The 1,149,182-nt window shown below is 45.1% G+C and overlaps 6 protein-coding genes and 4 pseudogenes across 42 annotated transcripts in view; 6 read left to right on the top strand and 4 right to left on the bottom strand.

Annotated features, from left to right (window-relative positions):
* The window catches only part of Rhobtb1 (Rho related BTB domain containing 1), a 109,120-nt gene extending 26,587 nt beyond the window's left edge, over nt 1-82,533 (top strand). For 2 of the 7 annotated variants that reach the window (XM_021648543.2, XM_021648545.2), the window contains exons 3-12: nt 21,700-21,747; nt 42,820-43,021; nt 43,625-43,728; nt 60,195-60,380; nt 63,913-64,895; nt 66,789-66,907; nt 72,477-72,627; nt 76,916-77,004; nt 79,802-79,907; nt 80,351-82,533. In XM_021648543.2, coding sequence (XP_021504218.1) covers nt 42,830-43,021; nt 43,625-43,728; nt 60,195-60,380; nt 63,913-64,895; nt 66,789-66,907; nt 72,477-72,627; nt 76,916-77,004; nt 79,802-79,907; nt 80,351-80,520 — 2,100 coding nt within the window. In that variant the 5' untranslated portion in view covers nt 21,700-21,747; nt 42,820-42,829 and the 3' untranslated portion in view covers nt 80,521-82,533. Of the gene's footprint in view, nt 1-18,805; nt 19,022-19,559; nt 19,697-21,699; nt 21,748-25,515; nt 25,809-42,819; nt 43,022-43,624; nt 43,729-55,412; nt 55,472-60,194; nt 60,381-63,912; nt 64,896-66,788; nt 66,908-72,476; nt 72,628-76,915; nt 77,005-79,801; nt 79,908-80,350 lie in introns of those variants that run through there. The other 5 variants (XM_021648547.2, XM_021648546.2, XM_060369410.1 and 2 more) reach the window with 5 other exon arrangements.
* LOC110555376 (serine/arginine repetitive matrix protein 2-like) lies at nt 13,006-19,426 on the bottom strand (annotated as a pseudogene).
* Nucleotides 82,534-131,545: 49,012 nt separating the features above from the next.
* Nucleotides 131,546-146,943, bottom strand: Cdk1 (cyclin dependent kinase 1). The gene is made up of 8 exons (XM_021648542.2): nt 146,832-146,943; nt 144,293-144,355; nt 140,472-140,628; nt 139,333-139,456; nt 136,753-136,923; nt 134,236-134,399; nt 134,007-134,148; nt 131,546-131,840 (listed from the first exon to the last, which is right to left on the bottom strand). The coding sequence occupies exons 2-8, from the start codon at nt 144,327-144,329 to the stop codon at nt 131,742-131,744; spliced, it is 894 nt and encodes a 297-aa protein (XP_021504217.1). The 5' UTR covers nt 144,330-144,355; nt 146,832-146,943; the 3' UTR covers nt 131,546-131,741.
* Nucleotides 146,944-178,439: 31,496 nt separating this feature from the next.
* LOC132648419 (small nucleolar RNA SNORA17) lies at nt 178,440-178,563 on the bottom strand (annotated as a pseudogene).
* Nucleotides 178,564-190,031: 11,468 nt separating this feature from the next.
* LOC110555374 (enhancer of rudimentary homolog) lies at nt 190,032-190,422 on the top strand (annotated as a pseudogene).
* Nucleotides 190,423-197,516: 7,094 nt separating this feature from the next.
* Nucleotides 197,517-769,195, top strand: Ank3 (ankyrin 3). Of its 27 annotated transcripts, XM_060369399.1 has the most exons (49): nt 197,517-197,657; nt 269,795-269,833; nt 571,471-571,572; nt 571,943-572,041; nt 572,211-572,309; nt 579,082-579,180; nt 583,492-583,677; nt 584,358-584,381; nt 585,777-585,875; nt 611,147-611,245; nt 626,716-626,814; nt 630,345-630,542; nt 633,305-633,403; nt 635,172-635,270; nt 636,991-637,089; nt 640,182-640,379; nt 642,069-642,167; nt 642,431-642,529; nt 649,656-649,853; nt 650,582-650,680; nt 654,866-654,964; nt 655,055-655,153; nt 655,945-656,040; nt 661,729-661,801; nt 661,974-662,036; nt 677,006-677,059; nt 684,283-684,406; nt 689,332-689,434; nt 706,739-706,845; nt 708,850-708,882; nt 711,339-711,563; nt 712,096-712,194; nt 714,347-714,501; nt 721,057-721,268; nt 722,967-723,174; nt 724,073-724,169; nt 724,685-724,913; nt 725,528-725,653; nt 726,458-726,580; nt 727,012-727,038; nt 728,259-728,340; nt 732,158-738,562; nt 740,476-740,550; nt 743,006-743,137; nt 744,212-744,355; nt 746,702-747,392; nt 749,360-749,738; nt 761,227-761,312; nt 767,648-769,195. In XM_060369399.1, the coding sequence occupies exons 1-48, from the start codon at nt 197,601-197,603 to the stop codon at nt 761,290-761,292; spliced, it is 12,516 nt and encodes a 4,171-aa protein (XP_060225382.1). In that variant the 5' UTR covers nt 197,517-197,600; the 3' UTR covers nt 761,293-761,312; nt 767,648-769,195. The 27 variants fall into 27 exon arrangements, with proteins under 27 accessions (XP_060225382.1, XP_060225374.1, XP_060225368.1 ...); XM_060369391.1 differs by lacking the exons at nt 197,517-197,657; nt 269,795-269,833 and adding an exon at nt 319,402-320,231; XM_060369387.1 differs by lacking the exons at nt 197,517-197,657; nt 269,795-269,833 and adding an exon at nt 469,027-470,800 and having other exon boundaries at nt 689,347-689,434.
* Nucleotides 769,196-839,249: 70,054 nt separating this feature from the next.
* On the top strand, nt 839,250-933,266 carry Ccdc6 (coiled-coil domain containing 6). Its single transcript, XM_021659169.2, has 9 exons — nt 839,250-839,906; nt 886,107-886,256; nt 900,710-900,838; nt 912,037-912,140; nt 913,346-913,506; nt 919,306-919,462; nt 922,339-922,439; nt 928,140-928,264; nt 929,190-933,266. The coding sequence occupies exons 1-9, from the start codon at nt 839,625-839,627 to the stop codon at nt 929,397-929,399; spliced, it is 1,419 nt and encodes a 472-aa protein (XP_021514844.1). The 5' UTR covers nt 839,250-839,624; the 3' UTR covers nt 929,400-933,266.
* Nucleotides 870,347-870,851, bottom strand: LOC132648356 (large ribosomal subunit protein uL14-like; annotated as a pseudogene).
* A 1,357-nt stretch (nt 933,267-934,623) lies between the features above and the next one.
* On the top strand, nt 934,624-956,186 carry Mrln (myoregulin). 3 transcript variants are annotated; one of them, XM_060369382.1, is made up of 3 exons: nt 934,624-934,655; nt 954,525-954,644; nt 955,952-956,186. In XM_060369382.1, exon 3 carries the CDS (start codon nt 955,971-955,973, stop codon nt 956,109-956,111), a length of 141 nt encoding a protein of 46 aa, XP_060225365.1. In that variant the 5' UTR covers nt 934,624-934,655; nt 954,525-954,644; nt 955,952-955,970; the 3' UTR covers nt 956,112-956,186. The 3 variants fall into 3 exon arrangements, with proteins under 3 accessions (XP_060225365.1, XP_060225364.1, XP_060225363.1); XM_060369381.1 differs by lacking the exon at nt 934,624-934,655 and adding an exon at nt 934,696-934,894; XM_060369380.1 differs by lacking the exon at nt 934,624-934,655 and adding an exon at nt 951,021-951,096.
* A 21,021-nt stretch (nt 956,187-977,207) lies between these two features.
* Nucleotides 977,208-1,021,350, top strand: Slc16a9 (solute carrier family 16 member 9). 3 transcript variants are annotated; one of them, XM_060369378.1, is made up of 6 exons: nt 977,212-977,811; nt 993,393-993,625; nt 1,005,714-1,005,857; nt 1,011,737-1,011,832; nt 1,017,842-1,018,756; nt 1,019,253-1,021,350. In XM_060369378.1, exons 2-6 carry the CDS (start codon nt 993,430-993,432, stop codon nt 1,019,429-1,019,431), a joined length of 1,530 nt encoding a protein of 509 aa, XP_060225361.1. In that variant the 5' UTR covers nt 977,212-977,811; nt 993,393-993,429; the 3' UTR covers nt 1,019,432-1,021,350. The 3 variants fall into 3 exon arrangements, with proteins under 3 accessions (XP_021509073.1, XP_060225361.1, XP_060225362.1); XM_060369379.1 differs by lacking the exon at nt 977,212-977,811 and adding an exon at nt 987,505-987,572; XM_021653398.2 differs by lacking the exon at nt 1,011,737-1,011,832 and having other exon boundaries at nt 977,208-977,811.
* The last annotated feature ends 127,832 nt before the right edge of the window (nt 1,021,351-1,149,182 follow it).

Below are 1,149,182 nucleotides of genomic sequence, written 5' to 3'. Positions count from 1 at the left end.
TTGCTGTGACAATACCTGAACACAGCGTTTTGGGAATGAATGTGGAAGGACTTTGGAACTTTGGGCTAGAAAAGCCATTGGGTGTTGAGAGCTCGGTTAGCTGTTTTGTAGGCACTTGCAAAAATAAGAATGTTTAGAGAAGTACAAACAGTGGACACCCCTGGCTTTCTGATGCTTCAGAGGGAAAGCAAAGACTCTCCTGGGCCTTTTGTGTGAAGAACCTGTGCTTCTGCTTAGCTGGGGCTGAAGAATCCGCTGTAATTAACAGGACACCAGAAATGTTAAAGTAACATGTTTGTTTTGCTGGAACAATGGATGCTGGTCAGATGGGGCAGAAGAATCAGTTATGATTAAGAAGAGACCAGCATCATTGAGTTGAAGTCTGGAAAGTGTTTCCTGAGAGTTACCATACAGAAGCTGTGAGTGGTCAAGGTTGTACCTCAAGCTGGAAGCTGAACTTGGTAATGTAAAAGTCACCCAGGAGCTACTGGTTTTGAAGGCATAAAGGGGTCATGGAGAGCAGCTGAGGCCTTGCGCTGTGAGAAGCCAGAAGAGGCCATTGGTGAAGGCACAGCCAGAGAAAAAGTGGAAGCCCCAGGAATAAAGGGCTCGTGCCGAGAAGCTGAGGTTTGGCAGCGTGAGGAGAGCCTAGGTTAGGCTATTGGTGAAGGCGCAGCCCCATTCCAGCAGAGAAGCCAGCGTTTTAGAGATATCGCTAACGTGAGATGACCACCAAGAACAGCAGCAGTCGTGGAGGGGAGCCAGCCAGAGCCTAGAAGACCAGCTGTGTGTGTCACAGACTGTGGAACTAGAGAAGTGGCCCAAGCCCCTTGGAGGACCCCAGAGGATCATGAGTGAATTCCTGACATTTGGATATTATTTACACTTTTGGAGTCTGGTTTTGCTTTGTTCAGTTTGTTACTGTGCCCTGGTTCTTCCCTCTTGAAGTAGGAAGATACTTAATTTAATTGTGATTTTTTTTTTCAGCAGGCCACAGCTGAAAGACTTGAAATTTTAAAAGAAATTTTGGATTTTTAGAGAGACAGGATATTTTAAAGAGACTAAAGTTTTAAAGTCTGTGACACTTTTAAAATTATTTATGTTTTGTATTGATGTCAATATTTATGTGCCATCCTGGGGATAAGTGAAAAAGGAAAGGTTCTAATTGAAAAATGATGTGCTTATGCGTCTAATTGACAAGAGGACAGTTGTACTGGCTAATTTTATTTCAGCTTGACACAAACTAGAGTGGAGAGAGACTCAACTGAGAAAATGCCGCCATAAGATTAGGTTGTTAGGCAGACCTCTAAGTTAGTTTCTTAATTAAGAATAGATGGGTGAGGGCCCAGCCCATTGTGGGTGGAGCCATCCCTGGGCTGGTAAGCCCTGGTTCTATAAGAAAGCAGGTTGAGCAAGCCATGGGGAGCAAGCCAGTAAGCAGCACCTTTCCATGGCCTCTTCATCAGCTCCTGACTACAAGTTCCTGCCCTGTTTGAGTTCCTGTCCTGACTTCCTCTGACGATGATGTAGAGGTGTAAGCTGAGTAAGCCCGTTCCTCCCCAAGAGTTTTATCACAGCAATAGTGACCTTCGCTAAGACAGTCATGCTGCTTATCTATAAACCTGAGATAATACAAATCACCTAAAGGACTATTAATATGTAGAGAAAAATAAGTCATCCTAGGTCCTAGCAATACAAAAAAGAACAATTATATGTCCTAGTCTCAAGATACTTAAAGTCTAGTAGATAATATACATAAAACAAATGGTTTCAGCAACACTTGCTAGATTCCTTTAAATGCTGTGATGCCATTGGCTGAAGTTAAAAATATCATAGGTCAAAGTGCATTTAAGGTTGAGGAGATGGCTCAGTCAGTAAAATTGTTGCTGCACTTGTGTGGGGACCAAGGTTTGATCCCCAGCACCTCCCTAAAAATCCAGCTGTGACAGCCGTGCCTGTAACCCCAGAACTGGAGAGATGGGGGCAAGCAGAACCCTAGGGCTTCATAGCCAGACAGCCTCGTTCGGCGAACTCCATGTTCAGTGAGAGACACTGTCTCAAAAAAATAAGGTGGGGAGCGACGGTGGAAGGCTTCCCATGTTGACCCCTGACCCCCACCAGTACACATTCTCGTGCACACATGAGCCTCACAGCTTCCCAGCTCAGTACTGTACAGCTTGATTGGGCTCCTCACTGCCGATGCCCGCCACTACGAAAGAGTGTCACGCTGAACGTGGCTAGCCCAGAAAAAAAACATGAAGGTTCAAAAAACCGCAATTTCTGTTGAATAGGTTTATCACTTTCATATCAGCTTAAAGACCAAAGAGCCAAACTTCCTAACTGGCATTTTCTTTCTCCTGTACGCTCGTATGTTCCTACACAACTGGAACCCTTAGCGATCTCAACAAATGCTGCATGGACTGTTCGCTGTCCTGTGGGACTCTGGCTTTCCCTGAAAGCGTGACGTTATCTCCCAAACATGGAAGCTTTTGTTCTGTCAATCATTTAAACTCTCTGTTCAGACTGGGAGGAGGGCTGGAGAAGAAGGAAGCTTAGCCATGGAAAGCACCTGTTGGCTTCTCCAGAAGCCCAGTTTCTGTTTTCAGCGACCATATGGTCGATCACAAATATCTGGGACTCCAGTTCCAGGAGACCCGATGCCCCCTTCCAACCAGGCATAGAAGTGGTGCAAAGACCTACATATAGACGAAACACTCATACACATAAAATAAATATATATTATTATTATAAAGAAACAGATTTAGGAGGAAAAGAGCAGGGAGTATCCCCAGTTTTCCAAGTGTCTTACAGAAAAAGGTTGAAATAGCATACGCTGTGTAAAAAGAAAAAAAAAATCGCGAGTTGGTGTTTTTCCTATGCGTGAAATTAATGAAGCTCCTTGCCCAGAAATAAATATCAATTTGGAAACCGGGGAAATGTTTACATATTTTCCTCTGAACGAACTGACTTCATAAAGAGGGAAGGAGCCGGAGTTTCTGGTTTCTGGGGCCCTGGGAGCTAAGAGCTGAAAGTATAAACAGTGACTAACGCATTAGTCATAGCTCGCAGCTGTTCCTTAGCAGGACAAGAAACAACAGGCTGGAAATGCTGCAGGAGAGTCAGGCTTGGCGAAATAAAGAACATTTCATCTGAGAGGGTGCGTCTCAGTTAGACAGCCCTGGAAAAATATGTGGCCCGCGGGATTTTTCTGTGTTGTTCGGATAGATAATCACGAGCCTACTCTGACCAGTTTTTAGCTGTCTTCCTTCACAAAAGCGGAACAGATAAAATGATTTTCCAGTCTCGATTTTCTAGAAACTTGACTCGTTTCTCACGTGTCCCCTAGAGGGCAGCAGTGGCCCAAAACACAGTCCAGGACTTAAATCTTCAGTGCCAATCTCTCCGTGTAAGCCTTTGCTTCCTTCGCAAATTTGCTTCCTCTGATCAAGCTGTCAGTGATGTGTTTGTTTCTATTAGTGCCTATCCGTGAAAGCCATTAAATATTAGAACACAACACACTGAGTTTATTTTACCAAGTTTGGGAGGGGAGTATATGAAGTCTACATTTTTATTTCTGTTACATGACCTGCATATAGCCTAGGTCTGTGTTTCTCAACTTGTGAGTCTTGACCCCGTTGGGGGTCCGATGACCTTATTACAGGGGTTGCCCGAGACCATCATAAAGCGCATATATTTATATCACAATTCACTGCGGTAGGAAAGTGACGGTTATAAAGAAGCTGCGTCGCTACCACGTGAGGAACCGCGTTAAAGGGTCTCAGCACTAGGAAGGTTGAAAACCACTGGCCTCGGTCACCCTGAGCCCGTGGTTCTTGCGCATGTAGGGAAGAGAGATGGTGTGAGATGGTTTAGAAAGGTGACAGGGTGCGTGAAGGCAAGAAATCAAAGCTTCTGTCCTTTGTGGAGAAATCAGAGCTGTGCCCAGGTATTGCCAAGTATCCATTCATGTCCTCGCTCTGGAATTACCGAGTGTGTAAGGACTGGTCAGATAGTGCATAGGGCAAGGAGTACCAACGAAGAAGGATTTCAGGTGGCTTACAGTCTAGAAAGGGGAGCAGAATGATCTGCTATAGGAAGGGGGGCTAGTCGATTTGAAGACCGCAGTGGCAATGTTAACTTTTAAGATGTTCCTTTTATGTGAAGCTTGGACTTCTTCTGGAGAAACAGAGCTCAGAAATGTTCTTCTTGCTCTGGTAGGACACGGGGCTTTGTGTTGAGGAGGTGGTGGCGAGCCAGCCCCAGTGCATCCCAGAGAGACAAGAGAGCCCTAGTGTGCGCTGTTTGAATGCTGAGGCCTTTCTTAAAGCTGCTCTTGAAATATGTCACTCTGCGCACGGACGTTTTTACGTTTTTACGTTTTTACGAAAGGCTACCTCCAGAGCTTCCCACAATCCCTCTGAATTTATCCCCCGGGATCTCTCTTGCTGTGTTCGGGCGGTTTGCTTAGTAGACTCCTTTATTCTCTTTCATCTCGTGGAATCGATGGCAAGATGGAAATCACAAGTATGCAACGGAGGGGACATGCAGTGTCTGATCCGTGTCCTGGGTGATACCAGCTGAGCCGGGTGGGCTTCTGTATGGAATGCGGGGTGATGGAAAGCATCTCTCCGCACAGCGCTGGGTGGCTCTGAAGACATCCCTGCCCTAGCTTTCCCTCGAATCCATCCGTGTATCCCGTCCCCACAAGATGGACTGTCTGCCGCTCGGGGCTGGAGATTACAGGAGGGGGCCCTGTCCGGGATCGTCCAGCCACAGTGTTCCTAGCTGCCATCTGTGCAACAGTCGAGGCTGTGTGTGAGTGCTGGAAAGGGAGCGCAGCTGTAACAGTCTGGGCTGGCGAGGGTTTACGGTGGCCGGGTGCTAGGTTGGGAATGGCGTGTCCCAGTCCCTTGGAGCTGGTGGCACTCCTAGTGGCACTGGCTCTGAGGAGTTAAAGAAACAGAATGACTGTGTGGACAGGGTGATGTTTATGACGAGTCTGACTTGGGAAGGGGCTAACCCTGACACGTGGAACCATGGCTAATCGTTGTTTTACTTGGTTATCATTCTTGTTGTTTTCTCTTAGTTTGTTTTGACATAAGGTCTTAGTCGATAGCCTGGAGTGGTCTCAAAATCCCCATGGAGCCCAGACTGCGCTTGAGCTCAGGGCAATCCCCTTACCACAGACACCCAAGAGCTGGAGTCATAGATGCGAATCATTACCCCCAGCAGCCATAGCATTTAAAAAAAGAAATTATACATGCCCCAAATTGCCCTGGTGAGCAGTCATATTCAGGATAGAGGTGCGTTGTATAAAGATTTTACCAAAGAACAGAAGCCTCTAAATACTTGTAGGATGAAAACTTCTTTAAATAAAGACGGAAAATCATAACCGAAAAAGACTTGTGTATGGGTGAGCAAGCGCACGCGCACAACTCTTGAAGGGGGGCATTCACTCTAGTTGCCGTAGACAAGCTGATGTGGATCTGGGTCCATAAAATGGCTGTGCTTTGTATTTGTGACTCCAAGTGTCTGCCCTGAAACATCGCTTCTCTCTCCTCAGCCATAATGTCATCGCTGTGCCTATGCCAGGGCTTCGTCTGTTTGGGGGCACTGGCTCTTTTTCAGCAGGACAGAGGCAGATCAGACACCACCAGATAAGCGGGTCTCATTCATCTGGGTCCCACCAAAGAGCTCCAGGTCGCTGCCCTCATGGCAGATTTGTTGTTTTCTTGTTTACGGTTCATTTTAATCATTTCTACAAGAGTCCAACTGAAAAATGAGTGGAGGCAGTTCCTTTAGGGGCGTTGTATATGTTCGTTGCATTTAATAACATGGCAAGATGATAGTACATAAAATAGTGGCCCACCTCGCTTAGAACCCATAGTGTATGAAAATAGTCCCAGCTACAAGTCAGTGTGTTTGGACATGAGGATGTGATGTGATGTGATGTGATGTGATGTGATGTGATGTGATGTGATGTGATGTGATGTGATGTGATGTGATGTGATGTGATGTGATGTGATGTGATGTGATGTCTGCCTTTCAGAGCTCAAGAGCTTGGGCACACTGGCAAGCACCACAGAATCTGCAACTGTGTTCCCAGGAGAACTTTCTCACTCATGCCCCAGGTCTAAACGAGTCTCATGGGCCCATGTTGACTACACCATTGTGTTTTACTTTACTACACAAAGCAGCCTGTTCTGCAGTTTACATGGTAGTATAAAATATTCACAATAGTGCCATTGTTGCCTGCCAGTCAATGTACCTAATGCATGGTTAGGAGAGGCTGGGTTTTGCAGATGAAAGGGTGGAGCCTCAGCAAGACCGAGGCATCCCACCATTATGCCACTTCTAAGGATGGAACCACCTTCCACACAGATGAGCAGAGAGCCACAGAAAATCCTTTCACAGTTATTCTCTGGACTTTCCTCCTCTGACGGTCCTCTGCTTAAGCCCCAATGGACATTTCGTGACTGCTTCTGTCTTGGTATGCCATTTCACTAAATACAAAGTTCATTGGATGCAGTTTCTCACCTATTTCCAGTGAGGTTGAGGCCTCCCTATTCTGAGAGTCATCTGCATCTACGTCATGATTCTACTGAACCAACTGCCATTATCCCGGAAGGCCCAGGCACCATGGAAAATGACAGCCTTGAACATGCTGTCTTTAGTGGGTTGAAGAGTGGAAGACAAAGAGAATTTGGCTAAAGTACAGGTTCCAGAGATCTAACAGTTAATGGTGGCCCTATCCACCTTGCAAGCTCAAGTTATAAGGAAGCACCATATAGAGAAAGAGTTTGCCAGTGATCACCACCCTTCCTAGCCAGAACGGTGATGAGGAATCTTCCTGGTGTGATAGTAGAGGTAAAAACCAATGCAGTGGCAGCTAAGGGACGGTGCTCATCAGCATCAAAGGGGGTGACAGGTTAAAGCATGTACCAGTCAAGTGTAACACAAATTATGACCTGAAATTTAGTGTCATAGAAATAAATTTTTGAGTGCACAGTTAGACCATAGTCAAAGCGGAACATAATTCACACCTTTCTCTAAGCATTTTGTTTCTTTGTTTGTTTGTTTTTGAGACAGTATCTCTCCGTAGCCCCGGCTGTCCTGGAACTCACAGTGTGGAGCAGGCAGGCTGGCCTGGATTTCACAGAGATCCATCCGTCTCTGACTCCTAACTGCTGGGGCTAAAGGCACGTGTCGCTATGCCTGGCTCCTCTGGGCATTTCTATTGTCAATACTCAGTTCAACCAGATAGTCCAAACTCTCGAGGGGAGGCTGCGAACACAACTTTTGAGGAGAAACGCAGTCATTCATTTTTGTCCCTGTGGCAAAACCACACCTGACTGCAGGCATCAGAAATCTTGTGGCGAGACTCATGTAAACAAACCATTTGATTCTAATGCCGGCATAATCGATAGGCGTTTCCAGTTGCCACATCAGTCACTTTCTACAGAAAGTCTGTGGGAGCATCATCTAAATGAGACATCTTACTTGGCGCCTCTCAATGAGAAATGCCATTGTATCCTTTTCCATGTGGCAATGAAATCATGGGTATATTGCCAAGATTAAATCTCGCAAGAATGTCTGCTGTTCTGATTTACTTCCTGCTAAAATTAGCAGGCTTCTTACGGAGCCACCTGCAAGGTGAGGTGAGATGAGGAATTTCGAAATCTTCCGCACCTATCAATCCCCCTAGTCAGAACAAATTGGTTTCCCTAGTCTCTGTTTATCATTGCGGCATTTTGGAGCCTAATGGCTAATTTTTGAGAACATTAACACGTCTACCTAGACTGAGTGTTCAATATGTGCAGTGAATATGTTAGATGTTTTATGCATAGAAACTTGTTTAATCTTCCCAGAAACACTCCGAAGTTTCTTTCCGTGACACAACTGTGAAAACTGAGGACAGAGCCAGGACTGGATTCTAGCCCTGACTTGTTCCTAATCCCTGGAGGTAGGAATATCAGAGTTCAAGGCCATCCCCGGTTACGTAGAGCCCTTGAGGCCAGCGTAGGATACAAAGCTGAAGGAAGAAGGCCACTTTAGCATGGTAAAGTCGTTACCATCTTATAAAACCTGTGGCTGAATGACAGATGGATGGATGGATGCATTCGTGCATGGATCTATATTTACTGATTTAAAAGACTGAGTCTTAATCTTGCATTATTGACACCAGTTTATCATTCATTTGTGTGTGTGTGTGTGTGTGTGTGTATGTGTGTGTGTGTGTACTCATTGTCTTTAAGATGTGTAGGTGATAGTTCTAAATTTAACTATAATTTTCAAAACAAACCTTGCAGAAGCAGGCTAGGGAGAGGTCCCCTTAGGTGATGTTCTCGCCACACAAGCATGAGGACATGAGTTGAAGTCCTCCACATCATGGAAAAGTTGGTGCTGCAGCAGGCCAGTGCTGAAGGAGGGTGAAGACGGGAGGACCTCTGGTCCTTGCTGCTCAGCCAGTATAACCTCATCAGTGACTTCTGGGCTCAGTGGGAGACCTGCCTCCAAAACTAAGGTAAGATTGAGAGTAACTGAGGAAGGCACCGGATGTCAGCCCCTGGCCGCTGGAAGCACGTAGCCACGTGAAGGAGCTTTTGTGCTTTGTGAGGAGACTGGCACTTACCTGTGATATGGAGTAACTTAGGACAGCTACTCCTTGAATAACTGACACAGTGACCCATATGTCTTCCCAGTCAGAAGGAGCCACCCTTACTACGCGCGTCACCTAATTGGCCCATGCTGGGCAGTGCTCTTAAGTCTGATGTCCTGATGCTCAGCTGAACATTGTAGATCAGCGGTAGATATCCTAACCGCTGAGATTCCCCCTGTGGAATGTGTATGGGCAGCTCAACACAGACCCTTGCCCTGGGATAGATACATGGTTTGTACTTTCACATGTAAATGCTACCCCCAGGAAGTCCTGCAATGAGAAATATAACTTTAAGGAAAAGATCAAATAAAAAGTATGTTTATTTCCTGGGCTGGCTGGGTGCTTAGAGGCCAAACAGTTATTCCTCATGGCTAGCTGACTGTCAGTCATTCAACAGGTCCTGAAAACTTGGGAATGGCTGTTTGACCAAGCTCTCTTCCCTGCTGTTTACTGATAAATTATTTGGATAATTTAAGACACAATTTTATCTGCTTTCTGTCCTTCCACCCAATTGTTCTTATTACTCTCTACCCAAACTTTCCAGATTCACATGTAAAGATAAAGAACATCACTGACATTTGGCTCTTGCATAAAGAATGAATAATTTTTAACTGCATGCGCTGAATACTACACAGATTATTTGAATATAATTGAGTGTCTTCTGTTCTGTTTGGAGACCCCAAACTCAAGTCAAATAAGCCACTTGAAGTCATTAATGAAACTATCCGGAAGACTGCATACATTTCCTTGCTGGACGTGAATTTTATGTTTTCCATGAGGAGAGCATGAAGTGCTTTGGAAGCCACTGTGTCTCTTCCATCTTTCTAGAATTATTTTAGAAGGAAAGTGGCGCTTTCTGGAATGCTTCTCAGCATTACTCTTTTCTGCAGCCTGAGCATTTTTATTTGACTGCTGACTTAACTGTGCCCTGGCAAGTGGCACAGTGAACCCAACAGAGTTCTCCCATGGGGACTCCAAACAGGCTGGCTCAGCATTATCAGCTGTGCACATGCCAAAGGTCGGACCTCCCCACACCCTGTCTCTGTTCTTCACTAAATTTGATAGGAAAAAACTAGCATTTCAAAACAATAAAAGGGACTGGAACAGAGCACACTAAGTAAAAGGAAACATGATGTTTTCCTTCATCCTCCAGACTCTCCGGCCCTCGTTAACGGTGAGAATGGAAGAGTACATGTTTAAAGAGAATTCCAGACACTTCATCAGCACGTGTCTGTCTCTTCGTAAGGTTTTTCAGGATAACGGCCACTTCCACTGTTTCCTGAGAATACACAGCCCAGGGGTAACCACACAATCGCACAGCACAAACAACGGTGCTTATGAGAACAACAGGGGTATAGGTCCCTTTCCACCAAAGGAAGAGTCTTGAAAATCACTGTGCGTGCCTGTGCATGTGTGTGCGTGTGCCACATGTGTGTGAGAGAGAGTATGAAATTATTTCACCATTACTACAGAAGAACTCATTTAGATTCAAAAATTGAGAACTGCTCCCCAAACAAGAGTTGAACACTACCTCACCCACAATGCCCATACAGATACGTAAATTGCAGGCCATGGCCACTCCATCTGGCAAAGCAGGCTGTTCTGGCTGTGTGGCTTTCTCTTTGTATCAAACCGGTGTCGCTGGCAAGAGGCAAAACACTGCCGTCCCCTGTGGACTCACTAGGAAGTGGAGTGATGATTTAATATCTTTGGGAAACAGAAAGGAATGAGCTCAGTACAAATGATGTCCTTCGTCTCAGTGGCAGAGTTAGTACCATTCAGAAATACCTGATCGGTAAGTGTTGGCCACTCGAGAAGCCTTGAGTTCCCGCTGCAGAAATACCAGAGCCCTTCAAGGCTTTTTGGCATCAAATGTAAAGTATGATGCCCTTTGCTTTCTGAACCTAGGCTTGCTCGACTATATAATAGGGACATTAATGCTACGCTCCCATAAGGGCGCTGTAAGGCTTTCATGACTGTCACGTAGGTGGGCCCACACCTAACAGAGGTAGGTACTTACTGAACGTTAGCTGGTATTACAGATTACAAAACCACATATGTTTATCTTCATGAAATTTTTGTCTAGATCTCCAAGTGCCTTTTCATGGGTAATGTATGTTGGCAGCGATTACAACAGGACAAGTGGACCCTCTTCCTTTAAAAAATGCAACTTTGTTAAACAAACGGCCTGTGTATATGATCAGAGAAAATTATAACTAAGAAACCCCATTAAAAAAATGTCGCTTATCATGATATTGATTGACAATCAAAAGGCTTGGGCTCAGAAAACTTTCAGATTTTGGATTTATTTGGCATTTGGAATATATTATACGGACATAATGAGCTATCCTGGATATAAAACAAGTCTAAACAGGAAAAGAAATTGTATCTCATATGTCTTATACACATAACTGGAAATTATATATTTCTATTGATTTTGTGCACAAAACAAAGTCTCCTAATATGAATTTTTCCACTGTGACGTCCTGTCAGCACTCAAAACTTACTGAAATTTGGAGTAGTTTGTATTTTTCGATTAAGAGTGCCAAATCTGTGTTTAAACCTATGGGTTCTTAGGAGAGAGCTCAGTTGGTAGAGAGCATGTAAGCATCAGGATCCAAATTCAACGCGCACCACAGAGTACCGTGGCCAGTGTTTGCGATCCTGGCACTGGGTAGCGAAAACAGGTAGATTCCCTAAGGCCCACTGACCAGCCAGCCTACCCTCATTCTAACCACTGAGCCCTAAGTCTTACTGAGACACCTTGACTCAAGTGAGCAGAGGACATGGCTTCTGAAGAACATGCTTGAGGGTGTTCCACATACATACTCATGCATGCATGTACACACAAGGACACAGAGACACCAAGATACAGAGACAGTCAGACAGACAGACAGAAATATAGATGGCTGGCTAGACAGATAGATAGATAGATGGTTAACTCTTGGCTTTCCTGCCTATGATGCTGTTTGAATTCCTCTGGACCGAGAGGAAAACTGAACGGGAACTTCTACTTCTCCCGTGGGTCCCCTCAAGGCCCACAGGCTCCTTAAGACTGATCCAATGACGGAAGTGCCCTGGCCCCTGGCCTCCTTGGCTTATGTGTACAAGAGAGGAAACACAAAGTTGATCTCGACCTGCTAAACTGATTATGTCACTCACAGAGATGCAGTTAACGGCTTGCCCACGAAGGGAAACTTACCAAGTGATAAATGGCCTGTGAAGTATTCAACATAAACCTTTTCAGAGCTAAGGAGAGACTCCAGTGCTGTCCGTACAAACATGCTCACAAGTCCCAGGGAAGAAGCCAGGCGTCCATGCACTTATATCAAAAGCACTTTTGGAAGGCACTGCGTCAGCTGCAGACAAGCCTCTCCACTTAGCCTTTCCCAGGCCATGTTAGGTGTCCTTCAAAGGCAGGGGTGTTTCTATGCTTACTCCTTTTAAGGGAAATCTTTATGGAACTCAGTGTGCTATGCACCAAAGTACTTCAGAATATTTGCTTGCATGTGGTCTAAGAGCCGGCATGGAATTTGGGGTTGGTTGGTGTGGTTCTCCTCTCAGGCAAACAAGTCACTCAACCTCTGGGAAAAAAAACCTCACTTCTCAAGTCTCTTGTGTTGGAGACAGTGTATTTCAAGGTCGTCCTGAAGATTAAATGTCATGTACGTTAAAGATGCTGAGTGAGCAAGCAAATGTGCTATGAATACAGGCTGTGCGTGGAACTGTTTTTCTCAAGTGAGCATGTGTGTGCTCATCTCTCTGGTTTCGGCATGGAGAACATTCACTTGTATGGATGGGGAGGCACATAGTTGCCAGAAGCCAGTAACAGAGCTACACGCCTGGAGCTGGGGTTACAGTCAGCTGTGAGCCAACGGCTGTGTGTGTGCTGAGAGAGCAACTCAGGTTGTCTGCGTGAGCAGTTGTGTGCGTGAAACACAGAGCCCCACACCCTGGACTTTTACGTGGCCTCAGGAGCCCATCTCCATATCCACTGACCTGGGCCCAACTTTTCCTTTTATATCAACGTTCTTTCACTTACCATGAACAACTGTTCAGTAAGTCACTGTGCCTGCCTCCCTGTGGCTTTTGGAACGGTACACACAGTAAATAAAATCACCTGGCTACTTAAAGGGTGGCCCAAATACGGTTGTTTTCTTTCCTTCCTTTTTTCTCTCCTATTCCCTGTTCCTGTTTATATTTTTTGTTTTTTGTTTGTTTGTGTGTTTTTTAGATTTTTTTTTTTTGGTTGGTTTTGGTGGTGGAGGTGGTGGTAATGGGTTTGGGAATGTTGCTTGCTCAGTGAAGATAAACAAGCATTATATAAAACAGTCAGGCAAGATAGCTTTTGGAATGCCACAGAACATAAATGTTATTTATTTTTTAATAGGTAAAAGTAAAGAATAGCATTAGCACATTTTCGTAATATTGACAGTGAATGTACATGTCACTTCATCACTGAAATAAACGTCCTTTTCAGATGCAGAACATTTCTTCCATGACATAAAGCTACAGTCAGGGTGTACTGTACGAGAGAAGAATAAATTATTATTTTTTTTAAAGCTGAAAACACACCCTGGACTTTTCCAGTTTCTACTTCTATAATGGAGCAAAGGGCAGCTGGCTCCTGCCTCTTGGCTAACTCAGTAAGAGCCATCTTGGCAGAAGACACTTCTGACTGGAAGAAAAAATCTAGTTAGGACTTTCAGGCTTGCAAAATCACATTTTAAAACTTACCCAACACCAAAGACAACCTTAAAAAAAAATGATGCATGGTGAAAATATAGCATGCCGCACTCCAACCACACTGTATAGTGGTGTGCGGACTCCATCCTGTCTAGTTTCATTCACTGATACCTAGAAAAAGAGAAACTGTGCTGTGAATTTTGGAGAGAGAGAGAACAGAATCTCTAAAACGTTGAACTCTGAGTGGGTAATCACCCAGCTCCTATGGTCAGACCCACTAGCTTAGCCTGAGTCTTCATCTGTACCTTTTTCTAAAATTATCCTTTAAAATAAGAGTTTGTCCACCCAACCACCTCAGGATGGGATGAAATACACATAGCTTTACAAGAGCTGGCGATGCTGACCTCCTGCAGCCTTTAGGAAAACAGGGTAGATGACCCTGATTCCGCACACGCCAGCATAGCTCTGGAGTCCTCCGGTGCACATGGCAGAAAGTAGGAAGAGTTGAGGACCTCTGCAATGCAGAGCTGACCTGAAAAAAAAAGTGCAGTAAATTAATTTTTGCAATAGCTCACCCACCCCCCTCAACCCCCCCCCCCATAGAGCTGGGCTGTCCAGAACCAAGAGTTTTTATTCTTATTCAAGTGAATGCAGCTTCATGCAAAACCTTCCCGTGGTCCTGGAGAGGCAGAAAGGGTTGTTGAGGTGGACATCTCAACCACCCAATAGTTGGGAAAGTGGCCCCAAGACCGGAAGCTGGGAAATCCCTGTCCTAGCTCTTCTAGCTAGAGCAACTCATAGACAGATTGCCCTAATACTGGGTTATGGGGTAAAAAGATACCTGCAGACACAGGGTCCCAAGAGATCGTTTTCTCTTTTGGCCATCAACACATGGCATTATAGACGTGCACAGACACACATCTCTGCCCCCTGTCACTAACTGGAGAACAGGCCTGTGGTGGATAAAGCAGTTCAGATCCACCCTACGGCTTGCGGAAGGCTGGCGTCCAGGGTGGCTTAGACAAAGCTGCTTGTAAAGGCTGATTAAATCCAGCGCCCTGCCTTGTCCCGACTCCGGAGCCCCGAGCAGTTCTTTAGAGCCTGCCAGTCAGTGGAAGCAGCCTGTCCACGCGCCACCGGCCACTTCATCTCTTAGATGCCACGAAGTCCTAGGCCATCGCAACAGCTTCTGTGTCACCCCAGCCATCTCCCCCGACAGCTGTTTCTCAATAAACCTTCCGACCAAGTGCAGTTGTTCTTCAAAGCAGGCCCATCGGCCAGCTCCTTTGCTCCCCCTGTAAGCGCTTGTCTAAAACGACTCCTTAAGCACCTGCCATCCACTATTCATACTGCCAACCCGGCATCAGATCTGGCATTCCAGACGTAGGGGCAGGAGGTGGATACCCTCTCACTGCACACCCCAGGGGTCCAAACCATGGCCCACAGCTGTCGCATTCATCACTGGAGGATACCTTTGCGCCTGCGCAGAAGGGAGGGGCGTTGGCGCCTCCGGCTGTCGGTTACAGACCGCTGGAATGAGGACTTAATACCACCTGACTGAGAAAACTCTCTCCGTGGGAATTTCATGTAAGTAATTTCCCATACACACTGATTAAACTGGAAAAAGTTTAGGGCAACAGAAGCAGCGAGCACTCATAATTGAGTTGATGATCAGAGTTTTCCTGGGGGTGGTGCATATTTACTTTGCAATTTGATAATTGTGACCCCAGAATTTTTTTTTTTTAAAGAGCTGGAGAGTTGACTCAGCAGCTCTGAGCCTTGCAGCTCTTGCAGAAGACCAGAGTTCAGACCCCAGAACCCAAGTTGGGCAGCCCACAACCACCTCCAAACTCCAACTCCAGGGATCTGACGCCCTCTTCTGGCATCTGCAAGCACCTGCACTCATGCGCACATACACCAGTAGGCAGCCGCACATTAAGTACACACACTTAAACATAAAAATACATATTTTGTTTTAAAATCCCACATATAAAATAGCCAAAGACATGAATATCTCTTTGAGCAATAAAAAGATAAGGGTGATCGGTTGGCTAAGAAAGAGATGTGTCGAAACCACAACGAGTTCTCCTCACTGAGTTCTCCTCACTACTGTTGAACAATAATTTTGTAAATAACAAACCAAAAAGAAAAAAACAAAACAACAACAACAAAACGATGATACCAAATCGTACTGCTAGGAATGTAAAACATACAGTCACTATGAAAATAAACATTCTGACAGCTTATTTAGCATTTGAATCAGGACTTGGCATTCTTAAGCATTTGTCTCAAAAAAAAAAAAAAAAGGTGTACAAATGTTTATGAAAGTGTTTTTTTCATTGTAGCAAAACATTGAAGTACTCAAACGCCATTCCAAGGGTATTCACACACCCTGGCATGTCCATACAATAGACACCTAGCAATGAAAAGAAGTGAACTGCTGATACAGGCGATACCGTGGACGGACCTCACAGAGAGCACGTGCAGCGAAAGCTCAGTCTGAGAATGTACCTAGTAGCATTCCCAATAATAGGTCTCACCATGGTAAAAGTCTAGAAATGGAGGAAAGATGAATGGTGGCAGGGGAATGACTAATGCCAAAGGGTCAGTAGCAAGTGATTGTATTGGTAATTAAATAACACTTCTATATATAAGCCTCGGTATTTAAACTTTTAATTTACTATTGTTGTGGGTGTGCACGTGCCTGCGCATGCACGTGTGAGATGGCTGATCCAGAATTTTTGTTGTTGGTGGTGGTGGTGGTGGTATTGGTGGTGTTTTGATTTAAGGGGTGTAGGGGTACTTTTATTTTATTTTATTTTGGCTTTGGTTTTTGCTCATTTTGGCTTGGTGGGTTTTTGTTTTGTTTCGTTTTACTTTTTCTTTTTGTGGGGAGGGCAACATCTCTGGTAAAAATACCTCCCCTAAAAGGTCTGACATCACTCCTGTGCAATAAAACATGTGTTTAGAGAGAAAAATGTTGGCTAGTTCCCACTTAGGCTCCAGTTCTTGTTTATCTGAAGTGAGTCGTATGGGCTGTGCTGTCAAGCAGCAGTTTATGACCAGGAAATCTGGTTCTTTTGTGGGCTGGAGCACAGATGAGCTCTTGCATGGTGCTGCTCATTGCCCTCTTTCCTCTTCTTCTCTCTTTCCTGTTGGTCGAAACAGCTCATCAAGTCCTCCACCTTCACAAGTCAGAAGTCATAATGTGTGAAGTTTGGGGCTGTGCCCTGAATGTGGATGGCAGTGTCTTCTTGACATACCTGTCCTTGCTTGGAAGAATTTGCCAGCCAGCTTTTCTTCTGCTGTGTCTGAAATCACCGTTAACAATTTATTGTCCTGGTAGTTCTTTCAATCATTTCCCCCTCAGGTTTAGGTTCTTACTCCACGAGGTCCATTATGAAATGGCTGGTAGCTGGCCCTTGGGGAGCTCCCAAGAGGGGAAGGCAGAGGAATCCCAAAGTATGCACAGTGCTGGGTGTCTCTCTACTCTTGTCACCCGCCTGATGCTTCAGAAAAGCATTGTCACTTAGTGTGTGTGTGTGTGTGTGTGTGTGTGTGTGTGTGCATGTGCAGTTACGTGCACATGCTCACGAGCATTGGGGTAAGGGGTGGGACACATCTGTGCCCTTTATTGTGGAGTCTAGAAGTCAACCTTAGAGTTCTCCCATAAGAGCTGTTCTCCTTATAGTTTTTGAGGCAAGGTCTCTCATTGGGACTAGGGGCTGCTGAATTGGCCTGACTTCTGAGCTGGTGAGCCCCAGGCATCCTGCTGCCTCCACCTTAGCAGTTGGGGAATCACAAAGACATACAGCATTATGCCTGGCTTTTTGCACGGGTGCCACAGACCAAACCCAAGCTCTCATGCTTGCGTGGTAAGTATTTTACCAAGCTGTCTCACCAGGCTCGTCTTCTTAATGTATGACTGAGGAAGGAAAGGGTACTGGAGAAGGCCAGATGTTACAGCAAAGATTAATGATGAAAATGAAGCCAGCTCTGGATGACCCGGGCACAAATGTCAGCCACTAACAACAATGAAAATTTAAGTTTTCTTTGCCTTAGTTCCCCCGTGTGTAAAATGGTTCTGATCGTAACTGCACATGCCCCCCTCAGTTGTGGAGGTCTAATGGGGAGAGGTGTTTTAAGTCATCCCCCCATTGTTTTCCATTTCTTAGTTACTGTTCTATTTCTCAGTGCCCAGGGTGGCTTGGGGAGGGAAAAAGTGACTTACCATGAATTAGAATTGCTTACTAGCAGGAATGGAGTTAATTAACTTCCTCTAAGAAATACATTCCTGAAGAGAATGTCTATTGACTGAGTCTTTCAACATGGCGTCCTTTTAAAATGGACTGAAGGAAGACCCCTCCTTACCAAGCAAATACTTTCGTGGATCCATCTTAAACTTCTCGGAGCCGGAATTTGATCTCTCAGTTCCTTCTCTTCCTAATATCAAAAAAATTGTGGCCTTGACTCCATTTTGGACAAGAGTGCATTAAGGATTGTTTAAATCACCCAAGTTGCTCCCCACCTCATTTGCTAGTAAAAACATTTAATTTATCCAGCATGTTGGTGGTACAAATCACAGTGGAATGTAGAGGTAGAGGAGTCAGGAGTTCAAAGCCAGCCTTGGCAACATAGCAAGTTTGAGATCAGTCTTGGCTACAGGAGACCCTGGGTCTAAGTTACCAAAGGGACTGAAGTTCATTCAGGAATTCTAGGGAGGAAGAGAAATCCACCTAAGAAAACCGAATGTGGTTCCTGTAAGGATGAGGGAGGTGTTACTGTGAGAGAGTTGTTTTGCTGTTGTTTCTTTTTGGTTGGGTTGAAGGAGAACACAATTAAATCATCCTTACAGCTAACCATGACTACCTTTCCCGCCCTTTCAAGATCCTAACAGTGCTTTACCTAAGAACTGATGGAGGGCCAGGATGTGACGTGGCCATCTTTGTGTCCGCCTTGTTGTTCAGCCTTTTCAAGGGTTTTAAATGTAACATATTCCTATATGAAGGCATTCACACCCTAATCCCGCAGCTGTCTCCTTGCAGAGCTGGAGAGAGCAGATTACACAGTTGAGTCTAACAGGCAGTTTAGAAGGCAGACTGAAAGTTTCCTGTGGGCAGGAGCCAAGTTTGTTGTACCCCCTTGTCACCTCTTAAGAGCTTGTCGTGATGCCTGGCATCACTAGGCACCTAAGCATTTCTTAAGTGTATTCATGATTAGTTGCCATGATTCTGCCCTCGGAACTCACAACTGGCTAGAAAGTCCAGACCGTCCCTGAGAAGAGTTGGCTGTCTTTCCTTTCCAAGATTTCCCGCAGACCCAGGAGAGGCCAAAGTCAGTTTTAGCTCTTCCCCGCCCCCCGCACCGCCCCCCCCCCCCGCCGTCCCCTCCCCGCCTCTCTAAAAGGAGCTGTAAAGCGGCTAATTTCTGGGGGTCAGGGGAAGCAGGGAGTCCCTCCCACCCCCTGTGGAGACCCCCTCAAGCCGGGTGCAGGGGAAGGTGACCAGGAGGGGGAGAGCCAGCCCCGCACGTGCAGAGCCCAGGGGAGGAGGCCGGGCTAGCGCAGCGCTTAGTCAGCAGCTGGGCTCGGGTTTTGAAACAAAAGCCAATGTCCTCCCTCGGAGGAGTCCGCGGCCGGTCAGTTCCTAGGGGGAAGAAAGCTATGCTGCCCAGCCGGTTAGTGGCCCAACTTACTTTTCCTGAGCCCAGGACTGTGGGCCGGCGGATGTTCGGGAGTGGGTGGGATGCCGCGGGGAGGGGGCGCGGGGACAGCTCGCACACACCCTGCCCTGCTCTGGCGTCCGCTCGGCCTTGGGGCCGGGTCCCCGGGGTGCCGGACGCACGCTGGTCCCGACCGAACGCCCTGGAGCCCAGGCCCCTCCGGGCGTGCGTGCAGCCGCGGCACCTTCGCCGCCTCGCGTCCCGCAGCTCAGACACACCAGGCCCCGGTTTCATGAATGAAATCCAATCGTGTGGTTATAAATAGCCGCCAAGGCTGCTCACGTCACGGTGTAGAGACAGAGAGAGAGGGAGAGAGAAAGAGAGAGCGATCGGAGGCCGCCACCGCCGTCTCTTGCTCCGTGCCGGGGCGCAGGGTTCCGCCCGGTGCCCCGCCTGGCTGAGGACGGGGGGCGGGAGGAGGGCAGGGCTGGCGGGCGACAGCGACCTGGGGGACGAGCCCCGTGGCCTGGGCCGGGACGAGGACGCGGCCGGGCGCGGCTGTGCCATGCTGCCTTTGTGCCACGCCGGGCGGGAGGCGCGCTGTGCGCAGGGTCCCGGCGTCCCCGCGAGCGCGCGCGGCGGGGGCCGCTGCTGAGCGGCGGAGGGAGCCGGGTCTCGCTCGGCTGCAGGGTAGGTGGCTGTGTCGCGCAGAGAGCCCCAGTGCGAGGCGGAGCGCCCGACCCCTACCCCCACCAGCTCCCGATCGCCCCGCGGGTGGCAGGTGGGGACCCCTGGCCCGCGTGTCCCGGCGACATTTGCGGGAGCGAGCTGATGGGGAGGCGGGGGTGGGGGGACAGTCCCCTCCCAGGCGAGCGAGCTGAAAAGAGGTGGAGGAGCGCCAGCCCCAGCCGCACCCCTAACTTGTAGCTGCTGAGGACACGTACAACAGGCACCTTAGCAGGCCGGCTGCTCCAGGGAGGGTGCTGCCGCACCCCCGGGGGGGGTGGGGAGGCGCCTTTTCCTCGAAGGACCGTGGTGGGGAACCCGGGACCGAGAAGCGGGGTGCTCTGATTCCTTGGGTGCTCGCCCTGCCCCGAGCAGTGCCTGCGGGGGCACGGGGCGTCGCCTCTCGTCCTCCCCTTCTCCTCAAGCCCTGTGTCTAGGGAGTCTGTTGTGAGTTGCTGTGCCAACCAGTACACGCTGCCTGCGAGGGGCTTTGCACACACCTGAACTTACGTGTTAACAGCCAGGTGTAGGGGGGGAGACGTACAAAACATACCCACACTCACCCACCCACCCCTAAAAAAATGGAAAAAAAAGAAAAAAAAAAAGCAGAAGGAAAGCAAGGCTGTGTAAAAATATATTATTCGATCCCACTGTTTGGCGGTGCGGTTTCCATCCCGTATCAAACTACTCAACGGAGGAGCAAAGTCAATATTTATGCTTGGACACGCCAGAAAGTTAGGAGGGAGCGCCAAGCGCAGGGTTTTGAGTTGGCTTTGCACGTCAGCACACAAGCTGCGCCTTTGGGGGCTGTCTGTACTCACTCGTGTGCTGGGGCTGTGGGGAAGTGCTTTAAGGTTGATGGCAGGCTCGGAAAGCTGGGGAGCTCTAGACAAGTCATCCAGACTTTGAGCCTCCCTGGCCTGTGCTTTTGGGGAACTGCCTGGATACTCAGCCTGGGGTTTCATTGGCTTTAGAGGTTCTCGGCCCTGGGGAGGGGGGGCGGGGGGGTGCTATAAGAAACGTAACAGGAGACTCAAAACCATACCAACTTTCCAGAGCCTTTCAGCTCTGCCAAGGGCAGATAGGAAGCCATCAACAGGCTCATAAGTTCACTTACAAACGCTGCTTTGGGACCGGGTGTTGCATTTCATCTTCAGTGATCTTTTAGACTCCTGTGAGGCCTGGAGGTTCCCACAAGATAAACTCAAGTTTTTGGACTATCAGTGACACCTGCGTGTCGCCCAACGGGTGAAGGGAGCACTCAATTATTATATTAAACAAAGTTCTACCCCGAGGTTCCTGGGTGCTATTTGAATGTTAATGGGGGTGTGGTTTCCGGCCATTCCATCCCAGCGTGGAAGGCTTTGGACCACCGTTAGGGAAAAAAATAATGTATTGTCAGCAGTCGTTTAAGCTTGCCTACTCACTACCTTCCCAAATTGTGAAGGTAGTGGCCATTTCAAAGTGCAGGTTGGGGGGATGGGGGTGGGGCTAACCTGTGATCACAAAGAGGCACAGGAAACAGGTTGGTGTTATTGGCTTAACACTTCTACAAAAAATAATAGAGGAAACCAGACTTGCTCGCGTTAGGGTTAAGATGATATATATATATTTTTTTTTAAATGACATTCTGAAGGAAAAAATCTCACTCCTCCCCTTCCGTGACTTTCGAATCCAAAAATGCTTGTGAGTTCAGTGCTTTTTCTGTACTATACCAAAATGCTCAGAAATATACTCTTGTGAATGCTATGAAATGTTAACATCGCTATTTCAGGATACTCTTGACCCAAAGAAATGCCAGCAGATGAGTGGCACCAAGCAAAATCGGGTGGACTGTGCCCTTCTTTGGGTGTGGAAAGAGATAGAAAGCATGCTAAAAACAAACCAAAACCAAAACCAAAAAAACACCAGTTCCCCTGGGCTCCCGGCAGGCAGTTGGATTTTAACAGTGTTTCTCTGTTCTCTAGGTAAGTCCAGATGTGAGCAGGGACTTCTCTTCACTTCCGGCGAGCCAGGTCAGTATCAGCATGAGAACCCACAAACACAGATGGATGGCACATTCTCCGAGGCCGAGCATGGGATTCAGAGCAAGTTCCTTAGTTGTGTGTTTGGAAAGAATTGGGTTTTTGCTGTTTTATATGGTTTGAGTTTGTTGTTTGTTGTCTCTTCCCTGTGGTCCTTGAAAGACAAAATGGTGCTAGACAGTGGAGGAACCTGGGAATCTGGGTGTCAGTAATAGAGAGAGATTCCATGCACCTTCATCTTGGCCTGCAGGAGCTACAAGAAAATTCCATAGAATAGGAGTGGACATTTGTTGAGCATGAGTCAAGATGTGGGTAGTGCTTGGTTCTGCACACCTCTGTTTTTATTCCACATAATAATTTTATTTATTATATGTATGTGTATATAAATAGACAAGCATGTTATATGTATATTCTGACATACACATATACATATATAACCCTTGGTATATATATGTATATGTGGTATGTATATGTACAACTTCTGATTCCTTTTTTTAAATAATTTTTGCCTTACTCTAAAATATAAACTCCTAACTGAAAAACTCTTCTTCAGCAGAGAGACTGCAGCTGAGAAAGTTTAAATGACTTGTTTAACTCACTAACTACAGATCACCCAGTAACCCAACATGGTAAAGTTATTCCTATAGAGTAGATTCCACTCTTTTAGGTAAAAGTAGGTATTTCTAGCATGGATCTGTTAAAGATAAATATTTTTATGGGTCGAGAAGGTCTCTGACTCTTAGGAAGTTGCCAAGCACGTTTAAGAGACAGACTTTAAGCATTCCCATATGAAAACGTAGAGAACAAATCATGCTCGTGTATGTCCTAAGGCTGATTTGGGGTCCACATCACTTTTCTAAGAAATTCAGTGTTTTCTGTTCTGTGAGATTATTTTGAATTCCATGTGCCAAGCACAAGTTTTCATCTGCGGAGATGATGGGTGAGCGTTTGGAAGCAGGCAGGATATAGACTTTCAAACAAACAGAGGTTGTAACAGTTGCTTCGAGCCATGGTGTCCCCGGACCAGGCGGTGGAAATGCTATTGCTTACAGGTATCACAGCTTCAAAGCTGTCACTCTACAGGGCATCCTTGATAAAACGCTACAATGTGACTGGGAGCCTGTTTCTTCAAAGCCTCAGTGTGCCTGAGGGATTCTGCTTACAGCAGATAGGTTTGGATACATCAGAGATAAAATCCCAACCAAAGTTCTGAAAAGGGTCAATATGTAAAGTTATGGACAGTATCTAAAGTTATGGAACATCTTTTGCCTCTATTTCCTCCTTTGCTTATTTTTTTAAGGATAATTTGTAACAGTTGTTCATCCTTCTCAGGGAATTCTGAACACAGAGTCATTGACCATAAAGTAGGGAACAAATTACAAAGGAGAACTTCTAGATAAAATCCTTTTTGTGCACTGACAGTCCCAGCTCACTAATAGCATTACAAAAGCACAGTTAGTGAAGGGGTATTTTTCAATTAAAAAGTAGTTATATGCTATTCTATAAGAGCTTTATCTATAAAGGTTCCTATATCCTAGACCGTTCCAAGACAGATCATATTCCATGGTTTGTATTGGGGAGATCCCATTACAGGCCAGAACCTCACCATTAACTGACATATGGCTGGCTGTGATAAATTATATGCCATAAAAAATAATCAATATGACAATCATAAATCTATAATTTATTTAAAGTAGTCAAATTACACTCTAAATTATGTAATGTTGGAGCCAAAAAGAAACTTAGAATCAGCAAGCTGTCTCTAAAGATAATTACTCAATTAACAGCCAGCCTTCCCTTTGCTCTTTTGGACACCCCAGGCTTTGGTTACTATGTGTTGTTTCTCCCTTGTAAAATGGCTAGAAACATTTGGAACATGCTGGCTTCGCTTGGTAAGCTCGCTCATAGGAAACAGCAAACCTGGGCCCCGGCGATGGCACAGTCTGTAAAGTGCTTGCTGCACAAGTACAGACTGAATTCAACTCCCAGAACCTACCTTAAAAAAGCTGAGCATGCTTGTGATTCCATCACTGGGGAATCAGGGACAGATGGACCATAGGGCTCTTTAGTCAGTAAGCCTAGATCAGCAAGGCTCAGGCTAGCTGGAAAAAACACAAAATGGACAGTGCCTAAGGAAGGGGAGGCAGAGGCTGTCCTGTGACCTCTGTGCACACCTACACACACACACACACACACACACACACAGAGAGAGAGAGAGAGAGAGAGAGAGAGAGAGAGACCTTCACCTTTCTGTTGGTACTGTAAAAACAGAAATTCAGCCTCACTATTATGAAGGCCTCCCTCCCTTTGGTCTCCCATGGCTGCTGATTTGAATCTGTTCTTTTTACTCACCTCTTCTCCATCAGCCTCACAACATTAAAACAAAACTTGGGGAAGGGATTTGAACTAAATTACAGATAGCTAAGGAACAACAACAGAAAAAAACCAGGTAGGGGCAGGAGGTAGGATGGGAGAGGTGGGAAAAGGAAGAGGGAAAAGAAGGCTTGAAGAGCAGCAGCAGACAGTGCTCAAACAGATAAGACGGGTTGGTTTTCTGCAGATGGTTTTGTTTTTGTTTTGTTTTTTGTTTTTTACTTTGTAAATCACATAAAGCCAGTGACTACCATAAAACCAGCCACTTCTCCCAGCTCCCTTGTGCCCCAGGCACCTTAGAGCAAAAGTTGGGAAACAGGCCAGTCAAGCCATGAGAAATGAAGGGTGAGCATGGCTTCGGTTGTCCCAGATGCCTGTGGCATTTCAGGTCTTCAGACATCCCTTCCAGGTGTGACTCAGACACATCAGCACGGAAGGGTAAAATACCAGGAGGTCTAGACAGAGCAATTACCCTTCTCCATCCCGCTCTTGAGTTTTATTTCTTGTGCAATGGCAAGTTACCAGTGCTGATGGGTTTTGATCTCTCTCTCTCTCTCTCTCTCTCTCTCTCTCTCTCGAAATTTCTTTTAGATTTTTAGCCAAGCAAGTGACCCCACCCCCAGCTACAACAACAAATGAGGGCTTCCTACAGTCTTCCAAGGCACCAAGCATTTGACTGCGTTTCTGCTGATATTCATTATCAATTCCAATTTCGCAGAAGCAGAAAAGGAGAAGAGTAAAGGACAGGGATCCAGGGACATTTGCTCAAAAAGCTGATAGGGAACAGAGCTTGGATTGGTGCACTTTATCCTGACCGGGAATTTGAGTACATTCTAGATGAACTCCAGGCTGTGGGTACTTTAAGCCATTTTATTCGAGGTTATGTTTGCAAGGGAACAAACACAGGAGTGAAATGACTCACATCTACGTTTGACATATTTAACAAACACATCATTTGAGCTACCTAGCCATCTTGCCTACACAAGTCTGCTCACGTGGGGTCATTTCTAATGTATGTTGAAGTCACAGACATAAACACTCAAGTCCCTATGAGGGTTGAATCACGAAGTCAAGGAAAGTCCCTATAAGGTCACTTGTTTCAGCCTCCCTCTGGTGACAAAGCCCCAGCTGGCACCAGGAAAGTGATGTAACTTGACCACGCTCATAGTTAATAAGTGACTTCTCCTGAACTCAGCCCAGGTCTCCCGATCCAACCCGGCCTCCGTCCCGTTACATAACACCACCTAGAAAGTGCCAAGACTTCTGAACTCTCCAGCTTTGCCACAGTTCCAATGAGCGAGTCCAAAATACACACACAACCTAAGTCATGCCCAGCGAAGAATGATAAGAGGGTGCCAGCGGGACACAGATACGGCGGGTACTTGGAGCAACCCTCCTTATCTGAAAAGATGTCAACACAGAACGTTCCTTTTTTTCCCCACCAGAACATAACTCTCAAAGCTCTGAGCCTGCCCAAGCCGTCTCAGCTGAGCAACCCATCGGGAGCTTTGTAATTTTGTCTCGGCTCTGGCTCCTTATGAGCTGGGTGCTTTGGGTAAAATATGTTTTGGATTTCACTCTCCTTGCCTGCAAATGGCAACGGTATATAGCCTCATCCTTCGGATTATGAGGATGTCCTGAAATCGCAGGCACAGACCACGTAGGAAGTGCTCGCCAAGGTTAGTTGTTTTTCTTGGACTTTCTGGACTGTCTCAGTAGGAAGCACTGTAACATAATGAATGTTGGTAGTCATATTATTTTGTCGCTAAGTTTACTGGTGCCGTTGGATACTGATGCTACAAGAATAGTTTCCCTGCCATTTCCTCAAGTTATCTCTGTGTTCTTTCCCTCTCCCTCTCTTCCCTCCCTTTCTCCCTCTCCCACCCCACCTCTTTTCCTCTCCCTCTCCCTTTCTCTCCCCTTCTCTCCCTCCCTCTCTTTCTCCCTCCCCTTCTTTCTCTCCCTCTCACTCTCTCCCTCTCCTCCTCTTTCTGTCTTCCTCTCCCCTCTCTCTCTTTCCCTCTCCCTCTTCCCCTCTCTCCCTCTCCCTCCTTCTCCCTTTTCCCCTCTCTCCCTCTCCCTGTCACCTTCTTTCTCTCTGTCTCTCTCCCTGTCTCTCTCTCTCCTCTATTCTCTATCCTTCTCTCTCTCCCTCGCCTCCTTCTGCCTCCACATCTGTAGTTGCATTTCTTTCTCCTGTGGTCTAGAATCACTGGAGTCTCCATGAATTGTTTTGTTGTTTTAACCTCTGCTCTGATATAATACCCAGATCATCTTGGCAATCTGGGCCTCTTGTTCCCTTCCAGACACTGCTTGCCTCTAACGTAATTTTCCCATAAACTTTGCATCTCAAAGCAACTGCAATGTCTCCAACCAAGTCGCCAGGCTATCTACCCAGAGACAGTCGGGAAACTTTTGCTTTCTATTCCAAAGCACATCAGAGTTTCCTGCCTCCTTTTCAGTTAGCAACGTGTGGAGTATTATGTTCTGCTGGCTTTCCTCTGTGCTGTGTGTTACTGTAGGTGAGTAGATAGGAAAGCATAACAGCTGCCATTTTGCCCTTGCCCCTCCACACTGGATAACCGGCCTGGCCTAAATGACACCTCTGGGAAGCCTTTCAGTGCACACCTCTCCCTCTGCTGCCACCTTGTCATGTGGCTCTGGCTGCTCTGCCCTGGACTTCTGGAATGGAGGCTTCTCAGCAACACATCCTGCCTAGCACACGGCAGAGGGAAGCTGCTGGGACTGTTTTTGCCTTCACTCATACCTGCTGTTTGTTTGGGTTTTTTTTTTTTTTTCTGTATTAATAATTCAGTGGCCTTGAATGGACTTCTTTTTCCTGATGGCACAGTTACCCCTTAGTCGTTAGCATGTGTGTGTGGTGCAAGATGGGTGTGGCCATTGTGTGTTTCCCCAGGGCTACGAAGCAGCTGAGCGAGGGCCTGGAGTTTTCAGTCACCAGCTACTGCATTGTCCCTAGCTCTATTATTAAACTCAGATGGGTTGAGCTCTGATATGCATTCCTAACGAGGAGTTAATTGTGCTTAAAGCCAGGCTCCAATTTTATGAATGTGCATGAGTGGGAATGGGAGTTTCAGCAGAAAGACAGCTGATCCAGGAGCTGTAAGCTCGGGCCTGGTGTCAGGGGTTTCTGACAAGCCAGTGAGAGTCGCAGGTGTCTCATGATCTTGTACTGGACAGGCTGTGGCTGCACCATCACCTGAGTCTGTTTGCTTGAGTCTTAAACATGGAAGAAGTGGAGACAGTGGTGTGCCGGGACATCTCATGGGGAAACAGTTCTATCGGCTCTTCTCCTTGTCACAACTAAACTCCAGACAGAAGCAACTCAAGGGAGGAAGGGTTTATTTCGGCTCACAGTCTGAGGGGAAGGCATAACACAGAGTGCGAGACAGCCAATCCCATTGCATCTGGAACCAGAGCAAAATGAATGCCGGCATTCAGCTTGCTTCCTCCCTTTTTTACTCAGCCCGGGAGCCCAGAGCGTGGGCTGGGGCCACCTGCGTTCACGATGTGTGTCTCCTCCTCAGTTAAAGCTCTCCATAAACGTCCTCACAGACATACCAGGTGTCTGTTCCCATGGTGAATCTAAACCCACTTAACAGGATAGCTACTGCTCATACATGTGCATAAATAGACATGTAAGTGCTTTCGGGGACTGGAGCTAGATAGTGCTAGAGGGTGTGCTCGACACGTGCACAGCCCTGGGTCCAGTCTCCAGCATGCACATGCGTGTATACCCACACAAGTGCTAGCGACACCGCAACTGTAGAACAAACTATTAACACACAAAAATAACGTTCACAATACCTCTTACTGTAACTCTTACATTGATGATTGTTTCTTACTGGATGGTTCTGTCAGACACACACACACACACACACACACACACACACACACACCCCTCTCTTCCATCCACAGCCAACATATGGTTAATCTGGCAGCAGCAGAGTTCAGTTTCCACAGAAGCGTTTTGTCATCTTTCACAGTGACAGACAGAAGTGAAACCACAGAAGCAAAGGTCTCCATGGCACCTAGCTATCAGTAATGAGCGTGAGTGTCCTAGTTAGGGTTTCTACTGCTGCAATGAAATACCATGACCAAAAGGCAAGCTGGGGAGGAAAGGGTTTATTTGGCTTACGCTACCAGATCATAGTCCATCGTTGGAGGAAGTCAGGACAGGAACTCAAGCTTGGCTGGAACCTGGAAGCAGGAGCTGATGGAGAGGCCATGGAGGGGTGCTGCTTGCTGGCTTGCTCAGCCTGCTTTCTTACAGAACCCAGGACCACCAGCCCAGGGATAGCACTATCCACCATGGGCTGGGCCCTGCCCCATTGATCACATGGAGGCCTTTCCTCAACTGAGGCTCCTTCCTCTCTGATGACTACAGGTTGTGTCAAGTTGACACACAAAACCAGCCTATGCCCAAATGGGTAGAAGTGTTTAAACTCTGCAAAGACACTTCCCCAGAAGAGCTCTTCACAATGTAACAATGAAACACTTTTTTAAAAAAAAAGACTTTATTATTTCTTACCATGTATTTATTTCTGTATATGTGTGCTTTATTTGCATGTATGCCTGCATGACAGACGAGGGCATCAGGTACCATTACAGATGGCTGTGAGCTACTGTGTGGTTACTGGGAATTGAACTCAGGACCTCTGGGAGAGCAGCCAGTACTCTCCACCGCTAGGCCATCTCTCAGGCCCCACACACAGCACACTTCTTACGTCATTCTACAAAACAACAGATTGAGCCCCAATTTGTTGTGGTGTCGAGTGTCTGCGGTATGAATACTTCTGAGGTGACCAACACTTTAGGTATGGCACACAGCATACACTCCTGCCACACTTCCACCCCACACATCAGGTTGTGGTAACGGTTCTGTGCGTGTATTTATAATTACTGTGTTCTATTTTTTTATTATGTGGACGTATTTCCTGCATGCATGTCTGCGCACCATGTGGGTGTCCAGGGCCCACAAATGCCAGAAGAAGGCATCAGATACCTTGGAGCTGGAGCTACAGGTGGTTGTGAGCTGCCGTGTGGGTGCTAGGAATCCAAGGTGGGTCCATGGCAGGAGCAGCCAGCATTCCTCACTACTGAGCCAGCCCTCCAGCCCAGCCTGGATTCTGATAAAAAAATAATTAGCGAATGGTGGCTTTTGAGGACCTGGTATGGTTTATTTAATTGTAAGTTTCTATAACTTGTTGCTGTCGTTTTAACACTGACACGGTTTTAACGGAGTTGTCAAATTTTGCAGCTGGCTCTTGTGAACTAGCGGAGGCCGGCCCCAGAACAGAGAGAGCTCCGTGCTTTGTTCTTCTCAATGGTGGCCCTACCTTGATTAGGATACCCTGAGGGACTCTGTCCCCACGGTTTTAGGTTTTAGTCTTGGGTCTACATTGGGTCTCGGGAATCGGAGCTGAAAATGTTTGTATTGAGTTTGCCCTTATGGAAAGAAAATGGCGTTGATACCAAATGTTCAGAAGCTGAGCGCACACCCACAGCCAGCACAGAAGTACAGCCTAACCACAGCCCATCTGGTCACGCCACGTTTACAATACATGGCTTCTTTTTTGTATAGGTCTGTACTGGTTTTGCACAGTGATGGGCTTGTGGTGCCATTTCAGATGCTGGCATAGGGCACTTTGATAGGATTTATCCTTATATTACATGCATTGATGGGCTCTGTCTGCATGATTGGACTTTTCATAAATGAAATCCTATCACATGCAATGTACATGTGTGCATGTGTGTGTGTGTGTGTGTGTGTGTGTTGTATGTTTGCGTTTAAACAGCTGTGCTCACAAATGAATACAAATGTGCCTTCCCGTGTGTGCAGGTGTATGCAGAGGCCTGCAGTAAAAACTGGGCGTCTTTTTTTAATTGCACTCCACCTTATTTTTTTTAAGAGGGTCTCTCACTGTGCCTGGAGCTCATTGATTCAGGTAGGCTGGCCACCAAAGAGCCAAAGGGGCTGGCCAAGGAGGACAGGGATCTGCCTGCCTCTGTCTCCTGCCTAGCGCTGGGGTTACAGATATGTGTCCCCATACGCAACTGTTATGTGGGTGCTAGGGTTCTGAACTCGGGTCCTTGCTCTGCTAGCTGAAGCGTCTTTCCTGCCTACCCCATAGGCTTTATAGTGTCTGGCTGCTTTCTCTCAGTGTCGTGTGTATGAGATCCATCCATAGCAAACGTAGCAAGACTTCATCCACTCGTAGCGGTGTAAGTATTCCACTGTACAGAAAGGTCTCAATTTATTATTGACTTATTCATTCTGCATGTGATGGGTTGCTTCCAAAGGCTGGTTCTTAAGAACTGAGATGCCAGGAACATCCTGGTACAGAATAACACATTATTCTGTGTGTGTGTGTTTGGTTTGGTTTGGTTTCTCTGCCTGTTTCTCTGCCTTGGCTGTTCTGGAACTCTCTTTGTAGACCAGGCTGGCCTTGAACCCACAGTGATTTACCTGCCTCTGCCTGGGCTTAAAGGCGTGCAGCACCCCTGGCTAGAGAAATAGTCTAATCAAAACAAATCTCCCCTCCCCCCGCACTGACTCTACCGGGCATCAGATTTCTTTCCTGACTTCTGTCCAGCCACCCTCCTCTCCTTCTCATATGGCACAACCAAGGCCATTAGTTTCCTCATGTGAATGCGCGTTTACTTCCCTAAGTCCTGAGGCCATGGCTTCTGTTGATCATAGATTGTCCTCCTGACTCTTTCCCATGCCGGGTTCCCAGCTGCCCCTTTCATCTGGACATCTGTATCTATTCTAAAGGGTCACGGTATCTGTCTTCCCATTAGTAAGTAGGGAGAGCACGGCAGACTTTGTGGCAATGGAACCAAAGGCTAAGTTTGGCAGCTGATCAGTAAGGCTCCCAGAGAGAGGTTCGGCTCAGGGAAATGGTTTCCCAGTGTGTATCAAACAAAAATCAACAGTGAACTCCCTTGACTGGAAGTCCACCGAGCGCACTGCCCTAACGTGACTTGGTCTGCAGAAAATGTTGCCTGTCAGTTGGTCAGCAGGTGACCCTGCCTTTAGGGTATCACTTGGGGAAAACTTTGGAGAGAAGAGGGGAGCTCTAAGGAAGAAAGCAGGGGAAAGGAAGGCAATTTTTTTTTTCATCTGTTTGGATCTGAGCACATCCTAACTCTAACTGGCATAGCACAGTCTCCTCAGGGTTTGACTGTAGTTGTTGGTCTGTACGGAATCTTCAGCGAATGTTTGTGCTGCAGAGCTCACCCTCTGACAGCACTGGAAAATGTCTTCAGCGAACGGACTGCGAAGCATTGTCAACCCCTTGTCCTTACCTTCGTACTGCTGTTACTCATCGCTTCATGTTTGAATTCTCCCTTTCTCGGAGGAGCATTAGCAGCCCTGATGGCTCTTTAAAGAACTGATCAACATCGCCATTATCAACTCTCAACAAAGTGTTCCCAGCCCGCTCTTTGCCAAAGCTCAGCCACACCATAGCTCATTCCCTCCAAACACTGGCAAGCACTTAGTGGCCTCTATGGATTTACCAATTATCAGCATTTTGTGTCTGTTTTGTTTTGTTTTGAGACAGGGTCTCAGCTCGGCCATGCCATAGGTCTGGAAGGTATCTGTATAAAAGAAGATACAAGTATGAGTCATAGGACACATCCTATATCTTTTTAGACAGCACAGCCACAGAACTTGCAGCTAGATAAATCAAGAGCCAGAATGACAGGCAGGAGTGGAAGTGAAGGCAGGAGATTCAAAAGCTTAAGGTCATCCTCAGCTGCATTATCAGTAACAGACTAACATAGGTTATATGATACCTTTCCAAGAAAGGAAGGAAGGAAGGAAGGAAGGAAGGAAGGAAGGAAGGAAGGAAGGAAGGAAGGAAGGAAGAGGATGGGCATAGTGGTACAGGCCTTAAATCCCAACACTCAGGGAGGCAGAGGCAGGTGGATCTCTGTGAGTTTGAGGCCATCCTGGTCTACAGAATGAGTCCAGGACAGCCAAGGCTACACAGAGAAACCCTGTCTCAAAAATAAATAAGCAAACAAACAAATAAAAAAAAAAGGCAAGTTTTGGAGGAGCTATAAATTTGTTCTAAAATACTTGGCATGCAAGCATGAAGACCTGAGTTCATATCTCCAGGATACACACACACATACACACACACACACACACACACACCACAAAGGTGCAGTGATACAACTTCACTATTGGGATAGAGATCCTGCAATCTCAGTATTGGGATGGGGGTGGAGTGGACAGACAGATTCCTAAAACTCACTGATCTTTAAACAACAAGTTCAGTGAGAGACCCTGCCTCAAAATAGAAAGTGGGAAGTAGCTGAGGAAAACACTGCCCTCCGGCCTCTGCATGTGTGCGCACACACACAAATACCACTCACATAAGAATGTTTGTAAAAAAAAAAAAAAAAACAAGAACACCATCAATATCTGCTCGTGCCTGCCATTCTGACACACCTTCGTTGGGGTCAAAGTGCCAAATCCCATGCCCGAGTGGAGCCCTTCCTCGACAGAGCCTGACTCTTCACCAGCCTGTCCCCTCATCTAAGCTGACTAATGATGACTTCAGTTATGACACTGTCACCCATGGATCTGGAAATTCACGGAAGCCACCTCCTCCCCGTAGCAGTAATAGTGTTGTGAAATCCGTGTGTCAGTATCTATATACCTGTGACTTCAGAAACACAGACATGTGCCCAGCACGTCAACCAGGAAATTCAGTTACTTTCCTCTTCAGGGAGGTCAAGTTCAGGTCAGTCGCACGGCGCCGCTGACCCATGCTTAAAACAGTGTAACTGTGATTGATCTCTGCAGAATATGTTTGCTGTCTAATTTCTTCAATTTGCTCATTTCTGTTAGCATAAATATTTTCTTTGCATGCTCAAATGTTCAAAGCCAAGAATTATTTTTTTCCTCCTCTGCCAGAAATAGAAGTGTATGTGTTTGCTCTGAGTGGCCCCGGCTGCCTTTTTATTTAGTTCACTTTCTGTGTCTGGTATTCAGCATGATATCATTTTGATTTCTGGTGTTTTGTTTGTTTGTTTGTTTCATCTGAAAGCCCGTGTCAGAGGAAAAAAGTCTAGCTGCAGTTTACAAACATGGTTTTCCAAAGCAACTTAAGCATCTTCAAAAATAATTTTTTAGGGGTCTAGAGAGATGGCTCAGAGGTTAGGAGCACTTGCCACTCATGCTCTTGCAGAGGACCTGGGTTCGATTCCTAGCACTCACATGGCAGCTCAAAACTATCTGTAACTCTAGTTCCATGGGATCTGACAACCTGTTCTAGCCCCCCAAAGACCAGACACACACAGGCAAGACACCCATAAAATAAAAATAAAATAATAATAATAACAACAACAACTTTTACATGCTGGAGCAATGGCTCAGTGGGAAAGAGTGTTGGCTATCCATACACCTGAGTTCACACCCAGGACCATTGTGAAGCTAAACATGGTCCCTTGTGCCTGTAACTCCAGTGATACCTTTACAGAAACAGGAGGAGTCTCTGGGCTTGCTGGGCAGCTTATCTCCAGTTTCAGTGAGAGCCTGTCAAAAGGAAATAAGGGAGAGAGTCACAGAGCAATACAAACAAATTCTTCTCTGGCCTATGCCACACACATATACATATACACACACAAAACACACCACACACATATAAAACAAACACACACACACATACACACAAACATACACACACTTCTAATAACAGTAATAACAATAATTGTATGGCTGGTTTATGTAGGCACACTCAGTATAATTAGCAGTACATGGTTACACTCGAATAGTCCTTGTATTTTTAAAACCTGAAATACTCTCCTTTATAACAGTAACACATTCTGAACACGTGGGCCCTCCGCTTTAATCCCAGCACGGTGGAGGCAGAGGCAGGCAGGTATCTGGAAGTTCAAGGCCATCTTGGTCTACACAGTGAGTTCCAGGACAGCCAAGGCTACACAACAAGACCCTATTTCAAAAACAACCAAATGAAAACGTACTCTCCTGTCGTAGAGGAATGAAGTATGAAGTCCTACTGCCAGCTATAACATGAATTAACTTGAAACATTTGCTGAGGAGAAGAGGAAAGATAGAGAGTCCAGACTGCAAGACTCCATTAAGGAGAAATGTCAGGAACAGGCAAATTTACCAACAGGAAGATTAGTGGTGGCCAAGGGCCAAGGCCGGGGGAGATGCCAGTTGAGACAAACTGACATGATGCTAAGATTTTTGGGGGGGATGATGAGTGTCACTGTCTAGATTTGGAGACATTAAAAAAAACTAATAAATTATGCATTTTAAATGAATAAGATTTACAGCATGTGAATTTGGTCCCAGTTTTTTTTTTTCAAGGTTATATAAATACATTGTAGAAAATGTGAAAAAAAAAAAAAAGTAGAAAAATGGCCAGAATGGGGCCTGGGAGACGGCTTGGCACATAAAGGTGCTGGCCACACAAATGTGAGGACAGAAGTTAGTGTACTCAGCACATGCATTAAAAGCCAGGCAGGCCTGATGGCCCACCTTTGACCCCAGCAGTTGACAGGGATCCCCAGGAGCAAGCTGGCCTAGCCAAACTGGTGAACTCCAAGTTCATCAGAAGAACCTGCCTCCATAAAAGAGAACAATCACAAAAGACAGCAGACGTCAACCTTTGACCTACAAACACACATGTGCACACGGAAAGAAATGATAGGGAATGATAGATGCTTCATTCAGCAGTGTCTGCTCCTGCCTGCTCATCGTTTCCTTCCAGACTATCTTCTGTGCTATTGTTGCAGTGGAAGAAGTTGATATTGTTTTCCAAGATAACGGGGACATAATTTCTACACTACCACATTTTAAGTAGTGACATATGAATGGTGCCACTCACAACACTGGAACTCAAGGAAGGTCCAGTCTTGGCATTGGATCTTATACAACAGATGGGGAAGGTCAGGAATCAAGCAGGAAGGAAGGAAGGATGTCCCAAGGAAGGACTGAGGACCTGGTGGGCAGAGAGAGGTTCCGGTGGCTGCCAGTAAGAAGGGGGACCATAGGCATGAGCACCCTGAGGAGAATATTTTCGTTTTTCCTGTGAGACTCGCACATTACCTAGAGCACTTCTCTCTAGAATCCCTTGCCTGTTGTGGCGGGCCGTGACACTGATATGGGGTTCCATGCAAGGGAAAAAGGAGGCCCCTCCTTGTGTGCTTGATAAAGCGCTCAGCTGTGCTTCCCATCACGGCCCTACTATGTGCCATTACCCTGCTACGTTCGCTTGAGTGTTTGCTTTCCTCTATAATGGCAGAAACACACCTATACCAGCCACTGAGATCAGGCTCCCCAAGTGTTCTCTTGATGCCAGGCCTGAGTGATTCAAGGGTAACCTACATTAAAACAACCTCTTGAAGGGGCTGTCCCCAGTTTATAAAGGAAATAAAGGCTTGGCTTTAGAAAAATGCTCCTGCCAGCTATGGTGGTGAATGCCTTAAATTCCAGTGGCCGGAGGTAGGTGCAGAGGCAGGGGGATTGCCGTGAGTTCCAGGCCAGACACAGCTACACAGTGAAGCATGCCTTCAAAGAAAGGAGGAGGGCAGGGAGCGAGGAAGGAGGGAAGGAAGGAAGAAAAATGCCCAAGACAATTCAGCAAGCACCTTTGTTAACTCTCTCCTCACTTGTTATAGATTTAGATCAGTGTGTGTGTGTGTGTGTGTGTGTGTGTGTGTGTGTGTGATGTAGTGTAAGTACATGTGTGTGTATATACATGTGTGGAGCCCAAAAGTTGACATCAGTTGTCTTCCTCAATCACATTACTTTCTCAGCTTTGAGATCAGCCTAGGCTACACACAGACCCTCCCCCAGCTTGAAGCATGAAATTCCAGACTACATCTAACCACCCCAGGAAGGCTATGTGCTTTGTTCTAGACGCTCTGGCCTACTTTCTCTTACAAGCAGGCCAATTAACACTCCCTTGGATGGCTCTGCTTACACCGTGGCTCATCCTCACCCATCTACTGAAACTGTTTTCTGTTTCTGGGCCTTAGAGAAACTAACCACAGAGATCTATGCAGGCTGCTGGGTGTACAAGAGTGACTGGGTCAAGGGTCAAGATTGCTATCCTGGACTTCAGAGTCAAATGCATACTGATATGCTGAGTTCTTGGAAGACTGTGAAAGGCTACGAGAGAGAGAGCAAGAGAGAGACTTGAGTATAGGCCTGCAGAACAGGCCTCTATGAAGAGCCTCCATTTTCTTGCAGCCTGGAGTTGAAAGGCTCCGAGGCACAAGGCAGAAAGTCAGGAGCTCTCCAGTAGGCAGAGCCAGGAGAAGACAATGGGATGGGTGAGCATTGGTCAGGTCACCCCTTTATCCCACAGTCTGGAGTTTGGAGTTACTCCAAATGCTGTGAGAGGCTGAGATTCTCCTGCCTCAGCTTCCTAAAAGGTAGAATTTACAGGGGCACGCTGCCAAGATTAAGCATTTTTATATATCTTGTAAGGTTTTTTTTTTTTTAATAACATTTAATGTGTGTGTGTTATGACTTACACATATACATGGCATGGATGAAGTGTTAAAGTCAAAGGACAACTTTTAAGAGTCTGTTCTCCCCTTAAAACTAAGCTCGGGCCATCAGGCTCGGTGGCTCCGCCATCTCACTGTCCCAGCACCTCTTCAGTCTTTGAAAGCCTTTTCCTTTTCCTTCAGTGATGGCAGCTTAAGTGTAGCTGAGATAGAAGAGAAAGTTTATCTCCATTCCTGGCTCTTCTCCCATACTGGCCTTGAGTTTTAAAAAAGAGAAGAATCCATGGCCTTGCTCTTATCACGGGACTCACGGAAGGGCCATGAGCAGATGTGGGAAAAAGCACCACCTCACTTCCAAGCAACGACCCTGGATTCCCGGGCACCCCGGGCCTCTATGCAACGTCTCGTTATTTAGTTTTCTTCTCATCCAAACACGCAATCGAACTTAAAAATGTTGTAGATGGAAATTTCAGTTCTGCCGACTTGGATGGCTTTTATCCCTGGAGATGGAGCCTGAGCAGCCTTGACTAGGCCTTCCAGTCCGGACTGGAACCACACACGCTCTCCAGCACAGCCCCTGCTGGCCTAGATTGGCAATTAGGAGCTCAGCCTGCCACCCTCTTCGGAATGGAAGCCAGGGAGTCTGCAGCCACGATTGCGCAATTTCCGGCCTTGCCCTTTTGTGCCTGTCAATAATAGAAAATTCTCGATTTTTCTTTAGAACAGGCTCCTCAAATACCAGAATCTTTGTTTGGCTGGTATTTTCACCAATCGCCAACCTAAACAATTTCTTCTGTTATGGATGCTTTGTGTCTCTCGGGAAGCCACCTGTACCTGGGGCCCGCAGCTCGCCCTGCTACTTCTAAGCGACCTGCTCCCAGAGCCTTGACCAGAATAACAAATTCAAGAGAGACAGAGGAAGTGACCATGGGAGAGGCAGCACCCCCCAACGGTGGCTGCTCCAAATTAATTAAGGAACCCACAGGGAAACGTCTTTGACAAATGATAACCCCACCCCCACCCCGCACCCCCTGAAATCTGAATTTCTTAATGGTTGAGGAGTCTTTTGGCCTCATCTGACTTCCCTGTGTAACCACACGCTGAGGTACCCGTGCTGGGAGCAAACGCCCGCGCCCTGGGGTTTCCCCTCCACATGGAATTATGGGTCCTAGACTCTAAAGCCATGGAGCTGTGCTTTCTTGGGAGTCTATTTCATAGGGAGAGACCAGGCATTCTAAAAACCACTATCTCAAGGACCTAGAGTTGGCAGGAAGCGGAAGACGCCAGAGGAGCTAAGGTCACATTCCGACGTGGTTGTTGTTTTGCCAGTAGCTGACCTTTAGAGTGTGTATGTGAGTGTGCGTGTGCGTGTGTTTGTATAACAGTCAATTCGGAGAATTTGGACCAGAGGACACCGTTAAGGACGGCTTATTGAAGAAGTGTATTGCACATTAGCACACAGCGAAACTCCAGAGATGCATAATGTTACTGAGTAAATGAGGTGGGCGTTTGGGAGGTATAAGCTCTAGCTAAGTAGAAACAAAACCTTAGAAGCTTCTGCTCTAAGCATCTGTTAGTCAGGGAACGGAACAAACTGGCCCACGGAAAGCAGAGAAGTTGGGAAGCCTTCTAGCGGTAACCTCTGAAAGCAGTGTTGAGGAATACAATTTTACGTAAAATTAATTTTTACAAAATTATAAATAAAATAAAACAGAATTTTACAGTCAAGCAAGAAGTGGTGGAAAGGTAGAAGAAGGGATGAGACCTGTAAAGGTGCCTCGTCGGGTCCCAAACAGTGCTTAGAACTCAAGGAAGCCGCTGGGAGACTAAATCACTCAGTGTCTGAACAAGGCTAGCCCAAGTTCAAGAGGAAGCGAAAGGGGTGGCCGCCGCTGCTGCTGCTGCTGCTGGGAGCTGACCGCCTCGTTCTGTGAAGACAGTAGGGTCACACTGAGCCGGGGGGGCGGAGACAGGACGGGGGACGGGGACCCCGGCATCTGAGATTGGATTCCTGGTGACAGCAATACCCAAAACTCAGCCAAAGGAATGAGCGGTGGGAATGGGAATGGGATGAGGACCATCGATTCTGAAGTGGGGAAGCTGCAGAGCTGGCGCGTGGAAGCCGCAGTCCTGTGGCTAGAAAGCAGAGACGGTAGCTCACGGAGAGGAATGAATGGCCTGTGGTCCAGATCTTGACAGTCTCAGTAAGGGAAGTCTGGGATGGCCACACCAAGGACGTGGCTCTGGAGACCATGAGGACCTCATGGAGGTCCATCTCGTGACCCAGAGCCTCTTCCTCTGTTTCTTCAGTCACCAGCCACCACATCAGCCTGCTTACCTGCCAGCTGTAAAATAAATTCACCACTTCTAATCCATGGAGGGCGGGTAGATGCTTCCAGGCATGTTTTTGTTTTGTTTTGTTTTGTTTTTATTTTTTTATTAATTACAGTTTATTCACTTTGTATCCCAACTGTAGCCCCCTCCCTCGTCCCCTCCTAATCCTGTCCTCCCTCCCTCTTCTCCTCCCATGCCCCTCCCCCAGTCCACTGACAGGGGAGGTCCTCCTCCCCTTCCATCTGACCCTAGCCTATCAGGTGTCCTCAGGAGTGGCTGCGTTGTCTTCCTCTGTGGTCTGGTAAGGCTGCACCCCCCTCAGGGGGAGGTGATCAAAGAGCAGGCCACCGAGTTCATGTCAGAGACAATCCCTGTTCCCATTACTAGTGAACCCACTTGGAGACTGAGCTGCCATGGGCTACATCTGTGCAGGGGTTCTAGGTTATCTCCATGAATGATCCTTGGTTGGAGTATCAGTCTCAGAAAAGATCCCTGTGTCCCCAATTTTTTTTCTCTCCTTGTGAAGCTCCTGTCCCCTCCAGGTCTTTCTATCTCCCCCTTCTTTCATAAGATTCCCCAGCACTCTGCCCAAAGTTTGGCTCTGTGTCTCAGCCTCTGCTTTGATACCGTGCCCTCCAAGTTTGTTCAAGTAGGAAAAGCAATAATGGGTCACCAGGGTTTACAGCTACCGTTTCCGCCTCTCTTGTCTCCTCAGATGTTTATCTGAAAAGTCATAAGAGTGCTCACACAAATGAGCAGGATTTACGCTGGGGAAATGTACTAACTCTGATAAGTGGATACTATTTATCACTCCCCCTGTAAGTAAATAAAAATCAGAGAGCAGACAGTGATAGCCCAGATGGCCTTACTGAAGCCGGTTACAAGAAGGGTAAAACTGCTTGTTTTTGCAATTACTTCCGGGTTTGAGTGCCTGTGCGTGGCTTTCGAGCAGCTGATTTGGTGGGACACCGCGGCAGCATGACTTTGCCTCTCTGGATGTAGTTTTGAGTCCTTACAATACTTTCTGGCTTGTCGTACACATAGAGAAAAAAAAAAATGTTTGCTCTGAGTGGACTACTCAGGGAGTTCAGTAGCGCAAACCCCGCCCCTGCTGCCAGACTGGGGCTGGGAGCACTGAATCCCAGCTGCCAATTACTCTTCCTCATCCATTATCGCCTCCTGTTCTTGTGAATCAGTAGGCTTTGATCCTAAATATATCGCTGGGATTAGAGCTCCAAAGAATGGGTGTTATTTTTACCTTTGACATCAGGGTTGTTTTTTTTTTGTTTGTTTGTTTGTTTTTTTCTTTTAGAATTATATAAATATGTCAACCTAAAATTGACAAGGTTTTTTTTTTTTTTTTCAGTAAGAGCCTGAATATGAAACATAATGGGTTTCTGACCACCTCAAAGACATATTTAAAAGCAGCACGGCTATTTATTTCACCAGCATATTAACAGTCCACAAGACTTGGGGCTCCCCTTCAGAGTCAGCTATCGGGGCTAGTTTGCTAGCTGACGAGAACTTTCAGTTTCTTATCTCACTTGTCCTTAAGTTCAAGATTCTTCCAAGTTGTCTGTCTCTCAAAACAAATCCCCCAGCGAAGACTGAGATTTTTCTACACTTAGGACATTCAAGGCAGTGAACCTCGGTTTCAAAGTTAGGGGGCCCCATACGAAGCCAGTCTACTGGCTTGGGCCCGTCCCCTTGGCAACGTCACCAGGATGTGGCCAAGTAAGCTCTATCGTCTTGATTCCTTTCAATTCCTTGGGTCAGGTCAGCTACTCCTCGTCTTGTGTGTGAGTTCTTCAACCTGCAGTGAGTTACCCTTGAGTTAGAGCTTACAAAAACCCATCCTGTGTGTGAGTTGCCCTGTGATGCCAGCTCTCTACCTTTGATGTCCTCCAAATGAACCCATCTTCCCTATCATGGAGTCACGGAGACTCCACCCAGAACTTAAATATCAGTCTACTCAACTCTGTGTGTGTGTGACTGTAGGAGACAGATTTTGCTAGATGGCCTTCCAACAGATTGAAAAAAAAAAAAAAATGACCCCCTTGAAGTAAGTCCGGCGTAGTGCTAAGAGATGGAAGATGAGTAGCTTAGGATTCAAACTCACTCCATCTCAGGCTTTTAGGTGACTGAGTCACATAATTCTTGATCGTGCATTTATCCCAGCCAGTGGGTACATTTAGCTATTTATCTTGGTCTCTAGACACAGGTGAGGGCACCTACGTGGCAGCGAAGAATCACCTCCTCGTCCATGCTTCTGCCACATTGTTTTCCGTTAAACAGAGGAATACAAATACCATAGACTTGTAAGACAGAAATGTTAAAGACATCAGTTGAAGGAGCCGCCGCACCTGGCTGATCATCAGGGCTGGACTTTTGTCTTTGTACTCAAGACGTTCAAAATAAATAAATAAATAAATAAATAAATAAATAAATAAATAAATAAGTATAGCATCAGCCAGGTGAGGAACTGCTGTCTGTTTTCAGCCTCCAGGTCAAAGCCTGACCCAAACCACACGTCTGCCCCCCTCAAATCCTCCCTGAAAAGCCGTTCTCCGGCCTCGGGTTTCACAGCTGCCTGGGGCAACATTGCTGCGGATGGATGACACACAGCACTTCAGTTGTACTTCACTCTCGGGCATGACCCAGCTGTGGCAAGACAGTCTCTGCGTCGGTGGACACTCTCCACCTCCGTCTTTGTCATCCAAAGGACGACTGTCCCCAAGCCACTTGAGTTCAGTTCTGCACGAGGCTAGGTGTAGGGCATAAGGCTCTTTCCTTTAAATGTTTCACCAAGGGTCAGTTATGACACATGGCAATCTAACAGCCTCCTGCCCACAGTAAGATGACTGCTCTGCCATGGGGAGGGCCTGGTTCCAGAAAATATGTGTGTTAACAGTGGCTTCTCTTCTTTCCCTTGAGAGCCTGCTCTTTTGATTTGCGCGTGTGTTTTGTTAAGATGTGGTGATGGTACATGGCCCAGGCTAGCTTTGACCTTACACTCTGCCTGCCTTAGCCCTCCAAAAGCTGGGGTTTGGAGGGTAAGCCATTGCACTGGGTCTGCAGCTGCCTCTTAACCTCCCCCAGTATTTCAGGAAGGTGCTCTGTCTTCCTGTTGATGTCTGCCTACACCCTGTGCTCCAAATTCCCTGATGAAAGCGCTGAAGGGAAGGAAATGCTTTTCTGTAACTAGCTTTGGTGAGCTCCCTTGAGATAACTTGCCGTGTCAGTACGGTCACTATAAATAGGGAATGGGTGTGAGTTAATTTCATTAGCACGTCATAATTCAATCCAGAGCCCTCCTGTTCCCCCACGTCCTTGGGCAGTTTTTCAGCCTATGTTTTGGTTTTCATCTAAGTCACCATTATGAACTTGCATGTGACTTCTCAATGCCAGACACTGGGTAGCTGAAAGATTGTAGCAAGGTGAAATATAGTATTTCTTGGGCAGCCCAGTGCCATGTGTCCACTCTCAACTTTATAGGTGACCAGGCTCATTAGCTAGTCAACAGGGGTGGTTCGGGAGCCAGGACTGTGTGCCTGGATGGGTCCGCAGTAGGCAGGGTATGTTTAGAGAAAACCAAGGAGAAAATAACACGTTCACCAGAATAAACTGTTCGGGGTCAAAATAACAGTGTGGTGTTTTTGTTCTAGCGTGAGATATAAAAAGAAAGCTTGAGTTTCACTTCCAAACTTCTTGCCTGTGCTCAGGCACCTCCAAGGATGTGGCTGGACAAAGGCAGACCTCTGTAAATTGCCAGTGTAAGTTGCCGTGGAAATACTTGGCTTCTCTAATGTGGCACCCACCATCTTCTTCCAGAGCTTTATAAATGGACACTGACATGGACTACGAAAGACCCAACGTTGAAACCATCAAGTGCGTGGTTGTAGGTGACAACGCTGTGGGGAAGACGCGCCTGATCTGTGCCCGGGCATGCAACACCACACTGACCCAGTACCAGCTGCTGGCCACCCATGTGCCCACCGTGTGGGCCATTGACCAGTACCGTGTCTGCCAGGAGGTAAGTTGCCTCCGGTTTATCCTCATCTACAGAGAGAGTCCCAGGCCAGCCTGAGCTACCTGATACCCTGCCTCAATGACAACCCGAAAGCTGAACCAAATAGTAATTTGCCTGGCACAGTGACCCAGGCCTCTAATCCATGAACTCAAGAAGCCAAGGCAGGAGGATGGAGAAATTTAAAGCCAGCATGAGCTAGAATGAAGAAAATGCTAAGAAGAAAGGGAGAAAGAAAAGAAGGAGAGAAAAAAAGGAAGGAAGAAAATTTTAAAATAATGCTTAACCCATCTCTGTTCCCATCTCTGTTTATCAGTCTGATTAAAAATAAATGAGGCAGGTAGCTATATCACACATCTAAAACAGATGTGACCTGTTTGGTAACAGAAAAAAAGAGGAGAGGGGGACAAACTTGAAGGTGTGGCCATGATAAACAAAGGAAGTCTGTGTCACGTGATGGAGTAGGTGATTTAGGAGTTGTCTTGTGTCTTTTTGTCCTGCTACATGGTGAAAGGGCCTGAGGGCTGCCCCTTGGGAGTATGGGGGTATATCCCATCCTCCCTCCTTTCCAGGCCTCCTCTCTCACATTCTTCTTTTCTGCCCCTGCAGGTCCTGGAACGGTCCAGGGATGTGGTTGATGAAGTGAGCATTTCCCTCAGGCTTTGGGACACTTTTGGAGACCACCACAAAGACAGGCGTTTCGCATACGGCAGGTAAAACAAGGCCAGGAGCATTGGCGGTTGCATCCGGTCTCCTTTCCCTGTCCAGAGTGGGTTAGAAAATCCACCACAGCCCAATCATGCAGCCTTGCAGTGTGCTGAGCTCTGGGCTGTGCCTAGGAAAGGAATAAAAGGGTCCTCCTCATGACTCGCAAAGTCCAGTTTTGAAACTCCAAGCTAGCCAACCTGAGAAGTTCTCTAGAGAAGTATCCATCTGGCCCTCTAGTTCAGAGTCCCTTTAACTTCTGCCTTCCTCCATGATACTGGATTTCTTTTAGAATGTGCTACCTGAAGAATATGTCTTATTTTGATCTGAAGGTCCCTCATAAAAGAAAGAAAGCCATCTGAGAAGGTCTTCTTGAGGCATGATTCTAAAATGAATGGAAACGTTCACATCTGTTTTTTGTTTCTGTTTTTCCTTCCATTCAAAGAGAAAAGGAAACGCCCCGTAAAGGGAGTTGGCTTGTGTCTTGTGTCCTGCTATGTGGTGGAAGGCCTAAGGGGTGCCCGTTGGGAATACTTATATCCATCCTCTAGAAGGACACTTACATGGATAGGATCAAAGTCAAAATGCCTTCCAATGGCCCCAGCAACGTCTTCTCGTCACCATCCCTCTGTATCTTCTCCCTGAGAACTCTTACGACTACCTGGACCACGGAGGGTGATCTCCATCCCTCCTTTACTGTAAAGTAACCTGCATCATGGGATGTTGACAGGAGCAGGCACTGTTTAGTAGTCCTTTCCTGACACCTCAGAGGACCAGACCATAGATGCCCTCCCAGGGCTAAAGATAAACCTTCTGGAAGGTTCCCCATTCTCCAGCCCTGGACGGCCTCTAACAAGCCACACCCATGAGTGTGCCCCTCTCTTTCCGTCTGGGGGCAGGAGCCAAGTCAGTTCTGTGTGGAATGTATAAGGTGGCCTGCCTCCTTCGATTTGAATCAGAACAGGAGACAGCAGTGATAGCCTAAATGTTCTTTAAATTTCTCTTGTTTCCTTTCTAAATGACACTGTGTTAATTAATTAATTGATTTTGGTGTGTGTGTGTGTGTGTGTGTGCACACAACAGTGTGTGGAGTTCGGGGGACAATTTGCTAGTCTTGGTTTTCCCTTCCCGATACGTGGGTCGCAGGCATGAAACTCTGGTCATGGGACTTGGCCACATTCCCCCTCAACTGAGGCATTTACACCACACCCCTCCCCTTCCCCCGACTATCCCCTCCACCCCACCTGTCATTTCTTTCTTGGGACAGAATCACACTCCGTAGTTCATGCTGGCCTTGAATGTTCCTGAATACTGGAACTGCAGGCCTGCTAGTCTGAGTGGTGTGCGTGAAATAAAGGGGTAACTTGATCATTTGCCTTCCTCCTGGGAAGTTCACATAATGAAGGGGAGGAGCAGGGAGTCTGCAATTCAGACCAGTTTGTTCAGGGAGACAAAGAAAGAAGGGTGCGGGAGCAAACATAAATTCTCCTTAAGGTTCTTCTTTGGCAATTGTACCTATGTAGCACAGGAGGCATTGGGATTATCCACAACCCCCGCGCACACCTCTTGCTGTCCTCAGCCTCCCTGCTTCTTACCACTCTCTTTCCCAGGTTCCTGTCTTGTTGGTTTGTTTTGTGACCCACTAGATTTAGCCAGGACCATCTAGCTTACCACGTGGGTCAGCAGTGAGGGGCGAAGCTCCCGGAGCACCACCCCCTCCACATCCTCCTGCAGTGCAAACCCAGCTCTGTGTACGCAGGCAGCTGAGAGTCACCACATGCTTGTGGAGGTTCAGGGAGTGTCGGGTCTCTTTTCTCACACTATATGGGTCCTGGAGATTGAACTCAGGTCTTCAGGCTTAGAGGCAGGGAGAGTTTTTCACTAGATGAATCAAATCACCTAGAGCCCGGGGCCTCTATTACATTCTTTCTGCCCCCCCCCCTTCTGAAATGACCCATGAACCTCAGAGTGGGTGGTGTAAAGGTCTTTTTTTTTTTTTTTTAATTTTTGGCTGAGCCGTCTCATGACTCTTCCTCAGCACTTCGAGCAGTCTTGCGTCTCTGCGTTCACCACCAAAATTCATGATTTTTAATGATCCCTCTTTAGCAAAACGTTTCAACCTAGTAGCCGGCAAGACTCGCTTTCCTGAGTGTCCTAGGGGTTTTGATGTTGTTGTTTGGGTTTGGGTTGCTTTGAGTTTGGGGTTCTTGGTTTTATTTTGTTTTTCTTCTCCCAGTAATGTTTTTGATGGCTAGCTTGAGGGTTGTTTTGTTTTGTTTTTTTCTTTTGCCTCACATTGTTCTACACATAAAATAATAATAATAATAATAAAGAAACCTGCTCGCGCTTACCAAACATGCAGGTTTATGACTACAATTTTAAAGAAACGTTGGTTGGGAATGTTTGAAGAGTCTTTGAAGGACAGAGGACAGGTGCAGTTGGTATGCAGGACTCTCACTCCTGAGAAGGTGCCTTGCAAGAACAGGCACAGGGTGAGCTCAGTGAGGTATCCCGGGCAGACTACTAGCCAGGCTGCTTCTGCGGCCCGCAGACACACGTTTTTGTTTGAGACTACTACCCACAAGCTGTGTGGTAGGAGAAGTTGACAGCCCCATGACCTCACGAATGTACAGTGGGCCTTGTCCTGTCCCCTCCCCCTAGACAGCACTAGGTTGCGTGTCCCCTCAGTCCCAACAAAGCAAGCTGCTCTTTCCTGGGACTCCATGGGCTCTGGGTACCTTCCTCTGCGCCCTTGTCCTGAGGTTCTGTCATCAGCACCCCACTCCCACTGAGATGGAAACAGGAAGTGTACACTGGCTTCTGGGAACCTTAGTTCCTCTGAGGGGCCTCCCTGCTGCCTGTCTGGTTTTACCTTGTACTTCCTCTGTCCATTCCCATGTCCACAGCCTCCAGGCCCACTGCCACAGATCTAGTCCCTCACCACAGGAGAGACTAGAACCAAGGGAACTACCCCATCTCATCTCAGCTACAGGCATCATTCCGGAAAGGCTTGATATGTGATGGGATATTGATCCAGTGCCCAGAAAGCTACACTTTGTGGGAAATCTTGGAAAGAGGAGTTTCTTTTATTTTGTGGAGAGTGTCAGCCTGATCTTTTCATTGCTATGAGAGTCGTTTAACTTCATAGTAACTTCCCTTTTTAGCTGTATACCATTTGTGGAAGGAGAAGCACAATTGCAGTTTCAGCTAATCACTTTGGTGTAGAAACCTGGTTTTGGTGCATCTGTGTGTGTGTGTGTGTCTGTGTGTGTGTGTGTGTGTGTGTGTGTGTGTGTGTGTGTGTGTGTAAGCCTGAATGTATGTATGTGCACCACATCTGTGTAGCAGCCTCCGGAGGTCAGAAGCGGATGTTGGATCCCGGGGAATTGGAGTTAGAGACTGTGAGAGCCAAGAACCAAACCCAGAATGGGAACTGTTCTTAAGCTCTGAGCCATGCCCCAGCCCCCAAACCTGTTTGCTGTGGGTATTGTTGTCATTGGTGTTTGTTGTTTTTGTTTCACTTATCTCTTTACTTTACTTGGTGGAAGCCACAGTTCAGTGGGATAAGCAACCGACACAAACTTCAAGGCACTCAGGATATATGCCAAGGCATTTGCAACCTTGTTAAAATAATTAATTGGATTCCTGGATCTCTCTTGATGGCTAAGGACGTTGAGCATTTCTTTAAGTGTTTCTCTGCCATTTTATATTTCTCTACAGAGAATTCTCTGTTTAGCTCCGTACCCCATTTTTTAATTGGATTACTTGATTTACTGCTTTTTAACTTCTTTAATTCTTTATATATTCTGGATATCAGGCCTCTGTCAGATATAGGGTTGGTGAAGATCCTTTCCCTGTCAGTAGGCTGTCATTTTGTTATGACAACAGTGTCTTTTGATTTACAGAAGCTTTTCAGCTTCATGAGGTCCCATTTATTGATTATTGCTCTTAGAGCCTGTGCTGTTGGTGTTCTGTTCAGGAAGTTGTCTCCCGTGCCAATGAGTTCTAGGGGTGACAGTGAAAGAGACACCTCAGACCTCAGTGCTGGCTTTCTCCCCGTTCTCTCTCGGCACAAAGGAAGCTCACACACTAACCCTCCAGTACTCCCCGCAAGGCAGGGTCTGGTTTCTAGAGCAATCCAGCAGGTCCGGTAGGAAATCAGTGGCAGGCAGTTGGCCAACTTGAATCCGAAAACTTTCTATCATGGTTTGACTGTATGCAGAATGCCGTTGCTCTCTCCGTGGCTTACTATTTAACCCTATTCCCACCCACCCCCACTTTGCCAACTAGAAAACTAGCTCCAGTGTATCAAAGGTCTTCGTAGATTAGATCCCAGACAACATGGCAGGAGCCCTACCAACATCGCGTCTCCCATCCCCTCAGGAAACCCAGGAAAAGGTCGTCTCTGCGCCACGGGCGAGAAACCGCCCTAATTCCCGGTCCTGAGTGGGGGTGGAGGGTGGGGTGGAGATCAGTCTCAGTCTTGCTTACAGGATGCAGGGGTGGAGGCGGGGAAGAAGACCCCATGTTGGAGAGCAAAGTTTCTGTTTGTTCTCCAGTATTTGTGTGAAGGCTTAAGACTGGAATTGTTGTCCATAGTTTAGCTTCTGGATCCTTTGCCCTCAGGAAGACAAGTCACCCATCCCAGAACAAGAGCTGACAGGGGTCTTCCTCCTGCCTCCCAAGCACCATCCACTTTAGGATGAACTTTTAAAGCTCTTCTCTGGATCTTTTCAAATGTCAAGAACAAAACTGTACATAGTAATGGTGATTGTCATCAGCTGTTCTTTTCTTGGAACGTGAGAGCCTCTTAAAGGGATACCATCACTCATCTTTAAGAATGACAGGTCACACTTTGATACCGGGCACCTGAAAGGACTGGCAAGTGGGATGTCCTTTAGGGGAGGACACGCTGAACCCCTCAATCCCTCTCCTCCGAGCCCAGCTCACATAAATAACTTAGACATTACTGTTTCCTTGACCAATCTGCCCTGGGCTCAGGTCAGACACCCCAAAATTTGGTGGTGCCAAAAGTGTTGGCAAGAACTACACCATGGTCTGCTCTCCTGCCCGTTGCCTTCCATACCCTCATCCTGCCTTGTTTTCGTGGTGACCCTGTGAAGTAAGCAGTTGAGGAAGCATCTACAGGAAGGGCCGAGGTCAGGCAGCTGAGACAGAGCTTCGCTTCACTTTGTTTCCTGGTCTGGCGAACTGCAAAGCCCACATCCTACCACACCGCCCCACTCGTAGCTAACAGTGAGGCTAAGAGGCAGACTTACTTGACACTTGCTCCTGGTCTCAGATGTCTCACCATGTGGACAGTGAAAACACAGCATGCTCCCATCTCCCCAGCTGTGATGTTCCAGGGCTTCTAGCAATTTCCTTAACCCTCAGCACATAACCCAGCTCTTTGCATGCATCCCTCAGCAGGCGATCATGAACCTTTTCACTTTAAAAACATGTGTGTGTGTTGTGCATAAACATGTGTGCATGCGCATGTGTTTGCAAACCATCCGGATGTTGCATTTACATCCGGAGACCTGAGGGTAGTGTTGGCAATAGTTCTTCAATCGTCTTCACCTTGTTCTTCGAGGCAAGGTCTCTCACTCAAATCCAGAACTCACCAATACAGCGAATGTGGCTGGCCAGTTTACTCTAGAGATCCTGGGTCTCGGCTTTCTGGGTGCTGGGATTACAGTCAAGCCACTACACCCATGTGGCATTCACACCAGATCCAGGCATCCATCCTCCCGACCTTGATGGCAAGCACTTCAGCCACTGAGCCCTCAAGGGATGGGAATTCTGGGTAACTGGGGAGGAGGGGGATTGTTTTTTTTCCTCCAGAACAGTTAACTGAACAATTCAGACCACTGTCATTTCCCTCAGTGCCAGGATTTCTGTGCACATTTACAGTTTAGTTGGGACTCATTTATGGCACGCCACATCCCTCTACAGAATTCTCTCAGGCCCTGTTCGCTCCTGTGAGGAGTACAGTGCGTGTTTTAAATGATAACATTAATCAGAGCTGTGGTTTCTGTGTGTCTGTTTAGATAAGATGGTTTGGGTTTCGTGTTAAAAGTCCATGAAATCAGATACTGCGTGGACACACTGAGTTTCCAGTGCCTCGTGGAGGCCCTTTAAAATATTCAAGACTCTGGTGGCCCAGTGTCTGTGTCTTTGCCCTAGCTTATGGCCAGTAACAGCAGAAAAGTTAAAAAGAAAAAAGAAAAAAAAAAGAGAGAGAGAGTAAGTACATATGTTAAAGAGTTTCTTGAGTTCGCTCCAGGAACATTCTGGACAACTTCAGAGTGGCAAACAGCCTCTTGTACTGCAGATACATCAGGAGAAGGTTGGCTGAGGTCAGGATAAGACAAATGAATGAGTATCTTGGGCTAAAAATAAAAATGTAAATAATTTTAAAGACAGAGGCATCATTAGCTTCCTTTATGTTTTTTTTTTTCCTCTCCCGCCTCAGGCTCACTATGGCCCTGCTACTAATTTTGCCTTCGTTTAAAATGTGGATGCCTTTTTCAATTTTTTCTTTAATATTACTTATCTGGATCGCTGAGTATTTTCGCTCCTTCCCTGGGTTTTGTATCCAAGATGGGTGATTTGTACTCTCCTCCAGCCCCCAGCCCTGACAGCAGATTTTACAAATAGACACCAGGTAGCAAAGGGGAGAAGGCTCTGCAGAACATCCCTCCAAGCAAGGCTTTCCATGCATTGGCACCAAGGGCTCTAGGAAAGTTATTACAGCGTGTGCCCTGAAGGCGCCAGGCCCTACAGCTTCTGTAATACAAGGAACTAACTGAACGTTGCTGTGGCCTGAGAGTAAGACCCAGTTCTGTGAAGGGAGATGCCGGCGCTCCCTGCAAAACTGCATAAAAGCGTTAGCACTTGTGCTTGGCTGTAAATCAGCCTGGTGTTGGTTCTAGAGTTAGCTCTGGAGATACACCAGCCAGTGCTGGCCAGTGCTCGGATGGTCATGAAGCAGGCAGCCCTTGGCCACACGCACGGGACCACTCCTCAGGCACTGCCACGTTGATTCTTTGCCAGACCTCGACAGGAGGGGAACATGAGATCAAGAACTTCTGATGAACGGGTGGAAAAGTGCATACGCCGCGTGACTGCGCGTGTGGAGAATTCTAGAAAATACAGGCTGGTTGCCTACAGGAGATGGCTCCGTTCTGGCGCTCCCTCTGGAGACAAACAGTCTTGACGCGAGCAACTCGAGGAAGGGAGAGTTCATTCCGGCTCACGGTTCAAGAAGGGATGCTGCAGCCCACCTCAGCGGGGAAGCGTGGGGGCACCAGACGGCTGCCCACATCGCACCTACGGTCAAGAAGCGGAGGGCAAACGGGAAGTGGAGCGTGGCTACAGGACCTCAAATCCCACCCACGTCGACCCACTTCCGTCACCCTCTGAGGTTCCCTCTCTTTGCAAAACAGCATCCCTCAGCTGGAGACCACGTGATCAAACACACATGCGCGCACCAGTGAGACTCAGTCCACGTTCAAACCCCAGCAGCGGGTTACGAAACCGTCCAAGGAAACTCGGGAGTGATGGAAATGTTATCTTTAAGTGTGATCATGGTTTCCGGGGAGGATAGAAGTGTCAGAACTGACCGAATTAAATATACCACTGATCAGTGTTGAAAGTTTAAAAGATTGCAACTTTGACTCAATAAAGCTTAAGATGAGAAAGATGCAGACCTAGGTAAGGCCTAGGAGCTGATACAGAAAATGGAATTTCCGGACTCTCGAAGCTGACGATGGGACGCCATCCTCCTGTCATACAGGATTATGTGGATCCTCTTCCCCCAGAGTGAGAGAGCACCCAGCCCAGAGGCTTGCTACCAGAGCACAGGGACCGTGCCTACTCTATGTCTGTGTTCATCTCTTCTCTAAGGGTTGTTTCCCTGGGTACCTTGTTACAGTAAGCTAGAAAACACTTGGTTCCACAAGAGGCTTGCAATTCTGTCTTCCACGGCTGTCTGTTCACCATGTGAAGTAATAGAATCCACTGGTGTGTGAGTGTGTGAGTGATTGGTATGGTCTAACCAGCTGCCTTGTCTGGGAACTGGGGTACAGAGCCGAGAAATGGGGTGCACCGTTGCTCGTCTTTCTGTCCTGTGCCTCCTCCTCCCTTTCCGGCTTCATCTTGCTCCGGACAAACCACACCAGCAGGACACGCCTTTCCTGGCTGTTTTCATTCAATGTCGCTGTTTTCATGAATATTCTTAAGTAACGGATTATTTATATCGATACGGATGATTTTCCAGTTTAAGGTCACTTCTTCTCTGGGTATCACCTTCCTGATTTTTGTTAGAATAATTTTTGTAACAGGAGTCAAGGTCCAGATGCGCACAGATAGTGGTCACATGGCCAGAAACGCTGGTAGCTTGGCCAGTAAAGCACAGCTAGACCCACGAGAAGCCCCAAGATTGTATAGAGAGGATACTAAGATGGGCAAAGAGAATGATGATCGCTTTTTTTTTTTCAATGTGGAGTAAGAGGAAATTAAAAAAAAAAAAGAAGAAGAAAACAAAAAACCAAAACCCACCAGTTTGGGTTGTTTCTGTATTGGGATTTTCTGATGAGGAAATAGGTTCCAGGCCACAGTGCTTTTCCTTTCAAAGGCAGGAGACTGTTGAGTTACTCTGTGTTCCATCTCTCTAGAACCTTCTTTCAGAAACCTCAGACCATAAGGCACAGCTGTGAGCCAAGAGGAAATTCCATCTCACCCTTACTAACTGTAGTAAGGTATTTTTCTGGGCAGATTTTAAACGAGTTTTTATATTTGTGCAGATGGTCCTGTCTGCTACACGAAACATTCTCAGATATTCTTCTTGGTACGTTTAATAACCTACCAGCAGCTCTTAATATCGGTCAACCATGACACACAGTCTAAAGTGAGCCTAAGCTAAGCCACACTCTTCCCCTCAGGACTTCTGCCCCAGCCCAGGAAACTTCACAAAAGATGCATTTCTAGGCAGCAGGAAGGGGAACAAAGAGAGGGAGAGAGAGAGAGAGAGAGAGAGAGAGAGAGAGAGAGAATAGTTGTGTCTCTTAAATCTATCCCCCCACTAGGGCTTCAGATTCATTTAGTTGTATGTGTGTGTCTGTGTCTCTGTGTAAGTGGTGTGTGTGTGTGTGTGTGTGTGTGTGTGTGTGTGTTTAAAAGCAAAAGGGTCTTTGTAATTGAGGCCATCCCTGAGCCTTAATCTAGCTGTAATCTCCTAGAATTAATCCAAAAAGCAACCTGCTCCCTTTCTTTACATTTCCTTGGCTTCTGGAGACAATCTCATTCCTGGAAGAAAATCATGCAGCCATTGTTCCTCTGGAGTTAGGAAAGCAGCCAACGGATTTTTAAAGCAAATTCAAGTAATTTTTAAGAAAGCATAGTAACTGGTTAACCTCTACTCATGTCCCCAAGACATCACATGGCCGGCTTCCAGGAACAATAGTCTGAAGAACTGTAATGGCTCACATTCTGTTTTCATTCCTTGCAAAAACTCCAGCTGATCCCCTGCCCCACTTCATTTACCCTAGTTTCATTTCTTTCAGACTCAAAGTCTGCAGACATCTGTGTACCCTTAGCATTGCATTCTTGGCTACCCCACCTGCCTTTTAATGAGATAAAAACCAATCAAGGGAACATGGAGAGGGGGAGTCCTAAAAAATGGACTAGCTCCTGGTACTGTGGGCAGTTAGCTGCACACATTGGAACAGTTCCATGGGAAGCACACTGAGTAAAAAGCAGGACATCTTCTTGTGCCACTTGGTCCCATCCTGGACCTGGTCATTCAAGCCCTGTCGGTCTGACCTTCCTGCAGAAGGTCCCCTGCTACCTGCACTGTGCTCTCCTCTCAAGGGAAAGCAAGGAGGCCACCACCGATCTTGGGTACAGCCCCTTCTCTGGTCCCCTGCTTCTGCCTGCTCTTTTCCTCCCTGACCTCTGATCCTTGACCGCTCCATCAACCTGTTCAATCAGATATCGTCATAGGAGTGACATCGGCTTACTGAACTAGAAATTGTGTCATGTCATCATACCCAGAAAGTCCACTCAGAGGACTCAGCAAAAGCCAAAGCCACGCATCCCTGAGAGTCATCCCTCAGCCTCTCCGTGGTTCTGCTCCTCCTGTCTTCCTCCTCCCCGCTGTGCTCCAGCAATGCGCCTCTTCCCTCAGGGAAGCATCCTTGGCATGCTTGCCTTGGGGCCTCACCTTCACACTAGTTACAGCTTTGAACTCTTCTTTCCCACGACCAGCATGTCTGTCCCCTCCTCTCCTTACTTCTTTACTGAAATGTCAACCTCAGAGAGGCCCTCCCCAGAGGTTTCATTTTTCACCAGCAGCTCTGCCTCCTGCTGACCCCTTTCTATGCTCTGTCTGGCTCTTTACCTAGCACACCGCCAATTCTGTGTTTTTACCCCTGTCCGTCCTCCACTGTGCAGACATGATAAAAGACAGACACAACGAGGACAGTTGTCCCCAGGGTCTACAGGACAGCCAGGTATGCAGTGGGCTGTCACTACTACGTATGAAAGGAATGGCTAGATGACTGTCTCCTGAGACAGGATGAGGGACAAGGCAAGCCCTGGGTACCTTACAGACTCAGGAGGATGGCTGAGAAGTCTGGGCAAAAATCTCAGTTTCCCATCATGCTCAGAAAAAAGTTGACAATTTGGCCTCCTAAGCGTCCTGGGCATTAATCCCAGAGACTTCCCACCCGGCACTGCCAGAGACTCGGAGGGTTTCCTGGATCTGCCGCTGACCTTAGCACTGGGCACAGGAAGCACGTTCCTCTGGCATTTAGCTTTGAGGAAAACTAAAGAGGACCAGGGAGCAAAAGTTGGGATCTGGGAGAGGTCATTGCTTCCACTTCCCTCCTGCTGCCAATCAAGGAGTTTTTAATCTATCAGCCAGGCCTTCACCGAGGCTGTTGAAGCCATTTGTTTTAATGGGTCTTCACTCAGCTTCACTCTCACGCTGCTTCTCCCGGCGACACCCACATGAAGGCCGTACTGCAGAGAGCGTGAAACAAATGACATGGGGCCACTAGATGATCGCTGTGTTAGCTGCTTTCTCACTGCTGCAACCAAACACCTCACAGAAGCAACTTAACAGAGGAAGGGTCCCTCCGGGCTCACATTCTGGAAACACAGACCACCACAGACGTAGGAAACAGCCCTGTGGCTCACAGTGTGGTAACTAGAATGCAGAGAGAGACGAATGTTGGTGCTCAGCTCAGTTTCCCGGGTTTATTCGGTTTGAGGCCCCAGCCCTCACCCATATCCAGGGAGGGTCTTCCCTCCTCAGTTAAATTCAGGAACCTGCCCTCGCAGACAAATCCAGCAGTGTGTGTCCTAGGCCATGGGAAATCCTCATTACTGGTCAAGACTGCCCGTGATGATAACCCGCCGCTCTGGTTGGCATGGCCACTAACTGCTGTGCCATTTGTACTAGGGTGGAGGAGGCAGCCATTTTTAAAACTCTGCTGTTGTCTGCAGGTCCCTGGTGACAGTGGTGGGCTGCCGATGCCCACTCGTAAGAGCGTGCCTCGCTCTAGCCGGATTTCTGTTGGGTGGAGGGAGCGGGATTTAACATGTCACCTCCTGGGAAAACTGCATTTACAATCCTGGAAGAAGTAGTCGCGGATGCTAATCGCTCCCAAATCTGGATATATTTCAGGATGTTTTGACAGTCCCCCCCACATAACATCTGTACTTAAAGAAGCCTCCCTGCTCTTGGTAAAGTATTGGCTTGATTTCCCCACTCACATCCGGGGACCCTGCATGGTTCTGCCCTGCTCTCCCCCAGAACCCCCAAGCAGGCGCTCCCGCCACAGGCCTGCCCATCCTCCATGAGTTCGAGCTTCCCCAGCCATCCATCTCCAGCCCAGTCGTGTGCACCATCTCTGACAACCCCCTCCACATCTCATACACCCAGGCCGCTCCCCTACTAAAACCCAGAGCCACGCGCTCCAGCCCTCCGCCATGCTCCTTGTGCTGTTCCAACGTGTCTGTCTGTATAACACTGTCAGAGTACAATGCATGAGGGGTGTGTGGTGGACGTGGCTAGCTATGAAATGTTTCCGGGAAGAGCCTGCCTCAGTGATCAGCAGGGAAAGGGCACTCAGAGGCCCACAGTGGGTGTCCTTGCTTGAATCTTGGCTAGAGGAGGACTCCTATACCCTGGCAAAGAAAGCCTTCTTGGATGTGACTGTGACCCCCTACGTGTGTAAAGGTCATGGGCAGCCCTCCCAGGAAAGTTTAGCAGGTTTAGGCAACAGTGGTTCATAAGGGTGTGAACACGGACTAAAAGTCTCAAGAGGACAGACATGCAGGCAGTCAGAACAAGATGGCCCCACACAGAACCAGAGCCCCGTCAGTTTGACAGCCATGGCAAGGTCAATGGTCTCAGGGGTGGTCCATCCTTTTTCTATCTTCTGTGATAGAAAAGAACTTTAGAAATTATATTTGTAACAAACGACATATTTAAGCTTCTCCAGTCTGTTCCGGCCGCATCGCTGTACTTATAAGCAAAAAAAAGAAAAAGAGAAAAAAAACTTTTGAGGCCCCTGCAATTTACACTGAGTCCGGCTCCAGACAAGGTGTGTGGAAAGGATGGCTTCTCACAGATTTCTGTAATTCTTCAACAAAGGTTAGCCCCGGCCTTGCCGGCACACCTCACTTTACCCAAGAACCTCTGACAATCCTCCACATTCTACTTTTGGCCAGTGTTTCCCCCAAAAAGTAACTGAAAATATGCTCTGGGGTTTATTTAACATACCAAAAATAAATAAATAAACAAAAAAACAGATGCCACCAAGGTTGACCTCAGCCCCTGAAGTCTTGGGTGACTAGGCTCCTCTCCCACTCCTGCCTGCTTCTCTCTTCTGGTGCTGGACGTGCCCAGTTACTCTAACATTGATTTCGGACCACTTTGCTGTTAAACAATCAAAATGTTACTTTATGGACATTAGTTGTCATGCTAGTACCCAAAAGAAATACACTGATACTTCCCTTTTAGGAATAAGAAATTATTTTCCCTTAAACACACACACACACACACACACACACACACACACACACACATTAAATGTGGTAACGAAAAACAGGAGTCACTCTTAGCTCCTGTGTGTTTCCAGCTTTAATAAGCCCATTTATCCCAGTCATAATTTTTTAAATGAAAATTAGTACTGTACGCATTGCAAATTTCTTCCTCCTGCTTCTTCTCACTATTCAAATCATGGGCCTTAAAGCTCAATTTACCCAGAGTTTTGTCTCTGAATTCTCAGGTCTTCTACCCCAGGTAACTGTGGGATATCATTTAAAGCCTACCATTCTTTTTACGACTGAAATAGATCCCCAGGTCATTTCTAGACAACCCATTGTGCCAAGTCTGTGAAAATGTCCTCTTCACACCCTCCACAATTATTTTTAAAACCCACTCTACAAAATGAAACAAAACAAAAACAAAACAGAGCCATGGAGACGGAACTTCCAGAAGCTTTTTATCTTCCCTGGGAGTGGCATTTTTAAATACGGGTTTACGTCAGACACTGAACAGCCCACACACAAGAATGCATACCTCTTAAACTCCCTGGAATCCTGCCCCAAACTGGAGATATTCTTAGCTGCCCATCTCCTGCCTTCTTGAACTAGGTAAGAAAGAAAGAAAGAAAGAAAGAAAGAAAGAAAGAAAGAAAGAAAGAAAGAAAGAAAGAAGAAAAAAGAAAGAAAAAGGTAGGGCTGAGAATCCACAAGGATAGAAGGAATAATTGGCATTCTCTAAATAGTGACTTGATTTTAATGGATGTTCGGACCACAGAGGATGCTGACAAGTTGCCAGTTAGGAAAGGGTGTTTGGAAAGATGTGTCAGAGGCATCTTTGTTGATAGCCCTATCTCTTTGACCATTGACTCTCAACCTCTGTTGGAATTTGTCCGTTGGATCGCAAGACCTGAGGCTAGAACTCCACTTAGAGCACACACCAGACCTCTCCCATGTTTGTATTTAAGTCGACTTGGGTTAAACAAAAGCAAATGAATAGTTAAAATATAATCTTAATTTTAACTGACTTCAATGTAAGATAATGGGGAATAGCTGTCTCTTAGCAAGGTAGGCAAGGAAACAAAAGAAGAGCTTTTCCTATGATACACACAAAACTTTGATTCAGTGGGTTATTTTAACATCTGCGATGGTGTTGTTCACTATTCAACTTGCTCTTAAGTTTTGAGGCAGCATATTTTCAGAATGTTGGATCTTTTCCCAGTTCCCCCACAGATTTTTCATATGCCAAAATGACGTGGTAAGACACTGGTGTCTCTGGACCTGCTTTGGGTCATGGCCTTGTGCTGCTATCAGGAGATTCAATTCGTCCACTGCCACCACCCCTTCCAGATCCTGTCTGGGCTCGCTTGCGGGTCATCCGGACAGCAGCTCCTATGTATTTCGTGGCATGAGTGATATCATGGTTACCTTGGCAACGAAGCCAGCTCCGATTTCAAAACCTCACTTTGCCACCTCATAAAATTGGATAGTGAAATTGGCATTTAGTTACATATCTGTCATAGAAATGAAGTTCTTAGAACGATTCTCCTCACAGCGGTATGCCCTAACATGGAAATCAGAGACACCAATTAGAACAAATATAGGATATATATTTCACACACACACAGAGTAGTCCTCAATTTGAACCACAGTTGTTTTTGTCTAATTCTTTGTCTGAGAAGCTGAGCCACACGTATCTCTCTCAACGTGCCGAAATTCTGTGGTGGCTTTATTTTATAATCAGAGCAAAGCTTATAGCAAGATATCATCAGAAACACAATATAAACAGAATGATTAATAATAGCACACTAAGCCTGTAAAAAAAACCAAAAAACAAAAAGTAATACTCAAAGCATTCTTGTCATGACTGGATACTGTTATTTATGCTGATTGGAAGTAAGATTGAACACAGAAAAGCCTAGTGACTAAATCAGAATCTCAAAGACATGTCTCCTTTTCATTTGTACATTTACACATATTTTTACACATATTGGCATCCAGAAACCTTTGATAGTACCTTCTCATTGAGATTATTCTAACCATGAAGACCAGTACATTCATCTGCTCTGAGTCCTGGGTTTTCTTTTGTAATGTGAGAACATCTTTAAATTTGGGACTTTTCCCCTCCCCTTGCTGTGGTCTGGTACAATTATTTTTTTTTTCCTGAAAATACACGGAAAGACTCAACCTGAAAATTACGTTTAATGTAAGCGCCCTGCCTCACTCTGCATCGAAAAAGATTATTTTTAGAGATTTTATGGCCTCCTGCATATATTCGTTTGTCTCCACTGATATGTAGGAAGAAAAGCTCATTAATGATTTAAGAAGGTTTTTTTTTTTTGATTCACAGACTTGATTCTTCCCCGTTATACAAACAATAAAGGCAATAAATTAACATCTCATAGAGCCATGAGTTTATTTGCAAGAAAGACTCGGCTCCCTGAGTGTATAACCTTTCCTGTTCTCACTCCCCCTGCCTGGCTGTTCTAAAATCCTCACCCAGCATATTTGAACCTAGAAAGGGGGGTTATTGTCTCTGCTTGCCAGCTGCCAACAAGCACCATGTTCGAACAACCTGTCCCATACAACAATCCTTTGACTTCTAGCCTGGTAAGTTATACTGTAAAAACAGAAGCTCCTGTCGTCAAATTTAAGGAGAGGCCTTTCATTTTTTATTTTCCTTCTTCTTCTCCCCATCCATGTACCCTTGTGTATCACCAGTAACATGGCAGGGGGAGGGGGGCTTCTGCTTCCAGTGTTTTCTAACCTCACCAGCCCTGTATCTATATTATCGTCTTACTTTACACCTCACATAAAAAAGGAAGGAATCTCAATTCCCGCCAAGTCACGATTCCCTGTGTGGAAGCAGATAAGGGGTTGTGCTTTGTCTCCGTGTGCGCGAGCAAGAAGGGCCGACATCCTTCTTTGTATTTGCTGACGCCCTGCGGCAAATACTGCTGACCTCCTCACCAGCTGTTTGCTTCCTCTCATCGGGTCAGATCATCTTCGCCTTTTGTGTTTTATTAAGTGGGTAAAAGGTGGCCTTTTATCGTTTCCTCTCATCTTGCAACTATTTCTCTCGTGAGCAGAAATAGTTCAGCATGTGGGAATTCTGGGATTGGGCTACTTCGGGGGAACCATCTCTTGGGAAAGTCACTTCACTCTCGGGAAACCCGAGCGCACCCACATTTCAGAGTGAGCAGTGAAAATGAGCCACGAGGCTACACTGGGGCTGGAATGTGGGGGCCTAGCAAGCTGTTTGCATGACTCATGGATGTGTTTACTATCCGGCCCTGTTTTCACGGATTATTTTGACTGTGACATGACGGCGTGAAACGAATGGGACGAGAGAGAGACGGTGATGGCTAGAGAGACACGTGGAAAGGTGATGCGAGCCTCTTCTGTGGTCGCCTTTCAGGTCTGATGTTGTGGTCCTGTGTTTTTCAATCGCGAATCCCAACTCCCTAAATCATGTGAAAACCATGTGGTATCAAGAAATCAAGCACTTTTGCCCTCGAACTCCTGTCGTTCTGGTTGGCTGCCAGCTGGATCTCCGCTACGCAGACCTGGAGGCTGTTAACCGGGCCAGACGGCCCTTAGCCAGGTAAGCCGAGGCACTGGGCCTGCAGCTAGCCCCTCGGTGAGGGGACAGCCTTTGCAGGCATCTCAGATTTCCAGGGGCCACCGAGACTACACAATCAGCCGTAGGCTTTTGCAAAATCAGTCGGCCATTCATCGCAAACAAGCTAGCGTCCTGACGCCCCCCCCCCCCCCCCCCCCCCCCGCCTCCAACACCTCCCAGCTCATCGCCCAGACTCACCGGGGTTTCTCAGGTCACAATCCAGTCTCCTCTAATGGTGGGCCAGTGCTTAGAGGGCATTCCATGATATGAAATGAGAGAGGGTCATATGGAAGTACTTTGGATAAAGTACTTTGGATGAAGTATTTGAGTAAAGTCCCACACAAAACATTAGCCAACCAAAATAGTGTCATTCTTGAAATTAGGCCCAAGTTAGGAGAGAGTAAGCCAAAACTCAGAATGATCAGCCGCAGTTTTGGCTAGTATCATCTCCTGACGAGGACGAGCTTTCATTCCCACAACTGTGTCTAGATTGGTTTTAATATTGTTGGCGTTTTTCTGATCTCTAATGTTTTGTGCAGTACTAGACAGCAAAACTAAGGCCTTCCACATTCTAGGGAGACATTCTACCGCAGAGCCACACCACAGCCCACTTTTCACTTTTGATTTCGAGCCAGGAGGGTTCTCATTAAGTTTCTGAGGCTGGCCTGGAGCTCACTCTGTAGCATAGATTGGGTCTGAACTTCTGATCCTCCTGCCTCAGCCTCCTGAGCAGCTGCGATTATAAGACCCATACCACGATTCCTGGGCCAGTGTCCAGCTGTTAAAACTCATGGAAAGCTGAGCAGGATGAGAGTCACCTGCGATCCCAGCACTGAAAAGCAGGGGCTGGTGGACCTCCATGACTTTGAGGGCAACCTGGTCTACTTAACAAGTTCAAGGTCAGCCAGGGCTCCACAGTAAGACCCTGCCTCAAAAACAAAACCCCTAAAAGCCACGTGGAGTTGAATTGGCAAAAAACGACAAACATGACTTTTTAAACGTGTCTAGTCCTTATATTACCAAAGTGTCAAAATTAAAAAAAAAAAAAAAATTGGAGGATTTCTTTTACTATTTGCATAGTATAGATACCAAATGGATACTAATCTTGGAAAAAAATAATAAGAATAATAATTTTTTTAAAACCTTTGCTCATGACGGAGAGATGGTTCAGTGGTTAAGAACACTGGCTGCTCTTCCAGAGGTCCTGAGTTCAATTCCCAGCACCCACATGGTGGCTCACAACCATCTGTAACTGAAGTCCCACGAAATCTGATGTCCTCTTCTGGAGTATAGATGTACATATAGACGAAATACCCATATACATGAGGTACAAAACTAAATAAATATTAAAATCTATGCTCTTAGAAGCTATTCCTGTATTAAATAATTATTTCTGTTTCACTCCCATATCCTCTGCTGGAGAACAAAATTATCACCAAATCCTAATAGCAATGCCCTGCGTCAATATTTGCTTGGTTGGCTCATGACAAAAACCTTCTCTGGGTCCCACTTTTTATGCTAGTGTGGCAATGGCACATGAGACAGTCTCAGACCATTTTGGGGCTTCCGATATAGCCTGGATAAAAATCATGAAAACCTTTCACTTTCAGTCCCCGAAACCCCTCTGTTCTGCTCACGGACTCAGCATGGAATGTTGAGAATGGCCCAGGTGTTTGGGTGACTGGAGAAGGTAGTAGAGCTGGCCAAACAGTGGACAGGACAGTCCCTTCTGTAGAGCGACTTACAGATTCCATGAAGCAGAGTGTTAAAGCTGAGCTTTGGGTTAATCAATTAGCCAACTCCAAGGCAGCCGCAAGGACAAAGATCACCCAAGGCCCACATCAAGAGCCTTAAAGTTGACCCTTCTTCCCTGGATCCTTCCACCCTTGTCAGCACCTTGAGGTGAGCTCTCCCTCCCTCTCCCCCTCCCCTCCTTCGATCCAGGTCTTCAAATCCAAACTCCATCAAGTTTTATCATTGTTCCCCTGGGCCAAGGCCTTGGAAGCACATGGCTTTTGGTGTCAGAGGCGAAATCTTTAAGATCAGTTTCTAAGAGCCTTTGTCAGAATCAAGCGTTGTGTTTCTTGAAGAATTGTAGCAAACCACATCTTGTCGGTTCTGGAATCTTTCCCCGGTTATGTCACAGCGCAGCATTGCACTGCTTATATTGGCCTTCCCGGGTCTGATTAAATTGCAAATGAGTTTTGTGTGCCAGACCAAAAAGGGTGTGGGCTTTGTTCCACTGGCTTTGTGGAAGCAGGAGAAATTGACACAGAATTGCAGGCTGAGCGGTACCCCCGTTATTTTAATACTTTTCTCCAAGCGATGGGACCCTAGGCTCTAAGCGCAGATCCTAAAGAGAGACCAGCTAAGAGAGAGCCATGTACCAGCCCAAGGAAAAGACCGATGAGGGCTGGATGGGAAGAGAGGGGGGACATGTGAAAGAAGATTCATGAATCCAACAAAGAGATGGGATGTGGATCACTGAACCAAGAGCTGGGAAGTCCGGACACCAACACTTTGGAGAAGTTTCTCACAGCTTGCAGATAACGTTCTAAGCGACTGAACGTCCTGCCTCTGTTTCTTCTCACTACAGAGTGGAAGGAGTACTTCCCAGAACTCCCAGATGGTAAAGAGCCACATCCCCAGCCCTCTTTTTTATATATTTTTGAAGCGGGAACATTTTGAAGTTACAAAAATAAAAAGTGAGAGCCTGGCAAGGGTGGCACACGCCTTTAAGTCTCAGCACTCAGTGAGGCAGATGCCAGGCGTATCTCTGTGAGTTCGAGGCTAGCCTTGTCTATAGAACAAGTTCCAGGACAACCAGGGCTTGAGAAACCTTGTCTCAAACAACAATAATAAACAATAACAATAAAACATGTGATGATGAAGATACACATGGTAATGATAACTTTTTTTTTTCTTTTGTGTTTTTGCGACAGGGTTTCTCTGTGTAGCCCTGGCTGTCCTGAAACTTGCCCTGTACACCAGGCTGGCCTCTAACTCAGAGATCTCAGAGATCCCAAAGATCTGCCTGCCTCTGCTTCACACTGCTTGCTTTGGCCACCACTACCAGCTGGGTAGCAATAACCTTCATCAAGCATTTCCTGGGCACCAAGAACAATGCTGAGTGTATTTATTACCTCATTTAATCCTCTTCCTTAAGGGACCCGTGCTCACCAGTGTTACCATACCTGTTGGAAAGATGGGAAACCAAGGTTTCAAGGGCTTAGACAGCCTGCTCAGTATCACATAGGTAACAGAAGCCAATCCCTCGTCACCACGGTTACTATTGAACAGCGTATCTCTCTCTGCAGTCACAAATCCCTTATCTTGGAGTGACCGTTGATTATGAATTTTCAAGACCCTTATGAGATTTTCAACGTAAAAATGCAAGACGCGAATGGGGTTTTAATCGTATAATTTAATTAGAAATTTAGATGCTTCCCCTCATCTCCTCCCCCCTTAAAAGAAAGTCGGTTGTGTGTGTATTTATTTAATTTTCCTATTTCAGGCCCATAAAGAGAGGTGACATTTTGCCCCCAGAAAAAGGCCGGGAGGTGGCGAAGGAACTTGGCATCCCGTACTACGAGACCAGCGTGTTTGACCAGTTTGGCATCAAGGATGTGTTCGACAATGCCATCCGTGCAGCCCTCATCTCGCGCCGGCACCTGCAGTTCTGGAAATCGCACTTGAAAAAAGTCCAGAAGCCTCTGCTTCAGGCGCCCTTCCTACCTCCGAAAGCCCCTCCCCCGGTCATCAAGGTCCCCGAGTGTCCGTCCTCGGCGACGAGCGCCGCCGCCTGTTTACTGGACAACCCTCTGTGCGCCGATGTCCTCTTCGTCCTCCATGGCGTGGAGCACATCTTCGCACACCGCATTTACCTCGCTACCTCTTCTTCCAAATTCTACGACCTTTTTTTAACGGAGTGTGAAGACTCCCCCGGCTGGGGTGGAGGAGCTGGTGAGGAGGTGCCAGGCAGGGATTTTCAGGGGCGGACGCAGAGTCTGGGACCAGCCGAGGAAGGGAGGGAGGGCCCCCAGAGGACCCCTCAGGTGACCCCTCAGCCTGGTCCTGGAGGATCTTCAGGCCAGGACCTGCTGGAGAGTCTGGCTCTGCAGACCGACGGCTCGGATTCCGAGGCACAGGGCCTGTCCGGCTGGAGCAAGGGGTTCCTCAGCATGCACAGGGAGATGCGGGTCAACCCCATTTCCAAGCGGGTAGGCCCAGTGACCGTGGTCAGGATGGACCCGTCGATGCAGTCAGGCCCTTTCCGGACCCTGCTGAGGTTCCTCTACACTGGGCAGCTGGACGAAAAGGAGAAGGATTTGCTGGGGCTGGCTCAGATGGCCGAGGTCCTGGAGATGTTCGATCTGAGGATGATGGTGGAGAACATCATGAACAAGGAAGCCTTTATGAACCAGGAGATCACAAAAGCCTTCCATGTCAGGAAAGCCAATCGGATCAAAGAGTGTCTCAGCAAGGGCACGTTCTCAGGTGAGCAGGGGCCCAGGGAGCCATGGGGTGGGGATGGGGGGTGAGAGAGGGGGCGGGGTGCAGGGAGCTCGCAACCGCTAAAGGTAAAGTTGATGGGATTAGCTTCACCTTTGTTTGACCTTGTCAGACCTGAGAGAAACAGAGGGCTGAGGGGACAGGTCACTATGTCAATTAAATGGTAACAGTGAGGACAGGAACTCAAGCCTTGCCACTACAGAAACCTAGTCCCCCCAACCTCCAGCTGTCAAAGGGTAGATCAGGTGACCCTGAGCTTCCCTCCACGCGATTGATGCTTGAACTACTATCCCTTCCCCGTCCCCATGCACCCCTACCCATCCTCCACCTTCAGGATCTGTTCCGTGACCAGTGTCCATTGTTCCATTCTTGTCTGTTGTCCCTCCATCACTGACCTCTGGTCCCGAGGTCACTTAAGTTCCAGAAGCAAGTTGTCCCAGGACAACCACCCCTGGTCCGTTTTCTGCCCTTGCACTCCCGGGCCCTGATCTTTCTTCTTCCATCTTGGCTAACTATGCCACATCCTTCCACAAGCAAGCTGTCTGGAGCTGCATCCAGTCCGATTCACCCATCTTTACGTTGTTCCGTCTGCCACATTTATACTGTTTTCATTCTAAAGTTTTCACCTCAGTGCACGGGGCATTGGGGGAGGGTCGGAAGCAGACTTCGTAGCAAAAAAAAAAAAGACTCCTGGGGATGCCTCTATTTTCATCTTTGTCTTTCATAATCCCAGCCATGGTACTGCACATGAACTGATACTGAGTCATTCTGTTCATTCTAAAGCAAGGAGTATGGGTAACGATTACTACAAACACTGGTTGCCATGGTGTGGAAGCAGCCCTGAACATTTCTGAAGAGAGCGTGTTGCAAACATGTGCTAGATGAACTGGTAGACGTCCATTAAAGCTGACTAAGTGCTTCTCTCACAGCAGAGACGGAGCCAAGCAAGAGTGTGTGGGCATAGGGGTGGACCCCTTGATGAAAGAAAGGCCCCAACATGTCACTCGGGGTTACTGCGACATCTGAGCTCCTTAGTGGATGATATCAGGATATTGTTCGCTTTTCTTAGCTACAATAAATCATGGCACACTTCCTTGAGGTGTTGCTATTCTTAGATATTTCATGATAGAGAACTTGGGAATGAAATGTTACCTACACTTAGCACAAACACACACAGAGAGAGAGACAGACAGACAGAAAGGCCTGGTACACACATGGCCAAACAGTAACAAGAAATAGATGAACAAGCCTTGTATATGCTGAGCATCCCTCGGTAGCCTGAAAACTCTAGACCCGAAATGCTCCAAATTCCGACTCTTTGAGTGCCAGCACGTGGTAAACTTCATGCCTGTCCTGACAGGACAAAAATTAAAGTAAAAACATTTATTTCAAACACTGGACACAGTGATACAGAAGCAATCATGGATGTTAACTTCAAAGCGATCTTATAACTGGACAGTAAGTTAAACAATGGACCATGTCCAGGGTTGCTTGAAGTTACAGGATGTTTATACAAGGTATCTATGAAGTGTACGTGAATTTCATGTTTAAACTCATATTCCAGCACCAGGATTGTCCTTATGTGTCTGTGCATGCGTCAGAAGCTGTAAAAACCCAAAACGGAAAACACGAAAAATAATCCTCTCCTTTCTGCTCCTTTCTGGAATCTGAGACTCTGTGTTGTGATCCTGTGTGCAGTTGTTCAGTGTACACTCCTGGATGGGGGGCTGGATGTGCAAAAAAAAGGACTGAAGTAGGATCAGTAGGCCTGGAAGAGAGAGTAGGAGATACCTGCTGACTGATGCACACAGAGCAGAAGGCTGGGGTGGAGCCCCTGGCAAAGCTGGCTCACGGATCTGTTTCCTCCATCCTCGGCAGACGTGACATTTACCTTGGATGATGGTGCCATCAGTGCCCACAAGCCGCTGCTGATCTGTAGTTGCGAGTGGATGGCCGCCATGTTTGGGGGGTCCTTTGTGGAAAGCGCCAACAGTGAGGTACGTACCTCGGAAGCCAGGAATGCTTAAACCCAGGTGACTCCCTTTCAACAGCCTCCATGAAATAGTTCCTCGGGCTGTCATTTAGTGTGAAGCCACATTTGCCGTGTCTATAGTCATGAGGAATAGCAGGTTGTCGGTCACTAGTGTGACAAGGGTGCATTCTCACACCTTTCTTCCACTAAAGAGTCGTTTCTGGCCATACTTTCTAACAAACGTCACAGGAAGGGTATTATCAAAATCAAGTACAATAAATAAATAAATAAATAAATCCTTAGTCAATGGAGGGCCAGCACTGTCCTTAACTAGATAGGAGACCTTCCCCAACCAAACCTGATGAATGTATTTAGTGATCCCTGAGATCCAGCTGTGAGCCTGGGCATTGAAGACTCAGCCCTGAGCTTTCCAGCTTGCTGGGGGAGCTAGGAGTGTGTGTGTGTGTGTGTGTGTGTGTGTGTGTGTGTGTGTGTGTAAGCAAGAGTTGAGTGAGTATTCACTGCTCTGGACACACTTTTGAAAGTGCACGGGTCCAGCAGAAGCAGATAGGTCCTACCCTCCAAAAGAAAGATCTTTTTAGAGTATCTCAGGCAGTTTCTCAAAAACCACTGTCATTATCCTTCTACAAACACTGCTGGGGAAAAAAAAATCCATTCAAGCGTTTCTAACAAAGTATAGGGGAGCAAGCAGTTCTGTTGAGTTTTGCAATATTCCTTAACATCTTTTTTATTTTTTTATTTTTCTAAAAAAATAACACGGGGACACCCCATCAAGTTTGTTGTCCTTAAGGGCTAGGATGCTTATCTCAGCATCTCTCCCAACTTTCAAAAGAAATACTGAAAACAAAGGCTAACTTTTCAAAAGGGCTGCCCCCCAGGGGCACACAGAGGACTCCCCTGGTGCCCCGGGAGCCTGCAGTCTCCAAGCAGGGAAACAGAATCCTAGACTCACAAGCCAGGAATGGCTGAGGCCGAGAAGGTCACTGGGCCATCCTCCTGCTTCCAGAACTAACCACAGCTGCTGCTTAATCAGAACCCAGAAGAGAGCCCTGCCCTTTGGGGTGAAGACTTCAGAAATAGCCCAACTGCCTCTTCTGGCATCCTTAGGAAACCAGGAAGGCCCTCGATTTACCGTGTGCTCAAAGGTATGAGAGCCTTAAACTAAGGCTTCTCGGTGTGTGTGGAAGCTGCGCAGGAAAGGGCCCCGTGACTCAAAACTCTTCACCCCCAAGCTGGATGCCCTGGTCCTGGAACAAGTGACTTCTGCATTCTGAGTCCGCCCCCCCACAGCCCCACACACACACACACTAAAGCACTCAGTATCCAGATGTGGCCACGAGGCATGAGCATCTGCGTTTTCTATGTAATTCCTGACCATTTGGTCCATGTTAGTAGTGATAGTCTTGGTTGGCACCGATGCTGACTGGAGCCTTGCCCTCTTACAGGGCAATGCCCAGACTGGGGTAGCTCCCCCTCTGTCTGACCTCAGGTGACTGGCACTGTCTGGTGCAGGCCCCTTCTCTTTCTAGCCCCACCAGCTGAGACTGCTGTTATGGGAGTTGGAGCCTGATAATCAAGGTCAAGACCCCAGGCAAGAGCAAGTCTCAGCGCTGACCCAAGGGGAGGGGTGCTAATCCCCTTTATCCCTTCACAGAAGAGACTCTAATCTCTCCAGATTAACATGTGCAATGGAGGTGACCAAAACAAACCTTAACAGCACCCGTGTGAGCAGACGCATGCCTGGCATGGTGACCAACCCACTCCCTGGAAGGGTTTGGGGAGGGTTAGTCCTAGCCACACACACCCCCTCTGAGGATGGAATAAAACTAATACAGGCAAAGATTGTAGCCAACAGGGGGAGGGAGGGGAAGACCACAAACCAAGTCACCCAAATCCCACGATCCCTGACAATGCCATCCGCTGCTGACATTTCCATTCTCTGTCCCTTTCCTCTATTTCTAAGAGAGACCATAAGAGGTGATCGTGAGAGCTTTGCTCTCAGTGTGACTATGCCCCGGGGCCGGTGGCCAGCCTTCTCTGAACCTTCTTCCTCATCTATTGAATGAGAACTACAGGGAAGGCAAAGCATGGAAGTATGTGTGTGTGTGTGTGTGTGTGTGTGTGTGTGTGTGTGTGTGTGTGTGATATGCCTGGAGTATATTCAATGCCCATGTGCAAACGTCACTACCATTAAGTTCTCTCACCAGGGATAAGGAAGCTTGTCCTGTAACAGCTCTAGATTGGGAAGCTGCCAACCCATCTTGTAATCTAAGACAGGGAGGTGGTGGTGGTGGTGGCCACAGATGGAGAGAACTGAGCCTTGTGAGATGCTCAGTAACTTGTCCAGGAAGGACTTAGCTCCATCCTTATTCTGGGGAATTAGGTCACCTTTATAAAGCTGGTTTGTTTTTTTGTTTTGTTTTGTTTTTTCCTTTACGATTTATTTTACTTCTTTTTTATACGGGTGTTTTACCTATGTATGATGTCTATGCACCATATGCGTGCAGTGGCCAGGAAGGTCAGAAGAGGATGTCAGATCCCCTAGAACTGGAGTTACAGATGGGTGTCGGCCATTGTGTGGGTGCTGGCAATCGAACGCCAGTCCTCTGTGAGAGCAGCTAGTGCCCTTGATTGCTGAGCCATCTTCCAGCCCTTCTAGGTCATCTTTTAAGCCCGTTTTGTCTTGGGAAACTCTGACTTACCTCCAGAAATTCAGCCCATTTTTTTTTCAGGGCACAAAGACCTTGATACACATGTCTAGAAAAGAGGACAGTGAGAAATGAATGTTGCTTTAACATTTATCATTTAATATGGAAGAAGCCATCTCTATTTTACTTTTTCCCTTCATTACTTTTAATGTAGCAGAAAGCCTCATTCTTTCCCACTGAGATACCCAGCAAGCAATTGGCTTCAGAGGCATGCTGGGTTACAGTAGTGGTGGGCTAGCTCTGGAATACTTGTTCACGCTATGTGAGAATGGCTCTAATTATAACCCTAACAGTCTGCACTAATCTTCACAATGACATCGTTAAACCAACAATACAGGGCATGGAGGAAGGTGGCAGTCTCTTGGTTCTGGTCACTCCAGTGTTTGGAGTCGCCTTGAGTAGGCAGGATGTGACCTTGGCATTCCGTCTCTTGTGGCTCTGCACTTGAGTTATTTTTAAGGGACATAAGTAGACCTCCCTATTGTTGCATGGTTGATCAGAAGTGCGGAGATCACAGAAACAGGACTTGTTTTGTTTAAGCGATTACCAGTGAGGGGGGAAATGCATGTTATGAAAGTATTGTGTGTTTCCCATTTGTTGATTAGCCCTAGGTTCCCTAAGATGACCTGCCAAAATGAGTCATCACTTCAAAGGTGTTGACGTCATATTAGCGAAAGGGAAGCAGCTGGCGTCTGGTGATTACACACATCAGAGCACTCTAAAGACTGCTGGGGACCAGACCAGAGCAGGCCTCTTGTCTCCTGTCCCCAGAAATGTCTCCTTACCACTTAGGATGTCCCTTGTCACATCTGTACTTCCAATAGCCTCTTAGCCTTTGTGGAAAGCAGTGCTAGCAAACACGGCATAGGCAATCAGAGAGCTTTCAAAACCCCGCCTCTGTGAAGAAGGAACTTTGGCATGCGTTCTACGTTCTTCCTGAGTCATGGATGGCAAGCCTGAGGGTCAGAGAGAGTGGGTGACTTACTGAGGGTCACACACTGCTTATCAGTGCGCCCATGGACCATGTCTTGTCATGCCTCTGGGCCAGCTCACACACTGTTACTCTGTCTCCTCAAAACACACTGCATACCTCCATTTAGCAACCCCTTTTTATATGTGTTTGTATAAGAAGTGGCTAGTCCTATGGCACAGATATGATCATATAGAGAGAGAGCTGGAACCATACATAATATATATATATACATAAAGATATATGTATATATATATATGTAAAGATTTTTATATATGAAGATATATTTATCTTCGAGGATGTATTTCACATGCTGTATTCTGACTTGTTAACTGTTACAGTTAAGAAGTCTATAATGGTTCATTCTTTGAAATTAGAACTCTAGTTAGCAGAACTATTTATCAGAGGCCTTATGACTGCAACCCAAAGTGTTGCCATAAGGAGACTGCTGGTCTACACAGCATTTCAGCCCTTGAACTTCAGAATTGCACTCCTCAGGCTTAAATCCTAGTCACTGCTGGCTAACCTTCCAACCTTGGACGTGAAACTCAGCCTCCTTGACTGCTATGACCTTGTTTGTAAAATAAGAAAATTAATAGTCTCTTCTTCCTGGGACATACGGAAGGAAAATATAAGATGGGGTGTGTGTCAAGCTGTGCACAGAGGCTTCTATTAAAGTCTCATCCCCGTCAGAAAAGCAAGGGCACCATTCTATAGCTTGTCTGTCCCCACCTTGCAGAGCGGCTTAGTTAGGGTTCTATTACTGTGATGAGACACTATGACCTTGGCAACTCTTATAAAGGAAAACATTTACTTGGGGCTGGCTTACAGTTCAAAGATTTAGTCAGTTATCGTCATGGTAGGGAAGCTTGACTGCACGCAGGCAGACATGGCGCTGGTGAGGTAACCCAGAGTTCTACTTCTGGATCCTTAGGCAGCAGGAACAGAGAGTCATGTTGGGCCCAGCTTGAGCTTCTGAATCTCCAAGCCCCACCCCCTGTGACCCACTTCCTCCAACAAGGCCACACCCCTGATAGTGCCACTGCTTATGGGCCTATGTGGACTATTTTCATTCAAACCAGTACACGGAATCAGTGAAGATCTGAAATCGACTGTGTATCCCCAGTGATCTGTGTCTGCCCTCCCCCTTCTAGGACTACGGCCTCCAGTCATTCCTAGCTCCTTAGTATAACATGTTGTACAACATCTCTAGACACTCAGGACAGAGGCAGTGGGCATCCTGCAGGGGATCATGGCCCAGACCCAACTGAAACAGTGTCTCCAGACACACAGCCAGGAGCCCTTTGGCTACTCTGAGCCTGCTGAGACCCGATGATATATCTATAGTTCCGGGTCCATGTGGTCATAGGAGAAAATACTAATGTATAGATACGGTCCTTGGAGATGCTGATGGGTCGTCGGAACGCAGCGTATCACCGTGGCAGCTGGCGTGGCCATTCTGCCTGTGTTTGGCCACCTGACATGTCTGCAGCAGTGTGGCCAGCCAGCCCCCATATCTGTCACATTGCCAGAAGCCTTCTCTCTCCACAACAAAGCGCCTTCAGGTTCTTGGCAGGGAGGGCCCACAAGGTCATACCGCATTTACGACCCATTTGTCTGATTTATGTGCCCAACTAGCCATTTCTTAAAAGAACGCCATACGGGGCTCTTGTCAGGCAGCAATACTCTTTTGTCGCCTACAAATCAAACCGTTAACATTTACAGCCATAAATACCGAAGGCCCCCTCTGCACAGCCTCGGGGCAATACCTGTAATTGTCGAACGCCGGGTCACGTGGTTGGGATGTTCAGGAGCCCATGCAGTCGCCCCATTTGCCATACCAGTGTCCGCTTCCCGCAGCAGCACTGAGCCCTCTACCTCTGTATCTACCGCAGGTGCACCTCCCAAACATAAACAAGCTGTCGATGCAGGCGGTGCTGGAATACCTCTACACCAAGCAGCTGTCGCCCAACTTGGACCTGGACCCCCTGGAGCTAATTGCCTTGGCAAACAGATTTTGCCTGCCACACTTGGTTGCCCTCGTAGGTAAGGCTGGTGACTCTGTGTGTCCGAGAGCCCCCGCTGATCGTCACGACACTTAGGCAGAAATAAGATTTCCAAGCATCGGAGCCTGATCCGCATGTCTCCAAACAGAACAGTGTGGGGGCTGGGGGAGGGGGATGAGGGCTCGGCGAAGCCATCCCCATCTGTCAATCAGCCTAACTGGATGCAACAGTTAGCTCCTAAGTCCCTCTGTGGTAGGCCTTGCCAGGCAATGAAAACAGTGTACGGTGATGGGCACCTGGCTTTGGAGGTAAAATGGAGTCTTCTTCGGACCACAAACTTTGAAATCAAGCTAGTGGGTCAACAGTACTCCCTGGCAAGGCTTCTGCACAGGCGTAGCCTTTGAGGGAGGAACATCTACAGGACAGCAGAGAATAGAGGATCCAGACACGGTTCCCCGCCCCACCCCACCCCCGGCCCCCTTTGCTTCCCAGCCAGGTGATTTGTCCTTTGTAGGACCTGAGCTCGGGATCTCGGCCTTCTCCCTCTTTAAAATGGGGTACATTAGCTGCCACCAAGAGGTGAAGGTTGACCAGGAAGAAATATGTGAAGCCCGTAGAATACCGGCTGGCACACAGCATGCACCCTGTACTTGGTTTTCAGAAGTTTTTCATTTTCTTGGAGCTATTTTTGAAAATGTTCTGACATTGTCAGGCTCGTTCCGGGGGAGTGGGGGAGGTCTGGCTTAACTTCAGAAGCCTTTTCCGTAACTTCTAGATTTGTTCAGTGGGTAAACTGGAGGAAGTCTGGGTGGAATATATGCATTTAAATCCCTGACTTTAAAATGCTAAATCTTCTGCTCCCTTCCCCAGAGACATCAGTTAGGCATCTGGGCATTTATTCCTATACTTGCTTGATCCCTGGTTCCTAGAGGCACACTGTTAGACTGGCCTTCCCCCTGCACTGGGAGAACCATCTGTGCCCATTAGACATTCAGTAAAAACCAGCTGACTAACCGAGCCAATAGAAAGAGGACAAGCCAACCCATTCGATATATACTGTACCTCCTAGCAGTGACGTTAGAGAAAACATTTATTTCTCTGCCCTCCTGCACACAAGTTACCTAGAAATCAAGTTCTCTTCATGTTTCTTCCCAAATTTAAAAGAAATAAATCGAAACATCACAATTAGAAAAAAAAAAAAGAAAAAAAAACTTTTCCCCAGTATACTGAAGTCATGGATCCAAATGAGTGTACTGCTTTCCAACCATTAATCCCAGCTAGCTGCGGTGGGAGTTCCCTTTTCAGAAATGTGAGTTCCTATCCAAACAGCTACCCATAGGTTATGAAAGGAGTTGTCCTTTAAGGATAAATTTGTTTGTTTTCAGGGTTTTGTTTTTTGTTTGTTTGGGTTTTTTTTTTTGTTTTGTTTTGTTTTGTTTTGTTTTGTTTTTGGTTTGGTTTGGTTTTATTTTTTTATTTTTTGAGACAGGGTTTCCTATAGATCGGGCTGGCCTTGAAATCACAGAGATTCACCTGCCTCTGTCCCTCCAAGTTCTGGGATTACAGGTGTGCACCACCATGCCCTGCTCATGGGCTTTTTGTTTTGTTTTGTTTTGTTTTTGCTTTTGTTTTAATAGACAAAAGAAACTGGAACCAAGTATGTTGAACCCGGTCTGGTCTGTGTTCTGTGTCAGCATAGTAGTGTTTTTATAATAAAGATTAAATCTGACACTGATAACATGGAGTTGATTTCTACATGAAAGATTTTTTTAAGTGACCCTAAGAAAGCTCCTGTGTGAAGTTTCTCCAGCTGTCTTGTGCGATCTTATAGAATCCTGCTGGGACTAATCCACATACCTTTCCAACATACCTTTCCAACCTGTGGGTCCGGGCTCCTTTGGCCAACCTATGTCTCCAAAAATATTTATATTACAATACCTGACATTTGCAAAATGACAGTCATAAGTAGCAACAAAAACAACGTTATGGTTGGGGGTGGTCACCACATGAGGAGCTGTATTAAAGGGTCACAGTGTTAGGAAGGGTGAGAACCAAACTGGTTCAGACCATCTTTGCGGCATATTTCAAGCTCTGCTCAGAGACTGGAGACTTCAATAAATTTTGAAAAATGTTGCTGCTTTAGTCACCTTTCTCATCACTGTGACAAATACCTGACACAACCCAAAGCAGGAAGGGGTCCTTATGTCCGGGACTCAAGGGCACAGTCCATCATGGCAGGGCAGGCACGGCAGCAGGGGTAGGAGGCAGCTGGTCACGTGACATCTACATCCGGGAAGCAGAGAGCTGGGGATCTGCTACTTGTTTTCCTCCTTTTCACACAGGCTGAGGCACAGAGACCGCCCTGGGGGTGGGTCTTCATACAGTGGCCAAGCCTCCCAAAACCATCCTCACAGACACACCCAGAGGTGTGTTTCCATGGCAATTCTAGATCCTGTCAAGTTGACTGTTGCGGTCAACCATTAGCATACTTAGGGAACTTCTCTGGGAAGTTCAGTTCTAAGTAGTCCTGGCTGAGGAAGGCTGTATCAAAGAAAGCATCAGCTTGTGCAGACAAGTGTGTGGGCTCAAGAACACAGAGCCAGGTAAGGGGCGGGCATGCCTGGACAGTGGAAGCAGTCCTCAGACACAGCGCAGCGTCAGCCCCAGGCCACTTCAGCATGAAATGTTTGGAATCTCAGTGGATACTGAAATCATGTTTACACCAAGCTATAGTCGGCTCAGTATGGAACAGCATTACCTCTAGAAAATGGAGAAACTTTAGCCATAAAAACAAAGCTTAAAATAAAAATAAAAATAAATAAAACCAAGCCGCCCTCTTGGCCTCTAACCACAGCACGAGCTCGTGCCTGGGTCCTGGCATATGGAGCTGATCAAGGTGGTGGACTAGACGTCACAGTAGCTGAGGCAGCTTTTGCTTGACCAGGTGACAGTGGCATTTGGCTTGATCACTGACCCTTCTTTCCACAGAAGGTCACTGGGTAGCATGAGGATTCTGTGTGATGCTGATTTTCCCACAGTAGAATTGCTCTCAAGATTGAAGTCAGTCCTGCCCCCAAAACCTGACCAGTTCTTCTATGCTTTTTGCATGTATGCCATGTATGTATGCACAGCACGCCTGCATGTGTGCACATGTGTGACCACACCTGTATGTGGGTGCTCATACACAGGTGTTCTCACGTATGTGGAGGCCCAAAGTTGATGTCAGATACCTTCCTCCCATTTTCATTCTCCCACTTTACTTATTAAGGTAGGGTCTCTCGCTGAACCTGGAGCTCACCAGTTCTGGTCTGGCCAGTCTAGCTAGCCAGCTTGCCCCCAGGGATCCCTGTCTCTGGCTCCCATGGCTCAGATTATAGGTCGCCGCTGCACAGCCTAGCTCCTGCAAGGGTCCTGGAGATCCAAGTTCTGATCCTCATGCTTTCATGGCCACAGTTTTGACTGAGTTACCTCCCGGCCCCCCACCACCCATTTACCAGAGAGCTTACAGATAATATTCAAAGTCCATTCTCTTCGCAACAGCACGCGATACGATGGGCTGCTCGCACTCTGGTATGGCCTCTCTGAAATGACGGAGCGTAATTTGGGGTTGTAAGCCAAATAAACCCTTTCTTCCTTAAGATGCTCTTGGTCAGGGTGCTTTATCACAGCAACCACAATGACAGTAGGACCTTGGGCTCCCCAGTGCCCAGCCAGGCTCGCTTCCCTCCGGCCTGGCTGCTCCATTTATGGACTCTGAGGTGAACAGGGAAGTTCTCCTAAAGAATAGGAAGACTCGGGTAGAAAATGAGATCCACTTCAGCCTAAAGCCATCAGCTGCCTCAGCCCCCAGAAAGACCAGTTTTCTGTCCTTTGGGACTTTGAAACCAGCCAGGAGGACATATGTCTCTCTAACGATGCATACCCCTGATGGCGCCCCTTTCGGTATAAGGCTGTTCTGTCCGTACTGTGGGTCTCAATGGTTCTCAATTTTCCTCAATGCTGTGACCCTTTAACACAGTTCATGTCATGGAGAAACACCCCCTCCAAGCATAAAATTATTTTGTCGATACTTTGTAACTGTAATTCTTGATACCGTTATGAATCATAATGTAACTATCTGACATGTGACCACATGCAGAGAACCACTTTCCTTGGTTGGAGACTAATGGAACACCCATTGCAATCAACATAGGGTTCATTGCCAGTGTCTGCCCAGAACAGTGTCCACCATCCCCTCTCTTTTTCATGAGGTCACGGATCAGCTCCTCCAGGCTGGGTGTGTGGCTTGGGGCGGGCAGTCTAACCCTGTCCTGCCCTCTCTCTCCCAGAGCAGCATGCTGTCCAGGAGCTCACCAAGGCTGCTGTGAGTGGAGTGGGCATCGATGGTGAAGTTCTCTCTTACCTGGAATTGGCACAGGTAGGTCTTACCTTCCATGCTGGGTGTGTGTCCCGTGAGCTCACTTTAACACTGGGGGAAAAAAATCATCCCACTATCACACCTGTCCAATTACAGATGCCACAGTGGTGTGCCTGTATGCAGAGAAGACCAGAGAGTTTTATATGTCAGTCAGCATTCAACCTGCCAGACTGCATCTGAAAGAACAAGGACCCCTCCCCCCCCATACCAGTCTCACCCTCCTGAGGCAGTGGTTGTTATGTGAGGGAACCACCAGCTTAGAGGGAAATTTTGCCTCTCTTCTTGAGTTCTCAGACAAGTATTCGGCCAAGAACCTACTGTTTCTAGAACATTCCATAAAGCTTTTTAGTCCCCTCCCCCCAAAATGAACAGTTTACTGAAGCTCCTCTGGAGTTTCCTCAGATCGGTTTTGTTAGTATCGGAGTCCATGACTCCACTACACAAGCAGCTGTGCATGTGTGAAAACATGTACACACATACCCACACGCACCTCTGCCAGAGAAAGGTAATACCCAACTAAGGCTTTAGGCACAAAGATAAACTCCTCAGTTTCCTCACCCATTCACCAATTCCCTCTGAAAATGGCGAGGCATGACCTCCCAACCTTATAGACTAAGAATCAAGGGAGAAAGAAGGTTCGAGAAAGAGCCATGAAGTAAGGATGGGAGTTCTCTAACATTGCAGAGTATGTACATAGGACGATCTAGTCCCAGTGTAGACTTATCAACAGTAGTTTACACTCTGGGGGCATGGGATGAGAAATGAGTTCTGAACTCATGGTATTTTGTTTTGTGTGTGTGTGTTTGTGTGTGTGTGTGTGTTTTCCTTTCTGCCCGTGGAGTTTGGCTTCCTTTGTTCTCTCTCAGTAAGGACAGTGATAACTAAGTCTTAGGTCAGGCAATTTAAATGGTGGCCTCAGGAGGAGGACAGTAAACTAGGGCAGGTGTTGCTCAGCCCAGCCAAGTGTGGCCATAGGTGATGGCTCGGTTTATGGGGAGATGGTAGACTGGGAGTTGAAACAGCCAATTCCTTCTGACGTGACACTTGGCACATATTTGTTGTGTGATCCCAAGACCCTCAACCACATGTAAACTGCAGATTCTCTGTTGTCAAAGACAAGTGAGAGAAACAGAGGAGAGCACAGATTCCCAAAACCCGACCTGAAAACCCATACAATGGAGGATGAAAGTTGAGGGCCAGCAATGCATTGCAGGAGAAACTCCAACGCCTCATCAGGGCTGGTTGTCCAAACTTTGAAGCTGGTAGTCCTTGGAGACATCCCCCCCCTTTCCAATTTATGACTGCATTCTATCTATAAGTATCCTGCATAAAGGAAATTGAAATGACTGAGAATGCCCCACTGGACGATTCACTGCAAAGTAAAGACGTGACCTTTTGCTGGCCTCCCTCCTGGCTCCTTCCCACCTGCCTGCACACCCACGGCAGGCTGTGTGGTACGATTACTAAGCCCTGACAATCCCTAGCAGGAAGTTAGCATGATGTCCATGAGTCCATCCATTAGCCTTCGACCCAGAGGTTGTTTCACAGTTAGTAGAACCCTGACCTGTAGCCCTTGCTAATTCACATAGTGTAAATTCTCCCACTGTGGCTAGCTTGAACACCAAAAGCCGAGTGAGTCACTGAACCCAAAGCAGGGGTCCGAGTCGTGCAGCCAGTTCTCTGGGCTTGTGCAGGCCCCCGCCACACAGGACCACACTGCTCCAATTGTACATTCAGAGCCAAACTGGACATGCAGGAAAGCCAGAAGGACCCGCCTCCAATCATCTCCATGACTGGGGTTGTGGGTTCTGTCTCTCTGGAGTGGCTTTTAAGGGATGAAGAGAGGAGCCTCAGAAGAATCATGCTGTCATTCCCAGGTTCCTCCTTTAGCCAAAGAAGCTCCCAGGATGAGTGAAGAAGGACAAGGGTGTCCTGCCAGCTCAGAGGAGATATGGGGGAGGAGTGGACTATCTGGTTTGGGGACCTCAGCTACCACCTCCACAGGCTCAGAAAAGCTGGCTGGGGCATCCAGATTCCCCCACCTCACCCATGCCCCTGCTCTTAAACAACCAGAGGGCAGGGCCAGGACAGCTGCGGCACACTGCCTTCTCCTCTTTCCATCTTCGGCCCCAGCAAGCTGAGCGCTGACATGTGACACGGAGTATTCCATTGCTAAGGCTCCTTAAACAGAGATGACATCGGTCCATCTGCTGCTGCCTGCTACCTTCCAGAGGGCACGCATGGTCACATCCCACAGGAGGGCCAGGCGGAGGGCAGGGCAGGAGAGCCAGGCATACTTTAAACCCTCGCTGTGATACGGTGTTTATTCTGGGGACCATCTATCTCAGGAGGCAGCAAGGGAGGACACATGAACACTGTACTTGGCAGACAGCAGAGCCGCGGTCAAAGTCAAAACGCTGAGGTCAGACAAGAGCTTTCGCATGTTAGTCCCACAGGCCTTTTATGTCTCTTCACTCCCTTTCCCACCCCTACAATGCTTCTTATTTCTTCGTAGACTTTTCTTTTTTTTTTTAATTTTGTAACATTCATTGCCTGCGCAAGTTCAGTTCTCCTACGTACGTGCGTGCGTGCGTGCGTGCGTGCGCGGGTCACGTCATGCCTTTGAAGGTCAGATGAATTGCAGGGGTCGGGCCCCTCCTTCCTCAGCAGGGTCGTGGAGATCAAACCCAGTTACCAGGCTTGGCGGCAAGCACCTGGGCCTGCTGAGCCATGCCACCGACCCCTTGCCTGGCTCGAGCAAACGGAGCCTGACCCCGCTCTGGCCCCTTCCCCACAGTTTCACAATGCCAACCAGCTGGCCGCCTGGTGTCTACACCACATCTGCACCAACTACAACAGCGTCTGCTCCAAGTTCCGCAAGGAAATCAAATCTAAGTCGGCAGGTAAGGGTGTGCGTGCGAGCTCCCTGCCATCCACCCCTTGCCCTCTCTCAGCCTTTGGGAGGGGCCGGACCCAGTGGGCAAGGTATGGCCGGTTCCTTTCGAGGATATGGCGGTCACACACTCATGGGACGTGACCTAAAGAATTTGGGGTTGAGGGAATCTCTCTGCAGAATGTCTTCCTTAGAGAACGGGGTAGGGAAGGGGGGCTGGAGTTGAGGGCGCCCTGCTGCAGAGCATGGCCCCACCCGTCGTTTAGGGCTACACAACCATGGGTCAGACTTCAACCCTGGAGAACATCAAGTGGTTTGGCCGGGCACAGAGAACCCCGCTCATAGCTCCTGCCACATCGCCGTGCGGGGAGGTTTATGGGGAGCATCCAGGACAGTCAGCGGGCAGCAGGGATCAGAGACGGCATCTTCCTCCCTCCCCCCCCCACCCCCCAGACAACCAGGAGTACTTCGAGCGGCACCGCTGGCCCCCGGTGTGGTACCTGAAGGAGGAGGATCACTACCAACGCGTGAAGAGGGAGCGAGAGAAGGAGGACCTGGCCCTGAACAAGCACCATTCCAGGAGAAAGTGGTGCTTCTGGCAGTCGTCCCCAGCTGTCGCCTGAAGAGCAGAGAGAGGAAAAGTCATCCTCTAGGAAAGACCTCCACCGCTGACAGCTCTACTGTAAAACCCAGTCTCCTCGGCCATCGACTGGGTTAGGGTTTTGGGGCACCGGCTTTTCCACTTGTGTGCATTTATCTCCATCAGGATCAAAGCACAAGCTTGCCACCAACGAGCCTGGACAGAAAAGGAAAGCTGACTGACTCTCCGCATTCCTTCAACCCACACCTGTCTTCACCACCCCCCCACACACACACACACCCGTTAGGAAGCTTTAATACACTTTAGTCCGTTATTTCATTCTTTTTTATACAAAGAAAAACAAACCCGGCTTTCATGTTTCAGATTCCAGATTGGAAAAATATTTTTATACCGTCTCTTGCATTTTGTTGAAATGACAGTGCGGTGAATGACTTTTATTTCCCAGGCCACACACTGACCGTGAAGTTGCCCGGTGAGTCCCTCGGCCCACGTGACCACGGAGCACTGCTCCTAATTACAGAGTTCTCCTTCTGTTGTGGGGTAAAGGGTTGGGCTGAAATCCCCCCCCCAAAGTACAAGCTGGAAGTGCTTAATCTTTGTTCTGATGAACATTGGTATAATTACCTATTTACACCATCTTCTATTTAAGTGCTAGTAATTATATGGTTACCTGTGCCATATAAACTCCGTGTTTAAAATGTCAAGGGGATAATCCTTATACTCATTAGAAGGGCTCATTAAATCCCAGGACTCTCAAGGGCAAGACTGACGGGCACACCTGGGTACCTACAGCAGTGTTCCAGGGTCGAGTCCTACTGTTGGATAACTGTGTCAGGGCTGGTGGCTTTCAGTGTTCCGCCATCTTGCTGTGCTTTCCACCAGCAAACCCCTCCAGGAACCTGGGCAGAGGTGAGCGAAGGGGAAAAGGCTCTAGGTCAGTCACCTCAGCCCTCGCACCTGCGGCCAACTTCACTTTGTGAGATACTTTTTTTTTTTTCTTTTAACTTTCCCCAGGGAAAATTTAGGTCACCACCGAAGTAGGCCAAGGCAGACCACCTGCTTCTACGGCAGTCCCACAGAGCCTATGAAAGCCCAGAGCTGGAGGCTGGGTCCTGCCTTCTCTCAGCAGTGAAAGGAGCTGAATGCCGAGAGCCTAGGGAATGGTGCTATTGAGCGGTAGTTCTGACCCCATGTCCCGCGGGAAGTTCAGTGTTAGAAGAGAACTCAGAAAGCAGGTGAACTCTCAAGAAGCATCAACATCATTGCCCCCTGCAGGTTAAAATGTTACAGTACACGCGTTCAGTCAGGCACGTGTGTACGCGCACACACACACACACACACACACACACACACACACACACATACATCAGAGAGTCATAGCTCCACGCCTGCCTCGGGACATTGTGTGCTGGACATCGGGGGCTCATCCTGTTGGGCGATCACCTATTTTACCGATGCTAAGGGCTATTGATTTTTCTTTTTGTTTTCATTTTCCAGTTTGTTTGTTTGTTTGTTTGTTTCTGAAGATGGGAAAGAGACCGTTGAGTCCAAACTCCAAATGCCTTTTGCATTTGGAAATCTATGTAGACCACAAGCAGGCATTTGTTTCTGGCATGGCCACACACCAGATACAAGAGCTTAGGAAGACCCAGCCTGAGAAAGCCTCCCCCTTAACTTTGCTAATGGGGCGAATTACTAAGGAGAGGAGAAGGTGTCCGGGATGAGAGGATACACGTCAATGGCAGATAGCCACCTGAAAATCCTAGAGGTTGTGTTTTCAATGAGTAGCCCTAGTTGAATTTAACAACCAAAGCTCCATCTGATTGTACTCTTGCCAAAACATGACAGACACATACATGAACATGGGCATAAGCAATAATACCCTCTCATGTTCTTCACAGCTGCTGAAACCAAGTGGCTGGTTCATTTGGTTGACACTGATTAGCCTTTAACCGTGGTGGTTTGTTTCATGTTTTTTATTTCACAAAAAAAAAAAAAAAAAAAAGCCAATAAAATTCTTTAGCTATAAAAAAAATGCCTCTGGTTTTGTGTGTTGAGTAAAATTTTTGTGTGTATTTTAACAGCTTTTGAAAAGCTATCTGTTGGCGCTGTTTTAAAACTCTGTTTTATTTGGGGTTCCTAAAGCCTCTACCTCCCTTCCAAGCCCCCAACCCTGGGTAGAAAAGAAGGTTGGAAGAGAAAGGGGAACCTCTTTTCTTCTTCCAGCTGTCTACGGTCATCAGGTTCTTTTGGGGGGCAATGCCCATCTCAGTCATCAGGATATTCAGCAGTCCAGGTAACCAGCAAATGCAGCAAGCGGTGGTCTTTCTCCAGAGCAAAACTAAAGCATTCTCTTGAGTGTTCTCTGCATTCATCTCCTCCAAGCTGCTGCATGTGCTCTCTGTCTCTGTCTCTGTCTCTGTCTCCCTCTCCCTCTCTCAGCTCTCATGTTTATACTAACTGCAGCTGGCAAAGACCGTGCCTCTCTCTGTGCCATATGAGGCAATTATCAGCTGTGGACAAACTAAGGCAGTCCCATATCCCACTCTTGGGATTAAAACAAAAACCTGATTACATAATATAACTGAGGTTTTTTTTATCATTTATTACAACTTTTCAATTTGTAACCCAACTGTGGCCCCCTCCCTCATCTCCTTCCAATCCTAACCTCCCACCCGCTTCTCCCCCTATGTCCCTTCCCTAATCCACTGATAGGAAGAAACCAAAACTTCCACTACAGCTATTAATACCCAAAGGTGTTGCATCACTGGAGCTTGCTGGATTAACAGAGCTGGAAGGGTCATTTGTGTTTAATTCTTTTCAGCACAGATTCCCATTTTAACATGTAGATGAGGTGACAGTTTACTCTTCCTCAGACAATACTGTGGGTCACTTGGCATCCTGTGGTCTTGGAAAGGGGAGACCATGTCACCTCCATTCTATCTGAATAGGTGAAATCAGAGTTTGGAAAATTTTGGCAGCAATTAAGTAAAAGGGCTGGATTGATAGACCCATGAGTAAGTCCTTTAGAAGCAAGTCTGAGAATGATGTTGGAGGAATCTATAGCATCCAGATCTAAGGTTATGGAAGTCTTGATGGAATCAAGGGCGTGAATGAGACCTCACAGAAGGACTGAGTTCTTTGTAACTTCAGGAGAGAGAGTCAACCCTTGTAAGAAACAGCCATAGGAGGCTGGCCATGAGATGTGCCCATGTCTTCTATACCATTGTGAGGTCCCAGCCATGGCGCATTGCATATAGGCACACAAGTGCCATCAAAATATGCTCAGAGTTCTACTCTTAAGTTTTTCACGGGAGCCTGCAGGGATCTCAATACCCCAAGAGAAGCATTCACATCCTACTGGCTTAGAAGGAGCTTAAACATTCTGTGAACCTCAACGATCCTAAAAGTTCAAGTTGTCCAAACTCAGTTTTCCTGTCCCTGCACCAGCCAAACAGAACAAATTGTACCAGAGGGGAAACCAACTAAATTCCCAAGTTTGGAAATGTTGGTGTCATGTTTCTGAAATTAATGCTTCTCTGTAACTCAAGATTCACAAGACTTTCTCTTGAATTACTTCTAGAATATATATAGAATATTCTTCTAGAATATATATATAATTGATATATGTTTTATATGTGAATATATTATATGTTATATGAATATACATTATATGTTCTTATTCTGGTAAGCAAGCAGCAATAACATCTTCTTTCTGAAAGAATTACACTCATGCCCAAAAGTTGTCATTGAGGTAAAGGTTAGCCATAAAGAACATATGTATGGAGCGCATGGATTTGTTTGTAACTGTAAATAATCACAAAACAACACCAAGCAAGAACAAAAGTCTAGAGGGTTAGGAGCCATTGGAAGGAAGCATAGAAGTTGAGCTAAGCACCGTGGGCCATGGATATACTTTCCAAGGTGCTAATTTACATATCTCAACACTTCTGCTGGTTCTTGTTGCTCTCGTTTCCATGCAAAGCCAAAGTGGCCAGATCTTGAGACTGCTTAGCACAACACGCTTTCCTATTCTCTTTCAAGTTCATTGAAATGTTACTTTGCCATACCCAACTGGGTGGGCTGATGCTGTGCTCATCCCCATTTTCTTTCCCATTCCACGGGTGATGGGAATACTGGTCAATCTGCAGACACACACACACACACACACACACACACACACTTCCCCTACCCAGATTCATCCCTACAGTGAACCATTTTACCCATGCCTTAGGATCAAAAATCCAAACAAGGGTAAGGATTCCAGGTCGCCCTCTAGATATAACTAATCACAAGCTGCTGAGCAGATGGATCTGCGTGGAAACACTTGGCTTTGACGATGAAAGTCCTGGCCTACCCCTGCTCCAAGACAAAATGATTCAGCAGATGCTGACAGGCTCTGACCCAGCCAGGTGGCAGGCTGTCCTCTGACCAGCAAGAAGAGAAACCAGGTTTAGCTTCTTGCCACATGAGAAGCTTAAATAGGTTTTCCTGACAGTGCATGTTATGAGCCATAAAGATGAGTTATTTGGTCTTGTCTGGCCTTGCTTTTTTTAGGTCATCTAACCCTCATGAAAAAAAGAAAAAGAAAAAAAGACAACTTTCTGATAGTCCCTTGGATACTAAGACTCCTGGTTTCCTGGCTTTGAAGGTTTTCCCTAGTTTTTAATCTGCTCATTTTTATACAGGTATAAAAACATCATTTTGCACACCATATATCTGTACAATTGCAATTTTTATTCACCAATTATACCTTGGGGCTCAGGGGGAAAATAATTCCCTGGCGAGCTTGTCCACATACACTGAAAACTGCCTTCTGATTTTGTCATTACACATAGCTCAAGAAGATATGACCTGCCACTACTGCAGATTGTTCACACTGCTTTGCAAATCCTCCATACTCTGTCTTGAAAAATAACTTCTCTTTCTCCTAGTGCCCCGTCCGAGGTGGTGAATGCCATCACTGACACAGATAAAGGGGCTTGGGACCACTGACTGTTCTGTCAGACTTGACCCCACTGAATGTTTTGACCCCATCTCCACCACCACCAAGATAGCCCTTCACTTTAGATATCTGAGTGATAGCTAAGTGGAAAAAAACAGCTGAAATATTCAATTCTTACAATAAAGGGCTTGCCAAGCATAGTGGAGAAAAGAAAGAGAGGAGAGGGATGGGAGGTGGGGGAGGAGGGAAGGGGAGGGGAAAGGAGGGGGTTCACTGTGTCCGGTTTCCCAGCAATGCCAAGCTGCTGCTTCCATTGTCCCCATTTTTTTCTTACATTTGCATACAGAACCAGGGTGGTTAGACTTCTGGTATGATATTTACAATACGCTTTCTTGATGCTCTTTATATTTCACTCAAATGCGTCTTTCCTCTACCCAATTGGGTGTGGATCAGTGCTCCTCAGCTGGTCACCACTGCACCAGAGTCCAAAGGGATGAAGGACAGAACCATCTTAGCCAGATATTTGGAGTGCGTTATAGCAACTCACCAAGATAAGTGCCTTGCATTTCTCTCGTTCTGTTCTCAGAGCATTTTCTGACACAGACCCTGAGATGAAGGCTCACACACAAAGGATTCACTTAGGAAATGCCCTTGGAAGGTGAATAGAAGGGGAAGAGGCAGGGAAAGATAAGAAGCCAAGCTCCGGTTGGGGGTGATTTGGGGAAGACCCACTCAACTGGCTTCAAAGATGCTGGGGAGCAGACTACTCAGTCACCTGAGTAGTCTGGTGGAGCCGGGGGGGTGGGGGGGGGATTGGATGAGTTTGTCTAGGCGGCTCAGGCTTTCTCAGGTGTGGGAGAATTAGGACGGTGGCTCCAAGAAGAGTTGCTGTGTAGCAATTCCTGCAATGATCCTTGAGTGTGAGTTCTTAAAGAAGCAATTCTCAACCTTTGGGGGACATAACAACAGCAATTTTACACTTATGAAGCAGCAACAATTTAATGGGTGGAGGTCACTGCAACATGAGGAACTGTTTTAAAGGGTCACAGCATTAGGAAGGTTGAAACTGCTGTCTTAAAGGCAAACACAGGAGCATGGGGATAGAGGTGCGAGGAACAGGAGCAAAATTCAAGGCCATATGAAAAGCCTCAATCACCCTCATCTCATCATCTTTATTCTGAGATCTCCCAAGCTCCCCAGACTGTTTGATACACTCTGTCCTCTTCGAAACTGGTGTTAGAATTTGAATGTCATGGTGGTGGCATTTGGAAATGAAGCTTTCTATAGATCACACGCAAGAAATGAGTTCTCTTTCAGAACAGGGTTGGATACAAAAAGCAAGCCTGAACCCTCAAATTTTGCCCCTCCCATACATGGCCCCTGACCCCTCCACTTTTCCCTCAGGTCACTGCAAATCATGAGGCCCACCATAGCTACAACACCCAACCTTGGACTTCCCGTACCCCCAAATCATAGACCAAGTATTAGTTTTGGCTTCTTTTGAATGTTACTTGGCTCCAGGTGCTTTATCAAGGCAACAGAAGAGAGACCAAGGCAGAAAAGGCCTTGATAGAAGTGCCAAGTACTGGGGTATAACTGTGGGTGAAGGGAACTTATCACTTTGTTACTCAGAAAAACCTCTCCAGTCAATTTGAGGAACTTCAACATATAAGTTCAATTTTTTTCCAAGTCCCAGAACCTTTCAACAGTCATTCTCCCAGCCCCAAACATAAGACTATAACTGAAAAAGCACCACTGGCTTTGCCCTAACCCATGAAAAAAAAAAACAAAAAACAAAAAAAACATCACAATGATTCTCATTAACATAGACAAATCTCTGTCACATGCATCTTGCAAGCCGGTGACAATTTCTGAAAATGTCCAGAATAGCAGTTCTGAGTCTCCCTTACCACTGCCATCCTCTCCCACACGTGTATAAAACAAGTCCAGGAGACTGCTAGCGGAAACGAAAGCTCTGAGGTAAACCTCAATATTCGTGTTTTAGCAGGTCAAGGTGGCACATGCGCTCAGGAGACGGAAGCTGTGTGACCGTCAAGACTCTGAAGCCAAACTAGGCTATGTGGTGAGACCTGGTTTCAACAAAGGAGAAAAAAAAATTAATTGTATTTCTTTCTTCAGATATTTTTATTCATTCTTTGGGAACTATACATGGGTGTATCTTTATCATTTGCCACCTCCCGTTCCTCCCTCTAACTCCTCCCAGATTAAAAATGTGTGCTTCAGTATCGATCCGTTGCGTGGGTTCATTGCCTAATTCTTATTTTTCCGTCTTACCTATAAAGAGAAATAAAATACCCATTGCTCAGAGCCTATGACTAGCAGAGAACTCTTCCCATGGCTTTGAGGCATCTCTCTTAGGATGGGTTTTTTTTTCTGGTTTCATTTAAACGTTTGCATCACGATAGAATAGTTATATTGACAAAATCTTTCTGCATTTGGCTGGTGGCGGAGAAGAAAAACATCTAGGCTCATACTAGTGAGGAGCTATTTACTTTTTCTAAGTCTTAGTTGTTTCTGAGTGACAGGTACATTGATACTCGCTGTGGGTAATGGTCATCTGTGTGAAGGCAGGACTAGAATCCTGTCTAAAAGGGAATTGCCCTCTCAGTCCTGTGGGTATCGTCTTTCAACTATATAGTTTCTCAGTCAGCAATGATTGCCTTTGTCACCAATTGAAAAAGAGAGAGCCTGCCTTTAAAACATCAGGAATAAGCAAGTATCTGAGAAGATTGACATGAAACATGTTTCCACTGGGAATACCGTGATCCAGATCCCACACAGGGGATCAGGCCCTTCTAGATCTCAAACAGCTCCAGATACCATTTCTCTTAAATTAGATTCTGTAGTTTTTCTAGTTTGATTTCTGTGACTGTGATAAAACATTCTGACCAGAAGGAACTTGGGAAGAAAAGAGTTTATTTGGCTTACAGATTACAAGTCCGTATTTGGGGAAGCCAAGGCAGAAACTTTGGGTGGAAACCAGGAAGCACAAACTAGAGTGGAGACCGTGTTGGAACACTGCCCTCTGGGTTGCCCAGCCTACTTCCTTAGACAGCCTACTTCCTTAGAGGGACCACCATTCTAGGGATGACACCACCCACAATGGCCTGGGCTCTCTCAAGTCAGTCAGCACTCAGGACAATCCCCACAAATAAATTCACATGCCAATCTGATGGAGAAAATTTCTCACCTGAGGTTCCCTCTTCTCAAGTGACTCCGGTTTGTGTCAAGTTGACAATAAAAACTAGCCAGTATACCTGGATAAAGTCCTCCTTTACCTTAGGCCTGGAGAAAATGTGGCTACTGCCTGACCCTGTGAAAGTCCATTGGCTCAGCCTGCAATGCACATAGGTACCATTGCACAGGTCTAGATGTTGAGTTGAGGGGATCCAATCATATCCAGTGCTCAAATGCCACAGCCACTCAGATACCTCAAGAGCTCTGGGGCTGATGCTGACTTCCCCAGCCACTGTATTTTGCCAAGAGATAACCTCCTGGAAACCCCTTTTACCAGCATGGTGCTGGTTAGGTGCCTGTCATCTCTCATTGCATCGGAGGCTTGGCTGATCAGCTCTCTTTGACAAAGGCTTGACCCAAATAGTATTCTAAATCATTTCAATTCATCCAGGACTTTTTGAACTTCTATGCGACCAAAATAGAAAGAGGCTCATTCCCTGGCATCGGAGAGCTGCACAGATCTGGTTGTAACAATAAGAACACAGGATAATTAAAGGTATAGGTCAGATCTGGTAAACAGGTCCTGTTTCTTCTGCTAATTCCAGTCAGTAATGAATGGCTGTCTTGTGCAATTCTGAGGTACAATCCAGGGTCAAGGACAGAGAGCCTGAGATTGCTTTCACAGTGCGTGACATGGCTCTGAGGAAAAGACTGATAGCATGACTGGCAAATGTTTATTATCTGCCCTGACGCCAACCTAATACACATAAGCACTTCTCTGAACACCAAATCGAGGAATTTGCAACTCATGGTAGGAGGACACACAGTGAAAACAGCTCACGTCCATCTCCATGGTACAACAGCTATAAAGAACTAAAACAGAAAAGGATGGGAAAGGATGCATTTGCCACTGGGGAGAGGCAGGGAGGACTCGAGTAGAGATCCAAACTGTGTGAGTTAGACTTGGGGAAGGATGTATAAGAGACTGATTATCTCAAAGCTAAGATTTGAAGGCTGGACATGACTCAACAAGTCTCAAACAAAACGTTAACAGAGCTTTCAACTACATTGGTCTCTCCAAATAAGCTAAGTGAGCTGAGTTAAATAAACATACAGGGACAAAGCCTCCCAATGTATGCGTCAGAGCCGCAGGCAAGAAAACATATGAGAGAGCAGAAAGAGAGGGCCGGAGGCATTGGTGGGATGTGGATAAGGAACGATCTACAGAGTGTCTCAGTAGTCAACAAACATGCTTTCGAAACCCAAACTTTTCCCAGCCCTTGAGGCCAGCCTGGTCTACACAGGGAGTTCCAGGTCATCCAGGGCTACACAGAGAGATCCTGTCTCAAAAAAAACAAAAACAAAAACACCAAACAAACAGACTTCCAGGCATGAAGTCAGTGAAAGGGATGTCAAGCACACATGAGGGACAGGAGGCAGTGTGGCCATCATCTTCCAGGACAACTTGGAATGGAAGAGTCTGGTTTTCCAGAGCTGGGTCAGAATCTTTCTGCAGGCACTTACAGGGGCTGATGATAATCTCTTGAACCTCAGGTTCTTCATCCACAAAGGGACAGTGGAGTCAGAAGTGGGGTACAAATAAGGAGAGGAATTGGTGAAATAAGACCCAGTCAGGCCAAAGCTTTGTGACAAGGATCCCCACCCAAGCCTGTAGGCGTCTGCCCACTTTTCCTTTCCTCCACAGGGTCCAAAGAATTCAGGCAATGACTGGAAATGGCCATCTTATATAACAGGTAGAGGAAGTCCTGCACATCTCTAATCATCCAATCCTCTGCTTGTTTGTCTATTTTATCATCAGACCAAAAAGAAGCTTCCCACATGTCTTTCTCAGAAAGATCTCTTCTAGGTAAACTCGGTGTTCTACCATAACCCAGCCCTCAAGCCTGGCTAAGACCCCAGCCATAGGCTCTGCTCTTTCTCCCTGACCCGCATAGGGCTATTTCATAAAGTAGAGTTTGTGGATAAAGGCACAGTGGAGAGAGAGCCAGTAAAAAAAAAAAAAAAAAAAAAAAAAAAAAAGACGGTGAATAGGAAGGATCTTTATATGCCCTGGGTGACCTTGTGGGTCATAGACCTCATATTTCATCTTACCACACCCCCTTGACGTGAGGACCTCCCAACAGCCCCAACTCCAAACATCATTCACAGAGAAGATAGACCTGAAGGTAGCAGACATTAGGGTCTAGCGAAGCAAGTGGACCTTTGTAATCTTAGCGATCCAATGCATTGTCTCCCTGTTGGCTTCCATTTATCCCTTCTCAGAGTCCACACAGGCTGTTTAACAACCATGCCCCTTGCATGAGACAGCTTCCAGCAAAACATCATGTGCCCTCTCACCTGTCTGTTTTCAGCTGACCAAGATCCTGTGCCCTCTGGCATGTTGCTTTTCAATTGAGGATGAACTAAAAACATTTCAATACACCACACCTCTGTCCATGATGCAGTCCTGGAGCAGACCGTTGCAGGGCCCTCTCTAACCTTGTTCCTTCCCACTTCCTGGAGGATCAGTTGACCCCGGAGTGCTCAGCTCCTCCCCCGCATAGAGGAAACACAGAAAGAGCCAGATGTACTCTCTAGGTCAGAACTATAAGAAGCAACCTTCAGGCAACTAACCCGTTGGTGGATCTTCTTCTCTGAGCTGGCAAGCAAGGGATGAGCCATCCTTTCCCCAGCCCATGCTGGGTGTCTGTCTGCTCCACTGTGATATCAAGAATTCCTACAATGAGCACTCAAACTCAGGTCTGAGACCAACAGTGGAATTGGTTTGGTTTGGTTTTTGGTCCACCACTTAGGACACAGATGCCAAGATGGCTGGTGGTGGGCTAGGTTGGGGGAGGGGGGCTAGCCAGCTGACTCTTAGTCATGCCCTAGCACAAAGCATCTTTCTCACTTATTAAGAGCCCAGCTCTGTCCTCACAGCCCTCCTACCTGGAAAGCCTTCACACTAGCACTGTAGGTATTTTGATTGTCAGCCTGATTGGCTCAAGCAACAGAACCACCCAGGGGGTTAGCGAAGCACACTTCTGGGTGTGTCTGAGAGGGCCTCTCCAGAGGCAAGAGGATCCTGAGGGCCCTGGCCTGAAGAAGGGATTCATCCCCGAGTTGACACATGACTGACGGTAGTATCGGGATGTGCGGAAGAGAAAAGCTGAGGCTTAGTTGGAGGTAGTAAGGACCTGTGGGAATGGCCTTGGGAAGCACACTGGCCTGTCCCTGCACACATTCTCTCTGCTTGCCGTCCACCACCACAGGCTCCTCCCAACAAGATGCTCTGCACGAGGCCCATGAGGTCGAGCTACCATGGGCTGAGGCCCCTGAAACCACGAACAAAGCAAATCCTTTGTCCCTTGTACAGCAACACACAAGGCCGGTGCATTAGTAAGTGGTTGAATTGGGACTAGAAAGCCAAGTCTGTCTGAAAACTAAAATTCACTCCCAAGCACTTGCTTGAGAAAGCAGACCCAGAGGGGCTTTCTAGCTCGTATGATTCGTCTCAAAGTGGGGACCTGAACTCACTTAGGGCCTCGTTCGCCACTCCGTGTGCCCCCTATATTGACTTGCAAGGGTCCTGAGAGCCGCATAAAATGTTGGCTTCCTCCAGGCGGCACAGAGCTAGTTCAGGGCTTCTGAGTTCAAGGCTGGTTTCTCGGGCTTGCATCACTTAATTTCAGGCCTTTCTGCACGCAATCTATCCTGGTGCCCTTCTGCCTACTGATAAGAGCTCCTGTTGTCAACTAGAGCCCGCGCCTGCACCGCATCCCTTTCACCTCCAAAGCCTCTTATCGCTCTGCACAGAGGCTCTGCGTTAGGTCCCAGGGTCCTTTTAACAAAGTGTGCATCGAATTACCACCGCGGCGGCTGGCTTAAGTTTAACATGGGATGGGATTCTGGAGTCATCCAAAGTTCAGCGGTATTGGTGTCTGCAGTTACCAGTAGGCGAGCCTTAAGTCTGGCCCACGTGGGCTCGCTGGCCGCTTGCTTTCTCTCTGGAGAGGCCCAGGTCAGCTGGGTGCAGGCATTTCTTTACTTAACCTCTGTTCTGGAGGCTGTTTGAACGAGCTTAAACTATAGAAAGCCTCTTGCTCGCCCTCTAGCGTCTGGGCTGTAACTGCAGAACTTAGAATGACGGGAGGGACCTTCATCCTGGAACCCACCACTCATGTAGGTTACCATTTTGAGCCTGTGGGGCATAGAACAGGCTCGGGGGCTCAGAGGCAGAGAGATCAAGGCCGTCCGTCACTGTGACAGAGGGTGGGAGAAGGTCACTCAGGCTCCACTCTCTGTTTATATCACCTACGCCTAACACTGCACCTTCCTCCCGGATACAATTTTGATCCTATAAACCTGCAGCAGGCCTTAGCATGTTTTACCTGGGGTACCCAGGCATGGGGGAAAATAGACAGAAGCTTGCTTGCTCATGATTTCTGGATGAACGGCTAAAGCTGCAGAGCCAATCTTGCTGTTAAATCCTTCAGCCACGAGGCAGAAACCCAGAGCCCACAGGCAGTAATAAGGAAGAAATGAATGGGGTCTAGATGCAGTGTGGTCCTCATGCTCAGAAAGGGGTCTCTCAGCATTCAGCATGGAACACAACTCAGAGATCCACCCTCAGGTGTCCACTCTGCCTTCGGCCACCCCAGATAAAACACAGCAGAACTAGTTTGATACCACCTCTTACAGAGCACCTCTCCTGGGCCGAGTCATCCTACTCAAGGACATTCGGGTTTTGCTCTGTGTAACGGTCCCAGGCTCCCTCCACAATCACCAAGAGGATAGCTGGTCTCATTTCCACACAAAAGCACTCTATGTGAATTATGAGCAGAAGCCAAACAAGACGAAGCAAGGCAGGCACGTCTGCTCTCATCAGGAGCTGACCGTCCTATGAGCAAGGCTTCGCGACCCCTCCTCCTGTCTTCCCTTCCCACCCTAGGTCACGTTCAGAAAATTTCTAAAGTCCTTTTGGAAATCCTGTGTCTGAGGCCAGCCTCAGAGCATCAAGATTCTAGCAGCAGGGGAGGGGAGGGAGCCTAAGATGTAGAGGAAGGGCTTGGAGGAAGAGGTGGAGTTAGCCAAGCCTGGAGTAGTCGGCTCCACACAGCTGGTGCTATGAGGTCATCAACAAACACAGCACAGAGTGAGCTGATCCAGGCAGCTGTTGCTCTCAGGATTAGCAGCTCACCTAGATCTGTGCCATGTTAATCAGAGGCTTTGGATCCCCACCCTACTATGGGGAGAAAGACAGTCCAGTCACGGCCCAGGAGTCACCACTCCTGTCCCTGAGGACTACTGGGAAGTAGGATATGAACGCCAGGATGTGATGATTTTGACTCTTCTGGAAAGGTCACTGAAGGTGACCTCTGACCTCCTTTCCAGAGAAGAGAGAGGTCACTCCCCCTTAAGCCTTTCAAAATTATGGAGTCACCCAAGGAATGCAGAAAATCACAGATTTCCCAAGTCAGAATCACTGGCAAGAGAGGCAGCCCAGGAGTCTGTGGTATTTTTTTTTAAAGCTGTTTACACAAGTGATCTACCTTCAGGGAAGTCCCTGCTTAAGTAATCCTGAAGATTCTTCTCCCTGAAAGCCTCTTTGCCGGCTGGGATCACTGTCCACTGAGTGGCCAGACTCAAATATGCTGTCTGTGGACTCATCATTGCCTTCTGCCACATACGCCTTGGGAGGCCTGCCTTCTTGGGAGTCCCAAAAAGGAAAGCTTTTCCCAGGGTTGTTTGCATTCTATTATTATTATTATTAATTCAATTTACATCTCCATCATAGGCTCCCTCCTTCCTCTCTTCCCGGTCCCACACTCCCTCGGCATCTCCTCCCCCTACCCAGACACCCCAGCTAATCTAGTCACATGAGGACTGAGTTTGTCCCTCCCATGTGGCCTTCTAGGGAAGTCCCATCAGGGAGAAGTGATCAAAAAAAAAAGCAGGCAACATAATCCATGTCAGAGACATCCCCCACTCCCCTAACTAATGGGCCCGCATGGAGCCTAAGATGTCCATCAGGCTTATCTTCTTGGGGTCTGTGCATGGTAGTATGTGTATCCTGTCCTGTATGACTAAAATCCTCTTATAAGTATCTACCATGTGTGTCTTTCCGGGTCTGGGTTACCTCACTTGGGATGATCTTTTCCAGAGCCACCCATTTGCCTGTGCATTTCATGGTTTCCTTGTTTGTAACGACCGAGTAGTATTCCACTGTGTGAATGTGCCAATTTCTATATGCATTCTTCAGCTAAGGGACATCCAGGTCATTTCCAGTTTCTGGCTGTTCTTGAGTGTTCTACCTCTGAGGGCTGTGATGAAGAAACAGCACCTTCTCCATCCCACAGTCCTCCCTTTGCTGCCACAGACTGAAACACCCTTCACTCCTGGCCTCTTCCAATGTTCCCAGAGCCTCCAAAGCTTCGCTGGCACTGGTTTGCAGGCCTTGAGACCTCTGCTTATTTATCAAGGAGTCGGACATCACACCTGGCAGGGGAATTCAGGGCCCTGGGTGCTGGGGCCGAGTTTCCTTGGAGAGCCAGGTGTTCTGAGACAAGGTCCAGGAGGACTGCATGGCCAATGAAGCCACTCTTTCACATCATTAGCCGTCCCCAATGCTGAGTTAGTAACACTCCACAGGCTGCTGCCCAAGTCTGCTCTGGTAAGCTCCCAGCTGCGGAAGTATGCCATGTTGGTAAAAATGGATTCCATTAAGCCTCCACAATGAGCATGTCTCCCGGGGACTTTATTTGCTCAATATAATGTGGGTGGTCCTGGGAGGAAATGGGTTTTTGCAATAAGGTATACAAGTTTGACCCCCAGTCCAGTGCAACATTATAAAATTTCTTATAAATGGGTTTGGTTTTTGGTAACTCAATTGCAAATTTGGTAACTCGGCTGCATGGTTCTTGAGTATGACCTTATAGCCAATGGTTTCTGGTTGTGGTATCGAAAGGTTGAACATGCCTGTGTCTACGCTGAGCCCAAGAAAGAGCATCCAGTCACATCCAGCTGGCCAAATGGGGTGAACATTCTGACATGACGAGCCACCTGTCACCCTCTTGGATGCAGGTTTCTGACACAGACAGGGCAAGGAAAGCGTGTGGTGCCCTCTTTGATGATGGATAGGGAGAGTTAGTATTTATGGTGCATGCTGAACATTGCATACCGGCGTTTGTTTCATCGATCAACTCATTTCCCAGGTCTGTGTGGTATCCATGAAGGACAGTGCTTTTCAAATGCACAAGTTTCACTGTGGGATCTGCTAAAATCCAGATAACATTCGGAAGGCCGGAGATGGTGTAAAAGACTACCTCCCTGATCAACTGGCCAAGGTATGCAGCTGGATCATCTCGACTTTGAATATCAAGGGTGTGGGAGTAGAAAGCCAACCTCCTTCTGAGCAAGGGTCAGGGAATAAGTCCTCAGAGGAACCAGCCTCATGCCTGATTCCATCTAGAGACCTGGTCCTGCTAGCCTTTCCACTTCTGTGCAAGGCATCCCACAGCCCGGCATGAAGGTTGGCAAGGAGGCATTCTTGCATCGATACTCTGTCCACATCTGAAGCACAAATGAGACGCATCACCCCCAGGCTGAAGAGAGAGCTGAAGAGGAGGGGCTGAACCCTTCCAAGCCTGCTATCTTGCACAAGATCAAAACAACTCTCTGAGAGTCACCCCATGCAGACAGGCCCCACATGCCACAAGCTTTCCAAATGCTGCTGGGTGCAAACAGATGGGCCGGGCTTGGATCAAAAGATTGTCCATCACTAGGAATTTCCACTGTGTCCCCCTCGTCTCCTGATCCTTCACGTCTCAAAGAGTGCTCTGGAGACCAGCAGGCTTGCCTCAAATGCAGGCTCTCAGGCCTGGAGCAGACCTGCTGAGTCAGTACACATCAGGCAAGGTCTGTGATTGATAAGCTTTTGAGGGTCAGAGAAACTTGGGCCTAAGCTATTTAGTTTATGTATCTGTCTCATGCTTTCCACCGAGTTTCCATTTCAGGTCACCATGACCTGAGAGGTGAGTACAAATAAATTTAGGCTCCTCTTCCGCTCTCTCACTCTCTCTCTTTCAACTTCTGCTGTGAGAGATTACAGGATAGTCCTCACCTCCTGCCAGCGACAATTCTGTAACCCTATCGTCAGGTCACCTCACAAGTATCGCCAGGGAGCTGACTCAGTGGATAAAGTGCTTGCTTGCTTGCTATGTGTAGTAGTTTAAATGAGAATTGCTCCCCCCCACCCCAACAGGAAAATTAGGCCCAAGTTGGTAGCACTGTTCAGGGGAGGTTTACGTGGCCCAGGCTTGCAGAAGGAATTATGTTCCTGGAGATAGAAACATAATTTGATCATTTAAAGACCTTCGCCACTCCTAATTTGCTCTTCTGTTTTGTGTTTCTTCTTTAAGATGTGAGTCCTCTGCTTCCTGTCCTTGCTGCCATGCCCACTGTCATGCCACACCGGCCATTATGGAGTCTAACCCCTTGGAACCATAAACCCAAATAAATGCCTCCATAAGATAATGTTTTATCACAACAGAAAGTAACACACCACATAAATGGGAGGACCAGATTCAGACCCCCGGGATACACACAAAAGCTGGTCAGCTGTGGCAGCCACCGGTATCCTGATAATCGGGAGGCCCAGAGCAGAGATTCCTGTCTAAGATAGCTGAATTCCAGAACTCTGGGTTTGACTGAGACTCTTCCTTAATAGGTGAAGTGGAGATGGAAAAAGATACCCAACATCCACCTCAAGCCTTCATGCGCTCCCCCACATACATTTGAACACACAGACATGCACACGCATGCAAAAAAAAAAAAAAAAAAACCTAGAATGAAAAATCTTGCTGATAATTATGTTCTTTCTCAATGAGCAATCAGTTGCTTGGCTGGTTTTTCAACAGAAACTGGACAGGCGACTCCTCCAGGTACAACTCTTGGGCTGGATAGTCCAGATTGCCCTTACCCCGAGAGGAGGAGCCTCCCTGAGTGAGACAAAGGGGAACCGTCCCTTGAGGACACCTCTGTAGAGTGTTTGCAGAACATTCGACCAACAAGAAAAATCTAGATAAACAGCAAGCAGCCGCTGCTCATAAGGCAAAAGACTGCCTAGCCCAGGTCATGCAGGGGCAGGCGGGGTTATTTTTCTCCCCCAAGGAGTTCCTTTTAGTGTTGAGCCACAAGAAGATTCCATTCTGCTCCCCCCCCCCCCCCGCTCCTGAGGACAACGTTCTCCCTTAATTTTGGAGTAAAAAAATTACTCTCTCACTGGTTGCCTCGTTACACCCTGTGAGAACAGGTTTTGAAATACCTTACCATGTGTGAGCTTGTGTTTTCATGTCCAGTTCCACCTAGTGGTTTCATTGAGCACGTAAACGCACTATCAGAAAATGGGTAGAATATAGACACTTCGATCAAAGAAAGTAAAAAAGCAGCTCCCCAGGAAGACACCATCACTCATATTGTCCAGGACTGGTTCGGTCTAACTTCTGTACTATGCCTCGAATACATACATGCACACAATTTTGTGTTTTTACACACTGACATGTGGTGCACCAAAATACACAGCTTCCCCAAGTGGAATTATGTCAAAGGGTCACATGTTTTATGAATATCTGAGTATAACCGTCTTTCAAAACCTTTGTTCAGAGCTAGAGAGATGGCTCAGCTGTTGGGGATACTGACTGCTCTTCCAGAGGACCAGGGTTCAAATACCAGCACCCACATGGCAGCTCACAACTATCTGGAACTCTAAGATCTGACCTGTCACATAGACATTCATACAAGCAAAGTGCCAATGCACATAAAAGAAAGGAAAATACATTTAAAGATAAACATTAAAAAAGAACACCTTATTGTTCATGTCATGAAACTTACACATCATTCTATTGCATTTTATTTAGCTACCCTTCAATAGCAACAATTACTTTTATCCCAATAATTCTGCTTCCCCCCCCCCCCTTTTTAAGTTCTATTATGTAATTAACAAAGAAAAATCTTCATCTATTTACCAACCATTTATCCCTGAGTACCAACTAAGTACTAGGCTCTGTACCAGAACAGAACAGAACAATGAGGCAGTCTTGAGGGCCTTTTGGTCTGCACACGGTGAGGTCTATAGCAAAGGGCAGCAGAAAAGAACTAAGGGCCACAGATCTGGGATCCTGGAGTCCTTTGCTGGGTTCACTGCCGCCCCTCTGACACCAAGATGGCCGCCAAAGAATACATAACTATCTTCCCCCGTGTCTGTTTATGATGGCTGTGCACGTACATCCATGACGTTTTTCTGTATATGTCAACCATCCACATTACTTTGTTGTTGTTTTCAGTCTTGGATTGGAAGTTTGTTTGAAATAAAGTCTCACATTGTAGCTTGTGCATGGCTGGAACTCATGGCAATCCTCTTGCCTTGGCCTTCTTAGTACTGAGGTTACAAGAATGAGCCACTGGGAAACCAGCTTATTTTTGCTCTTGTTTTCTTTGAGAGAGAGAGAGAGTGCATGTGTGTCTCACCATGTAGCCCAGGCTAGCCTGAACTCACTATGTGACGCAAGCTAACCTCAGGCTCAGGGCAATCTTCCTGTCTCCGCCTTCCAAATTCTAGGAGTGCCATCACCCTTCCCGGTTATCTCTCAGTATGGATGGACAGTGACATTCCCAGTCACACTCCAGGAAGGTCATCACATACTCAGGCCCTGGTCAGCCCTCAACAGACTTCAGGTGCCACCAAACAGGTATGTCCCTAGACTATGGTACAGTCACAACTGCAATAGACACCCATCTTCATCTACCAAGACTGGAAAGAAAGAAAAGGAAAATAGAAGACAGAGAGAGGAGGGAGGGGGAGGGGGATGAAGGAGGAGCACAACAAATGAGTGTGCTGGTCTGATACACTGCAGCATTTTAACGTCATTAAAATGGCACTTTTGGGCCTACTTCCTGAAAAGGAATACCAGCTTCAAGCTAGGGAGATAGCTTGCTTAGTGGTTAAGAGGGCCAGAATCCAGTGCCTAGTGCCCACATCCCGTGGCTTACAATCCCTGTAACTCCACATACAGGGACTCCAACGCCCTCTTCTGGCCCCTACAGATACATGCACATCTGTGGCATATACACAGACACATAAAAAAATTAATCCTGGGGTTGGAGAGGGGCTCAGTGGTTAAGAGCACTGTCTGCTCATCCAGTGGTCCTGAGTTCAATTTCCAGCAACCACATGGTGGCTCAAAACCATCTATAATGTGATAGGATGCCCTCTTCTGACATGCAGGTGTATATGCAAATATGTACAAATAAATCTTTTAAAAAAATTAATCGTTTTTTTAGAAATCCCGTACAGCTATTGCTATTTTAAAATAAAATATGAGGATGACAGCGTAAAGAAATACATTCTTCACAACAAGAAAAAAAAAGATCAGAGATTAGAGAGCTGGACAGATGGCTCAGTAGTTAAGATGGTTGCTTTCCTAAAGGACTCAGGTCCTATTCTCAGCACCCATGTGGCGATGCAGAAACCTTCTGTAACTCCAGTTCCATGGGATCCGACACCCTTTTCTGGCCTCTCTGAGTATCATGCATGCATGTGGTGCATAGGAATACATATGCAGGCAAAACATCCATACACATAAAAAAAAAAAAGCTGGGTATGGTGGCCATGCCCTTTAATCCCAGCACTCAGGAGGTAGAGACAGGCTGATCTCTGTGTGTTCAAAGCCAGCCTAATCTACAGAGCGAGTTCCCAGACAGCCAGAGCTGTTGCACAGAGAAACCCTGTCTCGAAACACCAAAAATAAATACATGAATAAATGCAATCAATAAAACAAGCAAATAAAAAGAACAGAATACAAATTGCATAACAGTATGAAAACTATGTGTCCATGAAGGATTCCAAGAGAAGAATTCCTATGGCTGGCTGTTAAAACTGGGCATGATTTTTCCCCTACTCTCTAAGGCTTTGTGATGTTTTATTACTTTCAGCTTTTAAAAGCATTTATAAGAGCATGGTAGCAGTTTGCTGCTAGGCCACCAACAGGCTACTAAAGAAATAGCCGCACACACTGTCAAACCAAAATCCCTGATAATGAACACATTATTTTTTTAAACATTACACCCATACGCCTTCAAATGTATTAAGATTACACTAACTTTTCAATAATACAAATTTTATCTTTCAACGTGAGGGGCATGTAAGGCCTTTAGATAAATCTCACTGCTTCTGGTGCCCAACACGGTTATTTTAAGAAATATTTTACAAAATCCATTCTGCTCTTGCCACACCTAGTAATTGAGTTCAGCTACCCAGGAGAGGGCTCTCTCCTCTCCCCAAGGCCCATAAGAAATTTTGGTAGCCATTTAAAGCTTCCAATTAGTTCACAACCTAAAGTTACAATCTGCTTTTGAAATTCTCTTCTCTTCTAACCCGTACTGTAATTACGCCTGCGCAGTCTTACATAAGCCGTTCTCTTTTTCATGCAGCTCCTACTGTGACAAACCTGGCTGCTTAAATCTCTGTCCTGTGTATTAGCACCTGTGTGAGGAGGCAACTGTCCTTCTGCGCCTCTGCAAAGGCTCTGGGAACCCAACGGGCTCATAAATAAATAAATAGAACTGTCTCATTCTCAGATGGGATTTGCAGTCTGTGTGTGTGTGTGCACGTGTGTGTTGGTACTTCTGTATGTGTGTATATGTGTCCCGTGTGTGTGTGAGTACCTGTGTGTGTGTGAGTACCCGTGTGTGTGTGTGTGTACCCGTGTGTGTGTGTGTGTGTGTGTGTGTGTGTGTGTATGCATGTGTCTGTGTGTGTAGGCCAGAAGGCGATCCCTCAGTTGTTACTCCTCGGACGGCTTGCCTTGTTGATCTGCATGCTTGTTTCGAGATGAAGTCTCTCTAAATAGGTAAGCTAGACTGTCTGGCCAGGAAGCTCCATGGGTAGGCCTATCTCTGCCTCCCAAGCACTGAGCCTAGACTCTCACCCCAACATGGCTCGCTTATGCCCAAGTTTCTAAGTACGCTCCGGGGACTGAACTCAGGTCCTCATGCTTGCAAGGTAAACATTTTACAGGCTGGTCCACCTCCCCAGAGCTGTGCTGTGTTCTTAACCTGACTCATCCATCTCCACTTTTCTTACCTGGTTTCCACAGTGGGCCCTGTGACTCAGAACTCCAAAGATAACTATTACAGTTTCTCTCCCTTCACTGCTTGGAAAGGCAGATGCCAAACCAGTGTGACAGGATAAGGTATGGAGACAGCAATCTGGTTTTCCTGAGTTCTTTTCTCTTTCTATCTTAAATAGCCTATTCCTTCATTCAAAGAATCCTGCCTTCTGCAGGGGCCAGAAATCTGTAGCAAGAAGAAGCCAGACATAAATCCTTAGCCTTGGAAATTGATTAGGCATCTAGTGAAAGAAAGAGGAAACAGCTTTGCAGTGAGAGTGAGGGCAAAGACCACCCCTTCTTCCTCCCATCCTGCACCCAGTCCCTTCAGCATACCACCCATCTGACCAGGTCCAGGAATTCTGGATAGTATGGAATGGGGGTCCCAGTGTGTGTGTGTGTGTGTGTGTGTGTGTGTGTGTGTGTGTGTGAGTGCTGGTAGTGATAGTCCAGATGAGAATGTCCCCCATACACTCATGTACTTGAACAGTTGGTCCCCAGTTGGCCCATTTGGGGAGGCATAGAAGGTTTGGACTTGTGAGAGGAAGTATGTCACTGGAGGCAGACTCAGAGAGTTTAAAGATTCACACCATTCCCAACTGCCCTCCCTGCTTCATGCTTACAGCCAAGGATGTACACTCTCAGCATCTGTTCCAGCTGCCATGTCTTCTGCTTTCTGCCATGTCTCTCTACCATGAGGGACACTAACCCTCTGGAAACCCAACCCAAACAAACTCTTCTATAAATGCTTTGGTCACAGTGGGTGTTTTATTGAAGCAATAGAAAAGTAACTAAAACACACAAAATACATACATGATCTGTCATAATAATTTATAAAACGTGTTTCCTTATATAATACAATGTATTGTAAAAGCTGGTTTGTTAAGCTATCTCCATGCAGGGAGATCTGCTTTCTTTGTCTCTTCCTTGAGCCATGCCTTTCACTTGGAAGCTTCTCTTATTCAGATCGGATCTTTATCAATTTTGATGCAACCCACAGTCTTTCATCACCTATGGAAATATAGGCAAAACCTCTTTCCCAACATAGCATATTTCCTGAGTTCCATTCTGAAGTTAAAAACCTCTTTAAAATGGAAAGGTTGATCTAATTCAGCAGTTTTCATTCTACCATCCGGTGTCTTCCAGCTAATCCTATTCCCCCTTTCTGTTTACCAAGGTATCATTAGATCTTTCTAGAGCCACACATAAACTAGACATTTAGGCCAGTTCCATGCCTAGCTGCATGCCAGTGAGCCAGGCTTCTTACCCATTATCAATGGGCTGTCCGTCTTGATCTTCAATTTCATTAGTACACAATTAAGGCTCACAATTAAACATTTTCTGTTTTCTTTGTTCCTCTGTCTCTTGTCTCTCAAGCCTTTGTGTTATCCTAGCTAATTTTTCATGTTGTACAGTTATTTTTTTCAAAGGTACAGTTACCTTTTTTTGAGAGGAAAAATATAAAGATTGAAATTGACATAGAAAGGGGTTTACTCCTGTGGTTATAATTGCAGTGAGTACTGCAATGACTTTTGCAAATAATATCTCTAGCCCCTCAACTCCTACCCTTGTTCTCAAGGAATCTGAAATGGAGTTTCCCATTCTTAATTCGTGAAAAGTCTGTACATATTTTTAAATTGTCTTTTGGGGTGGCTTATTGTGATTCACTGTCTCAGAGGCACCTGCTTTGGGCTCAAGGCTCCTGCTGCTCTGAGGTTTTCTGGGTCCCTCTGGGCATCTAACAGAACTCAAAGAACTGAATCTTCCTCTGGAGATGATCCCAGGCAAATTTCCTCTCTGGTTTTTTGTCATATGTCTCACGGTCTCTGTGACATTACTTTCAGATGTCCTCTGTAGACTTTGATATTTTAAACGCCTCTACCTCCCTTCACCATCACCTCCACCCCTAGGTAGGAGAGAAAGAAGGTTAGTAGGGACAGGGGATATAGACCTTTTAAGACTTAGTTGCTTGTGGAGATTGTACTCTTTGTCGTCAGGATTCCAACAGTCCAGCAAACAGCAGCAGCAGCATGAATCAGCAGCAGCCTCCTTGAAGCATTCTTCGAAGCCTTCTCCAAAGTGTTTCCTGTCTGGGCTCCTATTTACCCCTTCTCCGAGTCTGCACAAAAATGTTTTTCAGCTGGCAAAAACCATGCCACCTTACCCCACCCCCGCATGAGGTCGTTTCCAGCTGACATAGAGCATGCGCCCTTTCGAGAGGCTGTTATCAGCTGTGGATAAACTAAAAGCATTCCTGCATCCCACACTTGGGATTACAACCGAAACATATTTCCATAACATAACCAAAACTTCCACTACCATCCTCTGCTTTTGCCATGTTTGTGGGATTGGGCTTTCTTACCAACCACATTGAAAGCCATATGTAAAAGGAACTTTGATTTACCTGTTTCAGTGTTGTCTGCTAACCTAGGCCTAGAATGTTTTTAGCCTCTGAGACTTACTGCATAATAAACTCACCTTATTTTGTTCTTGCTGAGCTTTGGGCTGACTCATATTCAATTCAGCTGTTCTGGCTCAAACCCCTCGCCCAGATTACTTATACTTATTCTATCCAGATTTTCTCTCAGTCTCTGAATTGTTCTCCTTTGCCTCAAACTAACTCCAGCAATCGTTCCTAAGGTGGCCCCTTCTCATTCTCTGGCTTGTTCTGTCTTCACCTGTGTCTAGCTTGTTCTCTCATTCCCCCTCTTTCTGTAAAACTCACCCCATAAAACTGCCTCTTCCTCTCTCCATTCTCTGTGTTGCTCCCTTAAGTAGCTACCCTTTCCTCCCTGTTCTTGAGAGAGTTGGGCGTATCCTATTCCGTTAAATCTTTCTCTGATTCATCACCTTTTCTGCCACTCAATTAAACATCACTTTCAAACATGGGTGCTTCCTTCTACAAACTAACTTCACCTTCATCGCTTGAGATTAGAGACATATACCACCATGCTTTTCTTTACCTGAAACTTGCTCTATACCAGGCTGGCCTTGAACTCAGATCTGCTTGCCTCTGTCTCTTGGATTAAAGATATGCTTGCATTCCAACCAAATCACACAGACTAGAAGGTCTTTGGATGTGATCTCTTGCCAGAGCAGCCATGTTCTGAATGAGAATTCCTCTACGATGTATAATAATTTTTTTTTCAGTAAAGAGCATTCTAACCTCTTGTGAATAGTTAAATGCAGGCTTCATGGAAGCACTCTTCCATCCCTCCTCCTCCATCTACACATGAACCACATCTGAACCCCAGGAGATTTTGTAGGTTTGTATGTTCCTGCCATTGCTCCTAGCATGTGAGTATCAGATTAACATATGTTTGGACCACACCGTGTGGACATTAGTGTGCAAGTTTGGGCTGTTTTCCCATAAACTGAAAGAGTCTATCAGGAAGGTTCCCAACCTTCCTAATGCTCCAACCCTTTCACACAGTGAGTGTTGTGATGACCCCCAACCAGAAAATTATTTTTGTTGCTACTTCATAACTGTAATTTTACTACTGGTATGAACCGTAATGTGTTTTCCATAAATATCTGTTTTCCGATGGTCTTAGGCCCCTGTGAAAGGGTTGCTCCATCCTCATGGGGGTCATGACCCACAAACTGAGAACCCCTGATCTGTATCAAAGAACTGCTTCAAATGAATTTATTTATAATTCATCCTCTCTGAATGTTTGATTTGCATATATAGCTTATATACCTATATTACCCATGGTTGTGTAAAAATTTCCTGAGCAAAAGGGAGCCACGAATGGACCATGCTTAGGAAGCCCTGCTCTCCCTACACGGGACAATGCCAAATGCTTTGCATAGCTAAGCATTCAGTGATCTCCAGTATCCATGGACTAGAGCAACGTTTCCAAAGAGGAAACTCGATGACAGGAGTTTCCTTACGCATGAGGCTCAGCATGCGTAAGGAGAATGTGCAAGATCTGAACCCAGACACCTTCGGCTTGTTCTATGCCATCCACTTTTCTTTGTTTAAATCTGGGTCCATTAGTGTTCAATCACAGACATGTTTTCTGCATGCCCCCCTCCATGAAGTCATCCATGAAAAGTCCCAAAGGGCCAGTCAAGGTTCTACCTCTGTGCATGGTGGTCCTGCCTTCCCAAGCCTGTCCCACTCTCTTTGTCCACAGTTCCCGATCTCAACTCCCCCAGGAGGCTACAAGCTCCATGGAGGGACTGTTATCTCCGATGTTTGTTCTCTGAGTCTCCCACAGGATCTGATACAGTTATGATCAGGGCAAAATTGTGGGCTAAATATCTATTGACACCACTTAAAACTCCCAACTGGCATGCTTCTTCAGAAGAAAGAACTCAAATCTAAGAAATTAAATGCTAGGAGAGAGAAAGCAGCGGCCTTTGTGGACCTTGTCCATATTGTACCAGTGTACTGCTCGCTGTTCACCAAGCAAGAAAACCTGCGGGCAGCTACAATCTGATTTAATAATCAGACGACTTCAATTTACAGTCATCACAAAAAAATAGTCCCAGAGGTCTGGGACTGAAAGGGACTGAAAGATAGAGTTAAGAACACCCAGAAGAGAGGGCTGGAGAGATGGCTCAGTGGTCAAGAGCACTGGCTGCTCTCTCAGAGGACCCAGGTTCAATTCCAGCACCCCCACGGCAGCTCACAACTGTCTGTAACTCCAGTGCCAGGGGATCTGACACCCTCACACAGATGTCATGTAGGCAAATGCAATGCACATAAAATAAAAATAAACTATATAAAAACTTTAAATAAACAAAATAAAATAAGAACACTCAAAAGAGAATCAGAATCTGCAGTTTAAGGTGGGGAAATACCAACAGTGTTCTTTAACACCGCCCAGGAATTTCCGGTACATGGAGACACAGACACAGAAGCTGCTCACTCAGGAGTCGAGTTTTGTGAAGAGTGATAAGTATGGATCTATTTGTGTTTTTCTGTGTGTAGACATCCGGTTAGACCAGTACCATTTGTTGAACATGTTTTTTTCCATTGTAAGGTTTGGCTTCTTTATGAAAAAATCATGTGTCTGTAGGTGTGTGGGTTTATTTCTGGGTCTTCAGTTTGGTTCCATTGATCAACCGGTCTATTTCTATGGCAGTACCATGCCGTTTATTACTGTTATTATTATTATTATTATTATTATTATTATTATTATTATTATTATTTACAATTTATTCATTTTGTATCCCAGTTATAAACCCCTCCCTCATCTCCTCCCAGCCTCCCCCCCCCATTCCTTCCTCTTCCTCCCCTATCCCTCTTCCCTAGTCTACTGATAGGGGAAGTCTTCCTTCCCTACTGTCTCACTTTAGCCTGTCAGGCCCCATCAGGACTGCCTGGATCCTCTTTCTCTGTGGGCGGATGTCAAAGGAGGAGAACTCCCCCTTTCAGTGGACTGAGGGAGGAGGAGGGGAGAAGAGGAATCAATGGTGGGACTGGGAGAAATTGAAGGAGGGGACTTCAATCAGGATATATAATGAATAAATTGTGAAGAATAAAAATAAAAATAAAAAAATTTAAACCTGTTTATCGTCTAAAATGATGCTTAGCCTGGCAGTTCTACACCTAAGTGAATACCCTAGAGAAAACAGAACAACATGTGTCCACAAAACGCTTGTGCTGAGTATGCATCATCACGCTGTTCACAGCAGCCCAAAGAGGAGGCAAGGCAAAAGGCCATCAACAGGGAAGTAAATAAAACGTGGTTCATCAACACAATGAAAAGCGATTTTTCAAGGAAAAAGGAAATTGTCTTAGTGATACAAATATCCCAACAGAAAGCAACCTTGGAAAGAAAGGGTTTATTCTGGCTCACAGTTGCAGGGGGTCACATCAGCAGGAACTGGGAGCAGTTGGTCACATGACATCCACAGGCAGGAGCAGAGAGAAATAAATGGGGGCATGGTCAGTGCTCAGCTAGTTTTTGGTACTTTTTTAACAGTCCAGGAACCCCAACCAGGAAGTGACGCCTTTCACATTCAGGCCTACCCCATTGAGAAAATCTCTCACAGTCGGCTAACAGGCCGGCCCCATCCAAACAGTTCCTAGGAGAGACTCTTTCCCCCAGTGATTCCAGGTTGTGTGAGGCTGAAAGTTCAAGCTGAGTGTCACAGAAGTGTCACCATCACATTTCACTGCAGCTGAATGTTGGAAATATTCAGTCAGAATGTTAAAGAGGGAAAGCCACTGAGCACACACTGAAAAGGAGGAGGGGCCTTAGTCACAAAAGCCACCACTTGATTCCACCGTCGTGGTACTGTCAGTACTGTCACAGAGAAACATCACGAACACAGGAACTGTCTGAATTGCTGGGGTCTGTGAGAAATGAGTGAAGGCACAGGCCTCGCCACTGGTCCCTCACCTGCTACAACCATCCCTGTTGGATTTTTCTTCTCTTGAGGACTTCTGACCACATAGCTAACTCTGGTCAAGTTTCTCGCCCTTTCGTACATAACATGGTTTTTCCTTGGCTTCCCTTCTAACTTGTCTTTGAGGGACAGAATGATGACGCATGCGTGTGGTGGAGCCTTGGGCTAGCACACTGAGAGTATGGCCATGATGAAGTCAACATTTCGGTCTCCAATGGCAGGATGGCAAAGAGCACCACTGCTTTGGTAGGTAGCTTGGCACAATCTATTAAAATAATAAATGCAGAAGGTCTTTTACTGAATGTAAAAGGAACTTTTTATTCACCTGGTTCAATTGTTGTCTGGGAGGCTTACCTCCTCTGCCTGCTAGCCTACGCCTAGTCAATGAAGCTTCTAGCCTCCATACAATCTAATCCAGACCTAGAACATTTTCAGCCTCTGAGATTTACTTCTTAATAAGCTCACCCTTTCTAGCTCTTTCTGAGCTCATAGCTGGCTGGTTCAACTCAACTATTCTGGCTCAAACTCCTCTCCCAACTAATTTATTCAATCTGGATTTTCTCTCGGTCTCTGAATTGCTCTGTTTGACTTCAGACTGACTCCAGCAATCTACTCTAATCTCTTGGTTTCTTCTCATTCTTTGGCTCATTTGGCCTTCGGCTGAGTTCTCCCTCTACAATCTGTCTCTCTATTACTGTCCCAGTAAAGCTGCCTTTTCTCTCTTCACTGTCCCTTAAGTAGCTTCCCTTTTCTCTTTCTTCTGTGTACTGGGGTTATCCTCTTCTGTCAAATCTTTCTCTGATTCATCACCTTTTCTGCCACTCAATTAAACATCACTTTCAAACATGGGTGCTTTTTTCTACAAACTACTTTCATTGTCTGGGATTGAAGGCATGTACCACCACCCCTGGACCTAAGCTTTTTTTTTTTTACCTGAAACTTACTCTACACCAGGCTGGCCTTGAACTCAGATCTGCTTGCCTCTGTCTCCTGGATTAAAGGCATGTTTGTATTCCAGCCAGTTCACACAGACCTAGAAGGATGTGATCTCTTGCCAGAGCAGCCATGTTCTAAATGAACCTACCTCTATAACTGAACACTCCACTTCAGGAACTGTACCCTATAGATAAGCTACACACATAGGAAGTAAACATGTTCCTGATATTAATTATAGCCTTTGTGTTATCGTAATTATGTTATATAATTATGTACTAATTATATTTCTATTCATCCTAATATCATAGGCAAAGGTTTGGAAACAACTAAACTGCTCAATAGGCTAGTTAAACAAATAACACATTAGCAAAGGGGAAGACTGAACAGGTGTGCTGTGGTTGATATTCAAACGTTAATTGGTTGCCCTCCTCCCCCCATCTTTACTGTTCTATAAGCAAATTCTCACGTACCCAAAATGACATTGTGTAGACCTTGCCCCCAAAATTATCCCCGATTGTCTAATAAAGTTGCCTACAGCCTAGGCTGGGCAGAAGAGAGGTAGGTATAGCTATGATTCAGGGGCTTGGGGGTCAGAAAAGGACCAGGAGAAGAGCACGGCATAGGAAGAAGGACAGCAGGTTGTCACAAGTTAGCATGAACCAGGAGCACATGGCTAAGAACAGCTTGTACTGAGGGTGGAGCAAGAGCAGCCCAAATGGAAAACACGCACAAGTATTTATGGGGGGAGGCAGGTTGGCTGGGAAGCAGACAAGATAGCTTACAGGGTTAATACTTGCCCAGCTCCAGTGCATTAAGGCTTATCAAAAAATCTAACAGGTTTCTGTGTCTTTTGATTATATAATAACGGGTTCAGGAATAACTGCCACCTTAATAATTAGATGAATCAATATTAAATATCAATAACCACATTCTACATAGGTATTAAAAAGGAAGAACAACCCCTATGTTTCAGTGTAGTAGATCTCTAACATTACCTACAGGAGACATGAAACTCTTTATTATTCTGAAAATGGACATTTTATGTGTGACTGGTAGTATATATTCATGACATAATTCCTTCTACAAAACCTGCGAGGAGGAGCTGGGGCCGGAGCTCAGTTTGGTAGGGTGCTTGCCTAGCATGCCCAAAGGCCTGAGTTTAATTCCCAGAACCATACAAAACAGACCTACTGGAGTAGACCTGTAATCCCAACCCTGGGGAAGGGAGAAGCAGGAAGACCAAAAGTTCAAGGTCATCCTTAACTACATAGCCACTGTCAAGGCCTGCCTGAGATAGTTCATATATGTGAGAGACAGAGGGAGGGAAGGAGGGAGAGGGGGAGAGAAAGTATACATATATAAACATTATACATACATACACATACATGAGCCATTCCCTCTACACCACTGGTTCTCAACCTTCCTAATGCTGCAGCCCTTTAATACAGTTCTGCATGCTGTGGTGATCCTCAACCACAACATTTTTCTACTGTTACGACTCTGTAAACATCTGTGTTTTCCAACGGTCTTAGGCTACCCCTAAGAAAGGGTTGTTCGACCCCAAAGGTTCACAACCCACTGATTGAGAACAGCCTGCGTGCTCTATTCTAACCAAAACCTGCTTCTCTCTTCGCTTGCCCCTCAGTGGCCTGGAGAATCGCTCACTTTCTTAATCTCTCTCTCTCTCTCTCTCTCTCTCTCTCTCTCTCTGTGTGTGTGTGTGTGTGTGTGTGTGTGTGTGTGTCCGCTCACACACAAGCAGGGCAACACTCATAAGTGTACCAGCGCATTATTATTATATATGTGTAGAGGCCAGAGGTCAACCTCAGTTACCCTTCCTCTGGACAGTTCACATTTCTTTTTAGAGATAAGGTCTTTCATTGACCTAGAACTGACCAAATAAGCCAGGCTTGCTGGCCAGCAAGAGGCAGGGATCCTCCTGCCTCCATTTCCCCAGCATTAAGATGCCACCACATCTTATAAGGTGGAGCCATTATTTTGTTTTTATGATGGGGAGCCATTATCACAATGTGTCATCCACACAGAGCAGGACATGGTGGATCCAGAAGCAGCCCAGATGCTTCCCATTAAGCCAATGCTTAAAAGGAGTTTGAGGGGCTGAGAGGGTTCCATAGTTAGGAACTGTTCTTTCAGAGGACCTGAGTTCAGTTCCCAGCATGGTTCACAGCTGCCTGTAACTCCAGCTGCAGTGACTCTGACATCCTCTTCTGGTCCATATAGGCACCTGCACTCACATTTACACACCCAAACAGACACACATACAAACACACATAATTAAATTTTTTTAATATTTATTTTTAAGCTACATTTGGAAAAATATATTATTTATAAAAATAATTACTTATGATCTTATAGAATTTTTTTTCTGTTATTTTTTTTGAGACAGGGTTTCTTTGTATAGTTGGTTATCGTGGAACTCACTCTGTAGACAAGGCTGGCCTCGAACTCCCAAGTGCTAGGATTAAAGGCATGTACTGCCACCACCTGGCAATGTTAGAGAATTCTTATTTCAAAACAAATCAATACATAAATATTTAATTTCTAATATAATAAATATTGAGTTATAAATAACACAAACAAAAACACTCTAAAAATCCCAATAATTTTGTGATAATGTAAAGTTGTCCTAAAACCATATCCTCCCTCTTCTACTCCTCAGAGAAGGGGAGCCCCACCCTACCAGCCCACCCTAGCACATCGAGTCAAATCAGGACTGAGTACATCCTCTTCTCCTGTGGTCCTCTGGCCCACCAGAGGAAAGTGACCAAAAAGCAGGCAACAGAGCCCATATCAGAGACAGTCCCTGCCTGTCCCCCTTACTAGGGAACCCATATGAAGCCCAAGTTGTCCATCAGCTACATCTGTGTAGGGGGCCTACGTCCAGTCCATGCATAGTCCTTAGTTGGTGCTTCAGTCTCCGAAATCCTCTCTGGGCCCTGGTTAGTTGGCTCTGTTGCTCTTCTTGTAGAGCCCCAGTACTCTGTGGGTCTTAAACCTGTGCTTCGCCTAATGTTTGGCTGTGAGTCTCAGCATCTGTTTCGATCTGCTGCTGTCCCCATGGAGGACAGCTATGCTAGGTTCCCATCCTGCAAGCATAGTAGAATATCATTAATAGTGTCAGGGGTTGCCTCTCTCCCATGGGATGGTCTCAGGATGGGTCAGGCATTGGTTGGACATTCCATCAACCCCTGCTCTCTCTTTATCCCTGCATATCTTGTAGGCAGGGTAAATTTTGGGTTGAAGTTTTAGTGGTTGAGTAGGTGTTTCCCTCCCTTCCCTGGGAGTTCTGTCTAGTTAGAGGGTGTCCTCTTCCATCTCCATGACTCCTGTTACTAGGAGTCTCAGCTAGGATCACCCCCATATCTTCCCAGAAGTCTACCCTGCAAGGTTTCCAGCTTGCCACAGAGATGCCCCTGCCCCTGGTTTCCCTTCTCTCTGCAGGCCCTCTGTCCTCCTGGCCCTGCTCTCCCCAGGTCTGATCTCCACCCTCATTCCTCTCCTCACTCCCTCTCTTCATTTGCTTCTCATGTCTATTCTATTTCCCTATTTCCCCCTCAGAGTGATATTTAAGCATCCATTCTTGGATCCTCCTCGTTACTTATCTTTTTTGGATCTGTGAAGTATATTGTTTCTCCTGTACTACATGGCTAAAATCCACTTATAAGTGATTATATACCATGTGTGTCTTTCTGGGTCTGGGTTACCTCACTCAGGATGATCTTTTCTAGTTCCATCCAAATTTCATGATGTCCTTGTTTTTAATAGCTGAGTAGTAGTCCATTGTATAAATGTACCAGTTTCTTTATCCATTCTTTGGTTGTGGGACATCTAGGTTGTTTCCAGATTCTGACTATTACAAATAAAGCTGCTATGAACATAGTTGAGCAACTGTCCTTGTGTGGTAGAGTATCTTTTGGGTATATGCCCAGGAATGGTATAACTAGGTATTGAGGTAGAGCTATTCCCAATTTTCTGAGATAGCACCAGACTGATTTCCAAAATGGCTATACAAGTTTGCACTCCCACCTGCAATAGATGAGTGTTCCCCTTTTCCATATTCTCAGCAGCATATGCTGTCACTTGAGTTATCCATCTTAGCCATTTTGATGGGTGTAACATGGAATCTCAGAGGCATTTTGATGTGCATTTCCCTCATGACTAAGGACATTGAACATTTCTTTAAGTGCTTCTCAGCCATTCTGTTAAGAATTCTCTGTTTAGCTCTGTACCCCATCTTTTAAATGAATTATCCGGTATATTGGTGTTTAATGTCTTGAGTTCTTTATATATTTTGGATATTAGCCCTTTGTCGGCTGTAGGGTTGGTGAAAATATTTTCTCAATCTGTAGGCTGCTGTTCTGTTTCATTGACAGTGCCCTTTGCCTTACAGTTTCATGAGGTCCCATTTATTAACTGTTGATCTTAGAGCCTGAGCTGTTGGTGTTCTGTTCAGGAAGTTGTCTCCTGTGCCAATGAGTTGAAAGCTGATCTTAATCCCAGCACTCTAGAGGCAGAGGCAGGAGTTTAAAAGTATGATTAAAAGTCATTGGTTGAAAGCCAAGACATCTCATTAGCATAGGGTGGGTATTTCCTGGAATCCCCAGGTGCTTGCTGAACCAGTTTCTTATCAGGAAAGGTTTGGGCTTGTAATCTCCCTGAGGGCTCTGTGACACTCCTTAGAAGATCTGGGGTTCCCCAGATCAAGCAAAGAGCGAACCCAGATAAGAAAGGGAGTCTGTCATCATATACTGAGCTCAGCTGCTACCCAGAAATGCCAAACTTGGGCCTTAATAGAAGGTCCCACAACAGGCCTAGTAGCACGCATGTGCTATCACAGCACTGTGAAAACAGGTAGATCTCTGGGGTTTACTAACCACCCAATCAGGCTAAACTAGTGAGCTCCATGCCTCAGAAACCAAGGTGGGAACTGAAGAGATGACTCAGGTTAAAAATGCTTGCTGCTCTTCCAGGGAACCTCAGTTCAGTCCCCAGTGATCACATCTGGCAGCTCACAACTACCTGTAACTCAAGCTCTAAGGGCTCCTGTGTCCTCATCTGTCCTCTGCTCACACTACACTTAGGTGCACAAATCCACACACTCTCTCTGTGTCCTTCTCTCTCTCCTCTCCTCTCTCTCTCTTTCACACACACACACACACACACACAAAAAATTTTTTTTAAATGTAGATGACTCCTGAGAAATAACACCCAAGAATGCCCTTTGGCTCTGACACACATGAACACACACACACACCTAAGTCTGGGACAACCATTGTCCTTCTGTGTCTAGTGCACAGAAAGGATAACTCCCCACAAAGGTTTCATGACCGAATGAATCCCTAGACCTCCGATGCTACTTTCAGGCAGCTTACATTCTATCTAGTGTGAAAGATGAATTTTCCCCCTAACAATGTTCTTAGGGAATAATTTTTAAAAATAGCTTGTATAGCCTTGGTTGGCCAAAGAGCACAGACATTGGAAGTCATCTTCCAGGGCATTCCTTGAGGATCTTCTAGAAAACTCCCATGATTGTCCTAATTGTCCCTCAATAAGGAGGGCAATCGTCTCAAAAGACCAAAGAAAATATCCTGCAACATACATGTCTGGATAAGTGACAGGAGGTGGAAGAAGAGGAGAGGAGGCTGGTGTGCAGCCTGGGCTCCAGATCGCTTTGAAAACTTTCCTCATATATCCCTGCAGCTATAGGCATGTTTATTTGCAAAGCGGACAAAGGCTTTCTTCCTGAACCCAAAGTGGATGACCCTGGGCACTGTGACAAGTGAGTCCTGACACCTGGCTGTCATCCAGATGGGAGTCATCACCCTTCCTATCTTTATCTCTCCCTGTAAACCAGTGTTTCCCCTGGTCTTGCTTCCGCAAGCTAGAAAACATGGTGGCCAACAGTACTCCCAGCACCACCAACCAAGGCATCTGGAGACAAACTGCCAAGGACAGGATTTGTGCCAGCCATTGCTGAGGTCGGTGGGTAGACGTTATGGAGTGCCAGTATCATCAAGAAGCTGTGGATACATGCGGGTGTCAGCCAGGTGGACCATCCGACAGCCGGATTGTCCTCACTTGATTTTACGTGCTGTGACAACCACCATGGCCCAAAGAAACCTCGGGAGGAAAGACCTTATCACATCCTTTAGGCTGGAGTCCATCTTGGAGGACTACTGAGGCAGGCTGGTGCTCAACGCAGGAACCTACACAGAGAAACTGAAGCAGGGGCCACAGAGGACGCCACTACCTTCATCCCCAGGCTCCTGTGCAGTTAGGCTCCCCTCTTCTACCTCGAAGAACCATCTGCCCAGGGATGGCGCTACCCACCGTGGACTGGGCCCTTCCATATCAGTTAGCAAGTGAGAAAATGCCCCCCACACATGGCCACAGGCAATCTGATGGAGGCCGTTCTTCGGCTGAGCTTCCATCTGCCCAGGTGTGTCAAACTGACACTGGCACTAGCCATCTCGCTGCAGATTGGCTCTCTAACGCATCTCCTTGCCTTCAATGCCTTCAATATAAATAGAAACATAGATTTTTTTTTTTTCTTGACATTGTAGGGACTTTTGGGTTTCCAGAATGGTGACAGAGACAACATCAGTGTCCATTCCGGATCTCCCACGGCCAGGGCATAGCTGCCTGTGTGTGCCACGCTTGTCTGGAAGCCATGTTCACAAAACCAACAAGAGAAACGGACAGTTAAAACTGACTTGTTTCTCTGCCTTTCAATTTGAGCCTGTGACGGGAAATTCGGTTGACCAGGTTTGTTTAAGGAGGCTGAACTTTGAAGCCTACACTGCTAAACTTCGGGTGTCCTCTGCTCTTGTTTCCTCCATACTTAATGCCGTCATTTGGAAAGCGAGTTGACTTCACGGGTACTTTTCTCTTGCCCTGGAGATTACACACGTTGGCCCAAATGGGCTTTTATTTTTCCATTTTAATTTATACGGTATAAATACGTGGTTGGACTCCTTTAGAGTTAGGTTTCTCAGTACAGATGTTTCTTAAAAGCCTTTTTCATTTCATACTGTTGGTTTAAAATATATATATATTAGCCTGGCTGACTGCCAGAATGGAAAAAAAAAAAAATACTGTTGCATTTCGCACAGAACTGAGGCTTCCTGTCTGGTTGTTCCCCAACCCCCAGCCAGCTACGAGACTTGTCAGAACTAAAGGGGACACAGCGACATCTTGTGGACAAGAACAGGACGCAGGGAGGAGGACTTTCAGCTGGACTTGAGTGAACCAGTTCCTTCTCCCACAGGATTTCTTGATTTACTTATTTGCCTTTTATTTACCATTTGGCTCGATTCACTCTAGATCTCAGCTTGTTTGGTTTTATGGAACATGTTCAACTTTGCCCCAGTAGGAGAAGATAAACCCGCTGCATTCTGGCAAGGAGGGACCGCCGTAACTCATTCGTTGGGCTTTTATTGAATTCCTCATAAAAACAGTGTTGTGTAAGTAACTCAGTAATAAGTCTGGGAAATTTCTCAAATCTCTCCCCTTAAAAAAGGAGAGGGAAAACAGGAAGACCAAACGGGCTTTCTTCCACCAGCCTAGGCTTGAGGAGTTAACCCCTGGCTGGCTAACTTGACTTGCTTAGAATTTGAGGGAAAATGTGTAAAGAAGAACCGACTATCTCTCCTGAGCTGGAATCAGTCGGGATCAAACCTCCTTGTGTTTTCTTGACTTTAAGAAGAAAATTCTACAGACTGGGAGGCAGCAGTTTTCGTGATGTAGCAGAGAAGTGGACTCGATATTAACCGGACAGGACGGCAGATGGTACCCTCGGTGTGGTCCTGACGGAGAGCGTAACTGCAAAAGCGCGTCTGGGTGCAGCTGGGTACGCCAGTGCAATTGTACCGGCAGCGGGGCTCATCCGGAGGAGGGTGCACAGGCCCAGAGAGGAGCCCAGAAAACGATGTGCATAAAAATAGGTACCGATTGACACATCGTTATAATGGATAACTGTTTTCTCAGCTTTTCCCCTTTACTGAGCGAAAATTAAAAGCTTAGGTGGGTGAGGGGTTGGAGGTGGCTCAACGGTGAAGGGTACTGACTGCTCCTGAAGAGGACCTGAGTTTCCTGCCGAGCACCCACGTGGTGGTTCACAACCATCTGTAACTCCAGTTCCAGGGGATCTGATGCTCGCTTCTGGCCTCTAGAACGGAGCTTTCACGTGGTGCACGTACATACGGCCACACGCAGTCAAAACCCTCACATATAGGTAAACATAATTTTCAACTTAAAACCTTAGGAAAACTCTCTGCAGTTTTTAAAGGATCACATGTGTGCTTGTTTGTTTGTTTGTTTGTTTGTTTTGTTTTTGTTTTTTGAGACAGGGTTTCTTTGTGTAGCCTTGGCTTGTTCTGGGCTTTGTAGACCAGGCTGGTTTCAAACTCACAGAGATCCACCTGCCTCTGCCTCCCTGAATGCTGGTTCTAAGGACTTGTTTTGGTTTTTTGAGGCAGGGTCTCTCTGTGTAGCCCTGGCTGTCCTGGAACTCACTCTGTAGACCAGGCTGGCCTCAAGCTCAGAAATTCACCTGTCTTTATTTCTCAAGTGCTGGAGTTAAAGGCATGAGCCACCTTTAAAGATCACTGTAAAGGGGCTGGAGAGATGGCTCAGAGGTTAAGAGCACTGGCTGATCTTCCTTAGAGGTGCTGAGTTCAATTCCCGGCATCCACATGGTGGTTTACAAGCATCTATAATGAGATCTGGTGCCCTCTTCTGGCGTGCAGGCGTTCATTCAGGCAGAACACTATACACATAATAAACAGATAAATCTTTAAAAAAAAAATACTGCAAGGCAGAATAAGTAAATAAATAAAAAGATTTGTGGGTTTATGTGAATAAGTGACGAAACACATTGTCAAGAACCAGGGCTTTGCATTTTGAGCTATAGTTAAAAATGGCAATACACTTAATATATACATCCGCTCGTGTGCAGAGGGAGTGAATGGTGGATACTTAAGTACGTGAGGACAAAGATCCCTGAACACTTCAGCCACACCATCCTCAGCCTTAGCTCCCTCAGAATGGCGATTCCCATCCCGATGCTCCAAGCTGTGCTCCAGGAGACTATACTGAGGGGAGGAGAGGGACCCTCGCCCCAGCCAGGCCTGAGCTCTCTATTTATTTCTGTCACTGCTCTAGAGGCAGTGGATCCTGGGAGAACAGAGTCAACTAACAAAGAGGACCAACGGCTCAAGCGTCACCAACTTTATTCGGAGCGTCAGACAATTTGTATTCTCACAGTTAAGACGGTCACATGAATAAAGTTCAAGCTGTGTGCAATCACAAGGACAAGCCCCACATGGCAAAAACATGTTTTTCCACAGAGGCGTAGAGGGGATAGTTAACAGAAAGCACTAGAGTAGTCTGAAGTAAACGCACTCCTATCTGCTACACCATGGGGGGAGAACACAAACACGGCCCAAGAACAATTCGGTGTTTTGAAGAAACTGAGCTCGCAAGACTCTCGTCTCATTTTCTTGGAATGTTCTCCCAAGCACTCAGAAGTCCCCTCACACAACTCCGTTCCCAGACCGCCATGTCCTTCAAAACATGTGCCTTCTTAAACACTTTGAGTCTTAATGGATAAAAATTACCTTCTGTTTAACAACATATTTGCATTTGTTTTAAGATTAAGAAACCGATAAAGGTCTTGGCCCCAGTACTGAAAATGGGGAGAATCCCCTGGGCCCCACACCTGTGGATGCTTGCTTTCACCTCCCAAGGGCCCCAAAGTAGCCTGAACCATTGGGGTTCTTGGTGCATCAGTGGCTGCGTGTGACAATTCCTATCTTCATTTTAAAACAAGGAAAACCTGAAAGAGCCTGAGTGGCTCAGTCAGAAGCATCCAAAACGAAAAAGTAGGAGGCTGAAATTCCACAGCAGGGGGATCCGAACGCTCGCTTTATGAAGTTTTGCCCTAGTCCTACTATGGTGGTTAGAATGAAAATGGGCCCCATTCGTTCAGAGGGAGTGGCACTTTCAGGTGTGTCCTTGTTGGGGGAAGTGTGTCACTGTGGGGTCTGCTTTGAGGTTTCATATGCTCAAGCTATGCCTAGGTGGTAGGCAGTCTTTCCCTGCTGCCTGCAAATCCAGATGTAGAACTCTCAGCTCCTTCTCCAGCGCCATGTCTGCCTGCATGCTGCCATGTTGACCATCATGACAATGGACTAAACCTCTGAACTCTATACCAGCCCCAGTGAAATGTTTTCCTTTCTAAGACTTGCAGGGTCATGATGTCTCTTCACAGTAGCAGAAAGCCTAACTTAGACACCTGCTTTCTGGAATGTCGGGTGTTATGTATTCCTCTGGCTTTAGGATCTAGAAATTCAAGTGCCTTCTATCTTGGCTTTTGAGTGACACTTTCTTGGGGTCTGGGGAGGTAAACACAGTGTGCCTAGAACTTACCCTATACTTCTAACTGATATAGGCTAAGGTCTAAGAATAGATATTTTCATTCTCACCTCTATTCCAAATGTGTTTTATTTAACTTTGTATCTCTAGTACCTGATAGGCATTACTCACCAATTATTAGTTGGATGGATGGATGGATGGATGGATGGATGGATGGATGGATGGGTGGATGGATGGATGGATAAGATAGATGGATGGATGGATAGATGAGTAGATGGACAGAGGGAGAAATGAAAGGTGTGTGGGGAAGAAACGTTTTAGTTACTTCACATTGCTGTGATAAAACACTGACAAAAATCAGTTTGAGAAGGAAAGATTTCTTTGACTTATTCTTCACAGTCCACCTCTGAGGGAAGTGAAGAGAAGGAACGAAAGCAGAAACCTGGAGGCAGGAACTAAGGCGAGCTCATGGAAGAACAGTGCTTGCTACCTTGTTCCCATGGCTTTCACAGCCTGCCTTCTGATATAATCCAGGACCACCTGTCCAGAGGTGGCACCACCAAAGCGAGCTGGGCTCTCCCATGTCAATCATCAACTAAGACAATTCCACACACACAAGTCCTAGAGGCCAATAGGGAGGCAATTCCTCAACTGATGTTATTTGGAGGTGGCTCTAGTTCATGCCCAACTGACAAAAACTAACCAGCACAGGAAGATTGGTAGATGGATGAGTGGGTGGGCAGGTGAGTGGGTGGATGGTGGGATATATTGGTGGATAGAGATGAATGAATGGGTTGTGAGTAGATGTATATAACAAATGAAATTTAGGTTAAGGTAGATGGCCAAATTTATTACAGATAATAAAACAAGAAGTTTTGAAAGACTTTGAGGGGGCCACTTAGTATAAATACGAAGTCATTTTGATCTGCTCCTGAGAAGGACATTGCATCCCTGTCACAGACCAGAGCTTGACACAATGGAAAGCTATAAACAGCAGCCAGTCACATGAGGGTTATGCAATTGAAGGTTCACAGGACACAGCTGTCTTCATCACTCAGGCTTAAGCTGCTCGGAAATGGAAACTCAGTCATGCCCTATGTATTACTTTATCCAGCAGATGCCAGGCTCCCTGCATGGGCACAGACCATCTATTGGCCTCGGTTTGGGGCGGCTTGCCAGGACCCTTTCTGCCAAGGAATTTCTGCAGTCGCTCCAGATATTGAGTGTGCCAGTTCAGAATTATTCGTTTGCAAAATCCACAACATTTCTCCTGATCAAGCGGGAAAGCCTATGCACACCGGCTCTGAGGACAGTTGGGAGCACTTGATCACCGGCCAAGCGAGGAGCTAGGCTGCATTTGGGTCTGGTTCCAAAAAAGGCACCTTCTGCGGTCCCTCCAGTTGCCTGGGAGCCTCTAGGACAGTGGTTCTCAACCTTCCTAACGCTGCGACCCTTTAATACAGCTCTTCGAGTTGTGGTGGCCTTCAATGATAAAATCTTTTCATCGCTACTCTTGGCTGTAATGTTGCTAATGTTGTGAAACAAAATTAAATATCTAATAGGGGGACCCCCCCCAAGGGGTTGCAACCCACTAGTTGAGAAACTGCTGCTCTAGGGAAACAGTGAACCCCCTTGCTCTAGGTGCCATGGAACTGTTCCGTTTGCTGTCATCATAGGCAAAGTGACAGCCTAGCTCCTGAGAAACGGGGCAAACCAATTCACCATAGTGGGGTAAACTAGAGCTTGGAAAGTCATTTCCCCGAGAACTGAAAAGCACCCAAACTCCTCTCCACCTCCAGTGTGCAGCCAGCCCTCGTCTCTCAGTCTTCTTGCTGACAAGCACGGCTACCTGTTGTGTTCTGATAACAGAACTTAAGCAGAACTGAAAGGGAGACATCCAGGTAGACCCGGCCATCATTTTAGCTGTCTTCTACTTCTGAGTTTCTGTTGTTACTGTTTGGGGACTGTTGGTTTAAACGCAGAGCTCACTGTGTAGCTCAGGCTGGCTCAGAATTCATGATCTTCCTGCCTTGCTCGTGATACAGGCCTGAACTCAGCGTTCAGGGGCCTTCTGGAGGAAGCCACAGGCATCTCCAGTCTCGGTCTCTAAAGGGCCGTCTGCATACAGTCATCTTTTCATGGCCCAGTGATAGGACTACAGAAAAACAAAAATAAAAATGGGGGGGGGGAACCCGCTCCTATTTTGTGAGGCGCTACCCATCACTTCTTCCGGCAGTTGGCCAACCCTCAACAGGCCATGTCAAGCAGACTTGACAGTGACTGCTAAGCTGCCTTAAGCATGTACAACTCTCTTCCCAGCCATCAGGCCCAAACTGACCTCAGTTGCTTTGAAAAGATGGCCCAGAAAGCTTGTCACAGGGGTTTATGTACTGCTTGGCAAAGATGCAGGGCAGGGACTGTAAATTCTGAACTCTCCCTGACACCGGGCACTCAGTATGTGTGTTCATTCACCAGAAAGATGCAAGTTTACACTGTGGTGCCAATATTCTTCACATGATTTAAACATATCCCCAACAAGAGAAGGATTAGGTCTATATGTAAAAGAAAGCAGTAATTGAGCGTATGGTAGTTGTCGTCACGTCATTTGGATTGTCTTTCACAACGCTTGCTGGATGGTACGAGTTCAAGCCCCAGTTCCCCAGTTTTCTGGGGTGGGAACCTTGTTTGTGGAAAAGTAACTGATTTCAAGGAACAGTGCAAACCTCTTGGGTAGTTTACTCCCAGGTAACACCTTTGCTGAGCCATCTCCAGGTCCTGTCTAGGTTGCAAGTGTGCCCTGTTTGTTCTCTAACAATGCCACTCTTGAAGTCTGTTGCCAGAGTAACCAGGAGAACAAAGCTGTGGGACGGAATAAAATGTTTTATTTATTTATCTTGTTTCCTGTTAAAGCTACGGGGGTGGCCCCAAGAGATGCGCTGGGTCATCAGTGGTGACTATTTAAGGATGAATGAATGACTGGATATATAAACACATTTTTAACCCAAAGGGAAACCACAATTAAGATGTTATTCTTCGCCAGGTGTGGCGACTCCCATCAATAATTCCAGCATTCAGAGCTGAAGCAGAAGGATCACAAATTCAAACCTAGCCTGGGTTACGGAATGAAAGATTCAAAACAACAAAAATCCACTACGTAATTCCCTTCCCCAAACTCTCCATCACAGATGAGACTATTACAGCTTCCTTCAAAGGGACCCTTAGGAGAGCAAATGGGACTTTTATAAGCTATGGCACTATGTGCAAGGGCAAGAAATGGCTATTATTAAGTAGTGCACAGTTATTCAAGCACACTGACCAGAAGAGAAGTGACGTCATTCTTCACACAGCATCTAAATATAAAGGAGAAAGCCAGGTTGGAGACTGACACCTATAAGCTCAGCATCTGGATTATATTTCAAGTTCTGGCCACCCTCGACTCCGGCATGACATCCTATCTCAACAACGCCAAATACAAGGGCTTGAGAGATGGCTCAGCAGTCAAGAGCACAGACTTCTCTTGCTGAGGACCAGAGTTCAAGTCCCAGCATTCACATCAGGTGGCTCACAACTCGCTGTAACTCCAGCTCCCGGGAACCCACTTCCTCTTCCTGCCTTCAGAACATTGTGTTCACATCCATACACCCACATAGAGATACCCACACATTAATTAAAAACAAACCTTTCTTCTTTTAAAATCCAAATACATAATGTTTCATACATGATTAAAAATATTTACATACTTACATAAAAATTGAGGGGTTGGAGAGATGGCTCAGTGGTTAAGAGCCCTGGCTAGTCTTTCAGGGACCGGGGTTCAATTCCCGGCACCGCATGGCAGTGTTCACCACATCACAAGTGTTCATCTTCTGCTCCAGGGGATCGGACACCCTCAGACAAACATATGTGCAGCCAAAACACCAATGTACATCAAGTACAAGTAAATAATGAAAAGAAGAAAATTGAAAACTGGAGAGGTTACATGCGTCATTACTGCTGCTGCTAATAAACTCACAACTACAGGCACCTGTGGCCATCTTGCAAATGGTTCCTTTTCTAATACACAGTTTGAAGGGTGTCGTTTTGTGTTTTATTGGAACGCTTACACTTATTATATAAACAGGCAGTGAATCTGCTATAAAATATCCATGAATGCACTTGGTGGTAGGAATACTCTGAATTTAATACTTTCCCCCAAATTTCCTTTAATAAACACAGCTAAGATTCCTTCTGGTTTCGAAACAGTAAACCAGGGAAAGTTCTGTTTATGTCCAAGTATAACTTAACTTTGGGCTGAAAAGTGACTACACATTTTTTTATAAGAAATTTTTAAAAATTGCTGGAAGGAGCAAGAGTCAACACAGCTATGTGATACATATCTCATACTCAACTCATAAGAAAGAGTTGAGGAAAAGCTAATACTTCGCCTTAAAATTCTTGATCAGACATCTCTTAAATTACAGTTTAAAAAAAAAATTGTCTGGGGGCTGGAGAGTTGGCTGGACAGTTAAAAGCGCCTGCTGCTCTTACATAGGACCAGAACTCTGTTCACTGCACCTTTCGCAGTGCTCACAGGTGCAGGTAACGGCAGGGGAGCTGATGCCCTCTTCTGACCTCCACGGTCCACACTAGTGACTTCCAGGCCGGCTCTGGCTACAGTGTGTGGCATGCACACACTCGCACGCACACACACAACCTTACTTGTGTCATACGTGATTTCAGTATAAGACAGGGATTTGTAGCAACACGCACTCACCAGCGTGGGTCCGTAGAAAAAGTGGAAGGCTGAGCACGAGAGGCACGAGAGCGTGGGTGATGATGCTTAAGAATCAACACCGAGCATTCTACCATCCTACCTCAAGCTTTAAGTCACGTGAGGATGCGGTAGCCATCCCAAAGCCAAGTGTCGCTCCGGTGCTTGCTCTGTGGAGAAGCTGCTCACCATCGGTCACTATGGAGGCTCCATCCGCAGGGGGAGAGATGCTCAGGCCTGTGTCTCCAGGAAAGCGCCAGGCTGACGCCCAGCTGGTTTTCTGCAGCCTTGCTGGGTAGCTGTGCTTGGCTCCGCGTTCTCCCTGGCTCTCTGTTCAAGTTGAGCACAGCTCGTGGTGGCCACACCGCCGTGGCTGGTTGTGTCTCAGCAGCTTTCCTGTCCGATGTGAACTGCAACATGGTCCCACAGCAGGGCCCGGGTCATCTAAGTACAGTACGTTCAAGTACGGTACAGGAAGGACAACCTCACAGTCACTCCCGTCACACCCTGGGGGTCCTGGGCGCATTTGCAGGAGACAAGAGTTTCATGCCACCTCCACCGTTGAGGATGGTGACATGTGGCCCCTCGGCTATTTTGCTGTGAGCCACTTCTCTGCTTATGCAACACAATATTTAAACGGGCGGTAAAACAAAACAAAACAAAAACTATCAATACAGCTAGTCTAGCCATGCTATAGAGCTCATGACTGACAGCCCCTGCCTCATCAGCAATGTTGTAGGAACTCTGGTTAGAAAACAAAGCATCTCGAAATCAAGGTGGGTGGCTTACATCTGAGATTCCAGCACATGGCAGGATTGCCAGGAGTTGGAAGTCAGCCTGAGCTACATACTGAAGCCTGTCAACAGCAAATAAATAAATAAATAAATAAATAAATAAATAAATAAATAAGCTTTCTCTCTGAAGTCACATTGTTAGTTTACATTATTACGGTAGTGATCAATTTTAGGTGTTATCAGAATCCAGAACACTGAAAATACAGGCAACGTGCCACCACATCCAACTCGGAATGCAACTTAAACTTGAAGTGGATCACCTACAGACTCTTAGGGTTCAATCAGGAAAACCAAAACCATTTCCAGTATTGAAACAGAAGGACTTTAGTCTAAAGCATTGGTTATGTGATGGTAGAAATAAATAACTATGACAGATGGTAGAAAGCCAGGCAGCCAGGGGCTAGTGACTTCAGGAGATCAGAGACAGAAGGCTGGGGACTACAGAGAGCCAGTTAGCGGGAGTGTCTGGCAGGGAGCCAGGTAGGCTTGCCCCCTTGGTGCTAGAGGTACAGAAGTGGTACCACCTGAGACTGAAGAGGAAGGTGGGTCATCTCCCTTACTGCCCACTCCCTGTATCTCCCCCGCACCAATGCAGAAGCTAGCCAGGGGAATCAAGAACCTGGGAAGTGCATCTGATGGGCTGAGGCCTCTGAAATGCAAAATTGAACCAGGGAAAGGGAGAGATGGTATAAGAATTGATCTGCAAGTGAGCAAAAGGCCTCACACAGAGATCAAACAGAAACGGAGCTTGAGAAATGAGCCTGCATCCCTAGAGGCCAGCAATGACTGTATCACTGAGGAATGCCCGGGACGAAAGCACGATGAACGGCAGCCACGCTTCTCAATGTAGGAGATTCAAAAAGTGGCAAAACAAAAGTTACCACGCACAGTATCATCCTCTTTAGATACTGAGAGACCTCAATGAGTGTGTGGCAAGGTGGCTTAGTGAGAAAGGGTGCCCAGCCACCAAGCCAAAAAACCTGCATTTGATCCCTGGACCCACACGGCCAGGTTCTCGAAGGTGATCCTCTTACCTAGAGCATGTGCTCCATAGTGCTCATATCTAGATTTAACAATACACATTTTAGCTTTAGGGAGGAGCTTAAATGGGCAACAGGGCCCTGGCTATTTTAAAGTCGGGGGCACTCCACACAATCACCCCTTGTGCCCAGCATCTCTAAACAAACAGAAGGCACCCAAGCCTCAGTCTGCTTTTCTCTGGCCTCAAGCAGGCACTGGCCTGTCTCACAATAGTGAGAAAGGCATGTTCGGAACATGACAGCACCCAAGCACCCATGTCCCTTTTAAACTCTAGTCTTTTTCATATTTAAACATTTACTTATTTGTCATGGGGGAGGAGGGCAATGCACATACAGAAGCATGTATGTGTGCAGGCCCCAGGGCCTCAGTTCTCCTCTCCCATCACATGGGTCCCCATGATCCAATTGGGGTTATAAGGCTTGGCAGCAAGGGACTTTCTAATCACTGAGCCCTAACCTTTTCCATTTGTTTTGGCAAAAGGACCTCAGCAGGGTAGCTTCATGGGTGTCAGAGAGGTTCCGCTGAGTGTTTCACATTTACAAGTCCTAGGCTTGGTTTGGTCTGCTCTTCCCATCTTGAATGTCTTAATTTTGCAGGGAGCTCCACAAGTCACGAAATTTGAGTCAAGGGACAGATTCTTGGAGTTATTTCATTATAAACAGGCATGTCAGATATGGCGTTCTTGCAATATTTTTGAACATTCTTTGGAGGAAAATAAGCCTCAGATCTTGAATTCTGCCTTACTCATAACTGACAGGGTCTAATTCTAAAACCCTGCTAGGTTTCTCTCGCCTTTTCATCTGTTTTCCCTGTGAGGTAATGGAAATTTCAGTAAAGAACCATTTGTTTAACTTAAAACTATATCTCTGGCTCCTAACAGGTGCTCAGTACATGAAACATCTACCAAAACACTAAAACCTGTGCTTGTCTCCAGCTGCTTTCTAGGAACCATGACCATGAAAATCAGACCAAATCCCTCCTGAAAACCTACATCTCACTAGTCCTAGTGGAAATCTTCAGTAGGCCGACATGAGAGACCGGCGTTCGAGGTCTGCGTGGGCCTCATGAATTTAAGCAAGGCCAGCCTGGGTTACTTAGGAGATCCTGCCTTAAAACAAGAGGGCTGGGGATGGAGATCAGCAAAGGTTGTCTAGAATGCACAATCTTTGGGTTGGCTCCACAGTACTCAAAAGGAATCCAACCAACCGTCTACCTGTGTAGACTCCTCCACAGAAATAAAGGGGATGTGAAAGAGGCTTCTTGGCACTGCTTCCACACCACCTTTTAGTTTCTCAAGACTGCCAGCAGCATCCTAGGAGGACCGTGGGAGCCACCCGGCCTCGGTGACATTAACAGCATCTTGGGTACGTTTAAATGTCCCTAATTTTCAGAAAGGCTCCCCTTTTGGCAATAACACTGCCAACCCCACCCGAGTCCTCAGATAAGATTGCTTCAGACCATAGAAACATCTCACTTTCCCATGGCAAGCTACTTTCAAACAAGTGGAGTCATCAGATGGAGGGGCTGATGCAGGGAATAAAGCTCTCCATGAGCTGGACACATTCTGGATGAGGGGAAAGCTGCAGGAGTCTTTTCACTGGCCAAAAGGCCACAGGGCAAGAGATATTTCTAGTTCACACCCTTTCCATCTACCCTAAAAATGAATTTCCCAAACCCTTTTCAAAGCCTGTGCATAGAAAAGACACTGCCAAGAAACACATTTGCATAATCAAATGCATGCAAATACAACTACTTTGTGTCACTGGGTCATCTACAGTTTAGTGTCCTTAAACACATTGCTTTGCACTAAACAAAATAGCAGTTGGTAACTAAGCAGAGACAGAAAACACAAAGAATGAGTTATTGGCAGCAGAATTACACCAAATCTTTTAAATTCATTTGATCCGAATGGAAAGTGGAGAAAGTGAAATATCTAACAGTATTAAAACCCCAGACAAAACATTGCCAAAAAACGGGAGGGCCTTATTTACCCCCATCCAAGCCGAAGGTAGCTGGGTAATTAGTTTTCTTTAAACAACAGCTTGCTTTGCTGACATCTCATTTTTCAGAAGCAGCTGTTAGCCAAATATAGTCCTGTTTATTCACTCCCTAGAAGGCTGTTTTTAAAAGAGCTTCTTCTGGTAAAAATGTTGCATCGTGTAACTGGGAACAACATGAAAAGTAGGACTTGATGTCGCTGTCCAAATAAACATCTGCTTAAGTCCAGTTTTCTGCTTGTGAATAACCCTTTCATTTCGTGCCATTAGACACACTAAATCATTGAGTCGTGTTTTGGACCATTCCAAATATAAGAGAAATTTCTTGAGGCCTAGTTCTTTGTTCCGGCAGCAGGGGACCATGTGTACTATCACCTTAGTGTAGCTAGCTTCCGGCACATCGTTGTAAGAAAGTTGGTTTCTTTGGTTATTATGAAGATAGAAAAATACTTAGAGCACCATATGGTAACTTACAATCACAGTACTCAGGAGGCTGAGGCAGGATTATGTTAAGGTCAGCCTGGCTGGCGTTGAGAGCCTTTCTAGCAAAAGCCCCCAGCACCTGAGATCTCCTTAGATCATCCATCAATCACCCTGTGAAGGAGAGCAAAGAATAAGCTTCCAAGGAGTGCCACAACCATACTTGGCCTCTGGCTTACACTGTGGCCTTTCCAGTCTGTCTGGGGACAAAAGGCCCATTTTATACATCCTCTCTTCAGAAGCTGGGGTCCTTAAGAGTTGGGATGGGTTTTAAACTGTAGTCTAGGCCGGTTAAAAACTCACTGCCTCAGACTCTCAAACGTTTATTCCCATACCCTTTGCTTCCATTGTCAACTACATACACCTCCCCTATAAATGAAATTTTGTCAGTTTTGTATTGTTGTAAATCAGGAGCCAGGAAGCCCAAGTTCCATTTTCCAATGATGTTTGAGTCTGTAGCCCTGTCCAGGTCTTTCAATCCTAAGATGTTATGACTTCAGTAACAAAGGAGACGTACTGCTCAAAGTAGGAAAGGTACACCAAAGATGGAGTAGAGGGTGTGTGCCTGCCAGCATGGGTAAGAGCTCTAAACAGTGTGTTTGTCTCAGTCCACAGGGTTGTAGACTGATGTTGGCTAAGAATGTATCATTCTGTGTTCTGTGAAATTTTGATTTTTTTTTTTTATGTTGAGTCATTTTCCATTAGTGGTTCTCGAACCTTCCTAATGCTGGGACCCTTTAATACAGTTCATGTTGTGTTATTTTGTGTAATAAGCGAAAACTATTTTCATTGCTACTTCGTAACTAATTTTGCTGTTATGAATCATAGTATAAATATCTGATATGCAGGATATCTGATCTATGACCAACGTGAGTCATTCAACATCTCCAAGGGGTCGTAACCCACATGCTATAAACTATATATCTGTGCTTGCTCTTGAGAAGTTTGTCCAAAATACATCTCAAACTACTCAGACTCAGCAAAATTTGAATCCTTGAAACAGCTATCTCTTTAGGCAGAAAAAGTGTCCTTCTTGATCATGGAAACATTTGCCAACCTCATGGAGCATGCTATGCTACTGGGCATGAAACCTATTATACAGTTCAAGATACATAGTCATTCTCATGGTTTTACATCCACAGCATTTTTTTTTTTGTCTGTTTTTCAATTTTTTGAGACAGGGTTTCTTCGTGTAGCCCTGGCTGTCCTGGACTATCTCTGTAGACCAGGCTGGCCTTACACTCAGATCCATCTGCCTCTGCCTGCCAAGTGCTGAGATTAAAGGCATGCACCACCACCACCCAGCCACCTACAGCATTTTTATAGTGTATAAACTGTAAAAATTGAACACCGCCCCATCACTACATTGCTTCCAAATACAAAGTTGTGAGAGTTATTAACAATCGTGTAGAACTGCTTTTGTTACCCAGGTTATGTCCTAACAGAGGACACAGCTGAGATCATTTCAAAAGATCGGCCTCCAGAAGACTGTACTTCACTTACGTCTCTACATTAATCAGTCAGTGCTACATACAAACACTTCAAAGTCTATAGATCCTCTGAAACGTAAATTAAGGACAACACTTAAAGCTACTATAGAAGCAATGCTCTATAAGCAATCTTTAAAGAAATTAAAGTATAATCATGAGAGAATTTATAACTTCAAGTGTGCTTCAAATTGGGAGTTTAAGTCATGTTGTACTGATCACTGTATTAGTTGGGACTCTTGAAATTAAATGTCAGCAACCTCACTTACGTATTAAAAAACCCATTGGGGAGAGGGACCAAATTTCCAACTCATGCCCCAAGAAGATATTAGGAGGCTCAAGTTTTAAGGTTTAAGATTCCTACTGGAACCAGGGCATATGACCAAACCCATTTCTAGCCATTGGCTCAGTTTGCATCATCACAGGCTTCTCCAGCAATCAGCATTCGCTGGCCACTCTGCTGATCTGCGTAGGCTAGTCCTGTGAGTCAAGAGCGTGGGCAGCAGAGTTACAAACCTCCAGGATGGAGGGTCTCCAGTACTGGAGTTCCCTAAACTCGCAAGGACGTTGCTGGAAACAGAAAAGACTTCCAACTGTGAACTTGTCCCCTCCAACTGAGACAGCAGTCCCTACAACCGGAGCATCAGGACGTGAATGCTGGAGGGACTTCCCGGGCTCCGGTCAAGCACAGCAGGCTGAGGCTGAGCTATTGTTAGAGTAGGCCGGATAAAGGAGCCAAACAAGTTTATTCCATCTATCGGAGCTCAGTCTTTTCAAGATCCTCCAAATATTAAACTAAAACATTTCAGCCTTTTCCTCTAAAAAGAGCAGTCGTTTCAGACAATCTTTTGACTACTAGGAGATAAATCAGGCTGCTTCTAACAATTACACTAAGCAGCACGGCTACACAATTGAATTCCCAAAGTAATTTCAGCTAAATATTTGGACAAGGACATTTTTAGACACTCCTAATAGATGACACTGTCAAGAGATTTTTAAGCAGTTTTCAAATGAAAGGCTTGGAAGCCAAGGCAAATCCTCTAACCTACCTCTGACCACTCAAGGCACATGAATCCAACTGGACAAAGAGCTTTCACAACAAACCTAAAAATAGGGAGTCTTCATTAATTTTCAAAAACTGCCCTTCCGCTTAGGACAGCCCTTGATCTCTAGCTATAAAACATGGCCAACTTTGGTGCACTTAAATGTTGGGTTTAGAAGTTACTAAAACCCCTAGAGATCTCGCAGGTCTTCAGCCTTCTCATCCCAAATGCTTAACCACCAGTAGAGAAACACTCCTGTAAGCAGACTGTAATCTCCGCATAGCAAGAAGCAGGTACTCCAAAGCATCATGAAGGCTGAACTCCGCTCCTCTGAGACTGCATGGTCCCAGCTGCAGGAATAGCTGCTGTGAACCCTGGGGTGATTCAAATCTCCCCACTTCCTTACCACTTCCACTTGCATTACAGTAACAAACGGCCACCACAGTGACATCTACACATATACAGAATTATATTTAAATTCATATGGAATAATATTTACATGTTAATTAAGTTATATGTATGAAATTAGGAAAAGTCCAGGTGATGGTTTACAAACGAAGAGAAGAAAAATATACAAGACAGGAAGAGAGCCAACAATAAATGCCACTATCTTGCCCTGCCACAGCAGGCAGGGACTTCCACAGAGAGCTACATCTTCTTAATCTGATTGTCCAAGTCATCAAAGTATGGGTGCTTCAGGGCCATTTTACCAGAAATTCGTTTGGCAGGATCATAGACTAGCATTTTCTAGAGAGAAAGAGAAGAAATAAACGAGTTATTTTAAAATCCCCAAAGCCCTAGCTTTCTAACAGTGAGCCTTTTATTAACTTCAGTGAATATCTGAAGGGAACTTAACCAGCCCCTACAAAGTCCGCCCTCTATTTACCACTCCAAGACACTTAAATCCCAGACTTCTTGAAAACCTCCTATAAATTATAAGATAAGCACGCAGGCAGTTTTAAAACCAAAACATAAACTTACAGATTATCTAGCTAATTATATTCACCTTGAAAATTAAATGTCTATTTTTTTATTCACAACACTCCTGGAAAGGTAACATAACTAGAGTTTCATGATACAGTGTTCAGACAACCCCTTCCCCAAGCTAAGAAAAAACAAACAAACAAACCAACAACAAAAAAAACCAACAACAAAAAAAAGCATAGCTACAATGGATGAATTAATTGCTATAAACTAATTTATATACTCCAGATAAAGTGAAGTATTTGATTTTAAATCTGATCACACAGCTCAAGAGATGGCTCAATGGATAAGAGCACTGTCCTTCTAGAGGTCCTGAGTTGAATTCCCAGCAACCACATGGTGACTCACTATCATCTATACTGGTATCTGTTGCCCTCTTCTAGTATGCAGGGGTATATGCAGACAGAGCACTCCAACATAAAATCTGATCACACACAATACCTTCAGAGAAAACTGAATCAATCAACAAACTAAAAGCCCACCCTGACGATCAGGGCCTTGAGTGACAATGGCTCCAAAATGCTGGACTGACAGGCAGGGGCCACCACACTAGATTTGTGGTGCTAGAGATCAAAGCCAAGGCTTCATGCATGCTGCACAGATGGCAAAGCTACACCCTACACTCTGCGGAGGTTCTGCTGACTAGCTGCCACTGACTCACATTCCTCACACAAAAGGAAGGATGTGCTGCACTGTTCAAAGTAAGACACCAACTGTCTCATGGACATTGAGACTCAAACCCAAATCCCTAACTCGGGAACAAACTGAAACCTGAAGCCAAGTCTAATCAATAACCCACAGTGGTCTCCACCTGTGGGAAAATTGGCTTCTGCCGGGGCTGTGAAGGATACAGACATTGCTAACTGTAGCACAGTGCTCGAGTGCAGAGGGCAGTGACACTGCCAGTTTTCAGCAGGGGACAGGGATACAAGATTGGCCACTTTAAACTGTCAGTTTGTGTACCAAATTGATTTTTTAAGTGAGGTGAAATTCTTTCTGTTCAAAGACTTGAGAGCTGAGGATACACTTCAGTAGTCCATGGCCAACTGCCACCCTGAAAGCCCTACCTCTCATCCATAGACCCCAGCAACACACACACACACACACACACAGCTAATAACTTTAGACACTACCAGCAGACTGAGCCCAGGATAGGGAAAGGATAACCAACAATATCAAAACGCAAAATATTGAAGACTATTGGAGTCTAGACAAATCTAAGCTCTATTTGCTGGCGCCGCTTGTAGATTGTAAGGAAGCTGAAAGAGCAACAGGAACATATAAATGTAATTGATTCCTTCTACAAATTCAAATTTTAAACACTGCTCTATCTACCTACAACAAATTTCCTAAAGTAGGCCTTTATTTATTATTCCTTAACAGTAATTTTGTTCTCTGTCTTGTTTTTAAGAAAGTAATTGCTAATTGGATGTATCAGTCTAACCGAAGTATTTCCTAGCCTTTCTAACAGAGAAATAAATAGAAATTAGAAATATTCTAACAGAGAATAGGCCAGACCTGAGAAATGGGAGTTTACACTGAGCCTGAATAACTCAAATCATCAAGCAGTCAACAAAGTACAGACTGATAAACTAAAAGGGGCTCAGTAGTAAAGACACAAAACAGAAGTCATTATAACTCAGCCGCATACTCTCAAGGAAAAAGGTCTGTGAGCCCTGGCCTCTCCTGCCTGTCCACTGCAATCCACCAGAACAAGAAGTGAATGAGAAAGTCAGACACGGAAGGTTCCTCAAGACCGCTATCACTTCATATCTCAAGGCAGCTGTCGCAACAGGCACACCAGGCATCTGGCTCAACGGCTGACCCTTCCCGCTACAAGTCCAGGGCTGAGTGTGCTCAGGCACTCCTGTCTGTCACTACGAACTTGCAAGTGCACCACGCTCAAGCCATGAAGCGCAGCTCGCTTACTGAGAGCAAGTCCAAGCCGTTTTCATCCAGGTTCTTGACGTGGGATGCAAGGCTCCCTGGCTTCCACTTGGGAAATGTGTTCTTGTAGTCCTGCAGGGATTCTACTTCCGGCCACACTTCGTTGTTAGGAGTGCCCAGAGCTCTGAGAGAGAACAAAAATCCTATCACATACATGGGCCTTTATTTAATCTCACAGGCTTTTAACAGCTTAGGCATAAAACACAATTACCTGAAAATCCTGAAGAGCTGGTCAATCTCTGAATCGCCATGGAAAAGAGGCTTCTTAGTTGCCAGTTCTGCAAATATGGTCCCTATACTCCAGATGTCAACCGGGGTAGAGTAACGAGCTGAGCCCAGCAACACTTCTGGAGATCGGTACCACAGCGTCACTACCTGGTGCAAGACAGACCACACAGAGTAATGTGCTGCACACAGCTGTGTCACTGGCTTGTCTTTTAGGACGCTGTGCGGGTGTCACCAAGAATTAAGTCAGTTCACTATATACAAAATACTAACTCAAAGCTGATTGTTTTACTTCTGAGTTCTGCTCATTAGTCTTTTAATCTTGCCTTCCTTTTTTTTTTTTTTTTTCTTGTCTTTTCAAGACAGGGTTTCTCTTGTGTATGTATACCCCAGCTGTCCTGCAGCTCACTCTGTAAGCCAGGCTGGCCTTGAACTCAAAGAGATCCAGTCAGCTTCTGCCTCCTGACATGGATTAAAGGTGGCTTGGATTAGTCTTGCTTTTCAAATCACTGAAGTAGAAGGATCACAGTAGCTTTAGCATGGCTGGGTTCCCTGGCATGTATATCTTTAATCCCAGCACAGGTGGATCTCTGAGTTCAAGCCCAGCCTGGTCTAGAAGGTGAGTTCTAGATCAGCCAGAGCTACAATGAGACCTAGATTCAAACAAAATAAAAAACTTTTTTTTTTCCTTAAACTCAAAAAAAAAAAAAAAAAAAGGAAAAGCAGCTGGGTGCGGTGGAGCACACCTGTAATCCCAGCACTCAATAAGGTAGAGCTAGCCAGGTCTACAAAGCCAGTCCAGGACAGCTACACAGAAAAACCCTGTCTCAAAAAGATAAAATAAAGAAGAAAAAGCACTAAATAGCAATAGGTGGTTTAGGAATGGAACTGTACTGGACAAAGTGCCTGTTTTATTTACATGTTAAGAAGGTAGCTAAAATTAACATAAATAGAAACCAAAGACCCCTAAACCCCAATTGGATTAGTGATTACTAATCAACCATAGTAATATATTTATCAAAATAGTGAATCTATGAGCTGGAGAGATGGCTCAGCGGTTAAGAGCACTATTCCCTCTTCCAGAGGTCCTGAGTTCAATTCCCAGCAAAGACGTGGTGGCTCAATACCATCTAGGCTAGGATCTGATGCCCTCTTCTACCATAACAGTATATATGTAGTCAGAGCACTCATATACATAAATAAATCTTTTAAAAAAGTAGTGAATCTATGACTTCTACAAATAAAGCTAGCAAGGTCAACAGCAGTTACAGCCACCAAAGAAAATTCTTATCATAAGCTATGAAAAATAAAAAGGAATAAACAAGGCTGAGAAGGCAGCTCAGTGGGGTGGAGTTTGCTTATCAAGCAGCATGTGCGGGAGGAGAGCCCAGCACTGCCTGCAGCAGGCACAGCAGGGGAAGGGAACAGGCAGTCATCGACAGCTCCCCAGAGAATGAGGCCAGCCAGGGCTGAGGAGACCCTGCCACAAAAACATGGGAAGCAAGGAGGGAAAGGGACAAAAAGGTTCATTGACCTGACACTATGGACTCCAGGCTCACAAGTCCCCAGACATTCAATGTTCCTGTATATACAAGTCAATGCCCCTTCAGAAAATCCAGAGGAACCCAGTCTGGTGTAGAGCTATAATCCCCGATACTGGGAAGGCGATGGTAGGATTCACAAGCCCAAACAAAGGCTGTCTGCTCCAGTGACACCAAGGCCAGCCAGGGCAATTCAGTGCGACCTTCTCAAATCAAGACCTAAGAACACAGCTCAGGGGCATATTATGTGTGAGGCCCTAGGCACAAGCCCTACAGCAGAGAAAAATAAATGCCAAGCAACTAAATGAAATGCCAAGCATCAACTTAACACTGACAAAGCTTGATGATAGAACCAAGGGTACAACTCAGTCAACGATGGATCACCTGACTAACATGGGGAAAAACTGGGGTTCAATCCCTTGCACAACCACCCTCAGCTATAGTTACTGGTTCCTAATCTATCAGAGTAATATAGATCTCAAACAGCAAAACCTGCCTCTTAATTGATCTGAATGACCACAGCAGGGTCCAATCAGGAGGAACCAGAGCTGTGGGAAAGATTGATATAGAGAAATAAAAACTCCAAAACTTGCAGTAAACCCCTTCCTTCTTCAAGGCCGCTCCAGTAATCTCCCCTGACAAAACATGCCAAAAGTTCCAGCTCCATTTTCACTGTAGTCAGATGTAAGACTCAATAACCGTCACTACCAGAACAGAATTTTGTGTGTGGTTTTTTTTTTGAGACAGAGCTTCTCTGTGTAGCCCAGCCTGCTCTGGAACTCACTCTGTAGACCCGGCTGGCCTCAAACAAGAGATCTGCCTGCCTCTGCCTCCCAAATGTTGGAATCAAAGGTGTGAGCAACCACTTCGCAGCTGCAGAAACTTTTTTCAACCAAGTATTTTTTTCACGGCTTCAAGACTACAGGAAGCAATCCAGCAATCACACTCAGGACACGGCTTACCTCATGTGTGTACACTCTTATTGGTATTCCAAACGCCCTGGCAAGGCCAAAATCAGCCAGTTTGATTGTTCCTTTGTCGTCGATCAATAGATTCTGAGGTTTCAAGTCTCTGTGAAGAACTCTTCGGGAATGACAAAACACAATCCCCTGGAGGATTTGATACAGGTAACTCTAGAACAAACAAGTAAGTCAGAAACTTAAATCATTCGCAAGACTCCTAAACGATCACTGTTCCTGAAGTAAGAAATTACGATGCAAAGAAATAATTGAGCTACCACAAGACCTTTCAGGCCTCTTTAGAGTAACATCAACTTGTGGGCAGAAAACTTGTTTCCACATAGTATATGGACGGATGGATCTATACCCACTTAACATTTTGTTCCCTATTTTTAAATCACAAGTTAGCTTTCTACACAGAAGTTTCCTCAAAATCACTTTACATACTTTCCTCTTCGGAGACATCAATCTGACAGACTTAAAAGTTTGAAACTGGAAAATACGTCCAACAGTTTAAACTGGGGTTTTGTAAAAGTTCAATCATAACCTAATTCTCTAGTGTGTGTGCCTGTAGGCATCAGGACTAGAGGTGGAAATCAATGTCTTCCTCTACTGCTTCCACCTTTGTTTTTGCGAAAATATTTCTCACTAAACCAGAAGCTCATCATTTTGGCCAAACTAGCTGGCCAGTAAGGCCTAGGGACACATAAGAGCCACACAGCCCACCCCCTGCTCCTGCCCTTCAGGCTCTGCATTACAGATGTACACACTACTACACCTGACTTTCATATGGATGCTGGGAACCAGAACTCAGCTCCCCATGCTTACACTATAAGCACTTTCCCTAGATATGTCTCCCAAGCCATACAATCTAGTTCTTAAAACAAAATGAATCTCTTGTGTTCCCCAGAATTTAAGATAACAGTTAGAGAAGGAAGGAGGTAGGAGAGGGCAGAAAAATATTGATATTATTCTAATACATATAATCTAATATATTATAGCTCCAACAAGACATAAGTCAAAGTACTAAAATCATTAAAAACATTGTTCTGGATAGTCTTATGTCAACTTGACACAAACAGGAGTTCTTGGAGAGGAGGAATCTTAAATTGAGAAAATACCTCCATTAATATCAGACTGTAAGCGAGCCTGAAGGGCATTTTCTTAATTAGTGATTGACTTAACTGGGCCCACCTCATCATGGGTGGGGCTGCCCCTGGGCTGGTAATCCTGCATTCTATAAGAAAGCATGCTGAGCATGCCATGAGGAGCAAGCCAGTATACGAGCAGCACCCCTCAATGGTCTCTGCATCAGCTCCTGCCTCCAGTTTCCTGGCCTGTTTGAGTTCCTGCCCTGACTTCCTTTGATGATGATGGGCTATGGTTCTATGGAACTGTGAGGGAAACAAACCCTTTCCTCCCACATTGCTTTAGTCATGTTTCATCACAGCAACAGTAATCCTAACTAAGGCATACATAATGTAAGCATTGGCTATAGTGGGCAACACTAACCAATCCAAGTGGGGGAAAAGGCAATAAAAGAATTATCATCCATGTGTTACTAAAACGACCTTTAGAATCACTGAACACCCTAATATAAAAAGATGAATGAATATGCACAGGCTACGCATAAATGAGTAAACACAATATATATGTTAAACATCAACTAAAATAACTGTTGATATTTAAGACCCTTCACATAAAATACTGACACTAAAATAAACAGTCTTGGTAATGATGTAATAATTTAACAACGATTTTTAGAGACCACACGGCCCTATCTACCAAGATCTTAAATATAAACACGTAAAGACGTGGGCAGGTTGGCATATGCCTATCATCTGGGGAGAGAGACTGGAGGATGAGGTGTCCAAGGGCAGCCTGGGCCACAGAATGAGCCCCACCACACGGAAGGATGCACTGCAGCATGGTCTATGACAGCCATCACTAAATTAGAAAGTAGTGTAAATAGAAAAATATGGAAATAGTTTTGTGACAATTACTAAACCTATGAAACAGACATGAAAAGGCCAACTAATGTGCATGCAACACATATATAAAAATATGTCCCATTGTATTTATATACACACAACATGAAAGTGTCACAAGAAGGCATGGGTAGCTCAGGAAAGATGGTTTAAGGTTAAAACGCCTTTACCTTAGACATTTAAAACCAACAATTAGGCACAATGCCCTAGATTCAATATCCAGTACCACAAAGAACAATATGCACATTTATAATTTAACTGAAATACAATGTTTACATATTTTCTATGGAATAAGGCCACCTAGCATCAGCTCGGGCTTCTGTCACTGATCTGCACATAACTGCTATAGCATATTGTCTCCAGCAATAAATACATAGTCCACAGGGCAGCACCTACATCCTCAGACACGACTTTTCACTTCCTAGAATTGTCTAGAAAGAAGACGGACAAATGATGACCTCATCTATGTGGAAGGAAAAATAAAGCCCTCTTTCTACTTCTTACAGGTTTCCCAGGATTCAGCCATAAAACACAAGGATAAAGAAAGTCTACATTCAGAGGGCATAAGTGTTAATAAAAGTATGTAAATCTATACCTTAACAAGTGAAGAGTCCATGAACTGACCAGGAGGGATAGAATCCAAGTACTTCTTGAGATCCATAGACAGGAATTCAAAAATTAGATATAACCTGGAGTCCTGCATGAGCACATCCTGAAGACTGAGGAGAGAAACAGTGCATAAGTCCAGCAAATGCCTCTGCCCTCCAGCTTTCACAAGGTACAACTGACTACCTCTGAGGGCTTCACAGTTATCAGAGAAGCTTTCAATAACTGCCTGCACTCTCAAGTGGAACCTGAAGGAGCTAACTCAGAGACAAACTGTATTCCCAAAGCTGCCTGCTGGTCCCTCAGCTTGTCTTTCAATGAAGTAAATTAATTATGGCCGTTAAAGTTGAACCTAACTTTAACCATTGCTTGCCAAGTCCCAGCCCCAGCATAATAGTTAGAGCCCAGGCCAGAGGCTGAGGCCTGTCACCCCAACTAACACAGAGGCAGAAGAGAGGGAGGTTAAGGCAGAGGTTCTCTGAATTCAAAGGCTGCCTGAGCTAGAAAGCCTCTCTAAATAAGAATGTTGGAAGCTGGGTGTGGTGGTTTAAGCCCATAATCTCAGCACTTGGGAGGCTAAATTAGAGGGCAGAAGTAAATTCCAGGCCAGCCTGGGTGAGCTAGAGTAAAACCTTGTCTCAAAAATTCAAGACCCCCATATTAAAAGGCCAGGGGACACAGCTCAGTGGTGGAGCACTTCCTTAGCATGCCCAAAAGCCCTGGGTGAGTCCCTCATACCAAAAGCAATTATATTGAACCAGTAAACAAATCCTCAAAGACCCAGCCCAAATGAGCCAATAAACATAAAATATCTCAGCCCCCAACATAGCTACTTGTCTCAAGACCAAAGTCCTTTGGGGACCAGGGCTCTGAATGTAAGAGCTGACAAAGCTCCCCATGAGGGGCTTCCATGGGCACGCCTGGCCTGCTCCTCCAGCCAACGCTAATTCTCAGCACCAGGTCTCAAATTCTTCTAAAAAGCTATTCTCCTTATCTCCTCCTAGCATCACAATCAACAAAGTAAACAGAACTTTATCCCACTTGAACAAGACACTACGTAAAAATTTCCACATTAAAATTGATTTGAGGCAGCATGGGAAGAATTGTTTCCATTCAGACGTAGCACACCTGACTATATTTGGATGGCGAAGTTCTTTTAATAGAGAGATCTCCCGGATTGCAGTACTGGGCACCCCTTCTTCCTCACTCTCTAGTCTGATTTTCTTCATGGCCACTATCTGGCCAGTCGTTCTGTGTCTGCCTTTATACACCACACCATAAGTACCTGAAATGAAGCAAAAGATTTTTTTTAATGGAACTCTTAACATGTCACATGGTAAGATATGCCTGCTGTGGTCGGGTAGGTCATCTCACACATACTTCCAAAAAGATATTGAAGTTACTACAATCTGACATACAGATGGTTTAGAAATAAAATTCACTGGATCACCCTGAGTCTCCCACAGTTGTGTTTTCCTTCGCGCCCCAGCATGTGAACATTGGGCATAGGTCTCCTCCAAGCTGGCACTCACCTGTCAGACATCCTGCACGCACTTAAGACACATAAAGCACTACATAAACTTAAGCTCAGAAAATAGTACCAAGAGGAGGCACTGTGAAACTTTCAGAAAACTGTATTGACTTGGTCTTTCCTTAATTCTTTCACACGTAAAATGCAGTCAACCGTCCTCATCCAGTAGAGACAGAAACCCCAAACATGAGTGTCACATGAACAGCATCGGCAGTAAGAAAAGACACAGTGGATCGTGGCAGACACAGCAAGTGAGCTAATTCCTAGCTCACACCTGTGATGCATGCACTTCTCCAGATACTACAGGTGTCTTTTGAATTGGCTCCAGTTTAAAGAGGTACCAAACTCCCAAGCTATATATAAGCTGTGTTCAACAGCTTTCCACGGCATCAGTGTGACTTCAGTAAAGACTAGAAACACCAGGCCTGGTGACACACAGCTATAATCACAGCTACTGGTAAGACTAAGATAGGAAAATTCCAAGTTGGAGGCAAACCTGGGCAACTTAGTGAGACCCTGTCTCAAAAGACACTGGCTCTAAGACTCCATCCCAATGGTCAACTGCTTAGAATAAAATAGTAAGCACTCTATTGTCCGCATAAGCTTTCTTCCAGCATTGTTTACATTCCAGGACTGTTTGTTTTTCTAAACATTTTAATAACACTATTTCAAAATAAAATCCTCAATATTATGACCAAATGCTTGAATAACCAAGTTATTCCATATTAAAAAAAAAAAAACCAGACTGACTACATTCTGTCTGTAAAGTCATAGGAATTCTATATGCTCACGTTCCTTAATGGCGGATATCATGCTTGTATGAAGCACACAACTTAGCTAAGCCATTAGCAAGATGTCTGTCCCAGCAGTCAAATCATTAAGTTGTATAACACAATCAAATAAAAAATGATTAATTTAGAATTCCTACTAGCATTTTGTTTCCTCCCAGTATACTACCACATTTCCTGAATAAAGCAGAATTCATGGCTTTGAAATTAAATAATGTTTTAGATTCAGAGCTATTTTACTCATTAAATAAATGAGGGGAAGTCTCAAACAAGGCTGGAGAGATGGCTCAGGGTTTAGAATTCACACTGCCCTTGCAAGGACCAGGACCCACTCCAGGCTCACAACCACCCTTAACTCCAGTTCTAGAGGAGATGACACCTCTGGCCTCCTCCAGCTCAGCACAACTGTACAAACACGCACGCACATACAAACACTCTTAATTTTGAAAAGTGTCATACAAATTAAAGCCAGCAGAAGATCCCAGTTATCCCAGGGGTACAGGCTTGACAGCACTGTGTGGTGACAGCCATAAAACCTCGTCAAAACAAATGTTTCTGGAGTGCTTACTTACAATGCCAAAGAAGGCTCTCCAACCACGTGTAGACAGTTATGTGATCTGAAGACTGCCTTGCTGGCACGGTGACCGACAATACACAGGTGACTAAGGAGGAAAACCTATGGTGAGGTTTTCTCACAACTTATCCACAGGCTTGACCAGGTGCTTGGTATTGATTGGCACAAGAAAATGTGAGCAACATCACCTAGTTTTCAAATTATTTCAACAAGTCAATTTTTCAGGATACCATCCACACAGAATCCCAAACAGCCAGGCACAATGTGACAAAAGACAAGACTGTAAGCCAGAGAAGAAGAGTCCAGAAAAGCAGGTCAGGGTGCTGAGGGACCTGAGCAGCTCCTGAGACGCTGGGGCCCAGCCTTCAGAGAGCTTAAACTGGGAGCAACTAAAGGCACTACTGAGGCGGATTTGAAGGCAATGAACAGTTCTTTAAACTAGAACAGCAGCTCTCAGCCTGCAGGTCGAAACCTCTTCTGGGGATGGAGGGATGCACATATTCTGCATATCAGATATGTATATCATGGTTCATAACAGTGGCAAAATTACAGTTACGAGTACCAATGAAAATAATTTTATGAGGGGTTGTCACCACAACAGGAAGAACTGCATTAAAGGTCACAGCATTAAGGAGACAGTTGTGGAGATGATGGTCACATAAAAAAAAACAAAAAACAAAAAATCAACCAAAAAACAAAAAAACAGGTGGTGGGGCAGTGGTGGTCCAAGCCTTTAATTCCAGCACTTGAGAAGCAGGTGCAGGAAGACCTGAGTTCAAGGACAGCCTGGTTCACAGATCAGTTTCAGGGCAATACAGAGAAACCCTGCCTTGGAAAAAAATAAAAAAATAAAAACAACAAAGAAAACCCCAGACCCCAACTGGACACTACCTGGGCCATTCCTGGCTTACAAAACTCGTTGCCTTGGCTTTAATGGGCAGGTGGGGCCTCTGAACAGTGAGGAAAATGAAAATGGTTCTCAGCAGAACCCTCACAGAAACAAGTTCCACTGTTTGCTCAAGAGCTAAGAATAAAATCTTGACTATTAGGTAGAAATATGGAAATTCTGTCGCAGTGAGCGAAAAGACAGAAACAGGAAAGGGTTATCTTCATTCCCCATTTATGGCACATGGGCCTAAGCATTGTTCAAAATACTACAGAAAGGAATAGAGCACAGCAACTAGGTTTAAGTCATTCTTGCCAGTGGTGACTACATAGAAAAATCACCCAGCTTAGATTGCCAATTACTACACCCAGTTTACATTAAAATTTAGAATCTAGCATTTAGAATTAATTGAAAGAGTAAAAATGTACTATGAAATTAGTGTAATTCTACCTCCATAATCTACTACCCCAACACATGTATGAGCTATCAGCAGTGCTTCTGAAACAGAAGAATCTGGGGTGCTCAGTACCAGAAGTGAGATCAGCGTGGGGGTACAGGTCGGTGGTACAGTCCATGAGGCTCTAGGGTCATTAGCAAAGAACCAGAAGAAGTTAAATTCTCTTGAATGTTTAGGTTATAAATAAAACGTGCCTTACTTTTGCTGTTGCTGTGATTAACACCTGAACCGAAAGAAAGAAAGAAAGAAAGAAAGAAAGAAAGAAAGAAAGAAAGAAAGAAAGAAAGAAAGAAAGAAAGAAAGAAAGAGAAATTAAGAAAGAAAGAAAGAAGGGTTTATTTGGACTCAGAATCTGGAATACAGTCCATCAGCAGCAGGAGGGTAAGGCAGCTGAGGGAGGTTTACTGTGGCTTGGCTCTCTCTTTCCATTTACCCGGTCCAGTCCAGGATCTCTGGCAGGGAATGATGCTCACCTAGGGGAGGGTCCTGCCCATTTCAATTAACATGATGAAAATCATCCCCTGCAGGAGCGTTCAGAGGAATCCCAGATTCTGTCAAGGTGACCACCAACACCAACTGTAACGGTATACTCCTGCTCACCAGTGCAAAGGCATCAATGACTGCACTTATTAAGAAATGTCCCCGTGCTCCACCGTAGCACCCCGTAGCACAGTTAAATTCTTTTCAAAAACTTCATACTAAAATCAACTCACCTTCTCCAATTTTCTCTATTTTGATATAGTCTTCCATAGTTACTCAACAGGTTATGACAGACCCTAAAATGAGGGGAAACATTGGTGTGATTATGTGCTACTAATTCAAAGCAGTTCTAAGCTTCCACAAGACATCACATATGAAGCATTTTTCATACCCCCCTGTGCAGACCATAAATAGCAGTGATTACATCAAGACGGTATTACCAGGGTTGCGCTGCTCTTACAATGAGCCTTCTCAGCTCCTAAGACATGCATTTGCATGTAATATACAGTATCATACTTGGCCTCTTCACATTCACAAATCTAGCACCCTACTGAGGAAAGCCTGTCATCCCAGCCACTAGGAGGCTGATACACAGCTAGCTAAAGCAACTTAGTGACACTATGTCTCAAAATAAAAAAGGCAAAAGGCCCTGGGTTTGAATCCCAGAACTGAAAGTTTCAAAAACAAAAAGTATAATGATTTTAATGCCAGCACATGCTAAGTCTACCGAACTATTTCAACACAGACTGCTACTGTACTAAAGCTGTAGCATTTTATTTCTTCTGAAAATAATACGAATCTGAGAAGGAAGTCCAGCATGATGTAATCCTAGCACAAGGAAAGCTGAGGGAGAAGAGTAAGTTCACGGCCAACCTGTAGCCTAGTTTGCTGCAACACTGTCTCAAAAGGAAACTAAGTGGAACCTGAAAGCCCAACCACCAGAAATAACATTTGTTTGTCATAAAAGCATTTGTTTGTTTTTAAAGTATTCAATTCACTTCAACAGCAAGCAGGAGCATTTGGCAGAGCGCTTGTAAAGCAGCCAGCTGCATCCCACCGGACACACCCGAAGGGAAATGTCAATAAGCACGTTAGAAGAGTCTAAGGTGCTGTGCTGCCTAGCTTTACGCCACATTGTCACAAGCTAAATTCATCTGAAGCAGGAACCTCAATTAAGAAAACGCCTCCATATGATGGGACTGTAGGCAAGTCTGTAGGGCATTTTCTTAATTAGTGGTTGATGGGGGAGGGCCCAGCCCATGGTGGGTGGCGCCATCCCTGGCTAGGTGGTCCTGGGTTCTGTAAGAAAACAGGCTGAGCGAGCCAGAAGAAAACCAGTAAGCAGAGCTCCTGCCTTCAGGTTCCAGCTCTGCTTGAGCTCCTGTCCTGACTTCTTTTGTTCAACAGTGTTGTGGAAGCATGGGCCAAATAAACCCTTTCCTCCCCAAGTTGCTTTGGTCACGGTGTTTCACTACAGTAATAATAATGATAACCCTAAGACAGTGCATTTGTACAGAAATTCTAATCACACTTGCAAAGCGTGTCATGGAACAACGAAGGAAAAAAAGAAATTCCTTGGCTCAACAAAGCATGGTGGAGAAAGCTAAGCATCTTTTCCTTGAAAGCCCTCTGCCTGCCACGGAGAGGATCCTTATGAAGGTCCCTGAATAGCAGACTGTTCCTGAGCTGTTCCTCGGATTCCTTTCCAAAGTAAAATCAACTCTGGAGGGTGTAGTAGCACAGCCTGGAATCCCAGATCTCAGGCCTACACAAGGAGACAGTGGCTCAACAAATAAAATTAACAGACAAAAAAAATGAATAAATAAATAAACCTTTCCAAACGAGTCCTGCCAGGCATCCCGCCTAGACCCTTAGAGATTCCGCCTCAGGGACTGCTCCTAAGTTTGACGCTCGGCTATGTATATTTGTTTATGAAATTACAACGCCCATTTAGAAAAAAAAATCCTTTTTCCGTCAACACAGAGACGTACCAGAACTATTAGTACATTAAACTCCCCACCCCGCGTCTGCACAGGCAGCGAAGAGTTAAAGCTGGGCTCATTTCCCTCCAACATTTCCCAGTCTCCTGGGGCGCCTCTTACAAGCTGCCCAGCGCATCTCTCCAACCCAGACATCCAAGCTTGGGGGCGGGGAGGGGGGGGATGGTGATGTGCACGCCAGAACCTTCAGCCCCAGGTATGTTTTAAGACGATCAAGAATGTTAAAGCATCTCTCCCTCTCGGCATCTCTTAGCCTGCGGCCGTCTACAACGACGGACCACTGAAAGAAGAAGAAAAAAGATAGCGATCCTACATCGTTTCTTGGCTCGGCACCTTTGGCAGTAATGCTTTTAAACGACCTCGGGTCAGTTTCTCCCGCAGCAGAAACTGGGGTCCTCCGAAGGCCGCCGGCGCGGTGCAGCGACAGGACGCAGCTTGGCAACCCGCCCACGCCCGGGGGCTCCAGGGAGGCCCTGCGGGTCTGCAGGAACCTGGGGCTCGCGTGGGGCCCTGCACGTCCGCAGGGGTCTCTACGGCGCTGCCCCCTCCGTAGGGGACACCGGGCTCAGGGAGCCGATGCCCGTCCGTACGGGGATCGCGGGCTCAGGGGAGGCCCAACCCGCCCACGGAAGACCACGGTCTCACGTGGAGGCCCACCCGTCCACAGGGGCACCCCGGGCTCCCGTGGGGACCCTGCCCGTCCACCGGGAGCCCCGGGCTCACGTGGAGACGCCGCAGGCCCTGCCCGCACCCGGCCCGCCTCACGCCATACCTCTCTGTTCCCGCGGCGGCCACACCGCAGTTCCGGACTGCGCGGACGCAGCGACTCCCGGAGCTCAGAGGCCGAGTGCCAGCAGTTTCAAACTCACCGCGGTAAAGCGCCCGGGACCCACCAATCAGGTCACGCGTAGACGTTCAAAGGAGCCAATCAGAGCCGAGATTCGCTGGGGCGGGGCTGCCTGGGAGCCCAGAGCGCGAAAGGGAGCGGAAACCGCGGCTGGGGAAAATGCGGGAGGGCGGGCGCCTACTGACTCTGAGCGAGGCTTTCCTTACAGTGTCGTCCTATTGTTTCTAGACACTCTAATCTATTTTTTCCTCTCTCTGTGTCTGTCTCTCGTCTCCCCCATTTTTGTTTTGTAATTTCCCTCCAGAACTAACAGAAATCAAATGTATTTAATTTAAATAGTTAGCCACAAAAGTGATATTGCCATTATATGAAGAGTGTCTTACTTTTACTCCTTTTATTTTATTATTTTATTTTACTTTATTTTATTTTGTTTTTTTTTTTTTTTTTTTTTTTTTTGGAACAGGGTTTCTCTGTGCAGCCCTGTCTGTCCTGGAACCTACTCTGAAGACCAGACTGGCCTCGAACTCCCAAAGATCTGCCTGCCTCTGCCTCCTCCCGAATGCAGGAGTTATGCACACCATCTGGCTACTACTGCTGACATTTAAAATTACTCATGGTCATGCTTTTCAAATATATATATATTTCAAATATATATATATATATATATATATATATCAGCACACACAGCAGCAGGTCCGTGTGTGCGCGCGTGCGTGCTTGTGTATGTGCCTGTGTATACACGTGTGTATGTATATATGTTTATATATACACAATATCGGTTCACTCTGAAGTTTCCAAACAAGATTGGTGTTTGTTAGTTCTTCTCATCCCTTCTCCCAGTGTCCCTAGTCCTCCCATACACCTTCTGCCCTCCCAGAGCCCCCCCATTGCCATCACCACGGTGGTGCCACCCTCTGGTGGCCTTCCCATTCTAGCTCAAAGCTTATATGCACACTTACATTACACGCTAGGGTCCGCATATGAGAAAGAACATGCAGTCTTTGTCTCTCTGTACCTGCTTTACTTCCCTTGATGTATTTTCCAGATCTACGCATGTTCCTGCAGACTTCATTGACTATGGTTTTTCAAATTAGTGATTAGAGGTCAGCAGAAGGATCATATTTAAGGTACCTTGACAAGATAATGGCAAAGGAGATAATGGAACACTGAAAGACACCCTCAAAAATGAAAAAAAATTCCCCTCCCTCATCTCTGTGATTTTATACTTATGTACTCATGCTTTGCTTTTCTATTGTATATAAAATGTTAAAATATTAAGTGCTTTAAAATATCTCCACATAAGAATTTTACATATTCCTTAAAAAGTAAAACTTCACAATTCTATGAACAAACAAAATTACATCTATTTTATGTGCTCTGACTCAATATCAAAAGCTCTAGCTTATCACCACCCTCCGAACACATGCCTTAAGGTGGCTGTACTACACTGTGAAAAGATTCAAGAGGACTGCAGAGATGGCTCAGTGATTAAGAGCACTGTCTGCTCTACCAGAGGTCCTGAGTCTGATTCCCAGTCAACCACATGTGGCTCACGACCATCTGTACTGAGATCTGATGCCCTTTTCTGCCATGTAGGTGTACATGCAGAGGAGCAGCATTCACATGCATAAAACAAATAAATCTTAGAAAGAAAATATTCAAGATAATAAAGATGTGGGGCTGGAGAGATAGCTCATCAGTTAAGAGCATTTGCTATGCAATCATGAGGATGGGAATTCAGAATCCATCACCCACAAAACTAATCCAGCATCTTATAAATTCACATAACTCCTACTCCAAGGGATGCCATACTGTTTTCTCATCTCCATTATGCATAGGCATGCAGATATACACACACACATGCACACACACAAATAAAGTAAATCTTTAAAAAATATGAGAGAGCTCATTAATGAGAGACAATCTAGGATAGAAGTTGTTTTTGCCTAGACTTGAGAGGAAGAGGAAGGCAGATCACAATGCCTTCTGTTAGGATGAAGACTAAACTAGTTTAAAACAAGAAGTTTTTTTATTGAAAAAAATCCACATGTAACATTTTGATCATGTTTTTTTCTTCTTTTCCGGAACTCCTTCCAGATCATCCCCGCTGCCCTACTCACCTAATCTGTGTGTGTGTGTGTGTGTGTGTGTGTGAGAGAGAGAGAGAGAGAGAGAGAGAGAGAGAGAGAGAGTCTGTTTGTCTTTCTCTATGTCTCTCACTCTCCCAAAACAAGAAACAAACAAAACATACAGGAACAAAATCAAAATAAACAAGCAAAAGACTAATAAGAAAAAAAAAGTGACCAAACAAAGCAAAAGAAAACAAAAGTCCACAAAAACAAGCAAACAAACAAAAAAATCACAGAGTTCTTTTTGTGTTGGCCACAACTACTCCTGGGCGTAGGGCGGGCCCTGAAGAACAGTTTATAAACCCAGTGACACTCTGCTGGAGAAGACTGATTAAGACTGATTTTCTCTTTGCTGCTGGTATCAGTTGCAGGTGGCCTCTGGGTTGGCAGTGGGAGCCCATGCCTGCTCCCCCGCTCGACTCGACCCTAGGCAGGCCCTGTGTGGGCTGCCACAGTCTCTGTGAGTTCATATGTGTGTCAGTCCTGTTGTGTCTCAAAAGACACAGTTTCGTTAGAGATGTCCATCACCTCTGGTTCTTACAATGGTTCTGCCTCCTCTTCCACACTGAGCCTAGGGGTTTGGTGAAAGCATCTCATTTAAGACTGGGTGCTCCAGAGTCTCTCTCTCTATGTGCACATTGTCCAACTGTGAGTCGCTGGGTTGATTCTCATCCTCCCATCTAGTTCAAGAAGCTTCTCTAATGTGGGTTGAACTAGGCACTACCCTATGGGCATAGGAGTACTGGCGTATTAGCAGTCATTTTATTGCCATGTTCCTTTAACAGAGCGTTGTAATGAAAAAAATAATGTTGGGCTATATAATGTTGATTATTAGCCCTATGATTATCATGGCAATATTATTCAAGCTGCTATCACAAATAACAAGACACAGACACCTGTTAGATTTATAATTGCCTTATTTACCTTCGGCCGGGCAGATGTTTCACTTACACTGTCTCAGAGTCTCACCATCCATCTCCCAGCCCCCATCCAATGCCATCTGCCTTAACCCTCCTTGTCTGGTCTACCTTTCATCCATAATCCCATGCTACTTACTTGTATTTTTTTTTTTAATCTGGGCCTTTTCACGCCATTATTGGAGTCCTTCCTCCAGGCCCCACATGTCTTCTTCTCCATGCTAACCCATCATGATGTCCTCTTTCTTTCTCTCTTCCATCCGTCTGTTTCCTGTGATTCTCTCTTGAACCCAAAAGCCTGGGAGCCTTAGCCATGCCTACCCTATTCTGCCCTGTCCAGGTAAAGGCTGTTTAATCAACCAATCAGATATAATGACTTAAGCGATAAGTTTACATAACAAGGATAGGTTTAACCAGATCTTGAGGGTTAGCATCAGAACAACCCCCGACAGCAGAATAACAGTATTTGGTTTTCCCCTAGGTCCATGGCCTTTCTAGTCTCAGTTTTTTTTGGCCATTTTAACAGTGTCAGGTTTGAGTTTCATCCCATGGAGTGGGCCTTTAATCACAATGTGGTTACACCCATAACATTTGTGCCACTACTGCACCAGTGTATCTTACAGACAGGTCACTGTTGTAGGTCACGGGGTTTGTAGCTGGGAAACATCACATGCTTTTAAAAGCTTAATACTTGGGGGCTGGAGAGATGGCTCAGTAGTTAAGAGCATTTATTGTTTTTGCAGGTGACCCACGTTTGATTCCCAGCACCAATATGGAGATCTACAACTCCAGTTTCTGGAGATCCAGTGTCCTTTCCTGACCCTCCAGAGAACCAGGAATCACATGGAGCCCTCAGGTACTTACAGGCAAAGCACTGATACGTCTAAAATAAAAATAAACAAGAGAAATTCTCTTTCTGGGGAGGGTGGTATTCTTAAAGTAAAAAGTTTTTTTTGTTTTTTTTTTTTTTTACTTTCAAAAATTAAACACTGCGAAAGAATCACCATGACCAAAAGCAAGTTGGAGATGAAAAGGTTTATTTGGCTTACATTTCCACATGATAGTCCGTCACGGGAGGAAGCAGGGCAGATATCTGGAGGAAGGAGCTGAAGCAGAGGCCATAGAGAGATGCCCCTTATTGGATTTCTCTCCATTGCTCGCTCAGCCTCAGTTTCTTCAGAGCTGAGGACCACCAGCCCAGTAATAGCACCACCCCCAAGGGGCTGGTCTCTCTCCCATCAATCACTAATTAAGAAAATGCCCTACAGCTGGATATTCCAGAGGCTCGTTCTTCCCTGAGGTTCCTTCCCCTCCGATGACGTTAGCTTGTGTCAAGTTGACATAAAACTAGTCAGCACAAGAAGGGAAGCTGGAGCACTTGCACAGCACTGCATTCACAAGGTCCTAGTTGATTCCCAGCCCTACAAGAAGAAAACAAGGCTTGGCAACACCTTTTACACAGGGAGCTGCCACCACCATCCGCCCCCTATGAATGTCCTGCCTTGACAGTGTCTTCCTCTTGGCTGACAGAGTATTTGGGATTCATGAGGGTGAAAGCTGGAGACTCTGTGCCAAACAGCGCTGATTCCTGTTTGTTTTTGCTGTTTGTTCATTGCTGAAGATCACGGCCTTGGGCAAGCTCGTGCTAGGAAGCATTCTACCTCTCAAGTACACCCTAATCTTTACAAATGTATATTTGTATATATGTATATATAATGTACTATATATTAATATATTTACATAAATATATTATATAAAATATATTTTCCTAAATAAATTATATATAATTTATTTATTTATGGTTTTTCTTGAGACAGACAGGCTGTCCTGAAACTCTGCCTGCCTCCATACTAATTTTTATAATTCGAAATGTACTTGTTAGCCAGATGGTGGTGGCTCATGCCTTTGGTCCCAGCCCTCAGGAGACAGAGGCAGGCAGATCGCTGTCAGTTTGAGACCACCCTGGTCTACAGAGTGAGTTCCAGGACAGCCAGGGCTACAACAGAGAAATCCTGTCTCAAAAAACCAAACCAAACCAAACCAAACCAAACCAAACCAAACCAAACCAAAACATACTTGTTGTGGTGGTTCGAATGAAGATTTCTTCCCCTCCCACCCACCCTCGGTCTATAGGGAGTGGCACTATTAGGAGATTCGGCCTTGTTGGAGGAAGCGTGTCACTGTGGGGGCGGGCTTTGAGGTTTTATAAGCTCAAGCTACACCCAGAGTGGCTCACAGTCTCTTGCTGCTTCCTGTGGATCAAGATGTAGAACTCTCAGCTCCTGCTCCAGCGCCATGCCTGCCTGTACCCCGCCATGCTTCCTGCCCTGATGATAATGAACTAAAACCTCTGAAACTATAAGCCAGCCCCAGGTCAACATTTTTCTTTAGAAAAGTTGCCATGGTTATGGGGTCTTTTCACAGCACTAGAACCCCTAACTAAGACACTTGTGAAATGAAAACTGACTGCTCCAGACAAGCGATGCAGGCACTGTGTGTGTGTGTGTGTGTGTGTGTGTGTGTGTGTGTGTGTGTGTTGATGGTGGACATGGGTGTGTGGAGGCTAGAGGTCAAGATCACATATCATTTCCCCAATGCTCTCTACTTACTCTGACTTTTGCCTGCCACTAAACCAGGCTCACAGATTGTGCTAGATTGGCCAGACCCTTAGCTCAGGAATCTGTCTGCCTCTGTCCCCTGTTGCTGAGATTACAGGTGTGTGGACGTGGGGCTCATATGGATCCAAGACCATTGATTTGCTAGACTGGCCAGGAAGTGAGCTCAGGGATCTCCAGCCTCCACCTGCCGGGCTGAGATCATGCGTTCATGGACGTGGCTTGTCTTGGCCTTAATGTGGGTGCTGGCAGTCTGAACTCAGGCCCTCACACATGAGTGTGCTTTACTTAATGAGCCATCTCTCCAGCCCCTAGAATATTGAGTTCAATGAATGCATATGGCTTTCTCTGTGATAGGCTCGAGGGAAAAGCTTGATTCAACTGACGTTATCTAAAACTGGCAAGTCATTCATTATATTCATTTCACATCCATCAAAGAGAAGTCTACAAGCTTTCTGCAGCCATGGTGCTACATTTATCATATAACTGTGCAGTGGTTTGAATGAGAACGATTCTCATGGGCTCATTTTGTCCCCAGCTGGTGGAGGCCATGGTCACTTGGAATTCTCAGTCAGTGTTTAAGATGTAACTTCCAGTGTCAGGTAAGAACACACCAGAACACAGTGAGGGATGACTCATCCTCACAGAGAAAGAGATGTTTGAACAGATACTGGAGGAAGAGTTGTAAGCCGAGCCTCTGCGAGGAGGAGATTTCACCAGAAAAGGAACAGTCTGGGTCTGGAGGGTGAGCTAGGAAGGGAAGCCAGAGTGTCTCTACAGCAGGATACAGGGCCCTGGGTGTTAGCAAAGGAGGGAAGTCTGAAATCTGAAGCTGCAGTCTCTCACCTGGTTGGCCCGAGACTTTACAGCAACGCTCCTGCCTCAGACAGGACCCCCCCGGTAGAGTTAACATCTAACCATTCTGGAGACGTTCAGACAGTCTGAGAATGGTCTTTGTGGAGAGTAACTTTTGAGGTGCCCTGAAAAGGGAACCAGACAACAGAATCTGGGGAACTCTGTGCTTCTGAACATCTCATCTTAGTATTTTAGTTAGTTCTGGTTGGGGAGGAAAAAAAAAAGAACATAAGTTGATACTGCACAGGGAGGTTTTTGTTTTTGTTTTTAAACTTACTTCATGTTTGTTTCAATCTTATTTATTTTGACAGGGACCTGCAACAAAGCCCAAGCTGGGCCTTGAACTCTCAACCTTTCTTGCCTACATACTTTCTGATGCTTTGATCACAGTTCAGGCTACCATGCCTGACTGCATTTTCTTGCTGTGGGTAGAACAACAGGATAACAAAGGATGTGAAGATAATGAAACTGAGATGAGGCTATGAGCAGAGTAGCTTAAAGGAGAAATGTAGGGATGTAGGAAAGTTTAGCATCTTTTTCTTTCTGCCATGTGAGGCTGGAGTAAGGGACAGTATGCTGGTCTGTAAGAAAGTAATTCCTAGCCCCACCTACAGGATTTTCTCTCTCTCTCTCTCTCTCTCTCTCTCTCTCTCTCTTTCTCTCTCTCTCTCTCTCTCTGTGTGTGTCTCTCTCTCCCTCCCTCTCTTCCTCTCTTCCTTCCTCCTTCCCCTTCCCCTCCCTGCTCCCCCTCTGGATGGAAATACAAATCTGCTATTTGAATGTGCTTTCTTATGGAAACTCAGAAGTCAAATATTTGGGTTTTTGTGCTTTGTTTTTAAAGCAAAACAGTTTGAGAAACATTTGCCTGAAAATGTATAAAAGAAGTAGACCCTATATAAAATAGGGACTTGGCCAGGTGTGGTAGCAGTGCTTACCTGAGTTCAAGGCCAGCCTGGTCCACAGAACAAGTTCCAAGACAGCCAGGACTATACAGAGAAACCCTGTCTCAAAACAAAAACTAAAGCAAAAACAAAGTAAATAAATAGACAGGTAGACAGACAGACAGGTCGGTAGGTAGGTAGGTATATAGATAAATAGATAATAACACCTCTCATCAATTTTAATCATCTCCAGTTTGCTTGTGAAATGTAACACACTGTTAATACCATGAAAACAGTTGTTGTGCTCTATTGCTTACGAAAAGATGATGCGAAAAACGTCTTCCGATATTTGGATCCATGGTTGGTTGTTTCCAGAATGCTTTGGGGAGGGTATTTTGTTTTATTTTTGTGCTTGTTGTTTGTTTGCTTGTTTAAGACACAATCCTTTTATGTAGCACTGACTGGCCCAGCAAGTACCATGTAGGCCCAGAGTGGCTTGGAACTCACAGTAAATCCTTTTGGCTCAATCTCCCAACTGATAGGATTATGGGCAAGTGCCATCAAGCTCATTTTGATTCTAGATTTGGACCCTAATAATAAGAGGAACCTGACCACACGCTGATGCTCAGGTTTGGTTTGATAGTTTTGTCTGTTAGTTTGTCAAACTGCCAGAAGTTAAGGTCCTCTGGGAAGGAAAAGCTTCAACTGAGAAAATGCCTCCATCTGATTGGCCTGCAGGCTAGTCTTGGGGCATTTTCTTGGTTGGTTATTGATGTGGGAGGGCTCAGCCCACTGTTGGCAGTGCCTTCCCTGAGCAGCTTGTCCTCAACTATATAAGAAAGCAGGCTAAGCAAGCCATGGAGGGCAAGCCAGTAAGCAGCCCTCCTCCACAGCCTCTGCTTCAGCTCCTTCCTCCACGTTCCTGCCCTGACCTCCCTTCATTATGAACTTCAAGCTGTGAGTCGAAAGTAAATCCTTTTCTCCCCAAGTTGCTTTTGTTCATGATGTTTTACTTACAGCAACAGAAAACTAAGACAGATTTAAAACAAAACAACTCTTCACCTCAATGTGCTCTGTGGGAATAAAGAGTGCTGGGCATGGAGCTCGGAGAAAGCGCTCCCTCTGAAGTTTTGAGTTCTCTGAGTACAATCGATTAGCAAATTATTCTTGCCAAGATGAGCTCTTTTGTTGCTTAAAAAAAAAAATCATTAAAGTTGCTGGAAAAATGTCTGCAACAGAAAAAAGCCAGTTTTTATGCAAATCTAACATATGAAATGTCGGGAAATTTAAGTTTCAATATGTTGTCGATACAAATGAGGACACTGGACTATTCTGGCTGTCTTGAGGCTGAGACTTTTTTTCTCTTATTGCAAAATTATGAAGTAGATTTCCCTAAAAATTTCAACTCATTCAAAACTGTGAAATGAAAAACCATAGCAATTTGCCATGTGTAATCTCTGTGTTTCTGTTCTCCTCTCATCCCTCTAAAAGAATGATCCATCATTTTTAACATTTTAACAGACAGCTCACAATTTAAACTCATGTGTGTCCACTCACCTGAGTGTCTCAGGACTAGGACTCATGTGAGAAGGACAAATTCAGTCACCTTAAGACTAATGGCTACCAAGGACACCAGGTGAAGATACAGATCTTCCATTTAGGAGCAGTAGAAATGCTGACAGCGCGGTACTGGGAGAATGCCTTTGAAAAGAGTGAGGAGTATTCACATCTGAAGCGGCATCTGAACTTAGTCTTGAGGCATTAAGAGGGCCAAAGACAGAGCCTAGGGGCAAACTCCCCGGTTCAAGAAGAAAAAAATAATAATATCTGCTAAAGAAACAGAAAAAAACATCCAATTAGGTAGAGGCAATATTTGTAACTTAAAGGTCCTTCAGAGTCCTGCTAATGGATCCCTGTTGTGGATATAAACATGGTTTTGTTTTTGGTCCTAGGAATGGGCTGTGGGGCTGATTTAGACAGTCCACAGCAGCAGACTATTTGCTTGTGCAGGCTCTCAGAGCAACTCTTTGCCAGATGAAGACAGTTTAAATCTGAGGACTCTGGAGAGAGAATAAATGTCAAAGCCCAGAGAGTGTGGAGGCTCCAAGAAAGAACAAGGCTGCTCCGGCTTCCTCCTTGCTCCTCCTGGTTGCTGTTGTGCGACAAGAGGTTGGAGATCTCCTGAAATGAGGATTGGACTGTCTCCAAGGAACCCAGCAACCCTAACCAGCAGGAAGCATCTGAGAGAACTGCACTCCCTCTCCCACTAACACTTTCTCTCTCCTACCTGGTGTTGGGGTGTTAGGAGGGATTGGGGTGGAGTAGGGAGAAAAAGGTAAAAAAAAAAAAAAAAAGGAAATAAAAGGGTTTTTAAAAAGTACCCAACAGATCCTGACTGGAGGGTTGAGCTTGAAATATGTGAGCTCAAAAAGTTACCATCACATATGGCAGCTAAGAGGGAGATGCCCTAAGGAGGGGTTCTGAGGTAGCACCTGACTGAGAGATCAGAGAAGACTCTGAAGATGACTGAAGGGGTGAAGGAAGGCCATGAGGAGATTTGAGATGGGTAGGAACATGACATCCGGGATTAACTGAGTGTGTACCTGCTTGGCAGAGGGTCTGCGGGGCAGACCACTGTGGAATGTCATTCTGGCCATGCCGATAAAGATTCCTGGGAACAGGCCTGTGGCTGGAGATGGCCAGTGTGGATGCAGATGGCACAGAACAGGAAGAACCTAGACGGTCCTCCAGCTTACCAAGGCATCACCTACCACCTCTTCCTACTTGATGGTAATGCAGGAGTGATATCCATTTGGCAGAAATGCTTGGAGTCTTGTATTTTGATCCTTTTCTGGGGTAACCATGTACAGTCAATACTCTATGGTGAGAAGACTGATATCAAAGCCAGGTGTGGTGGCACACACCTTTAATCCCTGCACTCGGAGGCAGAAGCAGGTGGACTGATGTGAGTTCAAGGCCAGCCTGGTCTACAAAGTGAGTCCAGACAGCCAGGGCTACACAGAGAAACCCTACCTCAAAAAAAATCAAGAAAAAAAATGGTATCAAGCTACACTCCCAACAGGACTGGATCTCAGGGACAAACCAGTATCATCTACTGGTCCTAAACTGTGATGCTGGGAGGCAAAGTATATTAGATGCATTTTTTTTTAACTTAAACTGTTTTAAGTTTGTGATGGGTGTCAGTTAGGGTTACTATTGCCGTGATGAAACACCATGACCAAAGCAACTTGAGGAGGAAAGGTATTCAGTTACATTCTACATCACTGACCATCACTGTAGGGAGTCAGTACAGAAACTCAAACAGGGCAGGACCCTGGAAGCAGGAGCTGATGCAGAAGCCAGGGAGAGATATTGCTTACTGGCTTGCTTTCTTATAAGACCCAGGACCACCAGCCCAGGGATGGCCCCACCCACAATAGGCTGAGTCCTCTCCCGTTGTTAGGTGCAGGGACCACTGAAAGACCTCAGACTCAGTATGCAAAAGCAAAGAGCGTTTATTCTGTAGAAATCACCAGCATGCTGGGGCCACCATTCCATAGAATGGCGACCCTGAAGTGATCAACCAGGCTCAATTTAAAGACAGGGGATTTCCTTAGTGTGATTAGGTAATCTTCTCATTGATTGGTTGGTGCTGGTCTAGGGGTAGCAAAGAGTGCTAACAAAAAGTGCCCAGATAACAATATTTTGACTAGCTAAACAAAGTTTCTAGCTAAACTCTAATTTGATTGGTCAAATGCTTGGGGACTTTTCAAGGTGGTTACTAGATTATTGTTTTTGATTTTTAGGGTGGTCATTGAGTTATGGTTTCTGTTAGTATTTAGGCAGCCTGCTTCTGGGTTGCCTAGCAACCTATGATATCATCATGTGTCACCCACCAGGAAGCCACACCTGGCATACATGGTTACCTTTCTCCTTAAAACATTCAACCTGCCACTTTGTCACTCTCTTGCCTTCTGCGCTCTTGCCCTCTTCTTTTACCCTCTTGCCCCCTCCCTTCCCCCATCATATCTCACTTTCTCCTTCTCTCTCTCTATTTTTCTTCATCTCCATTCAATAAAGCTCTTTCATATAAAATCTGCTGTGCACATCATCATTTTATTTGGTCCTAACAGTTTCCATAAGACTATCATTTCATGTTCTGAGAAATCCAAACAGGATCTAAGCAACTGTGGGAACATTACCAGGAAACAGAAACTCAGGCCTACAGTATCTTATGAAGCCTGACATGGCAGCACAGCTGTTGCAGTGCAGCTGCTTGGGCCCATCAATCCCTAATTAAGAAACTTACAGCTGGAAATTTTGGAGGCATTTCCTCAATTGAGGTTTCCTCATTTCAAATGACTCTAGCTTGTGTCAAGATGACATAAAACTAGCCAGGACAGGTGTGCTGGAATAGAATTCCACTGCAAGCTGAGATATATCTGTATGTTATAAAACAATTTGATGGTGGATTATGTGGCCCTCTATTACCAGGACCTCACCCTGGACTCCTCTCAGCTCTGGTCCTTGTGTATCTGTTGAACGATTTCAGATGAGATGCTTAGTGATTAGAATATAGGGTTTGCTGAAGATGAAGAGCACCATCAAAGGACCAAAGTCAGCAATGGCCAAAAGGACCCCTGTGGAGGGAAACAACCTCACAGGGTGAGAGTGGACAGTGGACAGAAAGTCTATTGCACTCGCATACATTTTCCAACCGGACTTGTGTTTTGTCAAGTCCCTAGAACAGATGGCCCTCCCAAGAGCTATTCTCTCTGATTGACAGGCCCATTTGGGCTAACTATCAAGGAAGGGAGCAATGACATTTCTTTATTCTTTATGAGAATGCCTCCAGCTAGATAGAAGTCTTCTGATCTTCTGGGCAATTTGTAATCTCTTGTCTCTACTCAGGGCCAGAGGGACACCCAGAGCCTATTCTTTTGATTGTTAATCAGGGTCCTGTAGTTTCAGTTCCTGGTTTCATAAGCTACTGGGTGTGAGGAGAGGAGGTCCGCCCACGGTGACCTTCAAGCCTGCTCCTATGTGGCTACCTACAACGCCCAGAATTCCTATGCTGGAGCTTAACCCATGAAGTGACAGCGTTAAGAGCTTGGGCTTTTTAGAAGGTGGTTAAGATACAAATGGGGTTGATGCTATCATAAAAAAATAAAATAAAGATTTCAGAGAAGTCCCAGTTCTCTTTCTTTTCCTCCTGCTGTGAAACTCACTATTTAGTTCAGATTGGCTTAGGACTCACAGACATCCGCCTGTCTCTGCCTCCTGAGTGCCAAGACTAAAGACATACAACATCATACCCAGCACTTGGTTGTATTTTAAAATCTTTTTTTTTAATTTTATCTTCATCATGTTTTAAATTCTTATCCACCTGACAAGCTTTTTAATCTGTGTTTCTTCATGTGACACAGTTTTGTAATGCTTTCTGTGTAGAGATAGAAGATAATTCAGTTGTTTTTGCATAATTGATCTATTTTTGTGACTGGTTATTTCAGGAAAACTTATTTTTTACTTCCCATATCATTGTTTATGTCATGTAAACTTCTAGAATTTCTAATTTAAGAAAAACTAAGTTTCTTTTGTTTATAGATGTTTCTGCTATTGTTCTCTCTGCCTGAAAAACTCAGGAATAAAGGTATGGGGGTTAAACCCAACTGTCAACTTGGCCTAAAGTCACCAGAAGACTCACTTTTAAATGCACCCTTGGGAGATTTTCTTGAATAGGTTCATTGAGGTGAGAAGACTGGCTGGCACCATTCCCTAGGCTGGGATCCTAAACAGTATTAAGGTGGCTTGAATAAGAATGGTTCCAAAGGCTCGTAGATTTGAATGCTTAGTCAGGGAAGTGAAAGGAACTCTTTAATAGGATTAGAAGGATTAGGAGGTGGGGCCTTGTTGGAGAAAGTTCTCTTTCTTTTCCTTTTGTTGTGTAGATCTGGTTGGACTTGAACTAAGAGATCTGCCTGCCTCTGCCTCCTGAGTGCTAGGATTAAAAGCATGGGCCACCACTACCTAACCTGGCGGGTTGTTGGTCCTTGTTTCTTGACTGAAGATGTCATGTGACCAGTTGCCTCAAGCTCAGGCTGTTGTTTCCTTGCCATATGGACTGTACTTTGAAACTATGAGCCAAAATAAGCCCTTTCTCCCTTAAATTGCTCTAGGCAAGGTATATTATCACAGTAATAGGAAAAATAACTAAGATAGAAGATAAATTCTAATCTGAACCATTCTAAGTATTCCTGATTGCCCGAAATTATCATGCTTTTATAAAATGATATCTTAATAGTTGTTTTTCTGGATACATGAGAAGTTCAGTTTAGACAAGATGATACGGTTCAGATTTGTTGAATCTCAAAGGTCTGGGTTAAAGGCTTGTTACCCTTTAACCCAGGGTGGTGCTATCGAGAGACAGAGGGTTCTTTCTTTCTTTCTTTCTTTCTTTCTTTTTTTTTTAAGATTTTTAAAATTTGTTATTTATACAGTGTTCTGCCCGAATGAACGCCTACAAGCTGGAAGAAAGCACCAGATCCTATTATAGATGCTTGTGAGCCACCAGGTGGTTGCTGGGAATTAAACTCAGGACCTCTGGAAGAACAGCCAGTGCTCTTAACCTCTGAGCCATCTTTCCAGCCTGATAGAGGGCTCTTTAAGAGCCTGAGTTTTTGTAAGAAGACTCACATTGAGGGAAAGCTCTGGAAGGGAACAGAGAGACCCAGTCTCTTCCTCACCCTCTTTCCCACATGCTGGCTAGGAGTAAGCAACTTCAGTCAACGTAGCCCAGTATGGCCCACTGCCTTGCCACGCCCCCAGACAATGGGACTAACCAAGTGCAGACTGAAAACTCTAAAACTGTGGTCCAAATTAAAGCTTTCCTCCCCATAAAGTGATTTTTTTCCTCAAGTATTTTGTCAGTGACAGAACAGCAGCATTAATATAGTTAATAAATGTAATTATTAGACAATCCATTTATAATCAAATGACTAATAATTAAATAGTAATTAAAACAATGGTGCAGTCCAAAACCCCTTCTGTATGTAATATTATGTATCTGATAAGGGGACAAAACATTATTCTCTCAGGTGCTCACTTCTGGTTCAAATACTGCCTTTGACCATAGACATTTATAACTAGATATGGGGAACCATCAGCTCAGGAACAAGGAATACTGTTTCATGGATGCCATGCCTAGAAGAAGATGATGGGTGCTCTGGCTTGGATCTGAACTGTCCCCCAACAGCTCATGATTGAACGCTTGGCCATTAGTTGGTGGTCTTTAACAGACGGAGTGTAGCTGGAAGAAGCATGTGTTACCAGGAGTGGGTTGTTGAAGGGACTGTCATCCCTGGCTCCTTCCTGTTACGTTCTCCTTGCTTCCTGGTTCCCCAAGATGTGAGCAACTGAAGTATCCTGCTTCCTCCACTATGGATGGAGCAGCTCCCAATACCATGGGTTGTTTGACATGACAGGCTGTGCCCACTGAAGCTGAGAGCCCACTGGTAAGAACTTGGAAAAACAAGTGTATATTACTAACTCAGACTGAGTGAGTTCTTAATCCTGTCTGGCTACTAACACTCAGCCCGAGTGGCTTGTGAGGAATCTAGATTTGTTTCTCACCATTCTGAAGGCCTGAACATCCAAAATCAAGGCAGTAGTAACTGAATCACTGTGTGGTCAGAGCCACTAACATCCCCTTGGGAGGTGGCACATTCAAGGCTTGACATAATCTGAAGTAGATCCCCAATGCCCAATCTTTAAATATAAGTAATCGAAGCATTTTGCGATAAGTTTGTGTGGTGTTCAGTATGAGGAATGTCCTCCGAAGTCTGATGTATTTGAAGTGTTGGTCCCCTCTTATGGGGTTATGGAACCTTTAAGAGGTAGAGCCTTGCTGGAGAATGCATATTACCTGGGGGTGGTTTGGAGGGCTTATAGCCTCACTTCACTTGAGGTCCACTCTCTCTTCCCTGTATGCAATTGAGATGTGATCTGTCAGTGAGCATGGTAGCACACAAACTTAATCTCAGCACTCGAGAGGAAGAGGCAAGCAGATCTCTGTGAACTCAAGGTCAGCCTAGTCTACAAAGTGAGCTCTGGGACAGCCAGGTTTATACAGAGAACACTTGTCTTGAAAAAAACAACAACAAAAACAGAAAGAAAAGAAAAAAGAAAAGGAAGGAAGGAAGGAAGAAAGAAAAAGATATGATCTGTAAGCTCCTGCTGCTGTGCCATGCTTTCCCCATCATGGTGGGCTCTCAGTCCCTCTGGAACTATAAGCCAAAATAAATGTTTCTCCCTAAGTTGCTTTTGATTATGGTATTTTATCACAGCAACAGAAAAGTAACTAATACAGATTGAATATGGGGACATTTTCAAACCATAGAAGGTTCCACTCAGAGTCATAGAAGCAGGATGTGCAAATAAAGGACCAATAATTAGGATTCATGAATCTGGGGTATAGATATGGAGCTGTGGATAAAAGCATGTACCAAACAAGACTGGGGACCCCAGTTCAACCTCCAGAACCCATATAAAGGTGAAAGGAGAGAACCAACTCTACAAAGCTGCCCTCTGACCTCTGCATACATACAGCAAGTATATACACACACAAAGACACATACACCACACAAATACAACACACACACACACACACACACACACACGCCACTATAGAGAAATTTTATTTCAGTACATAGCTGTCTGGCAAGAGATCACATCCAAAGGCCTTCTAGGTCTGTGTGATCTGGCTGGAATACAAACATTCCTTTAATCCAGGAGACAGAGGCAAACAGATATGAGTTCAAGGCCAGCCTGGTATAGAACAAGTTTCAGGTAAAGAAAAGTTTAGGTCTAGGCATGGTGGTACATCCCAAACAATGAAGGTAAAGTTAGTTTGTAGAAGGAAGCACCCATGTTTGAAAGCAATGTTTAATTGAGTGGCAGAAAAGGTGACGAATCAGAGAAAGATTTGACAGGATATGCCCAATTCTTATGAGAACAGAGAATAAAGGAAAGCTACTTAAGGGAGGAGCACAGAGAATGAGAGAGAGGAGGCAGTTTTATTGGGACAGTCATAGAGAGACAAGTTGCAAAGGGAGAAGAAGCTAGACTCAGGTGAAGACTAAATAAACCAGAGAATTAGAAGGAGCCAGTAGATTAGAGCTGGTTGCTGGAATTAGTCTGAGATCAAGCAGAGCAATTCAGGGGCCGAGAGAAATGTCAGATTGAATAAATCAGCTTGAGGTGGGGAGGGAGATTGAGTCTGAACAGCTTAATTGAACCAGCCAGCCCAGAGCTCAGAAAGAACAAGAAAGGGTGAGTTTATTCATCAGTAAGTCTCAGAGTCTGGAAACATTCTAGGCCTAGGTTGGATCGTACGGAGGCTAGAAGCTTCAGTGACAAGATCTAGGTTAGCGGACAGAGACAGTAATCCTAGGAGACAACAGCTGAACCAGATGAAGAAAAGTTACTTTTACACCACACACACACACACACACACACACACACACACACACACATTACACATACACCTCACACATACACACACATTACACACACACCACTTAAGTATTTCACGAATAAATGAATTTTAAAAAGAACATCTGTGAGACTTGTGACACAGCCAGCTTTTTAAACCCAGACCATCTTATGTATATTTGGAGTGAGGAGACGCGGTCTGGGCCATTGACGCTATCAGGGTAGTTGTAACAGCAGTAACAGCTGTTAGTATCAGAGATTTGAGAACTAGTTCTGTAGATTCTCAATGTCCTTCTAAAGCTGTCATCAGAATGATTTGCCTAACTGAAGGTATGTGGGAGGGAGGACCTAACAGCTTTTCATTTTGTGAAGCTCGGTGAAAAACCCAGTGCGAGAGCAGATCTTCCCTCTGCTAAGGAATTCATACAAAAGCTCTTTTTTTTTTCTAGTGGCATCCAACAAATGAAGCTCTTGTTTAGCGAAGAAACTATCATCTGGTGTGATACAGGCCCGGGGTTTCAGTTTGTGAGACGTTTGGGTTCATTTGCAATGTTCGCTATAATTGACAAGGGTCAAAGAATGACACCCTCTTACCGCTCCAGTGACAGGGAACACAATTCCTCCTTTCCTCAGAAGGGGACAGGAGCCAGGTATGGGGCCGCACGCCTTTGATCCCAGCACTTGGGAGGCAGAGGCAGGGGAATCTCTTAGGTCAAGCAAGGCCAGCCTGGTCTACAGAGTGAGTTCCAAGAAGCCAGGCTAGGCAGACAAACCTTGTCTTGGGGTAAAGGTGGGGTTTGAGGAGGGTGGGTCAGGCGCTTCAGATCCTTGCAGCATGAGGGCCTCCTCGTGGATACACTCTAGTTTACACGAGGGACACACTACCAAAGCACATACGGGCAGCATCCCGCAAGATCTTAAAAAGACAGAGAATGAATTCCTGTCAGCTCCGCTCCTCAAATACTGAGGGTCTTCTCTTTGTCTGGCATTATGGGAGCACTGAAGACACAGCCCTGCAAGGCTGTGCTTCTGTGTTCATTTGCTCCGGTCAGCTGGGGCTTTTAACCTAGTGTCGTGAGGATACGAGGGAAGAGATTCCGCATCCAGGTGGGGCGGAGAGAAAGTTGTCATCTGCCATTCCGTCATCACCTAGAGGCTTCTTAAAGCGTCCTGCAGTCACTGAGCATAAGTAGTTGTGACTAACTACAACTGCAAGGAGAATATGCAAAGTAGCGCCCCAGACCTCACTCAGCCTCTAGTCAGAAAGATACAGGCCAGGAAACAGTGACTGGAACAGCAGGATTCCGGTAAGACAGAACAGGCGCAGGAATTATGCTTGTTTAGTTCTACAGGCTGTCTCTGCCCCAGATTCAAAATACCAACACCCAGTTGCCCTGGGTCATCACAAAATGAAACAGTCCAGCTAACATTTTCTGAAGTCTGCGCTTGACTCAAGGGCGTGCGCTTCACGTGTTTCTCATACTTCATCCCGCTGGTTAGCACCAATCTCAAAAAACATCTCAGCAGAGGACTGCGGCTGTCATGAGCTGATTGTTTGCAGAGCAGCTTGGGGATCCATCCCCTCAGCTCTACAGAAACCCAGTCATGTCTCTAAAAAAAGCACCTGGGGGCATGGAGGCCGAAGGATTGGAGAATCGGAGTTCAAGGCCTTCCTCAGCTACATGATGAACGTGAAGCCAGCCTGGGCTCCATGAGAGCCTTTCCCCAGAACGAATTCAACCAAGCAAATAAACAATGGGAGCAAATTTTGTAAAAATTACTCTGAGGCCAAAGGAGCAAGGGAAAGAACCTTGGGGGTGGGGGTGAGTGGGTGGATAGAGCCTCTTTAGAGACGCCATGTTTGTCATGATTTGGGGAGCAGGTGATGTCAGTCTCTGGAACAGTTGAAAGGACTGGGCGTGGGCACTGGTTAGACTGTCTGTCCAAGGGAGCAGCACACACAGGGACCCAGCGCACTAAGTACTTTGTCCCGTAAAGCCAGAAGAAGACACTATGATGCGGGGAAGGCCAGATCAGTGCTCAAGGTCAAAGGAAGGATTCGGGATGCCTCCAGGGACAGCCACCCGGCAGAGGGATTTGTCCGAGAGGTCAGGTGGCTCTAGGGAGGACAGGGAGAACAGGAAAGGGAGTTGGAGTCTCTTTGGAACAGTTTAGAAAGCCACTCCCTGGAGGAAAGCTGGGGCAGACGCACTGTCTACCCACACGCCCCTAAACACGCAGACACCCACACACCCACACATCCACCCCAGAAGCTTCTTTTTGCAGAACAAGGGGAGTGGGAGGGTTGAGTTTTCTCTTTAAAGGTTAGTCAGGCCGGGATCTCAGGAAGCATTCACACAGAAAGAGAAAGGACTGACAGAACCATTTAAAAGGCAATCTCCACAGCCTGATGTGGTGGCTTACACCTGTAACCTTAGTACTTACACGGCCAATGCTGGACGCTCGTCCTGAGGCTAAGGTCAGCCCTGGTTACAAAGCGTGTTTGTTCCTTGTCGGCCCGGGCTATAGAGAGAGAGACCTGGCCCCAAACAAAACACAACAAAACCCAACCAAAGATACAGAACCTCACATACGAGCAACAAAAAGAAGCAATCCAATAAACTGAAATTGGTGTATGTGTGTGTGTGTGTCTGTGTGTTTAACCTGATGGCAACACTGTAAGCTGTTATATCGATATGACCGCTAGAGGGCAGTAGAGACAAACTTTGTAAACCCTGAGCTCCTTCACTCTACAAACCATGCAAGTATTTTCCTCCTGCGGGACTTACAATGGTTGCAGGCTTAGTTCAGTTATTTAACAGTTGAGATCACTACATTTAGCAGGTTTATTTTGAGATGACTGAATACATTCTTTTTTTTTTTTCCAGATATTTTCAAGCTGTGGATTGACAAGGCTAGAAAAGAAGAAAGCGCTCAGGTTTGCTATGTCTGTTTGTTTGTGTTGACAATAGCCATCATTTCACTCTGGCCTTAAGTCAAACTCCTGTTTAAAAGACAAATGTAGATTTAATCCATCTGTCTCTTACTGATTTGTAATCAGGGCTAAGGGGAATGTAGGTAAAGGTTAATTCTGTCATGTAGTGTTTCTTTAGGTCTCTAAGTTGGAACAGCATCCGTTGAAGTGCTCATTTGCAGGTAATATCGTAGAGTTTATACTACCATAGCACATGTCTGTATATTTCTGCACATATGTTCATATACACATCTTCCGATACAACGATCTATCACCTTAGATATTATGTCCATATTTGGTTTTACTCTTTTAATCTAGTTTCCCCTCTACGTAACTCCATCGAGAGGAAACAGTTCTATGTGGATGAAAGTCATGGATGTGAAAAGTTCATTGGAGCGGTTTCCAGTATGACCGTCACCAGAGTATCCGGCAGCTTCCCAATGGCTGCTGTATGAGCATCTGCCTTAACTGCCCATGGCCTCGGGGAGAGGCTAACGTATAAAAACCAGGAACGGGGGGGACCTTATCTGTGCCATTATGGGGAAACCCTCCTCCATTCTGAAAGACTTTCCAGTGTGGCCTTTGGAAAGGGAACACACACTCTCTTGTAAGTAACCCCTCACCTCTGCTCCGTAAAGAATCCTGCTATACTCATTGGTTCCTCAGGGTGAACTTTGGTAGAATCCTACCTGGATTTGTCTTTGGGAGCTTTGGGGGAAGGGTTAGACCTTTTCAATGTCTCCTGTGGGAAGGGAGAAGAGCAACACTGTAATGACAATAATAAATTATCACAGACCAGAAGCTTCACAAGGAAATGGCTTGTTTATTTATTTAATGTATATGAGTGCTTTATCTGCATGCACACCTACAGGCCAGAAGAAGGCAGCAGATCACATTATAGATGGTTGTGAGCCACCGTGTGGTTGCTGGGAGGTGAACTCAGGACTATCTTTAAGAGCAGCTGGAGCCATCTCTCCAGCCCAAGGAAATGGCTTGTAATGTTGGTCTTAACTATCAACTGGATTGGGCTGACAGGGCCCTTGGGGGAGGGGGGGAGAATCAGTGAGGCACCTTGCTATGTGTGACTATGAAGACCTTTCCAGAAAGACTAAGCCAAGCGGAGAAGGCCAGTCCTGAATGGGGGTTGGGGACCAGATAGAAAAAAAGAAACTAAAGAAAACCAGTAAATGTGATTTTCTCTCTCCCTCCCTTTCTCTCTCCCTCCCACCATGTGAAATGCTCCCTATCACAAGGATGAAAACGTCTAAGTGAAACCAAAATAACTTTTCCCCTCTCTGTCACTTAGAGTACATATTTGCCACAAAAATTTTCTAATACATTTTCTAACAAGTTAACCATGGCCTGTCCTTTCCTTAATTACAATGGCAACTTTATAATGAGCATTTATTTGTACTAGCAATTGAAGGCTCGGGAGTGCAAGACAGATGCGGGCATAGGTCTGCAAAAAAGGAAGGGCAGGACTTCACCACTCTTTCTTTCTTTCTTTCTTTCTTTCTTTCTTTCTTTCTTTCTTTCTTTCTTCCTTCCTTCCTTCCTTCCTTCCTTCCTTCCTTCCTTTCTTTCTTTCTTTCTTTCTTTTTTTTTGAAACGGGCCTTCTCTGTGTAGCCTTGGCCATCCTAGACTCACACTGAAGACCAGGCTGGCCTTAAACTCACAACGTTCTGCTTGACTCTGCCTCCCTAAATGCTGGGATCACAGGCATGCACCATTGTGCAGGACCTCTGTGAGTTCCAAGCCAGCCTGGTCTACAAAGGGAGTCCAGGACAGAGAAAGACTACACAGAGAAACCCTGTCTCGAAAAACCAAAGAAAGTACAAAGAAAGAAAGAAAAAGCAAAGAGTGTTGAAACAGTTGTTTGCAATTTCCTGTCTTCAAAGACCCATGGACATACCTTGTTGGATACATAAGCGATTGATAACGGGCAGTTGACCTGATGAGTAGCTGGAAACATATACAACATATACCTGCATGCGTGGCTAGGTGGACTGGGGAAGTAAATCACTTTAAATGTCTCAAGGTGATAATGGTTGCCTACCATAAGCTTCCTGAGCGGGCCACATGTTTTCAGTCCTTTAAATAGCTTATCTTTCTGAAGTAGCAATTCCGTGGACATGTGGCAGTGAAGCCAGCATCTACAGAGATGGTATCACGTGGCTAGTGTTAGTCAGCTGAGCAGGTGCAGAATGGACATTTGGGCTGCATGGTGGTGGCCTATGACTTTAATCCTAGTACTCAGGAGGCAGAGGAAGGTGGATCTCTGAGTTCCAGGCCAGCCAGGACTGTTACACAGCGAAACTCTGTCTTGAAACACCTCCCCCCAAACAAACAAACAACCCAAGAATGGACATTTGAATGCAGAAGTTTCTGAGTTCAAAGCCCGCCCTCTCCACCAGCATTCCGTATTCCACTTAGGTCTGTCAAACAAACACGAAACATTACTTGAAATATTAACAACACTAACTTCTAAACAGGAGGTACATATTTAGTCTTCTTGCGCTTTGCTTCTGAGTAATGGCTTCGTCCTCTGCAGCGTCTCCCTGAAAACCAGCGGAAGCGGAAGCGTACAGTTTTCTTTAGGCTGGCACAGGACAGAAGGAGGTGGAATCGCTGGTTAGCGGCGGAGTGTTTTGAACTGTTGGTCCTTGTTCTTGGAGCAGCACAGCTCTCTTAGCGTCAGATGAGACAGACGGAGAAGCATGCCGTGCTCATTCTCAGCCGCGCGCTGTCCAGCTTTTGTACCGTTGCTAGAATCTACTCGGGACGGATGCTTATTCCAGTGTTTTCCATGCAGCAAGGCAGCGTGTGCGTGGATGACACAGAAGAGGAAGTCGCAATCCTGGCTTCCGGACACGTCTCATCCTTGCTGTGTTTATAAGCACCTTTACTTATTGTTATTATCGTTATTAACTTATGGCGATAGCAAAACTACCACCCAGGGAAACCGTAGCCAGCCCCAAATCCATGACCTGAACAGCCACTGACACCCGTGCCCTCCTCTGTCCCATCCTGCCATTGTCCCCGCCCCAGCTGACTGCTGACGTCTGGAATCACCTTCCCTTAGGTTGCATTCTGATTTAATTTATTTAGATAGCCTTTTAAACAATGGGTTGGGTTTTTTGTTTGTTTGTTTTTATTTGTGTATATGTGTGTGTGTATGCGTGTGTCTGTGTGTGATGATGCCCACACGTGTGCAGGTGCCCGCAGAGGCCACAAGAGGCTATCAGATACCCAGGAGCTGGAGTTATACAGGGCAGAGAACCTCCAAATGTGGGGGCTGGGAACAGAACTCTGGTCCTCTGAAAGCGCAGTTCTTAACTGCCGAGGCATCTCTCCGGCCCGCTCCTTCCCAGTTTTCAAAAGCACAGTCTTACTATGCTGCCCGAGTTAGCTTCAAGCTCCTAAACTCTTTGTCTTGACTAGGTGGGGTTGTGCGGTGGGTTAGACTTTCCAGTCTTTCACGGCTCGGTGAGAGAGGCCGCTAACGCCAACACTAGGGGGCAGCAGGGAACGGGTTCTGATGCCAGGTAAAGTTGGCAGATGCTCCACTAGCAGCATTTGATTATTAAACTACTTTGTTTGTTTGTTTTGTTTTGTTTTTCTAGAAAGTCCCGGCTGTCCTGGTACTTGCTCTGTAGAGCAGGCTGACCCCAAACTCAGAGATCAGCCTGCCTCTGCCTCTGCCTCTGGAGTGCTGGGATTAAAGGCGTGAGCCACCAGCGTCTGGCCTAAACGACATTTTTATTTCTTCAAGAAATCTGTCGTTTCAGTCCAATCTTCAGAACTGCCAGCGTTTACACGTGGTATGTGTATCCTCTTGTGATGCGCTCCCCCACTGGCGATTTTAGATTGCTTTATTCCTTCCGCTATTGGTGATTCCCCCCCCCCATAATTGTGCCTGTGTTTTACCTGTTTTGCTCGCTTCTGCAGCTCCAGTTAGCATTCTCACTCACTCGCACCTTCATTCTAAATTAATTCCGTTGACTTCTGTTCTTTGTCCGGTCCCCTCTCCCCCTACTCACTCGGTTTTAGTATCTTGTCAGGTGGGAAGGAAGTACTGATATATGACATCTCCCCCCGTGAGGGCTGGGGAGGTGGTTCAGGGAGCAAAGAAAGGGCTGGGTCTGCACGCACAAGGATGGAGCTTGAAGCCCTGCATGAAGATGGCCCTGGACAGCTAAGCACACATGGGCCATCCCAGTTCCCTGAAGGTGAGAAACGAGCCGGACAGAAGCCGTTCACTGCTGCCCCCTAGTGGTGCTGTTAGCGGTCCCTATCACAGCTCCTCAAGACCAAGAGTTTAGGAGCTTAAAGCCAACATTAAAGAAAGCGTGTGGGCCATATCACCTGCCATATACAACACAGCGGCAAACATCAAACAGAGCCGTAAACAGAGCTTTGGTGTGATCATTTCGTGTGTGTGTGGTCTTAAGTCATTAAGCCTGTGCTAATTTGTTCCAGCCATCTCCTCCTGGTGTCGAGCTGTTTAACTAAGGATGATACAAATATAAACTGTTTCCAGGGGCAGGGGCTGCTTCTCTACATAGCAAAAAGAACCAGGCGAGGGTTCTGCACCTGGAAAGGAAGCTGAAAGATGGGCCCAAACTGGACAAGGTAGGACAGGAAGGCTATTTACATATTTACATTTAGACATCCTTGCAGGGCAGTTTAACAAAAAAGGGGGGAGTGTGAAACTAGAAAGAAAGCTTGTAGAACAAATTTAGTCCCTAGGATCTTCCACGGAGGAAACATTGCTTTGTTCATCAGTCATGTGACTGGGAAGGTGGAAGAGAAGTGCTGATGTCACGGTTACAACCCTAGCGCTCCAGGAACCAGAACGGAGAGGACCGCAAGTTCAAAGCCAGCCTCAGCTATACACAGGCTGAATGCCAGCCTGGGTGGCATGAGACACCCGTTTCCTACACACAATCGTATGTGACCTTCGTGAGACAACCAGTGTCAATGTCAAATCTTCCCTCTGGAAACTTGGTCTTAAAAGACTTGGGATTATAGCTGAGTGGTACAATGCTTGCCAGGAATATGGTTGGCCCTGGATTAAGTCCACAGCACAGAAAAAGAAGAAAGAAGGAAGGGAGGGAGGGAAGAAGAGAGACAGGGACCCATTCTGTTTCAAGTCTGTCATCTTTTCCTGACCGTTGACTCTCGAGTCTCGGAATCTTTCACGGTCTGATTTCTTTCCCCGACGCTTGCACTCCACTGAGGATACTTGGTGGCCACTCTTGGCACTCTGTCGGCCTCCTCTGTGTCTCCTCTGTCATCTCCAAGGCTGCAGCTTGATAGCGTAGCCCACACCTCCCTCCCGGACCTCGGCTTACTGCTGTGGACTGTGCTCACGCAGTCCTCCGTGACCAGCCGCCAAGGACAGCTTCTTCCTTGTAACGGATACTGATTGCGCCCAGTCATTCCTGCCGGAGCACACTTCCTCTTCAGCCGTACCTAACGCCTCATGTGTTCATTCTCTCTTCCTTGCCAACTTCACCTTGGCCACCTTAGTTTGGACTCATTTTGTCTTTCTCATCTGAGGAATATCCAATCCTTCCTACTCCTTCCTTCCCTCTTGAAATTTTGGCATTACCGTGTGTGTGTGTGTGTTTAAGATTTATTTTGTTATAGGTGTGTGTGTTCTGCCTACATGTATAACACCAGTTGAGTCTGTTGCTTGCAGAAGTCATAGGTCATAGGAGGGTGACAAATCCCCTGGAACTGGAGTTACAGATAGTTTTGAGACGCTGTGTGGGTGCTGGGAATCGAGCCCAGGTCCTCTGCTAGAACAGCAAACCTCCTAACCACTGAGCCATCTCTCCAGCTCCTGCTTATTTTTAAGGCAGAATCTCTTGTAGCCCAGGTTGGCCTCAGACTTGCTATGTAGCTGACGATGACCTTGAACTCATGATCCTTCTACCTCCCAAATGTTGGTATTGTAGGAATCTCCCCCACGGTTGCCTTATCGAATCAATTCTTTTTATTTATTCATTTGTTTTAATCATATTTAACAATGCGTGTGTATTTGTATGTGTGTGAAATATTTATGTGTGTGTGTGAGTGTGTGTGTGTGAGGGGGGTTACACCCATGCAACTATGCCCCTTTTGGTGTTAGAGGCTAACTTCTGGGAGTCAGGATGAGTTCTCTCATTCCTCCATGCATGTGTCAGAGATTGAACTCAGGTTGGCCAGCAAGTGCTTTTACCCACGGAGGATCTATCTGGCCCTCATCTAATCCGTTCTTGAGTCTATTACTTCATTTACTGTTAAACCGAGTGCCTTCTCTCTCCTCTGTCCTCAGCCGGGCCTGTCTGTCCCTTGTTTGCTTAACTGTGCCCAGTGGCTTTGCAGCTGCCGTGACTATGCTGTTAGCACACCCTTCTGCCTTTCTCACTGTAGCTCCGATCTCTCTCTCATACACCCTCTGTTCCCTTTACTCTGTGCTCCAGGAAGCTCAAACAACTTATGACATGTCAAACACATCCCACTGCCTTCCCTCTGTGGCGAATGTGTATCACCTGACCTCACTCTTGGGCGTATGAGAAGGGCTACCAACCATGAAAGGCCTCATTTAAGCTGGTAAAACAAAAACATAGAAAGCCAGTAATTACCAGAGAAGCCGAAGATCAGGCAGAACGCGCTACGGCGGTGTGGTGGGTTGATCAGTAAAATAAGGAACAACTGGACTAAGGGGACTCTTCTGTGTATCCAGCACCCTGTACCTATCCACAGGCGGTATGGCTGGCATCAGGTGGCACAAGGAGGAAACAGTCTAGAGATTTGCTCTGGCGAGAATTTCCCTCGGAGAGACCCTGGACGATGTTAGGAAGGGTCTGTGCGGGAACAAAGACTGCAGTCACAGAGGAAAGAAGATAGTTTATATAAAACACAGGATTAACTGGATCCTATGCTTGGCATAGCTTTCAGGGCCACACACCTGTGTTTGCCTACTGGGTTTGGTCAGGATCACTGTAAACTAACAAAGCAGGTAGTTTTGTGTCTCTCGTGAGTTATTTCAGTGGTGTTATTTAAAAAAATAAGATCAAAACGAAACCCAATGGAAATGAAGAATTCAGACATGAGGAAAACCCTCTACTAAGGGTTTAACAATCTAAGCTGTTGGCTCTTTCTGCCCTTGGACTTGTAAGGTAATGAGGGAGGAGGTGGGCAGTGGGTTTAAGAGTTGACTGTGTGCAACCTTATTCTGAGGGTTAGATCATGGAGCCAACATTTGTGTGGTGGTTTGAATAGGTTTGTCCCCCATAGATTCAAGTGGTTGAGTGCCTGGCCCTAGGGAGTGGCACTATTAGGAGGTGTGGCCTTATTGGAGGAGGTGTGGCCTTGTTAGAGGAAGTACATCACTGTGGAGGTGGGGCTTTGAGGTCTAAAATTGTCAAGCTATGCCCAGTGTGGAATCTAGTCTCCTCCTGGCTGCCTGCACAGGACAGTCATCTTGCTGCCTTCTGATCAAGACTTGGAGCTCTTGGCTCCTCCAGCACCATGTCTGCCTATATGCTTCTTGCCGTGATGATAATGGATCGAATCTCTGAAATGGTAAGCCAGCCCCAATTAAATGTTGTCCTTTGTGAGAGTTGCGTTGATCATGATATCCCTTCACAGGAATGAAACCCTAATGGAGATAGTCTGTAAGGCAATTTTAAAACAAGTCATGTGTCCTCAAAGTGTGATCAAATGCTAGTATCAAAAGTCTCAAGGAGGAGTAGGAGAGACAGCTCAGTGGATAAGAGTGCCTACTGCTCTTCCAGAGGACATGAATTCATCTCCCAGGGCCCATGTTGGGCAACACACAACAGCCTGTAACTCCAGCTCCGTGGGATCTGAGACTTTCTTGTGGTCCCTGCCCAGCACTGCCCTCTTGTGCTCACACACACAGATACACAGAATTTAAAATAAAAACGTGTTTTAAGGTTTCAAGGGCTGGAAAGATGGCTCCGTAGTTAAGAGCACTGGCTGCTCTTCCAGAGGACCTAGATTCCATTCCTAGTACCCACATGGTGGCTCACAGCCGTTTCTAACTCCAGTTCCAAAGGCTCTGATGCCCTCTTTTGGCCTCTGAAGGTACCAGGCACACACATGATGCAAAACATACATCCAGGCAAACACTCACTCACATAAAATATAAATAAATACATCCTCAAAAATAAAGTTGAAAATATTTCAAGGGGAGAAATAGGGAAGGAAGCTGTTTTAATGTACCAAAGTGTTTATTCCCCTCAGCATATTGTTACATGGAAAGCTAAGGTTCTGAATGAAGAGTTTTATTTTGTGATACTGTTCATCTAAGATATGGGAAAATAATGCACAGAGCGCTTGCTGATAGTTCACTAATAACACTTGATTTACATTAGAATATGATGAAGTTTCCTGTAACTGGACAGAATGGGAAATGAGGTAAACGCAAATGTGTGTTACTAGGATTTTTTTTTTAATTGTGATTTTTTTAATATTGTTTTTGTTTGGGTGCAAAATGGCTCCTGCAGGCCTGTGCGTTTAAATACTTTGCCCCTAGCTAGTGGGGCTGTTTTGCTAGGTCATAGAATCTTTAAGAAGTGGGACCTAGCGGGAGGAAGTGGATTGTGGAAAGCAGTTTTTGGTTGTCTCCCCCTCCTTCCTGGTTTTTGTTATTGTTGTTGTTTTTGTTTTCTGTTTATTGTTTTTGCCCTAGTCCTGGGAGAAATCAGTCAGTCACATGGTGCCAGCACACAGCTGCAAAGTCCTCTTGTGGGCCCACCTTCCCCACAGCTGTGGACTGTGCCCTGGATCAGGAAGCCCTAGACTGTTCCTTCTTCACTTACCTTCTTGGCAGGTGTTTGGTTGAGGTGACAAGAAAAGGAGCTAACTGAGCTGGCCGGGTGTGTTGGTCTATTTGTTTTGTTTTGCTTTTATCTTTTCGATTTGATACAATCTGGGGAGAGGAAACATGAACCAAGAAAATGCCTCCATCAGATTGGCCTGGACACAAGTCTGTGGACCCATTCTCTTGATGAATTATTGGCATGTAGGTGGTCTCAGGCCACTGTGGGAAGCTTTCTGGGGCAGGTGTTCTGGGCTGTATAAAGAAAAGCTAATTGAGTAAACCGTGGGGGACAAACCAGTAAGTGACATTCCTCCATGGTTTTCTTCAGTTCCTGACTCCAGGTTTATGCCCTGAAGTTCCTGCTTTGACTCTGAGGGAATCAATGATGGACCATAAACTGTCAGTGAAATGAAGCCCCCTTTCTCCCTGAGTTTCTTTTGATCACACTGTCACATCAATAGACAGTCACTAGGGCACTAGAAGGTGGGTGGATTTTAGGCCGTTCAGACTGGTTTGTGGGAAACATGGGAGAGTTTGGAGCTGTGTCCTACTGAAACTGCACTGCGCTGTTAGCAGAACTTAAGGCCACTGTGAAAAGAACTTAGAAGACAAGAATGTGGCTAGATGTAAACACTCGGAGTCAGACAGTGGAGGTACCAGTCATTGCAGGGGGAAAGAGTGAGGGACCAGCCCAACGAGGTTTTGGAAAGGAACAGGAATATTTTGGGCATTGAACTACAGGCCTACCATGTTATATTCTGATAAGGAATATGGCTGCCTTCTGTCCATGTCCTGAAAAAAAAAAATGAGTTAGACTTACTCAAAGCAGTGGGCTAATTTGTTTGATGGGGAAAATTTCTTGTTTGTTCCTTTGGAGTGTGTGTGTGTGTGTGTGTGTTGGGACCAGGTAATCATAGAGCATTATCTCCAGGAAAGACTAGTTTTTCCTCTCAGCAGTTCTTAATTTCCAGTAGCTCTTTATCTAGGAGTGGAGCCCTGTGCAATTTCCCCCCCAGTCAATGCTGGCATGTCATCGACTGCTGCTGTCGTTTCGGGGGTCCTGTGGCTGTGGCTTCCCTGTCATTTTTAGAAGACAGAGTCTCACGGCAGACTTCCTAGTCCTTCTCATTCTTGTACCCTTTCGGCCTCTTCTAAACTCTTCCCTGAACCTTAGGTGTAGGGGTTGTGCTATGGATGTAACAATTGAAGCAGGGAACCTGCATAGTGACCAGTTGTAGCCTTCTGTGATGGTCTCTGTCTAGGAAAAAGAGAAGCCTCCTTTGATAAAGGGCGAGAGCTGCACTTACCTTGGGTGTGAGGATGAGTGTGCAGAACGCAGCTAAGAATGATACTGCTTTGGGAAAGTGGTGGTCGTAGGTTTTCCTTTGAGACCTATGCCCCAGTGGCCCCTGGAAATTGGCTGGGTTTACAGTACCAGACACAATTTCCCTCCTGTTGAATGAGACTTCAGCCCGGTTTGAGAGCTGTTGATACAACAGATACATAAGTGCCACAGTTGCCCTTTTAGTGACATCTTGCCTTGCTGATCATTGTCGTGGTTCAGAGGCAGCACAGCTGGGCGGGACTATTGGTTGCTTCCTTCCTTTGGCCGTTTGCAAGCACCTTTGGGGGGAGGTATTATAGAAGCTAGTCTTCAGGGAGGCGGAGTTTGAGTCAGGTTCAGTTTAATTCCTCCAGGTCCTGCATCTGAGCTGTGCGGTGTCCTCAGCAATAGCGACTCTTCTCTTCAGCCTCTGGAAAGTAACCAAGAAGAACAGCAATAGCCTATTTTTTTCTTGGAGAGGCTCTTGGATTCCCAGCTTGAAAGGAGGCTTCTCATGTTTGATACCGGAAGCTTTGTTAGATAGTCATGGCTCTTGTAGGGGAGTATTATTACCCCCAAGTGACATAATTTCATCGACACTATAGATATATATGGTTGGGAGTTGGTGCTATTTATTCTAATGTTAATTACTGGTCCACAAGATCTGGCTGCCACCCAGGCAAGTACAATCTCACATATACCTTGTCTTTGTTGTGTAAACCTTGTTCTACCTAATTCAAAATTAATTGGTTAATAAAAATGCTGAAGCCTGTGACTGGGCAGAAAAGAGGTGGGCAAGGCTTAGGTTCCCAGGCTTAGGGTCTGAGAGGGACCATGAGGTTGGGAGAAGAAAGAGAGAGAGGAAGCAGAAGATGTAGCAGGAGGGTAAAAGGATGGAGAGGAGGAAGTTGCTATGGGGCAGCAAGGACCATGAGCATGCAGCCATGAGGGCTGGCCGATGGAACCCAGGTGGGATCAGTTATGGCAAGTAACTCGGGGTATGTAGCTGGGAAATAGCAAAATAGCTTAGAGGGTTGATACCTGCTCAGTTACTGTGCTTTGAAGCTTTTTTAAATTCAAGAGGTCTCCGTCGCGATTATTTGTGAACCAACCCGAGATAGAGAAGCCCTCTAGAGTCAAATATCTTCCACAACATCTGTTCCCTACCCCCAAGCCTGCCTGACATCAAACTGGTAGTCATCCTCAGGCTAGCTCTCTGTCTGGGCCTCGTAGCGATGGCTTGGTGGTCTTCTTGTGTTTGCTTTTTTTCAGGGATTGTTGGGCTAGTAATCGTTCAGATGTTCACAGGTCAGAACCCTGTGTGGCCCCACTCAAGGGTCAGACTCCCAGGTAGGTCTACAGTCCCAGGCCGAGTGCCAGCTCACTCCCCACCTTGGGACCCTGTCTGGGCCTGCACGGACCCCAGACAGTTGGTCCTCTTAGGTTAACTCCCTCCCTGAGCCTCCTGGTGCTTGATAGGTGATCATCTTAGGTTTGCTTTTTTCAGGGAGTATTAGGCTGCTAATCCTTTAGGTGTTCACAGGTCAGAGCACTGAGCCCTTCTCCTCTCTGCCCCCTACTGACACACATGTGACTCAGCAGCCACACCTCTTGTTTTCTGTTTTGAGACAGGGTCTCACTATGTGGCTCCGGCTGTGCTGGAGCTCACTATGTGGATCACAGATCTGTCTGCTAGGATTAAAGATGTGCATCTCCACATCAGGCTAAGTTATTTATTATTCCTGTTTTCTTTTTGGTCTTGTTTGGGCCCCATCTTTCCTTGCTCTGTTGGCATCCCCCCTTTTGAGAATGGGAAAAGTAGGGGGATATTTATGCTTTAACTTAGATGTTGGAAGCATGGAATTGCTTTGCTTTTTTATATGGGCTCATAGTTGAGACATTGCACTGAGTTTCAGAAGAGACACTGGATTTTTTTGGAACAGCGTTTTTAACTGGTAGATAATAGGAACTTTTAAAGTTCGACTGAATGCATTTTGTGGCATAAGGCCACCACGAGCCAATGGGGACAAGGGGTAGGATATCACGGCTTGAGGGTGAACTGTCTGTCAGGAACATGTGCTTTGAATACTGCTCCCCAGTGGTATTGTTTTGAAAATTTTTGGAACCTTTAAGAGGTAGAGCCTCACTGAAGGCATCAGGTTGCAGGATGGTCCTTCCATGGCTTGAGGTCTGTAATCCAGCCCCACTTCATGTCCTCTCTCTACACTGTGGTATGATAACGCCTACAAATTCAGCTCACACTCCTGCTGCCAAGCCTTTACCATCATGGTAGACTGTTCTGTCAAGATGTGGGCTAATGTGAATGCATGAGAATGTCCTCTATAGACTCCTGAATTTGGATACTTAGACCCCTACTAGTGGAACTGTTTGGGAAGGGTTAGGAGGTACAGCCTTGTTGAAGGAGTTGTGTCTCTTGGAGGTAGGCTTTGGGTTTCAAAAGCCCATGGCAGGCCTAATGTAATCACACGTTTGCATTCTTTTTCCTACCACCCTTCATCCTTCCAATCCCACAGCACCAGGTAGGAGAGAAAGAAGGTTGGAGGAGAAAGGGGGCATCCATCTTGTTATCGAGTCCCTTGAGGGCAAGTCCAATTTCTTCTACCTAACAAACAGTAACCAGCGGCAGGAGGAGGAGCAGCAGCAGGAGGAACAGCCGCCGCCGCCTTTCTTGGAGCCCTGAAGAGTCCCCAGAATTCCAAATGTAAACTATATGCAGCTGGCAATATCACACCCCTGCCAGAGCATGAGACAAATCATAGCTAGCTGCTGTGGACAGTCTGAAGCAGCTCCACATTCCACACCTGGGATTAAAACAAAAACATATTCACAGAACCTTTCCGTGTTTCTAAAGAAAGCAAAGTTCTCACTCCACCTAGCCTTTCTCCACCTGCTGCCTGGGCATCAGGATGTGAAGCTCTCAGCAATTGCTCCAGGACATGCTGTCTGCTTTCTACCGTGTTGACGCTGATCCTCTGAAACTGTAAGCAAGACCCTAAATAAGTTGTCTTAGTCATGGTGTCTCTTCACAGCAATAGTACAGTTACTGAGACAGCTGGGTGTATTTCTGCTAATATTTCTTGTCAGGAATGTGGTCGTAGCAATGAGGAAACTAATACATTTGAAGTGTGTGTGTGTGAGAGAGAGAGAGTGTGTGTGTGTGTGTGTGTGTGTGTGTGTGTGTGCTGTAGTGAAAGAAAATTAAGACTAAGTTTCTTCACTACTGTGCATTTATCCTTTCGCATTGTAACTTGGATAAAGTATAGAAGACAATTAATTAGAGAGAGAGAGAAAGAGGATTTGTTACCTTGTTTCTAATAGAACAAAGAAAAATACTCTGGTAAGCAATTGAACTAATAATGCATAATTATACAAAACACAGTGTGATAACTATTCTTGATATCATTGGATGTCAATTTGACTTCCCCTGAAATTAACTAAGCCCCAAGCGTCTGGATACACCTGTGAGGGGTTTTTCAAGTGAGAAGACCCACATGAACCTGGCTCTTTTGAGGGGGGAAGATCCACCTTTAATCTGAACCAACCTTCTCCTGGCAGCCTACATAAAGGACCCGGCAGAAGGAAGCTTTTTTGCCTGCTTGCCCTCACTCTTGCTGACTAGTTCACTCCTTCCCTCCTTTAGAGCCTACTTTTTTGGGATGCTGGTGTGTACTGAAGACCTGTAGCCAAACTTTATGGGTTCCTTTTTCTACCATCCTTCTCCACCCTATTCCATCCTTCCAACCCCCCAACACTAGGTAGGAGAGAAAGAGCGCTAGAGGGGAAAGGGGGCATTGATATCGTTATACTATTTCCTGCTGATTAGGGGCATCGAGTTCCTTGGGGCAAGTTTGATCTCCACTGTCAGGATATCCAATTTCTTATTCTTGTTTCTGTCTGAATGACTACTTGACAAACTGCAATAACCACTACCAGCAGCAGGAAAAGCAGGAGGAGGAACAAGAGGAACAGGAGGAGGAGCAGGAGAAACAGGAGGAGGAGCAGCCACAGCCACTCCTGGGGCTCTAGCATTTATATACCCTTTCAAGAGTCCCCAGAATTCAAAATGTTATATACCTGCAGAAACTATCTACAGCTGGCAAAATCAACCCGTGCTAGAGTACGAAGCAAATCATAGTCAGCTGCTGTGGACCATATAAAGCAGCCCTATATTCCACACCCGAGATTAAAATAAAAACATATTCCTGTAACATTTTCGTGTTTTAAAAGAAACCAACATCCTCACTACAAGAACAGCTGAGAGGCATCTAGCCTCATGGACTGAAAAACTACTGGATTCCTGAACTTTCCACTGATAGATAGCCATTGTTTGATTAGCTGGACCACAGCCTATAAACCACTCTAATAAATCTCCTTTAAGTATATACATATATAGTATATATACATAATATTTGTAATACACACATATGTATTATATGTACGTATACTTTAGGGAATTTATTTATTTATCTATTAGTTCTGTTCCTCTAGAGAACCCTCACCAATATACACAGGAAGCTTCAGAGTAATGCATATTAGCACCTTCAGGAAAATATGATGCCAAGTAGTATGCAAGCCAGGATCTTCACATGTGCAAGAAAAAAAAAATGTGTGAAGCCATGCACCAAAATACTAACTTAAGAACAGGGGAGTAGTCTTACTTTGTGTTCTAAAGTGGCTAACTCCTGTGCAAATATGTTATGCATCAATTTCATAAATTCCCCCTCTCTATTCACTGAGTAGCATGCCCTCCCATGTTTACTATGGCCGCTGTCCTGCCGTAGCAGAGGCCCTGATGTTTATTAAACATTTGGCTTGTGCTGGCTGCTGTTGAAAAGGCTCTGCAGGAATTCCATACTTCAATCCCCAGAACTACGTAAGGAGGTCAGAGTTAACTTGCCTCTCCTCTGCCAGGGAGGGTCAGGAGGCTGCTTAAGGTAAGAGCGTATCCAGGCCCACACTGATCTAATCGGGTGTATCTTGATCCGGACAGCAGGCCTCTGCGGCTCATGACCTCCATCCCCTCGAGATCACGTTTCATATGCATCAGTCTCTTCTCTTGCTTTGTAACCATTCTGGCTTCCCTGGAGCTCTTTAGTCTATGAGTTCCTGCAAGCTCTCACAGTGCCCGGGTCCTCAACACACACATTTTTGTTAGATGAATTAATTTATCTTAAACTGGACTTGTTCAGCTTTAGCAGCCCCTTGATATATGGCCTAGTGTAAAAGCTCCTGACCAGACCAGCCAGTCCCCTTCCATTTGGCTTAGCAGGAATAACTAGACAGAGATACTATCTATTCCTCCCCCCCTCCCCTCCCCTCCCTTCCCTTTTCTTTTCATTCCTTTTCTCTTCTTTAATTTTTTTTTTTGAGACAAGATCTTGTGTAGCTCAGCCTAGCCCCAAACTCACTTTATAGCCTAAGACAACCTTGCCTTTCTGATTCTCCCGTCTCTCCCTCACATGCTAGAAATACAAGCACATCCATCAAGGCTAGCTCATGCAGTTCTGGGGAATCAAACTCAGAGATTCATGCATGCCAGACAAGTATTCTGCCAACGGAGCTAATTCCCCAGCCCCCCCCCCCACACATACACACTCCCGGGACATTTCCCTCAATTCCCTATCATTTGCATCACTCATTCCTGGTAGAGGAGTATATTTTCTTTCACTCAGTCTGCTGAGAAGAACTTACAACAGATACATTAAATGCCCTGTGTACAGCAGGCTGTGTCCTAGGTACTAGTGGAAGAGATACAAACTGAGTTCCCAAGGGTAACAAACCCATAGGTTAGAGCAGGATGCAGGATGGATGTACCCCAGCATTAGAGTATTGCTCAGGGCCCCAGAGAATTCACAGAGAGAATGGGTCCCTCTACCCAGGATTCTGAAAGCCTTTCCAGAGTGTGTGGCAATGATTGGCTGAATGTAAAAGATAAATGAGGGCAGGGAGCTGGCCCACGTGAATTTGACTCCTGGGGCCCGTGTAAAAAGTCAGGTAGTGTGGTCCCCAACAGTTGTCGAAGGACTCCTTCCACAAGCAGGAGAGTCGGTTGGAAGCCTGCTCACGCAGCAGTGCGGTGGCTGAAACAAGAGAGATCCTGGCTCAGAACAATGGGAGGAGGAGAACCGACTCCTGAGAAGTTGTTCTGTCTTCCCTGTTGTCTTCTTGTCTTCCGTATTCACCATGTCACGTGTGCTTACTCACTCTCTCACCTCATCTCTGTCTCTCTTATACACACGCACATACACAGAGAGAAAGAGAGAATAAATAAACCTTTTAAAGCATAAGTCAAGAGTGGGGAAGATTAAAGCTAACGGTCACAAGGGGGAGGGCGTGGGGCCACACCTTCTACATCTCTGGCAAGAGTCATAACCACTTCTGTGTGGACGGAACAATTAAAAACAACCCAGAAAACGAGAGTGTAGAAATTACTTGCAAAGAGAAGCCTGTATATGTGCCCAAGGGCCAGCCCATGTGAGTGTGCAAGACGGAAGATAATAGAAACAGTTATATGTCACGGAGAATTAAATCTGGCTGCAGGGCAGATTTGCTTTCTGACGGGCCGACCAGTAATTGCAGTAATTGTTGACGGGGCCCTCTCCTCCGGTTGGCCTCATGAACAGATCCCCATCACAAGTTGAGTAACCAGCTGTGTGCAGAGTTGGAGCTGTGCCCTCAAGAATCGTTGTCCAGGGACTGGCTGAAAGACTCAACAGGCTTCAAATGATGTTTTCTTTAAGTGGAAGAAGGAAAACTAGAACCTGCCTAATTATTTTGGACCACGTGAATATATTTTATGCTCATGTATAATTATATACCGATGACATTTTTATTTTCTCCTGATCCTAAAACCTTGTCGGCACACTAGAGAGGAGTTTGCAAGCCCGAGCACGCTGTTCAGGGTCCCTCGAGGGCCAGAACCACAGTAGCATCGTAGGACATGCTGACAGTGCTGAGGGTGTAGGGTGTCCTGGGAGGCAGATTCTAGTCAAATAATCACGGTTAAGAATAAAAACAAGACCTGCTTTAACTTGCATATTGAGAACTGTAACCAAAGATGGTTTTGCGTATGGGATGTGTGTGTGTAACAGGTGTGTGTGTGTGTGTGTGTGTGTGTGTTTGTGTGTTTGTGTGTGTGTGCGCGTGCATGTGAGAGCGCTTGCACACACGTGCGTGTAGGCCAGAGATTGACATCAGGTGTCTTTCTACTGCTCTCCACCTTATTATTTGAGACAGAGCCTCTCTCCTGCTAAACTTGGAGCTGCTATTTCAGCCAGGCCAAAGTGGCTGGCCATGAGACTCCTTGGATCGACCTGTCTCTGCCTCCTGTTGATGGAATTCCAGGCATCCGCCTAAACTTTCTTACAGGGGCTGGGGATGTGAACTCAGATCCTAATAATAGATGGCATCTCGAGCCCTTTACTCAGGGAGCCTTCCCTCCCTCCACTTTTTTTTGAAACAGCCATCTCCTGTAGCCCAGGCTGGCCTGAGACTTTCTTTATATAAATATAAATAGATGAATAAAATGACCTCATGCTCTGGCTCCTCTTCTGTCTCCCACGTGGTGGGATGACAGGCATGCACCACCACATCTGGTTTATGCCTGCACCCAGGGCCTCGTGCACACACCCCAAGCAGCCTCCCACTGGGCTGCATCTTCAGCCCCCCCCCCCCCCGCCCTGTTTCATTACCTTAACCAGTCTTCTCCTGAGAGGAGAGGGAAGAGTTGGAAAGTAATTAAATTCTGGGAAATTCTCAAAGAAAGGGTTAAACAATGAGGAAGAGGAACCAAGAAATGTTACTCAAGTCTTAATTAGAAGAACAGTGGAAACCAAAGAAATATGCCTCACCCCCCAAAAAAAAGTTACATTGTACATTCAAAGGACATTTTACACTACCACCATCTACTTAAGCGAGCCAGCTCTCCACTGGCCTGTCCCTGCCTGTCTCAGTCATGTTTTACATATGAATGATTTGGGGAAAAGCATATCAGAGCTTGTATTTCCTCTGTACCTGAAGTTCTCAACCTCACCAACGCTGCGACCCTTTAATACTTCCTGTTGTGGTGACCCCACCCCCACCATAAGGTTATTTCATTGCTGCTTCACAACTGTAATTTTGCTACTGTTACGAATTGTACTCTAAACAATCTGACATGCGGGATATCTGATATTTGACACCCAGCGGGTCCCAGCCCACAAGTTGAGAATCTCTGCTCTACACCTTTAGTGACTGGGTTTTGGTCCCTGTTCATAGAACAGCTGCTAGCCTTGGATCTAGCAGGAAGCTGGTGGAGCTTCGTGCTTACTACACGGTACATTCTTGGCACAGATTAAGTGCAAAGCACTGAGCCTCTGGATCTCTCACGGCTCAAGGTCACGGTGAAGTTCATTGCAGGTTCCTTTCATAATGAGTAGATTTACCTCCACCGGTTAACGGACAGAACATGCTTGCGATTCAGGGCGGGCGTAATTTGCATCTGATGATCAGCCTGCCTGAAAGACAACACATTTCCCATTCCTGAACTGCGTGTGTTTTCGGGCCTCACCCCTCAGCGGGGGCCAGAGGTGCGGGCTTGGAAAGGACCGTCGCCTGTGTTCTGTTGAGAAGGCGGGGTTAGTGGTGGGATACTCGGGAGTTAGGGTACCATGTGGTTAGTGGAACTTGTGCATCTGATCTATTTAGTTGACTTTACTCGGTCACCATTTTTACCCTCAAAACACACACACACACACACACACACACACACACACACACACACACACCTTAAGTTCCTCTTCAGCACTTTCTGTCTGGACAGTCAAAGGTGCTGGCTGGGCTGCCTGTACAAAACACTGTCACTAGGAAGAACATCTCACACAGGACCAACACAGAGCTGTCAGGACAGGCCGCTCACCTGGGCTTCCTGGCCTCAGGACTACCGCTGTTTGGAGCTGGATAATTTTCAGGAAGTTATTTCAAGTTTTCATGAATGTGTGTGTTGTATCACGGGACTATAGTCTCTCGTATTCCTCATATCCACACTTTCTGTTTCTGTGCCCCACTCCGCCCTTGCTTTGTCCCCCTAGTCAGCTTCAGTTTCATGTCCTGGATTGTGACGGGTAGTGTTAACCGCTGACTTGAAAGAATCTTCTAGATTCTCGCACCTGAGAAATAGGCCTGCAGGCACTCCTGTGGCCTGTGAGGAGTTATTTCAGTTCCATTGATGGATGGGGGAAAATCCACCTTAATCATGTGCAGGGCCATTCTGTGAGCCAGAACCCTGGACCGTGTAAGTGGAGAAAGTGCATTTCATGGCAGGCTGTATTCCTCCCTCTCTGTTTCCTGGCTGTGGGTGTGATGTGAGCAGCTGCTTCAAGCGCCTGCTGCCTCGACTTCCCACCGTGATGGAAGATGGTGCCTTGAATTGTGAGCTAAAGTAAACCCTTTCTCCTTTAAGTTGCCTTTATTCCCCCCCCAGAGTAGTTTAGCAGAGCAACAAGAAAAAGAAACTAAGGCGTTATAAGTTGGGTCTGTAGGACTTTATGCAGATCTGTAGAACCTAGGAAAAACAGGTGAGTTCTTTCATACCGTGCGGTTGCTATCCTTCTGAGACTTGGCTAAGCCTCTCAATAGGATTCTATCTGAATCTCTCCAGGTGTGTGATTCTAGACAGTTTTCATGGAGCTGTTGCCCAGTGCCGTCACTACTAACCAGATTCCAGTAGCAACCCTACAGCTTATGAGAAAATCCGGAATGTCTCCAGAAGCTGGGCTTGGTGGGCGGTGCATGCCTGTCATCCAGCACTTGGGAGCTGGAAGCAGGAGGGTCATGACTTTCAGGCTAGCCTGGGCTACAAAGTGAGAATCTGCCTTAAAAATAAAGAAGGAAGGAAGGAAGGAAAGAAAGAGAAAAGAAAGAAAAAGAAAGGAAAAAAAAGAGAGCCAGGGGCTATGGCATGTTGCCAGAAACTCTAGCATGTGAGAGAAAGGAGGAATTCAAGACCGGCTCTGGCTGCGAAATGGGTCTGAGCTAAATGGTGAGTCCTTGTTATTGCCAAATGTGTCCTGAGAGACACAGTCTCCGTTTGGAGCCATATTTCTTTATCTGAGTCCCACGAGAATCTGAGAAGCGTCTGGAATGCCACGTTCTCCCTTCATGTTGTGGACCTTGATTTCAGAGAGGCCAGGATTCCTGCAGCTGGACTGCACTCTCCGCCTTAGTGAAGCTTCTTACGGCATCCTCCAACCGAAGACACTTCATTTCCTGAAAATCGCCTTCACACATTCCTGTGGCTATCTGGCCAGTTTCTCCTGGAATGGCTTATCTGCATGGCTGCTCACGTCATCGCAGGCTCTGAGTCTGTGGGAGGCAAGCGTTCTGGTCCCTGCTCTCTCTCTGTGCTAGGTGACACCACTGCAGTCTTCTGGAGGTTGCTCTCTGGTGTCATCCAGTCATTTGTTGCTTTGCTGCCGGCCTCTTCCTTCTGTCCTGTCACACTCAGGAGTCTTTGCCCAAACCAACCCAAGAAGAAAGCTGGTCTTTAGCCATGGTCATCTCCACAGCCATCGTCCATTTGAGAAGTAGGCCTCATTTCTCCTTTCATTGGAAAGGACAATGAGAAAAATCACAAGCAAAGCCACAGAGGACTGTCCACTAGGGTGGTCCATGCCTGGTAGCTGAGCTACATGATAGATGAAAAAAAAAAACCCCACAAAAACTCAAGGGCATGATTAATAAAAGGAAGCATTGGAGTCAAGTGTGATGGCTCAGGCCTATAACCCCTGCTCTCGGGAGGTAGGCGGATGAAGAGTTCAAGGCTAGTCTAAGCCAGCTGAATGTATAGAAAGTTCAAGGTCAGCCTAGGTTGTATGTCTAGATAAACAAATAAATGAATAAATGAGGAGAAGGAGGAAGAGAAAAAGAAGGAGTATTTAAAATAAACTTCAAACGACAGTTAAATAAACCAACAATAAAATGTTCATCAGTAATTTCTTAAGCAATCTTCTCTATTTGTATAGGTTCAGGATGATAACATTAACAATGGAAAAGGAAGTGAAGGAGTCAATAGACTATACAAGCCTTAAAGAAATTCAGGCTGTCCACACCAGGGACCAAACAGCAGTTCAGCATTTAATGTCCGGCAGACGCAGAACTTGATGGAACAGCCGCTGCCCTGTCCTTCATAAGGGAATTCCTTGGATGTCTGACCCACACTGTTTTGAGTGAGTTTCTCAGTATGAATAAAGAAAGAAGGGCTTGTCCTCTCAGATGGAACTGTACCCCCACCTGTAGGAAACCTTGTAATAAATACTGACTTCTGTTAGAACTTCAGCTGCTGTCTGCCAGAGAGTATATCTAGGTCAACTATCTCATGCATAGATGTTTCTATTTAATCTATATGTCAGCTCGCCCATGTATATCTGAAGTGTCTCCAGAAGCTGGGCCTGGTGGGTAGTGCATCCCTGTCATCCCAGTCCGCCCCACTCCCGTCCTCTCTCTGCTTCCACACAGTGACCAGCTGGGCCCATGCTCCCTCTGCTCTGCCCTCCACACTGTAATGCACTATATTTTCCCTTTGAACTATGAAGGAAGAACAAACCCTTTCTCCCTTAAGTTGCTTTCGTCAAGGTACTTTGTTGCAACAACTAATTGTAAAGTAACTAGGACAGTTACCCGACGGGAGCTGGTCTGGTGCTAAGTATTCTAACATTAATTACTTCACTCCCCGAGTTCTGCTTGCTGCGATTTACCAGCAGACACCAGGTACCCAAAATGACACTGTAACTCTTGCCTCCAAATTATTCCTGATTGGATAATAAAATTTCTGTCACTGCGCTGAGCAGGGAGAGGGAGGCAGAGTGAAAGTGCATTTTTTTTTTTTTGTGGGGAGAGGCCATGAGTTGAGAGATGGAGGAGGGAGGAGAAAGGACAGATTCGGGAGAAGATATTGGAGACTTTGGAAGGGTGGAAGATAAATTCATAGTACAGTAGTAGAGTAGATATTGTACTCAGCTCTGTGTATAGATTTTGAATAAATCATAGTCTCCATGTGTAGTTTTTTGGGGAAAATTGCTGGTATAGGAGTAACTAAGCTTTATTAATAATATGAATGAATATTAATTATTAATATCTCGCCAACAGTTACCGACATATTTTCCCATCTCTAGTTTTCCTTTGTGTCATTTTTCTGTGTGTTTCTGAGCATTAGTGTCACTAGCGCTGTTGCTGCTACTACCCCTTTCTGTGTGCTTTTGAGATTTCAGTACATGTCCCATAAGAAGCAAAGAAAGAGTCACATTAAAACCTGGAGACAAAGTAGACTTAATCCCACTTCTCCTTTTCCCGTTTCTACAACTGTTTCACAGTTACTACTCTGGGCTAACAACATGGCTCAGCATGTATAGGTACTTGCAGCCAAGACTGATGACCTGAGTTCAATTCCCACGATGGAAAGCTGTCTTTTGAGCTCCGTATTTTCCTTGGCCTGTTGGCATGCCCACGAGCACACATGCCCATGAGCCCACAGCTCCCACATACGTGCATACTTGTATATGCATACACAAATAAACAATTGTGGTAAATGCTTTTAAGGTTTATTACTATGTTTCACAAACTACATTGTGGTTAGGCTTATTTTGTTTTTCTACTCAACAATTAGTTATCACGAAAATGTTGAGACAGGCAGTGTTTGTCATTCCATCGACGATGCCAGACTAACCACTGCTTCCTTTCCCTCCGAGGAACATAAGGAATGAAGAAATGGAAACAGACATCCACAGTTATCATATTTACACGATTTAATCATGATGTGCATGGAATTGCTAAGCTAACTCGATAAATAAAATGCCGTGCCCTCTTTCTGCCTGATCTTGATTAAAAATAAATAAATAAAACAAAACATAGTCTTTACTGGGTACTAATGGTTGAGACCATGGTTGAGGAAAGGGCTGAAAACCACAAGAGAAAAAGAAAACTTTGTGGCTGAACTTTGTGCTTTGAGAGCCCCACACAAAGATACACATCAAGAGACGTATTTCTACATATGACCAAGGTCCCATCGCTCAGTGTTTAGAGAACTATCTGTCTTCCACTTAAGGAATGCTTTCCTGGCTCGTGTGGGGTGGTGGCGGTGTCAGCAGCAGCTGCAGCAAAGCGTTTGGCGCCGTGCCTCACACCATTTTGCTGGCACAGCCGACCAAGAGGCCAGAAGGCAGGGCTTACACCAACTTCAAGTCTGTGAATGAGTGCATGGAAGGTGTTTGTAAAACCTGTGAAGCACATCTGAAGAGAATGGATCCCAACAACGCCTCCATCACATATGCTATCAGTCGCTTGTTTGATTCTATTGATGATATGGCAGGTCTCAGCTGTCTCATTAACGAAGCTGATACACAGACCACAGACGTATCAGGCTTATAACAAAGACTAGATCAAAGAGAAGATCTCTGTGCTCCTCCATCGACAGCCCAGCAGGCTGGGAAGCAATTGAGTGGGAAGCATTGGGGCCCGGGCTGGCCTGGGAACAGGTGCATACAGTGTGCTGTAGGATACATTTTGTGTGGCGGTAATCCTGTGTCCACTTTGTTACAGTAGAGCCAAGAGTGCATGTATGAGACATAAAATGTGACCGACCTTTTCATTCTGAAACCACCATTGTCCCTTTGCTCCTTTTCTTTCTTTTTTTCTTTTAACTAAATATTTTTATGATAACTCAAATAGAAAGTGTTTTGCAATATAAGGTTGGTTCTGGTCCATGAAACTGTTCGTACCTGCTTTATAGCAGGGAGTGCACTAACTTCATGGAGGGTGGAGGGTGGTGAGAAGGTTAGTTATGTCCTCTGGGAAAATCTTAGTGAAAAATAAAGAAATGTTCTGTAGTTGTATTAAGGAAGAAAGAAAGAAAGAAGGAAGGAAGGAAGGAAAGAAAGAAAGAAAGAAAGAAAGAAAGAAAGAAAGAAAGAAAGAAAGAGGAAGGAAGGAAGAAAGGAAGGAAGGAAGAACAGAAGGAAGAAAGGAAGGAAGGAAGGAAGGAAGGAAGGAAGGAAGGAAGGAAGGAAGGAAAGGAAGGAAGGAAGGAAAGAAAGGAAGGAAGGAAAGGAAGGAAGGAAAGAAGGGAAGGAAGGCAGGCTTTCCTAGTTCTTGCTTACAGACAGCCAAGTGCTCACCAGCCAGCTTCTTGCACTTACAAAAGAGTCACTGCAGCGACTCTTGTTCTTATGTCTATTAGAAAGTCATAAACTCTGCCTGAGAGGTCAGCATTCCCTCTTGCTGATGGCCAGGCGGGAGATTCCTCTGTGTCACTAGTGTCTAATCATAGTGGAAGCTTCCGCAAGCTGAAAACACAAGAGGCTGAGGAAGGGACAGAGAGGAGAATTCACTGAGCCCCTTTCTGAACTCCTCCTTCCCCAACAATAACACTGAATGGTTTAGAGAGAAGGGATTAAACAAAATTGAGTTATATCTAATCATTTTCATTTCTTTTCACTCTTTTACTATCACTCAGACAGCTGGTGTCTTGGGAAGATTTCTATCCACCTATGTCACTGGCTGAGTTTCCTTTATATTGAGGAATGAAGGCCTTGGGCAAAATGATGGAGAAAAAAAATTGTAATAATATTTTGTCTCTAACCTGTGTTTAGTTAAGCAAGAATGGTTTTCCATTATTGTAGAAGCCTGATATGATGCCTGCTATAATCCCAGTTTGTGGAAGCGGTATTGACAGCTTGAGGTTATCCTCAGTTGCATAGTAAGTTAGAGGCCAGCCTGGACTACTTAAGAGTCTGTTTCAAACAAGAAAACACACATGGGCTGCAGAGATGACTCAGTGTTCTTCCAAAGATCATGAGTTCAATTCCCAGCAACCACATGGTAGCTCACAACCATCTATAATGTGAACTGATTCCCCCTTCTGGCAGGTGTAAATGCAGATAGAACACTCATATACATAAAATAAATAAATCTTTAAAAAAAAAAGATCATTAAAAAAAAAGAAAACACACACACACACACACACACACACGAGGGAGCAAGTTCAAGGTTAGCCTGGGATATATAATGCAAGCCTATCTCTAAACAAACAAACAAACAAACAAACAAAACCTATAAAAGTGTTGAAATATGTTAAGAGCATTTGCTGCTCTTGAAGAGGACCAGAGTTCAGATCCCAGCACCCACACTGGGGACCTCATAACCACCAGCTCTAGGAGATCTAACAGTCTCTTCTTGCCTCTGACGGAACCTTCAGGCATGTGTGTATACCACCCCCAAACATACAATTACATAAATAAAAGTATAAATAAATACCTTTAAAGGCACGGGGTTGGGGCGTTGGGCATGTAAAATGGCTCAGTGGCTAAAGGTGCTTGTGTGAGAGACAAACAACCTTAAGTTTGATCCACAGAGCCCACGTTAGGATGGAGGGAGAGAACAGACTCCACAAAGTTGTCTGCTGACTTCTTCACGTTGTGCCATGAGACACATGTGCCCACATAGGTATGGCCCAAATAATAATAATAATAATAATAAAGCAAAATTTTAAAATAATTAAAAAAAAATGAGACAGGGTTTCTCTGTCTACTTACTCTGTAGACCAGTCTGGCTTCGAACTCACAGAGATCTGCCTGCCTCTGCCTCCCGAGTGCTGGGATTAAAGCTGTGCACCACCACTGTCCGGCAATTGAAAATAATTTTGAAAGGTAGACTATGTTAAAAGATACAGTGCTTTTGATACACGGATATGACAGAGACCATGAAATGACAGCTTGCAGGATATGACTGGAGCGCCGTAAGATTCACCCCGTCTCTGATGCCATCTTTGCACAGTCTCTTCTCACTGTCTCTCTACTTTCAGTCATTCGTTAAAATCTATTCTCAGTATGTAATTACGGCAGCTGCTGTGAACTCTGATACACGAAGGTCATCACACCGTTATCGCCTCCCCTCATATTCAGCCTTGCTAGAGAGACAGATATGAAACCCATTAATGTGAGAGAAATCTGATGTGTGTGCAAGGTGCAGTGTCACTCAGAGAGGACACAGCTGGGAGCGAGGTGAGGGTGTCAGGTTTCGACCTTGGTAGTCTGTTCCAGGGAGGCAGGCCAAGCCCATAACTGTACCTTTCATTTGTTCAGCAAGCCTATGTCAAGTGAGACAACGTATTATGAACTGGGAATCTGGACAAGCGAAAGTAGCGCTTGAAGTGTTAAGATTATTTGAAGGTGACCCAGAGTGGGAAGGCACTGGAAGTCAAAAGAAAACAAAATGAAACAAAACCAAAAAGGCCCCCAAATTGTGCAGTCTGAAGAGGAACCCAAGCATTATTATTGAAGGCAACTGTGCTTACAATGCAGAAGTGTATGCAAACCCGTGGAAGGACAAAAAGAATGTAGGGCCATATCCCATCATTAAAACATGAGTATCACACTAAGCCTTCAAATGGCCTCTAATCAATTAGAATACACATATACACAGACATATACATCACACACATGGGGTTTCTATTGCTGTGATGAAACACCATGGCCAAAAGCAACTTGGGAAAGAAAGATACTAGTTGCCATATTCCTCTTCATCACTGAAGGAAGACAGGACAGGAACTCAAACAGGGCAGGAACCTGGAGGTCAGGAGCTGATGCAGAGGCCGTGGTGGAGTGCTGCTTACTGGCTTGCTTCCCTTGGCTTGTTCAGCCTGCTTTCTTATAGGACCCAGGACCACCAGCCCAGAGATGGCACCACCCACAATGGACTGGGCCCTTTCTTACCCATCACTAATTAAGAAAATGTCTTAGAGCCAGATCTTATGGAGGCATTTTCTTAATTGAGGTTCCTTCCTCTCAGATGACTTTAGCTTGTGTCAAATTGACATAAAATATCCAGCACAATGTACTAGATTTCTGAATTCCATAAGAATGTTTCAGAACATACTCTACAAGGGCCACGGTAACATTGTCTTTGAATAACTGAGTAATGTCAAAGAGTCCCACCAACAGAAAAGGGGCCTAAAAGGCTTCTTTGGGGTGGGAATACAGTATACCAATAATTGGTATTAGCCAGAGAAAGAAGCTGGGGGAGAAGAGAGCTGGAGGCCGAGAGAGGGACTTTCCAGGTAGAGAATGGCCTGTGGAAAGACACTAGTTTTTATACGTGGGTAGACTTTGGGGGACAGCAAGTCATTCAGGATGGCTGTGTGTGGAAAGCCTGCGACAAGGAGGAGGGATGAAGAAGGGAGACAGGCACAGAACAATTGAGATTCCATCTCGAAAGCAGAGAGTGTTTAGGGATGAGCTCTTTCTCCTGAAGCATGGAGAGGGTGGATCCGAAAGCTCAGACATGCTTAATTGTTCTTGTGAGCTGATTTGACACTTTGGGAAGAGTCACAATAGTAGAGCACAGAACAGATTCAGCACCCAAAGGCTTGGAAGCCACTGCAGTTGTCAAGGTGACAGGTGATGGGTACATGCCAACTGATATGACCTGGCACAAAGTCCCTGCTTGTAAAGCATGATAACCAGTGAGTGAAGGTGGGGACACAGTGGGGAAGGACAAAGGGAACAAGGGGGAGAGGGATGTAAGGAGGGAGGAATGGATGGAGGAAGGAGAGAAAGAGAGAAGCTGCAGTTAGAACTCAGAGTCTTATAAATGTAAAGCAAACCATGTGTGTAATCCCATCACGTGGGAAGCTGTGGCTGGAGGATTGCCTTAAATTGAAAGCCAGCCTGAGTTGCATAGTGAGTTCAAGGCCAGCCTGATGAGACAGTCTCAAAATAAGTATTAAAAAGAGGGCTGGGGATATAGTAGATCAGGGACAGAACATGATGTAAGCAAGAAGAGAGAGGGAAGCTCAGATCCCAGGACTTGAGAAGAAGAAGGAGAAGGTATATTCAGTGTCTTGTGTCATCGAGGGAGTAGGCTGTGAAAGTCCCTCATGGGATGTTCTGAATCATTAGCTGAGGAAGGGCCGAGGCATGGTCCATGGGCAAGCAGGGGTTTGGGCAAGCAGAATTGGCCCGCCAGTGTCCACTACTGATCTTTTATGATATTTGGCTGTGATGGCAGGAGCAGAGCTGGTCAACAATAGAGGGTGTCCCCGGCTGGATGGAAAGCTTTGTGGTTTAGCATCATGCTTTTCTTTCTTTCTTTCTTTCTTTCTTTCTTTCTTTCTTTCTTTCTTTCTTTCTTTCTTTCTTTCTTCATTCATTTATTGAGGGGTGTGTGTGTGAGGCCTCTCACACTTCAGTCAGGCTGAAGCTATGTGCCTCAGGCTGCCCTTGAACTTTTTGGGTTAGCTCCTGCTTCAGCCTCTGAAGTTCTGAGACAACCAGCTTGAGCCACGGTACTCAAGTTGTAATTTTCAAACCTTAGTCAGATCCCTGGCTACTTGCTTTTACAGGTGCAAATGCAGCCTGCCTCTAGAGGAGGGAAAGATCCTTGTGTGTTCCCAAACACAGGATTTCTCAGAAACAGATACCAGATAAACAGACTAGAAAGGCTCCCCAGGGGCTGTCCCTTGGATTATCTTCCTGTCTCCTCTCTGCCCCACTCCATTTCTCTGTTGTCCTTCCAATTGCTGCTGGCCTCTTATGGTGGCCTAGTCACTGTCAGGGTGCTGGAGAGTAAAACACCTGTGTTCCTGTGGGCTTGTTCAAGGCATCGCTCTTCTCCAGCCTGTATGGTCAGCTTCCCACGTCTAGTTTGCACATTCAAGCTCATTAGAAGAGACAAGACAGTGTCCTTGGCCTCATGGACTTTAACACGCAAGACATGATGTGGCCCTGTAATGATAGCACTGGTCATTAAGCTTACATAGACCCAGGTTCTTGTGAAAAATTGAGAGCAAGTTCCTTCCCTGCATGTAGCACACAGAACCTAACGTTAAACCCACGGCATTGTGGACTCACTAATTCTGAAAACAGTATTTCTGAGACTAGGTTTCCAGACCGTGCTGTCACCCTGTGGGTCTAGACCCCTTGGGGATGTGTGTGGAAGGATCCTTTTATAGGGGTCGAATATCAGATACTGACATTACGATCCATAACAGTAGCAAAATTACAGTTATTTTATGGTTGGGGCTCGCCACAACACGAGGAACTGAGTTAAAGGGTTGCAGCATTAGGAAGGCTGAGGCCCACTGGGCTAGGGGCCCAGCAGAGTGGATGGACACGCAGACAGGTGAGGAAGGGCCCACAAAGACTGCTTGTGTTCTGGAGGAGAGCAGATTCACAGCAAAGTCCCTGCAGGGTTCTCCGATAGGGGTGTACCGCCGGCGGCAGTTTTCGATAGTTGGCAAAAGTACTGTTTCCCCCACTTCTGCATATGCTACAAACTTGAGAATTCTTGTTTTGGTTTAGTCTCACCTGAATTGTTACTCTCCTTTAAAACAAACAAACAAACAAGCAAGCAAACAAGAAAGAAAGAAAAAATAAAGCCAACTTGTTTTGTCCCTATGTAACTGCTTAACAGGGAGGCTTCTCGGATCCCTTTCACTTTTACTTTCCATTAAAAAGAAAGCAACCACGACAATAAACAATGGAAGTGAACAATGAGAGCAATGTTTCCATTCTGCGTAGACTCCAGGTGCTTGGGTCCCTGCCTCCGAGTGATAAAAAGGACTCTGGCTACTGGTTGAGAGAAAACTTTTTATCTTTCCAGCCAGGACTGAATCAGAAAGTGGGGGGATACATTTCTGGCTAGGTCCCTCAAGCTGATTGGTGCGAACGCCCAGAGACACCTGGCTAGGGTAGATGCTTTCCCACTGGACCCCTACCCACCAGGACAAGTTCTACTGGAGTTCCCTGTGGCCAGGACAGCCAGCTGTCCCTTGTCATCTGACCTCTTAGAAAGGAGGACAGTCCGAGATCTGGCTCTCGGCTTCCTAGTCAAGCAAGGCTCAGTGCCTGACTCCCACCCAGGATGGCTACCGAGGGGAGCGTGGGGTGGGGTGGGGATGGGGGATAGGTGAGGGGGCTCCTCCTGAGCCCTCGTCGGAGTCTTCGGAGCGCCTAGCTGTCCGCAGATGGCGTGGACCCGAGACTAGGTGGACCCGAGACTAGAACTCTGTTTCTTGGGGGTGGAGGGGGTGCCTGTAGTTATCGCTGTCCTGTGGATTTTACGTCCTAAAATGAACACTATAAACCAAAGCCACATCGCTGCCCGGGTGTCCTATAAAGTTCAGACAAGCACCAGTCCATCGCTAGGGAGGACGTCGCCGGCATCGCGGAAATGCTGTTGGGATGCAGGGTCGGGCGGGGTGTGCACTCGCCCTTGCTCTGCGCCCCCTCCCCCCCGAAAAAAAAAACCTTCCTCCAACTCCCCGGGGCCTCTGAAGGCCACTGTGCTCTCCGTGTCCCGGGGACCCCACGGCGGACGCGGCACTGGGCATGCTCGGGCGGCAGCGGGCCGGCCAGGTGGCCGCGCCTCCACCTGGCTGGCCCGCCCCCCTTCCCCCCCCCCCCCCCGGGAGCCGAGCGCGCGGCACCTGGCGGCGCCCGGCAGGGGGAGGAGACGGCGCGGGGCGGCGACTCGCGTCCGGGAGCCGCGGCCCAACTTTCCCCCCACCCCACCCCGCCCCCTGCCTCCCGGGGCTGAAGTTCCTGCTCCGGGGGCCGAGGAGACGCGGACCCGGGCGCAGAGCCGAGCTCCTGGAAGGAGGAGCGCGCGGGTCCCCACGGCATGGCCTGCTCGGGCACCTCGTCCCCGTTGGGCGCGGGGAGCCCCGATCCGGAGCAGGTGAGCTCCCCCCCCCCCCCACACCTGTGGCTGCCTCCTCCTCCCCTCCCCCGGAACCTCCGCGGCAGTGATGGGCTGAGGTTGGGATCCCGGGGGAGCAGGAGACGCGAGGACGATAGGGAGCCCCGAGTTCCTGCAGGGGGTGGTGGGCAAGGGGGCGCCCAAGGCGGGGGAACCCTGTCTCGGCTCCTCGCCGGGCTCGTGGCTCCCAGATGGTGGACCCGGGTTTGGCGCGAGCCCCAGCGGCCCCAGGGAGGGAGGGAGGCAAGGACCCGAGGGCTTGGGCTCCGAGCATTTGCAGCGATGAAGCCACCAGCGGGGCGCGGGGCTCCGGGCGGGTCCGGCTGCGGACTGGCGTCTCGGGGTCTCGTGTTCTCCGCCAGGCCGAACTTGGCGGCCCGAGGTCACGACCCGCGCGCGCTGCACCTTTAACGGGGAAGTCTCCTGGCTGGGAAAGTTAACCTCTTGTAGCTTTTCTTTCTTTATTTTTCCTTTTTGAAGGTGAGTGGGGAGCCTGGGGAGGGAGCGGAGGGGCCAGGCAGGTGTGCTTTCGAAATTGGGGGTTGGGGGGTAGCAGCTCCAGGGGGGCGGCTCGGGGTGGGTTCTCCCCGCCCCCCAGCTCTGGCATCCGAGAGCAACTTGCGCCGAGAAAACAAAACCAAACAAGACAGAAAACCAGACCAGGTGTTTTAGGAACACGACGTGTCTTTGCCGCGGCCCCGCAGCACGCCCCCTCGGAGGCCCGAGGCTGTCAGCCTTGCAGGCACCCAGTGGGCCAGGGCGTGTTGGTGGGACGCATCCTGGAGGGGACCCCAGGAAGCCTTAACTCTCCTGGGAGGGGAGGAAAGTGGGGGCTGGGCGCGGGGTGGGAGGCGGGGTGGGGGTCGTGGCAGGGGGAGGAAGCATCTCTCTCGCTTACCGTCTGAGACCAAAAGAATATCCGTGTGCGTTCGCCACCTAACTTTAGGAAAGGTACACATCACTGCGTGTTCAAAAGTACACACCCCGGACGGAGCAGGCTTCCTTTAGAAAGACCCCCCTGGAAGCTGCCGGGGAATCTGGACCGCTGAAAAGGACGCTCCAGTCTTCACCAAGTGTGAAGTGTGTGTGTGTGTGTGTGTGTGTGTGTGTGTGTGTGTGTGAGCGCGCGCGCGGCTTTCTTGCAATCTGATTCTGACTTTTTGATTTTGTTCTTTGGAGAGTAACCGCGGCCCGTCTAAATTTGGAAGTGGTCAAGTTCTTGGTGCTTTTAGAAACAGTGTCCTGTCTCCCTGGGGCTTCTCCTTGCAGTGGAGTGGCCGCTCCAGGTAGGCCACTCTGTAGGGAGTGTGACGGAGGCAGGCTCAGGGGGAAGGCAGACTGCTGCCCCAGCACTTCAGGCCTCCGTGCAATCTGCTGACCTGAGCTCAACCCACCGCGTCTCTGAGGAGGCACATGCTCGGCGCTGGAAGGGAATGCAGGTTAAACCGCCTCTAACACAAGGCAGTGCCTGCACCCTTCACTGGTAGAGGGGCCAGGTTCTCTTCATTCCGCCAGCTGAGGGTGAAGAAGGGAGCTCTGCGCCTGGGCTGTAGTTGACTGTTAACTCCCGATGTTTCTCCTGGATCTTTCTTTTGGTTAGGACACAAATAAACGCGTTTCCTGATCTCTGCGCAGTGTGTGAGGCTCCACACTTGAACAATGGAGAGCTGACAGGTTCTCTGTTTGGAATCCAGGGAAACAGCTGAATTCCGAGTCTGTTTGCATTTCTGCAGGGCGGCTGTATTAGCAGTGTGGTTTTTCTTTATTCGGTACCTAGTTGTATTTCCTCTCCCAGGACTCAGTGAAGCCATAAAGCCAGTGAGTTCTGATCACTGAGAAGGATAAGGTTGTTCTGTTTCTAGGGGATTTTCCCCATATAGATCACCTCCAACTGGTTAATTATTGAAGACAACCCACTGAAAGGAATCTTGTGTGTGTGTGTGTGTGTGTGTGTGTGTGTGTGTGTGTGCTGGTCAGAGGACAACATCAGGTGTTGGTCCTTGTCTTAGCAGGGTCCCCTGTTTGCCGCTGTGTCAACCAGGCTGGTTACCCCAGAGTTTAAGGGTATTCTTCTGCCTCCACCTCTCATCTTCTATGGTTATAGATGTGTTCTACACCTGGGGTAACAGATGTGCACCACCATATCCAGCTTTACGTGTGCTTTTGGGATCTGACCTCAGGTCAGTCTTGCACAACAAGCATTTTACCCACTGAGCCATCTTTCCAGTCTTCAAATGCTCCATTTTTATGCACAGTTTGCACAAATCCTTTCGTGTCATTGTAATTGTGGGAAAACTGTATGATCTGATCAACTGGAGCATCTGGGACCTTCTAGCCTATAAATGACATTTTATTTCATTTTAATAAACTGGTGGAGATTGACGAAAACATCTGCCTGGGGCTTTTACCAATGCTTGGATGGTGTGCCTTGCTGCAGTTTCCCCAAACTACTTACTAAAACTCAGCCTTCTGAAAAGACCGAGGATACCAATGACCTTGGCCAGGCCTGGTATGACCTTTCCTGTGTGTGTGTGTGTGTGTGTGTGTGTGTGTGTGTGTGTGCTGGCCTGAGCTGTTCCCATATTTCTGATCTTGGCTCTTGCTCGTGTGAATGTCAATGACATGCTGGCTGGAAGGGACCTGGAACAATGGTGCTTTTTAATTGCAGTGCTTCCTGTTGATCCAAATATTAAGTTGTATTGTTTACTTTATAGACCCTCTTCTTTACCCTTAGACAAAGTCATGCATGCTCTGGATCCCAGATTAGCCTTGAACTTAACACCCTCCTGCCTCAGTCCTCTGAGATCTGGGATTGTGAAAGTGTGTGTAGCCCATGGCCAACGTTATATAGGTTTTGAAGTTTCCCTGATAATATCAGCTTTCTAGTAGGCCTTTCTTCCTCCTTCCTTTCTTTCTTTTCTTTCTTTCTCTCTTTCTTTCCTTTTTTCTTTCTTCCTTTTCTTTTTTCCTTTCTCTCTCTTTTTCTCTCTTTCTTTCTTTCTCTCTTTCTCTCTCTCTCTTTCTTTCTTTCTTGCCATGCTAGGGATCAAACTCAGGGCTTGGGCTCTTACACATGGTAAGCCTGAGCTCTAAAAAGATTTTAGCTCCATCGAGGAATGTCCCAGAGCTTAGCTAGTTATTAGCTGGAGACTGGAAGTATTATTGGAATGAAGGACAGCCTCTCTTTGAGGATACTGTATATTTTCCCTCCAGCTGGACTCTAAAGCACATAGGTAACAGCTCTGGAATCCCCAGTTCTGCCTGAAGCCTCCTTGGACACTTGTCTCAGCATGCTGGAGTGTGGGCAAACTCTTCAAATGGATTCGTCTACTCAAAGGGTCATTGATTTCCCCCCTCCCCCCTCCAAGAAATCAGTCAGGCTTCTTGTTTGACCAGACAAGTGTGACTAGTGATATGAAAATTAGAAATGATTCTTTGATTTTTTTTAGCGGGGGGAGGGGGAAATAATAGCCCTCAGCTTCCCTTCTGAAGAAGTGGGAATGCTTACCAATAGACAAGAGGCAAAGAGCCACGTGAATTTGTTTTCAGCTCTGACTGGGAATAAACTGTCACCACCATCTAGTAGAATCTGTTAATAATCCCAGGTGACGTGACTTTTTAAGAAACGAAGTGAGTTATTCTGTCATTTCTTTGGTCAGACAGACTCCCGCCATTTCCCGATAATTCTAAGCAAAGTGGGCTCCCGGGATCCAGGGTGAGCACGACCTCTGTACTTGGCTTACAGGAGAAGGGGGCTGAACCAGAGCTAATTCTGGTGCTGTTGGAGACTGGAGAACGTGGGCTTCTTGCTGCTTTGGAAATGCTGTTTCCCCTTGTTTCAAAGAGAACTGTAGTGAGTCATCAGCAGCTGTCTTGGCCCTTGAGCATGCAGCAGGATTCCTGTACTGGGCAGCACCTCTTTATCTTTAAAGCAGGTACACTAGGGGCAAAATAAGTTCAAACATCAGCATAGGTAAAATCTGCTCATATGTTGTATGTCTATTTGTTGTGTACATTTTTTAAAATATATTTTTAAATAATTTTGTACAAGTTAAGTACCAGAAATATAATTAGTCCTTAATAAAACCATCAATTAAGTAAGTACAGAGGACAGGGCCCAGGAGGTGGGGGAAGGGGAGAAGGGAACCTTTCTTGTCTCTTTCATGTATCACATTCTTTTTCATGTCTCTTCATTCTTACTTATCTGGGAGAAAGTTTTCTTTTCAAAGCCTCAAGCCCACTTTTTCTTTGTGTCATTTTGTTGTTGTCTGTCTCTCTCCCTTCCTTCTCTTCTTTCTGGGGGAGGGGGTGGGCAGGCTGGAAATCATTCTTATAGGAACAGAAAGAACCCCAACTGAAGGTGGAGAAGGGCAGGGATCTGACCGTTGCCATCTGTGAGCGGCCATAACTGTCTTCCAGAAGTCCTTCCAGGCCACTGCTTTATGTCTGTCTCAGAGTGTCAGCAGCAGGAACCTGGGGTGTCCTCAAGTAAAGCAAGGTTTAGGGGTGGCTTGTTCCTGATCCTTCTGAGCTAGTAGGGTGGGGAGCCGGCAGGCAGCCTCGCCTGTCGCCTGTGCAAGCACTGACCAGGGCAGCTGTTCTGGGAAGCAACTGGCATTAGCGCTCGGGTGAAGTGGTTCTCTGTGACCCAGAAGTTTCCATTTCCACGGTGGGTATAGAATGCGTTATAGGTCCCCAGGGACTGGAGTCTGAGATCTCTCTTTCTCTGCTGGGCTGGGAGTGGTGGCAGGAATGGAAGGTGGAGTTGTGTCTCTTCCCTCACCTTTCTGTGGGCTCTGGAGATTGAAGTCAGGTCGTCAGGCTTGCCTCGTAAGTGGTTCTACCCACCGAGGTCATCTTGGTAGGCCAGTAATGGAAGGTTGAGCATGGAACTTCGATGGGACAAGGAGAGGAGAGAGGCGGGTGCACACAGTGAAATGTTTCTCATTAGAGAAGGCAAGCTCATGTGTGGCTCTCAAGAATGCAGTGCTGGGAAGTGAGAGGGTCGGGGCTATAAGTATTAGACTGTGAGTTAAAAATTCACAGGCCTAGCTAGCCTAGGTGATATATATATATATATATATATATATATATATATATATATATATTTACTAGAGAGGCCAAGGAATTTTCTCAAATAGTGGTCAGTGGGGAAGGGTCCAGCCCATGGTGGGTGGTGCCATCCCTGGGCTGGGTGGCCCTGAGTTCTATAAAGAAAGCAGGCTGAGCAAGCCATGGGAAGCAAGCCAGTAAGCAGCACCCTCTGCATTAGCCCCTACCTCCGGGTTCCTGCCTTGTTTGGATTTATGTTTTGGCTTCCTTCAGGGATGGATTGCCATGCACAAGTGTAAGCCAAATAAATCCTTTCCTTCCCAACTTGCTTTTCAGTCATGGTGTCTTATCACAGCTATAGAAGCCCTAACTGAGACAAGTTGGTGCAGTAATGTGGGGCTTTACTGGCAGACCTGACCATGTTGTTTGGGACGGGATTGTGGGAGGACTTTGGAACTTTGGGCTAGAAAAGTCACTGAGTGTTTCAAGCTCAGTGGGCTGTTCCATAGGAGCCTGGAAGATAAGAATGTTGAGGGCAAAGCAGACGACGGAGGCCTGGCTTGTGAAGTTAGTTCCATGACTATCTGGCCCATTCGTTAATTCAAATTAAGAGTCTGTGGTTTTGGTTAGCTGGGGCTGTAGGATCGACTCTGATTAACAGGATGCCAGAACCACTGGAGTGAACCCTCTGTTTTGCTGATATACTTGATGCTGGTCAGCTGGAGCTGAGAAATTAGCGGTGATTGGGAAGAGACCACTATGGTTGAGGTGAAATCACCTGGGAAGTGTTTCCTGAGAACATACAGAAGCTGTGTTCCAGAGGAGGCCAAAGCAAGAGAGAGCTAGCTCCCGAGAGTGAGGCTTAACCTGGTATACACACACATACATTTATCTATATGTATGTGTGTGTGTGTATGCATTCATATACACACACACACATATATGGATTTACGATTAAGAAGTGGCAAGCATCATTGAGTTGAAATCTTCTGAGACATGTTTCCTGAGAGTGAGCATACAGAAGCTGTGTTCCAGGGCTGGTCAAGGTTGGACCTCACTTGGGCAGCTGAGGTTGGTAGTGTAAGAATCACCCAGAGGGTATTGGTTTTGAAGGTCTGAACGGGTCATGGAGAGCAGCTGAGGCTTGGCGCTGTGAGAGGCCATCGGTGAAGGTGCAGCCTCAGTGGCCGTTGAAGGCCCAGGATTGACGGGGTCGTGGAGAGCAGCTGAGGCTTGACACTCTGAGGAGAGCCTAGGAGAGGCTACTGTGAAAGTGAAGGCCGGTTGCAGCAGAGACCCCACAACATCTTAGAGATGCCAGTACCGTGGGATGACCACCAGGAACAGCCTCTGAAAGGGAGTGAAGCCTTCCCGACCTTAGGAGACAAGTTAGGTGCGTGTCCCTGGAGAAGTGACCCAAGCTCATTGGAGGAGCTCAGAAGATGGTGAGGGAGTTTCAGACGTTGAATGTTGAGTTATTTACACTTCTGAAGTTTGGTTTTGCTTTGGTTTGGTTGCAATTGTACCTGGGTTCTTTCCTCTTGAAGTAATGAAGTTTATAACTTGTTTTTTATTTTACAGAGAGGTTTTTTTTTTTTTTTATTTTGAGAGGCTTTGAATTAAGAAAAAAACAGAAAACTTTGGTTTTGATTGGCTATTTTAAAGAAACTGAACGTTTAATGTGTCAGAACTAGTAAAGACTGAGATTTTAAGTTATTTATATTTTTAATGTGAACTCTCAGAGACGAATGAAAAAGGAAAGGTTGTCATTTAATGGTGAGATCTTTGTGTGTCAAGTTGAGAAGAGATAGCTTTATGTCAACTCTACATAAGCTAAAATCATTTGAGAGGAGGGGGACCTCAATTAAGAAAATTCCTCCATAAGACTGGCAAGTCTGCAGGGCATTTTCTTAGTTAGTGATAGATAGGGCAGGGCCTAACCCATGGTGGGTGGGGCCATCCCTGGGCTGGTGGTTCTGGGTTCTATAAGAAAGCAGGCTGAGCAAGCCATGAGGAGCAAGCCAGTAAGCAGCACCCCTCCATGGCCTCTGCATCAGCTCCTGCCTCCATGTTCCTGCCCTGTTTGAGTCTCTGTCTTGGCTTCCTCCTCCAAGGATGAAGAGCAATGTGGAGTGTAAGCTGAGTAAACCCTTTCCTCACCAGCTTGTTGTTGTTTTTTTCCCCCAATGTTTAAGCACAGCAATGGAAACCCTAACTAAGGTAGCATGGAATTTTGGTTAACTAATTTATGTGATTGAGATTGCTTACAGTATGATAATCCTGTGTGTGTGTGTGTATGTATGATTTCTTAATGTATTTAACAAATGTATCACTCTTTTCAGTATAATATCTGTACTATTAAACCGATTTAGAAAGTACCATTAATCAGTCATTAATCAGAGACTTTAAAATTTTGAATTAAGAGATTGTTTCTTAACATCTCTTTGAGGCTTTAACCATGGTGTGTGTGTGTGTGTGTGTGTGTGTGTGTGTGTATGTATGTGTGTGCTGCTGTGTAAGAACCTTGTGTGGCAGGCACTGCTCCTGCCCTGGGTTCATTCTCCACCCTGCACTGCACATGTATTCTTTGAGGTACTTGCTGGGCCAGGGCGTCTGTGCTCTCTTAGTCCGCGGCAACAGGCTAATAGACACATAATGTACCTATTATTCTTGTAGCCTTTTCCTTCATTGCGATCTGGGTGGATTTCTGAGCTCCTCCTGGGTAGGACGCGTGTGGCCTGGGTTCACAAAGATGTCTACTGAAGTCCCTATTGAGTGGCTCTCAGAGTGACAGCTGCTCAGCCAGTGTGTCACTCAGCAGGGGTTAGAACTGTGCAACCGGTTGCTTTCTGACTTGCAACGCCTGCTATGCAAAGTATAGATGAAATAGCATTGTTATCACGGTTTCTACGTGAAGGGTCTCCAGGCTTTGAAATCCCAACTGTAGTGAAGCTGTCAATCAAGGCTAGTATCCAGAATCTTGCAGGACCTCCCTGATGAGTGAGTTTGACTAGAAGTAGGTGATGACTCCGGAGGTGTGAGGAAATGCCGGATGCTAATTCATGCAGTTTCCTGAAGAAGCCTTTTATCTGTTTTGTTAGTGAACAGCCTGTACCCCTTGGTTAGGAATCTGAGTCATCCTCTCAGTTCTGCCTAGGAGCAGCTCTTCAGTCCTTGAACTTTAGTTTAGGGGTTGCTCACTTTCCCCCTGAGCTGTTAGATCATCTCAAATGTCTCCTTCCTTCTGCCTTGAGTTGGTTAATTTTGATTGGTCACTTGACACCATCTAGAACTGCCTAGGAGACAGAGCTCTGGGTGTGTTTGTTTTCTTTCATTCTTCTCTCATACATTAGAACCCTACCACAGTTTCTCCTCTCTTCACTCTTTCCAGTTCTTCCCCCCCCCCCCCCAGGGAATTATTTTCTAAGGTGGAACAATCTTAGAGTGAAAAGACCTTATTTCAAGAAAAAGCAATGGTACCATACATAAGAAAATATGTTTATATATGTATGAATCTATATGCAAATGCATATTGTATATCTATGAATGGTTGCAAATTTGTCTGTTTCCCTATCATCTATTTTCTATCTATCTACCTATTTATCTATATCATTTCTTTCTATGCGATCCATCGCTGTCTTTTAAAAATATGTGTGTTTATTTAGTCACTTTACATCCTGATCGTAGCCCCCTCCTTCCTCTACTCTCCATAGAAGAACTATGCAATGAGTTGTCTTCTAATTTGCGATACCTGCTATGCACCTCCCACTGTCTTTCCCCTATCCCTTCTCCCTCTCTCCTCAGAAAAGGTGAGACTCCATCCCCCAACCAACCCACTCCAACACATCAGGTTGTATCAGGATTGAGTGCATCCTCTTCCACTGAGGCTGGGCAAGACAGCCCCACCAGGAGGATGTAATCAGAAAAACAGGCAACAGAATCCACGTCAGAGACAGCCTCCACTCCCCTTACTAGGAGACCCACATGAAGACTAACCTATCTGGGCGTGTTTGTAAGGGGCATTTTAGATTGAGTTACTTATGTTGGGATGACAGAAGCTGACTATGAGGGACAGTAATACCGTATTCTGGACAGCGAGCTAAGCCTTGGTGCTCTTGCTGCCATGCTGTGTGCCACGATGGCCAGTCTTAGTTGACAGCTTGCCGTACCTGGTAAGGAGAAACCGTTGTTGAAGAATTTCCTCCGTTACATGGACCCATGAGCATGTCTGTGGGGGGCTCTTAAAATTACTGTTATTACCGTGGGGAGTATCATTCCCAGGCAGGTGGGCCTGAACAGTATATGCAGGCTAGCTAACCATGAGCCTGGGAGGTAGACGGTAAGCACAGCTCCTCTAGGCTTCAAGGTCTTGCTTTGAGTACCAGGCTGAGCATCCTCCAGTGAGGGACTGAAACCTACAAGCCAAATAAATCCTCTCCTGCCCGAGTTGGTTGTGATCTCTGTTTTATCTAGATGACAAGGGAAGCAAACACGGACACTTGCCTTCCCTTCCTTGATGAACTGTACCTTGAACCCTCCCCCATACACTGTGCCTTCACGTTCTCCCATGAGAGGCTACAAACCTCTTCTCTACTTTATCCTTCTCCTTATTTGAACTTTCTGACCTCTGGCAGACCTTTGGACCCTCCTCATGTACCTTCTTCCCAGCAGCCTTTACTCATACCTTCCGGAATTGTAACATTTCCTGAACAGCCTTTGGTGTGCCATTTTGGTGTGTTTTACTGGAATGACTCATTTACTCTTGTCTTTTATGGACAGGAGTCTCCTGGAAGTCACACCTATGTTCTCCTCTTTTTAAAAACTATTTAATATTCATTTAGTTGAATCAGGGTCTCACGATAGAGCCTTAACTGGTCTGGAACTGGCTCAGTTGACTGGGAGGGCCTCAACCTCACAGCCACACACATGTCTTTGCCTCCTGAGACTAGTATGCACCATCACGCCCAACCTAAGTTGTTGGCTATTGGACAGCATTTATTTTTGTGGTGGCCTTGGGGCAGTGTTGAAGTTCTTTTGACCTTTAAGAACACTAAAAAAAGTCTATTCGAATCAATTGGAGATACATTTTGAAACTAGGATAGAAAATCTGCTGACAGTGTGTGTAAGTATGGTGCTGGGTTCTCACTGGAACTCTGCCTCGGGCTAGAGAAATTAGCTTCTCAAGGAGTCATCTCTTCTTTAAACAAAGGCACAAAGCTCCTATTGCTGTTACTGAGTTTTGCTCTGGGTGAATATGTGTGCTAATATATGCTAAGTAGATGCATTTCCACTGATTGTTACCTTGGTAAGAAGGCTCTGTTCTCAGAAAGTCTCTCCCAGAGAACATTAGCTTCTTTTGTCTGAGCTTCCTTCTCTGCTCCCAGGTTTTTGCTTTTCTTCAGTGTTGTTTGTTTGTTGTTTTAGTTATGAAGTGGTAGCAGGTTTTCCAGCTCTTTCTGTGAGATGGTTTCCAGGTAGAGATTCCTGAAAGAATCATTTGACGATAAAACAAAGGAAATCCGTTCTTCAGGCCTTAGAGAGGAAGCAGTAGCTAGTCTGGTGATGAATGAGATTTCATGAGGGAGGCAGTCAGCGTTCCCGGCTTCTCCTTACAGTACCAGAAACGGAACTCTGTTTTTCTGATGGGTCTATAAAAGATAGACGTGCATAGCGTAGCACGTGCCAATGCTCTTAAAGTGAAGAAATGTGGAGGACATATCTATAGTAGTGTGACAAGATTCTGTCTCCCGTGTGCAAGTGTGCAATGGGTCCTTACATGGAGGAAAGGACTAAAGACACGGTGAAGAAGGATCTCAAGGAAGGGATCAGGTACCTCATACCTTATAGAGAGGGAAAGAAACTGGCTGATAGCACAGGAAACACGAAAGCACACAGGCATGCATGCACACACACAATGTTTTCCCCCAAGCGCTGCTATCCCAAGTGACAATTGGTGCTATGTTTTTGATGGTGAATATGCCCATAATAAGCACATTTTTAATTTACTGCAAGAGAGTAAAAACATGCCTGCCCTTTGCTCCAATTTTGTGAACTTCTGCCGCAGAAGAGATATTTTTAAGGATGTTGATTCTAGCCATGCGTTTTAAGTAAAGAGACTGGAAACAAACATCAATAGGGCTTTCGGAATGTACTGTTTACTTAATCTAAAAATTAGAGTGATGTGTGGTAAAGTGAGAGGATGTGCCTCAATTAATTTTTTTTTAAAAGCAAAGTACAGAATAATGTGTATAAGCCAGTATGATTCTGAGAACAAAGAGAGAAAACAGTCTAACATTTAAGTGTAGGTTGTTGTCAGTTGGTTTTTCCTAGGGAGGTGGAATTTTGGGTTCAGGGTGAAATTATTAACTTTCCTTTCTGTTGCTTAGTCTTATATGTTAAATTGAGGCTGCATTTTGTAATAAGATTCAAGAAACAAAAACAAAACAAACAAACAAACAAACAAAAAACAAAGCATAGGAGAAAAGTTAGCTTTTTATTGTTGGTGGAACATAGTCACTTGTCTGGTTGGGGTTCCCCTTCCCAACTGCTTTGATCAGATTCCCCTGTGGACGGGTCTGTGAAGGAGTTTCTTGATGGTTAACTGATGTAGGAGGCCTAGCCCACTGTGGGATCTGGGCTTTAGTAGAAAGCCAGCACAGAGTGAGAAGGGGTCCTCCGTAGTCTCCTCTTCAGTTTCCAACTTAAGCTCCAGTCCTGACTTCCCTTAACACTGGATTGTGACCTGGAAGTATAACCCCCTCCTCCCCTGAGCTGCTTTTGGTCAGCGTTTTATCGCTGCACCCGGGTTAAACTAGATCAGGCAGTTAGCAGCTGCTCTCTTGGCTAACAGTCCCTTACATATTTGTAGCACCATTACTGTTCGTCTGGTATCATTTACATGGTCAAGGAATTCCACTCGCTGCGATGGTATCTGGTGTTTGTGGAAGTCTTATCAGTGCTAATTAAAATCCTCAGAGACTCTGCGCAGGCTCAGGAGTTTCACGTCTGGAACTGAAGTGCAGCAGAGCAAACTCTAGTTTGGAGTTTGCTAGTGCAGTCGTGTACCTGTGGGGTAGAAGCAATGTTTTAGAGGGGTCTCTAGTCCATGCCCAATATTGGGGTGTCCACAGTCTCATTCTTTTTCATTCCAGGTAGGTAAGCTATTGTTTCACTGACTCTCCTCCTTGTTTGTTCGTAGCCAGGGTTTCTTATGACCCAGGCTGATGTAAAACTCAATACCTAGGTGAAAATCTTGAAAATTTTGATCCACAAGCCCCGATTCTGTGAATGTTGAGGCTACCGGCATGTACCACACCTAGTTTATGGGGTGCTGGGGGTGGAGTTTGAGGTTTTCTGTATGCTAGATAAGCACCCCACTGACCGGGCCACCCCTCTGGCACCCACTTCTGTATTTAATGCTTTTCCTTAAATTTAAGTTCAAATTTCAAAAGGAAGGCTTTTTCCCCCCCCCAATATTATATTGATAAATCAGACGCATAGTTAAGTAAATGGCAAACAAAACTGATTCTTCTGCCATTAAAATAACAACCATGCATGTGTCACCAAATCGGTGTCAATCTCTGCATCCTTTGGTGGCTTTCTTCTAAGACATTCATCGCAGACATTTCCCACAGAGAAGTAATGAAAGAGGAGGGTTTTTATTCATATTTTTATTTATTTTTTGTTTTTCAAGACAGAATTGTTCTATGTATACCTCTGTCTGTCCTGGAACTCATTAAGTAGACCAGGCTGGTCTCGAACTCACAGAGATCCATCTGCCTCTGGCTCCCGAATGTTGGAATTAAAGGTGAGCGCCATGACTGGGTTGCATGGATGAGGGTTTTTAAAAGTCAGACAGATTCAAGTGTCCATCACTACATCATGCAGACTTACATCTCCACTTTTCCTTCTGGAAAACTGTGGTGGTCTGCAGTCCTAACATCCCAGAGGCTCTTCCCAAGCATGAAAGCTTGGAGCTCTCTTTCACATTGGGTACTTTCTATGTCTAGATCTTGAAACATTTATTACTGTTGTACATTTGTCACCTCTTGTACATTTGTTACTGTTTCTCATTAAATACACTGTGTTTCACGCAAAATGAACCTTTTTTTTTTTTCTTTCTCTGACCTGGTTCACTGGCATCAAAGGACCAAACTGCTCCTAACTAAAGGGGATACTCTGCGATGTTGGCCATACAGGATTCCTAATATCGTTCTAATGTCGGAGGGATACCAATCCCTCAACTAACCAGAGCTATAATACACATCAATACGGTATTAAGGGGAGCAGACATCAAAGAGGTGTGTATTTTTTATGCTCCCTTTATTTTGTGAATGTAACAACTTCCTTTCAGAAGGTCTGCAGGTTTGAATTTGACCTGTTTTCCTTGCCAGTGTCATGGGTAGAAAGTGGTCCATCGCTGATGTGAAACACAGTCTTACTTTGAGATGTGGTTACACTGTGTAGAACTAGCTCACTGTGACATTTAGCCTGGACTTTTCATTATCCCTAATATCAATGCTTTTCTGTCCTGTTAGTGCATGTGTTCCTAGTTAAAGCAACTTTCTTATAGACAAGGTCTTGTTTTTTTTGTTTTTTTTTTAATCTTTCTGTTTTACCTTTTATTTTTATTCAACTATTTAAAAAGATTTATATATTTATTTATTTTTACTTATGTGTATGTGTGTACCATGTGTGTGCAGGAGCCCACAGAGGCCAGAAGAGAGAGTTGCATTCCCTGAAACTAGAGTTACAGGCAGTTGTGAACGTCCATGGGGATGCTGAGACCTGAACCCAGGCCGTCTGCAAAAACAACCATTACTTTTAACCACTGCACACTCTGTCTCCAGCCCAGAGTCTCTGCCTTTTAATTTGGGTATTTAGACCCTTCATGTTTAGGATAATTATATCTTTTTGCTACTGTTTTCCACTTAGTGTCCTTACTCTTTGTCCTAGTTTGTATTAATTTCATATTTTATATGAGTCTGTTTTCTCTCCTCTTAGCATGCAGATTATAATCCTTCAGGTATATTTAGAGTTTGCAAAATCAGTTTACAACGAATCCATTTTACTTTCCAATATCAGTATACTGTTGTGTAGACCATGCAGGTGCCCCTTCCCTCATTCTTATAACATTACTGTCATTTATTATTTCATCCTTCTGGATCACTCAGTTGCTGATAATAAACTCTCATCACATAGCAATGAGCTCTAATAATCTTAAACTGACTATACTTTACAACCACTAAACATAGTGATAGTGTATTCGCTCCAGAGTTGTCTTTGAGTAAATACTTCCTAGATTGCTGAAGGGCAAGAAAAGTTGAGGACTGGAGAAATGGCTCAACAAAGAGTGTGCGATGCTCTTCCAGGGTCCTGAGTTCAATTCCCAGCACCCATAACTCCAGCTCCAAGGGCTCTGACAATGTTTTCTGGCCTTCACAGATGTGCACACACATACTCTTTCTTTCTCTCTCACGCACACTCTCTTACATAGACATGCATACAGTCACACACACATCCACTCTCGCATATCCACATTCTCTCACATGGACACACACTCTCACACATGCACACACTCTCACACTCTATATCCACACCCTCTCACACATCCACACACACTCACACATCCACACACTCTCACATACCCCAAAGCTTTTGATAAGTTTTTTTTTAAATGTCATTTAATCTTAGGAATTTTCAGTTTCCTCCCTCATTTCTTCAATGATATTTAAGAGTGTCAATGACACTCTTATGTCAATGACAAGAATGTCAATGACATTTAAGAGTGCATTGTTCAATCATCACCCCACACTGCTTTTTTTGGCTTGCTATTGAGATTTTTCTTTTCTTCCTGTTATGATCTGATCATGTAGAAGAAATTCTTTCTTTTTCTTTTTTTCCATTTCTTAAGACATGCCTTATGGTAAAAAAAATGTGACCTAGTTAATAGAAAGTTCCATAGGCTACTAAGAAGAATGTGTATTCCACAGTGAACAGATGGAGTTTTTTTGTAGGTATTTGTTAAATTCATATGAACTACAGTGCTGTCTAACTCTGATGTTTTCTTTTTCTTTTTTTCCTTTCTTTCTCTCTCTTGTCCGATTTGTCCACTGATGTGTGTGGAGTATTGAGGTCACCTACTGTCATTGTATCTAGACTCATCTCACTTTATGTCCACTTGGGCCTTTAAAAACTGAAACTAAGTACACCAATATCACATGCATATACATATTTTTCAATCTTCTTGATGTGTTGATTTCTCTATTAATAAGCAGTCACATGTTTTATTTGTTCAGGCTGGTATTTATCTCAGAGTTGGCTTTTCCAGATGTGAATGTAGTTATTCATTAAGAGAACAGGTTTCTGTTGTCCTGACATGTTGACTTCCATCCTTTTCTTTCACTCCATGTATGTCTTGTAGACAGCAAACAGTTGGATCTTGTTTTCAATGAAATCGTGATTCAATTCTCTAGTACTCTTTAGTTTGTTCTTCTTTACAAATTATTCTATTTAGTATCTTTTGATTCAGACTATTCCTTCTGTGTGAGCAGAATGTCCTAAGCCTATTCTGAAATGCTGTTTGATGTTCAGTAATGACTTTAGTCTATCCATTTCCTGAAAATCTTTTACTTCTCTAATTTTAAAAGATAACATTTTAAATATAATAATTATGATTGGAAGATATTTACTTTCAGGGCTTGAATTACATCATTCTGTGTTTTTCTGGCTTTTCATTCCATGTTTTACCACTGAGAGGTCTGATGCCACTATGATGTTTTTGACTAGACTATTACAGATACTTCCTGGTGTTTTTTGCTTGATTTATTGTGCTTTTCATTCCCAACATTTGTTACTTTTTCAGGGTATCTATTATTTATCATCAAATCTACATTGCTGACTTTCTTACCCAAGTCTGAATTAACTCCTTTACTTTACTCATCTGCTTATTTATTTCTTCTTTATAGTTATTTGTCATTTTTAAAAGTAGACTTTTGAGTTCTTTGCATACATTTTGGTTTCTTTGGATTTGGGAATTAAATTTTGGATTTGATAAGCCATTTTTCAGATACCTCATGGATCTTTACAAAATGGCAGTATTAATATGTTACGTGCTTGGAGTTTGGGTCCTCTGACCTCAAAAGGGCCTTGCTAGAGCCTTGTACAGATATAAGAGAAAGGCAGTTTCATTACTTCCAAGTTTCTGCAAAATAACTTAGGAGGCAATGTCTCCATGTTGCCACTGTGTCTTGTCTGTCAGAACTGTTGCCTGCAGACAAGTCGTGGCTTAGCTGGCCCACCTCTGAAATGATGATAGAGAAAAGTAGCCAAAAAACAAAGCTAGAGAGTTTGCAGGTATGCTGTATCACAGTAGCCATTCGATCAGGAGGAAGTTGCTAATCTCTCTACAACAAGGAAGGTTTGCTCATCAGTAATAGTGTAGTGAGAACTTCCAGTGACTTCTTGATCACCATTCAGAGGAGGTGATCCAGCAAGTTCATGCATGAGAAGCACTGACGATGGTAGCAGGGCCCAGGAGGCTCTATGTCCATTTTGTGATCATACCTGTGAATGACTAGCCAAGCGTTTGATGTCTCGGTCTTCATCTAGATCCATGACTGTAAGAAGGAAAGGAACTCCTTCCGTCATGGCTTTATATCAGAGAGCTTTAAAACACACTGAGGCATTTTAGAGAATTTAGAGGTGGCAGGTGTCCAGGTGACAAGTTCCACGGGGAATAGCTAACCAGAGCCTTTTCGTGTCCAAATGGAAAACTAGGTTTTGCTGAGCACGTTGTACTTCGGTACTTTGTGAAAGCCAGCCTCACTGCCATCTTAATCTTAGTCACTGTCCTCCACCTTTTCCTTCTCCTCCTCATCTTGAGACATATGGTCGTGAACTTAATAGCCTCCTGCCTCCAGTGTCTCTTGAAAAATCTGACCTGATGGGCCATTGAGATGGCTCAGCACAGAAAGGTGCTTGCCACACAGACAGACAATCCAAATTCAGCCCCAGAATGCAAATGGTAGAAGGGCAGAACCGACTTCCACGAGTTACCCCCACCTGTATCCTGTGGTTTACCTATCTTGCAATAAGATAGGTAAATACTTTTTGATAAATGTGATATGTCTGGGTGTGGTGGCATAAGCCTTTAATCCCAGCACTTGGGAGGCAGAAGCAGGAGGAGCTTTGTGAGTTCGAGGCCAGACTCATCTACATATGAATTCTAGGACAGCCGGAGCTATGTAGAGAGACCCTGCCTCAAAGTAAGCAAATAAACCAAAATATAATCTGACCTGATTGAATGCAACAACTTCTAGTAGCAAAGAGACAAGCCTGAAGGACAGTGTCTGCCACAGGGCACCACACGGAGATCTCGAGAGGAAACTGATTCATTTAGTTTAGGCTTTTGTAGTTAGTTTCTGTTTTTTCTAATAAAGATTAAATTATTAAACATTTAAAATGTTTTATTTTACTAGGTATGTTAGCCTATTCTTTTAATACTATCACTTGAGAGGCTGAGGCAGGCAAATTGTCCTGAGTTTGAGGCTAACCTGGGCTACAAAGTGAGACCTCTCTCTCTCTCTCTCTCTCTCCCTCCTTCTTTCGTTCTTTGTTTGCTTTTGTTTATTTGTTTGCTTGTTTGTTTTTTATAGTTTTTAGTTTTTTGAGACAGGGTTTCTCTGTGTAGCCTTGGCTGTCCTGGACTTACTTTGTAGAGTGGGCTAACCTTGACTCACAGAGATTCGCCTGCCTCTGCCTCCCGAGTGCTGGGATTATAGACAGGTGCCACTGCACCTGGCTGAGACCTTATCTCAGAGCTAAGTTTTCTGGCCAGCAGGTTGGCTCAGAGGGAAAAAGAGCTTGCTGCTAAACTCGACAACCTGATTTGATATCCAGGATCCTCGTGGTGGAAGGGGAAAACTGAACTGAGTCCTGGGACTTAACTCTGACCTCCTTCAGTATGCCGCAGTGCATGTGTGTGCACATATACAAACACACAAAATCGATAAGTAAATAACTGTAATTTTACTTTATTCTTTATGCTTTATCAACTGAGGACTCCGCTGATAGAGGTGAAGGATTATGGCTATCACCTGTGCTCTAGTTCTCATTTTAAAATAATAATAATAATAATCTTTTGTGCCAGGCCGAGTGCCGCATGCCTTTAGTCTCTGTCCTTGGGAAATAGAGGCATTTGGATCTCTGTGAGTTCGAAACCAGTTTGGTCTACAGAGTGAGTTCTAGGACAGTCAGAACTCCATAGGTGAGGTCCTGTCTCAAACAAACAATATATAAGGAATAAAATCAATCTTTCAACTGTTACACTCAAGTTGGATTTGGGGCAGGTCTATTCACCGACCAGTTTTCCCACTGAATGACACTAAATTTGAAATTGAAACCACTACCCCAAGGTCTGGAGTCTTTGGAAGCCCGTGTGCTTTCTATTTTCAGAGCATTGCTGTTGGGAATGGTCAAGAGGACAGCATTATTAGAATTCTTCAGGGCTCTGACCTCAGGGCCATTGGCCATTGAATTTCTAGGATTGTTTTGAGTTTCAGGACAAACACAGAGAAGCTGTGACTCCTGGGTACTTTTTTGTGTGTTGTGTTCACCTGATGTTCCCAAGATGCAGATGTTAATGGCTATTAGAGCCGCTCACTTTCCAATCAGCACCGAATAAAACTGAGGTTTGGGAAAAAAAAAATCAGCTGGTATTCAATCGAGACAGTGAACACCGAAAATGGAGGCCTAGACTGACGGAAACTGATTTGAAAACTCTGATTTCTCCTTCATATCCTGACTAGGAAGTCTGGAAGGAGGTGAGCTGCCCCCTGGCTCAGAGTGCTGCACTGTTGGGTTTTGCTTATCCTGTGACGAAAACTTGGCTTTTGGAGAGACAAGAAGATAGGAGGGCATGCCTCTGCAGGCGCTCTGAACTCCTCAGAGCCAGGGAGCTGGTTTCCAGGAAAGAGCCAGCGAGTGTTTCTTTTAAAGTTCTTTACTAGCATAAAATTGTTATGTGTCAAAATGAGTTTTGTTTTGGCATTTTCATATATTTGCTTCCTGCCCACCCCTGTCCTCCCCTCTTGTCCCACTCCTACCCCTTCCTCTTCTTTTCACAACTAGTTCCCTTCTACTTTCACAGGTTTTTTTGTTTTTTTGTTTTTGTTTTTGAATGTGACCCAGAGTTTAGTTTTGGTTATTTAAAGGATCATGGCAGCGGTGTTATTAACATGAGGTTGGGCCATTGACAGTGGCAACAGCACTCAAGAAAATCACATATCAGGTTTTTTCCCACCTGTTCTTTGATTTGCTCATTCTTTCTAAAAATTTATTTTTATTTTACATACATTGGCGTTTTGCCTGCACGTGTGTCTGTGTGAGGGTGTTGGATCCCTGCATGTGGAGTTACAGACAGTTGTGAGCTGTCATGTGGTTACGGGGAATTGAACCTGTTTCCTCTGGAAGAGCAGGCAGTGTTCTTAACTTCTAAGCCATCTTTGTTGTAATGACCTCTGGTGGTGAAGGGTTGTTTATCCTGGCTTGAGTCTCATAGTGTCATAAATAATGTGTTTTATAAGCACTCTTGCTATTTAATAGGTACTTTATCTAGACTTTTTAAAAATCAAATTATTTATTCTTGCTGAGCATGGTGGCACATAACTATAATTTTATTACTTGGGAGGCTGAAGTAGGATGACCATTAGTTTAAGGCCAGCCTGGGCTATATGTGAGAGATTGTCTCAAAGCAAAACATTAAAATAAAACAACAAATCAAAATTGACTATTCTTGTTCTTCTAAAAGCCTTTGAGGACAGTTTCTCAATATAGCATGGAAAACTTTGTTTTGATTTTCACTGGGATGACTTTAAGTCCACCGATTAATTGTCAAAAGAATTGATCCAGGAAAAGAATGGTTACTTATATTTTTTCTCATTTATAAATAAGATTGCCCCACAGTTTTCTTTGTTCTATTTGCTTATTACATCTCATTTTCAGGTTTGGAAAGTTGTGGTTGACTGGAGTCCTGTGTTCTTTGTAGTTTTCCTCTCACAGCTCTTGCTGGGTTTCATAGGCTGACCCACCCAGCTCCTCGCCTAAGGGAATCCTCAGTCTATCTTCACAGCTTGTCTAATGTGCTCTTAATTCTCCCCCTCCCCCAGGAAACCATTCCAGGGTCTCATTTCCCATTACAAACAACACTGAACATTTTAAAATCTATTGCAAATGCCTTTTAGGTCCCTCGAGGTTCTACCAAACCTTTCTTAGTAGTGATGTCATTTCTATTTAACAAACAAATCCTGAGCCAATGCTGGCCACTTGTCTATACATTGAAGCCTCTTGGGATGGAGTTGCCTTAGTTACAGGGCCTTTGTTTATCGATGGAAGTGAAGGGTTTTGACATCAAGTGTCTATTCTGCTTTACATTGGCCTTTGGAGAGGATGTTTGGCTCTTGCGCTTTGTAAACAGGTCTCAGTGCCTGGACGGCGTCCATCTCTGAATTTCTGCACTAAGTGAAAGAGAGGGCGAAAATACTTAGATTAACTGGCATGCTCATGCCTCAGCATGGTAGAACTCTCTTCGTGTTCTCTAGAAGCAGCTAAGGCCTCTCTTCCTGGAAAGAGCATCTCTGTGTTTCTGTGACAGCTTGGAATGTTCTCGCTAAGGAAAAAAAAAATTGTATGACTAGTCTTACTCCAGAACATTAACAGTCATTTCCTAGCAACCAAGGAAGGGACTTTAAAAACAGAGCCCCCCAACTCAAGGTTTCGTTCTTCTTTTTGGGGATACAGTGCAATGAGGAGAGTGAGGGCTGCAGTGGAGAGTACTAGCCCACAGTGAGGGCTGCAGTGCACAGCAGCACTGCCTGATTTTGATACAGTGATGATCATGTCTCTCCAATGTTAATACATTTCTTCTTTGTGTCAAATTCATATTTACTTTCACTTTGTGTAATGCCTTTGATACATATATAGTTCTTTTGGTTAAGATGAACTGACTATATCAAGAAAAAACATGAATGTCACAGAGCTGAGAAGTAGCCAGAGATGATGGTATTTCCCCGAATTGTAGAGTTAAGTTTATTTGACATAAAGCCAGACACACACTCCCTCCCTCCTCCTTCCATCTTTTTCTCCCATAAGTGTCTCCAGGCAATTTTAGGGTGCAGCAGGGGGCATGGGCATGGCCCTGGAGACCCAGGTTGTAGTTCTGGCTTGCCCGTTAGTATTCTTTGAGACTCAACATTAAGTTAAAGCAGGACTGAACCTTCTGGGAACTAAATGAACAAGCTAAATAAAGGAGTCAGAACTATATTGGCGAAGGGGCCAATGGATCTTGCTTTTTGCACGTGGTCAACAGACTTCCCACAGATTTCTAGCTTTGGGAGTGAGGTGGCGAGATGGAGATTCCAAATGACTTTCACGGTTATGTTTCTGGTTTGCCTCCCCCTTTGGCATAAAGGCGGTGCTGCAGTCTGGCACGTGGTGAGGTGACATGGTTGTACTGCCACCACATGACAGTTTGGTGCCGTCAGGCTGCTGGCTTCATTTTCCTGCTCAGTTGCTACTGTAGATGCTATACGCCTGGCCAAAGCGGACAACTGTCCACCTTGTTGGATCATTTCAGCCTGGTGCCAGCCAGCTTTTGTGTTAACTTGACAGAAGCTAGAGTCATCTGAGAGGACGGGACCTCAGTTGAGAAAACGCCCCCCACCAAACTGACCTGTGGGCAAGCCTGTGGTGCGTTTTCTCAATTGATAATTGAGGTAGGGGAGCCCATATGGCTGTGGGTGGGGCCACCCTGGGCTGTTGGTTCTAGGTGTTATAATAATAATAATAATAATAACAATAATAATAATAATAATAATAATAGCGGGCTGAGCAAAGCTATGAAGATCAAGCCAGTAAGTATCACCAAACATGTAAACCACAGGATCTCTGCATCAATCCCTGCCTCCAAGTTCCTACCCCGTTTGAGTTCCTGCTCTTAGTTGGCTCGGAAGTGGAATATGGCCTGGGAGTCATAAGCTGAAATAAGCCTTTGTCTGCCCAAACACAATAGCTATTGTGTTCTATCACAGAAAAAAAAAAAAACAACAAAAAAAAAAACAGACACTTACCCTTGTAGTTTCTAATGGACAAATCTGCCATCATTTTATTTTATGTTAATTACTAAATGGATATTGTACTCACCATTAACGGACATAAAATGCGAGTAGTTCTCCGGAGAGCTGCCCTCGTCCTAAATCAACAGAGCTTCAGTTTAGAGCCTTCGGTGCCAGACTGGAGCTGCATGTACTTTCCCGAGGGCTGATGCTACTGTGGATTCTGGAAAATGACTTGGGGACCTCATACTGTCTAACCTCCCCAAGCCTCGGTTTTCTCATTTGGAATGTGGCGATACACGATAATCATCCCTGTCCTTTTCTGTGTACCAATCCCTTTCTTCCATCATCACCTGAGGGTGACGGTGGACCATCTTCATGTGGACTTGACTGGATTAGAGACATCCGGGGCATTAGTGAAGACCTACCTTGAAGTGAGTCGGACCATCTCTATGCACCTGCTTGGCTCCCTGATCCACCCAGATGTGAGCCAACAGCTTCTCCTGTCGCCATGCCTTTTCTGTGATGATGGGCTGTACTCATAAAGTGAGCGACTAAGCCTTCTCCAACCCTTAATGCTTGTTTTTGACAAAATCTCAAACATTCAGTTTTTAACAATAAAGACTCGGGATCCAGGTGCCGGTGTGAAAGCCTGCTAGTTCCGAGAGGCAGAGAAAGCACCCAGCTGACCTTCCTCCTCAGTGGACGTTCCAAAAGAAGGAAGCCTCCTTCCCCACGCTGCCTCAAAACCCCTCAAACTGAATGTCCTTCCCTTCTACTTCCTGTGTGTCTCTCTATCTGTCCCCTCGACTTCCTCTCACTCTCTATGGTCTTTTTCTATGTTCACCCCGTGTCAACTTGTTGCTTGCTTCGCTTCTTGTCCTATGGTTGATTTTTATTTAATCTTGTTTACAATATTCAAGGAGAAAGCTTTTAGATTAAAGGTGTGTGCTACGGCAAAATCGCACTACACCTAGAAACAGTTATTTTTTTTTTCCCAGTAAACAACACAGTCTAGGAGTTTGCAGTGTGATCAAATATCCTGCAATACCTTTGGGCACAAAAAAGGAGCAGAGTAAAATATATCCCAGCTTGTCAATCTGCTGTGTGCTAGAGACATGCCTAGGGGCAGTCCTTGCCTCTGCTTCATGGGATTGTAATTTAGTGGGCTACCTGCAGCTTGATGATATAGGCAATGAACAGACATGAGATGCTGTCAGAGGCCATACGAAAGGGCCCTGAGCCTGGGATCTGGATGGGGAAGAGTATTTCTGAGAGCTTCAGTCTGCCTCTTTTCCCACATGACTTCATGGCCAAGTTTTCATACCAGCTCAGAGATATCGTTGGCTTGTCTTCTTCTGCCACTGTCTTTTCTGCCTGTCAGATATCACTGAAAGAAAAGCCACAGAACTGCATGTTGTTAGAAATAAAAATGATGATGGGCTAATTAATGTTATTTATTGTTTGCCCTATGATTATCACAGTAGTATTATTTAACCCGCTATCACAATAATACACAGATACCTACCTGTTAGATTTTATAATTGCCTTATTTCCCTTGGGTGGGGAAGAAATTCTACCTACACAGTCTTAATAACTTCTCCATCCTTCTCCCACCCCCCATCCCATGCCATCTGCCTTCAGCATTCCTATCTGGGCTACCTTCCATCATAATCCCAAGATAATTGCTTGTAGTTTTCATCTTGATGTTTTCTCCAACCACACCATCTTTGGAGTCCTTCCTCCCTGCCCATGGTTCCTTCTCCATGCTAACCCATCATGGCATCCTCCTGCCTCTCTGCCCATCTGCCCATTTCCCATGATTCTCTTGAACCCAGAGCCCAGGAACCTTAGCCATGCCTACCCCATTCTGCCCTGTCCAGGTTTTAGGCCTTTAATCAACCAATCAGCTATAATGTCTCAGGCAGGTTTTACAGTACAAGGATAGATTTATCCAGGCCAGATCTTGAGAGCTAGTAATTACCATCAAAATATAAGCATCAAACCAGCCCCAAACAACTCCATTTCTTTAACACCCAAACATTATTTTAAGTGGGGCAGTGGTGGTGCACACCTTTAATCCCAGCACTTGGGAGGCAGAGGCAGGCTGATCTCTATGAGTTCAAGGCCAGCCTGGTCGACATAGCGACTTCCAGGACAGTCAGAGTTATATAGAGAAACCCTGTCTTGGAAACAAAACCAAAACCGAATTACTTTATGTCCTAAAACCCTGCATGTCTCAACCGTCTCTTAATATTCAATAACCCACACCGGTTGAGAATGCAGAATAAGATATAGATGTTCCCTGATAGTCTGTTGGCAGTGTCTGTGAAAACTCTTGTAGGTTCTAAGAATGGTGCTGCGTGTATACAGTCTAGAAGAGAAAACTGGAGACATTTCACACACACACACACAAATTCTAAAGAAAATTAAGTCATGTTTTGTGTATATGGTGCATGGTAAGCCAAGTCTTGCATTTTGTTTGTCTTATTATTCTTATGTAAACATACATACTGTGCTTTTCCCAAGCTTTTCCTGGATAAAAGTCAATATAACTGTCATTTTACTTAACTGACAATTCACAAAAAAAAAAAGCCTTATCAGCTTACTGTCTTGTCAGATTCTGCATGTTAAGATATAATTTCCACGATATTTTGGAGCCGGGAAAGCTTTTAATCATTTGACTTTTAGGTCCACAGGAAGCAAAAGGGTTATTGTAAAATTGTTATCCTTCCCTCAGCTTCTTTCAGTCATCTATTCCCTATCAATTAAGGCAAATCCAGCTGCTGCCAGGTAGCAGCCTCCATTTCCTCCCTGGGATGTGGCCAAGTACTGACTATGGAGCACATTTGAGCATCAGGGGATGGGTCTTAGGGTGACAAAGGACTGGCAGAAGTACACAGGGAACAGGCATTTAAAGGGTGACTACACCAGGAAGAACTGGCATTTAAATGGCAACCACACCAGGAAAAGCAAATGGTGCCCTCTCGTCCCTCTCTGACTCTGTCTCTATTTCAGTTTTTAGTTGAGAAAGGGTTAGTTTGAGCTTTGGTCTCTAGGTAAGATTATAAGAGATTGTGGAATTGGAGACTCTCTGGTAAACAGATTGTTTCACTGGAAAAGTTGGCGCCTTCATTGTTCACAGTGTTTAAGTCTTTCATAACCTCAGGCGCTAGACTATTCCAGGTCCTTGTTTCTATGAAAACTGGGATGGTAATATTCTAACCTTTTAAGATGGAGATTTGAGTAGAGAAATGAAACTTAAAATCAAATAAAAAAAATGTATCACCACAACCTTTTAAGATGGAGAGTTGAGTAGAGAAATGAAACTTAAAATAAAAAAAAAAAATGTATCACCACAACCTCCAACTAGAGATTTCTTTCGGTAAATTTTAAACACTTAAATCGCATTATATATTGAAAGAGAAGCCTATTGCCTTTGGATAGTAACATTGTACTGATTTTTTAAAGAATTACTATACTTATGTGAATGTGTTTATATATGTGCATCTATGTATGGGTTTGTGCACATGGGTGCAGTACCCAAAGAGGCCAGAAGAGGGTGTCAGATACCCTAGTGCTGGAGTTACAGGTGGTTGTGAGCTACCCAGTGTGGGTTGTGGGGCGAAAACTCAGGTCCTCCGGAAGAGTAACACATGATTTTAACTTCTGAGCCATTGCTCCTGTCCCCATTTAACTGATTTCAATCTAGAAAAGAGTGCTGATCTCCTCCCATGCTCCCCAACCCCACCACACACTACCATGGTCTAACTACAAATAACTGTAATTTCTTTTCTTCTCTTGGCTCATTCTCCGGACAGCTTTACTGTGCATGGCAGTAAATAAGGGCCAGACAGTGCTTGCAGGAAGCGAGATGGGTAGAATGTTGCTGTGGTTTCGAAGTGATTTGCTTAGTAAGATTGCTGATCTGATTTTTGCTTTATTTAGTTTTTTGTTTTTGTTTTTGTTTTTTTTTTCTAGATCACAGCTTTACGCTTTATGTTCAAGCTGGTCTCAATTAGCAATTGAGGTAGAACCTTGTGCTTTCCTGTGAAGACATGCACAATGTGTAGCCTTTACGCTGTAGCATTTCTGGAGTGCTATGGAATTACCCTGCCTGCGTCCTTTCTTCATTAGAGTCTTGTACTTCTTTTCAATCAGAATTCCCTCTTTGTACTGTTTTTCCAACTCATGACTGTTCATGAGCCTTAATCCCTGCTAAGCATATTTTAGTCTGAAATTTGAAACTTAATTTTACTAGTATTTGATGGCCTATGAGTATTAATTTTGTTAATACTCAAACATTAAGTTTGTCAACATTTGTGGTATGTGTTATAAAAATGTAACACACATATATATAAAACACAGTTGGTGTCTATTAGTATAGATATGCTGTGACTTAAACTATCAAATACTAAACTTATATGTAAAACTGAGTCTAATCTGTACTTCGAAACCTAATTACCAAGATACACTCTTTTAAGCTGATTTTTGTTTGGTTCGTAATTCCATTGTGCTGAGCAAAAATGAAACATTTTCAGATTATTTGTAATAAGCATCTATTGTTAGTTGAACAGAACATACAATTAACATTTTCAGGACCATCATTGGGCTTGATATGGCATTTCCACCCACTTTACCAACAATCTCATGATATTCTGTCTCAGTATTAAACAGGTCTTTTCTTTTAAGGTAGTTCTTATTTTCATCATTCCCAGGGTGTGGATGAGGTAGAAAGAATGGGATATCCTTGATTTTGGAGCAAACCTTTATTAGGTGTATGAATGGGGCCAGTTAGCTTTTAGGGTGCTGTTTCAGTAAGGACTCTAATATTGCTTTCCAAATTCTCACTGTCAGTGTCTTTGTTGGCTAAGTTCCTGGGGTGCTATGGGTCTCAAGTATGCAAAGAAACATGATCCTTATGATTTCAAACCATCTTTGGGAATTGGGTCCATTTGAGGTCGGAAGAAAGCTATGGACCCAAGAGGAAAGATGACCATATTTATAAACAAAATGTAGTGTGTAATTATGGACATCTCAAGAATTCTGCTTCAGAATCCCCTATCTCTTCTGCACTCTTCCCTTCTAATTTCAGCAGCTAAATACCCAAATTCAAGTATGTGCTGCCTCTTGCATGACCCTTTCCTTTTCCGTAGGAGCACTTTGCATTGATAGGGAAATATTTACTGAAAACCACTTTAGTGCATGATGAGAATTTATGTTTGGAGAGGAAGCCAGGCGTACTGAGCAAAACACAAATCCATATTATTTGTCATACACCTTTCAGAGAGGGCAAACTGTCTGGGACTGGAGTGAATAAGGATGCTCTTGACTGCCTTAGGCTAAACTAGGTTAAGAAGCCCAAGCTAAAAGATCACACTAGTCTGTTTACAGACAACCTGATGCCCTTCAGTTCTTGTGTCTTCAAATAGTGCTAGCTAGATCCTGGTGGAAGAGATGGCCGTGAGTTGTCAAGCTTAGGTGATGCACTGGACAAAATGAAAAACAAAACAAACAAAAATGACTGTGGCTTGTCAATGCTGGCCTTGGTCCTTTTTGCTTACTGTCATTTCAGCACCTGAAAGAGTGTAAAGTTTGCCTAAATGTCTTATGCCTATTACTTGTGCAATGGTTAAAAAAAACCCCACAAAACAGAGTGATAATGATGAATAAATTATCACTTGTAATGGGGAAAGTGACGCTGGTCCCTTTGCCGTGTGCTCTTTTGGGTTTCCATGCTATCAGTGCCTTTGCTATTGTTCTCAGCCCGCAAATATTTGAAATATTACTGCTTCTGTTGACCTGTCCACAAACATACAATGGGTAATATGCACTTAGGAGATGCATACTGGATAATTCAGGACATATTGTGTAAATCTCTCTCTCTCTGACAGTGTGTGTATTATTTCTATGTCTGTGTGTCTGGAGGCTAGAGGTTATGCAGCTTCTGCTGCTGTGCTCCACTTGATTTTTTGAGACAGGGTCTGTCACTGAACCCAGATCCTGCTGTTTTAGCTAGCCTGGTTCCATAGTTCCCAGACTTGGCAGTTTCCGCTCCCTGCTGTGAGTCATTTTCCTGTCTGTTGTTTCCAGTTTGCTAAGAAGGATGAGCCTCCAGTTACAGGTATATATCACCTTGCTGATGTCCAGGTTTTAAATGGGTGGTCAACATCTACATACAAATTCAATTTTTTACCAAATTAAACAGTGGAAATGTATGTTAGTTGTCATATCAACATTCCTTTTTATTTATCATTAGTCAGCATTTCCACACACTCCTGTGGCCAGAACATACAGGAATTTCTGTCCATTGCTAGCCAGTTTTTCAGTGGCCACCAGGTAAAGCTCCTATAATTTGTCCAACTATAGTGCTGTCTATCTAGCTAACGACCAGCCCCATAAGATCATGTTCCCTTCACAGTTTCACAGTAGGTAGTAATTAGGTATCTGCATTCTTCCCCCACTGGCTTTAAGTTGAGGTCTTCTGAGACAGAAGGGAAATGTGCCCATGCTCTAGCTTTAAGAGACATTAACATTTACAGTGCCTGCTCTACCTGCTAGGAAAGCTCTCGGGACTCAGGGAAGCATGTTTACTGGGTTGTCACATTGGAATGGGTTATAATAATAAGAGAAATAGATACACAGCGGCATGTCTGAAGATTATCGGGATGCGGTCCGGAAAGCTCCTGAACACAGGAGCTTCTGACTCCATCTTCCCGCACGTGGGCGTGTCATCCATCTGGAAGGTCCATGCTGCTGCTGAAGGACTTTTATTGATGATCAGTTGGTCTCCAGATCCCGCCCATATCCCAGAAGCCGTGGGTGGAGTTGATCAGGTCCCCTGGTGGGGCTCATGGAAAGTTACCTCAGGGAAGTGGAAGATGAGCCTACTGCTCCCCAAATTTCAGGAAAGTGGGAGGGGACTCTGTTTTGGGAACCCGAGTGAAAGAGCAATTGAAAAGATGAACGCTGCCCCCCTCCCCCCGACTCTCAGGAGGTAAACGAGTTCTGAGTCAGAAGATGGGACCAGATCTGATTGATGCTTTTGGCTGTTGCATCTACCTTTTTGGGGGGGAGATGTGAACAAATGTCTGCACCTGGGGCAGATCAAAGCAGCTGGTCACAAGGCATCCTCAGGGAGGAAACAGAGAGGCGAGTGCGGGTCTGTTTTTTATTCAAGCCAGGGTCCCGGCCTGCTTTGTGAGTCGTTGTTTGCGAGGCTTATTTACAGGACCACGGGCGAGCAGTTACTGATAGGAATATGGTTGACCACACCAGGTCTCAGTCTGCACAGTTCCGCCCCATCATGACTGACAACCCTCAGAAGACATGTCAAGAGTTCTGCCCACAGCTGACCCTTCTGCCACCAGTGTGCTCTAACATCCCTTCAGATCATGTAAAGAGAGAATAAGGGCTGCCATCTCACATGTGCGTTCTTGCATCCTCCCTCCCATCGCTCTTCCTTCTAGGTAGTATGTTCTCTGTGTTCTCTAAAATGACACACACACATATGTATATACACAAAACCAGACATATATATGCATATACATGTTACGTATATATGTCTTATATATGCTATATATAACATAAAATAACATATACTATCAGTTATGATATATATCATATATGTAATATGTATCACATATATAATATAGATATATGCCATCTATATGGTAATGTATTTATTCAAGTGGCTTATAAACTCTGATCCGGGTATTACAACAATAGCTGTCTCCCATTGGAAGGGCCAAGGATCTGGCAGTAATTCAGTCCACAAGACTGGCCATCTCAGCAGTCTGGTGCAGGAGTCCCAGGAGGTCCTAGGGAGCTGCTGGTCTCTAGCCTCCATTGGAATTCTGAAGAGATGGGTTCAAAGACCAGCAAAGGAATGCCTCAGAGGCGGGATAGAGGAACTCGGTAGTGAGAATGAGGGCAAGCAGGCAAAAAGCAAAAGCTTCCTTCTTCCATGTCCTTCCATGGGCTGCCACAAGAAGGCGGGGCCCAGATTTAGGGCGGGTTTTTCTACTTCAAATGTTCCAATCAGAAAATACCTCGCAGATGTGCCCAGCTTTGGGGTTTTAGTTAATTCCAGATGTAGTCAGGTTGGAAGCCAAGAGCAGCCACCACCGGCAGTATTAAATGTCATCACTGGTCTCCTAGGCCCAGCTGTCACCTACCTACCTGTCTTGCATGACGAAGTGTCACGATGGGGGCTAGGCATCCAGGAACACATGCCTGACATGCCTGGAGGAAATTCCTTATTGCGACACTGGCTCTGAAGCTTGCATGAAGTTGCTTCCAACTATGTCAAGCAAACTCCTCCTTCAGTTATGTACCTAGGACAGTGATGCTGGGAGACAGCCGCAGGTTCTTAGCATATGAACTTCTTGATGGGAAACATGGGTGTCGTCACAGTGTGCTAGCTGGACCACCCATCCCAGCCTGGTGGGTAATGTAATAGAGAATAAGAAGACTACTCCAGTGTCTCTTTATGGCTCAGCTTCTCACGTCACATTCCTGCCTCCCTGCATCGTCCTAGGCCAGGCTGGATGCTGAAGTTTGGTGCGAAGTGAAAGATACCCTGGCCATAGCTCAAAGCTCATAGACCAGCTTGGTGGTTTGAGTAAGAGCGGCCTTCGTAGGCTCATTTAAGCGTGGCCTTGAATGGTCCCCATCAGCTAGGCCCTGTCTGTCTCTCTGTCTCTGTCTCTCTCTCCTGACTGTGAATCAATGTCTGCTTGTGTGTTCTCATGCTCCCCACCATGTTGATAATGGACTAATCGCTGAAACTGTGAGCAAGCCCCCAATTAAATGCTTTCAGTTATAAGGGTTCCCTTCTCTCCGCAGCCATAGAGCACAGATTAAGACACCAAGACTAAGATTAAGACACCGGTGAGGTGAAGATGAGCAAATTAGTTTTTAGGAAAAGCTGTAACAGAGAAAAGTGGGTTCTGAGTTACAGTGTAACAGGAAGGGCCAGCTTCTGTTGGGATGTCAGTGAGACCTGTGAAATGAGTAACCAGGGGACAGTTATGTTGAAAGGTTGGGTAGGAAGAGAGATGCCAGTAAAATAAATGGTGAGGGGCTGAGAAAAAGCAGGTGTGTGTGGCTGTGGAAATCTAGAATGGAAGGGGCTTCAAGACGTCTGAGACAAGGGAAGGCCTCTGTCAGGGTCAGGACCAGGGGATCACTGGTGAGCCTGAGCAGGATGTGTCAGGGGAGTGGGGAAGACAGAAGAAAGTTTGGAAAGGGTGGAAATGTCCCTGTGGATGGAGGGAAAGGACAGTGAACATGTGTCATGGTTGGAAAGCCAGAAGATGCTCTGAGGGATCCGAAGGGCAGAAAGGGGCCCATAGCTGGGGCTTGAGCGCTGGAATATACTGCCTGCTGGAATATACTGGAAGACAGCTTGTGGAACAAAAGGACAATCTGTCACCTGATTGAACACAGACCTTCTGTGCCAACGACAGCAGTGAGGAAGTTTTCCAGGGGAATGCCCTGCCCTGCCCTGCCCTGTCCCTCACAGATCGTCAGCTCAGTAAATACCCAAAAGGAGAGAAACCTGTTTGGTGGTGTGTGGTGAAAGCACAGCTTTGACTGTTTAGCTTCTTTCACAAAACCAAAAGATCCCAGAGAAAGCATGCCAACATCCATAACCAAACAGCGTTAAAAGACTTTTAAAACAATCTTGGAAAAGCCCCTCCTCTTTTCTTTGATGTTAAAATGCAGCATGGCTGATGAGCACCTCTTTGAGGCTTATTTATTTATTTGTTTATTTATTTGTGAGGCAGTCTCATTGCTGGCCTTGAACTCACTAAATAGCTAGGGATGACTTTGAATTGATCCTGATCCCAAGTGGGGAGGATGTGTATAACTGTATAACAACAGCAGGTTTATGCTGTGCTGAGAGCAAGCTCAGGTGAGATCCATAGTTTAAGTATCAGCTGGACACTTCCTAGAGTCACCTGTGTAGAGAGCCTCAGTTGAGGCGTCATCTACAATCAGGCTGCCTGTGGAGGACTGTCTTGATTGCCTTATTTGATGTAGTGGTTCTCAACCTGTGGGTTCAGACCCCTTTGAGAGGTCAAATGAGCCTTTCTCGGGGGTCACCTTAGGCCGTTGGAAAACACAGATGTTTAGATTATGATTCGTAACAGTAGCAAAATTATGGTTATGAAGTAGCAATGGAATAATTTTATGGGTGGGTGGGGGGGTCACCGTAACTGTATTAAAGGGCCACAACATCCGGATGGTTGAGAACCACTGATGTAGGAAGACCCACCCCCAATGCCATCAATACCTGCTGATAACATCCCAGGTAACAGGACCTGGAAGAAGGAAAGGATTTTGCTGTATGTGCATTTGTCCTTCACTTTTGCCAGCTGGTTCATCCATCCCATTGGTGAGGCTGCTGAATTCCTTCAGTGATATTAGCACTGGCTTCGACTCTGGATTGAAGAACGGTGACTCTCCAGGGGTCCTCCGGGCTTTAGGTGCCAGGTTGGGACTGCTGAGGGCACCCTGCCTCATGTACTAGGTTCTTGATCACTCCAGTGTCAGATAGACATATAAGCCAATCTACAATGTCCTCTTTTAATATGTATATTCGTCTGTCAGTTCGGTTCCTCTTGAGAAGGTGACAAATACGTCAGACTTTTACACATGCTTAGAAAGCACTCTGCCAGCTGAGACCCATCCTTAGTCTAGACTATTTTAGAGATTTTACATTTCCCGTGAGAGAGAAGGTGCCCAGTGTTCTTCTGACATGTCTTCTCTTAAGCAGGAATGAGTAATATCCCTGTGATTAAGAAATGCCTGGCACATGGGGTTAAGAAGCACCCACCCATGATGTCAAGGAGGTACAAGCCCATCCTCCCGTTGTCAAGCTGCTTCTTATTTATATCCATGAGTTGGTGGCCTCTGTGGTTTGCTGTGCCCTCTGAGTGCTATAATCAGTGTGGCACAGCCGTGGTCCTGATCCTATGAATAGTTCCGTCCCAAGTAGTTCTTACATCTCTCGGGCACCTTCTCTACCCAGAATCTTAATTTTCTCATGAGTAATTGGGAGAGAGGGCAGAGCAGACATAAGTCAGACCCTTAATCGGATGGGTTATTTCTAGCTTCTTTGGGTGGTCCATCCTGGTGTGAAAGAAGGTAAGAAGAGCTTTGTCTCAAGGCTCCTCCTTCCCCTTCTTTTCAGGAAGTGAAATGGGCAAAGGAGAAAGATGGTGTCAGTTCCTTCACTTAGTTGACATTTAAAGTCAACTACCGCCAGCATCTGCAGCACGGCTGGAACATTCTGAATATTCTAGAAATGGAACTTGTATTTCACTTTGACCTACACATGCCTCATCCAAAGTGTGGGTCCCAGCATGGGGGAGGGAGCCAGAAGGAGACGGGAGGGGAGGTGGGGGAGATAGGGAGAGGGGGAGAGGGAGAGAGAGAGAGATGAAATGGGATGGAGAGAGAGACCGAGAGACAGAGAACCACTGGGGGTGTGCATCCCCAGGCAGGCATGGTGCATGTGTGGAGGGCAGCCTCCCAGTGTCTGTCTTCAGGAGCCTTCTGCCTTCAGAGACCGACTCTCTCATTGATCTGAAACGGTCACTTAGGCCAGAGAGCTTCCAGGGATCTGTCTGTCTCCCCCTCTCATCTCACCACTGCCGGAATTACACGTGTTTGTTACCGCACTCAGCTTTTTGAATGCGGGCTGTGGGGCTCTGAACCTGGGTCCTCAAGCTTGAAGGGAAAGCTCTGCACTAGCTCAGCTGTCTCCCAGTGCTGAAGTTTCTATTTAACCCTTGTTACAAGCTGAGGACGGAAGAGTGTTGCTCCAGCCAGAACAAGTGACACTGACCCTGATTCCCGAGGCTACCCCGGCGCTGGGGAGTGGCGGTGCTGCTGGTTAGAGCTCACCTCCAGGTGCTGAGCCCACTCCCCAGGGCCCTGGAGGTGCCTCTTGTCTACCCATGTACACACTGGAGAGAAGGGAAGAGGGAGGGAAGCGTGGGGGGATGGAAACAGAGGCAGCTTAAGGCAGGCAAACCACATGGACAAGCGACAAGGGGTAAAATATGTAAGAATATCCGCCCCGGGCACTTCCAGAGGCTCACCCACCTTATACTGCAGTGAAAAGTCATTGTGCTGTGTTTGTGTGTGTGTGTGTGTGTGTGTGTGTGTGTGTGTGTGCAAACAGAGTCCAGAAGAAGGTGCCTGATCCCCCAAAGCTAGCGTTATAGGTAGTCGTTCATTCATCAGTTACTAGTGGGATCTTGGGCTACACCTCGTGGTTTTTGTTTTTTTTTTGTTTTTGTTTTTGTTTTTGTTTTTGTTTTTTGTTTTTGTTATTGTGAAGGCTATGATTGTGGGCTTACAGATTTATCATTGACGTCTTGATTTCAACTGCTTTGCTTGTATATAGAAGTGGCTGCTGACTCACCTGGTAAATATATGTTTAATTTCCTGAGGCACCTCCATTCCTATCCCTCTCTTCTCTCCACTCCCCTCCCTTTTCTGTCTTCTTTCCTCCCCTCCTCTTGTCCCCCTTTCCCTCTCTTCTCCCTCTCCCTGGCTCCTCTTCTCTCCTCTCCTCTTCCCTCTTCTACCCTCCCCTCCTCTGTCCCCTATCTTCTTTCTTCTCTCTCCCCTATCCCCTCTCCCCTCTCTCCCCTCTCATTCTCCATCCTCTTCTCCCACCTCTTCTCTGCTTTTTTAATTTTTTGAGACAGGTTCTCTCTATGTTGCCCCGACTGGCCTGGAACTCAGTATATAAAACAAGCTGGCTTTCAACTCAAACTCTCAGAGATGTGCTTGCCTCTGCCTCCTGAGGGCTGGGATTAAAGGCTCAAGGAGTCCTCACTGGCTCCATCCTGGTTTTTGTAGCAATGGCACTAGTCCATATTTTCATCAGCCATACATATGGATTCTTTCTCTACATCCGCATCAATACCTGTTCCTTTCTGGACTTTGTTCTGTCTCTTTTTGTTTTTATAATAGCCACGATAATGTATAAAAGTGAATTCCTAAAAATGCCATACTTTGATACTGGAAAGAGCACTCAGCTCGAGGTCTCATGCTGTTGACTGTGGTTAAGAAGCCATCAATCAGCCAGGCATGGTAGTGCATACCTTTAATCCCAGCACTTGGGAGGCAGAGGCAGGTAGAGGTCTGTGAGTTCAAGGCCAGCCTGATCTATAAAGCAAGTCCAGGACAGCTGGGGCTACACAGAGAAATCTTCCCTTAGAAAAGAAGAAGAAAAAAGAGAAGGAGGAGAAGAAGGAGGAGGAGGAGGGAGAGGAGGAGGGGGAACAGCAGCAGCAGCCTCCTATCATGTGCTACTAGGATGGTCAGGGAATTATGCTGGAATTGGAATGAAGACTGGAAGTTTTCGCCAAAATATCCTGATGTTCTAAATAAAATAGAGATAAAATTAAATTAAAATAAAATTTAATAAAATAAATAAATAGATAAATAAAACTAGATTAAATAAAAAAATTTAAAATGAAAATTCCAATTCCAAAATGTCAACTGAGTTACATTAAGTCAGATTCTGAAAGAGTAGCGCATGCTGAAATGTGAACAGAGCACAGTTGGTCCCTGGCTTCTAAGAATCTGACGTTGGGAGTTTTCCCCACTTTATTCTAGTGCCAGTGTAGCACGCACTCAGTAGAAAATATTCTTGGAATGAAGGATTTTGATCTTTTCCCAGGCCAGTGTCATGCAGCCGGGAAGCCGAACAGACACAGCAGGCCTTGGGGCCCAGCCAACCCCCGATCACCAGGGGAAACTGGTACCCTACAGCATCCTGCTCTGCTTGGCCAGGGTGCCTGCTAGGTGAGGGATGCTAGGCTCCCATATTCATCAGGATGTAGCCCCGGAAGCCGGGAACATCTGTACCACCCTGCTAATGGCACTTCATGGTGGCTTCAAGAACGGGGCCTGGAGGATTTATCTCCCCGTGTTGCATGAGCTCCATGCTGGAGGGATACCATGGCTGATGCTGAGGCCACGAAGAAGCATCGGCCATCTGTGAATTTGTCCAGCACTCCCGAGGCACAGTATGGAATGTGTTTAACAGATTCATAAAATGCTTATTAAAAAAAAAAGTTTATTTCCTTATTTTGTGTGTGGTTGTATTCACGTGTGTGGGTGTATGTGTCAGTGCGTATGTCTGCGTGTGTGCGTGTATGTGTGTATGCGTAGGCCCAAAGTCAATGCCTGGCTTCTTCCCCAGTTCTCTCTCATTTTGCCTATTTTGGTAGTCTCTCTCTACTTCCAGAGCTAGCCCATTCCATTTAGTCCAGTTATTCTAATCAGCCTGCCCAGAGATGACCCCTGTGACCTCTGACTCCCGAGTGCTAACCTTGCAGGTGGCTGCCATGTTTACCTGGTTTTAACTTACACGCGCTCTGGGGATGTGGACTCCACTCCTCATGTTTGCGTCACAAGTGCTTGATCCATTGCACCATCTCCTCAGCCCGGAAAACGGTTTTTGAGTGGACATTTGCTTGGATAGATCACCATGGTGTGCCAACCTCCATTGCTTCAGAAAAGGGAAAGGCAACGGCGGCTGTTTTTGTTTCACATACTGGATATTAACGTGTGCTGTTTGCACTCTGCGGAGTGATTCTCATCCTCTTGACAGGAAATGCCGCCCGTACTGCTAAGCTCTTTGCACACATAGTCTGAGCACGTGGTAGGGCCGAGAGAGACAGCCACCGTGGGCCAGAGTTCCATTCTTCCGAAGTGTTTTCCATGGTCTTGTTTCCCAGCAAGGTTAATCACTGCTTGGCTTACATGGCTGTCTTGGGGCTTATTCTTCATGTTTGTGTTCTGCTGTTCTTGCTGATGCAACCCAGGCGCTTGCATGGACTGGGTAAATGCTACAGCCACAGCTCTTTTCCTGCTTGACACAGTCTCTCTAAGTTGCCCAGGCTCTCCTTGAACTCATCCTGAAGTCCCAACAGGCCTTGGACATATGATCCTCCTACATCAGCGTCTCCGGTAGCTGGGCTGTCAGGTCTGTGTCTCAGGCTCAACTAGACTTAATCTCTTAAAGTGAATTTCATTTCCAGTATAAAGGCAACTCAACTTCCTCATAGTTTACTTCTTTTGTATTCCTCTTGCTCAACGATGGAAGTCTACGGGCTTGTAAATCTTGTCACTCCACGAGCATGCTTATTTTTTTTCTAATTATATAAAGCATTATCCCATCTGACATGAAGCAAGTATGCAGACTTTTGAAAGCCAGCTTATAGGTAACTTATTCACAGGAGGTCATTGTTAGAATTTGAAATTATCTGCTTTCAAATGCACCTCGGAGTATGATCTTTTTTTAGGTGGTAGTTCTGTCGTAACCCGTGAACATTCTGTTAACATTTTGGCCTGCAGCAGTTTCTTTCAAGCCAATTTATTCCGGTTTCTCTCTGTACTTTGGGGACTTTAAATGGCTAACTTTGCAGGAAAAGCGTGCGCAGGGACCATCTGGTATATATCAAGGTGACCGCGTCTCAACTCATTTAATGGAATGTTCCTTTCTGTGACTTTTTTTTCCCTCTGGTATCTTTGTACACACACTGATACCCTTATCTGTCCTCAGTTTCGGACCTTTGAGTCAAGTCAAAGTCACCACGTTGCAGCCTCCAGCTTCTTCTTGCATGGATTGCAACAACCATCTTTTTTTTTTTTTCTTTTTTCTTTTTCCACAGCTCCACTGCAAGCAAGCAGCACTTAGACTTCACTCCAAATGGACAGTAATAATATAAATGACGTGGCTCTGAGGATTCAGCCCAGAGTTAGAGACATCTGGGTTGCTAATTCTCAGAAAGGCGGGTGGGATTTTAGGCTGGGTTTGTGGTAGGGTTTGTACAGGCTCAAGGGCAGAGTGCCTGTCCTCTTCTTTGACATGGCTGCCGGAAGTTGCCTCAGACTGCCTTCCGTCCCCAGCGCAGTTTGTGTTCTCTTGCGAGAAAGGCAAAGGGAGATGGCAGGAAGCTGGGTCCCTGAGAAGGCAGGTGGCCCGAGGGGCACCTGATCTGGGGTACCCTATGGGAGACCCTTTGTTCTTCTCACTTCATTTTTATTTACCAACACAGACTGGTCCCCTCTATCTTTGCTAATTCCCGCTTAGTGCTACAAGGATGAGAAGATACAAAGGCTCAAGGAATTTCAGAAGCAAAAGTCACCTGAGTATTAATCTGTGAAATGGGTCACCAGGCCGACTGCCAGATACGCAGGGGTTCAGATCATTTTCCAAAGTTACATGTTCGAAGTGGTCTTACATTGAGTTTTCATTTGAGTATTTGATTGTGTTTATTTTGTGAACAAGGGAATTGGGATGGTCCCGAACTGGACTGCTGAGACTCTGGGGGCCTGGACCACCTTTTCTTTGCCCTCCTGGTGCAGGGAGAAAGCATCCTGGAGGCAGAGCTGACTTAACATAATTAGTCCATGTAACTTTCCAATGAAAGTCCGGCTTGTGTGAGAAAAAGGGCCAGGGCTGAAGGACTGGCTCCTTTTGTCAATACTTCAACCACAAGCCATCTGGGTAGAACCAATCTTTCTCCTTATGGCTGTTCTGTGAAAACCAGAGTAGCTCTCTGTCACAGACTGTTAGTGCAGGCTTCTTCAGCTGGGATCTTAATCTTCACAGTGACCAAAAATGTAGATGGCAAGATGTGCAGAGAGCATGTGCCATTTACATAACAGACAAGTAATTTTCTTTGATGGGGTGCTTCTTGGAGAGGGAGGGGGCCAGAGAGCCTGGGGTTCACCACAGCCTCTTGAGTTTCCCAAGTCAAATGCTCTTCAGGGCTTTAGAAGGACTTATGCAAAGCTTGTTTGCGTAACTCACAGGGTCTGTCACGGGTGTTCTGTAAACACCAAGTGACCTAATGAATAAAACATGGAGCAGAGTCCCGGAATCGGTTCATAGTTGATCCTAAAGGCCAGGTCAGTCGTTGAACCCTAAATGGTTCTACCTGACGGAACTGTATATAGATCCAGTTCTAGAGACTCTGTGGGTAACATAACAAACAAAATGAGTTTCTGTTCTGTGGGAGCTTTTCTCATTGTGTTGTAGTTCATAAAACATATATATGAATACATACGTCTATATATTTATGGGTATATGAATGGATTCCAGGACCAGGGCTTGTCCTCATTGAAGGTTGCCTGTAGGAGCTGTCAATACATTTCATATTACTAGGTTAGTCTTGAGGAATGATTTGGTAAGGCATCATGTGACGGTGTTTTAAATCGCAGTGCGTTAGGAGACAGATGGAAGTGTTTTTGCATTTTTCTCTCTTTGCAGGAGAGTCCCACAAAGAAAACTGGCTGAATATAGCATTATTTTGACTTTTTGGTTCATTGTGTTTCCCAGAATAATTCCCATAGGCCAGTAATAGTTATGGATTTTAAAATGTATGAGGTTTTTTGGTACCATTTTTTTTTCCTGTGCTCATTCTTGTAGGCTGTATTTCAGCTAATTTTATACACATTTTTTCACGGGATTGATTTCAGACTGTTTTCTCCATCTTAGCTTCTACTATGGAGAGTCTGGTATTGTGGCAGTAGAGAGCGGAGACCGAGGTCAGGTGACCTGGTTCCACTCCTAGTCTCACTGTGTTTGGGATAAAGTATACACGTGTGTTAGAATCACTTCACAAATTAAACATGGAAGGAGTGATTATACTTTCGTGCTCTAATCAGGCCAGGTGGAAGATGAGGGGCCTGAGGGGCTTTCAGTGGGTGGTGGGACACCATTCCTGTGGACTTGACTCCTGGAAGCCTTTTCTCTTGGCTACCCCAGGAGACAGGGTGTCCTGGGGGAAATGGTTTGCATGTCGTGCCTGCCATACCAAGCAGGGAGGTGAGAGGCCAAAGCCAAGAGGCCGAAGGGAAGGGTGAAGTGAGTGGGATGATGGTGAGTGGAGGCTGCACGGAGTTGGCACACATAAATACAATACAATACAATACAATACAATGGTATAGAATAGGTTTAAAAATAAACTTTTCGTAGGTAAAGAAAGAAAACTACCAGAGGTCCAAATGATTACGGCCTCGTAGTCTGTGTTTCTGGGCAAGGTGCCAGTTATCGATTGGAAAGACTTTTTTCATGAGGCCTATCTTGGTAGAAGGAAAAAGAAATACTTAGAAACTATAGAAGTTCGATTTCTGGCTTTTGTTCTCTTACTTTCTAGAGACTATTCCTTTACTTGCATGCCTCAGGATCTAGCAGGTGTGTGTTTTTGGTAAATTTGTTCATGTGTTTGCTCATTATTTTGGCAGGTGTACATAGAGCAGAGCACCTTGGACACGTGTACTGTGCCACCATTTGCAGTACTCATAAACAAACACCTTCCCCCACTCTCTGCCCCACCCTGTCCCATCACTTCTCTTTCCTTCACAAGATCCCTCCATTCGAGGGTCAGCCTTTTCCATGTCCACTTTGCTAATTGTAATTTAGTAATCACATGTTTTTGAAATAGCTGTAGTAAGCTGACTGTATACCTCTTTGCTTTTGATGATGTTGCATCCGCTTGGCTTAAACAGTTGTGGTGTTTCAAAATGTGGCATTTGAGAGTTTAAACCTGTACTGCTGCCAGAGACTTCTGGCATAATGAGAGATCATATGTCCTTCTTGCAAGATAACAGTGGTTAAAAAGGGAATTAAAAAATAATTCAGTGTAAGAACCTACAACTATTATTTAAAGATACAGGAAGCCACAGGACAGATGGAAAAAGAGAGCTTATTCTAAAACAATGTGTCTGTGACATAGGGAACAGGAAGGTGAACTGGTACATTCCGGCCCCTCAGCACCTGCTTGCTGCATACTTAACGGAGCCAAAACCAAGGCTCTGGCTAAAAGAAGTGGAGACTGGAGATCAGGGCTGGAAAACCACTTGAAAATTTAGCGTGGGTTATATTCTTCCTTGCTGTACTGGGGACTGAACCTGGGGCCTCCTGTATGCTTTACCATGGAGCTGTATCCTCATCCCACCTGGAAATTTAAAAATCTATTATTAAAATATTTTTAACTGCATGTGCTCGCATTTGAGAGAGAGAGGATCCCCTGAAGCTGGAGTTACAGGTGGTTGTGAGCTGTTCATTGTGGGTACTATGAACCAAATACAGGTTCTCTGGAGGAGGAGTAAGCACTTGTAACCACTAAGCCATCTCTCTAGCCCACGCTCCCACCTCACTTGGGAATTTAAAAGGAAAATCTTGGTAGTAGCTGAACCGTAGAGAGAGAACATGCAGTGTTCCAGCATGTACCCGTGAGAAACCCCAGGCTTCCTGGACAGCACCCTCCCCAGATGCCCTCCCCGCCCAAGCGAGAAGACTTACTTTCCAGAAGGCAGAGCTGCTTGCTTTTGTCATGTCTCCGGGCTGGCTTGCAGCTTGTTTTGATGGATGTGTTTCCCAACAGTGCCAATGCCTATGGGCGTGCTATATCATGGAAGAGCGAGCCAAGTGGAGCGCTAGTGCAGAAATCCTGAAACTGGGAAGAAGGTGCCCCTTGTTTATCCAATGTCGTGGGCTCGGGGCTGATTACACGGTGTAGCTGAGGCCCCATGGCTAACCTAAAATGCCATCCATGGAGAGCCACAGCATGGCTTCACAGGCACCTATGGTGTGGGAGGCGGACCCGGCAGTTGGAGTTCAAGGAAGTTTGCCACCTCCGGGATGGAAAACCAGCAATCATCAGAGGAACATAGCAGACTCCAGAGGTGGCATGATGTGTGATCCCACTGCACATGCCAAGAAACAAGAATGTTTGACCTATGCTTGGAAAAGCATTCAAAGAGAAGCAAAACCTACCAGGTCCAATTCAGACCTACAGGCAGGCATGAGGAGCGTGGAAAGTGCTACACTGAAAAGACACTGCTTAAGACAAAAATGGTACTGCAGTGAAAACTGGCTTAAAATGCAGTGAAACATACAGACCCAGCAGTGATAGCTCCAAGGAATCTTGCACCATTATTCTATCCCACATTTCACACAAACAAACTCAGTGTCAATTATAAATTCACAGACATAACTGAAATGAATATTTCTGTTTTGGGAGCAACCACTAGAGATAATAAATAGATACATCTATGAGGGCAATAGCAGAAATAAAATCTCAAGACAATGACATCTCATTTCTAGAAAGCAAGCTAAATGCCTAGGCCCGTAGCCCAATGATACAATCAGAACAAGAGCAAAACAAAAAGAAAAAGTTTGAACAAAGGATCAAAAATGAGATAAACACATTGAAAGAGATCTGAATGTGGTAGTATCAATAATTATATTGAGTATTAATTAACTAAACTCTTCAGTTAAAAAGCCTACTATGTCAGACTAAGAAAGGGTAAGATCAACTTGTGTTCTCTATAAAAGTTGCAATTTTAATGACAGGATAAATTGTCAATCTCAGAGAGACAGGCAGGAGACACAAGCTGTACAGGAAGAGTGGTTGTAGACTTTTAAATAAAGAATTTTAGAGCAGGTGAGGATGGCCACTATCTAGGCTTTTAGGGTAGGTAAGACAGAGTGTAAACAGAATGAAGAAAATATCTTAATAAAAAAATAGTCAAAATAATTCCAAATTAGAACAGTGTATTATCTCACTAAGCATACAAAGAAACAAGAACATTTGACCTAAACTCAAGAAAAAAAATTCAGGTAGAATTAAAATGTTACCAGAAAAAACATATGCACTTTGCAGACGTTGAGAGCTCATAAAGCAAATTAGCAAAAATAAACACCCAAGCAACAAACTAAAGAATATACAGGCACAGACATCAACTGTAAGTTGGAGACACCTTTTCCCTCCCTGGAGAAAAGCTGGTTTGAATGTAAGAGATCAGAATACTTGTAACCACTTTAGCTGACATGTGTGAAACAGACATGCACACATGCAGGCAGAATGCTTCTTATTTTAACATGTAAATGGAACGTATCCTATGATATGCTGTATGTAACAAATCATGTTTTAATAGGTTTAAAAAACCAGAAATCTTATATACGATGTTTTCTCACTACAGTGGAATTAAAACTAAATTAAAACATGGTGGGGGCAGGTGGGTTGGAGAAGGTTTGCCTCGCTTGATCTCTTAATTTTATAAAGATATTCTCTCTCTCTCTGCCTCTCTCTGTCTCTCTCCATGTCTCTCTCTCTATATGTTTGTGTGTGATATGTGTGCATATATGTACACACACCACACACACAAACATATATACATACGTATATAATATATATTCTTGAGACAGGTCCTCATATTGCTGTGTAACTTGCTGTGTAACTGAAGATGACCTTGAATTTCTTTGCATACTGGCTGCCGGAATTCCAACTGTGTGCCACCACATCTGGGGAACACAGCGCTAAGGGCTGAACCCAGAGTTTTATGTATGCTAGGCAAGCACTCTACCAACGGTGTCACAGCCTCCACCCTTCACACACGCATGCATACATGCACACATGTATACATACGTGCTATATACATACATATACATATGTATGTATATATACATATACACCCTGTATATATGCATGTATATACATACACACTTATACATATATATGTATATATATATGTTTTTTGAGACAGAGTTTCTCTGTGTAGCCTTGGCTATCCTGGACTCATTTTGTAGACCAGGCTGACCTTGAACTCACAGAAATCCACCTGCCTCTGCCTCCATGAGTGCTGGGCCTACAGTTGTGCGCCACTGCACCCGGCTATATGCATATATTTAACCCTTTGTGGTAGTAATTTTGGAAGTTCTGATGCCAAGAAGAGAGTAAGGAAGTCGGGATGAGCTCACAGTGCTGAACTATGTGTGGGCTCCACACGGTAGGTTGATGCCTTTCCCTCGGAACAGACACCATCCTCCGTAATTCGAAACGCTGCCCCCATGGCATTCCACACCCTTCACAGTGCCCTTCACTGGTGACGGAAAATACTCTGAATTGCAGGCACCAGGAGCACCATGCTGTGTCACCTGTTTTATTTCATGTAGGAGTACTTCTTTTTCTGATGTTTGTTTATGCCCACTTCACCCGCTTCCTAAGACAGCTTGTCTTACGTATCACTGTTTCTTTGAAAGTACCTGGCTGCCGTGGGACTGAGAAGGATTGGCAGACAGACGTTTTTGTAATGGTCAGAGAGTGAGTCGGCCAAGCATCAAAGAAGCACAGACCGGTGGCTCTCAAACTTCCTAAAGCTGTGACCTTTCAATACCGTTCCCCATGTTGTAGTGATCCCCAACCATAAAATTCTTTCGCTGCTACTTCATAACTGTCTGTAATGTAAATAACGGATATGCAGAATATCTGACAGACAGCCCCCGTGAAAGGGTCATTCTATGGTAGCAACCCACAGGTTGAAAGAACCTTGGACTCTTTTAGAACTCCTTGTTTCTGCTATTGTAGCTCAAGGCCACATCCAGTCTGCAAACACACTACCTCCCTTGGTTCTGTGGGTTTGGTTACTGTTGCTTCTGCTTGTTTCAGGTCTGTTGACGGTTTTAATCCTCAGGACAGGCTGCACAGTGGAAGGAGTCACACCTGGCCCTCAGTGGCTCTTTGTATCAATGTTTATATTCTCTTTCTAACTTCTAGCAAGTCCGATTGACTGGAAACTCCTACCCACTCTAGACATTCCAGGGCTCAGCTGTCCCGGTACAGAAGAGAGAGCACAAAGTGACAGGTCTGAGCTAATCCTCCCCTTAGATCAGTGCTTCTGAGCCTGCCTAGCTGAGACCCTTTAATACAGTTCTTCGTGTTGTGGTGACTTGCAAAAGTAAAATTATTTTTGTTGCTACTTCATAACCGTAATTTTACTACTGTTGTGAATCGGAATGTAAACATCTGATATTCCAATGGTCTTAGGTGACCTCTGTGAAAGGGTCATCTGACTCTCCCCAGCATTCCCAAATGGCTCAAGACCCACAGGTTGAGAACTGCCACCTTAAATCATCCCTCTGGAGGCCCCACTTAATTGCACAGGGAGCAGGGAGATTCAGTCCTCTCTTGAGCCTGGAAGAAATGGAGGCAGCAGGTGTTGCCTAACGACCGGGAGTGTTCTGAGAAGTGAGTCCTTGGGTGATCTCTCCTTGTGCAAACACGGTGGTGTGTGCTCACACAAACCCGGCCTGTGTAGGTCAGTCACTTGACCCTGCTTCTTGATGCAGTCAAGAGACTGGGTAAACCTGAGATAAGAAACCGAGCCAGGGTCACTGCAGCATGTGGTGGTAGAATAAATATTTTTAAAAACACATGTAGGGAGGTTTACTCCAAAGATACACAGTGACAGTATGATTAGTTTAAATCAGTGTTGTTGCTGCTACAGAGTATTAGCACTGTTGGCAATACGTGTAGCTTTCATATGCCTGCCAGGGCAGTAGAACAACTTGGGACAGTTTGCCACACATACCAGGGAAGGGATGTTTTGAACCAAAGGGATTATAGTGGCCACCCACTGAACACCACTAGGTAGGCCTCCAAGATGCTTATCCAATTACTGACCAGTATGTGTCCATGACCCCAGCACTCAGGAGGTAGTGAAGGGAGGTTCGAGGTTAACCTTGGCTCCATGACCCTTGAGGCCACCCCAAGCTACATTTGCCCATTTCAATAAACAGAGAGCAGTTGTCCTTAAGACACGCTGACGTGAATTGACCCCATGTTAAAGGGAGTCACTTTTGAAGGATTTCTCTGTTGTTTTGATTTCCTACCGTCTGTTATCTCAACATACTTGTGTAAGGCATGACAAGGTGTCTTAGCCTTACAAAAATACTTAGGTGTTGTCAATTTGTCAACAAGTTAAGTGACGACTACCTTAAAATAACCATTACTGTTTTAATCAGGGATTTGTCCAAATAGCTAGGAAAGCAATGCTGCCTTACAGGGGCTGAGAATGCAGCTCAGTGGCAGAGTGCTTGCCTAGCCTGCACAGAATCCTGAGTTCTAGTCCAGGACCACATGAACCAAAGTGGTGGCGCACGTCTGTAATCCAAGCACCGTGGAGGTGGAGGCAGGAGGATCAGAGGCTCAAGGCTTCCTCAGCTACAGAGTAAATTCAGTGCAAGCTTGGGCTCAACAAAAGAAAATGTCACATCAGTCAGTAGATGGCAGTGTGGCTCCGCACTTGAAGTACTTGAAAGGCTTCGGGGAGGGGCCCCCTTTACACTGCAATCTGGCACGATTAAGGCAAAATGACTTCATATTTCATTTAGGAAAGGCATTTTAATAAACAAGCAGATAGGTTTTGACCGGGTTCTGAGCAAGCGTTTCTTCCTTGTTTATAACCTGCATCCCATCTTCTTTGGTGTGTTAGCTTTACAAACGTCCAGATGTGTTAGTGCTATTACTGCTATTATTACTTCCATTAAAGTATATGGAAAATTCTGTGTCGTCTATGACGTGTGTGTGTGTGTGTGTGTGTGTGTGTGTATGCATGCGTGTGTGCACATACACAGCCCTCTACCCCCTATAGACTTCCGTGTCACCCAGTTTCATAGTATAATGTCACTTAAGAAAAGTTTGACTGTCAGGGCTGGGATGTAGCTCAGGGCGCAGTACGCTAGCCCAGCGTGCAAGAGACCCTGGATTTCATTCCCAGCACATGCAAAAGTGTACATGTGTGTAATCTCAGCACTTGGGAAGTAGAGGCAGGAGGATCAGAAGTTCAAGGTCTTTTTGGCTACCTCGTTTCAGTCCAGGTCCTACTTTGAATGCTACAACAAGCAAAAAAAGGAGTTTTGATGAGTTTTGATGACAGTACCCCCCACCCCCACCCCATGCTGGTCTCTTCTGTACTTCCTGCCTGCTGTCCCTCTGCCATCCGCTGCAGCGTGGCTTTGCTCTGAGCAGCCCTCACAGCTTCTCTTGCTAAGGTCAGCAGGGAGGTCCAGATAGACTTATCCTAGGCCCCTCTCCATCGCTCCTTCTCCCTGCTACTTCTTGGCCGTGGTAGTTGATGCTTTCCCACATTTCCTCTTTTCCAGAAGGAACAACCCCTTTCTCTGCTGAGCTAAACGTTGAGGTCCCTTGGATCGCCATCACCTCCAGAAATGAACTCATTGGCTTCCTCTCTCCGGGAGGTATGCCTGGGAGTTTCCATTCTGGCAAATGACGCAGGCCCCAGACCAGGATGCTTGTCTTCAGACTAGTTTTCTTACATCTAGACTTACTTTTTTTCAGTCCCTTCTCCACATTTTTTTTCTCCCAGAAAAAGCTTTTCAAAAGCAAACTCACTTCTCTGCTTAGAATGCTTCCAGGGATCTTCGTGGCTCATAAGTCTGTAAGCATCAACACTGTCCTGTGTGACCCAAGTTGGGCATTCTTCTCACCTGAAGGGCTGGAACCTCAGCAGGCTTCTTCTCCATAGCTCTATACAGGCCCTCAGCAACCGGCCTGTAGACCTCGGGACACACTGCCCTTTCTGCCTCCTGGTCTCCTGCAGCCTTGAACCTGCTCATCCAGGCCCATTGTTAGTTACACATCCTCCTCTGCCCTTGTAGGTGATATGGGGCCTTCCTTCCACGGCAGGCAGGTTCCCTTCTGAGCTCGCATCTCTTTCAGCACGTTTCCCCAGCTCCGCCTGACTGAGCGCGGTTTCGCGCATTCCTGTTTTCTGCTATGTGATAGGTCGCACGCACACCATGCAGACTGACCACCTGGCTCTGTTGTATTCTGGCTCCCAGCAACACTACAGAGAACTGTATGGGGGGGCAGGGGACGGGGAGGGGTGGATAGAGGGGGGACATCAGGGGACTATGTGCCCCAGGCATGTCAAGGGCACTGATGTTCACTTTCTGAAGCTTAGTATCTCACTGGGAGTTCATTTTTTAATGGATTAAAAAATTAAAGGCCTCAATACTCTATGGGGTAGAGACTTTCAGAGGCCCTCTGTGGTAGGCTCCTGTCCTGTTCCCTGTTTCCTCCCTCCTCAGATGTCCATCCTCTTTGCCTTTCTGAATGGGGATTGAGCATTTTAGCCAGAGTCCTCCTTCTTGATTATCTTCCTTAGATGTACAGATTTTAGTATGTTTATCCTATATTATGTGTCTAATATCCACTTCTGAGTGATTATATACCCTGTATGTCTTTCTGCTTCTGGGATACCTCACTCAGGATGAGGCAGATGCTGAGACTCAGCCAAACTTTGGGCAGAGTTCAGGGAATCTTATGAAAGAAGTGGGAGAGAGTAAGACCTGGAGAGGACAGGAGCTCCACAAGGAGAGCAACAGACCAAAAAATGCTGGGCACAGGGCTCTTTTCTGAGACTGATACTCCAGCCAAGGACCACTCATGGAGATGGCCTGAAACCCCTGCACAGAGGTAGCCTATGGCAGTTCAGTGTCCAAGTGGGTTCCATAGTATTGGGGACAGGGACTGTCTCTGACAAGAACTGACTGGTCTGTTCTTTGATTACCTTTCCCTGACGGGGGAGAGGCCTTACCAGGCCACAGGGGAAGACAATGCAGCTACTCCTGATGAGACTTGATAGACTAGGATCAGAGGGAAGGGGAGGAGGACCTCCCCTATCAGTGGACTCAGGGAGGGGTACAGGCGGGCGGGGGAGGGAAGGAGGAAAGGATTGGGAGGGGAGGAGGAAGGGAGGTAAAGGAGGGATACAAAGTGAATAAAGTGTAATTAATAAAAATAATTATATAAAAAATTAAAGGCAAAAAATTCTGTTCTGAGAGATTTGTTTGAAATTATTCATGGGCAAATGAACCTTTTAGAACACCCACTATACTGTAGGTAGTAGCTTAAAGTTTTTAAGGTCGGTGATTTGATAGGTACAAACTTTAAATTTTGTTTTGCTTTTGATGATTATCCACCTAGCAAGTGTGGGTGGTGGTCCATTTTCGAGGTCAGCCCGACTGGGCTTAGAGTCACCATGGAAACAGGCTACCTGCTGTGTTTATGAGTGTGTAACTGAGGAGGGAGAACCCACCTCCAGAGTGGCCGTCACCAGGGCACAGTGTGTCATCCGGACTATGTAAAAGGCAGACGTTCTGAATGAGCACGGGGTCCCTCTCTCCATTCCTGGCCGCACACCCAGGAGCTCAGCCGCTTCCATGCCTTCCCCACAGTGAAGGACTGTAGCCTGCGGATGGTGACCCAGAACAAACCCTTCCTTCTTTTAAGTCGCCTCTGTCAGCGACGACAAAAGTAACGAACACAGATGACAAATTCTGGGCATCATTTCATTGGGACGTAGGAAATAAATGTATGTATATATATATATATATATATATATATGATATGCCCTAGCCCATATATTCTAGAACTATTCAAATTTATAGTCAGATATCTCAAATTCAAATAAAAGGAATTAAGATGCTTGCGTTTAAAAAAATCTTATCATTTTTTTCCAGTAATTAAAATGGAAGCCCTAATCAACCCCATAGACCACAATTACTCCTAAAATATACCTGAGTTCTGTGTCTAAATCCGAGCGCCCCCAGGGAGAAGAGCAATGACTCACCACTTTTCAAGCTAAAACTGTCTAAGCTGGGCCTCTATTGAAACGCATTTTTCTAAATCAGCAACCATGGATAGCTTTTGTCGCTGATTGAAAAACTGTCCACACAATGTGTATGGAACGCCTCCCTGCTCTCTGGGAGACACCCTGTTCTCTCTTCGCTTGTCTGATCTGCAAAAGGACGTGGTTGAGCAAGGAGGGTCAGCATGTGTGTGGAGAGTTAGTCCCCAAAAGCAGAAAGTCCGGCTGCGTTTGGAAGGAGCCCTGCTGAGCCCGGGATTACTCTCATAAATCTCTCTGCTGCATTCTCCCCCCTCCCCCATAGAAAATGAGGTCCTTTTAAAAAGACGATTATGCCTTCTTCTGGCTCAAAGAACAATTTCAAAAGCCTTCTGGTGTGATTTAGAGATGTCTTTATTCATCTGCTTAGAAATCAGGAGATGGAGGGAATGTCTTCATGGCCATCCAGCAGAAATTCCTGAGAAGTCTTGTTTTCGTGTTATTTGGAGACCATTTGAGAAGCAAATGAAAGTACTGGGGTGGTGGCATGTGCTGTCAATGCAGTGCTCTGAAGGGTGGAGCCTGAGTCCGTGAGTTCAAGGCGAACCTCAACTATATGGAGAGTTCAAGGCAAGTCCGGGTGACAGGAGACCCTGCCTTAATACACTAGGAGACTAGGAAGATGTTAACAAGACAAGGTTAAGAACATCTGTCATGCCTATTGGTTGTTTGAGGAGACCCACAGTCTCCATTTTCTCTAGAAGCTTCTATCTGGAGATAGGCCATGTCCACTGAGCCAGTGACAGCCTGAGAAGTGAAGATCAAGCCAAGAGAGTGGACCTCATCTTTTCTTGGTGGCTTCTCTGGAAAACAAACAAACAAACAAACAAACAAACAAAAAACCACAGACGATTTGTGAGTATTTAGACCCTGCTTAGTACTTGTGGCACAGGTTATACCAACTTACCCCTGGTACACACTCAACAGATAGCACTATTCGTTATCTTCTTGAGTGAGCACCCACCGAAAGCAGTCTCTCTGTGAAATCCGTTGCCAGGAAGGAGTAAGAACAGCTTTTCCTCATAGCACCTCATAGGTGAATGACCAAGAGACAGTACCCATCGCCAGGAGGGGATACATTTGGGAGACTGAATGGTCTTGAGAAAAAGGTGATGAACCACTTCTTGGGAAAGGCTCACAATGGTCTACTTCTCAGTGAAGACTGCAGTTTATGGTAAGGTTAACGGGAGAGAACGTGGTTCCACAGGACCAAGGGACTGCGTATGGTATCTGAAGCAGGGGGCCCCACAGCACGTTCAAGGTCGGGCTAGCTGGTCCTAAGAAGGGTGTTTGGAACAAGAAAACTGAGTTTGGAAGCTGGCTATGAAGAACACCATGTACCCTTATGCACACCCTGTCTCCTACATGCGTGGGGAGGAACAATCCTTCTCCACCATAGTTTATCTCTTATCCCTGCCCTTGTTTCTATGATTCCTTACAAACGTTTCCACACTCTTCCCTAGCATAGGCCTCACTTCATCTGAGGACTCACACTCAGCACCTAAATGCTGCAATAGCCCCTTTCAGTGGTTCATTAGGGCCGTCGATTGAGGCACTGGGTATATTATGTACTCTGTGGGTTTGACCCTTTCTTGTCTTCTCAGCAGCGGGCAGTGCTTCTGCACCGAGAAAGGGTTGTCTCACTGTTTTGCTGTCCCTCACTGTGTCCGGTGCTGCATCGGGAACACCAGGCTAGCCGACACAGGCGCTTCCGGGGGATTCTCCTGTTTGTGCCTCCCATCTCCCTCTAGGACGCTGAGACTACAGATGTGCACTGTGCTTCTCACCTTTTTACCTGGGCTCTGGGGAGCAAACAGCTAATCAGGCTTGCGTGGCAAGTGCCTTCCTCGTCTCTGATCCTCATTTAACAGGTTTTTAGTAGTGTGTATGAGCTGTGCAAAATAGTGGTATATTGTGATGTCACATATAGGTAAAGGTTGTTTGACTGTTTTTACCCCTTTATCTCCAACTGTTTTTTAGTTATCGAAGGCAGCGTTCTGCCCTTTAAGACGATGACCTCATTTTCCAGCTTCATAAAGTCTTTAGTAAGCATATTAGTTGTTAAATTCTTTTTCCTGTGATGCATCATCTCAAAATTTCAGCAAAGAATGTTATTTAGCATTTATCTCCCATGCACAGCAGATCTTTAAACTCGAGATGTTTCGTTATGCATTTAGTTAAATGACTGTCAAATGCATCTTTGAATGTCCAGCCTGTGGCTATCCCTGGCTTCTCTGGCTATCATCCCATGGCTCATACTAGCCTCTGACATGGGAGATGAGAGGAAAAGGCGTTCTACGAACAAGTCTGGGGCCATTGGGCTGATGTCACAGGTAAACTGAGGTGATGAGAATTACAGTGCCTGGTCCTGAAGGGGTGTGCATGCTCCTGAGCTGTTCTGCCCAGTGTTATCAATTCTTTGTGGGCTTGTTTGCTGTGTTCATTCTCCGATACAGCTGTTTGTGGTGTGATTCGTGCTGTGGGGACTGGCTATTTGGCTTTACTTTCTTTGCAACCAGCTCAGTAGCTGCAGAGTCTATGGAACAGCCCAGAAAGGCCATCTTCTCCACACAGATGGACGGAACCCAAGGGAACCAACCACCTTTGCATCTTGAGAGTTACTCCACAAAAACTGTCCACAGGTATATAGCTGGGTGGGTGATTGGGAGGTGGGCTGCTCGTGAAGCTGGGCTCTGTGAGGGCTGAAAGCTTCAGAGCCAGATTTTTTTTTTGTTGTTTTTTGTTTGTTTGTTTGTTTGTTCTTAACTCAGGAATCATACTTATTTTTGAGACAGGGTCTCATTTTGCAGCACTGCTGGCTAAGAACTCACAATGTAGCATAGGCTGTTCGCAAACCCACAGAGATCCACCTACCCCTGCCTCTCAAATGCTGGGATTAAGGTGTGTTCAACTCAATGTCTTATTAGTTAATATTCTACTCTTATGTAAGAATGATGTAGGGCTTGTAAGAGAACTTGAACTCTTGACAATATTTTTACAAAAATAAAAAAATTTTAAAAATTCCTTGAACATTTCACACACACACACACACAATCAAAATCATTTTGATCCTATCTACCCCAAGTACCTCCTAACTCCCCCAGGCTGTCATCCCATTTCACTCCCAACCGATAATCTTTCAAATATTATTATTATTATTAATAACTCCCCGAGTCTGTGTGTGAATGGGCAACTTCCCAGAGACTGCATCTCCAAAGAAAAGCGACCCCCCCTCTGTCAGCAGCCATCGGCTCTCCAGCTAAGGGCAGTGTGTTGGGAGCCTCTCCCTCATCCACACTGGAGTTTCAGCTAGCTTGGTGCTGTGAGCTGCTGTGCATTGCCCATGTCATGTCTGGAAGTCAACATTTCAACAGCTCTCCTCTTCAACCTCCCGGCTCTTGCTTTCTTTCTGCCCACTCTTCCTCTTCTGTGAAATTCTTGGAGCCTTGGATTTACTTTGTCTCTTCTCTTTCATTTGTCAGGCTTCAGAGATTTCTCCCCCACCCCACAGCTCACTTAGAATGATCCAAACACGAACACTTCGTGTAACTTACATTGTATTTCTTTGCTCCTGTGTCAGAATGTGCTTTCCCTGGCGACTGGTCCCCAGGCAGGCAGGCAGCACTAATTAGTCAAGAACAACAGGCAGTGTGCAGGCAATTCAAGAGAAAATAGTTGTGTGAAAATTAGGTCAAGGTAGATAGCCTCAGATCCGGATTCTTTAGGAGGGTGTGGAGATGAGTGGAAAGATTCCTTCTACTGTCTTGCATCCCTTATTGCCTCATACTTCGCACCCTTCTTGTCTCTCATAGTAACAGATGACAGAATGAGCTCTTGTTTGTGTCAAAAAACTTGAGAGATAATTGGTTTCTCCTCACTCTTGCCTTCTCTGCCCACACACACCAGCAAACCTGTTTTCTCTGCTACCAAAATCAAGATCATTTACATCTTCTTTCCTCCTTTTCTTTCTTCCTTCCTTTCTTCCTTCCTTCCTTTCTTTCTTTCTTTCTTTCTTTCTTTCTTTCTTTCTTTCTTTCTTTCTTTCTTTCTTTCTTTCTTTCTTATTTTCTTTCTTTTAAAAAAAATTTTTTTTTGAGACAAGGTTTCTCTGTGTAGCCTTGGTTGTCCTGGACTTACTTTGTAGACCAGGCTGGTCTCAAACTCACAGAGGTCTGCCTGCCTCTGCCTCCCCAAGTTCAGGGATTATAGGCGTGCGCCACTTTCTATCTTCTGTAAGTCAGGCCATTGTCTCTCAGCTAGATAACCTCTTCACTTTGTTCTTCTACTCACCTAGATATGCTGTCTAATTACTGCCTACACAGTCTTGTCATTCTGTCCCTTTCTTTCTAGGACGCCCATTCCATTTGTGCCCACCTCCTTCTGAACTTTCACACCATCTTTCTTCCACACCCAGCCCCTCTGATCTCTATGCAGGCTTTTGTCAGCACACTGGACTATTTCCTACTTCAGGGTCTTATGACAACCACCTCTTGACCACCCATCTCTTCCCATCATGGCTCTGGCTCATTCTGAAAGCCTCATGTCACATTCCTTTCCTCCATTCCTTCTGAAGCTCTGACCTGCCACCTCACCCAAGAAGCCTGGGCCAGCCCCACAAATCTGCGTTTACTGCGTCATTGGCATACTTCCTCCACCGTACTCCTGAGCCCTCTTTGTGCACTGACTTAACTATACGAATGCAAGAGACCTGCAGAACATAAGCGCCATGAATGCAGGGACCCACCTGCTGAGATATCTTAGGCATCGTGTTTTTACACCAACAACTGGTAGCAGAATTGGTGCTCTGTGCATAGCCGTCCATCAGAGATCTCACAGTGTACATGGACTTGTGTTTTAAGATGCAAACAGGAAGATGTGAAGAGGAGCATTCAGCTCGGTGGCTTCAGCTATGACAGCATGCTCAATTTCTTTCCAGAGTGCTCTTGCGTTATCTGGTACTTCTTCTTGTAGCAAGCTGGAAATGAGGAGGAGGCAGATGTCATGGCCTTTGACAGATAAGAAACTGACACTCAGATGAAATGACTTGTTCAAATTCACATTTAAGTGATTGACACTTAAGAAACTGCAGAAGCTTTTCTTACTTGGCATACAACATACTGTAAAGTAGAGCTGATTTTTTGTTGTTGTTGTTGTAGTTTTTCTTTTTTTTTTTCTGGTCTGCATAGCTGTATATTGAAAAGGAACTAGAGGAACAGTAAATAAAGTAAGATCAGATGAATAACAATATTAAAAAGACCTAAGCATAAGTGATTATCTTTTTGTTCATATCATTTTTTTTTATTCAATTCATGGATAGCTAGGGAACTATATGTCAATTTACACAAAAACTGTTTTAAAGACTTGAATTGATGTATTTTATATTTATTAGTATATTGTAATGGATAGATATTTTAAGCACTGTAGTGTTTTTTGTTTTTGTTTTTTTAATTGGGAAAAGATCTCTAATATACCTTAAGTATTCTAGCTGATCTACTTTTGAATATAGATTTTATTTGTCAAATACACAAAGGCATCTATAACATTGGTAATAAATGTTACATGAGCTTTTTGGTCTCCAGACATTACCTCTCTGACTCTCGGTTGCTATGGATCTTCATTTGTATTCCAGGGAGCTTGGGTTGCCATAGAGAACATGTGGTTGTAGAGGAGTTGCCATGACAACAACCCGCCATTATGTATTTTTCAGCATCGGCTGGCTGGAGGTGACAGAGAACGCAAATGGTATTTATTTAGGAGCCCAAAAATGAAAAATAAAACAAGCAGCAATCTGCGTGCCCCAGTTATTGCCATCAGATATTTAAGATATGATGCTCGCTACCCTTTATCCAAGTAAATTAAGCAACAGCAGAAGGGAGCTCTCTACAAGGCTTTGTTTTAGCAGTTCTTTAACTGGTTCTCTAGAGATACTAACAATTTTAATTGCCACAATTGTTTCCCATGCATATAAACAGCTCTGTGTCAGATGAGGGACTTTTTAGTTTTAACCTTCCCGTTCATGACCTTGAACAATAGAACTCAGGTAGAAGGGAAGAGACAAAGAGAAGGAAGGGTGGTTTTGCCTTTGAAGTAGAACTCAGAAATAAAGAAAGGGAAGCCACCTGGTGACTCCTTGCTCAATGTAGTTTTCAAAAGAAAAGCAAAGAAGAGAAAAGGCAGGGAAGTTATTTTCACTAAGAGAGTCAGTCCGGAGATTGAAGAGGAATCCTAACCTGCTATTTGAAAACATTTTGATGCATTAAATGCTGTAGGAATCATTCTGGAATTCCTGCCCCATCTGTCATGCTCTGCAGGTTAGCCTAGTGTCTGCTAACAACCTTCTGTATTGTTACCATATCCACTGTTTCTCTCAGGTGTGAGCAGAGAAAGCACTGTGAAGACAATTCATAGGATCAGATCCCCAGAGAAGGGAAGATTTGGAAAGAAGACGTGTGTCTTTTCAGTTTTCTGCTTTTGGTTCTGTGATGTGTGAATTTTTAGCTTCTGACACTGAGCCTTCCGTGGAAGTTGCTCGCGGGGAAAGCTGACTTGGAGACTCTTACTTTTCTCTCTCTCTCGGCCTTGTGAAGAGGCTAACACTCTTCAGCCACCTTGCCAGGATGCTTGAGTTTTCTCCTGGGCCACATTAAACGGTTCCTTTCTGCAGCACAGCAATGCTGAGCACCGAATCACGGGGTCATGGCTGGGCACTTCAGAGACTTGGGAGCAGCTGCGTTGCTCTTGGATAACCCCGAGGGACCTGAGAGAAAAATGTAAAAGCAAACAGTCCATTGCCAAATGCAGCTTGAATAGAAGAGGAGTGCTTAGAATAATAGGAGTGTTTAAAAAGCTGATTTCCGGCGACTGCAGAAGACCCAGGTCGGGTTCACAGCAGCCACATGGTAACACCTAACTATCTGGAATAGTTCCAGGGGATCTGGCACCCCTTTGTGGCTTCTCTAGGCACTGTACAGACATGGTGCACAGCCATGCACACATGCAAACACTGCACACATACAATGAAGGAAAAGAAAAAAAGGCAAAGCTTACTTCTTAACCCACAAAACTATGATATCAAGTCAGCTGCCCTTCGCAAAGTGGAGCTTCAAGGAGCATCAACAGTGAATTAACCTAAATTGCCATACATTAGGTTTCTCAAACAGTGGTCAGTTTTCCATGGCATCGACATATGCCACCTGTGTTTTCACAAAGAAAAGACTAGCACTGTGGTTGACAGTATCAAGCTATGATAGATTATTGGACTTAGCGTCAGTCTCTTGTGCATTTGGTGCACCAAGGGTTTATTGTTGAGGATGTGATCAGAACATCGTCTTGTGTATTTTCTCAGCCACTGAATGTCACAGAGCAGTGGATGAAGTGGTGCTTCAGCCACAATCATGCAGTGTGGGGTCACGTGGATGTGAATCCTGGCTTGATTCCTGTTGGCTGCATTACCTTGGGCAACTTAACCAACCTCTCTGGGTCTCCAATTCCCCATTTTTAGGGTAGCAACAGTTGCTATGTCCCATGTGGTTATAAGGATTGCATTGCATGCTTTGGAACTGGCCTTATATAAGGAACAGACCACTTTCATCAGAGAGAAAAACAGTTCCAGAGGAGAGGCACCCACTGATCATGACTGGTTACAGGGCAAATTCTTGTCCAAAGTGACATTAATCATCTCAGAGTAATCAGATAATTAATGCCCAAAGAAATGAACACATTTAACTTTCGGGGGGGGGGGTCAGATTTAAAGTTGCATATAAGACATTGATTAACATGGTGGCCTTTTGCACTGTATCCCAAAGCTCCCTTTCCTACTGAGCCTCTCCTATACTGGCTTAATCTTTCTAACTGTCAGTCCCAGTGTGGGAGTTTCTGGCAGCAGGCTACAGATGCATTTTTATGAATAAGAAGAAGTAATGAGATCAAATGGGATTCATTTTCATGACATCTTGACCCTCATTACCTGGCTTTATTTGGTCTTGATATATTTAATGTTTAATAGAACAATTAAATGGAAGGTAGCTTATTTGGAGGAGCTCTGATTTCTTATGTAATTTCTGGTTATAATTTCCTTCAGTGGTAATACATGCGGCATGGTGAGTGGATACTGGACACCTCAGCATGTCCAAGGCTGAGAGACAAGCTCTCTTTGTTATTCTCTGGCATGGCCTGAAGCTATGGAATGACCCCATTCCCCTGTTTCTCAGGACCTCGACTTCTAGATATGTCCATCTTCAATCTCCTGTGGACTTTCTTCAAGTATGGTCAATGCAAAGCCTCTGTTATCCTTCATATGCCTGTCTGCTGTTGTAGGGGCACGCGCATGTGTGCATACGTGTGTGTGTGTGTGTGTGTACATATGTATGTGTACATGTGGTATGATTGTGTGTGCATCCTTGTGGAGTCCAGATGTTGATATAGGTTGTGTGTGTGTGCACATGTGGGTCCTTTCCACCCATCAAACCTGCACACTTGTACTTCCTTCCTGACCCAACACATTCTCAAAGTCTTCTGGAGCCTCAGCCCATCCCATCGTCCTATGAATTGTGTCAGGGTAACGTGTGTCTCCCAGGCCTTGGAAAAATTATAAATTCAATGTAATTAACACTAGATTCCTTTATCCCTTGAATGCTGAAGGTTTCTAACCAACTGGCTGTGAATAGAAATCCCAGGCTCCCCTTGGATGGCACTGTGTAGGTAACTGTAATTTAAAACACGCATTTTTCAGTAATTTAAGAATAGAAATGAGGTTTGCCACTGATAACGCACACAGAAAAGGAACCCAGTAGGATATGTGGTAACTTTTTCACCAGTAGGAATGGCAAATATTTTAATATTTTATTGCAGTTGTTTAAAACACTTTGAGATGGCATTTATTCTCATACTATCTAAACACTGCAGTTTTATTAGATTTGTTATTATGCTTTCCAGTTTAGTGCATCACATGAAAGTACATGTTATCACAAATACAGTTTTGAAAATATTTTGACAATTATGTTTCCTTTACAATCCTGTTTACATTTTACTTATTTTATTTTATTGCATTTAAATCCAGTTTTGAGAGCCAGGAAATGATTCTGTGGGTAAGGGCGTGTGTTGGCTAGTTTTGTGTCAACTTGACAGAAGCTAGAGTCATCTGAGAGGAGGAAACAATTGAGAAAATGCTTCCATAAAATAGGGTTTCAGTAGGGTATTTTCCTAATTAGTAATTGATGGGGGAGGGCCCAGCCCATTGTCATTGGTACCATCCCTGGGCTGGGGGTCCTGGGTTTTATAAGAAAGCGTGCTGAGCAGGCTGTGGGGAGCAAGCCAGTAAGCAGCACCCCTCCATGACCTCTGCATCAGCTCCTGCCTCCAGAATTCTGTCCTTCTTGAGTTCATGCCCTGACTCCCTTTGATGATGAACAGTGATGTGGAATGGGAAACCAAATAAACCCTTTTCTTCCCAGCTTGCTTTTAGTCATGGCTTTTAGCATAGCAATAGGAACCCTGTATAAGACTGGCCACTTGCCACCAAGCCAGAAGACCTGAGTTCAATTTCTGGAACGTCTCATGGTGGAAAAAAAGAATTGACTCAGGCAAGTTGTCTTTTGACCTCTATGCACGTGCACACACGTGCATAAATTTTTAATTTTTAATTAAAAATTAAAGTAAATTTCTTTCTGAGTGCTTGGAGCCACGATAAGATTGAGGTGTTGCTTCTCAGGCATTTTTATTCATTCATCAATTAAAGAAAATGTGTATTGAGCTGAGGACGCAGCTCAGGTCCACATACTTGGGCAGCAAGCGCCTCACTGAACTAGTAGATGTCTGGTTCTGGGTTTTAACCTTCATAGAGGCAACAAAAGGAAGGAAGAGGAGGAGAAGGAAGGGAAATGTACACATTTCCTAGGTATTATATTAGCTAATTCTTCAGGTTTTTTAAAAAAAATGTGCATTAGTGTTTTTGCCTGCATGCACATCTGTGTGAGGATGCCAGATCCCCTGGAACTGGAGTTATAGATAATTGTGAGCTGCCATGTAGGTGCTAGGAATTGAACCTGGGTCCTCTGGAAGAACAGTCTTATTACCATTAACAGTGCTTGTTACCGCTAAGCCATCTCTCCAGCCCTTAACTCTTCAGTTTTTATTATTTTATTAAGGTTTTTTGGGGAGGTTCTCATGTGGCCCAATCTGGCTTTGGAGCTTGCCACATCAATGAGGATGACCTTGAACTTCTGATTCCCTGGACCTTATCTACTGAGTGCTGCTGGGCTGCTGTTGCTGCTGCTTCTGCTGGTGGTGGTGGTGGTGTGGTGTGGTATGGTTTGTGTGTGTGTGTGTGTGTGTCTGTGTGCAATCAGGTACAATCAGATACCTGATTGAGAGTATCACCCTGAACATCTCCTTGCATATAAATTAGGTACTTTGATAAATAAACTCATCATGACAGTCTATAATCACAAAAACAAAGCTCTTTGGGTCACCATGGACTCTTCTTAGTTCTTCTTACTGATCACCATTGTCTTGGATGAAAACAAACTTTCTAAACAGAGAAATTAATTAGAGAAAATGGTACTTTTGAATTTGCTCCCTTGCGCTTTGGGTATCCATTAGGGTATAACCAACCACTTGTAAGTGGTTTGAGATAAAATCTCTCCCACAGGTTCATGTGTTTGAACACTTGGTCCTCAGCTGGTGGCAATGATTTTGGAGGTGGTGGAGTCTTTGTGGGGTAGAGCCTGGCTGAAGGAGTGGGTTTGCTGGGACTGAGGCTTTGTAGGGTTTGCAATCTGGTTTTGCTTTCTGCTCTCCCCTTGCCTCCTGACACGAAAGTAAGGGAGCAGCTTCACGTATCTGCAGCCACTCCGTACCACAAGGGCCAGCACTCCGTCAAACTCAGTCATAACAAGCCTTTCTTGACGGTGCTTCTTGTCAGGTATTTCGTTGCTGGGTTTTGAGAAAAGTGACTACGATAATGCCATAAGCCAGGTCAATGTTAAAAGGCCTCAAGTTTGCAGCCCATAGTTTCCTCCTGGCCTGTAATCCCAGCCCTTTATCCATGGTGCCCCCCCCCCCCCGCCCAGGCTGCTCAGCTTCTGCCGCCTTGTCTATATGTCCTCGAGTTAGAGAGTGGTGTTTGCTTAACAGATACGTTTCCTCTGTGAATGCCTTTGTGCATCTGTGTGCTCCTCACTGGGATCTGCCTGGCACTGGGGGCCTGTTTTATTTTCTTTAGTAAGCAGTAGGTGCTGGTGGCCTAAGGATGGTTGTCCTACTGTCCTTCAGACCACACGTCAGGTTACAATCATTCCTAGAATGAACACGTTCGTTGCATGTGCATTTTAAACACTACAGTTTGAGGAAAGCATTCATGGTACAAGTGGAGAGACTTTAGAGTAGAAGTTGGCCTGTCTGGTGTTAAGGGATGTTCTTTTGAGGGTTTAACTATTTTAAAACACTGACTTCATATTATCAGATAAACACCTGTAGTATGTTCTCTCTACAGGCAGATTGGTGAATTCTAATGGTTGTGGTGATCGGCCTATGGGAAGGTTTAATTGGGTCTCCTTGCCTGAGTGTTAAAAATTATGGGACAGAGTCCACGTAACTTCAGTGCACCAACCTCTCCCTTTTTTTTCCTCTCACATCTACCCCCTTCTCCCCAAACCAGGATTCCAGCACACGTTTTAGTACAATAACTTCATCAAGTCCATTCATAAGCTGGGCACGATGCCGCACACTTGTGATCTTGGCATTTGGGAGGCTAAGGTAGGAGGATGCTTCAAGCTTCAGGCCTATGGTATGAGATGGCCTGTGATTTTTTTTCCCCTGTGATTCTGTACATATTTTAAGGAGCAGGTGTTATCAGACCCTATGACAGGTATAGGGGAACAAGAAATAGATCCTGTCCTCAGTTTCCTCTTTATAAATAATCCACAGAGCCTCTTCTTAGAAAGATCTAGAATGCCGGGTGGTCAGGGATTGGTTCTATGCCCTGTAATACAAGCCCATTATGTTAAAGATCTTTGTATATTTATTGAAATACCTATAAAATGATTTGTTCACAGCCTTTTGAGCCTTATACAGGCTTATCTGTTGAAGGAAATAGAAATAAAATATCAAATTCAGACGAAAACCATGCTGAATTTTAATTATGTAAACAAATCAGGGGAAGAACTGTGTTCCTTGTAGTTTTGGGTTATTTTGACACAGCCTCTGGTGACAGTGTCTTGTGGCACGCTTTCTTCTAGTAGCTTCCTCCTTCATAGTGTTTGACAGGTGCATTTGTGGGTGTACGAGCATCTCATTGTGTCACAGCTGTGCACACTGGGGGAGCAGGCTTTAAGTTGCATTACTTGGGTATCACTTGGCTGAAGGCATATCAGAACCATGTGACACGATGCTTAGTTCTCTGCTGAGAGTCAGGTTTGCAAGCTGCCTCTTCTGTTTTGGTCTATTTAATCTCTTTATGCGTCACATTCTTCTTCTTTTTTTAATAACAACCTTTTATTAGTGATTTTACTGTCGTATGGAATTTCATTGTTTTTCATGTTATCTTAGATGAAACAAAATTCAGGTAGAGTCATATAACTTAACCCATCCCCTCTTCTGCAGATTTTTGATATTTCAAATCTATAATAAAACTATGAAAACTGCCTGGTGCTGGTGGTTCGTGCCTTTTATCCCAGCACTCAGGAGGCAGAGGTAGGAGGATCTCTGAGTTCAAGTTCAAGGCCAGCCTGGTTTACAAAGTGAGTTTCAGGACAGCCAGCCCTACACAGAGACACCCTGTCACGAAAACAAACAAAACAAAATGTGGAAACTAAGCAGCCAGATGTGGTGGTGCATGGCTGTATTCCCACTACTCCAGAGGATCAGTGCAAACTTGATGTTAGATTAGGCCTCAGAGTGAGTTCCAGGTCAACAGAGGGAAATAAAATCTATGGAAAGTATGTATCCAGGAGGACCTTTGGATCCTCATCTATAAAACATGGGGAGGGAGCATGAGGGCGAGGCAAAAGGTATTTGTGGGTTTTGTTGGTGTCAGGTTCTTATTTTGTAAAATGAGGTAAACATCAATTCCTGTTTCCAGACGTGGCTCCTTCCGTTTTATATTAAATGTACAGTTGCCGGAGGAGGAGGCTGTTCCTCTTCTGTTGCTAATAAAGGATCCGTTTCCTTTCTCGTTATTCATTAAAGAAAATCACCACTTTAAAGCAGTCAATGATCTCCATAATTAGTGTTATTGTTAAATTAAAAAGAAAAAAAAGTCACTGTGAAGCAAAACAAAATAGAACAATACAAATAATCACATGCCCCCCAACAGGGTGATTTTCAAGCGCCTGACTTGGTGCTGGTGATCGCCACACGGAAGGTTGAATTCATCCTGAGCTCTTGGTAGCAGATGGAAGGCTTCAGAAATTATGCTGTTGAAATTCTTTAGACCCTGGAGTAACTACAGCTGGGCTTGAATTTAGGCTCTGTGCCTTCTTAGCGGTAACTTCAGGGATGTTGCTGCTCTCTGTGTGCCTCAGTTTCCATGTAAGTGCAGTGGAGAAATGAAGCTGCCTCATTTTACAGAGTTGATTCAAGAGGATGAAGGAAATGTCTGGTAGTGGCACCTGACGCGTGCAAGGATTGACTCTCTCTCTCTCTCCTCTTTATAGTTCATGGTCTTGATACAACTCACCTTGATTTTCACATACATTTTCTCATACAGTGATATACATATACCATATACAGATGGTCGTGGTGCATTTCTGATATAATAGAGCTGTTCTTTGTTATCATTGACATCAAGTGCGTGGACATCAGGGGTGTGTATCAGACTTGGAAAAGTCACAAATTTAAGATCTCCTTGGAAGCAAGCTGTGGTGGTTTGAGTAAGAATGGTCCCCAGAGGCTCGTGTATTTTACAGCTTAGTTATTGGGGAGTGGCGCTATTTGAAGGACTTAGAAGGATTAGGAGGTGTGGCCTTGTTGGAGGAAGTGTGTCACTGACTGTGGGTTTTGAGGTTTGGAAAGCCCATGCCAGGCCTAGGCTCTTCTCTCTCTTCCTCTGCCTATGGATCAGGATGTAATTCTCAGCTACTGCTCCAGCACCTCCCAATGGGCTGACATGCATACCGCCCCCCCCCCCCCCGGGATGATGATGGACTAAACCTCTGAAACTGTAAGTAAGCCCCAACTAAATCCTTTCTTTCTTAAGCGTTGTCACGGTCATGGTATGTCTTCACAGCAACAGAACACTGACTAAAATGTAAGCCATTATGAAAATAATCCATCCGTAACACTGTGTGCAGTTACAGTGTGCATGCAGTCTTCCTATGCAGTATTTATAGGAAGGTCACTGTGTTGCTGTCTTTGTCAGACGTGATTTGACCCACGTTTTTCTACCCGTTAGTTGAAGGGATGACTCAGTTTAAAAGGACATGGGGGTTGTGTGAGACAGTCTCGAGGGCATTTTTCTGGATCTCAGGATAACCTTACTACAGAGCAATAGCTGGGAAATGAGCCCAGTTGCCTCTGTGCATCTTACAGATGATGGAGTTTAGACCAGTGGCTCTTCAGGCGTCAGTCAATGCCTGGAACTTGGAAGCATGTTGGCTCAGGCTTGGAAGTTCTGCCTGGAGGCTCTGCTGTATGGCAACTCTGGGCAAGTTAAGGATCTATTTGCTTATCATTTTATTTATTTGCTTGTTTGCTTAACAAAACAAAAATCCTTCCACTTGCCCTACTGAACTCTGGTTGTTTTGTAGGTCAACAGGTAAGATATGAGGTCTCAGTACTGCACTGTGCCTCCCATTTTCATTAACATCATGATCATGGTGAAGAATAACACATACCTGTTTCTCTGAGAACCGTGGGCACAAGACCTAATGTATGAAAAAGACATGGGGCATATTTTCTACTTAAAATCTATTGTACTAAAGTGAATTATAACTAATCTAATCCTGTTTAATTTATCGTATTTAAATATGTCCAATTATCACAAGCATATGACTGACCTGGTTGGCAGAATGAAATTAGGGGAAGTAAAACTTGGTTAGAGGGAGAGCTCAGGGAGGGAGGAATGTCTTTGTGAAGCTGGTGATGGGGGGGGGTGAGTTTTGTCAAGCCTTTGTCTTGATGGTAACCTTCATGACACTCATAGGCCCCTCTTGGGATATGGAATGGAAGAGAAAAGGGTAGGATACATATCTTTTTGGAGCTCCTGATAGGTGCACTGAGAAAGCCCAGGAGGTGTGGTTGTTCTCCTAGAAGAGGCAGAACTGACCTACAAAATGACAGCTTTGTGACCTTCACTGCCTTCCTGGCAGCAGGAAAGTCAGCTTCTCCTGGGAGGCTTCTTCAACTGGAGTTTGTAGGCATTTCCTTATTTCTACCTTTTTATTTCCTATAGACTTTTGTGGCGATTGCTCAAGCAAAGCCATTCTAGAAGAGAGCAGAACAGCAAATATTTACTTAGGGTCAGGCAGGTAGAAGCAAACTTGTCTTTGCATGCTTTGTGGCTAGAGGGAGGGGGATCTTGACCAGAGCTCAGCTGGTGTCCATAAAGGATGGCAGATGATAGAGCCCATGTATGTGATGTCTGTTCCCACAGAGAGCTCAGCCCTAATGGCTCGCTGAGGAAGGAGAACAGGAGGGGATGATTAGCTCCCTAATCTGGCTTTTTTTCCTTCTGCTCTGCCCACATCATCACCTGCATCTTCTCTGCTCCAATTGGCCCTCTTCTTCCAGAAGCTTCTCTCTACTTAGAGTCCTGTCCTTTGCTGAATTGGTGGCAGTGCTGTTGGTGGCCACAGCACTGAAGGATCTTGGCCTCTCTTCTTTGGAATGGTTTGGGAGAAGCACCAGTGGTGGGCTCTTCCACAGAGTTCATTTTCTATAAAAGCATAGATGAGTGTTTCAGTGGGGGTTGGCAGTGGACCTGTGAGCTGCGAAGACAGTGACCACATACTGCTTTTCTTTCAAAAGAGAATGCTTTGTGAGGCCTAAGTGGCAAATGCTTGGGTAAAAACATATAGTGCGATGGAAGCTAGCTGACTTGTCCAGTAACAGAATCTTCCCAGTGCAAAAGCAACAGCACAACCAACTAGACTGTACTTCCAGGCCTTGCCTTGTCTTAGCTGCATGACTTGGGGCAACTCTGATTTTAAAAATGAGTTTTCAGCGATAAGTGGACTCAACAGTACTTAACATCAAAAGACAAGACGGGGAGGGTATTTCTGTAATGCTATAAGAACTTCCTGCTTCAAGCTCTAGCAGACAACAGACTCAAAGGCCTTTACTGAGTTACAAATGAAGCTGTCTTTTCTCACCATTATCTTAAAGCATTGGTTAGAATGTGTGGCCTACGCGATAAAGCATGTAAAAAAAAAAATGAGAGTGCTAATGTCACTGTCGATATTAGCTCTATGCTTGCATGAGACTGATTCAGTTAACTATCGGCCATGGACAGAAGCCAGGCTCAAGGGGCCTGCCCCCTCCTGTTTAACTATTGGCTAGTGATAGATTCTGGGACAGGGAGTCATTGTCTTCAGTTGTGAGCTCACTGCTGAGTCTACCTGCCTCCAGTGGACAGTTCCAAAACAGATGGATCCGGTTAAATTCAGTGGGTCACAAATAAAAAGACTCGTGTGAGAAACACATTTGTAGAGAAGAGAGACTCAAAGGAGTGGGAGGAGATGTGTGGGTGCGGGGCTGCGAATAATCAGAGTGGCTTATATATATGAAATGGCAGTAGACGAAATTAATTTTTAAAAAATGTGTTAACTGTGAGCAAGGGACATCCTACGAACCACTGTGTTGAGAAGGGAAACAGAGCTAAACAGCAAGATAAATAACAAAACCCAAGACAAGTTTGAAAACGAAGCTGGAGGTAGATATTTATCCTTCTAGATGCCAAACATTTTATTATTAAGTTTTCACTATTAATATTTCACCCAAGCGTTACAGGCTGTGGCCATCGCTCTTGGCAAACAGTTCTAGTTTTACAGAAACTGACAGGATGAGTCAGAGGAAGAGAGATAGAGAACCCCAACTCCTGTGTCCAGTTATTGTCTTGTTGAGCATGTGTGCTGGGCTCCATGCTGAAAAACATTTTGTAGACTGTTCTGACAATGAGACAGACAGAGGGAAAACATTAATATTGGTTTGTTCAGGTGTGAGAGTGATCTCAGGGCCTACAGATCCCCTGAGAAAGTTCTTCAGAGATGAAGCACAGAAAAATGGGTGGTTTTTAATGTTTAATACAAATTTTTGAGAATTTTATAAGGTGTGCTCTGTGCTCTGATCATGCTCATTCCTCTATATTTACACAATGAAATATAAGTCAGCTGTTAGAAAAACAGAATTCTGACAGTTGCAGGTAAATGGATAAAGCTAGAAACAATCATCCTGAGTAAGGTAACACAGAGCCAGAAACTTTCTCTCATCTGGGGATGCTACTCTTGAATCTCAAGATATATGCATTCCATTTGGAATACCCGTAGAAGTCAGACAAATGGTAAGAGGCCATAGAGGGGACACTTTTGAGGGAGGAGAGAGTGGTTTAAAGAGTTACAGGGAAATAATGGAACAGGAAGGGCTAAGATGGGCCATGGGAGATGGGAGGACAGAGGAGGAATAAATAACACTAAAGAACTTTAAAAAAAAGCATTGGAACTTAGTGCTATAGAAGCTTTCGTGTGTGTGTGTGTGTGTGTGTGTGTGTGTGTGTGTGTGTATGTATGTATTTAAAATGGAGTCATCCTATAAAGGAATGACAAAACCCCTACTAGGACTATAGGCTGACAGATAAAAGCCCTGTGCCAGGCATGAGTTACCTCTTTCGGAGTTGTTGATTAGTGAGAGCCCATAGATCCCAGGATATTAAAGCTGCCACCACTGGTCTTAGTTCCTTCTAGGAATGAGTAGTTCTATGCAGTCATTTTTGGAGGACTGGGAGAAACATGGTCAGAAACAGCCATGTGTATAAGCTCTGCCACATTCACACTAAATTCTGTGAGAGTTAATAAACAGAATAATAAATAAATAATAAATAAATAAAAATAATTAATGAGTAATAAATAAAGAATGAATGGTGCCAGGGCCTGGGACACAAGTATTGGTAGCTATTTAATTGGCATTTAGGCTAAGGAAGAATGCTGAGAGCCTAGAAGTCCTGACAAACATCACAAACTAAATCTAGAGCTTTACTGCATAAAATGTAAATTTCTATACATCAAAAGCCATTATAAACCAATCTGAAATATAAGGAACAGACTGTAGTGACGCATGGGGAGATGAAATAATTATATATGAATGATTAATGCCTATACCGAAGAGAGAGTTTTCACAAATCAATGAGAAAACCACACGTTCCCTAAGTGAACATGAATCACCTGAAAGTTTTCTAACCTCCAGCAGCAGAAAAAAATGGATGGGAAAAAAAATAGATTCTTTTCTCACTGTGAGTGGGTGAGGGGGGCTGCAGGGATGGCTTTAGCGGTGGAGCGCCTACTGCCTAGAAGCAGGTTTGATCCCCAGGGAGGGTGCATGTGTGTGTGTGTGTGTGTGTGCGTTCACATGTACACACACACACACACACACACACACACTCATTTGCAAAAATGCCCAAATACATTGGTCAGTGTTAAAGAGGCACTTAACTGTATTAATTTTTTATTGAGAAAATTATATATTTTTGCTCTCATGGCAGAGAGGTGATGAGAAAGTACTATGAGGGAGGAAGGGTATGGCTTTTCTTCGGGAATTTTTTTTTTTTTTGCTGAATTTCACTTAAGGAAATGAGCAGTTATAAGGTCAAGATTTTTTCCTTTTCAAAAATTTTTACGTTGTATTCCTTCATTTTTGCATCCTGGTCGTAGCTCCCCTCTCCTTTCCTCCCCATTCTACCCTCTCCCCCTGTTTTTCCTATCCCCCTTTCCTACTCATCAGAGAAGGGGTGCCCCCACCCCCCAGCATATGAAGTTGCATTAGGACTGAAAGCATCTTCTGCCCCTGTGGCCTGGAGACGTAGCCCACCCCTCCCCCCCCCTCCAGGGGAAAGTGATCAGAGAACAGGCAACAGAGTCCATCGAGTCCGTGTTGGAGTCAGCCACCACTTTCCTTACTGGGGAACCTACATGATGACCTGCCCATTGGTTACATGAGTTCTGTTTATATTTTAGATATTAGCCCTTTGTCAGATGTTGGATTGGTGGAGATATTTTCCCAATCTGTAGGCTGTTTGGTTCTGACAACACTGCCCTTTGCCTTACAGAAGCTCTTCAGTTTCATGCGGTCCTACTTTTTAATTGTTGATCTTAGAGCCTTTGCTGTTGGTGTTCTGTTCAGGAAATTGTCTCCTGTGCCAATGAGTTCAAGGCTCTTCCCCACTTTCTCTTCTAATAGATTTAGTGTGTCTGGTTTTATGTTGAGGTCTTTGATCTCCTTGGATTTGGGTTTTGTGCAGGGTGATAGATATGGGTCTATTTGTATTTTTCTATATGTGGACATTGAGTTAGGCTGGCACCTTTTGTTGAAGATGCTTTCTTTTTTTCTTTTTCTTTCTTTCACTGTATGATATTGGCTTCTTTGTCAAAAATTAAGTGTCCATCGGTGTGTGGGTTTATTTCTGGGTCTTTGATTTAATTCCATTGATTAACTAGACCGTTTTTATGGCAGTTCAGTGCAGTTTTTATTACTATTTCTCCGTAGGATGGCTTGAAATCAAGGCTCCAATACCTCCAGAAGATCTTTTATGGTAGAGGATTGTCTTAGCTATTCTGAGATTTTTGTTTTTCCATATGAAGTTGAGAATGGTTCTTTCAAGGTTCTATAAAGAATTGTGTTGGTACTTTGATGGAAATTGCATTGAATTTGTCAATTACTTTTGGTAAAATGGCCATTTTTACCAATCCTTGAACAGGGAGGTCTTTCCATCTTCCGATCTTCTTCAATTTCTTTCCTCAGAGAATTGAAATTCTTGTCAGACAGGTCTTTGACTTGTATGATTAGAGTTATACCAAGCTACATTATATTTATTATTTGTGGCTTTTGTGAAGGGAGTTGCTTGCTCAAAGTTTCTGCTCCCGGGGTAAATGCTTAGATTCTGTGTGTGCTGGGCTCCTCCATCTTAGAGACAGATTTTGTATGTTCCTATTGTTTGGCTAGTCGCCACAGGGAGACTGCTAGAACCATGGGTGGGGACACTGGGGATCATATCCTTGGTGTCCAGAGGCTGCACTGTACTCTGGAAGCAGGAGGAGTCTGGTGTCTGGAGACTGGTGTCCCTGGTATTTGGGAGTTGTGTTCCAGTAGGGGGAAGGCTCTGGGTGACGTTGTGTCTCTTGGATCTGAGAGTTGTCCATGGCCATCTAGGGCTGTACTCCCTAGCTCATGGAATGCCTCCTTCCATCAGGAAAACACAGACAGTGGCATTTTGGAGTCCACCACTGGGCTACATGCTTGGTACACAGTCTTTGCTCTCAGATACTGTGCACGTAGTGCTCTGCCATCTTGGAGTCCTCTAAGGTCAAGATTTTTAAGCCATGATAGTATTAAAAGGTTAGGTGTGCCTGACAAATAGAAAACAACTTAGAAATACCAAAAATCACTTGAAGACTGGCTTAATGGTAGAGCAAATACTGCTCTTACAGAGGATGCAAGTTTGGTTCCCGGTATTCAGGTCAGGCAGTTCACAGTCACCTATAACCATCTCCAATGTCAGAGGAATCTGACACCTTCTTCTGGCCTCTAAAATGTATCTTCATGTACATACACACACATACATATAAATAAAAATAAAATGCATCTTTTAAAAAGAAGTGTTGAAGCAGATCTTCTTTTAAAATGTGAAGATTGGAAAGAGGACATTAGGATCATGTCTTCCAAGGCGAGTATATGGACAGACGATTCCATAATAAGAGAGACATGCAACATACACTATGTACATGGTCTAATTCTAACTTTGCTTCTAGGAATGTGTGTGATTGAGTAAACTGAAAGAGAAAAACCCTCATTTTAACTTTCCTCTAAGAAACTGGGTTGTACTTGTGTTTTCTATAGCTGGACACTCATTGTATTAAATCTATCATTTAAACGATTTAGTGAGAAAATGTGGCCGAGACACCAAGGTCAATAAACAGGTTTTACAAATGTTCATTTCCTTCTGTTTTCTCTCTAGAACATTGAATTGAGGCTTGAAATTGCATATTTAAATTATTACGGGCCTGGGCTGCAGCTCAGTGGCAGTGGGCTTGCCACTGAGGCCCCAGGTTCAATCCCTTATACAACCAAAACAAATGAAAGATTGACTTCTTTATGGCTTGAGGATGGATTGTAAAATTCCTCTTGTTCAGCCATGGTGAGAGTTAACTGTGAGGTCACATTTTTATTTACATCCTCTGTTTATGAACTGACCTAACTGTAATAATTTGGATCTTATACATTTTACTGTAGTCAAATAGGCACTGTGTTTTGTACCCGGTGGGATACATTAGCATTTTATGAAAGGATAATCAGCCTTCACCTTCATCTTGAGGTGCCTGATGCAGAAAGGGTCTGGAGTTTTCTCTTTTAAGGGGATGATACCATTATAGAAGTTGTCTCATAGTATCTCACGCATAATTAGGCTTTCAGCTTGTATGGGCCTGGATGCTATGGTCCTTGGCAAATGGCACTGACAGTAATGAACCTTGAAAGATGATAATGAGTTTGTCATGAGAGCTGTGGATGAACATGGTTTCGAAGAATGTACTGCTGTGCCTGTGTTTTCAAATGCAGCTGTATAGAATATACATTCATACACTCACATATAACCATCATCATTATAACGACTTCATTTCTATATCTTGAGCATAACTTCAAATTCAAGATCACATTTAATATTTTGATACTCTCTCTCTCTATATATATGTATATATATGTATAAAATTTCATTTTGTGTGTGTATTGCATGTTTACATCTTCTGTGCACACATGAGAAGCCCAGGGGGAAGACATCCTACTCTGTCAATTGCCACCTTGTTTCTTTGAGGCGGGGTTGAACCTAGAGCTTGTGTTTTTCAGCCAGTCTGCAACCAGCAGACCCCAGTGACCCTCCTGTCTCTACCCCACATAGAGCAAGATCACAACTTGTCTGTTTTGTGGGTTCTGGGATCCGAACTCAGGACCTCAGGATAGTGGAACTCATTCCTTTTAAACACCACATCAAGACTGTTTTATTTCTTTGATTTGATAAGGGGTATTCTATATTCTGTGCTTCTGTATTCTATATTCTATACCTGTGCATTCTCAGATGCTGTATTCTCTTTCTAATGCATTTTACTATATTTTCTTCTTCAGCATTGGTTCAAATATTTTTCTTTTTGAGTGCATTGATGCTAAGGGAAATGTGAGAGATTCCTTCATTCTTGTTAATGTTTCTTTCTTCTTTTTTAGGGTGACTTTGGATCCTTTTATTCACGAGGCTCTCAAAAGGTATGAAAATTAATAGACTCCATAAACATATTTGTTTTCTGTGTATAAGCTTTTTATTCTTCAAGGTAGATATGAACATAGTCCTGAATTTACTTACATTTAGATTCTTTTTTTAAATTTTTTAATATTAGTTACAGTTTATTAACTTTGTATCCCAGGTGTATCCTGCTCCCTCATTCCCTCCCAACCCCACCCTCCCTTCCTCATCTTCCTCATCGCCTCCCTGCCCCTTACCAAGTCCACTGATGGGGGGGACCTCCCCCTCCCTTTCATCTGACCCTGGTTTATCAGGTATCTTCAGGACTGGCTGCAAAGTCCTCCTCTGTGGCCTAACATGGCTGCTCCTCAGGGGGCAAGGGGAGGTCAAAGAGCCTGCCATTGAGTTCATGTCAGAAATAGTCCCTTTTCCCCTTACTAAGGTACCTACTTGGATACTGAGCTACCACGGGCTACATTCGAGCAGAGGTTCTAGGTTATATCCATACATGGTCCTTGGTTGGATAAACAGTCTCATAAAAGACCCCTACATGTAGAAAATTATTTGAAGTCTTTTTAAAAAAAAATTTAGTTTATATTTTTATAATGTTGGGGATATTGTGTGACATTCTTCCTGGGGACAAGTGAACAAATATGTATTCACCTCAGAACAGGAACTGACAGTAGATCAAAGTAATATGTAATATATATATAATCTTAGTTCAACTTGGTGAATAAATGGCTCTTATTGGGGTTACTTACAAGATTATGGACGGGAGTTATTTACAGAAGCAGTAATGACTCAGTCAGATATATCATCAAGGCCTACTCAGCATGGCTGAGAGCTCACCAAGGCTGGAAATCTGGAGCACACCCTACAGCCTGCAGGCAGCTCAACAGGTTGGAAAGTATCCTTTCCTGGTCTAACTCTATTGGTCTGAGCTCTTTCAGGCAGCTCAGCTGGTCCAAGAATGTCTGTCAACTGTCTTTACTATGTGTGTACACTTGGGAAGGGTGAGGCCTACTGAATCTTGTCAGTTTCAGGGATTTCCTGACGCATTTGAGTTGTTGACGCCCTGAGCTTTATGAGTTTCTCTGTAGGATGGAGTGCCTTACCTCCTCTAGAGCAGTGGTTCTCAACCTTCCTGATGCTGTGACCCTTTAATACATTTCTTCATGTTGCGGTGACCCCAACCATACAATTATTTTGTTGCTACTGCATCACTGTGATTTTGCTACTGTTATGAAGTGTAACATAAATGTATAATATGCAGTTCATCTCATATGCGACCTCCCAAAGGGGCTGTAACCCACAGGTTGAGAATTGCTGCGCTGGGGCATCCTGAGTCCTCTGCGCTTCCCTATAAGATGAAAGGCTTTCATCTTAAAGGCAATTACTGCCCAGTGTGGGCATCAAACTTAGGGTATTGTGAATGCTAGGTAAGCATGTTACCACTGAACCTAGCCCTGCAAGGCTTTATAGTCTTACTTGGGGGGCTTCTCCGTCAACTGGCCACGTGCTCATGGCAGGACTGCACTGTCTGATCCATCTGGTCTTCAGTGGGACACTTGGAGGCTCTCTCTGGCAGCATGTGCAGAGTGATCCTATCGCCTGGCAACAGATCTACAGATGATGCAATGTTTGGCTTAGCTCTCTAACTTCTGTTCTGTTTCGAAAAGCCTTCCTGGGGTGGAGGGTGGCGCTTGGGGGAGAGATGGCTCAGTGGCGAATGTGTGTCTATGCAAGCATGAGATCCAGGGTTCAGATCCCTAGAACCCACATCCATGCTGGACAGGCATCGTAAGCTGCCCGGAGTTCCAGCCTGGAAAGGCAGAGAGATAGAAGATCCCTCATAGCAGGCTGGCTGGGGAGACTAGCCACATTTGACTGAGAGACCCTGCCTGATGGATAGGTGAGTCAAGCTCATGCCTCCACCCACCATGCTCAAACATGGACATGCACCTGAACATACATGTACATGTACATACACATGAAAATGAAAAAAAATGCATGGTCAAGTGTTTTCTAGACCCAGCACTGGAGCAGAAAGTTGGTGTGTGACCTCAGGGGTGACAACCCTGAAGGCTAAATCCCCTCACTCTCCTCCTCCTCATCACTGCTTCTCCTCTCAGACTCTTCAGCATGCATCTTTCTGATACTCATTCCATCCACGGCTTTTCTGTGTGCAGCGGGGGAGGTATTCACACTTCTCCACCAATGTCATAAAGTGAGGGTAAGCAAGAAGTGCATCAGTAAGCCGGCTCTGGGCACTGAATTCTCCTCAACCCCCATCAAGAAAAAAAAATCATAATAGTGTTTTCTCGATAGTTTGTTGTGTTAAACGTTTAACTCAGCATTGTGACTCAAGGCAGCTAAACAAATAAGTTATATTACCATGGTCAGTGCATTTTCTGGGATGACATCTGCACTCCTGTTTGTGGATTATTCGAGTGAACTATGGGAAATGACTGTTCCGGTGGTTCAAAGGTATCATAACGTCAGTAATTCACGTGGTTAAGTCATCCTGTGTATAATTCTATTCCCTGCCTGTGAACAGTGGATTATGTCTCTATAACACATTTCCCACGATGTCCTTTAAAATGAAGCTGTGCTGGAACCACCTTCCTGAAAAGATACAACCTTGTTGGTTGGTCAGCGCATCACCCAAGAGTGGTAATGCAGCCTGTTAGGATTTTTCTGTTTGCTCCTTAGCTCTGTCGTAACGCCGAAGGGTCCAACCCCGAAGGATGTCACACTGTGACTGGCTACTGTCATTCCTGTCTCTGGTGATAACATAAAGTTAGACTCACCTCACTGTATAAACGTTCACCATCTCCATGAATACGCTCTACTCTTTGAAGCAGTTTTGTACGTTTTTGTGTACTTTTTACTAGTAATTTTAAGAAATACATTAGTTATTTTTTCTTGGTATGTGATTTGTCACATATATGACAAAAATGACTTAAGGAAGGGTCTACTTCAGCATACAATTTGGTTCATCATGGCGGAAAGGCATGGTAGAAGGAGCCGGAGGCAGCTGGTCGCATTGTATGTCCAGTCAGGAAGCAGAGATGAGGGAATACTGGGGCTCGGCTTGCTTTCTCTTTTGTGTTCAGTCTCAACACCAGCCCTTTGGGTAGTGCCACCCATATCCAGGGTAGGTCCTCCTTTCTTGGTTACCACAAGCTAGACAATCCATCAGGGACATGCATAGAGGTTTGTTCCCGTGATTCTAAATCATGGCAAGTAGGTGATCAAGATCGAGCATCACAAGTTCATACTTATAAAACCCTTAATAACAAGTTGAGTCAGACTCTAAAACCTTGTACCCCGGGCACTGATCCTATTAGTGGCAATCTAGGGTTGAACAAAAATGTCATGATTCTAAGCTCAGGTAGGCTTTTATAGGTCACATCCAGAACTCTCACCTTCTGTCACCGAACAAATAAAAAACTGTCAGTGCCAGTGTGAGATAACACTTGCATAGTCAGAAGAAACATGAGTGTCATCTAGCTTCCCCAAAGTCCTGCTGTGTTTCTGAGACTGTTTTCCAAACACTTCCTCTACGCTTCAGAATCTGAGACATAGTGTCACTGGTAATGGATACGACTTTGAGAATGAATGGAATGTGAGTTTGACCAGTACCATAAATGAGTAAGACGTAGCTCATTATTGCTCAAGATCACAATAGTTTGTCTTTAGACTTTGAGTCTAAAATATTCTATGTATGAACTTAGACTTTGTTGCACAAACACATCTTTGTGAAGGGTTCATTTGCCCTGTCCTGAGCGTTGTGACAATTCCTGGCGGGAGGCATATGGACAACTCCTCCTGGCTCAGCCACCTTTCACAGCAAGCTTTACATTTGGTTTCATGCTGTCTCTGCAGGAGGACAGGCTCCGTATCTACAATCCTGAAAGATGCTTAGCCGATACTCAGTGAACCTGGCTAACATAATTTTGTTCACTCTTTACTCTTTAAACATCATTTCTGATTTTTTGAGAGACCGTGGTAATTGTGTATATTTGCAAAGTACATGGGAACATTTTAACCCATGTTATGCAGTGTGGAATGATCCAGTCAGATGGAAAAAAGTTTGCCTCATACATCTGTCATTTTTGTTGGGAAGATTTTTTTTTTTAATTACTGATTTTGAAATAGTTGACATCAGCCATTGCTGATATAGATTGTTAAAATCAGATATTCAGTTTCATTATCTATGTCTGTTGATCAAACTGGATATTTTTAAAGACTCTAACATCAGAAGTACCTTGGTTGTATGTGTAAAAAGATGAGGGATGGGGTTGGGGAGGGGACTCTTACCCTTTACCCCCAACATAGAGAAATTCTTCTTCTGGGCATTTTGAATGTCACAGGAGTGTGTCCTCCATCCTCTGTCTAGTTGGGTGGGAACTTCCCTGTCTCCTGCCTGTCCTAGCTGCCCAGCTTCTCCTCTCTCTTCCTTGTCATTATATTATTTTAGAGAATATGCACCTTAGCGGGGAAAGAACTGGGATAGACAGAAAAAACTCCTGGGCTCCCCTTAGCTCCTCCTCTGATGGGAGCCCCGTTTGTTAAGTTTACTACCTGCTTTTTTCCTGGGGTTCCCTCATCTTACACTGTGATGGTTTGGATGAGAATGGTCCTCCTGGGCTTATATATTTGAATGCCTAGTCTTACGTTGGTGGAACTGTTTGGAAAGGATTTGGAGGTGTGGCCTTGTTGGAGGAGGTGTGTTACAGGAGCAGGGAGGCTTTGAGGTTTCAAAAATATTCCCAGTTAGTTCTCTCATGTGGCTCAGACAGAATATAACCTTTCTGTTTCTCCAGTGCCATTCCTGCCTGCCTGCTGCTTTGCCCCCCCATCATCATAATGTGCCCTTTGAAACTGAAATCAAACCTCAAAATTTTTTCTTCAATAACACAGGAGTCACATGCAACTACTGAAAAACACAGATATTTACATTATGATTCATAATAGTAGCGAAATTACAGCTGTGAAATAGCAACAAAAATAATTGTATGATTGGGGTCACCGAAACACGAGGGACTGTATTAAAGGGTCAGAGCACTAGGAAGGTTGAGAAACACTGTCCTGTAACTTACCTCGGTCAAGTGTCTTATCACAGCAGTTGACGACTAACTAAGACACCCACCCTGGTTCTCTGACCATACACGGTGACTATCAAGGCAGCGTGTAAGTTTCAGGGTCATGTCATCCATCTTGTGGTTTAGATGTCTTTAAATGTGAACAGGTATGCGGGGATTGGAATGCAGTCAGAGTCAATGTGCTTCAGAGGAGGACCGAAAGGAGTCAAAGGCAAAGGCCAGCTTCCCTGGTGGAGTTCTCTGTGGAGCGATGAGGAGCGAGGAGCAATGTGCGTGGTGCCAGGCTCGCTCTGCATCCCGGTGATGTGGTTTTCAGAGCTGTCAGCTGTGACTTACACCAGCTTTACAGGTGTGGGTTACAATGAGCTCAGGGAAAATCGTGCGGATGATTTTAGCTCAGCGCATGCTGAGCATGCCGGTGAGGTTTGTTTTCAATCTGCATTGGCTGCTCGTGCCGGTGCAGGCTGCTCTGAAAGTCCTTCTGAGGGCAGGGACTTTACATGAGGCCCAGAAGTGACAATGAATGGCTGGAGACAAAGCTCAGCTGGGAGGGGACTTGCCTAGCATGCAGGAAGTCCTGAGTTTGCTCTTCAGCACTGCATGAACCGGGAATGGTGGTCCATGACTTTAATCTGTAATCCCAGTACTGGGGTAGTGGAGGCCAAAGGAGAAGTTCAAGGCCATCCTGAACTACATAGAGAGCTCCATACCAGCCTGGGGTACAGAAGACATTCTCTGGCTCTCTCTCTTTCCCTTATGCTCCCTTCCCTCCTTCTCCTCCTTTTTCTCCTCCTTCCCTCCCCCTTTACACACACGCATACAAAGCGAAAGCATGTGTGCATAAGCTGATATGGGGGGATTCTTCTTGAATACCTGTGGTCAGTAGGACAAAAAACCTCCCTCCTTTCACTGAGGAATCCAAGTCCCTAACTAAGGGGGAATGTTTACATTGTTACTGAGGATAAAGAGAACAGATTCTTGTAGGCCTTTACCAAAGGGTCCAGGAGGCAAACGTATGCATGGGGAAAATGAAGAACAGATGCCCTTAATCTGAATCATTTAACAGAGTACAGTTGAGTCACCTACAACTCTTCTTATAAGGGGTTGGGAATGTAATTCAGTTGTTAGCTCTCTTATCTAGCATGCGTGAAGCTTAGGGTTTGATCCCCAACACTGAATAAATGGCTCGTGGCAGTACATAATTCTAGTACCAAACAGGTGTATGTACGAGAATGAGAAAGTCAAGGTCATCCTTGGATTAAGTGAGTTAGAGGCTAGCCTGGGCTTCACGAGACTGCTTAAAAACAATAAAACACAACATAACCAACGAAGTCCTCTTCTAAGCCTCAGCTTTTGCCAGACAGTGGAGACACAGACCTTTAATCCCAACACTTGGGAGGGACAGGCAGGTGGACCTCTGTGAGTTCAAGGCCAGCCTGGTCTACAGAGTGAGTTCCAGGATGGCCCAGTCTACATAGGGAAAGCGTTTCTCGAAAAAACCAAAATAATAATTAAGTAAGTAAATGAATGAATGAATGAATAAATGAATGAATGAACAAGCTTTAGCTCCTCATTGCCTAGCTATACCATAGTGGTAATTGCTTCCAGCATAGCACGCCTTGATTTCAGTTCTGGCTTCATGGCTCAAGGACTCAGAAGTGAATCTGAGTCTCCCATGCACACGCAGTTGATACTGTCTGGGATCTTCTGCCCTTGAGGACTTTGAATTTTCTGATTCCCCCTCTGTCTTCCAGAACCACTTCAAAGTTGCTCAGGACTTCAGAAATGGAGTCTGACATCAGTGTTCTCTCCCAGACATTGCTGCTGTCTGGCTCCTGTGTCCCCAAAGATGTAAGGCCATCATTTTCCCTGCGGGTCCATTATGCTTTGCTCGGATCCTTGCTGAAGATGTTACATTGCCCTTGAAAAAAAAAATCTCTTAACAATGTGCTGATGACACCTTTAGATGGAGTGGGTGTTTAGAGTCGAGAATTCTGACGCTGGTTAAAGTCTCATTTCTGAAAATGCGGTACTTAGTAGAACACCCACGAGAGAACTTTTTCTACCCAAGGGCCCTGCCCTGTTTTTTTTTTTTTTTTTTTTTTGTCTCTTTTAAAACTAGATTTATTTTTAATTTTCAGTATTAATTATGTGTACGTGTGTGTGTGTGTGTGTGTGTGTGTGTGTACATGTATGTGCGTGCATATGGGTACCTGTGGACACCAGAAGGGACTGTTGGATCTCCCAGGGCTGTGCTTACACGTGATTGTGCCTTACCTGGTGTGGGTGCTGGGAACGGAGCTTGGGTCCTGTGGAAGAGCAGCAAGAGCTCTTAATGGCCCAACCATCTTTGGTCAGTGAAGGATAGCGCCTGCTTTTATGCTTAGCAAAAGTTGGCTTCTGTGTATTTATTTTGGTTTTTCAAGACTAGCTCTCACTATGTAGGGTCTACTTGGCTGCCTGAAATTCAAAATGTAGACCGGGCTGGTCTTTAACTCATAGAGGTCTGCCTGCCTTTGCCCCTCAATCTCTGGGATGGAAGGTGTGTCCCAACACACCTGCTGTTTTGAGGGTTGTAGCTGTATGTGTTCACTGTGCGCTTAATGGGGTTTGGTGTGCTAGCCACACATGCACACTGCACAAGCATCTCAAACCCTACCGTCTTTATTTTTCCACCTCCTCCCAGCTTCGGTGCTATTTGTAATCTGAAATATTCCTCCCTGTGCTTCAACGGTGATGGTTTTAAGCTTCCCTCCGTGGTACACGTTTCTTCCTGTGTCCGGCTTACCTCGTTTAACACAGTGTCTTCCAGTTGCATCCATTTTTGCTGAAAATATGCGGATTTCATTTTGGATGTACACTCAAAGGGCTAGCTCAATCACTGGCCACTCTATTTTTAGCTTTTTAGAGGAATCCGTATTTCATTCTCCCTCGCCGTTGAGATAATTTACATAACCACTCTCAATGTATAAAACTTTTTTTCACATGCTCTCTGCTGTCTATTTATTTTCTGTGGTTTTGTTCCCAGCCATTCTAACTGGGGTGAGATGGACTCTCACTGTAGTCTTGATTTGCATTTTTCTGATGGCTAAAAATGTTAAACATTTTCATGTATTTTGGGACATTCTTATTTCTTCTTTAGAGAAATGTCTGTTCAAATAGTGTGTCTGTTTTTAAATAGTCTCTCTTGTTATTTTTCTTTTAAGTGTCTTGATTTCCTTATATATTCTGGTTTATCTATTCTCCATTAGACGAACCATAGTAAACATCCTTTTTATGTTCTAAAGGTTAGCTTCACCTGTCTACATATCTTTAGGCATTATTTTATTGAGTATTACTATTTCCCTATCACTTTGCATGAGTTTTTATATGTATATTTATAACACTACAAATCCTCTAGCTTTCCTTTTATTGCAAATATTTTTCCACAGTTTATATTTTCATTATCCTCTGAATAATCCTTAAAACTCACCTAAAAATTGCATAAACAATTTGATTCCTGACCACACATAGTACTGGCTGTAGAATTGTTTTTTTAGTATATGTGGTTTTGAGAGTTTATATCTGGGCACAATTTTGCATTTTATTTTAGGGGAATGTAGCTGAAAAAGTAGGCTGAAATTATCTTCATGGCTTTGACTTCTAAGCTAGTTAAGCTGGTGTTGATGTATCCCTATATGAAGTTGAATAGAATTATGGACTGTGATGTGGTAAGGTATACATAAATTTTAATTTCTTTGAGGCAGTGAAATTCATTCTAGGCTATCTGTATATATAATGTTATCTAATTTAGAAACTCTCCGAGGATTCTCTTATTCGCAATAACATTTACTGGAGTTATTCATGTCACATCTAAATTCACTATCACATCTCAGAGTCTATGTGAAGACATCATAGCTCATCCGCTAGCATTCAAATGAGGACCCTGGGCCTCTAAGGTGATTTCTGGCTCCTGCATCTCTGTGATGAGGAATGTGGTTCTAGCTCAGGTAGGACATTGACTCCTGACCCCACACTGCCTCCTGCCAGAGTGCAGTGAGTGTGGCAAGTTGGTTTCTGGTGAGGACTCTGCCCTGAGAACGTCGGTTAATCTTCATGGTTGACTTGCTAGGATTTGAAGCCACCTAGAATGCACACCAGCAAGTCTTTTATGAGGGGATTTCAGGTGAGGCTTAGCTGAGGATGGAAGGTCCGTTCTGAATACGGGTGGTAGCATTATAAGGGCTGGAGTCGCAGACTGAATAAAAATGGAAAACATGGAAAGCCAGGTGCTCAGGACTGTCTGCTTCCTGGCTGCGGTTGCCATGTGATGGGCTGCTTTACACTCTTACCACCAAGCCTTCTTCCTGGAATGGACTACACCCTGTCTTAAAGCATGAGCGAAAATAATCTCTACCCCCCCTTAAGTCGCAACTGTTGGATCCATCCCCCCCCCGAACAAGAAAAAGTATCTACTACAGACTGACTTCCTAGATGTTGGCTGAGGGCCGTGAGCAAACTGCCTGACCACCTTGTCCCCCAGTCCGCTGCTTTCTCCAGGAAGCTAGAGATAAGTCCCTCTCTCAGAGGGTTGCATGAAGAAGTGGATATGAGGGCACCATTTTCCAGAAGGCTCTTGGCACGTAAGATGTGCTTGGTGAATTTTAAATATCACCCGAATTAGCATGCAGACTCCCCTTCCTCTTCCTTTTCCTCTGGTGCTGGCATGCTTGGAAATTTTTTTATGCAGTAAGTACTGCGGTATGCCAAGCCCTGGAAAGTTGGGGACCTAAAAATCTCCACAGTATGATAACACAGCAGTAGAGAAGAAGCAGACATACTGCCCAGGAAAAGATGTTCTACAACCCACCGTCGAGATGGACAGAGCTTCTCCCTGCGTCCACCCCCCTGGCTCATACATCTCACCCTTCCATAGTCATTCTGTAAGTTAAATCCAAAGTAGATGAGCAGGACTTGAGGGTGTTGATTCATTTCAGCATTGAATAGTATCTGTGTGTTTATCAGTGTCTCTCTAATATATACTGTATCAGCGAAGTATGTAACATAGATATAAATATAATATAAAATAATATATCATATAATAGATAGGTATCGACGCACACATAAATACATGTCTGTGTATAACACACATTTTGATGTAGTGTCTGGGATTCTAGCTCCTCGCTGAGCTCTTGATGGGAACTAGGGTACCAAATGATCCCGAGGGTACAGCGTCCACGTGGTAAATACTGTTTACTCTTGGGTCTAGAACCATGCCCCTGAAAGTTCAAGGCAAGGCTGGTCTACATGGTAGGACTGTTTCACAAACAAAACAACATAAAGAAGGTGTAGGATATGCTATCCGCAGATGGGATCGCTTGCCGTGGTCCTGCGTGCATTCTTGTTATTTAAGCTGTTTGTTCTAAGCAAGAGTGCCGTTTCCTTCTTCTTAGTGGAGTGTATGCCTGACGGTCACTGCTCAGAGCAGAACCCAAGACTCGAGGGTAGAAACTTATTTTGCCCGAAGCCATTCACAGGGCGATGGCATACATGTATTTGTCCTCTGGTTCACAAAACAACAGGACTTCCTGGGAGCTGCCTGTGTTGCATGGCGCCTGCCTTTAATAAGTGGCTTCACATGGTGCCGTGGAAGGACAGGAAAGAGCTACAGCACACTGACTGGCTGCCGTGTGTTGCTAGGACACTGGTTGTGTTACCCATGACTTACGGGGTAGGAAACACAGCATCAAAAGAGCTGGTACCTAGCAGAGTTCTGACCAAACCCAGAAGCTACTGAGAGCTCTTACCAAAGCCCGGAGACTACTGACTCCCCAAATCATGCTCTTTGGAAACTAGGGACATTACCTAAGGCCTCTTAGTTGTGACATATGGAATACCTTGTTTACCTGGCCACTTCCAGGAAGCAGAAGTGGTATGTGATGCTGACCTTGGACACAGTGAGGACAGATTTTTCTCCTTGGCCATCACATCACTGCACACCCCTTCCCCTGTCCCCATTTTGTTGGTTCTAGGTCCAGCCTTGCTCTTTCTGCCGCACCTCCTCTCTCCGACTTCTCTTCTGTCTCTTAACCAGGTCTCTATTTGCTAGATTTGCATTGTAACTAGTAAAGCCATACTGGTGGCAGCCTTTGCTTTTTTAAACTTGGATCCCATGTTTTGAATGTGCAGTAGTAATTTGGAATGTGCCCAGCCTTTTGACAAAATTATCAGCAGTTAAGATGTCAGTCAGTCCTGTTGGCATTGCTGAGCTGATAGTACTTAGAAATGACAAAGATGGAAAGGGGAAATTTCTGTTTGATTTTCTCCAGAATCATCCTAGAACTCAATAATCTAATAGGTGCACTCTTGCAATGATTTAGCTTCTCTGGATGGAATTTAGCCTCTTTTTATATATATCATCTCTCTGTGTCTGTCTGTCTGTCTGTCTGTCTCTCTCTCTCTCATGTACACACACACACACACACACACACACACACACACACAAGTAACATGCGAGTCTCCCATATTGAAAGAAGTCAACTTTCAATCCTGAGTGTCCTTGTCCAAGCCACATTATCTCTGAGCCCTGGGGTTTTGTTTTATGGGTTCTTTGTAGCCCCCATAACCACAAACAGGACACAGCACCACTGAATAAGTTATCAGTTCTCTGCATCTGGGCCTGGAAGAGAATGCATTTTTGAGGTTTTTTTTGTCTTCAGTAAACATGAATAATTTTGGAGAAAGACTGATTTAATGATTCCTATCCTGCCTCCACATTAATATATAAAGACGGCATTTTTCTTTTATAGTCCTAAATCTCTTCCCATTCAAACAAAGGGTTAAGCTCCCTCATTTCCTGGACACCTCTGCCCAAGATAGACTTGAACTCTGTATTCACCAGCTTGTTGGATTCAGCAGTCTGTTGGGCACGGTCCATACATCTGCTGTGTGCGAGCCTTCTTCCTCCCGGATCTGGGCTATGGTGCGAGTCACATTTTTGCCAGTAGACTTAGCTGTCGATGATTCACTCATGACATTTGTGTGACGTAGAGAATGCTTCGGAGGCTAGACAGAAGCTGCAGTGACTCACGTGGCAGGTCGAGGCTGGCCACTACGGAAGGAGAACACTTCTTGGCTAGCCCCCATTCCTCTTTGCTCCTAAGGAGGGCTGACCTTTCTTTTCTTTAAAAAAATATTGTTAAAATAGTTTTTGCTTATTGTTATCATTGCATGTGTGATGTGCATGTTTGAATCGCATACACATATGTGCCAAGGTGCACATGTGGAGATCAAAGGGCAACTTTCAAGAATCAGCTCCCCACTTCAGCTCTGGGTTCTGGGGACCAAACTCCAGTTGTCAGGTTTGTACAGCAAGTGCTTTCAGCTGCTGAGTCATCTTGCTTGGACCCCTAAGCTAGCGTTTCTCTTATGCCTGCCTCATAATGCCAACCCAGAATTCCCTACGGTGAAGCCAGCACGCTGTAGCTTTAGTTTAAACAGACACACTCGCCAGACCCGAGTGGACAGCAAACAAGTACACAAGTCCTTTCAATGCAGAGCATGCATTGTATTGCAAGAGTAAAGGTGTGTCCGTGTGAGGGCGGAGGACAGCCTGCAGGAAATGGTTCTTTGCTCCACCATGTGGGAGTGGGGATTGAATTCAGGGATTCGTGGTTGGCAGCAAGCACCTTTGCTTTGCAGAGAAGTGTAGGTTAGAAAGCATTCTGTGTACTACTTTCTAAGCCATCCCGTGAGAGCAGTTAAGTTGATTAATGAAAAAAAAATTTAATTATTTTTAGAGTTGCATTGTTATCAGTACCAAAGGAAAAAGATTCTCCAACCCAATTTATAACTGTGGGGTATTTGCTGCTTTTTCCTTTTCCTTTTCCTTTTCTTTTCTTTTCTTTTCTTTTCTTTTGTTTTCTTTTCCTTTCTTTTCCTTTCTTTCTTTCTCTCTCTCTCTCTCTCTCTTTCTTTCTTTTTTTTCCTCTGGTTCTGAAATTCAGCCAAAATAATAAATTAAAAATAAACACCCCAGACAGGCACGGTAGTACATGTTTGTGATCCCAGCATTCAGAGAGGCAGAGGCAGGTGGATCTCTGTGAGTTCCAGGTAAGCCTGGTCTAAGCAAATCCAGGACAGCTAAGGCTACACAGAGAAACCCTGTCTCAAAAATCCAAAGCCAACTAACAAAACAAACAAACAAACAAACAAACAAAAAACAAAACAAAGAACACCCCAGGAAACACTGGGAACTTAGAGAAACTTTCGCTTTCATGTTTCTTTTCAAATCATTAATATTTCTGTCTACCCAGCAACAGCCTCAGTGTTGAGCAGGTTTAGATTAATTATTATTTAATTATAATTAAATATTAATTATTTTCCTTGTTGCCCTGACCAAGTACCCGATAGGAAGTGCCTGAAATAATGGTTTATCCAGGCTCATCGTCTGAGGCCACCGTCCGTCACAGTGAGGAAGGCACAACGGGGTAGGGGCCCAGTCCACTCCGAGTCAGGAAGCAGAGAGAACTGAACACTGGCTCACAGACAGTGGTCTCTTTTTCACTCAGTCCAGGGCCCCAGCACAGGGGATGGTGCCACCTACTTCAGGGTGAGTTCACCCAGTCCAGAACCTCATCCCAGAAATGCACATAAGCGTGTCTCCTAGGGAATTCCAGATCCTGTCTGTTAGGTTAAAGGTCAGTGTTCATAGTTTCATGGTAGCGCGCCTATGAACTTCCCAAGCATGTCTTCATGAGAAGATATGATCTGAAAGTAGTCACTGTCAGTCAGTCACCTGAAGCCATGGAAAGGACTCACGTGCTCCTCTCTCATGGCCGCCATGACAAGCACCATTCGCTAGCCTGAGAGGTCTATTGAGGCTCGTGCATGTGTACTGGTAATTGACACTCCTGGATGCTTAGGCCCTCCATATGAAATGGGCAGAGCTTCTCTATTGCTGCAGTTTTGTAGACAAGGACACCAAAGCTCTGACATGTCTTGCACAAAAGCCCATTGTTGATCTCTCAGCAGCAGCCAGCTTTACTCCAGCACTCTCTCCTTCACCTCCATCACCGCGGACACACGGCACTCTTCTCCTCCCAGTGCTATAGGACCACAGGCCCATTGACATGATTTCCCTGTGAGGAAAGAAAGCTTTGTTACTCCTGCGTGGGCCTGTCACCAGTGTTTGATAGGCAGTGGCTGGGAGTAATACCTCTCTGTGCGTGCTTATGAAATGCATCCTTTCCCTTAAGAACATGTGCGTCAGGCATGTTTTGCTGATGTGTCCTCCGTGGAATCAAAATGAAGAAAGACAGAAAGCCTAGACCTCACCCGATGAGTGATAAATACAGAGAATGAGAGTAAATGAGCCAAGCCACTCACTCTCTTCTGCATGCTTGAGCGACAGAGCCTGTGGGCTCCTCCATCTGGTCATAGGGTATGTCCTTTGTGGAACTGAGACCAGCGAGGTTCCAGAGGAGCCCCCTCTGAGGGAATTCACGGCCCCTTTCTGGGACTTGGTTCATTGCTGTGGTCAGCCATATGTAAGGATGGTGGGGGGATAAACAAATCTACAGAAATGCATTTACAGGAAGTTTAGGGCATCGCCCCAAGTAGTGCTGTGAACAACACAGAAGACTGGCATTTCCGGAGCAAAGGTCACCTACTTCTCTGACTTCCTTATAGGTCCTGAACCTGATTCTTTAGCTTTGAAGAGCTTGGTCCGGTGGTTTTAGGCATGAAATGAACTTTCAGTAAGCTTTGGAGCCTTTCTCGTTTGGGGGATGTCTGACCCAGTGTACTATCTGGAGAATTTTTAGATGTATTTTAAAGCACCTTGGAACTTCCTTCCAGATCTCTGGTTCTAGAAAGATTGAGGGCATTCTCTTCCACCCCTCTTCCCCACACCCTTTTCTGTAAATTTAGGTAACCTTGAAAAAAACATCCCAAGTACTTAGATTCTATTTCCGCCGCCGTGGCGTAGACATTTCTTACCCGCTGGAGCTGTGCTTAGGTTTGTTGCTAGGCAACAGGAAGAGGAGTTCACAGGCTTTGCCACAAGCCAGCAATCACCGCACAGGCAGTGTTTTCTTCTGACTATTATTTTTATTACTATTTTGCTCAGCTCTTTTTTTTTTGTATTGTGTGTGTGCAGCCTTTGAGGTCTCTCTCTCTCTTTTAATTTGTAGAAATGTTTTTTGCATGTACACTTTGTTTATTAAAGGGGCTCTGGTTTGATCTTTGCTATATAAAAATAGGAGCCCCTACATCAACAGCAGTGTTGAATGAGACCCAGGAGCAGGTTAACTGGTTCTTGTGGGATGTTGATCTCCTTACTGGCCCATTACAGAAGGATGCATAGAATTCACATTCTTCTTGTTGCTCTGCATTCTCTGGCATAAATCAGAGACCCTGACCATACAGTGCCTTCCCGACCCCTGCTTTTTGACTGTCTTCGGTCAGGAAATGCTTGTAGTTAGATCCTTCTGACTGAATTCTCTGGAGTCTCCTTTTGGTTAAAATTCACACGTGCTTGTAGAGCCTTTTCTCTTTCAGGTGGCAGCAGCACAGACCTCAGCAGATGTTTCCGGAAATCCTATAATCAAGGCTTTTGCTCTCTAACACCCACCCACATCCTTTTTTTTTTTTTTTCAATTTATTTTGTATCAAAATTTGATTGGTGTGTGTTGTGCGTGATATTTGTGTGCATGGTTTTCTTAGGGAGGGTTTCATTGCTGTGAAGAGACACCGTGACTGAGGCAACTCTCATAAAAGAAAACATTGAATTGGGGGGCTGGCTTATAGGTTCAAAGGTGTAGTCCATCTTCTCCTCGGTGGGAACCATGGCAGCATGCAGGCAGTCACGGTGCTGGAGAAGGAGCTGAGAGTTGTACATTTTGATCTGCAGACAGCAGAAGGAGACTGTGAGCCACAGTGGGCGTAGCTTGAGCATGGGAGACCCCAAAACCCACTCCTACAGTATAATACTTTCCCCAACAAGGCCACACCTCCTCCAACAAGGCCATACCCCTTAACAGTGCTACTACCTACAGACCACACATTGAAACACATGAGTCTTTACACATAGGACCATACCTATTCAACCACCACAGTAGCATATGTGTGTATGGTATATGTGTCTGTGTGGTATATGTTTATATGTATGTGTGTGTGGTATATGTGTGTTGTATGCATGCACATGTATGCAGGTGTACACTCTGGAGGGTGCTGCCCTAGAACCAGAGGAAGATGTCGTATGTCCTCCGTTACTCTCTCCCTTATTTCTCTGAGGCAGCATCTCTCCCTGAAACTGGAGTGAACCTGGCAGCCAGCAAGCTGCACTGATCCTCTATGTGGTACTGAGGCCCATGAAGGTTGCTGGGCTTGGTTATTAGTTTCAGGCTTTCAAGAGGAGCTTCTGTGAGAATTCACTGCCCCTTTCAGGGACTTGGTTCATTACTGTGATCAGCCATATGTAAGGATAGTAGGAGATAAACAAACCTACAGAAAGGCATTTATCGGGAGTTTGGGGCTTTGAAGTAGAGGTGTGAGCAACAAAGTCTGGTATTTCTGGAGCAAAGGTCATCTACTACTCTGCCTTCTAAGTCCTGAACTTCATTCTTTAGCTTTCAAGAGCTTGGTCCAGTCGTTTCAGGGATGAGGTACACGGGAATCATCCATTCTTTGACGTGCTGCTGGGATCCAAACTCATTGTTACTGGGCCAACTCCCCAGCTTCATTTCTTGATCTATATGGGGTGAAGCTCAGGGTATACCCCAACTGTTCATAGTACTTAATGATGGAGAGGAGGATACAGAACACAGGGACAATATGGGGCTCATTCCACTGTCCCAAATGAGGAAATGTAGACGGTGGGGACTCATCTCAGTGACCTTGGTGCCCGCAGCTCATAGAATGAAGCTAATGGCTTACACGACTAAACAGCCAACACACTTTCAACAGGAAAAACTTGCATGGCATATTAAACCCATTTTTTCTTTGCACAGCTTACCTATGCCTGCGTTCCAGAAGTGCTGTCACTGATGGATGTAGATTTCAGTAACATGCTTGACAGAACTTCTTAAGAGAGTCAGCTTTAATCATTGCACCCCTACTCTGCCACTTTGGAAGTAGCTATTTGTGTCTTTTCTCTGCAAATGGCTGCGTAAATTATTTAAAGAATGAAGAAAGGATTTTTTCAAGCTAGCTATATTATATGAACTCTAACATTTGTTTCTTCCCATCCTACTTTGGTTTCTGATGAGAAAACATTTTGCTTCACCACCTTTTCAAGTCTGGTTCGATATCTTTATTTCTAGCTGTGACCGTATCATGGATTCTGTTAATATTACTGTATCTTCTATAACACCTATGTATGAGACCCTTGTGAAATCAGAACTACATCTACAGACCCTTGAGGGATCCATGTACCTCAGCCTAAGCATCTTCTGCTTATTCTCCTTTGACACAGAGAAGTCAACTACAATGTTGACATCTTGTGATGTGGTTTTAGAGAGTTCTTTGATGACATTAGAATGTCCTTTGATGACATTCCAGGTGACAGGTAACAGCTCAGGCATTCTTAAGCATGCATATTAACAGAGACAAATGAATTCTGAACAGGTATATTTTCATGTGGACTAACTGTCACAAGAATAGGATGGGTAAATTGGCTGGGCCCTTTGCCAGGTTTCCATTCCATTGTCCAGGGACACAGAGCAATGAAGCTGTAGTTTAAGTGGAGAAATTGCATCTGCACAGTCAGAGAGAGGCTCAAGGAGAGCTCCCTCTCATTAGTAAATAATGCCATTCACATGTAGAAACCTGGGGCCTGTCATAGGCCTGATTTCATGGACGCTTCTGACAGACGTGAGTCAGTAGACACACGGCACTCTGTCACGTGAGCAGGTGTTACTGTTGTTATTGCTGTTCTAATGTGCAGCTTTGCAACAAGGCTTTACGGTTGCCATTGGTCCATGCTCAGCGGGTGGTTTTGTACATGAATAAGTGTGTGCAAACTCATGCACAGTCTTAACACGTAAATAGCAGCAGGGGATACATACTACGTTCCACCCTGAGCATACCGACAAAGGATACCTTCCTGAGGATTGTGAGAGTTGCATGTGTAGGTGCATACATGTAGGTGCAGATGTGCAGGCCAGCGTATTTGCATGTGAAGTCCAGAGGATGGCAGCATTATCTTTCTCTGTCTCTTTTTATTTTTTAAAATGTTTTTCAGTTTTCATCCGTGTGCATGTGTGTGTGTCTGTGTATGAGTCTATGTGTCTATGACAGTATCTGCCACATCTGTGTGGATTCCTGGAAAAAGGCTGGAAGAAGGCAGTAGATCCCCAAGAGCTAAACTTACAGGTGGTTATGAGCCACCCAACACAGGTTCTGGGAGCCAAACTCAGTTTTTCTGGAAAGCAGCAAGCACCCTTAGCTGCTGAGACATTTCCCTAGCCCCTGTTGTTTTGCTGAACCTGGAGCTCACTGGTTGGGTAGGCTGGCTGGCCAGCAAGCCCCAGGGATCCTCCTGTTTTTACTACCTTCCCACCTTTGCCCCCGAAACTGGTTTGTACTGCTACATCCTGCTTTTTATGCAGGTTTATGGTGATCTGAACTCAGATCCTGTGGTTGAGTAGACATGCTTTACTGACTGAGCTAACTCCATAGCCTCAGCCCCACTTTTATGAGGTAGAGTTCTCATTCTGTAGCCCAGGATAGCCTAGAATTCATGAGCATCCTCTTGCCTTAGCCACCTGAGTGCCAGTGTTACAGGTGTGAGCCAGGAGGCTTAATGGCCTTTTTAATTTTTTTCTTCTGTTCAGCAATAGACTACTGGGCTTAAGAAATGACTCAGTAATTAACAGCACTCACTTTTCTTCCAAAGGGCCTGAGTTTGGTTTCTGCACCCAAGAAGGACAGCTCATAACCACTGTAACTCCAGTTCCAGGGGACCTGATGCCCCTTTCCGGTCTCTGGGGCCATTAACACACACCTGGCACACTCACACAGACATACAGACTTACACATGAAATTTTACCAATTAAAAAACTACTTTGTTACCTGGGAAAGCTCGTACACGCTTTTAATCCTAGCACTTGGGATGCGGAGGCAGGTGGATCTCTGTGACGCGAGGCTTGAGTGAGTTCCAGGACAGCCAGGGCTGTTACACAGAGAAACCCTAACTCAAAAAAGCAACAAACAACAAAGAGGCTTCCTTTTAGTATAAACATTAGCCTTGCTAAACAGTTGCAAACACAGGTTTTCTCTGCTGTGAGCATCTAGCATTCCCATGATCACTTGGAGCCAAACTCCATACTCTGATCAGATTTCACTCCTGTTGCCTCTTTTCTGATCCAGGATCTATGATATGTTTAGGCACCGTAGCCCCTGTGGTCTCCTCTATTCAAGGCATCATTCCTTGGACTCACTTGCTGCTCACTGTCCTAACAATCCAAGGTGCGCTGCCCACATCCTCAGTGGGGTGCCATGCATCCTGAGTTTTGTCATGGGGCAATGAGTTTTGGAAGCTGCCGCGAAGGCAACATGCCGATCTCATTCTGTATCAGGGTAGCTGCATAAACATGGCCTGTTCACCACGATGCAGACCCTGGGCCACCAAATAAGGGGTGGCCCTTATAATCACCAAATAATCATTCCAGGCTTTGCAATGACAAATTAGTTTCCCTCCCCTTTTCACTTTCCGAGGTTTGAGACTAGATCACTACCTGTCACTCGTACCCTAGAGGTCAACATCTACTTCCTTGAGTAGAGGGTCCTATGTGGCTGTATGTGTGTGCATGTTTAGGTGCTTTGCTATACTCCACTGAACTCTACGTGATACAAGAACATTGTCTGTTTTGATTTTTTTTTTCTCACTGGAGCAAATATAAGATCTTGAGGTCTAGAAGATGGATCCCCAAATGCACCCTTTCCTTCTGTGGATATTCTTGTTTAGAGACTCATTGTCAAGAGTTCTCTCTTTGTTTTTTTGGGGGGTGGGGTGGGGTGGGGCGTTTGTTTTAAAAATAAATTTCTAGGTTCCTTTTCTTTGGTGAATATTCATGCTTTGTATAGATGGCTCAACTCAAAAGTAAACACCGTGCTTCTTTATGGGCTCCATCGATTTTAACAGAAAGGAGTTACCGAATTGTTTGTTGACCCAGTTGCCAGGAGAGCAGTCGTTCCTGCAGCTGTATCTGATTAATAGATAAGGATGCTGCCATTCCGTAATGCGGCAGCATGAGACTTCCATACATGTGTACATCTTTCCGGCTCAGCTGACAGTGGGCAATTAATTGTCAATCATCTGTTACTCAGTTAACAGATGATTGAGTTACTGCTTGGCGCTGGCCATAGTTGATAGGAGGAAGACGGTTCCCTTGCCTGTCGCACAGCAGCACACATGGCAGAGGCTATTGGAACAGAGCAGTAAGTGCTTTCCTGATGCTAGCCAGCACGAAGTCTGAGCAAATGGCTTGGCTATGATGGTCAATCAAGGGCCAAGGAAGTTCTGAGGGGAAATGACAGATGAGGGAGCAGGGATATCAGACATGAAAAGATGGGGGGGGGCATTTAAAATCTGGATTTGGCAGTGGTTAGACTTTGTAGAGGAAATAATATGAAGTTATTTCAGCAGGGAGGAGCCAGCAAGGACTTACCCTGTGGAAACTATTGTCAGTTGGCATTCTCAGCGGTGCTGTGAAAGAAGAGCCATAGCAGATACCCACGCCCTCCATCACCTCACCCGCGTGCCCTTTAGTAGAAGGGAACTCTTATTTACGGTGAAGGTTTAACCTGAATTTCGACTCTGACAGGTTCTAGAAATACAATGGGAGCCAGCTCCTGGGCGAGTCTGAGAGAGAGTCTCTAGTTTAGGTTAATTGAGGTGGGAGGTCCCACATTAACTATGGGTTGCATCGTACCACGGGCTGAGGTTCTGTACGGAATGAGATGAAGAAACTGGGTGACACTAGCACGCATCCCTCTCTACTTGCCAACGGCAGATGCCACGGGACCAGCTACTTCATGCTTCAGTGGCCATGATTTTATCACCTTGATGGACTGTACTGTAGAACTGTGAGCAAAAAATGGACCTCTCCTTCGTTAAATTGCTTCTTGTCAGGCACTCTGTCATACCAACAGAAACCATAAGCAGCACGCTCTGGATTTTTAATCATTTAACAAGTCTGCCACAATTACTCGGCACACAACCTTAAGGATGTGTTGTCAGGGGTTAATAACAAGCCTAGAAGTTAGTCATCCTATTTATTTACCATGAATACCTAGGAAATTGTCATCTTGGAAGCACTATTTCTGACATGAGTCATGGAACTCTGTTTCTATATCACAATGGTGGTAATTGCGTGGCAGAACCTTTCAAGCACCCATGGATGTTTAACTTTGAACCACCCAGAGAACATCTGCTTTTCTAGGGAATGCTTTTATGCAAAAATGCCATTCAATCAAAAGACCTTGCAAGGTTTTCTTTGGAATGAATAGACTCAGTTACAACGTTGATATTTTGAGTTAAGTCAAATACACCGATTCATTTCACAAGGACTCAGAATTTAACATTATAGCAATTGATTTATTTTAAATGTCAAAGGTGATATTTTCTTCCCTGTGTAAAGAAACATTATTATAATGAAGGAGTCCATTTGTCATACCTCATTGAATATTTTTGAGTTACAGAGGAGTTTGACAAGTAATTGATGAAGCCAAAAAAAAAAAAAAAAAGGAAAAAGTTTAGCTTTGAAAAAGACTCTATGTGAGTTCATGAATATTGCCAAAATTGAGTTTGTTGGTGATCAGGTGCCTGCCATGCTGTCTGTCAGACGAAATGATGGCAGATTTGGCGTGGCTACATCTTAATTGTGTAGTACTAAGTGAACTGGTACTGTGCCCTAATGTACCAGATCAGTATGTGCTCATACACTGTGCCTGGATCATTGATGGGTTTATGCCTTGTTCTTAAGGGGTGTAGGTGCATGTGTGCATATGTGTGTGTGTTCAGATGCATATGCCATATGTGTAGAAATAAGAGGACAACTTTGGCTGTCACCACACTAACTCAGGTCTGGTTCCTTAGGAGCCATCTATCTTTTTAAAATGTTGCCATTTATTTATTTATTTATTTATTCATTCGTTCGTTCATTCATTCATTCATTCATTCACTTATTTATTTGTGTGTGTGTGCACGCGCATTCATGTGCCTACAACTATATGTGTGTGCCATGTGGAGGTCAGAGGCAATTTGCAGGAGTTGTTTTTTTTCCTTCAGTCATGTGGGATCTGGGGCTTGCACTCAGTTGTCCAGCTTGGTGTAGTCAACGCCCTTACCTGCTAATCCGTCTCATCAGCCCCACATTGTCTTCAGAGACAGGGTCTTTTGCTGGCTTAGAACTCACCAAGTAGGTAGGCTGGAGCCCCAGGAATCCACCTGCCTTTGCCTCCTAGCTTTGAGTTTCAGACAAAGAATTCTTCACTGCATCACCAGGAGTATTGTGTTCCGTGTTCTTCAGCTTCATCTCACGGATGCTATCAGGAATATCTTGCTGAGTAAAAATCCACAAGTAAGGACAAGGTTTCAGGGACGCTGAATAAACACGAGAATAAACACGCTGAATAAACACGAGAATAAAGAGGAAATGCAGACAAGTGCTTCAGTTTTTACAAGGAAAGAACGTTGTGATGTTGTTGTTTCTTGTTATTTTTAAATGAAAAGACATGCTCAGGGAGCTTATTCTTAGCAGAATGGACTTCCGTCGATCGGCAAAGCCCAGGCAAGGCTGGCCGCCTGCAGCCGGTGGTCCTTCAACTGTACTTCTGTGTGCAGGAGCTCCCCATGGGAGTGGCATCGGATGCAGGCATGACCACGGCATCCCGCTTTTCTCAGGAACTGAGCTCTGGTTTTGGAATGAGAGTCCTACTCATGATCTATCCTGTACGCTTACTACACATGATTGTGATGGGAGACGAAATCCAGTGTCCAAGGAGCCCGTGCAAATGATGTATCCCATGAGCGTAGCTTTGGGCTGAGTTTTGAGGGCTGTACAGCATCTTCTCTTTTTTTCTATAGGGTTTCATGTTTCTCACACTATCCTCACATGTACTATGTAGCACAGGATGGCCCTCCTGCCTTTACCCCCACCCCCCGAGTACTGCAATTACAGGTGTGTGCCTTATGTGGTATCAGGGACTGAACCCGGGGCTTCCTGTGCGGATGCAGGCATTCTACTAATGAGCCATGGCGTCAACACTGTGTAGAATTTCAGGGACAGAAAAGACGGCGGGAGGAAAAGGTGGGTATGGCAGTGTGGAGATGGGAAATGACAGCACAGAGTCTGGCTCCTCTGTCCTAACCAGGGTGGTTTCTCTCTTTCTCTCCCCCCTTCTTCCTCTCCCTCTCTCTGTCTCCCTAACATCTATAGCCTAGACTCCCTTGTCCACATGGTAATTTTCTTGCCTCAACCTGTGGGTTGCTGGGATATGGTACTATGGCAACACATATAGCAACATTGGAATGACACAGAGAGTAGTGAGAACCCGGTGCCCAGCTCTGTCCTGGCCTCTGTGCATCTTGCAGAGTCCCCTGAACAGAGAAGCAGCTGCGTGAGTACAGCTGCAATGATGCTCAGCATATCCGTGCACTGGCAGGGGACAGATCGCTAATGTGTATGGGAAGCAAACAAGGCCACGGGATCTCTACACTGTGTTCCTGGAGTGGCAGCTTGGCAGTCTGTGTGGTTTGCTTTCCGTCCTGTTTGTGATTTCTAATCTTAGAGCCTCCAAGTCAGGAGGAGAAAGAACTGCTTAGCAGGAGGAAGGATTCACAGAGATTTCCCTACAAGGTTGTTCTAGCCATCTTGTTAGGAGTTTCTGGTTCCCAGTCCCCTGGTCTATGAGTCTAGAAAAGAACAGTTGGCTTAATGATTCTGTCTTTCCATATTTGGGGGCTATCTTTAGTGGATGTAAATACTAAAATGTTTAAAGAATGCACTTATATAGCAGCATTTTTTTAATCAGAAAAAAAAATCTGTATTCAGTGTGAATCTTTTTATGTGATACAAAGTCAATGTTTTATGTAAATAATCTTTTTATAATTTACTGGTTTAAAAATATATATAACATATAAGTTTTGAGTATCTAGCCTTCTGGTCTACCAGGGGTCTGTAAAGCAACATTCTATTTAATTATCTTTTTCCAGGATGCACTTAGGAAATAGAAAGTCTCGTGAGAGTTTTTTTTTCTTATTTAATTTTTGACAATTTGATAACGCATATATTTTGATCAAATTCATCCTCAATTATCTAATATGAGTTTAATGAATATATTCAAATATCTTTATTTTTAAGGACCGGAGTTTTTACAATTTAGATTGAATGTTTTTTATGTACTGTGGATTCATTAAAGGCTCTTTCTATATTATGCTAACTTCAAGACATGTATATTATAAGGGCTGGAGAGATGGTTCAGGAGTTAAAAGCATGTGTTGCTCCTCCAGAGGACCGGGTTCAGCATCCACATGGTAGCTCACAACAATCTGTAACTCTAGCTCCAGAGGACCCAATGCCCTTGCCTTACCACCAACAGCATCAGACGTGTGCAAAACACTTACACACATAAAAGGTAAAATAAGTTACGTAAAATATCTCAAATGTATATTTCTCGTGTCTATCTGTTTATGTCTGATGTATGCGTGCATCTATCTATCTATCTATCTGTCTGTCTGTCTGTCTGCCTATCTATATATCTAATATATCTATGGAGTCAGGGTCTTACTATATTGCTCAAGTTTACCCAAAACTGACTGTGTAGCCTAAGTTGTCCTTGAAGACATCATGCAGCCCAGCTGGCTTTGAACAAATTATGTAGCTCAGGCTAGCCTGCAACTTGTAGTCCTCCTGACACAGCCTGTCAAGTGCTGGGAGTCCATTGTGAGCGTCCATGGTTGGCTCAATGCTATACTTTCATATATAATATTCACTTAAAGTAGTTCATGTCTAATGGCCAGTTGACTTTATTTTTAAGGCCGTTAGAGGGGCTGGAGAGATGACTCAAAGCTTAAGAGCACTTGCTGCTCTTCCAGAGAACCTGGGTTCAAATCCCAGCACCCACGACTACCTGTAATTTCAGTTCCAGGAGATTCACTGCCCTCTTCTGACCTCCACGGGCACCAGGCATACATACAAGCATGTGAACAAATACTCATACACATAAAATAAAAATAAATAAACCTTTATTTTATATAAAAAAAACAAAACATTAAAACATCAAATGGAAAGACCTATGGCTCCCTCTTACTGTTTGTTCTAAAAATACTCTACCAGATAAAGAGAAAGGTTAGAATGAAAAGATGAGTTTGTTGTAATATAATACAAAAATAGTGACAGAGACAGGTACAGGGCTGGGTTTGCCTGTGTGGTTAAGGCAGCATTTTTCCATGTGCAATATTGCTCTTCTTGTAACCAGAACGGTGAGCTACTTGGGGCTTATTTTCATTTCAGAGTCACTGTTTCATTATCCTTGAGTAGTCAGCCATTTCCCAGCTTATTAAAGATCTATTTCAAGAATTTTTTTTATTCTGAGAAAATTCACCATGTATAATTATTAAGCGAATGCACACTGTTTAGATCACATCCTCATGTGCAAGACAGAACAGAGCAGAAGTGTGACGGTCTTATTTGCATTAGTCATCTGCGTGCCAGGGAAAATCCATGTATTTCTATCAGCGTCTTTTTCCCCCCTCTCCCTTTCTGACTATCTCAGCAGGAATGCTGGGTGTGATACTGAATGCATGCTGTTAGGAAGATTAAAAAGGTCAAAGGCCTCAAGCTGAAGAATTATCTGAAAAGAAGAGATCCAATGGGAACTGTCAATCTGCCTTGATATTTACCTTCCCTGACCTCCTTGTTGGCAGCATCTTGGGGGAAACACAACCTTTTTTTTTTTAACTTATCATTAATTAAAAAATTTATTATTTAAGGATTTGAGTTGCAGGCTCTATGTATATTTAAAGTCAAGGTCTGAACATCTCTTTGTAAGTCTGATGTCTTGACACAGCAGAGGTTTCAGTAGCTCTTCCTTTGCTTGGAAGCAGCAGCAATCTAGGAGATGCCATGAGGCTGAAAGCAGCCTGCTATTCCTAAAGGTTGCCAGAAGTGAGAGATTTCCACTCCCTGTATGATGGTGCTGAAGAAACTGGACAGCACGCATGCTTAGGCAAAACCAGCAGGACTCACTCCTATCAGCATCTTAGACTTCATCACAGTGAGGTATTGCTGTATCAATCTACTTTTCTTATTATTTATGTGTGTGTGTGTGGGTGTGTGTGTGTGTATGTGTGTGTGTTCCATGTGGGTGCTGGTGGCCTTGGAGGCCAGGAGAGAATACTGGATCCCCCTGGAGATAGAGTTATGGATAGTTGTGAACCACCCAATATGGATGCTGGGAACTGGAGTCCAAGTCCTTCAGAAATGCAGAAAGCATTCCTAACTGCTGACATTTCACCAAGCCCCGATCATTCCATTTTAAACGAAAAGAATTCCTGGAATAAAAGAGGCTCCTTAGTCTGGGGAAGATGACTCAGTCTGTAAAGCGCTTATATTGTGTAATGACCTAGCACTCCTGCAAAGATCTAAGCCTGGTACTGGGTGTGTGTAGTCACAGCACTAGGGAAACGGAGATAGGCAGATTCCCTGGAGCGCCTATTTGGTGAATGTCAGGTCTCAGAGAGAGAGAATAGGGAAAAACGCAAGATGAACAGCACAAGAGGGGACAGTGTACCTGAGATTTTCCTTTGGCCTCCATATGCAAGTGTGCACACACACACACATACACCAGCACACACATGAATGTGCATGCACGCTTCTGTATGTATGTTTGTACACAAACACACTTGCACAGAGGCATCCTATCCATGTAAGTGTGCTTTCAAATAATCACATAGTAAAAGACCTGTAGAGGTTTTATGAAGGTTTTCCATCATTATTTTTTCTGGTTTTGTAAAGGTTCTCCACCATTATTTTTCTTTTTGTAGGTATGTAAATCTGTTCTGAAAGACTGAGCATCCTTAACCCTGTGGGTAGGATGTGAAGAGCACGAAAGTCAACTATCTAATCACGTTTCAAGTTCCATGAATAAGAAATGACTTAATAGTTTGGAAAGAATAACATTAAGAAGAACCAGATAAGAATTTTTTTGTCTTTAAAAGTTTAGACTTGGAAGAAGAGGTTTGTCAAGGGTTTCATTGAAAACTGTGTTCCTTTTTAAGGTAAACACCAGGATGGCCAAGCAGAACACATAGGCTTGTTAAGGGATGGGTGGTCTGAAGGGCGTGAAAACTCATTGTAGGGACTGGCTGGCAACTGTGCTATTTTCCCTGCGGCAGCTGTGTTCACACGGAACATCTAACCGCTCATAGGGAAGAAGATAGGTGAGTCAGCAGAAAAGTTCGAAGGCAGATGAACAGGTTCAGGGGAGAAAGGAGGAGGAGAGACTAATTTAGATTTTTCTCATATTCTTTTCAAAAAACAAAAAAGGGCTTTTCTAGTGCTGAAGAGGTGGCTCGGGGGTTAAGAACACTTACTACTTTTGCAGAGGACGCAGGCTCAGGTCCCAGCACCTACACAGTAACTTAGAAACTTTTGTAACTTCAGTTCTCTGGGATCTGACACCCTCTTTGGGCACTGGTGGGCACTGCATGCAGGAAAACACTCAGAAATAAAAATAAAGCTTTTATTTAAAAGGTAATTTCTTCTTCTTTCTTTTATCTTCCTTCCTTCCTTCCTTCCTTCCTTTCTTTCTTTCTTTCTTTCTTTCTTTCTTTCTTTCTTTCTTTCTTTCTTTCTTTCTTTCTTTCTTTCTTTCCTTCTTTCCTTCTTTCCTTCTTTCCTTTTCTACAGGGTTTCTCTATATAACAGACCTGGATACCCTGGATCTCATTTTGTATACCAGGCAGGAAAAGGCAATTTCTTGATAAGTTTGAGGCATGAAAATCTCTTCTATGAATCTTAGTAATGTGTACCGTGCTGGCATGCAGGGAGAAAGGCTTGTGGGGCCATGCAAGCATGTTATACCCAAATTTGTATTTTAGAGCATGTGGGAAGTTGAAGCTGGCTCCGGGATGTCTCATACAAATACATAAGGGCTCTTGGACAGACACTTGTTCACCACGAGCTTCTAAAGGTCACAGACAACTTGCTCACAGATCTACTTAGTTCCCTGCATTTTTTCAAACTTTAATTGTCTGTCTGCAGAAGAACCAAGTGACTGAACTTGAGTGAGGGAACCTTTGTACCCCTGCACTGCAGTTTCCTGGCATAGCGGTTTTTTTTTTCTTGGAATACTTTCATTTAAATTATCTTCAGTACCAACTTAATTTTTTTATAGTAAATATACACTGGGCAGCCAGCCTAAGGGGTCCTAAAGCAGTAGTTCTCAACCTATGGGGGGCATTGAATGGCACCCTCACAGCGTTGCCTGTCAGATATCTTGCATATCAGATATTTATATTAAAATTCACAACAGTAGCAAAATTATAGTTATGAAGTAGCATCAAAAATAATCTCATGGTTGGGGGACACCACACCAACTGTATTAAAGGGTCGCAGCATTAAGAAGGCTGAGAAGCAGTGTCCCAAAGGATGCTAATAAACATTGCTCATACTTGCTTAACTATTGTAGCTGCTAGAAAGCAATGTTTTCCAATTTCATATTAAAGGTTGATTCGCTGAATGGATAAGATCTGGAGGCTGAGTCTCTTGTCTATACTTCCTACCCTCAAGTACTAGATTTTCCTAGAAGCCGATCCTAGAGATCTCAAAGCTGGAGAGCCAGGGACAGAAATCCATAAAAGCCTTATTCATCATACAATAGCTCTCATGATTTGTTTAAAACACATTCTTCACATGCTAGACATAAAATATCAATTGCTGGGCAAAAGCATCTATTTTTTTGTTTGTTTCTTTGTTTGTTTGGTTGGTTGGTTTTGTGTGTGCATGTGTTTTGTTTTTTTGGTTTAGAGACACCTGTGACAGTGACAGTTAATTTATGAGGTTCACAAAGGTCCTGAAGATGTGTGTTGGAGTTATTGAAGGATAAGGGAGGAGCTCTAAAATTTTTGTATCTTTAAAAGATGTTCTTCATACCTGACTACCCGCCCCCCAGTTTCTCTATACCTTCCTTCATGTGTGGCCTGAAGGTGGTGTGGAAGCAGGCTTCATAATCACTCAGCTGCCTTCTAGTTCACAGCCCTTTTGAGTCTATCATCTCAAGTCCTTTAGTACATTGTCCTTAGTTGTCAACAAGAAACTGATTCATGGTGATGTGAGCAGAAAAAGAACCCACCTGAAGAACACCTAGGAGCTTTCAAAGTCGAATGGAAACAAAGCGAACGAGGCTTGGGTTACAGCAGAAGCACTATGTTTGGGTTAATCTGAGAAACAGCTCAAATAATGCCCCAAAAGTTGGTTGAGTAGGACTGAACTAATGGAATTGTTTCTAATAGTGAAACCCATTGCTGTCACCACAAGCTGTTGTCTTTGTCCTACAAGGATACAGGTGTTCTTCGGTTCATCCACTTCCGCCACTTCCATGGTCTTTAGCATCTTACTCCAGGATGTCAGGAATGACATCAACGAGTGAGTGTGACATCCTGACAGGATGGTCAGGGTTCCTGCAGACTGCGCAGTGGGGGTGAGCCAGAGTATACGCGTAATCCTAAAGCAGGTGTTTGGGTCATGAAAAGCTGATGGTGCCTGCTAGCTAGAACCCCATTAATCGTCAAATCACTGCTTATCTGGTGGATCTCCAGGGTGAATGGATTTGTGGTACCAAGCAGACATCTGGAATAGCAGTTGGATATGCCATCACTGCCTGCTTAAGCATAGGAAAATGGCTGATCTTCAAAATCTATCTGCTGTCTGCACCATTGCATGACATTTGTCTTGCCACTAATTTATATCAGTCACTCGGGGAGCTTCTATTACTGTGATTACAGTTCTGGTCATGAGAAGACGATGAGTCTTTTTCTACCAAATAGCCCTCATCTCATGGTTACTTCCTTTTAGCAGTTTCTTCGTTCACAGTGTTTGAGAACCGAGGAGGTAACTCCAGGATGGATTTGAGGTGCCACTGAGCTTCATGTTAGGGAGATCAGGTCAAAACTTTACAACTCCTCCAACTTTGCTCAACTTACTCTGCTGTGCCGCGTATACAGAATTAGTGCTGACTCAGTAACCCGCAAGGAACCCAGGCCACCTCCACTGCCCATGTCTGCTAAGTGGCCACAGGGACCTTGCTAGAGTTTTTATTGCTATAGTAAAATACCAGGAGGAAGAAAGGACTTATTTCAGGTTACAGCTTATAATTTATCATGAAGGGAAGTCAGGGCAGGAACTCTAGGCAGCAGGAGCCTAGAGGTAGGACCTGCTGCAAAGGTCATGGAGCAATGCTCTCACTGGCTTGCTCTCTCTATGCTTTGTTCAGCTTGCTTTCTTATACCACCCAGGACCACCTGCCCGGGTGTGGCCTGGGCCCTCTCTGTATCAGTCACCAATCAAGAAGATGTACCACAGGTTTGACCACAGGCCAGTCTGGTGGGGAATTTTTTTTTCCAGTTGAGGTTCCCTCTTCTAAAACTCTGACTTGTGTCAAGTTGACAACAAACTAGCCCGCACACCTTCCAAGGGAGATAGGTTCACGAGATGTGCTCATGACACTACTCAAGACAGGTAAACCTTTCTATCTACAGACTTGACTTATCTCTACAGACTTGACTTTGATAATAAGGCAAAAAATGGAACTATTGAACCTGAACTATTCACAGTTCATTGAGGGGGACTTACTGGCATTTACATTCATGCTGACAAATATTATCAAGTAGTTCTTAATGAGGATTATCTTTGCTCTAGCCTGGGAGAAGTGGAAAGCGATGTTCATTCTTTGTTCTCTCCTACCAAGTAGGTTCCTGGCATTTCCTTTCTGGAAGGTAGCAGTCTGTATTCTGGCCAGAGAATAAGAAGCAGGCATGAGGAGAGGTGAAAGCCTCACACTGTTCAATGATGCGTTCTTGACAGTTCTTCTAAGTTGAACCTCTGCAGTGTAGGTTCACTTTTTCTTTGTCTTGCTTCTGCTCAGCTTACTCAAGGCTATGCATTGAGCAGACCACCTCAAGAGCTCCTCCTTCCTGTGTGACCTCCAAGAAGTGCTTGAGATCTGTAATTCTGTCTCCCCATCTGCAAAATGGAGGAAACAGCACATCCTGTCACCAGTTAGGTCACTTTGAGATACAGTTTGCCCAGCCCCAAAAGGCCAGGCCACAATTAGCATTTGATCCTTTTATAGTAATTTTCAGATTGAGTTGGTGCTTTGAGCTGTCTGCCATAGGTAAATGTTGGAGTGGGAAGGTTTGTTGTTGGTGATTTTTGTTTTAGGTTGTGGCTCTCTTTTTTTCTTTCCATCATTATAGTTTTTGATTAAAACATTTGATATATCTCAATCCATCCTTTTTCTCGCCCTCTAGCTCTCTCACTCTTTCTTGCTTTATTCTAGTCCCCAGGAATCTCTTGAAACCTACTCCATGTCCTTTAACATGACCGTGGTGGACTTTGATGGCTTCCTTGCTCTTTAAGGTGCCAAGATTTTCTGGGTTCATCTTATATTTCTCTGCCTGAAACTTCAAAACAGTTGTTTCTCCTCAACTGCTACTTTGGTTAAATGAACAAATGGCCATCAGAGCCCACACCTCGCCACCTTGGTTTTAGCTTTAGGACTCTTCAGATTGGAGTCTCCATTAATTAGAGAAACTGCTGAAATCCACCCCAACTTCAGCATTTCAGTATAATCATAAGCCCCCCTCTAGCCATTAACTCAGCGACCCAGGACCATTCACTCCCACCCTCCAGTTTCACAGTCTTTGGGATGGGAAGAAATAAAAGGGAAAAGTAGGAAGACATTTACTTTTAACTGCTTTGTCCCTGGAGTGGCACGTACTATGGTCACTGTACACTCTGCTACAGAGGACCATTTATCCTGCCCACCTCTGTGTCCCCAGGGAAGTCCAAGCTGTAGAAGGAGGGTGCACTGCTTTGTTGTGTGCCAGAGGCAGTTCCTAGGGACAATCACAGTCTTGGTCTCCACATCTAGTTCAATCTGTAGCCTCTTCCCCAGGAAATGGGAGTCCTGTAGAGACAGGAAGTGGTTCTCAACCTTCCTAATGCTCTGACCCTTTAAGACAGTTCCTCATGTTCTGCTGGACCCCCAAACATAAAATTATTTTTTTGTTGCTACTTTATAACTGTAATTTTGCTACTATTATGAATCACAGTGTGTGTCCTCTCTTCCCCCACAGGTCACTGGCCACTGGCCCATTAGGACAAAGGGAGCAGAAGCGGTGAATAGAGTTCAGGTGGTCCTAAGTGCAATGGACAAGATTTCTGGGAATCAGCTTCAGAGAGACAGCTCATTTTATTGTTTCAGGGTTGAGGCATATAAAGGTTGTTAGGGTTATGGGTGGGAAGGACTGGTTGGCCCTAACACAGCACCTAATTATTACACAGGCAGGAAAGGTTGCTTGGTCAGAACATAGTCCCTAATTATTGTACGGACAAAAGGAAGGATCGGGAGTAGTGCATTGAGTCACGGACCTCTGTGCAGGGTCATAGTGCGAATATGGTCAGGTCTCTGTGTCTAGAGATACTCTCCAGATAAGGTCAGACAGAGAAGAGGAAGCCCTGCTGAGAAAGAGGGTCCTCCGTGGCGCACAGAGTTCGAGCTCAGAGAGCTATCCAACATGGTTGCAATCCACAAGTTGAGAACCTCTTCTCTATAGAGAGGCGGGAAGGTGAGTCATAGTTTTCGCAGGCCCAAAAATTCCAAATACTCTTTTGTAGACAACATGAGTCCTTCCTGCTCTGGCAGCGGATAGAAGACCTTGATTGAACTTAAATTTCTCTGCTCTGCAACCAGTCCCTGCCCATTGTCCTCCCCGGCCCTCATTACTGTGCTCTAGAAGGTTTTTTTTTCTGTTTTCAGGTATGTCCATATTTGAAGTAATTAGTAAAGATGCTGCTGTGCTTGGAAATGACAATCCCTTTGCGTTCTGCTTCCTGATCCTGTAATGTGGAGGGAACTTGGGAAGTTCAAATGTCTTACTGTGCTATTTGTTTGGGTTACACTGGGCCTTTGTTTCTCAAAGCCACTTTAAAGGTTCTCTCTTAAGAGTTTAGGTTTGGGGTCCTTGGCTTCAGCATCTTTGCCACATTGTCAAATTCCTCATTTCCTGTTCCTTTCTTCTTTTTTTTTTTCTTATGATTTTTTTTTTTTTTTTTACTAAGCTTATCTTTTTACCTTAAAACATGGTTAAATAACATAACTTACAGCCAAACCACACAAAGCCTATAGGCAAAGCAAACAAAAAGTCTCCCTTCTTACTCCAGATATGCCAAGTATTTCTAGACTGTATATACCACGGCCTTCATTTCTCTCCAGTCCAGCTTCCTCACCCCTGTTTGCTGAGAGCTGGGCCAGGTTTTAGGATCTGTTATGGCCTCATCTGCACTGAAAATATTGCCTTTCATTCCATCAGCCTAATGCTCATAAGTTTAAAAGAGACTATCCAAATTAGAGAACTTTAGACAAGAAACGGGACTTTTATCCTCTGCCTCTCAGGTTAAAGATCCATCCCCTAGCTGCACTGTGACCTCAGGGTCTATAGAGCATGACTGCTGTGGCCTCTTTAGCTCTTGACCTGGCCCTGGTACATATTACAGGCCTGATGAGTATCTTTCCACCAGAATGGAAATCTGTCAGTCTAACTGTTATCGGGCATTAGGCCAATACAGGGAATGGAAGGAAAGTTTCAGAGACAGATGGGACTTTGTTAGGAAGGTGTAACTTTGAGACTGGGTAGTTGTATGAGTGGCTAAGAACATTTTCTATTGTTCCAGAAGACCTGGGTTTGATTCCCTTTACCCACATAGAGGCTTACCACATTCTCAGGCACACATATGGTACACAGAAGCACATGCAGGCAAAATAAAAATAAATCTAAAAAAATTAGAAAGAGAACAGTGTAACTTGAGTGGAATCATGAAGTGGAAGACTCTTCTTTTTTATAATTTTTATTTATTTTTTTATATTAGTTACAGTTTATTAACTTTGTATCTCATCCAGAGCCCCCTTCCTCATTCCTTCCCAATCCCACCCTCCCTCCCTCATCTCTTCCCTGCCCCTTTCCAAGTCCACTGATAGGGGAGGTCCTCTGCCCCTTCCATCTGACCCTAACTTATCAGGTATCCTCAGGACTGGCTGCAATGTCCTCCGCTGTGGCCTAGCAAGGCTGTTCCTCCCTTGGAGGGGTGGAGTGGGGAAAGTCAAAGAGCCAGCCATTGAGTTCATGTCAGAAATAGTCCCTGTTCCCCTTACTAGGGTACCCACTTGATAAATGTACCATGGGCTACATCCAAGCAGGGGTTCTAGGTTATATCCATACATGGTCCTTGGTTGAAGAAACAGCCTCATAAAAGACCCCTGTACCCTGATATATTTGGTCTTTGTGGAGCTCCTATCCTCTCTAGGTCATACTAACACCCCCTTTCATATGGCTCTCTGCACTCTGCCAAAGGTTTGGTTATGAGTCTCAGCATCTGCTTTGATACACTGTTAGGTAGAGTCTTTCAGAAGCCCTCTGCAGTAGGCTCCTGTCCTGTTATTTGTTTTCTCCTACTTCCATTGTCCATCCCATTTTTCTTTCTAAGTGAGGATTGATCGTCTTACCTCTTTCTTATTTATCTTCTTTAGGTGTACAGATTTTAGTATGTTTATCCTATCTAATAGGTCTAGTACCCACTTATAAGTGAGTCTATACCATGTGTGTCTTTCTCCTTCTGGGATACCTCACTCAGAATGATCTTTTCTAGACCCCATCATTTGCCTGCAAATTTCATGATTTCCTTGTTTTTAATTGCTAGGTAGTATTTCGTTGTGTAAAAGTGCCACAATTTCTGTACACATTCCTCCATTGATGGACATCTGGGTTGTTTCCAGGTTCTGGCTATTACAAATAATGCTGCTACAAACATGGTTGAGCAAATGTCCTTGTTGTGTACTTGAACATCTTTTGGATATATGCCTAGGAGTAGTATAGCTGGATCTTGGGGAAGCACTATTCCTAATTGTCTGAAAAAGCACCAGATTGATTTCCAAAGTTGTTGTACCAGTTTACATTCCCACCAGCAATAGAGGAGGGTTCCCCTTTCTCCACAACCTCTCCAGCATGTGTTGTCACTTGAGTTTTTGATCTTAACCATTCTGATGGGTGTAAGGTGAAATCTCAGGGTTGTTTTGATTTGCATCTCCATGATGGCTAAGGAGGCTGAACATCTCTTTAGGTGTTTCTCTGCCATTCTATATTTCTCTACAGAAAATTCTCTGTTTAGCTCTTTACCCCATTTTTTAGTTGGATTGCTTGATTTATTGCTTTTTAATTTCTTTAGTTCTTTATATGTTCTGGATATCAGCCTTCTGTCAGATATAGGGTTGGTGAAGATCCTTTCCCAGTCTGTAAGCTGTCGTTTTGTTCTGACGACAGTGTCTTTTGCTTTACAGAAGCTTTTCGGTTTCATGAGGTCCCATTTATTGATTGTTGCTCTTAGAGCCTGTGCTGTTGGTGCTCTGTTCAGGAAGTTGTGTCCTGTACCAATGAGTTCTAGGCTCTTCCCCACTTTTTCTTCTAACTGATTTAGTGTATCTGGTTTTATGTTGAGGTCTTTGATCCACTTGGACTTTGGTTTTGTGGGAAGACACTTCTGACTCTGCTATGTATCTTTTTTTTTTTTTTTTTTTTTTTTTTTTTTTTACATATTTCATGCACTTCACCTTAAACAAAATACTGAGACATTTTACTGAGTTTTGAGGCTATTGTTAGGATATCATAATAATGAGCCATTTGCTATTTGGCTTAAAAAAACACCCAAGTAATCAGTGCAGCGTGTGTCCTCTCTCAGGCCTAACTCCCAGTCACCTATCTTTGTGTTTTGGTGGGAGGGCAGTGATGGGGGAAGCCTGTCATTCCTGGGGTGAGATTATCTAGAGTTTAGAAATGGGATGAACTAAGGAAATTTGAGCCACTGTCTTTATATTGTGATATGTGAAAAGCCCCCTACTGAGATCTCTGTGTCAGTGCCTACCCCCTACCAGACTAAAAGGGAAGGACAGGCATTCATTTTTTAGTTAGAAACTTGACATAGGGTTTCTGTGACTTTAGCTTGTCAATTCAGGTAGGATAAGCCATTTTTCTTAGAATAAAAAAATTATTTGATGTGCATGAGTATTTTTCCTGCATGTATGTCTATGCATCAAAATGCCAGTGCTCTTAACTACTGAGTATTCTTCAGCACCTACGTTGAAAATTCTTTTTCTGAAAGGCTTAGAGTCAGAAGTGATTTAGCTTTAGAATATCTACATATATAATACTTTTTGAGCTGGAGCCTGTGTCTAACCACAAGTTCAAATTTCATGTTCACCTTATACAATTTTATGTTTTGTTTTGCTTTGTTTTAACCTGCATTTTGAATTTTCCACTTTTGATCTCATGCCGGTGTTTAAAAGGTTTATGATTTCAGATTTCAGACTCTGGTTCTTACAAAGGAATATATACTGTACCAGGTTTGCTGTCATCAAAGAGATACATGCCAGATGATACATGGGATACAGGTTTTGGGTGGGGATCTTACAGGCTGCACATGTTGAGTGGGTTTCCTGGGCTTTCCTCTAGGCATGGCAGTGCCTGCCTGTAATCCCAGCAACTGGGAAATGGAAACAGGAGGATCAAAAGTTTGAAGCCAGCTGAGGCTTCATGAGACTCTGCCTCAAACAAGCAACATGGAGGTGCTTGTGCCAGTCACCCTGAACAAGAGCCGAGAAGTTATCAAGAATGTTCTTATACATGGCTACCTAAACATGTCCTGACCTTGGCTCCTGTTTGCATTCTGTTTATATTATTTGTTTCAGACATAAACATTGCACCTCAAGGCTAAGGTGCTAGAACAGAAAGTGGGGAGTTTTAACAGGCCTGATATATATGAAGATAGTCTCACTCGGTGGTTCTCAGCTTTCCTAATGCTATGACACAACACGGTTCCTCATGTTGCAGTGACACCCGATCATAAAGTTATTTTTGTTGCTACTTCATAACTGTAAATTTGCTGTTGTTATGAATCATAATGAAAATATCTATGTTTTCTGATGGTCTTAGGCAACCCCTGTAAAAGTGACTTTTGACCCCCCCCCAAAGAGGTCATGACTCACAGGTTGAGAACCACTTGCCTCGAGAAGCTACTTTGTGTCTGGAAATCTGACCATCAGACTATGGAACCCGAACAGATGGGAATTTCCCAGGTGTCTCACACTGGGATGGAGAAGGAAAGCACTCCCACTGGAAGGGGAACTTGTCGCCCAGTTCTACCAGCTGGTCAGTTTGACTGAGCTCAGGCAACACTGGGTCAACAGTGTTTGGGAACCACACACCTTGGGTGGAACTGCTTAAATGTGCAAATCCTTGGCTCTCCATGTACAACTCAGCCTCACCTCAGAACTCCTAAGGAGGATTTGGGGGAGTCACTTCATCTCTTTGTTCTGCTTCCCAACATGTCCATGTTGAATAAATCTCCCTTTTCTGCTTTCTGCTTTTTTGTTTTATTTTGTTTTTCAAGACGGGGTTTTTCTGCGTAGCCTTGGCTGTCCTGGACATGCTTTGTAGACAAGGCTGGTCTCCAATTCACAGAGACCCACCTGCCTCTGCCTCCCTGAGTGCTGAGATTAAAGACATACACCAACACACCTGACTTCTGCTTTCTACTATTAGGGAGAAATTTTCTTAGGCTTCAGAATATTGTTCTGCTGCAGAATCTGGGGATAGGATGGGACTGCATTTTTAAAGATGATTCTAATTTGCCTGGTCATAGATGTGAGTTCCCCTAAATGTTCTCTCCCAAATAGAAAAGCACCTTGAAAAGCTTTCTTTGAGAAAATTTTTTCTACCCTCTAAACCCGAAAAATATCTGGGGCAGAAGAGCAAAACCCAGCTCCTGGTAAAGCTGTTCTTTCCTGCCTTTTGGGAGGGCATTTTCAGTTTCGCCTACCTTTAGTTTGTAAAACATTGTCAGTTGAAATGTTGGATGTGTTTGAGTGAAACAAGTTTTTCAATGTGGTATGTGTATGGTGTGTGTGTCTCTGTGTGTTGTGTTGTGTAGTGTAGTGCTTCCAGAGGGCAGAAGAGGGCATTGGGTCTCCTGGAACTGACATTACAGGCATTGTGACTCCTCTGACACGGGGGCTCAGAGCCCTGGGAAGAGTGATATCCATTCTTTAGCACAGAACCATTTCTTCAGCACCAGAAAGCTCTTTTATAACTTTGTAAGATTTTATAGTTCACAAGACCAAAGGATCAAAGTTGATACAATGTCCTGAAACAAAGCAGACTTTGTAGACTTCCATCTTCATGGGAAAAGTCTTTCTACTTTCCAAACTACAGGTGTAGAGGTGGTTGAGAAGTCACAGGGTTTGTGTGTGTTTGTAGCAGCCATGCTGTGTCTGCGTTCACTAAAAGTGGAACTGGTGGCAGTCTTGGTCCTTCTTTGTTCTGATGTAGGGCGGGGTCTGTGTCCTTTAGTTCTCTGTTTTATAGTCTCAACCACACACTCACCTTACCATATCTTAAATTTATAAACCATCTAAACTTAGAGGCATATTTGTCTGTAAAGACTCAGTATTAAGGGGCTACTAGGATGGTTCAGCAGTTAAAAGCATTTGTGTTTACAGAGAACCTGGGTTTGGGTCCCAGCACCCACATGATGTGACTCAAAGACAACCCCCACCGGAGATCCTATGCCCTCTTCTGGCCTCTGCAGGTACTGCATTCATGTGGTGCGTGTACTCACACTCACATATACACATTAAAATGATAATTGTTTCAGATGCATGAAGTCATTTGGGTAATGCAAAGGAGAAGCATGATCTTAAGATGTATGTTCAGTGACCAAAAAAAAAACAACAAAAAAAAACTTTTAAAAGTTAAAGGAGAAAGTTCAGTGGAAGGAGATTGAAGGTTGGCGTGGACAATCTGGAATGAAGTCGTGAGAGTGGTTAGGCAACTGACCCACCTGTCACCAAACCTGTCCTAACATGACAGTGTTGCCACATTGAACACTGTGATTCAAGATGATGCTAAGATCCAAGCTAGGCACAGACTCATCCAACAGAGTTTATGTAATTATTAATTATATCATTTGGAAGTCATAATTATAAAGTTATGGCAACAGCTTTATTTTCAATGTATGCTTATTTTTTCTTTTTTTAAATGGATTTCTTTTGCTTGTATAATATATCATGATTACAGTTCTCCCTCCCTCTACTCTTCCTAGTTCTTCCTCCTTTCCTCTTCTATCTAAATCCAGCCCATTTCTGTGTCTTATTATAAAACAAACAGGCTTCTAAGGGAATGTAATAATATAATGTAACACAATGTAACATAACATAATATAATGTAGAAACTAACACATCAGAATAGGACAAAAATAAATAAATAAAAGGAAAAGACCCCAAGGGAAGGCACAAGAAACAGATTTAGACACAGATATCCACCTGTTCAAACACTCAGGAAAACCATAAAGATACAAAACTGAAAGCCAAAATATATACACATGGACCTATAGGGTAAAACAGTATGAGAGAGAGAGAGATACACAGAGAGAGGGAGGAAAAAAAAAGAAAGAGACACAGAGAGAAGAGAGCCCTGACACAACATTATAAGACAAAGAACCTCCAAAGATTCACCGAGTTCCTTTTCTTTTGGCCAGCTTCTACTGGGCATGCGGCCTACCCTTAAGAGAATTTTGTTTTCCTAGTGAGCCTCCCTTGAAGAAAACTAATTTTTCCTTTGCCAGTGGTTAATCAACTAAAGATAGCTTCTGGGTTAGGGATAGGCATGTGTGTTGACTTTTAGCTATAGGACCCTATCTGGTACACACCCATGAGGCCCTAAGCATGCTGCCTCTCTTTCTGTGAGTTCATATGTGCATTGATCCTGTTGATTTAAATGACCTTGTTTCTTTGGTGTCCTCCCTCCCCTCTGGCTCTTAGCCTCTTTTTGCCTCCTCTTCTGCAGCGTTCCCTGAACTGTGAGGAGAGATTTGATGGAGGCTTCCCATTTCAGGCTGAGTGTTCCAAGGTCCCTCACTAGCTGCCTAAAGTCTTGGCTGCGGGCCTCCATATTTGTGTCCATCTGTTGCAGGAAGAAGCATCCCTGATGATATCTGATTCAGGCTCTGATCTGTGAGTAAAGCAGAATGTTGCTGGGAGTCATTTTATTGCTGTGTTCTTCTAGCAGAACAGTAGTGTTAGATTTTCGTATGGTCCCTGGGCTATCTAGTTTCAGCTTCTTGGTCACTCAAGCAGAGTCAGGCGTGGGTTCCATCTGTTGGAGTGGGCCTGACATCAAATCACATATCGGTTGGTTACTCCTTCAAGCCTTGTTCCACGAAAACAGTAGCATAGCTTGCATTCAGGACACTATTGCAGATGGAAGAGTTTGTACCTCGGTTGGTGTTTACCTTTTTCCTTTGTTCATGTGCAGAGTACCTTCCTGTACCAAAGATGCTAGTATGTAAGGGTGAAAGCTCCATGTAGGCACTGGCTCTACTTCTCCATGTTCAAGGAGGTATGTAGATGTTACCTTCAGCAACAGGGTCTTGCTGTCAGATGGCGGAGAGAAAACTATAGTCTTGGTAACAGCTTGAATCGTTCGGGGATTCCTATGAGACCCCTTCGACTAACACCACAATTCCATGTAAGCCGATCCTGATCCTGGTACCAGAAGCTTCATTTGATTACAAGAGATGTCCTTTTGGGGGCTATGCCTCTCCTATCATTTGGCAATTTTATTTAGATAGCCTTCGTATATGTATATATTTTAGGACTCTCCCATACTACCCCTCAAATAGCCATTGATTTTAGATGTCTATCCCTGTATTTACTCTCTCATTCCCTTTCCACTACTCCTCAAATAGCCATTGATTTTAGATGTCTATTCTGTAGTCACTCCCTCATCCCTTCCCTTCCTCATCTCTACTTGGTCCTCCTATTCCAATCCCCACCTTCTGTCCATAAATACCTCTTCTAATTCCCTTTTCTAGGGACAGCTGTCTGTCTTCCTTAGTCCCTTACTCTCTGCCTAACCTCAGGGATTCTATAGATTGTAGCTTGCTTACCATTGACTCAACACCTACTTTCTATATATAAACTAATATATTCCATATTTGTCTTTCTGGGCTTGGATTACCTCATTTAGGATGCTTTCTTTTCTAGTCCTGTCCATGTACCTGCAAATTTCATGTTTTTAATGGTTGAATAATACACCATTGTGTAAATATACCACATTTTCTTTATCTATTGATCTGTTGTGGGACCTCTAGGTTGTTTCCAATTTCTGGCTATTTTGAATACAGCAGCAATGAACATGGATAAACATGTGTCTTTTTAGTAGGATGAAGTGTCCTTTGGGTATATGCCCAAGAGTGGTATAGCTGGATCTCGAGGTAGATTGGTTCCCGTGTTCCTGGGGCAATGGCACACTTCTTTATATAGCGGCTGTGAGAGCTTGCAGTCCCAACAGCAATGGCCAAGTACCCCCTTACTCCATGTCCTCACCAGCATGAGCCGTCATGTGCTTTATTGATATTGGCCATTCTGATCGGTGTAAGACTGGGAGATTGGGCTTGGATGAGAGAAAGGGGAGTGAAGAGCTGACATTTGCCTGCATGCTTCACTGGTTTGCTTCTCCCTCAGTCTCTGCTGGCAGGTTCCCAGGCAATTCAATATATGTTTATTTTGATTGTGACATCATCTATCTTCAGCATTGTCATGGTCCTTGACCCAACTGTAACCAGTCTAAGGATGAAGGAAGGCATTCCAAAACAGCGACAAATACTAGGTAACAGATATTCAGGTCATGGCATGGAAGTCTTAATTGCACTCTTGCCAACTTGGGTGGAGGGATGTAAGATTCCATGAAATATGGTTCAAGTTGGTTTTAAAGGCTTAATTTCTTCCCCAGTCTCTTTTATTTTGGTAGCTGTAAGAATAGGGGCATCAGAAACAATATGTTAGCTGGAATGTGGACAGTCAAGAACTGCTCCTTTGGACCATGGTAGAGCTGTAGCGTTCTAATTTTCATGAAAGCTGCTCATTGCAACAAAAGGAAACCTGAGCTGGATCCTATACTCATCTCACTTGGGTGTGGGCCAAGTAGAAGCAGCCACAGTTCCCGTTCATTTTCCTATTGGCCTTGTCAGGATGTTTTGACAAACAAGACGCTGCCTTCAGAACAGGTCTCTGCAGTTCTTTCTAAAATCATTTAGGATCCCTATTGTTGTTAAGTAAAACACCGGGATTTGGGAAAGATCAAAGGAATGACTCATTAGTCCCTCATCATGAAAAGTCCTGCCAATATCACTGGCCTCTATAGAGAATTGTTCGTCTAGTGAAAGAAAATTACCCTGCTCAGAAAACCATACTGGTAGAGGTTCAGCAGAGGAAGTAAGCAGAAAGCAGACCGCCCACTTACTAGCTAGCCTCTTTGAACATCCTGTCTCTCCCTGTTTTACTAATCCACATTGATTATATCATTAGATTTTAATGGGCACAAGGCTGAATAATCGGAAAAGAAGGGACGCTCAGCAAAACAGGAAAGTCCTGCTACGCACCTGCCTGTAGCTCCCAGCACAGTTAGAAATGGAGCAGGGATGGCGAAACCTTCATTTGAGAGAGAGAAAGAGAGAGAGAGAGAGAGAGCATTGCTTACAGTGAAGCTGGGTTTAAAAAACTGCAGTGTATGCAGTGTAGACGGTTGTTGGGTATATCACAAAGCATGGATGTCTCAGACAATGAGCTGGACTCATTCTTTCAAGGCGTACCTGTACCTGCCTGAATCTTCAGGCACACCAAGTAGCTCTGCAAATATCAATGTGTCATTTCGCAGTGATAAGAAGAACCAAGAACTTCAAAGGCAGAGAGTGTATTTCCCCAACTGTCGGCACTACACACGACAGCAGACCAGATGCTATGTGACTTTGTTGGTTTTGGTATTTACCTGTTTTTACTGTTGCCTGCCGAACAAGGGTCCCAGCTTACCTGCTGAAGTGCTAGGCAGCTAGGGGAAGGGAGCGTAGTGGGGGTGTGATGCTTAATGTTGTTTTAAGTTTAAATTACTGCACTTAAGAGATCTGAAGTCACTTACAAGGAGGCGTTAGCCATATAGTACAGAGTAGATATACTACAACTCACAGACCCAAAGAAGACAAGGAGGACCCAAGGGAGGATGCTTAAATCCCACGAAGAAGGAGAAATAGAATAGACCGTGAAAGCGGCTGAAAAGAGGGAACAAGATAGGAGCCCAGCAGAGCTGTCCTCTGAGAGGCTCTACCCAGCAGTGGATCAAAACAGATGAAAAGACTCACAGCCCCATGCGAGCATAGGGAGTCTTGCGGAAAAGTGGGAGAAAGGATAGACAGACATTGTCAGGAGCTCCGCAAAAAGACCAACAGAGCCAAATAACCAGGGCCCAGGGGGGGCCTACAGAGACTGAAACACCAACCAAGGACCAATCATAGACTGGACCTAGGCCCCCCATACAGATGTGTCAGATGGGCAGCTCAGCGTTCATGTGGTTTCCCTGGCAAGGGGAGTTGGGGTTGTCTCTGACATAGACTGTATGGTCTGTGAAAAAAAAAAAAAGCCTCTAACCTGTAAGGCCCAAGGACAGATCACTTCCTGGAATAATAGGAGCTGTTCACGGAGCATGACAAGCCCAGTGTTTTCACCTCTGTAAATAAGCCAAGATGTCCCAATTGCACAGGATGTGCTTGAGGAGGTACGCAGGCATAAAGTACATCAGGGTATGTGCTTGCTCCTGATTAGGCGAAGGTGGGAAGTACTTAGCCTTGTGGCTTTTGCCTTTCTAAGCCCCTGACAAATGTAATTTAGCACCGTACTCTGGGAATCCTGGGTACGGACCTAGTATCCATGAACCTGACCAGTATTTAATAAAAAGCTTGCTTCAGTCTGGTCCAGAAATTTGGGTAGTGGTCTTATATCCTGCCCAGTGGGATAAACAGTAGTTGTGGCAGAGATCACCTGAGCTTGTAAGTTAAAGATGAAAAATAGATGCTTTGACTGTACAGTGGCTACCTGTATTTCCTGTCACGTTCTCTGTCTTCCTCTTTCTCTTTCTCTCTCTCTCTGTGTCTGTCTCTCTCTGTCTCTCTCTCTCTTTTCTTCTCTTTTGGCCTTCACACAATGTGGCTGATGTAAATGCCAAAACCCCACAGAGAAGAGTCCATCAGGTGTACCCAAAGAACCATCCTATAAGTTATTTTTTTCTAACTTGAAGGAAACCTTGGGGGTGAGGATGGGGGTTGTAGAAAGATGAGGTTACGGAGGATGTGGCCTAGTTGGTAGAGAGCCGGCCTCCAACACATCAAGCCCTGAGTTTGTTCCCTACCCCTTGCACAAGCTGGTTGTGGTGGCTCAAGCCTGCAGTCCCAGCAATCAGGACACAGAGACAGGAGGATTCTGTTCAGCTATCCTGGGCTATATAGCAAGTTCAAGGCCTGTACTGTGTGAAACCTTGTCTCAAAAATACAATAAAGAAGGGAGGGGGAGAGAGAGAAAAATCATGCATAGGGAGGCCCAGCTTGTTTAACCTGTAGCTGCCATCTCAAATCTCATTGTGGTTTGAGTTTAAGCTCTGGGAGATTCTGGTGTGGAGGAGAGCAGGTGCATGGAACCGTTCCTAGGCCCCAGCTCTGCAAGAAACTGGCCGGGTGACCTCAGAAGGTCAGAGGTCAGATTCCAGGGATTCCAGGAAAACCGCTTCTCTGGAGTTTCGTCTTGAAGTTCACAGGAATTTTTAATGTCAAGGAGTAATGAAGAGTGTCAAAGCATGTCATTTCCAAGATTTAGCAACTGTGTTAATTCACCCGCCAGCAGCAGAAATCAACAGTGGCCTAGTCTGAGAAATAAAATCAGTTTAACCATATGGGCATGTCTCCCGAATTGCAGTAAGAAAGTTATTTCTTCGCATTTTTTTGTTTGTTTGTTTGTTTCTTTGTACTTTAGCCTTGGCTAAGAATCTACTGAGTTATAGAGTTTCCAGTAGAATTTTATATGGAAGATAAGTTTAAGATCTCTGTTTGCTGATAACCCTGCCCAAGCTTTCCCCACAGCAAGCGACTTTCATTTTAAAAATAGACCGGCTTCCAGGAGGGCTGACCCGGCCAGTGTCCTCTTATGCGAGTTATTTCATTTAAAAATAGAACCGTCTCAGATTGATATCAAATACCTGATGGCCGGGTCTTTAATCGGTGCAGACCGTAAGCAGCCTTCCTCGAGGATGGCCTTTCCTGCCCCATGAATGTCTAAAGCCTTGTTTCCAGGTGGATAATTTCATTGCACGTAGCTTGAAGTATTTTCCTGGGTTATATTTAACTCCTCGAAGAGCTGGGGAATTTTCTAATCTGGGAGGGGGAAGAAAAAGAAAGAGATTGCCATTGGAAAGTAGTTAACATTTAACGTTTGTAGAATATGTAATCACCTGTAGACTGTTTTTAGTTCAATCAAGTTACCCTTTTCACTCAGAACAGTTGTGATTTAAAATAGGCCTCTGGCGATAGGAAATCCCTCACCCCGTACGTGACTGCTTGTTTCACGAGCACAGGTGAACTGATGTGAGGGTGTGCAAGACCTAGTAAGCTCCCTGTTCATCAAGAGTAAAGTTGTTTTAATTCTTCATCCTTTAATTGAAATTTGGTCTTAGGCAGTGACAGTGTGTTTTTCATTGTCAGGGAGAAAATCATGAGAGAGACTGTGTTGTTCACCAGCCCAGCCTCCAACTCAAGAGCTTCACAGACATTTGGCGATGTTGTTGCTATTATTGTTGTTGTTGTTTTGTTTCAGTTTTTTTTTTTCGTTTGTTTTGTTTTTGTGTTTTTGTTTTTGTTTTGAGACGGGATCTCACTATGTAGCTCTGGCTGTCTTGGAACTCACTCTGTAGAACTCACAGAGATCCACCTGCCCCTGCCTCCTGAGTGCTGGGATTAAAGGCGTGCTCCACTACACCCAGCTAATTTTTTTTTTCCTTTTAAAATGCTTGGCACACATCCAGTTCCAGAGAAAGGACCTGAATTGTGCAAAAAGTCACCTACGCTTTCTATAGCAAGACTTAAAACGGTGACATTTTATTTCTTAAATAATTTGACGCATTTCATTTTACTCCTCAGAACTGGGTGTTTTCTCAAATCTGATTGTATGCAGTGGCAGCTTCAGGCTCATGCAGCCAGATCTGTGGGTTCTTCTTCAGGAAGGCTGATTCCTCCTCCCAGTGACTCTTGTAGAATTTTACCTTGTCATGCTGCCTTAAGAGGTCCTGGGTTTTCTTTCTGATTTTTTTTTAAATTTATTTATTTATTTTGCTAGCAGAGTGAACTTTAACTTGCAATACAAACATCATGCGTATAAACAAATACAGTGAAGTTTGTACTGAAATAAAGAAGTCTTTTCCATCAACTTCCTAAATTTTGCATCAATTTAAGTACATTTTTATATTTTAAAAAATGTTGTGGTTGACATTTTCTACAAACATATTCTTGTGCGATGCCCTCAGCCAGACACTTTAGTGTCTCTTTTATTTTGTCCCTTTTAATAATTAATAATTAGTCATCTTTTTACATGCTTGTATAGAAACAGACTTTTAAAATATTTAAAAAATAATTTTGTAAGTTAACATACAAAGTGATGGGCTTCATTAGAGTACTGTCATACGTGTTTGTCATTATTGCTTTAATTGAGACACACGCGCACACACACTTGACTGTCCTCTCCTTGTCTCCTTGCCTTCTCTTGCTGGTTCCCTTCCAGCCTCCAAATAGTCCTGCATTCTGCTTTCATTTTATAAGAATTCTGTTAGCATCCCTTCCCTTTTTCCTCTCCCTGAAGGTGTCCTTTTCTCTCTTACACACTCACACATATGCTGTCTTACTCTCTCATACATACACACTGTCTCTCTCTCTCTCACACACACATACTATCTCTCTCTCCCACACACATACTATCTCTCTCTCACACACACACATTGTCTCTCTCACACACTTATACTTTCTGTCTCAAAGTTTTTCTCACAAACATATTCTCTCTCTCTCTCTCACCTCTTTATATAAGAGAAAACATGACATTTGTCCTTGAGTGAGCATAATAAAATTGAGGCTCATATTATTTTATTTTATTTTATCTTATTTTATTTTGAGTTTTAAAATGTTTATTGAGAAAGAGAACTCTCATCAAGGTGAATTCTCTTAATTGATCATTAAAGTATTTATGTTTTTCAACTCTGCACAAAAAGGTAAAATAAGATAATATAGCTGTTAGTTTCCTTTTGCCAGGATTCCCTGATAACACAGCTTAGTGTAGGCATTTTTGCAATGCTAGAATAAATGTTTTCAAAGGTCTCTTTTATGAAACCTTTCAAAAAGCAACAAATAACAGAAAAAAATAGGATATTAATGCAAGCCTGACAAGAAAAAAATAAAACTTCATCCTGAGGACTGCACTGTTGTCCCTCTTGGGGAAATGCTCTGCTCAGGGATCCTGCAGAATTGGTGCAGATGGGAGCCTGGCACGAGGTGCTTGTTTGTGGACCACTTCATTAGCTGCCTGGCAAACCTCTGCTTTCCATTCCTCTAACACAGCTCATACCCTATACATAGTAATAAGCAAAGGCTTTTCTTGGAAGGGAAGGTGTTTAATAAAATGTTGGAACGTGGGGCTGGAGAGATGGCTCAGCAGTTATGAGCATACTGACTGTTGTTCTTCCGGAGGACCTGGTTCAATTTCCAGCCCCCACACAGCGGCTCACAACCTGTAATAACTCTAGTTGAAGGGCTCTGGTGCCCTCTCCTGGGTTCAATTTCCAGCCCCCACACAGCGGCTCACAACCTGTAATAACTCTAGTTGAAGGGATCTGGTGCCCTCTTCTGGCCTCTTCACCCTGGCGCCCCCTTCTGGCCTGTGTATGTAGTACACAGACATACATTTATATAAACATTCATACACAAGATATAAAAGTAAAATAAAATAAAATAAACAAATTTAATGTTGGAACTCTACCATGGCGACAGGCAGGTGTGGCCATCTCTGTGGCTCTGCCTCGTGAAGAATGGAAGATTTAAATGGGATGTTTCAGATTTGAAACCGCCTGTGTGGACAGTTCAACTTACGGAGAATTCATACAAAGCACTAAGTTCATGTTTTCTCCCCCAGAGCATAGCACAAGTAGGCCCAGGTTCACCTCACTGCACTCAGACACTGGTCAGCACAGGGAAGGGTACAGCCATTTCCCCGAGCGCCCTGTCCTGAAGATGAGCAAGTACTGAAACGGTGAGGGGCTTGAAGGATTCATCCTACTGGATTATGATTTTTCTACCTTTTATTGCGCTGCGAGAGGAAGAACGTTCCGGAACAGAGGCGGAAGCGGAGCGACAGCTGCTCAGCGCTGCAGGGACTCCCCCCTCCAACACCTCCCCACCCCTGTCCCCACACCGAGGGGCGGGGCCGCAGCCTTCCTCACAGCGCACCAACCTCTTGAGTGTTGCTAAGGTGCAGCCTCACACCACGGGACAGTGGCTGAGCCGCAGTGTGTATGGTCTGCGTGGGTCACCGACCTAGGCACTTGCAACCTCGATGGCGGTGAGGAAGCTACCTCAGGCCCCTCTCATGTTCACTCCTTTCAGGGGACTGGTGCTTAAAGAGTCAAGGTCTGTTGGACAGAGATCCAACCCCGCTTGAAATAATAGGCGAGAGAAGGCCATTTCAGCACAGACGCCATCCCCCTTTCCTAGCCTACGCTTGTTTGTCTGTTCAAGGCTCCTGCTTCCATCTTGGAGGTGGCCCCAGGTGTCACCCAGAACTTTATTCTTTCCCAACAAGCACGGATCCGGCACACTTCCCAAAGATGCTGAAGTGACCACACCCTACAGTAACTCAGCCACGTTCAGATGGGTGGGATGTCTCGACACTTTCCACGTAGGTGTGAAGTCAGCCAGACACCTCTCAGAGTCTCGGTGGCTCGCAGAGCAGGAGTGTGAGCCTGACGTGTGCTTGGGGCCACCGTGGAAGCTGTCACGTGGCCAGAGACCTGCATGCGCCCTCAGTGTCATCCAGGGGCGCAGGATGCTTCTGCCACGGCCAGAGCTGCCTTCATGGAAGGAGACCGAAGTTCAGACATGGTCATGGTAACCTAGTAAGGGGCTTTGTGTGATCAGTCCTTCCTTAGATGCCCATTGCTTTGGATGGACAATTTGTAAATCTTTTTTTGCTAATTACAATTAAAAACAAATAAAAACAAAAACTCACCATAGTAAGAATCCAGCTTTGTCTTCTCCTGTAGTAACAGGTCTCTTTTTGTTTGTATCAGGGAGCGAGTGTGTGTGTGTGTGTGTGTCTGCCTGCCCGTCTGTATGTCTACGTGTGTGCGCGTGTGTTTTCACAAACCAGTAACCCGATCTCTTGTCACCACCCCCACTGCCGCCTCCTGGGTATGCCCAATGCTTTCAACACATGTGTCCTCTGGAGGACTGCTCTCCGAGAGCGTTTACATTCAGCTTGCAAACTGCAGTGAGCCAGCCACTGGGAAAGCTTCAGAGACTCGTCAGCAGTCTAGCTTATTCGTGTGTGTGTGTGTGTGTGTGTGTGTGTAGCACAGCGCACACGCATATGCCTCCCTCTTCCCCTCTCTCTCACCATTTCCAAGCTAGAATCACCGTGGAGAAGCCAGCCCTGAAATCTTGTCAAGATCTTATCTCAGGGTAATGACTAGCTAAAAAGCTTAAAAAAAAAATTTAAACAATAAAATACAATTTAAAAAAGAAGAGAAAAAGAAAGGAAGAAGAAAACAATGAAGGGCTGAAATATCGATTTTTCTTCGGAGGAATAAGCAGGGGTGTGCTGTGGAGAACACCCGGCTTCTTCCCGAGGCAAAGCTGAGCAGCCTGTGACAGCAGCCGGGGCTGGCTTGAAACAGCCGCTCTGCCTGGGGAGCTCCCTAAATGGACTTTGCTCTCTATGCTGTGACTCTTTGTCGTGGGTTTGGATGTGGGAACACGGAAGGTGATCTCCTGTCTCGTCTCAACTCACCTGATCTAAAGGAAAGATGAGTGAAGAACCAAAGGAGAAAAATGCCAAGCCCGCTCATCGGAAGAGGAAAGGGAAAAAGGTAAGAGACAGAATCAACATGTTCTTTCATTGTTCTCCGCTCCGGGAGAGGAAATCATTGGGAGGCTGCATTTTTGAAAGATTACCTTTAGACTGGAAAGAAGCTGCTAGAAGCAGAATGCTTTTGGGGTTTTGTTTGTTTGTTTTTTTTCGTGGTTTTTTTTTTCCCCTCCTCTGTTAATGGGTGTGTTCTGGGTTGAAGACAAACATCAAACTGGGGTCCATTGCTAAAACATTTAAGCTGTTAAGCGTCCTGATTTGGATTTGCCGAGCTGCTGTTCTTTCTCATAGCAATCATAGGAACATTAAGTAAACACATGTCCTAATTATGTGAGTGGGTGTGTTTCCCCTATCCCTTAAATTTTCCTGATGCTTGTTAATCAGTAGGGTACAATTACTAATGAATATTATTACTGTATGGATGTTAAGCTTTAGCGCTTATTTTAGGCAAACTCCAGGAAACCTGGAGTTAGACTTTAAAATCACAGCATGGAGGTGAACTCCATTTTAATTATTGATTCATTTTATGGCTGACAAACCTTAGGTCTGCATTCAGCCTTGCTGCCGGACAGCCAGGTGCATTATGGATCCATTCAGTTTATTAAAATTAATTCCGCTTTCCACACGAACTGAGGAAGTGTCAAAAAAAAAATCAGTGGATGACTGCAGCAAACCTGTAGATTCATTCTGGCTTTCACAATTGCGTGTGCCATCTTAAGATGTGCCCTGAACTTTTCAGTGCATTTTGAAATGGGGAGGAGGGGTAATTCTTGGCTCTGGGCTCTGCTTTTGACCCACCATGGTTTATCAGCTGTCTTGGATTTAGGGTGTGCCACCAAAGGAAAGGCTGGATACGGCTGTAACAAAGACAAACAGGTCTCTGAAACAGAACTGCTGCTCATAGATGGTTAAAGAGTATGGGTGCTACGTTTTTGAGCCTTCAATTCTTAGTTCAAATTCTTAGATTTTTTTATGCTTTAATTCCCAGAACTGGCATATCCGGTGATGTCTCTTTAAAATGATTGCTTGCCCCCAGTGTGATGGACGCCCAGCCAGTGGACGCCCAGGGAAGGGTACAGTAGAGGAGTTAAAAGATCACAACTGCTGCTTGACTGTATCAGGCATTTAGAAAATGTTCGTGGTCTACTTACTATTTCTGAAAAAGGTTCATTTGAGCGAGATACACTTTCAAGGAGCTGCCATCCGCAGGCTCAGCTGAGGCATGTTCAGGGCCATGCCAACATTCTTGGGCAGCGGTTCAACACCCTACAGAGTGAAGCTGCACAGACTGGTTTTCAGTCAGCCTTCACTCCTGGGACCTGGGCTCCACGGGGGGTTGATGGTATCAGGAAGGTGCTGGTGTGATTTCCCCAGGGAGCAGGACGCAGCTGCACAGCACAAATGATTTGCTTAATGCCTGGCCGAGTGGCGCTGTTCTCAAGGAAAACTGTCAGCTCTGCTCATGTTTATGAGCTATAGCCTTAAGTGTCTGACAGCCTCCACCATGATTCTGAATGTGGCGTGTCATAGAGAGTACGGACAGACACATGAACCCTGACAGTACAATCTAGATGAAAATGAGCTTGGCATGGCTGTAAATCATGTGGACGCTTTAGATGTTTTTCTTTCTTTCTTTCTTTCTTTCTTTCTTTCTTTCTTTCTTTCTTTCTTTCTTTCTTTCTTTCTTTTTCTTTCTTTACCTTAAAAAATGTGCGTTATCTCATTTATCTCAAATAACCTATTACATTATTCTGTGTGGAGGCCTTGAGCGCTTTCCCCTCCTCGTCACAGCGTCCCATCTGCTTCAAGGATGATTTTTACCTCCATCATTACCTTCCCCACTGCCTTCTAAACTCGGTGTTGCTGCTCAGCAAACTCCAAATTCCAGACCACCAGACTTGAGTCCTTCAAAAGACTGCGCCCACAGGCCGATGTTTTTCCTTCATCCCCTTCATTCCTGTTCTGTCTATAGAGGAGGCCTTACACAGCCCCTAGGCTAAACCTTTCTTCAGGCCTGTCTTTGTCCACCAAGAAAGCCTCCCAGCATTGAGCGGCTCGGTTATCCTACCCATCCTTGAAGGTCAAATGAAGATCTTCCCTTATTTGCTGCATCCCCCAGTTCACCTTGGTGTGCAGGTTCTCTGGAATGGCACACCCCCTCTTCTGCCACCACATTCATGTTAGAGCCAGAGTCCCAGTTCTCTTAGGCACAGTGACATGGATGGTCATCTTAGGATTCTCATCACTCTCTGGCTGGTATGCAAGTTGGCACTAATAAGGAAATGATCTCTGGCACCTTACTAATCTGAGTTCATCTCAAATTTGACATGTTAAAAGACCTACAAGCCAAATAGCTTTTCACTTAGGAAACCTTGTCTCCTCATACTTTCCAACTCAAAGATATTATACTTTATTATTGGTTTTAAAGTAAAGTAACATAAATATTTAAATCAGCAAACGTTTAAATTTTTTAATGAATGTGTATTTATTTTAAACTATATGGTTGAGAATGAAATGGAATATATAAATTCTTTTGTGTGTGTGTGTGTGTGTGATTGGCTTTTAATTCCTTGAGACGCTCCAGAGGCTTCTGAGTGGCCCAAGTGACCTGCACTGCAGTGGTAGTGGGTGTGGCCACTTGCAACATCCCAGATGAACATGCTGTTAACCCACCTCTTTGTGGCATTGACCAACCTCCCCAATCCCCTTCAGTACTTCTTACTCCAGTATGGATTACGTTGGCCTCAAATTTTATATTAAATCCTTCCATGTATAGAAAGTAAATGGCAAAATGGCTGTGAGGACTTTGTGTTGGTGTGGGCTGTGTTCAGCTCAGCCGGCCAGCTTAGGGCATTGGGTCTACACTGTCTCCTGAGGTGTATTTAATAGTGAGAAGGCAAGACCAGTGTGATGGAGCTAATCAATTATTTCCATTTTGCTTGGGGGACATAAAAGAGTCAATTTTTTATTTTCTAATAATGCCCATGTTCTGTTGACCTTGAAAGGGGTGTGTGTTCATAAACATATGTACTGTTCCCAGAGATTTTTATCTCTCCCGATTCTGGAAACAGAAGAAGAGTTTACTAATGTTCAGGAGCCCCGAGTGCTCATCTGCTCCTGCTCTTAACCGGATACAGTGTGTGGGGGAGAGAACAATCAAAGGGCATAGCAACCAGAGAGATGAGGAAAGTAAAATAAAGACATAATCAACAGGATCATATGGAATGGTTGCATGACAGCACGTAAATCATAGTGGGATTTCAGGCTTGCCTGGGGAGGGAGAGAATGCAGGCCAGTGCTCTCTCCACCTCCTAGTAAGCAGCAGGCTGCTCAGATGAAGCAAGCCACCAAAAGGAGAATGCAAAGAATGACATTTCATGACTGTGTTTCCTTGCTCAGGGTGATGTGACAAAATAGCATACCCTCCATGGCATTATCTTTTCTCCCAGTTCTCTCAGCTGGAAGTCTGAGGGCCGGGGGTTGGGGGGCATCCAGGCAAGCTCAGGCAGGATCTTTCTGACCTGCAGATTACTGGGGACACTCACTCACCCTGCTCCTTACAGCACAGGGTAAGTGCTATGCTCCCTGGCTAGCATCCTGTGCTCCTCCAATGAGTCCTGGGATATCCCCTCATGACCATGAGAGCTGCATTTCCACTTAGAGTATAGTCACATTGCGTACTAGAAGTTTGATGTCTAAATCTGGGTAGTAGATGGGACAAAATTCAGTCCACAACAGCCTCCACACGGAAGTCTATGATCAGGCTTCCACCCTTAGGTGCATGTCACAGGACACAATGATGACTTTGATTCTGTGTGTGTGTGTGTTTCAGTGTGTATGCATGCATGCACCACTGTGCGCACCTGGAAGCCAGAGTACAACCTTTGGGACTTCGTTCTCTCCTGCAACTGTGTAGCATCTAGGACTAATGACTCAGGACTGATGACAAGTGCCTTTACTTGCTGAACCATCTTGCTGGGGCCCCACCTTTGTTTTGTGGAGAGCAGTCCCTTCACTAGGTTGGGCCTTGCCAGTTAAGCTATTGGCCTATGAGACTCAGAATTCCACTTGTTTTCACTTCCTCAGCGTGAGGGTGACAAGAGCAAGCAACCATGCCCCGCTGTTTTTTGTTGTTTTGTTCTTCTTTGTTTGTTGTTGATTTTTCCTAAGTTATTTTTGTTTTTAATGTAGATTCTAGGTATAAACCTTAGGCTATAGTGTAAAAGCATTCAGGTCATTATTTTGATTAGAAACACCAACCAGGTCTGTGCTGTCTAATCTTATGTCATCTTGACACACAAACCAGAGTCATCTGAAAGGAGGAAATTACAATTGAGAAAATGCCTCCATAAGATCTGGCCGTAAACCAGACAGTGGTGCATGCTTTTTTTCCCGGAGCACCGAGGGTTAGGGAACGGTGCAAAGAGGCAGGCAGATCTCTGTGAGTTCGAGGCCAGAGTGGTTTACAGAGGAGTTCTAGGACAGCCAATGCTACGCAGAGAAACCCTGTCTCCAACAAAACAAAACAAAACAAAACAAAACAAAAAGACCTAGCTGTAAGGCATTTTCTTAATTAGCAATTGATGAGGGAGGGTCCAGCCCATTTCGTGAGGTGACATCCCTGGGCTGGTGGTCCTGTGTTCTACAAGAAAGCAGGCTGAGCAAGCCAGTAAGCAGCACTCCTCCATGGCCTCTGCATTAGCTTCTGCCTCCAGGTTTCTGCCCTTCGTGAGTGCCTGTCCTGACTTCCTTCGATGATGATGATGATGGTGTACAGTGATATGGAAGTGTAAGGCAAATAACGCCCTTCCTCTCCAACGTCGTTTTTGGTCATAGTGTCTCATTGTAGCAATACACACCGTAGCTAAGACAAGGTCTCTCCTTTTGTTCATGGCTTTGTCTCTGGATAATCCATGTTTCACCGGAACTGGGCCGTGATGTCTGTTGTCAGGGATGACTTAGGAATCAATTCAGTGATTTTTCCCCCCTTTGGTAGTGTCAGATTGGAGAAAAATAGGTACGTATTTACAATTCTATGAGCTAATGAGTCCCATTCCAACGAGTGCGTTTATTTTTATATGGAACTTCAGAAAAGAGGTTTTACATGCTTTCAGTTCAGTTACCTTTCCATCCTAAGAGCACCATATAATTTGTTGTATTTAAGCTAGTTTTTGTTTTTTGTTTTTTTTTTTTTTGTTTGTTTTGTTTTGTTTTTTCTCCCTCTATCCCTTCCCTCACTCTTTAGTTCCCTGATGCAGTGGGCTGGCTACCTTATCCGTGAAAGGGGTATTTCTTTCTTCTCAGATGAGGCCCAAAAATGTGCTCAAACCTCTGTGTTTTTCAGAGCGAGAGTAAAGGGTGCCCAAGTCTGATGGTCCTCCGCTGTCCTTACGGCTCTAGCTTTGTGGAGTTTCTCCTCCAGGTCTGTAGTGCTATTCACTAAGGTGAGGGGAGGCCCGTGTGCGCCGAGCTTGTGGCCGTCGCACTGAAATCCCTGTGTTTGGATATTGCCTCATTTATTTTCTGCTCCTCTCCAGGCAAGTCACCTCTGAAAGGCTTTTGTTGGTGAGATTGGCGATCTGAGAAGCAGCTCACTGAGTGCCACCACGTGCTCAGGGCTTTGTTACCCAGGAGGGACCAGAGATACACGCACCGGAAGAGGTGTTCACGGCCCTTCCGCTTACGCACGTTCCCGACATTCCTTACGCATTTCTTTCCTATTGTAGGGCAGTTTTAATGTTTTTTTTTTCCCCCGCTTCCCATTACCCTTCTTCATTCGTCTTACTTGACAAACGCCATGGATTTCACAGTTAATGAGCACGCTAGATGATTCTGTGTCCTAAAACCCAGGGCCGTGAAGCAGGTGTTCTGGCTCCCTTCCCTTCAGTCTTTATAACGGCGTCCTCTTGAATGTAACAGCGGAGTTCATTTATTTATTATTTTTCAATTTTATTGCCATCCCGTGTGGGGATGGGTTGGAGTGTACACAGTGGGGAATGGGCACATGTGCCATGATTGCCATAATTGCTATGGCACATGTGCCCATGTGGAGGTCAGAGGGCACTTTGTGGCCTACTTCTGCCTTTACGTAGATGCCCAGCGTTGAACTCAGATTTCCAGCCGTATGCAGCAAGCGCTTTCTCATGCTGAGCTATCTTTCTGGGCCTGCTCATCTGAGTACATAGGTTTCTATGTTGTCTGTCTATATAACCCTGTATTCACAACTTTCTCTCTCTCTCTCTCTCTCTCTCTCTCTCTCTCTCTTCTCTTTTTCTTTTCTGGTACACAAGGGCACAGAGGATTAAGATAGCTTCACATATCACTTATTGATTTAAAATTTTTACAAATTATTAAGCCCTCAGCACAGGCACTATCTTTCTCAATATCAAAGTTAAAAAGAGATTTATTATTATTAAAAAGAAAGGAGAAGAAACTTTGTTATACTTTGATATACATTGTTTCAGGTGGAGAAGCTTCTGGGCAGAGACTGTGTCTGGCCTATAATGTAGGGCAAGGCCATGGTGCAGTGCAGGCCCAAAGGCTCTTCATACCTGGAAAAGCCAGAAGGCAGAATGGAATTTCTTTTCCTTGCACTTGGTGGCAAATTCTGACCTGATCTGAACTCATTGGGTAGCAAAGCCTGATCTGACCTTATGTGAAGCTATTTATAGTCCATGTTTATCCTACATAGTGTGAATATTTGGGTGTTTTCCCGTGGAAATATCTTGCTTATGCTGCTCTAAGACATGTCTGCAGACATCCACACTATCTGCATGTAACCTCTAAAGATCTCAAAAGTCCAGTACTCAGGAGCCCGTGAGTGCTTTAGTGAGTGGATGGCGCAATTCTGAACTTGGGACAGGTGACAAGCTAGTGAGGCTGCAGGTTAGCTTTGAGTGAGAGGGAAGGGGCTGTTTCCTTGGTCCAAAGCTGTGCCCTGTGGTACCAGAAACCACGTCAGAGGTCCATGAAGCAAAAATATTTCCCAGGAATGTTCTAAAAGACCTTTGCTTCCTTGTTAATAAATCTGAACATTTAGACGGGTCAGTTCTGAAGCTATTATTATAAAGTTTGGCCTTTTCAAGATAATAAGAAAAATGATCCTAAATACTGTTCAAAGGTTTTTTTTTTTTAATTTAAAAATACTGTTGTTGTTGTTGTTGTGTGTGTGCATTATTTGCGGGCTCATGTATCGCACAGCACACACATTGGGAGATCAGAGGGCAACCTTTGAGAGTTGGCTTTCTCCTCAAGCCTCTGTTGAAGCAGGTCTCTCTTGTTTCTGCCAGTTTGTGCACTCCAGGCTAGCTTGCCCATGACCTTTTGGGCAATTCTCCTGTCTCTGCCTCCAATCTTCACACAGGTCTGCTGAGTTATAGTACATGCCTCCACATTGACTCTTCATGTGAGTTCTGGGGACCAAACTTGGGCCATCAGGCTTTAACAGCGGTCTTTGTACTTACTGAGCCATCTTTGCCAGCCTAGGTTTTGAGATTTCTCATATTTTTGTTATTCCTTGTCATTTCATGAGGTCATCATAAGTAACTTGATACATATTTCCTGAAAGAAAAGACACAGACTTGAGAGGAAGTCACTGTTTGATGGAAACATTGAACATTCTTGCCAAGAAAATAATGTTCGTCAAGTGCAGGTTAATTAATTTTCTGTAATTAATACACATAATGGCATTTTCTGTTTTATGTCTTAGATGAGGTTTCCTGTTTTTCACACAACTTAATTTTTTAAAGTTTTTATTCTGTGCTTCTTTGTATGAGACATCAATAAAGAGGTGATATTCCGTGGCTATGTTAACGACGTAAAATCTAGATGTTTTGTTCAATTCCTTGCTTCTCTATTAAGTTGCCAGTGCAGCCATTGAAACCCAGTGGGTCCTCCCATTTGGGGGAAATAGCGTAGACAATGCGCATTGCCATAAGTTGCATCTGTGATGTCCTCCTGGCTGATCCCAATGGACAGGGTCACTTTCATAGTATCACAAAGGAAAGCAAAACTGTAAGTCACCAGTGATGCTTAGCACAAGAGGAGACTCTAATGTGACGTTCAGAATGTTATGTGAACAGGTTGCTGGGTACACACTGCTGGTGCAGATGGCCTCCGTGCTTTAGTTTCAGCTCACTTGTCTTAATTCACACGCCCGAAAGCTGTTCGTCCGCTGTTTCCACTGTGCATGTCTTAAATGAGGTCTCACAGTGAGGAGCATTTCGGTAGACCTAGTGTATTGTTTGTTCTGCCTTTGTGCTAACCACTCTCACCAATTATTCTTAGAGTAAATTACTATGCTAGGTATAAGGAACCCCTGGGGGAAAAGACAGGAAACGAACATACAAATTAGCCAACCAGTGATAAGCCAATTTACAAAAATGAGGGCCTGGGGAGGTGAAGTGTGTGGGGCACAATCAAGAGGACCTGAGTTCAACGCCCAGAACCCACTTAACAACCTGGATGTGGTTTCATATGCCTGTAATTCCATCACAGGGCGGGAGGGGGTGACAGCTGGGTCCCGGGTTTTGCTGGCCAGCCTTTCTGGCTGATGAGAGACCCTTTTTACAAAGAGTGTGTCTGTGTGGATAACACCTGAGGAGTAACATCCAAGGTTGCCCTCTGGCCTACGCATACACAGTTGGTCACATGCATGCACACACACATACAATACTTGCACACACATGAATACATGTATACCTACACACATGAGTGTGTGGACATACGACAGCAGCAACTTCTACAAAGGGAACAAGATTGGTGTTCGTGGAAGGGACAACTCACCAAGCTTGTGTAGCTAAGGGAGACCTAACCGAGAAGGTGGCCCCTGAGTGGTGGATGCGCTCCACCACATGGAGGAGTTGGTCACTTGTCAACAGATGAAATGTCAAGAGGAAGGGGTTGCTTGAAAAAGGGTGTGGGGTGTTTGGCATTGAGGAAGGATAGCACATGACAGGGTCCTGTTGGTTCCAACCTTGAGGATTTCTGAGGTGAAAAATGAGTTTCTTCCTTTTGGGATTCTACCAGGACCATCAGGATTTCAAAAGTAGAGACTTGTGTTTTCAAGAGTGAGCCTGGCATACCTGACACCTGAGTGGGAGAACATCCCATGAGCTTTTGATGAATGGGAGCACGATGGGCCTTGATCCTGGGCCATCTACTTCCTTCTTGTCTGATTTCCCCCTCTTTATTTTCATGATGCTAATTTCTTTATTCTTTATGCACAATGACTTCAGCTCTAGATAATTGGCCTTGGCATTTTACAAATCTGAAAACTCCCTGGGCTCTTATCCTTTCCCCTTGGCTAATAGTTTCCCCATTCTCCAGGCCCCTCCATTTTAATATAGAAAGGACAGCAAAAACATGGAAATGGACCCATGATTGTCTGAATATTTGTGGGAAAGATTTTGTATGTTGTGATAGATAGGTAAGTGAACCTACTAAGTGTATCCAAATAATTATTTCTCAATAGCATCAAACTTTATTCTAAAAAACAAGAGCGGTATAGTTCTGGTTTACTAGTTCCCACTCTACTCCCCTTTAAAGATGTTTATCAGAAATGAAGTGGATTGCCTCCTGCTACCAGTGGGGTTATGTCCCACAATCTGTTGTTTTTGACAAACTGGGAGGCCGAGGAAACAGCTTGCTTACAGATATTTGAAGTTGCCTGTTGCAACCCATCCAGCAAGGCTCATCTCTACAACTGTTCTCTGCGTCTTTAAGTCAGAAAAAAAAAATTGAACAGGGTGTTTATGAAGCTAAATTTCAGGACTCCAGCCATTGGGAAGTCTTGTAAGATTCGGCTGCTGAAGGCTCCAGGCATGTCAGTGTGCTTTCAATATGCTGGTATCCTTCATCGGCCTCTCAGTCCTTCACCAAGAAGTTTTCACTACTCACAGAATTTTTCTGTTTTGCGCTATCTCTAGAACAAGGCTTGGAATACAGTGTCCTCTCTGTTATTATTAATGTAAGAACTACAAAATGTTAATCTTAGTTGTTTAGTTTCTGGCAGCTTTCTACTGATGAGAAGGCTTTTGATATTAGATAGTATATGTATGTAAGTGACTCCATTTCTTCAGAAAGCCAGAGAAGTGGAGGTCATGGTGAAAGCAAATATCTGAATGTTGTGCTAGAAGGAACAGAGGATAGACTCAGTGTAAGCTTTGATTCTTGTGTCTCCAGTACGTAACTATTCAAGAACAGTCAAGTTACAGAATTTTCCAAGTCTGTGTTTCTGTGAAATGGGGTTATTTTGCCATACTCCTCGGGTGTGTGTGTGTGTGTGTGTGGCTTAGTGTCAAAATTCTCCCTTAGGTCTCAGCCAGAAGTAGGCAGAGCAAAGGTTAGGCCTTGGCATTAGTGTCAGAAGCATGTCCATAAAGAAAGCAGATCTGAGGGTACAGTTGTAACTTCTCTCCCCAAATGAGAATCATTTGGGCTTTTTGATTGTTTTGTTGTTGCTGCTGTTATGTTTTGTTTTGTTTTGAGACTTTTTACCATGTCCTCCATTTCATGAGCATGTGTGTGATGTTTGCATGTGTGCATGCAAGTTGCTCTATGTGTGGGGGTGTACTTTCCTGAGCATGCCATTGGAGTCCTGGGGCTGGCAAAGGGGTTTTCCTGAATGGCTTTTTTACCTTGTTCTTTGAGCAGAGTTTCTCAAGCAAACCCAGAGCTAAAAGATGTGGCTGGTCTTACTAGCTCGCTTGCTGGTGTATCCACCACCTCTGCCTTTCGAGGCTGGAATTATAGGTGGGCTACCGCACCTACTCAGTATTTGTCTGAGCTCTGGAGATCCGAACTCTGGTCCTCTTGCTTATGGCAAGCTTTAATTGCTGAGCCAGCTTGTCTGTCCCTGCCCTTTCCAATTTAATATGGCTCACGGTCTTGTATTCTTTGTAAAACAGGATAGCTTGTTCCACTATGGGAACATTAATTTACTCTGTTGGCTTTTTTTTTTCCTTCTTTATAAGAAAATCAGGAACTTGTTTTCTAATCTGTTGAGAAATTATCTTTTATAGTTGTTTTAGAAGATTGTGTATTTAACTGTATCTCTAGAAAAAACTCTGATTTTGGAGCACATGTATAGGTCATACTCCATTGTATAATCATAAAAATCGGCAGAGAGATTGTTAGATACTTGTGTGACATTAACTTGTGGTCGTATGTGTTGGACTTAGAATAATTGGTAAGTTAGCCCTGCATGTGACTTTCCCTTCAGCGTTGCACTCTCAAGACTGCAGCCCTCTGTCTTTCCACTGTATTTGATTAGGCAGAAGGAAGGAATGGGGCCATCTGTGAGGCATGATGCTCCCAGAGCTTGGGTTTCACCTTGGCCCTTGGTCACAGCATGGAGAGGGAGGGTGGGGGAACCTGAGATGAAAAAGTCAGGTGATGGGGATTTCCCCCACAGCCTTCTATTTATTTTCAAATTGTGTGACCCTATGCAAACTCCAGGAGTACCCCGCACATGTACTGGCACCTATTTCAAACCGATAAAAGGATGTACAGTTAATCTGTCACCATTTGGGGGATTGTAAGATAAGGACTGAGAATTCCCATTGAGTTTTCGTGAATGACATTGGACAGAAACCCCATTTTCTAACATCTCAGGTGTAAGTTCACTGGGTCCTTTTACCCTTGCAGATTTTAAGGGGTAACTCTCTTCCAAAGAGAATGAGAGTTCTAGGCTGATAGGTGGGATTTAAGATGCTACGGCATGCTTGTGGATGGACGTGCTCCAGCCTGAAAAGAATGTCTTCAGTGTGCCTCTCTCCCATCTGACATCTCCGATGCTGTTTTGTCTCTAGCAGATGTACCAACTCATCTTAGAGGTTGGATATTTTTATAATTGAAGTGCCAAGAAAACAAGGGATGTTTGCTCATCTTTGTACCTCTCAATAGAACTTCAGTTGTCATTCTATAATTATATCTAGAAACAACACAAAGAAACATCTTGCATTTAAAAATATAAACCCTAAACTAGTTGTACAAAGAACACCCCCGTTTAGTGATCACAAAATAGCCGGTCCTTTCATAGAAACCTTCCATATAAGTTTCTTGTTGCTATGACCAAATACCCGAAAACAAATCGGCTGAAGGAAGGAAGGTTTATTCTCTGGCTTGTGGCTCCTGATGGTAAGGCATGATGGCAAGAATGTGAGGTGGCCGCTCACTGTCCTCAGGCAAGAGGCAGAGGCATGAATGCTTGTGCTCTCTAGCATGCCTCTTCCTGTCCCCAATTTAGTCTAGTCTGAGCATCCTTACCTACATCTTAAGGTGGGCCTTTCTCCCTCAGTTAAACACTAGTGATTCTAAGTCCAGTCCAGTTGGCAATGAAGGTCAGCCATCGCATCCCCTTGGGGATACGATGAGTGCTGTTTTCATCCAGGTCAATTCCAAGTTTCCCTTCTGACTTTTCTCATTGTGACAGATGGCGAGTTTATTTACTATTGTCACCATTTTAACCTGAACAATTCAGGTGCCTTCACTTTACCCACAAAGGGTAGCTATACTGTCTAGTTATGTCTTCTGTTTCCCAAACACCTGCCCATAGCTGAGTCCAGTTTGCTTCATCTACAAGCTCTGTCCATCAGCACTCTGCTGTCTTTCTCTATAGTGTTACGAGTCCTGGGTACCTCACACTAATGGACCCACATGGTCTTGCATTTCTGAGTTCGGCTTCTTGCGTTTGGAATGTGCTGCCCTGGTACTTTCTTCCTCATTTTATTTGAGTAACTCATCGCTGTAGCCATTGCTTGTGTAACCTACATCTTGCCCACCTGGTCATCCATTGATGTGTATTTGGGTCCTTCCTCCTGGCTATTTTGAGTGGAGAAGCAGTAACCATTCCTGAATGTGTTTGTTCAGACACCCATCTCTTCTCTCAGGTAAATATCCTCAGTGTGAGCTTGCTGGCCGTGTAACCATTCTAGGATAGGAGACCGACACCCAACAAGCTGTCCTTCTCCGATAGGCTTCTATGGTTTGATTTCTGTTATGTTAACGTTTCATGCCTCGTTATTCTTACAGTCATTTGATGGATCACTTTCTTGGAAATTTGCCAGGTAACAAAAATCCTAAGCCTGTGTTTATGATTGTCACAGAGATGGGAGGAGAAGGAAGAATATGTGGGGGAAACTCAGAAATGGGTGTAACAGGAATAGAGACAGGAGTCCCTCCTGGAACATCAGCAAACAGCACCTGGTACACCCCAGGGCACCACCACAAAGCAACATGCTCCAGCAGAATTCTGGAGGAATTCCGTCATCTGCTAGACGGTGGGCCTTGTCACATCTGGCTTAAGATTTCTTCCAGAGAGAAATAACTGGGGGCTTACAGTACCACGTGCATGCTGGCTAACCGTGACATTGGCTGTGTGTGATGGGCACCCCTAAGGTAGCCCTCATCTCAGTTCTTTCTCATTTAGCATGAGGGGATGAGCGCAGTCCTTTTAGCAGTTTTGCAAAGTGCTTCCTGAACTGTCTGCCGTGTGATTGACAGCTACCAGTTCCCTCCTTTGGTCCATTCTTTTTGGAGTCCAAACCAGATAAGTTACATTCCTGGGAATTTCCATCGTAAGCTCCTGAATGTGTAATTGCAGCAGGGAGAAGGTTACCATCCAGATAAGTAATTATTAACCACCCCGCCATGCAGGAGATGGCGATGGACAGAAGGCAGTGATGGAAACAGGGTTGCTTGTGGATTCCTGCTCTTTCCATAGGACATGGAGCTATACCCAAGATGCCAGCTTCTTAGACCTAAAGACTGGGGTATGCTTTAAGGTTCCTTTCCTTTGTAGTGGTGCTCAATCTCATGAAAGCATTCAGTAGCCACAAATGACTCTGTAGTCCACTGGAAAAAGCCAGTGTCACGTCACAGAGAACTCACTGGTTTTAACGCGTGTCACAAGTTTATTCATCCTGGTGAGCCATTCAAAGCCCATCTCAGTTTCAGATACAAAACACACCATAGCCTTCCTCCTTGAGAGCCTTTAAAATTTTCATTTTACATGTAGGAGGTTCCCTGGTTTTAATTCTCATAGAGTGTGTTTAATTACAAGATAGACTCTGCACCTAAGTCATTTTAAATTTTACATGTCAGCTTCTCTTCACTGGACCAATGTTCATCATCTCCATCTCAGATTATTCAATGCTTTGTTCTGAGAGGTATCACCACATAATAAAAAATACTACAAAAAGGTTTTACAATTTTCTTTCTTACTGTTTCTCTTTATTTCTTATTACTTCTATAGAAGTGTTTTACTAAAACTGTCTTTCTAATAAAGGAACCATCCAACTGAAAAGTGGGTTTCTTGTTGAGAAAACTCAAGAAGGAAACTATTCACATTCTCACTTCCAAATCATTTTCCTCAAATTTCTTAAGAGCCTTGCATGATGAATATACAGAGGCCTGGTACTGAAATGTCATCGCATGTACTTCCTGTAAAGTGTTCAATAATTAGGAGAATTGGGGTTATCAAGAAGGCATAACAACTAAATGGCAGATCTTATTAGGAAAACATGTCCTCATAGATGCAGAAAAAGCCCTCACCTAACTGCATCTTGAAACATTTAAATGAGATTTCTGATGTGCCTGTATCGGGTGAGTGGAGTTTTTGTATGCAGTCTTAGGGCATGAACGCACACCGTGGGGCTTTACCATTGAGTTATATCCCTAGCCCTCTGGTTTTCCTGAGACGGTATCTCACCATGCAGCTCCTGCTGGCCTGAGATTTGCTGTGCAGTTGCAACTGGCCTCAGACTGGTAGTCTTCCTGCCCCTGCCAACTCCGTGTTGAGGTTACAGGCATGCACCACCGCTCAGGTGTGGCTTTGGTTTGGTGCGTGACGTTCATGGTGGTTTGGGCTTGGCATCTGCTAGAAAATGTAACTCCCTGAGAATGTGGCCGCGAACCCCCCCCCCCCATGCTGTTGCAGTGTCTGGAAGCTAGCCAGCAGTAAGCAGATATCCCTGTGAACAGATACTAATATTCGAAATACAACTCAGTAGGTAAAAGGCTTGTCCTGCAAGCATGAAGACCTGAGTTTCCACCCCCAAAACCCCATGATGGCATAAGCTTGTAATCCCAGATCTGGGAACGCAAGAGAAAAGAGACTCACCAGGGTTCAGTAGCCTGCCAGTATATCCTGCTTGGCGAGGTCCAGGTTAATGGAACATCCTACTATCTTAAAAACATGGTGGACAGCACCTGAAGAATGCCAGAGGAAGTTGCCCTCTGACCTCCCACATATATGAACATACATGTAGATGCACCTGCACACACACATGGTGCTAAGGATGTGACTTGAAGAGTGAAACACAATGAAGTCTCCTAGGTCAGCTCCTTTTGAATTGTGCTTGGGGAAAGGGCACCAGTCACTGCAGCTTGGAAAAGGATTAAGACAGATGACAATAAAGAGAATAACCCAAGATCCATATAAGATACTGGCTTACAGAATAGTGCCAATGTGTGTGGGCTGCTGTTCATTTGACACATCTTTCTGAAGAAGGCACCTCTTGAACTGAGTGACAAGCTGACAGAAACACAGCAGAGGAGGTGGCAGCCATTATATACGAACTGGGGTCAGTGCTGTTAGATTTGATGATTATGCAAGGAAAGCCCGAACTCTAGATTTGCCCTTGAAATCTCTTGTTTTTTTTTTTTTTTTTTTGGTCTTTGAAGTCTCTTTGGTTTTTCGAGACCACGTTCTCTGTAGCCTTGGCTGTCCTGGAACTCACTCCATAGACCAGGCTGGCCTCTAACTCAGAGATCTCAGAGATCTGCCTGCCTCTGCCTCCTGAGTGCTGGGATTAAAGGCATGTGCCACCGCTGCCCAGCAACTGAGCATAAGCAAAGAGATAAACAACCAGCATAGTCTCCTGCACTCTGAATTCCTTTCTGTGTTTTGACCTGAGTTCTGAGAATTTGAACATAAATCAAGACTGAGAGGAACACCAGCTCCAAGTCTAGCTAGCATCAGGACTCTATGCACTAAATACTGAACCCACCTATCACTTGTCTGTCTGTCTGTCTGTCTGCCTTCCTAGTGTCTAACATTTATTTTTCTAGCTGTCCTATCATCTTTCATTTGTCTATCAGCCATCTAGCAATCTTTTTTCTACCACTTACCTGCCTGTCTATAATTTTTCTATCTCTTCACGTTTTTTACACTCTTTTGATTATTGAAATGATAATTTCAGGTTTCACTTACACCCTCTGTTCATGCTGTTTACCAAGGCCCATTAGAAAAGCGATTTGATGGCTGGCAGCACACATCATGTTCCTAATGGCACTGAATGCATTTCGTGTAGTGAAAGGAAGAGAGAGGCCCACATGAATAATGCTTGAGGGGTTTAGTAGCTTTACAGGGACACTGAAAGTTTGAGTTCCCAAGTCAGTACCTATCAGGAAGGTATTGATCTTATTAAATACATTTATAATAAATAAATGGATAAATGAGTTCAGCAAAAGAGAAAGCAAAATTAATATATATCCCGAATTCCTGCTATGTGCCAGATAGAGTATAAGTTTTGTGTCACTTATTCCATTTTCCTATTAAGTACTATTTTTAAAAAGTGGGAAACACTGTCCTCATCGCTTCACTAGTGACCAAGTCTGCACTCAGCTGGTGGCTGTGAGGCTGGCCCAGCCTTATCTGTTGAAATGCAAAGCTTGTTCTTCTCTGGCCTCTTCTCCTTTTCCGGATTGAGGAAGTTTGCCATTAGGTAGTGCGGTTAAATTTCAACCCCTGTAATTTGTCAGTTGGTATAACAGTGAAGCAAGGGAAGCAGAAATGGCTGGCTTTAGGGGATTGAGCAGAACAATTCAGTTCTTACATTTTGTGACCACGTGCATCAAATTTCTAGGATATTATAAAAAAACAAAACAAGGGGCTGGAGAGATGGCTCGTCAGTTAAGAGCACTGGCTGCTCTTCCAGAGGTCCTGAGTTCAATTCCCAGTACCACATGGTGGCTCACAGCCACCTGTAACTCCAGTTCCAAGGCCTCTGACACCCTCACACAGACATATATTCAGGCAGAATGCCAGTGGACTTAAAATAAAAATAAACAATAGATTATTTTAAACAAAACAAAATGAAACAAACAAACAAACAAAAAAACCAACAACAAAACTGCCCTAGATGCCACTCATTTCCAGTTCATGATTGGATGATCATAGTGAGTAAATCTATCTGTTGACATATCATAGCAGATTCACAAGGTGCCCAAGATCTTTCACAAAAACCATTTGCTTGTATTTGGTAAGTATATGAATGGCTTTACAACTGATGGTGTTTATACTTATTGTTGTAATGAAAGCATTTTGTTGAGACCTAGCATATGTATAGTTTAGTTAGTTGTGAAATTTCAGACATGGATATTTACAAAGTGTTTTGCATTTTGTCTCATTAAATACTTAGTTGAGAGCACAAAAATTAACTTAACATTTTATAATTATAGGATAAGAGATATGAAAAGAGTCGTATTCCTAATTGTAGATTAGCAAGAAATGAATATGAAAGTTGTATATTCTCAGCTCTTGGCACAGAGTCCCTCCCACGTGTTCATGTTTCCGAGGCTGAAGTGCATCTTGAAATCCATATGTTCGTATCCTTACTGCCATGAGACACAGTAGCAGTAGCTGCAAGATAGTGGTATGCATGCAGAATGATGACTGGACAGTCTCAGAATTTCAGCCAACATAGCAAAGATCCTTTGCAAAAAAGAATTTACAGACAGCTGAACAAAATTCTTGGACCACCTGTGTATCCCACCAAGAGATGCGATGTCATCCCCTGTCTTGTTGGGACAGAGCTAAAGCCGGCCCTGACAGTGAAGTTAAGCATTGATGATCTGGAAGAACAAGAACCTGAATGGGATGGTCTAAGAATAATGTTGCTGGTAATTTCGCCTGAGTTTTTCTGTCAAGGGTGTGTATAAAGGTTATGTGATTAAAGTCTGTGTATAAACCAATAAATAAAATTTCAAAGCCAACAGATTTTGTTTTCATGCTGTGTCATAGTGACATCATTATGTTATGGGTTTTTTTTTCATTATTATTCTTTGTGTTACATTTAAAATGGCATCCTTCATGAAAACTGCATCTGAGATGTGATTTAGCACGGGACTGAATAATTATTCTTTCAAACCAAAATTTAAAACTCACAGCTTATTATTTTCATAATCCCAATGAGTAACTTACTAGTATTTGATTTCATCTATAATAATATGTTCTGCCCAACTGCGGTTTTAAAAGATCCACTTTTTCTGGAGGATGTTTATCTTCAAAGTTAAGCAGTGAAAAAAAATCATGAGCTATATAAGTCTTCCTTCCTTCCTCCCTCCTTCCTTCTCTTCTTTCCTCCCTTTATCCCTCCTTCCCTTCCTTCTTTCCTTCATTTCTCCTGCCCTTCCTTCCTTCCCTCCTCCCTCCCTCCCTTCCTCCCTTCCTTCCTTCCCTTTTCAGTTTACTCTTTGAATGGCAGTCTTCGGGTTAGCACCATGAACCAATTTAAACCAAATCCATCATCCAACAATAACCAAATAGCTTAGCAACTACTTGTCTACAACTTAATCCTTCTATAAATACGTCTTACCCTTAGGAATTCCTTTTTTTTTCCAGTTTGGCTTAGAGTTTTTAAAACAGACTTTAGTCTATATTAGATATGTCAGCCACACATCTTCATTTCAATCTGCATTTTAAAAAATTGTATAGTGTTGAAACTGGAACTTTCTCATCACCGAATGAGTGCTCTCATCACCAGTGCTGGGAATGGATAATCGAGCTAATGGCTCACGTCCCGTGGGAACTCCCTAACAACTCAGGCTATCCTCAAGGGTACTGGTTGCACACCACCACCGCCACCACCACCACCACTGCCATCACCACCGCCATCACCACCGCCACTGCCATCACCACCGCCACTGCCACGTACTTTTCTCTTTATCCTGATAGATAATTCAAATTATAATATTGGAAAAATACATAACTGAATACACCAGAAATGTTTAAGTCCTGTGCATAGAAACTTCTTAAGAGGACACTCCGAAACCTGTCCTAAACTGTAGACATACTACAGTGCTATAGCCATCACTCCTAAGCGGAGTGTGTAGGGTGTGTGTAGGGTTGTGGAGTTAATATTTCAAGCAGGAATACAAAAAGTGTGCAATTCAGTAAATGTAAAAAAATCAAAAGCAGACAAAAATTTCCGTTCGGAATTTACTCATTTTTATGGACATTTGGTGTTTGTGTGAGAAAGTTGGATCCCCGAGAATTTGAGTTACAGACCAACAGTTGTGAGCTGCCATGTGGGTGCTGGGAATTGAAGCAAAGTCATCTGGAAGAGCAGCCAATGCTCTTAATCACTGAGCCATCTCTCCAGCCCCCAAAATTTCAGTTTTGAAAGTGCCAAAGAACCACAGTCAAGAAGCTATCCCTAAGACCCCGGATTAGTGTCATGTGGTATTTCTGTAAAAGACATCTACCTGGTGTTAGAATTAAAAAATCATTTACTTCTAGAACTGTATATTTTCCTATCTTCATTTCATCTTATGTCAGACTATGACAAATGCACTTTGTCATAGAATAAAAAGAGACAACATAAAAACATTTTAAATTATATTTTGTTTTTGACTTTTGAAATTCAAATCCTGTCTCTACTCTTTAAAACACATATATGTACACATTCACACACACACAGTCGCACATTCACGGACATATCCAAATGCAACAGACATGTGCACCTATGCACACATATGTATGCACGCACTCACTTACACATAAATGCATACACACGTACATAGACAGACACATACAAATGTACACACATTTGTATACACCCACATACCACATGCAGGCACACTCACACAAACCCACACATGCACACTCACATACACTGGCACATATACACGCGCACACACACACACACACACAGCTTTTTTTTTCTTCCCCAGCTTTTTCGATTGAGGATCTTACTGTTTAGCTCAGGCTCTTCTTAAACTCTCAAACCTTTTACCTTTGTCCCCAAACTGCTGGAGTTGTACTCATGAACCACCATGCCACATTACGTTTCCTTTCCTTTTTTTGTCAAAAGGGCACAGTATCCTGAAAACATTCAGAGTACATTTATATCTATCTGTAAGGAGATCCCACGTAGTAATAATGCCTCTTACAGGGAAGAAACCTCGTAATGATACAGTTAAAAGCCGTTTATGTATCTTCTTTAACTCAGCCTACTTATCCCTTAAACAGATCACGAACATATTTTGTATCTATGGGTATACTTACATAATATTTTGTAATCTTACGGTGAGGACAGAGGGACAATTTGGTGTGCCTCCTCCCTCACGGTTTGCTGCTAGCTCTTCAGGTAGGCAGCCTTGTTTTCCGTGGGATGGTCTTGCTGTTTAGTTGAGTGATTGCCTTTCTTTAAAGGAAGTGCTGTTGCCTGATTCCTGTGAGTGAGGTAGTCTTCTACCCGTCCTTGGTTGCTGGCTTCCTTCAGGAACATCTGCACTCATAGCAGAGCGACACGCCCCCTAGTGTCTGGTTCAGAACCCGCAGCTATCACCAGCAGCACAGCTTGCCTTGGGGCTGGGGAGGTCTTTATCAAGATGCCTTCTGACATTGCCCTTTCTGTATTCTTTCCTTTTTGTTTGTTTGTCTAAATGTCAACCGTGAGAACAATACTTAGATTTTGATACGGAAATTTTTCCACATATAATTTCTGTTCTTCCTAAACTAACAAGAAATTGGATCATCCTCAGTAGAATCCAACTTCGATGCCCAAATTGATGAGAATTCTGGGAATAGTAAAATATTTTTTTGTGAATGTAGTTGTGTTTTAATGATTTTTAAAATGTGCTATAAGCATTAATTCAACTAAATTTCTAAGCATTAAGGATACTATTAGGCTTTGCCCTGATATGGACATAATGACAAGTAGCCTTTAAGCAATAAACACATTAACTGTTAAAAACAAACAAACAAAAGGACATAGTGTTTACAGTCTCAGAATATAATCAAACAGTAAGCCACAATATGAGTCCTCTCTCCATCCGACGTGCGACAGTCCTTGATTAGCTTGGGTCATGGGAAATGTCTTCTCTAATTCCCTTTGAAACTTTAGGTGCCTCTAGTGGTGGATTTGAGGACCTAGAGGTCTCTATATTTGTGCTGTGTGCCTGACTGATGCAAAGTAGCAAGGTGTGGCTTGAGGAGAAGTGTATGTTTGGATTTAGATGTCTCAAGTACTTTTGTCTTCCATTACTATCCATAAACACAGGGGATAAGGACAGGGGATACTGATCAACCAGTGAAATGTTTACAAGGCGTGAGGACCCAAAGTTGGTCCCTAGAGCCAATATATATATATATATATATATATATATATGCTGGACACAGTGATGCGCACTTGTAACCATAGTGCTGGGGAACAGAGAGTCCAAAGGGAAGCTGGGCTCACAGGCCAGCCATCTTATTTACAAGGTGGGTTCTTGACAGATGAAAGCATGTACAACCTGACATACCCCCTCCAAAAAAAAAAAAAAAAAAAAAAACCCTTCACACACAGGAACCTGCACACACAGAGACATGCACACACACAGAGTCATGCAAAAAGTGGTGGGTATGATGATGTGTTCTGTGCATGTCGTCATTATTACAGGATTGAATTGAACCTATAGCGGGGGGGGGGTGCACTCATTTAATCCCAGCACTAGGGGAGGCAGAGGCAGGCAGATCTCTGTGGGTTCAAGGACAGCCTGGTCTACGTAGTTCCAGGACACGCCAGGGCTACACAAAGAAACCTTGCCTCAACAAACAAACAAACAAACAAATCACCGCCAACGACAACCACAAGAAAATAAACCTATGAATGTGAACATGATTGGAAGCTGTTGTATGTTAATGTGCTGAGGTTTCTGTTTGTTTGTTTTGTTTTTAATCAACGTGACACAAATCTGGATATACTGGGGAAGAGAGAGTGTCGACTGGCAGATTGTCCCTGGTTGGAGGGCACAACTACGGAGCACTTTCTTGATTGATTATTGATGTGGAAGTTCCCAGGCCAATGTGTGCCATGCCACCCCGGCTTGGCAGTTTGGGGTTGTACAGGAAGGAAATTAAGCAAGCAAAGGAGAGCAAGCCAGAAAGCAGCATTCCTCAATGGCTGTGCATTAGCTCTGCCTCCAGGGTCCTGCTTTGAGATCCTGCCCCAGCTTCCCTCTGTGAGGCAACCTGAGAGTCCTGAGCACATAAACCCTTTCCTCTCCAGGTTGCTTTTGGTCATGGTGTTCATTATAGCAGAAGAAACCTAGCTGGGTCAGTTAGTATTGGTGTAAGTTACTATAATGATTATACTATAGTATTTTAAGGATGAGTTGTACTTGGGAATTGGAATGATAAGTGATTACAACCAATAGGAGTTCATATGGTATATTAAAGGAGGTTAGTATAAGTAAAAGAGGTTAATAAATGAAGACCTGGGTCTTTCATAAACTATATGACTTAGAGTTTGAGGGGAGGTGTACAAAAATAGGCTTGGGACTAAGTGATTAGCCAAAATACTTCAGTATTTTCTAAAAGCACGTAGAATCTCCTATTACAAACATCCTCATTGAATGCTTTTAACTGTGTGTGTGCTTTGGGAAATTTTTCTCTTCGGAAGAAAAATAAGGACTTTCCCTCAAAGTGAAGGTATTTCTTACGTAATTTTAAATTTTTTTGTGTGTTCTCTTGGTAGGGCCTTGCAATTTTAACTCGTTATTCCTGCTAAAAGGAAACAGATGTGAGATGTGATAGCTCTTTTCTTAGAAATTAAATAAAAGCTAGTGACCTCACTCTTTCATGTTGCCTCTGGTTCCTAAAGCAGGATTTAAAACTCAGTGCTTGCCTTTTGTGCTTCTTAGCCTATCTTGTATGTAAGTTTTTTGTTTGTTTCTTTCTTTCTTTGAGACAAGGTCTCACTATGTTGCCTAGATTGACTTTGAACGCCCAGCATTGAGCAATCCCTTCCTGCCTTAGTCACCACATTGTAACTTACCAAGGTTTAAGCTGCTCATAACTTCCTGGAGGGAACTGACAGAAAGATGGTGAAGAGCTAGCAGAAGGCGGCTTGAGGTCAGATCCAGCCACTGACCCAACTCCATCACTTGACCTTTTTGTGTTTGGAGATTATCATTGGAAAGGGGTCCCCGTTGTTTGCCTTCTGTGGCTGCTGTGAAGTTTAAGAGTCAAAGCTTGGCTCTGGGTTTGTGAAACAGAGTGGCCATATGTTGAGCCCTTTCTGGATGTTAGGTAGGGTTTCTATTGCTTTGATGAAACACCATGAGCAAAAGCAAGTTGGGGAGGAAAGAGTTTATTCAGCTTACACGTCAATGTTATAGGCCGTCACTGAAGGAGGTGAGAACAGGAATTAAATCAGGGTAGGAATATGGAGGCAGGAGCTGATGCAGAGGCCATGGAGGGGTGCAGCTTGCTCCTCATGGCTTGCTCAGCTTGCTTTCTTTGTAGGACCCGGGACCACCAGCCCAGAGAAAGAACCACCCACAATGGCCTGGGCCCTCCCTCATCAATCACTAATTAAGAAAATGCCCTATAGGCTTGCTTACAAACTGATGTAATGGAAGCATTTTTCTCAATTGAGGTTCCCTCCTCTCAGATGACTCTATAGCTTGTGTCAAGGTGACATAAAACTAGCCAGCACACATGAGATTTTGTCACGTGAATGTTTATTATTCCTGGTGATGTCACTGACAGGTTTACTCTTTTCCTCCATTTGGACTTCGTACCTCTCAAATCTCAGACTTTAAGGCTCAGTGGTCAGTCATGTGCCTTGAAGGAATGAGCCAAAACAGGGACAGATCAGACTGTGGAACAGGGCTGTGAGTTATTGTGAAGTCACCATCAGAACACAATTTATTAGAATATGAAAAATTTACCCTGAAGTTCCACAAGGCACCTGTATGTGTCTTAATTCCTTGTGTATATGATGCATGCTTGGGGGGGGGGGGGTGTCTACGAGCACGTGTGTAAAGACCAGAACTTGGTCTTGGCACTTTTTTCCTGTTTGCCCCTCAGCCTTCCTTTTTAAGACAAGGTCTCTTTCTGAGCTTGAAGTCCACCATTTTGTCTAGAGTAGCTGATAAGTCCCCCTTCCCTTCATCTGTATGTCCCATCCCCCCTGCTTTATTGTGGGTTTTGGGGATCTAAACTCAGCTCCCCGTGTCTCCCAGCAAGCACTTTACCCACTGAACCATCTCTTTAGCTCCATATTGTTGGCAGAAAAGGTATTTCTATGACAACAGGAGCTATATAAAAAATCCAGTAGGATGCTTTAAATGGGCGATGATGAATATTTCTCTGGATCCTCTTACTTTCCAGTGTGAGCACTGAACTAGGGAACTGCCAGGAAGCTAGAACTAAAGTAAACAGCGGCTTGGCAACATCACACAGTAAATGACCTGAGAGAAAGGGCGTGGCAATAGCTCTGCGCAACTCAGAGGATAAGTGTGCCGACATTACCTGCTTCCTGTGCTGCTCAGCTGAGCAGCAGATCAGATGTTAGCTGCCTACTGCATACTCTCCGAGGGCCTAAGTGGATGTGTGCTAATAATTTTTTCTGACTAACCAATACAGAAATGTATAAATGCTGATAGTGAACATTTGGGCTTCTCAAAAATATCTTAAGGGAAGCAGCACTGGCATTAACATAAAGACGATCAAGACAGACTTAGGAATGAGAAAAATAGTCGGAGCCTCTTGATTGTACATTAATGTGCTATCTGCACACACTGGATGAATCTCAGTGTTACTTCTGAGTGGAGCTGCCTTGTGATGGTTGCAGGTTTGTAGCCGCTGTTCAGAAACAACTTGATGCTCGATGTAAAGTCATCCTGTTTTAAGAGAAGAGATTGCCCACCTGTCAGAGTTGGGGGTGCATGATGACTGAATCCTGGAAAAGAACGGAAAGCAGTGTTTTAGCACAAGTCCTGAGGAAAGCAGAATTGCCAAAGGGGTAGGAAAAAAACAGAAAAGTGACAGTATTTTAGGGGCTGAGGATGTGGCTCAGTTGGTAGGGTGCTTATCAGTGCACAGAGCCCCAGCCCTGGTCCCCAGCTGTCATAAACAGGACTTGCCGTTGCTAGCCCATAATCCCAGCATTCAGAAGGTGACAGCAGGAGAATCATAAGCTGAGAGTTAGCCTCCATTTGTAGCTAGTTGGAGAAGAGCCTGGGATATAGGAGATCCTGTCTCACAAAAAAAAAAAAAAAAAAAAAAAAAAAAAAAAAAAAAAAATGAAACAAAAGAGCAAATATGCTTTGGATTTAACAATCACCATTCATTCCTCCTCCTTATGCCTCAGAAATCATCATGGGGTTCTGAATTTAAATTCTTACGGAATGGCATCACAGTCAGATTGTTCATTGCATTAAAGGGTGCCATCTCAAAGAAAGCTGAGGGCTTTATTCCCAATGTTGTTGACGCAAGGTCAGTGGGATGTACAACTCCAATTACCGAGTGTTGCCTGGCTGTCTCTCTGGGTTCTGACTTTTCTACACAGTGAAGCCTTGCTCTTCTATGCAGCACTGGGCCACACAGGGGTGTGTGTTTTTGGGCACTTGTACACACTCATATCCAGTGCTGCAGTAAGTATTTTAATGTATCATATATGCACAGGTAGCAGCTTGTCTGTGGGGCAGCTTATTACTTGATTCCCTGCTGTGACAAAATGCCTGACAGAGCTGCTTTAGGAGGGATTTATTTTGGCTTACAGTTTGAGGGCACAGTCCGTGATGACGGGAAAGACATGGCGGCAGACGTTTCAGCCGTACGGTCACATGACATTCATAGTCAGAAGCAGAGATACACAAACGCCATTGCTCACCTCGCTTTCCCTCTCATTCAGTTCAGGACTGCAGCCCATGGAGTGGGGCCACCCACATATAGACAGGGTCTCCCCAACTCTGTTAACCCCATCTAGAAACTTCTCCCCAACTCCATTAACCTCATCTAGAAGCTTCCTTACCCACGCTGCCAGAGATTTGTGTTCTAGATCCCCAAGTTGACAAGATTACCCATCATACGTCCTGAAATGGGGATCTGAGGGAAAGGAATGTCCACTGCACACTCAAAACCCCCTCCTTCCCGTTGGCCAGGCAGAGGAGACTCTTTACCCACCGCCCTCCCATCATGCAGTGGTCTCAGATTCTGTCACTGTCAACACGAACGAACAGTCCATCCCACTCCAGCTGCTGCTTCTTTTCAGTTCCATGAGATTTTTAACTTAATGGTTTTGTTTTTATGTTATGTGCATTGGTGTTTTGTCTACATATGTGTCTGTTTGAGGGTGTCAGATCCTCTGGAACTGGAGTTACAGACAGTTGTGAGCTGCCATGTGGGTGCTGGGAATTGAACCCGGGTCCTCTAGAAGAGCAACCAGTGCTCTTAAACACCAAGGCACCTCTCTATAGCTCCAGATTTTTAATACATATCCACAGTCCCTTGTGGGCTATTTGAAGCAAGCCGTCTTTCCGGAAGGCTACCTTAATGGCTATTGGGTTTCCTTGAAAGCCGTGGTAAGGGCAACCTGAATCACACTAGGCACGTGGGGGTACTGATAACCTTTGTTCTTGCCCTACATTTTTTCTGGCTGTTACAGTTTTAAACACCATCAAATAATGGAATTGTCATGTGTCAGATGTCAGTCTGGTGATGGTGGGTGGGTTCTCAGCTTGCTTAAGTCAGTGACAGACAAAAGTGTTAATCTTCATCGTAAAGCTGAGATTTCAAAGGCTAGCATGACCCTTTCTGATCACTTCTCTTTCTGGTCCTGTTCACTGGTCATCCAGTTATCTTACCTCCTCTGCCCAAGGCCTCTTGGACATAACAAAGAAGTGTGCATTGTATCACCCTCATGCCCTAAGATCTTATGTCCCTTACTTTTTGTAGGCAGGGTGGCTCCGTTTTTTCTTTGTGAGTCGGCATGTTTCATTTTCCCTTTCTTTGTATCTGTGCCTGTCGGGAGGCCTTTTATATCTTCATAAAACTGCAGGGTTTATCTCCTTACTAAAAACAAAAACAGAAACACTCCTGCAGTAGCTGTCTGGCCTTAAACAGTCTCAAGATGTTTTCTGCTGTGAGCTGGTATCTCAAGGCATTAAGGGGCTTAGTTAAAAGCCTGCTTTGGTAACTTAAAATGCAGGTCCTCAGACCAAATAAAAGTACCAGACAGTTCCTGGGAGTGGAGGCTCCTGTATTGTTTTGGGAAGTACCAGCAAATGAATGCAGAATCCACGAGAAGGAGAGAAAAGAATACAGCAATATAAATGCAGCCAAACAGCTGGTAGTTGGTGTGTGGTGCTCCCAAGTGTGAGCTGTGTGGAAGGATGTTTCCTGCCCCGCTGTCAGATTCTCAACTAGACTACAAATGCATGTACAAATTAAGAGCTCAAAATGCAGGCAGGCAATTTTTGAGTTTGAAAATGGATGATGCAGGTAAGAGACCTTTCCTGCTACACAAGGGAGAGGAATGCTCACAGAGAAAGCAAGTTCAAGTTCAACTTCAGCATTTTCTGAGGACGGTTCTCCACTTATTTTCTACTGAGGGAGGCCATCTCCCAGGGGAGCTTTAGCGGAAAGCCTGTAGGGAGCTCTGGCAACCTGGCCTTTCGGTCCCCCTTGTGGAAGCTCTAATCTAGTAAGAGTGAGGCTCCCTCCCCAGCCCCACTTTCATGAGTGTTATCCTTTAGGATATTAATAGCAGGCGAGCAGAGGGAAAGCGGGTACTGTGGTGTTTTGGGGTTATTTTTAGCACTTTCAGCACTCCGTGCTTCCCCCAAACTGCCAGCATCTATGAGCAAGATGTAAAAGCTCTGGGATTCTTTGTTTATAAGAAGGTGGCACAGTCTGGAAATGAGAGGAAGGAAGGAAATCTAATATTCCCTTCTGTGCTCAGGTCCGTGAGATTGTGGTGTTCCGCAACAGCCGGGAACTACTGATTAGAAAAATGGCACATATTGTGAGACAGGGCAACACCCAGAGATCAGTAAATGAGAAAATGAAAAGCTTCTTTAGTCCCCAAACTATGCTATCTTCATGAACAATTTGGAGCAAAGATCTACAAACTTTGCTCTATTTTATTTTTACTTTTTGAGACAGGGTCTCCCAATATACTGTAGGATTGCCCAGAGCTTTCTCTATATTCCAGCTTGGTCTTGTATTCATGATCTTCCTGCTGCCGCCTCCGCACTCCTTGGATTGCAGGGGTGAAATTCTCTACCTGGGTCATATAGATATTTCTTCATGGGTTCTTTAGCTTCCTCCTCCAGCCCCACACCCACCAACACAGAGTTTCTCTGTGTTGCCTTGCCTGTCTTGGACTCTCTTTGTAGACCAGGCTGGTCTCAAACTCACAGAAATCAACCTGCATCTGCCTCCATGAGTACTGGGATTACAGTCATGTCCATCATGCCTGGCTTAACTTTAGCTTTTACTTCATTAATTTTTTTTACATTAATTTTGTACACACACACTCACACATGCATGTTCAAGCTCGTACACACACACACACAAAACCATTAGCACATGTGAAAGTCAGAGGACAATTTACAGTAGCCATTTCTCTTCTTCCACCTTGTGGGCCCCTGGGATCCAACTTAGATAGGCAGTTATGGCAGCAAGCACCCTTACTCAATGAGCCATTTCACCAGCCCTTCTTTGTTACTTCGGATTGCGTGTGTGCATAAATATATACACTGTATGTTTACTTTTTTTAACCTAATACTAAAGCTTTTGTGTATATTTTTGTTCTGATGATGCTTATAGCTGGCTAGGAAGAGTAGTCAGGTCAGTACGCTGTTTGGTGGAGAGACCCAGCCTCAAAGAATGAGGCACAAAAGTGACTGAGAAAGATTCCTGATATCAGCTGCATGACATTCCCCGCCCCGCCCACACACACCTCCATGTATGTAAACACACATCTGCATTAAAAGAAAAAAAAGAATGTACACTCATGTAAATGTTTCTGTGGTCTGTGTGGGGTGCAATTGGGGATTGGGGTATTACATGTTAATTGATCGAATACACTGAACTGAGCAAGTGGGCACTGTAGTTGACAGGCTTTTCCAAGGTAGGGTAATTCCAGCAAATAGTGTAAAGCCTGAAGCCACTGGCTGCTTTAATGGTAGGTGGTATCCAGTGTCCCCCTCAAGCAGGAGCCCCCCACCCCCAAGTTCGGGGGATGTTCTAAGTGTGCTTTGTGTTGTTTTGTGGTGCACCCACCGTAGTATCCCCATCTCACTGTCATAATCTCTCCATCCCCTCTCCTTTTCCCGTCACTGCATGTCTTTTCAAAGCAGCTCTGTTCAGTGACGAATGAATTCTTACTGTGATTCACGCGGACTTGACGACTTACCGCATTTGTTACAACCGTTGAGCTGCATTCTGCTAAAGAAGCAGCTTTATCTGTAGGATTCTGAAGGACCTCATCCTACCTGCATCTGAAACACAGCCACATCTCAGAAGAGACCAGAACCTCCACTTGTCTGTTGCACTTGCCTCATTCTTGTCCTGGCCCACTCAGAAGAAACGAGCCAGTCTTGGGCATCATTTAAGTGCCTGCTTCAAGCACCAAGTTCTCATTCCACATCTTGTGGGAAGCCAGCTTAGCCATCCATGACTTCCCCATAGAGAACCGGGGAGAAAGGCCTCAGTGTCCATGGTGCTTTCTTTGTCCTTCCTGGAAGTGGCTGTCTTAGAGAAGGTGCCTCCCCTCCCACATATGTGCTCTGTGTCTATGATTCCCTCCTTGGAGGCTTATGCTATTTCACGGCCCTTGTGCCCACCCTTTTTGGGTCACCCTTATCTCTTATTAGAGTGTGAGCCTCATGGCATCTCAGAATGCCCATTGTGCAATCCCAGATCCTGTAATAAATAGTACTTGGTTCACAGTAGACATTTTAACACATGCTGAGAGAAGATGCAGATGGACAGACCTAGAAGACTCCTCTGTGTCTCGGGGATGCTACCTCTTGAAAAATTTTAAGAGCTAGTGAAATTGCCCATCTCTGATTTAATGGGAACCATTAGGGGCTGGTGACACATATAGTTGATTACCTCTCCTGGTACAGAACCATGTAATTTACTTCTTGCTTGGAACCTGGCCTTGCAGGCTTTGAAATATCTTCTTCCGTTTTGTTAATTCCCACAACCTCAACCCTGGGTGAGAAAGTTCAGTGTCATACTCTCTTAGAGATGCACCAATGAGCTTGCTGATGGAGCTAGCACAGTCCCAGTCTCCTTGCCGATGCCTTGCTGAGGGTCCACAGCATCTAAAGGGGCATCCCCGGCTCTACGGATAAATTAAGTTCCAACAAAGATGCATTAGTTCAGACCCAAAGGTGCTGCCCGGTACTCTTGAACAGAAAGGGGTGAGGCTCAGAAGCACTGTATTATAGCATAGCCTGTATTGAAGTATTTCCTGTCCCATCAGTTTTACACATGCAGTTTCTAACGGCAAGTAATGAGTTTTCATCGGTGTCTCCTTTCGTTATGGTGTCAGTGTCATTGTGGCGTTTCAAGGGTGAACTCTCCCTTTCCTGTTGTCTATAGAGCTAGTTGTAGGCTTACTTTGGGAAGGGATCTCTGGGGCTGTAGTACCTGGGAGCAAATGCTGCAGGATTCCATTGCTTCTCATCTGCATGTTGCTAACAGGGGGGATTAGCTCCTGGTATATGTAAAGAAGATTTTTGTGAAAAACAACTTGGCCCAGTGCAATGTACAAAAATAACAAAAGTCAAACTGTGGCCGGGAGTGCTCAGTGGTAAACCATGTGTAAGAGGCCCAAGGTTCAATCCCCAGCATACCTCTACACAAAATAAAACTTAAAATGTGTATCATAAATATTTCCATTAGAAATTACTGTTTCTGGGCTGGGGCTAGGGAGCAGTTGATAGAGAGCTTACCTGGCATGCCGGAAGCTCTAAGATCATCTCCTAGTACCACAAAATCAGCCCCACATGGAAGTCAGGCCTGATATCCTAGCTCTCAGGGGTGGAGAAAAGGATCAGAGGTTCAAGGTCATCCTTGGCTACATAGTAAGTTTAAGATCAGCCTGGACTATGGAGGCCCTGCCTCAAAAAAGAGTTTCTGTTTCAATGACTGTTGCCCAACAATGCTAACCTCAAGGTGAGCTTAGGATGGACATTCTTGACAGGACCTCTCCCACAGCAAATGTGGATTTGCTACCTTTTGTGTGTGAGAGAGAAGACAGTCGTTGCCTTGAGGAGCTGTCATTGAAGACCACAAAGTCACTTTAAAGAAAGTCATTACACAGCCATCACAACGGGATATTAAATATATCCATAACTATTGCCATGCTAGGGGATTGGCCCAGCACATCGAATGAATGAATGAATCTATGAACACACTTCCCAGCAGACCCAATAAGGAAAAGCTCTGGTGAAGTGGTAAGATATTTAAAAGGGAACTGGGTTGAATATTCCAGATACAGGGAGTTTCTGAGAAAACAACAGACCATTCATTAATTGCAAATGGAAGATGACTATGACCAACCGACAACTGGGACAGGGTAGCTGGGAAGAATTCTGTAGCTGCCGCTACAGCCAAATTGTTTCAGAACTTTCCGTGGTGGAAAATGGGTTGTTTTAATTTGGAATTTTGGTAAGGCTGAATGGCCCTACTATTTGATATACAACTCACTCCTGCTCTTTGCCTCACTCAATTTAATCATCATCCTGAAATATTCATCTGACTTTTAACAACTGACAAAAGACATATGACCCAGCCAAAATACAAGACCACGAATAGTGGCCCAAGGTTACAGCATAATACAAAATTAGGTACAACCGCAGTTTGGCTTACTCAGGGTGAAATGGCACTTACATGGCATTACTTTCCATCCGATCAGATTCCTCATCACTGGTTATTGAAAAATTAGGATTTCTTCATTATTTTAATTGATTTAAAATTTTCTTTCTCTATCAGAATGACTCACCCTAAGTCATCCTTTGAGAATCATTTTGGCCACTGTCTATCAATGCAAGAGAGACACAGAAAAAAATGAACATCACCTTGTTTGTTCTGCAATGTGAACATGGCTTCAAAGTCAGGGGTTTTGTTTTTGTTTTTTTCAAGTTGTCACATACGTCATCGTAAAAATGTCTGCTCTATTGATTCAATTGGAACAATTTTCTTTTTTCATAAAGCAATGATTGTGGTTTTTTGTTTTTGTGTGGTTTTTTTTTTTTTTTTTCTGCAACACAGATGAATTCCCATTTGGCTCCGTGGATTTCAAGGGAACTCATAAAGACCTGTGTCTTAGGCTATTGTGGCTGTGTATTCCAGGGGTATACCCCTCATTAGTAGGTGGGAATTTGGCTCAATTTCATCTGCAGCTCTAAGATTTGTATATATAATACCCACATGCCAGTCTTTTGTTCTCCACTGAGAACAGTCATTGTCAGCTTCAAAGCATTTTTGTATCACAATCATAGGATAATTGCTACCTTCTAGAAGTACGTGGAATGTCTAAAAGTTGGTTTGTGACACCTTAACTTCTGCGTGGTCTGCTGCACCACCTTCCATCTTTTCTCCTAAGGCTTCACATCAACAGTTCTGATTCAGAGGTTGTCCCTCTTTATCCTACGGAAACAACAGCCACGCACTGAGAAGGGACCAGTTCTTAGCTGGAAAGTGGAATTTAAAATTCCCTTTTCCAGAGTTCCCATTTTCTTATACATCCTGCCAGCAAGATGTGAAGCTGTTATTTTCTTAGTTTGCCTTTTTTTTTTTTTTTCTGTGTGTGATCTTCTTGAAGCTGGATGCCAGTATGGGTCCTCTCTGGCGCTCTCTGAGGTAGACAGGTTAATGCTCCTGTTGGCTTCCTTTCAGCTGACTGAGGGACTTTGATGGCAGCGATTGGGATTACTTTAATTTAGGAAAGTGCCAGACCCCTCTTGGCCAGCATGATTTATTCCCCCATAAATCAGATTAAAAGTTTTTATAGACATCAGATCTGTCTTCTTGGCCGGCAGAATCTTGAGCACACAATTACAGAAAAGGAGAGCGGAGGAGAGGGGCTGTGAGTTATCATTAGGCATGAGTCAGGCCTGATGGTGGGACTGCTGCCAGAGTCACCCCTGTCAGCCATGGCTTGGGGGAGGGGGTGAGCGGGGTGAGGAGATGCGGGGAAGTGGAGGGAGTAGGGGTGGGGTTGGGGGGTTGGGCAGGATGCAGCAGCAGTAGCCATTTTGGTTGTTTATAGAACTCACCTTTTCTGAAATAGCATGAGGGGGCCCCAGACAAGAGGACCTTTTACGTGAACAGACAGGGGGCTTTTCAGGAGACTTATGAAACAATACTCCCTCCCTGAAAAGGATGTGGTGAACATACGGGTTTTTAGCTTTTGAAATTAGGGGATTGCTACGATGGACAATTTTAATGGATAAGACTTTGCAGATGACCCTTGTTTCCATTTTTGTAATTACATCATCACAAGGGCTCATTGATTTTTCAGTTTTTCATGTGTGCTTAAAAAAATGTGTGCAAAACAGACTCTGAGGCTTCATAAAGGAATTTCACTGCCTCTACCTTTCAAATGCAATTGCTAAAATTCCCATCAGCAAATAGAAACCCAAATAACTAGTGATCAGGACTTTGATAACTATGCATACGCTACTAAGTTTCACAAGAGGAAGAAATATTGTGGGAATTGTGGTGAAAAAAAAAAGTGACATGATCGACTCTCTAAGACACCTAAAACATCTGCTTTCCTCAGCAGAGCCAAAAGCATTTCCTAAAACTATTTCTAACCACATGAGACTATGCAGGATCTTGTGAGTTATAACGTTTGTCCCCTCCAAGCATACCTGATTGTTGGTGAAAACCTGAATTTAAGTGACTAATGTTATTTCCAAAGTACTAACTGTGATTTTTGTGGGGCTGGAGATTTCAAACAGTGTGTGTAGTGAATTATGGACCAATCAGCCCTCCTGCTTTTTACCTGCTACTTCATTATAAGCAATCGCTTAGAACACTCTTCCTTCCTTCCTTCCTTCCTTCCTTCCTTCCTTCCTTCCTTCCTTCCTTCTTTCCTCCCTCCTTTCCTTCCTCCCTCCCTTCCTTCCTTCATTTCTTCTTTCCTTCCTTCCTTTCGAGACAGGGTTACTAGTATCCCAGGCTGTTCTTGAACTTTGAAATTGGCAAAGGGTGATTCTGAACTTCTGATCCTCCAGTGCTGGGATTAGAGACACAGGCACATGCACTTTCCCAAATGAGCTATACCCCAGCTCAGTTCCCTTCCCTATGATCACCTCCTCTCCCACCTCAGTGAAAATGTAAAACTGTAGGTCTGCTGCACATCCCTCTGTGTATTTCATGTAGTTTTGTACTTTACATATAAAAATAATATGGCAGTGTAGGATTGCCGCCATCCAAGGACCAATGTTGGCTCTGGGAGGGACAATCCCTGTCTCTCATCACCTGAGGATGTATGATAGAAAATATGAAACATTCCGCTTAACCAAGGGGAGCAAGGAGAAACAACAGCCAGCCAAGCCATTACAGCCGCTCTTATTATCACTAAGTATTGTGGAGGGCACAGTGTAACAATGGGCTTTCTTGTTCTGTTATTCCCACCGCATGTGGCTAATAAGTATTTGTAATGTATTCAGTGGAACAGTGATGGCCTGTGAATAAATGTGGTTTCTGGAAGCTTCTGCAAGAAAAGATTGCTGAATCTGCTGCAATTGTCAAATCCGAAATTTTAGATAAATGCATTTATTTATCTATTTCACTGTTGTTGAAATAGAGACATGAAGAATCCAGGTCTTCCTACCTGAATTTCGCTCCTCTATCTCCTTGCTTTAATATTTGGGCTGAATCTCATAGTTCAGAGAACAAGTGATGGAGAAAGTGCAAACACAAGCTCAACAAAGCCTTTAAGCCTTCCTCGAATTCTGGTTTCCGTCTCCTAGCGTATGGTGACTTGCTCAATAGCTTAATGAACTTCCATCTCAGGGGAGCAGCCAGGGAGCCCAGTTAGTGCTCAGCCACGGGGGGGAGGGCGACCTGTTGTGATAAAATTGGGCTTGGTTCTGAGTGTCTAAGCAGGCTTCTCAGCGCAGTCTGCTTGAGATCAGAACATCCCGCTGGCTGCCTTGTGTGAAGGTTTCCCCCTGGAAGGCTGGGGAAGCAATGTCTCCTTTGGAGTGGGGGTTTTGTCACAAGGTGACACTTGAAAGCAGTGGTGCCTGTTCCCACATACAAGACAGAAAGCTGTCATTTACCTGTTATAGCTGGGTCATAGCTATGATTTCCTTAATTACAGTTTTCTTACATATCCTAATGGCTTTTATTTACATTTAAAAAAAATAACCACACTCCCAGAACTAGCCAGCTTCTGAGGAATGGAAAGTTTGTGTATACCTGAGGAGTTTGTGCAGGCGTGGTTTTAGCATACTTACCTGCATTATGGGACATCGTCTTTTTTCTTGATTGCTAACATATTTTTTGTTTTTTTGCATAGGACTGAATCATCTAAAACACACACACACACATACGTACACTCACACACTCACACACATGCACTCTCTCACACACACACATCACACTCTCACACACATACACATACATTCTCACTCACACTCAAACACATAACATTCTCACACTTACATGTACGCTCTCTCACACAATTCACACACACATACATACACATACTCTCTCTCTCTCTCTCTCTCTCTCTCACACATACACACACACACACACACACACACACCTTTCAGGCTCTAGCAGCCATTTGTTGTTAACGGCGCAGTTGACACTCAATCTCTGAAGATCCCTCGACCTCCCAGCCTCCCCTGAGTGTTACAGAATGCTGTGTAATTGTGCTGAGAGGAAAAGGCTGCCGTGCAGAAGTGATGAACGAGCCCCCTCTTCCCCTCCCCTGGAGTGTTCTCTCATTGCACCTAAGTTGTGCTATTATTTGTTTGTGCCTAAGAAGGGAATTGTATGGTTAAAGACCTCCCCCATTTGAGTAGCCACCAAAATCTCTAATTCCCATACAAATATTGTCACTCTAGGGGTATTGAATTGGGGCTTTAATTCATGCATACGTCAGCATTTGACCACATACCCTATGCACATAATAAATAAAATGATTGAGAAAAAAAACAACCCAATTATTTTCTAGACATGAGCCAGCCCCGCTCATGACAACTGTATCATACACTAGAAACAATGGGGTAAAAGCCTTGTTACTTCATGAAGACACAAAGCTGCTGTGTGTTCATGATCTCCCCAGCCATCCCATCTCCAGAGAAACCTACCCACAGCCCTCCTCCCCATCCACAGGCTCCCACGGTCCTTCCCTTGGCCCAAGAGTGTGAGGCACAGAGTTTCCATTTGGAGCCTCCTTTCACAGACCAACATAAACAGTGGGTCCTGCTGTCTTCCGTCAAGCCATCGGCAGCGAGCACTCTCCTGTGCAGAGACCGCAGTCTGGCCATCAAAGCTGATTTCTAAGTCTTGGTGTGGGTGGCTGGAGGGTGTCGGGTCCCAAAGGTCAGACACATGGGAGGCTTTCTGAAGATGCCAGTCTTGTTTTCTTCTCTCTTCAGAGGCAGGAGGTGGGACAGGGGGGGAAATCCCAATTCCTTTTAAATGCCAGCTTCAATTTACCTCCTTTTGAGAATTCCCTCCATCCCACGCTTCCACCTACTCCACATCCAAAAATATTAATGCCTGCAACGGAGGGTGAATTCTGAGGTGGTGAAGCAAGAACTTCAGAAATGTCTGTCACTTTTCTGGATGCATTTGTTTGGAAAGCAGCAAGGTCAATGTTTGTCTGTTGATAACGCTGAGATGTGCCAGTACCTAATGGAAATGAAGACTGACCGATACATGAATAGACACTTTTCAACCAATGTGTTCGGTTTTTTTTCCTGTTTATAAGGAAGATGCTGGGATGGGGAAACAGTTCAGCTGGTAGAGTGCTCGCCTAGCTTGTATGAAGACCTGGCCTGAGGCTCTAGCACCATATAAATAGGGTATGGTAGTGCAAGCCTCTTTCCCAGCAGAGGGGAGGCAAAGGCAGGAGGATTAGAAGTTCAGGATCATCCCATGCTGCATAGTAACCTGGGACACAGGAGACCCTGTCTAAAAAGGAAACGAAAAGGAAATGAAAGGCGACACCATCAGACCAAATGGCAGTATGTTTGTGTTTGAGCTTCACAGTTTTTGCTTTTGGTAAGAGAAGGATGGGCTCCGTTTGCACCATGTCTGTTTCTGTACAATCTGGGTGTGTGTGTGTGTGTGTGTGCACGCACATAGCTCCTTAGCAGGTCATTTAACATCACTCTTCATCTTCTAAAGAACATGGCATCCATGGACATGCTGGGGTGCTGCTTTACATGGGGTGCTGGATGTGTGACGGGCAGCCTCACCCACTGTGTGCACCTGGGAAGTCGACCAATCCTTCACTCTCAGCCACCACGCGCGTCATGCCTGTGACTCGGCATTTGGGAACATTTTGTGATCTGGTGTTCCAGAGCACTCTGAAAGCCCGTTCGGGAAGAGGCTCACCAGGCCCGGTGACAGCCTGCCAGCCTGTTCTCCGTGTGTGATGTTGTTTCTGGGGCACTGGGATATGTTTCTCTGTAATCCTGTTGTCCACCCCCAATGCTTCTGCATTCCCTGGCTCATGGTTCTCAGATGCTGTCTGTGCATGGCATGACGCTGCCATGAATGTCCTCTGAGCACAATCTGCAGGCCATCCTGCCTTTAGCAGGTGGCTGGTGGATCATGACGCTCACGTACCATGGCCCTGTTGGGTGAGGGTCCTGGCCTTATTGTAAGAGGCCATGGTGACACTATTGCGTAAGCAGTGGTCTCCACACTATCCGAACCACTTGCTTCATTAATTAAAGCTCAGGACACAGCGAAGACGCACGGCTCTTGGAAGATGCTCTCACTTTGTGGACGGTTGGGAAGATCTGGAGACAGTCAGGGTGTTGCAAGGGCTACGAAGAAAAAGCAAGGGGAGTCAGTGCAGACACGCAGCGCCAGAGGCCAGGGGGAGTGCTGAATTTCTAACTGTTTGGAACAGCAACACCTCCAAAGAACGAAGTTTGGGGTCTAGTGTGGCCATAGACTGAGGAATCCTGCACAGGTCAGGCCAAGCAAGACACAAGCAACTTTTCATTCTACAGTGCAAACTTGCCGGTGCTTCTGAGGTGACAGTTTTATTCCGTTCAAGCCTATGGGTACAGTCCCAATCACATGGAATAAGGACCATGCAAATAAGTTATCCATATTGTGAGGTTCAAAAACAGATGTGTGTGGGGGGTCAAGTATTCTCCTTGTGTCCTTATGCTCCATTTTGCATTTTCCACCTTGGAGTGCCCTTTGTGGGATTCTGTGTCATCGGAAGATGGATGGAAGCAGCATTAGTGGGCCAAGTTAGAGTTTCTGCACAGTTCCTTAGGGAAGTTTGGGGTTCCTGGTGCTGTCTGAGGGTGGCCGGCTCCTTCTGGTAGAGCAGACCTGCAGGAATTATGCTTTCTGGTCACTGCATTCATCGCTTTGTCATCAGATGCTGTTGAATTAGTGCTCTCTAGCACCCCGCCCTCCTTGTCACCGACTTTTGTGCAATTCATACAGTTTTCTAAAGCTGAAGGCATATGGCTACACAGTGCACCCAGAAGATGAAGGATTCCTGGGTCGAAGCCTCTCAGCCACAGTTTGCAGGTTTTGTGTCTTTTTCGTTAGGAACAAAGGTGCTTTCAGGCTACATGAAAACGAGCCTGTGATTGAATGTCACAGCTTGGAAACAAGGTCTGAAACACACAGAAGAGATTCTGGGCTTTCACGTTGGCACTGACGCTACTGAGAGACACGGGACTCACCCTCACCTGGCATTTAAAAACATGTTTTTAACCCAATCAGCATCTTGAAATAGGTGGTTCTCGATTTCAGTTGGAGCTGACAGCCATCAAGTTATAAGGTAATTAGCATTTGCTTCCTACCACGTCTTGGTTAATACAGCTGCTTAGCAGTCACATTGTATCAACAGTGTTCAGTGCTTATATGAACAGCATCCAGACAGAGCTAAATATGTGTATGCCTGGGTGTGTATCCACAAGTATGTATATATGATGTGTGTTTACATACTATCATATGTATCATATGTATATTGTTCACACACAAACACTAGCCAGGCATGGTAACTGAGCCTTGTGATGCCAACACTTGCAAGTTTGAACCCAGGAGGATCACTCACAAGTTCAGTTTCACGGTTGAGATCCAGTCAGCCTGGGCTACCCCGTGAGACCCTATCTTAACCCTATATTGCCACCACCATAATCACAGAACCAGCATGAACACACATACTCATATTCAGAAAATGATCTGAGTGAGTAACACTGAAACTGTTAACACTAATCTCTAGGGTGAGATTTGCAATGTGGAGGGCGAAAGGGCGCTCCCATTTGCAATGCCCCCCACAAACTCGCTTTGAAAGAACGGCAGAGAGCAGCAAGCTTGGGCCCCACTCCCTCATTTGTCTCCTCTCTCATAGTGATGCTTTTCTCTCTCTGTCTCTCTCTCCTGTGTGGACCTCTCCTTTCTTTCCTGCTGCTAACATCATTTTCTTGGAAATCCACTGTTGCTGATGTTAAGGGGCACTGGGATAAAGCTGGGTTAGCCATCTCTCAACCTCTTCAGAAAGAGTCTGCCCTTCTTCCAACAATGCCTTCTTGTCTGCAGCTCTTTGTGGGTGAGCGTGGTAGACAGAGGAGCCGTTTTGTCACCGCAATCTGGAGTAATCGCCCCTGACATTTTCATGAGTCACTGCAGAATTCAAAGAATGTCTGATGAAGCGCACCACAGAAGGGACCCGATGTACAGAGGGGGAGAATGTCAGGGATGCTGTTCCAGTCGCCTCGGTCGGGGTGCATGCCGTCTTTTCAAGTTGCCTCTGGTCCCAACGTGCCAGCAACGTGAGCCCCTCATCGGGAGCACACATGACAGTGTTGTGACAAGAGCGGATGAAATATGCCCATTGTTGACGGAGGGAAACAGATTCAAAGCCTCTCTAATTTCTCTGCCATCGCGTGTGGAAGAGAATATTTGATTTTGTCCAGACTCTGTTAACTATGGATAGCTTAGACAAATAAAGGGTAGAGAATTTCTTCCTTCACATATGGTCCTGGAGCAGTCACCATTTCTGGAAGGTTCAGGCCAGCTCACATGATATTATTTATTTCCTCAATTTTTGAGATTCAAATATCCTCTCTATATAGAACCTGAAGCAGTTTAATCCGTTCAGCCTGTTTTTCTGGACCACCAGGCAGTCCGGCCTAGCTCCCCTTGATGCAGAGTTCGAGATTTGACATCTGTGTAGGATGACTGAACTCATGGAATAGATTCCCCAGCCCTGCTCCCCCAGGCTCCCACCTCACCACCTGTGATGTAGGCATTCTGCCCTTTCCAGCTGGTGAGGCAGTTAACTTACTGTGCAGATTCGCAGCTTGAACATCAAGAACCAAAGTACATGGTAGAGCAGTGAAACACCCTTTTATGGTGATGGTTAAGGAAGTCCGGGTACATCTTGATCTCAGAAGAATGACAACTACAGAGCCAGGTTCTAACTTCTGTGGTGACTGCTTTAGCTTGGGGCTCATAAGTCGGGTCACATGTATTGACTATGTTTCTTTCTAGTATGCCTGCTGAGATGGCTCAGTGGGTAAAAGCACATATCATGCAAATATGAGGATCTGAGTTCAAATCCCCAGAATATGTCACAGTTGGACACTCGCGCGCGCGCGCACACACACACACACACACACACACACACACACACACACACCCAGGAAAGGCAGGTTCATTGTATCCTAATAGGTTTTCTCTGTGACTGAAAGAACATGTATAGTAATTTCCCATAGTGCTTTGCATCTTTTTGTCAGTGCAGAGAAGAATATCCATCGGTTTTTCTGAGATTTTTCTAAGTCCTGGCTGTGGTCATTAATATTGAGAATCTCAGTTGAAACTTTTATGTGGTTTCTGATAGAGAAAAATGTTTTAAAAATCTGTCTTGTTTCAGGATGAATGTTGGCAATGATAATAGAGTCTTCTCAGACTTTTTTTTGTCAGAGGAGGAGTCTTCATTTGCATATGCAAATCTATATTAATTTAGACAGCCAAGCCCCTCTTTAATTTTTCATGCAAGCATTGCTGCTGGGTGCTGGGTAGAGGCTTACACAAAGGGATTAATGTTAGACAAGATTACTAGAGGGAAAATAAAGCATTTAAATTTTATTTTGATGCTGAGTATCACAATGATTTGGTTTGTTGATTCGTGTATTCACTGACAGGCTTGTACATGTGTATAATGAATTTTAGCCATTTTTCATCCCCAGCCCCCTCTCACCCTTCTTTTCCCTTTTCCCAAAATTCTTCTTCCCAAGCCAGTATTCTCCCATTTCCACATCTTTCTGTGACCGCCCCTCCTCCTTGCTTGTATGTGTATGGGTAGGAGGTTTTCTGCTGGATCATAGGTAAATTTTCAGTGGCGGACCACTGGGAAAATCATCTTCCACCCTCACCCCCGGCACCATTAATACCAGTGGTTCCCCAGGAAGTGGTGGGGCCCACAAACTGGGGACCAAGTGTTTAAACCCTGACCTATGAAAGACATTTCACTATTTTTTAAAAAGTTGTATCACTTTTTTGTGTGTGTTATTCCCCCCACCGCCCGCATGTACGCCTGTGTACCAAGTACAGGCAGTGCCCATGGAGACCAGAAGAGGGCAGTGGATCCCCTTGGAACTGGAGTTAACAACAGTTGTTAGCTGCCATGTGGGTGCTAGGAATTGAACCTGGCTCTCTCTGGAAAGGCAGTCAGTGCTCTTAACCACTGAGCCATCTTTCCATCCCCAACACTTCACTTTCAAACCCCAACATCTGCTGTTTTTCCCCTTACTTATTTATACTAGTTCTTTGAGAATTTCATACAATGAGTGTTCATCATATTGACCCTCCTTCTCTCAACTCTTCCTGAATCTTTCTCTTCTTCCTTTCCTACCCAATTTTGTATCCCCCTCTTTAGCCCCTGCCACCCCCATCAAGGTCAATATTTGCTGTTCCAATATTCCTGGATGTATGACCTTCCATTGGATTATGACCAACTTATCAGGGGCTTATCTGCCTTCTTGGAGAAAATTAGCCTTCATTTCCCAGAAGCAACTGCCAACAGCTCCCCTTTTATTTTTTCATTTTTATAAGCCACAACATAAGGTCTTATTCAGCCAGCAGCTTTTATGGTCCCCCTTACCCCCAGCATGCTACTTTCTTCACTGTCAGCACCAGGATACCACCCAGTATAGTTTTTGCTCCAATCTTCCTAGTAACTAGCCTGACCTGAAGTGGTATATCAACATCCCAAGACACTTCCTTGGAGACAGGATTTTATTTAGCCCAGAAAACTCTTCTTTTCTGAAGTGTATAACCAATTATGTTTTGCTACCAAGATGAGGACTAGCAACGGCCCTGGAGGAGGAGAAAGGCTAGGAGGAAAAGGACTTTCATCCCCTGGGGAACACAAGCCCACCGTAGCTGCAGTGCAATCCAAGGAGAGTCTGTGAACACTTACCTTTGAATGGACCAGTGTACGTGTGCAGGTGTGCTGCTTATTGTTTGTGAATGTCCATCACTTATTAAGCGCCTAGTTTCTTTAGAAGAGTCTCTTTTAGGGACCAGGGAGATGGCTCAGAGGTTAAAGTACAGACCCCACAAGTGTTAAGACTAGGGTTTGGCTCCCCAGCACCCATGGAATTGCCACATGGCTGTGGAGGCTCCCCTGCAACCCCAGCATTTAGCAGGACACGGAGGCTCCCAGAAGCAGGTTGGCTAGCTAGGGTTGCTAAATTATGGAGCTCTGGGTTGGGTGAGGGATTTGTCTCAGTGAATAAGGTGGAGAGGAATCAAGAAAGGCACCTATATCAACCTCTGTCCTCTGTGTGGGTGTACGCGTATGCCTACAAACATGCAGGCATCCCTAATCAGATAACTTTATAAAATGATGGTGACCAATGGAATGTATCTATGACCACATCTGTTTTAGCAACAGAAAAAGGCATGTCACAGACGCATTCCCCCTAGTGTAAGTGCTGTAGTTCATAGCGCCCTTCTGCATAAATCTACTTAGGTTCACACCAGAAAATGTTGCAAAAAAAATAATAATAACTTTGAAATGGGCAGAAAAGCATGAAGAATCATTTCAGGGGAATTTAAAGTTCCTCCACCTACTTCCTTTAGTGACTTGCACTTTTTCATTTTTAACACAGGTTACAGAAAATTGAGAGCCAAATACATGTCACTCTCCGTGGGAATTCAATTGCCAACATCCACCTTCCTTATAGAAAACACTTTAGAACCATTTGCTTTAGTCTTCCAGACTGCTATTTTTTACACTGACTTTTACATATGCATGTCCTCATTGTTACTGCAATGATTTCCACAGGTTCTTGGGGACACAGTAGGCACATGTGTGTCTATGTAGGAATCACCACCCTGATGTTTGCCAAGTTTTCTCTTGGGTCGAATCATCACAGTAGATGATTCCTTTAGAAGGGGTTTGAGATCCAGCTTCGGGCTTTATTAGGCAGATGAGAAGAGTGCAAGCAGCAGTTGGGATCAGGGACCAGTTAGCACAGACAAGGACTTACAAGCCTTGTGTTACACTAGATGTGATGGTTCCGGACCTAAGTGCAAATGACTCAAAGCCAGGCAGTGGGCGCACATCCAAAGCTGGGGTCAAAGGTGAAAGAGAAAGCCAAGTGTCACAGATTTGAACAAACAGCAGTTGTGGGACCCAGGGCAGAAGTTGACATTTTTGAATTGACCATAAGAGGCCAGTGACCCTCACAGAAATCTGGCCCCAAAGTGGGCATGGCTCGCCTGAAAGCGTCTGGGTAAGAGGCCTTAGCAGTCCTTTTGTGTCTAAGCCATTATGAGGCCCTGTGTCAGCAGGAAACAAACCCAGTTATGGGCTTTTCAACCGAGCATAAAATTGGAAACACCTGGTAAAATGGGGGAGCTGGTGGGCTGAGGCACAGAGCGGCTCCAGATAACTAGATAAGGACAATGGCTTTCAGCTGGGCTCAGCTGCAGGCATGGCATCGATTTCAGCCATGTGGTTTATTTCAGAAATCTACACACGCTCCCCAAGTCCCCACGGAGCTGACATTTTCTTGCACCATGATTAATCAGGTTCTGTTCAAAGTGGAGAGAGAAAGAAAGAAAGAGAGAGAGAGAGAGAGAGAGAGAGAGAAAAGAAAGAAAGAAAGAAAAGAAAGAAAGAAAAGAAAGAAAGAAAGAAAGAAAGAAAAGAAAGAAAGAAAGAAAGAAAGAAAAGGAGAGGAAAGGAAAAGAAAGAGAGACTTTGGCTAAGTAATGCCAAGATTGCAAAATGACAGCAAGGCAACTGTGCCCTGCCGCCCATCCCTTCCCCCCTTCATGTGCACATTATTTCTGAGGTGCTGCTGTGCCCCACTGAGAACAAGGAAAGACATTACCAGTGATCACTGCCCATCACAAAGGCAGGGAGTTTGAGAAGGATTTAAGAACAGTGAATTTTTTTTAGCAATTGATCCTTGAGGAAGAACTATCTTTAGGTTCATGTAACACCCATTCACAGCTTGAATCAATTAGAGGACAAAAGAAAAAGCCACCCCAGGTTTGGCCTCACTTGGCTCAGAGGAAACCACAAATGAGGTTAGAAATATAAAGGGTTAAGATGGCCTGGGTGTTTTATTTCACACCTTTGGTTATCTAACCTCGAAGCTGCACTTGGATGGCTCTGGTCTTATCCGTATGGCTCACACACCACGATTACAAACAAACTTCAATCAAGCATGTCACGAACTTGCTAACTCCTTTTGCAGTCAGACACCGAATATGTCTGTGCTCAATCAACCTAGAGCCAGTTTTCCTTAATAAATTCTCTCTTCTCTTCCGGCCTCTCTCTGTCTCTCTCAAATCTTGACTGCTGAAATCTAGTGTCCACGATCCGGTATTAGGCTGGCCTGGAAATCAGATTTTGAAAAATGAATCAAGTGAATAAACACCACAAAATGGAAAAATGATTATCGTTGTGGGATGAAGCGCACATCTAGAGAATCCAAAAGATGGTACTGGATCATGGGCTAGTAATGTGTTGAACCTCGGCTTGCTTTTGACTTCGTCCAGGGGTCCTAGCTTTTGCTCTTCAGAAGGAAAGGTAGTCAATATGATCTGAATGACAACAGGCAGGAGTATAAGTACAAAGCTCTGCCTTTTGTCTTTTCTCTTTCTTTCCTTTTCTCTTTCTTTTTTTAGCAGAGTTCATGACCCTGTATGAAAAGGAAATAAATAAACACAAAAAGGTGGAGAGAAAGAGAAACTAAAGTACTGCCAATAAGCTGGGTTTTTTTTATTGTATTGACGAGGTTGTTTGAAGACATCTGGACACAGAAACCTTTCTCATCATTTGGCTCTTTTGAAATGATGTAATCTCATTCTTGCATGTGGTTTGCAATAGATGCTCAGCTCTGATTCACCCCTGTTGACATGTCTTAGCTTTATAATGCTGTACAGAAGTATTGTAAAATCAAACCGCAGAAAACACACGCTTTTTGAGGAAAAATATCCAGCCTTCTTTTGTTAACATCTATGATTTTTTTAAATTAATCATTTTGGTGAGCAGAGATGGGAATCACTGTGGCATTTTTGTGTGTCCTCATATTCTGTTGTTGTTATCTTTGTCTTATTTTCCTACCCCCAGTGCCTTCCCCAGAGCCCCTTCTCCTCATTGCTGGTTGCTGGCCAGTATCTAAAATGGTGTGTACATTTCCAGGTGGTGACCAGACACTTTGGAACTACGAAGGCAGGATGAAGGCTGAGGGCTCTTGGCTCTTTTTCAAGTCTCTTAGGTCTTCTCAGAGAACATGGCCATGGGAATTCAGAGACAAAGATTACCTTTATATTGTTGAGATATTTTCACTCACTTTACTAGAAAATCATTTCTCCATGCTCCCAGCCCCAGGGCCTTTGCTTTATGTCTGGGCCCTCAGTGGCCCAAAGATACCTACAGAAAGGGCTTTTCCTGAGTATGAGCTAATTCTTCTAACACCTGCCTACTGCTTTCAAAACACACCACAAATGTTCTCTAGACCACAGAGCTCATCTTTTTTTTTTTTTTTTTTTTTTTTTTTTTTTGGCAAAATTGCCAGGACTTGTCATTCTTGAATGTCTCCCCAGAGCCTTGGTTCTGGTCAAGCGCGTCTCTGATCTCTGTAAGAGACTGGACTCTACTTTTTAGTTTTGTGGTCCTGAAGGTTTGCTCTTGCCTAATTACTGCATCAGATCTAAGCAGGGGGTTCCCCAACCAGAGATCTAGGCACACTTCTGGCTGGCACCTACCTGGTGTCTAGCTTCTATCTTGATTTTTGGCTGATGTTTTTTTCATATTGAACTAAAGTTATTTCTATTGCACGGGTCACACGCTATTCCCATTGTTACCCGCATAACTCAGAAGCAGGGGTCAGAGCCTTGGGAAACTCATTCTGGGGCTCCCTTGGGGCACAGGTGAGCCTACGAATTGGTTTCTAAATTGTGTGGCTACCAAGGTCTCTCTTCTTCAAAGACTCTGTTAGCCCTCTATCCTGTAGAGGACATTCTCCCCGAGGCCTCTGAGGCACCAGAGGTCTGCAATGCTTTGTCTGGTGGGGTGGAGAGAAGTGAGAAGACTGGCCCAAACAGGAGTCACATTGTTTGAACTGCAGGAGTGCCTGGGCACGTCATTCAAAATAATCATTGAAGTAGGACTTGTCAGGTAGAACCTGGCAGGGTGGGGGGGGGTGGGGAGAGAGTGCTGCAGAGGCAGCAGTGGCTCCTCCCTGCTCCTTGGCTCCGCCCTCCTGCCTGTGGGACAGGGGAGAAGGTGAGTGACATTCTGCAGAGCAGAGTCTGTCTCCTAAATACCTGTTTCTCCCTCAGTGAAGGTGAGTGAGAAGTGGGCTTTTCCTATGCTTGGTGCTTCTCCATTTAGTGTTCCTTTCAGGCTCCTCATCCTTGGCAAATTAACAGATCCAGAGCCATGCCCTGTATCTTCACTCCTCTGGCTACTGTCTTTCCTGAGGTGACTGGCAAGTCACCTCTTCCTCCAACCATGTTCTCCTCTTCCTTTCTCCCAGTTCCTCTCTCTTGGTTTCCCCTTCTCTCTTAGTCCTCCCTCTCTGTCCCTCCTTTTGGTTCTCCCTCTCTCATGGTCCTGTCTCTGCCCCCTCATTCTGGTTCACACCTTTCTAGTTCCTCCTCTACCTTCTGTCTCTGGGTCTCCCGGGCCTGGGTCCCCACTTATCCCCTATATTCCTGCCTCTTTCCTTCTCTCTCTTTGTCTCCTCCTCTTTTTGCTGGTGGGAACTAACCCCAGGTTCTATTCACTGAGCACTGACCAGAGTTGGTTCTGAAGTCTACTTGCTCATTTGTTTGCGGTAACCCAGGAGCTGTTGGCTGTGGGTTGTAAGAGGGCTTGCTTGGTATTTAGCCAGCAGCTATCACAATGCCTGTTTCTGAGAGAGAGTGAGGGTTTCACTTTGTAGCCTTGGCTGTCTTGGAACTCACTCTGTAGACCAGGTTGGCCTCAAACTCACAGAGATCTGCCTGCCTCTGCCTCACGAGTGCTGGGTTTGAAGGCGTGAGCCACACCCACCCGCTGGACAAGTAAATTTTAAGGACCTACGTGGGTAATCTTTGAGGACACACAGCCTAATGTCATCCTGGGCACCAAGACACAAGGTCGTCTGATGATGACGTCAGCACCTCTGATGGCAGTGTAGTAATTAGCAGCTATGATGGCCTCACCTGACAGCTGGGTGTAGAAAAATTACTCTCCTGAGGTGGGCTACGAGACGCCTCTGATCTGCCTCTTGTTTCTGGAAGGGTCTTTTCCCCTCAAGTCTTTTCTTTCACTGTAAGCCGTGCCAGGCCCTGCTCAATGTGCAGCGCTGGATCTGCTGGGCAGTACCAATGGCTGGTGTCCCTACAGGGCTCTCTAATTCTAAATAAGGCTGGGCAGTGCCTGCTAAGTTAACTTAACATTTTCTGCCCTGGCTTCGCCTGTGATGTCACCTGCTTTTCGGAAACATCCTACCCATAGCACCCCAAACTATCTAACATAATTGATGATCCTATTGTAGGCTCCTGCTCAGAACTTTGCTAATGAATGAATTGCATAGCTCTGGCTTCCTTATTAGCCCCAAGTAGCTTTAGGCCCAAGACAAAGAGAATGTGTAATGGAAAAGTACCTTTGTTTCTTTAAAGCATTTTGCAGTCATTATTTCCGAGTCGGCTTAGAGTCACCAGCCAAGAATACAATTCATATATATTCTATTTAAATTTTTTTCTGTTTTCATAACCAGAGTAATTTTTAAGCTTAGCATGAATTTCATTTTATTATGATATCCTTTTCACAGTTGAATAACCACAGATTTTGCTCATGTGTACATCTCCCCATTCATTATTTTGTAGTCTGTTTCCAGGGTGTGGTGTGTGTGTGTTTGTGTGTGTGGTGTAAAAGAGAGAGAAACAGACAGACAAACAGAGACAAAGAGAGAGGTATACTTAATAAGGCAATATTTGTCTTTCTGAGTGTGGCTTATCTTGCTTAACACAATGATCATCACTTTGAGAGCAGGATGATTTCCTCACCCATAGATGAATAAAACCCTATGGTCCGCACCCATGTTCCACACTCCTTCCCTGTATGTTTTGGCACATCTCATTAGCTGAGCAGATCTCCACACTCTGTACCTCAGTTAATGCCCGGAATCTGAGCTGGCGAAGTCAGAATCGACAGGAGGCAAATCACCGTGCTTGGTCCTCTGGCAGTTTTATTTTCTTCTTCGTCTGGTGGACTTTCTTCTAACCACTCCCGAGGAAGAATGGACCCTCAGACCCTGATGCTGCCACAAGCGCCTGATGCCTGTGGAATTGCAAACAGTTGTAAGCTGCCATGTGGGTGCTGGGAATCAAACCCAGGTCCTCTGGAAGGGCAGCTAGAACTCTTAATAGCTGAGCTATCTTCCAGGACCCTAACTGTCCATCGATTCTTAATGCTGTGTGTTTATTAGCATAATCATAATCCAAAACATTACCCAAAACTCTGTTCCTGAAGGCCCGTAGCTATTTATTAATGGAAGTTAGTAATTAAGTAGCATGTTGTTCTCTCAAGAACAAATGTTCAGATTGGCAGAAATCTTTGAAAGCATCTCTGCCCACCCATTAAATTAAGAGACTATGGATGCCAAAAGCCAAGCAAATCTTAATAGCGTCGTAAGTAGCAGCAAAAGCCGTTTCCTTGGTTCTCAATGAATAATTGATTAGGGTGAAGAATGTTCTTTTGCAGGATGATCTTTCTCTTCTTTTCTCAGTGTGAAAATTGCCCCTGGCATATACTGCGTGCCACTCTAGCACTTGGTGGTAACTTTAACATTTAAAACCAGTAGGGTTTTCTTCGCTAATTAGATGAATGTTTCATTTTAGAATTTGTTTATTCTTGACTATAAAAAAAAATCCAAAGGATATTTCCATGAGTTGGTGCAAAGATAGATGTAGCCATCTTCTTTCTCCTCTCTCTCTTCTCTCCCCCTTCTTTCTTTATGTCCAACCCCTTGTCTTTCTTTCTTGTTTGATATGCTCCCTTTGAGGTTTGAGAATGTTAAGGCTCTCAGTTTTCCTTTCTGTTGTGGGTGTGTGGGTCTCTTTAGAAAGGAGAGCGCGCTGTGTATTACTCAACAAAGAAAATACCTTCTCATGAAAAAAGAACCCATTCATTGTGTCCTGATGGCACAATGTTGAGTAGGGTGAGGGCCAAACAGGAGGGACTTTGGTAAGGGCCAAGGGAGAAGAGCAGCATTTACTACACTAGGATTTTATGGAGAGTTGCTGTCTTGCCTCTGAGTGAGTATGTATACTGAAACCGGCAGCAAAACATAGCTTTCTGCTTGGAAAATGGTATTCAAAAACATGAACTGTTTGCACATAATAACACCTGCATTAAAAATACTCTTAAATATGCATTAAGCATTTATCTCTAGCTGCTAACAGCTTTGCTATGAAACTTTGGAATGGACTTTGTGGGTAAGACGAAACACAGATTTTAGGTGTTGATTTTCTGTAATAATCCGTCACCCTACTGTCTTGTGGAATTCATTGAAAACAAGGCTGGCAGTAGCGTTTTTTATTTTTATGCCATGATTCCTTTTCATGTCATATCCCCTAGTTAATTCTCTCTTACCTAAGAGTTACAGCCGCAGTGACAAAATGCTCCAGGCACCTCCCTGTTGTCTAATATTTTCTTGAAGGGCAGAAAACTGAAAAAAAAAATCAGGTTCAAAGTACTGTGATCATTTATATTTGAAAATTCCTCATTGTGTTGGGACACAGTGTTTTTTGTTAGCTTTATCTTAACTTGACACAAGCTAGAGTCCTTTCAGAAGGGACTCTCACTTGAGAAAATGATGCCATCAGACCAGCATGAGGCAAGGCTGGCGCACAGTGACTGATGTGGAAGGGCCCTGCTCACTGTGGGCAGGGCCATCCCTATGTGGTGGTGCTGACTGAGCAAGCCATGGGGAGCAGGCTAAGTAATACTCCTCCACGGCCCCTGCCCTGTTTTCTACCTTCAGGGTCCTGCCTTAAGTTCCTACCCTGACTTCCTTCAGTGATAGACTGTGATGGCAAAGTATAAGCTGAAATAAACTTTGTCCTTTACAAGTTGCTTTTGGTTGTGGTGTTTCCTCACAGCCCTAGAAACCTAACTAAGATACTCTTGGATACACTTGCTTCATTTCTCACCAGGTGTTCAAGGGATAACAGGGAAGCCAGTGACTTGGAAAAGAATATGTACTGGATACTTTTATGTGCACTTGATACAAGCTATAATCATTTGAAAGCAGGGAACTTTAAAAGAGAAAAATGCTTCCATAAGATCTGGCTGTAGGCAGGCCTGTAGGACATTAGTTAGTGATTGGGGATGGGGGCAGCCTATGATGGGTGGTGCCATTCAGGGCAGGTGGTCCTGGGTTCTATGAGAAAGCAGGCTGAGCAAGCCATCATGAACAAGTCATCATGAGCAAGCCAGTAAGCAGCATTCCTTCGTGACCTCTGCATCAGTTCCTGCCTCCAGGTTCCTGCCCTGCTTGAGTTCCTGACCTCACTGCTTTTGATGATGAATGGCTATATGGGACTGTGAGTGAAATCGACCCTTTCCTCCCCAATTATCTTTTGGTCATACAGTCTCATCACAGCAATAGTGACTCTTAAGATGGGACATAAAATATGAAGTCTTAACAAGCAGGTGACTGGGCCTCATGCAAGACTTCTCCCCCCTTTAAATGGAGATTTTTTTTCACCAAGTGGTGTATATCATCATAGAGTAAAGCTGCTCTGTCTTGCAGTCAGAAGCAGGTTACCTGAGAGTGTCTTGATTTGGAGGCCTGTCCCAGAGTCTCGGTTAATGACCTTAGAGAAGTCAGCTCTCTCTCGGTATATCTCTGACTCTCCAAATTCTTGCTTGAAAAAAAAAAAGACCATTCTATCTCTTAAAACGCAGCTTTCGTAAAGTGAAGTCATCTGACACCTTAATGTTGTACTTATTGCTACACAGGATAGGTAATCAGTTGTTACGTCAGTCATCTATGATTGACCCCATCAGTGAGGCTACCACTACAGGAAATCTACCAACTACAAAACATACGTGTGCTGGAAATATCAAAGGAGTATCTAACCCTTCAAAGTTTTTACTCTGGAAAGGTCTATAATGTATGTGTGAAGGAGACTTGACTGGTCATGATGCTATAGGAAACTCCTAACCAACTACTGAGAATACTTCTTAAGGGGAGGGTTTGACTTTAGAAAATAGTGAGCTATTTGTTGCAAGAGACATGACTGGTCCCACCTAGTAACAAGGTTTGAATCGGTGTGTTCCCATAATGGGCTGGAGAGAAGGCTAATGGGCACTGTTCAGGTGCTAGCACCTGTTGGGTGGTTCACAATCTCCTAATATCCAGTTTCAGAGGAACAGATGCCCTCTTCTGGCCTTCTCGTGTGCCTGCACACACACACACACACACACACACACTAGATAGATAGATAAGATAGATAGATAGATAGATAGATAGATAGATAGATAGATAGATAGATAGATAGATCTTAGAGTAACTACTGTTGTGTTACTGTGTTATTGCTATGCTGTGTGAAGGTAGCCCCCAGAGTCCCAGAAGTAGTTGAGAAGATGGCTGCTGAGAGGAGCGCTCACCTTGCTTCCGTTGTAGGAATGAGGGGATGCTGTGAACTGTGACAGGTTTGTGTGAGCATAGAAACTTATGTGGCGTTTTATATAGCAAATATTAACTGAAAGCGATTCATACAGAAACTGTTGTAAGAGGCAGGTTTCCAGAATTAGAATAAGAACAGATCATCTGATTCTTGCCAACTGTGACCCATCAAAGCAATTCATCCCTATTAATTACCCAATGATAGAGGCTTATTCTGAGGCAATGGTGTCCTCTGTCCTAATGGAAACAGCTGTGCAACCATGAGATTGTCATTTTGATATTTTTCTGACATATTCAAATAGTCACTCTTCCTCGGACTTTCAGTGAAATGTCACAATAAAGTGAATCTCGGGCGGGAGGTTGATGTCTTGACTCTGGAATCTGAAATCTGAGTTGGTAATGAGTAAAGGAAATGTTATGTTTTTATTCTAGCGGTATCACCTGTGGTCATGTGGCTCTGAGAGAGTTTTAACTTCCTCATTTAGAGAAAAATGAGGGTGACTCTAGTTCATACCCTGGAGTTGCTTCAAATACTCACTGAATGTATGTAGTTAAGCTCTTTAGGGCTTGGCACATGAGAAGAACTCAGACATCGGCCATCAGGGATTTGGAGGCACAGGTAGTCCTGTATACAGTGCTGACTAACTAGATCCTGTTTGCATTTCCTTTCCTCTGCTAACCTTGTCTTCCCGCCATGCTGTGCTTTAGGTCAAGGACAGTGTCCCTGCTGAGCTCTTCCTTTGAGGATGCATGTCTGAACTGGATAAGGGGAAAGCACTTCAGGGTGGCAAAGGAGGATGGTGTTTGCTTCTATTTATGGCTCATCTCCCTGTCAGTTGCCTAGGAGACCACTGGCAAACTTCCAGCAATCACTAGCACCATTTCATCCTATGAAGAAGGAGCTGCAGCTGATTCAGAGACAGTTGTTAAACCCTGCTCAGGGAACTGTCTTCATAGATTTCTCTTTCCTTCCCATTCCATGGTTGTGTCCGCTCATCAATAAACCGAAGAACAATTGTTTAACACAAACTCGCTGTAAACTCCCCTCCTTTTGCGCTCAGTTAACCCATCCCTGTCAAAGCAACCGTAGTGTGTAGGTGGGGGAAGGGAATGTCTCTGTCAACAAAGTCCACACAATCTGGTTTGTCTTTTGATCTCATGATATATTGAAGTCAATGCTCATTACTAGCGAGAGTGAGGAGATAATTTTGCCTTCCTTATTACAGAACATAAAACCTTTGTTTTGTTTTGTCTTCTCTTATAGGTAAGTGATCCTGGCATTGGGCAGTGCTCATTCTTTTCCTCTCTGGCTCTTGCTCGTGTGACCATGGTGTGGATCGTGGCTCACCAAGACGGCTGGATGAGCCTTGCTGTACACATGTTATGATGCTATCAATGTGTGTGTGCTCAGGGGGATGGTAAGTATTCGTTTCCCATCTCCCCATACCGGAGCCATCAGCCTGGTGGCTCTGTTGGGTTGGTTTAAGGAGCACCTCTCGGTGGCATGGCTGGAAGGATGAGAAATGAGATTTGTGGTGGACATGTCGCATCAAAAGTTGGAGTTTCTTAGTCTGGCAGTGGTTTAGATGCATGTGTGTGGCGGGGTGTTACGGGTAGCCTTTGACCAGTTTGGAACAGAGCACGATCCCGTGCAGAGATAGCATCTTCTTAGCTTAACAAGAAGGTCGTGACTTGGCTGCAAGAGAATGCAGTGGTGCTCATGTACATGTGCAAATATTAATTTCTCTATTTAGAAGGAAATCTGAAGGTAAATGTTCGCTGGGAATATGACATCCTGTTGAGTTCACTGTTGACACACACAGCCATTGTCAAAGACTTTAAAAATTACATGGTTTAAGAACATGACACACGTGTGTTACTTCAACGCTTTATTTCCACTGTTGCTGGTTACTTGCAATTAAAGCAAACAACAACAAAGAAGGTGGTTTGGAGTCCAATCTGTTGACTGGCTGTTTAAGTTTAGGATCATTCGCTCTGAATAACTGACTTCCAGAAGGCAAATTTAAGTTCTTGGTAGGATTTTCATTTTTGGCATACGTTGATGGAAAACATACTTCACAGAAGTGTTTATTGAGATGTGTATTCTCAGTGGGCACACATAGAGAAAACCTAGACACGCTGTTTTTTTGTCCCTTGGGGCTTCACCTCAAAGGGAAGTTTGTGTAGATACTGTCCTGACCTTTAGGAATTTAGTGACCATATTTCTGGTGATGTTCATGGTTGATTTGAACTCTTAATTGTCCGATTGTGATCTTGGGGATAGCAATTATAATAAAAAAAATAAATACTGCTCCACAGCTCCTCAGGGTTTTAAATCCTTCATTCCTAAGCTCAGATACAATCTTGAATGAATTCTTTCATTTACTAGTAGTTATTACTTTCACATATTTTATGTTTCCACAATTGGAGGAGCTATGAATAAAATAAATAAAACATCTTTCCCATTAATTACCTATAGTGAGACCTTTTCTGCCGAGGGGAAGGAATAGTCTTTGGAAAACCTGGACATAGACCCAGGCATTCAAATGGAGTATTAGTAAGATTAAGGATGAAACTCAGACCCATGAACCCTTCCGTTCCCCTTACTCTGAAGCCATAAGTTGTGCGTTTTGTGTGACGATTTATTGGTTGGCGACACAAATGTGACCAATAAGCGTCACTGCATCAGTTGCTAATGCCATGGCTTTTACTTGGGTTTAGCTAGTCATATATATTTAATTCTGTAAGAAGCAGAGCTGCATCTGCAACATTGACATCCAGAGATGAGCTTTTGATTGTGGAGGGAAGAGCAAGTGTTTTAGAACCTTCTAAATGGCTTTCAAAGAAAACTGGGGATACGCCCTGTTTGGATGGCATTGTTTCCAGTCTGCCTTTTGTATCCTTTCAGCGTTGGATTGCTCTCTAGCCATATTGTGTAAGTGTGCTGGGTCAATGGAGGCCAGCAGAGAGCCTGGCATGCTGGGAGCTGGAGTTACAGGCAGCTGTGAGCAATCCAACATGGGTTCTGGTGAACCAAACTCCAGTCTTCCGAAGGGCAGTGAGCACTGTTTTCTCTCCCCCCTCTCTCACTTTCTTTCTCTCTCTCTGTCTCTCTCTCACTTTTTCTCCTGCCCCATCCATGTTGCCCTTTTAAGGATGACCTCCCATGTAGTAAGATGAACTCTTTCACTATTCTTTGCAGTGTGACAGTCTCTCCTTTATCATTCAAGTAAGGCTACAGGATGAGAACCGAATTTGCACATTGTCCTGAGGCAGAGAGCATTCTTGTCAGTTTTATTGTTTACACTGGACAAAAGTGAAAAACCACTGGACTCCTTTGCTCTGCTGTGCTCTTCTGAGGAGCAGGTTGTTGCCATTCAATGGGAATGATGGCTTACCTGATTGAAGAAACTTGATCTAGATGGCAGGAGAAACTGTTGTCTGGGGAGCTTGCTCCATGCAGCCACAGTCACTCACCTTTGTACCATGATCAACGATGTGACCTGTTCGGGATCATAACACATGCACAGAGGACTTTTCATGTCTGAATTAGAGTTGGCATTTTCCAATGCAGGTGCTTAATTTTTAAGAAATTAAACCCATGAGTGCTAACAGAACGTAAAAGTTAGGAGATGAAATGGGAAGAAATTAAGGCCTCTGAGGGCATCCGTGGCTCTGTGGGTCCTGCCTCTGCCTGCAGTAGTTGTCATCATGAGAATGTGGCTGCATTGCCTTTCAACCAGCTTCAAAACGTCAGTTAATATACGGTTGAGCTCTGAATTGTGACTAACAGATCTACTTTTCTGACATACACATTTTATAACATTCTGAGAGCTAGTGCTTAATTTGAACAAAAATTAACTGTCAAACTTCAAATTTCAAATAATTCCTGGTAAGAAAAAAAAATAACAGATTGTTTACATAAAATTGTAGGGAGATGAAATAGTGAATTTCACCCTAATTAAATGCCAATTCTTTCAAAAGCTTAATTTCACGTGTCTGTCTTATAATTAAAAAAAATACCGCATATTTTATAATCATTTAACCACAGTATACAATAGCTTTGTGTATTTATTTTTACTTATGTGATGTGTGTGCCTACTTGTCTGTATGTGCATGAGATGCATGCAGTGTCCTTGAAGGCTAGGAAGGGCATTGGAGCCCCTGGAGTTGCAGGTGTTTGTGGGCCCTAGAAACTGAACCTGGGTCCTTTTGCAAGCAGCAAGCATCTTGAGGGGCTTTCTTGGAAGTGTGTTAAAGTGGGATTAACGGGGCTGGAGAGATGGCTCAGCGGTTAAGAGCACTGTCTGCTCTTCCAAAGGTCCTGAGTTCAATTCCCGGCAACCACATGGTGGCTCACAACCATCTATAGTAAGATCTGCTGCCCAGAGGCACATATGCAGGCAGAATACTGTATGAATAATAAATAAATCTTTTTTAAAAATTGGGATTAAGGTAGTGCATCATTTAGGAAGGAAGGACAACGCGGTTTGTTTTCCTTGTTCCATACACATCATTTATATCGTGTGTGTGTGTGTGTGTGTGTGCATGCATTAATGCATTTGTCACAAATTGATCAAGTTGCAACGTGTACTGGCTGGTTTTGTGTTTGACATTGGCACAAGCTGGAGTGATCAGAGAGGAAAGAGCCTCGTTGAGGAAATGCCTCCATAAGATCCATCTGTAAGGCATTTGCTCAATTAGTGTCCAATGGGGGAAGGCCCAGCCCGTGGTGGGTGGCTGAGCAAGCCCTGGTAAGCAAGCCGGTAAGCAGCATCTCTTGATGGCCTCTGCATCAGCTCCTGCCTCCAGGTTCCAGCTCCACTTGAGTTCCTGTTCTGACTTCCTCCAATGATGAACTATGATCTAGAAGTTTAAGCCAAATAAACCCTTTCCTCCACAACTTCCTTTTTGGTCATGGTGTTTTCATCACAGCAATGGAAACCATAACTAGCACACAGGGTCACTATTTCCTAGGGGTTCATTTATTATTTTGTTAAGAAATTATGGCTTTATCTCTGACTTTCAGGAAAGATGTATTTCCTATGGTGCCACTTTCTGCATTTCCTATTTTAATTAACTTTTTATTAGTATATGAAGTAGCATATTTCGTTATGTCATTTTCACACGTGCATTTCATTGTTCTTTGGTCACACTCGTTCCTCTATTACCCTCTTCTTGTCCCTCTCCCTTTTCCACCTGTATCCCTCTTCCTCTCAAGTAGCCCATCTCTGCTGTCACACCACATGTATGTACGTGCATGAATGCATACATTTATGATGTATTTTATACTCTGTCACCTAACCAAGCTTATAATCTCTGTGGGCACCTTGACTTGGGGGGATGGAAACTCTGGAGAAGGTACCCAGGGTTGTGACCATCCTGGGATGATCTAATTGATGTGAGGGGTGAGGGTTGCTCCTCCCAAGGAGAATATGAGGTCTAACAGGCATACTGCCCTGGTCACTGCTGGTGGAACCATGCGATTGTGCTCAATTGCAGCACAATTGATGGATGAAAAAAAAAGTACAAGTCAAGGAGTAAAGACAATGTACACAAAGACTGTGTATGTGTATTAGCAAAATTGCATGTTAATTTCAGGTGTAAGTTCCAGGCAGCGTAGTTTGGGAGTCATGAGTGCAGGCTTTAGGTACAAAGTGAGCACAGGAAAATTGCTGCCATTCCGTGTGTGATCTTTGGAAATCTACTTACCTTCCTAAGGAGCCACAGTCTCCCCAATCTGTTCGGTGGTGATAGTAACAAGCCTTGATCCTGTCAAGCTCCTAGGACAGTGGCTCTCAAACTGTTGGTTGCAAATCTTGAGTGTGGGGATAATGGAACAACCCTTTCACAGGGGTCATCTAAGACCACTAGAAAACATAGATATTTACATTATGCTTCATACCAGCAGCAGGATTACAGTTATGAAGTAGCAACGAAAATAATTTTATGGCTGGGGGTCATCACAATGTGAGGAACTATACTAAAGGGTCACAGCATCAGGAAGGCTGAAAACCACTGTCCTAGGAGGGTAAGTGAGACCATCCTGTCAAAGGGGCCCCACAGTTGTGGCTCTTAGGAGATGACGTCTCCTTTAACTGCCATCCCAGCCGTTTATTGTTGATGACAGCAACTGTCACTTCCTTTTATTAAGAACATCATTAGAAGCTCTGGCTGATACAGACAATTCATAAGTTACAGTCCCTTAATATTTAGGTTATTTGGGCTGATGATGATTATGTAATTTAGCAAATGGCCTTTTTATGCCAGAGTCCTCTAAAAATTATTTTCTTGAGAAAAGGTCTTGATATGTAGCCTGGGTTGACCATCCCCTGCTGCAGCATCCTAAGTGTTGGCGCCATGACTGGCAACTTTTTAAACACTGTTTTTAGCATTACATAGCAGGATAGCAACAGAAGCACAATCAACTGCATTTGCTTATTGTTTGTGTACGTTAGTTATAATACATAGAAACTTTCAGTATATATGTGTGTACACATTGAACTACAGTGTGTATACGTGTGTGTGTGTGTGTGTGTGTGTGTGTGTGTGTGTGTGTGGTAACATAAACTTTGGTAGTTAAGCCATCATATGTCATTGATTTTTCTTTTCTATAATGAGCATATGTCATGATGATAATAGTCATAAATATTACCAACAGAGCTTTTTTTTCCAAACCAGATGTCCTGCCAAGATTGCGACATAGATACCTCTATGAGTTAAGTGAATCGTGGAGGTTAGTGCCATTTCCTGTTTACAGATATAGAAACTGATAGCAAGTGTCAGCATGCTAGAAGAGGAAAGATCCAGAATGTGACTCAGGACTGTGTGGCTCTGGATCCCCATCATATCTACTATATAATGTCCTTAGGGCATAGCTCTACTCAGAGGGTGTGTTACTAATTCCTGTTTGCTAAGAGGGTCTGTTACCAGGGGGAGGAGCCGTGGCTGTATCCGTGATCTGTGTTTCTCTTCTTTCTGTGGTTAAGTCCTGGCTCATCTTTGATGTCTCAGAACGCTTTGTCACTTGAGCTAAGAGTTTTCTAGCTGGCCAAAAGTATAAAGTATATATATATATTTTTTAATTACTTTGCTGAAGGCTGGAATATTCCATAGACATTTAGAAAATTATTGTGTCCTTATTTGAAGGACTGAGTTTAGGATTTAAGGTGTAATCTCATTGGATGGAGAGCTTTCCCTACTATGTTCAAGGTCCTGGCTTCAAGTGACATCACTACAAAAGTAAAATGAAATAAGAAAATAAAGGACAGAGTTCAGTTTTCTGAGTGTTGTCCCTTATGCAAGGAAATGGCACCGTGCTCTGCCACATGTCGAGTGAGTTTGTCCCTTTAAGAAGGGAGTCCCTTGCCCTACCTTGTCAGAGCAAAGCACTTGATGTCTTAGCCTCATCTTCTCTGCCCTGCCTTAGCTGCCCCTCCTGCTTCACCTCTCCCTCCAATTACAGCCCTCTGGCCTCTCCACCCAGCCCTCCTCTGCATCAAGAGCTCTCATGAGTGTGTCGATTTGTGCAGGGAGAAGACTCACTTGTTGGCAAAGAACACATGACCGCATAGGCCTTGTGGTTGAATGGTGCCTTTCTTTGCTGCCCTTAAGTGCCTTGGTGAATTACATGATTTGGAGTGTAAGGCCTTGGAAGGCAGAGCATTTGAATCGTTTGCATTATCCGAGGTAGACAGCATCATGCAGAGCTGTCAGCTGTGCTCAATAAGAGGACAGGATGAGCACCCTGACAGTGTAATTGAGAATTGCGGTGTTGTTTATGAGTGTGGTGGGTGTCAAGGGAAGACCATCAGCTCCGCTTGGAAAGACGCTCTAGGCTCCATGTAGAGATGCAGGCTGTGGCGCCTGACTTACGAATGGAAAGGTTGATTGTCAGAATGAGGAGACGTGGAGGAGCACTATGAGTCGGTGTCTCTCTGAACACTGGAGGACCCCCACAGCAGCGGAGGTTGCCTGGGTAGGACCAAGGCAGCCAACACTCCAGCATGGATGCAGGAGGGACTTAGGAGGTCCCAGTCTAATTGCTGTTGGCAAGTGATGGCTGTTAGAGAGGAAGAGTCAGGTTGTGTCGTTGTTTGTTGTTGTTTTTGTTTCAGGTCTGTCTTTCTTGGCATGTCGACCATCAGAGGATGGACCACACCCATGCATATACTGGCAACACTAATTAGACTCAGTGGGTTATTTAGAAGATAAAAACCACAGAAGTAAGACAAGTGTGGGGGAGAAGAATGAGGGTGGAGTTGGCAGGGGTTGGAGAATTCAATGTATATGTGCATGAAATTCTCAAAGAAGAAATAAAATGATCTTACAAAAACATCCCAATTGCTTCTATTGGGAGCCTCATTGCCTGGGACGAGTCTTCCTCATTGCCCCAGCATTCCCTCTCTGCCTTATTATGTGCTTGCTGTAAACTAGGGCCTGGGATGTAGAGCATCATAGAGGACATGAAGCCATAGTACATAAATGTGGTTTTTCCTGCATAAGCCACCTGGCATATTCATTCTCTGCTTCCCAGTCCTTCTTCATCTGCCGAGAGCTTGAAACTCTTACTTCATTGTCATGCTTATCTAGCTCTATCATTTTAAACCCAGAAACCTAATTTGAGGTCAGGGTACATGACTGAGAGCTGCTGAATATGGCACCTCTTCAGAGAAGCTTAACTCGCAAATGAGATGAACAACTCAGGCAAACTTGACATCAGACCTGTCTTGTGGGTGAATATGAGGGTAGGGATGACTCAGGCAAGGGTTAGTCTTTAAAATTCTGTGACCACACACAAGTCAAGGAGGCCACCACAGGCTTCATTCTGTATCACGCTAAATTGATGACCTGTAAACCAGGCCAAGATGGTTGCTGTTTCCATTCTGTTTTTGATGTCACATAGTCAGACCCCCCCCCCAATCTCCTCGCACTGCAGATAACTATCTTGGTGAAAGATAACAATTAGTCCACATAAAGGTTTCTTAAAGATAGCAAAGGAAAAAAAAAATGTTTTAACTTCTGAACCCTCTGAAGGCATAGACATGTCTCATTCCTCTGCAGTGTCCTGGAAGATGGTGTTAACTGGGACTTTGTGACAACAAAGAAACGAACAGAAAGTTAAAGAACTGTCACTTTACACACTGTGATTAAAACCCTAATGTGGCCTGACTTCCAATTAACCATCTGCTGTGACAAGTACATAACCATTAAAATCTATGGCTGAGTTATCGTGAAGTGCTTTAAAAACACCTTCCTCCATAACTTAGATATTCTGATAACACTTAGATTTTACTCCTTGGAGATTTGATGACAGGCCATGGACAGTGTGTGGATGGTGGTCCACCTGACAGAGTCAGGGCTGTGAAATTTTACCGTGCAAAAATGGGAATGGAGCGATGCCTTTATAGGTAATAATGCTTGCAACCCAACCATGAAGGCCTCTGTTTGACTCTTGAACACTTTCGCAAAAAGCTGGATGTGGCTACTCTAGTTTGTGTAGCCTGATGGGTGGCCTGAGGAGACTCACAGGACCCTACCCTGTTGGCTTCCATCGTAGCTCTAGGTTCAGTGAAAGATGCTGTCCCAAGGAGGAAAGGTGGAGGGTGACAGAGCAGGACACACCACATCATCGCCTGACCTCCACACACGCATGGGCACATACACCACTCACACGGTTTTGAAATAGATGGACAGCAGATATGCAATTTCACTTCAGAGCATTCTTTTGATGACTCCTGCTTTGAAAAGTGCCGGTAATGCTCAAGGCTGAGTCTTTTTGAGATATGCTCATCACAAAAGGACTGTCTCCCTGGGTTGCAGGCTTGTTTGGTTTTCAATAAATCCTCCAGGCTGCAAGAGCTTCTGAGGGTGTGCAGAGCAATTGTTGTAATCCCATGTGGAAAGTTTGACCTGCCCTCTGGTTCAAGGATAAAGAGGAGAAAGGGTCTGGGGATGGAAAGGTAGAAATGAGAGGAAACAATTTAGGACAGAGCACTGGGGAAGAGAGGCTGAGAAGTGATTTGGAGACAGACTGTGGGTGGATTGTCAGGAGTCTGACGGTGATAATGGATGCTCCCACAGGGAAAGCCACAACTGCAGTGGGGGGAAAAAACCTCTAAAAATATTTTCTTTCTCTAAGAGATGCTGAAAGCACTGTGTTCTCAGAAATGCAGGGGCGAACTTTCACAGTGATCTATAGAGATTGTTTTGTTTTTTCTGAGCATATTGTGCCTCGTGTGGTGGATGTAAGCGCTTGGGATTATTGTTTAATACCTTATATTTCAAACTTTGGACAAGAAAATCCTCTAGGTGGCTTATTAAGGTTGTAGAGGGGACTGGAGAGCCTGGGCTTAACGTAGATGGCCACTGTGCAAATCAAATGAACTTCTTGGGTATGTGGCTGTTGCTATTCAAAAGCCCCTTCTTACTGGTCTCTGTGAGAATGGCTTAATGGAGCCATGTCCAGTAATGTCCCTCTAAGCACAGCAGCATAGTGACATGATCAGGTAGAATGGCATCCAGCACTTTGTTTTGTACCTTCCTATGTTTTTATTCAACTCAAAAAGAGAAGAACTGTGAACACATGGCTTTCCAAAACTGTACCCTGAGTATTTCCTACTGATGGCTTTGGGAATTAAGGGTCTTTTGATGTAACTAAGCATGGACCGCTACAACCACAGGCACAGGTTTTGATGCTGTCATTGGGAGGACTCATGTAAGGCACATCTTTATTATAACTACTTGGGTAGTGTTTTATTATTGTTAGTAGTAGTAGTTTTTTAAAGTCCATGTTGTATTAAAAAAAGAACAAATTCTTCCTAGACCATGTCCTTCTCCGGGACTAAACATTGGTGTTGGTAAATTATAAAAAGACAAAGATACCATAATAAAAGTGGTTGGCACTAGAAGACTCTGCCCTCTCTGTCCATCTACCTTTAAACTGCCTCTGCTCTAAGGCTCTCCCCTGCCTGGCATGCCTCGTGACCTTCTACTTTGTAAATTAGGCTGAGCTAATAATTTTTCTTGATCAGAGGCTGCACAAGGAGTACCAAATGGAAATCGAATGTGTCTCTTATCTTGGACAGAAGGTGCTTCTGCCTTAAAAGTAATTAAAGTTGACTAAATTGAGCCATAATAATAAAAGGGAAAGCTGCTGTTAATATCAAAGATTTCCTTTGTGTAGTCATTCTGCAGAATAGTGAGGAGATCACGGTTCCCCAGAGATGGAATATGCTGCAGGTTTCTAATTATGAGGAAAATAATATTAACATAAATATATAAAGAAATAAGAATGCATTTAGTTTGTCTTAACAGAGGACTTTTTTCTTTTTTTGAGTTCTCTTTGGTTGCTTGGACCCAATCAGATGTTCCAAATATCAAGAAGGGCCTCATTCACAACTCTGCTATCTCGAATCATACAGTCTGTAGGCTTAATAAAAAAGGACTAGAAAATGGAAAAAAAATTTCCTGTGTCCTGTATTAGTCCATTTATTGTTACCATAATTAAATGTTTCAGGAAAGATGTTTAATAAGGAAAAGATTTCTTTTGACTCCTGGTTCTTGAGATGTGAGGTCAACACATTGCCTCTAGTGACATCTTTCTAAACTAGCAGAACCTCAGTGTTCTTTAAGCCTATACACGGCAAGAGATAGGGGCTGTGTGTGTCTGTGTATTCTGTTCTCTTTCCCTTCTTCTAAAAAGCCACCTGTATTTTATCCTTTGGGTTCCAACCTCACAGCCTGACCTACTCCTCATCACCTTTAAGTGGAGATTAAATTAACTACAGCATGTGAACCCTCGTGGGCATCACACTCAGGCCATGCCCACAACTATGTCCTAGTACCTGTCTGAGCTGGCAGATATACTGCTTGGGACCTTATATTGGGATTCCCTTGGGCTCTTGGTAACAAGACACTAGGGCAAGTGGAGTTCCAGGCAGAATGCTGCTGTTGCTGCTGAACTGCCCCTCAGCAGCCATTCTGCTTTCATTTGCTCCACACTGAACTTCCTGACAAGCCAGTCACTGCTGGCCCCGGAAATATAAATTAGCAGCAGGCAGTTTTGCTGTGCTTGAAATTAGAGGGCAAAAAAAAAGAAAAAAAAAAAAAAAAAGCTAGGCACGCCAGGGAATTGTCCTTAATTTGATGACAGCAGCGATAAGTGTACCTATGAAATGCTTTTCGGAAAAGAGATTTGCAAGTTAATTATTAAAGACAAGCCTTTGGGGGGTTTCAGAGGAACTCCCAAGTAATGGTTCCCTATGCTGGAGTCTAGACTCTTTGAGCTCTATCTGCTCCACTTCATGCTGTAATTATATAATTGCAGGTGTATTTTCAAAAAAAAAAAAAAAGCCTCCCTCCAATGCTTTATAGTAAGATTATAGGAGTTTCCTGTTTGTAACTTCTTAAACATGATGACTTAATGGAAGACCCCATGTCATCATTATTGGGCTTGAGTATGACTGGCAGTCTGTGGCCTGTGCAGGAGCCCCAGGTGCATGCTGGGAGGCTTTGCAGGACACTGGAATTCAGAAGTCCGTTAGTGAGAAACATGTGCCCTGAGCTATCTCAGTGCACAAGTCTCAGGAGGTGAAAGGGAGGATGTTGTAGAAGCTGCTGCTTCTCAGACTCATGTATTTGCCCAGCACCCCTGTGTCTTCCCAGCATGCAACTGTGTGTGGAGCTTGAGAGCTAACTTTCCAGAACATTCCCTGGGGATGGCGGCACTTCTGCCATAGACCACGCTGATCTTAAAGACTCTGGAACAATTGGCATGAGCCTGAATACCAAAACCAAGTTCAGGTTGTTGAAAGGATGTGGGCACTGTCCATGGTAGCATGCAAGCGACACTTGTATTTCACTGAGTCTAAGATTAAGGAACAATGAGCCACTCAGGTTGATCCTGACTGTGTTGTCTCTCTCTCTCTCTTTCTCTCTCTCTCTCTCTCTCTCTCTCTCTCTCTCTCTTTCTCTCTCTTTTGTTTTTATCAAGCAAGTCAGTTTACAAAATGACACCCACCCCCCTCAAATGTTCATTGTGTCTTTAGTCATTATATTTTTTAAAAATGGAAACTCATCCAAGAATCCATTAGCAAATGAATGGGTGAACACTGTGCTGTTGGCTCAGAGAGTACTGCTTAGCAAGAAAGGTGGGGAGAGATCACAAACAGATACCATGAGCCCACATAAATCAACACCAAGTACATTCTATCAAGTTAAAGTGTCAGGCAGCATAGAATACCGGATAACTGTGTTTCTTGAAGCTGTAGTGTAGGGTCCATTGGTCTTGGTTCTGTCGGTCAGCTGGGAGAGGGCCTGAATGTGTGAGGTGAAATGTGTGAAGTGATTGGAAAGAGGCAGACATACACATCAGTGAGTGCTGGTGGTGCCTTCTGTTTTGTACCATGTGGCAGGATATTTGATGACACTGTGAACTCTGAGATTGTGTTGTTTACTGGAGAAACCTGTTTCTAGTTGTGGTGTGGCTCAGCCCTAGCACACGCCTTTACTCCAAGAGTGTCTGTAAACAGGATTAAATAAAGTTAACCCTAGGTCAAGCAACCAGTTAACAGTAAGTGAACATGGAAAAAAGAGAGAGAGTGAAAGGAAATCATGAGGACAAGTAGAGATGCATAGGAAGTAGAAAGGAGAGACATTAAGTTTAAGGGGTTTTCCCTTCTGGGACGTCAGCTGGGTGCTTTCTCTGCCTGTCTGAGCTAGTAAAGCTTTCACGCCAGTATCTGGCTCCTGAGTCTTCATTGGTAAAATTGAACATTTGGGATTTTGTGTTTAAAAACAACAGTGCCGTTTTGCGTTTCTGTGATGTTTTGATTACCACTAACTGGACCACTCAGAATCTGTGTTTTATTTGATGCCGGTCAGATCTCGGTTTTAAAAAAAATGATGACATTAGCTATCATAGAACATGAAGGCCAAGAGGAATTTTTTAAGGTAACCTTTTCAGTAGTATTTATTTTATGTGTATGAGTGTCTTGCATGTATATATATGAATACCTATGTGCTGGATGCCTGAAGAGACCAGACGAGGACATGGGATCGCTCAGAACTGGAGGTATAGATGGTTCTAAGCTACCATGTGGGTGGAGGGAACTGAACTCATGTCCTCTGCAAGAGCACCAGCTGCTCTTAACTGTTGAACCATCTCTTCAGCCCTTATTTTTAATTTTTTTAAACTTAATTTTTTTAATCTGTTTACAGAGTCACGGGTTTCCTTCTGGTATTTTCATACATAGTAAGTTCATCTTATCTCTCTGCTCTCCATACCTACTTGCACCCACCCTGAATATTCCCACTTGTGTATCACAAACATTTTCCTCTCCTCCCCACTCCCTCTCCAACTAAAGCCCACTCCCACGCACCCCTTTTCATGGTACCTTTTCTGCTTTTCTGGTCAATACAGACACCTGTTCTCACATAAATATGTATTTATAAAAACCAGAAGCTAGACCATAAATATATATATGAAAGATTAGCTGTTCTGTAGCATTTGTGTTTGTGAGCCTGGGTTATCTTGTTTAATATATTTTCTAGTTCCTTTAGTTTTTCTGCAGATCTCATAATTCGAGTTTTTTTAATGGCTGAATGAGAATCCATTATGTATATTACCACGTTTTCATTATTCATTCCTTTTCCGTACCCATTTCCTTGTTGTTGTAAACAGAATAGCTGTAAGTGTAGATGTGCGGATGTCTCAGTATATAGTAGGAATATTTTCTTAAGGTGGGAAAAAAGCAGTCTGTAGCAGTGGTTCTCAACATCCCTAATTCTGTAACCCTCTAATACAGTTCCTCATGTTGTGGTGACCCCAACCATAAGATGATTTTTGTTGCTACTTCATAACTGTAGTTTTGTTACTGCTACAAATCATGATGTAAATATCCGTGTTTTCCCATGGTCTTAGTCGGCCCCTGTGAAAGGATTGTTTGACCTGCAGTGGGGTTGCAACCCACAGGTTGACCTCTAAGCTAATTAATCTCAGTGGATTGAAAATGCAGAATAAGGGGCTGGAGAAATGCCTCAGCAGTTAAGAGTACTGGCAGCTCTTCCAGAAGATACGGGTTCAATTCCCAGCACCCATAAGGCAGTTTGCAACTGTCTGCAACTCTAGTTTGAGAGAATCTGACACCCTCACGTAAACATACAGAGGGAGCAGCTTCAGACAGGCCAGGAGCCAGCAGGGTATGCAGGTGAGAATGGGAGAGGGCTGGTGACTATTCAAGAGGAAACATAAGCCATCATGGTGGGACATTTTACCAGATTCCGGAAGCCAGGACAACAGCCGAAGGTGAGGGTGGAGGAGGTTCAGAGGAAGTTGTAGAGCCGTGGTTGCCAAGATGTTCCCTGCATCCAGAGAAAGATCCATGTTCAAACAGATTTTCTGGACCTCATCCCAGACTTTCTGGTTGAGTAGGACTGGGGAAAACCCTGAGACCGTGCCAGCGAGCTCTTCGTGCACGCTGATCTAGAGGAGGCTCTGAGAACCGCTGGGGCAGCACTCTAACTCTTGCAAGTGAGGATGGCCTGGCTGTGCCTGGCATGACAGAGTGATCCAGCAGCTAGCAGGCCCCCAGCTAGGGCTGAGCCCACAGACTCCGACCTAAGTGAGGGAAGTCTCCAGAAGTGACCTTGAAAGAGGACCAGTAGGACGTGGGCACTAGGAGGGAAGAATTGGAGAGAGGGAAGGTGAGATTTCTAAGAAGCATCTTGTCAGGGTCACCTCAGCTTATTCTCCCGGCTCAGTGATGAATAAAGGAGAGCCAGAAGATGTGTGTGTTTTGCACAGGGTATCTGAGCCTATCCTCAAGTTGCCTCCAAGACACTCTTGGTCTACTCTTGGGTGTTTCAGGGTCAGGTAACTGAACACTTGTGCTTTTGGGACTCAGGCTCTGTTACATGTTTTTATGTTGTTTTGTTCACTTAAGGATTATAAATTTCTTGGGATTCTGGAGTCCGGCTGTTGTTGAATTTGTCATTTCTAAATTAGCTCCTTCATAAGCACTAAAATTTTGCCTGGAAATAATGTTTCAATCTATTTTGTAAGTATAAAAAGTAACACATAATATTCATTGCTGTCTGGAGTCTTCATAAGTACAAGCAAAAATTGTCAAGGTCAAATCGTATCAAAGAAAGTCAGCTGTTCTGTTTAAACGGCTAACATTCTTCAGGAGTGGTGCATTCATCTCGAAAGGGGGGGAATACAGGTTTTCATGATCTTTTCATTTTTATTTTTTATATTAATTATGGTTTATTCACTTTGTATCCCAGCTATAGCCCCCTCCCTTGCCCCTTCCCAATCCTACCCTCCTGCCCTCATCTCCTCCCATGCCCCTCCCCAAGTCCACTGATAGGGGAGGTCCTCCTTCCCTTCCATCTGACCCTAGCTTATCAGGTCTCATCAGATCCTCCTCTATGGCCTGGTTAGGCTGCTCCCCCCTCAGGGGAAGGAGATCAAAGAGCAGGCCACTGTTCTCCTTACTAAGGAACTCACTCGGAGACTGAGCTGCCATGGGCTACTTAAAACATGATTGACAAATACATTCTGCATCAAGGAAAAGGAATGAAGTCCTGATGTGTTCAAAAGTGATCAACCTCAAAAACATCACACCAAGAGGAAGAAAAAAAAAAAAGGCCAGATGCCTAAGAAGCCGCAGGCACAAGAAAGTAGAGACAAAAGGGGATTCATAATCAGGTAGGGCTGGCTAGTAGTCGAGAGAACTGAGAGTGATTTCCATTGCTAATGGGATTGAGGCTTTGTGGGTGATGAAAAGTTTTAAAATAAGCTGCAGTGAGCATTTCACGACCCTAAAATATGTGAATGAGAATCCATTATGTATATGTATCCATTATGTATAAAATATCCCATTGTTTGCAGAGGGCAAACTGCATGATATGTGACTTTCCGGCATAATCCTGTTAACAAACCTAAAATACTTTTCGGTATTGTTGCTTGTATTTTTGAGATAGGGTCTCACTAAACAGCCCTGGCTGTCCTCAAACCCCGAGATCTACCTGCCTCTGCCTAATCGAAGGTGGGCCCTGGCACCATGCCTGGCTTTTCCTCCTCAGAATATTTTATTGTGTCCACTTTGCCTGCACTACATGACGTAGGTGGCTCTTCTTGCTCCTCTTCCTGGCCACCTGTGAATGTACCTAAGTGTTTACGTTTGCTTGTTTCTTTCTGACCTGGAACTCAAAGTCTGCTTGCCTCAGCCTCCTGGGTGTTGGGGCTTACTGGCCTGCTTCCCCAATGTCTGGCTTGTGCATTTATACTTTGAGGTGAGGGAAAACCCAGCTGTACGGACTGTCTTCAGTTTAATTACATCTAGCTAACTCATTAGCTGATGTGGGAAGGGAATCCAGATGGTGTCTGTCGCCCACAATTGGACATTCCAAAAGCAGTCTCCGGTTCTCTGCCCTTCCCAGGTCTCTTTGTTCTTCCTGTGCCTGACTATGGTTATAGTAGAGAAGAGACTGAGACTGAATCTTGTTTGTGGACATATTTATTTTTCCTTGCTTCTATTGGGTGCCCAGGAATTCCAGATTCATGAATGGAGAGCATCAGAAGTAGATGGAGGTGTTTGTTAAAGGAGGGTTTGGGAGGGCCCATTTCCAGGGAGTTGGCATTTCCTAGGCAGCATCTGGAGACAGGCACGTTACTGGGTGCTCTGAGAATCCTGCATGGACCTCTGCCGAGTTTGGCCATCAGCCCATGTGTCACAGCCCCTCTGGCTTCATGTCTCTTCTGTTTCCTTTGATACAGTCTTTCCTAATTAGGCCCCTCTGCTTTACTGGCCAAAATGAGACACTCTGTTTCCATTTGATGACTGTTCTTCAGCATGGTGGTTTTCTAATTTTACTTATTTGTCTCATAAATAGCTTTCCCTTTTCTCTCTTTTTCCCCCAGTAACGTAGATAGGATGGTTATAGATAATATGCAAGATACTAGATATTCTGAGTATGTCGGGATTAATGAAGCTCAGCTGATAGCTGCCAATAAGAAAAACCACAGCTCTCATCTTAAAGGGAATAAGAGATAGTTTATTCTGGAGCCATTTTGAGTGACGACATGGCCCAGGAACACGGACTTCTGTTACCCCACATTCCATGTTCCAACATGGAAGCAGATTCACGGGGCTTTATAGTTTTACAGAACAAAAGAAGACACAAATCAAGGCAACTTTAAAGTCCACTGACGAGTACACCAGAAAGGTGAGTGCAATGAGATGGGGTTACTATTCTGCAGGCTCAAGATGTTCTCTGATGATACTCTGAGCTCTTGGATTGGTGGAAGCTGGTGTTCTACTAAGTTAGTAGCTTCTAAGAAGTTTTTTTTTTGTTGTTGTTGTTGTTGTTGTTTTTAACAGGATTTCTCTTGTTTAGCCTTGGATGTCCTGGACTCACTTTGTAGACCAGGCTGGCCTCAAAGTTACAGAGATCCACCTGCCTCTGCCTCCCTGACTGCTGGGGTTATAGGTGAGCACCACCGCACCAGGCTTATATTTTAGATTTTACATTATGTGTAAGTATCTGACTATGCATTCATGTGTTCGGGTATTCCTGGAGACCAGAAGAGCCTGTGGGACCCTGGCCCTGCAGTTAAAGGCCACTGTGAGCTGCCTGATGCATGCTGGAAACTGTACTTGTGTCCTCTAGAAGAGAGGCTAGCACCCTTAACTGCTGAGCCTCCTCTCCAGCCCAACGACTTCAACCGGGAAGCAGCACCTGTGGCCACTTTAAAAGCTAGCCTTGAGCAAAACCAGTGTGGCCTTTTAATAGTTGTTTCGTCTATGACACTCTAAGTACAGGCGCGTGCTGCATCGCGTTTTGGTTAGCTCTAAACTGCCTACACGGTGGCATGTACCATACAGGAGCGGCCTGGGTTGTCTACACAGTGGCGCTCCTGAGCTTTGATGCTGGCACAGTGACAGCATGGCCTGAGGACGCTGCCTCAGTAAGGGCCCCTTAGTAAGCAGCACACCGTAGCATAGACCAATGATCACAGCATCGAGGAATGAAAGGCCTTTGAGGACAAGTGAGATAGTTCAGGCCGGTAGAGACTCTTACCACCCAGCCTAATGACCTGAGTTTGATCCCTAGAACCCCCAGGGTGGAGGGAAGATAGCCTTAACATCTACAAGTTGTCTTAAAAAAATAAATAAAACGTAGTTTAAGAAAATCTTTTGGAAGTTTTACTTGTATAAGCTATGGAAAATTTGGGAGTATATGTTTGTTTCTGCAATCTTTCCATGAAAATATCAATAAGCTGTTTTTAAGTTAGTTGCTTTTGCAATGTATTATTGTATTATTTATTATAAGAATCTAGAGAACAGGGCTTTTTTATTTTTAAATGTATTCTTTGAAAATTTCGTACATGTATGTAGAGTATTTTCTCTTCCTATCCCCTCCTGCTCCCAGTAGCTTCACCTTCCCCTTTCAAGCCCCCTTTCAACACTAATGTCTCTGAGAGATATTTCCTTAGGTTTTTTTTTTTTTTTGTGTGTGTGTGTGTGTGTGTATCTCTGGCTATCCTGGAACTCGCTCTTCGGAACAGGCTTGGCTTGAACTCAGAGCTCTGCCTCCCATGTGCTGGGATTAAAGACAGGGACCACCACTGCCTGGCTAGGTAGTTGAATATACTCTAAGTTTTCAGCGTGAGTGGGTTTGTATTATAAACTCTGGCCATCCCTTTGTTATACTACCTGCCACACATCTTAACTGAGGCTTAATGTTTGAGTTAGCATGAGCAGGCAGGCCTGCTCTTTGTATTAGTTAGGCGAGCCTGGGGTCTGATGACGGGATTGTCTGTTCCCCTCTTCACTTCCTTCTCCATCTCTGCCAGGAACTCCAGTTGGAAGGTACTCAGGAGGGCGTGGCTGATCTTCCTGCCAGTTGGTGCTGCTATAGCACGGGTTAATGAGACCGGAACCTCATTCTTTGGGTCTTTTTGGTTTCTAAATAGGTCCGTATTCTACTGGATCCTCTCTCCAGTTTCCTGGATTTTATTATTCCTTCATTTCTTTTTTTTTTTTTTGTGTGTGTGTGTGTGTGTGTGTGTGTGTGTGTGTTCTTGTCCTTTTCCCTCTCTTCTTCGATTAGTTCACAGAAGCCTGGCTCCCCAGTGGACTACTTTAACATTCATAGCTGTGGAGACAGGCATGTCCCCGTGTACCCTTTGCATCTGCATTTTCCTACTGTCACACATTGTCATTAGTGCTCAGCAGACACGCTGAGTGTCCCCAACACTGTCTGAAAGCTGGAGTATACCGTGAGCTGGGAAGCCCCGGGCTCACTTGGCTAATTATAAATCAGGACAGAGACTCATTTCAAGGGCAGTGAAAATGGTAGCCTGGGGACACTATCCCCACCCCAGAGAGCTCTGCTCTGGGGAGATTATCAGGACCTATCCTGCCTTCTTCTCTCTCTCTCATCTAGAGAATCTGTGCCCTGGGCTGCTGGCCCCGGGATCTCATATAATAATCTGTCACGGCCTGACCACATTGTTAAACTCTGCCCTGAGGACAGTCCCATCCGCATGACTGGGCATGACTCTGAAATTCCCTGCCTGGTTGTGTGGCTTCCCTCACATCCGATGAGAAAGGCCAGAAATAGACGTCTCTTGCTGATCCATCGGTCAGGCTTGCCGAGACCCGGAACCTTCCTAAAATTGGAAGTGTCATAATCTGTGGTCAACACTGGGTTCCGGAACAGGTGTCAATATGGGGAGCAACAGACTTTAGTGTCTGGGGCTTTAAGGCCACAGAGCTCCAGGAGGCACGTGAGAGAGGCCAGAGTACTGAGAGCTGGGATATAGCCTCACTCAGCAGAGTCCACACGGTTGGTTAGAAGCTTATGTCAGACAATTACAGTGAGCTCCTTGTTCTTCATGTAGTCTGGTGCGATTTCTACTAGAAAGCCAGCGACAATGATGACGTTCCTTTGATCTTTCATGTGTTCTGTCACAAGATTTACTTAACTCCGTGATACAGTTACTTTCGGTGTCATGTTTAGGAATATTAAAAAAATGTGTGTACATAGGCATCTTTTGGGGGGCTTGGGAGACTCTGGTTCAATCCTCAGCAAGCACAAAGGGAAAACTAGACCAGTAGAGGCAGAGAGACATCCAGCTGGTTGGTAAGCTCAGCCTTTGGATGCCAAGGACACCTACATAGTGACTATCACACAAGTCACTACATAAAGATATGTGGGGAAAGGTTGGTGTTTTTACTAGTTTAGAATTTTTTTTTTCCAAGAATCATGTTGTAGTCAAGTTCATCATTTGGTCTTCGGTTTTCTGTTTCAAGACATGGGTGTTTTCTGGTGATAGAAAGCTTGTTTTCAATCAGAATTTCATTTCAATCAATCCCAGCTCAGCCACTGTCCTAGTTTGCTCTCTAATTACCATGGTAAAACACTGACCAAAGCCATCTAAGAGAAGAGAGAGTTTACTTATCATAACCTTCCATGTCACAGTTCCTCACTGAGGGAAGGAGGACAGGAACTCAAGCAGGAACCTGGAGGCAGGAGCTGATGCTGAGCCCACAGACAAGCAAAGCTTCTCATGGCTTGCTCAGGCCGCTCTTACACAATTCAGGGCCATCCGCCAAGGATTCGACCACCCACCGCGGGCTGAGCCCTTCCACTTCAGTCATTAATCTAGACAATGCCACACGTAGACCAACCCTATAGAGGGGCCTTTTCTCCTCTGAGGTCCATCTTCCCAGGTCACTTTATCTAGTGTCAGGTCGACAAAATGGAGCATCACAGCCACGTGCTGTTTCTCAGGACCGGCAAGATAAGCACTTTTACCAACTTTCGGCTCACTTATTTACAAGACTGGAGTGAAAACTTCTTTTAAGTTGCCAGAGGATTAAACAAGGCGCTAATGCTGGCTCAGCTGGGCACAGCTGTAGACACCCTAATTCACTGCTCTCACGACGCGTCTGTGCCGGGTCCTTCCTTTGATACGCAGAATGTTTTCTTTCTTCATGGTTTTGATTCTGTAGACACCCGTGAATATTCTTTTCTCTCCTTAGGATCTTAATCTTTTATATAAAAATCTTCGGAATTTTTCTTCCCCTTTCTTTTGACTTTACTAAAGGAAATGGGTGTGGGCAAAGGGTGGTGAAATTACATGGATTATATCTGAGCACACAGGCAGATGTGGTAAGGACATTTATCCATCATCATGATCTTGACAGCTTTATTCTTCAGGATCAAAAGATGTGCTTTGGTTAAAGTTTGAGGGAAACAGGAAGCCCAGGTTCTGATGGGAAGCGTTTCGCTGGAAGCGTTTCACTGGGTCTCAGGCAGTGTAAGCGTTCTGAATGTCACATGTTGTGAAGGGAGGGTTTGGAACAGGTAGGAACGCAGATGCCAGGGCTCCAGCACCTCTGAGCAGGTGGAGTTCAAATTCTGTCTAAAGCCTCTGAGTTGGAGTTGGGAATTTGGGGAACAAAAGCAGATGACAGAAGGCTTGGTTTTCACAATCAAGGAGGCAATCTGGGGAGTGGGAGGCAAGCTCAGCATGGGAGAACAGGGAAGGGAGTCTGTGCCAAGACTGTAGCCTGACTCTTGCTGTGGGAGAATCCCGGGATTTCAGAGTCCACTCTTGCCTCTGGGATGAGCTTTTTTGATGGAACATCTTGCAGGGGTGTATGTTTCATTAATACAACTTCTGAGGAAAAATTCTATAGTTTTTCAGGCCCTGAGACGTTAAAAAAAAAATGTATGTTGCACCTGTGCTAGCACTGCCTGGTGGCTTTTGTGGTGGCAAGTTCAAGGATGCAGCTTAGGTGCATAACCAATGGGATCTGTGGAATGTTGCTCCAAAGCCAGGCAGCAGGTGTAGTGCCAGAGGCCTGAGTATTGCCATGCTGATGGATCTGATGATGTTTACTGCCAGGAAAAGGGCTCAGATCCGATGAAGTCACTGCTAGGACAATGCTCGCTCTTCCTTTGTGTCTGCCCTTCAGGAAGGCTTCCAAAAGCTTCACTCCTAGCGCTGGACATTGCAGATAGAAATACCAGAGTTCTGCAGGGAGTCACTGCCTGTTCATTGTTTTGGCAATCAGGAGAGTAACGTCACTTTAACCTTTAAAGGAAAAGTTCATAGTAATAAATGTATACCCAAGGGACAGCATCTCCGAGGCCGTGGGCTTTGGAAGCTCAACAACATTACTGTTGATGTAATCTATCACAGTTAGACAGGTCCCCTAACAAAGCAAATTTACAAGCTGATGTGTGAGCAGACTTGGAGGTTTTGTTTCATATTATCTGGCCAAAGGTCTATTTGTTTGGCTTCATTTACAAAAAAATGGTTCAGCAGTGAGAGTGGTTAGTTCAGAAAACTGTTTTCTCCTTTTAACCTCCTTATGCATACTGAGTGGCTGACCGAGCCAGCTGTTTGCCAAGGCTGACTGGAGAAGCAGCGGTATATCCCTATACTGTCTTTCCTCATTCTCAGATGTGATTTGTGCCTGTCATGGAAAACATGAGCTGTAAACCGGGCAGTAGTGGTGCACACCTTTAATCCCAGTGCTCGGGAGGCAGAGGCAGATGGGTCTCCGTGAGCTTGAGGCCAGCCTTGTCTTCAGAGCCAGTGTCAGGACATCCAGGGCTACACAGAGAAACCCTGTCTCAAAAAAACATTTTTTTAAATAAATAACTTGTAAATGCTTGAAAAGATTATCACTTATCCCATCTCAAGAGAATTGAAAACCTTCCTGTCAGCTTTGAAGTGACGCTGTAACGGTGCCTTCATGACCTCTCACTGGTCACCCTGTTCGCCTTTCATCTACCATAATATAAAATCCTCCTGTGTATATGAAAAAGAAATGTACAGATCTTTGTAAGCATTGCTGAAAGGATGTGGCTCTTAGGAGCACAGAAAGAATGATTAATGTCAGCTTTCTGAAGTCTGCAGTCTGCACCCCATCATTGCCTGCAGGACCCCAGGAGACCAAAAAAAATAGTCAGGCTCAGGTGTATTCCCTGAGAGCGTGCTGTGCTAGCAGCCCCCTCCTTTTTGAGTGTCTCCCACATTTCACCTCACAGAAAAGATGCTCCTTTTTCTGACAGTGAATCCAATCTCCCCTGGGACCACTCCCCAAATGACCACTGGAATTTCATGTCTGTATTCTTATTAGTGACTAATGACAGCTGATGACACATTTGTGTTCTCACCCACACACGGCCACCTGCCTTTGTCTTCTCCCAGGATTTCCTTCCCTGGAAGCTTCAGTCAGTCTGTCGTCAGCTTCTGCCTTCGCCTTTTCTGTACAGTGAAAGAAAAAAAACAAAACAGAGAAATACAGGTTTGTTAAATGGCTTTCCAAATGATCGCCGCTGTCTTTGCTGACTTGAATCATTTTGATAATTTCTGTGTGAAAAATTCTTGGGCTTTCTGAGTGATTTCGACATCAATGTACTTTTATTCTTTTGGATTAAATGACCAGATGGGAGCTAAATTAAGTGTCTTAGTGTTCTTATTGGTGCTAATGGCCCTTCATGGTTTGTGCGCGCGTGCGTGTGTGTGTGTGTGTGTGTGTGTGTGTGTGTGTGTGTGCATGCATTCATTTAAATTGTTGATTTGAATTAAGATGTGTGTGCCTGTCCTTGGTGTCTCCTATTTATTTCTTGCTGCACTCCGGAAGGCTCATTGACTAACAGGCTGATAGAGCCCACAGAATACTAGTTTCACTGTCAGGGCAATTTGTATCTAGGGGTTTGGCTGTAAATTCAGTCCTCCTTTCTGCCATGGCAGAGCTACGTTTGGATGTCACCTCCGTGAACTTCGTGAAAAGCATATGGCAAGAATCTATACATACTTTCTGGCACCACACGGTGTAGTTAAAAATAGCAGGGTAGCCACTGGTGGGAGTCTGCGGTTTGAAATGAAACTCTTTGTCATCTCAGACAGTTTCTGATTGTTTTTAATTGTTGATCATCCTCCTAGTTCAATCAGTCAAACTAGTTAGTTATTCCAAGTGGGAAGTTAGTGATGCCCCGGAAGATCGGACTGCCATCGAATCCCTATGTGACATCACCGGATGTACTGACTGTCACTAATTCCAACATGGCTGAGTCTCAAAGGTACCCCTCTGTTCTGCGAACCCCATTTCCTCCTTCCTTTCACATTACTGACATCATGCTGGAGTCTAAATTCAGAGGTCCAGGTAATGTCCATTTTTTAAAAGAGTTGGTTCACTCCTGAGGTGCTAGTAATGAAACCCACAACAAAGCAAACCCACTGCCATAGCTTCAGGGGCATAACTAACAAGCCCACACCGAGGAAGGTGACGACTTTGTATCCTGCTGTATTTGTTGTTTCCTTTTAGCCTTCTTCCTTGCGTGATGTTGAGAGATTGTCTTGGTGTTATAAAACCCTAAGTTTAAAAATGCTGCTTATAAGCCAAGCTGCAGGCCTGTTGCCTTCTTGGTTGCTATGGAACCAAACCTTAGCAAAAGTAATTCATGCCGTGAGTTGGTTGGGGAAGTGGGGACAGGATGGCCTGGGCACTCTGATGCATGGCTAGAATCTCAGAGGAGTGAAGATGTTATCAACATGTAATGGGAAATGTTTATCACTTGCTGATATTTTGTCTTGGATGAGAACAATTTTCTTTTCTTGACTACAGGTTTTGCCTGCAGATCCACTGTAACTGCTTCACATGTAAATTACTCGGCCATCCTTTCCCAGAGGGATTTGTTCAGATGCATTTGCTCAGACTAGGAGGGGGGGAAGATGTGCATACTACAGAAATAAAGACACTTTCTGCCTTAAATGGGTGAAGAAGCCGAGCCTTCTTTTTGATTCTGGAACAAGGCTAGAACAGATTTAGAGAGCTGATGTGACAAACCAAAGCCAGAATTTATGAGCACAGGCAAAAAAGAAGGGGAGGGGAGGAAGGAAAGCTCTTATCTCTAATCAGTAACCATGGTTACAGTGGTTAATATTTTCAGCTTGGATTTATATAAAGTAGCCACGCAGCAAAGCTTGGTCTGCTGTAGTTATGTTCATCTTTCCTTAAGGATTCTGGTCGGTGGGTGGCCATTTGCTTTTATAGGAACATGGATGTGGTTAGGGTCACCTGGGTGTCACTGTCTCTTGGCATATTTGGCTCTGCTGTGCTTTACTACTTCCTTTTTTAAATTTATTTTTTATTTCATATGCATTGGTGTTTTGCCTACATGCATGTCTGTGTGATAGTGTCAGATCCCCTGGAATGGGAATCATCGGCAGTTGTGAGCTGCCTTGTAGGTCCTGGGAATTGAACCCGTGTCCCCTGGAAGAGCAGCCAGTGACCTTAAATGCCGAGCTACCTCTCCAGCCCTGCTACTTTCAGTGCTGCCACTAGTGTTGCGAGGTTTTTGTAATTTGCTTTTTTAGTAGGCTTCAGTGGCAGCTCCTGAGTAATGCATACTTTCCAGAGCTGAGACTGGAAGCCTGGGGCCGGCTAATAACAGAGAGAGGCTCCTTCTTTGATAAGTATGCAGATGAAATGTGTTGGGGCACCCTCCCATATCCTACTGTTAGAAATAAAGCCTCATTAGATATCAATATGCAGCTTCAATATCAATATGTAACATCATTTTTTTTCTACAAGTAGGAAGAATATTAGAGAAAGCAGTGAAGAGGGAAGGAGGGGAAAAGGAGGTGATGGGTTTCTCCCCAAGTTGAGCACGTACTCTTTTAAAGCATATAATTGCATACTTATACATTTTAAATGTATACTAGATGCCTCGCCATAGTATACACAGATTCTTACTCAGGTAGGTTATTTAAAAGATTTAAAAAAAAAAAAAAAAAAGACTAGGCCAAAGCAGAAACATGCAGATGTGTGACCAACCTTCACACACCTGCATTGCACATTCCTGAAACTGTACATCTGAAGTTGAGAAATGTTTTTTTCTTTCCCATCTCTCACACACTAGCTTTCTCGTGGGCACTGACCACGTTTCACTCACTGGTTCTCCTTGGTCACATCCTCTTCCAAGGGGCAGAGGCAATATAAGGAAATGCTGGCCCTTTCCTCTGGCATCAGTATGTGCCTGTAGGCAGCCCTATTCCCACAGAAGGACTGTTCCTGACCTCCCCCGCATACCCTATCTCCATTATGTGCACCTTCCTCCCTTTTTATTTGTGTTTGTCTGCATGTATGTATGCATACAACATATGCGCAGGTGCCCGTGGATGCCAGAGAAGGCAGCCATGAGCCACCTGAGACGGAAACAGAACCCAGGTCCCTTGGAAGAACAAGAAGCACTCTGACCCACTGAGCCATCTCTCCAGCCCCCCTTTTAAGGTTTTTTTTTTTTTTTTGAAAACCTACCTAGTCCATCTTCATAAGAATACAATACTAAACATTAGAAGTCTCATCCTTAGAAATCACTCTTTGTTTGTTTGTTTGTTTGTTTGTTGTTTTGTTTGTATTTTGCTGTCCTCACTTTGTAGAACAGGCTGGCCTCAAACTCAGAGATCTGCCTGTCTCTGTCTCCCAAGTGCTGGGATTAAAGGTGTGCACCACTATGCCTGGCTAGAGATTTGAGGTATTTAATTTTAGAACTTTTCTTTTTTTTCCACTCAAATAACAGAAGCGTGAATGTTTGTGCATGTGTATAGACCAACCTGCAGGCATTCCAAAACTGGAATCCTGTTTGCTCCTTTCACTCCTTGATATTATTTTGCACGCGTGCTTTTGTGTCAGCAAGCCTTCAGTTGTGTTAAAAATGTCTTCGGTTGTGGGTTCCATTGCTTGTGATGTATTAAGTTATCTTTTTGACAGCTGTGGATGGGGAGGAGGGGTCTTTGCAGGTCCATGTTCTTGCTTCCTGAAGGTCCCGGCTCAGTGTACAAGAGGTTGCTTTTGTCCAAAATTATCTCAGCATGTTTGAAAATGTGGCGTCAGTCCATAATCAGATCTTCATTCAGTGAGTTATCTACTGCAAATCTGTAGGGATTTTGCCATTCATAGCAGGAAAGAGCAAAATGGGGTGGCGTCCTTGACACGGGAGCCATTGCCTCACCTGATCCGTTGAGTGTAACAAGCAGAGGAGGGCTATCCCAAATTGTCCCCGTGGTTCCGGCACATTATTTTGCTCTGCGATTGTCCGCTGTGAGGCTTACGTTTTAAATAAAAAATGAGCACGGATGGCGGAGCCCAGTGGCGGAAGGGCAGTGCCGCCATGCCATGCAAAGGGGCCAGTAAGAGTTAACTTTTCTCTTTGCCAGTACTTGAGATATCAGAATCTGCCTCGGATAGAAGAGATAAACTACTGCCTGTTCCCTGGGATCCCCAGCCAGCCTTGCAAGATGAAGACGGTTGTGGCGGTCTGGTGATCATCCTTCAACCGGTTCAATCCTACTCTGCGTAGCTTTATGCCTTCAGGACAAATAGACCCTTTCATGATGTAATTACAGACGTGTTCAAGAAAACCAAAGGCTGAAGGGTGTGACCCATGAGGTGATGAAGGAAAAGGAGGTCTCCGCTTTGATACCTTCTACTCAGCTCCTGAACAGCCATTTAATGCCTCTGTAACCTAAACTCTGGCTGAGAAGGCTCTGGGTTGGCTCCAGCCCTACTTAATAGTTGATTGCCCCAGAGCCAGCAAAATGATTGAGCTTCACAAATCTTCCTGACGGCCCAATCCTCTCCCCCAAGTCCTCTTTTATTTTATTCTGGCTCCCATCAGGAGCTCTTCTGTTATTAGAACATTTTGTCAAGTTTTACCATTAAATTCAAAAATTCCAGGAAATCGCCTCGGGATTTCACTATCATCCGATGAAGGAAATATTGGAGAAGTGTTTGGCTTGGGAGGCCAAGGTGACCCAGCCTCGTCATCTCACCACACTGCTATGCTAAGATACCCTCTTCTCACAAAAGGAAATGGAGAGTCCCTCTCTTCTCATGTAGCGGTTCCTTGCTCTAGAGCCATGGTCAATGGTGGCTAATGGGGAATAAATCCATTTGTGCTCAGGCTGAATGTGTATGCATAAATGTATCCCTTGTTCTAAGCATCTCAAAGCTGCAAGCACTGCTTTGTAGTGCAATGGACATAAGCGTTTTCACAGCCTACACAGGGTTCAGGAATTCTGAATTTGTTCTCTCGATGTATACCCAGGGGTAATAATCTTTCAGATGCTTCCTAGAATTATATAGCTCACTGGTAAAATCTTCACATAGGTCTCAGAGGCAAATTTAAAAAAAAAAATGCATGAGAATCTACTTTTACCATAGAAACACAGTATGAAAACAAAACAGAGCTCTGGCAAGTTTGCTCTGGAAAGCCAGACAGACATAGTGTCTGGCGCGGAGGTTTCTAGATACCGAATAAGCTGGGACAGGCAAAGGAACGGTTCTTACCAGCGTTACGTTTTTAAATTTAGGATCTATATTCTGTATCTGTGATATAGGAAAGAAGAAGCTCCATCCAAGTGGGAATGTTGGCACATGCCACACCAGGGCTCTGTGTTGCTCTTGAGTGGTTTGCATGTGTCAGCATCGTCTCCTGTGTGTGACAGGCCGGTCAGGTTTGCACCTCTCAAGGAAGGCTGCACATTTGATCCTCATGCAAAGTTTGCGTTATCTCCCTGTGTGTTAGCTACAGATGATTTGCCAGCAGTGTCTCCCCTATACTTAAGGGAACAGGCAGAAAGCAAGAAATTAGGGATTTTTTTTTCTACAGCATAAAAATGTTAAAATGAAGGGCTGGTTGGCTCAGCAGGTAAAGGGGGCTTGCTGCCAAGGCTGGCGACCCACAGGGTGAGAGGAGAGAGCCAGCTGCTGCCAGTTGTCCTCTGACCTCCACATGCTTGCTCGTGCATGCACGCATTTGCACACGCACATGCACACACACAATTTTTTTTTAAGTTTTAAATTGTTTAAACCCTCGTGTGGAGCTAGTTCTTTCTTGAATAAATAATAAACATTTTGATCAGTTTTTTGGTTAGCTGCTGATGTTGGTAATTCTAAAGAGTGGTGGAAGAGCTCCAGCTAGTGTATTCAGTCTTTCTCTTTTTCTTCCTCGTCCTTGTCCTCCTCCTCCTCTTCCTCTTCCTCTTCCTCTTCCTCTTCCTTCTCCTCCTCCTCCTCTTTCTCCTCTTTCTCTTCTTTCTCCTCTTTCTCCTCTTCCTCCTCCTCTTCTTCTTCTTTGAGACAGGGTTTCTCTGTGAAGCCTTGGATGTCCTGGAACTCACTGTGTAGACCAGGCTGGCCTCAAACTCACATGAATCCGCTTTCCTCTGCCTCCCTAGTGCTGGGATTAAAAGTGTATGCCACGACCACCTGGTAGCATATTCAGTCTTAAGGACTGTGTTCCAGGGGGCTGTTTCTTCCTTGATGTGTGCCCCTGTAGTTCCACAGGAGAAACGCAGAGCTGGAAAGGGGTGTGCGTGTGCTCTCTGTAAAGCAACGCGAGTCTTCTCTGCCTCTGGGACTTCACAGCATCTTAGTGGAGTTGCCCAAGGCTTCAGCTCCCCCACCTAGCAGCCACATCCTCCAGATGGGGTCATGCTGTCAGTCCTTTCCCCGGGGGGGGGGGGGACCTCGTATCCACACAGCCCCTCTCTTCCCTACACCATCTTTGTAAAGGAAGAAAAAAAAATAAGCCATTTTATTGTTTGTTCATTAACTTTAAGATGAAAAGAAATTGCAAATGACATAAAACAAATGGAAATGAAAAGTGACCGTAAAAAAAATGTACTGTCTGTCTCAAAGGCAGGGCCCTTCCCCCAAGAGTTCTTGGTTTTGAAGGGTTTTACAAGCGAGATGATAAGACAAGTAGAGTTGAGAAGGCTGTGGAAAGACTGGGTAGCCTTTCTCTACTGCCCTTCTGACAGGCTGGCTCAGCAGGTGCCGCCATTGTTTTTAAATTTTTTTTTTTATCATTTGGGTGTTTCATAATGCAATGCCTGAAGTGGCCAGTAGAGGGCATAAGATCCTATGAGCGCAAGGAATGGAACTTTGGTCCTCCGCAAGAGCAACAGGAGCTGTTGGTTGTTGAGCCATCTCTCCAGCCCTGAGATCGCTCTTGATATTCTTTTGAGCAGGATGGGGAACACTGGGAAGAGAAAAGGTGTTTGATGGTTGCTCGCTCAACCAGCAAGTGACAGGAAGGATTATGTAAATAATAGTAATAATTTTTGAAAGAGCTCTCTCTGTCGTAGGCTTTGACCAATCCATTGTTGCAGTCAGTGGTCAAGATGGACTATGGGAGAGATGCTTTAGAGCAGTGGTTCTCAACCTTCCTGATGCTAAGACCCTTAAACACAGTTCCTCATGTTGTGATGACCCCCCAACCACAAAATGACCTTTGTTGCTCCTTTGAAAGTGTAATTTTGCTACTGTCATGAGCCATAATGTAAATATCTGATGTGTGGGCCTGGGGGGTCATGACCCACATGTTGAGAACCACTTGTTTGGACTCACGCATGCCTTCCAATCTGAGCAGATAGCTGTGCACTGACAGAGACTGACCTTAGCAAGACTGGGAAGGTGAGCCAGGGAAGGGCAGCTACATGAAGAGCAGGGTGAGGCCTAGAGAACAGAGAGAACGAGTTCAGAAGGAGAAAGAGAGGCTTGGCTGTAGAGCGGAGGGCAGGGTACAGAACAGACCTGTTCTGACTCAGTTTCTACATTAGCATCAGCTGGTGAGCACTTGGGGCAGTTGTAAAAAAAAAAGTCCCTACCTAGGCACCATGCCAGCCAATTAAATCTGAGTCTCTGGGGACAGAGGCCCAGGATTGGCATGTTGGAAAAATCTCTCCCCCTCCCCCCATTGGGATTCCATGGTGCATCTGAGGCAGATACCCCACTCATTTTGTTCTGTCGATCAATTACAAACCTCATCAGAAACTGCCAGCCAAGTGTGGGCTGAGGAGGAGGCTCGGTGGTAGACGCTTGCCTGGCACGGGTGAGACCCTGGGTTGCACCCCAAAATGAGCAACAGCAGCAGCGAAGCTGTAGTTTTTTTTTTTTCTCTTTCTTTGTAGGGTGTTGTGTGGGGGAAATAGAAATGTGGGAAGGATGAGATTAAAACTGTGAAGTGATTCAGGGTCTTCTCTGAGGCTCTCTGAGAAGTGGTGACTCCCTAGAGACTGCGGCCGCACAGCAGCACATGTCCCTGAGGAGGGAGTGAGCGGTGCTTTGCGCGCAGAGGGTAGAGTCACAGTTTGTCAGAGGAAATGCTGGGGGGGGGGGGTGTCCTACCAAATGGTCTCTGGTGAGTCAAAACACCACCAACCTCCCCAAGAGAAGCAATGGCCTCCTTGAAAGGAGTCGTATTGACAGGACGGGGCTCTATCTCATCTATAATGTATACACCAACCTATAAACACCAACTTGTCTTTGCCTGCTTGTGTGTTTTGAACTCTGTGTGTGTGTGTGTATAGTATTTTTGTTGACATGTCAACAGAATAGCCTGGAAAAGTGTGTCCTGGCCATCCAATTGTGGGAAAGCATTGGCCCTTGGCTAAACTGTCCCATGATGCCCCTTGTTAAACAGTGTTGTCAGCCTCCTCTTACTTCAGCACCCTCCTCAGGCCAGCCAAGGTGTATACCTGTCCACCCGCAGTCCCTCATTTCTACCCTGGCTCCTGCATACACCCCAGGCCACATCTTTGCCAAGAAAACAGCATTCTGAAGAGTCTATCTCTGTCCTCGGTTTTCTAGCTGGACTGGCTCGGTGATCAGGCGAGAGGGAATTGTGTGCGAGAAGAGTTGATTTTCACATCCACCCGTCTCCTCTGTCAGGAGTCAGACGTGTGAATTTCTATTTGATTGTGCGATTCTCCACCTTGCCCCATCCCAGGCTGCAGGGGAGTCATTTCCTGATCGCAGCTGGTGGAGTAGTTAGACTTAGCTTGCTATTAACCTGTCCCGGAGTCGCAGATAATCTTCACTGAGAACATTTCCGCTGTGGGTTTTGATGGGATGCTGATGGCAGGGTATACGTTCAGACTGGGGAGCGTGACAAATTCTATCTTAGATGGAATTTACCTTAAACGCATGGGTCACAGTCCCTACCTCTGCTGTGTTTATGTGGCTGCTTTGGCACACCTTTATCCGTGGAACCCATGGCTGGCATTAGGACCAATGACACCAGTGTACCAAGGCACCACCCGACCAATGAGCTCACCCAGACCCTGCCATCTCCATATCCATCACCGTACCCACCCCGCCCGCCTCTTTCATCTAGCAGTCTTGAGTGTTTTTTATTGTTTTTGCATTGTTTGTTTGTTTGTTTTTACTTTCCCCACGGTGAATGCTGTGTCATTAGAACCATATAGAATGCTCCGTAGCCGATGTATCCGTCTCCTTGTCCATCAGTGATCAGCCTTCAACCAGATGTGTGTAGGTGACTATTTTGATAACCGTAAAGCATCCTTGGAAACGTTATTTTAGTTGCGGTCTGGCAGGATAATGAAGTGGCGTGGGAAGTTTGGGGGCTACTGGTGATGTTTAGGGTTGGCGGAAGCAGCCCCCTCCAGTCCTCATGTTTTGGGAAGGATGTTCATCCTAACAGAGAAAAGGATCAAAAGCCAGGCTTTTCATTTGAAGGCAGTGTATTCAGCCATGGAGAGAGGCTCTTGAGCATGGACCTGCCTTGTGGCTTTTGGACCCTGCACTTTGGTCTCATGCCTGCTTTGGCCAGTGGCTACATGGAGCTCTGTTTTAACTAGGCTCCAGTATGTTCCTCTACTGTATTTACCTAGAATAACTGTAAAGGCCCCTGTCAAATCCTCTGTGGAGTAGTGCAGATTATAAAGCTACATTTACTCCAGTGTTACACTGTAAGGCATGTATGTATAGCTTCATAGAAGTTAGCAGACGTTTCAACATGCATTCTGACCCTAAGGTTTGCAGTTCTGCCTGCACTAGATGGATGGCGTCTTCACATGGAAAACGTGAGAATAGAAAGTAGTTGTAGAATTACAGACAATAAGGATCATGCTGCCGTATGACGGTTAGAAGAAAAGACCCTGGGTGTGCCTGTGAGGGAATCATCTACAATCATTCTTGTCTGTGGACAGCAGCATTCCATGGGCTGGAGTCTTGGACTGAAGGAAAGGGGAAAAGCCATCTGAGCCCCGGCAGCCATAGCTTTTCACTTCCTGACATGGGTGCTATGTGGCCAGGCTCCTCAGGCTCCTGCCTCGGTGGCTTTCCCATTCATGATGACACCCTTGATCTGTGAGTCCAAATAAGCCCTTCCTACCTGAACTTGCTTGTGTTGACGTGTGTCATCACAGCAACAGCACTGATTCCTAATGCAGGTCCCTCGTTCTTAAACGGGCAGATTAGTCCGTCCCCTTCACGCTTTCTAGACATTCCAAACAGTAGGACATAACAGCACGATAAAGTCTAAAGAGCACCCTTCAGAAAGCCTTGCAAATACCCGCCTGTCTAACTTCGACCCCAGAAGTGATAACATGTCACTTCTCTAAGAGATAGGAGACACGGGAAGATTAAAAAAGAAAAAAAAAAAAAAAAGATGCCTCTGATGAAAAGGATGCCTGGATCACATTGTGGTTTGAGGGAGGGGGTGAGTGCCTCCAAAAAACTACTTTTAACTGAAAAATCAGTGTAACATTTGCATTGGTCGCATCCACCCAGGACAAAACAGGCTTTGGAGCTCACTGTTATCGCAAAGCAATCCTGAAGACGTTACCTTTTCAGGTTTAGATAGGCCTGGTTTTTCTTTTGTTTTGTTTTCCTGTTAGGGTGCTCTAATAATCCTGATCTTAGGCCTTAAACTGCATAGAGGAGAACCACAGGAAGTTGTTTTCCTTTTCCCCTCTGGGTTTCAGGGCTGTCTGCCATCTTCAATACGGCCTCTCTGGCATCTTCAGCTTGCTGAATCACTGCCTCTGCCTCAGGGAGGCCTACAGTTCCTTCCCAAGGCTTTGCTCTCAGAGACGAGTGATTACTTATGTATTAGCAGCTTAGGTGTTCCTGTGGGTTGGCTTTTTCAGATAAACCCCTGCATTTGCAGAGGAAGTGTGCAGCTAAGCCCGGGAGCAGGGACTTTCACGACGGGTCTTCGGGGAAGAACTGTGATGCTCTAGGGGTGGGTGGTGTTTTAGGATGAAGCCATCATCCACAGTTGATTTTTCTGACCTGTGATTTTAGCTCTTTCTGGCTCAGGCCCCACACTCTCAACTCTGCATTGGAAGCTGTTGCCTGTTTCAGAAAGACAAACCCTGAGAGCTCTATAGAGACTAATAGCGGGTGTGTCTGAGAGACACAGGTAGTTTTCCGAAGGAATCAGGAAGGCAGTTCAGGCTCTAGGAGTGAGGCCGTCTCTGGTTAATTAAGGTCAGAGTCCAGAAAGTGTATGCATTACAGTTGCTGAGTGAGAAACACTGAGAAAGCTTTCTGGAAACAGCGTGACCTATCATCGTGTATCATTAATTAGTGCCGACAGGGAAGCGATCGTGCAGGAGGGAAGACTTAGGATGACGGCTCTCGCAGGAAGCAGACAGCGATGATGATGGAACAGAGGAGGGTCTCCAGCTGGCACAGAAAGCAGCTGCGGTTGTGAAATCTGCGAGGTCCAGTGACTCACCCAGGTGTTTGCCTGTCAGGTAGAAGTTTCTAGTTAGCACAGGACCCAGAGAGACTTCCTCAGGCCCTGTCAGATCTTCTTAGAGGATTTGGGAAGACTGTGATGAAAGCACAGACAGTGTGCAGTTCATTACAGATGTGGATGCCTTTCAGCTCTGAAAATAATGGCCAAGCTTTTAACTCTCAGACTAAGAGACTAAAAGCTTTTAAAGGTCACAGGAGCGAACTCTGGTGTTTGTATCATGCATCTGTCTCCTGAAAAGTGGGATCTAATACTCCTATAAATTGATTCTCTGTCTTAAAGATTTATTCTTAATTATGAGTACTTGCATTTGTCTGTATGTGGGGAACTATATCCATAAGTGCAGTGCCCATAGAAGCCAGAAGAGGGCATCAGATCCCTCAAAACTGAAGTTACAAGCATTTGTGAGCTGTGTCTTACTTGGATGCTGGGAACCAGATTCAGATCCTTAACTAAAGCACTTAACAGTCTTCACCCCTAAGCTATCTCTCCAACTCCCAAACTGACCCTCTCCAGAGACAGTTAAGTTCTTTGTGGTATGGGTACTGGTGATAAATGCATTGTCACCCACTTTGATGGGATGTACCTTCTGGCTTTAGGTCATTAATTTTGCATTTTGTTCTCTTTTATGAGACAGGGACATGCAGGTAGCTCAGGTTAGCTTTGAACCTGCTATGGAGACCAGGCTGGCTTTGAACTCACTGTGTGCCAAGGCTGGTTTAACCTTGCTTTCCTCCTGCTTGTACTTCCTGTGGGGTGGGAACCTCAGCGTACACCATCACATCTGTCATTTATATTTTATTTCGAATTAGAATAATCTTAGCATATTTCCTGGATGGCATGGTGGCTCAGTGGGTAGGGGTGCTTGCTACTGAGTCTGACAAGCCGAGTTCCATACCCGGGACACACATGGGGGAAGGCGAGAACCAACTTTTACAAGTTGTCCTTTGATCTCCACACACATGCTATGGCATGCATGCACACGCATGCTCTCTGTCTCTGTTTCTCTCTCTCTCTCTCTCTCTCTCTCTCACACACACACAAATGTACACAATGTACACACAGTGTAGTGTCAAAATCCCACATATTTTTTTATTTATGGCACCAGTGTGTTTACCAGTACTAGTAAGGCCAATCTAGTTCTCTCAGTAATTATGATCCGCAGCCATTAACTCCCGACATGTTTCAGGGTATATATACTGAGCACTTCACTTCCATCACACGATTTACAGGCCCCAAAGCCTGGAGCCTATCTTCTACCCACAGGCCAAACCCAAGTGACATGGTGGCTCTGCCTGAATTCATGACCCTTTTGACCATTTGCTTAAGCTCCCAGTCACTGGCCGTGTACTGGCTACTTCATTTAAGTTTGCTTTCCTCACTCTTGTTTTCTGTGTCCCTTTCTCTCACCCGCTCATCCAAAGTACTCCAGCCAGTTCATTAGGAAAAGCAGCTGCCTGCAAAACTGCGCTGGGCACATAGTAGGACCCTTCTGAGGAAGGCTGCACCAGACACATAGTAGGACCCTTCTGGGGAAGAACGAGTTGAGTTGTATGTAGCTTTTAAAAAGGAAAATTATTGAGGCGTAATTTTAGAATTATGGCACTCTTAAGCTTCTCGTCTGCTTTATTCTCTGAGTTGCTTTGAGGGAAATTCAGATGCATCAGAGGCAGCTAGTTGCCAGTGGAAAAACACAGCAAACCTCTGTTTCCCAGCAATGTTCACCCCGGTGCATTGGATGATGCCAGCTCAGAGGTTTTCCATTGCATCACAGCTTGCCTGGAAGGGTTTCTATAGAAAGGATAGCTGCAGCCAAGACTTTCTGTCCCTCGTGTGTGCCAGACAACGCTGACATCACTTTCCATTGTTCTCTCTCTAAATCCTTCCATCAGGATCACATTGTGGTGTGGGGGTGCTGGTGAACAGGCCTTGAATAAGAGCACTGGCTGCTCTTGCAGAGAACCCAGGTGTGGTTCCCAGCACCCCCAAGGCAGCTCACAACCATCTCCAACTCCAGTCACAGGTAATCTAGTGCCCTCTTCTGGCCCTGGTGAGCACTGCATACATGTGGTAGCTAGACATACATGCAGGCAAAACACCCACACACATAATAAATAAAAAATAAAATAAATGAACTAAAAAGATAGACAGGATCCTGAAGCTGCTTTTCTACATGTGAATGCAGGTTAAATAGCTCACCCAGGATTATTTAGGAATTGGCACCCAGAGCCCCGTGGAGCCGTGTTTGGCCAGTGGGGCCATGTTTGGACATGTACGTCTTCCAAGCTCAGAGTCGACTGAAGCGCCCAAGACTCACCTGGTTGCTGATCAGAGCGCCAGACTAGGAACAGTGGGGAATGGAACTGATGTAGGCATGGGGAAAAAGCGCTGAAACAGAACCCACAGACTAGCACGAGAGCCCTGGGAAAGAAACTGTGAACCTGCATATTCCATCTCTCCCTCCCTCCGTAACTCCTCGCCCACCCTTCAGCCTTGGCCGTTCCAAGATGACACTGACATTCGGGTTGACATGCTGAAGTGTGTCTCCCTCATTTTCATGTTAACAAGACTAGTTGGAACTCGTTAAATTGCAAACTGGACTAAAGAGAAATGAGTATACTTTGACCGTTAGCAACCTAGGTACAATCCAAGCTTGACTCCTGTCGGGCCTGTTCCTTCTCCCATTTCCTCTGACACCTGTGAACACTAATGGTGCTTTCCAGTACAGGGCGCCATGACTTCCTTTTAGGTGTCCTCATTCATCCCCTTTCTTACAAGCATCTGCAGCTTAGCTCTAACTTTGCCCATTTCATCTCCTGTCTTGAAGATGCTGTATTTTCATCCTGGCAGAGCATCCTGTGACAAGCCACAGCTAAGGCCAAGGTAGAGAGAAACATCCCCGGGGGTGTGGGTGGCGGGGCTTGTAGGCTGAACTTTTAAGAAATCTGACGTTTCCTTAAGTGACTGGCTTCAAGAAAGAAGATCAACCAGTTCCTGTTTTGGTTTTTTTGTTGTTGTTGTTGTTGTTTTGTTTTTTGTTTTTGGCTAGAAAAATAAAGAACTCCACACTGTAGTTGATCGTGAAAGACCCGAGCAAGGCAAATCAGCACATGGCCCAGGCCCTGGAGTCAGGGATGGCAGAAAGCTAAACCTTAGTCTGTGGTAGAGGGAGTGCCATCAGACAATACACTGATGTTGGTCAAGCCTGGCAGCAGAGAGCAAAGATTCAGTCTTCCAGTCGGGGACTTGCGTAGCTGGTGACAGTCCTTGAGTAGAGTCTTCAGGCCAGGGCATAAGCTCCAGAGAAACTAGAGGATAGGTGAGGTTGACTGACAAAAGCCAGGGTGTGGAAAGGACGGATACAGGATCACCCCAATGGCCGTTGCTGCTCAAACAGTGGGGGCTTACAGCAAGAATAACAGGTAACCAAGATGACCAATGTTTTGATGGCTTTAAAGTGCTCTTTTATAAAGTATTATATAAACTATAATAAAAGAAAATGTTACCATTCTAAAAGGCCCTCAGGCATCAACTCTTGCTGGCCGCCTGTCCGCCTTTTGCTTTAAATTATGTTTCATCATCTATGGGGAACTGAAGAGTTTCTTGATGCAGTGGAGTGTGGAATGAACAGTTATTCTTCACAACTGCTTGTCTGTACTGGGAAACTTTTCAATTCTCTGTAGCCAAAGCAGAAAGAAAGGGCGACATCTGAGACAATTATTATCTGCGGTGTTCAGTTTGAAATTATGGGGTAAATTAAGCAACCGTTATTCTCATTAATTAGTTTTACAGTGCCTAAGCTCACTACAATAATTGGATCGCATGCAGTATTTTTAATACTGAAAATCCTCTTTTTATTCTGGTTTTATGTATTGGGCTTTCGTTTTAGTTCATTTTTTTAAAGTCTTATGCATACGGGTATTTTTTCCCTGTGTGTATGTAGTACCATGTGAGTGCAGCATCCATGGGAACCAAAAGAGGAAGTCAGACGCCTTGGAACTGGACTTGCCAGATGGATGTGAGCCACCATGTGGGTGCCGAGAATCGAACCTCGGTCATCTGCGAGAACAGCCAGGACTTTTAACTGCTGAGCCGCTTCTCCGGTCCTGAGCTGGGCTTTATTATCAAGATTTGGTTCAAAAATATTGAAACATCAGAAGCAGCAATAAAGCCCGTTTAAACACACACAGCCCCAAAGGAATATCTTTCTTGCTGTGTTGTGGAACAAATGTAGTTTCATGCCAATACGTGACTTGTTTCCGTGTAAGGACATGGTCATATTTTCCTGACTTGCTTCCTTTGATGGGTGATTTAAAAACCTGATTGGTGGCTTCATTGATGCAGTATAAGGTTGCTGTCAGCTCCTTTCTTTGGTTGTTTAGGTTTTTAAATTTTTTTTTTAATGGTAATAACTCCTTCCATTTGTGTTCTGGGCACAGAAAGTCTGTATGTGAACTCCAGCAGTTCCAAGTAAGGAGAAAGACCTCTTCTTCTGGATGGCCAGGTCAAGTTCAACTTCACAGAGACGGCTTTTGTTTGTCTACTAAAAGCATCGCCCAGGATGTCCTACTTCAGGTGACCTATTTTCATCCTGGTGCGTTGAATGGGCCTTCTCTCCAACAGGGACTACCTTGTAAGCTGACCTCCCTGGCTTTCCTCCCTGTTGTAAAGGAAATGTTCTTCCTGTCCTTATCAATCCTGGGTTCCAGTTTCATGAGGCCATCCAGACATAGGCAGGATCCTAAGAGGCTGGCGAGCCTGGCATTAACAGGAAGTGAAGGGCCCTGTGTGCAAGATGAGAAAGGTGTTGTTCTGGCTTGTCTCCTCTTCCTGCTTCCTTTCTGGGGGCGGTGCTTTTTCTGCCAGTTTTGTTTCCCTGTGGCTATGAAATAACCCATCTGAATGTCTTGCAAGATGGAGAGCGACGTTTTCAGAAGTCACAGTTTCTGCTCCCATGTCAGCACCCCAGCTCGCTTCTTATCATCCAACTGCTATTATGATTTGAGACGGGACAAAAATACATCAGAGGCAGTCAGCTCTCCATGTTCATGCTTTCAGAGAAGGGAAGAGAGTGGTGGGTAGGAATGATTTTAAATAGACCTCATTTGCACAGCAAGAAAGATGAGCCAGCTGTGTGATGTTGCTGGGATTAAAGGGATGAGAAACGGGGGCTGCAGGGGAAGCGGGGAGGGTGGCTCAGTCAGGAAAGGGCTTGCTGCACAAGCCTGAGGGCCTGAGCCTGAACCCCAGCACTCTGTAAGAAGCCAGGTGTGCCGATAGACATGTGCAATCCCAATGCCCAAGAGGCGGAGACCTGAGGATTCCTGGTGCTCACAAGTTTGCCAGCCCAGCCAAATAGGCAAGCGTTGTTACCCAGTGAGAGACAGTGTCTCAAAAAAATAAATAAATAAAAATAAACACCAGGTGAGTGGGGCTTGAATGACGCCTGAGATAGTTCCCAGACCTCTGTGTTGATGCACACACCTCTCAAGGATGAATAAATAAACAAACAAACAAAGGAGTCATAATCAGTCTGAATATATTTCAGTTCCTCTCTTGCTTTACTTCTGTGCTGTCCTGTTACCACAGTGTCCCGGTTTACATAAGTCAGTACTAATGGGGCTATCCAGCATTGCTGGGAACACTTGGGCATAAAAGTTGGATAAATAATGGCCTTTCAATACTCCAGAAACAATCCCAGCTGGAGATTCTATTCTGTTGAACAGTGCTTTCTTTAGTTCCCTATTGAGTTGATCTAGTGTCAGGGGAAGGCCCCTTTTCAGTGAGAGTCTGAGAGAAGAAGAAATATCAAACCCTTGAGCTGTCTGTCCTTGCCCATCTCCTAGAAGCTACCCAAGCCCAAAGTCATCGCTGTTTTGTTTTGACGTTTTCAAGACCTAGTTTGAGAGAAGATACACAGACAAATCAGAGGCTTCGCTTTCATAGCCTCTGAGGACAGAGCACCACGGAGACATTTTAGATGGCTGGAAATGTTAAGTGAAACACTAAATCTGAACGTGGGAGCATCAGGTAGTTACAGAACTGGGTTACAGGTCTGCCTCACGCTCTGGAGAACCTCCCTGTGGAATGGCGAGAGGGAGAGAAGAGACCTACTGTGTGCAGTCAGTCCTCACAAGCACATTGCGGCTGCATGTTATTACCAATACCCAGTGCAAGAATAAGTGGGCTTGGAAGGGAAGGTACTCATGGTTAGCGCATGCTGACGCCAAGACTCAAATTAAAATTGTCCCTTTCCTGGACACTTCGCCTGTGCCTCCTGCACCTCCCCTGGACTTGATTTTGATGAGTTTGCTTTGGAGTACATGGTAACATTGGCTTTAGGGGCATCTGCTGTGTGGAACTGAGGTTGACAGTGCCTTGGGGATCCTTGGAAATGTCTCAAGATGATTTACATCCAGACAGATGCGACAGCACGCTCCCTCACAAACTCTGATTAACTCCTCACCCTAAACCCTGCTTATGGGATATTCGCTAACAGCCCTTCCTTACAAAAGAAGTAAAGAACCAGCAGATTCCCAACTCAGCAAGAAACCTTCCTGTGGTTGAAATTATAGCTCTCATCTTTAAAAAATGTGGTATGAATATAAGACCTTATATAATTGGAGCAAGCTTGAATTTTCTGGGTGTCACGGTAGAGTTGGCGACATTTTTAGGGTAACATTCTGTGGATAGCTTCTTCGAGGATTCGTTTTCTTTGGTGCTGAGCAACTCATCCCCAAGGCTCTCCTCTCCCCCTGTTCCTTGAGGGCTTCTAAAGATGTTTACAACAACAACAAAAGAATGGTCTCCAAGCTGCCTCTTCCGTTTACTTGGGCTGGGATACCAAGAATGCAGAGTGAGTAGAATGGGCTGTTTTCCACTGGAACAGCCCAACAGGGGCTCTAGGCTGGGACCCCGAGCATTGCTTCATTCTTTTGGACATGGCTTTGACATTTCTGCCAGCGTTAGGTTGCATCTTTTGTTGGATCCTTCTATCGGAACGCAGATCCATGGAGAGAGACTCCGTGGGCTGCCCGAAATTGTTCCCGTTGCTTAAGAGCTCTTTGGAAGTGCATAATCCCAGTTGCTCTTGAAGCTCAGCCACTGTGTTCTTATTCACCAGAACCTCTGCCCCAAGGAGCAAGGTCAGTGACTCTGAGGAAACCACAACAGCCAAAGCTAGTGATGCCAAGGGCTACACGCCATGTGGTTAGACCCAAATCGATAAGGTTCCTGCTGCATGGGGTGTGGATGGAAGAGGGACAGGATAGTACCTTGATGTCTGTCCCTGGGAAGGGATGGCTGAGGTGTGCTCCAGAGCCAGCTGCTCTACTCTGCTTTGCTCTGTCCTCTCTGCTAGGGATAAATGTTACCATCACCATCTGACCTCCCCCAAACACCAGAAGTTCAGCAGGTCTGATGATAACCCCATAAATGGGTCCTGCAGAAGCACATTTTCTTCATTTGATTCTTCTCCGCACACAAGTCTCTCTGCAGAATTCACGGAGCAAAAGCTTCAGGGGTGCGCCTGACCCTTGCACACTGGGGCAACTGTACAGTGTGTTTGGACATGACCTTGCCGTGGGCTTTTCAGCGGACTTTCAACGCTGTGGAAGATGGCAGACACCTTGGGGGCATGCTTGTCAAGTCCTTCAGAGTTGGCAAAACCCACTCAGTTTCTCAAGTGACTTTTCTTTTTCGGACGAAGCCGAAGGGGGATGTCAGACACATCAGCAATCAGCCAGCTGTCAGAGAAAACAGCCTGCAGATACACACAAGCACTTGGAAGTGCACGGAGGCCACACAATGCCAGCATGCCAGTGAATGTGACCGAGGCAGCAGCAGATTGCCATGGCCTGAATGGTACCCATTTATGGGAGTGTGATAAGAGCAAGAAAGGAGATAAGACAGTGCTCTTTCTGGTGTGTGTTGGGTGGGGAGGGGGGGTGGCTTGTGCTTTGCCTTTGCACTGTGACATTCTGAAGCACTCATGCAGCTTCCACGGAAGCTGGACCCCGGGGGTTGCTGAGAGACAACTTGCAGCAATAGACGGAGCAGTGGAAAGGTGACTTGAATTCCCGTTCTAGCTTGACCCCGTTTCTAGAACAAGGACTTGGGCGAGTAACTCCACCTTAGATGCCTCCCAGCCTGACTTTGTTTAAACAGTCACACATGCTTGCCGGGAAATGCTGCCATGAACCCCAAGTCGATTGGCGTTAATGGAAATGGATTGATTGCCTCACGGTCCTGGCCAGTCTGGTCACCTATGAAGATGCTCAGCAGGGTCTGTTCCCTGCGTGACTGTAGCTTGTGGGGGTTACAGTCTCCAGTGTTCCATGGATCTTAGATGTATCACTACAAGCTGTGACTCCATGGACACTTGTCCATTCATTCGGATGCTGTACTCATTCCACAGCCGGGGAAGATGGCTTAGTGGTTAAAACTCTTGCCATGTAAAGGACCAAAATTTGGATCCCCAGAGCACAAATAAATGCTGAGAATGCATAGTACCTGCCTGAAATTCTATCCTTAGAAAGAGGAGGCCAGAGAAAGACTAGCCTTATCGGAGCATTCTGGGTTTGATTGAGAGACTCTGCCTCAAAAACAAACAAACAAACAAACAAACAAACAAACAAGTGAAGGAATAATTGTGTATTTCTGACATTAACCTTGGGTTTCCACATATATATATACACACACACACCCACAAGTTACATACACACATATATGTGAAAAGGAAGGAAAAATAGAGAAACAGGGAGAGAGGAGAGACAGAGACAGAGACAGCCTGACTGCCTGACTATTGTTTCAATCAGGTTCCATCGTGAGAATCATTTCACTTGCCGTTTGGAAGGTTGGTATTTATCCCGCTGTGAAGCTGACAATGCCTCTCTCCTTTAACTATGTCAGGGTGAAGGCAGGGGGGAAAAAGCTGCACACACAAATGTTTTGTGAACTAGGATATGCTACATTTTTAGTCTTGCTGCTTTCCAGCTCAGAGGGCTTTGAAAACCTGTTCCAGTTCTTTCCGAAGCCCCTCTGGTAGCCTCTGCTACTTCCAAATTCTGTTATGTTCCAAGACCGAGCCATCTTTCCAGATGTTTTCTATCGTATCTCGTATGCGTGGTTTGCTGTCCTCACAGAGGTCTCTCGGCTCCCGTCTGGTAGTGTGCCTCCACCCACTCATCCTCCTGTCCCACGTTAATCACTCTGATCGCTCCCACTTTCCTCTCGAGGCTGGGGATAGCCCACTCTGGCTAATTAGTCTTCTCACAAGTTGACCTTTTTCCAGGGCTGAAGCTGGCTCACACCGGCTTGGGGGAACTGATCGCTGTTCCATATTCACTAATACCTCAGGTTGAAACCATCTCTGTTATTAGATACACCCTAGAAATTGACAGATATTACGGTCTCCCCTCATTCTCCTCTGAATTTTCCCCTCTTCTCTACTCTCAGAAGACTGTGTTTATCTCTGTCTTCACATGTCAAACGCTGTTTGTTGAATTTGGATGTGAACGTAGCTGTGAATTGTGCTGTGTGTTTCCACTCCCTTCAAGCCGAAAGACTGCTGTGCATTCAGTTAAAAGACACAGAGCTGCCCTGTTTCTTAGGGTACCTATCTCCCAGAAGATGCCCGGGAGATGCTTGTCATCCTGAGATGGGAAAAGAGGAGAAACCTGACATTCACTAAGCTTGCTCCGGTCCAGGAAGTGTGTTGTAAAGTAAACCGAGGCTTCAAAAGGCTACTAGCTTACCCAAAGCCAGATAGGTAGTAACTGGATCCCCAAAATCTAGCTCCATAACCTGAATGCTTAAGCACAACATGAAAATTTTTATCCCAGACTTTTACCATCCACCGCCAGCACGTCCCTGTTGTGTGTTTGAGATGGCTCAGCAAGTAAAGGCTTTTGGTACACGCAACCCTGGAGGCCTGGGTTTGATTCCCAGAAAACTCATGCAAAGGCATAGAAGGAAGAAAACAGCCCCACAAAGAGGCTCTGACCTCATAGCGTGAGCATATGTGTGTGTGCATGCACGCACACCTGCTACACACACATACACATTATACACACACACACACACACACACACACACACACACATTGCACCCACACTTAAAGCTTGCTGGATGGAGAAGCATAGGACATGCACCCATATTTCAAAAACTTGTTTTGACAAAACACGTGTTTACTATCACTATAACAGTTTATCTCTACTGAATTGCTGTCTATCCTTAAACTTTAGCTTTGCAGCCAGGCACGGCGGTACACGTCTTTAATCCCAGCACTGGGGAGGCAGAGGAAGGTGGATCTCTTATGAGTTAGAGGCCAGCCTGGTCTGAAAAGTGAGTCCAGGATAGCCAGGGCTCTTAAATAGAGAAATGCTGTCATAAACAAACAAATTAGTTCTGCTTTTGGAAGCTGAATTCTAGGAAGTGGTCCACACTCCTTTACACTCGAAACCGCTAGTGCACTCTGATGCTTTCAATTTGATGCTCACAGGATGTGAGCATCCCTTAATGCAAAAGGTGAGGGTGAGTGTGTTTGCTGACTGTGGAGGGGACAGCCTCGCGAGTTCTTGCTGTCACACCTTCCGGACCATGACAGGCTGCGTCCTCAAACTGTGAGCCAAAGCAAGCATCTCCTTCTTAAGTTGCTTGTATTTCATCACAAATATGAGATAAGTAACTGGACCCTGTCCTTTTGGCCTGCTGTCTCAGGAGCAGTGTGTACACAGCCAACGAGGTCTACACAGAGTCTCATACGTGGACAGCGTAGAAAGTCAGACTTTTCCACAATTCCCCGGCTTCTGTTTAGCGTCAACTCTGTGAGGCTGGGCATTTGTTACAGACAGAAGTCAAGCTGGCCATCCAGAGCATCATGGAACAAAGTTGGAGGCACTAATCTCTAAATCAGCGATGACTGCCAGTTATAGTATGTATGTGTGTACCTAGCTGGAGAAGGGCCATGGCTTAAAAGGAGAGACTTCAGAGGAATAGCTAATCAATTCTTCTCTTCCTCTAGGGCAGGAAGCTGCTTCCAGTAAATATAAAGTAGGGCATGCTGGAACCTAGGTGAGGTCACAAGAGGCAGAAACCACCTCCCAACAGATCACAGAAAACACACGGGTCACTATCACTGCACCATCCTGTCTCTGCCAGGCAGTCAGAGGAAGGAAGAGCTACAGCCTTGCAAATAGGTCAAACACTTTGTAAGATGGAAAACTAATAAATGTCAGCACGGGAAATGTTTTCTGGCCTCCCTGCTTTGCTTTGGAGTGCCGAGGTAGTTCTTAAACACTCCGTCCCTTCAGACAGGAGGGAAGGGAAGGCTGTGAGAGTCATGAGCCTCCTGACTTGTTTAATGAGGAAATAAATTCTCAGTGTTTGCTGGTGTCTTACTTCTCCACTGTGCTGTGGTTTCCTGTCACCTCTTGGCACTGTACGCCTCTCCAGCCCTCAGCTCCCTACAGTAACGCCATTGTCTCCATGTTAGATCCACTGGGCGTAGACACTGGCGCCCAAGATGGGGTCTTGCTCTTGCTTTAAAATGTACTTATTTGTTTGTTGATTGTTGGGGAGGGGCTCTTGTATGCCACATTATCTATCTACCTTTCTATTTATCTATCTGTCTGTCTGTCTATCTCAAGGAGGGGCTCTTACATGTCAGAGCGTGCATCTGGAGATCCAAGCAGTACTTGAGACACCACTTTTCCTCTTCTGTGGTGTGAGTCCCGGGAATTAACTGAGCCATCTCTTCTGCCTCCAAGATGGGGTGCTGTTGCCCCTTCAGAATGCAGCAAGAGCTCTCTCCCAGCTGTGTGTGTCTGAATGCTCTCCACACTGTGATGTAAATGAATGGGCTTGGAGCCAGATGAGCTAGGGAGCTAGGTGTACCTGCTGCTGAGTTTACTGAGCACACTGTTACTGTCAGGCTGCTTATTGTCATCATTCCTCTTCTGAAGGGAATAAAACCACACAGCTTTCGAGCTGGGATTCTTAAAATAATCTGGCAGGGCTCCAGAAATTTCAGGTGCAGTAATAGAGGCTTGTCATTCCATAGTTTGGGAAGCAAAGACAGGCCAGTCATTCTGGCTTATTTGTTGAGCTCAAGTCTGGGGAGTTCAACCCTGTCTCAAAACAAAACAAAACAACAAAAACCAAAGTGGACCGTAATTAAGATTCCTTATATGCATGAACACACGCAGTCACACACACACCCACACCCACACACACCCGTAAGATAGCCTTCACTAAGTCTACAGACTCATTTTCTAGCTTGTCTCATTGAATGCTTGCCAACCCCCTCGTTTTGTTCAGGGGAACAAGGTTCAAGGAGCAATAGCCTACTTTCATATCAAGATCAGGAGTGAGTGTCTCTTTCCAACATTTGTAGGGAAATATGTGCCCAGTGCATTTTGCCCAGGGAACACCTCAACTTACAATGACCTTGGAAATCCCTGCTTAGTCCTTTGCACATGGCAACGTCATTGATTTCCACGGATGTCAAAAGCTCATGTGCTTTCACAGGAATGGCACAAGCTTTCTCTCTCCGGCTAACTGGGGACAAATGAAAGAACTTTGCTATCTTTTAGAAGTCTGTCTTCTTTGGGAGACTGCTTCTATCTAAAGTGGCCTTTGAAAAGCTTCTATTTTTGCTTTCTCTGCAGAGACTGGGCTCTCCTTTTATCTTCATGCCCCCTGTGTCACCGGCTGATGTTTTTAGAAGGCTTTAAAGTGAAAAGTCTGCTTTTCCTGTGCCTTTCGCCTATCTATTTGGGGGAAGCCCTTTAGTCTTTGAACATCCAAGGCTCCCTTTTCCGCCAAGTAAAAAGGTCTGTTGATGGTTGCCAGTGTGGAGTTTGGCAGAGCTTTGGGCCCTGGGAGAATGCCCAACCTCTCACTCCTGTGGTATTTCCTGCCATTTGGTAGGGTTGTTTCTGATTACCCTGGCTAAAGGTTTGTACATTAGGCAGATAACTTCCTGCTTCCGAAACACTTCTCATATGCAAGACCCAGAGCCATCCAGGATCAAACAGAATTGCTCAACGCCTAAGTAAATGCATCTAAGTGGCATTTGACTGCCAGGTACCTGCTGGCTTCCATCCCACCTTCTAAAAGATGTTCCTACGGATGTTGCCCATGGCAACAGCAGAGTGGCCTGGTCCCGTTACCTTAGATAACCCTGCACCAACCTTTCCACTGGGTCTGCCTTTAAAATGATCTTGACAACGCTGTTTGGGAGGCTCAGCAAGCTGCAAGGTCTGACTGTATGCTGTTGCCCAAGGCTGCCTGGAAGAACTCGGGAGAGCAAGCAGGAGGGAGGAAGGAAGGGAGGTGTCAACAACTGGATTTTGATAACGCTGTCACTTTGTGTCCTTTTCAACTGACAGTTGTTGCCAGAAAGCCTCTGGACCTCCATCTTCAATCTCAGACTCATAAGAATCCACAGTAGTCATAGGAATAGATAAATAGATGCCAGTCTTTCCTGAAAAATACCAAGTGCTCCCAAACTGGTGCTGTCAGACTGTTCTGGCCATGGTGAGGGGCATGGCCCCAGAGCATGATGGAGCCTGTTCTGAGAGGTGATTTTTTTTTCCAAACCCATTGGATACACACATTACATTGTAATGGACGAGATAGTTTTTCTCTTTGGAAGAGTCTTTTCCTATTCTGTTCTGTAAGTAAGAAGAAGAAAGAAAAATGCCTTAAAAAAAAAAAAAAAAGACTGACCGCTTTATGACTGAGAAGCAGAAAAAAACACTTCATGTTTTAAAGCTCCAAGTGAATAGCCAGGTGAAGAAAGCACCCGGAAATGAAAACACTAAGGCCCCATGTCTGCTGTGCTGTCAGGGTGGGTACTCAGCCAGCCCCAGGGGGCCTGGCCACCCCTTCCTGTTGCTTCTCCGGGCAAACGGGTTGTCATTTTGAGAGAGGCTCTAACCGAGGCAAATGCAGCTGATAAGTGGCCGTGGTTGCTTCTGGTGCTTTGAAAACACAGTTGCTTCCTGTACTTCCTAGCCAGTGGTCACAGGAGAGAACCCCTGTCATCTCTTCGTGTGCTGCTGGTGACAGACCTGGAGACAAGTCTGACCCCTTTCCGGGTTCCTTGTGACACTTCCCTTTGACGCAGTCGAGTTAAAAAGCCTGAGAACGAGCGAGCGAGCACTGTGATCCCCTCTTGAGGTTAGCCAGCAGCCAGAGGGTATACAGAAGTCCCGGCTTGAGGTGGGGCATCCCTGTTGAGGTGCGACACGTGCCCGGCATGACAAATCTTACACGAATAGGAGTTTCCACCTGAACTTGAGTTTTACTTTGTCAGTGAGGTCATAGGAATGAGAGACAGACTGCGATGGACTGGCCCTGCTCCCCCAGAGCGTTTAAATCCGTTACCAGCGAAAGGACCTACCGCAACCCTCCATGTACCGAACACTGTGTTCTGTCTCTTCTTGTAGTTTACAATATTACATAAAACTGGGTCTTCCAACCGGCTTCAGGATGAAATAAACCGGAATAAAACCAGCTTTGGAATGCTGCCAGCTACTTTGCTTTCACAGTTAAATGGTCATGATGATGGCACAAAAAAAAATCATTTTTATAGCAGTTAAAATACAAAAATATGTATACTTATGTGTGCATGTATGTATGTATGTTAAAATACAAAAATATGTATAGTTATGTGTGCATTTGTGTGCATAAGCATCTCCAAATCATCAGAAACTTAATTTAGGGCCGTAAGAATTATACTGGGTTTCTGCAGAGCAGCAGTTTGACTGGCTAAACCAACATGGGGTTAGGACTTTGAAGGGTTCTATAGATGCTCAGGACCTTTAGACATTTACTTCTCAAAATTATGTTGCACTAAGCCTATGAAAGAAAATCCAAGAACAGTTTTCATAGCGTGCTCAAAGACTAAAAGAACAACCGCTCCCCCTAGTGGCCAGTTGTAAATAAGCAGCAAAAAGAAATCCCATTAAAATTCCAAACACAGAGCAGGAAAGCCCTTCCGATAAAGCACACCCTGAGGCTAAGATCCGTACAGAAAGGCATGGGGGCAGTGGGAAACAGGCTTTGTGCCTTCGCGTGTTTCTGGGCAGTCCTTTGCCCAACCTGCTTTTCCTATTTCAGTTTGGGGAGTGTCGGGCCTTAGCTTGTGGTTGACTTAAAGCTGTCTGGGTTTTTTAACTTGCATGTGTGTGTAGCGAGAATGCACACTTCCGTCGTGACACATTGACAACGAGGGAGTCCTCAGTGCTCTGGGAGCACAACAAAAAGATGAGAACCCTGTCCCCTCAGTTTACGATAAAGAACCAAGTGATTTCATGAGCCCCAAGAAGAGCTAGTGTGTCCTTCAGCCGTCCATCACCGAGCAGTACCCAAGACACTCAGTTGACGCAAAGAGGTGCCTTCAACTTCACAGTTCCGGAGAGGCCAGTCTGTGGTCACTGGGTCCAGGCTGGGGTCTACCCTGCCCCTCAGGGGCTGGCTGGGTACTTAAATCATGTGCTAGGCTTTTTGAGCTTGGTTCTGGGGACAGAACTCGGGACCCACGCATTTACAACAAGAATTTCTCAGGTCCCCCTGCAGATGGTTTTAGGTTCATATTGGGTTTTTTGTTGTTGTTGTTGTTGTTTTTGTTTTTTACTTTAAAAGTGATACCTAACACAACCCCAACAGCGACTCTCTGGGAATGCTTTCTGTTAAAAAGTGTTTAATGCTTAAAACCATGTGCTCAGGGCTGGAAAAATCATCTTAAGTTGAACATTTCTAATTAGACACAGGTCTCCTGAGATTTTGCTAGATGAGAACTGACCAGTGGACACAAAGAATGAAGAGAGAGCGTAAGTCTTGTGTGATAGAGAAAGCAAAAGTAGCAGTATCATCATAAATGCTTAGAATTTCGAGTTTACCCAACACAGTCCAGAGCTAGCGAACCACCGGCTTGGTCATGTACTTCTGAAGACACAAGGGGGCAGTGTCAAAACCAGCAGGGAAACTAGACTGGCCAAGAATTACGCTTTCTTGCTGCCCTTGCAAACAGGTCCTTGTGCTTCTGTTCTGTTTAATTGCATCACCTCCCACTATTTTCTAGACAGGAGGACATCCTGCTAGGCAGTGAACATACTTACTTCAATAGAAGTTGCTGGAGTGTGTGTGTGTGTGTACCGTGTACGCGTGAACGCGCACCTACCCCTCAGGGGGAACGCCAGATACAGGAATCCGGGCCACACTGCAGAAATTCTATCTTTTAACAACAAGCCAGAGGGAGAAGCTCCGTTCGGATCGGGTGAATTCGGAGTCCCACTGTGTGTTACGGAACCCATTTGTTCCCTTCAGCAACACAACTTAGATGGCTCCCTTAGCACAGGAGTTCGGGGTGTTCTCCGCTCCCAAGCTTTTTACCAGTTGTCCTCGCGTCTGCTGCCGGAAATGGAATGAAGTTATGGCCCCTGGTAGAAGCGGTGATGCTGCAAAGGCCTGAGTTGAGCAGGAGAGGCTCTAACAGAGGACGCAGAAAGGGCGAGCGGGTGGGGTAGTGGGTAGTGGATGACGGGCTTGAAGACGAATCAGGAGAAAACAAACTCCCACAACCCACCCCAAACCGGACACCACCACTGTTAACGCTTTGAACCCTTTGCTACTTCCGTTTCGTTCCTCTCCCATCTCTGGGTCGCCCTTCGGTCTGAATCAACCTCTCCGCCTCCGGACACCCCTCGGTGACCTTCACACGCCCGCCGCCCAGCTCCTCGAGCTCACTACCGCTCTACCGCTCTCTGTTTAGAGCCTGTAACCCGGAGCCGAGGAGGTAGGGCGGGCAGCTCCCCGGAGCTCATGCCCTCGGCCTGTCTGGCAGGATGGAAGAACTTCACCTTCAGTGGCAGATGCTGGTTCAAAGTATGTGTCGGCGTGAGTGGAGAGGTGGCTCAGCTTTTCCCAGCCCCCTCGTGGTGGCTCCGGGGAAGATCCAGTGCTCTCTGCTGGTGAACATCAGTGAAATCATTCTTTCCATTGTTGGCTTCTCCCTCTCACCCAAGCATAAGGTTTATACTGCATAAACCCTGGGAGCAGGCAGGCTAGAAGACTCTAGCAGTCTGAGTGTTCTGTGCACTGCGGAAGGCTCCTGGGGGGGGGGGGGGGGGCTCAGCAGGGAGGGAGATGTGGAAATGTAGTTTGTAGGGACTGGAAACCCCTGTGTGCCACGTGTTAATTAACTGACTTCCTTCTGCAAAAGTGAAAATTGCTGCAGGGGATTTAGAGCCTCGCAAGAGTTGGTTAGCTCTGGGAAGGAAGGATGTCCAGCTAAGGTGGGCGTTTAGGAAGAAATTGGCGTCCAGTTAGGAAGCAGCAGAGCTGCGAGGACTTTGGACATCCCCGGAAGCCAGGGTGCCATTTCTGCAGAAGTCGGGAGAGAGAATATTGGCCTGAACCACACAATCAGTCATACCATCATCCCAAGAATAAACTCCTCTTGGAGAAATGACTGTGTCTCTACTTTTTAGTATAAGTTTACCGTGTGTGTGTGTGTGTGGTCATCCATGTGTGTGCACATGTGTCAGGGAGATGGGTTACCCACCTGTGAAGACCAGAGGTTGACATCAGGGGTGTTTTTGAGACAGGATCTCTCACTGAACGTGGAGTTTGAGTTTCACCTAGACCTGACCAATGAACCACGGGATCCTCTTGTCTTGGCATTGGGAGACACATTATAGCCATGCTCAGCTTTTCACACAGGTGCTGGGCATCCAAACTCGTGTCCTCATGCCATGCAATAGACACTTCAGCCACTGAGCCATCTCTGCAGGCACATCTTTGTTTACTTGTGAAATTTGTGTTTTGCTTCACTGTGTTTGGTTTTGAGGCAGGGTCTCTCACCCTTGGCCCAGGCTGGTCTGCGAATTGCAGCAATCCTCCTGCCTCAGCCTCCTAAGTCCTAGGATTGCAAAGTAGCTTTGTCTGGAATTTATTTTTATCCCCAGACTAAATGACATTCTTGAGGCTCACAAGGCAGCCTCCTTGGTACCTGGTTCCATTGCTGAAGGACCCAAATGAAAGCTCTCAAAAAAGGTCTGTTCCCTCCCATCTCCATAGCAGGGTCTTTCCACCGGTTTCAAGTTGTGTTGGTCTCTGTGTGTGTGAGAACCCTGTAGTAAGAAAATGCCACAGTGTTAATTTAATCACCGAAATCGTGATTCCTATCACATCCTACAGATCCTGGGATCTTCTGGGAGAAGGGCAAAGTCCAATCCTGTTGTTCTGCAGATCTTGGAAGACAGGTTCCTTTTGTGGGATAGCTGAAGTGATTTTTCCCAGCATAAAAGTTGTATGCCTCTCATTCTTCCTTGCCTGCTTGTTCCCAGAAGCTAATGAGGAGTTCTATGGCCCTAGAGTTTAAGGGCAGCTGGCCATTATGCATTTCCCCAGCTTCTCGATCACAGAGAGCCTCCTCTTCTTTCCTGGTGCATTTATCCCTGGCCACCTGAGGTGCCGCAGAGGCTTGTCTAGGCCTCTCACTCTCTCACTCGTTCTTCTTCTCATATAGAGAAGCCATTTGGGGTTTTGTCTTGATTCCCCCCCCCTTCTCCCATGTAACACCCAGTGAGCCACCATTTGTGAGGTTCTTCATGGCTCAAAATGGTTTGTAGGTCAACATTTCCATGTTCCTTCCATCCTCTGCATTTTAAACAAGGCCCTTTTATAGCTTTAGCTCAAGAACTAGGGTACCAAATGTTGGAGCTGTAAGAACTGTCTTCGGTGGATTTTATAGGGATGAGGTAGTGACGGGGACATTTTGGTGTGTGGGGCGTGAGGTTGTGCATCTCGTCCTTGAAATACAAGCATCCAGGCCTCTGGCCAGCCTTCATGGCTCTTTGGTTACATGTGTCACTCTCTAGAGAAAAAAAAATGCTGCAACTGGAGTTATAACAGCATAAGTGAAGTTAGAAGATAAGGAATGGGAAGGTTGGTATAGTGTATAATACATATGGAGGTCCTGTGTGTTTCCAGCCATGGTGGGCTTCTGTCTACTCTCAGTCAGTCCTAGAGAGCAATGAGTGTTCTCTCTTGAGAAAGCAGGGAATATGTTCATGGTGATGTCTATTGATTTTCTCAGAACTATGGTGGAAATGTGGATTGCATGATTTTTAAAGGATTCAGAGCTAACTACCAATGGAGTGGTTGAATGGAAAGATCTGCAGTCTGGAGACAAACTTGAGGCCAAACCTTATTTGCAGCGTAGTCGTGTGTAGGACAGCCAGTCTCTTGAAATCTGTTTTTCATCAACAGGACAATGGAGGTGAAAAAAACTTCAACATATACTCTTATCTTTCTTCCTGTCTTTTTTTCCTTCCTTCCTTCCTTCCTTCCTTCCTATTTTATTTTTTTTTTTATTTCATTGTTGTTGTTTCAGGGTCTTCTGAAGGCCAGCCTGGGCTGGGCTATGCAGTCAAAGTGACCTTGAGTTTATAATTCTCTGCCTCGCCCCCAAGTGCTGGAATTATAAGCCAACACCCCTGCAGCCAGTTTGTGAGGTGCTAGGGATCAAACCCACAGCTTAGTGCATCTAGGAGGTCACATCACAACTGAACCACATCCCCAGGCCCTAACAGGCGCTCCTGCTTTGGGTACTCATTCTCGAGAGATTAGCAGTAATCCTAGTTATACTAAAGAACAGATGTATGCTTCTGCTCCCTGCCCTTCTGCACGCTATAGGACTTTTTCCTCCCCCATCTTCTGCTCGAGTGTTTCCAGATGCGAGGAGCCCACTGCCTCCCTAAGAGCAGCGGATCTCGTCCTTCCTAATGCTACCACCCTTTAATGACTTTCCTCATGTTATGGTGACCCCCAACCATAATATTATTTTTGCTGCTACTTTATAACTGCAATTTTGCTACTGTTATGACTCGTAATGGGAATACTTTGGGCGATAGAGGATTGCCAACGGGTTCATGACCCACAGGTTGAGAATCTCTGCCTTAGACAGTCACCTACATCTTGTGGAAGCACCAAGCCATACTTGGGTTCTTTCTTATATGCGAAAGTAGTTGTTGAGCCTGGCCTTAGGGCAAGCCCCTGGGTTAGATAGCTTCCTAACAACATGAGTCCAATCCCTGTTGCTTCTATCCCTGCCCCTCATCCACACAGAAATTTTATTTCCTTGGGCAAGCACCCCTTTAACTAAATAAGGACAGCCCTCATGTCACCTCTTGACTTTTCTATGAAGAATTCCGTTCAGTCATACCATCGGGCAAGGGATCCTCTTCTAAAAACCTTAGGCATTGATTACACACACACACACACACACACACACACACACACACCACCCCATGGCTGTGACAAACACCATGACCCAAAGCAACTTACGCCCATACTTCCAGGTCACTGTCCATCAAGAATTGACCGTGAAACTTGAAGCAGAAACCATGGAGGAACCCCGCTTGCCAGCCTGCTCAATCGTTCATGCTTAGCTCTCTTACACAGCCCCCAAAGCACCTGCCTGGGGATGATGGTGTCCCTCAAAGCCCACCTACATCAATTACCAACCAAGACACACTCCCAAGACGTGCCTACAGGTCAGGGTGGTCTGGGCAATCTCAGCGGAGCTCTCGTCTCAAGGTGACTCCAGGCTGTGTCAAGTTAGCAGTTAAAGCTGACTAATATGGCAGCTGGAGAGATGGCTCAAAGGTTGAGAACACTGTCTGCTTTTCCAGAGGTCCTGAGTTCAATTCCTGACAACCACATGGTGGCTCACAACCACCTCTACTGAAATCTGAGGCCCTCTTCTGGCATGCAAGCATATATGCCAATAGAGTACTCATATACAATAAAGAAATAAATCTTTTTAAAAAACTGACTAGCATACAAGTCAGTACAATAAATAAATAAATAGTCAAATAGATAAAGCAGAGCCAGGGGTCTGAAGCTGTGTCAGAATACTCACCTACAAGTCTCCACAGCACTGTGAAGGATGCATAGGTCAAGTATCTGAAAATAGCTAGTTTCCAAGTGGACTTACAAGTGGCTTATAAGCATTTGAAAGATGCCCAGACTCGGGCGCCACCAGAAAAGTTAAGTCAGAAGCATGATGAGGTATCCCTGCCTTATCCCCAGGATTGGTATACTCAAGAAGTCAGAAATGGCAAGGATCAGTAGGTAACATGGAGCCATCACACCCCAATGGAAGAAATGTCTTGGTGCGGCCACTTCCTGAAGTGCAGCAGTTCCTGAAAAATGTAAACATGGCTACCATCCCATCCACCCGTGGATACACTCCTAAGCAAACAGACCTCTACATGAAAGCTTTCTTGTGGATGTTAAAAGCAGGGTGTTTACCATGGCTCCCATGAGGGAACAGTCTAACCTCCCACCAGCTAGCCATGAAAAAGCACAGTGTACCCAAACCACACAGTGGAGTATCAGGCAGAATTCCCTGCTACGTGCACTCGAGTGCCGGTAGACGCTGTATGAACGAACCTCGGAAACGTTAACAATAAATCAAAGAAGCCAAGCACGAAGGAGAAATACGTTGCGAATGAGGTTTTGTGAAACGTTCAGAACCGGCAAATCCAGGGAGGCGAAAGGGGAGGCGCCAAGGGTTAGCTCCCATCCACAGGATGGGAGCAGGCAGGCCATTCCTCCCTCCGTGAGGAAGGAAGCTAGCTGGCTGCCATGGCACTCCCAGCCTCTTCAGATTTCACACTGGGAGCTTTGTACACAATGCTTTTTTAAAAGTAAACATGCTTTGAAAGGAGAGGAGGTTCACCTGGAACAGACGTCTGCACGAATCCAAACTGGAACACGAGTGACTTCTGTCCGCTGAGGATGCTCTGCCATAGTCACTGCAGGCAGAAGAGCTCTGAAGCCCTTTCACTGCAGCTCCTTTGAAAAGGCTTCCTGTCTTTCTAGGTGATGGGGCGGCTAAGACTTTGGGTGCTTCCCTGAGCCTGCCTGCTTTGCTCAAGTAGTCCACAGGGGGGCAGTGCAAGAAAGGCCGCAGCTGTTCTGAGGAGGCCGTCCAAAGAATCTAGAAAAGATTGTTTGCTGACCTAGCGATCGAGGATAAACTGGATTCGAGCTTTTAAGAAATAAACACAATGCAGAAGGTGATGGCATTGTAAGGTTTTGCTTTATTTTTATTCACGGCCCTCGCAGCGCTGTTCAAATATTGATTACATACTGTGTCCAATGCCGTCATTAGACAGTTGGCCTCATACTGCATGTACAAGGTGTGGAAAGACATATATATGTCTGCATATGTCTGCATATGTACATATGTGTGTGTGTATACATATATATATATACATATATATATATGAAGACATTACACAGGCTTCGATACAGTCTTTTATATATACATGAAAACCTAATTCATGTTTCATGTTTCAATTAAGCAATTTTCCTATACGGTGCTGATTTCAGGAGAAACATTCATGAACGAAGGTAAAACTATTTTGTCTCATCATAAAACACGACGGCGGGCCGGAGAGGTGGCTCAGAGGATAAGAGTCCTCATTGCTCTGGCAGAGGACCTGGGTTTGATTCATAGCACTCACACGGCAGCTCACAACCACCTGTGCATCCAGTTTCAGGGGACCCAACACGCCCTCTGACCTCGGGGGGCCAGCAGGCATGCCTGCGGTTCACATCTATACAGGCAGGCCAACCTTCGTGCACATAAAATAAAAAACAAATTCACCAAAATGAAATGTGAGAGCGCACACGTACTTTCATACCGTACAGGGGTTTTGAGTTGTCTAACCATGACTTTGCACATTGTCTGTGGATTCTTTCTTAATTATTTCCTAGTCCATTATATTTGTCCCGCTTCTGTGGCACAACTGGCATTTGGGAGGGCGTTATTAAGTAAACGCAGCTGATAATTGTGAAGCCCTTTCGAGACATGCTGAGTGTAGGAGGTTTTAGCAGCTGGAGAGAAATGTGTAATAATGGAGATTTCAGAATCGCCCTGCGGGCTCTGCGCATCTTGCTGCCATGGCTCCTCGGGAAAGCACCGGATGCTTACTCTACAATGGATGTGTGCGCCTAGGACCCAAGCCCACTGGGAACCTGAGCATGTGCCTATGTCTGTGAGGTATCAGGAGGGTGTTCTGGTCCTGACCCCTTCTGTACCCTTCACATCACACCCTCTCCCCCACCCACCCTCTTCACACTCTCATCCCACCTACCCTTCACACCCTCACTGTGTGCCCCTAACACTCTCACCCCTACCTTCCTTACATCTTCAAGGCTGATTTCTACAGTACATGTTTTCTTTCCAGTATCCTGTTGCTCATCAGGGGTTTGGTGGAGTTTTGTTTGGTTTGGTTCTAATGAGCACTCTTAAGACATTGTTGTTATCAGAAATGGGATAATTTTTTAAGAACATTGAGTCAGACGCTGTGACTCCCACCCATACTCTGTATTTGGGATGCTAAAACAGGAAAATCAGAAGTTGAAGGTTAGCTTTGGGTCCATGAGACTGAAGAAAAAGAAAACAAAGAAAAACTTTAAAAAGAACACTGAATGGTCACTGTCGTCATTGGCACACTGACGTAGTCTCTACGGAACCCCATCCACCTTGGTGGCTCTCTGTTCATCAGATCTGGGAAAGGTGGGTCCCTGAGGATAAAGAAGCCTGGGACAGGTTCACACCTGGCACCTAAGGTCACAGTCCCTTTTCCCACATTTTTTTAGGTCTGACTTTCTCAAGGGGGTGCAAAGTTACCTGGGATAGTGTCATGTCAGGAGAACTTGTCCAACCTCTTGTCACATAAGATCCTGACAATGAGGTATGTGTCACTCCTGAACTCTGGGGTGGCTTCCTCCCAGGCCTCAGCCTATAGCTGTGTGCTCTCCTGGTGTGGGTATATGCCTTTACCATTTGGTCTTCATTGCAGAAGACTACTACCCACCTCCTGCCCTGCCCAGCCAGTTCCTGGAGTTGGTAAGGGATAAAGGAGGTCAGTTTCAGTGAAAAGAACAGTGAACTGGCTTACTAGGAACACCTATACTCAAGCGTGAGTGTTTGTCCCCCAGGAAATTAAATCCCAACCCCTCAAGGACTCCTGCTAGGGGAATGGAGGGAAAGCACCACTGATGATCTGTGGATAGCTGCTTTGGTGGTAATTCTCCATTTGTGACGCCCAAAACCGGAGCAGGCCTAACTCGTGTGGATGAGAGGTCAGCCTGATGGAATCCAGTCTGTGTCTGTGTTGCCAGGTGAGCAGTAGGTTGGGAGCATCCGAGAGCAATGTTGATGGATCACTGCCTCAGACGCTCCAAAGCCCAACTTCACCTCAGGATGACCACAGGACAGGGTCAGGGAAAAAGTAACAGACAGATGGCTGTGAATAGGTGGGCAGGGCAGAGGCAGTCAATATCATTGAGATATGTAGGACTGGACAGACATTTTTGTGTTCGACATAGTTTGAGTAGCAGTGGTGATACTACAAGCTAGCATTTGCCCTGTGCTAGCTTCATCGGTAAATTCTTTACATGCATTAATTATCAAAGCAAGCCTCTAAGACACACATTTTGTCCCACATGTTAAGTCCTGTTAGCCTGGGGTTACAAGAACAAGGGGATGATAGGATTAGGATTCTAATCCAATTGCTTTTGATTTCTAGTAGATTTTATATTCTAGAAGATGGCTAGACCTCTCTCTTGCCTCCCCGTGGAGTGCCCCTCCCACCTCAGCTGAACATCCTTGAGAGCATAACACTTTTGGATTCTAGGCTAACTCCAGATACTGTGGACCACAGGCTGATTTCCTTGGGGTTGATGCTTCCTCGTATCCCTGCCTCTATATACCTCCCTTCTCCCTCTGTGTTCTTCCTTGGCTGTTGCTGTCAGGCTACATTCACACTTCCAAGCATGTGAATCTTTGACTCAATCAGGCCAACTTCCTGTAACAAAATAACTTGGATAACTGACTTAAAAAGAGAAACAGTTCATTTTGGTTTACAGTTTCAGAGATGTCAATTTAGGCCCAGGTAGTCCTGTTGCTAGGAGACCTGGGATTAAGAAGATCCTAGTGTCAGAAAGTGAGTTCGTAGAAAGGGTTAGAGTTCCAGCTTGCCTCCTGGTGACCAGAAAGCAAATTTAAAGAGAGAAGGAGATCAGGATGCCACAGTCCCTTTATGCTTCCAGTGAGCTAGAATCTTCCAGTAGTGACACCACTCCCCGAAAGTTCCCACAGCCTCAATAGTGACAAAGAGTGCGACCAGCCTTGAACACAAGTCATTGCAGGGTATTGCAGACCGAATTTAAAAAACACAATCCAGGATGCTAGAAAGATGCACTGGTCAGAAAATTTTAATAATCTTGCTAATGGAAATTACATATATATATTTCTGGATCAGAGCAAACAGTCAGGCAAAACTCCCTAAATTGTGATTCTGTAGGATTTTTTTTTTTTTATCTCTTCATGAATACCATTCTTTTTGTCTGGGATAAGCATATTTTTGCCTCTTATTGCCACCAAGTAAGACATCTTCCTGTGAGGTAAATAAAAATGAGTATCACTGTTTTCTAGAGATGTACTTCATCCCATGTTTTAATGCAAAAGCAAAGAAATATAAATAACACATCCTATCAATAACACATTTGCATATGAAGCTCTTGTTTTGCAAAGGAATTTCACATCTATTACTTGAACCTGTAACTTTCATGTGATGAAATGGATCGTGCAGTTATAGCTGTTTTTTATTTTATAGAGAACGCACCTGAGCTATGACAGGCTGAGTGACCTCTGGTGGAAGGGCAGGGGCTGGAGAGACAGCTCCACAGCTAAGGGTGCTTCTCTTCCAGAGGACCAGAGTTTGGTTCCTAGCACCACATTGGATAGCTAACTACCTGCAACTCCAGCTCCAGGGGTCTGATTCCCTCTTCTGGCCTCTGATGACAGACAAGCACACTCATATACACATAAATAAGATAAGTTGGAGGAGGAAGGGAAAAAAAATTTAAGCCAAAGTGGAAATCGGGAACTGTCTCCCCAAGCGAGTGCTCCACCCTTCCAAAGCCCATCACCTTTTCATGAACACACAGACCCCAAAACTTATCCAACTTACAGGGTCAGTGATGTGGCTTAGTAGGCAGAGTGCTTGCCTGGCATGCATGAGGACCCAGGTTGAATCCCTAGCACCACATAAAACCAGAAATGTAACATGTGTGTAAATCCTAGCCCTCAAGAGGTGGAGGCAGAAGGATCAAAAGTTCAAGGTCACCCTCTATTACATAGTTCAAAGTCGGCCTGAGCTACATAAGACCTTGTCTTAAATAGAATCCTGAGTACATGATTGTTACTTCTTAAGAATTTTTTTTCCCTAAAATAAACTATTTCTACTTTCCCAAGTTATACAACTTCTCTTTTCTTTTTTAGTGTTGAGAATTGAGCCCATGCTATTTCCACATTCTAGGCAAACACTCTACCACTGAGCTATGGCCTCCACCCTCATTTTCCCTTCTGTTCTGAGAGGTAACCATGCTGCATTGCTAAGTCTGGCCTTGGCCTCTCTACAGCCCGGGGAAGAACCAGAGCTTTTAGGCATCCTGACTCAGCCTCCTGAGCAGCTGGAATTCCAGTTCTGCAGCACCAGTTCTACATATAATTCATGTAACTTTTCAGGGGGAAAAATGAATTTATTCTTTTTGGGATAAGAGCACCTTGGAGTGGGGATGGGGGTGGGGAGGGGTCCTGTCCCACCTCCATCTTTCTCTCCTTATATTCAATAAGGCCTTAAATAAGTCAGTCTCCTTCCTTTCTCTCTTCCCTCCAGCCTCTCTCTGCCTCCTTCTGTCCCCCTTTTCTGTCTGCCTTCTTCCTCTTTTACCTCCTCCTAGCCTTGTAGGTGAACAGATAGGCAAATAGACTGCTATAGAAGAATGTTCTTTATGGTTGACCCAGAGGTTCTCAATTAGTTGTCTCTGATGGTTTACAGAAGTTTGGGCCCACCACTTCAGAACCATGAAGCTTTCCTATTCGAAGGGCATATATGACGTTTAGGTTTTCGCCTGTGGTTAAAAACACCTGAGAATGAAAGCTTGGGTCTAGCATTGCATTAATTTTAGAATGTAAATTAAAGCCAGATTTCCAACATGAACTTGTGGACTGCCAAACACGCTGATGGTGATTATTATAAATAATGATGATTATTATCCAGAGAAACATAGATGTCTCAAAAAGAGCAGGCCAACGCTCCCTGGTGGTCTCATGGTTATAATTCGGCACTCTCAAACAGAATAGGCCTTGGGACCAGACTGGAATTGATATTTATATATCATTTCACCCCTGCATAAGTGTTCTTGCAACACATAATACAAATAAAGGCATGCTCCTCTTCTATCCAATAAGGCGAGCTGCCTGCCGGAGCTTACTGCTTGTTTGTACATGTTTGGTTCAATTAGACCTAGTTTCCAAGAGGTCATAGCCCATTGTCTGCTTGTGGAAGATCATCCAGCTCTCTTTTTTGAACTTGGAGGGAAAGCGATGGCATGAACTTGTTCAGGTGTTCTAGTCGCAGAACAAAGCTAGAACAGAATGAGTGGGTACAGTTCTCCTCCCAGGTCTCTGCTTTTGACCATGAGTTTGAAGTCACTAGGAGCTTGAGTTTTCTGCCTTAACTAACTTTTCATGATAGACTACAACCCTCAGTTCTTTCTTTCTTTCTTTTTCATTTAATAATTTATTTATTTTTATTTTTTGTGCATTGGTGTTTTGCCTGTCTGGATGTCTAGTTGCAGTGGAGATTTGGAAACCCAGGGTCTTGTGGGGTTGGGAGTAAGACATCATTGATCTCTGCATGATGTCATTGTCACTATGACCCTTGAGGAAATGGTATCCTGGAGACAGAGCAGTGCAGGAACTCTCGACAGCGTGGGGAATAGTTTATGTTGTCGTGTCTTGGATTTATGGCCTTTTCCAGCTTACTTAGCCCAGAGGTGAGATTCAACACACTGGAAATGTGAGAGATAGCTCTATGTCCTATGGCCATGATCTTGGAATCTAGGAATGGCTCCTTCTTTAAAATTTTATTTTATGTGCATTGGTGTTTTGTCTGCATGTATGTCTGTGTAAGGGTGTCGGATCCCCTGGAACTGGAGTTACAGATAGTTGTAAACTGCAATATAGGTGCTGGGAATTGAACCCGGGGCCTCTGGAAGAGCAGCTAGTACATTTAACCACTGAACCATCTCTCCAGTCCCGTTGCTGGACTATGCTTAGCTGTGTTCCAGACTACCCTATGGCTTGCCCTTCATTTTTTGGTGTGTTTATTTACTTCAGTTCAAAGAGTGTTTTCATTTTGATTGCTTGTGTGTATGTGTGTTACCTGAATATGTATATGTTTGTGTGTGTGTGTGTTGAATGAATGTGTACATGTTTGTGTATTCGCATGTATTGGGGGAGATGTGTGTCTATGGGGGTCAGTTTGATGCTGCATGTCTTTTTAAATTGCTTTTCACCTTAGTTTTGAAATACGGCATCTCACTGGGCCTTGGATTCGCTAGCTAGTGGATTAGGCCAGTCAGCAAGCCAGAGGTCCTCCTGTACCCCGGCCCTCCGTTCTCACGGGCATTATTGCTGTCTACACAGCCCGCCCCTTTTAGTGCAGTGCTGAGTACCCAAATTCAGCAACCCGGTTTCTGTGTGCCAAGCACTCCAGTAGGCTACGTCTCTGCCCTGCAAACAGGTTTTTGAGGGTCTTTATAAACGAGTGTGAAAATTCACTGTCTAGACCCACTATATGAAAAGGCAACTTAATTAACCATATTTAGTTGGGTAGTAGAGGAAATGAAGCCAGTGGAGAAAGATCTAAGCAGCTGCGGGTGGTTGAGGCTTCTTCTGAGAGTCATCACAGCAGCCCAGTCTGCCTCTGCATCAAATGCTGATCACCTCAAGCAAGGAGGAAGGCTGCCTGGACAAGCCATGGCATCAGATGTCCACCAGGAGCCCAACATCACTTTCCTGCCTCCCTAAATGGTACTGTCCCCAAGGACATGAGCGGGTAGCACCGCCCGTCTGGTACAGCCCCAAATCAGAGTTCTGCTTGAGATCCCCGTGAGCCTTCAACTCACCTAGGGACAAGAAAAGTCACTTTGTCTCTCTGGGCACAGAGCCTGGAAACTGTCAGCATGTCTCCGTATTTTTTTTATTGGTCTGTCAACCCCTTAGCAATGTACAATTTTATACCCTTCAGTACTGATTTCAGAATTTTCAGGGAGTCCCTGGTGGCAACCATCAAGATAATCTTGATATTGACTCTGTCTTGTATATATATATGGTGTGTGTGTGTGTGTGGGTGTGGGTGTGGGTGTGTGGGTGTGACAGTTGCTCATTTAAGCATGTGTGACTGTCTGAATGCATGTGGAATCACATGTTTTCCTCGATGGCTCTCCACTTTCTTTACTGACAGGGTCTCTGGAAGCCAGAGCTCGCCCATTCAGCTAGTTAAGTTAGCCAACTTGCCCTGCGACCTCCATCTGCCTCCCGAGTGTTGAGATTATAAGCAGACTCCTTGCCTGCCGGTTTCTCTGGGAGATGCTTAACACACTGAGCCATCATCCCTGTCCCCCTGTACTGACTCTTCTGTTGGAGAGAAGCCTGTCACCAGAGGGAAAGAGCACATCATTCTTTCACTGTCTTAGTCTGAACTCTTAAGTTTTCTTGGGGCTTTAAAACTCTCTGTCCTGACATGTAAGACTGATTCATGCCCAAAAAGAAAACACTTTCTAGCTTTATTTCTGAGGTTTTCCAACAAGGATCTCAGGACTGCCCACTTGACTCCAACTTTTTGGTGTCCACACTGACCTGAACCTTCCCATCTGGTTAATTTATATGTATATGTGGATAGAAATATATGTGTATCTATCCCAGTGCCATTCAGTAGGGAATATTGCCGACTGCGGATGTTTTCTGATTATTATTTTGATTCTCACACAGCATCTGCTGGGCTGGCCTACTAGAGTTGAAATGTTGGGACTATGTCCTACTGAGTCTTTGAAGACAGCATTCGGGACTCAGCTAGATTTCCACATGGCGGCATGTTCCTCACCACGTGTCACTTCTCCAGCTTCCTAGCATAGAACGTAAGAGCAGGGAGGGAACTCAGAGCCTCAGATTTGACACCTGTATCTCTTAAGACACCTGATGCTTCAGATTCACTGCCGTTGTGTTTTGCCAGGATCAGGCTTTATGATTTTGCTTAAACCTTGACCCCTTCCTTAAGACAGTTATAGGATGCATTCAGATTTTCATAAATTCTGCTGCCACCATTTATCCCTTGCATGTTGGCTTCCATGCTTTACAAACCTGGAACTTGGGTGACTGAAGATGCTGCATTTTTTTCTTTGCTAAAAGCTTCTAACACTATAAATAAGTAATTGTAGAATGATGCTTAATGGCCTTTTGAGTGGAATAATAATCTCTTGGATTAATAGGGTTTCCTTCCTACAAGAGCTAAAAGCCCTCCTCACATCTTAGCCGACTTACTGTCAACATCCCCACGGAGCTGCAAGCTCACCTTGGATCTCTGCATGATTCAATAGAACTTTGAACAAGGGTGATGGCCAGATGGCCTGATGTGTGTCCTGTCCACGAGCTAACTCTGAATTCTTGGATTAAAGGATGTACAAGACAGTCCTCGCTTCTGCCTCACTGTCTTTATATGTAATAGTGAGGCAAGGGGGACCACTGAGGTTTGGGATTGGCCAGTGACGCGTGGGATGTGGGAAATGGGAAATCACAACTCAAAGCAAAGCTAGGCATAGGGGCACAAAGGCCTTGAGACCAAGGGAGCAGGGGGCAGAGTTCTGCAGCAGTAGAGAGACAAGCTAAAAGAGAACTAGGTTTGTGATAGACAACTTCTGGAGAACCTAAGGAGTCTTGTTCAAGTGCTGTTTTTGTTCATGTGGCGATGTGTGTGTTGGGGGTGGGGATGGCTGGATCTATGGGACCAGAGGACTATCAGCTTTCCAGCCAACCTGTGCAGATCTTCTCTGCTGGACCCGGGACCTAAAAGAATGGGGTGGACTACCGTCTGATGATGTAGATAACCTCACTTCAGTTTTCCTCTACTTTTATACACGAATGTAACAAAAAAAACGAACCAAGGGAGGTTGTTTGAGTTCAGAAAAACTTGGTCAGAAAAACATGTAAATAAATGCCAGTAGGCACGAACTAAATATCGACAGAGCACCTCTTCTAAGACTCTCTCAGGACAGACTGATTTTAATACAGTTGCCTGGCACATCCTATAGATCGTGTCTGGGAAAGCACAAAAGCAAGGCAGATTCAGGGTATGCTAAGCAGATTGGGTTTTACAGCCATGATCTGGCATCCAACAAGAATAAATATTTCTTATCAATTGAATGTAAAGGTTCGTCACAGGAGACAGGAAACCACATCCAAGAACAATCCAGGGAACAAAGTGCACCTGAGGTAAAAGGCCCTCTGCCTTTTTCTTTTTTTCCTGGAGCCTCTCCCACAGTTTCCAAGGCATTATTCACCATTCCTCTGGCCACGTTCTGACAGAGGACAACCTCAGAGGCCATTCTTCATCTGTCATCACCTCTTGGTGGAGTTAGGCTCTTTCACTCACTTGGCTGGAACTCACCAAAAACAAACAAACAAACAACAGCTGAGTACCTGGCCAGGAAGCCCTAGGCTGCATCCATCTCTGCTCCTGCAGGGCTGGAATTGTGAGCTTGAGCCAGCATGCCCAGCCTTTTCTACTCGTGCTTGAAAGTGAACACTTTGCTGAACACTTCGAGGATCTCCCAGATCCTCAAGCTTGTTCTAGATCTAGCGCTCTCCTCCTCTTCTTCGTCTTCTGTTTTGCTGCCCTCCTACATGGGAGTGAGGGTGACTAACGTTCTGCCCATTTTCTTCCTCCCTTCCCTTTTGTACATTTGACAGTCTTTTTAACTGAAATTTGAGGCCTTCTCTTCTGTGAAGCTATGACTAACTTTCTGCAGCCATCCCATTTCATGTCAGAAGGGCCCACCTTCTCTTCATCATTCCTTTTATAATCTGCTACCCTTATCATTCTCCTGCCTTGAGAAAAACCTCTAGTGTTTGGCTGCATTGTCAGGGTTATTTTTTTATTCAAGGAAGGTCTTTGGCCAAATTTAAAGGCATGTGATAAAAAAAAAAAGGATTGATAAATGAACTTGGCCTTCAGAGGTTAAACCAAAGACAGATATTTCCTACTTCCTTAAGGTCCCAACTGCTGCAAAGACTCTTGTTTAAACATAGGCACTGAAAACAGAAAGGGAAACAGAGTCACCATTATCTCAGTGTGTCCACTGCTTCCTTATGACATCAGGGATGTAATGGCCTGCAGACTGTTTCCAGACTTTGCCCTCTAGACTCAGGTCCATCTCTCAAGTGACACTGGAGCTGGAATAAAGCTTGATAAGCTTTACCAAGCTTCAGAAGCTCCCATGGGTGAACAGAAAGAAGCCAGTATTCTTATCTAGATACACGGAGGTCTCCTCCTGGCTCCCACCCAGATCCCCTGCTTTTCTCCTGTCACTCCTTCCCCTGAAATGTGTTACCACCTCCCTTGTATGTACACAAGTACCCTAAGAATGTTTTCCTCACCCTCTCCCCTCTGCCTACACCTCTTTCTTCTCTGTCATTAACTGCCCAACTACTCCTCTGCCAATGAGGTTCAGTTCAGACCTAAGGGTACATCCCATTTCTGGTTGACCTAAGCTATATAGCCTTCTTTGTGTACGTTAATTAACATAATACATGGTATGCAAAGTAAGGTCTTATGCACCCTGTGACATCATGGTGTTCATGTCCTTTAATCCCACTCATACATGGAATCCCTGTGGTCATGAGAAAAGGCCTACTGAATAGAGTCTTGCTGAGACACCTTAGCCTGTCGACCCTTCATATGATAAAGTTTATTTCCAGAGCCATTCATCAATAGTTGCAAGGTTTAAAATTAGGGAATGTGGGGAGCTGGTTATTATGCAGCCGGGGTGGGGGTGGGGGCTGCTTCAATTTCTGTAAGGGTGGAGATAGAGCTGAAAATGTCAGCATGATAACTTTTCCAGACTCCCCAAAGAGGCTAGTATGATAAAGGACAGGCAGAGAGAGGTAAGTTGAAAATAGACCACAGACAAGATTTTTTTTTTGGGGGGGGAGCAATTGCTTTAGTTTCCTTTGTTTCTCTTCTTGCCCAATATACACATAGGAGAACAATCTGGGAGAATTTTACTAGACTAATTTTCTCCTGGACCAGCCCTCTCTTTTCAGGAGTCTTCGAGATTATTTGGAGCTTTTTCAGAGACGGTAGTAGTCCATTTGGTATTAGCAGGTAGCAGTGGAGAATAGTGATGAGCCTTTCCTTGTTAGAATGGTCCCTTCCCAATCACTTGGGGTGCCCTGTGATGAAGGGCTGTGGAGAGTGCATGCTCAATTCATGTAGTATGTCTTGTCTTCTCCCTGTCTATGAAAAGGCGAAGGAAAACCTTTCTGTTTAAAGCTACTGAAAATCATTCCTGCATGAGCTGCTTTTGCCCTTTTCATCAGTGTGATGGCTGGACAAAGAATGATTTATGAATTCATTCCAGAGAGCTCTCTTCATTAGCTTGGGCAATCTACCTGCCACCAATTTTCATTTTTAAATCTTCCTTTGCTGCAGCAGCCACACAAAAGACTCTATCCAGTATGGGTGAGTGAGGGTGGGGGAGCAGGCAGTAATTTACAAAGTGGGCGGATGAAAAGCAAGAGGAAAGAGAACTACTCAGGCTTTGTGGTCTAGAAACGAATGAATGAACTGTTGAATCCAAATTAAACTGAAAACAAGATAAGAACTTTGGTTAACAAGCTCTCTTCCCTAGAAATTAACTTTCAGTGTTTGTGGTAAACGTTTATGATTGCTTAAACCAACTGGTGTATTAGTTAGGGGCTTAGGAGTTGTGGAAAATCAACAGTCTAGTCTTTTGTTAATTATAACTTATACTGCTAGTTACCTGTGAATGTGAGGGGTTTTTGTTGTTGTTGTTGTTGTCTTAGACTAGCCGATGCTCAGCTGATATTTTGTGGTCATATGAATGGATAAGTAAATGGGAAAAGGAATGAACAAATATATCTTGTGGTTTGCTAGTTGTCAAACATATTTATTTTCTGTTGTTGAAAAAAACAATTTAGGGAAGGAAAGGTTCATTTTAGTTCTCAGTTTCAGAAGGTGAAGGTGTGGCAGCAAGAGCGTGAGGCTGTCCCAGCAGTCAGGAACCGGAATGATCACTCTGTCTGAACACAGGAAGACCAGAGCAAGAACAGGAAGTGGAGCCAAGCTATAAAGCCTCAAAGCCCTCCCCAGATGATGCACTTCCTCCAGCAAGGCTCCACCTCCTAAAGGTTCACCTTCCCAAACAGCGCCACCTGCTGTGGGCTATCTTCAAACACGGTGCATAGGAGGGAACACAAGGCCCAGAGAGGCTAGAGCTAGATGGAAACTTGAGCAGCTGGGTGCCACAGTTACCCTGTTGTGTTCTGACGCTGTGCTTTTACGGACGACTATGTCCCCGTGACAGTGTGGCCTTAAGAGAAGACAGCAGTTCGTGTCCAGCGTTGTTACCCAAAGGAAGAATAGGGAAACAGCAGGAAGGTAGATTCCTGGAGCAGATCCTGAGGTAGACTCAGCCAGTCAGAAGAACAGAGGCAGGCCCCTTCTTCACGGGACAAGTGCAAACTGCATCCTACTCCGTGATGCCAACTCTTGTGGTTCTTCACTCTCTTGTCGTTATGACATCTTGCTTCAGCCACAGTGAGATGAATTCAAGACTCAGGAGTCCCAGGAGTGGCCACACGGACGCTGGAAAACTGGTTGCATTGCATGCTAGCGTCCCAGCAAACAGGGAAGCAGTCAGGAGCCGGGATCTTTGCTTTGTGAAGTTAAAGACTTGTAAGATTGGAGAAGGAGCCTCTACAACCCTCTAAAAAAATTTCTCCTCGTATTAAAAATGTGAAGGATGAGCCTGTGTCCTGGTTCTTGCAGTGAACTAATACTAGATCAGAGGCAGAAACAAGGGTCAAACTCTGGCCTAGTGTTATCTTTGTATCAAGTTTGTGTCTTCTGCTGATTTGTTTTCTGGTGACACAATTATAAATGTTTCTAAAACTTTAAACATCATTTAAAATATCACCTGTGGGACCTAGAGAGATGGGTTAGTGGTTAACAGAACTACTAGCTCTTCCAGAGGTCCTGAGTTCAATTCCCAGCAACCACATGGTGGCTCACAACCGTCTGTAATAGGATCTGACGCCCTCTGCTGGCGTGTATGAAGACAAAGCACTCATTCACCTAAAGTAAGTAAATAAAGATTACCTGTTTATAGTTTATAAGAGACCAAAAATTCATATTGTCTCTTTCAGACAATATTTTAAATAATTGTTTGAAGGTAAGATGTCACTGTGTAACCCCGACTAGCCTGGAAATCACTATGTAGACCAGACTGGCCTTGAAGTCATTACTATCCAACTGCTTCTGCCTCCTGGGTGCTGGGATCAAAGGCCTGTGCCACTACATCAGGCTAATTTCTATTTTACTCTAAAGCTTGTGGTTTTCAGAGCCTATGAGACATGGCTCAGAGAATTAGAAGCACTCGCTGCCAAGCCTGACTACCTGAGTTCAGTCCCTGGCACCCACGTGGGAGAAGGAAGGCGCTAACTTCTGAAAGTTGTCCTGGGACCACCACGGCAGACATGTCCACCTGCCCACAGAAATGAACAGAACCAAGGTCAAAAAACAAAACTTGTGATTTAGTTTCTTAATTGAAAAAACTGTGATAGGATCATTTCTTTTTTTTTTTTTTCTTAGAGGGACTAGAAAATTATAAAGACAGCTTTAACAGTTTTTCCTTGAAAGGATTAAGGGAAAAAATAAACAGATTTGGAATCTGAGTTGTTTTAAGTGTAAGTGAGAGGAACTTTCACAAAAATCTGGCTGCTTTGGGCCTTTGGGAGAGTCAGCAGCTAGAGCATGTCAATCACCTTATGTGACCTAAATAGTTCTGTTTAGGATTGCAGGTGACATGTAAGACACTCAGTTAAATAGGAAGTGTTGTCAGAATTTTAGACAAATACTATTTTTCTAGTGTAAATATACACTATTTCTTTTAAGTTTAAACTCTAAAAGTCTCAGTCACAGGACTCGAGGAAAGGTTCAGAGGTTGTCCGTACTGACAGTTCCTGCAGGGACCTGGCTTTGCTTCCCAGTATCCACATGGCAGCTCACAACTGCTTGTCACTCCAGTTCTCGGGCATCTGACGCCCTCTTCTGACTTCCAAAGGCATCTGTACTCACATGATGCATAGACATACACTTAGGAGTGTGCGCGTGCATACACACACACACACACACACACTCACACACATATGCACACATAAACATTAAAGTTCCTCATTTACTTCATACATAGATTCAGTTGAGAATCCTGAATTTTCTTTGCTGACCCCAATACCTCAGTTTCATTTATGCTTACTTACTTTCCCTTTACTTTTCATAGGGATAAAAATGCAGTAGATTCATTCCTTTTGGTTTCCACTGCACCACCCTCTGATGGCCACGCTGCCCTTCCTTCAACATCCGTGGCCATCTTTCTGTGACAACTCCCAGTGTCCCTGTAATTACCCATCCGCTCTTTCTGTGGATGCTGACCATTGTTTAGCATCTTCAAAACCCACTGTTCAGACCCAGCCTCCACATTTTTGGCGATATTATTTTTAGGTTTAATTCACCAATAATTTGGGTGCTAGGAATTATTGGTTCAAAATAAATGCAAAACCTATCTTTCCTGAAGGACTGGAGATCCGGCCGGGGCACGTGACGTTAAGGATGTGGCAAGTACGGCAAAGACAAGGAGGAAGAAATTGCTGGCAGCTGGACACTAGGGGCGGGTTGGGAAGGGAGTGCTCCTGAAGGAATGCCATGCAGGCTGAGGTGTAACACCTGAGGGCACAGTAGCTAATGAGAGAGAAATGCAGCCTCCAGGCAGTGTGGGGCAACCGTGAAGGATCACACGTGAGGATCAGCATGGTTGGTGCTGGTTGAGATCCTCCTGAGATCTGGTATGGGAGAAGCTGTAGACCAGGCCAGCCTTGAACTTACGGAGATACTCCTGCCTCTGCCTCCCACCTCCCCTGGCTGGGAAAAAAAAAACTTTTAAAGCATGGTTGAGCCGGACCTCAGCTAGGCCAGCCTGGCAGTGACCTGCCCAGTGCATTTCAAGAGGGAGGGGATGAGACTCTCAACCTGTCTTTTGGGGATCACATATCAGATACCCTGCATATCATTACGATTCATAATAGTAACAAAATTACAGTTGTGGATCCATTTTGGGTCGGAAAGACCACGAGTGTTTCTGAGCAGTACCAATGAGCTGTGTGTCTTTATTACCATATGGAGTCTGTTTCACTGGAGTCCACGGAAGGCAGAAAGTGGCTAAACAGGCCCCCAGTCCACGCTGCCCTGAGGAGAAGGCAGATCCATGGGCAGGACTGAGCTGCTCTCCTGTGAACATGCTTTAACATTGCAAATGTAAAGGTTCCTAACTGAAAACAACAGTGTTTCTGGGTGCCAGGACTAATAGAAACTATGTCTTACAAGTTACAGATCTCTTGGAAACTGGAGACAAAACAACAGTGTTGGACCCATGATGCCATTATTTCCTCTTGTGCTCAATTTTCATTGTGGGCTTATGGCACTGGGGAGTGTGCTTTAGGTTTCGGGGCTGGAGCAATGGCTAGGTGGACAGGAGCACACACTGCTCTTGAAGAAGGCTTGAGTCAGTTCCGAGAACCCATCTTGAGTGGCTCACGATTATGAGTACTTCCAGCTCCAAGGAATCTGACACCTCCTTCTGCACTCCTCTGTCATGCATACACGTGCACGCACACACGTGTTTTTAAAATAATCAAATAAACTAAAACATACTTCGTAATTTATATTTATTGAATTCCCAGAAGCCTTTGGAAAGGACTGTTTCCCAGTCCCTTCTGACTGCGGTAAGATGATGGTCTTCTATACAGCTGCAGGATTGAGATACTTGCGTTGACAAGCTTGCCACAGTTCCGAAGAGGGTGATGGGATCTGTGACATGAATGACACTGCTTTAGAGTTCAAGGGGTGAAACAGAGGTTTCCATGCTGGGAGTCTGTGGAAGAATGTGGGGACCAGATCTGATTGTCCCCGCAGGTGCTTCCTCTGCAGTTTTGGCTGAGGCCCTCGGCATGGATGATCAACAATACTGACTCCATCCGAACTAGGCGCTGCTGGTTTCCTCCTCTTTCACCTCTTGAGTTCTTGAATGTCATGCTAAACTCCAGAACATCAGAAGAGGAAGCCGGCTTCTTTTATGATCTCATTATTCCCCTTAGCGTATTAGCCGAAATGAAGTCTTCATCCCAGATCATAAAACTTGAGAGAGGACAGACGGCTAAATTTTGCTAACAATACCCTCTAATGAAAGAGCTCAAGATTAGTGTCCTAGGAAGGTGATAATTACTTTGTACTTCATAGCTCAGTGCTGTAAAGTCAGATTTTATTATTTTACAAATTGGAGAGAAGGATTATTAATGAGCAGATTTAGCTTGCAATCCATTCTTTCATCAATTCGTTAACTCTCTCGATTGTTTATTAAATCTTGATTATGCACAAAATAACACATTGGGCAGGAATGGAAAAGATGAAGGAGGCATGAATGGAATCTCTCCTCTAGGGGCTTTGGAGAGAGATGGGAGAGGCATGGAAAGTAAGCATGATCCTAAGTACGCAGTCCCCTAACTAGAAAGGGAAATCAGTTCCACAAACTTTACACCTTTTCTGTGGACTGGATACAGTGAACAGTGTGGATGACACAGTAAAAAAGGTGGACAGTGCAGCTCTTCCGTGCTGCCTTCCTTCAGCCTTCCCACTAGCTGGTGATTGACAGTGAAGAGTTCTGTAAAGGTTTGCATAGAACCTTGGTCCAGGTTTTCTAGAGAAACAAAATGTGTGTGTGTGTGCATGTGTGTGTGTGTGTGTGTGTGTGTGTGTGTGTGTGTATTTGAGATAGGTAGGTAGATAGATAGATAGATAGATAGATAGATAGATAGATAGATAGATAGGCAGATAGGCAGATAGGCAGGCAGACAGACAGAATACAATTCGTTCAGAAATTGCTTCAATTATGGCTGCTCAGCATCTGTATTTATATGCTAAGTATACAGGGCAATTGCAGTGCCATTCAACCCAAAGGCCTATGAACCTCAGAGAGCCATGCAGTAGGATCCTGGACTCCACAGGCCTGAAAAACCAAGGGGCCAGTGCCTTTGGTTCATAGGATCTGTATGGGACAGTAATCAAGTGGGACAATAACAGGAAACAGGCAGGCAGAAGTAAATATGTTTGGTTCTACTGGGTCTCAAGGATTGGAGAAGGCTCACTGTGTTAGTTACCTTCATCATTGCTGTGACCAAATACCTGACAAGAAGCAGCTTAAGTGGGGGAAGGGTTTATCTTGGCTCACAGTTTGAGAGGACACAGTCGGTCACGGTGGCGATCACATGGCAGAACAAGCATGTGCCCGTGACTCCTTACCTTTCCGCATTTCAACGGAACAGGAAGCTGACCTGAGACAGGAGGCAGGTAGGGCTTTAAACTTCAAAGCTTTTGCGCTCGAGAGATGACGCAGCAGTTAAGAGCACCGGCTATCGTTCTAGAGGTTTAATTCTCACTGTCTGCGTGGAGACCCACCAGTGTTTACAACCCCAATTCCAGAGGATCCCATGCCCTCTTCTGACCTCCATGGACACAGGATGCCTGTGGTACACTTGCATGCATGCAGGCAAAACACTCATAAGCATACACATCAATAACAATAATTAATAAAATACTACCAACAAAAATATCACTTCCTCCAGTGAGGCTCTACTTCTGCATGGTTTCACACCTTCCTAAAATAGTGCCACCAGTTGGTATCCAAGTGTTCATAAACATATTACCTACAGGGAGGCATTTTATCATAAATTCATAATAAGGAGAACTGAATCCAACAACCGAAAGGCAAGCATCCTGAAGGCAAATGCAGAGTCTGGGCAATGAGTGTACAGTCAGGGAGATGCCCAGAAGAACCCTCCCAGCGCCCTTTGCCTGCCTGCTGGCTGCAATCATCTCTCTAGATGCTGCCTTACAGGCCCCAGTGTGGGCAGAAGTCTCCTTCTTCACATACCTTCTACCAACAACACCCCTTTTCCCATTTATTCCCCCCCAACGGTACTCATAAACTTACTAAAAGTTACTAGAACTTTCTCTTTAAGAAAACTTGTAGGACTGTTATGAACAACTGCCCTGCCTCTCTTAGTTTTTGTTTGTTTTTATGTTGTTTAAAAATTTTTAAATATCTTATAAAATATATTTTGATTCTATTCTTTCCCTTGGGGCCTCTCAGATCCTCTCCATCTAACTTCATGTTTTTTTCTCTCTCTCTTTCCCTCTCTCTCTCTCTCTGAATGAAGAAAAAAAAAAACTAAAACTAAAACCATAAAGAAAGTGTGTGTGCAGGCACACACACTCCTGAGATCTGTTTAATTCTGGCCAGCTACTCTTGCACACAGGGCCTGACCTGGAGTGTGGTTGGAATACCCACTGTCACTCCACTGGATAAACAGATTTTCCCTCTCCCAGTAGGTATCCATTGCAAATAGCTTCTAGGTTAGAAGTTGGAGTTTGTTTATACTTCTGCTTCTCTGTGTTGGGATTTCATGTCTTTAATTTGTGCAGGTCTTGTGTATGCTCTTTAGTCTCTTATAGAGCTGGAATGGTGGCTAGAAGTTGTATAAATTTCTTTTTATTGTAGAATGTTTTTCTTTCCCCTTTGATTGTGGCTGACAGTTTTGCTGGGTATAGTAATCTGGGATGGCATCTGTGATCTCTCAGAGCATGTAGAATATCCATCCAGGTTCTTCTGGATTTTGCATTGGGAACTCAGGTGTTGTTCTACTGGAATCCCCATGTGTATGTTGTTTGATATTTTTCCCTTGAGGCTTTTAATATTCTTTCTGTGTTCTGTAAATTTAGTGTTTTAGATATTATGTGTCACAGAGGAATTTCTTATCTGGTCTTATCTGTTTTGTGTTCTGTAAGCCTCTTATATATCAATAGGCACCTCCTTCTTCAGGTCAGGGAAATTTTCTTCTACGATTTTTGTTGAAAATATTTTCTGTGCCTTTGCTCCAGATTTCTTCTCCTTCCTCTATACCTATTTTTTCACAGGTTTTGTCTTTTTATACTGTACCAGACTTCCTGGATATTTTGTGCCTGGATGTTTTAGATCTAACATTTCCTTTGTCTGAGCTATCCATTTCTTCTACCTTGTCTTCAAGACCTGAAATTCTTTCTTCCACTTTTTCCTAAATCTGTTAGACAAGGCTTGCCTCTGAGCTTTTTGCTTCACTTGCTGAGCTTTTTATTTTTAGTTTTATTTCATTTTGGCTTTTCTTTCACCATTCTATTTCTTTGTTACTTTCTACTGTTTTCATTATCTCATTCCACTGTTTGTGTTTTGCCAGTCTTCACTGAGGCATTTACTTATATCCTCTTTAAGGTACTTGAACATATTAATATTTGCTCCTTTGAAGTCCTTGTCTTGTGCTTCAGCTAAACTGTTTTTCTTGGAAAACATCACAATAGCATTGTTGGCTTCTGGAGGAGGCGCATCGTTTTGCCTGTTCACACTTGTTTTTGCACTGGAATCTTAGCATCTGCAGTTATGGCATCTGTGGTGTTTCTTGGTGTGGTTGCCTGGGCTCACCTTTGTTGAGTGGTTGCTTTTAATTTGGCTGCTTTTAACCTTAGTTTGATAGGCTGTAAACCAGAAGAAATATGGTGCTTGCTTTCAGACTTGGGGCCACTCTCGGTTTTAGGGTTCAGACACTGAGTGATCCCAGATCTAACATTCTGGTTGTAACTGTAGATGAGGTAGATGACAGGCTAACAGGGAAAGGGAACTGACATGAAGGTCTCTTAAACAGGACTTCGGGTCCAGCTCCACAAAGTACTGCAGAAGAAAAAGTAGTGGTACCCTAGGTCTGGACAAGGATGACAGAAAGTCCTAAGTAAATGGATATGGAATGGGAGGAGGGGCTAAAGTGTGGAGCTGTGGCTTGAATAGGGGTACCCTAGAGAGGACACGATGGAAAAGGGGGAGGCGACCCCTGGTAGCCTGGGTCCTTGCTGTGTACGGTGACTGTAGAGCTCCTGGTAGAGAGCTGTTCTGCGTGTTCTTGAGGAGTCACAAAGAGTAGAGGTGGGCTAGGAGTAGCTGGCAGTGAGGAGGAACTAGTGGAACCCTGTACCACAAGGTGGAGTCCCAAGGACCTTGTTTATTTTAAAATATAGTATTCATATTAATTTCTTGAGAATTTTACACATGTATACAATCCAGTTTCACCATTTTTGCCCCCACTTCCCTCTCCAGCTCCTCCTGGATCCTACCTCCCTTGTCCTTCTTTTAACTTCATGTGCTTTTTGTTTTCCTTTTAAAATAACCCACTAAGTTCAATTTGTACTGCCCATATGTGCATGAGTGTGGGCTATTCACTGGCGTGTGTTCAACCCACCAAGGCCACACCTAAGAAGAGAGCTGATTCTTCCTTCCCTACCAGGCATCATCTGTCCAAAGTTTCTCAGCTAAGAGTGGGAGCTTGTATGCCCCTCCCCCATCCCTGCTAGACCACTGAGTGGCTTGATCTTGCTCAAGTCTTATGCAAGCAACTGCAGCTGCTGTGAGTTCATGAGTGTGGTGTCCCTGTCATACCAAGAAGACAGTGTTTCACCCAGGCCTTCCTGACTTCTGTGTCTTACAGTATTCCTGCCTCTTCTGTAATGTTACCTGAGCCTTGAGTGGGAGGGAAGGGGTCTGTGATATAAATGTCCCATTTAAAGCTGATTACTTCACTGATACTTAGTCTCTGCACTTAGACCAGTTGTGAGTCTCTGTATTGACCTCAGTTTACTATACAAAGACCCTTTCTTGATGAGGACTGAGAATTACACTAATCTGTGGGTATGAAGTACATATTTAGAAGACATGTTGATAACAAGTCCATTTAGCAAAATCAGCAGGTTCTACTCTAGGCCCCTGGCCACAATTTGTTAGTTAGATTACTGTACCAGAGATGAGTTTCTTTCTGTGGAACAGTCCTTGTGCTTTTAAACATGGCATGCAATAGGACAGATTCCATCGCACCAAGAATTACCAATTCATGGTATATGAAATACAGCAGTTGAACAGGCTCCAGAAGGTTGCAATGACATTATGTGGGTGCAGGGCCGAGACAGGAGGGGGACGGAGGCTCTGGCACAAGACCAGAGTGGCTGGAGCATGTGTGGACAGGTTGTGCTCTGGGTGACAGCTGAGGGACCTGGGGTCACATCATATGGCTCATGGTGAAAGAGAGGAGGCAGAAGATGCTTTCCAGAGTGGGGGCAGTGGCAGACAAGTGGGAGGCATGTCTTAGGTATATTTTTGGGTACCGAGTTTGATCTATCTGAAAGGAGACGTTGAACAGGCAGTCGAATTTCTGGGTCAGGAGCTCAGAGGAGGGGTCCCAGCTGTGAGTCATCTGAAGCGGGTGATAATGACGCCGTGGGTGTAGATGAGATGGCTTCAGCCTGGAGAGGATTGAGTGGGTAGAAGAGGCTCAAGATGGAGACTGGCTTTTCGCGGTCCATAGGAAAGTAAGCTGCTTCTGAGAAGGAAGAGGACAAGCGCAGACCCCTGCCTCTGAGGGGTCTTCTGAGAGGTCCTCTAAGGGTCCTCGGTGAATTCCTCTGCCGGATCCTCTGTGAGGCTGCTTTCCGAACTTCTGGTTTGGGGGGAGGTTGTTTTGTTTTTAAATTGTTGCTGTTGTGGTTTTGGTTTTTGTTTGTTTTGGTTGCAGCAGAGTCCCAGGTGTCCCAGGCTGGTCTCTTTCTTAATGTATAGCTCAGATGAGCCTGAACTGATCCTAATGTCTGCACTTCCCCAATGAAGGAGTTACAGGTGTGCACCACCACGCCTTGTCTTTGTAGCCTTGTGCATACCATGGAAGCATTTGCCAGCTGAGTCAAATCCCTGGTCCTCCTCCTTTAGGTTCTTTACAAAGAAAAAAAAATGGCATTTTATTTACCAGGAAAAGATCTTAGCCTTAACATAAAAACCAACGCGCAAGCCCATTGATATCCCCCACTGTGGACTATGACAGGAATACCTCCATATCCCCATTTCAGAATAGAACTGCTGATGACAAGTGATGGGGAATATTACAATAAAGCTGTTACTTCCTAGCTGTCCGTGTCAACCTGGAAAAGTTTGGGTCAGGAGGCATGTTTCACTGAGCCAACTCTCAAGTGTGCGAAAGGATGTCATGTAGTCACAGCTGTGGAGGACCACTCTTGCATTTTAAGCAAACACGAAAATAGAGCCCAGGATTCACCTTCTCTGCGGGAGCGGAGTACCCCTCGGCAGGTGGCTCCAGCAGGGTCCTCTGTCAGCACTCTCTGGGTGGATCCACGTTACTGCTGAGGGCAGCCCCCGTCAGGCAGAAGCGACACAATGAGAGCACGGTGGCATGCCTGTTTGTTTTCCCAATGCCTTACTCTTGCTAATTAGCTAACGCACCAGTGTTGTTAGTGGGTCTCAGATGCTCCAGTCTTTATTGGGAGGACGTGAGTTAGTAGAAAATATACAGAAGCCTGGTGGGGGCTAGGGGGGAAGGGGGGGAAGGGGGAGGGGCAGGGATGGGGATGCTGCAGAATACTTCCACGCCAATGCTCCAGGGTGCTATATGCACCCACTGGGAGTATGTGTTTCTCCTTCAGGTTGCATGTTATTCCCCAGCGGAGTGGGGGCGAATGGTGCTTGCTTTTCAGCCTCTGGGTCTCTTGTCACACTGGTCTCCGTGACAGAAGTCACCAGCAAGCAAACCGATGGCACATGGTCCCCAAGTCCACAGTGGAGAGGGTGTTTCCAAGGACGGGGAGTGCCTGATTTTATTGCCTCCCACAGATTTATTGCGGAGAATCCAGGAATAAAACGGGAGACATCGCGGGGCCGGGTGTGCTGGGATGAGGGCTGCCTGAACAGATGGCCGTGGGGGTGGGGGCAAGAGTAATCAAAGCCACCGGTTTCCCTCTGCAATGCAGCATGAGGGTGACATGGTGGGGACAGTCTGAGGGAGAGTGACCTCCTGGCCCTGTCCTTCACCAGTGACAACCAGGTGACAGAGGCAGGGCATGTGAACCTATAAAAGCGAAACAGTGCAGAGATGCTTTCAAAAGGTGACGTACCACATTTAGTCAGTCTTCAGAGTAATTTTCTAGATCTGACGTGCCACTCTTCAGCAACGTGACCTTTTCAGGCATTTAATCATGTCTGAGTCTCAATTTATGCACTGTAAGACAGGATTTCTGATAACCCACCTTACAGGATTTGGGCACACGTTCAGTAGATAATTTATGTAAATCCCAGCGCTTAGCAAATATTCCATATTAATGAGCGAGTGAGCAGATGTGTGAATTACCTAGCCTCGTGCCTGCCACCTAATAGCTGCTCAGGAAAGACATCTTTTGTTGTGGGGTTGGTTTTGAAGCCATTCAGGAAGATCAGTAACATCTTCAGCCTCATGAAAACTAAAGCTGGGGATTACCCTCGAGTGTCTCCCTATCAGTGGCTAGAGGCTGGGGAGATGGAAAAGTGCCTGCTGTACAGACATGAGCACCTGAGTTCAGACCTCCAAAACCCACTCCAGCATCTCAGAAACAGGCAACCCAAAACCCATACATATTCAGTGCTGACGAAATTGGTCTTCCACAAGCATTTTTCACCTGGCATCTACTGGCTTCCTGGATATAGAACCTGTAGATAAGCCTAGCTGTATCTGCTTACCTTTTGTATTTTTAAGTGTGATTTATAAATGAACGAATGGATTTTAGAATGAATGAATGAAATTTAAATATACCAGCTAAGTGGTTATGGCACACACCTTTATCCCAGCACTCTGGACGTAGAGGCAGGTAGATCTCTGTGAGTTCAAGGCCAACCTGGTCTACAGAGCAAGTTCCAGGATAGCCAAGTCTACACAGAGAAACCTCTCCCCACCCCGTCATGAAAAATAAAACAAAACAAAAGGTAGCGTTTGCAGCTGGGAGATTGGCATGGTTGGTGAAGCACTTGCCTTCTGAGTCCTGACATTGCTCCTCAGCACCCCGATGGAGATGCTATGTACATTTGTAGTCCTGGTGCAGGGAGATGCCTGGGTCTTGCAAGCCAGCCAATGTAGCCTAATTGGTAAGCTCTGAGCCAATGAGAGACCCTGTCTCAAAAGAAGCAGAAAGTTTTCTTGAGGGTGACACTCTAGCGGGTCCTCAGGACTCCCAAATAACACGCTGAGTCACCTATTGTCTTCATGTTGTTAAGTGACGAGAATAATTGTATGAATGCCCCTCTCGTTTATCCACTCACCTGCTGATAGACATCTGGGCTGTTTCAAGTGTTGTTGTTACTTGGAACCGGTATGAACGCTCTTTCACAAGACGCTCTTGGATGTATATTTCTTACATCTCCTGTCAGCAGCGAGGGATGAGTTCGTGAGTTAAAAGGGAAGGACTTTCCTCCTCCTCCTCCTCCTCCTCCTCCTCCTCCTCCTCCTCCTCCTCCTCCTCCTCCTCCTCCTCCTCCTCCTCCTCCTCTTCTTCCGAAATCCCTGAACTTTTTCCAAAGCAATTGTACAGTTGTACACTCTCCAATGTGTGTTAGGTTGTGGCTTTCACGTCCTTGCCAGAATTTTGTCTTTTCGTTCTTTAAGATTTTATTTTTAATTTTGTTTCTCTGTGTGGGTATGTGTTCTTGAGTCCGGGTGTCCTCAGAGGCCAGCAGCATCAAATTTCCTGGAGCTGGAGTCACAGGTAGTTGTGAATCACTCATTGTGGGTACCGAGAAGCGAAGTCGGGTCCTCTGGAAGTGCATCGCACATTCTTACCCCTGAGCCATCTCTCCATCCCGCTGTCTTTGGTCTCTTAGACTTTCTGGTATATGGCGGCATTTCATCATACACTTCGTTTGCATTCTCCCTGATCGCCCATAAGAGGGGGCAGACTTTTGTGCACTGACATTTTGTGAGTGGCCAGACAGCCTTTGTCTCTCTGCAATGCTGGGATGTAACTGAGGCCTCTGTGCACGTGAGCAAGTGCCGCCCCTGTGCCACCCCGCCCCCATGCCTGCACTCTTCCCACTGAGTTCCTTAGCCTGTAAGTTTGCTTTATTGGGCACATTTTATAGATGCCCGTCATTTGTTTGGTAGAGCCTCGGAAATACTCTCCCCCAGTTGTGGCCTGTGCACTTTGAATTTCATCTTTCATTAAATGCAGGTACCTCGATTTACAGGACATAAATTAGTACACTTCTAATGTGGCTTAATGGAATAAATTAATTGGACGAAGCTAATTATCATATCCACGCTACGTATTTTTTAAGATTTACCGTGACCGTTTCATCTTTTAGCGGGTTCGGTTTATGTATGTCTGTTAATTTTGTCTTTGTGTGGCTTGTGTGTGTGAACATGCCCCTGCATACGTGCACACATGTGTACATGCATGTAGAGGCCGGAAGCTAATGTCAGATGTCTTCATTTTATCACTCTCAAACTTTTGACATGAAGTCCTTCACGGAATCTGAAGATCACCAGTTTGGCTACATTGGTAGCCAGTGAGGCCACAGGGTCCTCCTGACTCTGCCCCTCTGGAACTGCAACACGCTCTGTCGCTGCACCTGGCTTTTTACATGAGTGCTGGGGATTTGAACATGGGTCCTCACGCTTATGCGTTATGGACTTGATTGACTGAGCTGTCCTGCTAGGCTCTGTATATGTCTTTTCAAATCTTCCTTCCATCCTATCTTTATTTCTTCCTCTCTTTCTTCTGAGGTGGTGGGGATTGGACCCAGGGCCTGGACATCCATGGCAATTGTTCTGTTGGGTTAGAGGCCCAGCCCCCATCTTTAGCAAAAAAAAAAAAAAAAGAATATATGATTCTGAATTATTCCCTGTAATTAAAGGCTGTGTAGCTGGTTTTAAAAATTAAAAAAACAAATAACAAAGGAAAATGAACCAATAAAGTGATCCCTCCTGTCTGACACGTTAAACCCTCTTACTGCCTAGGATGCTCATTTCCATTGCCAGTTTGCCAGCTTGGCCGGGTTTGCAATCACCCAGGAGACTCATCTCTGAGGGACTTTCCAGAGAGATTTCATGAGAAGGGAAGACTCGCCCGAATGCAGGTGGCACGATTGCATGGGCTGGGAATGTGGATTGAATTAAAATGGGAGGAAAGAGAAAGCCGAATGGGCAACACCATCCATGCCACAGTGCTTCCTTCCTGTAAGCACAGCCCGACCAGCCACCCTGTGCCCCTGTGCCATGCCGTCCCTCCAGGAGGAGCTTTGTCTGTCTGCCCAAACCAGGAACCCAAATCCATCTTCCCTTGCTTATGTTGCTGCTGTCAAGCTTTACCTCACAGCAAGAAGGAAAGAGGCCGATACACCGTCTTGCCTCTATCCCTCCCACTGCCCCACCTCCGTCAATTGTAGTCTCAGCTTCTATGACTTCGTTGTAAACTCCGCATACGAAGTGCTTGCTGAAATCTCTTATCCGCTTCTTTAGATTATTAGTTTTCTGTAGACTTGAGTTTCGTATACACTTTGGATATCAGTCTAAGCTTTTGAAAAGCAGGAACTTTAAATTTTGATGAAATGATTTCGTTACATTTATTTGTTTGTTTATTCAGTAGGAGTATGTGCACACTTGCTCACTACACCTGTGGCTCTGGACATGTGGAGAGCCAACTTGTAGAGGTTCAGTTCTCTCTCTCTCTCTCTCTCTCTCTCTCTCTCTCTCTTTCTCTCTCCAACATGTCCTGGCACTTCCTGGGTATTGAGTAATGCATCCAGAATGAAGCATTGACAACAGTGGTCATACAAATACTGACCTGGGCCCAGTCTCAAAAATATATGTATATCAACCATATATATATATATATATATATATATATATCAACAAAAATTAATTTAGAGTTTATGACTTTAAAATTTTAAAGATTTATTTTATGTGTATAACTGTTTTGTTTGCATGTATGTATGTGTACCACATGTATGCAATGCCAATGGAGGCCTGAAGAGAGTGTTGGGTCCTCAGGATCTGTAACTAAACATGGTTATCAACCACCATGTTGGTTTGGGAAATAGAGCCTGGTCTTCTGAAAGAGCAAGTGTTCCTCACTGCGACAGACCTCCAGCCTCCTCACTTAGGACTTTGATAAGCTGCAGGCAAAATGGAAAGTGAGAAATTAACCTCAGCACAGGTTGTAAATCCAACTAGGTTCTGGTTCTGTCTTCCAATACAGCCATGTTTGTTTGTTTGTTTGTTTGTTTGTTTGTTTGTTTTGACCCAGAAAGTACAGGTAGTGATGCAAGCTGGATGTGACTTTGTAGCAGAGGGCTTTTGGAGCAGAAGTGAGACTCCAGGCTCAAACCTCAATGCTGTAAAAACTGCACGCACACACACACACACACACACACACACACACACACACACGTACAAAAAGTTAAATGAATGGAGTTGGGAACAAGATGATAGAGGTGCAGTGAAATTCCACCAATCCCTATACACATGCCCAAGTTTAGCTGTTCGTTGGCTTCCCTTCTCAAGATCTGACTTCCAGAAATGTCCCATTACTTATGGCATGTGAACTCATCAGGTGATGTGTGATTGTAGCATTGTGCTTTTTGAGGAAAAAAAAAAAAAACTTTGAATTTAAACAACTCCTAAGAGACTGGTTAGAAATACTGCACATTTGTGTGGAATATTCATGTAACCACTTAGAAGTTATAGGAAAAGGGCTAGAGGAATGACAGAAAACTTAAGAACACTTGCTGGTCTTACAGAGGACCTGAATTCAGAATCCCAACACCTGTTTCAGGCTGCTCAAAAGAGCCTGTATATCTACCTTCAAGGGATCTGGCACTCCCTTCTGGCTTCCACAGACACTGCACTCATGTGAGCGTACCCTTAGACAGATGCACAAATATACACATAAATAAACCTAATTTTAAATAAATAAATACATATTCATGAAGATTTTTGTTTTTGTTTTTGTTTTGTTTTGTTTTTCAAGACAGGCTTTCTCTCTGTGTAGGTCTGGGCATCCTAGAACTCATTCTGTGGATCAGGCTGGCCTAGAACTTACAGAGATCTGCCTAGATCTGCCTCCCAAGTGCTGGGATTAAAGTTGTCCACCATCACTGACTTCATGAAAGAATGTAGTAGAACTATTTTATGATTCTATCTTGGCAAATTAATTACATTACATTAATAGCATTTTAATGCAAAGAAGCCTCAAAGCAAGGCTTGAGAATATTTACATACCGTTAATGGTGGCTTTTTCTGAATGGTGGCAGTATGGCTTTATTTTTAATTCCCTTCCACTTGAAGTTTTTATTTATCTATGTCTCTTGAATGGCAATTTTCATTTGCTCATTTGTTTGTTTTCTTCTGATAAGAACAATTAATATAAAACCTGCCGTCTGTATGAACATTTAGATATATACAACGGTGTTATTGGTTACAGAGTACCTGCTTGTTTGGCACTTTGTACCCACTGAATAGCAGGCAACCATTTCTACCTTGACTGGTCCTAGGCAACCACAATCCTGCTTTTAGGTTCCTTGAAGTTCATTGTCTTAGATACCTTATATGGTGACTAATGCAGCATCATTTCATGTATTGTATGTTCATCGGTAGGGTTTATTTGTCTAGGTGTGACATATGTGCAAGCACATTCATACACAGAGGCCACATGACAACCTTCGGGATTGGTCCTCACCTCCTGCCCCATCTGAGGTGCCCCATCTGAGGTGCCCCATCTGAGGTGATCTCTATTTTGTTGATCACCTCTGTGAACTCCAGGATAGCTGGCTCATGAGCTTCCAGGGATTCTGTTTTCACCTCACATCTCTCTCAGGAGCCCTGCAATTGTAGACAGTGGGCTTCTGTATCCGACCCATCTCTTTCAAGAGCACTACAATTATAGATGTGAGCTTCAGGGCCCGACTTTACATGGCTCCTGGGGATTTGAACGCAAGTCCTCATGCTTCTCCAGTGGACCCTTTAGTCATGGAGCCATCCCTCCAGCACTGCAGAGAGTTTTCTGAATTTATCCAGTTATTGAAATTCTTAGAATGATTATGTTTTGAAGACAAGTATACTTTTGAAAACTTATTTTTACCAAAAATAAGAAAACAAAAAACTTGCACAGCCAGAAAGTACCAGGATTGTTGGTACTTTCAGTTGCCATTCTCCAAATGAGATTTCTTGAGTCTTATCAAGGCTGCAGAGTTACCTAAAACTCAGGTGACGACTCATGTAGGGCATGATTTCATGGCCTCTCTAGTGAAAGTCTTCATATAGAGCTTTCATATTTGCTGTCGGTACTCACAAATGCTAAAGGAATCCACACAATTACTTTCTGATAAATGGAGTGTTTTTGTGTTTTAAAAAGCTATTGTAATGAAGCTGGAAAGATAGCTCAGGAGATAAGAGCTCATAGTATGATCCAAAGCACCTGAGTTTTGTTCCTAGCTCCACGTCTGGTAGCTCAAGGGCCTGATGCCCTCTTCTGGCTTCTTCTAGTAATGCACTCTCTTGCACACACACACACACACACACACACACACACACACAATTAAACAAAAAAATAAATCTTTTAATAACTACAGTCATTGTGAGAGAGACTTGTACAAAAGCTTTGGTAAACAGCAGCATCTGCATTTTTATTCTATCTCGTAATTGACTAGTCACAGGGTCTGATGTCTTAAAATTAATGAGTTGGCTGAAAAATTATCCTTACAAATTGATGCAATATTGATTGTGATTCCAGCTATTTATCAACCTAGTCTGACAGACATACATATTGACAGTCTCACACACTTTAGTCTGTCCTGCAGTGAGTCTTCTGTTTGTAAGTCCCACTACTCTTGTTGGTAGACATAGACTTTGGCCCAACCCCTATTAGACAGTGGCACCATCCGACCATACCAAACTGAACCATAGATTTTTTTTTAACACACATGGTTTATCCTCAATGGCTTGGTTGTCCCAACTACTCTCTGAGCACTAAACAAACCACAAAATGTCCAGGGTGGTAGAAGCCAATCTACGAGTAGGTACTGATGCATTCGGGACCCCATATCAGACAGGGTGTGAATCTGAACCCTCTGAAGATCATGTTTAAAGTGGAGAAGCATGTGATAAAATTTTCACCTGGGCAGAAGAGCCCTCCAATTTTAAGTTTGCATTGGATGGATTTTGTTTTCTTTGCCCTGGAACAGCACATAGGACATGGCGTGTGCAGAGCTGCCCTGAGCTTTCCTGGGGCGGGTAGAACTCACTTCCACCCCTTAGGAACTCCTGCCTGCAGCTCCGTGGTGCATGTCAACACCTGCTCATTAGGAACAGGACCAAGACTCCCTGGGGCTCTCAGATGGCCCCGCTTCTTCATCTCTGCCAATCTGCACCAGGGTTGAATAGCAACCTTGAGGTGAAACTCTGTCCTTTCCTCAGAGCTAATCCTTAAAACCATCTGGCCCTTTGCTTCTTCTGAGTAGTATCTAGTACATGTGTAAAAGGAGTGCTGAATAGGGCTAAGACCTATCTTTATTTCTCAGAAGGCAGTGCATTGGCATTGGGAGTAGCATGGACAGAATTTGGCATAGAACATAAGCCTAGGTTTGTTCTTTCCATAGTTTCTTCTTTAGTTACAATATATTTGCTTGGAGCTTGTCTGGATGGGGAAAGGTGGTCATGTCTCCAACTCTGATTCCTTTAATAAAATAATGCTCCAAAGGAGCATAATTATGACTTTTAAAAGAAAATTTTTCTTTAATTTTCTATTAGGTTTAATACATAGGAAAGACTTCTCTGAATATTTAGTACCTTGCTCCGCAAAGTAATTGAAGTAACTTACAGAGGCATGTGTAGAATATCATATTAATCTAGGTGCCCTGGGTCCTGTTGAAGTTGGTGTCTTTAATACACACATGAATATTTCTGCTTAAGCAAGGGACGTGTCTAATACAAGCCCTTTCTGTAAAAAAAAAAAAGTTATAAAAATTTTATCTATGTGTATATTACTCCTACTGAAATCCATAGGATAGAGTCTGTGTGTCAAGTCCACATATCTACATGTCTGTATGCTTCCACAATGCATGTAAGCGCTTTGTGCATATGCACATAGATATATGTTCATGTGTGTAGAAATACTACATACATCAGGTTGTCCCTTAATGTCCCTTCTCTCTTTCTCAGAGACCTTACAAATGGTTTGTCAGTAATTGTGTGAGAACTCAGCAAGCCATGGGCCCTGAGCCAACTCCAGCCTTGTTTCTGAATACAGCCTCAACATGAAGATTAATAATACAGTCGTAATAAATACACTTGTATTTATTAAGGGTTAAGAACAGATCACAAGAGACTACTAGTGACGTGTGAAACTTGCATTTGTGTCCATGGGATTTTTGGAGGTCAGAGTGACACCCAGAGTGACTTATTAATCTCTGGCTATATTGACATCAACAACAGAGTCCAGCAGGGCTCCGAGCCCACCTGGCTGGCAGACATGAGGACATTTACTGCCCGGGCCTTTGTGAACATGTTTACTGACCTTTGTAAAGGCACCAAACATTAGATACTACAAAAATGTGCCTGAACCAAACAAGAGCCTCTTGTGGTTGAAAAGGAGTGGTTCTTTTCATCTGACTTCCTCAAAGAGAAATTAGGAAAGAGAAAAATCTATCTTAAATTTTATCTTTCATAAACCAAACATGGTGGTGCATGCCTGTAATCCCAGCACTTGGGAGATGTAGGCAGGAGTATCAGAAGTTCAAAGTCAGCCACAGTTAAATAGCAACTGCCTTGGGCTACATGAAATCCTGTTTCATAAAATGTCTCCAATAATTTTCTTCATAACTTCTTTTCTCCCACACCAGATAACCTAATGTTAGGAATTTTTTGGCTCCCTCCTGACATGTTGTCACAGAAAGTCAAGTAGAAAGCTGTAGTGTTTGGAGGATGCTGTACGAATCTTTAAGATTTATTTTTATTATTTTTAATTGTGTGTGCTGTGTGTGTGCGTGTCCATGTGTGTGTATGCATGCGTATGCCCACAGAGTCCAAAAGAGAGTATCAGAACCCCTGGATTTAGTGTTAGAAGTGGTTGTGAGCTGCCACGTGGGTGCTGGAACTGAACTCCAATCCTCTGCAAGAACACCAAGCATTCTTAACCGGTGAGTGATGCCCAGCCTCATCATGTGAAACTTAATTGCATGTAGTAACATGTGATAGAAAGCCTGATGTGATGAGATTTACTGTTTCATGGGACACATAGGAGCCTGAAACACCCAAGTGTGCTTGGGACCCAAGTGTCCATGCTTGTCAGCATCAGCCAGTGCTTCCCTGTGCAGTGTTTGCTTTCTATGACACTCGTGGTTTTTAGACATCAGCTGCTGGGGCAGACTGGTAAGATAGGAATGACATGGTTCCACTTCTTAGAGAGAAAAATATGTAGTCTGCAAATGGTATGGCCTTGAGTGTTAGAGCTAGGAAAACAGGAAGATTTGTTTGCTTGTTGAGAGGTCTTTACAGGCTGACTTAAAATGTTTTATGTAGCTGGGGTGGCTCTGAACTCTTCATCCGGTGGCCTCTGCCTCCTGGATATTGAGATGCCAGATATATGCAACTGCATTTAGTTTGTGGCGTCGTGGGAATCAAACCCAGGACCTTAGGCATGCAAGGCAAGCACTCTACCAACTGAGCTACATCCCCAGCCCCCCATTTTCATAAGACAAAAATCCACATTTTGATAAAGATTTGTGCCTGGGTTTTCATGTGACCTTTATCTGGCTGCCTTTATGTGATCTGACACAGTGTTTCTCTCTCTTGTTCTTACCCACCACTATACACACGGCCTCGTCAATCAACTGATTGAATGTGTTATTGTCTAGAAGCAGAACCTCTTTCTTGCAATGTGTCATCCTCTCTCCTAGGGTGGGAAATGATCACTGTCATTTTTTATTTAATACAAGAGTTCCTTATTTTTTTCTAAGCTGGCCTTAAACTTAACGTCTTCCTGCCGCCTCTGTCTCCCCAGTACTGGCCTTAAAGGCATGTACACCCGGCAGGCCACCAGCTTTCTGACTCTTCAAATCTGTCTCTTTATGCCTTTGCTGTCAGCTACTTCTTTAAATAATTCCTCTGAAAGTCAGCTTACCTGCACCTTCATCAGAAAACAACAGAGAAAGAACACACATCGATTTTCAAATTTTCTTCCAATTACATTTCATCAGCACAAAGTGCATGATGGGAGAGAAACGTCACTGTACATTTCATTTAATAGCTAGGAAGACAGGGGCATGGGGGCTCCCTCACAGCTCATAGTCACCAGGAACAAAGTTGGGGAGACATGCTGCTTTTATTAAATGCATGACCTTTCCTTTGGGCCACCTTGGATTTATTGTATAAACATTAAAGAACCAAGAACTTGGTGGGAAATAAACAAACAAACAAAATCCTAGACTGTGTCACATTTGGCTAAAAAGGAGACACATTTCCACAAGATACAGGAAACACATTGCATGAGTCGATGGTCCTATTCCATCAATGTCCTTGAAATTGTCACTAAATAGTCAGTGAGTGAGACAACCGGGCTCTAATTGTTCAGGTGGGTTAGCAGACGAGATGGAAAACCACGTCTGATGTCCATCTTCTGTAATTGCAAACAGGAGCAAACACATGACCTGAAAAGCCATCAAGTACCTATCAAATAATTTGCTCAGGGGAATGATTTTCTGGTGAATTACCACCGGAATGGAGTAGAATGCCTCGGTAAATTGGCTCTCGCCATCTTGGCTTATTTCTGTGGGGAATCTAAAGAAGGCAACTGGCAGGTCTATGAACTGCTCTCTGTCCAGGAACTTTCAGTTCAGTATTTCTCCAGGACATTTTTTTCCTATCTGAAATTGTCTCATCACTCGCTTGTTTATGGCCACCACCCCATCACTCTCGGGACTGGAATGTTCTGAGAATGGATTTTGTGCATCTTATTCACCATTGTAGCAACTGCATGGAGGACATAAATGCTGTTCCCCACTGCCAAGTTAGCGCACGAGCACGTGGCTACAGTAACTAGAATGCGAAGGGTTAACTCATAGTATTGTGAACGGGGGGGGGGGGGGGGAAGCCTGCAGTTCTGACCTAGAAAGTATTGTTCTGGCAGCTGACCTGGGGCTCTGTCCTGCCTACCCTTCCTCTGCTTTTAAAACCCTGTTTCTTTATTTCATCTTTCTCTCCCACCGATACTTAAGAAGAGGGACCAAGTCTCCTTAATGTACATGACCCAGGGATGAAAAACAGGATCAGCACAGGGTGTGCCCGGGAGAGCACATGACCAGGGCGTAAGTAGTACATCGTTGCTACTTTTAACCAAATGCCCAGAAACCAGCATATGAGTTTAATTCAAGACCTTCATAGTATCGGCTGTGTGTTCTTTGCCATTCCTTAAGGTACTTAGATACACCATAGGTGTGAAATAAAGCCAGCGAAATGGTCCACTCCCCAGAAACAAAAGCCTTTTTCTTTCTCTGTGAGTCAGTTAATGCCACAGGCATGGGCCAGTTACTTTTTATTTGTTTACTTACTTACTTACGTTTTAGAACAGGGTCTTGCAGTGTAGCCCAGGCTGGCATCATTCTCACAATCCTCCTCCCTCTACTTCCTGAGTGCTGGGATAATATCATTTCATAGAGTGAGCATGTGTTCCCTTCTTGAGAGCGTGCATGATGCTAGCTGAGTGACCTTTGATGCTCATTTGGGGTAAGATCTACCTGTAGGAAGACAGTTTCTGGCAAACTGTGTCTTCTCTTTGTAGATACAAATGAACTGCTTACGTAAATGACTCTTGTCCAGTAGAAATAGAATATCCCACACAAGTCATTTCTTAGTGGTACATTTTTAAAGTCAGGAATTATACTTTGCTTACTGGATTAACTCAAAGTATTATGATGACAACATAAATCGATGGGGAAAATTCTTTTGATAATTTATATTTTTTTAAAACTTTAAAATATGGATTCCATATTTTATTTCATGAAACTTAAGAAGAGTAGATTGGTGTGTAAAAAGTTACTTCCAACATGTTTGGATGTGTTCAAGTATCTGAAGTGAGTATGGGTCATAAACTTGAACTTTCTAATTAAGTTAAAAATTGCCTTCTCTAGCTGCACACTTGTCATATTTCAGGCCCAACAGCCACCCGTGAGTACAACAGCAGCTGAAGAGTACGGGTTAGAATGTCTGCTAAAATAGGCCATCCCAAGATAGCTTCCTCTCTTTAAAAACACCCAGTGACTTCTGTCACCTAAATGCACAGCATTCAGGAGTAGTGAGAGGGTGTCTTTGAAGTCATCTGCTCTGCTTCCTCCTCCCGTGGAAACCCAGAGAAGAAAAGGCTGTCAGATGGGTCTTGTTTGCGTACCAGCCCTCCTACCCGCGGTGCATTCATTGCTCTGCCTGGCACTACCAGTGTCCTCTTTCAAGTGGGCAGACGCCAGGGTTGCGGCTGCAGTGCTTTCCTCTTGCGAGAAGATTCCCCATCTCCATGCTGGCCTGTGTGGCTGTGATGGGAGGACTATGGGGAAGCCATCCCTGTGTGTCTGTCCCCATCTGCCCGTGTGTGAGGTCACTGAAGCAGCTGGCGTGCTTGGGGCAGCTGGCTCTCTCTCCAGTGCTGAGGTCAGCCCAGTTGAATGGGCTGACTTCTCAAGGGAAAGAGGGGAGTGCTGGGCCTAAGACAGATGGTACCAAGGCCAGCGCTCTGGACCACAGGTGTCACTCCCCAGGAGGAACACAGACAGGAGGAAGTCCTTCAGCAATATTCAACCACACTTCCCATACCCTTTTAAAGCACATAATGTGTTTCATCCGAATATGAAGACTGAACATTGACTGAGTTTGAAATTTGCCAGGATGCTTCCTCACTGCTTGCTTGCTTGCTTTCTTGTTTCTCCACATCATTCAGAGCTTGCCCAGGGCCCTTTTGTTACTGTCTTCACTAGATGCCAAAATGAATGAAATAAAGGCGGCTCCATTTTTCTTTGTGAGGGAGCAATGTTTCGACTCTATTATGGTTGCCTCACTACTTCTGAGAAGGAAGTGGATGCTCCTGCCTTTAGAGCAGACACTGTTGACAACCTAAAGCAAGGCTAGAAGCACTGCTTCCTAGCAGGGCTATAGCCAGTTTTCAATTCGTTCTCGTGCTTGTTCTATTACTCTGTAGTCTAGAGTAATGTTTAGGGTAGTGTATAGAGTCTATACACTGCCTAGTATTTCCACTCTGTGATACCTCTTCAAAGGGTGGATCTGAGAGGAGAAGTAAATTATTATCATAATGCATTGTATGACATTCTCAAAAGAAATAATTTTAAAGTGTTTGTGAGGGGGATATACAGCTATTCTAACTTCAGTCACCCAAGGGTCCGTGTCATCTCCATAGAAATCACATACATCATTTTTCCGTCAACTCAGCTCAACGCACAGACACGGTGTGGAGTGAATGACAACCAAGACCAGACAAGTTATCAATTGGATGAACTAGTAAAATAATCAGAGCTTGCCAGGTATACCAGAATGAGGAAGGTATACCAGAATGGTAGAAAGGGGGGAAAAATCTTTGGCCATGATATTTCGAGTCTGAAAATTATCGTCTGAATTTATTTGGCTTATTTTTAGCAGAATATTTAGTCACTGTTGTTTTGAGTCCTAATTCAGTATTATTTAAAGACTAACTCTTACTGCATTTACTAATGCAGAAAGCAATTATTATTTTTATTGAGTAGTAGTTTTGTGTTCTAATCCTGCATACACAGGAATTATTCTAAATGAAGTTCATTTACTCTGGTAAGAAATCGAGAATTGTTTTTTTGAATTGGAGTCACCTTCTGACAACAGTTGTGGTGACGGGTTACACACAAGGGGAAGATCAGGACTCTTGGTTGCAACATGCTTGCTTTTGTGGCAGCACAACAACCTGACTTCAGAGAGAGGTAGAAGGAGCTGGAAGGATGATGCTCTCTACTTCCCTTCTGGACTCAGCCAAGTAGCTGGAGCCTTGCACCCTTGACACCTGCCTCTCCCATTGGACTTACTGAAAAGCAGCCCCCATTGGTTAGCAATAGTTTGAACAGTCACTCTTACCCTATATTTTGAAGGATGGATTAGGAATTCTTGCACTTGAGACTTTCACAAAATAATAACAACTTCCCTCCCCTTGAGGGAGGTCCCTTGAGAGTTGGGATGCTACACTTTAATAGCTCTGGCATTCTTTGCACTGGTCATGACCCTGTCTGTTAGGGGCGGGCCTGGAAAAGGTTGCTCTAGATATAAATGGCCCCTGGGCTGCCTGTAGGATGCTCTGTCTCTCTCTATAGCTCTGCATCAGCAACCCATTCATGTTGCTATTGGGGGACCCACCACACACTCCAGATAGATATCATCAATGCGAACCATACCATGGTTCTAACCTCCATTGAGGCAGCATGAAATGGTTCAATGAAACCTTAGTCAAGGAGTGAGAGGAGACTGACTCTTTAGTAAAACCTTAGGAATGTAGGATCCATAGGGATGCCTTCCTCTGTAAAGTCACTGTTTGGGGTTCAGGGCTATATGCAGAGTATAAAGACCATATATTTCTTCTAAGAAAAAATTTCTATTAGGCTGCACCTTAGATTTTCTTTTTGATGTGTTTCTGACTTACTAATACAAGGAAGTAGCCAGTGGATAGAGTTTTTCTCATAACCTCCAAAAAGTCACTCTACATCCTCAACTCCTGGCCATTTTGGAGAAGCAAAACATCCTCTTAGAGAAAAGTACCTGTGGTTTGTTTTCTTATTACCTGTGGAGATCAGTGAAAGTGTATTGCTTTGCCAGTCTCCCTTGGAGCAAGGGAGCAAGGGATCTTATAAATATGCTACATTTTAAAGTGTCATTAGTGTCTATACAGGGAGGAAAAAAGATCCCGAAGCCAGTGGGAAAGTAGCCAGTTTTGAGGCTGGCTGCCCTCCTCAGCTGGCTGAAACTGTGTGAATATTCCTCAAAAGTGTAGGACTTACTGAGAGAGACTCCACAGAAAATTTTCACATGTTATCCTTTCCTCTGTCCCACTTATGTTTTATGGAGGGGAAAACATAAAAGCCACTCATTTCCTAAGAATCCAATTAGGGCTCGTCTGTTTTTGAATTTGAGTTAGATTTAACTCTCTACCTTCATGGCCTTTGCCTGCTTCTTGTTAGAAAATACAGTTGAATAGGCAATATAGAAACTTGCGTGAGTGTGTGGTATGTTTTTAATGTGTCTGTGTGTCTCTGTGTACATGTGTTGGTATGCATGAACGTGTGTGTGTGTGTGTGTGTGTGTGTGTGTGTGTGTGTGTGTGCCTGGGGAGCCCCACAACCACCTCATTTGTCATTTCTTACCCACCACCACCTCCCTCTTTTTGAGACAGTGTGTCTCATTGGCCTGGAACTGACCAAATACACTGAGCTGGCTGGCCAGTGAGCCCCTGGGGTTTGCTGTCTCTGCCTCTCCAATGCTGGGGTTGCAGGTATGACCCATTGCACCTATCTGCTTTGTTTTCAGTGTGGGTTCTGGAGACCATAGCCAAATTTTTATGATATGCCATCTCCCCACACCTGAAATACTGCTCTTGTGAAGATATTTCTGTGGAAAGCAAGCCTGTGCGAGCGAGTACACGTGGTGGGCCCTTGTCAACTGTATGAGCAGAGTGCTTTTCATCTACCTTCAGTGACACAGGCTGTGGGCCCTGCATCTTTTAGTTCTTTATTGCTGCCTCGCAGGGTCTAGAGGAAGAGAGGGACCGGCCTCTATAGCACAATCAGTCCATGGAAGTTGCTGCTAAGAATTCCACTCATCGCTCTAGACATAGGCCAGGTGAGAAGCAGCTCTGTAGAACCCTAACACAACCCCCACAATTCTCTGGGCTCCGTTATGCAGCTCAGAGCGCCTTTCTCAAAGCCCAGTGCGTCCACCTCCCCAGTTAAGAACTGCTGTGCTCAGACCACACTACGGAGCCTCTCTTTTGATTCCCCTTATTTTATTCTCTTGGTGACATTGAGATGCCTTAACTTGAGCCCACAGGCTTTGGGCCCAGTCTAGCATTTCAGGCACATCTTGCCAAAGCTGTCAGTGTCAGTGTTGGTGTGTGTGTGTGTGTGTGTGTGTGTGTGTGTGTGTGTGTGATTCCGTACGTAGAAGCTCTCTTCCAGTGTATGCTCTCAGAAGACACCGGCACCTTGGAGCCATGCTGCTGCTGCTTCCCTTCAGATAATGAATATTCAGAGGCTGCAGTCACTGAGGACTCAGGTGGAACAAATAGTAACGTGATGACAATGAACCCTAGCAGGAAAGCTACTCTGAAACACTGATGATAGCCCAGGCTGCCTTGTCCTCTGCCCCTCATACCACATGAGAGGAGGGTCCCGGGGAACCTCTGAATTGGGCATCTGTCCCTCACATCAGTGGCCTCACGCCTTTCTGGCTAATGTGTTGTCATGAGCACGTTGTTTTAAAAAGACAAGAGTCCCTTCTGTAATTCTCGCCACAAACTGCATCAGGACTAACCGGGCATAAAGGATGCCCTGTGGAGACCAGCAATGCATGCATTGTTTGCCTGAAAATGCAGTCAGCGTCTCCCTGGGAAAATGTGGCTGATTTATTTTATATATTTTGCCACCATCAGCAGTTGAACTCAAGCTGCTCGGTGCTCTGATGGGTTAATTTTCGCTCGGGTGCGGATCTAGGCTGATGGATAAATTGCAGCCCTTTCTCTTTCCGTGGAGGATTCTGGAGCCGTTTTCTCGGGATTAGTACTGGCTTTCGGCTGCCTCGCGCGCGCGTGGTGACTCCGGATCCGTCCCCTTCGGAAGAGCCACCCTTTGCAGCATTCCCCCTTCGGAGGAATCACTTAGACACTTCCAGCTGGTGGCAGGGGATGCGGCCATAACTCCGGCTCCTCCGGTCCCAGCTGCCTCCACTACAGCCTCTGCATCAGGATGGCTGCCCTCTCCGGGAGAGGGGAAGGCGCAGCAAGGTGTAGGATGAAATCCGGCCCCTGCTGTGGTGGGTTTTGAAAGCTGCAGTTTCCCCAGCATCTCTGCCTCTTCGCCTCTTGGATGCTTCCCTGCCTTTCAGCCCAGGCTCCTCTCCTGCGAGGACTATGCTGCTCCATGCCTGATTAGAGAGTACCCACGGAGATCACCTTTTCAGAGAAAGCTCTGTGCGCTTGACAGGGTCTTCTTCAATGCATTATGGCTCATGCCGCCTCCCAGTTAAAGAAAAACAGGGATTTAGAAATCAATGCCGAAGAAGAGACTGAGAAAAAGAGGAAACACCGCAAACGGTCCCGGGATCGGAAGAAAAAGGTAGCTATGTGTGCCATGGTCTCTCATCTTTGTGTATGAGTACCCTCCGACATCTGTGACAAGCATGGAGGGCGCTTCGCGTGCAGCGTAGAGTGGAAATTGGGAGCAGAGGCGGGGGGCTGCTGGGTGTGGGACAGGGAAGGCTTTCTCCCGGGGGTGGGGGGTGATTGCAGGGCTCTGCGGAAGGTGTGCTTCACTTTACAGGGGCGCCCGGCATGTTTGCAAGACACACAAGGATGTTGCCGAGGAGTTAAAGTTACTTTCTTTGCAGCTGGGTCAAGGTTAAATAGACTGCAGGTGACTTGGGTTTGCGGGAGAGCGGGCCTTTGTACTTCTTAGAGAGGTCCGTTGTGCGGAAACGCAGCTTTGTGTTGGAAGTGTGTCACGTGTGCTCTGGTCTTGGGCAGCTCTGTGACCTCAAGCTGGCTCCTGCTCTGCCTTCTTGCTGCCCTTGGGCCCTTATCTCTAGGAGGCTTTTTTTTTTCAAGCTGGGGTTCTGCAATGAAAAGCAGCTACTAGGAATAACTTTTTGTGGTTAAATAGAGTTGAAATGGCAGAGGTTTGAGCCTTACCTGCTGAGCGAGTGTTTCTAAAATGCAGGCATTCCTGTGACATGGGGGTGGAGGAGAGAGCCCTGCAGCCTTCATCACTTGATGGCCTACGATCAAAGCCCCTATGGGGCACTGTGCACCCCGTTCTTAGGTCCAGGACTGGGAGGAGACACGGGAGAGAGATTCTAGGCCAGTGGTATTTCATTGCTAGAGAGTTCTTCCTATTTGATAGCTTTGCCCTTTCGGCCGACTCCTGGGGACTGGCTGCTCTGTGATGCTCCAGAGGACTTCCCCTGCATGACAATTAATAAAATTTGACTAAAACCCGGTGATCTGAATACGGAAGCCAGTCATAAAGCATTTTGATGTGTCTTTGTGTGAATACCCCAAGGGAAAGGAGCTCTTCAATAGTTCTCAGCCTTGATCTGCCTGCTTTGCAAATCACATGCAAATGCCATCCGTAAAAAAAAAAAAAAAAAAATCTACCTTTCTTTAAGAGAGAGATGGTTTTCTGGGGTACCTTCCCAGGTGCCTTCACGGTTAGGCTCCGCAGGACTAGGCCTTCGGCCTTTTGCGGCAGAAGAGGCTGAAGGAGATAGAATTTGGAGGGCTGCAGTGGTTTTGCGGCAAGATGTTGCCTGTGCACGCTTTCCCTCTGGGTATTCTTGTAAATAAACTCCCTGCATCTCTTTTCATAAAAGTATAAACTTGGGGCAAGGACTTTTGTGATGGCTTGTTTCAAAACGTTGTCTAGCAGAGTAAGGAAATGGCCATGTTTTGCTAGGCTCTGGTCTTGTTTTATTATATGAGGTTTGGCTAGGAAAAGGTCACTATAAATGGCCTCTTGTCAAATATCCCTGCCTCCACTCCTTGATGCTAAATGGGCTTCTATGGCACGAAGGTACAGGTATACCAGATAGATAGATAGATAGATAGATAGATAGATAGATAGATAGATAGATAGAAAAGATTCAGTGACATCCTGAAGGTTGCTGGCAGGACCTGTGTAGCAACAGTGACTGACCTGGGCCCCTGTTTGGCTAGGATGCCACACGGGGAAGGGTGACACCACGGAGTTGCTTCAGGACTCACTAAGCTGGAGCAAAAGCTTTATGGACCAGGATGCTCTGCTAGAAGTGCGACAGTCTTCCCAATGTAAATCTCTTAGCAACCACAGGGCCACATAGCACGATATCAATATCGTCATTGTGGGCAGACAAGCTGATACAGATACATTGTTCTCAGGAGTCTCAGAGAGATGCTGCAGAGAGTGGCTCAGGAATGGCACTGTCATAGCGTCACAGATGTATTCATCTGAAGGACAATGTTCTGCGGATGATGGTCCCATGGTCAGAGGCTGTTAGTGTATAGGGTTAAGGTCTGGTTACTTTGAAGACACATTCCCAGTCCACTTTGTATCCAAATGTAACTTTCAATCCCTGAATTGTTTGACTTTGAGCCTCTCCTGAACCTTTACCTAGAATCCTAATTGGGATGGTGGGCTACTTTGTTCCAAAGGACAGACCCTATGCCAATAGGGAAGAAAGCTGCCTGTAAATATTGCTTCGTGGGTATTTATGAGGATGGTTCTGCTTATGAACTATCCCTCTAGGACCTTCTAATTCCGGAAGAGTGATAGTGAACGCACTCAGACAACCCCACAGGAAAAAGCTTAGTAACTATGTAAGCTACTGTTATGTAAAAGAGCCTCTGACTTAGAAATGGAATACTTTGGTCCATGGTAATCCTGAAGTTCAGGTTTAAGCAAGCCCAGGATGACCCTGTCTTGACTATCTGACACAGCAGCAGGCATCATGGGATACACAGTCTAATCAGAATGCCTAGGAACCGTAATGCCAGGCTGACACTCCACCAGCTTTTTTGAAGCCCAGTTAACTGCACACTTACTTTGTTTTAGGTGTGTTAACTAGGAATATGAACTCTTACACACACACAAACCAAAAATGTTAATAAACTTGTAATTATTCTAATTTTAATGAAGCTGTTTTATTTTTGGCATAACTGAAGTAGTTTTAAGTGGGTTAAGGAAGAATTTCATCTAATAAGTGTTTAAAGCTGTTATTGGGGGATTGAAGGTGGGGGCTAGTGGAGATGGACCCCAGATGCCTGCACATGCTCAGTGCACACTATCCGGCTGAGATCTATCCAGGCCCTTTATTTGGTTTGAAGAGGGGTACAAACAAGGCTTTAATGGATATTGGTTAAAAGACAGATAGTTCTTCCCATACTGCCAGCCATTTTGTTTTTTTGAGACAGGGTTCGCAGTCCTGGACTCAATTTGTAGACCATGCTGGCCTCGAACTCACAGAGATCCACCTGCCTCTGTCTTGCCAAGTGCTAGGATTAAAGGTGTGCAGCAGCCCACACCTGGCTCCCCACACATCTTTCTGTTCTAGATCTGTTTCCCTCCACACACTTCTCTCCCAGTGGGCTGCTTAGGTGTTCAGCAGAAGAAGGCAAGCCAAGGTAGGCATGGTGCCTTGAGCAGGCCATGCTAGGTCTCTGTTCTTGGCAGCTTGCAGAGAGAAACTATGTCACCAACCCATAGGTGTGTGGCAGTAGATAACCCAACCTGCTGTAAACACGGGGAGGCACGAGATCCCTTCTGCCAGTGCCTTTGTGGTCTCTGCATGCCCCTTGCTGCCACTTTCCGCATGTTCAGCCCTCTCCCCCCATGAGCTATTCATGCATTTCTCTCTTGAGAAATAGCAACAAAATTAACTTTAATTTATGCAGCAAACTGTCTTTAGATGTATGAATATCTGCTTGCTTATATTTACAAACAAACAAACAAACAAAACCCTCAAAGGCTTCCTGAGAAAACCCCACACTCAGGCGTTATGGAGTTTCCTTATGCCTCTCTGCGTGGCTGCCACAGTGCTGGGAAGTAGGGTAAACTGGAAACCTTGCGTGTAATTCAATTTTGTGAGTACTAACACTTCTGATGGCTGCTGTTGAATTTGAAAAATCAATAGCAAAGCAGGAATAAATCCTCATTGTTTCATTCTTTCATTCGTGCATTCATTCAGTAAGGGTGCGTGAGCTGAGTTCTACCAATCAGATTTAGCGTCAGATGTTGGATACAGAGTTAAAGCAAATTGTTATAACAGTATGATAACGCCCAAGAGATGAGAAGAAAGATAAGCCCACCTCCCATCCTCTTCCATCAGGGCAGTTCTGAGAGACTGTACAAGAGATGCCCTCCCCCACCCTCCCACATGCCCATCAGTTGAGTAGAATGGGTTCAGAGAAGGATCTGACCCTTGGAGGACAAGGCAGGAAGAGAAGACAAGAATGATAGGATGATAGGACACCCCCCCCCATGGCCAAAATGGTGACCAGAGAAGAAATCATTTGGTTACACTGAGAAAGCAGACAGTACTTTGCAATGCGTTGGGAGGAAGGAGGTCTGAGTAGATGGCAGGAGAAGTCAGGAGGGACCGGAGTATGAAGACCTACGTGTGCCATCCTACAGGGATTGGCCAGATTTCCCTCTCCAAGGTGGCAGGGTGCCTGCTCTGGAGCGCTGCATTGCTTGTCAGCGTTGTAGACAGGAGCAGAGCAGTCAGGAAGCTCAGAGGGTGATCCAGGCAGGAGATGCTGGGAGCCCAAACTGGGGGGAGGGCGGGGATCTGCCAACGGAGAGGGGGTGTGGCATGTGAAAGATATTTAAGGGAAGATGCAGTAGAACTTGGCAGTGGCTTGTAGGTGGGAAGTGAGAAGAAATCAAATTCTAGGGAAGCTGCCAAGTTCTTGGCTCAAAGGGAGAGATGAAGAATCACATTTCCTGGATTCCAGTCTTTTCTCTCAGGCCCATTTGCTGACCGGGTACCATGCACCAGGTGGGGCTTCCTTTGCATTGCCTTGTGGGTTGGAGGCTCATTTAACATTAACAATAACCCATCAGAGTGTGTTTTTAATATTGCCATATTGCAGCTGAAGAAACTGAGTCATAAGCCAGTAAACAAACCAATTTCTGGAGTTCGCACACCCAGGGCCCTGGAAGTTCCATTGTGAGCTGCCCAGCTCTCTTTTCTGCACTCTTGACATGCTACCTCATGGGTACATCTGGCATCCATTCTGTCACTGCAGACTTGTGGGCCTGGCTGGGGAGACAGCTCAGTGGGCAAAGATCCTGTTGTATAAGTGTGATGACCTGAGATTGATCCCCAGCACCCACATAAAAAAAAATATATATGTATTTATAGATATGTATAAATATATAATATATAAATATATTTATATATAATATATAAATATATAATATATAACTTTATTATAAATATATAATATATAACTTTATATATGATATTATATATATATATATATATATATATATATATATATATATATGAGTGCTAGTGTGCACTTGTAATCCCAGTGCTGGGGAGGTGGGGACAAGCAGATTTCTAGGGCTCACTGGCTCGATAGCCTAGCTGACGGTACATTCCAGGCCACAGAAAGCCTTTGAAACGAACAAAAGATTGTCATTCCTCAAGAATGATACCAGAGGTTGACCTCTGGCCTCGATACAAACATATCTGCACACATGAGCACCCATGTAAACACACATGAATGCAACAGAGAAAAAAAAAATTTAAATGGACTTCTTTCAGAAAGTTTTATAAATAAGAATTTATTGCTGACATAAGATATCTCAATTCATACAGTTGGCTTCTCAGAGTGATTCGGTATTGTGATGTATCTATCTCTCCCATCCTTGCGTGATGCAGTTTAAGGTTTTACTTGAATGTTCCATCTTTCGGTGTTAATGTTTGAGGTGTATGGACATTTTGGCCTGAATCTAAGTGTGAATACCATAACTGAGGCCAAAAGAGGGTCTCAGGTTCACCGAAACTGGAGTTATAGAAAGTTGGGAGCCACCATATAGTTGACGGGAATTGAATCAGGGTCCTACAGAAGAACATCCAGTGCTCATAACTACAGAGTGATTTGAGCCCCAAGTTCTGTGTCCTTAAAATTTTTTTTAATGCTATGTATGAAAATTACCCACACCAGGACCTTAAAAATACAGGAGCATAATGACACCTCAGGAATGTGTCTGTGCCTCTACTACATCAGAGGGACTCCAAAAGGCTGTGGCTTTATCTCTCTTCTCTGTGGCATGGGTATTATGTTATCTCCATTTTTTTTTTTCATAAAAAAATTGCCTATTGTGATGTCAGTGATGGCCGTAAACTTCTTGTTTAAGGTCAAAGCAATGAAGGGCTGAGGGTAGATTTCAGAATACATGAACTCTGGCTGTGGCTCTTGCGGCGATGTTTGATGTGTCTTGACATGTTACTGTTTTCCTCATACCTGGTCACGCAGGTATTTATGTCATAAGGTGCCAGGCTGTGTATTCATGCTGTAGCCAGGCTTTTATGGGACGTGATTGCTCAGACCCTCAGGAGCTTGCTGTGTTTCCATATCTCTCGAGAAGAGAGACCTGAAGTCTCCGAGGAGCCTGTTCTCTCTGTTACTGTACTGGATATGCTGAGTTGCGATGATGTATTTTCATGTCTAGTTCATCCAGGAGGCTGAGCTCTTTGAGGCCAGGTCATGATTATTGGCTAAACACGAATTGAGTCTTGCTGCATCAGAGGGTTGGGTCAGTGGGCAGATGGAGGATGCAATGGGTGGATGAAAAGCAAGCCTGTGTAATGGCTGTGAGCATGGACTGGAGACCAAGGTTGTGTGAGGTTGGATGTTAGCATTGTCACTCAACTGCATGACCCTGGCGGACTTATTTGACCTCTCTGTGCCTCAGCCTCTTCATCTGCAAAATGTCTGTCATTGTAGTGTGTCTTCATGTTAGTCATCGGCCATAGGGAAAGTCAGTGCAGAGCAGGTTGGCACAAAGAAACGCATTGCTGCAGTTGGGAATGAGCAGAGGAGCAGAAAGCTCAGGAATTATACCAATTAACTTCCAGAACCTCACAGGTCAGCGCCTGAGGAACTTTTTGCTTCAGCCTTGTGGAGCACAGAAAAGTGCTTATCTCACTCACCGGAAGCCTGCAAGCCTTTGCCCTCTGTTATGGCACCATTATCTGGGGATATGGAAGGTATTTGAAGATTTCTCAGCCAGCGGGCTCTTCTCCCACCTTACTCTTACTATCATGCTACGGTTTTTCTCCCATAATTTTCTCTCCTCTGCTCATTAAAAACACCATGAACTCTTTTGCTACTGATCAATATGGCGAGCAATGCAAAATCATAATAGATATATACGATATAGTTACCAATATGTCTGAATGTGCTATCTAAATTCAGATTCAAATTTAGGTTCCTCCCTATAAGTTATTTTTAGTTTTTATAATACTTTTTATTAGTTCTTTGGGAATTTGAGTTTTTTAGCATATTCACTCTCTCCCCCAAATTATCCCCTATTTACCCTTCCCATTCATCCAACTTTGTGTCTTCTTCTTCTTCTTCTTCTTCTTCTTCTTCTTCTTCTTCTTCTTCTTCTTCTTCTTCTTCTTCTTCTTCTTCTTCCTCCTTTTTCTCTTCCTCTTCCTCTTCTTCTCTTTCCACCTGTCAGGTTAAGTCTGTGCTGCCCATACTTTCACAGATGTGTGGCCTTCCACTGTGTAGTCAAACTTTCAGTGGTAACACTCTTAAAGAAACCGACTCTCCTTCTCCCAGCAGCTACCTACTGCCGGTAGCTACTTGGCTAGGTGTGGGTCTTTCCGTCTCCATGCTAGATTTGCTCTGGGGAGCCTGCACATGCCCTGTGAATCCTACAATAACCACTGAGACTTCACACGTACAGCTACCCTGTTGTGACCGGAGGTCATTGTTTCTTTGTGTTCATTCATTGTCTCTGGTTCTTCGAGTCTCTCTGCTCCTTTTTCCCCTCCCAGTGGTCCCTGGGTCTTAGGGGTGCAGCATAAGTGGCTAATTTGGGGGCTGAGCAATCTGCTGTCGCTTATTCTCTGCATCTTGCCAGTTTTGGGTCTTTGTATTAATCACCATCTCCTGCAAAAAAAAGGGGGGGTTTCTCTGATGAGGACTGAGTGATACATTCATCTATGGGTACAGCAATGCAGCATTAGGAGTAATTTTAATATTATTTCCACTTAGAGCAATGCTAAGTGGTACTCTCTAAGACCTATGACTTGTTTAGTTATACATTCTTGGAACAACAACGGTGCCAGGTATGGGACCAATGCCAATTCATCCTGTGGAATTGGATTTAAATCCAATCAGAAAGAGGTTGGTTACACCAATGGTGTTTGTGCCAGTATTGCACCAATGGGTGTGTCTCTCCAGGCCAGTGTGATTGTAGCTCTCTGCAGGTCCTACTATAGTTGTTGATAACTGTTTTTATTATTATTTTTTTATTACTCTTGAGGCCAATGATCTTTTTTTGTATAGTAATTTTTCTTTTTACAAAATGATACATCTATAATTTGTGTATTTAGTTGCTGGAATCTGATCACAGAGAAATGTTCACTTTTCATAAGCTTTCTTAGAGAAAAAGCGTAGAGTTCAGCATCAGGTAAGGTGTGTTTTGCTCCTATTGTATTTTTACTTGCATCTATCTATTCATGTCATAAAACTTCATCAGTGGAATATGGCAGCCTACTCCTTTAGCACTAGGACTCAAGAGGCAGAGCAAAGCAAAGCTCTGTGATTCAATCTTTGAATTAAAAGTCAACCTGGTCTCTATAGTGAGTTCCAGGGCAGCCAGCAAGCCAGCTACTTAGTGAGACAGGAGGTGGGAACACATAGGGATCTTCCCTTCCCCCCATTCAGGTAGATCTTCCCTTGACTTATACAGATAGGTAAGGGATTATAAGCAAATAAACAAATAAGCATTTTTTTTTTTTGTGGATTTCCTGTGTGCTAGGGCCTTTGGCAGTCTTCATGTTAGTGTCCATGCCATAATAAAAAAAAAAAATTGTGACCCATGTGTCCAAAGGTAAACATGTCTCAGGTTCCTTTTCCAGCCTGCCTTGGGTCTGTGCCATTCTCAGTCCCTTGCTAAGGTTACCACAACCTCTGGTGAGGTTTTCTTAGGGTTTTTATAAATGGGTATCCAAGGTGAACAATGCATCAAGAAAAAAAAAAGGATCTTTTGTTGAGATATTAAAAGTTAGATGTTTTAGGAGTTGTAATTTTTATTAATCATTTATGTTTGAATGCAAAAACCTAAAGTCATATGAGCAACTGTACTTTGAGTAATGTAGATATACATTTTAAATAATTTTTAAGTGGAATCCAGTCACTGAAAGTGTTCATTTATAGATGTTGATGTATAGATTCAAGACTAAAGGGAAATGCCTGTATATATTGTGATATCCTTATTTTATTCTAAAGAAGCATTTGTATATATAGAGGACACTTGAAAAACCAGTAACTCCCAATATTTTTTGCCCAAATTGGTGTTCTCCAGATCTGTGTAAATTAAAAGAGAACAAAGCAATGGAAATCTACTTTGAATGTTCAGCACACAGTCAGGGTTTTTATCTGGGCCCTGTCTGATGCTCTCAAGCTGTAGGGCACCAGGAAACAGGATGGTCATCAGCCTCCAGGACAGGAGCTGTCTGTAAGATGTGCAGCTCCTAGTCTCCTGTTCCTCAGTCACCACTACCCTTCTGAGTAACTGTGACGGAGCAAAGGCTGCCATTCCCATCTGACACACACAGTTCTCCTTTCTTGTGTGTGAACCACATAGTTAAGAAGGAAAGAGAGATAGAAAGAGACAGAGAGAGAGAGAGGAGCAAAATGGGTAGCAGTAAGAAGGGTTAGTCTAGGGTGTTCTAGGTTCTGAAAGTAGAAATCCTGACATGTTTGTAATCCATGTGGAGATGTCTCTACAGACCCTTGTGACTTCAATCATATAAATGGTGATATTCTAGCCTAGTGAAATACAGTTTTGTAAGAAGTCTGTACAGGGCAAGGGAGATGGTTCAGTGGGCAAAGTGCTTGCCTCACAAGAGGGAGGAGCTGAGTTTGTATCCCCAGAACAGACCTAGCACTTCAACAAAGCGATGGGAGGCAGAGACAAGAATTGGAGCGATTCAGGTCAGCTAGCATGGCGTACGGGACTCCAGCACAGTAAAAGGAGGGGCTCTAATAACCATGGTTGTTCTCTGACCTCCACATATGTACCACTCACCACTTATACTCTCACACATGAACACACACATACATACCTGCACACAAACACACATGCACACACACAAAAAGATAAATAAAGAAGTTAGTACAGTTGAAGAAAGCACGAAAGCATGTTTCATTTTAAGAGGACAAAGACATCAATAAGGCAGGTAAATAGGTGGTATAGAAAAAGGCGTGGAGCTGAGGGTGAGTATCATGGACTGTAACAGAGGCTGATGTCAGTTCACAGGGAAGCTGCTATTGATTGGTGACAAGGCCTGAAAAGGGACCTCTTTGGGTGTCGGTTCCCATATTGATCGACAGGGATATGTATTTTTTAGTAGAGATACAGAAAGGAAGTTTGCCTCACCAGCTTCCTGGAATCCAGGGAGTTACTTAGCAAGGTTCCCAGCCTCCTTTCCTGTCACAAGGTCTCAAATGGAACTGAACAGCTACAGGCAAAGAGAAGGTGGAGGGAGGATGAGAAAATGCAAGAATGCTTTTGACCACTTCTGCAGCTCCCAAGCACTTGCTATTACTCACAGAATTGACCGATGAGTGAAATTTTACAAAGACATCACTGACCCCACACAGCATTTGAGTCCTACAGCCTAGCTCTTCGGACACTTTCCCTCAACCCTTGGAGAATCAAATCCAGCATTCTGAGCACCGAAGACTCGTGTGTTAACTACACTTAGCGCTCATTAACACCATTGTTAATTAGTGTCTCGGTTTCCGGATGGTCACCTACGAAGCTATTCAAGAATGCTCAAGAACCACATGCACAGGTTCAATCCCCGTGACCCACATGGTAGAAGAAGACAAAACCGACTCCCACAAGTTGTCCTGTGACATACATACATGTGCTGTGGCACACCCCCTACACAGAAGTAAATAAGAGTAATCAATTTTTTTTAAAGAACTGTGTTCACAGGCAAATGAATCCCTGAACAAGTGACCTTCTTTTTGCAAACTGAGCCAGAAATATTGAAGCATTTATTTGGCAAAAGGTAGCTCCTTGGTCTTTATGACCCTTCACTGTCTACAAGATATGTCATGCATACATGTGTGTGTACATACATACACATATGATTATATACATGTAGGAGTCATTGCCTACTAGATTTTCACCCTCTGCACAATGGATAGAGCAATGTAAAAGTTTTGTGTTCATTGGGAAATGAAGGGGGAATGAGTGATCTGACCAGTAAACCATGCCTACCTACCAGAACTCATGGTAATCCATTGCCTGTTCTCACCAGCGCAGCCCCTTCTGCCAAATTTCTAAGTTACTGTGTTCTAGGGCTTCTGTTTTAGTTAAGTGTCTACTGCTACCTGGCCAACAGCAACTCGGGAAAGAAAAGGTTTATTTCTTCCTACAACTGTCAGGTCACAGTGCATGAGGGAGGGAAGTCAGGGCAGGAACCTGGAGGCAGGAGCTGAAACAGAGGCCATGGAAGGATGCTGATGACTGGCTTGCCTCCTAAGGTTTGTTCACCATCTAGGACCAACTGCCCAGGAGTGACACCACTCAAAGTGGGCTGGGCCCTCCTAAATCAATCATGGATTTAAAAAATGCTCAACAGACCTGCTTATAGGTCAGTCTTGCGGAGGCATTTCTGAAATTAAGAATCTCTCCTTCCAGATGTATCTGGGTTTGTGTCGAGTTGATAAAAATTAGTCATCGTGGTCTATAAAGCTTCCAGTCCCACACAGCAAGATAACTGGCTCTGTACCAGCTCAAACTGACGCACACTCACCACTGCCACCTAGACTGGCCCATGTTCCCATGTTTCTGTTCGCCTTAGACCCAACAGAAGAACAGAGTTGGCCACCAAAATCAAGTCTTTTCACCCCACACTCACAATTTTTATTATAAAGAACTCAACAAGAGTGTGTGGCACAGAATTTGCTCCCTCCTTTATTAATTGGTCCCTAAGTCATTGAACTAAGAAGGCCACATACCCTGTTGGGCCTGTGAAATAAATCAATGTATTGAGTTCTCGTGACTACAAAGTGTAGATTTTCCTGATTAGGGAAAACTGGGCTTAGAAAGTTCTAGCATTTTACCTAATGAGGCATTACTCTTTGGTATAAAGGAGAAATTCAAGCCCAGGTCAGACCCCTTCTCATCCTGTGCCTTTCCCACCATCCTGCACCTATAGTGGCCTCCATATGACTCCTGGGAGCACCTTCTCTGAATCCTGAGTTATAGGATGCCATGCTAACATGGTTTCTTGAGAAACCCCATGTTCTTCTCCTAAAAGGACATGACAGAGTGAGACACAGTGAGTAAAGGGTGACAAGTTGACTTAACTTCAAATCATTTTCACTTCTGCCATTTTTTTTTGAAATTCATCTTACCTTAAGAAAGCCATATTCCTATCAACGATAAAGAACTCTGCATATAATAAATCCCTAAAATGTCTATATTTTTGAGGAAGCGTAGCAAATTTGTTTTGTGTAACTGACTGACTCTTTCAGTTCTTTCTAGACATGTCTATTTCCATATTTTTCACAGCCTTCCATTTTATCCTAATCATTTGATGGAAAGACTGAAGAATATTCTGGCTTTTAGTAGTATACTCAAGATGGGCAATTTTTCAGAGGGTAGAAATCAAAATGCGATGAATAGAAAGGCAAGAAGCTAACATCAACATCAAAAAGCTATTTGAGAAGATGACAGAACGTTAAACCTAAATCCCACTGGGGTTCCCCAGAATCGATCCTGATTTTCAACATGCGCGCATACACACACATACCCCTCCTGGGCCTTATCAATGGTCTTAGCTTCCCCTTAACTTTGAGAACAGTGGACACAAAGTTTAATTTGAGGTAGGAGATTGGCTAAAAACAGTAAATATAAATACTCACAATTAAATGTTTTTAGGTTTTATTAGCAAACTCAGTTTGAAATCTTAGAAAATCCACTAGCAATATTAGGGTCGATTTATAGTAATATGATTGACAGGAACCAAAGGCTGTTGTTTCCATTAATGCTTGAATAAACCTTCTGGAAAGCTGGAGCTAGTCGCATTTTGCCAATGAAGAGAAAGAAAGAAAAAAGAAAAAAGAAAAACAGAGACTTGGAAACTTAATTTATCAATGACAGACAAAAACAATGGCAGAACTCAAAGCTATGGCCAGGAGAGTACAGGCCAGCTGTATTTCACTATTCTAGTGACAAGATCTTCACAGCCACAGGAGGAGGCTTTACACCTGGAGAAATCTTTCACTCTGGTTGCTCAGTGGTTTATTTTCTAATCAGTTTCGTGTCATTCTTATGCGTCAATGTCATCCTCAGCAGCAATGACGCTCATTATACAGTAAATAGCTTAAAAGGTGCTTTTTAAGTAATGGTACATGGCTTGAGCTTTAGGTTTTCAATCTGCAGCTGCAAAAGGGACATTAACCATTATTGCAAAGCATATAACAATTTGAATCTGGTACCAATAAAAAGAAAAATGTGAGTTGATGTTGGGAACTGTGGACTTCCAGCCTAGGAGACAACGAGAGTAAATCCATAACTTTGAAGAAATCATAAATTCCTCGATTTCCAATCTCCCTCATTTCGGCCACATAATCTCAAACTGGGGCAGAGGTTCGGAGATGGAGTGTGCTCGAAGTGAGCATGGCTTCTGAGCACTGTGTACTGCTCAGTCCCTCTCCATGAGGACCTACCCGGCCTGCTGTCCACAGATACGGTGGCCCAGCCACCAAACCTGATTCAGCAGCACCGTGAGTGTATCTGCTTACGGCTGTGCACACAGTGGACCGAGTTTCAGTAACAGGAAGATAACCATATCGTTGTTGAAAATTGCCCAATGTAATTAATATCTGTCCTTTGAAGCGTGGCCTTTATTAAGGACCCCTGCTCACCATGCCGGAGTCACCCTCTGCTATAAAACAAATGTCTGTTATACACATTTATTCCAAATTGTGCTGATGTGTTAATGCTGGAGACCTGGGCTCAGGAGGCACACACAGTCACTTGTCTTTATTACTGGAGAACTAGTGATCCGGATAATCTCCTTTGGTTCTGCTCAGTGATTCAGTTCAAAGGGCTCTGAATGTGCCTTGTCTCATCTGAAATTGGATCTTGGATCAGGAATACATTTTTAAAATGTGTTTGGGCCTTGCAACATAGTTCTGTGACAAAACACTTGCTTAATATGCACAAGAGCCTGGTTTTGATCCCATGGCCTACAAAAAACAAAAACAAAAAGTGTGTGTGTGTGTGTGTGTGTATGTGTGTGTGTGTGTGTGTGTGTGTGTCTTGATTTCCTGCTGGCTGTGTTAGGACCTGGCCACCGGGAGCCATGGTCTTCATTTCCCACAATCCCGCCACAAACACAGCGTGATTTCCTCTTACTGCCAGGTGTGTTAACCCAGATTTCTGTAATTGTCAGGCTTCCTGTGGAAGGGCCTTGTGTTTAGAGGCTGATGATCAGATTTTATACATGACACCCCAGTGCATTTAACACACAATAAGATGGAATAACAATTGCAGACAGCTGCTCCGTGTGTGATAGGCAGTCTGTTTTTATTTCCTTTCTGGTGGATTAGTCAGGATTTGGCTTGTGGCGGAAACAGAGAGAGTACTCTTACGTCCATTTGGCATTCTCGGCTTTGACCTGTTTTCCTTGATGCTTCACTTCAGCTTTAGTGGGACCTAAATTATTAATACGATCTGGCCTCTGCCTGTTCAGACAGCTTAATCTGCCCTGGTTTTTATTTTTTGTCTTTTGTTTTGTTTTTTGTTTTTAAGTGCTGCTGAGAAATTCTGTAACAAGAGTAAAAGTGACTCTCAGGGATGAGAACAAGGGCCTGGGTAGGAGCTGGGGACCTAGGCCTGGAATTGGAGCTTACCAACCCTGTTCCTCCTCCTCTGTGGCATCTGAGGTCAACAGCTAAACCTTTCTAGCTGCTGTGGCCTCGGCCACCCTAATACCTACCACAAAGAGATGTTAGAAAGAATAAACTAAATTGAACCTGAGGTGGCCAGCACAAGGTGATGACTCACTGAATGCTAATCCCTCCCACGTCCCACTCTGGGCTTTTTTTTTTCTTTCCCCCTCATGAGCATCAAAGAAATGAGGCCTGTTTTTTACTAAACATATTTAGTGGGGGTTATCTGTCAAAGTGGGAAAGTACATTTGCTGAAGCAAATTAGAGCACGAGGCCAATAAATAGTAACTGAGAAGAATGTGTGTCTGTTGCTGTTTGGAGGAAGATTCCAAATAGGGCAGTTTAAGCAATAGAAGCAGCGTGGAGCTGTCCATTCTGGTTCCAATGAGGTTCTTGACTTTCCGTGACACCCAGCACGGCTCTTGCTCTTTCTCCACCGTACCAGCCTCCATCAGAGGTACCTCCCCCAGCTGGGTGGGTAGTCCCAGTGCCCCTTGCCCTGTGAAGAACTGCCTGGGTTTACTGTGCCCCACCCCACCCCAGAGCTTCACGGTGGCCACTGCTGCAGGATTCAGAGTAAAATCTCCTTGCAGGAAATGCATCATCACCGGATTAGTTATGTCTACTCTCAGTGGAGCTTTAGAGCTTGCGTCTCATATCCGGTTTACCAGGGGCCGTTCAAGAGACAGATGAGCCTTCAGAAGGATGGGGTTCCTTGCTGAACAATACCTGTCAGTCAGTGAAAACTTCTGTGGAATGAGTAACGGTCTCTAGTACCTCCTGGACCACTTTCGTTTGTTGCTCAGTTTGTTATGATTTGCGAGAGCCTTCTACCACGTAGCAGATATCCAATGGAGAAATAACAGGAGCGTGGCTGTGTGTGATTGTGTGTGCCGTGCACAGACCCAAGTCAACCATAGTGTCATGCTTAGGTATCATCCACCTTGGTTTTTGAGACATGGTTTCTCATTGGCCTGAGGCTTGCTGATTGAACTAGGCTTGGTGGTCAGTGAACCCCAGAGGTTCCCCCTTCGCAGCCTCTACAATGCTGGGATTGTAAACATGCCCCGTGATTCCTGGCTTTTTAAAATGTGTGTTCCAGGACAGAACTCAGGTCCTCATGCTCATGTGGCAAGCATATACTGTCAGTGTGTCCATGTGCAAGCTCTTATTCCTTCTCTTCTCTTCTCTTCATCTTCCCTCCCTGCTCAAATGACTAGAGGTGTGGCAACGCTGGCATCTGGTGTTCTGTTTCTACTCAGGATCTATCTCTTGAACAGAATTCGTGAACATACATTCATCTCAGTGATTTCATTTCAGCATTTCTCCAAGTCATTAGTGAAGCATTCTACTTCACTAATGTATAAAGATGTATCCTATTCCCTTCCTCTTCTTCCTCCTCTTCACTCTCCTCACCCTTCTTCTCTTCCTTTTCCTTTTCCTCCTCCTTCTCTTCCCCTGTACTTAACAGATGCTGTGTTTTATCACTGCAAAAAATACCACCCAGGATAATACCATTTCATCTTTTCTTTAAGCCATGGACCTCTGATTCCACTTTCCTGATTACACTTTGCTGATGGTCAAGGCTGGATTCTGAAGCCAAACTTGATGCTAATGGCCTCATGTCCACACATCCACTAATGGTCTGAATGCCCCCTACCTGCCACCGTTAAAGTGTGTCCTGCTGCTTTTGCTGCAGCCTCTTCTTCCCCTGTCCTCTGTGTGTTCGCTTTTCCAGGTCTTAGGAACCATCTATAATCCCATCTTCTGAAATGAATTTTACACATCTGTTAGTAATCATCATCATCATTGCAGCCATTATAAAATCGCTTATATTTCTCAGGAAACTTAACATGTTCTTTGAGCAGTTTTGTTTTTTTGAGAAGATGCCTAAAGGAAAGGGTACCTTCCTTATATTGGGGTAAGGTTCCTCGGTGTGACTTGAGCCTTTTTCCTTACCAACTTAATATTGAAGGCTCAGGCACAATGGTCCCCGAGTCATTAACCAGCTCCAGTCAGCCACAATCTCCTCTTGTAATACACACGCCTTGGGCAGGGCCATGTTCCTTTCCAAAACCTACCCGGCACCATCAGGTTGAGTGAATAAATTATGGAATCGCCATTGCTGATCACCAGGAAATGGTGCTTCCCTTCCTGCCCCCAGCAGCTCAGATGAGGATCTTTTAGGACAGTGATTCTGCTGGTGACAGAAGAAGCTGCGTTATAGTCTCCTGAGGTAGCGTGACAGCCCAACCTAGCTCGCCAGGGATTCACGTTCCCACGTTGTAGGAGTTTGTGAAGAAACTGCGATGGCCAAGCCAATCTCCCAAGAGCATATTGCAATCCCCCTTATATGGGGAGAAGACATTCCATTATCCCCAGCGGATGGCTGAAACCACAGACAGTATTAAGCCTGTATGTGTGCCGTGTTATTCTGATAGATGCATACCTGTGATAAAATTTAACTCGTAGTTTAAATACAGTAAGATTAACAACTGATAGTGAGTGAAACAGAATTAGACAGCTTAAATGTGCCAACATCTTTACCCTTGCACTTTGGAGCTATTTTGTTGTTTGTTTGTTTGTTTGTTTGTTTGTTTGTTTTTCGAGACAGGGTTTCTCTGTGTAGTCTTGACTGTCCTGAACTCCATTTGTGGATCAGGCTGACCTCAAACTCGTAGAGGCCTGCCTTTGCCTCCCCGAGCACTGGGATTACAGGTGTGCGCCACTGAGCCCAGCTTTGGAACCATGTTTCATTAAAACAAGGGTCCCTTGAACACACACACTGTGAGGGCCAACAGTACGATGGTTGGTGTGATGTCTGAGCTGATGGCAGGAGGGCTAAACAAGGCATTCATGATCTACCAGGGATGCTCACCTCCAGCAGGGCAGCACCAGGCATGGCCCTCATCTGGAGCAGAGCAGCCGGAGATCTCGTCACACTTCTCAGAGCTATCCGCTAGTCACAGCGGATGGGACGTTTGCTTCTGGAAATTTTCCATTTGGTAGTATTTTGGCTTGTGATGGATGGAAGGCAAACGGAAGCCTGGAAAGTGAGACCGGTCCAGACATGCCAGGCATGTGAATGAGCTACAGAGCTCGTAGCTCTGTCTCTGTGACTGCCTGCCTTCCTATCTGAGCCCACAAACTGCTGTCCACCCCTGAGGGGGTCTAGCTCTCATTTTCAAATTTCTAGTCTTACCACTGAATATTTTTTCTTCCTAAATTTTCTACCTTGGGTCATGAGTCTCACATGCCTGCCCTCCTGTTTTTGATTGTTTTGAACTTCGACCTTCCTACTGCCCATCTCACCTTAGCTACAGGAAGTACACTCAAACCTCTAAAACTCACAGCCTTACAAGGCACCTTACACCAGCCAATGAGGTATTTGATTCAAAGAGATAGATTTGGCGACACTTTCTAATTTAATTATTGGGGCTAAGTAAATTTAAATTTGTTTTGATTGTTTTGTCTTGCTTTTTTCTTTTTCCCCCAGAATGTCCTGCCATGGATGAAGCTCTTGATAGGTTATCAAATGCCAAGAGGTCAAGAGTATTTAGTGTAATCCTACTTGGCTTTCTCATGTCCTACCTAGAGAACATTGTTCTGTTCATTGGGCAAGTGTTGGGCTAGATCCACTACTGTGTCCTGGGTCTTCTTCGGTGTTATGTGTGAGAGAGAATAATATTTGCATCACTGAGACAACAAACACCATTTCAGTCTGTTTCATAGTGAATGCTGGGTTTTAAGTCTCCGTGGCAGGCAAGGCTCAGGTTCTACTCAATGTATTCATGATGGTTTTCGAGGACTACAGATTAAAACGGATTGTTCAGTTGCTTCATTAGAGTGAGTGGATGAATAATTTCATTTATTTTATGTGGGGGAAAGGGCGACGGCGTAGTTTTGCACAGGATTCATGTAAAGGACAGATGCATCCACTGTGAAGGACAGAGTTGTATGGAAAATCCCCAGTCTCTGGAGTCAAGGAACAGGAGAGGAGGGAGGGAGCCCCAGGGTCACTCCACTGGGGCATCTCCTTCACAAAGGCTCAGGGAATCTTTCATCAGCCTGCATATGAATTTTCCACGAGTGGACATGCCCCACTCTAATCCAGCCTACCTCTGAGATACTTGTTGTCACAAGGAGCTGTCTTATTTAAGACCAAACCAAGAACTTCCTTATGCCTACCCATAGGCTGTTATTTATGTAGCAGAAGGCAGTTATATATGGGAGCCGCTGCCTCTCCAAACGGAACATCCCTTATATCTTTTGACATGGTCACAAGACCCTTCATCCCTCCCTGACCCCTCCCAGCCATTATGAGATCCACAGAATGGAAACCAATATTTCATGTGCTCGTGGGCAGCCTGTGATATAGTGAGGCTATACAGCCCTTTATGATGGCCACTTTCAATAAAGGGACCAAGAACCCAGTTGTCTTTGGGGAAAGGTAGTCTAGAGTCCACTCAGTCCACCTTTGCATGAAATGTGTTTCTGTTTTGCACGTGGGTTTTACCCCTCCCTCCTTTAAGCTTAGGTTTTATCTTACATTTGATGTTGACATACGTGTTTGTAACAAGACAGGACCGTTTGCCAGCATGGTTATCCCCCTGTGTGAAAGCTTTGCTCCCTCCAAGTATCTCATCATCCCATTTTCTGTTGTAATTTCTCATGTGTTTTTTTTTTCTCATTTGTACAAATCATTTTTCAAAAATAATTATTAAGGACCTGCCATACACATTACATTGTTTTGTCTTTTCTCTTCCTACTGGGCTCCTGTTCTTCCTCCTGTTCTCATTTCGGCTCCCACCCTTGCCTTCTCTATCATCGGAGTAGTCACTGGAACAGATGGACATATTTCAGTATCAGCTGGATACCAGGGAGAAGCAGATTATGTCATGTGTTACAGTTTATGAAGGCTGATTTTTATATACTTCAGACTAACCAATTTAATAGGTAAACAATTGGCTCCCTGAGAGACTAGATTTTTAGGGATGAAGTCTTTAGAAACTAGCAAGTTACAGGGAATTATCTTGACAGAAAGCAAATACAGATGACAAGGGCATAAATAAATAATTTGCAGTGGTGAAGTTACTATGAAACAGGTGCTGTTTTGACTTCGGGATGTTTCAGTGAGGCAGTTTTTTATATGCCCTGTGGATTCAAAGAGAAATGAAAGGTGGTGGTTCCTGTAAGGGTGTTAGATGAGCGGAGAAGACAGAAGGCCATATTTATGATGAATATAGGCGGTAGAGGAAGTCAGTAGAGGGCTTATGCCAGGCACATACCAGGACAGAGGACTGAGTGAGAACTGAGTCACTTGGAGACTGACTTGGAGTCCTCCAGGCTAGAGTGTAGAAGCATGTAGAGAACAGAGGTATGGTTGGCATACCAGCTCCCTGAATGTGGGGAGGAGGAGAAAGGCTAGGGTGGAGGATGGGGCAGAGGGACCAGATCCTGCACTGGGAAGGGATGCAGAAGGTTGGGTCGCTTCACAGCCATCTCTCTCACTTTTCCCTACTGTTGGCAGTCACAGATACTGTTTGGGGAAGTAAGAAGTACTCTTTGGTACTAAGGCTGACTGGTAACTTGGGTTTTCAGTAGTATTATTTCTCAAATGCCATTATTTCTTAGTGCTCAGGAGCTGGAAGAAAGACCAGAAGTCCTTCTGAGTAATTAGCTGGTAACCTGGACAGCAATTATTGAGTTGTTCTGAGGCATATTCAAATCAAAGATGCTTGACTCATCTGTCAATCATTGAGCATGATGAGTGAATGACATAATGCTGATTCAATGCCCAATTACGATAGTTGTCTTTGTTCTTTTTCCTCTTCTTCCTCCTCCTCTTCTTCTTTTCCCTTTTCTTCCTCCTCCTCATCTTGTTCATCCTCTTCCTTGTCCTCCTTCCTCTCCTCCTCCTCTTCTTCTTTCTCTTGCTCTTCCTCTTGTTTCCCCTTTTCTTTTTCTTCTTTTTGAAACAGGGTCTGACTATGTAGCCCTGGCTAGCCGGGACCTTGCTATGTAGACCAGGCTAACCTAGAATTCATGAAGATTCACCTACTGTTGCCTCCGAGATCCGTGATTAAAGAGGTGTGCTACCGCACACATCATTTCTACTTCTTTTAGCTGTGTTGTTTAGTTTTCTGAAGCTGTCAGGAGTTAAAAGACAGAATAAAGTCATAGAATGATAATTTAATAGTACAGAGCCCCTTATGAATCTGTTAGCAAAAATGAGCACAGCCAGCGCCCTGAGAACTAAACTGAGCTCACTAAACTGAGCTCCTGTGAAATTCACTGAGCATTCTGAAAGTCTATTTCAAGAAGTTGCGCTTTAAGGATTCCAGCCAAAAATATTAATATATGCTCAGTAGACCTTTATCTAAGACATTTTTAGGCAAGTATACCTAGTACTTTAACAAAGAAAAAAATTAAGCAATATGCACCATTCAGGTCCTAATCAACAGTGGGGAATGCTTTGACTCAGACTTCTTGAGCTTGATTTGTTTTCCGGTTCTTCCTGTCATGTGCTTTTTGTTTTTTTCTACATGTGCGTCTGTGTCTGTCCATGATTTAAGCCCATTAACAAGAGAGCTGTTTATCAGTATTATTCATAGCTATTAGTTCTCTCAGGATTTGACAGAAATGTGACCTGGTAAAAAAAAACACTTAGCTGGGAGAATCATAGTGAACTAACATGAGAGAAAATACTAAGTTCTTGTATATATGTATATGTGCGCATGCATGTCTCCGTGTGCGTGTGTATGTGTGTCTTTTTGTGGGAGAGTACACATATGTGCATGCCACAGCATGTGCATGGAGGTCAGATGACAACTCTGGGTGTTGGGTTTTGCCTCCAGCTTGTCTGAGACATGGTGTCTTTACTGCTCCCCACTGCCTGTGCCAGGCTCACTGGCCCCAGGACTTCTGGGGACGCTTCATGTCTCTGAAACAGCAGTGAGAATGCTGGGGACTGTAACCACACCCAGATTTTCCTGGCCTCTGAGGATTTGGGCTCAGCTCCTCATGCTTTAACAGTAAAGGCTTCATCTGCCGAGCCATCTCTCCAGCCCTGCACTTCATTTTTAAGATAGATAGCTACCTCATACTGCAGTACGTAGGAGGAAACCCCATGTCTGGAATGACTGTACGATATTAGATGGCACCTGAAAGTTTAAAGAAATTATTTTAATTATGATAATTGTGTATTTTATACAATTGAGGTCAAATGTCCATTTGTCCCAAAGAAGGTGAATGCATATTCTCTGGAAAGCAGAATTTCTTGACTCAGTCTTCCACTGTAGACCACAGGCAGGTCATGTGCTTCAGAGGTGAGGGAAGTCCCCTGTCCCTTGCAGCCCCATGGAGAAGAGTGCGGTGGAATGCCTAGACTGGCACTTTCAGCTTGCACCTACAGTCTTCCACTGTGCCAATCACCTCACGGCTATATTTACTTTTATCTCACATGTCCTGGAAAATGAGCCTCTAAGGCTTTCCTGACTCTCATGTGGCATTCATCCAAAAGTGGGCTCCTTTTTTATATTTGCTTGGCTTACACTTCCATGTCCAGAAGGCCTGGACAAGGACTCTCCCTAGAGTTGTATTATTAATGTCGAGATTTTTTTTTAATTGAAGGCTAATTGACATACTCTCAAATACAGTTTCTAAGTGCGCAATTAATAGATTTTGACAACCCCACCCCCCAGAACCAATGCAGAACACCTCAACTCCCTTTCCTCACCCTGCCAGTATCAAGTCTCTCTTCCAGTAGAAGCAGCCACTGAGGGTTTCAGCTTTGCTTAGGATCTGAGGTTCACTCTTAGAAGTGATATGTCATGAAGATGTGTCACGGGAGAATCTTTACATCTGGGCATTTCTATGAGTGATATTAAGAATAATTCAGGCCAGGTTGTGGTGGTGCATGCCCTTAATCCACACACTCAGGAGAGGCAGAGGCAGGTGCTTCTCTGAGGTTGAGGTTAGCCTGCTTTACAGAGCAAGTTCCAGGACAGCTAGGGCTACACAGAGAAATCCTGTCTTAAAAACCAAAATAGATAGAGATAGATAGATAGGTAGATAGATAGATAGATAGATAGATAGATAGATAGATAGAGAGAGAGAGAGAGATAGAGAGATAGAGAGATAGAGAGATAGATTCTAAAGTACATCAAAGCCTGTGAGATAGCTCACGAGGTGAAAGTCTAAGTCTGATTATCCGAATTCAGTCCCCATAACCTGCTTATGAGAGCTGGATACAGTGGCATGAATATATAACCCAGCACTCCTGCGAAAAGATTAGAGGTGACGATAGGAGGCTCTCTAGAGTTTGCTGCTTAGGCTCTCTAGCCAATCAGTGAGTGCCAGATTCTGTGAGTTAGCCTGTCTCAATAAATAAATGAAACAAGAAAACATGGAGATTGAAGACACTTAGCATCAAACTCTAACTTCCACATATGTGCATGGGCACCTACAGATATGCGCACACACACGCACGCACACACTAAACATTCATACATACAAAAACAAATTAACAAAGAATCAGTTAATGTCAGTTTAGTAAGGACGATCCATGATGGTCATGGCTGAAACCATATATCCTAGGACACTTCCAAGGTCAGAGGAGCAGGGCCTGCCTGGGTCCCCTATCAGCCTCCCTTGGTTGGCAGGACATCAGTCAAGCTCTCTTTACATATCTGTGCACACACAGGCCTCCCCTGTGCCTACAGACTGCGGCAGAAAAGTGGTGGGATCTGCCCCCGAACCCCTGATAACCAGAGGAGATCGCATCTTCTGTCCGCATTGGATGTTCACAGTTAGAGATTTTTTTCCATCCCGCTTTAGAGCCAGTGTGATGATCTTGTGAAAAATCACCATTAGGGCTTGCAGTAAACCACACAATGCAGAGAGAGGGGAGCCCAGGACAGAGGGCTACTTTGATTTCATTACTGCAGCACATGGGGTAGGGAATGAAATCACACTGCTGTTGTAATTTATTCTCTTCATTAAAATAGAAAAGCATTCGACAAGCCATAAAATCCCCATCTGTACTCCCGGCAGGCTCTCTCCATCTGAAACACACATGCCTTCCCTCCTTGCCTTGAAAGCCCAGAGGACTGAAACATTTAGTATTGGGGGCTGGCGGAGCCTAATATTTAAGTTTGAAAAGCACTGGGCGCTCTCATCTGCTCCTTGAATGGCAGCATCCTTTTCCGAGTTATCCGCCGCTCTAGATTTTAAATGTCACAGAGGACGTGGGAGCTGGGTCTGAGACCTCCCGCAGTGCAGCAGTGGCGACTGAATGGATGGACCTGCAGCCTGTAATTGGTGAAGCTTTTGTCACCTCCCAACCTAGTCACCTTGGAAAAGAAACAAAGGGCCTTTCATGCTATGGAAATGAATATCTTGAAATCAGGCACCACTGCCATTCCTACAGCACAAAGGACAGAGGTTTTTTAATACTCAGAAATTACTGCCTAACGTGTGTAAACTCCATGGCACAGTCCAGAAAGAATTTGCTGTTTTTCCCTCGCTTAGAAGCCAGTGTGTGGTTGGTATTTTAGGCATTGGAAATACACACTCCCATAAAGATGGCTTCTGAAGTAATTGCTAGTCCTTGGCTCATTTTTATCAAGCTGTTCCTCTACCTCGCGGATACATATTCTGTTTCAATTTTTTATAAAGGTGTCTGATGAAAAATTTAAACAAACTCTTTTAGAGCAGGACTTCTGTCAGATGTCGTGCGAGGCCTGCATTTAGTAGGACAGTTATGTAAGGTCCTGTGTGCCATCTAACTCATAAGCAGATCCTTGCCATGACTTCAGGATCCCGGAAGCTCTGGGGTCTGCCTCCGGGAGAACTTCCTATTGATGGTTTTTCTGCCTCAGTTGCCTTAAGAGTGGTAGGGAATTTTTAGCAATGCTGCTCTTTTGAAGCATCTAGAAACGAGATGAAATGGCTGCCCCTGTGGGGGTGGGGCAAAATAAAAGGTTTGCACGAGAGTATAATTAGGTTCAAGTAAAGAGAGATGTAAGCATAAACACTAAGGTTACGTGCAAAGGACGTTATGAATACTGTCACTCTGGAGTCTTCCAACTCAGTGCAAAGGGTCTTCTTGTTCTCATGGAGGTTACACTCTGGCTGGAGGTCAGTGGGCTTTATGCTGCTGACTTCTGGGTGATTTCTTCCCTCTCCCCCTCCTTCCCCCTAAAACATGTCAACTGTAAAAAGTCTGCAAAGTGCTGGGTCAGGCCTGACCCTGCAGAAGCCGTGGCACAGAAAGGCCATTTCCTGTCAGTATGCCATCCCAGGATCCAGGAGAGAGACTGGCAGCATTTCCATCCTGGCAGGGTCATTTGCACCAAGGTAAGAAGAGAGAGAAACTGGCTGGTCTCCCACAGGATTTCTAAGCACTGTGAATTTAATACTTTGTCCAAAATGCAAGCATATCTTGCCCTTGGCAGGAGAGGGACGTGAGGAGGTTTGGCATACTCGCAGAGATTAAATATGTGTGAAGTGGTCTCAGAAACTCTTGTTATGTTGCAGTTATTGTTTTAATTTTATTTACATGTATGGGCATTTTACTTACATGTATGTCTATGTACCACTTGTGTACTTGGTGCCAATAGATGCCAGAAAAGGGAGTCAGATCACAGTTGGTTGTGAGCTGCCATGGGGGCACTGAGAATCAAACCACGGTCCTCTGCAAGAGCAGCCAGTACTCTCCACCACTAAGCCAGCCATTTCTCCAACCTCCGAGCTGCGGTTTCTTGTTAGTATCAATGATTGTGACGGCTGTCACCATCTCTGATGCAATGGAACTTTCTCATGGTCGTAAGGGTCAGTTCTGGGTGAGATCCCTGGGTTCTGTTCGAACCTCACCTCCACTGCTCACTGACTCTAGGACCTGTGAGTTTGATTCCCATGTGGTACATCATCTATAAAATGTAAACATCAGTAATGCTTCTCCCATGGTGATGAGCCAGTTTCCTGAAATGGTCAGCTGTAAAGTATTTTGGAAGATATCTATTGTCCCATTTGAGAACATTGTTCAAGTTCAATCATGGCTAAAAATGTCATAGCCAAACTGGTGAACATCTTTTCTTTACTGACACTGAGAAATTATACTCACTTATTTAGTGAGGTTTTAGGTTTTCATTGGGTTTGGGTTTTGCTTTGGTTTGGCACAGAATCTTGGTGGATTAGCCTATGCTGGCCTTGGGCTTGTAATTCTCCTGCCTTAGTCTCCCAGTGGTGAGCTGACAGTAATGCTCCAACAAGGCTAGTCAGAAGATATTTTAAAATATTGCCCAACTACATGAGAAATGATCTTAACTAATGGCATAGTCTTGTAACCTTATTCAATGCCTCAAAAGTTGGGTGTTCCCTTTCATGTACAGCGTGCCTGCCTTTTACTGCTCTCGAAGTACATTATGCAACGAATATTTGGAAATTGTTCCGTGGAAATAGTGATTTGGGTGTTATCAATTTTTGACTAGTAGAATACAGAATTTGAGAGCGGGGCCGTGTCTCTCTTCATTAGACCGTATCTTATCTCACCTGGTCACTTGGGCACATTTCAGGACCGCAATACCTCAGTGTATAGAAGCAGCTGGGTCCTTTCGAGGAGCATCTGGCCACACGAGACACAGTCCATCTTCTCTCGTTTTCCTTCATCCTCTCCAGCGAATATTTTAGCTTTTGCTCGGTAGACAGGATGCAAGATGCTGGGAGGAGGTATTCAGTCAGTCAATAGTTTCCTCTATTGGATTTTAAAGCTCTGTTTCTTGGGCCTTGAATGAAGGACATAACCTGTATTTCTCATGTGCGCGTGCGGTGATCTTTGCACCATTGCGTTCAAGGGATTAAGCCCTTAGAACAGCATTAACTATGCTGTGCTGTCTTACCCAAAACATCTGGTGACTGCCCTGGGTCTGTTGTTTTGTGTTGTCTCATTTCAACACTGATGAAGGTCTTCTCTCATTACCGTGGTAAGCGGTTTGCACAGTGCCTGAGTGGATTTTTAAACTCCTTGTTTTATTTTTTACTTTTATTAATTTTGATTTCTGCATATATATGCCTGCTTGCCTGTATGTGAACAATGTACATGCAGAGGCCAGGAGAGGGAGGGCATCAGATCCCCTGGAACTGGAATTACAAGCTATTGTGGGCCATCATGTGTGGAAGCTGGGAGCTGAACCCCAATATTCTGAAAGAGCTGTGAGGACTCTTAACCACAGAGCCCACGCTCCAGCCCCTTGTTTTATCTTTCCAGCAAGTGGTATACATTTGTTCTCACTAGTTCTCATGAGGTTCCTGTTTTACAGAATGTCACATCACTGTCTGAAATAATAATCCTTTTGATAGGGCCATTGGACCAAGATCTATGAAGATTGCTGGGCATGCCCAGCCTTTGACATTACAGTGCAACACTCCCATCTACAAGATACATGCTATGAACCACACAAAAAGTGGGGAGAGAGATCTTACTATGGTTTGCTGTGAGTTTTGTTGGTTTTTGTTTTGTGTGTGTGTATGAGGCGTGTATATGTGAGTATGTGTAAGTGTGGGTGAACACACAAAACATCACGCTTGTGAAGGTCAGAAAAAAATAACAAAACACTCCTTACCTTCCACCGTGCAATTCCAAGCTGGCTTGCCCACAAGCTTTCGGGGAGGGTCTCCTGCCTCAGCCTCCCCTCTGACCACGGGAGAGCCAGTGTCACAGATGTTCGCAGCGCTGTGTCCAGCTTTGACACGGCTTCTTTGGATTCACACTCAGATCCTCACATCTGTATAGGAAGGGCTTTATCCACCAAGATGTTTCCCTCAGCCCTTGTAATGTTTCCGGAAGTTTACTGTTTCGTGTTGGACCACATTCATAGCTACCCTACAGTGCCTGTGGCCCTCTGGACACAGGTTGGACATATCTGCTTTCTAGTCTCTCTCTCTCTCTCAAAAGCAGCGTCTCCCTTCACTTTTAACTCTAGTGGGTTTGAAACAGCTTTTAAAATGGATAAACTTTCGCTTCTCTTTGCCTGGCCTTTCTGCCTGCTTGACCGTCATTTGTGATGTCTGTGTTATACTCACTCTTTGATCATATATGATTCATTTCATGCTTTTAGTTATTTGGGCTTGGGCTCTCTTGAAGTAGTTCCATCTTAAGGGAATGATACTGTATCCTGTTCATTACTGGTCAGGGTCAACATACTTTTTTTCTCCTGTAAATTTCCTCATATGTTCTTTGAGCATTCACACGAAGAATAAACACCTCCTTGTCAACTTAGCCTTTCCCTATAGTAAGAGTGTAAGATACATGTTTAAGCTGGAACCCTAGCATAAGTCTTCCTCTCTTTCTTTGCCTTGGCCTCTTACAACCATTCTCATTTTCTTACTCTCTCTTACACAGCTTGACAAAGAAGTAATGCATTAGTGGAGAATGTCTTTGGCCGCACAGGAGGTGGCATATTGGACTGACAGCAGGGTAAACAAAGGCACACCTTTTCCCCAGGGAGCAGGCAGAGTGAAAGTCGACAGCTCCGGATCAAGGGAGGGAGTTCCGTGATGTTGGCTTCATTCCCTAGTTTCCTTGCTCGAGTCTCAATCTGTGTTTTAGATAGAAAGTAAAACCCAGGGCTCTCTACTTCATGTCCCTTACCTGAACTTGAGGCACCTTCCCAGAAGCCAATAGCCAATCTATGTTTCCATGTGACTGTCCAGAATTGTCTCCAATAACTCAATCCCTGACCATAAGAGAAACTGCAAAAATGCGGTGGTGAGGCATCCTTTTGTGCAGGTAGCAAACGAAGGAGGGCGTTGGGAATGTACAGCGTATAATCAGAGGCTAGGTCCAAGACTCTCCTTCCCATCCTACCCTCCCACCTCCAACTGTCTGCTATCCCTCCTGTGAAACCTTCCGAAATGCTCACAGAAGGTTCTCCTTCACCAACCTAATGATCATGGAGTCACGGTCAACTAGATATGCGAGCGAGAGAGGTCAGTGGGGCTTGATGAAAGGATGAATGGACAAGTAGGTGTGCCTCCTGTGAAGAGTGCCAGGAGCCGGCAGCTGGAGGGAAACGGAGAGTGCTGAATGAGGCAGTCTCTGGTCCACCTGGCACCCCATTCCCATCCAAGGGCATTCCCCTGATGAAATGTGAAACCACAGCCCTGACCACTTGGATTCATTAAAGCACAGTGGGGAGTGTTGTGCCAAAACCTTACCGTCTCACGTGGGCTAGGAAGATGTGAGTTTGGGGCGGGTAGGCTTTCTGTCTTCCTAAAATTTGTATATGTACTTTTAAATAGACACAGTCATTGTTTGATACAGCTCTTGGACAATTCTTTCTTTTGTAATTGTTCTTTTTTGTTGTTGTTCAAAACAGGGCTTCTCTATATAGCCCTGGCTATCCTAGAACTCACTTTGTAGACCAGGCTAGCCTTGAACTCAAAGATCCACCTACCTGCCCCTGCTTCCCAAGTGTTGGGATTAAAGGCATGTACCACCACCACCCAGCTTAATATGTGCAATTCTTAAAGTGAGCAAAGCATTCCTCCAAAAGAGTTCCTCTTTGTTATGCATGACTGAACACGTCTGGGACTTTAGCCTAAGAAGATGTTTAAATGCATATGCAAAGAGATGCGGAGAAAGCTTTAATAGCCATGTTTTAAGGAAAATTCTACTCTTCCTTTGGAGTTGGGTTAAGTAGGAAATGGAACACTGTGGAAGCACACGCGCTGACACACACACACACACACACACACACACGCACACACGCATGTACACACGCGTGCGAAATGATCATACCAAACAGACATTATGCGGCACAGAAATGTCACTGGGTGTGTCAAGGAGACCCTGTGTGGACTATGTATGCTACCTTTCAGTTGGCAAAGATGGAATTATACATGTTCACAGAAATGTTTACCAAGATGGGAGCCATGGCTGTCTCTTGATTTTTTTTTTCTTTCCTCATTTCCCTGTGCTGTCCAATGTTTTAACCAAGGTGTGTGTGTTAGCCTTACATTCAGAAGAAAAACTGCTTTCATGAGATTAGTTGCACAAATGTGTGCCTTGGGCCCGTGGAAGACTGGAATGGGGAATCCCATGAGAAACCTCAGCCGCTAGTTTCCTCTTACTTTGTGATCAGGGAATGAGGGATAGCAGGGAGCAGATTGTAACTGACAGTCCTCAGCCTTGTACTCCGGAGTTTCTCTCCAGACTATAGTCTACTAGAAAGGGAGTGACGGTCGAGAATCTGAACTCTAGCCACCCTTATCCCTGCTGAAAAAGGCAGCCATGAAATGCACAGGCTCACTGGTGTCTTTAGAGAATGCTTTCTATTACAAAGGCTAAAGCAAATATATATATATATATATATATATACATATATATATATATGTATTTTTTTTCTGGACAGTCTTGAGCATAGCCAAAAGCTGAATTCACAGATCTATTCCCCAAACAGTCTAGTCAATAAAGCATTGAGCACAAAAATCCAGAAGAATTGAAAAATTTTTAATTTCTCTTTAAATTTTGGATTTTAAAGAACAAGTGTGACAGGCATTTGTTTTTATACACTCTGGAGAGATGGTCAGAGATATGGGTTTATTGCTCTGTTTTTCTGCGGATTACGTGATGGTTACTAGTGAAATTCCAGGGGACTCAGTGAAAAATGTATTAGAAAGCACAAGGTCAGACCCCAGTTCTACAGAATACGGCTGAGCTACCTGTACAGCCCAAGGACCCCAGAAGGAATAAACACTGAATCAGCCTTGCATGTCAGAGATGCCCGGGTCACTCATCTTGTTGACAGAAGCCTCCAGATAAAGGAATTTTCAGGCTTAAATAAAGATTTAAATATGTATTAGTTCAAAAATTAGGTGTATCTGGGCTCTGGTTCTTATTAGTTTACATAGGGTGTTTTTCATTTTCACTGTTCTTGCCTAGAAAGAAACATTAATAATTTTCTACAGATCTCAGCTTTTTCTTTTTTTTTTCTCATACATAAAAACAACAAAGCGTAATTGAATTTCTTTTTATAGATAAAGGCTCTGCAATGGTAAATTGAAAGATTAAAGTGATTTTCACCTGAAAATTTGAACTTGAAGTAACTCTGGTTCCTATTTCCTTGGATCTCGTGCCACTGGAGTCTAGGATATTGAAGGTGGAATGCTTAATTTTTCTCTCTGCATGATGAGATGTAGTTCATACCTATTTTATTAAAAAAAAAATGAAACAAATGTCACAGTCTCAGGTTTCTTCCGTGTTAGCAGAGTGCTCTTGTTCATCCATCTCTGTAGAATAAAGCAGTAGCAGCAGGTGAAGATGGACCATCGCTTATTCCCTTAAGGTCATCATCAGAACATGAATGCAGCAGTTTTTTCTCCCCTCCCACGAATGCGTGCATGCAGAAGGTATCAGGTTGAGTTTTGAAACTGTAATGTCAGTGCGCACTGTCAGAGCCATCACTTGGGCTGGAAAACTTAGGAATCTTAGACTTTTCAGAAATAGCCAATTTTTTTTTCCACTTCAGAGTTTAAGAAGTTTGGGGAGGATGCCGGATGCCGGATCGGGGTTTTCAAAACAAGTACTGGAGTCCCACTTAACCCCACTGTCAGCAAAGCTTGAGTCACACAAACAGAAGGAAGTAGGGAGGTCAAGAATGCAGACCATAGGCTTGGGAGATGTCTCAGCACAAGCTACAGGGCCAGAGTTAGGTCTCTAGCTCCCACGTCAGTACCAGGCAGGAGTGGCATCAAGCCCATGATTCCAGCCTGGGGTGAGGAAATAGGATCCCAGTAGAAATACTAGCCATATTGATGACTTCTGGTTTTGATGGAGAGACCCTGCCTCATTGAATAAGGTGGAGAGTATCTGAGGGAGATTCCTGTCAACAACCTGGCGTCTCCACATAAGCACACACGTGCACACACACACACACACACACACACACACACACACATGCTACTATCTATGTCTATCTCTTTCTTCCTCCTTCCCACTCTCTTTTATTTCTCTCTCCCTCCCCCTCCTCTCATTTTCTCTCCTTCTCCCTCTCAGAAAAAGGAAAAAAAAAAAGTCATGTCAGAGGGTGTTTTGGTACATGTTTACAGTTAAAACTTGTCACACAGGAGCCATTCGGACCATTATTTCCATTTGAGGTTGTCCCTGCTTTCCAGATGCTAAGGCTTTCTGATGTCTCCAGGATGCCATTGAACTTCATAAGCTGATGGCGCTTGTGGGGAGAGAGAGAGGGAAAGAGAGAGAGGAGAGAGAAAGAGCAGTCTGAAGAACTCTAGCGAGCAGTGTCACTCCTCATGACCAATCTTGTGGACATAACGAGTGTGCAATCATCGTATGTTTTTATCACCACCTCCCTTGTCTGAGACCCACAGACAGCAGTGAACAAGAGACTGGGGCCTTGAAGGATGGGGGCTTATTGCTAGTGGAGGACACACAATGCATTTAGAAACAAATGAGTGCTGAGGAGATGGTCCACGTGCCTGAGGTGAGAAGAGAGTGCCCGGAGGAATGGCTTTCCTCCCAGAAGAAATGACGTTTCCGTTGTGGTCTGAGTTACTGCCAGAGGACAATATTTCCAATAGTGTGCCAAGCGGAGGGAGCGGACGAGGGAAACACCCTTTGGGTGGGCTGAGACAAGAGTGTCCTAGGCTCAGGAGAACCCGATGGTCTAGGAGCAGAGTGCTAAAGTATTGCTAAATGTAACAGCCGAAAGGAGGACGTCAGACTGTGATAGAGGAGACGGAAACAGTATAGGGAGGAAGGGGTGGCCGTGCACCCCTTGTTCTGCAGTATCAACAGTGTGTGGACAACTGGCTTTGGAAGCCATCGGTTGGTGGTGAGCTCACTCAGCAGCTTTGAGCAAAGACAGTGGGGAAGAATTACAAGTGAATATGTTAGCAATTTTCCCCTAATTTCTATGTATGAGTATTTTCCCCAGATCTATGTCTGTGCATCACATATATGCCCAGATCCTATAGGGGCCAGGAAAGAGTGCTAGGTCCCTTGGAACCGGAGTTAAAAATGGTTGTGAACTGCCATCTGGACATTGGGAGCTAAACCTGGGTCCTCTGCAAGGGAGAACAGCTTGTGTTCTTAACTGCTGAGCCATCTCTTCACACCGATGCTCCTGGGAGGTTTTATGACAAAGGAGAACAGATGAATGAGAAAGTAACTAAAGTGAGATGCAGAAAGAGGATTTATTTGGGGCATTTTTTTTAAAGCATAAGAAAGATGGGTAAGGCATCTCTTTAATGGGAAAGGTATTTAAAGATAGAGAGATTGATGATAAAAAAGGAAAGAAGGAAGATAAGTTCTTGAGGAGAACCTGGATGGTGTAAGCAATGGAGGCTCATACGGATGGGTTATCCTCAGTGAGTGCAGGGGCATGCCTTCCATTGCAGAAAGAGCAGAGTACCTGAAGCAGGTCCTAGAAGTTCTGACTGGTCTGAAGATAAAGCGGAACTCACACCATCCCATATGTCTTTCCCATGACAAGTGGGAGGCAGATGAAAATGAATGATGGAGGCTGTGGAGAGTGAAGGGGCATTGAATATAACACTGTCTTCCTTGCACAAGAAAGCAAGTCCACTGGGGAGTTTTTAATAAACTCTTCCAACACTGTTGAGTGCCCATTCAAGATTAATGGCAAATGATTGGAATTCTCTTTGGCCATGTAGTTTTCTCTGAGACTTTTCAACCTGCCAAATCAAGGTAGGTTTGTTTAAACATATTAAAAAAAAAAATTTCAGGATAACACAATTAAATAACACATTTATATGGATAAACTATATAAAAGGTAGTGTTAGAACATGGAACAGAGGCACACTAAGGAAGAAACTAAAGAGATGATGGACATGAACAGTTGGGGCATCCTTGAAGATCTGAACATCCTGGGAGATCTATAGGGAGAAAAGAATGACAATAGGGACACCAAGAAAGAGAAAGTAGTATCAGTGTCTGAAATGCTCATGATGTCTAATTGTGCTTACTACGCAGCACTGAGGTGCTACAGCTGTTAAAGATAAGGTGGGCAGATAACTCTCAGATTGCGTGATTGACGTGATTGACATGGATTGGGGAAAGAGCATGGAAGTGAGAGAAGTCAAATGTGTAAGAGAAAAGACTCATGAAGACATAGGCTATGTGATGTTGCTCCAAGCAATACCATCATCAATTACCAAGGGTGGGAATGAAGACGCTTTTGAATGAACCAAATAATAAATAATAATGAATGACAGTCTGGGGCTTTTTGAGAAGAGATGAAAGAGAAGGGGGGTCTTAGACTACGTGAAATCTGAAAGTCAATCCTTGTGCCCCTTGAAGGAGAGCAGCTGTATAAGGAGACAGCCCATTTCTGGTAGGATGGTGGGGCGACCAGAAAATGTAGCAAGAAACATGAACTACTGACAGGGACCAAGGAAACCGTGGATGGCTGGTAGAGATTGCTCATGAGGATCTCCTAGAGTTCAGAGCTTTTAGTTGGAGCAGAGCACCGGTGTCCTGTTTCCCAGCCACTAGGGATGAGGTAGCGACAGAGGCTTCGTAAGAGAACTGCCTGTCAGCTTCCTGACATGTAGGTTCTTGGGAGAGACCTGCTGTGGCCATCTGCTCAACTTCCAGAAGATGCTACCTAACTGGAGACACAAAGCAAGAGGAAGTCTCCAACCCCATGATGTACGTGGTGTTCGCAAGCATATGGCTGCACACATACATATTTATAGACTAAATCCCATATGGAAATACAAGGTCAGATGCAGCTGTCAAGTTCCAAAGAATTTTGTACATTTTATATGTGCTGTGCATTTTCCTGTGTTACTCGAGTTGTGGACAGCGGTGGGCAACATTTTGTCTAGGATGTGTATGAGACCACGGATGACCCAGAGGTCAGCAGAGACTGTGTGTGATCTGGACCATTTTGTTTTATTTTTATTTGTTTGTTTGTTTATCTATCTAGTTATTTATTTATTAACATTTCTGGCAGTGCATACCATGGGCTTCCCCATTAGCAGCCAAGCCAAGCATGTTTCACTTTTTTTTTTTTTTTTTACTTTTTAACTTTTTATGTCAATATTTCTGGTTGTTGAGTTGCAGAATCTTTAAAGGCAGGGCTGCATCCGGGTCCTGTGTCAAAGTCCACTTTAAATTATTCTGAAAAGTGCCTTGAAATGCTTAGTTTTGTGTCTTCCCATGCCATTTTTGGGGGCGGTAGGAGAGGAGGACTACGGACATGAGAAGAGAAGACAAAGGGGAGAAATAAAGGAAGGAAAGAGACTCATAGTGTCCTCATTTTAACGCTTCTGTCTAAAATGTAGGACTTTCTTTGAAGCTTCCAGACAGCAAGGCGGTACTAAGTTTAGTCACATCCAGGAGACGCAGGTGTCTGGGGTGTCTAGAGTGTACCTGCAGTCCATGCTTGCAGGAACGCTGTACCTGTACCTTAGAGGCAAAAGCTTGAAGGTGTTTGGAGGTGTTGAAGATGCAGCCTCTCACGTTCCACCACCTTGTTTGTTCCCCCCTGGGGCCTCAACTTCCGGTCCCTCCCAGAGACTAAAACAATCAAAAGGAAGGTCTTTGGGGTACTCCCAGGCTCAAGTCTTACCATGTGTCTTTTCTGAATACCAGGCAAGGGCTATCCACCTGGCAGCTCATCAGTCAAGAAACAGGGGATCAGACATCCCTTTCTGGCCTGTGCGGGCACCCGTCCATAGCTCCCCTACATATAATTAACAAGAAATCTTTTTTTTCAAATAAAAATGCATGTCTACTTGCACGAAAGCTTTCTGCCACCAAACTTCAGACAGAACCAGTGATATGGACTTCTTGACTTTAACTGAACTTCTTGCGGAGGGCAGTTGTTTTCATGTATATAATTTTTTTGAGAATTGAAATTCTTTAAGAATTATGAAGATTACTAGAGATACAAGAAATCCAATCAATTGATTCTTCTTGTGTAAAAAAAAAAAAAAAAAAAAAAAAAAAACTCTTATGTGGTAGTCATAGCTTGAGCCTGGGTCCTCTAAACTGAGAATCTGGTGAGAGTTTTCGCAAGATGGTCGGTGAATTCCTAACAAGTAGCCTAAGTGAATGTGGTCTTTTTCTACAGGTCAGGGGTCAGGTAGCCTTAGGTCTTAGAGATGGCATCAAAGGAGGCCTTGGCAAAGTTGCCCAAGGTGTCAGTGCAGTCCCCTGGCTGATTCATAGCAGTCGTCAGTACCAGCCATCAGCAACAGCTTCTTGGGAACAGGAACAGAGATAAAGGGATGAGATTCACCAGCACAGAGCCACAGCAGCCTGTCACCTTTCAATGGACAGCGTGGGGATTGCCAGTCTTATTCACTCAGTAGCCTCTTCACACAGGGATGATGGGAACCTTGGCCAAGATAATGGCCCCTCCGGTGGCAGTGACTACCTCCTTGATCACCTAACACCAACAGGACCATTGTAGTTCCCAAAAGTGACAAAGCCTTGAACCTGGTCCTCTGGCCAGCCTGAGTCTCCTTCTGCACTGGCACGATCTTTAGAATCTCATCCTTTAGGGATGTTCCCAGGAAAAAGTCAATGATCCAGAATTCCTTAATGGCCAGGGACTTGATCTTCATGTCCTTGACCACGTGGTCCTGCTTGGTGATAGGGATCCACTCCTTATCTTCGGCTTTACCTCCACAAGCCCCACAGCCTGTACATGTCCCATGGCCTTGACCATGACCAAGGCCTCTTATACAGCTGCTGAATCCTCTGCAGAAGCAGCCGGTTCTCCAAAGTTCAGACCCTGAGTCCTCCTGGTCCACTACCTGTCCCCCAACCCCCACAGAACCAGTTGGTGCTTTCCCAGAAAGGAACCACTATTCTTTTTTCCATATATAATTTTTAAATCACCAAGGCATATTCTATAAAGAGAATTAGTTATCTGTTTTTACATGAAGCCAAAAAAAAAAAAAAAAAAAGGCTATTGTTCTAGAATAGGTTGTGAAGAATTGCAGAGTTGGGCCTTTTTCCTTAGTAGAAATGTTGAAGGTAGAAGTCTTTTTTCAGAAACCACAAAGCTATCAACATCTTAGGTGTAACTATAAAGGAGGAATGTTTTTGTTTTTGTTTATTTAATGTAAGTTCCACAAACTAAGATTATACGTGGCCACAAATTCCTACTTTTTATACCACCACATTTTAAAGAAGATACTGAGAGGCCTCTTTTCTGCTAGGATAAGAGAGAAAAAATTAACGTTAGACACTCAGCTTGCATGCCAGTCCTTTTCCTTAAGCAGTGTCTAAGCAAGAGCCAGGAAATCTAGGGCAAGGGCTATTTTTAAGGCATATTTTAAGTTCTTTATTTGGGGGATTTGCAAGCAAAATGGTGCGAAGATTTTCCTGCCTGTGGTTGTTAATTCTGCTAGATTTGGAAAGTGGTGCGAAAATAATATTGATTCTAGTTATTATTTCCTTTTAAGAACTTATCAAATCTCATCAAATAAATCTAATCCCAGGTGCATTTGTGTTTGGAGATAATACTGGTGGGGTTTTGTGGTGATGAAAACAATTTGCTACCTAGAAGAGGCAAGCGGGAGTAAAAAGATGTATCTTATGTCTTTTTGTGACATCTATAATTGCAGTACGTTACCTGCAGGGCCTGAAGTCCTCGGCCCTATGGGGTTTTAGAATCTTCTCTCATTTCTTGCAACAAGCACTTCATCTGTCTTGGGGGAAGAGAGAAGAGCTTTAACCCTGACCCTGTTTTTTCATAGTCATGGAACAATCGACAATTCACAAAGCATGCTGGGGCCACGCCTAGCTGACTGTATCATAGGAAGTGGGTGGGGCTGAAAAAAAAAAAAGAGCTGTTTGAGATCTTGACACATGATGTCAGTGCTCCATGGAGACAACACTGCCTCCATGACATCGTGGGCTGCAGGTGGCCGTGGAGACACAGAAGCCAAGCACAGCTCTTTGGTGCTGATCACTGGCAGAGCTCAGGATGGCTACTAACGTGGCTCTCCTGGCCCTGTGGCTGACATCTATGGACAGAGGACCCTAAGGGACAATGAATACAGAGGTTGGAGAGATGGGACCTTTGTGCTCAGTGGATGCTGACTGTGCCTCGACCTCCCGCTTCCCTGAGAGATAAGGCTGGTTCTCAGTCTGCCAGGCTGGGGCAATGGGCCGCAGATCTTAGTCCCACACAGACAGCCCAATGGCCTCCGTGTAGATTAGTCATGTGACAAAATGTGATGACAGAAAGATGCTCTGTCACAAGGTCCTGTGGATGCTAAATCATATGAGTAAGTAGTACTAAGTAATATGAGAAGCCAGAGAAAAACAATGGTTATGTGCATTAGTAGGATTAGTCCACCAAAAGCATGATTTAACTCACCATGCATGTATGCACAGAACAGCACAGTCCTGGCTGTCCTAGGGTCTCAGAAAGCTTACTAGACACAGAGAAGCAAATGTTTTTTGTTTTTTGTTTTTGTTTTTTTCATTTCCATCTCCTTCTTGTTGATAGGTCCCAAGTGGGCTTCTTTTGGGGATGTCATGAGGAGGGGAAGGATACACGGGCAGGGGGTGGAAAGAGTCACATTGTCAATTTGCTGCTCGCTCACGTGAGCTTCAGAGTCCAAGGCTTCCTGAGAACTTGGCCTAAGCTTGCACCCCTGTTTGAGCTCTTCCCTAGCCAGGCCAGGGGTGCAGCTCAATGCACCATTTCTGTCTTTCTCCTTTGACCTTTCCTCTTTCCTTCCATTCCTCCCTTCCCCATTGCCATCTTTGCTGTCTCCGCTCCTCTCTATCTCTCCCTCCCCGCTTCTTTCTTCCTTCCAAAACCAAACCTTCAGGTAGGACTTTATCATGAGAAATGTCTTTTTCAGACTTCTTGTAAAATTTGCTGCTAATTTTAATTTACAGTGTAAGTGAGCAGGAGAGATAAATGACCACAACGTACCTATATTTTACCTGTAAATGGGACTCTTTTAATCTTTAGTGCATTTTGGAAGACCTTTAATGTGTTGTTGATATCTTGGTTTTGTAACCCTTATCAGAAACCTATTTTGAGAGGCTAGAAACACACCTTTCTGCCAACACTCCCCCCGGCCACCTCCCAGCACATACACACACACACACACACACACACACACACACACACACACACACACACACACTTCCAGGACAATCTTGCGAACTCTGAGTACCCTAGCCGCTCATTCTCTGCCCTCTGTGGCTGCTTAGTCCCCTTTTAAGTTCCCTGGGTCCCGTCCATCTTATTTCAGGACTTCAGTGGCAGGCAGCCATTTCCTTATCTCAGCCTAGAGTTTCTTCCTGAAGCCTAAGACTCAGAGGTTCAGCTAGTAGTGGGCTGAGCACTTTGACCTGGCCTGTAGTAGTTACATGTCTTGGTAAGAGAACCCAGACCCAAATATGTGAACAAGCGCTGTTACATTTTTGCACCTCACAGAGAGGACCTTCCCACACACTTCTGCCCCTGGATGGAGCATTGTATGACTGTACCAGAGCACACAATTCTATATTTGGCAGTCTCATGTCAAATGAGTCCCACGAAAATAGCAGATGTACATTCTGGGTGGCTGCCATCAGGGTGCATCTGGGGAGTTATTTACTGGTTATTGGCAGATTTGGGGGAGGGGGATGGTGAGGGCAGGGGAACCAAGGACTCCTCTCCTTGTTACTTTTTCTGACAATTGATGATCCCAGGGCACAACACTCTCAGTCTGAACGCTTCTGTGGATCTTTTAGACTGAAATGTTTGGGGTCCCAGTTTTCTTCTGAACTGGGAGATGTGGGCCCTGCCTTGGCCATTATATAAATTCCGACTGCTCGCAGGGAAACAGTTGAGGCCAAGCTCTGTGCCCTCCGTGTGGCATTGTCTGGTTTTATATAAGTGACTACGAGGATTTTCTCTCTAAAACTCAGAAAGCGGCTTAGGTAATTGGAGCTAAATTATTCTTCATGGAACCCAGCCAGGTCAGTAGCCCTGGTAAAGTATGGAAGGGCACAGGAAACCCAAATGGGGGATGGGGGACACAGCATCATATCTTTGTCCTTGGCCAGATGGCGCACAAAGAGCTGCTTATACCCCAGATACCGCAGAACTCCATGCCTCCTGTCTGCCATGGCTGCTCTGAAGACAGTGCTTGTACCTCACCTAGATGACTCACACCGAAGTTTCTCTTCCTGGTGCTTGTCTTTCTGTGTTTTTGATCATGATAAGACTGACACGCAATCACAGCATCTTCCTTGCTTAGAACACGAGGTGTCTACCACATCGCTGGTGCGGGCAACAGTGAGCAGCTTTGCACTGTCTCAGAGCGCAGTTGTTTGAAGTCATGGTTCTCCTTGGTCACATTGTTGTAATTTCCTCCCGGTTGTTGTTCCTGGTCTCCTACATCCTCTCGCTGTCCTTCTGGGCTTGCTTCCTATCACTACAATAAAGACAATGAGCAAAAGCAACATTTGGAGAAAATGACCACAGTCCATCTTGGAGGCCTGGAGGCCCAGGCAGGAGCTCAAGCGGGGCAGGAACGGAGAAGCAGGCACTAAAGCAGGCACCATGGAGGCATACCCATACTGATGTTGTTAATCAAGAAAATGCTCCACAGAGTTTTCCACAGGCAATCTCTCAGTCGAGTTCCCTCTTCCCAGGTGACTCCAGCTTGAGTCAAAATGACGACGAAACCAGCCCACTGCACTAAGAAAATCAGAAGGAAATCAGGCCCTTCTCACAGGTGTGCAGCCAGACATCCCTGGAGCCCCAGAGTTCACAGCCTATACGCACACATTTTGTCATGCTCCCTGTTGCCCGCATATATGCCGTCCCCCTCTTGCCGCGTCCATTCCTAGCCGTCAGTGACAGAATAACCTGCCTTTGACCCTCCTGACAACGGTACTCTGCATCTAGCAAGCCCCACACCCTTTGGGTGCCGCTCTCATTTGAAATGCACAAAGAGTAAAGCCCTTAGCTGTCAGCTGTGGAGCCTCAGCACCGTGATGTTTTCTTCCATTCATTTCTAGGAAGACGCTTAGGGACTGGGCCACGCCTCTTCCCCTCTCCCTCTTCCTTGCCTGTTATTTGCTTCTCTTGCCTTCCCTCCAATTCTCCACTTGCCAGGAGATTGGTCTAGAGAGCCCTGCTGTTGAGAAGTTTCTCATATAATTCTGCAGTTGGAAGGGGGAACAGTACTGGTTCCTCACTCCAGCTCAAACGGCAGCCGTCTTTATATCCCTTTCTCTATTTCTTTGTATTTAGAAAGAATTAAGGTGGCTTTTAGCAGTCACCGGTGTCCAGAGAGCAGTTATTCTGAGTCCGTCTTTAGGAGGTGCACTGTTTGTGAGCTGAGAGTTAAGGACTGAGATTTTTGTCTAATGAGAATGATGTGTGTGTATGTGTGAGGGGGAGGTGGGGGCAAAAGAGAGAGAGATCAGATTAAAAAATGATACTTCCCCATGGACGTAAGTCCTGAGCTGTTATCTTTAAGAGATCAAACACCCCTCCCTAACTAACCCTTGCTCTTTCCCATCATGAGTAGGACTCAACTCAGTTGAGTTGCCTGCCAGAGAGTCACCACACTGGAGGTCTTTGTACTCCTCCCCAAGTTGATGGGATCAGGCTGTTTGAAAGGATAGACATCTTGCAGAATACAATCTGTTTTTCCATTTTTTTTTTTTTTCTGGTTGAATTCATGAGATCATGGCCTAGAAGAAAGGGTAAAGTTCAAGTAGAAGTGAAAAGCCCCTTGGAACAGTGAACAGTCTATACCCATCATGCCCTGCTCTTCTTGCCTTCTGGGAGCAGTTTTGCTGCTCTCTGCTCACCCCTCTCACCTGCTTCTCTCATGAGTCATCCCCACTTGCTCAGTTGTCATAGAGCATGGCTGCCACAAGTTCAAGTTCATGCTGGGCCAGGAGAGGAGAGAGATGGCGGTCTATGGGGGAGATGTGCACAGTGTCTGCTGTGTGTGTGTGTGTGCGTGTGCGCACACACGTGTCATGAGACAGTGGGTGCCTTGCTTTATAATCACTTTATGCCTTATTCCTTTAAAACCTCATTTCTCACTGACCCTGAGATTTACAGGTCTTTTGCCTAGGCTGGCTGACCAGCACTCCCCATTGGTCCTGGGTCTCTACCCCACACTGCCAAATGTACAGCCACACCCAGCTTTTGACATAGATGCTGGAACTTTGAACAGAGGCCCTCTTGCTTGCACAGCAAGTACTCTTATCTCCTGAGCCACCTCTCCAGCCCTCCTCTGCCCTCCTCTGCCCTCCTCTGCCCTTTAAAGCTGCTGTCCACCAATTTGCCATCTTTCACCAGATAGTGAAAATGTTGCTTTCTACTCTCCTTCCTGGGAATGAGAGATCCCATCCTTTGCCTCTCTGTATCCCAGGCACATTGGACCTGCCCGACCTGGATGAGTCTAATGTGAATTAGTTTCTTGTGTGGCTTTTGGAGTCTTTATATCTTCTTTTAGATGTAACATTTTATAAAATAAAAATACAATGTCTCATGAGGATAAAACAAGAAATCACTCCATTGCCTTTTGGCTGTTGGCCTGGAAGTTTCCAGATGCAGGGGTCTCTGTTCTGTATGAAGTGCTTCGGTATAGCATCCTATGGAAGTGACTCAGCCCTCTGACGTGAGTAGCATGTTCTTATTTTACATCAAATGTAACACTTCTACATGGCAGACCGAGAAGTAAGGTTAAAAAAGGAACAAACCGGAAGAAACATGTGCAACTGTTAAAAAGAAAAGCCTGAGGCTCTTAAACATTAAATCCCTAGTCCTGAGTAATTTGTTAATGTGTTTCTGAGCTAGAGTGCGAACCCACGGCTCTCTTAATCCAGCGTGTCCTTAATCACTTTCTCCTTTGGTCGACAAATGTCAGTACTTTCGGAAACAGCTAGTTAATAATTTTTTTTCCTGTGTCTGAGAGAGAGAGATTGTAAGTTTCCGCAGTCACCTTCCACTTCTGGTGTCTGTCATTTTTGCACGGTGGACTGGCTGGCCTGTAAATTCTCCTGTCTCCAGTTGCCATTTCTGCAGGAATACTGAGATTCTAGCCTTCCCTGTTATATGTCCTGACTTTGTTTATGAGCTCCTAGGATCATACTCAGGTCCTGACACTGGTATGTCAAGTGCTTCTGCCCACTTAGCCATCTTCCAGTCCACTTAATGACTTTAAAAACTATTATTTGTATGGGTAACTAGCATGAGTATATGTCTGTGAACTAGATGTATGCTTGTTGCAAATGGAGGCCAGAAGATGACACGTGACTCCCTGGAACTGGAGTTACGGATGGTTGTGAGCCGCCTTGTGGGGATTGGGAATTGAACCCAGGTTCTCTGATAATTCAACCAGTGCTCTTTTTTTTCTTTTTCTTTTCTTTTTATTATTATTTTTTTTACACTTTATTCACTTTGTATCCCCCATAAGCCCTTCCTTCCTCCCCTCCCGATCCCACCTTCCCTCCCCCTTCTTCATGCATGCCCCTCCCCAAGTACACTGATAGGGGAGGTCCTCCTCTCCTTCCTTCTGATCTTAGTATATCAGATCACATCCGGAGTGGCTGCATTGTCATCTTCTGTGGCCTGGTAAGACTGCTCTCCCCTCAGGGGGAGGTGATCAAAGAGCAGGCCTATCAGATTATGTCAGAGGCAGTCCCTCTTCCCATTACTATGTAACCCACTTGGACACTAAACTGCCATGGGCTACATCTGTGCAGGGGTTCTAGGTTATCCCCATGCCTGGTACTTGGTTGGAGTATGAGTCTCTGGGAAGACCCCTGTGTTCAAATCTTCTAGTTCTGTTGCTCTCCTTGTAGGGTTCCTGTCCTGTCCTCTGAAAGGCTCTGCCCTGCAGACTATCAAAGCAGACGCTGAGACTTTATGGCCAACTGTTGGGCAGAGTGCATGGAATCTTATGTAAGAAGTGGGAAATGGTAGGTATGTTGAGGACAGGAACCCAACCAGTGCTCTTACCCAATGAGCTATCTCTCCAGTCCCAAATGAATGACTTTTGAAGGTTACTTCTGGATATCCTTTCTTTCAGACAATAGATCAAACAGGTTACAAGAGTAAATTGCAAGCCAGGGCCCCGGGTTTCTCCACACCTTCGTGTTTTAATTTTTCCCCAGTACCTGAACTTATAATGTACTTCAGGGAATGTCAACTTGAGAGTCACCTCTGAGTTCGCTTGGAAATACTAGCAAGCAAGATGGAAGAGCCTCCAACAGCTGCTTCAAGATGTTGTGCTATGTCTTCAGTCTGATACTTGGGAGGCTGGGGAGAATACTGACCCCTAAGTCCAAGTGGAAAACATGGCTGTGTCTCAGCCAGCACTTCTAGTGCAGGGCAAACCAGCAACAAACCCACCTGACATGCTTGTGCTGCCTGAAAAGAAGCCGTAGTTGGAAGGAGGTAAACCCTTCCAGATGTTTAAGACAGTGAGTGGCTCTTGACAGTGCCTGGACCAGCAGGTATCCACCACTTAGGAACAGTTGGAAATAAAAATGCCCAAGAATCAGTGTTTTATCAAGGCAATTTCAGTGTGTAGGAAAGTGTGACAGGCACTGGGCTACAGACCGCCATCTTTATTCAGGAGCTACTGATGGATGGAGAGAGACAAGCAAAAGCAGCTAGTTTATATTTGTACCTGCTCGGCTTTCTGAAATTTAATAAATCGTCTATTCATTGAGCATTTGCTGAAGGCTATGGCTTTCATTTATCTCCTCATTATCAGACTTGTGTAGGATAACTTTGTTGTCCATTTATAGGTGTGGGAAGAGATAAAAAAATAAAAAGATGTCGTTGATTTTTTAACATTGCAGAGTGAATACCTGTTGTTCTAGGTAGGGTGTCTACCTAGCGAAATAAAACACTATGACCAAAGCAACTTGAGGAAGAATGGTTTCATTAGGCTCGCAGCTCCGGACCACAGCCCACAATGCATTGAGGGAAGTCTGGATCTCAAGGCAGGACTGGAGCAGAGGACATAAAGGAATGCTGATTACTGGCTTGCTGTCCATGCCTGCTCACCTTGCTTTTTTATGAATTGGGACCAACCTGCCTAGGGGTAGCACCTCCCACAGTGGGCTGAGCTCTCTGACTTCAGTCTTTAATTAAGAAAATGCCCTCATAATGGGCTTGCCTACCAGCAGCATGATGGAGGCATTTCTCAACTGGTAGTCCCTCTTACCGGAAGAGTCAAGCTGTAGCAAGTTCACAAACAAACAAATAAACAAACAAACAAAAAACCACCAGCAACAACAAAAAACTAACTCTTTTAGGCTCTGACCCAAGTTTCTGAGATAAACTCTAAGAATTAGACAAGCTATCCGGTCCCCCCCAAAAAACTGCTCATAGTCAATCAAGACAGTTAACCAAGCGAAGAGTAGAAAACACTCTTTGTGGGCAAATATGTTTTCACTTGACTATCTTTCCTGCTGTATACCTTCATATTTATCTTCATAAAAACTCAACTAAACTGACACTTCCTTAGAAAAATATTCACATCAATCTTCTATCCTGGAGGTAGATGAAGAGATTAAACGTTGCATCCCTCTGTGCAGAGCGATGGCCACGGAACAACCCCCGAGTGGCTCTACGTGAAATCCATGAGACCTCTGAGCACCTGCCAGTGTGCAGGAAACGTCAGAGCCACGTTTCTCCTGTGCATAGAGCACCAGATTGGAAGGAACCAAAGAATAATAGATGGTCTCAAGTTATTCAGAAGAGCAGTTACTATGAAACTATTAAAAAACAAGAGAAGTGAGACTGCCAAGGCTGAGAAACGGGACGATGCATTTGGGACTGAGTCAAGGGCGAGGCCCCTGAGGGTCAGGAGATAAATTCTCTGTAATTCAACCCACCAGCATCTTCTGGGAGAATAAGTGTCTACAATCAGTAAGACAAAGCTAGTTCCTCTGGTCCAGGGCAAGAAACATGAGCTCACTCTGTGTGTGCATATATGTGTGTGTCTTTGTGTATAAATTTCCTAAGTGTGAGTAGTTCAGTGCATGTAAATTATCAGTCAAAACTGCTTATCAGATAGATTCATATTTCTTATAATAAGACAGTCATCTCTCTCTCTGTCTCTCTCTCGGTCATTATCAGTATTTTAACCTCCACTAGTTTAGTGGGGAAGATATTCCATAGGTTTTGCATATAACCCCTTCAAACATAAGAAAAGTTTTATACATTTCACTCATTTCTACCTTTCACCTGTTACTTTTCCCTGAAGGATCTGTTTGCGAGAAGTTACTGAACCATGTACATTACAGCTTTTCTTTGCAAGTTGCACGTATTCCTTTTTGCTTTTTTGTTCTTTCTTAATCTTTTCTGTGAGCTACATGAGAACATTGTATTTTTACATACACAAAGCTATATTTTTATTCTGTATGGACTTTGGATTTAGGCCCTAATTAGAATTCTCTGATTCTGGGTGGGAGAGATGGCTGAGCGATTTAGAGAACTGGTTGTTCTTCGAGAGGACCCAAGTTCAATTTCCAGCACCCACATGGCTGCTCTCACTGTCTGTAGCTCCAGTTCTACTGAATCCAACTCCCACACAAAGACATACATGCAGGCAAAAAAACAATGCACATAAATACAAACAATTTACTTAAAAACAAACAAACAAAAAAAACCACTGTTCTTTAAATCAAAAACTATAAAAACGTTCCTTCTTGTTTTCGTGTGTCTGCTTTCTGGTTTTACTTTGTACTCACTTTTTAAAAGGTAATTGGGTTATTGTGCGCATGCACGATGTGTACACACACACACACACACACACACACACACACACGCGCGCGCCACAGAGTACACCTGGAGATTACGTGATAATTTTGCAGAGTCCCTTCTCTCTTTTATACAGACCCTGGAAATCAAACTCAGGTTTCTGGGGTTGGAGTGTAAGTGACTATACCCACTGGGCTATCCCACCAAGCCTCCCTTGGCTTTATTTGTCTGGGGGGCAGCCAGACACAGTCCCATGTTCTAGACACAATCATTGTAAATGAGTCCGTTCTTGTGCTGATTTCACATGCTAGTTCTGTCACCTCTTGAACTCTCAACTTGTCCGTTTAAATTATTTCCGAACTACTGAGTAGACTTCCTGGCATTTCCCCCAGATCAGTTCATGTGCTGCTACATTTCTCAAAACATCTTCCCATGGACCAAAGGAAAGGAGTGAAATTCATTTGGGGAAAGATACTTTGTCTAGATATAAGATTATCTGGGAGAGTGCTCGGAGGCAGAGTGTTTGGCTAGCAGCCTCAAGGCCCTGGATTCCATCCCCAAGACAAGGTATTGTGTGATTGAATATACCTTTATACCTTTAATCCCAACACTCCGGGCAGGGGAGAGCAGGGCAGGGCAGGGGAATCTCTGTGTTTTTGAGGCCAGCTAGGTTTGCAGAGTGAGTTCCAGGCCAGCTCAAAGTAAGACCCTGTCTCAAAACAAAACAGAAAACAAACAAAAAATCCCCAGTACAAATGTATATATGAACACAGTATATCACATATATATAATATAGTGTGTATATGTATGTATATATGTATATGTATACACACACACACACTCACACTGGATATATGATTTGTTGCTTTTAATGATGCATTCTCAAAGTGTTTCAATTCCATAGGGGCATAGGGAAGTGACATTATTAGTGCATATGGATTAATTGAATTAATTCATATATTATGACACTTCATTCTATAAAAATGCTAATATATTTTATTCAATTAAGGAAGTCATACACTTAAATGTATCTAATTCCGCTATTTTGAAATGAGTGCTACGAGTCAGCCCATAAACCCGTAAGATTCTACCCAAAGGAAACTAATCAAAAGGGGGAACATGGAATACATAAAAATTCTTCTTATAGCACTTGCAAATCAGCAAGATGCCAGTAGCAAATAAGTGTAAGTTACCAGCAAGATGAATTGCTAGAAAATAACTTGCAAGGAAAATATCGACATTAGTAATGTGCTGTGTCAATAACTGATTGTGTGTTCATCCGTGTCCATACATTCGTGGGGAGAAAAAAAAAAATGCATTGCATGAAGGGTAAGCTGAGCTAGAACGGATGGATCTTAATATTTTCAAAATGCTGGTCATGTTAGCTTCCGCTTCTTCGGCAATAGTAAAATAAATCACAGCATAAATCAAACTTGATGCTTGCTTGAGGCAGGCATGTGCAGAGCAGCCCTGATGGTAGGAAGGCATCCCGGTGTCAGCTGCTGAGTGAGTATGTTGGGTACCACGCAGGGAGGGGACAGAGCAGGGACATCAGCGGGCTTCTTTGTTGAGGACCACCTCAAAGGCCTCAGAGGTTCTGCTGGCCTTGGAGAAAGAGAAAATCCACACCCGCATCTCTGTTGTAGCCTCTGTGAGCAAACATGACCCGTTTCTTGAGTCCTTTCCCTTCCTTCCAGTTAATCAAGTGTCTGTAGGTCCTTCTATGTCAGCAAACTAAGGGGGAATATGAGAATTTCTTTTAAGGTATTTTTCATTGATTAAATTAGCATCCAAAGCCATGGGTTTCACTATAGCACTAAGCAAATCGGTTCATTAGTAGCCCCGTTTTCAATATTGTAATTGCCTACTGATATCTTGGGACAACTTTGTAGATCCACCTTTGTGAGTGAATTTCTTAAGGCTTTTAAGGTTCTCCGTTTTGTTTAAAATGTATTCAGGGTGGTTGTTGCTATCCTCTGAAGGAGGCCTTCTTTATAGTGGACTATGGGAATCCGATGTGTTGTTGAATTCTTTGTCTCTTTGCTGTCATCAGAGTTCCTTAAGCTGTAAAGCTTCGTTTCTCTAGCTCACCTGAAATCTAGAAATGCATGAGTAAGGGATGTTTGTGTGGTTAGTAAAGTGTGGTACTACTCGCCTGGAATCCCAGCCCTTGGGAGAATAAAACAGAGGGTCAGAAACTCAAGGCCACCCTCCCGTTGAAGCCAGCCTGGGATATATAAGACCTTGTCTAAAATGGTGATGATAATGCTGATGATAAGTAATAATAATAATAACAACTTGGATATTCTCTGGGTCTCTGGCACTTAACAAGCTGGCTTAATCAGTCTTGCAGTTTCTTGTAGCAATGAAAATATCTTTGTAGGTGCCATTTGTCTTGGCCTCCTTGCAGAATGTGGCGTCTGGAGACATATTAGACACCCCTACCTAGATTGCAGGCCATTGTCAATGTTTCTTCCTCCTTGTTACCTATTGGATTTGGACACTGGAAACATGTGTCCTAGGTAGGAATGGCGGTGATGGCCATGCAGCATCTGTTTTTATGGAGCAGGTTTAATGCTAACTACTATAAGGCTTCTCAGTCGGATCATCTGTGTCAGCATCATCTGTGTCAGCATCAACTAAGAGCATCATTTGTATTTAGAAGTTCAGGTTCCAGGAGCATCTTACTGTCACCTCCTTCCTTTGTGCTTATATGATACAGTCACATGTGTGCATGTGCTCTGTGTCTGTGTGTCTGTCTGTCTCTCTCTTTCTTTCTCTCTCTCCTCCCACCTCTCTGCATGATGCATAAATCCAATTTTAGATTGAAAAGCAAGGTCCCCTAGATCAACCTCAACTCTCACCACTCAGAATAAGCACTTTTGTTCTTTTTTTTTTTTTTTTTTTTGGCTTTGGCTTTGGCTTTGGCTACATCAGTAGCTCTTTTCTATTATAAAAGTATATTGCAGACAGCTGGAGACAGTGGTTAACAGCACGTGCTGGCCTTCCAGAAGACCCAGGTTCAATTCCCAGCACCCACATGTGCTCACAGCCATCTATAACTCTTTGTCTTCATAATAAGTTCCAGGCCAGCCAAGGCTACATATAAGACCCCGTGTCAAACAGTCTTGAACACACACACATATACACACACACCAGAAGTATTATTTCTACCTTTTTTAAAACATAATTTAATTCCTTGAGCACTTTGTGTTTTGATGATATTCAGTCATTTCCCCCAAATTTTGATTGTCAGTGTTGTTATTGTCCTTTAACAAATCACTTGACAATATGTTGCCTCTTATAGTTGGAGCAGAGACTCTAATGTGTTGGACCAGTATCCACTGCCGCTGAAGAGGGACATGACTGGCATGTGCTTCCGTGACTCTCATGTCTATCCTCATGCGTGATTGCTTGCCTGGGCTTGACCCACAGCCTCAGGGTTGCAGAATAAGTTCCTCTAAGATGTCCCGGGATGGCTCACATCCCGGAAGTTCTTCAACCGAAGGATGAGGACTTCGGGTCTTCTGGGGTTCTGGGCCAGGAAACTTCTTTCACATAAGATTTCTCTCAGAGCTTGACCTACACAGAACGTAATCTTGGGAATGCTGTCTCGCAGGGTCACGGATGACCTCATTCTGCCTCCATTCTGCCTATAGCCTGTTACCTAGATCAGCTGGTCACTGTTCAGACTTTATGGCCTTAACCAATGTAATATCTGAAGATTCTTCCTTTCAGAAAAAAATTCCTCCATCTAGTAATTAAAATATATATATATACAGACTCTTTTAACAATGAAAGGAAAAAAAACCTCCAGAAATACATTCCTTATCATTAAGACTCATGATTTAGCATTCAGATTTGTGTCTGCTGAAATTAAAAGCCTGTTTGGATGTCGCTGACTTTCAAATACTGTAGTGTGATAGAATGTTTGGTTTCAGATTGGTTCCTATATCTTAGGAATCATTTAGGCTCAATCCGTCCCCACTTCTTTGGCAGTGTTGGAGACTGAACACAGGGCCTCACACATGCTGGCACATGCTTCGCCACTGAGCTACGTCCAGCCCAAACACTGCATTCTTGAGAATGAAGTACCATATTGCAGCCTAGCGCAGAATGTACCAGGCACTGTATACGAACAGAGAGCAGATAATTAACAAAGATATTTATTCGCTAGGAAAATTACCTTCCTTTCATTCTAAATAATGTGGGTCTGTTTCTGCCCTGCCCCCCTTTTCTGAGGAAGTTTTAATTTGTCAACTCCAAGGAAACAGGTCTACACTTATCTTTCCCAATGCCATTCCCACATGAACCACCTCTGAGCCGCTCTCGTTTATAAGAATGACCACCACATCAAGAACCTGACATTGAAGTGAGACCCATGTCTTGTGCAGATGGATCCCACCCCTGAGACACCTAAACCTATCCAGACATTACAAACTTAGAATTAGCATTCCGTATTTTGTGTAATCATTTATTCAAAAATCCAACCAGGGGTAGGAAAGATGGCTCAGCTGCCAGGACTGCTGTGCAAACCTGAGAACCCATGTAAAAACCTGACTGCGGCCACACTGTGTGCCTATAAACCTAATTCTGAGGGATGGTGAGGAGAGGTTTGCAGGAGCCTTATGACCGTGCACACTCAGAGTGTGTCCACCCACCCCACCCCCATATCCAGGCACACCCTTGTCTACTTGCGATGCTCAGAAAGCATAGGAAAGAATAAGACATGACTACCCCTTGAACGCTCATTCTTTGGGAGAATGTAATACACTGGCAGTGTGCCGTGTACAAGGTACCAAGAAGATCATGTCCATTACAGATGTAAGAATATAATTATTTTGGAGTCCTGTAAATAAAAATAATGATATTTAGAGCCAGGCTGTGGTGGCACACATCTTTTAATCCTGGCACTTGGGAGGCAGAGGCGGATGGATTTCTGTGTGTCGAGGTCTGCAGAGTGGGTTGTAGGAGAGCCAGGGCTACATAGATAGAGAAACCCTATCTCAAAAAAAAAAAAACAAAACAAGGGAGCTAGAGAGGTGGCTCAGAGGTTAAGAGCACTGGCTGTTCTTCCTAAGGTTCTGAGTTCGATTCCCAGCAACCACATGGTGGCTCACAGCCATCTATAATGTGATCCGGTGCCCTCTTCTTGCCTGCAGGCACACATGCAGACAGAATACTGAATAAATAATAAATAAATAAATCTTAAAACAAAACAAAATGATATTTAGATTGTTTAAATGAAACCTCCTCTCATAGTATCTACTCATGCCTGCTAATTGTGAATGTGAATTGGTAGATTGTGGGATACCTGGCATGCGCCCTTGAAATTCTGAGCATGAAGCTAGACATGAGTAAAAGTATTGATATTATATTAAAAGAAGCAAAAGTTATAAGCAAGAGACATATGCATCATCACAGAGTAGAATGTGAGTATCACCAGATAATTATATTGTCATTTCCAAAAACTTTCCTAGTGGCATCCCTGGTGTCTTAGACTTTGTCAAGAAAGAGAAATGTCCCAGATGCCAGTTGACGGGATATAGAGCCAAGCAACCCATGTTGAGGCTAAAGAGAAAGGGAAGGTCACAGTTGTCAGCTGCATCACTGCTGTCTAAGGAAGAGTTCTGGTGGTGTGGCTGAGTAGGTCCGTGTTCTGGTTAGTCTTTACTGTCAGTTTGAGAAAGTCACTTGAGAGAAGAAGCCTCATTTTAGGACCTGCCTAAATCAGAATGGCCTGTGGGCATGTCTGTAAGGGATTGTGTTAATTGTTAAATGATGTACTTCAGCCCACCGTAGGTAGCACCATTCTTAGGCACATGGTCATGGGCTATTTAAGAAGGCTCAGCATGGTCCTAATAGTGACCCTGGAACTGGCATTCGCTACTTTGTAGGTTCTTATTTCTTCCACCCTTTTCCACCCCTTTTCTTCTTCCCTTTCAATACCCTAGCACTAGATATGAGAAGAAAAAAGGACAGAGATCCCAGAGTAAAGTCAGGGGTGGTATTATCATTATTAGACTGCTGATTAGGGACATCGAGTTCCTTGGGGCAAGTTTGATCTTCACTGTCAGGATATCTAATGTCTTCTTGTTGTTTCTTCTTTGCACATGACTTCTCAACAAACTGTCACCACCAATAACCAGCAACAACCAACAACAGTCTCTCCCAGGCCCTCCAAAGGGTCCCCTGAATTCCAGACGTCACACACTGACAGAAACTATCTGTAGCTGGCAAAACCATGCCCCCACCAGAGCACAAGGCAAATCATAGTCAGATGCTGCAAGGCAGCCCCGTATTCCCACACCTGGGGTTAAAATGGAAACATATTCTTCTGTGTGTGTGTGTGTGTGTGTGTGTGTGTGTGTGTGTGTGTGTGTGTTTAAAGAAACCAAAATTCTCTGTGAGCTAGCAGTTAACATTCCTCCACAGTGTCTGCTTCAAGTTCTTGCTCTGCCTTCAATGATGGACTGCCACCTGGAAGCCTAAGCCAAATACATACTTTCCTCATCTAAGTAGCTCAGAGTCGTGGTGTTTGTCTCGGCAATGGAATGAAACTCAAGGGATGAGAGGCAGATAATGCAGCATTAAGAGGTCAGTTCTTCTGCTCTCTAGCCAAATAGTCCTGCATAGAAGTTTCAGGTCTGGTGTACTCATGCTGACTAAAACGCAGATGCGTTTCCTCGTCTCTGTAACCTTCAGTGTTCTTACCAGCCAAAGGGGAACCGTTGTAGATTTTGCAAGATCATGAAGATAAGTGAAATTGTGCGCAAGAAGCCTGTGGAGAAAGGCTTATAGGCCGTGTGACCTGGCTGTTTAGAATTGGTGCCCATAGCCTTTCCTCTCATCCATAAAAGGGAAAACAATACTTCTGCTGGCTTTTTTTTTTTTTCCTGTAAGAATTAAATGAATTAAAGCATGTTAAGAGGCTGTAGTAGTTATTACTTTAAGTTTTGGACGTTTCTGGGTATCAGCTCTTCCCCAGTCGTTGCCATGAGAAACAGTTGCTTGGGGGTTGTAGTCATCATATCTGCTGTCAACGGGCTCTAAACTACTGTAATCACCTCAGCAGTAAGTAGCTCTTTCACACTCCTACGACACCTTCTGAGCCCCCTGGGCTCTCGCCTCTGATAGTTTTTTTCCCTGTACCTAAAGACCTCAGCTCAGTACCACAGGGTAAAAGCTCTTTGTCCAAGTCAGGAGACCCAATCTGCTATTATTTTATTTAACATTTTCAGAAATGTCATAAGCTAGATACTGTGTGCTCTGTATCGGGGAAAGAAAAGACTGGACACCTGGCCTGAGTGATAGATTATGAATATCGACATAGAGACAGATAGATGACAGATAGATGGACCGGATTGCGTGAGTGTGGTGTATACAGTGTATGTATGTGCATGCATACAGGTGTATGCTCCTGTGTCAGAGGGGGGTGTCTGCTAACTTATCTCTCTGCATCTTATTCTTTTGATCGGGTTCTCTCTCACTGAACCAAGAGTAAGGCCGGTGGTCAGAAAGACCCCTCAGCTCTCCAGTCTCTGCCCCACACAGCACTGTGGTGACAGGCATCCTTGGCCACACCCAGTGATCTGATTTGTCTTAAAATCAATACATACCATTCACCAGACAAGAAGGCCCATGATTGTTTTAAGTGGCAGGTAGGACTGACTCACAGGCCACATTCGGGGGGTGGGGGACAGGTGTTACTGTTAATGGCATGTTCGTGAGTGCCTGGGGCCACTGAGAAATTCCCATTAGCATTTATCAGTAGAGATGACAAGCTGTTTCTTTCCTCCTCAGAGAGGAGAGTCTAAGCTGTTTGTCTCCACTGCTGTTTTGGTTTCATTCCACAGTGCCAAAATATTCTTGGTCTCTGAACAGATTGCATTTTCCTAACAGTGTGAAGGGTTAAACTCCCACAGATGTTAATGGAAGCCATGTAGCTATACAGCGCTCTGAGAGTGTATCACTTAGTGTCTGAGCCTTTGAATCATGCTAGAACTTTTTTTTTTTTTTAAAGCAAATAAACACGGATCTATTTTTGGACTAAGGAAGAAATCAGCAAGCGTCCATTCTGCTTTACTCTGCTCTTGGAGTATATTCTGATCCTACCTTTGGACCTTCACCAAATATCTGTAAGGGCTTTCTCTGCCCTCAGTGACTTCTTGAGTCAAAAAATGTGGCTCCCACTTGCTGGGCGGAAGACAAAACAATGAAACAAAACCTTCAAGGAAATAAAAGTTTTCTGCTGTGTCTAGGACAGACAGCCTTCTCTTAGGAATGCAGGGATATCTTCTGAGCCTTACCTGCACATGCTAGCTAGTGGGAGTTCCTCGGTCACCACACTTGGCCGTAACTGTTACAAACCTGGTTGCCTTCTTTTTCCTTGGCCCATGGTGATACATTGCGAATGTGCCCTGGTGATGTGGAGACATTATAAAATAATAACTATCAAGACAGTCTAACCAGGCTTGGTAGCATATGTCTTTAATCCCAGCACTTAGGAGACAGCGGCATGTAGATCTTTGTGAGTCTGCAGCCAGCCTGGCCTCCTTAGTGGGTTTCAGGTCATCCAGGGCTACATAATGAGACTCTTCTGAAGAAAGGTGGTGGGAGAGGGATTCTATTTTTTTTTATTACTATTATCTGTGATCACAGGCAGGCACTGGTGTACCCACTTGAGAGTCTATATTATGTCCATCTGGAGAAATGAGCTTTTGTCTGTGGCCATGCCACGATGAACATCTGATGTTGAAAGCTAAGCAGGGTCTTGCCTGGTTAGAACTTGGGCCTGAGACATGAACCCTTGTATTACACAACTGTCTGCAGCCATTCTCTGAGATCCTTGGGGAGAGTAGCAACTTCTGAGCCCTCGTTAGAGTGGTGTGTGCTGTGTCCCCAAGTCACACCCACCTCTGCAGGTGGAGCCCAGCAACCTGTGGATGGGACAAGCCAGTCACTGATTTCTACTGACCTTTATTGACAACTACTCTAAGAGCCAGCCTGGTTATTGAATCAACCCTGAACATTTTTGTGTCCTTGCTGACCGAGGCTCTTTCTAGACTACTGTTTGCCTTCTCTGCTGTTCCCCTATTTCACTCTCAGTCACCTCATGCTCCAGTTCCTGCCATGCTGAACCTCTGTGTACAGTGAAATGGGTCCCAAGATGCAGAGTGAAAGCAAAGGTAAAGCAAGAAATAGGAGCCCAGGTGTGTGGTCTCAGCAGAGGTGAGACACTCAGGCCTCATGTTGCACTCTGACACAGCATTATATATATATATATATATATATATATATATATATGTGTGTGTGTGTGTGTGTGTGTGTGTGTGTGTGTGTGTGTGTGTGTTAACTAAAGGGATGTAGTAAAAAAAAAAAAGGACAAAATATCATTGGAAAGTCAAATGTAAAAATCAAATGATGGGATACACCAAGGCCACAATCCACTTCTAATGCACTAGTCCAAGATAAAGACTTCTGCATTGTGCCTTACCATGATGCCCAAAATCATATCCTGGCTTGCACTCATAGCCCCGTGACTACAGAGAATCCAGGCTTCTTCCACTTTTGGTATGCTTTGGCTCACCCTTCAGAGTATCAGCACACCTCTTCTGGTTTGGGGGTAAATGTCTGCTTGCTTCTTAAAAGATAACAGGGCTATCCCCAAGAGTGAAGGGAGCTAAGCAGAGAGGACCAGCTCAGGAAAAGCCAAAGAGATTGTAGGGTTGGAGGGAAGTCCAGGATTTGGGAAGGGAAACATTCAGTGGGAGCCTGATAAGAGAAAATATTGGGGCTGAAGGAAGAAAGGAAATGGTGGGACTAGGGATGGGTGCTTGGAAGAAAACAAAAAGGGTTGTGTATGAAAGAGAAGAGCATCAATTGTAAGGGTCAACAAGAATGGAGAATTGAGACGACGGGGCGAACAAAGACCGAGTGAAAGAGAATGCTGGGGGCTGGGAGAAAACATAAAAAGCATGGGATGGGGGGGCAGCATCTAATATTTGATTTGATCAGTTGGACTGGAGGGCTTTCAGGCCTATTGTTGTCTTATCACGCTATCATCAAAGGGAAGCTCCGACCACAACAGCTAGCTTTGTATCTTCAAAAGCACCACCATCCTTCTCTGAGGGCGCCCCCTGCATATTTTGGTTCTTGGCCATACTATCTGTCCTCTGTCATTGGGTCTGCAGGCTTCCTCCTGATAGCAGCCGCCGGGCACCAGTTCTGTCCACATCCCGAAGAGCAAGAGGTCAGGGGCCTCGTGAGCCAGCTGGTCATGCAGTGCCCGGCACTCACCCACCTGACCAGGAAAAGAGCTGATGGTATACAGCAGAATGGTCCCAGGAAGGGGCCTTCTTTGCAGCATAAGGCCCTGTTTTCAGTGTGGGCATGAGCTCTGGGTTCAAAAGGTCAGAGGCATAGCCCGCCGTCTATGAACACACAACCATTCATTAAGTGAAACACATTTTTAACTTCACTAATTAGTCACGCTGTTTTTTTCTCTCCGTAAAACCCTTCGAAAAATAGAAGCCATCAAAATAAAATAGGCAACCTGAGAAGTCCCTCCACGTTCAACCCAACTAGGAATAAATCTTATCACCAGTTTCCTTCCCAGTGTGTGGACATCCTCAGGAGTCAGAAGCACTGGGGACAGCTTCTTAAAAAACCATGGGGAGGTGAGGTCATCAAGAGAATGCCGCAGATATGTGTAAGCCACAATGCCAGGATGTCATTGGCAGCAGCATGTTCTGTAGCCCTCCCAGGAGACAGATTCCTTCATCATCAGTGTTTTGGAGGATTGGCAAGGTAGTCTTAGAGTACCCTACCGCACGTGCACTCACACTCGCACGCACGCACGCACGCACGCACCCTGGAGCAAAGGAGACCTGTGATTTGTTGGGTGAACGGAGGCATCGGGAGCGTAGGGCACCTGGTCCTCATCAGTCTCACGCTTCTTTCTTTAACTTTGCTCTTCCCAAGATTTTCCCATTCTGCTGCAAGCATACTGGTTTCTCAGCCAGCGTCAATACTGCCTCCGTGGCCCAGGCTTCCCACCGGAGGCTGCTCTGCTTTTGCTCTCTTTGCCAGAAGACCTTAGGGTTCTGAGACAGCTCTGTTGGCCCAGAAACACTGGCTGTGTAAGGCTGGCAACATGTGTGCCATCCCTGGAACACATGTGGAAGGTGGAAGGAGAGAACTCCCCAGGATTGTCTCTGACCTCCACATGTACACACACACACACACACACACACATATACACACACACACTTAATTAAATTTAACCTGCCCCAGGAAGACTTATGCCTGCTCCATCTATGCCCCCCCCCATAACTGGGTTTAAAATGTTTTCAGTAACAACCACAAAACTTCAAAACTCAACAGTTCTACTCTGGTTGTTGTTTGGGGTGTTTTTGTTGTTGTTGTTCTGTTTTGTTTACTGGGCTTTTTTGTTGTGGTTGGCCATTAATGGTTATTAATAGTCTTTAACAAAAAAAAAAAAGAATTCTAATCCTGTGGCTCCTGTGATCCAAGCTGGGTTGACATTCTCTCTAAACCACTCAAGCAGCTGGAGGCAGTGTCACACTCTTTCTGTGATGCGTTGGATATGCTCATTAAAAGTCTGATCTGTTAACTCTCTCTTTGGTGGCTCAAAATTCTAACGTTTAAGAAACACCTTTGCTGTGGGTGTTCGAAGTCTGATACTTTGCACTTCTTTGCTGTACTGTAGTTAGATGCCGTGGCTGAAATAGAAGTGAGTGAGCTTTCTTCATGCTGCCAAACATCGTGTGCGTGTGTGTGTGTGTGTCTTGGAGTGCCATTGATTCTTTGAAACAACAAACCGTTTTCTGACTTCTGAGAGGATGAATTAAAAGTATCTGAGTTTGCCTTTAAAAGCCTTTTTGTAGGCCTCCCTACAGAAACTGATCGCTAGCCACCCAGACACACCCACTGTCCTTGAGAGAGAGACACTGAGCCCCAGGCCATGCTCTCTTAACAATAGGCAATATGCTTCACCCAAAGCCCCATTTTTCCAAGTGGCATATACTTTCACAGGTGGCTGAGCTCCAGGACTCTATAATAACAATCCAGAAGCCAGATGTGGTGGCTTTCAACCTGTAATCCCAGAACTTAGAAGGCTGAGGCAGGAGGATTGCCCTGAAGGTTTTATAAAAAAAAAAAAAAAAATTAGCATCCAACATATCCAAGACTTTAAACACAGCACATGAGCCACAAACACTAATCGAAATTTCTTGAGTTGCTATTACCTGCTCTTTTTTTAAAAAACTTTTATTCCTTAATGTTAATTTCTCCTGAATGAAAAGCCTGTGAGCACTTAGCAGGGAAAATTAAAAAGCATAATTAAGAAGTGTGTGTGTCCTTTGAGGACAGCTGAGAGATAGAGAGAATAATATCAGTATCCTCTTCCCAAGATGGCATCATGTGTGGTTTGGACGCCACTTTTGTAGAAAAGTTTACTCTAAAATCACTATGGAAATGTGGGAATCTCAGATCCATATCCGTATACCCCATTGACATTCTTGGTCAGAATGTGAAAGTTTCAAGGAGCCTTATTTTAAAACCCATGAAGTTCGGGGTAGAAATGTAGCTGAGCAGGTAGAGCGCCTACTGCCCATGCTCGAAGCCCCAGGGTCAGTCTTCTGCACCTCCCTGGAGGTAGAGGCAAAGGGATGGGATGTTCAGGGCCAGCCTGGGATACGTGAGGTTCTGTCTCAAAATAAAACAAAGCCTTAAGTTATGTCCTGACACTTTGTATCCAGGATGCTTTGTATCCTGAAGTGGGCCTTGTCCATACCCGCTTCTGCCTGCCTGGAGGTCGCTTCGTTCGTAACTCTGTGATAGCGCACTCCTTTCTTGGGTGACCCTCCCAGCCATTCCCTCTCAGCACAGCCACACTCCGCAGTTCAGAGGCTCTCTGATCCCGTCTTAAAGGTTTGATTCTTTGAATGGTCAAAATGACCCCAGTCGTAGAAATCCCAGAGGTGGCCCTGAGTGTCCACTGCAGACTTGTCGCTGCAGACGGTTATCAAACTATTCCAGAGCCTTTGTTTCCGTAGTAGCGCTTGGGCCTCAGAGCCCGATGCTCTGGTGCTAGCACCGGTGTTTATCTTGGGCCCTGCTCCACGTCTGCCTTTGTTTTATTTTCTCACTTTTCCAGTAGCTATTGCCAGGCAAATGTGTAGTAATACTGACAGTTGCCATGCTGAAGCAGCCCCGGCTGTCCCCTCCATGTGTCCCCAAACTGGGCCAACTGTGGGGCGACTTCGAAAGGTTACGACTACCAGATATTAAGAAATCCTGAAAAGGGAAAACTGTGTGATGGGTGCTGATGTGAGACCAAGGCAGTCAACACCTCCGAGCTCAGCCCTGGCTAAGCGCACACTGCACACTGGGTGAGCGTGAACTTCAACGTCCGCTCCCGCTTTTCTCTGTGTATTGGATTCAAACATTTTGCATGTAAATAAGCTGCATATGTTTTCCACAGGAAATACCGTTCTGAAGAAAGCCCGGAATGGCTTCTTTCTACCCTTCCCAATTTAAAAACGGCACATTAAGGAAATGTGCTCATTTGCGTGTGCTAGTAATGGGGGCTATCTTAATTGGTTTTCATCAGAAGGAGAATGGTAAATCACTGGTGTTCCTGGGTGCTGAGCTCAGCACAATGCAAAACAAGCTCAAAGTGGAACAAAAGAAATTGAGTGCTCTTCCCCACACCCCCCCCCCCCCGGGGGAACATCTCCTCACGCTGTGAGTCCCTGGAGGTGAGAGGTGGATCCTTAGGGCTGGCTGCTCAGTCAACCTAGCCTTCCTTGACCTCTGGCCTCCGTGTGCAGTGGCACACATACACAGAAGTACACTATGTCTGATTAAATTAGAAACAACAACAACAGTGACCCTACCTTCCAGAAAGGAAAGTGGAGACTGTGTTCTTGAGCTTTCACATGGTTTCTCTGAAGCGGTGAGTGAGGCCTGATACTCCTTTGTGAACGAAGAAGCTAGGTCCTCGGTCCTGTCAGATTGCTAACCCGGTGTAAATTATGTTTCTTGGTTTGAAATATGAGTTCTTTGTATTTTCACATCTGGAAAAACCAGCGAGGTTTGCTGCCAGGTTTTAGCAGAAGGAGAGAGGCCAGCGTGTTGGTGGGGGTCAGGGAGTGGGGGCAGATCTGTTGAGTGTCCAGTGAGGGGGGACGGGCGGAACGTAGATTCTGAGCCACTGGCCACCAAAGCCCCGCTCCTATGTATTATTTCACAAATGTGGTCTAATTTTGTAGAGTTTTCTTCCTCATTAGTTCTTCCTTAACTTTTAAAAATGTAAAACTAGTAGATCTCATGGAGAAAATCTTAAGATACATGAAGTGACCTAGGGCTGGGGAGATGGTTCATGCAGTCAAGGGCTTGACGTGCAAGCATGAGGAGTGAGTTTGGATCCCTACCTCCCACATGTAGTCCTCCGCCTGGCAGTGGGGGCTGGCAGAGCCTTGAGGCCTGCTGGCTGGTCAGTCTTGCCAAATCAGTAAGCTATGGGTTCTGTGAGAGAAAGCGGCTCAAAAGCGAAAATGTAGCGTGATAGGGGAAGACATTTTACATCAACCTCTGGCTTCCACACACAAGCAGAGGCACAGTGCACACATATTTGAGTGCGCACACACACACACACACACACACACACACACACAGCACACATGAATGATCTGCCAATCAGAGAGAAAGAAGGAGATTTCTATTTGCTATCTAATCTTTTCTTTTCGGTGAATAATACTTGAACATATAGATTATAAAGTTATATTCATATTGTTAATGTATAGCATATTAATACTATAATCATGTTATTAATATGATACATCAAATCTATTATATATTAAAAATATATACTATTTCATTATATAATATTTATATTATATAGATTTATTATGTTATATAATTAATATATTAATAATAAATGCATGATATGTTAATTGTTAAATTATATGTGATATTATATAGCTTTTTATATTAATAAATATATGAAATATAATTATAAAATTAATTCCAGGGTTTCTTTTTTACTTAACATTGCATTTAAGCATTTTGTGAGAACATGCAATGCTTTTTAATAAATATTGACATAATGCCAGCAGGAAATTCTACCTTGGGGAAGGACTGCTTTTATCCTGTGTTCTTCTATCATTGGCTCCAATTGCTCCTCAAAAAAAAAAAAAAAAAAAAAAAAGAGAAAGAAAATGCAGTGAGCATTCACTGGTAATCTTGGTAGCAACAGCACCTGTGATACCATCTTTGATTCATCATATAATATCAACGTCACTGTATAAAAGATAAGGGGCTGGAGAAATGTTGTTAAGAGTACTTGCTGCTCTTGTACAAGACCCTGGGTTGGGTCCCAGTATCCACATGAAAGTTCACCGCTGTCTGTAATTCCAGTTCTGCAGGATCTGATGCCCTCATCTGGCCTACACAGCACTGCAGGCACATAGTATACAAAAACACACTCAGGCACACCCACACTCAACCACACAAAAAGATTTCATGAACCTCCATACTTCTATAGACTTGATAGACAGTGAGGCTTTTCTTTCTGGTTGTATGAGCTTAGTTTTTCAGTTTCCTCTCCGAACAGTCAACACTAATAGGTTCTAGGTCCTTGTATTTTGGGGTGACTCAACCTCATATTTGAATACGTAGAACAAGACATATTTGGAGATGATTTTTGGTCCTTTTAGGAAGGATTCCTCCATGGCAAAGATCCAGTGAAGACGCTGATTGGTGGTTGCACTGTTTGGCTTTGTCAACTTGACACTGTAAAGAATCACCTGGGAGGAGAGTCTCAGTAAGGGATTATCTAGATCCGATTGGCCTGTGGGGATGTCTGTGTAGAGTTATCTCAGTTACTTTAACTGAAGTGGGAAGATCTGCCCACTATGGGTGATACCATTCCCTAAGCTGGGGGGGGTCCTGGACTGGCTATAAAGGAGAAAGAAAGTGAGCTGAGCACAAAGCATGCATGCAAGCGTTCCATCTCTGCTCTTGATGGTGTGACTGGTTGCTTCAAGTTTCTGCTGCCTCGACTTCTCCCCAAAGATGGTGACCCGGTACTGTGAGCTGAGTAAACCTTTTTGTCCCCTAAGTTGCTTTTGCCATGGTACTTTGTTAACAGCAATAGCAAACAAACCTGGAAGAGAATCAATCCATGTTTGAAAAGTACCCAAATTCACCAGATTTCAGTTTACACATACCTTTCTGAAAATTAGAATCTATTTGTTATTTGCCAACCTGGCTAAGAGTCCAAATTACCTGGAAAATGCCTTAAAATGAATCAAGCGTGATGGTGAACAACTATAATCTTTGCACTGGGTAGGTTGGGGTAAGAGGATCATGATTTCCTGGGTGATTCTTTTCCACATAGAGGCTAGAAAGCCAACCCAGGATACATGATAAGACCCTGTCTCAAAAGCAACAGCCAGACATGGTGGTTCATACCTGTCATGCCCGCCAGACATGATGGTTCACACCCACCCAGCCAGACACGGTGGTTCACACCTGTCATCCCAGCCCTCAGGGTGCTCATACAGTAGGAGCTTCATGAGTTCGAGTCCAGCATGGGCTACTTAGTGAGTGGTAGGCTAGCCCTGCTTGCAGTATGACACTTTAGCAGGCCCAGTAAGTAGACACCTCAAGGGATGCTCCTGGAAAGCTAGTGGGTTTTTCCTCTGTCTGGTTGACTCCCATGATCCTTCAGTTGGGGAGTGAGAGCTCAGTGTGTCTCACCTTTTATCCTGTGATGCTGAGCGCGTCTGGAGGGGCTAGCAGACTCTTACTAGTTCAAGCCTCACAACACTTGAACTCTTCTTGGCGTTCAACCATCCCCCACAGCACTGCCCCATACACCCACCCTCAGTCTTTCACAGATCATCAAAGGAGATAATGAGAGGCTTTGGATCTAGAAGGTGATGTCATTGTTATAAACTATTTTGCTTTGGTGTAAGGAAAAGGAAAAATTAATAGAATGTGGGAGTCAGTGCAGAAGGATAGAAAGCTTGCATAAGGCAGTATTTAGCAACATCATCTTGTTCTAAATTTACACACTAATACGTATTGTATCTGTCTTCCTAGAAGAGAAACAAAAGACAAACCTGTTATCTTAACAAAGCACAAAATTCTGTTTGCTTCTTCCCTCCATATGGCCTGAGTTCGGGCAGTTCTAGAACCCTCTGAAGCATACGCATAGGAGACAGAGTGATTGCATTTCACCCCTCTCTTAATCAACGCTGTCACTGAATAGATCCACCGCCTCCTCCTCATTGCCCCCTCCACCTTGAATATTGGACACAAAGCCACACGCTCAGATGAAAATAAAAGTACAGCTGTCCTCTGCCTTGTAAAGCTACCCTCCAAAAGGAGAAGAGTCTAGCAATCCATTTGTCCATAGCATCCCAAGTAGCTGGACAATAGGAGGAGGAGGAGGAAGAAATGTGGCTCTGTCACGGCCTGGTGCTGCTGGTGTGGTGCTCAGAGAACACGTCCCAGGCAAACTTGTGATCCACCCAAAGGAGAGGAGGTGTGAGATGCCTGAATCCGCAGTGTGTATATCTGAAAGTCTGAACACCTGGATGTAGAGAGGAGGATAGAATGAGAATAACATCAATGTCAGAGCACACACACATGCACACACTCAAAGTTAAAACGTGGCTTCTGCCAGCATCATTTTAAGACAGATATTTGGAAATTTATTGCTGATCTTTTGTGTTCCAAGGTCATACCAACATCCACTTTCTTAAGCAAACTAACTAAATGACATAGCAGGAAGCTTGTAAAAGGAAACAGAAAAACGAGGGTTGGAAGGCAGCAGAGAGTGTGTAAAAGTATGTATTGCTCATATGCTTGTCACAGATGGGGTGTATGGAAACACACAGCTCATAGTTCAATCTCAACGTTGTGGCCATTGAGTAGGACAGGAAAGCCCTGGACTTGTAGGCGTGCACCACCTTCTGACATTGTGACTCAACCGATGTCGCCTAAAATGTTCAAAGCCAAGAGCTGTAGTTGACTTAGGAAACAGAGCTTGTGTTTTTAGTAACTTATGATTTTATGTTGGTCTGTATTCATAGCTATCCTCAACTACAAAAAGCCACGTGTTACCCAGTGCCACCGGCTGGGCACACCTTACAGGGTCACACACCAACAAGCAAATGCTCCTACCTGAGAAATAGCATTTTTCAGCTATTTTTGACTCACTGACTAAATTGTTCATTTGTCATTCTTTAGCCATAGGGATATCTAATCTTCCCACTGGGACAGAAAGGGGGGGGGGAATGGCAAGTGGGTGAGCATTCATAAGTGATGTATCTTGGAGGAGAGTCTTTATGGATGGTCTTGGTCTCCTCCAGGCATTTGTGCTGGAGGAGATGAAGACAAACAACATACAGAATATCCACCCACCCTGTCTTCCCATTTCAACACACGGACGGGAGTGTGTGTGTGTGTATGTGTGTGTGATGGTTCTTAGGTTCAAATGCCTACCCTTGTGCTGGACCAGTGTTAAACTAAAAGCAAATTGGGGTACTGTGTCTACCCGTCCGGCCTGAGGGGCTGCTGGGAAGAGCCTGCTTTTAGAATACGATGAATATGTGTGAAGTTCCTGTTGTGTGTGCTTCTAGGCAGGAGAAGAGAGCAGTGGGCACAGAAAAATATTGCCTGTTGACAAGCTTACCCTTACAAGGTGCTCTGGGTACATACAGTAGACTCTCGAGGAACATTCACTAAGAGCTGTATGATGCGCGAATAATTTCCTGGTTAATGATGAAAGTGTTAGGGATGTTGGACCAGAATGTAAAATGACAGAGAACATAGAGTGTAATTTTCCTCAGATCAAGCATCTTTGTTTCTCTTGTCCACTGATTGGGGAAAGACCTTCATTCTCTCTGAACTTGGGTTTATTGATCCGTTAAAGGAACATGACAGCATGCACAGAACAGGTACATCCCAGACAGGAGTGATGATAATGTTCTGGTGGTCAAATGAAATAAGCAAAGCAAGACGGCCTCAGAAACTGTGCCCATCTCTTTGCAAACACCTTCCTGTTTGAACAGTGTGTACAAATTCTTTAATGGTTAAATTGAGTAATTTAACTCAATTAAATTAAAGCTCAATTAATCAAAGCTACGAGGCCCTAGAAACCACAACCACCCCTCTTGCAGACAATCTGCCCATTGTAAAAATCTGTGCGATATTTGAGAAAGAAAGAAATGGACTACACAGTCTAGTGACAATCCACAGCCACTGTCAGTCATTTGTACTAAAAATACTAGGTCTCCAACCTGCCTATCCGCTGTGAACACAGGGAGAAGCCCTGATTGCCTGGGACACAGGATCCTCAGACCAGACTGCTTTAGTAGAGTATTCTTCAGGATATAGTGACATTATATGGCTACCTACCCAGAATCACACTGACCTTACATGCCACAGGCATAGGGGTTAATCAGTGGGGTTTCTTATGTTGGTAGGCGCTATTTTTTTTCAACCTATTGTGATATTTGGTAATCTTTGAAACTGTACATTTAAATATCTGATCTAAGAGTGACCTTCTTAGTGTTCTGGAGCAACAGTTCTTAATGTTTGGAGTGGTGAACCCTGCTTCTGTATCTCATGCTGCCATGCACAAACATAATAATTCAAATCTCTTATCCTGAGTTCAGAGACACATGAAGACCTAGCACCTACTTTTGCCCAAGGTACTCCCTCTTACCTCAGAAAAGGTGTGTCCCTCTTAGCTCAGGAAACAAAGTCAGTCTTATACCTAGTCATTGGTTGGAGGCTTGGACCTATGCAGAACATACATTAAGCTATCAAATATTTCTGAAGAAATACTGCAGAGCCTATATGTAATCTAAGAAAAATACAGTGTGAACTTAAAGGTGTTTTATGGATGCCTTTAAAAACTGTGTATTCAATACAAAACCTGAAAAAATGGTTTTTAAAAGTGTAAAATGAGTACAAATATTCATGTAAACAGCACATGGAAGCATTTGTGGTGTGTTTTGTGGTCTTGAGTTGCCATGTGGCTGGTGATGTTTCATACAATTTTTCTGGCTCCCCTTTACTCATTTGACAGAAGGATTTATAAAACCTGTTTTATATTAATCATCTTTCTGACACTATGACAATATATCTGAGGCAGACAAGGAAAGAAATGAAAAACCAGCTCAGCTTTGTTCACGTCAGAAGTTTCAGTCCATGCTCATGTGGCTTCTCAGCAGAGCATGGTGAACGGGGTCTGTTCATCTCTCTTTAAAAATGTGTATTTATGGTGACCGGGGCTGGAGAGACCACTCAGTACGTAAGAGCATTTGTAGCTCTTGTTGAAGACCCAGACTCTATTCCTAGCACCCACATGGTGGCTCACGACTCTCTGTAACTCCAGCGCCAGGGGATGCAGTGCCCTCTTCTGGCCTCCAAGGGCATCAGGCCTATGTGTGGCGCACACACATACATGAAGACAAGCACTCACACAAATAAAGAATAAAGAAATTTTAAAAATAATTCTTAATAATGTTTATGTCTGTGTGCCTGCTTGTTAGTATGTGCACCAGGTGTGCTCAGAAGCCAGAGAAGGCTGTCAGACCCCTTGATACTGGAATAATAAGCCGTGAGGCGTCCAACAAAGGTGCTCGGAGCTGAACCTAGGTCCTCTGTATGATCAGCAAGTGCTCGTACCCACTGAGCCATCTCTTCAGGCCCATATTTTTTTTTTCTTTCATGTAACAATAGTGTTTGCAGAATGCCTAATTCACACGTAGTTACATCACTGTTTATGAACATATACCTTTTTATTTTATATTAGTTGATTCCTTGTAAAAATTCTTTGAAGTAAAATGATTATCCTCCTCCTGAAGATGAGGAAACTGAGGGTGGGCAGTAGAGTCACTTGCCCGAGATTAAAAGCACCAACAAGGAGAGGAAACAGCTGACTTCAACCCAAGTAGTCAGACCCCACTTCCTTTCCAACACACTGAACTTGCATGTTCCTGCCATCTGTGTCACCACCATGGCGTTTGATTTGCTAAAGGACCCTTTATTCTCCCAGATTTTCCGGCTCTGTTTCTGCTTGTTCATGAGAGATCATTTTTGTCAGCATGTCCCCAAAGGCTCACCTTGCTGAGTGCAATTGTCTGGTCTTCCTTGTCTTTGAAAGGAAGCTGTGACCTAAAAGTTATTCAAATTCAGAAGACGTGGAGCTGAGCCAGCTCGAGGTCTGGACTCAGTCTCTGCCGAGGTGACTTAAATAAACTGGGAAATCAAAAAGCAAGTCTTGAATGACCTCTTTGGAATTAGCCACCCTTGTGTACAGAGAGCCCTGGGGGGATTTCACACGCCCCAGCGTGTTCTGCATTATCCGTCACTCACTGGGGCCACTAGTGGAATGACACTGTAATTCTCTGTCTTTGTTTCTTTTCCTGTTGCTCCAATCGATAAACTCTTCTGACAAAAGCAATTTGAGGGATAAAGAGCTTGCTGTGGCACACAGAACAAGAATCTGGTCCATCAGGGTTTGGAAGTCAAAGCTGCAGGAACTTAAAGCAGGGGGTGGGGTCACAGCACATCAGCAATCTGGAAGCAGACACTGAGGCACTCAGGCACTACTTACTGTGTTCTCTAACATCCGGGATCTCCCGCCCACAGTACTCAGTGTAATCAAGATAATCCCTCACAGACATTCCCAGAGGCTAACATTAGCCTAGATAATCCCTCACAGGCATGTCCCACGTGATTCTAGAGTCTGCCAAGTTTACAGTCAACACTATCACAGGATCAAATCCTTACCCTGCTAGGGTGAGATTGGTGGAAAAGGGGCCAGCTCCCCCCACACCCAGGAAAACATCTATATGTATAGCTGAAACCTCAGAAGGTGATGTGGAGAGAGCAAGAATTTGTAGTTTTTACTCTTAAACCTTCCCAAACCCTGTGGGAAATAATTAAACAAAAGCAACGGAATCTCCAAATTAAATTTTCCAGATGTTTTCTTCACTGTGACTGAAGGAAAGATTAGACTATTTTCTGGGTATTTACATTTGAGTTATTGGGAGTTACATTTTTAAATAAATACGGTTTTCACTTGTAACCATGATTTTAGCCATATCACAACTGAAGCTCATTTTACTTCTTGTTTGATACATGCTTAGGATCATTACAAACCCAGTCACTCTAAGAGGATTGGTTTCCTGGCCTTTCTTTAGGTTCCTGGAAGGATGCTAAAACTCCCAGGATTAAATATGAGTCTACATTTCATTTTAATACCTTAAACATAAATTATAGATTTTTAAAACATGAAGACATAAAAACAGTTTCAAGGAAAATTTAAATAAAGACATAAACAGGAAATTACAACGTCAAAACTGCTGCCACCTGGAGGTGGTAAGCATTTGAGAAGCTTAGGTAGGGGGAATTGTAGGTTTGAGGTTAACCTAGAATAAACAGAAAGAGCCTGTCTCAAAATGAACCCAAAACAAAAAATGTTAGGTTGTGATTCTACTCTGCCAGATAAAAAACAAACAAACAAACAAACAAAAAACCCTCAAGACTTAGGCAGAGGCAGGAGAATTACTACCAATTCAAGGTTATCTCTGTCTACATATGGCTACATCTCAACAAAAAATAGCAATGATAGTAAATAAATAAATAAATAAATATCTCCTCACTGCTGTTAATCTTTTTGTGTGCTCACCTTGTACCTCACCCCACCCCAACCTGGGGGATTCTGAAATCTTCCCCCAGTCCTGTAGCGGGGGGGGGGGGGGCATTTGAGGAACTAAAGGGAGCTTTTAAAAGTGGGTATTGGTAACCATAGAGCTCTTCACTAATTCAAAAAAAGGTGAATTCTGTCCTTGCCTCTGCGTCTGTACTGTGACTGGGAAAATCTAGCCCCAGACCTTTAGCTTTCAAGTCATGCTGAGTCTGGCCCCAGCCTCTGGGTGAAAGCCCCCTGTCTTCCCCTCAGGCCTGTTCTTCCTAGAACACTGGCAGTTTTCTATTGTTAGCAACACTTTTTCAATTTGTTTTTTTAATGGAGAGAGGTATTATATGCCTCCTGAAGGGAGATCTACCTTCTCCTACCTGTCACCCTGAGCCCCTTCAGACTCCGCCTGAATCTTCAGCAGGCATGTCCACACTTCCTATACAGGTCTCTCGGGCCCCAGAGGGGGGTTTTCGGTCCAGAGGAACTTGTATGATTTTTGTATCCATGTGATGGTTCAATGGGAACATATTTTTTTCTTTTTCCAGGGACTGATAGCTTACTCAAGGATGCATAGTCTCAACAGTGTGCCCTCATCTGCATTTCCTGCCTGGACTAGACCTAGCTCTAATACATAATACAATAATTGCCACTTTGAGGGGAAAGTTGGTCAACTTCTGTTAGGGCCAGTGTTTGGTAGATTATCTTAGGATAGCATAACGGGGTCTTAACAAGACCTTGGGCAGTTTGCTTGTAAAATGAGAAACAGTAAACTCTTACAGTATTAGGAATACTGCCTGGAGAGAAGAATGTAATGTGCTTATCCTAGAGACTATTGCATATTATCAGTACCCAGTTAATATCACCAATGTTATAAAATTTTTGTTTATATTGAACATGGTAAGTAGTACCAAGCGGTGGAAGGTAGCTCATTTAAAATGTAGGGCTTTTAAACTTGGTTCTCTGAAAGCATCCTAAGTAGGATCAGCTGTAGTAAGTGCTGTTTATTCATCAGTCACTGGAAAGATATTCACAGCACATTGAACACCGTTCTAGATAATAAGGACACTCCCATAACTAACAGGAAGCTGACTTGAGAGGAACTCAATTAGAGCAGGCAGACAGACACTAAGATAACTGAGATACATATCACTCCAGGCAGAAAGGTACTGCAGAAAGGGGAAACAGAGTCAGAGGCTGATAGAAGGGCTTATCCTCCTAGAAGCTCTTGTCCCAGTCTCTCTCTCTCTCTCTCTCTCTCTCTCTCTCACACACACACACACACACACACACACACACACACACACAGAGAGAGGTAGAGAGAACTCAGAATGACATTCGAGAGGCTCTGATCAATCAAAGATTTATAATTTTTTCCATTGTCACCTGTTACAGTATTTATTATTCTTCGGTCTCATCTGAGACTTCCCTTTGCGGATAAGCAAGCAAACACATCAGGGCGTTGGTTCTGAACTGGAAGAAGGGATGATTTCTGAAAGTGCTTGTTATTGGAGAAGACTCAAGGTCAGAAAACCTGAAGGCTGCAGGAAGCCTACTGATGGATGGCCAGGTTCAGGGGGAAATGAATGGAGCTGAGAGCAGGCAGAGATAAGCTATCTTCCTGCTCAGGCTCTGCTCCCCTGCAGTGAAGACAGACTGATAAAGCCAAGTCAGCATTTACTCCTTACTCCACACAGAAAGTCCTCCAACTGACCAACAGGGGGCTCAGTAGTTTTCTCTGCTAACTGGCCATGCTTACCCTTCTTCCTGTGACTCATGTTACTCAGGAGTCACTGGCTTCCTGTAACTGTGACTCAGACCCTCCAGTCTCTTGAGGGTATGTCCTTAAGTGAAGGTTTGATCCTGATGGAAGCATTGGTGATGTTGCCTGTATCCTGGAAGCAAGGGCCATTAAATCTTGGAAGCAAGGACAGGATACACTCTGTCTTTGTCTGCTCATTTGGACAGACGTCTCTCATGTGCCCTGATGAGTGAAAAAGGTACCAAGGAGTGTGGGACATAATTACCTGAGTGATCTCCTTGACCTTGGCCCTCCCCATCTGACCTGCCCCTGAGGAGAACCCACCTGACCAGTCGGACCTTTTCATGATGATGAAGGGGGAGGCTGTGATGTTGAAGGGTAGGCTGGATAACTGAGCAGAGGAGAAAGGTCATGAGAGGCTCATGGTCACTGCTTTGGCTCAGCTGCAGCCTTATGATGCTGCATGGAAACGAGGGGCTTGTTTTACCTGAAGCATCTGTTGGTTTGTTGATTTGTTTGTTTTAATGAACAGAAGTTTGGATTTTTTTGAACCTTCTATACTTAAGGACTTTGACAATGAATTGTTATTGTTTTTAAAAGAAAGTTGCAGGTATCTTTCCTTCTCTTCTCTTCTGCTTCCATTCCCCTCCTCCTTCCTTCCCCTCTGGCTTCTTCCTTTCTGATGCTGCAAGTGCAAAGAAAGTTTTGAGAGATGCTGGTATTGAATCCTCAGTTGATTTCCCTTTCCTGTAACTCTCCAGCACAGTGCGAGCAGTCAGAGTGTGGGCAGGGCTATCCAGCGCAAGTCTTTGCAGCCCTCCTTCACCTTCGGGGATGCGTGGTGATATATTTTTTCGGGGGGAGGGAGTGCTCCTGGAGTCACATGTCGATGTAAGATGCACAGTTGTGAGCTCAGCTTGTCATCTGTAAAAGCACATGGCGAGCCCAATCAAAGTCCACCAAGCATTGCCTTCTCGAAATTCTCCAGCCCCGGCTAGGCCCAACAGGCAGAAACATAGCCAATGACAGTGAGCTAAGAAGCTTGTCATTCGGTGGAGACCCTCCGGGAAGGAGGGAAGTGATCATCTTGTAACACCTGTGAATCATGCCTGTGAAATAAGGAAGAAGCTGCCTGACATTCCATCTTGACAGAGCCCGAACAGCTCCAGAATGAATGGCCTGGCTCTCCCAGTGCCTGTCTGTGCTAGTAAAAAGGCATGTCCCTTTGTACTTGGGGGGACATCCCTCTGATGTTTTTTGTTAGCTGTGAAAATACAGGCGCAGCTGCTGATGAGGCACACACATTGTCGGCCCATTCACATGTGGCTTATGACAGTCAGAAAAGCATGGTGTGTTGAGTCTTCCTATTCGAACTCTCCTGGAACACGAGGTCTTGGAAGAATGCGGTAGAGGCTGGGGAACTCAGTGCTTGAGAGCATCAGCCGCTCTTCAGGCCCTGAGGTGGGTTCTCAGCATCTGCACAGGGCAGCTCACAAGCATCTGTAACTTCAGCTCCAGGGCATCTAATCTCCTCTTCTGTATACACGTGTATATCCACACAGAGACACATGAGTAAAAAAAAATTCAAAATCTTTAAATAGAAAGAGAGAGAGAGAGCACAGTAGCAGAGCCTGGGAGCAGGATGGTTAGGACTGAGGGCAGGAAACCCTGACCCAAATGAGAAGACCAGCTCTCAAAGGAGCAGGTCCCCAAGACACTTGTGCCATCATTCAGCTCCACACTGTGAGTGGTAATCCAGGACTCCAGAGGGCCATTCCACCTTCGGGGCTAGAAGAAGCAGTTCTTTATTAGATTAGGAAAAATGACCAAAGGTAGTTGCCATCTGCTCATGAACAGGTAGGGTATCAACAGGCTAAGGACACAGAGAACTAGACAGAAACATCTGGGAACAGCCTCCTCTCCCCTCACGCTGACCTTGTCATTCCCACAGGTGACATTTGAAACCCTCTGGAATCTGGAGTCTCCTGTCAGTCTTGGTCTGTGGAGTTTGGTTTTATTCTTGACCTTGCCTGTTATTTCTATGGATAGGGGAGACTAGAACATACTGGAAGGAATCTTGTGGGGCAATCTGAGGACAGCCAATCTGGCTTTGAGCGCTGTTTAAAAAGCCCTTTTGTAGCTGGTGATCATCTGCCCACTTGAAGTTCAGTGAGCTGATTTTTTCCATGTGTTCCTGTGAGTAATGTCCGAGCCACAGCCCCTCACTGGAATGAGGAAGAAAACACAGAAAAGAATACACTCTGTTGCTGGCATTTTCAGTTGGCACATTAGGGAGGCCAGTGCGGCTGAAATTTTAAACCCTACTTTAAGAGAAACATGTCATGTTTTGGCCTAATGATGAACAAAGAAAATTGTGTGGAATCCAGGCCCTTGTGCAAAGAGTCTGGCTTGTGACAGTACTTTGAGATGATTGAGAATAGATTTATATTTTTACATGATTCCGTGGGGAGACAGTGACTTTTAATTTTTTACTTTATTTGTATTGATTTTTGGTCACATAAGGCACATAGATAGGCAGATCCTGGGGGAAGGGGACGTGGGATCTCTGCCATTTGTCTTCAGTATTGAAATTATCAGGAATCCACAGCCTTTCATTTAAAAGTGTGTCCCCTGAATACACCGTGGCCACCTCCAGGTAATTCCCTCTGAAGAGGGAAACATGATTTGCATGCTTTTGGTCATACGATCCCTCCCAAGCACTGACTGCCACATTGCCTGAAGGCAGCCACAGACAATTTCAGGATGTAGGACCAAAGCTGTATTCAGTCAAAGTCTACTTGTGACCTCTGCCATTTAAGGACTATAAATCTCAGGTGCTGCAACACTGTTCCTTTGTGGTGTATTTTACCCCCACAAAATTAAAAAATGTAAAATCCAAATTTGGCATGGTGGCACACTGCATATAATAATCCTAGATCTTGGAAAGTAGAGGCAGGAGAACCAGAAGTTAAAAGGTTATCTGAACTACGTAACAAGTAGACCATGTGAGACCCAGAAGCACAGAATAAAACTAATGCATGTCTGGTTCCGTCAGGCACAGGTGGCTGCCCCTTGAGCTGGGTGCTAACCGACATCCTGAGAATAGGGAGCCTCCAGTTGCTAAAGGTGATGTAGAGGGCCTCCTAGACAGGACGGCAACCTGAGCAGGGCTCTAGATGTTTGTCTGCCGAGTCTTAACGGATTTGTGATTTGGGAGCAACAAAAGGAACACACTTCTCCTCCCTTAAAGTGACGCCCTGACATTGGAAAACACCCAGGGAGCCATTTGGTCTGTGGAACTCTCTTCCCAACTTCCCTGCCACCTCTCCTCTTCCTCAAACATTTATGGAGTGTATAGCATCCAGTGCCCTGGGTTAAGAACTCAAGGGCAGCCCCTGCGTGCTCAAAGCCTGTCAGCACACACAAGAGCGTAAGACCATGCTCAGGACGGGCAGGTGTTTCAGGGGAGACAGTCTGCTACATCCCCAGCGCCAGCCCTCAGCACCACCTACACCTCGTCCTCTGCTTGATCGGATGATGTCCCTGCCCTTTCCAAGCTCGAGTGACTCAGGACACCACACCGTTTCCATAGTGCCCTCGTTCTTCATCAGCAGTGTGTCCTGTTGTCGAACACCCTAGGTGAACTCTGAGTGTCACACAGGGATCTCATGTTGAAGAGTCGATCTCTTTGTAGTTTGCTCTGTTTCCTTGCACTTACTAAAGGAGCCTTCTCCTGCATTCTAGGCACAGGTGTAGCACAAGTTCATGATCACGGAAATGTTCTGGGCTTCTATTTCTTTATCATTAAAATGATGGGGTTTAATGACATAATGATAGATTGCATCGTAGGAAGATGAAGTTGTGTTTCTCTTCTTTGTTAATGCTTTACGTCTTGGATTTCTTCCTCAGGCGGGAAATACTTAGTCTCATAAAATGAGGTATGAAAGTCACCATTAAACCCCATGATGAGTTGCTCAGTGTCTCCATTGGAACCCCAATGTTCACCTGAACCTCTACCATGCAAGGACATTCTCTTGTGCCCATGCTCATGCTCTCCAGCTGCAAGAGCTACGAGATATACCACCAGTTTGGGAGACAAAAATGTTCCAGCCGGGGGGGGGGGGTTATGTGTGAAAGACACAATTATAGGAACTATTATTCCTCTTATTTAGTATAATTACAGAGTGCTTCTCTCTGTAGAGCTCCAGAGAAAGGTTAAATCCGCTGAAGTTATTTATCCTGGAGAGGAGAAGCCTGGAGGAGAGGGTGGGAGGTTACAGGGGGTGGGAGGGAGGACAATCATATTGAGTGTTTAAGAGATGCAAACCTGTCTCTTTTCTTCCACTAAAGAGGGAAGATGAACACACTGGTAGGCGAGTTCTGAGAAACACAGAACACTGCCCTGCTAAGAGGCATGATGCTGCTGCAAAGCACTTCGCTGGCCTCCAGAGGGAGTTCCCCAGGAAACAGGCTGTGGATAGGGCTTGGATGTCACTCTTGCTCGGAGACTTCCACTGCAGGCGCTAAAGACTGTTTATAAGATCCACGGGACAGATTTACAGGCCTGGGTTCCCAGCATCATCCCCCACTACTCTCCACTTTTAGATAAAACAGGTAGTTAGAACAAAGATGAAGGGCAGCTGTGAAGGATACGAAACCCTACAGCAAAACTGAACTAAGTCAGCTGTGACAGTGGAACCCAGGTCTTGGGGGTGTGTCTTGGGATTTGATGAAAAAAGACTTTCAAGAAGTCTACCCTCAATTGAAGGAGCTCAGCCTGGGGACAGAGAGGAGTTTTGGGCCAGACTCAGCTTCCCTGAGCATCCCTAGAGGACTCTGCCAGCCACTTTGAGTTCACCACCGTCTTCACCCCAGCTGAAGGCAGGTCGGGTTTCCTGTATCCCTCAGGAGGATGCTGGCTTCTCATCACTGGGTACCGGTTCTCAAGCAGACTCAGAGCAAACAGACTCAGAGCAAAGAGGCGATGTACAGCAATCTGGAACTGGAACTGTGGAGTGGATGACACCTCCCAATTTCCACTTGTTTGCAACTAATTAAAATATTCTCCAACTGTAATGAGGTATAATTGGACAAATACATTCGTACGTATTTACAAGGTAGATATTTAATGCTTACCCTGTGTATGCATTGGGAAAATGATCGTCTCGGCCTAGATAAATTACATAGCCACCACCTTTTATAGCAGTCATTTTCTTGTCCTTGTGTGTACACACAGTAAGAACCCTTCACACTGACCTTCTTGGCACAGTTCAATTACAGAATAAGCTGTGCTTGTATATGCGTGTGTGTGTGTGTGTGTGTGTATGTGTGTGTGTGTGTGTGTGTGTGTGTGTGTGTGTGTGTGTTTTCTGAATATCAGATCCTCATTTTGTTTTTCTGATGCTTTGTCCCATTTGAGCACTTCTCTCTGGAGCCCCCTTAGTCCCTGCATACTGTGCTTTTATTTCTGTGAGTTTAGCACTGTAAACTTCACCTAGGAATGATAGAGGCGGTGTTTGTCTTTTTACTTTGTGTCTTGTCAAAAATGGGGGAATGCCATGGCTGATGAATTTGTATACCACCTTTTATTTATCTGTTCGTCTGTCCACAAAGCCTCCAGTTGTCTCCATAACATGGTCATTTTGAAGAGAGATATATTGAGCAGGAGTGCACACACATCATCCAGATATGAATTTCATTACTCTGGCAGGCTGGATCATAAGGCCCGCCTCTTTTTAATCACCTGCAGAACATCTACATGATTACTCATAGATGGCTCTACATTTCTCCCAGTGTTACAGCAGGATTCTCTCTTTTTTTTTTTCTCTGTGTCTTCACCAATGCTGTCTGTCACCTTTTGTGCTTTTGATGAAGGCCACTAACAGATGTGAGGGACCTCATGCCTTGATTTCCATCCTCCAAATGACTAGTGATAGCCAGAGCCTTTCCGTACTGTGTTGACCATTCGCATATCTTCTTTTGGGAATTACCTGTTCTGATCCTTTGTCCATTTTTAGGTGAATTGTTTTGTTTTCTACTATTCAACTAAAGGGATTTCTTACATACTTGGGATGTTCACTCTTTAATAGCTGTATAACTTGAAAACATTTTTTTGTGCTCTATAGACTGCCAGTGCATTGCATTGATTGTTTCCTTTACCGTGTAAAAGCTGTTTACTTTGAGGTGGTCCCATTATCTAGTGATATCTATATTTGAACTTTGGGTTGTTTTCCATCCCTTTTATAGACTTGGGCTTCTTTTGAAGTGGTTTTCATGTATGGATACCCAGAGCCAGCTTCGTGTGGATATTCACTTCTGTCAAGATTATTCACTGGGGACACTTTCCTCTTGTGTCAAATCAGTTGCCTGTAGATAAGAAGTTTTGTTTGGGGCCTTCTGTTTTGCTGTTTGTCTCCAAGTCTATTTTTAGGCAGGTGTCATACTGTTTTGAGGATTGTGGCTTTGTAACAACTTGTGAAGTCAAGTACTGTTATGACTTCAGCTTTGCTCATGACACTTAAGCCTCTTGATGCTCCCCCACCAAAAAAAAAAGGAAGAAAGAAAGAGAGAGAGAGAAAAGAAAAAAAAAAGTTAGTATGTGTCAATGCCAAACCTTTAGAGTCATGTAGATTCAAGTCCTAACTCAAGTCCTAACTTTGAGCATTATTTAACTTATCTCTTCTCTAGTTTTACCTGCAAATATATAGAAGAGCTCTTCTTAGAATGTCTTTAAAAGATTAAAGCATAACATATAAAGAAAGTAAGAAAGGACTAATGAGGATCAGGGGATGAAGGCACTTAAGCCAAAACTGATGAACTGGCTTTGATCCCTAGGACCCAGTGATGGAAAAGAGAGAACTGACTCCTGCAGGTTGTCCTCTGACCTCCAAATGTGTACCTTGGCACCTGTGCCCCTCTTGCTCACATTAGTAAATAAGTAAAGAATTTTTTATTTAATGTTTTTTTATTTGATTTAAGAAGAAATTAATATAGTGCTCTGCACGCTTGTTGAATCTTGGTAATTAATAGCTGTGGTTCTGTTGAACTATATAAAGTTGCTAGAATATAGGCCCTGGTTTGAGCCTATAAAAAGGTAAAACACACTGGGCGCAGTAGTGCACAGGCTGTTCTCTGAGTTCGAGGCCAGCCTGGTCTACAAAGCAAGTCCAGGACAGCCAAGGCTACACAGAGAAACCCTGTCTCGAAAAACAAAACAAACAACCAAAGTGAAGCACACTGGACAGAGTGGACTTGACCTGTGACCTCATAGCAGACTTGACCTCGGAAGCTGAGGTAGGAAGAGAGTAGGTTTTAGGCCAAACTGGACTGTATAGCTAGACCCTGTCTTCCATCATTTAACATATGGAAATGCCAGTTTTCCATCATTTAACATATATTTAACATGAAATCCTATTTTGTCTACCTTGTTCACTAACAATTAGCAATTAATATTAATATTAATGAATATCGGTAAGGTTATTAGAAGTACTATTAATCTTCATGCCTGTTAACCCTCCTCCTAAATGCACACTGTGGACTCCTTCCCTGATCCTTTTTTTTTTGGCATAGCACATACCCCACTGAACACACCCATTGATTTATCAAGTGTACATGATTATCATCCTATCTGCTGCCTCAGCTCATATGCGAGCTTTGTCAAGGTGGATTTTACTTTCCTTTGTCTCCTGATATTCTCTCTCTATCTAATCAAACCACCTTTTAGATTAGAATAGTGTCTAGCCGGCACTTAGTAGGCCCTTTGTAAGAATGTTTCACATAAGTAGACTTCCCTGGGCATTCTCAGAATTGTAACCCACCAGACATTTTCCTTCATGCCTCAACGATGGCAGGAGGGGAACAAATTAGAACTAAATAAAACAAAAATGCTCCTCTGTATAACAATAGACCTTTGGGCCCTATTGAGCTGAAGAGCACAGATAGTACAACATTGCTCACATACTGTGTCCCTAAAACCTAAAAATCTGAATAAAATAATTTACAAAGTCTTTATCCTCAAATGATCAGAGCAGTGAGTCAATATTTGTCACCCTTTGTACACATATTCATATACACACATACATATATACATACACACATACATCATTACAGCTAATGTAGGAAAAGAAAACAGAAGTTCAAAAAGGCCCGCAGTGAAATGCAGACTAATGGGATGCCAGAGCCACAGAACCTGGTGACTGTGTCTTTGGAAAGGGACATCAGAGCTGCCTGAGTGCAGCGATTAGCTGTAGATAAGCAGGCAATGGAAGCTAGCTCCCTGAGTGACTCCAGGCTGCCAGGGCACCAAACCCTGCTGATGACCCTGCTATTTTCAGAATTCCACATATCAGGGCTAAGTACTCAGGGCCTGGCTGCAGGCCACAGATATGGCAAGTCCTCAGTGAATTCTGGAAAATACTACACGGGTTTGCAAGGCTCCCGGCTCTTGTCTGACCCCACCCCTCCGTTTAAATAGCCGCTTCTGGCCAGCTCCTGTTTCCTTACTAGGAGGTTGGGAGACATCTTTACATTTCCCCGAGGCAGATATTTTTAGATGGGGTGTTCTGCCCGAAGTGTTAACTAATTGAGTTATCGGGTTTCGCGTTTGGCCTCAGAGAATGGCAGTGGAAGAGCCAGAGGACTTCCCAGGAGAAGTAAGTGTTTAACTGCTTCTAAATTAACGGGTTCTCTCCCCCCCCCTTATGGAATTGTTGCTTTGCTCTAAATGATTGAGTCCTTTAAAAAATACATGTATGGGAGGAGAGAAATGGGCCTGTTACTACAAGCCATGAGCTCAGGATGGGAAAGATGTCCGTTTCCGTTCTGTGTTGCTGGGATCTGGACCTGAGGTATGTTTTGCCTGTGATGGAATTTGGAGTGTGTCCTGGAAAGACCCGACTTAAGAGGATGGTAAATAAGATATAAGAAGATGATGGGTGGTTGGGGGGCAGGGGGAAAGCTGGGAAGGCCAAAGTGTGAGAACACTCCTCAAGTCACATTTCTCTCAAAATAAAGCTAAAAGCATTTGAAGGCAGCTTCTGTGACATGGCAATAAGAGGAACTGTAAAACTTCACAGTCGGGGAAGGGAATGTTGGAGAATAAACGTTTAGGTTTGGAGCTCAAATGAACGCAAAGGGAAGTTGTCATTGAAGACTGGAAATGCATTTTACCCCTAATCCACTTGACAAATACCTAGATATTCGTAGGTCCTGCTGCTGACTGGCTTTCAAGAATAGGCTTAATAAGCCATTTTCTCCTTCTAGGGTGTTAAGAAGGGAGAGGGGGGTGGGTATTTGGTTCATGTGAATAAAACTTTGAGGTGTTTCGCTTCTGAGGGATTTACAGTATTGCTAAGATGGCAATGCCACTAAGGATCTTGTGTGCGCTATCCTGTGTCTACCTGTGCTCTTCAGTCATAATAGTTTTCTCAAGAACACAGGAACTCTGAGTAGAGGGGGTGTGCTTTTTTACGAGCATCAAATCCTAGGCACAGAAGGAACATGCCAGTTGTAACAAGGGTAACAGAAACATTATAAAAACAATGAGAACATTGCTACTCATTCAGGCATGCTGACGGTGTTGAGAGAGGAGCCGTCATTTTGAAGTTTCAGAGAAGCAACCTAGAGAGCGCTGCCACGTCTTTAAGTGGATTCAGGTGTCATCTTGGTACACTCAAAGACCGAGTTCTCTTTGCCTCAGTATTAACCCACTGTGACCTTTGGGAAGTGTAACTACATTACAGCTAATAGATGGAATGTTGGCGAAGGCCCGCTGAGGTTAAAATTCCGTGTGCCTCAGACAAAGGCCTTTTCAAATGAAGCTTTGAAATTTGAAATACAGCTGTGCACATTGTAATGTACCAGGAGCAGGAACATACTGACAAGAATTCTAAAAGACCATGTCACTCTAAAAGTAATCGACTTACCAAAAAAAATTATGAGCTATATCATTAAATTCAGGTGTGTATTCTGCTGTGTGGCTTATGGAGCAAAAGCTTCGAATACCATCAGAAGTCACTCAGCATCGCCTGTGAGAAACACTAAATGCTCGGAAATGTCACAGTGTAACAACGTAACAATGCACGAATGTAACAACTGTTAAAGAAGGGCCTGAAAAACTCTGCTCTTTTATGAATTAATGAGCTTAAAATTAGAAGGATCTGAGACCCAAGAGGAACGCCAGGTCAAAGTGGAGCATATGCGTTCCGTTTTGAGTCAGAATATATCAACTCGGTGGTGAAAGCATTCGACCCCAGCCCATATGCGCAGTTTTCTGTTTCGGTAGGCAGGCTGTTTTTAAAACGTGTAATAAAATGACAGGCTGAATTTGAAGTTACCATGCCCTGAGCGGTGTCTCTGGAAGGGTACTGACCTGACACAGATCACAGAGGAGCCCTGTCACAACAGAGCACAGATGATGCCGGACCCGGCTCCGCTGCGAAACGAGAAGGAATCCTCTCCTCTCCCGGCTTCCTGTCTGCTGGGAATGAAAGTGTGAACAGCTTGTCTGCGCGAGCTGAGCTATGGAGAAGGTCCTTGCTAAGAGGGTATAGTAGATAATTAGACTCCGTTAAGTGTTTGCTGCCGGGCTGGCCGCTGATGCTGTTCGGTGTGTTGACCTCCACTGCGGTGGAGAGAGGGTTTTCTACAGCAGTATGGAGTTCACGTTGGGGAGATACTGAGCATATTTCAGAACCTGTTTATTGAGACATTTGCAGCACAGGCATAGATGTGTGCATTTTTGCTAACTTTAGAGACAACCTCTCCCAGCTTGCTTTTAATCAAGTCGGGGTGGAGGAATTAGCTTTGATGTCAAAGACTGCTGGAAAGTTAAGTCTTAAACTTGAGCCCTTGAATAATGCTCAAGAATAAACACAACTGCAATAAAAGGGATCCCAAGTGTGAATCACTTGTAGTGTGGATTTTTGAAGCAGCTGCTGGTAAAATCCTTTCAGGAATTCTTTCAAAACCCCGGGGAAGTACCCCATAGTATCAAATGGAAATTTTTAGGATTATTTGGTTTTATGTATTTCAGCTCTGAGTTCTGTTTTGTGTCTGGTTCTCAATCATCCATAGAATAATGAACGCATGTTCAGCTTGGGAGGGGATCCCTCATTTTATTCTTACTAATGTTCAGGAAAACAGAGACTAGTAGGATCATGTATGTAGTCATATAAGATCTTAAAGGACCTTCCTTGATCTGCTTCAAGGAAGGTCCCTAAAACTTGTCTTTCCTTGCTCACATCAGAGTTTATTGTTTTGAGATGGAAGCATTTAGTTACATTGTAGATCCAACATTTATTTATCAAATAAGTTTATTTTATGACAGTATGATAGGGCTATAGATTTGCTTAATAATGTAATGAAGTTAAACTAATATTTGAAAACCAAAAGAGAACCTGAAATGGCATGTTTTTAAACCCTCTCTATGCAATTTTTAAAAAAAAAAAAAAAAAAAAACAAAAACTTTGGTGTCAAAGCAAAAGATACTCTTTTAAGCTTTTTATTCAAATGCAAAATATTTGTGTTTATATTTTCTTCTTACCAGCAAGAGCTGGAAATCAACATTAAACTGTGTCATCTAATTAGACTGTGGATAAGCAGATGTCAGGAGATTATGTAACACCAATCTCAGCATTTATCAAGCAAATATATACAGCTACCAATGAAACATACACATTTGTAGAGAACTCTTTACTCTGGTGTGAAATAAGCACTTGCGGTGACATTCGTTTTGCAGGGATAATGTTGGGTTGTTGGTCCTGTGATCATTTTGTTTAATTGTGTTTTTCCTCTAGCCAAGGGATATGTGTGTGGTGGTAACCTCTGAAAACTGCCAGTTGGTAGAGTTAAAGTCACTTTGATGTGCTTTCAAATCCAGTTTAGAAGTCTAGGTTGCTTTGCATTTTGAACTCATTATTCTGATACCTTATGGGTTTGCACGTTTCTATAATGCTGGCATGTTTTGAGAACACTTGGATAGATTATTCAGATAAATTATTGTTAAACATAGACTTTAGCTTGGTCATCTCTTGATCTCCACTGCAGGCTTCTATTGAGTTCTCAGGAAATGCTTGTAGAGCTTTGGACGCGTCCTCATCTTTGAAGAGTGCACACTCTCATAATTTCAAGGTGCAAGAGATTAGACTTTTAAATAGCTTTAAATGATTTAAGGAGGAAAATATGCTAGATAATAGTCCGCCTCAGTGACCAAAGGCAGCTTGTTAGTTCCAGTCTGGAAGTTTCCAACTGGGGGATTAGTGACATGGTTGTGTCTCTGCAGCATTTCCGTATAGCACTGTTCATGAGGGACTCTCATGCATTTGTCTGCAGAGGCAGCTCCCATGAAGTGAAAGTTGTATGTTATTCCCATATCGTTTCCAGGAACTTTCGAGTCACCATTCTGAAGACAGTGTTTTTCACAGGGAAGTGGGCAGGTGTTGGTAGTATGTGAGCAGGGATGGACTATCAGGGAGAGAGACAAACCCAGCTTGAGCAAGAATTAAGGTAACCGTCTGTACTGTGCAGCGAGGGTGAGTCTGGTTAAGCTTCAATTCCCTGCTTGCCCGTGGCTGTTGCTATACAGCTGCTCTCTTACAAGGTGTTCTACTGATATCACAATGTCAGTCATAGAGAAACAGCGCTGTAGTTCCACTGCTTTCCAAATATGGTCCTGGAACCCGTAGATGACCCAAAGATCCTTCAAGAGGAAGGCCCTCTCCTCCTACCTGAATTAACAGCTTGAGGTCTGCGCCCTCTCTCATACTTCTGTCAAAGCAGTACACCATAGAGTATTGAATGTAAAGGCATATAGAATGATCCACCTGCCATCTCCTGTAAGACCTTAAGACATTTACAAACCCCTAAAATAATGGCAGTCTTCTTACCCACTTTATTTCAGAAAAAAATATAATTTTTCTTTCCCCATAGCATCCCTCTTAGGGTTCCATTGAATAAAGTTGCTTTTGTTAGGTGAAAATAAATTTTAAAGTTAATTTAAAACTTTTCAAATTTTATTTTCCTGGGTATCATGAATAATAGTTAAGAAGAAACTGAGCCCCTGAGATGAGTAAACTCAAGAAGTGTGATTGTAAAGACATGCCTGGTCAGCATTGGCTAGTGTTATGATCAGCTTAGTTGCTAAAAAGCATTATTACTCAAATTAGGTCAAGTTTTCATGAAATTTGCAGGCAAATGGTGGGATTGAGAAAAGATCATCCTGAGTGAGGTATCCCAGAAGCAGAAAGACAAACTCGGTATATACTCACTTAGAAGTGGATACTAGACCTATAAGATAGGATAAATATACTAAAATCTGTACACCTAAAGAAGATAAACAAGAAAGAGGACCTGGGATAAGATGACCAATCCTCACTTAGAAAGACAAATGGGATGGACATTGGAAGTAGGAGAAAACAAGCAACAGGACTGAGGGCCTCTGAAAGACTGTACCTGGCAGTGTATCAAAACAAATTATGAAACTCATAATCAAACCTTGGGGAGAGTTCAGGGAATTATATGAAAGAAGGGGGAGTAAGTATGACCTGGAGAGGACAGGATCTTCACAAGGACCAAATATATCTGGGCACAGGGGTCTTTTCTGAGACTGTTTCTCCAACCAAGGACCATATATGGCTATAACCTAGAACACCTGCTCAGATGTAGCCCATGGCACCTCAGTCTCCAAGTGGGTACCCTAGGAAGGAGAACAGGGACTGTTTCTGACATGAACTCAATGGCTGGCTCTTTCACTCCCCACCCCCATCCCCCGAGGGAGGAGCAGTCTTGCTAGGGCACAGAGGAGGACATTGCAGCCAGTCCTGAAGAGACCTGATAAGCAAGGGTCAGATGGAAGGGGAGGAGGTCCCCCCATTAGTGGACTTAAAGAGGGGCAGGAAGGAGATGAGGGAGGGAGAGTGGGATTGGGAAGGAATGAAGGAGGGGCTACAGCTGGGATACAAAGTAAATAATAAACTGTAACTAATATTAAAAAATGAAATTTTAATAAAAAAAACAAATTAGGTCAAGTTCATGGATTCAGTCTCTGCGTGAACAGTGATGTCCACTTACTTTAATGGTCCCAACCAAACAACTTAGAATACTAACTGTAAGAGGAAACTTTAAAATGATAATGAATGGTTCATGGTGATGGGTGCTTTCTCTCTGTTTCACTCCTATCAGCCTTTTGATGTTAGCAGTCCTGTGCATTGAATCTTACAGCTGTTTTCCTTCTACAGTGAGGATCTGTTAGTCTTTTAAGATCACATAGTTTGTGAGTTGCAGAGCCAGGTTTGAACTGAGGCATCATGGGTACAGAGCCTAAAGTCTGAAATGGCTGGGCAAGCAAGTGACGGGTGAAGCAGGCATTTACCAGACACGATAGTGTGTGAACCAGCTCATTTGTCTTTGTATTCAAGTGCAGCTCCTGAATGCTAGTCTTTGCTCCCAGTTCCTTTTGTACCATATTTTTACCTGTTGAAACAATGTTCACCCAAAAGTCATCTGCCATCTTGTAACTGTTCATACCTGTAGACTCCAGTAACCTTTCCACCAACTAGGGTAAACCCCCTTGAGGAGGGAATGACATCTGCTCTCAAATGTTTTACTTTGAATAGCCAAAAAACAAACAAACAAAACACTAAGCTATCTTCACTACATGTTTTCCTTGGACTAAAAAAAGTGGTTGATCATCCATATATACGCTCATTCTCTTTCTTTATTTTTTATTGTCTCCAGTGTAAAACTGGTAATGTTTCCTTTTCAAATTCTAACCATGGAAAGTGTGGCTGTCATTTGAAGATGAGTTAAGATACCCAAACCATTCCACCTTTCTGTCAGACTCTTCTTGTCTGAATCCACTTACCACTTTTTAGAAGACGTTCTTATGGGTAGTTCTCATTCGATGGGAATTCATGTAACCCAGGTTACATCCTGGGTTGCAGATGTAACCCAGGAGTCAAGTCAAGAGTCTTTCTAGAATGGAAGAGGTCCTGAGTTCTAGTCCCATCACCACCAGAACAACAACAAAACCCCACTTATTTCACTGTGTCATTAGAACGAGCTGTTAACATCCTCTCGTTAACCATGGGCTCATATAGAAATGAAAAGTCTTAGGGATGTCCTGATTTGATCATTTGACACTGTCGAGTTAGCGTGATAAACTTCTGATACTTGGATTATTAAAATTCAAACGAGAAGAACTATGGCATTTGGGGGTTCCTCTCCGTAGACTTGGGAAAGGTGGATGGTTTCGTTTACCAACAGCTCAGCGAGACTCCAGCTGCACCAGCTGGTGTGCACAGTTCAGATCCGTCGATTCATGAAGCCTTTATCTCGCCGGCTCACACCTCCCCTCCCTCTGATGCTGTGTGTCTCACCCTTCAATTCCTCCCAGCCTTTGGTTTCCAGGCCTTTAATTATCTAACTAGGAATCCAAGTCCAGTATACTGTCATTTCCTGGCTGATCTTACCACAAAGAGTATTATTTGTGGAATGCAAGACAGTACTTTCGTTCACAATATTAAGGCTGTCCACACTCAGAAACAAAGTTATTCCCTGATCTAAAAAAAAAAAAAAAAAATTAAAAAGAACTCAAGAAAATGTTCATCTACTCAAGTAAATGGTTTTTCTTCTCCTTCCACCTACCCCAATTTTAGCTTATCACTGTTTTGAGTTGCTACATTTAAAATGTAAGTTGTTCCCTGGATTAAATATTGTAGGATGTGTGCCAAAACCTCCCACATAATAAGAATCCTGAGGCTCTAGCTTTTCATCCTGGTTTTGATTCACAATATGCTAAATAAATGGAAAAGTCCGGAGCAGTGGACATACTTATATAACCCCCACGCAGATCGCCAGAACTTGCTTCCATGCAGTTCTAAGTGCCTGCAGTGTCCAGTGGCATAAGGGGTATTTCTGAAGCCTGGGTTGTTGTTTAGCGAATCCACAAAATAAATTTGTATTTGTTTTGTTACAAAGACTTTGAAGTTTTGATTACATAATACTACCCCATTTCCTTTTCTCTTTAAAAGACAGGTCTGTCTGCCATTGTCCTCTTAGGAGCAGATCATATTTAGATAAGTGAGTGTGTTCCGTAGGCTGCATGAAACGACATGGGTGGCCCTGGGGGGGTGGGGGAAGGGAGGTTGGATCAGTGGAATTTGGAAAGCCCATCCAAATTATAGGCCTTCGTGGAAAAAAGGTTCGGCCAGATCATTCGACCGATTTACTCTATACCGGTGTCTTCTTCTAGCGTGAGGGATGGAGAAAAGCACTGAATCCTTGTTTACTAGTTACTTTCCTCTGACGAGAAGTAACCGGGAGGGAAAGGCAAGCAGTGTGAGTCTGAGGTGGAGGCACACAGCTGTGTCTGCAAATCCAGAAGCTGTAAGGAGAAGGGAGGCCAGCCCTTCAGGAAGAGAGCCCTGTCCTTCAGTGAAACTCCACCTCCTAAAAGTTCCCTGATCTTCCAAAACAGCGCCACCAGCCAGGGACTGAGTTGAGCCCAGAGGGCACATTTCATATTCAAATCCCAGCACCATGGAACCCAGGTGCTGTTTTGAGTGACTCTTCTTTCCTTCAGTTTTCTGTCCATACAAAAGACAAGACACAGTGACCCTTGCTTACCTCAAGAAGTAAAACATATTAAAAAAAAAAAAAGTTGTGTATTTTGGTTCTGTAATGGCAAGCTATTGGCTGACACTGAATCAATAGTGTATTGAATCCACTGCTTCTACTGCACTCTGAGACGACTTAAGGCGAGGCAGGGCAGGTACATAACCGCCTGGTACACTAACCACACTGTAAATAAAGGCTTCGTGAGCTGCACCAAATGTTCTTTCCAGGGATGGCAGGGCCTGGTGGCTCCAGACAGCCATGTTTCCTGATAACCGAGAAAAGATGGATTGTGTATCAAATACTCCTCGGGTCTCCTCTAAGTCACAGAAGACTAGGACATGTTCTTACAGCAAAATTCAGAGACATGGGAACCAGATTAGATGGCAAGCAGGGAAAGACCAACCAGAGGAAGGTTAAGGTCCCATTTCTCTGCTGTTTCATTGGGCGTCCACATTCTTCCCCACAGACAGGAAAGGATGTGGGTCATATGTTAATTTTGGCGACATCCACCATTCATCACATGTAGGGGCTATGTCAGTTTCTGTCTTTTCTAACTTCCATTGTGCTCTTATTTGGGAAGAGAAATTTCCTGAAATAAATGCAGTCATAACTTCCGAAAGAACTGAATTTTCCTTAGTGTGTGTCTTTGGATAAGAAAATTCTCCATCTGTGACCCCTAACGAATTATCAACTGGAAGGACCTAAAATCAGCCAGGAGACAAGCGTCTGGGCATGTCTATGAAGGATTATCTAGATCAGGCTCTTTGAGATGGAAAGAGCCACCTTAATTGTGGTAGGCATATCCCACAGACTGTGGTCCTGGACTAAGTAAAAAGGACTCATCTCCCTCTGCTTTCTGATAGTGGAAGCAGTGTGTCACAGCTGCCTCAAGTTCAGGGCTTCCCCAGGGTTCTAGTTTCATACCAAACACATATACACACAAATACACACACATACACACACAGCAAAAACAAAACAAACAGAAAACAAACAAAAACAAACAAAACAAAATAAAACAAAACAAAAAAAAACTTAAGAGAGAAAAGGGTTTATCCAGGTTAAAATTCCAGGTTACTGTTCATCATTGAGGGAAATCAAGGCAGGGACCTGGGCACAGCCCTCTGATGGAGGAACTCACAGCAAACCAGCAAAGCAGAAACCATGGAGGTTGCCGCCTGCTAGCTGACAGGCTGTTTTATTCTCATGTAGCTTTCTTATACAGTTCAGCACCCCTTGCCTAGGGCTTGTACCGCCCACGGTGTGCCCTCCAACCTCCATTCACAATCAAGACAATCCCGCACAGAGTGATCTAACCCAGAAGCGAATGGGAATGAGGCAGTTCTCTGAGTGTTTCTTCTCAGGTAATTCTAATTTGTATTAAGTAGACAGAGTTAACCGGGACACCCGCCATGATGGACTGTACCTTCAAACTGTAAGCCAAAGTAAATCCTTTCTCCTGTAAGTTTTATAGGGGTATCTTATCACAGCTACAGGAAGGTGACTAATGTGCCAGCACTGTCACAGGTCTGGGTTGCTGAACTGTAACAAGTTTATGCAAAGATATGTTTGTTCCATTACCGTGTGTTCTCTTGTGTCTTCTTGTTCCTGGAGGTAAAATGTACCCAAACACAGCAGACGTTTCAAACAAGTCTCTTAATAAATATGTCGGCCAAATAATACTCCTCAACAATAATTTCTATGCCTATGATTATTTTTCAGGCTATTGACACAACTGGTTACATATCAGAATGACCAAAGATTAAGTGTAAGACTCAAGATTACTGTATCCCTTTTGTATGGCTTCACCCTTAGACAGGTACAGACGAACTTGTCCTGTATAAAAATACTCTTAAATGGAAAAAAGTAAATGGCTAATTTTGTTTACAAGAGTTCACAAATACCTTAGCTACCCATTTTCACGTAGGTTGGCTGCCCTAGCCAAACTGAACTTTAATTAACATGGTTAAGGTCTTTGATAAATTGGGAAAATCAGAGCTCGCTGATAGTCATAAGAGTGGTGCCTGCATCGAGGAGGTGGTCTGGTCATCTAATCATATCATTTTACCAATTCCTAAATGTTACTTAAGTGTCCTGGTAACATAAAGGCCACTGTGCCCAAGGTCACTGCAGCATCTTATAACCTCTATGCTATGAGACAATAGTTTTAAGGCAAAATGCTTTGAAATTCCACCAGCATAAATCAAGACAAGATGCTACTGTCATAGAATTAAGATGTTACAACTCTTCTACTTTAGTATTTTCTATCCCCTAAAATGAAAAAAAGAAAAAAGGCCTTTTTTTTTTAATGTAATGTTATTTGTTGTTTTGAGACAAGTTCTCACAATGTAGTCTTGACCTTAACCTTAGCATGATCCTCCTGCTTCAGTCTCCCAAGAGCTGAGATAACAGGAGTGAGCCTTCCTGCTCAGGCTAAAACTGGCTCCTTAATGCCTCAGAAAATTTAAGATCAGCTGGCATCCTGTTCGTAAACATATTAATTTTATGTTGGAAAACCTTAGAAGTAACTCATCCTGTACCCACCCACCCCCACCAACACCCCCATGATAGAAAAATAAAAATTGTGTTGTCTATATTTTTATTGCTAATCTGGCTCCAGTTAAAAGCTCAGAGTCAGCACACTGAGTGAGGTAAGAATCCCTTGGGGCTGAGATTCTGGGTCTTCCCTCCCTCTGAGGTGAACTAGATCATGGTAGTCAGAGAACAGTCGGGTTTAATAGAATACAGTCAGGGCAATCTCTAAAACGCCCACCTTTTCAAAAACCCAAGGCCATCAAGTAGCTTGTGTGCTTCTGAGTTGCTTTCCACCCCTGCCTCTTGGGTTTAAAGATAACGGTGAGATGTTGTTCTGCATTCAGTGTGAGAGGAGGTACTCAGCACAGATGCCCAGCATGTTTGAAATGTACAACAGCAGGGCCAGCCTGGCAGAAGTCCCAGTTCAAAGAAACTACCCATGCCTAGCATGTGTTACTAGCCAATGGCCTTGTTTTAGGGAAGAACTGAGGTTACTTCCAGGCAGAATCCAAGCAGACAGGCAGCAGTGTGGACGTCAGGGGAAATACATGGGAGCTGCTTTGGATTTGAGCTGGCTTGACAAAGATGATTACTTACGTAGATAGCCTTCAGTCGCATTGCATGGACTCATTAAGTTCCTACCCACTTCCTTCCCTTCCTCATCTGGCTGATTGATGGGTAGAAAATGCTGGCTTGATTCCAGTGACTAGATAGCAATTAAACTGAAAAAGAGAAAGCATCTCTGATCACTGAAGTTTCCATCAAGCCCTTGCCATGCGAAGTTGCTTAGAAAGTTCTCTTGTATCAAAGACTTCCATCCCTCCCCACTTCCAAACACATGCCTTACGAAGAATTGGCCTACATACAAGTAAGGGCCCCTTGACTTGGGCAACAACTAGAAAGGCCAGTGAAGCACTGGAGGAGGGGGCTTTATTGACAGACAACATATTGTAGCATGAATGTAACATTTGTTTGAGACTGTGCAATCGTTGGCCATCTTTTGAACTTGGTGGGCAGTTAGACTACCGGGAGACATATCTGGAAAATACCATGCAGTGTTTTACTCTCAGACCTCTGGAGACTGAATGGTCGCTGTGTCTGGTTGGGTTCCAGTGTGTGATTTCCCCTGTAGGGGGAAAAATAATCATTTAATTTCGGTGGTTTTGTTTGTTTGTTCTGTTTTTGAGTCTTTGACCTCACCATTTAGCCCAAGCTAGTCTTGAAATCCCATCATGCTTCAGTCTCCCACATGCTAGGGTTATATAGGGTTATAGGTTGTGTCATGGAGGAGTATATGCAACATTCTTTGTTTTATGTGTTTGGCAAGGGATGCCAATCCAAACCTAACCCCAAGGCCTCCATCACAGAAGGACAGAGTCTCAAGGTGCTCAACTTATTTTCAGTGAAGGGCATCACATTCTAAGGAAGCATTAGTCTTGGTTCTTGAAATTTTCTGCAAAGTTGCTCCAGGTTATGTTTCAAAGCTGTCAATGACATTGGAAGTTTTGATAAGTAGGTTGTCCTCCTCTGTAAGCCTTTTCTTGGATGAGAATAATTTATACACCTGTTATTTTATTCATCAATAAAGTTTGGCACTATAAGAAAGGTTCATATCCTTAGTGCCTCGTTGTAAATTTTGTCTTTGGGAAGTGGCGAATAAAAGAGTGGAGGAAAGTGGGGCCACAAAAAAACTGAAATATTTTTGAAAACTAACTCTTTAATTTTGGCCTTAAGATTTAATCCCTCCTTTCTCTATCTCTGTCACTCTGTCTCTCTGTCTCTGTCTCTCTCCCTCTGTGTGTGTGTCTTTGCCTCTGTCTCTGTCTCTCTCTATGTGTATGCTTGGAGCTAGAGCCTGAGCACTAACATTAGAAATGTTTGCACCACGCCTAGGAAAGACCTTAATATTCTTTTATATAAATTAATAACACCTTCAAAACACTTTTCACACTCCTTGCTTTTCCATTCAGGTGCCTTCTCGAAGCTCCCTAGCTCATGTTAACCATAGCATACATAAGCATATAGCTATTTAATTTTTGGTAAGGCAATAGTTTTACACATTTGTGTAAGGTCTGTGTGTATGAGTTCACTGTTCACTGATACGTCAAGGTCACTGTCGTAGATGCCATCTTAACTATTTATTACTTCTGTGGTGATAGCGCATCCTGCTCTCGCCTTCAGTCTTTGAGACACACAGTGCAGTTAGCTGCAGTCACCTGCCTGTGCAGTAGCTCAGCAGAATGTACTCCTTCTACCTGCTGCAGAGCCCTGCTAATTAGTGTCTCCGTCTGCATTCATCCCTACCTTCTCCTAACCAGAACTTTACTTTAGACCAGCTTCAAATAGATGTACATGTGAGTGAGGTCATGTAGCATATGTCTTTGTCTGTCATATTTCATTTAACATCTCCCAGATTCATCCACATGTCTACACTGCATTTTTGATGGCTGAGCAGGATTCCTTTGTGTGTTCACACCATGTTTCTTTCATCTGTTTCTTCACTGATGGGCACTCTGGTTGGTATTTTCTGGCTACTGTGAATACTGACAAAGCAGTATTTGAATGATAACCTAATTCCCGGTCCCTTGTCCTAGAATGCACGTTAGACTCAACTAAGCCACCTTCATCTAAGAAAAATGGAGTTTCCATCTCTGGGGTGGGAACTCTGTGGTGAAGGACAGGGGGGACCTTGAGGCATGGAAGGTCGACGGCTTGACCTCTGTTGTTCTCATTGATTTGAAAACACATGGGTTATATGCTGACTCTCCTCAGAGCCCCTCACAGCTTCCTAGCTTTGAGATAAAGTTCTGTCTACTGCACCATGCATTGAAGCTCTTCCCTGCAGCTCGCTTTGCTTTTCATCCCTTTGGGCATTTCTTCTTTTCCTGAGACATTCTGGATCCTACATAATCTTCCTTTCTTGTCTCTCTCCTCCAACCAAGCGTCACTCTGAAGTCTTGCTTTTGCTGGTTTACATCTAAGTTGTAGAAACGGCTCTTCCTGAGGAAATTTTTTTGATTTACCACTGCAGGTTTGACTGTGAGTTCTCATTGTCTGTGTGACTATACCCTCAAGCTAGCAGACAGGGGCAGTCTTCAACAAGATTCCAATCTCTCCCAATGGGACAGCTGCTGGTACTTAAGCAGACCAGAGAAAATACTGCACGGGTCCAGAAAAAGCAAGAGTCTGGTCTAACGTTTATCTGAAGTAACAATTGTGGTGTCTCTGAGCTGGACCTAGGCTTTCATTTGTGAGACTGTTGGAGGGTCCTCATGTGAAAGAGGTGTGCAGGGACCCATGAGCACTGTTAGCAGAGCGATGATTCTGGGTGAAGCCGCAGTGTTAGGGAACTGTGAGGGCTGGTTCGTGAATGATAAGTTCTCTAGATTGCCTTCAAGAAAAGTGTCCCTGTCTTATCAGATTGGAAGCATGTGTTTGGGGCCTGTTTTTGAGGACCTTTGAAATTATTTCACTGACTGGCTAGAAGGCACTAAGTTAGAAACCGAGACCTTTTTCAAAGGAAATTTTTTCAACAGCAATGTTGAAGCAGATAAAAACACATAACCTTGGAAAACTGAAGATGGGTTTGTAGAATGGCTTACTGAACTTTGATCCCCACCCCTACCCCACCGAACCACCAAGGCACAGAGCTCACAGACGCAGAGCCACAAGATCCCAGTTTGAAAGCCATTGATGTAGACAGTGATCCGGGGTTTCAGTTCTTGCCGATTGTTTATTGGCTAGGTTTTCTTAGACAAGACACTCAAGTTGTAATACTTTTGCCTCTTTAGAAAAATACTCCTTTCTTTTTTTGAAACAGGGTTTCTCTGTGAGGCACTGGCTGTCCTAGACAGTAGGACCTGGCTAAGATTCCTTTCTTGGTTAATATGTTAAGAAATGACTGGCAGGTCAGCAAGGTGGCTTAGTGATGACCTGAATTCAATTCCCAGAAACTATGTAAAACTGGAAGGAGAGAACCAACTCTACAAACTTTTCCTCTGACCTTCTGACCCTATGACGCACCCTCCCTACACACATCATATAAACACACACTAAATAAATAAATACTTTAAAAGTTAAAGCAGAAATGACTGGTACCTGAGAAAATATATTAATTCATAACGCATCATTAGAACATATATAAAGTGGTTCTTTATGTCCCTGTCCCAGAAGGCCCTCGGTCAGTTGCGGCTATTGACTTTGTTATGACTTGCTGAGAACTAGAAGTGACGTCCTGGGACATGTCTGACAAATGAAATTATTGACACCTGGTGTTTTGTTGGCAGTTTGGTTGTTGTTGTTTGTGATCTGGCTGTCCTATGCCAATGGCCTGACTAGCCAAGGAATAGGGTAGGTAAATGGAGGACTGAAAGTTGTTGAGTGTAGTTTCAGATGTAGAGAAAGCTCAGACGTTGGGAGAAACGACAAAAAAAAAATCAGCCTTTTGAGGCAAAGGAACTACAAAGATCAAACATTGCATGGAAGCAAGAACCACATAGTTACATGGACACTAGGAAGGGACAAAGTCTAGGATACGTGCTTGGCTCCTGCTCTATTATACTGAACAGCAATGACAAGGTGGACAGAAGATAAACGTGTCAAAGAGAAAACAGAAGGGCAAGCCCGACTCCATTTTGCACAAGCCAAAAGGAAAAGAAACTTCTCCCCTGAGGATTATAACCCCCAGGAATCTCTCACATTGTTACCAATTTGACATAAAAATTCACCTATGTAGTCCATAAGACAAACAACCTCAGGACAAGGATTTGGTTTCTAACTATTCTTGGCTTATTTCTAGCAGAAATAAGCTCAGGTTCCTCTTGAGCTATGGCAGCCTTAGCAAAGCCATTCCTAAAGAGAATGTGTTCACAATCAGCAATTCCAAATCACAAAAATGTAAATTGTTACATTGGTACATTTGCTTTGTTTCTTTAATTTTGTTTTGTTGGGGCTTTTTGTTTTTGGTTTGGTTTGGTTTTTGTTTTTGAGATGAGATCTCATGCTGTAGTGTTGGCTTGACTCAACCTCAGGGCATTCCTCCTATTTCCATATATATATCTATAATTTATATATATATGCTCCTATCTCAGACTCCCAAGTGCTGAGATTATGGGCACGAAGCACCACACACACCTGATATAATTACTTAGCTCATAATTAGCTAGGAGAGATGAAGCCCATTCTTAGGGTGGTGATCCACAGCCTAGACCCAACTATCAGAACACCAGGTATTTCTGTCCCTGAAGCTGTTTCCTTGACAAAAGACACATGATTCCTCCTCCTTTCCTGTCCTAAACGATGGCCAAGGAAACAAAACATTAAACTATGTCAAGAGAGATTTTCAGCTTCACATTGTCCCTTAGATTTTGGTGGCTGAGGAAAAGCCAGTACTGCCTGCCTGTTTACAGTCATCTCTGATTCCTATCTTTATGAGCAGTGTTTGTGTAGCTAGCTGTTCAGGAGACTTGAGTTTCTCTTTCTGCCTCACTTCCCTCCATGAACATTGTCAGCTGCCAGTTTTAGATGTCTATTTAAATACAACATGTGAAGGGGCATTATTCAGATAGAGTGACCAAGAGAAAGAAAGGAAGAAAGGAAGGAAGGAAGGAAGGAAGGAAGGAAGGAAGGAAGGAAGGACAGATGGATAGGTGGACAAATGGACAGACAGAGAAAGAAAGGAAGGGAGGGAGGAAGAAAGAAGGGAAGGAAGGAACAGGGATGGGAGAGGGAAGGAAGAAGGAAAGAGCCTATAGCTTATGTTAAGGTTAAGCCTAGTTATCTGAGGAGGTAAGAGTTTACATGGGATAGTAAGCCTATTATAGAGTATTATGGAGTTTCTTCATGTTAAGAAAGCAATAATATATAGGTGTGACAAAGGATCACATACCTAACACCATTTTTCAAGTCTATGAGGATACAAAAAGCTATATACAATCAGCAGAGATGAACGTTTCGGCGTTGAATCTGGGTCTTTTTCTGGGCTAGCTGCTTGCCTGATAGCACTTTCTTAAAACACAACGGCGATGAACCACAGCTTCCACTCAGCCACTGGATTCACCAGGGTGATCTACTGGGTATTCCCTAGAACGCTGTGTTGCTAAGAAACTGTGTTGCTAGGACACCGTGCCGCTAAACCCAGGATGTATGGTAGATTACATATATCATTTCCAAGTGGCAATATTTTCAGCTTATGATGGGCTTATCAGGCAGTGGCATCAAGTTCAGGCTCAGCTGTTGTACTCTGCTGCCCATACAAGGTGACTTGGAAGAGAGCAAAAGATGCCGAGATGAAGGTAAATTGCCCTCCTTGTACATCCCAGCTAGCGGCGTGGCAGGCAGCTCGCTCACAATCAGTGCTCACTACCTATGTGAGGCAGGACGATGGACTGAGTTGCTTTCAGATGGCTGAGGGGGAAAAAAGAGAAATTCCCGGGCCCTGGGTTATAACTTTTCTTCAGGGCCGTCTTTGTTCCTGTTCTCTGGTTTCTTCCCTCATTACCCATCCCCTCCATGTTCAAATATACAGAAGCTGATTGCTCTCCTATGACAGTGGTGAGGGTGCTGTGTGTGACCAAGAACTGGGAACGGTGAAGATAGCTCTTGTCCGTTCCTGACAGTCCGAGGCTGTGAATAAACTGCCTCAAAGAACCACTCAGTTACCAAGGTCCCTCGCTGAAAGACATGTTTGGAAGATGTGCACTGGAAACGTTTTGTCTTAGATTCATTTGTTTGTTTGGGGTGGGATCACACACGCCACTGTGTATGTGTGGGAGTTCAGAGGACAACCCCAGGAAGTTGGCATTGAACTTACGCTGTCGGGCTTGATTGCAAAGTTCCCTTTATCCACTGAGCTGTCTCACTAGCCGTATTAATGAGTATATCATCAATGCGACATGAGTTTTTAAATCGAAAACAAATCCCTAGCCTCCTGAGATGCATCCATATGCAGCATGGACAGTCCTCTCATGGTGTCTAAAGGGGATTGTTTCCAAAATACCCAACCCCTTCCCATCCTGAGCTCCAGGGGTACTCAAGGTCTTACATAAATGGCGTAGTATTTGCATAGAACCCATGCGAAGAATCCACATGCTCTAGGTACACTACTCAGACCTAATGTCGCATAAATGCTGTGTAAGTCACTTTTATATTGGAAAATCCTATATGCAAAAACATATGCAAAAAAAACCCCTACAAACACTGTATGTATTCAGCACACACAGTTTCAAATGGTATGGAAACCCCTAGGATAAAGGTTGACTGTGTGCAGTATTTGAAGGAAAACAGTAGGTAACTTTTACTACTCTCACAAAAACCCATGCCTCAGATAGGTTAACTGAAGAAAAAAAAAAAAAAGGCTTAGAAGAGTTGTATCAAACTAGTTGTGTATGTGTTTTGCTCTAGAATCTTGGGTAAGACTTTTTTTTTTTTTTTTAGGAAAATGGGCCACGTACAGAAATGCCAGCTCTTTTTAAAATCTGGAATCAGTTCAGAGGCTCTTTTCCTTGAATTATCATCACACCTCCTTTTAGCCTCCTTAGCTGCAGTTTTTAGGTACCCGAGTTAGAATCCGTATGCGCAGCTCCCGGTTCCTGCCTCTGGCAGCTGAGCTCTGCAGACATTCCATCGCCAGTACAGAAGCACAGCCTCTCCGTGTGCATGCACTGATAAGCCATCACGCAGGCGCAGGGGTCAGAGGTTATTGTACAGTGAGCCACCCTTGCACAGCTGGCTCTGTCTGAGCTGTAAAAGCCCACCTACCCACAGTAGAAGACCTCCTTACGCACTGCAGTTTTTCCTTGAATTCCTGTGAACTGTTCAACTGATCTGAACTCTAACAATATTCATTCATTCTTTCTCTTTCTCTCTCTCTCTCTTGCTCACTTGCTCGCTCATTAACTACCCTGTGTAAATGGCTTGCATCAGAGTTGATTTTAGTAATAAAGTAGTATCAAGTGAATGCTATGAAAGTGGTTGTTATGTAGTACTATCTAAGAATAAAGAAAAGTCACAAAATAAATAAGTGAACCCACCCTTATATACCTATTCAGGCCCCTCGTTTTTAAAAATTATTCTTGATCCCCAGGTGCGTGAGTCCACATATGTGAATAAACAGAATAGATCCATATATCTTGGGATGAACAGGGCTGACTATCAGTGTGTCTTAGTTATGGCTTCTATTGCTACAACGAAACACCATGATTGAAAGCAAATTAGGGAGGAAAGGGTTTATTTGGCTTACGCTTCCAGGTCGTAGTCCTTCATTGGACAGGAACTCAAGCAGGGCTGAAACCTGGAGGCAGGAGCTGATGGAGAGGCCATGGAAGAGTGCTGCTTACTAGCTTGCTCCCCATGTCTTGCTCAGCCTGCTTTCTTACCAAACTCAGGACCACCAGCCCAGGGATGGCCCCACCCACAATACACTGGGCCCACCTCCATCTATAACCAGATCTTATGGAGGCATTTTCTCAATTAAGGTTCCCTCCTTTCAGATAACTCTGTTTTGTGTATAAAGTTAATATGAGACTAGTGAAAAGAAGAAAATTAATTCATTAACTTCCACTCATCGCTGAAGAAGCCAACCCTCTGATATTAGCATAGTGTTCTCAGAACACCCTGGCTTTGTCACACTGTGTTTGATTTCTGGTATCCATCTCGGTGTCATAGCAGACTCCCAAGCCAGATTATATGGCTGCAGCTGTTACAGCCACAAAAGCCTCTTTTATTGTTCTAAGAATAAATTTCATTGTTAGTTACTTCTACACAATGTGTGTATTAATTGATACAGTCACAAAACCTTTACAGAAATTTGTATGTGCAGGTTGCTGCTAGCTAAAAGGAAATAGATAGATAGGTGTCCCACACAGGGGTGTCTTCCCTGCATATGGCAACCCAGAAGGGCCCAAGATGGACACCTCCTTAGGGTTAGTCTTAAAGTAAAACATTGTATTAATTGCCAGCTGCTTTTTCTGAGAATGTTTGGCCCTCTGGACCAATTCTGAGAGCCTCGTCACAAAGGGGCATTAGTGGCATAGGACACAGAAGCGGATATGCCTTGGACGGTAATCAGAATGGGCCCGACAGAAGGGCCACTCAAATCAAAGTGCTAATAGAGGTGACGAATAAGGGATAAGCCCAGAGTGAGGCTTACTGTGACACAGGTGAGGGTGATCGTGACCCTGGGACCAGTGGCCTTTCTTGGGAGGTCGCTAGCAAGTCCCTTATTCATACCATAGAACCAAACCCCTTTGGCAGGCCAGAACTTTCTTCATCTTGGCTACAATGCCAGGCCTGAACAGATGCTTCTCAAAGACTTCCATCCTGGTGGCTTTCCAAGCACCTGCTTCCTAATATCCCCCTGCTTGTTCTGAATGGGCTTACGGTTCCATCTGGGAGAAGGACGGTTATTTTTAAAACTATGCATTTGTGTAGTGAGTGTCCAGCGCTAGGTGGAATGCATGTGTTTGTTGGGGGCCCCGAGCTTCTTGACCAGGCTCCGCTGATAGAGAGGTGTTGGACAAGGGCCTTTGAAGGAGGTGGTCATTGTTTGTGGATAAGGTGTACTCCCCCTAGAAGCCATTCCCTCTGGATTGCATTTCAAAGTGGCTGGGAGATGTTTCTAAATCCAGTTTCAGGGCATTTGGTTGACTTGCGCCCAACAGGCTCCTTCCCGAGTGTTGCAGGCCTGTCTTTGCAGTGGTTTCTTTCCACCATCACGTTGTCCTCTTTCACTGCAGGTAGCTTCCCTGGCCTTCATTGGCATTAGAAATGGGTAGTTTTCACAGACACAAATTTTCAGAGAGTGAAGCGCCATCTTATTCTGTTATGTTTACATATACTGTTCCTGAGAGAGTTCTCCAGGCTACGACCTCAAATAGCTTGAGAACGCTTAGAAACTTCGTGTCTTTGCTGCATGGTTCTCGTGGAGAAAAACATGCTCTTAGCACAGGTTAGGGCATACCTTAAGCATGGGAAGTCAGTAACTGAAAACTTAGCAGCCCACCGAGGAAGTGTGGAAACAGAAAATGTGCCCCATGCATTGGGAAGCTATCAAGCGAGGTATTGGCTATGATAAAATGGATTATGGATTACAGGAAAATGGATTCGGTGGTGGACTTTGGTAGAGAGAGAGCGAGCAACTGGCTCTTCCTAATGTACTGCCCAAGCCACTGTAGGGTTTTCATTGGAGACTGTGTATTGATTTAAGGTGGCCACATTTCATGAGAATTTATTCATCTCAATTCAGTATAATTTAGGATATCTCAAAAGGGATAAATCTGTGTGCTTTGAACTTTTTTATTATTATTATTATTGATGTGTGTTTGCCTGCATGTCAGTATGTGCTCAGTATGTGTGCCTGGTGCCCAGAGGCCAGACGAGAGCATCGGATCATCTGAAACCAGAGTTAAAAATGGTTGTGGGCTACCATATGGGGGCCGGGACTTGAACCTGGGTCCTCTGCAAGAGCAGCCAGTGTTCTTAACCTCCGGGCCAAAGAGTTTGCCCTATTCCTCTTGACTTGTTAGAAAATGTTATTAGTGTTTTCCATACCAGCATTAAAACAGCCCAGGAGCTTTTCCCCTTGCTTTGTATCATTGGCCATGTAGCTGTACCTGGCATCTTGGCAGTCTTTGTCATCACAGTGCTTTTTCTTCTTCTTTTTTTTTTTATAGTCTGATGCCAACGCAAGTTACTTGAGAGCAGCCCGGGCGGGGCACCTGGAAAAGGCCCTTGACTACATCAAAAATGGAGTAGACATTAACATTTGCAACCAGGTCAGTTGCGCTTCGTAGTCGCTTGGTGTTTCCTAAGACGCTCCGATTCCTTGAAAGCGTTTGTTACCTATTAGCAAGATTGTTCCCGACTGGCCAGGAGGTTGGTTTTCGTTGTCATTACATTGCGTCAGCCCAGTGTTACCGTATTTGTCTCTGTCGAAGGGATGCCAGGGACTGCAGGAATATAGTGGCTGTTGGCTCCCACTACTTAGTAAATGATGGGCCGCCCTCCCCAGTTTTCATATTTTATTTCCGCCCCCCATTCCCAGGCTGCACACACAGGGGTAGGGTGTTATCTGAGGAGCCTGTGGGAGGCTGTGGACTGTGGAGAACACTGTTTTCACGTTGCTTTCTTTTCACTTCCCATCAGAACGGGTTGAATGCGCTCCATCTTGCTTCCAAAGAAGGCCACGTGGAAGTGGTCTCCGAGCTGCTACAGAGGGAAGCCAACGTCGACGCGGCCACAAAGGTCAGTGTCATGGGCTCAATGTTTTGGCTGCTACCTGCCTAGTTCTGTAAAGGGTCAACCCCCAGTAAGAAGGGTACCATTCTCATGCTGGTCATCAGCCCCATCACCTCTGCGTCACAGAGGCGCTGGGCAGGCTGTGAGCTCATATATCTTGCCTCTTGTTTCACAGAAAGGAAACACAGCCTTACACATCGCATCTTTGGCTGGGCAAGCGGAAGTGGTCAAGGTCTTGGTTACGAATGGAGCGAATGTCAACGCACAATCTCAGGTGAGCTCACACAGCTGTATTGCAAAGGACTTTGACCGTCATTTACCAATAAGACTTCTGGACTAAGAATTTGCTTGAATTATACGTCAGCCAAGGGCACATCACTTGCAAGTTTATGGGTTTTTTTCACATAGTTATTGGTGTTCATTGGGTTTCTACGTATCTTCATTTACAGTTCGTGTTTTGAGAGGTAGAATTTTCAACCACAGTCCACCTGTGAAAGGCTGTGGCTGGCAGTCACGCACAAAAGTGCAGCAGCTGTTTGAAATGGGGTCTTTTACACTGTTTATGATGCCATATGAACCTGAGGGTCCAGTCTCAGTGCTGCTAGTTTACATGGGAAATGAGGACACACGTAAGCAAGGAAAAGCTAGTGACTTTTCAGAGCACATGATACTTGATTGGTTGGACCCTGCTTAATCCCTCTTTACTAAGAAAGGCAGCCTTGTCGGGTCATGACAAAATACAGAACAAAACCAAAAACCCAGAAAGTCCCCAAACTTTAAAATGTTGAGGCTATTTCTGCTGAATATAAGTCCCCTTGTCATTTCTGTAGACACTCATATGAGGTCCTAGAAAGAGCACCATAGACTACCTACCATCTTAATCTTAGTCTTTGAATCTAACAGAACTAGCTCTTCTACTTTACTGGTTTCAAACAGCAGGTACTCATCGTCCAATCCTTGACATTCTTGCAGTTTCCATCAAAAGTCATGTAGCAAAGCAAGCATACTGTAAGACAGCAGCGTCAGACAGAGAACAGCCTCCTTTGCCCTGTTTCTTTTGCAGCATCTGTCCCTTGTCAGTGACTCCACTGGGCTGAAGGGCATTGATCCAGGATTGAGTGAAGTGGGGAAGGTGATGTTGGAGGATTTGGGGACCGCTGGTTATGTTGTGAGGATCAGATTTCCCAGCAGCCTTGGGATGAGAAGCCTGGGAAGAATTAGGTTGGGTTCCTGGTGGGTGTTTGATGTGAGAATAAACTGAAAATCAAAAGATTAAGTGACAAAAAAAATACGATCTGAGTGCTTGAGGGTCTCTTGCAAGATTCATGCTATGTAACATAGAAAGTAATGAGGAAGCGAAGGAGTCATCATTTTATTAGGAAAGATCAACTTTGTCACTTTTTCCCCCACAAAATCACATTTCATTTAGTCTTTTGGGATTAAGCCCAAAGCCCTGTATATGCCAGGCAAGTGCCGTGCTGATGGGCCACTGCCCCACCCTTTCATTTAGTCCTTTTTCATTTTGAAAAACAGCCTCATGATTATTGTTACCACTTGCTAGACAATTCATATGAGCTCACATTTACAAATCTGTCTTTGACCTTTGAGGAAAAGTCTCAACGCACTTGAAAAAACAAATTTATAGCCGGTCAGTGGAGGCACAAACCTTTAATCCCAGCACTCAGGGGCCAGAGGCAGGGGGATCTCTGTGAGTTCAAAGCCAGCCTGGTCTACAGAGCAAATTCCAGGACAGCGAGCACTACAGGAAGAAACTGTGCCTTGAAAAACAAACAAACAAAACCAAACAAATGTATTATACTCATTTAGACTTTTGTTATATTGTCTGTGAGAGTTTACTTTGAATAGTAATGCTTTTCCAGAAAGGAAGGATATAAAGTTAAAGTTCAGCAAATGTTAACTAGTCAACTATGAAAGGAAAAGAAAAATGTGTGCTTTAAGATTTTTTTTTAGCTATATTTATTTTTGTGGGGGGGGGTATGTGTGTGAGCTAGGGCACGCATGTGGAAGTCAGATGACAACGTGCAAAATCTGTTCTTTCCTACCGCCATGTGGGTTCCAGGGATCCAACTCAGGTCAGCAGGATTGACAGCAAGCACTTTTACCTGCTGAGCCATCTCAGTGGTCTGCATTATGCTTTCAAGCTGTTTTTTTTTCACCCCCAAGAAATATCACTATAATTTTTGTCTGCTGAAAGTAGCTAGCAGAAAGCAGTGAGCTGTGAGGTAACAGGGGAAGTTTTTACTCTGTTTCTAATTGGAACATCTCCTTCAAATCTTGCACACATTCCTGATTATGTCCAAGGGCCGCCACAGCTATAAACCTGCCCGCACTAAGTGGAAGAGCTGTGGTTGAGATGAATGAAGCCCAAATCCGTTCTAATTTGAATTTATACATGTTCCACACTGATGAGGCGGTGAGAGAGAATGCGGCCTGTGAGCTCCCTCTCTTGCAGCTGTGCTCAGGGATGCCCAGTCTCACATTGCACAGCACAGCACTTGTCCTCCCTCTGAAAACCTGTCCCCGTGTGCCTCCTGAGCTGTACCATGCTGTGACTTGAAGGAGCAGTGGGGTGACCGCGCTAGGGAACCAGAATTTTGTTTGACAGTTCCCTGTAGCAGGGACTTTGCAAAGACCACAGGGAAACAAGGGCATGAAAGAAGATTAAATTCAAGCTGAAACTGTGGCTCAGTGAGCAGAGTGCACTCTTAGCATGCATGGAGCATCCCTGGGCTCCATGATGGCGTCACACAAACTGTGCACGGCGGTTCGTGGTTTCTAATCCCAGCATTTGGGAAGTGGAGGCAGAAGGATCAGAACTTCAAGGTCATCTTTGGCTACAGAGCAAGCACAAGACCAGACTACCTAAGCCTCCTTCTTTAAAACAAACAAACAAACAAAACGTTTCTTTAAACAGATTTTATTCATGTACTAACACAAGAACCATGGAAATATTCACATTCAAAAAAGACAGGCCAGGAACATAGCAACATAGCCGTAATCTCAGTACTTGAGAGACTGAGCAGGCGGATTCTAGATTGAGGAGGAAGAGGGGAAGGGAGGGAGGGTGGTAGGTCTCTAAGTGAAAGTTCAGCTTTAAACTGTTTCTCAAGATGTAAGAAATAGCTAAATGACCGCTTCCACCCTCATGGTGGAAGGAGAGGGCTTGACTCTCACAAGTTATCCTCTGATCCTGACAATGTGCGTGCACACACAACAATACCAATACCGATAGTAATGTAATAATAACAATAACCACATCTTTCTTTGAACTCTTTAAAATGAAATAATTGAGAATTCCTTCCCCCTCCATCAATCTTAATAAAAATGACAGCCCAGTATTGGAATCCTTGTCTTGTGCATTTGGACACTATAACTACAAGTATAGGCCTGTTTGTTTGTTTGTTTGTTTGTTTTTTGTTTTTGTTTTTTTCTTTAACTCTATTTTGGTTATGAGCCTAGCTTTTCCTGGCTGAGATCTCTCTCCCACCCTAGGTTTTTACTTTAAATGAGTTTTGGTCGTTGCCTTGATCTCATGTCTTAACAGTTACTTACTCTTCCTTGATTGGCTTTACATTCCCATAACCTCTTTGCTCTACCTTAGAAAAAAAATTTGACTGGGGAGAAGGCTCAGCGGGAAAAGAGTTGGGATTCTCAGCACTCCCATAAAAGCCCAGTGGGCATGACAGTCTACCTGGAACCCCAGCACATAGGACGGGTAGCATTGAATGCCCAGAGCAAGCTGGCTAACTAGAGTAGCCTAGCCATACACACACACACACACACACACACACACACACACACACACACACCATTGGCTAACCTATAAAGAACTCATTCCTTTTTAACTCCGTGGTATTTTGTACTCAGTACGACACTACTGCATAGTTCTAACCACTCCAGACAAAGAAACTGCACAGTAAAATTGTTGGCTTTCCTCTTCTCTCTCATCCTCGTCTGCCTCCAGAGGAATAGCTGACTGTGCTTGTCTGGGCAGGCTCTGTCTCCGGTAGTATTTTGGCTATGGTTATATTTTGAATGAACAGGTTTTCTTACTTGTGCTAACAAAGGCAAAATACCTCAAGTCAGACATATTCTTGGATAGCCTTGAGGGTTTCTGTACCCCACATCCAGATGTCCCCAGCATTAAAGGAGACAGAGTCTCACAGTCAGACAGGTAGCTGTCTGGTCTAAATGACCCCTGACTTTTGACCTTTAATCTGACTTTCACAGAACTTAGTGTCATACAGGATTCATCGAAATACTTTACAGTATGTAATAGCTGGCCACAATGTATAGAAACTTTCCATCAGGGAAAGGAATATTCCTCACATACGGGGTATTTTTTTTTTCTTTCACTTCACCAGGTTTGGTGTGAGGGAGAATGCTTTCATGCTCTCTGCAAAATTGTTAGTCTGCAGATTTGCTTGCGTATAATAGCCCCAGTGTAAACACTAAGGGCAGAAGGTTTTGGAGATAAAAGAGAAAATCAGACTTTAAATAGCACAGTGACTGCTCCTTAAGTAACTTGTCCCCTGGGGACTTACATCTATTGTTGACACAGAGAAGAAAATGTAAATTGAGCTCCAGTATGTTCTTGTTTTTACCAGGTTTGTTTTGAACTTTTTCTAATTTTGAAACAAATATGAAAATGGAGAAGGAAATCTGGCCATCCCCTGAGTCTAAGTGTCTTTTCACCAACAAGTGTGGTAGCTGTAGGCTACCCCATGGTGATACAGTGAATTATGGGAAGTGCCATATGTCTCTAGGCTTCAATCTAGTGGCACAATTTTTAGTCAGTCTCTTCAAAAGATATTTATAAGTTCATTATTAATTTTTATATAAATATATTGTTATATATGCTAATATTATATATTATTACATATGACAATATATCAATATATAACATATTATGATATAATATATAACAATATACAATAATTATGATTTATATATTAAAATGTAAAATTATAATATATATGAATTGAAGATATTTGAATTAAAGGAGCAAAAATGAACTTCAGCATAAGAAATTTCCAAAGACTTTATTGGCTTTGTATTGGGGCTGAGAGCAGAAGGCTAACGAGGAGACAGAAAGTTCTGGAAAATAAACAATTAAAGTGGAGGGCAGAGAACCCTGCCAGAGCCCAAAAGTAAAGAGCCTTTTGATTCCATCCCTTGAGGTTGGGAAGGGGGACTGGTGAGGACACAGTGCAGGAGAGAAGATTAAAAGGCACCAGTCTACACCATCATTAGGAAGGAAGGGACAGGCCCATCTCTTTCAGTGTCCAGCCAACATAAGTCCTACCTACAGAGCAGGGAAGAGAAATTCATCAAGACAAGATAAACAAGACATTGTCAGCTGAAGGAGAAATGGATGAGTGCTATTGACCATCACTAAGGCAAACTAAAATGTGTATATCAAATGCTCACTTTAAAATCAGAAGGTACATTGGGTGGTATAGTGAAGTTTTCATTATACCACAATGTCGTACATGAAAAAAACAGAAGTTTAGCTGAGCTCATGGTTGCTAGAGTATTGTTTAGGGACATTGAAACTAGGCAAAGCTTCATGCCAGACCACATGTGACTGAACCCAGCTGCTCACCTCAAGGTGGCTATAAAGCAGAAGGAAATGAGAAAGAGGCGAAGGAACCCCTTCTGATGACCTGCTTCCTCTCACCAGCCCCTACCCCAAGACTTCCCACCACCTCCCAAGAACGCCATCAAAACAAATCTCTAGAGTTCATCAGTTGATTACATTAGAGCTCTTACGATCCAATCACTTCTCAGAACCCTCCAAACATTTAAATAGGAACCAAGTCTTCCACCATAACCCCTGAGGGGACATTTGATATTAAAACTGTAACATTCTTGAGAGAGAGAGACAAAGAGAGAGAGAAGCACAAAAACATTTTATCAGCATGGATAGCAAAAAGAGCATTAAGACCCTTAGGGCTACATACTGTGTGATCTCATTTATATGAAATGTCCAAAGTAAACATAGCCATAGAAACAGAACAGAGGTGGACGGTTGCCAAGGTTACAGAAAAAGGCAGATGCTAGTACCAACAGGTGCAGGATGAGGGCTTAGTGGGGCTGCTATTGTCCCAGTTCTGTGAGTACACAGTCCCCACTAAACTGTATAAGAATGAGCTTTATACAATAAGAATCAAGTGTCAATAAGCAAGTATTTTTAGGAATCAAAAAGCGAACAGGAATGTGACTTTTGAAAGAGGCCAGTTCCTCAGGTACTAGTGCCAGAAAGGCAAGCCCACAACAAAAGAGGTAGCCAGGCACAGTGGGATGGCGTGTACGTGACCCTAACACCCACGAGGTAGAAAATGGGTAGTTCAAGGCTAGCCTCATCTATTTAGTAGATTCTACGCCAACCTAGGGTACGTGAGACCTTGTCTCCAAAAAAAGGAAGTGGGACAGCTGTGGTAGGAAGCAGTTATACTCAGCCATGCTATTTTGCATATGAGCTTTCCTTTCTTTGATCTGTGAAATCACATCTGGCATGTATTTGAAGTAATTTGAGGTTAAAATAATTTCCTTCCCAAGCTGGAACTGTTTGAAATGCCTACTTTTATAGGAAAATAGTACATCTTTATTTGCAAGAGATGATTGATGCTTGGAAGATAACAGCTGAATGCATTCTCTTCTGTATCCTTGTAGCAGCTAGTAAAATATTTTATTCATGGTAGTACCGCAACACGGTTGATGATATATGTATATGCTTGTTTGCCTACGGTGCGTAAATTGCTATAAGGGTTTTTTTTAAGACTACTGACTATGAATACTCTATATCCTTGTGTGATGAGCAGTCTAATTATGATTATGATCATGAATCACATTTAAATCATGAGCATGGTATAGGCTGCCGCGTTCCGTTCTCTGATGACTGTGAATGCTTACAATGAAGAGAGGATTCTAGAAGTCATTTTACGTGAGCACTGCTTGGAACAAACGTGCTCAGTACCAGCTTGGCAAAGCGGCCCACACGGTTCTTGCTTCTTCTTTTGCAGAATGGCTTCACGCCGTTGTACATGGCGGCCCAGGAGAACCACCTGGAGGTCGTCAGGTTTCTTCTGGACAATGGTGCCAGCCAGAGCCTGGCCACAGAGGTGAGCACTCTCCATTCTTCCATAGTTGCGTTCATGTGGTCAAAGGGCTTTTGGTGAGCCTAGAGCTGAGAACTTTCTCACTAGGATTTCAATGGCTGCTGAGTGCTTAACGTGTTAGCTCTTTTGTGAGATGCCCTAGAAACTCTATTTTTAATCTTTAAGAATTCTCTCATCGCACAGATATTCTTTATCTGCTCAAGTGCCCGCTCTACCCTATGATTAAGCTACCATTTTAATTTTTAACATGTCTTATTAATAATAATTTTTGTTTCTTAATAATCTTGCCTCCAAGGAAACCATTGTTTTGAAATATCATTTTAATGAATATTAACTGTAAATGTGTAGGTTTTTTTTTTCAGATTAGTGTTAGGCTAATTACAATAATTGAATGAATATACATATATATAAAGTTAACTAATTATATTTAATACTTTATATTTCCAAATAAAACTATTACACATGTTTAGCTACCAAATAACAGCAGTATTTGTGTGGGGGTGGGGAGACTATCTTCTACAGTCTTGAATAGAAGAATTACTTTAAAAAAAGAAAAGGTGATTTAAGCCTTTGGTACCGTCTTAGGAAATGTAGGTTTTTAGTCTGTCTGCGGGCACTGTCATCACTGATTAAGCATGTCACTCAATCTCTTTCTAGTAGTGAAGAACTGATACTTGCACATTCTTCATTTTTAATTCAATGATGAATGCTAGGGGATAGTGTCTAGCTCACCACAAAGCCACCACTCTGGCCAGGAGGCCGGTGTGGCTGCTAAGGGGGACATGAGGAAATGATAAGAGACTAGATATTTCCTTACCCAGCTTTTGAGATCATTCCTTCCTGAAAAACCAGCAAAAAAAAATGACGAAACAGTTCCTACAGAAAGACAGACAATGACCAATGGGACGTGAACTCTAATCAGGTGAAGAAGAAAACCCAGTCTTTAGACCTTGAGTTTAAAGAGGAAAACATTGTGGGGAGGACACCAGAATTTTATTAGTACTGAATATTAAATGATATTTAATTATTTGTTTATTATATTTTATTATTAAATATAAATATTAATAAATTATTTTGTTGTTGACACTGAGAAAGAGTGCAACCCTTGTGCTGAGCAGCCGGGGGCCTTCCCAAAAGTTAATGCTTATGTCATCTTCTGGCAAGACTGTATGCTACAGATACATTAGAGAAGATTTAAAAATAGTATGCGGGACTGTTGGTGTAATTAATATTAACAGTTTCCAAAAACTGAACCGTGCCTAAATATGTCCTGATGGAGCAGCCAGCGGTAAATATCGGTATGCCTATCTGACAGTGCGCTACCCAGCATTATTGAAAACGAGCAATACCACACATCCTGAAAGAGCAATACGCCCAACGCACCTTTTTACCGCTGCCTCACTCCTCACTTTATACCCTTCCATGCTGTTGGGCATTTCATCCTGAGAATGAATAGAGCTATCTGAGGATATCCCTAAGTCCAGTTAAGACATGGTTACTGGGAACTGAAGAGGTGGCTGACGGTTCAATGCCCCGGCCGCTGTGGGTGACTCACAAATATCTCTGACTCCAGTTTCAAAGGATCGGATGCTCTATGCTGGCCTATCTGGGCTCTGCATGCACAACATTTCATTCTATCTATGTGCAAACAAAGCAGGCAATACACATAAAGTAAATATATCTTAAAAAATAAGGAAGTAGTAAGTATTTTATTTTACTAATTTAACTTTGTCTTAGTTTTGTTTTGTTCTCCTTTCTGCCATGAAGACCATAGCCGAAAGCAAACTAGGGAGGAAACGGTTTGTTTCCCTGCACAGGTTATAAGTCCATCATGGAGAAAGTCAGGGCAGGAACTTGAAGATCAGAGTGGAATCAAAGGCCACAGAGAAAAGCTGATAACTGGCTTGCTCCCCAGGGCTTGCTCAGCTAGCTTGCTTATACAACCCATCCGCCTGCAAGAGGCTGGGCCCTCCCACATCAACCACTAATCAAGAAAATACTCCAAACAGACCAAATAGACCAAAACCAGAGCTGCTGAGTTTAGCAATTAACAACTCAAGAGTGGGGGTCACTGGGTCCGTCACTGGCTTCTGCTACAAGCATGTTCTAATTGGTGCTAATCCGATTATCTGCTGTGTGTTTCTAATGCAAAGTATTTCCTGATGCATGGGCTCTAACACTTTACAGTTTGCACTAGTGAAGACAGAGATGTTCATTATGACTCAAACAGACCTAGGCTGTCAATCCTACTCTTATCCTGCTTCAGGTTTTTTGTGGTTTTTTTTTGTTTTGTTTTGTTTTGTTTTGTTTTGTTTTTAAGTGAGGTGCAGAGTTGACTCTTCAGAGGGTTTTTCTGTTATCTCTCTAGAGAGAATGCATGGGTCATTCATCAGACCTTTGTACCGATGAGCACACTTGGATGTTTATCTTTATGAAAATGAATGTTGGAGGCCACTCACGTGTATAAGAAGCAATCTTTTTGAATTATGTTATGATGCAGTCTATACTTCGCATGCAGAAGGGGGAAGCTGTGATTCCATCTTGCTCACCTCCTGCTTCTATCCTGCCTCACTGAAAACGATAGAAGTGTCCTTTTCTTTCTTATTCTCTTGGATAGTAGAGTTGAGAGAAACAGGTAGCCAGGTCCTATAGAAAAGTGCGTAGGTGGGAACTGAATACAGAGAGGAGGGAGAGGTCATCTCAGGAATGGAGGTACCTAGTAGGAAATGCTGCACACACCCACAGTTAGCGGGGAAACTCATGGATGGTATCCATATAGGAACAAACTGAGCAGAATCGTCCCTTACAGGCTTTGTCTGATAGTTCCCACATTCTTGAATATGAATGTGGTGGTTTGTATTCAGTCCAGCAAGGATGGAGGAGGCATTTATCAATTTCCCAGCAAAGGAGTGAATGATGGAAGTCTTTGGAGTACCAACAAGCCCTTAGCATTCATATGCATAGTTCCCTCGTCTGCCCCACTGATGCTTTATTGACATATTTGTGCCAGAGGACTACAGAAATAACGGCAACCACAGTAAAAATGATGGGAAATGGGGAACATCATCTCTTTCCCTAGTAAAAGTCATTTTTAGTGATCCTTCCGGTATACAGAGATGAAATCATGCTAGAAGTGCCACGTGAGCCAGGGTTTTGTCCAGTGTGTGTGAACACACTCCAGTCAGCAGCACTACTCCATGATTTACTGAACCTCCGTGGAACCTGTGACTGTCTCCTCTTTGTGGTGTTCCAAGGGTAGACACAAGTGTGCAGAATGTTCGTGAAGATGCAGATAGAGTCAGACATTCCATTTCACTGAACTCCTGGAAGCGGAGGCCCCCTCAGCTCAGCAGTGGGGAACAGTGGGACATATTGGGTAAAAAGCCAAAGTGCCATACAGAAGGATTAAGGCCTGTGGGGATCTGCTGCATGGTGTGGTGATTGTAGTTAGAGCATGTTGGGTAGATCAGAGTGGCTGGCAGAACACATTTCTAAAGCTCTCACCATATCTTAGTCATTTGACACTGAGCGTGGTGGCACATACCTTTAATCCCAGCACTCAGGAGGCAGAGGCAGGCAGATCTCTGTGAATTTGAGGCCAGCCTGGTCTACAAAGCAAGTCCAGGACAGCCAGGGCTATTACACAGAGAGAGCCAGTCTCAAATAGCAAAAACAAAAACAACAAAAAGGCATTTGAGGTGATATGTATGCTTACTAACTTAAATTCATTATTCCACTGTATTCATAAATTATAGCATCATATTGTCCCTATAAATACATGCAGTTATGATAACAAATTATTAAAGTCAGGTACTGCATGATGGCTGCTTATTTCCTCTCACTGGCTAAAGAAGCCAAGAGCTATCCCATAGACCTTTCTTGAAGTGGTAATGGCCATGTTCTACTCATCTCTTTCCTCCAAACATAGACTAGTTTGTTATGAATACTTACCCCATCTTTAAAGGATCAATGAGAAAGTTTACAACTCATTTAAAAATCTCCTTGGAAAACTCTGCCTAGATTTAACTTAGATACTGTCTCGTAAAGATAGTTTTATATATACTGACATTTGGACATCATCTCAATTTTTTTTTCAATTCATCTATGATTAATAGCCTTTGAGGAAAAAAACCAAAAACCAAAAATTTCTTGTTTTTTGAGTACATATACATGTGTAATTATAGTATGCTTATGTGCTTTTAAATCTGCTGTCAGCATCGAAAACCCTAAACAATAACTTGGCCATCCCATTGCCTCATGATTTGATAAGAAAGTACCCCCTTGACCAAGCTCGACCCCTTCTTCTGTTTGCAGGACGGCTTCACGCCATTGGCTGTAGCTCTGCAACAAGGTCATGACCAAGTTGTGTCACTCCTGCTCGAAAATGACACGAAGGGAAAAGTGCGTCTCCCAGCCCTCCACATCGCAGCCCGGAAAGACGACACGAAGGCGGCGGCCCTGCTCCTGCAAAATGACAACAACGCCGACGTGGAGTCCAAGGTAGGCCCCAAGCATCCCAGCCTTTCCCGCCCCTGCCTTAGGTCAGGCGGGCAACCTTCAGGGACACCCCGGCTCCCTCCCGGCAGGCTTGTGCCAAAAATAGGACTTCAGTAAAAGGAATGAGAGCGTGTGTCTATGCCAGCCAATGCAGTCACTCCCTGCCTCGACCTGAGAAGCCAGAGAATGCTGTCCATGTCGCCTTATGCATGCCAACAGGGAGGTCACCTCCAAAGAAAAAGGACTTCCACGCACTTACAGTCTCCTTCCTTTCCATATCACAAAAAGGAATGTACTGAACAGCGCAGCTCAAGCATCCAGGCCAAGTTACAAAAACGCTAGCGATAGTGAGCGCGAACTTTCAAGGGTTTGACCTCTACGGCAGTAGGCAGCGCTGCCGGGGGCAGTGGAGCTGTGGAAAGCATGCCGCAGAGAAAGAGCCACAGCCGAAGACTCCTATTGTCTTGCTTAGAAGTCTGTGTGGGGGCAATGGGGCAACGGAGCAGGTCTCTGTGTAGCCAGCCGTCCTTTGTGGAGTCTAGCTTTCTCCCTGCACCCGATTCCCTTTCCATCCTAGCTTTCATCTTCATCCCGTAGCCGTCATGAGCTTCCGCGGTCCATGTCACCGAGTGAACTAACCGTTCATTTTTTCCTCCTCTTTGCCTCCCAATGTGTTAACCTAGATGGTGGTGAATAGAGCAACTGAGGTATATATATGTATCTGTCTCCTTTTTTTTTTTTTTTTTTTTTTGGTTTTGGGTTTTTATTTTCCCCCTTTGTATAACCGAGATCTGCTTCATCGCTTTCCATTTCCTAGGTTTGCTGCCTCATCCCCTCCCCCTCCTTCTCTGCTTTGCCTTTTGTAGGCTAGAATCCTGCTTCCCCCACCCCACCCCCCGACCCCTGAAGGAGCATGTGCCAGAGCAGGCAGCAGGTTGATTTGCCAGGGCTTTCTGCAGCTGAACTCGGCATTGGGAAGGAAGGTTTAGGAATCCTCGGGATGCCTCTGGGTGTTAAGACGAAGGCTCTCTGATGCTTCCGATGCTTATCGGCTTACCTGAAGCTGCAGACACCCCTGTCGCTCCACTCCTCCGGGACTCCAGTTAGGGTTCTGCATGACTTACCCTCCGTGGTGTCAGCAACAGGAGAGTTACTCAGAATGGTGTGATCTGACCCACCTTCCATGAGAGGCAGCGATGGCTAGCATGGCTAAGAAGCTTGCTAACAAGCTACACATGCATCACCTCTTCCAAGGTTACGATTTTGGGGGTGGAGGGGCTAGTGGATCACTGCATGTTTGGCATTTTTTAAAGAAGTAAAATGACCACGGTAGAAGAGCATCCATGAGACTATGTCGCTGACTAGACAGGTTCATGAAAAGATGAGGGTCTTCATTCTTGAAGAAAAACATGATTTCCTTGATATAAAAATCACTCCTGGTGGGGGGGAGAGGACTAGAAAGATGGCTCAGAGGTTAAGAGCAGTGGCTGTATATCCAAAGGTCCTGAGTTCAACTCCCAGCAACCACATGGTGGCTCATAAGCGTCTATAATGAGATCTGGTGCCCTCTTCTGGCATGCAGCCACACACGCAGGCAGAATACTGTTTAAATAATGAATAAATAAATAGAATATTTTTTAAGAAATCACCTGGATGGTATAATAGCTCTGCCCACCCACACATTGCCTTAGTCCTTAAGACTGACGTTTACTGTTGGTGCATCTGAGTTATATGTTGTATAAACTAACTGAATTTGTTTCCGGGAGTTTCTATGGCCATTTCTCTCACTTGCCTAAAACAGTGTCAGTAAATAAAGCCAGACAGCTGTGAATGTGAGGGGTTCTGAGATGTCGGCTTCCACACAGTTCTGCTAGTGGACTCCTTACACTGATCATTCTCCATCCCTGCGTTTCCCCCAGCTCTCCCTCTGCCTGTGAGCGCGGGCTTTCTTAGAAACCCTGTGAACCACTGGGCCTGACCAAAGCCTAGCACAGAGTGGAATGTGGACCCCAGCCTATTTTGCTCCCTCATTTTTATGTTTATTTGAGCATAGGAGGAGCCAGAAAGGAGTCGACTGACCATTTGTTGGCTTCTCTTCGCAGAGTGGCTTCACCCCGCTCCACATAGCTGCTCACTATGGGAATATTAACGTGGCCACGTTGCTGTTGAACCGAGCGGCTGCTGTGGACTTCACCGCACGGGTGAGTACACGGCAAAGCATGACATCTGCAGAGCATCTCAAATGACCTTGACGTCTCACTTCCCAGGATCAAGAATAGGCTGGGGTATGGCCTTCCAGTCACCGAGAGATCAAATTTGTCACCTTATGTCTTGTTATTACATAGGTGTGCTTGATAGTTGAAGGGGAAATTAAACAAAGATTGGGAGTGTAGGTCATGCAATGCATCGCCAATAATAAGCTCTTACAGAGAAAAACACATGTAAGTAATTGTGATTCCCACAGCTCAGAACTACAGGCAGTTTTCCATGTGAAATAACCTAGAAGTGTTAGAAATTGTTCGGGTACATGGGTCTGGGAGGGGTTCCCAAGGCCCCACTCCTGGTCCTTACTGAGAGACTATTGGCAGTTGATGGTGACTTGGGGAAGGAGAGTCATTTTTCTCTGAGATTGTAGCCACAGTAGGATTATCTATGTTCCAAGCCCATGTGTAAGGTAGCATTAATTTGACTGAATGGAGTATCTTTAAAGGGAGGATTAAGTTGGTGGAGGGATGTATTGGAGGGACCAGAATAAAGTTGGAGAAGGAACCCAGAGGGTGATGACGATCATAATACATTGTACATACATGTAAGAAATTCTCTGTGTGCTCTAAGTTTATTTGCAAGATGAATTAATTGAAATTACGAAAAGAAACATGATGATATAAGATCTAAAAATATAATGATATAAGAAATAATAAAGTGATATCAACTCACTATGGAGTGACAGAAATTTGAGGCCAGAGCAACGCCACATAGCACCTCACATCTGAACATCACCACAACATTCGAAGCATTATCTTCACAGCAAGCTCGTCTTCTAGAAAAATGGGGTGAGGTGGAAGGGGGTGCAAGGCTAGTGCCAGCTGTGTAGCAGTGAAAGCAAAATTATCTTTGAAAGAGCTGGTAGGTGGGCAGTGCCACATTTTGTCTCAAGAAGAAAGGCTTAACTCATCCCTGTTGAACAGGTGAGGCAGGCTTAGCCCTGAACCTCGAGCTAGCAGTTAGAAGACGCAGACTCAAAGAACTAAGTCACTTATTTCATCTCCCTAATCTAATGTAAGGCAGTTAGCAAGCTTCTTATGGTTCATTAGTTCTAGGAAAAAAAAAATTGATGAGTACTCAGGAGGCACCAACGTAGATTTCCACTGTGGCCATCCATTTACTGAAAAGCTTTGTTGATTTGAGTGGCTGGAGAGAGTTACTGCTTCCCACCTGGAGTTCTGCTAGTGCCCCTGTTTGGATCTGAGGCCTTCTGTGACTTTCAGAGGGACAAGTTCAGAGAGCTTCTGTAAGCCAGCGTTCACACTGGAGTCCAGATGCATAATTCTTCTGGGTCCATTTGTATAATTCACACCACAGTCAATACCTCCCTAAGACATATCTTCTAACTGGGACGTTTGGAAAAATCCATGTCCCGATGGCTTTGAAGCTGGCCTCTGCTGTCTTTGAGAAATTGTCTGTTGCTGCTAAAAATAAATTTAGATTTGAGGGGATGCTTAAGCAAAGGAAGAGAGGATGAGAGCATTGTCACACTCCTATAGGCAACTCGAGTGTATCCATTTCCCTCCCAACAATGACTGCGCTCGTCATGACCGATGATCCTTTATTGATTATAGATGGATGAAAACCTCAGACCTGCATGTTAAGCTCAACAAGCATCACCAGAAAGTGATGTAAAGCAATTATGTGTGTGTTGGTTTAAGATGTACCACACTTGCTGCTTTTTTCTAGACCCAAAACTCATCCTCGCCAGCCTGTCCCAACTGATGAGGCCTCCTGACACCACATGGCAAAGGCTGTAGTGCAGTTGGGTTAAATACCATGTATAGGAGCCCTGAACTCTAGTTTACTCCCAGCAGCCTCTGCTTCTCTTTGTGGGCGGTGATGGGTGACTGGCTTTGGGGTGTCTGAGAAGACTCTTTAGAAAGAGCTTACCCATCTTACATTCCAAATCCCTAGTGACTTCCTCATCAGCGTTTGTACCAGGGTAGTACAGCGGTCGCTCCGTGCCTAAACTCAGAGGCATTATTCAGTCACGGTTCCCTCCAGAACAAAGCAGAACAATGAAGGGAAGATACTTGGTTTTATTTGCTTAAGACCTGCCCGCAAATTATTACCATAAATCACAGGCTGAGAGCCAGGTGTGGATGGTGGCGTAGAAGATATTTAGGGGTAAAATACCAAACAGCAGAAGCACCCTTTGTCTTTAGGGAGGGGGTTCTGGGTTCCACGTTCCTAGCGCAAGTGGATATGATGGAGGGTTGAGCTGTTGAGGATTTAGGCTGGTGGCTGGTGGCAGTGCCGTAGGCTGGGGAAGGACACAGAGAGTGGATTATAACTAGTAAAGAGCCTGACGTAGAAGCCAGGATAGTGCCACAGGTGTAGATGTTTCTGAAACAGACGAGGGGCAGAAACGAACCAGTGTGGACCAAGGAGAGGCACATGTACACCCTGGGAGCAGTTCTGACAACGGGAGGGCAGGACAGTCCATGTTCCATCACCACACTTTGCAGACTTCTACCAGTTCTGATTCACGCTGTGACTCTGCCCTGTATTTACCAACTAGCCCAGCTGACACCTTCAATACTTCTTTTCGTACTATCCACGCAGCTAACCCACCCCATTCCCAGGTCCCCCACAGAACTGCTGAATGCTGTTATGCGGTGTCAGCCTTCTACCGCCTGAACTGAGTCAGCTATGACAGCTTTGACGCCCTCTAAATTGATGACCTTTGCTCTCATAGCAAATTCTTCCTCTCTTAGGGAAGAGAATGTAACTGAGACACCCCCAGAGGCCCTACTGATTGCCATTCCAGGAAGGAGCACTTACACGCAGGGGTGATGAAAGGCCGAATCGCATTAAGTGGGTGCTTGTCAAGCCCCTCCTGTTGACTGAAGGAGATTTGAAGGTCCTGGTATTTAGTATTTCCTAGTCTGACCCCTGAAAGGCTTAGAAATTTGCTCTAGAAGATTCCAGGTTGTTTACAAATTAAAGCAGGCAGAGAAGATCCAGAAGCATGGAATAGAAAAGGAAAGTGTCGCCAGCTGTCTGCAATGAACTGGGGAATAAAATGTTTGAACCTTTAATATATGTGGACATGTATACATGGCATGTGGATATATAAACGCATAGATACTTTTGCTTTACACATTATACAAATTCAACTCTTTGACAATTTCATACATGTATGCATACATACGCATATATAATACATTGCAAATACTGGCAGAAAACGTCGGTATACAACATCTGTGATATGCTGAATTGGAGTTCTGTTCATAAATAGCAGCATTGGTATAGTGGCGTCGTGTGATACATTGACTTTTCATTATTTTGATGGCCCTTGAAGCTCAGACAAGCTGTCTACCTCATGTCTGGGCTGCCAGAGACATTCATGAATGTGGCTAATTTTAATTTAAACTGAATTTAAAATGTGTATCATTTGAGCTAAGCATGATGCCATACATACTCAGTAGGTAAAGCCAGGTCTCTACAAGACCAGTGTGATCTACATAAGCAGTTCCAGGCTAGTTGGTGCTACATCGTAAGAACGTTTCTTAACATTTCTTGTCCTACTTCTCAAGAACATTCTAAGCGATCAACGCTTACCTATGCCAAGAGGCTTGCGTAGCACCTGGCACCGATAGGTAACACTTTGGGGCTGTCAGAGAAGATGAAAACAAAGCCTAGCTTTGTTCTCACCCCCACATCACAGGCCTGCCTTCCCTCCAGTGGCCACAGTGACTTCTGAATGTCACCTGCCTTAGGCTCCCTGCCCTATAGGCTTCCACCCTTCACTAGTCTTTGGGCATCCTGTGAACTCTGTTTCGTCCACTTTGCTGTCTCTATTGTGCAGCCTCTACCGTGCTGTGCTTTAGAGGCCACTGCTGCCCGTCGCTTCTTTCTGCTTCCCAGACATCTTTCCACAGTGGCCTCTGTGCTGTGGACTTTGCACGATCTTCATCCTCTCAGCCTTCCAGGGCAGACCTCACTACGCACAGTGAGTGGGCCTCCTCGTATCTACGGCTCTTTGAAGATAAAAAGCCATTTGTTTCAGAAAACCATTCCTCACTGTTCTGAAAACAAGAAGGCAGGATGTTTGTGTGTGTGGCCAGAGAGCCCTTTGTCTCCCTGCCATGACCAGGCACCCTTGGCATACCAGCATACCAATGGAGTCACCGGAAGGTTCTGAAGCATTCCATTCAACCAGAGGGCTGGCTTTAAGTGTGAACAACGTTAAGAAGCCTCCCTGTTTCCTTCCTTCCTTCTCAGGTAGAATTTATGGTAACTGTGATTTTAAAGCTATCATTAATTAAGCATGTGCTAAATTCCTGCTTCTACATTAGGTTTTTATACTTAATAGCTCAAAAATATGTGATAACTGAAATGTAATAAAATACACTAACGGCTCCCTCCCGTACTCTGCTACACGCACATAAGATTTTTAATTCCTCAAGGTCAAATCTGTGTCTTCTTGCACATCTCGGAGCCTGTGTTGCCCACAGAGTTGATATCCCAGTATCTGTCCTAGGGAGAGACTGAGTATAAACTTACAAAATTCAAAGAGGAATGATGACATCACTTCGGGGCTTCCTTACCCATTACATACGGGCAGATCTTGTTCTCAGGCCTGATTCTTCCCCAGCGCACCAAACTCCCTTTGCTTCAGCCTGTAACACGTTTAGACTTATAAGCTTCTCCCTAGCTGCACTGAAGGAGCAGGGTTACCATGAGAGTCAGCAAGATTCCCCAAGACCTTTGCCCAACTCAAGTGCTGAATGTCAGGTGCTGAAGGACAGGAGCTCTGAGCATCTATGACTCACGTGTAGATGGTCTGGGGAGACAGGACTGCCAAGCCACAGGGATTCACAGGGTGTTGGTATCAGAACCTCAGACTTGGGATATGAGGGCACAGTCTAGGCAACTTCCAGGTGTGTGGACAGACTTCAGCATGCCCCAATTATAAGTTTGGCTGAAGGCCTGGAGAGAAAGATAAGTGGTTAAGAGCACTGGCTGCTCCTGGAGAGGACCTGGGTTCGATTTCCAGCATGCCCACAGAGGATCACAACGGTCTGTAACTCCAGTTCCAGGTGATCCATGGCACCAGGCCTGCATGGGATGCACATATATGTGCACAGGCAAAATACGCATACACATAAAACAAATCCTTGAAAAGAGAGAGAGAGAGAGAGAGAGAGAGAGAGAGAGAGAGAGAGCGTGTATGCTGAAGCCCTAATGGCTGTTTTAGGGATACAGAACTAAGCAGACTAGACTCTGGTTTGTGGCACAGAATCTTTCCATGCACAGGTTTAAAATGTGTCTCCCTCAAAACACATTTCATTTATAAAATCAACTAAAAGGAAGTAAAAAAGCCACCTATAACTTCTGTTTATTTGCATGTTTTTCCTTATAGACACACCTGTTCTTAAAACAGGTTTATCTCCAAATGTAGGCTCTAACATATCAAAGACTTAAAAGAAAATATTAAATGAAAACGAGGATTTGAGAATGTTGGTAGAAAAGTATGACTTATAGGAACATTGTCACCCCGCAAAGCCCCCACATTCACCATGTGGTCTTATTAACATTTCTGTCTCGGAAGGGACAAGGTAAGAGAGTTTTTGCAAGATTGTGTAGACTGCTCTTACAACTTGCACGACATCTCAACCTTTCTCTGAATTCTGCCTTCTCGGAGACTCTCCTGCATGTTTTCTTTTAAGAAATACACTTGTCTTAGATCTACTTTCACACTTGGGCTGCCCTGCTCTCTTTCTGTGTGGTGTGGGATCTATCTGTTCCTCGCCCAAGGAGGTGAGTTTCATAGTAGCAGGCAGTATGAAGCCAAGAGAGGAAACCCACCAGACCTCCGCAGACTGCCCTTCACTTTGGTCACTGACGCAGTCTGGGTTGGGTCCCTTCAACACCTGGCCTTTTTTACTTTTGGCGACGAGCGTTCACAATGTATTCCAGGCTGCCCTCAAACTTGTGATTCTCCTGCCCCAGCTTCCCAAGAGTTGAATCAGTGACGTGTACCACCTCTTCCCGGCCTGACCTGGATTGGGTTTATTCTGTTTTATTTGGAGACAGGGTCCCACTGTGTACTTCGGGCTGGCCTCAAGCCACAGATATCTGCCTATCTCTGTCTCCCGAGTGCTAGGCTTGAAGGCATACCCCACCATACCCAGCACTTTAGTTTTTTTGTTTTTTTTTTTTTTTAAGCAACCAGTAGAGAGCTGACCACGAAACACAGGCCCTTCCTCACTGCCCAGCCCTCTTCTCTGACAGCGATGGAGGTGGCTTTGGCCTTCCCTTCCTTCTTTCACCACAGAGCACAAAGTTCCATGACAAAGCAGACCACACTGAGGTCCCACTGCTAGTTTCCCACAGTGCCTTGCGGCTTACCCTTCATGCTCTTGCCAGTGGCAGCATTGTCATGCACACAGTGGGTTCACTGAGAGTTCATAGGCCATGGCGACATGATGACAGTGGAAGAAAATCCATCTTGCTTGAGACATCAGACAGGAGCTCCTGACCTCTTTGTGGTGCTCACTGTCACTGTCATCAGGAGAGAACGTGTTTGCCCTAAGACAGGCTTCCCTCAAGAGCATGGCTCGTGTCCAGTAGGCAGCACTGTGGCTGAAGCACTTCTCGTGATCAGAAATGTCACTTCCAGAATGTAATTGGGTACAGCTTGCTGTGGTTTAGGTCAGCACACAGTCAGCCTTTAAGACGTGAGTAAGGGCACTGGTTGCTCTTGCAGAGGACTGGAGTTTGGTTCCCAGTACCTAAGTAAGGCAGCTCAGGACCCAAGTACCAGGGGATCTGATGTTCCTTTTTGGCCTCCTTGGCACCCACATATACAGAGATACAAACATGGTAAAAAATAAATAAATAAAATAAAATAAATTTTTGAATAAAAAAGAAGTCTGTCATATGTCATAGCTTGGGGAAGGAAGAACTCCAGTTATGAACAACAACAAAAATGGGGGCTGGACAGATGGCTCATTGGCTAAGAGCACTCCCTGCTCTTCCAAAGGTCCCAGGTTCAACTCCCAGCACCCATATGGGAGCCCACAATGGTCTGTAACTCCAGTTCCAGGTGGTCTGATGCCCTCACACCAATACACATAAAATAAAATTTAATAAAAGGAGAGAGACTGATCTGCTTAAAAATTTTTTGGTAGAAACTGCAAGGTACCTGTTCCTCTCCCAGCCTCCCCTAGTCATCAATCCACGCGCCAAGAGTGTTTCTCGATGACCTGAATAAATCCTATTTTGAAATCCTGCAAATCAAAATTCTATTAAGGATGGAGTCAGTAGAGCTTAGCTTTCCTCATTTGCACTTTAAAAAAAATCCTTTTCTCTAGCTTTAGAGTTTTCCTTCCCACCAGTTAGCTCAAGGAACTGCGCTGTGCTGCCATGACCTGGCCTGACCTCCTGCTGAACACTGCAGCACATTTTCCACACTGCCTGTCCTCAGATATGACTTTCGGGTTATGACTCATCTCCCTGCCCCTCCTCTACTATGGGCACCTCCATAGAAATGGTAGTTTGAGGATTGTAGAATGGCAGAGAAGCCAATGTCACGGGGTAAGTGCCTCTGGGCACATGTATGCTCCCACTTTGAAGCAAGAGAGTCGGTGAAGACGCGTTTAGGAAGGAGACCCGTGTGGATTTGCGTGGTTGGAAAGCCAGGTGATGTGACATTTCCCTAGAAACACAGTTTTTGCAGTCAGCCATGATATGGAAGAGCTCTGAGGTGGAGCATGTGTTAACATGTGCAGTCTGAGGCACAGTACCAAAAAAGCATCCAAACCGAAAGGAGAAAAGCAACCCAGGCTGCAGCTCATACACAGGTGTGAACGATGCTGCAGAAGAAAGATGGGGCAAATTAGGGCAGTGGCATCCAGGCTGAGGGCACTGGTCTGGGGCCTGCAGACAGAAGGGCATCGTTACTGGTCCAGCTGGAGAAGCTAAGATAGAAGTGTTCCTTGAATATTGTGAGGTGTGTGGAAAAGAAACCAGGCTTGGTTGGGAGCTCTTGCCATCCCCAGTCTGTGAATGTAGCTTTTATTCTCCTGTTTCAATTGTTGTCTGGGAGGCTTACTGCCTCCTTCTGCTAACCTAGGCCTAGTTCTGGAAGCTTCTAGCCTATGTACAATCTAGCCTAGGGCCAGAGTGTTTTCATCCTCTGAGACTTACTGCTTAATAAGCTCACCCATTCTTGCTCTTTCTGAGCTCTGTACTAGCTGGTTCAACTCAGCTGTCCTAGCTCAAACTCCTCTGCCAGCTAACTTACTCAATCTGGCTTTTCTCTTGGCCTCTAAATTGCTCTGCTTGCCTCAGACTATCTGTAGCAATCTTTTCTAATCTTCTGGTTCCTTCCTATTCTCTGGCTCATTTGGTCTTCACTTGAGTTCTCTCTACAACCTATCTCTCTATTACTGTTCCAGTAAAAACTGCTTCTTTACTCTCTCATTGCCCCTTAAGTAGCTACGAGATAGGTTCTTACTAGCTTATAAGCTCAGTAAGAGCAAGAAAGGGAAGAAAGGCTGAGCTTATCAAGCAGTAAGTCTGAGAGGCTGAAAACATTCTAGGCCTAGGTTAGATTGTACGGAGGCTAAAAGCTTCCAGGACTAGGCCTAGGCTACCACAGAGAAGCAATAAGAGACAACAATTAAAACAAGATAATAGAGTTCCTTTTACACTGGTCACCTATGGAAAAGGGTTGTGGGTGATGCATAGCCAACCCTGGGTTCTGTGATCTACTGAGAATTATCGTCTCCTGAATCCTCCTAGAACCTCTCAGGGGAAAAGGGAGCATCATTCTCCTTGGAAGCTTTGCAACTGATAGAGGACTTTTGTTCACTGTTATCATATATGATACATAACAATAGGCTTCATTATGGCATTTCCATACATATATAATGTACTTTGAACTTTTGCACCCCAGGGCATTTTGGGTTGTCACAGTGCTTCTCGGCATGTGATGAGAAAGGTCCTGGGTGGCTCAGGGTCTGTGCGTAAGGAGGGTCCCCTTCAAAGCACACATGCAGTAGTCCAGTGTCCTCCGACACAACTGCCCAGCAGGACCACATCCCAAGAGGAGGGAAGCCGAGGAAGGGTGTATACAGACCAGCGGTTCTCAACCTGTGTGTCTCAGCCATCAGGAACCACGTCATCTTAGGAACCCCGGATGTAAACTTATTTTCATTTTTGCCTCATAACTGTAATTTTGCTACTTGGTGGTATCTCGGCTCCTTAGACCATCGGACGTGTGTTTTCCAATGGTCACTTCCCGCAGGTTGAGAATCGCTGCTCTAGGAGTCGGCGCTCGCTGTGAGATTGCACCAAACAGCCCCTGACAGCCTCTTAGTTCTCACTACAGAAACTTTGCAAAGAGGTGGGAGAAACTCATGCAGAATTCCAAACTACTTAGGCTTCTCCATTGTTGAAGAGCAGATGCAGGAGTGAGCACCCCACACAGTAATCCACTTACACCTCTGAGGGAGCCCGTGAGTAATGACAGTGACTTCCGGTTTACACTAAGAAGCCGGAAAGTAACTGTGCAAGTTGGCCCTGAAGTAGTTTGGAATAAGAAACAGTAAAATTGGGGACGGGGAAGACAGCTCAGCCAGGAAGGTGTCCTGCCCCTGGAGAAGATGATGGAGGAACAGGAGGCTCTCAGGGGCCCAAGAGCCAACCAGCCAGCATAGTTGAGTCAGTGAACTCTACATCCAGGAAGAGATGCTGGCTCAAAAGTAAATTGGAGAGCAAATAAGGAAGATACCTGATGTGAACCTCTGGCCTCTGCATACATACACGTGTACACACACACATCTGTACAAACACACACTAACATATATGTCATAAAAGAAAACAAACATTATATATATATCAACATAAAGTAACAATGAAAATGGAAGATTCTGACACCAGAGGTCCCATTTGTGCTTGTGTATAGACTATATGCAGGCCACAGCCCAGAGAAACCCAGTGGTTGGCAGTTTGTTCTCTGCGTGTGTTCAGGTACAGAATAAATTAAATCCATCTTTTATTCTTTGGTAATCATGCTTTGGATGATTTCCCATAACTAGGAACCTGATGACCTCAGACATGGAACACACATTCTTGGCAAGACATACAAGGCGAGCCTTTCACTATGAGAAGTGAGGCCCAATGAGTGTTGAGATTTAAAAGGCATTTCCCAACAGTTCATAAGCAAGGGCCTCTTGCTGACTCATGAAGCCTGCAGCGGGTACTTGGCCATCCACAAAAAGTTGCCCAGTGTTGCATCATAAAAATCTTCTAAAAAAATAATTGGCTGTTAACAATTTTCTTAAGTTGATAGCATTGGGGTTACATTGTATCTTACACCTTACAAAGGGCATGTATATGTAGCATTTTCTTTCAACTCCACAGAGGAATAAATTAAAGTCACTAAGGAGATGCTGGTCCCAGGTCTTACCTGGAAAAAAGTGGCAGGACAGGGCTCTGAACTCGGGCTGTCCTTCTCTAGTAGTGTGGCCATGGTCATGAACCATCAGAACTAGCATACCGCCAGAGCTGGATGAGAATCAGCTCAGGGCACGGTGGGCTTCGCCAGTGCCTGGAAGCTAAGAGCAAGGCTATGGCTGTCAGCAGTAGCTGCATCTTGGTCTTTAGGAGAAATATCTGCTCCTTAGGACAGAGGCTCTGCACACTTGCAACATCATCTTCTCCTAGTCATGTTTACTTAGGAGCCTCAAAGGCACCATTCCCATCCCTTTATGTGTCTGAAACTTCAGCAAGTGCCCCATTCGACTGAAGATCAAATGGAGGCAAATTGTACCCACCCCCCTACCCCAAGAACACACACACACACACACACACACACACACATTTCTAAAGAGCTCAGATCCTGAAAATCTGCAAGAGGTGATTTACTTTCTAGAGGGAGGAGAAAAAAAATCCCACATGGAAATAAGCTCCAGGTTTATTGAGAAGTAAGGAAAATTTACCATTCTTAGGGCCCTCCATGTTTTATTTTTCCAGTTTGAGTAGCAGAATGTTAGGAAACTAAGTGGAATGGTTTATTGAAATCACTGTATTTATGAGAGAAGCATCGCTGGAAATCTAGAGTCTCTAGACAACCTCACTTTACTTAAATTTTGAAGTGACTCTCTTTGATATACAGAAAGTAAATCGATTTTGAGGTTTAAACTTTTAAAATTTTATTATTTTATGTGTATGAGCGTTTTGCCTGCAGATACTTCTGTGTACCATCTGTGTGCCTTGTGTCTGTGGAAACCAGCAGGAAGAATCAGATCCTTTGGAACTAGAGTTACAAATGGTTTTGAGCCACCATTGGGGAACTGGGAATCAAACCTGGGTCCTCTGGAAGAGCAGCTGGTGTTCCTAACTAACAAGCCATCTTTCTAGCCTCCAATTTGCTATTTTATTCTTCAGTGCTCACCAGACCTCACTTTTTCCCCCTGAGTTAAAAGCACTCATTATTTCTCTTTTAGTTAGTTCCGTTTACCTATTATTTGAGCATTTTGTACACTGTCCAAAGTGTTTTGACCATACACATCCCCTCCCTTCCAACTTTTCTATAACCCTCCTTCATATCCTCCTCCCACTTCCAATTTCACATCCTCTATTGTTTGTTTGTTATTGTGCCTCACTGGGTCCAGTTAGAGATGCCTATGTGGACATGCATAGGGCCCCCACTGGAGCTTGTGCAGCCTGTAAGAGTCCACTCTCCAGAAGAAAACTGACTGTAGCTGCCCTAGCAACCATTAACTGCCAATAGCTCTTAGCTGGGAGTAGGAACTCATGAGCCCTTCTCCCCAATTGCTCTTTTGTGTTCTTTTGTTTTGTTTTGTTTTTAATGGACTAACTGAAATGCGGTTTGAAATGTACATTTAAAAAGCACAGAGTTGGGTATGATGGCTAACAACGGTAATCCTAGCAAGGAGGAGACTTGTTAGAGGTCGGTCTAATGCTAATTACTGGCACTCAAGATCTGTTTACTGCTTGCTGGGTACAACCATCCTTGATTATGTAAACCTACCTAAAACATACCTGACTGGTTCATTAAATGGCCTATCCCTGAGAAGGGCAGAATGAGGCAGGCATGGCTAGTTTTTCGGGCTTTTGAGGATGAAAAGAAATCACAAGAATCACAGGACAGATGGAGGAGAAGAGAGGAGGAAGGAGAAGGGTTAGTGTGGAGGAAAAGAACCATGGGGGACTGGAGAAAGGACTCCAATGATGGTGTGGAAAGGCCCAGATGAAGAGTAAAGCATGGAATTATGGATGGAAGATGGGATAGTTAAGGAGGCTGGCATTGGATGGGGGCTAGGAAATGGATGGTGACGTGATTCAGACAGTGTAGGTAGGAAGGAGTATCGGCCCAGCCCGAGGTAAATAAGGCAATTATACAATCTAATCTATGTCTTGTTATAATACTGCCATGATACTCTTAGGGCTAATAATAAACGTTATATAGCCCAACAGCTTTAAGAAAAAAAAAATACAGCAGAGCCTCATACAAGAGCATCACCATGAGTTTTACACCTGATCTACAGAGAGTAAGACCCTTCCTCTAAAGCAGTGGTCCTCAACCTGTGGGTCTCACCCCCTTGATGGTCGAATGACCCTTTCACAGGGGTCGCATATCAGATGTCCTGCATATCAGATATTTACAATACGATTCTTAGCAGTAACAAAATTACAGTTATTAAGTAGCAACAAAAACTATTTTATGGTTTGGGGTCACCACAACATGAGGAACTGTATTAAAGGGTCACAGCTTAGGAAGGTTGAAAAAAAATCACTGCTCTAAAACAACAAGAAATGAAATCTTGTATCAAATGTCTATGAAGATGGCAGCTTAAGTAAGACAAGCATCAGCAAGGGTTTGGAGGGAACTCTTGTACACATGATAGGAAAGTAAAATCTGGCCACCACCAAAAGCGTTGAGTGTTTGCTCGGGAGAATTATTATAGGTGCTACTAATGTCCAACCCTATCCCAAAAAAGGAAAGCATTGTCAAAGGAGACTCTCCCTGGATTTCTAGCAGCATTATTCAGGAAAACACAGACAGAAGCTGAAGACCCCAGTGTCCAGGGACAGGGGATTGGAACCACAGGAGGTAGCACACACATGCGTTTAGACTGTCACTCTACCTCCAGAAAAGTAAGAAACCCTTGCTATACCCCAGATGCACTGCGAGGGAACACTGCTCAGTGAAATGAACTATTACAGTGAATCGAGCACTGGGTGATCAGATCACCTCCAGGAAATCCCCAGATCAGACAGACACAGCCAGAGCAGGAAGAACCCGGGACAGTTTTCTCCTTGGGTACAGTTCCACTCTTCAAGGTGCCAAGAGTGCTGGAGAATGGGTGTGCGACGGTGTGACTCACAGAAAGCCGCTCAACTATGCACTGAGTGGCTAAAACAAAACCGTTAGGTATAGCCAGGTACAGTGGTGCTCGCCTGTCATCCCGGCACCCAGGGAGGCAGAGGCAGGTGGATCTCTGTGAGTTCAAGGCCAGCCTGGTCTGCAAAGCTGGTCCAGGACAGCCAAGGTGACACAGAGAAACCCTGTCTTGAAAAACAAAAACAAAAATACAAAGGTTAGGTATATGTAATTGACCAACTGTTATTATATTGAAAGCCACCGAGCTACACAAAAGGCTGTGTAGCAGGCTGTGAAATCGGGGAGGAGAAGGGCCTCAGAGCGAAGATGGCATCCCCCACCCACTTACCCCTTCCCTTAGTGGTAACCTGTCATCAGCTCTCCTTCGTTTATTTTAAATTAGATGTAAGTTCTGTATTGTCGCAGCAAGGTAGGGAATTACATGCTCTTGCTCTAGGGAAAGGCAGATCTTGCCTGGAGATGGTCCCAAATAAACTTAACGGCACCCCTCTGTTGGGTTTCTGTGGGAAAGCTGAAAGGGGAGAAATAGCCAGGCATCCCTCGGAAGAGGGAACTGTTTCCTCTGGATCTCTGGCATTAACAGCGTGGACCCCACACCTTCCTACCAAGGAGAACGGCACAAGCGTTGTTAGCTACCATATGTGCCTCTAGTGTGATGTCAGCCCTCAGCCCGGTGTCCCAGGTTTCCCTGCTGGGCTCACGGCAGCACAGTCCTGCTGTGGCCCTAAATATTTTTTTTCCCACCCTGCATTCATCTGGAGAGCTGCCTCACCTAGAACCTTCTGATTTCGCCAGGTGACCTCATGCCTACATTTCTCGAAGTTTTTCTATCCCAAATGCTCCATGATATCCTCAAGAGGAGCAATGATTTCATACGCTTTGTTTGCTGTCTATATAATAATAGTGTCCTGTGTAGCAGTTGTGTTTCTTAACTTCCAAGCACCATTCTTTTTTTTTTAATTTTTTATAGAATTTAATTGTGTATATGTTTGTGTGTGCATGTGTGTGTGTGTGTGTGTGTGTGTGTGTGTGTGTGTGAGTGCAACTTCAGCTATGCACCCAGGCATTATTCAGGCACATGCTCTCCTTCCACAATGTTTGTCCTAGGGACTGAACCCAGAACATCAGTGACCCTGCTCCCCAAGGTCCATTCTTGATCTCTGTACCTACCGTATCAGCCTCACGGCTCTCTTGTCAGTAGAATAAGTAGCTTGAGTTTATAGGTAAGAAGTCATACCAAGACTTTCAGTGATACCAAGAAATTCAATCAGCTTAACTTTTGAAACTTCACATAGTGTTTGGGCAAGCTCTAGAACTGAGCGTAAGTAGTCCGGGCTCCAACCCACAGCTGCTGTCAGCCTTCCTCTAGAGGTTCCATACTACCAGAAGATTGCAAGCTTGCTATATGTAGTTCTCACGAACACAGTACTAGTCTAGCGAAGGAAGTGTGAACCTGGGGTCAGGCAAACTGACAAATTAGCTTGAGTTTCATAATGATCTTCAATGATCTCATTGGAGACCCTGTATATAAGCTCAGTATCTCTTTCTAGGGCCATCTTGTAGTAAGTGTGGTAAAAGTAAGGAATGTTTTTTTTACTTTCCTTCCTAATTTTTTACGTACTCTCTTGGCCTGGAGCTCACTCTATACAACAGGCTATTCTTGAGCTTGTAGAGCCCTGCCCTCCTCTGCCTCCCACATACAAGAATTAGAGGGGTATGCCGCCACAAAGTATATCTTCTTGCCAGCCCTGTGATGGAGGTAGGGAAAATATTTGTCTGTCATAAGCATGTGCACTTAAAATGACAGGATGAGGCACACCCGCTCTGTCATCCAGCAGGGAAACATGTCTAAGAGATTGAGTATTGAGCCTGTTCTCACTCTCAGTAAATTGTTTTTTTCATCAGATGCATGAGAATTGCCCATAGACTTACAATCGGGATGGAATTTCTTCTCTGTCCCAAACTCACTGTTAACAATCTTCTTGCTATTTCTAAACCAGTTTTAGAGTTGAGAAAATACAGTATAGGTACTGGGGAGGGGGGCAGTTAATCAGCTGAATGTAAACAGTGGTCACGTGATAGTGCGATGGCTCAGCTGGGAAAGGTGCCTGCCCTGTAAGCCTAGCACCCAGAGTTTTGAGCCATCAGACTTACCTAAAGGTGGACAAAGAAAACCAACCCCGTGCATGCACCGTGGCACACAGGTACCCACACACATATGCCTTATACACACAATAATAGCAAGTAAAATGATGGATTGGAGAAATGGCCCAGAGGTTATGAGCACCGAGGCTCTTCTGGAGGACCCAAGTTCACTTCCCAGTGTCCACGTCCTGCAGCTTACAATTGCCTGTGACTCCAGCTCCTCTCCAGGAGGTCCAATGCCTCTGTGACCTCCTCGGGCACATGCATGCACAAGGGCATACCCACACACAGACACACATACGTATAACTAAAATAAAAAACTCTTTCTGCAAAGGAAGAAAATTGAAATAACTGTCCTTGTAAAATATCCTAGGAAAAAAAAATCCAACGCGCTTGTGCAAAGCCCAGGAGACTTGGCTGCATTCTCACGATATTGGTCCCATCCCTGCCCCAACCGTGAGAAGTCGGAGGCAAAATATACCCTACTAAGTTAGGATCTTAACACCAGTTTCATCGTTAGATGCCTGTAAGGGGTAAGAGTGCTGATTAAGAGTTCTATCAAAAATCAAGGAGGCAGGAGGTTGAGGAAGGGATTAGTAAACCCCGGGGTAAGGGTTGCTGCAGACCTCCCCAACAGAGAAACAGCCAGGGTCTGGGTTTTGTTAAGCTTTTGGCCAGATAGTAGGCACAGAAATTTGAAATAATCAAGCTTGCTTATCCTGTGATTTTGCTTTCTCAAAATTCTAAATAGGTATCCAGATCCTGTTAGCATTCTATGTCAATATTTATATAGCCATTGTTCTTCATTATAAATGAAACATCTGTGTGTATAAGTTTGACTTTGTGTGTGTGTAGTGTGTGTGTGTGTGTGTGTGTGTGTGTGTGTGTAGCCACTGTATGCAGAAATGATTGAGAAGTAAGTGACAGAGAAAGGAAGGCTTTGGATAAGCTTATTTATGTATTACTGTTCAGGATGGGGACTAAGTGCACTGAATAACATCATGGAAAAGTTTTAAAAATGTGCTGTTGGTAGTGATGAAAGTATGGCTTTTAGCCAGGTGCGGTGGTGGTGGTGCGTGCCTATAATCCCAGCCCTCAGGGAGGTGAAAGCAGGTATATCTTTGTGATTTCAAGGCCAGCCCAGTCTACAAAGCGGAGGCTACACACAAAAACCCTTTCTCCTCTCCCCACCCCCCAAAAAAGTGTGGCTTTTAAGGAAGTCTAAAGGACTTGGTGAAATGAAAAGGACAATACCTAGAACCTGGAAGATACTGATCTTGGCAAAGTTCTTTGCAGGTCCAATGGTTTAACCACCCTGAGGGTTTTTTGTTTTGTTTTGTTTTATTTTGTTTTGTTTTTCTCTCCTGGCCATTAGACCAAATAAAATTCTGGTGCCTTTGTCTGTTAAAACATATTGTCAAATGCTAATGTATTCTGTAACATTTTGAATGTACAAAAAAAAATTCTTTGGTAAAAGAAAAATGCATTCTATTAATATGCTAATTCACACTAAAGCAAAATCGACTTTAGTTTGTACAGAATTCCTATCAAGCCAGCTTTGCAGGCCACTCCTGTAATCACACTTGGGAGATTGGTACAAGGGTGGGGAGTTCAAGGTCAGTTTTAGCTACCAGGGGAAACAGTGTCTCAAAGACAAATTACCTTAGATTAAAAACTCTAGCTTTTGTGTGTATGTGTGTGTGTGTGTGTGTGTGTCTGCTTCTTTTTTTTTCCCCCCCTAGGGCTTTTAAGTGAGCCATTAAGTTGCTTGAATGAGATGTTTTGAATTTCTTCTTGAAGGCACTTGGTGCTATGAACTTTCCTCTTAGCACTGCTTTCATTGTGTCCCTTCAGTTGGGGTATGTTGTGCCTTCATTTTCATTGAATTCTAGGAAGACTTTAATTTCTTTCTTTATTTCTTCTCTGACCCAGCTCTCATTTAGTAGCAAGTTGTTCAGTTTCCATGTGTGTATAGGCTTTTTGCTATTTCTGTTGTTGAGGTCCAGCTTTAGTCCATGGTGATCAGATAGGATACAAGGGATTGGGCGTCAAAGCAGATGCTGAGACTTATGGCCAATCTTTGGGCAGAATGCAGGGAATCTTATGAAAGGAGTGGGTAATAGTAAGATCACAAGGAGAACAAGAGAACCAAAAATCTGGGCATAGGGATCTTTTCTGAGACTACTCCAACCAAGGACCATTCATGGAGATTAATAACCTAGAACCCCTGCACAGATGTGGCCCATGACAGTTCAGTGTCCAAGTGGGTTCCATAGTAATTGCAACAGGGACTGTCTCTGACATGAACTGATTGGCCTGCTCTTTGATCACCTCCCCCTGAGGGGGGAGCAGTCTTACCAGGCCAGAGAGGAAGACAATGCAGCCACTCCTGATGAGAGCTGATAGACTAGGATCAGAAGAAAGCAGAGGAAGACCTCCCCTATCAGTGGATTGGGGGGGGGGGGCATGCTTAGAGAAGGAAGAGGGTGGGTGGGTCTGGGAGGGGAGGAGGTATGTTCAGGGGGGGTACAAAGTGAATAAAGTGTAATTAATAAAATTTTTAAAAAATTAAAAAAAAAACTGTAGCCAACTTGAATTTATTTCTCTGTATTTTGATCTAGATCTCTTTTCATAAATAACATAGATCTTCAGCCACAATGAATTTTATGCATTAAAGGAAAAAAAAATAGGGATATGTATTTAGGTTGGGTAAAGAACAGGGCTACCTGCCAGACATTGCTGAGCAGGTAAAACTGATACGTGCCTGACAGAGAGAAAAAGCATGTAGATGGTGTGAGCTGAGACAGAGCTGGTATTGGGTTGCAGCTTAGGTTGGACTAAAGTGCGCCCACTTTTCCACTGTGCCCCCCGTGCCAATATCCATGACCGTTATTTTTAGAAAATAGGATACATAAGACGTCTGCAGTTCTCAAATGAGTGTCAAGTGAGTCACTGCATGATTGTGTGTGCAGCCCTTTCTAAGTGCACGTCTGTGCACATACAAATGGAGAGGAGCTTTCCTACACTTTCTGCGTCTTAAACGTATGTAATGATGTATCTTCCTATGTTACTAGTCTCCCAAAAATGTCATGTCACTTTACATAGGATGTAAGAGGATGTGACAGGGTGGCCCTAATGCCTCCCTTTGATGACATGGGTTTGTGCTATACCTTCTTGTATGCACAATAGAGCCCACAATCTGATAACTTATTACTTGTATTTCCCATCCTTCTTGCCAACTCCTTGCTTCATATACATCTAATTTTCTGTGTGGACATCCTAGGAATATCTTTTTCTGTGTCTGTATTGAGGCCTGTTAGTAATACGTGATCTTTTTTTGCCTTCTTCTGGCTCTCAGCGTATTTTCTTTTTCAGCAGTCTGACTGTGTCTCACCATACAATGTGTTTTTAGGGTGTTCAGTCAGTGACCCTTCTGCTTCCAGAGTTTGTGGTTTCATGTCTTACTCTGGGTAGATTCTTTACCTTTGAGTTTTCTCCCATTTCTCACATCTGATTCTGTCTCTCTCTTTCTCTGTTTTCGAAAACATATCTTTTCTTTTGTTTTCTAATTTATTTACTTATTATGTACACAGTGTTCTGCCTGCATGTCTGCCTACACACGAGAAGAGGGCACCAGATCTCATTATAGATGGTTGTGAGCCACCATGTGGTTGCTGGGAATTGAACTCAGGACCTCTGGAAGAGCAGACATCGCTCTTAACCTCTGAGCCATCTCACCAGCCTGAGATTATAAATTTTTATCAAATATTTCTATTTGGTGCTTTTGGAAATTCCATCTCCTGGCTGAAATTTCATCTGTCTCTTTTAATTAAATTTTAACTTAGCATACCGAGGACTGATTTTTCATCATAATATCTCCATACATGTGTCTTTACACTTTGTTTTCATTTGTATCTTCTCCTCTCAGCCTGGTTCTTCCTTCTCAGTCCTGCTCCTGTTTTCCTATTGCTTATATGCTTATTTAGGACCCTCTCTATTTTCCATATCCATTGAAGTCTCTGCCACCCCTTTAATGATCCCCTTTCTGGGTTCATGACCTATACACACGTGCACACACACTTTTAAACCTAGGTTCTGGTTCTGAGCATGAGAGAACATGAGATTTTTGTCTTTCCAAGTCTGGCTTCTTTTGCTTTGCCGGTTGCATTCGTTTTCCTGAAATTGCCATGATTTCATTTTTCGTTACTGCTGCATAAAATTTCATTAAGGGGTTGAGAAGATGGATCACTGAGCAAAAGTACTGAGTTCAGATCCTCAGTACCCATGTAAAAGCCAGACACAGTAACGCAAGAATCTCTAGTCCAAGAGTATTCCTTTAGGAAGATAGGAGAGAGAAACTGGAGACTCCCAGAAGGCCATGGGCTACCTGTGAGCTCACGCATAGGTGATGGTGGGGTAGGGTAGAAACAACTATCTCAAACAAGGCGGAAAGGTCAGGTCCAACACCTGAATGCTGTCCTGTAGCACACCACACACACACACACACACACACACACACACACACACACACACGTATATGGTAACACAGACACTCTTGAATCCACAGAGAGGAACGAACACACACCACCCATTCCCACACAAAACAAATGTCGTTGTGTACACTTTGCTCTCTGTGGCTCCCCTTCTGTTGACAGACTCCTGGCTAACTCTATCAAGAGGCTGCTGTGAACACGGATGTGCAAGTCGCCCTGCGGAGTGTTGGCTTCGGTACTTTGCCTGAATCCCGGGGGGCGCACCTGGGTCAGTCAGCAGGCCTGGTTTGGGATTTTCGGGAAACCTCCAAACCGAGTTCCCCGATTGATAGACAAGCGTACGCTCCGTCCAGCAGTGCAAAAGGCTTCTTCCTTCCCCACATCACACCAGCACTCACCACTGCCATTCATTTAGTAACGAAAGCCATTCTAAACGGGCTGAGATGGAGTCTCAACGCAGTTTGCGTTTTCCCCGCTGGCTAAGACTGTGGAACACGGGGCTGGAGGGATGACTCAGAGGTCAAGAGCAGATGTGACAGAAGCTGGTCATTAGGGGTGGACGCAGTAGAGATTCCACTTTACCTGAGCTTCAGATTCCTCCCATGGAGACTTCATTTGCCTTTTGCCTGGACTCAAAAACACTCCTCTGCTTGCGGTCAGTCCTCCCCATTATCCTCTCTCTCTCTCTCTTTGTCTCTCTCTCTCTCTCTCTCTCTCTCTCTCTCTCTCTCTCCCAGCAGTACAGCAGAATTCACTCATGCCATTGGCTGCTGTTGCTTGTGTCGTTTGTTGCTAGGTTCTTTCATTTGGCCCAGGCTATGGTAAGGCATATGTCTGGCCTCACGGCTGGCACATTTGGGGCCTTTCCACCACGGTATCCAAACTCTCCCTTCTAGCTGCACTTGCAAAATGGAGGTCTCCTCATGCCAGCTTGCGTCCCAGCAAGCTTGTACCAACTGATACCACACCAGGAGCAAGCGCAAGCTCTTAGGAACAAGGCTATCAGTCTCTGACTCCACCTGCCTCTTTTGGTGTGTTGCTCTTTGCTTCACAGGAGAAACACAGTTCTGGCCCTGTGCACAGAGAAGGCCTGAGACATTCTCCTTAACTGAAAAGTCAATACTCAATCGCCCACTGACTCCTTTGCAGGAGTTCCTTCCCTCCTGATTAGTTCCCAGTTTTCAGGAGCAGCTACTACAGGATGTAGGGATGACAAGTGACCTATCAGTAGGAAGGCCATTTGACAATTGAGAAGCAGAGTTCTCAGACAGAGACATTCTGATCCCTACCTCAGAATACCGACGCAAGAAGGTCTGTGGATGGAGCCATGATTCCCAAGCCTGCCACCAATGAACTCTTTCCTAGTTGGCAAATCACAGAGCAGTTCTGTGTCTCGGTTTACCAAATAGTTATTTTTGTGCCATCCATTGGACTGTTGCAAGGATAAAAAAAAAATGGAGCTATAGATCTGAAAGCTGTGTGTGTGTGTGTGTGTGTGTGTGTGTGTGTGTGTGGTCATTTGTATATGTTTGTGCATGTGTGCATGCAATATATATGTGGGCTGTGCCTATCGAGGCCAGAGGTCAACCGCAAGTTTCATACCTCAGGATCTATCTGCCTTGTTTGTTTGAGGCCGAGTCTCTCACTGAGACCTGGGAATTGCACATTAGGCCAGAGCATCTGGCCGGCAAGCCCCAGAGGTCTGTCTGTCTCTGCCTCCCTAGTGCTGGGGTCCTAAATATGTGCCACTGCACCCAGCTCTTTTATGTGGGTTTGGGTCCTCTCGCTTGCACAGCGAGCATCTCACCACCCATACTCTCCCCTCAGTTCTCTTTATAATACTTTTTAAAAGTCCAGGGCATTAGAAATTCAAGCCCCCTTCATCCACCTACTCATTTATGCAGGGGAGAACAGAACACAGATGAAAGCAGAGGAAGAAGATACACGTCCTCACGATGCCGATCAGCCTGTCTGACAAGGGTTAATGAAGGCTTCAACCCTGGGAAATCCCTTTCCTTAAGGAACAATAGCACCAGCAAGTGGGGACCCTTGCTGAGCTCGGTTGAGCTGGTTCACAGATTGCTGCCTAGCTCGGTGCTCCACCTGCTGGCTCAGTAGAGTGCTGCAAGCTGGACTCAGCAGACAAATCAGAGAAATAAGCAGAGTGTGCTTCCCTCCCCCTGCTGTCCCTCCCCACCCCCCAACCCAGAAGACCAAAGCCTATCCTGAGCATGTCACACAGCTTCACTTCCCTCTTCCCTTACAACCTGGCCCTCCCAGATAGGAAACCTTCAGTCAGAAGCTGCCAGATCTAAAGCAGAGCTCAGCAAATGACTGCTGCTGCTTTGCCAAACATACATACATATATAAAATGTGTGTGTGTGTGTATACACATATATATATATATATGTATGAGCATAGCCATTGCTCCTTGTGGGTTGCACAGGGCTGCTCAGTGCTGCAGTGGCAGAGGTGAGCAGCTAGGTGCTTCAGGGTAGTGTGGCCTGCCAAGTACCAGATTCTGCCATCTGGCTGTGTGCACAGAATGTTTACCAGGGGACTACCATGTAGATCAGTAGTAGATTGCTTAGCTGGCATGCACAAGGCCCCGGGATTGATACCACATTCATACACACATGGGCACATACATGGAGGCATCAGTTTTACTCACTTTTTTTTTTAAGATTTTTTTCCTTTTTTTTTTTGTTTGTTTGTTTGAGACAGGGGTTCTCTGTGTATCCTTGGCTGGCCTCAAACTCGAAGAGATCCACCTGCCTCTGCCCCCCCTGGGATTATAGGCATGTGCTACCATGCCCAGCTTCAAAGAATTTTTTTCCTTCATTGAAATTTTTTTCATACAATGTATTCTCATTATAGTTTTCCCTCCCTCAACTCTTCACACATGTGACATATATTCACAAAAGCACATACATATATACATAAAATACATACATACATACATACATAGTTACATAGATAGATATATAGATAGATAAACAAAAAGATTTTAGTTCAAGCATAAAAATTTGCTGACAATATGGGGGAAATTTTTTTATTATAAGGTTTGATCAGACAACACGCCATGAAAATGCCATCAGCCAGATACAGGTGGTGGAAATTATTATAAACTACCGACTTTCTTCAGTGAAGAAATAATCACTGAGGAAAGGGTCGAATAGAGAGCACTGGAGAATAAAAGGCATGTGAAGGATGTTGGATCAAAAAAACCATTAAGAGGAACCCAGACACTTGGAAAGAGCCCAAGGGTTTGAGTGCAGATGGAGGCTTAGACACTGTGATGTTATCTCCACTTCTATACTTATGATAATGGCATTGTCAGCATCTCTGTCTCTGTCTCTAGAGAGAGGGAGATAGATAGATAGATAGATAGATAGATAGATAGATAGATAGATAGACAGATAAATAGAGCGAACCTTTCTCCCCTTTCTCCATAGCCTGGGCTACTTATCAAGACACTTCTCGAAAGATTCTTTCCCTATTAGAGATGACTAAATTGAGCTATTTATTAGATTATCTTTCTCTTCTTGGTTCTCGAAGCAAGGTGACACAGTGTGGTAGAAACTAAAGGTTAATTGATGTAGGGTAGGGGTTGGGACTTGAACTCAGGGACATGAGTATGTTATGCAGGCTCTGTCTGTGCCCAGCTCCAAGGCTGATATTTATTGAACGAGGGTAAGGAACATCTGAAATGCACTGTAGATTTTTCTTCAGGCTTTATATTTAGAATTTTTTTATTATAAGATTTTTTTTAATTGTATGTTTAAGGTTGGCTATGTAAATTATCTTCCACCCACGTTCATTCATGCAAGCAACCATAAATATACACACATGCATATACACACATACACACACATACAATCACCAAAAAAGATATGAAAGTAGAAAGGGGCCTTGTTAGAAAGAAGGATTCACAGGGAATAGGGCAGGGAGAAATGATGAATGTAATCAAAATACATTGTGTGCGTGCGTACGTGCGTGTGCGTGTGTGTGTGTGTGTGTGTGTGTGTGTGTGTGTGTGTGCTTACATGCACTTGAAATTGTCAAAAAATAAAGTTTTTAAAGAAAAAATTTAAAAATGTGAAGAAATTAAACCCTGGTTTTGTCAACCGTTTCTGCTTGTAAAGACTGCAAGGCAGGCTGTACGTAGCATTGTGACCACTGGTTGAGCTACTAAGAGTTCAGGGACTGGAGTCATGACTTGTCTCGAACAGTACAAGGCCTGGAGTTCACCTCACCATCCAAACCAAGAGGGGTTCGGTCCAGTTCCTCGTGATCAGGAAGTGTCAGATCTGGTGGCTACTGCATCTGCGCTCAAACTCTACACATAATTGCCAAGAGCCTGGTTAACATGATCTCACTGGATCTTTGTGAACAATGAAACTTAAACTCATACTGGGACACCCAAGAATGAGTAGCCGGCCTCTGGGATTGTTATCAGTGTCTACTTACGCTTCCTTGATGGTTTAGAAGCAGCAGTCAATGCTTGGGTGAAGGGATTGCTAGTGATGCTTTGTAGACACATGTAGGTACCAGAAGCCTGAAAGGCCAAAGCAAGGGTCTGGTGTCTCCATCTCAATAAGTAGGGTCTCTCGTTTACAACCCAAGACTCCTGCTGAGTCTGAGAAGGCTCTAATACCAGGACACTCCTTCAGCTCAGTCTGCAGTAAACTCTTCATTAACCGTTATGTTCAGCAACAAAAAAAAAAGTCAGTGTAGGAAAGCAATGAATGTAAGATTTGGAACAGCCATGTGATACAGGCCTTTAATCCCAACACCCAGAAAGCTAAGGCAGGCAGAACTCTGTGAGTTTGACGCCAGCCAAAGCTACAGAGAGAGACCTCCGTCTCAATTAAAACAAAACTCAATACAACAGGTAAATAAATAAGATTTGGGCAGACAGAATGTCACGCACCTGTCAGTCACCACCAGCAGTGAAGTGAATGGGGTTGAACCTGACCTCATAGACTGCCTCCCTTCAAATTCCTAAGTCTTGTTTTGAGGGAGGGGGTCCTCCGTCAGAGAGAAGTTGGAAAGCATAATACCCCTCCTCTGAAAAAGGAGAAAAGGGAACAGAACAAGGCTAGCGTTGAAGAGGCTTGGGAAACTGTCCTGCGGAAGCTGTGTGAGTCCCGCCTATGATATCTTCTCTGCTTCCCCACAGAATGACATCACTCCTTTACACGTTGCCTCGAAACGAGGAAATGCAAATATGGTGAAGCTGTTGCTGGATCGGGGTGCGAAGATTGACGCCAAGACCAGGGTAAGTGTCCTGCCCGGCACGGGCCTGTGCGATTCTCCCAGAAGTAGAAATCCTCACATGGAGCCTGTACGGCTGGGATTTGCTATCTTATTTCTGATTCCCATTTCATATATTGTTCGTATGTGTTTAAATGGCCCTGGCTTTAACTGAAGAGGAAGGGCTCCTCGAGTCTCCTGGTTTCACTGAGTTAAATCTTCAAGAATTACTCAAAGTTGAACTATTGGGTCAGTTCAATGTGCATGGAGTCTGACAGCTTTTCTGCTGAAAATTGTATTTGCACTTTTGTGCTGCTTGGTGGGAATCTAAAACCTGTATGGGCTTTCCTTGGGAAACTGAAAACAGGATGGCCACTTCTCTGTATATGTGGAGAGCAATTAAGAGGCATGACACAATGTCAGCCATTGTCCTCCATAAACAAATGGACATTAAATATACACAGACAGAGAGAGAGGGGGGGGAGGGAGAATTTACTACATTGTGGGTGAACCTTGAGGACAAATACATATGATTCTAAAGGACTGGCCATGTAGCTCCCTGCTGAAGCGTAGCCTTGGCCTACATGGATCTCTGGGTTCAACCCCAGAGCCAAGAAAAAAGTAAGCAGGGTGGTGGTGGCGCACACCTTCCATCCCAGTACTCAGGAGGCAGAGGCAGGCAGATCTCTGTGAGTTCGAGGCCAGCCTGGTCTACAGAGAGAGCTCCAGGGCAGCCAGGGCTGTTATAAAGAGAAACCCTGTTTTGGAAAGATGGCTCAGTGGTTAAGAGCACTTGCTGCTCACAGCTGGAACTACAGTTCTAGGGGATCTAATACCCTCACATAGACATGTGTGAAAGATATGTAGAAAAAAACAAAAAAACACCAGTGCACATAAAAATAAATAAATCATTTAATAAAATAAAAAGCAGAGTGGTGGTTTCCAGGACAAAAAGGGAAATGAAGTGTTGCTTGGGAATAGAGTGTCAGGTTAAAAAAAAAAAAATTCAAGGTAACAAGAATAACAAACAAACAAAAAAAATCAAGGTCAAATGTCCCATCAGACTACAAAATATAGTTTTAAAGAATTGGCTTTGATAGTATAACATATTTATCTTATCATAGTCAAGAATTTTTATTAAAATTTTTCAAAATACTTCAATCTGACTGTATGGATGCATGTGGCCTGTGGGGTTTGTTTCTGTGAAAATAGAAGTGGTCCTGGAACCTGAGCCCAGCCAGCCCTGGTGTATGATGGAGTGTACTGTTGATGTGCTGTAATGTACCTCTCAGCTTAGCCCTTGACTCATGTAGGAAAGCCAACCTTTACCTTTAGACTTCTGTCATCTAAAATCAAGAGAACGAAACACCTCCAGTGACCAGGATGTTCGTCAACTATGTCAGCCAGAAATCCCAGTTGGGATGAGTACATTCCAGAACGCCGTTCATGTTAAAATCACACCCAAGAAGCAGTGTCTTCCAGACACAGCAGAACTGACACACATATGAACTCACAGAGACTGTGGCAACATGCACAGGGCCTGCACAGGTTTGGGGGTCCCAATGCTAAGCGGGGGAAGTGGACAGAAGTTCCCACCCCTAACCACAAAGCTAGCTCCAATTGACATCTACTTGCAAAGAAAAAAATCTGTTTTCTCCAATGGAGTCTTACTGAGCATATTAACCACAGTTAGGGGCAGACCCCACATCCAGCAGTCAATGGCAACACAAAATGAATTCAGTGGTGTTCACAGACCTTTAGTCTCATATCACCTTGGGCAATATTTGGTGATTACTGGCCTTTTGATTGAACATTATGGTTTCTGAGTCTGTGGTTTTATAGGTTTTGTGTTTGCTATGTTTCTTGTGTTTTCTCTTTGTTACCTTTCTTTCTTTCTTTTTTTAATTACTTTGGTTTGTTTGCTTTTTGGTTTGCCTGATTTCTTAAGAGAGAGAGAGAGAAGGCATGGAGTTGAGTGAGTGGGGAGGATCTGGGAGAAGTTGACAGAGAGAAAACCATGGTCAGAATATATTGTATGAAAAAAAAAAACGGCCAAATAAAGTAAAAATCTTATTTAAAAAAAAAACATACAAAGACTTTCCTTTTTCCATGTTTCACATGGTTTTGTTCAAGATCTGAACCAGAGACAGTCTAATAAAAACATGGTGTTATCTGTTACTGAAGCCTCGTGGATGGGGCTCTCTGCCTTGTAACCTTACCTCAGGCCCCACTTCCAAGAATTCTTTATCTCCATGTTTCTAAAACCAGCCTGGCAGCTTGACAGACTAATCCTATAAAGCTAGGATTAACTATTTAATTTACTATTAATGACATTTATTCACTCAAAGAAGAGTGACCACTGAAGGTCTGCTCAGCTCAGAAAAGTGATGAAAAACTCAGACAACTCTTTTCCCATAACCATGAGACCATGGGCTGGCTTATTTTTTTATACTCTCTGTCCCTAATCCAGCCTAGCCTGGGTATCTAGTGGACTGACTAACTGACTGTTGAACCTGGAAAGCCCAGCCATACCCTGCAAGAAACAATCTTACTAGAGAGAGAAATGAAGAATGATAAAGGTTGTCCCCTGATGGCCCATCTTGGTAGAGAGCAAATGAGTTGAGTCTCACTGAATTGACCTTTCTACAGTTCAATTAGAAATTGTCAGTATGTGAAGAAAGTCAGCCACAGTTGTTCTGCCGAGCATGAGCTGTGGGAAGGGGTTGCAGAGGACAGTGGAAGGGCCACTTAGTCACATGGAGGTTCAGGACCTTTGGTGAACACCAGGAATCTTTGTGGGAGGGAATGAAGGAGCCAAGCAGAAGAGGGAGTGTGAGGTGCCTGGCCATCCTCTGGGATGTTAGTTGACTGAAGATGACCTGATTTCTCTCTCTGTTGATGGTCTTTACTCACTAAAAGAACAAACTGTTTCTCTGCATCGTATACAAACCCATAGGTCAGTGGTTCTCAATCTGTGGGTCGCAACCCCTGATATCCAGCACAGCAGATGTTTGCAGTTCTAGTCATAACAGCAGCAAAATTTCAGTTATAAAGTAGCAATGAAAATAATTTTATGATCGGGGTTCACCACATCACGAATTAAACATGTATTAAAGGTACGCAGTATTAGAAAGGTTGAGAGGCAGTGACCTAGTTTTCTCATTTCTGTGGCCAAATGCCTAAAAAGAAGCAGCTGCAAGGAGGAAGTTCAGTTAGGTTCTAGGAGACACAACCCATCACTGGCAGAGAAAGCATGACGACCTGCAGCTCCGTTGTGGAAGGAGGTGTCCACAACCGGGACCCCACACCTCCTCAGATCTTAAAGGCATAGGCAGGATGCTGAGCGTGGACAGGAAGCGGTGCAGTACTCTAAAACGTCAAGACCTCTCCAAGTGACCCGCTTCCCTAAGTGAGGCTCCTAAAGGTTCCACAACCTTCCCAAACAGCACCGCTGCGGGAGCATTTGCTGGAACACAGGAGCTCATGGGGGACATTGCACATTTGAACCACACCATGCTCTGCGTACGGTCACATCACAGGGAAGGGCCTGGAGACAAAGATCCTGATGAACATTGGCAGCTGAGCAAACTGACATGGGGACAGCAGCTTCATTTCTGTGCCCCTGGCCTTCTGGCTCACTGTCGATAGGAGGGGGGTGTCCCCATTACTGCCTGTTAATTGTTATTTAGATGTTCATGCCTTCAGTTCGGTAGGGAAGAAATGGGGATATGAAGGAGGAACCAGAGCCGTGGTTCAAAACCTTCCTGATGCTACGACCCTTCAGTACAGTTCCTCATGTTGTGGTGACCCCCAACCAAGAATTATTTCATTGCTATTTCATAACTATAATTTTGCTGCTATTATGACTCGTAATGTAAATATCTAATAATATGCAGGATATCTGATATGTGGCCCCCAAAAGAGTGCCAACCCACAAGCTGAGAACCACGGAACTAGAGGAATCAGAATAGGAAAACCTGTCTTATCTCCTTACTTTTTGCCCTTGAGTGGGCTAGGGGATAGCTCCAGTTCTGTGCAGGCCAAATTCCTGCCTAACAGAAAGGAAGAAAGTGAAGTATATCCCTCAAACGTGTGAGCCAAATGGCATTCTCTGCATCAGTGCTTCCCAGCCATGGCTCCCCCTCCACCCTCCTTTCCTTCCCAGCACAGACAGTAAACTTCCTCATCATCTTACACATTTCTCAGCAAGAAGAGCCATGGATACGGTAACTTTAATAATTAGGGCTGGGGATGTTGATTCAGTGGATAGAGCATCTATCACACAACTGTGAGGACCAGACTTCAGCCCCCCCCCACCCAGTGCCGACATAGGCTCCAGATGGACATAGCAGCTCTCCTGTAATCTGAGACCATGAAGGCAGAGGCAGGGAACCTTAGAACATGCTAACTAACTAGACTCACTGAATTGGTGAGCTCTGGGTTACACTGAGAAACCCCGACTGAATAGATAAGATGAAGAGTGATCCAAGAAAACACTCAGCACCACCCTCTCCCTGGACACATGCATAGTACCCTCTGCACACATGAGCCACACGTAGGTGCATGTACACACACACAGATAGGGCTAAGATATAACCCAGTGGTAGAACTTTTGCCTAGGATACAGAAGTCTCTGGGTTCATGCCCCAACACTGTGAGGATAGAAAAGACATACTAGAAGATTCAAGATGCTTACACTTCAGTCTTCCGGGAGTTTAGGAGGACCTGATGTTCCACAGTCTTCAGGTCTCTGCTTACTCAACCGCAAGAAAGCTTTTTCTGAATCTCCAGTGCAATCATGCTGAACTGAGGTTGCCTGGCCTGTTGGCTCATTCTAGCTCTTGCCGACATGGTGACATGGCGTGCAGAGTGCTTGGATGATGGTGGTGGGAGAGTATGGGGTGTGAGCACACGCCAGGGCCACATCATGGATGCTGGTCTAGATGCAGCTGTTGATTCAAGGGCTTTGTAGACGCTGTCATTTTCCAATAAGATGTTCATGGCTGTGTTTCTTATAGCCTGTGATGCTTTACTGAGGACGACCTGCTGTTCTCTGCACTGAAATCTCACTTTTTTCCAAGCCAGCATGAATGTTTGGTACTCACTGAGGGAAGGCACTCTCTGCCAGATGGTCTCTTACCATTTTAATTTCTTCTGCGTCAGTTCCCAGCCCAGTCAGAGACTCGATATAGTCCTTATTCTAGAACAACTCTAAATGTCGAGTTCCCTCTCTTCTCTAACGTCTCCTCCGTTTAATAAGGATGCAGGCTTGCATTTCCCAGTAAGGTGTGTCAGGGCCTCTGAGAGCAGGACCGACTCCTATGATGCTGGCACCCAGCCTCCAAACATGACCTGCCCTCCTAGCCTTTATGGCAAATTGCCCAGTGCCCCATCCTCACATATCCCATCATTCAACATTGCACACAGAGCCACACCTTGACACTGGGGTGCACATGTCCATCTCAGTAAACATAGCACATCACATATATCACATATATCACCCTGAAGTAAGATATACTCCTTAATTTTGCATTTGTCAAAAGCCCTTAATGGCCTTGACTGGATACTGGTCCTTTTGTGATGTAATTTTTCTCCCCAACCCCAAGACTCTCATGTAAGAGTGAGAAGATATTTATATACAGAGAGATGCAGGGGTGGGGAGTGTCTTCATAATTCCTTCAGCCTGCTACCCTGAGGTGTCTGCCAGAGAACCCAGTCATAGCTTACACATTTACCCCATACCACCCCCACCCTACCCCCGAATGTAACTGGTTGTATTTCTCAGTTTAAAACTAAGAAAAAGAAAACCAAACTTCTGCTTTCCTTTGCAGTTTCGGGAGTGTGATTGTCCTTGTCACAAACAAACTCTTTCCAGAAAAACAAACTCACAGAACGGCCTCTCTAAGAGAGGAGATGTTTGATTGTTTGCTTGCTTGCTTTTTGGTTTTGTTTTTTGAGACATGGTTTCTCTGTGTAGCCCTGGCTGTTCTGGACGTGCTTTTTAGACCAAGCTAGCCTTACAGAGATCAGCCTGCCTCTGCCTCCTTAGTGCTGGGATTAAAGGCGTGTGCCACCATAGCCAGGCAGAGAGGAGATTTTTTAAAATCCAACTTCCTCATCCGAATTCAAATCATTGACGAAAACATTGGGTATCATGAAAGGTTGCAGGTTCCCACATGAAGACTAATTGAAAATATTTCTTCATCTCATATAATATGTAGTGATGGCTTTCATTTTCTGTCACAACTATGGGGAGCTTAGTCTACTGTGGTGATGCACACCTCTAATTTCAGTACTTGGGAAGGAGGGTCAGAAGGATCAGGAGTTCAAGATCAGTGGCTTATGGTCAGACTGGACTACGTGAGAACCCCCACACACACACCTCAAAAAACAAGCAGCAGCAACAAAAACCCAAATATTTATAGGAACTGGAGAGATGAGTCGGTGGTTAAGGATGCACACTGCTCTTCCTGAGGACCCTGGTCCACGTCCCAGCACCAACATGGCAGCTCACAACTACCTATAGCTGCATATCCAAGGGAGCCAACACCCTCTTCTAGTCCACACGTGTTGCATATATATGTCCATGCAGGCGAGATACTCACACGCATGTCATAATAATAATTCTTAAAAGGTATTGAACCTTGAGCGCATCTGTTTAAATTCAGAGATGTACTGATGAAACCCTTCAGTCTTTCACTTCGAAGGAAAGAATGCGTTCCACAGCTGTCGGAGAACCCTCAGAAGACAGGAGACTTTTCTCTGTCTTTGTCCTGACATTTTGATGCCACACTGGAAAGACCATTTACTTCGCTCCAGAGAGAGTGCCATATCATGGATAAATACCGCATGCCCAGTTCTCTAGAAGAAGCTAAATAGCACACTCAAGACAGTTACTGTTTTAATTCATTGCCATCCGGTCATGGGTGCAGGCATGCTAGTTCACCTCCGGCTTTCCTCTACTGTACCTTGGTAACACTGATGTCCAAGTTCTTTGAAATAATGCAAATCATTTGGACACCCAAGGGCTCCTCAGCCACCCACTACAATCATCTTGGTTGTGCCACTTTCTTAAAACAAAGTTGCAGCAAACAAATAACTCATTGTTGCATTTCATTCTGAGCCATATGATGTGAATTTTAAAACATGTAACATTCTCTTGAGAAGTATCTGTACATATCAAATGTCTAATTTTAGGACATTTACAATCATACTTAATATTCACAGTTAACCGTCATGAGACTTACAATATATTCAAATAATACCGTATTTGTAACTGCCAAATCAAACCAAATAGTATAAATGGAATTACATTGCAGAATTCTCATATTGCATATACGTTTAAGTTTAATAATACGTCAGCATGTAACATTCATGGGATTAATGTTGCTGTCTAACAGAATGATGCTTGGATTGTGATCATGTAGATTATATATCGTAGTCTCTAGGGCAGGCACCACCATGAAAAGATTTAGCTAAAAAGTCAAAGGACAAGATTAAAGAGAGAGAGAAAGTAAAAAAAAAAAAGATATGGAGATGACTGATATGCAGATAATGAACAGATGGATGGATGGACTGATGAACGTACTTATCCCTTAGCATTCTAAATAACACTCAGCCTGAAGCAAGACGAGAGACACAATACCACAAGAATAGGTTAGACATATCAAATGATATACGATTGTGCTCTCTCCAAAAGCTTTAGTTTACTTTGTAAGTAAAGAGAATGCCGAACACTTTCACACTCTTCTACTTCCATGTACTTCTACCTTTTTAAAATCTTCTCTTACATTTGTGTGTGGGTGCATACATGTGCCCGTGTGTGAGGTCAGAGGAGGAGTTGCAACCTTAGGTGTTGAGCCGGCTCACCAGCCCCTATTTTCGGATTGAGCTTAACGAACGAACAGCATTTCGACAAGGAAAGAGAAATAAGTGGTTCCATGTCCCTATATAAATGGCAGGAATAGATTTTTGGTTGGAAGAGAATACCCGACCCTTGTATCAATATTTCATGTAGTAGAAGAAACTGTTTCAGAGGCAGGTCTGCACGCGAGCTCTCGCCACAACCCTGTGTGACCTTGCAGAGTTACATCAAGCCCCTGGAGCAGCTTTCTGATCTATAAATAGAACCCTTAATGCCTTTCCCATAGAGCGGTTGTCAAAATAAAATAAGACCCCGAGTATAAGGCTCCTGTAACAGAGGACATTAAAAATGGCTCCGTTTTCTCCTGGATTAACTCTACAATTACCTAGTGCCTCTCTGGTCTCAGCTTTGAGCAGATTCAAGGCAGTAAGGGTCTGTTCTGGGTAATATTGTCGGTGTGACATCCTACAGTCTCCAGCTTTCTGGTCCAGATCCTGTTCTGTGATCTTCACGAAAGTCAGACTGAAGGAAGGTCTTTTTTGGCCTTCGTGCATATAAGGTTTGGCTCTTTGGCTGACAGAAGGGAGTGTTCTGTTCAGCCAGCAGCCTGCAGTTCCTACCTCAGTAATAAGATTACTGTCACTGAAATGAAATACAAGCCCAGGACCAACCAGTATGGGCAATTCAAAAGTCTCCCCGAGGGAAACCCATTCATTTTGTTTGTGCTTTAAAAATCTAGGGGATTGGAAAGAAAATTGCCAACCTCTTGCAATTCCATTTCCTTCCCATAATGTCACCATGGCAACTCAGCTTCCCTTTCGGTCCTCTCTACTCAACTACATATGTGTGGTACTCGCCTCCCCCCAAATTGCCTTTGCCAAGAATTTTTCAGCTGGGAGTTAATTTATATGAGGTTGAAGAACAGCCTTTTTTGGTCCAGGACCTATTGTAAGTGACACTTTGTATACATTGTAAGCTTGCAGGGTTTGGTAACAAAAATGAATTCTTGTTATGTGTCCAAAGAAGAGGGAAGGACAAGCAAGCAAGCAAACGAACAAACCCCCAACATTTATGTAATTTGAGAGAGAGGAATATGTCAATGTTATGTTGCCAAGCCCAATATCCATAAAAGCTCTTTTATAAGCTTGCAGTGTCCTGATTTACAAGAAAGGGAAAATCTTATTAGAACAAGTTCAGAGTGCAAAAAGATTGAGTCAAGCTTTTCAGAGTCTAATCTCCATTGACAAACAGCTTACTCTGGTGAGAATTTCGGGTTTTCTGTTGTTGCTGCTGTTGTTCGGCGGAGGAGGGGAATGAGATGTTTTAATAGTGCTTCGGCAATAGGTAAAGTGAATCTAAATTGAAAAGGGAAACAGGAAGTGCCAGATAGCTTGGCAGGTAGAGGAGCTTGCCAAGACTAGCAACCTGTACTTGGTCCCCAGGACCCACACGGTAGAAGGAGAAAACCAGCTCCTAAGGTTGTCTTCTGACCTCCACATGTGTCATGACACAAACATGCATGCACACACAGACAAACAACTGCATGTAGAGTGTGAAAATTAAATATATATATTTACTAAAGAAAATGCAATAAAGGAAATTTTATTATCAAACTAGAAAATATTTGTTTATAGATTAGCTTGAGGCCTGGAGATAGACCTCAGTTAGTAGAAGGCTCAACTGGCATGTATGTAACCCTGATTTACATCCCAGCCTCCCATAAAAGGGGAGAGGAGACATGATAATCTCAGTGCTGAGGGTGGGGGAGGAGAGAAGATTAGAAGTTCAAGGTCATCACTCAACCCGCATACCAAGTTAGAAGCCAGACTGGGCTACCCATACACTATCTCAAAAACAAACAGCCTTGAAAAGACATTCACTTACTCTGTTTATTAACTAAGTAATTGGGTTTTTTGTTTGTTTGTTTGTTAGTTTTTTGTTTTGGCTTGGTTTTCTGATATAGGGCCATACTGTGTAGTCTCGGATAGCCTCAAACTGGCTTTCTAGTTCAGGCTATCCCTATTCTCCCTATCCCCATGTTTTAGTCTCCCTGACATAACAGACAGGGTGTCCAATCGTGCCTTGTTAGATTCAGTTACCCTTTTATCATTTATCTTTCCTTTGGGATTAGAGGAGGCTAGACCATTATTGAAAGAAAACTTATTCATGACACTTATTTAAAAATGATAAGGCAGGGACTGGGCAGGGGGGATGGCTCAGTAGTTAAGAGCACTGGCTGCATTTCCAGAGGATCCGTGTTTGACTCCCAGGACCAGAAACTACAGATACAGAGGCTCTGCCATTCCCTTCTGGCCTCCGTGGATACCTGCACACATGTGGCACATGCATTCACACACATGGGGCAGTAAAAACAAGTCTTTAAGAAGTTGATAAGTCAGGCAGACTACCGCTAACCCAGCTCAACTCGGAATACAGCAAGGAAAGTTAAGGTGTAATGTGAAGCAGAGCTCAAAAAGTTACTAAGGTTTAGAGAGATCATGGCCAGAGCAACAGGACAGAGTCATCTCTGAAGGTAGAGTCTAGTGCTAAGATGGCGGTGGTGGGAATAAGGAAGTGGATCGGATCAAGGGGTTGGGGTGTCTCTCTGAGCTGACCTTGCAAGGTTTCTATACCAGAGGAAGAAGAGATGAACAGCAGAGGCCCCAAAGTTGAAACGCTGATAAGAACAAGTTAGAGGGGCAAGTACAAGTTACATGTTCCCCAAAGGAGGTGCAGAAAAGAAGACAGAAATATTGGAGGTAGGGAAGTTATATGCAGTTTTTGGAGAGCCTTCAAAGGTACATTATAGTGTAGTGGTCCTTAACCTGTGGGTTACAACCTTTCCAGGAGTTGAACAATCCTTTCACAGGGGTCTCATTATCAGATAGCCTGCATGTCAGATATTTACTTTATGATTCATAACAATAGCAAAACTACAGTTACGAAGTAGCAGCGAAAATAATTTTATGGTTGGGGTCATCACAATATGAGGAACTGTGTTAAAGGGCCACGGCCTTAGGAAGGCTGAGAGGCATTGCTGTAGTGTGTGGGTTCTAATGATGAGGCAGGAAGCTGGTTTTGGTCACCAGCACTGGGTAAACTAGGCATGGTAATGCATGCCTCTGATGATCCCAGCCTCGGGAGGTAGAGGCAGGAGACTTCAGAGTTCAGGGTCATCCTGGGGCTACCTAGTTTGAGCTCAGCCTGGCCTACGTGAGTTACTGTGTCCAGGAAGAGGGGTCGACGGGCGGAGGAGATGCTGTACTGTTAGACAGCAAGGATCTGGATCCTGGTGTGAGTGTCTCTCAAAAGAGTGGCTTGTGGAAGAGGCAGCTGCAAACATGCCGAACTGGAAAAAGTAAGGGAACAGAGAAAGCCAGGGTAAAGCTGGGATAGATGTTAAAAAACAAAACAAAAACAAAAACCTAGAATGCCACCCTAAACAATTATTTTAATTTTACGTGTGTATGTGTTGGTATGTGTGGATCTGTGCTCCCATGTGGAAGCCAGTGGATGATTTTTGGAGAGCCTTGTCAAGCGCGATCCTCCATTATTATTATTCTCTGCCACGTTCCTCGAGATGAGAGTCTCTCCCTAAGCTTGGAGCTCACTGATTGTAGATTAGGCTGCCCCAGCATCTCCCCACCCCCACATCCAACACTGTCATCACCACCAGAAGTGTTAAGGCAGTAGGCATGCTTGCCTGTGACCCGTTTCTCATGTGGTCCCTGGGGATTCGAACTAAGGTCCTCATGCTTGCTCACCAGCCTTCTTAGAGACTGGGCCTCCTCCCCAGCACAACCCTGAAGAATTTATAGTTCACAGAGAAGCGAAGGGCAGTAACAATCCTTCCTTCCTTCCTGCACAGAGATCTTTAAACAATAAAGTCAAAGACCTTCAAAGTATGTAACTGTTTTCTTTATATCTCTCCAAAAGATATACGGTAGAGTGCCTACTAAGTTTCCATACTCTTTTTTTTTTTTTTTTTTTTTTTTTTTTTTTTTACTGCATCAATTGTGGTTTGTTGATTGTACACCCTTAAGTCTTACTGAGTAGCTGGGCAACCTCAGTGTCCTTGATTATAAGAACCCGGGCTGCTCACGAGGGCTCTTAACCCTAACTCACGGTGCTGGTTTCTATTGACCTTGTACAAATGTCCCAGAAGCTTAGCCACCCCCACCTGTACAGCTGGCTTTCATGACAGGATGCCCAGCTTCCTTGGGGGGCCATCTCTCCCTGCTGGGACTCTCCTTGAAAGGTAGCACAGTTTGAAAAGTGCCAGATCACATTTGTAGCTGGTGGGGAGAAGCTGCCGGCGTTAAAAGCATCACAAGGACTCTCCTGTCAGCCGCTCTTTGCAGTTTAGGGGAACTGATGAATTTGACCTTGGGAAACAGCTGACTGAGCCATTGAAGCACAGGTGATTGAGGGAGTGGAGGCCACCGGAGCGGCAGGGCCCGGCTCTCCCACTGATGAGAAAAATCTTGAGTCTGCAGGCTCCACCTATTTGCAGTACACAGCAGAGATTCTAGCGTTCGGCTGTAGCAGAAAGGTGATGGTGGTTGCAAATCTGAGCTTTCGGACTTGGTCTTCACTGCCCCTACTGGTTAGCTGTCACTGATAGCCCTCCCTCCCCTGACAAATACCTTTGTGGTGCTGGGAATAAACCTAGGTCCTCACACATGCCAGGCTCCGTGCCTAAGCCGTGCCCAAGCCGTGCCCACATACCCTCTGGCCCTCGTCCTGAATTCAGTCAGTGCAACCTTGGAAATGTGATCTCTTTAACCCACAAGGGTCTAAACTTTTAAATTAGTTGTTATTTGTGTGCATGGGATATGAATGTATGTTCATGTCACAGGAACTTATCAGAGGACAGTTTTGAGGGGTCAGTGATCTCCTCCAGCTTTGCATGGGTTCGGGGGATTAAACCTGAGTCCCCACATTTACCCAACAAGGCTCTTTCCTCACTGTGCCATCTTTCCAGCCCTCCCTAAAGCTTTTGTTTGTTATTGAAGAATATATTTTCCATGTAGGGATGATTGTGAAAGTAAAATCATATGCTATCTTCAGAGAAATCTGCACAGAGTTGGGAAAGGTCTACCTAGAGATGAGTCACACTTGACCTCGAGGCAAAAGAAAAAAAAAAATCCTAGCTTACTGAAGCCTAAAATATGTTCACATTTTTCAGAATGAAAACTTATTTTTAAAGGTCGACTCAGGGGGAAAAATTTGTCCATAAGTTGGAGCAGTAAGCCTAACACTATTTCGAGTCAGTGCTTGCGTTTGATTTTGTTGAGATGGCCACACGGGGTGCATGTGGTATGTAGCATGTTCTGCTAAGAGAGCCACACACGGCGAGGTGGTGTGTAGCATGTTGGTGTGAGAATAACTTCCCAGGGTGAAGGAGAGAACTGAAATGCTTCCCTTTAACCTTTAACCTGCGTCACTTTAACCTTTAATTTTCTAAGTGTGTTCTAGCATCTCTGTTGCTGTGTGACATCTTAGGGCACCGATGGCAGTCACTCAGTAGCCGTGTGTGGGTGGGTGGGTGTGCGCGAGAGAGAATGCGTGTGTGATTGATTGTGTGAGAGACTGTGTGTGTGTTTGTGTATGTGTATGTGTATGTGGGTATGTGTATATGTGTGTAGGTATGGGTATGTGTGTGAGTATGTATGTGTGTAACTGTCTCAGTGGGACTGGGTCCAGAGTCCCATTGCTTTGGACCATTGCTTTGCTCCTCTTTAGGCGTGCTCAGGTGTTTTGTTACTAAGAAACCACCAGGCCTCTGTGGTGGTTTGTTTCGGTTTGTTTGTTTGTCTGTTTGTTTGTTTGGAGGTTCCTATGTTCTGCTTTATCAGCGGCTTCCTCCTGACAGACCACATTGCTTTGACTTATAAAACAAACACTTGAAATCAGCCAGAAAACAGAGATACTTACCTGTCCCTGGAGAATGTTCCAGTTGGCTCATAGACTGTGATTGGAATTCAGTTTTAAAGAACATCGATGCTAGTAAGAGTTGTACTTTATGTGTATGGCCACACCTGCTCACTTGTGCATCACAGTGACCAACCTTACTCCTCAGATCTGCCCAGCCAGTCTGGAGAGTGAGTCCGGGATGCTGACTGGTTGGTGGACTGGTAGACAGGATCATCTTTAGGGAAGGTTGTATTATGCGCAGGGATCTTCACGCTGGAGAGCACAGAAGCCCGCACATCTATGAGAACTCCTCCGAGAGGCTGGCAAGATGGGACAGCTGTAACTGAGTGACTCACGCAGCCCCCTGCTGAGGCTCCGTCCTAATTACCCCTTAACAGCTGGTCCTCATCAGTGACACTTGGAGGGAAGGCCCACAGGGTCCGGAGGTACAAAGCTCTGAGAGGGAAGGAAGAAGGCGAAATATCGTTGTCTTATTGAGAGCTATGAAACTCCAAGAGGACGGGAAATAAAATCTTATGCCTACCAGAAGAACTATCAAAATGGGTCATAAGTCCATTGCAGAATAAGGGACTGAGGGGCTAGAGGGAGGGCTCAATAGTTAAGAGCTGCTCTTTCAGAGCACCCAAGCTTGGGTCTCTGCACACACGTTGGAGGGCTCACAACCTCCTGGAACCCTGGCTCTAGCAGATAGGACACCTTCTTCTGGCCTCCAAGGGCACTGATACACACGTGGCGTACACTCACACAGACACACACACATAAATAAAAGTAAAATAAATCTAGAGAAACAAAAAGGAACCAATGAAACACTGGGAAAAAATTTACTCAAATAGTGAGTGTACTTAGATGTGACATTTCCAGCATCCAGAAGAGCTTGTATAGCGGCTGCTGCTAGTAGATTTACATGGCTAAGAAAATTTCTTACCACTAACATCCATGGAAGAAAAAAAAAAACAGAGATGGTTTTTATATCCTGAAGCCTGTCTCGTTACATTAATAAGTCATACTTAGTGGCAAATATGTGAACTGACTGTGAAGGTTCATAATTCATTAAAAGACTTTTTTTTAACAAATTGTTTAATATTCACAAAATTGTTGATCTTTTTATTTCGATCAGTCACGGAACAGTCATCCTAATCATATCTGTTTTGATATTCAGAGGCTGTGCTCTCGAGAAATGAATGAAGCGCTCTCAAATTTAAGTTAATGTATGTTCACACTGGAGGATTTGAGGTGGTTATCAATTCACACTCAAGCACAAAATTACGTTGAGAAGAAGTTCAGGAAGTAGGGTGCAAAGATGCGCAAAAGGAAGGAGGGTCGCTTATACATTTCCCCTCCTATTTCCTCTTTAAAGGTTGAGGCCTCAGGAGACAGCTCAGTTAGCAGAGCGCCTACTGTGCAAACATGGGGCCCTGACTCCAAGTCCCAGAAGCCACGGAAAACACACAGCTTACACTTGTCATCCATGCCATGGGGAGGCGGAGACGGTCCAATCTCTGGGGCTTAAAATTACAAAAATGTAATTTTCCATTTTAAAGCATAAACTGACTTCATGAAATCCATGGCCAAATCCTTGGAGCACCCTGGCCCCCAGCGCCCTACGTGCTTTATGCCGTAACAGGTCATAAACAGCACATGGTGTTTCTGAACGTACCATCTCGTGGACTCACGGTACTGCCTTTGTTTCACAGGACGGTCTGACCCCGCTGCATTGTGGGGCAAGGAGTGGCCACGAGCAGGTGGTAGAAATGCTGCTTGACCGGGCTGCCCCCATCCTTTCAAAGACCAAGGTAAGGCCTTCGGTTTCTGAACGTGCTACGGAGCCGGTTGTTCGGCTGAGCCTTTTGGGTGAGAGGAATGCATAGTGACCACTAAATGGAACACGAGTTCAAGTCTTCAGAGGAGCTCAAAATAAGCTTGGGCACTGGGGAAATGGCTCAGAGGATACAGGCTTGCTCCAGTCGCCAGCACCATATTAAAGCTGTTAAAACTAGTGGTTACCTGAAATCCCGGCACTCAGGAAGCAGAGACAGAAAGAAACCCCTGCAAGCTGGGGGCAAAACTGGTTTTAAAAAAGAAGGTGAGTTAATTGATAGACAGATAGGTAGATATATTATATACATAATAAAAACACAGATACATAGATGAGTGGGTGGATGGATGGATAGACAGATGGACCGGCAGACAGACGGATAAAGTGAAAGGTGATTGAGACAGACTGTATCCGCTGGCGTCTACGTACGCTCACACGCATGCAAATGCACACATATGCAACAATAAGTGGAGGTTCATGAAGCCTTTGTGTATGATGTGTTCTACAGAAAAACCAGCTCTTCGTTTAGCTATTTTGGGTCTGTTCTGCTTACCATTTCATGTTATACAATGAGACTCTCAGAGACTGCCAGATCTCCTTTCTGGCTGAGCTCTGAGTCTTTTTCTACACCCCATCCTGATTTAATTTCTTGGGAGCTCACAGACAGGGGCTGGGGGTGCAGCTTAATGGTACAGCATTTGCCAGTTCACACAGTGCGCTAATTAAAAACATTAAAACTCTGTTTGTCCATTCCCCGCCACTGTGTGAGGTTTGAGGAGTGAGCCTGCCTGCCCTTTCCTTTCCCAGCAGTGTCCTGGAACCCTCATGTCAGCTCACAAAACCAAAATTGCAGCTCTCTCCCTGTTTCCATGTTTAGCAGTCACAAGGGCAACTCGAGATTGGTCTTAGCAGGGAACCTATCCACCCTAGGTGTTGGGATCTGGGGTGCACTGAGAGCTTTGTCGATTCAGGGGACTGGTTGTTAAGCCTTGGTCAGCATGTCCACGTGCAGGTGTGCTCAGAATCTCCCAATGAGCACGAACCCCATCGCTGAGGCCAGGCTGGCTGTCGAGCAAGCGACAGGGAGCCTCCCATCTGTCCTAGCACTGTGATAGCAGGCGCATGCTGCCATGCCTGGCTTTTTATATGGTCTCCAAGGGGATCAAATGCAGACTCCAAAGGTTGTGCAGCAAGCATTTTGCCAACTGTGCCACCTCCCTGGCCCACCAACTAGCCTATTTTGATTGTCTGCCCTACCTGTGCTCACCACATCTTTAAGTCACCTGTGCAGGATTCCTTCCCCGTTGGCACTTCTTACACCATTTAGAAGGAACCTCTCTGCTGCCGTTCGTACATGCTTGCTGCCCGGCTTTCTTTGGTAGAGTGAAAGTCAGAATGTTGCCCTGTTCAGCCCAGAACTGCCAACCACCAAGATTAGTGTGCGGCACTTATGAAGACACCAGTGTGCTGAGAGAGAATGAATAGATTGATGCATGCCTACCTTTAAGGCAGTCTGTCCAGTCCTTTTTGCCTTTTACAGTGCTGAGCCAAGGATGTCTATCACTCCACTCCTGAAGTCACACTTCAGGTGTCATGTGCAACGGGAGCCCTTTCCACAGGCTATTTTATCTTCCTGTCTCCACTCTTGCTGTCCTTCTCCATCACACTGGATTAGTTTTCTACCCATATCGGTCAAGAGTGTTCTAGTTTTCTCTTTCCTGCTGTGATAATAACATTCTGACCAAACTCAGGCTGGAGAGGAAAGGGTTATTTGGCCTACACTTCCAGGTGATGACCCATCATTGAGGGAAATCATTGCAGGAACTGAAGCAAGAACTTGAAGCAGGAACCGTGGTTGAACACTGCTTGCCTTCTGTCTCAGGTCTATACTTACCTAGCCTCCTCATACCGCTCAGGCCCACCTGCCCAGGGAATGGCGCCACCCACAGTGGGCTAGGCCTGGCCTACATCAGTTGCCAAGCAGTACAGTCCCCTGTAGACATGCCTGATCTGATTTGGGCACTCCTACAATTCCTACTCAGGCGACTCTAGCTATGTCGAGTTGACGGCGAAATCTCACTAGGATGGAGCCGTCTGTTTTTGACACTGCTTCCCACTTAGACTCCAGTAAGTCATGTGTCCCCTCAGATTTGTTTATTCTGCACTTTCTCTAAGACTACACGAAAACACAAAGCAAAGGAGAACTTGGCAGAAGTGAGCGAGCACAGATGCCTGTGGGTGGCAGTGTCAGATGGGAAATGTCCCAGCCCTTAGTGACACTGTTAGTGTCTACTTTGGTTCAAATGTTGGAAGGGAATAATACTTTAGGCAAGAACATCCCAGTTTCCCAGTGGCTGTCCAGGTATTTAAATTCATACCACTATTTATTGAGATTCTATCCATTTTTATCTGCAGAACTTGCTGCTAGGCAGTGGGGGGAAATACTGTCATAAATGTCTCCCCTTTAATGAGCACGGATACCTGAAATATAAGACCATCAGTGGTAGTGAGAAAGGCTGGGTGATTTCCCATTGTTTGGTCTTGGAATTTTTTTGTGTCAAGCTACAATAAATGTAGAGATAGTAACTGGTCTTGGAGAATTCAGTTATTCCTGGTTCCCCAGGCATGTCCACCATGCCTTTAAAAACTATTGACGTCTACTTTTTTTGAAAAACGGAACATGCTATTATTTGAGAGGAAAGGGTTTATTTGGCCTCTTTAATGGGCTAAATTATATTATCAGTAATTTTAGACCTCCTTATGGTAAATGAGACTGCTGGAAATCTCACAGGCTCTCCCACTTTGCTTCCAGTTGAAGAGACTGGCATTGACCTAGCCTGCCTTGATTCACTTTCTTTAGAAAACATCCACTGAGGAGTAGATGTCAGCCCAAACATTTCCCCTTTCGGTGCTATAGATTGGACCTGTGGCCTCCTCTGTTCATTTCTTCTCTGGGGTCTTAAGATAAATCCTTAGCCACTTCACATTGCAAGTGACGATCATTAAGCCAGAGTGGTTTAAGCTGAGGTCACATCACTGGGCTGAGTCAGTGGCTTTCCTTTTATTCATCGTTGACACACGGGGGCACCAGATTTCTAGAAATGCATAAAGGTTTCCCTGTTGCCCTTCCAGATGAAATACTGCAGTCTTGTATCTGGGGGTCTGTACTTGTCTAGTCATGTGCAAAGGCAAAACCAAGGGCCAGTGGAAAGTAATGGGATCTCACTTTTTTTTTTCTTGCAGTTTTAAATGACAAGAAATCCTATTAAAACTGTAGTGAGTTCTGGCCCTTGGTATAAACCATTTAAGTTTTAAAACTGGGATAGTAATTACCCTTGACCACTTGTTTTTCTTTGACATGAGAAAGGAAAGTTTCTGTTTTTAAAAGCAGGTGCCGTTCAATTGCCAAATGAAGAATTCGGGTTTTTAACACGTTCGCGTCTCCTCTGAGTCTGGCTCTCGTTTGAGTGAGAGAGGCAAACCAGCGAGTCCTCTTTTGTGTTCCAGAATGGACTGTCACCATTGCACATGGCCACCCAAGGAGACCACTTAAACTGCGTCCAGCTCCTCCTCCAGCACAGCGTGCCCGTAGACGATGTCACCAACGACTACCTGACCGCTCTCCACGTGGCGGCCCACTGCGGCCATTACAAAGTTGCCAAGGTTCTTTTGGATAAGAAAGCTAACCCCAACGCCAAAGCCCTGGTGAGTGGCCCCATCATCCAGCCCCGGGGCGAGCATCTGGCTGACAGCAGGGGGAGCCTGACATACGGAGGGATTGTTCTTTCATAGATAAAGATAGAATGTCCATTAAATCTGTGTACTTCGTTAATCTTTGCAACGGTCCTTGCCAGTAGAGGAGGCCTCCGGTGGGGTCTCGCTCGTGTTCCTCCCGTATGAGTGAGAGCCCGACACTCCCCAGTTATAAAAAGACCATCTTGACAATCTTCAGTCACCTCACTGTGTAGTAATGCTGCTATTCTTCCGCTTGGACATTTGCAGGGTTTTCTTTCTGACATGTAAAATCTTGAAGCAAACTAGACATGATGGCTTAAACCTCTTATCCCAGCACTTGTAAGGCTGAGACAGGGGGATTACTGTGAGTTCAAAACCAGCCTGATCTACAGAATGAGGCTGAGGAGCTGGGCATAATGGCAGAAGCAGGAAGGCTCTGAGTTCCAGGACAACCAGAGCTACACAGTGAGACCCTGTCTTAAAAATAATATTTGTCCACGAATTCGTGAGCTGGAATCATGTTAACCTTCAGTTTCCTTGATAAGACAATGTTTTCTATTGTTAAAATGACCCTTGGTAAGGTGTTTATATTTCATTCAGGCTAGGCACTTGCGCTCAGTGAGAAAAAAAAAAAAAAAAACAGAACTGCCCGATTTTAGGGAAAACATTGATTTACTAGTAATTTTGAGGGGAAGGCTCCATCCAACCAACCCCTGCCAGCAGGCATCTGCTTCCCTGGAACACTGCATTGTGATCTTGTCAGTTAGAGCCATTGTGCTTCTGCCTTCGGGTGGCTGTAAATCAGTAGAGGGGAGGGAGAGGGCTAGGCAGGCAGCTCCTTGGTCACGGTAAGCCCGACAGCTTCCACCAAAAAAGTGTTTCAGAAGCTGTTGACCTGCCCAGTGTGTCAAAAGCCTCTGCATTCTGAGAAGGGAGGGGAGCCCAGAGCGACCATGACTCACTCATTTTCCATAGGAGGGGGAAAAAAAAGGCCTTAAAGCAGGGTGTGTGCCTAACTTTCATTTTCCTATGACTAAAGTTTTCCCAACAGAGGGTCATTGTAGACAGTTACCCTGGGATGAACTCTAGCCAAAGAAACGGGTTCCAGGAACCTTCTTGGAGGCACCTGCTTTGACCACAGCCTGTATGGTGGCCCTTAGTGTTGTACAATTCCCTACTGACAGCTGAAATAGGCGACCCAGCCTCGGCTGTTGGGCAGAGAACAGTTTGGTGGGTAATTTGTTTAAAAGCCAGTTCTTTTGTGAGATTAAACATTTGAGCAAATAGGCTAAATACTATAGAGTCATCTAAGTTCCTCTATCTTTAGAGTAAGTTTATGCTTAAGTCTTGGTTTGGTTTGGTTTGGTTTGGTTTGGTTTGGTTTGGTTTGGTTTGGTTTGGATTGGTTTGGTTTGGTTTTTCCAGGCAGAGTCTCTCTCTGTAGTCCGCTCTGTTCTGGAATTCGCTAGGTAAACCAGGCTGGCCTCAAACTCAGAAATCCACCTGCCTCTGCTAGTATGAAAGGCATGCACCACCACCGCCTCGCCTTGTGCTTGAGTCTGAAAGCCGCAAATAGATACTCTCCGGGGCTTGTAGATACAAACGCCCTGTCACACAGGGGACGAGTCCAAGCAGGCACAGCAGAAGGCTGGCCGCGCAAACCATCTTACGCTCTTCGTCCTGATGCTTTTCCCAGCTCTTTCTGTACTCGAGGTGAGGCAGGAGGGAACATTAGCTCCATAACTCCATACATAGAGGAATAGAAAGTGCTAAGTGAATCTACTTTGGTCCCTTACTACTGAGTCTTAACTGATCTAAAGCCTGAAAATACAGGTAGGAGGCAGGATGCTAATGTCTCCCAAATCCATCTTCCCAGGATTTATGATTTTGGTGTTCTAAGTTCATAAATCTAGACAGCAGTGATTTATAAGGCTGTGTTTCTTACTCAGAGTTGCCCAGAAGCAGGAAGAGAGGAGGCACTTGACGTATAGTAAGTCAGTCAAGGATAATATGAAGGACCAACTGGCTGGATGGGGTCAGGCTGGTCAGTGGTGACACAAGCGTCCAGCGTAAGAAAAGGGACATTAGCTAGTCCCTTAACTAGCTAGACATTCAGTACATGCCTGTAGTTCTGACCATCAGAACAGAAAAAGTAGGAGGGCTGGAGAGATGGCTCAGTGGTTACGAACACTGGCTGCTCTTCTAGAGGACTCAGGTTCGATTCCCAGCACCCACACAGCAGCTCACAACTGTAACTCCAGTCCTGGGTGATTTGACCTCCATAGAATTGTGTGCCCCCGGTACGCAGCTATAAATGCAGCCCCCATACACATAAAATTATAATTAAAAAAAATAAAATCAGAAGGCACCTCTCTGAGTGCAGGCTGGCCTTTCATAATGAGACTCTGAGTCAAAAATCAAAATGAGATTTAAAAAACAAAAACAACAACACCAAAAAAAACCAACCAACCAAACAAACAAACAAAAAAAACATTTGGAACATTGAACTCCAAAATAAAATAAGGAAGCCTATGCACATTTTGCCTCTCCCTATCAGAAGCTTACAACCTGAGAACCTTGCTAGGAACCAGTCCAGACCTCTTTTCCTTCCAGGAAAGGAAGGCCATGTCTAACCTCCTGTGGTTTTGAAGTCTGCACAGCACCTCAGTATACTAGACGTCTTTTTCTCCATGGGACGGAGTTATGTAGATATATTTGTTTGTCCCTTACAGAATGGCTTCACCCCTCTCCATATTGCCTGCAAAAAGAACCGGATCAGAGTAATGGAACTCCTTTTGAAGCACGGTGCATCTATACAAGCTGTCACCGAGGTGAGGGGAAGCACTTCCGGGACACACGGGACAAGAGAGTTTAGCTTCAGCAGCCCTGGGTCCCCATGGGAGGCAGCCAGGTCTGCTTGTGGTATTGTCACAAGCCACTTTCTTCCCTCTTCCCTGAAAGGACCCTTGAGGCTTAGGAGCTGACACAGGCGTGTGAGTGGATGGGTATAAATAGACGCAGATATACCCCAGGACAGAAATACAGTTCAGAACACACAGTCATGGTGCAGGCTCCACTGTTGAAAGGCGACCGAAATAAATCTTACTTGCACTGCTTCTCTAGTGGAGGCCAGTTTGTCTCCTCAGGGGCATCTCGCTGGCATACTGTCATCTCCTGGGGAGAGGCTGGCTGTGCGGCCAGATGATTCACACTTGGCTGCAGCTGTCTGGCTGAAAGGCTGAGAAACCTGTCCCGGTGCTTTGAGAGAGTAAGGACGGTTCTGTGTGGAGGTTGACAGCGAAGTATGAGGGTAATGAGGTCAGGGGCAGGGAAGCCCTGCAAACCTTCCCTCCGAACCCACTGAGAGAATCCATCCTTGTGAGTCCCCACTGGGTCTCCTCCGCATTGCAGACAGGCCTGTGTCGCCCTCTCCAGAACTGTCCCACCCACTCCACCCGCTCCACCTCTCCACCTTCCCACCTTCCAAACCTCAGGAACTCTACCTGCCAATTCTAGCCCTGGCTCTTCTACAGCAGGTGTGTGTGTCACATTCATTTGCCCGGCTGGGCCTGCACGTATGGACCACCTCTTTCAGGAAATCTGCCCTTGCTTCCTGCTTTGCCCTGGGTGCTCCCAAGGGATGGTCACATGCACATTTCTACCCATGCTCTTACCCAGTTGTCATACCCATGAACCTGTGACTCCCTGTGACCCCAGAACCCACAGATCAAGCCTTCCCATCTTCACAAACCCACAGCTCAGGAAGTCTTATTGGATGCTCGGTGCTCGCACACAAGCTCCTGTGCCTCTTGCTTGTATGTGCCTTGCTTGAAACACTCACTACTAAGTTCTCAACACACCGTGGTCAGAAATACCAGTGCAAGTCTACTCTTTCATGAGACTTGTGTCTGCCTGGTAGGATCCCTGGTGTTTTTCCATACAGAACAGTGACTAGACCTCAGTGCAGGGAAACACTTTAGAGGCTAGACTTGACTTGGGAACAAGGGTTGGACTGAAGTTGTTTAAGTATCCAAAGATGCTTGCCAGGGCTGAGAAGCCCTACCAGACCCCAGCTCCCTGAGAACCTGAGAGGGCGGTTCCCTGACACCTCATTCCCCTGTTGCTGGAAAAGGGTGGCAAACCACAAAAACTCCCCTATCCTCCTTTGCTTCAGTCTTCACTGCTTGGAGGCTGGCAGGCCCACTTTCTCTTCTTAATCATTGACTTTACTTTTACATGTATATGTATGTATATATTATAGGTAAATGTATATATGTGTATGAAAGGGCTATTCTTGAAGCTCAGTGTTAAAATATTGCCTAGCATGGGTAAGGTTGTAGGTTCAACTTATTAGATGGATAGATATATACATATTAATATTTAATATATGCTTAGATTAAATATATAGTAACAAAACATATATTAATTAAAATTGTATATATAGAAAGAGGATGGATGGATGGATGGATGGATGGACGGACGGACGGACATGTGTGGGGATAAGTAGATGGCTGGAAGTAGGCAGACAGGCAGGCAAGTACACAATCTAGCCTCTTGGATGATAAGCCAACAGCCAACATTTTCTTCCTTCCCCTTTAGTCGGGCCTTACCCCAATCCATGTTGCTGCCTTCATGGGACATGTAAATATCGTGTCACAGCTAATGCATCATGGAGCCTCCCCAAACACCACCAACGTGGTAAGTACCCTTAGCCAAGATTCTGGAAAGCATGGCCTTTCTGTACTTACACATTGACTATAAGAAAGCTAATCACTATTTCATTTCATTACGTCAGATACAGAGTTTAAGAACACCTTTAGTTTTGTTATTTTATTTGTTTTGGGTTTTTTTGTGGGTTTTTTTTTTGTTTGTTTGTTTGTTTAGTTTTTTTGCTTTGAAGGCTAGATCCTGCCTCCTGTAGGAAGTTGGTTAAAAATTGTTAAGATTTGGGAATGTGCCCATTAACACTGGAAGAACAGCCCTGGTGGAAATGCAGTGGACACACCACTAGTGGAAACATCAGAGAATGGAAACACAGTGCTGTGGGGTTCTCTGACAGAATCCACCAAAAGCACTGAATGCTGAGGACTGAGGGTATGATTAGCACAGTGTCATCATCTATGTGAAGAGGTAATTTCATATAACTTCAAAGGCTTCTGCTTGGAGAGTGTTCTACCATACTGTAGCTAACCCATGGGCGTCTAAGTGAGCAAATCACCAGGCAGTATTTTCCCATGCCAAGCATCGCCAGCAAACCCACCAGATGACTTAGAGTAATTGTGTGAGCAAAAACTGCTCCCCCTGAGCATGCTATGCCACCCAGTATTGTTTCACAGTCTTTCAAACTGGACATCATCCTTTTAGCACAATAGACCACATGCATAAGACTGCCCATTTAACTCAAACACAATAAGGAAGTGAGGATGAACAATATTCATCACAGAGGTTGTGTGCCATGAGGTCTTGCACACACCCTTGTGTAGGGTTAAAAGCAGACTTTCTTTTACTTCATAAAAAAGCACTGTGTGATAAAGCAAACAACACCCTCAGCTCCTTTCCAGTGAGCACATGGCCTGTCTCTTGTGAGGCCTCCTTCCTGTCTGTCTGTTCAGATAGATGGTGTGCCGGGCAAAGCCTATTTTATAAAAGTCAGTTTTCTGTGGATTTTGCTTTTGTGAGCAAACATGTTTGGTTTTTATCGTGTTTGTATCTCAGTGTATGCTCTCTGTCACGTTGTCACTTTTGTCGAATGAATGAGTGAGTAATATGAGTTAGAGGTGTGAAGGAGTTGGGAAGGGGTGGGCCAGAGCCCCTCACGATGGTACCAAGAAATGGGATCTGATCTATTTAGGTCGCTGGAGGTGGGCCACCTCCGACCCTCAGGTGGTTTTGGTGGCCCTGTGCAGTGTTTACGTTTAATCCCGATTTTGTGTTCAGTAAGAACTGATAAACTGACACAGATCTTGACTGCCAGCTCTCCAAAACTATAGGATGGTGTGCTGGGGTGAGGCCGCCATCCATAACAGATTACAACAGCAACCTGCAAGGGCAGGTCGGGCAGGTCTGGGGCTCTCCCCCTTGAGCTTGCTCATCTGCTGTGCTTCCTCATTTCTGCCCATTCTCTACCCCGGGAGCACTGGCACCCTTTCAACCCTAAGGATGCCTTGCTGTAAATCCCTGGGCGTGCTTCTCATAGCATCCATGGCTGTGTTCCCTGGGGTTACACCGTGGCCAGGCCACCCTGGGGCAGGTTTCTGGGCAAGTTTTTATGTGTTCATTTTCCTATATTTCCAGCAAGGAAGTGCTCAGGGCCCTTTGTGGTTGTTGTTTAAAAAACAGTCGCTGTAACTTCATGCCAACAAAGCATGCCATTTGTTTTGAGAGTTGCCGTTAACTGACTTTGTCTTCTGTTCCGCAGAGAGGAGAGACGGCATTGCACATGGCGGCTCGGTCGGGCCAAGCAGAAGTGGTGCGGTATCTGGTACAAGACGGAGCTCAGGTAGAAGCAAAAGCTAAGGTGAGGGCAAGACGCAGGACCTTAAAACTGAAAAAAGGCTAAAGCCTAATGTACAGTAAACCTTTAGGTGAATGCTTACTGTCTCTCAAAAATGGGGTTTTATTAATATGACTTTCCAGTGCTGAAGGTTTCCACCCAAGAATCATATAAAAATACTCTGCCATCACAGCCGTTCGGCTGCGTAGCACAGCTGTGTAGAATAAGGGACTGCTCTAGGCACATTGTGAAGCCCTCACAGATTGGGAACTGGATCTAGGCAGATCCAGAGCTCTTCCTACAGAGATGATCTTAGGAAGGAAGTTTCTAGAACAGCCATAGCCTGTAAACATGAGTCTGAACTTGGGGTGACTTGTATGTCTGTCACCTGACACAGCCTCAGAAGGAAAAAGGATGTGGTTTTTCTTTTCTTCTTCCCTCTTTTATAAAATAGGAAACTATAATGAGGGCTTCGACAGACTGGTTCATACCAGAAGCCCAAGCATTCGGAAACCTGAGCTACCACACCCAGCTGAATCATTTCTTAACCTTTTAACTTTCCTTCAGTGGTCACTGTATGTGGGTCCTGAAGCGTAGCTTGCAGACCCTGGTCTAGAAGGCCATAGCTGTACCTCTAACTTAGTAAAATAGAATAACCGGAGAGTCAGGATCCCATTATTGCTGGTAGGAGCCCTCGTACTCACGAGTGTTGATTACAAACAAACAGCATATCTAGTTGATACTGAAGATGATATTTAGAGTCTGAATTTCATGAAGGAGTTATGATGGCTGAGACCGATCATCTGAGATCTCCTCAGCTGACTGACTGAGGTTGAATCTTGATCTACCATGGAAGCGCTGAGCAACATTGGACAAGTTAATTGATGTCTCCGTGCTGCACTTCCTTTTCTAGAATAGAACTTTTAAAGTGTTGCTACGTGTCATCCCAGACATATAGGTACGTAAAACAGAACACAACACAAATTCAGTATTTACTAAGGATAGGTCATAAAGATGCTTTAAGTCAAGTCTGTGACATGCACAGAACCTTAGCATCCATTAAAGGTGAAAGCAAACCTGCACACTAATGATGGATGTGCTCACTTATTTTAAATCTTGGCTGAATAGTTGGTACTCTAGAACGTAGAATATCTTCAAAGCTTTTCAGAGTTCATCCCTACTTTGATTTCATAATCGCCAACGCTGACACCACCGCCTTGCATAAGCATGTGCTATAAAAGATTGAGGGGGGCATTTCACAAAAATTGTTAGAAATCTTGCCCTCAACGAGCCCAGATTCAGCTAGTGATTGGGAAACTCAAGTCAGCCACTCAATCAGTAATTTTAAAACCAACGCTCTGCCACAGACCAGGCCACAGATACATTCACATGGTATTTATGTGTTTCGGAATGTCAATAGGAAAATATTAAAAGTATTTGCTTTCAATTAATTAAGCCAGGATGCTTCCCTAAGAGCAGGAAACATTGTGTGTGCAGTGAAAAACGCTGCGGTTCATGTCGTACAATGGCGTCGAATCTGAGTCAGGATATTTAGGCCGAGTTTGTTGATGTTGCCTGACAGGTTGCCTGACAGGTGCAGCATAACGTGTTCACGTTTCATATTCAGAATCAAAGACACAACGAGGCTCTCAAATGGGCACCAGCAGGCGCTGACAGAAACCCCTCACATGCCGGAGGCTTTAAATTCATTTTTAGTTACTGAGGGTCTGTGGCCTCTTGTTGGGTTAGGAACCTCCTACGGTTTGCGATCCACAATCAAAGAGTTCTCAGGGGAAACAGAGGGTAAAGATGTCTGAGTTCATATAGGTGGGATGCTTCAAAGAGAGCCTGAGAAACGGATGGCAGCGAGGTTCTGGGGTTGATGCAGCCATGACAGGGGGCCGTGAGCCGTTAGATTCCTCCTGCTTGTCATGGCCCCTTGGCAGCCCCTCTTATTGCTCCTGTTAGTCACTTTTTCTCGTTGCCGTGCCCAAATGTCTGAAGAGAAGCACTTTAAGGGAGCAATCGTTTATTCTGACTGATGGCTCAAGGGAGTTATCCCTTATTGCTGGGGAAGACACAGCATGGGGGCAGGAAGTCAGCTGGTCATGCGTCTGCGGTCAGGAAGCAGAGAATAGAGAGGAAGTTGGACCATCAAACCTCAGGCCCGAACCCCAGTGACCCACGTTCCCCAGTGAGGCTCCAGTTCCTAAAGGTTCCATGACCTTCCCAGAGAGCGGCACTGGCCAGGGAGTGAGTGCTCAAACACTCTGTCAGTTAGGGACACTAACGGACAGCGCTTCGTCTAAGCTCCCCACTGGTTGTGTCCCCTCTCTGATCTCTCTCCCTTTGAGCAAAGAAATACCCACGTGCTGTTCTACCCTTCCCTCTACCTCTCCTACCAGAGGTGCTTAAAGAAACTGACGCATTTTAGTGGGTGTTTCACTTGGAGGAATGACGTGGGGCATTTGGGAAGGTGGAGAGCCACCCATCTGGTCAGGTTAGGGAAGGGTGGCCCTCCCACTTGTCTCAGGGGCAGGGCTCAGTTCATGCTTCATGCCTTGAAGGGAAACTGGTAAGTTAGCCCTTTAGTATAGGCAAATGCAGCCCTCGCCGCCAGGTTACACAATCTGACACACCCCAGAGGCGGGACCGCTGCCTGCATGGCCCTGTTCCACACTCCCTAACTCTTGACCCTGTGAAAAGGTGGTGCTAACGAAGCAACGAAGTCATGTTGGGATGGCTGGGAGAAGTAAATACAACTCCCAGGCATGCCAAGTCCACTCAGATTTGTTCTCATACCCCCTCTCCACACAACGCCCCCCCCCAAAGACTCGCTATAGATTAAGACTGATGCTCTCAAGAGGGTGAGGAAGAGCTCAGGTGCAGGTAGAACTGCCTTTGATGCTCTCACACAAGTAGGTCAGCACAAGGGTCTTAAGATATTCCATCCCCACGTCTGCACACCTTGTAGAAAAAAGAAGACACGAGGTTCCCTTTAACATTGAATTAGTTTCCCATGCCTCAGCCCCGGGGCAGCTAACGTCCCCTACATTCTTTCCATGGTATCATTGCCTTGTGAGCTCACGAGCCTTGTGTCTCTACCTTGCGTCCAGGATGACCAGACCCCACTCCACATCTCGGCCCGACTGGGGAAGGCTGACATAGTGCAACAGCTGCTCCAGCAAGGAGCGTCCCCCAACGCGGCAACAACTTCTGGGTACACCCCCCTTCACCTCTCCGCCCGAGAAGGGCACGAGGACGTAGCTGCATTCCTTCTGGATCACGGAGCATCTTTATCCATAACAACAAAGGTATGACGGCTTGCCCTCCCCCCTCCCGCCCGCCCAAGCACACCCTTCTCAGAGTCTCTCACACTGGGATGGGTTAAGAGACTGTGGTTCTGGATCTCCTGTGTGTTGGATCCCCAGGCTAGTCATAGCCCTGGCCAGTAACACCTTGCTCATGCTCAGCACGGAAGGTAGCTATTCATACTTGAAGAGTTTTCTTTTGCTCTCAAGTTTCTCAGTATGTTGTCTTCTGAGGATATCTTAATGATATCTAGAATAAGAGTTTTTTTTGGGGGGTTGTTGTTTTTTTGTTTGTTTGCAAATTACCTGAGAGGCTTAAATGGCAGTTTGAAACACACCTGATGATTTCCTTTGTTATAGTTGACTGACTAATGACCGTTTGATGCATTCATCTCTGGTGTCTTCAAGTAATATCCTCTCATGGCTCTAATGTGCACACGGGAAGCAAAACTGACCTGTTTGCCTTTTACCTAATTTTTATGAGAGCTCCATGGACGTAACAAGTGTAATAGCAAAACAGATTGGCTGATGGCATGTCCTGAGAGAGAAGTGATGGGTGCTGTGGTCTCTTTTCTGGCTATGGATAAGAAGGGCTAGCATATAATTGATACAAAGCAAAAAATGATTATACAGATTATACTTGCAGGGGAAAAAAAAAAACCTGAATAAATAGTGCCTACCCCAAACTTCATCTCCCATGATTCCTTGGGCTCTTTGGGAGAGTCAAGTCACAAGTTCCTGGATATAATTTTGAATGTGAAACAGAATAGTGGGTGATGGAGGTCATAGGTTACCCCTCGCCCTCCTACATCCTAGCTGCCCACTACCTCTAGTTAGCAGTAGTCTTGTGAGACAGTCGATGTTGGTCATGCTCCAATCCCTCCCTTATGAAGGGTGGGGACCCTCTTCAATATGTGTTGACTGGCTTGTGGATACCAAGACCCTTTTCAGGCTCTGAAATCATGGGAGAACAGCCAGGAACTCTAAGCTTCTCGCCCTTGCATGTGTTATTACTCAGTTCACCCCAGGTAGCAAGGATGAAAGGACTTCTAGCTGCTCCTGGAGGCGGAGGCACGAGACAAGGCTTTGCATGCATTTGTGGGGAAGCAGACAAAAAGGAAAAGGGACGTGGCCTCTGCTGACGGAAGGCCACAGAGGGTCCAGACTAACAATGGGGTTTCCCAGGCACACCCACACGGGCCTACAGTGGGATATGGTGTAGGCCATTCTTCCCACAGTATGACACCCTCAAATGGCCCTGGAATAATGTCCAGATCTGGCTTATCAGTGTCATCCTGGGCAGACCCAAACAAGTAACTGGCGTGGTTTGGTCAGCAGAGGGGAGAATATTCTCTCCGTCTTTAGAGGTGTCCAACCTTTTGACAGTGTTACACAAACCTGTGGTTAAAACTGTGTTAGGCCACAAGCACAGCTATCGTGAGACACCTGTGGTCTCACAGGCTGCAGGTTAGACACACATGGTAGATATAGTCTGCTTGTCCCTATGGACGACAGGAGTCTTCAGGTGTTATGTGCTACCTAGGACCTTACGCGTGTGCACACACACACACACACACACACACACACACACACACACGAAACTCATCTTCATCCATAGCACAAGCCATCAGCCCCAAGAAGCCCGGCCACGTGTCACTTCCACTCGTGATGTTTTTCCATTTCCCTCCTCAGAAGGGATTCACTCCTCTCCACGTGGCTGCGAAATATGGAAAGCTTGAAGTAGCCAATCTCCTGCTGCAGAAGAGTGCGTCTCCCGATGCGGCTGGGAAGGTATGACGTCATCAGCCACCCTGCGGCAGGCCACTTCCACAGTAACAAACCAGCACTTGCTAATACGCCCCCCCCCCAAACCCACAGCCACTCTGATGGTAGCTAAGCCTTACTGAAGTTTCATTACAGGGTTCCCCAAAGAATGGAAACCTGATTGTGAAGGGTGCTGTCTGTTATAGCCAGTCTAATCCCATTTCCTAAACCTAAGAACCTCCTACTAAGACACCTTTGACCCTGATTGTTGTCTCTGCATGTGTTTTCAGAGCGGGCTAACTCCACTGCATGTAGCGGCACATTACGATAATCAGAAAGTGGCCCTTCTGCTTTTGGACCAGGGAGCCTCCCCCCACGCAGCCGCAAAGGTACCTGTAACCTCACGACCCAGGAACCGGGTGTGCGTCGTCCGTCTGTCTCTACACTGGCATCCCCTCCTGCTAATTCTGTAGCGTCCTCGTTGCTTAGGCGTGGCTTGTAAAATCTAAGGGCAAGAATTGCCAGGAAGGTGTAGGCCTCCCCCATTTAGTCACCTCGTGTGGTAGACGCCCAGTAAATACATACTTGTCAGCTGATTTCCTTGGGAGCTCCAGGGCATCCTAGAAGATGAGGAGGGAAGGAAGCTGGAATACTCTTCAGCCAGACTGAAAACATGCACAGAGCCTAAAGCAATGAGAAGCTCTGACTTGTGAGACCCAGGAGACATCTGAGTTTGGTCAAGGGCTTGCTATATGAGCTTACGTGCCTGAGTCCAGATACCCAGCACCCACACAAAAAGCCAGGCATGGAGGCACATACCCAAAGTCCCAGAGCCTCTGTGGCAGAGACAGAAGGATGGGTGGTGATTGCTGGCAGCTGGGCTAGTCTGATCATCAAGCTACAGATTCGGTAAGAGACCCTGTCTCAAAAGGCAAAGTAGAAAAGCAATTGATAAAGACACCCAACATCAGCCTCTGGCCTACAAACTCCCATGTGCATGCCACATACATGCACGCATACATGTATACACGCGAGCATACATCAAATTTTATAAAACCACATATTACATTTTCTTGGCCAGAAAAGAACTGCCTGCAAGTGCTTCATGCTCCACAGAGCAGCCTACAGGGTCTCCCGTGTGGGTTTTTATTACCGTTAAGGGCACTGTAATGTTAGTCTTGTTATGGGGGAAATTTTTGCCCAGTAGACATCCTAGATTTCTGAGAAGAAAACACAAAGTGTAGTGTATCCGGCAGTGGCGTTGCCCCGGCATTCTGACGTGGAGTGCCACAATGCAGCCTCCTTAAAGAGGCACTTACAGAGTTCCACTGGCCAAGGACACGTCTAGTCGCTAAGCGGGTGGCTGTGACACAACACTGAACCAGCAGGAACCAGAACCTCTTTTCTGATCCTCTTAGTGTGTTTTATTGGTTGAAGGGCCCTTCGGTGTCCCTGCTGCTTCTGAGCCTGGCCTTGAGTCTTGCTTAGTGTCATGTCAGATCCCTCACACACAAGGTCGGTGAGCCCGGCCTGTTCCAGGTCATGGTGCTGTAAGAGAGAATGTTCTAGACACTTCCTGTGAGCAAGGATGTTGCTGTTGTTGTTTGTGTTGTTTCCGTGTGTGTGTGTGTGTGTGTGTGTGTGTGTGTGTGTGTGTGTACACCTGTGGGGATCAGAGGATAATTTGCACGAGTTGGTTCTCTCTTTTTACCACAAAGTTTCCACAGTCATAGGTTAGGCACCCAGTGTCCTTGCCTGACACCCCACCCCTCACTCCACAGATCCTCCTTCCTGCATTCTGAGGCCATTTGCTCTCCTCGGTGAAATATGCTCAGAAATCAAATTCTAAATACTTTCCCCCAGAGTATCAACCCTGGCATTGGCTCTGTGGTGAAGAAAGGTTTCCCTGCCATGCCTTTGCAGAAAGCAACCAAACGAACAAAGCACCTCTTTACTGCCTTCGTTGGCAGTGTGAACCTGGGAGAGACGAGCCCGAAAGCGAGGCAGACTGAAGTCTGGTGCAATAGCCAACTTTGTTCAGAACATCAGACAATTTGTAAGATTTTTAAGAGTCACGGGAGGAAAGCGTCTCATCACACGCGTAAGCTACTCGTGGTGAACAAGCCACATATGACAAGAACTCATTTTTTCCATAGAGGTGTATATAAACAAACAACAACAGCCAGTGGTAACAGATAATCTGAAGCGAACTTACCCCTATCTGCTGCACCTAGGAGGGGCGCGGAAGCGCTTCCCAAGAACAGTTCCACGTTTTTGAAGAAGCTGGGGTCACAAGACTCTTGTCTTGTTTTCTTGGAGTTTTCTCAGAAACACTCAAAATCCCCCTCACAAAACTCCATCCTTGGGCGGTGTTCTGACAAAAACAATAAATAAATAGCTTTAGAAGAACCTTTAGTCTAACAGCCCACAGGGTGAGGAAGTCCAGCATCCGTGAGCGTACACTTGAGTAAAGAAAATGTAGGCCGTATTCACACATGCGAGGTTGTTCAGCCTTGAAAAGGAAAGGACACCTGGGTTGTTTTCAGGTTTGTTGTTATTGGTTGGTTGGGTTTTTTTAGGAAGGGGAAGGTCCCATTAAGACAGAGAAGGAAAGAGGATAAATTGCCTTGGCCATGGCCTCTTCACAGCAATGGAAAAGACAAGGCCCTCTTGCCTGTGGGCCTGTGTTTCTAAGCAGCCCCAGAGTCTTGGTAGGGAATGAATGCAGTTCTCACATGGGGGTAATAATCCTGCCACACTAGTGCTAACCAGGCTAGAAGGAGCAGTAGTTTACAGAATGATATGTGGGGGAAAAAAATGAGTCTAGCCCTTTTTTGTTTGTTTGTTTTTGCTTCTGAGACAGGGCTTCTCTGTGTAGCCTTGGCTTGCCCTGGAACTCAGCTCTGTAGACTAGGCTGGCCTTGAACTCATATAGATTCACCTGCCTCTGCCTCCTGAGTGCTGGGATTAAAGGCATACGCCACCACACCTAGCTGACCGGTCTTTTTTTTTTTTTTTTAATGTTCATAAATAAACAGGTCAGAGACTCAGGGCGTGGCTCAGTAGTAGAGTGCTTGCCTCTACCACGCACACAGCCCTGGACTCAATCTGAAGCACACATAAACCAAGTCCAGTAATGTACACCTGTAATGCCAGCACTCTGGAGATGGAGGCAGGAGGATGAGAAGTTCAAGACTTCCCTACCCTTGGGCACACAGTGGAGTATAAGGCCAGCCTGGAATGCCTATTTCAATAAAATAAAATAAATAAAACAAATGAAATAGCAAGCCGTCAGTATCAAGCTTTGCATCTATCAAACAAAATTTAGGATGAAAGTTTCCAAATTTACAAAGTATTGAACAGAAGTTGAAGAGCAGGCTGGTAAGTAATAACTCTATTATGTCCCATTAGCCTGAGGCCGCAGTCAGTTAAGCACCAACTTTCCTAATGGGGCATTGATCGCTTCACGTTTAGTGTTTATTTCCCGACATCCCCTAGCCAGGGGCTTTGTACGCTTTGATCCTAAGCAGAACGGTTATCTCAGTTACGGGCTGGTTTTATCTGCTAGGGGAACAATCCTCCAGGCAGAGGTTTGGACAGCTGAGCTCTTTCTCCGGTCGCCAAGGCAACAAACACAAAGCTTAGTTCTGCCTCTTTAAAGTAGCAGTAAATCCCAGAGACTGCAAGGCTTCCCCAGAAACTCCACCCACCTCTAATCTTGATACCTCATTGGCCACATCTAGGTGCAAGATATCCTGGGAAATGTAGTTTTTGGGTGGGCAAACAGCCTCTATGGCTTTTACTCCAAGTTCAGTTTCTGAATTCCAGTAGACAGAGCTTCGGAAGGCGCTGCAGCCGTATCCTCTATGCGTGCCCCTCTTCTTTACCCCTTTTCAAAATCGCCAGTACATTACACGCGTCCTAGAAGCATGATTCACGACTTTCGGCGAGCAGGTTGCTAAAAAGTACATATGCTAAGCGATAATGGGATGCTGAGATCCGTTTCCACCGCATGTCTCCAGAGACAGGATGCTAGGTTAGAAAGAAGCTTGGCTTGGTTGCTGGCAAAATCAAGAGGTTAACTAGAACGCAGCACTGAGCCTGGACTACTAGCTCACACTTCTGTAAAGCGTTAGGACCTTCCTCATTTTACATAGCTGTGTGTGTGTGTGTGTGTGTGTGTGTGTGTGTGTGTGTATACAGGCTTGGCGGCAACGTCAACTGGGACAGTACCATCTATTGCTTTTCAGAACTGTTTTTAGTGTGGTATGCTTAGATAGGTTCATAGGACAGCTATTTTGTCTTCAACAAGAATGCGGGCAAGTGGGGCGAGAGAGATGGCTTAGCAGGCAGGAACACTTTGTACTCTTGGGAAGGATCAGGGCTCAATTCTCAGTGCCCACATGGCAGCTAAAAACCACCTATAACTCTGGTTTCAGGGATCAATGCCCCTTTCCGGCCTCTGAGGGCACCAGGCATGTGCATGGTACACACACATATATGTGTGCAGAAAACCAGATACATATACAATAAAAATAAATTTTTTTAAGAGTGTGAAAAAGTAGAGGTGTAAGTTTACTTATGATTGGGCTGGAGAGGTGCTTCAGTGGTTAAAAGCAAACTGCTCTTGCAGAGGCTACAGTTTGTGTCCTCGAACCCTCACCAGGAAACTCAGCCCCCTCATAACTCTAGGTCCAGCAGATCCTCCATGGCTTTCAGCCTCTGTGGGCACCTGTGCTCACACATTCGCATAACTAAAATCTTTTCTGAAAAAAAGATTTTTTTTAAGATTATTCTATAATTGATTCTCCCCGGTTGGTTTATCAAATTAAAATATCTTCCTTGAGTATAGGAATTAAGTAGCATTCTGTTTTCCTGTAAGCAGCACGTAGGAGGTTAAGAATTGTATTGTGGGCCTCTGGATAAATTCTTTCTCCCTTCCTGAAAGTGTTCCCTGAGAGTTTCTGAAACCATTGTGGTTCTCTTACCTTAGAGTGTAATTTGTACCTCACAAGGAGCCAGGATGAACATCTAAAGCAGTGGTTGCCAGCCTACGGGGCACGCCCCACTTGGGGTCAAATGACCTTTTCACAGGGGTCGCCTAAGATCATCAGAAAACACAGATATTTACATTTCAGTTCCTAACAGTAGCAAAATGACAGTTACGAAGTAGCAGTGAAATCATTCTATGGTTTGGGGTCACCACATGAGGAACTGCGTTAAAGGGTCACAGCATCAGGATGTTTGAGAACTATAAAGTATAACACGGATCTTGTTTACACCTGACACACATTGCAGAGATGCTAGAGCTTTTTTTGATAATTGCTTCATGGGGGCCTAGAATTTGTGGGATGTGGTAGAACAGAGCAAGATTGTCATGTCTGAAAGGAGAGCAGACCGCCCTGCCCTGGTTAGGGCTGAAAAGTGACTAAGTTGTGATCTTTTCTTTCCTCTTTTATTGGTGGTGTTTGGTTGGTTTTGAGATAGGGTCTCACCATGTAGCCCAGGAAGGCCCTAGCTTCCCAAAGTCTAGAATTACAAGCATGCAACACCACACCCAGCTCAGCTGAATGTTTTGTCCCTTGTAAAAGTAAAAGCACAGAAGATAAGGACAAGGACTTCTCCCGTCTTTACTGCCCATACCATTAGTGTTAGGCTTTCCTCTGTTAGTGTCTCTTGTGAATTTTTCCCTTTTATGGAACAACAGAATGTGATGAGCTGTCCCCTGCCCTCATGTCTTACACTGTAGCCTTGGACAAATCCAGTGTTCTGCTGGGCTTCAGAGGCTTAGGTCTCTAAAGAGTGTGTCTAAGCATTTGATCAGAGGGCCAAAGGCTTCTCAGGGTAAGCTGGTGTTTCCACATGGCATAGGTCAAGCCTAAAAATAGTAATATAAAACCACCTTCTGCCCTGGCTTAGCCAGTCGGAGGAGCCTAGAAGTAACGTTTCCACATTGCACCTTCCACTTGCTATGGTCAAGTTCATGTTCCTATCAGGGTGCAATCTTGAATTTCTCCTGGATGGCAAAATCCCAGAAAGCAATTTCTCAGGTCAGACACTCAAGGCTCCCAAGGCCCAACTAATTAGCAGGGAACTTTATCCACAGCTTTATCAGTTGGGGAAAGCCACCGAGGGAAGAATGGCTGAGTGTTCTTGAGAGGGTCAGAGCATCTGACTCTTAACTGTGGAGACCCCTTTCTTTATTTAATTGACTTGTGCCCATTAATTTGAGACATCCATGAGGACACCAAAACCTGTGCCCCTCAATAGCTTCCAACCGCAGTAAGAAGAGATAAATATGTAAATAAGAGAATGAGGGCTAAATGTCCGGTACTGGAGTGAGAGACAAAGTGGTTGCTGGGTGTTGGAAATCCAGAGGTGAAAAGAGGGAGCTGACTTCCCTGAGGGGGTGGGCCTTGAGTTGAGATTTCAACTGCTACGCACTGTCTTCACAAGCAGGCTGTGGGAAAGCATTCGTGGTAGGGCGAAGTAAGCCAGGGAAACCAGAAACAATAATCTGTCCAGTCACCTGCGGGGTGATGGGGCTGGCTCTCAAATACCGTCAGACTATTCTGAATCGATGAGAGAGAAACAGCTCCCACAGAGATTAAAGACTGCAATTCGCCGGCAGCTGGTGGCCTCTTCGTTCTCCTGGCGCAGCTCAGAAGGCACAGTGATAAGACATGGGATTTCTCACTGTTCTAGAGGTTGGGAAGGCCAAGACTGAGGAGTTCCCATCCTGCAAGGGCCTCATTGCTATGTCATCCCATAGCAGGAAGTGGAAGGGCCAAGAGAGAGGGTGGCCCGGAATTAATCTTGTCTTCTCAGAAGTGGATTCCCTCCAGAGCCCACTCCCTCCTCAAAGCACTCCATCCATGTCCACAGCGCTCTCTCTCTCCAGAGGCCACGCCCTCTGCAAAGCACTCTATTCATAACCTCTCTCTCCACAGCCCACCCCCTCTACGATCCACTCCCTGCACAGCCCCGTCTCTCCACCTCAGCTTTTGAGAGCATTGTTGGAGGGCAAGTCCTCTTGTATCCTCACCGTCCCTTATGGGTTCCCAGCACCATTGCTCTTGGGGCAGAGTTTCCAGCACGTGAAGACTGGGGACACCTTTCAAACCAAAACAAACTGACACTAAACCAATTTTAAGAATGGAATTTTGAATGCCTCTGAGCATGGCCCCTGGATAACATATGACTTATTCCTCTAGCGCCAGTTGAAATACAGTAATATGTCTTGAGCACCTACTATCACAGGTGGCCTTTTCAGAAACCAACAGTGTGTCGACTCAGTTATTTTAAATGGCAGTTTCTCCTACTCAAAACTGCCTTCATAATACTATTTGGTGTCGTATCATTTCTTCACTTCATCACGCTTTCTTGTTTTTTGTTTTGTTTGTTTGTTCTTTGCACAGTTAGAGATTCACTAGAAAGGGAAGCATACTGTTTGAAAATGCACTGTACACATTTTTGTCTTGGCACTAGACATGACTGAGTGATTGGTTTTGACAGAATGGTTACACACCGCTGCACATCGCTGCCAAGAAGAACCAGATGGACATAGCGACTTCTCTGCTGGAGTATGGTGCTGATGCGAATGCAGTTACCCGGCAAGGGATTGCTTCCGTCCATCTTGCAGCTCAGGAAGGGCACGTGGACATGGTGTCGCTGCTCCTCAGCAGAAACGCGAACGTGAACCTGAGCAATAAGGTAACTCTCTTCCCGTTCTTCTACAAAGCATACCTACCGCAGAAATCAAAGCCTCGGAAAAGCCTAAAAGTTGAGCCAAATGTTCGGTTCGGAGAACATATGCAAAGCTGGCAAGATGGCTCAGCAGGTTAAGGTGTTTGCTGACCTGGCTGATGGCTTGCGTTCAGTCCTGAAAACCCATGAGAGAACCGGGTCACACAAGTTCACTAGTAGATCAAGAACACTGCCATCGTGTAACACTGCACACTGTGTATGTGATTCATTAACTATCACTGATTTTTTTTTTTTCTGAAGTGAACACCACTGATAACATGTTAAAATTCCGGTGTGGTGGTGTGGTTTTGTTTTTAGAGTCTCTGAAGTTTAGTGGTGATCACCCACATATCTTGGGGGAAGACAGTATAATCACCCCTCTTGGCTTTAAAAATACCACTACAAAAAAGTGAGGGAGAAGGAAAGGGAGCCCAGATGGATCAAATGTCACAGTCCTGAGCGGTGAGCACCCCCGCTACTCTGGGGTACACCCGGACTATGTTTATGAAGCCTGTGGTCAGCAGTGCTGACATAGGGCTCATACAGAGTGGCCCATGCCCTTACTCTGTAGATTTTTATTTTTTAACGAGTCATAGCTACTCTCCTAGAATTCACAACCAAATCTCACACACAGCCACATGCGTGTGCTCACCCCTTGCCACGAGTGACAGCCACGCTTTTGGAATCTCTTGCAGAGCGGCCTCACGCCACTCCATCTGGCTGCTCAAGAGGACAGAGTGAATGTGGCCGAAGTCCTCGTCAACCAAGGGGCCCACGTGGATGCGCAGACGAAGGTACGTCTCGAGTGACTGACCTCAGTAGGAAAGCTGCAGCCGTGGCACAGGCGGAAAACCGCCCCGATCCTGTCAGCCTCAGACAGCACTTTCGTTGGCAGGCCAGAGCCTCTGGTGATGGCAGCTCAGACACTCTCATCCCTATTGGCCCAAGTTGTGTTCTAGCAGCATGTCAGTCTCGTATATCATCACCAGCAATCCTGTCACAGATCTGCTCTGGGGGACAGGGCAAACTGCTGTAGGTTTTGTTAGTGAAAAAAAAAAAAAAAAATTCATATGTATCTCTTTTCCCTGAACATTTGAGACAGGGTCTGGCTGTCTTAAAATCGGACAGGCTGGCCTCAAATGCACGGATTCACCTGCCTCGCCTTCGAAAAGCTGGCATTAGAGCTGTGCCACTACACACCCATTCTCCCTCAATACATGTCAGTTTATTACAGGGAAAGGGTACTGAGCTGGGCATGGCGGCACACCCCTGTAAGCTCAGCACTTGGTAAGCTGAGGCAGGAGGAGTGCCATAAAGTTAAGGGCAGCCAGCACTACATAGTGAGTTTCTATGCTGAGTCTTCCACATGTGAAACCCCAGTTCAAAGAAATGAATAGTTCCGAGGAGGATCAGGAGGAGGCTTGAGGCAAGAGCAGCTCACTGCCCTATACACAGGGTTGGTGAACACACACATACACACACACACACTAAATAAATAATTTTTTTTTTTAATTTAAAAGGCTATTTATAAAGTATTTTCAGTATTCTATGGATCTTTTTGAACCACATTCTCAAATAGCATTCTTTTACTTATTCCTTCACTTATTTATTTTGGAAGTTCTGGGCTCAAACCCAGTGCCTTGCACATGTTACACAAGCATGTAACTAGCCCCTGGAATAATATTAAGGAGTATTAAGCAGCTAGCTGTGACAATAATAAAAGACTCCTCAGCACCTGGTTAAATTAGCAAACAGTCTTTGAACAGGGCAGAAGCTGTAGTTGTGGGCGGAGGTACAAAGAGGGTGATGGCGGCAAACGCCTTTAATCTCCGCCCTGGGGAGGCAGATGCAGATGGGCCTCTGTGAGTTCGAGGCCAGCCCAATCTATACAGAATGAGTTCCAGGGCAGCCAGGGCTATGCAGAGGAAACAGTAAGTGGGGATTTCATTCTATAGTTGAGTTATGCTGCATGGAAGGCACATGGTGATATTAAATAAAATCTGGGATGGGGTACCACAGAAATGCCAGCTCCTCACAAGTGTATGTCTGTGTGTGTGTGTGGGGGGGTATTCATGTGTGGTGTATTCCTACATGTGGGTCTGAACACCTGTGTATTCATGTGTGGTGGCCAGGGGGAAAAGTCAAGAATCTTCTCTATGTACCCTTACCTTATTTCAATTTTGAGGCAGGGTCTCACCCTAAACCTGAAGCTTGCCATATCAGCTAGGCTAGCTGGCCAGCAAGCTCCCAGGAGCCACCTATCCCTGACCCTCTCCCCCACCCCGGCACTGGGATTACAAGCACAGGTGGCCCTGCCTGGCTTCTGTCACTTTTTCTTACACAAATACATCTGTCCAGCTCAGCAAGTATGACAGTCAGCCCTCACTTATTTTTTGCCCCCTTTTCCAGTCCCTTATTTACCAAAGATTTAACATGTTTGCTGAGGGCCTGGGATGTGCGTAAATGGTAGTAGCGACCACTATGCACCCAGCACATTCCAGAGTTTCTTGCTGCTAGCTGGAAAGAATTTCTCAAACTGTGTGTCTTCAGGCCTGTCTTTGCATGGTGCCATTTTGTCTGGGAATGCTGTGAATGAAAACTCCCATCTCTGCGAGTACAAGGCGAATCTTCTTGGCTGTGCACACATTTAAAAAAATATTTATTATTGTGTACGTGACGTGTGTGTGAGTACGGGATATCTGCTTCAGCATACATGTGGACATTAGAAGGCCCTTGGAAGTCAGTTCTTTTCTTCTAACAGGAGTTCCAGGGATGGAACTTGAACCGAGGTCATCAGGCTTGGTTCGGTCATTCAGACCTGCTGAACCATGAACCTGGGCCCCATGCACACACTTTTTAAACAAATGCTTTGAAACGACAGGAAGGCTAGTGTCTCAGAAGACAGCATAGTAGAGAGGACCTCAGTTCATAGACAGGGTGTTGGGGGCACGAAAGGAGAGACCACAGTCATAGAAGCCTATCAGTCCATTAGAACAACTTAGCATTTTACCCTGGGCAAGCTGGGAAACTATACATTTAAATATTTAAATGTGTTATTTAAATATTCACTCTCTAAACCTGCTACATCTGGCACAAGAGCCACTGGAGAATACTATGTTATCATGCAAGCTAAGTACTTGAAGAACATTCAAATATTTTATATTAGTGAAACGTCTATAACATTTCAACCATTTTACCGTTGAATTTTAATAAAGGGTGGATTTTTTTTGACAACTAAACTGATGGTGCTAAGAACTGATTGGACACTCACTGAAGCCTGCTGTAGCATTCTGAGCATAGCTCATTCCTTAGCACTGAGTGGGAGGAGCCCCACCAAGCAGGCAATCACTCAGGAAGGGTTCCGGGCCAAGCAGAAGGTCAGGGATTCTAGTGGCCATACCAAGAGAGTCTAATCGGTGTGTCTGGCTTCACTGACGGTTTGTGGAGCACAGAGCCAGTCAGCATGTCCTTTGAGGTGTTTTAATTTTTACTGGTGTTCTGCCTCCACATATGTCTGTGTGAGGGTGTCTGATCCCCTGGAATTGGAATTATAAACAGTTGTAAACTTCCATGTGGATGCTGGGATTTGAACCTGGATCCTTTAGAAGAGTAGCCAGTGTTCTAAACCGCTGAGCCATCTCTCCAGCCTTAAAATGTGCTTTCACCTTCCACTGTCAACCGTGGTGTAGGTTTTGCCTTTTTATGTGCACAGGTGTTTTGCCTACAAGTATGTCTGTGCTCCGTGCATGAGCCCAGTGCCCACAGAGGCTGGAGGAGGGCATCAGATCCCCATGAACTGGAGTTACAGACAGTGTAAGTCACCACGTGGGTCCTGAGAGCTAGCTCTCCTAACCTTCAAGCCAGTGGCTCTCAGCCTTCCTGATGATGCAACCCTTTAATGCAGTTCCTCATGTTGTGGTGACTCCCAACCATAAAATTTTTTCGTTGCTACTTCATAGCTATAATTTTGCTACTGTTTTGAATCATAATGTAAATATCTGATAGGCAGGTTATCCGATATGTGAGCCCAAATGTGTCATGACCGTGTGTGTGTGTGTGTGTGTGTGTGTGTGTGTGTGTGTGTGTGTGTGTTTGACACATATTCTGGGATTAAACTCAAGTCTTCCTGTTTGCAAAACAACCATCTTATTAACTGAACCATCTCCAGAGTGTCGTTACTTTTTAAATAATTTAAATTTTACATAGGCGTATTCATATTTTAGAGAGAAAAATAGGCAGAGGGGGAATAAAAATGAGAATGAGTGGTCAGTCCCTGAGAGTCACTGGGTGTCAGACTAAGAAAGGACTGGTTCCTTGTGTCAGTCACTGGTTTTTAAGCTGCCATCCTCCACTGAGGAAGTGGGTAGATTTTCTTTAACTGTGGCAACTATACGAGGATCAAGTTTATACTTTGGCCAGGAACGCACACTGGGCTCCTCATCTTGACTGTTTCTATGCCTCTGCCTATCATCTGTGGTAGGCTTTTTTTTTTTTTTTTTCTTGAAGTCTCATTACACAAACCTGGCTGGCCTGGAACACACAGTTTGTCTGCCTCTGCCTCTGCGATCAAAGGAATATGCCCCATAAGCTTGCCACTTAGCCATTTTGTTAGAGTACAGAGTATTCAATCAACACCAGCCTGCTCCGTCTATACAACCTCTCTGACCTGACCAACCAGTTACAGAATCCACCTGTCTAGGGTGCTGATTGCTCCACCTTTCCTTCCTGTCCCGAACAGCTCTCTCGAGAGTAAGGAGCTGATGTAAGAGGGAACGTTAGATACTTATTTTTATGTTCAAGCAGATATATTAAGACTAATTCTAAAAAGGACAGTTTTTTTTTAATGGAGAAGAATTCTTTTTTAAACCTACTTTCCAGTTCTAAAGGAAGATTAAATAATACTTTTCCTTCCGTTTAGGATAGCTGTTACTAAAAGCGTACTCACAATGTTTCCTTTTTTATATAAAATGTAATTACAGATGGGTTACACGCCGCTCCATGTGGGCTGTCACTATGGAAACATCAAAATAGTCAATTTTCTGCTGCAGCATTCTGCAAAAGTTAATGCCAAAACAAAGGTAGGCGCCTTCCCCCTTTCTTTCCAGCAAAGTCCCCGGGTTTGTGTTCAAGGGAGTATGTGTGTCATTTCTCCGTCCTTCCTTCTGCAGAACGGATATACGCCGCTGCACCAGGCAGCCCAGCAGGGCCACACCCACATCATCAACGTCTTGCTTCAGAATAGCGCCTCCCCCAATGAACTCACTGTGGTAAGCGGTGGGCCAGCCCAGTGGGGGCAGAGGAGACAGAGGGGCTCCAAAGTCTCCTCATTTTGATCAGTCACCAGCTGCTCATCCACATCTCAGGGAATAAGCTACAAAGAGCCTTCGGGAGGGACCATGTCATGAGCTGTTCAGAGAGTAGCAGACCCGTGTTTCACACTCTGAAAACACTCACTTCGCAGCCACCTATAGAAGCGCGTATCTAAGATTGTTTGTATAGATTGTTCACAGGGGCTGTCCACACAGATTCTATGTCACAGAACCACGTGCGTCTGTAGGAACAGGTGAGCTGGGCTTTTCCAAAGCATGCTTATCAGCTCTCTTTCTGTCACTGTGGCAAACTATCTGAGGCAAGCGACTTAATGGAAGGAAAGTCTTTCTTTGCCTGGTAGTTTCACAGTTGTCAACCCATGATCACCTAATCCTATCATGCTGAGTCTACAGGAAGGTTGGACATTGTGGCAGAGAGTGAGTGTGTGTTGAAGCTCATATCATGACTACCAGGAAGCAAAGAGAGACAGGAGAAGGCTGGGGTCCCAAATACGCTCTTTGAGAACACACCCTTCACGGTAGAACATCCCACACTCAGTCCCAACCTGTCAGTAGCACCATCATCTTCACACACGTGGCCTTTGGGACATTTAGGATCCAAACTATAAAATTATGCCTCTGGTGTAACATTTACTTTTTTCTGTAAGAGAGTTGGGTTGGTGGGATGAGACACTGGCCTCGCATTGGTTGCAGGCTGAGTAACCCTGTCCACATTTTCCTGTTTTCAGAATGGGAACACAGCCCTGGCCATCGCCCGGCGCCTTGGCTACATCTCAGTGGTTGACACTCTGAAGGTCGTGACAGAGGAAACCATGACCACCACTGTGAGTAGATGTAGAACTTTCTGACTCTCTAAGCCAGGGTCCCAGACGGAAGTTTCTCTGGACTTTTCTAGAATGTTCTTTCTTCTTCCGCTCATAGGCTAAGTACCACGTTTTAAAATATTACCAGCGTAGCAAAACCTTCATTTCTGGTATGAGCAAAATTGAAACACTAAGAACATCTATCTTTGATAGCTGCATACGAAGTGGAAGAGATGGCTCAGTGCAGAGGTCGTGCCCAGCACCACTTTAGGCAGTGTACAACTGCCAGGAGCTCCAGCTGCAGGGGACCTGATGCCCTCTTCTGGCCTCTACAGGCCCTGCACCCACATGTGCTCATACGCATAGGCACACAGACACAAAAATAAGTTTTAAAAATTAGTTATGTAAGTGGATAAAGAGCTTTTGAATCCACGTTCTACCAAATAAGTTTGTCCTTTTCTTTTTTTTTTTCTAATCTTGGCATTGCAAAGACTTTGAAAACTTTATGTAAGATCCTTAAAATATTTGTCATTTTTGCAAACATAATATTTTCTTAAAGTTATGGGTAGATAAAAATTGGTTTTAATTTATCAGTCCTATTTTTTTTAAATACTTGTCCAGGTTTTCATGGGGAAACCAATAATTTTCTTCAATTTTAAAGTAAACATTTGTCTATTGATTTAGATACATTTTTGAAATTCTTATTACATTTTAGTGTGTGTGTTGGGGAGACAAATATGCTATGACATGTGTATGGAAGTCAGAGGGTAACTGTGGGGGTCATTTCTCTCTTCCCACCACATAGGTTCTGAGGAGAACTCAGGTCACCCATCAGGCTTGGCAGCAAGTGGGTTTTTTTTTGGGGGGGGGGTTCACACTGAGCTATTACCCTAGCCCTAGATGTATTTAAAACACACACACACACACACACACACACACACACAAGCATGCATGTGCATACAAACCCATTTATAAATCATTTTAACGCTGTCTAGTGTCTCTGGGATTAAGAGCAGTCAGGACAGTGAATTTTGAGGCTATTGTCATCATTTCCATTTTACCCCTTCTCAGTCTCAAGGAAGACATAGCTACTGTGCATGACTTTCTTTGTCTGTGCAGTGCTTTATATAGAAAACCGTGGGCTAAGGCTGTCTGCAGCTACGTTCCAGCTGAGTTATATGGCTGTAGAAACTAGAAAATAAATCTGCTGAGCAAAAGAGAGAAATTGTGTGATTTACAAGACAGAAAATGCTCACTAACCAGGATCTATTTCTATCATTACCATAGAGTTTAGGAGGAAAATTGCATTCAACAGTTCAAATAGCTTTTAAAACCTAAAATCTTTATCAAGTTCTTATGGGTTTGTTTGTTATTGGGTGTTCTGTTTTCTTGTGAGACACAGATGGCCTATGTAAGCCAGGCTGGCATCAAACTCACAGAGATTTGCCTGCTTCTGCCTCTAGAGTAAAGGTGTGACCATCATGCATGGTTATTACTACATTCTTAGAGAAAGGTCAAACAGTGTTGTTTTTGAGCCTTGGCGTGTTCTAGCAAATGATATGTTCTGGATTTACCATGTAGCTTTTTCTAGGGGAAAAGGAGAGGGAGAAAAACAAGCTGTTGAACAGTAGCCAAGTGTCACAATGCCACAGATATTTGAGTCATTATAATTAATACATCAGATCGCTATTTCGGTGTTAGAGGACAATACTTGTGTAGTAGTTCAAAATACAAATCATAATTGACTTTTTCACCCATTAGGCAACTTTACAATGTTTATGTGAGATTAAATAAATAAAATCTTTGGGTTGGAGAGATGGCTCTGCAGTTAGTTACTCTTCCAGATGATCCGAGTTCAGTTCCCTGTGCCCACAATGGTGGCTCTTGCTAGCTAGGAACTTTGACTTCGGGGCATTTGGTGTCCTTTTCTGGACTCCATAGCCATCTCTGCATGTGCACACACACACACAGGCACATAAAATATTTTTAAAAGGTGAAACACCAAAAGGGTTAAGACAATCTGGAGGGCTGACAATGTTTCTTGGTTGGTAACGCAGGGACAAGGTTCTGAGCTAGATTCTCAGTACATCATAGCCACCACCGGCTAGACTTACAGAGTGAGAACATAACACTGCATCTTCAGGAAAGGAGCAGGCTCCCACCAGAGTCCGTGCCTGGAGCCTCTGACTTGCATGTTGTCATTAAGCTCGATCGATGATTTCCTTCAATGGCAGAAGATAAGGCATGTTAAAAGCAAAAGCCAGGGGCTGGAGAGATGGCTCAGTGGTTGAAAGCACCGACTGCTCTTCTGGAGGACCCGGGTTCAATTCCCAATGCCTGCATGGCAACTCACAACTCTCTGTAACTCCAAGATCTGACGCCCTCACACAGATGTACATGCAGGCAAAACACCAGTGCACATAAAAGATGGATAGATGGATAGATAGATAGATAGATAGATAGATAAACTTTTATAGAGCAAGGTCCAGACTGTCCCAGGAAGATAATGTGGTCCCCAAACATACTGTAAGTAGTCACGGTGGTCAGCAAAGAAGCCAGTCCTGAGGAATTAGTGCAACCTCCTGGTACTGAAGATGTCACTGCAAACTCAGATACCACCTTCTCAGCCCTGCACTAGTGCTTATATAAAAAATCCCTTTAGATGGGAGTGATAAGATTTCAGTTGGCATCTACAATCTTAAAATAAAAAGCATCGCTCAACCCCTACCACACTCACTGCCTCCGTCCAGCAAGATACTGGGGCCTCAGCAGCCATTGTTTCTCTAAGCAGATTCTTCCACACAGAGACAGTGTACAACTTGGCAATCCTGAGAAAGAAAGTTAGTGAGGAGCTCTGTTGTCACAGATCACGAGGGACCTCCAAACAAGAGAAGCAAATCTTCAGAAGAGATGATTCTTCCTTTAATGGCCTTGAAATCATATTTCTTTTATGTCGCTTAACATACTCACTTTCTCTAGAAGTGACAGTCAGAGCACTTCAAGTGTCCAGGTATCAGTTGCTAACTCCATTCTCTGCACAAAGGAGCCAGGACACCTGAGAGAAATAACTGGATATAGGAATAGAGCAGCCAAGTCAAGGCGAGCCTGGGATACCTCTGATGGCTCCAAAGTAAGTGTTTTAGTTTGCTCTCTGTTGCTGCGATAGGACACTGGCCAGAAGCAACTTTTGGAGTCAGAGCGGTTATCTCAGCCTGAAGGTTGTTCTCTGGACAGGTTATACTCCATCACAAAACAAAACCAGGACAGGAAGTCACAACAAAAACCCGGAAGCAGGAACTGAAACACAAGCCATCTCTGCTTACTGCCTCGCTCCAGTGGTTTTTTAGTTACTTTTTTTTTTTTTTTTAATAACCCAGGAGCAACCGCCCAGGAGTGGCACCATCCTTAGTGGGCTAGACCCTTCCACCTCAGCCATTGGTCAAGAGAATTCCCCACACACATACCTACCTACAGGTCAATCTGAGAGAGGGAACTTTCCAGTTGAGGCTCCCTCTTTCGGGTGACTTCAGTTTGTGTCAAGTTGACAGAAACTAACCAGCACAGCAAGGAAGTGTACTGCCATCATTATCAAAGTTAAATAAAATATGTGAATACAAGGACGGAGGAGGGAGTGTCACACACAAATCAATAGACAAAAGTTCATGATGACCGAGGCTGGAACACTTTGACCAACACTACATAATAGAGTATTAGAGCACAGTTCAAAGCAAGAAGCGAATATTTCTGAGCCCATACTGGTGTAAGCTAGCAAGTGAATGTGCAGGAAAGAATGTGCAGGTACCTGAGGGAAAAGAATTACAAAAAGTACTCAAGGCCTCATGTTTGATCCTGAGAAATGCAGGTGAAAAAATATCCCCCTGGCAAAGGATTCCAAATAACTGATGAAAACCTTTCACTCTCAAGAAAGCATCAAGCATAAATTCTCTACAGCCCAAATATACACTGAACATGATGATCTTCTTTCAAAACACAAACAAATGAGAACAGTATCCAAGCAAAAAAGAACAGAGTAAGGTTACAGAGGAGAAACCTGAAAAACACTGCCTCAGCCAGAAGATGAAGGGCCACATTTGTTATGATGTTAAATGATGAAAAAGGAAGGGCGCTTCATCCTTGCTGCTTACTTCTCCAGATTAATCACAAAAGAAAATATGAGGCAAATGCCTCTTTAAACAGCTGACTGATACAAGGAAAGACTCTCGAGGTCCTTGGCACCAAAGAAACTTTGAGAATCATAGCAGCCAACCAAGGAAAGCCCAGAGAGCCATTGCAACTACATGTGTGTTGTGTGGGACCAAAATCTTTTTGATTTTTTTAATGCCAGTGTAACACAAACTTCGATAATGACCTATCAATATTGGTGCACTGTGGCAAATGTTCTGTATTAATATATTATGATGAGTGACTTAGTATAGGGTTTCTGGGAATTTTTTGTACAACTTTAGAGACTGTAAAACTAATTGAAAGTTCATCTTAAAGAAGTGATCAATTGCCAGGCACAGTGGCTCACACCTGTAATCCCAGCACTCAGGGAGGCAGGAGGATCTCTGTGAGTTCAAGGCCAGCCTGGTCTACAAAGTGAGTCCAGGACAGCCATGGCTGCACAGAGAAACCCTGACTTGAAAAACAAACAAGCAAACAAAAGAAGGAGGAGGAGAAGAAGCAGAAGAGGAAGAAGCAATCAATTTCAGCATTATAGACACAAAAAGTTTTATTTCCATGTAACAATTGAGCATAGGAGTATAATTTACCAAAAAGTTATCAATATGTAACTGAATTGATAGCCTTTCTTAGTTTCAACTTCTGGATGCTTTTCAGTTTTTGTTTTGTTTTTCAAGATTTATTTATTTTTATTTTGTGTGTGTATAGGTGCTTTGTTTGAATGCACATCTATGCGCCAGTCAGAACTTCTGATCCCCTGGACCTGGAGTGAGAGTGTTGTGAGGTGTCATCTGGGTGCTGGGAACCTCACCTGGTTTTTCTGCCAGAGCAGGAAGTTCTCTCAACCACCTGGCCATCTCTTCAGCCCCTGCTTTCCGCTTTTTAACTTAAACGATGCTGATTCTGTCTTTTGAATGGACGTAGATTCTAGAGTTAGAACGTCGTCAAGAGTCAGGGAAGGCACTCGCCCTGTAGGACACTGTACTACACTGTACTTCCAAAGATGAAGATATTTGGAAGCTAAAATGATCCTGCAAATGTGTTGCCTCTAAAATGTTTTTAATGCACACAGTTATACAACATGCAGAACTTACACAACTTCAGTCCCCGGAATGGACATGCAGTGGGGAATACGAAGGAAGCGAGAGGCAAGGGATAATGACAAGTTCCTGGCTGCTATTTTGCACTGTCTTCTTCTGTGACCCTGATGGGATATGATATTTGGTTCTTCTGGCATGAATAAGCACAGCGATGTTTTTCCTCTTTTCCTCTGAAAAGCCTTGTTAGTGGCCACAGTCTCTCATCTGCTGCACTTTGCCCCTGGAAGCCTTCTACCTTGTACTCCTCTGAGGGGCATTTCTGGGACGCCGATGCTGCCCATGGGATTAGAATCTTGTGTATAAAACTTATAGGTTCTCTACTCTGAAGTCCCGTAGGATATAAGTCAATCAATTCAGGAAGAAGTGACTGGTCTCCTTAAAAATGCTAAATCCATTTGCACTAAAGCAACTCCTTCTTTGTTCCTAGACCATCACAGAGAAGCACAAAATGAATGTTCCAGAAACGATGAATGAAGTCCTCGATATGTCAGATGACGAAGGTATGACGATGTCCCAGGGGGTCGTCGTAGTGAGGAGTGACTGTGTACCTATTGCTCCCTGAAGCAAGTCTGTTTCAAATGCATGGGGGTCGGGGGGGAATGTTTGAACCTTGGGTTTTGCTGTTGGGAATGAGTATTTTCACGCACTTGTATTGTCACTTAAATCATGCAGTTCGTAAGGCCAGCGCCCCCGAAAAGCTCAGTGATGGGGAGTATATCTCAGATGTGGAAGAAGGTATTTACACCTCTCTCCTGTGATGAGACTTAACCCCAAACTTCAGCTCTCATTTCTTATCTCTGAAAAGTAACGCTTCCTCGAGTTACTAACGTCTCCTGTAATTCTGAGAATTAATTTGGGGATCATTTAAAGGCTCTCTCCTGGGTCCTCTCCTCTTTCAGACTTCACTTCTTGAGCCCATTTCCCACCTTTAAGTTGAAAAACATGTCACTAATTATCAGGATTACTCTCTACTGTTTCTATCGAGCAGAAAACTGATAGTTTTATTGTTTATGTCTGAATCTAAAAAAGGGGCAGCTTACTGTTTATAGTTGTTTTGTTTTGTTTTTGTCCTTTGGTTTAAAAGGCATCTTTACAGCTCTTAGGGCAAATGCCTGGTTTGTAGTACATTCTGCAGTATTGACTTGGGACTAAGCATGAGAACTCAGCCTGAATAAAACTACTCTCAAACTGTAGACTTTCAATACCGGCTTGAAAAGGAGAGAGAGTAAGGCTGTATTTCATGTGCTCAATAAAGCTAACGTTTTCTGCTTCAATAAAAGAATGATGCTCTTGACCATGCCGTTCACTTACATATATGTGTGTATGTGTGTGTACATACATATAGACACATACATGTGCATATGACATGTTTGTTTGAAAGGTCTGTTGGAAAAGTACCATCATATAAATGAATAAATACTGTAAGAATGGCAAATTTTGGAGCTTCACTGAAATAATGAAATATTAAATGTATGTATGTTTCCATTTCCTCCTCCTCCTCCTGTTTTGTTTTTTAACACAGGGTTTCTCTGGGTAGCCCTGGCTGTCCTGGAACTCGCTCTGTAAACCAGGCCGGCCTCAAACTCAGAGATCCACTTGCCTCTGCCTCCAGGGTACAATATTTCTGCCCAGCCTGCATATTTACTTTTCTGCTTTTTGGTTTTTGCTTTTGTTTTTTAATTTGAGACAGGCTCTCACTATGTCGCCTTGGCTGTCCTACAACTCTTTATGTAGACCAGGCTGACCTTGAACTCAAAAGATCAACCTGCCTCTGCCTTCCTAGTGCTGGGACAAAAGGGTACGCTACCATGCCCTTGACTTTAGTCTTGTCTTTCTCGAATCAGTTTACCCTCTAAAATAAATTTCTTCCTCACTGTTCCTCCACCCTTTTATGCTGTACTTTTCCCTTCTTATGGCAGCCTTACCCGGATCTTATTTGTTTATTGTTCCTTCTTTGGTTTGCACAAATTCCCTGGAAGCATAAGTAATGGGGAAACCTACCTGGCACCAAGTGGCTGTGACCTTTGTGACCTCCCACAGCGGCTTAGAAGAATACACAGAGAAGCTGGTGGCTATATGGCTCCTCACAGGAACTGCAACCCTGGGTTGTGTCAAGACTTCACTGCCTGTCCTTCGCGGCTTTAGTGCTTTTATTTTCACACTCTTTTCCCGCAGTTGAGTGTCTACCTCTCCTTCCTCTCCCACGGGATGTTGGTCATATCCTCAGGAGAGGTCTGTGTCTTGCCATCCTATGCCATTAGAACACATTCTCTTGTCACCTTTCAGAGCAACTTCTCCTGTGCACATGGTTTAAAAAAAAAAAAAAGTGATGTGCTTCCGGTGTACACAAACAAAACAGGATTCAAAGCCCACTTTCCAAGTGAAATTAGCATGAAATGAAATATAACAGCCATTGACAGAAAGTTATCTGCTCTTTTAACAAAATAGCCAAGGTCACCACCCTGGTGAGAGGCCGGGTTTGAATGGACCTTATCATGGTTTTGTTTATGTCGATCGGTTATCAAATAGTTTCAAGACAAGAGAAAACTGAGAACTTGCAAACTTGAAATTCAGAGTAGCTTATAATTATCACTGTGTCTTTCTTTAAATTTTCTGTTTTTCTCTCTGTGAGTGTGTTCTTAGGTTTCTGGAGTCATCTGGATTTTGATTTCATAATGTTGTAGCATTAGATACCAAAAAAAGTCCTAAAGATTAGCTTACTTGAATACCCCTGTAACTAGTTTTTTTTTTGCTAGGACATTCTTTGCCCAAATGTCTCACATTGCCTTCTCCCGTTTGAATAATCTTCTTTAAAAAGTCCTTGAACTCAACAGCCTTTAATCCCAGCACTCAGGTGTCCAGAGGTCATAGGACTACCTGTGATCATTTCTGTCCTCGTACCTTGTAGGACCCGGGGAATCAAAGTCAGGTTAGCAAGCTCAGGAGCAGGCACCTTCACTTGCTGCATCATCACCTTTCCCTCAGACGTTTGAAAGTCTTTCTTGTACTTTTTCATCTTTGTTTCCAATTCAGGCCTGTCACAGGCACTTCCTCTTGCCGCCCTCCTCCTCGACTTGCTCATTTTCCTGTGTCCATTTCTACTCCCACATGTCTGTCGTGACTTTAGGCGTATGAAACGGAGCACGAGGCCGCGGTTGTAGTCTGATCAACCCAGAACAACATAGCAAGGCAGTACAGTTGCTGTCTCCATGAAAGGCACCGAAAATGTGCCGTTGTGCTAGGTGAGCTAGGTGTGGGGGCATGCCCCTTTAATCCTAGCACTAGGGAGGCAGTGATCTCTGAGTTCAAGGCCAGCCTGTTCTACAGATCGAGTTCCAGGATATCCAGGGCTACACAGAGAAACCCTGTCTCAAATAAACAAAAAAGACAGACGGAAGGAAGGAAGGAAGGAAGGAAGGAAGGAAGGAAGGAAGGAAGGAAGGAAAGAAATGTGTCACTGATGCTTCAGCTATTAGCTGGGTATAGTGGGTATAGTCGTATATGCCTTTAATCCCTGGGAGTTTGAGGCCAGCCTGGACAGTTACATAGTGAGCCTCAGAGTTCTGGGCCAAAACACACAGTGGACCCTGTTTCAAAATAAAAGAGAACTGAAACCATTTAGCTGTGTTGTGTGTGGTTATAATACTCATCTAAGTTGATTCCTATAAATACTACTGTCAGCAATGGTCCCTAAATTTTCCTAACTTGAGCTCTGCCAACCATCATTTTTCAAATCAAGAACGTATGGTCTTTTTTGTTGTATATTACCAAAATTTATCCTAAGACCAATTGCTATAAAATTTTCATTCTAAAATGTCCTCTCCAACTTGAATGATAACTTTGATGTATGACTCATTTACCTGATATTCTCTCCAGACCTTTAATTGTCTCTTTAGTTGGATATGGGGCTGAAAGTTTGAGTGAGTTCTGTGCCTGTGGCAAGTGTTCATTTCCATGAACCTGAAGGCTTGTTGTGAATGAATCACATTCACAAGGAGGGTACCTGAGTTAGCAAGAGCCAGACACTTATGTGCTATAGTTTCAGAATATAGAGGCAGGACAACCCAGAGTTAGACTACACCCTGTCTACATGAAGAGAGAAGGGAAGAGGAGGGAAAGGGAGGGGAGAGGAGGGAAGAAGGTACTGTGAGAGCCCTGGGTTAGGCTGCTGAAAGTTCACAACACCATTTATAGCAACACATATTGGCAGCTTATCTCAAGAAAGACAAGGATGAGTTTGTAATATGGGAAATGGTATAAAGCCTAAATTAGGAAGACTAGATATTAAAGGATTAACATCAGGAAGTCTCGCCTTTCTCTTCACCATTTTCTACTTTGCTTCTTCCTCCTCTTCTTTTGGTCTTCTTTGAGAAATTAGTTATAGGTGAGACATGTTTGTTTACTGTTTGGGTGAATTCCTCAGAAAGAAAGAAAGAGAGAGAAAGAGAAAGGAAGGAAGGAAGGAAGGAAGGAAGGAAGGAAGGAAGGAAGGAAGGAAGGAAGGAAGGAAGGAAGGGAAAAGAAGCCTAAACAGTACTCTCATTTAATGTCCCAGGAGGACAATGGAGCAGAGATACCAAGAACAAAGATGGAAGCATGGACAGAACCTTAGCTGAACAGGAGCCAAGGCAGCCTTATGTAGCACTGGGAGATATCAGGGAATGAGCTCTGCAGGGTCCAAAGGGGCTGCAGAAACACAGCAGTCTCCTGCATCCTACCCCCCCCCCCATTATATCCACTGCATACACAGACCCTTCAAGTGCATACTAAACATCAGCTTTATTCTATTGCGGCTCAGACTCTTATATTTTGCAAATGAGTCTATAGCTGAAAAGAAGATATGAGGAAGAGATACAGGAACAAGGAAGAAAAGCAAAAGAGAAGGGCTGAAAGGGAGAAAGAGAGAAGGAGGGAGATGGTGGATGGAGAGAAGCAAGAGAGGGGATGGAAGGAAAGAAAAAACTGGAGGTCAAGATCAAGGTCCAAGGTGTGGTATGGTCATGGGGAGTGGAGTGATCATAGGGGGTGGAATGAGGCTGGGTTGGAGCCCCACAGTAGCTCAGCTTGAACCTTAATTGTAAATTCCTGTAATGTGTATATTTTTATAAATTGGAAAACAAAGTGCAAATGTTATTTTAGCTTGCAGAATGCTAATGAGCGTAATGACATTTAAAGAACAATAGATGACACACAATGGGGAATGGAACCAAGCCATGCAAAATAGAAACCAGACAGCAGGGTGCAGAGAAACTGATCCAGGTCAGGAGGCCACAGCCCTGCAAGGAAGGAGAGTCTAATCTGACTTTGCTTGAATTTTGATTGAATGCAGAGAGTAACTACTGAAAGAAAAGGAAAAAAAAAAAAGATTAAAAACTAAGTGCAAATGTGGTAGAAGCAGTTACCAAGAGGGGATGAGATTAAAATAAAAAAGAAAGCTAATTCCAGCACTTGGGAGGAAGGCGCAGGTGGCTCTGTGAGGTCAAATTCAAGGCCAGCCTGGTCTACATAGACTTCCAGGATAGTCAGAGCTATATAGAGAGACCCTGTCTCAAAAACAAACAAACAAACAAACAACAACAACAAAAAAAAAAAAAACCCAGCAACAAAAAGATGTAATAAAGCAATAAAATCCAGGAAACAGTACCTTGGTCTATGAGGAAATCACTTGGCTCATTCCTGTCTTGTAATTGTTCAACAAACTAAAGTCTGGGTTATTTACATTTTTAAAGCATATGGTAATGAGGAAATAGCTTCAGCCAGATAGAGCTGGCCACGTAATATGAGCAGCTGGATTCTGAATCCTTAGCACCTCATAAATGCCAGGTGAACACAGCATCTCCCTGTAATCCCAGCCTTGGCTAGGGAGTCAGAGACAATGCATCTCCTAGGCAAGCTGGCAAGCTATATTAGACATGGCAAAGACCTCTGATTTCTGTTGAGAGACCTTGCCTCAGCGACTGAGGTGGTCATCCATCCAGAAGACTCCTAATATCATCCTCAGAGCTACACACGAGTGAACCCCACGCACAAATACACGAAAAACCAGGACTGCATTTAAGAAAAAAAGAGCAAATCACATTCTTCAAAAAGCAGTGATAATATGAACTAGGGAGATGGTTTAGCAGCTAAGTTGCTTGCCCCTGAGCCTAAGGGTCTGCCCAGTTCACATCTCCAGGGCCCACATAATATGCCAAATAGGTATGATGGCCCACCCATAATTTCCAGTGCTTAGAAGGCAGTGACAAGAGATTCCCTTGTCAACTGGTCAGCTACGCTAACCATACTGGTGAGCTCGCAGTTCAAAAGGCCACCTTACAGCAATCGATAAGGTGAACAGCGAGAAAGGAAGTGTGCGTGTGGAGGTCAAAGGGCAACTTTTGCAAGTCAGTTCTTTCTTTCCGTCTATCAGGGATTGAACTCAGGTTCTGGGGCTCGGCAACACACACCTTCACCCACTGAGCCATGTCTCTGGTCCTCAGGGCAAGGACTTTTTTGTAAACCTACCCCAGCAGTCTCCGTCGGGAGAGAGTAAACATGACTTGACTTGGCGTGATCCAAAATTGAGGGGAGTTTGAAGGGCTGGTCTGCGAGGTGTGAAGCTGGCTCTCCGCAGCCTACCAGGAATGGCCTTGCTTGCCTAACCTTTCTGGTAATCAGAGTGAAGACACACAACTATGATGTGAGAGGCCTTCTGGGCCTGGAAGGAAGCCATGAAGATTAGCTAACTGCAGCGGAAGCAAGGGTTTGGTGGCTGTGGTGCTAGTGTTGATAGGACCAGCAGGAACTGTTCCTCCCCTAAAGTTTAGCATTTTAGGAATACCTCGTGGGCAGTGTCACTCCACATTTTCCCCGGGCTTTCTCTGCTTTCCTTTCAATCAAACGTTTGTTAGCTGCTTTTGTCTCCCAGACATGAGATCAAAATAATAACTTTGAAACGCTAGCCGGGAAAGACCCAGCCTCCGCTTCATTTCCATTGCTAAGATAAAACCACTTTGACAAAAAGTAACTTCGGGATGAAAGGGTTTGCTTTATCTCGATGGCCCAGGTCTTAGTCCACCAGTCTAAGGCATCAGGAGCTTGAAGCAGCTGGTCCCATTGTTTCCGAAGTCAGAAGAGCAGAGCAATGGGCGTATGCACAGCAGCCTCAGCTGCCCCTCTCCATTCTTTTAAAGATGTAGTTGGTTTTGTTCTACATGAGTGTGTGAGCATGTGCCCACAGTGGCCAGAACAGAGCTTTGATCTCCCGGAGCTGGATTGACAGGTAGTTATGAGCTACCTGCTCTGAGTATTGGGAATCAAAGCTGGGTCCTGTGCCTTACACAGTGCCAGGCCAGCCAAGTGCCCTTACCTCTGAGCCATCTCTCCAGCCCCCAATCCGGTCTTAGAGCTAGAATTGTTGATTGATTTATTTTTTTACCTATACTATCTGCTCTTGCAACTCTGCAGATTCACCCAGACCCTCATGGGTAATTAATCTGTCACACCCTCAGTGTACCCGTCCAGAACATCCTCTCTTGTACCCTTCCTCCACCTGCCAAATAGCCCCATCACCCCTGAGAAGCTTCTGAGTTGAACGTCGTCTCCCTTCTCTCACCATACCTAATCTCCCAGGAACTCACCTGAGCTCTACGTCTGCATCCACGGTGCCTCTCAAACATGTCTTCCCCTCTCTTCTGTCGCCTTCCCAGTGGCAGGAATCTGGTGGGATTCAGCAGGGGCTCTTGTGTAGCTGGTCATCTCTACTCTTGTCCCTCGGATTCAGCTGTCCGTCCAGCTTCCTGAGAAGTTCTTACGACTCTCCAAGGGCACCAACTCTTCCACTTCCCAGCTGGGCCCTCCTGGTCCTATAGCTTTGCCTTCATACCTGTTGCCAGATAACTGTAGTTTGTTCATTTTCATGTGTGCGCAACACTCCACAAAGTAGTTCTAATAACCACAGTCAAGGTCTCTCTTCTCCTGTTGATGCCAATGTGGGTTCTTGCTAACTTGAAGCTATAGTGAGAAAACCTTCTGTAAACCCTCTTGATATCCATAGGGATATGCCACAGTAGAGTGTAGATTTATGGGTATAAAACTGTAGAGTTGGAGGTCATACAAAGGCAGAAGAATTCATTAAAAAGGGGAGGTTGACAGTAGCTAGTATTGTAAAATTACATAGTGAGATAATAACAATAATATAAGAAAGGCAAGAAAGTGCTGGATGTGGCAATACAGACTTAACACACCTGTAATCCTAGTCAGGAGGCAGAGGCAGGAAGCCCCTGAGTTCTTGCCAGCCTGGGCTACAGAGCAAAGCCCTATCTCGAAGTAAAAGCCAAAACATCAACCAAAAAAGAAATCAGCAAAAGGAAAAGCTATTCTAAAGCAAGTGGTCGCCATGACAAGGGAAGATGGCTGGCATAGGATGGGGTTGGGGGTGGGTATGGATGGAGGCTGGAGAGGGTAGTGATCTATTTCTTCACCTGAATGGCATTTATTTTGCAACAGTGTGTTGATATGCACTTTCGTGTCTCATATACCTACCTGTACAGTATTATACCTCATGATAAAAATCCCCAAAATTAGTTTAAATGCAAACAGACACAAACTTCCCAGCATTCCCTTGTGCTTAAACTCATCTCAGTCTCTAACCGAGGTCTGCGGATCTGCCTCTCTCAACTTGCCTTGCCCGTCATGTTGTGTTCTTTTGAGCCCTTCATGGTTCTTGTCTTGTGTTATCAGTCATTTGCTTCAGGGGTATGATAGAGCTGTTCTGTAAATGGTCAGTGATAAATATTTTCAGAGTTCAGCTGTCTGGGCTCCATTGTATTTACCTCCATGCCCACAGACAGACAGAAACTTTCCCCACACCCCCCAGGTGTGGCTGTGCGACTCAGAAAGTATTTACAGAAATAGGCAAGAGGCTAGATTTCATCCACAGCCTGTAATTTTCTAACATGTGATTCATTGTGTTTATTTCTTTCAGGCTGGACAGCCTGCTCTACAGGCATAGACCTGTGCTGGCCACTGTTGCAGCCTGGGAACCCCATCCCAGCTGTCCTTGTCTGTGATTAAAGGCATCTACTGCCTTAAAGGCAGACCAGCTGTGTCACAGTCCCGGCCCCGTTCAGATCGAGGGACTCTGATTAAAATCACACACAAGTCTGGCTGACATCGAAAGCCTTTACATGCGACCTCTAACGTGGCTTTGATGTAATAATATAGCTAGAAACCCCTAAATGCATGGATCGTTTAGGTTTTAAGTGTGGTTGCAAATGAAGGGCTTAGCCTAGAATTTACAAGTAGTAAAATCTCTTTGAGTGTCAGTTACCGACTTTGTTGTATTTAATTCAAGGTAACTTCAGGATTTCTTTTCTTTTCTTTTCTTTTCTTTTCTTTTCTTTCCTTTCCTTTCCTTTCCTTTTCTTTTCCTTTCTTATCTTTATTGAGACAAAGTTCCTGTGTAGCCCTGGCTGTTCTAGAACTCGATCTGTAGACCAGGATGGCCTCAAACTCACAGAGCTTTACCTGCCTCTACCTCCCAAGCGCTAGGATTAAAGACATGTGCCACAACTGCCATGCCTTGGGCTATTTTCTTATTACTATTACTCTTCCAAGTTATATTTAGTCACAATTAAAGCCCGCCCCGAAAGTGTTAAGGGTCTTAATTTAATTTAAGCATCAAGCTCAGAAGGTGTGTGGCATTTCTGAGGTTTCACACTGTCCGGGAAGCTGGCATTTGAATTTAGGTCTCTTGGTGAGACTTCATACTCTCTGAGGCATCATAGAAGAGGAGATCGTCAGGTTGGTAGGGAAACTGGAGAGATTTCTAGCAGCCTCCAAAGTACCTTGAAAAGCATGTCAAAGAGTAAATAGAATTTGAACAAGCACAGGTTATGGGGGAGGTAGAAAGGCAGGAAGAGGACACAGATATTCTGAGTCCCCAAATTACATTCAACTGTGCTGAGAGTTCCCATTCACAGAAGTGGCAGCAGGCTGGTAATGCCAGACCCTGGCCTAGGTAAGGGCCTCAGGACAGGGCACGGACAGAAACTTAGTTCTAGACAATTCTACACATACTGACTTAGAAGAGGAAGATGAACATTAGAGAGTGTGAGGGTGTGGTAAGGGATGGAGGGAAGAATCTAGAAAAGCAGCTTCAGAGGCAAGTGGATCTCTGTGAGTCCGAGGCCAGACTAGTTTACAGAGTGAGTTCCAGACAGGGCTGCACACAGAAATGCTGTTTCAAAAAAAAAAAAAAAACAAGAGAGATGGCAGGGTTGGGGTGGGAGAGTGAAGAAAGGAGAGTATACAAATCAGATGAACACAAGTAATAAGGAGCAAACTCAACAGCAGCCACGCCCACCCATGACACGCAGGAGAGAGATGCCGAACTGAGCACAGAGCTGTCATGTAGGAGAGGAGAGACACACAGTGCCTTTCCCCCTGTAAAGCTGAAGTGGAATGAGGTGTGTGGGGGGGGGTCACCCATGAGCTGTCTGATGGATTGACGGCCTGAAGCTTCGTGTGCTCTGCGCTGCAGACAGTTAATTACCGGCCCGAATAAACTGTAACTTTGGAGACTCATTTCCTCCTCCAGTTTCTTTTCTTCTGTCCCTGCTTGTCCACCTGAGCACCCTGACCTGATGACCCATGCAGTAGTAGGGCCCAAGCTGCCCTATTTTAGCCTCTCCTCCCACTGTTAGCATCATTACTGCAGAGAAGTCGATGCTGAACCGGGGAACAGCATGAATGAATGGGCGAGGGGAGGGTAGACTGGTGAGCATCTGGGAGCAAGGAATAGTGAGAGAAACCAGAAGTTAGTGAAGTTGCTGATAGCATGAGTACTCTGACTTCTCCGGGTTGGCCTTTGGTAAGAGTGGGAAAAGGCCTGTTGTGGCTCACTCCTTTAATCCCAGTACTCAGGGGGAGGAGGCGGGCCGATCTCTGTGAGTCTGAAGCCAGCCTAGTCTACAAAGTAAGTACAGGACAGCCAGGGCTATGCAGAAAAACTCTGTCTCACAACAAACAAACAAACAAACAAAAACCCAAGACAAACAATAAGATTGAGAAGAGGCCCCTTGTGGTGTAGCCTTGTATGTGTATACCTTGGAGGGAGCAAGCTAGAAACAATCCCACAGATGAGTGTTTATCACCTTGTTTCATGGTGACAGTTTAGGGTCAAGAAGAGATCACAGGTTTGGCCACACAGTGGGCACCTTGTAGGCATTATGCCCGGAACGCCCTTACCTGGCAGTGAGTTCCCATGTTCTACGCACAGTCTTTATGCACCCGGATAACGAAGAACCGAGATGAAGGTAAAGGAAGGCTGGAGTGGGTTTGATGTAGAATGAATAGCTAAGAAAGAATGCACAGACAAGACTGGAGAGATGGCTCACTTAAAGAGGACCTGTGTTTGAAGCCACATTTTAAAAAAAGAAAAAGAGAGAAAGAAAGAAAGAAAGGAAGGAAGGAAGGAAGGAAGGAAGGAAGGAAGGAAGGAAGGAGAAAAGAAAAGAAAAGAAAAGAAAAGAAAAGAAAAGAGAAAAGAAAAGAAAAGAAAAGAGAAAAGAAAAGAAAAGAAAAGAAAAGAAAAGAAAAGAAAAGAAAAGAAAAGAAAAGAAAAGAAAAGGTGGGCGGCATCTGAGGAATGATAGCAGCACCTATCTTATGTGCCACACGCACGTCTTTACATATAAGAATACACAGAGAGAGAACAAGTTGGCCTGCTGCTGCATTGGAATTTAGCAGGTGGTAGCCAGCATTCTATCCTGATTCTACAGGGTGAGTTTGTAGCTGGCAGCTAATTCATTGTCTAGTCATCTCTACCAGTGGCACAGATTTGACGTAATGGGAACGGGGAAGCGGCCTCGTACTCTCTTCCATCCCTATTCCAACTCAGCGTGACATCTAGTCCTAACTGAGGTAACCAAGGGGAATTTCTCCAGCAAGTTTAAGCTTTGAAACCACGAAGAAAAGACAGTGCCTGCCTCTTTCCAGCTCTCTGTAGGAGAGACACTTAAATCCTCCCCCTGCACCCCACCCTGGTTTGGGGTGGGTTTGTTTATTAACCCAAGGAAGATCAGTCTCACTGCTCCATCTGGGAAGCTTCCAGCGCTGAGTCATGCTTGCAGACTTTAGACAATGCTGCAGCCAGGATTAGGGAGCAGGGGACTGCTGAATGGTTTTTAAAAAAGAAATACACCCCAGCTACAAGGAACAGAATTTTTAAAAGCAAATGGAATTGATTTCGTATTCTTTAAAAAGAAAAAAAAAAAAATCACCTGAACCGAATCATTTGTTCCATGAGGTAATGGCAGTTTATTGTTCCAGGGGTGTGTGAACTTGGCCAGTCATACCCCATTCTTCCTCCCTGTCAGCCTATAAAGCCAGAATCTTAAGCCAAATGACAGTGCCTGCCTCTTTCCAGCTCTCTGTAGGAGAGACACTTAAATCCTCCCCCTGCACCCCACCCTGGTTTGGGGTGGGTTTGTTTATTAACCCAAGGAAGATCAGTCTCACTGCTCCATCTGGGAAGCTTCCAGCGCTGAGATCTAGGGGAAAAGCAGAGTGCAGCAGGTGGTCCTCTCTCCAAGGGTCTGTGAACCCCTGATGATGGCACAGTTCTGCAGGCTTTAAAACCACCTGCTTGGCCACTCATTTAGGCAATAGTTGTCCCCTGTTCTGAGAGAGGCAAAGTACTGCATTCTACTGTGTAGTCTCACAGACTAAGGTTCAAGGAAAGTCCCTACCATTTGCTCATCTGCAGTAAAAGGGGCAGGTGGAGAAACGGGGGAGAGATACTCAGGCACTGCACCTTCTGCCTCTAGCTGTGCCTCTGCTCTTGTCCTCAGTTAGTGTGTGTGCTGGTGCTGCCCTCCAGAAGGGCCTGGAACACACAGACACCAACCACTTAAAGCTGCAAGAACAAATCCCCACCCCACCCCACCCCCGTCTCCCCCCACCTCTGCTCGTCTATCTCCTCCCTGAACACAATGACCTTGTATGAGTGGTGATGGTGGGGGCGTCTCTAGCTTCAACCTGAAGAGCAATCCGGATCTGTCTTTCTTATCTTCCCCTTCCTATGCTCTCGTTTGTTTGGGTTGGGTTTGTTTCTCTGCTTGCTTGGTTGGATTTGAAACAAGCTCTCACTGTGCCTATTTGGCTGGTCTGGCACTCTATAGACCAGGCTAATGTTGACTTTACAGAGATCTGCCCACTGCTGGCTCTGAGTGCTCATGAGAAAGGCCCGCAGCACCACACCAGGCTTCCTTCTAACGCTTACTTTCTTGATTATTAAGAAGGAAAGTAACAGAAGATAAAGGGAAGCGTTATCTGAGTGTCTACTGTTTGAATTTTCTAGGCTGTAAATTCATTACTCACTTTTTTATATATTGAGACAGAGTTTTACGTTACCAAGGCCAGTTTTTTTTTTTTTTGTTTGTTTGTTTTTAAGATATATTTATTTTTAGTTTATGTATATGGGTGTTTTTCCTGCATGTATGTCTTGTTTACATACGTGCCTGGTATCCAGGGAAGCCAGAAGGGGGCGTTGAAACCCCTAGAACTGGAGTTTGTGGATGGTTGTGAGCTGCCATGTAGGTGCTACGAATCAAACCCAGGTCCTCTGGAAGAGCAGCCAGTGCTCTTAACTGCTGAGCCAACTCTCCAGCCCCCTCAGGCCAGTTTTGAACTCACCATATAGTTAAGGAAGACTTGGAACTTCTGAACCTCCTGCCTTCACCTACTGAGTGCTAGAATTACAGCCTTGTGCCATGACATCCAGATATTTTGGTGCAGGGAGATGGGGGTGGACCCCAGGGTTTTGTGTATACTCAGGTAGCACTCCACCAACTAAAAAGCATCCCAAGCCCTCGGCTGAAATGCCTTCTCTGAAAGTTAGATGAGATCATAAACCATTAGATAAAGTTTGATTTGATGAAAAATATGTTTAAAAATAGTATATTTTATACCCCTTATTTGAATCTTCAGCAAAAAGCATATAATAGATCTTGTTTCTTGTTACTCTTTAAAAAAATACGTATGTGTGTGTTGTGTGTGTTATGTGCATATTGTGGTGTGTGTGTGTGTGTGTATATTCATGCGCAAGTGTGAATATCAGAGGACAATTTGCAGAAAGTTCTGTCTTCGCACCATGTGGGAAGTTGGAACTCAGGTTTTCAGGCTTGGTGGCAAGTATATTTACCCTCTGAGCCACCTCACTGGCCAACAGATCTTATGCATAAGAGCTTAATAACATCTCATGTAGTTGCTGTAAAGACAGAAATGAGTGGTAGAACACAGTCACACTGAGTAACTTCGCATTGTATGGTAGTTCTTCCTCTTACCAGATGGCTTCAGCAGCATCTGTCCTGCTTCTGCCCCAGGGTTAGAATTGGTCCAAGAGAGCAGGATGGATGAGGGTGGCTGTGGAGCTGTGACGTTTCGGTTTAAAACAAAAACAAATCTCAACAAAATAACTGTTTGCACTCACCGCTGGATGGATGTGGTCTGCAAATCCAATTCCAAGGATTCTCAAGGATGGCTCAATCAGTGTTTTCCTGCCTGACTGCCTGTAGCTTTCATCAGGACATTTCCATACTTGCCCAACTATGCTGAGCTCTCTGCCCAGTTGCGGCCAACTCCCAAGCCTCATCATCCTCCCCACTGCCAGCTTCAAGCATATGCTCTGTGTTCAGCCCTGGCAAATCTCTCAGTCACTTTCCTTTGAGTACCTGTGGGTCATCTGCAGTTCTCTCGTTTACCTTCTGTCGTTGTGACATGGTATTAAGGACTGTATATTCCAGCCCAGACTCTGCCCATGACTTGACAGGAGAGTTTTAGTAGGTAAACCAAGGTATTTATATGTCACCTGTAAAAGAGAAAGGGGTGGTGGCTAGAGAGATGGCTCCATGGTTAAGAATGCTTCCTGCTCTTCCACAGGACCTGAATTTAGTTCCTACCGCTCACAACATATGGCTTACACCCACCCTTATCTACAGAGCTGTCTTCTGGACTCCAAAGTTACCCTCACACATGTGACATACAATGGCTGGCACACATAAATAAAAACAAGTCGCTGGGCATGGTGGCACACACCTTGAATCCCAGCACTTGGAAGGCAGAGGCAGGCAGATCTCTGTGAGTTCGAGGCCAGCCTGGTCTACAAAGATAGTTCTAGGATAGCCACAGAGAAACCCTCCCTCGGAAAACAAACAAACAAACAAAACCCAAGTCTTTTATTAAAAAGGGTTAGGGGTTAAATGAAGTACACATGATATAAACATTCAGCCCTTCAGATGGACGTACTAAACAGCTGTGCTGTGACGGTCACACCATGACCCTCTTTATTGGAGACTGAGTGCCTCCAGGACAAGAGTTGGCCCTGCCACCTGGACATTCAGTGTGGTCCCAGACAGTAAGACGGGCTGCGCTTGAGTGAAGCTTGTTTCTGATGTTGGTATATTCATGATTGTGGATCATATGTGTCTCCTTCTTCCTGTTCCTTCTCTCTGTGTATCCCACTTCTTACAGAAGCCAGTGAGGCAGGGAGCTTCCACTCCATGTTTGCTGGGTGTCCACCGGTCCACATGTCCACCCTGACGCCCGCCTGTGTATGTCACGTGTGGGTTTGTGGTGGATGAAACAACTAGCCTATATGGTTGATCTGCAGTCCCTGTGTTCTCTTTCATTTTGCTGAATTTTATTCATTTCTTTTTGAATAGGTGATAAATGCACATGGTTCAAAATTCCCAAAGTACAGGAGTTTTTGGTGAAAAGTAAGTCTCCTCCCCCTGCACTCTGGTACTGTAGTTCACTCTTCAGAGGCTATCGCTGATCTGTCAATCATTCCAGATTTATTGAGTACCTATACTGTGCTGGGCAATGTTCTGGGAACTGCGTAGGCAAGAAAGCAGATGCCCACTGCCTTCAGGAAGCTTTTTTGCTCATCACCATTGTCAGCAGAACTTGCTCAGTGGACTTTGAGTTTCCACATTACACTGGAGGAGTCAGAATGAGGGCCCCTCCAGCGTCACCTCCAGCCTTTGCTACCCCACCTTTCTCAAATCCTCAGTGGTCTAAGATGACTCATGCCATTGTTGCAAACTGGTTTCTTCGATCCTGAAGCAAAGATAGCGCGAGGAGAGAGTTAAATGATAATGCATAAAAGCACCAAGCCCAGAGCCCAGAACACAGTAAATGCTCAATAAATACAAGTATTGATTCTAGTGATCCAATCATACCCTCCTGACCTGTGGTGAAGACTGATAATGGTGAAAAGGTTCACTGTTCTGCAGTTTTCATTGTCTCTCTTTGCTGTGATCAAAAAAAAAAAAAACAAACCAAAAAACAAAATAAAACAAAAAAGCATATTTTTAAAGCTCTGTAGCCCACTGACGCTGTTTAAGGTTGACTGCCTGGTGCCTGTGGGTAGAGCAGTCAGCTCCTGGTTAATCAGTGGGCGATGCAAATTACACCCCTCTTGATTTCTCATCTGACTGCTTTCAATCTCCTGTCATTTGGAGGCTTTGGGGCTATTATTTCCTTGGAGGGGTTTTGTATTGTTTCACCTTTTAATGTAACAAAAAGCAATGTTTTGGTGGCGGCGGGGGGTAGGGGACGGAGGGGGGTGGATTCTGCATTTCGAAAGGCAAGAATTAAGCCCTTCTGAGCAGAATGTCTAACTATAGCTTGGTTTAGCTATTTTGAGCGAGTTCCTCCAGGACTTGGGTCTCTAAGCAGCTAGAAAAAGAAATCCAGTCCCTTGAAAAGCAACAAATGGGTTTTGTGGCGGTGAGCTTCAGGTAGAAAAGATTACAAGAAACTTAGACGTGAAGGGAAGGTAGGGGAGGGGAGAGGGGGAGGAAAGAAAAAAGAAGAGAGAAGAGGAAAGGAGGGGAGGGAAGATATAGGAGAGGAGCAGGGAGGGAGAGGAGAGATCAAGCCTAGGGCAAGAAATGCGTTCTGCTAGGTCAAGAACTGTTTCTTCCAGCAGTGTAGGAAGATTGGCTGAGAGCATGGGGAAGTTAGGATGTTGGTTAGGTAAAGCATGGACCAGAGTCAAAACGCAAGGCGATAAAGATGCCCCTGTTTGTTCCTCCACAGCCCTGAACATCATTTGACACGTTTGTCTTCTTTCTCTCCTTTGTTTCTGAAGCTGCTCTGTCTCGTTTTCCAGGTAGACAATGTTTACAATTCTATGTGTGGTCCTCTATAACACAAGGAATCTACTCTCCATTCAGGCAAAGTGAGAGGGGGGCTGATGGCTGGGGATCGAAGGGAAATGCCACCAGTGGTATTTTTTTATTACTTGGTGTGGTTACTGGGGGTTATGGTTGCTTGAGGCTGGTGTTGTGTTAAAAACATCCCCTGGGAGCAGGAGGATTACTGACAGAAATGGATTTGTAGTAAGAACAGTGGCGTCCATATGTCAAGGCTTGGAAGGCATAAAGTCTGTAGGTAGTACATGATGGAGGCCTACCTGATGCTATCAGCCACCTCACTCTCTTGAGGTCCTTATCTGTACTCATCCTGTGGACACTGCTGAGATATTGAGGAGCTGGCCAGCATGTGACCTCTGGACCTTGTTTCTTGTTTCCATCTCGGTCACCTATTACAGAATAACAACCTATCTTTGCACTCAGTGTCTTAACGCATGACTTCCATCATTCTGTGGGCCAACTGAACTCGGGGATTGTTCTTGCTGTCTTTCATGAGATAGCATCAGAAAGCAGCTGAAGCAAGAGTCACATGACCGGCTGTGCAAGGTTGTGTCATTCTTCAGCTAGGATGCCTGGAACAGCAGAGAACTGGCAAGCACTGCTTTCTTTCCTTTCCTCTCTGTCCTTCTCTGTCTCTCTCCCCTTCTTTGTCCTTGTCATTCCCCCCCCACTCCTTCTCTCTGTGTGTGTATGAGCACATCTTCCTTTCTCTTCCCCTCTCTTCCCTTCTCTTCCTCCCCCCACAACCTCTGCCTCACTCTACATAAACCTCAAGCTTCATTATACGATGAGGGCTTAATGTTAGTCACATTTCTAACATCAGACTGGCCAGGGACAGACAAGCATTTCCAAGAGTCTTATTGTGAACCTGTAGGGTTTCTTCCTCTCAAACCTAGAGACCCTGGAAAACCACTTTCCCTGGATTTTACTATTCAAAACTCAGCCAACCAGACTCAAGTAAGAGCGCTACAGATGGACCTGGACAGAGGGCCGCAGAGTTCACTGCAGACTGGGTAGGGAGGGCAACGGGAGAGACAAACAGCTTCCCTGCCAAAACATAGTCAAGCCTATTTATAACATGACTGTCCAGCCATCAGTCCTAGCTTTCTGCCACTATCAAGCTGTCAGTCAAGTGCGTGGACCCAGGCACTTCCTGGGAAGTGAAAACTTAGGATCCTTGGTGTTTTATATAGAGCTATATAACACTTGGTGTTGCAACAGAGCTTCCGTGTCAGAAATGCTTAGTTTTTTTGTAACATATAAATATTAATAACAATATATAAATATTAAACTAAGAGTATCATCCATTACCTTTGCTGGCTCGTCAATAACTGAACCTGGTAAGCAGCTGATGCTAGCCAGTCTTATTTTATTATAAAGAGGATTAGAGGATATGACTATATCACTTAATATAGGTCGCCGCACTCCATCTTCAATATAACAGTGCATTGTGCTAGATGGTAATGATAGAAGGTTTTCCATGGAAAGGTGGAAGGTTTCATTTTGTTGTTACTGTTTAATCATTTATTCATATGATATACATGTAACGCCCGTGCTGACCCTGTTGATTTTGCCCTTATGGTAACTGTATACATTCATGGTCATAGATATCTGGGCCCTGGGGAAGAACCTGTCACAGAACCAAAGTGCCAGCAGGGTAAAGTCCTCACCTTGCCCCTGCTTTTAGTTAGCCTAACAGGAAGTTGTAGGGAAGTCCTGGACAGGGTCACCTTTTGTGAAGGTTCAAACTGTTAACTCAGGGCAGTTGAATGACATTTCAGCGGTTCTGTGTTTGTGACTGCTGAGCTTGAATCTGAACCCAGAACGCCTACTGTACCAACTGAACTAAAATAATAGTTTTTACTTTGATTTGTAAGTTCAACATTTCAAAAGAAATGCTCGCACTGTGCTAAATCGTGAGGAGTTGCCTACTGTCGTGCAGGTCATATTTTGATTCATCTTTGACGGGTATCCACCCTAACCTTACCCGGGGTTTCTGGTGCTCTTATAGTGACTAGGGGTTTCTGGTGCTCTTATAGTGACTAAGGACCACATTTCATCCTTCATCAAGCTTAATCCCAGAAGAAAACTAAATCACCGTAGCATGCAGATTGGAAAAATAAAAATACAAAATGGCCTGTCCATTCTTTATCAGTCATCAATCCCCAAACTGTCAGTAGGGATTGAACACGCACTATCTATCAGCAGGCCAAGTGAGAGGCACCCTGGGGAGCAACGCCCGTCCCAGACGATGAGGAGAAAGTGAGAGAGGAAGGAGTTAGTGGGAAAGGACCTAACACCTTGCACAGCTCAAAGCCTAAGAGCTTGAGAAACTGCAGAGACTGGAGTAACTGCCCTCCAGGTGGGCAGGGCGGGGTGGAACAGTAGCTCAGTCCTGGGGAAGGCGTGGGGCGGGGAGGCGGGCACGCCACCTCCCAGGCCTGTGGGAAGCAAGCTTGAGTAAAACTCTTTACTCAACCGGCTGGCTTGTGGTTTTTAGATATGAGAACTCAGCCTAGCGTCCAGACATTGCCCTCCCCGAGGCCTGGCTTCCGCTCCCATTTACACTGGAAATGGCTTCCCTCCTACTCCTGTGTGGACTGCAGCCAGGCTTTGAGCAGATTAAAACAGATCGTCTTAACCTCGATGAGTCACATTCACTCGCTCATTCATGATCCTGAGACAGCTTTGCTCCCCAGCTTGCCCCCTCCAGATTCAAATCTCTCTCGGTATTTAGGTAACGCGCCAAGAGGGTGGATGTATGGATGGGGGAGGGCTCACGGGGCCCCGCCCCTGAGGAAGTATTGGCTGGAGATAGCCGCTTGAGTCATTCTTCTCTGGGGGTGTGGCCACAGGTAAGGTGCTCTTGCCCCATTGGATGGCTGCTCACCCTTTTAGTTACACTGATAAGCAAAAAAAAAAAAAGAAAAAGAAAAAGATACCAAGCTGTGAGCTGGAAATAGGGGGATGGATATGATTGATATTGCATTGTACACACATATAAAATTCTCAAAAAATAAATTCAGAGAGCAAACTTTAAAAGACATGCTGTGCACAGCTAATTTAACTTCCTAGACTGACTACCGCGGTATTCCGGTGTGTAGGTAAGGGGGTGTGAGTGAAATGGCCTCTCCAGCGGAACCTGCAGAGAGGTCTGGCCATCTCCTCATTGCCCACCCACATAAACAGGAGGCTTCCCATGGGAGGGAGACAGCCCCCACGTTTCAGAGGAGAGACGTTTTAATAGGAAGGTGGCAGAGTCCCCTCCAGGGCCCACTTTTCTCCTCCTGGCCACTGTCACCCCATCCCCCTGGGCCCCTCTCAGGTGTGAGAAGCGGTAAACCCTTCCAGTGTCTTCAGGAATTTGGAGACTACTACTAGTTGCTGCTTTCTCTCTCCTCTCTGCCTGCGCCGCCCTGTTGGTCTGTGTGTGCGTGTTTGCTCCGAGGCGTCCCTGGGAACTCCGGTGTCACAGCTGCTTCCCGGGCCCCACGGTTTCCCAACCTCCACCCAAGGGCAGGCCCTCCCTCCTTTCCTGGCCCGCCTTCCACCTGACAGGGACCATAAATAACAGAGGCTCCCGGTGTTCCCAGCCGAGAACAAAGTTGAAAGTTTGCCTGCAGCTCCCAGCCACTCCGGCTCCGGCCCATTCTTTGTTTCCTCCCCGTGTTTGTTTTTCCTCTACCTGGCTTGGCTGTTTCTTCACACATGATTTGAGAAGAGCCGTCTCCAAGTCTCCCAGTTACGTGAAGTGCCCTGGGCTCCCCCGGTTTGCGAGGGGGTCCCAGCTACTCTGGCCGGCCCTGGTATCAAGTTACTGAAAGTCTACACCCCCGGCAGTCCTCATATTTACATACAAATAACTCCTGGGTTTGCATTTATGTCACTATTGGGTCCTGCCAGAGGCTCGCCAGAGCGTCCTTAATCCAATCAGAGGGGACTTTGAAAGGATGTCTGCGGAATGAACCCAAGGATGTCCGTCGCTATGAAGTGTTGCCACTTGAAGTTTTTTGAACGTTTCGGGTCTGAGATTTTTTTTTTTTTTTTAATCTGCGGAGTCTAAAGAGTGAGGAAAGATGCGCAGTTGCTCAGTGGCCTGCGACGGCTTGGAGATGCTGCAACCCTGGCGGAGACAGATCTGACTAGGGAAGGGTTTGCTCGGGCTGGTGTGGATTGGGGCTGGTGTGGACGGCTTGCTCTAAACCCCCGCGTAAGGAATTCCTGGAAGCCTCAGGAAAGTGCTCTTCAACCCAGCGTGTTGGAAATGGCTTTGCCGCACAGTAAGATCTTTCTTTGATTCCTGCTTGGCGTGTGCTGGTTTTGTTTCTGACGGGAGAATTATGCAAATACCCTTTCCTGGTGTGTATATGCTTAGTGGAAAGATGATCTGTTTAGTTCTTACATTTGCAAAAGAAACACACACACACACACACACACACACACAAGTTGCCAGTGTATTTCAAGATCTGATTGGTTGCTAAAAAGTTGAGCTCCTGTGGTTTCAAGAGTTGAAATGAATGGAAAGTGTAAGCGGGACTGAATGGAGGAGCCTGGCCATGGGTAGCTTACCTTTGAGTAAACCTAGCATGGGCACGTTTGCAATCTCTCCGGGCCAACCAGCTTGTATCTACAAAAGGAAGAAAAATAATTTTGAAAAGAGACCGGGGGTTTGCCTATGTGGAGGCAACTTTCCGCCGCCTGTGCTGTACTTTGGGAGGGATGGGAAATACCCCAGAGGGCAAAAGACATTGAAAAGCCTGCCCCGTCGCTCTTGGAATGTGGTTTTCCGTGTGAGCTCACTAGGCGTACGGAGCTCGTAAGAGCATTTTACATGCATTAACTCTTGGTGTGGATGGTGAGAATGGAGTTCCTGTGGTCCCCATTTCTGGCTGCAGGAGCCCCTAGCTCACGCCTGGGGAAGGCAGAGTCGCTTTCCCCGTAGACTTCAAGCAGTGGGGAGAGCTGAGCTGGTTTGTTAAGCCGAGAGGTTTAGAAACAGTTCAAAACCAACGTGCCCCCGAGTCTCCCGGTCGAGCGGCTACAGCTCCCGCCATTAACTCACAGGACTCAGAGCGGAGATGCCCCAACCCGAAATCCTCAGAGGAAACCGGTTTAAACAACAACGACAACCTCTCTCCTAGGTTAGTGAGGTAACTCAGCGGGCTAAAAGCACTCGCCAAGCCTGACCGAGCTTAATCCCCGGAACCCATGTAGTGAAGGCAGAGAGCGGATTCCCACAGGTTGCCTTCTGAATTCCGCAGGTGCACCTCGGCTGTGCACACCAGTACACACAAGCAAAAAGAGCAAATAACCAAGTAGAGCCATTCCCGACTCTCACATTATTATTATTATTATTATTTACTCTCACTTTATTATTTATTTACTATTAGAGACATAGGCCTTATTTTGCAGGTTGTGTCCGTTCAAACAAGCTGCTGCCCGTCATCATGGGTGACATGAGGAAAACTCATTTGATGAACTCCATCTCTCTAATTAACGAAACCACGGGGTGGGGGCAGAGGGCAGGGGTCTTTGCTTACCATTGACCATTAACACTACCTGGGTTTGCTACTTTCGGTGAGCCACTGCAATGGTGAACTAACTCTTTCACTGTTTCTTTCTGGATGGCGGTTTTGTTTGTTTGTTTTTTTTTTTTTTTTTTTAAATGCAAACCTACAGGGCAGCGGGGAAGGTGATGAAATAATGAACTGCTGCGTTCTCCTGATGGCCGCAGAATCGAGAGGGAGGGCTTCTGACTGTGGCTTGCTCTCCACCTGCAGGTGAAGATGCCATCACAGGGGACACTGACAAGTATCTTGGGCCGCAGGACCTTAAGGAACTGGGCGATGACTCCCTGCCTGCCGAGGGTTACGTGGGCTTCAGTCTCGGAGCCCGTTCTGCCAGGTACTTTATTATTGCTTTTTTTTTAAAAAAAAAATTTCTTCAGAGTTCACTTATAACACGCCATGATCAATCATAAGTCGGCATCATTTCCATTTTGCTCACGATTCCAGAATGTGCTCTTTGGATGCCATGTGAATTCTGTGGAACGTTCTTGATGCAAACATGCGCGCACCCTGTGACTTCTCTTGTTGTTGGCAGTGCTTAGTCTCCTGTGACAGAACACGTCAATCGTCCGCGCTCTCCTTCTCCCACTTGACAGTCAGTCAGTTTCCAGCATGGTACCAGACAGAGCTCCCCGATAAATGGGAAAGCCAGTCTGAGTCTCATGTTTCAAAAGCAGTTTGCTCCATACCGGAAGACATTTCTAGTTATGGGTATACAAGAAATTTGTATATGTATCATTTGCCATGCTTTGTCAGTGAAAAATTAATGTGTGGTTGATAGGCAGCACCCTTGATGATAAAAAGCAATTAAAACTGCCTGCCATGCTTAGGCAGTTGAGGTTGTGCCAGAGGGGCCTGGTAGGAGTGTGAGAGTGATTTAGCAGAAGTCACAGACAGCAATGCTGCTAATTCAGTCCTTACAGCTGAAGGAAGAAAGCCTTGACTTCCATACAAGTCACTCACCGTGGGAAGGAACAGGACTTTGCCCAAAAGGCTGGGAATTCTTTTCCCCTGGTGTGGGTCAGCAGCATGTTTGCTGACTGTCAAGTTATTTTAAAGCTAATAATTAAACCTTCTAAGCAAGAGCCCTGAGGACATTTTCCTATAGTTTAGGAATCCGCTGTAAAAAGTTTCATTGTCTCAGAGCAAAAGGCACTTCCCACAAAGCGAACCTTGAGATTCATTCCCAGTTCGGTTAGTGAAACCAGTTTAGATACAGCATTGCCTTTTCTTCAGATTCTCCCATGAATTAGCAGAAGTTTTCCTATCTGAAAACATTCCCTAAAAGGTTTGCAAATCTGATTGGAGCAGGTGTCACCAACAAGAAGAGAGAGAGAGAGAGAAACCTTTAAAATGTGCGCTATTTCAACCACAGATTCTTTAGAAGTTACAACTGAAATGTCTGGGCCCTTCAGGGATCCCAGTTTTTGTCTCTTGTATGGAGTTGGGTACCATTTGTATCCCCACAGCAGGCTGCTTTCTCCTCCCTTTGTAGAAAACCCTAGCCACTCCCTTCCAGCAAGCCATGAAACCTGAGTACTGCCTCTTGTGAGCTTTTTGTCTTAAGATGTTTTAAGGATTTCTTGTCTCTGATTTTGACTATGCCGTTACCTGTTGCTCTTATCTATGTAAGTCATCTTTTTCATACTGGCAACTCATGTTATGCTCAGAGGCAAATATTTTTTACGGCATATTTTTATAGCTGTATTTTTAAATAATTAATAGCTTAATGTTTCTAAAGCATATTGTTAGAGCATTATCAAGTCAGTTATTCTGAGTGTAACATTTAAATGGACATCCAATGTATGATTCATTCAACCATAACATTTGTTTTTTGTTTTTGTTTTTTTTTTTTTTCTTTTTTTTTTTTTCCCTGTCTGATTTTTTTTTACATTGTTTCTTCTGGTTTTACTTTTTTTTTTTTTTTAATTTTCTAAAAATACTTTAAAATAGTCCCAAGATAAGGTAAGAAGATGTGGTGCTTTTGTAGTGTTCCTCTGCCTGTCCCCAGCCCACATTTCCATTTTTATTTTCTTTGGCGTTTGTGCTGTGCTGTGCTATGCTGTGCTAGCCTGCAATGTGCTTTTTACATTTTTGTTTTGGTTTGTTTTCCTGCTCAGCTGTAGGAAAACAATTGTGATTGAGAAAGGAAAAAGAAAAAAATTTATGAAAAGAAATCTTATCTATATAATAGTGAGTGGGCACTTAAGGAATTCCTCCCTCTTAGCAAATTTCATAGAGTGCATGACTGAAGTGAAAGAGTTTTGCTGGATCTAAAGAAAAAGTCCTATATAATTCGCTGGTGGCTGTTTGTTTGAGCTGTCCTAGTAACACCCTAGTAACTCTTTTTAGCACAAGGAAGCATGGTTTTCTAACGGGTCTTTCGTCTAACACTTAGGTTACTACAATGGCTACAAATAATCTCTCTGACCTTGGTTAAAAAACACCCAAAGGCTGTGTGGTGGTGGCGGCAGCACACGCCTTTAATCCCAGCGCTCTGGGGGCAGAGGCAGGAAAATCTCTGAGCTAGGGCTGGCATGGTCTACAGAGTAAGTTCCAGGACAGCCCTGGAAGGCTGCACAGAGAAACCCTGTCTTGAAAAAGCAAAGCAAGACATCAAAAAACAAATCTACTCAAAGCTTTCTAGATGCCCTTAGGGAAATAGTCAATACTTTCTGGTCCCAAGTGTACTGTAATGAATCGGAGAGCTGGGCTGATGCTTGGTAGGTTTTCCTGGGTTCCATCTGCCTGATGGGGGCAGCTTTGGAATGATCCTTGGGAATCACAACTTTAAGCACTTCTCTGGCTAGCACAAAGTCTGAGCTCTGATCTGCAGCTGTCACTCACAGACAGAGAAGGGCGGGGAAGGATCCACAAATCTTAGATTTGAAAAATGCAAAGGATCATGAAATGTAACCTCCCTTAAAGGAGGTTTTGGTCCTTCTGGTCCTGTGTTTCAGAAAGTGTAAGGTGCCTTCCCAGGGCTTCTCAAATCTAGTCAGTGAGACCATCAGGAAAAAGACACTAGTGTATAGTATAGAAACCTGTCACTTGTGGACCTTTAAATTCACATGTGTTAAAACTTGGTACAATTTAAAGATCTGTTCTTCAGCTGTGACAGCCACAGCCCGAGTGGTCAGGGATCACTTGTGGCCAGGGGACACTAATCCTGCCCCAGCCCATCACCAACTCTGGAAAAAAATTAGACAGGGTTGAAGGGAAGCGCTCAAGGGCAGCTGGTGCTATGATGAAGAGGAGCTAAGCGTTTAGAAAGAGGAGTAAGAGGCAGAAATGTAACTAAGACAGGAAAGGAAGCCCTGTGATCACATGACTGGGCTGACTGTAGCCTTGTGGCTTGCTGGGGCAGCGCCTCTGCCTGGATTGAGCTCGTCACAGTCGGTAAATATTTGCTGCGCATTTCAACGACCTTGAAATGAAGGGTAGTTCTGAGTCAGAATGATGAACATGAGATCCAGAGAAAGCTGAGACTCTAGTCCTGAAAGAGCCACCCACCCTCTGGGCAGCACTCTGAGTAATGTGTGCAATACAGGTGATACTTCAGCTAGCACGCAGTGGGGAGACAAATCCTGCTGTGCAAAGGGGTCCTCACTCCTTGTTCTTTTCTTTGCTCTCTTCCCATGTGCGCGCGCGCGCGCGCGCACACACACGCACACACACACACACACACACACACAAAGTCTGGCTGATTCAACTGGTGGCATGCTGTCAGTCCTACTCCCTTTACTTTATCAGTGAAGTGGGCAATTTTACACAGAAAAATATTGGCTTCCCATGGGCCTCACTCCCAACACCAGCGAGGACCCCCACATAAAAAGGGTCAATGTGTGATGCTAGTTGGGGATATTTCACAGGTAGAGAGTGAAGTCCAGGCTTCACCTGAGCTCTCTCACATGCTTCATGAAGGGTTGGATGGGGAACCTCATTACAAAGAGGTGACAGAATATTTCCTTCTGAAAGCCTACCAGTTAAGTAGGTAGAGACCTGAGTGGAAGTAACATTGGGGCAGTTCCTCACTGCCACCATCCTCCTTGTCCCCAAAGGATCATAATAAAGCCATTAACTCAAGACTAAGATTAATGATGATAACCCTGACCCTCATGTGATTTACGTGGATATATACTTTTTTTTTTTTTTTTTTGAGATAGGGTTTTCCTATGTAGCATTGTCTGTCCTGCATTGTAGACCAGGCTGGCTCTGAACTCACAGAGATCTGCCTGCCTCTGCCTCCTGAGTATTGGAGTTAAAGGGAGATGCAGTCTTAACCAAGATATTGTTTAGAACCGTTCTCCCAGAGTCTCTACCGGCTTTTAGTTTTAGGGTCCACATAGGCAGAGTGTGGGGGTACACCCTGGAAAATTCAGAGACTGTCTATGGGAGACTCTAGAAAGGATAAGAATAACGAGGATAAAGAAAAAAGTAGAGCCAAGGGAAAACAGGATTTGAATGTAGAGTACATGAATGTCTCCCAGAACACAACCAAGAAGTGCCTGCTGCTGTTTCTGTTTTCCTTCTTGAAAGTGCCCTTGAGTTTCGGTTCCTTACGGAGCTCTTAGAATCCAAACCCATAGCTCGTTTCCAATCATTCGCTCACAGAGCCCACCACAGCAGACACAGTTCTGCCTGAGTCTGAAAGGCAGCAGAACTGGACTGAAAGAGGCGCCTCTAACATAAAGTCTTCCCTCTTAAAAACACTCATGTAGGGGCCAGAGAGAATCTTCAGTGGTTAAGAGCACTGGCTGTTCTTCCAGAGGACCCGGGTTCAATTCCCAGAACCCACATGGAGGCTCACAGCTGTCTGTAACTCTAGTTCCAGGGGATCCGGCACTATGGGATCTGATTCCCCAGGTTCCAAAGGATCTGACACACATGGGAGCTAAGCACCAATGCATATAAAATAAATAGACCACTTTTCAAAAAGAAAAGGGAACCCCAGTGTTATCAGTTCGAGGCTCTTTCCAATGTCGTGCTGGTTCAGCACCATAGAGGGGTGTCCAAAGTCACATGCATTTCATCTAAAAGATCTGACAACAAATTGGCCAAATTTGAAAAATCTCAGTCATGGAATTTAGTATAGAATTTAATTTTGATGTCGTTCCTTAAAAAAAAAAAAAAAAAACAAAAAAGCACATTTGTTGGTATTTTTAGCCATCCTGCCTGTTCTTAAAGTTGCATGCATTTATTTTCTTGCATCCATCCCATCGTCATCTCCCACTGTTGAATGGGTAACTGTAAACACAACAGCCTCCGCTCCTTCAGTTCGGATAGGTCCTACACCTTGAATAGAAGCTCCTACGCGCGGGACAGCATGATGATCGAGGAACTTCTGGTACCATCCAAAGAGCAGGTATGCGTTCTTGTTGTCCTTTGCTTGTTCAGCCTCTGTTTACATATGCTGTTTATCTATGCTGTTGTTGTTTTTTTTTTTTGTTTTTTTTTTTTTTTTGTATTTGTGAATTTGGGGGTACTAGTCAGTTAAAGAAAAGCATAATCAAAAATGTCTGTTTCTGTCACAAGCAATCCCTCTGTATCCCATGGAGGAGTGCTTAGGGCATCCTAGAAAAGACTACTTGTCTCTAAGTCAAATGTGTTTGCTGTTTAGTTTGCTGACATTATTCATGTTTGCTAAGTGAAGTGTGTATGTCCATTGGAAGTGGCGAGGCCTGTCATAGACTAGGTCAGTCATGTTTTGGATATCTTCATTTCAGGGTTTCCCAAGGCATAGTGGTATTTTCTGTTTTCCAAGAACCTCTGCTGGATTCATTCAATGTTCGTGTAGTTTCTTCTTCCTGGTGCTTATGGTTGAGTAGGTACCAAGTGTTGTACAGAGGCCCAGGAACACAGTCCCTACTGCACATTCTCTAGAATGATCCTAGAGAAATGTATAGACCCATCCAGTGCCTGGTCTTAAATGTTCACAGTAGGGACCCAGCGATTGGTAGATCTACATGGACCATAAACCACCTTGAAGGTAGCGTGTGCTATATGACCACGGTGAATCATTGGTGAAATGATGCCACACCTGCTCACTGCACAAGGTGATGAATAACAGTCACACACGCCCAAGCTAGAGTTCAGCAATAGGTGGTCAGCCCTTTGGAACTCCCACATGCCTGGGCATGCTGATGTCAGACCCATAGGTGTGGGTCATACTTCGCAATGACCTGCAGTGAATGTTACAATACACTGTCTAGAACATTCTTAGCAAGCAGGCCTTACAGAGGAAAATGCAGAGGCTGTTCAGGGTCAGACTTTAAAGAATAATAACCTTTGTAAAATGATTATAGGTGTGGCATATGTCATGGGTTTTAGGTAAGTCCGAGGGAGCCCTTGACAATAAACTAGGCTCTTGGGTGCCTGCTGTTTGCCGGGTGTTGGCAGAGCCGAGTCTGCTCATCCAGTTGTTCTCACATTCCCACCTAGATGAGATGTTAGACAGTTTATTGTTGTTAATCCCTGCGCCTTATGGGAGCCCCACAAAATGTGCACTGTTACAGATGACAGAGAGCACCATGGGTGGATCAGAACACTCCACACTCACATGAGACACATATTGTGTTCTACGTTTCTCACCAGCTGTTTGTTTCAGAGCAAGGCTCTGAATTCGAGGCGTTTCCAGCACCAGTGCCGCTGCTGACCAGTGTCCACATCATAACCAAAGTATAAATCAAAAACAAATGTTCTCGGTGTCCCTCGCTTCTGAGGGTTGGCGTGTGGCTGTGCTCAGAACTAAAGATCTGTGAAAAGAAAGGAAAGGCCAAGAGCTTCAAGATGAAGCTGGGGCTCTGGGAGTGAGTTAGCAGCTTCAGTGTTAAGAACACCTAAGTCAGTGGTTCTCAACCTTCCCAATGTGTGACCCCTTAGTGCAGTTCTTCATGTTTTCGTGATTCCCCCAAACCATAAGATTGTTGTCGTTGCTATGGCAAAACTGTAATTTTGCTATTATTATGAGTTGTAATGTAAATATCTGGTTCTCTCATGGTCTTAGGTGACCATTGTTGAAAGGGTTGTTTGACAGGGGTCACGACCCACAGGTTGAGAACCCCTTACCTATATGGCTGTCTCTACTCTTCTGTGATCAGTCCAAGCGACCACAGCACAGCAGAAAATCCAAAATCCCAAGAACTGTAGACATCGGAAGAGCTTTTTTTTTTCCCTTTCCAACTGACCGGCTTGTTCAGTGAAGACCATTCAAGTTCTTGACCAATGTGGGAGGAAATGTGAATGATAAAACATGTTTTAGGAGCTAGCCCATGGTGGTGCATGCCTCTCATCCCAGCTCTCTGGAGGCAGAGGCAGGTGGATCTCTGTGAGTTCGAGGCCAGCCTTATCTACAGAGTGAGGTCCAGGACAGCCAGGGCTACACAGAGAAACCCTGTCTCAGAAAACAGGGTTTTTGTAAAGGTATTGGATACAGGCGTTGATTTGCTCAGCTGGTGGTCCCAGCGGAGGTTATGTTCTAGAACCTTTCACCAAGTTTTCAGGAAGGAATGAATTAAGCAAGTTACTTACTTTCCAGTGGTTCATCTCTAGGGCAGATAAAGAAAATTTGACAGTGTGTACTGTTTTGTATTTGTTTTGTTTTGTTTGTGGGTATGGGCACAAATGTGTGAGTTACTGTTCTGTCGCTGTGAAGACACAGAACTTACCAAAGCAACTTATAAAAAGGTATTTAACTGGGCACATGTTTACAGTTTCAGAGCGTTAGTCCATAACTCTCATGATGGAGACCATGGCAGCAGGCAGGCATGGTACTGGAGCGGTAGCTGAGAGCTTAAATATCTAATCCGCAAGCAGGTGACAGAGAGAGAGACTGGGCTTTTTACACCTCAAAGCCTACCCCGAGTCACTCATCTCTTCCAACAAGGCCACACCTTCTAATCCTGATCCTTCTCAAGTAGTTCTAGTATCTGTGGACCCAGCATTCAAATATATGAGCCTCTGAGAGGCATTCTCATCCAGACCTCCACAGTGTGAACGTGCAGCTTGTGGAAGCCTCGAGTCGCTATTGTGAGGGTTCTTCCTTGATTACTCTTCTCTTTGTTCATTGATGCAGGATCTCTCTGTGAACCAGAGCTCATTGATATGACTAGTCTGGCTCTTCTACTTGCCTCAGGGACCCTTCTCTATGCCTTTCATGTCTGCCTGGCTAGGGATTTGAACCCTGGTCCTCACACTTCCATAGCAAGCACCTTTATCCACAGAGCCATATACCCAACCCCTTTCCTTGCTTTTTATGTTTTTCAAACATTGATTATTGAATTTAGGTATAAATGCATTTGGATATTCTGTGTACCTTTAAACAAAAAAGAAAAATATTTTGTATGAACACCTTTAAAATAACCTTTAAAAAGGGGGGGATTCTGAAAAAGGTATGTTAACAGTGAAGGACAGGAAACAGCTAATTCTGGGAAGAACTGCTGCCAGAAAAGAGAATCTTGTTGCACTGTGAAAAACCTCACAAGAAATGTCCGCTTAGGTTCCTGAATGCATTTCAATTACAGTCAAATGATCAAAACTGAATGTCTGGGGCTGGAAAGAAGGCTCAAAGGCTGAGAATGTTGGCCGCTCTCGCAGAGAACCCAGGTTCAACTTCCAGCACCCACATGACAGCTGTCTGTAACTCCAGTTCCAGGGCATCTCTTTAGGCCTCCATAGGCACTTGGCACACCCGTGGTATATATGCATGCATTAGGCAAAACACCCATGCACATAGATTATAAAAAGAAAGTGAATAGTCTGTCTTTTTCACCTCATGCCTATACTTAGGGATTTCAAAAGATAACTTCTCCAGTCTTCTGTTGATTTGGGAAGCATGGCATGCATTTTAAACATTTAGCATTCCCGAGTCCCCAAGCCCTGGCTTGCTATCAGGTTCAAAGCTACGCATCATTGTCTACTTAAAAATGCTCTGACGGGCCAGAAGAGAAAATGGACACAAATTAAGTCTGTGTGAACTTTCTTCTACAGAACGGGCGCTGCCCAGGCTGAGAACAGCCCCTGCTTTATCATCCTGCTGACTAATCCGTTTGCACATTAACCATAGTTAAAGTACAGTTGAGATACAAGATGACTAACCCGGGCCACCACCTCCTAGAACCCAGGACCTTCACTTCTTTTCCTGTTGCTTTCATGAAATACCCTGACAATAGTAACTTTAGGGTCTATTTCATCTTACAGTTCAGCGTACATTTTGCTCAGTCTGTCTGACCTAGCAGAAAAGTCAAGGCTTTTGAAGCAGCTGAGCACATTGCTTCCCCAGTCGGCAACAGAGAGCAATGAGCGTGTGCGAGCTCATGCCTGCCTCTCCTCCGACACAGTCCTGGATCCCTGCCCTGTGAAATGGTCCTGCCCACAGTTTACCGCAATTAAGATGCATCTTCCCACCTCAATTAATTCAATCAAGATACACTCTGCCTCCCAGTCATTCCTAGAGGCCCATCTCCCTAGTGATTCTAGATGGGTTAGGTTGACATTTAGCGTTAACCACCATACCGTGCCATCCAGGGATCTCATGCTGGTTGAAGACAGCGCCTGAGGGGGCATGAGAGAGGTTAGCACCCCTTATCCCTTCCAGGCCCGCTTCATTCCTACCCCCATAGGAGCAGCCCCTTTTGAGCTGTGCCACTTGGTGGCATGAGCCCCAGGAGCCCCGCTTTGGGCACGGGAGCAGAATAGTAAATTCATCTGTGAGCACCTCCTGGGTGGCGGCCCCGCCCATGAGAACGGTCAGGAGAACTTTTAAGAGCAGGGTTGCTCAGATCCTGACTCAGTTGGTCTGGACGGGCCCAGGCATGGGAACTGCAGTGTAACTGCAAGCCGAGCAGCGTTGAGTGCTGCTGACTCAGAGTCCTGAACTGCAGGTGCACAAAGGAATCACTCACATCTCCTTTCAAAACAAGATGCCTGCGGAGAGACACCCAGTGTCTGGGTCCTGGACAGGGGTGGTTTCAGAAGCTCCAGAGGCCATCTTCAGATGTCTCTCTACCTCGGAACCACTGGTCATGACATCTCTGACTGCATTCTGTGTCTCCGCCCCCAGTTCCTCCGCTCCCACTGACTTAGATTGCATCAGCACTGAGCGTGTGCAAACTTCTGTCACTCTCCCTATAGGAGGCTACGTGACTGTAGCAATTACACTGCAGGAGGTATTATACGGTTAAAAGCGAATGGAAGGCTATATGTTGGTCTTTAGGATAATTCTACAATCTTATGAATGGACTTAGGCACCTGAAGATTAGAGTATTGGCTGGTGTGGGGATCCTGGGCTATCTCCTATAAACCAGCTATGTGTCAATCAGTCATCATCTTGTCTATCTGTTTTTTAAGCCTGTGTGTCAGGCCGGTTGTCTTAGAGAGTTGCCAGTGTTCCAGTCCGGGAATGCAGCTCAGCGGGTTGAATTCTTGCCTAGCTAGCATAGGTGAAGCCCAGGGTTTGGCCCCCAGGACTACATAAACCAGGCATGGTGGTGCAGCCCCTGAGAGATGGAGGCAGGAGTTCAAGGCTATGAGATCCTATCTCAGAGCAGCCAAGCAGGAGGAGTTGGTGAGATGGTTCAGTGGGTAAACGCTCTTGTCACCAGGCCTGCTGACCTATGTTCAGTCCCCCAGAACCTAGATGGTGGAAGGAGAAAACAGACCCCTACAAGTTGCCCTCTGACCTCTACACGTACTACTGGGCATATGGGCAAAATAAACTTAAAATGTAACTTTTAAATTTTATTTATTTATTTATTTATTTATTTTTCAAGACAGTTTCTCTGTGTAGTCCCAGCTATCCTGGACTTGTTTTGTAGACCAGGCTGGCCTCAGACCCACAGAGATCCACATGCCTCTGCCTCCCAAATTCTGGAATTAAAGTCATGCACCACTATGCCTGGCTGTTTTTCGGTTTGTTTGTTTGTTTGTTTGTTTTTAACTTATTTTATGGGTACAGGTGTTTTGCCTGTGGAAGGCAAAAGAGGGTTGTCAGATCCTCCAAAGCAGGAGTTACAGATGGTTGTGAGCCATTGCATTGGGTGCTGGGAATGAAACCCCCAGGGTTTCCCAGCTGAGCACTCAGGGCTCTTAACCACTGACCCGTCTCTCCAGCCCCTAAAATGTGATTTTCTAAATAGATGTTAATGAGAGAAAAGGAAGAGGAGGAAGCCTGGTTGTCTTAAAGGAAATCAGTGGTGTCACCATTTCTTCTGGAAGAGTTGTTGAGGGCGGCTCTCTAGCATGGCTTATGAGAGGACAGCGCGTGATCCACATCAGCTAGTCCCAGACTTATGCCAAGAATGGTACTATCATCATGTGCCTTAAGTGGATGCTTATCACAAAGGTAGAAACACACTGGTTGCCTAGAATTATCCTGAATGTTTTGCCATTATTAATTTGCACATACTTTATCTCAACCTTAGGAGATATTTTCTCGGTCTCATTAAAGGCAGAGTCCACACTAACTGACCCCACAAAAGGGAGGTGAGGAAGGGGGGACACAGGTTGCAGTAGCTGTTCGGATGGGCGGCCTCCCTTTAGCAGCTGTGGTGTCCATCAGCCTTGCTCACTGTGGGGAAAGGCCAGTAAGGAACCCAGGGGTCTTCCAACCCATTCTCAAGGGTCTCACACCTGGTGGTAGGTTTCGGGATTGTGCTGTGTCTCTCTGGCCCGCTGTTTTGCACAGGGATCCTCCTGGTTCTCATTTCTAACAATTTTTAACCACACGCTTTAAAAAGGAATAACATGACATTCAAGCAACAGGTATGAGATATGAAAAGCCAAGACTGAGGGCTTCTTAATTGCCTGTGAGAGGAATGGAAATGTTTGACCTTTGCCTGGCTTTCTTTGCACACACCTATGAGCAGCAGTACCCGGATCTGATGGGCGGATTCTGCCTGCCCAACCCTCTTCTCCGTCAGTCACTTTAAAAAAGGGTGGAGTCCCCTTCTCCCCTCCACGGATGAGACCCAAATATGGCTATTTAGGGGATTCCTCCTCCTGCAAAGGCTTAACCAAAAAAGGTGAAATTGGAGCCAACCTAGTAAGACTCGAATTTTCCTGGGTTTACAAAAAATTAAAGTGTGTGTGTCCATATATATGGAAGTTAGGAGACAACTCAGGTTGTCAGGCTTAGTTGCAAACTTCCTAAGCCACTGAGCCATCTTACAGGACACATGTAGCCTTTGGAGAAAGAAGACGAACCATAGAATGACAAGGACCAATGTTTCTTGGATGTGGCCAAGTGAGCCACAGCTGCCAGGACCACTGAGATTTTCATTTAAGCCAGTAATCTAATTCCAACCTTCCCATGTCCCAGTTGAATCTGGGGTTTTCTGTCTTTACTAATAGGCAATGGAAACTGCTATAAACACCCACGTGTCCATAGCAACACTGAATGACCTCAGCATCTTAAAGTGGAGACTCTGTTATTCCAGGCTTTCTATCTAGGAATAGATACACCCAACTTTAACAAAATCGAAGAAAAGCAAGCTGAGCTATCCATCCTTCAAGAGGATAGTTCTTTAGCATATTTTTGCCCCACCCCCATTTCCGGTTTTTGCCTAAGGATGCAGAGCAGGCCTTCCACAGTAAAGACCTGTTTTCAAGGTTTAATGAAAGTGTTTTACCATTGGTTGTGTCGTCTGCCTGAAGGCTGACTGTGGAGATAATTCTACAAATACTGTTTCAAGCTGTCACAGCTATGCAGGTGGTGGTCACATCTTTAGACCTGCCAGTCTCTCCTTGGGGAGCTTTCAGCCCAAGATTCTAGTCACTTTGAATTAAACTTGGGTTGTTTTCAGAAGAGACTATTATCACTTTGTGTTAAGTTGAACTTTGAGCTGCTGGCTGTTTGAGGTCTTAGCCAGCCTGGTCTATAGAGCGAGTTCCAGGACAGCCAGGGCTACACAGAGAAATCCTGTCAAGAAAAGAAAGAAAGAAAGAAAGAAAGAAAGAAAGAAAGAAAGAAAGAAAGGAAGGAAGGAAGGAAGGAAGGAAGGAAGGAAGGAAGGAAGGAAGGAAGGAAGGAAGGAAGGAAGGAAGGAAAGAAAGAAAGAAAGAAAGAAAGAAAGAAAGAAAGAAAGAGAAAGAAAGAAAGAGGGAGGGAGGGAGGGAGGGAGGGAGGGAGGGAGGAAGGAAGGAAGGAAGGAAAGAAAAAGGAAAGAGGAAGAAAGAAAGAAGGAAAGAAAGAAAGAGGAAGGAAGGAAGGAAAGAAAGAAAGAAAGAAAGAAAGAAAAGAAGGAAAGAAAAAGAATCAGCATTGACCATCATCTCAGCAAAAGTTTATATCATCCAGAAAGCCCCTATGCTAATGTGCTCTCCTCTTCTATGTCTCACCCCAGTGACTCCCCACTCTCACCATGCATGCTAACTTTGCTGTTTCTTCTGCTTATGCAACTCTAAGCTGGGCTCAGAAAAGGGGCATAGTGGCAGAAGACAGCCAGCCTCAAGTGAAAGATTTGCTAGATAGCCCCCAGGGAGATAAGCACCCAGCCTGCTGACATTTGATATGTTGCTTTCTTCCTGGAAGTGCTTGGCCAGCAGTGCTTGGGGAATCCATTCAACACCTCTCAAAGATGGCTCGGTGAGATTGCAGGTCTGCTTGAAGGCAGAGAAATTGCTATTGTGAGTTTCTTAAGTCCATGGGGCTGGTTGGTGATGACGAGCTGACTGGCTCAGCTTTCAGGATGGCCTTGGTTGACCTTCTTCTGTTGAATATAGTTAAATTAGATAGAAACCAATCAGATTTAGAAACCTAAAAGAAACATGCTTCCTTATAGCTTAAATTCTAATTTTAACATAGCTTTGGCTGGACGTGGTAGTACGTACTTGTTACCCCAACTACTGGGGAGGCTGAGGCAGGAAGGTCACAAGGTCAAAGCCAACCTAGTTTTCAAAACAACAAGAAAAAAGACGCCAGAGATTTAGCTCAGTGGTAAAGAACTTTCCTATCATATGGGAGACCCTAAATTCAATCCTGGTACCAGAAGGAGGAGGAGGAGCCTTATAAGGTAGTAGTAGTCAATTTCAAGAAAAGAACTACTTTAGGCAGAAAAGAAGGTCTGCTTTGATTTTGGCATTCCTGCTTGAGTCGATTTTGTTTTTGTTTCTCAGGTAGTACAGGTGGGACTCAAAATCCCTGTGTACCTCAAAATCACGGAGAATGGCCTTGTATTTCAGATCTTCCTGCCTCGGCCTCTTGAGGACCAGAGAAGTGTATGAGCATACTTGGCTTGAATCAGGTTTACTTTTATGGAATCCATGTCTCCAATTTCTTGGTTTGGTTTGGGTTTTTAAAGGAGGATCTTGCGTAGCCTAGATAATATAGCCAAGGGTGACCTTGGATTTCTAATCCTCCTTAATGAGCCCTTATCAAAGGAAATGAGTTAAAGTATATAAATGCATTCTTATTGGGAGGAGGTGGAGAGAGAAAGAAAGGCATGAGCAGAGAGTGAGGAGACAAAGAGAGAGGTGAAAGCTAAAAAAGAGAGCCAGGGAAACCAAAATGTCTAGATTATATAATGAAGGGGAACTTTTTAGCCCCTGCCCCTGGGCTGGAAAGTTCAGGGTAGGGGGAAGGGTATAGGAGCCATACCCTGTAACAGGTAGGAACTGAAGGGTACTGGGAGAAATCCCAACTCTCCTGCCTCCACCTTTCAAGGGCTGGCGTCCTAGCATGTGCTACCACCCCTGACTGACTCAGTTTCATAAAAGACTTCATGCTGTTTGCGCTTGCTATCTCCCTTCATGCTTCCAAGCCACCAGTATTAGCATCTTTTCAGTTGCTGTGATAAAACACCTTGACAAAAAGCAACTGATGGAAAAGTTTCTTTTGGCTTTCCGCAGTTTCAGAGAGGAAAAGCCCGCCGAGGTGGTGGTGGAGGGGGAAAGGCATGCCTGTGAGCCCCAGGCAGGCATGGTGGCTGGAACTGGAATCTGGGAGAGCACATCGTTAGCCCCAACTGCAAAACAGAGAGCAAACAGGAAGTAGGACAAAGCTGTGACCTCTCAAAGCCCACCCACAGGGAGGTACTTCCTTCAGCAAAAAAAAAAAAAAAAAAAAAAAAAAAAAGCACTACTTCCCCAAAACAGGTTCAAATACCTGAGCTCACACAAAGCATTACACCATTTTTGAATGGATACTGTCATTTGTTAACTTCTTTATTTTGTGGTGGGCATGCCATGTGTATGTATAGGAATGATGTGCAGTTATGTGTATGTTTGCAGTTGTATGCGTGCCACAGCTCACATGTAGCCATCAGAGGACAACATTGCAAGAAGTTGGTTCCCCAGAAGCTTATCTTGTTCCTTTGGCCTTCTGTGCTCTCCAGGCTAGCCGACTCATAAGCTTCTGGGCAGTTCTCTAGTATCCGGCTCCATACCGTCACCCCAAGAGTTTTAGGGACCTTAGTTCCAGCCAAAACCAGGGTTTGTGACATCGACACTGAAAAGAATGTGAGGACCAGCCAGTTTGTGAAGTGGGGTTGGGGATTTTAGTGAAGATACAGGCTTAAGCACAGGGTGGGGGATGGGGGTGGGGGATGTGGTTACGAGAATGAGCCCAGCTCAAGAGGGAGGTGGGCCACGCAGGGCGCCTGGTTGAGTCTAAGCTCATTATTTGCACTGCAACAGTTATGTGTAGGATTTTTGCAGAGTTTGAAGTCAGTATCTTATCAGGGGAAGGTTCCCGAGGGCAACTGATAGGGTCACAATTGAGAGGGTAAAAAGACTCACCCACAGGGAGTCTTTCTTTGAGTGTTTCAGGCTCTATCTAGAGACTATGATGAGCTCCTGCCCAAGGTCGTATGCTTTCCGGCTTTAGGCCTGGGTCACCGCTATCTTAGCGTTAAGTATCTATGCGGAAGCAATAGCAACTCACTATCACTGTCCTTTAGAGCTAAGGTTGATTATGCTGGAATTCGCCATAGTTTGGAGAGTCTTCCGGTCCTTTTCTCTGTAATTTTACTCTTTCTGTCCTGCCTCAGGAATGCTGAGGTTGTGCACGGCCTGATCTGGCTCTCTACATGGGTTCCAGGGGCCAGACTCAGGTCATCTCAAGCTTCTATCTCAGCCTCCCAAGTGCTGGGGTTCTAGCTGAAGCCTGCCGAACTCTGTTGAGTGTTAGTCTGCGCTTTACAAACAGAAGCCTGGGGCGGGGGATTGTGGGAAGTTGCTGTTTACCAGCGCTGAGACTACTTTTGGATGCCTGGAGCCCAAGCCCTGGCTCCTTTTAGGCCCTAGCCTGTCTTGAGGCACTCTGTGGGGCAGGGAGGGGACGCAGCACAGGTTCGGGTGGTAGGTTCTTCCTGGCACCAGATTCCCTTGTCATCTTGGTACTTGTAAGCCAGGTGTTCTACGCTAATAACTCTGTAGTCTCAAATTCAGCTTAGCCAACGCAGTTCAACCCGGTGGTTGCTCTCACCTCTCCCTGTGGTCTGAAGAGTGCGCAGACCCTGAAAGTTTGCACAGAGGGATGCAGCATTACATAAATGTAAAAAGCAATGCTCTTCCACGCTATCTCCGCCTCAGTGCATTTGGCTACTGTGTATTTAAAATAATGAAGATTCCAAGTTTAAAAGAGAAATGAGCTGAGACAGATAACAGGCAATCAATTAGGGCCTTTACTTAAAGGTTTGCTTTTTAATTTCTACTCCCTTGTGACTCTCTATCTGTCCTCGGGACTTCCTTCCACTCTCTATGGTTTTTCCCCATGTTCACTTCCTGTCAGTCTGGTTTCTTGCTCTGCCTTTGAGCACCAAGGGCTGACAGTCAGCAGCCGGAATGACCCAACTAGACTAGATAATCGAGCCAACTGGAGCTCTCTCCCACTCTCCTGACATTTTTGCTCTCTCCCTCTTTCCCCTCCCTCTCTCATTTCATCCATCTCTTCCTTTCTTCCCTCTCTCTGTTCCCTACTCTCTTCCTGCCCCCTTCTTCTGGACTTAGCATTAATTCCCAGACCGGGGCTTCTGGGTGTGTCCTGGTTTGTGAGACCAATATGTTCTATTTATTTCCAGACCTGGACTGCAGGGTGTGTCCCGGTTAATAAGGCCAGTGTGTTCTTACTCTCCTCTCTCCTCCGATGCGTAGGGCTGCTGGGATACTATTTTTGGAAAATATTAAGCTCTTGGAGACAGTGACCTCATCATTTAGTCAGGCTTTGGACTCAGTTGAATCGTGTGCAGTGTGGTTGTGATAGTGCCCCTGCTGTCCCTTCTAAGACGAAGATGATGTGTCCACCATCCCCTTGACACGGGAGTGAAAGGCTGTAGGAAGTCAGCGTGCACCGTTTTTAGTAGACTGTCCCCCTGAAACCACTGCGTGCTGCCCGGTGGCTTTGTGTGGGCAGTTTTTTTCCAAGTCGCTCTGAGCCTTCATTTCCTTAACTGTAAAGTGAGTGTAGCATCACTCCCAGGCCCAAAAGGGGACTCTTTCCCGCTGAATTAATGCACCCACGAATTGTTGGAGCACTGTTCGAAAGAATGGAAATGCAAGGTGGTGACTCACTCCTGTTATCCCAGCACCAAGAAGGCTAAGGCAGGAGGATTGCTGTGAGTGTGAGGCCAGCTTGGACCTCACAGTTCAGTTTGAGGTAAAGCAGCCAGAGCTGCATAGCAAGAATACGTCTCAGAACTACAACAAAAATCTAAAGGAGTAAGGCCTTTTTGAGTGGATAAATCGGACCTAGGTTTTTGTCAGACGCACGTTATAACCGAATGGGAGCTGTCAGTTGATACAAGCGTCCCGTGCAAATATCTGAAAGGTGCCAGGGTTTGGCCTGAAACTGGAGCATTTCGGGTTTTGTTCTTTTCCTCAATAAAGCGTCATATTTTAACAAATAACCTTACATAAATCAGAGTCCTCTAGAGAGGTGCAAGGCTTTTTACATTTAAAGGTACCGTATCACAGTTTAACACCAGTATGGCACCAGTGCCAGGATGTGATTTATAGTCTCGACAAGTCTCTTATCGACCAGTGAAAGACAAAGACACTGGGAAAATGGAAACGCATGCCAAGCATATCACAGGGTGTCACCAGGGAAACGATACAGCGTGAAGCAGCCCCTGAGCTCCCCGGGGGTCAGTTGTTGAAGGCTGACGTTATCTAAACTAATCCCCTTAAGAAGTGCCCATGGCCAGGAGAGTCTGTCTGCAGGGGTAGGCGGCGCCCTTGCAGCAGGAGATGCTGTGGAGAGAAGAACCACTGTCTCTGTGCCCACATGCAGGCCTTGGCATAGGAGCTCAGCTGACCCTTCTACCTCCTTTCCTGAAACCCAAAACTCACACAATCACCACACATTCCCAGAGCTGATGTGACAACAGGGCATGGAGAAGCCCACAATCCCCTTTGAATCACCTCCAGTCAGTTAGCAGTATCAGGGGTCCTTACAATAAGGAGGTGACAAAAGAAGTTGCCGAATCCAGCCAGGAAGCACCACCTCGGTCCTCTGAGACCTAGGAGCTGGGCTCATGCAGCTCACACTGGCCAGGAACTCACTACCTGATTGAGGGTGGCCTTCAACCCCTGATCCTCCTGCCTTCACATTCCAAATGCTGGGATCACAGATGTGTGCTACTATGCCCAGGTATGTGGTGCTGGAGGTCAAACCCAGGGCTTCATACTATAAGTAAGTACTACACCAACTGAGCCATATCCCCAGGTACTGATTCAGTTTTAATGGTCACACAACAGCATGCCCTGCTAGCTCTTTTAAAGGGTTATTGGTGGAGCTAAGGCTGTGCTTTGGAGCCTCGGTGCCCTGCGCATTGACGGTCAGCACATTTTGAAATGAATGCTGTTTTCTAAAGCAAGTAGAGGCTGCCATGTTAGAGTTTACCTAAACTCTAGCCTGTACAAAGTATCTGGAGACAACTGGGAAGGAAATTGCCAGTTCATGATCTGCCTATGAAGGTTGGACTGAGTTGCCATTATTTTGCTTCAGAAACCTTCCCTAGAGGAAGAACATTCTGGTAGCTCACATGTAAGTTATTCAGACTCAGGGCCACTTATAAACCTGAACCAACCTTGATGAGAGAGAAAAGCGAACTCCGAGGAGAAACTGTCCCGGCACCGAATATCGGACCGAAATGCTACCTTTCAGAGGCACATCAGAACACTCTAGCTCCTTGGTACGGTCAGGTCTGCCATCTGCTCTGCTGTGTGGTGACTGGGCTCTGATGGGTGGCCAAGAGCTACCAGCGGCAGGGCGAGGCAGCAGATCTAAGGGGGTGTGGGATCCTGGCAAGTTGGCACGTCCTGCCTAGTGAATATTGCATGATGGCAGGATACTTTTCTGTGTGGTATAATTCGTGGCTTCAATAATTAATGCCACCAGTACGTTTCTCAGAGTACTGACGGTAAATAATTTACTGTAATTAGCGAAGAGGCGAAAGATTATTAATTTATCAGACTGAAAAAAAAAAAAAAGGTCCAAGTGGAAAATAACCCCAAGGCCTCACACATACAAGTTCTAATTTGTCCCCACAAATGCCCCCCAAATAGTAAAGTGGTTTTCCATTCACTTCCTGGCCTACTCTTACAGTTGCCTGCTGGTATCTCTGAAAGCTGGTCTGAGTGGTTGGTAGAGATGGCCAGGCTGAGAGCGGGTTTCTGAAGCGCTTTATTGCTGTCTGAGGTTGAGATCTCAGTTCGGTCCAACTGGGTTAGATTTTTGCTTGTTTGTTTGTGAGATTTATGTTAGCTGTCCGCTTCTGAGTGTATATATCTGCACCACATGTGTTCAGAGTGTGTAGAGGCCAAAAAAAAAAGGATGTTGGATTGTCTGGAATGAGAGTTATAGATGGTTATAAGTTGCTGATTATAGATAGATGGTTATAAGTTATAGATGGTTATAAGTTTGAATGTTAGGGACCAAACCTGGGTCATCTGAGCACAGCAATACTCCTAAGACCAAGCCATTTTCCAGCCCCAGCATTAAATTCTAAATTACACACACACACACACACACACACGCACACACACGCGCACACACACAAGATATGTCTCCTTTTGTTGAATCCAGTGACATCCGTCCTTCATTCATTTTTGAATTTTCCTAGGACTAAACAGTAATTTACGTATAATTACTTGCTGTACAGTTTGTTTGTTTGTTTGTTTGTTTGTTTAAATGTCAGAGCTGTGATGTTTTTTTAAGGCTGAGAGGATAGCTCAGTCATGAAAAGACTGGCCATGCAAATGTGAGGACCTGAGTCCCAGCCCCAGAACAAGGTAAAAAGTGAAACTTGGTAACTTGCTTGTATTCTCAGTGCTATTGAGGTCAAGGCAAAAGATCCTTAAAGTTCGCTGGCCAGCCTAATCAAATCGGTAAGTGCCAAGGCAGGGAGAGCCTTCTTCCTCTCAAAAACCAAGATAGACAATTTTTGAAGTATGATACCCAAGGTCATATCACAAACACACACACACAAATACACATACGTGCACCTACATGCACACACATAAAATAAATAATCTGAGTCATTTGGGGTATAGTCACAAATTAGGGGTTTCTGTCATTTGTTGGCTGGTTGGTTCAGTTTGTTTGGTTTTCTAGGCAAGGTCTTATATAGCCTAAGTTAGACTCAAAATCACTCACTGTATAGCAAAAGATGACCTTGAGCCCCTAACCATCCTCTACACAATGGTCCTCAGCCTTCCCAATGTTGTGACCCTTTAATACAGTTCCTCATGTTGTAGTTACCCCAACCATAAAATTATTTTTGTTGCTACTTCATAATTGTGATTTTGCTGCTGTTATGAATCGTAATACAAATGTCTGTGTTTTCCGATGGTCTCAGGTGACCCCTTGTGAAAGGGTCATTTGACTTTCCCCACTTCCGTCCCATGATGGGGTCTGTGGCCATGTCTGTCTCTAATTGCTGAAATTTCATGCTGATGTGCCCTAGCGGGCACCGTGCCACCTTTCACCTCCCATACTCCTCGTCACTCAGTGGATCTTTTTTCTCTGAGAACGCAGGCCTCAGATCTGGGAAAGGACCTTGAGCTGTTTCCTTTTTATCTTCCATTTTACTCCTTTTGCTTTCTGGAAATGTTTGTTGGTTGGTTTGTGGAGGAGAATTTGAACCTCTTGTGTTGATCTTTGTTGTCTTGTGTTTTCTCCTCTTTTTAATTTTAATATTGTTTCGGTGTGCGTTGTATATGTGCATGCGTGTGTCTCCTGTTTCTGCCTCCTGTCTCTTTGTAGAAATGCTGGGATTACAGATGTATCTTGCTTTTTATGTGGGTTCGAGAGGTTGAACTTGGGACAGCAGGCTTCTGTAGCCTTTTATTTTATTTTATTTGTTTATTTATTTTTTTACTGCTGAGCTGTTCCTCCTGTCCTGAAGAGCCATTCTAATTCAATCAAATTTTTGTTGCAATAAGACAAGTACTTTGGAGCCTCCTGAATCTTTGTTTGAAATCCTGGCATGATCTTTGGGTCCATTTTCCATTTTGAGTTCTACAAGTTCATCCACTTTCTCATGAAACTGCAGACAGGCTCCCACATCCTAGGTGGGATTTTTCTATGTAGATTTTCAGCTTCCTCTCTACATGGCCTCACAGTTCAGCTTGTGTCCTTAGAAGACTACAGCATGCCTGAGGCTGCCCAACTGTCCATAATAACTTTCTTGGGCTTTCTCTTCCTCGGCAGCCCATCTCTGTAGACACAAACACCTACATTCTACATTCACAATGAACAAACAGTCCCAAGTTAGAAATGACAGAAAAGTCAAACGCAGACTTCCAGATATTCTACTCTGAAGTTTTGCTCTCAGTCCCCATTGCCTTCGACTACTTCAGAGTTTCTATATTTTCTTTTCTTTTTCTTTCTTTCTTTCTTTCTTTCTTTCTCTCTCTCTCTCTCTCTCCCTCTTTCTTTCTTTTCTTCCCCTTGTTTTTTTCCCTCTTGTTGTTTTTGCTTGTCTGTTTGTTTGTTTGTTTGTTTGTTTGTTTGAGACAGGGTTTCTCTCTGTAGCCTTGGCTCTCTTGGACTCCCTTTGTAGACCAGGCTAGCTTCAGACTCACAGTCATCCACCTGTCTCTGCCTTCTTGAGTGCTGGGATCAAAGGCATGCGTTACCACTCCCAGCTGAGTTTCTGTATTTTCAGCAGGCTTTTTTTACTGAAGACTAGACTGTTGTCAGCCACAGTGATCCTTAGGTATCAGAGTCACTCAGATTGACTGTATTTTGAGAATGGGGGAAAGATTTTAAAGTTGTAGGATTAATTTGAACCAGAAGTGAACTGGTGAAAAGCATGCGAATTAACTTCTCAAGGTCTCCTTTACCCTGCAGATAATGCTAGGGTGCTTTCTTAGGATTTCCACATGAAATATTTGATCAGTATACTTTATTTATCTATTTATTTATTTTGGAGTTTTCAAGACAGGGTTTTTCTATGTTGCCTTGGCTGTCATGAACTCCCTTTGTAGACCAGCCTGGCCTTGAACTCACAAAGATCCGCCTGTCTCTTCCTCCCTGGGTGCTGGGATTACAGGCATGTACCACCGCGACTGACTCTTTATTTATTTTTTAAATGATCTTCTTTGCAAATTGATTATATGGAATGTTTATCCAGGCTTATAAAGAAACATAGATAAATTTTGTGTGTATAAAAAACAAACAAACTGGTATCTCACGTGGATGGCTGATGTTGTGCACTGTTTTATTTTTCAGCATCTAACATTCACGAGGGAGTTTGATTCAGATTCCCTCAGACACTACAGCTGGGCAGCAGACACGTTAGATAATGTGAACTTGGTCTCAAGCCCTGTGCATTCTGGGTAAGTGCTCACATGCCATTATTCCATTACACTCACATTGCATTTATTATTTAGAGTTATCCATGCATTTTGAAAACCTCCATATCTACAAGTATATTCACCTATGAAATATATGCTCATTTGTGAGAGTGTGTGGTTTGCATTTGTGAATCATTTAATAAGTATTTTGGGGACAAGTCTGTCTGCTTTTATTCCTAAAAGCAGAGTATCCGAAAACAATTGATTACTGATATTAGCAAACAATTGATTATCGATACAGCAAATTTCCTGACTGTTGTGATCTTCTTTAAATCTTTAAAATCCCTTTCCAACGAAAAAGATCTAACAGTTATTATTCTTAACTATTTTTTCTCAAATGGGGCTTTTTTTCATTATGTATCTAATTTTTCTTCACTATAAAATTATTCAATGTTGAGCTGGAGAAATGGCTCAGTCAGTAGTGTTTGCCACAGAAGTATGAGGACAGGGGTTTTGATTCCCCAGAACCCACATTAAAAAGAGGTCGGGTGTGGTAGCTCCCACCTGTAAGGCCCGGGCTGGAGAGGCAGGGCAGAGGGCCAGATCCCTGGCTCTGCACTGCAACTACCCACACCCATGTGTGGGCTGAGTTCCAAGTCAAAGAGAAACTCAGCCTCAAAAACGCAAGGTAAACATGGCCGGAGGAACAGCACTCGAGGCTGAGCTCTAGCTTCCACATGGACATGTGCATAGGAGCACACTCATCATGCACGAACACACAGGAACATGCTCAGCCACCTATAACCACGGGCATCAACCACGCGCGCGCACACACACACACACACACACGCACACATGCACATAAATATCAAATGTATCATCCACTCACCTCACTAGTTGATTTGGTGTTTCCATGAGCAGTGCACTCTGCTTTTTTTTTGCAGTTTCTCCTTGTCTGCTATCAGCCCATTTCCAATATGTTTCGTTTCACACGATGCCATTTTTAAAAAGGAACTGTAAACTCGAAAGCTTCCAGTTGACGTTGGCACCTTTTGCATCCCTGAAGTAAAGTTGCAGCCATGTCCCATTAGGTTATAATTAGAAAAAAAAAAAAAGAAAGAAATGACACTTAAAAGAAGATGAATCTACTTTGAGAACGTCACATACCAATCTGTGTACCCAGACGTGCTGACAGGAACTACGTTAAAGAGTTCTGCATCCCTGTCTCACGGCAGACGACGAAATAGGGACCCACTGTGGCAAGCGAGTTGGTCGTCAGTGTGCTTTTAGATGCTGCAGTCTTTAGCAGGTAATTCCCCTGTGAGATAGCTGATAACCATAGAAATAGGCGAGAGGAAAAAAAAAATGATTGCTAAAATAATAAATGCTGGGCTGGTGAGGTGGCTTTGCGGATAAAGCACTTGGGCAAATATGAGGACTGGAGTCCAGATCCACACAATCCACGGAAAGCCCGACACAGCAGCAGCAGCACCTGTAATCCCAGCATTCCTAGAGATAGATGAGAGGCAGAGACAAAAGAAACCCTGGAAGCGGCTGGCCAGCTGGCCTGGCGATTGCAGCAGAGAGGAACAGGCCCTGCTTCAAACAAGGTGGAAACTAAGAATCAGTGTGCACTGTGGCTCGCGTGCACGCACGCACGCACACACGCACACACACACACACACACACACACAAACCGTGTATATATGTATATATGTTATACACACGTACATCATATACACACATGAAACTAATAAATGTATCAGGGTATATTCCTTTAACTTCTCTTAGACAGAGACACACACACAGCAAAGGTAATGACGGCCAGAGAAGTCCCACTTGGAACTGCAAACCCCGATGCTAGGTCTGCGGCCCGGGCCGCGCAGCGTCTAAGGCAAAGGCTTGTTTCAGGCTGTCCCACAAATGCTAAGTGCCGTGGTTCCATTTCCTGAGTTCTTCCTTTTGCTTGTCATTGACATTGTCTGCTGCTTGCTTCTAATGACCGTACATTAATTTCTCCCATTTGCTTTCTAAATTATTTTGCAGCTGCTCGTCTCCGCTGCCTCAGTATGACTCAAGGTGACAACCGTGTCCTTTGTGTATTTCCCATTTATGTGACATCCCTCGGTTTAGATGGCGTCAGTGTCTGTAGTGTGTCCGCACTCGTCACCCTGCCTTTTGAGAAGCTAGACGCCTCCGCCTAGCAGCTGTAGGGCCACTGTGGCACTCGTGATGTAATCCGAACAGCAACGCGATGAAGAGATTTTTGAAGCATCACCTTTGTGTGTGTTTCTCCAACTCGCGTTGCATGTCGTTTGGGTTTTGCCCAGCTCTTGTACAGAATATAAGTCTAGAAGACAAATCACTGCATCCCACAGTGTTTTGGAACGCTCTCGTCCTGTTAATCCATTTCCCACTTTTCCTCCATCCATTAGTTCTATGAAACTAAAGATTTTAGAGGAACAAATGGTTGAAAGCTCCAACCGTGCGCCATGTACTCTGAGGAGGGCTCGGTTGGGAGGTTCTTTTCTGGTTTATCCTTCAAATCCCCCTGAAGCATTCGCTCCATTTATTGTGATGGATGCCACGGTCTGATACTAGCCAGAATAACCCTTGTATGCCACCTTGAGACCACTCAGCTGAATATCACCCTGTATCTCCGTCCGCCCATCCACTCATTACTCTTAGTAGCCACGTCTCCCCTGTGCCATGCCTATGCACTCGAAACGGAAGCTTATTCATAGATGGACTGAGTAGACATTTACTTTATGTGTTTTCTGTGTGCTGCGACTCTGCTGGGCCCCGAGGGTCAGGCGGTGAATACACTGGCCCAATCTGAAGTTGCTCTCTGCATTGCTAAAGCTCCGCTGTCGTCAGCCTAACGTCCCTAATCCAGGCGAACACTCTAGTGCGCGTTTGCACTGCAGCACAAGCCTGATTTCGAGCCCAGAGCTTGTGCTGAGCCCTTCCTACACCCAGCGACAGCTGATCTTCGCTACTAATTACTTGTCCCAGACTTTACTGTCTTGCTTTAGCGCCTTTTGTGACTGACAACAGCTGATGCCCACGTGTGCACACGCAGGTAGTATATAATATGAGTGTATCTAAGACAGCTAAGCACTTCAGAACAATTTCAAAGGAGCTACAGGACATTTTGCACTGGAAATAATTCCCATGGAAGCCTGAACGGTGAATAGAAGCAGATAACTCTTTTCTTTGAGTAGAGAGTGTTTTAATTGTCTCCTTATTTTTGAGACAGCCTTTTCCTCTCCTGACTTAAGTATTCTAGAGGCAAAAAAGAAAAAAAAAATCTCTCAAGATAGCTAGAGTAATAAATAGCGAGTGCATGAAACAGCAGAGAGAAAAGTAGTTAACCCAAAAATTGAGCAGAAGGTGGGTGAGTCCACTTCACTGGTGCCCAGCTGACTCTGGAAATACCCTCAGCCGAAGGGATCTCTCCACCCCATGGCTGCATCTGTGGGGATTTTAGGCCAGTGTACCTGAAGAAGTCTCCGTTTGCCAGAAAACGCACAGCTACGCAGGGGCTTCAAACCTGCTGGCGGGACGTTAGCGCCATGCTTAGATAATTACATAGAAAAGACTTTTGATGGATAGGATTCTTTTTTTTTCCCTTAAGATAATACTATAGGGTACACGTGCCTTTTCAGCTGTAAAAATCAGCACATAAGAATGTGTTTGTGTTGCCATCTGTCTGTTGGTTTGTGTTTAGCAGCCTGCCCATCACTGATAGCAAAGGCTTTCCGCTGATACAGCTCCATACAGAAAAACATTTTCCTTCTTAGCTTTGACCTAAAGGCCGATGACACAGACGCTCTCAGAAATAACATTTAAGTTCTACCTGTATTGCCATGTGGCATAGTCAAATAAAGATGATTTTAATAGCTTTATAGCTTCTTTTTTTTTTTTAAATGGTCATTGAAAAGATTGAATCCCTTTCCATCAAAATCTTAGCAAACCTAGTCACCGCTTTTGTTTTTATCTTATTTTTGTTGTGTCACCTTGACAAAAGTTAGGTGTGTTGGTATGAGTGGATGTCCCTTTGTCACAAGTCATGTTTCTATGCTACGCTGTGGAGTTTCATCCTATGTGTACCGGAGTGAGGTCCCATAAGCAGGTTAGAAGAGCAACTAGGAAGAGTGAAAATGACCCTTGACTGTCTGTCCCTTAAGCCATCTTCAAAGACTACAGAGAGTGGCGGGCCTTTTTTTTTTTCTATCCCTTTGTTAGATAATTTTAATTCCAACTTGAAGAGTATCGCTGTTCCTTCTCTGTGCCTCTGCTCGCTTCCTTGCCTCCTGGGAGGGAGCCTCCTTCCACCGACACCCATCTTTGTTGGCCCTGAGTCTGAGTTCTGTGCATGCCTGATGGGACTCCACAGCAGTAACTTCCAACTGTTGTTTTGGAGAAGGCACCGGCTGCCTGTGCTCGTACCCTGACACTGAATTTCAAACTCCGTGCCAAGTTTTACTTCTGTCTGTGATGCCAGTCTGATCTTCCCCCTCCCTCCCCCACAGGTTTCTGGTTAGCTTTATGGTGGACGCGAGAGGGGGCTCCATGCGAGGAAGCCGCCATCACGGGATGCGGATCATCATCCCCCCACGCAAGTGTACGGCCCCTACCCGCATCACGTGCCGCCTGGTAAAGAGACATAAACTGGCCAACCCACCCCCCATGGTGGAAGGAGAGGGATTAGCCAGTAGGCTGGTAGAAATGGGTCCTGCGGGGGCACAATTTTTAGGGTAAGTTTCCCCAGTTTTCACTTTGGTCCTCTCACCACATCTTTGATTTTTTTTTTTCTTTAGTACTTGCTAACTCAAGACATTAACTCTGAAAGCGGCTTGATGGACCTCCCTGGGGACTCGGGTGTGGTGTCAAAGGTCACCAAGCTGCGTAATAGGCTGCGGGTTTCTTAACTCCGTCCCTGGCCAATGCCAATGCTCTTACTAACCGAGACGCATGCTTTCTGCCCTGCCCACGGGTGCGTGGATCCCCGAGGTCTTTGTCTCCCGAGCAAGTCAAGGCACCATCCCTAGAAAACGTGACAGGTGGAATGATGTCAGCTCACTGCATCAGTGACCACCTTGGGGACATGTCTCTTTAACGATAACTCTTTGAGACATAATCCGCCGTGGCGTTGTACAAGGAGGAAAACTAAATTTGCTCCGTTGTCTGAGGTGGCACGTGGCAAAGCAGGCAGGCTCTGTCGTGATGGACAGCGTGTTCACCATCTCCCCTTCTCGTTTCTCTTCCTGCTGCATGGATGTTGCTCAGTAAACTGCACCTTCCCACCCATCCTCCCCCTGTAAATGAGGGCGAGAGCTTGGTTAGCCGAATCCTGCAGCTTGGGCCTCAAGGAACAAAATTTATTGGGTAGGATCTTCATAGACAAGATCAGAATGTCTACAATTTTTTTTTCTTTCCACTTTCAGTTTTCTTTTCTGTCACACCCATGGTCTTATTCTTGTCTTCAGTTTGTTCTTCTTTTTCGGTTTTCTTTTCTGTTTTTTCTTTCTAACACTTTCAGTCGATGTCTGTCACTGAAAGATCACACCCATAGTGGCTTGACTCACCGTGACGCTGCCGCTCTCTTGTGCTTTTGAAGCATGTGGGACTCACCGCAAGCATTCCACTCACTTTGTGCATCTGTCCACCCTCCCTTAATTTGAAATGTTTCTTCTCTGTGTATTTATTAAAACTCGACCAAACGTCTCATTTTAACCAGTGTTAAGAGAAGGTATCTGCAGACTTTGAATCAATGTTTGCCACAATCAATGCTTTGTGTATGTGGATGTGTGTGTGTGTGTGTGTGTGTGTGTCTGTATGTCTGTGTGTATGTGTGTGTGATTAGACTTGGGAAGCACCTGTGGTAAAGTGTAATCTTTATGGGCTTTGAGAAGAAAAAGAAATCAACCAGTGAGTGAGATGATTTTGAATGTGTCAAGAACACAAGCTATTTAAAAAAAAATGTGCCTGCGGGTAGCTGTGGGGGGGGGTGTCCGTTGAGTTATTGAATGCCTTTCGTCTCGTTTAAGCAGCGATGTATCATTGTTTGTCTGACTGTTTTTGCCTTGGCAGTCTGCATGAAAAGCCTGTTATGAACTGTCCTGCTTGGCTGTCCTCTCGGTCAAAGACCCTGCTCCTACCTTCTCTCCAGCATTGCTGAGTGTCCTCCACAAAGCCACAGAGATAGCACTGGACACCTTAACCTGCAAAGATTGTGTCTTGTTCTCAAAAGATAAAATGTTACCTCGTGTCCAATTATACCGGCTGCTTTTAAATTATGGGAACTTTCATAATAACATTATTAACACTGCTAGGAACAATTGCCCATGGTTTTCCCTGTTAAAGAATGAAGACATTATTAATATATATATATATATATATATATATATATATATATATATATATTTGAATCTGAATTTGAATTATTTATAATTGGTTTGCCAAAAGTAAAGTCACGATATTTATCAGTCTCATTTTAAATGAATACTTTTATAAGTAATCCGATGCTCATGTTTTACTTGGGGTTTCGCTCTTTATGACAATCTCTCTTTATGCTCGGCCTAGTGAAGCCTCTGTCTGTTGCTACTATGTACAAACAGCTAGGTTAAGACAGGATACACACAGCCTTTAGAGAGAACAATGATACTGTCTATTAAGCATCACCCGATAAAGTTGCACAATCCAACTACATAAACTGTGTGTGATTGTGGTCTGCTCACTCCCATCCATCTTTCCTAGGATTTATATATAATTCTGTAAAACTTGACCAAATGAATTTCCCATGACTTGATTGGTAATCTACAATTCACAGCCATTCTCTTTCATTTGTTTGAGAAAGGACACTGTCGGGAGTTAACTTCTTCCTATGACAGTTTCAAACTTCCATGCAGAATGTCCCAGTATCCAGTATATGTGGTAGTCAGATCAGGCAATGAAGCCCTTCATCTATTCACAAATGGAACAATCAGAGAAACTGTTTTAACTGCAAAGCCATGCAAGCCATCGAGTGACTAGACTAAGGCAATGTCTGTTTTATTGCTGAGAGAGAAAAAAAAAGAGTAGAGAAATGACTTTCTAAATTAGGGCAAATTTCTTTTTTTAAACAAATGTCTGTGTCCTTTTAACTCATTAGCATCCCTTACAATGTACCCATTAGGGTTTTTTTATTTGTAAAAAAATGGACCACCTTTCTTTCTTTATGGCCTATTTTAGTCTCGTTTAATTCCTTTATTCAAATTTCCTATTGATAGATGTGTTTAATCCCCCCCATTCGATTTGACAATTGACACACAGTAAGGCCTTCAAGAACTGTTTTTGAATGAATGATGGCATGTTATTGGGCTTGTGACATTATTTACTTAGCAACGATTCTGCAGCTTTGAGACCATTCCCAACCCAAACGGCACCTCTGATTCCCAACTCGATACCGTTAATGGGACTTTTCCTTTTAGTATTCTACTACAGATGCGTTTAGCTTGAGATGATGATGATGATGATGATGTGGCCCTTTGTCTTCTAGCCCTGTCATAGTGGAAATCCCTCATTTCGGGTCCATGAGAGGAAAGGAGAGGGAACTCATTGTTCTTCGGAGCGAAAATGGCGAGACCTGGAAGGAGCATCAGTTTGACAGCAAAAATGAAGACCTCACGGAGCTGCTGAATGGCATGGATGAAGGTAACGAGGCCCCTCGAGTCCCCTCGATGCTCCTCAGTGCTGTGGACATGGACAGACAGAGAACAAGGGACCGAGGGAGTGAAGTACTGCTTGAGTGGCACATGCTGGGACCCAGGGTCCTTAGCATCTCTTTCCCATACCCGAGGCATGACTATGCCGACTCCATACGCTCCAAGCACCACTGCAGTTCAGATGGACAAATCCTCGTGGGTCTTTTAATTTATTTTTTTAAGATTTATTTACTTTACTCTCTTAGGTGTATGGGGGTTTTGCCTGCAGGGCACAGTTATGTGTACTGTATGCATGCCTGGTGCCATGGGTCCCCTGGAACTGGAGTTATAGATACTTGTGGGCTGCCATGTGGATGCTGGGAACTGAACCCAGGAACTCTAGAGGAGCAGCCAGTGGTCTCAACTCCTGAGCCATCTCTCTCCAGCCCCAGTTTTTAAAATTTTTAACCAAATTTATCAACCTTTCCAGGAACTAAGAAGGCTTTTTTTAGTTAAAAGAGTAACACAAGGGTAAAAAACAAACAAAAAATCTAGTGGGAGTCTATAACATTTGCATGCAGCATGAGCATACACAATATATTTTTGGAATTTCCTATTCCATTTTTTCTTAACTTTGACATCGTTCATACACATTTTTACAGTCTCTTGAGCCATAATGTTTGTTTTTTGTTTTTTTTTTTTTTAATGTTTCAAAACTTGCCGGAGTCTGTATGTTTGTTTGGATGTCTTATTCTTTGAGCCAGTGAGGCTAGCGTGTGGCTACAGGCCTCTTTCACAAACCTCTCTCCTTTACGGGAGCATCTCCAGGCATTAAGATAGGGTTGCATGGAGCCTGTGTCCTTGAGTACCTGATCCTCCTGCCTTCACCTCCTCCTTGCTAAGATTTCAGGTGTGTGCCACCCATGCCTGGATCACACGCCTTCTTGGGGGTTTGTGATGCTTAGAACCATTATCAGTTTTTCTAGTAAATGAAAAGAAAGTGCCAGAAAGTGGAAAGAAGTGCCAGCTGTCATTGTGACTTTACTTCCTATCTGGGACAGATTCCACGGGTGTTTTACATAACATCGGAAGAGATCTGGTCCATAAAATCAAAACCACCTCTTTTATCATTTGATTCTTTCTGTTTGGGAGTCATCTTCTGGGACCTCTTAGGGGTTCGGGCTATGGACCGTGGAGGTAAACAGATTTGGGGTGTTTAAAGAATGATTGAGTAGCCAGGCATGGTGGCGCATGCCTGTAATCCTAGCACTCAGCGAGGCAGAGGCAGGTGGATATCTGTAAGTTTGAGATCAGCCTGGGTTACACAAGAAACTGTCTCCAAAAAACAAACAAGTAAAAAAACAAAAAACAAAAAACAAAAAAACAACAAGGAATGATTGAGCAAGTGCCCGGACCCATGGGAGTCTAGAAATAGAAATTATTCTCTTTACTTTTATAGAGTTACCATTAAGATGGATAAATAATTATGTGAAGCCTTTACAAAATATATTCCTTAAGCTTTTAGTAAATATCAGTTATTGTCACCATTGTTTTCATCTATAGAAAAAAAAAGTGACATACCAAAACTTCGCTATAGGATTGAGTTCCCATCAAGTATGCAATGTAAAGAAAGATGCCTATACATGGAGGTAGAAGGAAACTGTTGAATGTACACTGAAAAATCAGTGCCTTTCCTTGTGGAAGTTTCTAAAGAAAGCATAGCTTGCAAGCTTGGAAATCTTATTCTATTATTATTATTATTATTATTATTATTATTATTATATGTGTATGAGTGTTTTGCTTGCCTGTGTGTCTTTGTACCACATATGTGCTTGGTGCCTAAGGAGGTGGTGTGCCTCCCTATGGGTTCTGGCAATTGAACCTGAGCCTTTCACAGCAAGAACAAGTATCCATATCCACTGAGCCAACTCTCAGGCTCCATCTTATTCTTACTTAACAGACCACAAAGCAGTCAATCATAGACCCCAGGAACTTTCCCCGTTTGCCTTGCTAAGCAGAGGGACAGGGCTGACACTTAGAATTACAGCTACATCCCACGTGTTTTCACATTACATGTCCTATGAGAAGGAAGAGAAGCCAGCGGGGGAAGTTGTAGAAACCTCTAGATTTGATCCGGATGACATTTGGTCAGGATTGAGCCCGGAAAACCCCTTGTAAGTCCGTGATATAGTCAATGAATCTACATCATCTCAGCGCGTGCACATTGCTGCTAGGCAGGTAGAGTTTCTTAACTCCACTTTTAAAGACCAGGTGAAACTTTGGTTCCATTTTACACAACGAAGAAAAGACATGAAAATGATTCCACATTTAAAGAGTCACGCACTCTAGCCCATTAGAGAGAGATGTTTAAAGTTTTGGTCATATATTAGATATAATAATAAGAATGGAGGGAACACGGATCAGTCAAATTGTTACTGTGTTCACCCTGATAGTTTCTCTGGTTATAAGAGTTACACACTGTTCATGGCAAGTGACGCCCCCTAACATGCTTATTACGAATGTCTCCTTTGGTGTTTTTTGGTTTTTTGAGACAAGGTTTCTCTGTGGAGCCCTGGCTGTCCTGGAACTCACTGTGTAGACCAGGCTCGCCTCGAACTCAGATCCATCTGTTTCTGCCTCCCAAGTGCTGGGATTAAAGGGGTGAGCAACCACTGCCCAACTTAAAAGTCTCCTTTTAATGTTCCTTTCTCCACAAGTGCATTTCATGTACTGTTTTACAGTCTATATTCTAATAAATCAGCCTTTCTCTGGCACTTGTCTAAAAATATTCATGTTTAATGTATTTAATGCCATCTTTGTCAATATCAACCAGACGCTGGTTTTTACTAAGCAAGACAGTTGTGGCAGCTGGGGAGAGGTGCCCAGTCAATAAACCACTGGACACAAAAGCATGAGGTCTCCTGTTTGGATCTCTAGAGCCCCTGAAAACCTGCCCAGGCCTGCCTGCCAGCTGCCTGCAATCTAAACACTCAAGAGGCAAAGATAAGGAGCCACAGAGGCAAACCGGCCAGCTAGACGAGCCAGGATTGGCCTGCTACAGATTGAGAAAGAAACCCTGTTTCAAGAAAGCAGAGACTATCCAGGGAAGACGCCTGACCTCACCTTGCATGCACACACGCGTAAACCCATACACATGCCAAAAGTGTGGGGGGAGTTGTAAAGGCCGGGTGGCCATTATTGTTTTAAAACGTGCAGAGTTACACTGTGCACACAAAACTAATTGCTAGAGTAACTTCAAGGAACCACAGGTCCCAGTGGGGGGGGGGTAATTTACCCAGTGTGATGTTGACGTTGGCATCGTGGAAGTCCTCGAGGCCAGAATCCCCATCCTGGCCTCGCCAGTTCACTGTTGTGTGGCTATAACCAATCTGTTTAACGTCCATCTAACCGCACTCTTTAAGGATCCTTGTAGGGCATCCTCATGGGCATTGGGTGAGCTGGTACAGAAACGCCTGCTGTAGAGAAGCATTCACTCACTCCATGCTCACGGTCACGGCCACTGCATAAGCTATCCGTGGCGACCTGGAGTCTGACACTGGCCTAAAGGCAAAGGAGCACTTCCCCCCGCCATTTGTTCAAGGCCTTTGCAGGTCAGCCTATCTGCCTGAATGAGTTGTATCTTCCTAGTAGTGAACACCATTTTCCAGACAGGTCAAGCACTTCCCACTACCCAGTCAAGAACTAGTAAATAGATGTAGATTACCAAGCCCTGGGCTCTTTCATGCCCAGATGCCTTTCTTGTACACACTCGCCTCTCCATATTCTCAAATGAAGCATCTGTTAATTCTTGCCCTCCCAGGATTGGGAATCACCCAGAGGCAAGCTTTCAGGCACACGGGGGAGGTATTATTTGTTTGTCCTTGGTCTTCCCTGTGAGAGAACTCTCCTACCCACTGAATTAGGTTAACTGAGGTGTCTCAAAGCAAATGGCGCCATTCCCTGGGTTCAGAGATTGTATCAAAGGAGAAAACTGACTGCAAATATTCACTGTGCTTCCTGACTGGATACAGCTGCTCAAAGCTCCTCTTACTATGAATTTCCTGTCACGATAAACTCTACCCTTAAACTGTACTCCAAGAGTGGCCCTCTGTATCACTCTACACCTCATTGTCACCTTGAGACAGGCTCTTTCACTGAACCTGGAGTGAGGTTTCCGTTTCTCACCAAGGCTGGCTGACCAGCAAGCTCCAGCTCCCCTCCTTACACGAAAACACACATATATACACACACCTCCTGACACCCAGTTCTAAGATTACATAGGCATGTCTGGCCATGCCCGGCTTTCTAAGTGGGTACTGGGCATCCAAACTCAGGGGCCATGCTTGCACCATGCTGCCTTCCCCCGCCCCTGTTCCTATTATGGTTACGCAAGCCAGAGCATCAGTGGCTATGTCAACTAAGCAGACACGTTGGCCAAGCTGTGCTGAGGAAAGCTGCTAGAAGACACTGAGTTTTTCTGGGTGTGGAGAACCTGCCCTTACCAACTCAGGTTTCAGGTGTCAGAGGCAGTTTCTTATCTCTGGCAGCAGACAGAGATCTTATCTCTGCCTTTGCAGAAGAAAAGATGCTGCCGCTGAGTAAACAAACTCCACATACACACATCCCGTCACCAAGAAGGGCATCACACCATTGGTTTAATGGAAAACCTTAATTAAACCCAGTGCCTCCAAAGCCCGGTCCAGTGAGCTGTTTGTAGACCTGGGTGCATGTGGCCCTTCCTCCTCAGCACTCCCTAATTTACAAATCGAAACACTGGAGAAATGGTTTATCTCCCACGGTCCCCGCCATAGCCAGGGGACGCTAGAGGCTGTAGTGGGTCTAATACAAATTAAAATGTGTAAATGCAACCCACACTAGATAGAAGAATACTACCCACTTCTAAATATGTTTCTGTCAACAGTTTATTAGAAATAGATTTCAAGCTGGGCACAATGGTGCACGCCTGTAATCTCAGCATTCTGAGAGGCAGGCCCATCTCCAGGCCGAGTTCCAGGCCAGCCTGGTCTAAAGAGTGAGTCCAGGACAGCCAAGGCTAAAAACAGAGAGAGCCTGTCTCGAAAAAAACCAAAACAAACAGACAAAGAAATAGATTTCTAGGTTCAAAATTGGCCCTTGACTACAGTACATTTTTAACTTTATCAAGCTTGAGACAAATGATAATTTTAGAAGTGCCAAGTCATTGATGAGCAGGGAAGAAATACGGAGCTGTGCATTATGTGCACAGTACATGGCGCCATCTGCTGGAATGATATGGTAGTAACTATTTTGAAATCTTCAACTCAAGATTGCATTTGAAGTGCCTGATAAACAAATAGCAATTTATTTCAAAATCCCAGAACAAATTACAACAAAATGTTTATGTATTTTCAATCTGTTTCCCTAACTGACATTTTAAATCAACTGAATGAAGACTTTTGCATAGCAAAAGAAAAGGAAAATGTTCCAGAATAGTCTCGGAAGCCTGATACTTAGGAAATGAAAACAGAGCCAAAGCAAACCAGCACTCGTAATTCCCACTCTCAGATGGTCTGTGCATGTGGATTTGCCAGCAGCTACATGTTATGACCATCAGTGGGGACATCTGTATTTCTTCCGTTAGACTTCACACTCACACCATCCTGGTCACAAACAGCCCTTAAGAGCAGAGGCACCAGCACACGTGGGTGCTAGGAGTCGAACTCAGATCCCCTGGAAAAGCAGACGTGCTCCTAACCCCTGAGCCACCTCTCCAGCTTCTGGGTTCTCAGGGCAGGTAGAGGCTGAGCGTCCACGAAGACCTTCCTTCCAAACATGTTAAATATAAGCTCTTCTGAACTGGGAGGGGGAAAGGCAGACTTTCAGGCCCTAGTATAGGACAGTCAAGTCAGAATATCTCGGGTGGAACCCAGAGCCTATCTTGTTAACATACTGTACTTGTTTCTTACGCTGTGTAAGGACCAGAAAGCCATTCTCAACCTGTGGGTCGTGACCCCTCTGGCAAACTTCTACCCTGCCCCCCCCTTTAGGAATCACCTATCAGACATTCTGCATATGAGATGTTTACATTATGATTCATAACGGTAGCAAAATTACAGTGACGAAGCAGCAGCGGAAATGATCCTGTGGTGGTTGGGGGTGGGTCACCACACCACAAGGAACCGTGTTAAAGGGTCGAAGCGTTTGGAAGGTCGAGAACCGCCGTGCGAGGGATTCCCACGGGTGTGAGTGTGACATAGCTCCAGATCTAAAGCATGTGTCTTCCGGCTTCAAGATATGGGTCACCGGTGTGTCCCCCATCTCTGGATTGTAGTCCATTCCAGACTAAGAAGGCCAGAGTTTCAGAGGTTCAGTCCATTATCATCATGGCGGGGAGCACGGCCGGGTGCAGGCAGACACGATGCTGGAGAAGGAGCTGAGAGTTCTATCTACATCTTGATCCACAGGCGGCAGAAGGGCACTGTCATTGATAAGCAGTTTTCAGAAACGTTTCTTAAACACCGGTAGGTATCCGGGTGGCTGGTGCAAAGGCAGATGCTCAGGGCTCCTCATCCTTCCTGTCTTCCAGAGCTAGACAGCCCGGAAGAGCTGGGGACGAAGCGCATCTGCCGGATCATCACGAAGGATTTCCCCCAGTATTTTGCCGTGGTTTCCCGGATTAAGCAGGAGAGCAACCAGATTGGTCCTGAAGGTGGGATCCTGAGCAGCACGACCGTGCCCCTCGTCCAGGCGTCTTTCCCGGAGGGTGCCTTAACCAAAAGGATCCGAGTGGGTCTCCAGGTACGGAGCCCAAAGCACTGACTCCTGGGCACGCCTTGCTCCGGAAGCATGGCAGTAATTCATGCTCTTGGTAATTAGGCTGTTTGGGGATTGTTAACTTATCTCAGATGCCAAGTGTCAAATGTAAAGTTAGCTTTTGGACCAGTCAAATGAGGTCACGTATTGTAGCGTTTTTCTTTTTAAAAGTCTCAGTCGGGGTTTGGGGACGTGGCTTGGTCGGTAAATGTTTTCTGAGCAAGCATGAGCACTGTGCATTTGACACTGAGTTTTCAAATGAGCTCCCATTTTAAAAAGAAGAAGAAGAAGAAAAGAAAAAGAAAAAGCTAGGTGTGGTGGCATGCGGTGGATATGGGGGAAGTGAGGAGGGTCCCATCCAGTCTTGACAAACTGATAGCTCCAGATTTTGTGAAAGACCTTGTCTCAGAAAATAAGGCAGAGGGCACTTGAGGACCATTACCTGAAGACCTCCGGCCTCTGCACACAAGTGTACATACGCACACACACGCACACACATACACACACACAGACACAGTCACGTAGTCTCCGTTGGTTTCATTTTGAAGATATCCCTCTCATTGTGGCTCCTCGCTCTCTGTGTACAGAGCAGCAAACTGCAGCTTGGTGTAGAACCTGTCACTTCTGCACTGAAACTTGCTCACATTTGAGCTCAAGTACTTCGTAAATGCTGGTCTCGGTCCAAACCAGTTGGATCTTGTTTGGGTTTAGAGAGTCGACTGGAAATCTTGGCAAAAAAGTGATCTTTCTTATATTTACTCATTTCAGGTTTTTTACTCTCTTACTTTTTTTAAAGATTTATTTATTTATTATTTATACAGTACTCTGTCTGCATGTATGCTTGCACACCAGAAGGGGGCACTAGATCTCATTATACGTGGTTGTGAGACACCATGTGGGTGCTGGGAATTGAACTCAGGACCTTTGGAAGAACAGACAGTGCTCTTAACCACTGAGCCATCTCTCTAGCCCCACGCTGTCACTCTTTATTTTTCTTTATGAACTAACCTAAACTGAAAATGATGAGACGATCATTTCTGTTGTTGCCGTAATAATTAAAAGTTGAATTGAAGATTAGCTTTTCTTTGTAAGGCTGGAATCTCATTTCAACAGGTAGGGGTGTGGGGGTTATAGGTAAACACACTGAATTGTAAAACCCTATTTTGTTGGTGGGGTTCCTGTCACCTGGCCCCCATATTGAACCACTTCACCAGACTCCAGAGACACCAAGCGGAGTAAGTTAAGCCTGGTTGAGCAGAACTCATACCTCTGAATTATGTATCGGCCCGTCCCTCTGAGAGCCTCACTTGTTATTGATTTGTGTATTTTGTACAAGGCGATTTTTGTGAGGCCTTTTGGCGCATCCTGCACAGGGCTGACATATACTGAGGTCACTCTTGCCTCCCTCCTCTTTGCTCTGCGGTTTGGCGCACTCTCCTTCCGGCAAGCCAGTACCATCTATTTCCCCGAGTAGACCACTGCTGCCCACGTTCCCGTCCTTTCGCTTCTCTGCCTCCCTGTAACAGTGAGAAAAAGAATAAAGGCGGACATGGATTTTGTCATCAAGTGTCCAAGCACCGTTCTCAATTAAAAACTGCATCTTCTGATTTAAAAAAAAAAGTAATAAGTCTTCTTTTATTTAAGGTGTTTTGTGTCTCCCCCTCTCCCCCTCTTTGCCTGTAGGCTCAGCCGGTACCAGAAGAAATTGTGAAAAAAATCCTCGGAAACAAAGCAACGTTTAGCCCCATTGTGACTGTGGAGCCACGGAGGAGGAAGTTCCATAAGCCCATCACCATGACCATTCCGGTTCCCCCACCCTCGGGAGAAGGCGTGACCAACGGCTACAAGGGGGATACCACACCCAACCTGCGGCTCCTCTGCAGCATCACAGGTGTGGGTCCTTCCCGGTGGTGACTCCCGTCTGTCTGCAGTGACACCCAGAGTAGAGAACAAGGAATAGGTCAAGTGCTTTCTTCCATCCTCTCATTGCTGATCCCTGGGAGAATTTCCATTAGGAACTGGGCTCCTGGTGTGTTTGAAACTCAGGGTGGTTTCCTGATATCCGTGTATTAGTACTCAAGCCCTTTTAGAATCACCGAAGTGTCACCCACCCTACTGGAGTGCTTAGGGGAATATCCTGGCAACCATGACAATGGTAATGACTCTAGCAGCATCCTTTGAGCAAGGGGGGAAAATGAATGAGCTCCAGGGGAGGGTCCTCCAGGGTCTGAAGGGTTAGGAAGTAGTGAGGATGCCATTGGTGTCAACCAGCTGTGCTCACCAGCACCATGCAGCATGCTCAACGGGCGGGGCCTTGGGACACATTTTATGGGAAGTACCTGGAATCCAGACCTCAGGCCCAAAAAAGATGGCTAAGCAAGAAAAGGCACTTGCAAATAAGCCTGACAAACTGAGTTCAGTACCCAGACCCCACACAGTAGAGGAACTGAGCCCAGTTCTGAACTACACACACACACACACACACTATGACACATGAGCATAGCATATATACATGCTTACACACACACACACCTGAAGCTATGAAGTCTTTGCAGTGACAAACTGCAATGATGACACGCTTAATAAACCACCCCAAACCTAAACCATCCCTCGTGATCTAGGCAGTTAGCAGGTGAGAGTGTGAAGGAGAGCAGAGGCCGTCTCCTTTGCCACGCTGCAGAAGCGGAAGCACTGTGGCTGGCCAGTTAGTGACTGCGAGGGGAGCAGCTGGCAATGGGCGGTTAGTCTGCGGGGATGTGATGGAGTCACCCTGTCTCTGCTGTTCCCAGGAGGCACCTCGCCAGCTCAGTGGGAAGACATCACAGGAACAACCCCTCTCACGTTCATAAAGGATTGTGTGTCGTTCACAACCAATGTTTCAGCCAGGTATGGAAGCACAAGTTCCAGGAGACCCATGGAATCCATTTTCTCACTTTTGGGAGGACAAAAAAATGTTACTGTCAAATGTGTGTGTGTGTGTGTGTGTGTGTGTTTATATATATATATGCAATATACATACAAATATGTATATATAATTTATTTCTTTTTTTAATTTTATGGAAGAGGATAGAAGATCTTTGATGTTTGCTCAGAAAAATTATTGTTGAGGAATAAACTGCCTTTTGCTTGGTAGAAAGTAAATATTGTTGCCATTTAAATGAGCAAGTTTGTAACGCTTGATTTAGGCTCTATTAGACTCATATTTTTCATCTCATTTCACAATATGGTTATTTTGGGATGTTGGGGATAAACATGCCAAAACATTTGCTCCGCCAGGGAGTCATATCCCGGCCTCTGATGTTCTTCGCTGTAAGTTCCTTTGAGTTTATTCTGGGACTTTTGTTTCTTCTGGGTTTCGTTGTTTTGTTCCCACACTTTGTGTTGTGTTTTGCCTCTCTCAGATTCTGGCTCGCAGACTGCCACCAGGTTTTAGAAACCGTAGGGCTAGCCTCTCAGCTGTACAGGGAGTTGATCTGCGCCCCCTACATGGCCAAGTTTGTTGTTTTTGCCAAAACCAATGACCCGGTGGAGTCCTCGCTGCGGTGCTTCTGTATGACGGACGACAGGGTGGACAAAACCCTGGAGCAGCAGGAGAACTTCGAGGAGGTTGCCAGAAGCAAAGACATTGAGGTACCCGGGTCCCAAGAGCAAGCATCTGTCACTGTATTCCCCAGAGATGGGCTTATTTGGGGCTGTAGCGGCACACACTGTAGAGAAATAGCACAGGCATTCATGTTTTATTTTAAAACTTTGAAATGGGTGCATCCTCAGAGTATTTAAGTGCTTTGGGCTCACCTCAGTTGACCAGGGTAGAATGCTAATGAATATAAACTGCTCTCTATTATCCTGAACTTTTTTAAAAAAAATTTTGTGGTCACTTTCCACACACAGGACCCATGACTTTTCCTTTTTTCAAACCCAGAGATCATGTGAGTGATCGGACAGCCAAAAGAGAAAGATCTCAGTCTAAGTAAGGAAATGATGGCAGGCATTTTCTCTCACATGTCTAAAACTGTCGGAAGAAAAACGTAACTCTGTTGTATATGAATGCATCTGTATTAGTCGTTATTAATTACGGCTGTTGGATTGTAAGCACCAGCTGTATTTTCAAAGATAACAAATCCACAGAAGAAATTTCTCATAAGGATATTAGTATGTCAGTCTTTTAATGCTTTTTGACTAAAAACTTCAACATTTTTTCTAGGTCATGTTAACATTAAGCTGTGTTTCTTTTTTTCTGGAAGGTTCTGGAAGGAAAGCCCATCTATGTTGATTGCTATGGAAACCTAGCCCCTCTTACGAAAGGAGGACAGCAGCTTGTTTTTAACTTTTATTCCTTCAAAGAAAACAGACTGCCATTTTCCATCAAGGTAAATCATCCTTAACATAGACTCTGTGCATTTGTTCTTAAAACAGCCTGAGAGAATAAACTTTTTAAAAATTATTTATTTAGTATTAAATATCCCACAAAATATGACTTACAGGACAAGGTTAGATTTTGTTCTAATTCTACCAGGGTGAGTTTTCAAACTGGTAAAATTTTATCATTGGTAAAGGAACAGTCACATTAATGCATGTGTGTGTGCGTGCATGTGTGTGTGTGTGTGTGTGTGTGTGTGTGTAATTTAAATGTAAGGAAATACCCAAGTATAGTGGCATACACCTTTTATTCCAACACTCGAGGAGGCAGAGGCAGGTGGATCTTTGTAAGTTTGATAGCAGCCTGCTCTACACAGTGGGTTCAAGGCCAAGCCAAGTCTATATAGTGAGACTCATTTTCAGGAAGTGTTTATAAAGTGAAACTACCTAGAGCAGAATGGACCACATTTAGTTAACTTTCATTTACGTTTCCACAGGAGTTCAGGCACAGTCAGTAGGCTCTCTTCCTCATCATTTGCTGTTCTGTTGTTTCAGCCCCTGAAGCTCTGAGAAATTAAATTATTAGGAAGACACAAAAACGCACATGGCTCAGGCTGGCCTGTCATATAAGAGACATGGGCTTATATATTCCTATTGGTTAAGCCAGGAGCTGAGCCTCTGCTCTTTGCCAGGTTCATCCTGGGTTATCATGCCCCCCTGACACACTCAAAGAGTGCCTGATAAAACATGCTTCACTCTTACATGGACAAGAATCTGTCCCTTTGTGTAATCATCAGTTCCCCAAATTCTTCTAGATTAGAGACACCAGCCAAGAGCCCTGCGGCCGTCTGTCTTTCCTGAAGGAGCCGAAGACAACGAAGGGATTACCACAAACAGCTGTTTGCAACCTAAATATCACTCTACCCGCACACAAAAAGGTATCTTTTAAAACTGCTTTATACCCCGCCCCCACCCGGTCTTGAGGCAATGGGCCCTTGGTATGTAATTAAGGAATGCTTTGTGACACTTGGAAAGCCCCTGAATCTCCAGTCGTGTTAGTCTCTGTGTGTAGATGAAGTCCTGTTGCTGTGGTGTCCTGTTCTCACAAGTCTGTATGATGGCGTCCTCTGTTGATTGCTTCCGCTGGTAGTTCGTAGATCTTTATGCTTCCAAATGACTGTCCCACGTTAATCTGCCATGGGTGTATGGTCTGTGATACTGTTTGTACTGGCTCCCTTCGATTTGCTTTGCTTTCTAAACCAGCTTGCATTGTGTGCTCCCTACTCAGTCCTTTTCATATCCTGACACTCTTTTCCCTGCTGTCCATTATAATATTCCTTGTCTCTGCAATGCATCTTGGGACCAAAAGGAGACAGAGTCAGATCAAGATGATGAGGTAATATGAACACTTCTGCTCTTTCTCTATCCAAGGTAGAATAGATATTGGATACGTATGGAAAAGCTTGCAGCGGGCTCAGGTGTGGGAACAGCCTAAATGCCGTTTTGCATCTTAGCCTCTCGGAGGTAGAGTTAGCTTTCTGTAAAGTGGCTCGCTCTTTTCTCCTCACGCACACAGGAGTGCTTCGCTGCACTCTGTAAAACGATAAACCAGCTGACGAAAACCTGGAGCCACTTAAGCGGTTTTTAAACATGACAGGTTGCCACGCATAAACTTAATATTGAGTCTCACAGGCATAGTTTACTATCCGCTGCCATCTGGCTAGCTGCCATGTTGACCCTTCTAACCCAAGACCTTGGTGAATTGTGTTGTACAGATCAACTATGTTTTATGTAACACAGAGTACGTTCTCACCAACTGCTGATAGAAGTGTGCCATTCCAGCCAAGAGATTTCTCTTGGCCATTTTTTAAAAGATTGTTTTTCCCCCTTTTTAAATTATGTGTATATGTGTTTGTGTGTGGGTGTGTACACGAGTGCAGTACCCCTGGAGGCCAGGAGAGGACATGAGATATCCCCCTAGGAGACTATAAGCTGCTTAGTGTGGGTTCCGGGCCCTAAACTCGGGTCCTTTGCAAGAGCGGTATGCACACTCAGTCTCTTGCCCCCTGTGTCCAGCCCCATCTTGGCTACTTTTTAAAGAGTGCCATTGTTCAGTTTTGCAAAGAGTTTTTCCTAAGTTATCTCCACATCTCCCTGTAAGCCTTGCGATAACTGGATTTTTTTTAAAAAACCCACACGCCACTAATAAAGGCAGCTTGAGTCACCCAACTGCTGATAAGGCCGTCCAGCTGTTTTTAATCTGCTCATCTCTACCACGTGTCCGTCAGCGGTACCCGCGGTGGACACTGGAGCGATGCTCTCTGCGCCCCTTTTCCTTGAGTGTACTCACGTAGTTTTGTGATATGTGTGTTTTCAATATAACGAACCGGGGGAGGGGGAAGGACTTGCTGTTCAACCTCTGTAGTCCCCTGTAGTCTGCTGTGCGGATGCGCCCTTACCTGCTAAGTCGTGGTTCTGTGGCCGAGAGTTGAGGATGGCATGGTGGTGATAGCACCCCAAGGGGAAATAGCATGCTACCCCATTCAGTGAAATGTCTCAAAGTGTAAAGGTGTCACAGGGAAGGTGGAAACGGTTTCTTCTCTTCTTTTTTTTCAGGCTGAGAAAGCGGACAGACGTCAGAGTTTTGCATCACTAGCTTTACGTAAGCGCTACAGCTACTTGACTGAGCCTGGCATGAGTGAGTTTCCTAACGCATTCACTAATCTATCGATTTTTAGAAGAAGAGACATTTTTTCTATACACGCTAAATTATGGTGCCATTTGGAAAACAGATGCCCTGAACCAATTGCCTACAGAGAAATTTCATAAGCCTGTTATGAAATTTAACGTTCCATAGACCATTGAAGATTCCCCAGGTCATAGCTGCAAATGATTTCTGTTCTTAAAGTTAGTCACTAATGATTTTTTTTTTCCTTTTAAAGCCTTGTTTTTACTTTGGTAATTGTTAATATGCTCAGAGATAAATACCAGTGTTCCTTTAAGTCTGTGCTTGAAAAGGAAGGTATATGTTTACTTCTGTATGTTTGTAGTGGCACAGGCGACTGCTAGGTCCCTTTGTCATCTCGGTTCTCTTGATAGACCTGGGCCGTGGTATGCTACTTCTAGTTCATTTCTCTTCTGACTGACTCATAGCTTATCTTCTAGTTTATGGATGCCCTCTCTCCCCTTCCACCTCTTCTGCCTTCTCTCGAAATCTCCTTCTTCAGGCTGTTCTTGGACTAGGCTGGGAAAGTCCTATGGTCCTAGTGGTCTAACTGGCTGACAAGGCAGTTATAAGTGTACTTGGTCATATTCTGTCTTTCTCTCTCCTCCTTTGGGGCTGGAGTGTTCATATCCTGTGGTCACCATAGCCCTAGAGTTGGTCCTACCCCCCCACCCGCACACACACACGGAACCAGGAGCACAGAATGCGGTACCATTTGGTCAACACCAGGTCCTGCCATCGTAGCTAGCTGTAACAGAAAGAAAATTTAGATGAAAATACTATGTCATTGGTCACTGATTCCTAGCTATTCCCGAGGCTTGGGGATGTCACAGTAAGACTCCCAGTCTTGGTTTTCCTCACCTCCTCTGAGTCCTGTTGGCCAGCATGCATATGACACACAAGTGCAAGTAGGAAATGGCTTCGCTATGTAAACACAGTGCATTTGACTCTGACTCCATTAGGGATTTTTCCGTGTTCAGACTCAAAATGTGGAATATAAGAAAAACATAAATAGGAATCCTACCGTGTTCTTGAACATTCCCTCAGGCCTGAGCTTTCTTCTCTATTCCTCCAGAAGCAAAGGTCTGAAACGAGTTCTTGTTGTGACAGAGAATGGGGTAGTGGGACCTACCTGTGGCTAGTTGGTTTTTCAGTCAAGTTAAATGGATGTAACTCCGGGAGACGGATTTTCTCTTGAGACCCTCACTGGGTAGTTGTTGGGAATTCCTGAGGTAGCATTCTTAGGCTCCGGACAGGTTTGTTGCAGTAACTACTTTAGGGCAGAGACAGATCTCCCTAACTCTGTCCCCAAATGTCAGTTGTTTGGAACACCTGAAACAGAGGCCCCAGCGTGAGCTGAGGGAGTTGTCCTCACACACACACACAAGTGCTGCTCTTTGGTTGGTGTCAACATCTGTTCAGCTAGCATTTGACTTTTGGCAGAAGAAAAAGGGTTTTGTTTTTGTTTTGCTTTTTGTCTTTTATTCTGACAGGGCCCATAGGGACATTGAGCAGAAGGATGAGAAAGGACTAAAAGAACATAGGAGAAGCGCCCCAGCCCCTGAAGGTGTTAAATTCTAAATGACTTATATTTTCCCCTGTCACTCTGCCCCAGGTGTTGTTAACTGCTGGACGTCCAGAATTGGGCATGCTCACAGAGGATGTCATGAAATGGGTGTCACTAAGACATAAACTGTACAGCCAGGTGGTAATTTGGTGGCTCCTTTCAAAGTTGGAAACCTTAGATGTACTTCAGAAGACTTCTTGTGAGGGTCTGGAGAAATGGCTCAGTGATTATGAGTGCTTACTGCTCTCGCAGAGGAGAGTTCAGTTTCCAATACTCAATGTCAGACAGCTCACCAGAGCCCAAAACTCCAGCTCCAGGGTCATCTAACATCCTCTCCTGGCCTCTACAGTACCTGCACTCATGGCATTGACCCAAAGGAATCCCTGAGCCATGTGTCTACAGAATGGCCTTTTCCCACAGCTTGAGCACTAGGATGTTGGTACTAATGGCCAGACGGAGTCACACCTGTGTGAGGATCCCTTTAGTAAGGATGAAGCAGGTTCTCGTGTCCGCTGCACACCTCACTGTCACTGTTGCCTTTTCGGACCAAGACTGTACTCCTCTCTGGCATGGGACATTAGTTAGCCCTTGGCAGGCATTCCAAACCTGTGACCAGTTGGCTTTTGTCTTTTTTTTAAAGGAGTTATGGAAGTAGAGATGGCTAAGCTTGCATTTGTTTTCCCCAGTGTGGGCCCACCTCACAAGAAAGTGTGGGTTTCTTGCTCGTTTTGAGAAGAATGCTGGTACATGTTGGTAGAATTGGACCTACCTTTCCTCATGGCTGTTGCAGTGTTTAGAGTAACCATGAGTATTATGAATATTCTACACAGGCACCAGAATTGGTACCTTTGTGTTTTGTAGAAATATCGCGTTTGTACCTTATGCTGCTGTAGGTACTTGATATATGGGGTCTTCAAAATACATTTATGCTTTTCAGATTTTCTCCTGTGATACCTTTTGAGAGTTGATCAGATAATGGGGGTAAAGATATAAATTATGTTCTCCTTATAATGAAGCAAGCTCCAGACATGGAGTTCTTTTGTAGATGTATTTAATAATGTTTCAAAGTTTCCTAGAATCTCAAAAGGTACCAAGACTTCCCATCTCATGGAAAAAGTGTACTCTTCTTTCCGAATGTTCTTGAGAAAGTATTTTCAAATATTATATATACCGTGCATAATACTGCTTTAAACTGTATCACCTCATTGGCTTGTTTGCCATGATAAATCGTGCATGATCAAATGTTTTCAGTTGCTTTGCTTGCTCTGGTGACCATGAATCATATTTTTTTTTGTTTTCCCTTTGTATGTGTGTACGTACACACGCATTTTAAATTTCATTTCATATCACGTTTTCCTTTTCCCCCTCATCAAAAGGAATAGACTGCATGGAAAAAGGATCAATGCAAACATTCCTTTTCATTGTTTTAAGTTTTTGGTTGACAGCTCTGACTCAGACAATCTCTTGCTCTTATTGGCTTTTTATGGGTGTGAAACGTAACGAATTGTGCATGGAAGAAAAAAAAATTTAAAAACCCAGTGGCTTCACAGTTTGCACACCAGTTGCCTGTCACTAGTTATTTTGGACTCTGCATGATAAAGCTTGAGTGGTTTTTCTGAAGAGGAAAAAAAAAAAAAGTCTCAAATATTTAACGTGTGGACTCACATATCGAAATGGTTCTAACTAGGTGCAATTTCTGGTGGACGAGCTGTAGCAAAGGGAACATTCAAGAGTCTTAAAACACTTTCTGTGGTTGCACAAAACAGACATAAGTACGTTTACAGGCAAAAAGGAATGGCTGCTGCTATTTCTAACCCAGCACACAAGAAAGTCAATAGGAAGTAAGGAGGCCGTTTTCCATTGTGTTCATTTTGTCATTGTCAGTACTTTGCCTGTGTTTCTACTTTATATTGTTGGCCTCTTTGGCTGCGGTGTGCTTTCCTCGTTTCATTCCACTGCTGCTTGGTTCTTATTTTACGTCATCCGTTTTCTTTTTTAACTTTAGATTCTTCATGTCCGTTCATGTTTACTTTTCCTCCTCTGCTTAAAATCATTACTTTTTTTTTTCTTTTTTGCCTCTCCCATCCCAAATCATGCAAACAATTGTACTTGCTTCTGCAATATTTCAAAGTTTACTGACCAATTTTTTTCCTCTGGTCTCTCTGTTTCTCAATCATTTTTGTTGATTTTCTTTTGTGTTTGATTTTCATTTTAAAATTTAAGAAACAGTTGAACGGAGTTCAGGAACAGCAAGATCCCTCCCCACCACTTACTCATACAAGCCATTCTTTTCTACAAGACCATACCAATCCTGGACCACAGCTCCAGTCACAGTGCCCGGGCCGGCCAAGCCAGGCTTCTCCTCCTTATCCAGCTCCTCCTCTAACACGCCATCAGCTTCTCCGTTAAAATCCATATGGTCTGTTTCGACTCCTTCTCCAATCAAATCCACACTAGGCGCTTCAACCACATCTTCCGTCCGATCCATTAGTGACGTGGCATCTCCTATTAGATCTTTCCGGACAATTTCTTCGCCAATAAAAACGGTGGTATCCCCTTCTCCATACAATATCCAGTCTGTCTCTGGCACCCTGGGGAGAGCTCCCACAGTCACAGAGGCTTCGCCTCTCAAGGGGCTGGCACCCAGCTCCACCTTCTCCTCTCGAACTTCCCCCGTGACGACCGCAGGGTCACTTTTGGAGAGGTCATCTATTACCATGACACCCCCTGCTTCCCCTAAATCCAGCATTACCATGTATACCTCCAGCCTGCCATTTAAGTCGATTATCACGTCAGCCGCGCCGCTCATCTCTTCACCTCTAAAGTCAGTGGTGTCGCCAGCTAAGTCCGCGGCTGATGTCATCTCAACAGCTAAAGCGACGATGGCATCGTCTCTCTCCTCCCCCTTAAAGCAGATGTCCGGACACGCAGAGGTAGCACTGGTCAATGGGTCAGTCTCTCCTCTGAAATACCCTTCATCTTCAGCTTTAATTAACGGATGCAAAGCCACTGCCACGTTACAGGACAAAATCTCTACAGCCACAAACGCTGTAAGCTCGGTGGCGAGCGCAGCCGCTGACGCGGTGGAGAAAGCACTCCCTACCACAACAGCCATGCCCTTTTCCCCACTCAGGTCCTATGTTTCCGCAGCGCCCTCGGCTTTTCAGGCTCTTAGAACTCCCTCCGCACTCTACAGCTCCCTCGGGTCTTCAATAGCTGCTACTACCTCATCCGTAACTTCATCAATAATCACAGTGCCAGTATACTCGGTAGTCAATGTTTTGCCAGAACCAGCACTGAAGAAACTCCCAGACTCTAGTTCGCTCACAAAATCAGCAGCAGCTTTGCTGTCCCCCATTAAAACATTGACTACGGAGACACGCTCTCAGCCCCATTTCAACCGAACTTCATGTCCAGTGAAGTCGTCTCTGTTCCTTGCACCCTCTGCCCTTAAGCCGTCGGTACCGTCTTCTTTATCTTCCAGTCAGGAGATCTTAAAGGATGTGGCTGAAATGAAGGAGGACCTCATGAGAATGACTGCCATACTGCAGACGGACGTGCCTGAGGAGAAGCCATTCCAACCCGACCTCCCCAAAGAAGGGAGGATAGATGATGAAGAGCCTTTCAAAATTGTTGAGAAAGTAAAGGAAGACTTAGTGAAAGTCAGTGAGATCCTCAAAAAGGATGTGTGTGTCGACAGCAAAGGGCCACCCAAATCCCCAAAAAGTGACAAAGGACATTCTCCAGAGGATGACTGGATAGAATTTAGTTCTGAGGAATTACGGGAAGCCAGGCAGGCTGCTGCCAGTCACGCCCCATCTCTGCCCGAGAGAGTCCATGGGAAGGCCAACCTGACTAGGGTCATTGACTACCTGACCAATGACATTGGGAGCAGTTCATTGACCAACTTAAAGTACAAATTTGAAGACGCAAAGAAGGATGGTGAGGAGAGACAGAAAAGGATTTTAAAGCCAGCCATGGCCTTGCAGGAGCATAAACTCAAAATGCCACCAGCCTCCATGAGGACTTCCACCAGCGAGAAGGAATTGTGCAAGATGGCTGACTCTTTTTTTGGAACAGATGCCATCTTGGAGTCTCCTGATGACTTTTCTCAACATGACCAAGATAAAAGTCCCTTGTCCGACAGTGGCTTTGAAACCAGAAGCGAGAAAACCCCTTCAGCGCCACAAAGTGCCGAGAGCACCGGCCCCAAGCCACTATTTCACGAAGTCCCCATCCCTCCTGTCATCACAGAGACAAGAACTGAAGTGGTCCATGTGATCAGGAGCTATGAGCCCTCTACTGGGGAGGTTTCCCAGCCCCAGCCGGAGGACCCCATGTCTCCCAAGCCTTCACCTACATTTATGGAGTTGGAGCCAAAGCCTACCACCTCTAGCATTAAGGAAAAAGTCAAAGCATTTCAAATGAAAGCCAGCAGCGAGGAAGAGGACCATAGTCGGGTTTTAAGCAAAGGCATGCGTGTCAAGGAAGAGACTCACATTACCACAACCACCAGGATGGTGTATCACTCGCCTCCTGGCAGTGAGTGTGCCTCAGAGAGAATTGAGGAAACCATGTCAGTCCATGACATTATGAAGGCCTTTCAGTCCGGGCGAGATCCTTCCAAAGAGCTAGCGGGGCTGTTTGAACACAAGTCGGCCATGTCCCCGGACGTTGCCAAGTCTGTGGCTGAGACCTCAGCCCAGCACGCAGAGAAGGACAACCAAATGAAACCCAAACTGGAGCGCATAATAGAAGTTCACATCGAAAAAGGTAACCAAGCTGAACCCACTGAAGTCATTATTAGAGAGACCAAAAAGCATCCCGAGAAGGAAGTGTCTGTGTATCAGAAAGACTTATCTCGGGGAAATGTTAACCTAAAAGAGTTTCTGCCAGAGAAACACGATGCTTTCCCTTGCCCCGAGGAGCAGGGTCAGCAAGAAGAAGAAGAGCTCGGGGCAGAAGAGTCCTTGCCATCTTATCTGGAATCTTCCAGAGTAAACACTCCAGGGTCCCAAGAAGAAGATAGCCGTCCTAGTTCCGCCCAGCTCCTGTCCGATGACTCTTACAAAACACTGAAGCTGTTGAGTCAGCACTCGGTAGAATACCATGATGATGAGTTGTCAGACCTAAGGGGCGAGTCTTACAGGTTTGCTGAGAAAATGCTTCTGTCAGAGAAGCTAGATGTTTCTCACTCTGATACCGAGGAATCAGTGACAGACCCCACAGGAACCCCTAGTTCAGAGTTCCAGGGGTCTGATAAGCGACCCAGAGAAAAAGTAGCCACTGCCCCCCCAAAAGAGATCCTCTCCAAAATCTATAAAGATGTGTCCGAGAATGGTGTAGGGAGAGTGTCTAAAGATGAGCATTTTGATAACGTGCCAGTGTTACACTATGCGGGTAATGTCAGTGGTCCAACGCATGCCATGTGGATGCGCTTGTCCGAGGACAGACTAGACAGAGGTAGAGAGAAGTTGATGTATGAAGATAGGGTGGACAGGACCGTGAAGGAGGCTGAAGAGAAATTGACGGAAGTGTCGCAGTTTTTTCGTGACAAGACCGAGAAGCTGAACGACGAACTGCAGTCCCCGGAGAAAAAGCCACGCCCCAAAAATGGCAAAGAATGCTCTTCTCAGAGTTCCACCAGCAGCAGCCCCGAGAAAGTGTTAACGGAACTGTTGGCATCCAATGACGAATGGGTTAAGGCCAGGCAGCGTGGCCCAGATGGACAAGGTGTCCCTCAGGCTGAGGACAGGAAGATACCCAGTGGGTCTGGCAGCCCAGAGAAGAGGGTCCCTTCCCAACAGAGTGAGGATGGCCAGCCTACAGAGGAAGCCAAAAGAACTGTCCTTGCTCAGAGCAGGGGACTGGAAGGACCCCAGTCTGGATTTCAGCTCAAACAATCTAAACTCAGTTCCATTAGATTAAAATTCGAACAAGGCACACGTGCAAAAAGTAAGGACCTGTCTCAAGAAGAGAAAAGCCTGGACGGGCCGTCCCGAATCCCAATTAAGAAATCGCAAGAAAACAAGCTGCCCCCACACCAAGGTTTTGCGAGAGAAAAACAGCAGAAGGCTGCGGACCTCTCAGAGGAGAGAGTGCCGGTGCAAAATGATGTCATGGTACTCAAAGCTGAGCATGCCAAAATCAGTGAGATTGTGGCGAGTGAATCTGGCTCCTCCGATGATGCCAAAAGACACAGAACTGAGGTGTTAAGTAAGGCAACGCCTGACTTCCTTTCTGAGCAACAGGCTGAAGACTCAGCCTGTCCCATAACATCAGATCTAGACATCAAGGGACCGTGGGACAGAAAGGTCTTTAGAACATGGGAAAGTTCTGGGGCCAATAACAATAAGGCTCAGAAAGAGAAACTTTCTCATGTGCTTGTTCACGACATAAGAGAGAATCACACTGGTCACCCTGACGAGAGCGAGAACGCTGAGCCAAAGAACGAATTTATGTGTGTGACTGAGAGAGAACACAAATTGTTAACAAACGGCTCTCTCTCAGAAATGAAAGAAATGAGTGTAAAATCTCCCTCCAAGAAAGTGTTATACAGGGAGTACACGGTTAAGGAAGGAGACCGCCCCAACGGCCCTCTCGACCGTCCTCCCAGGAGAAGCGAGAGTTCGGGGGCCTCTCACATTCCCATCAGGGTCCCAGATGAGAGGAGGGTGCCAGCTTCTAACACCCCGGATGGGTTTGGCGAGCAGCCCACGTTTCCAAAACATGAACTCTCCCAAAAAGTGTCCCGGTCAAGTGTGAGCAAAGAGATAGTTGAGAGCCAGCACTTTAATTCCGTAGATGATGAGAGAGTTACCTATTCCGAGATCAGCAAAGTTTCCAAACATCAGAGTTACATAGGCCTGTGCCCAGCTCTTGATGAGGCCGAGACCTCTCCCACCAAATCTCCCGATTCGTTAGAGGTTAGCCCAGGGAAGGACTCTCCCTCTAGTGATGTGTTTGACCACGGTGCCATGGATGGGTTGGAGAAGACAGAGGGAGGGAAAGAGATCAAAACCTTACCTGTTTATGTCAGCTTTGTACAAGTGGGGAAACAGTATGAAAAGGAGCTCCAGCAAGGAGGTGTGAAAAAAATCGTAAGTCAGGAATGTAAGACGGTGCAGGAAGCCAGGGGGACCTTCTATACAGCTAGACAGCAAAAGCAGCCTCCTTCTCCCCAGGGCAGTCCGGAAGATGATACTCTAGAGCAAGTGTCCTTCCTAGACAGCTCTGGGAAGAGCCCTTTGACCCCAGAAACTCCCAGTTCAGAGGAAGTGAGTTATGAGTTTACGTCTAAGACACCAGACTCGCTCATAGCTTTTATACCAGGACAACCCAGCCCGATTCCTGAGGTTTCTGAGGAGTCAGAGGAGGAGGAGCCCAAATCAGCCCCACTAAAGCAGGCGACCGTGGAGCGGGAAACGGATCATGATGTGAACAAAGACTCTGCCCAAAGACCCAAATGCAACCGAGTTGCCTATATTGAGTTTCCCCCACCTCCCCCTCTGGATGCCGACCAGATGGAATCAGATAAGAAGCACCAGTATCTCCCTGAAAAGGAGGTTGACATGATTGAGGTCAACCTTCAGGATGAGTCTGACAAGTACCAGTTGGCTGAACCTGTCATCCGAGTGCAGCCCCCGTCACCTGTCCCTCCCGGTGCCGACGCCAGCGACTCCAGCGATGACGAGTCCTTGTATCAACCTGTCCAGGTTAAAAAATACACCTTCAAGTTAAAGGAAGTTGAGGAAGGGCAGAAAGACGTGGCAAAGTCCAAAACCGCTGCCTCGAAGGCTTCCAACCAGAAAGAGGCGGAGAGCAACGGGAGGGAGAGCGAATCTGGCCTTGACTCGCCCCAGAATGAAACGGCTCAGAATGGAAACAACGACCAGTCGGTCACGGAGTGTTCCATCGCAACCACAGCCGAGTTTTCTCACGACACAGATGCCACCGAGATAGACTCCCTGGATGGTTATGACCTGCAAGATGAGGATGACGGCCTAACAGAGAGTGACTCTAAACTCCCGAGTCAAACCGTAGACGCCAAGAAGGATGTCTGGACGGAGGGCATCACGAAGCCGGCTGACCGTTCTTTCAGTCAGAGTAAACTGGAAGTGATTGAGGAGGAGGGGAGAGTGGGATTAGACGAAGAGAAGCCACCATCTTCTAAAAGCTCTTCATCCGACAGAACCCCAGAGAAGGCCGATCCCAAGTCAGGGAGCCAGTTTTTCACCCTGGAAGGCAGACACCCGGACAGATCAGTGTTTCCTGATTCTTACTTCAGTTACAAAGTCGACGAAGAATTCGCCACTCCTTTTAAAACAGTAGCGACCAAAGGTCTAGATTTTGACCCTTGGCCCAATAACCGAGGGGACAATGAAGTCTTTGACGGTAAATCTCGGGAAGACGATACTAAGCCATTTGGTCTGGCGGTGGACGACCGCTCTCCGGCGACCACCCCTGACACCACGCCAGCCCGAACACCAACTGATGAAAGTACCCCAACTAGCGAGCCTAACCCCTTCCCATTTCATGAAGGAAAAATGTTTGAGATGACCCGCAGTGGTGCAATTGACATGAGCAAGAGAGATTTTGTGGAAGAGAGGCTCCAATTTTTCCAGATTGGTGAGCATACCCCTGAAGGGAAGTCAGGGGCCCAGGGGGAAGGGGAGAACAGTACGGTCACTGATACCCCACAGCCACCACAGTCAGGGGACAGCTCGGTAGACACCAATCTAGAGAGAGATGTAGAGGCACCTACAGGCGAACCCAGCCCCAGCATCCCGACCAATGGAGAGTGTCAGGAAGGCGGCGCAGCCTGTGGCGGCTCTCTGGAGAAGTCGGCAGCTGCCACTAACGCCTCAAAAGTTGACCCCAAGTCACGCACGCCTATAAAAATGGGAATCTCTGCTTCTACCATGACCATGAAGAAAGAAGGCCCCGGAGAAGTGACAGATAAGATAGAGGCTGTGGTGACCAGCTGTCAGGGGTTAGAAAATGAACCGATGAAAGAGATCTCAAGTGCACCCAGTAGCCAGGTGGGCGTTAGGCCCCAAGAGAAACACGATTTTCAAAAAGATAACTTTAATAACAACAATAATCTGGATTCTTCCACTATGCAGACAGATAACACTACAAGTCACATAGTTCTGACAGGACGCGTCGCATCCACTTGTGCCACAGAGAAAGCTAATCCAGTGACAGGCGCAGGAAGTTGTCCAGGGATACAAGGACACTGCAGCAGAGATGCGCGGAAGGAACCGATAGGGGTTAGGCGGAAATCCAAGCTTCCCATAAAGGCCACCGCACCAAAAGATGTCTTCCCGCCAAACCATAAGCCAGACAGTAAAGCAGGTAAACTGAGGCAGGTTGGTCAATCTGAGAAAAACAAAACCCTCCCGACTTCTTCACGCGTAGATGCCAAGTCCCGAATTCCAGTCAAAAACACACACAGGGAGAACCTAGTTTCAGTCAGAAAAGCATGTGTCACACAAAAGAGAGGGCAGCCAGAGAAAGGCAAGGCCAAACAGCCTCCATCCAAGTTGCCAGTAAAGGTAAGATCCACCTGTTTCACCGTCACCACCACCACCAACACCACCACCACCACCACCACCACCACCACCACCGCCACCACCACTGTTAAAGTTAGAGAAAGTCAGCTCAAGGAGGTATGTAAACATCCCATTGAATATTTTAAGGGAATTAGTGGTGAGACCCTAAAACTTGTGGACCGCCTCACTGAAGAAGACAAAAAGACGCAGTCGGAGTTGTCTGATGAGGAAGAGAGTACCTCAAGGAACACGTCGGTGTCCGAGACTTCCCGGGGCAGCCAGCCTTCCGTTACCACGAAGTCTGCTAGAAATAAGAAAACAGAGGCAGCACCTTTAAAATCAAAGAGTGGAAAGGCCGGCTGTAGGAGGACTGGTGAGAATGAAGGCAGTCAGGTTTCTTGAGCGCTCTTTGCTCACGGCCTGGAGAAACAGAATAGTCCGTAAACACTTTCCAACTCGTAGACCCTAGTGCATGACCTGTTGTGACTTGCTTGTGGAGTGGTTTAACAGTAGCTTCTCATTGTGTCATTGTCATCTGTGTGTGCTGTCCTAGATGCTCTTCTGTCTTCTCTTAATCCAGCTACACCGTAGAGAGCTAGGGAAGCATGCTACCCTGGTGTCATTCAAGATGCGAGCGATTTTTCTTTTTTGAATGTGCTCGTGGATAATATGACTCTGTCAGAGCCAGAGGCACAGATTTTTTTCAGATTCCATCATGGCTGTTGCCACCAACGCGATTCTGTGTGGCCCGCTGTGAAGCGGCAAGCTCGCCAGCATGTTCAGTCTCATTACATTCCGGGCATCCATGTGATCTGGCATTTGGCCTGGCGCGGGTGACAGACGAATCATTGTGTAGGTGACTAGGACACATCGAAGCCCACAGTGTTAGTGTTGGTCTCTGTAAACAATCTGAGTACTGCGAAAAGCAATTTTCCAGTGTCGGGTCTTACTTGGCGATTATTTTAATTGAGAAATTGTAAATCGTAGGTCCACAGAGTCCTTGTGAGCGGACAGATATCAGGATGGCAATAGTAGCCGATCACCTCGGACTTAGTTGGACAGGTAAGTGCATCTGCTTCTCTCTGAAGCAGGTACCCTTCCCCAGCGTCCTTGTCTTCTTCGTCATGTGCCAAAATCATCGTGTACATCCTGAAACACACCAACAATCAAACCGTAGAACTTCATAATTCTACCTACCCTGAAAACGACTGAGAGCAGCTGTACACCCTTAGTTTATTCTGTGCATAGACAGTAAAAGAACAAAAAGTTAGGTTTTCATGCCATACCATTATCTGCTGTTTAAGGGAGAAGGCAAAACTAGACCACAGGGAACAGATTCATCATATTTTCCCTTTGTGTGTCTCAGAACCCTCTCCCCACCATCCAAATCTCTAAGCCTCTGCTTTAGAAGAACTGCTAATGGCCAGGGGTTTCCCAGAACTCTGGTATGTCAGGTGTCTGAGTGATCCTCTGAAAGCTGACAGGAGTTGGTAATGGTTTACATGTGTTAACAACAGTCCTCACTTAACATGGATCACTCACCTGAAAATCCATGAATGTAAATTGATTTTTGCACTATTACTGAATAAGAGCCAGGTTTTCCTTCGCCTAACGGGATAGTCCTTAGTTTCCCAGAGTACATTTTTTTGAAGATGTGGCACGGAGGAGCCAGACAAGCTGGGCATGGAGCTCAGTGTCCAGGCATCCTCGGAGTCTTAGTTTATCCTTAGGACTAGAAAAGAAGAAATCAGATCAAATCCTCCTGGGGCTGAAGAGATGGCTCAGTGGCTAAGAGCACTGGCTGCCCTTCCAGGGGACCTAGGTTCAATTCCCAGCTCCCACGTGGCAGTTTATAGTTGTCTGTAACTCCAGGGTACCTGACACCCTTATAGCAATGCCCACAAAATAAAATCAAATTAATTATTATTGTTTTTAAAAAGCAAGTCCTTCAGCTCCAAATTTCTCAGGGTGCCCCTTTTTCAGTCTTCAAGCAATAAATAATGTTTGCCCTTAAGAATTTCTTGGGCAGTAGGACTTTTATCACCTAAAATGTGAATGGATGGAGGAATTAAAACTAGAATTAACTTCTTTAATTAGAGCTACTGTATGATCAAGACTATTAGAAAATTTGCAATAGTTAAGCAAACAAAAGGTAAATATGTCTTTTGAAACCACCATTAATAAACTCTGATTTTTTTAAAATAATCTTCAGATTTGTTTGCAACTAATACAGATTTTATGGGTCTTTTTTTTTACAAAATTAATATTTGCTTATTTTGGTTTTGATGGATAAATAGGTTATTAAATTTATACGTGTGATGGTGTTTGTTTGTTTGTTTTTTTCCCTAACTGCTCTACTTAAGAGTCATGAACTAAATTTAAGCTTTTTTTATTGTTAAGTGAAATATAAATTAAAGTGCCTGTGCACACGTCCATTAAGGCTAAATTTTGTGCTGGGGAGAACTGCCTTCACTTACAGAAACACCGTTTTATATGATATGTTTCTAGCTGTCCACCGTGATCACAAGGAGTTTAAAAACTCAATCTCATATCAGCAAACTTCCTCTTTTTGTTCAACAAGGGGATAATTGTCAAGTTCCCAGTAGTTCAACTCTGCAGCAAACACTCCTGTGTGTGAATCATTTTATAAACCCCTGCATACCTCTTGATAAAAACACAAAGACTTTTTGAATGTCTGATTTTTTTGTCAGAAATGTTTGACAGGGTTAGAACCTTGACCAATCGCTTTCCATGGAAGCAAATCCCCATATTTCTGACTTTATAGTAATTAGGGTAATACATGCTTGACACCTATTTTTTTTTTAAAGAGATACATGCTGAAAAGATGTCTCTTTTCTTCCCAAGGTCTCCATTCATACTGAGTTCATTTAATTCTCTCCTCCTACCATGTAGATGCTAGGAGTTAGGCTCAGGTCATCAGGCTTTGGTGGCAAGTACCTTTACCTGCTAACTCATCTCGAGGGCCCATGTTGAGCTCATCTTAATCTTCACTTATAAGATTGAATATGTACTCGGACACAAAGTACTCCTTTTTTTATGATTTTCCCTGGAGTCATCACTTCACCTGAGTAGAGATCATGAAACTCCAAGGCTTAGCCACTGTCACAGCACATGAATAAGAGGGTGTGCTCAGTAGGACTGCTCAGAGCACCCCGAATGCTGTCTCTGTGTGTGCCCAGGGTCTCGTGTGCAGTTGTTTAAATGGCAGAGAATTCAGCCAAATCAAAAGAAACCAGTAGCATCTCTTCTGTAAATCACAAGAATCTTTAGATTTCTAGTGGGAATTTGATTGTAAGTAATTTCCTAAGGAGAGTCTGGTCACAGCCTGCCTGTAAAACCAAAGGCAATGTCCCACAATGCACTGATGGCTTTTCTTTACAATTCATTTGATTTTTTTTTTTTTTTTTTTGGACAGCAGTGTTAGGAGTTAAACATGAGTTTGATGAAGTATGTGCAAAAGAAAATACGTACTTTCTAACTCTCTTTCTTTTCACAGAGTTGGCAAGGGAACTGAATTTTTCAGTGGATGAAATCAATCAAATACGTGTGGAAAATCCCAATTCTTTAATTTCTCAAAGCTTCATGTTATTAAAAAAGTGGGTTACCAGAGACGGAAAGAATGCCACAAGTATGCTTACAATTATTTATTTTAATTTTCAAAACCACACAGGGTCAATATCTTAGAAAAATCTGCTGCTGGGCTCACTCATTCCAGGATTTTCAGTGTTCTGTAATTTTATGTAGCAGTGGGGGAGGAGTTAGCAAAAGTCTTGATCAGTGTCTCTCAACCTGTGGATCACGACCCCCTAAGGGAGTTCAAACGACCCTTTCACAGCGGTCCTGAAACCATCAGAAACATAGATATTTATGTTATGATTCAGAACAGTAGGAAAATTACAGTTGAGAAGTAACAACAAAAATAATTTTATCGTCTGGGGTCACCACAACATGAGGAACTGTATTAAAGGGTCGCAGCATTAGGAAGGTAGAGAATTGCTGGTCTAGAGTGGCACTTTATTCTAGAGACTTATGCTTAAGCAGCTTTCCGGAAAGCAAGTGGCAGGAAATAGTTTGCATTTCATATGCCCCTCTTCCTGGGTCTACTAAAAATGGAGGAAAGATAATACTAACTCTTATGTGATGGGATGGTCATCTGAAATGGTTTGAAATCACTGCTATAGCCAGGGGCAGGTATGGACGGGAAGTACAGAGGAGGATGGGATAGAATTAGGGGAACCAGCCAGTTGTATCCAGCTTGGTCTCTGCTTAACTCGATCTGGGTAGGTGATGAATTCAAGGCACCTAGCACTCACCCACCACACCGTGGGCTAAGTTATCGTGGGTTGCCTGGTCGGCCTGACCTTGGTAGTTGAAGCACTGAGTATAAAGATGAGACATTCACATTCTGTGAGTCGAAGGAATGTGAAACTGTGCTCTGCTTTCTAGAGGAGTATAGGTGTTTGGAGACCATCCACCCTGTCACAGTGGGATAAATGCTGGGACCTCCACAGACAACTTCAAAGTGGGATTCTTCCCTGTGATAAAAATCCCAGCCAGATTTCTGGATGTAGATCTAGCAGAGCTGCAGTGGGGAGCTGAAATGCTGGCAGAGCAAGCAGAAGCAATGATTTCATTGGATGCTGTGTTAACCTGAAGGAAATAATGCCGCTGGATTCTCACCCTTTCTTCTTCTCCTTTTCAGCTGATGCCTTAACTTCGGTCTTGACAAAAATTAATCGAATAGACATAGTGACTCTACTAGAAGGACCAATATTTGATTATGGGAATATTTCAGGCACCAGAAGCTTTGCAGATGAAAACAATGTTTTCCATGACCCAGTTGATGGTAATTGCATTTAGTGTTCGTATTTATTTAATCGTTCAGTAAAATCTGAAAGTGCTGTTGGACAAAGCAACCACTCAGCACCATGTGCACCGTGATTTGCCTGACTTCTCATTTTCACAGCGTTTTTGTTCTGCCAGAGTCTGCAGATAAGCACTCTAATATCAGAGCAAGCTTGGTAAATGTCTGCCTCTGTGTGACACAGAAAATGAAATGTGACAATCCATTATCTGAAAGAACTGTTGTTGCTAGTGTTCCATGCCCCTAAATGGTAGAAAACTCAACACCCACAAAGCCTAACACTTTAGCATTTAAAGTTATTTTTTTTCTTTTAACCTAAAAACCAGTGATCTCTTTTCATAAGTGACATCAAACTGATAGCCCAGTTTTAACCATGATGTGCTGAGCTGCGCTCCACAGGGATTGGGGTAAATGGTAAATTACTGCTGCAGGACCAAGCGTCCAGGCATGCGCTGGCGAAATCTCCCATCATTCCGGGTGGTTTAGTTACTTAACGTTATACTAAGCAACATTCTGCCAGAAATTCCTGGGATAGAGGGTACTATTTGATGTTCATAAAAAAACAGCATTTTTTTCCCCTAACTCTGTGAACACAAAAATCACTGATAACCTTTTGCTCTTTTGACAATCCCTTCTCCCAGTAAAGAAATAGTCTGCCTCATAGGACTGTCAGGAAAAATATAACAGAAGACAGCCATGCTTCTGAAGCTATTCCTGTCTTATTTCACAATCAGGACTCCCGTCCCCACAGTGGATGCTGAATGGGAAATAATGACATGGCATGGACCAGAGCAGCCAGGGCTATGTTTCTGTTAATTCAAAGGTCAAGAAATGTGGTTATTTCCTTTTTCCATTTTTAGCTGGCAAACTTATATAACTTAAAAAGTTCCTGGCTGTTGTTAATATATGTGTCACATCGGAAAAGATTACAGAATCTTAACTAAGGGTGAAATGCATCTGTAATCTGAAGACCATCAATGCCGTGGATCCTTGGGAAACACAAACGCCTGTGCGCCTTGTCTTACATGGGAGGCTGTATGTTGAAAAATGACTTAGGTAAACAGGGTGAATTAAGAATTACTGGCAAGTCACAGTTATAGCTTCCTCTACTCTGCATTTGGGAAAAGAAATCACAAGTGTGATATCCTTGGTTCATTTTGTTTTAACATTGGAAAGTTTGGATATCATTAAAATAAACTCAGGGGCCTTTTGTTATTGTACCTCAATACTGTAGTTCTTTTTATTAAATTTTCTGAGGGAAAGGTAGGCATTAAGTGAACTTTACTTATGCAAACCGTAAATCTTAGCCGGATATTAACAAGAGGCTCATTTGTAGGAGGCCACAACCAACAATATAGAACAATTGAACTTACAGCAAAAGCTGTTTGCCTTGAACTAATAAGAAAAACTAGTCTTGGGTTTTGCAGACCAGTGAATTGCGAGAATGCATTGCTGCGTCTTCCTTTCCTCATCATGACCAGACCATTATTTACGTCCTCACTGCTGGGGCAAGGAAGTTCTTTTGGTCGTCCATGGAGAGTGCTTAGACTCAGAGGTCAGCTCCCCCCTCCCTTCCGAGCAGACTGCCACAGCACTGTCCTTCATCCTGGATATTCTCTCCTTACCCTCTCCTGCGTCCGTTGTGTATCACCTTTTTCTTTATTTGCTGTACGGTTCTAAGTAGTTTCCCATCACCAGCTTCACCAAGACCTTCATACGCACCCTAAATCTCTCATCTCTGAGCCATTAAGGCATCCGAAACACATGGAGTCACTTGTCTTTCTAACATCTACTTTAATTTTCTTTTTTTAGCCGGTGCTACCATGGCTCTAAAAATTCATCCATCATTTCTTTCCAGAGTGTAAATTCATTCCTTCCTTCTCCCCATAATTTTATAAGAACAAGCAAGAATTAGAGTTGGATGATGTTACTCATGTTAAGAATTTTTAACCTAAGCAAAAGGAAATTAATTAATTACAGAATTGGCTTCTTTGTGGCTTGCTGTATTCCGTCTACGAAAGTGCAGATTTTGCATGCTAAAATAAGGAAGATGTGTTATCCCTAAGCCACATACCTTCTAGATAGGACAACTAACTTTATATTGACTTAATTTCATCCGCATTGTTGCGTTACTGTATTAAAATCGATAGAATGCCGTTATCTTATTTCATTAAGCTACATGTAACTGAACTAAACCATGAAGCTGTGAACATTACTCTGTAATCCATCATGCATTGTCATACCTGATATAATTTGAGTCATTCCATGTGTTCGTGTTCGATGTGTTCTCTCTCATTCCAGTCAGCCCAAATGTACTGTCTTCCATAGGTCACCCTTCCTTCCAAGTGGAGCTGGAGACCCCCTTGGGGTTGTACTACACAGCACCCACCCCTTCCCAGCAAGATGACCACTTTAGTGACACCTCTAGCCTAGAGTCTCCCTTTAGAACCCCGAGTAGACTGAGTGACGGGCTAATGCCATCCCAGGGGAACGTAGACCGTTCAGCAGGTGGCCCTCCAGTGGTCACTGCAGAAGACACTTCCTTAGAAGACAGCAAACTGGACGATTCAGTAACTGTAACAGAAACGGCCGACCCATTGGATGTAGATGAGCTGTCCTTCCAGTTGAAGGAGGACTTTTGTGTAAGTGAGTGTCCTCAGTACCCCGGAAGTGTGGCTGGGGTCCCGAGAGGCGGTGCGCCGGCAGAGTCGCTGAGAGCGCACACTAGCCAAGTAGGCATAAGCTCTGAACGGCAGGAGAGAGGAAGCTCTGGTCCTGATGAGGAGATGACGGAAGAAAAGCTCAAATCTCTGTTTGAGGACATTGCACTTGAAGAAGGAGTAGAGTCTGAGGAGATGACGGAAGAAAAAGTACAGGCTATTCTTAATCGTGTTCAGCGAGCAGAACTGGCAATGTCTTCACTTGCAGGTTGGCAGAATGAGGCGCCAAGTGGAAGCCTAGAGTCTCCGGCGCAAGCTCGAAGAATAACTGGTGGGCTACTAGACCGTCTGGATGACAGGTACGGCTGTGTCTCGGGAGATAACCCACGAGCCAATCGTGTCCTGTCTGCACTTTTGTTTTAAACAGGTGCTATTTTAGTGGGGATTCATTTTCTAAATGATTAGACCTATTTGGGGCTAGGCCTAATCTCTTTAAAGGTTGCTCCTGTGTGTTATAATCCCTAGAGAAAGGTGAATTTAAATTCAACTCTACTTCTCAAAAGTAATGAAGGGAAACACACACACACACACACAACACTAAAGCACAATTGCTTAACATGCCAAAGATCTAGATGTTGCCTTAATTAAGAGACTCTTTGCTGGTTTCTTTTATTAGTCTTTCTTCAAAGTCAGCAGTGTTCATAATAAGTACAGATCTTTCATGAATATTCCCGTTTGTCTTGTTTCATAACTACAGATATAAATGTGACAATACGAGATATTAAAGATGAAAAACTTGACAAAGCCCACAATCTAGCAGTGATCACCAGGCAGATTCTGAAATATGGCGGTGGCCTTCAGCAGCAGCACATTTACACTGCAAGGCCATCGTATGGGCTCTGCATTTAATCTGCAGTACCCCCCCTCCAATGGAGACAGGGTTTCCCTGTGTAGCCTTGGCTGTCCTGGACTCACTCTATAGACGAGGCTGGCCTCCAACTCAGAGAGATCCACCTGCCTCTGCCTCCAGAGTGCTGGGATTAAAGGAGTATGCCACCACGTCTGGCCCTATTCTTCCATTTTTCTAGACATAGGCTTTTACACAGAAATATGACAGCCATTGATTTTCGACTACAGTAATTCTGTCAATACTCGCTTTGCTTTTTAAGTGCTAGCCCTGCTCTGGAAAGTAAGTCTACAGACCCCAGACACACACACCCCACCATTGTAAGGGAGGTACTTTGTGACCTCGGATGAACTTCTAAGTTCTAAGAAGGTTGTTTTAATCATCTTTATAACATGCCTTCCCTCAAGCAGGTTTGTAGACTGAACAAGAGCTAGCGCCTGCCCTACCAGGTGCCTGAGATACACAGTAACCGCTAGCAATAGGTTTTATTTTACTTCCCTCACACGTCAGACCGAAATATACCTTTGCTTCAAACGGCAGCTGGTGATTGAACCTCAGCTGGATGCAAGACAATGAACATTTTTTTTCCTAACCACATACTTCCATTTTGCTGTTCAACTTTTTGTTCCAGTCGCAACTCCAAAAATAGAGACTTGGCAGAGATTATGAAACCACTTTTGAGAAACAAAGACATCAATGACCTTGTCTTTGTCAGCTACCAACACAGCTCCTGCAGAGGGGACAAAGCACATTAGCATAAATCCTCATGTCCCGAGAGATGACAGAGTTTATAGCTGCTCATCAGGAAATAGATCCCAGTCTAAGAAGGGTGCTCATAGCTATGAAACTGCCCCAAATCTCTCTGTGAATGTAGACCCTTAAACATACAGAAAAAACACTGAGTTTTCCTGGTCCTGGATTGAAGACAGTAACAGTGACCTCTAGGGACCTTGTATGCCCATCAACTTTTTTTACCTTTTAAGGTGTAATATTTAGCTGTGAGAATACAGTTTTTTAAAGGTTTATTTCTTTGTTTTATGGATGTGCCTGCTTTGTCTGCATGTATGCCCGCACATCGGGAGGGGGCCATCAGATCCCAGTGTAGATGGTTTTGAGCCATCGTTCAGTTGCTGGGATCTGAACTCAGAACCTCTAGAAGAGGAGAACACCCAGGGCTCTTAACTGCTGAGTCACCTCTACAAAGCCATTTTGGAGGCTGGGGTGTTGGGGGTGCCTACCGCCTGGGTAGGCCTAACTAGCCCACCTGTGTTAGACCCTCACATTTTAAATCCACTCACCGGTTTTTTCGTGCCTGTTTTATGCCTTTGTAATTTGGCACCACGGGCATTGAAAAGACATTCGGAAGCTGTCTGCCGCTGTACCTCGGCTTTATGAATTTGCATATTGTCCCTTTTACAGCTCTGACCCGGCTCGAGATTCCATTACCTCATATCTCAAAGGAGAACCTGGGAAATTTGAAGCAAACGGAAGCCACGCAGAAGTCACCCCAGAAGTAAAGGCCAAGTCCTACTTCCAGGAGTCCCAAAACGATGTGGGAAAACAGAGCATTAAGGAGAACCTGAAACCAAAAATACATGGATCTGGCCGCACTGAGGAAACAGCATCACCCCTTGCGGCCTATCAGAAATCTCTGGAAGAAACCAGCAAGCTTGTCATAGAAGACGCACCCAAGCCCTGTGTGCCTGTCAGCATGAAAAAGATGACTAGGACTGCTGCTGATGGCAAAGCCAGGCTCAACCTCCACGAAGAAGAGGGGTCCAGCGGGTCAGAGCCTAAGGTAGGTCGATTGTACATGCTCTCATTATTGCTACCACCCATGCTCTGCCACTTCTAATTAGTCCTGTAGCTCTTCCTGGTCTCTAAGTGATGAGTGACCACGAAAGAAAGCTCTGAGGCCGGCACTTGCAGTCATCAAGGGAATAAAGTTATCTCCAGCCACTGACAAGGATGAAAAGAAGCAAAGAAACGCCAAGTAACTAGTTTTTCTACCTGCGGTTCAGGTTCCCTGATTGCAAACCCTGCCTTCGTTCTTAGGGGGAGAAGGAACGTACTTTTCACACTTTCTGGGTCTTCCACAGAATTTAAAGCCTGCGGTAATCAACCTACCTGTGCATACTATTTTGTAGGGTCTAATGACTTGGGTTATTTGAAAAACTGAAAGGATGCCGTTTCCAGGATAAGGGGACTCACTGGCAGGCAGAAGTTTGTTCTTAGGAACACCCTTTTTCATAGCTCAGTTGATCAGCAACGTGCGGACTCTGGGATACAGTCCCTGGTTTGCGGTTTGTATTTATACACTCTCGTCATACTACCTGATAGATTTCTTTTTATTCTTTCATTCTACCATTTTTAGATGTCAAAACATATTTTAAAATGACATTATCTCTCACCATTGAAAGAAAATTAAGATGAGTTGTTTCTGCTTTTTGATCTAGGGGCTTGCCATGTAGACCAGGCTGGCCTCAAACTCAGAGCTCTGCCTGCCTCTTTGGTGCTAGGGTTAAAGGTTAAAGATTAAAGGTTACATCTTCCTACTGTTTTTTTTTTTAATGTCCTCTCTCTGTGCTTCTGTCTTTCCCAACTGTGCAGTCAATACAGTCAGTCTTTGATATGCAAGCTCTGTGGCCTGCCCTGAGACTTAGCTAGTTCACCTAAGATGACCAGCATTTGGAGAAGAAACAGTAATTTATCAAACAATGCTTCAAGTTCACAAAAGCACCCAGGCACTCAGAAGCTAACCACTGTCAGTCAACCAATCATGTACCCATCTTCCCCTGTTTATACTCTTTGGGTCATTTTCTGGAGTATTAGGGAAAGTAAAAGGAAATGCAATTTCGATAGATCATCATTTATACAAATGATTGTCATTACCAATAATTAAGCACTGAAATGATTTTTTTTTTTCTGTTTTTTTCTCTGAAGCTTGAGGATTGATTTCCTCCTTGGGATTTTTGTTTTGTTTTAACATCCTTCTCAGCAAATGTGGCTTTCAGTATGGATTTTTGTCTTCGACTTGTCTCTCAGTATATTTAAGTAGGATGAGTTTGGGTAGGATCTTTGTCTTTTAAACTGCTAAACAGCTAAGTATGTTCCTTTTAAAGACAAATCTACAGAAAACAAGGACAAGCAGTGACACAGTGACACCTGTACCTAGGAAGGTTTATCCTGGAAGAAAGAAATATTAGAATCCAACATAGATGCACTCGGGTTTTGTGTAGATGGGTGTGTAGCTGTGGGTCACTGAAGAGCCGCTTGGGTATGAAGAGGGTTGAAAGAAATGGTTCCAAACCTGAGCAGAACTCAGCAGGGTTCCCTAGCGATGGAAACCAAACTTCTCATTGAGCCAATGCGTAAAGACTTCCAGTCCACTGAAGTCCGTGTCCAGTCACAGCCTCTGAGGGATGCAAGTTTGACCTCACAGGAAATCCCTGGGTGCCCCGGTCATGTCTTCCATGGCCCGGCCTAGTACAGTAGCAACCAGCAAGGCCATCTGATGTCTCACTTCAGACAACAGACCCCTTTTTGTCCCCTGAAAAAGCAGGTCAAAAGTCCAGGTGCAGCGTTCACGCGGATGACCGCCTGCTGTTACAAGGTAAAGCCCTGCTCTTCCCTCTCCTCCTGAAGCAAGAAATATTGGGGGGGAAAATCTCTTAAAGGAAGCCCAGGGTCCTGCACTGCTCTATCCCTTCTCCTAAAGCTAAGGAGACAAGACACAGAAGCACTGATGCCTACCAGCCACCTCTCTATGAGGGCTCCTGGGTAGTCTTGAGAGGGTCGCCTGTCTGACTGGCACGTGAGCCCTTTGTTAGAATTTGCTCTAGCTTGTGTCTTGCTTCTGATTCTGCCAGCTTACAGTCCACGTAGGAATTTCAGGTTTCCCCTTCTGCCTCCTCTCGTCTGTTACTCCTGGAATCCTCGTGGGTAAATTCTGTGCCTTTGATGGATATGAATTCCTCTTACCTTTGCCTACTTTTCTGATACTTTCTTTAAATCGTTTTCCCCTCCCCTTTACATACTGTCCTTTTGTGACGGTAGGGAACGGGGTTTTCAGTTCTGTCCCTTGCGCAGACCCCAGCTGCTATTGATGTTCTCAAGACTAACATCACTCTTAACGTCTCAGCTTCATGCCGGTGGACTGTTGTGAACAGTGCCAGTGTCTCACCTACTGAGCTACCATCTCACACCCACTTAACCTAATGCCTGTCCCTCCTATAGTGATTTTTCTAGTCCCTACTCCCCACACACACTCAATTTTTACAATACAGCCATACCTTTTTTAAAAATAATCTGTTTGTATTTTATGTATATTAGTGTTTTTGCCTGTGTGTATGTCTGTGTGAGGGTGTCAGATCCCCTAGAACAGGAGTTAGAGACAATTATGAGCTGTCATGCGGTGCTAGGAATTGAACCCCAAGTCCTTTGGAAGAGCAGACAGTGCTGTTGACCACTGAGCCATCTCTCCAGCTCCACCATACCTTTTCTTACATTTTTAATTAATTATTATTTATTACAATTTATTTACTTTGTATTCTGGCTGTGGCGCCCTCCCTCGTCTCCTCCCAATCTTACCCTCCCTCCCTCATCTCCCCCTATGCCCCTCCCCTAGTCCATTGATAGATGAGGTCCTCCTCCCCTTCTATTTAACCCTAGCCTATCAGGTCTCATTAGGACTGGCTGCATTGTCTTCCTCTGTGGTCTGGCAAGGCTGCACTCTAAAGGAAGAGTTGAGCTGAGAGCCTGCCACTGAGTTCATGCCAGAGACAACCCCTGCTTCCCTTACTAGGGAACTTACTTGGACACTGAGTCTATGGGCTACAGCTCAACAGGGGTTTTAGGTCCTCTCCATGCATGGTCCTTGGTTGGGGTATCAGTCTCTGCAGGGCCTCCCAGGGCCCAGTTGTTTTTGTTTGTTTGTTTGTTTACCTTGTTGGTCTCCTTTTGAGACTCCTGTGCCCTCCAGGTATTTCTATCTCCCCCTTCTTTCATAACTCACTCATTTATTAGACATATAATATAGGATAAACATACTAAAATCTATATTTCTAAAGAAGCTAAACAAGAAAGACCCTAGGGAAGATGCTCAGTCCTCATTCAAAAGGGCAAATGCAACAGATATCAGAAGCAGGAGAATACAAGGAACAGGACAGGAGCCTATCACAGAGGGCCTCTGAAAGACCCCACTAATTAAGGTATTGAAGCAGAGGCTGAGACTCATAGCCAAACTTAGGGCAGACTGCATGGAATTTTATACCATACCTTTTTTAATGGTATTAACTACACAGTTCCTAGCTTCCTGACTAGTTCATATGAATCATTGCAATTTAAATGTCGTGATGAAGAATATTTACTTAACAGCAGTATTTTCTCATTTGAATTATTAAACTATTTGTTACTCGATAGTTTTTTCAAACTCCTGAATTAACTGCAGAATATCTATCTGTCTGTCTGTCTGTCTCTCTCGGGTCCTGGGAAGTGAACTATCAAGTCTTACCCATACAAGTTCTCTACCACTGAGTTCTCTCTCTCTCTCTTTTTTTCTCTTTCAAATTTTGAGACAGGATCTCATTAAGTTGCCCAGGCTGGCCTTGAACTTAAATTCCTACAGTCCCAGCAATGTTCTGTCTTACGCTGTCATTTCATTCTAAGTCTTCACAGAAGTCCTCACGTGCTCACAGGACTTCACTCCCTTCCTCATGGGCATAAGGGCTTATTGCATACTTTGTGTTGATGACAGTCTCCTGAAACACACAAGTGTTGGTGTCAGCCTCAAAAATAGCTTTTGATAAATTTAACAAATTGAACCAAAATTTCATAAAAAAACACACATCTCTTTCCGTAGAAAGCCAGTATAATATAGCCTAAACTACAAGATCATGCGCTCAAGTCACACAACGGAAGATTTAAAGCTCGTTTAAACAGTAGTTCAAAAACCTCATCAACCCACTAGCATGTGTTTTTTAAAGCCAAAAAGGCTCCATTATTAACATGTTATAGTTACCCTATTCTTTTTTTCAAGACAGGGTTTCTCTGTGTAGCTTTGTCTATCTTAGAACTCACCCTGTAGACCAGGCTGGCCCCCAAATCACAGAGAGCTGCCTGCTCCTGCCTCCCAAGTGCTGGAATAAAAGGTGTGTGCCATCAGCACCTGGATAATTACCTTATTCTTTAACTATATAAATAGATACCATACACATACCCGTACACACATATATGAACATTCAGAGGCCTCGCCATGCACATACACACAGAGAGATACAGAAACAGCCCGAACCTTGTGCAAACATTTTCTTCCACTCAATTCTCAGGATTCTCTTAAATATATATTATGCTATTCCTTGGGGGGAGGGGGATAAGTAAAGGTAATTCTTTCTTGATTTCCCTTCTCAGAATGTCTTTTGTTTTCAATGTGATGGTAAAATTATACTAAACAATGCATTTGTCAGGATTTGAGAGACAGTGAGAGTGGTTCAAGCTCAGAGGAGGAACGGAGGGTCACCACCCGAGTCATTCGGCGGCGTGTGATTATAAAGGTACCAGCAGGCGGAAGCTGAGGGGCGCTGCTGGGGCGAGACACCTTTGGTGTGCTTTGGGAGGCTCAGCATGTCTGATAACGAGCTGGCTCTCTGTTTCCTAGCACACTTGAAAGCTTGCAAAAGAAAGCCGTGTTATGTGTGAGCGCGTGTTCTACGTAGGCCAGCTGGACACACAGCGGCTGGGATTCTGTCTGAGAATTCTCGGCATTTGTATCCGGCCTTTCTCAGAAAACAAGGGCTTTGTCCTGGTGAGAAGGTGAACACAGGGCTCAGTTAATATCCCAAAACCTAAGGAGGGAGAGAGGGGAACACCTCTCTCCCTCAGGCCTCTCCCTCTTTCCAAGTCCATTGCCTGGACTTGGAAACAAAAGCTGTTTATATCATTATCAAGCACTGACTGAGAACTTTAGATCACGGCCAGGCATGCATGTATGTGTGACGTTGTGCAAGTCAAACGGAAACTTCAGAAACGAGCTCTAATCATGCTTAAAAATTCAGTTTATTTTGGGCACGTGGTTAAGTATCGGAACGAGCTTTTGCTAGAAGTGAAAACTGCACCTTCACAAAGCACAGCTGAAAACACTGTGTGACCTCGACCTTGAGGAGCCACTGCCAACACACAGCACACCGAGCGTGAACCACATCCTCTGAGACTTCTGCTAGTTATCTCTGGGGAGAAAGAGAGGACGGAGAAGTGCCCATTGAACATGGTTTCTGAGACCCACACGATTACAGTGTCAGCAGAATCAGCCAAGAACTGAGAAGCTCAGTCCTTAGGTTCCCTACATTTCTTAATAATGCTTCTTTGTACTCATCATAAAGATGAGATGAAAGAAGGGATGGGGGGAAAACTCTCATATCTGCTCAAATACAACTTTTCAAAGATTCTAAAAATCATTCGAGATTATGTGGCTTTCTAAGTTTTGAGCTGTACTCCATCTCGACAGACAGTGAGTGACCATCTGAGGTGCTGTCCAAACAGTGATTCGCTTCCATGGAAGTCCTACCTGGCGGGTCGCCTTGGCGATGCCTACAGTGTCTTTCTACTCGTTTGCTTTGCTGTCTATAAAATCCCCGCAGCTGGCCACGGCTCGCAAGCCCTGCGCAGCGGCAGAGCAGGGACTCAGGTTTATGTGGCCTCATTGCTCACCCCCATGAATGCTAGTTAAAGTGAAGCACCCAGAGAAAACACACTGAACGCGCCATTGGGCAACTTGTTTCTCGTGCTTAGCCTGTGGCAGCCTTCTGTTGCTTCGCCCCAATATTTCACAGCAGCTTTCCTTCTGAGGGATGACTGAACGGGACTAAAAACACAGTTACACAGACACCGCAAGGCCAGAGGGAGGGGATTAAGAGGACCCACAAACAAACAGCTACACCGCTGAGCCAATGAAGACTCTTCCTTCTGGTCCCCTAACCTTCTACACATGTATCAGCAAGTACACCTCTAAAGTAGTTTTATTAGAGTGAGTTATTTGTGCATTTAACATATGGCTAATATTATACAACACATATGTGTATTTTAAGAGCATATGTGGAAAACCCTAGAATAAATCAGAAGGCCATAGGCTTTGTAAGACATGAATCTATATTATACCCAAGTGCCCATTTCTTGAAGTTGGGCTCATCTTAGAGAGAGTGAATTAGCAGTGACATCAGAAAATTATCTCGTGACTGCAGAGAGCATCATCCCAAGAGTCAAATCGCTGCAAGAAGCTTTGAGAAATTCCTTTCACTAAGACAGAGAAACCAATAGCCTTAATTGTTACAGGACATTACAGTGCAACAAGCTTGACAGATACAGCATGCTCTCGGCTTATTATTTTTCTACTGGGATGGTAAAGGCAGATGAGAAGAATCCCGCTTCTGTTGCTTTTCTCTTTAGTCGAAGTGGGTGTCCAGCAGGGTCCAGGGTGCACTAGTACATGGCAGACATAACAAGAGAATTGTCACTGTCAGACTGTAAAGTGAGACCGTGCTGACCTGAAAGGCCACTGACACAAACCATTGCACTACCCAGATGACCAGAGGGATGCTCAGAGATGAACTGACTCACATTAAAAGCACACAGTGAGGCAGCAACAGCTCTGGGAGCAGAACTCGGTCCTTAGCTTGGCAATGAAGGGCTTTTCCTACAGAAGACATACAGGAGGGTCTTTTGCTAAACTAAGTCAGGTAGTTGACCATTCAGACTTCCCCTGTGACACAGAAGAGGGCAGTACTATGCTGCAGTCCTGGGAATCCAACCTGCTACCCAGAGAGCAGTGCAGGACTACCCTGGCTTATTAGGCTATGGGCCACAGGAAGCCCTCAGGACCTCTCGTCAGCACAGGAAAGCATTGGCCTGGTAGCTTTGGCCGATAAGCGCCTCCATGGAGAAGTGCTGTATTCAGGAATCCATGCCGTAGCATAAGCAGCAGCATTTGCATAGTCAATCAGTTGCCAGTATAACTCAGCGATGGCTCTCTCCATGTCCACACCTGGACCCTTCCATTTCTAAATGAACTTTTATCTGTGTGTTCATTTCTTTGTATATAGTTCGATAATAGCAGTCTCAATTGTCTATAGGGGCTTAAGTTGCTGAGTGTATTTGTTTAGCAAATCCAGTGACTATAAAGGTTAAAAAAAAAAAATCTTTAAACCAACGCAAAGCCGAACTACTAAGATTGGCTAATATCTAAACTATACAATACAAATGTATTGTTTTAATTCTCAGAATTTTTGCTGAATTTTAAAGAGTTTGTATATATGACTCCCACAACCAAGGAATTCGAAATTATGTCTTATTCTGCTTCACCAATTTCAATTATCCCTACACATACATTGTAGATACACACATGCATAGACATCTATGTGTAACAGGTCTCTTAGAGTGTATGTCGTCAGGTTTCCGTTGCTGTGATGAAACACCAGGGCCAATAGCAGCTTGGGAAGGAAAGGGTTTGTTTGAGTTACGCTTCCAGGTAACAGTCCATGACTGAAGAAAGTCAGGGCAAAAACCTGTTGTCAGGAGCTGATGCAAAGGACAGGGAGGAGTGCTGCCTACTGGCTTGCTCAGCCTGCCTTCCCACAGAACCCAGGACCACCAGCCCAGGGTGGTACCTCCACAGTAAGCTGGACACCCCCCCCCCCCCGCCCCATCAATCACTAAGAAAATGTTCCATGCACTCATCTACAGCCTGATCTCATGGAAGCAATTTCTCCATTGAGGCTCCCTCCTCTCAGGACTATAGCTTGGGTCAGGTTGACATAGAACTAACTAACCAGCACAATATCCATTCAATGAACACCAGACAGATTATTGCTTTTTTACAAAGTTTGAGAGTTTGTAGTTTATCGTGTACATCAAAGCAAACCAATATATCTTACATTGTCACTCTTCCCTCATATTCAGAGAAGTCTAGGAAAGAAAAGAAAAAGCGGGATGTCTCCCACAGGGGTGCAAAAGGAAGTTCCATTGTGGCATTCTTAAAGCGGCCACCAGAGGGGAAGACCCCCAAAACATGTGCAACATGATGTCCCTTTGAAGTGGGAGGAGGGCGCCAGAAATAGTCTTGTCAACAAGACTAAGTTGAGGGGCTTTTGATATGTAAAAGTACAAAACTCTCACAGCTAATTCGCAGTTGTCCTCTCTCCTGTTTGGATTTGGGGAGGGGTGTTCCACAGACCTCTCCTTGAGAGTATTTAAACTCTAGCATAATTGACAGAGCTGAAAAGAGTCAGATTTTTAAAAGATCTATTCCATAAATCTTCACTGGCCTTCCAATCCAATCTACACTTGTCGTAGAATGAAGAGCTACATCATTAGGCAGTTTGGGTCTTAAAGAGTGACCCCCGCACCTTTGGCTTGCATTCTGTACATTTTCGGTAGTGAGACAAAGAAAGTGCTCACCTTCTGCAACAGGCCGAGAAACCCTGCGGCTGGTTTTTGATAAGGAGGACTTTAATCCTTCTGACAGTAGCACACTAAGTCAACACCACACATGAACACATCCCTCGAGCTACCCGTTCCTAGTTGCCCGTCCCCGGCTCCTCTCCAAGGTTCTGTACACCATTTAAAAATTAGCCTCTTCCCACGGAAGGCATTACTCAAAACCCAGTAAACGGCTTTCGGTGTTACCGGAGTTTCCTAAGGGCCTTTCCTTGTGTACCCCCCCCCACCCCCGGAGAGCTGGGTGCTCAAAAGAATCACCTCAGACATACTTCGCTCTTTCATGCTTTAACCACAGGATACACAAACAGCAGCAGCAACCACAAAACCTTCCATGGTACTTTTATTGGTACTTTTTTTGCTGCCTCTACACCTTTGTCTTTAAAATAGAATGGCATTCCTGCCAAATACGTGAAACCAGCCATAGGGAATGGGCATAGCTCCCCCCCACGGAATACCCGCTGCAGTTTTTGGAGTGCTGAGAGGTATGCCCTCTCTCCACGCTGCCAACGTCCTTTCCTCTCTCTACTGAGTCAACGGAAACTACACAGAAGCTAAGAGTGAGCCCAGAAGACCTTCAGCAGTCCCCACTCTAAGTTAGAGAGCCGTTCCTAATGAAGAGTCAGCATCAAGAAATGTGAGATGATCCTTCCACCCTGTTGGCCTATAGATGGCCAGGCACCACATCAGTTATTCTCACGCAGGATCTGTGAAAACCGCAGCCTCCCACCCCACCCCCACCGCTCTCAAATGAGACTTTCTCTACCCTGAACTTTCTTAATCTTTTCTTTTAAGTGTATTACCCTTAGTGCATGATTTTTTTAAAGTATCTTTTTTTTCCAACTCAGAAACTATCTTTACTCAAACTAGATAGAACTTGTTCCATAAGAACTCTTAAGCTGTGGTGTGACTGATGACGAAGTGCTCTGTTTGAGCGGGTTTGTCCGTGCTTACCACTAATCACTGACTAATAGTTGTTTTGACAAATGAAGCCTCTTGGCTTATCCATGAGTAACTGCATCTTAAAATTATGTACTTTCTTGGAATTTGTTGCCAACTACCATGCATGCATCAAGCGTTCACTAACTGGCCACGAAGGTCTTCTTTTTCGCTGGAGAGGGAAGCGCCGTTTTGCGAGTTCTCTACGGTTCCAGAGCATGTGTGGCATGCTGTGTGGTGTGCTGTGGACTGGACCAATACCTTTCTCGTGTCACTAATCTCTATGCCACATCCCTTAGGGTGAGGAAGCCAAAACCATCCCTGGTGAATCTGTCACAGAAGAGCAATTTACTGATGAAGAAGGCAACCTCATCACCAGAAAAGTAATCGTCCTAGGGGTTTCAGGCTTCTCCCAGAGTTTAAATGCCCTGCATGAGAAACACCATTGTGTGCTATAGGTGGTCGCCACTCTCTGCCCGTGACACAAAACAGTCCCTGCTTCTTTCTGTTGCTTCCAACAGATCACTCGGAAAGTGATAAGACGGATTGGTCCACAAGAGAGAAAGCTGGCTGAAGTGGTAATGTAGCGTGGTTGCCAAGGAAGGAAGTAGAGGGTAGAATTTTTTTTTTGGTGCTCCGCCCTGGGATGCCCTGCTAACAGAGTGGCTGCTGCCGTGTTGGAGGCTCCGAGTTGCTGTCTTGGCTGCTTCTGCCGTAGGCATTGTGCCGGGTCCCACTGCTTAGCACGTACCGCGCCTGGACCTTACGTACTTAGTGTTGTCAGAATGGCCACAGAGATAAAAGCTCGCTTACTAGGGACGGAATGTTCCAGTTGAAAGGAGAAAGAGGAGGTGGAATCCTCGACCATCAACAGCCTCTTTGAGACGGTCTCCACACTTGGCCTTTGGTTGGGTGCCATTCTGGGACACTTGCGGAGGGGGAGGGGCAATATTAGGAGGGCAGAAGAGTTTGGGTCGCAGTCTTCATATCGGCTCTAGGTGGTTGTCCTGCCCATCGCATTCTGTAGGAAAATCTAAACTCCATTGTCACATCATGGTTTGTGCCGCCCCGTGTCCACCAGGTTAATATGAAACCCAACTCGCGACTCTGAATGCAGTTCACCAAAGGAGACATCTTGCTCTTATTCTTTACCATCCCCCAGGTCTTTATCATATTTAAAGGTAGAAAGTTAAGTATTAAGTAACATGTTTATGTAAAAAAAAAAAACACAACACTCCTGAGGACCAGGTGAGAAAGGAAATAAAACCTATGTGCCTTCTGTTAGAGTAAAAACTAAATGTGACGTGCCTGGCTGTCAGAGAAGTGTGCGCTTGTATTTGGGAAAGACAGCCCCAATCTGTAGAAACTGGTACTGTCTTGGACTAGGCTGGAGCAGAGATGGTAATTCCATAAACTAAGCAGAGAGAAGCAGTCTGACCATCCATGCCATTTACTTCTGGCTTAGTGCGTATTTGGGAAACACAGACTTGGCGGTTCTGCAGGCTTACAAAAATCATTATGATTAACCAGTATCTTTAACAGTTGGGGTCCGGGGACCTTGTGAGTGCTGATGACGATGTCTTCCACCTAATGTTAGGAAACAGGCCGCTGCTCTTTGAAATCATTAACCCTCTGTGTTGTCGCCAAGTCTCCAAGTGCAGTGGTTACCCTGACAGTGCTGTCGCATGCTATGGCCTCGGTGAGCTGGTCTATGAGATCCAGCATGTCATCTGCGTCTGAGGACGGGAATTGACCTGATGCCCTCAGCAACTTCTCCTTCCTAATCCAGCCTCCAGGGATGAGTGTGGGGAACTGCTTTCAAACTCTTCCACTGCAGAAATGTAATGTGCGTTCTCCTTTAGCAGGGAGAAGGCTATAAGGTGAAGACGAAGAAAGAAATTCGGAACGTGGAGAAGAAGACCCACTAGTGACGGTGACATCAGACCAGGTGGGAAGTATTCTGATGTCAGTAGCAAGACTTAAAGTCTCCAGAATTGTCTAGATTCCCTGAATAAGTTGATTCCCATAGTCCCTCTCTTTCTTTACTGAATTCTCACTGGGGAAAACGTGATATGAAGTCATTCCTGCTTTTCTTCTTTCTGTAAATGCAGGTGTGTGTATGTATGTGTGTATTTTACACATGTGTATGTGGGTATCTGCATACACATTTGCACATTTAACTTTAACTTGGGCTGGGTCTGCAAACATTCTCCGTGTGTACAGCGTCTGCAGAAGCATAGGTAAGCATGATTTGAGTCTCCTACTCTCTCATCATGAGGCTCCCCGCAACAGGGAACAGCCGTACAGTCATTGTGGGAAGACTGCCAGGCAACAGATGCGATGGACTGTGCCCAGCTCCAGCAGCTTCGGTTAAGGGAGAGTCAGGTTCCAGGGCAGCCAAGGTTACACAGAGAAAGCCTGTCCCAAAGAGCTGTCTTCGGGTCTAAGTTAACTTAGTGGAATTCCATACACTACTTTATTTTTATGTAAGCCTAGACACAATTAAGAGGTGGATCACATGGGCTTACCAGAAGTTAAATATTTAGTAAGTGAGCTGTGTTTTGCTCTTGTTTTTCTTACTGTTATTTTTTTTTCTGGATTTCACATTGCTCCTTTCAATACAGATGCAATCAGAAAGCTAATGTGGGGATGAGAATACAGTTTTGGGAAGTTTTTGTCTCCAGGGTCTCTCTCCTCCCAATTCTCTCAGCCCCTGGCCCAAAGTGACAGAGTGGGAATTCTTGTCTCATTTTCCTTTCTCTCCTGCCTGCCAACAAAGAACCCTGACATTTGGTTGTAGAAATGAGGAGTTGAGAAATAACCTCATTTCAGGTACCTGAGGCTCAGATAGGTTTTTATTTTATTTTTTGAAACGTGGTCGCTTGGCACCCAGGCTGGACTGATGCTTCCTATGTCCCTGAGGGTGACCTTGAGCTCCTGATCCTTTCAGATCCCCCTCCTGACTGCTAAGATTCCAGGCAAGCATCACAGGGTGTGTAGTTTATACAGTTTGGGGGATCAATCACAGGGCTTCATGCATGTTAGGGAAGCACTTTACAATCTGAACCACATCTCCATACTCCCGGCTAGATCCTTAGTTCTGCCTAACAAATGCTGAAACAGTATTTGCTCCACAGTGTCTTCCCTTTGCCTCCTTGAGGCTTTCCATAGAATCAGCAATCCCATGATGCCTGCCACACTAGAGCCACACTTTAGATTTTTGGTGGGAGCCAATCCTGTTGTGGCCATTGATGAGAATGGGGGAAAGAAAAAATAGAACCACAGCCACAGATGTTTTTGGAATCAGGATTTACTACCTGTGTGCCAAAGCATTCTTTGGGGCTAATTCTCACAACCTCTTCTCTTGGATTGGTGCCATCAGCATCCCTGGCTAACATAAAGAACAAGCCCTAAAAGGCCAAGACAATTGCCCACAGCCACGTAAAAGTGTCAGAACTAGGAAATAAAGCCAAACAGGCTACTTCCAGAATGCTTATCCTTGGGGCTCACTGTAAACTAACCTGGAAGCAATGGGAGGATCCCCAAGGATGGGAGTAAGTCACTCACCTGTGGGGATTCTGATCTTCACCCTAAAGCCTGGAGGAAAGGATTCCATGTGCCAGGGAAGATTTCTGCCTCTGAGCTAACTTGCACAGCCCATGGCCTTTGGAGATAAACTTTTATTTTGTATACCAGGCCAACCTAAACATTACAGCAGCCTAACACTAAGTACTAGAGTTCCTGGCTCAGTGGCAGAGTACTTACCCAGCATGCACAACCTCCAGCAGCAAACACACCTATTTGTATACCCTTCCCCCACAAGCTGGGATTTGCATGCAGGTAACCCTAACTCTTTAGCAGCTGAGGCACAACTATTGCAAGGTTTAGGGGACTCAGTAGCTATCAGTGGTTTCCAGGGGTGGTCCTTTGGCCGGGAGACCTCAGTGTGTCATTGGTGGCAGAGGGGTGAGAGCAGGTAGGGGTGCCAAGCAGCTTACCAACTACATGGTTTTGGCCAGGTTACCTAACTCAGGCATTGTCTTTTCCCGCAGTGGGAACGGGGAAAGGGGCTTGGATGAAGCCTGGATGAAGAATAACCCTCTGTAGAAAGATAATAGTGACATGTCTTGGAGTTGTTTTAGAACTCAGTCAGTTGAGTTCATACGTGTAAATTGCCTAATAACTGTGGCCGCCAAGCCCATAGAAACCCTCAATTAGGAGAAGCAAGAAGGAAGTTAAGAACAGCAGCTTGCCAAATCCAGGCACAGCGGTGGCAGCCGGGAGAAGTCACGGCATCCCAGCCACTCAGCACCCCTTAAGTGAAGATGGTTTACCCTGTTCGCTATAGTTCTCGTAGTGAACTGGGACCATCAATAAAGCAGGTGTCTGCTCTTTTTACCAAGAAGTGAAGCGGAAAGAGACCCAAACAAAGCGGAAGTGCTGACCACCCCTCTCTCCTTCACACCTGAAGTAGTTCATCCCACTCACCTCCATCTCTGTCTCCGGGACGTTTTTTTTCCCAGAACGCATCTCAGATACAGACAGTTTTAAATCCATTCTCCTGGTGCATGATGGAGACAGAGTTGAAGCCAGGTAGTTTGGCTCTTGTCTTTTTAATGATCTGTGCAGGAGGGGACACAGTACTTCCCCATTACTAGGACTGAGGTAATTCACTTCACAGCAGTGCCAGATGTGTAATAAACACTTAATAAAAATGAAGTAAATGCATTTTCTTTCCTTTTAAAAATATGCACCCATCTGTTTTCAGGACGTTCATTTTTCCTGCTGGCTCCATAGCTTCAGGGGTTTTTAAATCAAGACACAGGGAAAGAACAAATTTGAAAAGGCCTCATTTATTGGTATTACTTGAGGAGGAAATCTGTTCCGAGTTAGGTGTTATTTTAAGATGAGTTTTCAGCCAACTGTGCTAGGGAAACTGGGATAGGAAGATTAAGAGTTCAAGGCCAGCATGAGACTCAGTCTCAAAAAAACAAAAAAGAAAGAAAAAGAAAATGAACAACAAAAAAACTCTAAAACCAGAATTAAAAGAAAAGCAAACCTTCATCTTAGATTATAGTTTCATATTGTAATGAAAATTATAGCTTTTTAAGAAGAAACATGGGACAGCAAGATGGATCTACGGGTGAAGGGCCTTGCCACCAGGCCTGATGCAGTGGTTTGAATGAGAATGGCCCCCTGGGCTCATATTTGAATCCCCAGTTGATAGAACTGTCCGGGAAGGATTAGGAGGTGTGGCCTTGTTGGGGAGAAGGGTGGGCTTTAAAGTCCCTACCATTCGCAGTTAGCTCTCCTTCTGCCTCTTGCTTGTGGATCGAGGCATAAGCTCTCTGCCTGCCCGAGAGCATGCGTGTTGCCATGCTCCCTTCCATGACGGGTCTTAGGCTCAGTCTCTGAAACCACAAGCCCCCAATAAATTCTCTCTTCTATAAATTGCACTGGTCTTGGTGTCTCGGCACAGCAATTTAAGGGTGCCTAAACTATCTGACAACCCGAGTTCAACGCCCAGGACCCACGCCGTAGAAGGACGGAACCAACTCCCACAAGTTGTCTTCTGACCTCTGCACATATGTAGTGGTGTGCGCATGTGTGTGCACAGGCATGCTAAGTAAAAACATGACACATAATTTAAAAGCTTAAGAAGAAACATTCTCAGGCGTATGATAAGGAAAAGGGAAGGGGATGGAACAGGGTAGGGGAGATGGGTGGGGAATGGATGGAAGGGCACCAGAGTTCTCTCTGAGCGCACAGCAGATCCCATGGAGTCTAGCAGGGGCCTCTAGGGTACAGCGGCCTCTAGAGCCCATAGTCTGCACTTTTAGGGTGACGGTATTTAAAAGGAACTTAAAGAACTCCAGACATGTTGACTAGGGAAGGGAAGTCTGGCAAGATACAGGCTCAGGAGCACCAAAAGATAATTTGGAATGCTCTGTGTGGCTGATGGGGTATGTGCTCTGCATTCCCAAAGTCAGACTATATAGTCAAACAGTAATACCAGCAGCATCTGGAGTCTTAGAAACTGATGTCCCAGGCTTACCCTTGAGTGTGTATGCATTGAATCTTGAGAAGCATGCCTCCAGGATCCATCACTGACACTTGGGCTTGAGCCATCTCTAAAGCCAACTGTAGAATTGAGGTGGGAATGTTCACTGGTCCCGGGGGGTGTACATGGACACTGTGACTTATTAAATCCTACTGTGCAGCCACGTTTGAGAAGCAGGAGAGAAGATGGCTTCAGTAGAGGGTCTCAGGGAAATAAATCCCCAGTTGTGCATTGGGCTGGACTGAGGGCTGCAGGTGTCCAAAAGAAACAAGCAACAGCAAACCTGGGTATTTTCATAGACCTCCAAAGAGACTCTCAGTTCTGCACCTGAGCCTATACTAACCTAGAAGTACCAGTCAAAATGCTTCTTAAAGTGAAAATAAATTAGTATGAAAGCATAAGAATGGCTGTGCATTACATACCGAAGGATATACCAAACCCACAGAAACACTCCTCCTTTGAATGGGTCTTACGTCCCTCCCATTATCTACACTCACAAAGGAGAGATGATTCCAAATTGTGTTTCTGAGACGTCATCGCTGTGGCCCGTCCTTACAGCTTTGCCTCCAGTAGAGGGCGACGTCATCACAGTTCTTTCTCTGGCTGCTGCTTAGCCAAGGTTCTCATCGTCTTTGGGTGACGGACGCTGTTCTTGGTGTAAAATGCTGTGTCCATCCACTAGCATTGCTACACCCATGGGGTTAGAACCTACATTCTGGCTGCCTGGCTGAAAACAGGAAAGAGTTGAAGGAAAACTACTGCTTTAAAACAAAAACATATGGAAGGGCATAATTAACCAAATCCTAAAAAGTTGTAAAGATATACCCACGCTTAGAAATACTATGTTGGCTTATATTGAGAAGAGAATGGCTTTGCTTTGTTTTGTAATGAAGAATTAACTTGGGAAGCTGGATTGGTTATTAGAACATGTAAAGAAGTGGGTGAGAGTTCACCCATTTTGTAGTGGTCTCTTTTATAGAAACTTAGTAGACATTATTAAACTCTGTGTCACAGAAGAGGTATAGTGCGTTAAAAATTTACATCCCAGTGAAGGCGGGAGCTATGAGAGAAAAGTTAGGGAATGCTGCTGAGAATTCATTCTCCCTGAAAGAAGACAGAGACATGATCACAGAGCCAAGGAAGCAGCCTGGAGCCTAGAAGATTAGGATTTAATGACAGGAACCAAGGTGTGAAAATCCTGATTGACGGGGTTCGCCCACCCCCTGTAATTGGATCTACTGTAGTGAGTCACTTTCCATCCCCGGAGGAGGACAAGTGTTGAAATTGTAGCAGAGGAGTGGGTACTTTGGTGTTCTTGGCTCTGGTCACTGGTGACCTGGAGCAGAGAGGTCATTAGTAAACACATACAAAAAAAAAAAAAATGCAGCCAGGCCCATAACAGGAGAGCAGGGAAGAACTGTTCTAGGGTGTTTGCTCGGGGCAGGATGACCTGGGTGATCCATCCAAGGAGTAAACAACCTCTAGGTAACTAAGACACTTTTGTCCCTGGCAGAAGCCAGATGCTAAAGGTTCTCCGTGAGCTGCAGAAGCCGAGTTGGCTGTTTGTGAGCGAACAGGTTTTTTTCCTATAATTCTTCCTGCCTGATGCTGGAATTCTAGTCTTTCAGCTTCTCACCTTGAAGGAAGAGGCAAGAGATGCTCTATGAAGTGAAGAGCAGGGGGCCAGGACTTGTGTTCTTGGGGTATAGGCCACAGAGCTATAAATGGCTCGAGTAGGTGAGGAATTCTGAATCATCCTGGTTTCAGAGAGAGGATATTCCCAACTCAACCTCAAAAGCCGCAAACTCAGGAAGGCCACCTAGCTAATTAGCACTGACTTCTGAGAGCTTCCTGGGATACCCGAGGGCCTGGGCCTCTGAGGTATTTTTCAAGCAGCCAAACACCCTAGTAACACATAGAGGGCCCTGAGTCTCCGAACTCTTAATGAAGAACCTCAGGGGAGTCCTAGGTAAATTCTCCTTCATATATAAAAATAAGGCGAGGGATGTGTGTGTCAGCCTAGCGTGGGGGAAGCCTGGGTTTCTGACCCCCAGCACTGCATACCCTACGTACTTAAATGGAGGCAGGGTGATTAGGAATTCAAGGTCACTCTAGATTACACAGAAAGGACAAGGCCAAACCTGGGCTACGTGAGACCCTGTCTCCAAGAAAACCAAACAGAATGAGACTAAACTCACCACCTACTGTTTCTCTTCCCATAGGACCGTGTGTTCGTACTGCCAGTATTGTGAAATTCACCACAGATCAGCAGGAAGGAAAATATTCACCGCGAGAGACGTGTGGGCCCTGCTGCTTCCACACTTCAACGACGTGATTTTATTTTTTAATGCAAACGGCAAGGAAAACGAAGAAAATCAACTCACATTTTTTTTTTCATTTAGCATGAGCCAATTTACAGAGCATGGAAACTCACTTTCATTCCCGGGATTGACATGAGCAATGCAGCGTAAGAAGCCATGTTGTTCAGACTTGATTCTCAAGGAATTTGGTGTCATTTTCAAAGAAAAACAAATGGACAAAGAAAACCTGTGCCACCAAGGAGGGACAGCAGAAGATGGAATGACCCAACCCAGAAGAAACACTAAAATTACTAAATCCACAACAGCTCGCCTTATTTTTCTCTTGGACCCAAACTGTCAGGGTATAAACACTATTTGTTTCTTTTTTAAAGAAAAAAAAATTTCAAAAAAAACAAAAAAACAAAAACACATCAATAGTTTTGCTGTAAATAGTAACACTGTAAATTCTAACAGAAGAAAGTAGAATAAATGTTGATAAGGCACCTGCCCTGTAGAACACAAAGCTATCACGAATGCATCTAACTGTAGGAGTCACACGTGACTTCACCTTGGACAAGGACGGGATCCTGGAGTGTACGGGACTCTTCACCGATTCTTGTATATTAGCAATTATAATGTTTGTACATGCAAACCGCTAGCTTGATTTTAAAAAAGACAATGCAAATCTTTAAAAAAAAAAAAAATCTGCTGCAAATTTAAATAATTCCCCAAACGAGGAATTCTGTAGTTCTGTGGGAAAAAAAAGAAAGTTTTTTTCTTCAAAATACTAATATTTTGATGCATGCCTCTCACCTTATTTTGATTAAACCTTTTCCAATTTTGCAAACACTACAGTCTCCTGCAACACAGGGGATTTTATCTGTAAACACAAAGCCCTTCATCTAATATTTGTTGCTATTGCCAATTTTTCAATGAAATGACCAAAAATGGAAAAAAAAAATGAAAACAAACAAGCAAACAACAACAACAAAAAAAAAACACAGACTATACAGTAGTTGCTTGGGGGTGGGGGAGGGGCGCTGTTAGTGCTTACAGGGGGAATGCTTGCCACTGTAGAGGTGGGTGGTGATCTCAAGAGGCCCCAGTTGTGGGTATATAAACAAATGGACTAACCAGAAACCCGTATCTTGCAAGATGGCAGCACACTGTAAAAAAAAAAAAAAAAAAATCACTGTATTGTGTACTGGCTCTGAGATATAGACCCTTTTCAGTAAAGCCACTCACTTGTAACCACCTAACAGTGTCATATATTAGGTTAGCGGGGCTGCTGCGTTTTATAGGGCATTTTTTTCTTTGGGTTTTGGTGAGGTTCCTTCGTTCACTATCTTAACTTGAAATCGGCCACCACAGACACCTAGCTCTAAAATGACATGTATGAGAAGAGCAGACGCTGGATAAACCTAGTCGATTATTTAAGCATAAAATAAATTGTGTTCAACTCTTCACCTACTCGGGCTCTGCAGTGTCCTTGTGTCCTCTGGCAAACCGTAGCTGTCTAATTCCCTAGTCCCAGGGGTCCTTGTCTGCGCCTCTGGTCGCTAAAGCAATAGTCATGAACATTCCGTTCTCCCCTGAAAACAACCACCTTTGCCATAAACCCTGTGCGTTTTGTGTAGGAGCCAAGAGTTCAAAGATGAAGTAATCTTTGCGCACATCCATTTAGGCTGCCCCGCCCCACAAAAGAAGTTGGGACTTATGTGGCCAACGTGTCAAGAAGTTATTGATTGCTGCTCCCAGGAAGCGTGTACCTGCAGTCGCTTTTAGCCCGGAAAGGGTTTGTTTAGTTTTTGTGTCACTGGTTTTGGGGTTTTTGATGGATGGGGCTGCTGTTGCTGTTGAGACAGGGTCTCAAACGTTTGCTTGGTTTCTTAATTGACATTTGTTGTTGGAGCTTAGAAGTTGAGAAGTTTTACTAGTGACTCAAGATTTTTGTTCTTTGTTTTTTGGACTGGTCATTGACCCTAAGGCCTCATGCTTGCTAAACAAGTCAGCTACCACCGAGTAGTAGCCTCTGCCGCCTTTTGATATTTTTGAGACAGGATCTCACTAACTTGTCCAAGCTGGCCTTGACCTCGTGAGCCTTCCACCCTTCTCTTGAGAAGCAACATGTGGCAACAGCAGGCCTCCATTCCAAAAGACACTGAAGCCGTGACCCCTGCCCTCTCCAGCCAAATGTGTGGTCCCCATCATTCTAGCTTTTTTTTTTTTTTTTTTTTTTAACCTTAACCTGGTAGGCACTTAGAGTTTGGGGCCCATTAACTTCCTGATTCAGAGTTCCACAGGCAAAGATGCCATGTTGCTTCAACTTTCACCCCAACCTACAGCCTGGCACAGTGATTGATATCCGTCACCTAAACCTCAAGTACACACTGTATAACTCCTTTCTTCTAAATACATTCCTCTCATTGCCTCAGCCCTTACGACCGCTGTGAGAGTTAGGTAGTTTGACATTTCATTGCTCGGAACTGGCCCCGTATGGAATGAAATGAGTACTTAACGGCCTTCAAGGCTATCATTGCCGATCCATTGCAAACCGTTACCAAGAGGGATGACCAGTCTCCAGAACAGATGCGCTACCAGGCAGAAGGCAGGTGGAGAGTGAACCTGGTTGCTCTAGAGAAGCTACTTTAAATAAACAAGGAAGCGGAGAGTCCATTTGCATGCCCTCTGCATGACGTCCGCCCCTCCCCTCCTCCTAGCAGAATCATCTACAGGACAAGCTGCCACTCCTCAAAGTTTTGTTTTTGTTTTTAATGCCCCAAAGCTTCTGCAAAACTAACAACAGAATGTAGGTATCTTACCCCACCGTTTAAGAGCTATGAATTCCTGACCCTCCAGCCTTGCTAGAGATTATTTGGATCCAGAAACTTATTAGGGGGAGATGGGATTATGCTATTACATGCTTGGAAATGTAACTGCAGAAACAGGTTGGGGGTTTCAGACGACACCAAAGCCATGTATTTACTCAGACGTCTCTGAACTACGACAGATTTTATTTACACCTCTAACTTATGTGTATATATATATATATGCATTGGATGGGGCATATCTTTGTATTTCTAGTATAGTCTGACCTGCCAACTCATTCTAATGTATTTAAGCTTTTCTTTGACATTTCTGTAAAAAGGGGGAAAAAATGAACTGTGACTGATAAAAATTCCTGAGATTTGACCACTTTTTCCTTTTTATATTTTTACTGAATTCCTAAGTTTGTTAACCTGAGGGTATGATGGAGTGTTTCCACGTGATGGGTTGCTTCTAGAAAGGACTCTCTTCACTGGCCACTCAAGCAATGGAGCCATCTTTCTCACGTCGGCATCCCATGTTCTTTTTAGCATCACCTTGGGGCTCCATACAATGGAAGTTTCTCTCCATGGTAAATAAACAGCCAAGGAAAAAGTGGTTTGCTTGACTTTATTCAAAGCACCAGTTCACATTTGACTATAAAAGAAGCCCAGATGGAAGAAGCCACAGGAACAGCAAGTGCTGACTGCCTTTGCCAGAGCCCATGAGGTAGAAACTCGTGCCTCATACAGGTGAATCTTGGTGTTCTTTTTGTTGGCTGGGCACTGACATATTAAAAGGTGTACCCTTTCCTAACCATGTGGCATTGCCTCTCTGGCATGAACAAATGGTTAAATCCTTGAGTCAACATTTCCAAGGTTGGTATCTAAGGCACATTTTTTTAAAGTTCTTTTAATAAGAAACAAAAGGCATGTTGTCTTTATTTTCATCAGCTCCCTGTTTCCTAAAACAAAAAGTCACAGAGTGGATACTGACAAGCATCCTCGGTAATGGGCCAAATAACTTTTCATTTGCACGTTTATTCACTCAAAGGCAGACTCTCACGTAGCCCAGGCTGGCCTTGAACTTGCGTGTAGCCAAAGGTGGCTCTGAACTTTTTGTCTTATGGCCTCTACCTCCTGGATGCTGCACCTAGTTTATGTGGGCTTGTGGGTAGAGCCTGAGGCTTCACACATCTGGATCAAGCAGTCCACTGAGCAAGCTGTACCCCCAGCACGCTTTTGCTTGCTTAATAGAATCAAACGTTCTGGGGTTCAAGAGAGAAAGTGGCATTAAGCACTACAGCTGTGTGCCCTGAGGTAAGCATTTTGTCTTCTGTCGGCTGTGCTTCCTGAGTCAGCACCGCATTCCACACCCCCTGGGACATTCTGAGAGACCTCACCAGTTCCAGTGGAGTTCTATGGCAGGGCTCGGGTGAACACGTTCATGGGATCCTGAGGGTAACGAGAAGCAGGGACCATGGTACATTCGAGAGGAGCAGGAACAGCTCTGGGATCACCAGGGAATTCCAGAAAGAAACAAACCAAACAAAAACCTTAACTTCCTGCTTCATTTGCGCCCAGTACCTTCATGTGACCACTTTACTCAAGCTGTGGCACAAGAACTGGTTGGAATGATAACTTACTGGCCTGTCACAAGAGTTTTGTGACACCACAGGTCCTGAAGGGAGGTCCTTGAAGGGTCCATGAGAGGAGAACGGTCATTGTCCAGCTCATTGTCGTTTACTCTCCCTTATGTGGGCGTCCTTTCCCTCATCCCTCACCCCCAAGAAAACAGGCTGTGAAGTTCAGTATGTTTTTCCGCACCCTGCAACAGCTTGCCTGCCTCTAACTTGGCCTTGGTAAGCACCTAAGGGTCTAGAAATGACATGCAGGACTTCTTGGGCTCCTTCCAGTCTGTGGAGATATTCGGACTGGAGGAGAAAAAACAAGTGCCTTTGCATGACAAAATCCAGCATGAATTTTCTTTAAAATCTGAAGGTGTGACTGTGCCATTTCTATAATTCTCTACAGCAGCAATCCCAGCTCCAGGAAATTAGCATGTGCTCCAACACCTCCACCTCCCCCCACCCCCATTTCTGCTACAACCCAACCTATTTTATTCATTTCTATCCCCAGTCTCCACCGACTGTGGTTGAAGGAAAGGAAAGGTAAATTGATGCTGTCCTGTTTATAGTCCTTAAAATCCTTTGGGGCAATTATTATTCCACAAGGGAATAAAAAAGTGAGTCGATAGGAAAAGAAAGGCCTGCCGTTGGACTTGGTTCTCCAAGCCCACCTGTCCCTACATTTGGTGTGGGATAGTACACATTATTCAGCTGCCTGCTTGAGCGTGAGAAGCATCACTTCCCTTGCCACAACCATCGAGGTGAAGAGGACAGAAACACCATGAAATACAAATCCTAGAAAACATGAAAACCCAACTTCAGCGGCCCAGTCTGCCTGGTGCATGCTGGGAAAGAGGGAAGGCGGTGTGAGGTGAGCATGGTCCTGTAGCCCCTGAGCACAGTTGTGCTTTTGAGCCACACTCGTTAACCAAAATTCAGTGGGATTGGAAAGACCCATGAAGAGCATTTCAATATAAACTCAAGAACATTTTTAAAGTTATTGAACCCGCTCCAAGAATACAAGGCCGCCTAACTCCCCAGGGCACTGGATCTAGGTGTAAACAGTTAAATTCACCACAGTGTATTTCCCCCATCCATCAGGACCCACAGAGCTCTAACCTCGCTCCAAAGCCTCTGCCTCAGATGTTAACCCACACTTGAAACCTGGGTGTACCAAATGAACAAATGAACACCCCACGAGTTGGCACTCGAACTACATCCCTGACAGTTTTCCTAGTGGTTTCCTTGTTCCTCATGAACAAGAAGGGAGCAGAAAAGATGGCTCAGTGATTAAGAGCTCTGACTGCTCTTCTACAGGATCCGGGCTTAAGTCCCAGCATCCACATGGCAGCGCACACCCATCTGTAACTCCTGTTTGGTTTGGTTTACTTGCTTTCTATTTTGTTTTGGTTTTGCTCTTTCAAGACAGGGTTTCTCCGTGTAGCCCTGGCTATCCTGGAACTCTCTCTGTAAACCAGGCTGGCCTCAAACTCAGAGATCCTGAACTGCGTCTGCCTCCAGGGTGCTGGGATTAAAGGCAGAATGGAATGCAGCACCACGAGCCCACTCAGGTCTGTAATTTCTATACCAGGGAATCCAACAACATCTTCTGATGGCTACTGGTACTGCATGCACATGGCACATAGACACACATGAAGGCACATCTGGGCACTCAGTGAGCGTTCAGGTTCACACACCTAGGACTTGCTTAGTTTCCATGGTAGATCCTTACAGACTACCTCAGGGCCCTGGTACATGTGTGCCTGACAGTTCAGTCTTACGCACAGATCACCATGGGTTGCCAGACCTTAGGTCAGGGAAGATAAGAGCTGCAGACAGCAGACACCACAGCCCAGTCTGGGAACTATTCTCTTGTGAGGACTTCCCCAGACATAGCCTGAAGGAAGGAGTAAAAGGGTACTGAAGGAAAAGGCTAAGAGGGTGATGGGGAAATGGCTCAGCTTGCTGCATAAGTATGAGGCCTGGAAATTGGACCTCCAGAATTCTCATGTTACACAGCCAGGCACAGGCATACACCTGTTACCCTAGTATGGAAGTCTGGGGGTGAGCTACGTGTGGGCAGACCTTGAGACCCTACTAGACAGCTAGCCGAGCAAAGACAATAAATTTCAGGTTAGGGAGAGACATCTGACATCTTCTTGGACCACTGTTTGAATGCACACCCACACTCTGCCGGAACATGCGCACATCATTCAAAAAGAGCCCCTGAAACGTTATCCTACTCTAAGAGACAGGACTCTCAAAGAGAAAAGAGACCATAAGCCTGGTAGGTGTGGCGGTGACATGTTTTAGCTGTAATAAAATCGAATCTCCCAGCTCCAGAGGGCAGCACAGCCGAGTTCTCAATCATCCACGGAAACCAAGTCCCGGGAGGGGGAGTTGAGTCTCTCTCAAATGTGTAGAAAGCAAACAGTTGTGGATTGTGCTACGCAAATGTTTATGTGTAACAATGTTCATGAGTGTACAGGTATATTGAAACAGGCTGTGCCTCATTCATAGTGCCTGCCTCCCTTTGAGGATGGGTCCATGTCCCAGCCCCACTACTTCTACCTTGACCTTGAACTAGCTTCGAACAATGAACCAGGAGCACATGCTTTTACATATATCTCTACGCATGCTTCGTTTCCTGGTGTTTCAGGAAGACTGGGCCCCGGTCTGGGGCAAAGGTAAAGAGAGTGTGGGATGGCCAACCACAAAGGCTACGCAGTGCAGTGTTTAAAATGTTGACAACTATTTCTAATTCTTTTCCGCACCAAGGCCTGCCTGTCGCTCATGTGTTCAAGCCCCACCGATTTCTCTCAGATTGGCAGAACGGATACAGTGGTGGGTTGTGTTCTGCCAATGTTTGTACATATAGACGCTCATGTGTGTACAGGTATGTGTGCGGGCCAAAGGAGGCCCTCAGGTTTTATTTCTCAGGAACGCCGTCACCCTGTCTTCGACTTTCCAACACTAGGATTTCAAGAGAGCATTACCATGCCTGGCCCTTTTTTTTTTTAATGAGTATTCTGGGGATAGAATGTGGGTCCTTAACAACCGACTGAGCCAGCCCCTATACAATTTTTTTTGATGTGCAATTAATCATGCACTATGAAGAAACCATAAGCCTGGTAGGTGTGGCTCTTTAAACTGGTTCCTCTTTACATCAGTTACTTTCTGAATCAGAGGGATTTCCAGCCACCCCAGGCCGGCAGAGTAAAGGACATCCTCAAGGAGATGCCTGTCACCTCACCCTCAGGTAACGCAGCGTTCTCTGAGCCAGTCAGAGAAGGGGCCCGTGACCCTACCCCAATGCACCATGCCATCCCCTGCAGGGTTTCATACACGGTAGACCTCTCTTGAAGAACTGCTTCAGTTTTACTCCCATTTTATTGTGTCACTGTGAATTCTGATCGCTGCTTGTGTATTTCCTATGACCCCCATGAACCTCTGTGGCCACATTCCATACCATCTCACTCCTTCCTTCCACTATACCTTAGTGTTTACCAGAGGTCAGGTAAACAGGCCACTGACCGGTCTTCGTGTGAGATGCCTCCATTGCTGTGTGTTTTAAAATAAGAAGCGGGGTCCCAATGCCAAACAGCAGTCTCTCTGAGCATGTTGTTTGGTTCGCCTGGTCCTTTGATTCTCAAGTTTAAGGCTTCCCTGAAAAGAATCACGTGCGCTTTACAATCCAGTCCAGCCCTTATTCTGTTACGGAGGAGTCTGTACGCAGCACGGTCCCAGATACAGTAGCTTCCCTACTTTACTAAAAGACAAGTTCCTTCCTGTCATCCCATCCCCTTTGAATTTACTGTCTCCTCACCAGGGGAGCTCTTATCCAACTCCAGATGTCAGCTCCTCAGGGCTGCCCTCTCCAGAGCACCCCAACTCCTAGCACATCACCGTTCATATCCCCCCCTGGCAGCTCTCACCAAGATCATCATCTTTGACCCCTCTTTATCATCCCACGTTTGCAGTGCCATTGCCAGCGCAGTTAGCACAGAGGCCTGCCATTGAAGGGGACTAGAGGCTTCTTGACCGGATGAGGTGTGGAGCAGGGCACGAGCAGGCGTGGCATCTTTCCAGCACCGTCAAAGCCAAGGACGACCAACCACATCTTCAATGACTCACTCGGAAATATCGAACCGACCTCAGTTCGCCTTTGAGAGATGCTGCCTCTTGGCACCCACTGCCAAGAAAGACGGTCTGAGAACACCTTCTCCACAGCATTGTAAGAGTGTTCTCACCAGCTGGCAGGCACCATCACCATGGTGTTTTTCCATCTTGTGCCAAGGACATGATGAGACATCATCAGTATCATCTGACGTGCATCACAGAGCACCAGCTATGCAAATGGTTCTCTTTGAGTCAACCGAGAACGGCACAGCTCCTGAACACTCGTGCTAGGGAAAAGCCGGCTTGCTGACCAAGTGTAAACCTTGCTGATGAAGCAATGATGGAAGACAGAGAGACCAGACAACCTTAGTGGTCAGTTGTGTAGGGGGCTGCAGGACCTCATTGCCCAGTCTGCAGTCTTCTGGCTCTACAGAGGTCAAAAATTATATACTAGGGCTAGAGAGAGGACTCGGTGGTTAAGAGTGCTTGTTGTTCTTGCAGAGGATTCGGGTCTGGTTCCCAGCACCCACATTCAGTAGTTTACAACCACCTGTGACTTTAGCTACAGATGATTAGATACCCTCTCTGGCCTCTATAGGTCCCCAAAGATATGTGTGCACACCCACCCACACCCATGCTCACACTTAAATAAAAACTTTTTTTTTTTAAATTACAAGCTGCAGGGCCTGGTGCCATTAAAGGATGATCAAGACTGTAGACACTTGAGGGCAAATGGCCCAGCAAAAACTACAGAGTTCTGTTATTGCTAACAAAACATTATGATGAAGACACTCTGGCCTGGAATTGTATTAGAGTATTTCAAAGGCGTTAGAAATTTCTATGAGGTGGGGAGTTGGGTTCTAGATAAACACGAGTACTGGCAGACAGCAAGTTCAACTCAAGGGCTGTCTATTTTATCGTGTGTCAAAACACTGTCTTCCATATCCATCCATGTCCTGTCATGCATTAAGAAACAAGATCTGGGGCCTGTGATTTCCAAAAGCCTAAATCTAGTCATAAAACCAGGATGTACTTAAAAATATAATAGGAAAACCTGCATAGGGCTGTGAATTAGATGTGTACATGAAGATAAAAGAGACAGGCCTGTATATAGCCATGTGTCAGCTGTCCCCTATGATAAATGTAACTTTGTTTTCCTTGTGGTTGCTGAGACAGTCTTGCTATGCAGCCCAGGGTGTCCTGAAACTCACTACATAGTCCGGAATAACCTCTCAGTCATTGTGTAGCCCAGACTGACTTCAAACATGCCTCAGCCTCTAAAGCACATGACTGTTATGGTTCTTAATGTTAATATCATGATAATGATGATCTTCACATTACTGTAGAGACAACCAACTAACAAAGGCCACGCGGAGAGCTTTACAAACAAAAGCCACCCCATTGAACACCACCTGAATGAATGCGCACACGGTGGAAGGACAGCACCTGAGCTGGGACTTGAGAAAGATGTAGAAGGACTTGAAGCTCTAGAGGAAGGTGGCCTTGGCAGATGGAACGAATGAGCTGTAAGAGAAAGAGACAGTTCCGGAAACATGAACACCATCAGTCTGGGTCAGATCAAAAAGAGAGAATAGGAGACAAGGATGGAGAATAAAATCTTACCATCAAGAGCTACAAGTGCTGTCAGGAAAGTTAGGCCCTCTTCCAGCAGCCAGCCTTGTCAATCATACATCATGTGTGTTGGCCTGCATGTCTGCTAACAGTAGGTGCTCTCTGGACATAAAGCTATTATAAACATCAGACAGAATCACACTGTGGGAGTCTAAGGCTTAGATACCTAAGGCCCTCCCCCCAAAAAAAACCATTCCTGAGTTACCTGAGACTATCACTGCATATGAAAGTGAACCGTCTTTTTTAAAATGTCTTTATCTTTATTTTATGAACCTCAGGCTTTTTCCTGCATATGTCATGCTGCCTGCAGAGGTCAGAGGAAGGCAGCAGATCCCCCGGAACTGCACTTACAGGTGGTTTTGAGCTGCCGTGTGGGGGCTGCGAACCTAATCCAGGTGCTCTGCAAGGGCAGCAAGTGCTCTTAATTGCTGAACCATCTCTCCAGCCCCCAAGACTTCTCTTTCTGACCACGTACCACAGGAACTGATCTGCAAATGACATTGACAAAGCGACTTCCCGATTCTCTCCTGAGCAAAAAACAGCATGGATTCGACCAAGACTGTCTTCTAACGCGAGCCACAGAGCAGCTCCTAACAGAGATATAACCGCCTATGGGACCACAACTGTGAAAGGAAGCACTGAAGGGAAACCCACAGGAGTTAGGAGACTCCCATGAGGTAGCCAGCTTCGGGTGGAGCTCTTACCTTAACACCACAACCCTCTGTTGGTTTCTGGATGTATCAGGAAGAGGTTGCTAAAAAAAAAAAAAAAAAAAAAAAAAAGTCCTCACCCTCATGAGTTGCTCAAAGACTAAATAAAGGCACCCAGTGTTTTCAAAAGAACTTGTTGGTTCTTGTCGTTAGATTATCCCTGAAACACGCAACCATTGTTTGTTCTGTCACTTCTGGTCTCCTGCACAGTCCTTCCCCGAGTCTTGTGATGCTCTCGTCCCTCTCTGTTCCTGCCTCACTGTCCCCACTGGTCCTCTTGTTCATCCTTTGACTGTTGGGTTAGGACCAAACTCCTTGAGAGATCTCACCTGTCCCCCAAATGCCAGTAGATACTCAAGTGCAGCTACACTGAACAGCTTTATCTTCTAGTCTCCACCCTGATCACAGTGGCAGCCACCAAGTTCTCCTGCAGGAGCTCCACAGATACCATGAAGTCCTCTATGCTAAATAAGCACGTGCCCAGATTCTTGGGAGGGAGTCCCCTCCGATGCCCATCCATGAAAGGCATTGCTGTTCCTTCAGAGCCCCAGTGAGATGCAAAAGGGTCATCCTTCCTCCCAAGTCATTTCACACACAGGCTCTCTTCAGCTGTCTCCATTCCCACCACCACTAGCCTAGGTTCCCCCCTCCCCCCCGGATCATCTGTAAAAGTGTTGACAACTTTCTAAACTAGTTTTCATCACCTCTCACTTTTGAAGACAGCTCAACAGCCCCTTGAAACCCTCTGGCTATGTTCTTTCCCGTGTAGACATGTGAAAGCTAACCCCCTCTGAATGTCACCCAAGAATTAACTGTGAGCCACTGGGAAAGTGATATACCTCTTTGAGCCGCCCTTTTGTCTTCATAACAGGGCCAGTAGCATCTACCACACCAGATTGAAATTAAATTAGATACAGATGGAAGGCTTGGCAAAGTTCCTGCCAGAGTCAGTGTTCCATGGAGGGCAGCTGTGTTTTCTCGAGCCTCAGGCCCCTCAATCATCCCCTGTCTTAATTCATATTAGTCCCTTAAAATACTTCTTGGTATCTTTGCAGAAAATGTGACCCTCGAGTGACCCCAGGAATGGTGATGAACTCAGATTCAAGAGCCGTGCTTTCACAGGTTCCTCAGCGATGCTAGATTCTCTGCTTACAACTGACGGTTTCCTTCTTTCCTTGCCTTCCTCCTTTCTCCTGACCACTGTCCTATCGGTTGTGAGCTCTGGGAGGGAAAGGGTGAATGAAGCCTTGGCGTGTTTGCTGTCCCAGGACTCAGGCAAGCGGTGGTAGAACACACCTTTAATTCCAGCACTCTTGAGAGACAGAGCTGATTGGATCTCTCTGAATTCAAGGTCAGCCTGCTCTATCGAGTGAGTTTCAAGATAGTCAGGGCTGTTTCAGAAAGAAGCCCTGTCTTTAAAACCGGGAGGGAAAAAAATTGAAAGAGAGAAGACCCATATAGTCCAGCAATGACTCACCCTCAGAGGTGTCTAGTGGTGACCTTCTTGCTCTGTGCAGAGCCAATTCTTTGAACATAAATCCTTAGTCATAAAATCCATTCCCTTTAATTGGGCCAATGTAATTCATTGATTTCCCTTTAGGTTATGAAGACAGAGAAGTCTAGAAGCAAATATACGTATCATTTATTTGACTTGATTCTTCTGTCTGCAGAGACATTGTAGGACTGGAAGGAAAGCAGGGTCAGGAGTCAGAGTCATCAAGTAGATGGCTGGGCAGACCCAGGCCTGGGAAACAGGCATCCATGCCTAACTGGATATATAGGCACCAGCCTGGAGTCTCTCTGAAAGGTGTATACCTCCCCCACCCCCACGTGTTCAAAGGCTTCAGAAAGCAACAGCTGGTTTACCCTCCTAGTAACTCTAAACAACCTTTCTATTTTGTATTTATTTCACCCATCACTTCCAACAAGGCTTTTGCTATGGAATAGGTTTACTTAAATGAATCACTAATGTTTTGATGGACCAGAAATGCATCTGAAACTACCAATTTGAAGACCATCCTGAGAAAAGTCAAGAAAGTCTATAGAAACAATGGTCAGAACATCAGTTGGGGCTAAAATACTAGCAATGTGAAGGCTTTCTCTGCCTTAGAATTAACAGCTGTGTTGATGTCTATAGCCAAATCGATGTGGGTTTTTTTGTGCAGGAAGAAAAAGCTGAAGCCATCATGTCAACTGTGCTGGGGTAGTTTTTTGTTTTTTTGTTTTGTTTTGTTTTTGTTTTTGTCAAGTTGACACAAGCTACGGTTATTTGAGAAAATGGAAATTCAAGTGTGAAAGTGCTTTCATCAGATTGGCCTATAAGTAAATCTGTGGGGTATTTTCTTGATGGATCAATGCTGGAGGGCCTAGCCCACTGTGGGTCGTGTCGGGCCTAGGGAGGTGGTTCTGGATTTTATAAGAAAGCAGAGTGAGCAAGACAGTAAGTGGTGGTCCTCCATGGCCTCTGCTTCGGCGTCTGCCTCCAATTTCCTCCCTCAAGTTCCTGCCCTGACTTCCTTCATGAATATTACATGGAAGTAAAACAAACCATTTCCTCCTCCAGTTGCTTTTGGTCATGGAGTTTATCAAAGCAACAGAAACCCAAGACATCAGCTTTTGAAGAAAATGTTTTAATTGTGTGTTTGTATATGGGGTGGGGGGAGGAAGGCAGGAAATATGAATGCATGCAAGTACACAGAGAGTACGGAAGAGGGGGTCAGATCCCCTGGAGCTGACGTTACAGGCACTGTGACCGGCCCTGTGGTTCCTGGAAATGGAACGCGAGTCCTCTGCAAGAGCAGTAAGCACTGTTAGTGCTGAGCCATCTCTGTAGCCCCCATTAAAGCCAACTTTAAATAAGTAGTCTCAAAGTAAGATAGTTGAAATTCTCAAATGCAATAATTCTTTGAATAGTCAAAATGCCTAAAACAAAGTAGCACCAAATAAATAATAGCTGTAAAAAAAAAAAAAAAAAGCTAACATCATGTGATTTTTTTTCACATGTACAGATCATATAAATCACTCAGGAATACTACTTTAAAAAAAATGTAATTTTAGAATTGAAAAGATGGGTCAGTGGTTAAGAGTTCTTGCTACTATTTCAGAAGGCCTGTGCTCTATTCCCAGCACCTGTGTTGTTTCACAACCACCTGTTAACTCCATCATATCCAAGGCCCTCTCCCTGCCCCTTCGAGGCACACACAAACACAAAAATAACTTTCTTTTAAAAATGTAATTTCTAGGCCTGGTACTAAGCTTACAAAGTTGACATTTCCAGGTGTGTGTGGGGGGGAATTCCTGTTGTACCATACACTTCAAGCACATGAAGAGTGGAACCTGTCCCCGCCAGGCAGCCTGGGTTGAGTCAGACTGTTTTCACACACATGAAGATGTGTTTAACTGAGGGAAAGGTCAGGAATTAGATGGGCCTGACCTCTCCTCCTTTTCCCTTCATGCTAGAGTCTTCTGGTCTCTCACTTCACAAATGTAGGTAGCATCTTAATGTCATTACAATGACAGCAGTGAGAATCTGCCTGGGTGACTGTCTTCCTGTTAAATAGGAAGGTGATTGCTTTCATTTCAGTCCATGACTACTGTATACCTAAATCATGATACCTAGAACAATCAAGCTAGCTGTCTGTAGAGAGGTTTAGAGAAACCCTGGGGCAGATGAAAGTTGAGAAGAAACTGATAAAACGATAGGTTGAAGCTGGGTAGTAGGTGTCAAATATTTATAAGGTGACTATTTGTCCTAGTCAGTGTTCCTCTTGCTGTGATGAAACACCATGACCTCAATCGAGTTTGGGGAAGAAAGGGTTTATTTGGCTTACACTTCCCATAGTGAAGTCCATCATGGAAAGCAGCCAGGAACTCAAACAGTTCGGCGGAGACCTGGAGGCAGGGACTGATGCTGAGGGGTGCTGCTTACTGGCTTGCTCCTCACAGCTTGCTCAGCCTGCTTTCTTATAGAACCCAGGACCACCAGCCCAGAGGTGGCCCCACCCACAATGAGCTGGGCCCTCCCACATTAATCACTAATTAAGAAAATGCCCTACAGGCTTGCTGCAGCTTGATTCCATGCAGACATTTTCAGTTGAGGTTCCCTCCTCTCAGCTGACGTCAGCTTGTGTCAAGCTGACATGAAACTATCCAGTAACTATTACTCAGTCATTCAATGATGAAAGAGTGGAACCATGTATGACAGGAGAATATTTTCTGGGAAAGGCACCTATAACCTACCACTGTAAGGACTTTCTTTTTTTGTAATTTCTCTGTGTCATAGATGTGACAGTATAGGTGGGTATTTGGGAAGTTTTCCAACTCTTTCTTCTTGGCCTGAGCCCTTTCTAAATTAGAAAAAAGAACATTTGCAATGACTCCAGAAAAAAGTGGGGTATAAACACCCTTTCACTATAGGATTAGAAAAAATGTTCAATGGTATAAAAACTTATTATACAGCATAAAAGATTTTCTGTTAGTTGTGTGTGTGTGCTTGTGTATGTGTGTACACACACAGGCCACAGCAGACCTCTGGAGGTCAGAAGACAGCCTGCAGAACTTGCTTCTCACCTTCTACCATATAAGTCATGGGGTCAAACTCAGTTGTCAGGTTTGGAAGCTAAGGCAGCTCACAAAAGATTTTTATACATTCTGGCCCTTAAGAAAAGGGGGTGGTTCACCTAATGTTTGGCTGTTGGTCTCTGGAACTCAGGGAACACTGCAGACGAAGGGGGGGAAGTTGTAAGAGCCAGAAGGGTCCAGGGCAGCATAAGAAAACCCACAGAGGGGCTAACGAGGTGGCTCAGTAGGTAAGAGCACTGGCTGCTCTTCCAGAGGACCTGGGTTCAATTCCCAGCACCCACATGTCAGCTCACAACTATCTGTTATCTTCAGTTCCAGGGGATCAGACACCCTCATACAGACATACATGCAAGCAAAACACCAATGCACATAAAATAAAAATAAAAAGATTATTTTTTAAAAAAAGGAAAGAAAAAGAAAACACACAGATTCAACCAACCTGGGCTCATAGGGGCTCACTGAGACTGAACCGCCAGCCAAGGAGCCTGCCTGGGACTGACCTAGGCCCTTGGCACATATGTAACAGTCCGTCTCCTTATGGGACTCCTAACATGAGAGCAGAGGCTGTATCTGACTCAGCTGCATGCTTTGGGGACCCTTACCCCCTACAGGATTGCCTCATCCATCCTCAACATGAGGGAAGGTATCTAGTCTTACTGCAACTTGATAGGCTAGGGCTGGTTGATTTTGCAAGGAGAGCGATGAAGAGAGCATCCATAGAGATCAGAGGCGTCTGAGCAGAGAGAGAGGAGATGGTTCAAGACAGCCAGCCCTGAGAAGGAAAGCCTACCCTATGTGAGACACTTAGAGGAGGGGGGCTGGAGAGCAGAGAAGGCATCCCTGAACCCTGATCTCCTGGGTGGGAGAAGAAAATGACTCCATGGCGGTCACGATACACCATTGTGTATTGTGGCAATACTACTCTCTGCTACTCTCTTGACCTTCTGAAGTCGGAATGTAATAACGCAGCCAGCCAGGAGACTGCGCTCCCAAAGAGGCTGACGTTTTGGATACGAAGCGCTAGGATGGAGTTCCGTGTCCACACACGCCTTTCCTCGGTTCACATCGCGTTGTACTGGTTATGTGACCCAGGGCAATTTACTTAACCTTTGTGTTCTCTCATCTGGCAAACAGGTGTTATCTTCCCAACCACAAACGGAGGAAGTGAGATCATCTGTACAGAGCCCTTCAAAGAGCCCTTGGCCCGGACAAACGCTACCAGCTTTTTATTGCTGCCAGTGGTGGATTGCGCTTAAGCAAAACAGCACAGCGCCTGGCTGTCTTCTCCCTGGCTTAGGAAGGGTGGTACAAGTGGGAAGCTAGGACACAAATATTCACACTCTCATTTGCAACCTGCTGCAGGGGCCAGAGGAGCTCGCTCTGGGGCTCGGCTTCAGCTGGCCCCTGTTCTCCGCCTGTACTACCAGCTTCAGCAGCTTCTTCTCTACCAGTGACCCTTGACCCCCTGGGCAGATGAGCCGAATTCACAGAAGAGAAGTGAGCACCCTCCAACCCAAACCACACCACACCCAGTCCCAGAGGCAGCCAACCCATCTCTGAGGTTCTTCACCAGCTTCGCTGAGGTCAAATGGCTCCTCCCCACCTAGCCCTGCCCCATCATCTCTGGCTTCATTTCTGCTTCTCCACTTCCTCTACCATAAGAAAAAAAAAATGTTGTTTGATGGTCTGAAACATCAAGCATGTCTATTTAAAAGTGGGAAATGGGGGGTTGAGGCCTGAGGAAGTTCTAAACGCGGTTAGTTTTGTTTTGTTATTAATGAGACAAAGTGTCATGGACTCCAGGCTGTCTTTGAACCTGCTATGTACCTAAAGATGACCTTAAACTCATGGTCCTACTGTCTACACTTTCTGAACACTAGGATGACAGGGCACTACCACACTTGGTTTTATGTGGTGCTAAGGACTAAACCCATGATCTCATGCATGTCACCTAAGCAATAAGCTAGCTACCTTTCACCCCCAGCCTCACCTCTGAGGCTAGTTTTATGAGTTAACCCATGATTATGCTAACACTGTTAAATGAAAAGCTTTTGATTCTTGGATATCTTTTCACTTCTTCATCATCCAAAACGCTAGAGTCAATAGATGTATGAAATCCAGAAGCCATGAAGAAAAGCCAGAAAGACCCTAAGAGACAGAAGCAGCAGAATCCCTACAAGCAAAAATATTATTTCCCATTATTTCTGTTCTTTCTTTCCCTTCCTGTGTTCTTCTCACTATGTTCTAACGCAGTCTTAACCCCTCTTCCTCCCTCTTCTTCCTTCCTCTTCTAGAAACATCAAAGAAAGAAGGTGAGCCTCAGAGTCAGGCTAGCATGGAAACAAGTGAAGCAGACATAGACAGAGAAGAGGGCAGACAGGGAAAGAAGGAGAGGAGGTTCTGATGACACCATCTGAGAACCTGCAAGCAGCTACAGCCAAATACTTTTCAGTAACACGAGCTAATAAAGCCTCTTTGCTTTCACTTAGGTATCCCAGAAATGGGGTTTCCTGTCTTCTAATGGGAAGCTGTTTAAGTAGCAGAAGCAAACCAGTTCTAGCCCAGCCTTGCCTTGGCCAGTCCTGATCCTACATCTCCAAGTCTGCCTTATTCTCTGTCCCCGCCAGCCAACTAAATAGGTAAGGGCTTGTCTTAGTGAGAGTTCTATTGTTGTGAAGATACACCATGACCTTGGCAGCTCTTACGAAGGAAAACATTTAACTGGGGCTGGCTTACAGTTCAAAGATTTAGTCCATTATCATCATGGCAGGAAGCATGGCAGCCTGCAGACAGACATGGTGCTGGAGAAGAAGCTGAGAGTTCTACAGCCTGATCTACAGGCAGCAGAAGGAGAGAGACTGTGTGCCACATCAGGTGTAGCTTGAGCATAGGAGACCTCAAAGTCTGTTCCCACAGTAATACACTTCCTCCAACAAGGCCACACCTACTCCAACAAGGCCACACCTCCTAATAGAGCCACTCCCTATGGGCCAAGCATTCAAACACATAAGTTTATGGGGGCCATACCTATTCAAACCACCACAGGATTCTAACACTCAAGTCCCTCAAGACACTGAGTCCTTGAAGAGATGCCTTAAGGAACACTGTAGGGATCTGAGCAGCTTGTCTCTGATCAGATCTCTACTGTCTCTTATGGTTCAAAAGTTTTCCAAGAACCAAGTATAAAAAGCAGAGATTTCATACATAAGAAATAAAAGCCTGGGGACTGGAGAGATGGCTCAGTCGTTAAGAGCACTGTCTGTTCTTCCAGAGGCCCCGAGTTCAATTCTCAGCAACCATATGGTGGCTCACAACCATCTACACTGAGATCTGATGCCCTCTTCTGGCATGCAGGTATACATGCAGATAGAGCACTCATGTAAAATAAATATTGAAATAAGAAAGAAAGAAACAGAGAGAGAGAAGGAAGGAAGGAAGGAAAGAAAAGCTCAAACCCATGTTACTTACTCTACACACACACACACACACACACACACATATATATATATATATATATATATATATATATATGACACATTGGGTCTTTGAGGTACAACTGTGCTCAACCCCACCAGCACCAAACACCTTGTGAATTACACTCTTTGTAATTGGTTGTGTCAAACCTACATTACTATATACAATGAACAGGGAGGGTGCTAGTGAGGGGATGGTAATCCTTGGTCCCCAGAGTACAGAGAGATTTTGCATCTGTGTGAGCTATAGAGCTGAGTAAGAGGAGAGAAAAGAAGGCATGTTTAGTAGCTCAAACAACACAAGCCCTCAGTATTTCAGGTCTCACTAATTTGTGTAAGCCAACCTTGTCCAACAGCCTTCCAAACTAAGTGTGGGCAAGGGCTCATGGCCAAGGCTAACATCACTTCAACAGAGCTTCCAGATTTGAGCTCCTGTAGGTCTCTTTCTCCAGGGTACTAATTTGGACAAACAGTGAGTAAAACATCCATTTTTCTAAAAAGCACCTTGATTTTTGGCAATGGTGTTACTGAGACTATAATTAAAGGCAGGGGACAGAGTGAGAATTTGGAGAGTCTCTAAATTTTTTTTTCTTTATTTGTGATAATTTTTTTGAGAACAATGAATATAATCAGATATGCCCCACCCATTTCCTTTCTCCAACTCACGTGCATTGGATGCTGCATGCTAATATAAAACGACCAACCAGGAAAGACACACCCATGGTGAGACAGTAGAATGCCTGTTATGGGGTAACTAATGCCTTTCTAACTGGAGTTAGGGCCTTCTCCACAGGAGGGAGTTTCCTGCTGCCACTGCAACCCTGGCCCAAATCCCATGGTCCTAGAGTAAAAACCTTTATTGTTATTTTCTCTAAATGGACAAATTGCCTTCTAAATTTTTATGTTTAGATTCACAGAGCTGGGCTTCTTTCAGCCTTAGTCAAGGAGGCATCTTCTTTCACTGGGTGCAGTCAATGCAGGGATATATAAATGGTCAAAGTCCTGAAACTAAGAGATTGAGTACTAAGCCAATGAGACAACTATATCACTCTCCATCCCCCCTAAGGCTCAGAGCACATCCTGGAAAAAGAGGCAGGAAGCATGAAGGATGGGAAGAATACTATAAAATGATGTCTTTTGCACACGATATAGCTTTGCCTGTGAGTATAAACCAAGAGCTTCTATGGTTACCTGCATAGGCCTGCATAATTATTTAGTCTTTACTAAGCTCTCAGGCTGGGCATGGTGGGGCACACATCTAACTAATCCCCACACTCTGGAGGAAGAGGCAGGTGGATCTCCGACTCCAAGGCCAGTATAGACTACATAGGCACATTCCAAATCAGCCAGAGCTACAAGGCAAGACCCTGTCTCAAAAGCAAACAAGCAGACACGAAGAGTCGCAGGATTCCCGTGTTCTTTGCTCTTATGTGACACAGAACAAACAGCTTCAAACAACCTGCTTATGTGAAGCAGTAAATGAGAACTGATGCCCAACAATAGGGCAAGGATGGTGGATAATAAGCAAACAGCAGTTTCTAGATTCCCCGTGACTCAGAACCGAAACAGCCAGAAGCCAGCTTCTCAGTGAGGTGAGTGACTAAGGCAACACAATGAAGCTCAATATGGGACAGGCAAAGACTTGCAGAGACAAGGAGACTCCAAGGACCAGGAAGAGCACGGCAGCCTTGAGCTCTCTCGGCAGCAGGGCCGAGGGGACTGCTAACACAGGCAAATAGGCGTACTGGGCAAAGAGACAGACACAGAACAGGAAGTCAGTCCTAACTTGGCTGATCTGGAAGATGCATGCCAGGTGAGCCTGGCAAGTTCCCAGCACTTCTCAGCATAGAAGTGTGGTGCTGTCACAGGGAACCAGCTTGAGAGGGTCACACCCAAGCTAGCTGCTTTGGGAAACATTTTCCTCCCCCTGGGAGACACGGAAATATTTCTACGAGTTCTCAGCCAGTGTCTGCCCTCTAGTACAGTGGAGCCCCTGGGAAAATCCACTGAAGCAAGCCCACTCAAAGGCGTGCAGTGGGATGATTTGGATCAGAGACAACAGAGTAACCTTTGCTTTTCCTCTAAGATTGGCAGCTTCTGGAGCTGTTGACACTGCTCAGTGTTCAAGAGTGCTTTTGCAGAGAATCTAGGTTCAGATTTTCCAGCACTCACATCGAAGTTCACAGCTGTTCACGTGGCTAGTTCCAGGGGATCTAACACCCTCTCCTGTCCTTCACAGACACCAGGAATACATGTAGTACATACGTATACTTTCAGGCAAAATAAACATACATATTTAAAAAAAAATGGTGACTCGAGTGTCCAGCTAAGGGAGGTCAGGACACTGTAAGCAGGGACTGAGCCTCTGCCTTACTTACTATGAAGAGGCACCAGGATGAAGCCAACATATAAAGAAAGCATTTAACTGGAGGCTTGCTTACATTTTCAGAGGGGAGTCTATGACCAGCTTGACTGCAGGAAGGCAGGCATGGTACACAGAGCAGTGGCTGAGAGCTTACATCCTAATCTGAAGGTACATGGTAGAGAGAGACAGAGAGAGAGAGAAAGAGAGAGAGAGAGAGAGACCTGGTATGTACTTTTGAAACCCCAAAGCTCATCCCACATGACACACCTCCTCCAATAAAGCCACACCTCTTAATCCTTCTCAAATAGTTCCACTAATGATAGCCCAAGCATTCAAATATATGAGCCTAAAGGGCCATCTCATTCCAACCACCACAGCCTCTAAAACATAATAGCTGTGGGTGTGGAAACACATTGGCTGGACCTGCCTCACACCACCGCTTAGTTCAGCTTGTTGCCCATCTTCCCCATGTAGACTCCAGGGGTGTAAGACGCCTGCGATCCAGACAAGGGGCAAGGCTTGTAGCCATCCCAGCCCTGGGGGGTCCACAACCCAATCTAACTCAGAACAAACTGGAGCCAGTGAAACCAGATCCATAATGTCTGGTACCAGCAAGCCAGGAAACTGAAAGCTACAGTTCCAAATCACTCCTGCTCACCAACTGGTGAGCACCACACAAAAAGGGAAGGGGGGGACTGGAGGAGGGGGGCTTAGCAGCTAAGAGAACATACTGTTCTTACAGAGGGCCCAAATTTGGTTCCTAGGACTCCTTTTGGGTGGCTCACAACCACCTATAACTTTTGCTCCAAAGGGATCTGACATCTCTGACCTCTGTGAACAGTTGTTTTCATGTGTGTGCGCGCACACACACGCAATTATTAAAAACAAGGGATGAGCATCTCCCAGCGTTTGCTCTTTCCAACCAGCACAAAGGCCCAGAAGACACATGTCTTAGTTAACTTGCTGTTGATGTAATAGAACACCATAACCAAAAGCAACTCAGAGAAAGACAGGATTTATTTCACTTTCATTTCCACACGATGGGCCATCATCAAAGGACACAGACTCCAGGCAGGAACCTGGATGCGGGAGCTGATGCAGAAGCCACGGAAGAACGCCATTTACTGGCTTGCTCCTGGTGCCTTGCTCAGCCTGCCTTTTTGTAGTACCCACGTCCACCTGCCCACAGTGAGCTGCACCCTCCCACAGCAATCATTAAAAGAATGTACCACAGGCTCGCCCACAGGCCAGTCTGGTGGGAGTGTTTTCTCAATTGACGTTTCTTCCTCTCAAGAGTGACTCTAGTTTGTATCAAGTTACATAAAAGCTAGCCAGAACAAAAAGAGGCAGGAGATGTAAACTCTTTGTTCCACAACCACTCTAAGTGGAGATAATTTTAGGCTGTTTTATTAAGACTGGGTTGTTGTTTTTTTCCTGTTTTGGTTTTTATTAAATTTACAACTGATTCTCATAGGAGTTTTTCCCTTACTCTTTTTCATTTTTGTTACTTTTCTCTCCTGTAGTGGTTTCCATTGTTCCCATTTTCACTTTAATATTCTTTAAGGAAAAAAAAAAAGACTTATTTTTTTATTATGCAAACAGTACTCTGCCCACCTGTCCACCTGCAGGCTAGGAGAGGGCACCAGATCTCATTTATAGATGGTTGTGAGCCACCATGTGGTTGCTAGGAATTGAACTCAGGACCTCTGGAAGGAGAGCCAAGGGCTCTTAACCTCTGAGCCATCTCTCCGGCCCAATAGTCTAACTTCTGTGGCTTTCTATTTACCACTTTCTTTCTCTATTAATTTTTTGGCTTACTTATCCTTTGCAGCTTTTAGATTATAACTTTTCCTAGTAACCATACCTGCTGCATCGTCAGAGCAGTGGGTGAGAGGTTTTTATTCAAATTTTCCGTCAGGATCACTGCTGTTTGTATCTGCCTTTCCCATAGAGTGTATGTATACCCTCATCCCGTACCGTGCATATAATCACATCCTATACAGGGCTGGGGTACTATAGACGCTCAGCTGTCAATCATCCGTCCTGGGTTACTGAGTGTTGAGGGCCTTGGTCTACACACAACCTATGCCAACATGAACGTCAGTGAGTCAGTGAATACCTTAACTCAGCATCTAAGAACCGCAGCCAGTGACCAGGTAGGCATATTTATCTAAGCTGAAACACAGGGGTCTTAGACCGTGAACTTAAAATCAGTTCAACGAGCCTTGACAGGCATCACAAACTCTCAGAAAACTGTAGAAGTGTATCAACTTGACAACACGAGAAACCACATTTACTGCACTCACTAGAGATTCTGAAAGTGTCTAAAAGGCAGCGACCATTGATTTGTGGCAGGCATGTCCCTGGCTCACTCGGCGACCCTGGGGTCACATTCACAGCATCAGGGGAATGGTGTCTGCAAGGGACCAGTAAGTGATAGCAAAATAGAGACGCCAATCTTCATGGCAGAGCCAGGAGCCTGACGGCAGCCTGAGAACACCCAGCCAGGGCAAAGGGAGAGAAAGAAGCACCTGTAGGGAGTGTTGACGAGGCTAGACATGCCCCGCCTGGTAATGAGAAGCAGTAACTAGACAGCCATTAGTACCTTCGGGAAGCCACACTGACGACCCCATCAGCGCACCGCACACACGTAGGGCACAGTGTGGAAGTAAGGAATCCTTTACACCTGGAGTACCAACCACCAACAAGTATTTGCCAAAGCTATCTGCCCAGCGACAGTTCTCATCAGACCTATCACGTACAGGTAGCACACCGTTAAATAGGCAAAATAGATAGTGCCCTACACTACCAAAGGAAGATTGGCTCTCAGGTCTTTAAATTTTGGAAAGAAAAATATAAAGAGTATCGACTTTCCCAGATTTTAACTTAAAAAATAGAGAGCTTTTGGAATATAAAATGCCCGAGTCTATGCCAGCACAATTGTTTAGTGCGTAAAGGCACTTGCTGCCAAGCTTGACAGTTTAGTTTAACCCCCAGGATTTGTATGGTAGAAAGGCACACCGACTATTTCAAGTTGTCCTCTGACCTTTACATGCATGCTATGGCATGTGCAGTATACAGACACCTGTGCGCAAACACACACACACACACAGTAAAAAGTGAAACTGTTTCTGATTCTAAACTTTAAAAAAATATTGTCACTTGAAGGATAAATTTCGTAAAATTGATCTTATTAAAAACAAAATAACTCGGCAGATTGTACCCTCCCATGAAAGGCAAGGTCACAATATAACATTTGTTTGTTTGTTTTCAAGACAGGGTTTCTCTGTATAACCTTGGCTGTCCTGAACTCACTTTGCAGACCAGGCTGCCTTCAAACTCACAAAGATCGGCCTGCCTCTGCCTCCCTAGTGCTGGGATCACAAGGTGTGCACCGCTATGCCTTTATTTATTTTTAAGTATAACTTTTTAAAGAACGTGAAATTAGCCAGGAGCTGCCCTGTGTCAGCTTCTCCCTTTCCAGGCCCATTGCCTTCTGCACTGGCAGTAAACACAGCCAGGAACAGTTTCTCGGATTCAGTTTATAGGGGGAAGGGCTGTTTATGCCCTTGAGGAGGTGGCCAGGGTCTTTGTGTGGCCCTGAAGCATTGCGGGGAGGGGGGGGAGGGGGCATGTTGAAGATGCTTGATTTGCATATTCATGGGCTATAGGGCTGGGATGGGCCAGGGGAGAAACCCTTTCTTGACATACAAAATAATAATAATAATAATAACAAAAGTTTAAATACATAAATAGAAATTATAGCTATATCCATGAGCATGAATACTTACAACATACAGGGGGAAAAATCTAATAAGGGATTCAGGGATCTTTGAGCTGTGAGATGGGGCCATCAGAGGTTCATATGAATCTTAGTGTAGAAATCTGGTTGGTGAGAAAGAACAGTAATAATTTCAATTTCAGGGCTGTTGTTGTTTGGTTTGGTTTTTTGGGGGGTTACCTCCCCCCATTTCATTCTTTGGGGGAAGGAATGGGTACATGAGTCCTTCGGTGAACTCGTAAAGGTCAGAGGGCAACCCAAGAGATCCAGTTCTCTCCTACTGTGCGGGTCCCAGGGGTCAAATTCAGGTTACCGGGCTTGGCAGGCAGCAAACTTCTTCCTACCTGCTTAGCCATCTCACCAGCCCAGGTTTTTCAGACTCTTGAGAGGGTAAGCTACACAGGTTAGGTTCACTCCAGTAGAAACCATCCCACGTTAGCAATGATTGGAAAATATGGCTCGTTTGGATCGGAGTGGCTGGCCAAAATGAGCTGAACAGAAAGGCAGAATCTGAACCTACAGCACTTCAGACAGGGTTAGGGATTGTCCTATAGACAACTAATGCCCCCATTTCACTTTCTTCTCTCCTTCCCTCCATCAAGGACCCAGCATTTGTAAGGAAGGGGTTTGACGAGCTTTAAGAAAATCGGAGCCTAGCAGCTCCTCACAGCAGCTGGCTCCAATCCAGGCATCCTGCTGGATGGTTATGGGCTGTGTATTTCATTTTTACAGTCCAAATGGCTTCTCAATAATTTATCATCTGTGGGACAGAGAAAGGAACAGTTAAATGTGAGTACAAGTCTCTGCTTTCCGGGATGGAGGAAAGAACTCACACCTTATGACTCCCAAATCAAACACCGTGCCTGATTCTTGAACCCAATGGCCTCCAAAACGTTGAACTGAAACAGATATGGGAAGGGGTTCAGAGAGCTGAGTGTGCACCACGGGACGTCTTCCTGGGAGAGCTTTGGGTAACAGTCTCCTGTGACACATTTTATCTGCTGCTATTTCCTGCTAACTGGACCTAGATATCACTTTAAGGCTAGGTTGGAGACCCCATCCCAAGAAGAGTTCTACAGTGAAGAAAATGAAGCCATGCATTCCAGGAGGAGAATGATCCAGGAGTTAGTGACAGATTAGGAAACAACACTCAAATGCATGTAATAATGTCAAATGTTGCAGAGAGAAACGCAGCTAGCTCATGAAAGGACCTCACTAGGGTTGCTGTCTGCTGTTGTCTCTATGTTCCCTAGGCAATATTTGCACTCTAGAAGGATTTGGGTTTTTTCTTATACTTTTATTGGTGGCTTTAAAAGTGCTTCTCAGCCTTCTTAATGCTGTAATGTTTTAATTGATTCCTCATGATATAATGACTCCCTCAACCAAAAATTATTTTTGTTGCTACTTCTTAATTGTAATTTTGCTACTGTTATGGATCCTAATATAAATACCTGTGGGTTTTTTTTTTTTTTGATGGTCTTAGGTGACACCTGTGAAAAGGTCGTTTGACTACAAAAAGGGATGCAACCCGTAGGTTGAGATCCACTGAAGTCTCTCAGCCAAACATGCCATGGTTACTTTACAAGGCCACAGTAGCTCTGACCTCAGTGGGAAGCCAGAACAATCCCAGCTATTGGATTAGGGCTCAGTACATACAGTGATTACAGTGGAAGCCTGAGGACCTGAGTTCAAGCCCCGGAACCCACAAAACGGACTGAGTACAGTGAGGTTGAGCACAGTAGGGCTGAGTGCTTGCAAGTCGAGGGCTTGGGGGGCAGAAACAGGGGCATCCTGGGGCCTGATGGCCAACTAGCTGAGTCTAGTTGGAGAAACTGGGTCCCAGCAGTGACCCCTAGGAAACTGTGTTTTAATTCTCCTTTCAACTCAGTAGGGTATTAACACAAATTTCCAATTTGAACACAGAGTGTGAGCTATAAAGACATTAAATATAATTAATAAGTTGCAACTGGTATCAAAACCCAGCCGATCAGGGCTCTCTCCCCAGCCAACTCTATAGTCAACAACACAGGTTGTTGCATTTCTTTTACATTTTGGGTTGTTTTGAGATGGAGTCTCACTATGCAGCCCTGGTTAACTTCAAACTCAATCTGTAGACCATGTGTCCTCAAACTCACGAACACTCAATTGCCTGCCTGTTTTAGGAGTATTAGGATTAAAGTTATGTTCTAGCATACCTGACCTCAATAGCATTTTTTCTACCGATCTATCGATCTATCTACCATTTGTCTATCTTATAGACATGGTATCAATGCCTACGCTGTCCTTGAACTCACTAAGTAGCTGAGGATGCCCTTGAGCTTCTGAGCCTCCTACTGGAGTTATAGGTGTTCACTGCCGTATCTAGGACATGTATCAGACTCGGGGCTTTGTGTTTGCTACATTCCCAGCCTTTCAGTAGCATTTAAACCCTCCGAGGAAGTTCTTACTTGGACTCTATTGATTTAATATACATAATGAGATATCTTATGGATAACACATGTCTAAATATAAAAATTGTTTCTGAAACACCTTCTACCTATAGTCTTAAGGTATGTTTTATGTTTTCAGCATGCCTCTTTTGACTGTCCACTCCAATTCCCAGTCTGGGGAGGAAATGACAAGAGATGAGCTAATATCCTTTGCCATGTAAGGTCTTAAGGCACTGGTATGGCCTCAAGCTGTGGCCTCATGTTGTGGTGACCCCCAGACATACAATTTTTTTCGTTGCTACTTCATAACTGTAATTCTGCTACTGTTATGAATTGTAAATATCTGATAGGAAGGATATTCTGATATGTGACCCCCTATGAAAGGGCCACTCGACCCCCCAAAGGGGTCATGACCCACAGGATGAGACCACTGTCTCAGCAATGAAGCTCTAGAAGCTCCAACATCAGAAAGGAGACAACAATCACCTAGAGCAAGTACTGTGGACTGAAAACTATTCCAAGTATTTAAGTCTATAAGTATTTTATCATGATGAAAACCATAGACGCTGTCTGGGAACACATTATTTTGAACGTGTGTGATGGAAGCGCGCGTTCCCCCTGCCTTTCCTAAGTATAATGGTAGTGAGCAAGGCAACAGGCAAAGAGAAGTCTGTGCTTATATATGTCTTTAGCCGTAAGTTGTCCTAGTTAGGAGTCCTGTCGCTGTGACAAAACACTGACCAAAACCAGCATAAGGATGAAGGGTTTATTTGCCTGCTGCTCCCAAGTCTCAGTCCATCATTAAAGAAGTTCCACCAGACTGAAGCAGAACTCAAGCAGGAACCTGAGGGCCTGAACCAGAGACCCCAGAGGAACAGAGGAGCACTGTTTACTGGCTCTCTCTGCCTGTCTTCTGTACCATCCAGGATCACCTGCCCGGAGGTGGTCCCACATAAATGGGCTGGGCCTTCCCACATGCTTCACTAATCAAGACAATCTGATGGAGTCATTTCCTCAAGGGAGGTTCCTTCTTTCCAGATGACCCCAGCTTGGGCCAAGCTAATAGAACACTAGCTAGCACTCCGGTAAACAAGATGAAACCCTGGCATACACGCACGAGATATACTAGAAAACTCACTATTCTGCAACCTCTGTAAGAGAGATTATCCGGTGTGGAATATGAGTAGGCTGTGTGTTATAGAAGAGAGACCATCAATCATTATGTCTCATGGCTCATGTAGTACCACTTAGTAGATCTGTCACCATTTAAACTGGAATGTGACCAAATTTCTATAATGCAACTAATACACTAAAAGAAAACAGAGAAAACAAATGAGGACAATAGATGACACGTCAGATACACAAACAACAAAATCCAGCTTCTGAGAAACATCATAGGATGAATATTCCACTTTAAAATAATAAATTGCAAGCTGGGTATGGTGGCCTGTAATCCCAGCCCTTGGGAGGCATAGGCAGGCAGATTTGGGTGAGTTTGAGGCCAACCTTATCTAAAAAAAAAGCCCACGACAGGGCTATTACACAAAGAAACCCTGTCTCGAAAAATCAAATAGATGGATGGATGGATAGATAGATAGATAGATAGATAGATAGATAGATAGATAGCAGTGACAGGCACAGTCTCGCACACCTGTAATCCCAGCATTCGGGAGGCTGAGGGAGGAGAACTTCAAGTTGAGTCCAGTCTAGGTTACATCGCAAGAGGAACAAATCAACAAACATAATGTTGGGTAGCAGTAGGAACTGCCTCCCAGCATTGAGATGGTCTTGAATTGGGGAAATGAACTTGACCTCTTCAAAGTTTTACCCACAAAATGATGACCTGAGTAGACCATGTCACACATGGTTCAATTCTAAGGATGAAAATGGCAAGAAAACAGTCATTGCCTACTAGCATGGGACCAAAGTCATTTTTCTTTTATGTTATTACATCATGCGGGCTAAGCAAAAACTAGTTCTGAATCTAGTGACAATGTTAAATGTAACCTAGTCTTCGCTGCTAATACTGGCCACACTGTCAACTCGATATACATGGGGCTGAAGAATTGGTGCAGGTCAAAAAGCTGAGTAAGCTAGGACTCCCACCTTTGAACCTTTGCATTTCCAAACTGGCATCACGTCTACATATTCACCTCCAGAAACATGTCAAGGCCACAGACAGTCTTCCGGAACAAGGTTCAGTAAGGAGAGCCATCCCCATGCTTCTCCTTTCTCCCACACACTGAGCTGGAAGAGCTCCCTCAGCAGTTCTGCATCCTTTCAGAATTATAAAAGGTCACAGACCCTGATCAATCTTCCCTGGCTCTCTTCCACACCTGCTAGTCCCTCTTACTCCTCATTTTGTCATCCACAAGGTTTCTTTACTCTCCATATACCTCCTGAGGACCAAGAGCCTACAGAATGTCATTTTGCAGGATGGGCACATGAAGGACACACGCAGTAGGTTGACAAGGCTTAACATTCGGAGAAGAAGCACAACGCAAGTGAATAGAGAATGGTATTGCTGACTGTTCTTCTGTAACCCAAACTCCATAGTTATAGAAAGCCATGGGAACTGACTCAGCCTTTTTTTAAAATTTTTACTTGTAGAATGATTACTCGTCATCATACTTTTTTCCAACAACATTTCAGTATTTGGGTCCAACTTTTCACTGAAGACGTAAGAAACTCTTAATATCAGTTATTGTTGTTGTTATTATTATCATTTTCTAAATAAACATCAGAATGGGAACGGTAGTCCTAGCTTTATTAAACCATGGTGAGCAGCCGTCACACTCGGCAGGGAACAGTCACGCCACCGACTATGCAAAATTTCCAGCTACCATTTATTTTATATGTGAACTACAACCGAAGAGAAGTCCCTGGATTTCACACTGCCGCCCCAAGTGTCAACAGGGCACTTGAACTTGAGCTGCATTAGAAGCTTTTGCCAGTAAAACCTAGTTCATGGTTGGGTCAGTGTCAAAAGTGCCTGCCACACAAGACCAGTGACCCACAGTGCTCAGAACCCACGTAAAAGCAGCAGAAGGAAACAAACTGTATAGTATAAGCTTGTCCTCTGACCTCCACACATACACTCTGAAATATGTGTGTGTGTGTATATCCACAAACACGATAATAATAAACATTTTTATTATTAAAATAACAAAGCTAGAAAACAGTGTAGGGTAGGATACATAAGCAGATAGTTTAAATTTTTAATTAATATCATCATCATCATCATCACCACCACCATAAATGTTGATGGGGCACCTCCACTATTACCCAGCTATGCCTTGCCTGAGGTGGAGCCTGTCCCTACCTGGTCTGTGAAAACTGATTGAGTGCCTAACACCGATCTGACTGGAGTTATCAGCAAAGCTGCTGATCCTAACAAAGCCCCAAGCCAGGGGACAGAGTCATCTCGGCATCCCTGTGACCTCAGCTACTGACACACCCTTTCACAGATGTGGCTGAGGTACCAGCAATCAGAGGAGAGGCCTTTTGAGTCTAAAACCACCCTACTAAATTAGTCAGAGCAACTCAAGCACCTGCCCACAAGCAGCAGCATAGGGACACCTGAAGCACAGAAAGGCAAGGTCACGTGACCCCAGGATTTCTTGTAAGCTGTCAAATGCAGCACACACACTGCCAGACACTATTCAAATGTAGCCAGAGAGCTTCTTTGGGCTCTGTCATGTGGGCACAGAGAAAGAGCAGGCTTTATTCTCTGGAATTTTTCAGGTAGCTAATTGCAAGCCTGAGGTAGTTCATACACAACCTGAACCCTGCAGGAAGCCCAGTTAAGATCAAAGAGAGGCCAAGGCAGAAAACCTGCCACCCAGAGAGACTTCTTAAACATTCTAGTTTGAGGATTCAGAAATATGGTGCTTCCTAGACACATAAGGTGATACTTAATATCTCCAATACTGGGGGAGGGGATCTTGATAAGCAAGTGTTTTACTAATACAACTCTTGTCTTGGGCCAACCGGTTTGCGTCCTGCCCCCTTCCTGGTAAGCACCCCTCCCCAGCTGGGCACAGCGAGATCTCCACAGGGCAGCTCCAATTGTAATACCAGCAGTGTTGGCCAGGTCATTTCTCATCCCGGGGGTGCAAAAGGGGAGGGATGCTACTCTGGAGCTTACCCTTGCAAGCAGGATTCTGGTTTCACGGTCCAATAACAAAGACACAGATCGGATACTTCACCCTCTTTGAAGGAGGATGTGCTTGGTAGGAATCAAAATCATAAGCAAATGTGAACTGAAAAATGGTTGGAAAAAAGCCACACCTGTGTGAAAGGTGCTACCAGGGCAAATGACCCCATTTTGAGATTATGAGAAGTTATAAAATGTTGCCGACCAAAGCTAAAGGATCTAAGCCAGGAGCGGTGCTAGCAGAGGCAGGAAGATCTCTGTGAGTTCAGGGCCAGCTGGATCTACAAAGTGAGTTCCAGGACAGCCAGGGCTCTACACAGAGAGATCCCATCTCAAAAGAAACAAAAACAAAAACACAAAACAAAATGATCTTGGGCTTTTTGTTTTGGTTTGGTTTGGTTTTCGAGACAGGGTTTTTCTGTGTAGCTTTGACTGTCCTGAAACTCGGTTTGTATACCAGGCTGGCTTCAGACTCATAGAGATCCACTTGCCTCTGCCCCCCAAGTAGTGGGATTAAGGGCATGTGCCACTACTGCCCTGCTATCTTGGGCTATTTTTAATAGCTTTGAAAGCCATACATTAGGCTGGAGAAATGGCTCAGCGGTTAAGAGCCCTGTCTGCTCTTCTAGAGGTTCTGAGTTCAATTCCCAGCATCCACATGGTAGCTCACACACAACCATCTATAATGGGATCTGATGTTCTCTTCTGTCATGTAGGCATACATGCAAACAGAGTGCTCATATGAATAAATAAATAAAAATCTAAAAAAAAAGAAATCTGTACTGCACATTTTATACCTGAACTAGCATCCTCATAACTTTTGACACCTTTAAAGTTAATTCTTTGCAAACTATTGGTTTTTCCCTCACCTAAAAACTAAAAGCATCATCTGACAGCCCTGAAACTAGTAACAGAGTTCCTCCACTTTGCTGTAAGTGGCCTATGTGTGGTTACCACCAAAGCAGGTGCTGAATGCCCTGTCTTATGTGTTCTCTTGTTGTGTAACTAAATAGAATCTCACATAACCCATTGGACGGTGGAGCATGGTATCTGGGGACACTGAATCTGTGTGCCAGGGCCACAGTCGCTGACATTTGGCTCCAGCAGACATTGTCCCTGGCGAAGACAACTGTTTCTGTGTGTCAACATGGAAAACAAAAGGCCAAGCCACAGCAATGTCCACTCAGAGGTTTTACAGAGGTAAGGAACTAACAGTTATGATTAATATCATCCCCAAATAATCTATTTCAGTGTTTGAGGATTTAGAAATTTTGTACTTCTAAGATACGTGAGGTGAAGGTTGCTATGTCCCAGATTTGGGCAATGGGGGGGGGGGGAGAGTAAGGGGGGTTGGTTCTTTGTAAGGAAGATATAGTAAATGAAATGTCCTTTGTTCCAAGACACTGACCATCCTTAAAATCACTTATCCAAGCTGTACAGCTATATTTAGGCAGTAAGAGGCTGGGGAAAGTGGTGTGGCCTCTGGATGTGGATTCTAGAGCAATCTTTCACTTTGGGAGTCTGCCAAGAGTGAGGAGAGGCCCTGGGCTAGACTTCAGACAATGATGACTGACAGGCTGAACACTTGTGGTCAGGTTTTGGAGACAGATGGCCCCCAAATAGATTGGATACAGATCTGATAGACTGTCTTTAATTCCTTGTTCATGTATAAAACATACAGCTGGAGTCTTCCTAATGATCACGAGATGGCAGCACACACGATTCCGAAACCCTTAGACTCTTCAGCCAGAGCTACTTGTCTCTAAATACAGCTCATTAATAATAACACTGCACCTTGGAGTTATCTGAACTTATTTTTAGTTCAACTCATTTTACTGCTTAAGTTATCAATGGGTGGAACAGATGAGCTGCTTGGGGAACCCCTCCACTCTACACACCGAGTGCCCGTGAGGTAGCTGACATCAGGAGGCAAATGTAGACGAGTCCAGGGGTTGGCCTCTCGGAAGACAAAAATCCAGAAGGACTAAGAAAATGATTGGTGGAAACTGGGCAGTGGTGGCACACACCTTCACTTGGGAGGCAGAGGCGGACAGATCTCTGTGAGTTTGAGGCCAGCCTGACCTCCAGAGCAAGTTCCAGGACAGCCAGGGCTACACAGAGAAACACTGTCTTGAGAAATGAACAAGACTAGTGAATAGAGTATGTCTAGCTAACTAATTAAACAAATAATTGGGATAGAAAATGGCATTTAGTCCTGAAGGGAACACTGAAGTCTCCAAGATGAAGAATGATAAAGCAGAAGTCCGGAGAATGAAACAGGGCTCCCCACTCTTCAGACATCTCTCACCTACAGCAGTGTCCACCTCGCTCTGTCCTCTCCTGCTCTGTCCTCCATCTTCTCCCCGTGTCCTCCAGCCACCACCAGTCTAGAGCAACTGCAGTGGCCTATCTTACATACACCCCAGGTGCAAGCTCTCAACACCTCACATTACAAGATTAAGAACCCTCAGCTGGGCATGGTGGCAAACACCTATCATCCCAGCACTCCAGGGAGGCAGACGCAGGCAGATCAATGTAAATGTGAGGCCATCCTGGTCTACAAAGCAAGTCCAGGACAGCCAGGGCTACACAGAGAAAGAGAAACCCCGTCATGGAAAAAATAAAAAAAAGGAAGGAAGGAAGGAAGGAAGGAAGGAAGGAAGAAAGAAAGAAAGAAAGAAAGAAAGAAAGAAAGAAAGAAAAAGAAAGTTTACTTGAAATGACCACTTTCTCTAGTGCTCAAGAGAGAGACTTGGGGACTAGAATCAAAGCTTGACATTTCCAGGCTGGAGAGATGGCTCAGAGGTTGAGAGCATTGGCTGCTCTTCCTTAAAGGTCCTGAGTTCAAATCCCAGCAACCACATGGTGGCTCATAACCATCTAAAATGAGATCCGGTGCCCTCTTCTGGTGTGCAAGTGTCCATGAAGACAGAACACTGTATACATAATAAATAAATCTAAAAATAAAATAACATTCCCCCCAATGTCAGTCTCCAATTCCACAGCAAGCAAAATGCTGAACTAACAGCTGATGAAAAAAATGAATAGCTAGCCAAAAGCACACAGAAAAAAACCTTGAAGGATCAGCAATAACTGTTTCCCACTGTCACTCAAGAGCGACTCAAGAGCGTGAGCCCTCAGCTACCACTCCATTGCCATCCTGCCCGCCAAAATGCTACCTACCGTGATGCTCCTGAACTCAAGCCCTCCGAAACCGTAATCCCCAAACAAACTCCTTCTAAGTGGCTTATCGCAACAATAGAAAAGTAATTAAGACAGACATCTTAATTTTTCCTTTTGGCAGAGCGTCCAGTGTAATCACCCCCAGGGGAAAGTATCACAGGACCATGTTGGCTCCGAGGAAGCATCCTGGATGTCACATGGGGCAATTCTATGTGGAACAAATGAGTAACAGGTTTTGCTTTTAAGGAGCATCCAGGCAGCAGCAAGGAATTGGAGCTAATGCCCATCATTTTAGTTTCCTGGAATTCTTGTTCAAAATCTGATTCATCCAGGCCTCCTTGGTTCTTACTTAGTGATGAGGACTGCAAGAGCTGCTTGCTGACCTGGAACTTTTCTGTTGGTCTTATCTGCTTAAGTGGTTTGTTGTTGTTGTTGTTTTTTCCTTAACTAAGTTTGTTCCTAGACATTTCTACACATGCACACAATGCCTGCTGACCACTCTCAACCCTAGCCTCCAAACTTCCCTGTCCATACTCCCTCCTCTCCACAAATCTATCACGCTCATGTCTATTCATTGGATCTTGTGACCCACTGATATTAACCAAGCCAGATATAAACTGTCTGGATGACATAGGTTTAGCGCTATCCGCCGGACATGACAGGCTCATCTGAGGGTCTAAAACTAGAGATTGCCTTCCCCCAGAATCTATCAAAAACAAACCAACAATAGTTCGGAGGTTAAGAACTAATGAGTCCCGCCCCCTTCATGACGGATAGCTGATAGGACCAATCCTGTTGCACCGACTTTTGACCCCGGTTTCCCAGCCCTAAAAGTGCAAAGTCAGGCGTCCAAGAGACCAAAACAGTTGCATCTTTCTTTCTTTGTGTATATCTAAATTTATAAATATATGAACGAAAGATATCTGGGATAACATACCAACATATCAACAGTTAATCCGCCTTACGTTTCCAATTGTGCTTCAGTTCTTTAACACGCTGTATTCTAATGAGGACGCAACCTTGCCCTAATTCGTACCCAGCGCTTCCCTTGGCATCAGCTCTGCATTAGTTTTGAAACAGTTCAGCTTTACACCATCTGGCACGATGACTGCCGTCTCCATTCCTTTGCGGTACATCTGCCAGCAGGGAGCCAGATCCACCCTGTTCCAGTTTGTTCGGCCGGCCGCACCTACCCAGAGAGCAGGACAGAAAGGGGCCCAGACGGCTGAGCCTGCGCACTGCGCTCCTGGGGGGAAACAGGTGTCTGTTGGCCCGGGCTCTGCCTGGCCTTTACTTGCTAAGAGCTTAGGACTTGGAGGGAAAGGTGTGTGCTTTTGGCTACACGAAGACAGAACAGTAACACCCACAGCTGTGAGCCTGAGGCACATTAGGCCAATGTTTTCTTTTATTTATGTTTGTCTGCGCTGGGGACGGAGCTCACAGCTTCCTGGTGCCAAACACGTGCCCCACAGCCGAGCTCCATGCCTAGCCAAAGGGTTTGAAGCAAGTTAGCTGCAGGTGCCCTTGCAAAGACACCTGTTAGTGCCTATTTCTGTTCGATGGGATTGCATGTGATTTAAAAAAATTTTTTTTTCTATTTTTCTCTCTTCCTGAATGCATCAGGGCAACATAGCTGTTATAGTCCTAAAACATATTTAACCTTTAAACCTTTAAAAAGAGACAATTACGTGCTAATTTTCTGGAGAGGAGATAGCTGTGAAATACACTTTGGAAATAAAGCAGGGCTCACGGAAGGGGTAAATGAAGGGATTTTCCCCCAGTTAGTTCAGAGGTACCCGCTTCCAGAACGCTCTTCGAGCTGAGAATATGTCTCGTGTACCCCCTGACGCACCCCAACTGATCCCCCCGAGGGCCAACTCTCAGGCCAACTGCCAGCTCAGTTAGGATAGCCACTGGCAAATGGCAAAGTTACATCAAAGCTAGCACACCCCAAGCTGAAATCTTTGGAATCTTCACCTACCTGTATCGATGCCCGTCGCACGGCTTCCTCTTCCCTTTCTCAACAGCATCTATCAATTACCCATTCTCCCAGGCAGGCATTTGAGAAGCACCCTCAAATAGTCGGCTTTTGTCTGTCTTAAAATAATTTCAGTATTCCAGCCGGCTCTTACACACCCAAGTCTGTGGCTACTCGGTCACATCATTCTGTTTTGAGCAGCCAGAACAGAAAGGAGACTGACTTATAAACAATAAAAACTTTTCTCAAAGCTGTGGGTGTGTGTGGGGGGGTGGGTCCCGATATCAGGATACTGGCATCTGGTGTCTCTATGCTACATCCTTGCTTAAAGGAAGGCAGAAGGACAAGAGAAAAACCTTCCTCCATCAAACCTTTTCTCAAGAGCACCCGCTCCTATTTATATTGCAAACCACCTTGTAGGCCACACCGCCAAAATGATTATTGGCAGCCCCTGGGCTTTGGAGGGATATACTTAACCTGTAGCAACAGCCTTATAAAAACAAACATAGGATCTGTAGTGAAATCAAACCTCACATGGACGGTGCGAATGAGGGTGTAATTACACAACTGAGCTCCTGCGGCAAAGCCCTGAGCACAAACACGGGAGACGACATGTGTGGCATGGGGAAATGAAGATAATCGAGTCCACTCAGAACACAGACATGTGCAAATGAGATCACTCGGGATGCAGACATGTGTCACCCACACTCAGGAAGAGGCCTAGGAACCCACAGCACTGACTGTGGGCAAAGGGCCGGATACTGAGGTCAAACGTGGTTCTTGGAGAACCACTGCTAGATGGGGGGATGGGGGATGGGGTGGGGGAGTGGCATGGAGTTACTGGAGAGTCTCAGATGTATTCCGTGGAGGGGAAAGAGGGGAACATTCAGGAGAGCAATAAAAAGACAAGTGCCTTGAGGCACCGGACATTCCTTTTCCTCCATATTACCACAGCTCCATCCAGTAGACAACTGTGTTTTATGAATGAGTGTGATCTAAGCTCTCTTGATCTAGGAGCCTGTATTAGCCAGGGTTCTCTAGGGCAAGCAAACTTACAGAATGAATCTCTCTATGTATATTATTTAGTATGTCTGTGGTCCAGCTAGTCCAGCAATGCTGTTATACCAATGGAAGATCTAAGAATCTGGTGTCTCAGCTGGTCTTCAGCAGATACTGGTACTCCTGAAGAAGTAATTTTAACACAAGTGGAGGAACGGACTTGCTAGCAAGGAAAAAAAACAAAGAGCAAAGCTTCTTTCTTTCTTTTCTTTTTGTTTTGTATGTTTGCTCCATGTATTCCTGGCTGTCTTGGAACTTGCTTTGTAGACCAGGCTGGCCTTGAACTCAGAGATCCCTCTGTCTTGGGAGTGCTGGGATTAAAGGCCTTCAAAACCCAGCAAAACTCCCCTCTTTGTCTATAGCCTTCCAGCAGAGGCTATAGAGATCAGAGGTGTGTCCTCCCAACTAAAAAAACCTGGATTAAAGGTGTGTCCACCTCAAAGACCCAGATTGAAAGTGAACCCTCCCACTTCAAATGAAGCAGAAATCTCTCACAGGTGGACCTATTCTGGGGTTTTAGTTGATTACAGGTGTAATCAAGTTGACAATTAAGACTAGACATCCCAGAGTTCTAGCAACAAACTTGAAGGGTGTAAGCAGCCAGCTCCTGTACAGAAGCCGTTAGTGGCCGTAAAGGAGCTGAGGAGCAAACATTTCAGCCAATGAAACAAAGCAGTCCTGAGGAGAAATCAAACCTGTAACAGAGCATCGCAGAGCAACAGGATGTTCCCGAACAAATATCCAGAAACATGAAAATTCACTAGAAATCTCAAGGAGAGGGCTGGCAAGATGGCTCAGAGAGCAGAGGCATTTGCTGCTGCCAAGGCCGAGTTCCATCCATTCCCAGGACCCTCAATGGAAAGAGAAAACTAACTCTCTCTTTCTCTCTCTCTCTCTCTCTCTCACTTATTTTTTTTTAAAGATTTATTGATTTTAGCTGGGTGGAGGTGCCACATACCTTTAATCCCAGCACTCAGGAGGCAGGTGGATCTCTGTGAGTTTGAGACCAGCCTGATCTGCAGAGTGAGTTCTAGGACAGACAGGGCTACACAAAGAAACCCTGTCTCAAAAATTAAAAAGGGGGGGGGTGTATTTATTTATTTTAAATATGTCTGAGTGTTTTGCCTGTGTTTGTGTGAGCGCACAGTATGTGAGCCTCTTGCCCTTGAAGGCCAGAAGAGGGCATCAACTTCCCTGGAACTGGATTACAGATGGTTGTGCGCTGCCATGCGGGCACTGGGAACAGAACCAGATTTTCCTCAAGTGTCCTTAACTGCTGAGGCGTCTCTCCAGCCCCAGGTTACTTATTATAGAGAGTGCTATTGAGGGAACTGATGAAAACAGAATCTACACTGAAGAGCGGGTAAAATCTGTTTCAGATAAAGTCTGTTTCAGACTTCCTGAGCCTCCCAACATTCTGTTGGCACCCTGAGCACCCTAAAGAATACCGACATAGCCCAGGCGGTTAGCGCACTTGTCCTCCAAGCATAAGGATCTGAATTCAAATCCCCAGCAACCATGTGAAAGGCTGGGCGTGGCTATGTGTACCAGTAACCCCAACATTTGAGCGTGGAGACTAGAGAATTCTGAGCGATCGCTGGCCATCGAGCGAAGCCAACATGGAACGTTCTAGTTCAATGAGAGACCCTGCCTCCGGGAGATAAGGCAGAGCGCTTGTTATAGAGAAAAACACCTGATGTTTAGCTTTGGCCTTCTCGTGCATGCACACACACACACAGGCCTGTACATACTCATACTCAGGGGTATGCGACATGCATTAGAGCACACACAGACACGTAAACACACACCCCCATACCTAAACTGTATCCTGCCTGGCTTTGGATTTGACCTAACTGTGGCGAGGAGGGGATAAAGAAAGGACAGACATACAGGCACACATACGGAAAATAATATACATACATATACATACATGTATGTACATACATGTATATATGTATACATACATATACATACATGTATATGTATGTATACATACATATACACAATGCTGTGTATGTACTGTATTTTGTGTACACTATGTGTTATGAGTGCTGTATTGTGTTCTGTGCCTTTCATATGTCGTGTTGTGCATGTTGAATGTATTTGCTGTGTGGTATGTGGTTGTATGTAGGTTGTCTGTGTGTTATATGTATTGTGCTGTGTGGGGGGTATGATGTGTTATACCATATTCTTTGGCATGCTGTGTGTGGTATGATGTGTGCTATACACACATATATTGTGTGGTTTTGTATGTTGTGTGTGTATCCTACTTCCACATGGTCCACCAACGTGGCCTTCATCAGTTAGCATGACAAATTATGTATGTGTTCTTTGCCTCTTCTACTAGATAGTAAACTGCTATGTATAAGAGAGGCTCTGTGTGTTCCTCTTCATTTGCTCTTCACCCAGGTTTGTCTGATAAGTGGATACACCATGGAACCCTAGCACAGGGCACTAACCTTTGAAGAACTCATATTATGGTGGAATTCATGTCTACTGATGGCTTTAACCAAACAGTTCCCTTCACAGTCCTTTGAGAGTGTCCTAAGATCATTCTGTTTTCCCACTTGAATGTTCTTGTCTCCTGTTCTCACTCCAAATCTTCCATGTGTATGTAGGTCCTGAACCTGAGAGTTTTGTTGTTGTTGATGATGATGATGTTTGTTTGTTTGTTTGTTTGTTTTCCCACAGCTTCCCTGCTCAAGGACACACCTCCATTTCAGATTGTCCTTTGCATTTTATTGTCAAGGGCTATTTGCTCATTAAAAAAAAAAAAAATCCTATTGTGTATTTGCCAAGGTTGATCTCTTCTGGAATATTTTTATCTTCTTAAAGCTACTCTGTCTTGGAGTTTCTTATGCCAGCTTGCCCTCTGCAGAATGGAGTATGAAGCCCACTGTGGGTGCCCTTCAAATTGCTCAACTGTTAAACCTGCAGACCTGAGCTGTGGTAAGGAGCAGATTACAGCCAACAGCCCCAGAGGTGAACAATGTAGCCCATTGTTGGCTCATGATGCTGGCTGCCTTTTGCCTCACTTGCTCACCACTTCTGCCTCTTCCTTCTCTGGAAGGAAGGGCCATCAGGGATCAGTTGGCCTGTGCTGGCAGGATGTAGGCCAGGCACCCTGAGTTCATACAGAAGGAAAGTAAGCAGTACCTGCCTGGCCTGAGTCCTTGAGCGAGAAGACCCTGTGAGGGAGACAGTGAAGTCCAAGCCTAGCTGGCTGTGGAATCACTCCATGGTGAGGGCTAACTGGAAAAATGCCAAAGTACACTCCACTCAGGTGAGTGTCTAGATTTGGCCACGGCTGTCACTCAAGGTACACATCGCTGTGCCCGATAACCAGTGCTGGTGATTCAAGGTGGCGAATGGTGCTGCATCCGTCTCCTGCCAACCGCTGCCACCACCTGTCTCCCAAGGAAGCTGTTCCCACATCTCTGATTGGCGGGCACATAACCGCCTCCCTTTCCTGCACACTTTCCCCCACAGGTTCTCTCTTTCTCTCCCCGGACTGCCTGCCAACAGGACTTAAAGAAAACACTGTTTGCATAACGCAAGGAATGTGTATCCATGTCTGACCCACAGGCCAATAGCATGAGTGGATGTAGAACGTTGGGCTTCACCCCCAGGACAGGCAACTGCGGCGCCTTTTGAACCAAGGTTCACCTGAACTCCAAATGCTCCCAGCATCCCCCAGTCCCTGCTTGTTACCAGGCACAGCTGGCATGCCTCACCCTCGATTCCGAACTCTTCAGCCCCAGGGCAGGGCTTTCCCAACTCCAGAGGCTCTTCATTATATAAAATATATAATCCAGACATTTTGGTCCTCCCTCCCTCCTTCCCTCTCTCTCCCTCCCTCTCTCTCTCCCTCCCTCCATTCCTCCCTATCTCTACCCCCTTCCCTCCCCTTCTCCCACTCTCCACTCTCATTCTCACTCACTCTCACTCAGCATGCCCTTTTCTATCTTCCCCTGCATGGCAACTTCTCTGGCACCATTTTGTTGGGACCAGTGAACCCACCAAGGACTGCTCCCAATAAACCTGCATTTATATACTTTAACTCGCCTTGAATTAGCTCACTTCATCAGCAGAGATAAACTACCACAGACAGACTGGGTATGTCAACTTGACTATACTAACCTGGGAGATACAGCTCTGGACAGATCCACGAGAGGATTAACTAAGGACTGGGAGCATCCTGAAAATGGGTGGTGCTGTCTCATAAGCTGGGGTCTGGGCGAAGTTTAAAAAGGGAAAGAAAAAAAAATCAAGCTGGGAACAAGCATTTAGCTCTCTCTGATTCCTGACTGTGGACACCACACAACTGGTGTCTCCCTGTGATAGATTAGGCACTCTCAAAACTATGAGTCAAAATAACCCATGTCTTACTCCCACCCCCTTTGTTTTGTTTGTTTGAGACAGGGTTTCTCTGTGGAGTCTTGGTTATCCTGGGCTCACTTTGCAGACAAGGCTGGTCTTCAACTTACAGTGGTTGATCTGCCTCCGCCTCCATGGAGTGCTGGGATTACAGGAGTGCACTCCTGGGCCCCCGCTCACCTTTCTATTTATTTCTTTTTCTTGAGTTGCTTTTGTCTGGTATTTTGTAGTAGCCACCGAAAAGCAGCATGCACACATTCAGCATGCACACCTGCACACACATCAGAATTTTAAAGGATCTTGCTACTGATAGAGCGAGCATTCAGTCCAAGCCAGCTCTGATAAGTCACAGCATAATTATCCTATGCCCACTTCTCTCCACCTAGGACTTCTCCAAGGTCGGACAGGGTCAGGCTTCTGATTACTGGTCTCACCAGAGTGATAAACAGCCCTACCCTTTAAACCTTTATCTTTTCTGCTGTCCATTCTCGGCAGCTCCTATCACTGCCTTGCTCGCCCTTCTGACTGAGACTACTGATTCAAGGTGGCGAATGGTGCTGCATCTGTCTCCTGCCAACCGCTGCCAGAAGGAGCCGCCCTGCTGTAAAGGAGACCAAGGAGACAGCCTCTAGCTGATTACCCACCCATCCCCCAACGCTGAGGTAGCAAGGTAATCAGCCTAATCCCTTCCCCAGATAGCATCCTAGTCAGGCGAATCCCAACCACACGCCACACCCTCTGCTCTGTGACCTTTTCGGGGAGTTCCACTCAACACAGAGCTATTTGCTAGGTGCATATTTCAAAACCCGCACCCAGAAAGATGAGCCAAGACGCCACCTTGGCATCAAAAGGTGTTTCTCAAGCCCACGGGTGTGCCGTCTTAGCTTCCACAGCTTGCTCTGTGTGGGCACCCTGACATACATGCAGCCTGGGTCACTTTTTAACCTGTCACTGAATGTGTTATCTCTTCCAACTATCACTACCCCCAGGCACCAATCCACTGTCTCCAGTGAAATCTGCCTTGGTTCTCCACGTACGATTTGCTACTCCCCCTCAACCCTTTCTCTTACAGATCCAGCACCTATGATTTTTTTTTCCCTCTTTATAAAAATGGATTCATCAATTGTAGCTGGTCTTTGCTACTTTGTGGGTTCTTTTCCCCACAATTTATCACCCCCCCTACCCCCATTTTACCACCTAACACTAGGTAAGAGAAAAACAGGATAAAGAGGAGAGAGGAGTTAGGAAAATCCTGTACCTACAATCTAACAAACCATAAACGACTTTGCTAAAATGATCTACAACCACTGACCCCACCTCTCAGGGACCTCACCTTTACATATCCGCTGAAAAGTTCCCAGCAGAAACTATCTGCAGCTGGCAAAAACATACTTCTGCTTTTCTAGAGCACGAGGCAAATCCTAGTCAGCTGCTGCTGTGGACAACTGAAACAGCCCTGCATTCCTACACCTAGAATTAAACAAAAGCACACTGTTATTTCTGTTTTTTGGGGGTTGTTTTTTGTTTGTTTTGTTTTGAGACAGGTTTCTCTGTGTAGCCTTGGCTGTCCTGGACTCCCTTTGTAGACCAGGATGGCCTTGAACTAACAGCAATCTGCCTTCCTCTGCCCCCCTGAGTGCTGGGATCAAAGGCGTGCACCTGGGCACCGGGCTTTCTGTTTTTTTCTTTCTTCCTTTTTTTTTTTAAGAAGCCAAATTTCCAGAATTCTCAAAAATGTCACTACAATCAATAGTTTGATAAACTCATTCACACAAAAGTACAAAAATAAAAATAAAAAATAAAATAGTCTGTTTTATTTTGGTTTTTAGAAACTTTTTGAGGGTTGGAAGGATGAGTCAGTGGTTGCTGAAGTGGGCATACTGCTCTTGCAGAGGACTTGGGTTCAGTTCCTATCTTCCACATTGTGACTCACAGTCATCCATAACCTCAGCTCCAGGCGACCTGCCACCTTCTAACTTCCGGGCACAGCAGGCACATGAGTGGTGCATAAACACGCAGTCAGACAAAACTACTCATACACCTAAAAATTGGCAAATCTAAAAGTGTTCTCATTGTCTTATTGTAATTGAACATTAGAGTGGGCTTCAATTTGACATGTTCATACATGTTCATACATATTTTGATTCATCCCAACCCATTACTCACTTTTGCCCCCAGCCCTAGTCCCTGCTAATCCCCTTCCTCTTCCTAGCCCTTCTACTTTCATGCTTTTTTTTTAATTATTTAAAGAAATTAATAACAAAGAACAGTGTCTGAACATCAGTTCACATTCAGTAGAGGTTTGTAGTAGTTTAAATGAGAAATGTTTCCCATAGGCTCAGACATTTGAACACTTTGTCTCCACTTGGTGGCGCTGTTTGGGGAGAAGCCTTGCTGGAGGACTTATGTCACTAGGGTGGGCTTTAAGCGACCATCGTCCTCCCCCATCTCACCTTGTATCAGGGCTTGTTATTCACTGTAAGTTTAGTACTGCTCATGGGATGCTAATTGCAAGACTCCCACTGATACCATTTTTTGTTCATTGCTGGGCCTCGTGCTATGGATAGTCAGAGAAATTCTGAATCAGTCTGCAGCTAGTGAGAGGACCAAAATGAATTCTGTATCTCTGCAATAAAAAAAAAAAAAAAATGTAATGGAGATTTAAAAAAAAAAAAAAAAGACAAAACTGTATCATGTCCAAAGCAAAGCAGCCACCTGTCCCAGCTGCCAGAGGCTCCGCTGCTATTGTCTGGGGCCATGTGGGTAGGTGCTAGAGAGCCCATATGGTATGATGTTCATTTCCTGAATTCCAGGCAAACAGCAGGTGGACTGTCTTCCGACTGTCTCTTTAAAAAAAGCAAAACAGCTAAAAAGTCCAGGATCTGGCAGGTGGTGTGAGCCCGTGGGAAAGGCAAAAGGGCACAGGGAAAGAAACAAGCCTGCCTGCTATGATAATGATGTCAGTCGTGGTATCATGATGGAGAAATTCGAGAGAATATTGAATAACCCATCTATAGTCACAGTTAGCTCTCAAACCGGACATGTGACGTTCATGTCAAAAACTCCATAGTTTTTGTTTTGCTTTTTTTATCAGGCCAAGGCTTTGCCACTCTGTCATTAAAGGCCGAGTGAGAGGGGCCAGAGGTACCGTTTAGATGCTAAAATGCTTTCTTGCGAGCCTGAGGACCTGAGTTTGGCCCCTAGAGCTCATGTAAAGCTGAGTACGGGATGTGAATTTGCAACCCCATCGCTGGAGAGGCAGATGAATCATTCGGGCTTCCCACCCTGTAAACCTAGTCTGATTGGTGACTACCACATCAGCCAGAGACTCTAGCTACAGGCATGTGTGCATATGCACGCACACACAAATACTCTCATTTGCATGCATCCCCACATGTGTAAACACTCCACACACAAAAGCAGAGTAAGCGGCTCAGCTGTATAAGAGAAATTCCCGTCAACAGAGGTTGAAATGAAAAGACATTGTACTTGCCAAGGTTCTCTAGAGGAACAGAACTTACAGAGTGACTCTCTCCGTATAGATAGAAAGGTGATTTATTAAAGTGACCTACAGGCTAATCCAACAATGGCCAGTTTATGAACAGGAGGTCAAAGAATCCAGTAGCTGTTCAGTCCATGAGACCAGATGGCTCAACGGGTCTTCAGTGTATGTTGGAATCCTGAAGAAGTAGTCTGTAATGACTGTGCAGGAATGGGCTTGATAACAAGGTGAGAACAAGCAGGAAAACAAAACAACAAAAAAAACTTCCTTCTTTCATGTCCTTATCTAGGCTTCTAGCAGAAGGCAGGGGCAGATGAAAGGGGGTTCCTCCTGTCTCAAAAGATCAGGATTAAAGCTGTATCTTTTTACTTCAAAGATTCAGTAGGTCTTCCTACTTCAAATTAAGCAAATATACCTCACAGGTGTGCCCCATCGTGGGGTTTAAGTTAATTCCAGAGGTAGTCACATTGACGTCCAAGAATATCATCACACCTGAATATCATTAGCACCTGAAAAATGGGGAGAGTAACAGAAAAAAAGCAAGCTATCGCTATGTTTGGCCTGGAGGCAAAAGATTGTCCCCACTGATTGTACTGATATCCTGCATGGAGAGAGTTTTGATATATTCCCAGTTTGAAATCATAAAAGAAAATGTGCATGCATCTCCCATCTCTGACAGAGAGAGAAGAGAGAGAGAGAGAGAGAGAGAGAGAGAGAGAGAGAGAGAGAGAGGATAACTTGAAAAGATGTAAAGGAGTCCTGGGTCTTTGTCCCTATCGTCTATTCAAACTGTGTCAAAACACCACAGGTTTCTGTGTAGCCCAGTGAGTCATTAGGAAGAAGTGGAATTGCTTCTATGCCTCCAGTGCAAGTGCCTTGATTCTAAACCCTTCTACGGAAGTCTGGCCAAGCTTCCTTGAAGAGAAAAGAACAAATGCAAACTTTTAGCTTAGGCCTCTCATAATTGACTTGGTAGACACTGAAATACAGATCTCCTTGCGATTAGCAATTAGACTTTCAGAGGACCTAGGTGTGAATGAGCCTGTCCTGTGGCAATGGATTCCACTGGCCTATCAGTCACAAATCTACCATTACACCGCAGCTCCTGCACGTACTTCTTTGGTCAGGATGCATCTCAGAGAGGTTTAAAGGTTCTCTTCTCCCAAAGTCAAAAGATGGAAATCAAGTGGGGTGTGGTGGTACGCACCTTTAATCCCAGGCCAGCCCGGTCTACATTTAGGGAGTCTACATGGGGTGTCCATCAGAGAAAACTGCTTGAACATGGCTTTAGGCCAGTGGAAAAATCTTTATTAGCTGACTGGAGACTACACTGGGTGTTCAGGATCCCAGTGAAGCCTTGAACCTTTCTCGGGGTGATTGTTTAAATGCAATAACCATGTCCTGGGCTGACATCAGTGAGCCAGAAACATAACTAGAGAAGCCAAAAAGCAAGGTTAGTACATTTGGAGACTTTGATGGAACTATAGACTTTCATGGATTAGGTCAATTAGGTCTTTGTTCGGTTTTGGCAGGTGGTGCTGTCTCCATGCTGGGTTTTACAGCCTGAATGGTACTTATATCATGGCATCAGTTGTGCTTAGGTCTGGCGACCTAAGCACACATACTAGGACTCAAATATTTACATACAAAATATCCCACTGAGTCAACAGACACCCTTTTCCATAGCATAAATATTTTTGCTCCTTCTGAATTCCCCCAAAGTAGGTCTACTCACCTCTTTCCTCACATCCAATTCCCAAGCAAGCCTTCCTCAACTTGATCTTCAAACTCTACCTGCCGTCCATCTCATTCTCTCCTTGTCATAGGCCCAAAGTGAAGTCGTCAGTACTTCTTGCTCAAAGTAAGGCAGAAGCTCCTGTGTCAGAGTTCTCCAGAGAAACACAACCCAGGAGAGATGTATTAGCCCCGACTAGCCAGCTGGGCGCAGTGGCGCACACATGTAACCCCAGCACTCTGGGAGGCAGAGGCAGGCAGACCACTGTGAACTCAAGGCCAGCCTGGTCTACAAAGCAATACCAGGACAGCCAGTGCTACACAGGGAAACCCTGTCTCAAAAAACCAAATAATAATAATAATAATAATAATAATATTTTTAAAAATAACCACATAGCCATGTAGGCACAGGGAGGGCGGGATAAGGAAAGGAAGGGTGGAATAGGGAGGGAAAGGAAGGGAGAGACAGGAGAGGGAGAGAAAGGGAGAAGGGAGAGAGAGGGAGAGAGGTGCTCTGAAGGCTTGTAGGGTAATACATACTGCTTCGGTTTTCTTTTCCTGTGAGTTGGCATTTACTGAGCACGGGCAATGAGAAAATAAATTGGGCCACGACTGGCATAGAGTTACTCTGGGGACTCTGGAAAGGCATAAGCGCTGCAGAAATTATTTAACACCCTCCTCTCTCTGTCAGCACATGTTCACATGTGTGTGCTTATGTGTGCATGTGTATGTAGACGTGTGGAGGCCAGTGACCAACATCAGTGTTTTCCTTCACTCACTCTCTACCTTATTTTATTTATTTGTAAGCCAGGGTCTCTCACTCAACCTGGAGTTCATCCATTGGCTAGACTGACTGGCCCGGCAAGACCTAGGGATCCACTTACGTACTGGTCCCTGCCTTTCCAAGGTTGGCATAGCAGACCCATGATGCATAGGAGTTTGCTTGCTTGCTTGCTTGCGAGTCCTAGCTATCAAAGTCAGATCCAGCAAGTACTTTACTGACTGAGCCATCTCTACGGTCTTTCGTTGTCCACCGCTCGGTTTCCTCTTCTAACAAAAGAAATCACTCTGATGAGAATGAAGGATGAAAGGTCTTCAAAAATTCCCCCATCTTTCTGTGCACGGTGAGTGCGAATGACTCACGTCTGGAAGTCTCCCAAAGCTTGCTTCTCAGTCCCCGCCAACCTTCAAGAGGGGGTTTTGAATTGAGTGTGACCTGCAAAAAGTCACTAGAAATAGTGCCAGCTCTCAAGGCAGGCACACGCTGATAAATGACACCTGGCAGATGTTCAAATCTGACTTTCGGCCCCCGCCTCAGCAGGCCCGACTCACCACGAGGCTCTCTGATTACCTGTTGGGTCTTTTGTGAGGGCACACGATGCTTAATGCCTTCAGTGACCTGACTGAAGATGGCAGGCGAGGGGGTTAGGACGTAGGCTGTCTTTCATGTCACTGTTTCTTAAAGGCACACAGGGGTGGCCAGAAGTGGTAAAAAGTCTCAGCCTCCTGCAGCCAGTGAGAAATGTCTTCAAGAGGCTGGCACAGAGCTGAAGATTCCTGCCGAGAGGAAAAAGCACTTTGTCAGGTTCATTCATTCATTCTGTTCTCTCAGTAATATTTAGGACACTTCTTTTATCTCCCTGAAACTCAACAATGGCTCTCAGAGACATGAAGACAAATATAATGCGGCCGATAGTTTTTGACCTGGGATAATTCCTCAGCACTCTCTTGGCAACAACCTCACTTTTTGTTTTTTTGTTTTGTTTTATTCAGGACAGGGTTTTTTTTTCCGAGTAGCCTTTGCTGTCTTGGACTTGCTTTGTAGACCAGGCTGGCCTTGAACTCACAGATATCTACCTGCCTCTGCGTTCTGAGCGCTGGGACTAAAGGTGAGTGCTACCAGCGCCCAGCAGCAACCCCACTTTTTAAAGGTCTGTGCTTTCGGATTAGAACTCAAATTCTTGTCTTGCACAGCAGGCGTTCTTACCTGCTGAGCCATCTCTTGCAATAAGCCTGGCACTTCAAATAAAACAATTGGGATTTTTGTGATCCAAAAGGTGAACTTTCAGACTCAAACTGAATATTGAGCAGAGACTGGAGGATCGCTGTTGTATCCTTGGCTTCATAGCAAATTGAAGCCAGCCTGGGTTACACGGGACTCTGTGCCCTCCACGCCTGACCCCGCCCACACAAAATGGGCATTAGAAACAGATCTACTGCACACTTAGATTTTTCTGTGACCTCAAGGGCACTTGCAGTGAGATCACTGGTTCCCTATTTTAACAAAAACGGTATGTTTGGAACTGTGCGGTGATAGCATGGACATTCGGAAAACCTTCAGTAACCAGGAAAGTGCCACCTTCTAAGTCATCAATGCAGAGTGCTATAGAACCATAGGATGGAGCACCCCTCAATTACATTTACATGATGACTCTGGGCGTGTGTATGTTTGCCTGTGCGTCTGTGTTTGTATGCATGTGTGTTTGTGTGTGTGCATGTGTTTGTATGTATGTCTGTGTGTGGATGTGTGTTTGTGTGCCTATACCTTTGTGTGTGCCTGTCTGGTCGTTGGTGCCTGTGTGTGTGTATGTGTGTGTGCTACAGCCTGCCTGTGGAGGTCAGAGGACAACTTTCAGGAGTTGGCTGTTTTTCCACTTTGTGGAGGCAGGTCCTCTCGTGTTGCTCCTGATACTCTTTGTATTCCAGGCTAGCTGGACCATGAGTTTAATTCTCCTGTGTCCCATCTCCCTATAAAAGTGCTCGGGTTATAGAGCTTTGCTGCTGAATGCAGCTCTTTTACATGGATGGATTCTGGGGATCAAACACAGGTCATCAGGCCTGCGTAGCAAGCACTTGTACTCACTGGGCCACCACACTGTGGTCCAGGACCACAACCCTGTAGGATTTATTATATGCGTTTTTCATTTTGAGTAGCGGTGTGCATGTGCTTCAGATTCTGGTGGAGCCCACAGACCTCTGATCCACACCAGCTGGAACTACAGGAAGGTTGTGTGTCCCTTGGTGTGCGGCTGAACTCTAGTCCCATGGAAGAGCAGCAAATGCTCTTCTGTGCTGAGCCATCTCTCCAGCCACGCAGGACAACTATTTTTTTGTTTGTTTTGTTTCGTTTTCCGAGATGGTTTCTCTGTGTAGCCCCGGCTGTCCTGGATTCACTTTGTAGAGCAGGCTGGCCTCGAACTCAAAGAGATACACCTGCTTCCCGAGTGCAGGGATTACAGGCGCCTCTTCCCCTGCAGGGTAAAGATTTTTAACAGCAATGTGAGCAATTGTTTTCAGTGGTGCTAGAACAATGACAGTGGGCAGGTGTTGTTTTGGTATCAAAAAAGGAGTCCTTCAAATACTCTCCCCTCCTCAACCGAACGTTCATGGAAGGCCAGATCTGTTTCCTCTCCTTCAACCAGAGCACAGTCTCAGCCGATACTGGACGTCAGAGAACATGTGTGACTTCAAGCTCTGAAGCATAGCACCCTTCTCCTTAGATTTCATTTTCTTTCCAAAATTATTTTTCATAAACAGATATATTGCATGGGTTTATGTATTTTAAGTTATAAACTTTACTTTAAAACACATTTTTTTTTTAGGTTTCTAGGAGAATAGACACCAATAATTAGAACAGGCACTGAAAAACAATTGCTGACAGATTTTTGAAAATACTGCAATGTTCTAAGACAAAAAAAAAAGGATTTAAACACCTCTTGTATTAGTTACTTGACTCCTGCTGTGACCAAATAACTGACAAGAAGCAGAGATGCCTCCATTCAACGCAGGAGCTCAGGCTAGGCACAAGTGTGGGAGCAGGAGCAGGGGCATACCCTTTCTCAGCCTTTGTGTTCAGGGGATGAGGCCCAGCCACGTAGGAAATTGGTATGACTCAGTCTATGGATTCAAATGTTATTAAAGCTGCCTATAAAACCCTAACAGAAACATCCAGATAACACATCTGACCAGATCCCTGGACTCCCCATGACCCAGCCAGGGCGACACACTAAAGACAGGAAGAGTTCAAGGTTATCTTCAGTTACATAGCAAGTTTGAGGCCATTCTGAGCTGCCTGAGACTTTGTCTCAAAAAAAGAAAAGAGAGAAGGGATGGAGGTGGGGTGGGGCCAGGATCCTTTCTCAGGGGTTTGCATATATAGAAAACCCAACAGGGTTCAGTACTGTCCAGGCTTCCAATGCAGATGGGAGTTTATGAAACCCGTGATTCAAATTGCACTTCATTCATGGATAAGTCCTGAGGAGCAAAGGCCAGCAGGCTTCGGATGGCAGCTGTAAGTGCTGGAGCAGCAGCTTGCAGCAGCATCAGGCCAGGAGGCTCCCCCCAGCATTGCCTCCGAGCACCTTTGGAAAGCAGAGGGGCTGTGGCTAAAGATGGACCCCGAGACTGGTGCTCGGATAACACAGTGTACAGCCTGGAGGCAAGCCAAGACACCTTCCATGGCTGGAAAATCTACTGCTGTTATCCTCAGGGATCAGTCTTAGCTCCGAATGCGTTGCCATGGAGACCATCTAAGTCTTGTGTTTTTCCCTTAGTGATGTTCAGGAAAACCTACATACATACCTTTTCAGAAAATATTCTAATGTGTGGGCTCACATCAAGAGAAATGACTGTGTCCTTTGTAGAAAACAAAAGCAACAGTGTCTGGGGGAAACATGGAAGCCAGTTTGTTCCAAACACGGGAAAGAGGTGGTTAGTAGTGAGAGCTGCCTTCTACAGGGTAGTCCACCTTTCTGAGTTCAAATAAAACCTGTTTATATTACAAAATACGAAAACTACAGAAAACCCTTAAAGTTACTCACACTAATTTTTCTTTTTATGGTAAGAAAATAAAACCTAAGCCTGTTTCTCCTCTTATTCCTGGGATAGCCACCTTTATCAATTCAGTCCAAATCAGTCCTGCCAATTTCTCTCACTTTTATGTCTGTCTGTCTATCTGCCCATCTATCTATCCATCCATCCACTCACATATCTTCTTACTCTTTTTTATTTTTTTAATGTTGAGACAGGCTCTTGCTATATTGCCAAACTGGCCTTGAACTCTTGGACTCTAAGAGATATACTTAGAGACAAGTACATTCCATGGAGCTTAGCACATTTACTCATTTACTGAATTATCCAACACTTATTAAGTCTCTACGTTGGTCCAAACGCTGTCCTGGACATGTGCATGTCATTTTAAATGACTTGTATCTGTCACTTCCCTGTGGCGGTAATAAATTACCGAGATCAGAAATGATTTACAGAAGGAAGAGGTTATTTGGGCTTACAGTTCTAGAGCAGTAATAGTCCACCATGGGAGGAGAGCAGCAAGCAGCACACACAGCAAGAACAGGATGCTACCACATGTCTTGTGTGTAGCAAGCACAGAGCAGAGGAAGCAAACTGGATGTGAGGAGAGAATACAAACACTCAAAGCCCGCCCCCAGTGACAAACTTCCTCCAGCGAGGCTCCACCTCCCAAGGTTCCACATCTTCCCTAAACAGTGCGGAGCACCGGGGGGGACCAAGTGTTCAAATACCCAAGCCTATGAGGGACACCGTCATCCAAATCACCACAACTATGAAGAAAAAATAAAAGAAAGAAAGAAAAAAGGCATCTCCTTTCCCATGGATGTTACCGTCTAGTGAGAGAAGACAGAAAATTAACAAGTAGTTATTCAACAAGCAGAAAACTACTGACTAGTGACAAATGCTCTACAGAAAATGAGGTTGTATCATCCTTAGAGGACCTGCTGAAAGAAAAGTGGCCTCGCAAAGACTGGGAAGATATTCCTGGGACCAGGGACAGTAGAGAAGGGACCTTAACTATAACACTGCAAGGAATTGTGTGTGTCTAACCTGTGACTCAGAGGCTATGTGCATCTCGGGTTAGCCATAATGTGGCCCAGTGCATTTGTGGATGGCAACATCTCATCACAAAGGGCTGAATCTAGAGCCTGGTGGGAATGAAGGGAGAACAAGAAAGAGAAGCAGATGAAGAGATGGGTCATTGTCAAGGAATAGAAGATTTGGGAAAAGCAAGCGCCAAAAAAGAAAGAAACAAACAAACCAATTTTGAGACAGAGTTTTAACGGGAGTTGGGGGCATAAGCTCTGTTCTTTTCGAGTTTTCACTTTAGGGAAGAGATTTAAGAAAAAAGGTCCCCAGAACTCGGCAAGTTTATTACTTAAATGGGAAAAGAGTACTATGGCCCAGACTCTTAGAAGGGGACTAAGAGATGACTTGGGGAGATGACTCGGTGGGTAAAGGCACTTGCTGTTCCTGGGACACACATGGTGGAGGGAGAGAAATGGCTCCGGCATGTTGTGGTCCGACTGCCACTATAAGCACACGGACGCGCATGGACGCACATGTATGCAGAAACACACATATACATAAATTAAGGTTGAAAGAGGAAGGTATCTCAACACCTTAGAGTGACTGCATCTTATTAACCTCACACATCCTCTCCAGAAAATTCAAAGTGCTTGTGGTTTCTAGAGAGCAATCATATCACACTTCCCAGGAAATGACGGCAAGGCTCTTCTTTCTATTTTCTTCCCCTTACGATCACGTTTAGGAGCTGGAGAGATGGCTCAGCTGTTAAGAGCCCTGACTGCTCTTCTGGAGGATGCCAGGCTCAGGACCCAGCACCTACATGGCAGCCCGCAACTGTCTGTAACTCCAGTTCCAGGGGACCCAACATTCTCTCACAGACACACATGCAGGCAAAATACCCCAGTGCGCACAAAATAAAAATAAGCGAATCTTTATTAAAAAAAAATCGTGTTTAAATGTAAATCCTATTGAAGACCTACAATTTTAAATAGCTTTCTATAAAGTGAATGAAAACCGAAAGCTTAATCTCACGGAAGGTCATCCAGTTGAGAGTGATACTGGATCTGGATGGAAGAGACCCCACAGCAAACAACCCGACGTGGCCCCGTCCTATTCTAATCCCACCTTAACTCAGAATGTGGATGTGGGTGTCAACTGCCAGAGGAGAACAAAACTGAAGACCTCAAAATATCTGTTCCTGTGCTCCCCACAGACGTACTTTTGTTGTTGTTTTGGTTTGGTTTTTTTACTATTCTTTTTGTATTTATTTGGGTTTTGTTATTGTTGTTGAGAGTATGTATGCATGTTAGTGTGCATGTGAGTGTATGAGTGAGTGTGCCTGTGTGGCAGTTAGAGGACAACCTCCCCAGAGCTGGTTCTCGCCCACTCTAAGCGTGTCTCTCATGTCTATGGCTGGGCCATGTACTGCGTATGGATTCCCCTGTCTCCCATCTCCCAATAGGAGTGCTGAGTTTGTAATTGGGAGTCACAGGATCTGGATTTTTCTGTGGGTTTGGGGATATAGGACGCAAGCACTTTGGCCCAAGGCCCCATTACACTGGCCCCTGACTCACTGTTCCTAAAGGTAGCAACTAAGAGTACTGCCGTGTGCAAGGCAGTGGTGGCACCCACCTTTAATCCCAGCACTCCAGAGGAAGGCAGATCTCTGAGTTCGAGGCCAGCCTGGTCTATGGAGTAAGTTCCAGGATAGCCAAGGCTACACAGAGAAACCCTGACTCAAAAACCAAAACCAAAACAAAGAGTACTGCTGTCAATTATCGTGATCAAGTGGTTTAGAAAACACTACAAGTAGCAGTGAAGAAATCCAAGACCCTACGGAACGTGTTGACCCAAGACCCAAAGGAGAAAGCACAAGGCAGAGCTCAGGTGTGGTCTCTGATGTAAAGGACAGTGGGCATCTCCACTGGCGATTTGTTAGAAGGGTGACCAGCAAAGTGATCTAGTAACATACAGAACGATTTATATTCAGTAAAGCTGCTGAGATTCCTGGCACAGAGAAAGGAAGTGACTTCATTTGTCTTCCATTCAACCCTTCAAGATGTAAAATTATTTCTTTCACACTGCCAGAACAAATGTACTCCACTTAGTGTGATCCAGGAGCACATAATTTATTAGATGACATAGCATGGCCCCCATAGAAATTATTAATATACATGCATTCAGGTGATGGCTCAGATCATTCTTCTTCTTCTTCTTTTTAACCATTCAGAGATGTGAGGTGTGTGTGTGTGTGTGTGTGTGTGTGTGTGTGTGTGTACTGTGAATGGGCACACGTGAGCTTTTTAGTAAAAGGAAGGGTCCTTTTATTTTCAGTAGGACCACAGCTTATGGGAGAACCAGTGTGGTGACAGCATGCAGACTCAGGCTTTAAGCGCTGTTGTATTAGTTTCAAATCCTTGGCCTAAGCAGCTTAAGAAGGCCCAGAGCTTCACGGATTCCGTGCACAGCCACTTGCCTGTGTTTCTGTAGTGAGACACAACATTGCCGTGTCTTTTGAAGATAGTAGGTGTGGATGGGTGGGCGTGAGGGGGAGACAGGACCAGGTGTAAACCTTCAAAAATACCCCGGTGATAAACTCCCCCTAATGAGCTCCATTTCCACTAGCTCCCAAAGCAGTGACACGGTCCACAGACCAAGCCTGAGCCTGGAAGGGGTGTGTCATACGCGAGCCGTGAACCTCCATCTAGACAACGTTGCCTCCATCCCTGACCTTGTCTCCGAATCTCGAAGTCTCACGTCCAGCTGTTGCCTCGCCATCGACACTCACTGTCATAAGTGTGGGAAGCTGGACTGAACTTTTGAACTTCCTGCATTCCTCACTCTTTCCCATATCCGTGGACGGCGATTCCTTTCTTGCCATTGCTCAGTCATCCTTGATTCTTCATTCTCTCCCACTCGGCAGGCGAATCCATAAACCCATTCTCTCTCCTTCCGAAAATAGATCCAAGGTGCACCCACTTCTCCACAGCTTCCCTGTCACCATCCCACACCGCCTCTGCTCCTCCCCTGAAGACTGGAATATTCTCACTTCCAATGAGCTTCCTTAAAAAACTTCTGTACCCCTTTTCTGTCACTTTTTATATTACATTTTATTTTATTTGTTTAAAATCTTTAGTTGCCATATGCAGTATTAGGTCTCATTATGGCTTTCTCAAGCGCAACTAGTCATTGTTGACTCTTCCGGCAACTCTGAAGGGTTCTTCTGTTGTGTTTGAAACCTCCCATACCAACAATCAAACACACAGTAAATAATGAGATAAAAACCCCACACCCATTCTCCGCCCAGCCTCAGTAGTTATTGATACGCGACCTACATTTTTGCTTAACTAACCTCCCCTCTTCCGCCTCCAACGACTGCCTGTCTCAAGTTTAACACAAAGTCCTTTCCTGGCCTACAAACACTCTTCCTCCCACCTTGCTCTGCCTCCTACAACTGCAGCCTTCAGGCTGTTTCTCAACAGCCTTAGGATGTTCTTGCCTTCGGTCCTGGCTTGTCTTCCTTGCAGCCTCCGCCTGTAGTTCTTAAAGCCGGAATCTGCCGACTGTCTACATGTGGCAAAAGGGTTCCTCTACCCTGGGCGTTCCTAAATCTTGCCTGCTAACAACAACAGCTTATAAGTCTCCACCTCACTCCTGGCCCCGTCCACCTTCTCATATGGACATTAATTCACACAACGACTTAGTTGGGTGAAGCTACCCTGTGGGAGAAGGCTTCCTAGCTGTTCCCCTCGGCTGAACATCGTGGTTTCATTGCATACAGGTGAACAGGGCCCTAGTATGCACATGCTCAAAGAGTGAACCTTCGGACCTGCTCTCAGCGGGAAATCTCATTCGCAGGCCGGGGCAGGGATTGTGAGTTTTATTCCTGGTGTTTGTAGTGGTCTAAATTGGCAATGTTGCCCATAGGCTTAGTTATTTGAAGAGCTGGTGGTACAGTTTGGGGAGGTATTTCAGCCTTGCTGGAGGCAGCAGGTTGTAAGACTTTATAGCCTCGTCCAACTTCCAGGGTGCTCTCTTGACTCCGTGTTTGCTGTTGAGGATGTGACTGATTTCTCAGCTCCCTGTTCTGGCCACCAAAGCCTGCCACTCGAGGTCTTATGTCCCACGCCATTAGGGCCCCTCTCTCTGTAACCAGAAGCCAAAAATAAATCCTTTCTTCCATCAGTTGCCTTTGGTCTTGGTGTTTTATCACAGCCACAGAAAAGCAACCAATACAGTGTCGCTGTGTAATGTCGTAAGATTTCAACAAATGGTTTATGTTATTAATGAACTAATTTTTGTTTTTTTTGAACAGGGTTTCTCTGTGTAGCCCAGGCTGTCCTGGAAATCGATTTGTAGACCAGGCTGGCCTCCAAATCAGAGATCTGCCTCCCTGTCTTTCAAGGGATTAAAGGCATGTGTCACCACTGCCTGGCCAGGCCTCTATTTTTTTATTTAATGTTATTTTAGTAAATAATATTAAATTTTAGCAAATAATATTAAATGTTTACCAAACAACATTTAAAAGGGGCTACAAATGTACTTAATTATGTTGAAGTGTATGCTTTGAAATCAAATGCTATATTTTTTTGCATTGCAAATGTATCATGACAAAGCAAAAATAAATAAATTTGTGCTTTTCAAGGCGAGTGTGACACAGAATCTCACCGTTCCCCTCCACCATGCTTGGAGGCTTCGGCTGCTCCCAGGACTCACTAACGACTCAGAGGTTCAAACAAACACTGGCTGCACACTGCGCCTCCTGTCACTGTCAGAATTTTGGTATAAACCCCAAGTTTGCTCACTCGTACACTGTGGTCTCATCTTTGTCTCTGTCCAATACTCAGGAAAAGGCTATGAGGAACCAGAGACACAGAAGAAGCCACGCTGTCTTTTCCCAGCATCCTCTGGGGGCTCAGCACTTTCTCAGAGTTAATGTCCTGATATAGATGATTCATGCTATGCCTGGGTTACAGATTAGGGAATATATGTACATTTAATTCCTTAAGTTAGTATAACTACAGAATATTAACAACATTTCCTATGGGCTAGTCACTGGACTAAAAAAAAAATTTTTTTTTTAGTATTAAAGATTGAACCAGAGAGTCAGCTCTGCCTCTGCCTTTGTCTTCCTTTCTTAACAAATAAACAAACAAAACCCTGGCACATCCCACACATTTTTTTTTTAACTTATTCATGTGTGTGTGTGCCCATGCAGGTCAGAGAATAGCTTGTTGCTTTTCCCTTCTACTATCTGAGTCCTGTGGATTAGAGACTAACTTTGTCAGGCTGGTAGCTAGCACCTTTTCCTGCTGAGCCATCTCACTGGCTCTGGTCCTTGTTTTCTTTTGAGATAAAGTCTTATTGTGTAAGAGCGGTCTTGAACTTGCTACGTGACCAAGGTTAATCTGAACCTTGTGATTGTCCTGCCTCTAGTTCCTGAATGCTGCGACTCTGTCTCACTCAACTTTATAGTGTTAACTATATGCCTATGACTCGATTGAACAGCTGAAGAAGCTGAGACAGACACACGTTCATCAAATAAAATTTCCATAGCCACATAATAGCTTGTCAATGGAGATGGTATTTGAACTTCAGCAGATTCAATTACCTGGGCCCTGCTCGGTGACAACGCACATTCTCCTGGCAGTAACCTGATGAGGGACTCTGGCAGTCTGTGCCCCATTTGATTCATAGTTTGGGTGAAGATTACATGGCATGATGGTCGAATTCACATATAACCTCAAGAGTAAGAAGGATCTGTATTCACAGAGGTAGGATTATTTCACAAGGTGAGTTTGCTGAGAAAACACACCGTAACAAATGCTCATCTGAGCGTAGGCTTTTCCACTTCGGTGCTGTTGACACTTGGGGATCAACAATTTTTCCTTTGTGAGGAGCTCTCTAGAGCATGGTAAGAGTTTTGGCAGTGCCGCTGACTTCTGATCAATGGTTCTACTAACAACCCCTAGTTGTGACAACCACAAACATTCCAAACCTTGCCAAATGTCACCCTACAGATAAAATTGCTTCCGGTTGAGGACAACTGACTTCATTTGTATCTTACACTGCTTTATTTCAAAACTGTGACAAGTAGGTGGAATTGAAACTGAAATCAAAGTCACCTGACTGCGGGTGGCATGCTCTTATCGTGATGAATTAAATGAAGGTAAATTCCTGTAGTTAGAGCCAAACCCAAATAAAACAGAGTATAACCCAAAGAAAGAGTATACTTCCAAAGAAAAACAGGTGATTAGGTCAGTAAAGGGCCAAAAAAAAAAAAAAAGCATGAGTGTGTAATTTTATCTCCAGGAAATATTGAATGAAAGGAAGAATTGCTTCAAGAGGCACTGGTGAAAATAACCTTGTCTAGAGAAAATTCAAAGATAGGAGCAGAAGAATTGGAGGTAACCACACACATTCAACCTAAGAGGGAAAGAATCAGAGCTGACACTTGCCTTTGAAAACTTGGAGACTTGGGAATTAAGCCTATATATATATATATATATATATATATATATATATATATATATATATATATCTTTTAATATTTTTTCCCAGATGAAATAAGGATAGAAGGCATTTAAAAATTGTGATTAACCATTGGCTAAGGTTGGATTCTTAAGAATTGAGCCAATTTTATTAATTTTTTTTTTAAATTGATGTCTGTAAGGGAGAAAGAGAAAGAAAGAAAAGGAAGGAAATGAAGGGAAAGAGATAGAAATAAGGACAGAAAAGAAGAAAGTGCTCACAATGAACAACCTGAAAAGTTCAACTGACCAAAGAACAAAAGCAATTCTCCAAACGACATACACTTCCTTAGGAAATCCTTCTTGAGTTTCAATTCTATAAACTTACAATCAAGCCATGTTTGCTTCTACCCCAGCCATCGTGACAGACATGCACGAACCGTTGGCGCACACATACCAAGGGAGCTGCTGATGAACTTAGGCACTCTGACAAGTTCTGTCCTCAGGTTGCAAGGCAATCAGTCTCCCATCTACCAGAGTTCTGAATTTGTGTACCTTGGTGACTGAAACTGAAAGGGCTCCCCCAGACAGTTGTTTTTAAGCAGAAAAACCCTTCCACAGCATCTACAAGCTCTTTCCTTTCAGACGAATGTGCATTTTTACATTTTATGTGAGTTTTAACCTTTTCTTGCTGGGGTCTTGTTCTCAGGACACATTTCTGTTTGTCCCAGTAAGAGCATGAAGTTTCCTTTTAAGGACACTAATCTTAACACTTGTAGATACCCTCCATACCTTCTTTTCATCTACAACAACAGAGTTCCTCACACTCTTCCCCTTACCACACTGCACATTTCTCCACCCTCTCTGCCCTGTCACTATAGCTATGAACAACTGCAGTGAGCAGTAACCATGTCACATCTTGAATGCTGTACTATCTTGGCATTTCCTTGGCTAAAGAAATTATATCATTACTTTTGTGTATAACCTCACATAAATTTTTGGAACATAAAGTAGAATGCAACAAAATCCTTTCCTGGAATGCAACCCAAATGGATTCTGGTCCAGTTCGTTGTAGTCCTGTTGCCCTCTGAAACTTTCATGAACGCTTTTGTTGTCACAGTCAGCAGTTCTTTCAGAATTCTGGTCTCTACACTCCCAGTAGAAAGACCCATTAAACCCTGCTTACAGAATTCTAGGGTTTCTCCAGCCTCAAGCTTCAAACTTCCTATAGAACATTCCAAAGGCCTAAGAAAAGCATGTTTATATTTGTCAGTGCAATAGCCCCACTTCTGGTACCAATTCTTAAAAATATAATATTTATTAATTTTTTTATAATTTCATACACACGTACAATATAAAATATTTAGCTCCCACTCCTTTCCCTAACTCTTCCCAGATCTACCCCACCCTTCCCAAGTTCATGCCCTCCTTTTTAAGTAGTCTACTGATTGTAATTTGCACTATCTACATACTCATGGGTGTGAGGCCATCAACTGGAACATGGCCAACAATCCTGGTACCAAGTTTATGTATTAGATAATTTTTTGTTGTTGTTGCTATGACCAAATATCTGACAAGAAGCAAATTACATGATAAAATATATTGTATGTATACATGAAATTCTCGAATAAAAATGAAAAAATTTTAAGTGAAACAAAAAATAAATAGCAGCCTCTTGAGTGAGAAAGGTGTGGTAGTTTGAATGTAATTGCCCCCATACGCCCCTAGGGAGTGGCACTAGAAGGTGTGGCCTTGTTGGAGGAAGTGTGTCACTGTGGAGGTGGGCTTTTTGAGGTTATATATGCTCAAGCCACAACCAATCTCTCAGTCTCCTCCTTTCTGTCCACCATACTGATAGTGGACTGAACCTGTGTAAGCCAGCCCCAATTAAATATTTTCCTTTGTAAGAGTTACCTTGGTCATGGTGTCTCTTCACAGTAATGGAAATTCTAACTAAGACGAAGGGTTTGTTTTTGCTTGTAGTGTGAAGAGATAAAGACCACTGTGTCCAGGACAGCATGGCAGCAGGACAGTGACATGGCCAGTCACATTGTGTCCACAGCCTGGATGCAGAGAAAGAGAGAAATGACAGTGGGTAGATTGTTTCTTTATTTTATTTGGAGACCCCTGTCCTGGAACAGAGCCATAGAGACAGACCCAGAGGTTTGTCTCTTAGCAGATTCTCAATACAGTCAAGGAGATGGTGAAGCTTAATCTTCGTGGGTGGAAGATGGAAGAATGACAAATCTGGATGATATGGTCCAAGAGGTTTTATGCAAAGGGCTTTGTTCATTATACGCAAACATGCATCTTTAAACAACGTAAGAAGCATTCCTTCTTGCCTATGGATCCTTGAGCAAGTCAGTTGGCTTTATAACTTACCTTTCTTCCTCAGTTTCTGAAAACTACAAATCTACTTTCTATTTGTATGGCCCCCCCAAATCTGAGGAGTTCATATAAGTGAAATCTTTTTTTTAATCGTATTTATTTTATGTGTATGAGTGTGTTGGGTGTCAGATCATCTGAGAGTAGAGATACAAATGGTTATAACCTTTTCAACGTGGACGATGGGAATTGAGCCTAGGTCTTGTGCAAAGACAGTAGGTGCTCTTAACTGCTGCTGAGCCTCCTCTTCATCTGCACAAGTGAAGCCATGTGAGGGGTGTCATTCATGTTTGGCTTCTTTTACCTAGCATAAGATTGCGAAGGCTCCTGTGCTCTCTGCTATGAACCATTTTTTTCTTGTAGTGGTTAAATAATATCACCTAAAGGTGCACTGCATTTCGTTTCTCCATTCACCAGCTCTTTGGCATTTGAGTTGTTTCAACTTTGGGATGATTCTGCATAACAAGGCTATGAACATTTGTAAGTTTTTGAATGGACAGTTTCACTCCTCCTAGATGTGTGCTAGGAATAGGACTGCTGAGTAATGAGATTCTCTGTTGAACATCTTGAGAAACTGCCAACTTGTTCTCCAATTTCATAATCCAACCAGTAATATATGAAGATTATAAAAGTTATTTTTTCAACCCTCTCCCCAATGTCTGTGTTTGTTTTCAGTTATTTGAAGGACTGTCTTATGGTTTTCATTTGCATTTCCCTAAAAGCAACGGATATTCAGTATTTTAACTTATCATCGGAAACGTGCAGTTTGGCGTAGAAGTATACACCTTTGGTCCTAGCCCTTGGAGGGCAGAGGCAGGTGAATCTCTGTGAATTCAAGGCCAGCCTGGGCTACACAGTGTGTATCTGGAACAAACAGGTCTACATAGAAAGACCCTAGCTCAAAAATTTAAAAAGAAAAGAGAAAAAGAAAATTGTATATCTTTTTTTGGGAAATATATATTCAAAATCTTATTTTTTTTTTTACTCATTTGTAATTAGATTGGATCATTTCCTTTTTATTGATGAGTAATGGGTTCTTTGTATATTCAGTATACAACCATTATCAGACATGTGCTTTAAAAATATTTCTTGCATTATTTGTGGTTCTCTTACATAATAAAATTATGAATTCCTGTTTTTATGTTTTAAATTATATTTTGTCTAAAAAACTAGAATAAATTCATAAAGACATTTTTTCTAAGGATATATCATTTTATATCTTTTATATTTATCTATCACCTATTTGATTTAATTTTTTCATGCCCCTCATGAGATGGGTCCAACTCCACTCTTTTGCACTTTGCCACTGAGCTACACCCCACACCCTGTGGCTAGAATTTGTTATGTTCAGGACCTGTGTTGTGCAGACTCACATATGGCCCATCACAGAACACTGCTCTAATCCACATCTGGGGAAGGGGTACAGATGCCCAGTTTCACAGACACTTACTTATTCCTTGCACTTGGCTTTTGATCACTTTTTTTTTCTTTTTTGAGAAGGGTTTCTCTGTGTAGCCCAGGCTGGTCTCAAACTCACAGAGATCTGCTTGCCTCTGCTTCCTGAGTGCTGTGATTAAAGGCGTGTGCCATGACTACTCTGCCATCATCGCAACAGGAAGGTTCAGCTACTGCTGTCCACTTCCTAATAGATCCGCATAACTCGCTATAAATGTTTGTGATTTCTAGTTAATCTGATTTCTCTGCTCCCTATGTCCCCTTTTGATATGCATATAAAAAAGCCTTTTCATTAGATTGAGCAAATATTAGCTGTTCTGTTTTATTCTGCTTGACTGGTTCAGAAGGCAAACATTCCACTTCTATGCCATTAGCGGCTTACTTTAAAATTTTAATTGTAAACTATTAGAACATAATGAATGGTAGTGAATAATTTCCACTACTGTATTCTTTTCACAACTTCTCCTGGGGTGACCTGCAAGGCTTTGAGGGTGACTTGCTTGGGATGGTGGCGAATGAGGACACGACAGACACATGTACAGCAAAGCTGAGCTCAGGTGGGCCTTGTGCTCTGATGGAGACACACCGGAGGCAGCTAAACAACTCAGAGGATTTATTACAGCCAGCTGAAGGAGGATAACAGACCTTGGTCCGGGATCCTTGCAGAGGATCTGCCTCAGGCAGCAGTCATCACGAGGAGAAAGGTGTGACTGATGGTTTCTGCACAGTCAGCATCTGTCCTTGGACCAGGGCAGGACGATGGCATTCCTGTCAGTTTGAGGCACTGAGCTCTTTGACATGGCGCTGCTCATGTCAACAATACATGTTCCCTCAGGACTTCCTCTGCTCCCCAGTCTTCAGAATGCTGAACTCCTCTTTCCCTCTAGGCTTTTGTGATGCCAGTGTTTTAAAACTCCCTGAAACAGGTCGTTACTGTTGTTGTTGAGATGTAAGTTGGCCTTGACTATCACCATTAGTTTATATTTCTATAGCCAGTGTTTGTCTTTTCTATCTGGTGCCCTATAGTATTGTTTTTCTTTATTTGTAATCGTTCTTTATGTTTTGTGCTGGGCGGCGGCTAAGTCGCCAGGACTATCCTGTTCCATCACATTTCAATTTGTATCTCCTGAATATGAACAGCGCTAGCTTTAATTTTTAGAATTCTGGGAAGTTCTCAGCCATTCCCACTTGAAATGTTGCCCCTCTGACCTCCCTCTTTGTTCTCTACTTGGTTACTAGATTAGTGGTCCTGTCCTGTTTTGTTTCTTATTTTTTTGCCCTAGACCTCTCTATGTGGCATTTTAAGGTCCTCGCTCCTTTCTCCTCTCTGCTAATACTCTCCTCAGCTGTGTTTATTCTAATGATTTATTCACCTCCCAAGAGCTTTAAATTTTAGTTACTTAACAAAACTGGATGAGGGTTGGAGAGACGATCAGTGGTTAAGAGCAACAGCTGCTCTTCCACAAGACCTGGATTCAATTGCCAGCACCCAAATGGTGCTACGCAACACTCTGTAACTCCCATTTCAAGGAATCTGACGCTCTCTTCTGGTCTTGACAATCATACAGGGTGCACAGACTTAACCGGCAGACTGGTTAAACCGGCAGACACATTAAAAACAGTCAAATGAAACTGCAGGAGTGTTTAGGTGTCTGCTGCAGCTAGGCCAATACGCTCCCATCTGGAACAAGACAACCAACCCTAGCAGAAGAAAAACTGACAGGATAAATCCACTCCATGTTGGTGGCTAGACAAAGCACAAGGACAATGCCCAGGCATGCAAGACAGGATGACCCTTAGCTGGGCGCGGTGGTCCACACCTGTAATCCCAGCACTTGGGGAGGCAGAGGGAGGTGGATCTCTGTGCTACACAGAGAAACCCTGTCTTGAAAAGCCAAAGGAAGAGAAGGAGGAGGAGGAGGAGGAGGAGGAGGAGGAGGAGGAGGAGGAGGAGGAGGAGGAGAGAATGACCCCTCATGACAAATGTGATTGGTTTGTCAACTCCTTTGTCAATTATTTGCCAGATGATGCTTTGGATGCAACTGCTTCTTAGTCAAAACTTAGGATGTTCATTACCAAACCTTGAATTCTTGACAAGACTGGACCCTAATGCTTGGATTTGCTCCAAAGAAAAATCAGAAAGTATCTTGTCCCACAGTTCCTCTACTGTGTTTCGTCTTGGTTACAAAAAACTAAATAAACCTAATTCTCCTTTGCTTGTTTGTTTTTTTTTAAATAAAACAAAACAAAAACTACAGGTGTATTCCCTTTTTTTGTGTGAAATGGTTTCAAATTGAGTGATTTTGAGTTGCAGAGTGTTGCTGTGGAGTCCAGGAACTCATAACAAACTAAGTTTTAGGGTATTTTATTGTTCTGTTTAGTTTTTTTATGCTAATCATCTCATCTGTGATTCCGTCTGTCTATATGTATGTATGTATTTATTTATTATGTTTTGTTGTATTTATTTGTTTTTTGAGACAGGGTTACTCTGTGTAGCCCTGGCTGTCCTGGACCAGGCTGGCCTCGAAGTCACAGAGGTCTGCCTGCCTCTGCCTCCCCAAGTGTTGGGATTACAGGCGTGTGCCTCTGTTTTTATGTTTAACAGTCTTTCTATGCTCTCCACTCCATTGTTCATAGCTGTGATTATTTTAAGCAATTTTATCCAAATCAGCTCTTTCAGAGATTGACAGAAGCTTATTCCTATTCTTACTGACCGAAGCTCTTGCCATTCCGCTCCTAATTTGCCAGAGGATGTTTGTTCAGAGTGAATCACGTGTTTGTGTATGTGAAGTCTTCCATTATAATCATATCTTCACTGTAAAGCTAGGTCCTTCCAGAGTGTATCCTGTGCCTGTTTTTAAAGTACCCAAGCCAGTGTCAACTATTTTTTAAAAATTAGTTGATTTTTTAATTGTCATATTTAGCACAGGGCGTGATTCACCCTTTAAATTTGATCTGGTCTGACACCTGTGGCATCCACTGTCTGAAGGCTCTAGGCCACCTTTCAGGACAGCAAGCTGTCTTGGAGACTGTGGACTTTCATCCTTCACAAACTCAGTCCTCAGAAAAACTTCTCCAAAGGTATTAAAACCACAGCAAACTCTAAGGCTCACGGGTTCCCACACTGCTGCTGCCTTAGGCTCAGGCCCCAGGCTTACCACTATCTTTCAGCCCCGTCTCTCTCCCAGGTTTGTAGTCATGTATTTTACTAGAACATAACATGTATACTGAAACACACACCATCCTGAGTATACATCTAAACACTAGTTTGTGAGTGTACATACACACACACACATGCCCAGACACACACGGGTATCCAGGCCAGATCTTTCCAGGCAGTTCTCGCTCATATGGAATGTTTAGTGTGACAGCACAGACTAAGTACCTTTGCTTCCATGCTCTTCTGCATACCAAAAAGGATGTAAAGAGAATTTTCTGGACCCAAGTTCTAGCCAGTCCCCTGCAGGACAAGTTTCTAGGAGTAGAGACTGTCAAATCTCCACACATAGTCATGGGTTTAACATGTTTAACTATATGTAAGTGCAATTATATGGTAGATTCTGCGTCTGGCTTCTTTTGTTTCCTATTTCTTTATTTTGTTCTTTTGGAGACAGGGTTTCACTATGTAGCCCTGGTGTAGACCAGGCTGGCCTTGAACTCACAGAAACCATACTGCCTCTGCCTTCTGAGTGTACAGCTTCCCTCCTTCCTTTTGAGCTCTGCTGTGTGGCAAATATGATCTAATGAATATTTTCTGGCTAGCCTCCCTCAGGACAGTTTTCACATGTATGGGCAGCCACATCTCCAGATACACTTCACATTTAAATAGTCTTTGCCCATCTGCCTCAGTGAGTCCCTTTCATTTACTTCAACCTCTAACTCACTGCTTCAGACCACTTTTAAGATGGCTTGGATCCTTGTAGGCCAGTACCTCTTAAAGTAAGTGCTGTTTCTGACAAGCATGTTGCTCATATGTGCGTAAGGTGTGTCTCAGTGAAACGCGCAAACACAAAAGAGGGGTGAGAAGAGATACATATCGCTCATTTTCTAGTCATCTCCTGCCCAGGTGGGATGTTGTCCGTCCAAGGCCAAGGTAACATAAGCAAAGCTAGTGAAAAGGCGTGTCGAAGCAGCCGAGTGACTGGAGAGAGAGGCAGGAAGGAGTGGATAAGCTTAACATGGAGGAAACAGCTGTGGTGGTTCTGCAGCGTGCCACTAATGTGTTACTGGTTTAAAAGCATCCAAAGGAGTTAGCTTGTTCTACTACTGTTCTCGACTTATTAATATGCCTTTCCCTTTGAGCAATCATGCTGCACTCTTAGATACTAGAAGAGGAGCCCTTTATCTTTTTTTTTTTTTTTTGTCTGGCTCTGGCTAATGCCTGAATCGGAAACAACCATGATAGAAGATTCCACTAACTTACACACACTTCAGACATATGTACTCCACACATACTGTCATCCTTAAGTCTCGCTTAGGCTCCAGCCCCAGGTTATACTTTAAACCGACAGGAGTCAGCGCGTCTGGCTACTTGGGCAGATGGGAGATTTACACAGCAAAGGTATTGCCAGAATTATTTCTTAAGTACACTAGTGGTGTCCCCCCCCCTCCTGGATGGTTGTTACCTCGGGTCATCTTTGCCCACTTGGCAGAGTTATGCTTTTCCTGATAAGAGCTTAGGGGACTTAATGGTAGACCAAGCTTAATGGCGGCTGTGACCCTGGGCTGACCCCTTGAGCTGACCCTTAGAGGCGTGTTCTCTGCTTTGGGGATGGGCCTAATGGCTGGCAAGCCAGGGTTGTCTCCTTTTGTTATAGGAGTGGAGACTAATTGGAGGTTAACCCTGGCGAACAAACATTTACATCGTGGCATGCTAAACCTCCCCTGTCTCCAGCAGGCCTGTTTAGCAGCAGCCTGCATATCTCTGGGGTCTTTTGGAGTCAGTGCCCCTTTTGCTAAAGGACACTTGTGTGACTTAATGCCTCCTAAGCGAATCCGGTAGCAAGTCCTTTATGGCAGTTAGAGCTCTTTTTGTGGTGGGTGCGGGGAGGCAGAGAGGCAATCCTGGCAATGTCTGGAGACATTTTTGGTTGGCATGCTCCTGGCACGTAGCAGCAGAGCAGAGGTATGCTGATAAATAAAACAAACACCTTCAACGGGCACTAGGGCTTGCTCCCACAAAAGGACTACCTAGCCCCCAGAGTTGAGGTACCCAATGGCCAGATCCCCCTTCAAGGCCAAGCACAGGTTATAAACAGTGCAAACTACCTTCCCTGAATTGACTGTCCCACTGGAGAATTTCCCCCACTATAGCCAGCTGACATTTAGTTCACCTCAAATCTGTTTAAAACTCTATTAGTGGGTCCTGAATCCGCCAAACCACTGAGAGTTTGAGTGAAGTCACATGGATCTGATATCGAGGAAACCAATGATGGATGCGTGGTCATTTACAATGAAGTGACAAAAATTTCCTACGACTTATGCCACCATTTTTATGTCAGCATTGAGAACATTAAAGTTTAAAGAGCATCCAGCAAGTCAAAATACAAAAATGGTACTTGAGAAACAAAGATTTAGGTGTCTCCCCTCTTGAACTGCAAGGCACCTTTTCCTTCACCCACATACCTTGTGACTTAAGCTCAGCGTGCAGCTGATTTCAGTTCTGCAGTGGAGGTGCTAATCTTAATTTGCCCCCTCTCCCTCCAGGGAGCTCAGCGTACCCATCCACCCTCGGATTCATTTCCCCTGGAAAGCGGTGGGGTTTTATAATGATCCGATCTATTTTGTAGCTGGTGTTTCCATTGTAATGCTATTACAGAACCAGCGTCGTGACAAATCGTCTGTTTATGAAGAGAATCACTTGTACAAGTAGCAGAAAATTAGACATGCTTCTATTCTGCAGTAACAATAAAAACCAGCAAGGGAAAAAAATCCTCCAATTTATTCCCATCTGTATCAGCAGGGAAGCTCTAGAAGATGAATTTCCTTCTAACATCTCCCAAGACCGATTATTAACTACAAATACAAATGCAAAGATGCAGTTCCCCTAAATCCTAACGAAATCCAAGACAATCTCAAGCTTAGCCTGACACGGGCCCTTTAAGAAAACCAGGCACTTTTAACTCCACCCCTCTGCCGACTGGAAGCCTGCAGGTCGCCTTTCCAAAGGCGGTTAGTTTTAGGGATAAACAGGGGAGAGCCGAGTCGCCCCCCTACTCTCCCTAGGAGGAATGTTCCCCGAGGTCTTAAGCCTCCTAAAAGCGGCTGTCTGGAGACGGAGTGGGAAAAGAACAAAAGAAACTTGTGAAGTCTGGAAGCCACGCCCACGCTAGGCTGCACCGCCCCGAATAAAGCGGAAAGAATGTAGTTAAATCCGAGTCTCCGACCGTGCTCCCCTCGCACCGTCCATCTCTGCGGGTCAGTTTTCTGGAAGCGTCCTGAGACCGAAGGCGCCCAGTGTCTCCTGTCCCATACCCAACATGGCAAAGTCAAGGAGCCAAGCGAACTCACGAAGTGGCTCCCTCAGCAGGGGCTTTATTTACAGCGGCGAGATACTTCTGCAGAGCGAAGCTAAAGGCGTCCCCCCTCGATCTCTAGCTTTTATTGTTAAATGCTGCTTCGCCGGACTGTGTCCAGAAGTCCCCTAACACTAAACTCAAAGAGTGCCTAGGAGAAGTTGGGGGTGGGGGGCTCAGTGCAGTTGGCTTTTCTGAGTTGTTGGCTAGAAGTGGCCATCTTGGTAAAGATGAGGCCAAGGTTCCACCCTTGGCAGGGTAACTTGGCAGGTTAAGAGTTTATTCCAAGGTGAGGACGGTTTCTGTTCAGCCTTGGGACAAGACAGCATAACCATTAGATCAAAAATAGGTTTAAAGACAAGGGGGAGTGGGACGAGGGCCCAGGAAAGCGATTTAAGTCATACCAAGAGCTTTATAAAACACTTAGGGCAGTTGACAGCTAGAAAACACTTTTTCTTTTCTTTCCTTTTTTTTTTTTCATTTTGTTTCCATGAGCTTGTCCTTCCGTTGACTAAACTTGGATAAGAAACCCGTTTTGTTTTGGTTTTTTTTTTTTTTTAACTCAGAAGTGAAAGCTGTTATGTATCAGCAGGGTAAAGTGTTTAGACCCTTCTCACCTGCTAGGCCAGTTTCCTGCCAGCCCTTTCTGGGAGGGAGGGGCCTAACAGTATTGGAGTTTCTGATTCTTTGAAGCTGGCTCTCTACAGTAGTAATTGCGGTTTTATTTTTACCTCCTGGAGTTTTGTAGGAGTCGGTGAGCGGTAATAATGGTTATACAGTTCCCTCGCTTAATCGAGGCTATTTGTTTAGCATTGTGCCTGCAGTTACTTGGGAAAATTGGCACTTGAAGTGTGTTTCAGCCCTCCTGAAATCATGCTCCCTTTTCTTGACTAGGCAAATCTTGGTTTCTTAATCCTATTTCGTGACCTGTGCAGTGTTTGCAAGAGGCAAAAAGAAAAACGGTGGGGGTGGGGGTTACTCCTGGTTTCAACAACTGGACGCGAAAGGGCCTTGTCTTTGCAAAATTCTTTCCCAAGCAAGGCTAACCTGTGGCTGCCCTCACGCCAACACGCACACGCACACACACAGCCTCGGCCCTCTGCAGGGGAACTTTCTGTCCCTAGCGAGCATCCGCACTGAGCAGCCAAAGGGATCCACGCGCGCGGGCGCGGACGGAAGGTGCCAGGCTACATCTTGGCGGGGGTGGGAGGGTGCGGTGGCCTAAGGAGCCCGGCGGCTGCCCCTCCCACGTGTCCCGGCACCTGCGCGGCCGGCGCGGCGTGGAGTCCGCCTCCCTCCGGAAGAGGCGGCGCGGCCGTGGGCCGGGGCCTGGGACGCAGGGTGGTGTGGGTGGGGGGGTGAGGCCCGGGGCGGGAGCACGTGCGCGGGGAGGCGGCCCGGGCCCGAGCGTCTGTGTGCAGCTCGGCTCAGCCCGACGCGGGGCTGGGGCTTGCGGGTACGGCCCCGCGGAGCGCGCCAGGCCCCGGCGCTGCAGTACTGCCCGAGTCCGGGCGGGGTCTCTGTTCCCTGGCGGAGCAGCTCGCGCGGCCGCGGGAAGCGCCCTCTCTTTCTCCGCCGCCGCGCGTCTGCGCCCTGCCGCCCGCGCCGCGCTCCGAGCTCCCCGCTCCCCGCCGCGCGCCCGGCCCCGCGCCCACTCGCCCGCGCGCCCACTCGCCCGCGCTCCCGGCCCTCCGCGCCCCGCTCCCCGCGCCCACTCGCCCCGCCATGGCGGACAGCGCGAGCGAGAGCGACACCGACGCGGCGGGCGGCGGCCCGGCAGCCATGCAGTCGTCCTGCTCGGCGACCTCGGGCGGCGGCGGCGGGGGCGGCGGCGGGAAGTCGGGGGGCATTGTCATCTCGCCGTTCCGCCTGGAGGAGCTCACCAACCGCCTGGCCTCGCTGCAGCAGGAGAACAAGGTGCTCAAGATCGAGCTGGAGACCTACAAACTCAAGTGCAAGGCGCTGCAGGAGGAGAACCGCGACCTGCGCAAAGCCAGCGTGACCATCGTGAGTGCACCCCGCGGACCGGGGGACCCCCGAGTGCGCGCCCCGTGCGGGGGCTGCGGGCCTGCGGGCATGGGGAGCCAGCCTTGGGGACCACGGACGTCCTCCCTCCCTTGGGGTGTTGGAGGTGCCTGGGGAGACTCCCCACGTTCCCTCGTTGCCCGGGGTGGAGGCCCCTCCGAGGCATTACTGGAGGCTGGCGGCGTGGCTTGGGGGGCGGGGTAGGACTTTCTCAGCCCTAGGGTCCCTGAAGGCTCGGAATCGGGGGATTTCCCCCAACCCCCACCGAGTCCCGGTGAGTGAATGAAGCTGGGGTCTGTTTGGGGCTTAGTGGAGAAGGCGGGGTGTGCCATTGGGCTGGGCACCCAGTTGGCAGGAGGACGGTGCTTTGCTGGATTGCCGGCGCTGGGGGAGGGAGAGAGTGGCCCGGAATCCGGGAAGTGGAGTTTTCTGGCCAGGATGGGGAGAGAAGGGCGGGCACTGAGTCTCCAGCTGCACCTCCTTTGGATCGCTGTCCTTTTGGGCCGGGAGGGTGGGCGGGTACAGAGTAGGGGGGAGTGTAGCGTCTGGCACTGGCTGGGACGGGGATGGAGGGTGGCCGCTGGGATTGCCTGGCTGAGCTAGGATGTACGTGCGTCTCCATCATTGGTGGTAGAGTCTTAGGAGTACTTGCCTGTGAGCCTAGGTACTTGACGGGAACACAGGCCATCTGTTCTGTTTCTACCTGGCCCCTCGAGGCTCCGCTGGAAGAGGGTAACGTTAGCCTGAGATCAGCCTCCTGGTGGAGCTGAGTGGAAAGGCCCCCGTAGCGGTGATGAGGCGAAACGTAACTAGAAAAAGTACGCGCTGTGCTCTCACCTTCCATCCTTGCCAACTCCACATCATTAACATGCAGAATCCCCCACAGACAACCCTATTCAGATCAAAACAGTTTCCCAGCCAGCAGCACGGAAGAAAATGTCAAGAAATCAAGGAGGATAAATTGCCAGAGCTGCTTGCACGCAGCTGATTAGACAAAACCTTCCAATGGAGAAAAGAAATTTGGTGATGGGTCAAGGATCACATCCTGGAGACGAAAACGGGACAAATTTAAGCCGCCCTTGTGCCAAGAAAAAGTAGAGTGTGTGTTTGTTCCTACATGGCCCTTTTTGGTTTGTGTAGATAGCAGGTTTCCACCAGGGAGGGAGTGTGATTTGCAACCTAAATAGTAGCTGATTTTGTTGAAAGACATCCTCCTTGCTCTTATCCAGTCCCCTTCAGGGGAACTGGACCCACAAGCCTACATTTCCAGGATGCAAACTGTTGGATGGAACTTTTGATAGAAGAGGGAAGCAATTTGTGGAGGTGGCCACCTGGCAAGCCTTCAGTCTTCTTTGGCTACGAGAGGACTCGGCAGAATTGAGGTTGAACAGGAGAGGGACATTGGGCGGTGCAGGTTGTTAATTTCAAATTTGATGTAAATGAAAACTGTTTAAAACTCATGGTGAAGGACAGCATTTGGTCTCCTGCAGACCTTGGAAGGGAACAAAACTTATCTCCAGCCTCTTCCGTGCCCTGAGCCGGCAGGTGGGTCTGCTGATTGTGTGGAGGCAGGTGACACTGTGAGAGAGTTATCCGTTTGACCTGCTGACCTATGAACAGGTCTGTTACTTGTACACAGAGACGTTGGCCTCGCAGGGACAAACACGTTCATGCCTGGCACGCAAGACCAGAAGCCTCCTGAATATTTGGTAGCAGCAGTGGGGAAGGTGGGGGAAAGCTTTGGTTAACACTCACTCAGCTACAGCCAACAGCCAGTCAGATCCTTTGTGGAAGTGTTTTGTAGTCCCACCCAGTAAGGTCGTTAAATTCTTCAAGCTGACAGTTTGTTTGCAAGTGTGGGACTGGTTTTTTTTTTTGTTTTTTTTTTTTTGCCTGTTTGTTTTTAATCCCTAATGAGTTCAGGGAGATTAAAGTGCACGTGGTCCACCTGGGTGCCTCACTCTTGGCAGGTGTGTAAGGAGCTAATCATCCAGTGCAGGAAAAGGTTGGTGAAGCTTTTGACCAGGGATGAAGACTTGGGGGTGGGGTCCTACCTCGGAACTGGCTTATGGTGCACAACAGAGCACCACCTGTTGAGTTTACGCCAGTGTCAAGCTGTGCGGTTCCTGACAGACCCTGCTGGGAAGGCCTCGGTAAGGGCTCAGTTAGTTTGACGTCATCTGTCAAACTAACATCATCCTGTTTCTTGCTTTCTTGGCTCTTCTTAGTCCTTCTAGTTGTAACATTAACTTACATGTTGATGAACACTAAATGTGATGAAGGCATGTTGGTTTTCAGCTGCATCCTAGGCTGGAGGGGAGAGGGGGGGGACTGACTTAAAAAATAGGCTGTATTTTACAGTAGCTTTAGGTTTGCGGTAAAAATCAGCATAGTTTCTCCCAGCCGCTTCCTACACCCTCTACAGGCACAGCTTCCTCCACCACCAGCCTCCAGAGCACCAGAGTGCTGCATTTGTTAGAGTCAAGGGTTTCACGGGCACCTGTAGTCTGTGGTTTACAATAGGGTTTACTATTGTATATAGTTGTATATAGTCTATGGGCTAGGACAGAGGTGTGAAGACATCGCTCACTGTAAGAGCATGGAGATGAATTCTGCCACCGTAGGAATCCTCTGTCCTAGTTTTCTTCCTCCAGTAAGGCCTGGAACCGGTTGAGCCCTTCCTAAAGTTTTGCCTTTCCCAGGATGTCATATGTGGGGTGTGGAAACAGATTGGGTTTCTGTCACTCGGTGTAGAATGCACTGAGGGGGTCTGTCCTCCATGCTCTTTTGTTTTGCATGTGTATGCTTGTGTGTATCTGTAGAGGTGTGACGTTGTCTTCCTTGATTCCTCTCTAGTATGTCCAGGCAGGGTCTCTCTCACTTGAACCCACAGCCTGCAGGAACCGGTTAGCCCTAGCCAGCCAGCTTGCCCAGGGGCCCCTCTGTCTCCATTTCTTGAGGCCTGAGATTACAAGCTGGTTGCTAGGCCCACTGAGCTTTGTGTTCTGGGAGTCTGATTCCAGTCCTCATGATTATACAGCAGGTCCCTCATCCACTGACCCTCTACAGTATTTATTTTTGTGGTTCGCTTCTTTCCAATGCTTGCATGTAACCATTTATCTCCTGTCTACTGAAGGATGTCTTATTTGCTTGCAAGTTATGGCAGTTGTGAATAAGTCTGCTTTAAACACTGGCATCCATTTGTCTAGACAAAAGATTTCAGCCCAAGTGGGTAAATACCCTGGATTAGAGATGCTGGGTTATCTGGTAATTGCCTGTTTACTTTTGTGAGAAATTGCCAAACCGTGTTCCCAAGTGTCCCGGAGGAGCTTTCATTCCTACCAGTGGTTAAATGAAGTTTGGGGTGCTCTTCCTCCTCACCAAATGTGGTTCTGCTGCTTCCTGGATGCTGAGCTTTGTCACAGGCATGGAGCAGGACTTCACCATTGGGTCTCTTTTTTTCTTCTTCTTCTTCTTCTTCTTCTTCATCATCATCATCATCATCATCACATAGTAAGGTTCAAGAGCCAAGTGAGCTCTGCTTTCCTTGGTGTAAATGGCTCATCCCCACCATGATTCCCATTTCAAGAAGGGCGGATCCTTTGGTCTGTTTCCTCAGCATCCGTGTGGCTGGAGGGTAGCCATCACCTGTGGGGAGAATGAGCGGCGATAGGCCTCTTGTCTAGGACTGTACATCGTGTGGGAGGAGGGTTCAGAGCTGGTCCTCAGTGTGGTTTATCTGGGGCTTAGAGTGGGACTAGAGTGTTTTGAGTGATTATCCAATTTCGCCCGTTAAATTGGCAGTGGAGCTGGGCTGCTGATTATAGATGGTGCGTTCTTTTGGAGTGGGAAAATAAACACAAACCAAATGCTTAGTCACGCCTTCAGACAGTGTTTAGGTGTTAGTCTCCATGAGTCTGGTAAATCCGGGGAGAGTGTGGTCTCTGATTGTCTGACTCAGCCTGAGGGTGGTCCGGGCATAGATGGTCTCTGTGCAGGTGTACAGAGACCATCTATACAGTCGTGGGCAGCGCCTGTGTGTGGGACCGCAGAGTTCCCAGCCAGCAGCTAGTGTTAGACGTGTGAGTAGTGTTCAGCTGCCTCTCTTAGTGTGTTTTCTTGACAGGCTCAGACAGTCAGTGTGTTTAGTTTGGAAATGAGGCCTGTAGTAAGCCACTAGGATTTAAGTGTATTTTCTGATTATCAAACAGTCTTCTTCTTTATAGAAGCTTAGATCAGTACAGATATTAAAAAGTTTTTTTTTAATTTTTATGTTTGCCTGTATGTACATGCGTGCACCATATGCATGCAGTACCCACGTAGGCCAGAAGAGGGTGCTGGATCCCTTGGAGCTGGAATTAGAGACGCGTGGGAGCTGCCCTGTGGGTGCTAGGCCCTGAACCGAGGTCCTTTGGAAGAGCAGCCAGTGCTCTTAACCTCGGAGCCATCTCTTAAGTCCAATACAAAAGTGTTTTGAACTTGTAACCAAAAACAGTGGCGCAAATGACATGGTTAGGAACCCTGACGGTGTGCCCATCAACGATGGTGTCCTTACCTGGTGAAGGACACCCATACATGTTGGTGGTATGTATTTGGGATTATTTACTGTGCAGCCTTAGATACGGTTTTCCATTTTCAAGGCTGACTTTTGGCAGGTCAATCAGTGTGGCCCGTGGCAAAAAGTGGCGTGTCTTTCCCCCCTCCCCCTGTGTGGAAAAACCTTTACGGAAGTGCACACTCAAGACAAAGTTTTGAGGGAAACAGGAGCTCAGCGTTAGATCCGTCTACACACTGATCTTAAAAAGGCTGTCCTTGGATATTCCACATTGAACGTTTGTTTTACATCTCTGAGTGCCTGCTGGGTGTCTCGCGAAAAGCACCCCAACCCTGAAGGAGGCCACCACAGTCTTTTGTAGTCCTCTTGTTATGCATTTGCTGGAAACGGGGCTAGTTAGAGAATGCACAGTGTCAGGTTGATGGGGACTGCTGTTCAGGACTAGAGAAACAGGTCTTAAGCAAACACCAGAACTTTTTAAACTTTCATTTGTTTTCTCTTGAGCCAGGTCAGCTTTCTGTTGGCTTCCCAGGCTGTGTGACTGACGCTACTTGCTCCTCAGCCAACACTCTTCTCCTGATCTGCGGGGCCTTTGTGCCTTTTCTGAGAGTACACAGACCTGAACTGAGTTCCCCAGCTCCCCTCCGGCTGTACCCCTGCCCTGCCCTGCCCTTCTCCACTTCAGCCTCCCTTCTCCAGTGTGAATTCTGGTAGCCTTATCTGTCTCCCCAGCCAGTGTGTCCTGGCAGTAATTGGGTAGTCTTTCTGCGCTGTAATTGGGTAGTCTCAGAACCCATTGGCCACCACCCTCATCTTCCTCAGGAGTTGTGGGTCTTTGTGTGGTGTCAGACTTTTCCTTCTCCATCCATGTTTCTCAGCATCTGGCATAAAGGGAGACACTCGAGGGTTGGGTTGGTGAGTTGGCTCGGGGGTACCCTGTTTACGTTGGTTTTCTGGGGTGAGGGTGTTGTCACTCCTGCCATCACAGCAGACCCCATCTTCCTGGTTTGCCAAATAGAATAGGTGGACGATGGATACACTGTATATATGGGGACTCACTGGAGGTGTGCCCTACACCCTGGCCTCTACCCTGTAGGTTACCTTGTAGCACCAACCTGGTTGTTGCTGCTACATTTCCTTTGCAAGGGAGAGCAGAGTGTCTTCAGACTGAGTCTCTGAGGAAGACCTAGGACAGAAGTGGGCCTGCTGTAAGTGCTCATGTTCATCCACATCTGCTGCTTTGGTGGTGTCGATGGTGATGGATCATCCCAGACGGTTCCTATGGCTTCTTTTATATTAAAGTCACCTATATTGCCTCTGGGCAGCACCCGTGGTCGTCATAGGGCAATGAGATTGGGCAGATACAGGGGCCCTGACCTGGGTCTTTGATTGATTGAGGATGGATGTGAAAACAGGATCAGGAGGCTTGAGTCCAGAGCTGTCCTTCCTCAGCGATAGTCCAGGTGGAGGTGGGAGTCCATGCAGGCTGTAGGTGTGTTCTTCCTGCTTTGCTCCCCCTGAAATCCCGCCTTTCCAACGTAACCACGTTTACACCCAGCAATGCTAATGCTTGTGTTTAAAATGCAGCCAGGCCGAGGGAGGAGGAGTGAGCCATGTTGCTTGTCCTTGGGCGTAATTTTTTTCCTCAGTGGGGAGGCATTGCATTTTCTCTTCAGTCGCAGCGCCAGCTGCTTTTAGGTATATTGAATTATTGTCAAGGCTAGCAGAGTAAATGCTCACAGGTTCAGTGTGTTCTCGACAGGAAGGGATGCTCTAGAAAACACTTGGGATGGCCAGGATCTTGGGATGGAAGCTTGCAGACTATTCTTGCCTTTCCAGATTGTCATGTGCATGTGTGAGTGTGTGTGTGTGTGTGTGTGTACATGTGTACATGTGCATATATCTTTATATTTTATGGTTGTGAGATACAGTGTGAAGTTTATCCCCACTCCCACGTCAGTGAATAGCAAATGCCAACACTTTAATTCTCTCAGGGATAAGAATATGGAAAAGTCAGGGCACAGGTCCACACTGTGACTAGTGGTTACGTAGGATCACTGTTCCCTTCCTGTCTCTAGATGCAGGGTGCAGTGCATTTTATCCCATTTAAAATTTGTTTCACTAGTGCATGTTCATTGTACAATTTGGTGGGTTTCGTAAGGACATTTCCATTCAGGTATACCATGTGCTTGGCCCACGCTCACCCTCGTGTGTGGGTTGTGTTTTAGTGCTTGAAAGGCATGGTTCTTCCTTGTCTGGTGGCGGGAGATTAATCCCTCTACCCTATATCTTTGACTTCCCCAGAAAGGCACAAAATGGCAGGTAGTAAATACAGCCTTAAGGAGACAGGAGTCGGTTTCCAGTGCCTGCACCCGAACTCCTGTGTCCCAGGTACTGAGAACTATCTGGAGGGAATTCGAGGTTTCTGCCGATGCCCAGTCAGGACCACTCCTGGCTTTATCCATCTTGGTTCTGGCTGGACATTGGGTGGAGGCAGTTGAGTGCAGAGAGAATTGTGGCTTTACCTCCTGTCCAGAGGGTCTGCTCTCCAATACCCGTGTGGAAGGGAGCAAGGAAGTCAGTCATGCTCCTTTAGGGTTTCTGGACCAGGGTGCGTCTCTGAAGGGAGCTTTGGCCTTCTAAAATGAAGTGTGTCTCTCTTGATAAGGAAAGCATGGTGTCACTGCCCCTCACAGCTTTATTAGCCTGTAGTTTATCTCGTATGGGGGAGACATTGAGAGCTGTTGTTCAGTTCCTCTGTGCTGAGCTGGCTCAGAGCCCTTTGTTTATTTTTAATCTTCATTTTTATTTGGAGGTAGTTGAAAAGAAATGTCACTGATGTCTGAGTTCTGATTGGTGTCTGTCAGCACAGCAGGCAGTACCTAGGTGGTTCTGATCCTGTTAAACCCTGTGGCCCACCCACCCTTCCTTTCATGGAATGCTTGTTGGAGGGACCAGACTGCCAGAAGTTTTTTTTTTTTTAAGCCGAAACTGTGGGAAAGCAAAAGACAGCTTAAGGTAAAGTTAGGAAGAGGGTTTATCTGCCTAGGTTTGAACCCCAGCTGGTTAACAGCCCAATACTGATGGATGGGGCTAATCTTCCACGCATCTGTTTCAGATCAGCCCACCTCCCCCCGCCCCCACCCCTTTCCCCAGGAGGGCAGGTGTGCCTCCAGCATGAGCTGCTTAATACCCACCAGGGCATCTCAGGGCACTGGGGAATCAAATGAGGCCATGCTCAGTGGGGAGTGGAGGTGTGTCCTCACCGACTTAGGTCATCATTCAGAAGGGCTTTCCAAAGAAGGAAAGAGGAAATGAAGGGATGAAGACAGTGGCTTAGACACCTAGGTTGCCTGCGTAGAATATTTTCACATTGTTCGCATAAAGGAACAGTTTGAATCTTCTGCAGCGTAAGCTCTGGAAGATTAAATGAGAGGGGCCAAACGCTGGGTAATTCCTTATCCCTCAGAACTGTCCTGTTTGTTTGGTTATCCCAAAGCACCAAAAGATATCCTGTATTCTGTGGAGAGTTTTGTGCGGAAGAGGGTTCTTTATGGGCAAGCCTTCAGCCCATTGAGATCTCACGCACTTCCTGGTTTACTGACTCCAGAGGGCTGGGGAGATGAGCTGGAGAACAGTTGTCCAGATGCTTTTAATGTCTTTGTTAGCAGGGAACACCTAAAGCAGATAGGTGGCCGCGGTCAGCCCTGGGCACCACTGTGAAGGCCCCTGGCTTCTGGGAAGAACACAAACTCTCACACACCTCTTTGAACTTGATCGCAAGGAGATGGCTGTGGAAAGCTGTGTCAGACCCCGGAGAGGCTGGTACCTTTTTCTTAGGTATTAAATTCTGTGGGTACACTCTGCTGCCTTCTCCAGGGTGCAGTGTAAGCCTCAGGGCCTCAAGTTCATTCAGAGCACTGTGTAGTGTCTGTCACCACCATTCACAACCAGAACTCTGCCCATGGTAGTGTCCCCACCTTCCCTCTCCCGTGAGCAATACTGTCATGACTTTTAATAATCATTATGTATTATGTATTCATGTTATTTATCTGTGGTGTGCTAGGTGGAAACCATGAGCTTCAGCATGCCAGGCAAGGACACTGCCACTGAGTGACAAACTAGCTTCATATTTTACTTGTTTGTTTATTTTGTGTGTGTGTGTGTGTGTGAACTTGTGTACATATGTGTATGTGGGGGCAGAGGTGGACATTGGGGGTCTTCCTGTGTTTTGCTCTTTACTCTTTTGAGACTGGGTCTCACAGAACCTGGGGCTCACCAGTTGCCTAGACTGATGCTAGACGCCCCCCCCTCCTCTTCTGCATTCCCAGAGCTGGGGTCACATCCAAGTGCTTGCTGCCATACCCTGTGTTTTACACGGATTCTGCTGTGCTGGCAAGTTATATGTCAGCTTGACACAAGTAAGTGAGAGTCATTTGTGAAGCGGGAACATAAGTGGAGACCACACCCCCACCGGATTGGCCTGTGGGCAAGCCTGTGGTGTATTCTGATTGATGTGGGAGGGCACAGTGCCACCCCTGGGCAGGTGGTCCTGGGCACTACAGGGAAGTAGGCAGGGCAAGCCATGAGGATGAGGAGCAAGCCAGTAAGCAGCACCCCATAAAACTTAGTGTTTTATCACTAAGACACTGGAGCTCCAAACTTAGGTCCTTAAACCTGAGGCAAGTTCTTTACCAAACGACTATCGCTGTTTTTTCCTTTTTGCTTCCTTCCTTCCTTTCTTTTTCTTTTTTTTAAAGACAAACTCTGATCTACTGAAGTAGTTAGCTGTTTTGTTAATGTCTTGGAAGTGAAGTTAGAGTTGAGACTTAAGGTGTTGTTGATCTCTTACTCTAACGTAAGCTTTTGCGGCCTGCTTTCTGCCCGTGTCTATTTTTTCTTGACTGTAACAGTCATGCCCAGTGCCCTGACCCCACAATTGACGCCAATGTCCTAATTTAAAAGGGCACCGTGAGAGAGAAGGGACTTGGGTGTCTCTGATTATTCGCCCCCTTTAGTGAATGTAAATTCACTAACATTAAAATGATTTTCTGAGCTGCATTTTGAGTAAACTTTCACTTGAAGGGTGAAAGAACAGAGAAAACCTTATAGAATTCTGCCAACAGTTTGCCACCTTCAAGTCTTTTTTTTTTTTTAATGTGTGTGAGCTTGCTTGCATGTACGTGTAGTGTGTGTGTGTGTGTGTGTGTGTGTGTGTGCGCGCATGTAGTCCTCACAGAGGTCAGAAAGGGTGTTGGGTTCCCTGAAGCTGGAGCATGGATCTTGGCCTGTGGAAGAGCAGCCACCTCCCCAGCCTCCCTCTCGTCTTTTTTCACTGTGATGAGATACCAAGGGAAGAGTTTTACAAGAATCTTCTCATTTACAGTTCACGTTGACATGTTCGAGTGCGTGCGAGTGTGTGTGCGTGCGAGTGTGTGTGCGTGGTCCACGATGCGCACTTAAAGATTAGCAGACAGCTTAAGGGAGTCTGTTCTCTTCTTCCGCCATGTCGCCCCCAGGGATGGGACTTAGGTTGGCAGGCTTGGCAGTTCAGATCTCTTGGGTCCCACATTGACTCGTGGAGTCCTCCCTGTGCTCCTGTGGATCAGTACCTCTCATGCTTTTTGCTGCAAACCCACAAACAGGTGAACTGAGAGGAGGGTCTCCCCCAAATAATGACCTTGTGTCCAGCTTCAAACCTAAATCCCAAGGTGACAGCCAGAGAGAGGGCAGCACGTTAATTTAGGGATGGTTTTGCCTTCATGTGGTTGTAGGCGTTTGCTCTCGGTTTGCACGCAGATCTGTTCTCTCCTAGGGTCGTCAGGGCTGCCCCGTCCGTAGCAGATTCGCCAGGACGCTGGGCCTAGGGGAGCGTTGCCAGGGCAGCAGACTCTGTCTGGGGAAAGCAGCCACAGCAGAGGGGGCGTCTGCGGTGTCCAGGGCTTGCCCTGCTGTCTTTTTTCCAGCACCGCACCCGGGTACACCCACCCACGGTTATTCCACTCCTGCGCCGTGCCGTCTGCTCCCATCCCAGGCTGGGGTCGATTTCTGATTCTTTGCTTATGTTACAGCCTCTGTTTAAAAATAGCTCGACAAGCATAGGACAGGGAGCCCCCCCCCCGAAAAATACCTGAGTACCTGCCGCATGTCAGAGAACCGTGCCTTCATGCGTTGCTGAGGAGAGACTGTTAGGGAAGTGGGTGGCTGGCCTGGCCTGAGATGCAAGGTGAGGTCTGCAGTCGGAGGGCTTGATGAAGAGCAGTGGTTCTCGGCCTTCCTAATGCTGCCACCCTTTAGTACACTGGTTTGTGTTGTGGTGATCCCAACTGTAAAGTGATTTCGTTGTCACTTCATAACAGTAACTTAGCTTTTAGCCAACTTTTAGTTTAACTGAGAAGAAGGGGGATAGCGCCCACCCTCAGACAAAGCCAAAATGTCTAGAGATGAGTGGATCTTGGGCGGGGGGAAGGGACACGGAAGGAAGGGCTGGTTGGCGCATCTGGGTAGGCTCCATCTTGGGTCTTTTGAAGAGGTGAGGAGAGAGAAGGCAGATAGAGAGGTAAGGGCATTCTGCCTTTTAGATGCTCACCTTGGCTGCCCCTGGCCCACCCTTGTTTGTTGTGTGGAGACCGGTATTTTCCTCAGGGTAAAGTGATCCATCCGTCTTATACTTCATCTTGGTACCACGTGCATATTGTCATCTTACTTGTGCCGGGCCAGTTCCCACCATCCAGGTACAGACTCTCCCAGTCACCTCAAAGGTTGTCGTGTGTGCTGGGACAGGACCTTGCATGACTGACTTGCTGGTGAAAACCCTGCTCTTGTGAAGAACCTTTGTCTTTGTTTACTAGCTACTCCACACAGTTTGTGGGGCTTATTTTGGGCAATGCCGGTGTTTATGCTGCGCAGACTTCTGATCGGAGTATGATACCGTTAGTGCACAGTGCCCGGTCCTGCAGACGGATTGGATGGCGGGGTGAACTTAGAACGGGGTGCACTGCTGCCTCTGCTCAGCCCAGGGTGGTGGCTCTCAGCAGTACTTTCATGAAATCTGTGTGCTCTCTCCCATCAGACGCCCCGGAGGTCTTTCTGACGCCTCTCGGCGCCCATTTGTTTTATGTCCAGATCTCACGTCGTTGGGATTACACAATTTGTGTTCCCGGCTTCTTTGCATCCTCCTGGTTTAGTTCCGAATATTCAACAACCTCCGTGCTGGGCGTTTGTTACTGCTGGAGTATGTCTTACTGTGTGTGCTCCTCTCGGGTTTCAAGTTTTAGTTTCTGCCTTTTGGATTCTGTTGGCCCTCCACCCAACATGTGTCCCCTGCCCTATTGGTGTGGATTTTAGAAATCATTCCTTCCAGTCCATCCCTCTCTACAGTTGTTTAGAGTGTGTTTCAAAAACGATCCTGCCCTAGCTAATCCTCCAAGATGGCTGTAGAATAAAATATAATATCCTGAAAGCTGAGTGAGAGAGGAACGTGAGCTACATCTGGATGCCGGGCACCTCAGGCTAGGGAGCACTTCACCTCAACTCAGGTTCTTAGGGTGCATGCTTCTCTGGCACTGGGGGATAGGATGTGTGGGAACTTGACCAGCGTCTGGGGCTTTCCTAAGCCACGTTTGAGCTAGCCCACAGGGCTGTGCAACTGTAGGAATGAGCCTGCTTTCTGAGCAGTCCCATCCCTTTCCACCCCCAGGGTTAAAGAGCTCTTGCTAGCCTTTCTGGAAAATAAAGTCAACATGTACCTTCTGACCATCTTCTGACGTCAGCACTGTGGACAGACAGGGTTGTCCTGTTCGGCTTCTCTGATGTGCATGTGGCTTGTGACCCTGTTCCGGGCTTCCAGGAGGTGAACTTTGGTGGGCAACACCCTAGTTCAACTTCTGTTTTAGGTGCTGGTTTAAAGAACAGAAACCTAACATAAATCTTTGCAGTGGTGCAGGCATGGGTGGGCCTTGTGTCTTACAGAATGACTTGAAGAATGCAGACGTGGAAAGACAGCTCTGCAGCATGAGCTAGGGGCAGGTCTGCCAGACAGAAACATGCTGTGTTTTCAGAAGAGTGAACTAGTTTCTCTCTCTGTTGCCTCAGTCTTCCTAGCAGTAGGATTAGTTAGTGTGCTGGTGTTTTAGGAAGGTTGAAGGCTGTGTTTTCCCAGAAGGACACAGTGTTGCAGGGTATTTGATCACATTGTGAACCCCGAGATTGTGTTATTTACTGGACAAACCTGTTTTTAGTTGTGGTGTGGCTCAGCCTTAGCACACACCTTTAAGAGCTTTCTGCTTGAATTTTGCAAACAGGATTAAATAAATCTTGCCGTAGGTCAAGAGGCAGAGCAAACAAGGGCTGGAGAGATGGCTCAGAGATTAAGAGTTCTCTTCCAGAGGATCTGAGTTTTAGCACCCTCATGGCAGCTCACCACTGTCTGTAACTCCAGTTCTGGGGGATCTGATACCCCGATACAGACATATACGCAGGCAAAACACCAATACACATAAAATAAAAATAAGTTTTAAAAAAAAAAGGCAGAGGAAACAACCGGTTGATAGGTGAACATTAGATTATTAAGAAAGAAATAATAGAGAGGCAGAGGAGGATGGAGAGAGAGGCACAGAAGTAGAAGGGAGGGACATTCAGTTTGAGGGGCTTGTTTGGGAGGGAGTGGGGGCCATTCCTTCCCGGACCTCAGCGGAGGAGGAAAGTCAACTGGGTGCTTTCTCTGCCTCTCTGAGCTAGCAGGCTTTCACCCCAGTGTCTGGCTCCCGAGTCTTTGTTGGTAAAATTGAACGATTGGGATTTTGTTAAAAATAACACAACACTGGAGCTTTGGGGTTGGGAAGAGGGTAAGAAGCACACCATTTCTGTTTCAAGAACTCGGCTTTCACCAGCTACAGTGAAGCCAGAGTAAGCCATGGAGGGTTGCCTTTACCTCTTGCCATGTGGCCGGCCCGGATGTGGGGTTGCAGCAAGGCCTATGAGACCCTCTTGGTTTCTGTCCCACTCTGCCTTCTCTGCCTCCTGCTGAACCAACCACTTGGCTTTGAGCTTTGGAGCTCTGGGTCACTGGTACCTGCCTGGTGGTAGGAAAAGGAGAGTGGGCTTCTTGTCTGCAAGCAGTGAAAGATAGTGGGCGTTGCTGCTTCCTGTGAGTACAAAGCTCTCTTTCTCCAGGCCTCCCAAGACCTCTGTGGCTTCCAGTACCTTTGGTTCATAATTCCGGTTTTATGTGCTGTCACTCTGCATCTTCTTAGAGATTACCTCTGTCAGTAAGTCCTTTATCCATTTGAGACCTGGAAACCAGGAAAAGTTAAATTACATGTCCCTATTTAAAAACAAAACAGGTTTTTTTTTTATACCTCCAACGTTGCATGGAATATACACGTTAAAAATTATTTGCTGTTTATCTGAACTTGACTTTTACTAGGCTTTGGGTTCTGTTCTGTCATGCAGTTCTGAGCCCCAGGCCTTACCTCTGAAGCTTTGTGGGTGAAGGGCTTCATTTATGAGAGCTTTCAGGACCTGTCTGTGGCACTTACTTCCATTTCTTTTTTCCAGTGGTTGTGAACTTGACTCTTGCCTGTTTTCTTACTTTCCCTCCCTTCTGGACCTGGAAGCAGCCCAACCCAGTGAGCTTTTTCCCCACTGGGTTCTTGAGACTTCCTATGGGTTCGGTGGTGACGCCTCTTGCCCTCACTTTCCCTTTTCTGCCCATCCACCATCAGCTTCCTCTTTTTCACTTCTGGCTTCTACTGTAGGTGTCAGGTAACTCTGTTTCTACCACATGTGACACCCCCACCCTGAGATATGTTTCTCTCTTCATTCTGAGCATGTGATGGGCCAGGAAGAATTGGCTTCTTGGCATCTCACCACTTGGGAACGTACTCTTTTAGGCTCTTAGTTTTCCCTTCAGGAGCCTGAGGTGTAGTTGGCGCTTGCTTCAGATATCTGTGTTTGGCCAGCAGGTGAGAGTGGCTTGGCTCCTGAGTTCTGAAAGCCCTTTCCAAGGGGATGTCTTGGGAAGGGCAGGAGTCAGATCTGTCTGCACTGAGACTCTGGTGGCCTTTGAGTCTGAGACCCTTGATGTAGGATGTGGAGAGAAACAAAGGCAACCAGTGTGTTCTGTTTGAATCGGGCCTTGAAACAAAACTGTGGGACACTGTTGCTATAGCTCTGGAGACTGAGATGTAATATGGAGATAGATGTTCCTTGGCCAGGGCTGTTCAGCTGGTTGTTGTGGGACCAGGGTTTGGCAGCCTGGCTTTGGGGCCGTTGTTCTTAAGGACTGTTATATTTCTGTGACTGCCTGCCACTGAGGAACTAAGTCCTAGATGCTAAGACAATAAGGGGGGAAAAAGGTTTTGTTGTTAATATTTAAAAAATAAATCCAAGTGCTCACCCTATAGGTTGGACAGTTGCTTTAATTTTTAGGGAGTGAATTCATATAGATACGTATTTCTTAACCCTTCTGTTCCTGAAACATACTTGTAAAAGTATTGTTGTCTCCTGGCCTTCCTGCTTAGCTTTTATGGATGATGAAATGCCTGTTTATTTAACTGGGCAGTTTTTGGATACCTGGGGAGTGTTAGCAGTAAGCTTGACATGCCCTTTTGGGAAGCAAGTCAGGGAATGAGTAATAAGCAGGTGCCCCACCCATCCAAGGCCCCTGGGACCTTGTGACGTAAGTGAAGATGGCACTAGGCTCTTGGAGGAGCAGGTAGAAAGAGTGTGACTACCAGGGTAAGGCAGGATGGTTATTTTATCCCGGATTCACAGCAAGCACGAGATCTTGGGAATCAGCCATCCAAATGATGGGGTTGTTGTGAAGCCGGAAGCTGGGCAGTGAGGCAGCCCTGGGATTTCAGGGCCAGTGTTCCCACGCTTTCTCTGAAGGATGCAGGAGGCAGCTGGTGTTTTTGGAGCCTGGGAGCTTCTCTCACCCGGAAGAAAATGGATCCACAGTGGGAAGCCCGGGGAAGGTGGAGGAAAGAGAGGAGCACCCTGCATTTTCCCTCCCACCTTCTGTTGTTGTCTTTGACTCATACTGGTAGAAAGCAGTTGTAGGCTAGCTGACTCTGGGAACGAGTCACTTCCTTACAGACCAGAGAAGGCAGTGGAACCTTGCTGGGTTTCTTGCTCAGACCTTATGAAATGAAGAGAAAGTGGGCTGGCTGTGTTTGCCCTGAGTGTTTTGCAGATGACAGATTATTAAAATACTTGTAAGGGGGCATTCCAGGAAGGGGACAGTGAAGACAGAGGCATAGATAGCATCCTGTGCAGCCCCAGATGGCTGGCTTGGGGACTAGAGTCTTTCCTATCTTGATCCTCCTTTAAGACCCTGTGATGGAATGCATGCTTCCTGGGATCCATGTTGTCGATCCTGCTGATGTGTTTCTTCCCAGGGGATGCGTGTGGGAGGCACTGCACATGGACGTCTCACAGGCCAGCTGCTTCTGACACACACATGTCATTTAACTAGCACCACATGGCTTTCGAAGACCCAGCAACACTAGAGGGAAGTTTATGAACAAGAATCCTGGTATTTTCAATGAGCTCTGTGGTTCCCCATGTGCCAGTTTCTAGGAGAGATGGCTGCCCAGCCCAGAGCCCCATGGGGACTTGCCTCTCAGCCTCCCCCCCCTCGCCCCCATATCTGCTGTTGGACCACCTTGCCAGGATATTTACGGCTTTTGCATTCCTCTACTGTGAAACTAGTTTTTGTGATGCTAATGAATTTTATTTTAATTGTGTGGAGGGAAGGAGAGAGAGAGAGAGAGAGAGAGAAAGAGAGTTTTTTTCAGATATTCAAGAAGGCTAGAAATGTCAGCTCTCCTGGAGTTACAGGCAGTTAGTTGTGACCCACCATTGTGTGGGTACTCAGAACGGAACTAGACGAGCCTTAGCCACTGGGCATCTCCCCATCCCCGTGATAATAATGGATTTTGTAGTAAATTAATTTTAAATATTGACTTTTTACTTTATGTGTATGAGTGTTTTGTCTGGAGGATATCTGTGTACTACCACATACAGATGTTATACCTACAGAGGCCAGAAGAGAGTTTTGGATCCCCTGGAACTGGAGTTCCAGGGCTGGCTGTGAGTGCTGAGACCTCTCTCCAACCACTAGGTAGTAAACTTTTTATTGTGAAAAATCTGAAGTGTACCCTAAGACAGCGTGAACTGCAGGCTCCCCGGTTTTCTTAGCGAAACATGTGTTTGGAGAGCAAGCAGTCTAGGCATTTCTGGGCTCCCATGTATTGTTCCTGTTTCCCTCTCGGCTCTGACTCTTCACCTCTGTGCTGAGGCTGTTGGCCTCTGCCCTCTCCTTTCCCCTGGAGCTGTTGACAGCAGGTTCAAGGGCCTTTTGCTTGATGGCCTGGCTTCTGCTAGCAATCTCCCAGGCATCTAAGGCATGCTGGTTTAGCCCTCAGTAAGGTGTGCCAGCTGGCATCCTGGCGCACGGCAGTAAGTCTTCCAGGCACCTTGCGGGCGGAACAGCGATCTTTGCTTGTGGATCTGTCTGAAGTAGGCACCTTGCATGGTTCCCTGGGAGCTTTTTGCTGAGCAGCGTCTGACAAGCACCCTGAGGCTGCTCACCTGTGACTTCCAGAAATGTCTGGCAGGGTGTGTGAAGCCTCAGAGGTGCCGAGGAGAAGCAGACGGGAAGCTGTGGGGGAGTGAGTGTAGACAGAAGGCTCCGGACCAGGTTGAAGAGTGAGTGGTCCTAGCACAGATTCTCTACCTGGGAGAGCTACAGTGGAATGGTATCAACTGAATCATCTCTGTTGTGCCCCAGTGCATTGCAGGGGCTGTGGGGCCCAGCATGGAGGATCTGGGGCACAGGGAAAGTTATTAAGTTACCTGCTAGGGATCAGTGGTGACAGCTGGACTGGGCAGGGTCAAGGAAGGCAGTGTACTACTCCCAGGTCAAGGTTCCTTCTCTGTAAGTAAGGGTTATGAGGGTAGGGGTTTAGGGAGCGTGGGTGGTGCAGGTGTGGGCCTGTGGGGGTATACTGAGCATGTAGAAATAAAGGGAGTTGAATTCCAAAATTCTCATGTGATTCCAAAATGGCTTTTGTGTGTGTGTGTGTGTGTGTGTGTGTGTGTGTGTGTGTGTGAGAGAGAGAGAGAGAGAGAGAGAGAGAGAGAGAGACAGGACTTCTCCGCGTAGCCTGGAACGCAAAAGATTCACCTGCTTCTGCCTCCTGAGTGCTGGGATTAAAAGCCTGCGCCGTCACTGTCCAGCTCTAGTATGGCTTTTTAAAAAGTGTGCTTATGTGTGTGTGGCATGTGACAGCTGCATGTTTGCATTTTGTGTGTCTGAGCATGTGCGCCCACCCCCCATGCGGGTACACACGTGCTTGTGCTTGGCATCTGGAGGTCTAGAATTTTCTTCAGTTGATCTCCATCGTACTCTTTGAGGCGGCATCTCTCTGTTGAACCCAGCACTCACCAGTTCGGCCAGTCTGGCTGGCCAGTCTTCCTTTGTTTGTCTCTGCCTTCCAGGCACTGGGTTACTGGTGGGCAGCCTCACCTGCCTAGTGGTTCTGTGGGTTCAGGGGCTCTGACATGCAGTGCTTTATCCACTGAGCCATCTTGCTGGCCCCCAAGATCACCTTGACCCTCCATTAAATGATAACTTTCTTCCAAAATGGAAAGTAGATTTTCTTTTTTCCATAGGGTATATTCTGATTATGGTTTCCCCTTCCAGGTCCTCCCAGATTCTCCTTGACTTCACCCACCCAAGTCCCAAAACAACAACAATAAAATAAAATAAGAACAAGCTGGAATAGGATGAAGCAGACAAACTCTCAAGAGAAAAAGAGCCAAAGGAAAAGCACAAGAAACACATATTGGCATAAAGATATACACATTTGCACACACAGAAATTCCATAACAACTAAGCACTGGAAACCTGTAATACATTCGCAGAAGAGTGGTTATCGGTTGGAGATGGCTTTGGGGTTAGGAATGTGTTTGTGTTTGCTTGTCTCTCAGTGCTGAGACCCTGTCTGGCTGAGACCTGTGCAGGAACTGTTCATGCTGCCATAGTGTGTGAGTTCATATGTATAGCAGTCCTGCTGTGTTTGAAAACCTTGTTTCCCTGGTGTCCTCCATCCCCCCTACCTTCCCTCCCCACCCCAACCCTGTCTCTTAGTCTCTTAGAATTGTTCTACCTCCTTACCTCCTCTTCTGCAGGGTTCCCAGAGCTCTGAGGTGGGGGAAGGGGGGATTTGATGGAAACATCCCTATTAAGACTGAGGGTTCCAAAGTCTCTCATTCTCTGTACTCTGTTCCGTTGTTGGTCTGTGTTTTTGTTCCCGTCTGCTATGGGAAGAAGCTTCTCTGATGATGGTTGAGCAAGACAGTACTCCATGAGTGTGACAGAATGCCATCAGGAGTCATTTTATTGATGCATTCCTTTAGCAAAACAGTAGTATTGGGTTTCTACAGGACCCTGACCTATCTAGGCTTAGGCCCTTGGCTACCTGAGCAGGGTCAAGTATGGGTTCCAACTCATGGAGTGAGCCGTGCTTGGTCACTCCTGAAAGCTTTGTGCCGGCAGATCTTGGAGGCAGGTCCCTGTTGTAGATTGAAGGATTCATAGCTGAGCTGGTGTTCATACGTCTCTGGTTGGCATATCGTGAGTACTGGTCAGTAGGGGTGAAGGCTATATGTGGGTATCAGCTCGACTTCTCCGTTTTCAGTGAGTTCTGTAGGTGTTGTCTGCAGCAGTAGAGTCTTACCATCAGTTTGTGGAGAGCAAATCCTAGTTTTGGCAAAAGCCCGGGTTCTTTGGGGGTTGGTTTCCGAAGGGCTTCTTTGGCCAACAACTGAGATGTAACCCATTTGCGGTCTAGTAGGGGCTTTGTCTGTCCTGGGATTTGGTGACTCCATTTAGGTTTCTTTCACATATGTATATGTTTTAGGAAGCTTCTACTGTATTAGGTGCTGTGCTGTACTGTTTCCATACAACCCTTCAAATGGCCCCTGCTTTCAGCTGTCTTTCCCATATTCCCACCCTTATCCCCTCTTCTCTTCCCCTCCCTGTTTGATCCTCCTGTTCTAGTCTTCTTCCTTGTTCTTCCTTCCGTAACAATCTATTTCCCTTCCTAGGGAGATCCACTTTACTTCCCTCCTCTCCCCCTTTACTCCCATTCCTTATTTTATTACTAACCTCTGTGTTAATTTGGACTGTAGTCTATTTATTGAATATTTAACAGCTGACATCCTCATTGAAGTGAATACATACGTATTTGTCTTTTTGGGTCTGGGTTATAGCCCAGGGTGGTTATTTGTTTGTTTTTGTGTTTTCTTTTCTTTTTTCTTTTTTCCTAGCTCCCTTTATTAACCTGGGAATTATTTCATGATTTCATTTCTTTTACAATGGCTTAGTAATACTCCATTGTGTGAATGTATCACATTTTCTTTATCCAATAATCTATTGATGGACATCTAGGCTGTTTCTAATTTCTGACTATTGTGAATAGAGCATCAGGTATCTCTGCGGTAAGATGGATCATGATGAAGAATGGTCTAGGTGGAAGTTGATGTATATCTATTTCTAGCTTCCTTGAGGAACTGTCACCATGATTTCCACAGTGGCTGTAAAGGTCTACACTCCCACCGGCAAATGGATGAGTGTTTCCCTTACTTCACACCCTCGCCAGTGAGAGCTGCGATTTGTTTTATTAATCTTGGCCATTCTGACTGGTGTAAGATGAAATCTCAAAGGAGTTTTGATTTACAGTTACCCGATTGACTAGGGATGTTGAATATTTCCTTACGTGCTTCTCAGCCATTTGTGTTTCATCTGTTGATAACTGTTTACATCTGTGCACGATTTTTCAATTGAGTTGTTTTCTTGATGTCTACTTTTTTTTTTAGTTCTTTAAGTATTAGCCCTCTGCCGAATGTGCAGTTGGTAAACTCTTTCCTCATGCTATAGCCTGCCACTTTGTCCAAATGATGGCATCCTCTCCTGTGCAGAAGCTTTTCAGTTTCATGAGGTCCCATTTATTAAATATTGTTCTTAGTGTCTGTGTTATCAGTGTTCTATTTAGAAAGTATTTTCCGGTGCCAATAAGTTCAAGACTATTCCCCACATTTTCTTATATCAGGGTCTGTGTATCTTGTCTTATGTTGAGCTCTTTGATCCATTTGGAGTTGAATTTTGTGCAGGGTGATAAGCATGGATCAAGTTGAATTCTTCTACACATAGCCATCTAATTTGACCAGCACCATTTGTTAAAGATGCTGTCTTTTTTTTCTGGTGTGTATTTCTGGCTTCTTTATTAAAAAACAAAAGCAAACAAAAAAGCTGTCCATAGGTGTGTGGACTTATGTCTGGGTATTCAATTTGATTCCAATGCTCATTGTTTCTGTTTTATGCCAATGCCATGTTGTTTTTATTACTATAGTTCTGTCAGGGATGGTAATATCTCCAGCAGTTCTTTCATTATTCAGGGTTGTTTTATCTATCCTGGATCTTTTGTGTTTCCATACGAAGCTAAAATATTGTTCTTTCAAGTTCTGTCAAGAATTGTATTGGATTTTGATGGGGATTGCATTGACTCTGTAGATTGCTTTTGGGAGGACGGCTATTTTTACTATATTAATTCTATTGATTATGAGCATAGGAGATCTTTCCATCTTCTGATAATCTTTGTTTTTTTTGTGTTTTTTTTTTTTTAATGTCTTAAAGTTTTTATTATACAAGGCTTTCACTTGCTTGGTTAGAGTTACCCCAAGAGATTTTAAATTTTTTTGAGGCTAATGTAAAAGGTATTGTTTGCCTGATTTCTTTTTCAGTTCATTTGTCAATTTACTGATTTTTGTGTTAATTTTTGTATCCAGCTACTTTGCTGAAAGTGTTTATCAGCTATAGGAGATTCTTGATAGTTTTTGGGGTCACACACAGACATAGGAACATGTCATCTACAAATAAAAATACTTTGATTTCTTCCCTTCCTGTTGGCATTCCTTTAATCTCCTTCATTTGTCTTATTCCTCTAGCTAAGAGCTCAAGTACTCTATATTGGATAGATATAGAGAGAGTAGACAACCTTGTCTTGTTTCTGATCGTAGTGGAAATGCTTGTAGTTTCTCTCATCTTAAGTTGATGTTGTCTATGGGCTTTCTGCAAATCCCCTTTATTATGTTGAAGACACACCATGTATCACTAGTCTTTCCATGAACGCGTTCATCCTGCGATATTTCCTCCTTTACTTTTTTCTATAGTAGTACTTTATATTTCTTGTAAGATCTTGAATTGGGACAAACAACCCATGGCTGGTGGTTGAGATGCTGTAATGTTCACATTCTAGGCTCTTCTATAGCACCATCTTATTTCTCCTCCTCCCAGAAGCTTGTTTCCGTCTCTCAGGTTTAACTGGCATTCTTTCTCCATCCGGGCAACTTCAGGCTGTTTATCTGGTGACTTTAATTTGCCCTGCAGTACTTTCCATTCCCCTTCTTAACATGGCTTTTAAGCATTAGACCATCTTCTTCCACAGTAGCCAACCTTTGTTCACCTCACAGGCGTTGCATTACTGCAGCTGTGCTGTGTTGAGTCAAGGCTTGGGGCATAGTCTCTTCCTTTCAGGGTTTACATTCTCCAGAGAAAGGCCGAGAGGAGACAGCTGAGTTTAGATGGAGATAAGCCTCCTAAGAGGCCTGAACTGAGCTCTCAGGCTTGGGGCAGCCTGAGGTTACACATAGACTGCTCTCATTTGTAACGACTTTGAACAAAAGCAAAAAAGGTGATCATGCAAAGAGCTGGTGAAAGAATGTTCTGGGCAAAGGAGGCGTACAGTGGATATACCCTGCAAGCGCCAGAAGCGTGGCGCGTTTAGGGACGTGAGAGAGAAGTATGTCTGGGTGCAGTTGGGATGTGGCTAAGACAGAGCTGGATGAGAGTGGGGCTGGAGCTGACCTGGCCTGTAGTCCTGCATCCAATCCAGACAGTCGTGCTGGCCCAAGTGTTTTTTAAGTTAACAGTTGGTATTCATTTGTTTTGTTTTTTCTCAGGTGCTACACCAAAGTAGAACTTTTTACTTCAATAGATTCAGACTGAAAGCAAGTGGATACTCCATTCTTGTTTTGTTTTGAAGACAGGGTTTCTCTGTGTAACAGTGCTGGCTATCCTGGAACTCACTCTGTAGACCAGGCTGGCCTCGAACTCCCAGAGAATCTTGCCTCTGCCTCCCTGGTGCTGGGACTAAAGGTGTGTACCGCCAACTGCCCTGTTTTTTTTTTTTTTTTTTTTTTTTTCTTTTTTAATTGGGATCTATTTGTACCATTCATCTGTATGTTCTGCAGTCCAGATGTAGCAGAGCTGTGGCTGGATCTAAAGATGGAAGTGGAGATGGAAGAGGGATGGTGTGCAGTGGGTACAGCCCAAATGGGCGTCTCCCTGCTTCCCCGTGTTTATTCCCTGCCCTTTCTAAGCGGGAAGACAGGCAGCCATTCTTTGTGTGTGTACAAGCACCTTGTTTTCCTCCTGCTGCTGGGGTCTGATGCTTTTCTTGTTGACTCTTTGCCTGGCTGCAATATTAGCGTCTTCTGACCACGGAAGAACCCTCTGCCTGGAGCCCAGATGAGTCAGAGGCCAGGCTTTCCTTATCTGGTGGAGCCTCTTTTAGTGTGGTATAATCTCCAAGATGACTCAGTGCAACACTCTGAGTCTTGGCCGGCATGTTAGGGTTGGAAAGAAAGCCTGGGAGAGAAAGTTGGCCGGCTGGAACTGGGGGAGGCCTGGGGTCTGAGAGTAGGGGAAAGCAAGCAGGGAGAAGCTGTTCATGTTAGGTGGAGTCAGGTATAAGAGAATGCCCTCACGCATAGGTTAATCACTTGGTGAAGAATTGGGTGTCTGTGGATGGCGTGTGTCTCTGTGGAAGCCACCAGGAGGAAGCCTGTTTCTCTGACATGCTAGTGTATTGCTGTGTGCGTTGGAGATCTTGAATCTGTAGGTGAAGACAAGCAGATTTATCCCCTGGCACTTTCCCAGGATGCATCACGTATTTCTCTGATTCGCCATATTATCATTAAATATGATCGATTGCTCGTTTCTGTCCCCACACCGAATTGTCTGCTGTTGCTTGCTCTGTGGTGACAGGGTGAGACACGTTTCTGTCATGGATAATGGTAGGGGCTGCGTCACAGGCACTCAGTGTAGATAGTTTTGTATTTTAGGATAGGCTTAGATAGTGAGGGGTGATGCCATCTATATGAGACCAGGTCAAAACCAAGGACAGGCTCTTTGTCCCTGTCACATTTGTCTCCGTAGAAGAGACCACTGTTCTCAATGCTAAGCCCTTTTTCAATATAAATTTTATATAGATAGACCTGTGCCCCATGTCCTTTTTGATATTCACGACTGAGAGCAGGCTGTACCCATTGTCCCCCCACACACTTGAACACTCTTGAGTTTGTCGTTCCTCCATCCGTAGCACTGCATCTTCAAGGGCTGGACGTGCAGTGTCTCGCAGAAGGTCAGTGCTGCGTTAAGCATGGCCCCTGTCGTATCTGGTGTGTTGCATCCCACGGATAAAGTCATAGACCCGTTCCCTTACCAGCCTTCCATCTATCAACCCAGCGACAGCCCGTGTTGCCTGTGCGGCAACCTGGAGTGGGACTGCCAGTTCAGAATGTGCTCGTGCGCTTTCATGTTTTTTTCTGTTGATGGTCACTTGGATGCACTTAAATCACCTCTGGCTTATTGCCCTCCGTCGCTTTAAAAAAATTATTAGTTGTGTGTGCATGTGGGGTGTTTGTATGTGTGTGTGTATACACACACACGCAACATCATACATATATGGAGGTCAGAGAACAACTTCCTGGGGAACCAGTTCTCAGTTTCTACCTTGTTGCTGCAACTCTGTGTACTAGGCTAGCTGGACCAAGAGCTTCCAAGATGGTTCTCCTGTCTGTGCCTTCCATTATCCTGTGACAGGCAGGAACCTTTACATCCTCTTTTATCCTGAAGCCCTTTCTCCTTTCTTTTTATTTCACCCTCTCTTTTATAGGAAGAAAACATCTTGTTTTCTTTGAGTTTGGAAGGGACTGCCTTTACTTAGAAAAACTGTGTTGCTTCCATTCTCCAACCTCCAGAATTTACTCTACTCTTTTGCTAAATACTGTAAAACCAAATGGAGACCATTAATAATGGGTTTTTATCACCAAATACTCCTCACAGTAAGAACCTGCATATTTGTAAATACTGGGAGTTGTAAGCCATTAAAGGCACATTTTAAACACCTGTTTGTAATAATTTCCTCTAACTTAAAACATCACATCACCGAGGAAGGCTTAAACCTTGGCAGGTAAACTCACAAATCCTAGGAAGTCCCTGAAGCTTAACAGATTCACAAGACCCACCCTCCAGGTTATACAACAGTAACAATGGGTGAGGAAGAAACTCTACAATCTACCCAGCTGCCTGTACATCGTGCAGTATGTAATATAATTCTCCGTTAGTAAGGATCACAGTGCAAGGACAGTGGTCTTTGAAAAATCCTAGGGACTGTTAGGAGCTTTTCTCAGACTTTGGGGCTTTATGTTAAAAGCAAGGGTTTTAAATTCTGGCTAGCCACTGAACTTTAATCTGTTTCAGTTTCTTAAAGCAGGCCATGCCCTAACCAGTGCCAATTTACATGATAGCAATCTTAGTCTTTGTTCTCAAATATGTAAGGCAGTTTTAGAGCAAAGTGTATTTGCTCACTGACTTATATCGTCAGTGGACTCTATGCCAATTTGTATAAGTCAAGCCAAGCAGGAATAGAAGTTTTTAATATTACTGTTCAGTTGGATAGGACCTGCAGTTTGAGCAACTTTGCAGTAGAACTTTCTAATTTACTCACCCTTAATAGGGCATAGATTATAGAACAAAGAAACGATTCTACTAAAGTCTTAACTTGTGACCCAGTTTATTGGGACAACTTACAGGAATACATGTGAGTTACTTGCACATGGATGACTCAAAGGCAGCTGCATCCCTGAAAGGTCATAGCCTGGGTAATGACTCACAGAAGCTGAAATCCTGGAGTGCTCTATACAATGAACAGGGAGCTGGACAGGTTAGAGAATCTCTTCCCTCACCCATCCCTGCTATTGTATAACATGAGAGAAGAAAGGGCCTTGTCAATCTGTTAAGTTTCAGGGACTTCCTGGGATTTACGAATTGTTTATTCCCTGAGACTTAAGCCTTCTTTTGGGATGCGTTGTGTTAAGTCAGAGGAAATGACTACAAACAGGTGTCTAAAATGTGCCTTTCCTTCTCTTGCTTACTGTCAAAATAAAAATTCAGTTAAAAAGGAGACAGAATAGCCCATTGTGAACCCCCCTGTACACTTCATATGAATTCACAGATGTTTATCATTGACCACTCCCAAAGCACCCCCTCTGCACCCCTTTTCCTGTACTTTTGCTCAACCATTTGAAAGTAGGGCTCCAATATCAGATTCATCTTCAGTGTGTTGCCCAGGGACACAGCTAGGAGGTGAGGCAGTTGGCTACCTACCCATCATAAAGTCTCTTTTGTGGGGATTCAAAGGAGAAATTAATTTCTTAGGTCTTAATTAAAGCTCTTTTTGTTGCAGAGGCAGTAGATTGTCAGCCAGGGGACACTCAGAACCAAGTTTTCTGTTTGAACAGGAACTATTATTGCTGATTAGCCTCTCTGTAATTTTGATTTTTGGCTTCATTTGACTTTTTCCTCCACTACGTGACTATTCATGTCTACTCACCGTTAAAATCATATGTGCATTCAGAGAACTATCTTGGTGAACTTTAGGATGGGTTGGGGTATAAATACCAATGGATCAGGCTGACCCCTCTGAGAGAAGGAAAGTTCAGAGACATTTCCTCGTGCTCCTTGGGGCACAGGCTGATAGAGTATCTACAGCCCTGCCCCTTTCTACCTTGAATATACTGCTTTGCTGTTCATCTTAAAACTTCTTAAGACTCCAGGACACATCATCCTCCAGCCCACACCTGCTTCCCCGGGGGGATGCCTGAGCCCCCATTTCTCTTAATGATAGCCTCTCCTCTGGCCGCTTTCAGTATTCTGCATGTGTCAACCAGTGAAAGCAGCAGACAGGGTCCCTCCTGGTTGAGCGAGACAGTAAGAAAGGGGATCATGGTTGAGTGATACAGCTGGTAACTGCTAGTTGACCGTTTAGAAAACGAAGTGGATACTGTGATGTGTGCTGCCATCTTGACAGAGTCTGGAGTGGCCTAGGAGACAGTCCCTGGCTAGAGCTGCAGGGCCTTATCTTGACTTGAATTAGTTCATGTGGGAAGACACATCTTGACCTCCTGGACTATGTGAAGAAGAGCACCGGTGAGCGTTTATGGCTCTGTTTCTCGGGGGTGTGGCTAGATGTTTAAAGGCACTGCTGCCTTCACTTCCCCTATGCGAGAGCTCTGTCTGCTTTACGCTGCTTTTATGAGAGTATTTTTATCAGCAGCAAAAAAAGATACTAAAGACAGTCTCATATGGAGGACAGAGGCTGGTCAGCAGGTAGGTGCAGTGGGAGGAGCCTCTGGAGACCTGCTGAACGGGCTAGAGATCACAGGCAGGGGAAGGAGGCAGAAAGGGAGTGTGGCAAGGGGCAGTGGGACATCGATCTACTGTGTTCCGGGTTACAGTAAGAGAGCCATCTCCTCTGCTGGTGTCACCACAGAGCACCGACAATGGCAGAGCCCACAGGGGATGGCATCCCATTGGTTGAGTTCCTATGCCCTGTGCATCAAGCTCAGGTTAGGTGCCAACACTCCCAGGTGGAGAATGAGTCCCAGGGTCCCTCAGAACTGGCCAGACAGTGGGCGTTCACCGCCCGCATAGTCTCTGTTAGACGGAGGCCACCCTGTGATGCATGACGGCTGCCTCTGTTCTTGAAAAACCACGGTGTAGTGTAACGGACGTAATTGCGAGGATGATGTACGAATAGCTCGGCGCATCTTCAGAGAGCAAGCGGAGCTGTGTGGTTTATACACAGGCCCACGTCAGAACAGTTCTGAGACCCTGGACACTGCCCCAGCGTGGCCACGCTCAGGTGGTGCAGGATGCCCTCCTCCCTGCTCAGTCTTTCTCCCTTAGAATCTTCTGTATTGTTACCCTTCACGCGCTTGAGAGCAGATCTCGGGTCTGTGGCTGTACCATGGTGAACGCACCCAGTTTGAGCTAATATTAGCTCTCAGGACCCGCACTCCGTAGACGCCAGGGCTCTTAAGCATCTTTTGCATACCATTGGTATTTTTAGAATGTGGAAAATGTGGTTTATCTGGGCTTATCTTTCTGTGCCCCTTTGGGTCCATGGCTTCCCTCACTGTGGCCGGGGATGGGCTTAGATGTACATGCTTTCCCACTGTGTGTGTTCATGTATGAAGGTGTGTGTGGGTGCATGTGTGTGAAGGTGTGTGTATGTGGAGCGGCTAGATTGGCAGGCTAGGATTGCTCTGGTTTCTGCCTTCTTTCCTGGTGCTTGGCATTGTTGGTGTACACTGTTTACCATGCCAGACTTGGGTTTTTTGAGACAGGATTTCTGTGTGTAGCCTTGGCTCTCCCTCCGCAATTCACTCCGTAGACCAGGGTGGCTCCGAACTCACAGAGATCCGCCTGCCTCTGCCTCTCCAGTGCTGGGATTCTAGGCGTGCGCCACCACTGCCCTGCTTCCAGGTCAGACTTTTTAATGAGGGTCCCAGGGGTTGCACTGGGGTCTTCAGGTTTGCGTGGCAAGCCCTTACATGACCAGCTACCTCTCTCCACCTCCCAGCACAGCTTTCTGAGAGCACTTAGCCATTTGCTTTCTGGAACCTCCCCTGTAGTAGATGAATGCTTGTGCATGTCATGTGGTCTTCCCTGTGAGTTGCAGCTGTGTGGCTTTTCTGTTCTCAGAGGACGAAACCCGTGTATGGGAATGGTGAGCCTTACCCTGTAATATGCGGTCCAGGCGTGTACAAGAAGAGGGAGAAGTTAGAAAATGCTTGGGGCATTTGATTCAAAGTCCAAGGCAGCTTAGGCCGATGAAGTGAACAAGGGGAGGGCTGGAGATACGGGCAGCACATCTGTGTCTTCTGTCTCCTTCCTGTTTAGCATGTTCTAATCTTTCACACATCGTATGTGCAACTTTAACAGCAATGACTAGACAGGACAGAGAGTAATTATTTAAACAGCATTGTTCTCCCTGTTGTGTCTCTTACTCCCTGAGTGTAAGCCCAGGTAAGTCTCGTTGCCTTGGTTGCCAGAAACAGCTTTGTGTGTGCGTGCAGGCCTGAGTAGACCTGTGCACTTACGTGCCTGTAAATGTAGAGGCCAGAGGTCAACCTTTGATAGGTCAGAAACTGTCCTCCTAGTCTTTTTGAGACGTTCTCTCCCTGTGACTTGGTGTTCGCTGGCTAGGCTGGGCTGGCCAGCCAACGTGTCCCGGTGACCGGCCTCCGCAGTTCTGGGATTACACATGCAGCCAGCACACCTCACTCTTTACATGGGCTCTGGGGTTCAAACCCTGATTCTCATGTTTACATGGGGTGCTTTACTTACTGAGCCCCACAGCAGGTTCTGTTCTTTTCTACTGATGCCTGTTGTTTTGCTTTTTTGTTTTTAAATAGAACAAGATCCTTTGCGCCCCCCCCAGCTCTACCCCAGCCATACCATGATCGAAGAAAGCCCAGCTCCCCGACCTGATCTGCTTCCACACTGACCTTGAGCCCCAACCCTAACATACAAAGCACTCGCTTTATGCCGTCTTTTTATTGCCTCAGCTGGGACGGTCTGTGCCGTGCTGAAAGCTGTTGACGGTAGCAGGTGTCCTCCTCCGCTTCCCGGCTCTTATGGGAGTGCCCCAGTAAAGTTGTTTGGTGAAAGCTTTTAGGAGACGCTGGGACGGAGTGCTTGCTTGATCCTGTTTGCTGTCAGGACTAAGGTCGTGACCCGTGCTCTCTACCCTTTGGGATTTATTTGAAAAATCTCAGCATCAGGAAATGTAACAGACGGCCTAATGAGGCGCTGTCCACTTACTCTAGATACGAGTTCTTAGGTTGGATTTTTAAAAAGACATTGTTATGTTGACAAAAGGCTAAGTATTTGTCATCTCCCGGCTGGGGATGAAACTTGGGTTCACAAGCTAGGGGAACACTCTGCCCATCCCATTATGCCAGCATTTTTTCCTTTCAAAGTTTCTGTGCATAAATTATACACAAGGCGTTTGGCATTTTGTTCTACACATTGGAAGCAAGGCTATTTTGGGTAGCTTTACTTCATTCCCCCCCCCTTTAATTAACAGATGTGTTGGTCATCTGTAAGTTTGGTGGAGCTTGTTGGAAAGAGCTTAACGTTTTTCTAGGCAGAGCAGCTTTTCACGAATGCCAGAAAGTTCCACTGGGTTGGGAATAGCAATGAGCGAGTGGTGAGGTCGGTGGGTGTTGGGTGTGGGGACGTAGTTTTCCATGGCTCTTATTTATTGACAGTCTCGTGCATGTATACGGTATGTCTTGAGCTGCCCACCTGCAGCTCCTCTCTCCTCCTCAGACGCTTCCCTCCCACCCTCATCATACCGTCGTCCCCGCCCTTTCCAAAGCCGGAGTCCGGTTTTGCGCTGCCTGCTGAAACATGGCCGATCTCGTTGGCTTGATCACCGTGTAGGGCTTGTGCGGGTGACCACAGCTGTGGTGAGCTCACAGGCTCACTGGCGGTGTTGTGTCCAGACAGCAGGAGTCCGCAGCGCTCCCCCCACCCCCCACCCCCCGCTCTTACATTCTCACACGGATGGTCGTTAAGCAAGATGCGTGGCTGGATGTGTCCGAGCATGCGTATGCACGCTGCTTATCCGTGTTTGGTGCCGTGAATTGTATTGATTCTCTTGAGTTTTTTTTTTTTGGAGCAAAGACTGTTTAATGGATATATTTTACAAATACACTGGAGAGTCATGCAATGCTGCCTGCATTGGATGCAATCCTGGGCCACAGGTCTGCGCACTCCTTTGCAACTGGACCTGTAATAGCAGAACCTTTCATCTCGCCTTTATTGTTTACTATGACCCCTGCATTATCTTCAAAGTAAAGAAACACCCATCTTTTCTTCGATATGACTTTCGTTGTCGAATTACCACTGCTGGATGGACCTTTTTCCTCAATTCTGGTTTGCCTTTCTTAACTGTGGCCATCACCATGTCACCCACACCAGCAGCGGGAAGTCTGTTCAGCCATCCCTTGATTCCCTTCACAGAGATGATGTACAAATTCTTGGCTCCTGTGTTGTCAGCGCAGTTGATCACGGCTCCTACCGGGAGACCCAGGGAAATCCGGAATTTCGCCCCGGAGGACCCACCACGTCCTCGCTTCGACATCTTGAGCGCCCGGAAAGAGTCGGAAAGGCTTCTCTTGAGTTTTAAAAGCATGTTTTTAACGTGTGCAGAGCTGACTCCTCTGTTTAGGCAGGTGTGTGTGGGCCAGAGTTTCTCCACAGTAACAGTAGGCTTTGCATGAGAGGGAACACTTCCTTCCTGCTGCACGGTAGGTGTTCGGGGCAGTCCGGTGCCACCGACTCAGTCTGAAACATGACGTTGAGAATTGGGGGTTTTGCCCCAATGTGACTTCTTGTTTCAGAAAACCACACAGCAGAGATAACAGGGCTGCAAGGCACAGGAGGCAGTGGCAGGCACTTACTCAGACTATCTGGTGTCGTAACTAAAGAGTCACTAACCAGCGTTTGGTTCCCTGAGAGACACAGGCTTGGACTTAGGATAGCTTTCCACAGAAAACTTGAAAATGTAGTTCCAGTGTCTGGAGTGCCTCCCGAGGTAGGAAGATGCCATCTTGGAAGCTCGCCTGGCTGTGAGTCTTAGAACTTATTCTCTTCTAAACTCCCAGATGCTGCCGTATGACTCAGAAAGTTGCCCCGGATCTCCAGGCTCAATCCCGGGGGGCTCGTCATGGTCCTTTTAGGTGAGCAGATCTCTCCCAGACTGCCTAAAAACCTAGCTACAGTCAGTCAGCCTATCTTGTTCTTTTGGTCAAGCTTTAACTGAGTCTTGGGGCCTCAGCTCAGGTCCTCACACTTGCATGGCAAGCATCTTCCTCTCTCCCGCAGCCCTTTGACATCGATTCTCCTGCTGATAAACACTGTGGGTTTACTGAAGGTTGGTCACCAGTGACTTTCTCAGAAGCACCTTCGACCTGGTTTCTCTTAGTCTCTTGGAGTACACTGGAGAGACGACCTGAATCTCTTCAGTAGGGAATCCTGCTGTGTTTCTCAGCCTGCCTTTTTGCTGTTGAACAGGTATGGTCTGAACACGGCTAACAAGTTTTCACTTGTTCTTAATTATAGCGACATTATTCTACAGTCAGGATGTGCAGTCACTTCCTCGTGCCTACATCAATTCCCCCTCGATGCTATAGCAAATTTCCACAAATGCAGTCACTGAATGTTGTGCAGATTTACTGAATGTTGTGCAGATTTATTATGTTAAAGGTCTTTTAAAAAGTAAAGTCCAGTGGGGTGCACTGGGCAAATAGACTATGGCAGGCTCAACTCCCTTCTCTTCTAAAGCAGCCGTTCTCAGTCTCCTTAATGCTGTGACCCTTTAATATAGTTCCTCATGTTGTGGTGACCCCCAACCATAAAATTACATTTGTTGCTACTTTATAACTGTCATTTTGCCGTAGTTGTGAATTGTAAATATCTGATAACCCACTCCGGAAGGGGCTGTCGCCCATATGCGGAGGACCGCTGGTTTAGAGTCCTTCCTTGCCTCGTCTAATTTCTAGAGGCCATGTGGATTCCATGTTGGTGGCTCCTTTTCCTCCTCTCAAAGTTAGCCTTGCAGCGCGAGGCCTCCTGTTGGGTGACACCAAGACCTCTTCTGTGTCTCCATTTCCTACTTTTGGTATCTCTGGCTGCACTAGTCCCACCCGGAGAAACTAGGCTCATAGTATCTAAGTGGGTAGATCACCAACCTTAACTGCAGCCACTTCCTTCGCAGCCGGGCATTGGGACATGGGCATCTGGAAGTGAGGCAGGCAGGATGGCACCTCACAGTGGCGTCCAGTTGCTGACGGATAGGCCGTTTAGATTGCAGTGGATGGCATGTCCATGACCTCTGAGTGTCCATCTCTGTAAACTGTGGGTCACTTTTGTAAATATGAAGTCTTTCAGAATGGTTACTCTAAGATGTTAAAAAGGTCCAAAACAGGAGCTGGGGAGATGGCTCAGTAAAATTCGGATCCCCAGAGTCCACGTAAGTGCCGGGTGGACATGGTGGCCCGCTCTTATGTGGAGGCAGACAAGGTGGGTAGGCTGGCTGGCTGGACTGTCTGATCCGTGAACTCTGGGCTCAAGCGAGAAACTTAGTTTCAATATGGAAGCTAGGGAGTGATGAAGGAAGACACCCAGTGTCAGCCTCTGGCCCTACACACATGTACACTCACACCCACATACACACTCCACACATGGCAACCTCCCCCCCCCGCCCGGGATTTAACTGCAACTGACTGCAGTTCAGTTGCTTGGCAAGGTGGCAGAACGGGAGGGAGGCTGGCCCCCGTGAGTGATTTTCAGAACTGAAAGGGCATTCATTTGCCCCTCACCTACCTTCCTAGTCAAGTGTAGTGTAACGTCTCTCACTGTCATTGCATTACGTTACTGTGCTTGTGGCGTAGTTGACCTGTCGGATGCAGTTGCCAGGTAAATGCGTAAGGAAATGAGTGTCTGCACATGGGAACTTGGCCAGCCACGGCTGCCTCTTTATTTCCTCTAGCGTACGAGCCAGGGTTTTGCTGCAGCATGTTGGATACAGGTTGTATCTGTATGGAGCTGCCATAGCACCACGGAGTTGGAGAACACCGATTCTTCGTGAAGAAGTATTTAGGTGTTTGTAACTGCTCTGATTAATTTTGAAGGTTAAACACACCTTTCCCCACTGTATTACAGAATCTCCTCAGAGCTAAGGTAAATGCATTTGTAGAACCTTGGATGAAACGTGGAGGTTCCTTTGGAATAGTAAGGACAAGGGGTGTTGAAACATGTTTCCATAGCTCCTTAACACGTGAGTTATTTTAGAGGGCTCTGTGTGTGTGTGTGTGTGTGTGTGTGTGTGTGTGTGTGTGTGTTAAAGTACCTGCCCAAGGGCTGTTAGACTGCATCCTCCAGTCTTGGGGTTTACAACAGATCTGCTTTCTCTCTCTAGCTGTGGAAGCAATGTGTCCTATGGCCACATACTAGCCAGGGCAGTTTCTTAGCCTTCAGGGAATCCTTGCTAGTTTCCCCCAGTTTTCCCGGCCCGGGGTTTGCCTGGCCTGGAGCGCTTCAGTTCCTGTCTCTAGCTACAGCGCTGCTGTCCTCCACCCCCTTTAGTTTCTGGTTTCCCTTGTTAAGGACATCAGGAGTTACAGTAGGGCCCACCCTAATGACCTCATCTTAGCTTTATCAGCAGAGACTTTATTTCCAAATAAGGTCGTCTTCACTACTCACTGGTTCTTGGGAGTTACGACGTTGACCTATCTCTGGAGGGACATGCTTCATCCCTTAACTGGTAGTGGAATAAGGAAAATAATCCTGAGCAAGCAGGATGGACAGTGTAACCCTGCTGGTGGTTGGCCCAGCAGATCCCTTTCACCCAGCTCTGAACGATCGCAGGAAGTGTGACAAAGCTGAGAGCCCGGCTAGAGTGCCGGACAGCTTGGCTGGGTTCTTGGCCAGGTGGCTGCAGCTCTTGGTTTTCAGTTTTTTGGGGACTGGTATTACAGGATTCCCAGGACCACCTCAGTCCATTACATTGGACAACAAGCTTTCCAACTAGAAGAAAACCTTCACGCTGGAAGTTAATCCTCCTGAGCAAGGTTCAGTCTTTGTTTCTCTCCCTCAGGAAGACTAGAAACAGCACCGCATCCCCACAGAACACCAGCCAGCTGTCTGTTAAGCCAAAGTCAGAGGGGTTGCTGTCCTTTGGAAGTCAGTGCTCTGGAGCCACGCCTCTAGACACTTAGAGCAAGTACGGGAACAGCTTATTGGCTAAAATGAGTACCAGGGCTGGATGGAGCAGTTAGGACACTACAGGGTGCTGTTTCAGCACGGTCTGTGTAACAACATGGCAGAAGCCTCAGAAACGGCCGGAAAGGCCAGCAGTAGGGAGATAGACACCACCCCCAATGCGTTTGCATTAGCAGTTGTGACTCTTATTCTTACAGATGTATGTGGTTGGAGACATCACTGTCAATTACGTGGCCAGCTGCCATCAATATGGCTTCTTTTCAAGAAATTGATGTTTCCTGCACCTTGATCTTGCCTTTGATCTTGGTCAGTTCAGCTGAAGCTGCGGCAGAATGCAGATCCAGTGTTACTAGCTAAGGGAGCAGCAGCCAGCCCATGGCTGCTTAGATCCTGGGTGTGGTTAGGAAGCACAGGGCTGGGGGAACTGCTCAGGTTTGAGCTGCTTTTCTGCTGCCAGCTGGAGGGGCTACCAGCATTGTTGGGTAAGGGAAGGAGTTCATCCGTTTTGGGGAGAAGATTCACTTGGGAGAAAGATCTGTTGTTAGGGACTAAAACAGTCATCTTCTATCTGACTGGTAAACAGCAGTAGGTGGGCCTGTATTTAAAGATCCAGGCCGTTTTCTTTTCATACTGTAATTCAGTTGCTTTGTGGCATGGATGAGTTTTTAAGAGCTGGCCTGGGGAACTGAATCACAATTAGATCGCAGTGGAAAATGTTATCCCAGCTGACATACAAGCTAGAACGTTTTTAACTTGCCGAGCATTTATAAGATGGAGTTTGCCTTAAAGCCTAGTACAGATGATACTTGAAGCCTGGGCTAGCCATTTGTCTAAATGTGTCAGGATGAGAAACAGCAGGCATGTCTAATAATTAGGAAAGCCCACGAACTGTCATAATGATAGGAAGTTAGAACATTTTCATGTTTTATTATGTTACGAAATACGCATCTCTTTTTCTGCCTGTCTGAGGCGCCTTGACACGTTGCTACTGCATTTCCGGCGTAATCAAAAAGTAGAGGCTGAGTGTTGTTGTGCATACCCATAATCCCGGCACTCGGTAGGCTGAGGCAGTGGGGGCTCAGCATTTCAGGTGCAGCCCCGAGCCACAGAGTAGAGAGAACGAAGAATCCGCTTGCGTCTTAGAGACAGTTCTGTTTTTAAGCAGTGCCGCCCTTTATAGTTGCACATGGTACAGTAGCTGTTGGCTCTTCTCTTTGAAAAAGATGAAGCTTGTGTGTTAAATGTATACAGCTCAGTGGTTTTTAGTATCATCCTGCTTAGCTTTAACTGTTTTAGAGTCACCTGAGTGAGAAGGGAGTCTTGATTGAGGGATTGCCCAGATCAGAGTAGCCTGTTTCTGTGGGAGACTGTCCTGACTGTTGCTTGATGGGGGGGTGCCCAGTCCACTGAAGGCAACATCATTCCCTAGGGAGGTGGTCCTGGGCTGTGCAAACAAACACCAAACACCAGGCAGGAGCACTTCCCATAGTGTCTTTTTTTTTTTTTTTTTTTTTCAGTTCCTGCCTGAGCTCCTGCCCTGACTTTCCTGTCAGTATATGACCAAGAACTGTTAAGTAAAACAAACCCTTTCCTCCCCTAAGCTGCTTTTGATGAGGTTGTTTTATCACAGCAGCAGAGAGGGAATTAGAACAAATATATTGACAGCTTTTTTTTTGTTTTGTGTGTTTTTTTTTTTTAGTTTTTTGTTTTTTTTTTTATTAGCATATGTGCTGGATAGTTTTCTGTCAGCTTGACAAGGTAAAGTCACCTGAGAGGAAGGAACCTCAATTAAGAAAACGCCTCCATAAGATCGAATGTAGGCAGGCCTGTAAGGCATTTTCTTAGTGATTTGGGGTACCCACTGTGGCTGGGGCCGTCCCTGGGCTGGTGGTCCTGGGTTCTATAAGGAAGCAGGTGGAGCAAGTCACGAGGAGCAAGGCTATAAGCAGCACTCCTCCATGGCCTCTGCATCAGCTCCTGCCTGCAGGTTCCAGCCCTGCTTGAGTTCCTGTCCTGACTTCCTCTAGTCTTGAACAGTTACAGGGATGTGTAAGCCAAATAAACCCTTTCCTTCCCAAGTTGCTTTTTGGTCACAAGGTTTCATCACAACAGAAACCCTAACTATCGCTGGGTGTGTTAATTTTGACGCTTCCACACACCTGTCTGAAGGGCACTTAGCTGATACTCGCCCTTTATTTCCTCTTGGCATTCCCCTCAGCTGATCCCTTTATTCCCACCTAGTACTCTGCTTTCGGGTCTTTTATGTTAGGCTTCTGTCATGTACTTTATTGTTTTGGAAATTTATTCATATTATAGTATGCCTTAATCCGGGGGGGGGGCCTCTCCACCATGGCTATGTAACCTTTAGCTGCCATTTTTTTACTGTGAGGTAGTTTATTCAGACAAAATAAACGTGTGAGTTTCAAAGCACAAGAGCAGCTGACTCTCCCTGGTCCACATGCCAGGATGGTTCCCACAGACATGTCCTAACCCCCACACTTTATCTCACAAAAAGTATACCTAAGCCAGTTATTTTTCAAATTTTATTTTTATTTTTTAAGTGCGCAAGTGTGCGCTCACGTGATTGCAGTCCCTGGAGAGGCCACAAGAGGGCTTCGGCTCCTCTGGAGTGGGAGTTACAGGCAGTTGTGAACTGCCTTGACCTGGCTGCCAGGATCCAAAGTCAGGACCTCTGCAAAGACCAAAAGTGCTTTTAACTGCCGAGCCAGCTCTCCAGCCCCTCACTAGACCAGCTCATCCTGTGTTCTCCTTTGTGTTTGTTCGTTTAGCTTGAATGAAGAAATGTGCTTTGCTTCTGTGCTTTCTCAATTCAGCACTGTTTCTTGGGTTGCTTCACGATGTATTTAGCTGTTTCTTTGGACTCCGTTGCCTTTTAGTTCCTCTGACCCTATCGTTTCTGTTCTGACTAGGTTATGAGGCGTTCATGGTATTTTGTGTAGACACAGAAGCTATTTCTTGATGTACAGGGGAAGATTTTTCCAGGTAGATATCCAGAGTGGACTGGGTTCCCTGGAGAGAATAATGATATTTAGTTTCTCAGAACACCTGGACCATTTGACACTATCAGACATCCCATAGGCCTTTGTTGTCAAAATCTGATTTTTATCTTACGCCTTAATTTTCACCAGTCTAGTGCAGGTGGTGGTCTTTTTTTTTTTTTTTTCACTTCTTTAAATTTTTATTAATTACAGTTTATTCACTTTGTATCCCCCCTGTACCTCTCTCCTTCCTCCCCTCCCAGTCCCACCCTCCCTCTTCCCCACCCGTGTCCTTCTCCCAGTCCACTGAAAAGGGAGGTCCTCCTCCCCTTCCTTCTGATTCTAGTTTATCAGGTCTCATCAGGAGTGGCTGCATTGTCATCTTCTGTGGCCTGGTAAGGCTGCTCCCCCCTCAGGGGGAGGTGACCAAAGAGCAGGCCAATCAGTTCATGTCAGAGACAGTTCCTGTCCCCATTCCTATGGAGGCCACTTTGGTACTGAACTGCCATAGGCTACCTTTGTTCAGGGGTTCCAGGCCATCTACGTAGTGGTCCTTGGCTGGAGTATCAGTTTGAGAAAAGACCCCCGTGCCCAGACTTTTAGAATCTGTCATTGTCCTTGTCGGAGTTCCTGTGCTTTCCAGGTCTTACTATCTCCCACTTCTTTCATAAGATTCCCGTCACTCTGCCCAGAAATTGTGGTACACAATGGAATATTACTCAGCTGATAAAAAAATCATGAAATCATGAAATTTGCAGGTAATTTGTGGGATCTGGAAAAGATCATCCTGAGTGAGGTATCCCAGAAGCAGAAAGACACACACAGTATATACTCACTCCTAAATGGATACTAGACATATAATATAGGATAAACATACTAAAATCTGTACAACTGGGGAAGCTAATCAAGAAGGAGGACTCTGGCTAAGATGCTCAATCCCCATTCAGAAAGGCAATGAGGATGGACATTGGAGGAGGGAGAAAACAGGGAACGGGACAGGAGCCTACCATGGAGGTAGGTACCAAGGACTCTACCCTGCAGGGTATGGAGGCAGATGTTGAGACTCATAGCCAAACTTTGGGCAGGTGGTGGTCTTAATTTGTACTTTCTTAGTTGCTTGTGAGGATGGTTGTGGCTGTTTTGAAAGTGTGGTCATTCAGGTAGTAGGCAGTGCAGCCTGCACAGATCATTTTCCTTTTGGAATTCCTTTTGGTAATAATAAAGTCTTCCTTGCCCTGGGAAGGTGAAGGGGGGGGGGGGGGGCTGTGACCTGGGAATGTTTTCAAGGTTTCCTGTCCCTCCTCACACCTCACCTCACCCTAATAGGATAACCACAGTGGAAAAGCTCCTTGATTCCAATTCTGGGGAACTGTCCCCAGCGATTCCTTTGAATTTCATTTTCCTTTCCCCTGCTTCCAGTTTGTCTTTGTTCCCTGTTTTGGTAGGTCATTAGCGTTCTGTCATTGCCCAGTTCTCCTATCTGGAAGGTCACATCCCAATCTTTTCTGCTGGTAGTTTTACCACTTGATTTTTGTGCTCGCATTTTTCTGATTTTTGCCATTCCCCAGTGAATGGTAAAACATTGTGCATAGACCGAAGTCAGCACCATTCATGCCGCACCACCTCCTCTGTCTGGCCGTTGAGTTAAGGCTGAATCTGTGCAATCAGCAGCATGGCCGGCTGCTGCAGTTTGCTGGGGTTGTTTCTTTCCTTGCCCCACAGACTGTCCGTTCTTCCAGACGAGGGCTTCTGTCATCCTGTGTTCAGGGCCTGTGGCACACACTCTCCCCAGTCCTCGGGTTCTATCTTCTAAGCCTTGGCAGTCTTTGTGCACCTGGCCTGTGGAGAGGTGAGGGTCGTGGTGGTTTGCTCCTCATGGCTGGGCTCACTGTGAAGGCTGAGTGTGGCTCTCAGTTCCTCAGGGAGTGGTAGGAGGTCCTCTTCCCTTTCCTCCTCTGCTGCTAAAACTCTGCCTCAAGTCTCATGTGTTTTGGGCAGGAGAGAGGTCCCTGCTTGTCTCTCCCAGGGGTTGAGTGCCCAGGTCATGGGGATGGCCCTACAGGTCAGCCTCAAGCAGTGACTCTTTGCATCCTGCTGGGGTCAGCTGTTGTTCTTCCTGTCTGTGCGGATTTGCTTGGTTTGGTTGTGGCATCCTACAGCAGGTGGCCTTTTGTGACTGACTTCTGCCCCCGGTGTAGCATTTTCAAGTTGTCGCATGGATCACGACCTCATTCTCGTGTGATAGGATGACATTCTGTAGGTGGGCATTTAGGTTGTTTCTACTTCGTGGCCTTCATGAATGATGCCTCTGAGTGATGCTACTGTGAACACTTTTTGTGAGTTCTGTGTGGGAACGTTTTTATTTTTCTAAAAAAATGGAGGTACTTATGGTGAGCTCCGTGCTTTAAGAGTGAGTGTGTGTGTGTGTGTGTGTGTGAGAGAGAGAGAGAGAGAGAGAGAAAGAGAGAGAGAGAGAGAGAGAGAGAGAGATATCCCGGCCTACCTTATTAAGGTGGGGGCTCACTATATGACCCTGGCTAGCCTGGAACTTGCAGTGTAGACCTGGCTGGCCTCTACCTCACAGGTCCACCTGCCTCTTCCTTTTGAAGGCTGGCTCTAGAGATGTGAGCCACCAGGCCCAGATCTACCTTTGTTGAGACAGAACATCTCTCTTAACATGAATCTTACCGACTGTGTGGTGGACAAGCCCCAGGGGTCCTCTCCTCGAAGGCTCCAACAGATACCACTGCGGTCAGCCTTTTATGTAGGTGCCGGGCTCCCAGACCCCAGACCCCGTGTTTGTATGGCAAGTGTTTTACCAGCTGAGCCATCCATCTCCCCAGCCCAACCACATTACTTCAGCCTGTCCTCACACCACCTCAGGGGGAGAAAACAATGCCTTGAAGGAGTCATGACCCCACCGGGGCTACACAGAGGTGGCCATGTACCCACCTTGTGACACAAGTGGCCTGACTAGGTTCTCACACTGAATGTGAACCTCCCGTGAAGTGTGGCCTGTTTGTCCCCGAACTGTTAGACCAGCCCAGTTCATAGGCTTGTGATGCACACCCAAGCAGGTAAGCAGGGATCTCATCTTGAGTCACTCTCGGGTTTGGTGGTCTTTAATTTGTACGGTAGGGTGAGCTGTCCGTGTAGGTAGAGCTGGATTCCTCTCACATGCTGCAGCATGTGCACGGGAGACCCTCCACCGGTCTGGCCTGCAGACCGGCAACAGTGGTGGTGGGTTCACCAACCTTTCCTCTCTAGCCTATTTGACAGGCACCACGGGCTGGTGAGCTTGCTAACTGCTAGGTTCCTTTTGGGCTCAAGAGTTCTCGTTATCTGGAAAGCAAGCGTGGACGTTGTTTTCCTTTCCTGCCTTACAGTCCTGTAACCGTGTTTGGGATAGAGTGTCGGCACAGGGGCGCTGTGGCCACTGCTCACGAAGAGTCTGCATGTCTGTGTGTCTGTCTGTCTGTGTCTCTGTCCTGGCATAGAATTAATAGATGCTCTAGTTTGTCAGTTGCCTTTGCTGCAGCCTGCTCTGTAGGGTGGGGAGGGAGCATACGTCAGCCGGTGCAGACAGGTGAGGAATTATAATCCTCAGGTGTGGAAGGGAACCCCCCCCTTGAGCATTGCGTTGGAATGGCGGTACGTCTGGCTGGTGTTTGGTGTCACCGACACTCCTTAAACAGATTTCTGCAGAAAAGTGGTTTGTGTTGATAAACCTATTGGCATAACCGGCATAGAGGCTAATCCCATAAGACCCGCCAGCTGTCGAGGGATCCTGTTAAATTCTTAGCATCTGCCGGGTGCTCCATAAATGCAAGTTGTACCCCGTGGATGACAGTTTCGAAAGAATGGGCTTTTACCCGGTTGCCCGGCAGGGTGTCGGGTGGTTCTTGCTGCCCTGACGGTATGCTATTAGGTGCTATTCAAACTGAGGTGGGTTTTTTTTTGTTGTTGTTTTTTTGTTTTGTTTTGTTTTGTTTTTGGTATTGGTGATGTCTTTTGAGACAAAGTCCGACTCCGCAACCCAGGATAGCCTGGAACTCACTATGTAGCCCAGGCTCTCCTCAAACTCAGCTCCTTCCCCAGTTCCCCAACTGTTGAATGAGATTGAGATCTTGAAATTTAGATCTTGGGGTGGCAGAGTGGCTTGGGGACTAAGGGAGCATGCTGCCAAGACTGACAATCTGAATTTGATCCCAGGAACCCACAAGATGGCCTCCCAGTTTTCTTCTGACCTGTTCATGCTTCACAGGGCCACAAGTGCCCCCCTCCAAAAAAAAAAAATAATTAGATCATTAGTGACTAGACAACAGGAATAACAATTTAAGATTTTATTTATGTGTGGATACATGCGTGTCTATGTACCACCTGTATGCCTGATGCCCTCGGAAGTCATTGGACACCCTGGAAGTGGAGTTACAGATGGTCCTCTGAAAGAGCAACCACTGAACTGTCTCTTTAGAGTGGTATGCTCAATAATAAGCTTAAATTTAAATTACAGTAGCAAGTGGATCCTGTCTGGATTCCTAAGCATTGACAGTTCATGAATCGCAATTACTAAGACCAGTCACTAGCCGGTATCAAGACAGTATTTTTAAGTCAGGTGCCCTGAGTTCTGTTGGTCATCACTTGAACTTTGCCCTTTCCTGACTCCGTGGTCAAGTGCACGTCTGCCTGCCCTGCCCTGCTTTGGGAAAACGGTCTGCTTTTTTGGCTCTGACAGATGTTACACCAGCCTGCGTGGTTGTGCTTCATTCAGGCCCTTGGGTTTCTTCATCAGCAGTGGGTGAATGCTACATCGCTAGTTCTCATCTGGCAGAGTGCCCTGGGTAATAGGCAGAGATGACGATGGCCCATCACTGTGGGCTCTACTGTCATATCTCTGCCCGAGCGGTGGTAACGCAGGGGAAGGGCCCATTCAAAGGCTTGCTGCGCGGTTGCTTTTCCGAAGGAGTTGCTAGATCTTCCCCCTTTCTTTTGTATTCACCTCATGTTATATTGGGATTATTTTGGGTAGGACAGGAGGAAGGATGATGGAGAGAGATTAGATGGTCCATTTTCACATTGATAGGCACTGGGTGGTCGCTGGAAGGAGACCAGCGTGTTACTTGGACACTAGACCATGACCGGACTACTCAGGTGCCCTCATTTCTAAGCAGCTAGGTTCACACTGGAGATGAAAACAGAATGGTACGCTTTCCATTTTTGTTTTCATCTTCAGTCCTGCAGATACACGAGGCAGTAAAGATTTTCTTCGACTTCCCCATGTGCTTGTTTACATTTTGAGCTGAGAGTTCACACAGTGATAGGCAAACCTTGATCTGTTTGTTCAGCTTTGAGATGCAGGTTTGATTTTGAACCGAGACATGCTTAGGGGCACTGAGGTTTTCAAGCATTTCAGATAACGGGGGTAAACAGCTGATGTCACCGGAGGATGAGATTTCACAAGGAAGCCGGTTTATCTCCCGCAGTTAACCTGCTGGTGTCTTGGGACTGGTGCCCCGGCTTGCTCTTTGTTCTTACCCTGCTTTCTGTCTGCTGCCCTCCTGACCTCTTGTAGGGAATGCATTCCAAAGATGGTCATGCCCAGATTAAATACAAGGGCCTGTATTAAGGTTGGGGTGTAAAGAACAAAAACAAAGACTGGAGTTGAGATGATGCTACATGCTATGGGGGAAAGCCTGTGGGGCATTAGATGGACAGAAGCTTTTCTCTGACAAATGGCTTCTGGATGCAGTGATCAGGTTTACCCATACATACAGGATACTGTCAGGACTGGGTGCCCTGTCACACTTTCTCAAAACACTGTTCTCAGAGGCAGGGTTGAATACGTCTCACCTTTGTCTTCGGTTATGAACTCATTCTTAACCCGTGCCAATCAGATGGCCCCAACGTGAACTCAGAACAGCCAGGAAACCTTAGCTGAAGGGGCTTTCCATAAACTCCAGTAGCCCCAGCGGGCTCTTGAGACGAGGTCTTATTGCATTGCTGAAGCTGCCTTCAAACTCACTGTAATCCTGCTGAAGTCTCCCGAATGCTGGAGTTACAGGTGCATGCCAGGACACCTAGCTTCAGATAGTCTTCAGCAGGATAGTCCTTCATGTTTAAGCAGGGTTTCGGAGGAGCATTTTCTACCAGTGGGCTTTGACAAGGGATAAATGACTACTCTCAAATGGTGAATAGTTTCATTTGCCACAGACCCCCTCCCTGCCCCCCAGGCCCTGTGCCTGGGAAGAATAGAAAACAGAGACGTATAAAACATTTTTTATTGTTAATTGCTAAAAACGCTCTCTGTTAAAGAGAGTCCCTTTTCAGGGTAAAATTGCCCCTTTAGAAGGTGTGTTTCAGGGGCTGCTAGTGTGTTCAGAACTTCGGATGCCGTTCCCCACTCTTGGGCAACCGCAAACCCCTGCCTGTCTTTCAGGTTCTTGTTTACCAGGCATTGCAGCCTGCCATCCCTTTAACTCAGTATGAAATGATGAGACAGAGGAACCAAGTAGATAAAGCCTGGAGGTTGATCTCCAGTGTCAGAGCTGGAAGCCTCTCACTGTCCCCTGTAGGCCACACGCAAAGAGGGAGGTGGTCAGGCCAGCCTGCTGGCGCCCCCTTTACTGCTTGTGAAACTACCGGTCATTTAAGATGATAGGCGATTGCATGCATGTGGTGGAGGTGGGCCTGGTGCTGATGTTGGCTTGTGGCAGCTACCCCTTTGAAATCTAAGCCCAGAGTCAGCTCTGTCGGCTGAGCAGCTTCTCTCCGTCTGTAGAACTTTCTTAAGTAGTGAGAATTGGACCAGGTTGGTCAGAGCCGGAAGCGCAAGTAGCTTGGGTAGATGGTAGATCTCTAAGATAGGTATGCGAATACTTCGGATCCTTGCCTTTGATGTGAGCAGGAGACAGTGGAGTTTCTGCATTTGCAAGAGTAGATACTGATTTAAAAGACAAACGTTGAGTTCTCAGCTGTTTTCCTTGACTTTAGCAGGGAGGGGGAGGTCATGCCAAAAGCTACTGAAGTTAAGAAGCGTGTAAGGGAAGCCGGAGGGGACTTCCTGGTGTCCTTGGCTGGCTGTGGGCTGTGTAGCTAGTGGGTATGCTGTTTGAAGCTCACCTCCCCTAGACCACCCATAGTGGCTTTTCCAGGAACTCGGGTGCTGACCAGTCTCTGAGTGCCCATCTTTTGCGTAGTTCTGAATTTCAGGCTGAGCATTACCCTGGTTGTGCTGCCATTGAAACCGTGAGGATAAAAATGTCCGATAGGGAAGCTGGTGTCTGGGTGGTAGTGGGAGAAGAGTGAGTGTGGGGCTGGGAGTAGAGTGAGTGTGGGACCGGGGGAAGAGTGAGTGTGGGGCCTTTTATTTATTTGTGTTTATTTATTTTCTTTTCTGGCTGTCTGGTGTCAGCAGAGAATCTATGGAATTTATGATTTATGCAGCTTTCTCTCCCTGGATTTGGCTGTGTGCTTTCTACTTATAAATGCCAACAGTAAAATTAAAATATCTATTTAAAATAATAAAGGAAGGGGCTGGAGAGATGGCTCAGCAGTTAAGAGCACTGGCAGCTCTTTCCCGAGGGAATCTTGGTTTGACTCCCAGCACCCACACGGTAGCTTACAGTAGCCTATAATTCTAGTCCCAGGGGAGCCAGCACTGCCTTCTTAGCTTCCATGGGCACTGCACACATATGGTGCCCAGACGTCCACATAGACAAACACCATACACATAAAAATCACAGAAATTAAAAAAAAGAAACAACCTAAAGGAATGTATGTGGAATAAATACATGGAAATGTTGGTGTCTTTCCTCTGAGTCTGTTTCTTTCTAAAGGGGATTTTCTTCAAGTGGTTTTGTTTATTAAGAACTCTGGGGGAGATGAGATGGAGGAAGAATGGTGCCACCTACCGCATTATGCTTGGCCCCTTTTGGTGGAGTGTTGCCAGTGTGTTCTCAACTCAGTCATACCTGCCGTGGCAGTCACCCCAGCTTCCACTCCTGGTTCCTAGTAGGGAAAGAGTCAAAAGTGCAGACTTGTCTTTCTATTAGCCTTGGATCATCCCTTTGTAGTACCTCACAATAAGTACTCCTGAGGACTCAGTGCCCCTCTGTGACAGTTCCAAGGACACATGGACGTGCCGGGATTCATGGTCATTCAAGGTGGTGGCGTTGAGGGAGCATTCACTAGTCACAGGTGGCCCGGTCTGTTGGGAGGGAAATCCACTCTTGGCTAGTTTGACCTGCCATTGTTAAGGAGGCTCACGAGTAGTCCACCGAGGCCCTTGGACTCACAGTGAGGTTGTTCATAGTGCCACCGCCAAATCCCTCTGCTTTGTTGTTGTTTTCAAGGTAGAGTTTTTGCTGTGTAGCCCTGGCAGCCCTAGAGCTCCCTCTGTAGACCAGGCTGGCCTGGAACTCACAGAGATCCGCCTGCCTCAGCCTCCCTGAGTGCTGGGGTTACAGGTGTGTGCCACCGCGCCGCACTCAAATTCCTCTGCTTTGAACGATGGTTCACAGATGAAAGTAGAGCTCTTCTTAAACTGGGCCCCTCTAGAAGCAAGAGCTGTGCTACGTTCCGGAAGTTCTCCGAGTCCTCACCACATGTTTTTGTTTTGTTCTTTCAATTTTTCTAAACAGCAAGCGAGGGCTGAGCAGGAAGAAGAATTCATCAGCAACACTTTATTCAAGAAAATCCAGGCCTTGCAGAAGGAGAAAGAGACCCTCGCTGTGAATTATGAGAAGGAGGAGGAATTTCTCACCAATGAACTCTCACGGAAACTCATGCAGGTAAATGGTCTCTTGCTCCACCCTCTCCCCAGTCGCTGCAACCTGCTTGCTTTCCTCTCCCGCTCCAGGGAAAATGGCTTTTATAAAGTGCTTCATTTCACGTGTGCCAACGCAGCTGTCGCCTGGGTTCTGTGGGGTTTAAGAACACGGGTATGGATCCTTCAGTGGTGGCTCTGGAGCCTGCCTGCCTGCTCAGGAACGGTGGCAGTGTGTCGCTTATGGGCACCAGCTCAAAACCACGGGGGAGGCTGTACACAGGTAGCATTTGGCAATAGGGGCTCAGCATCAAATGGAAGGCGCCTTTCTGGTGCGTCTCACACACCTCCACAGTCGTAGGAGGGTCTTCTGCACTCACGTCTGTGACTGAAGCGTGGCATGTTCTGGTGGATGGGTGGTGGGTCACTGAGCGGCTCGCACTGCCGTCTCTAGAGTCCTGCAGCTGAGCCATACACAAAGCACACAGGAGGGCTTGGCTCTGTGGTAGGAATTTATTGGTTTCCCTGCTTGTTTGGGTTGGTTGCAAAATTCACTAACAAAACACAACTAAAAACCTCTATGGCAGTGGCTCTCAACCTCTGGGTCATGACCCCTTTGGAGGTTTGAATGGACCTTTCATAGGGGCTGCCTAAGACCATCTGAAATATCAGATGTTCATGTCATGATTCATAACTTAACAAAATTACAGTTGTGAAGTAGCAATGAAAATAATTTTGTGGCTGGGGGTCCCCACAACATGAGGAATTGTATTAAAGGGTCACAGCCTCAGGAGGGTGGAGAACCCACTGCTCTATAGAGAGAGTTCGTATGTTTAATTCCTATTCATTTAATAATAAATCAGATACTGAGAGAGCATGCGGAGAGCATGGCCCATGCGGAGGCCATCTTTATCCGTGCTGAGGTGTCATTGAAGGAAGCGTGTGTCTGCATTTTCTGTGGAGAGTGTGCCTTAGTGTGAGGTTCTTTATAAGAAGATGCTGTCGACCTGACATGCTGTGCCGGGGGCTCTTACCTCCTCACACAGGCGCTCCTCCAGGAAGCTTTGGTGTATAGAAGCTTCATCGGTAAGATTGTTCGTCTCGGAAAGTCCCTTTCTTGATTTTTCGTTCCTTGTCACTTGAGTGAAGACAGTGCTGGAGCTTGTACCAAATTTGATTCCAAAAGTGGCCATTGATGTGGGACTGATACAGGTGGCCAGGACGGTCATTAGCAGAGGCTCATAGCAGAATGTTTTGCATATTTAAAATTTTTTTTTTTTGCATTGTGATTTAGAGAGGAGGGAGGAGGTTAATTTGACTTGCTGTGGCCCGTGTTGTCACCGGTAGATGGCTTATTCTATGTGCTGTTTCTAGAAGCTCAGAGACTCAATTATAGCCCATTTCTCCTATGGTTAGTCCTGTCAGTGGTCCCTCATTCTTTTAACAGCACAAGAAACCCTGTTTTGTATTGAACTCACCTTGTTGTTCATATTTGGCTAAACTACCTTACAAAACAGTTAGAACCTAGAGCAGGTGAGGTTTGTTTTCTCTATAAAAGATCCCTTTCCAGGGTGAGGAGTTGCGTTGTGATTGGCCTCCCCATTCACTTGCCACAGCCCACTGCCTTTCTAGTGACAGTGATGTCCCTTCTAGTAAGATACAGAAAAAGAGTGAGAAATGTAAGAGCCCCGGGAAGTGGTGGTAGTGAAGGCCAGGCACGAGACAGCTTGGGCAGCACACTGACCTCCCAGTGTGTTATAAATTCAGCTCTCCCCTGGAGAGCAGAAGGGGATTGTTTCCATAACCCTTACACCAAATATGCAGATATTATGAACCTGCCTCCACACCCCTAATCTTTCTTTCTAAAGAGAATAGTGTTTGGACTATGTAACACACTCCCCACAATAGTAGCATGTAGCCTGAGACTTCATGTGGCAGTGCCCCGTGTCCATCCTTGTCATAGTACACAGCGTGGTGTCTTGGGACACACTGTCAGATTCTGGCTGTTGGAAACAGGGATGGTTGGCACGACCCTAGACAGTTTCTTGTGAATTTTGCCTTGGGTTTTAGACTTTTAGGTGGTTGTTGGTTGTTAACTTGTTGTGGTGAACCTGTAGTTTGTTTTTGAGAGCTTTATGCATTAATATCTGATGATGGCACTGCCCTCCATATACACAGTGTTGTCAAACTGAAACTCTTATGTTGCCTCATCCTCTTCTGGGTCTTGGGGTTTTGAAGGCAATGAGAAGCGTGTTGCTTGAAGGTGGGCATCTCTGGCTAACCTCCAAGTGGGGGGTCATTTTGCAGCTTTATAAACGTGTCCTGCTAAGCCATCAGCTGTGATGGGTGGTCCTAGTTGAAAACTTGACAGGATTAGAACGAGCATAGGAAATGTGCTGTGAGAGCATTTCCAGACAGGCTTAACGGAGGAGGGAATACCTACCCTGATTGGACGCCGACCATCCCCATGGCCTGGGGTCCTGGGTAACTGAGAGAGAGTGAGCTGAGCACCATCATTCATGCCGTTCTGCTTTCTACCTGAGGATGCAGCAGGAAAATCCACTTCACGCCCACTGCCACACCCATGATGGACGTATTCCCTCACACCATGAGCCAGGTACTGAGAACCTGCCTCCGCCATTAGGCAGTTGTAGGATTCATAGCTACAGGAAAGGGCTGTCTGGGGCTTGGTCCTCACTCTCTTGGTGTATGGTACACATCTCCTTAATGGATTCAGCCGGCCCTTTGCTGAATACTGAGACTCTGAACCACCCAGTGTGGAAATGCTTTCTCCATCTGGAAGATTTTTTAGAGTAATTGTGGCCAATAGGCCTTTCTAACTGTATAATTGCTTTAATATGGCTTTCTAGGTGTTTGCTTCTGTTACGATGCTTCGAAATAAAAAGCTTGCTGCGAGAAACCGTGTTGTAGGTGCTGCTGACAGACACGTGGCAGAGTTGACCTGTTTTCCACGACAGTGCTTAGCGTGTTTCACCCAGAGGCCACTGGGCACCTATTTATAGGACACTGTGGTTTCTCCATAGTGATTGGGCATTTTTAAAATATGTGTTTCAGAGGGATTCCTGAGAACAAAAGAGACTTGTTAGCTGAGGCCCAGTGGAGGTCTGCCTTTCTCTGTCTTCATGGGTTGACAGGAATGAGAGGCCCCCTCAGACTACCAACCTGGGATGAAGATAATGCTAAATGCTCAGTAAAGCAAACAACACACACAGTCAGGCTTGCAGCATGTAGCTCTTCTCCCTTGGGGAGGAGCGGGGCATGGCACATGCTGTTTTGTTTTCTTCTGTTTTGTTTAAAAGGGGCATATCCCCTAGGACCAATATTACAGAGGATTATGAACCACCATGTGGGTGCTGGGAACTAAACTGGGGTCTTCTGTGGGATCAATAAGTGCTTTTAACTGCTACGTGCTTTTCTCTCTTGTGAAAACTTTATTCTAAGAAATGTGTGTCTTTATGAGCCCAAATTGTGGGACTGACTACTTGATTCGTGAAAGAGTGACCAAAGAGAATGATTTTGGGGAGGATGTAGTGCTGACCTGCTCTGCGGTCCCTCAGAGAGTAGGCGTTGTCATCACTGTTTGTAGTTAAAATGCGTATATGATGTTTTTGTGAGCAAACTGTAGGTCAGACTGTGATATGAGACACGTATGTTAGAAAAAAGTAGTCTGGGGAAAAGGGGCTGGAATGATGGTGCAGAGGTTAACATTTGTCTGTTCTTCCAAAGGTCCTGAGTTCAATTTCCAGCAACCACATGGTGGCTCACAACCATCTATATAGTGAGACCTGGTCCCCATTATGGCCTGCAGGTACATATACAGGCAGAGATAAAGAATAAATAAATGTTTTTCTTTTAAAAACGTCTCAAAAGCAGCTCTCTAGAATATTGGGTGCTGATCACACAGTCTATTGTTTATTTGTTAATGTGTTAACGTTTTGAGGGAAGGTCTTGATAGTACCCCAGTTGAGGATTCTCCTGCCTTAGCCTTTCAAGTACTGGGATCACAGGTATGCACCATCACACCCAGCTAGCTTATCTTCGTTGCTTGTGTAATGCCTTTTCTCATCGTTGTATACAAGCAACATGCATTTCTGTAACTCAACACTTTTTAAATGGGATTTAAAAATTCCGTCAGCTAGATTGTCCTTGCCCATTGAGAACTCCTCCTTGCACCTCTGACTTTAGCCTTCAGATCCACACATGGCATTGAGGCCCTGAAGGCAGGCATGTTCCTGGCCGATAGACGGTTCTCACTTACTCCATGAACTGATTGGCCTGCTCCTTGATCACCTCCCTCCGAGGGGGGAGCAGCCTTACCAGGCCACAGAAGAAGACAACACAGCCACTCCTGATGAGACCTGATAGACTAGGATCAGAGGGAAGGGGAGGAGGACCTCCCCTATCAGTGGACTGGGAGAGGGACACGGGTGGGGAAGAGGGAGGGTGGTACAGGGGGGATACAAAGTGAATAAACTGTAATGAATAAAAAAAATAATTAAAAAAAAAGAACTATAATACAGTTGCCCGGTGGGATTCACTCCATGCCGACCCTCTGTTGATAAAAACAGAATTCCTAATTGCCCTAGTTTCCTACTGTGGCTCTTCAGTGCTCACTTGGCCTGGCATTAGCAGCTGGACAGTCCCCGCTGGGCTGTACACACAACCAGATACATCAGGTTCACGTCCTTTGTGTGTGCATGTCACCCTGTTTCTGATTGTTGCTTTCACTCCTCTCTGTAAATAGAACTATAAAAAGTCAACAAATACTTTGGGCCTGTTTTTTACGGTATAATAATTGAGGGTAAGGAAGATTACATCTTCCTCAATTAAAAAAAAATCTCTTCCAGTTTTCAAGTAGCATACCTTAAAACAACAAATAGGTTCAAGGTCTTATACCTTTGATTTACACTTGAAGTAGAATCTGGCCCAGAGGGAAATGCGGCCGTTCTAGCTAGAATAGAAACGACTATAGACTCATGCCAATAAGTTGGTTCTATTTTCTAATTATGTGTGTACATGTGTGTATTAAGTGTTTGTGCATGTTTGTGCAATGCCCGCAGAGGCCAGAACAGTGTGTTTGGATGCCCGAGGAGCTGGAGTTACAGATAATTGTGAACTACCCAACATGGGTGCTGGGAACTGAACTCGTGTCTTCTGCAAGGACGGTGGGTACCCTTAACTTGCTAAGCCGTCATCTCTCCAGCCTCTCATGTGTCGTTTTTGTTACTGATTTCACCGTTGAGGTTAGAATGCCTTCCCGAATTAAAGTACTTGGAAGCAGTTTCCTAGCATCTGTAGGACAATGGAAGGATGTTTTGTGCAAAGCTGGTGGTGAAGCCACCAGCACCAGGGGTGTGGGCACCTTGCGGGAGATTGACAGCTGGTGCTTCAGATGGCCATCACAGGAAGATGATGCCTCGGACTGGGTTCCATGCTGCAGCCGCAGCAGCCTTCCATCTCTTTTTACCAGGGAACAAAGATGGGAAGGAGACACAAGAAGTGCCCAGTTGTTCTTATGTGCAGTTAGCACTGTCCGAGCTGTGGTGGTTGATTTAAGAATGCCCCCCCCACACACACACACATACACACACACCACCACCACAGGCTCATGGGTTTGCATACTTGATCCTCAGTTGCTGCCTGTCTTGGAAGCAAGGTGCTTTTGCTGGGGGAAGTCTGGCCCTGGGGACAAGCTTTGAGGAGGGAGCAGGCAATTTATTCTTCTACTGCACCATAAGTTGCACCATGACCAAGGCAACTTATAAAAGAAAGCATTTGGTTGGGCTAACACCCTGCCCCCTCCTCCTCCCTCACGGCGAAGTGGTGTCTCCTTCCAATACCACCGGTGTATTTTTTTCTGGAACTCCTAAAGCTTGTGCCTCTGAGTAGCCTGGTGTGTCCATAGACACTGGACGTGAACAGACTCCCAGCATGCCCCTTTCAGAGATGTGCGCTGGGATTTGCGGCCATTTCCTGCCAGCCCCAATAAGGCGGTAATGCATTTTATTTGGTTCCTGCAGACAGCAGGATCACATGACGTAGTGATAATATAGGAAACGGTTTTCTTAATTTCAGGGTCACTGAGGTCAAGAATGTCTTGGCATCCGTTCAGATGACAACTTTGCCTCCTGTGGGGGAGGAGAAGAGACCTTGATATATGTTTTTCATTAAGTTGGCTGGACCTGTGGTCCATGTGGCCAGCGATGTTCAGAGATAATACCGGCCAGGGGGAGTGCTTTCACATTATAGCTATCAAAGCAGTTGGAAGATTTTTTTTTTTTCTAGTTGCTTCTCAGTCCCAATTACCAGACTCTCAGCTCTGTCTGGTTTTCATTTCCTTTCATTGAGCAAAATGTTTTTATATGTTCCATTCACAAAACAGCTGCAAGGAGCTGCCAGACTGTTTAAATTGCATTTGAAATGCCACAGCCCCGTCAGTGGCCAAAGTATAAGTCCTAATTCCCCTGTAAATAGCATGCTAGGCAGCTCTCTGCAGAATGGGATCAGCCTTAGGACTGGAGAACATGAATGATCAAGCTCCCCTGTGACAAACCATTGCCAAGGGGCCAGAGCGATAGCTCAGTGGTGTAGAGTGCTGGCTGCAATTCCAGAGGACCTGGGTCCCTTTCCCAGCACTTCCATTGTGTCTTAGAACCATCTACAACTTCTAAGGGGTTCTAAGGGGATGCAACTCTACTCTGTCCTCCATGGGGCACCGAACACGTGTGCTGTACAGATAAATGCTCTCAAAGCACACCCAGTCACAGAAAATACAAATAAGTTAAAATCCTAACATTGCCAAGTTTCTCTGAAGTCCTTGAGTGCGTCAGCTCCGAGTCTCGGAAAGTGCTTTCTGTATCACCTTGGACATAAAATAAGAGATAGAGAAGATAGCAACGGGAAATAAAGGTTAAAAAAACAACAACAAAAACCAAAAACAACCCATTAGGTAAAGCCAGGGCAGAAGCTTGCTGGATTTATGAGGGGACAGAAAATGTCATCATTTCCAGCTGGAACTGTGCATCTTGTGTCTTGACAGATGGTTGGCCTGTCGGTGGATGAACATTAGCCATCAGTAGGAATGCCTTTCATACAGAGGAGCACAGGGGACCTGCTAGTGTAGGCCCCTATGGCTGGAGAAGCAGTTCTCATGGTTTAAAGTGGGAAAGCAGCTGGTTGGCTTAGAAGGTCGGAAGCCCAGTGAAGATGTCTAGACTTCAGAAGGAGAAAACAGACCTTTGGACAGAGGCCCTGGCCCAGTGGAGACATCTGGGCTATGGGGTATTGTCATTGGGACTTCTCTCTGTAGGAATCAGTGCCATCGCCAGGATATGTGCCTGGAGAAAAGGGTCATGTCTGTACCCACACAACCAATGTGGAACTGCAGTCCAGTGAGGGAGACAGACAGACAGATGACAGACCGACAGCTGGGAGGAGAAATGGCAAAGAATTTGACCACACTGCTCTGGTTGGTAGATAGGTAAATGGCCAGGACATGAGGAAGAAAGTACTGAGCCCCGTTAGTAATCAGGAAATGTGCTAAGGACTTGGTGATCACCGTTGAGAGAGACTTGGAATTGTTGTGACACCTTTGGGAAAGATTCGCATTTCCTAAATAAGCTGATAATATCCCTAAGATGGCATCAACTTCACTCTTGGCTGAAGAGGAGGTTCTGTTGCCTATCACTTCTAAGAACCAGAAACTAGAAAGGACCCAGTGTCCACAACCAGTAAAGGATGAACATGGCATGCTCATTCAGTTGGGCACTCAGACTAGTAGAGGATGAACATGGCATGCTCATTCAGTTGGGCACTCAGACTAGTAGAGGATGAACATGGCATGCTCATTCAGTTGAGTACTTTGTGCAATAAAAATAAATGCGCCACAGCTTACCTTACACCAAGTACCTTTAGTAGAGGTAGCTGCATAAAAAGAACGCAAAACCAGGCAAAGCTGCTATCTGAATGTATGCTACAGGCAGTAAAGAAAGAAAAAGGAAATAAAAGGATACAAGGAAATGACTACCATGAGAATCAGCAGTTGAGGAGCTTGGGGGTGGGTGTTGAGAGGACAGTGGCGTCTGCTACTTGGCAGTGTGCAGCCTTGTGCTGTGTAATTGGACACCGTTGCAGCCCTGTTCTTGGTGTTGACATGTCGTGACGGTGTCCTTCGTGTACATCGCGTTCTTTCAGTCATTCCCAGGCTTATTCTAGGGCAGGTGGCGCATGCAAAGTACAGGTGTAGTCATTCATCTAGCCACTGTGTGTTCTGGAGTCACAAGTGTCCTTCAGCAAGCGTGCAGTCCGGCAAGGGCCATACAGAGAGTGCTGGCGGCCCTTTCTGCCAGCGGTCATCAGCCTGAGGGTCCCAGCCCCTTGTGGGGGTTGCATATCAGATATCGTGCATGTCAGATATCTGTGTTACGATTCATAACAGTAATAAAATTACACTTAAGAAGTAGCAGTGAAAATAATTTTCTGATTGGGTGTGACCACAACATGAAGAAGGTTCACAGCATTAGGCTTGAGAACCACTGGCTTACGCCAAGGCTGAGGGCAAAGGGTTTGACGCCAGGGACTTTGCCTGGAACCCTGCATTCCTCCCTTTCCCACAAGGCTTCTGGCTGTGAAGCTCGTGTCAGCAAGCTTCTGTCCTGGGGTCATAGTTCCTACGCCAAGTGAGGGCAATAAATGCAGCAAATTACCAAAGGTGCTCAGGACGTGGCAGCGCGCTCAAGTGGGTTCCCTGCTTCTAGGACGCTAAAAGTGCCACAAACTCTCATTAGAAGACATAGGAACAGCCAGATGTGTGCTGCAGTGAGAGGAGTGTGCCCATTGTGCCAAGGGGCACATGGGGAGGCATCCCCCAGTGTTACTGAGTTGGGATGAGGAAGCCGGGCTCTGCAGGCAAAGAAAGGCATAAGGTGACGGACATGAGGTAGAAGCAGCCACTTTCAGGGCTGTGTGACTAGCGGTGTTGTTACTCGCCCTCGGCCTGAGCCGACTCCAGAAGCCTTTGACCAGCCCAGTTTTATAATTCGGAGAAAAAGACTATGGTAAAAGACCATGAGCTTTGCCTCTGGATGTATGTAGTATGTGTGTTCAGATGCGTGTACATGAATCTATACGTGTGTATGCAGGCCAGATGTCTACATTAGGTATCTGGTACTTTCCTCAAAAGCTCTCCATTTATTTGTGTGTGTGATGTATATGTGTGTCTGTGTGTTGGCCCGTGCCTTCTGCCTTGATGGAGGCAAGGTCTCTTTGTTGTTTGAAACTGTGTATACAGGGTAGCTAGGCCTCGAGTTTCCTGGGTTCTCCTGCCTCCACCTTCTGCCCCTCAGGAGCACTGGGATGGCAGTGCACCCTCACACCTGTGGTTTTACATGGATCCTGGGGATTTGATGTCCTATCCTCACACATGTGCAGCGGTTGCTTCACCGTGGGTGGAGCCATCTTCCCAGCCCACTCTGCTTGCCTCTTGTGCTGGCCAGTGAGCTTTATGGATCCGTTACCACCGCCACCCAGCTCTGGTATGATAGGGGTGCTGCTGCCTCCACCTAGCATTTTGCCTGGGTGCTGGGTCAACAGTATCCTCAAGCTTACATGGCAGCTACTTCACCCACAGAGCCATCTCCCTAGCCCAAGATGGGCCTTCACAGCCACGTCCTTGTTCAGGCTTTTGGGTAAACCTCGTGCCGTCACTTGTACTGAGCTTGGCGGGAAGCTGAGGAGCTGACAGGACCGGCTTTTGGAAGAACTTGAACATTATGTGAATGTCTTTGGACTTGCTCTGCAGTTAGTAGGAAGTTGTTTTGGAGCACTGAAGAGGACACTGGCGTTTCAGGGCTTGTCTGCTGTGCTGGCCAGATTTTATGTCAACTTGACACCAACTGTAGTCATATGCCTCCTTTAGATCTGGCTGTAGGCAAGTCTGTAGAGCTCTTTCTTAGTGATTGATGGGGGAGGGTCCAGCCAGCCCACCAGGGGTGGAGCCATCCCTGGGCTGGCGGTCCTGGGTTCTATAAGAAAGCAGGCTGAGCAAGCCATGAAGAGCAAGTCAATAAGCAGCACCCCTCCGTGGCCTCTGTGTCAGCTCCTGCCTCCAGGCTCCAGCCCTGCTTGAGTTCCTGCCCTGACTTCCCTTGATGATGAATAGTGATGTGGCAGCATGAGCCAAACAAACCCTTCCTTCCCCAAGGTCATGGTGTGTCAGCAATAGTAACCTTGACTGAGACATCTGCTGATCCATGGTCATCAGTGGGTCTGGGTAGGTCCATTGGTGTCATCTCATGAAGGATAGTAAGTCTGGGTCATACGGGCATGTTGGACAGCCATGGTGGAGACGGAATTCATGTGGTGGAGGACAGAGACGTAAGGGAAGTGCTGAGCAAGAAGGATGGAACCAGCACCAGCAGGGGCCCCGGGATGTGGTGGAGATCACGGTGTTCTCGAAGAGACCCTCGTGGTGATTCTGGAGCTCATGTACGTTGGAGTTCCTGCTCAGTTGAGGGCTGTAAAATTGCTTCCTAAAGGAAGATTAATGTTCTCAGATATTTTTGGGTATTTTCTCAAGGGTTATATGAACTGTAGTAACTAACTACAGTGTTGTCCTCCATAGCTTTAACCGGGTCCCATGCGGGTGGTTGTGGCCCTCTGAGCTCTCAGCTGTCTCAGCATATTGGTGGAGACAGGAAGTTCCATACGGAGAGGAGGATTATCATTGAGTGAGGCATCTCGGGCCTCCTTGAGGAAGCTGGGTGGCACTCAGATTCTGAGGAGGACTGAAGAGAGAAAAGGTGTCAGACCCACAGCATTGCCATGCAGCCTGGGACCTGGCAGAGGACCCCGTCATATAGAGAGCTAGCCAGCTGCAGCCCATGGGGGCCCCCGTGCTGGACCATCCCGCTGCCCACAGTGGCACCCACGGTGAGTGGTTGCAGCTTTTCCACACGGTCATCTGGCTGTGCAGGCTTGTCACCCCAGCTCCTGCAGACGCTGAGGCTTAATAGTTCAAAGCCAACCTGAGAAACTGCGACCCTATCTTAAAGTGAAACCTGCCAAGTTCTAGGTGAACATCTATTACTTCATAGATTTGCTATTGTCATTATTAACAATATAACTGTTATAAGTTGTTCCATTTTCGTTGAGCTTGCCTTCTGTAGAGTACACTTAAACCCTTGTTTTTAAAGCATTGTTTTATGTGTATGTATACACACATCTGAGTGTATGTCTGTATGTGCATTACATGCATACATAACCTGGAGATGTCAGGACAGGGATCAGATCCCCTGGAATTGGAGTTAGGATTGGTTTCAAGCCATGGTGTAGGTGCTGGGGACAGAACTCTGCTCCTCTGCAAAAGCAGTAAATGGCCTCTAAACACTTCAATTTTCAAAACAACCTTTTTTTGTCCAAAATAAGCACAGCGGTAAAGCTGCTGCACTAAGGAAATAGGTGTGTGATTTTGGGCATAATTTAGAGCTTCCTTGCAAACTTTACTTGACATTATTTTGGGGGGGTAAGAATCACTGACCTTACCGTCAGCGTGTGAAGGGCTCTAGCGAGGTTAGAAATTTAGAGGATGGATTTGAGGGTTTCACCTGTACTGGAGATAGGGCCCAGAGGACACTGGAACTTATTTCTTCTGGCAGGTCTCAGGTCTTCCTCCACCAGGCTTCCTGGTGGGGTTGAAACCATAGTGTCCTGAGCTATGGTTTGAACGAGCAGGTGGATTCAGTGTGTCCATTCAAGCCCTTTTATGTCCAGGTTTGCTTGGATTAATATGAAGGTAGCTTTGGAGTCTCTTTTCTGAGATGCTTGGGACATGAAGTGTGGGGAATTTCAGACATTTTAGGAGTTTGGATTATCTGTTTATACCTAATGGAAATAACCTGGACAAGGGAACTCAGAAATCATTCAATTGTCATCACGCAGTATGCATTTTATACACAGCCTGCGTGTGCGATTTCACTGTTTAGTGCACCTGTAGTTTTACTCTGACCTGAAGGCAGGCGTGACACTTCTCTCCATGTAGGTTTCTGTCAGCCTGAATCTGCCTGAAATGGACAGTTTATAATTTTTATCTCAGGCAGGCTGAGACAAGCCGTAGTTCTTTAAAATCCCTGCCTGCGCTCCCCCCTGCCCCCTCTTCCCCTCCTTGCTCCACTCCCCTTCATCTTAAATCTCATCATATCGCTGTGGGGGTGCAGGGCGTCCCTGTGCTTCTCTGCCTGAACCGTATTTTCCCTTCTGTTTCCTCTGCTTTGAATTGCCTGTCACCTGAGAGGTGGCAGAAGGAAGCTGCAACAGGGCGGCTGTTTCTGCTCTCTGGTTGGGGATCAGTGACAGCTGGGAATCTCCAGTGTGGTCAGGGCTTGGGATAGCTGATAGCTTCCAAGTGGTTAGGGTAACGTGGGGACCTTGCCCTGCTAATGACAGCTTTACCGTCCAGTTTTCCTTAGGGCATGGCTCTTGAAGAGGAAACCTAAGATTCAGAGCTGGTGCAGCCTTTGTTCCTAGTTTGCCATGCAGGCTTTAACGGAAATGCCTCCCTAGTTATTGACAGCAGTGGAACATCTGTCCAAATATGACTTCCTGCCATCAGCCAGGGCCTCTCTGCTCTTGGATTAACATTCTCCTGACAGATGATGCTTGCTGGGCCAGAAGCTTTTCAGTGTTAGATTCCATTCTTTATTGCTTTAATTTACCTGGGGGAGAAGCAATAATATTCTTTCCAACAAAAGGAAAAGAAAAGTTAAAGGAGCCATTTCTAGCCAACAAAATGTTGGCAGTTGAAAATGTGTTGGAGGATATATTTAGAAAATCTTTATGCAAATGGATCAAAGGGTTTAAGAAAACTTAAGTGCCTCTTGCCTTTAACCCATGAACACACCTAATGTTGATAGTCTGTTTCAGGGCAGTGTTGTGCTTTTGGGGTGATCTGGCTAGGGTCTCCCAGTCAGCCACTGCACCCTCCTGAAGGAGAATAGCTGCTCTGAGTTTTCTTGGATTTAATCATTTGGCTCTCCACATGCCAGACATGTCCTAGGCCCAGCTGGGAGCAGAGTCTGAAGGCAGCCTTCGGGTCTGCCTGGGGTTTGCTGAGGGTACAGGGTCAAGAGCAGGGTGTGGTTCTCAAGCCCTGTTGCTTTCCGGGTGCATTGCCCTCCGGTCAGCGAGCTGTTGTGTTCTGTATAAAATGGAGGCGAGTGTGATCGGTCTTGGTCAGTGCTCAAGCAGTACATGCCATTCCTTGAAGGGAAAAGTTAAAATCTTGTGTGCGTCATGGAATCTAGTGGTTTTTTCTTAGTCTCTCCTGGTTCTGAAGAAGAGAGCTAACTCTCACTACAGATCAGTGTCCTGTCGTCCCCCCCCACTCGCCCTCCCCTCCCACTGTGCATGAGTGTATTGGAAAACATGGCTGGTTATTAGTTGGAAATCGTGGTTGGTTATTTTTGAGAACTCTGGCGTCCCCTGTGACTCCCTTTGGTTTCCTTAATTTCCTTTTGGCTTTGTAAGTTGATTTTATATATAAATTATGTAAAAATTTTACTTGTAACATTGTAACTTTAACTTTTAATTGCATGTATGAGAGGTTCCACCCCCACCCCCCACCCCCACACCCTGGGTTCTTTAGCAAGATGTAGGAGGTGTGATGGATGACTTCATTAAGCAAAGAAAACTGATGTTGCTGATTTTTGCCAGCACCAGCTTACGGGCACCTTGGGAAATAGCATAATTCCAAATAATTTGCTAAGTGTATTTTCGGATTGTGACATCTCTTTCTACAGACATGATGCAAATCTGAGTAGATTACAGTTAATTTAATGACTGACAGTGTGAACTTTCAACATGGAAAATTCCTTGGGCTGAGGAGATGGCTGAGTGGGCAAAAGGACTTGTCACAAAAGCCCAATGATGTCACTTCAACCCCAAGTCTCAAGATAGAAGAAGAGAACTTGCCTTTCTCCTGAAAGTTGTCGTTTGACCTCCACACGCCTTTGGCGTGGGTGTACCCAGAGTTCCTAGTTGCTGTGTCCATGACGTGCAACTTAAGAGGACAGTATGTCCATTCCTGCCATTTCCCAGATTCCTAGTCCCTCCCTGCAGATACATCCATGTAACTATTTTAGAATAAATATCTGTGTTTAGTGATGGTTTTATATTTGCTCTTCGGGGTGGCCCCATTGCGCAATGGTTAATAAACCTCTTGCTTTTGCAACGAGTCGTGGTCTGGGGGAGTTTCTGGGAAGGGTGCGATCTCGAACTCCTGAGCTGTGAGGCCCCAGGTCTTACAGAACGACGCCCTGTGTTTTACTAGGAGGCAGCTAGCAGTTGTGCATACGTGAGTGCAGGTGGGCACCACTCTGCTGCGAGCAGCTTCCTAGGGGTGCCACCTTTGGAAGCATGGATTTGCATGGTATTTATGCCCACACCTGTGTTCTTCTGTTCCAGCTACAGCATGAGAAGGCGGAGCTGGAGCAGCATCTGGAGCAGGAACAGGAGTTTCAGGTCAACAAGCTGATGAAGAAGATTAAGAAGCTGGAGAACGACACCATCTCCAAGCAACTCACCTTAGAGCAGGTGAGCGCCTGGCTTCCTCCTCAAGCCACCTTAGGAGCACTGAGGAATAGGAGGGAGAGACACCTTCCAGCTCTCCCCTCCCATGGCAGGGACTGTATTTTCCATGTGAGTGTTGGGGAGTTCATGGAGACCCTGTCCATTCTCTCACATGCTATGTCTCTTTAACTGCAGTTGTTTCAGGAGCTCCTGATTTCTAGTGGGAAACACCAAGTTTCATTCCTACAAAGCTTGGGTAGGGGTGGGGGAGATGGGTTGATGATGATGATGATATTCTAATCCTGGGATGGTTTCTGTGTCAGTCCTACAGCATGCTTGTGGGGGACCAAAAGCTGCTTTCAAGAGTTGTTAAGGAAAATTTTAGTGCTCTCATGGGGCCAGCAGACAGGGAGGTTCAAAAGGTGGCTAGTCAGGCTTCAGCGATCGTTTGTCTGACAGGGTGGTGTTTGTGGGTGTCCATTCCAGAGCTAGCCTTAGAAGCGCACACTGGTCCTTCTGCCCCTGTGGTACACAGCTGTGGCGGCCATCATCCTTCCATTCAGGCTACCGATTCCCTGTACTTGTGATCTCTGGTGCCTTTTCTCACTTGGTAGCCTGAAATGACACTTTCCTGAGGCACGTTATTAAAGGCCGACCATGGTGTGGGTATGGGCTTCCATGTAAAGCCGAGCAGTGAGGTCACCCCATCTCTGTCTTGCAGACACAATCCCATGTAATGATTTGGCTAAGGCTCTTGTCCGAGCACTCTGATCTCTCTCACAGTCTGCATATTTTACTGTTTGTCTACCCTACAGCAGCTCGTTTGTCTGTCAGTCTTCAGCTCCCGTAATTCATCTGCTTTATTTCATGTGTATGAGCGTCTTCCTTGCATGCATGTCTCTTGTGTGCCACTTGTGTGCATGAAGTCAGAAGAGGTCACCTCGTCCCGTGTAACAGGGATGGCAGGTGGTCATAAAGCACCGTGTTAGGCTAGGAAGCAAGCTCAGGTCATCTACAAGAACAACACACGCTTGTAACCACCGAGCCATCTCTCCAGCCCCCTATAGCTCTAGTTATAGCAGTTTGCCTGGTTAGGAAGGGAGTGAGAGTTTGGGCAGGTCTTCTTGTTACTCACACAGTTCCCTACACAGAGGTATCAAAGGAGACGGACTGTCACTGGGTTTCTGTGTGACTGAGTGGCTTCTTTAAAAACGTCTGCGTCCCTTCTATGTTAAATTTCGTTTCCAAGGGTTGGCTCTTTCTTAAGTATACCTAGAGTACTCTGTTTTTATTAATCATCTTTCAAATTTAGATGGAATATGTAAGTTTTAGAAGACTTGTTTCCCTGGTTTAAAAACATTGTTTACCTTCAGCCCTGCAAAGTAAACGTTTTTGTGGTTCAGTCTGTGATACAAGTCTAAGCCGTTTAACTGGGAGACACCCAGGCAGCTTAGTAAGGGTCTCATCGTCTCGGTATTGTGCAAGTGGTGTCTAGACTTGACCTTTATTAATGTCGATTTCCAGCACTTAAAGCAGCTTCCACCCTGTGTGTGTTCATAGGCTATGACCCCTTCCTAGGCATCAGTTGTGGTCGCAAGGTGGCATCAGCAGAGCCTGTGGGCTCACAGGCCCTGGGGAGGTGGGGAAAGTGGTATTATGTAACGAAACTTTGCCAGGGGAGACACACAATACATGTCCACTCACCCCAGATAGAGAACCCATGGCAGGCCAAAATACAGACACCGCCAAAGTCCAGCCTGGCGAACCAGTGAGTTTTATTGAGGTTGTTTACAGGAATATGGGTGAGAGGTTACTCCCTGGAGCAGAGGTGACTCACCAGTATGGGTGACAATTCACAAAAGCTGGAAACCTGGAGCACCCTGCACAGCCTACAGGCAACTCAAGCCGTTGTAACGTCCTTTCCAAGTGACTCTGGTCCTAGCAGGTCATCTGGTTTCTGCTTCTTGCCGGCATCTGGTCTGGTCTCCAAGTCTTCTTTGAAGCTTGGCTCCCTGGAGTCTGGGGGGAACCCTCCTTTAGTATTGCTGACCCTGTCAGGGAGGGGCCTAGTGAATCTAGTCAGTTTCAGGGACTTCCTGAAGCTATTTGGAGTTGTTTACTTTCCTGTTTACAGAGCTTCACTGGTGGGTGGAATGTTTCAATCTCAGAGGAAACTGACATAAGAAGGGGATTGAAAGCAAGACTGGGGCAGTGGGTGGTCCTAACCCACTGTCTGTTAGGCTCTCCGTTCTACAGGCCTACGCAACAGCTAAAGGTACACATTGTATGAATTGTAGCTTACTAGGAAATGTTGTCCAGGGTGTGTGCCTTGCATAGCCTTTTGATGGAAGGAACTCTAAGATGAGACATATCAAGATTATACTTTAATTAAAGTGGAGATATGTAACATTGTCTAAAATCTCTCTCCCATTCGTGTGGGTAGACCCTGGGTGGTTAAATATGAACTGTGCTGTATCTTTTTTTCACTACAGGTAGCCAGTGTTTGGGAGGGTTGTTCTGGTTTCTTCTGAGACCCTGGTCATCATTGTGTATCTGTGTGTGATGCTATGCTGTCTCTTGCAGTCGTCTGTGTGCCGTGCTGTGCTATGCATGGCCCTTTAGCATCAATGGTATGTGCCTTTGTTTTTTCTGTTGGGCAGACACTGTTGTCTCTTAGCTGCTTGAAGGGAGTGCTCTGCCCTCTGGCCCCACTATGGGCCGCCGTTAACCAGAAAGGTCCCGAGTGTTGATTTGAGCACCGGAGGAGAGAGCGGTTGCTTACCTGTTAGAAGACGGCACTGGGTAGGGGGAGTGAATGGAATTAGGGGTGAATCTGTTTAGGTTTTGCTTTTGTTTCTGTTTTTTAAAGACAAGATCTCACTCAGGCTCGCCTCAAACTCAGTATTACAGCCAAGGGTAACCTTGAACATCTGATCCTCTGTCCTCTGGTGGGATTAGAGGTGCACATCACCGCGCCCAATTTCCAACAAAAGGGATTCAAACCCAGGGCTTCCTGCATCCTAATTCACAGGTCACACACTTCATGTGGTTCATTCACAGTTGTGTCGCCGTCACTGGTCAGTTTTAGAGCGTTCCGCTGTACCTTCTCCTTGCCCGTCGCCCCACGTAAGCACCTCACTGTCTTCTGTAGGTCTGCTTCTTCTAGGCATTTCTTCCAGCTAACGTTGTAAAGTGTGTGTTTTGTTTGTTTGTTTTGAGACAGACACCCTTTGTTTAGCATAACGTTCCATGTCTCCACACTTCTATCCCTTTTCTGGCCAAATAACTTCCCACTGCATGCGTATACCACATCTCAGAAACTCATCATCTGGTGGATATTTGGATTGGCCTCCATAGTATTTTACAAAGATTTGTGTACGGGTGTGTGTGTGTGTGTGTGTGTGTGTGTGTGTGTGTGGACAGCAAGAGACCCCCACTTGGTATGGCCTCATACCTAGGAGTAGAAATTGCCAAATTACATGGTCACTATTAAAAACTGTACAAGGCATAGTTTTAATAGCATAATTGATATTTTATGCTCGGTGGATTGAAGGTGAGAAAGGGCCCTCAGAAGGCGTTCTGTACAGGCTTTGTATTGGCCGGGCTGTGTGAATTTGAGGTGCAGCTCGGGCTGTAATGGTTTGTAAGAGATGCCCTCCCTGTTCTTTCAGGCAGAGCCCTGCCCTTGGGCTCCCGGCTCTGGAGGCTACACTTAGCCTTGCTTCTGCAAAGCCCTTTCTGTCAGTGGATCTTGTTCAACGTGGGGGTGGGGTTAGGGTTAGGGTTTCTCCTTGTGACAGGCTGATGGAGTCACATGGTACTTGGTCTTCTCTTAGATGCAGAACCTAGATTCTCTCATGCCTAAGGGAGGGAGGGGAAGACAGCAAGCCCAATGAGTAAGGGGTGCCTGGAGCATCAAAGCCGTTGCCAGTGTTTCGTTGTAGCATGTGAATTCTTAGTTGAAAGGCTGTGGTGTTGGAGAGATAAGGATAGTTTGGTGACGGGACATCAGCTCTGCTTCCAGAATCCGTGACAGTGCCCTCCTGTTCCTGTTTTACCACCTCAAGGTCATTCTGCAGAGAAGGAAACTCTTGGGGACTTTGATGGACAACTTTGGCCTGTCAGTAGCCCAGCCCACTTGGGCTCCCTTCTCAGACAGAAGTACCAAACTTTCTACTGTTACACATGGGTCACACGTGGCCGGCGAGGGCAGTGTCCCCAGTCTGGTACTCTAGACAAGTGGGCTTTTTCTCCGTCCCTCAGGGAACTTGATTTCTGTCTGTTCAAGCAGCCAACAAAAGTTCCTTTTTACTGAGGATTCGTTTCACATTCTAAATGCTTGATGCCAGGCATAAGCAGATGTACAAGCACAGGCTGAAAAGAACAGAAACCTTAAAGGTCTTTGCAGAACACAGTATTAAACTAGAATGTTCTGGCCAAGATGTCTCTGGTACTGTTAGTAAAACCTTCCCAGGAGATCTTTGCTCAACAGCTTAGTCACTGTAAGTCCCTTCTTGCTAGCTACATTTTCTTAGATGACAGTAACAACATTTAGAAGTTTAGTTGTTGTTTTTTCTTTATTTTCTTTTTTTCCTTCTGGGTCTAGAAATCTTGATCCGAGAGTGTTTACTGTCTGCTGGGGAAGAATGTCCTCCCCTGCCTACAGGGCAAGTTACACGATGAAGTGAAGCCCAGCTCCCCAGTTTGTTAGGGACTTCTGTGTCCTTGTCTCAGAAAACTGTCTCAGGAGAAATGCGCTGCCTTGGATGGGGTCCATCACCATCCGTCACTGCAGTGTGGCAGTGCGGTGCTGCTGGCATGGCATAGCATACAACCTTTGAGAGGTGGACCTGGTATGAAGGATGGAGGTCATTGGCATTAGCATGGTGTGGTGTTAAAGTCTGAGTTATAAAAGAGCAAGAACAACACTGATCCTGAATCTCTGGCTTCCTATCACTCTGTCCTGCACTCTTCTACTGTTCCGCTGAGATGCAAGCAATGGGGTTCCCCGCAGAACTGAACCCTGTCTTGGAGTTTTTAGCCTCCAAACTGTATGCCAAACACCCAGCACAGACGCTCAAGTCATGAAGCGGGATAAGAGTGGAGTGAATTCAATAGTCATGTGACTTAGCTCACACTTGAATGGCCCACAGTTGCCCGCCATGTGCCCGATGCCTGCCTGCCTCTCTCCCCTCTTTTCTAGCCCCCTCCCTCCTGCAGCTGGCCCCACATCATTCCATTGGCTATCCATGGCATTTTGAGTGTCCTCTTCTGTGTGTTGTCTACTCTCTCTAACTCCATATGGGAAGAGTGGATTCCGGGTTGGGTGTAGTCCTTTGGTTTCGGTGACATTAATCTCCAATGCCAGTTCCTCAGCCAAAGTAACTTACAGACTTTTTCCAGGTCCAGGCTCCCTCCCTTCTGGAATGAGCCCTGTACCCAGGCCTGCAGTTAAACAACTTCTGTGAAGTAGGCGTACTGTCTGACATGGGGTGTGCGCACTCTCCCTGCTGCCTCTGTCATGCTCCGTGTGGATGGAGACTCTCCCTCCTCTGATGCAGGAGGAGTCAGGTCATTCGGTAACCCAGCACAGGCCTGTTGTCGCCGTGTGCTCTGTGTGTAAGTGTCTGTGTGTCTGGTGGGTTTGAGAAGGTAGGTGCTCACGAGTTGAGCGTTGATTCTTCAATCCGGCCTCATTGTTTTTGGAAAATGTGGGTCACAAACGATGAGACCAGTGGGCTGTGACCTTTAGGTGGAAAACAAACAAACAAACAAACAAACGTGCCAGAAGCTGTTTCCAAGAACTTTCTGAGCTCATTCCCTCTACATAGAACACTGTCCGCAGTATCCCTTCAGTCTGTCCTTCAGTCAGGAATCTGCACATTCACACTTGGCTCCGTTGTTTCTGCATTGTAAGCTCCCTCAAATGTCAAGGCGGGCAGAAACTTTGTCAATAAACAATTTCCTGCCAGGGATCACAGTAGTTGCCTTTAAACAATGAAGGTTATTGGGCGGGAGAGAAGGTTCAGCAGTTAAGAGCCCTTGCTGCTAACTCCTGAGAACGGAGTTCAGATACCACATGTGGCAGCTAACTCACAAAGTCTGCGCCTCCAGCTCTCGGGGAATGCAGCACCCATTTCTGCCCTCTCTGGACACCTACATACATGAACATCTGTATGCCCACCCTGACCTAAGTGTGGCCACAGTTAAAATGAATCTTAAGGAGGGGAAAAAAAAAATCGTTACCGGTCCCGCTGGGAATTTTGGGCTCCCCGTTTTCCAGGAGCACAAGCAGCAGATGTCATACTCTTTCTCACTTCTTCACTCTCTGAGGCTTCTTCTCTCTCGGGCTGTGTCACTGTGACCTGGCTCCTTGTACTTTGTTTTAGCTTGTACCTCAGTTATGCTAATTGGGCAGCAGGAGCCTACATGAATTGACCTCTGTATCACCCACAGTCTCCAAAGAAAGATGACAGAAGGTTCCTGGCCTGCAGCCTTGTTTTGGGATAACAAGTGGTCCCCAGTGGTCTGTGATGAGGGAAATGCTGGGCAGTGGAGGGACACGGTCACTGGATAATAGAGAAGACTGGGAACAAACAGAGATGAAGACAGAAAAGAAAGACACAGTTTGGCTAGGGAGAGACACCCACGTCCAACCTTGTCCAGGAAAGCAGAGATGTCCTGGCAGGCCAGAGTGTCAGCAGGCCCTGCAAAGCCATGCTGAGAATAGAACTGCTGTTGACGGCGGTAAATGGGTTCCTCCTCTCCCTCACAAGGTATGGAGAGAGGTAGGCTTGTGGCAGGGGGATTTTGAGGGCATAAGCTTGTCATTACAGTCATATAAGTGTCCTAGGGCCTGGCCAGGTCTCTTGGCTAACAGTGTCCCTTGGTGTTACCCTTAGTTGCTAGTCCTAGCAGGTGACCCACAGGGGCTTGACAAGAACCCAGCTTCTCAGGGCACTGCCCAGTATCTTGTGCCATGCCCAGTATCCTGTGCCATCTACAGCACTACATGGGCCAGATTGTCATACTGAGCCTGAGTCCTTGGGCAAAGATTTTGTTTTTATTATATTTTTTATTGATTGATTTTGTTACTTGGGCATTTATGTGTGCATACAAGACAGTCTGGTTATTTTCCCCACACACCTTTTTCTTTTCCTTAGATCCCTATCAGCCGCATCCCTCCCGCTTCCCTCCCACTCTACCCCACCCACCAAGCGTTCTCCTCTTTCAGTTACCTGCATTCCTACCAATGACCTGTCCTCCTCAAACCCCCTTTCCTGTCAGCCATTCCTCTACTTATCAATCCCCCTTCTCCCAGCCAACCCCTCTCCTAGATTCACGGCTGTTCATTTTTCAGGTGAAAGAAGGAAATGTTTAATACATTTTAAGTTCACATTGGGATTCTTGCTCTTAGGATCGGGATTCCTCGTGTGCTCTGGGTAGTCTTTTATGTTGTCTGGAAGGTAACTCATTCACAGTAAAAACCAAACTAATGCCCCACGGTTGGAACACTCAGGGTGCATCTTTCATAGTGTGAGTGGACAAGAGCCCTGGTGAATTGCCTACAGGTCAGCGTGTTCATGTGACACACACAAGAGTGGAGCCCTTGGCATTTTTGTTGGTGGAGAACGAAGTATTTCTTAGACCCACAGGACCACACAGGGCTCCCATTCACATCGACTGCCGTCTCTGCTGATTCCAGTAGCCAGAAGGCCGTGTTTGGAGGGCGCTGGTGGCGCCTTCCACTTGCGGTGTGTCTCGATGGCATGAAGTGTAACCATTCTTGAACACTCTTCCTGCAGTGAGGCAATAAAATCCCGGGACCTCCATGTATGTTTTGAAGCTCAATTTCAAACATCAATCTCAACTTAATGGACGTTTCCAAACGATTTATTAAACTCAGTGTTTGCATTATGATGACAGTTCATTGCTTTCCCAAGAAAATTTGGAAAACAATTACATGAAAGATACATGACAACACAAAAATATTACCGGGACAGCAGCTGCGTGCCGCCATCCCCTCAGCTGCTGTTAATGGTTTTTCTTCATCTTCCCCTCCTCTCCTCTTCTTCCTTTTCCCTAAAGCATTAGGGAATACATCGTTTTGAAATTGGATGACACCAAATCTTTGGGGCTATTTCAGTTACTTTACAAAGCCCACTCGACACTGTGGTCCGCGGTTTTAATTCCAGCATTTGGCAGGCAGTAGTGGGCAGATTTTAGACGTTTTTAAAAGAAAGAGGAGATGTAGGTTGTACTATAGAAGGCTAGCTCTGTCTAGGCTCTCTCCCAGAAGCTGAACATTTGCTCATTTTTTATTTTTGTGGGAAGCAATTGATCCCCTTCAGGGTGCTTAATACACATAAACTAGCACCACTTTGTTGTTGGTTTGCTATTGGTGGTTGCGGTATTGCTTCTCTTACGAAATAACAGATTTCCAAAATAAGATGTCTTGAATTGTTTTTTGATGACAAAAGTAGATACTCTTTTTTAAAAAAATGGGTATTGCAAGGAAGGGTAGAGAGACAACTACTTCATCCTGTGGACTTTTTAATCATGCTGCATAGTTCATTCTCTGTCTCTCCCCCTTCAGTACAGAGACATTTTCGGTTTTTGGAGTGCATAAGCTGATCTTCAGTGGTGGCTGTACGCTGGGGTGTGACAAGTGGCCATCCTTCCTCCCCCTCCTCTTACTCTTCCTTTGCCGGCTGACTTTCCCACGTGAGCCCTGGGGACACCCTAGGACCGGTCCTTACTTCTGAAAGCAGTTGCTGATTGGTTATTCAGATAAGCTTCTGGGGGTGTGGGGGGGATAGGGTCTGCCTTAATCCAACCTAACACAAATGGACTGTATGGGTGTGTACACGTGTGCGCGTGTTTTGTTGTTTAGGGTTTTTGTTTGTTTTTTTGAGGGGTCCCTTTAATGCTTTTTTTCATTCCTCAATCTTAAAAGAAATGACAGTTGTTTGTTTGAGGGCAGGCGGTGTGTGGCATGGCATGCGGAGGTCCCATGAAAAATCTGCACAAGTCAGTTCTCTGTCTTCCCTGTGAGTCCCGAGGAGTGAACCTGGGCTGTCTTGCTTGGCAGCAAGCACCGCTGTCTACTGAGGCATCCTGCTGGCCCCTAGGCCACTTTGAAGCTTTGTGGTAACAAACTTTGTGTGTGTTCTCCTTGTAGGGAAGCCTTCCTCTCCGTGCCTTTTGGTCTGCATAGGTTGGAAATGTCTGAGTTCTCACAGGCTTCTTTCCACACGTAACTGGAGGGTTCTCATTCTCCGAGTTCTCTTGGTGGTACCAATGCAGCTGTGTTTAGACTAAACCTTTACAAAGTTGGTTGGAAGAACCTTCCTGAGTCTCACAGCTGAGCCTGCCATGAAGGGTGGAGTTCTCATCCATTGGGTTTATCACTAATCATCCCTTTCCCTTGTCCCCTTCCCAGCAGTGAGAGAGTCTACTTTTTTATTATCTGTTCTGTTTCATTTCCCGTTGGGCCTCATGCACTCACTCCCCCTGCCCCAGCCTCAGGGTGCTGGGTTTGCAGGTGGGCGCGGTCTGCTCTAATTCAGAAATGCACAGCAGGAGGGAGGCACAGTGGAGCTGGGCTCCTGCCCTTTTTGTAATTCCAGACAGGGGCCTGACAGGCTGAATGACCTGACATCCCAAGAATACTTTCCACCCACTGTTGACCCACTGAGGAAGTTCCAGGTTTAATTAGGGTATGTAATAGAACTCTCAGTCTGACGCTAATTAACCCAAAATGAAAAGTGGAACTGCTGAGCATCAGTGAGGCTTTGAGCGGGCCGCTGAAAGGCTTAATTGGAAAGCCGCTTTTCAAATGAACTCTCTGCCTGTCAGCTGTATCCACGGGTCCTGTAGGCTGTAGAATACTCTTTCGGGGAGCTTGGTTTAGCCCTGTTTATTAGATATTGGTGGCGGGTGAGAGGGTGCCTGTTGTAAGAACTCTGAAATTTTCTAATTATTTGTTTTTATTTTTTAATGTGCATTGGTGTTTTGTACATATATGTCTGAATGAGGGTGTCTAGCATTGTAGACAGTTGTGAGCTGCCATGTGGGTGCTGGGAATTGAACCTGGGACCTCTGGAGGAGCAGCCAGTGCTGTTAACTGCTGAGCTATCTCTCCGTCCCCAGGAACTCTGCATTTAAAACAAACAAACTGAAAAGGACATAGGGGAGATAATTAGAGGTAGAATGGCTTTTTTATATTTTTGAGGTGTCCCTGGGAGCGGGTGACAGACACACCCACTGGACTGTGAAGCCAGTCTTACCTGGCAGAGAAGAGACTATGGGAGGGACCTCATGAAGTTCCCTGCTGGGCCACCAAGTGTCCCTGAAGTATTCTGCCTCCACTGTCTCCCCATTTCTTGCCCTTGAGCTGTTCTGCAGAGCCGCATTCCACCATGGAAATGAAATGCTTTCTGTTTCCTTCATGATCTATGCTCATTCGCGTGTCTAAAGAGCAGCTAATATTTACTGATGAAGCATTCTTGAATCCAGACACTTAGGATTCGCTAATGAGCAAAGCAGACAAGAGTGGGGGAGGGGTGAGAGGAAGGTGATGTGGTGAGAGGGCCCGTGGTACACACAGTCCAAGTATATCACATGCGTGTGCAAGGGAAACATAACGAAGCCTCTTCTTTCGCTAATAAAAGGGAATGAATATAATATCTCACAAAACCACAGTATGCTATTACAACCAAGATACTGACACTGTTTAAAAAAAAAAAGAATAGCAGCCTGTGGAGTTAGGTCCTGGATGGCTGGAACAGGAGAAAACAACCAGAGACGGTGATAAGTAGTGAGCCCAAGATTCTAAGTTCCACTTACTAATGATGCCTAAGGTAAGTCACTTAAACTCCATCACCTAGTCCGCCAGACATTATACATGTCCTTTACATGTGGTGAATTCCCATCTGGTCACCTCCCATTCTTCCAACTAACCATTGGTGGAGCTGGGATCTGACTCAGGGTTTGTGATCGTAACTACTTAGTTCTAGTGGCTTTTTGAGAGGCAGAGATTAATAACTGCCAGATTGGCAGTCTCGCTGGAGGGATTATAGTTACAGGAAATAGTCTGATCCAGTGTCCAGTCATTCCAAAGCTCTTTCCTTATCCCTTTCATGTCCACAGTGAGAGATCCAGGCAGGGATGCTCCAGTGCCCTGGCATTTGCAGTAAAGCTGTTCTCTTTCTTTCTTTCAGTTGAGACGGGAGAAGATTGACCTGGAAAACACACTGGAGCAAGAACAAGAGGCACTGGTGAATCGGCTGTGGAAGAGGATGGATAAGCTGGAAGCTGAAAAGAGGTTCGTTGAGCCTCGCGTGTCTGGGAGAAACCCTCCAGCCGGCTGGAGAGCAGGACTAACAGTGGCCGTTCTAATAAAATGAATTATTTTATGACCACGGCCATACTTCTGTTAATTTTCCCAGCTAGGGTAGAACGAGAGATAAGTCCGTTTGTGGTGGGGTAAACAATTGAATATAAAGCAAACCCCAGCAACCCCTGCAGCTTGTAGAAGCAGAGTAGAGGTTGCTGTAGACTGCTCTTTTGGAATGCTGTTGAAGGCCTTATGTGTGTACAGGTTTGTATTAAGTCACTGAACGTAGCAGTATGAAATCGTCTTTTTGTAGGTAAAATGCTGTTGATTTTTTTTTTCCAAAGTTTTACCTGAATGATAATTGGTAGGGAAACTCTAGTGCACTGGTTATTAACCAGATAATTCTTTCTTGGTTTGGTTTTGTATCATTTTATCATTGCTCCCAGCTTTCCAAGCCTTCCTGTCAGGTTTTACAATGTAAGTTTGTGACTTTGTCCTCCAGGGCGATTTCACCCAAAGCATTGAGAGAGTAGCGTTTTTCACTCCTTCCATCCTCTCCAGCAGCCGGCTAACCATGTAGTTAGCTAAGCCCGGGAGTTGGCTGGACTCTGGGCATAGCAACCAGAAAGGTGTTTCCCAGACTTCACAGTTAAGACCGACTGCTAGGCTCACTCGGAGAGCAGAAGGAGCAGGGATGATGGCTCGGGGGGTACAGCTTGCTGCACAAGGCATGAGGACCTGAGGTCAGATTCCCAACATCCACATAAAGCCGGGCTCACCAGCCTGTGCCTGTGGTCCCAGCGCACTCCTAAAGGGAGGTGGAGACAGGTCAGCAGTTCCGGTCAGCTGCCCTGCTTAGCAGCAGAGAACAAGAGACCTCGCTGTGAACAAGGGGGAGGGAAGGACCCACACCTAGATCGTCCTCTGACCTCCACACGCAGGCAGTGTGTGTATGCCTGTTCTTCCATGTGGTCACACAGAGAACACAGAAGAAAGGAGAGCTTGCCGCTCTGCCTGTTGACCTGTGATGACAGTAGCTGCGGGCGGACGGAGAGTTTGTCAGACAGACAGACTTTAGTCAGTTCTGTAGACGTTTTTCAGGCAAGCCCTCGGCTTAGGTGTTCTGTCCTCACTTGCAGCAAACTGTTCTTCATTATCGCATCTTTTTTTTTTTTTTTTTCTTTTCTGTGAAGAATCCTACAGGAGAAATTAGACCAGCCCGTGTCTGCCCCGCCATCGCCTAGAGACATCTCCATGGAGATCGATTCTCCTGAGAACATGATGAGGCATATCAGGTTTTTAAAGAATGAAGTGGAGCGGCTGAAGAAGCAGCTGCGAGCTGCCCAGCTACAGCGTATGTGCCCCCCCATCCCCTCGACTTCCTGTCTGTCGAATCTGTGCGTGTGCTGCCGAACCCACGTCAGTCCCCCATGCTTACTAATGAGCTGGCAGTAGCCGTATCCACGGTGTTGTTAAAGACACAGAGACACTTGCACACGTGTACCTGTTATTCTGGAATGTAATTTTTTAGAAAGAGAATGCTTGTGGGGGTGGGTGGCCAGAAATTTAGAATACTTCCGGAAGACAACGTTGATGATCTCACGAGGGAAGTCACCACATTGGCAGGATCCCTGGGGTCTTGCTTTCCTTGATGCTGAGGTCATTCCCTGACTTAAGGGAGAACGTGCTGATTTGGCACACAGGTTACAGCTTGTCATAACACAGAGGTCACAGGCAGGAGCTCAAGAGAGCCACTCACATCACACCCATGGTCGGGAACAGAAAATAGTTGACTAATGAATACCTGTGCTCAGGTAGTCTTCTTCTAATACATACATACATTCATACACATGTACATAGTATATACATACTACATAATACATACCACATGTACACACTGCATGCATACTATATACATGCTGTATATATACATACAAAATACATGTGTATATAGTACAAAGTGTATACATAATACTGTGTGACACATACTATGTGTACTTGTTGCATACATGTTACATACATGCTATATACATACTACATACAGACGGAATCCTTTGAGAACCTCGTGTAACATATTTTGGTTAGGTCGACCATTCACCCTTTTCTCTGTCTCCTCCCACACTCGCCCTTCACCACACTCACCACACTCCAGCCTTGAGTCTACTTGCTATTTAACTCACTGAACCCGCCTGTGCCGTCCCTGGAGTTGAGTGTGTGGGGCCGTCCACTGCTGCACAGCCAGTCTGCCATGGCCCACGTCCCTCCAGGAGACTGCTGGTGCATGGCATGGCTCATTGAGTGCCTTCACACATCAGTTCATACAGTTAAGATAACTCCTCGTGTACAGTTTGCTGAGGCTCCTTTTCCACATGGTTCTGCTAGGGAACTTGGCTGGGGCTCGGGGGACAGTCACAGCTATAACCCCAAATCAGGTCTGGCTGCCCATTATCAGGCAATAAAAAAGCCAAATTAGTAGTGGAAAGCAGAAAAGGATTCAGCCAACGGCCACATTGTGAAGAAGGGATCAAAGAGATCTAGCAACCCCTCGACTTTTTTTGGGGGGAGGGGGTCCTGAAGTGAGACAGAACTTTACATAAAGGACCAAGGATTTGCACATCTAAGCAGTTCTGGGGGAGGGGGAGGACCCCACCTACCCTGGACTCAGCTTGTCCAGGTTTCAGTCTCATCCTGTAGAGTGTGACTGGAGACATGATCACCTCTGCCTGTTGCCCTTTCCTTCTCCCGATGTGAGATTCCTGGGGAAATTCCAGTTTCTTTGGCGTCCACTGTTTCAGTAGTCTGGCTTTGAGAATAAAAGACAAAAGTGTTTCTTTAGAATATTTTCGTTTCTGCCTGTTACAGTTTCTAGACTGTATCAGATCGACACTTAAAACTAATCGTCAGGCTAGGTGACCTTTTAGATCTTGTTTATCTGTGTGATGTGCTAATGAATCTGTGAGGGGCTCTCACTGCACTTCTGGACTGGGAGGGGAGAGGAGGGGTGAGAGGAGGAGGACTGGGAGAAGGGCTGGGAGGAGAGGACAGTGAGGGGGGAGGGCTGGGGGGGCGTTTGCCTTTCTTACTGCTGAATTTAATCTCAGATGACATTTTCACATGGTATTTTCAGAATAAATGCTTTTGAAATGTATACTCAGTATTTTGGAAAAGGCCAAGGCATTGAGCAGAAATGAAGGGTTGTGGGTTTCTGAGCTTGTCTAGGTTCTGATGCATTTTTAGGGGTCTGCTCATCTGCTGAGATTTTGCTGCAGGCATTGCTTCCTTGAGGTAATATCATAGGGGAAATATTCTTTACTGCCAGGTGAGCGGTTTGCACAGGTGTGTGCCTGAGTATCCTCCCAGACGTGTACACACACACACACACACACACACACACACACAGAATTTCTTTATACCAAGAGTTGTGCAATGAGCATGACCTTCTGCATCTTCCTCTTTTGAAACCACTTTGTTATTAGTATTATCATTATTGTGGTTTTTCGAGACAAGGCTTCTCTGTGTAGCCTTTGCAGTCCTGGACTCCCTTTGCAGACCAGACTGGCCTCAAACTGACAAGAGATCTGTCTGCCTCCCTGAGTGCTGGGATGATAGGAGTGTGCCACCCCGCCTGGCTGAAACACTTACAAACAAACAAACAAAAAAACCCGATTGTCTTGCAAGCTCTTCTCCCTGCTCCCTATACAGCTGCCTTGTGCCCTCTTGAAGGCTGCCGATTGCATTCCTTAAACAGGCCATACGAAGCATCCCTTTTCAACACACTTTCACTACATTACTTACTACTGTGCATGCACCTGGCCTGGTGCTCACGGGTCGGCCTGAGAACAGCTTGCGGGAGTAGGTTCTGTGCTGTCCTCTCACGATGTAGGTTGAGTGGATCTGGATCAGTCTGGCAGGCTTGGTGGCAGGTGTGTGCCGCCCCTGAAGGGCCGTCCCGCCAGCCCCAGCGGACCCTTCCTCCTTGTTGTGCCCCAGCTGCAGTGTGGGCGCTCCTGCCCCCGTGGTCTCCCTGTGCGTGAGTGCCTCGGGCAGACCAGTCCACCCGACAGAAGGCCTGCTGATGAGCTCTGCCTCCTATCTTAGGTCTCCCGGAAATGCATTGCAAGTGGTAGGCGGGTGTTCTGTCTTACATGGTATATCCAGTCCTGGCATCTTCTTTTTGCTGAGACTAGCATAGACACAGTGGCTCAAAACGACACAGATCCATTTATCTCGTAGCTCTGGAGGCCAGAGTCCCAACATGTGGAGTTTCCAAGTAGCTCCATGTGCCTCTGGGGGTGTCAGGAGGATCCAAAACTACCCTCCTCTTGTTTTGTGAAGCACCAGGCTCCGTCCTCGCCTCTCCTGTGGCTCTTCCTCCTGGGGATGCGACACCCACGACCTCTCCCTGTTCTGTCTTTTCCCTCTGACTCACCCATGTGGTGATCCTACACCCACCCTGATAATCCAGGATTGCCTCACCTCCCCTGAGTCCCTAACATAATCCCACCTACAAATTTCCACTGTCTCTATTGTATAATGGGGCAGCCTTCACAGCCCTTTGGGGATGAGTCTGTGGACACCCCCGTCATTGCGCTGGCTGGTTTCCTGAGTTCTTCCAGGACCGGACTGTCCTCTGAAATGTTTGTTTTGACTCTTAAGTAATTCTGAGGTGTATCTGAGAGAACTGCTTGCAAATAGATAACCCTGTGAAACCAGGTGAGCTAAATCAAAACTGCTGTTTCGTGAAGGGGTGTTTTATCACCTCTTCTGGGGCAGCCAGCTCCCTTTTTCCATCAGTTATGTTTGGCCGGTAGGCTCTGAGAGGAGGATGCTTTATTCTTATCCCTTGGCACTCGCCGCCCGGCTTGGTCTTTGAAAGGCCTGCAGCTCTCAGTAAAGCCATCTGTGAATGCTAGTGTAATTCCCCACCCCCACCCCCGCCCCCAGGACAGAAAAGCCTGGCCCAGAGAGGCCATCACCATCACTCAGCTGGCTTCAATAAAGCTTAGAGCAGTGGGTCTCAGCCTTCCAACTGCTGTGACCTGTTAACACAGTTCCTCATGTTGTGGTGACCCCCAACCAGTAAGTTCTTTTCATTGCTACCTCAGAACCGTAAATTTGCTACTGTTAGGAATCGTAATATAAATATCCGTGTTTTCCAATGGTCTTGGGCAACCCCAGTGAAAGGGTCACTCAACCCCCAAAGAGGTCTCGGCCCACAAATTGAGAACCACTGGCTTAGAGGATGCTGTGTTCATGATCTGACTCATCCTTGTCTCCCGTTTTGTATATCAGGTGGCCTGCAACTCCTTTGGTGTAACTGTGGCAGTTAACCCCTCTGCTTCCTCCCCTGACTTGAACCTCTCAAGAGTTACCAGTTTGAGCCTTACAGTCTGATGGAGCTCAGTCCCCATGTGGTCTGTACTGGGAAGGGGACGGGAAATAGCTTGCTTCCCAGTTTGACTCCTCCCTGGACGGAAGCCACCTTTGATAAAATTTCAGGAGGTAGCAGAACATCATGGAGACAGAAACTGTGGCCCCTGAGAACTAGAGAGCTGTGTGGGAGAAGAGCAGGGTGACTGTGCCAGCAGGGGGCACCCAAGGAACACTTTTGTTCCAGCCTCCTGTGTGGGGGTCCCCATCCTGGAGAAAGGTGCATTTGGGTCTGCTGCCATATCTGAGTTATTAGATGTATTAACAGGAAGCCCTGCAGTCCTCCCTGAGGTACTATTCTTACCTCTAAGTTACTGCCTCGGTATCCTTCTGCTGAGTCCCATATGCTAACGGATTGCCCTCTCCTTTTAGTTTTATTATATAACAGAATCTCACCGCGTAGCCCAGGCTAACCTCAAGTTCTCAACCCTCCTGCCTTAACCCATCCCCGGGTGCTGGGAATATGGGCGTGTATCCCTTGCCCAGCCTGAATTGAGATTTTCTGTGAAAAAGCGGTGCTTCCTCTTACATCGCTATTCCCAGAGCCTCATGAATCTTGGTTCTGGGAACCTTTACTGTTTACGGTTCTGTAGCTGCCATCTGAGTCTGAGCAACAGTAGGTATGCCCGGGGCCACCTGGTGCTTCCTGTTGGGCTCGGTGAGAAGTCTGCACACAGGCGTACTTGGGGGGACTTAATTTAAGCCGTTCATATTAGAAGTGAGCTTTGTAAGTATTTTCCCAGCATCACTTCAATTAAAAAGACTTTTGCATATGGATTAGACAGCAGGGTTTTCTGGCTGTGCTCAAAACAGCTGAGAGATTCGGTGTTTAGTCTACATAATAGTGTCTAATAATCTGAGCATTTTAATTTCTGAAACAGGGCGAGTCCGGGTTGGGGAGATGATTCAGTGGTTAGGACGGCTCGCTGCTCATGCAGAGGATCTTAGTTCAGTTCCCAGCAGCTGTAATTTCGGCACTAGGGGGTCGGAAGTCCTCTTTCTTCCCTGGGCTTTGTACTATAGTGCAGTATTATCAGGAGTCATTATTGGGCAGGCAGGATGGCTCAGGATCAGCTTGCTGCCCAGCCTGATGCTCCAGCTTGATCCCCAGAACCTGTACGATGGAAGGAGTGAAGTAGTTCCCAAAGGTTGTCGCACAAGCACATGCAGTCGCACACATGGATGAGGATTACATGCATACGTACACTTAATGGAAAAGGGTTTTTATTCCCTGGATGAAGTTGTATTTTACAAGACTGTTGTTTGTAACTGATAGTGTTCTGCTGGCACAGTGCTTCTGAGAACTGTTCGCCCACTGTGCACAGTGGCTGTACTAAGGAGGGTGACAGGCCCCGAAGGTGGCCTTTCTAGAGTGGACAGGCAGCCTGGAGGAAATCAGTGGGCCCTCCTGTCCCCATGACTGAGCTCCGTTCTCTACCAGCTTCCAACGTAGAAGGAAGTGTGACAGGGTGGTATTGAAACTCCACTCTGGTTCTGTCCTGTATTCACCCGAGCCCTGTCCTGTGAATGTTGAGGGAATGGGGTGAAGCTGTCAAGCCTGCTAGCACCGCCTGTCAGACTCTTTGCTAGATGGAACTCATTTGCAAACTCTGATACTCAGGGTACACGTTAAACCCCATTCTCATGCGAGAGGGCAAGGCTGTGCCAGTGCGGGCTAATGATTGCACGAAACACAATTTAATTGCAAGCACTGTCTTTTCAGATTCGGAGAAGATGGCCCAGTACCTGGAGGAGGAGCGACACATGCGGGAGGAGAACCTGAGGCTGCAACGGAAGCTCCAGAGGGAGATGGAGAGGAGGGAAGCGCTGTGCCGCCAGCTCTCTGAGAGCGAATCCAGCCTGGAGATGGATGATGAGAGGTTTGCATCCGGGCGCACCCCTGCCATGCACGCGCGCGCGCGCGCACACACACACACACACACGCACACACACACACACACAAAACACACCACCTATAACTCCAGTTCCAGGGGATTCAGGCCCTCTTCTGGCCTTCACAGGCACCCGGCATGGATGTGCTATATAGGAATGCTTGCAGGCAAACGCGCATACCCATAAATTGATTTAAAAATTATGTGTTCTGGAAGGGGAAAGCTTTAGCATCACATGGTCTGTGATGGTGACTGCCTCCAATTTGAAGCACGTGTTCACAGTAGGCTCTGTGGAAGGTTGAATACTCTGCTAACACCCGAGAAGATACTGCCCTTTTGAAATGGCATGTGAGGGAGAGAGAGATGGAGGCAAAGCTGGCATTTGTTTTGATTTCTAAATTTTTAACATTGATATTTAAAGGAACATAAGCAAAAATTAGAAATATATTTGCTGTCCCTATTTCTAGTAACAGGAATAAATAAGTTCGCATACTTGGATACAAATATCACAGGCACAGTTAGCAGGATTTTCTCCAAATCTGTTTTAATTGAATTGCAAACATTTTAGTGTTTTTTTTTTTTCCTCCTTTAGAATTTTTATGTTACCTCATAGTCAGTAAACTATGCCAAGCTTTAAAAAAAAAAATTCGTTGGTAATTTCAAATGTGTATATTAAATTTGGGTCATTTTCATCCCCCATGACTCTTTCTCCCCTCTCCCCCTCTCCCCCTCCTCCCCTCTCCCCTCTCTTCCCCAGCACCCCCTAACCTCTACCACTTCTTTCTGGAAGTCCCCTCCTAATTTGATGTCTTTGTTTTTAACCCACTGAGTTTAGTATATCATTTATCTATTTAGCGTCGATATCCTTTGGAAATAACTCTTCTCTTATATCTTAATCAGAAAGGCACCAGGCCGTAGTAATTACGGAATAATTGTTGGGGCCTTTGGCTTGAATTTTTTTTCTTGTCACTGTTGGGTTTCATAGCCAACAGTCTCTCTCATGCTGTGAGCATTTAGCCAGGCTCGCCCTACACCCCTCCCTTCCTCTCTCCACTTTCTTCCACATGATTGATTTCTTCAGCCTTTTTTTCTGATTTCATGTCATATGTGTATATATAAATGGTTTTATGTATCTGTTAAAAAAAAATCTGGAATCCACAAATGAGAGCAGTGACACGTCTCTGGGTCTGGCTTAGTTTGCTCATTTTGGTTTGTGGCAGCTCTGTGTTTCTGTCTTCTTTGCAACTGCATAAGCTCCATTGCATACACATGCCACATTTCCCTCCTGGGTTGACCTCCAGCAGAGTCCACAGCTCTTTGGAATAGACCCGTAAAGACACAGGCGTACAGGTGTAATTCTGGCACTTAGAGCCCTCTGGTATCTTATAACCCAGAATTGCCATAGCCAAATCACATAACAGTTACAGTTTGTGTGTGTGTGTGTGTTTGTGTTTTTGTTTTCTAGAACCTTTCATTCTGAGGTTCATAGCAGCCAGGCTGCTTTACATTCCCACCAACATGTCTGAGATCTTCCTTTTATCCACATCCCCATGAACTTTGCTTCTTGTTTTCTTAATAACCGACATTCTGACCAGAGTGAGAATCTCAGTATAGTTTTGGCTGGCATTTCCCTGGTACCTTAGGATGTTGAACATTTTTTTTTTCATTTTGTTGTTTATTTTCATTTGTGTTGAGGCAGGATCTCCTGTAGTCCTGAGTTGGCCTTGAATTTTGGTTCTCCTTTCTCCACCCCAGAGGGCTGGGATTAGAGGTGCGTGCCACCACAGTGCTTGGCATAACCCAGGGCTTCGAGCATGCTATACAGGCATTCTGCCACTTAAGCTATAGCCCCCAGCACTACTTTTACTTTTCATAAACAATTCAAGGTACCGTGGAGTCTCCCGGTTAAGTACCACTGTGCGTCCCAGGACAGATGTGATGCGGTGGATCTCGGGGAAGGAAAACATCAGGCACTCGAGACCGTAAGGGGTGATCTTAAACCACCCGGTGGCATGCACAGGGCACGGAGAGGTCCCACCTGGTATTGCTGTGCTGGGCTGTCCTAGAGAAGGGGAGAAGACAGAGAGGCAGGGATCTAATTGAGCTGTGTGTCAGTCAGGCTCCATTAACCTGCTTGGAAATGGCTGTGCCAGTTCCCCAGGTCAATGAGTGCCAGGGCTGACAGTGCTCTGAGATGAAAGTCCGTGCCTGTTTAGCTTTAAGGCCGGGGAGGATGGTTTGTCAGGAAGTCTGTCAAGCAGAAATTCCCTCCCATCAGCACTCTGCACTGGGTTACAGAATGAAAGGTGATGGTTCCCCACAATGATCTCACTGCTGCACACTCAGGGATGACGTGACTTCTAAAATCAGGTGGAAGCTGGACTCGGCAAGGTGTGGCTGAGCGGGTGACTGGCCGAGGGTGCTCAGCGCTGTAGTCTTCTGTTCAGTTCTAATGTGTGACCCTCTGTTAAGCAGAGCCTGCCTTGTGAAAATGTGGCACTCAGCCCAGGGCCTTATGTGACCTTACGCATGATGTGATAACTTAAACATTGGTGAGCTTGTTTGGCTTTGAGTTTTCAAGGAGCAATTCAAACCTAGATATGTCTGTGCTTCTGAGGTCACTGAGGTTTTTGGGACTGGCACTTTGTGCAGTATGGCATACCTGTGAAAGGCCTCCGGGGGTAGTGACACATTTGTCAGACTGCAACAGTGCAACTGCCGACTCCACACTGTCTCGTGGGTACAGCCTCACCACCTCCCAAGGTTTTGACCTCAGGCTCTGTGATGTTCACACCTCCCCAGGTTTCCTCTAAGGGCCACTTGAACAAGGGTGTTTCATCTCACTTCCTCCTCTCTTCTTTCAGGTATTTTAATGAGATGTCTGCGCAAGGATTAAGACCTCGCACTGTGTCCAGCCCAATCCCTTACACGCCTTCTCCCAGTTCAAGCAGGCCTATATCACCCGGTGAGTGTGGTGTGTGTGTGTGTGTGTGTGTGTGTGTCTTGTCTGTCTATGGCTGTATTTGTATATGTGGCTATATATGTGTCTGTCTTGTGTAGCTGTGTGTGTGTGTGTTAGTGTGTGTCTGTCTGAGACCGGGGAGCCCTGTGTGGCTGTGTGGTGCTGGGGATTGAACCCAGGGCCTCACACAAGTGTTCCCCACTGATTTTTAGCTAGCTCTTCTGATACATTTAATCAGCAGCCGCCTGTTGTGTTCCCTCCTATTTTGTGTGTGTGTGTTTTTAAGATTTATTTATTATTTATACAGCATTCTGCCTGTATATAGGCCTGTATGCCAGAAGAGGGCACCAGATCTCACTATAGATGGTTATGAGCCACTGCGTGGTTGCTGGGAATTGAACTTGGGACTTCTGGAAGAACAGCCAGTGTTCTTAACCTCTGAGCCATCTCGCCAGCCCTGTGTTTCTTTAAATCTTAAGTCACCGTTAGAACTGAGCATTGGCTTGAATATCTTAAACACAAAGACTCTAATTTTTCTTATTAATTATTATTTTATTGTTTACTGCTTTTCCTTATTTTTACTTTTATTTTTGAGGGTTTCATACCATCTGTCTGCCTCCTCTTTCTTGGTGTTCACTGGGCCTTAGATATAGATTATTTTCTAGCCTTAAATCTGACTTCAAAACCCCTTTCTTAGAAGGCTGTGTGTGTGATTGGTCTCAAGGGATGGGTAGATTTCCAAGATGTCTTACCTTGCTTCTTTTCTGGGTTCCATCATTTCATTCCATCTATGCTAATCTCACTTTTGCTCTGGATAATGGTGAGCATCACTCTTCCCTTGTCAAAATAGAAGACACAGCCATTCACAGGTTACTCATGCTCGGTCAATGGGCCAAGAAGAGGCCAGGATAGGCAGCTTTTTCCAGAACCAGCCTTCCTCTTAGCATGAGCTGCAGCCATTTGCGAGCCAGGCCTTGCTGGCCTGGTGAGTTGGTTGTACAAGTAGGGAAGTTTCTTCCGGTTATGGCTTTGTTATCCAGGGCCTTTCCTTTTCCCAGCATGCTTGTCTTCATCTGGCTCCAGAATACTCCTCAATGTCCCAGGCTCAGCACCAACAGTGCTTGGGGCTCCCTTGTTGGTGGGCAAGTATGTGATCCACCCTCAAGGGATGAGGAGGGAGTGGGGCAGGGACGAATGGCAGAAGGAGCAGGGGAGAGAAAGAAGGGCAGAGGCTGGCAGCCATTAGAGACTTTTTATGTTTACCGATGAGCGAGCTGCAGAGGGAGTTGAGGAGCAAGTCCGAGCGGATGGTGCTAAGTTGGAGGTGTGTCACAGTAGGGGTGGCCTTGCAAAGGCTTTGTTAGGGCTGTGGTTTGTCCTGTCTGTGTTCATAATTAAAACGGGCATTTCCCTTAAGGTTGGTAAAGGGGACTTGGTGTTCTAAAATCACTGCCATCAGGACAGTGTACTTAGAAATGTCATGGCTTTTATCAATTTGGGATCTGGCCAGTACTACAGTGACTTTTGTCGTTGTTGTTGTTGTTGTTATTGTGTGTGTATGGGTGGTTTCCCTGTGTCCGTGAGCCATGTGTCTGCAGGTTATGTGAACCAGGTTTGTGCAGGGTTCTCAGAGGTCAGAAAAGGAGCATTGGGCCACCTGAGACTAAGATTACGGGAGGTTGTGAGCCACCATCCTTGGGGTACTAAGGATTAGCTTTGGGTTCTCTTGAAGAGCAGACAGTGCTCTAACCACTGAGCCATCTCTCTAGCCCTCTACCCCTTTCTCTCTCTAAAGGAGACTCTCAAAGCTAATAGTAAAGAATCTCCCACACTGTGACAGCTCTTCTGTTAGAGACGTGAGGCTGGCTCTCTAAGGCAAAAAGAGACCAAGGACAGAGCACGGGTTCCTATGCAAGATGAGCAGTGCAACTAGCCATCATTCCCTGTTCTTGTCAAACGATGTTCCCGAGTCTGAATCCATTTCTCTAGTCTCCAGTGGCCTTAAGTCTTGATTCAGAGCTTCTCTTAGCCACCTCTCCATTTTCCCCAAACAGTGCTAGGATTTCATCACCACCATAAAGGTCTCTTTACCTTCTGTCTTTTTGGTAAAGGAAGGCTTACGGTCAGGAGCAAGAGGATGAGGATTATTGTGTAGCAGGTGGGAATAGCAGTTCGCGTTGAGAATAATTTAATACCTTATTTGATCTACTTAAAAGTAACAAAACTTTTAGAGGCACGACATTTCCAAACCATGAGAAAAAATACTGCAGCTAGGGGATTGGGGAGGAAGCAAAATTGTGAGAGTTTGGTTTAGAATTATGTGTCTGCTCTTGAAGTTCTGCTCTGCAGTTTTCCTGCATTTGTGTAATGGTATTAAGATGTTCTCAGTAGCATGTTTGGGTATGTCTAAATCAGGAATAGGCAGCAAAGAGATCCAAAAGCAGGTGTGTGTGCCTGATAATAATGAGTGTACTCATTATTAGAAGCTGGGTTTGGTTTCCATCTCCATTCTCAGAAGAGCTTGGGCCACGTGGAAAGATGTGTGTATGTAGATCTGCAGCATCTTGGCAAAGTAGAATTTCTCAGAAACAACGGTGAGGATATGACAGACAGATAGGGATCCCCAGGTGCCAGAGCTAGGACAGTGTGACCAGTAAGGACCTATGTGGGCATATGACAGAGACTCAAGAGCCTTGAGTACCAGAGCTAGGACAGTGTGACCAATGAAAGCCATCTAATTATCTTCATTGTTATGTTTCTGTCAGCAGGGGTCGTCAGAGACCTGTCACAGTACTGCCTGGTGGTGTTACTCCTTAGCAATTTGGGGACACTGTTACCTCACATTGAAATTCCTGAGGGAATGTATTTCTTAAAAGGTGTCCCTGTCCTAAAGCTGTGCCAACGGTTTTCTGTTTAGCAGCCACTGTATGCAGATTTCCTGCTTCGGGAAAGGTTGTTGTTTATTCTCTATATCTTCCTAGGCCAAAGGAAGAGATGCATGGTTATTAAGATTTAAGGAAGAACAAAAATTAATAAAATCCCCATGCTTATAGAAGCTTGTAATAGGGCCCAAGGAAAGAGGGTAAAAAAATACACTCATAATTCATGTAGTCCTTGTAATAGTCTTTTGAGGATGCTACAGTGATCATGTTTGCTAATGGTGGCCTCTGTAGCACAATGAGATTAAATAATTTGTCCTGTGGCTCAGAATCACATATCAGAGAGTGTTAACACGGGCTGCCCTTTGCACTATTCCCTTGATTGATTTTGTTTAGTGTCAGGCTTGAGTTAGAGTTAGGGTCACAGGGCTTGATGTTTACCATTGAGAATTGCTGGCCTAGGACATCAGAAGGTATGTGGGTGGGTGAGTGGGGGGGGGAATCTATGTGCGCGTCCAATAGAGAGTCCTTGAAGATTCTTGGTTAATGGTTTAACATAATTTTTTTGTTTGTTTTTAGAAAAATTAGCCTAGTAAATAGGCTGGAATTTTTTTGTTTCGTGAAAGGACTCTGTTTTAGTTATTATTTTATATGTTTATGTATATGAATGTTTTGCCTGCATGTATGTGTGTGTATCACATGTGTACTTGATCCTTCAGAGGTCAGAAAGAAGGGGTTGGCTCCCCTGGAACTGGGTTTTGAACTTCCGTGTGGGTGCTAGGAATCAAACCCATGTCCTCTGCAAGAGCAACGAGTGCTCTTAACCGCCGAGCCATCACTCCAGCCCGGAAAGGAATCTCTTGAGCTATTTTTAAAATTAAAGACACACACACACACACACACATTTTAATGCATCTTGGGTTTTTGGGTGTGGGGGTGTTTATTCCTTTGTGTTTTGCTTTTTCTTGGTGGTGGGGATTGAACCCGGACCTTGTGCCCCTAGACAACTATTTTACCATTGAGTGGGCCATCTTACCCCTGACCCCCTGTCTCACCATCACTTTCCTCAGAAGTGGGGTTAGGGTTTTGTTCCCTGGGCTGTTATTTGAAGACGAGCCCGTCCTTCTGAGCTTATCGATAAACAGCATGTTAAACGATCATGTTGGTTGTTTAAAAGACTGGTGCTTTGCTGCAGAGCCTCATTTTGTAGACGTGAGTCAGAAATCAATTGGAAATGGGAAATCGATGAGACAGCAGACTCCGCTGATGTACAGTCAGGAAGTAAGTTCTCACAGTTGATGTTGAGGGCACAGAAGCCCTCTGAGAAAATACTCGCTGTATCTTTGTGGAAATGGGTAGATAGTGTGGCTTCTGGTGCCCGTGTAATTCAGGACAGCGATACACGGCTAATACGGCTTGGCCTTCAAAGAGGGTGGTGACCCTGGTGCCTGCCCAAGGTCGCCTTCTCTATCAATGTTTGTACTGTGTCCACTTTTATGGCTCTGTGTCAGCGGCGCTATGACCAAACACTTGGCAGGAAGCAGCCTAAGAGGCAAAGGGTGGGATGCAGTTTGTCCTGTCAGAGAAAAACTTGGGGATGAGAGCTTGCAGCAGTCGCTGCTCACATTGTATCCAAGGGCAGAGAACAGACCAGAAGTGAGGCTGGACTGTGAACCCCAAGATTACCCACACCTAGTTACTCCCTCTTCTGAGGCCCTACCACTTAAGGATCCCTGTTAAGCCTTCCCAGACAGCGCCATCTGCTGGGGACTGAGTGTTCAGCGCTTGTGGTGGGCAGCTGGACATGGCCGGCTGAAGCCACAGCGAGGACCTACCCTGCACAGTTTTTACGGTTGGATGCTAGGAGTCAGAGGTATAAAGTCCTGCCTTCATAAAGTTTGCGTGTTGCCCAGACCAGCACGGCCTTCTGGGGTTAGACCGTGCCCAGATAAACCACTCCTGCATAGTTCAAATAGGGGCAATTAGACCCTACCCCAGGCCTGTCTAATAAGAAAGAGTCGGTAGTGGTGGTGTGTGTGTGCGTGTACACATGTGTGGGTGGGTATGTGTACTTGAAAGCCAGCGCACAGCCTTGAACATCATTCCTCAGGAGCTCTCCAGCAGCTCCTCGTACCTTACTCCCCCCAAGCTGAAGCCTCACCCCCGCAGAGCATCGGGCCTTCTTCCCTCTGACCCCTTCTTCCCTGTCCCCACCTTTGCCCTGTGTCTGTGCCTGGCCTCCTCAGATCCCGCGTCTGCGTGCAGAGCTGGGCAGCGTTTGTCCCTCTGGGACTGCCCCGCTTGCTGCAGTGCTCGCTGAGCTCAGGCTACGCCTGTGTCACCATCTTCGTTATCCGCTTGGCTTCTGCTGGGCAGTTAAACTGTTGAACACTGACGTTCTCCTCAGCTCTAACCCATGTGATGCTTGTGGATGGTGTGACATAAAAGGGTTGGTTGGTTGGTTGGTTGGTTGGTTGCCTGTGGGTAAGCGCTTTTCCCAGCACTGTTCATTGAAGAGCCTGGTTTTATCAGCTGTGTAAAGGGTCATTTGATGAAATATGATCAAGTTCATGTCTGGGCTTACTGGGTGGGTTTGTTTGTTTGTTTGTTTGTTTTAGCCCCATCTCCCCCAGTGCTTGGCAGTTTTGTATGCCCCTCCCTCATGACCCAATGTGCCACTGCGTTGGCCTACCCCTCTGCTTGTCTGGTTTTATTTGTGCGTGCATCTGAGACCCTCTGCCTTTTTAGTCTTCCTAGATGGTGGAAGGTTCTAGACAGTCGGGCTGCAAACGATACTGAACCCTGTTGCCCTTCTGGTTTATAGGTCTTTCGTATGCAAGTCACACGGTTGCTTTCACGCCGCCGACCTCACTGACTCGAGCTGGAATGTCCTACTACAACTCTCCAGGCCTCCACGTTCAGCACATGGGGCCCTCCCATGGCATCACAGTAAGTATCCCTGTCTGGGACAGGCTTCCGGCGTGGCACCCGCTGGTCTCTTAGCAGAGCTGAGGACTGCCGCTGTTAGCCGCTCACCACCCTGAATCTCGGGACACTTGGCCCCCCAGCTGTGGACTGTCCGCTTGTGTCTAACGTGAAATTGCGGTATTGAAACTGACATCCCCAGACGGCAAGGCTCATCCTCGCTTAGGGAGATCGCCCACGCTGAAATCGAATTCAGAGTCTAGACAGTGTCTTCCCTGGACTGGGGCCAGCGGCTTGCCATAGAGCAGTATTGGTGGTTTCTGTCATATCTGAAAACACCTGTTATCAACACCTATGCAGTTCCCTGACCCATGGCGACCTTCCTAAAAGTTGCCTTGGCTTCCGGTTCTACTCCTGACTTTTCACCCCTGCATGTGGGAGGATCAAGTTCATCCAGCTCTCAAGGTCTACCCGGGAGAGTTGCCCTGTACTGCTGGCTGTGTGGAAGAAATGCCAGAATAGGAATAAGGAGAGAAAGAGGTTCAAAGAGCCTCACTCCCTGACGTTATACTTAGGGTGCCCGTGTAAGTCTTGTGAAGTGTGAAGGGCCTTGGGCAAAGGTAGAGAATGTTGCCTTAGAATGTTGTCTGCTAACACGAGAAGCAGGCTGAATGATGGGGGAAATCGAGGCCATGGAAGTGACAGTTTTTAAGGGGATAATATGAAGTCTTTATTATTGTTGTTTTCATTAAAGGACCCACCCTGAGTGTTCAGCTGTGAAAGATGCACTACCCCTTTGTATTAGTTCTTTGCTGCCTTGTTTCTGTGGTCCCGGCTAGTTCAGGAACCACCAATGATAAAGCAGCGTACCTTCCCTCTTTGCCCTTGTTGGTCCGGGTTCCATTCTCCTCAGCCCTGATTCAGGCATTGTTGAATTGTCCCCCCACAGAGGCCATCACCACGGAGAAGCAGCAGCCCTGACAAGTTTAAACGGCCCACGCCGCCTCCGTCTCCCAACACACAGAGCCCGGTGCAGCCGCCTCCGCCGCCTCCTCCGCCCCCCATGCAGCCCGCGGTCCCCTCGGCAGCCACCACGCAGCCTGCCGCGTCGGCGCAGCCGCAGTTGCCGCATCCGGTGCACCCCTCCTCCCAGCCTTAATGCATGAGCTTAGTCAGAATGTCAAGTGGGGACTCTTCTGATGGAGCCGCCTTCTCAATGCCAAAGGCTTCCTTCCTGGCATATTCGGATCTGATGCATTTGCACTGAGGTTATCTAGCTTCCCTCCTCGTTGTGTTGTGAATGTCCGTCGGAAACGCAGCAGGTGTTGCGCGTCCGCAACACTAACCAGACGACTTTTTCCATCGGTGTTTTACTTGAATCTCCGTGTCCGTCATTCCCTGGCTGGAACATTGCTATCTGGTATTTGGTAATAAGCAGCCGTGTGCAAACCCTTACCCTCCGGGCCCCAGGGCTTCTTTTTCTTGGCTTTTAGGTTTGTAAAATAGGAAGGGAGATTTTTTTTTTTTTTAATATTTTTCTCTGTGAATTTGCAGGAAATCACTGAGCTGTTGGTAACCCTTCTTCTCCAGGTCACAGTGAAGTTTACCAAACACACCAAGAGTTTGTCACTACAGTTCAGACCTTTGCGAGCCTGACTCAGTGTAGGGTTGGGAGTTAGATGAATCGGTGCCCACAGAGATACCTAGTCTAGAGCTTTCTACAGACACACTTTTTACAGATTGTTTTTTTTTTATGTAAATTGACCGCCGTGTCTCTTGTAAAACAGCCTACAGAAACAAATCCCACAGCTGTATCTTCGCCACGTGTGTGGGATGGGAATCATTGCCTACTAAGATGTGATTTTTTTTTCCTTTCTCTTTAGTGTTAATCCACCTAAGTCAGTCCCCTCTGACACGAGCGGATAGATGCCTTCCTACCAGTGGTCTCTGGGGCTGCCTCAAATGTGGTCGTAGATCTCTGCTGCAAGGCCCGTGAGATTGTAACAGAGCGAGTGTGGCTGCCCCTTCCATTCTTTTGTGTTGTCCTGAGACAGAGGGTGGATGAGTATTTTCCGGGAGCAAATCGCTGCTGGGAAACACTGGACGTGGGTGACACCCTAGCATGGTGGCCGGGGGAGCACTTGGCAGAAAAGGGTAGAGCAGAGGAGCTCCCTGGCCTTGATGGCTGCTTGCTTTGCCCATCAAAGGCAAGGTCCTGGACACGACTGCCATCCGTTCAGCACAAATAAATCCTTGAGGTTCGCGTTGGGAGGAACACCGAGTGGCTCTTGTGTCAGCTTCATTTCTGTCTGTCCGGTTACTCTGTGCTTCGGTAGTTGAGTGCTTTCCCCCTACCTGTGTTTGCATATTTATATATGCCGTGGATGAAAATAACTTACTAGAGAATGTATATTTTATGATGAGAAACGTGAATCTGTTGGATATAATCAGAGAACTGAAAATTAATTTATCAGTAATTTTTAAGAGTTCATGTTTTGTGACAACCATCTGTAATAGCAACTCCTCATGGAACACACTCCCAAGAGCGACGAATACCCTGGTGACATTGTAGATATTTAATATTGTACAGTCTAGAAACCTCCATTTTGCCTTCAAATGCATATTTAAGAGTTAACAGAATGAACAAGTGTTATTGGGTAATAGTGTTTGACAGCATTTTACGAACTTGAGAATAAGAACAACCATAGGACCTTTCACTTCTCTTACACACCTAAACTGAGAATGTTATCCTCCGATGACCAGGAAGAAACTGTCGGTCTATAAAAGTTTTATTTATAAAAAGGTGTATGTGATGGAGCAGGCCATACCATAGTGCAGTTACGAGACACAGGGTGGAGTCTGGCATTTCCTGTCAGGGCGGTAGCTTTTCAGTGTCAGACTGAACCCAGGCTTTTCTCCAGCAGCTCACTGACCCTCTTGGTACATGACCATTCCAAGGAAATTCTGAGGCTAGGCAGATGAATTCTTCCTTCACGGTACAGTCCTGAATTTTTTTTTTTCCTTGCAAGAGAAATATGTGTTTACAAGGTTTTTTTTGTTTTGTTTTTTTTCTGGGATTGTAGATTTCAGTACTGTTGGCTACCAGCTTCTACTCCAGCACCCAGCTCTCTTCTGTAAAGCTCTTCCCTCCGCCGCCCATCAGCTTAGTTACCTAGAAGCACAAGCTCGAAAGCGCTGCCATACGGTGAGCAGAGCCTTTCAAGAGATAGGTCCTCGGCACCGAGACTTGTCCCGGAACGTGTGCCTCGGATTCCCGTAGGCCCATCACTTCACCTCAAACCCAGCTCCTCCTAACAGCACTTTTCAGAATAATCCAGTTGCCGCTCCCAGCAGACATTAAGAACCAAGAGAACAAACACTACTCCCTGAACGTAGGGTGTTGTGTGTCACTTTCGAAGAGAGTAGTGATAGGTAAGAGGCTTGGATATTGAGCCTGTAGGGACAGGAGCCTCCTTACCGTGGGAAACGGACTTAGGTGGGTCGGGGCTGGACGTGGCTCCCATAGGCTCAGTTCCCCACTCTCACAGGCTAACCCTGGATTGAAATCAGTAGCCATCCTCGGCAGGTGAGAGCAACAGTACCTTCAGTGGCTTCATTTCCTGTCTCGTTGACAGAGACCCTCGGGTACCACTGTGCTGCTAATTAGGGTGAGGGTTCTGTTCCCAGATGACCTCACCTTTGTACAGAACCCTATCTACACACCCAGCACCCCAGCGCCTCCGGGCCCTGACCCGTTTTCTCTCGTCAAGCATGCTGGCATCCTAGACAGAACTCTAGACCTTTGGCAGACAGGGATGTGTTAAGGTTTTATTTAAATGTCTTTGTTGACCGGGAGGACCCAGGCCATTGACCATGGGAGAGATGTGTAACCAGAATGTGGCTTTAACAGCTCGTGCTGCTGTGCCTTTGTCACTGGCTTCTGATTCGACCAGAAATAATCAATAATGTGAATTTTTGTTGATCCTTCAGTTGTAGGGACACAGTGTGTATCCCCCGTTGTTAGGTAGACACGAACTTGGCCTGTGCAAAGCTCTGCTTTTTGAGGTTTCCCAGGGAGAGAAGAGAAAGCATGAAGGCATGTACTTCAGGAAGTGTGTTTTTTAAAAGTGCAGAAGAAAGTTTTCCTTGTGACTGGATCTTCTGTCTCGTACTTGTCTGATAGGTTAGCCAGTGCTGAGAGCTTGTAGTTGTGACTACCAAAGACATGTGTAGTAAAACTCATGTTTCCAAATCACTAAAGAGGCAGCCATTGACGCTTCTCCGTGGTCCTTTCTCAGGAGCCATTCCGAGAGACTAAAAGATTGTTAGGGCTTTATTTTTCAGTTTTCGTCTCTTTTTGTTTTAATTTTTGATAAAAATGTGTTAGCCTAACGTTTTGGAGAACATTTCCCAGAATGCTCAGCAGTTGTGATTACTGGCCACACCCAGGTCACCTCTCTGTGAGTGATGAATGGGATCCTCTGTGCGTGCTAGCATGGGTGCTGTGTGTGTGCGCGTGTGTGCATTCATGCCTTAACTCGGGTTACTGCTCAACTTTGCTGTTTGACTCGGTCCTCACCATCCTCAGATTGTATTTTGTATCTTGATCTGAACTTTATTCTGACGAAAGCAAGGTTGCAGGCACCACAGGTTGGAATGCATTCCTTTGGAAGAATGTCCGGTCAGACAGACCCTCAGTTGTTTCCACAGACTTTCTTTGGGACTTTGTTTGCAAGGAGAGCAGACCGCCAGATGGGAAGACATCAGTCAACAAGGAAGAGAGGAGAGCCAAGTGTTAGCATGCCCTCTGCCTCTGCATATCCGTGTGCTGCGTGTGTGGTTCTGATAGCTTATCTACAGCTCGGCTAGCTTGGAGTCCAGGTAATGGTGGCAAGCCTGACATTCTCTGTTGGAGTTTAGAGAGATGTAAGACGTCCAGTTAATGTCTTATTTACTTTATGTTGATCAGTCTTTAATACATGTGCTCAATCAGAAAACTGAAATAAAGATAATTTTTTAAAATGTACCTCTTGAACCATAAACTGACTCTCGTTCTTTCTGGTCTTTTGAGTTGGTGATGATCATTGTTTAGTGCTGGTTCCACCAGACATTCGAACTAAATCCAATCATAAACTCTAAAGGCATCCAGAGGAAGTAAATGTAGTAAGGGAGTATAAATGTAGCTAGTATGGCTTCTTTTTTTAACAAAAAGAGAAAAATGTATGTTTATGGGTATTTTTGCCTGTATGTATGTCTGTGCACCGCATGTGTTCAGTGCCTCCGGAAGCCAGAACGAGGGCATTGGCTCTCTTGCAACTGGAGTTACAAGTGGTCGGGAGCCACCACGAGGGTGCTGGGAATCGAACCCCGGTCCGCTGAAGTTTGCTGCAGTTTTGTGTCACGGTAGAGTGTGTTCAGACAGTCAACCATGGGGTTTATAAAATGGAAGCTACACTCCCAAAATGTTACAGGTGGACCCCGTGCACAGGCATGTGCCATAGGACATTTCAGTGGTATCAGCAGGTGATGAGCCAATCCGCGAAGATTACAGTGCCCTGGACAGCAAGGCTGTCATGAAATGCTGCTGCACATTGGTCAGGTATGTAGTGTGCTATGGATAAACCTGTGACACAAAACCTATGGAAACAGCACTCATTGCTTATATGTAGTAACTGATAATATATTTTTTAAAAATGTATTCCTGCTTATTAAAGAGCTTGATCTCAGGCCAGTGAAATTGCCCATTACATAAATGCATCTGCTGCAGGCCTGACATCCAGAGTTTGAACCCTGCGACCCATGTGGTAGGGAGAGAGCCAACTCCTGCAGGTTGCCCTCTGACCCCCACACCTCGTCCGTACACGTACACAAAACCAATAAAAGGTGATTAAAAATTGTGTAACATGAGCAGCCACCTTGGTACCTGTGTCTGTATCGCACCAGTAGGTTGATAACAGTATCTGGGATGCTGATTGTAGACTAGAGAATATTTGTGGAGTTGGTGTCCATGTGTTGGAAGGGCATGTGGCCTGTCAGTTATTTGTATTTGGCAAGGCTGGGGGCGGCAGTGCGCAGTGGCAAAATCCTTAAGGAATATTGTCCTCGGGAATTGTTTAAGTTCCCCCCTCCCCTCCCAGTTTTTTCCTTTTGCTTTGGTTGGTTGCTTGCTTGACTTTTTGAGAGGGGTTTCTTTGTATCTGGAACTCAAAGAGATCCACCTTCCTCTGCCTCCCAAGGCGTGTGTGTACCACCACCACCAGCTCCCTTATTTTAAACACAAGGCTGTGCCTTGGATCAGAGAAGATTTCCAAAGGAATTGATTTTAGGCAATGTCTGCAACAGAGGGGTGGAGCCTTCTTCCCAGTTTCACCAGTTGGGAAGTGGAGTCCGTGGTGGAAGGGAAACCCCACCCAGGGTAAGTGAAGTGGCTGGCTGCTCCTTTAGCTGATTGCTGGTGGGGATTGCCAAGGGAGACCTCAGTCAGGCTTCAGAATCGTCCTAACAGCAGGCGGGGCTGCTGGGCCAGCTGTCCTTTTAACCTACTGAAGAAAGGCAGCTCCGGGAAGAAAGCTCCCACCTCTACATCCAGGTTTCCTGTTTTGTGTTTCCAGTTCTGCGAGGCAGCAAAGCTACGAGGGATTACAAGTCACCATGGTAAAGCCACGAAGCCAGGCTGGGAAGGGGGGGGGCGGCGTAACCTTCTCATCATCGCTTGATTTAGCCTGAAGTGTTGACGGAAAAATCAGAATGCATTTCTAAATGAGGCTCTTTAAAATTAGAAACAAAAGCAGATTCTTAGAAAAAAGGCGCTGGAAGGCTGCCATTGCATGATCATTCTGGGCTGAGGGGCTCGGTGCACCTGGATGGCAGCGAGCACCGGGGCCCCTCTAGAGCCGGTCTGCCCTCCACAGTAGTTACTAAAGCCTGGACCTGCAGGCTTTTGAGTCTGTGACCTACTTGGAGAGGGCATGTGATGAATAGGGGAAGTGCAGTACAGCTAGTTCTTGTGTTTTTTCACAGGAAAGAGGAACAGAAATTAAAACCTGGCTTGGAGAAAGGCATATACCAGAAGTTCCTGGACTTAAGTACAGAGCATAAGAAAAGTTAAGTGTGCCCAGGGGACCTTGGTAAATGAGCCTCACGTTATAGAGTAGGATTAGTGTTCCTGAATTTTCTTAGCTGTACTAACGGCTAATGCAGCTGTTCTCAACCTGTGGGTCGTGACCCCTTTGGGGTCCAATGGAAGTTAGATGAGCCCTGTGAATGGGTCATCCATTCACAGGGAAAGAGATATTCACGCTTCGTAACAGTAGCAACGTTATGAGGTAGCAAGGAAAATAATTTTATGGCTGGGGTCACCACAACATGAAGTGTATTGAAGGGTCGCAGTTAGGAAGGTTGGGAACCACTGCTGTCACGTGGAGCATGGCTCTCTTTGTAGGTGTTCAGCAGGCCGAGCTGAGGAGGGCCTCACAGGCCTGGCTTTAGAGATCCAAAAAAGCAGCCTGTGTAAAAGTCCTGCTTATTCCTGCGTGTCCTGGTGCATGCCTTTAATCCAGCACTAGAGGGAGGCAGCGGTAGAATGATGTCACAGGCCAGCCAGAGCTGTGTGCAGTGAGACCCTGTCTCAAAGCCCACCCAGAGTCCTACATCTGTGCAAATAGCCCTGATTCGTATCGCTTGCCAGTTTCTCCCGTGGAAATAGTCTAATCACAAGAGACTTCAAGCTGTATCATCACATGGTTTTGTTTACTGTGCGGCTGTGTTAAGTGTGATCTTGAGAGCATGGAAAGATGTAAGACAGAGGCTGGGCTGTAACTTTGCTCACAGCCCTGGTTCTCTCTCTCTCTCTCTCTCTCTCTCTCTCACACACACACACACACACACACACAGAAACTGGGAGTGGTGGTGCATCCCTGCAAATCCAGCACTTGGAAGTGGGAGGCAGGAGGGTCAGGAGTTCAAGGTTCTCTTCAGCTACATAGGTGAGATACTGTCTCAAAGAAAATAACAACCAAAGTAGAATTAACTTAAGAGGAAGTATGTTGCTTGAGGATTATCTTTATCTCATACGTAATTTTTATCCAAATTCTTTGTAATTTAATAATCTAAAATCTGATATGTAAGTTTTTTATTTTTTAGATGTTATTTTATGTATGAATGCTCTATCTGCATGTATGCCTACATGCCAGAAGAGAGCATCAGATTGCAGTGTAGATGGTTGTGAGCTGCTATGTGGCTGCTGGGAATTGAACTTAGGACTTCTGGAAGAGCTCTTACCAGTTGAGCTATCTCTCCAGCCCCAATTTAATATTTAAGTGTCTGTGTTCCACAATCAGATCACTGTGTTCCTAGATGTGCTAGTTGGCTCTCATGAGCTTTGGCCCCAGCACATCTGGGCTTGAGCTAAGTAGAGGTTCCATGGGTCCATGGGCTGGCCCACGGGCCTTATGTGACCACATGAGAATGGCTATGAATGCAGCCCAAGAGAAAAATCTTACACATCTTTAAACGTGAGTTCTGCATTCAGGGCAGTGGCCAGGTGGTTTGTGACTTCACCACGCTTTTCTCCAACATAAACTTTCTAGATGGTGATGGAACGCCGTGATGTTATGAAGCCTGGGCATGTAGTAGCCTTTGGTGCTCGGCGCTTCCCTCATGGGGGGTTGGCTGGGTGAAGTGGGCCTGGCAGTGACTCTGTGGGAAACTCACAGCCCAAGCGCAGCTGCAGGCTTGGCGCAAGTGTGAAAACGGGTGTGGAAGCGGACCTGCAGCAGAGTGAGACTCCCTCAGGAATCTCAGGACCCTGAACAGCTGTCATGGGGCAAGTGTGTCTCATGTACAGAGTTACCGCCCTCTGACTGTGTCACAGTGTGCTTTTCACATTCACCTTTCCATCCTGCCTGTCTTTGTCTTCCCTTGCCATCACTTATGCTTTGGCCCTGACAAGAGTCCAGAAGCTGTAGAAGCGGGCAGTCAGGGGAGCTCCGATGGATGACCCTTTCCTCTCCTGTCTTGATGGATGTTCTAGATGGAGTCAGATTCCCCTCATCCTGTTCCGTCTTGTGTTTCGCAAACATCAGATGACTTGTCTAGGATCAGTTGGCAAGGTCTGGTACCACAATCCTGTGATCTTAGCCACTTAATGGGCAAAAACAGTGGGATGCAAGGTCAGAGGTCAGCTTTCTGATGGCATGGCTCTGAGGTACACATAGTGTCCTGCCAGCACATCAGATACTGGAAGCAGGTTCTACCTTCTTGTCACTATCCCTAGGTCAGCATTTTGGAGTAATAATGTGAAGATGTTTGCTGACAACTGGGCACGTCGTTGTCAGCAGCATGTTCCTTTAAATCAGTGGTTCTCAGCCTTCCTAATGCTGCCTGGGACCCTTAAATACAGTTCCTCGTGTTGTGGTGGCCCCCAACTATAAAATTATTTCATTGCTATTTTATAACCGTAAGTCTGCTACTGTTAAGAATTATAATGTTAATACTTTTGGAGATAGAGGTTTGCCAAAGGGAGAACAGCCTGCAGGTTGGGAACCACTGCTTTAAATCAACGCTTTCATGTATGTACACATGTGTGTGAGCACTCGCAGATCTTGTCCCTGCCTCCCATCTTTTCTGAGGATGATGGGAGTCACAGATGATGCACTACCTGCCATGTCTGACGCTGTGTATTGACAATCCAAGCTCAGGTCCGTGTGCTCGCACACCAAGCCCTTCACCCAATGGGCCACTTCTCACCATCCAGTGGACACAGCACACTCTAGCCCCTCCCTGTTCTGTGTGGATTTCCTACCTTTAGTTATTTATTTATACAACATTCTGCCGGCATGTGTGCCTACGTGCCAGAAGAGGGCACCCGATCTTATTCTAGATGGTTATGGGCCACCATGTTGGGAATTGAACTCGGGACCTTTGGAAGAACAGCCAGTGCTCTTAACCACTGAGCCTTCTCTCCAGCCCTCATCTTGATTCTTAAACCCAATGGATTATCAAACAGAAGGCGAAGAGCTCTGAGGCACAGAAACTCCCCATCTCTCCCTGTCTCACTGTCCACAGGGCCAGAATGTGTTAGGCTGCCAGCTTGAAGTCTTAATCAGAGCGAAGGTTTCTTTGGATTCTACCAGTACCCAGGTTTCCAGCCAGGTTCTTAGATCACAATCTGCCTCATAACCTGAAGAAAACTCCTTGGTTTTCCTTGGTTTTTAGAACCTTGCTCAGCCTAGCACCTCTGTACTCTTTCGCCGAGAGGGCAAATTGAGCAGCCCAAGCAGGAAGGAGTGGATGTACTTGCAAGATGATTAAACAGTAATGTTTTAACGTTACTCTCTATGTGCTTTAGGAAACACACATACACACAAACACAAGCAATTGCTTTAAATTGGCAATAAGGACCTCAGTTAACGAATAAGTTTCGTTGCCATTTGGAGAGGGAGCAAAGGTTATTTATGTTGTTGGACCACCTTACACAGAGAGGCCCCTCCCCACTTCCTTTAGAGACGAGCAAGGGCTTAACCTTGGATGTGTTATGTGCCTAGGTCCTGAGTCACATTTTGCTTACTTTGGGGGACGTCATGGATTTCTCGTCAAGCTTGGATTGGCTTAGTCATGTCTCTAAAGGAGAGTTCCTCCCATGAAGACTACTGGTACTCTCAACGCTAAGCACCAACTTAGCTTCATGAGACTCATTTCAGCAGGATCTGGTGTCCTCCATTCTGTTTCCAGAAACACCAGAATACTCATTTCATGTGGCAATGGGCATGACTCCTTTGCCTCCATCCCTCCCTGCCTGCCTTTTTCCCCTTCTTTTTTTTTTACCACCGATATGTGTGCTTTTGACACAGACACGCCTGTGTATTTTGAGAGCACAGGGTTCAGAACATGTCTTGGAACCAGAATGTCTACTACCCTAGCATGTGACCTCTGACCCTGTGTGTCTTTGGATGAGCGAGTGATGTTGCCACTCCAAATCTATTTTCGTTATCTTCCTTACCAGGGTGTGTAAGGATGCGTGTGTCACCCTGCATGAAGCCCTCTGGGACCAAAGATGAGGACCGAAGATGTGTGTTACACACACCTGTGTTCATCAATTTTCCAGACCCAAGATGGTGGCTGATGCAGCTCCTTCAATCTCTGTTTTCAATTTTACAAAGTTGCAGAGAAACATAAAGATAGCTGTATTCTTCAACAGTGACCTGATTTTCCTGGCACTGGCATGCGACTGTTTCAGATGAAACTGATATTACCGCATTTCCTGTCTTTTCTACTGGGTGCTGTGGTGTGCACCTGTAATCTCAGTGCTTACAAACTGTCATTGTTGGCTGGCTTTAGAACTGCCCTGCAAACACACTTCTGGGTATGTCTATAAGGCTGTTTCCAGAAAGGTTTAACTGAAAAGACTCATCTTGAGTAAAGATGGCAGGGTACTGTGGGCTGAGGTCCTGAAGTGAATGAAAAAAGAGGAGGTGGGGGCATGTTCGCAGCATCTGTCTCTGCTTCATGACTGTGGGCCCAGTGTGAGCAGCCATACCTGTGCCCACAACATAGCCTCCACGATGGACTATAACCACCTTTAGATGAAGAGCCCAGAAAGCTCCCTTCTATTCTTAAACTCCTTTTTATAAGATGTTACTGATTAAAGCAGCAACAGTAACTGATACATACGAGGCAGAAGGGCCATGAATTCAAGATTGGCACGGTACATTACAACCCTAAATCTCTATCCTCTGTACACACCTGTAATCTCAGCCCTTGGAAGACTGAGGCAGGAGGGTGGAGAGTCTGAGGTCAGCTGCATAGTAAGATGCAACCACACAAAAGGGAAAAGGCGGGAAAGAAGAGAGCATGCTATTTATTCACCATGTATTTTCTTGGTGCAATGTTTTGACTTAAGATTAGCTTGCCAATTCTCCACTATATAGATGGGATGACTGTCACTCAGGTGTAGCAAATGACCGGAACACTTCATCTCTGAAACCCACGTTCTCATCAGCCACAGGAGATCCCCCCACAACGGGCACAGACATCATAACGGGCCCAGATTGAGCCAAGTAAGACAAGGCAAAAGCTTTCCATGGGAATTATTAATTCCTTTATGTGCTCGACATCCCAAAGATGATCCTATCTCATATATACATATATATGTATGTTTATACATATTCAAATGTTTATATATGTGTGAATGAGCAGGTTGATTAAGGACAGGAAGTTGGTCGTCTGGTAACTTGTGAAAGGAATTCATTCAATGCATTTTGCTAGTCATCTTCCTGCTTCCTGCAGTAGGCCAGGCTGTCTTCCTCAGTGGGAGGCTCCCGCACAGGGCCTTGAGAATTCTGCTAAGGAAACGCATGGGCAAAGCCTCCAGGTCTGACACTGCTGTCCAGGGACAACCATTAGAGCTTCCTTTCTACAACTCTTGAGGTCCCTGAGAGGAGAAAGGTGGGTTCATGAGGAAGGAGTGGCTTGGGTCTTGAATTATACTGAGGATTGCTTGGTTGGTTCACTGACTCATTCAAGGATAAACATGCTAAAATCTGTACATCTAAAGCTAAACAAGAAAGAGGACCCGGGGTAAGATGATCAATCCTCACTTAGAAAGACAAATGGGATGGACATTGGAAGTAAGAGAACGAGAAACAGGACAGGAGCCTACCACAGAGGGCCTCTGAAGGACTCTACTTAGCAGTGTGTCAAAGCAGATGTTGAGACTCATAACCAAACCTTGGGCAGAGTGCATGAAAGAAGCGGGAGTTAGTAAGACCTGGAGAGGACAGAAGCTCCACAAGGACCAAATATATCTGGGCACAGGGGTATTTTCTGAGACTGATTCTCCAACCAAGGACCATGCATAGATATAACCTAGAACCCCTGCTTGGATGTAGCCCATGGCAGCTCAGTATCCAAGTGAGTTTCCCTAGTAAGGGGAACAGGCACAGTCTGACATGAACTTAATGGCTGGCTCTTTGACCTCCACCTCCCTCCCCGAAGGGAGTTGCAGCTCAGCCTTGCTAGGCCACAGAGGAGGACATTGCAGCCAGTCCTGATGAGACCTGATAAACTAGGGTCAGATGGAAGGAGAAGAGGACCTCCCCTATCAGTAGACTTAGAGAGGGGCAGGGAGGAGTTGAGGGAGGGTGGGATTGCGAGGGAATGAGGGAGGGGCCTACCACTGGGATACAAAGTAAATAAACTAATATAAAAAAATTTAAAACTATTCAAGCTTTTTACTGCATAAGTAACTTTAAACGATGAGGGGGGAAATCATTAAAAATATCTTTCATCCCTAATTGCACATAAGTGTCTATATTTCTGATACTCCTTTTTTTAGGGGGGAGGGGAATTTAAGAAATAAAAAAAGAGTTTTGTTGTCCCTGGCAACAAAACTGAAGACTAGAAGCAAAAGTTTGCTGAGGTATCTAGAGGCAATGTGCAGTGAGCGACCTGATGTAGTTAGGTTTGGTAAGTACCATGTTTGCATGCTGACAACAGAATCACCTGACGAGGTAGCCCTGGTTTCACTAACACACAGCTGGATATACATACATCCAGTGGACACTCTTAAATGGCGAATTGATCATAGGATGAAAAATTGAAAGCTGAAAGCCATACACGTCTATCCAACCAGCGGTCACTGAGCTGATTGTCTTGCCACAGTGTGTAGTTGGTTAGAAAGACTTTGTTTGAGAAAGAAAGAGATCGTCAGGAAAGCCATCTGATGTTTGTTTTGTTTCTCACAGTGGGTACAGCCCATCATGGTGGGGGCCTCATCGCAGCAGAGCCATGGGATAGCTGGTCACAAAGGGTACACAGTGAAGAAACAGCTGATGCTGATGCATAGCATCCATAACCCTCCCCCCTTGGTATCCTTTGGTATTCATGTCCTGCATGGCATAGTATCCCTCACTTTAAGTAAGCTTTGTCCTTTCTCGGTTTAACTTCTCTGAAGACTCGCTCACAGGCATGCCTGGAAGGGTGTCTCCCAAGTGACTCTAAATGCAGTCAACTTGACAGCAGAAGATTCACCGTCATGGAGCCTGAAGCAGGATAAAAGACAACCTGAGCCTTAAGAATAAGGCAGCTAGGAACTAAGCCCAAAGGATAGGCAAACACTGTGCAGTAACACACTGCAGTAACCGCTGGGCAAATGCCGCTTCTCCTTTAACACTCAAGACAACTGTGTGCAATGATCTAACTTGCTCATCTGATGATCTGGGCAATTTGATGTTCATTGTGAGTGGGGAGCTCACAGGGGCCATCTGGAAACTTTTGAAATACAGATTTTTTTTTTTCGAAGGAAGAAAGTCCCTCAAGCCAGAAACCACATCTTGCCTCTTTCCATCTGACCACATCAGCTCTGCAGGTTGCTTTGGGGATGTGGTTTCTACTCCCCTCACCCCTGAGCAACTATACTATGTTTTTGTTTGTTTGTTTTTGTTTAGAATTGTTTGGGGATCCCAATGGGGGAATAAACAAACTTGAACAATTTGTAACTGAGCTGCGGAGAGTGTTGTCGGTAGAGTGCTTGCTCTCCAAGCACGGGGACCTGAGGATCATCATCCAGAACACACGTTAAAAAGCCAGGTGTGGTGGCAGTGCAGAGATTCTCAGCACTGGGGAGGATAGGCAGGTGGATCGCTGAGGCTCCCCAGCCTGCCAGCCTAGGATACCTGTGAACTTCCAGGTCAGTGAGAGACCTAAAAAACAGTGGACAATGTCTAAGGCAGTGGTTCTAACCTTCCTAATGCTGTGACCCTTTAATGCAGTTCCTTGGGTTGTGGTGAACCCCCAATCATAACATTATTTCATTGCTCCTTCATAACTGTAATTTTGTTACCGTTACGAGTCATAGTGTAAAAAAACATGATATGCAGGATATCTGGTAGGTGACCTCAAAGAGATCATGACCCATATCTTAATTCACACCCCCACCACCCAACCCCACACAGACACATACACAAGAGACATACACAAGATCAATAATAGACATTCTGAAAATGGCAGAATCAATGTAGATTAGGTTAAATTTATAAACATGAAAACATTCAAATATCAGAAAGGGGACTGGAGAGATGGCTCAGTAGTTAGGAGCATATTCTGCTCTCACAGAGGACCTGAGATGAGTTTCCAGAATCCACATGTGGTCACCCAACGGTAACTCTAGCTCCAGCAGACCTGACATTCTTTCCTGAACTCCTTCGGCACCCACATATGTGAGGCTTAGGGACAGAAACACATACCCATAAATACAAACTAAAACAACATAAAACAAAAAAACAACCCAGAGCCCCACAGAAAAGTGTGGAAAAGAGCAAAGACAGTTCGGCATTAGACAAGCCGTGTGCTCTCCCCAGGATGGAGATTTTTGTTGCTCGTTGATATTTTAGAACAGCTAACGTGGAGACCTATTAGCTGTGGAGAAAGCCATCCCCGCTAGCAGCTAGCTCCTGTGTAAGCGTATTTTTGTTACAATTCATCCCACCTGTGTCTGTCAGTTCCTTTCCACTCGCCTCCTCCCATGACATTCTGGCTCATATTTCTGCCTAACACTCTAAGCCAGTTATTAATAACAGCCCGGCGAGCTCTGTATCCACCAAGAGCAGATGGTGTTTTTGAAAGCAAGAGCCACCATTCCCGTGACTTTGGATTTGGTCCATTGAACTCCTGAACAGTAAGTGTTGGGTTTGTGTTTTTAAGCAGTGTGGACATCGGGAGAGGTGAGTGTAATTTGTCTCTTGTAGGAGACAATGGCAGGTAAAACTTGCTGAGACTCCCAGAGCCTATTTCCACTGCCTGTGTTTCAACATCTCTCCAAGTTTTATGAGGCTGATGAGAAGAGAGATTAATGAATTAGAATCCTACTCCTTTCATTTCAGTTTTGGCTAAACAGCAGAATGGGGCAGGTGATGCTTCTTAGAGATTGCTTGGCCGAGCTGTAGGGCTGCAGCTTGACACAGTTTCCTGTGTCTCTGCTCCAGATGGAATCCCAGCATTTTTGAGGGGAATTTTCACTTCCAGGGATCCCTGTGGGAGAGCTGGGGGAGGCAGGAGATCTTGCTGTCCTCCCGTGGTCTGGGTTTGGGTCAGAGACAGCAGTCTCATTGCTCGGACCTATTGCTTACTAGTTTCCTACCCAAATGGCCTTGTCTCTGCAGGCTTCTTTGTAGTGGTTTTTTCCCAGAGGCCCGAGAAGTAGGTCACTGTGTTTTCTGTCTGGCAAGGGAGGATCCTGGAATTCAGGGAGCCAGATACCTTGCCTAGTTCTGGTGGGCAGAGCTGACACCTGATACTCTAGTCTTACCACATCAGCTGACCACATCAGCTCTCACGCCTTATACTAGCTCTCTGCTGAGGTCCTGTGAGTCCCATTCCTAAGCGTATGTACGCTTCTAGATACGATCTTTGTTTTGTTTATGAGACAGGGTTTCTTTCTGAACCCTTGGATGTCCCGGAACTCAATCTGTAGACCAGGCTGGCCTCAAACTCATAGAGATCCACCTACTTCTGCCTCCCAAGTACTGGGATTAAAGACAAGCGCCATCACCGCCCAGCATAGATAGAATTGGTTTTGTTTCTTTGTTTTTGTTTTTTGAGACAGGATTTCTCTGTGTAGCTCTGGCTATCCTGAACTTATTTTGTAGACTAGGGTGGCCTTGAACTCTCAGAGATCTGCCTGCCTCTGCCTCCCGAGTGAGTGCCATGATTAAAAGCAAGCACCCCACCCCCACCCCAGCTATAGATAGAATCTTAACAAAGGCATTGAATTGGACAGACACAGAGGTAGGCCACATAAGGGCAGTTATAAGACGGTATACAACTACTCAGCCCCTCTGAGCTTCAGGATCCTCATGTGGGAAATGAGAATTATTACTTTTCTTGCAGGATTCTGGGTCTCTGCTAACAATAGATATACATATCCATGAGCAGTGACAGCTGTTGCAACGCTGTCTGTAACATTCCCTCATTCGACGTATTTCATCTTCAGAATCGTCCACCCTTTCCAGTTCAGTTACAGATCCTGAACACCCCATGCTTGATAGGAAACACCAGTCTGAAAAGCAAGCTCGCGTCCCGTGTTTGATGTCATCGTTTGTTCTGAATGGTGCGTGCCACGCCAGCATTTCGGGTGAATGCAAAGGCGCTATCTTGCTCACAGCCCAAGGCGACAGCTAGAATCTGCGATGATGAGGCAGTTCCACCCTAAGCCTCCCACTCTGGTGCAGCCGGCACACCATATCTGCCTTTGTTGCACACTTCTGCGGACCTGTTTGCTTACACAGAATAGAAAGGAAGGTTGGCAGGAGCACCCGCTTCCCACAGTTGAGAGAGGCTATGGAGACAAGCAGATCCCCAGAGTTCACAGTCCAGCCTGTCAGTGAATTCTGGGCTCAGTGGCAGTTTATTTGCAGAAAACAAAGTAGAGAGTGATAGGGGAAGATAGACCCCTGATGTCAGCATCTGGCCTCTGCACACAGATGCATGCACATTGATACAGGTACACAATCCATGCACATGCACCCAAAGAAACACCTCACCATATTTTCAGCCACCGAAATAGCTGAGGACCAACATTGTTGCTAGTCCCATGCCTTCTCTGAAGGAAGCCGTGGTCTCATTTAAAAACCAAAATGATTCTTCTCTCTCCGGGCCCTCTGCATTCCTAACTAAACTTGGCTCCAGAGAACACCGGAAGCTCTCAGAAATTATCCCAACACTGAAAACCATTTTGCAACAGCAGCAGCGGTTCTCAACCTTCCTAATGAGGTTGCTACCTCATAACTGTAATTTCGCTACCATTAAGAACCATAATGTGAATATCTGTGTTTTCAACACTCAAAGGGGGTTGCAACCCACGGGTTGAGAACCGCTGACCTAATGCTTTTACCAGATGCTCTTTGAGAACTCACACTCAGGGACACACACACACACACCCGTTCCTCATCCCCAGTCCAGGAACAACACTCATTTGAGCAGCTAAGTTCACCTCCACCGTCCCGAGTCCACCCATTCCACCACTGCGCTACGATCCAGTCCATCCAAATTCCCATTCCTTTTTCTTCACCCACCCGATGGATGGCTGCTGGGAGCGGTTGTGTGTTGGAGCTCTCTTGCCCAGCCTGGTACAAAGAGGATCCAGCCAGAGCTGTGGGCATTTCGTTAGTCCTTGTGAGAGAGCGCTCTGTCTGTGGGTCAGAGAGAGGATGGGAACTTGGTGGATGATTACATTTTGATCATTTGGACTGCAGAACATTTCTAATATCACTCACCCATACCTATGGAATTTAAGGAGCAACGCTGAAAGCCTCAGCCTTCAGGAGCCCCAGGAGTGGATGAGGAAGAGGACACTTGGTTCACAAGTACAAAAGAGGTTCATTTTAGTGCCAGGACGCTGCTTTGAAACATGTGAGGCATGCATGGTCATAGATGTGTGGGACGTGGTGATGACAAGAAAAGAAAGAGAGCTATGGGTAGGGTGGTGAAGGAAGATGGGCAGACATGGTTTGGAACAAATAGCATGGACACAGTGGGCAGAGCCAGGTCCCGGAACCCCTCTCCCCCATAGTACCTGATGGTCAGATAGACCTTCCCAAATGCTTCCAACAAAAGCGGGGCTTTGGCGACCATGTGGCTTTACCCTCCTAGGGCTTTCTATTCTATGTGTTCCTCTGCCTCCCCTCCCCCAGCCACTCCTTCATTCTTCTCCTGGTTGGGTACAGGGAAGGGCCAGCTTTCCAATTCCAGGATTTACGGAGCAGCTGGCAGCATGCTGGGCTCTTGGCTTTTGTTCTTATCAGTCCCGAGAAACCACAATAGTTTAAGCCTATGGCTTTGGTGCCAAACAGATTTCTTTCCAAGTCCCAAGTCACAGCTTGTTCAGTATATAACCTTGGATAGATTATTGATCTTCTCTGGGGTTTGGTCTCTCCAACTGAGAGAAGAGTAGCGTTAACTTCCAGCTGCTGGTGTTTCATGAGCCTCACCTCAGAGTGCGGAGGGTAGATTAACTCTAGTGATGAATCAAACCATTCAAGATGCCTGCCAGACAGATGTTATTGTCTTAGTTTGCTAAGTATCACAGAACCAGCCAGGACCTAAGCCAGTTCCATCTAACTTTACATCCTATTCTCCTTGTTCACTGCCCCAAAGTGTCCAAATATGTTTTTGTTTTCAGTTGAAGTTGGCTCTGTCAAGTTTGTCGCATGGCCCTGACCTCCCAGAGATTTTCCTGTTTTCCCTTGTGTTTTACATTCTTTCTGGTTGTATGCTGGCCTGAGCCTAAGCTGCTGGGCAGGGGAGGCTGTGTGCGATGAAATAATGAATTCTGGTGAGGCACAAACCAATAACTTTAAATGTCCGTAAGTTACTAGGCAGTTATGACCCCCAGCTCTGAAAACAATTACCAGTGAGCCTGACCAAATCTGTTCCTCTCAAAAGACCTCATGTGTCAAGCGAGAAAATGATGAAAAATGAAATATTATTTTGGTACCAGTGTCTTTTTTTAATACTTTGATTACTAATTATTTCCCTTAGCTAGAAAGAGGAAAATCACCTTGGAATTACATCTTGATTGGTAAGCAGGCCATGGCAATCAGGACTGCAACCATTTTTTTTTTTTTTATGTTTTTGAGACAGGGTCTCTATGTGTTCTGGACTTGCTCTGTAGACCAGGCTGGCCTCAAACTCACAGAGATCTGTGTGCCTCTGCCTCCTTGAGTGCTGGGATTACAGGCACGCACCACCATGCCGAGTGACTGCAACCATAAATTATCCTTTAATTTTCATACATGTTTTTTCTCTTATCCACAGTTCAGACTGACAAATAAAATCTTTGTATCGGGCCCTCTTCCTGATGAGATTCAGCTCTGGGCCATCACTGAGTGGGGCTTTAGCCCAGAAAATACAACTTGAGTTGACAGTTCGGAAGTTTATAGAGCACACACAATCTATTTACTATTGAATGTGCACAAATTTTTAGTTAATCCCCAAATCACTTGAATTCAGGGACCTTAGCAGCCACAAATCTCCGCTGTAGGCCTTGACAGTCCTGGGCCAAATGTCTGGCCTGCCAGCAACTCCACTCAGTTTCTTTGTTAAAAGCGAACATTAAGAAAGGGAGAGAGAGAGAGAGAGCGAGCAGAAACATCTAAACAGGATTTTTATAGGATTTCTTAAGTTCAAAAAGACAGTGCTGATGAATATAACCCTTGCTGGAATGCAAAGCACTTTCCAAATTGAGACAAGTTGAAAACACTCAGCTTTGGGGTTTTCTTGTTTAGTTTCGTGAGAAAAGTAGTCTGTGTTTTTCTCATTGTGTTTTTTGTTTGAGCAAGACCTTTAAGTCTTCTGAAAAGGTGTCTATTTAAAATGTAATTATGGCCAATGCTTGTTGAAAGCCAGCTAGTGTCACAGACCGTCCGGCCTGTTACCCCAGGATTAGCACGTCCGGCACCACGTCTAGGAAGCTGGACCTGCTGCCTATGGGGCCATGCAGGGGACGGGCAGGGCCACGTGGGTGAGAGCTGTGATGCCGCATGGGTTGGTAACGTTTCCGATAAGTGTAAGGGCAGTTCTGCCTGAGCTCACGATGGCCCACAGGTGAGTCTAAAGGTGGGCAAGAGTCTTGACAGTTTTGTGTGTTTAGGTCCTGAAGGAGCCTGTAAGTGATTCGCCGAAGGAGGACAATGAGCCAGGCTGCAAGTAATAATTATTGCTGTTGTGCATTAAATATGTACTTTCTAGACACAAATATTCACTGAATCCTTTCATCATCACCCTCAAAGGAAGATGCTCCTATCACCTCAGATTACAAAAGTGCTACCTGATGCCAGGGAGTCAGTGTGAGTGGGGTAGACCTGAGGCTCAAATCTCGTCAGTCTGAATCCAGGTCTTTCTCTCGACCACCGTGGCCTACCATCCGTCTTTTATGTCCAGGGAATGTTCAGGAGAGGATCAAGGAGGGAGACCTATCAGGTGTGAGGGACAGTGGTTAGAAATGAGACGATAAACAACACAATGGCTCATACTCATGCGACCCTAGCACTTGAGAGGTACTGAACGATCGTCACTTTGAAGCTTGCCCTGGCCGCATTTGGATTCCAAGACCGGCTTAACTACAGGGTGAAACCAAGAAAAAAAAAAAAAAAACCTTTCCAGCTGACCTCATTGTGAGGCATGATCTTGCTCTTGTGATCTGGGGAATGTCCTGCTGATTGAGGGCAGATTTCCTGAATGTCAGTAAAACTTCGTCTTCACTGCTGTAATGATATTGTAGGAAATTCAGGAGTGCTAGGCTCCAAGTGTATTCCATTGTCCCACGAACCATTCACATTTCCGGAGAGGAAACTGAACCGGCAAAGAAATGCAGCTGTTAGTATCCCCTCCAGAATGACCGGTTTCCCCTGCAATTAGGATCCTTTCTGAAGCGACTTCTCATCCGAAAGCATTAGCCAGCCAGTGGGCTTGAACGGCTGACAGCTGGAGGCTAGAGTTTTGGGGGTCTCTGGATCCACCCCAGGAGGCTGGCAGCCACGGGCCACTCAGCGTCCTGCAACTCCCCACACTACGTTGAAGGGCCCACCCCAGTGAATGGTACTTAAAATTTACTGCAGCGGCGTTTTTCAGTGGTCTCACTCTACAACCTGTGTTTCAAGGGAACCGTTAGAGGTTGGAGACAAGGGACAGTTAGAAAACTCTCCTCAAAAAAAAAAAAAAAAAAAAATTCTTTTTTTGAAGCGTGACTTGCATGTTTAAGACTTCACTGAATCCAAGGGAAAGTGTTTTTCTTTTGATAATAAAAGAGACTCACAAAGCACGTTCTGTTCTTTGCCTTGACAAAAAAAAAAAAAAAAAAATATCCACAACTAAGGAGAGGGAAAAGTGATGGTTGAGGAAAAGAGTGAAGGAGAATTGTTGTATGTATGTAGCAGAAGATTTTTGTTTGCTTTGTTTTGCTGGGGGCCCAAAACAGTTAGAAAATACACAATTCGTGTGGCCCCAGGGATCAGTATTTATTTCCATATAAAAATAAGATAGTCGTGGCCTAGAGGCAAGGGCTTGCAAGCTGAGCACAGCAGAAAGGAGAAGAAAGAGTGAAACTAAGCTTTGGGAACCAAGAACCACCAGGCCTTTCCATCCATTTCACTGTCCTTGAAGAACGCCTCTCGTGAACAAATGGGCATGCGCTGTATCATCTGCACCCATACCTTGATGAAATCAGGAAAACGTCAAAGTTTGTAAGACCAAATGTGATTATTCTGTGTGTAATATAAGGGTTTATAAAATGCTCCACAGACTCCCCGTGGCCTCTGAACATGGGGAAAAGACAAGCAGAAGCAATCATGTGAGAGGCGGGTTATTTTTGTGCTTCAATATAAAACAAACTTGACCCCAAATAACCTAGAGTGTCACATCCGAAATCAAAGATCCTGCCTTATGATTTTTAGAATACGTTTGCGATAAGAACAAGGTCTGCCTACGTTGATAAGACATGCAGCAAAAATACACATACATTTCGAACAAGTCAGTAAGTTGAAAACTCATGGATTGAAAAACAACAACTAGAAAATATTTTTCCTGAAAATTGATGGTACTAAATAGTTACACCCTCCCCCCGCAATACTCATTAAATCCCCAAGTAGAAAAAAAGATGGTATCAGAGGATTGTGATACTCAAGTATTTTAATCTGCAGTAAAATCTGTGTGTATTTCTGCTGACACAGTTGATCTGGGACAAACAAAACTGCACCTACTAGGGATTTAGATCTGCATAGAATAAAGGGGAAGAGACAAACAGGACACGGCCGAGTTCCTGTTTGTCATGGGTGTTTTGAATGAAATGGGAACATGCTTGCTTGGTGAGTTTATCAATGATCTATCTTCCTAGCAGCATTTCAATGATAAATTTAGTGTTTCTTTTTATTCATATTCGTTACAATGATAGTTTTAACAAAACCAATCAATACGGATTACTTTTATTAACAGAGCAGGAAGGAGGCTGTCAGCAAAATTACTTTCTCTGGTTACCTAAGACTGTAGAAACAATAGCCTTCTAACTGAAAGGACCTGAGACGTGGAGACAGCAAGGGAGATGGGAACCACCCAGAGGCCTTCCACCCAACCACAGATGTGCTGACATCAGCACAAGTGTTTTTCTCGCCCTCTCCCTCCCAATACTTCAATAATTATGAACTCCACTGTAAATACAGAAGGGGACACAAAATTCACGTGTAAGGTTTCCTTATTTCTTTCTGGGGGGGAGTTGATTTTGTTTTGTTTCCTTTTAGGGTTTTGAAGAAAAGATCTAGCTATATAGTTCAGGCTGGCCTGGAGCCTACCATATAGCCCAAGTTAGTCTCAAAGTCATGATTTTCCTTCCCTAGCCAGCTGATGTTACAGGTATTTGCCGTGCCATGCTATGTCCAGGTAAACACATGGTTTAAAGGTAATTGTGAGTATACCGACAAGAAATGAAGCTGGCTGGAAGCTCTTTTTCTGTCTGATGGACTGAATTCAAAGGAGAAAATGGCTTGACCAGTATTGGCCTGTGTTTTTATCTATTTTATTGGGGTTTCTTATGCTTTTACTTCCCTTCTCCACCCCAATCCCTTCCAACACCCCAACACCAGGTAGGAGAGAAAGAAGGTTAGTTAGGTCTCTTCAACTACTTCCTGCTGGTTAGGGTCATTGGATTCCTTGGTGCAAGTCCAATCTTTGTTTCAGGATACCCCCAATAATAGCAACCAGAAGCTGGTGTGTGTGTGTGTGTGTGTGTGTGTGTGTGTGAAGCAACAATCTCTCTTCTTCTTTTTCATCAACATCATCATCATCATCATCATCATCATCATCATCATCATCATCATCATCTTTCTTCCTTGGAGTGTTCCCATCCCTGCCCCCGGACTCTGGCAGAGTCCTCAGAATTAACCTATCTGCAGCTGCCAAAGATCACGCCCCTCGCAGAGCCCACATGAGGCAAATCGTCCGCTGCTGTGGACAATCTGAGACAGCCTCACACCCCACACCTGGGATTAAAACAAAAACATGTTTACGCAACATAACTGACTTCTTTTAAGGACGCCAAAACTTCTACCACCAACCAGTACTCATCGCTCTTTGCTTCTTGACGGTGATTGCAATGTGACCAGCTGCTTCATGCTCCTTCCTGCCTCATCGTGATGGACTGTATCCCTTCAAACCATGAGTTCAAGTAAACCCTGCTCCCTTAAGTTGCTTGTCACATATGCTGTTATGGCAAGGAGAACATTAACTTAGTATCTATTCCTTTCTTCATCCACTGTCCTTTGAATCATTACGGCCCACATATGTATCCCTCAACTGGACACGGTGCCCACGCATTCTACTTTGTGTGATGCTCTGTGTTTGCTTTTGTGCCTTGCTTAGTGAGATTCAATTTTGTCTCTGGAAGGTTCGTCCTAGTTTTACCTATTGCTGTAGTTTAATTTTCATTATAGTATGGCATTCCATTTTATGTCTATGCCACTATTCATCTCCCCCCCCCCCAGACGTAGGGAGCCCTGAGTGAGTGGAGTCCTGGGTGACTGCGCTATTGACATGGGCATGGCTATGCCTCAGACCTATAAAGAAAATGGCAAAGCCTTCTCCCCTGGGGTGAGGCTCTGAGGGAAATGGTATGTGGTCTGTGTGTGGATGATGATAGTATGTGCAGAGACTGTCCACCATAGCTTTCTCTCCCTAGATGTTTAGGACATGAAGACTACTCCCCTTCAGAGACAGCTCTTACTAAAATTTTAAACCTGTCCTTTTAATCCAGCTGTATACCATAACTACCTTCTTTTCTTATCTGTATGTAATAACCAGTAATCCCCCCCCCCATTCTTGTCTGTCTGTATGTAATAACCCTGCCTCTCTTTTCAACTCCATATAATAAATACACTGAGCTTCCAGGATGCTGTGGTTTTTCCAGTCAAGAGCCCAGACCACCAGTTCATCTGTGTGTGTGTGTGTGTGTGTGTGTGTGTGTGTGTGTGTCCATATTTGTCTTTTCTTCATTCTCCTACTGCCCAGTCAGGTCCAAGTCCAGGAAGCCATGCATCCATGGGTTATCTCCAAGCTGAAGATACCATGAAGATCATTTGGATGCCTGCTCTTCTGAAGGAAGCCATGTGGCTCTTTCAAAGAGTATGATGCATAGGAGTATAAGGGGCAGGGTGACCATTTAAAAATATTTAAGCATCATCTTCTAATTGATGTTTCTGTGATTTCATATGGGTATTAACTATCGTTTCACTGACTATATTATGTTCTACCCATGGCTGAGTAATGGTTTAGTGACCATTCCTTATTTTCTAATTTGTCTGCTGTAATTCAAGTGATTCAAATACTTACCTGTATGTATAGACTTGGTAAAAGTGTTAAATATATCATTGATTTCCCATGACCCTTATCGATTTGCCTGATATGGACTAGAGGTGGAGACCCCCATCCTAAGCTGTCAAACTTCCTGACTCTCAGACCCCACAGTTGGAAGATTCCGAGTCCTATTCTGAGAGGGTGGCTTGAACCAAAAGCGTGGACATGCTAAACACGAGGGTTATAGGTGGTATACATTGAAACACGAATGACCTTTGTGTTTAGACTCGGAGCCCAGGCCCAACATGTGTCTGAAGAAGAAATTTGAAATTTTTATTGGTACCAGTAACTTTTGAAGAAAGGTTCTCAACTTGTACAGAGAAATAGCTCATCAGAGAGCTGGGGTATGACAATTGAGGCAGGAAAAAACCTGCAATGAGCACTGTTGAGCACAATACCAACTTCATATTCAAGACACAAAGTATACAAAGGATAATTACATGGTTGAAGAGTGTGGCAGCCATATTTTACAGCCTGTTTTTCTGTTTTTGTTCTTATAAATCCACTCCCTTATTTTCTACTCTTTAAAATTTATAATACTTAAATACCAGCCTTGTAGTCTTACATAGAGATGTATTTATGTTTTGCTGGGAAGACATTGAAGCATTTTCTCAAATATAATTTCAAGGGAATTGTTTCTTTAGAAAGTGTAGTGGGTGTTTGTTCTACAAACAAAATTCTTCAGTTTGGCTTAATATTTCTGTTAAGTTTTTAGGTTTTAAGCTGCCCAATTCAGTCTTAAAACTAAAACATCCTATTCTCCTGTCTTCAGCAGTTCTCCCTGCATTTTTTTTTTTTTAAGTCCTGTAGCAGTTTTCAGTGCAGGCCGCTGCGCCTCTATTTGCTGAACTGCTTTAGAGTTCAATTAAACCTTCCATGTGCTTTGACACAGGAACCCGGTTGCTAGGAGAACACCTGTGCCCACAGCACTTTGGTCCAGCGAGAGCAGGAGAGGAGAGTTGTTCCTGGAACCGGAAGAGCTGTGTTACCTGCCACCACCTGAGGATCTCAGGTGGGAAACCGGTCTCTCTTGCCATTCCTCTTTCTCCACCACTTTTCTATCACTCTTATCTTCCTGCTTTTGGAGAGAACAGAAAGGGCCCCAAGGGAACTAACTAACGGAGGACACCGAGACTGAATTCCGAAGCTACGGGAGGGAATCTGTGGGTACTCCTGCCTTTCCCCCCTCCCCACCCCTTGGCTGAAACACAGGCAAAAGGAACTGCTGAGTGCCCAGGAGCCTCCAGGAGCTTTCTCTGCCCCTGAGTGCTGTATGACTCTGGTAAGATGGTCCCTTCTGTGAGAATGGAGAGCCGAGACAGTTGTTACAGAAACTGATGAAGATTCCTCTAGGAGGGAAGAGATTTGAGCACGGTGTTCGTCTCTCTTAGCCCTCACCTTGCCCTTTTTTTTTCTGAGTGAAAACTGTCACCTGAAAATGGCCCACTGTCCAATTCTTGCCATGTTGTTACGGTATTTGTGGTCGTTTGAGAGTGGTATACAGAGTCTCTGTTTAAGGCTTGGGAAAGCATTCATTTGCCTGTTCATTTTCTGAAAAGCAAGTTAAGAATGGTGTTAAATCCCACCCCCAACTAGAAGTTCAGTTTAAAAGTTCCTGCAATTAGAAAAACCAATCACAGTTTAGCACCGTTTGAAAGACACATTTCTGCAACCCAGAGACGTGGAGGAAAGTATGTTTGATGGCGCTCCACTAGGTGGCCGGAACACATCAGAGAGGTCCTGAGGAAAGCTAGAGAAGTTAGAAAGAGCCCGTGCCACTCGTTTTTGAAAGATGATGTTGCTACTTGCACCTCCCACGTCTCTGTATGACTTTCTCATGGGAATACCAGTTGGCACGAAAAGACAAGGATCACTGTGGAAGCCTCTTGACCGGTGCCTTGTAAAGAAAAAGGCAAGACTGAATGAAGGAAAACAAATGGCTGGGGCTAGGGGGATGGCTCTGTGATTAAGAGCATAGACTGTACTACCAGAGGAGCCAAGTTTGGTTCTCAGCATTACCTCAGGTGGTTCCCAGCTGTCTGGAACCACAGCTACAATGGATCCAAATCCATCTCTGGCCTCTGAGGACACTGCACTCATGTGCAAAAACAGACATGCATAAATTTAAAAAAATAATTAAATCTTAAAAATAATGACTATGACAAAAAGTCACCAAAATGAGTGGGAGAAAAAAATTATTTTAGTTCACTGGCTACAAATAGGTAGACCATTCCTTGAAAGGCTTGTCTTCATCCGAAGAAATAAGGAATATATGCATGCTTTTTACAGGATGCTTATCTTCCTCTTTCTATTTTCCAGGGAGCAGGATTATCTGAATATGAGTGGCAAAAACTGGATATTAATTTCTACTATTTCACCCCAAAGTCTGGAAGATGAAATTCTGGGACGACTTCTGAAAATTCTATTTGTTTTGTTTGTTGACTTAATGTCCATTATGTACGTTGTCATAACTTCCTAAAAATCTGACTTCCTTTACTCTGTGTGTAAGTTTCAAAGTGAATTCCAGTGAATAAAGATCTGCATTTTAATATGATGGGTGATGCTGAGTTGGTGAAATCACCAATTTATTCTAGAAAGGAGACACAAAAGAATATGTTTCTTACTTCTTCGCGGTTTACAAGTAATATTCACATAAATTGAAATGGGATTTCTTTCTGTGGAACTTTCACACTCTTCAGTGTAAAAACATTAGCCAGGCATGGCGGCGCACATCTTTATTCTCCGCAGTTAAGAGGCAGAGACTGGTGGATTTCTGTGAGTTCACGGCCAGCCTGGTCTACATGGTGAGTTTCAGGAAACCCAGGGTTACACAGAGAGACCTTGTCTCACTCCACTCCACCTCTCAAAAAGAAATAAACATTGTCTGTTTTTTTCCCCCTTTGAACATCATTGTTATTTAGAATAGAGTAAACCTGGTAGATAAAATTATGAGTGAGGTTGAGTTTATAAGGATTTATACCATTCTCTTTGGGGGAGGAGGATTGGGGGGGGCAGTGCTCACATCCATGCCTGAGCCTGGCAGCCAGAGGCTGACTCTAAGTGTTTTCCTCTATAGCTCCCCATCTTGTGTTTGAGGCAGTGTCTCTTGTGGATCCTAGGGCTCTCCAGGGTGCTGTCCAGGATCCTCTTGTTTTCAACTCCCCAGTGCCAGGATGGCAGACATGTCTGCCCTGTGGGTCCTGGTATCTTAACTCAGGTCCTCATGTTTGCACAGCAAACACCCTACCCGCTGAGTCTTCTTCCCGGGCCCTGTGTAATGGTTTGAAGGAGAAATAGCTCCCATAGGCTGTTTGAACACGTGGTCCCCAGCTGGCGGCACTCTTTTCAGAGGTTTCAAAGTGGTGTATTTTGAATATATATAGTCTCCCCCAGTTTCTCATCCATTCTCAGCTTCAGGTTTTTACATAAAAATATGACCTCTCGGCTTCTTTCTCCTGCCACCTATGCCTGCCTACTGTTGTGCCTCCCCACTCATGATGGCAAAAGCCAAGCAAACCCTTCCTTCTCTAAGTTGCTTTGGTCATGGTATTTTAGCACAGCAATACAAAAGTAACCACTTGTCATCCTTTTTTTTTTTAACACTGCCTACTTAAGCTTAACATTCCATGCAATATATTTCCATGCACTATAACACCAGACTAGACCCATTTAAAAAATAAACACACACACACACACACACACACACACACATACACACACACTTACACATACTTATGAACTTATAGGAAAATAGGTTTTTAAAATACTGTACAGTTAGATAAGAAATATTTCCACCAACATATTTGTAAGAGCTAGGAATAGAAATTCTTGAGGAATAGAAATTCTTGGTGGAGGCAGTGGCTTTGTCAGTGGCAGCGGCAGCCCACACCTTTAATCCAGGCGCTTGGGAGGCAGAGGCAGGCAGATCTCTGTGAGTTGGAGGCCAGCCTGGTCTACAGAGTGAGTTCCAGGACATCTAGGGCTACACAGCGAAACCCTGTCTCAAAAACAAAACCCAACAGAATAAAAGAGAATTGCTTCAGTGAGAGAATCTGGGGAAAACAGGACCCCCAGAAAAAGGTGGGCAGGCTAAAGTTGATGTTAAACAGCTGCTGGATGATATTTACCGTAGGTTTACAGCCACCCCAGGAAACAGGTGTGCGCTGCCCGTGTCTGACCAATGAAGAAACTGAATCTCAGAAGATGTGTGCCAGCTTGAGGTCAAAGCGAGGACATGGCAAAGCAAGGCCTTGATCTACAATATCACATTCCCTCCAAAGGTAAATAAAAGTAGGTTAATAAGATAAGCTTGTTAAAACCGAATCTGTGCTTTTTTTTTTCTTTTTACCATAATATTCAACTCTGGCCTGTTGCTGTATTTATCATTGCTCTAATTTATTATCTCACTGCCCATTCGAAAATATTTCATGAAGAAGAAAGATTAACTTTATTTTCCAGTTACCCACCTGATTATTCTCTTTTCCTTATATCCTGTATTTTCTAACAGTTGGTATTAAAATATAACCTTTGAATGACTTTTTAACAAACAAAAGACTGTCCTCTAGACTCTGGTTTTTGTTGTTTTGTTTGCTTTTTGTTATTAGACACATATGCTTATCAAAAAAACTGTGATTTCTTCCAAGAGATGGCCATCTTCTCAGATTTGGTCCAGTCTTTAATGCAGGGTTTCATAACAGGCCTAACGAAGTGTGAAAGGAATTGGACCTTTGGGACACCATCCCCCACTGCCTCTTACCTAACCTTTCTTAGATGTTGGATTTTTAACCAGAGAATAAATAGGGTCAAACTAGGCATGAAATGAAAACTAACAAGGTCTGCCTCTTTCTCAACACGGTATTTTCAAATGTTTTCATATAAGGTTTCCTCCTGAATCCAAGGACTGCATCCACATAGAAAGAGTCTCCTAAATACAAGGGCTCCTGGAGATGAGGGCCCTCAACACACCTACCTGGGGCTTCTCAGGGCCTGGTACCAGGTCACTTACAGCTAAGTTAAGTTGCACTTGTTTCCAGTTCCTGGGGTCATCTTTGCTGTAGGCTGTCTGTTAGGAACATGGTGTCTAGAGCTGGGTGGTGGTGCAGGTGCGAGTCCTGACTTGAGGAGCAATGAGGTAATTTTATGGTTGGGGGCCACCACAATGTGAGGAAATGTATTAAAGAGTCGCAGCACCAGGAAGGTTGAGGTCCACAGATCTAGGTGTCCTTCAGCAAGCCCCATGCCGACTCCTCATCCCTATGTTCAGAATGACTTCCTGAGTCATTGGTTGGCTTGGATGGGTTCCTTTATCTGCTGTTTCTGGGCCTAGAAGTTACAAGTAAGTGTCACCCTGTGCCTTCAGAGAAGAGGTGTGAGAAGCATTCTTTATCAGCAAGTAATCAAAAGTAATAAAAAAAGAAACTTTGTTACTATGCCTGGACCACTTCCCTTCGCTCTCCAACATTCCAGTTCTTTCTGCTGGGTGCGGTGCTGGGCACCTAGGTCAATGTGATGGACAAGACACATGCTTGTTCTCGTGGACTTCATGGTGCAGTAGGGCAGCAGAATGAAGGGCTCAACAGAGCAATGACTGGTGAGTGTTAGGAAGCGTACAGCCAGGGTGTAATGAAATCATTGTGGGGATGATTCAGGGACTCAACAGCAGCAGCAGCTTCCGGGAGCTTGGTAGTTACACCTAAGCCTAGAGCCTCTGAAACCCCTGAATCCCAAACCTGCACTGTAAAAGGACCCTCAGTGGTTCATGTGTGTGCATGTGTGCGTGTGCGTGTGCGTGTGTGTGTGTGTGTGTGTGTGTGTGTGTGTGAGTGTGAGAAAGGAAAGGAGAGGGGGAGGGAGAGTGAGGAGCAGAGCCATTAATAACACCTGCTTTGTATATCATGTATATAACCATGGCTACTAAATATTGTGTATATTCCATGGCTACGGAATGTTATCTATCTTGTATATACCATGTCTACTAAATGTTATATATCACATATAAACTGTGGATAGTAAATGTTATAGATCATGTGCATACTATGAATATTAAATGAAGTAGGCTGAAATTTACATAAAACTGGGCAGCAGAATGTGGTGACAGTCAGTTTAAGTCATTGATAAAGAGTTGGGGAGACTGTTCAGTGGTTAAAGTGCTTACTATATAAGCAAGGGGACTGGAGTTTTCCCTGGAACCCCCATAAACACCAGGTGGGTGTTGCAGCTTGCCTGTAATTACAGCTTTGGGATGTGGAGACAGGGGAATCCCAAGAGCAATCTGGCTAGCCAGACTAGCTGTATCCATGACCTCTGGCTTTGACTGAGAGACACTACCTCAGTGAATAGAGTGGGGGGGGGGTAAGGAGGATTGCTGATATCAACCTCAGGCCAGCACATGCGTGATAAAACATACACAGAGGCACACACAAGCTTGCGAACATGCATAGATAGGCACACACTCGTGAAAAACTATAAAAGAGAAAAAGGAATAGCTGTGTGAGGACAGGTGCCTTCAGCTCCCATCAGTGGCACTGGGAAAGGACTGTCTGTCTTCATGAATTACTTCAGTATCTGTGGCATGACGTATGTGTGCAATCTGGATTGGGTAACGTGTTTTTTTTTTCTGGTGTGGATTTCTATGGCTGCTTGTAGAATTTAATGTCCACCCATGTGGCTGTAATCAAGGCTAGATTAGAGAAGACAGTGTACCTTGACTTGCCACCAAAGTATGAACTACCGTGACGAAGCATAGTTATCATCATGCTGCTCATTGTGTAATCTCTTGGTACTGAGTCAAGTGGCCTTGTGTCCTTCCCAGGTCTGTTTCCCTGGAGAAAGCTGAATTGAATTTGAAGAGAGTTCAGATCTGTGCCTGCAGAAGCTTTCTCTTTTGGGTTTTAATTTATTTTCTTTGAGACAGGATCTCACTATGTAACTCTGGTATCCTGGACTTTCATGTATAGACCAGGATGGCTTTGAATCCACAGAAATCTGCCTGCCTCTGCGTCTGCCTCCTGAGTGCTGGGACTAAAGGCATGTATCACCACACCTGGTCTACAGCAGATTTCTTACTCGTCAACACCCATGTCTAGAACTGGAGTGCCCTGTGCTATGTGTTTTGACATAGTTCATAAAGTTTAATATGTACAGACCAGTCAACAAAGAATTCCCATTCCATAAGCGAGAAAACACAGGTTCCAAAGGTATTAAGTAAAAAGCTGAGTTTCCCACTGGACACTGTCCTGTGGTGGTGCAGCCAGAAGATGACAAAACCAAGCCACAGCTGCAGACTGCCTGCCCCAGAACCCTGCTCCTAGCCATCCACCAGGACCCCAGCTCCAGACCACATCCCCTGAGCCACATTCGCAACCACCCCTCTGCCTCACAGCAAGCCAGAGAAGTTCCCTGACCTCACTGGTTCCTCATTTGGAAGACAAGAGCTTGGCACGGTGAGGAAGTGTCTTAATCCTAAACTCAAGGGTCGGATGAGTAAAATGCAGTCATGTTGTGAAAACGAGCCATGTGCTGACTGCCTATTTGAGCCTCTTCTGAAGCTGAGGCTTCAGAGCACACACAACAAAGTGGCATGCCTATTCTCTGCGATGTAACTCCATTGTTTTGTGTTAGTACATAGGAAGGCCTTGCAAATAGAAGCCTCCGTTCTGCACTGAATAAACACATGTAGTCCTAAAGTAAATTTTAAAATATTTTTATTCATTGAAAAATGGTATATATGTATATAATATATTTTTATTATATTCACCCCACGCCTCTACCTAACTCCCCCCAGTTCCATCCCCACCCCTTCCCATTTTCTTGTCTTTTTAAGAGCCCACCGGTTTCGATTTCTGTTACTAACATATTCACGAGTAAGGAGCCATCCACTGGAGTTTGGCTGACCTAACAGGGGTCTGACACTTAAAGAAAACTGGCTCTCTATTGGGCAGCAGCTTCCTCCAACTTTAAACATCCCCTCCCCTGGGTCAGGGGAGTTCATGAGACTGGAAAGGGAAACAGATGGTCACGTGTCTGGGAAGGCAGAAGATCTTGGGAAGTTCTTGGAAGAAGCTCTCCCAGACTATAGGAGAGAGGCTCTGACCAGCCCAGCAGGGATTTCTCAGACTGTGGAGCTGTGTGCAAAGTGTGCGGAGAACCCAGGGATGGAGCTTTTGTAAGTTGTTATTCATGTTAGGGTAGTCTTTTTGATGATGCTCTCCGAGCCTTGGTGGTTGGGGGTGATATAGACCTCCTATTTGTGGCACAGCTCTCCACTGACACTTACTTTCTGTGTTTTGACCGGTTACGATTTTTCAAGTTATGACAATGCGGTGCAAAGAAATTTCTCTGATAAGGTTTGAGAGCTGCACTAAGCTACAGCCAGAGAGATATGAACCAAAGTTCTATGTCTGTTTGCAGCACAACAGTAGTGGGTTCACCCCTGGGAGCTGGGAGCCCCGAGTCATGAATCTTGGCCAGATTTGCAGTACCAGTCATGTTTTTCCACTCAGAAAGTGGGTGGTTACCTGCATAACCTTCATGCCACCACTACACCCATGGCCATACCTCGCCGTAGCACATTAATGACACTATTGTAGCCAGGGAAATATCTTGCCGGACTGCTCATTAGTGAAACTCACAGGGTTCACGGCTGGCTAAGACTGTTGATGACACACATCCCGAGCCTGGCCTGCACAGCACCTACCAGGATCATGAAAACTAGCCACCATGTAGGAAGCTTCTCAATCAGTGCCAACTTGCTTTCTCCATGTCCTGGGGACAAAGTGTATGGTGTCTTGAGCAAGAGGGTCTTTCCTTCAGGTTCTGGTATGCAACTGTTATTACTCAGGGGTCTCTGAAGGAAGATAACTAATGGAAAATATATATTTTAAAGGGGCCTTTATAAGACTCTTATAGTTCAATGGTGGCTGCCTTACACAGGTTGAGTCCAAGAAGCTAGTAGTTTAGTCTACAAGGCTGGATGTCTCAGCAGTACCAGTCTGGTGTTGGAGTCCTAGAGGATTTATGGAGTGCTGGTGCTCTTCAGTCTTTTAGAAGCCCAATATTTTGGTTCTAATACCAACAAAGGATAGATGAACTTGCCAGTGAAAGTGAGGCCAAGCAGGCAAAAAAAAAAAAAAAAAAAAAAAAAAAAAGTTTCCTTCTTCCACAGTCATGCCCTTTACCTGGGCTGCTCCAGAAGGTGGCGTCTACCTTAGAGTGGGGTGTGGAGGGGGTCTTCCCGTTTCAAATACTGTGACTAAACAAAGTCCTCTTTCGGGATTTTCCCAACAGAGGTACCACTGTCACCCAACAGATGTGACTGCTCTAGTTGGCAGCATGAACCTGGGAAAGCAGGACCCTAAAAATGAGGCTAACTTCATTCAGGGCATCAGACAATTTATATTCTGCGGGTTAGGCAGGGTCATATGAATTTAGGCTGTATACAGTCTCATAAGCTCTCAGAAATCTCCTCCCACAGCTTCGTCCATGGACCACCTATAGTTTGAATGAGAAATGTTCCCCATCGACTTGAGTATTTGAACAGTCGGTCCCCAGTTGGTGGTACTCTCTGAGGTAGTTGAGGAGATTTAGGAGGAGTGTCCTGCTGGTTGGGAGTCTATCACTGGGGTGGGCTTTGAGAGTTTAAACTGCTGTGCCCCTTCTGGTTTGCTCTCTGCTTGATGGTTCCGTTTGAGGATGTGAGCTCCCTGCTTCCTGCCATAGCCAGCATGCCTCCCCAATATGATGGGTTCTTACTGCTCTGGAGCCATGAGCCAAAATAAGCTCTTTTTTTCCTGGAAGTTACCCTCGGTGTTTTTTATCACAGCAATAGGAAAGTGACTAATCCGTCCTCACAGGCATGCCCAGAAGCTTGTGTTTCAGTTGATTCCAGATACAGTCAAGTTGACAACCAAGATTAGTCATCACGCAGCTAAGAGCAATAAGGATGGCTGTGTGTGTGTGTGCGTGTGTGTGTGTTGGAGTCTTGGGATACCCCTGAGCAAAAACTCAAGGCATCATTTTCTGCCCAGCAGGTGCTTTTTATTTGGTAACCCGTGGCTTCTTGCAGCAACATTATCCCCTGTGGAGGGTAACTCCAGCTAAACTCACATATATGTGAATTTTATAGAAGTAGGTTTCCACGGATCTGCCTCAGGCATCCTTAATATTAGATATCGTGTTCTCCACCCTCTCTTCCACCCTACCCTCCCATCCCTCTGCCCTTCCCTCCCATTGTTTGTCTCACTTAAACATTCATCCTCATTATTTGTTCTCTTCCCTTCATGCCATTAGTGTTCTCCTATGTTCTACTATTCTCTCTTCATTTTTCATGTGAAAATTTAAATACCAGTCACTGAGGAATGTCCGGTTTTATTCTGAGTAGTTTATTTTCAAAGGTTCCTAAGGCGCCCCTCTGGAACATGTACTGTGTCCTCGCGTTTAGGAATCCTTCTGGGTGACCAGCATTAAGAAGCACTCAGTAACAAGGATGGTGGATGCTCTTGAAGCATCCTCTTCAAGTGCCCTCTTGAAGCATCCCTAAGGACAAGAAGCCACAGAGCTGTTGTAGGAAGTGTGGACAATTCCTAGCCCCAGGGGGAGGGATACTTGGGATAAACCAGTTCTGCTCATGCTGGGGACCAGGTCTGAGAAAGAGCCATCAGTGTGCAATGTTTGTATGGTGGCTTGTACCCCTGTTTTTGTTCTGGGTTACCATTTGCATGGCGGTTTGATGATCTTACCAGAAGCAGTCCTACCTACCAAACAGACTGTGGGCGAGGTGCCACCCAGGCCAGTCCAAGACCAGCTGCAAGCTCAGACTTATTTATAACCCACAGGACAGGCCCCAAGCATACTCTGCTGTGTGACCTGGGGTGAGGTTAGGGCAGATGAATGTGAAGGCATGGGAAGTCCTTTGTAGCCAACTGGGTTTCCAGTGTAGGCCACTTGTCCTTCTAGCCAGGAGGTGGCTATCACCGGACGCCTGTGTGTCAAGCCCCAGACATTTAAGGGCATGCTCTCCAGACTCACAGCTTCACTCCAGCCATGTTTATGAAATTATTTTTCCACATATAGAGGTGATCTGCTCAATACATACTGTCACATACCAATATCCAGAGGTGTGGGGGATACCAGCACAAATTGAAGAATAAAGCATGAAGAGTCCCTGTCCCCATGGAGCTGGCTTTTTCATAGGTTAGACAGACATCAAATCGATAAGCATGTGGGCATTCCATGAGTATGTGAGAATAAAACAGAGCAATGTAGTAAAAAACTATTAATGTGGAGGAGACTATTCTAGCTTACAGAGGCCAAGAGGCCTTTCCTGAGAAAGTGACATTGGAGTAGCAGTTTGACCGATGAGAGGCTAGATCTTGGGGACTTGGAGGAGGAATGAAGACTCAGAAAGAAAAGCAGGTCCAAAGGCCCCAGGATATGCAGAACTCATCAAAAGCATAAGCAGCCTAGCAAACATGGGGAGTTACTTTGTCACTGCTATGTGCCCTACAACCCTGGCAGGAATCCTCCATGGCACAGGCTAGAGGCTAGAACACAGGGTTGCATCGGGGCTGGTACATATCCTTTCGGTCAGCTGGCATCACAAATGTATTCCTCCCGTGCAATCTAAAATGTGTGTCCCAGTGATTATATGGCAGCACAACTCATTTGGGAATATTTTCTTCGCCCCAAGTAGAAACTTTGTTCCCTTCCTAGCCCTCAAAATTGCTAAGCCATCTTCTCAAAAAGTGGCCTATTCTGGGTCATTTAATAAAATGCCCCGATATAAATGCAACGGTGTCATTTGTACTCTTTTTCTTCTACATGATTTCTTTCACTTAACATAGTTTTTCCAAGTTCATCATGGAATCATGCATCCGCATTTTCTCACAGCAAAATAGTACTAACCGTATGTTAGTACTATGCTTTATTTATTTACTCATGAGTAGTGGACATTTGGATTGTTCCAATTTTTGGCTACTATAAGCAATGCTTGTATGAACATTTGTATACAAGTCTTCCCATGAGTCTTCACTTTTCTTGCCTAAATCCTCCAGAGTGCAATTAATGCGTCATATGCAAACCCTACCTTTAGCTTTAAAAAAAAAAAAGCAATCCAGACTAAATAACTGCTCTTCATTCATTTTGTAAACAGTTATAATTAATTTAGTGCCCAATGACAATTTCCATACCTACTTCTAAAACTAGTGTCCTACTCTGAGCTTTGAAGATGTCAGAGTTGGTAGTGATAGCTATAGAATTACTTCTCTGAATATTTTTTTCTTTGTTTGGATGTGTTGGAGCATATTAACAAAACAATGCACACATACATAATCACTTGCCATAAGTATACAATACATGGAGCTTTGTATTGCAACATCCCCAAATCATAATTATTTTGGAGAAATTCTGTTACTTTTTTTTTCAGAACTACTGTATATCTTGGATAAATTTTACATGAAAATGTTAAACATATACACTAATGTTCACTAAAATTTACCCTTTAAAATTTTTCTTATTGATTTGAGATTTCATACATGCATATAGTGTGTTTTTTATATTAGCCATTTCCTGTTCCACGAGCCCTCACAGATCTCCCTCCCACTTCGTGCCTTTTTTTTATAATAACTCACTGAGTCTGCCTTTGACCAGTTGAAGAGCTGTTAGACCTTTCTAAACTGGCTGGTCCACATTTATAGATTTTTAAATCCTTTCTCCTGGTCTTTATGGGAATGGATACATTTTTGGCACAGCAATAATCCTTAGGATTTCAAGTGTTAGAATGTGATGGTGAATCTTGGCTGCCAATTTGACTACATCAACTAAAACCCAAGACGCTGGGCACTCCTGTGAAAAAGATTTCTTAATCAGATTGTTTGAAGTGGAAAGACTCACCCTAAATCTGGGGCTTATCATCTGAGGCAGCCCAAATAAAAGGCCAGCAGAGAAGAAAACTGCTTTCCGCCATCACTCTCACTGGTGACTTCATCTCTACCCTGTTTCTGTGGCATCCCTTCGCTCATAGAAGAACCAGTTTCGTTGTGATTCCAATATACAGTGAAGATTGGTAGCTCTCCAGCACCAGAGTGAAACTGCTGAGACATAGAGCCTTGTGGGCTGAGCAACTTCTGTGTTCGCACCCTCTCCAGGGTGAGATAGATATTGGTAGATTACCTGTACCACATCTTGTAATCATATATAAATGTATGCGTATAGCATAATATACAGATATATCTACATAATGTTAAATATCAGTTCTGTTCCTTGGGAGAATGCTGACTAATACATAAAAAGATCATTTTTTTAAAGGTGAAAAATTAAAGCCTTTACCTTCATCCTATTAAATTACTTCGAATTTTTAAAACTTTCATCAGTTTTCTTTAAATCTCTTCTTTGTGACATCCAGAAGTCACAGGTGCTTTTCTGGATCCTTTCCTACCCATTTCATATTACAGGGTCCTAAAAAAATCTCCTTCAGAGTACCTTCAAGTACCTTAGGCTGGTAGTTAGCTAAGGCCTAAGACACTTTTTCATCAGTGGTGATTAGATTCCAGCACCTAATTTGAAGCAGACGTAAGCTGTATTACCTATAAGTTTCACACTAAGAAAACAAAGGTAAATTATGATATATGCCTTTGTTAATATGTTTTCATACACTGGTATGAAATATAAATTAACATGTTAAAATATGAACTATAAAATAAAGTATAGTACTCTATAATTTGTAACATCCATATTTGTTGGGTACTGTATTGTACAACATTATAATACAATTATAGATTGCATGTCTCTACATTATAAATTGTATGTGAGTTTCATAGGTTACATAGTGAAAGAGGCTTATTTGAGTAGTTGAAGGTTAGGAGAATGTTCCAGTGGCTCATTCGTAAGCAGGACCTTTGAGCACTGAGGTTTGGGTTTTTGGTGTTCATTAGCTATGAAGTTCTTGCAAATTACACTGTCGGGGCTGCACAAAGTCAAATGATTGGTTGACAGTTGCCAGCACTGTTCAGTGTTTCTTTTTCTACCCCATAGTAATGTTCAGTTTTTTGTTTTTTGTTGTTTTTTTATTATTATTATTAAATGGCACAGTCTAACACTATTGGCTGAAGAATCTAGGGAAGAATAATCTTGACCTGCCAAAGAAAAGTTGAACTACCAGGCTTTCCAAGAATCACAGCTAAGTCAGAACCTGGCTCTCTAGGTCATTTAGAGAGAGAGCAGTTGACAGAAGGTACACGGAGTTGTAGGTCATATCGGTGAGACTAGGATGCTGCCTGAGCAGTGGTTCAGGTCTACTTAAATCACTAACTTTAAAGCTATTTTTGTTCTTGCTGCTGCTGCTGCTGCTACTGCTCCTGCTTTTCAAAACAGGGTCTCACGATGTAGCCATGGTTGGCCTCAGGGTCACAGAGATTCTCCTGGCTCTGCCTCCTGAATGCTAGGATTAAAGCTGGGTATCACCACACCTGATTTTTAAGGCAAGTTTTAAGACTCTATTGGTCTTTGGTTGGCATGGAGGCTTGATAATACAGAAACTTCTTGAGTCAATTTCGACAACCACTGCTTTTTTTTTTTAGGATTTATTTATTTATTATATATACAGTATTCTGCCTGCATATATGCCTGCATGCCAGAAGAACCCACCAGGTCTCATTATAGATGGCTGTGAGCCACCCTGTGGTTGCTGGGAATTGAACTCAGGACCTTTGGAAGAGCAGCCAGTGCTCTTCACTCTGAGCCCTCTCTCCAGCTCCTGACAACTACTGCTGATGTTGTCCCTTGAAGGGTTTTTCTATACAGCATCTGTTCGTAGCCACTGTAAGAGATGCGCCCTCTATTCTTCAGCACAGGCAGACCAAAATGAAAGTCGTGGTGGATCTCTTTGGTACACTCATAAGAGTAAGTACCGGCTTCACTTCTTAGTAGAACCTTTTCTGGTAGAATTTATAAGTCTCCACAGTTAAAATGTGAGTTACTTCACTCAACTTCTTGGGACTTTGGCTTCTTCTCCTGAAATAAATTGGCAGGTTAAATTCTGCATGGAGTGGAGTGTTTGCTGGTGGAGTGTGTCAATCTCCAGGACAGCCTCTACTTCTAAGCTTCTGATTAAATTTGGTACTTTCAAGTAAATTACTCCAGAAACCCATCTGAAGCCAGGTGTGGTGCCGCATGACTGCAATCTCAGTACTTGGGAATCTTGAGCAGGTGGATCAAGAGTTGAAGGACAGCCTGGCATAGGGAAGGGAGTTCTGGGGGGAACAGGGAGAGAAAAATCAAGGGGAAAAAATATTCTAAGAATCAAAACACCCAGAAGCGGCCTCCTTGTTCTTCCAAAGATGCCTGGAGGGCAAAGTTCAATGAGAAGAGATGCCTCCAGTTATCATTGTACATGAGGTTTATGGTTCATTCGGCCTTACTTTGGTGAGTACCAGATTTGAGTGATAGATCCAGCACTGTGTAGATTTGGAAATGCAATGGCTTCTATCCAAATACATAACGATGGATTTGTTTGGAGGTGAAAGGGTGTGGGCATGCTTCTGTCTGAACTGGCTATATGTCTTGGTTTGATTGATGGCTGTTTACTTGCTACTGCCAACTCCATTACTCCTTAAGGCTCCTTTAGTCTGATCATCAGCTCTTGATGAGGGCAGGCTGACCTCAAGAAACTTCACCATCTGCCTTGACAGGCACCATTCTTAATCTTCTGGGGTGGAGTAACTCTACTTTCTGCTTCTGCTGGCTCATCTATGAGCTCGTGTTTGAAACCACACCAATCAGCAAACTGAATTCAAGATGAGATTCTGTACTGTTTCCAGCTGCAAAAGAAATCTAGGAAGTGTTTTGATTCAGGAATGCTGAAGCTCTGCAGGATTTGCTATGAGCTCTGGGAACAATGGGATGCTGTGGGTTGGACCCCTCCTGGACTGTCTATCCCTGTGTTCCTGGGAGGTGTGCCTCTGTGGGCAAAAGTTCCTTGTCTCCCTCAGTGCCAGGCTTCGGTGGGTTACAGGCTGCGGTCCAGCTAACCCAACAAGGCTGTCTATCAACAGAAGGTCCAAGAATCCAGCAGTGATTCAGTCCACAAGGCTGCATGGCTCAGCTGGTCTTCAGTATGCACAGGTTTCCCCAAGAAGTAGGCTCTAATGCCAGTAAAGGAATGGGCTTACCAGCCACAACAAGAGCAAGCAGGCAAAAAGAGCAAGCTTTCCTCTTCCATGTCCTTCCCATCCCAAAAAATCTGGATTAAAGGACTATCTTCCTACCACCAAGATTCAACTCAGAAGTGGGTCTTCCCACCTCCAGTGGTTTAATTAAGAGAAAATTCCTTTCAGGTATGCCGAGTCATTTTGGTTTTAGTTAATTCCAAATGTGGTCAAGTTGAGAACCAAGAATAGCCATTACATCCTCCTTATAGGTGCTGTTCTCCCAGGCACTGGGAACACTAGGTCTGACCTTTGTCACTTTAGACCCATAAGCAATTTTATAGCTCTTGGTTGCCCTTTTAAAACTTCTCAGTCTTCTATAAATAGTTTTTTGTTGTTGTTTCCCCTTCAAGCTTCTTTCATTTGACTGTCCACAATAAAGTTTGTTTTCTGGATCCTGATACTATGACTAGTAATTGGTTAATAATGTAAGCTATTGTTATAATATTACATCAGGAAAATATAATAATAATATTATAATAATACATTAGTAGTATTAATATGAATATTGAAATCGTTCTAGAAGTAAAAGACAAATAAAGATTATTAATAGTAAATACTGTAACATGACAGCTATGCATACTGAGTTGAAGGTGGGATTGTCTGCATCTTCTTCCTGGGTCATCTTCCAAATAAGGCAGAGGCCACTGCATGTCTACAAAGGCTGGTTTTGCCTACAGTTTGGAATGACTTTCAAGTACGGTCCTGGCTAGTTGTAGGTCACCTTGACACAGGCTAGAGTCATTTTGGAAGACGGAACTTTGATGAAGAAAATGTCCCTACTAGAGTGGCCTGTACTTCATTTTCTTGATTGATGATTGATGTGGGGAGGCCCAGTTTACTGTGGCCAATGCTACCCCTGGGCTGGTGATTGTAGGTGCTGTAAGAAAGCAGCCTGAGCAAACCGTAAGGAGCAAGCCAGTAGGCAGCACTCCTTCATGGCTTCTGCGCCAGTTCCTGCCTCCAGGTTCCTGCTCTGCTTGAGTTCCTGTCCTGACTGTCCTAGATGATGAACTGTGATGTGGAAGCGTAAGGGAAATAAACCCTTTCCCTCCAAGTTGCTTGTGTTCATGGTGTTCCACCTCTTGAAAGAGAGACCTTAACTAAAACAAGAACCGTGATAGAAAACCGTAAGACCTTCTATAGAGCAGGGATTAGGGTTTTAGCTCAGTGGTAGAGCACTTGCTTAGAAAGAGCAAGAATTTCTACAATGTGTGGGTCTTAGAAATAAAGATAAGAACACATTTTGATGTTTGTAGTGGGGATGGGAACATTGTTCACCTTTGGATCTGGTTCTGTCTATATCAATCCAGTTTATGTCCATAGTTACAGTACAGCTTAAGTTTACTTCTCCCCTCTGAAGTATATTTTTTTCTCTTTAGCCTTTGTCTCGTAAGGTATGAGCCATTAGCTCAATCATACCCAAGAAGTTAAAACGGCCACAGCATTAGTAGTTCCAAGGCCTTCATATGCTAGAAACCCAGTGTCAAGTCTTTGAACTGACCACAAATGTGGGGATTCCTGGATTCTGTCTGTGTATACAGTAAAGGTCATGTTTTCTCTCTCTCTCTCTCTCTCTCTCTCTCTCTCTCTCTCTCTCTCTCAAACTTGACACTTTGAACTGAGAAAGTACTTGGCACTATTTCAGCTTGTTACATAATGCATGGAAGTCTGATTCTGAGGTAGAGGCTCATTTGAAGAAATTGACACCGTTGAGGTATCCAAAAAGGGCCCAGTTCACTGGTCTTATGTTTATTTTTAAATAATATCCATCTACTCCACCCATATTTTCCCAAGAAGAAACTGGATCCTTTGGTATATTTGAACCCAGCAGCTTGTCTCTGGGAGGCGAGCCCTTTGCTCCTAGCCTGTTATCTAACAAAACTGTACTGTAGGTTATGTCACCTGAACATATGCCTTCCATGTGGGGAATGCCCTTGAACTCCCCTAGATACTTGAAGGGATTTTATGTTCTCTTCTGCAGTGCACTTACGAGAACCTATTGTGTTTCAAGGATTGGCTCCTGGAATGTTGCCTTAACTTTTCCTGGGGAGACATGAGCATACTTTGACTTACCCCAGAGAAGGCACCAATGACAGAGTGAAGATTGGGACTTACTTACAGGTTCATGGCTAAGTGGCTACTGACGAGAGTATGCACCACACCAACACAACTGCACCACTGAGAAGTCTGGCCCCTGTGTCCTGTGTGATGCTTTCCAATATCTGCACAGATGGAGTTACCCAGCCTTTCAGCTTACCTACCGTCTGGGTACACTAGCACTTCCCAAGACCCGCAGGTAGCTGGGACAGAATGATATGCAGAAGGGAAGGAGTGGCTGGAATCACAGATGAGGAGCCTAATGGCCCCTCATGAAAGAGGGAACACCAACCAGTAGGTCCAATCTTGAGGGTCACTTGCCCATAATCACAGCTTCTCCAACTAAGTGGAAATGGCTGTGATTGGAGGATAGTATCTTACTACATGGAGTAAGCTGGGAATGTGTGTAACACGTGAACATGGAGGTCACATGTTGTAAATATCATTGTCCGTTTTTTGCTTGTTTTTTTTTTTTGGCTATTTGACACTTTGATACCCTCTTTTTTCTTGTTTGTTTTTGAGACAGGGTTTCTCTGTGTAGCCCTGGCTGTCCTGGACTCACTTTTGTAAACCAGGTTGGCCTCAAACTTACAGCAATCTGCCAGCCTGTGCCTCCCTGAGTGCTGGGATCAAAGGTGTATACCACTGCGCCCAGCTGACTTGCTCTTATTCTGAGAAGTTCCTTCAACCCTGTGGTGCCTTATTTTCTGTATTGCTTATTTTCATATCTGTGTAACCAAAATACTAACAGAAACAGTGGCTTCAAGACCCAGGGATATTTCAGTCCATCGCTGCAGCAAGGCAGAGTGGCTCCCCCAGTGGCAGGAAGAAGATCAGGCAGTGGGATGTTCATATGGTAGCAGACAAGAGCCGGCTGGAAGTAGAGGCCTCCCTTGCAGGACACTGGAGAGATGGCTCAGTGGTGAAGGGCATGCTCTGCTCTTACAGAGGCCCCTAGTTCAGTTCCCAGCTGTTACCCATGCTGGGTGACTAAAACCATCTGTAATCCCAGCTTCTCTGCATCCACATGCACATACATACATACATACACACACGCACATGTAAAAATACAGATTTTTAAAAGAAGACCCCCCTCTAGTGACCTCCTTCTGTTAAAACCCCCTGAAAGCTTCAAGGCTTTTCTAAACAACACCACAAACTGGGGGCTAAGGGTTCCAAACACGGACCTGCCGGGGTCATTCCTGATCCAAACCTTCACAATTTCCCTTTTGTATAAGATAAAGAAAAGTTAACAGAATTTGCTTTAGAGGATTAAATACTTAGACTGGAGCTTAGCCGAGCACAGCCAGTAAGGAATTTCAATCACCCATTGCAACAAGAGAGTTACTCAGTTTGGCCATTCATTCATTTACTTGCTCACATGGTCGTCCATTTGTTCATTCAACTAAGGATCTCTGAGCACATTTCTGCTCTGTTCCAGCCACTGTGCTGTTGGGAACAGTGATGAACAAGCTACTTCATACTTTCTGTGAGAAGCAAATCGTTTTGGTGTGGGGAGGGAGATGATAAGCACATTCGTGTAAGGAGTAAACGCAAGCACTGTGGGGCCTGGATGTGGAAATGCATCCTTGGGCTGAAGCCCAACGGAGCGTTGGGTTGCTTCAGTTGCCTTTGGAAGCATTCATGGCAAATCCACGGATGTGAGATGGACAATGAACTTTCACGTACACGAGAGCAACGTACGACATCGCTGCTGACTTCAACTTTCATAATGAAGAGTGAAAGTTCAGAGCTTCATTCTCTGTGTCCAGGCTAGCCACAGGGAGACCCAGCTCATCCCCCATGTACTGTGCACCACGACCAATGGTTTAGCCTCTTTTAGCTCATTTTCATTATCAGGGAAACATACTTAAGTTTCTTGGGAAGCTGCAGAAGAGTTTAGACATCGTTGGTCTCTCATGACGTGGTCTCACATGAGTTGATGCCTGTGAGTTATGGATTCTGGGTGTTTAAAACAGTGTTGATCTCAGTTGAGTTGGTTCAAATGAGTGTGGGGTCCTCGATGTTTAAATTCAGGGCTCGTGTCAGGCTCGTATCATTTTTTTTCCTGAGGCAGTGGAAGAAATATGGATCGTTCTATCACAGACCCAGGAAAATTAAATCAGCTACAACCTCCCTGAACCGCCATATCCTTATCCATAAGTACAGCTAACAAGGCTTTACCAGAGGAGATTGCTCTGAGGGTAAATAAGATGGATGGTAGACTTCTGGACCATCAACTGACTTTCAGAGAATGATGTTTGTCTCTCTTCCCTCATCCCTTATGCTTCAAACTCATCTGTGCAAAGAGTGTAATAGATCGAGGCAGAAAAGAAAGAAACATAAATCTGGAGAAATGAGTAAAATGTGATATAATAAATTTTTGAAGTTATTTGTAAGGATAAAAATTCTTTTAGGGCCTGGAGGAGTGGCTCAGCAGTTAAGAGCCCCAGCAACTTTTCCAGAGGAACTGGGTTCAGTTCTAAGCACCCACATGGCAGCCCACAACCATCAGTAAATCCAGTTCCTGGGGATCCTCTGGCCTCCTCTGGCCTTCTCTGGCATCATGTGCATGCATGTGGTGCACAGACACACATGCAGGCAAAAGACCCACACACACAAAATAAAAATAAATACATCTAAGAAAATGGATTTTAAACAAATACTGTGTGTGCAAGAGAGAAGATGACTTATCCACTTTTATCATTTTCTGTTGTTTATTGGCATATGAGAATGAAAGGGAATTCACTTAATGGTTTACAGATCTCTTAGGAAACCAAGCAAAACCCCCCAATATTTTTTTTTCTTGTTTGTTGTTGTTATTTTTGTTTCAAAGGGCAGGGTCTTTGCAGCTTTGCCGTCATTCATAAACAGGGGAGAAACGTGTAAAGAAACCTGCCCTTCCTCTCTCAAGAAGGAGAGCTTTGTCAGGAGGGCAAGTGATGGACCAGGGTGACTTCCAGGCTGGCCCGATGTGCCCATCACCATTTCCCAATGCACAAATGTCTCCCCATCCTCTTGGTTTCTGCTTCTTCGCTGCGATGAGAACCAAGAAGGAGCAGGACCAGGTTAATGGCTCCATCTTTTCTCTCAACGACTCACGTAGCACATAGTCAGAAGTGGGGGCCCTGAGGACATTTCACGAAACCCTCCCTAAATGTTTGATCATACCACTAGGCAAAGAGCACACTCCTCAGTGTGGGGCATCACCCGTATACCTTCATTAGCGTGCCTTTAAAAACGCTGCTTTGAATTTCTTTTCTTGCCAGGGCATGTTCATTTAAATCTGACTTCTTTAGCAGCCTACCATTTTCTCTCCCTCTGACTGGTTAAAAGGACACTGACCTCTGGGCCAAGAGCCTCAGCTTTGTCTGCAAGCCCTGGCTCTTCGTGTCTCTGGAAGTGAAAATAGGGGGAAGTGAGGAGATGCTTTTAGTTTTCTTTCCGCCAGTGTCTCTGTGCTTCCAGACCCAGTGTGTTGGGGGAGGGACTTTTCAGGCTTCTCTGGGTCAAATTCTATTTGTAGGTACAAGGGCAGGGCTGGCCTAGATCACTGGGTTCTCTTGCTTGTCTCAATGTTCCAACACAGTGTGGCTGAAGAGAAAACCTCCAGGGACAGGGACAACATTCAAACTGCATTCTCGTGGCATGCCCATTTCTCCCAGAGCTGGCCCCCAAGCACTAAAGCTGCCTTCTGGCCACCTCAACCATTGAACAAGCCAAGCTTTGCAATTGTTTGAGTCTAGCCCTCAGGGTCCAGCTTCACTGGAAAGCAGGGACCTTGCGTTTTCATGAGGACACTCTTTGAGTCTGCACGGACAGGTGTGGACCGGTGTGGACCGGTCTGAGGAGACACACAAGCACACACCCACCTACTCCTATAAGAAACATTTGGTGCAGGAGAGGACAGGCTGTTCTGATTTCACAGAGGATGTAAATATCTTTCTAGCAGCGTTTCCCACACGCAGTTTCATAGGCTGTGACTGGTTTGATCCACAGTTGAGATCACTGACACATACTCTGATGGCTAGGATCTGTGCAAATCAACAGAAGGTTCTGAAAACACCTTTTATTGAAGCATGGGGGGGGCTGCATAGGTTATCAGTCAGCTGTAAATGCAGCCAGTAAACACAAGCCATCCCAAATGAGACCATGATAAAGAGCGCATAGCTGGCCCGTTTCTTCTTTGTAAGTACATTTTTAGGATGTTGGCAGCATAGTCTCCATTCTTTTTCCTCCTTTTTTTTGTTACCTCCCTCTCCTTGTTACTGTTTTGTTGTTGTTGTTGTTTTTAATTGGTAGTGTTTATTTTTGTAGACAAGGTCTTTGTAGCCCAGGCTGGCCTAGAACTCTCTATGTAGTCCAGGGTGGACCTGAACTCCTGGAGATCTGCCTTTTGAATTGGGTATGGGTGGGAGTCACCACAGTGGGCTGTTATTACCGTTAGGTCTTTTCCTTCCATTTAGAGGTAAGAATGGTGTGTGTGTGTGTTTCTTAGAAGCAGCCCACTTTGGTTTTGAAAACAAGGGGTTCTACATGAGACCTGGGGCTTTCTGATTAGGTTAGGTGCCACGTCTTTGGTGCTCAGGGTCAGGTTTGTTTATAATTGGGCGCTGGGGATGGCAAGCAAGCTCTCTCAGGTCCAAGAATAATATATTTGAGGGGACTTCTCCATAACCTGAATAGAAAGGGGTGTGGGGGAGAACAGCTGTCTCTCATGGTGGTGGGTGTGGCACGGTTGTGCGCCTTTTCTGAATTCTCAACCCTCCAACACTCCACGATGCAGGCAAGATTCTGAGAATCCCACTCTGATATAGATAAGGAAATAAGCTAGGACAGTCTAGGCAGCTTAACTGAAACTAGCTTTGCAGGAGGCAGTCCTTGTCTAAATTAGAACTCAGGCTTTGGCAGGAATGAAGGGAATTCTCAAGCTGTTAGACTTAGTCCTCTTTAAGAATTCAACAGACAAAATGTGCACGGGGCAGGGGTGACCACACGCCACAGTGCAGGCATATCCCTGGAGCGAATGGTGTCCGCACATTCGTTAGCCACTGGCACCCCGGGACTGTCTGCAGTGGGCTCCCGGGACAGCCTGGAGTGCAGTGCTTGGTTGTTCCAGTGTGGACTGCTTTGCACCACAAGCTAGCGTTAGCCTGGTTCTCCTTCAGGACACCTGACCATCCTCACACAGCGTCACCCTCCCTCTCCCTCCTGCCGGACGCCCTCCCTTCCCGCGGAGTTGTCACAAAGGAAAGCCTTCGGCATCTTTACTCCCCACGGCCAAAGAGCACGGACTTCACAAAGTTCTAGGGCGCGTGCCTCAGGGATCGCTGCCCACGAGCATTCTCCGGCTAGGGGGTTTCCAGTGACCCCGAAAGTCAGAAAGACCATGCTACTTTTGTATTCATTTCCAGACCCGGGCTCCTCGGAAATACACATGGCGCTCAGCGAGGGCATGCGAGGGAGCCTCGGGGGTCCAAGGAGACTCGGCTCCGGTTCTCCCTTCTCCTAGCGAGGCCTGGAGCCACTAACGTAGACGGATGCAGCGCCCCTACCGCCAGCTTTTCTACCGCCTCCATCTCCTCCTCCTCCACCTCCTCTTCCTTCCCCCAGCGGGCGTGCAGTCTCAACCGGTTCAGACTGGCCAGGGTGCCCCTGCAGAGGAGAACGGCGAGTGGGACCACCCCGGGAGTGACTTCCCGGGGTGGGGGTTGGAGGGGAAGGTGGAGCCGGCGGGGCGGGCTGCACTCCATGTGTCCCGGGGGCAGAGGGCGGCGGCCGTGGATTACGCGCAGCGGGGACCGGTCGCCCGGCGCAGGGCCGGGATCAGCAGCCGCGGCCCGAGCTGCGATCACGGTCCCAGCGGAGCCCGGGACTCAGGTAAAGGCCCCAGAAGCTGGGGAGGTCCCGGCTGAAGCTGACCCATCACTCTGCAAACTGCAGAGAGAGGAGGCGGCGCTGTCACCCGCGGGCGCACAGCTACTGGCCGGCTTCTGGTCCGGGTATCTCCAGGCTGGCGCGCTCTGCACCCCATTTTTTTTTTTTTAATATAAAAGAGTGCTTGCCTCTGCATGACACTTCCAGGAATCCGAGGGCTGCATTTTGAATGGATTAGGGGGAGCAAGGGAGTTGAGATCCCGGAGGTAGGCGGGTGTCTCCGGATGGGTCTCCCGGGATACCTTCTGCCGGGTGCTGGTGGCAGATCCGAAAGAGGCGTGCGACCCAGGTGGGTCCTCACTTCCCAGAAGGCCTCTCCGGGAGAGGTAGGCTCAGGTGCTGGGGAGAGTACAGGTTGGCGCACAGAGGTGCGTCAAACTGCAAGGACAGCAGCCGGGTTCCAAGCAGTCAGGCAACTGGGCTGCGCTCCAGAGTGCGGGAGCCCAGCTGCCAGGAGGCGCCTCCGCCACCTGGACGCTCAGAGGAGCAAAACTTGGAAGGATTTTGGAGCGCATGCCCCAGCTCTGGTTCGCCTCTCTAACCTACTTTGGTTTGAGCAGTGCACAGAGGCTTTAGAGAGGGCAGCATGCCACTGAACTTGACCATCAAACCAGGTTTTTACCTCATCCTGGGAAATGTCAGGTCTATGCAGCATAGACAATTCGGAAAGTTTAGGCAGCGTTTACACTACGTATTTACATATGGTTTATGTTGATAACCCAGTTCGGCTGTAATATTTAGACACCTTGAATTGCCTAGAGTGTCATGTTCACCTAGACCAGAGCAGAAACCACTTAGATGGTCTCAGGCAAGAGACTGAGTAAGCTAAAGAGGATGTGGAGGAAGGAAGGGTGTGCGGTCTGGTCACAGCCTCCTTTAAACACTGTGTGAGTGCAGAGAGCGGTGCTGGAGCCCATAGTCTCCCTTAACTAGCAAATAGAATTAGACAATAAAATAGTTCCACCTGCCAACTGGCAACAACGTGTTTATTCAGCGCCACTGGTGTCCGGAGCGCGCGCTTCTGTTTCCATCCTTTTGTGTGTGGGTAAATGGAGAGGCTGCCATGCTACTTATCTGAGGAAGCGTCTATGGGAAATGCAAGGGACGTGGTAAGATGGCGAAGAAGGACATTAACAACTCTTGACTAGCTTTTTAAGTATTTTCTTTGCTGGCTCTGCAATACCAGCTATGATGGTCGTCAGTGTCTGGTGTCTGGTGTTTGAATGTGAGACCGGTGCTTGGCTTCAGGTAGACCGGACCACTGACTAGTGTTGATCAACCGTCCTGTGACCCTTTAATGCAGTTTCTCATGTTTTGGTGACCCCCAAGCATAAAAAAAAATATATTTGTTGTTACTTCATAATTGTTCTTTGCTACTCTTATGAATCATATCATAAATATCTGATATGCAGGATATCTGATATGTGACCCCTGTGAAAGGGTCGTTGAAATCCCCCCAAAGGGGTCACGACCCACAGGTTGAGAACAGCTGGACTAGACCAAGAGGCTCCTCATTAGACAGGTGAGGTCAGATTTCCTGTTTGTATTTCCTTCTCTCTTTTGAACCCTCGACTATCGTCATGGTCTTTTCTTTTGCATTAAATCCCCCCTACCCCCTAAATTGTACCGATAGACTGCTGTTGGGTGAAGATGCTGTGGAGGAAGTAAGGAGGAGTCAGTGCCTTGCTTGAGTCACTGCAGCTCTCTGGAAAAGAATCCTCTAGTATCATTCAGTTTTAATTAAAGATTTGTCAAAGAAGAAAAGCATCTATTCTAAGCCAACTAGTGTTTACCTTTAGGTTTGTTTTGTTTTGTTTTTTGTAGACACGAAGTGATTCTTTGCCAAGAAAAACTATAACTTATTATTGAGTCCAAAACTTAAATAAAAGAGAAGGTGTGCCTTCTGTTCAGTCTAGTAGGAAAGACAGAAGGCTTCTGTGTGTGCATGGTGTAAGACAGTGGGGAGGGAGCAGTACCAGTGGTGTACTATTATTAAATGACAGGAAATGAGAGGCTTATGAGCAAAAGAGTTTTGTGGTGGCTGGAGGGTCTCCATCAAGACCGGAATGTGGTGAAGGCTCCCTGATGGGAAGCAGTCCTGCTGAACAAGAGCCTCGCACGGATGGGGCAGGTCGCCTGTGTTCGGAGGAAACAGCTGCCGGGAGTAGCTGGACCTTGGAATTTACACTAGATGAGGCTGGGAGTCGAGATGGCGCTGAACACCGTATCTGATGCTAAGACTTTGAAGTATGGTTCAATAGTGCCTTTGTGACAATCTTGGTGTCCTTGACTATGTTTTTGGCTCTCAGTTTGGTTTTGTGAGTTGCCCCTAAAATAAGTAAATGATTAAAAATCTCAGTGTTTGCTTCCCATCCACATTGCTGGGGAAGGTGGGGCAATAAATGTGTTTGACTCCAATTACCATTCACATCCAGTTGTGATTTTCTCTAGCCCTTCCTGGGGTATTCAGGTAACTGCCCTTTTTATCCTGTTTCACTTGTTCGTAATTCTTAATAACCGTTAAGACTTGTTAAGCTAATAGTCAGCAGAGCCACACAACTCTTGCATTCTTTCGAGTTTAGACTAAGAATTTTGATAAGTTTGCTCAACGAAGAAAATAGTCAATCTTGGGGCTGGAGAGATGGCTCTGCAGATAAGAGCATGTGCTGATCTTACAGACAATGACCCAAGTTCAGTTCCCAGCACCCCTGTCAGGTGGCCCGCTACTGCCTCTTAACTCCAGCTCCAAGGGGATAGATAGAAACCTCTGACCCCCTGGGCACCAGCAGTCATGCATGCAGACAGACACATAGACACGATTAGGAATAATAAAATAATTTTTTAAAAGAAAAGAAACTAGTGTATCCAGCATTTGAACCCAAGCTGCCCGCTGTCAGAGCCTGGCTTTTGAGCTGTTGCTTTGAATCATTAGATTATTCGTAAATATTAACTTTTGTGAATACTGTTGAGCGCTGGGCCTGGTTCCTGCAGCGGATGGGGGTGGGGCCTTAGCATCCTCATCCCCGTCATTCTGATTAACGTCATTCTGCACATTCAGCTATGAGGCATGACTTCGGTGTCTTATTCACTTTAAAATACAGAGGTAGGTGTAGTGGCTCACAGCTCTAATACCAGCATACAGGATGATGAGGCAGGAGGATTGCATTTTGGAGGCCAGCATGGCTGGCTATAGAGTGAAAAGCTACCTGAAACAAACCAACAAACCCTGGTACATGATGTTGTGTTTTCAAAGAAATTCTTAAGCTCGAATAGAAGCAGAATACACAATAAGGAACATGTTAGCAGACTCGGCAGGCTCAGATAGGAAGATGAGAGTAGCCAGGGTGTTTGAGGGACCATTGATCTCCAAAGCTCTCATTCCCAAGAATCTCCCCATTTCTCTCTCTGAAGTCACCTGTGCTATTCTGCCAGTATGGTGGGGAAGTGGTACATGACTTTAATCCCAGTACTTCAGAGTTAGAGGCAGACAGATCTCTGAGTTTGAGGCCAGCCTATTCTACAAAGTGAATTCCAGGCAGCCTGGTTTACACAGTGAAAACCTGTCTCAAAAAACCTAGAACTGATACCCCAACCAAGGACCATGCATGCAGAGGACTTAAAACCCCTACTCAGGTGTAGCGCATAGACTCAGTCTCCAAGCGGGTACCCTAGTAAAGGAAGCAGGGGCTGTCTCTGACATGAACTCAGTGGCAGGCTCTCTGATCACCTCCTCCTGGGGGAGTGCAGCCTTGCCAGGCCACAGAGGAAGACAGTGCAGCCTGATGAGACCTGATAGTCTAGGGTCAGATAGAAAGGGAGGAGGACCTCCCCAATGGGTGGATGAGGGGAGGGGCATAGGAGGAGAGGAGGGAAAGTGGGTGGGATTGGGAGGGTATGAGGGAGAGGGCCACAGCCAGGATACAAAGTGAATAAATTGTAATAAATAATTAATAAAAAAAATTTTTAAAAAATAGAAAGAAAAGAAAGAAGAAAGAAAACATGCCTGGCAACCCTATTACCACATAGCATATACTTTGAGGCCTGTATGCCTTCGCTTTTCTCATCACTGTGACAGATTGCTGGTGGACTGGCAAAAGGGAGGAGGCTTAATCCCTGGTGCAGAATTCGGGGTCATATCGAATGGTGAATTCAGAAATCAGATTGGATTCTAAATAATCACATGTAAGTTGTATAAACATATGACACAGGAAAACACATCAGTGACTTTAGAGCCATGGTGAATATGTTTACCAGAACGCTTCCGGGCCAAGCTTTAGGCTGGGTTATAAAAACAAATGTAGCAAGATCACGGAACACAGAGAACATGCTGAAAGTAGGACACAGAGAGGTGATGATGGTAAAAGACTGTGGAGCTGGGCTTGGTGGCTATGTGTTTGTATAGGTTTGATCCTTTATACCTTTTGACTCCAGATCGTTCACACATCCTATTTGATATCTTCTCTGAGGTTTGACAGGACTTAGAATAAGTCCTCACTGGCTTGATGAGTAAAGTCAATGGTGCCAGGTGAGAAAGGCATGGTGAACAAAGAAGACGGGGCCGTGCCAGGGACCTTAGGGCAAGCACGGTGAGCCACTAAGTGCACTCAGCCTTGATCCAGACTATTAGAGAGTAGAAGAAACCAGAGAGACGCTCATCCAACAAAGGACAGGGTTACTCAGGTTCAGCTAATCCTTACATTAAAATAAAGGCCCAGTATTGGCAGAATTTCTGTTTTCTTTCTGGGGAGTGGGAACCCTGAAATTCAGACTTTTATGGGAAGCACTGGCAATTCACTCAGATTTTCCAAAAACAAGAATAAAGGTGACCTCGCTGAGCAGGTCAAACAAAACAATCTTGGGACCAGATTTGGCCTTATCGTCGACAGTGTGTGATTCAGTGACCTTAGCCTGAATCCGTTTTACTCATAGCTGGCCTCTTCCTTCCTAGCTAGAATGTGTCACTTTCTAGCTCCTTTGGTGGAGATCTGTGGCAAATATTAGTCTGCTGTCCCAGTTTCCTCTCTGTTGCTAGGATTAAAACAGCGCCCAAAAGTAAAATTGGTAGGGAAATGATTTATTTAGCTTACATTTCCAGGATATAGTCCATCACTGAGGAATATCAGGGCAGGACTAAGGCAGAAACATGAAGCAGAAACCATGCAGGAATGCAGCCTGCTCGCCCGCTTGCAGCTTTCTTACACAGCCCCTAAACCACCTTCCCAGAGAATGGTGACAGGTCCCTATGATAACAGTCGATAGTCAAAGAAATGCCCCACAGACATGTCTATAGGCCAATTCCATCTGGGTGATTTCTCTCTGAGATTCCCTTCTCGGGTGATTCCAGACTGTCAGATTGTCAGGTCAATTGACAGGTCATCAGGTTCAACTGTAGACATCTTCCAAGCCTTGAAGGTCATAGGACATTCTTTGCTCATCACCTGCTGTTGATCATATCAGAGACTTCAGCAGCTAATGACTCCTGTGATTATCCCTCCCACTGACACTTAGTGTGGCCGAGTTCCAGAACCCAGATGTATTTATCTGAACACTCTTTTTACTGTTCTTCTGTCCATCCCACTTCCTCTTGGACAAGGTATATTTAGAGACCAGCTCAAGATGCTCAGAGATCTCCATTGCCCTTGTCTTGCAAGGCTTGCCCATATCTTTCTCCTCCTCCTCTTCCTCCTCTTTCTTCTTCTCCTTTTCCTCCTCTTCCTCTTCCTTCTGCTCCTCTTTTTGAGATAGGACCTTACTGTGTAGCTCTAGGTGGCCTGGGATTCACAATGATCTGCCAAGTTCTAGGATTAAAGGTGTGCCATCATGATGCCTGGCCCTCCTTAAAGTAGAACAATCTGGGGATCTCCTTGAATTTCAACAAAGTGAGTTCAGTTAAAAATTTTGCTCTTGTGAGCTGAATCATTATAGCAGTTTAGATTGTTTTATAGTGCATTTATCTGAGTCCAAAGAAAGGAAAGGAAAACAAAGTTGTGGGTTTCCCTAATGATTCCAAGGGGAACTGTGCAATGAACTTCTTTAGCTAAACTGTATTTTTTATTTTTATTCTATCTATCTATCTATCTATCTATCTATCTATCTATCTATCTAGACAGTGTCTCACTATATAGCCTTGGCTAGACTATCTGTAGACAAGGCTGGCCTCGAACTGATCAAACTCCACCTCCCTCTGCCTCCCAAGTGCTGTGATTAAAGGTATTTGCTGCTACGCCCAGCTGCAGTGTGTTTTCAGAAGTGGATTCTGGTATTCGACAGGCTGTGTGTTCCTTGATTCATGTCAGCGGACTCTTTTATAAACAAGCGGGCCTGGCTGTAGCTTGAATTTCAGAGCAGACGCTGATGAAGAGAAGAGCACGTTTGAGCAAACAAAATGAGAACAGTGTATTCAGAGAAGCCATGGACGTTGTGTGCCTGAGCCAGCCTGGAGAGGACACACAGGGGGCTTTGCTTGACAGTTAAAATCACAGTATATTCTTGCTCTGGGCCCATACACTATAAAGTCAACCCCGACTTGCACTTTAGTGAATATAGCAGAGTGTTTAACTTAAAAAAAAAAAAAATATATATATATATACTGCATTTTAGCATCTATTTGAATCTTGTTTTTAATTGCTGGAGTACTGTGTAATAGTTAAATACATGTGTGCAGAGTGTAACAGTCAAGTCAGGTTAATTTGTCGTCTTATGTCTGTTTCAATTGTCTTGAAACATGTAATGAAATGTTCATAACTATAATTACCCTACAACGCTAAAGAACATTAAGAGGAGTCCCGTTTTAACTGGATTTTGGTAGCCATTTTCTAGCCTGTCTTCCTCTGCTAGCCTCGGGTGGCCTCTGCGCTACTGGGTGCTCCGGTGTGATGGCTTTCCTTAGTTTCTACATACAAATGAGGACATTTAGTATTTGTGTTGGGGGGCCTGGCTTATTTTACTCTACAAGTGTCCATTTCTGTCTGTATTGTTGCAGTTCACAGGTTTTCACTATTTTCATTTTTGTTCAAGACTGAATGTTTACATATGGAAGAACCAGGTAATTATCTAGTCATAATAGACATATTATCTGATAGTATTTTGGTGAAGACATAGATTCAAGAACCCCTCCCTCCTCTCTTGCTTTCCTCCCTTCCTTCTTGTTTTCCTCCCTCCCTGCTTCCCTTCCTTCCTTCCTTCCTTCCTTCCTTCCTTCTTTTCTGTCTGCCTCCCTCCCTCCCTCCCTCTCTTCCTTTCTTTGTTTCTTCTTTTCCTTCTTTCTTTCATCTGACACTCTCTTACTTCCAACACGTAGCCATGGCTGATCTGGAACTTGAACTTGAACCAGGCTGGTCTTGAACTCACAGAGATCTACCTGCCTGTACCACCATTTGAGGTTCTCAGAAGAAGTTATGGTTGCTGTGTCAGAGACATCGCCATACTCTTGATCTCCCTAAACAGTTCAGAGACAATAATCAAGTCAGTAGCTTTGGCTGTGGTCACTATTTCTACAAATAGTCTTTTCCTGTCTCCTTGAAAGTCTGGATGGGCCGTTTGATCAAGATTTTCAGGGTGAGGATAAGTTTTGTTCTGGGCCATGTAAACAACAGGACAGAGCTAAAAGATCAGTCTAGCTTGGTTGCTGTGGGTGGGTGAGTGGGGGTGGGGTGTTCTGTGGCCTGAATACTTGTGTCCTCCCCTCCCCTAGAGGAAGCATGGCTTATCACACTTGTATTCTAGCACACCCAGCAAGGCTGAGACAGGAGGGGCATGCTTTCTAGGGTAGCCTGTGCTTCACAGGAAAACTTGTCTCTAAAAACTGTAATAACCACAAAAACAAAGTATTAGGGGTAGGGACTGGAGGAAGAGATGAGGTCCCAAGAACGAGAAGTCTGTGCGGAACGAAGGAACTGCACTCCTACGCACCCCATACTCCATGTGGGGACTCAGTAAGAAGGCACCATTGACTTGAGTAGAAAGTGACCCTCACACACAGAACAAACAGGCTTTGAACTTGGCCTACTGGTTTTCAGGAACTCTGTGATAAACTACTATTGTTTATTAGCCACACAGTTTATAGTACTTTGTTCCAGCTTCCTGAATGACTAAGACGGGGTGGAGGGCTTAACACTTGCCCTAGTCCCTCTCTCTGTTTGCCCAAAACTTCCTCCTGTCCTCTCATTCCCTTCTGTGTCCTTCCACACTGAGGTAGGCGGGAGACGGTTGGCCAGAACTTGTTCCTTTTTTCCCTCCGGACAGAGACTCACGGTTCCAGGTGCTGACTGGAAGAGGCAGGCAAGCCTCTGGTAGTGAGTGCCGCCTTTGGTGTGTGTAGAGAGCGCCATAGATGAATCCAGTTTGGTGCCTTTGTGGTGTCTCTCAGAGAGTGACTGCATGAACCACCAGGCCCTTGGCTCACTAAGACTTTGAGACCTTGAACTAGAAACTGAAAAAGGAACTAAATCTTAACAGTGGCTCAAGATCCCTTACCCCAAGACATTCTAATCGGAGGTGTTTGAGTTTGCTTTTAGGTTTTTGGATTGTTTTTTTTTTGGGGGGGGGGCATTTCTGGATTTAACCCACAGCCTGACACACGCTGGTCTTATACACCGACAGCCTTATACACACCCTGCCAGGTGTGGTAGCTCCTGCCCTGGAATATTTGCATATACAAAATGAGAGATGTTGGAGATGAGGCCCAAATTTAATTATAAAATTTATTTACGTTTTATGCAGACTTTATACAGATAGTCAAGTGGATAGAGCGCTTGCCTGGCCATGTTCAGTTCTGTCGCATAAATAAACTAGGAGTGGAGGTCCACATCTGTGATCACAACTCTGGGGGTTGAAACAGGAGGATCAGCAGTACAGGGCATCCTCAAACAGCGATTTGGGGAGTCCAGCCTGTACTATACAAGATCCCGTCTTAGAACAAATACTCAAAAACAGCATTGTCAAAGCATGATTTACAATAATAAAACCACAAAATCAAAACATCTGTACAGTGAGGCCAATCGTGGTAGCACATACCTTTGATGCCAGCACGAGGGAGGCAGAGGCAGGTGGATCTCTGTGAGTTTGAGGCCAGCCTGGTCTACAAATTGAGTCCAGGACAGCCAGGGCTATGTTACACAGAGAAACCCTGTCTCAAAAAACAGTGAGTTTAAGCAAATGGGACCCAGTTGGATTGTACACTCATTTAAAAGATATTTTAAATAGCAGTCGTATTAAGCTATATTTCACACACCACACCAGTCACCTATATAAAATGTGCTGTTTGGTGATATTTAGCGTATCACCAGTAGAGCTGTCATCTCCACTACCAGCTGTCAAATGTTTTCACACCAGAGAACTCTCGAAATCATTCAGAGTCACTTCAAATTCCTCCTGCAAGCCTCAATATCCTAGGATAGGAAGCCTGGCCTCCTGTGAATGGCCTTTCTCCCTGGGCTTCTTGCTCTTAGCCTAAGACTTTTACAGGTTCACCTGTTGTTACCTCTTGTCATTGCTAAATAATCCTCCATTGTGTGGCTGTGTCATAGCTGACTTAGCATTCACAAGTGGTGGACCTTGGATCCTTTATCTGTAAATATTCATTAACCATATCACTAATAATATATTGAATATTTTATATATTCTGTCTTTGCTCTATGCCAGGAATTGTTTTCCAGGTTCCCAGTGTCACAGTGCCTACACTGAGGTGGCAGGGGATAAACCAGGTATGTTTGGTGGGGGGAGCGTGGAGTAGAGATGGCAGAATGTCCTCCGGCAGAGTGGGTCTACTCTTTGCTTATGAAACTTGTTACCGACACTCAGACAATTTTTTGTTGTTGTTGTTAGATTTCAAGTGTTTTATGTTATAGTAACAGCTCTGTTGAGATATTTACGTATGATAAAACCGACCCAAGTAATGGGTTCTAAAAACCATTTTTAGTGAATTCACAAATTTGCATTACCTTTGAAAGAGTCTGCTTTTGGGACAGTTCTCAGGCTGTGTGTGTGTGTGGGGGGGGAGGGTGCACAGACTGGTAAACATGTGGAGGTCAGGACAGCGTCATGGAATCAGTGGCGTCGAGTCTTTTCTTCCACCTTTTTTGTGGGTTCTGGGTAGTAGAACTCGGATCTTGAGGTGCTCGTGAAAATTGCCTTTATCCACTGAGCCATCTTTCCAGCCCTGCTTTTTGTACAATTTTGTCACTCAAAGGAAGCCTGTATCCTTCAGGTTTCTTGCCTTCAAACTGCTTTCCAAAGTGGCTTTGCCTTCTGTTTGCACCAGCAAAGGATGAGGGCTCAGTTCTTCAGGTTCTTGCCTTTGCTTTTCAGCTTTCCTTGTACCAAAAGTGGCATTCCTCATGGCTGAAGAACAGCCTCTCAGCCTTTCTTTCCCTTCCCTCCTCTCCCTCTCCTTGCTCCCTCCTTTCTCCCTTCTTTCTTTTACCTTCTACTCTTCCTTCCTCCCCTTCTTCCTGTTCTTTCTCCTTACCACAGGTTTGAACTACCCTGCCTCAATCTCCCCAGTGCCGGCATCACAAGAGCTTGACACCACCATGACAGCTTAAGTTACATTTTTTAGTCACACTTCCCAGGTGGCTAAACTAAACTAAATCAGCCATTTCTTTTTCAAAGTTCTTGAAATCAGTGTGTTAGTACAGGGCTATTTTGATCATGTGAGACACTCGAGCAAAACAAACAAAAAACAAACAAAAAAACCCACAACTGTCTTTGACATCTTTTCATATTTCAAGTGGAAAAAAGCCATCTCTGAATCTTTAGAGAGAAATTAAAAATATTTCTTTAGAAAGAGGCCATTAGGGATGGATTGTGATGGGGATCACTCTGTATTTGGAAAAAAATCAGCGTAGCACATATGAGCGCATTTCAAGAATGCCCTTCTGTCAGAGCTAAATGTTAATCCAAATGTCAAATGGGCATTTCTGTCGGCTTCTCTCCCAGAAAATGAAACCAAAAAAGTTCTGCCAGAGTAAAGAGCTAAGGGAAGAGACTAATGTGGACTGGGGTGTAATGTGAGGCACAGGGAAATAAGGTTTGCCAGGAACGTGGATTTTCCTCAGTGGGGCTCTTCATATTCTGGAGAAACGGCTTGCAGCTCACCCCTTCACAGACCCCAGCTAGGCCTGTAGTAACTGAATCTATGTTGTCTTTTTCAAGGGTGTCCAAGCTAAGAAGCAGTAGAGTGTACAGCCCTAAATGGGATGTCTTCACTAAATCCTTCCCCTTAGTCTTCAGGGAAGACGCTGGAGGAGGAGGGAGAAAAGTGTGAGAGCGAGAGGGGGTGGAGGACACCCAGGAAACAAGGCCTTCTAAACCAACAAGATGCACATATGAACTCACAGAGACTGTGACAGCCCACACAGGGTCTCAGATCCGCACCAGATGGGGGTCCTTGAGCTAAAAGGAAAAGTAGACAAATGCCCCATCCCTAACTTGGAAGCTATCTGCAATTGATAGGCACTTGCAAATGAAAATGTAGTTTTCTTCAAGAGAGTCTTACTGAGGAAATAAACTATGCTTAAAGGTAGGCCCTGTGCCCGATTGTAGATGGCCAACAGAAAACAAATTTAACCTCTTCTTTGGAGGTCATTGTTTCATAATGTAGGGTCAGGGCTTTTTTTTCTGATTTTTTCTTATTTTTTATTTTTATTATATATATATATGCACACACATATATGTATTTCTCTCTCTCTTTTTACCCTATAGGCCCTTTGCACACACACACACACACACACACACATATATATACATATATATATATTATGGCTTCCAGTTTAGTGTATTTATGGGATTCCTGAGTGTGCAAACCAGTGAGTCTATGCATCTGTATCTGTTTATTGTGCCTTTTCTTGGGTTCTTTTCCTTCTGCTTGTTTGTTTTGTCTGATGTGTTAGCTTTTGTTTGATCTTACTATCATTTATTTTAGTATTATCCCTTAGAAGCCCGTAGAAGTTCTGTAAAGAGAGAGATGAACGTGGGTAAGGAGGGGTTAATGGGGAGAACTGGGAGGAGGAGAAGAAGGGGAAACTGTAATCAGAATATATGTTTTTCTTTGAGGAAAAAACTATTTTTCAATAAAAAGGAAAAAAGAAATAGAGTTTAAATTAATATTAATGTACATATAGCCTAGTGTACCCTGTTGTTTGACAGAAATACCCCAGATTTCCCAAGTTTTCAAGTGGCCTCTGAGAATGATGCAATCCTTTAGTAAGAGTTAAAAGAGATTTTAACTTCTCAAAGAACGGACTAGGATATGCAGTGTGTACCTTTTCTTGAAGCATGTTTCCATGCCAATGCACGAGTAAAATTTCTCACCGCTGAAAGTGCTTAGGGGCTCGATGACAAATAATAGTGTCTTCTGGTACCACGTGGGGCTTCTTATGGGGGAGGGGATGAAAACCGCTTACTTAGATAATATGGGGATTTTATTAATGTTAGAGATTTATTTATTTATTTATTTATTTATTTATTTATTTATTTATTTGTGCGTGATAATGAATCTCCATTGTCGACTGGATTTAGTCACCGTGGAAACACAGCTCTGGGTATATGGGTGAGGGTGGTTTGGGGAAAGTCTATCTGAGTCCGTATCCTCAGTATGAACTGCAGCATACCGCAGGGGCTGGGGTAAAAAGGAGAAGGAGCCAAGCGCCAGCGACTGCGCTCAGTCCTGCCGCGGGGCCTCTTCAAGTTGCTTTCTGTCAGTCATCGCGGCACAGCGATGGGGAAGGATCACGTATGCACTGTGCAAGTGTAGAAAGAGTCGTATGTCGGATGTAACCATAAGGTACACGTCCTTACCTGCCAGTGCTGCGATGCGGCTCCTCTTGTTCGCCTCCGTGAGCCCGAGAGCCCCGCCCTCTTCATCTTCACGGTTCCCTCCCTCCTGCTTAGGTTCACGTCGCTCCTCAAGCCTACGCCACCCTTTCCCAAACTCCACTTTCTCTGAAGTCAGTCAGGTTTCGTAAGGCGGCTCCTGCTCCTGCTCCTGCTCCTGCTACTTTCACTTCCCTCCAACCTTTGAACCTTGAAGGTCCCTCCACCTCAGCAGGCATGGCAAGAGATCACCTCGCAGTGATTCGTGGGAAATCACTATCCAGCATTTTTCGCCACCGCCCGTCTCACTGACAGGTGGGATCACTGGTGTAAACTGGGAGATGGCGATGGATTGGCGATCAGGTGTTCTTCAACACCATGAAAACTCTATCAAGTCTATCAAGACTATCAAGTCACGATTGAAAGCCTAGCAGGCACTTCCTTTTTCAATGATTTGTTGTCCTAAACACTTAACCGTATCCTTGCCCTGTCTTTTGGAATATCACTCCTAGCAAGGTGGAACAAGGATTGTCACTGAAGAAAGGGATTTCTTAGGTTTATGAGGGACAATAGTGTTTACCCCAGCCTTCCAGAAAATCCACCTTTCTCCGCTGGTTCTGCCTCTACCTGTCAGCCTGCACTTTCCCAAAGCATTATAATTTGGGGATTTAAATGAGGCTGGCCCTCAGTTGGCGTTTGTCATTTCAGAGTCTGTCCATCCTGTTAAGTGTTTGGTTGCTCCTGCCGTACAGCGTCTAGTTTGGGGAATTAAGACTGTGTTTTAAGTGGGGCTCTGAGCAGAAATCGTCACTACAAGTCCTTAGAGAGGCTGCAGAGATAGTCGGGAAAATAATGTGTCTGCCAGAGAAGCACAAGGACCTGAATTTGATCCCGGCACCCACATAAGGAAGCCAGGCTTGGTGGCACATACTTGTAATACTAGTGCCAAGGTGGGGGTGGGAGGAGACTGTTGAATCCACGGGGCTCCCGAGCCAGCCAGCTTAGCCTAAGTGGTAAGTACCAGGTCAGTGGGCAACCGTATCTCAAAAAATAAATTGGGGACTGGCAAGATGGCTCGGCAGGTAAGGATGCTTGTTGCCAAGCCCGATGGCCTGAGTTCAATCCCCACAACACACTTTGGAAGAAAGAACTGGCTTCCACAGGTTGTCCCTCTCCCTCTCATGTTCACATATGTGCTGTCGTCGTGCATGCACACAGAAATACAAATGAAAAGAAAAGCAAGACAAAGAAGAAGAAGAAGAAAAAAGAGAAGGAGGAGGAGGAAACCATGGATGTAAAAAAGATGGAACATCTAAGCTTTTTTTCAATTTCGAACCATTGCTTTTTTTTTTTTTTTTGCCTAGTCAGCAAATAAATTAGTGCACAAGTAAGCAGATAGCCACATGGTGAGCAGCTGTGGACTGTTTTTTGTTTTTGTTTTTTTTTTTTAATAGAATTATATGAAACCTCAAGGGATATTAAACACATGAAACAATGGTATGCACAAATGCTGATTTTTTTTTTTGTAAAAACAAAAACCCAAAAATGTTAGAATGCTCGCTCAGTTTGCGTACTTATAGGTGAGGTAGCCCTGGGAGGGTGCTCAGGCTGCCAGAAGTCGGGATGTGCTACCAGGTCCCCTCCAAATTCGAGAAGTCAAGGCATCCTTCCTGCAGCTGCTGGAGTCACAGTTGGGAAAAGGCCCTTGGGGACAAGAGTGCCTCGTCCAAGGTCACTACAACCTCCTACTGTCATCAGGAGTGGGCAGTGCTGATGGTGTGAGGGTCAGCCCCAAGGCTGGACTGAGAACACTTCCCAGGTTTCCAAGCCCCTTCCATTTAAAGTATTCTGTTTTATTTATTTATGATGGTTGTAGGCATGCTCACAGCCATGGGCTGTGAAAGTCAAACCTCATCACCTAGAATGTGGGTTCCAGGGAGACAGAATTCAGGGAGATGGCTTAGCAGGTTAGGGTACCTGTCTCCAAGCCTGATGACCTGATTCAAGACTTTTCCTTTAACCTCTTTCTCTCTGCTTTGTTCCCCTCCATAGGTTCTGACCCAAGAACACTTCTATTGAGTCTCTTTCTTATTAGCCTTCCATTTCTGGGGGAGGGGACAGTGTCTCAGAAAAACAAACAACAACAACAACCAGCTAGAAGGCTAAAATCAGCTTTCTTATGGTTTCTTATGATTGGGAAAAGAAGAGAGCCGGGTGAAGGAGGTCAAGGTTGGGAAGGACATTTCATGGTCTGCCTTTTCATAATTAAAAGAAGTGTACCAGTGGTTGGATGACTCATGCAAATTACAAATGAAAATGTAAACTTGATACGGCTATCATATTTTAGAATTATCCATGTATGTGTTTAGAGAATCTTTTTGTTAAGTTGGGAAAAGAGATTTAATTTATATTAAAGTTTTATTTTACTTTTAATTATTTGTGTGTGAATGCGGAGTGTGTGTGTATTAGACATGTGAGTGCAGTGCCTGAAGAGTCCAGAAGAGGGCAGTAGAGCTCATAAAAGTTGTAAAAGTTGCTAGCAGTTGTGAGCCACCCAACATGGCTTCTAGGAACCAAGGTCAGCTCTTCAACAAGAGCAGTCAGTGCTCTCAACTGCTGGGCCATTTCTCCATCTCAGGAAGAGTTATTTTAATCCCAAACCCTGTGTCCATCACACTCTAAATGTTCTTTTCTCTTTTCTTGTTTTGCAGTACCTAGAAAGAAAGTCTGCATTGATTTCATCTCACGATGGAATTTCAGAAGTCACCCGATGGAGGGTGGGGCTGGGTGATTGTGGCTGTCTCCTTCTTCACTCAGTTCCTCTGTTATGGATCCCCATTAGCTGTTGGGGTCCTGTACGTAGAATGGTTGGATGCCTTCGGTGAAGGAAAAGGAAAAACAGCCTGGGTGGGATCACTGGCAAGTGGAGTCGGCTTGCTTGCAAGTAAGTGGATATATTCGTTCATCGTCTTACTCTTTAATCATTTAATTATGTTGGCTGTATCATTAACATTGCATGGGGTATGGAAGGCTTTTACACAGCTTAAGCCTAATGTGTGTTTTCCTGCTTGTCGCTGAGATTTAGCATTTTTCTTCACTGTGATGAATCTGTGTGAAACTACAGGAATTCCACGTTCCCTACAGTTCACCTCATCATCAGTGTCCTTGCTAAAGTGATGGGCAGCATGCTAAATGTTGGAAGTGAGATGACAAGGGGCAGGAGAGCTGGCTCCACAGTTAGGAGGGTGTGCTGCTCTTGCGGTAGACCACAGCACCCACATCCACACTCCCACAACCACCCGCTCAAGGGGATTGGACGCCCTCTTCCTGCCTCTGTGGTACCCGTCACAGAGCCAGCCAGCCTAGCTTAGCTTGGATAAGCTCAGGGTCCATTAGAGACAAGGGAGACTTAACATCAGGAGAACAAGAACAGTAGTGTTGTCTTCTAACCATGCGTGCGCACTCACACCGCCTACCATCTAACAAGGAACACACATATTCCCATGGGTATACCATGGACATCACAATTCAGGGAATGTATGTGGCACGCTGGGATTTCCACAGTATGCTGGCGATCTCCATGACGTTCAAGCTCTGACTCCCTCTCAGATTCAGTACTAGGATCAGCTCACGTGACCGCCACAGCAACCACCTCAGAAGAATATCACGCAGCAAGGGCAGTCGTATCTCACGTGGCGGTGTTCTTTCAGCTTTCCACAAGGCCGTGTGAAGATGTAGCTTGATAAACGGTTGTCTGCTGGGTAGTAGTAGTAGCAGTTTCTGTGCTTCAAGGAAACAGGAAAGGATTTTTGTTATCCTTTTGACTATGACTGTTGCACACAACTGGCGTCCCTGGAGTCGCAGTTTGAGTTCTGCCTTAACAGTGACTATCGCTCTAGCTTACCTAGTGTCAAATGGGCTAAGACAGGCAGACGTGGAATGAGTAGGTAACCCCGGAGTCTTCCGGTGTGCTAGGACGGGCGTAGGATAGGTACCCTTGAGTTTCTTCCTGTGTACCAAGACAGGTGTAGATGGGATGGATACCCACGGAGTCAGGCATCGGCGGGATGGTACCTGTGGAGTCCTCCTGTGTGCTATGAACTTAAACCCAGGAACAAAAACCCATCTCCATCCTGTGGAGAAACTAGGGACAATGAGTATGATGATTCATAAGGTGTTTTTTGAGTTTTAAAATGGATTTATGAAAGTCAGCTTAAAAGAGCCCTACATTAGTCATCCCTTTAAAAAGGTTTGTCTGTTGGCTATGAAGGGGGTTGCTGTGGAAAAAAAAGCAATGGCAGGCAGTTGTTAAATTCAAAACAAGAAACATAGCCATGGGGAAAACCTTGCGGGCAGGCTCCTCAGACCTTCTCAGATAAGATAACTGAGCATGACTCAACAAATGAAGAAATTCCTGATGTTACAGAGTCAAGAGAAACAGGAAATTTGGCCAGGATCTGTTTGAAAGTGTTTTTAAACAGTAAGTATTTCAAGGCTGGAGAGATGGCTCAGTGATTAAGAGTATTTGCTGTTTTTATAGAGGACCTGGGTTTGCTTCCTATCCGTGCTAGGTGGCTCACAACTGCCTGTAACATCTGTTCCAGGACATCCAGTGTCCCTCTGTGCTCTGTGGGCACCCGTACCCACATAGTGTACATACACACATTCAGGCACACACACACATTCAGACACACACACACACACACACACACACGCAATTGTAAAACTAAGATAGGATTGATTGTAAAATTGTCAGAGCACAAGTAGCCAGTAACTGATACATTCATAAAGAGATTTGAACATATGGCTTTCTAGAAAACAGCCTAGTGTGGAAAATTTTACAGTGTTTCCTTGTATTTCATCAATTCTGTCAGCAGACTCTTAAACAGAACTGTAATTATTTGGGCTCTCAGAAAAGGGTCAAGGATAATTGTAATGATATCTCCTTTAGCACCTGGTAGAAGAACAAGGTTTGTCCTGGAGTTGGTTCAGGAGGGAGGAGAGGGTTGAAGTCATCTGGGATGTGGAACGCGGGCATTGGTGCAGAAGCTAAAGTTGGTCTCCCTTAAAAACATATCTGTAGCTCCCCAACATCTCCTTGTCCCTAGGTCATCATCTCTATGTCTCTAGGTCATCATCTCCATGTCCTAGGTCATCATCTCCATGTCCCTGGGTCATCATCTCCATGTCCTTAGGTCAACCTTTCCATGTCCCTAGGTCAACCTTTCCATGTCCCTAGGTCAACCTCTCCATGTCCCTAGGTCAACCATTCCATGTCCCTAGGTCAACATCTCCATGTCCCTAGGTCATCATCTCTATGTCCTAGGTCATCATCACCATGTCTCTAGGTCAACATCTCAATGTCTCTAGGTCAACATCTCCATGTCCTAGGTCATCATTTCCATATCTTAGGTCAACATCTCCATGTCCCTAGGTCAACATCTCCATGTCCCTAGGTCATCATCTCCATGTCCTTAGGTCAGCCACACTTGTCTCAAGGGCCAGGGTCAGTCATCTTCATTTTAATTAAGACTATCTATGTAATTTATAAATCCCAGAGCAATATGAAAATACAAAACCATTGCTTAAGAAAAGAATTATTAAGTATTTCATGACAGTGACAGAAGATCATGACCCTAGAAGCTGCACGGTGTCTACTCAAAGAAGCCAGCCTGGCGTGGAAGAACTAGAGAGATGGACATGAGTGGAATCCAGGGAAAAGGTGGAATTCTAAAGGGCAGTTTAGAGAGTTGTTACCCAAAGACAAAAGAGTTACTGCAACTTAATGTTTCCCCCTGGACCCACAAGATTGCTTTGACACCATTACCCATTCTTGAGCCACTCAGGAGCCCAACTGCCTCATGCCTGAACTTAGTAGTCCTTTAGTTCCTTCTCTGACGTTGGGCTTGCCCTCCCAAGTCTCTTAAGACGTTTAGGAATTCCACGAATTCCAGATGTGCTTTGGATGTAGCATTGTGGTGGTCTCTGTCAATGTTCACATCTTGATAGAACAAGACAGAGAAGGAAGATGCACAACAGGCTGGTCTTTGGAAAAGTTAAGTATTGACTCTATTTTGGCATTAGCTATCTGATCCAATTTTTATTTTATTTTTTCAAATGTTTGTCTTTCTCAAACATGAAGTCATTTAAAAAATAGTCAGAAGCTATTATGAACTTTGTTTCTGTACAGGCGAATTTTTGGCTAGCAACTATGTTGTCTGTGGGGAACAAACTGCATTTCACAGTGCATCCAGGAAATACTGAGCGTGTTGAGAAATCGCTTTGGCAGAGTGAACTCATTTTCTCACGCATCTCTCTAATCTCCTTTGATATTCTCCAGAACACCAACAACATTATCTCATTAATCTCCAAGTATAAATCGGCAGGCACATCTTCTGATGTCATAAATATAAGGGATTATTAAAGTAACAGTGAATGTATTCTAAACGAGGCAGCTCCAAATTGCTGGCTTTTCAGATCAATGAAATTTTCACTTTCTTCAGGCAAAAACAAAACTAAACTAAAATAGATGGAATTTGAAACATTAAGAAAATTAAGAAGAGAACCAGTACTCCAAGGAGCTTAGGATAACAAGGGTTGAAATCAAGTCCTGGTTCATCCACGTTTTAGTCAGGTGACCCTTGGCAGGCCATTCACCTTCTCTAGGCCTTACAATAGCTACTCCGATGAGGAGGCATTTGAACTTTCAGCTCACAGCTTTTGAGGATGAGAAAAAAAAAAAAGGGAGAAGAGCTGAGAGCCAAGGAGGAACTTGGGAAAAAGAAATCCTGGAAGAGCAAATACTTCTGGAAGTGTGTGCATGTGTGTATGTGTGCCTATGTGTGTGAGAGAGCGCATGTGTACTTGTGAGGGGGTGTGTACCTGTGTGTGTTTACTTGTGCGTTTCTCTCTGTGTGTGTGTAGGTGGTACTCACTGTGGAGCAACACTAACCATCCACCTGCTTGATGCCTTTGTTTTGGGAAAATCAGCCGGCTTATCTATTGCTGGTAGAGAAGGCTGGGAGGTCTCAGGTACAGAGAAAGCAATTAGAGACTTCATGTTTTGAGAAAAAAAACAATTCAGAGTAAGGAACTGGGAGATTACATACAAGTGTGTGTATTTTATGTATATTTATATATGTATATAATTTTTTGGAGACAGGGTCTCACTATGTAGCTCTGGCTGTACTGGAACTCACTTTGTCAGCCAGGCTGGCCTCGAACTCACAGAGATCTGCCTGCCTCTGCCTCCAGAGTGTTGAGATTAGAATAGTGTGTACAGAATAGAAGTACACACTCAAGAGGCAGGGTGAGGCCTCTCTGAGAGTCCTGCTTTATAGTCTTCTCTTGGGTATTGTACCAAATTTGGGGGATGAGGTATGATGGGCTGGTTTTGACTAGGAAGATTCCACAAGGAGCACAATGTGACATTTGTCATACTGTGGTACAAGTTAGAAGGTCAGACAAGGAGCCTGCAGTTGCAGCTGGCTGTCAACCCAAAGCCCAATGTAGTGATGGAGACTGTTATCTCCACACTGTTCATTAAGTTTCTAGATGTTTTAACTCCTCTTCATTCTCTCTTTTTTTCTTTGTTTTTTTTGTGACAGGGTTTCTCTGTGTAGCCCTGACTATCATGGACTCACTTTTGTAGACCAGGCTGGCCTCGAACTCCCAGAGATCTGCCTGCCTCTGCCTTCTATGTGCCACCATACCCGGCTTAACTCCTCTTGTTTGTGCCACACCTGCTACCTGTGGCCAATAAATTTGTCTCCTGTGAAGTCTCACAAGTGAGTTGAGATTGGGAACCACCACTTCTATAGACTCTTCCTGTTTAGACTTTATTTAATTTATTATTGTTGGTTGGTTTTGTTTTTAGATAAGTTCTTTCCGTGTAGTCCTGCCTGTCCTGGAACTTAATATGTAGACCAGGCTGACTTCTAATTCACAGAGATCTTTGACTGCCGCAGCCTCTGGCATGTACCACCATGCCCAAGACTTTAATTTTGCACTTTTGTACTAACCATGATGTGTCATTTGCTTGAGGCCTTTTTCCTTCTGAGACAGACTCACCGTAAACTCCTGCTTTGCTTATACCGTTAGATCATGAAAAATAAATGATGTATCCTCTGACTCTGGTTCTGGTGTGGCTCCTGTGGTGAAAATCTTACCGAAATAAATAGGCATCTTTGTGCTGTTTTCGGTAAAGATGAATTAATACATGACATATATGTATACATGCATACATCTTTTTGTTAAAATATGGACTGCATAAATATTCATAAATAGTTTTATTTTTTGAGACAGTGTCTCGTCTCTCAAACTATTTCTTCAACTTGTCTGAATTAATAGTCCACAATACGCTCCTGATGACTCCTGCTGGCCAGCGGGGGTCCTTCCTTTTTGGGTTGAGCGATGCTAATGAACTCAGTGCGGTGATGCAGACATGGTGTCCCTCTTCTCTGTGCTGGTGATGCTGTGAACAGCTACAGCAGAATCATAGATGAACATGTCTGTGTATAATGACCCACATGCCTGCTGGCCTGATGACACGTCAGTTGCACCACCATGGCCCAGCATTTGGTGTCCTTCACTTTGTACATGACCTAAGTAAGGGGGTTACATGTGATGTGGTGGGTAAGCTCACAGGTATGGCTTATCTGATAGGATCTTGACCCAGCTTCCTGTTCCCAAGTCGATTGGGCTCCATCATGGGTATTTTTTTTTGTTTTGTTTTGTTTTTTGGCCTGCGTAAACAAGATGTAGAACCCCGTCTTCCTTGGCATTTGCACTGAAAATGCAACAAATCTGTGTTTTTACAAAGTGGAGTCACTTAGGGTCAAGGCAAAGGGACTATATGGTGTGGGGTAATGTAGAGCAGGACACAGCCTATCCCCGTGGGGATGCCAAGGGAGTTTACAAAATACATGCTTACTATAAGGCTAGTCAAGGAATAGCCAGAAAGAGAAAAGTCAGACCTCTTAAATACCAAGGTCACTAGCAGGAGTGGGGCCATCTCTGGGCTTTCTTGACTAAGGATAAAATTAACCTAGGCAAGGCTCAAAAAACGTATTTATTTGGAGGCTAAAAGGGATTTGTGATCCAGCCTTAAAGATGTGCTCTGGAGTTTTTTCTAGGATGCAGCCTCTTTTGTAGCAAAGGGCTTGGGGGTCAGGAGTTCTGATTGGTGCTGAGGGCAGTTAGGCAGTTAGGGAAAGTGTGGGTCCTTTGTGGGGAGGAGTCCCTTGTAACTGAAGGTCAGCTGAGCTTAGTGGGGCTTCAAAGGTCCATTTGTATCTAAGGTGGGTGTGTCTGGGCCTTGTTCAAGTTAAGCTGTGCATGGCTGTTACCTGCAGTGTTAATCCCTTTTAACTCTGTTTTCAGTGTCCACCAGAGCTGCTGCTGCTGCTGTGTGTGCGTGCGTGCGCACGCGTGTGCGCGCGCATTATTGTGTGTCTGAGTGCATGTGGAGGTGAGAGACCAACCTTAAATCCTTCCTGGTGTGTTACACTTTCAGCTCTCAGATTCTTCTAGGCCAAGGAGTCCCTGAGGAAGATCCCAGGAAACTTCCTGCTCCCCGCCATCTCCCATCACTGGGGTCACAGCATAGACCATCAAACCCTTCTCTCTAGGAGGTTCTGGAGAGGAGCTCAGGGCTTCATGTAAAGCAAGTACTTTACCAACGGACTAATCTCTTCAGTCCTCACTCTCATTTTACTTTTTCTTGACTAGGTTTACTGCGATAGTCTGAAGTGAGCTGCCAGGAGAATGGATTGTGTTGTGGGTAGCCAGGCAGGGAGCCAGCAGGGCGTGCAGAGTCCTTGCAGGCTAAGACCTGGTGTCTGCACTGTTCAGGGCATGTTCTGGTGAGATGGATTCGCATGCAGAAGAGGGCTTATGCTGGGAAAGGAGATGGTTAGCTTCTGGGTCAATTTTATGACATTCTCTGGTTACTCAAGTCCTGAAGTTGGCATTTCTGGGAAGGTTTTTTGTTTTTGTTTTAAAGAAGTAAGTATGCAGTCAGCTCTCAGAGAAAGAGTCTAACCTAGATAATCTGGGTGGACTCTAGAAAAGAATGGGACTTGCCCAGAAAAAGCAGTTCTGCTTGCAGCCTGCAGCTTTAGCTTGTGCCTGAGAGTCCCGGCTTGCCCCTCCTGGTGGCTTGCCCTACCTGTCTTAGACTTGTCTATCTAGGCAAGTATTGCCTGGCTCTTAGCCCACGGATCCCTTGCAATAAATCTCTCAGTATGTGATTCCTGTTGGTTTTTGTTTCTGTGCTTGATCCAGATGCGCGCAGGAGTGGAAGGTCACTAAAGCAGAGGGCTGCCATGGCCTTGCCGCTTTCTGAGGTGTGCTTACGCAAACCCCGGTCCACAGGCCCCTCTCCAAGTTCAAGGAGGAGAATGACGCCATCCTCACTGCTGAAACAATGGGGGACTCTTTCATCCTTTAGTTTGAGGCTCAAGGAAGATTTAACATCCCCCCTTTCCTCCCGGTTTTGCTTGCTAATTCCTCCAGTCTTCCAGCTGCCGGCCTGAGTCAGTAGGAGACAAGTAAGTGGCTGTGGGCAGGACGCCTGGCTCAAAGTCTTGTGAGCCCTGGCAGGGCTGCCTCTGAGGATTAGCCCTGAGCTACAAAGCGCCCTTAACTCCTTCAGGGACTGACTTCCATCCTTCTGTAGGAGTCTATGGCATAGGCCAGTCCCCCTGTACTAGGCCTTTCTGGGCTGGTGACTAAGTGGGTTTCTGTTACTCTTTTTCTCCCCATTTTGTGCAAGTATCTACAAACCAACCAGGCAACAAAGTTAGTCAATACTTAAGTGATCAAAAAAAGTTATCTTTCTTAGGGTGAATTTGAGATGTGTGATGTCAGCTGGAGGGAGGAGGGAGAAGTGGACTCCTTACCACTGAGAAAGACTTAAGGCACTCACGTGTCCAGGATCATCCTGTTAGGAAATCCTTGTTGCATACCAGGTCCACACCTGTTTGCCTCTGTTTTATTTCTCACTGGATGTGGGCTAACTTACGGCTTTGGATTCTTGGGTCCTCAAAAACATTTTAGGGGAGAGAAATGTAATGATTATCCCCCCCAAAAAAAAGGCATAATTTTTTTAAAAAGCATATTATGGGTTTTTTTGTTTGTTTGTTTGCTTGCTTGCTTGTTTTGGGCTTTGGTTTTTTTGAGATAGAGTCTTATTATGTGGCTGGCCTGGAACTTGTTATATAGCCCAGGCTGGCCTCAAACTCCTAGTGATCTCCCTGCCCCTGCTCCAGAGCACTAGAATTAAAGGTATGCACCACTTTGCCCTCCTTATCTTCTAGATTTGAATTTGAAATGCACAAGCTCATGTCTTAGGGGATTGGTTTCCAGTCAGTGGGTCTATTTTGGGGTACATGTGCAGACTTGAAGGGGGGTCTAGGTGGGAAAATCAAGTCACTGGAGCCCTTCCTTAAAAGGGTATCTTATCCTTGCATGGACTCCTTCCTTCCTTCTCTCCCTCCTTCCCCCTTTCTGTTTCTCCTTTCCAGCTGTTGTGAGGTGATCAGCTTGGCTCACCCTTGCTCTCTGCCGTGATGCCGTGTCTTACCTCAGGCACAGAACTGGTAGAGCCAGCCAACCACGGACTGAAACCTGTTAGAACATGGCCTACCCTAAAAGACAGTGATTATTAAAAAAAAAAAAAAAAAAAGCCTAATTCCCATGGCTTGAAGACACCAGGCCTGTGCCTTCTTGAGCTCTCCCTGAAGCTGTGTGTGCCATGGTCTAACAGCAGCCCCTTATCCAGTACCTGGCACCTCCATGTTCTTTGTCGCATAAGCTATACTGAACTAAATCATGTGACATAAAACTTCCCCTGCCATCCCTAAGAGGCCATAAAAAGTCAGATTTCGTTTTTGTTGAAGAGGATTCATCCTGGACTCCATAGGGGGATTTGCTTGGTAGCTACTTTGGAGGTTGCTTTCTGAAGAGGCTTCTGGGGCCTCCCCTGTCATCACTTACTTTCTCTCTCTGTGTCTCTTTCTCCCTTTCTCTGTCTCTTTATCTTTCTCCTCATTTTCAGTCATAGTGAAACTCCTCTCCAGGTTTTAAAGGGAAGCTTCTCCATCCCTTTTAGGACCTGTCCCATTCAGATCTCCATTTATCTCAGTGGTCCTCAACCTTCCTAATGCTGAGACCCTTTAATACAAGTTCCTCATGTTGTGGTGACCCCCGACCATAAAAATTATTTCCACTGCTACTTTATAACTGTAATTTTGCTACTTTTATGAGTAGTAATGTAAAGATCTGTGTTTTCCAGTCTAATACTCCCCTTACACTTAATCATGGCCTTGAGGCCCTCCATGCAAATAACAATGAGGAACTATGTATCAGCCTCCTTTTCTTCTTTCATCATTATGACACAACCTCTGGAACCATGAGCATCTTTCCTTCCTATGTGTTTCTTGGGTGTTTGTGGCAGGGACAGAACATCAACGCTTTTGGAAATAATCATGACCTGTTTGCTCCATCTGGAATGCTTTTCTGTCCTTTTTGTGGCTGTGACAATATGTCCCTGACCACTCAGGGCTCAGGTGCTTGGTCCAGGGTGACCTTCCTCCTCTGAAATCCCCACACACCCTGTAACCAGCCTTTTTTTTGGGGGGGGGATGGAAATATTATTAAGAGATACTCCCATCCTTTTCTTTGGCAACCAGGCTGTTGTGACAATGGATTCTAAGAAGTGAGAATTTCCCCAGGAACCTCCTACAGAGAGTAGAAAGGGCCCAACCTGGAGAATCCAGAAGAGGCGGGGGGGGGGGGGGGGGGGGGGGAAGTATCTCCAGAGAAAAATTTACATCCTGTCAGGTGGCCTTACAGGAAAGACTCGGAGGTTTTAGCTAAAACCGTGGTGGGCAGAGGTCACTGCTTTATGCAATTCTTGCTTTCTATTTTAAACTCCACCCCACCCCCACCACCTCATGTCAGGACCCCAGTCCCAGGGAGTTTGAGAGGATCATAGATCTTTTTGTTTTTCTTCCCGCAGTGGTCACACTAATTACCCCTCTCCCCTTTTGACTTTCACTGCTAATTTGGCTCTTTTAAATGGCTTATTTAGGACAGGTGGCCAGAACAGGCTCCCTGGGGCTCTAGCCTCTCCTTGTACTGGCTTGCATTTTGAAGCAGTACTCTCTCTGAGGACTATTATTACTTCCTTAACTGGAGAGTGGGCTAGCACTGACAGGTTATTCCATCTCACTTTTTGTGAAGCTGAACAGCCAGCAAAGCTCCCTTTTCATCTTAACCCTTTTCAATGGTTCATATTTTGGACACACTGATTTTGTTCCAAAAAGTCCTTTCTGCTAAGTGAAAGACTCAAGCATCATAAGAAGTCTCCCTTGAGAATGGTCCTGTGAAATCTGGGACTCATTTAGTGTTGGGAACCACGTTTGGTTATTACATTAGAGCCCTTGTTTATTAAGATAGAGGCTTACAACTATGCGTGTGTCCTGTTCTTCAAGGGGTGACTTGACCAAGTCTGGGTACGCTTGGTTGGTTTGTGTATGATCTGTCAAGATCGTTATTCGTCAGTCCCGCTTTTGCATCCCTCACCCTGTTTCCTTGGGGCACTCAGGCACATGAATGGAAGAACATAGATTGAAAGTCCCATTTGGAGGATACAAAGTGAACCAACCATACTCACCAATTATGTTAGCTAGTTTGTTTGTTTATTAATTTATTTATTTTGTCAACTTGGTATAAGTTAGGGTCATCTGGGAAGAGGAACTCCAATTGAGAAAATGGCTTCATCAGCGAGGTCTGTAGGCAACGTTGTGGGGGCATTTTCTTGCTTAATGATTGATATGGTAGGGCCCAGCCCTACCATAGATGGTGCCACCCCTAGGCAGGTGGTTCTGGGTGACTCAAGAAAGCAGGCTGAGCCAGCTATGGGAGCAAGCCAGTAAGCAGCACTTCCCTATGACCTCTGCTTCAGTTCCTGCCTCCAGGTTCCTGCTGTGAGCTCCTGCCTAGACTTCCCTTCCTTCTGGACTGCGAGCTTTGAAGCTCTTTGTCCTGCCATGGACTGGAAACGGCATCTTCTTGGAATTTCTTTTAGCTTCCACAGGAAATGAACTTATTGGGCCGAAAACCCCAACACCCTTTATTTCTAAGCTGCTTGGTGCTGGTGATTCTGAGCTCTTCCCCTGGCTCAGCGCCTCAGAGACACACTGTCTCAAGACCTATTTCACAGTGGTTTCTTACACTGAATTGATCCAGGCATGCATCATTTCTGCCCATCAGTCAACAATGCACAGAACCCCAGGAGGTGCCAACTGTTTGATTTCAATTTTCAGATGAGGAAACTAAGCCTCAGCAAGCAGAAATAAGTTGCCGGAGGTTTAACAGCTTAGCAAGAAGGAAAGCCAAAACCACGTTGTGGTGGTTTTTTTCCTCCTGGCCCCAGGCTTGCAGAATAATGACTCAGGAGACTCAAAATAATTTTACAAACACCTAGACCATATAGCTAGGCTCTTCTCTGACTAGCTTAAAACTTAACCCATTTATTCTAATCTACATTCTGCCATGTGGCCGGTTACCTGTACTCAGGTACCATATGTCTGCCTTCCTAGGCTGGCTCTAGCCCAGAATCCTTTCTGCCTGTCACATGTTCCACCTCCTAGTTCCTGCCTCAGCTACAGGTCATTAGCTTTTTATTGACAGGTGATGCTTCCATACAGACACAAGAGATTCCTTCTACAAGTTTGATGCCAATACTCACCTTTCTTCGCAGTGAACTCACCATGCTTTAATTTTCTTTCAAAAATGGGAATAACAGCAGCATCTACTTTCCAGGGCTTCAGAAACTAAAGTGGAGTGTGTCTGTTAGGTGGAGCGACTCATGTAAATGTCTAGCATGCAGCAGGTGCTCAGAACTGTAGATCTTGCCTTTCTGTGTTGTATTATGATGCAATCATTTTGAAATGACGATGAACAGGTCATGTGGTTGTAAGGAAGGTGGTCACTGCCACACAAATGAAGGTCTCGATTTCTTTTAGGTCCTGTCTGCAGTGTCTGTGTCTCAACTTTTGGAGCAAGACCCGTCACGATCTTCAGTGGCTTCCTGGTGGCCGGAGGCCTGATGCTCAGCAGTCTTGCCCCCAACATCTGCTTTCTGCTTTTTTCCTATGGCATTGTCGTAGGTAAGGAACCGGGTCCCCACGAGTCTTCTTACTCCAGGTCCACATCACATCACTGATGCCACCTATGATTAAGTCACTCTGGGGAGTGAAAATGCTCACTAATACCTTACTTTCAGTGATCACCTCTCTAAAACTTGTTGCCCAAGGGAATGTCTGCCCAGCCAATCAAAGCGCTGGATGTGTTAACCGCATTAACTTCTTCTTGGTGTTGTTCTTTTGATTTCATGCGTATGCGTGTTTTGCCAGCATGGGTATCTGTGTGCAATGTGTATGCCTGGCACTCATGTAAGTCAGAATAGAGCAAATGACCACTTGGAACTGGAGGTATAGTTATGTGGCTGCTGGGCAATTAACCCGGCTCTTCTGGAAAAGCAGCCAGTGAGAGCTATGGGCCTTATCTCTCCAGCCCAAGAAAGACCATTTTGGCAATCCCGTTATGCCCCCATCAAGGGAGGCATATCAAGGAAGATTTTTCAAGTGCTCATCTCTACATACCACCAGCAAGGAAAAGTGAGGCAGGAGAATGTAAACTCAGGTATTCCTGACATTGGTCATTTCTCTCTGTTTGCTCCTGGGCCTTCGGCAGAGTCTCAGTTTATTGCCAACACTGAATCCAGACGTTCCAGTAGACCTAGAAAGAGAGTTTTAAACATAGAGCATGAGCATGAAGGAGACAGCATAGTGGGGATGCCTGACAGTGACTTAGTGAAAGACAAGGGAAGCGTAGAGTCTTAGGGCCTGACCATCCCTTTGTAATAGATTGTACTTGAATGTGCTCAATGTTAAAGATCACTAGACGACAGTCATATGGGTTTTTATCAGAGTCTGTTACTTTAATTATATAAAGTGTGTATTAGCATTTCTTGCATATTAGCAAGAGGAGCGTCTGCTACTCTTTGTGTGCATCTTTCCTTGTCCTCGTTTAAATGACTTTATTATCAAAGAGAGTTATTTTCCCTCCCCTTTTTTGAGGCAGGGTCTCTCTGTGTAGCCTTGGGCGGTCTGCCTCCTGAGTACTGGGATTAAAGGTGTATGCCAGCAAGCCCAGCCAAAGATGTGAAAGTGTGCTGTGCTAAGCAACTATGGTTTTTAGTGGGCTTTGTTTCATTTTGAAGCAGAATCTCCTGATGTGGTTCAGTCTGACCCTGAACTCTAGATCTTCTTGGCTCAGTTTCCCTAGTTTTGGGATTATACGTGTGTATGCCACTGTGTCCGGCTAATAGCTCTGGATTTTAGTATTGTCCAAGGAGGCTCCATCTTTGATACCATGGACTCAGACGAAAGGTGGAAGCTAATACAAGACAATGGGCGTTTTCGGTAGTATGTTCTAGGTATAGGTAATGTGTGTGTATGTGTTCAATTCTTTTTAATCCTATGTGCTTGTGCTAAAGGTCAGAGGAGAGAATTAGTGAGTCAGGGAGCTGGTTATCTGGGTAGAAGGACAGGCTTATAGACATGTAGCTTGCCACACAGCAAAAGCAAGGCCAATGACAAAGTGAAACCAGTGCCCCACGCTGCTATCCCGTGTGCATAGTTCCTGCAGTCTGACCTCAGTCTTCAAGGACAGGTGGGATGTGGCCAGCCAGTGTAAACAGGGAAAGATGTAGGGGCAGTGGCAGACACCTAGAGCCAGGAGCTTAGAATGGAATACGACGGCCAACAAACAGCAGCCTTTTAAAAAGATTTAGTGTGTGTGTGTGTGTGTGTGTGTGTGTGTGTGTGTGTGTGTGTATACAGTGCTGGTGGAGGCCAGAAGAAGGCAACAGGAGTTACATGTGGTTGTGAGCTGCCTTGGCCTGGGCACTATGAACCAAAACCGAGTTCCTGGGAGAGCAGCAGGTGTTCTAGGCCCCAACAGCAGCCTCTTCCTACATAGATGTGTAAAGAAATACGTATGTCATCTGGGAATCTGCAAATATGTCAGAGCAGCTGAGAGAAGCCCTATGGAAAAAAAAATGTTGCACCTTTCATAATTTTCAATCGCACAAACATGAAGTGATGGACACCATTGGACAGCAGCTTAGATGGACAGGAACTGTGCTACAGGTTCAGGGAGCTACGAGGAGGTCAGAATTCAGATGAGAAACGCTGAGGTGAACTGGCAGCTAGAGGCAGGTCCCATGCACAGTGGGTGTGAGAAAGAGCTTAGGGTCTGGCTGGGTTACATGTCGCTGAATAGCAGCGGGAGAGTCTTCAAAGACCATCCCTGTTTATTGAACGACTGAAGAGCATAGCAGCCGGAATGCACACACCTTAGGAAATGATGGGTGTGTTTAAGGAAGTCTGTAAAGGTGAGATAAAGGGAATTATCTAAGCTGTTTTGAAGCAAAAATTCTTGGCTACCCTGATCGATTGAAAGGTGGCCTTGGTCCAAAATGAAACTTGCTGGGCAGAAGTTCTTGTTGAAAGTGGTGTGTGTGTGTGTGTGTGTGTGTGTGTGTGTGTGTGTGTGTGTTTGTAATGGCTTCTGTGCGAGTCATAGTTTGCAGAGTCAATTGTGAAAGGCTTTTGCTAGCTGTCACTATCAGGGACATATGCCCAAGATTCTGTTCTTCTTACCACCCAGCTGTATTTATGTGTTTGTGTGTCTTTATTTTGTTTTGTGGCTTGATAAAAACGACTCCATTTTGGTTCTACTTTCACAGGGTGGGGTTCTATTAAAAAGAAAGATGCTGCAGTTGGGTCTCATCCAGATGTAAATGAAAAAGCACATCATAGGTGAACAAGAATCATTAGGCCGCTGAATTACATTTCATGTTCACCTGTCTAAACAAAGGGGGGAGTTGTTTCATTTCACTTGGGTTTATTCCTCGAATACTCAGCACCACAGACTTTGAAGCGTTCATCATGTCCTTTCATTGTACATGGCACTGTGCTATGTGTGGACTGTTATATTATACATCACATATATACATCATACAGTTACATTATACATCAGACAGTTCCTTCAACCTCCTCTCCTCCTCCCTCCCCTCTGCCTCTTCTTAGTTCCTTACACAGGTTCCCTAAAATCTAGGAGAAAAAACAGGATGTTCCTGACATTGCCTGAATTTGCCCAAATATGCTTATTTGATGTTAAAATTATTATGCTTCTCAGAAGTTTTTTTCTCTGCTAGAATTTGATCAAAACTGATTGGCTGCCAGGGAATGCTTTAAGACAATAGTTTGGAAATGTTAAGGTCTCAAGCCTTCTTAATCTTCTTACTTAGAACTCTCAGGAACTTTAGATGATATAAATTATACATTTATTTATTGTATTATGTTTAATATATCACATATGAAATATAATACACTTGGGGCTGGGGAGATGTCTCAGCATTTTTTTCACAGCTGCCTGTGATTCCACTTCTATGGGATTGGAGGCCCTGGTCTTATCTTCACAGGCAATCGGGCTCAACCAGTTATACAGACATAGTATGACCACCATATGCCAACACACAGACACACATAATACATATAAAAATAAAATAAATCTTAACAAATAATCAATACAAATGTAAAAGGTAAGTTTATTTTTAATTTATTTGTTTCTTTTTCTTTTTCTTTTTTTTTCAGACAAAGTTTTTCTATGTAGCCCCAGCTGTCATGGAACTCACTCTGTAGACCAGGCTGTCCTTGAAGTCACAAAGATCTTCCTGCCTCTGCCTCCCAAGTATTGGGATTAAAGACATGCACCACCACATCCAGCTATTTCTTTATTTGTTTCTTTATGTGTATGTGTGCATGTGTTTGCATGAGTTTATATACATTATATGTGTATGGGTGCCTGTAGAGGCCAGGGAGTGTCAGATCTGCCATAATTAGAGTTATAACCAGTTATGAGCTACCTATGGGTGCAAGGAACCATGCCCAGGTCCTCTGTGAGAGCAGTGTGTACTCTTAACCATGGAACCATCTCTCTTGCCCCTTAAAAGATAAACTGAAAAGCATTTGTTTAACAATCCGCTCAGAGGCCCCAGGCTCAGTTAAAGAAAACTCTTTCCCTTAAGATTTTATTTTGAATTATGTGTATGTGTCTCTATGTAGTTATGTACAAGTGAGTGCAGATGCCCACAGTGGCCAGCAGAGGGAGTCAGATCCCCGGCAGCCTGAGTTGGACAGTTGTAGGCCACCTGAAGTAGGTGCTGGGAACTGGACGGAGGTTTTCTTCAAGAGCAGTGTGCTCTCTTAATAGCTCTCCGCCCCCAGGGAAAAGGCTATCTTTTCAAGTAACTGTAGATATTTCTCTTTGATACTGTAGCAGAACTTGGTAGGAGATGGCTTCCCAAATTGTAATGTAGCATGCCATCCCTCATCGGCGTACTTCCGTCCTTTGTGATGTTGGATCTGTCTGTTGATTCAGTGCTTGGAGAAGAGCTGTATTCAAACCTGATTCTACAACACTGTAAACTGCTGGTTTGAAAAATATTGGTTTTTCTGAGGAATAAAAGAACCTTAAAATGGTAACACAGTTTATTTTAAAACCCCTGAAACCATTTTTGTTATTGTCACCACCTCAGTGGGTATGGTATGGTAGTGCGTATCGGCTGTGCTAGTGTGCAGGGGGCTCCTGCAGGAGGGCTGGACATTTGAGGCCAGCTTGAGCCTTACCATGTGTGGTTGAGCACTGACTTCCTAAATGCTTACTTGTATGTTTGTTAAAACCACGGCATCTATTTACTGAGAGGCTAGGTAGTTAAGCAATGAAGATGATCTTAGTGCTTGTAATGAGCCAGTGGTTCATTTTTAGTGGACTTAAGTGTTATTTTCAGAGTGGTCTTCAAGATCAGATAACACAGCAGAAAAAGGTGAAAAGTAAAGGCAGGGGAGCCGAATGAGATGCTAGTGGAAAACAGACAGTACCAGATTTTACCAGTATTAATAGAGACTGAATGATAAAGGCAACAAGCTAGGAATGCCCAAGTGACAAGTCTTACCCTTGAAACTCAAGAAGACTAAGGTAGCTGCAAGATCTCCTTAGATTACGGAGAATTTCAAATCTATGGAAAGACAGAGAATATCACTGCAAGCAGCCATGTGCCTGATTCTTTTAACACTTGTATTTGTGTCCTTTTCTTCCTCTCCAAAGTTGCTTTAGCTAAAACTACATAGTCACTGTATTTTGCTGTTGAACAGGAAACAGCATCTCTAAACACGGGGTGGGGTGGGGTTGGGGGGGCTTACAGATACAAGTTTTAAGGTGCTGGGATGATGTGAAATCCCAAGCAATTCCTTCAGAGCTTTGTTGACTGGGGTGTGAAAGATCAACTGCAGCAGAATAGTGTAGGATGAGAAGGGGGAGCTTAGAAGTGTTCTGGGAATACTACGGAGATGGCTCAGTGGTTAGGAGCCCCAGGCTGTCCCCCTAGAGGACCTGAGTTCAATCCCAGCACCTACATTGGTTAACTCACAACCACCTGCAGCTCCAGCTGCAGGGGAATCCAGTTCTCTCTTTGGGCCTCCAGGGACACCTCCCTCCCCATGTGTGCACACTCTGACACACATACACTTAAATATGAGTGAAGTATTTCTTTAAAATTGAGTCACTGCAAGGACTTAGAAGAGATGGCAACCTGAGAAGCAGGCGTGATTAAGTTTTGGTATCTAGTGTACAGCCTAACCATTTCCTCAGTCTCTCCCTTGTGTCTCCAGTTACGTGTGAATTATTCTTTTATGCTTCAGAAATTGAGCTACTCTTTAAACTTGACCCTGATATTAAGGTGGTGGAAAAATGATGCTCCCCAAATGTCCACTTAGACCACAATACTGATACAGAGGGGTCTCAGAACTCTGGCTTTTATTCAGTTGCTTTCAAAGCTTCCTAGCAGGGACCCTTCGCTCTCCTCTTTTGCATTGAAATTGTGCACCTGCCTGAATCCCTGCTGTCTTCTTGTGTTCAGGTCTCGGATGTGGCTTATTATACACTGCGACAGTGACCATTACTTGCCAGTATTTTGACAGCCGCCGAGGCCTCGCACTTGGCCTGATTTCAACAGGTACCTTTTCAAAATTAAGCATAGCATTGTTGCAAGTTAACGTTGCGAGCAGAGCGAAAAGGTGTGTGAAGCACGTGTGTGATTGGCAGCCAACCTCAGCTACCAGTCAGCAAGCAAAATGGCTATTTTACGGCACTCCTAGGAGGAAAGTTTATTTCCTACCACAAATATGGAAATAGCTTTCATAAACCCCAAGGTCCGAAACTGGAGGTGGTGATACATGCCTTAAGTTCCAGGCAGGGGCAGGTGGATCTCTCAGAGTTTGAGGCCAGGACAGCCTGTTGTACAGAACAAGTTCCAGGACAGCCAGAGCTACAGAAACCCTGTCTTGAAAACAAACAAACAAACAAAAACAAAAAAAAAAAACCCAAAAAAACAAAAAAAAACCCAAACCAAAAATCCACATGCAAAAACCCACACAACCAAACCTACATACACACACAAAGAACATCCCCCAGCCCCCAAGTACTGTAAATGGCAAATGTGAGCACTGGACCTCAGTGTGATGTAGGTAGAGGAAGTGTCTGGGCCCACGGTGGTGGCAGCTCTATGCTGGGATAAGGCTTGGGTGAAAAGCTGAGAATCCTTCTAAAATTACCTGCTGTGGGAAGAAGGAAGAACAAGAAGGAAGCAGAGAGCCCTTCAGCCACTGTCGGAGAGTCTGAGGTCAGCCATGCCACTTACTGTAGTATTTATAACCTATCTAAGGTCCTGATCTATGACTTAACTACACATTCAAGCAACATACACTCTTCTCACCTCTTTAATAGCTAACATACGATCACTGAAGGTATAAAATAGCGTGTATATTTTAAGCCAGGTGTGGTAGTGTATGTCTTTCTCACTTGCGTTTGGGGATGAAGGCTTGTGACCATGAAGCCAGCCTGGGCTATCCATAGTGAGAGCCTGTCTCAAACAAACAAACAAACAAAAACATATATAAGTTTTGAATATACTATCTGGGCTCCTCCAGTATTTTGAAATGTTAGTTCATATTTTAGATAGATTTGTTTTTAAAATGTTAAGATGGTATCCATTTCTGTGTCCAACATTTTATCAGCCAGTTTAGGGCAGTGGTTCCCAACCTGTGGGTCCTATAACCCCTATAAAGGGTTTCACTGACCCTTTCACGGGGACTGATATCAGATATCCTGCATATCAGATCTTTGCGTTACAGTTCATAACAGTAGCACAATTAGGGTTATGAACTAGCAATGAAAATAATTTTATGGTGGGGGTGGTCCAACCACAACATGAAGAACTGTACTAAAGGGTCACAGCATTAGGGAGGTTCAGAACCACTGGGATTGTGGTTGAGCCACTAAATTAGCAGCCAGTATCAGTTCACCCAAGCTAGTTGTTAGTGGGCACAGGGTCCTGGGAAGTCTGGCTCAGCCAAGTTTCCAAACCTCAATGGCTATCCGGCACTCAGATCCACACCGATGCTTTGTTCTTGAGGCTAACCAAGGTCCACAAGGATAATCAAGTCGGATATTGACCCAACTTGTCTAAGGAAGTCCCACAACTAGGTAGGAAGTGTGGACGGACATCCAGGAGGAGGTGAGGCTGGAATCTGAGCAGATGGCCGACAGAAACCAGAGAAGGAACATAAAAGACAGAGGGTGGGGTATCCAGAGCATCTGGAATGCAGCTTAAAACACCTGTCAATATCACCCATAAGTGTGAAATAATTGTGATATAGAAACCTGAAGTGTGTGTGTTTAAAAAGCAGTTATCATACACACCCTGGAGCCAGACTTCTTAAAGATTTACTTAGTTACGGGTATGTTTCTGTGTGAGTTTGTGCATGTGAGTGCAGGTGCCCACAGATGCCAGAAGAGGGCGTCAGATTCCCTGAAACTGGAAGTATAGGCAGTTATGAGCCAGCCAACATGTTCTCCACAAATGAAAACCCAAGTCTTCTACAAGAGCAGGAAGGGCTTTATTTAAAGTTGAAAATGGATTTTTTTCACACAATATATTCTTTTTATGGTTCCCCCTTCCCCAGCTCCTCCTTGATTCCCGATAGCTCCCCACACACCCAAATCCACATCCTTTCTTGTTCTCTCTCATTAGAAAACAAACAGGCATTCAAGAAAAAAATAAGTAAAAAAAAGTCATAAAATAAGATAAAATAAAAAACAACCTAAATAGGATAAAAGAAAAACAAAGGGCCAGTGAAGAGGCCAAGAAACACTTATAGACACAGAGATTCACACATTGGTGTGCATGGAAATCCACCAAAAACACAAAATCATAAGCCATAATATATAAGCAAAAGATTTGTAGCATAAGAAAAAAAGAAGAGAAGAAGAAGAAGAGCCCAGACAAAGTATTATGAGACAAAACAAAAACAAAACAAAACAAAAAACAAAATCAAAATAAAAACCAACAACAATAACAACACCAAAAACCCTCTAAAAAATACCAGTGAGTTTGCTTTTCTATTGGCATCTGCAAGAGAAACCTAACTTTTCATTTGCAAGTGGTCATCAATTGGAGGGGGCTTCCTGGCTAGGGATGGGGGCATGTGTCCACCTCCACTCTTGGCGCCTGAGGAAGTGTTTTTAACTGCCTCTCCTGCCTCCTGCTGCTAGTCTCGCGTCACTTGGGTTATGGGGCTTCTCAAGGCAAACACAATACACAGACTTTTGTAGGAGGGCTAGTGATCGCAACTGAGGCCAAAATATCTCATCATGCCCCGATTACTGGTACTGAAGACACCGGAAAGTTCCTCCTGTGGTGTGGCTCTTGCTTTGCCCTTGGTCTAGAGGGCCAGGCAGAGGGGCTTTGCTATAGCAGAGCAAATAAAAAATGCAAAACTGTGGATAGTCAAGATGTAAAGGGCCCTTTCAATATCAATCCATGAGAGCCAGGGGAGTTGAAAGTGGAGCAGGCGTGAATCCCCCTTCATCTAGGAGATCACAGCAAAGCAGAGTCGCGCTAAAAGCTGTTCAAAAAAAGAGACCATGAGCCAATTACTTGAAATACAACCACCCGACTGAAAAGGGTGAAATGTAGGTATGTAATTGAATACAGAGGCTTTAATCTGGCATGGTGCTGTACACCTGCCGTTCCAGCACTTAGCAGGCTGAGACACGAGGAATGTGAGTTCAAGGTCAGCTCTGAGTGCACTGGGGGACCCTGTATCAAAGCAACGAGACCACGAAGGTTGTGTGTGGGCTGTGATCTTCCTTGGTGGTGAACAGAGGTTAGAAAACTGGCCTCCGGTCCAGTCTGCTTCACTGTCTCTTTTTTTGTACATTGCATAAGCGTGTTTTTTCCATTTTTACCCGATCTTAAGAAGTAAAACAATATAAACATTTGGGGAAACTGAGTGTTCTTAAACAGCCCTGCTACCTGGTGCTGCTTGGTGTTTCACCGGGAGAACTCAGTACCGAGGATGGACAGGTGATGTATGTCTCACAGTGTCTTAAATGTTTGTTCCCTGGCCTCTTACAAAGAAGCTTGGAAGAACTGGTATTGATGAGCTAATTAACACACGTGTGTGTCTCTTACTGCATGCGATTCCCTAAACACCAATTATTTTTTCCTCTCTGTGGCAGGATAAAGTCTAGGCTCCGATGAAAGCATAATTAGTGTTTTTTTTTCTCACTTTACTCTTTACATCGACTATTTTTCAATTAAGATGTTCTTGCAGACTAAAAATTAGAGCTTTCCATTTTCCAAAACTCCGTGAGAAAACTGTGAGCTTGGTTCCTAAAGAATTATTACACTTCTCTGAGTCACAGCCATGTTCTCAGGGGATTCAGGCTGAGACAGAATTCAGTCCGTCCCGTGACACAGTATGTTGTAGCCGTTCAGTCATAGCTGCCAAAACGATTTGATATCGTTCAGATGAACTCTGTTGGTGAGCAATGGCACTTCTTTCTCGACTTAAGATCAAAGCTTAGAACTTAAGATCAGAACTTACAACTTTAAATTGTATTTTTTTATTCGTGTGTGTGCACACGGGTGTGTGCGCTCGGGCGTGCATGCACAACCTACTTGCCACACACAGCTCATGTAGAGGTCATGGGAAAACTTGCCAAAGTTGAATCTCTTCTTCTACCATATGAGATACAGGTCCTCAGGTGTGGTGACAGGGGCCTTTCTCTGCTGGTCCGTCTCTCTCAAAACAGAACTTTTAGAACACTGAGGATATGTTCAAGGGTCCGGAGAGATGGCTCAGCAGTTAAGAACATGGCTGCTCTTCTAGAGAACCCAGGTGCAGTCCCAAGCATCCACACGGCAGGACAAACCCATATGTAACTGTCGTCCTAGAGGATCCAATGCCTACTTTGTCCATCCTCTCCAGGCACCAGGCACCCATGTGGTACACCAACAGGCATGTAAGCGAAACACTCATACAAAATAAATTTAAATCTTTCAGAAGGAACACAGTTAATGTCTGATGCCGTGACATCTTATTACAATCTTATTACAGGTTAGACAAAAGTCATGGGTAAAGAAACAGAACAGCTGTCTTGAAGTTCTCCCATTCTGCTTCCTTTTTTATTTTTTGAACTGTTTTTTAGCTGCTGAAGTGTGCACAACCTTTCAAAGGTAGGGAAGGGGTTGAATTTGTTTCTGAATTATTTTTATTTCATGTATGTGGGTGTCTTGCCTGCATGTGTGTCTGTGCACCACATCCATGCAGTGCCTGAGGGGACCGGTAGGGGGCGTTGGATGCCACCTGGAACTGCAGTTCCAGATGGTTGCCGGCTGTCACGTGGGTGCTGGGAACTGAATCTGGGTCCTCTGCAAGAGCAGCCAGTGTTCTTAACCGGGCCGTACCTCTCTGGTCCTTGTTGCGACCATTTTTGATGAGATGAGTTTTTAGAGAATGTATGTGAGGATCATTTAATTCAGAATTTTAAAAAATTAACCTGTTTACGTTTTCCTGCTGTTTCATACAACATTTCCCAGTGATATTTAAATTTTTTAAATACTCAGGTTTTTTAAGAATTAAAGTAAAACCCCAACAAGAACAGCATAAATTAAACAGCATTGCAGTGTACTTAGGGAGATTAATGCTAAAGACCAGGCGCTTTCCCCTTCCCCCTGTGTGATGTATAAGCCAGCATACTATAATTGAGATACTCTATCAAATCCTACGTTAGCCTTGGCTTACACTACAATTGATGGATCAAGAATACAAACCACTCATTGCAGTGATTCAGCAATGCGTTTAAATGATCCAAACCATTATAAATAAAACTAACCTACGGCAGCCATCTTAAAAGTGAGATGTAAAAATTTGCTTTTACAAAGGCAATAAAAAGCAGCGTGCCCAGTGCATAATGAATGCAAAATGGAGTCAGAAGTGTTTGTTAAAAATATGAAGGCCAGCAAGATGGTACAGCAGGTAAAGGCACTTGCTGCCAAGCCAGAGGATCTGAGTTCAAGTCTTAAGACCCTCATAGTAGAAGGAGAGGAATCCAAAGAGCTGTTGTCCTCTGACCAACAGACACAGACAGAGACACACGCACACACACACACACACACACACACACACACTTAAACATAGTCCTGGGATTAAAGCGGTGGCTCAGTGGTTAAGGGCGCTGGCTTCTTGTAGAGGACTGGACTTCGGTTCCTAACTCCCACATGGCAGCCCACAACTGTCTCTAACTCCAGTTCCAGGGGATCCAGTACTCTCTGCTGGGCCTCCATGGGAATTGTGTGTATGTGTTGCACATATAACAGTGCAAGGAAAACACTCACACAGAAAAATAAAAAAATTAAAAATCCTTTAAAAAAAAAACAAAAACAAAATAAATCCTAAGTGCAAACAGGGTCTTTGAGTGCTGACTCTGAGGCTCGGAGTCCTGAAGGCCCTGTTATACTGATATATATATATATCTGAGTGGTTTTTGGTGGATTTAACATAAAGGTCCCATGAGTACCAGGGTAGAGGGTAAGCGTGGTCGCGGTGCCACCCACGGGTGTTCTAAGCCTGGGAAAGAACGAGCGGATCAAGGCTGAGAGGGTCTCGCTCTCTTGCAGGCTCGAGCGTGGGCCTGTTCATCTACGCGGCGCTGCAGAAGGTCCTGATTGAGCTCTACGGCCTGGATGGGTGCCTGCTGATTGTGGGCGCGCTGGCTTTAAACATCCTAGCCTGCGGCAGTCTGATGAGGCCCCTGCAGTCCCCCGACGGCCCTCTCCCTGCAAAGACAGCCCCCGAGAACGTGCCGGACACATACTCCATGTACAGCGAGAAAGAGAAGAGCCTGGAAGAAAACTTGAACAACCTGGACAGGGGCTACGGGAGCGAAGATAGGTGCAACAGCGCCTTGCCCAGCGGTGACTGGGGCCGGGAGACCCCCCTCCCTAAAAGCCGAACCGCGGCCGCGCGCACCAAGGAGCCCGAGCCGTACAAAAAGGTCGTGGCACAGACTTACTTCTGCAAGCAGCTTGCCAAGAGGAAATGGCAGCTGTACAGAAACTACTGCGGCGAGACCGTGTCTCTCTTCAAAAACAAAGTCTTCTCCGCCCTTTTCATCGCCATCTTGCTCTTCGACATCGGAGGGTTCCCACCCTCGCTGCTCATGGAGGACGTAGCGAGAAGCTCCAACGTGCGGGAAGAGGACCTCAGCATGCCTCTCATCTCCATCTTCGGCATCATGACAGCCGTGGGCAAGCTTCTTTTGGGCATCCTGGCCGACTTCAAGTGGATCAACACGTTGTATCTCTACGTGGCTACCCTGATCATCACCGGCCTGGCCTTGTGCGCAATCCCCCTGGCCAAGAGTTATGTCACCCTGGCGATCCTTTCTGCCATCTTGGGTTTTCTTACCGGTAACTGGTCCATCTTCCCATACGTGACCACGAAGACTGTGGGGATTGACAGGTTAGCCCACGCCTACGGAATACTCATGTTTTTTGCCGGACTTGGGAACAGCCTCGGGCCACCCATAGTTGGTAAGATGCTCAGTTTATCGTACCTCGCTGTGGTATTTCCAGATGGGGACCTTCTCAGTAACAACGTAGATTTGCACAGAGTAAAATGGGTTCTTTCGTGGTAGTGTATTCGAGAGTATTCTGATAGGGCCGGGTCGGTGGGCAGTCGGTAGAGGGTTTGCCCAGCATGCAGGAGGCCCTGTTTACTCTCCAGCTCTGTCTAAGACCCTACCACACCTGTGAGCCCTAACACTTGGGGGGATCTGAAGTGTGAATGAGTTTTAGGCCAGCCTGGGCTACATGAGAGCCTGCCTCAGTACACACACACACACACACACACACACACACACACACACACACACACTCCTGCTTTATAGTTAAGAAAGCTGGTGTGCCTCCTCTGGCTAAAATACCCGCCTCAAATATTTAAAAGACACCTCCAGCCTTGTTGGAAGCAGGTGGGAGCATGCGTGCTGCTTCTCGGAAACTCACTTTGTTTTACTCACTGTCTTCGCAGGTTGGTTCTATGACTGGACTCAGACCTATGACATCGCCTTTTACTTCAGCGGCTTCTGTGTCCTGCTGGGAGGCTTCATCCTGCTGCTGGCTGCCTTGCCCTGTTGGGAAACATGCAACCAAAAACTGCCAAAGCCGGCGCCAACAACCTTTTTTTATAAAGTTGCCTCTAATGTTTAGAGGGATATTAAGGCATTATTTCTCTCTCTCTCTCTCTCTCTCTCTTTTTTTTTTTTTTACTTTATATCATACAGCAATGTATGTATGTATGTGATGAATTGCTAGGCAGGTTCTCCAGAGTCAAGACCTTACAGTAAAACTTCTGCAGTTGACTCTAAGGGGAGAACATATTTTCACATACCTGTTCTTATGTACTGTGTGTATAACCTCTATCCCTTGTATTCCCTTCCCCTGCAGAAGTGGGACTGTTCTGTTTCGCTGTTGTTCGTAAGTTCAGGTTGTAAAACTGTCGACTAGCCTCACAAAGTTTTCTCTGGGTGAAGACGTCTCTACTCTCCCGTGAGTTCTACTGCAAGGTGCTCAGGGGGTCCTGTCTTAAACCGTGCACTCCTCATAACAGGGTACGTGTGACGACCCCTGAGGAGTAATCACCGTCTCCTCAACCGTCAGAACTGCAAGTCCAGAGAGGACACTGAGCAAACTGGTTTCTGGAAATGAAAGCGGTGACACATCACTAATACCTTTTTAAATCGCAGCTCTTTGTTGTCAGTTCTCTGTTTCATTGTGCTTGAAGATACACCATGGGGCATTTGGCGTCCACTGCGTATGAACCTGCTCAATTCCTCCAGCAGCCTTTCTGCATGGCTGGCTCCTAGGACCTTACTTCTGCTGATGTCTCCTGAGAGCTGCCGATTTGCTGGTTTCCAGCCTGGAAACACACCTCTGAACCATTCCGTCTGGCAAGTGGGAAGCATCCATTTGCTCTGAGTGCCCTGGGAATGGGTTGCCAGGCCTTCCATGTCTTCCAGACGACGCCTGTGGTGGTTTCTCTTGGGCTTTTCCACTATTGCATTTTAATTCATGGACAGTCCTAAAAAAAAAAAAAATTATGCTCTGATTCCATAAGAGGTGGGAAAGGACAGGGCAAAGAGAAATTGACACTCTCATCCAACCTTATTTAACCCTAAGAGCAATGTTTGAGGGTGAAAATAATGTTTAGTAAATGGATTTATTCATTCCCTCTATAGAAATGGGTTGCAACTTTGGTATGCCTCAGAATGCCCTACAGACCCTACAGAAACTTAAGTGCTTGGTACTATGATTTTATTTTAATTCTGGACGATGGGCCAAGCATATGTATTTTTAATGAACTCTGCAGGGATTCTGGTGACAGGGCCTGAGGATAGCTGTAGACCAGCAACAGTAGGACCAGGCTGTCACTCAGGGGAGCATCGAGGGCATAGCAGGCAGGAAGCCCTGAGTTCATATCCCCAGTACTACAGGGGAAAAATAAACAAAACACATTGGCAACAGACAAACATTTTTTTTTTCTTGAGTAAAAGAAAAAAAAAAGATAAACTATGAAGTCAGGTATTATAAAACAAACAGCTAAAGGTTCTTTAAGTAAGGGCTCCCTTCCTACTGTGCCAAAATTATCTTTTCTATTCTTTAAAACGTGAGATTATTTTGTACTGCATTGCCTTCTTTTGCATGTACCTGAAGCACTTTATTATACAGCCATGAAAGCACCTCCCTGAGGTCAATCCTGTGTCATCAGCTATGTCCTGTTTCATCAACCAAGTTGAAAGATTTCACAGTGTAGTCAATCCAATACAATAATGGGGCTCAAAGCACATTAGATTTGTGCTCCACACTTGAACTTCTGGAAAGTTCTCTGTACCTCATTCTTCAGTCTATCAAAGTTAATAAAACCTAACTCCAGCTCCAGGGGATCCGATACCCTCTTCTCTCTCCCACAGGCATCTGTGTACTGGTGGCATACACATATATACACAGACACATAAATAAAAATAAAAAATTAAATTTTAAATTTTTAAATAAGAGTTTAAAAATGAATCTTTAAAATTTACAGCTATGATTTTTTTTAAGCAAAAATAAAGAAATAAAAATAAACCTTATACTTGTTTGTATTCAAAGTCCTGGTTTGGTCAAAATTGAGTTCAAGATTTCCAGTGGCCTGAAAGGTTTGACTTTGCTGACATGTCTGCATTCATCAATGAGGACAATTGTCCTGATGTGCCCTTTTCCTCACCATCACCCACCCATGTGTGCACGAGCCACTGTCTAGGGAATTAATTAAGTTACAATGAAATATTTTGGTTTGTTTTTCTTCACGTTGTTTTCCTTTCCTCTTATAGAGACACCCCACGTGAATGTAAGAAGATACATTTTTGGGTATAGTTTAGCTCTAGACTGGATCAGGCCAGACTTGAAAGTCAATGTAGGGAACTACTTTGACCCCTGGGTTGGCTGAACTGCAGGATCCTGGCCTCGAGGAAAACGGAGTCTCATTAATGGCCTCACCAATCAGACAGAACTTCTGTTTTGAGTCAGGGTCTCGCTATATTGCTCAGGTTGGTCTGGGCCTCGAGGCTCCGATGCAGTCTTGTACCAGTCTCTGCAGCAGCTGACATGGGAGATGGGAGGTGCACACTTACCCCCATGTGTAGCTTCCTCATTTGCAGAATCCTGAAAGCAGTCCAGGCTTACACCATTTCTCTTGCTCAACAACCCTGTGATGTGGTGCCCATGGCTTTCATTTTATAATACAAAAGGTAACTGTCCTGTTACGATCGTTCTGATATTAAAGCATGGGAAAGTAATTTCCAAGAGCAAAAAAAAAAAAAAACCAGAAACCGAGGAGGTCACTTTCTGTAGAGACCAAAGCTTTCCCTTTGATTCCTAACACAGATGGGGAAAGGCATCTGGCCAGAAGTTTCTGTAAAAAAAAAAAAAATTATATATATATATATATATATACATATATATATATATATATATATCAGCATTTTAAATGAACTTAGTAAGTTTACGTATGCTGACCAGAAGGGAGGCTTCTGTGACTGTAGAGATATTCCTGAACACTGGAAATGGCCATGGGCTGAGTGTGAGAAGGGTGCGAATGGGGGAATTTGTCTGTAGTTGGCCTCACTAGTAGAGTTTAAGAGCCTTCACCTTTCCCTTCTCTTTGGAGCCAGATGCTGATCTAATTCTCTCCAGGGAGTCGTGTTGTCAGGAGGGAAGGTTCAGCCACCAGTATTTAAAGTTCCTATGAGAAATAGTCCCTAACTGGAGTAGGACTGGGAGGTCATGGCCCTGTGTGTGTGTTGAAAAAAATCTATGGCCTCAGGGAATCTCTGCTAATTGTGTGTGTGTGTGTGTGTGTGTGTGTGTATGTGTGTGTGCATGTGTGTGTGCATGTATGCTGGCGAAGATCCGTGGCCTCAGCAGCCACCAATTAGCACAGTATTAGCCTTACACTGGAGGTTCCGAGAGAGAGAAGGAGAGATCACTTCTGAAGACTGCACCCCTTTCACTTAGATGGAGCAGTGCCCCGAGCGCGTGGAACACACCTTTAACACTGGTAGTACGTGTTCTCCTTAAGTCAGTTGTGTTCGAAGGATGCCAGCTATGAGATCCCTCTTTGAGGAAAGGCGCGAGCCAATGCCAATGGAAGTCATCAGAGGTCTGTGAACCCACGACAACACTTGGGATGCAGTTCATGTCCTCATCCATGACCAGATGGCTCAGTCTAGCTCAGGCCCTGTGTCTGGGTGACTGTTAGGGCTCTACTTGAGACAGGGTGTGGCTTGCATACCCCACCCTCTACCTAGGGGAGGGGCTGTCCTCTCCCTTCACTATATAATCCAGACATTTTGGTTCCTCCTGCCATTTTGCCCTTGCCCTTCTGGCAGGCTCTCTCCCTCCCTCCCCTTCCTGCTCTACTCCCAACAAATCTGCATTTATATAATATAGCTTCGTCTTGCCTTTAGCTCATTCCCATATCTAATCAGTGACTATGAGCCCATCACTGACTTCTGGAGATGCTGTTTCCCTCTTTTATAAATGACACCATAGGGCTATCCTGAGAATTAAATAAGAAAGCTTGTGGAGATGACTGGCAAGCCCTAGATGACCATTAACGCTCACTGTTTTTATTCTCTGTGTTCTCAAGAGTGTAGCTTCTCCCGTGGGAGGCAGCCAGTGTCCCTGGGCACGGGTAATGTTTTCACTGCGGGGTTTCACGTAGAAAAGGGCTAAGGAACCTTCTGTTGTCACTGCTGGTGGAACTGCCTCAGCTCTTGCCCTCCCCCAAGAAGGCGCTCGTTAAAATCTTCATGGAACGGAATCATGACTCAGCACATTTCCTGGGCTTTCCCCTTCAGGAGGCCTCACACACAACAAAGCAGAGAAAACCCAACCCAAGCCTGTTCCTCCACAAACCAAATCGGATCCACTGTGTAAGTTGAATTGCTATGGGAGCATGGACTCATGTTTAATTTTTCTTCAAAAGCCTTCATGCCAGCTGGTCAGAAGGTAGGCCTGGAACAGGGCAGAGACCGAAATGATCCGGTGTGTTTACAGAGGACTAATTGCCTTCTTCTCCGAGTTCTTAACCCCCTCACCCTGGCCCTGCACCTTTCCGGGATGTCTCTGTGATTTACTGTTGAGGGAATGAACGCAGCTCTTGGCCAGGCCTTCTGGGATTCGGCTCCACACAGATCTCTGAGCTGCCTGAGTTTGCTTCCTACCGCATACATTGGTCTTTAGACTCATTTTTCTTACGCTTTCTCCTTTTAAGAAGAAAAAAAAAGGAGCTGGCGGGATGGCTGGGCGGTTAGGAGCGCTGGGGGTTCTCGGAGGCGACATGGGTTTGGTTCTTTGCGCAACTGCCTCTGACTCCGGTTCCTGGAGGTCCAGTGTCCTTTTCTGGTGTTTGCTGTGATCAGCCCCTACACGGCGCTCCTTCCTGTACCCAGCCACATAAAAGGTTTAAATATAAGCAAATCCGGGGAACATAACACAAAGGAATCTGTAAGAACCCTTTCTATATTTTTCTTTTCTAAGTGGTATTCTGCAGGCGTCTTTTCAAACATCGATTTCATTTTATTGGGGTTATTCAGACCTCTTTCTCCCTTCCAATACCCGAACACCAGGTAGGAAAAAAAGGTTAGTGGTGAGAAGGAGCGTAATTCTCTTTAGCCACTTCCTGCTGCTTGGCGTGGTCGGTTCCTTGGAGCAAATCTTTTCGGGAGATCGTAAAACTTCTCATCAAACTGCAGCAACCAGGAGCAGCAGGGGAGTAGAAGCCCCCTCTTTCTTCTTTCTCAGAGCCCCACTTCTCTTCCTGTCCCTGGCATTTATTCCCTCGCAGACTCCCCAGAATTTAACTATCTGCAGCTGGCAAAGATCACGCCCTTCTCAGAGCCCGCAGGAGGCAAATTGTCTGCTGCTGTGGACAGTATGAAGCAGCCTCATATCCCACACCTGGGATTAAAACAAAAGTATGTTTACATAACATAACTGAGTTTTTAAAGACAGCGGAACTTCCTCTGCAGTCTTCTGAAAGCTTTTATTATTTCAATAAAAGGTGACCCTCAGCGCTCCATAGTGGCGAGCGTAGGTTCCTCTTCCGGAACAAGTGCAATCCGGTGCAGGGCCATGGCATGGGAACAGGGTCACTAGATCAGTGGCAGGGTGGGACTGGGCCTGCCTTTGCTGGTAAGGACCTAGGTATTTCACAAATGGTATTTCTCCCCGGTTAGGGCATTCACAAGGCTGGGAGCTGGCTATCAAGATGTCCCAGAGGACATTTGGGGGCTGGCTGTCTCTCTCCTGGCAGGTCTGGGTGCTTCGCTCTGGATTCATCCACCCAGTACCTGTACAAACACTTTCCCAGCACTAAAGATAAAACTGTGAGCGAGGCAGAGCTCCAGAGGGCAAAGAAAGTAAGAGATCGTGTGGTCTTCTCTGGGAATCTGGGATTCTCTGATTCTTCCCCTAGTTCCTGATAAGGCTAGATGTTTTAGGCTCATTTGTGTATTCTCTCTGTAAGATCTGGAGTTAGCCTGAATCCTGGAATCTTTGGGTTTGGTTTTTAAGACTTCTATTGGGTACTAAAGATACTCACTGATATGAGTTGGAGAATGCTTCTGTGTAGTAAGGTTTTTGTTTTTTTTTTTGTTTTGTTTTGTTTTTTTTTTTTTTTCCCCCAAGAGAACTCATGATGAGTTTGTCCTGGTCATTCTAATTGAAATGATTTACATTTGATATAACTTACCTTATTCTAAAACTCTTTATGGCTGAAAGTCAAACTATCTAATGATAGTGACGTAAGCTTGTTGTAAGTATATATGTGGGTTACATTTGAAAAGTAATATTACCACTATTACTGGCAGCATGATTACAAAACACTTCTTTGTGGCACACATGTCCTAAGCGTGACCTACCTGGATTCCTTTTGCATCCTTGCAAAGAGTTGCTGTCTGAGGGACAAAGTTACCCACTTCCTGCTGCTTAGGCCTACTGCACGCTGTAGTTTCTTATATGACATTTCTTCTTTTACAGCTGAGTGCTGAACGTTTTTTCCTGTATGTAATTAGCGATAATTGAATTGATTCTTATTTTAAATTATTTGTTAATGTGGATGCATAGTGTGTGTATGCATATTTGCATGTTTGTATATGCTATGAGACAGTTTTTAGAGTTAGTTCTCTGCTTTCACTGTGGGCTCTGGGGATTAAACTCAGGTCGCCATGCTTGCATAGTAAGGACTTTTACTTGCTGAAGTCTTTGAGTCCTTTAAAAAGTTAATTAATTAATTAATCAATCAATCGTCTATGGGTGTTTTGTCTTCCTATATGTCTGCGCACTGCGTGCCTGCCTGGGGGCACAGCAGCCAGAAGGGGGTGTTAAATACCCTGGGACTAGAGTTAAAGATGGCCAGGTGGTGGCTCACACCTTTGATCCCAGCACTCTGGAGGCAGGGGCAGGTGGATATCTGTGAGTTCCAGGACAGCCTGGTCTACAAAGTGAGTTCCAGGAGAACAGAGGCAACACAGAGAAACCCTGTCTGAAGAAAAACAGGAAAAGTAAAACAGGAAGCTTAATGATGAGTTTAACCATGTGGGTGCTGGGGATGAACCTGGGTTGTCTGCAGGAAGAGGCAGAGCTTTTAACTGCAGAGCCATCTCTACAGCCCCTCGATTTCTATTTTTAGAGACCCTTTGTATGATAGTGACTTTTATCCTTTGTAAGGTAAGTTAAAATTGATTATTTCTACTTTATAATTTATCTTTTTTATTATTTATCTTTGACTTTGCTAAAGCTTTAAAAGATTATTTAAAAATCATTTTTGTTACATATTTTTTTCAAATAGGTTTTGTATGCTTATAAGCATGTGTTAAATTTTATTTATCCATTGATTTTCCCCCCTATGGATGAAGACTTATTTCAAACAAAAATTTAAAACTTGAGGCTTTGTGTGAGCATGTGCAGGCACATACAGGTATAACACACAGATACAAAACAAAATTTAAATCTGAATTAAGTCCAGTTGGGCACTAGAGTCTTGAGGGGGAGGGGAGATGGCGTCATGAATGAAGCGCTTGAGAACCAGGGTTCAGGTCCCCAGCACTCCCACGAAAGCCAGGCACATGTGTTTGCTGTGTAATTGCAGGACCTGGGAGACAGAGACAGAAGGGTGGCCAATCCCTGGGGCAGGCTGACTAGCTAGAGTCATGGGAATCAGTAAGGCTCGGCACAGTAAGAGTGTCTGAGGAAGACACCCACTGTTAAGTTTGGGCCTCAGTGCATATGCACGTTTGCACACCCACTCACGTACACCCATGTATATGCAAACACGAATTCACTTACATGTAACACACACAAAGACTCAAAAGCTATTTCTTTAGGTGTGAAGAAGCAATGGGGAAAGGAATTCATGCCTAGGCCAATATCCTTCAGTATCCCGGAAGGACTGGGACAATTCCCTTCCTTGCCCCCAAGTGCAGGGATCTTCAGCAGGGCACACCATGAGTCAAGGGGAACTTGGCCTAGGGACCGGTCTCAGAGAGGATGAGCAGAGCCAGGAAGCCTCTTTGGCCAATGGATCAAATCCTAAGTACTAGGATCCCACTCTCATCCTGTGCTGGGTCCCTGAAAGGGTTAAAGATGGCCTGTGAGGAGTGCCTCTCAGGTCCCAGCCCTACCCACGACTTCACCACGGTGGTTATCAGGAGGCACTGAGCCCTACATGGTAATCCTGATGCAGTAGGAAGCACAGAAGCCTCCACCGTGTGCAGCCCATGGGCCGGCTCTCCTCCTGTTCTAGTCTCTTTTCTGTTGCTGGGACAAACATTATGACCAAAGCAACTTGCAAAGGAAAGAGTTTACTCGGTTTATATTTTCAGGTCACAGTCCATCATTGAGGGAAGTCAGGACAAGAGCTCAAGCAGGAGCCCAAGCAGGACCGTGGAGGAAAGCTGCTTATTGGTCCCTCACTGCCTGGGTTGCAAGCCCAGCTCAGCTAGGCTGCTTATACAGCCCAGATCTACTTCCTATGGGATTGTGACATCCACAGTGGGCTGGCCCTCTTACATCAACTCCTCAACTCAAGTCCCCTCTCCCCGAGCCAGGTTGCATTGTGCCTCCTGGAAAGCACCTGGGGTCACCCCACCATCTTTAGTATTTTCTCCATCTGTTTTCCTTGGGTAGTGCTGTGATTTGGTACACTCCTCTAAAAGTGATGTGTTTGGGTGTCTCGCTGTCCACTCCATTCCCCTTGATCACAAGGTGTGGTGCCTGTGGGGAAGGCCCTGCCTCCATTCTGAAGCTTACCTCCCTGCAGTACTAGCCTGCCAGTGGGAGGCAGAGGGGCCTACAGGCATGAGAGGTCAGCAGGGTGACCAAGAGGACCTCGGTGCATTGAGGGAGGTAAATGACACCCTCCCAGGTGAGGGTAAGTGAGACCCAGGGCCTCCCTCCCAGCACCCTTGATAGGCACCGTTGGGTTCACTGCCAGTCCATGACCATCTGTCCCCAGGGCTGGTGGGCCGGGAGTCAGCTCCAACACTGGCTTGCCGTGATCAGGCTCTACCACATAGCTTCCTGTGGCAAGTCCTTTACCTGCTGAGACATCATGAGATTTAAATACAGGGCCAATTGGCTTGTTTGACTTGACCACCCACAGTGTCCACCGCTGGGGTTGGCCTGGGGGAGTGTACACAGATAGTCATCAACTCATTTCTGGTGAAGTCTGACTGGTTGGGGCTTCCCTGGCCTTTTTAGCCTATGGAAAATGTCTTTTGGGCCTGGAGTCAAATGGGGTGAGGCATTATGTTGGATCTGTTTGGTGGCCAATGCAATGACTTCAGAACAGCCCCCTTTGATTCTGTAGCACCGCCTGGTTTAGGAAGTACTTTCTTATCCATTTTCTCATCTGACCCCTACAGCAACCTGACCAAGACTAAGCAGAAGATGCTATCACCCATTTTGTTTTGTTTCTTCAGGAGGACTCACAGAAGGAAGCTACAGACTCCCGTGGCCCAGGGACCGCCTCCTGGCCTCCTGAGTCCCTTGGGGCACCCTGAGGCTGGCATAGCCCTGCTTCACTTAGCTCCAGGGAGCACTGGCTGAACTGGCTTTGCGGAGATGTCTTTCTGTTAACAGGAAGGGAAAAGATGATGTTCAGCTCCCATTGTGGTCGTCAACAGCCCGGGGCAGCTCCACCCTGCCCCACTGTGGGGCAGTCATCTGGTCTGAGCTCCCCTTCTCTTCCTTTTGATCTCTTCAGATGCTCTGTTTTCCACAGGCTATCCTCAGATTTGCCCAAGAGTTAACTGCAACGCTTATCGGATGGGGCTAGATCCCATCTAGGGCTGTGATCCCCTAATGTGGCTCCTTTTAAAAATCAAGAGATCAAAGCATTAGATGAAATGACACAGTCTCCCAACAGATACAGCTTCAGTTTGTGCTCATCGTAGGTATGAATGAAAAATCCCTGAGAAGGTGCTTTGTCTGGCTGTGAGTGAACAAAACAAAGCAAACGGACAACATCTCAAAAACTCCTGTGTCATCAGAGACTGCTAGGGTCGGAATTTCGTAGGTTCAGAGGCCAATTACTTTATCGTGGGATTTTTAGCCATTCTTTGGCCACCGCTGTATCTGAACCAACACCTCCTGATAATAAATAAAAATGTCTTAGAAGCCGGACCGTGGTGGTACACACCTTTAATCCCAGCACTTAGGAGGTAGGTGGGTATCTGTGAGTTCGGGGCCAGCCTGGTCTACAGAGTGAGTTCCAGGACAGCCAAGGCTACACAGAGAAATTCTCGAAAAACCAAACCAAACCAAAACCAAGCAAATAGACAAAACTGGAAAAAAAAATCTTAGAAGTTGTTAACATGGCAGGACACTAGCTGCCACCAATCCAACACCTGAGAATGTCAGAGCTAAAATGCTAGGCAGTGCCAGGCCTTTAAATGTATTGACAAAGGAAGCTGCCAAGCAGCCAATGAGGAAGACAAGGGAAATTGGGATGTGTTGATTACAGGCTGTGTTTAAGGTAGATTAGGGGAAGTGTGTGTGTGTGTGTGTGTGTGTGTGTACATATGAGAATTCACGTGACAGAAGTGTGAATTGGAATCCTGTCTAGAAACAGAATTTACCCCTGGTCATCCGGAGACTATGACTCTCAATGGTGGATGGTAAATACAGGGTGGGCAGGGCAGGTTACACACTTGGACACCAGCAGCAGTGGGAAGCCATTACAGTGGTGAGGCCGCTCTGCTCTACTCTTCTTTGTAGGCGCCTGAGAACACAAACTGTGCCCTCCCCATGCGAATTGTCTGGGGCTACCTCAGGGCTAGCACGTTCAGGCTCAGACTGGACTGACCCTGAGTTGGGACCTTTAAGTGACCCCGACGTGCCTGTAGGGGGACCTCATTGAATTGCTCCTCAGATCTGCTTCTCCTGAGAAACCCGCCTTTCCTGTCTTTCCACTTGTCTTACAGTCTTCCTCATCTTGCCCAGCTTCCTAGAAGGTCCCTGGTGCTAGAGCCAAGGGCCTGAAGCTGTTGGCGCCTGAACGGAGAGGGTGCCCACTGGGGCTTGGCTGGCAAAGTGTCCAGCTCCCACAAGGACTCGGGGCCAACACCGGAAAACAGGAGGTCACCCAATCTCTGTCCCCCCTTCTGTCCCTTACCAGTGTCTGTCATTACCCAGCATGACATTCTGGGTAATGGTATATTCAGGGGCCACTTCTAGGAGAAAAAAGAAAACGTAAAATGGATGGGAGTGGAGGGGGCAGACGATGAATTGCCACAGTGTTTACTACAGACATAAACAGGAACAATATGGACATGCAGATAGGATCCTATTGTTGTACTGGGCTGTTCTCCAGGCTGAATGGCCACCATCTTCAGGAATTCAGCTGGGCTTGCTGATTACTTTCCCTCAGAGAAGGAGAGGGTGTGGAAGGTCATGGGACCTTCACCTGAGTAGTCAGTCCTGCCTCTCAACCAGCTGTTTCTAACTCTGCCCTAACTGTGCATGTCTTGGGAGGGAGGGCAGAGATTGTAGGTGGGGAAGGATGAGGGGAGGGGCTCCATCTGTGCAGCTGCCGGGAAGCCAACATCCCTGATGGGTACAGGCTTTACAGCGTGGCCACTTTAAGGTTACCAGTGCTCATGCCTGTAGCCCCTCAACCCACTGCTCTGTGGTTTGAAAGAAAATGGCCTCCGTAGGCTCACAGGGAGTGAAATTATTACGGGGTGTGGCCTTGTTGGAGTAGGTGTGTTGTTGTTGGAGGAAGAGTGTGTGTGTGTGTGTGTGTGTGAAGGGCTTTGAGGTCTCAGATGCCCAAGCCGGGCTCACTGTGTTGTTTTCTTCCTGCTACCTGCAGATCTGGTTGTAGAACTTTCAGCTCCATCTCCAGCACCATGTCTGCCTGTATGCCACCAGCCATGCTTCCTGCCATGGTGATAATGGACCAAACCTCTGATACAGCCCCAACTAAGTATTTTCCTTTGTCAGAGTTGCCATGGCCATGGTGTCTCCTCATAGCTATAGAAAGCCTAACAAAGGCACTCTGTAAGTCTAATAAACTCATTATTTCTCCATGGGGAACTTTGGTGAAGTTGTGCTTCAGTTTGGCACCGGGACCTTAGGAGAAGGGATAGACATTGTTTACATCTCTCCCAGGGTAGGGATTGGCTGTAGCAGTACATATATATATACTTAGGATGTATTTAGAAGAATTTTAGAATGATTTAGAAGAAAACAGAAAGAATGGTTGCTTCTGACAGGAGACATATTACCCTTCATTTTCTTCTGACCATTTGAATACTCTTCACATGTGCACGTGCAGTTAATATTCCAGCAGAAAATGTCAAATGAAGGCGTCGAGTGTGTAGGCAGGAAGCTGGGGAGAGAGGGTGGAGTGAAGAGCTGGCCCCCCTTCTTTATTTAGGAGAGGTTGTGAAAAGTCTTACTTGCTATGGCACCGGAGGCAAAGTCTCTGCCTTAATGGGAGAACTGATGATTCAGTGTAACACCCAGTGAGACCAGTGCCAGGGCCCTGTGCTGTAACAGACGTGGGCGGCTGGGTCCAGGGGCCAGACTCACGTCTATAAAGTCTCTGGCATAGAGGAGTTGGGTCAGGCAGAGGCTGTGGAGAGCAACCATATTTGGACCATGGGACTCCCAGGATAATGACAGGAGAAAGAGTTCCCAATAAACAATGGCAAGAACAGGACAACCTTGTGTGCTGTGTTCAAGAGAACAGGTATTTTGAAGAAGTGCATGGGTCCACAAGTTTTAAGAACGTGGTATGTGCTTTTGAGTATAAGTTTTTCCTGCTCGTTAACTTCATGGAAACAGAATTGTTCAGCATCTGCTTTAAAAAAAATGTCCGACTTAATTAGCTTAATATGTTTCTGAAGTACGTGTTAGAGTTTTGTTGTTGTTTTGTTTTGTTTTTCAAAGCTTGGAGGGCCAAGGAATGCTGCCAAGATCACAGAACGCAACAGACCTCACGAAAGAGCAAGGGGTTTATTGGGGAGGGGTGGATACACAAAAGACTGCCTCTGAGTGAGGATGGAAAAGTTGAGGGCAGGATGAAGTGTGGGCTTTGTCAAGGGTATAGGGCATGAGCACAGGGAGGTTGTGGTATTTGTGGCCAGAGTGGAAGTATGTTGGATTTGCTGCTGCTGTGGCCACTGGCACTAAGTCACTGAAGGCGGGCTGGAAGAGCACCTCATTCTAGCACGTGGGTGGTTCTCAGTTTACCAACAGCATGCGTTTTGTTGTTTGCCAGATAAAATTTAGGATGCTCAATTAAAATTTAATTTTGAGATAAAAAGGTTTTATTCATCATTTATTTATTTATTTTTGTCAAAGTGCATTTCAGGACACTCACTATTTGTTCCTGCTCTCTCTAGGCTGACCTGGAGGTGCTGACGGTAGCTGGGAACAGGAGGACAGGACCCTGATCTCAGTATTTCTTTGGGGGAGAGTAGCTGTTCTTCTTTGAATGTGAGAGGTGGGCAGAGCTCCGCAGGACAAGGGTGCCAGGTGCTCTGCATCGAGTCCCGGAATACCGAGTGCACTCCGAGGGGAGGGGGCCGTATGAAGTCTGAGGTCGGGTGTCAAGGGTGACGAAAACATTAGCCTTTCACATCGTTTCTCAGGCGTCTCAGGACAGCCGTGGAAAGCTGACAGATACCCGTGCAGCGGCCGTGGCAGCAGGAGGAAGGGGTACTGAACAAGAGCATGACATTTGGCTTCAGGGGTCCGTTATCACCCAGAGTGCCAGCCTCTTTAGGGTCCAGGATATTGAGGGCAGCCTTGGAATGGGCACAGGGAGCCAAGGCTTCCCCAGCCTGTCTGGGTAGGGCTTCAGCAGGCAGTCAGCACACAGGCGGGAGCCAGGGGACTAAGCACTATATTTTTTACTCTCACAGGGGAAGCATTTTAGTATTTCTCGAGTGACACTGAATGGCAATATCCAAAGAAGATATGGGTGCCAGATACACAACGAACACCATTGTTTTAGAAGTCTCCCCCCCCCCCCCAAAAAAAAAAAGAAAAACAGGAGAATTTAATTTTACTGTTTCATTTTGTTCAAGAGACAACATGTAATCAATACACAGAAGTGATTAATGAGAGATTTTTGACCCTTTTTCAGCCTATCTCCATCCAGAGGGCCCAGCGGCCACATACTGTGACCCCTCCCAACAAGCCTGTGGGGAAGGCTGTCATCTTTCTTTTTATTCCCCTCAGCTTTCTTGAATTTGGGAGCAGCAGCCACCCTCTTTTTCTAACTTCCTGTAGGATCTGCAGTTTGTGACAAAGTCGTATTGGCTGGTTCAGCTCTGTAACAGTTATGTTAGTTACCTGTCCTATTACTTAGCCTTATCCCTCTTGAAAGCTTCCTTGACCTTTCAGATATAGTTCACACCTTTGAGCTCCTGAAAGCAGGTGCCATTGGTTCCAGAGGATGTGGAGGGATCTGTTGTGGGCTCAGGCTTTACCCAGGTCCCTTTCTTCCTTTAAGAGGAGGCAGCTGAGCCGAGGGGGTCTTTTGACATCTGTCTTTTCCAGGGAGGCGAGGCCACGCTTAAGAGCTGTTTCCTATACTTTAGCGCCGCCCTGTGGTGCTTGAGGAAAGTCGGGAAAATGGCCTCTCCCGTCTCAGACTGAGCGTAAATGAACAGCCTTGAAGGGCCAGCTGGTTTTTATCATCTCCTTCAGTCTGAGAGGAAATGAGATTTGTTACTTGAATGTGCAACGTCTCCAACGGGCTGAGCTGCCTGCTGAGGATTCAGACGCTGTGGTGGCTGCAAGTGTGAACTAAGCCGAAGCGTAAATCCAGTCTGGCCCATTCTGTTGTTTAGACAGAGGCCTGTCTACGCCACACAGAAGACCGGAGCCTGAACGTGGCTTCTGTAAAATGCTGAGTTAATGTTGTCTGTCGATCGGAGGTAGCTCTGGCCATGACCTCAGGCGGCCAAGTTAAAAACAAACAACAACAAAAATAAAAATAAACGAATAGAGAAATAAAAACAATACTGTCCAAAAAGGCTGGTGGCAGTCTTTATTTGCTTGACTAGTGAGTGGAATTCCCAGATACCAAGGAAGGTGTCTGAGGGCTGGGGAGATGGCTCAATGAGTGAAGTACTTGCCTAGCACACACGTGTGTGTGTGTGTGTGTGTGTGTGTGTGTGTGTGTTGGGGGACAATTCATACTGTGCGTGATGACATTCTTATAATCCCATTTCTGGGTTGGTTTGGACACGTGGATCCCACAGGCTAGACAGCCGGTCTAGCTTACTTGGTGAGTTCCAAGACAACGAGAGATCCTGTCTCGGAAAACTCAGGATGGAGCCTGAGTAACGACACCCAAAGTTGCCCTTTGGCTTCCATGTATGTGCACACGGACAGGCAGATAAGCCAGACTCTTCAGACATGTTCCAACAAGGGACAGGAGCAGTGGTTTTAATCAACAGAGCCCTTCCCCCTCCCTTGATAATTAAAAATAATTATCTGTATGCTGTGGTTCCCTTTCCCGAGTTGTATGTCACCTGCAGTGACACCTGTGGGAAATAAAATCGGCCCAGACTCTGGCTTTTTAGAATCTTGGAAAGGAGATGACCACAAGAAGTTGAGACTTTTTTTTTTTTTGCTGAGGTTTATGGCTGCCAGAGCATAAGCTCTGCTTCCACTGGCCACTGTGGCTTTGGGAGAGAGGGAAGTGGCCTTACAAAGGGACCTCAGACATAAAAAGTCCTTCCCACCAGGTGGCCCCAGCACTTAAGAGTTCTTGAGTGCATCTCTCATTTCAGTCAAGGCCTCGAAGGCCTTAAAAGCCCAATTTGGCTAGGCAAGCAATTTGAGCTTTTATCTGACACCCTGACCTTAGCATAGCATTACACATTATGTGGGTTCTGCGGGAGATGTGTTAATGGAAGCGAGTGGTGGAATTTGGTCATTTCCCTGCACGGCTCTGTCAGTGTGAGGCACTCCAGGAGCTCTGATGTCTGCGCACCGCCTGCAGCTTCACCCATCTGTATGTCTACACGCCTGTGTCTGAGGGTGGAGGTCTACGGGCGGAAAGCATTGGGGCATGAATGCCCTAAGGGGGACCTAGATGCTTGCCCAGCCTTGATACTTCTTTCCAACTTGAGCTTCTGAACAGTATCTGAGATCTTCTGTTAGTCCTGGTAACAGGAGAGGAGTTGACGGCTAAGACGTCCAACTCAGGACGGGGTCCTACATACAAGTTCAAATCTTGATGCTGGAGCAGACTTGAAGGCAGCATCAGCCAGTGAGTCACAGACCGCGGCACTCTGAATATCTCACAGTCTGTTAATAAGAGAATGAGGCACTTGAAGCTCTTGACATCATAGTAGACAGAGTGGGATCTAAACCCTTACTCCCTGCTTTCTTCCCTAGGTTTACTGGTCAGAATGTATGGACGGTGTTTACTGTTTTGTATGGCAGAAGGGGGTGCTTGGGGCAGTTCCAAGAATGGTTGATCTCAGTCAAATCTTTAAGTTCTGTCTCTATCTCCTGTACCACTGAAATGCTGACTTCTGTCCTTTCAAAATGTTTCAAGATGACTGTGGGATTCAGGGCACAAGTCAGGAGAAGAGGAGGAAGAAGAGAAGAAAGCCAGAAGTGACATTTAAAAACCAGGCATTCCCCTGTAGGAAGAAAGAGAATGTATCCCCGAAACCCCTGGGAGGCCCCTCCAACAGCCTGAGTGACACAAAGTCATGTGACACTCTAGAGTGTCAGGAGAATGGGGTAGCATGGCAGAAAGCCTGGCACAAGCGTTAACATCATCATCCTCACTCTTTATTTAGTTGGGTTTTTCAGAACTAACGTTTGACAGAATGCCTGGTGCACAACACAGGTGACTGGAAAGGAACCCTTTCGTTGATTGCACCCTCAAGTCAAGCATTTAGGAGCTTGCTGCCCCAGTCCCAGTCCCAGTCCCAGTCCCAGATTCTTACGATATGAGGGCCACACGGGATGAAATGATGGGAGTAACCATCATTTGACCTAGGCTGGGTAGTCTCTGTCCTACTGGACCCCTTGGCAGGGTGTATGGGTCTGATGAGGACGGGGGGGGGGGGGGAGCCTGTTTTGAATTGTTTCCTCTTTGTTGATAATATAAAGCACTTCCCAAGGTCTATTTCATGATCCTACATAGAAAGCCATTCACCTACCTCCTGCTTTTTCATATGATGACATTTCAAATGGTGTCATCATAAAACACAGACACAGAGGTGATGGCCCATGGAGAGGTGGTCAGGTTGTGCTTTTTACATGCCAGACAGCACAATGTGGAAGGCTGTGGAGTCCTATATAGCCATCCTAGCCAGAGGGTTAAAGGAGCCAAGTGCCCAGGGTCAGTTAGGAGGTTTAAAGGAGGATCATTAAAGTTATTTTTCTAAAACTGTGTTTGTTTCTCCGTTTCTCTCTTAACCTGGCTATCACACAAATAATTGGGACTAGTTTATATTTGTTTAATAATAAGCTTCACAACACAATAACTGAGCAGTTATTACTCTAGTCTTAACCTTCTAAGCTTATTTGTCTAATCCCAGCATATATTCCAGAGACACTTGCATTTTGTAGCTTTTCTTTTTGAGCTCTCTCTCTTTCTCTTGTTCCCTCCCAAACATCTGCCCATCTGCCAGTGGCTTAACTCACCTACTTCATCCTCTAACTCCTCCTCCACTGGCTGAGACAAAGTGCACCCCTATTCTCTCCCCTGCTCAGTGATTGGCTAGAAGCTTCTTTATTGGCATATCAGGGGACAATTGGGAAGCAGAGTTTATGCAACACTGAGAGAGGAGATTCTCAGAACAAGGCTTGCAATCAGATATGGGGCAGTACAGAAATCAGCATTTGAATCACACAATAACCTTATGCCTACAGAGGGTGGAGACTTTTAAGAAAGAAATAGGACCCCGTGGCTTGAAAACCATAAAAGCAGTGTTGACCCAGTCCTTCATGGGTCAATTTGTGGTTAAAAATCTGTTGCTGCTGAAGGGGAATCTCAGACACCTACAAGGAATAGTAACAGGAAGCAGACATGTCACCCATGATGGCTGAAATGCTGACATCTCTTAATGTGGTACAACTTGAGCCCATCAAGTATGGAGTTTGAAGTTTTCATTTCCTTTAAGATAGATTTTTCTATGTAGCCTTCCAGTCTGCCCTTGAAATCTCAATCTTCCTACAATAGCCTTCTGAGCTGGGATTACAGGCGTAGTCCACCACATCTGGATGGATTGAACATCTGCTGTTCCCGAGTAGTTGAAAATGGTATACAACAGAGCAGCAAAGATAAAACTGTTCAGACGTTCTATGTCCACTCTAGCTCTAAATAATGACATGGCGACTTTATTTATATTAGCTTTAGTCCTTGGCTTACTATTGTTCCCAATTAGCTCTTATAACTTAAGTAAATCCATTTATATTAATCTATGTTCTGCCATAGATTCATACCTCTCTTCCGTTTTATACATCTGACTAGTTTTATACATCTGTGTCTAGTAGGCAAATCTTTTTTGAACCCCTTTCTTTCCCAGAGTTGTCTCTCTCCAGAAGTCCTGCCTTTTCTCTTCTGCCTTTGCTACAGACCCTTTACTCAAGCAATCAGAAGGTGATGGAGGAAAGGTCCTTCTGTACCCAGCTCTCTGCTGGTACAGAACCAGCATTTGAATATAGAAAGACAACCTTCACACAGTGCACAAAACCATTACTCCAACACAAAGACAATTCTAGCAATGGGTAACATTCTCTGGGGTCACTAAGGCTGTCGATTTCACACACCCTGGGGGCCTGAGCTAGACTTAAGGAGGAAGAGAAAATCGATAAAGAGAGGTGTTTTTTTGTTTTTGTTTTTGTTTTTTTTTTTTTTTGTGGTGAGATGTTGCCTAAAACAAAGCAGCTCAAGGACATCATGTGGGAACACTGAGCTGTTGTCAGGATGTTGGCTGTTGACAGGGGGTGGGGGTGGGTAAGCAATAAAATAGTGTGTAGGTTCATTGTGTTTATGCACATAGAAAAAGACGCAGAAGAGCGTACGTTGAGGTGCTGGGCAAGCTCTCCAAAGCAGAAAGTTTATTCCCAAGTTTCACTTATTTTCATGTTACAGTTTTCTACAGTAGCTCTATTCTGTTCCTATGCTACCGCTTGACTTTGAAAATTAAAAATTGTTGAACTGAAAACACACAAAAGCAGGAGGGAGTGGGAAAGCACGAACTGATTGACTGCTGATTTTTGCTGCAGTCTGGCTCGAAGGACAGCTGCATTGTTTGTTTCCTCCCCTTCCGTTGTAGCAGAAATGCTGCAGGCTGCTCCAAGCTGCGTCCTCAGTGTCCTCTGTCACTATCACATAGTCCTAATCTTTCTGGCGCTTCCAACCCAGAAGCGACATTTTCTTGGTAGGTTTCTTAATTACTTTTCTGTTGTAGCAGAACATTGTGATGAAGGCAACTTATAAAAGAAAGCATTTAACTTGGGGTTCCAGGTGGTGAGTCTATGGCCATCATGGTAGGGAGCATAGCAGCAGGCAGGCAGGCATGGCTACAGAGCAGTAGCTGAGAGTTATATCTAATCCACAAACAGGAGGAAGAGAGAGAACTACCTAGGAATAGTGAGGGCTTCCTTCTGAAAGCTCAAAGCCCACTCCCAGTAACACACCCCCTTCAACAAGCCACACCTCCCAATCCTTCCCAAGCAGTTCCACCTGGAGACCAAGCATTCAAACGTATGAGTTTATGAGGGCTGTCCTTTTTCAAACCACCGCAATAAGGTTCCACAAATATATGCTGAAGCTTTGGATCTTCCATTTAAAGCATACAAGATATGCTGTTTGTCAGGAGTTGGAAAGAAGAGCTTCCCTCACCCCTTTTCTAGAATATTGACGCCAAGGGTGATGTATTCAAGGACAGAGAGATAGGCAGTGGACAGGGGACAAGACCCTCAGGGTGTTAGTCAACCACGACCCACCCATGTTCTAGAACCAGGCACTCTCCCATTCCCTGCCCTGCCTTCAATCACTAATTCAACAGGCTTCTACATTCATGTATTTTCCGTATGTGCATGTTCCTCACCCTCCTATTAAAGCCCACACCATCACCAGGCTGGTCTCTCTCCCTTTTTCCATCCTTTCTCAGAGGTAGCCTTTTGCTTCCTTCCCTCCCCAATAAATCTCTTGCACGAGGTCTGTTGCATGGCATGATTTTTTGTGACATTCCTTGTCCCTGATTGCCAAGATACTCTTTCACTGGGTGAAACCCTTTTACTGGGTTCATAGTTGAGTGTTTTTCTTCTAATGAGTACACTGACTCATGAACTCCTTCCACATTTAGTTATGTCTATGCCAAGCAGGGGAAGAGCAGTGAGGCCAGTACCATCAGTAACAGGGAACTGTGATTTTCTTCTACCCTCCAGAATTTAGTAGGGACAGATCCATGGTCTTTGCTAATGCATTTGGAGATGGACTATCATGCTGCTGATGATTTGGGGGACATCTGGGCTGCAGGTCACTGAACCTCCTCTAGTGTAGCGAGCTGTCCCTGCCACAGCCTCTTCCCACTCAAGTCTCTGTCTCTGTGTCTTGGGTGAGCCTGGGACTCTCACCCCCTTTATTATTGGCTGAGCACAGGCTAGGCCGTACTCCCTTTTGGTTGGTGGAGTTCATAGGATATGCTTTCCATGGGACCTCAGGGGCTCAACCCAGGCCGTTTCATGGACCATTGCTTCAAACTGCTGAGTCTTTTTTGTTTTTTTTTCCAAATAAAAGCTGAAGAGTCTTTTTCCTCATCACTTTCTTTTAAGTAGGGAGGTGACATTGACTGGATGAAGGGGAACAGGCTTGTTTCCTGTGCTGCCTTCTACAGCATCAGCACCATCCCTAGGCAGCATTAAGCATTCCTTAGTACTTCTCTTTGTTTGTATAAACTTCAGGCATCCTAAGGTACATGTGGTCATTCCTTTATTCTGTGAGGATCGGGTCTGTAATTGTGCTTTCCTACAAAGATCACCTTCAGCAGCTCTCTCCGTGCCCTCTGGGCTTGTTCTTTGTCCAGCTTGAAATTCATTTAACAGCAGCCAAGCCCCTGTTCACAATTTCCTTATCTGTTTGTGATTTCAGTTCTCTCTTAGCAATCTTCACTTCACCTCTCCCGGTAGCATAGCAACAATGCTCAGAGACAGAGCAGAGAGAAGCAAAAGAGCAGCCAAATGAACACATTTGCTCTGGTAGTCTCTTGGCATTGTATCCCTGTCCCTAGAAGATGCAATACAACATCTATTCTGAGCCAGAACAAACATGGAGCAAAAACTAAAATGTTATCTTTCCTCCCACCTAGGAGTTTTCAATTTATAAAATGTCATTTCATTGTGGTCCTCTTCTGGTTAGCAAGTTGCAACTATTTATTAATAGACCACCCCGAAACAGTAATTTATTCTTTCCATTTTACCGAAGAGTACTGTGCCATTTTTATTTTAAAACATTTCCAAGGTTGGCTGGTAGCCCATGTACTTTGAATTATGATTGGTCGTTTGAAATTACAAAAGGATTATGACTTTGTCACTTTAAATACACGGGCTTTGGAATCTAAAGATTTCATCTTCTGCATTCAGACACGTGGGGAGCCTTCCCCAAGCAAATTAAAATCTTTGAGCTTTAGCGGGGTCCTCTGTACATGGTTATTAGGACTAAAAAAATACCATGAGTGAAAAGCTCTGAAGAAAGTCCCTGACAGGAAGAATCTCTACAGGTGCCCTCATCCCCGCCTTTGAATGAATTCTGACATCACTGAAGCAATTAATTTTAATTCATGCGACGTTAATTTTTTTACAGATTTACCTGTAAATGTAAGGCAACAAAAGGCACATTTGTTAACTGGGTTAGTACATATTTTACATATATGATGTGTGAGTATGCACATATTTCCTAATATTTTCCTAACAGAGTTCATTTTTCAGTGGTTATAATTTTCTTAAAAATTAAATTATTATTTGATATGTATGAGTGTTTTGTCTGCACCTATGTCTATGCAGAGGCCAGAAGAGAGCATCAGATTTCCTGGGATTGGGATGGGAGATGGTTATGAGCTGCCATTTGAATGCTGGGAACCGACCCAGGTCCTCTGAAGGAACAGCCAGTGCTCTTAGCTGCTGAGCTGTCTCTCCAGCCCTCAGTGGTTAGAATTTATGATAAACATTTCTGCTGAGCTCTTTGCCAGAGGGCTATTCACTCAAGATGTGCTTTATCGTAACCAAGCGTAGTGGTTTGAAATGATCCCCATAGGCTCGTGTGTGCGGACACGTGGTCCTTGATTGGCGAGCCTGTTTTGGAAGGTTGCGTAACCGTTGAGAGAAGCTGCAGTTTCACTGGAGGAAATGAGTCACTGGGGGTGGGCCTTGAGGTTCATAGCTCTGCTCTTCTTCTTCCCTGCTCTCTGCTCCGTACCCACCTTGGCACCCCAGGGACTACTTCCGAGAGAGTCTCTGTCTCCATGCTGTCCTGTCTTCTACTGCACATGCCCACAGAGGTCTTCCTAGCTGGGTTCTGCAAGTCACTCCCTCACTCTAGAACCTTTGTTGACACCCTAGCTGCCATTGCTGTAAACTGCCCCTCTTTGAGAATTGCGTGTGTCCTGCCTCTGGAGCCTTCTCTCTTCCTTAAGGTTGTGATCTCTGAACAATGGTCCCCACACCTGTTCTACGTTGCCCCACTTCCTGCCTTTCTTTTCCCTCTGGAGAGGGAAGAAGAACCTGGGCCTGTCTGCCTTGCGGTCATCTGTCCTAGCTGCCCTGCCAACATTCATTGATGATGATGATGGCTGGCTTCTCAAAGTTCTTGTTATTATGATTAGATTTTGAATTCATTTCGGGCTTTGTTGCAGCAATAAACCCACAATTGCTCCCCACCTTGGAAAGCAGAGTTATGATCCCGATGAGTAATTCCCAAAGAAATCCTAAATGGCTCTCTTCTTTCCCTGGCTTCCTGAGATTGTGAGTAAATATATGCCAGGCACCAGAAGCCTGCTAACACCATGCTGCTTCCTGCTCCAGGCTTCCAGCAGATCACTGAACTCTCCTGGATTCTGGTCTTCTCCTTTCCCTCAGCTGCGAAGGATGAAGGATTTAATGTACCCCTCTGCCCATCTCTCCCCGATTTTTAAGGATAACCACTGGGAAGAGGCTAGCAGGGATGGATTTCTATACCAGTCGAAGGCGTGTTATTAAAAGTTAATGTTATTTCCCTCGCCAGGTTTGGGACTAATGTAGCAATAAATTGAATGAAGATGGCTCAGGTGGTCCACATAATAAGAAACCAGCCATCATGGAACTAGAGGACTTTTGGATTTTCTCAGGGGAAGGACAGTGACTCGGTAAGGCTTGATGTCAGATGTTGACTTCCGGGTCAAGCCACCCCAAGCTAAAGCTCTCTGCTTTAGCAGTCTCTCTCACTGCTGTTTCCCGGTTTGGGGACCAGTACCCTCATGTGAATGCTGACATTTCTGGGTGACCACGGAGGCTAGAGAGAGAGAGCAGAGAGTTCCTGCAGCATCGGGGGGAGAAACTGTGTTCTCTGGGAGGGTTAGGATGCTAGCCTGTCTTGCTGAGTTGGTTTCATTCCTTATCTGCTCTGTCTCAGAGCTCTGTCACTTTGGGATCAATAGGGCCTGAATCACAGGTTTCAAGGACCATCTAAACCGCACCTGCTGAGTTGGTGAAAATGAATTAAAAGCATTCTGTGTCTTTTTCCTTTCACCCTTCCATCTATTTCTCTCTTCCATGTTCCTCCCTGCAAGCTTTGGCTTCTAGAGCAAAGGGACACGCTGGAAACGTTTTGGTTGAATGTTAACAATGAATGGATGCTAATGATGGTATCCCAGGACATACAAGGATGGGATAGAATTTCATTATAGACTTTGGGTGACTATCTCTAAGTGCTTCTACGGGGGGGGGGGGGGGAAGAAGGGCTTTCTCCCCTGGTACCCTGTAAAATGACAAACTAAAAGCGAATAGCTGTGAATGTGTTTTGAACACACTGGGACCCAGAGCACGTCAGGTGTTCTGATGTGATGTGGGCCTAGCGGATTGTCTGTCTTGACAACCTGAGGGCACCTTGTGCTCTCAGGAGGGCGGGGAGGTGAGAGGCCCACTTCTAGGATATCTTCAAGTGGGGCTTGGCTGGGACTGCAGAGGCACAGGTGTCAGGGGTCATGCTGCTGGCCTGCTGAGCAGGTAGCTGGAGGCCGACGTCCAAAGAGTCTGAGCTTCCGAGGATGGGCTAAGGCAGGCAAGGAGCAACACCAAGGGCTAGTTTGGGGCTGATAAAAAAGAATTCATGGGGCCATGATGATTGGCGGGTACGCAGATTAAGCAATTAGTCTAGACAGATGTTGCCTAACGCATGAATGATCTAACCGGACTGGGAGGCACAGGGTGGAGGGGACAGCCTCCAGTGGGCAGGCTTGCATCCTGCTTCTGCAATTGTTTTATAACTTTGCAAATAGGTTTCGGTGCATGGCGCCTTGGCCTCCTGGTTGGCTAACTAGAAATCCGAGGACACAGCTGCCAATCATGCTGCTCAGATTGGCGAACCCAACGATCATCTGGAGAGCCAGTCGGAGGGCTGAATCTGTTTTACTGGGTAAACCAGGGGAGCAGAGGCTACGCAGCACTGACAGACGGCTACTAGGTCAGGCCTTAGCTGCTGGGCAAAATTTTGAGTAGCAAGGACCTACACAGTTATAATGAGCAATCATTATACGGCACAGGGATTGTGGCGGGCTCCAGCTAGCTATAGCTGCTGATCTCATGTTCTAGCCTCCGGGCAGTGTTGCTCCCTTCACATCTGTTGGATGGTCCTAAATGGGGTTGGACAGACAGCTTTCCTCAGCAGCAAGTGCTTCAGACAGAGCAACTATGGAGTTTCGTCCCATGGAGAAGGAGACCCTCCCAGGCAGGTAGGAGGGGCTGCTGTCACAGTTTAGTTACCAGGGGTGAGGCTCTTTGGTGGCTTGTAGTGGCTTCAGCTGCCAGGGACCAAACCAGGACTAGAGTATGAAGAGGATGAGACAGTAACTCCTGAAGGCAGCTCCGAAAGGCCAAAGTAGAGGAGCCCAGCCAGGAAGATCCACCCTTCCTACTGTTTCCTAAGGAGAGCTGATGGTCCAAAAGCACACAGCATGTTCTCCGTGGGCCCAGAAAGCACACATCTACAGGTTTTATGAGAACATTCCGGCACTTCCAACGATATTAAAATTTTACTGCCCACTGCTCGCTCTGCTCAGAGTTTTCTTTTAGAAATAGAACTAAGATACCACCTCGTGCTCCCTGGACATCGTCCTGTCCGGAACCCTGGAGGCCAACACCCTCCCTCCTTGCCCGGAGCTTGTCCCTGGCTCCTGGGGTGGATCTACATTTGATACTTTGGTCACATGGCTTCACTTGTGTCAGGGCACTAGGGAGTTCTTTCCAAACGTGGGGTGAGATCTTGGTCCCATCTTCCTTCTTGGCTTTAGGAAGCTGCCGGTCTGTGGCTGTAGCCCCTGGTAGTCACAGCATGACTGGGTGAAGGTATCCACATTGAGAAGAGCAGGTGGCACAAGCCGGGGAGGTCCACGTCTTGCCTACCTGCTCATCCTCCCTGCTTTCCTTCTCCCTCACAGCTTGCAAGCTTCCAGGCTCCCTCAAGTTCTTAGCTCTCTGGAAGCTTGTAATTCTTCCATCTGTAAGTATGGAAGAGGTGGAGCCTCCGGGGGCCCACTGAAACTAGAATAGCATTTTTAAAAAGTGTGTGCTGTGCTGGGTGGTGGTGGTGCACGCCTTTAATCCCAGCACTTGGGAGGCAGAGGGAGGTGGATTTCTTGAGTTCAAGGCCATCCTGGTCTATGAGTTCCAAAACAGCCAGGGTTACCCAGAGAAATCTTGTCTCAAAGAAAACCGAAAAACCAAACAACAGATTGTGTGTTGTTTGTGTAAGGTGTGTGCATGTGGAGGCCGTGGGTCACATTCCTCTCACTCTCCAGCTCTATTTTTTTTTTTTTTTTTTGAGACAGGGCCTCTCACTGAGCCTGAAGCTCACCAGTTTGGTTGTCCTAGCTTCAGGAATTGTTCAGTTTTCTCACACCGTGGAAGGCACAAATCTAGGGGGTGGGAGGACTGACTTCATCATCAAGCTATTTTATAATGGTCTTAGTCTTTAATAGTACAAACATTTCCCAAAGAGCCCATCTTCCGATATGACTGCAGAGGGGCTAAGTTCCCAGCATTTGAATTTGGGGGAACAACATTCCAGCCTAGAAGCCTCCACATAGGTCCCCATCCCAAATACTTTCCTAAGCCAGTCTCCTCCAGAAGTAAGAGAGGCATCCACTCTGAATTGAAGAGGCACACTTCAGTCTGAAAATCAGTGGCAGGAAGCTTTAGGCCATGACTGGTGATGTTGGGGTCAGAGTCTGGGTCCTGACAGGCCAAACAACACCATGTCTATGTGTCTGGTACCTGAAGGACTGTCCCCAACGCTATGAAAAGATATGCCCTGGCCGGGACAGGGTGGGTGAGGTCACAGATGTAGCTGGGAATGTGAAGAAGTGTCTCCTCACTTGTCCCTGGCCTGGATTCAGGCTGTTGTCCTAAAGTGTGAGTTATCACTTTAATAACCGAATGGACACTGAGTTGGTAATGAGAATATTGTGGTTTTCTAAATGAAAAGCCATGATGTAATACATTCCCCCTTGAGAACGTTAATCTGAAAATTAAGTCCTAGTTAATTTAAACGAAATTAAGTACAAGGAGCAATGAAAAAGCAGCGTTAAAGGGTGCTTTTCTATGGGTGCGAGGGCATCTACATAGCCCGTAATTTATTTCCTAGGAAACCAGGGGTGGTTGGCAAGAGATCTGGTGCAAAATGAATATTTTCAAGTGATTATAAAACATACCCAAATAGAAAGAGGTAAAAGGGTATTTTAAGTAGGGATGTTGATAAAAGGCAAGATTATTTCAAGGGGCAGGGGTAAGACAGGTCAGAATTGGGGTTTCAAGATGATTTGAGAACTGGGAGAACAGGGGTGGAGAACCTTTCAAAGGCCCTGGCATCTACCCTCACTGATATCTTCTGTCTTCCTTTGTGCCTGCTCTGTGCCACTGGCTCTGCAACAGACTCAGTTTCCCCATCTGTCACCCTCTACTTCAAAGCCTTAGTCTTGGAGGATAGAAAGTCTTTGGTCCCTGCAGCAGCCTCATGCCTGCATTTGCCCAGCTGCTGCTCTGAGTCTGAGGTTATACCAAGTCTCACAACCTCCATCCAACTACTGAAAGCTCATCAACCACAGCAGTAAGTCGGCACTTTTAAGAGGCTGGACGGTGATGGAGAAGGACCTTGGGAAGGATTTGAGCCCCCAGGATTTGTCTTAGGTCTTCAGAATGTGGTTCAACCCTCCTCTTCAACATCTAGTCACAAACTGCAAACCCAGAAATGAGTGAGTTTCAAATTTTTGAGTCAAAAGAGAGAGAGAGAGAGAACTCTTTTTAAAAAATACTTTCGTAAAAACATTTAAGGTAGATGACCTTCCTTCCTTCCTTCCTTCCTTCCTTCCTCCCTCCCTCCCTCCCTCCCTCCCTCCCTCCCTCCCTCCCTCCCTCCCTCCCTCCCTCCCTCCCTTCCTTCCTTCTTTCTTTCTCCCCCAAGACTATTCAGACCACCTCCGTCTAAGCTAAAATAATGAATCTCTCTCACATGAGTTGATCATGAAACATGCTTCGGTGGGCAGAGGGCTTAGTGAGATACGGAGGTGAAGGCAGCCGTGCTGGTCAGCCAGCTCTGTCTGTATCAGGCTCACCAAAGACAATGACGTCAATAGGCGTCTCCATCTCTTCAGAGCCCTAGAGCTCTGCAGCTTTGTTCCCTGTGGCTCTCTCACCTCTTTGGGGAACATAGAATATAAAATTATATTTCTTGCCACTTGGGGTCAGTGTTGTGTTCTTAATTGCTATTGGCGGTCTGTTTCTTTTTTCTTTCCTTTTTTTTTTCTGTAAAATAATGTTAATTTGGAATGGAGCGGAAATACCTGTAGAGTAACAAACAAACACAAACAAACAAACAAAAACAGGAGCTTGAGCTGAATCTGTCTGCTCCTCTCCCCAGTTGGCAGCTGCAAACTCACTTGGTAGCAGACTGGCTGGCTAATTCATTATCACTCCCTTGAACACTCTGCACCTTTTCTTCCATAAAAGAACTGGGATGTGGCCAGCACGTGAAGCTTGCTGTAAAGGAGATAGACAGTGTTTCTCTCTAGAGATTTTACTCATTGCAGCCAGAAAAAAAAATCACTGAAACTTTAAATTATAACTAATTGCTTTATATAGAAGAAGATAAAAATCAAGGGTTACAGTCGTTGGCTGCACATCACTGTCTCTTTGGGAGACCGAATAAAATCTTGCCTCTTGGGCCTAAGCAGGAAAAAAACGTGAGAGCTGGGGCTTTGGGTGTGAGCATGTCTTAAACTTTTGTGTTTGAGATGAGGGCAGCTTGAGAGCCAGTGGTGTCAGACAGTTTGAACTTGAACTGCTGGGGTCTATAATTCAGAATGATTCTAGAAGGAAGGCAGGCTAAAATGAGCCATAAACCAGAAGATTTGTATTCTAGGTCCTTGTAGTGATCAATGTGGCTTTGATCTAAAGGAGCAAGGTCCTGGGATATAACACATACTTAACTATGGATATTTATTATTACATTTTTTACTTCTGTGATCACATATCAAGTTTCATTGTATTTGTGGAACTTGAGCACCATCATCCTAATTTTTTTTTTTCAATTTTATCTTACATGTTTGAGCATTTTACCTGCATATGTTTTAAGTGTGCTATGTGTGTGCAGTAACTCTGGACACCAAAGAGGACGCCAGAAGAGGACGCCGGATCCCTTGAATGCAGAGTTAAACAGGTATGAACCACTTGTGGGTGCTGAGCATTGAATTTGGGTCTTTGCAAAGGCATCCCGTGTTCTTCACCACTGAGCCATTTCTCTGGTCCAGCATTTTTCTTCCTTCCTTCCTTTTTTTTTTTTTTTCTCGGTCTGACATCTGTTGTGAACTAGGCTCCACGCTGAAGTCACGCCAGATGGTTTGAATCGGATGTCTCAGGCATTTGAGCCCATGCATACTCTTTGGTTGTCCCCCACTTGGTAACACTATCTGGGGAGCCTGAGGAGGTATGGCTTTGCTGGAAGAAGTATGTCACTGAGAGTGTAGGCTTTCAGAGCTTAAAGCCTCATGGCATTTTACTTTGCTATCTTTGCTTCATGCATGGGAGCTCTCAAGTGAACAAATAAATTGATGAAAATTTTAAAGCAATGGATTATGCCTATCAAAATAAAAAGATGTGAGCCCTCAGCCCTCTGCTCCTGCCACCATGCCTTCCCCCTGCCACTGCAGACTCTGCCTCTCTGGAACCATAATAAACTCTCTCTAAAAATTGCCTTAGTTCTAGTGTTTCATCACAGTGATGGAGAACTAGCTTATAGACCATGGAAACAGAATGACATGGAAGGTCGCGGGGTAGACTCTGCATTTAAACAATGTCCAGGCGTGGCCTGAGAGCATGTCTCTCATCTTGCTGTTAAATGCGTCCCAGGCCCTGGACACTGTACATAATAAACACAGCAGTCTCTGAAGTGTGGGGGGAAGAAGAGGACCCTGTAAGGGACCAACCCTTACATATAGTTAAACCCTTGACTTTATGGCTAACCCATCAAAGCAAAGCTTTCTGACAGTCAAGGCCTTATTCCTGCAAACCACAGAGTGGGGGTAGGGAGCCAAAGTCCACCCTTACATTGCTGAAAACTGCAAATGTGGAGCCTACAATGGCTGAGGAAAATGAGGTCCCCATCCCCTCCCTGTGGAGGGTCTTTTGCAGGAGGCGAATGGAAGCCTGAATTTCCTCCTCTTCCCCGTGTTGAAGAGATGCCACTCCTTGGAGCACGAATACTTACTACAAGTACTTGGTGATGATGGTACGGGCTGTTGAATCTGGAGCCAGGACCCTTGCACCCTCCTCGTGGCCAAGTGCTGATGTGTTCTTCCACCATGAATCTGGCTTCACACACTGAAATAAAAGATAAAAGATGGAACTTAGGTCTGGAGTCTACTAACACCTCAAGCTTGAAAGGTCAATGAAGAATCATTGCCAAGGAGAGGGCTGATCCTTAGTGAGACAGGAGATACCTGAAGCCCAGAGTATTGCGCCTAGAGCTAATGGTGCTTGGCTGGACAGGAGGCTTGGTGGTAAAGAACTCATACTTCCCACCTGTAAAACCTTCGACCCCAAGTTTGTCCCGCCTACAAGAAGTATAGAGAAAAAGATGGAAAGGAGATGGAGGGAATGGCCAACCAATGGCTGCCCAGCTTGAGACCCACCCCCATGGGAGAGAGCCAATCCCTGACACTATTAATGATACTCTGCTGTGCTTGCAGATAGGAGCCTAGCATAACTGTCTTCTGAGAGGCTTCATCCAGCAGCTGATGGAAGCAGATGCAGAGGCCCACAGCTAAACAATAGGTGGAGCTTGGGGAGTCTCATGGAAGAGTGGAAGGAAGGATTGAGGTCAAGGACACCACGAGAAGACCTACAGAATCAACTAACCTGGAACTAGGGGGGCTCACAGAGACTGAAGCATGAACCAAAGAGCATGCATTAGCTGGACTTAGGCCCCCTGCACCTATGCAGAAGGTGTGCAGCTTGTTTTCCAACTCCTGCTCCAATTGTAGGACTGTCTCTGACTCTGTTGCCTGCCCTTGGATCTCTTTCCCCTAGCTGGGCTGCCTTGTCTGGCCTCAGTGGAAGATTCACTTAGCTCTGCTGCAACTTGATGTGCCAAGGTGGGTTGCTACCCATTGGAGGCCTCATCTTTTCTGAGGAGAAGGGGAAGGGGAAGTGAAGGGGAAGGGGGAAGAGGGTGAGAGGAGGAGAGGAAGGAGTCGGCCTTGATCAAGCTGTAACATGACTAAATAAATAAATAAATTTTAAAAGGTAGCTCATAATACCACTTTGCAGAGGACCCAAGTTCAGGTGTCAGCACCCACACTGGCTGCTCCATGGAATCCGACAAACTCTTCTGGCCTCAACAGCACGCGCGCGCGCGCACACACACACACACACACACACACACACACACACACACACACACACAGAGAGAGAGAGAGAGAGAGAGAGAAAGAGAGAGAGAAGGAAAAGAATTAATGGTTCCATCATTTAGATAAGAAGATGGAGACCTGGAAGGACCTGTGAAACAGGTATCTTTTAAAAGCTTCAGCAAATATTGATGAACATTTCTGAAAACAATTTCTTCCCAGTGGTTTTGATGCCCACAGATGCCTGTAAAGATCCCCACCTCTGCTGGTTTTCAAGGTCAGACAGCTGGCCAGCTAGATCTCTGCTTCTTAAACAGTAAACATTTCTAAGAGGGCCTGGGGCTGCTTAGAGTTAGAAACACCCAACTTATTCCTTGGCAGTTCTACTTTGAAGCAAAGCAGGCTGGATCACGACCTATGGAGCATTTAACCTCTCTGTGGCTGAAGCTTTGATGCACCAAGAGGCATATCTCACATACTGCTTTGTGTCCTAGGATCTGATGGAGTTGGCTATGAGGAGCCCCTGACTTCAGCGTTCCGTCTGTGCCTCTCTGGGCTCCTGGACCTCCCCCTTCCTCTGCCTACTTCCCTACCCAGAGTCAGCAGTTCTCAACCTTCCTAATGCTATGACCCTTTAATACAGTTCCTCATGTTATGGGGATCCCCTAGTCATATTTTTTTCTTGGTATCTCATAACTGTTATTTTGCTACTGTTATGAATCATAATTGTAAATATCTGATATGCAGGATGGTCTTTAGCAACCCCTGTGAAAGGGTAGGTTGGCCCCCAAGTGGGCTTAGGGGACCTTGGTGGGTAAGACAGTCACTTCCATGAAAATGGGATTCAGAGGGAGGGGAGACAGCATTCATCCATTTTGGGGCGCTAATCTTGGTGATGGGAATCTCAACATAACAGGCCTGGAAGCTTTCCTGGCCTGTCTTCTCATCACCCTGTGTCCACCAGAACTCCAGGTCCATTCATGCTGCTTCTTCATAGGTCCCAAACTATCCCAAGAAGAAGTTCAGAAGAGCTGAAACATAGGTTTGTACACCAAGATGTTAATAATCCTCCAAAGCATGAACAGTCTGGGTGGGACACAACTGTCATCAGCCTTCTCCCTCGTTAGGATATGGAAGAAGAGTGACATTCTTCTACTCAGAGGTTTACAGAACCCTGAAAGGGCTCTGACCCTGGAGACAAAGGGAAATTCTGTCACCATGCCCCATAAACTCACCCTTCCCGGTGGGGGTGGAGCAAAGTCATTATTCTCTGTCTTCTTAGAAGTATCTGAGAATGGAAAGAGTTTTACTTGCCCAACTTGACGTGTAAATCAAGAAAGCAAGGTCGAATCAATACATAGATTTCTCAATTTCTAGATCTCCTGCCTGGCTAAACTCATGGACTCCATTTCTGGGGAGAGAGAGAGAGAGAGAGAGAGAGAGAGAGAGAGAGGAAGAGAGAGAGGACTATCTGGTACTCAAGTCCAACTGATGCTTAAACAAAAGCACAATTCTTCTTAAGTACAAAATCATCTGGACCATTTGCTGCTTCTCTAAAGGAGAAGCTGAGGGTTAGACGAGCCTGAATTGAATGGCAGTCCTCTACCAGTGTCTATTAGGTAAGTTTAGTACAGACAGTTGATTCCTGGTATAAGCATACAGATGGCATTTTTGGCAAAAGCTTATGGTGTCTGCAAACAGGAGAAATTTAGGCTGGGGCAGTCAGCAGAGGAGTTGACTTTTCCTCATAGACTCATCCTTCATCGCTTTACATTGACCTTGGCATGGGTGAGGGTCTGGGGCAATTTCTCCTTTTCTGCCCAAGGGCTTGAAGTCTTGATGACCTAGGTGTGGAAGACAGCTCCCGAGTCAGAGCTTCTGTGACAACCTCAGGTGGGCCTTGAAGACAAGCAGGCAGCAGGAGGATGTTCGTGGTGTGTGTTTAAAACAGCAGTTGGAGCTTCAGCGATGAGGTGTAGTGAGTTGGCGGATGTAATGACCCAGGACTTAGCAGGAAATGAGATAATGCTGAGATGTGAGGATACTGTTGGCGATGTGATTATAGGTGATGAGGATACAGATAATAAGCCATATGCATGAATGCAACTCTGTGTAATAGATTGTTTAAGGAAAGGGCCCACAGTGGAGAGCTTTGAGGTACAGGAGGATGTGAAGGTGACCTTGGATTCCCAATTTTTAGGTTGCGACAGGAATCCTTAGAAAAAGTGTCGTCCATTTTGACCAGTGAAAAAGTAGTCCCAGTCACAGAAATGCAGTTCTCACTGCCTGTCCACTCTACCTTCAGTGCAAGAAATTATTTCTGGTCAGGAAAGATCATTAGACCAATCAACAAATGGGTTTAGGGTGTTCTGAGTGGTTGATGAGGTGAGTGTTGTGAGGAGTTAAGGGGTCTGCCTCAGCAAGTATAGTTTCTAAATTAAAAGCCAACGTACTTAGGTTCGGGTGCTTGGATGATGTGACAAAAATGTAAATTCTTAGACCAGTAGGCTGAGGCTATGAAGACATGAAGCTGGAAGAAGGGACAGATATACTGTCCATGCCATCCCTCAACTCCAACAGGGCCGTGCATTTCATGTGAAAGAAACCATCATTTGTATGCTTCTCCTACTCTATGTTTCACATTCATAAAGATCAGTTTCTTTCTTTCTTTCTTTCTTTCTTTCTTTCTTTCTTTCTTTCTTTCTTTCTTTCTTTCTTCCTTCCTTCCTTCCTTCCTTCCTTCCTTTCTTTCTTTCTTTTTTTCTTTCTTTCCTTTCTCCTTTTTTCCCCTTCTTTCTTTTGTTGTTGTGGTTTTGTTTTGTCCTTATACACAGCATCTGTGTAGCTCTGGCTACCCTTGAACTCACTGTGTAGACCAGGCTGGCAAGATCGGTTATTTTTGTTCAAGATTATGGACAACTTCAGAGATGGAAGGAATGTTGGAGAACCTTTCAATTCTCCCTGGCTCAGAGTGACAAAACTCAAAACCACAGCAACCAGTTATTTTGTCCAAGGTAATACAGTTGGGTGCAAAAGCTGTTAGTGGGAACTGAGAAACTAGGCTTTCAATTGGAGCTCCTGAGGAAGAGAGCAGGTATTTGAGTTAAGTGGGTGTGGAGGTTTGAGTGAAAATCGCCCCCACAGGGTCATAGGGAGCGACACTATTTCAAAGGATTAGGACACATATCTTTGTCAGAGCAGGTGTGGTCTTGTTGGAGAAAGTGTGTCGTTGAGAGAGCCTTTGGGGTTTCAAATGCTCAAGCCAGGCCCAGGGTCTTTCTTCCTGATGCTGGATTATAGAACTTGTTGTAGAACTCTCAGATACCTCTCCAGCACCTTGTCTGTCCAAGTGCCCCCATGCTTTCTGCCACGACAACAATGGCCTAAACCTCTCAACTGTATGTAAGCCAGCCCCAGTTAAATGCTTTCCTTTATAAGGGTTGCCATGGTCGTGGCGTCTCTGCACAGCAATAAAAACCCTGAGACAGTGGGTGCGCTGGTTAATTTTTTTTCTGTCAACTTGTTATGAGCTAGAGTCGTATTAGAAGAAGGAACCTCAGCTGAGAAGAAAATGCCTCAGTTGGACCGGCCTGTGGGCAAGTGTGTGGGGGCAGCGTCTTGAGTGATGACTGATGTGGGAGGGCCCAGCCCACTATGGGTGGTGCCATTCCTAGACAGGTGGTTCCGGAAGATGCAAGAGAAGCAACTGCATGAAAGCTGAGGAGCAAGGCAGTAAGCAGAGTTCCTCCATGGCCTCTAAGTTCCTGCCTCAGGTTGCTGCCCGAGTTCTTACCCTGTCTTCCCGTTATGGTGGACTATAAGCTGTAAGGTGAGGTAAACTCTTCCCTCCATGTGGCACGGTGCTCATCACAGGAATAGGAAGCAAACTAGGACATTGAGACTTTGCTTTCCATCAAATGCCGACTCCTTCAGAAGCAGCCTACAGTGTGGCATATCGGCCATTGCACTCGCTGAAAACAGCGTGCTCAGCACTGAAGGATTTGATGTGCAACTTTTCAAAGTTGATTCACGTTTTCCAGGAGTTACAGGCAGTTATTTGTGAGGGGCTGGACGTTGGAGCTGGGCACCAAACTCAGGTCTCTTAGAAGAACAGGAAGTGCCTTAACTGCAGAGCCATGTCTCAGAACCCTAGTTCTGTATTATAACCGATATATTGTGACTCCCTTGTAAATTTCTTTAAGCTCCTCCTCTCTTTCAGGCTCTCAGTACACAGACCAACGGGGCGCATGCAGGTGTGTGCTGCTGTTAGTGAACACAGAGCTACTGGGCTGACAGCTCACAACAGATGGGTCCTCCCAGACCTCATAAGATGGGGCTCATGGCAGACCCGAAGCTGCTTGGCAAATGTGAAGCAAATTAAGAACTTGGCAGAGTGCGCCAAGATAGGCTGGATCTGGCTTTAGAATTCAAGTTAGAAAGCCAGCAGTCACCTGGTAATTAGAAAATCTATTAGAGAAAACAATTGGGAATATTCCTAAATTTTGCAAATAAGATAAAAAGAGACCACGCTCAGTAAAGAGCAAGCTGTGGTCTCAAGTTCCTGTTTCCAGCTTTGGTTTGGGTTTTGGTGGTAGCTAATGTCTCCTTGAATTCACTAATGTTGTACAATTAGTGGCAGGAAAACCAGGCCACGCTTTCTCTCATTGTCCAGATTGTATCTCCTCAGATCACGAGCAAAACCTCATTAGCCAGTGTTGATAAGGTTATTCACAATCTCCACCAGTCAGCCTCAATACCCCATTCCATCCATTCGCTCAGTCTCCCCAGAGAGGACGAGAGACTCGCAGCTGACACGCTGGAATATTGGCTGTGCCGAGAATCGCCTTTAAACATTCAGCAAAGATGTATTTAATTCTAGGAAAACAATCTGATTTGTCTTCTCCCCTGCAAAAGAGTTGAAATGCAGCCAGCATTGCTTGTCGTCTGTCACTCAGAAGAGACGGTAGACGAGAGATATATTTATGTTCTCGCTTAGCCTTCAAATCAACCCCCTCCCCGCACTATTCCAGAGCCTTTGGGTTGCCATAGAAACCACAGGGCCTCCAGCTGAGATTCCTCCGAGATTTAATTGCATTTGGAATTTCATAAACTCTCTATTAACCTTTGCCTGGCAGGGATGGGTTCAAGGCAAAATGAGTTAGATTAATAGCTTAAAGTGATGCAAGTACTCTGGTCCGTGTGCCTAATGCTCTCTTTCAGTCAATTAAGCATGTGTGTAAGTGATCATTAGCATGTTATTGTTGACATGTTTCTTCCTCGTCGGGAATACGGCCAGATATGCAAAAGCACGAATCTGTCATTTTCAAGGAAGATTTGGAGGGGAAGCTGAATCTGTCTGTGTATGTTTGTGTCTGTCTGTCTGTCTCTCTACCTTAAATGCTTTCCAAGTGTCAGTATGTTTTGATGTTTAATCTTGACTGTCAGCTTGACAGGATTCAGATCACCTAGGAAACAACCCCCTTGGGCATGCCGGTGAGGGAGTTGCCAGAGAGCTTTAACAGAGGAGGGAACACCAGCCCTAATTGTGGGTACCAAGCCCTGTGTTCTCTGCAAAAGCAGTGTGCACATTTAACCGCAAAGCCCTCTGTCCAGCCCCGGCTTTTTCTTTTTCAGTATTCTTGTTTTTATTCACTAGTTTCCTTGCATTTATCTAATTTGTGTTTTGAGCCTTTCACTATTTGGAAGTCTCTCTCTCTCTCTCTCTCTCTTTTTCTTTTTTCTCCCTTTTAAACCTCTTGTTTCCCTTTCTCTCCACTGCACACTTTCTCCCCCATCTCATTTCTCATTTTGTCTGTTTAACAATGCTGACCTATCAGATCTCACGTTCATAAGAGGAGAAGTCAATAGCAAGAGAAGCTACAGAAACTACGCAAACGCATGGGGACTGAACTCCTCCATGGCTGGTGGGCCACTGAGGAAATCACGGAGGAAATGAAGCATTCCTAGAATCAGATGAAAACGAGTGCACAGCTGACAAGAAGTATTGGGACACAGCTAAGGCAGTTTTTAGAGCAGCAGTTCTCATCCTATGGGTCTTGACCCCCTTGGAGGGGTCATATATCAAATATACTGCATATCAGATATTTACGCTATGATTCATAACAGCAGCAAAATTTCAGTGATAAGCAGCAACAAGATAATTTTATGGTTGGGGGTCACCACAGCGTGAGGTTGCAGTGTTAGGAAGGTTGAGGACCACTGTCTTAGAGGAAAATGGATAGCTATGGGTGCCAATCTAAAGAAACCAGAGAGATGGCAGTGTCTGTTTTTTCATTCTGATTTGATCAATTTATTTCTCCTCTATTTTGGTTACTTTGGCTTGAGGTTTCTCAGTCATTAACCCTGAGGTTACTGCAGCTCCAGTGAAATGCAAGAACTCATTGGGGAGTAATTTGAAAGCTTATCCGCCACCCCCCAAAATGGAAAATCTAGAAGAAACGGGTGAATTCCTGGACATATATGCCCTAGAAAAATTAAATTAAAAAGCTATAAGCAACTTCAATGGATCTGTAGTTGTGTGAGCTGTGAAAGGGAGAGTAATTTTTTTGGTGTGGGTTTTCCCTCTTGTAAGTCTGCCATGATCTAATGGATGCCTTGCGCCGAGGCACAGCCGAACCTGTGCTTCAAGATGGGGAACTCTGTCACTGTGCCTGTTTGAATGAGAAATGTCCCTCGTGGTCTTGGGTGTTTGAATAGTCGGCCTCCAATTGGTAGCTGTTTTGGCAGTTTAGGAGGTGTGTCCTTGTTGGAGGAAGTATGTCTCTGGAGGTGGGCTTTGAGAGCTTAAGAACTCATGCCATTTTAAGTTCCCTCTCTCTTCCTTGAGCTTGAAGTTCAAGATGTGAGCTCCCAGCATGCTGTTCCCGTCACTATGCCTGCCGCTTCTCCACCGTGACAGACTCGTATCCCTCCAGAGCCGTAAGCCCAAATAAAACCTTTCTTCTACTAAGTTGCCTTGGTCCTGATGTTTTATCACAGCAATATGAAAAGTAGCAAATAAAGTCACATTTCCTCCCAACTTTGTCTTCAGTGACAGCACAGTGGTTGCTTGCGATTGGGAAGAGATGTGACGGGGCATCCCGTGATGTCGTATAGAGTCAGGAGTCCTCACCCACCGAGGCAATGCTCATAATGACTAGTTGCAGTAAAGCAATGGTAAGTGATAAGTCAGCTCTTTTACTTGTGCTTTAAATATAATCTCTAAGTTTGCATTGACATAATGGAATTAGTACCTGGCTCACAGAATCAAAAGACATCAGTTATAGTTATGAATTTTTTTTTGTCCAAATCTTTGGGAACTTAAACTAGATTATAGTGGAGAGAAACCAGAAAACAGGAAGAGCAGGCGCAGGTGATACTTGAGTGCAAGGAAACTCTCCGTGTAAACAGCTCACCGTTTTGTTCTTCTGTGTAACTGTCCCGCTGCTGTTTCTTTTGCTGTCTGAGAACTGATTTCCTATAGTGAGATAACCTTACGTGTCATTGTGTTTTGCAGGAAGAAGAGAAACTACTTCAGAATTGCACTGAGACAGGAAAAACAAATGGTTTTTAGTTGCATTTTGTTAACGTGCAGAGTAAAGCAGAGTAGGCAAAAGCCCAGGAATGTTCAGATTCTGTAGAAGATATGAGGAAAACCCAGTTCTTTAGAAAACTGCTCCATCATAGCCCATCAGCATCTTTGAGGAATGGCACCTCTCAGTGAAGGGGTTTGTATGTTAAGTGTCAGTCTTGAACAGTGGTTGAAGACTGTCAGAAGACAGCAGGCAGCGTTAGGTGTCCAACCACGGGATGGTATATTTTAGCCGTCATCCTCTGTCTATGTGGGGGAATGTTCCAGGTCTAATGACCCCAATTTGTTGTTGCTGTTTGGTATGTGGTTTTCTGAGACAGGGTCTCACTATGTAGCCCTGGCCAGCCTGGATCTTGCTACGAAGAACAGGCTAGCCTTCAATATGAAAACCCTACTTAACTATGGAAGCTTGCATCAATTCTAAAATTTCCAAAAGACACAGTGAAACCTGGGGAATCGCCAGAACTCAGTGTTCTATACTGTTCTTAGATCATTTCCTTATGTCTACCTCAAAACTCAAGGGAATGCCATTATCATTGTCAATTTATGTTTCCTCAAACTTTTTTTTTTTCTTTGTGTATCTGTGGCTGTCTTGGACTCACATAAACCCACCTACCGGCCTCTGCCTCCTCCAGTGCCTGATTAAAGGTGTGGGGTACCAGTCATGGGCCACCATGACCAGGTCCTCAAACATTTCTTGACCACTGAGTATATGGAGGTACACACAGTACTATTTTCTAAGACTGTACAATGTAGTCCAAGGCAATGCATGCTGTATAATTCCAGTTATACCAAGCTATAGAATGAACAAAATTAATGTATGCCAGAAAGAATCAAGTAATGATCAAAATAAACAATTTCACGATTTAGCTATGGAGATCATTATACCAGGATAATGATAATGGATAATGATAATGATAGCGGATAGTGATCCCTTGAGTTCAAGTCCTTCTCAAACACACGGAATATAAATGTGCTAGGAAACAAAGCTGTCATACTTGCAGTTGGCTAAGATGCAGTGAAAGAGCTGATCACCCTAATTCCATAGGACTGGTCCTTCCTTATAAGAAAAAGCGTTGGGGTACGCTGTGTGAAGTTGTGTTTTTGTATATTCAGTTGCTAATGCCATGCTGGCAGAGAGCTATGGTCCATCACCAATCTCATATTTTGTAAATATTTGCTCCATCCTCACCTGCCTAAGGCAATCTAGACTGATTGGCTTGATTGCCCCCCCTCCCCCCAAAAGACAGGGTTTCTCTGTGTAGCCTTGGTTGTCTTGGACTTGCTTTGTAGAACAGGTGACTGAATGGCTTTAATAAAGACCTGACCAGCCAATAGCTGGGCAGGAAGGGAAAGGTAGAACTTCTGGGCAGAGAAAGGGACTCTGGGAAAAGAAATCAGAGGCAGAAGACTCTGAGGTGGACTGATGTGAATATGAGCAGAGAGGTAGGACTGGCCACATGGCGGGATATAGTGCCAGGATTAGTCGGAATAAAGGTTAGAGTAGCTGAGAGTCTGCCTAGCTAAAATGCCTAAGCTTTAAAATATTAATAAGCTCCTGTGTCATTATTTATACCACTGGCATCTCTGAGATAATCCCACTAAGAAAAGGAGACAGGAGCAGGAACCACGAGGAGACTGCAAAGATGGAGACTGAGATGGGAATATGGTACCCCAAACCACAGAACCCTAGACATGTTAGAGAGATGCCCTGTTTTCAGACTGTGGGCTCAAAACTGTAAGGAAATATGCTTTTCCTGCCTTAAGCCTCTATACATCTGATACTTTATTATTCCAGCTCCAGAAAACGGATGCAATACTTAGAATAAATCTACCATTCAGCATCCATAGGTCATGTTGTAGGTCCCTGTCTCTGCATCATCACTCTTCTCCCCAGAGGAGTAAGCTAAAATCAGAGACTCTTGATGACTTTGGCAGTGTCACTCTGCAGGCTGCTGCCACCCTCAGCAGTCTGACTCTATTGGCCAACATCAACACTGCTGTAGGAAGGGCACGTGTGGAGATAGCGGAAGTCAAGAAAGGAGCTGCCCTTCCCCCATTTGGACAGCAGAATGGTGAAATAAGCAGTGCAGTGTCTCCATAGATGGGGTCATGTAGCAAATCAAATGAATACGTTATTAAAATACATCACATGTCAGTAAATTTTGGATGTGCCATGATGGGAGAAAGAAGACAAGCCTACAAGTACAGGCACAGCAAGACTCCGTTCACAGCTGCAGAGTAGGTGCAACTGATCCAGGGATCAAAAAAAAAAAAATCAGAGTTTTCTTGTGGTTTAGTGGATGCTCTTTGGAGAACTGGGTACAAAGGGAGACTGCTGATCTTTGCTGGTGAGATCCGGTGTTGTGTGCCAAATGCCAGAGCAGCTCCCTGGACCAACCCATCTAAGCCACAAGGTCAAAGGTTGGGGAAGGAACTAGTCTGCCTGTTGCTAAATGTGGCTCAAAAAAACATTTGTGAAATGGGAGAATCTATTCATAAACTGGGCATAGCCACGTGTTTACATCCATTATCTCTAAATTCCTGCAATTTGTGCCGTGGAATTGGTGCCTGATTATATGCCACATGGTAATGTGTCCTAATGGGTGTCATTTTATCACTCCAATCACACACAGGCATGCATCGAGCAGGCAGCAGAGAGCAGGAGAGCGATGGATGTGAGACTCGAGAGCGTTGGCGTGATTGCAGAGACTGTGCAGCAAATCAGCACTCTGGCTCTTCAGGCTTTGCAGCCGCGGTTCTAGAACTGCAGGAAGTTAGTGATGGTGGTCAAGACAAGTGGATGAGTACAGCTGACACCGTGCTGGGCTCTGGGGAGGACAGTGTGGGTCAGGACACATGGTCCTATGAATAATACCCAGGGACACGTGAGCAAACACTGTCCACTCAGGGTACCAGCAACTATCAAAATGATTGCACCCAAATCCAGCATCGTGAGGCTACCAACTGGATTTAGTTATAGGAGTATAAGGTGGCTCAGTGTCAGCTGTATCATTAAAAGCCCACCCAGCTCAGGCAAGGCCTCACAAAAGTTTCATACTTCCCAAACAGGACTGTAGCCAGGTCAGCTGGCTGGACAGTCTCCACTCCCCACTGCTTCTTCTTCTTCTTCTTTTTTTTTTTTCTTGTATCCCTTTGTGGGAGGAGCTTTGTGAATCTTCTGTTTCAGGAGTTTCCTCAGACTTGTGAGTTTTACTCAGTTTCTGAGCCTCGAGGAGCCTCCCTCCGGGAGGGAATACTTCAATTCGTGGGAAATCGCTAACAAGATATGGTAGCTGTGAGAGGGATTATGTAATGTTACTGTGGAAGGAATTTTTAGTAACAAGCTCATAGGGGCTACAGCACTTGAACTTCTTCTCAAACAGTGGGTCCCGGCCCCTTTGGGGCTCAACCGACCCTTTCACAGGGGTCATCTAAAGACCATCAGAAAACACAGATATTTACATTACAATTCATAATAGTAGCAAAATTACAGTTATGGAATAGCAATGAAAATAATTTTATGGTTGGGGGTCACCACAACACGAGAAGCTATATTAAAGGGTCGTAGCATTAGGAAGGTTGAGGACCAATGATTTAGAGAGTGACCAAGTGAGTGACTGTGGCCTAGGTATGACATGCATCAAGCGTGTCTTGGTCAATAGGACAACTTGTGGTGATGAGGTGGTAGCTCATGGTGAGATGGAGCAGGACAGTGCAAGATGCCCTCAAGCTACTCAAAACAATTTGCAATTTGAAAGGGGTGAATTGCTTATTCCTGGAATTTTCCCATTAATATTGTCAGTCCCTGCTTGTTCTTGGCAACTGAAACTTCTGATCAGGAAGCATCCTTGTCCATGGGCTTTGGGCTGAAGGAGTTCAATTCCCTCCTGTGAAGAAAAGACAGAATGTAACCAGCACATTGCCAAGAGATGTCAGAGAAAGTACGTGATGGGGCAAGACAGTGCATGGGTTCCTCCATCTTGAATTCTTGCTTAGGCTGGGTTACCTAGAGTCTGATCTCCTTGATGGGAAACCCCATGGGAAACTACCCAGCGTTACTCTAGGAACCAAAGGTCAGGATGTTCTAGCTAACTTATTTTAGCCTTCATTAAAATGGCTTGATTGTACAAAACCTCCTCCATCTAATTCTTCGCCCTAGCTGCCTGTTTGTTCCAACCCCCTTCTGGATGGCTAGCAGCTTATCCCAGCTTCTGTTGAAACTGTTTGCTTTACAGTGCTTACTCTGCAACCCTTTCTCACCCCCCAAAGCTGCTGGGCAAGATGCCTGAACAATAAGGTCTCTACCCTTAAACTTCCTATGTTCTGGACATGAGAGTCCACACCCAGGTTCCTGAACGCTTGTGTGTAGTCCCAGACAGCTGGAATAAAGGCTTTCAATTAGATAGAAACTATTTCTGAAAGTTCATCTTTGCTGTAACAAGAAGAAAGTAGTGTCCCTGAGGGGAATAGGGTCCTTTGTGACACCCAGGAAAAGTTACTTGGCCCTTCTACCCTGGGACCTCTGACCTTGCAGAGGTCAAGAGTTCAGTTCAGTATCAGGTATTAAATCTCAGGATACCCCATGTCTTCTCAGAGACCAGCCATTAGAAGCTAGGCTCTAGTTGTTTGTCAACGAAATCATTGGGTCATATTCCAAGCAGTTAGAATCTGTCTGCTAGAGAGTGGGAGCTTTGGATTTTGATTGAGGGGGTCTACTTTTGGCCTTTCTGTGTCTACAGATTCCCTTATTCAGGGCACACATCACCAGACCATCACACTGTCATGATATCATGGCACTCCCCCTTATGGAGTGCCGCAGACCTCAGGATGCTGCTCATCCTCAGGATGGTTCCCCAGACTGCCACCAGCCACAGTTTCTACCCCTCTCTTAGGGTGTGAGTCTAAGTCCCACACTCTTCTCGGAAGGAAGGCCACCTGAACAAAGCAACTTAAAAGACTCAATCCCTGTCTCTGTTCACTGGAGTTGAATGGTTGTGACAGCAGCTGTGGTGCCTCTGCCTCACATACTACGAGGGCAATGGTGAGGATTCACCTTGACTCCCGTTCTGTGACTGTCACTTTCTCTGTCTTCTATGTGGGCCAGTGTTTTGTTCTGGAAAAACAAACAAACAAACAATAGCAAAAACTAAAACAAAGCAAAAGCAAAAACCCCCAAACCAACCAAGCAAACAAACAAAGAAAACCAAAACAAACTCAAAAAGCAAAGCAAAACAAAACAAAACAACCCAAACCCATTCATTTTTCTGCAGTTAAGTTTCCCACAACTTCTTTCCAATTAATGTTTTTTTTTTTTTGGCGTCCTCCTGCCCCAAAACAAAAGACAGATGAAGCCAGAGAACAGCCTGCCCACCAAGGACATATTGAGTCCATCAAATTTGCCAGGACACAAGTGCAAGGGAAAATTTTTGAAGAGTGATAAAAGAATTCAAGATTTGGCCAAAGTAATTTCTTGGCCAGAAGTCTCTCACCTGCTTGATTTAAATTCTATCCTTTTGTGTTTTAGTAAGTTTCTCAAGTGCAAAAAGATAGATGACGTTTTCTATGCATTCTGATTATTTTTCTAATCTTCAGTGAGGAACTCTGGCCAGTCTCTTACATGGTAGTAATTGACAGACCAGAGAGATGCAGATTTGATCAGGTCTCAGAGGCTGAGGTAAACAAAATAAAACAACAACAAAGAAACAACCTTAAAAGGACCTGGATAAAACCCCTCATTTCAAGGAGTAAGAGGGTGCAGTCCTTGCCTGAGAGCACACAGGAGCTTGAGGGCTCAGTGAGAATCATCAGTTGCATTCCCAACCTTTGTGGCTGCCTCTTCCCAGGTCTCTCTAGCAGCCCTTCCACCATCATGCATTCAGAAATGTAGCGTGGTTGTTTCATTTCTAGAACTGAGAACTACAAACAATGCAACAATCCTACATATGTGACACAAGCAGAGAGGGAGGACTCTGCTAAAACTTGAAGGCTAGAAGGCGGCTTGAAACCTCTTCCTGATGTCCCCAGAGACATGATCCTCTGGTTCATAATTCATGAACTAGAGCCTCACATTTTACTATTCCAGCAGCCACTACCCAAGAAGCCAAAGAAATGAAGCTGACAACCGGCTTTCAGCCTCAAGCTGAAAGCCCTACCATCATTCTGATAGCTCTATCATGTTTCTTTCTTATTTCCCACTTTGATATTTAAAGGATGTTCGTTTGATACACTGAATATGTTGAATGAGTGTATTGCTTCTTGAGTTGAGCCACTAATGCCACAGCCCTGTCAGATGAGTGTGACCTTAAATCCTTAGTGTGCTCTGTATCAGCAGGCCATGTTCGCCATCTCTCTGAAGCATGTGGAAGTCAGATCATGGTTATTACAGGGATGGTGTAATTTGCTGTTGTGGTTTTTACTACTGGATATTGTTGTTATGGTGACTTATGGATTTAATGTCTTGATGTATTAGAAACTTTCTGTTTCATCTGACAAATCTCTTCCGTGTTACAAACCTTAATTAAAGAGTTTCTATAATCTAAAAACAAAGAAACAAACAAATAAAGCATATTGTTGCGTGATTGAATGTGGAATGTCCCCCATAGGCTCATGAATGTTGACACCCAGTCACCAGCAGGTGGCACTGGCTTAGGAAGGTTATGGAGCCTTTACAAATTGGAGACTCAATGGAGGAAGTGGGCCACTGGGAACAGGCCTTGAGGGTTCATAGCTTGGCTCCACTTCCTGTCTACTTCCTGCTTCCCGGCTGTGAAAACAATGTGACCAGCTGCTTTAAGCCCCTGCATCTTCCCTTTGTGATGGACATACCCCTTAAACCATCAGCCGAAATAAACCCTTCATCTCTGAAGGTATTTCTTAGGTATTTAACAACAAGAGAAGCAACTAACACACATGGCTATGATTTTGAGATCATATCAACAAATCTAAGAAGTAAACCTTCTAAAGGCTTGCTTCAGTGGGGTGCTGTGAGGTGACCTCACTGGGTGTTGCTTAGTAGGGTGTGTCGCAGAGCTTATCATCTATTTGAGTTTCTCTGAGGCTACCAGCCACAGCTCCTACCTCCCCTGTCACCCTAGAAGAACAAACAATATGTGGTCAGGACACAATTAGTCATCTTCCTAAAAGACTAGTCTGACGTTCAACATAAAAATCTGGCTAACGCAGGGGACAGAACACTGGTGAGCCCCACAGCCCCATGCGCATTTGCATTTGTGTGAGAGAGATTGCCTCCATAGCATTACTGTATAACATACCTGTTGTGTTTCACTGTTTAGTGTTAAGGCTTACACTAGAACAAATCGAAAGCTAATATTCTTGCTGAGGATCACCAACGGGGTCTCCCAGCGGGCAGAAACCCAGATCTGCTTCCACATGACTCATGGATGTTAACTGTTGTCAGGGAAGCAGAACCTTCTCCAGCTTGTGGATATGTTTCAGTAGCCAATGTTGGCTACCATATTTCCACTGAAAAAAGAATCAGAGTCTTTTCCCAAGGCCCCTGGCATTTAACAAACAATATAGGTCATTGCCACAGGATACCAATTTCCAATGTTTTTGAAAAGGTTAAAGGCTCTTGATGGATTGTTCTCTTGCTAACACGATTAGCTTACATTGGGAGGGGCTTTGTATCTTCAAAATATTTGCCAGACTTCATGCAGATCATTTCATGGTGGCCCCAAAGAGCCAACCTCCACATCAGACAGAGGCTGCCATTTTAAGAGTGAGTCTTAGTCTAAAAGAGTATTAACATAGTTATATCAAGTATCAGTGTCATATAATACTTTAACTTATGTTAACACCTGAATGGTTTTCAGTGCACTTACTGAGTTGTTCACCAACATGATCAATTCTAGGAATCTGCATCCCTTTGCCTCATCACTGGACCCAGCCCTAGGCAATCACTAGCCTGATTTCTGACTTTGTGGCTCTCCCTATTCCGAGCCCTACTTATAAATAAAATCACGCAACTTGGCCCTTTGAGATTAAGCTCTTTTCACTTAGCACAAATAGGTTCCGGGATTTCTCTGTGTCACTGAGAGGTGAAATTTTTTTTTTTGATAGCTGTATAGTATCCCAGGGTACAGATGTATCACCATTCTTTACACATCTCCTATCAATGCCATGTGCCCTTCATGCACAAGTTTTTGTGTGGGAAGATAGTTATACCTAGGTGTTCAGTGGCTGGGCCACAGACAACGTGGAATGCTATCATCTGGGCTATTGCTATCTTATTCAGAGCAGCTGTGGCGAATCACGAGACCCTCAAATGATGGGGCTTTGTTGATGATTCCTCATAAATCGAGGGACAGGGGAGTGTCATTAGGCTTTCACTTGAGCTAGAACAGTTCCTTCTCTTCTGTCTCTGAACCTCCATTCTCATCTGTATGTAATTCTGTTGAGCCTTACCTGGTCCTAGGTGTTGCTAGAGTGTGTAATAATAAGTGGAATGTTAATTGAAGAGGGGACTCCATCTACACAGCTGTGGGAAGTTGTCATCCATGCTAGGTGCGGTGATTTGAATGAAAATGGCTCCCATAGCCTCGAAGGGAGTGGCATTATTGGAGATGTGATGTTGTCGGAAGAAGTGTGTCACTGAGAGTGTGGGCTTTGGGGCTTAAGAAGCCTAAGCCAGGCCTAGCGGCTCACTATGTGTTCCTTCTGTCTGTGGATCCAGGCGTAGAACTCTCAGCTACCCCTCCAGCAACGTGTCCACCTGCATGCTGCCAGGGGTCTTGCTATAATGACAGTGGACTGGACCTCTGAACTGTAAGCCAGCCCCAATTAAAAGTATTTCTTTATAAGAGTTGCCATGGTCATGGTATCTCATCACAGCAATAAAACTCCAACTAAGACACTTAGGCCAGGACTTTTGGGGGTGCAGCTATTTGGGTATGGGAAGTATGGGAAGACCCATACTTCTGTAAGGAAGTTCCAATAAACAAGCTCACTGGTTCACCAACCTGGACTTAGGAGGTTGGGTGGAGCCATTACTGTGGTCAGTTGGTGCCATGTCTAGGGAGAGAGAACATGTTTGCAGACATCTCCACAGGGAAGCTTGTAAAACATGCAGGACTCCATAGTTAACTTTTGAGAAACTGTCCAGCTGTTTTTCTAAATTGGTCCTACCAGAGGACATACTCATCTAATTCCCCCACATGATTTTTAATATTTTAAAAAAATCTATCTTGAGCACACATGGCCTTCCTCCATGGTGTGCAGTGGTTAAGGCTGCTTAAATCTGAGCTTGGCATGCTACAGTTCAGTGGTTGCACTGTTCTTAAGCCAGATGGATTCTGTGTCAGTGGTGAAGGGAAGCAGGAATCTCCAGGCTGCCATTGGATTCCAGGTAGGTACAGGAAAGAGAGCCTCACCATTGCTCTGCTTCCAGTGCCCAGGATTAGACCAAACACATGGTACGTGCTAAATTAATGGCTAAATTAATTAATGGAAAGCATGCTGGGTGTTTGCACTGATGTGAATGTGGAGGTAGCAAAGACATTGCACCCTGTTCCCAAGACAGGAACTCTCAGTTAAGGAATGTCCTTCATCAGATTGTCCTGTGGACACGTCTTTAGGAGCACTTTATTGATTGTTGATTGATGGTGGGTAGCCCAGACCACTGTAAGTGGTACATCCTTGAGCATGTGGTTCTGCGCTATATAAGAAAAGTAGCTGAACCAGCCAGCAAGCGGGGTGTTGCCACATTCTCTGCTTCCATGTCTGTCATCAGGTTCCTGCCCCACTTATGTGCCTGCCTTGACCTCCCTCAGCGGTCAACTGTGATCAGGATGTATAAGCCAAACAATCCCCCTGCCTCAGTTGGTTGTGGTCAGTATTTTATTGCGGCCACAGAAATCTAAGTAGGACACGGCTGAAGAGTGGAGAATGACAGTATTGTTGAAAGAAAGTTACTGATGGAGAGGGGCACACAGTTGGGCCCAGTGTGTGTACTCTTTTGACACTGAACTGTGGATTGTGGGATTTGATTTGTGGGCTCTGGCTTTAAAGAAATGGTGGGGATAAAACTACCAGTCACCCCCATCTGCAGGGAAGAGATAGCCTTCCTCGTAATAGGCATATTAGTTACTTTTCTGTTGCTGTGATCAAAAGCAACCTGAAGAAGAAGGGACTTATTTTGGCTTGTGGTTCCAGAAAGCTAGAGTCCATAAAGGGCAGGGGAGACAGGGTAGCAGCTGATGGGAAGAAAAAGCTGGCCGGTCACAATTATCCTCACACCAGGAAACAGAGAGTGGGGAAGTGGGGCCAGGCTATAATCAAAGCCCACCTCTAGTGATGGTCCTCCTCCAAAACCTTCTCAAACAGTGCCACCAACTGGGAATCAACTGTTCAGACACATGAATGTGGTAGAGCTAAAGCTTCCCTGGATACTGCATTTTTGCCATTTTGTAAGGACTTAACCCTTTGTTCAACTCTGTGTGTGTGTGTGTGTGTGTACATGCTGCAGTGTGTCATTCTTTTTCTGAAATTCATCTATCAATCAATCTACTCCTGTAGGCAGGCATCCTCCTCCTCCTCTGCCTACGTGGCTACCACCACCATCTCTCCTACAACAATCTCTCCAGCTTTAAGACATGCTTTACCGACCTCTGCAGTGACCGTCTAAGGGCATGAACTACAATTTACTCAACAATTCTCTTGCTATTAACTTTTACTTCCATTTTGCTCGGAAGTAAGACCACATGTGAGATCTCCCAATCCATAGCTGTTCATAGTCTTGAACACGGTACTGTGCTAATTAAGGACATTTTATACAATCATTTATTATATGGAGGAGGGGAGTGATCCCCGCCACCCATTTTTCTCCTTTCTCATCCCTGCTCTCTCTCCTCGGTCCTCTCTGATCTTCTATTTTCACATTAAGTAAATAAAGCCAGTACCAGAAGGATAAATAACATGTTTTGTTTTTTTCATACGTGGCTCAAAGATTTTAAATAGACACATAAAATATTATATATATGACATGAAAGTAGAGCCAAGTTTTTATTTTTCAAAAAATGCTTATTTACTGTGTGCATATAGGTATGTGTGCACAACACATGTTCTGATGTGTGTGTGTGTGTGTGTGTGTGTGTGTGGAGGCTGAGGACAGCTTTCAGCAGTGGATTTTCTTCTTTCACCAGGTGGCTTCTTGAGTAAGCACCCTTCAGGATTGGCTGTAAGCTCCCTTGCCTGCTGAGCCATCTTGCTGGCTCAGGTACCATCTTGCTGTGTTTAAGATGGTAACGATCCTGGGTTCTCAGACCCCAGACTTCCCTCTAGAATGAGTCTCAAAACAAAGCCCCTTCCCCCTGTGTAGGTTTCTTCCCTGTTGTTGACTTCGCTTCTGGCCAACAGAAGGGGACAGGGCTTTTTGCTCATTCGCCACATTGACTGACACACGTGGCAGGCACTCCACTGGGCACCGGAAGGAGACCTTTCTTGTTAACATTTGAGTGATGGGAACTTGCCACATGGCCCCACATGGGTGGGAGAGCCAGTAACACAAGCAGATAAACCCAAAGGGCACCATTAACCTCGGCGGATAGCTAATCATCTCATCCACTATAGACTTACGTAGTAGAATCCCTGGTAATTTTGATGACAATTGATTCTGTCTAGTCAACTCCACCCCCATTGCAATACTTTCATTTTATGTATGATTATGAAGAAAGATACGTATTCAATCCCTGTCGGTCAACTTTTACAATTCTTTTGAACATATCTATTCTATGCAGAACCAATGTGGCTACTTTTAGAATTTTTTTTTCTTGGATGATTTTCACCTGTAACGCTTTGGTTTCATGCTGATTAAGATTCTGGCTTTGATCCTCGTAGAGACTTTATCACTGATGGCAAGAGAAATAGCAGCAGGGTGAATTTGTTTCAATTGATTTTGAAAAGATTAAAAAAGCAGCTGATAACTGAAGAAATTGGTTTTCTTCCAAAAGAACTGCAGCTCAACCATAGTGTCTCATTCAAAATAAAATATGGCTTAGTGTTATCTGGAAATACTTTCTTTCGTCTTTTTTTTTTCTTAGTCCTGAGCTTATTTTGCACATTTCTGTTATTGTGTTAAAGATAGTTATAATCAAGATGGCATTCTTTCAAGAATATTTTGGAGCTTTTCTTTTAAGTTCCTAAGATAAGTATTGGTTTAAAATACTTTCCTCCATCTCTGCCTAACACAACTCTTCTCTAATATCTGAACAACAACAATGAAATATCCCACACCAGTGTTTAAAATGTTAATGATACTGTCATCTGGATTTAAAGAAATAAAAACATCCCCTCAAACAAAATGAATCTCAATTCCAGTTGACCCAACCTTTATTATTTTTTTCCCTTGGGAAATTAAAGTGAATAATAAAGCTTAACAGATAATAAGAAATTTCAAGTCAACCACAGGCACTTAATTGTAATATCCCTAAGCGATAGACTTAGGAGTTTTATGGTATTAACAAGAGAAATTGATGAAGCTGAGGAAGGAAACAGGGAAGGTCAGCCATTGTTCACCATGTCCATTCAATAAATGCTGAACCACTCACCATGTGCTCAACATTTTTCTAACTGGGGTCTAGTTGCAAGCAGTTAAGGTCCATATGCCTTCATTTTGGGTTGCACCAAGGCTATGCAAAGCTGCCTGCTTTTGCAAGATCAACACCATAATGGACTGTGACAGTAAGAATCATAGATAAATTACATAGTAATTTGAAATGCAACAAATATGAAGAGGATGTTGTTAATGTGTGCTAATTTCACAATGTGACATCTCGGTGAAGACAGGGTGAGAAGCTGAAGTGTTAAATGAGGTGGTGAAGGTAGGCTTGAAGAAGGATATTAAAACCTCGGAGGACAAGAATAAGGCAGACACAGATCTGAGAAATGGAGAAAAAGGAATCACTGCAAAAGACTTGGGGCTGGGTGCATCCTACAGAACAGCAAGAAGGTGGAGCGCTGGGGGCAGATGCTATGGCTGGAATTGCAATGCCTCCAACACTCATGTTTTGAAAGCTAGTTTCTTAGTTGGTGGTGCTGTTTGTTGAGTCTGTAGAATCCTGAGCAGGTGGGACCTGGCTAGAAAGAGTTGGCCACTGTCTTAGGTTAGGGTTACTATTGCTGGGATGAAACACTACCACCAAAGCAACTTGGAGAGGAAAGGGTTTGTTTGGCTTACACTTCCACATCACTGCTCATCACCGAAGGAAGTCAGGACAGGAACTCAGACAGGGCAGGAACCTAGAGCAGGAGCTGATACAGAGGCCACAGAGATTGCTGCTTTCTGTCTTGCTCATCATGCTTTCTTATAGAGCCCAGGGCTACTAGTCCACAATGGGCTAGTACTTCCCACATCAATCACTAATTTAAAAAAATGCCTTAAGGCCTGCCTACAACCAGATCCCATGGAAACATTTTCTTAATTGAGGCTCCCTCCTCTCAGATGACTTTAGCTTGTGTCAAATTGACATAAACTAGCCAGCAGAGTCACTAAATGTAGAGTTTTGAAGAATTTAACCTTGCATCCCTGCTGTAAGCCTTTGGGGATCGTGGAGGTTTTGTTGTAACACATCTCAGTAAAAATTCAAAGATATAGATACCTTCAAGAACTTTGTCTTAGAACTGAAAGGATGGAGTTTCTGTTACTGAGATGTGAAGTCTGTAGGAGAAGCAGGCTTTGGGGGGCATAGATGAAGGGTACAGTTTTGAATGTGTTAAGTTTGAAATGTCCATCACATCCATACTGAGCAGGCAGTCATGAGTAAGGAGGATCGAGAGTCAGAGGAAGCAGTTCTGCTGGAAACAGGACTTAAGTGTCAGCAGCAAGGAATGACTCACTTCAGAGGCCAGAGGGTTGAACAGGCTTCCTAGGCTTTTGTCAGCCTCAGCTCTCAGCAGGGGGAGTTTATTGCTAAAGTCTTGGGGAAGGATGTGGGGAAAGAAACTGACTTCAACTGGGATAGCTAACTCTCTGGCTCTTTGCTCTAAGGCAGTGGTTCTCAACCTTCGTAATTCTGCGACTCTTTAATACAGTTTCTCATGTTGTGGTGACCCCCAACCAGAAAATTATTTTCGTTGCTACTTCACAACTGTAATTTTGCTGTTGTTATGAATCGTAATGGAAGTATCTGGTGGGCTGGATACCTGATACACGACCTCTGTGAATAGGTCATTTGACCCCAACAGGGTTGTGACCCGCAGTTTAAGAACCCTTGCTTCTAAGGGCAGACTAACAAATGGGCAGTGAGTGCGTACTCCTTCCACCATGTGGATCCTGGGGATGGAACTCTGTCAGGCTTAGCAGCAAGTGCTTTTATCCACTGAGCCATCTCAGTGGCTCTAATTTTAAGGCAAGTTTAAAAATCTTTGAATAGATCCCACTTCAGTGCAGACAGAGTCTCCTGTATTTGCTCCTCGACTTCACTCATGTTCACATCCTCTTCGGCTTCGTGATGAGGATGTTATTAATAATTTGTCGCTACATAATAAATGTGTTGTCTGCAAGGTCAGGTTTGATTGATGCTCTCTCTCAAGGTTAAGAACCTGTCAGCTGGCTTGTTGATTGAGCAAAGGAACATGTAATATGGGGAGCTACGCCATTTAAAACTGACTGCAACTCTCTGGCTTTGAGTTTAAGAAGGAGAACAGAAACCAAAGTGTGAGAGTGTTTTGAAAACAATCAATAAGAGATGACATCATAGTCCAAACAAATTTACAAGGTGTCATCTCAGCTGACGAATGGAAGTGCAGAAAAAGAAATAAAGACAGCATGATGGTTTGGATGAGGATGTCTCTCATTTTTCTCAAGCATTTGAACACCTGGCCCACGGTTATTGGCATTGTTTTGGAAGGTTAAGGAGGTACAACTTTGTTGGGGCAAATTTGTCACTAGGGGTGGACTTGGAGATTAAAAGGCCTCTACTAGTTCCTGCTGCTCTCCCTGCTTTGTGACTGCAGTTCAAGATGCGAGCTCTCAGCTTTCTGTTTTGGCTGCCATGCCTCCCCACTGAGATGGACTCTTACCCCTCTGGAACTGTAAACATACATACAAACCCTCCCTTGCTGTGAAAAAATAAAAGGCTAATGATAAACATTATTAGCTCTATAATTATTACAGTGGTATTATTTAATCTGCTATCACAATCAAATAAAGACACAGACACCTGTTATATTTTATGACTGCCCTATAGCTCCTTGGGCTGGGCAGATAATTCCACCTATGCTATTTCATATCTCCCAGCCCCCATGTCATTCCATCTGCTTTAATCATTCCTAATTGGACTACCTCCCATTCATAATTCCATGAATAACTTGCTTATTCTTTATCTTGATCATTCCTTCCATGCCATTCTTGCTGTCCTTCCTCCTGGCCCACAGGGTTCCTTTCCCACACTCATCCATTTCGGCTTCTTCCTTCCTTCTTCCTCTTTTTCCTGTGATGCTCCTCCTGTCCCCCAAAGTCCTTGAACCTTGTCCACACCTCCCCATCCACCTTGTCCAAGTGTGTCTGCATTTTACAATGTTATTTGTGGTGCATTGGTGTGTGATTGTAGCAATCAGGCCCCAGGGGGAAAGTGATTAACATTAGAATAGATAATAGCACCAGACCAAACACACAGCTTTTGATCACAGTGTTTGATCATAGTAGCAGAAAAGTAACTAATATAGACAGTTTCTCAGTTTAGAGAACGCTTAGCGGGCTCTGGGCCCCTTTCCTGAGAGAGAACAGTGTGGAATGATGCACCTGACTAGCCTGTCATCCCCTTTCTTACAGAGATGAAGTGAAGTGAGTTGTCTTTCAGTGAACTGTCAGTCTAGCAACCTAGGTATTGCAGAAAAAGAGAGAGGAAGTTGGGGGGTATTGTAGAGAGGGAGGAAATTGAGGATACTGTACAGAGGGAGAAAGGTGAGAGGTGTTGTGGAGAGGGAGGAAGGTGGTGGGCACTGTAGAGAAGGAGGAGGTACAAGCCAAAGGCACACAATGTTGGACACGTAGGGATTTCGTTCCAGTTACTTTCACTCTCAAATAAGGCCACATGTCCAGAACTTAATAAGGATGACATCTTCCATCTTGCACTGCCATAGCAAAGTATCAGAGACTGGGTTGTTTATGAAGAAACATTTATTTCTCATTGGTCTAGAGGCTGGGAAGTCCAACAGCCTCTAGAGGGCGTTGTAGCCCTTAACATAAGATCAGATGAGCTTATCACTTTGATCCAGAATTAGACCCCACACTACAGTAGGAGGGCATGATGGGAAAGACCTACTCATACCACAAGCCAGGGAGAAAAGATGAAGAGGCCAGAGTCCCACAGTGCCCTTAAAACATGCCCCCAATGACTTAAGGACTCCTACCAGGTCCTATCTTGTATAGCTCCCACTCCCCTAGAGACCAAGTTGTTTACACATGGCCCTTTGGAGATGCTTATTCAAACTACAGCAATGGCCAAACTTGCTATCTATCTATCTATCTATCTATCTATCTATCTATCTATCTATTATCTATTTATAATCATCTATCTATCTAGCTATTATCTATATATTTATTTATATTAGTTTGGGTCTTACCCTGTAGCCCAGGCTGTCCTTGAACTCATAACAAACTTCCTGCCTCTGCCTCTATCATAGTGCTGGGATTACAGACATGAGCAGCTATGCCCCAGACAGTTTGCTTTTCACAAGAAATTCACTTGAAAAAAAAAAAAAAAAAAGAACCCGTCCCTGAGAGACTAATTTTAATCTATTGTGAATGGAGGACGTGGTGACCTCTGAAGGGTCCTGCCTTTCAGCAGTGGGATTGAGTTCTAACACATGAATTCTTCAATGCTCTCTCTATTGACACAAGGTGGCACCATGGGAAAAGCATCTTCATTTCACTTGGAGAAGCTGGAAAGTCTGGTTCTTAAACGTGAAGTCATAGAAATTTTGCAAGTCTACATTCCCTTGAGCCTCTGTTTTTATAGAAATGAGAATGAGTTTTCTCCCTAAGCCCTGCAAATGTGAACAGATGTGAGCTGTTCTCTAGTGCTGAAGGTTCAAGATGGTTGTAATTGCACTGAGTGATACTTTTCAAGGTATCCAAGGGTTGAATGCCAAAATGATGGAGTAAAGGTCATGGAATTCACTATTCTCACTAGTGGATTTGGGCAGGTGTGTGACTAATACTAGGAACACACTTTTATGCATGGTTGGCCAAGGGACCCTCACTAACTTACCCCAGAAACCTCACAAATCTTCTCCACTCCAAATTCCAGAGGCTCTGGTCATCCGTAGGGTCCTGGAGCCTTTTGGTTCCTGCCATTAAAATGTCTTGGGGTGGCCATCTTGGAGATTAGACTCTTTTCCTTTAGCTGTTGAAGGCTGGGACCCTCTTCCTATAGCTCAGCCCTTCAAGTGCAATAAAAGAAAGCTGGTGCATTTGTGTGGGGGGAGGAGAGGTGAGGTCAGGGCACACTGTGACGGCTCCATACCCCTCATTTGTGGCTGTATCCTAGGCAGCTGGATTTGAAGTATATCATTTGGTCACATTAACTTTAACGTGTGCTTGGATTTGAGCTGTGAAAATCTCCATGCTTTATCAGCTATAGCCCAATGAGAGTTGGAGTTGCTTAAGTCATACTCAACAAAAGAAGGATTTGTAATAAGAAAGAAAAAAGGTGAGAATACGGGAAGGAAAGGGGAGACATAAAGGAAGAATGGAAATGAAGGAAAGGTAGAGAGGAGAAAAAGATAAAATGTCATATCTCCTTAGAAACGTTTTATAGTCTAAGGGAAATTCTATTCTCAAAATTGGTGAGCCTCCTGACAAGGTTGAGAAGGAGTCCTCAGACACAGGCTGTAAAACAGCAGGACTGCTGTGGAGAAACAGCTTGACAGTTCATCAAGAACTGAAGACACTTACCACAAATTTAGAAATTCCACCTGGGAATACGTTCCCAAAAGAGCTAGAAATATTTATCCATTAGGGGGAAAAAAAAAACAAAACACCTCACAAACGAAAGTTGTTGTAGGCAACATTCAAAATAAATAAAAGGAAACTTCCATAGATGGAGACCACTCCAGCCCCAATGACTGCAAAACATCCCTGTACCCAGGGCTCAGGGAACATTGCAGAAGGGGCAGAAAGAGTTCAAGAGCCAGAGGGTCAGGGATTTTTCCGAGAGATTGTGTCTCCTAGTGCTGTCAGAAGAAGCCACATTCACAGAGTCTCACCAACGTGACTGGCTAAACATGAGCCGAACGAGGACGACACAATGGACATGCCAAAGTGAGTGGAGAAAGCCGGCGAGTTCTCAGTCCTCTACAAAGAACTCTAGCAACTGGGTAAAGTGGAGAGAAGGAAAGGTGGTCCTCCCCGCAAAAAGAATACACCAGTTGGTTGGTTAGTGCCAAATGGCTAGCCCTGAAAACATACATACAAGAAACGTTGTATGGGTTGAGCAGGCGATTTTTAAAAATATATAGGTATATACTTATATGCCTGCAATAACAGTGAAAAAAGAGGCCATGAATTTGAAGGAGACTGGAAAGGGGTAGATGGGAGAGTTCTGAGGGAGAAAAGGAAGGGAGAAATATTGTAATTATATTATAACTTCAAACATGAAATAAAATAAAAAGATGGAAATAATCCTCACATATATCACCAGGTGAATGGATAAAGAAAATGTGGTATGTCTATACAATGGGATATGACTAACATACAAAAAGGAACAAAATACTGGTTCATACCACAATTTAGAGGAATCTTGGAAATATTGTGCTAAGTGAAAAAAAAAGGTGCAAAGGGTCATATACTATAAGATCCAATTTGCATAAAATGTCCAGAAAGCTTAGATGGATAGAGACTGCATCTCCCTATGGTGAGGGAAGTAAGGAACTAAGGAGAGTTTCCAGTCTCTTTTTCATGTGTTAGATTAAAGTAGTGATACTTGCCCAGCTCTGTGAACACTGTATATTAAATACCATTGACCTGTCTACACTTTAAAATGGTCAGTCTTATGGTATGTAAATTATAACTCAAACTTGTTTTTTAATTTAAAACTACACTTATTTATCTATTCATGTTGGGGGTGAGTTATGTTTGCCATAGCATGTGTGGCGATCAGAGGGCAAGTAGTGGGACTCTCTTCCCTCCTTCTACCATGTGGGTCCCAGGGTCTAACTGAGGTCAGCAGGCTTAGTGGCAAACACCTTTATCAACTTAGCCATCTTGCTGGGCCTTCCCTCTTACTAATGCTCCATCACCAGAGAAACCGACCACATCATGCCCAGACTTCTGACCTGCAGAACTCTGAGATCATAAATAAATATTAAGCTATGAAACTGGTGGCAGTTTGTTATGTAGTAAGTGCACACAGATGTATTTGCATATTAGTTGTTTAATTACAAGTAACTTGATAGTACCATAATAATCACAGTTAAATTACACCCAGGGGCTCTCTGAGTCAGTTAGAATCACTTAACATTAGGAGTCTTGGGAACTGTGCATTACTTACCACAGAAAATTGTGTGTGAATGTTTGCTGAGAAGATCTGAATAAACGCCTATTTACCCCAGCTGCAGACTCAAAACAAAGCAAAGTTATCATCCACCAAAGTCCAGCTTCATGAACTAATGAGTTTTGGATTTTACCCACAAGAGCGTGATTGAAGGGCTGCTCACAGGAATGAAGATTACCCAAGGAAGTTGGGCCACTGAGAAGCCCACGTAAGCCTGGGTGCTGAGTCCCAAAACCTGTATCCCTGAAGGTCCCTGAGAAATTCACAAGCAGTCAAACTTGTCAAACCTCCTCTCCTCAGTGATTCTATTTGTGTCACCTTGGGGAGGGGCTTTGTGAATCTTCGAAGTTTCATCTTTCCCCTTTCAGTTTTGTTTCACTTGTTTTTGAGTCTCTTTTAAGAGGCACATATTTCGATTTGGAAGAAACCGCTGTGCCACAAAAAGCAGATTTATTCTTAGATCAGCTTTCATACCTGGAATTGGAAGGACTTTCCTAGGTTACCACTGACCAGACCGAGAATCAGGACTTTGTGGAGTTCTGGTCTACCTCTTCCAGGGGCCGGTACTTATTTATAAGTGGCGGTGTGGCTGTTTCGGACATCTTTATTGCTGACAGCACTCTCCTGCACAGGGGACTCCATCCCATTTCAGCTTTAGTTACTACGGCATTTCCTCCTACAACTTGTCTTCCTATTACACCTGATTTGGGCCTCAACCTAGCCTGAGACCACATGAGCCTTTGAAAGTGACGACCATTCAATCTGTTCTTGTTTCTCATGGCTTTTCTACTGAGCAATTTTGTACGGTGTCTTTATATGGTGGTTAATTCCAATTGTGAATTGGATTGGATTCCAACACCTAGGGTGTTTATGAGGCACACCTTTGGGTGGGTCTGTGAGGACTTTCCCAGAGAGGAAACCTACTCTGAACAAGACCTACCCTGGAGGGGAGTGGCACCATGCCATTATTGAATAAAAAAGAGAAAGCCAACTGCTTCCTCATATTTTCATTTCTCTGCCTTTTGAGGTGTGGGCAAGCAGCTCCCCAACCCTCATTCCCTACCATGGACCACACTACAGCCATGCCTTGCCTACCATGATGGACTCAAATGGCGAGCCACAATAAACCTTTCCTCCTGTTAGTTCCATCTTGTCAGCTCACAGCAACAGAAAAGTAAACAGTTCACCTCATCGCCTCTCAGCCTAAGTGACACAACAGTAGCAGCCTCTCTTCCATGAAGCTTACATATTGAATGTTAATCTTTTCAGAATCATTCTCTGGTGGAGACCTACATTTTTCAGTGGGGAAGTCAAGCATCAAAGTAACATGAGCACAGGATCTATGAATCATTGATGTCCACTTCTGGTGCTATCAGGGACAGACTTTGTCTGAAATGAGTTAGAACATAGTGTTTCCACTCTAGTTGGCAAATGTTTCATATTTGACTGCTTACACAATGATTTTGTGGCCACGGACATGGCTTCTCAGATCTTAGAAACAGAGACAGTAGAGGCTTCCATAATCCAAAGATCTTGCAGGTATTTGATTTTTTAAAAAAAAAAAAAGTGATGCCCAGGTTAACCTTGACTCACTCTGTAGGTATAGATGACCTTGGGCCCCTTAGTATCTTTTCTCTCCTCAGTACTGAGATTATATGAATGTGGCAGCTCAGCCGGTTTATACTGTGCTAGGCATTGAGCCCAGGGCTTTGGGCATACTGGGCCAGCTCTAGAGAACTCACTCCTGGATGAACTGGCCAGGTCAATTGTTTTTTTCATTTTTTAACTTGACAGAAAATCCTAGTTACTGCATGAAATCTAATGCTTTAGAACATGTCTGTGATATAGACCAGCTAAGACAAGTTAATTAGCATGTGTTAACTCACATACTTATTTTATGATGAGGACATGTAAAAGAGTTTTATATTCTTAGACTAAAACCTCCTTTTCTTCCTCTCTTCTTCATGCGCTCTCTCAGCTTCTGCTAACAACTCCTCCGGTCTTTTTTCCTTAGGAGTTCAACTTTTCTAGATAGTGCAGGTGAGATGATGAAGGATTAGCTTTCCTGTTTCTCTTCAGCTTATTCTGCCTAACATAGTATCATCTCCCAGGTTCATCTGTAGTGTTACAGCTGATAGAATGTCCATTTTGAAGGTGGAATGCTGTTTCATTGTGTATCACTGTGTGTGTGTGCTACGCCCTCCCCACCTTCACCCTTACCTCCCTAATCTCCCACCGTTACTCCTACCCCAGTGCTGGGGATGGAATCCAGACCCTTGGGCCTGCCAAGCAATTTCTCTATCGTTGAGCCACACCCCACTCAGGTCTACTTTAAGATTTTCTTTCTCACAGTTAGCAATGTCTTTTTTTTTTTTTAAAGTGAGATCTGTGTTGTCTTAAAAAATTGATGAGCTCTCTCTGTCCTGTGAGTCTAAACATAGATATGTCTAATCATTTCCTAGTCAAGCGTTAAAGATGATTGTCTATGTCTGCTTAGGTCTTCTCTTCAGCTAAATGAAGCATTTCAGGTTCAGAGGAGGACACTGAGGTGGACTGGTGTTTGAGCAAGGAATTTGTTAGAAGAGTTATTAACCCCACAGGCAGTTACCAGCATGGTGGGGGCTCAGTTCATGCGAGGCAGAGTTCAGCCTCACATGGCCAAGTGGGGACCATCCTCACACTGTTCACAGGAAGGAGGGTGTATGGAGATCCAAAAGTTTCCTTCATTGGCTGAAATTGGTCATTGGTACAGATAACCAGTGAATGGCCAGTTAAACATGGTCAGATAGCCATTATAGGAGATTCATAACAGGGAAGTCAAGAATCTGTGACCCCAAAATAAATAAATAAATAAAAACAAACAAATAAATAAAATAATAAAAAAGAACTTGTGACCTTTTAATACAGTTCCTCATGTTGGGGTGACCCCACCCCAAATAAAATTATTTCATTGCTGCTTCATAACTGCAGTTTTGTTACTGTTATGAATCATAACATAAATATCTGATATTCAACTTCCAAAGAAGTTGTGACCCATAGGTCGAGAAACACTGGTCTAGGGGAATAGGTCACTTGACATTTAAGTGAATTATCATAGTTTCTGCAATTGTTGTGTATCCAAAATAGAGGTACTTTTCATAGGGTACGTTTTCACATGGCCTGGCCATAGCTAACACTGTCCATCTTTTTGATTTTGCACTTGCTCAAAGGATTGAAAGGTGTAGGTGTTGTTTCTAAACTCTACTTTATTTGGGGTTCCTAAAGCCTCTACCTCCTTCCCAACCCCCCAACCCTAGGTAGAAGAGAAAGAAGGTGAGAAGAGAAAGGGGACATAGACCTCTTTACTTCTTCCGGCTGGGTAGGGTCATCGGGTTCTTTTGGGGGCAATGCCCATCTCAGTCATCAGGATATCCGGCAGTCCAGGTAACCAGCAAGACAGCAAACGCAGCAAGCGGTCTTTCTTTGAAGTGTTAGCAAAGCATTCTTAAAGCATTCTCTCTGTCTGTCTCCTCCAAGCTGCCACGATTTCTTTCTCTGGATTCTTGTATTTATACCCCTTAGTGTTCTCAGATTTAAACTAACGCCAGCTGGCAAAGACCACACCCCTCTCTGTGCCAACACGGCAATTATCAGCTGTGGGCAAACAAAGGCAATCCCATATCCCACCCCTGGGCTTAAAACAAAAACCTGTTTACATAATATAACTGAGTTTTTAAGGATCCTAAAGCTTCCACTACCGAAAGTCACGGGAGAAAGGTGAGGCATATTTGCATATTTGCCTTGTCTCTCTATAAACTCAGAAGGACTCTGTCTTTTCTCATCTAAGCTGTTAAGGAGACAGGCATTGAATCTTCCGCCTTCCTGGCTTGCAGCAAAGAGCCAAGAAGAAATGCCAGATGCCTAGTGTTCATGATCCATCATCCAACAGGAAGACATCTCAACAGCCGTCGTTTGATTTTCTTCCTACTCCCTGCGTGGGCCTTGGTTCCACATTACTTGACCTCTAGAGCTCGACAGAGGAATCCAATCATGCTCTATTCTCTGGTGCAAAACTTGCCCTATCAAACTGCATAAAAGGCACAAAATGGCAGTGATTCAAAAAGGACAGTGAAATAACATCCTCTGCTCCAATTCCAGGGCCCCCAGCTTCCTCCCCGGAGAATATTTCATTCCCATTATTGTTTCCTTCAGACTTCTTTCTTCCTCACACTTAGTGACTTTCTAGGCACCACAGATCAGTTCACATATAACGTATATTTCAATACACAACATAGGACAAGAAGCACATTGTTTTGTAACTTGAGTTTTGTTTTTTGTTGTTTGTTTGTTTGTTTGTTTTTTCCACATAACCGAGCCAGGGCAATATCATTAAGTGCCCAAGCACTGCCTCTCATTGCGGGGAGTGTCGAGATAAGCCTTTTGGAGGTCCATAGGGAACGGCGAATGGAGCGTCAGCGTCTCCTGTGACTCCACGAAAGATCCTGATCCACTGCACACAGTGCTGATCCACTAGGGACTCCGAGCACGCTAGTGAAGTCTCCGAATGGATCCGAGGCTAGTCCGGTGACTGCTCCCCCTTCTTTACGGAAGTGCCCTAAGGTGACCTTGTCCCCCTCCCCCCCCATTTCCTTATAAGTTGTACCAATCTGATTGATTGTTACTGGTGCTTGAGGCTGGCATGGGATGGTCTGGTTGACCCTTCAATCGTTTAAAGGCTTTTACACTGGACAATAAAGTTAGATCTGCACCTTGAGTTTCTGGAGTCCGATTCCCGGGATTCTGCGTGGGCTCTGTCTATGTCCATTCACCACCACCCCCTTCCCGGCTCCTGATCCCGACATACCATGAGCTCCAGGCACTCCAGTAATCCCTGAAACCACAGAAACCTTAAGTACGCTAGTATCCCAGCTAAGCCCATCCTTTATCCATCCCCATCAATGCCCGGGGCTGGGAACCTAAAGCCTACTATGCCTTATGCTGAAGAGTAGGAGTCGTCCAACCGAGCCTGTCCGGACACAGAACCGAGAGAGATGTTGAAACTTCTGGCACATCAAAATCCTGAGGAATCTGTAAGATGAGACAAAAATTTGTGAATCAGTCGCTCCAGACCGTGTTGCCGGTCAGGGGTTCCACCAAACGGCGGAAAGGAAATATGTTTTTGAAGCTCAGCTCAAAGGCAAAAGAAGCCCTTGATGCTTAAGGGGGTTAATTGTTCTGGCGCGGTCAGAGGTCAGTAGGTCTCCGACTGGTCAAGACTCTTTCCACTGGGCTTAGGTAGGATCCTGGGCACCGCGGCCTCCTTACTCCAATGCCCTCAATTAATCATTTTAAATCCGTCGCGCGCCGGTAGAGAAACAGAACAGTAACAGTGCTCATTTTCGAGAGAAGCAGAACCTTAGCGTGGGGGAAACTGGCTGGAGAGTGCACAGGACTGTCACTGTTTTGCAGCTTCCTGTGAGTATTTGTTTCAGAACAGAACCTCTGTCTTAAGGATTAAAGAGGCAAGATAGCACTGCAGCATGTTATGACCCGCAGATGCTATTTTTCCCTCCCCTCCCTCGCCCTCTGTGGGCAGATGAAACGTGCTGTCCGGTTGTCAGGTAAAGGTAAAACAAGCCTGTCTCTTCATTGCCCCCTGGTGGTCAGAGACGAGAGGGCCTAAGACCTGGGAGCACCGGGCTTTGACCTTAGGCGCCCTTGGCCTGCAAGCTCTCTCAGATCCACATTACCTCCTACTGACTTCTCTGGAAATGAGGAAGAGGAGAGATGGACAGATGTGTGTGCGGTGTTGTGATGGATTCTGGCTGAAATCAAGAGAATCCGCTTCAGTGCTGTGCGTGAGAGTGCGTGTGTGCAGGCTGGTGCTCGGGTAACAGTGCTAGCTCCCTTACCTCATTGATGGATGAAGCATCCTTCTAGGCGCTCTCCTCAACTTTCCACAGCTCTGTGTGTTACCAGGTCCCACAACCTGTTTCTTCCCCCTGTATTCTTCAGTCTGGGTTTTTGGTGCAGTGGAAACACTTTATAGACAACCTACTGTGTGCTGGGTGTTCAACAACTGGAAGAATACTGGGGTGCTGGTGGACTAGGGGACCTCTTTCCCTGGTAAGAACAAGGAACTGAATGCTGGCACAGGACAGAAGACAGAGAAAGCTAACAGCCTATCCCTTCTGGATGGGAGGGGCCTACAGCTCCGAGTCTGCTAAATGCCCTGGCTCCTGTGTTTTATAGGGCCCCAGGCTCCAGAATTTTCCTGTATTGTTTATGTTTAGAAATCCACCCCGTGTTTTCCCTACCATTTTTTTTTTCTTTTCTCGACCTGCCTTCTGGGAACAAGAAGCTCCCACCTCAGCTACTTCCGTCCTTCTGTAAATCTCCTTCATAAGACCGAGGAAGTCTTAACAGTATAAACAAACTCTTCCTCATTTTTCGGTGCTCATATCTGCAAGGGCAGGTAATGTGGCCTGAAGCAGCCTGCCCCAGTAGGACAAGAAATGGTGTCGGCCTTACTCTTCCACAGTCAGCTGGGTCTCCAGTTTTCCTCCCCAGCCTCTGCTATGCCTTCTGGTTTGGGTGATACAGGTTTCAAAGAGGATTCAGGTCAAAGGGCGAACTGCACACCACTTGCTCATTCTCAAAAAACAGGACACATCAGTCACCACAGCAGGCAGACCTCCTCCCCCCCATCATTCCACTGGGTAGAAACGCCCAGTCAATAATAGCATCTGGCAGCAGACTGGAGCCTGGAAGACAGTGACTGAGTCAGGTTTCAATGTGTCTGATCTATGCTTCCTGCTGCCGCCCTAGAAAGGAGCCACAATGTCTTCTCACTTTTGATATCCTTCCTAATTTGCCTACCTCATGTTGGTTTCAAGACTTTGTTTGGAGAAAGCAGCAGCTCAGCTCAGGGTACTTGACAGATCTGGGTTTGGGTATTAAGCACAGGAAATACATCAAGGTGTGTGTGTGTGTGTGTGTGTGTGTGTGTGTGTGTGTGTTTAAACATGCATGGGTGTTTGAGCTGCATCTATGTCTGTGCATCATATGTATGCAGCGCCCAAGGAGGCCGGAAGAGAGCCCCTGGGACTGGAGTTACAAATGGTTGTGAGCTGCAGTAGGGTACAGGGGATCAAATCCCAGTTCTCTGGAAGAGCAGCAAGTGCTCTTAACTGTTGGGCCATCTTTCTGGCTCCAGGAAATACATTTTAATAGAATTTGAGGTATCTGTAAATTATAAATAAGGTAGAAGAAATGAAGTATTTGAACAATGAAACACAAACACGCCTGGGGAGATGACAAGGCTACAGTTCTTAGGTGCTGCCCTGGGAGTGGGTGGGTGCAGCCAAGTGGGGTTTTACTAGTGGCCACATTTCTTAACGACCCATAAAAACATGAGGATACTCAGAACATGACGAGCATCCAGCAGTTGCCAGTGTGGTATGGACTGTCTGAAGAGGAAGCAATGTCACAGCTGCTACCAGATTTTCATCCTGAGAACGACCCAACATCAGGACCGGTTTGGTGAGTGATACCTCAAAGTCTGGGCAGATGGTTTCTGCTGAGCAGCTTTTCACTCCGAATAAATGCAGGGCTCCTGATTTGAAGAGATGATCCTGAAGGGCACAGGGAGAGCTGGCCCCAAAGAAGCATCCTCTGTGTCTTCTAAGGACCCTGGCGGACTTGAAAATAAATGGAAAGATTGGCAAAGAAGAAATAGATTGGAGCCAGGGGATAGCTTCGTGGGTGGAGCACTTGCCTTGCAATCATGAAGGACCTGAGTTCAATCCTCAGACACGTAAAAAGAGCTGGATAAAGTGGGGACAGGAAGACCCTTGTGGCTCTCAGGCCAGCCAGGCTAGCCTAACTGGTGAGTTCCATGCCAGGGAGAGACTCTGTCTCAAAGGTAAATTAATGCAGATGGTGCCTGAGGAGTAGCACACAAGGCTTTCCTGCCTACTTTCTAATCGACACTGTACATGAAGTTATTGTTCTTGTTTCTCTTGGAACAAACCTGTTTTGGAGTTTTACCTGTGCAAATTTTCAGTCGGAGAGGGCATAGCAAAGGAACTGCTAAGGAACCACATGATGAAGACGTGCTCAGACTGTGCCTGCGTTAGTGCGCAGACTCACACAGAAGCCCATTTTATCGGTGGATGTGAAGGGAGGCTGGAGCAAGTCTGGAAGGGGAGGAGAGTGTCCATGAAGATGCTTCACAAGTCTCACCAGTGACTATCCGCTCCAGCGGATTCAATCAAGGTCATCAAATTATCTAATAAGCCACAGGCTGGTCCAAAAGCGAGCACGTTAAAATTTGGATCTATATATCTTCCACAAGTTCATGTGTTTGCACACTTGGTTCCTTCCACCGGTGACGCTGTCTGGAGAAGTGGAAGAACTTATGGGAGGTGAGATTTAGCTAATGGAAGTAGCTAGATCTTGAGGTAGGTGTGGGCCACTGTTAGCAGGGTCCTAGCTCTTGTCTTCTCTGTGTGCTTCCTGGTCCATTGAGCTGTGAGCAAGGAGTCTTGCCACAACTATAAGCCCCTCATGCTGTCAGGACCTTCCCTCCAGGATGTCCTGTCCCTTCAAAGTGAGTTTTTCCTACCAGACGCTGTTTCTTGCCAGGCATCATTTATTAGTTTATAAACTAATTATAAACTAATAAAGGAAGCTTAACTGGGAGCCAGTGGCCTGGCACTGGTCAGATGTTTGCTCTGGGAAGGGGGGTGGAGCAGGAGTGCGAGCCTTCCAGCTCTCAGGACCACAACGTGTTGTAGACAGGGAGGCAAAACACATTGGTGGAGTACGAGGGGCGAGCAGCTGGCGGGTGGCAATCGTAGCCTAGGGCTTCGGTGACGGGTGAAGCCTAGGTAATCTAAAGAGCCATGGAGGTGATTCCTGTTTTATTAAGGCAGTAGTTCTCAACCTTCCCAATATCTTGACCCTTTAATCCAGTTCCTCCCCTGTTGTGAATGTATTTGTATTGTGAATGTATATTGTGAATTATGAATCGTAATGTAAAATATCTGTGTTTTCCGCTGGTCTACACAACCCCTGTGAAAGGGGTTGCAACCCGCAGGTTGAGAACCGCTGCACTAAGGCTTGGCCAATCCATACCAGAAAATAGAGTCAAGGTGTTGAACCTCAGCTGCAGAGAGACAAAGATGAAGCTGTGCAACCAGGATACTTGGTTTGTAAGGGTCAAAATCAGTTATCTCCTTCATGGGAGGATCCTGGAAGAAAAGATTCTAAGTAGACTTGAAAATAGCTTCCTGTACCTTAAAATCTGCTAGGCAGTGGTTAGACCGGCAGCTGTCAACTGACTGTAAAGAGAAGAATTGCAACAGCACAGCTGGGCGCAGCTGGGTGGTTGGGGGCTGCGGTGGATCACTGTTAATGCAGCACACTTAGGTGTCGGGTGGTCTAGGTGAACTACATTGTCTTGCTGCCTCCTGCAGCCCGTGTTTCCTCCAGAGCTCACACAGACACAAAAGACAGAACCAGCCACAGAGAAGTGTGTGTGTGTGTGTGTGTGTGTGTGTGTGTGTGTGTGTGTGTGTTTCTGGCAGCAACAGAGTTGGGGAATGGGAGCTGGGGGTCGTTAGCAAAATTGGCACTGCTAATGAGAGACCTCCGTTCAGGAGGATGCAAAGACCTTCCTAACGCTTGAAATGTATAATAAGCCTTCTTGAAATAATTACTAATTAGCAATAAGATTATGGTTTCAAAAATAATAGGTTTTGAAGTACTTGGGTCAAGTCCAATAATGCTTCATTAATCTGGTGACTTTGCTATCAAAATGCCAATGTAATGTCCTCCTGATAACACAGACATGGCTTTGAGATGAAATATATTAATTGCGCATTTGCATGGAGGTTATTTAAATATATATTATCATATATTGGTTCTTATTATTGAAGTGTTTGCAGTACAGGAGTGTCCAGCAGACACTGAGTTATCCCTGAGGACTCAGTGCTTTTCTGTCTTCTCTCTGTGGGGAGTCAACTGGTCAGCTTTCTCAGAGTGCTCACCGTGCTCTTTCCAGGCACTCACCCCCGTTCCGAGAGATCTTCAAGTCAGTTTGCTTCATGAGCACAAGATGGCTGCCAGTCCTCACAGGGATGGAGATTGCCTTCTATTTCAGAAAAGACTATTCCACACAGCTCTACCAAATCCCTGAACAAACTAAGAAGTGAAGTGGGCCCTCCTCTATCCAAGCTGTGATGACATGATCTGACTCCTGCAGGACACACCAGGTCTTGAGTCAGTCACTGAGCAAGATAATAGTAACTTTCTTGGTGTGTGTGTGGGGGGGGGGGGAGTGGTGGTGGTGGTGGTGGCAGCCTTGAACTTGTTCACCTGAAAATGGAGATCCCAAGCCTGTTTGATCAGAGTCACACAGAACGATGTGGACATCAGGCTGTGCTTGAAGGTCCATCACACCTCTGGGGATTTTCCACTCAGGAGCAAGAAAGAGCGGACAACTCTCGATGTCCTCAGTGCTTGGTGAAGTAGAAAGGAGAACAGTTGGAAGAGGTTACATCTTGCCTCTTTTTATGCTATTAATATTTAAAACACACACATGTGGGCCTGTGTTTGTGTGTGTGTGAATATGCCTGTGTACTCTTGCATGCCATGACATGCACACGTGGTAGTCAGAGGACAACTTTTGGGAGTCAGTTCTCTCTGCCCCAGTAGAGACCTGGGTATTGAACTCAGATCATCAGCCTTGGTGGCAAGCACCATTACCCACTAAGGCATCTTGCTGGCTCATCTTCTGTTCACCTTAGCATGAACAGCAGCAGCAGCAGCAGCAGCAGCAAAATCAACAAGCATGAGGAAAGCAAGGGGCCAGAAAATGGGTGCCTGGATAACAAGCTCTCTGGAGCCAGGAACAGGTGAGGGTAAGAGGGAAGTGGGCATGTCAGATTCTTTTCTGCCCAAGCGACCGCTGGAGAAAGGAAGAATGTGGGCGAAGTGAACAGGAGCAGCCATCTCTGCAGCAGACCCGAGAGAGCATCGTAGTAAACGGAATCTCTTCCTGCTGGGATTATGTTCCAACAACTGGGTGCTCCCCTGTGGAGCAAGGAGGGTGTTGAGGCTGTCTCAGACAAAAGCCGTGATCAGAACAGAGGCCAACCACCACCACTCTAAAAATCCCCTCCTGGCTTTTTGCTAGAACCCCTGGGGCACAAGATGCTACAACCAGTAGAAACAACGCCTCCCACACTGCCTCAGCCTCCAGCCTCCTAGAGATGGCAAGGAAATAAAAATAAAAGAAATGAAGACCAGATCATCTTGAATTTTTTAAAAGTACTTGATGCCTGCTTTTTGTTGGTACAATGAATGAGGATGGACAAAACCCAGACTTTGCTGGCATAGGGCTGGAGATGGGGGGGGGTGTTCATGTCACTCATTAGATGATTTGTCTTAATTAATTAATTTATTCACTTTACATTCCAGTTGTAGCCCCCTCCCTTCTCTCCTCCCAGTCCCACTCTCCCTCCTTCCTTCTATCCCCCCTTTCCTACTACTCAGAAAAGGGATGCCAGGCAGCTCCCCAGGGGCAAGTGATCCAAAAGCAGGCAACAGAGTCCATGTTGGAGACAGCTCCTGCTCCCCTTACTAGGAGACCCACATGAAGACCGAGCTGCCCATCTGCTACATCTGTGCAGGGGTCCTAGGTCCAGTCCATGCGTGGTCTTCGGTTGGAGCGTCAGTCTCTACATCACTAGATGATTTTTAACCTACATTTCTGTACAGAACAGTTCTGCATTTGTATTTATTTGTGTTCCATGGCAAAAGGGCAAGTGGTGGCCCTGGCCTTCTGTCCCAGGCAGCACTATGGGGGATTCTCAGGCAAAGATTTGATGCCTTTTCTCTAGGTTCTTTTCAGGTACTGTAAATTCCTCTCAGCGGTGTGGAATTAGAAGTTATTTCTTTCTGCTTTGTGCTTTGGGTTCTCACAGGTCTGAGAATGAGTCAGATTTTCATTAGGTTGCTACATCTCCCCCGGGTGGCTGAGATGGCTACCCCTGCCCCCCAAGGTCGACCTTCTGGCTCTGGGGGGGGGTAGAATAGTGACCCCAGAAACCAGTGGTTTTAAGGCCCTAAAGCAAGGTGGCACCACAGAGCCAGAAGAGCCTGGTTCCTGAATGGCTGCCTGTTTCACATCAGCCCAGGGCTTCGGTAAGCTCCTATTCTGTTGGCCCCTGATACCTCTGTAGTTCATTCCAGGGCAGACTAGTCATGTCTTGACAACAGCATCAGAGGTGTTTTTGTTGGTTTGTTTGTTTTGTATTTGTGTGTGTGTGTGTGTGTGTGTGTGTGTGTGTTTTGGAACAAAATATTAGAAGCTTAGTTCAAACTTTTGAATGAATAGAGTTGCTTTCTGTTCTTGTGTGTGTTAGGATTTATTTTCTGCTAGGGACGGAACACTATACCTCGCTATCACTAGGCATACATTCTCTCATGGAGCTATACCTCCAGCCCCCTCTTACATTAAAAAAAAAATTTTTTTTTGAGACAAGATCTCACTAAGTCCCACAGGCTGGTCTTGAACTCACCATCCAGCTTGCATAGTGATTCCCCAGCCTTAGCCTTGTAGCTGAGATTCCAAGCCTGCATGCTGGAGCACCAAAACATCCATACCTACTGCAAAGGAGGAGCTAAGAACTCTTCAGCTGTCTCCTTTGGGGTGTGCAAGGCACAGCTGGAAACAGACAGGGCGATGGGGTCTGCAATCTCTTCAGATGATGGCTGGTGACCCCACCACAGCTTGCTTCCACAGTCCTGCTTGAGCACATGGCCCCCTGTGCCATGAACACAGCCAAGAAGATGGTTCCCTTCTCATCTGCAAGGGCTTGGAGTTTCTGGGAAGCCTGTGCTCTTTAGGGGAGACCTTTCTAATCTCCTTTTCCCTCTTCCTCTTTTGTGTCCCCTTAGCTCAGCTTTGTCCTCCAATTTGGGATCTGGCCCAACTGTTGTGTTTTTACTCCTTGCCCCTTTGACAGGACCCCATGAAGTCATATACTGGTTTGAGTTGAACTCCCAGCTGAAGCAAGGCACGGGGCTAAACGGACGGGCACCCCAGGTTGCTTCCACGTGAACAGTTTGGAGGACAGAACTAAAACCTTTAAGTTAGTTTAACCGCATGGTGGCATTTGTTTCTGTATTTTAAACTAAATGTAAATACTTTGGAAGATTAAAGCTGTATTTTTCATCCTGTTTTGCTACTGTGTTGGTTTTAGGAAACAATATCATTTTTCCTCACACTGGCACACTTTCTCCTCTTACGAACGAGTATCCATGCTGTCATTAACTAAACACCAGAGTTTACTTGTATTCCCTTAATTTTCACATAATGTCCTCTCCACACGCCACCCACAGACTTGAGACAGGGTCTTACAATGAAGCAAAGGTGCATCTCAAACCTGATATCCTCCTGCTTCACCTTCCTAGTGCTGGAGTTAACACCTGTACCACCACCTACCTGCCACTGATGAGTTAACATCTTTGCTCTACAGTAGAAAGGAATTGAGTTTAAGACCAGCTTTTCTCTGATATTAGAAATAAATTGGGACTTTGTACCGATGTTCATTTAGGTGTCATCCACCCAAAGAGCATCAGACCCGTCCGATACCTTTTTCTCAGAGGCGGGACCTGGGGCATCAACCCGCATGCAATCAGACATGCTCTTCTCTGGGTCGAAAGCGGCTGACCCTAAGTGCAGTGCTTAGCCTCGCATCCTGAGTGTAACATTTTAGCTTTTTATGGTAGCCAACCATGCTTGGGGAGACTGTCCTGCTTCAATGGCTGTCAGACCTCTACTTTTGCCTGATGCGTCTAAAACAAAAAGGGGGAACTGTAGAGAGCTGCGGAATGCTGTGCCTTAAAGATGGAGCTGGTTTCCGCCTTCCACCTTCCCGATGGTGAGTGCTCTCTGTCACGAACAATTCCACATTTGGCTAAGGCTGAGGATCTGGCTTGCTTCCGTGTATGTGGACCTATCTGCATTGCCCATGTGCATGCTGGGGTTGGCTACCCAGAGGCTACTTAAGCTGTGGGCTGGCTTTCCCCAGGGTCAGATGATTGTTCAAGGTTCCTGAATAAACTGCATTGAAAAAAAAAAAAAAAAGACCAGCTTTTCACCCACAAGTATGCCCAGCTACCTACAATCTTTTTATACCCCAGTACCCCCGGGATACCTGCAGCCACTGTGACAAGAGTTTTTCAGATTTCCCTTTTATTCTGAAAACAAAGCCAAGCATTCTGTGGAATGGTCTGTTGCTACCTGTCTGCTATTCACTTGTGAGTGGTCTAATTTATGGAGAGGAAGCTCAGGAGGTGACACTTCATCCTACCAAAATACCGGCTGTCACCAGGAGTCCTCAGTGTTGACGTTAACTCTGGTCACCTGGCTGAGGTAATTCTGGTCTCTCTACTGCGCAGGCACTTGATCTCCGTTTCTTGTCTATGACTTAAGGTAGGTTTAAAAAGACACTGAGGCTGTAAGGGGTGGGGACAGGCAGCATCTACAGTCTTCATTAGCTCGGTTTTCAGCCGACCTCCACCCACAGGCTATGAACAGGTGTTTGTTCTCTCTCTTCCTTGCAGGAGACACAAACCGGAAAGGGGGATGTGGCTAGGCATTCGGTCTTCCATGTGAGCTAAACTAGGGTCTGCTGGGGTCTCTGTCATGGAAGTGTTGCATTTTCTTGTGGAAAACACAGCGAATATATTTCAGAACAATCCCATTCCATCTTTCCTCGGTATGTCTCTTTACCGTGATTATCTTGATTTTCATGATGAAATGAACGAGGCTTGTAAAAAGGATGTTTCCTGATGGTGAGGGGGCATCTCTGAGCTCGAAACCACCCCACTCCCACCCCGAACCCTTCTTCTCATAGCAGTATGCATACAGCTTAGAGAAATTCATCCAAAAATCTGAAGAGAAGGCCCAAGTGACTTCTGCTCCCTAAGCCACCCTGGGCTGTGTCTTTTATCTACAGTCTCTTCAGATTTCAGGGCGGTGGCTGCCCTGGGACCTTGGCTCCCTGATGATCTGAGAGATGTGACTGATTTTTTGTGGGCTCAGCACTTTTATTTTAACTTTTAATTTTTTGTTTTTGTTGTTGTTGCAAGGATGGTGTGACAGTATCTAGGCTCTCGACACTCACTCCCGGTGTTTGAAACCTTCTTCAAATGAAAGGCCTCGATGCAGAGGTTCTGTTATTGGTGGTTGTGAATCAGATAGTCTGCCTTCAAGTAGGAGAAAAGTCCCTGTCACATTACGGACAGGGAAGGATGAATTCTGGTTCTCCGGCAGTCTAACTAAAGATGAGCCCTAGCGCAGCCCACGTGTTTGCTTCCTGAAGCCTAGGGGTGGTAAATTGGGATGGTGGAACTTTGATCACAATTAGATCCTAGAGGTAGCCTCCCCTGGAAGTTTGGAGACAGATATACATTAAAAAAATCTTCCATGTTTGTGCAAAATATAGAACAAATCAAGTGGCCCCACGCCTGACCCTTCCCCAGTCTTGACATCATACTAATGGAGAAGAACAGCTTTTCTGAACCTTGAGGAAGTGGCCTCAGGTGTACTGGCTGGAAATTTACAAGGCAGCACATGTAATCGCTGGCGGGATGCCGAGCCAGGACAACTGGTTTCAAAGCATGTCTGCAGGCCTATCAGGGAGATATGAAGCGAGCCAACCTGATGCCGTTAGAGGAATTCAAGCCTGCTGCGGGGCAACCACGAAATCTCAGCCGAGGGAGCACCCAGATGGGAAACACAGCCCTGGTTCCTGTCAGATTTTTTTAACAGAAGCAGCCCGAGAACTACTCAGCCATTTGAGATTTAAATGCCCAAAAATGTTCTCTCTGAACAGAACTGAAGAAATGAACCCCAGATGGCGTTTCTTATTCAGGGTGCACAAACGCCTCCCACAAACATCAGACAAGGATACAGAACAAGAATCAACACCTAGAACCCCAACAACCTCGATCCGCCAATCGCTGCAGATAAGAAAAGCTGGCAAATCCCAGGCAGGGAGATTTAGTTCAGCTTAAAAATAGTCTATGTCATGCACAAGCATGCACACACACATGCACACACACATGTGTGGACACACAGATTAGTGTACGAAATGTTGGCAGCACAGCTTCGACACAGAGTTCATTCTCTGTACCGCGCATTTCAGAATGACTCAGACATTTCGGAAAGTTGGTTTTGGCAAAAGTTGGTTCTGCCTAAGCCTTGGGTAATCAGAAGATCGTATTAAGAAGAAAATTCCACCATTGTTTGGTAAATGACCTCCTTTTATCTCCTGTTCTTTGGCCCGGAGCACAGACTGTTATATTAAAGGGTATTTTGGGGTGTAACACTCAGGCTACGAAACACAGTGGGTTAATTTTGCTTTGTCTTTAGCAGCGAACTAACTGTGAATGAGACCAGTAATCCCATGACATCGTTCTGTAGTTAGCTAGGTAACTCAAAATGTCTGGGTTCCACAAATCGGAATTGAGGCCCCTGTACTGTGGGGTGAGTGCTTTCCCTCCCAGGCCATCTCTCCAGGCCTCCGATGAAGTTTGTGACCAGCCAGAATCTATATTTAGCAAAAGGAATAAAAAAGAAAATAAAACCAAACCCAAACTGCTTTGATCGCTTCTGATTCGCGTTAAGGAAGGTCAGTCGGTGGAAATAATAATCCTGAGTCAGTTTCTGATGGCCTAAACGTCACTAGTTCTTCACTCTGGAAAGGTCAGCAGATTGAAAACAGTAGTGGCAGAGACGAGTGTCCAAGGCTTGGTGAGGAGTTCCCCTATCTAGTAAGCCCACACACGGACTGTGCACCAGGGCGTGCTTAGTTGAAAGTGAATCTTAGCTTTCTGTGTTTTAAAGTGGCTTTAAAAGTTATCCTGGTTGTGCCTGGCATGTTTTCACAGATCTAATTCTTTCCTTCAACACTCCTTATTTCACAAGCACAGCCAACCCAGTGCCTCCCCTGCGCCCTAATTTCTACTTTTAAAGTTATCCTTTTAAACAGTGTGTGTGTGTGCGTGCGTGTGTGTGTGTGTGTGTGTGTGTGTTGTGTGTGCGCGTGTGCGTGTGTTTCTGTGTGTGCCTGTGTCTGAGGTAGAAGGATGACTGAAGAACTCACTCTAAGGGCCACAGGAGTCTGGCATTAAGGAAGAGCGAGCGCCTTCTGCACCTGCGCTCGTGAGAGCCGGGAGATACACCCTTTCAGCGCAGAGGCTGTGTCTTACAGAAACAAACGTCTTCCAGCACACAAGTGCACACAAGTCTTAATAACCTCTCAGTGGTGAAGAGGCCAGGCAGATATGTGAGTCTGTTCCGGTCACCAAGCAGGACTATCAGTCTCCTTTTCCTCTGTGAGTCTGGGTGTCATGGCCAAACATGGCCTTTATTTCAGCTTCTCAGGGGTGGTGACGGTCACCAGGCCACAGCTTGCCTATTTAAACTGCAACATATCGAGACAGATACAAATAAACACACCAAAACAAAGTAAGCTGGATTTAAAAAACAAAACAAAAACAACAACAACAACAAAAAAACAAACAAAAAACCAACTTAACAGAAACAAAAGCAGAAACCCCAGGCAATGTGAGTTTTCACAAAATAAGAATTTTCAGCCAGATAATAAAATAACTTTATTACCTTTCTTTCTGATTATTGTTTTTCATTCGTTGAAAAAAATTTAACCCACAGATTTTTTTTTTTTTTTTTTAATGTAGCATAGAGGGCTCAGCAGTTAAGAGCGTGTATGCCTTTTACAGAAGATTTGAGCTCAGATTCCAGCACTCATTAAGGGGGCTGACAACCACCTGCAGGAAATCCGACATCTATGAGCTTTAAGGGCACCTGGACACAATCTCTCTCTGTCTCCTTCACACACACACACACACACACACACACACACACACACACACACGTACACACACACTTAAAGATTAAAACAAATTCTTAAAACCTTATCATAGGGAAAAAACGACCGTCAACTTTTTGCTAAATAGCCCTCCCCCCAAGGAGTATGGACATGCAATGATTTTTCCTACAATGAGAGAGTCCGGCTCAAACAGTTTGGAAACTGCCCTTTTTTGCTCTGTGTCATTGGCTTTTCATCTTAATATTAATCATCTGAACGTCCTGACGTAAATCCCGCTCCACAGACGTGCTGGGTCGCTGAGCGTTTGGGCTGTTTTATATCCTTTCTGTTTCCAGTGGACTGGTAGTGAGGACTCACGCGCATGCTCAGCTTCTCCGACTCCGCTGTGGGCCTTTGGAGTGAGGCGGTCCACTGAGCTCTGTCAGCGGTAAGTTTCCACCACGCGTGCTGGCCCCCGACGCCTTTCCTTCTAGCTGAGGGCTTTCTGAAGTCCCCGACTGTCCTCCTCCGTGTTGCTGCGTGAACACGGACAGGTTCCCTCTGAGAAAATGAAAATAGTTTTTCATTCAGTATGTGTCTTCTCATCCCTTTGTTTCCTAGCTCGGGTCCCCGGAATGCTCTGCAAACACTTTTACACCCCCCCCCCCCCCGAGACAGGGTTTCTCTGTGTAGCCATGGCTGTTCAGGAACTCACTCTGTACACGAGGCTGGCCTCGAACTCACAGAGATCCCTCTTTCCTCTTCCTTCCAGAATGCTGGGATTAAAGGTGTGCACCACCACCGCCTGACCCGGCTAACCCTCTTACAGAAGATTTGAGCTCAGATTCCAGCACTCATTAAGGGGGCTGACAACCACCTGCAGGAAATCCGACATCTATGAGCTTTAAGGGCACCTGGACACAATCTCTCTCTGTCTCCTTCACACACACACACACACACACACACGTACACACACACTTAAAGATTAAAACAAATTCTTAAAACCTTATCATAGGGAAAAATGATAAGGTTAAAATTAAAACAAATTCTTAAAACCTTATCATAGCTACTTTATCTAAGTAGCTCCTACTTTTCCTGCAAAAACATACATTTTCCATACATCCCAAATGAGTATTTATTTAAAGTCTGGGTCATGATGTTTTTTTTTTTTTTGCCTGCTAATAATAACATGGTGTTGCTTGTGGTGGAATGGGGCACCTCAAATTTAGGAATGAAGCTTAGGTTCTAAGGCGCGCCTGTCCTGTGGTTTGGCTTGTGGGTTGCTTTCCAGTGATCTTTTTTGGGAAGTAAATACGCTTGCTGGTTTAATTCTGAATTGCATTACTCTGATTTTGCTGCCGAAGCAGGGGGAAGATGATTTCTCTAAACGCCTTGTTAAAAATACAGGATTGCATTTTGCATCGCAGGCATGCTGAGAGTTCTGAAGCTAAAGGAGCTGGGAGTTGTGGGTCCTTAACCTTGGATGTTTGCGTGAGCTTAAGGAGCCTGTAAACCCAACACACTGCTTGTGTGTGTGTGTGTGTGTGTGTGTGTGTGTGTGTGTGTGAATGTCCGTCCAAGTGCATGTTAATGTATGTGCGGCTATATGCCTTTGTGTCATGTCTATGTGCATGTGTATATGTGTCCCCATGTATGCATGTGTGTGTTCATGTGTATGTATGTGTGTTTGTGTAGCCATATGCATTTGCATGTATGTCCATGTGTGTGCATGTGTGTATCTTTGTGTTCTTCTCTCTCTTTGTTTGTGTGTGAGAGAGAGAGAAAGAGCAGGCATGTATGCATTTGCGTATGTGTCTGTGTGTGTGTATGGGTGTGTCCCCATTTTTCCTGAAGATCACATGTTCAAACTTTCCATTAGATTTTCAAGTGAATCCACGGTAGAAATAATGGTTCAAAATCATACAGTAATCATTTTTGAAAGGAATAGGCTGAATCTAAAAATCCAGCCCAAGGTCAGTCTGTACCTACTTCAGTGACTTAGCAACCAAATTAAAACATAAAATCTTGTTCCTAATTCATACCAACAGGGCTTTATAGCTACTCCCCACGTTCCTGGAGATCTCTGAGGCTGAAATGAGCAGTTCTGCACCTGGAGACCAGGTCTTTCATGAGCCCAGGTACATCTCTGCATTTCCCACCTTAGCTATAAAATCATATTTTCACAGGAGCATCGAGGTTGCTCAGTGGGTAAAGGCATTTGCCACCAAGATGGACAATTTGTGTCTTAGTCCCAGGAACCACGTGGTGTGTGGAAAGCTGTCTTCTGTGATCTCTTCTGTGATATTTGCACTGTGGTGCATGGTATTTGTATATGCATACCAACACACACACACACACACACACACACACACACACACACAACTTAAGTAAATGTAAACTATTTTAAATTAACCTTTATATAGGGTTTTGAAGAACCGTGGAAAGATCATACAAAGTAATGACAAAGCCAGTGAATACAGAAGCACGGTTGTACACAATTATCCTCTGAGGCAAAGCACTGCCATCTTGGAGAGTTCACCTGTACCTGCTTGCAAAGACCATCCCAGCTGGGCTTGTCGACTGTTTACCGACCATTCGTCCCCGTCCCCGGGTCGTAGAAACCCTCCTGTGAGTTCCAGCCACCTACCACCTGAGTCCCTACCACCTGCTGTATGTAACTCTCCTGACAGCACAAAGCCTTGTGGCCTCAGACAGAGATTAGAGTCTATATACTGGGGAAGCCTAGGGGAAGGTGGATCGGTTTAAACAGCTCTGGGAAAGCCATCATCCACCCTGAGTAAAGACTTTCCTGTAAGGCCTCTTGGATGGGAGCACCCACATTCCAGTAAGCAGCCATGAGCTCTCGGGAATTCCCAGAATTAACTTCGGTGGAATTGAAGCTTAGTTGGTTGTTGTGACCTTAGGGGGAAGGGGGGGGGGAGAAATGTAAGCAATTTTATTTTAGCAACAGCCCATGTAAAGGATCATTCCATCTGTCTGAAGAACAGAGACCAACTTGGGGGTTTCTCAGATGGTACTTGCTTGTACTTTGGGGCTATTAATAAGTAAAATAAGGATTAATTGAACAGGAGCATTGTAATACTGCAATGACTGATCAGATAACCAAGGCAGCTCCTAAGCGATGAATGCTTGGGTGGTGGATACGGTATGGATACCCAGGAAAGGGTGAGGATTTATGTCCCATAAAGAACACAGCAGGATGGCACAAGATTTCATCATGCTATCCAGATGGTATGCAATTTAAAACTTATGGTTTATTTCCAGAACTTTCTATTTAATGTTTGTGGACCGTCATCAGCTGTGTAACTAAACTAGGAAATCAAAACTGTTTTTCTCAGTTGTGCTCATCATTGGAACACCAGGGGTGACTCTTGGTTTTAACCCAAACGAAGTATGCTGTATTCTTAAGCTGGAGTGCAAGCTGGATTGGAATGCCGTGTCTCAGCTTGTCAGCTCTGTGTTTAGACACTGTATGTGTAGATTATCCAGCCCAGACTTAGGTTATCTTGATTTCTGTCATCGAGTCTGGTCAACGGTCAGGTTTGGGTGATGTAAACAAAAGTATAAAGAACTCATATTTGCCCAGGATGTGGTTCTGAATCCAAGTGGTCGTGTATACAGTGCTGGTCTGGACATGAAGAGTAAATAAACGTCCCCTATGAAACTGAGAAAGGACTCAGGAACTTGATGTCAGAAGCCCCATTCCTACCTGGTGCTTTCCTAGGCTGTCTTTGCTGTGGCTGTATGCTAACTCCTGAACTTCAACAAGGCTTTTTATCAGTCCAGCCCGGGGATCCATGTGTTCCTTCATCTGCCTGGTCCTATGCAACTGAGTAAGCAGCCATGTGACTGTTTTCAAAAAACTGAGTGATTCAGAAAGATTGAATAGGCAAAGATACAGCTGGCAGCTGTAGGAACAAAGGCAAGTATCACATGATGGACAGGAGGCAGGCTTTGGGTCAGGACAAGAAGCAACCAGTGGGAGAGAGTAGTTGAGCCCACCGTGAATGGCACAGCTCACAATGACAGTAGCAATGTGACTCTTTTAGAACAAAGAGCATCTTTATGGGAGCATGACTTTGACTCAAAATAAGAGGAAGGATGGCAGATGCCCCTGGATCTATAGCTTTGTCTGTCTCCTCTTGGTCATCTTGTGATCGTGACAAAGTGGTTACATGCCCAGGCTCTGGGGCAGAGGGACAGTGCAAATGTATGCGACTTAAATAAGCTTTCTAGTTTTGCTATCATATGGTCAAAATTGAGATAATAATAGTTCATTTCAATATTATTTTTGTTTCATGAACTCACATATACAAAGGTTCCTTGCATATTATGAAAGATAAATAATATAAATATTATAAAAGCCAAATAAAAGTTACATATAATTGTTTAAAAATTATTAGAATAAAAATTATTACAATAATCTTGTTCCCTCCCGCCCCCACAATCTACTCTTAGGATATTGGTAACTGGGTTGAGGAAGTGAATGTTCATTTTTCTAATACTGCACATATCTGTTAGTTAATGTTCATCACTGTATCAAAATAACTGAGAAAAGAAATTCAAGGAGAAAATATTTGATGAATTCACAGTTTCAGTCCATGGTCGGTTGGCTCCATTGCATTTGGGCTCAAGGGAAGGCTAAAACATCCTTCCAGAAGACACTATCAGAGAAAGTAAGAATGTGATGGAGAAAACAGAAAAGGGCATTACTTCATGACTATCTGGATATGGAAAGGGGAGGGAGGAAAGGAGAGACTGAGAAGACTAGGAGAGAAGAGATGCCAGGGACCCACTGTTCAAAGCTATATCCCCAGAGACTGCCCTCCTCCAGACAGGGACCACCTCTTAATATCCCATTTGGTACAAACTCATCAATATGGGAACCCATTGATGAAGTGCCACCATGATCTGTTACTTCTCAGCAGCATCACAATTAGGTTGTCTAGACTATATCCTTTGGGGGAATACTTCATATCCAAACCATAAAACCATTGATAAGAGAAAGCTTCCAGAACAGAAATGTATACTTCTGTCCTTACACAAAACAGAAAAAGCAGAAAAACCTGTGCCTTGTACTCTTGTACAAGATAAGAGTTCAAACCCAAGCACTCGTATCTCCAGCTTTCTGCTGAAATGCTCCAGCAGTAGGGCTTTAGATGAAGGTATTCAGGGATCACAGTGATTGGAGTTCCTTCCGGGTTACCCTCTCAGGCTAGGTCCACAGAGATAGGTAAAATCAATCAAGATATCCAACAATTTGACCCTTACAGGTGAAGTCTGGGTAGAACATCAAAGGCCATGATTTAAGACCTAAATAATTTTAATAACCCGTGTGTAACTATTTTATTGAACAAAACCATTAAGCCACAAACATGAAATACTACACTAAAGTTTACAAGTAGCCAATTTCTATAGGCATGGCACAGTTTGTTGGTATGTGACTGACACACCCTCTCCCCACTAACACTTCGATAACAGGAAAGCTGACGTACCTAAAGAAAACAAATTGGTAGAGATAGTAAGTGGACGTGAGCATGGCCATCCAGAGCATGGATGGACAATGGAAATGGACTGTCAGCAGGTATGAAGGACCACATTGGGGTGCTCCTAAAGATGAGATCATAGAGATGGATCAGTAAATGTGGAATTCACTAAAAATCCCCTCATAGTCATAGGCAGAGGCATTTCCATAGTGATTCGAAGTCCCATCAAGAGTAGCCCGCAAAGGAAGGCTGAGAAAGGTGTCCATAGGATTGGCCATCTGCAGTAAAGGATAATGAGAATGGCAGGAGATGGAAGGAGAGCCTCACCACTGAGGGCTTGGACATCTACCAGGTTTTCAGACTGTAACTCTCATGTAACTACTGAAATAATTTGTTTTCCTTACATCTTTATCAAAACTTTACTTATGTGTGTGCCTAAAATTAACTTATTGTATGTGTGTGTACATATACATGTGTGTGGGCCTGCACGGTGAGGTCAGAGGACATCTTGTAGGAGTTGGTTTTCTCCTTCCACTGTGTGGGTTGCAGGGATGGCACTCAGGTCATCTCACTTGATGGCAAGTGCTTTCTCTGTGGCTCCTCCAGGGAAATTTTGATGAGAGGATATTCTGGAAAATGCCAATCAAACCAGAGGGCAGATGTCACTCAGCAGATGAATGGCCTGGAGCTTTATTTCCTTAGGATTTATCTTATTTAAAATTCTCCCCCCCCCCTCTGTCAGTACTTTCACACAAGTGCAGGTACCCAAGGAATCCAGAAGAGGGCATTGGCCCCCCCTGGAGCTGGTTTTAGAGGTGGTTGTGATCTGCCCAGTGTGGGTGATGGAAATCAAAGTTGGTGGAGTGGCATAAATGAGAACGACCCACAGGGGTTCATACGTCTGAATGTTTCATCCCAGTGAGTGGAACTCTTTGGGAAGGATTAGGAAGTATGGCCTTGTTGGAGTAGGTGTGGCCTTGTTGGTGTTGGTGTACCTGGGGTTGGGCTTTGAAGTTTCAAAAGCCCATGACAGTCCCAGCATCTGCTTTCTCTGACTGTTGTCTGTGGAATAGGATGTAAAACTACTGCTCCAATGCCATGCCTGTCTGCTTCCCACTGAGCTGATCATGGACTAACCTTCTAATTCTGTAAGCACACCCTCAATTAAATGCCTTCTTTATAAGAGTTGTTTTGGTTATGGTGTTTCTTCAGAGCAATGGAAAAGTAAGTAAGACACTTGGATTCTCTGCAAGAGCAGCAGAAGAACTTAACCACGCAATCATCCTCCAGCCCAAGCTTTATCTCTGATAATGATTTTTTTTTTTCAAATCTGGCTTTTGTTGTTGCTGGTTTTTGAGACAGGGTCTGTAGGTAGTAGCCCTGACTGACCAAGAACTTGCGATGTAGACCAGAATGGCTGCAATCTCACAGAAATCTGTCTACTTCTGCCTCCTCTGCTGTGTGAAACGCTCCTCTAGTGTATGCCACACCAATCCTGGCTTTTATTGTCTTTAAAATGTTTTCCCCTCTTCCAACTCCTCCCAGATCCTCCCCACCCCCAACCCACTGAACTTTGTGCTTTCTCTGTCTCTTAAACACACACACACACACACACACACACCAAAGCAAACAAAAAAGATAGAAGTATAGAACAAAACCAGTTCAGAAGCCTGAAACAGTAGCAAAAAATAATTGCTGACTCTTTAGCAGCTGAGAAGGAACATATGTACTATTGATTTTACTTGTGCTTTGGGGAATAGAAAGTCCAATCTCAATGAATAAAAGCTGTTCATTTCTCCTTTAACAGGAATCATGATGGGAGGGGCTCAAGTTCACACACAGCGACTTTTCCTGTGATCCTAAACCAAAACCAAGGTGGGAATGCCAGGCTTCTCGGAGTCAGGGCAATTGTTTTGCAATAAAGGAGACAGAAACCACAAATAAAGAAAGAAATTTTCCTTTCCAAAAGGGAAGAGGTTGGCAGAAGGCTTTTCTTAGAAACTTTCCAGAGTTTCTTAGCATGAAATGAAGTGTCTCCAGATGCCTTCCATTCTTTGAGCGGCCCCAACAGGAATCAAAATGTCTATTCTACTCCTACAGGAGCCTCTTGGCCTCAGACCACTCCAAGTCCTGAAGCTGGGGAGAGGAGGAGAGGGGCAGGAAATGTTTGTTGCAATGGCTATTTAGTGCCTGTTAATGTCACTTTTAACAGGGTGGGGGGAGGGCATTGACTGTTATTTGCTTTCTTGCTTCTATCTTAAGAGACAGTGAAGTCATCTTTGGTGGCCACAAATGGGGCAGGAAGCAAAGTGAAAAAGCCCTTTTAAAAAGTCCATCCTTCATGGTGGCACCAAGCCAGCTGAAAACCTTTAATGTCCTTAGTTCTTACTATAGCACAAATGAGATTGCCAATAGGATGGACAGGTGGGTTCATCAATAGGGAGAGATTTTAATGTTTTTATATTGTCATCCAATCACCCTAAACTAACTAAATTGTTTGCAAAATTTGTAAATTAGGACCAGAGTACCTTCAAGATATTCTAGGATTATCAGTACAATTAAATATCAATTTCACTTTTCATTATAATTTTTAAGAGAGCTCCCCATTTATATTTTTATATTTATATTAGTTACTTTCGGTTGCTGTGATAAAATATACCATGATGCTTATCTCTGGTCTTTAAAGACGATTTAAGGAGTAAAGAGTGTATTTTGGCTCATGGTTCCAGAGTGGATAAGTTCTATCATGGCTGGGAAGGAATGAAGTGGTGGCTGGGGCAGGAGCTGGCTGATTGCATTTCAACCACACACATACAGGAAGCAGAGAGGACAAGGAGGAACTGGTAAATGGGCGGAAGCTACATTTAAAAACCCATCCCCCAGTGATATACTTCCTCCAGCAAGGCTCTGCCTCCCACAGGTTCCACAGTCTTCCCAAACAGCGCCACCTGCTGATAAACTAGTGTTCAAACACACGAGCCTTTGGGGGACAGTCTCATTCAAACCACCTCAGCATTCTAGTTGCCTCTATTACAGATCTTTCACCCCTGACTGAGTGGCCAGTCAAGCCCTTCCTATTATAAAGGTAGCTTTTTGTAATGGAAAGGTTTGGCCCACTGCCGAGCTTTAAAATGATGGCAACTGAACTGTCAGTGCAGTAGCAAAATGAAACACAGGTGTGTCAGTCTTGTGCCCCCCCCATTCTCTAGTTTTCTAAGATTCTTCCCACTTCCCATAAGTGCCTTTTCCAGGGAGAAGTGGTTGCCTCTTTTCTTTCTTCTTCTTTTTTTTTTAAAGACTTAATTTATTTTTAAATATTTATTTTTCTTAATTATTTAATGTGTATGAATTTCTTTGCCTACGGGTATGATTGCACACTGCCTGTGGAGGTCAGAAGAAGTTATAGAATCCTCTGGAACTGGAGTTACAGATGACTGAGAGCCAGTGCGTGGTGCCAGGAATTGAACCCTGATCCTCTGTAAGGACAACTACCGAGCTATCGCTCCAGGCCCAAAGACTTATTTCACATTTAAAAATGTGTTGTCTGTGTGCCTCTGTATAGGTTTATGCACATGAGCTCAGGCGCCCATGGAATCTAGATGTATCAGATCCCCAGAGCTGGAGTTACAGGGAGATGAGAGAGGCCTGATGTGGGTGCTGGGAATTGAACTTGGGTTCTCTGCAAGAGCTGTCTGTGCTCTCAAGCACTGAGCCACTTCCCAGCCCACAGAGCTGCCTTTTTGTTTCACAGAAGGTGGTTGGCTACCTTGCCAAATTTTAATAATTTTTTTTTCTTTTTTCTTTTCTTTTTTTTTTTTTTTTTCAATGCAGTTTATTCAGGAACATTGAACAATCCTCGGACCCCGGGGAAAGCCAGCCCACAGCTTAAATAGCCTCTGGGTAGCCAACCCAGGCGTGCCACGGGGGCAATGCAGATAGGTCCACATACATGGAAGCAAGCCAGATCCTCGGCCTTAGCCAAATGTGGAGTTGTTCGTGACAGAGAGCACTCACCATCGGGAAGGTGGAAGGCGGAAACCAGCTCCATCTTTAAGGCATAGCATTCCGCAGCTCTCTACAGTTCCCCCTTTTTGTTTTAGACGCATCAGGCAAGAGTAGAGGTCTGATCTCTGATATTAGAAATATATTGGGACTTTGTACAGATGTTCATTTAGGTGTCATCCACCCAAAGAGCATCAGACCCGTCCGATACCTTTTTCTCAGAGGCAGGACCTGGGGCATCAACCCGCATGCAATCAGACATGCTCTTCTCTGGGTCCAAAGCGGCTGACCCTGAGTGCAGTGCTTAGCCTCGCATCCTGAGCGTATCATTTTAGCTTTTTATGGTATCCATTATTAGCCAGATAGAGCCAAGTAATTGTGGTAATGATACTTGCTTTTTTGCCCAATGCTGGAATGCTAGTAAATTTAGGTATGCCCTGGTTACTCGCATGCCTCACTGGGTGCCTGTGCCCATTGATGCCCCTCACGCTATGACTCTCTTCAGACAGAAAAGGGATCTTGGAACTACAGCCACCATTGTTACTACCATCTCATTGACGGCTGTTGGAGCTACCACCAGGGCATTAGCCATGAGTCATACTGGGCAGACTGCTCAGACCCTGAATAATCATTTAGCCAATGTAGCTCATGCCTTAGTTGTACATAAAGGAATTAATGCTCAACTAAAAGGAAGCTTGACGGTGTTCAATCAGAGGATTGACCTCTTGCAGGAGCAAATTGATACCCTATGGCAAATCGCTCAACCTGGCTGTCAATGAAAGTATGCTGGACTTTGTGTCACTAGCATACAACATGAGAATTTTTCCTGTGCTGCAAATCTGTCTAAACAATTGTCGAGCTATATTTTAGGTAATTGGACTGGAGAATTCGATACTACGATGGAGCAGCTGAGAGTGGCCATTGTCACAGTAAATTCTACCAGAGTGGACACAGGACTAGCCACAGGATTATCAACATGGATTGCTGCAGCCATGAATCATCTGAAGGAATGGGCGGGCATGGGAGTGTTAGCAGGCCTTCTGGTGTCGGTCTCCTTGGTTTGCCTGTGGTATATATGCAAATTTTTTTTTTTCTTGAGACAGAATGCAGCTCTGGATGCAGCTCTGGATGTCCTAGTCTCACTCAAGAGTGGTCTTGAACTCAAAGAAATCCATCTGCCTCTGCTTCCCATGTGCTGGGCCTAGCAGAAACATGCTAATAACGAGTTTCTCTAGAGAATCCTGCCTAATACAAACAGGATGCTGCTTGACTTAGGGTTCTATTACTGTAAGGAGACACCATGACCACGGCCACCCTTATAAAGGAAAACATTTAACTAGGACTGGCTGAAAACAAGAAAACATATGTCTATATTTCTATTGCAAACTCTTGTGATCTTTATTCATTAAAGACATTAAAAAAATAGAATGTATCCTTTTTCCTCTACCTGGCTGGAAGCTCAGAAACAAATCTGAAGTGTTGTTGTTAATCACTATTTCAGCTTCTGGTGATCTAGGGTCAATTAAGAGATAAGCTTCTGGGCAGATCTGTAAGGCATTTCCAAGAAGGACCAAATGAGGGGGAAAGATCCTGCCCCAGTGCACAGTGTTTTCCAACCAGTACCTCAGACATCAAGTTCCAAAGAGAAGGCTGTGTTACCTGCATGCCTTCAGCTTCTCAGAAAACCTGCCTATGCCCTGTTGCTGCTGACGCCATCCTTTGCTGATGTCACAGTCCAGCTTCTCTGGTCTTCCAAAGTGGTCTGAAGACAAGCAACTCTGCAGGAATCTTCCAGGACCTCAGCACCAGATTAGGTCCATGGAGACATACAACCTGGAGGGTTGAGCAGCTACTGGCTTCTCAACTTCTCTAGTGTGAGGTGCCATTGTTGACCACTGGGTCCTTATCCTGTAAGACATGCTGGTAAATCTTCTGTCAAAACACACACACACACACACACACACACACACAGCGAGAGCGAGAGCGAGAGAGAGAGAGAGAGAGAGAGAGAGAGAGAGAGATATTTCTCGAGAGAATCTAACCTAATACAAACAGGATGCTGCTTGACTTAGGGTTTTATTACTGTGAAGAGACACCATGACCATGGAAACTCTTATAAAGAAAAACACTTGGATCTGGCTTACAGTTCAGAGGATCGGTCCATTTTAAGCATGGTGGGAAGCTTGGTGGCCTGAAGGCTGACATGGTATTGGAGAAGGATCTGAGAGTTCTGCATCTGGATCTACAGGCAACAGGAAGTGAGAGTGAGACACTGTGCCTGGCTTAAGCACCTGAAACCCCAAAGCCCACCCCCTATGACACACATTCTCCAACAAGGCCACATCTCCTAATAGTGCTACTCCCTATGAGCTTATGGGGCCATTTTATTCAAACTACCACACTGCTTATCTGGGCTTTTCCTGAGTCAGACTTTCTAGCATGATGTGCTCACATTTGTACATTTTATCTCTTGGTGTGATAAGCTGTCTCATGCTGTCTGAGGACCAATAGCTCTAAGTGGACACCTAAAGCTCAGTTTTTAAATGTTCTCTTTTTCTCTGTGTTTACATAAGCCCAGCATGCTCAGAGCCAGGTAGATAGCCATCTTCCATCCCTTTGTGAACCTGTGTCTAGTACAATGTGTGGCCCAGGGCAGGCACCACATTTGTGTTGGTCAAATGAGTGAACAAGTCCACAGACTCCTGCGGGACTCGGTTTTGACTTGTGCACATTCGAGAGGTGTCAGCTTTGTCTTATTATAATGGCAACTTTGCTATACAGGGCTCCCTGTCATTTTGGATGATCTTCTATGCTTATTTTTCTGTGAGTAAAATCACACGGGTCAAAGGATGGTGGCATCTAATGGTCATTGGAATGGCTTTCCAGTCCCTCTCCAAAAAGGCTTTTAGCAGTGTCTATAGCTCCTGGCAGCACTAGAGGGATCACCTTACTCTAGCATGAACTGTGCTCTAGAAGTGTTTTCTGTTGTTCTGCTTTGCTATTTGATAGATGGAAAATTCGAGCTTGATGAGAAGTTAGCAATTGTGTTAGCTGTGGTCGCCTTACGTTTCTTCTTAGTTGCTGCTGTTTTCATGGTGGAGTCATCGGTTCTTGTGGATAACAGCATTTTCAGCTTCATCACACCCAGATTTTCCTTATTCAAATTAATCCAGCCCTAGCCCTCCTCCTCACGTGGCTTGATTTTTCAGATCAGTGAGCATGAGTGGCCTACTGTGTGCTTGGCCTTGTTACCCAAAGCTGGGACGGTTTCCTTCCTGTCTGTCCCCAAGATCTCAGAAGCTGGCTGGTGCTACTACAGGAGGGGAAGAACGCTTCCTCTGGAGACACTTGGCTAGTTCCACAGAGATGAAAGCAGATGTCCATTTCCTGGGCTGCCCCACCCACCTCAGTGCAATTTTCTTTTCGAATCCACTGGGCTTCCTAATTCCTCATAATTACCTTTAAGATTCACGAATACTCACTAAACTTCTCTGTACTTCATTTTCTCATCTATAAACCGGAAGTAACAATGTGTATCATGTACCCTACTGTAACACAAACATACAAAATACCACCGTGGGGCACAGGCGAGGTGTCCAGTCTCTTGAACACTGTAATTATCACCTAGGTGAATAATGAATTCCTTTCATAGTCTTTGCACATAAAGAGTAGTTTATAGGAATTATGGATTTTTTTTTTCCTGGTAACTGCTATGATTATTTAAGGTGCTTGTCTTCCAAAGGGCTTGACTAGACACTTAGTGTCTTGCAAGGTTATACCATCGAGTATGTGACTATGTTAAAAACAAAACAAAACAAAACAAAAAAAACAGGACAAAAAACTTGAGGGAGGGAAGGGTCTACTTCATCTTATACTTCCAGGTAATAGTCCATCGCTGAGGAAGGCAATACAGGAGCTGAAGGCAGGAACTTAAGCAGAGGCCATGGAGGAATGCTGTTTACTAGCTTGCTCCTCATGGCTTGCTTAGCCTGCTTTCTTATAAAACCCAGAACCACCTGCTGTGCAATGGCACCATCCACAGTTGACTGGGCCCTCCATTAGTTGTCAACCATTAATTAAGAAAAAGCTCTCCAGACTTGCATATAGGCCAGTCAGGTGGAGGAAGTTCCCCAGCTGAGATTCCCTTAGATAACTCTAGACTGTTAGGTTGACAGCTGAAGCTATCTAGGACAAGGGGTGATGGAGACTTGTGGAGGCAGGGCCTTGCGGGAGATTCTTTGGATGACTATGATGTGTCCCTGAAGGAAGCAGTGAGGACTGGACTATCCTCACTTTGTTTTCCTCTGTTCTTTGAGATTCTGCCACTTGCTTGCTCCTGACACTCACTGCCACCATTGTCATCTATGCACTGGATGCCATGAGGTGACACAGTTAGGGGCTAGTCCTTGCTCTGCCATTTGGACTTCGAACATACAAAACTGAGAACTTAAAAAAAAAAAAGCCTTTCTCTTTATAAGTTATTTGCTTGAGGCATTTCACTGTAGTAAGGTAAAGCTTAACAATACAGTAGCCCATTTTGAAGCAGATGTGGGCATTTTCTACAGAGAGGTGGAGTAAGCAGGGAAAGAAAGAGCTCAGATTCTGCAGAGCCCCAAAGCACAGGGATTCCTAACCCCAATGTTTCCAGAACATTCCATAGCGCTAATCCCTGGCTCTCCCAGTGCCTGACCGCCATGTTCTTTCTCCATGAGCATATTTTCTTCATTTATCTGCCAAAGTCAGATAAATGTCAGAGTCTTAAAGGTTATAATTCAATTCCTGAGCTCCTTTGGACAGTCCCTCAGGTCCTGTATGCAAATGTTTGGGGAGGAAATTTTGACCCAGCCTGGAATGGTTACTTTTATTTTCTATATAAGGAAAGAAATTCACCAAGGCAAAATGTCCTCCTGAAATCTCCCCCAAACGCTAATCTTTGAAATCCAAGCCAGGTGAGAGCTGAATTCTTGTCTCAAGTCCTGTGCCATTATCATTATTGCTGGGATCTGGACAAATCCAGAAGAGAGTCAGGACCTTAGAGAGAAGAGGTACCATAGTTCCCCTTGACTCCAACTTCAAAGCTTCATTTTGTTCAGGACCCTCATACAAATGTCTGCTCCATAATGCTGTTGCTACCATTAAATTCAGTGTGTTGTAGAGAAATGAGTCATTTCCAATAAAGGGATTTCCAATAAAGCAGTTGTACTATCTGAGTTTACTTTACTTTTAAATTATGTGATTGGTGTTATACAGACTCTGTGGTTCACTGGTAACTTTTCTCAGCCACTCAGACCATTGGGAAGTATTGCTTGATTATCAGAATCATGAATACTGAGAGAGATGCAAGTCAATGTCACATCACATTCAAAGAAGAAATAGATCTAGGGATGTTGGACGAGATGTGGATTGGCCTTTCCTTATTTAAGACAGTAGCTAACTGTCAGAATAGTAGAGAGGCCATGCTTAGGGTTTTGGATTGCTATGAGAAATTCTTAAAAAACAAAAACAAAAACAAAACCCTTGTGTGTGTGAGTACAGGCATGTATGTACTCTGGCTCATTTGTGGAGGTCATAGGTTAATGTCAAGTGTCAGCTCTTGTCTTCCACCTTTCCTGGGACTGGGTCTTTTGTTCTCCACTCTGTGTTGAAATGTCTGGCCTGCAAATGTCTGCCTGCAAATGTGTGGGAATTCTGCTCCCCCCCCCTCACCATAGGAGCTTTGGGGTGACAGACGTGTGCTTTCATATCCAGCTTTACATATGTTGTGGGGATTTGAACTCACCTGTTCTTCACACACCTGTGCTGTAAATGCTTTCCCCGCTGAGCCATCTCATTGGCCCAAAGGAAATTGTTTTAATATAAGTAATAAATGCAGCCTTACTATAAACATGTTGAGATGAGGATAATGAGTCACAAGCTCATTTGCTTTCTGACTCAGACCACTTGGGAAAAAAAAAATGATTCCAAGAAAATGAAAGTTTTTATTTAAACCTAGTCATTTGTTTTAGCTGCTTTCATTCCTTCTCCCCCCGAAAAGAAAAGAAAACAACAAAAAACCTTAACAGCAGTGTTATGAGGAACCTGATAAAGTAATGAAGAAGGCCATTGAGGGCTTGGACAGATGGCTCAGTGGTTTGGAACACTGGCCATTCTTATAGAGGAGGGCCTGGGATCGTTTCCTAGCACCTATATGTGTGGCTCACAACTATCTGTAACTCAAGTTCCAGAGGCTCTAACACCCTTTTCTGGTCTTCTGGGCACCAGGCATGCATGTAGTACATAGAGATACATCCAAGCAAAACATTCATCTACTTAAAAAAAAATTATCACCACGAGAGTCTTCGTCCCTTAAATTATGCAAGAGTGGAGTTTCTTTGTTGTGTTCATACATATAAAAATCTTGACAAAAGTTATTTCTGTAAAGAATAACTGTAGCTGAAAGGCTTTAAGAAGAAGAGTTGAGGGCTTATTGTAAGAGATTACCATTGCTCACGCTATGATTCAGTCTTAACCCACGTACTGTTCAGAACCCGGGTGCATTTTAAAGATTAGCTTGTCATAACACAAATGGAGTGGGCATCTTAAGGCATCAAAATTCATTCCAGCTGAGACTCACGAGAAGATGGGCTGAGTAATGAAATGTGCAGAGAACATTTTCTTCAGATGCTAATTCTCCTATGGCACCAAGCAAAAGAAAAACAGATTGCTGAGAAAGGACATCTGCTCTTCGTTTCTCGAGGAGGAGATTGCTCCAAGGGATCCTGGTAGACGGAACATCTCTCCTTGTCCTTTTCATTTCTTTACCACCTTCCTCAGCTTCCTGTCAATCCAGGATAAAAATAAAAATAGGTAAGTGTGTCAATCAAGCCAGTCACAAGTAACAATAATAAAAAAAAAAGACAGATGACAAAGTAATTAAGGTTTATGTAACTGGGACTTTCAAGGGAAAACTGACTCTTAGGGTTGTGTCTTAAGGTTCTATTACTATGAAAAGACACCACAATCATGGCAACTTTTATAAAGGATAGCATTTAATTGGGGCCGGCTTACAGTTCAGAGGTTTAGCACATTGTTCTGATGGCAGAAAAGATGGCTACACAAAGGCAGACACAGTGTTGGAGAAGGAGCTGAAAGTTCTACATCTGGATCAGCAGGAAGAGAGACATATACTGGACCTGGCTTGAGCATTTGAAACCTCAACGCCCCCCCCCCCCCAATGACACACTTTCCAATAAGGCAAGGCCACACCTCCTTGTAATGCCTTTAATTTAAACCACCACAGTTTGGTTCAGGAACTCAAAGAATAGAAGTATTTTATTTAAGTGTGAGTGACTGTCATTTTGGTCTTGTTTTCTACCATGTTGGTCTCATCCTGAGGCAGGCCCTCTATGAACGTCTGCACCTGGTTCCCCACCTAGTGAGAGCAAATGGGAAAGATTTCACTGGATCTCTCCATGTACATCCAAAGAAACTCTGGAGCTCCTGTGTAATGAATTGGGTGTCATCCCCAAACCCAATAACTTATTGAAGCCAATGATTAGTTTTTGTTAATCTAATGGGGTGTCAACCACAGTTGATGGGACCAGGCCAAGTCAGCCCTATGCAATGTATGTGGCACAAAAGCAGGGAAGGAGGCCTGTGCTCAAGGTTACTGGAAGAGGAGATGGGCAGGCAAATGCAGTTGACGTTTGTGGCAAAGCCCTCCCCTCTCGCCGGGCCCTCAGCTGACATCTCTTTCTTATGGTTTTGCTTATGGGGACAAAAGTGATTGTGGAGACCTCTGTGTCCCCTCTTAGCAATCTCCGTCCTGTTTCCATTTTAATCAAGACATGGACTTCTGTGCTTGTCCCCTGCTGATTTCCTCAAAGCTCATTCAGTCTACAAAGAAACCATTTTCTCCAACCTGCCAGGGGTGTAGCACATTCAATTTGAAAAGGAAAGTGTCTAAGCAGAGAGTAAAGAAGGAAAAGGAAAAATCCTTACCGCCAACATATAACAGGATTTCAGATTCCATTTCCTTTACTCAGACAGTCTAACTTCATCATCTGAAGTGAGTGCGAGAGCATGTAAGAGGCTAAAAGGCCTGGCAGTACTTCTGTTTATTATAGACTGGGGCTGCCAGGAGTGGCCTAAAAGATATGAAAACACGTTTCTTAGATTTGAAGGAATTACATTATATTAAAAAAATATCAGAGCTCCAATACAAATCAGACCATTAGAAGAGAAAAATTAAGAAAGACCCTTATACTTTTATTCCCAAAGAAGTTCCAAGGAGTTGACATTCTGGAGCCTGGGAATTGAAAACACATTGGTGAAGACTGGTGCCTGCTTAGCACATAGCCCTTGTCTTCCACACAAACCGGAAGTTACCTCAAGGTCCAGCTGCTTGTCTGTTGAATCCCTGATGGTTTAAATGTTTGGGAACAGGCCTGAATTAACAATGAAAGAGGTAAGGAACCTCACTCGTTTGGAAACAGAACACAAAACCTCACAGATCACAATTCTTGATTTCTTTTCAATATAGCTCTCAAGTACGTCACATTCTATGCACACAGATGTCAAGTCCCGTCTCCCAGAGGAAAGGGTGAACTAGCTTGGCAGGGACTGACAGATTGAGTTGAAGGTACTTAAATTGAGCTGAGCAGGGCCCAATCGCTGGCATAACGCTGGGATGTGATTGGAGTGATGACTCACCGGTGAGTCACACTGCTGAACGGCGCACTTTCCTTATCCTTGGAAATTTGTATTAAAAACCCTCTCGGGTGCCTTCCTAATGCAAATGGAAATGTCTGGCAGACTGACTCTGCACCAAGTTTATATGCTAACTGGAGCCTAGGCGACACCTGGGGAGCCTGCCGGGCTCCTGTTGCAGCAAAACAATGAGACAAGAAGAGACTCTCTGCAGCTCTTCTCTGCTCCTTAGTCCTTCCTGCCCCGCCCCATCCCAGTCACATTTCAGGATGTTGATAGGACATAGCCGTTCTGCCATGGGGTGACACCATCTGCTTTTAAAAATGTTCTGAACTTCTGTGCACCAAGCCGGTCAATCATCTAAATCTTTCCCCCACTGAGCCTTGATAAATGGCAGATATTATTTACATAAAGGTGGAATTAAGATGTCTTTGCTGGGCATGGCAGTTAACTGTGAGGTGCGAAGCATCAGTGAATTAATTCATGGAAGCCTGATGGATCTCTGCTCTTAGGACCTTGGTGGCTGCTGCTTGAAAAGGCATCAAAGCAGTAGAGAGTTCTAGCCTGGCATTGCATTGTGTTCTCTGTTTTTGTTTTTGTGTTTTAATTAGCTCTTTTGAAATATTTTACCCCTGAACAGAGAATTCTCAATAGAGGTTTATTGAATGGTAGAGAACCACTTAAAGAAATTCTCAACATCCTTAGTCATCAGGGAACTGCAAATCTGACATGAACTCATGAGCTGGCTCTTGGATCGCCTCCACCTGAGGGGAGAGCAGCCTTACCAGTTCACAGAGGAAGACAAAGAAACCAGTCCTAATAAGACCTGATAGACTACGGTCAGATGGAAGCTGAGGAAGACCTCCCCTATCATTGGACTGGAGGAGGGGCATAGGAGAAGAAGAGGGAGGGAGGGTGAGATTGGGAGGGTTGGGGGAGGGGGTACAGCTGGGATACAAAATGAATAAACTGTAATTAATAAAATAAAAAAGTAAAAAAAAAAATGGGGTCCAGAGCTAAACAGAAAATCCTCAATAGAGGAATATCGAATGGCAGAGAAACACTTAAAGAAATGCTCAACTTCCTTAGTCATCAGGGAAATGCAAATCAAAATAACCCTGAGATTTCTACTTACACCCATCAGAATGGATAAGATAAAAAACTCAAGTGATAACACATGCTGGAGAGGATGGGGAAAAAGGCAATCCCTCTTCCACTGCTGGTGGGAATGTGAACTTGTACAACCACTTTGGAAATCAGTCAGATGCTTTCTCAGACAATTAAGAATAGTGCTACCTCAAGATCCAGCTACACCACTCCTCGGCATATATCCAAAATATGCTCAAGTACACAACAAGGACATTTGTTCAACCATGTTCAACAGCAGATTTATTCGTAATAGCCAGAATCTGTAAACAACCCAGATGTCCCTCAATTGAGGAATACATGCAGAAATTGTGGTACATTTACACAATGGAATATTACTCAGCTATTAAAAACAAGGAAATCATGAAATTTGCAGGCAAATGGTGGGAACTAGAAAAGATCATCCTGAGTGAGGTATCCCAGAAGCAGAAAGACACACATGGTATATACTCACTTCTAAGTGGTTAGTAGACATATAATACGGGATAAACACACTAAAATCCATACACCTAAAGAAGCTAAGCAAGAAGGAGGACCCTGGGTAAGATGATCAATCCTCACTCAGAAAGGCAAATGGGATGGACATCAGAAGAGGGAGAGGGCAGGGATCGGATCAGGACAGGAGCCTACCACAGGGGGTCTCTGAATGACTCTACCTAGCAGGATATCAAAGCAGATACTGAGACTCATAGCCAAATTTTGGGCAGAGTGAAGGAATTCTCATGAAAGAAGGGGGAGATGAAGGACCTGGGGGTGGGGTGGGTAGGAGCTCCACAAGGAGGGCAGCAGAACCAAAAAAAAATATCTGAGCAAAGTGGTCTTTTCTGAGACTGATGTTGCAACTGGAGACCATGCATGGAGATAACCTAGAACCCCTGCACAGATGTAGCCCATAGCAGCTCGGTCTCCAGGTGGGCTCTCTGGTGATGGGAGCAGGGACTGTCTCTGACATGGACTCAGTGACTGGCTCTTTGATTACCAACCCCTAAGGGAGGAGCAGCCTTGCCAAGCCACAGAGGAAGACAATGCAGCCAGTCCTGATGAGATCTGATAGGTTAGGAGCAGAGGGAAGGGGAGGAAGACTTCCCCTATCAGTAGACTTGGGGAGGGGCATGGGAGAAGATGAGGGAGGTAGGGAGGGTGGGTTTGGGAGAGGACAAGGTAGGAGGCTACAGCTGGGATACAAAGTGAATAAACTGTAATTAATAAAAGATAAATTAATCAAAAAATAAAGATAATTAAAAATGAAATATTACCCCTGAAGAAGGAAGGACTAATGTACTTCTTTCTTTGTACATGACCATCTGTTAGGGTTTTCCAAAATTTATTTCTTTATTTTTGCCTCATGTGCTTGGGTATTTTGCCTCCTTGTATGTAGTGCACCAGGTGTTTGCTGCACCATGTGTTTGCTGGCAGAGGCCAGCAGAGGGCAGCTGATCCCCTGCAACTAGAGTTGATGATGGCCTTGAGCTGCCATATGGATGCTGGGAACAAAACCCAGGTCCACAGGAAGAGCAGGGAGAGTTCTTAACCATCAAATCTTCCCAGCCCCTGTTTTCGTTCTTGTTTTGGTTTTTAATGCTGAGTAGCTATCTCTCTGCTTTCCCAGTCATTTTTAGCACAGCCATCTCTGCCCATACACAGTATATGTCCTTTGATAGTAGCCAAAACCACAATTGGTCCATGACATAGTCAGCTGTGGGAGCTTTGCTGCAACTAGAAAAGAGGGATGATCTCATGACTGGGAACAGAAATGGGAAGATTCTGGATGTTCATGATGTGGGAAAACTGCAGGCCTAAGATATGACTGTTCAGCAACGCCAGAGAAAGGGTGGGGAGCATGTCTCCTTCACAATTGCCTATCAGCCACCAAAAAGATCCATGCTTATTTCTGACTAGGTCAAGATCCCAAACTTGCATCTGTCAGACTTGCTACCAGATTCACTCCTAAAATCTACCATAAAGATTGAAAGCAACCATTTATGGATATTGGTTGATGAACAATGATGTTAATTATCTTGCCAGTTGGAATCAGTTGGAGCCAGTGACTTAAATCCTTGTAAAACTGTTGAAGATTTCTGTACATTATCCCATTCCTTCCCCATGTGATGCTTTCTATCCTGTTCAATTAAGAAAGAGACACAGACAAAAGCAGAAAGACACACAGACACACTCAATCACACAGAAACAGACAGATACACAGAGAGACAGACATAGCCACAGGCAGAAGGGACAGACGCAGGGACAACAGATTCATAAGACAGCCTCCAAGCAGACACAGATTCAGACACATACAGCACATAGAGAGAAAATGGAAGATCTGGGAAGCATGGAGTAAGTAATTAAAATTGAGAGTTGCTCTTGGTTAAACAACTCCAAGGGAAAGAGATCTTATTTCTTTACTTAGTGGGACATTGATGCATTATAGGTGACTTGGAAGTCAGGAAATAAATATTTTAGAGTGTCTATTACAATTACTCAGCTATATCTCTCTAGGAAAAAGCCCCCTCAACAATATTTAGGCCAATATGTGTGGCTATGTTCCAGCAAAATGGCATTCATGGATGCTGAAATTTAAAAATCACATAGTGCTCTTATGTCCTATAATAGTCTGTTTTGTTTTTTTTTTTTTAACTACTTGAAATGTAAGAATTAGCACAAACATAAAAGGCTGGTTCATTTACTCTTGTTCCTCAGGAAGAAGCGATTGCAAGGATCCTACCATGGCTTTTTGGAGAGAAAAGATTCCATTATTAAACATTTAAAGCTAAAGGGACAATCTCTGAGTCAGTCATTTTTCAGCTATTTTTTTCCCTGTTGTGTGTTTGAGCCTTCGTCACGGTTACTGTCTGTTCAATCAATCGATCGACAGCAGAATGAATTTGGTTTGCATAGTAGCCTACCATTAGGTTTTATATGGTTGATTACATCATGTGTTCTCCTAAGGGGCTTTTTAAACTGTAGTGAATTGATGGGACCCACAAGTTAGAGAATTGATCAATATGGAAAATGAGAAGTAAGGACTCACTGTTAGAGAAGACACCAAAGAGAACTTATCCGGAGGGAAGGATGAGCTGTGATGGATGACCATGATCTAAGTAGCAAAGGCTGTGTCTAAAGAGGAAGACAAACTATGGCGGGATCTCAAAATACCACTTAACAGACCTGTTGATGTCAGATCTTCATTGCTGTTGTTGGAAACATTCTCTTATGTGAATGGCCGAGGGCTGGAGGCATGTACTCCCACCTGTGTGTCTACTAATCCACGAGTCTAGCATGATCTGTTTGATTTACCTGTGGATATCATTGAAGAGAGATGGATGCGGACATTAATATCTATGGAGACAGCAATAATGGTGAGTAGATATCCTCGCTCCGGGTTAGCGGTTATCTTTTCTCTCTCTGCTTAGAAACTGATAGAGAAGCCTTGCAATGGAAAATTGTATGAACTTTTGGGTATTTTATCCTTAGCAAAGAAGCTAAGAGCATTGGGTTTCTTCATGAACCAGTACAGTGACAAAAATGTATACTAAATATTTCAGAAAATATTCCAATGTGTTATTCTGAAGTCAACTATAAATGAAATGACTGTGCCACACTGGCTCCTCTTTCAGGTAGCTCTTGGGTCAGTGGTTTAAAAGTATTTAACTAGACTTTTAATTTTATAGCTTTTGAGAATTTCATACACATATATATTTTGATCATATTCACCACCTCTTTGTCCAATTCCCCTGCCTTGACCATGTTCATCAGTCAACTTCACATTGTCTCTCTCTTCTCTTAGTGCTCCATGTATGCACATGTATAGAGGGTCATCCAAAGCGATGAACCCCACCCCCATATCCATAGAGCACGACCCACATGGCCACATTTATTGCTTGTGCAGATCACCAAATTGGTCTAAGTGAAGGTAATTGAAACACACTTAGAAGAAATGATGAACAAGTGGTCTTCAGGTTCGGACCCCGCTATCTTCCTTCCCTGGAGCTCTGTCTTTACAGTGACCTCATGTGGAACATGAGAAGTCCAGGTGCCCAGAAGTTGGAATGAGAAGCTTTGCCATAAGAAAAGGTAAATTCCCTTGATCTTCCTGCCATCCTTGGTATTTACGGAGGCCTAGTCCAGGTTAGTCCCCACACGTGGGAGTGAGAGCGCGATCCTCTATTTTCTCTTGTGGCTGACACTGAGTGCTTGGTGGTTCCTTTCATTTCTCTTCTGATTTGACTTATTGGGGCTGCAGCGGCAGTTTTCAGATGGTTAGACTTGCCTGCGGGCCTAGATTCCTCTGGAGAAAAGGAGCCGCGGTCGGGAAGCTGAGCCACCTGTATTAAGCTGTAGTGGCTCCAAGTGAAGATGGCTCAAGGTTGAAGAGGCGCTTACACACCTAATAAAGGGAGCCGTGGCCTTTCTTAGCAAACAGGAGAAGAACGGTAATCACAGCACATCATTTCTGTCACTTCTAGACTGAAGTGCCAAAATTGCTTTACCCAAGGAAAGTCTCTTGGCAATCTTGCTGCCTGTCTCCTACTTATCTCGCCACTTTTCTACTTGACTCTGCCCCATTGCTTCCCTCTAGTTGGAAAACTCAGAGACTCGCAAAGGCTAAATGACACGTAGAAGTCCAGTACAGGGTACTGAAGTCACGGCTCAGCACAAGCTAGGCAAGCGCTCTACTTCTGAGCTTAGAATACAATCCCACCCTCTTCAGCGTGTTACATACTGTCAGGCAAGGTCTTGCTAAGGTGTTTGGGTGGATCTTGAACTTGCTTTGCAGCTCAGGCCTTTTGATCCTTTGGCCTCGGCCTGCTGAGCAGCTGGAATGACAGCCTGTGCCAGCACACCTACCTCACGGAATTTCTCATAGCAGATTGAACTTCGGTCTGTATGTAAAAGCACAAAATCAGCACACAGCGTGCCTTCTGTGTTGAGAATGAGCCTGAGGTCTTTTATTCCTTGAGTTCCTCTGTATTCCCCCCCTCCCCAATGTTCTCATTTGGGCCTCCTTTTTCACCTTTACTGTGCTACTCAATTTCTGTTTCTCTATTTTCCCCCTTTTCTTTTCATTTCTTCCTAATTCTTTCCTTTTTAATTGCCCATGCTGGGGTGGGACTCCAGCCCTCACACTTGCTAGGCAAACACTCTACCACTCTATATAATGGGAACTGTATAGCAGGGAACTTAGACCAATTGTGTAAGTTTTCAGTTGTTTCTAATTGGCAGGCCCAGAAAACCTCTTTAAGAGAGACCGAGACAAACGCCTCAAGTGTTTGAGATATTTCAACTTTAGTTTCCATTCCAGTTTTGTTTCACTCTGCATTTCAATATTTTTATCTCCTCCTGTCTTATGTAAAATGTGCATTCCTAATTAGTTTAGGTATTGATATATTTTGTTTATTTTATAATGTACATAGTAATATGTTTCCAGTTAGGATACTGGAAGTGGTCTGGCATTTCTTTGCTGTTTTGTTGTGGTTTTATTTTTTTAATATTCTCATTGTGTACTCAAGAATTAGCAATCAAAAAATCATGTTTAGTTAATCTTGAAAAATAACAAAGACTGCTAGAAACAAGATCAGTATGCAAAATCCACTGTATGCCTGTGTACTAACTGAATATGATCCTAAAGTGTAGATTTTCCTTTAGCAATAACAGCAAAATGAATAAAACACATAGAAATAGGCTTAACAAATAACGGAGGTCTTTTAAAGGGAAAACTATAAAACTATTACTTGAGAAGATTGAATATTGTGCCCATGTGTGCGCTCGCACGTGTGTGCAGATGCATATGTAGGGCAGCTGTCAACCTCATGTGCTGGGAGGTGCCAGCCATCCTTTTTTTTGAAGACTGGGTCTCACCCTAGGGCCTGAGTGTGGACTGGGCAGGGATGGCTGGCCAGTAATCTCCAGGGCATTCCCAGCACTGGAAATATAGGCACGGACCACCGTGATCAGTTTTTCAGAAGGGTGCAGGGGACAGAACTCGGGTTCTAAGCGTTGTGCAGGAAGCTCATTATTGGCTGAACCATCCTCCCATCCCTAAAATAGCTAATTATAAAAGTCACAGACAGACGCCAAGATGCAGAATATGTGTACATTTAATATATATATTTAGTGATATAAATGCATTATGTAAATACACTAAACTCACAGCTAATATTTCCGTAAAGAAAAGAAGAAGGAGGAGAAGGAGAAGGAGAAGAAGAAGAAGAATCAATTTTAATGTGTGTAAAGCCAATCTCTGTATCTCTTCAATGAGCATTTATCCCTTACCTCATAGACAAACATACTTCCTGGAGGAAATCCAAGATTTGAATAAAAGGAGATCTGAGGGAGAGGCATAGAATGTACAGGTAACCAAATGCGCTGGTCTGAGTCCTCCATAGTAGTTGAACGCTTGGTCTCTATTTGTTGGTTCTGTTTGGGAAGGGTATGGGACCTTTAAGAGGCAGAGCCTTGCTAGCAGAAGAACCTTGCTTAGGGCAAGCTTTGAGTTTTATAGCCCCACGTCCACCCCTCCCCCGCCGCCTCTCGCTATCCTTCCTGCACGCAGATGTCATCTCTTTGTTGACTGACCAATTGGCTTCACGCACATCCTGAAGTCATGGCTTCTATCCCCCTGGAACTGTAAGCCAAAATAAATCCTGCCTGCTCTAAGTTGCGTTTGTTCAGAACATTTTATCAGGGCAGCAGAAAAGAAAGGAATTTGATGGAACACATGCACACCGAGAGACCCCTGGGAGAGCCAGATGAGAGGAGCCTGCTGCAAACGCTCAGAACCCTGGCTGACCTCACTTTTCTCTGCCGCCGGCCGACCGACCTTGCAGACGTTCCTATTTCTCCCACAGCCGATGTCCGTTGTAGAGGCACAGATGTTTCCAAGTGATCGTATTCCGAGATCCGTCTTCTCGGAAAATGAAACAGCGAGACAAGTTACCTTCAAGTTGGGGGGAAACTAGAATTGAAATTGACGCAGCATGCCCGTTGTCTTGCTGCGTAACTAATGCGCGGGCCATGTAGCTTTTTCTGTTACTTCACAGAGGCACTTGCTCTTCCTAAATCCTGGCTAAGTATCTATGCGACAGAGCCTGACTTGGGCTCCAGTGTTCAGAATCCTAAGCTCCTTTTCCCAGTGGACAGTGTGGCTCCTCAAAGAATAGTTTCGGGGGTAGGAGAGATGGCTCGGCGGTTAAGAGCTAGAAAACTGCTCTTGCAGAGGACCTGGCGTTCAATGATGAGTACGCAGGTCCTGCAACCCACAGCTGTCTGTAATTCCCGCTCAAGGAGGAAATCCAACGCCCTCTTCTGGCCTTTGTGGGCAGTGCACTCGAGTATGCGTACACACGCACACACGTAAATAATCTTAGAGCATGGTCTTAGTGCCTCCAGCTAGAAATATATTCATCTTTATCCTTAATACAAGATACTATGTTTGTGACTTCTCCCAAGATCCTTTAAGATGACTGTGACCGTGGTAAAAAGCTGCTTCGAATCCTGAGGAGTAAAGCAGAACACTAAGACGATTCCGTGCCAGCAGTTTTATAGGAGCACACACATATGCAGCAGGCCAAGTGTGCATTGTGTTCCATCAAATATTTCTGAGTCTTGATTTGCATGAAGCTTGGAAGTCAATGCTTCCTACATTAAACAGCACTGGACACCATGAGTGACAGAGACCCAACTTTAGCCACATAGCCTGAAAGAATGAATAAATCCAGCATGAAATTGCTAGAATAGGAGAGAGGCACAGTTAAGCCTCAGAAACAACTGGAACCACGGTGCTGCCTTCCAGACTCAACCACTTCCCCCCTCCCCGCCCCCCACCCCGCCCTGTGTCTTTGCTTCATTCCCCCACTTAAGGTTCTTTTGTCTACATTACGCCTTGGCCCCTGGTAACTCTCAAAATGGCATCTTCAGTATCCTCCCTTCTTATGGATAAAATGTTGAGGGTCTACATCAACTTCAAATACTGAGATCCTAACGCCTCCTGTGTATCTGTGGATGGCAGATGTAAAGGAGGGATGTGGATTAAGTGGCATCTGACAGGATTAACGTCTTTCTGAGACTCCAGAGAGTTACGCATTCTCCCTCCCTGAGGAACACACACTGAAGACACAATGCCTGAGCAGCTTCCTGCAAGCTGCAAAGGCAACCCTCACGAGAAACAGGATGGGCACCCCTAGCCTTGTCTCAACTTAGAACCCTCAGATTATTTTTGGCTCAGGGTGAGCCATGGCCACAATTTTGAGAAGGAAAGCAAGGCTTTGTACAAGGCAGTGCCTGCTAGAAACCCTAGTTATGGTCAGGGGTCTGTCTTCATTGGCTCACGCTGACGTAGGGACATACCACAGGCTGAGTGACTCAAAGCACAGGGGTTTATTTTCCCAAAGAACCGAAGGGTGCATTGCATCCATTCTGCTTCCACCAAGCACCCTAATCATAGCCCGCTACTGTTACTCTGTCGTCACACGGCCTTGATGTGTGTGGGGAGAGAGAAAGAACAGTTTACTCCTGTCTCTTCTTAGGAACTGTTTATCCTTACTTTCTCCCACAGGCTCCATCTATGAATCCAGACTCACAGGATGGTTAGGTTCCAACATAAGGACTCGGAGGTTGGGAAGACCCAACATTTGATTGTACTAAGGTAGGGCAGAGATTGTCTTTCTTTTTTTTTTTAAATTAATGTATTTAATTTTATTTTATGTGCATTGATCTGAGGGTGTCAGACCCCCTGGAACTGGAGTTACAGACAGTTGTGGGCAGTCATGTGGCTGCTGGGAATTGAAACCCAGGTCCTCTGGAAGAGTAGCCCGTGCTCTAAACCACTGAGCCATCTCTCCAGCTCCATGGGTAGCGGTTTTCTGATGGAGACGGTTGCTGCACTGACTGGGAAAGTAGTGCATGAGAGAAAAGCAATGGAGAGAGTGAGTACTTGCAGTTACTACCTGGGGGGATAGGCAGGGTAGCATACATCTGTGATCTTAGCTCCCTGGAGTCAGCAGAGGGAGATTCTGAGTTCAAGGCCAGCTTGGACTACGTAGTTCAAGAGTAGCCTGGGCTGCATATGGAATCCTGTTTCAATAATAATAATAATAATAATAATAATAATAATAATTTAAGGACATGGATGGTGCCTAAGTTTCTAGTCAAATGCGGATGTATATTTTAACAACCAACAGAGGCAAAGTGGGGCTCATACTTCTTGAGAAAGTATGAGGAAAGAGAGAGTGTCTGCCCTATTTGGAGCTGAGCAAGGACTTTTGCCCCTGCCTGCCATTCCTCGGCAGCTGTCTTCTGTCTTATTTAGTGGACACAGGAGAAAGTTGCTGAGGCCTACATTTTAAAGTGCAGATTACAGCACTTACAGAATGGAGCACACGTGTAGAACGAAAATAGAAGCGGCAGGGAGAGTCGGGAAACATGGAAGCTTCGCGTTCATGTCAACTATGTCTCCTGAACAGACCAGGTGCCAAGTGTAATGCCACCCAATGGATGCACTGACTCTTATCCTAAAGAAGTGTTGGCCAGAAGACAGTTAAGTGTGAGGACAAACTCTTTGCTGCATATCTGATGCCAAAATGTTTGGACTGAATCCTTTCCTTTTGCCGGTAATGCTAGTGCTGGTTTGGTTCTTGGTTCACTATAGCGAAATCATAGCATTTGCATAGCACAAATATCTCTCTATATTCTATGGAAGGGAAACCGGATCTCTGTCTCATCCCCAAGTACTTCCACAGCAGGAAGCTCTGAATTAAAAGAAAAACAGGCAGACAGGACACACTCCTGAGATGCACAGTGCTGTGCTCAGTGGGTAGAGGTTCCTGATAAATCAGCACACGAGGCCCTGATAACGAGGTCCCGGGTTTAGCCCTCAAGCACTGGGGGGTGGGTGTGGCCACACATTTCTATAAAGCCTATTGCAGCAGGGCGGCCACGCAGGTAAGTGGGTGGAGACAGGATTGCTGGGGCTTACTGAAAAACTACAAGCTCCTGATTTAATGAAAGACTCAGTGTCAGGAGGATAAGGCCGAGTGACAGAGCCAGGTGCCTGACATCCTCCTCTGGCCTCCATACACATGAGTGTGACACCCCACCCCACCCTCCTCCCATGTTCATATGTGTGCATATACCACACACACACACAAACACACACACACACACACACACACATTTTTTTTTTAAGAATACAACAACAAGCCCTGACACTTGAAGTCACATTGGATATGTAACTGTGTCAAAAATAAAGAATTTATTTTTAAGATTCTCAGCTCAGTACCTAAGGGAAAGCTCCCGAAGATCCCACGCTGGGGGAAGATGGGTAAAAAATGCCAAACTTGCTCCAGTGAGTCCTCGCCTCACTTCTCTCCAGATGAGGAGGGAGGCAGCCTTTGTTTGTTCTTTGACTGGAATCCTCGCCCCCAAAGCAAGGCTTGCAGGCTTGTGGTCATGGTAGAAACAGGTGTAGGATATAATAAAGAATGTAAATGAATAATAAGTGTTTTGTTCCTGAAGAATAAAGGATTTTTTTTCCAAATATTAAAAATTGTGGCCATGCACACCTGTGATACCATGTGTGTGAGTGGGAGAGTGGGTGTTTCTGTATGAAGGTGTGTGTGAGTGAGAAAGTGGGTGTTTGTGTATAAGAGTGTGTGTAAGTGGGTATCTATGTATGAAGGTGTGTGTGTGTGAGTGTGAGAGTGGGTGTCTATGTATGAAAGTGTGTATGAGGGTGTGTGTAAGTGTGAGAGTGGGTGTGTGAGAGTATGAGTATGTATGCATTTTTTAGCACAGCTTCTTCTACTAAGTCTCCAAACAGTATCGCCGGCTCCTCATCCTTTTCACCTGTTACTACTCTCTACATAGATGAAACAGCTAGGATCCCTATTAATTTTCAAATATGGGGTTTTGTTTGTTTCCTTTTTTGGCTTTTTGAGATCTTTGTGTAGGCCTGGCTGTCCTAGAGCTTGCTCTGTAGACCAGGCTGGCCTCAAACTCAGAGATCCACCTACCTCTGCCCCTCTGAGTGCTGAGATTAAAGGTGTGTGCCACCACAGCCTGGCAAATGTTCACACATTTTTTGGACATTTGCCTTGTTGGTCATTAGTCTACCATTTCTTCAAAAAGCCCGACCCGACCACCTCTTGATATCTTAGTATAAATTCCCAAACCAAGGTCCTTCTAGAATTCTGTGTTCTCAGGGGCTCATCCAGATGATCTGGAGTAGGCTCGTGTTGAAGGTCTTATTATTATGCGTTGAATACTTGAATTACAATGAAAATTCTCACAAAGCATGAATGAGCCTTTTCGGTCGTGTTTCTGGTTGTAGTTTGAACAACAATGGAATGGCTCCATTCTCCATCCAGTCATCTGACATCCCTTTGAAGAAGCTCAGCTTGTTGGCAGGGCACTGTCCTATGACGTTTTGTGTGCATTGTTGAGATTCTGCGTTTGTTCACTTGTTGGCTGGGTCACTGAGCACTGAAGTTGTGGACTGACAGGCAGATTCAGACTATCCCTGTTTGCAGTTGTGAGTTTGATTTATGAAATGAGAGAGCGTCCACCTGAAAGCACCCAAGTCTCATCAGTATCTCAGCCTTGCACACGCATTGATGCCTGCTTCTCGCTCACGACACTGTCATGGTTAAATTACAACAACTTAAATCTTCCTACATCAATTTTTAAACCTGAAGGTTTTTTTTGTTTTGTTTTGTTTTTTAGGAATAAAACATTTAAATTTGACTTAAAGGAAAGGGTGGGTCTGTTTTTTGTTGTTGTTGTTGTTGTTGTTTTTTCTTTTAAGTTAACAAAGGCTTGTTTTGAAACAGGTCCTTGGATAAAGCCCCACATTTTCTGTGACACAGTGAAATAGACTGATTTTAAGCTCGAATCACTGACGAAAGAGAAAGGGGTAAACTGTTGAGACTCAGGCTTTAGATAGTGACAGGACAGTGACAAATGAAGGCTGTAAGCCCTCGTTTGTCTCATTCACTATAGGACATCACGACAACAGACTAAAATGTGTTTTTGTTTCAATGGAAAACAGATATGCTGAGAATGTAGGTAAGTAGGGAAGTAAACTCGATACAAAGATTGGTACAGAAGACTGTAAACCCAGGAGGTGTGGCCTGTGTGGTGATTCACGGTGGAAGGCTTTGCAATGCAGAGCTGTGAGAGTGACTCATGTTTTCTGAGTGGATGGATACAAACATACACACACACACACACACACACACACACACACAGAGCCTCATCTCAAGTCAGTTTACAGGTATTTTCTAAGACACTTTCCATTTGGAGAACAGTTCATAGCTCATTGATTTTCTTATATTCCCCAAGTTTGATTGGAATGTAACCATTGCTAAGCTCAGAACTCAGTCTGAAAAGTCAGACAACTTTTCTCTGGAACATGTATAAATTCGCAGTAAAGAGTCTTCTGAAACTGTTCAAAGCGTCAATGGTGCAGCAGGAAGGTGGGCAGAAGGCAGCAGTGAGTGAGGTTGGGAAAGGCAGGGGAGAGAGCATCAGGAGCTGTTCCAGGCCACCTGGCCCATCACTCTCAAGCCTTACTCTCTCTCTTCTGGAATCTATCTGGAGTTTGATGTCTTAGTTTCAGACCCTAAAACCTAACTCTTAGAGATTCTCCCTATTTCTTGGTCTCCTCTGTAGCTACTACTTCTACGATCATACCCTTTGCTAGAATTACCATCGCCACCACCACCTCCATCACCACCACCATCACTAACAGAGAAAAACAGCAGCTTAGGAAAGACTAAGAGGGCCAAGAAAGAACAGGAGACGAGAAGATGGGAGAATATAAATGCCAACGAAGGCAAGAGATTTCTAGTTAACAGTAAATGAAAATAAAGGTCATTTTCGATGAAGCAGAAAAGCCTAGAGGTCAATGGGATTAAAGACTTAAAGCTCTAAGAGCCAACCAGATAAAGGATAAAAAATAAAAAATCCCTGAGATAAAATTTTAGACAAAACCCGTGTTCACACAGGATTAAGAGCTAGAACAAGCGGATAACGGTATCTGTAGGCAGCTGCTCTAGGCTGAGCCACAGGCCCTTGTGGAGGGCTAGCCTTTCACTCCTCGTGGGTCAGGCCCTAAAGGAGCCGCTAAGTATCCATAAATCAACCAATCCCTTCACCAACTGGCTTTTCAACACTTGTAGGCCCACCCCCACAGGAGGGTACTCTTACTTGTTTCAAATGACAACTGTCTGAAGGAGAAATGATCGCGTCTCTAAAAAAGGAAGCCATGTCAAGGAGAGGGTGTGACTTCAAATTACCTTCTGAACCGCCTCTCCCGACACCATTTCCCAGAAGACACAATCACAGGGAGGTTAATAAACAACAAACATACAGCTCAGAGATATGACCAGGGTAGCACTTGGCACAGACATCATTCAAAAGGGCTTGGAAGATGCGCAGAGTATGGGAGAAAGGAAGCCACAAGTGCGTCTGGGCTCTCAACAACCAACCTCTGCCGTTACACACTTGGTGTGCCTTGTACCCTGTCTGTTGGTTTGCTTTGAGGTTGAGACGGGGTCACGGTCTTTAGCCAGGTTGGTCTTGAACTCCTTACGTTGGATATCCCACTCTCAAAAGTACCTCCTGCCTGTTTCCTGTCAGCTGGGACTACAGTGCTTTCTCACCGCACACCCCTTTGCAACTTTGCATCTCACGTTTTATACATGTGTGTGAAAGGAAGAAAGGGTTTCTTTGATATTTCTGAGAACTAGCGGTTAAAGTTGGCTTTATGATAATTGAGCTTTTGGGCTAAGGAAATAGGATAGTCTGATATTAGCTTACTCTGTGTGTGTGTGTGTGTGTGTGTGTGTGTGTGTGTGTGTGTGTGACATATGCTTGTAATCATAGTGCTAGGGAGGCTGAGGAAAGCAATCCCCAGGGTTAACTTTCCAGCAAGCCACATCCACTTGGCAAGCTCCAGAACAGTGAGATACATGTCTCAAGGTTGAGGGCTGGCAAGGTGGCTCAGGGGATAAAGGTGTCTATGGCCCACACATTTCAAAGCAATCGGGAGAGTAAGCCTCACTTGTTTCACAATGAGAAAGGCACACGGGGAACTAATGAATATGCTGATTAACTTGAGTTCCTCGCCTCACACTGCATGCCTAGCCCAGAACGTCACATCATGCTTCGTAAGGGCAACACAACTATAATTTGTTAGTGTAGATAAAAATGAAAACAAAATAGCATCGGGCAGAGGACGGGAGAGATGGCTCAGCAGTTAAGAGTGTTTGCTGCTCTTCTAATGGACCCTGGTTCGGAAGCACCCCCATTGGGTAGCCCACAACCATGTTTAAACTGACCTCCAAGGGATCCAACACGCTCTTTTCGCCTCTTGGGGCACCTGACCACGTGTGGTACACACACACACACACACACACACACACACACACACACAAATAAAGATAAAAATGTTTTAAAATAACATTGGGTGGTAGAGACTTTTTTCATTTAGTTGTTCATAAGGTAATGTTATTAGAATTAATGTGGACATATCCAATCAAGGATGGCATTGCACACTTGATTTTGAGTTGTTCGTTATTAAAATTTATAGATCATAAATTCCTCAACTACGAGTGAGGTTTTAGTTTTACATTAATGTTTCCAGAAGAAAAAGGCTGACTCCTTGCTTGGTTTGGCCTCAAATGAAAACCAAGCTATCTCAGTAAAAAGAAGGCTGTTCTAAGCCATGCACATCCAGAATTAGTAGATTATGCCCCAAAATCTGTATCTTTAAAGAAGAAGGGAGAATTCTTTGAAGCGATGATTATAATAAAATCAACGACTAATTATTATAAAGCACTTAAAATAGCAACGGCTAACCTTATAGAGAGCACTTCTGGATGGTTAGATACCGTTATAAACACTTCACAAATATTAAATAGTTTATTATCCACGCGAATGCTGCGGAGGTCAGCAATATTTGTGTTTCGGATGCGCAGGAATGAAACTGAAACCAGGAAGGTTGGATAGCAAGCCCGAGAGAGCATATGGGCAGAAAGCGTGTGCACAGCTGGCAGGCTAACATACGTGGGTTGAGTCGGCAGCTCTTGCTCAAATCCTCGTGCACCTTGCCATCAAATTAAAAAAAAAAAAAAAGCAACAACAACACATTGCTAAGCCTGTTTGAAAGTCCAACTAAACCACTATTTTATAAAACTTTCATACACTCAGAAAAGAAACCTTTAGGTCATTCTTTTTAAACGAGTAGAGAATCATTGGAACCCAAGTAACCTGAGTCCTCCATTCAGGATGTCATTGTCCGGTGAGCAAGAGTGCCACTGAGTCTCCAGGATCCTCTCAGAGAGCTGACACTGTCTCATTCCGAGTCCCTTCAGGGGCTGCATCAATGAGCTTAAACTTCGCATCAGTATTTGCGCTCATGGTTAGTTTTCCAGTGAGCGTCACAGTAGATGCTGACGGCGTGGTCATGAAGACGTGGAGGACTCGACTCGGTGGTTGAAGTAACTGTCATTAGTGAGGCAATCCAAAATTAAGCTGGCTTCAGTGAAGCAGTCCCAGGGCAGCCTACAGGAAGTAGAAAATGAGAATCGGCAAGCCCTTGGTCTCACCTTCTGATCAGGCATTGTTTAGACCCCAGCCAATTACTGACATCTGAAAAAGCAAGCAGGTTTCCAGGTCTCTACACGTCTCTCTTTTTCAATGAAGAGAATTAGAGATTTGCAATGTCAAAAACTCACATCAGTAATAATAATGAATATAATAGTAGATAACATTATTACAATACAGTACCTTTCAGATAAAACAACAACAACAACAAAAACTTCTAGCTAACATGATCCAACTCATAAGAGAACAAGGCTAATAAATATGATGTTTATTGGACCTCTCTTTTGTGCCAGGTCTCCTAAGTGCTTTTTACATAATTGTTTATATTCACTAAGAGAGTTTGTTCTTAGCAAAACAGATTTCATGAGAACATGCTCTTCATTCCATAATGGAAATATGATAGACTCGAGAGATTGAGGGAGCCAGTGCCAGGCAGAAAAGCACAGTCAGTCTTCTATGTCCATTTTGGTGCATCCACCATCCACAAACTCATTTCCCCAGTGTTTCAAAGCAGCGCAGAGAGAATGGTATCCTTGAGATTAATCAAGAAGCTTTTCCCAAGCATCCATTTTCCCTTTTTGATATCCTCAGCCTTGCATTCTCCCAGCCTCCCCCAGCCAGAGACCCAAAGCTAATCCAATTAGCCCTGTTTTGGCCAGTGAAAATATATCATAGCCGGTGCTTCTGTTGTATCATGCAGAATGATTATTAGAAGTTGAGAAAAATGTGAGTTATGATACACATGGTAGTGTCCTCTCCAAAATTCACTGTGAAATACTGTCCCCACCATGATGGCATTAAGAGATACGTCTTTGGGGAAATCACCAGATTCCCACCTTCATGTGCGAATAGTGTCTTACAACAGAATAGAGGGAAGCATTCCAGGTCAGTGATTCTCAAATTTCCTAATGCTGGGACCCTTTCATGCATGTCCTCGTGGTATGGTGACCCCTGACCATAAAATTATTTTGTTGCTATTTCATAACAACAGTAATATTGATGCAATTATGAACCATAATATAAATATATGATATGCAACACCCATAGGTGTCATGGCCCACAGGTTGAGAATCATTGGTATAGACCATCGTTGCTGTTTTACTGAAAGAGAACATGACAATCATAGTGCCATCTTGAAAACAGACATAGCCTTTGAGAGATACCACATTTAACTGACATTTTGATTTTGGATTTACCATTCTCCAGAAATGTGACAAATTTTGATGTTATATGTAAATTGTCCAGTCTTGAGTATTCTGTTTTAATAATACCAATGGACTGCATATTTTAAAGTGCTATATTTTAAAGTTATTCACCAAAAGCACACACGTGCACTCAAAGAAGCTATAAAGTTACTCTCACATCTTACTACACAGAGATTTCAGTACAGGAGGCCCATGACCATGAAATTACTTACTCTTTTCTGTTGAATGACATTGGTAACTTTGCTGAATATCAAGTAGCCACAAGTGTGACTATTTATCTGTAAGTCCTATTTTATTCAATTGTCTTTATATTGATCTGTAAGTAATCTCAATTAATGCGTCTTTGTATTAAATTTCTAAATCAAGAAGTGTAATCAAGATACCCAAGCTCAGTTTTTTTCATTAAGCTGTTTCTGGCTATTCTAAGTTCCCTGCATTTCTACATGAATTACAACAATCAATTCGTGCTAAACATCAAACCCCATCAAGGATTTTTTTACATGATTTTAATGAGCCTGTAAGACTGATATGGGACTGACATTGCTATCTTGACAAGAATAAATTATCCAAAGACATGGGCTATCTTTCTACTTAGTTAAATCTTAAATCTCAAGACTGGAGAAATGGCTTAAGTTCCTGTCACGCAAGCATGAGGAGCTGAGTTCAAATCCCCAGCACCTGTGTAAAGGTTTGATATGGCAGCACACATCTATAACCACAACTCTGGTGAGGAGAAACTTTAGTGGAAATAAGCCTATCCCCAGAGTGCACTGGCTAGCCAGCCTCTCTTAATGGGTAAGCTCCGAGTTCAATAGAGATATCTTGTCTCAAAAATTAGAGTGGCAAGTGATCAAGAAAGACACACACACACTTGATCTCTTTCAATATTTCCCCATTTTCAGCCTAAAAACATTTCAGTTCTCCTGTTAAACAACTTATTTTCATGTATTTTATTCCTTTGACTCTGCTGCTAAAGGGATTTGTCCTATGGTGTGTTTTCAGATCAATGTAGAGACACTGCAGTGATTTTATACATTGATGGCTCAGTAGATAAAGGGCTTGTTGCTCGTACATGAGGAGCTGATCTTCCACACCCACATAAAATCCAACAGGGGTATGTCATGTGTCAGTAGCCCCAGTGCAAGACAAAGGAAGAGGGCCGGGTGGAGACAGGAGGATCCCGGGGCTCTCTAGCTAGCCAGCCTAGCTGAAAGGGTGGGTTCCAGGTCTGCCTTAAAGATTAACACAGGTATCAATAGAGAAAGACACTTGATATGCAGTTCTGACATGCCTCCATACAGGCATATGCCAATAAATTGTGAATCCGTTTAGGAAGGATGATAGCCTCTAATCTCAGGTATGTAATTGTTCTTATTATGGGATGGGGGGTTAGGCCCTGTCCTGTGAGATTGCTCTTTTTAGAATTCAAGATGACTTGAGCTTAAGGTCAACAACTTTCCTCTGTGGCTTCAGTCAAAGTGCCAACCCAAACAAGAGGCAGAAGTACTAGCTTTGCTTCTTGCATTACTTACCTTGTGGGCCCATACAAAGGAGTCAGTGCTTTGAAGCAAAATGTGCATCTGAGGGCCGGTTTCAGTAGTTGTGAAACAAATGCGAGTTTGGCAACACAGGTGAGATGCTAACTTATGGAAGATGGAGCGTAGAGTCAGGTCGACCAGATAACTAGAACATTTGGTCCTATGTGATGAGTGAAGTCTTTGGGAACTTAAGCCAGGCTGTGCCAACTATGTAGTCCTCAAAGCTCATGTAGTTTCTTTCAGTGTCAACTATTTAAGTGATTTTCTTTAGAATAACTTCATTCCTGAAATACTTGTGTTCTGGAAGTGATGTTATGTTTTTCTAGGGTTTGCTTAATTGTTGGCAGTAGATATCTTGTTCAGAATTAGTCAGCAATGTACTACAGAATGAGGAGTATACCTCTAGCAAATAACTCTGAACTCAAAGTAGATTTTTTTTTCTATTCCCATAAACTCTGGTTCTAGTAATTTTGAACAATGGATGTTACCAGATTTTGGAAGCTTTTTAGTGTTTTGATGCCATCCTTGTGGTGAACAAGGTTGCATAATACTTTTATGGGTACTTTATTAGCTTTGTGTGAAGATTGACAAGTAGAGCCATGTCCCATCTGTGGTGGTTTAAATGAGAAGGTCTCTCATAGGCTCTGGTATTTGAACATTAAATAGCACCATTTGGGGAAACTTCAGAGGTATGGCTTTGCCAGAGAAAGTATATCATGGCAGAAGGCTTTGGGGTTTCAAAGCCTTGGATGATTTCCAGTACACATACTTTTTCTCTCTCTGATTCCTCTTTGTGGTTGGAGATCTGAGCCCTCAGCTCCCAGCTTCCAGCCACCATGTCTGTCACCTGATGCCACTCTGTCTCCACCATCATGGATTGTTATCCATTTGGAACTGCAAGCCCAAATAAACTTGTTCCTTCTATAAGCTGCCTTGATCATGGCGTTTTATCACAGTACTAGAAAACTAACTAATGTATCATAGCACAAAAACAGAGCAGTGTGTATGTGTGTGTGTGAAAGGGAGAGAGAGAGAGAGAAATGGTGGCTAAAATAGCATCTATCTTCTTACTGGAAGGATTCTAGGAAGAGTGCTCAGGTGAGATGGGCAGTTCCATTGACTTAGTGTGAGGCGACAGCCTCGAGCCTGCAATGCTTGCTTTTCGTGAAGAGTGAGGGCTGATGTCATTGTTTTGCCATGGTTATTAATCTTAAGATTTCTCAACCATGTACCGGAAGTGAAAGAAAAAAAAAAAAAACTAAAAAACCAGAGTAGATCTTTTCACACCGGGTTGAATATAGGATTTGGTTCAAGAGAACCTTTCCTAATGATGTCCAATTTGAAGTCAGTATGAAAGGCTGTCTAAGCATCTCACCCAGTGGCTACGTGGTGATGGAAATGTTTTAGCTGGGAGAGATGTGAAGGTGGGGGAGGGGAGAACATCATAGGTTCCAAAAAGAAAAAAAATTTGAACTTCATGAGTGGTTTGGCTGGGGGAAGTGATTTTCTCTGCAGGAGCGTCTCGCTTTTCTGCTGAAAATGGGGCATTCTAGCCTGCCACACGGAGATGAAATCAGCCTGTTCCAGCTGCCTGAAGCATCAGAAATGATTGCAGCTGGCTAATCTCTAATTATAGAATTCTCCGTTGTTGGGGTGTAAGTGACTTAAATGTGTGCTTTGACTTCTGTGAGCCCCGGCTTTGTGAAAAGCTGGGACTTTTAGATAAATTTTTTTTCCCCTCTGCATAATACACTAAACAAATTTAAATTAACTCTTGGGGCAAATATAATTAAGAAGCTGCAGATGGTACTTTTGTTCCTTTGGCTGGCCAGAATATACCCTAACTGTGGCTTTGGACTAAGTGATTAAGTCCTGTTTCCATGGGACCCAGGCCTAAGGTATTTGGAAACACACATTAGCAATTCTGAGGATCACAGGAAGTTTATTTCTTTAGTGGTTTGTTTAGAGAGCATTTCAAACACAATGTCTATGCTTTGGTTTTCCTGTGAACCCTTCATGGGTGATCTGCTGTTCCTTTCTGATTATGCTTTTACAGATTCACTTAAAGAGAAAGACATGTCCAGTTTGGATGGGGGGCAAATTACCAATGCCAATATATTCATCTGTGAATCCCTGCTGTAACAAAAGGTCTCAAACCAAACATATATTTGGCACCGTCACAGTGGCTGGGAATAGTCAGGGTGCTGTGGTGGCCATCTTCTTGGCTTATAGGCAGCCAGTTTCTTCTTATGTCCTCACAGGATGGAAAGAGTGAGTTAGTTAGTTTTCTGATACCTTGTATTCCATTCATGAGGTTCATTCCAGGAGCTCAGTTGGGCCTAATCATGTATAAAGGCTCTGCCTCTAGTACTCTCTGTTCTGGGAATGAATACTTTCACAGATGAATTCGGAGAAGAAGTCCAAGCTTGCAGTCCCTAACAGGAAGGCCCTGGGGCTCTGGGATTTGCTAGACTATAACCCTAAGTTTGTCATTTTAAGTAGAGACAGATGACAGATTTGTTTGCTTAGAGGGATCTCAGGCAGTTCAAGGTTATCCATCTGTAATGCCTCTGTGTTTGAAATTGCGTAATCATGATTAATGCTGGGACTATCGCTCAAAACACTGAACAATATTTAGACACCATAGAGGGAGCCTGCAGTATACTGTCTGTGCTAATCTATAGGCCTAGACTCAAAGTTTTCAAGTGAAAAGATTATAATTCCCAGATAGCCAAGAATTTCATCAACTACTCTTCTCTATTCCATAAATTTTATTGCAAGAGGTTATTTAACTACTATAGAAATGTATAACTTACATTTTTATTTTTAAAGAGCTTATTTTTAAGAGTGTGTGTCTGTGCATATACACATGTATAAGTGTGGGTATTTTATATGAAAAACAACATGATGTGACTCAGGACTGCCAAGCATGTCCCCATGAAGGACAGAAAAATGTCTATCACTCAGAAGTCACATGCACCTGCAGCAAATGAGAAAGCCATGTTTCTGAATGGAGTCCACAGAAACAGAAAAGAGGGCAGATACATATGCCTGCCTCCTTCCGGAACCAGTTTCCCTTTAGTTAATCTTAACTATTCAGGAATCTGTGCTCCCCCCTACCATACACTTCTGTACAGTATTGCCAGACCCTTGGCATCATAAGATGCCAGTCTGACCTTCAATTTCTGAGGCAGAGGAAAAACTGGTCATGTGATGAAGGTCAGGGATGCCCAACAGCCTAACTCACACACAAGTGAAACTCCTGTGAAGGCTGACAGTGATGGAAAGATCCAGAAGGATGGTCGGCAGTCCGGCAGCATCGTTCTGTTTGTCAGACAACGTTCGGTCTGATCTAAAATTTGTAACTTTGTGAAAAATTTAGGAAGAGAAAAATGAAAGAAGACTCTAGTAGGCATACAAATGATTACTGAGCAGGAAAAATAGTTTGATTCAGAGACATTGTGGAAGAGAGTGCTGTAGCTGTCATGGTTCACCAGAAAATGGAGCCAATGTTTTACATACTCACACACATTTATTACAAGTCATTGAGTTCCACAGCCACGTAGGCTGGTAAGTATATAATTTACAGAATGGGCCAGTAGTTCTTGGAATTCATAGACTGTTCCAGGTCAAGGGTTAGCAGGCAGGAAGAGATGCTAATGCAGACAGAGGAGAAAAATCTGTTGAAAAACCTCTTACTTGTAGAAGCATCCATCTTTCTGTGTCTTCAGTCTGATTGGAAAAGGCCTACCAAATAATGGAGGGCATTACTGCTTCCCCATCCATTCCTAATCTAATCTAATCTAATCTAATCTAATCTAATCTAATGTCAAGCCTACCAATTTAAACATTTGTGCTACCCAGGAACACCCTGATAAAAACCACTCATGGGTCAATCAGGTTGACACATAAAACTAACTATCACAAAAGTCTACAAATCATACCAGAAATTTTAGCATGAGATGGGAAGATATTGTGGCAAAGGATATCTGACTGTCCAAATCCAGTGAGGCCCAGCTGGTTGTTAGCTTTCGACCCTAGTCAAGTTCACTGGTATCTGTGAGCCTTGGGCATCTATGTTTATAATACTGAAATGTTTGATGTCCAAAGATTTTCCATGGCTAAAATTCACTATTTGTGTAAGCTTAGACCTCATCTACTGAAAATACTTTGCAAAGTGATGAGAGATGACACTCTACTGCAGCTAAAGCTGAATGCAAGAAACTCATTGAGGCCAGGAACATAGAAGAAGATCCTGGTTCGGTGCAGAGGATAATGAAAACTGAAATATGATTGGCTGGGTAAGGCCTGGGGGACAGCATACCCATGATTTCTGATTACATAGGATTTTTGCTTAAAGAGCATGTTCAGAGCATGCTATTCAAGATATCATGGTCATTTCAGAAAAGTAATTACACAGTCTGTAGTTTATATCGAAATGTTGTTTAAGTGATGTTTGTCATTTTAAATATCAAATACATAAACATAAATGCTTATATCAGAAAATAAAGCTCTACACACACACACACACACACACACACACACACACACATATGAAGATTTCACGAAGACTTCAGAATCTCAGAGGACAAGGATCTCAAGAAAGGCCAGTTGTTAAAACATCAGCTTAATATAATCTGCCCATGAACATACTATTAGTTCTACATAGTTAACAATTTTTTTTTTCCAAACCCAAAGATTTAAATTTTTTTTAGCCGGTTTCACGTATTAATGTCTAGTTTTCAACTTGCTATGTGGTCTAGAGTAGCCTTGAACTCCTGACCCTCCTGCCTCCACTTCCCAAGAGCTAGGTTTGCAGGTGAGAATCACCATGCCTCATTTTGGGCATGCTGGGAATGGAACCTGGGGTTTGAGCACCCCTAGGAAAGCATTCTGTCACTTGCTATATCCACAACACTTTACTTTTTGTTTTGTTTGTTTTTGTTTTTTTTTAAAAAAGCATACAGTCTAGCAATCCTTTGCCCACATCCTCATGTGGCAGCAGTGGGCTGACCCTGAAACACAGGTGCCCCTGTCAGATAGGGCATGAGCACTGCCCAGAGGGAGGTAGTTGCCACCATTCCTAGTACTCTCTATTTCTCCCACATCAAATTCTGCTGCCCTTACAGCCTGCTAGGCCTCTGTGGGGTTGATGAATTCAAGATTCTTCTGGGAGCTTTCCCCATGGGTTAAACTCTTTTAAAGGCTTAGTCTCTCCAATTTACTTGCCACTTCGTTGGTATCAGTGACGAACTGTAGTTAGTAAACAAAGATATTTCTGGAAACAGGCCTGTCCCTAACATCTGAGAGGCTTGGGGCAAGAGTACAAATGCTTAAAGGTTATAAAGCCAGTCAATCAAATAAATACACTGTGACAATAAAAGAAAGTCAAGCCTGTGTGTGTGTTGGTGCATGCACGTATGTACTGCTACATGTGAATGCATGCATGTGCATGTAGAGGTGAGAGATCAACCTGGAGTGTCATTCCTCAGGGTTCTTCATTTCTTTCTTTCTTTCTTTCTTTCTTTCTTTCTTCTCTCTCTCTCTCTCTCTCTCTCTCTCTCTCTCTCTCTCTCTCTCTCTCTTTCTTTCTGAGACAGGGTTTCTCACTGAATATGGAACTTTCCAACTAGGCTATGCTGGCTGACCAATGAGCTCCAGGGGTTCTCTTATTTCTCCCCCCTCATTGCTGAGATAAAAACTGCAAACTGACACCCCAGCTTTCTTAAGGCTTTTAAATACATGTTGTTTAGGGAATAACTGCAGGGCCTCAGGTTTGCCTGGCAAGCACTTTACCTGCTAAGCTACCTCCCCTCTCCAGGAATGTGTTCTAAGGTTAAAGTAGAAATCTAAATCTGGTAAAAGGGCAAAGGTGACCACTTACTTTTTTGCACATACATGGTTGTATTTTGAAAGAGAGAGTAATGCTTTTTATACAAGTAGTAACACAAAGATTTACATAATTTAAGAAATACTTCATATGTATTACATGAAAGTTGTTAATATTTTTATTCTAGCCAAGGGAATAATTTGTGGTGCTACAATCAGGATTTTAAAAATAATTGGTGGTCTAGTGTCAGCAATGCTATTCTTTGTGAGTTATCGTAGTTTGGAGATTTATTTTTAATTATTAAGTTTCTTTTGTAAAAGCCCCATTCTCCTAAAGCAAGAGGAACCAGAACTGTTAATGAATTCTTAATATTTTGATCTTAAAATGATCATGAAGTATTTGTCCTATCAAGGTCACATTTTATTTTTATCATGTTCAAACAATGCAGCAGCAGAACTAGGTAAAATACAATCACAAGCAATATTACAAAACAACTTTCTCATCGAATCCTATGCACATACCCCTCAGTTCCAACCATCTTTTGAAACGGTTTTATATCCATCCATGAATATGAAGAATTGCTTATGTCCTTTACCTGTGTTTCCACTTTTAGAGGACTGGAGTTGGGTTCCCATCACCCATGTCAGGCAGTTCACAACTGTCTGTAACTCCAGCTCTAGGGGTACAACGCCCCCAGTTTAGGCACCAGCATTCATATGCGCATGCCTTCTCCCCCATAATAAAAATAAAGTCTTGATAAACATGCACAGCTAATATTTGTGGCTTCTTTTTTCCTTTTTAAATCAAAAGCTCTCTCTCTCTCTCTCTGTCTGTCTGTCTCTCTCTCTCTCTCTCTCGTGTGAACCCTGCAGCTGGTTTACTTAACCAGGACAGCATACTGTAGTTCAACTGAAACATGCTCTAGAGTGGCGTGAGCCACTGCACAGTGTGAGATACTCGTCGCTCCCAGTGTCCTCTCGTTTGTGAGTGCCTCTAGCACCGTTGGAACAGGCAAAGTGGATGCTCAGCATTCCTGGGAAATTTTTCACTCTGCAAATCTTTTGCATCCCTGCACAAAGAGGAGGGATGACAAGTGAATTTGCCTTTTCTCTGACTCAAGCTGTTCTCTCAGCACTCTGGGGTAGAGTCAGTGCAGAAACAGACTATATAGACACGGCTGCTTTTCAGTTCCAAAATACAAGCCAAGCCATGAGGGGGAGGGTGCCCCAGAGACTGAGGCCACAGGAGTAGGAGTCACACAGACAGCTGGATGATCAGGTCTCAAGAGCCAGGATCACTGGGAGCTTGCTAATAGTTCATTACAAGTCCAGACTTTTGCTGGGTGTTGGCCTAAGGCTAGTAATCCCACCACATGTGTGTGTGTGTGGGGGGGGGAGTAGGAGGCTCAGGAGTTCAAGGCCTGCCTGGACTTCCTAGATAGCTTGAGGACAGTCTAGGCTACCTGAGACCCTGTTTCAAGAACCATAAACAGACAACAAAAATAATCAATCAGTGAATCAATAGTAGTAAAACCTGAGGTCCAGCACAGATTTGTCTTTGTTCAGAATGTTGTCAATTTATGCTTCTGAAGTTCAGCACTAAGCATCCCAGGATCCTGCACAAAAGTATTCATGATGAGGCCGAGGACATGGCTCAGTAGGTAAGAGCACGTAGCACAAAAGGATGAGGACCTGAGTTCAAATCCCTAGAACTCATGTGAAAGGTGAGGCATGGTTCTTTGTGTACCTGCAACTAGAATGCCATGAGGAGCAGAGACGGGTGAACATCTAATGTTTGCTGGCTGCAAGTCTAGCTTCAGCTGCTGTCAAGGGTGGAGAGTTAGAGAGGTACATTCAGTGTACTCTTTTGACCCTCACACATGCACAGTCACATACCTCTGCTTACAGCATGCATGCAAACATTACACATATACACATATTTTAAAAAGATTTATTTTTGATGTGTGTGTATCTCCATCAGTTCCGTCTGTGGCAGCCCCTCATGACCTGCCGCCCTCTGCTTCTGCTCTCTGACTTAACTGCTCCTCTCAGGCAGACAGTGCAGCTGAAACACTGGCAGATTCCCAATGACAGGCTCTGTATGGGCATCTCCATGTGTGCACTTTCCTGTTGTCCCTAAAAGCTCGCAAGCTCATGGACAGTAGGTTTCGAAGCAGCAATGTCAAGAAACTGAATGCTGGGACTCAGCAGTTAGGAGCTTGTGTCGTTCCACTCCTGCAGAGGACTGGAGTTGGGTTCCCATCACCCATGTCAGGCAGTTCACAACTGTCTGTAACTCCAGCTCTAGGGGTACAACGCCCCCAGTTTAGGCACCAGCATTCATATGCACATGCCTTCTCCCCCATAATAAAAATAAAGTCTTGATAAACATGCACAGCTAATATTTGTGGCTTCTTTTTTTCTTTTTAAATCAAAAGCTATCTTGTCAAAACTTTGCTTTCTTTAGGGTCATTTTTTTTCCTTCAAAAGAATGGTCTAATTTACTAAAATGGAACGGAGTGGCCCTTGGCTCGCTCTCCACAAATCCCACGTTGAACTGGTGTTTGCCAGTTCTCTCTGGTAGAGTGGCTCAGCCTGGCTGTTTGCCTAATAAGGAGATGGTTTCTGTTCGGAGCTTTCTGAGGCTGTGAACAGTCTTCAGCATTTTTTATGCCAGAGTGTAACAGCGAATTTTTAGCCTAGAGCTATTTCTTTGGCTTCCCCGATAAAGCTAAGAATAGAACTGGAGAAGCGAGTGTATGAAGCTTCTGGTTATTACAGAGTTTGCATAATTACTGTGGTGTGTATGAGCTAGATAGCACTGCTTCGCTTAAGAAAATAAGTGATAGTCTTAGATACTGTAGCAAACGACAACAAGAGTGAGAGGGGACTGGGAGACAGTGGAGACCCAAATGACCCCCACAGAACCAATGTGTGTGTGTGTGTGTGTGTGTGTGTGTGTGTTACCCTGACTTTTTCAGCTGCCTTGATAATGTCACTGTTCCAACTGCTTCCATCAGTCTGATTCCATCACACCAGCGCACTGGAAAGACAAGTGTTGCCAACAAATGTATTTTTCCAACATAGAATGTTCTCATAAAAGCGTTAAATGTCTATCAAGTGACTCAACTCCCCAACACAGCACTGATCAACTGTTGAGTCTAAGACTCTTGGAACTCTTGACCTCAAAGTCCTTACCTTATTGTGCTGCTAGATCATTGATTATTGTATCACATCTTGATGCCACGTCGTTCTAATCATGCCTCCTCCCAGTGGTAGACTCACCTTGAACTAGATCTCAATATCCCGAGTTCGACATCTTTACATATTCAGGGCATCATAACTCATCCGAGACAGAATCCCTTCCTTACCAGAAGGGGATCAGTTCAGCTTTGCTTTATCAGTTGGTTGTTTTGGTGGCATATGGGAGTCTCGTTTAGTCTCTTAACATTTACGTATACTGGATACACAATGGATTCAAAGACAAGCTGGGCCCCATGGATGTATTTGTTTCTTTTCTGTTGCTGTGGTAAAACACCATGGCCAAGGCAGCTTGTAGAAGGAAGAGCTTATTTGAGGCTTCATCATTCCAGAGAAATAAGAGTCCATCAATGCAGGGAATCATGGTAATGGCAAAATGTGGTGGCAGGAACCCAGAGAGCTCAGGTCACCAAGTGCAAACAGGAAGCAGGCGAAGCTAATTCTAAATGGCACAAATCTTTTGAAGCTTCAAGGCCTGCCTCCGGTATCATACTTCCTCTAGCAAGGCCATTCCTCCTAAACCTTCCCAAACAGCCACTAACTGGGAACCTAACTATAGGAAATATCTCATTCAGACTGCCATACTGAGACTGAGGGGGTGCATGGGAGAATGGCTAAAGGCTTAACTGGACTGAAGGAGGAAGAGAGCTGCTGACCACAGATAGCACAGTAAACAGTGCCTTGCCAACTCCTGAGCATCACAGGTTAAGCCTCCGTCCGTCTATACCACCATGCTCAGAGGTACACGATATCAGTGACTACATTTACTCTAGATCCTGGAGAGTATGAAGGGACCCCTTCTTCATGGGTCTACATGGGGGGTGGATAAGAAATAAGTAACACATGGGGGAATCTCAGACCTTGACTGGAAATGCAGACACACCCCTTGCCTCCAACCACCCATACTCTTCCATCTCAGGCCTTTGCTACTTCTTATTTCTCATTCTCAGCCTTCTCCTTTGACCTCAGAAGCTGCCAAGCTTCAGCCTGCTGTCCTTTTCCTCCTCCTCATTACAGTGGAGGGGAAGTGCCATCTTTGCCCCTTGAGTTTCTCTCATAGAAACAACTCTGTGAGCAGTGATGTCATAGGCAGCTGGGCTAGCCCACCAAATGCAATTTACCCACTATTTTGCAGAAATGTAAGCTATATTTCCACGTTCCATAGAGAATGGAAAAAACTGATATGAAATAGCCCCATTTTATTCAAAACGGAGAAAGCAATTTCCTCATTAGGTGTTTGAGATTTCCTAGAGGAACCTGGAAACCCACATCTCAAGAATGAGACAGTGCTTAGTAAAACATTTCAAAACAATAGCATTGATTCAAATTTCTAACCACTAGCCAATCTTTCACTGGTTTTATTTAGTAGTTTTTTTTTTCCTGTTAATGTAATTAGTTACCTGCAGTTTTAACTTCAAACTCTCATCCATTTATAGCTTTCTTCTTTTTCTTTTGTTTTTTCCTTTTTTATTTTCCCCCTTTGCTTCCTCTCTCCTGACCACACCTTCCTTCAGTACCTGTCCTGTCCTCTCTTCTTCATCTTTCTATTTCTCTCCCTCTTCTCTCTGTTGGCTCTTCTCCCTATCAAAAAATGAGACATACAAGTTTAATTTTATATTTACTCACAAATCATAGGTTTCAAGCTGACCAAACCACTAAAAACCATGACATCTAGCCAACCAAATCTTAGGGCACTGGATTCCTGAAAAGGTTAGCTACCCTGTTGGTTACTTCCTTGTTGGTGTGACAAAATACTCCACAGAAGAACCTTAAAGGAGGAAAGGTTTGTGTTGGCTCATGGTTTCTGAGAGATCTCAGTTCACAGTGGAAAGGAGGCCATGGCGGTCAGAGTGGCTACATCCTTGATAGCAGCGATATACGGCAGAGACAGGAAGAAGCGAGTACTAGACCCAAACCAGAGATGGGAGTTTTCAAAGGCATGTCATAGGTAAGCTGCTGCTGCCAGCCAGGTCAGCAGAAAAGAGCTGTTCACAGGGTGATGGCCCAGAAAATGAAAGCTGACAACTCAACCCAGCTGGCCCTTCTTCATCTGTGACTCTTAGTGGTTTTAAAGCCACCAAATTAACTAAGTGGGCGGAATGTTTTCGTTAAACTCCGGGGATCATTGCATTAACAGAATAAATGACTAATAAGTAAAACCAGCCAGGGGTTAGAAATGTTAATCAATGCTATTACAATGTTAGTAAATGCTGAGAGCCCCAAACACTGGCCTGTGGTGGGTGCATCCAGACTCAGAGCATATGAGTCACTTGCCACTCAAGAATAAGGTGCAAATGATGAAATGAAGCTTCTGCCCCCCTAATCTCCCTGTGTTCTGTACTCTTTCTTAACTTCTTCTGCTCACAGGCTTTTAAGCTTTCAGCCTTACAGACATTAGATGAACAATTCTTTAAAAACAATTTTTTTTATTTATTTTACATGTATTTACATTTATTTTACATGTATTTGTGTATTTTACATATATTTGTTTGTGTTACATATGCCATGTACATGGTTCCTGTGGAGGCCAGAGAGGTTTTTATTTTTTTCGTCCCATGGGACTGGAGAGTTACAGACAGATGTAAGCCATCAAGGGGCTTCTGGACCCAAATCTGGGCCGTCTTCAAGAACAGCCAATGCTCTTAACAGCTGAGCCATTTCTGTAGTATATGAACAGCATTTCTATAGGAGGCAAAAATGTATACATTTAAACTGCTGTTTATATACGTTGATTTCGTGTGTGTGTGTGTGTGTGTGTGTGTGTTGTGGATCAAAGGACAATTTGTGAGAGTTGGTTCTCTCAGTCTACTTTGTAGGAGCCAGAGGTTGAACTCAGGTTGTCAGGCTTGGTGGTAATTTCCTCTACCTGTGGAGCCGTCAATGATTTCTTGAGGCCAGTGAGAAGTCTGTTGTTTACTGTACTGAGTCAGCCCTAGTGACAACACAGCCAGCAGTGATGTGAGTTAAACCCTGCACGGAGGAATTCAAGCAAAATATGGGAAGCTGGCTCTGTGCTCCAGAACCCCAGGGAATGCTACAGTCTGTGGGTATGTGTGCACAGGTGATGTATACCCACAGGTGATGAGCAGATCTTGTCAGAAGGCCTGGGGTGGAACAAATCATCACCTCAAGATGGTGATAAGGGCACATTTTGATTATGTGTTAAAACATACTCACTAGTTTTAATTATTAGTAGTTGTGGAGTAAGAGCTTAGGCTTCCAGAGCTAGATATGTATTTGTTGTATTCAGTGTTGGCGAACACCATTCCAGTCCCTGCTCTACCAAAGCAAAATAACACCGAGTTGTTTTCCCAGTTCAATTGGTAGCTGCTATATTTTTCTAAGTCTTGTTACAGCAGTTTGCAGACTCTCAGGGGGAAAGGGCCAGGCAGGACTAGGCCATGTTTTGCCAGTGCTAACAGTCAGCAAAGAATGTCAGAATTTTTTTCATAATTGGATTTTGCCCAGCTGTTCTCCAGGTAGTTATTGCTGCTTGGTCAGCAACAGGCTCTAAACTGCATGTTTTTAGTCTTTCTGTTTTTCTTCTCCAAGATGTAGGTAATGGATGATGATTGGGGTGTGGAAGTTTTCCATCGGAGTGCTTTGGTGTTGAGCAATTTCCAGTGAAAAAGCTGTAACAAGATCACCCCTTTGTCTCTACTGATGAATGGAGTTAGGTGTGTATGCATGCAAGAGTGAGACTACTGCAGAGAAAACCTTGGACCTGCTCTAATTTATTATTTAGGAACTGAATTATTCACAATTGTCAATATTTGACAAATGACTTACAAGTTGAAATACACTTTACAGTTCCTGGCATGACGGGCTGTTGAAACAAAACTGTCAATGACTGTTGCTTGAACTTTAATGAGGCAGACTACCAGCAAGCATATCATTTTTTTGTCTTTCTTCTTCTGCCCTTTGAAACATTCTCATATGTGTAAACAGTGGTGATCCTACAAGACAGACTCATCTTCACAAAGGTGAAACAACAACAACACAGAAGAATTGCTCTTAGAAACATTATTGTGAGTGTCTGTTTCAGAAGAAAGATGGTGTGTTAGTTATTTTCTCATTGGTATGACTAAATACCCTGGCAAAAACAACTTAAGGGTTTCCTTTGGCTTACAGTTTCAGAGGGATATGGTCCATCATATTGAGAGAAAGCTTGACAGCAGGCAAATGAAGCATGGCAGCAGGCAAGGAATGCATGGTGGCAGGAGAAGGAGGCTGGCTGGTTGTATTCCTCTAGGAGGAGAGAGTAAACAGGAAGTAGGGCCACACATTAAAGACACACTCCAATGACTCACTTCCTCCTGCAAAGCTCTACCTCCTAAGGTTTCATCATCTCCCTAAAATACCAGCTAGAGACCAAGTGTTCAGACACAGGAACCTCTGGAGGACATTTCACATTCAAACCACAATAGGTGACCATACTTAGGAGAGAAAGTCTATTTCTCCTGCCCTTGAATCTGGGCTGATTTGCATATATATTGGCTAATAGAGTATGGCAGACATGATTGTGGGGTTAAACAGTCCAAGCTCACTTCTGGGTTTTGAAAACCCACCAAACCCTGACCTTTATATTCTACCAATCCCTGAGTTTGCCCCAAGCTCAGGACTTGAAATCTCACCAGTCCCCACCCTGGAAATCTCCACCCTGGAAATCTGCATTCTGGAAAACTTCATCTCCAAGAAACCCTAAAAAAGCCTGCTTCCTGCTCAGTTTTCTGCTGCATCTCACCCAAGCAGAAGCAGCGACCCTCTTGTGTCTTTTCCAAAAAATCTCTGTGTGAGGTTTGTCCTGCAGTGTGACTTTGTGCTATTCCTTGGCTCCCAACTGTCAAGGTATCCCCAATGCACAATGTGTGCATTGGGGAAGCCTTTCCCCTCAGAACTGTAACACTTACAATGATTATATGTCAACTGAAGCTAAGTTTTAAGTTGACTGGCCTTAGCGTTTTGGAAGCTGAGAAAGAAGACAGATTGCCCTAAAATCAGTGTGTCTTGAGAAGTTTGAGACCCATGGAGACACCTGAATAATGGAGTGGCACATGGAGAGAAAGGTCAAGAAACAAGGGCTGTTTACCATAAGGAAGCCATTTTGAAAGGTGGCCCTGTAGGACATATGCCCCAGCAAATCAGTACACGACATGGGTCAGCCATTTAGCAGCCCAGCAGAACTTTCCTGAAACTCCTGACCCTCAAAAGCTAGACAATGAAGTGGCTGTTTTAGGCCAGTGAAGTGACAGAGAATAACATCTATGGCTTGAGAACTTTAAAGAGATCCGGGGCTAATTGTGTTGAAATCTGTCACGGGCACTTTTATATAAGGAGATTTGCAGGTGAGCTGTGGGCAGCCTCATGTGGTCCATTCTCAGAGAGTGCACATAAAGAGTGACTTAAAACACGTAGTTTTAGGTAGTAGTTAATGACAACTGTGGGAAGAGAAAGAATTTACCAATGTCTCTATGAAGGCTGGGAGGAACTGCATATTCTCTTTCCTGAGGGCGTGGGGCTGTGCTTGGTTGAGTGTAGGTATCTCCTTTTTTTAATTGTTTATTTTGTGGTTTTCCGAGACAGAGTTTGTCTGTGTGGCCTTGGTTGTCCTGGAACTAGCTCCATAGATGGAGCTGGCTTCAAACTCACAGAGATCCATCTGCCTCTGCCTCTGCCTCTGCCTCTGCCTCTGCCTCTGCCTCTGCCTCTGCCTCTGCCTCTGCCTCTGCCTCTGCCTCTGCCTCTGCCTCCCCTGTGCTGGAACTAAAGGTGTGTGCCACCGCTGAGTCTAGGTATCTTGACTGTACTAATTTGTGTTAACCAAGGATTTGTTTTTCTTCTGGGTTATGCATTAAATTTAGATCTGTGTTAACTGTAGCTTGAGCACTGCCTCTTTTCTTGGGGGAGATGGTGTTGAAGGATAGAGATATGTTACTTCTGCCTCCCTGGATTCATGTCTTCTTACTGCCCCAGAAGCCTGGGCTCCTCACTTTGCTGTTTCTCATCCTAAAAGAACCTCAAATATTGAGTATGAGATCTTTTTTCTCATTTCTTTTCTTTCTACCCCAAACCTGAATGAAAGTAATTTCAAATAGTCTAAATTTTGATATTTTAAGTGAGTCATTTCCCCTAATTTATATGAGCCAGACAACATGAATCGAATAAGACTATATTTAGTAAATATTACAGCTCTTTGGAAAAGTTATATGCACGGGAGACTGTGTCTATGAAACTGGAAGGGGTGATAATATAATCTTTGCTAAAACGTATCAACAATGAACTGAGAGGTTGGATTTAGGAGTATAAAATACCAAGTCAAACAGTTTCGTGAAAGAGACATATGCAAAACTGGCTCTTGCATTCAATAAGACAATTCCTCTCCTTCTGGGTGGCACGAGTGAGGTTCTGGAGCATCATTTAACTCCGATGTTGCGAACTGGAGGTATGACACAACTGGAAAACCCTTAGGGACCCCGGGCCACAGGCAAGAACATAATGTCAAAGCTAAGGAGGTGGAAATCTTGTTTTCGTATTGTGAACAGACCACACCTAGAGTCACAATTGTTGTGGAAATGGATATTAGACTCAAGAGGGCTTCTCTACCCTGGCTAGTTCCCAAATAACTGAGACAGAGACCTCTTGGATTTATAAAAGCTTTAAGGCACAGTTACTGGGCAGGCATCAACTCTCTAAACTGTTTTTCTATTTCCCAGCTACACACCCCAATTTACTTACCATAAAAGTTCCTGCCTGGTTTGCTTCTGTTCCCTCAGTCTGTCCTCAGAGCAGACTTCTCTTGGCCACTTGCTCATTGCCCCTACTCCCTCATGGCGACTTCCTTCTCTCCAGCTTCCTTTCGTCCTGCTGCATCTTCTTCCTGTCTCCTCCTCCAGCCTTGTGGTGGTCTGCATCACCTAGGCCTCACCTACTTCTCTTCTACCCAGTTACAGGCTTCTAGCTATTTTATTAACCAATTAACTTTAAATTAGGTAGAGCAAGGTTTACACA

This window comes from Meriones unguiculatus, chromosome 16 (genome assembly GCF_030254825.1).
Source record: "Meriones unguiculatus strain TT.TT164.6M chromosome 16, Bangor_MerUng_6.1, whole genome shotgun sequence".
NCBI classification, from domain to species: domain Eukaryota; kingdom Metazoa; phylum Chordata; class Mammalia; order Rodentia; family Muridae; genus Meriones; species Meriones unguiculatus.
The sequence above is the reverse complement of the archived record's forward strand: the minus strand, read 5'-3'. Positions and strand labels throughout refer to the sequence as shown.

Coding starts and splice junctions, on each gene's coding strand:
- Cdk1 (XM_021648542.2), bottom strand. CDS start 144,329: ATGGAAGACTATATCAAAATAGAGAAAATTGGAGAAG. Junction 136,924..139,332: donor TGGACTCTTCACTTGTTAAG/GTATAGATTTAC, acceptor TGTTTGTTCTAG/AGTTACCTGTATCAAATCCT. Junction 134,149..134,235: donor CAGCTCTTCAGGATTTTCAG/GTAATTGTGTTT, acceptor GTTCTCTCTCAG/AGCTCTGGGCACTCCTAACA.
- Ank3 (XM_060369384.1), top strand. CDS start 470,687: ATGGCTCATGCCGCCTCCCAGTTAAAGAAAAACAGGGATTTAGAAATC. Junction 626,815..630,344: donor CCATCCTTTCAAAGACCAAG/GTAAGGCCTTCG, acceptor TTTGTGTTCCAG/AATGGACTGTCACCATTGCA. Junction 684,407..689,331: donor CTCGGAGCCCGTTCTGCCAG/GTACTTTATTAT, acceptor TAAACACAACAG/CCTCCGCTCCTTCAGTTCGG.
- Ccdc6 (XM_021659169.2), top strand. CDS start 839,625: ATGGCGGACAGCGCGAGCGAGAGCGACACCGACGCGGCGGGCGGCGGC. Junction 900,839..912,036: donor AGCAACTCACCTTAGAGCAG/GTGAGCGCCTGG, acceptor TCTTTCTTTCAG/TTGAGACGGGAGAAGATTGA. Junction 919,463..922,338: donor CTGGAGATGGATGATGAGAG/GTTTGCATCCGG, acceptor CTCTTCTTTCAG/GTATTTTAATGAGATGTCTG.
- Mrln (XM_060369380.1), top strand. Junction 954,645..955,951: donor CCACCACCTGAGGATCTCAG/GTGGGAAACCGG, acceptor TCTATTTTCCAG/GGAGCAGGATTATCTGAATA.
- Slc16a9 (XM_060369378.1), top strand. CDS start 993,430: ATGGAATTTCAGAAGTCACCCGATGGAGGGTGGGGCTGGGTGATTGTG. Junction 1,005,858..1,011,736: donor TTCCTATGGCATTGTCGTAG/GTAAGGAACCGG, acceptor TCTTGTGTTCAG/GTCTCGGATGTGGCTTATTA. Junction 1,011,833..1,017,841: donor ACTTGGCCTGATTTCAACAG/GTACCTTTTCAA, acceptor GCTCTCTTGCAG/GCTCGAGCGTGGGCCTGTTC.